The sequence below is a fragment of the Leucopleurus acutus genome (genome assembly GCF_964270905.1).
Source record: "Leucopleurus acutus genome assembly, chromosome: 9".
Classification (NCBI taxonomy): domain Eukaryota; kingdom Metazoa; phylum Chordata; class Mammalia; order Artiodactyla; family Delphinidae; genus Leucopleurus; species Leucopleurus acutus.
In genome coordinates this window covers 89,278,778-90,405,970 of record NC_139144.1, presented here as the reverse complement: position 1 = coordinate 90,405,970, position 1,127,193 = coordinate 89,278,778, and the positions used below count along the sequence as shown (strand labels likewise).

At 39.7% G+C, this 1,127,193-nt stretch overlaps 2 protein-coding genes and 1 pseudogene across 6 annotated transcripts; all 3 read right to left on the bottom strand.

Moving 5' to 3' along the window:
• Window positions 1-45,464: 45,464 nt before the first annotated feature.
• Window positions 45,465-163,869, bottom strand: LRGUK (leucine rich repeats and guanylate kinase domain containing; the record flags this gene model as incomplete). Its single annotated transcript, XM_082846855.1, has 22 exons — window positions 45,465-45,595; window positions 50,659-50,807; window positions 57,007-57,126; window positions 58,971-59,059; window positions 67,172-67,314; window positions 78,476-79,015; window positions 79,132-80,637; window positions 87,053-87,148; window positions 87,775-87,976; window positions 89,997-90,110; window positions 94,200-94,296; window positions 106,412-106,531; window positions 111,430-111,536; window positions 112,875-112,961; window positions 114,610-114,690; window positions 120,026-120,169; window positions 128,218-128,342; window positions 137,746-137,827; window positions 141,477-141,577; window positions 152,340-152,421; window positions 155,970-156,077; window positions 163,549-163,869. The coding sequence occupies 22 exons, from the start codon at window positions 163,867-163,869 to the stop codon at window positions 45,465-45,467; spliced, it is 4,545 nt and encodes a 1,514-aa protein (XP_082702981.1).
• Window positions 163,870-195,746: 31,877 nt separating this feature from the next.
• EXOC4 (exocyst complex component 4) lies at window positions 195,747-1,013,478 on the bottom strand (the record flags this gene model as incomplete). 4 transcript variants are annotated; one of them, XM_082846389.1, is made up of 18 exons in its annotated part: window positions 195,747-197,194; window positions 250,946-251,105; window positions 253,973-254,151; window positions 263,758-263,899; window positions 311,564-311,742; window positions 340,013-340,168; window positions 363,711-363,847; window positions 432,291-432,510; window positions 621,331-621,427; window positions 767,787-767,875; window positions 773,237-773,382; window positions 892,739-892,913; window positions 913,852-914,095; window positions 946,672-946,781; window positions 957,912-958,096; window positions 981,554-981,748; window positions 992,895-993,084; window positions 1,013,393-1,013,478. In XM_082846389.1, the coding sequence occupies 18 exons, from the start codon at window positions 1,013,476-1,013,478 to the stop codon at window positions 196,957-196,959; spliced, it is 2,928 nt and encodes a 975-aa protein (XP_082702515.1). In that variant the 3' UTR covers window positions 195,747-196,956. The 4 variants fall into 4 exon arrangements, with proteins under 4 accessions (XP_082702515.1, XP_082702516.1, XP_082702518.1 ...); XM_082846390.1 differs by lacking the exons at window positions 195,747-197,194; window positions 250,946-251,105; window positions 253,973-254,151; window positions 263,758-263,899 and adding an exon at window positions 299,389-299,456; XM_082846392.1 differs by lacking the exons at window positions 195,747-197,194; window positions 250,946-251,105; window positions 253,973-254,151; ... (3 more) ...; window positions 363,711-363,847; window positions 432,291-432,510 and adding exons at window positions 616,797-616,848; window positions 619,740-619,820.
• Window positions 905,425-905,924, bottom strand: LOC309966110 (large ribosomal subunit protein P1-like; annotated as a pseudogene). The gene has a single exon. The product of its transcript is annotated as a large ribosomal subunit protein P1-like (transcript).
• Window positions 1,013,479-1,127,193: the final 113,715 nt, after the last annotated feature.

Sequence of the window (1,127,193 nt, the reverse complement as noted above, 5' to 3'; positions counted from 1 at the left end):
AAGCGCATGTAAGAACAGAATGTCTGAAATGCCCTGGGAATTGGTTTTCTTCTCTAGTATTCGGTTATTAGGAAATACATCTAACAGACACTAGTTAATACTTCTTTAAACAATTTATTCCCCTTGGTTAACTTATTTTTCAATCCAAGTTGGAACTGATTTCAATCCCTGTTAAAAGAGCAAGTAAACCATTTTATAGAGGGTCAGAGTCATCCCTAATTGGAGGAGAAATGTCTATTAAATGCCTTTCATCTTTCTCTGGGTCAAGACCATGTAATTTTGTGCCCCAGAGATAGAGGGTTTAGTTTGCTTACTAGAGAGATTGGTGTTTAAGGCATCCAAGACTCTACCCTTAGAACAAAGATCAAATAGCAAATGACTAGCCAGAATATAGTGAGTGTGTGTGTGTGTGTGTGTGTGTGTACACCTGTGTACTCACTTCACAGCTTGACCAGAGTCGTGAGGTACCAGGAGAATATGGGGGACACTTGAATTATTTTATTTAATGTGTACAGAACCGTTACCACAGTTCTGTTGTCATATTATAAATGCTTTTTCATTTTTTATTAGGAATTTATTTTTGATCTTTTCTTTTTCATCCAACTAAAACCGTTAATGCATTTGACAAGTTTCTATCTAGTTCTAAAGTATTTAGACACAATCCAAATCGTTTTTTCCTTCTTCATGCCCAGTTATCCAAAATGAATACGGTACTTTGATTAGGTCATTGTGTCGAGTGAAGAAAAACCACGAAAGCTGAGCTGATCTGTGCCACCCCTACAAACCCCTTCCATTCTTCTGGGAAGGTCACCTGATCATTTTGAGGATTCTAATATCTCGCAGTCATTTCCTGAGCACGTTTCCTCCCTTCTGCATGTTTTTTTCACTTCTGATCCCCACTTCCAGTTTCTTCAGCAACCTCTGGTCACTCACGTAGTTTTCTACTAATCTTGTATCTGTTTATGCCTCTATTCTTTGGGGCCTCTGGGTGTTTCTCTGTGGATTTTTACAGGGTATACGTATCTGTGTAGCATGTATCTTGTTATGCATTGATACTAGGGGTGGTGTGTCCATAAGGATGCGAATATCTGGCAGAGTCTGTGAATGTATGTGTAGATGAATATGAATGGGATTTAATGTAATAATGTAATGTGAAAATATTTATATGTTCTGTTGTAGCTCAAAGTGGGGCTGAGAATCCTTACCACGTTCCTGTCTATATTTGGAAAGCAGTAGTATCTGTATTTTGCTCATTTTTACCCTGCCTCTAGCTGACTTCACTCTCAGTGCCAAATGCCTGTGGTGAGAGGAGGTGGAAAGCATTAGGTCAGGAGTAATTGTAAACCAGTGAATTAGCTCTGGGCTGTGGACATGCTCATTGGTGGACAGCTGGCACATGAGACTGTGTAACAAAGACCTGAGCATCTCCACAGATGCACACTGAGAGGCACCCCAACGTAGAGATCTGAAATCAAGATCCTACAATTTGTTGTAGTTTGTTTCTCTTTGCCTAGGAGTAAATAGAATTATGAGCATTTTGGTCTCAATAGCTTTATTCTGAAAAATGTGCATGGAATTTACCTGTGGCAGTTCAGTCTTGGGTTGAAAGAACTGTCAATATAGATAAAATCCATTTTTATTACAGATGCGTGACCTTTGAAAACGAGTATAAACAGTGTCAGTAAAATAACTAGTCATAAGCATTGGAATATGTTCAGTGTGTACCAGCCTGGGGTGGGAGACTCTGTAGTGTGCTCTCTCTTTCTAGCAGCTTCCTCACAGTCGACCTTGCAGAGAAGGGAGGGACCAGGCTCTGACTTTTGTCCCATGAATAAATAAACCCTTACCAAGATCTCTTATTCCCTCAAGTTTCGGAGAAACCTTCTAATGGTTCCTGATACCCATTCCCACTCTTCATCAGTTGATTAGCAAGAAAACGAATAAGACGAAACATTCCTAAGATTCTAAGCCAGAGAGGGAAGGAAGGATGCACACCAGGAGTTGTGGGTATTCGGCTTTTTGTCCTCCGGTTGCCTGGTGGGAGGAGGGCAGAGCATTACAAATTTAGCACCTTCCATCTATTTGACGCTCAGTGCCAGGAGCTGCCCTCAGGGCACCATTAAAGATGCTTAAAAGTTTTTGGAGTAGGCTGCCTGGGGTGACCCTGACATCTCCAAAGCTGGTATAGTTGGTTTGCATCAGCTGATGCCTAGAGCTCATTGTCTGTCTCCTCAGTATCATACTGAGACATTCCTCTGAGCTTTACCTACTTAAATCACTAAGATCCTGCAAAATGTCCTCAATTTCAATCAAGTAAGGCAAGCTGTGAGGGTACCAGAGGTAAGTGAGGGGAAAAGCTTCGTCTACATTTAGAAGAAATAAGACCCATATTTTTTAAGGGAAAAGTTGTAATAATTCTTTGGCACATTGGATTATTTATAGTTTTTAAGATGTAAAGAAGACTCCCGTGAACCAAGAGAAGCAGTAGTTATTCCCCAACGTGATAAAAATGTCTCTGTGTATCACTTGCAATCACAAATCATTTCTGTGTGAGCTGCTTTCATTCCAGAGAATGGCATCATCCTCCAAAGAAAAAGGGGATGATTTTTAAGTAGGATTTCTTAACAGATTATGTGTTGTGGGGCTGGGGAGGGATGATGGGGATTTGATTTATCCAGCCTCCGAGCTCTTCATTCATATTGTGATTTAAGAACAGAGATCGGGGGAGGAGGGGACTAGACAGCAGCAGAATATGTAGAACAGCTAAGACATTAGTGAGTATTCAGATTTTGAGCTGTGTAAATATCAGATGTCGGCTTCCAGCCTTACGAGTTATTTGAGCTGAGAGTTAAGGAGGAAAGGGACATTTTGTGAATAAAATGTTTTGCCAAACAAATTGAATGAGTCTTTTTACTATGATTTCTTATAAAGAGCTATTTTCTACCTTCAGAAACAACTCATCAGCCACCTGGTTTTTTATCTGGAATTGTACAGTCATTGCTTTTTAATAAAAGTGATAAATTTCTTGCAGGTGTTTCCAGTCACCATTACCTTTCAAGTGCTTGTGTGCAGTTTCAAAAGCTCTACAATTTTTGCCTTGTATAGTGGTGGGACATTTTACTACAAACGATGGTAAGCTACGAGTCTTCTAATGCCTGGCAGCTGGATCAATCACAAACCACTTCTCAGGGGACAGGTCAGTTTCTATTTAAGAAATTTAAAGAGGATCGGCTTACGTTGGGAGATTTTAGAGGTTCATGGCAGTAAGTTTCTGTAGCAAATCTCTCAAAACCTCTTTGCCTTAATAGAAACGTTATTTTTGTAATGTTGCAATGGCCAGCTCTCTTTATCTTCCATCTGTTGCCTTTAAATGAATCTTTTTTTTTTTAAAAAACATCTTTATTGGAGTACAGTTGCTTTACAATGGTGTGTTAGTTTCTAAATGAATCTTAATGCAAAAGCAACTTTCAAAGCAGTTTACCACACCCAATCTGTTTTTTTTTTTTGCAGTATACTCAATTTACAAAAATATATTAGTTTCGGGTGTACCACATAGTGACTCAAAAGTTTTATAGATTATACGCCGTTTATGGTTATTACAAAATACTGGCTGTATTCCCTGTGCTGCATATATAATATATCCTTGTAGCTTATTTATTTTATACATAGACGTCTGTATCTCTTAATCCCCTACCCCTATCTTGCCCCTCCCCCTTCCCTCTCTCCACTGATAACAGCTAGTTTATATATCTATATATCTGTGAGTCTGTTACTTTTTTATTATATTCACTAGTTGTCGTTTTTTTTTTTAGATTCCATATATAAGAGATAACAAACAGTATTTGTCTTTCTCTGTCTTATTTCACTAAGTGTAATACCCTCCAGGTCCATCCATGTTGTTGCAAATGGCAAACTTTCATTCTTTTGTTTGGCTGAGTACTGTCCCATTGTGTATATACACATCTTTATCCATTGATCAGTTGATGGACACTTAGGTTGCTTCCATGTCTTGGCTACTGTAGATAATGCTGCTGTGAACATTGGGGTGCATGTATATTAATGTTTTCATTTTCTTTGGATATATACCCAGGAGTGAAATTGCTGGATCATAAGGTAGTTCTGGAGCTTTTTTGAGGAACTCCATGCTGTTTTCCACAGTGGCTGCACTAATTTACATTCCCACCAACAGTGCACGAGGGTTCCCTTTTCTCCACATCCTCTCCAACATTTGTTTTGTATGGTCTTTTTGATGATGGCCATTCTGACAAATGTGAAGTAATATCTCATTGGGTTGGTTTTTTTTAATTGATTTATTTTATTTTTGGCTGCGTTGGGTCTTCATTGCTGCGTGCAGGCTTTCTCTAGTTGCGGCGAGCGGGGTCTACTCTTCATTGCAGTGTGCAGGCTTCTCATTGTGGTGGCTTCTCTTGTTGCGGAGCACGGGCTCTAGGCGCGTGGGCTTCAGTAATTGTGGCGCATGGACTCAGCAGTTGTGGCTCACAGGCTCTAGAGCGCAGGCTTAATAGTTGTGGCACACAGGCTTAGTTGCTCCGCAGCATGTGGGATCTTCCTGGACCAGGGCTCGAACCCATGCCACCGGGGAAGTCCTCTCATTGGGTTTTGATTTGCATTACTAATCTGATGATTAGTGATGTTGACCATCTTTTCATGTGCCTGTTGGCCATTGTATGTTTTCTTTGGAAAAATGTCCATCAGATCTTCTGCCTGCTTTTTAATTGGGTTGTTTTTTGATATTGAGTTGTATGAGCTGTTTATATATTTTGGATATTAACCCCTTATCAGTCTTATCATTTGCAAATATCTTCTCCCATTCAGTAGATTGTCTTTTTGTTTTGTTGATGGTTTCCTTTGCTGTGCAAAAGCTTTTAAGTTTAATTTTTGCTTTTGTTTCTTTTGCCTTAGGACACAGATACAAAAAAATATTGCTATGATTGATGCTGAAGAGTGTTCTACCTATGTTTTCTTTTTGGTTTCCAGTCTTACATTTAGGTCTTTAATCCATTTTAATTTATTTTTATATATGGTGTTAGAGAATGTTCTAATTTCATTCTTTTACACGTAGCTGTCAAGTTTTCACAGCACCACTTATTGAAAAGACTGTCTTTTCTCCACACTTATTGAAAAGACTGTCTTTTCTCCATTATGCATTCTTGCCTCCTTTGTCCTAGATTGTCCAGAAGTGTGTGGGTTTATTTCTGGGCTATTATGTTCCATCGATCTATGTGTCTGTTTTTGTGCCAGTACTATACTGTTTTGATTACTGTAGCTTTGTAGTATAGTCAGGGAGCATGATACCTTCATTTCCATACTTCTTTCTCAAGATTGTTCTGGCTATTTGGGGGTCTTTTGTGTTTCTGAACAAATTTTAAATTTATTCGTTCTAGTTCTGTAAAAAAAAATGCCACAGGTATTTTGAGAGGGAATGCATTGAATCTGTAGAGTGCCTCGGGTAGTATGGCTATTTTAACAATATCAATTCTTTCAATACATGAACATGGTACATTTTTCCATCTGTTTGTGTTGTCTTCACTTTCATCAGAGTCTTATAGTTTTCTGAGTACAAGTCTTTTACCTCCTTAGGTGGGTTTATTACGAGGTGTTTTATTCTTTTTGATGCAATTATAAATGAGATGGTTTTGTTAATTTTGCTTTCTAATGGTTTGTTTTTAGTGTATAGAAATGCAACAGATTTCTGTATATTAATTTACGTATCCTGCAACTTTACTGAAATCATTGATGAGCTCTAGTAGTTTTTTGGTGCTCTCTTTAGGATATCCTATGTATAGTATCATGTCATCTGCAAACAGTGATGGTTTTCCTTTTTCCTTTCCAGTTTGAATTCCTTTTCTTTCTTTTTCTTGTCTGATTGCCATAGCTAGGACTTCCAATACGTTGACTAAAAGCTGTGAGAGTGGGCATCCTTATCTCATTCCTGACCTTAGAGGAATAATTTCAGCTTTTCACCATAGAGTATGATGTTAGCTGTGGGCTTATCACATATGGCCTTTATTATTGTTGAGGTATGTTCCCTCTATACCCGCTTTCTGGAGAATTTTTATCATAAATGGATATTGAATTTTTTCAAAAGCTTTTTTTGCATCTGTTGAGATGATCATATGCTTTTTATTCTTCATATGGCTTTTATTCTTCAATTTTTGTTAATGTGGTATATCACATTGATTTTGATATTGAACCATTCTTGCATCCTTGGGTTAAATCCCACTTGATCATGGTGTATGATTCTTTTCATGTATTGTTGGATTTGGTTTGCTAGTATTTTGTTGAGGATTTTTGCACCTGTGTTCATCAGTGATATTGGCCTGTTTTTTTTTTTTTTTTTTTCTGATATCTTTGCCTAGTTTTGGTATCAGGGTGATGCTAGCCTAGTAGAATGAGTTTGGAAGAGTTCCTTCCTCTGCAGTTTTTTGGAATAGTTTCAGAAGGTTAGGTGTTAACTCTTTTCTAAATCCTTGGTAGAATTCACCTATGAAGCCATCTGGTCCTGGACTTTCGTTTTGGGGGAGTTTTTTTTTTTTTTTTTTTTGATTATTCATTCATTTAATTACTGATACTGTCCATATTTCTAGTTCTTTGTGGTTTAATCTTGGGAGATTGTATGTTGCCAGGTATTTGTATGTTTCTTATAGCTTGTCCATTTTATTGGCATATAGGTCACAGTAATCTCTTATCCTTTGTATTTTTGGTTATAACTTTTTTTCATTTCTGATTTTATTGAGTTGATGAGTATAGTTAGAGGTTTGTTACTTTTGTTTATCTTTTCAAAGAACCAGCTCATACTTTCATTGTTCTTTTCTATTGTTTTTTCAGTCTCTATTTCTGCTCTGATCTTTATGATTTCTTTCCTTCTACTAACTTTGTGTTTTGTTATTTTTCTAGTTCCTTTAGGTATAAAGTTAGGTTGTTTATTTGAGATTTTTCTTGTTTCCTGAAGTAAGCTTGTATTGATATAAACTTCCCTCTTAGGACTGCTTTTGATGTGTCTCATAGATTTTGGATCTTTGTGTTTTCATTTTCATTTGTCTCCAGGTATTTTTAAATTTCTTTGATTTCTTCAGTGATGGATTGATTGTTTAGTAGCATATTGTTTAGCCTCCATGTATTTGTGTTTTTTGCAGTGTTTTTTCTTGTATTTGATTTCTAGTATAGCATTGTGGTTGGAAAAGATGCCTGATTATGATTTTAGTTTTCTTAAATTTACTGAGGCTGGCTTTGTGGCCTAGCATGTGATTTTTCCTGGAGAATGTTCAATGTGCACTTGAAAAGAATGTGTATTCTGCTGCTTTTAGATGGAATGTTCTATATATAGCTGTTAAGTCCATGTGGTCTAATGTGTCATTTAAGGCCAGTATTTCCATATTGATTTTCTGTCTGGATGACCTGTCCTTTGATGTAAGAGGGGTGCGTTACTACCATTACTGTGTTACTGTAAATTTCTCCCTTTATGTCTGTTAATATTTGGTTTATGTATTTAGTTGTTCCAATGTTGGGTGCATATATAATTACAATTGTTATATATTCTTCTTGGATTGATACCTTGATCATTGTGTAACGTCCTTTTTGTCTCTTTTAACCATCTTTGTTTTAAAGTCTGTTTTGTTTCAGATTAAGTATTGCTACCCCAGTTTTCTTTTGATTTCCATTTGCATGTAATAACATTTTCCATCCCCTTATTTTCAGTCTAATGTGTGTCTTTATATCTAAAGTGAGTCTCTTTTAGGCAGCATATATACAGGTCTTCTTTTTGTGTCCATTCAGTGACTCTGTGTTGTGTGATTGGAGCATTTAGTCCATTTACATTTAAGGTAATTATTGATATGTATGCACTTTTGTAATTCTTTTCTGTTCCTTTCTTCTTTTGTTCTCTTCCCTTGTGATGATGACTGTCTTTAGTGTTATGTTTGGATTCCTTTCTGTTTGTGCACGTACTACAGATTTTTGGTTTGTAGTTACCATTTGCTGTATGAATGTAGAGATATATATATATATATTTGTGTATACGCATAATGTTATATACACATATATATGCATATACACATAAATAAATATGATTAAGTTGATTTCTTAATTTTAAACGCATTTTAATAACCCTGCCTTTTTACTCTCCTCCCCTCATAATTACTGCTTTGGGCATAATATTTTACATCTGTTTGTTTTGTGTATCCTTTAACTGCTTACTGTGGATATGTTTTCCTACTTTTGTCTTCTACCCTTCCTACTAGCCTTGTATGTGGATGATTTCCTACCTTTACTGTATATTTGCCTTTACCAATGAGCTTTTCCCTTTCATGATTTTCATGCTGCCTTTTCTTTTTTGCTTAGAGAAGTCCCTGTAACATTTCTTGTAAAGCTGGTTTGGTGGGGCTGAACTCTTTTAGTTTTTGCTTATCCATAAAACTTTTGATCTCTCCATCATATCTGAATGAGAGCCTTGCCAGGTAGAGTATTTCTGGCTGTAGGTTTTTCCCTTTCATCACTTTAAATATATTGTGCCACTCTCTTCTGGCCTACAGAGTTTCTGCTGAAAAGTCAGCTGATATCCTTATGGGAATTCCCTTGTACATAACTTGTTGATTTTCCCTTGCCACTCTTAATTGTCTCTCTATCTTTAATTTTTGCCATTTTAATTACAGTGTGTCTTGGTGAGGTCGTCTTTGAGTTGATCCTGTTTGGGACTCACTGTGCTTCCTGGACTTGGACGTCTGTTTCCTAAGTCAGGAATATTTTCAGCTATTATTGCTTAAAATATGTTCTCTGCCTATTCTTGCTCTCTCCTCCTTCTGAGACCTCTATAATGCAAATGTCAGTATGCTGATGTTTTCCCAGAGGTCTCTTATCCTCATTTCTTTTTATTCCATTCCTCTGTATCATTTAGTCTTCCGTTGATTCCTTCTAGTGTATTTTTTCATTTCAGTTATTGTATGCTTCATCTAGTTCTGTATATTTTCTAACTAACTCTTTGTTCAAAACTTATAACTTTTCACTCGGTACTCTCAAGTTCTTTGATTACCTTTATGATTCTTACCTTGAACTCTTTCTCAGGTACTCTACCTCACTTAGTTCTTCTGGGATTTTTATCTTATTCCTTTGTTTGGAACATGTTCCTCTGTCACCTCATTTTGCCCAACTTGCTGTTTTTATTTCAATGTACGGCAGGTTGGTTACATTTCCTGACCTTGGAGAAGTGGCCCTTTGTAGGAGACTTCCTATGAGTCCAAGCCGTGCATGCCTGTCTGGTCACCAGAGCTATGTGTTCTAGCGATGCCTCTATGAGGGCTGCGTGGGTCCTTCTGTTGTGGTGGGCTGGCTACTGTGAGAAGTCTGATAGGCATGGCTTGCCCCCGCTCTGGTTGGTTGCCAGGCCCTGCCTCGTGGAGGCTGCTGGCCACTGGTTGTTAGGGCCAGATCATGATGCAGCTTGCTGGGAAACCCCTGAGAGCCCGGGGGCTAATGCTGGCACACTGGTGGGTGGATTCAGGGTCCAGGAGATCTTGGGACTGATGCCCATCCACTGGTGGGTGAAGTCAGATCCGGGGGCTAGTTGCAGCCTGGGTCCCGGGGTCCCGGAGTCTGGCTGTAGAGTTTTCGGTTGTGTTGGCCTACTGGTAGGTGGGGCCAGGGCCTAGCAGGTCCCAGAGCTTTTGTCTGCCTTCTGCTGGTAGATGAGACTGGTCCTGAGGATAGAGCAGGCTTGCTAGTGGGTGAGGCCAGAGCTCAGGCAGTTCTAAGTCTAGGGCCTGTGCACTTGTGTGTGGAACTGGGTCCTCTGGTGGGCAGGGCTGTGTCCCTTTCCAGTTAGTTGCTTGGCCTGAGGTGTCCCAGTACTGGTGCCTACAGGTTGGTGGGTGGGGGTGAGGCTGGATCCTGAGGCTAATAAACTAGAGGGAGGATTCCAAAATGGTGCTTGCCAGGACCAGTGTCCACATGGTAGTACGAGCTCCCCAAAATGGCTGCCACCAGTGTCTTTGTCCTCAGGGTGTCTCCAGTTGCCTCCTCCCTCTCCAAGATCAGCAGCCATCTCCAAGATCAGCAGGTAGGTCTGCCCCAGGTCCTGGAGCATGTGAGATTTTTGTGTGTGCCCTTTAAAAATGGAGTCTATATTTCCCACAGCCCATTGGGTCTCCTGAAAGTAAGCACCACTGGCCTTCAAAGCCAAACGTTCTGGGGACTCATCTTCCCAGTGCAGGACCCCCCCAGGGTGTGGAGCCCTCTGTGGGGCTCACAATGTGCCTTGCTCCTTCAGGAGCACCTCTGCCATTGTAATTATTCTCCCATTTGTGGATTGCCTACCCAGGGGTGCAGATCTTAACTATACCGCGACTCCACCCCTCCTACCCATCTGGTTGTTCCTCCTTAATGTCTTTAGTTCTAGATCTTTTCAGGTTTCAGTCTCTTTCATTGATAGTTCTGTAAATTGTTTTAATTTTGGTGTACCCATGAGAGGTGAGCTCAGGGTCTTTCTACTCTGCCATCTTGAGCCTGTTCCCCAGTCTATATTTAATTATGTTAGTTAGTGGACCCTAGGTACAGAACACTAAAAGAATAAAACAAATAGATTTTGCACTAAATATAGCATAATTAAAATTCATCTCATTAAGAACCAGCACAGATGGGGGAGACAAGATGGCAGAGTAGAACTCCTCTCATGAGAACACCAAAACCACAACTAACTGCTGAACAACTATCAACAGAAAAACACTGGAACCTACCCAAAATTATACCGTACATCCAAAGACAAAGGAGAGGCCACATCGAGATAGTAGGAGGGATGTATTAGCGATAAAAGCAAATCTCATACCTGCCAGGTGGGCTACCCACAAACTGGAAAATAAATATATCGCAGAGGTTCGGCCACAGGAGTGAAGGTTCTGAGCCCCACGTCGAGCTCCCCAGCCTGAGGGTCTGGTATCAGGAGAAGGAGCCACCAGATCATCTGGCTTTGAAGGCCAGTGGGATTTGATCACACGAATTCCACAGGACTAGGGGAAACAGAAGCTCCACTCCTGGATGGTGCACACAGGGTCTCATGCACACCAGGACCCAGGGGAAAAAGCAGTGCCCTCAGAAGATCCTGGGCTCAACCTAACTGCTGGTATTCGAGGGTCTCCTGTGGAGGCAGGGGGTGGCTATGGCTCACTGCAGGGACCAGGACACTGGTGGCGGTAGTTTTGGGAAGTGTTCACTGGCGTGAGCCCTCCTAGAAACCACCATTTTGTCACCAATACTTGGCCCCAGCCAACAGCCTGTAGGCTCCAATGCCGGAACACCAAACCAACAGGGTGGGAACACAGCCCCACCCATCAGCAGATAGGCTGCCTAAAGTCATCCTGAGCCCACAGCTGCTCGCTAAACACCCCTTGACACAGCCCTGCCCACCAGAGGGACAAGACCCAGCTCCACCCACCAGAGGGCAGGAAGCCACCCACCAGGAAGCCTGCACAAGCCTGCACAAGCCTCTTAGACCAGCCTTATCCACCAGGGGGCAAACAGAAGAAGCAAAAAGAAGTACAACCCTGCAGCCTGCAGAATGGAAACTGCAATAATAGAAAGTTAGACAAAATGAGATGGCAGAGGAATATTTCCCAAAGGAACAGATAAAACCCCAGAACAACAAATAAGTGAAGTGGATATGACTGATAGGCAATCTACCCAAAAAAGAATTCAGAGTAATGATAGTAAAGATAATCCAAATCTCAGAAAAAGAATGGAGGCACACACTGAGAAGATACAAGAAATGCTTAACAAAGAGCTAGAAGATCTAAAGAACAAACAGAGGTGAACAATATATCTGAAACAAAAAATACACTAGAAGAAATCAGTAGCAGAATAATTGAGGCAGAAGAATGGATAGGTGAGCTGCAAGACAGAATGGTGGAAATCACTGCTGTGGAAGAGAGAGAGTAAAGAATGAAAAGAAATGACACTGTAAGAGACCTCTGGGACTACATTAAATGCACCAACACTTGTATTGTAGGGGGTCCCAGAAAGGGAAGAGGGAGAGAAAGGACCTGAGATAGTACTTGAAGAGATAATAGCTGAAAACTTCCCTAACATGGGAAAGGAAATGCTCACCCAAATCCAGGAAGCACAGAGAAACACAAGGAGGAACACGCCAAGACACCTAGTAATCAAATTGACAAAAATTAAAGACAAAGAAAAAAATATGAAAAGCAACAAGGGAAAAGCAACATATTACAAAGGAAATCCCATAAGGTTATCAGCTGATTTTTCAGTAGAAACTCTGCAGGCCAGAAGGGAGTGGCACAATATATTTAAAGTGATGAAAGGGAAGAACCTACAACCAAGATTACTCTACCTGGCAAGGCTCTCATTCAGATTTGACAGAGAAATCAAAACTTTACAGACAAGCAAAAGCTAAGAGAATTCAGCACCATCAGACCAGCTTTGCAACAAATGCTAAAGGAACTTCTCTAAGTAGAAAAGAAAAGGCCATAAACAGAAAAAAGAAAATTACGAATGGAAAACTTTACTGGTAAAGGCAAACATACAGTAAAGGTAGGAAATCATCTACACACAAATATGATATCAAAACCAGCATTTGTGCAAAGGGAGAGTATAAATGCAGGATATTGGAAATTCATTTGAAATTAAAAGACCAGCAAGTTAAAACAGCCTTGTATATACATAGACTGCTATATCAAAACCTCATGGTAACCACAAACAAAAATCTACGATACACACACACACACACAAAGGAATCTGGACACAACAATAAAGTTAGTTATCAAATCACAAGAGAACAAAAGATGAAGGGGAGAAAAAAGACCTACAAAAACAAATCCAGGGCTTCCCTGGTGGCACAGTGGTTGAGAGTCTGCCTGCCGATGCAGGGGACACGGCTTCGTGCCCCGGTCTGGGAAGATCCCACATGCCGTGGAGCAGCTGGGCCCGTGAGCCATGGCTGATGAGCCTGTGCGTCCGGAGCCTGTGCTCCGCAATGGGAGAGGCCACAACAGTGAGAGGCCCGCGTACTGCAAAACAAACAAACAAAAAATCCAAAACAATTAACAAAATGGCAATAAGAACATACATAGTGATAGTTACCTTAAACATAAATGGATTAATTGTTCCCACCAAAAGACATAGACTGGCTGAATGGATACAAAATCAAGATCTGTATATATGCTGTCTACAAGAGACCCACTTCAGATCTAGGGACACATACGGACTGAAAGTGAGGGGATGGAAAAAGATATTCCATGCAAATGGAAATCAAAAGAAAGCCAGAGTAGCAGTTCTCATATCACACAAAATAGACTTTAGAATAAAGACTATTACAAGAGACAAAGAAGGACACTACATAACGATCAAGAGATCACTCCAAGAAGATACAACAATTGTAAATATTTATGCACCCAACATAGGAGCCACAAAAGGGGAAACTGAAAGTAACACAATAATAGTGGTGGACTTTAACACCCCACTTACACCAATGAACAGATTATCCAGACAAAATAAATAAGGAAACACAGGCCTTAAATGACCAGATGCACTTAATCGATATTTATAAAGCATTCTATTGAAAAGCAGTAGAATATACGTTCTCTTCAAGTGCACATGGAACATTCTCCAGGATTGATCACATGCTGGGCCACAAAGCCAGCCTCAACAAATTTAAGAAAATTGAAATCATATCAAGCATCTTTCCCAGCCACAACTCTATGAGATTAGAAATCAACTGCAAGAAAAAAAGAAAAACCAAAAAACGTAAACACATGGAGGCTAAACAATATGCTACTAAACAACCAGTGGATCACTGAAGAAATCAAAAAATACCTAGATACAAATGAAAGCACGATGATCCAAAACCTATGGGATGCAGAAAAAGCAGTTCTAAGAGGGAAGTTTATAGCAATACAATCTTACCTCTGGAAACAACAACAAAAAAATCTCATTAAAAAACCCTCACCTTACACCTAAAGCAACTAGAGAAAAGAACAAACAAAACCCAAAGTTAGCAGAAGGAAAGAAATCATAAAGATCAGAACAGAAATAAATGAAATAGACAAAACAATAGAAAAGATCAATGAAACTAAAACCTAGTTCTTTGAAAAGATAAACAAAATTGATAAACGTTTAGCCAAGGCTCATCAAGAAAAAAGGGCTTAAATAAAATTAGAAATGAAAAAGGAGAAGTTACAGTGGACATCACAGAAGTACAAAGGATCATAAGAGACTACTACAAGCAACTCTATGCCAATAAAATGGGCAATCTAGAAGAAGTGGACAAATTTTTAGAAAGGTACAATCTCTTAAGACAACCAGGAAGAAACAGAAAATATGAATAGACTAGTCACAAGTACTGAAATTGAAACTGTGACTAGAAAACTCCTAACAAAAGTCCAGGGCCAGATTGCTTCACAGGTGAATTCTGTCAAACATTTAGAGAAAAGTTAACACCTATCCTTCTGAAACTATTCCAAAAAATTATAGAGGAAGGAATACTCCCAAACTCATTCTTTGAGGCCACCATCACCCTGATACCAAGACCAGACAAAGATACCACACAAAAAAATTACAGTCCCAAATCACTAATGAACATATAGATACAAACATCCTCAACAAAATACTAGCAATCCGAATCCAACAATACATTAAAAGAATCATACACCATCATCAAGTGGGATTTATCCCAGGGATGCAAGGATTTTTCAGTATCCACAAATCAGTCTGTGATACACCACATCAACAAATTGAAGAATAAAAACCATGTGATCATCTCAGTAGATGCAGAAAAAGCTTTTGACAAATTTCAACACCCATTTATGATAAACACTCTCCAGAAAGTGGACATAGAGGGAACATACCTCAACATAATAAAGGCTATATATGACAAACCTACAGCTAACATCATACTCAGTGGTGAAAAGCTGAAAGCATTTCCTCTAAGATCAGGAACAAGACAAGGATGTCCACTGTCACCACTTTTATTCAACATAGTTTTGGAAGTCGTAGCCATGGCAATCAGAGACGAAAAAGAAATAAAAGGAATCCAAATTGGAAAAAGTAAAACTGTCACTGTTTGCAGATGACATGATACTATACTTGGAAAATCCTAAAAATGCTACCAGAAAACTACTAGCGCTCATCAATGAATTTGGTAAAGTTGCAGGATACAAAATTAATACACAGAAATCTGTTCCATTTCTATACACTAACAATGAAAGATCAGAAAGAGAAATTAAAAAACAAACCCATTTACTAGCGCATCAAAACAAAATACCTAGGAATAAACCTACCTAAGGAGACAAAAACCTGTACTCTGAAAACTATAAGATGCTGATGAAAGAAATCGAAAACAGCACAAACAGATGGTAAGATATACCATGTTCCTGGATTGGAAGAATCAATATTGTCAAAATGACTGTTCTACCCAAGGCAATTAATTTGTGACAAAGGAGGCAAGAATATACAATGGAGAAAATGTGTTGGGAAAACTGGAAAGCTACATGTAAAAGAATGAAATTAGAACATTCATAAATTCAAAATGGATTAAAGACCTAAATTTAAGACTGGATACTATAAAACTCTTAGAGGAACACAAGCAGAACACTGCTTGACATAAATCACAGCAGTATATTTTTCATTCTGTCTCCTAAAATAATATAAATAAAAATAAACAAATAGGACCTAATTAAACTCAAAAGCTTTTTGCACAGCAAAGGAAACCATAAACAAACCAAAACAACAACACACAGAATGGAGGAAAATTTTTGCAAATGATGTGACCAAAAGGGATTAATCTGCAATATTTACAAGCACCTCATGCAGCTCAATATCAAAAAAAAACAACCCAATCAAAAAATGGGCAGAAGACCTAAATAGACATTTCTCCAAAGAAGACACACAGATGGCCAAGAGGCACATGAAAAGATGCTCAAAATCGCTAATTATTAGAAAAATGCAAATCAAAACTACAATGAGGTATCAGCCCACACCAGTCAGAATGGGCATCATCAAAAAGTCTAGAAACAATAAATGCTGGAGAAAGTATGGAGAAAAGGGAACACTCTTACACTGTTGCTGGGAATGTAAATTGGTACAGCCACTATGGACAACAGTATGGAGGTTCCTTAAAAAACTAAAACTAGAGCTACCATATGATCCAGCAATCCCACTCCTGGAGATATATCCAGAGAAAATCATGGTTCAAAAGGATACATGCCCCCAATGTTCACTGCAGCATTGTTTACAGTAGCCAAGCACTGGAAGCAACCTAAATGTCCATTGACAGATGAATGGATAAAGATGATGTGGTACACATATACAGTGGAATACTACTCAGCCATTAAAAAAGAATGAAATAATGCCATTTGCAGCAACATGGAAAGACCTGGAGATTATTATACTAAGTGAAGTAAGTCAGAGAAAGACAAATATCATGTGATATTGCTTATATGCAGAATCAAAAATAAATACAAATGAACTTATTTACAAAACAGAAACAGACTCAGAAAACAAATGTATGGTTACCAAAGGGGAAAGGGGGGAGGAGGGATAAATTAAGAATTTGGGACTAACAAATACACACTACTATATATAAAATAGATAATCAACAAGGACCTACTGTATAGGACAGGGAACTCAATATTCTGTCACAACCTAAATGGGAAAAGAATGTGAAAATGAACAGGTATATGTATATGTATAATGGAATCACTTTGCTGTACATGTGAAACTAACACAGCAGTGTAAATCAGCTATACTCCAATATAAAATTTTTTAAAAAGAAATCACACAATTAAAAAGAAAAAGAATGAGCACAACTTTATCAGATAGACAGGACTCAATGTTCTTAAACAATACTAAGCCTGTAACTGCATCTTTGGAATGGTCTCAGCTGCTTCTGAAGCCCCTTCACTCTGAAATATAGGCATAGAGGGTGGTAATTCTAAAAAGTTAAGAACCACAAGCCTAAAAAAAAGTAGCCCTTTGGGAGACTAAATCATGGTTTAACTCCCCAGCAAAATGTATGATCTCATCAGTGGAGCGGTCTTCTAGAGCAGGGGTCCCCAACCCCTGGGGAACTCTATTAGGTTGGGTTAGGGTTAGGAACCCTATTAGGAACCAGGCGCACAGCAGGAGCTGAGTGGTGGGGAGGCAAGCAAAGCTTCATCTGCAGCTCCCCATCGCTCACATTGCTGCCTGAACCATTGCTTGCATCACCACCTGAACCACCCCGTCCATGGAAAAACTGTCTTCCATGAAACTGGTCCCTGGTGCCAAAAAGGTTGGGGACCACTGTTCTATAGGGTACCCTGTGATTCCAGTGCCAGCAGCAAGACATAACTGCAGATGCTGCAGCAGTGTCTCAGCCTTAGATATCCCTCATTATTAAGGGCTCAAGCACACAGGTGGATGTCAGAAAAGATTTAGTTTCTTTGTCCTCGTCTTACATTCAGCATTCAACTATCAGAAATCAACACAGATGAATGAACAGAGTGTGTATCAAAACTTTTCTTTAAAAGAAAAAAAGCACATCTGGCTATGCAAGTATTTAACAGTCAAAGGTTTTCAGTGATGTTCTTTATCTGCAAATTAACTTAATAAAATCATCCCACCATCAAAATTAAGTTATGTTCATGTTTGATTGTTTTTTAATCAGCACTTCAAGAACTTAGCATCTGGCTTTATTATAGCATGTGACTACATGGTGCACAGATGCTTTCTGAAGCTGAGGGAGCATATGATGATAATTATTGGAGGTTTATTATTTCCTATAATAGCTTCAAGTGAAGTTTACTGCATGAACACACTCCTTTCATGAAGGCCACACATCTATATCAATTTCCCAGAATCTTTAACACTGTTACAATAATGGGTTTCATTCCAACAATTAAATGGCATGAAATAGTAGCAATAGCAAATGTATATTTACTATGTGTGAGGCACCTTGCTCCACTTACATTAACTGATGTAATCCTCATGACAAATCACTGAAGTTAGAAAATTACTCTAGTTTCTTCGGCACAGAGGAGCTAAGTTGCCTCACATACTCATATGTGGGATTGGAGTCTGAATTTGAACCCATGAAGACCAAGTCCAGAACCTACACTCTCGTCATTACTACACTATGCTACCTCTAGAATCTTAGTAAGAAACTGACCGAGCTTCCTTTGCCTTATGTCTCTCTGTTTGGTGTTGATCTCTATATGTCAAATGTCAACAATCAGTCTTGAATCTGTTTTCTCACCCTTATGTTAACCTGCGTCTTTGAATTCATCTTATTATCTACTTTTCCTCCCAAGAGTTTATGACCTGTTCTGTGATACAAGCAAGAACAAAGTATTGATAGTAGAGGGGGATCAGAATGGCAGAGTAGGAGGATGTAGAGCTCACCTCCCACCACAAACACATCAAAAATACATCTATATGTGGAAAAATGCTCACAGAAAACTGGAAACTGGCAGAAGGTCTCCCATACAACCAGCGTTGCATGAAAGATTCTCACATAATTGGGAAGGACAGGGAAGGAACATGAGGTGGGGACCTGTACTCCTGGGAGGAGACTAAGAGGAAAAGGGAGATTGCAGGGGTGGACACATGTCCTGGGGAGTAAGCAGGTCAAGCCACAGACTAGGCATCCCAACCCTGGGGTCCTGTGCAGGAGACAAGCCCCCTTGGCTGCTTGGAGAACCCCTCGGACAGGTGGAAAGGCTGAAGGAGCCTAGAGTCCACTTGTCAGGAGTGTGTGGGTGCTGGCTTGCCACCAGACAGGGCAGAGAGAGGTCTGCCCTAGCGGCTGCCACCTTGCCATGCTCCCAAATCCAAGGGAAGTGAACACCCCAGCCCATTCATTCCATGTCACAGCCTGGCACTGGATCTAGGGTGGCCAGGTCCTGGGAAAAGATCCAACCTATTGAGGTAAAGGTGGCCCAGGGGCCTGGGGTGTGGTCCAGATGGGGAGGGGGTGGGTATTGTTGGTGCTTACTCAAATATACAGAAATTAGTGCATTTCTACTAATTTAGAGAAATTTAAAAAACAATCCTGTTTAAAACTGCCTTAAAAAAATACCTAGGAATAAACTTAACCAAGTAGGTGAAAGACCTATATTCTGAAAACTATAAAACATTGATGAAGGAAATTGAAGATGATTCAAAGAAATGGAAAGATATCCTGTACTCTTGGATTGGAAATATTATTAAAATGGCCGTACTATCCAAAGCAATCTACAGATTTAAAAACTCCCTATCAAAATACCCAGAACATTTTTCACAGAACTAGAATAATCCTAAAATTTCTATGGGACCACAAGTTGCCAAAGCAATCCTGAGACAAAAAGAACAAAGCTGGAGGTATAACCCTTCCAGATTTCAGACTATACTACAATGCTACAGTAATCAAAACAGCATGGTACTGGCACAAACACAGTCAAATAGATCAATGGGCTAAAACAGCCCAGAAATTAATCCATGCACCTATGGTCAATATGCAACAAAGGAGAGAAGATTATACAATGGAGTAAAGACAGTTTCTTCATCAAGTGGTGCTGGGAAAGCTGGACAGCCACATGTGAAACAATGAGATTAGAACATTACCTCACACTATATACAAAAATAAACTAAAAATGGTTTAAAGACTTAAATCTAAGATCTGAAGCCATAAATCTCCTAGAAGAGAACATAGGCAGAACACTTTTGACATAAATCATAGCAGTATTTTCTTGGATCAGTCTCCAAAGGCAAAATAAAAGCAAAAATAAACAACTGGTACCTGATTAAACTTAAAAGTTTTTGCACAGCCAAGGAAACCATCGACAAAATGAAAAGACAACCTATGAAATGGGATAAAATATTTTCTAATGATGCAACCGACAAGGGGTTAGCGCCCAAAATATACAAACAGCTTATATAACTCAATATTAAAAAACAAAACAGTCCAATCAAAAAATGAGCAGAAGGCATGAATAGACATTTTTCCAAAGAAGCCCTACAGATGGCAAGTAGGCATATGAAAAGATGCTCAACATTGCTAATTATTAGAAAAATGCAAGTCAAAACTACAGTGAGGTACCACCTCACACTGGTCAGAATGGTTATCATCAAAAAGCATACAGATTACAAATGTTGGAGATGATGTGGAGAAAAGGGTACCTCGTAAACTGTTGGTGGGAATGTAAATTGGTGTAGCCACTATGGAAAACAGTATGGAGGTTCCTTAAAAAACTGCGAATAGAACCAGCGTATGATCCAGCAATTCCACTCCTGAGTATATATCTGAAAAAAATGAAAACAATAACTCGAAAAGATACATGCACCCAAATGTTCATAGCAGCCTATTTACAATAGCTAACAAGCGGAAGCAGCCCAAGTGTCCATCAACAGATGACTGGATTAAGAAGATGTGATACACACACACACACACACACACACACAGAGAGGAATATTACTCAGCCATAAAAAAGAATGAAATGCTGCCATTTGCAGCAATACGGATGGACCTAGAGAATATTATCCTATTGCAATAAGACAGAAAGACAAAAACTACATGATATCACTTACGTGGAATATAAAAAATAATACAAATGAATGTATATACAAAACAGAAACAGGTTCACAGGTAGAGAAAACAAACTTGTGGTTACCAAAGGGGAAAGTGAAGTGGGGAGGGACAAATTATGGGTATGGGATTAATAGATGCAAATAACTATTGTTATGTATATAAAACAAGCAACAAGGATATACTGTATAGCACAGGGAATTATACCCATTGTCTTGTAATAACTATAATGGAATATAATCTGCAAAAATAATCACTATCCTGTACACCTGAAACACAATATTGTATCAACTATACTTCAATTAAAAGAGAAAAAACCTCTGGGTTTTTTTTTGCCATAAAATGCTATTTTGTATACCCAGAGTTGATTTTTGAAATCTTAAAAAATAGAGAAGAAAATAAATACCAGTGAAACAGGACTCTGAAACAGTTCTGCTTCTTAAATGCTCACTTCAGAATGTTCCTGTTTTTCCTGGTATCTGAAGCACATGACTTTTGGGTTAATCAACATTATCAAATGTGCAGTATGGAAGCATAGGTAATTAAATCACAAAGCCTTTATCAATGATTTGCCTAAGTAGCTGTAATTTACAGAATGTTTAATGTATGTGTTAATCATTCTTTTAGTTTCTCCAAGTTCTGTCTCAGAAAGCATTTAAATTATGTTATCTCATCTACCTGGATAAATGCCATCCCTGAATTACACTTTGATAATAAACCTTCAACCATTATAAGAGTTTTATAAGATCATTACAAGAGTTTTCATTTTCAGTGATTCAGTATCTTTGGCACAAATGGAGTTTAATGCATTATCCACTGGATTGCCTAATATCCCCTTTTCAAACAAGAATAAATGTTATAGTATTGCTCAAATTTTAGTTCTGGAAAACATTTGTCTCTGCAGATGTGTTTGCATATGTAATTTTGTCAGAAAGTAAAAACTTAACTGTCATTCATTTTATACAAATTTTATCAGAATTAGGCTTAACTACATGTAATAGAAACCCAAACTACAGTAACTTAACCTAATGGCTTATTTTTCACAGGAAGTAGGCAGGTCGGGGCTGGTTCAGCCACTCAAGAAAGTCACCAAGGAAAGCAAGTGGAAGCTTCCATAAAATGGCACGTCTGCAAAAGCCCACGTCTGCCTACTGTCACAGCTTTACGGCTCCTGTTTCATTTCTGCCTTACACATCACACGGGTACATGTCATTAGAGGGATCTGTCCCAGAACACTGCTGGCAAAGATTCTGTGGACTGTAGATTCCAAGACCCCCAAACAGGGGAGCGATTAGGATTAGATGGGGAAACAGCTGAATTGCCAGCAGGCAGGCCAGCACAGTGTGTCCCATGGCTGGACTATTAAACAATAATACTTAACTTCCAGACCAACAATTTGAGTAAAACAGCATGCCTCTGCCCAACACGATGCGACATCCCTCACACAAATGAACACGTGCTCATTCTTTCCCCTTAAGTCCCCAGATCCATTTCTAGTTTGGTCGAAATTCCCCTTTGATATCCTGTAACCTAAAGCCGAAATTTAAAGTTAACCACCACATGTCTTATGTAAAATGAAACAGGTTGAGGGCTGGGGATTTGCTGCTGAAAATAAAACTAATTTGCTAATGTTAATACACTAACATATTCTTAACAATGCAAGGAACAACACAGGCAGGCTTACTGTTAGTCCTCATTTTAGCTACTGTTTGTGAGGCCATCATTGGTATTTATAACTTTTTATTCTACTCCTCATGCTATGCTCCCTTTGGTCAAGGGTCTTTACCTTGTGGAATGACCCAAACCTTCATTCCTGAAGGGTCTGAGCCAGTTGCTGCCTCCACTGGTGGTGTCTTCCATTAACTTGTACCTCTGGGCATGTAAACACTAAGAAAGTTTCCCAGAGGATGCCTTGAGTCAAAAACATTTTTTATCTCCATGATGTGGCAGGACCTCTGTTTCCCCTTCACAATCACGCTCAATCCCCACCAGCAACGATAACATTCCCCTACTTTGCCTATGGCTTCAGTGACATTAACAAGTCAAAAGTGACCAGGTGGCAGTCTCAACTTCCTCCTCAACTGAATCTGTTGCATTCCTTGGCAACGGCATTCCTCCCTTGGGGCCTAAAACTTGTGTAGACCGACAGCACTTAAAGTTGTGAGAACACAAAACACATTTTACAAGTGTTTGGTTAGGGGTCATGGTGTGAAACCACTTCACATCTGCCTCCTAATTCTTGGACCCATGTTTTCTCTCTGTGGGTGGAAAGGAAAGGTGTATTGGTTGCTAGTTTAAGCAGATACTTGCAGGACAGCAGGTTTTAATTGCTCTTGTAATCAGCCCACATTGAGACTGAACCAAAGGCAAACCAGAGCCTTTTTTTTCTAGCTGTCACACAAGCAGCCAGGGCTCAGGTGTTTGTTCTGGTTTAGAACAGCTTGAGTGACACGGAGTTGGCCTAGCTTAATCTGTCTCTGCATCTTCCTCAAATGCTACTTAAACACATGCAAATGAAAGACACACTATTTACAGTGTTTCTGGTGTAAAAAATCCTGAAAGGGACATTTTTTCTTTTTCTTTTGAAGGCTCCCCGGTCCCCCCAACCCCCTCTCTTTCTTTGGTGGGCCCATTTTAAATGTGTCAAATCTAGGAAAAGATGTCATCAAAAGGAAGAAAACAGGTGGGGAAGAATGAGATGAAAACACTCGTTGACAGTTCACTTCTGCTTTGCAGCTGTGAGTGCCGCAGATTTGAATTGTTACCTCCCTCACCAAGCTAATTAATTCTCTTTAAAAAAAAAAACAACAACCCACATCTCCTTCCTTCAATCAATGTCAACAGCCAATTACAATCTTTCATCACCCAAAGTGCAATAACACAAATGTTATCAAGGAAGGAAACAGTTGGACTGACAAGATTAGCAATTCACTCCTTCTTTCTTAATCTTGTAATCACATGGTAGGCAGCAGTTTACAGTAATATACACCCAAGTTTGCCAGTAAATTACTCTAGAAAGGCCTTGTGTAAATTCCCTGTCATGTCATGTCTACTTTTGGCACGGAAGCACGTGTCTTCCTACAGGAGGCACGGGATGAATTAAGATCAACTCCTTAGAGAGCTTTTTCCTTATCCATTAACCACTGCAGAAGGTTGTTAATTACGTAAAGAGGGGCACCCTTGGTGGAATATATAACCATGAATGGCATTTAGGGGCGTCAGAAAACCAAGACAGCTGACAGTGACAGAAGGTATTTCACCAATGCTAAGACTAGCACTTTGCTGTCATGTGCTGGACGACAGAAGGCTTCCTGCCTTATGGGGATCAAGTATTTGTTGATATGATTTGGGTTTTTTCCCTAACGTCTTTGGGAAGCCCAACTTCGTTATCGGTGCTCAAAAACCACACTCCCCACCATCCCACGGGGTGTGAGTGTAACGGGTATGAATTTTAGATCACAAGCGAGACTGTGAAAGCAGTGTCACATATAATTGATATAAATAAATTGACTTAAAGAACTGATTCCCAGCCCCCATCCTGCCAGGCTGGTGGGAGTCCCAAGTTCTGTCTTTGCCATGGCTCCCACATCTCCCTGGGGTTGAACAAAGACCCAGGAGGCTCATGTGATGTTTAGAAAATGAATGGGGGGGGTGTGTTCCTGAATTTCTGGTCATTCTTAATGGTGAGGTCCCTGAAGCCTGGTGACCTTGCATCTCCAGTACCTGCCCTGGAAACCCTGTCTTGGTGTCCCGTTGGCTGTGTTACTCTTAGCATTTCTGTGGGTCCAAATGCACGACTTACCTCAGGTGCAGGAGCACAGAGGCTCTGGAGGGGGAATTAGAGCCAGGCAAAGGCTTTTAATGGAGGAAAAGAATGGAGAGGCAGAGGCAGATCAGTGCTCAGAGAAACAATGTGTGCAATTGTAGAGCCTGTACCTCCTGCCTTGGGAAGAAGGACTGGGGGCTCAGTTTAGAGCCGTCTGTCTGCCTGGAATTCTTCTAGCTTCCAAGAGGACTTAACCACCCTGCCATTAACTCCCCCTCCCCCAGACTGGGGATGGTGCAGCTGGTGCCCAGTGGGGTCTGGGGGGCCCCTGGCATCTGCTGATGCATCCACGCCAATTCCTTGATTCTAGATCCTGAAGGAGGATTTCTCCTTCCTGAGTGGCTACAGGAATTTCGGCCAATCTTAGAGGAGCTTATCTGAGAGCGATCACACTGTTTCCGGAGCCGCTCTACTGTGGAAACTGGAACACACTTCTTACTTTCCTAAAGCCCTCTTCATCATTTCTGCCAGGGCTCCTCAACAGCCCTCATGCCCAGAGGACTGTGATCCTAGAACTGAATAGCCCAGGAAGACATGAAGATCAGGCCTAACACTAACCAATGCTGGAGTCACACAGTTTTGATACAGGATCAGATCTTGGCAGTCAACAGGTAAGTCAACGAAATCAGAATATTTCTTAATGAAAACATGTCCCAAATCTCTGAATCATCCATAAGTAGCCAAAATAGAACCACTGTAGATAATTTATGGAAGACACGAATTACCTGAGCTCAGCATGCTTAGTGCCTTGTGCTTGACAATCTCCCACCAAGAGTGAATGAAAATACATCTATTTCAAATCAAAGATGGACACACTCTGCTGTGGATACCACATGTTGAGTTCATTTCACATAGCTAAAGCATAGATTCCACAAACACGCTTCACTGAAACAGTTCACAGGCATTCAAAGGTGCTGGTGACAAATCTGCACCTCTGCCATTTCCAGTACCCAGACTGCCCTTGGTGGATGTGGCTGGCGGGGCATGCCAACGGCTTGTTTTGCAGGCAGGAATATATGACGATAAAGGAAGCTTAAAAATACACGATCAGGGCTTCCCTGGTGGCGCAGTGGTTAAGAATCCGCCTGCCAATGCAGGGGACATGGGTTCGAGCCCTGGTCCGGGAAGATCCCACATGCCGCGGAGCAAATAAGCCTGTGCGCCACAACTACTGAGCCTGCACTCCAGAGCCCGCGAGCCACAACTGCTGAGCCTGTGTGCCACAACTACTGAGGCTGCGTGCCACAACTACTGAAGCCCGTGCACCTAGAGCCCGTGCTCTGCAACGAGAAGCCACTGCAATGAGAAGCCCACGCACTGCAACCAAGAGTAGCCCTCACTCGCCACAACTAGAGAAAGCCTGCGCACAGCAACGAAGACCCAACGCAGCCAAAAGTTAATTAATTAAAAAATACATGATCAACAAGTTATTGATAATGGACTATGAAGGATTAAGAATCCTTACTAAAGTGTACTATTCTAATTGATTGTTGACTGTCAACAATTCACAAGTGCTGTGCCAAACTGTAAAAATACCAACCTGGAAAACCTTGGAACTAATTTCAAGGCACTTACAGTCTAATGCGGCAGTTACACTTATTGGTGGTCCCCATCACCCAGAGACAACTACTGAAAAATATTAGTATATTTCTTTCTAGTGTTTTCTATGCCTAGATACCATATACCAAAATTCAGATAATTAAATGTACAGTTTTATGTCCGTTTTATTTACTTCACACCATTTTGTATGCAGTTCTTATATTCTTTGAAAATGGGAGTTTTAATGACTTCATGTCATTCTATTACGCAGATGCTCCATAACTTTGAACAAATTCATTATTGTTGAATATTTAACAATAGTTAACAATAGTTTCCAAACTTACTTTATTATAAATAGTGATGGACACCCTTGTATATAAATCTGTCTGCCTTCATCTGATTCCTTTCTTAGAATACATACCTCGAAGTAGATTTATTGGTCCACAGGCTGTGAACATTTCTATTATAGACTCTTAAAGACATATGGCCAAGTTTTAGTGGCTCTGTAATTCACATCATTCATTAGGCAAGTATTTTTTGAGCAAGCTACTAATGTGCAAGGTATGGTACTCCACCACTAGGAGAATATTGGTGAGCAAAATCAACGGAATCCCTACCCTTACAGAACTTACAATCAACTGAGAGTCTAGACCTAACCTGAGAACAAGAATCTTTGTAAATTTAATGTTAAATTTCATGCAGAATTAAGAGCTTTGGAGAAGGTAAAAAAATAACATAATGAAAACTTTGGCTCTCAAAATACCATTTATGCAAATAATTCCAACAAATTAAAATTTGCTAAGTGCATAGCAGCTGTCAGATTACTCATAAATTATGTAATTACCCATAAATTATGTGTCAGTTGGTTTAGGTTATGGAAGAATATTAGAAATTGGTTCAACTCCAAAGGATACTCGGAGAAATGAAAAAAATTATTATTGTACTTTCACAATTTAAAAATGAAAATGACTAACTCATATGTCAGAGGAGTTGTCTATCTTTCCAAAAAGTTATCTAGGAAAAATTGCCCAAAATGCTAGTAATGGGAAAGTTTAAAAGGAAGGGTCTATTGGAAATTTCTGTATAATGTGATGGGTTGAGCTGACATGGATGGGTCCCCCTCCTGTTCCAAACCCATAGATATTCTGGGGGAAAGTGTAACAAGGAAGGGAGGGAGGGAGGAAAGAGGAAAGGAGAAATATTAAGCTACGAACTAGGAGAACATATTTGTTATATATGTATATCCTTTATATATATATAAAATAAAGACTATCCAGCATTTATAAAGAACTCCTGAAGTCAATAAGGAAAAGACAAACAGCAGAACAGAACAACAGGAAAAAAAGACGCCAACAGTATTTCACAGAATAAAAAACATCCATTGGCCTCTAAACATGAAAGGATGCTCAATCTCATTAATAATTAGGGAAATAACATCCTAAAACCAGAGTGATGTATCATGTCACAGTCATCAGCTAGGCCAACATGGAAAAGTCAGAAAATGGCGTGTGGACAAGAAGTATACCAACAGGAACTTTTTATATACTGATGTGGAGTGTAAATTGGTACAACTGACTTGGAAAAGAATTTGATGTTATCTTTGAAAGCTGAAAACATGTCTGTCCTGGGACCCAGAAATTCCACTCCTGGCTCTACCCAATGAGAAGCTCTTATACATGTGTACCAGCTGACAAATCCAAGACTGTTCATGATAGTGCTGCTTGCTTTGCAAAATAAAAATAAATAAATGGAAAAGAACAAAAATGTCACTGACAAGAGAATGAGAAAATGGAAAAGTAATGAATGAATGAACTATAGCTTTACCCATCAATAAAGATGAATCTCGAAGACATACTGTTGAATGAGAAAAGCAAATCTCAGAAGATGACAAAGTGAATGATAGTATTTTCATAGCAACATCAAACAATACGTACTATGAAGAAAACACAAGGTAATGGGAAACTGAAAATTGAGGACTGGTTAGCTCTGCCTCCTGGGGCTTACATTTAATAAGCGGAAATAGACAATAAACAAGATAAATAATGAAAATGAATGTTAGATGGTGAGAGTGCTGGGGAGACAAATGAAGCAGGGAAAGGGGGTGAGGGGATGGGGGCTTTAGACAGATTTTACATGGGTTGATCAGAAAGACCTAAGACAGTGATGTGTGAGCAAAGACCTGGAAAGGCGAGGGAGCGAGCAGTGTGGTTATCTGGGGGAAGAGTGTCCGAGATAGGGTTACAGGCAAGTTCTCATCCGTAGCTTACCTTCATATGTGCGTCAGAACCAACCAGCATCCTTCACCTTAAAGCTACCTTGCCTTTCTGTTTTTCCTTCTTTTGTCTAGCTTTCTGAATCTCATATTGACTGGGTTTTTAAGGACCTGCCTCCCCCAAACAAGCAAGTAGAGTTATTATTTAGGTAAAATTATTGGCCCAAGAAACAAATCTTCATTTGGCAGAATTCATAGTTAGATCAGGAATTCTACTACAATTTACAAGTACTGTAATTTCAGGAAGAATAGATGAGATCTCTGTACCTAAGCTCAATGATCCAGTAAATAAAGAATTTAAATATTCCACAGTGGCAGTTGAGAATACTTCTGATTTTACAATTGGTAGGAAGGTACTATAACTTACAGGAGTTAGAGAATTAGAGGTATATATTAGATAATAGAATTTTCAAGAGAACATTATAAACTAGGGTGAAAATTAGATTTGGGGCTTTAGTATCTGGGATTCTAATCTAACATGCTGTGAAATTCAGCTCATCAAATTGCTGAACTAATCTCTCATGCCAACAACTGCCCAGGTTAACAAAAAACCTGGAGCTTTTCACGTGTTAATAAATAGGAGAAAATGTAAAAGTGCAGACCTTTCTCCTTAAATGCAAGCAGGAAGTACGTGACCTTAGCTGAGTCACTCTGATTGCATGGAGGCCTTCTAATTAATGGATCAAATTGCTCTCACCTTTCATAGTTCTCGTTCAACACAACTTGCTGCATCTGCTTTTTAGAAGCAGTGATTCCACAGATTCTGTCTTGGTGCTCGGCTGATTATTACATGGAGGAGCTGTTATTTATGTGTTGATTTCATCGTCTTTCTAAACAACACCTTTTGCTATCAATACAGTTTGGGATTGGGATGTTTTCATTAATCAGGTACTTCAGGGAAGAGATTTTACACATGTGACCACTTCTCCAAAAAGTATGAACATGATAATATATGATGCTTATGCACTTGGAGCTGAGTGGCAAAAATGCAGCATCTCACCAACACTGCCATGAGAAGTCTTTGTGTAGGGGGTGTGATATGGTTTGGGAGAAGAGGGTCAGGTCAGTCTCTGGGTGCCCTCACACCTCCTGCCCCCCACAGGGACTCTGCTTGAGTCCCGTACTGAGAGAAAGCACCTGAGTACAGAATTCTAGGTGGTGTTGGTGTTCAGGGGCTTTCAGTCACAGCCCAGGTTTCATTTTTTTCCCCCCATTTCTCTTTTGGTTTTTGGCTTATTTGTTTTATTAAGGAGATAAATATTGTGTGTATATAAAACTATTCCATAAATATAAGCCTATATGTGTGTATTATATACAGAGATATGTATTATTTTAGTGAGTTTTTCTCTATTTGTATTGTTTTGTTTATATTCTTATCCTATTTTGCAGTTTATTTAATCTCTGTGTTCTATATTTTGTCTTTTAAAATGTATTATTACACATCCTAATGTAACACTTGTAAAATACTTATTTTGAGCTTTTAGTTTAAAATAGTTGTTTCACTTTCTCAAATGTTTTTCATTTAACAAGTCCATGGAGAAAAGTCCATATGGAGACTTTTTACTATGGATTTTTTTTTCTTATTTTAGTTTTTATTTATTCTTATTTTTTGATTTTTAAATTCTTGTTCTTAAGCTTTTATGTATCTAATTCAATTTTTAATCTTTCTATATTTAAATTATTTTATTTCTCACATTGTATGAATAGAAGTGGAAAGACTGACTCCATGTGGCCTACACACAGCGTGAGCATATCAATTATCATCTACATTAGGATGCTTTTGAGAACGAAAGGGAGCCCTGTTAAGAATTTTGCTGGCACAACAGGTATAAACTGGGACAGCCCCACGCAAACTGGGATGCATGATGACTCAACCCATAAGGGGATTTTTAGGTCCTCCCCCACCTCAGCATTCCTAGGCACCATGAAACACAGCAGCATTTCTGGTTTTCCCTAATAGATTCTTCATATCTTCCAAACACGTGTTGCCAAAAGTACTTATAAAAATAAAAACAGCTAAGATTTATTGAGCATTTATCATTTGACAAGCACTTTACATGAACAGTTCTGGGGGGAAGAGGGTGTGAACTTCCCCTGAAGGAAGATGTAGCTTCTTCCCAGACTGGGATGGTGTAGCTATTCACAGTATGCCCTTCCTGTGCTATGTGAGTTTCTGAATGCTCAGACACAGTGGTCTCTGATATCCTTCCCAGTGGATTTGGGGTCAGCCTTGCCAACAACATGCTACCACACAAGAGGGAAAAGTCAGAGGGATGGTCTACAGGCAATGATCGCTCAACAGTCTGGGCTGGCTTGGTGAAATAATACATAACCATAGGGAGGTGGCCCCAGAGGGGCCCCGTGCAGGCTGTCCACTTACTCTGTACCTTTTTCTAATTACGTATCCTTATGCTTCTTTGTAGTTTGACTATCCTCCCTGTTGACAAAAGGAATTTCCTGGTACATGCAGTTCTTTCCTCTCATTATAAGGCACCTGGGGAAGACGGCTAATGCCAAGGGTTAGCCCTAGTGGGGCTTCTTTTTAAAATGGGAGAACCAGGGACTTCCCTAGAGGCGCAATGGTTAAGAATCCGCCTCCCAATGCAGGGGACGCGGGTTTGATCCCTGCTCAGGGAACTAGATCCCACATGCATGCCACAACTAAGAGTTTGCAGGCCACAACTAAGGAGCACACATGCCACAACTAAGGAGCCTGTGAGCCACAACTAAGGAGCCCACCTACCACAACTAAGACCTGGCACAACCAAAAAAACAAAATTAAAAAAAAAAGGGAGAACCATATATCTGCTGACCACCTTCTCAGACAGAGCCCTAACTGGACAGCCATGGCCCTCTTAGATTGCCGGAAGTTTAGAGGAATCCATCCTACTCCCACAAACTGACCTTAGCTGCCCCTGAGGAAAAGCTGGTCTCTTGCAATAATTATCACTATCATATTTTATGGAATCTAAGATGTTACAAATTATACACCATCATTTTATATTCCACCAAGAAAGAAAGACAATGCTGCCAACTCGGTTATGGCATGCCATCAATTTAAAAAGGTGCCCTTAGTTTTAAAATATTAAAACATTGAATATTGAATTAGTCAGTTCTAATTTATCAGTTAGAATAGAGGAAACACTTTATTTTTCCTTCAGTTTTCTACCACTTGATTATTAATTTTCCACCAAGACCCAACACAGGGGGTTGGAGACTTGAGGCTGGAGACCTCACTCATTACAGCGGGGTTCATTACAGCCCCTACACCGCTACCCCACCCCCAGGTCTGTGAAATGACATCTCCATCAGTCCCTCCATGCCTGAGCCTGGCGGTGGAAGAGACGGAGACTTGAGTGAGTTGCCTAAGGTCAGACTCCAAGCTAATGGCTGAATCAGGGGTTGAACTCAGGAATTCTGACAGCAGCCTCACATAACTAATAACCATTATATCATAGCGCCTCTCCACATATGTAGACAGGGCCTCTCAAAAAATTGCTTTTTTGGGGGTGGGATGAGGTGGGTAGGGATTGTGATTTTATATTACACAGTCTACATTGCAGGACATTATAAGAGATAGCTGTGTCAAACTCAAGACTCTTCAAGGCCTGTAAGGTATGGAGAATGTGGTCCACATGTTCAGACAGCACCCACTTTGGGAAAACTAGGAAAGAAATGTCCCCCAAGTCTCATTACCAAGAAAGGCTGTGCTGCTTCTGGGCAACTACTTGTCTTTATCTTAAGGTCACCATGAATCTTGAACCTGTGGAACAGCTCGTGCTTCCTTCTTTACTGTGACTACTAGGAAGCTTAATTTTGTGACCCTCCTCCAACAATTAGGGCTTGCACTTGACATATTAAAGCATCATCTTTTTTCTGTTTGCCTCAATATCCTTACTTTTTCATGTGTTATCTGATTTAATTGAATGCACCACTGTACACGTCCTCAAACCTTTTTGGAATGCAGTGGTAGACCATATATATGTACATACATACATATGTTCACCTTTATGAACTTTTGAAAATTTTGTGCTTTCTGGAAATTGAAACGTACATGTCCAGGTTAATATGGCAACATATAACCAGCTACCTATCCTAACTTCCCATTCAATAAATAATGAAACACACTGCCTTTATAAAATCCAAACAAAATAACAGTAACAAAAGTAACTGGTACTAGGAATGAAATCTAAAGTTAAGTTCATATAGAAAGTCTTGGAATATTTATTGAATGCAGGATCCTGGGAGAGTAGAAAGAAAATATATATCCTAGGAAAAGCAGAATAAATATTTTAAAAATGTAAAAAGAGTTCTGTCAGCTCTCACCTCTTGTTTTTCCTACTAGAATACAGAAATAAGATTACTCCATTACTGTAGAACTATTTTCTGAAATGCTTCCCTTCCCTCACTCTCCCTTCAGGCTTTTAGATTAAGAATTTAACAATAAGAAAGTAATCATATAAAAGAATTGGTAGTAAATACTGACATTACTGAAAAGTCCAGAGAGAAATAAAAGAACATTAAGTATTGAGTATAAAGCCAAAACATCTCTTAAAGATTTATTTGGGGAAAATAGAAAGAGGGGTGAGGGTCTATAAACTGAGTCTACAATTCCTAATTAAATTTATAACTGTGGGAATGGAAAAGGCAGGGAGAACTACAAACATTTTAAATTCCAAGATATACATCAGGGTAGGGAAAAATATACCTTCCAAATTACTAGAAATGAAAAGAACAAAAAAATATATAGCAAAAGACATAAACCAATAAGTGAAATGGTCAAAAAAGAGTCTCAAACTGTCAAAATTTAAGATGAAACGATAGAAAAAGGACTGAGCTCATCAGTATTAAAAAGAAATAAAAATAGTTTTGCTCCACAACTGAAGTAAAAGGCAGAAACCCAGACTGAGTTAAAAAAGAACATCCAACTGCATGTTTCTGACAACAGTGAGACCAAAATCAAATCACATGGAAAGAATAAGAGTAAGCGGATAGCACAAAATGTGTCAGGCAAATAGAAATAAGCAGAGGTGACACTGATCTTACCAAAGGAAAGTTCAAAGCAAAAAGGATTCGATGAAACAAAAAGGACTCTTTTAGGACCCTTTTATATTGAAACAAGGTGAAATCCATAATTATGAAATAATAGTCCTGAGCATTTATGAGCTGGTTAACATAACATCAAAATCTAAATAGCAAGAAAACTAAAAAACTATAAAAAAGCAAACAAAATAAAGGAAAAACATTTTTATAGCGAAAAACTATTTGATATGTAAGAAGAGACAGAAAACATAAATACAGTGAGATACTATAATACCAAGATCGTTTATGACAGAGCAAATTGATAAAAATAAGAGGATATATTTACTCAGCCATAAAAAGGGACGAAATTGTGCCATTTGCAGAGATGTGGAGAGACCTAGAGACTGTCATACAGAGTAAGTCAGAAAGAGAAAAACAAATGTTGTATAATATCGCTTATATGTGGAATCTAGAAAAATGGTACAGATGAACTTATTTGCAAAGCAGAAATACAGACACAGATGTAGAGGACAAACGAATGGATACCAAGAAGGGAAGGAAGGAGTGGGATGTATTGGGAGACTGGGACTGACACTACTATGTATAAAATAGATAACTAATGAGAACCTACTGTATAGCACAGGGAACTCTACTCAGTGCTCTGTGGTGACCTAAATGGGAAGGAAATCCAAAAAAGAGGGTATATATGTATACATATAGCTGATTCACTGTGCTATACAGCAGAAACGAACACAACATTGTAAAGCAACTATACTCCAATAAAAATTAATTAAAAAAAAAAGATGAGTAGAAGTCCAAACTCGAAAAAAAAGAGGATATATGTAGATAGTTTTAATAATGTAATTAGAAAAACTGAATTAGTAGATGTAGCAAAATTTTATACCATAGACTTTCTTTTCAATCCCATTGATGATTTTTTAAAATTCAGCACATGCCAAGGCATAAGTTTAAAAAATATAAATTACAAAAGCCATATTTTCATTTCTTCATTATAATCCACCAAAACTAGAACTTATAAGAGAACTCTCAAAATAACTGTCAGCCAAAAAAAAAAAAAAAAAAATCCCAAGACTATGAAGATAAACCCTTTAAAATTATACTGTTCAATGTAGTAGCCACTAGTAACATGTAGTTATTCACATCTCAAAATAACTGTCAGCCAAAAAAAAAAAAAAAAAAATCCCAAGACTATGAAGATAAACCCTTTAAAATTATACTGTTCAATGTAGTAGCCACTAGTAACATGTAGTTATTCACATCTGAATTAATTAAAAGTATGTAAAATTAAAAATTCAGCTCCTCAGTCATACTGGACAATGTAGATATTTTTACACATTTCCATCATCACCGAAAGCTCTATTGGACAAGCACTGCTTTTAGAGACTAGATTTCATGATCATACATAAGCAAACGCTTTATAAGAAAACACAGAGTTAAAATCTTCTCTATTTAAAATAAATCTTCTCTATTTAAAATAAATACAGACCAAAGGATATTTAAAACAAATGGGGACCCCATAGTTAATATTTAATAGACAAAGCTCTCACAAAAATATAAAACACTGACATCCCAGGATAAAAATGTAATAAAGATACGAACCAACAGTTCACTAAGATGGAAATACTAATAAAAAATAACCATATGAGAAATATTAAACCTAATCAATAAAATAGCATTTTTCAACTATCAAATTAGTAATGATAAACAATTATGTGGGAGTGTAAACTGGTGCAGCCTCTATGCAGAACAGTATGGAAGTTTCTTAAAAAACTAAAATAGAGTTACCATGTTATCCAGCAATCCCACTCCTGGGCATATATCCGGAGAAAACTCTAATTCAAAAAGATGCATGTACCCCAATGTTCAAAGCAGCACTATTTACAATAGCCAAGACATGGAAGCAATCTAAATGTTCATCAACAGATGAATGGATAAAGATGTGGTATGTACATACAATGGAATGCTACTCAGCCATAAAAAAAAGAAATAATGCCATTTGCAGCAACGTGGATGGACCTATAGAGATTATTGCACTACGTGAAGTAAGTCAAAGACAAATATCATATGATATAATTTATATGTGGAATCTAAAAAAAAAATGATACAAATAAACTTATTTACAAAACAGAAATAGACTCAGACATAGAAAACAAATTTATGGTTACCAAAGGGGAAAGTTGGGGGGTGGGATAAATTTGGAATTTGGGATTAACAGATACATACTACTATATATAAAAGAAATGATGAGGACTTACTGTATAGCACAGGGAACTATATTCAATATCTTGTAATGACCTATAATAGAAAAGAATCTGAAAAAGAATACATATATTTTTATACATATGTACAACTGAATCACTTTGCTGCACACCTAAAACATTGTAAGTCAACTATACTTCAATAAAATAAAAATTAAAAAATATAAACATTAAAAAATTATAATATAGTTTATGCTAATAAGGGTGTGGTGAGATGGTCAGTCATCTGCTGAAGACAACAACAACAAAAAAATTGATAAAATCATTCTAGAAAAGCCCCCACTCTATCTTCTAGGAGCAGTGGCTCTTGATCCTGACTATCCAATTGAATCACTCTGGGAACTTTAAAAAAATACAATGCCTTAGCCCCCATCCCCACAGATCCTTATTTAATTGGCTTGGGATGGAGCCTGGACACTGGTGTTTTTTAAACTTACGGAAAGAGTGATTTGCCAATCCAGTTGAGAACCATTACTCCACAGATAACTTCAAGGTCTAGGATACAATAGAAATCCTACTTGAATGTGGGACCTGAAGAGCAGGGGTCCACTGTTTGGCTTCCCATACGGAGCTCTACCAGGCAGCCAGCTGACTGAGCTCCCAATATATCCATGTTCTGGGAACTCAGCAAAGAAAGAAGACTGCAAGGGTGTCAAGGCAGAGAGGGACTAAGACAGACCCCTTGACCCAGACTGGCACAGCAGAGCAGTTGGTTTCTTATGTGCTTTCACAAAGAGAATCAAAGTTACATTAAAAACAAAAAGTCAACATACCTGGAGTGGTCAAAATAATAGGGATGTGTCAGCAGCTATAGGCATGGTCCCTGGAGAGTAGGCAAGACCCAAGAATTTCTCATTAGTGCAGGAACCAGATGCCTCCCGCTGATGCCTTAAAACTCTGTAAACCCTTAGAAGTTGGATGAAATCCCAGGTTAAAAGCAAGAGAGAGGCAACAGAATTGATTGTGATTGTCCTGAATTGATAGGGAATAAGATTAGATTTCTTTCACTTTGGATTTGAGTTTAAAATTAAGAGTTTGTGGCCTGAGGTATTTGTACTCACTACATACACACATCATCCAGCTTAATCATCAAAAAAAATCCTAACAGGCAATCCTGTTATAATCCTAGGTTTATGGATGAGAGCACTTTAGATAGAAAGCAATTTACATTTCTAACATTTTTTTGCTTTATATACTTTGATGTTATATGACCCAATTCCTAAGCGTTCATGACTGTTATACCTTTGTAATGGGATGCACCTGTTTTAATGTAAAAGGGTGTTTTATGTATTATTTAATGATTTTCATCTTGACCTCTTATTTTGTCTGATTATAAAATCACTACCCTACTGCTTTTTTTTAAAATTTGTGTGATGTTTACTTTTGATGCTTCTGTAAGCATGCTTTTTTTTTTTTTTTTTTTTTTTTTTTTGCTGCGTTGGGTCTTCATTGTGGTGCACGGGCTTCTCATTGCGGTGGCTTCTCTTGTTGCAGAGCACGGGCTCTGGGGTGCACAGGCTTCAGCAGTTGTGGTGCATGGTCTCAGTAGTTGTGGCTCGTGGGCTCTAGAGGGCAGGCTCAGTAGTTTTGGTGCACGGGCTTAGTTGTTCCGAGGCATGTGGGATCTTCCCGGACCAGGGCTCGAACCCATATCCCCTGCATTGGCAGGTGGATTCTTAACCACTGCACCACCAGGGAAGGCCCAGTAAGCATGTTTTCTATGTACCACTAACTTTTCCACAGTCAGCAGGTAATCTGGGAAGGGAGGAAGGAGAAAGAAGAAAGGAAAGAAGGAAGGAGGAAAGGGAAGGGAAAGGAAGGGAAGGGGAGGAGAGGGGAGGGGAGGGAAGGGGAGGGAAACCCAATCATAGTGAGAGGGTGTTTTTTTTAACATTTCAGTATGAGTAAGTAGAAAAAAAAAAACAAACTAAGAAAATAACAGTTCGGGGACTTCCCTGGTGGCACAATGGTTAAAAATCCACCTGCCAACGCAGGGGACATGGGTTCGAGCCCTGGTCCGGGAAGATCCCACAGGCCGCAGAGAAACTAAGCCCATGCGCCACAACTACTGAGTCTGTGCTCTAGAGCCCGCGCGCCACAACTACTGAGCCTGCGTGCGACAACTACCGAAGCCCCCGCACCTAGAGCCCGTGCTCAGCAACAAGAGAAGCCACCACAATGAGCCTGCAGTCCTCAACGAAGAGTAGCCCCCACTCACCACAACTAAAGAAAGCCCACGTGCAGCAACAAAGACCCAGTGCAGCCAAAAATAAATTAATTTAAAAAAAAAAGAAAATAACAGTTCAAATAATACAATAATATGATTGAATTAATATATACCTCAAATTTTTGTACCCTACAAAGAAAACACCTTCCTTTCAATACTCTTTCATTGTAAAACTCATGGTAAGCCAGGAATTAAATGAAAAATTTTTTCCAAAGATTATCTGCCAAAAATCTACAGCAAATTTCACACTTAACAGTGAAACATTAGAAATATTCTTTTTAAAATCAAAAAGTGAGACAAGGATGTCCACTATCATTGTTTCTACTCAACATTGTATTGGAAGTTCTCTCCAGGTAAGTTTTTAAAAGAAAAAATAATGAAATGAAAATTTAAAAACAGAATAATAATAGGAATGTAAAGAAAGGGGGAAAAATAGTCATTTTTTATGATATTTGCATGGAATCCTGAAATAATCTGCAAATATATTGTCAGAATATATAATACACATGATAATTATAGAAATGAATTGCATTCCATACACCAGTCACAGAAAATATAATCTTAAAGAATATTCCACTTAAAATAACCAAAATAAAAGGTACCTAGGAATAAACCTCACTAAAGATAAATATATCCTTTATGGAGAAAAGTATACAAATTTATTAAAGGAATTAAAGAAAACGTACAAAAGGGAGCATGTTTAGAGAAGGGGAGATTCAATATCATAAAGAAAACAAGCTTCCTCAAATTTATGAATTAAATGTAATTCTAACTAACTTTAAGGCATTTGCAAGTTTGATAATGTCTAAAATTACTTGGAAAACAAAATGTGAATAATAGTCATGATAATTTTGAAGAAAATCAAAGGGCATAACTTGTCCTACCAGGTTGTAAGTCTTATTATAAATGTATAGTAAATAAAACAGTAACATAGAGCAGAGAACCCAGAAACAGACCCAAACATTTATAGAAATAATATGAGAGACAAGGTCTTACAGATTAGAGAGAAAAAGAGGTGGAACAAGTAGAAAAAAATTAAGTCCTACCTCAGAGCATACACAAAGCTCTACTGCAGGTAGAGTATAGACCTAAATTGGGAAGGCAAAACTTTTTTGTAAAAAGCATTTAGAATAACATCTAAGAGACTATAGTTATGACTATGGCATAGGGAAGGAACACGTAAGACATAAAAAAGCACAAGCTATCAAGAAAAAGTTTGAAAAATTTGGCCATATTAATAACTTTTACTCTTTAAAATATAACATTTTTAAAAGGTGAAAAGACACAGCCTTTGAAAAGATGTGCAATTCATATAACTAAAGAATTAATAACCAGAATATATAAATAAATCCTCCAAATTGGTAAGAAAAAGATAATAACCCAATTTAAAACTAGACAAAACATATAAATAGGCAACTCACAGAAGATGAGCCATAAATGGCCACTAATCTTATAAAAAATGTTCAACTTTGGAGAAATCCAAAGTACCACAATGAGTTTACATTAACACCTATTGGATTAGCAATAAAAAGATTGTCAATTCCACTCGTTGCTGAAGATGTAGAAAAATAAAAACTCTTACATATTTGTGAGGGCATAGTAGAGTAACCAATATCTGGTAAAGTTAAAGATTTGTATACCTATAACACAGCAATTCCACTCCGATAGAAGAATTTTTTCAGCTGCACCTTTTATAGTAGAAAAAAAACTGAAAACAAATTTAGCATTCATCAAGAGGAAAGTGGATAAATTGTGGTACATTGTTACAGTGGAATAGTACACAGCAGTGAGAAACCTTAAAACTAAACCAACACAATGTTCATGGATTAAACCCATAAACATAAAGTTGAGAAAAAGTTAACTGATGAATATATACAGTATAAAATAAAGTTTAAAGTCATGGTGAACAAAAGTGTATATTGTTTAGAGATAGAGACATGTACCAAAGTCTTTATCAAATAGAAGAAAGTCTCCTCTATTCCTAGATTTTTATCATGAATGGGTGTTAATCTTTGTTAAATGGTTTTTCTGCATTAATTGATCTGATCATGTAAATTTTTCTTGTTTGCCTGTTATTATGGTAGATTACATTGGTTGATTTCAATTAGTGAATCAGCATCCCTGGGTTAAACTCTACTTGGTCATGGTGTATAATTCGTTTTATGTAGTGCTGAATTTTATTTGCTGAAATTTTTAAAGGATTTTTTGCATCTATTCATGAGTGATACTGGTTTGCAGTTTTCTTTTTTTGTACCATCTGTCTGACTTTGGTATCAGAGTAATATTTGCCTCAGAAAATAAGTTGGGAACTGTTCCTTCCTTTTTCATTTTCTAAAAGAGATTATGTAGAATTGGTATGAATTCTTTTGTAAACATTTGGTAAAATTCTCCAGTGAAAGCATCTGGGCCTGGAGATTTCTTTTTCATAATTATGAATACTTTAATTCAATTTAATTATTCAATTCCTATAATACATCAATATTTATAGGGTTACTCAAATGATCTATCTCATACTGTGTGAGTTGTGGTAGTTTGTTTTTGAGGAATTGGTCCATTCCATCTAAGTTGTCAAATTTGTGTGTGTAGAATTGTTTGTAGTATTCCCTATTATCCTTATGATGCCTGCAGAATCTGAAGTTTCATCCCATTTCACTTATAATATTGGTAATTTGTGTCTTCTCTTTTTTCTGTCAGTTTAACCAGAGAGAGGTTGTCAATTTTATTGATCTTTTCTAAGAACTAGCTTTTTGTTTTACTGCTTTTTCTCTATTACTTTTATGTTTTCATTTTCAATGATTTTTGCTCTGTGTTGTTTCTTTCTGCTTATTTTGGGTTTATTTTTATTTCCCAGGTTCTTGAGGTAGGAGCTTATTGATTTAAGAATCCTCCTCTTCAGTTTCTTTTTTTTTTTAAAACATCTTTATTGGAGTATAATTGCTTTACAATGGTGTGTTAGTTTCTGCTTTATAACGAAGTGAATCAGCTATATGCATACATATATCCCCATATCCCCTCCCTCTTGAGCCTCCCTCCCACCCTCCCTACCCCACCCCTCTAGGTAGTCACAAAGCACCGAGCTGATCTCCCTGTGCTATGCAGCTAGCTAGCTATTTTACATTTGGTAGTGTATATGTCCATGACACTCTCTCACTTTGTCCCAGCTTACCCTTCCCCCTCCCTGTGTCCTCAAATCCATTTTCTAATAGGTCTGCATCTTTATTCCCATCCTGCCCCTAGGTTCTTAATGACCTTTTTTTTTTGTTTTTTAGATTCCATATATATGTGTTAGCATACGGTATTTGTTTTTCTCTTTCTGACTTACTTCACTCTGTATGACAGACTCTAGGTCCATCCACCTCACTACAAATAACTCAATTTTGTTTCTTTTTATAGCTGAGTAATAAATAGAACTACCATATAGTTTCGTGTATTTTTAAATTCCCTTGAGACCATAGATCTCTCTTTAATTCTCCTAGGCCCAAAGATTATTTAAGACTGTGTTGTTTCATTTCCAGATGTTTGGAGACTTTTCTATTATCTGTTATTAATTTCTAGTTTGATTCCATTGTGGTCAGAGAACATACTTTGTATGATTTGAATTCTTTTAAATTTGTTAGGTTTCTTTCATGGTCCAGGGTATGGTCTGTCTTGGCAAATGTTCCATGAGAACATTCATGAAACACTCTTGAAAAGAATGTTTATTGGGCTGTCACTGGGCTGGAACGTTCTATAAATGTCAATTAAATCCTACTGGTTGATGATGTTGTTGAATTATTATATACTCTTGGAGGTTTTGTCTAATTGTTCTATCAACTGTTGAGAAAGAGATGTTGAAATATACAACTGTTTCTCCTTTCGGTTCTGTCAGTTTTTGCTTCACGTTTTGTAGTTCTGTTCTTTAGCGCATACATAGTTAATCACGTTATGTTTTCTTGGTGGATTGACCCTTTTATCCTTATATAATGTATCTCTATATCTTGTAATTTTTTTTTCTCTGAAGCCTACTTTATCTGATACAAATATTACCACTCTTCCTTTCTTCTGATAATGGTTGCATGATATATGCAAACACTTTTCCATTCTTTTATTTTCAACCTATGTTGTTAAGTTTCAAGTGAATTTCTTGTAGACATGATATAACTTGGTCATGTTTTTTTAATCCCCTCTGCCAACCTCTGCCTTTTAATTGGTGTATCTAGACCATTTACTCTAATGTAACTGTTGGTATGGTAGAGCTTAAGGCTGCTTTTGGTATTTTGTTTAGTTTTTTGGTTCTCTGTTTTCTATTTCCTGACTTCCTACGTGTCACTTGAACATTTTTAAAATTCCATTTTTATTTACTATAGTGCTCTTGAGTGTATCTCACAAAGTAGCTTTTTTAGTGGTATCTTAGGTATTCTATTATTCATATATGACTTATCACTGTCTCCCGGTGTTGACATTTTAACCGTTGGAGTGAAATGTAGAAAGCTTACCTCCTTTTAAGTCCCTTTACTCCTGTTTATAATTGCCTTAAATTATATATACCTTCTACATATATCGAGAACCACATCAGACAACGTTATAATTTTTGCTCAACCATCAAACATAATTTAGAGAACTCAAGATGAGGAGGAACTTCTATTGTATTTATCCATATTTTCACTATTTCCACTGTTCTTTTTTCTTTATGTTTCAAATTACCTTCTTTTATCATTTTCATTCTGTTTCAAGAATTTTTTTTTTTTTTTTGGCCATTCTTTTAGGCTAGGTCTGCTGTCAATATATTCTCTTAGTTTTCCTTCACCTGAGAATGTCTTGATTTCCTCCTTCATTCCTGAAGGACATTTTTACTGAATAGAGAATTCCAGATCGACAGGTTTTTTTCTCTTAGGACTAGAAAATGTTGTTCCATTTCTGTGGTTTCTGGCAGTACTATAGTTTCTGATGAGAAATATGCTATCACTTGATTTGTTTTTTCCTTATAATTAAGACACTGTTTCTCTCTTGCTGCTTTGAGATATTTTTCTTTGTCTTTTTGACAAAGTTTGATTATGTGTCTTGTTGCAGATTTATTTGGGTTTTTCCTGTCTGGGATTCATCATCTTCTTGAATTTGTAGGGTTTTGGCTTTTGCAAAATTGGGGCAATTTTCAGTAATAATTTTTTAGCCCCATACTCTTTTTTGTTCTTCTGGATCTCTAATGACATAAGCATTAGATCTTTTCATATAGTCCTACATGTCCTTGGAGCTCATTTTAATTTTCAGTCTATTTTCTCTCTGTTGTTCAGATTAGGTAACTAAAATTGCTCTGTCTTCAAGTTCACTGATTTTTTTCTTCTGTCCTCTCCATTTTACTGTTGAGTCCATCCAGTAAGTTTTAAAAATTCAGTTATTGCAATTTCAGTTCTAAAAGTTCCATTTGTTTCTTCTTTATATCTTTGATTTCTTTTCAAGACTATTTCTTTGCTAAGATTGTGTCTCTTTTTCAGTTGTTTCAGTCATGTGCATAATTGCTTGTTGAAACATCTTCATCACAGCTGCTTTAAAATCCTTGTCAGATAATTCCAAGATCTGTTTCACCTCTGTGTTGGCATATGTTGATTGACTTTTCTCATTTAAGTTAAGGTTTTCCTTATTCTTGATAAGTATTTTTTTATTATTATACCTTAGACATTTTGGATAGTATGAGACTCTGGATCTTATTTAAACCTTCTGTTTAGTTGACCTTCTCTGACACCATGCCAGTTGGGGAGAGAGCACTGAGTCATTACTGCCAGGTGGAGGTAGAAGTCTAAGTTCTCCACTTGGCCTCTCTTGACACTTAGGATGGGAAAAGTGGGAATGATGCTGTATTAATGCTGAGTGGGTGTGGAAGTTTAGGTCCTCACATGGCCTCCATTGACACTGCAAGGAGACAGGTCAGTGGTGAAGGTGCTGGACCTCCACAAGACCTCTGACACCACCTGATGGGAAGGGGAAAAGGTGCGTCATTACTACCAGGTGAGGAATGACAGTCTAGGTCCCTAAGTAGCCTTCAATGATACTCTGAGAGGGGGTTCTTATTAACACTGGGTGGTGGTAAACATCCTGGCTCTCCACAAAAATTTCCCTGATACTATCACATCAGGGAAGAGAAGGGGAACATTGTTACAGCTAGAAAAGTGTGGAAGCCTTTGCTAACAAGGGTGAGAAAAAGGATGGGGCCAGAATTTTACTCACAGTATTTAGCTGGAGTAAAGCAGTCCTTGTCTAAAAGGTTTCTGTGTTGCTAGTCTGCTCCTTTCCTAGTCTTTTAGCTAGAAGGAGCAGGCTCTTTGTTGGAAATTTTGTTGTCTGTATCATTAGCGTTTTGGGGTTTTAGCTTCTCCAGCACCCAGTTTAGGATAACTAAGGCAAAAGGAGACCCAGGGAAATTACCATTATGTCATTACTCAGGTCCCAGGGTCCTCAGGTGGTCTGCCTTCTTCCTTCTAACTCTCAATCTTACCTTTGTTTTATATATAATTTCTATGCTTTTAGCTGTGCTTAGTAGGAGAAATTGTTTTTTAAAAGCATCTCTTCCATATTGTTTGAAATTGAAACTATTATTTTTATATCTTCCCTTGTGTCTAAAATATTTTATAATAACTTTGAAAAAGATTAGATGATGCTGGTGAATCCTTGGGGCACAGCGACCCACTCTCTGCACCCCTACTTTTCCAGAGAGCATTGCCTCCCTTCTCCGGCTCAGCCTTGTACTCTCCTCCACGTTCCCCCTCCCAGCCTCTCCTACCCACCCCAAGAAAAGAACTTCAACCAGCCCCTGTTGGGGGCTGGGTGGAAGATGGGAGCTAGGGCTAGGTGGAAGATAGGAGCCAACAGCAAATCGTGTTACATCCAAATTTGAGTTACGGGAAAGGGGATTATCAAAGGAAGTTTTGATATTTTTTAAAAAGGAAAGCATTGGAGGATTTTGATATTTAAAATATTTAACAATTAGTGCCGTACTATGGGAAGGCTCTTGTTCCCATGAATCACCATGCACAGAGGATTCAGAGGAAAGACCATTTACCCATCCAAACGGGTGCATTTCAGTGTTTTAACAACCAGCATAGTCTCGCTCACACAAATCAGCCGAATACCAGCCTCGCCTATAACTGCTCAATTTTTCTTCTGCAGATGGCAGGAAGTGAAACCAGAAAGACAATGAAAATTGCTTATAAACCTTTCATAATCAGAGTCAAAAAAGGGTGAAATAAAATAAATACCTGATTTATTTCTTCATATTGCTAAAGGAATTTGAGGTATCATGTTGGTCAGAAGTTAAATGGAACTCCATAATTTTTTCATAATGAGAAGAACAAAATACTGCAATCCTGTAAAGTATACACTAATTCTATAAATGGACGCATTGAAATTTTAAGAGCACAATCTTCATTGTCCTTATCCCACAATCACTATGCATGTAGCAAGGCAGAGATCTTGGGAGATTTTGCCATCTGATATTTCAGAGCAGGAAACAGCTAGAAAATTCATTCATAGCTGTGGGAAAAACTGAAATTCCATTTATAAAAGCTAAGAATAACTTACATTTTAAAAAAGATAGACACTATTCAGAGAATCACAAAAGAAACTGAGAGAATTAAGGCATATAGAACATTCTTTTGTAGGTAGTTGGTTGAGTGAGGAATAGCCAGGATCCATGGCCAGGGGAGACAAAGGGACTGGACATGATCAGAGCAAGTTTTCCATGTTAAGATCAAATGTCAGGTACGGGTCTACTTGCGGCCCTGAGGGATCGGAGGGAGGGTGGGTTTGGTGTTGGAACCTGGGCGACTGATGCTTGAGATCGTGTGTCTTCTGTGTTGGAGAGACCCTTTTCCACATGGAAATACCTGTTTATGTAGTGCTGTAAAACATTAAGGAAAAAAAGATACGGTATGTATAGTTAACCCCTTGGTACACTAAACAAAGAAAATAAACATTGCATGATGTAAGAACCAGAATAACTTTCAGAATTCATTCATAACAAACTATAAGAAATAAATGACACCCAAATAAGAAAAATAAGGGATGAGGTTGAGAATATATCATGTGCATGGATGGACAAACCTTGGGCTGGGTAGACTTGCCCAATGACCAGAAGGTTGCTACAGCAAGCAATTCCTATGCTACTCTTCTACCCTGCTCATTCATACCCTCTGTAATAATGCCCTGCACAATATTCCTTTTCAATCATATGTGAGTAGACTTAGCACAGACACAAACACACACTCTGAAGTCCTTCCTAGAGAAAACTCATCTAGTGCCCTTTAAGACTGGCTTGTTAACCAAGGAGGAAGACACCAAGGATGAACCACAGAGCTAGGTTCCTCTGGGGACTATGGAAGCAAGAGGAGTTTGGAAGATGAGACTGAAGGTGGAAGCATAGTGTCCACAGAGGAAGCCGAATTCTCAGTGGGGAGAAATCAGTGTAGGAGGGATTGAGAGAGTGAGGCAGAGGATTCTACAGGAAGTGAGCAAAATGGAGTGACCTATAAGATCGGGAAGACGCAGCTTATTAAACAAACCAATGCAATCCAAAATGTTAAAGGCAAAATGGACCTTTTTAAGGTATATTTAGAGCAAGAATGGCATACTCCTTGAGAAGATGAGATCCTGTTAACAGAGGACAAAAAAAGATAAAAGGGACTTCCCTGGTGGTCCAGTGGTTACGACTCCACGCTTCCAACTGCAGGGGGCGTGGGTTCGAACCCTGGTTGGGGAACTAAGATCCCCACATGCGGTGCAGCCAAAAAAAAGAAAAAAGAAAAGGTTCCTCCTTATTTTCTACTTTTTTTTCATCATGGAGATATTTTTTTAAGCTGGAAAGGGTAACAAAAATATCTTAAGCAAATAAAGGCCCCGAAGAAGAAAGAAGATAATAGAAGAACAGGGCTCCCTTCTACATCAGTTCCCTTGTCCACACCCAGGTAAGCTACCTCCCAGGGTGCTGAAATAACTGACAGAAGTAATTTTAGAGTGTCTGGTCTTTGAGAATTCACTGCAATGAGAAAAGTACTGGAGGCAAATAATATTGCCATTTAAAAAAATGGAAATAAAGATCTACAAACCGGCACACCTGACTTTAAACCTCAGCAAATTCCAGTTTATTAGAGAAATGGTTTGTGCATTCAGAAAGAACTGTAGTGAGTGATAAGTGTTGGAAGGGATTTGCAAAGAAAAATTATTTCAAATTAACTTAATTTCCCTATTACTTATGCAGGGGTCAACAACCTATAGCAACATAGGACAGCCTGGTCTGCAGCCCATTTTAGTAAATAAAGTTGAATGGAAACCAGCCCATGCCCATTCATTTACATATTGCCTATGGCTGTTCTCACACTGCAATGGTAGGGTTGAGTGGTTGCAAAAAAGTCTATGTTGTCCACAAAGCCAAAAGCATTTACTGTCTGGTTCTTTACAGAAAGCTTGCTGACCTCTGAGTTAGAAAATACGACTGATATAATGCAAGGCACGCATCGCAGTTTCTTGTGTGAATGCACTAGAGAGATGTGAGTAAGCGTCACAAAGCAGGTAGACTCTCCCTGGAAGTCAGTGTCCAAAGACTTGTCACAGGATGTTTCTCTTAGCCAAGTCCTGGGTCCCAATGTTGACAGCAACAATGACAAAGACATAGGTGGCATGTTTGCTGGCTGAATAGAAATTTATAAAGTAGTAAATATGGAAGATGAATCAAGACCCCAAATGATCTAATCAAGTTGGAATGTGGGGCTGAAACCAAAAGGATAAAAAGCTGAAGATAAAAGTTGCATTTATGTAAAAAAAAAAAAAAAATCAACAGCACATATACTGGATGATATAAACTTGGTTTGGCAGTTCGTATGAAAAAAAAAAAAAATGTGGGTTTAACTGACCGAAAGCTAGTAGTGTGATGTGATTTCTGAGAAAATCACCACAGAAAGATGTTGGCAAGATGGCAGGTTAGGAAGCTCCAGGCCCCTGTTCTCCCAGGGAAACATTAAAAGAAAAACTAGAGGGCATCCCTGGTGGTGCAGTGGTTGAGAGTCCGCCTGCCGATGCTGGGGACACGGGTTCGTACCCCGGTCTGGGAAGATCCCACATGCCGCAGGGCGGCTGGGCCCGTGAGTCATGGCCGCTGAGCCTGCGCGTCCGGAGCCTGTGCTCCGCAACGGGAGAGGCCACAACAGTGCGAGGCCCACGTACTGCAAAAAAACCCAAAAAACAAAAAACTAGAGACTAGCTACAGTAACTTAATAGGAGCTCTGGAAATCAGTCAACGATCTACAGCAACCAAGTGAACGCCCAACCATGAAAAAAACCACATTAGCAAGGGTAAGAAATCTCATGTTTTTACTCACCTTTGCCCCTCCCCCTCCCAAGGGGCTGAAGTACAGTTTGGGGGAAGAGGGGCCTGGCTCCCAGTTCCCTCCTGAGAGCCCATCTAGCGGCAGCCTGATTGGCCTCTGTGTCACCTAACTCATAGCCCAGATGGCTAGAAGTGGCACAGCTGGGATCTCAGGCTAGAGGAAGCTATAGGAAGCAGCGGGCCGGGCTCCTGAAAAACCCTGAGGAGGCACAGACCTAAAGACGCCTGGGACAAGAGATTCTTACTTGAGGAACACCACAGAACAGCTAAGGCTCCAAGAAAAAGCAGGAGAAAGATGCTTAGGGCAATTAATACATTCATTTAAAAGCATCTGTGTATACTGGGGAACTGGGGAAAAGCACACACAGAGGTCAGGGAAAGGGCACGCCCAGAAAGGGACTGAAAAGACCCTGAGCCTTCACACTGGACTGACCCTGGGCTCAGAACATGCCCCACCAGTCAGCGAAGGGCGTCCCCTGCACGGAGCCAGTCCACGTCCTGGGAGAGGTAGCTGCTTTTTCAAATGCCCAATTTTCAACACGGGATCACAATGCACATAAAGAAACAGGAAAACCTGGCCCATTCACATGAAATAAATCTCCAGAAACCATCCCAGCAGAAAACAACCACAATCTTTTATGTGTATAAAAATTTACAATCATAATACCTAGCAGATATCCAGCACTTTACTTCTTACTTACACCATACCCCACCTTGCTGGTCCTGTATTATTATATTATGTATTACATTATAATATATATATATTACAGTAATATAGGATATTACTATATTATTGTGGGATGGATATTATTATTCCTAAGGCTCAGACATTAATTGATTTGCCCAACACTGTACAGCCAGACAATAGTAGAAATGGAACCAAAACCCAGGTCTTCTGATTCCTAATGCAATGTTCTTTCCACAGCCCTGCCCCACGGGTAACAGCCCCCCTTTGCTCTGGCCAGACTACGTTTGGAATGTAGTTTTCAACTCTAAGTATCCCATTTATAAGGAAGGATACAGGAAGAGGAGAGAAAATGAGATGGGAAAGGCCTGGGAACATGACCTGTGGGAAGCCAGAACCATGATGAGCTTTAAGGACATGTCTGTTCCAGGGCTCCTGGGTTCCCTCAGGCTCTGAAGTGGCAGCTCACAGCCTTTAAAAGAGTGCCCAGAACACTTCACACATCCTGTGAGATGACATAGTATGTCTACTTGAGAATTTGGGAGTATATCCTGGAACTTGAGTCTTGGGACTTGTAAAAAATTAATAACAGAAACCTCCATGCAGTGGAGCTGGGAGACCAGAAGGGGGAGCCTCTCACGCCCTGCGACCATAGCAGAGCCCCAAAGGAAGACGTCTCCTCTTCTTTCCTGGCAAGGACTCAGTCAGTGAAAAGCCATGGACTCTTGGTTTACTAAAGCTCTCCCAATTCCCTTTCCCTCTATAAGAAGCTTTCTCCTTCCTTTGCCCTGTGCGGCCTTGCATGTGGCTCACTGTGGTTGTAGACCCCGAAGTGATCACTAATAAACCCATCTTGGCTGGAGAAATACCTGGCAGTCTGTTTACTTCAGGCCAACAGATTCTAATTTATTGCTTCTGTCCTCCCTTATGAGTAAAATGCTGGAAAATACCCTATCTCGGTCAGCTGTCCTGAATACAGCTACACCTGAAGAGGGCGTCCACCTCTGAAATGGTTAGAAGGTGCCTGATTCGGGACCTTCCTTCTGGAGATGCCACCTACTGTGTCCTATTGTCCCTGGCGACCTAACACGTCTGTACTCTTTCTGGCTCCCATGGTCACCTGAGGAAGCAGGGGATTCTCAAGTCTTCTTCTGGTCTCAGGCAGACCACCCCACCCCCCGCAGGCTACTAATATTGGCTTCTCTTAGCCTCCAGGTCCTAGAGAATTCCGCCCAATTTATTCATTCCTCTATCAGTTGCTCACAGAGCCCCATAATGGGTTACTCTCTCCCTTTTCCATTTTCACCTCTAGCCCTTCAGCCTCCCCACACTGTTTAAGGTCTTTACTCAATGTTCTTTATGAACATTGCCAGAGACAAAAATGCGATGGCCATGCTGTCTGTGCCAGGAGACATGCATTCACAAGTCTGTTGGGGAGCAAGGTGTAAAAAGGAGGTGAAGAGGAGGGGCTGGCCTGATCCTTCAAACCCCAAACCGCCAGGATTCTGCCAGACCCCCAGGGCAGGAGACTGGTCAGTGATATGAAAACTTCCCTGCGTTTCTTCACCTTCACTGAATGTAGCCCAAGTTGCTAAAACCTCCTTTCGAGAGCACGTACCCCTCATCCCAGAACACCCCTGCAGGCCGTGTGGCCAGATGGGCAGAGCAGCAGTCCACTCTAAGTAGCTAAGCAACCCTGGGCACATTTCTGATCTTTTTTAACTTTGTTTCTCATCTATTACAATGGGGGATAAATAACCCAGCCTGCCACAAAGGAGAGATTCTCAACTTTAAACACACATTTAATTAAAAAAAATCAGAAACAGAAAGACAGTGGGAAATAGATATAATTATAATATTAATATTTATATGAGAACAATATGTAAATGACTCATACCTTTTAGGGCCTGATCCTCAATATCACCTATTGTTGATTCTGGGTGTGAATAAATTCTGTCTTCCGGAGGCCGAAAAGGCAAGTCTTTTGACCATGGACAAGATTCAAATAATGCAGAGTATTTCATGGAATCACTGGAATCCATGCCACTGAAAAATGAAAAATGAATATATCTTTGAGATGAAATACCATTAATGGCCATATGATCATTGGGTTATCTTTGTCAAATCATTCAGTAGTTTGCAAACATATCTCTGTTGAGCTAAAGTTTTCAATGATACATAGGTACCAAGACCTATTAGCAGCTGATATGTTAAGTACTGTATATATTAGCATAGACTTCTCATCCATTATACAAAACATCACTGAATATCTTCTAAGAGCAAGGCATCCTGAGAGGTGCTGGCGTCTATAAAACAAGATGGGTCAGGCATGGATCCTAATTCCTAGGACTTCAGAATCAAGTGCAATTTATATAGGGCAGTCCTTGGACAGAGAAAAATGAAAGCGTGTTAGGGGGCCTGATCTGGACCACACATTGGGCATACCTAAGGCTAGTTTTTTGTCCCCCTTTTTAGGACAAGGTTGGGGTGTGACCTGGGTGCCTGAAGTCTCTGTGTCTGGGCCAGTGGGCTTCCTACCAGTTGGCTGCTCTCCTTTGGGCTCCACCTGCTTCCTGGCTTCCTCTGGGGGAAGCAACTCACATGCGGCAGAGCTCATCCTGCAGAGCGAGCACTGTGAACAGCTGAGCATGGTTCATGGCAAGATTAAACATTATTTCTTGTATTTATTAATTAGCTTTTGTGAACTATTTACCTCTTTTCTTCATTTCTCTTTTGAGGATCTAAATGTTTTCCATATCAATTTATGTGAATATATATGTTATATATTATATATTGAATTATATATTATAAATTAAATATATAACATAAAACATATATGAATATTATATTCAATATATTATATATGTTAGATGTTACATATACTATATATCATATATAGTATATTATATGTTATTAATATATATTTTATATAGCTTCCTGTTTTCCTTTTTAATTTGTTTTGGACCTAGAGCAACTTAAAATGTTTATATAATCAAAATATATTCATCTTTTCTTCTGCGATTTTACTCATTTCTTTAAAAACATTTCATTAACACTTTAATCAGCCTACTAAATACATATAGTTAGAATTAAGTCATATAGAAGGGCTTAAAATAGAAAGTAACGGTGACCCCAATTTCATTCTCCTGAGAGCCAACCATTCTTAAATGTTCTTCGATATTCTGACAATAAACATTTTATTTCTAAATGTCACTGATTTTTATTGACTTGCCAGTTTTAAACATATCTTTGATACAGATTTCTGCTATGATCAAAAAGGATTTAGCTAACTTAATAACCTCCCCCATTTTTCTCCCCACAAACAGTTCTATCACTGTTTTCAGTTCCTCCATCGGTCAGATCTACATCTTCATGTATCATATTTAACAATCCCCATTTCTTGTTCCATCAACAGCAGATGATATATACTCACTTGCCATCTCCACCTCCTAAACTCTGTCATTGGAAATTTTTACTGTCAAAATTGATTGTATTACGTTTTTTTAAAAAAAATAATTAATTATTTATTTATTTTTGGCTGTGTTGGGTCTTCGTTTCTGTGCGAGGGCTTTCTCTAGTTGCGGCAAGCGGGGGCCACTCTTCATCGCGGTGCGCGGGCCTTTCACTGTCGCGGCCTCTCTTGTTGCGGAGCACAGGCTCCAGACGCGCAGGATCAGTAGTTGTGGCTCACGGGCCTAGTTGCTCCACTGCATGTGCGATCTTCCCAGACCAGGGCTCAAACCCATGTCCCCTGCATTGACAGGCAGACTCTCAACCACTGCACCACCAGGGAAGCCCTGTATTAAGTTTTGTATTCATAGTTATGTCTTTTCATAATTTAGCTAAAGGTTGATTTAAAATGTTGAAAATCAATAGATAATTGTTTACTGCAAAGCCTAGTAGGTGGCTATGATTATGCTTTCTTCTCTGTATTTCCAACGTAATGATTCCCATCTCAGCAAAGAAGTACGAGTCTAGGATCAAGTTCAAGTTGACCTCCACTTGTTCACATTCCACATTTAACTTCAGTTCATACACAGCAGTAGCAAAGGCTGATCCAAATTGGGTCTATTCAAGATAAAGCCTGTCATTTAAGTGAGGGTGTCCACATCTTACCAGGATGATGTTATGACTACCAGAGATGTAAAGGGTAGAAGCAAGTCTCAATGAGGTGTTCCCAGGAGCTCTATCACTGGAAACACAGTACAATTAGCTCTCTGGGCCTGTCCTTGACCCAGGATGAAATACAGTGGGTGGTGTAGGCATACTAAGGGGACACGTCCAATGTGTCTGAATGGCAAGCAGAGGCTGCAGCTCTTGGGCGGTAGTTCACGGCTTGAATCCAGAACCAGTGCTCCTGGAAAGCTTCCATATTGCTGAGCATGGACATGGGCTGCTCGCTGGACCTAAGCCTCCTGTCCACTACAGCCAGGGCCAGATGGCATCAACATTCCCAGGCAGGGATACTCCGGGATGGGGCAATCTCCCTGTGCCTAGGGGTTCTGCTCAGAAGTTCTGACTACTGGTTGTCAACTAGAGAAGTCTAATGGCTTGCTTGAAGGCGGGGGTACCTCTTACTGGGTTGGACAGAGTTCTTGGGTCTGTCTTCCTGTTACTAGACAACAGCTTTTGGACCCCCTCACAGAATGCTAGCCCCCTTCAGGTAGAACACCCATGCTCCTCGAAGACTTTGTTTCCCAATTTCTTGCTTCCATGTAAGGTAAGTGAGCTTGTCCAAGAAGCGCTTCCTAGAGAAGTATATAAACTGAGACCAGTACTGCCAACATCTGGATTTTCCAGTCACTGAACAACTCTTTCCTCTACCCCTGCAGTGGAAAAGGGCCGTGATTAACCCATGCTTGGGGTCTTCTCTCTAGAAGTATGACCAGACTGAGTCTTTTCCCCCTGAACACAGACATAGATGCATTTAGGTTTTATGGGTTACATCTTTTATTCCAAACTATAGAAGCATAAAGATGTTCTTCTTTTTTTAGTTAAAAAAAACAATAATCCATAGATTTTATGGCCAAATCTCTAAAGTGATATAAATAGAGTATGTTGAAGGGAACTTAGAAAGAAAATGGCACCAAAAATTTCACTGGATTTTTTTCGGTACACGGGCCTCTCACTGTTGTGGCCTCTCCCGCTGCAGAGCACAGGTTCTGGACGCGCAGGCTCAGCGGCCATGGCTCACGGGCCCAGCCGCTCCGCGGCATGTGGGATCTTCCCGGACCGGGGCACGAACCCGCGTCCCCTGCATCGGCAGGCGGACTCTCAACCACTGCGCCACCAAGGAAGGCCTTCACTGGATTTTTAATATATATTTTATTTGCCTGCTAGGGTTGCCGTAACAGAGTACCGAGGATTGAATGGTTGAAAGTCACTGTCTCACAATTCTGGAGTCTAAAAGCCCAAGATCAATGTCAGCAGGGTTGGTTCCTTCTGAGGCTGTGCAGGAGAGTCTGTTCCAGGTCTCTTTACTAGCTTCTCATGTTTTGCTGGCAATCTTTGACCATCCTTGGCTTCTGCATCACCCAAGCTCCCTTGCTCTGTGTGTGTGTGTGTGTGTGTGTGTGTGTGTGTGTATGTCCAAATTTCTCCTTTGTATATGGACACCAATTATATTGGATTAAAGGTTCACCCTTCCCAAGTCTGACCTCATCTTAACTAAATGCATCTGTAATGACCCTACTTCCAAATAAGGTCACACACTGAGGTACTGGGATTAGGACTCCAATATGTACATTTGCGGGGAGTTGAATTATGTACACAATTCAACCCAAAACACATATGTTTTGGTCTCTTATTTTTGGAAAAGAATACCTCTTCATTTAAAACACACACCAAAAAAGGGATCACAAAGCAAGTTCTGCCTTTCAAACGATTACTTTTCTTTTGTATCAAAGGAAGTATTAAGAGTAAATGAAAATGCTTTGAAAGTCAGGAGTCAAAAAGTGGCTGGGAAAAAAAAAAAAAAAAGTGGCTGGGTTGAAAGGCACATGTGTTACCACGAGGAAAGGGTCAGACTTGAGTGAACGTCTGACCCACCCTTTTCACTGTGGGAACAGATGATAAATAAGCCCACTGCAGCCTAGTAGGCATTTTATTTTATTTTATTTTTTAAAATTCTGCTATGGACTGAATGTTTGTGTCCCTACCCCACCCTGCCCAAATTTATATATTGGAATCCTAACCCCCAATATGATGGTGTAAGGAGGTGAGACCTTTGAGAGGTAATTAGGTCAGGAGGTGAAGCCATCATGAATGAGATTAGTGCCCTTATAAGAAAAAGCGAAAGACAGCTTGCTCCCTCTCTCTGTTTTCCACCATGTGGGGACACAGCAAGAAGCCAGCTATCTGCAAACCAGGAAGAGGACCCTCGTCAGAACCCGGCCACGCTGGCCCCCTGATCTCAGACTTCTCAGCCTCCAGAAGTGTGAGAAAGAACTGTCTGCTGGTTAAGCCACTCAGCCTACAGTAATTTGTTATAACAGCCTAAACTAAGATATTCTTTCTCTCACTGTACTCCTATCAGGCTACCTAACCGTACTAAAAAATCCAGAGTGTGAATAAATCCTCAGAGATCTACAGTTTCAACACTGTCATTGTAATTCGTTAACTAACTATAATCTAGAGTCTCTAGTATCCTGTGAGATGTGCAGACTTGGGTGGCCATTTAGTGGGGCCTGTTGTTTTTCATCGTCAAATTTATGAAAGGAAACCCAAAGTATTACAATAATAAAACTCAGAAATAAAGGAAAGCATTACTCCTTTTTTAAATTGACACTCTCATTATGACACATCACCCTCATAAAACATCTCTTTGCTGTGGCAGACTTTTTAAATGACATATTAATATTTTAAAGTTATATTAATACTTCAAATATTATAAAATGCTCATTGCTGAAAATATCGGGAAGAACAAAGAAAATAAAAATTGGCCACAATCCCACCACTAGAAGATAATAACTGATACTATTTTGGTATATATCTTTTGAGTGTTTTTTTTCTATACATACACATGAATATTTTTAAACCTGTATTATGCTGGATATACATGTGCACCTGATATTTAACACACCATTTATATTATAAGCATTGATTTGTATTTAACTCTTTATAATTTATCTAAAATTTGTTTTAACATATAAAGTGATATAAGAAACTTAATTGTATCTTTAGGACCTATTTTTCCCATTTACTGAATATTTCATCAAATTCTCATGGATTTTTAATAATTTTTTTAGGATATAAAAATAAACCATATATATCCTGTACAGACGATTTAGAAGTTACAGGAAAAAAGATAAAGAAGAAAATGAAAATAACTGATAAATCTAGAGGAAGACCCACTGCTAATGTTTTAGTGTGCTTGCTTCCAGTCACTCTTGTCTACTTTGTTGCCATGCATTCAGAGAGACCAAACCCACGGACCCCTTCTAAAGAGTTCTTTACTTGATTCTCTGTCACTGCTCCGGCCACAGATGATTGGATAAAGGATGGTTGCTTGACCTAAGGGCAACAAATCTATAGACCAGCCTGTTACCTATGAGGGCTCTGGCTAGAGATTCTACTCAAGAGTGGCACCCGTAGTAGATAGTGATTGACTCAACCAGCCAGATCTTTGCTTGGGAAGTGTGGATTCAAGACCTATAGAGACATAGTCAATGGTAGTGGCAGAAACAGCGGAAGTAGAAAAGGAATGTAATAGAATACCCACAAAAGCCAAGCACTAAAATCAGTGGTGAAGGGTCTGATCTGGTCTATAAGGGGTTTAAATATCAAAAAGGGAGTTATTGAAAAGCTATTTGGTAGTTTATAGATTTAACGGAAAACCAGAGAACCCGGTTTTTAAACCTGGCAAGAGCAAAGGTAAGCTAGGTGCCAAGAACACAGCCAAGTTGCAATACAGGAAGAGACTGGTAGACACCATTGCTTGAGCTCCACAATGGATTCTTGATTCTTCCACCACTGGTGACTTGAATGATCTCTAACTGCCCCTGCATCAGTGTGGCACTCCCTCAAGTTTCAAAGTCCCAAAGAGAAGCTTCTTAGGTTCCAGTGAACCTAGGTTATAAGCCTGTGCCCTCCCTAGAGGGCCAAAATCTATTCTATTCAAATTCCATAGTGGGAGTTGGGGCCCTGCTTCCCAGCTTTAGGAATTCCCTGAAGTTTAAGGATGAGTGCCATCATTTGAACTAACCAGCAGAAACTAACTTATTCTATCCAATAAAACTCAACTCACCTCTTTTCAGAAGGTCCAAAGGGAGTTTTAAAGTAACCTCCATAAAGCTCGAAACTTTTCTTTAGTTCTAAAGCTGTAAAACAAGGTAGACTGTCGATGACGGGTGCTGGTACTAGACCCCTGAAATTGGAAATTGAAAAAATCCACAGAATTTTGTAATAATACCAAGCGTACACACATGTAATACCTAAATACTGACTTTTACACGTCCCAAGTAAATGCATACGCCAATAAAACCTATTTGGAATAATGTAATATATACACTCATAAGCATTCACGTCAGAGCTTGCCTTAGACACTGGCATTATTACATTCTAATTTGTAGATTAACCAAATTTGTATTTTTCTGAATATTCCTTATCAATTAAGACATTAATATAGGCAGATTTTCTTCCTACTGATTGGTACATATTCAATTGTAAACGCTCATTCATTTGTTATGTGAAGTCCAGCAATATATCAACTGCTATAAAAACTGAAATAGATATTTTCCAGTTTTGTTTATAATCTAATGTTTTGAAATAATACCAGAAAATATTTATAAAAATTCTAATATTGTACTTTCAACTGAACTCTAGCATAAAATATCTATTTTTCATCTATACTAGCCTGTTTCCCCAGAGTGACTTGAAAAGAATCATTAACTATTTTTAGTGAATAAATCCTACTGCTATTCACTCTAGACTTGCTAAATAGAGGTGCTATGTGCAAAGTAGCCCGACTGCATATAAATGCATGAAAATTCAAAGCATCCTTCTGCCCTAGTATAACCCATTTGGAGTTCAGATTTAAAACAGCTTAGTGTCCACTGTGTTTCAATAGGCATGGCCACTCTGCTGGTGAGAAGTCGCACAGGCCCCAGCTTTAGCTGCTCTGGGGGACAGTGCCCATCTCCTGGCCACCACCCTCCCATCCCCCCAGTAGAACTTTGTATATTCCACACAGCCTGCCTTTTGAATCAGACTACCCAAAGATAGCTTGCCAATGTGGAGAAAATTAACCACACTTTTTTTGCTATATAGCAGACAAAGACAAAACTTAATTTATATTGGTTAAAGATTTTTAACGGATCGCTTAATATTGCAGACAATAAAGAGAAGTGAAATTGAAAAACATTTTTAAATGGCTTTTGTATTCTGCTTCCCCGACTCACCGCACTTTAAAAAGCTCTTTAAAACACTATAATTAAGGTCTTGTCAGTGCTCTTAGTGACTTTCTGAAAACAGGGATCTCACTTAATTACTCAAATTTTCCAAAAGGTCACACAGAAAAGAGAATTCGGAATACTGAAGCCTATAACATTCATGAGAAAATAAAACACAAACATCTCATAAACATCGTGGTTATTCACTTTGAGTAAATCTTAAAGTCTAAATGTGCCTCTTCACATGTAATAATTAATAGTACAATAATTATTATAGCCACTAATATCTATGAAGCCTCTACTATGCATCAGGGACTAAGTGAAACACTGCATATTAAGGAATAAGAATTCATGGCTTAATAAAGATACAATGGTCCCCATCCTGATGGAATTTACAGTTTAATGTGGAAAGGAGACATTAAACAAATGATCCCACAAATCACTAACTACTAGTTCTTGAGATTCACGAAGGACACGCATAGGACATGCAACAGGATATAATTAACCTTCCATCATCAAAGCCTTGGCGAAGGCTGATACTCATATTCAAACACCACCAGAAACGTCATTCTTTGCAGTCTTCAAAGACTGCAAAAAATCATCAGTTTCTAGTAGCTGTGAGTATATTGTGCCTTTAAATATATATATAAATGAAAGGGAAATACAACTTCTAGTACTAGGTTTACTATTGAACCACTGGGTCCATTTTAGTACAAAGGTCCCTGTTCGTGTTGATGATTTAAGATTCATTTGGTATATCTGGATACTAAAAAATCAATTTAAAGATGCTCAGGTGTAAATAAATGTGATAAATCACTACCTTTGAAACAGGGATGTGTGATGAGGAGGTGTCTTTCCCATTAGGGCCTGCCGGGCTGTCTCATACTGTCTCGCCATAGACTCTCTTTCCTAGGCAAGAAATATGATTTAAAATTATATTGAAGTTAAAAATATGTCAGATGATTAAAATAGCTATAATCATTGTCTTCTTGCTAGAGACTGCCAAATGTGTGGAAAGAAAAAGGGAAAAAACATAGGCCTAAAAAACAATATTTGTTCAGTGGAAAGAAAGAAAACTTTATAAATAAAATAGAAATATTTTTATGAAGACTACAATTTAATATGTAAACTTTTATCTGACATCTAAATAATAATGAGGCAATTTTTTATTAAGATATCATGTTTATATATATATTTTTATCTTTTTAATGCGATTATCTCTCAAGGACACAGACTATTATTGTCTTTTTAGTTTTACCAGATCTTAGCACACCTAGTAACTAACTGATTGAACATATCCAACGATGTTAAGTATGATCCTGAAATAGGACAGATTGGGAGGTCTTCCTCCCATGTTTCACCAACACCCCATCACTATCACTAAATACTTGGTGAGCATCTGATTATGGGGATACAAAGATACAAAAAACATAGTCTTGGGACTTCCCTGGTGGTCCAGTGGTACAGAATCTGCCTTCCAATGCAGGGGACGCGGGTTCGATCCCTGGCCAGGTAACTAAGATCCCACATGCCGCAGGGCAACTAAGCCCGTGGGCCATGGCTAGAGAGAGAGCCCTCATACCACAACTACTGAGCCTGTGCGCCTCAACAAGAGAGCCCACGTGCCGCAACTACAGAGCCTACATGCTCTGGAGCCTACACGCCACAACTAGAGAGAAAACCCACATGCCACAACTAGAGGGAAGCCTGTGCACTGCAACGAAAAATCCTGCATGCTGCAACTAAGATCCGATGCAGCCAAAAAAAAAAAAGAAAAGAAAAGAAAAAAAAAAAAAAACATAGTCTCTGCATTCAAAAGGTTTATAATCTGGTGTCAAAAGGCAACTGAAAAGAGGAAAAAACCAAAGATAGCACATGCTGTTTTGTAACTATACACGCCGTTGAGAAATTCTAGGTCAAGCTTGTGAAATTGTTCCTTAGACACATGACACGAGAGCTAACATGCAGACTCATTGAACACGGTCTCTCAGGTGGATATTTGATTGCCAAGACCACTTTACTGTTCCCCTGACCATCATCTCTGTGGTTCTGCGTAAGCATAATGAGGAGAAAATGTCTGCTGGGTAGGAGGGAGGGGATTTATAATGGGATAAGAAAGGAAGAAACAAACTCTACTTACATTTTAACACTTAAAAACTATTTTAAATAGCTCCATAAATACATCTAAATTGTCTCATATTACTATAAAAGTACTACATATCAACTAAATCCACTGTCTTATTCTGTTGATTTGTTATTATTTTTACCCAATCACTCTATACTAGTATATACATTTTCTATTGTGATTTGACTTTATACCACCCTTATTTTTTTCCTATATTGATCCTTGATCTAAATTATATCATGACTGGGAAGATGACAGTGGTAGTGGAAGCATAGTTTTTGGACCTTCCAGAATTTCCATGTAAAAACAGATATAGCAACTAAATAGCAAAATGAAAACATATCAAACATTTACAAGAAAACTAGGTGACAAGCTCCCCTCAAAGCCCCCAATACAGGTGACAATAACCACAACACCTGCATGGTATCAGTGTCTATGTAAGAGGAAGCCAAAGAAAGAAACAGGGTGACTAAAAGACCTGAGAACAGGAGAGCCCCAAGATAGCTAAGAAGTATTCACTAGGAAGCACAGCAGGACAATTTGGAAACCACGGATGAAACATAGGAGGGGTTGTTTCCATTCTAATAGTAGGTAAGAATAAGGGGTCCACAGTAAGTTCTGCAGGAGCTGGATCAACTGTGAATTCTTGAAACTAATCCACTAGGGCTCCCTTCTAAGACAGGGTTTTACACTAAAAAAAAGCTGATGGGGGTGGAATAAAAATTAATTGGGAAAGAGCAAACAGAGACATAGGAAAGAGGAAATCTAGACCAAAGCGGGAGAGTGGAACAGAACCAGGAAATCTCAGGAAGGAAACTGCCATATACCTTGATACTATTTGAAAAAACCACCTTCCTTCTAAATGTTTGAGAAAATGAATTTCACATAAAAATGAGAAAACTTCCAGTCAAATCCAATGCAAAGTTATAAGAAATAAGAGGAAAAGGAGAATAACATCTCTGTACACAATGAAGGGGAAACAGATAAAATCTATAATCTATTTAAAAATAAACTAAAAGACATTAAGAAAATGACACAAAACATTAAGGAACAAATAAATTACAATTTCTGCAAACTCACAAATGAGGTGCTGGAAATCAGGAAAGAATTAGAATATACAGGAAAAAGTCGCTTAGGAAATGAAAACTAAACTAGAAGAAATACAGGAGTGAATAAACACAACAAATAATGACTTAAGAGAAATAGAAAATGAAAGAAAAACTTTAACCTCAAAAAGAAATGAAGAAAGAGGTAAAAAGATTCAAGAGAAAATGACAAATATTTAAGACAGATAAAAAAGATCCAACATATCAACAATAAGAGATCTTGATAAAATAAGCCAAAACAAAGAAACAGGGGCTTCCCTGGTGGCAAAGTGGTTGAGAGTCCACCTGCCGATGCAGGGGACACGGGTTTGTGCCCCGGTCCAGGAAGATCCCACATGCCGCAGAGCGGCTAGGCCCATAAGCCATGGCCGCTGAGCCTGCGTGTCCGGAGCCTGTGCTCCGCGATGGGAGAGGCCACAATAGCGAGAGGCCCGTGTACCGTAAAACAAAACAAAACAAAACAAAACAAAGAAACAGGATAGATACTAAAAACTACAATTCAAGTGTAAAGTGTAACAGACTGTTATCAACAGGCAAGAATGCAGGAAATATTTTTCCCACAGCCCTTTCTGTATCTAGTAGAGAATAAGCTTAGGCAATAAAACAACTAGAGAGACACTGACCTGAGGTCTAATGATGAGTATTAAGTATGAAGGTATTTGATAACTAAGACAAAATGAGAGTTAAAAGGGAGAGAGGATATGAGGGCACGCTCTGATAGTACAGCTATAACATAATCGCAAACAATGGCGGGAGGAACATTTGTAAAAACACTTTTTTATAAACTGCTTTCAGTTTTTATAATGGGTGCTGGTAGTATTTAGTATTGTTATTCTGAGACTCTTCTGTGTGTCATGTGGTTAAAACAAACGAGAAATTTAGTAAGATATTATAATTCTATCATCGCCTCTATCTCTGAGAAGCAGGACTCTCAGCGTGGAGAAAAGAAAAAATATGTAACAGAGAAGGAGTTAAGTAAAAATGCTGAAGTCTTGAATCCAAATTGGAAATATTAACTTGAACTCATGAAATATTTTATCTATCCACAGAATAGGCCTAGAAACAATGGCCACCCCAAGAGCAATGAGCATTCCTAGCAACCATGATGTGTTTTCTTGTACAACCATCTCCCACTTGAAGAAACCAAGACTTCTTGGACAAAAGACTGATTCCAGGTCTAGGACAGGTAATGAACAAAAGAGCATAGACTATCTCGTCATACCAACCAGTAAAATGGGTCACGTTAAAAGGACACAGGTGTCAACCTGCAGAAGCTCTAGCTGGCCAAAGATAGAATAATTTGAGTTTCGATAAGGATAAAAAATGCAGTGGGTGGATAGCCTTCAATATGCACAAATCAAAATCATAATGATTACAAATGGTATTTTAAAATTAGTTGGTCACCTTCAGAGAATAACAGGAAACCAATTCATTATCTTGAAAAAGGCACTTGGACTGCTGATCCTACATGAACTGTACCACTTGGTAACTAGGTGGCAGATAAGAGAAGTATCTCTTTATAGTGTTATTCCAGCTAATAGATATAGTGTTGAACACCATGCCCTGAAAAATGTACTGAAGAGAAGAAAGCATTTTTCTTTTGGAGTCGAAATAGACACTTCTAAGCTGTGTTATCTCTGACAAGCTCCCTGAGCTGACCTGCCTCACAGTAGTGAAAGAAAATATTGCTTAGTAGATGTAGGGCCCAATATTTTGTCATTACAGGTCCACTTTCTCACTGACCTTCGTATCTTTGGGTGCTTTTTGATTGCACTGGCCTTATCTGCCACACACATATATTCACTAAATTGGCTTTGAATGAATTGGTCATTCAGCAATTTTTTTTCTAGAAAATTGGCTTTCAGTAACTTGGGCTGCTTCAGGAGTAAGGCTGTCCCCTAAGGAGATCAGAGGAGCTGGTTGGAGAAACAGATACAATTGAAGTTCTGAAAATAAAGCTTCTCCTAGAAGGCAAAGATCTACTCACAATAATTCCACAGCAAAAAATCTTCACACAAACACACACATAAATATACACTTACCCAACCAGTTATGACGTGTGGCCATGTGACTACCCAGGAATAGGGCTGGTTTTCAGAAGACACACACAAAACCAGCTCTGTTATTTTGTAATCACACCTTGACACGCACGTGGTGACAAACCACACACAAGGAAAGAGTAGAATATTCGAATAGAGGGGGTAAACCGAAAGACCTCACATACGCAGTAAGTTTAGGGTAGGTTTCAGGAAGAATGCAGTGTTCAACATAAGTGGAAAGGGTGCTTTTGAAAGAAACAGGACCAAAAAAGCATTGACAATGGGAATTCCTATTTAGTCCATCAGTGTCAAATGGCTCTCTTGACAGTTTCTACAGGTAAATATGAACATATTAAATCTACAGTTAAGACCCCAAAAAAGCACAAACATTTCTATCTTTTTCTTTTTTTGGAAGATTTATGATATAGGTTTTTGACAGAGATAGTGGCAATTACTTTCCTCAATCCACCATAAAGTTCCAAAAATACATAGGGATTTATGTTGGGAAAGTAAATGATTAACAACATCTCCTAAGGCTTGCAATAAGGGGTTCATGAGATAATTTACACAAAAGCCCTTTCCAAACTATAAGTGACATATAAAGGCTATTTATGGCCTCCAATACAATCATAATATCTCATTAAAGCTTCTGTGGTGATGATCTTAAAAAGGTTTTGCTCATTTTGCAGCATTATAATGGCTAGGCAAGAGGTTAATAACTTACGAAATATCTCAAAATTTGATAAATACTTAAAATTTCAAAATAGCATTGAATTCATAATCTTTACAAGAAAACGAGGTACTAAAAATAATCTTAGGCAAGTTCACCCCATATATATGACAGTGGCAATTAAGTACTACCTTTGTTCTAATTTTTGAGGGGTGAATCTGTTGGTTCCTAGGGGATTTGATTTGCTTTTCTATGAAACTACTCTGTTCCATTATACCTCCACCAGTACTGGCAGGCAAAATTACCAGAACCTCAGGCTGCAAGGGGTTTGAGTGCTGTTGCCATCATGGATGAGAAACTGCCCACCCTCTAACACAGGACACAGTAGATTTCTACACTAGGCTCTAGATGCCCTGGATTATGGGGGCTGAACGGTTTCTCAGGGAGGTGACTACAGGTAGGGAGTGGTGCTGGACATGTCAAAATTACATAAGAATTTTTGACAACACGTGGTCCACATACCTGCTCCCCTCCCGCCACCAAGGTGGCCCCTCTACTCTCGCATTGCCTTTTTATCATACCCTCCACTCTCCAGTTCCCCCATCCTGTTCATTAGTTTTATATTGAGATGTCGGAGATGAATTACAGCTGAAAACCCACTGTGTGCGTGTTGTGTGTGTTTTTCATCTGTTCCTCTGTTCTTGCTCCTGGGTACCTGAGTGCCCTTGACCAGAGAAAAGCTATCTTTAGGGACTTCCCTGGCGGTCCAGTGGTTAAGACTTCACCTTCCAATGCAGGGGGTGTGGGTTCAATCCCTGGTTCAGGAGCTAAGATCCCACATGCCTCGCAGCCAAAAAAAAACCAAAACATAAAACAGAAGCAATATTGTAACAAATTCAATACTTAAAAAAACATGGTCCACATAAAAATAAAATCTTAAAAAAAAAGAAAAGCTACCTTTAATTAGGCCTGAAAATTTTCTAACAGGTAATATTCAGATTTGTCATATTTAAATAAATCATGGATACCCACTAACGGGCAGAGGGTGTGACTCAACGGTGTGTTTCTCATCGGTGTGAATGATGTTGTGCGGCAGGACAGTCTAACTGGGACGTGAGCTGGCTCTGGTTGTCAAGACACAGACTTGTGATTAAAGAATAAAGGTGGCTAAGGATGTGTGCTCTGGAGTTTTTACAGTCTGGATATGCCATGTCCTGGGAGATTAAAAGAAGACCTTATATTTGAAAGTCTAAGCTCCAAGAAGCATGAAGCTGTACAGGACAGCAGGTGCAGAGAGAAAGTGGTAGACTGACTTGAAAAGAGCTGGGTTTCCCAGGACTGCAAGGACAGAGGCTGACGGGCTCCTCATGTCGAGTGCGCTCCCAGGGTGTGGTGAGACCTTGGGGGTCGGCACTGGGTGAACATAAAAGCAGGAGAGGATCTGGAGAATACCAGAGCCCCTGGCTCAGAATGGAACTCCGGGTTTCAGACAAGGAACATCTCCATGGTAACCATGATAGTCTGGAGACCAGAGGCCCTTCCCTAAGTTTCTAGCATGACATAAACCTCAGGATTCTTGAACTTAATCCAAAGAATGGGAGTGATCCCCACTCCTAATGACTGATATTTGATTTCCCACAGATCCTGGTAGGTGGGAACAATTCCAGAGTTAACTTATTTTGGATAAATAAATAGGGCATTTCCTGTACTCCAGTATCAGGATACAAATTTATATTATTTTTAGATGTTTAGAGTGCACCCATCCCCTGCTGCTTCTAAGAGGCCAGAATGTGTATCAAGTGGCCCTGCCTTTTGCCCTGCCACTGGTGACAGGACAAGCAGTTTAATTTGATCTGTGTGGTATGGCTAAAAAGTCCAGCTGTGCCAATTAGATTGCTTTGCTTTCCACAGTATGAATTAAAGAGACGGAGAGAAGTGGCCAGGAATTGTGGGCATAGAGCCACCGGCAGAGAGCCATGGTGAGTCAGGGCTGGCACGTGTGCAAATGAGTTCAAATTATGTGGGAGGGAAGCTGAGTGAGTGGAGGAGGCCAGCCAGGAGGGAGAGGACGACAGAGCACGGGAAAAACAGAAGCAGAGATGAGAGGAACTTGATGCCTTTGGGACGCACTTTCCAACCCTATTTCTGGTTCCTGTGAGATCTGTACTTCATCCCTGCTCCCGATGCACTGTGAATCCACTCATCATATATTTTTTAATAATGGAACTACCTCTTACTTAAGCTGACTTTAACGGGTATCTGTTCCTTGTACTTCAAACATCCCATTCTTATGACTTAATCAGAGCAGAATGTATAGCTATGCCCATGTACACCACAGCCCTAGACTTTTCATCTGAAGTAACCAGTCTGATTCTTGTGACCACTGCCCATGGTTCTGACTTTAGAAGACAATGGGATTATTTGCTTAGAACAGGCAAGGCTTAGGGAAACACGACCAAGGAGCTGACAACCAAATCAGAAGTTCTGTCACTTCTGAGGCAATGGCAACGATCTAGGTCTCTGTGTTCCCAGACCATCACAGAAAAACCATCACAAACAGAAAAGAGCATGACCTAATATGAAGGTAGGGCCAACTTCCACATATCCTGACTTCTCTGAGTTCTCAAAGAACGGGATCTTTTAAGTCATAGGATGGGTCTAAGTACTGCAAGGTTATAAGACATGGACTCTTTGAGTGGACTCACTTTGAAGGCTCAGCACAAGAATATGCAACATTATATCCCAACAGTAAAGCAAGTTTTCCCTTGAAATACATATTCTACAGTATTAATTCTATGTAGTTCTTGTCTATGCTTGTTAAATAGGAGAACTGAGTGTCAGAACTTCCACTGGGAGCCTGGGGGAAAGGTACTCAAAAAAATCTACACTGTATATTCTGTTTTTAGAACCCATGCCTACTCTTAGAGGTGTAGAAAGAGGGGGAAAAAACTTGTCTTCAGCTGACACCAGTCAGAGGACAGTTTTGGTGAAACTTATTAGTCTTGAAATATCCAATGCCCTTTTTGTCTGACTTTTGTAATGCTCAGTTCCAGCTTCCCTCACCCCTCTATCCCTTCTTACCGCTGGTATGTTTTTGCCTGAAAGTTTGGCCCATAATTTCACAAAGTAGTTTCTGTCTGCAAAATCCAGGGACTCAAATTCACTCGAAGCTCTAAACTTCTTCGAAGTCTTTTCAGGTTTCAGCTGAGGTTTCTTAATATCTGCTAGGGAAAAAAGTAAAGTTTAAAATAAAAGGCATAAAATTGGATAAAGCAACTTTCTGAAGTAAGAGGATGTTTTATACGTGGATTTGCCCAAACACAATAAAGTGTATACTTAAAGTCTGTGCATTTCAACTTGAAAGTAAGATAACTAAAAATTTATGTCTCAGAACACAATAACAATAATAATTATTATTGAAAATTATAAAGTCAGCCTGCAGCACCTAGTAGACATGTCCTGGGAGTACCCTTAGTGTTCAAATAATACAGACTTATGAATGGAATTAAAGGAAGTAAAACTTAACAAAAACAATGGCTTTCAGATACTTAAGTGAAAAGTCCCCTTTATAATTACTTTCCATTTGACAAAATTGTCCTAAAAGGCTAAAATCATCATCATCATCATCATCATCATGCAACACTAAGAAAAACCTTTTTAAAAGAATGGAGTGGATGATGAGGTCAGTATTTAACAGAATTTACACATAAATACTGTCTAATGTTCCCTACAAAACATCAGAATGTCCAGAGGCCTAGAATATAAAGAATCTAAATTTCTATCACTGCTCACGTATAGCGGGCCCAGGTGTACATACATTTGGATTTATTAGGAACATCAACACTTACAGTATTGCTACAAAAATGCCAAAATAAATAATCTCCACACCTACACTAGCCAATATGGCTGACTGAGCAGATGTGGGAAGCTATCCCCACCCAAGACAAAATAAATAGTGGATAACATATAACAGAAATTTGTTTTTATCACATAGCAAAACTGAAACCAAGCAAGAAAAATTTCCAGGTGCTGGAAGTGAAGTGAAGATTCCAAGTCAGAGGAGTGGAAATTGATGTCAAGAGGTCAGAGAGTGCCTCAGGGGCTGAGGTTTCTGGACTGAGAGGCAAGGCCAGTCCCTGTGTGCTTAATGTACGAGACCTGGGCTCTCTATTAGGCGAGAAGTTGGAAAGGGAGTGTCTGGAAATCTCAGCCCACAGACCTCAGGACTTAGCCTGGGCACAGTCTCACCTGGACTGAGGGTGGAGACACCCGCGGGAAATCAGACCTCTACTCCTGGGCTGTGTGCTGGTATGGAATCTGAAATTGAACTCCTACCAAATTGTGTGGCAATCCCTAGCTGATAAAAAGAAGGTACAGGGCTTCCCTGGTGGAGCAGTGGTTGAGGGTCCGCCTGCTGATGCAGGGGACATGGGTTCGTGCCCCGGTCCGGGAAGATCCCACATGCCACGGAGCGGCTCCCGTGAGCCATGGCCACTGAGCCTGCACGTCCGGAGCCTGTGCTCCACAACAGGAGAGGCCGCAACAGTGAGAGGCCTGCGTACTGCAAAAAAAAAAAAAAAAAAAAAAGAAGGTACAAGCTGGACTTCCCTGGTGGTCCAGTGGGTAAGAATCCACCTGCCATTGCAGGGGACATGGGTTCAATCCCTGGCTCAGGAAGATCCCACATGCTGCGAAGCAACTAAGCCCATGAACCACAACTACTGAAGCCCGCATGCTCTAGAGCCTGCATGCCACAACTACTGAGCCTGCGCACCACGACTACTGAAGTCTACACACTCTAGAGCCTGCACACCACAATTACTGAACCCATACACCGCAATTACTGAAGCCCGCATGCTTTAGGGCCCATGTACCGCAACTACTGAGCCCGTGTGCTGCAACTACCAAAGCCCGCACACCTAGAGCCTGTGCTCCGCAACAAGAGAAGCCACCGCAGTGAGAAGCCCGTGCACCTCAACGAAGAGTAGCCCCCACTTGCCGTAACTAGAGAAAGCCTGTGTGCAGCAACGAAGACCCAGCACAGCATAAACAAATAAATTAGAAAAAATAAAGTAGGTAAAAGGTGTTGCAGACAAGTAAAAGTATTGAACCATGGTAGGGAAGCCTAAAGCTCCACAACCCAGCACCAGTCTTGAGAGAGGGGGAGAGACTCAGAAGATGCAACAAATGGGCAAATCCACAGCCAAGAAATTCCAGGTGATAGAGCATTCTGGAAAGGAACATTGAAGTAATTATGTTCATAACAATCACAGGTAATAGGACACGATTATTATGTGGAAACATACCTGCTAAATCTTCATAATGGAAAAGCCATTCAACCCGTATCGGTTGAGCACCTACTATGTGCCAGACAGCGCTCTGGGTGTTGGGATAGAGCAGTAAATAAAATGTCCTTGACCTGTGGGACTTACATTCTAATGTTGAAGACAGACAATAACACCAGATAATGTCAGGTAGTAGTGATAAGTGCGATGAAGGACCAGGCAGGCAGATAAGGAGACAGTGAGAGACAGCATGATGGCCAAAGGAAGTCCTCCCTAAGATGGTGACATCTGCACAGTGATCGAAGTCATAAAGAAGGAAGGTATTCAAATATCTGGGGCAAAAGCATATCAGGCAGAGAGAGTGGCTTTGTATAAAGACCCAGAAGCATGCTTAACACAACTGAATTACAGTAAAGAATTCAGCATGGCTGAAACAAGGCAAACTAACAACCAAAAACGAGACGGAAGGGCTGAATCTCATGCTCATTAAAAAACAAACAAACAAACAAAACCAAAACACTTGTCCTCTTGATGGGACTCTAAGAACAGAGCATTGTGAAAAAGACCAGATGAATCTGAAAAAAAAAGATGAAATTTAAAGAAATAGAAGCTATATTTATATAATTTCCATAGAAATGACCCTCTCTATGTATAAAAGCTTATTTAAAATATAGTATATATTTGTGTCAGGGTTCCTTCTTCCAGCTTTCTCAGACATAAGCCAATTGTACTATGATGTAAACAAACCAAGTTCTATCTGATGATACAACGCAGCTGTAATTCAACAGTTTAATGTCTTAATGGTTTCTCAGCAACAAAACAATTTGGGTAAAAATAATGTGTTTAGATTACTATTAAACTACATTGTAATGCTGCCACTCTAGGGACTCGGACTCCTATAATAAAAAGTTTCATACAGTTCTTAATATAGTTTCAAATGTCTTAATACATTAATGAACAAGAGATCTTACTTCTCAATTAAAAAAAACAACCCCGTTACCAGTGTTATAATACCCTGCAACCAAGTTTCTTAAAGTGATCTTATTCAAAGTATCTAAAAGTCAACCTTGAGGCAACATTAAATTATATATATAAGTTACTGTACAGTCCACAAAAATGACCAAGTTCTTCAGTATATAAGCTGGTTACATTTACTTAAACACCTACAATGAAGCCTAAGTGAATGTAATGATGCGTGACAGATCTTCAAGCTATTTTATGGATTGGTATCATTACCGAATGTAAGAAAATATAAATGAAATATCTGGAACAACCAGAACTACATCTCAAATTAATTCAAAATAACTTAGACCTTTTGTTTAGAATTATCTCTCTCTGCAGTCAAGTGAATTAAAATAATATTCGTATAAAACATTTTAAGAGAATAACCACAGAATCCAACCAAAATAACAAATGCAGTAGAAGCCATGCACCTAAGATAAAACATCTGTGTATATTTCATAACACATTATGACACAGACTATATAGGGCCCTTTACTGCAAAAAAGAAAGGAGAAAATAAAAGATGCTGATGATCTGATATTATAGGCACACAGCCATTTCAATAACTAGTAATAAAATTAGAATTTGGGGGTCAGATTGTGTATATTTTGAAAAACAAAAATCCCTATTTTGATAACCAATTTCTCTACAGCAGTAAGGTTACTTGTATAGCAAAACAACTAAGTCAATCTCCTGTCTAAAAACATGAGACCAAATTAATATTTAAATAAAACTTTGCCAAAAAAAAAAAAAATCAGCACCAGTGTTTGTCTCTCTTTGAAAACACTTGGAAATGTATGACTTGGAAGTAGGCTTTAATTTTCATACAAAAGTTCTCAGATAGCCAGAATCATTCAGTTTTTCCCACTCAAATGGGGCTTAAAAAACATGTTTATTCTGGTAGTAGTGAGGTTTTTTAAATTAGCAAGAGTAATTTACACTACCATGATTAAATACATATACATATGTAAAACGTAAATAGCTATAAAAATCCCTGTAAAAGTCTCAGTGCTGAAATATGTAACCATAAAAAGGACCAAAAGCAAATTAAAGCATAATAATCTGCTACACAATGTAAAATATTTATTTATTTTTGATAGGATAGTTGCATAATTCACGGTTAAGGGAAATGCTCAGTTCATTAGAAAGTATTATCACAAAACTGAAGGTGCCAAAAGAAGCCATTTTTTCCAGGACAGAATTAAATCTTATAAGTCTTGACTATCTGTGTTTCTGAGAAAGGAATAATAGCAACTAGAAAAATAATCATTTCACATAATATCCATAAAAATTTTCCATAGCAAAATAAGCTGTTATAGTAGAAAGCTATCATATAGTAATAATGTTCATGCTATACATGATAAAATGAATGCACATACTAAACTATTCTAACAGTAAAGTGCTATATTGTTGAGTGTCCAATCAAAGGAATAATCAGCTATTTAAACAGAGAACAGATTCTACATCAGGACAAAGGAAGCATGTGAATGGGCCTTCTCACACTGAAAGAATGAGGTACAAAAAGAATGCTTTTTTCCATTGAACTTCATACTTTGAAATGTCTTCAGTAGAGCTGAACTAATGGGTTAAATATTTGGACACTGTATAGAGGATGTCCTAAATAAAACATAAAAACAATAGTACCATGAATTTCAGGGTTTCTTTTAAATGAATGAGTTTATCATGAAGTAGTTAACTGACACTTTGAAGGAGAGAGGATGTAGGACAGATAAACTTCAAGAGTGGAAACTTGATGCATAAGATTTGGACGTGTACAGAATTTGGGATAAGGAGAGAAGGAAAGGGTAGCTATGGCTGACAGAAAATAGGACAGAAACATTCAGGGAGCTGGAACACAAACTAAAGGCTTCCTCTCCTTTGAGCGGTACGTTTGATAACTAAATTTCCGATGTGACTTCCACCCAACCCTACAGCCCCACCTCTGCTAAGTGTAGTTTTCGTTTGCAAGAGCTCATCCTTCAAGAACAACATTTTCAAAGATGTTGTTTCATTGGTCACTTCTCAAGCAAAGACATCTTTTGTCTTTCTTCCCTTTGCTATCTTTGTCCTTGGAAACCAAGGGTCTTTAGATCCGGTACCATGTAGAAGCCAGTCTCTGTTTCAACCTACCACAAAGAGAAAACAAAATGCCAGCTATCTGGTCGTTTATTCCTGAGTCAAGTAACTTGATGCCATTTACCATCTAACCAAGATGAAACACAGAATGTAAATGCCTTTGATATTATCAATGACATAATAACAATAAAAATAATAGATAACATTTACTGAGCATACTATGTTCTAGGCGCTATTACAAGTCTCTTCCATGTGTATCACATGTCAATTTCATAATAACCTCGGAACTGATGTCTCCTCACTCAGTTCTCCAAGCTGCAATGCTACCTGTGAATGTGCGTGAAAGAATCTCTTGATCTCAGTAACATTTTCCTGAACTGCAATTTCTTTCCAATATAATCCTAATTCTGTTTAAGGCCCTTTATTCAATTAAGGTTGTCAAAATTTTTAAAGGATTTTCAGAGAAGACTGCACCATTTGCCAAATATTTCCACCAGTCCTTTCCAATTAAGGATAAAATGCTACTGGGACTTCCCTGGCGGTCCAATGGTTAGGACTTCGCCTTCCAATGCAGGGGGGTGTGAGGGTTCGATTCCTGGTCAGGGAGCTGAGATCCCACATGCCTCGTGGCCAAGGAACCAAGACATAAAGCAGAAGCAATGTTGTAACAAATTCAATAAAGACTTTAAAGATGGTCTACATCAACAACAAACAAAAATCTTAAAAAAAAAAAAAGGATAAAATGCTATTTAAAAAAATTTTTTTTACTGCTTACATGGTAATGCTAACAAACACTCATATAAGTACTTACTATGTGCCAGACATTGTTCTGGGTGTTTTTCAATATATTAACTCATTTAATCCTCACAATAATCTTGAGGCAGGTACTACTATTATCTCCATTTTATATTACATGAGGCCTTTGTAAACTGCTCAAGGTCACACAGCTAGATTGTACTGGAACTGGAATTTCCAATGAAAATTTTGACTCAGTGTTATCTGAAATCATGAATTTCTAAGGTTACAAACTTTTTAAAAAATGTCTCCAGCTTTTGCTAATCAGGACTGCTCTCTCATCATCACCTTTGAGATGAAAGATTTGGTGTCTAACATTATTTATCATCAACAGAAAGAAACAGTCTCTTCTTATTTTCTTTTCTGAATGCCTGGTCAATAAAGAAATGTGATTTCTAGAATGATGTCTTTAAATTCATTTATGGACAGACTGTGATTTGGAGGAACCTTTATAGTAACGAGGTGATTTTCAGTGTTGTCGTGAAACAGAAGGAAAGGGAACCAGCTAAGGACTTAGTGGTTAAAACACTCGATCAAGACTGGTTTTTTTAGCTTTACATAAGAACTTTATACTATGCGTAAAAATTTTCAATATACCTTATCCAGAGTCCTAACACTGACAAAGAGCATAACTGCTAATACACTGAATCCTTCCGTTGTCACAGAAAATAATTCAGTATAAATCACGCCAATCCATCCCACCTCACTTGAAGGCAACCTGAGCAGGGTAGTACCTGGTCAGTAGGCCTCTAAGAACAGAACCATAGCAAAGCTCCAGAGCACTCAGTACAGGGTTTTTCAAAAACTGCAGGCTGCAGACTAAATTGTGAAATCAGTTTAATAGGTCATGACCAGTGTGTTAAAGAATTAAGATTGAATAGAATAGAAGGTATCAGAGTTTATCACCACAGTGAAGGTATTTCATTATACCTTTGTTTCCTATGCATGTAGGTCTGTGTGTAGGTCATGATATTATGAGCTGTACCCCTAGTTACGGGTTTTGGACTAGAAAGTTTGAAAGCCACTGATCTAATGAGTATTAACTCTGCAATTTTCTAGTACTAGGCTCTCTATTTAATAAAATAGGCTGCCGGGTTCTTCAGAGCCAGCCAGCAGAGCTAGTTGTAGTGAACAGATCACAGATTATAAAAGGAACCTTAAATTTCAGCCAGTCCGACTAATCACCCAACCTAAGGAGACTTTCTGTGAGATTCCCATCACAGAGCATCTAAGTTATGGGGAGAGCCTGTCTGCTCCTCTGTACATGACTCTGACTCCTAGAAAGTTCTCATTAAGCCAAATCGAAATAGAATACTAGGGTGCTGCTTTCACAGGACAGCTTTTCATATGTGGGAATTTACTTCTATATAACTTTTTCTGAATACACACAGGCTTGTTGTAGAAAATTTACAAAATACTAAAAAGCATAAAAGAGAAAATAAAAATTACCCATAATCTAACAACCCAGAGCTGACAACTGGAACCATACTAGCTGTACCTCCTTAACCTGCTTTCTTCTTAATAAGTAACAAATATGTTCCTCTTCCAAAATTCTACAACATGATTATAAGGGCAACATACAGCTGAACCAGAACTTTTGGCCCATAACTTATGTCTGAAATCCCATTAGCTGGCTTAATTATTTCCAGGTTTTATTACAAAGACATTAATATGAACACCCTTGTACATACCATATTTCCTTATAATTCTTGGATTGGAATTGCTAGGTTAAAGACATGCAGTATTTGGAGGCTTTGACAGGTACTGTAAAGCTGTCCCCAGAAAAGTTGTGCCCATTTAGCTTCCCAATGATGATAGAGAAAGTGCACTGACCCTGAGCCTCACCGAGAACAGGCATTTGTTTTCCATCTTTGCCACTCTGGTACCCAAAAAAGTCTATTCTGTTTTGACTTAAGTGAGAGTGAAACTTAAATACTTTTTGACATATTTTTTGGCCATTTTTACTTCCCCTTCTGTAAATTACTACCAAATTACCCTTTGTCCAATTATCTTTTGAGGTTTGAAAAGAATTGATTTAGCTCTTTAAATATTTGAAGAAGGCTCTTGCACCCAGTGGAATTATCATCTCTGTTGATTTGAATACTAAATGCCAGACTTCTTTTAAAAAGCTGAAGATTGTATTAGCTAATAGAATGACTAAAGTCCACAACGTTCTTTTTTTTCCCCATAAAGATCACTTTGCTGAGGAACATAGCATATGAAAGTGATATGAACTTTGTTTGTAAATGTAGATGGAAAATGACAATTTTTTAAATATTTATGTTCTACAGTTAAAAAGCAGAAGTTCCCCTTATACTGAGAAAAATCAATACTAGCTGTTAAAAACCTCTCACCAAGGGAGGAGTTGGTAATCTTTTCTATTCCTTTCCTTGAACAACAAACAAAATGTCCAGCTGCACTGAATCTGAGATGTTAATACGACCAAAACACAAACACAAACCTGACACCATCATGGACCCCGGGGAAGGGCGTTAGAACTTCTTCCAAGTCAAAAGATGGGAAATTTGGCGTCTCACTTTGCATGAGAACCCTAATGAAAATGCAGCCCCAAATGCCTTGAGCCTCAGAAACAGCTGCCCGAGGAGGAGACCAAGGAAATTTCTAAAGTTTTTCACCTCAGTGAGGTACTAGTGCCTCTAAAATGCCCCATACACAGGTCCTAAAGGTGGGTGGGTATCCTGATTTTCCTCCTCTCTTTCCCAGTCTGCACTCCCCCTACATCCAGTCCAATATCTTGAATCTGCCCATTCCTGCCACAATGCCTTATTTCAGGCCCTTACTACCTTCCTGTCAGGACTAATGCAATAGCTTCCCAGCATTCCTGCTGCCATCTAAATTGCCCTCTTTAAAGTGATCCTCTACGCTGACTCGAAACAGATGCCGCTAAGATAAAAAAAAATTTCACCATTCAATGGCTCCCCATTGTCAGAAGATCAAGTTTCCAATCTCACGAGCACAGCACAATGTGCCCTTTGGAGCTACGTACGCCTATAGCTCTCCTGACACTTCGGTCCAGAAGATGCTACGCCTGCTCTTCCCTCCACGCTTAGGCATATGCTGTTCCCTCGTCTGAGACCTTCCCTTCCCTTCCATCAGTCTGCTGACTGCTCTGCAACCTTGAGGACTTGGCTGAAAGGATGACTTCCTCTTGGAAGTGTTTTCTGATCCAGTTCTCACATCCCAGCCTGAATTCAGTGGCCTTTCTTAGTATTCTTATGGCGTTCTGGGAGTTTCCTTCTCTATTTGATGTTAACCCTATCCTAGCGTGCTGTGGGGCCTCCAGCTGCCCTGATCACATGTAATGAACCTTCCTATCCGTCTCCCTTGAGAAGAAAGAGCTCCTTGGAGTGTCCTCACCATCTTACTCTATGTAGAAACTATCACAGTGTCTGGCATATATGAAGTGCTCAGTCAATGCTTGTTGGGGGACTTGAACTAACTTAAGAAAAATAAGTTATGAGATGTTAAAAAATTCACCTTATTCATTTCATCTTGGACAAACCAGACAAATCAGAGTGTAATTATTAGTATAACATAGGCTCTTCATTATACAAGAAGAGTCCTGCATCCTGGATTATAAAAATATCAATTTTCTCTACTGCACTTGAAATAACACTTGACATACACACAATTTTTGTGGACACATGCTCTTTGTGTAAGATAAGACACGTTTACACAGGCATGTAGTCATCAGTTACATTTTTAAAATACAGGATGCCAAACCCAGCTTAACATGTATACATAGTAAGTACTCAATAAATATCTTGTAAATTCTTAAGAGTCAAATATTAAACTGGTTGCTCTGCTTACGTTATTCTCTTTTATGTGAACGCTAGGGTTCACAGGATTGAACCCAATGAGTATATCTAAATGTGCCCTGTCCCCAGCCAGAGTAAATTGGCTGTGGAATGAGCATCTGACCCACGCTGGGCCAATCAGAGTCTTTCCCTGAATATAATTTTTTAAATCTTAGGACCAAGGAGCATGTGAGTTAATCCCTTTCTGGTAGTGGGAGGTGCCAGATATAATACCAAATGTAAAATTTAAGAGCTACTGATGGTCATATTCCCTGCCATGTGCAGAAACTGATATATAGTCATTTATATCATAGAGAGGAAGCCAACACGGAGAAAAAAACAGAGATGAGAAACGATAAGAGTCCTGGAGATGACAAGATTCTAGGAGATGACAAGGGTCCAGCAGATGACGAAAATACTGGAGATGATGACAGTTCTGGTTATGTTCAGAGATGGTCCCCAATCTCTCTGAGGTTCTGCTGCCCCTCTGCCCTCCCCAGAGTTTGGCTGAGTGACATACTCCCCTCCCTTCTAAAAGATTCACATAAGCTGGCTCAGGTTGGATTCCTGTCACTTGCCAGCAAAAGAATCCTGATGTTATGAATAGATAAATAAAAAATGGATTCGCCTCAGTTTTCTCCCTACTAATTCTTTTAACCAGCTGGTTTGGCATTACGAAGGCATGAGCTAATTTACATGAGGTTCCCCTTCAAAGAGAGAAGGAAGGTGTCCATTTCAAACAAAATAAGTTTCAGGCAGTATAAGCCAATGCAAATCCGAAGCCCTCGATCACTTGTCATGGGCGTAAAAAACCTCTCCTCTTCCCACAAATTAACTGTGGGTTTGGAATGTTTGTGGGAGAGACCAAGACCCAGAAACTGCAAAGGATTCCTTTCTCAGAGTTCTTTTTGCTTCTGGATCCCTTGATAACGCAAGAAGCATTAGAGAATTTTCTAATCTACAAGTGAATTTTCCTAATGAATAAAAGAAAGCTTAATGGCAATTCAGCACTGCTTCTGCCAGAGCCTGAAGTCAGGTTGGAGTTCGTCCAAGTCTGGACACAACGCCTCCCGGCCGGCACCAACCTTTCAGACCAGCTCTCTCTGCTGGAGCAGGGGCACCGCTTGCTGGTGTACCCCACCACAGGGCTGCTCTTCCAGGCTGCGAGGGTGAGCCACAAAAGAGGCACACGTGTGCGAAGGTTAACTACCTTCTAATAATGCAACGGGGGGCCTCCCATCTATGCTGACTAGGGGCTGCAGAGGGAAGCCGGTGTGCAGACCACAGCGCCCTGGCCATAGCTTTCCACTCTGGATGGCACTGCTTTAGGGGGCGCAGACGTTCATGACCTGGTGGCCCAGGGACGGCTTACACCTTGGTGCTCTGCCTGCCCCGAGCTCACAGCCTACCCTTCCAGTTGCCCTGCTCCCCAGCAGACGCCTGATTCTGGGGTGCTCCCCTGTGTTTCCGGGTGCCTCTCTCTTTGGCTTGCTGCCTGGAAGCACCGTCCCTTTGGACAGAGCTCTCTCTGGTCTGACTGGTCCCCTGATGGGCTTGAGTCTCTTTGACAGGCTGCTGGGCGGGGACCACACCATGCCGCTCTGTGGGGTCCGAAGCAGCCTCTCCCTTCTGAGACCTTCCCCTTCTATGAAGCTCTTTTTTCTCGCCTTGGGTGCTCCCTGGCAGCAGAAGCATCGGGTGCTGACTCTGCAGAGGCCCCCTCACTCTGGAGAGGTCTCCTTTGTGGGGGATGACCCCTGGAGTTGGTTGATCACCGCTGAGGGTAGTTATATTTTCTTGAGATAATCCTCCAAAATTGTCTCTTTTCAAAGATGGTCCTTTCTTGGACATGGCTACTTTCTGAACCAGGTCATTTGCGAGGAGGTTGGCATGGGCCTTTCTTCTGGAATAATGTACTTTCCCCCTTCTCTCTTCCTGTATCTGGGCATCTTTAGGCAATGGTTCAGCGTGGGATGGTTCAGGAATGGCTGGTGATTGGACTGTCCCTCTCCAGTCCCCCTGAGGGCTCCGAGGAGGCTGGGGGCCTCTGGGGGAGCCGGCTTACTCTGGGATTCTGGCTGCAAGGATGCCTCGTGGCCTCCAGGTGGTGCCCTTTTCAGCTGTGAGGGCCCTTTAGCTGTCTCTGTGGATAGGGTTTTTTTTTTTTTTTTCCTAGTTCCTGTCTGCTGTACTGGCTCTTGGTTTGGGGGCAAGGCCTGTACATCTGGAATCTTCTTGCTGGAGGAGCAGCCTGCCTTGGGAGCGTGCCTCTCCTCTGCAGGCCTCAAATCATGAGGAGCGGCCCCCGTGTTCTGAGGCAGCTGTTCTGAGAAGGGAGCGGGAATTCGAGGGAGCGTGACTACCTGAACCTCCCCTTCCTCGGGCGGATGGGGGGCGGCCTGTGGTGCCAGCTCCTGCCCCGGGGGCCTGATAAGGGGGAGCTTCACTTCCCTGACTTCCTCTTCCTGGACTTGCTGGGGACTGTGGCCCGGATGGGGGCTCAGGTTGTGTAGCTCTTTGGAATGGGGGGTGCTGGTGGGAGGAAGTTTACTGGGGTCTCCTTCCTGAGCTAGCGGGGGCCTGGGAGAGGGAGTCATAGTTTGACCTGAGGCTGTTCCGAGAGCCTCCTGTCTGCTGGGTGGGGGGAGTTTGGGTGTGCGCCTCCGACTCTGGAGAGGAGCAAGGACCCGGGGCTGGGGCAGCCTGGTGGGAGCCAGCCGGCTTCTGGGAGGCAACGTCACCGGGTCTTCCCTGTCCTGGGTCTGTTTGGTATTGGTTGAGTCCTGGGGATGCGGCAATTCTGGGTAAGAAGTGTCAACCCGAACAACTTCTGCTTTGGGGATTCCCTCCTCCAGAGGTTGCTGAGAATCTCCCAGAGGTGGTCCAAGCTTCTTGGCCTCGTCGGGACCAGAAGGATCTCTTGGAGGATCACGATGGGAACTGCCGGGTGGAAGACTGGCTGACCCAGTTTCCTCATCCTGGGTTCTCTGGGGGCTAAGGGATGTTGGGTCAGATCCCTGGGGAAGTTCAGAGCGGAGAGGGCCAGTGGGGGTTACCTTGGCCTCCCCTGATTCTTCATCCTGGTCCAGCTGAGGGCTGTGGGCTGACGGTGGGTCAGGGTGCTGAGAAGGCCCTTGGGAAGGAGTGATGGCAGACTGCCCCCCTTCACCTGCTTTCACCTCAGGTGTCGGGGCCTCATTCCCAGGGAGATTTGTGGTTACTGTTTTTGAAGAAAGATCTGAGTGTTGAGCATCCCCTTCCTTCCAGTTTGGGGATAAGTCTTGGGCCTGCTGGGGAACACCAAGTGCTGATGAGCTGGGCTGTGGCGGAGGCACAGCGCTGACCTGGCTATTGGGAGAACGCTCTTTTTGATGGGTTGCTCCCTCCTGAGTCAGCTCCTGGTTCTGGGAGGGAGCTAGGCTCTGATTTTCAGGGACCTTTGCAGGAATCTGCATTCCAGAGAGATGCTCTGTTATCTGGCCATCTGCTTGCAGTTTCGCCAAGTGCCTTGGGGATGGAACCAGGTGTGCTGGCACCCCAGAGGCAGTCTTCTTGCTAGAGGCAGCTCCCGCTTTAATATAAAAAGAAGTTAGCTAAAAACATCTTAACAAATACGATGATGTAACCTTAGAAATGAATAACCAAAAAGATCTTTTCTTTTTTTTGATGCACCTGGGATCTTGAAAAGAATAAAATTACACATATCGAAGAATTTAACCATTCCTTCTCTGTGGGGATACTAGTGCCTATAATTCACTTATTTAGTGGAATTAGAGCAATATTTAGTCACCTGAAAACAGAAACTTTTATGAATAAACACAGAGAGGCTTCTTCACAGAACCAAAATTTATATCTAGGTCTGAACGTGGCCAGAAAAGTTTCTAGGTGAATGAGATTTAAAATTTCACCACCTCAGGGGTCAATGCTGCTTTTCATGGTAGAAACTAGGGGATGGACAGCTAAGCCAGATGAAGCCCCATTTGTTTCCTTGTTTACCGGCCTTTTTCCTTGTCCCATAAAGAAACTGTGAGCTCTGTGAGGAGTCATGCCAGTTTACCAGTACCTAGCAAGGTGCAGAAGCTCAGCAGGCACTCTGTAAATAAGTGGTGAAAGGAGGAAGGAAGGAAAGAATAGATCTGATGGAATCACAAGGCACCATGGCTCAGGGAAGCTGCTCCTGAGGACCCACCATCCAAGCTGCTTGCCACCCCACCCCCAGGGCAACCACTTCCCTCCAAGTACTACCCTGGCTTCAAAAGTGGGTCTCAGGGGCTTCCCTGGTGGTGCCGTGGTGAAGAATCCACCTGGCAATGCAGGGGACACAGCTTCGAGCCCTGGTCCGGGAAGATCCCACATACCGCGGAGCAACTAAGCCCGTGCGCCACAACTACTGAGCCTGCGCTCTAGAGCCCGCGAGCCACAGCTACTGAAGCCCGCATGCCACAACTACTAGAGGCCGCGTGCCACAACTACTGAAGCCCATGCGCCTAAAGCCCGTGCTCCACAATAAGAGAAGCCACCGCAATGAGAAGCCCGCGTGCCACAACAAAGAGTAGCCCCCGCTCGCCGCAACTAGAGAAAGCCCGCACACAGCAACGAAGACCCAATGCTGCCAAAAATAAATAAATAAATAAATTTATAGAAAAAAGAAATGGCTCTCAGAGGCCCCTAACCATGCAGTGTTGCAGAAGGGGGTTGCTTCCTTTAGTCACCACCACTGGAGCATGTTCTTAGAGTGATTCTGGTCTCCTGACACAATCGCCCCAGCAGGCACTTGTTTAGGGTAGAAGCCCTGGTATGTTCTGGTGACCCGTATATCATCGTAACCCAGTCCTTAGGACACAGCTCTGAAATGCTAGTGGTCACTTCGGAGGCGGCACACCGGTCTGGAACAGCCTTGAAGAAACTAGTCTCAGCTTACTCTGGGGGAGACCTGATACTCAGAGAGTCCAAACCGCATCAGACCTCGGCGGTGAGCCCAGGGTGGTCTATTCCCAGAAGCCAGCCAGGCTCCTGGCCACCAGCCCTTCTCTCCCCACAAAGCAGGAGGTGCTCGGACTACTCCGGGTTCTTCCTGAACCTCCTAGCCTGGGAGTGTACCCCGAGCACCCAGTCAAGCCAGGTGTCTCCAGGGACCGGGAGGAGACGGGGAGAAAGGAAATCCTTACCACTTGGTGGGGTTTCTGAGCGGCTGCCCTGTTTGTCATTCTGATCACCCTAGTTTACAACAGTTATAAATTAAAACACAAACTTAGTCAAGAAACAAGGTTAAAATAAAATGTGAGAACAGTAAAAATATCTAGACTAGGCAAGTTCATAGAGACAGAAAGAAGATTAGAGGTCACCGGGGGGCTGGCCGGGAGTGGGGGGGGGGTGGGTGTTGGTTATTTTGCTCAATGGGTATAGAGTTTCTGTTTGGAGTAGTAAAAAATATTTAAAATAGGCAGTGAATACAATTAATGCCTTTCAGGTGTACATCTAGAATGGCTAAAATGGAAAATTTTATGGTTTGTTGTTTTTTTTTACCACAATAAGAACGTATTTTTTAACAAAATAGAAAAATATAAGAATAGTGAAATCCAATGCTGAAGGTTCTTTCCATCTAAGCCCTCCTGGTTTCCTATGATCAGACACGAGTTTTTCCCCCCACTTTTGCAATTTAACAATTCACATAATTTGCCAAGTGATACCATGACCTTTATTAGGGACAAAGGCACCACTTTATGGACTAGTAAATTGCTCAATTTTCCCCTCTTTGACTCATCATCACCATCATCATTTTTATCTATCATTAGTCAGAATTCTAAATAATGATTTTCAAATAAAATTTTATTTTATGATCTCTATAGCGAGAACTCAGGGTGGTGGTTGGATCAGCTATTTAAAAGCTTTGCAGGAAGTACTATTCCAGAAATCAGTTGTAAAGAGACAAATGGAGAGTAAAGGCATGCCATATACTGAGTTCTGAATATAGTGAGTTCTTCCTTATTTTATAGACATAATATTGTTTACTCAGGAGTTTTTTAAATCTTCCTGCTTTAGAAATGAATATTACCTGCATTGTTATAGGGGAAAAAAAGACAATTCGGTACCTTAATTGATATACATTTTTAATTAACGGTAGATCTTGAGGGTTTATAATCACTCTGTACCCAAAGTTACTATTTTATACATGCATCTAATGGAAATTTAATTAGTGTCTCCTCTGGTGAAGGTTTGCACTTCTGGGTCCAGGCTGATGGGCCGCTGTACTGAAATCTGGATAAACATTGGGCTTTCTTCACTTTATTCCACTCTCATCATTAAGAGCAGAATTTAAAATTGCATTCTCAGTTACAAATTAGTAACATGGAATTACTAAAGATAAAGCTATGTATTATTACTTCAAATGTTTGGCAATCATTTTCACTTTGCACTGACACAGGATTACTGCTTCTATGAAAACAACGCCGTTGTCCATCAGATTTCTCTCTGTACTGAAGCTGAATATACAGATGGACGCTCTAGCCTAATTAGGGAAAACCTCAACTCTGGAAGATCAGATTCTAAAATGTTCCAGAATATTATATAGAGTTGTTTGGGTTTTGTTTCTTAGAAATGGGAGTTCAAGTGATTTCTCTAATCAAGTTAATGATTATTGATGAAAGTTGGAATGCAAAACTAAGGCTTCCCATTTCCAGTCCAGTTTTTTAATTGCTCAGACAAAAAAACTGGCTTTCCTAGAATCTTAAATATTTTTAATTTCTTACCTTTGACAGCTCAGTTATACATAAAAATTATTCCAGTATACTAAAATTACGGATTTTTGCTTCTAGGGATCCCATTTACATTTATGTAAGTTATGTACGTCTTTACGTAGATATAGCTAAACCACAGAACCTAAAATCGGAGTGATCCAGCTCAGAGGGGAGGCCAAGAGTTGAGAGCCAGCCAGGCCTGTGGCAGTGACCCTCTGGGGCTCTGGGCCCTCCTCAGGGAGTCACGAGATTCATTTTGAGGTGATTATGGTTGAGCTCTGCTCTCCTGCACTGCACCTGTTAACATCTGGCCCGCGTGTACCTCACAGCCCTGAGACTCAGAGGGGCCGCTGGCTCTACTCCTGGGCCACCAGAGACACTTACTTATAAGCTTATTAATAAGGACTATGTTAATTACAATTTTTAAATACTTGAATAATATATGGCTTCCACAAAAATCACGTTATGTGCAAATTTATCCTTAAACTATCAACTGAAAAAAAGTAACTTCCTCCACAGATGAACTGTATAAATAAAATAAAGGGTTTGGCTTCTTAAGAAAACACGTTAGTTTACAAATAGTAAACTTGTCAGAAAAACTGGCGTCTATTGAGGTCAATGATTTGGTATATTAAGTACCAACCTGCCCATCTACTTTTAAAAGCTGGGATTCAATTAGTCAGTAACTGGATGGACCAGTTTCAGGTATTAAATGTATCTGAGAGTGAGAACACTCTTACTTACAAATTCCATGATTCATACTTTTCATTAAATCAGACAGGTCTAACCTAATTAGTCCAAATAAATGAAGTTTCATAAAACCCTTCAAAACAGGAGTCTATTTTCCTATGCGCACATTATCTGGTCTGTTAATTTGCCAAGTGGCAGCTACAGCCAGTACTCAAGTGCTCCTGATGGCTGCAGAGCAGGGCAAGCTGGGGGCCGCACCCCGCCGCCATGGAGGCTGAGTCTTGCTCAAGAACCACAGTTGAGAGGCGCCCTCAGTGCTGCTGATGGAAAACCACGCTTGTCTCTGTTGCTCGGAACTGCTCAGGCTCAGGGGATCGACTTAGCTTTCTCCAGACCCCCGAGGGGCTGATTTAGAAGCCACAGCACCAACTTATGAATTCACAATGGGAGATGGGCCTGGCACAGGGATGGGGCAGGCTGCTCTCACCTAGGGGGCAGCCCCATGGGAACAGATCCATGCAGGGGACCAAATTAAACATCAGAGGTTGCTGGACTAGCAAAGATTTAAAGCAAAGGGAGCCAGATTTCCTCAAGAGAAACTTCCATGGAGCTTCCATGGAAGCCTCATTAGATACAACTGGACAGGCTCAGCTTTCTAAAGAACAGACCTGACGTGGAGGAGGAGGCCGTGTGGGATGAACACCACCCAATGCTCACTGGACGTCCCCCTCCGCGACACAGCACAGCCCTCCCTCCGCCAGAGGGGTCCACTTTCACAGCACGCACTTTCTTCTGGTACTTTCCGGCTACTTGTCTCCTAGGAGACTCAACTGGAAGGAAAACCTCGGTCATTATCTGTTGGTTGTTACCATTTTCACACCGACCTCATTCCAGAATTCCATGGGCACCTGATCTGGAGAAAGTGTGTAGAGTTGCAAAGCAGCACCGTTAGTTTGAACTCCGGCAAAACCGTGACCGGGCCTGCTTCTGCCTGGCCAGGATGCAACCCGGCCAGCAAGATCCTACGTGGGCAGAGTCACAAAGGCTAAACCACACGTACACACAAAGCTGTGGAGCATCTGCACAGCATCGGCACAGCAGCAAGAGTCTTACGTTATATTCTACATTATGTGATACGTGAATGCAGTTCAGTCCACTGGGGGGACATGCTTTTTATTATTATTATAGTGGTGGTAAAACATAAAATTGTAACATGTAACATAAAATTTGCCATCTTAACCATTTTTAAGTGTATGGTTCAATAGTGTTAAGCACACTCACATTGTTCTGCAACCAATTCTCAGAACTCTTTCCATCTTGCAAAACTGAAACCCTGCCACCATTAAACAATGCCCCTGTTCCTCTCTCCCCCAGCCCCTGGTAACCACCCTCCTTCCTTCCGTCTCCGAATTTGTCTACTCTGGGTACCTCATATAATTAGAATCATGCAGTATATGTGTTTTTGGTTATTTCATTTAGCAGAATGTTCTCAAGGTTTATCCATGTTGTAGCGGGTGTCAGAATTTCCTTCCTTTTTAAGGCTGAATACTATTCCCTTGTACATATAAACCATATTTTGTTTATCCATTCATCTGTCAATGACTGCTTGGGTTACTTCCACCTTTTGGCTACTGTATTGTGAATAATGCTGCTGTGAACGTGGGTGTACAAAGGCTGTGCAACACCTGCTTTCAGTTCTTTCGGTTCTTCCACCCAGCAGTGGAATCACTGGATCATACGGTAATTCTATTTTTAATTGTTTTGAGGAACCACCATACTGTTTTCCATGGCAGCCACACCATTTTACATTTCTAATTTCTCCACATCCTTGCCAGCACATTTTCTATTTTTTGTTTTGTTTTGCTTTTTCATAGTAGCCATCCTAAGGGGTATGAGATGGATTTGGGGGGAAGCTGTTAAATACATCTCAAAATACTCATGTACTAAAATTCTAATTTAGGGCTTTAGAATTCCTAGATTCCAAGGAGATGCACGCATATATCCCACGTCATTTGCTGTGCATGATTCACGAGGCAGGTGGGGAGCATTAATTCCATCTAACAAGACAGAAGCTCAGAACAGCTAAGCAGCCTGTCCCAGGGGGCAGCAGGGCCAGGACCAGGCTCACATCCCCCGACCAGTGCTCTTCCGTTATACTCTGTAGTGCAACATTTTGAGGACTATGGAAATGCAAAGAAAGGGGGAGAGACTCTCTTGGATTGGGACAATGCTGTCAAGCAGAACACCACCTCAGCCCCCTTAGGAGCCAAACTTCCAGGAGGTGGAGTTCTGAACTGTGGGGCTGACCCATACCTACCATGAGTAGGTACTCCAAGGTACTGCTTAAAGGAAAGTCTTGTGAGGTCCATTATGGTCACCTTGACAAGCAGAGGGACTGGCCCAGAGGGCTGACTCATGCAGCTTATTTGTGGGGACCAGAGGAAGTACAGGGATTAAAGAGTCAGAACCAGCCCCATGGGAACAGGTTGATGAGTCCCCAAATAACAACCCACAGATTTGTTTTCCTTTCCATGCCGAACAAAAGGGACAGAGCAGTACCTGTGGTTGGAGCCAAACTCTTGGCAGTTGCCTCCGACAATCCAAGGTATTCTCTAATGAGCTGACTCAGAGTTTGGTAGGCAACATCCAGATCATCTACAGTAAGGAAGAGAATGTATGTTAAAGCAACAGAATTATATCAAAATAGAGCCAATCTGTGGTGATGGTTTTTTAACTAGATCTACTTTTATGAATACTGTGGTAGGCAGAATTCTAAGACCCAATGACACTTCACCCTTGTATAATCACCCCCCCCCCCACACTTGAGTGTGGGCAGAACCTGTGAACATGATGAGCTACGACTCCTGTGATTACGTTAGGTTATATGGCAAAGGGATTTTCACGAATGTAAGTAAGGTTACTTATCAACTGAGTTTGGGCTAATCAAAAAGGAGATTATCTAGGTGGGCCTACTCTAATCACATGATCCCCATAAAAGGAGGTTTTCTGGTTGCAGAAGAGGAAGGCAGAGACTCGAAGCATGAGTAGGATTTGATGGGCTATTGCTGGCCTGAAGATGGAGGGGGCCATGTAGGTAGGACCTGAGAGCAGCCTCAAAAAACTGAGGGTCACCCTTGGCAGATAGCCAGCCAGCAACCAGGGACCTCATTCCTACAACCACAAGAAACTGCATTCGGTCAACAATAAGAAGGTACTTTAGAGCAGATTTTTCCCCAGTAAACTTACACTTCAAAAATAAAACTTTGCTGAAAGTTACTGACCTGCATTGATTACTGCATCAAAATATCCTGGATATTTCTGATGAATTTTAATATAAAGGTCTACTCTGGAGACAGCAAATTCAATCTCTATATGACTGAATAATCCTTTTCTCCTCAAGTAGCCCTCATATTTTTTCTTGTCCATGGGTACCACCAGGATGTATCGAGGCTCAAAATAGGAATGTTTTAAACTTCTTACACCCTATGCATTTAAAGAAAAGATAATCAGTTAGAAACAGAGACACAATTTAGAAATCATTTAGAAGATACGTGACAACATGGGTGTAATAAGTACTGAGGAATTTATTTTACCTGTATAACTAGCTATTATTTTCCTACAAGTATCCCAGGATTAGGTTACTTCTCTCTGCTCATCAAATATCACATTATCACTGGAAAAATAAGAATTTGTCCTACCTGGTTATCCTCTAACTAATCATTCTAATGCATATGACTCTTAAAAGAGAAAACTGCTAGAGACAAATAGGTATGCTCACTGCATCTTTATTACTGAAAAGTAATTTCAATTCTACATTTCAAAAGGCATCCTTGCAGCCCCAGGAGATAGAGATCTTACCATAGAGCAAGGCTCCTCTGTTACCCTTTTGTCATCAACTTGGGCCCTTCCTGTTCCTAAACCAGCAACCTGGTTGGCTGGTTCCTATCATATCTCACAGCCTGTACCCAGAGCATGGGAAGGCCAAGCTCATGATAACCTGCTAACCGGGAGCCCACACAACCAGGGAAGCAGTGGCAGGTAGTGCTCTCAGGATCTGGAGGGCTGGGTCAGGGCTGCAGCTCTCCAGCTTCTGTGACTCTGTGCAAATCCCTCAAGCTCCCTGAGTAATCAGGGTCCTCATCTGTGAAATGGAAGAGCTACTCCAAATGGACTCTAAAGTTTCTTCCACCTCAATCCTGCCATCAATAATTTAACTCAATGTTCAAAATCTTTGTTTTTAAAAATTCAGGGGGAAGAAATACAGGATCCTTTCAAAAACAATGTCTGCAAGAGTCAATGATGAGGACAGTTGGGAAAAATGGTTTAGCTCGGAAGAGTCAGGAATAAAGCCTGGTTTATGGACTCAACCTCTTAGAAATGAGTAGGAGAAAGCTCTCAGGAAGGAAAAAAGTAAAACAGGGGCCAGAACTCAGAACCATTAAACTGGAAAAAGTTAGACACAGGAGCTGGTGAGTCTGCACTCAAAGTTGCATTAATTTTTGTTTCTGCCATGTCCAAGGAAGACATTTTAGGGAAAAGGTCTTTCTTTTGGCTAATTAGCATAGAAACAAAGTAAACCTTCTTAAGGATGCACAACCAATCAACTGCAGAATGATAAGAATTGCAGGATTTTTAAGTTAGGAAAATTAACGAACTGGAAGAAATGTGACCAGTTTCACTGAAGTGAGGCAACACTTAGACCAATACAAAGGGCTGAAAAGGAATCCCAGTCTCCTGCTCTTGGAAGTCAGAGAGGAAAAAAGTTTTAAGGGAGATTCAAGTCGATAGTAAAGGAAAACCAAAAAACCAATCAACTGTCTTTGAAGATCTCAAATGGTTAATAAAGCCACATATTTTTAAAACAAATGAGTAGGAAATTCCTGGTTTTACTCTGGAGTTGATTTTAGAGAGACTTCTGTATATTCTAATTACAGAAGATCACTGGGGGAAGATACTGGGGAAGAGAGAAAGATCTCCTGAAATCTGCAAGTCTAAATTGCTCAAAGTATGAAAAGATAGTAAACCAGTGAGCAGCTGGAATCAAATGGCAGCATGGCCCATGCGCCTTCCCTGGAGAAGGAAGGGACAAGGTCAGTGGCAGGGCCCTGCCACTGTCCTGTGTGGACAGGGAACCAGTTCCACACCCTGTAGGAAACATTTTATCTGATATCACTTATACAGAGACCAGTGCTCTAAAAAGAAAAACGGATAATTTAGTGAGGAAATAACTTAGAAAATAAATCTTGAGTGGCAGTTTTACTCCATAGCGTTTGGGTGATGTCTAGTATTGTAATCCAACTCCTGTCGTTTGAATTATTTATATCTTTCTTCCCCTAAGCTAATTACAAACTTAAAATCTCACACATCTGTATGCATTCCTCTTGGGCCTAGCAGTGTTCGGCCTACACATTGTAGATCCACACACTGCAGCCCCCTCCCCAATCCCAAACATATATACACATTTACGCATTAAAAAGAAGTCGATTGCATGAAAAGTACTTACTTCTATTTCCATATGAACACAGCTTGCTAAACCATCTCTTGCGATATCTTCTATGGTGTCCCTACTTAATCCATACTTGTGATTACCATAATTAAAGGTTAGAATAAATTTCCCCTGCAATGTAAGAAGTACAAAGATTTTCCTATAACAGCTGCCATCACGGAATTTAATATAAATAAAATGATTTGATGTCTTACTTTTATACGATTACACAAAACGTATAAATATTAGCAATTGTATAAGGATGACAATGGGTTGATGAAACTTAATACCAAACTGTGATACAGAAATTCATTCAGAATTCCCAGCTGGCCAAAAAATATTAGGCTTTTGGAAATAACCAGCTGACCAAACGTTAGAGCGGAGTGAAGGCAGTGAAGCTTATGATAAACAGATCATTTTGCTTACTTACCCACTTCCTGTCAAACCTGCACTATAAACCTTCATTACTGAGAAAGCAAAACTAATAGTTCACCCTTTGCCTCGGCCATTTCGGCTATGCCAGTACACCAGGTCTCCTCCGAAAGCTTCCATTCTCAAGTGTCTTGCATTCCCAGATAAGCCTGAAGGCCATGAATTACAGCAACATCCATAAACCTTTGCATCCTGAGATAAGCGATGAAAAACAGACCCATCCTGCTTTTCCTTATAAACATAGCTTTTTATTGAAACTGCCCCAAATGTATTCAGCATCAGTATTGTGTGCCCTCTAGTCATCTGAGGTACAAATACTGCCTTCTCTCTATATTCTGGAAGCCCAGTTCTTCCTGAAACTGTAGTCTCATGCAAAAAAAAAAAAAAAAAAAAAAGCAAGTAGAACACATCTCTCAAAATTGTTTGAACTGGACTTCCCTGGTGGCGCAGTGGTTAAGAATCCGCCTGCCAGTGCAGGGGACACGGGTTTGAGCCCTGGTCTGGGAAGATCCCACGTGCCGCGGAGCAACTAAGCCCGTGCGCCTCAACTACTGAGCCTGTGCTCTAGAGCCCACGAGCCACAACTACTGAAGCCCACGCGCCTAGAGCCCGTGCTCCTCAACGAGAAGCCACCGCAATGAGAAGCCCACGCACAGCAACGAAGAGTAGACCCCGCTCGCCGCAACTAGAGAAAGCCCGTGCGCAGGAATGAAGACCCAACGCAGCCAAAAATAAATAAATAAATGTATTAAAAAAAATTGTCTGACTTTTCCTTTGATGATATTATATTTATTAGACAACAAGATTTAATCTAAACTGGGACGCTGATGACAACAGAAGGAATAAAAATGTGGACATCCTTAGCCACCGTGACTCCTCAGATAACATGATTTTGAAATAAATAATGAAGTGAAAACTCCCAAGGCCAAATCCCATTAATTGAAACCCAGCAAAAGGCAGCGCTGTCATTAAAAACAGTAGCAGTCAGGGGTCTTTGATGCTGCCCTGTGCCTCCTGGCCCAGATGTTCTGGAGATTTGCGTGTGTGTATGTTGTGGGGGGGGGGGGGCGCTGCCTGGCGGGGGGTTGTTAGAAGGCTAGGAGACATACGGTGTCCCTCAGGAGGGTGGGTCTCTGGGGGATGTGTCTGTTGCGGGTGATGAGGAAAACCCCCATCCACCATAATCAGAAGACATTTATGTCATATATTCTATAAGTTAAAGACCCAGCAATAAATATCCTTTGACTTTACTCCCTCAATGTCATACTGTGTTCTTTGGGACAAATACTGTGACTCCTTTCCTTTTACTATCTATCTATATTATATCTACATAGATAGACACCTGAGTCTCCCGTCAGGTACGCCATACTTTATCTTGTTTACTGTGACTCACTCTGTTTTCATAATGTATATTTGAATCACTTTTCAGATATATACTATGAGTTTGTTTACTTGTGTGTACAAGGGCCTCCCTCTGTGGATCCCAAAAACATTTTCTGGAAGGATGTAAGGTTGGGAGAAATCTTGCACTGTACTAGTGTATGTAAAACAGGCCTTGTTCCACTGATTTGTTAAGAATTGAGATGAGTGGTCCCCCAGCTTCTGGAGGGTGATACTCCTTTCACCGCTTCCTGCCTGTGGATTTCTTAATAAACAGCAATAATCATACCTCAGAGACCTCCAGATCTGTGATCTTACTTCCACCAGAGTACAAGAGTCTCTGCAGGTAAGTGACTGTGTATATGGGCTTAAGAAGGGTTCACGCGTCTGTGGGCACATGGGGGGATGATCTTTGTTTTTGGGGAGGGTGTGGAGTGTATATGGAAGCGTGTGCTAGTCTATGTGTACCTGTCAGAGTGGAGAGGTGTGACTGTCCACAGCAGGCATGCTGGGGTGGGGTGTGCCCGGGCTGTCTGTCAAGGGGTACTGTGACTTGGGAGGGGGCAGGCTGGCTAGGGGAACGTGCATGGAGAGGGGCTCTGTGTACAGAGGTTGAGTGTGTGGGCGTGGTTGGCTCACCTGACAATGTGTCACGAGTTTCTAATCTCTAGGTTTGTCTCTCTTCACGAAACAGCCTCAAGCTCACTTGAAAGAAAAGAAGATTTGAAGCAAAATTCAAGTTGAATATGATGATGCCCTTACAGTGAAGTAATATGTTAGCAGAAGCAGGAAAAATGAGTACTTCTCAAACACACAAGCACTCCCATAGAGGGAGTAAAACTAGAAGACTAAATATAGTACAAAAGTACAGTGATTTCTCAGACTAGGAACTGAACCAGACTTACTTGATGACAGATATGATAAGGTATGAAACATCAGAGGAGCACATGGGGCACTGAGAACAGTGGAACTAAATCAAGAAAAAATGCCCCAGACTCTAACAAGAAATTAACATCAATTTTGGGAACTAGCTGTCTTTCAACCCAAAGAGTCTTAAGAGAATGCTTCTTACTAATATCAAGATAACTCCTCAGGTTTCTCTTAACGGCTTTTAGAAATATAAAGTCTCAGAGTACCCTTGGTACATAAAACCGAACTTCTAAAACATAGCCCTAGGAGAGAAACTCATAAAGAATTTCCAAGATGTTCTTTTGACAAGATTAAAGGGAAAATGGCCTAGGGATTATAGGGTTTTTTCACTTGGGTTTCTCTGTGAATGCAAGAGAAAATACGCACCATGTGTAAAGCTGGTCATTCAAAATTAAACTCGTGGCAACTGCAGAGCCTATGCTTAAATGCTCCACAGTTATGAGCACTGAGGTATAAGCCAGGTCTATTATTTGGGGATGGGGCAGAAAAAGAATGGAGGATGGAGAAGGGGAGGGAGGGGAGGAGGGATGTAGCTGTAAGAGTATCACTGGTTAGATGGTAATCTTTCAAAAGCAGAAGCATAGACTAGTCCTTAATCCCGTCCTTCAGGAAGCTTCAGGGGAAAAAAAAAAGAATTGTGTAGGATTCATTTGGTGATAGAAAAAATGATAATACAAACAAAAGTAAGGCCCAAGGTGAAGAGAAAATAAAAGCCTTACAGATCCATCGGTAGTGATGAAGATATGAGATGTTCTTTCTGTTTAACTGAAGTCATGGGTGAATAAGGTCGCCCAGAGCTCCAATGAAATGGACAAGGGCAGGGTAGTTATCCTCACCTAGGAAAGACACAGACCTCAAAGAAATGAGGAAACTTCTCCTGTCTACTGTCGAGAGCTTCCACATGCATTAATGACCTCCAGGACTTAGGACTTCTCACACAGCGATGTTATGGTGGAAGGTCAAGTCTGTGTATGTGTCCAGGGAAGACCAACTGGCTGGGACACACCAGTGTGAAATGGTGTTTAGGGTCACAACAATTAGAAAGCACCAGTGATACCAAACAGAGGGAGTGGTCTCGGGACAGAACACGCCAACCCCCAACCCCCGGTAAGTGCTCCATTCCCAAGCTTGCTGCATCACATCAAGTCTTTGGGAATTGTTTATCTTGAGTCAAATCTGACCAATAGAGCAGCACCTGATAAACACAGATCTCAAGATCTTTTCACGGTGCTTTCTTCCATTTTCTTAAAACGTCTATTTATTCAGTGTCATTGGAAATTTACAATATTTTCTCCAAGATCATAAAATAAAGCAGCGTGTGAACAGTGATGTATCAAATGGTTTAAGAAAAAAACAACTCAATAAGAACACGTCTCTCAGGAAAAACACAAATATAGTTCTCTTTCTTAACACTATTTCCTAATATTTCTACCACAGAACATACATTTCTTGTGCATTAAATATAAAGAGCAGTCTTACCATGTTTAGCATTTCATCAAAAACTTCTTGAGAGATAAAATGATAATCAACCCGATCCCCTTCTCCAAAGTACGGCCGTCTTGTGGTGTGACAGGCCCTGAAAACAGAATGCAGAGAACCTCGTCTCTTTCTATTAGCTTGAAATTCAAAATGGAAAAGGTTCTGGTGTAAAGTATGTTTTCAAAAATTAAAATTGATCCACGAAACATCAAGTAACATTGTTCTGAAAACCCTGAGCTCTGGCAGTGCTAGACTACATCCACTTGCTATACTTCATAGGGATTATAAAAACTCTTAGATTATCGACACCAAACTTTCACTCATTGTTCTTTATCACCTTCTGAATCACCACCTCTGACATCACATCATAATACTTTAAGAAGTATAACAGTATTTATTACCCATACACTTTCCACCCAAGTGCTTTCATGCTCTCTCTGATCTATGGGCTTTTTCTGTAACGCTTCCCACCCCGCTCCTCTGCCAGGTTAGCCCACTTGTCTTCAGGACTCAATTTAAGGGTCACCCCCAAAAGGCCTTTCCTGACCACCTGTGGATGGGTTCTGCACCTCTTCCTTATCCACCCTGAGCCTCAGTGCCTGCCACCAGCTCCTCCCAGCCCCCTATTCAGGACCCCATCTCCTCTGCTGCTTGAGGGCAGAGACCAGCTCATTCCTTATTCCTGCCACACTTATCAGTACTATGTACGAACCTCCCACAGGAAGCCATGATTCCAAAGCTGAATGGCATTCTCAGCTCAACCAAAGAGGCCTTTTCTGCCCACTACCTGAAATAGCATCCCTACCCCAGCCCACCACGCCCCCAATTACTCTCCATCACCCAAACTGCCTTCTCTTATCTGTTTTTTCCTATCTTCTCCAGCAGGACATACAAATCATGAGGAGAGGACTTTATCTTGTTGATCTTATCTGCCACTGCATTCCCAATGCCTGGCCCACGGTAGGCATTTACTAAAGATTTGTAACATGAATGAATTAATCGAACATGTGAAGTGGATGGCAGCTGTGATGAGCTCCATTTTAAGATGACTATAAAAATGACTTGCCCGAGGCCACAGAGCAGGCCAGTATCGGTCCCAGAACTAGACTATGGGGCTCCCATCTAGACCAGGACTGTTGATTTCAGACCATGCTGACTTCCCAATGTTAAGTTCTGGGAACGCAAACTGATTTTTAGATTATCCTATGGTTTTAAAACAGGAGATGCAAGTAGCTAGACACTTGACATGCTATTTCATTGACTCCTCGCAAAAAGACATGAGGTAGGTGCTACTGTTGTTATTTTACAGATGATGAAACTGAGGCACAGCAGTAAAGTAACGTGACTAAGTAACAACCACAGGATGACACCAAAGTCAAGTCCTTTTAGTATCACACTAAGAGGGTAAACTCACAACCTCAAAATCTTCTCCACTTCAAAGTCAAAGACAGACAAACTTTTCTAATTCATACCGCTGTTCCCCTTCCTTAAAATCAAGAATTAGCTATACTATAAATTTAAAGGTCTTAACATTACATTTAAATTGTATACACAGGAAAGAGCACATTTTAAGAGAAGGCTGTCAAAACACCATGACGTTTGTTGTGCTGTTTGCATGCACTGGAATTTCTTTATTCCCCTTGGCAGGGACCTGAGACCTTCTGTCTACTGGTGTCCATGACAGTCAGGACAGATAACTCGCTGACTTGGCATCCTGTACCACACACCCTTAGCATAGCCTATACACACTGCACTGAATTTGCATTTTCCAACAAAGGAATTGAGTAGCAGGGATTTTTTCAGAATTTCTAAAAGGAAGACAAAGCAAAGAAGCAATCTGAAGCTTCTAGGCAGGTAAATAAAGAGATGGCTTCACTGACACGGAGAAAGCCAGGACAGAACCAGCATCCACTACGGAACTTTCTATCAAGAAGGACCTAAGATGACCTGCGGTTTTTTGAATCTGTCATCCCATTTTCACATATAGAAATGTTCGCTGTGTAGTATGCTGCCCAAATATGAATGTCTTGAAAAGGAAATGCTTCACAGTGAAAGCAATGTTTCATTAAACTCAGAAAAACATGGTGCCAGATTTCAGACAAAGCAATTTGCTTGGGCCACCACCTTCAACATCGTTCCTCTCTCCTGTCTAAATATAATTTCAATGGTAAGTTACATTTCCATGAGTTTATTATTTACTAGTTAAATCATGGAAAATTAATTAAATCATGGTTTGTAATGGGAGCCATACTCCCTGTTAGTTTCATTTAACAGACAAAGAGCTGTGTTCGCGATTAACCCCAGAATACAACACTGGCACTGAAAGTCTAAGGGTGAGTCAGACATTCTTAAAGGCCAATTCACTGGCCAGCTGTCACTGAGGATCCTAACACACCAAGTCCATGGAGAGGAGGAGATGATCGGGAGGGAAAGGAATCCGGAAGGCCAGGCCAAATAATGAAATATTACTAAATCCAGGAAAATGTAAGAGGAAGAAGAAACAATGCCTAAGAAGGGCTAGCAGGCAGCTGAGGAAGTAGAAATTTTTTTAGTGTGATTCAGAAGCATGAAGATTTAGAATCTCAACTCTGGACCAGATTGCCTCAAGAAATAACTTGTTACTGCACATATTTAGGCAGAGGCTTGGCTGTGAGCACATCCAAATTCAAGCACATTTACAGCATGCCATATTGTTAGTAAGGGAACTCTTTCACTGGGCGTCCACAAAAGCCCACGTATTCCTAGGGCATTTGGTAGGCAAATTAAATTGGTCCCAATGCCCAATGCAAATATATGTCAATAAACTGCTGGACACAATTTAAGAGATCACGAACAGAGAAGATTCCAGCACATACTGTGTCTGAGTATCAAATTCCAGGAAGCCACTACTCTGTCCACTTTCCTGTAACTGCATACCACTTTCTAATTCATGCCATTATCACCTGTCACTATATCCTAACCAGTCTCCTCATCTCCAGCCTTCCCTCCCCAAGCACCCTCCCAAACTGCCCACAGGGGACACTTTCTAAAATGCAGCTGTGACCATGACACTCCCCTGCTTAGAGACCCCTTATGATCAGACCCCTGTCTATTTTTCTGGTCTTCTGCCATCTTCCTCCATGCTTCAAGCTTAGCCACACTACAGTGTACTTTCAGTTAATCAAATGTGCCAGGCTTCCCTGGTGGCGCAGTGGTTAAGAATCCGCCTGCCAATGCAGGGGACACAGGTTTGAGCCCTGGTCCGGGAAGATCCTACATGCCGCGGAGCAACTAAACCTGTGTGTCACAACTACTGAGCCTATGTGCCACAACTACTGAAGCCGGCATGCCTAGAACCCATGCTCCACAACAAGAGAAGCCACCACAATGAGAAGCCCATGCACCGCAACAAAAGAGTAGCCCCTGCTTGCCGCAACGAGAGAAAGCCTGTGTGCAGCAACAAAAACCCAACGCAGCCAAAAAACTCAAATGTGCCTGTTGTTCTTTCTGCCTGGATCTCAGGCACCTGTTCCGCCGCCTCAAATCTCACATCCCACTTATTTTTTATTTCTCCTGTCACAGAGGCTCTTTACTTCCCTCATCATAGCACCCATCAAACTGTCTTGTTAGCATTTACTTATCTAATCGCACAGTAGAGTGTAAGCTGCCAGGAGGGCAAGACTCATGTCTGCTTGTTTTACAGTTTTATCACTGGTACAATGCACATGGATGGTGCTCAAGAAACACTGACTGAAGGAATAAATAAACCATTCTACTAGTCTGTCACACCTGTATAAAGAGACATTAGATTAGACGGCTCTTGGGGAGCTACAGCTCATACCATCTCATTTAGCTAAACAGCTGCAGGCTTTTATTTTACCATATTATAGGGCTAAAAATAAAATATAGTTAGTAGTCAACATCATGAAAAAGGTTACACAAATAGAGATTGCTATAAAATAGAGATCTAAGGAAGAAGTATACAGTTTTACTTTCATGACTGTTCAGATCACTTTGAAGGCCTTAAATCTGGAAGATGAACAGGCGTGCCGGTACTGCTTTCTGTTTCTCTCATTACCCAGCACTTTTCTAGGAAGCCACTGATTTGTATGGTACTGTTAAGACTGGAAATAAATGGAGAGACTCCGAAGGCAGTAAATGCCTATCTCTAGGCCACTTGTAACTAATACAAGTAAAGAAAGAACATCCAACCTATTTCTAAAACCAAGAACAAATGGTAAAATCAGATCCTTGGACAAGAGCACAATCCCTCAGCCACTCCAATATTTGTTACACCACTAAGCCATGTTTTTAATATTTATACATCGGGATATGCAACTTACCATGTGAAAATTTCATTGAGTGTCTTGGTCTTGGGTGAATGCAATTTGAAAAGGAAGACAAGGGCTTCCCTGGTGGCACAGCGGTTAAGAGTCCACCAGCCGATGCAGGGGAAGCAGGTTTGTGCCCCGGTCCGGGAAGATCCCACATGCAGCAGAGCGGCTGGGCCCGTGAGCCATGGCCGCTGAGCCTGCGCCTCCGGAGCCTGTGCTCCGCAACGGGAGAGGCCACAACAGTGAGAGGCCCACGTACCAAAAAAAAAAAAAAAGAAAGAAAAGAAAAAAGAAAGACAAAATGCTGGGAGAAAATGAGATAAATAGGAGGGAAAGAAAACATTCAAGCAAATGGCAGAGAAGTGAGACTGTATTCAGCCCTTTTTTTTCCATTTAATTAAAAATCAATAAAATATATGATGGATAAAGAATAAAATAAAAGAAAATTTAAACAACAGCAATCAACAGTCCCTCCCATAGGAAACTCGCACAATCTTCTTAGATAGCCTCATCCACCAGAGGGCATACAGCAGAAGCAAGAAGAACTACAATCCGGCAGCCTGTGGAACAAAAGCCACATTCATACAAAGATAGACAAGATGAAAAGGCAGAGGACTAGGTACCAGATGAAGGAAAAAGATAAAACCCCAGAAAAACAATTAAATGAAGTGGAGATAGGCAATCTTCCAGAAAAAGAATTCAGAATAAAGATAGTGAAGATAATCCAGGACCTCAGAAAAAGAATGGAGGCAAAGATCGAGAAGATGTAAGAAATGTTGAACAAAGACCTAGAAGAATTAAAGAACAAACAAACAGAGATGAACAATACAATAAGTGAAATGAAAAATACACTAGAAGGAATCAATAGCAGAATAAATGAGGCAGAACAACAGATAAGTGACCTGAAAGACAGAATGGTGGAATTCACTGCTGTGGAACAGAATAAAGAAAAAAGAAGGAAAAGAAATGAAGACAGCCTAAGAGACCTCTGGGACAACATTAAACGCAACAACATTCGCATTATAGGGGTCCCAGAAGGAGAAAAGAGAGAGAAAGGACCAGAGAAAATATTTGAAGAAATTATACTTGAAAACTTCCCTAACATGGGAAAGGAAATAGCCACACAAGTCCAGGAAGCACAGGGAGTCCCATACAGGATAAACCCAAGGAGAAATACGCTGAGACACATGGTCAAACTGGCAAAATTTAAAGACAAAGAAAAATGATTGAAAGCAGCAAGGGAAAAATGACAAATAACATACAAGGGAACTCCCATAAGGTTAACAGCTGATTTCTCAGCAGAAACTCTACAAGCCACAAGGGAGTGGCATGATATACTTAAAGTGATGAAAGGGAAGAACCTACAACCAAGATTACTCTACCCAGCAAGGATCTCATTCAGGTTCGATGGAGAAATCAAAAGCTTTACAGACAAGCAAAAGCTAAGTGAATTCAGCACCACCGAACCAGCTCTACAACAAATGCTAAGGGAACTTCTCTAAGTGGGAACACAAGAGAAGAAAAGGACCTACAAAAACAAACCCAAAACAATGAAGAAAATGGTGAAAGGAACATACATATCGATAATTACCTTAAAAGTGAATGGATTAAATGTTCCAACCAAAAGACACGGGCTTGCTGAATGGATGCAAAAACAAGACCCACATATATGCTGTCTACAAGAGACCCACTTCAGACCTAGGGACACATACAGACTGAAAGTGTGGGGATGGAAAAAGATATTCCATGCAAATGGAAAGCGAAAGAAAGCTGGAGTAGCAATACTCATATCAGATAAAATAGACTTTAAAATAAAGAATGTTACAAGAGACAAGGAAGGACACTACGTAATGATCAAGGGATAAATCCAAAAGAAGATATAACAATTATAAATATATATGCACCCAACATAGGAGCACCTCAACACATAAGGCAACTGCTAACAGCTATAAAAGAGGAAATCGACAGTGACACAGTAATAGTGGGGGACTTAAACACCTCATTTACACCAATGGACAGATCATCCAAACAGAAAATTAATAAGGAAACACAAGTTTTAATTGACACAGTAGACCAGATAGATCTGATTGATATTTATAGGACATTTCATCCAAAAACAGATTAACCCTTCTTCTCAAGTGTGCACGTAACGTTTTCCAGGATAGATCACATCCTGGGTCACAAATCAAGCCTCAATAAATTTAAGAAAATTGAAATCATATCAAACATCTTTTCTGACCACAATGCTAAGAGATTAGAAATGAATTACAGGGAAAAAACATAAAAAACACAACCACATGGAGGCTAAACCATACGTTACTCAATAACCAAGAGATCACTGAAGAAATCAAACAGGAAATCAAAAAATACCTAGAGACAAATGACAATGAAAACATGACAATCCAAAACCTATGGGATGCAGCAAAAGCAGTTCTAAGAGGGGAATTTACAACAATAAAATTCTACTTCAGGAAACAAGAAAATTCACGAATTAACAACTTAACCGTACACCTAAAGGAACTAGAGAAAGAAGAACAAACAAAACACAAAGTTAGCAGGAGGAAAGAAATCATAAAGATCAGAGCAGAAATAAATGCAATAGAAACAAAGAAAACAATAGCAAAGATCAATAAAACTAAAAGCTGGTTCTTTGACAAGATAAACAAAATTGATAAACCATCAGCCAGACTCATCAAGAAAAAGAGGGAGAGGACTCAAATCAATAAAATTAGAAATGAAAATAGAGAAGTTACAACAGACACCACAGAAATATACAGCATCCTAAGAGACTACTACAAGCAACTCTATGACAATAAAATGGACAACCTGGAAGAAATGGACAAATTCTTAGAAAGGTAGACCCTCCCAAGACTGAACCAGGAAGACAGAGAAAATATGAACAGACCAATCACAAGTAATGAAATTGAAACTGTGATTAACAATCTTCCAACAAACAAAAGTCCAAGACCCGATGGCTTCACAGGTGAATTCTATCAAACATTTACAGAAGAGTTAACACCCATCCTTCTCAAACTTTTGCAAAAAATTGCGGAGGAAGGAACACTCCCAAACTCATTCTATGAGGCCGCCATCACCGTGATACCAAAACCAGACAAAGATACTACAAAAAAAGAAAATTACAGACCAATATCACTGATGAATATAGATGCAAAAATCCTCAACAAAATACTAGCAAGCAGAATCCAACAACACATTAAAAGGATCATACACCATGATCAAGTGGGATTTATCCCAGGGATGCAAGGATTCTTCAATATATGCAAATCAATCAATGTGATACACCATATTAACAAATTGAAGAATAAAAACCATATGATCATCTTGATAGATGTAGAAAAAGCTTTTGACAAAATTCAACACCTATTTATGATAAAAACTCTCAAGAAAGTGGGCATAGAGGGAACTTACCTCAACATAATAAAGGCCATATATGACAAACCCACAGCAAACATCATTCTCAATGGTGAAAAACTGAAAGCATTTCCTCTAAGATCAGGAAAAAGAGAAGGATGTCCACTCTCACTACTATTATTCAACATAGTTTTGGAAGTCCTAGCAATGGCCATCAGAGAAGAAAAAGGAACACAAATTGGAAAAGAAGAAGTAAAACTGTCACTGTTTGCAGATGACATGATACTATACATAGAGAATCCTGAAGATGCCACCAGAAAACTACTTGAGCTAATCAATGAATTTGGTAAAGTTGCAGGATACAAAATTAATGCACAGAAATCTCTTGCATTCCTATACACCAATGATGAAAAACCTGAAAGAGAAATTAAGGAAACACTCCCATTTACCACTGCAACAAAAAGAATAAAATATCTAGGAATAAACCTACCTAGGGATACAAAAGATCTGTATACAGAAAACTGTAAGACACTGATGAAAGACGTTAAAGATGATACAAACAGATGGAGAGATACACCATGTTCTTGGATTGGAAGAATCAATATTGTGAAATGACTGTACTGCCCAAAGCAATCTACAGATTCAATGCAATCCTTATCAAATTACCAATGGCATTTTTTACAGAACTAGAATAAAAAATCTTAAAATTTGTATGGAGACACAAAAGACCCTGAATAGTCAAAGCAGTCTTCAGGGGAAAAAAACGGAGCTGGAGGAATCAGACTCCCTGACTTCAGACTCTACTACAAAGCTACAGTAATCAAGATAATATGGTTATGGCACAAAAACAGAAACACAGAGCAATGGAACAAGACAGAAAGCCCAGAAATAAACCCACGCACCCATGGTCAACTAATCTATGACAAAGGAGGCAAGGATATACAATGGAGAAAAGACAGTCTCTTCAATAAATGGTGCTGGGAAAACTGGACAGCTACATGTAAAAGAACGAAATTAGAACACTCCCTAACACCATACACAAAAATAAACTCAAAATGGATTAGAGACCTAAATGTAAGATGGACACTATAAAACTCTTAGAGGACAACATAGGAAGAACACTCTTTGACATAAATCACAGCAAGATCGTTTTTGATCCACCTCCTAAAGTAATGGACATAAAAAGAAAAATAAACAAATGGGACCTAATGAAACTTAAAAGCTTTTGCACAGCAAAGGAAACCATAAACAAGACGAAAAGGCAACCCTCAGAATGGGAGAAAATATTTGCAAATGAATCAATGGACAAAGGATTAATCTCCAAAGTATATAAACAGCTCATGCAGCTCAATATTAAAGAATCAAACAACCCATTCCAAAAACGGGCAGAAGACCTAAATAGACATTTCTCCAAAGAAGACATACAGATGGCCAAAAAGCGCATGAAAAGCTGCTCAACATCACTAATTGTTAGAGAAATGCAAATCAAAACTACAATGAGGTATCACCTCACACCACTTAGAATGGGCATCATCAGAAAATCTACAAAGAACAAATGCTGGAGAGGGTGTGGAGAAAAGGGAACTGTTGCACTGTTGGTGGGAATGTAATTTGACACAGCCACTATGGAGAACACTATGCAGGTTCCTTAAAGGACTAAAAATAGAATTACCATATGATCCAGCAATCCCACTACTGGGCATTTACCCCGAGAAAAACCATAATTCAAAAAAATTCATGTACCAAAATGTTCATTGCAGCACTATTTACAATAGCCAGGTCACGGAAGCAACCTAAATGCCCATCGACAGATGAATGGATAAAGAAGATGTGGTACATATATACAATGGAATATTAGCCATAAAAAGGAACGAAATTGGGTCATTTGTAGAGACGTGGATGGATCTAGAGACTGTCATACAGAGTGAAGTTAAGTCAGAAAGAGAAAAACAAATATCGTATATTAATGCATATATGTGGAACCTAGAAAAATGGTACAGATGAACCGGTTTGCAGGACAGAAATTGAGACACAGCTGTAGAGAACAAACGTACAGACACTAAGGGGGGAAAGCGGCAGGGGGATGGGGTGGTGGTGGTGTGATGCATGGGAGATTGGGATTTTCATGTATACACTGATGTGTATAAAATGGATGACTAATAAGAACCTGCTGTATAAAAAAAAATTAAATAAAATTAAATTCAAAAAATAAATAAATAAAATAAACAAGAGCAATGACTTGCCCCTGAAGATGTGCTTTGGTTTTATCATTTGTTTTAATTAGAAAGTTGCTGCATGTAATAGTAGTACTATCTGACTTTCTCAATGCTTGAAATTACTAGCTCCCTAATACCTTTTCTTATCCAGTGATATGCTCTCTGATCCTTGCTTTGGTGAATGATGTGCTATTGAACGAGCCCTGACCTCTGCCCCCATGAGGGTGCATGGTTAGGCAAGCCTTCTGAGCCTGTGAGGGAGGTGGATGCATGAGTGTGGGGTATTTATGGGTGTCTTTCCTCTTGCTACTAATCCCATCCAGAGGAGAAAAACAGCAGTGGCAACAGTAACAGTATAGGAGCAGGAAGCTAATTTTAGGTTTTGTCATCTTGTGCCTCCACACAAACTGCATATGATGCTAACTAAGGTCTGAGTCCCCTACCAGGTTATAAGTTTCATTAAGGCAAGGGCCTCACCGATCTTGTTCCCACTGTATCTTCAGGACCTATCACATGGGAAGAACTCAATAAATATTTATTGAAAGAATGGATGAACAAATGAATGAATCCCTTCATCTCTCCATGTATCCATCAGTGGAGGTTGGGAAAAACCACCTATGCTTCTTACCACAGTTATTTCCCACTAAATTTTGCATATAATACCATTAATTCATTCATCCATCCATTCACTCAATCACTTAGTCTTTCATTTAGCAAATATTTCTCATGCATTTATTAAGTTCCTGGCCTTCTGCTGAACAATGAGAACTCAGTGGTGAACAAAGCTGACATTGGTCCCCACCCTCATTGGGCTTACAGTCGAGCATGGGAAACAGGCATTAAATACATCATCCCAAGCTTGACGGATAGACATTCTAATAGGAGAAAAGCAGGATTTAATGAAAATGAACACTGAGGGGGCCTATCGAGGTGAGAATGTTGAGGCCGACTGGATCAGAATCCTGACGATGAGTTAATAAACACCTCTAAGAACACATCTGGCCCAGCGTGCCTCAGAGTGCATATCACAAACAAATATGAAGGATAGGCTATGAACCATTTGCAACAGAATTGGTGTCAGAGATGTGAAAGGACTTCTAACCAGGGAAAGCTTTGGTATATGTAAGTCTTTATGTAACCAAAGTCTTCAGCAAAGCTTTGGTTTGCTGAAAGGTTCCAGGTTTATACATTAGCACGATAGTCAGGATACACCTTTTTGCCCTAATTTGATCGTCCGTTCATTGTGCTCCACTTATCTTTTGAAACAGGTTCAGTACCGCTGTATAAGCATATGACACTCTGTACTTTTTAATTCTGATATTAAGTTTTAATTTATTTTGGTTGCTTCAGGGTGTTTAGAATATATTAATGAGTAAATTATTCTACAGTATTTGTATTCTGGATTTGTTCAAATGAGGAATGTAATTTTAGATCTCTAGATAACTAGACCTGTTTAAAATAGTATTTACACTGTCTGAACATGTGTAGCTTAAGGGAAGGAACCTGTGTGCAACAGCATTAGAAAATAATGTGCATTTCTTCTTCTTGCTGTCCTATATATCTTTGCAGTCACATTCTCAGCGCACTGACAAACATCACTAATCCAACAGTAATGTCTTTGCCATACATAAAACAATAAAAGAGGAAACCAGTTTAAAAGGTCACAGCAATAACTAAATCTGAGACCCAGACACCTTTAAAAAGTCTGTAAATCCAGCTGAAGATTTTCTAGGATGGTTCTAGGCTTTTGGATATATTCTGCTATTTTAACTGAGTCATTAGGGAACCACACAGCAAAATATCTGCTCCAGAAAACTGAAAGTGTATTGAATGCTAACCTGAGGGAAAGGGAAAGGAAAAGGAAATCTTTTGCTGCCATTTCTCTTTCCTTCCTTCTGAAATATCCCTCAAAAGAGAAAGACCCGCGTGGAAATAAAGCAGCTGACGTGCTGGCAGCGTGGGCTCCAACAGAGATGAGGAGAGGCTGTCACCGGTGCACAGACCCACCCACCATCCATCACAACATTGTGATTCATGTTGTCACACCACATGGCAACAGGAGGAGCCCGTGTTCCAACACCATGATGCTTTATTACAACCACGTGTATTTCCAAACCTTGGGGCGTGATTTCGGCTGTCACTGAATTAAGTAAAACATTTGGAGGATTAAAGTAAAAAAAAAAAAAAATACAGTGAATATCAGAGTGTAATAACTGGCAAAGAAGCTCATAAGCCTTCTATGTACATTTTAATAGCCAACATTAGCAATATCCGACATTTCACAGCCTTACCAGCCAATAAAGAAACTTACCCGTATCTGAAGTAAGTGCTGAAATGTCTGCAGAGGCGGTGAGCGAGTTCTTGTTTACCACATGCTTGAGGACCAGCTAATACCAACATGGGATAAGGGGCATCCAGACTAGGAAGGGTGCTGCAACAGGGCAGAGCAGACATGCATATTAATGCACCCAGTGTGTAAAGTGTCCATGTCACAGTCACAATTAATCCAGTAATCCAACATTTACTACATGTAGACACTCTATGGAAGGATGGTCCTACTTTCCAGAAGCAAGTCGACTGCAAAATAGCAAAAAAATTTACCTTAACAAGATTTTTTAAAGGAAAAATATGGTAAGAGATATTAATTCTTGGTTGATAAAGTATTCCCCCCAAGAACTTCAAAATGAAAGAAATAAGACTGCCCTCTGAGAGGTGAACTTTAACATCTGTATCTATCCAATTAGAACACAGATGTGAAACTAACACAACATTGTAAAGCAATTATACTCCAATAAAAAAAAAGAATACTCATGTGCAAAGAAAACAGTAATCACTGAAATTTACCTGAACAGTTACTATATGCCAGGTGCTATTCTAGGCGTCTTACATGCATTACCTCATTTAATTATCACAGGAAGCTGTAATAACACTTAACACATAAAGAAACCAAAGTACAGAGAGGTTAATTAACTTGTTCAAAGTAACAACTAATAAGTAAGAGCTGATATATGAATCTCGGCATGGCTTCTGGTCTAAAAGACCAAAGGACTAATTTATATAAAATCTCTTGCAACATGCAGAGCTGAAGTGTTTGGGTTCCACTCAAGACACAAATTCTAGAAGTATGGAATAAAATATAATATTTTGAAAAAAATCATGGTTGAGGTATAGATTCTGTGAAGAATGGGGGCAGTGCAGCATAATTTTTCAATCTCTCTGAACACTCACAGGAAAACAGAAAAACTGGAGAACAAAAGCCCATGGAAAATGTGGATAACAAACCAGATGAAAAGCCACAAACCCACAAGACTTTTATGGCACTGGAAGCTGGGCAAGAGGAAGAAGGAGGAAGCAACGGGCAGCGTCTGAGAACAAGGGAACCCCAAAACAATGGGTATCCAGCAGAAAGCAGGCAGGTTGAAACTGCAATGTCCAAAAGCCTACACGTGAATACTCATAAAAGCTGTATTTGTAGTAGCCAAAAACTGCAATCAGCCCAGATGTCCTTCGATGGTTGGTTAAACTAATTGTGGTGCATTCATACCAAGGAATACTACTCAGCAATACAAAGGAATGAGCCACTGATATATTCAACAGAGGCTAAGTTTAAAAAAAAAAGTCAACCCCAAAAGGTTATACATATACTCTACGATTCCATTTATATAGCCTTCTTGAAATGACAGCATTACAGAGAAGGGGAACAGATTATTGGTTGCCAAACGTTAGGGAAGATAAGCAGGAGGGAGGTGGCTGTAGCTATAAAAGGGAAGCAAAGGGATCCATGTGATAAAACTCCTGTATCTTGACTGGAGTCATGCTCATATGAATCTATACATGTGATAAAATCACATAGAACTAAATGTACACAGGAGTACATGCAAAACTGGTGAAACTTGATAAGGTTGGTGGCTTGTATCAATGTCAGCTTCCTGGTTTTGATATTCTACTTTAGCTAAGCAAGATACTACCACTGGAGGAAACTGGGTGAAAGATATCTAGAATTTCTCTGTATTATTTCTTACAACTGCATGTGAATCTAAAATTACCTCGAAATAATTTTTTTAAGTAATTAAAAGAAAGAATTTTGAGAGAAAGTGACAAATATTGAGGATAGGCAAAGGAGACCTTCTTCCTGAAGAAGAAAACCAAAGATAAGGAACAAATATTAAAGACTGTCATTCAAGAAAACCTTTCTGAAATTAAAAAAAATAAAATAACACTATACAACATACCTGAGAATATTAGCCTAGAACAACTGGGCTGTAAATGTTGTAACAATAATACCAAGACATAGTCTAGTAAAATTACTGGGCTTAAAAAAAGCTGGGGGGATTATTCAGCTAGAAAAAGAGAACACATGATTTATAAGGGGAAGAAAATTAGATTGTCACCAGTTTTTTGACAGCAATGTTTTGCACCAAAAGAAAATGGAGAAACCCTTCTAATAGTCTCAAGGGAAAAAGTGTGAGCCATGGACTTTACATATAGCAAAAATGACTTTCAAGTGTAAAGGGCAGAGAATATTATCAACATGCAAGATTTCAAGAGATACTGATTCCACAGCTCTTCCTAAGGAATCTGCTAGAGAACAAGCTTCATACAACCAAAATGACTCAAGAGGAGGCATCAGTTGTAAGGGCTGGCAGTGAGCAATAAATATGCCGTTACCCAGAAAAGTAAGACTAAATGACAGCAAAGGAGAAAGTATAGTGTGTGATGGATATATGTTCTGACAATATAAATACAGTACACTATTTTTAAAATGGAGTGATTGATGCTTATATAAAATATATAGAGTAGGCAAATTCAGAGAGACAGAAAGTACACTGGAAATTACCAGGGACTGGGAGTAGCAGGAAATGGGGAGTTATTGCCTAATGTTTACAGAGCTTCTGCTCAGGCTGATGAAAAAGTTTTGGAAACAGATGGTGGTGATGGTTGCACAACATTGTGGATATAATTAATGCCACTGAACTGTACGCTTTTTTTTTTTTTTTTTTTTTGCAGTATGCGGGCCTCTCCCGTTGCGGAGCACAGGCTCCGGACGTGCAGGGTCAGCGGTCAGGATCTTCCCGAACCGGGGCACGAACCTGTGTCCCCTGCATCGGCAGGCGGACTCTCAACCACTGCGCCACCAGGGAAGCCCTGAACTGTACACTTTAAAGTGGTTAAAATGGCAAATTTTATGTGTTATATATATATATATATATATATTTTTTTTTTTACCACAATAAAAAACAATGAGGGAATGGTTAATGGGAGGAACATAGGCAAAATATGTTTTTCATGTTTCCAGTAATTATTACTACTGGTATTCTGACACTGTTGTGGTGTAATATGAGACTTTAAAAAAGAGCAATTATGGGATATTCTAATTCCATCTTCCTCTGTGTCTTTGGTGAGGGAGAAAAGGAGATACAGATGTAACAGAGATGAGATTAAGTAAAAGCTCAACTACAGTCTTGAAATTGAATTGTACCAGTATGAATTCAGGAGGTGTTTTACCATCTATCTATAGATGGATCTATCTAAATACAGATTAGATAGATACAAAAGATTGAACAGATATAATAGGTAGGTACAAATAGGCAAGATAGGTGGATGGATAGATAGAAAGAAAGAATAGATGGATCAATGAATGTAGGGAAGGAAGGAAGGAAAGAAGGAGGGGAGGGGAGGGAGGGGAGGGAGGGGAGGGAAGGAAATATATCCCTAGCTCTGTCCACTAAAAGACGTGGAAACAATGATCAACCCAGTGCCATGTCTGTCTCTAGCACCCACATTATGATTGGGAAATACCATTTCTCACTGAAACAAACCAGGGCTTCTTGGAGAAATGGCCGATTCCAGAGTTTGGACAGGACTTGTACAAGATCAGCCTGGAGAACCTTGTCATAGGTGAGAGCAAGAAAGCTATCACTGACTACCAGGCCAGAGTCAAGGTTCTGCCATGTCATTTCAATATTGGATCCTCACCCCAATCCCGCCAGAAGAGGGGACAGTGATTCCCAAGTATCACAGCCTAAAAGTCCCAAGACCAAGAGTCAGGGTTCCTCTCCTAGAGCCTGACTCCTGGGGCTGCCAGGGAGCTGCGTCCTGACTCAGAGTGGGAAGGGCACGGCACCCCTGCTCCTGCCTCCATGAGCTTTTCAGAGTGAGCCCTGCTCCATCCCGGAGCATCTGGGGCTGCTTGGCCATTTGCTCTTCTCTGCCTGACAGTCAGAAATGATCCAGAAATACGTGTTTATCAGACATTGCTGTAAATTTCTTTGATACATATTTTTGTATAAATGTACCCTAAAGCATGAAACAACTAGCAATCTCATAAACTAGAAAAGAAATACAATGAGGACATAAATGCCCTTCTTTTAAATCAAATGTGCTTTTCCAGATGTATGCAAATAAATGATAAATCATTTCACCTAGAGAGCTACCATAAATATATAAAACTGTCAACGTCTACATTATTAAATTACATGTAAAAAATCATGTCCTGGACGCAAAATAAAACATCTTCTCTCTGTGGGAAACCAACTGTGTGAAGTACAGGAGCAGACCACATGAAGAAGAGAAGCCATTTATAACCAAGAGATTTTACAAGTAATTTTAAAATGCCTTTGGGCATTGATAGAATTTCTGTATTATACTTATAGCGTAAATGGCCATCTGCTCCAACAGACTGTTTAAAAAGATATGGCGAAAATCGTGGTAAATTTATCTTCGAACTCAGAGGTGAGAGATGCTGTTCCTGTGTTCAACCAAGCTGGGTGACTTCTCCCTGCTAGGTTGCCTGGGGCTCAGGGCAATCACTGTAAAGACTGTTTCGGGTTTCCCTCGGGTGAGGAGGGCCTCCTTCTAGGGACTCTCTAACGTATAACCTGCGGTCTTGGGTGCTCTTTGGCAGGGGTATCTAGCATTCACGCACAGCTAAGGAGAAATTGACAATGGATAGAGATCGTCACAATTCTCTGTTAATGAGGCTAAGGTCTGTGGTTCTATCCTACAGCAGAAAAGTTGGCAAACTTTTTTTCTTTTTCATTTCACCATCCTATGTCGCAGGCTAGCCACCATTCAAGGGTCCAGATGAAAGAGGGATGTTGAATCTACTCATCACCACACTTGGGAAAATGCCAACAAGTGAGCCCCACATTCAAACATGTGATGATAATATACTATATCTGAGACTATACAGCCTGTCAAATAAAGACCTGATCCCCTCCCTCAGAGAGGTGAGAAAGGAATGGGTCACAAAATAGAGGGCTAGGGAAATGATGAGGTTGTCCTATGCTGGCTACCCCGTGTTCTACCCAAAGGGTCCCTAAGACATACCTGTCAAAGATCCTCTGTGGCTGCATCAGGCTGTTGAAAACATGGGTCATGTGATCTTGGGCTGAGGCCACTTCTGGGGGAGGGTTGTATTTGTTCACTGCCGCGACCTTTTCCAGAATTAGAAATGCAAAGGGAAAAGAAAAAAAATTCATTTTAAAAGGAAGACAAGCCTTAGATTTTCTATAATGAGATGTCCTAGACACGTGACCAGGAATCTGTGTTCTGTCTTCATGTCTACTCTAACTTTCCTAAAACCTAAAGAATAATAATTATTTTAAAGTATTGAGCTGGAGCCCCTTGGTCACCTATTTCTTTATACTCCCTGGTTTGAAAGGAAAAAAGCAAAAGCAAAACCTCTAAAGTCTAAGATGACCTTTAATATAGTAAACATTTCCACTTTTAGTATGAAAAGAAATAAAATTCATAGCTCTAGATTCCAGGTAGTTGTCACTGCAGAATTTTTCCTCATGCCATCATGCCAAGAACTATTCCTATGATCTCAAATTCTACTAAACCTCCCCCTCTTTTAGTGTAACTTTCTCTTTTCAAAGATATGGGCCTTTTCCCCACGATGGACAGTTCTCCGTCCCCCGGCCTTGTCATCCCTCTAAATACACTATTCTTGTCTACCATACCTTTATCTAATGCGTGGTTTTAAATGTTATTCCCTTCGCACAGTGTTAAAGGGAAAGAGAAATCTAATAAGTGCCTTTGAGTGAGAGAATGATAACAGACTTGCATCTGTAACTATTTTTTAACCAAGATTTCAGAAAGGCATTTATGAACTGGAATATCTGCCTCTCGGCGTATTTATACCTGCTTTTTCATTCCCATCTCAAATTTGCATCCAGTGTAAGAAACCCCTCATTAGTGGAGATTTCAGCTGACACCAGTCATGACAGCATGACAAATTAGCTTCCACAGGTATGGAAGGGGCTGGCAGGTGCTAGCATTCAATGTCTGGTTGCTCTCAACTTGTGTCCAGAAGAATCATTATCTTAAAGAGTAGCATAAAGGATTTAAAAATCAGAGTATTGATTTATTTGAGTCCTTTTCGATGATGTGTTAGAATGACATTATAATTCACTTCATTATTAAGTGAACTTTTCGAGTAACACAGATAGGATCACACACCCTCCAAATATGATAGCTATCATCCAAACTAACAGTCGGCTATACTGCTGCCAGCCTATGTACACGGGGGCTGCTTCTGTTTCCCACAGCCAGTCTCCTCACTGTACCAAGAGCAGGGCTTTCACTGCATTTGTGTTGACACTCAGCTCTGCAGAGGGTGAAACAGATAGATCCTAGGACAAGGAAACGCCCCCTAAATGACTGTACATACTGTTATGTAATCATTTATGGATTGTATTGGTCTTGCAGCAGGCAGCATGAGCTTTTGAGCCTATCAACTCATAAACACAGGAAATGATACGATTACATACCTTTTCTTCCACTCTTATCTTCTTCTGATCTAATTCTGTTAATCGAAGTAGCATAAAAATCACGAAGGAATAATAGTCAGATTCTTCCTGTTTAAAATATCAAGAGGGTTATTCAGTTACCTTCCTTTTCCACTAGCAGTCTACTTTCATGAGCTTAGGGCTTTCACCTACTAACGCTGTCATTCACTCACACACACACACACACACACACACACACACACACACACACACACACACACACACACACACACACACACACACACACACACACACACACACACACACACACACACACACACACACACCCTGCATAGGTCTTTACATTTTCAGCTTACCAGTCCCCTTATATTAACAACTCAAACGCAGACTGTGCCTTGTAACTTATAAAGCTTTTCAAATGTGTGATCTTGTTAATCTCCCTGTGAGATAAGCAGGACAGCTCTGATTATGTTCATTTCTAAAGGAAAAACAACTGAGGCTCGGAGAAGTGAAGTATTTCATCTAAGGTTCTATGGCCAGTGACCCAAACCCTATCTTCTAATTCCAAAGAGTTTCATTAATTTCTAATTATTTATTACTTTGTATTGTTTTATATTAATTTGTATGATTAATTATGAATTTGTTTTACAATAATAAAATGATATTCACTTACAGAACAACCCCCATATTACTCCCTATCATCTTCTGTGTTAGGATTACCTGCTTTTTAGAAATATAGTTACAGTTATTTTGTATTAAGAAGCTACATCTCTTTGAAGGGAAAGATATTAAGTGGGTGATGCATTCTGAGGATGATATACATGAAATGAATATACAATGGTACCTTTTGTGTACTTCAAAGTGCAAATGTGGGGGAAGTTTATATATAAATGAGTTAACATGTGAAAGGGTTTGTGCTATTTATTTATGCAAACACCTAGATGCTCTTTTATGGATCTGGAACTGGGAGGGATGGCCACTTTAAACACTTTCTTTCCTAGGGATGCTTTAAATTGCCTGCCACTATTCTCATACCAAACATTGTTTTTATTTTTAGATCTTATTTTTCATTTTGATTTTTTGCCTGCCAGACACGTTTCTCAAGACACACACAAAAAGAAGGGTACTCAGAGATACATACAAATTCAAGAGTCTATGGAAAGGCGAGTGAAGGATATAGATAGAAAGGGGAATGAATGACATATGCACAAAGAAGGAGGGACAGATCTGAGGCGAAAGGATCTATCACTGGGGGAAAAAAAAAAAGAATCCTGAAAAAGTCTGAAAGTTTGATATCCATAGGTGAAGAATCAGTAGGAAATACATGATTTTTTTCTATAATCATTTTACAATGCCAATTTTACAACAATCCCAAGGCGAATTTCTTTAAGTGTCTAATCTTAGACTTTCCCCTGTTATTAAATAGGAACCACATTCCATCTACACCTCAGGCATCACGCATTCTTTCATGTAAAAGGACATTGCTCTACAATCTCAATAGCTCCCGCCTGATAATCTTTATTACCACCCGGATGAGTCACAAATGACCACACAGAGTAGGCAACCAGTATTCAATTTCAGGCTTTACATGCACCTATGGTGGTACATAGGTGCGACTTTGCTTACACCTTCTAATAGAGAATGAAGATAAACACACCTTATTCACATTCCTGATGTTCTATCAAAAGCACTTCATGAAGAATTTCAAGAAAGTCCTCATCCCTCTCCTCTGCCCCCAACATAAAGGATGTCTCACCCGAATTGGATTTCTTAGAAGATTGAGAACTCGAAGGAGACGTAGGTTTTCAATGTATTCTATTTCACCCAGCTCAGCAATCTGTTTAATCCAAAAACAAACACACACACACACACAATATAATCAACAGACTAAATGCACCAAGACAACAGAGAACGTAATATAAGAGGAGCTACTTTGGATCCCTTAAACTCAGCTTATTTTAAAAATTGCTCTTGTGACTATCCAGCTTTTTAATGAGACTCCACAAAGCTACACAGAACAAGGGAATTATTGCATGCTCCTTCAGTAAATGCAAACTCACAGCCACATTTTCTTTTTTCCTCTCTGGATAGACAACAGTGAGGTAGATGTTTCTCATCTCACCCACGTTTATCTTAAGGCAGAAATTAAATAGTACATAGAATCAGAGAAACTGCAAAAAATGCATGCAAGGGCTACATGCTTCTCCCCATCACTATTCTGCCTAGCCTCCAGCTCCCCAATCTCCCTCCCCAACGCTGCTTCTGCTGGTTACTGTGGTCATCTGTGGCTGGGGAAGCCTTCTTACTGCATGTACATGTGGAGCTCTATCAGTTTTTCAATGAGATAATTGTTTTAAGAAAAGGTAAACATGGGAGATTGTATGACATATTTCTTTTCTTTTTTTTTTTTTTTTTTTTTTTTTTTGCAGTATGGGGGCCTCTCACTGCTTTGGCCTCTCCCGTTGCGGAGCACAGGCTCCGGACGCGCAGGCTCAGTGGCCATGGCTCACGGGCCCAGCTGCTCCGCGGCATGTGGGATCTTCCCGGACCGGGGCACGAACCCGTGTCCCCTGCATCAGCAGGCGGACTCTCAACCACTGCGCCACCAGGGAAGCCCATGTATGACATATTTCTTGATGTGAATGTTACATGACTATTCACCTTAAAATTCTTTGCTAAACTGTACGTTTATGTGTTATACACTTTTTTTGTCAGGTAATGTTTCATGACTTTAAAAAGTAAGAGGGAAAAAGGTTGCTTGATAGTTCCTTAATTTGAGCAGGGATAGAGCTTGGGTGGCAGCAGGCCTGAATTCTCCACTAAACTAAAGACAAACAGTTTTCCTTGAATGTCCTGTAATTAGCATAATTATAATCTTATTTCAGATGTAGATGCTGAACTTTTACAAAAAATTAATAATCACTTTTTCATTTCTATTTCTCCCCAAGTCATTTCTGCATGCATGGTAAGATCACTCCAACAGCACAGTCACTAATAGTTCCTGAGTTATCCAATGACAAAATGCAGTTGAAATGTAAGCTATTCCCAAAGCTAAATCAGGGGAGGAACACATGTGCCATGTTCTAAGGATGCCATTTTCAAAGACATAATATGAGAGGCCAATTCCGAGTTACAATATACAACCTGCACACATTAATCTGGTTATAGCAATGTTATGCTTTTTCCATAAGATGACTAGACTCTCCATTAAACTGCCATTTAGATCATCTACAAGATAAAAGGATCAATTTTTAAATATTGTGCTATTTGGGAAGGTGGAAGAGTCACTTTGGTTCACACTGCTCAATCAATAGATTGATTCCCCTCTAGCCTACAGCTCTTGTGTTTGGACCTAACACAAATGTTAGGAGGAGATGTTTCCTCGCAGCCAACATGTCTCACCAACGCATCCTGGCCACGTGCACTTGCAGACATCGCTGGTGGGAGTGGATGTGCTACACATGCATGAGCTATAAACCAGCTGTCCCACCTTCAGGAGGTTTATACTGAAAAGATCATCAGACAGACGAAAATTAGATACATGAGCATTCGGTCTAACGTTTTGGTAAAAGTTTAAAATTTTCTCAATTCTGAAAAATTCCATCATTATATGATTAAATGAGCCATGGCACAGTCCCACAATAGGAACACTAGGCAACCATTTTAGAAGATGGTAACATTGATGGTGCTTAACATGGAAAGATCTTGTAAATGCTGTGAACACTATGAATAGAATAATCACAGACTATGTAAAATATTATCACTAAGATGTCAGTTGGGATGAACCAGTCTTTTGAGAGTCAAATGAGAGGGATCCAGCTCCCCTCCCAGTCCTTTCAAAGGTAGGATGAAGTGGGTAAGGGCAGAGGGGAACACATGTGGAGGCACCTGGCTACCAGTGCCCACCTCTGCTGAACTGGTGATGTGCACCAGACACGGGCCATCCTGCATGCGCCGCCCACCCCGTCCTGCAGACCTCACCCGGCAGCAGACCACCCTCACGTCTTCTCTCTTCAAATGCCAAGACCCAAGGCTGTGTGTGTCACAGGCGATCACAAAAGGTGTACAGACACAACTCCCCCAAACCACCTGAAGTGAAACACTGCCAGAAAGATTATATTCTGAAAGGAACTTCAGCCATCTGATGCCAAGAATGTCATACCAGCAGCGCTGATCCCCAGATTCCAGTCTACACTTCTTCCCTGATCTCCTCTGCCCCTGTTGGCTACTCCCCACCAAGCAGAAGCCTTTCAACTTCCACTATGTAGGGAGAAGTTGGCTCCTTTCTTTGACATTTCCCTTTAAGCCATGCTCTCCAAGCCTAACCATCCAGACCTAAAGAGGCCTGTTAAGTCTTTTTCGTAAAATACATGCTAGATAGAGAGAGAGATGAAATAATGACACCAAGTAAGACTCAGAGAAGTAAAAGAGCGGTCTCTAAGTAACTCCCAGACCAATATTTTGCTTCTAGAAGAAAAGGCTGAGGTTGTAATAGAGTTAACATTTGGGGTTAAGTTTTAAATGATAGAAATGACTTCAAAACTAACAAGGATTGTAGAGTGGAGAGTGACAAAGGCCCCCAAATCACCAGCTCATGATGAATTTGCAAAAAAACTTAAAAGAGATGTTCAAATGATCATGTAAAGCTACGGCAATGTTTCAACAGCTTATACCAAGTAAATGATACTGATAAAAGTGCTCCCAATAAGATAATATTCCTAACATCAAGTTAATCATATGAGAAGCAATAGCTATGTTACGTTGCTCTTAAATGATAAATCTTCCATCCTTGATACACAGTATTCTCAGTAGTGCTAGAGAAACCTCTGAGGAAATCTTTGGATGGCTCGGCTGACAGAATATTTCACATACTGTTGGTTGTTCCCCAACCTGCCCAGCGGGGAGTGAGGGGATTGTGCCATTGTTACGGACCCCATCGCTTGTTGCCAAAGGATCCCTCCTTTGGGACGTGTGGCCACTTTTTTCTTTTTTAATGGAGTTTCTTCAACATTTGAAAATTATAAACTCTGTTCTTCCCTAATGATCCCCCTTTTTTTCTTCAACTATTTCAAATGTAATTTGAAAAGTCTCCTGGAATGGAAGAGAACACCATACTATTCATGAGGTCTTTCTAGACCTGTGCTACCCAATATGGTAGTTACTAGCCCTATGTGGCTACTTACCACTGGGAATATGGCTAGGATAAATTCAAATGTACTGTGCAAAATACACAATAGATGTCCTAAACGTAGTATGAAACAACAGAATATAAAATATCTCATCAATAATTTTTATAAAGATTACATGTTGAAATGACAATATTTTGGATATATTGGGCTAAATAAAGCAAAAAATTAATTTCACCTGTTTGTTTTTACCTTTTTATTGGGGCTACTAGAAAATTTAAAATTACACATGAGGCTCACATTATATTTAAGCCAGAAAGCACTCTTCTAGATCATGACAACACCACACACTTTTCTGAAGGGAGGGCCATTAGCATTTCATTTAATGTATTAGCCTGCAGGGTTAAGAACACTGACTCTGGAGGCAAATCATTCTGTTTGAACCCTGGCTCTGCTAGTCACTGGATATGGTATAACTTTGGACAAGTTACTTAACGTCTCTTTGCTCTAGTTTCTTCATCTGTAGAATAGCGATAATAATAGGGTTATAATGAGGATTAAATGAGATGATATATGCAAAGTGCTTAAAACAGTGCCTTGTGCATAAATACGCAATGAAAATCTCTGCATTATTTTATGACTGTAATTGTCATTATTATTACCATTACTCCTTTTCCTAAATCCTGAGATGCACTGAGTTGAAATGTAATGAGTGCATTCTGCCATTTGAACACCACCTGTATGTATCTGCAAACCATTTTAATGACCATTTCATGAAAAAGACACTAAAACCATATGAGACAGCGATTGGGCTGACTTCCTAAGACAGGTGGGACAGTGAACAAAAGTCACCCACTAGAATTAACCTTAGAAGTTAACAAACAATTTAATATGTAAGTCAAGTGAAAATGAGGAGGAACAGTTTTTGCCTGTGATTAAAAATCCACTTCTTCCCAGACCTAAAGATCGCCTCCTTCTCTTGATTTTTAGAAATCTAACAGCTAATGGAAGCTCATTGGAGAAAGAGTCATCAGACCCAGCTGATAAGCACCAACACAGCCGAATAGAGAAATATCTCCACAGGAACGCATCTCACTCCAGCTAGGATCTATGTCTCTTTCAGGGTTAGCCAAAATTTTCATCTTCAAGAAGAAATAACCATTCGTCTTCCTTATGAAATCTTTCCCCAAAATATGAAAAAGTACTCGAGATGAATAAAATCACAATGTAGATCTGATTGCATAAGAGGTGAGTTATAGGTACCAACTTAATACACCATGATTAGGAGCACAAATGCTTTATTAAAAATAAAATGTAATTAAGAGTGAAAGCCGGGCTTCCCTGGTGGCGCAGTCGTTGAGAGTCCGCCTGCTGATGCAGGGGACAAGGGTTCGTGCCCCGGTCGGGGAAGATCCCACATGCCGCGGAGCGGCTAGGCCCGTGAGCCATGGCCGTTGAGCCTGTGTGTCCGGAGCCTATGCTCCAAAACGGGAGAGGCCACAACAGTGAGAGGCCCGCGTACCGCAAAAAAAAAAAAAAAAAAGAGTGAAAGCCAATTGGTGAAGTAATGTGTGCATTAAGCCAGATAGGGTAATTTGAGTAAGTCCAATCCCCAACTCATTCGGGTTGGGAACATACCCTATTGTTACAAGTAGGATATAAGAATTCACTTCCTGTGTCTCTTCTCATTAAATGGGACACAGGCAACACCAGCCTGAGACTATTCTCTTGTCTCTAGTTTCCCTCCTCTGACACGTCAGACATTCCTAATGCCATCTTTCTACCCCAAATTTCACACGAATATATCTACTTCACAAAGTCATGTGCACCTGGTTGCAGTTTAAACCTTCAAAACAATGTAATTAGGAATCTTCACATTTTCAAAAATTAAGAATTATTACTATTTAAAAAAAAAAGCAGTCCTTCAACTGTTGCTCCAGGAGGTTTTCTAGAATAACTTTCCTGAGCCGGCATTGAATGTGATAGCACTTGAGAAATAATTATAGACACTAAAACCAAGACATATAAAGTAAAATATGACATTACCTTATTATCCTCAAGGTTGATCACTTCCAAGAAGTCATGACTCTCTAAGCCTTGGAGGCTACTGATCTGATTGTGGCTCAGATCCAGGATCTGCAGGACCCTTAGGTCATCCAAACCTGTGATCTTCTCAATCTGGTTATTGCTCTAAAATTGATAAAATACACTTAATGTCCTAAAGGGAAAAGTGTAATGACAAGTTTTCATCCTGGATACTGCCCCAAACCTCTTAAAATCAGTAAGACATTCTTGTCCCCCCTCCCATTCCCATCTTTCACCTCCCTAAACACATATACATACATCCCAGAAAGAAATCCCAGTCTTTCAGCTGGAAGACTCAGAACATAATATTTTCGCTAGAGGTAAAGCAGATGAATGTTTGAATCAATAGGAAAGACAAAAGCTAGGTAGTACAAGCTTTTGACATTGCTAACCTCAAGCTTAATGGCAGCATGGCTCCAAGCTTATCTTTAGAAATGTAAATTTAATGCAATTCTTTCATCACCATCACAGAAAACCACTTGAATACTGTAACTCCCACATACACTCTGTTTTCAGAAATATTCTGAATAGAATCACCTCATATCATGAGGACTGTAGTAGTCTGGTACCTGCCTCCACTTATTCATGCTCTTGTACAGTTTCCACCTCTTGAATCCAGGATAGACCTGTGACCTGCCTTAACCAAAAGAATACAGCAGAAGTGTCCCGGTTCCAAATCTAAGACTTAGGAAGGCCTGGCAGCATCTCCTCTTGTGTCTTGGAGCCCTAAGCTGCCATGTAAGAACTCTAGCCACTCTGTGGGAGAGAATCTGCGGAGAGGTCACCTGGAGAGGAGCCCTGAGACTAAACAGAGAGGAGAAACCCAGCCATTGCAGCATCCTGGCTGAGCCCAGCCCCCAGCCAATCTGCTAGCTGGACGTGGCAAGACCAGCGGAACCGCCCAGCTGGGCCCAGCTCAGATTACAGAACTGCTAGCTAATAAAATGGTTAACTAATAAATTTCTCCATGCCACTCCACATGGGGTGGCATGTTCTACAACAATAGATACATAAACAAAGTTCTTAAATAATTCACACGTAAGCATCTTCTTAGACAATACCATGAAACAGAGAAAGATATAAGACTTAAACACTGTTCTTCTTCCCAACCCCCCTGTACCCATAACAACAAATTATAGTGATAACAATAATTTGTATTTTCTTGTACATTTCCCAACATTCTCAAAATTCCTTGGGTTCTTTAGCCTTTGAGGTATAAAACTATGCCACAGTAAAGTTAAACTTTGAGTTGAGAAGCACAGTAAAGTGTAATTTTGAGATTTCAATTAATGTCACATTATACCCACCCTTAAACTTTTTTTTTTTGGCCACACCATGCACGCAAGATCCCAGGTCCCTGACCAGGGATCGAACCTGTTTCCCTGCAGTGGAAGTGTGCAGTCCTAACCACTGGACCACCATGGAATTCCTCCCATCCTTAAACTTTTAAAACTTTTACTAAGCACTTTAGAACTAAAAACTTGAATTATAGTATTCTCTACCATCTATAATATTTTTCCTGGTACATGCTTCCCAAAGTATTTAATAGTAAGAGTTCATTTTCACTCAACTTTTCATAAGATTTCACTTCAATAATGAGCAAGGTTTATGGTTCATTAGTATAATTCTATGGCTGTTTAAAATATATTAATAGAATGCTGATAATCTATAAAACTGGATTATAGTACATGGGGGTTCATTAAACTATTCCTTTTATTTTTACATATGCTTGAAAAATTCCATAATAAGAAGGAAAAATACTCAAAACTCCATTTGCCTAAGTCAAATTTCCTACTGTTCAAAAAAGTTCTAGAAAGTGTAATAGAAAGGGGAAAGAAAAAAACTACAGTAAACTGAACATAATATCCTTATTAATTTAACTTATTGAAATAAGACCGCAATATCCTATTTAAAATATGCCCACATATCAAATTTATGTATATAATACACCTCTTCCCCAAAGACCTTTGAAGTGCTGTAGATGTGGAAGATGAACTGTAATTCTTCTTTAGAGTGTCTCTGATGGCTTTCAAAGTGGTAGATGCACAAGAACAGACTGAGGCATAGAAAAGTTTAATTACATAACCTGTGGTCATAAAAGAAAGCAGAACTGAGAAGTATTACGAATCAGAATTTCTGAGTCAAAGTTATCTATTAAAACCCTATGTCCAATGATGAAAAACTGATACATCTCTTCTCAAAGTGCACGTCTAGTGCCTGCATGAACAGCTCTTGCTTGTTTTATCATGATTAGCAGGGAAAAGGCGGTCTTTAGAGAGAAACTAAAATGAAATGAGAAATATTCTCGATCTCCCAAGTTGGAAGGGAAAAAAAATGGCTTTTACTAAGACAAAATGATTTTTGAAGTTTGGAATGTATTGTCCTTACTTGCTAAAGGAGGTGGTTGACAGAGCAGACCATAAGTGAACCACATTTCCCCCTAATATTTATGGTAAAAGTTGATGGAAGAGGGACTCTCCTGTTGGCGCAGTGGTTAAGAATCCACCTGCCAATGCAGGGGACATGGGTTCGAGCCCTGGACCGGGAAGATCCCACATGCTGCGGAGCAACTAAGCCCGTGTGCCACAACTACTGAGCCTGTGCTCTAGAGCCCGCAATCCACAACTACTGAAGCCTGCGTGCCTAGAGCCCTCTTGTTGCTCTGCAACAAGATAAGCCACCACAATGAGAAGCCCGTGCACAGCAACTACAGAAAGCATGCACGCAGCAACGAAGACCCAACACAGCCAAAAATAAATAAATAAATTTATTTTTTTAAAAAAAGTTGATGGAAGAGAATTAACAACTGGTTTGTATGGTGAATTGTTCTTTTTTCTCTGAAGTGTAAAGTGAATTACTTTCAGTAGTAAACCAATTGGATTACTGATACCACAAATCTTTTAAAAAGTATTAAAAACTATTGAAACAAATGAGTATCATTTTATTTTATGAATTTTATTAATATATGGAAAAGAAAACCTTCCTATTCTCAAAAAGTTTAAGGAAAATGAATGATGGCATATTCTGTATTTTCTAGTTCATTTTGGGTGATGAGGATGGGGGTTGGGAACAATCCACCTAATCTACTTATAGGCAAAATAAGTCTTTTATGCTTCTTCTAAAAGCTATTTGAGATGAAATTATCAACACAGATTATTTAGTTATTGAAACAAAGTCTTAGGATGAAAGTGCTATGTGATGTCATTCTTAATAATCAATTCAATTCTCATTCCCTTAAGCACACCCCCCAATCTCTTTCCACACATCATGCTCCACTTAAAGTTAATGGGAATGCCAATGCAAAAAGATATGTAAATAAAAGGATAAAGTTCTAACAAGCTGCAAATTAAATAGAATATACTGCCAATAATCCTTCAAATTATCATAATTTTAAAATGTGACTTTCTTTTATAATTTTTAAATTTGCAATTCAGCCTACCAAATTCATTTTCATTTATGCTTTGCTTACATGCCTTAGTGGACAGAAAACAGAAAAACTCAAGGAAATTATTAAACCTTTCCATGCTTCATTTCCAACCTCAGTACTGGGAACCAGTACTTTACCCTCACCTAACTCATTTTAAGAAGTGAAGGCTCTTGAAAAAACACTTCAGGCTTAACACATAGCCAACCTTCAGCTGTCTGTGGTTAAATTAGACAGGAATTGTACATTGTATATGTCAAAAATCTGCAGATAACCCAAGATGTCATTTCAAACAACAATGTTCGGGGCTTCCCTGGTGGCGCAGTGGTTGAGAGTCCACCTGCTGATGCAGGGGACACGGGTTCGTGCCTGGTCCGGGAGGATCCCACATGCCGCGGAGCGGCTGGGCCCGTGAGCCATGGCCGCTGAGCCTGCGCGTCCGGAGCCTGTGCTCCGCGACGGGAGAGGCCACAACAGTGAGAGGCCTGCGTACCGCAAACAAACAAACAAAAACAACAACAATGTTCAACACTCTCCTGTGGGATAGTTCACGTAAGAAATAAGCTACTAGCCTCATGGCTTAAAATCCCCCCATCCACCTAATGACAGATATAATAAAGAATCCCAAAGCCATCCAAGGGTAAGAAGTGAGAAGGAGAAGGAAAGGAAGAAGAAAGAATCCTAGATAATCTACAAACTATATAATCACCCCCAAACTAATGAGCTAGACTGTTATTTCAAAAATACTGTATATATCTTTGGAACAACTATGATCCTGCTGATTTTAAAGTAAATTGTATTTTCATTCAGTCAGAGTCACACTGTCATACAGCTTAAGAAGCACGCTCTCTATAGGAAAAACATTAAAAATTTTAACTTCTTGATGGGAATTGTTCATTTATTCTCAGCACTAATTCTGGTTTTCTAGAATGGGAAACTGGCACATAGTGATGTAAAAGGACTGCCAAATTCAGTGCCCAGTGCTTCAGTTGAGAGCAATGAAGTTTCAACTGCAATAAATATTATGTTTAAATATGTTTAAATGTTATTTCATCAATAAGACATTAAAATATATTCTATTTTTTAACATCTTCAGTGGAGTATAATTGCTTTACAATGGTGTGTTAGTTTCTGCTTTATAACAGTGAATCAGCTATACGTATACATATAGCCCCCCCATATCTCCTCCCTCTTGTGTTTCCCTCCCACCCTCCCAATTCCAGCCCTCTAGGTGGTCACAAAGCACCGAGCTGATCTCCCTGTGCTAAGCGGCTGCTTCCCACTAGCTATCTATTTTACATTTGGTAGTGTATATAAGTCCATGCCACTCCCTCAATTCATCCCAGCTTATCCTTCCCACTTCCCACGTCCTCAAGTCCATTCTCTATGTACGCGTCTTTATTGCTGTCCTGCCCCTAGGTTCTTCAGAACCATTTTTTTTTTTTTAATCCATATACATGTGTTAGCATACGGTATTTGTTTTTCTCTTTCTGACTTACTTCACTCTGTATGACAGACTCTAGGTCCATCTACCACATTACGAATAACTCAATTTTGTTTCTTTTTATGGCTGAGTAACATTGCATTGTATATATGTACCACATCTTCTTTAACCATTCATCTATCGATGGACACTTAGGTTGCTTCCATGTCCTGGCTATTGTAAATAGAGCTGCAATGAACATTGTGGTACATAACTCTTTTTGAATTATGGTTTTCTCAGGGCATACGCCCAATAGTGGGATTTCTGGGTCATATGGTAGTTCTAATTTTAGTTTTTTAAGGGACCTCCATACTGTTCTCCATAGTGGCTGTATCAATTTACATTCCCACCAACAGTGCAAGAGGGTTCCCTTTTCTCAACACGCTCTCCACCATTTATTGTTTGTAGATTTTTTGATGATGGCCATTGTGACCGGTGTGAGGTGATACCTCACTGTAGTTTTGATTTGCATTTCTCCTATGATTAGTGATGTTGAGCATCCTTTCATGTGTTTGTTGGCAACCTGTATATCTTCTTTGGAGAAATGTCTATTTAGGTCTTCTGCCCATTTTTGGATTGGGTTCTTCGGTTTTTTGACATTGAGCTGTATGAGCTGCTTGTAAATTTTGGCGATTAATCCTTTGCCAGTTGCTTCGCTTGCAAACATTTTCTCCCATTCTGAGGGCTGTCTTTTTGTCTTGTTTATGTTTTCCTTTGCTGTGCAAAAGCTTTTAAGGTTCATTAGGTCCCATTTGTTTATTTTTGTTTTTATTTCCATTTCTCTAGGAGGAGGGTCAAAAAGGATCTTGCTGTGATTTTTGTCATAGAGTGTTCTGCCTATGTTTCCCCCCAAGAGTTTTATAGTGCCTGGCCTTACATTAAGGTCTTTAATTCATTTTGAGTTTATTTTTGTGGATGGTGTTAGGGAGTGTTCTAATTTCATTCTTTCACATGTAGCTGTCCAGTTTTCCCAGCACCACTTACTGAAGAGGCTGTCTTTTCCCATTGTATATTCTTGCCTCCTTTATCAAAGATAAGGTGATTATACGTGGGTGGGTTTATCTCTGGGCTTTCTATCCTGTTCCACTGATCTATGTTTCTGTTTTTGTGCCAGTACCATACTGTCTTGATTACTGTAGCTTGGTAGTGTAGTTGAAAGTCAGGGAGCCTGATTCCTCCAGCTCTGTTTTTCTTTCTCAAGATTGCTTTGGCTATTTGGGGTCTTTTGTGTTTCCACACAAATTGTGAAATTTTTTGTTTTAGTTCTGTGAAAAATGCCATTGGTAGTTTGATAGGAATTGCACTGAATCTGTAGATTGCTTTGGGTAGTATAGTCATTTTCACAATGTTGATTCTTCCAATCCAAGAACATGGTATATCTCTCCATCTGTTTGTATCATCTTTAATTTCTTTCATCAGTGTCTTATAGGTTTCTGCATACAGGTCTTTTGTCTCCTTCGTAGGTTTATTCCTAGGTATTTTATTCTCTTTGTTGCAATGGTAAATGGGAGTGTTTCCTTAATTTCTCTTTCAGATTTTTCATCATTGGTGTATAGGAATGCAAGAGTTTTCTGTGCATTAATTTTGTATCCTGCTACTTTACCAAATTCATTGATTAGCTCTAGTAGTTTTCTGGTAGCGTCTTTAGGATTCTCTATGTATAGTATCATGTCATCTGCAAACAGTGACAGCTTTACTTCTTCTTTTCCGATTTGGATTCCTTTTATTTCTTTTTCTTCTCTGACTGCTGTGGCTAAAACTTCCAAAACTTATGTTGAATAACAGTGGTGAGAGTGGGCAACCTTGTCTTGTTCCTGATCTTAGTGGAAATCGTTTCAGTTTTTCACCATTGAGAACGATGTTGGCTGTGGGTTCGTCATACATGGCCTTTATTATGTTGAGGTTAAGTTCCCTCTATGCCTACTTTCTGCAGGGATTTTATCATAAATGTGCATTTCTTTCATTGATTGATTTGCGTATATTGAAGAATCCTTGCATTCCTGGGATAAACCCCACGTGATCATGGTGTATGATGCTTTTAATGTGCTGTTGGATTCTGTTTGCTAGTATTTTGTTGAGGATTTTTGCATCTATGTTCATCAGTGATATTGGCCTGTAATTTTCTTTCTTTGTGACATCTTTGTGTGGTTTTGGTATCAGGGTGATGGTGGCCTTGTAGAATGAGTTTGGGAGTGTTCCTCCCTCTGCTATATTTTGGAAGAGTTTGAGAAGGATAGGCGTTAGCTCTTCTCTAATGTTTGACAGAATTCGCCTGTGAAGCCATCTGGTCCTGGGCTTTTCTTTGTTGGAAAATTTTTAATCACAGTCTCAATTTCAGGGCTTGTGACTGGTCTGTTTATATTTTCTATTTCTTCTTGGTTCAGTCTCAGAAGTTTGTGCTTTTCTAAGAATGTGTCTGTTTCTTCCAGGTTGTCCATTTTATTGGCATATAGTTGCTTGTAATAATCTATCATGATCCTTTGTATTTCTGCAGGGTCAGTTGTTACTTCTCCTTTTTCATTTCTAATTCTGTTGATATGTCTTCTCCCTTTTTTTCTTGATGAGTCTGGCTAATGGTTTATCAATTTTGTTTATCTTCTCAAAGACCCAGCTTCTAGTTTTATTGATCTTTGCTATTGTTTCCTTCATTTCTTTTTCATTTATTTCTGATCTGATCTTTATGATTTCTTTCCTTCTGCTAACTTTGGGGTTTTTTTGTTCTTCTTTCTCTAATTGCTTTAGGTGTAAGGTTAGGTTGTTTGAGATGTTTCTTGTTTCTTGAGGTTGGATTGTATTGGTATAAAATTCCCTCTTGGAACTGCTTTTGCTGCATCTCATAGGTTTTGGGTCATCGTGTTTTCATTGTCATTTGTTTCTAGGTATTTTTTCATTTCCTCTCTGATTTCTTCAGTGATCTCTTGGTTATTATAAAAATATTCTTAATAGTTGCTAAAAGTATGCCTTCCTTTCTCAGTGTTAAAGTCAATCTTTTAAAAAATGGAATTTGTGTACCAAATTAGGAAATCATTTTACTTTAGCATGAATTATTCATCTCACACACACACACACACACACACACACACACACACACCCCAGATATGGAAAGGAGCAAACAGAACTAAAGACAATGACATTTCATGAAGGAATTAGCTCTTTATAAAACTGAAAAATCCTAACTATCATTCATATATTTACTAAGACATTAACTAGTACTTCTATAAAGAATAACACTTTTGTTCGACTCACCAGACAAAGTATTTTGATAGGTAACATTCCTAAGCCATTAATGGTTGTGATCTTGTTCTTGGCCAAACTAAGGTGGGTAAGACTGCTACACAGCTCTAGTCCGTTGATTTCAGCTATCTCATTGCCTATACACCATGACTATGTTTAAGGAAAATGGTATTAGAAACATTTGGAAGAAAAAATGAATTAGTGTCAAATCATCATTAGAAAAATCAGACAATAGCATAAATAAAAAAGTACTCTATGCTAATATAGGATGAAAGCTAAATCTTAAAATGATATTTTTTTCATATAGAAGTTAATAGTGCACCAGGTAAAATTAGTTTGTTTTTTTTAAAGGCATAGCTTTTGAGTGTGCTCAGTTGCCTTTGTGTTCATATGTGACTCATTTAATCAGTGAGGAAAAACACTTCAGAGTGGTTCAAAGCTGCCACCTTGGCAGTGTTTTTTCCTTGGTTCCTGAATGGTCTCCATGAGAAACCCTTGTACTTTTCCACAGGCAGAACTGAATCCAGGGTTGCCCTGGAGAGGCACATGCACTTTATCATCCCCATAACCAGGGAAACAGCCCGGGAGGTGTCATCTGCAGAAAATGGGTGATACTGAGAGGAACAGCCTTTTCTTCTATCTATATTGGCTTCTCTTCTCTTTATAATAAATGAGGCCTAAACTCAGCCTTGTTTTCCTCATCTGTTGATTTTCTAGTTATTTTAAAATTTAACTCTTAGCTTTTGTTTTCCATCCTTATAGTCACCTAAAAGTGCAAACTCAAAGTCACCAATTCTACTTACCTCTCTCTGTCCTCAATCTTTCTGGCAAATTTCTAGGATTTAATATCACTTCTCCACCCAAGCTCAGTTTTCCCTCCCAAGTAGCCTAAGACATCACCATTTTCTCAGCCACTTGTAATCTTCAGGGCGTCCAATCATCACCAAAACCTGGCAGATTTTGCTTTAGAACATCTCTTCAAATATGTCCTTCCTTGTCATTCACCCCTCTGCCAACTTAATTCAGCTTTAGCACCAATGGATACCTCTAACATCCATTTCTTCCTGCCCTCAAGTCACCTTACACACTGTAGTCAGGTTAATTTTTTTCAAAATATTGACTGGATATCACGCTTCAATTAAAAAATTCTCACAGGACGAATTCCAAATTCTTCACTCTGGCATTTAAGGCCCTTTACTTTAAGCAAAACCTATTTATCGAATTTCATCCCCCGTAATAATCCAGTGAGAATGCTCCAATTCTGCCAGGTCAACCTTCTCAATACTTCTGGAATATACCCCTTGACTTTCTTAATTTTTTTAAATACTGCTTTCCTACTTATTTCTAAACCCTACCCATTCTTCAGGACTTAATTTGAAATTCCACTTTTTAAAGTTTTTTCTCTTTTTTAACATTTGCATTAAACCAACATCTTAAGTATTTCTTTTTGACAACCTCATTTCCCTACTTCTATTAGTTTTTAATTACACAAGTAAATACAGGTGACAGACTGGGCGAATATATTCACAACATATAGAGTATACAAAGAATTACTATCTAGAAAACATAAAGAATGACAATAACCCAGTAGAAAATGGGGCAAGAATATATCCAGGAAATTCCCAGAAGAGCAAATCCAAGTGGCTAACATAATAAACGTATGAAAAGACACTCTGCTTCACCTGTAGTCGGGAGAAAGCAAATTAAGATGCTATCCTTTGCCTATCAGTTTGGCAAACATTTTAAAGCTTCTGAAGAACAGATTCTTTCATACTACTGGGTGAGAAGGTTCATTATGGTATAGCCTCTCTGGAGGCAATTTGGCAGTGACTATTATAGTTGTAAATATCAGAGCAATTCCAATTCTTGGTATCCACTGGAGACAAACTCTTTCTTCCTCAAAGCCTTTTCTGGTCAATTTCTAACACCCCACCTATGGAGATTAATCACACAAGCAACAAACTTTTTAAGAGAAAGGAAGGGACTGTAAGTATCACAGAAATGTACATTTTGCCTCATAATTATTTGTAGTTATCCTAACTCTACTACTTGCTAGTTACGTGATGTAATTTCTCTCTGCTCAGATTTTTCATCTGTAAAATGGATACAACATCAGGCTGCCGTGAAGGCCAAAAGTTAGCTCATGAGAAAACATTTAGAAAATGTATGTGAGTGAGTTGTACAAGTACCTCACAATTATAAGGCATTGTTATCGTTACTAAATTACAAGCACATGAGGCCAAGGAATCACATCCTCTGCCTCTTGGCCAGCAGCACAAAAAGGAGGATCAGGCCAGGACTGATTCTGAAACAACAAAGACAGAGACAGAGTTTAATTAAGAAACTGAAAGCAATGATGAGAAAATATTGCCAAATGGACCAGAAATTCCTCGATTTTCCTCACTGGTTCCAGATTCAATCCTTGGGCTGAAGCATAGTTCGGCTTGTTGTCAACATGCATTTCAAAACCACTTTCATAAAGCTTCCTGCCAGACTAGCTCTACAAATAGACACTTATGCTCACAAACACGATTCTTCTTTCTGCTTCCATTTTCTTTGGGCTATTTAAACAATCACTCTATAGATGAAATAAAATATCCTCAGTGTAGCAATCTTTGGTAAGAAAAATTAAGCACGGAAAACTTCAAATGGCCATGTCTTAATCTAGCAGAGGAAGCAACGGTCTTTAAGTCCTATTTCAGGAGCACTAGTGTCTTGGTAGCTCAGCTTCAACAGAAACGAAGATACTCTGAATTATGACAGAGAGTAAAACAAATGCTTGTGGGTGGCTGAGTCAGGAAGCACTCCCATGGGAAGCAGGCAAGGATTAGAAAACTAGAAAACAGGAATCTGGACACTGTTAAGAGATAATGGGAACTGAAAAGGAAAGCCTGTATACAGTAATTTTCCAAGACATTAGAGGCCGTTCCCTTGGTGCACCCAGCTTACACTCTAGCTTTGACTAGTAGGGCAAGTCATGTTTTATGAAATTAGTATTGCAAGGGCCAAAAGGAGGAGGAATACAGATGCCCCCTGCAATCATGGCCATGGCTTCTGCAGCTGCCACTGCCATCACTCACAGCACTGGGGCAAAGGGTGAGGAGCTGACTGAACATCTCTGCTGAGAAATAGGTTCATTTCACCGAAACCATCTCCTGTTTCCCAACTCTTCACTCCCCTTTAAATTTCGAGGAATTTTAGGCACTATAAATTACAGGTGACCCTTGACAAACAGGTCTGAAATGTATGGGTCCACTTATACATGGATTTTTTTTTTTTTTTTTTTTTTACTAAATACATACTACAGTGGTACACCATCTGTAGAGGTTGGTTGAATCCACTGGTGCACAACCGCGGATACAAAGGGCTTACTGTAAAGTTATGTGTGGCTATTCGATTGCTCTGGGATCGGTCCCCTAACCCCCACCATTATTCAAGGGTCAACCGCAATCAAGCTCTTAAGTAAAGAGTACTTTTCACAGTGGCGCAATGGCTTCCCCTGCTAATTACTCCCATGGTCACATCATATGTGACTGCCAGCAATGCCAACAGTCAATATGCAGGACTGGTCCATCCAGAGCTCTAAATTCAGGAATACCTTTATCTCTCCAATCTCCCCTTTTCTTAAGAACCTTCATGAAATGTTACTTGCCCTTCCTCCTAACATTATTCTTTCATGTTCTTTCATAAGTCTTGGGACATTCCGATAAGAAGAAATATAATCAGATAAGCCACTAAACTGTTACAATGAATTAGCTTATTGGGTTAATCCTCTTAGGTATAGTTTAATTTTAAAAGGCTACTATCAGGAGAAAGAGACTCAAAGAACACAAGATCATCATACTGCATTCCAGCTCTAAAATTTTATGATTCTGTGAATAAATCTTTTACAGTGGAATGTTAGATCCTCGTGGAAACTGAGTGAAGGAATCCAAAGGCACATAAGCATAACTTTACAGCTAGGGAAAAGCCCAACAATATATTTTTACATTTGGGCGATGCTGTCAGCAGTTCACAGTGCTTGACATGAATTATTCACTAGTCAGCATTTGCTCTTATTCATTTGTCTACAACCATAAAATATGGGCCGGGTGTACAGAAAACAGTTACTAAGAAATAAATAGGAAATCCATCACAATTCTCTCAGTGGAAAGAACCACAATGATGACTTTAATCAAAACCAATCCTGAAGGATCTATTATCACCTTACCAGTGAAAAATGTTCTTCACTATGGGAGTGAATCTCTTTAAGAAATGAAACATGCATACACTTTAAATGGCTATGTGATAAAAGTAGTAATTATTCAATGAATTGCAACATGAGAAGAACAATGGAATGCAGAAGACTAGTCTCAGCTCAACCACTTACCAAATAATATCGGATGTTTCCCTGAGTCTCAGGCTCCTCTCCCATAAAATAACAGCACTAGATGATCCCTAAAGTCCTGTCTGGATTTAAAAATTCTATAAATCACTTTTTAAAAACGCCATGATTCTATAATCATGGAATAAATTCCAATGATCAATTAATATTTATAGGTAAAGAATAAACTGCATCCTTTCTTAAGACTAAATAAATATACTAATCCTCGGCAAAGTTTATTATCTTTCGATTTGGGGTGATTATCAATTAATCATCAGTTGCCCACCTACAGAAGAAAAAAATAGCATAATAAGATTAACTAAAAAAGTTGATATTTTATAGTTAACAATTCATTCTGAGGTATTAACATAATCTACTACAATCACATTGTCAGCACTACTAGCTTGATTAACTGATTTGTTTTTAATTTTAAATAACTGCTTTTAATATTGATAATTATACTTCTCTTTTAATTTTATTTTAAACAAAAGTGCAATTTTTTTCCCTCAAATAGAAAACATAGATGCTCACTAAGGAAATCTTGAATAAATACAAAAAGTTTAAAAAGCCAAATTTCTAAAGCATTTAAAAAAGGACAAATGGAATGGCAGCAGATGAGAAAAGCATGACATTCAAGATATAACAGACAGGACTGATTAGCTTAGAGCTGTGGATCTCAAAGTGTGGTCCTCAGACCAGACAGGACTGATTAGCTTAGAGTTGTGGATCTCAAAGTGTGGTTCTCAGACCAGCAATGCCAGCATCATCCCGGAACTTGTTAGATATTCAAGTTCTCAGGTACCACCCCAGACCTACTTAACCAAAAGCTCTGGAGGGTGGGGACCAGAAATAGGAGGGTGGGGACCAGAATTCCAGGGAATTCTGATAGAGCTGGACTTTGACATTTGGTAACTAACTGTTTTCAAGGAAATTAATTTCTAAGTTTCAAATTTAAAAAAATTTTAATGAAGACAGGCACATCATTGGCCATACATGGCCTGCTTTTATTAACTTTTAAAAATTTGATGAGTATTCTTGAAACCACCACCATTCCCAGCCCAAGAAGTAGAACATTAGCAGTAAGTTACATCTACCTGAGCACACCTCTCCTGTCACGTCTTGACGGCTCCCTCTCAGAGATAACCCCTAGGCTGAATTGCCTATTTCTTCTTCCCTTTCCCCTTTGGTTTTATACCTAAATTATATTTGGTTTGGAATTCCCTGGTGGCGCAGCAGTGAAGAATCCGTCTGCCAGTGCAGGGGACACGGGTTCGAGCCCTGGTCTGGGAAGATCCCACATACCGCGGAGCAACTAAGCCTGTGCGCCACAACTACTGAGCCTGTGCTCTAGAGCCCGCGAGCCACAACTACTGAGCCCACGCACCGCAACTACTCAAGCCGGCACGCCTAGAGCCCGTGCTCCACAACAAAAGAAGCCACCGCAATGAGAAGCCTGTGCACCGCAAGGAAGAGTAGCCCCCGCTCACCGCAACTAGAGAAAGCCCGCGTGCAGCAACGAAGACCCAACGCAGGCAAAAATATTTTTTTTTAAATTTCTAAATTTTTTTTTAAATTTTAAAAAATTTAAAAAAATTATATTTTGTTTTATTAACAGTCAACTTTACTGGTGCATGGAGATATATACAGTTTATTCATTTTCACAACTATATGATAATGCTATTGTATCAGTATACCATAATTTATTTATGCTCTCTTATCAAGGAATATTTGGGCTATTCCAAGTTTTTGCTATTACAAGCCTCCAGGTACACGTATGCTAAACTTCCTATATATAGGAATGAAAGTGCTAGATCAGAGAAAACGTGGATGTTCAACTTTACAAATTGCACAAAACTGTTTTCCAAAGTGGTTGAACAAATTTCACACCCATAAGGAAGAAAAATAGAGATCCTCTTGACCTATGTGTTCTCCAACACATGGTATTTTTAGATTTCTTACATTCTGTCAACTGACTGGATATAGTCATGTTTGTTACCCTTTCTGATTCATTTTCTATAAAATTATATTTACACATCTTCTCCCATCTTCATATCCAGGAACATACTATATTTCCCTTTAGTCAGGTCTTTAATATCCTTCAATAAAGTTTTATTATGTTCCCCCGACAGGTCTTATTCATCTTTAATAAGATACATATTCTTGTAAATGGCATTTCAAGGTTGTGTTTTCTAGTTGCTTGTTTGTGGTGTAGAGTAATGCAATCGATTTCTGTTTACTGAAGTCATATCCAACTACCTTGTGGAACTCTCAAAACTCTATTATTTCTAGTAGTTTATTGCAAGTTCTTTTTTATATTCTGTAGACAATCATATCATTTGCAAAAAATGACTTCTTCTCCTTATCCATCTTTATACCTTGCTGTCATTTCTTTATCTTATGCTGCTGAGTAAGACCTCTTAAACAATGACGGTTAGAAGTGGCAAAGGCGGTTATCTTCTCTTGTATCCTTGATTTTAAAGAGTGCTTAGAACATGTCCCCACTTAGGATAAAGTTTGTTTCAAATATTTTTGTTGACATTCTTATCAAGTTGAGGAGACTCCCTATTACTAGTTTACTAAAAGTTTTTATTGTGAATGAAGAATGGATTCTATTAAATTTTCTGTATCTATTGAGCTTCTATATCTATTTATCATATGATTTATTTCCTTTAATCTGTTCATGTCGTTAATGACATTTTAAAATTTTCTAATGTTAAACTACCCTTACATTCATGAGATAAACCTAACTTGGTCATGGTATATTATCTTTTTCATATACTGTCAGAATCGGTTTGCTAATATTTTGTTTAGGATTTTTACATCTATATCACAAGTGAAATAAGCCTGTCATTTTCTTTTCTCTTACTGTTCCTTGTCTGGTTTGGGTAACAAAGTAACCTCATTAAAATGAATTGTGAATATGCCTTCTATTTTAAATCTTTGAAAGAATTTGTTCATTTTTGAAAGGTTTGTTCTTGAAAGTTGGGATTTTTTGTATGCAGATTTTTAATTTAACTGATTTTAATTTGTAATGAACTAGTTTTATAGGTATAGGACTACTCAGGGTTTCTATCTCCAAGTCAGTGCTTTGGTGTATAACATTTTTCTAGGGATTTATCTATTTCATCTAAGTTTTTAAATGTTCTGGCATTAAAAAGTTGTTTAGAAATTCTTTTTTATCTCAAAGCTTTTAAGTCTTTTCAAAACTCTAATTACATAATTATACACAATATGATATGCCTGAACAGAACAAAAGGAAGAGGCATAGTTAGTACTGTTTAAAAATTAGCCTACTCTCTTTTCAAAATTGTAAGCTGTCTAAGAGGTAGTTTATGAAGGGGAGCTAGTTCTGGGTGTCTGTCTTTGCATTTTTAACAACAAAGATGAGGAATTGTGCCATGGTATTTACATTCTAATTATGTGTCTACGTTCTGAATTCCAATCGGTTCTGATGTAATAAAGCTTTTTACACTTTGGAGATAAGACTCCATTGTTACATCTAAAGTCAAGTTTAAAAAACCCTGATTCTTTCCTCTGTTGACATTTACAAAGTCACAACAGTTTAGCTTTTTACATGGAAAGATAAATTTATGTAGAAATTAAGACTTTCATGATAGAAATGTTTTAAAATGCATCCTCCATTTTCAGTCCAAAATACTGTGAAGTTTTCTCTGGCAATTCCATGCTTGCACATAGAATATTTTCTGGGAGACAGAACTCCAGACTTTCGTGCCACCATTCTCACTCAGGGTACACTGAAGAATAGAAGGAGCTCTGGATGCTCAATCCCTTTTGTCTGGTTGGAGTTCAGGGGGGCAGCTGACGGCTAGACCAGGGCTCCTCAAGCTTTAATATGAACTCACATCACCTGGGGGTCTTGTTAAAAATGCAGATTCTGATTTCAGAGGTCTGGGGTAGCATCCAAGAGTCTGCATTTCTAAGAAGTTCCAGGCAATGCTCACACGGTTGGTGGTCCCTGAGGAGCATTCTTCTAGATGGCCTGAGATGAGTAGATCTCTGAGCCAGACAGCTTCTGGGCCGTCAGACTCTATCTCTTTCCAAATGAAATATATATACAGTCAAGCATAAAGTGCAGGTTCTATGGACGGGTGCCGCTAATGTGTACTACTTTTAGTTTGTCATCAAAACATTTCATTTTGATCATCTTCTCATTCGGCTACGTTCAGGAAAACTTGCTCGTTTCAAGAGCACCCTCTAAATGTCCACTAATTGCTCATTTTCACACACAAGTTCTAAAGAGAGTGATGTGATGTTTTAAGATTTCCATCATATACAAATAAAGCGTTTTTCCTACAAAATATGTCTTCAAGAAACCGTACCTTCTGTTCTCCCCACATCTCAGCCTCATTACTAGTGTGTACTAGCTGCTGCCACATCCCTGGAATGAGGTATCCAAGGGCAATCAATTCGTTCTCCACTCTGCCCTGAAAAATCCTCAGGGGGGTAGAAAGATACTGAGAAAGAGAAGGCGCTGCTCCCTTATCACCCAGAGAACACTGGTCTCTAGGGTAAGGAAGAGATTCAAGCTCATTAAACTCACAGATCCCCAGTCAACCCCTTAGGGTCCAGAAGCTGGAGTGTGTCTATGTTAAGGTAGGTGCTCTGTTTGCACAGGAGCCTGGCTCATGCAACAGATATGTTCTGGAAGTTGGCTGCGAATCAAAAATTGTTGGTTTTACTTTTTTAAAATTTTTATGAAAGCGTCATTTGAGATACACTAGAGAGGACTGCTAGTTCAAGGGAGCTTAGTGTGAATTCTTTTGTAAAATAAATAATCACTAATTTTGGCCGTATCTGGATTTTCAGACACTGAATTTACATAAAATAGGGCCCCAGTTTAAGTAAATTTGAAGAAGGGAGTCGGGTAAAACAGAACTTCTTATCTGGTTCTAGAATTAAAAATAAGCCTATGTTTATCAGAAGAATGACCATCTTCTTAGCTTTTCAGGTGTAAGATGTTCTTGGCAAGCTCTGATTTGCACTCTTACTCCTTGGTCAGTAAAATATCCTCATTCTGTGAATATCAATTCTTAACCGTTTAAATGAGTCACACAACTCTAGTCAATTGCCTATCCCGCACTATTTCAGGTCATCCAGTACACATGTATTAATGGGCCTCTTAATCAAACTTGCCCCTTTAATCATTCAAAGGATACTGTCCAAAATTAGTTTCGTGAGAGACTCATATGCCGACAAATCACACATTTCTGAAATCTGGTTGTAGGAAAAATCCACCTTCTGATAAGAGAAAGAGAGCAGGACGTTATACTTTCTCATTCATCTTAACCACACAATTACCTGCACAACAAGAATGCATTTTCTGATGAGGGGTTACAATTCATAGTTGAAAATACACTCAGGCTAACATACTTCCTTTGTGTTTAATCGTTTCCTAGCTGGGACCCTCGTCTGCCCACTTTGAGGGGTACTAAGGGGGAGACCCTTCCCCGTGGCTGGCGTGGGCAGCCGCGCAACAGAAACGCTTTCTGTTTCTTCAGTCACTCTCCCCATTTTCAGCACTTATTTTAAACTTTCTTGATCTTCCTTCAGAGCTTACCTCAGTTTCACCCTTACTAACCACCATGTCTTCGTTTTCGCTGACGCCCAATAGCCTGTGTTCATTTAGTTTATATGCACATCTTGCTTCTGGCTTCTTTGCCTTCTCTGTTTCTGGCTCAATTTACTCTCCTGTGTCACCCCCTAAAGGCCAGAAAAGTCTTTCTTATTCATCCCTCAGGCCATACCTCGTCCACTCAGCACCCTTTCTCAAACTTGACTATCTTAGGAAAGCATTTTCAACAATATTGGTTGTTCCTACTCAAAAATATGAGAAAGAAAAACAACATTAAATAACTTTAATTATTCACCTACTGGCAAAAGATAAAAAATATATATATATTTTTAAACACTGCTTTAATGTGCTAGGCACATGGTGATCATTTTCTGGAAAACTATCAAGCAATTATATAATAAGTACTATTGTTATCTTCTTGTGCCCTTTAAAACAGTAATTTTACCTTCCCCAACCCATGCACTAAGATTATTTTTATCAATGTATTAAATACTAAATACTAAAAACCTTAAATATTGGACACTAAAAAAAACTTCTTTGAAAACAGCTCAAGTGGCAAGTGTAGAAAATTGGTTAAGTTGATTACAATACAGCAACAAGACTGCACAGTAAGTAAAATACAAGTATGTGAATCATGTGAAGAAATAGAAATGTGCAAACAAATCCTGTTAAAAAAAAATCAGAAACAAAATTTTATGCATATACAAATTGCAACTATGTAAAATGCATTCCATGACTTAATTAAAAAATCAGTTTGGCATGAAAAAATGAAATTTCTCATTCGCGTTTTTCTTCTATATAATAATGATGGGCTAGAAATAAACTTATAATTATCTAGGTTTACTTATAGCTGACATTTTTCCATCAACACCTTTCATTCTTGTGCCACAGCTTCTGTGTGTGCTCATGATACCTAGCTAACTACACACCTGTTGGGACTATATGCCAATACTGTGCCCTCCATGCACTTATGATACTGGGCTTGTTGAGAGACCTTAAAAGGGTTATGATATTGCCCTGACTCCCACTGGGAGTTCCACTGGAACCCAGAGCTTGTAAGAAGTGCCCATCAATCAAACGAACCTTCTTCACCTACTAAGAGCAAAACCATTCTAGGAAATACAAAAAGGGTACAAATATAAGCTCCTGCTCTTTGGGACATGTATGCTTTCTTTGGCTTGGTGGCACAAGGCACATAGATAATAAATGAAACATAAGCAGAGCTTTCCGAGAGGGTGAGACATTAAACACAAGCGTGATTGACTGGAAAAATGGGCTTTGGGTCTCAGACATGGGGTTCAGTGCCAGCCCTGTGACCTCCCAGCAAAGGTTAAGTAAGTTATTTAACCTTTCTGTGCTTCTGCAAACTCATCTGTAAAATGGGACCATCCCAGCTGCCTCACAGTTCTATTGGGAGGATTTAGTAAGACCCTGCATTGAAAACATTGGAAGGCCTCAATCATTCCCCTCCCAGGTTCACAAAGGGTTCACTTAGGGTTCATTCACATAGGGTTGAAGTACCTTGTCAGGGGCACTCTGGCACTTTGCAAGCACTTTCCTAAAGTTACCACCAATACATCTGCTCTTAATCCTCTAGGAACTTAAACACTGAGGTATCTGCCATAACGATGGAAACACATCATCGTACATTTGTCCAAACCCACAGAACGTACAACACCAAGAGTGAATCCTAATGTAAACTGTGGGCTTCGGGTGATTATGATGTGTCAGTGTAGGTTCGAGTGTAACAAATGTCTCACTCTGGTGGGGGATGTTGATAACGGGGAGGCTGTGCCTTTGTGGGGGCAGGAGATATATGGGAAATCTCTGCACTTTCTCCTCAATTTTGCTATGAACCTAAAACTGCTCTAAAAAAAAAAGATGGGGTATCTGATTTGTTTTTGTTTACTTGTGCAGTCTTTTGGGGAGGGGGTGAGGCAAGGTTGTGAATGAAAGAAACTCCAGTCAAGTTTTTCCCAAGGAAGGGGGTCACGCTCTTGCCATGGCTGATTTCACTGGGGCTTAGGGCAAAGCAGAAGGGGACAGCAAAGGAGGGAGAATCAAGACAGCTCTGCAAGAACAATTCCTGATGACCTGGAGACCACAAGGCCCCATACTGAGGACCAATAGGCACCCTGTGTGGCTTTTCTGGATAAAGGAATGTCACCACAGCAATAACTGTAATTTCAAAGGGAAAAAACTCACTACTGATAAAAATGTAGCAATGTGAAATAAAAGAAGAAAAATTAAGAAAGACGTCTCACTGACAGTATGGAGGATGTCAGATTCTTAATTTCAAACAGACTTATATTTGTGCAAGCTCCAGCAGAATACGTTGGATCTACATTAATTTGGCTTGTAAACAAAAGAAAACTAATAGGTAATAAAAGGCAATCATTGATGTCCACTCCTTAAAACAACTTTTTAATGAAATATTTGAGTCCAATAGAAAAATACTCGTCCCAAGCTGCGGCAATGGTTCCCAAATTTCTCAGCACATTAGAGCCACCTGGGCGGGGTCTTTTAGAAATTCCCACACCCAGGCCTTACCTTGGACCACTTGAACCAGAATATCCGGCAGTGGGATCCAGGCATCAGCAGTCTTTAAAACTCTCCAGGTGATTCCAGTGTGCAGAAAATCGGAGTACCATTAATCTGTGACCTCTCTGCTTATGTGTGATCCATGGACCAGCAGCAATGGATCATCAGGAAGGCTGTTAGAAAGCAGGGCCTCAGGCCCACCTCAGACCTACTGGATCAGAACCTCATTTTCACAAGAACGCCACGTGACCTACACACACGTTAGAGTAGGAGCCACCGTGCTCCACAGCAGAGTAAACTGCTCCATCAACCACCACTCACAGAGCTTCCTTCTGCCTCAGAAATGCAAACCAAGTGCAGAGAAGCAAGAACGGAGATCTGAAATCTCTGCTTTCTAAACAAAAGTAAAGGTTGGATGAATAAAGAAGGCAAAATTTAAGCCCCCAGGAAACTTTTACAGAATTTTCAGGTATAAAATTGTTCTGCTATGATAAAAATACACAAACAATAACTAGTATTTAAATGAAGCAGAGAAAAGGGAAAGAAGTTAGTTCATTGGTTTGGACACTAGGTTTTAGCAAAGCTTCCGAAAAAGATAATCTCTTGAAAGACTATCTCCCTTTTCTAAAATAAATGATACACAAATCCTTCTCCCTTTTTATTTCATTTCTCCTCTGTCTTATTCTCTCTGAATTCTCTTTTAGTGCTGTTTTGCTCATTAATGTATTTCACAAACCAATTAACACATGTAATTAGTGTATTAATAAAATCTACCTTGAGATTTTTGGGTGGCTTGAAATTGAAGAATGTCGTCAGTTTATTCTGAGAAGCATTAAGTTCTAGAAGATAAGGCATACAGCTCACACAAGACAAATCTGGGGGATAAAATGAATAAAGAATAAGGTAAGTAAATAAAATAAAACTTAGACGAAGTCATTAAAAACAGCATACATTATATCAGAACATTTTAAAACTATACCAGTTGGAAGCACATCTTAATTATTCCACATGAGTGAAATGAATAAAAATAGGAATATGCAAAACACACACACACACAGCGTGGAAAAGGCACCATGAGCCCACAATTTAACCTTCTTCTCCAGGGCTGCCCACCTGTCCCATCCCCATCTTCCATCACAACCAGGAAAGAAATGACCAAGGCCTCCTTGCGGCCCAGCTCACTCTCCCCTGAGCTGCTAACAGTCAATGCTTCAAAAATGCCAGCCTTGGGGGAGACCAACATGGCGGAGGAGTTAGACGTGGAGATCACTTTCCTCCCGACAGATACAGCAGAAATACATCTACGTGTGGAACAACTCCTACAGAACACCTACTGAACGCTGGCAGAAGACCTCAGACCTCCCAAAAGGCAAGAAACTCCCCCACGTACCTGGGTAGGGCAAAAGAAAAAAGAATAAACAGAGACAAAAGAATAGGGACAGCACCTGCACCAGTGGGAGGGAGCTGTGAAGGAGGAAAAGTTTCCACACACTAGGAAGCCCCTTCGCGGGCGGAGACAGGGGGTGGCGGTGGGGGGGGGGAGGGAAGCTTCGGGGCCGCGGAGGAGAGCACAGCAACAGGGGTGCGGAGGGCAAAGCAGAGAGATTGCCGCACAGAGGATCGGTGCCGACCGGCACTCACCAGCCCAAGAGGCTTGTCTGCTCACCCGCCGGGGCGGGTGGGGCTGGGAGCTGAGGCTCGGGCTTCGGGCGGATTGCAGGGAGAGGACTGGGGTTGGCTGCGTGAACACAGCCTGAAGGGGCTAGTGCACCACGGCTAGCCGGGAGGGAGTCCGGGAAAAGGTCTGGAGCTGCTGAAGAGGCAAGAGACCATTGTTTCGGGTGTGTGAGGAGAGAGAATTCAGAGCACCACCTAAACGAGCTCCAGAGACGTGCATGAAATGCTACGGCTGCTGCTGCCGCCACCAAGGAGCCTGTGTGCCAGCACAGGTCACTCTCCACACCTCCCCTCCCGGGAGCCTGTGCAACCCGCCACTGCCAGGGTCCTGTGATCCAGGGACAACTTCCCTGGGAGAACACACGGCGTGCCCCACTCTGCCGCCGCAGGCTCGCCCTGCATCCATACTCCTCCCTCCCTCCGGCCTGAGTGAGCCACAGCCCCCGAATCGGCTGCTCCTTTAACACCGCCCTGTCTGAGCGGGAGCAGACGCCCTCACGTGACGTACACGCAGAGGCAGGTCCAAATCCAAAGCTGAACCTCGGGTGCTGTGGGAACAAAGAAGAGAAAGGGAAATCTCTCCCAGCAGCCTCAGGAGCAGCGGATTAAACCTCCACAATCAACTTGATGTACCCTGCATCTGTGGAATACCTGAATAAACAACGATTCATCCCAAATTGAGGTGGCGGACTTTGGAGGCAATGATATATATATATTTTTTCTATTTTCTCTTTTTGTCAGTGTGTATGTGTATGCTTCTTTGTGTGATTTTGTCTGTACAGCTTTGCTTTTAACATTTGTCCTAGGGTTCTGTCTGTCCAGTTTCTGTTTCTTTTCTTTTTTGAGATAGTTTTTAGCACTTGTTATAATTGGTGGATTTGTTTTTTGGTTTGGTTGCTCTCTTTTTAAAACTATTAATAATTATTTTTTATTTTAATAACTTTATTTTATTTTTTTCTTTCCTTTTTTCCTCCCTTTTCTTCTGAGTCGTGTGGCTGACAGGGTCTTGGTGCTCCAGCCGGGTGTCAGGCTTGTGCCACTGAGGTAGGAGAGCCGAGTTCAGGACATTGGTCCACCAGAGACCTTCCGGCTCCACGTAATACCAAATGGCAAAAGTTCTCCCAGAGATATCCATCTCAACATGAAGACCCAGCTCCACTCAACAACCAGCAAGCTACAGTAATGGACACCCTATGCCAAACAACTAGCGAGGCAATAACACAACCCCACCCATTAGCAGAGAGGATGCCCAAAATCATAATAAGGTCACAGACAACCCAAACACACCACCTGACGTGGTCCAACCCACCAGAAAGACAAGATACAGCCTCATCCTCCAGAACGCAGGCACCAGTCCCCTCCACCAGGAAGCCTACACAACCCACTGAACCAACCATAGCCACTGGGGGCAGACACCAAAAACAACGGGAACTACAATCATGTAGCCTGTGAACAGGAGACCCCAAACACAGTAAGTTAAGCAAAATGAGAAGATAGAGAAACACACAGCAGATGAAGGAGCAATGTAAAAACCCATCACCAAACAAATGAAGAGGAAATAGGCAGTCTACCTGAAAAAGAATTCAGAGTAAAGACAGTAAAGATGATCCAAAATCTTGGAAAGAGAATGGAGAAACTACAAGAAACGTTTAACAAGGACCTGGAAGAACTAAAGAGCAAACAAACAATGATAAACAACACAATGAATGAAATTTAAAATTCTCTAGAAGGAATCAATAGCAGAATAACTGAGGCAGAAGAATGGATAAGTGATCTGGAAGATAAAATAATGGAAATAACTACTGCAGAGCAGATTAAAGAGAAAAGAATGAAAAGAATTGAGGACCGTCCAGGAGACCTCTGGGACAACATTAAATGCACCAATATTCGACTTATAGGGGTCCCAGAGGAAGGAGAGAAAAAGAAAGGGACTGAGAAAATATTTGAAGAGATTACAGTTGCAAACTTCCCTAATATGGAAAAGGAAATAGTTAATCAAGTCCAGGAAGCACAGACAGTCCCATACAGGATAAATCCATGGAGAAGCACACCAAGACACATATTAATCAAACAATCAAAAAATAAATACAAAGAAAAAATATTAAAAGCAGCAAGGAAAAAGCAACAAATAACATATAAGGGAATCCTCATAAGGTTAACAGCTGATCTTTCAGCAGAAAGTCTACAAAACAGAAGGGAGTGGCAGGACATATTTAAAGTGATGAAAGGGGAGAAACTACAGCCAAGATTACTCTACCCAGCAAGGATCTCGTTCAGATTCGACGGAGAAATTAAAACCTTTACAGACAAGCAAGAGTTAAGAGAATTCAGCACCACCAAACCAGCTTTACAACAAATGCTAAAGGAACTTCCCTGGGCAGGAAACACAAAAGAAGAAAAAGACCTACAATAACAAACCCAAAACAATGAAGAAAATGGGAATAGGAACATACATATCAATAATTACCTTAAATGTAAATGGATTAAATGCTGCAACCAAAAGACACAGACTGGCTGAATGGATATAAAAACAAGACCCACATATATGCTGTCTACAAGAGACCCACTTCAGACCTACGGACACATACAGACTGAAAGTCAGGGGATGGAAAAAGATATTCCATGCAAATGTAAATCAAAAGAAAGCTGGAGTAGCAATTCTCATATCACACAAAATAGACTTTAAAATAAAGACTATTACAGACACAGAGAAGGACACTACATAATGATCAAGGCAACAATCCAAGAAGAAGATATAACAATTGTAAATATTTAGGAACCCAACAAAGGAGCACCTCAATACATAAGGCAAATGCTAACAGCCATAAAAGGGGAAATCAACAGTAACACAATCATAGTAGGGGACTTTAACACCCCACTTTCACCAATGGACAGATCATCCAAAATGAAAATAAATAAGGAAACACGAGCTTTAAATGACACATTAAACAAGATGGACTATATTGGTATTTATAGGACATTGCATCCAAAAACAACAGAATACACTTTCTTCTCAAGTGCTCATGGAACATTCTTCAGGATAGACCATATCTTGGGTCACAAATCAAGCCTTGGTAAATTTAAGAAAATGGAAATTGTATCAAGTATCTTTTTCGACCACAACACCATGAGACTAGATATTAATTATAGAAAAAAATCTGTAAAAACTACAAATACATGGAGGTTAAACAATACACTACTTAATAACCAAGAGATCACTGAATAAATCAAAGAGGAAATAAAAAAATACCTAGAAAGAAATGACAATGAAAACACGATGACCCAAAACCTATGGGATGCAGCTAAAGCAGTTCTAAGAGGGAACTTTACAGCAATACAGTCCTACCTCAAGAAACAAGAAACATCTTAAATAAACCACCTAACCGTACACCTAAAGCAATTAGAGAAAGAAGAACAAAAAAACCCCAAATTTAGCAGAAGGAAAGAAATCATAAAGATCAGATCAGAAATAAATGAAAAAGAAATGAAGGAAACAACAGCAAAGATCAATAAAACTAAAAGCTGGTTCTTTGCGAACATAAAATTGATAAACTATTAGCCAGACTCATCAAGAAAAAAAGGGAAAAGACTCAAATTAATAGAATTAGAAATGAAAAAGGAGAAGTAACAACTGACCCTGCAGAAATACAAAGGATCATGAGAGATTACTATAAGCAACTATATGCCAATTAAATGGACAACCTGGAAGAAATGGACACATTCTTAGAAAAGCACAACTTTCTGAGACTGAACCAGGAAGAAATAGAAAATATGAACAGACCAATCACAAACACTGAAATTGAGACTGTGATTAAAAATCTTCCAACAAACAGAAGCCCAGGACCAGATGGCATCACAGGTGAATTCTATCAAACATTTAGAGATATCAAACATTTAGAGAAGAGCTAACACCTATCTTTCTCAAACTCTTCCAAAATATAGCAGAGGGAGTAACACTCCCAAACTCATTCTATGAGGCCACCATCACCCTGGTACCAAAACCAGACAAAGATATCACAAAGAAAGAAAACTACAGGCCAATATCACTGATGAACATAGATGCAAAAATCCTCAACAAAATACTAACAAACAAAATCCAACAGCACACTAAAAGCATCTTACACCATGATCAAGTGGGGTTTATTCAAGGAATGCAAGGATTCTTCAATATATGCAAATCAATCAATGTGATACATCATATTAACAAACTGAAGGATAAAAACCATATGATCATCTCAAATAGATGCAGAAAAAGCTTTTGACAAAATTCAACACCCATTTACGATAAAAACCCTCCAGAAAGTAGGCATAGAGGGAACCTACCTCAAAATAATAAAGGCCATATATGACAAACCCACAGCCAACATCGTTCTCCATGGTGATAAACTGAAACCATTTCCACTAGATCAGGAACAAGACAGGTTGCCCACTCTCACCACTATTATTCAACATAGTTTTGGAAGTTTTAGCCACAGCAATCAGAGAAGAAAAAGAAATAAAAGGAATCCAAATCGGAAAAGAAGAAGTAAGACTGTCACTGTTTGCAGATGACATGATACTATACATAAAGAATCCTAAAGACGCTACCAGAAAACTACTAGAGCTAATCAATGAATTTGGTAAAGTAGCAGGATACAAAATTAATGCACAGAAATCTCTTGCATTCCTATACAGCAATGATGAAAAATCTGAAAGAGAAATTAAGGAAACACTGCCATTTACCATTGCAACAAAAAGAATAAAATACCTAGGAATAAACCTACCTAAGGCGACAAAAGACCTGTATGCAGAAAACTATAAGACACTGATGAAAGAAATTAAAGATGATACAAACAGATGGAGAGATACACCATGTTCTTGGATTGGAAGAATCAATATTGTGAAAATGACTATACTACCTAAAGCAATCTACAGATTCAGTGCAATCCCTATCAAACTACAAATGTCATTTGTCACAGAAGTAGAACAAAAAATTTCACAATTTGTATGGAAACACAAAAGACCCCGAATTGCCAAAGCAATCTTGAGAAAGAAAAATGGAGCTGGAGGAATCAGGCTCCCTGACTTCAGATTATACTACAAAGCTACAGTAATCAAGACAGTATGGTACTGGCACAAAAACAGAAAGACAGATCAATGGAACGGACAGAAAGCCCAGAGATAAACCCACACACATATGGTCACGTTATTTTTGATAAAGGAGGCAAGAATATACAAGGGAGAAAAGACACCCTCTTCATGGTGCTGGGAAACTGGACAGCTACATGTAAAAGAATGAAATTAGAACACTCCCTAACACCATACACAAAAATAAACTCAAAATGGATTAAAGACCTAAATGTAAGGCCAGACACTATAAAACTCTTAGAGGAAACATAGGCAGAACACTCTATGACATAAGTCACAGCAATATCCTACTTGACTCACCTCCTAGAGAAATGGAAAAAAAAAATAAACAAATGGGACCTATTGAAACTTCAAAGCTTTTGCACAGCAAAGGAAACCATAAACAAGACCAAAAGACAACCCTCAGAATGGGAGAAAATATTTGCAAATGAAGCACCTGACAAAGGACTAATCTCCAAAATTTACAAGCAGCTCATGCAGCTCAATATCAAAAAAACAAACAACCCAATCTAAAAATGGGCAGAAGACCTAAACAGACATTTCTCCAAAGAAGATATACAGACAGCCAACAAACACATGAAAGAATGCTCAACATCATTAATCGTTAGCGAAATGCAAATCAAAACTACAATGAGGTATCACCTCATACCAGTCAGAATGGCCATCATCAAAAAATCTACAAACAATAAATTCTGGAGAGGGTGTGGAGAAAAGGGAACCCTCTTGCACTGTTGGTGGGAATGTAATTTGATACATCTACTACGGAGAACAGTAGGGAGCTTCCTTAAACATCTAAAAATAGAACTACCATACGACCCAGCAATCCGACTACTGGGCATTTACCCTGAGAAAACCATAATTCAAAAAGTCGTGTACCACAATGTTCACTGAAGCTCTATTTATAATAGCCAGGACATGGAAGTAACCTAAGTGTCCATCGACAGATGAATGGATAAAGAAGATGTGGTACGTATACAGAATGGAATATTACTCCGCCCTAAAAAGAAACGAAATTGAGTTACTTGTAGTGAGGTGGATGGACCTAGAGTGTGTCATACAGAGTGAAGTAAGTGAGAAAGAGAAAAACAAATACTGTATGCTAACACACCTATATGGAATATTAAAAAAAAAAGGTTATTGAGAACCTAGGGGCAGGACAGGAATAATGATGCAGATGTAGAGAATGGACTTGAGGACACGGGGAGCGGGAAGGGGAAGCTGGGACAAAGTGAGAGAGTGGCATGGACTTACATATACTACCAAATGTAAAATAGATAGCTAGTGGGAAGCAGGCGCATAGCACAGGGAGATCAGCTCGGTGCTCTGTGACCACCTAGAGGGGTGGGATAGGTAGGGTGGGAGGAAGACGCAAGAGGGAGGAGATATGGGGATATATGTGTATGTATAACTGATTCACTTTGTTATAAAGCAGAAACTAACACAACATTGCAAAGCAATTATACTTCAATAAAGATATTAAAAAAAAAATGCCAGCCTTGGAGGAACTAAAGCCTGAGATATTCCTCTTGATAATTAGCCCCTAAATAACTGCATTAGGTGTTTTCAGGAAGACTAAAAATGCCACAATTCGTTCTTTGTTATAAATTAAATTTTGTTTTAGATGGACTGAATCTTAAATCTCATTAATTATTTGAAGTGATTTAAATTATTGCTATTATTTTACTGTGATTTTGCACTGCTTAAAAAGTATGTCTGAGTTTTGCATTTTATCCCAAGCCAATGTTCTGAACCTAGAATACTAAGTCAAGGACTATTGTGCTAATACTCGCCTCTAATGAAAATATATACAGGACATAAAAATAGTGAAGCATCTTTGTTATGGAGTGGAGGCTAGCACACCATTGTAAAGCAATTATACTCCAATAAAAAAATGAGAAATAAAAAAGAAGGAAGAAATCATGGATACATGTAAAAAAAGAAAATAAGATTACAGAATAAGATCAAACACACCAGTTTTGATAACCAATATTTAGCTATATAGATAAAAGTTTAACTTTTTAAATAAAATAGAAAAACAATGAGAAAATGATTTTAAAAACACAATCTGGGGACTCCCCTGGTTGCTAAGTGGTTAAGAATCCACCTGCCAATGCAGGGGACAAAAAAAAAAAAAAAAAAAGAAAGAAAGAAAAATAGTGAAGCATTATGTTGCTTTGTTCTGGGACTTTACAGCAGGTGGACTTTGGGACAGCAGGAGGATTAGGGAAAGGCTCAGAAAGAATCACATGACAAGGATTTACAGCCCCGTCTCTACCTGTAACTTGCTTCTCCACCCGTCTTTTAACTCTAGATCACACAACCAGCAATCAAAGCCCCGCAGAAGATGGCCTCTGGACGAGAACAGAGCCTCCACACCTGAAGCCCAGCAAAGTGCTTCTACCCTTCACCAGGTGACAAAGTCACTCCCAGGCCAGGAGAAGGAAGCATAGCTGAGTACTGGGGCCCTGCCCTGGAGTAGGTAGAGCCAGAAAGGTGAGGGGCCCCTGACCCCATCCCCCCAACAGCTTTCCTTCTCAGGGTCACGGAAGCCAGAAGATCTCCACCAATTTCTACTTTATTTCTCTGGTCTAAACCACAGCCTTCTTTAGCCTGTCTTTTTTATGAAATTGTTCTAGGAGGAACAGAACACTGAGACATCAACACTTTGGTGGGAATTCATGAGCAAATCCAGAAAGGCTGCCTGTGAGAGGAAAGCTAAGAAGAAACTGTAATTGCTTTACAAGTTTTGCCTATTTGTCCCATCTGAGCTCAGCTCCATATCTGTCAACGGTGATCGCGACCCTCTTAATTTCCACGGGCCCCCATACCCCCTTGGAGCTGATCTTTCTGTGGGCAGGTAAGTGCTGTACCATGGAGCTCTGTCTTGAAGCAAAAGCAGCAGCTACCACTTGGATGGTGAGTACATTTCACACTTTGTAGATGCTCAATGCTTTAGAATCACTTTGATAGGAAAAATCCACCTTCTGGGTTGCTGGGCTTCTAACTCTCCCTACTCGGTGTAGTGACCTCCTTGTCCACCAGATGGCAGGAGCTCCTCATGTCTACAACTGTGGTTCTCAAAGTGTGGTCCTGTACTGGCTTCCAGGGAAACTAATCAGAAATGCAAATTTTCAAGTCCCACCCCAGATCTGCGGAATCAGAAAGTCTGAGGGTGGGGCACAGGCATCTGTGTTTTAACAGGTCCCCTCCAGGTGATTCTGATGCAAGTTGAAATCTGGTCCATATCAGGTCATCAATAAAGCTGTTCTCTTGAAAAGAAAAATATATACTGTGCCTTACACACAATAAGTTCTCGAACACTTGATGAGTTAATAAAGGGGGGACATAAAAGACTGAAGGAGACTGATCTGAAGAGGAAAGCTTCATTTGCTACCAGGGACTGCTTGCTCAAGGGGCAAGGGTATGAAGCCACATCTCTTTCCCCTTTGCCACGCACAAAAGATTGCTGGAGTCTCCCCAACCCTGCAATCCCTTAACCAGTAAATGAAACCAATCTTGGAGGTATGGGCTGTGGGGAGAGCGCCTGCCACTAACACTAAAAATTCTTTCCGATGATAACTTATCTGGCATTTGCCTTAAATAACCCTGGGAAGGATGGATGTGGCAAGATGGGCCATGGGCTGACAATTGTTGAACCTGAATATTCATTACAAATCTCTCTACTTGTGCACGTTTGTAATTTTCCGTAAAGAAGTTTTATGAAACTAGAAAAAAATTAACAAAAAGCCTTTCAAACAGTAGCATTTTAAGAATTAAAATATGCTAGAATGCTTCTTAGCCATTGAAAAGAGTGAATTTTAATTATTGCAGTCAGATGGGAAGAAGAAATCAGAGAAGTCCATATCAGCAACACTTAATCGTCTTCTAAAAAGCTAAAGTGGGGCTTCCCTGGTGGTGCAGTGGTTGAGAGTCCGCCTGCCGATGCAGGGGACACGGGTTTGTGCCCCGGTCCGGGAAGATCCCACATGCCACGGAGCGGCTGGGCCCGTGAGCCATGGCCGCTGAGCCTGCGCGTCCGGAGCCTGTGCTCCGCAGCGGGAGAGGCTACAGCCATGAGAGGCCCGCGTACCGCAAAAAAAAAAAAAAAACAAAAAAAAACAAGGTAAAGTGAACAGAAAGGTGATCAATGAAGAAAGAAGCAGGTCAGAAATTTCAAATAGGGTCAGAAAATTAGAAACAAGGATCAAGGTTTGAAGAAAATGTGACTAATTTCATTCAATGTGATTAAGGTATCACAACAGATACCTTATATGGAACCACAAATGGCAGAGTTAGACTTGTAAGAACCCACTAACTATATGGAGACAGCAAAGAGGGGGAAAGAATAAATTTCTGAATCCCTGGTGTTCAAATAAGAACAGAAGTAGCTAGCCAGGATTAAGATGTAGATGCAAATGCAAAATAAAGAAAAGCATCCATTAAAGGGGGTAAAAAGAACTAATTCATCTACACTGAATAAACTAAAAGAGGGAAGGAAATGGGAATCATCAAATATTCAGGAGGCATTAAAGAAGTAATGATCCATCTCTTGAAAGGAAAAAGCAAAGCAAACATTCCATCTGACGCTCTTTAATATCACTGAGTGGGTCTCAACCATCGCATAATGTAGCATGTTTGCTGACCTCTGCCTTTTTCCTTTGTCATCAGTTATAGGTGCTTTTTTTCCATGGAAGACAGAGGATCAATGTGTAAAGTGATCCGCAATAGCACTTATATCAAGTTTGGTAGTATTAAAGTATATTACATTCTGCAAAGCTTAAATTTTTAAATAATTCAGCAATCCACTGACTTACTAGAATGACAATTACATACCTTCAATTTTATTTACTGAAAGATCCAACTTCTGCAGGTGAATGTATCCACAGAGGATGCTAATGTCAATTAAATCAAGACCCTGAGAAAATAAAAGGTAAAAGATTTAATGTTGCTTTAACAGATGAGTACTCAGGCTTCTCAAGACATCTGGAAATAGAGGTTGACAGAAAGAAATCCAGAATTTCCTTTGAAAGTACAGTAGAAGTGAGGGAATAAAATCTGAAGCCTACTACCAATAGGGTCTCAAAACAGACTACAAACCCCATCCAAAAATGCATTCTTCTGAAGGAAATAATAGCTTGGGAAAATTAGTGTTGTTAGCAAGAACATACACAACATGAAAAGGCAAATTAAAGCAGTGTTCATGAAGACCTTTAGAGCAGAGTTTTATATTTAAAAAAACCCACACATAAAAGCAATAAAGCCAAAGCCTTTATCTAGTAGAAGAAAAGAAAAAGCAAATGCCTAGAATTCAAATGAAATGTTAGAAGAGTTCACACCTAATCGAGTGATCATTAATAACAATACTTCTTAGGCTTCCTCAGGCTTCAAAGCTCTCTCCCAATAATCTCATCTGATCAAACAAACCTGTGAGATCCGTAGGGCAGATTATCCCCAGTGTAGGGATGAGGAATGTGAGGTACAAAGAGGTAGGTAAATAGCCTAAAATCACTTAGCAAGTTAGCAACACAAAAGCAGCTCCAAGTCTCCTGAATCTTTGTCCGAGATCCCTTCCATGAAATCTTGCATCTAGTGAACATCACGAGGGGTTGGAGGGGAATTTGGTCCCTTGGAACAAAGACTCATGTCACTCGTTTACGTTGTGATGTCAGAGTCAGAAAAAGCCAACCAAAGTGTCATGATAAGCAAGTTCTCAAATATAAGAATGATAATAAAGGCCTCTAGAACAATAATAAGTAAATTACTGATGACCTACTACATACAAGGCATTAAGCTTGGCATGATGAGAAACACGTACAGAGTTGGGCTAGAGCTATATTTTGCCTTTAAGAAACTTACGACTTTGGGTAGGAGAGAAACTGTGTACACAAGTAATTAGAGAAAGTTAGAAAATTATGTGCAACATAAGTTAAGACATAAGGCGGGAAAAATCACTAACCTGGCCAACCCTAAGAAAGTGTATTCAGTAAGACAGGCTATTAGGGCAAAGTAATTCAACATGTAATATCTCAAACGTAAGGAGGTCAGTGGCAAAGTAAGAAGCTTCAGTCCATCTAGCTGAAATAAGATTTAAAGGATTGTGCTTTCTTGTAGATCAATTTAAGGCGTAGCACTACGTACATACGTAGAGTATTGATTGAAAAGGACTTGTGTACAGATGTACCGCTACTGGAATTATCTTCCATTCCAAAGTCTGACATAGTGCAATGCACACAGGGTCCCTGTACATTACTGCCTGACTGGCTGAGTCATCCATAAAATGCTGTAAAGTGAAAACAGTAAAAGATTAGAGCCTTCGTATGCTGTTCTCAAAGGACATGCCATGAAACCAGCATGGGTAAAAAGGGCTTAACATTTGTTGGACAGTTTACTAGTTCAAATCCAAGATAAAACAGCCTTGCTATGAATTATATATGCTTGAGGCAAATGAGGGTGCTGTAGCAAAATTTCAGTGTGTTTTTTTCACCTACATATCTGCATTTACTCTGTGGACCTTCAAGGAGCAGTTAATGCTTTACAATACAAGAAAGCAAAAGAAAGAAATTAATTTTCTAGGACTATAAAGAAACAAAATGAGGAAAGAAGCTGAAATACTGAGTACTCTGCTCTTACAGCTTCTCATGATAAATTTAGAGTCAAGATTCTGTGCTGGACCTACTGGAGAATAGACTTGAGGATATGGGGAGGGGGAACGGTAAGCTGTGACAAAGTGAGAGAGTGGCATGGACATATATACACTACCAAACGTAAAACAGATAGCTAGTGGGAAGCAGCCGCATAGCACAGGGAGATCATCTCAGTGCTTTGTGACAACCTAGAGGGGTGGGATAGGGAGGGTGGGAGGGAGGGAGGGAGACGCAAGAGGGAAGAGATATGGGAACATATGTATATGTATAACTGATTCACTTTGTTACAAAGCAGAAACTAACACACCATTGTAAAGCAATTATACTCCAATAAAGATGTTAAAATAATAATAATAATTCAAAATTGATAATACACTTAAGTGTAGAAGATAAAACATTAAGGCCTCTAGAAGAAACTAAAGGGAAATATATTTATGATACTTCTATAGGCAAAGATTTTTAAAATTGGACACAGAAAGCACTAATCATGAAAGAAAAAATATTGATGTCGCTCAAATTTAAGAAATTCTGTTCATTAAGAGAGTCAAAAACCAAGCCACTGGGAGAAGATAATGTGTACATCTGACAAAGAATACATATCCAGAGTATATATCCACAAATTAATAAAGATGGACAATCCAATAAATATACGGGCAAGAGACTACAAGAGGCATTTAGCAAATCTAAATGGCCAATAACATACAAAAAGGTACTGCAATAAAATACCACTATACTCCCAAATATCCTTTTGCCACCGGTTTCATAAAAAAAGGATCCAAACAGGGACTTCCCTGGTGGCAGAGTGGTTAAGAATCCATCTGCCAATGTGGGGGACGCAAGATCGATCCCTGGTCCAGGAAGATCCCACATGCCGCAGAGCAACTAAGCCCATGCGCCACAACTACTGAGCCTGCGCTCTAGAGCCCGCGTGCCACAACTACTGAAGCCCGTGTGCCTAGAACCCATGCTCTGCAACAAGAGAAGCCACTGCAATGAGAAGCCCGCGCACCGTGATGAAGAGTAGCCCCTGTTCGCCGCAACTAGAAAGCCCGCGCGCAGCAACGAAGACCCAATGCAGCCATAAATAAATTTTAAAAAAAGGATCCAAAAAAAAAAAAGAAAGAAATCTACAGTAAAGAATATATCAGTATACCATATTTTAGTTAAAGAGAAACATTTCAGAATAATTTGGAAAACATAAGTGTTTTCAACTTCATGTCATATATAAATGTAAGCAAAATAGATAATACTGATTGATAAAGAAATACATACATACAAAAAAAAGATTCTGTGCTGGTATTGAAATCTTGAAAATTGATGAATAACAATACATTTTTCTCTTTCATAATAGCTACCTTTTAGAAAGTGAGCTACAGCTCACAGCTACTGATTTCTTGACATACTTAGGGGGAAAAAAGTCAATACAAAAATATTTTGTTCCCTTGGATTCAGATATAAATTGTAGTCCTGGCACTGATCAGAAAGAAAATTCTTAAAGAGTTTTTGATTGGTTTTACAGAATCAAATTCAACCTCCTGGAAGGAAAGCATTGATTACTATAAAACAGACTGCTTAAGATGAAAGAAACAGACTGTGAAGGAAATGAAAACAAAGGAACTTGGCGGGGGGCAAGGGGGCTGATTATTGGACTGGCCAGGGCTCTTTGATGTCAAACATAAATAACTCATCGCCATTCTCCATCACATGCGAGACTCTGAGATTTGGGGGCCACCAAAAACGGTATGAGTACCAGAGAAAATGGATGTGGTCCCACCAGTGTCAAGATGTAGCCAGCCAATGGTGAGCTTCTCATACTCACTGATAAAGTCAGACTGAGGTAGACCTGCTCAGTCCCAGAGCCTGAGCGCCCCAGTTTGTAGAGTTTCTCAGCCACGACCTCCTGTCTCAGGACCCCATCAAATTCTCCCTGCAAAGAAACCAGAGAGGCAGACAAAGAAAGGATTTCCATTAGAAAAGAAGTAATCCACCTCATCATATCCAGCACTTATTTACTATATTACATATCTGGGAGCTGAGCCTTCCAAAATTTACCAAAGAAAACTGTGTTGTTGGGACTTCCCTGGTGGCACAGTGGTTAAGAATCCACCTGCCAATGCAGGGGACAAGGGTTCGATCCCTGGTCCGGGAAGATCCCACATGCCGCAGAGCAACTAAGCCCATGCGCCACAACTACTGAGCCTGTGCTCTAAAGCCTGCGAGCCACAACTACTGAGCCCACGTGCCACAACTACTGAAGTCCATGCACCTAGAGCCCATGCTCCACAACAAGAGAAGCCATTGCAATGAGAAGCCCGTGCACTGCAACCAAGAGTAGCCCGCTCTCGCTGCAACTAGAGAAAGCCTGTGCACAGCAACGAAGACCCAACGCAGCCATAAATAAATAAAGGAAATGGTAATTTAAAAAAAAACTGTGTTGAAGACCCATACATATTACATATGATTAAGAAAATATCGGTCAAATCAATGTATTGCTGCTGAACTTTCAGGTGGTTGCTTGTATTAGGTATTCAAAGCAGAATTAACACAGTAGCAGTAGAAGCATCAATATTAGTGATGACAGCTACGTTGATTTAGTGCTTCTGTTCTGGGCACTGTGCTAAGAGCTCTCAGTGGGTCCACTCATTTAATCCTCCTGACAATCCTGAGGGAGGTACGCTTAGCTCCATTTTACAGATGAAGAAACTAAGGCTCACAGAAGTTAACTTGCCTGAAACCACATAGCTAGTATGTGACAGAGCCAGAATACAAATCCGAATCTGTCTGACTCCAGGGCAGTTCTAACCACTACACTTGACTGCTTGTCCACAACCCAAAGGATGGTTACATCAAATTAAGGCAATTACTTCTCTACATCTGGTATTCTTGCTGGAGAAAACAGGTCCTCAGTTCACTTTGTACTGGCTAATTTTGCTGGATTCATACAATTTACAAGATTAATTAAAAGGGTAATATCATTTGTAGAAGGAGCTTGGCCCTTAGTGTATAGATACCCTGGACCAGTGGTGGCCCAACACACCCCTCCCACAATTATGACAGATAGAACAGATAATAGATGGACTAGTGCTGTGTTTGTGCTGCCTTCAGCTCCATTATGACCAACACACTAACATCAGCACGAGGACACAAAATACAAGTAACCACGTCAGTCACGCCAATATTACTCACCAACTGGTATAGGGACTGTGATGGCAAAACACTCTCTCAGGTCTTCTATATTCATTCAAGGGCCAATGATGCTGCTCAGGCTTCTAGTACTAAGGACATAAGTATGCAGGCTTGTGCTACTGTAAAGAGCTTTCTTTCCTCCCCCATTTCCACTAACCCAGAGAAGCAAATATCACTCAAACGGAGATACTGCGCAGCTGGTTTGAACCCCAGATCTGCCATTTTGGATATATGACTTTGGGAGACAAAGTTTTCTCTGAGACTCATAATTTTTCATCTATGTATTTTTCATCTATATATTATTACTTTTTCTTAATGTTTTGGAGAGAATGAAAAATAACTGTGAACATAAAGCTCTTAGCGTGGTGCCTAGAACACAGCAAGTGTCTCCAGTAAATGGCAGCTGATAGCACAAACTGGTGAATTCAGAAATTCCACATCTTATTCATCCATACCAATCAACCTGTTCACAAAATGGGGGAAAGAGATCTACTTTTCTAAACAAAGTTGCAATTTTTTATAGTAGGCCTGGGAAGGAGTAGAGGTGAGAGAGTGTTACCTTCCCTCCCAAAACTTTCCATGTGGCCCACCCCCTCCATTTCCTGGGAACAAGAAACTACAGAATCCCTTATTTACAGTAGGTGGACATCTGTTTTTCAACACAGCCATTGATACAGAGACTGGACACACTGTCAGCACTGTCCCAAAGCCCCAGGGCAAGACTCCTCACGGCCACCCCCTCACACATCCTTTGAGGTTCCTGCCATTTGCCAGTGTCATGTCTCTCCCTTCTGGTCTTTGGTCATCTTCAGACCTTGACCAGCCCTATCTGTATCTTGGGTGGTTTCAGAATCCCTAAGGAGGGCCACTCAACACCCCGACCATTCCAAGTACATGCACACATACATGTTCCTTTATTTTCTCAACTCCAGACACCTTAAAATTGATCTCTAGCCAACTTCAGCCACTCACTCCCCTGGGCATGCCCTGGACTTAGTCATCATGCTAAACTGCTCCACCCTAGAAACCTCAGACCTCAAGTGTTCCATTGTTCTCGGCTCCCACAGCTGCCCATCCTTCAACTTTTCCAACACCTACTGAACTTGGTCTCTGACCACAACAAAATCTCCGGTCTGTTCAGCCTTCCCTTTACCTCAGAGTCTATCTGTCCCCTCCTAACTATACTTCCTTCTCTACTGGGTCTCCCATGGGCAATTTCAATGTCTCTCTACCCTCAAGTTTCTGACTCCTTGGCCCCTGACTGCAACTGCCCCATGCGTACCCAAACCTGAATCAACTTCACGCTCAACTACTGCCTTGGGGCAGGGATTATGTCATGTTCATCATCCATTTGGGATAAAAATCTTTCCAGCATACGAAGCACAGGTCATCCAAGTACACAAACTATTTCAGGAGTTTGATAAACTACAATAGAGGTAGGCAGGGTGCTTTCACTAGGAGCGGGGCACCCATTTTATGGCTGTTTTAGTGGGGAGTAGGGGGTTAGCAAAGACTTCCTCGGTGAGAGAACCACTGAAACCCAAAATTGTGAGTTATTCTGGCAAAGGGGAAGAAAGGGCAGAAGAGGGCCAAGAGAGTATTGCAGGTACAAGGGGCAACATGTATGTACAAGATCCCAAAGGCAACGGCGAGTACAGCCCGTTGGGGAAACTACAAAGAGTTCAAATAGCGAAAGTGTAAGGTGGGGAGGAGGGATACAGTACCTAATACATGTTTGGTGCTAAAACACCGGCTGAATGAATAACAAGACTACTTCTCCCCCCGAGGGGCTGAGTGGGCGGGAAAGGCCCACTCTGGTGCCACGTTCAAGTCAGCTTCTAGCTGGGCCTCGGCGCTATGGTGCTATTATGGTCCCCTTCTTCCTCAGCTGCCTTTCATGTCCCACCTTGCTGGTGAGATCTCCAGCCCCCTCCTCAAGCTGTCAGGTGCCTCCACTCCTTTGTCCTCACTCTCAGCAGGGGACCCTCTCAGTCCTTCTCTTCCACTTCCGAGGCAAGGTAGGAATGGTCAGACATCAGCCCCTCCACATCGTGCACCTGTCCTGATGCTTCCTGCTGGGGTCTCAGAGGAGGTCAGCTCCTCCTCCACACTCAGGGTCCAGCACCCTCTGTTTCCCCAGAGACCGTGTTCAGGGATCAGCAATGTTGCCCTCTTTTGCCTGTGGTTTCAACCGGTCACTCTCCACTGTCATTCTCCAAGCCGTCACTTCTCCAGCTCTACGAGCATGTGAGTCCCTTCTGTCCTACAAGGGCTCTCTTCAGTCCTGCATGTTCCTTTAGCTATAGCTATAGTTTCCCTTAATAGCCAAGCTAGTTTCCCCCTTGTTCACCTCCCATTCACGCCTCAACTTGCTTCACTTAGGCCGCTGCCTTCACGTCACAAAATCCACATGGGCCAAGGTCTACAGTGACTGTCAAATAGGCAAAGTTAATGAACCCTTTTTTTTTTAAGAAATATTTATTTGAGGCTTAATAATTTGTTGGGTTTATTTTATTTTTTAAAGATTTTTTTTTTTTTCTGATGTGGACCATTTTAAAAGTCTTTACTGAATTTGTTACAATATTGCTTCTGTTTTGGTTTTTTGGCCGCGAGGCATGTGGGTCTTAGCTCCCCGACCAGGGATGGAACCCGCACCCCCTGCATTGGAAGGCGAAGTCTTAACCACTGGACGGCCAGGGAGGTCCCTAATGAGCCCTTTTTGGGCCTCTTCCCACTTAACCTCTTGGAGGCATAACCCACGCCAATGTTCTCAACACCCTTTCTTGCCCTGGCTTCCCTCCTGTTCAGCTCTCTTCCTTCTCCTTTTTCTCTTATCAGTCTTTTCCAGTTTCTTCCCCTGAATCCTCTTCAACTGCCTGCCTCTGAAATACCTGTACCCCCAGGGCTTTTTTCTTGGCCCTCTCCTTCTCTTCTTTCTTCTCTTCCTGGATGATCTCACAGACTCCGATGCTGATGATTTCCAGGTCTCTGACCCTGAGCCCTCCTCTCCTGATTTCCAGAGGCCTATGATTCACATACCCAACTCTTGAATGCACAGCTCCACCTGTCCCTGTTTCCCATGGTGGTCAGTGGCCCTAATATTCCCCCCAGAACACGCCACAGACCTGGCAGTCACCCTAGACTTCCGATATTCAATTAGTAAGTGTTTCATCTTAAGTATTTTAAATACGTATTTCTCTCTAGCTTCCTTTCCATTCCCACTGCCTTAATCCAGACTCTCGTCTCTTCCCCAGAGATATTGCTCCTCTTTGCACTGATCTCCCTGCCTCCAGGCTCACCATCTTCTTATCTAACCTCCCTTGGCCACAAGAGCAGTTCCCTGCTGCTTAGAGTCAAGTCCACAGTCCCTACAACGGCACAGAGCTCTCCACAACCTGGCTCCCACCTCATCTGTCTTTCTGCTCTCACCTACAACCCACCACTTGGAAAAGCTGCCGTCTGCCTGCCCACACACCACCTCTGCACCCAAGTAAGGGTTGACTTCCTTTCCAGTCTTCCGCCATGCCTGCAACCCGGCTATCATCTGTACACATCTCTTCATAGGATGAATACTCACTCTTATCTCACCTTGAGAGCTGGGACCATGTATGTCCTCCGTCACACTCTCATCTCTTTCTACCATTACTGTAGCTATTATGTATTACATCTCTAATTTTCTGAGAGCCTGCACTGTATCAGACACTATGTTAAGAACTTTAACATAGACTTTCCCATTAAATTTGATGTTCATAACTATCCAATGAGCAGGCATTATCATCCACATAAAGTTACTGGAGTGGTTTTCGTGCAGCAGAGACATATCACAGGCCCAGACATTTCTTCTGCCCTGTAGAGTCAGAGTACTTCCAATATAGCAATCATTTGTGAATGCTTGTTCAATGAAGGCTAAATTAATGAAGTCACCTGATGGGCTGTAGTTAGTAGATAAGAACAGGTAAGTTATTACTTGGATTAGTAACAGTGTAAATAATATATTGTGGTAAGTAGTTTACACATAGGATCTCATTAAGTTTTCACAGCTCTCCATGAGGTAGATAGTATTATAATTCCTGTAGCGCAGATGCGACCCAGAGAGTATGAGTAACTTGCTCAAAATCTCACAACAAACAAAAGGCTTTATACAGATCTTTGAATTCCAAAAGCAATATTCTGAACAGCTGGTCTGCCCTAACTCCCTCAAGTTCATTGAGGCTAATTACATTATAGGCACTTAATAATCATTTTGACCATCAAAGCATTATAAATCTTAATCGGGCTAGGATATGGAAAATAAATCACTGACCATAAAAGCCCAAATGTTTCCTCTGAAAACTTTTTGGTTTATTCAGCATTATCAAAACATATGAGACACTATAAAAAGGGAAAGGAGAATGTGAGAACACAAAACAAATATTAATTTTAGAATATAAATAGAAGAAATAATAAACTTTTCCCACACAAAAGCCTACAAGCCAAAAAGGATTAACTAGTTCAAGTCAACCCCCTCCCTCTATGGTTTGTTAATGGCATATTGAAGACAGATTAACAACGGTACTAATGAACCCCACAGCTGAAGAACATGCATTAATTAGAATAACCTGGTGATTCATTTGTTAATTCCTCTGGGGTGGAAGCCATATAAACACCTGAAAGTTGTAAAAACATCGCTACAGTTTTCCAGTAGTCACTGTTAAGCATGGCAAAGTAAATCAACAAAAGATGAACAAAATAAGTAGTAATTTTCTGTGGTCCACTTTAAGCAAAACTGATGTGTAACTAGGCCATGTAGAAGGAGGTAGAAGACGACAAAATGGGGGATGAGGGTGGAAAAAACTGGGCCAAATGTGGAAAGTGAACAAAAGGACATTACAAAAGAAGGGAACCCAAGTGGAGACACAATGTAAGTAGTCAATGGCAGAATCAGAGTAACAGAAGACACTGCAAGTTACAGAGGGGAGAACAAGAAAAAATAAGACAAATGAGGAAAGGGGATGGTGCAAGAGAACAGGCATAACAAAGAGAAACCTGTTTGGCCTCAAGGGGGAAAGAAAGGTGACTAGGAAAAGGTGCAGTGATGCAGAGGGGATGCCAGAAGAGTATCACAGAACAGGATGTTGGAAACTTTCTATTTCTCTGCATTATATCTACTTCTGAAAAGAATTTGAAGCAATTTATACTGTGAAGAAGGAGGAAAGGGAAGAGAAAAACCTAATCTAAAGAAAAACTACTGAAATTAAGAAAAATACTGAATTAAGAAAAAAAGCTATGTTTCTTGGCAGGCAAGACAAAGAGGAAAACCTAACAGTTTATCAAAAGAAAGCAAATCCAAAGAGTGGATATATGTATATGTATAACTGATTCACTTTGCTGTACACCTGAAACTAACACAACATTGTAAATCAACTATACTCCAATAAAAATTTTTTAAGAAAAGAAAGCAAATAATGTATTAGAAAGCCAAGAGAAAGAAGTGACATGATGTGAAATGGAAAGGGATAAGAAGGCAGGCAACGGGCTAAGGAAGGAACAGGATGCTAATAAGTGTAAGTGGAATTGGGTCATGTTTAGAAGAGGTATTGTAGAAAAGAGGGAATCTGTATTAGTGTGAAAGGCCAAGCTGCCAACGAGGCATTACAGGTGGGAATGTTGGGAACATTCCCCACATCCTGAAATACCCTCACAGTGAGCAGTGTGTGTTGTTTGTATAATGCATCATATACCCCTGGCAGAAGTAATATATAAAAACTTTCAAGTCACTTGGTCTTTGAGGAAGCACTTAGATTATTTCAAAAGGGTAATTTTCTTTTTTTTCCTAGAGGAAGGAGGATGAAGGGACTCCTTCATCGGGGAGAGTGTTGGAGTATTTCAGTCATGAGGAAAAGGTGCAGGGGGTGCAGAAGTAGAAGTCTGTCTATTCACAACACTGTCAAGCCATAACTCCCATACAAATAGAACTTTTTCCTCAAAGATGCTGTGTAACTTGACTCTTAAGAAATCAAACGAAAAATAAAGGATATACTTGAAGCTATTTCAGGCAAAGGTGAGGAAACCGGGTAACAGAAATGGGAAGGAGAGAGGGGGAGTCTCAGAGCAGTAAGGAAGAGGCGTTCCTGGAGGCAAGGAGCCCTAGGAATGGGCTCAGCCGCAGGCTGGTGAGGGGTCCGACCGCTGGAGAAGGAAGTGAGGGGGTAAGGGGTGGGGGGAAGGCACACCTCAAACTTCAGCATTTCGGACTCTGAAGACTCCTCGAACTCCACTTTGCCCTCGCCCTCTCCCTCGCCCTCTTCCTGGTCATCGTAATCTCTGTCCACGTCCGACTCTTGATAGCAGTGAATGAGCTGCTGCAGTAGGTCGGAGGAGGTTTTGCGGAAAGTATTTTTAGGTCTCTGCCCCATGGGAAAAGGAGACCAGAGAAACTGACGTTCCTTTTCTGACTGCAGCAGTTTCGACTGGGCTCCAGTTCGTGAACTGCTCACGGCTCCCTGGAGACAGGAAGGCTTCGGCAACTGGGGATCTCTCCCGGAGGTCGCCATCTTATTTACCGGGATTGCCTAGGAGACTGACGCCAGGGGAGGAGGCGCCGCAGGGGATTTTGGGGGCTGTAGTCTCCGCCCCTCCCTGCGTCCTCGCTTTCAGCTTGCGCTGCCATTGGTACACGACTTTCCGCGTGTGTGTGTGTGTGTGTGTGTGTGTGTGTGTGTGTGTGTGAGATCGCCCCCTTTTTTGTGTTCAACTGTTTTCTCTCAACCTCGAGGCCCCTCTTAGATATTTTGCATCCCGCCCTGAGATCACCGGTGAGCACCCTATCCTACTTCATTCACGGAGGCTCTTTACGCAGAGTTAGCGTTAGATGTCTCTAAAGCTGTCTGTCTGAGAGCTAATAACACTGAAATTTTACTCTATGCAGAGTGCAGTGCGCATAAATGAAATAGAGGGCATGGTTCCTGTCCATATTGCGGATAATAAAGAGAAACTACCAGACAACGACTGAGAGTTGGTTGGCAATTAACTTACATTTTTACACCTAAATGATAAGCCATGTCCTTGGGTAGAAAAACTGGCAGTGGTCTAACAATCCAAACAGAGACAAACAAACGACTGTCCAACTGACACTGTATCCGAAAGCCTCTGTAAAGCTATTAGCATCGCATAAATAATTGTATTAGTCAATGACCTGCATTGGTAATTATTTTTATTTTGTTGCATAGGTTCTCTTTGCAGTTTTCTAAAATACTCTTTCAAGATTTCAAAGCATGATTTTATGCTACATGATTTCATGTAACCCAAATCCCATAGCCTTGAGCTCCACAAAGTAGACACTGTATAGAAAAGCAGAATGAAAATTATAGTAACTATTATTGCCATGGTGATAACAATAGAGATCCTTGTGGGGAAGTCACCCTCATCCTCCTGGCCTTACAGGGCCTTTTCTCCATGCTTCAATGACAGCAGTTGCAAATATAAAATGATCCTGTCACTGGCTGTCGGGGGAGAAGGAGAAAAAAATTCTTATGGACACCATTCATTGACTGTTATCTTTCTCAGTGCTTGAGAGCCCATTAAAACTGACAGAAAGCTTTCAGAATTACCTTCCTTCATTATCTTGCTAGTCATAAATGTAAAGGCCATAATGAAAGTATCTCTTTCTGCTAGGCTCATCTTACTGCTTGCCTGCTTCTTTTTTTCCAGTGTCTTAAAAACTCCTCCAAGGGATTTTTCTCTACCCTCACCCCCATAGGACATAGCTAGCTAACTGACATAAGGACAAAGGGGGCAGAAAGTATAAAAATGGAAACCCAGTGTGTTTTTTGTAGTTTTCAATAACTTTATCAGCATTTTCAGCAAAGCAAGCTTTGCCACTGTCATTCTATTGAGAAAAGTGTCTTAAGGCAGAGTTAGTTAGGACCTGTTAAAGAGTAAATTTCAAAAAGCTAAAAAGAGGGCTTCCCTGGTGGCACAGTGGTTGAGAGTCCGCCTGCCGATGCAGGGGACACGGGTTCGTGCCCCGGTCTGGGAAGATCCCACATGCCGTGGAGTGGCTGGGCCCGTGAGCCATGGCTGCTGAGCCTGTGCGTCCAGAGCCTGTGCTCCGCAACGGGAGAGGCCACAACAGTGAGAGGCCAGTGTACCGCAAAAAAAAAAAAAAAAAAGTTAAAAAGATGATTATCATACAAAAATAGATACACGTGTGAAAGATTTTATTCAACACATCAATTTATGAGGGAACCAGTAAGATGTTAACAGGGTATTCAGAGTCCACAAACAGAGACATTCTGAAATAAGTCCACTAGGTTAGAGATAAAACTGGTTTATGCCCTACAGGACATTAGACTCTAGCCTTTAGAGTTATATATTTCTAAATGTTTCTCTCTTTTCATCTGCACATCTACTCTCTGTCTATCCCCATTCAACAGATGAGGTAACTGAGGCCCACAGAATTTAAATAACTAGGCCCAACGACAAGCAGTGGTGCTGAAATCCAAACCTAGAATGACCAACTCCACTGTCTACCTTCAACTACCGCTTTTGCAGGTGGAAAATGTGAGGCAAGATAAAGGTACACAAGATGTCTCAGAAAAAAAATGTTATCAGCTAATGTTCTTAAACATAAATAAAAGAACGCAGAGAATAACCCTTTCATATAGAATCATAGCATGTCAGAACTAGAAAGAACTTAAAAGCCCACGTTATTCCAACTCTCCCTTTTATAGAAGAAGAAATTGATGGCCCTCCAAGGATAATGACTTACCCAAACTCACCTGACTTGTTAGCAGCCAGGCAGGAATTAAAGTCAACACCTCTCCTTGCTCAATCTTTGCTGTCGCTAGTTCACCAAAATCCCCCCCCTATGCTGGAACTGTATGAATAGAATCCCCTAATTTGGAATTCTGGGCATCAAAATAGAAGGCATTCTCTCTATAAAAGTTATTTTACCAGGTAGAGAAGACAGAATTAGGCAGAGGGAGGGAGGGGAGGGGAGGGAATATTTTGTCAAAAGTCTTCCTATTAGCATAAGACGTCAATAATTGCTTCTATTTATTCATTGCTTACTGTAAACCAGGCCTGTGCTAAGTGCTGTAGATATGTCTCAGTTAATTATTCCAACTGCTCTCCAAAATAGGAACTGATATCCCCATTTTACAAAGGAAAAGAATGATGCTCAAAAATGCTAAGCAAGTAGCTCAGTCACAAAATTTGTATCCAAACCAAAATTCCAACACAAGTCTTCCTGGATCCAAAGCCCCTGATCTTAACCATTAATACTCTGCTTTCTCCAGAAGTATGAATTAGTTTCTCAGGAAGTAATTGTGAGGCACAGAGAGTCTGGCCCTGGTGAGGTACTAAAGGTGTGTGTGTGTGTGTGTGTGTGTGTGTGTGTGTGCGTGTGCGTGTGCGTGTGCGTGTGCGTGTGTGCTGGGGGCCAGGCAGGACAACAACTTGAGATTAAAATGATTAAAATGTTAAAATGATGACCAGAAGGGACTATATACAGTCTTTTGGAAGAAGATATGAGGATGTTATGCTAGGACATTCAGAAGAAGATCAAAGAAGAGCAGAAGGAATTCGGGAAGCAATCATCGCAGAAGGGATAGAAAGGAAAGGGCGTTTGAGAGACATGAGGTTTAATAACCAAAGCCTCCCAATGGCACTAAATAAAAAAAACAGAAGGAAGGGCAAACAGAAGTCAGGTGAATGCATTGTGCCAGAAATCCCACCACAGCCACACACTTCAAAAAGCACAACATACTTCATCTAGTTAAGAGCAAGTTTGCAATGGTGGCGCTCTGTGGGAAAGCAAACCATGCAGGCCGTGATGTAAAACACAGGAAATACACAGATCATTATTATCAGCAATTAAATTACACAACCTATGTAAGAGGGGTCTGTTTCAGGTGCTGGCGATATAAAAGTTAAAGTCTGTATCTCTTTAATCAAGAGATTTGCATTATTGTTGGGGCAGCAGGATACAGAGATTTTCTAAATGAATTAAAAGTACACAGGAGAGGGCTTCCCTGGTGGCGCAGTGGATGAGAGTCCGCCTGCTGATGCTCTGCAACGGGACAGGCCACAACAGTGAGTGGCCCGCATACCGCAAAAAAAAAAAAAAAAAAGTACACAGGAGAAAGTAAGTCCCACCTGATTGATTTCTATTTAATGTTACAGGCCCTCAGGGAGGGACTGAGTTGGAGGCAACAGGACCACCACTTTCCCTTTACCACTCTTGGAAAATAGGACTCACTCCTTGAGGTAGATAAAGCAGAGCCCCAGCCTGGTCCATGGGAGTGGTCTGTTGAGATCAAAGCTGTGTCCCACGACAGGGATGCTCAGAAGCTTCATAGATGAGGTAAGAATTGAGTTAAGGTCTTCAAGAAAGGAGGAGAAACCCAGGAAGAGGTGCTGGACAGTCCCAAAATGGGAAGTGGCATAAATAGAGGCAAAGAGGCTGGCCTGGATGTTTCAGGAAGAATCTCCGAGAAGTCACTGATATTGAAAGAAAACCTGCTCACAGGAAATTGGAAAGATGGGGAAGGGTGCTGCCTTCCTGGGAGAAATGGAGCATGAGTGAAGAAGTGGATGAAACTGGCTCATGTGTCAAAATGTCTTAGCAGAGCCTAGGGGATAACACTTTGAAAGAGGGGGAGAAAAGATGGGCCTGGTGAGAGATTCTGACAGCCATGAGGGGAAGGCAGGAACCTTATAATTCTTGTAATGGACAGTTTCACATAGATGATGCTTTCCCATGAGATTAATAGGAGACTCTGTTGGTCTCTGATATACTGTGTATTTTGGGCACTTTACACGACATACATCTACACCTTATGGCCAAACTTCCTTAGTTACCTCTCTTCACTGAGGGTCCCTCCTTTCCTTGCAAAAAGTGCCTTGTCCATAGCAGATGCTTTATAAACATATATTGACTACACAAAAGCTTGGCGTTACAGTGAGAATACGGAATGTAGCTGCCACTTCACTCCTCCTGAGTGAAATCACATCTGTGTAGATGAGTGTTTGGAATTAAAACAGCAGGATGCCTGTCTCAGAACAGAGTATCTGGACTCTCAAGCTGCCAAAGAAATAAAAAGACACAAACCAGCATTCAAAGGGTCTGATAGGACTTCTTTAGAGTCAGACCTGGCTAATCAAAGCCAGTCCTCATGCCTGCCTCCCAAGGTTACAGAGAGAGTTAAATGAGATGAGTGTGAAATTGGCTGACTCACATTCAGCCAATGGTGTGAGGGGTAGATTGCAAATATGGCCACCAATTCTTCTTATCCCTGTACACACCCCCTGCAGTGTGACTTTAGCCCCTCCCATCAAGTGGTAGAGTCTACTTCTCCACTCCTAGAATCTGGGCTTGGCCATGTAACTCGCTTTGGCCAACAGAATAGTAGCAAATGTGGCACCAGCAGAGACTTGGAAGTGCTTGGGCTTTGGGACGCTGTGATCACCCTGTGAAGAAGCCAGGGCCAGCCTAGTGGATAATGAGAAGTAATGGCCTAGCTCTCTGGGGCCTTGGCCAGCTACTCCCATTGCCAGACATGCAAATGAAGCCAGCCTCGGTCATCCAGTACCAGCCACCGACCTGCCAACTGATCTAAGATTCCTGAGGGAACCCAGCAAAAACCAGACCAGAAGAACTGCTCTGTCAACTCAAAAAATCATGAACTAAATAAATGGTCATTTTAAGCCACTAATACCTGGGATGGTTTGAAAAGGCAGCAAAAGTTAATATACAGTGCATGAATTGCCTACAGTCTCACCCAACTGGTTAGTGACAGATTGAATTTAGAATCTTTATCTTTGACTCTCACTCAAGTGATTATTTTCATATTGGCCTTTGCTACTGTCAGTATTATCTTCCATCAAAAACAAATATTTGCTGCTATAAAGCCCAAAAGAGAAGCTGCAAATCTTTCCAACAACGCAGGTATATTAGTTAGGGCTCTCCAGAGAAACGAAACCAATAGGATATTTATATAATATTTATAATAAGGAATTGCCTCACATATTAGAGAGGCTAGAAGTCCCAAGAACTGAAGTTGGCAAGCTGGAGACTCAGCAGAGCTGATGATATAAATTCCAGTCCAAGAGCAGAAGACAGATGTCCCAGCTCAACAGTCAGACAAGCAGAGTTCCCTCTCATTCAGTCTCTTTGTTCTGTTCGGGTCATTAACTGATTGAACGAGGCTCACCCACATTAGGGGAGGCAATGGGCTTTACCCAGTCTACTGATTCAGACGTTAATCTCAACGAGAAACACTCTCACAAATGTATCCAGAATAATGTTTGACCAAATGTCTGGGCACCCCATGGCCCAGTCAAGTTGACATGTAAAATTAACCAGCATCAAAGGTGACACTTATGGGTGGTTTCTAAGTAAGGTATGGAAAGAAAGTCCTTTGGAGTCTGTGAAAAAGAACAAATCTCACATCTTTTACTGTCTTTGTACCAACCACCCTGTCCAGCCAAGTGGCCTTGGACATCAGCCTCCATTTCATGTCCCACTGTATGGGAAGCACTCTTGCTTTCCTTAAGATCTATGATGATGCAAACCACTAAGAGTATTAAAAAAGTCTAGGATGCACAGAGAAATGACAGCAACAACAACAACAATAATAAAGCCACACTTGCACGAAAACGTACAAGTAGATAAGAGGTAGCTTTGGAATACTTTTCCCTTCAAATGAAACATTATATATTCAAAAGTAGAAAGAAGATGGTAAAGAGAAATCATACCTTGAGTCATGCCAGGGCCTTTTAGTGAGTCATGGGACTCTTTACAGAGTCTTGCAGCTACAAACAGCTCTGGATACGCATAGTATTTTCATGATAAATAAATGGAGGCTTAGGGCATTTTTCAAAGTTCATTAATCAGTGAGTTCCCCTCAAGCAGCTCTCACTCTGTCATGTTTTGATTTTTGTTCCTGACCAAGTCACGTTACTAAAGAGTCCATCTTGACTGTGAATTCATTAAGAAAGTGATTTATGGCTTTTATAAAACTCTTTTGCATAAAAATCATCTTGGAGAAATCTGATTTTAACTATTTAAGTACTGAGTTGCTTTTTATACTATGCCTTTTAAAAACTTGTGGTAAAATACAGATAACATAAAATTCACCATCATAACCATTTTTTTTTTTTTTTTTTTGCGGTACGCGGGCCTCTCACTGTTGTGGCCTCTCCCATTGTGGAGCACAGGCTCCGGACGCGCAGGCTCAGCGGGCATAGCTCACGGGCCCAGCCGCTCCGCGGCATGTGGGATCCTCCCGGACCGGGGCACAAACCCGTGTCCCCTGCATCGGCAGGTGGACTCTCAACCACTGTGCCACCAGGGAAGCCCCATAACCATTTTTAAGTGTACAGTTCAGTACCATTAAGTATATTCACACGGTTGTGCAATCATCACCATCATCCATCCCCAGAATTCTTTTCATTGTGCAAAACTGAAATTCTATACCCATTAAATAATAACTTCCTATTTGTCCCTTACCTCAGCCCTTGGAAATCACCATTCTACCTTCTGTCTCTCTGAATCTGACTAGTCTAGGTACCTCATATTAAGTACAATCATACAGTATATGCCTTTTTGTGACTGGCTTATTTCATATAGCATAATGTCCTAAAGGTTTATCCATGTTGTAGCATGTGTCAAAATTTTCTTCCTCTTTAAGGCTGAATCCTATTTCACTGTATGTATAGGCCACATTTTGCTTATCCATTTATGTCAGGGGACACTTGGGTTGCTTCCACCTTTTGGCTATTGTGAATAATGCTGCTATGAACATGGGTGTGCAGAGACCCTGCATCCAATTCTTTTGGGTATATACCTAGAAGTGAAATTGCTGGATCATAAAATAATTCTATTTTACTTTGTAGTGAACGGCCATACTGTTTTCCATAGCAGCTGTACATTTTACATTCCCACCAAAAGAGCACAAGTTTTCCAATTTCTCCATATCCTCACCAACACTTGTTATTTTCTGTTTTTTGTGTGTGTTTGTGTTTGTTTTGTGTGATAGTAGCCACCCTAATTGGTGTGAAGTTGTATCTCTTTGGGCTTTGGTTTGCATTTCTCTAATGATTAGTGACACTGAGCATCTTTTCATGTGATTATTGGTCATTTGTATATCTTCTCTGGCGAAGTATCTGTTCAAGTCCTCTGCCCATTTAAAACTCACGTTGCTTGTTTTTCTGTTGTTGAGTTGTAGGAGTTCTTCATATAATTTGGATACTAATCTTTCATCAGATATATGATTTGCTAATATTTTCAATATTTTCTCTCATTCTAAGGGCTGCATTCTCACTCTATTGATTATATACTTTGATGCACCGTTTTTTATTTTGATTTAGTCCAATTTATTTAGTTTTACTTTTGTTATCTGTGCTTTTGGTGTCATATCTGAGAAACCACTGCCAAATCCAATGTCATGAAGCTTTTGTCCTATGTTTTCTTCTAATAATTTTATAGTTTTAGGTCTTATGGTTTGGGCTTTGATTCATTTTGAGTTAATTTTTATATATGGTGTAAGGCAAGGGTCCAGCTTCATCTGCATGTGGACATCCACTTTTCCCAACATCATTTGTTGAAAAGACACTACTACTTTTAAAAATATTTTCAATTCTTAAAAAAGAAAAAAACCCGGGGCTTCCCTGGAGGCGCAGTGGTTGAGAGTCCGCCTGCTGATGCAGGGGACATGGGTTCGTGCCCTGGTCCGGGAAGATCCCACATGCCGCGGAGCGGCTGCGCCTGTGAGCCATGGCCGCTGGGCCTGCGCGTCCAGAGCCTGTGCTCCGCAACGGGAGAGGCCACGGCAGTGAGAGGCCCGCGTACAGCAAAAAACAAACAAACAAACAAACAAAAACCCCAAGACTGTCTCTTCAGGCAGAGAGCATTAACACTATACAAGATGGGACTGACAATAGGGTAGGCACTACTGAGCACCTGATCAGTATTAATTTAATAATCTGTGAGACATAGACACTGGTTAGTTTCCCTTTCTCCCTGTCCCTTCTGTTTCCTTCCAATCTCTGTATCCCTGGAGGGGTTAACTCCTGCAGACAGTATCACCTGGATCCCTTGCCCTCTGTCTTTTAATTGATTTTGCCCAACGGAAGGCAGAGGATAGGGGACAGGCAAGAGAATAGTCAGAATTTCCCTCACACCTGTATTGCTCTGTGACCGTGGTCCCTGTCTGAAGGTCCCCTTTCATGGCTTCAACTAAGGCATTGTTTATATACCATTCAGCCATAGAGCTATGTTTACAGTTTGGGCATAGAAGTAAACCCAGGGGTGGATTATATTAAGCAATAATTTATATCAGAGGCTAACAAGAGATGGCAGAAATCTGGGACTATCCAAGTGTTCTATTCCTTTAAATCTTGCTCCTTTAAGTCATCTCTCAAAGGAATCATGTCTTTCCTTGTCTCATTTCTCTTCTATGCATTTGAATCTAACTGATGGGCAAACTCAATCCACACCAAAGCCTGCCTCAGTTATTGAACTAATCTGATTGGTCCGGAAAAGACCTCTACTATCTAGCTATCTACTTGAATTAAATCATTCTGTAAACTACCCCTAGAATTTTATACCTTAGGGGTGAATCTTAGGCACATGTAGTCAGTCTAGCATTTCCCACACGTATTGCTGATTCAATTCATAAGACAATGCTTCTGTACTTACAGATATCCCCAGCTACCTCCGGCCAGCAGCTATCAGGAAGAGAATAATCAGTGCACTACTTGTGGGATATTTTGTAAACCCAACCTATTCCAAGGATGACAGTCTTCACAACTTACCAGGTTACAAGGCTAATTCTTAGTCCTTTGCCATCTCAAAAATTACCCTTTATGTTAACATTTTAAAGAAATAAATGGATATGGATCATAGTTATAAATATAGGTGGAGAGATCCTCATGCCCAATCAGTTCATACTTATTCAAATAACGACTAGGAAGCTAGGAAACAGGGCTTCCAAACTTGATTCCTATCTCCCCATCCAACCATTTCTCAAAGAAGCTAACAAGTCTTCTTAGACAAACCCTAAACAATATTTTATATTTTCATTACGCTTGTTTTAAAAAATGAAAGTAAAAAGACAAAGTATTTTTCACCCTGGCAATAAACCTGCACAGGCAGAGAATTAGATGTCAGAATCTTTAGTAGCAGCTGCATTATTTAGCTGATGAATTAATAGGAATTTGTAGAAGAAGAGGTAGGATTTAAAGTTAAAGCTGAATAACAACTAGGTTTTAGTGTCATTAAAATTCTTCTTTCAGCTGCTACTAATTTTCTTTTTGACCACAAAAGACATTAGTTTTTCTGAGTAAAGAGGAAAAAAATCTATATTGTTTTACAACAGTACCCACTGAAGAGGCTGCCACTGTAGTAAGAGGCAGTCGTTTGAATTGTGTAGACAGGAATAGATGAACAGAAGAGAGGAAGATTGAGAAAGGAAAGAATGTGCTGGGATGCTTGCGACTTTAGAAAGCATGAGCAAACTTAGAATGGAAACAGTAAGACTGTTTCTAGTGGTAGGAAAACAGATGAAGGAGAGTAAGAAGAAATAGCACCTGGATCCCTACCTTGACATAGGGGGCATTATTGAGAAAAAGATCAGGTGCTTCGAAAGGGAAGATTGGGGGCGTCATGTGAGGCCAAAGACAAGTCCAATTAATGAGAAATTACAGTGTGGCTATTGGTTTCAAGCCTTAAGCAAATTTCCATCATTCAGATACTGGTTGGTATTTGGTACTTACTTGGGGAGAAGGACTTGGATTTATAGCATGGTTATGTTTTACCACCCTTCCTTCCCCTCCCCCCCAAAAATGCTGGTCTACTATTCATGTTGCCATGACTATCCACCCACCTAACTCCTGATTAGCAATATTAAATATGGAAATGAAATACATTTCATTGTTAAGCAGGTCCATTAATGTATTAATTGAGAGAAAAAGAGCATAAGCATTTTAATTATGTGACTGACTGCAGAATGTGGGCTGTAAGCTGTCAAAATTACAATTCTGAGCTCAACCATTCAAAAACCCAACCATCTAGAGAGAGGAAACACCATAGCATGAGTAATGTGTGGAAATCCCAAAATCGGGACTAGGGTTACTGCCAAACCTCAATCAAGACTGTTTAAAAAATTGGACATTCTTCTTGAAGGAAGTCTGGTAAACACACAGCTCCTGAAGAAAAGCAGCAAATTGAAGAGAGCTGACTCCATAGCTTTTGATCCACTCTACTAGAATAGAGGAACAAGAACTCCCTCTCAAGGAGCAGCAGTTAAAAAGAGAGCTGCCAAGAGAGGCTGAGATAAGAAAGGAATGACTCAGCAAGAAGATGGCAGCCGCTTCAAAATTAAATGTGGGTCAGAGCCTCATTCCTTCCTACCCTTCCTAACGGCTCCTCGGAGGGCAGTTCTGTTAGCTTTGCAGTCATCCCTTAAAGACAAAAGCAAACATTCCACGACTACATCAGAGCATTAAAAGGGGTCACAAGTTAGTTAGCAAATGGCAGTCTCTCTTCAGAATTTACATACTAAACAGAAGCTTCTATTCCTGGAATTTCTCTTAGGGAGACAAGATAAATAAGAAGAGGTGCCTATGCTAACCCTTGGTCTAGTAGGAGAAACTTAAGTATAGATGATTCATCAAGATGCGTGAGTTTTTTTTGTTTTGTTTTGTTCTTGTGATACGCGGGCCTCTCACTGTTGTGGCCTCTCCCGTTGCGGAGCACAGGCTCTGGACGCACAGGCTCCGGACACGCGGGCTCAGCGGCCATGGCTCACGCACGGGGCCAGCCGCTCCACGGCATGTGGGATCTTCCCGGACCGGGGCACGAACCCGTGTTCCCTGCATCGGCAGGCGGACTCTCAACCACTGCGTCACCAGGGAAGCCCAAGATGGGTGAGTTTTGTAATACAATGTGAGAGATGCTAATGATGGAGCCATGGACCAAGAGCTAAGGAAAGCAGAGGGGGCTGTGGCTACCTGAGTCCTTTTAGAACCCAGCCATTCTCACTATCGTAGGCTAGTGAACAAGCACCAGTGTCAAATCGAGTGAGGAGAGAAAGGGCATGCCCATGGTTTCCCCTTTGTTTGGGTCCCCTAATTCGCTAGACTGATTCTAGATGCCTTCCTTCCTCAGTATTTATGAAAAAATACCTCATTGCCCCTGTTTCTCAGGAGACTCTGTGGAACTGTAAATTATTTCACGTGTTTCCCCTGAAAACAAATCTAGAATGTCACCCCCCCAAGCAAATTAACAAGTAGCTGGCCCACCCAGTATTGCTACCATTTCTAACACAGCTAAAGGAATTTCACAATAAGGGCACCTGGTATGTGGCAGGCATTACGCTAGGTTCTTTACATACTCTGTTTCTTAATATTCACAACAATGGGAATTACTATTCCCATTTTACAAACCAGAAGACAGAGCTTAAGAGGTTAGGTGACTTGCTTAAGAGTGCATATGGCCAGTAGGTGGTAGAGCAAAAAACATAAACCTAGGTCTCTGACCCCAAAGCCCATGCTCTTTCTACCACATTCTGTGCATCCCATGGAAAACTGAAGTATAATTAAGTACCAATGAAATCTCTTAGAAGAAAAAAAGCTGATTAGTTTAACAAGTAGAATTAAAAACTGATACCCAGGTTGGAGCATACCCTATTTGCAGACCTAGCATCTATTACCCCCAACCTCTGCTGCACCCCTCCTTCCTAACAGCACTTCAACCTCCTCCAGGAACCCTGCCTTCCAGAAGCCAAGTGCTGCTTCCAGGAGGCTGGCCCCATGCAGTGGCAGCCCCTGCTGAGGGCCTTGATTCATTTCAGTCAATCAGAGTGTCCTGTTCCCTGCTGGTGACTGATTTAGGTTGATCACATGGCACTTGTCTGGCCAATGGTATGTCTCTACTGGAGGGGCTTCCGGGTCTCCTCTAAAAAAAAATGGTTCAGAGGCAGAGATGGTCTCTTCTTACGTGGATTGGTGACACTCCCACATAGGGCTCTTGCAACTGTGTTAGTATAACATCACCAACCTCTGTAGTGGTGGGATGGGGTCAGACGGAGCCTGGGTTTCCTAAAATGGCCATCTTCTGCCCAGGCCAAGGACCACCTTGTGTCTTTCATTATTTCCCTTGATGACGGAACTCACTCTTGAATGTTTCCAATGGTTAACCTATTACTTGAGCTATTTAGTGCTTTTTTTTTTTTTCCTTTTGGTAGAATCTGGGGCAGTTAATAACTTCCCATTCATTTCTGTTTTGTAATTTAGAGAGCTTTCTCTGTGAAATGCAGAGCAATTTCGCAGAAGCCATAGGAAACTTCTCCCCCCATGTTCTTTTATAAGATCAAACAGGTATCTGTCAACAAAGGGCAGTCAAGTTGGGCTCGAGCTCTTTAATGTGATAATGAGATAATGCCGGGTCTCTGATTTCTCTGGGGCTCTTCAAGGGTCTGCCGACTGCACCCCGCATGCACCTCTTCTCCCAGTTTGGTCTCCTCTCAGCATGCTCCTCCTACTTGTCTGTCAAATTCAAATGAATTTCTCAATATTGTCTGTGTTCTTTATACTCTTAAAACTTTTCACACTACAACTTTATGCTCACAGGGCACCCCAGATTTTTATCCTTGAATTCAATTCCACAAATGCTTATGGAGGACCTGCTATGTGCAAAGCACTATGATAAGCACAGTGCAAAATACAGCCTGAGGGAAGTCTCTGCCCTCAGGTAGTGTATACTCTAGTAAGCTCCATAAAATACCTCAAAACTTTAAAAATATTAATTATATGTTGAAATGGTAATATTTTGGATTGGGTTAAACAAGATATTTTCTTAACATTAATTTCACCTGTTTGTTTTCACCTTTAAATGTGGCTACTAGAAATTCATTACTTGTGGTTCACTGTTGCGTATTGGTTTGATATGATTTCAAATCCACTTGCTTATGACAAAGACCAAAAAAAAAAGTTGTTTTTAGAAGTGGTTTTGAAACTGTGCAACTCAGATTGAAACTTGAACCCACGGTCTTTTAATTGAGATCACACACCTGGTGTCAGGACTTAATGAAGCTCAGTTTCTTGTTGTCTCCTTACAGAAAGAATTCAGTGGGAGACAAAGTGATAGGTAACAAGTGGATTTACTTATAGAGGAACACACTCCACAGACAGAGTGGGGGCCATCTCAGAGGGCAAGGGGCCCTGAACTATGGGGTGGTTAGTTTTTATGGGCTGGGTAATTTCACAGGCTAATGAGGAGGAGGATTTTTCCAACTAATTTGGGGAAGGGGCGAAGATTTCCAGGAACTGGGCCACCCCTCACTTTCTGATCTTTGATGTTCGTCCTGGTAACTGTCATGGCGCTGGTGGGTGTGTCACTTAGCTTATGCTAATATATTACAATGAGCCTATAATGAGGCTCAAGGTCCCCTGGAAGTCAAATCTTCTGCCGTCTTAGACCTCGCTGGTTCTAACCAATATTTGTCATGTCCAATGGCTATGTCATTCTTTTAAAGGTTGTGCGCTGCCCCCTTCCCTCCAGTTTCAGTTTTGAAATAAGAACGAAGTAAGCTGTGTCCAGATGTCATCATCTCATCTGTTGTCATCGATAAGCACTCTGAGCTCAGCTGCCCAGCGGCCCCAATGGGGGCTTATCAATCAAAACATATGAAAAAGCAAACATGGTGAGGGGACATTTAGATGATAATACCCAGAGTTTGTGAGGACCATCCCAGAGTTTTGGTCCGAGCAAGGCGACTCTTTGCGGACCTAAATAGGTCTCCAAATACCCTTAGGGCCATGGCACAGGTGACTCTTCTAGTGGCAGTGGCAAAAGTCACGCAACCGCTCTTGGAGATCACCTTGCCCACCAGCACCATGGCACCATATTCCCTAGAAACATGCTTGAGCCGCAAGGGACTTTGGCCTTTGTGCCGGCAGCTGGACGTCAGTTCTTGGTTAGTCAAGTCATCTCTGCCGAGTACCAACTCATATAAAGGTACCTCCTGAACTAAATTTGGACTTTATTCCTTTTGTCTCCCCTTGCCTGGAACAATAGTGTGATTAATCTATCCTTGCATTGGAGTATGTTCTTTCTTTATTGGCTCATTACGAGACATTATCCTGTATGCTATTGGCTTGTGAAATTACTATAATTCCTGCAGTGAACCTGTGTTAAGTAAAATATTGGCAACGACGGGCTTCCCTGGTGGCGCAGTGGTTAAGAATCCACCTGCCAATGCAGCGGACACATATTCGAGCCCTGGTCTGGGAAGATCCCACATGCCGCAGAGCAACTAAGCCCATGAACCACAACTACTGAGCCTGTGCTCTAGAGCCCGCGAGCCTAGAGCCCGTTGTCCACAACAAGAGAAGCCACCGCAATGAGAAGTCCATGCACCGCAATGAAGAGTAGCCACCACTCACCGCAACTAGAGAAAGCCTGTGTGCAGCAACAAAGACCCAACACAGCCAAAAATAAGTAAATTAAAAAAATATATATTGGCAAAGACAATCTCAGCCTCTGAGCATAATCTGTCCCCAAAATGAAACACATTATATTTTTATAATGAGGCAATGAGGTAGTGAGTAGTTCGGGTGACACGCCACCACGGGAGCTCTTATCCACTTTTACTGGGCTTCATAAGTTTTGGTGACGAGATTGTATGAGCTCTGTTCACTTTTACCTGCTTAAGTGTTCCTGAATCTTAAGCAAAGGCGTTCAGTATGGTCAGGTATGAGTTAAGTAGATTCTTCTACTACCCTTTACTGTTGAACTTAACCAAGGCTTTTCTTACTCTGCTTTAAAGAAAGTACTTTTTCATTCTGGTGCTAAAAGCATCCAAGGGGTCTTCTTCCCAGATGCTGCTTCTTTCGTCTCTTTCTCCTGATGCATCGGTTAAGAATACGTTGATGACCAGAGCTTCCTCTGTCAGAAAGCTCAGTACTCACCAACTAATTAACTCTCCGAAGAAAGCCAAGCTGCTGTGTCTGTCTGTGCTTTCGTCCTCTCTTGGTGGCTCCACTTCTGCTTCCTCTTTCCTGCTGTGGCCCAAAGAGCAAAGCAGGGAGATCACCCTCAAGGGCTGCAGGGCCTCAGGCTTGAGTTCATGCTTTTGTTTTTCCAGTTGGTAGAGACCTCCTTGATAAACAGCTATTCATTTCATTACTTCAGCCTTCCACGGGGAGGGATGACTTTGCTAACAGCAAGGTTCAAGCAGTTTTTTCCACTAAATGTTTTCTTTGTTAATAGTACTTTAAAGAAAAACAACCCATATTTGAATATATTAGAACAACCTTCAAATGGATTAACACTGTTTTTTTTCACATTTCATTTCTTGTATAGTAGAAATGTTATTTTTCAGCTGGCTTCAAAATTTCAGTTCTCTTATCTACGTGAATGATGCCATATTTTCTTCCAAGCTCAACTGGCTCCTGGACTCCTCTGCTTGGGGCCCACACAGTCACCCCAGTGTCAGTGTGCACAAAGGAACTGAAACCGAACAGGACATGTGGGGCCTTTCTGTCCCCTGTTTCTTGACTCCAGCCTCCGCGATCTTTCCGGAGTCCCAAAGGACAGATTCCAACAGTTGCTAATCCAGGACAGGAAGGGATGCAAAGAAAAAGGAGGGGCAGACAGAAAACAATAGTGCAGCCTTGGGGCAGGGTCCTGGTTCCACCTCAAGGGATACACATGACAATGTCTTTAAGCCCTTCATAGAATTAAAACCCAGAAAATGGAAGATGTCAGCACTCTCCATACTAGAGAAGACCACCCGGGGCCACACTAAAGGAACCAGAGAAGTTCATCAAGACGATCACCTGAGACCAGATTAAACGAGTACAGCACCCCCCTCCCCCCCCCACACACCCTAATCTTATCAGCAGTCCTACCCTTGAACCCTTGCCATAAAACTCCAAACCAAACTCCCCTGGGTTGGGACACATACTTTCCGAGTGCAGGAGCCCACTGTGTCCCCCTTTGCCTGGCAAAGCAATAAAGCTATTCTTTTGTACTTCACCCAAAACTCTATCTCCGAGAGTCGATTCGGTACCGGTGTACAGAGGCTGAGCTTTCGGCATCAGAACCCCTCAACTCCCCCAACACTGGAAGGAGTTCCTCACTAAATGTGTAAATGGCACTACTGTCCTCCCAGTCACCAAGCTCAGAATGTTGACAACATTATGGTCAATTCCTCCCTCTCCCTTCCTCTCCACTCACGAACATTTGCCAGGTCAACATAGACTTTTACCTTTTTACCTCCTCCCCTCTTCTCTGTTCTGCTGCCACTTGCCTGTGTCAGTCCTTCTTTGCTTCTTTTTCAGATGACGGTGCAGCTTCTTACAGAGGTTGCTGCTTGCCTCTCATTTCCCTAAGGAGGTGGCCAAGTTCAAGGTGGCCAAGTTCATTTTCCCGTGGAGGCTCCGATCGAGTCACTTGGCAGCACACGACCTGGTTCCCCATGACCTACAGACTAAAGGCAGACGCCTCAAATCACTTCCTGCCCAAGTGGATGTAAAATAAATATAAACACAACATACATCGGCTGAGAAGTAAACTCCCCCAGATAAAAAGTTTCCTGGCATTCCAAACTCTCTATGCCTGACTCTAATATAGCTTCCCCCGGCTCCTCTCCAGACTCTTGGTTCCAGTAAAACTGAACTGTAGGGCTCCTGAGGTGCGAGCACATTCTCAACTGAATAAGCTTGTGCTCTTCTCTCCACCCAAGTTTCTCTTCTCCCATGTCTAAAAATATAGTCCTACAAATCTGTGTTGGTGTGCTAGGGCTGCCGTAACAAAGTGCCGCAACTGGGTGGCTTCTTAGAACAACAGAAATTTATTGGGTCACAGCTCTGGAGGCCAGTCCAAAATCAAGGTGTCAGCAGGGCCATGTTACCTCTGAAGGCACTAAGGAAGGGTTTGTTCCAGGCCTCTCTCTTAGCTTCTGGTTAAGTTCCTTGGCTTGTGTCAGCATAATTCCAATTTTCATATAGCATCTCTGTGTGTGTGCGTGCGTGTGCGTGTGCACTTTTCTAAATTTCCCCTTCTTTAAGGACACCACTCACATTGGATTAAGAGCTCACCTTACTCCAGTATTACCTTATCTTAGCTATTTACATCTACAATGACCCTTTTCCAAATAAAGTCACATTCTGCCGTACTGGGGGGTTAGGACTTCCTCATATGAATTTTGAGGTGATACGATTCAACCCAAAACATCATACTTATAGCCAAACTCAGATGTCACCTCCTTATGGAAACATCCTGGAGGTACTCTTCATCTCCCTATCCAAGCTTGACATAATCTCTATCCCTCTTTGATGGCCTTTGCCCTAAGTAACCCCTATAACTTTTCTGTGCTTTACGACATGAGCACTGGCTTTGCATCTGGTTCAGGTACTTGAATGGGCTCCAAGCTATATTTTGAAGGGAACGTTGACACTGCTTGCAGGGTCTCTAGTTCCCACGTCCATTTCTCATCTCCCTCGGAAGAGGCAAGAGAAGCATATGTACTTCAAAGAGGGCTCTCCTTGGCCCTGGGAACCTGCTGTGTGTGATGAGGGGGTGTTCCGGTGGCAATTCCCTGCCATGACAGTTGTCCCCAAAACCAGTGCTGGAGGTTTTTATTTTGGCTGTGTTGGGTCTTCGTTGCTGCGCGCGGTCTTTCTCTAGTTGCGGTGAGTGGGGGCTACTCTTTGTTGTGGCGTGTGGGCTTCTCATTGCGGTGGCTTCTCTCGTTGCAGAGAACGGGCTCTAGGCACGTGGGCTTCAGTAGTTGTGGCATGTGGGCTCAGTAGCTATGGCTCACAGGCTCTAGAGCGCAGGCTCAGTAGTTGTGGCGCACGGGCTTAGTTGCTCCGCGGCATGTGGGATCTTCCCGGGCCAGGGCTCGAACCCGTGTCCCCTGCATTGGCAGGCGGATTCTTAACCACTGTGCCACCAGGGAAGTCCCAGTGCTGGAGTTCTGAAGACAGTACAAGCTCAAGGCTGTACTTCCAGCTGCTCCCACGAAAAACTGAGCTTGCTCTGAACCATGCCCGCTTGCCAGCAGCTCTCCCAACCAGAGCAGTTAATTTGCTATTTAAGATGCACATCTTGATTTCTCTCCACAGCCTGCCCAGCCACATTTTGCAGTTTTGATTAGGAGATAGCGCCCTGTGTGCAAGAACTGGGGCGGGTCACACCATTTAATAAAGTTATCATGACTGACGTGAGCACTACAGAAAAAAGGGAACAGGAGTCACACAGCTGTACTTTGCGGCATGAGATCATGCAGCTTCCACTTGGGTAGAGACCTTTTTGATGTCACAGGGTGAGGGATTAAGTCATAATTATGTAGATCTAAATTACCTTCCAGCAAACCCACTGGCGCTTCTTCATTAGCATCGCAGCAGGCTTTAATTCCAGCATAAGACTGATCACCCTTCAGCTGCCCGACATCCAGCCTGCAGAATGTGTTTGGAATTAAGCAGGGACTTTGGTTGGAAAGAAAATCAGGTGCCATTTCTCTACTTTTGTCTCAGACTTGATTTCGATGAATAACTGTACAGCCTCCGTTCATGACAGTGCTGGGGATGCATGTTTGCCGGGCTCTACACATTTGACTTCACTGCCCAAGGCTCACAGCACTGGAATCTGAGAATGCAGTAGTTATTAGGACCTTGGATATCCCGGATCACCTGAATTTTCATTGGAAGGCAGTACAATTCCAAGTCAGATTTCTTCCAGAACCTTTTATGACTAAGGTGGCCAACTGATACGATCATGAACATTTTCTAGGCCCAGTCAGACTCAGAATCAGAGCTGTAACATCTTAGTGTCTTTTTCAGGGGCACTGAAATAACCAGGAGGAGAGACTTAGGGATTAGAGGGATCTGCTAGGAGCTTGGATGTTTCCATCCCATATCAGGTTGTGCCAGTTGATCCCTGGTCAAAGTACAGGATGCCTTGGGACTGGTGAGTTGACCCTTGTCTTGTGTCACCCAGGAGCTTGTTTTAGCAAGGATGGCCTATGAGCCAAAAGCACTTCCTGCACCTTCCATTGGGGGGAACCAAGGAGACTGCCTCCCAATGTTAGCAAGATTCAATAGCCTTGTTTTTTTTGCGGTACACGGGCCTCTCACTGTTGTGGCCTCTCCCGTTGCAGAGCACAGGCTCCGGACGCACAGGCTCAGCGGCCATGGCTCACGGGCCCAGCTGCTCCGTGGCATGTGGGATCTTCCTGGACCGGGGCACGAACCCGTGTCCCCTGCATCGGCAGGTAGACTCTCAACCACTGTGCCACCAGGGAAGCCCTCAATAGCCTTGTTTGAGGAGATTTCAAGGTGGTCCCTGGAAGATATGGACAGTGAGATCTGCTTTTCTCCATTCAGGAGGGAGCCAGGCTTTCTCATACTCACCTTAAGGGATCCATTACAAATCAGTTAATAGTGCAACACCTTAAGGTGTTACAGATACATTTTTTTCTATCTGTAACAGGGAATATTCTTCAGTTTACCTTAAATTGGGTAATGTTTAGCCCCTAAGAAAAGCATAGAGGAGATGACAGAGTTGGGAGGAACATTCCAGGCCAGTAGATCCTCCAACCAGAATTAGCTAGTAGGCTTAAAAAAGGAACAGACTGCCAGGTCCCACTCTACACCTACTGAGTCAACATCTCCAGGGTTGGGAGTTGGATTTCTTCTTCTTTAAGCTTCTATCAGGCTTAATCTTGATTGCAGTAATTTTCCTAATTCTTCTATGTGGTTTCTGGTCTCTGCTTTTTGTTTTTATCTTAGCTTGTTTATGTATTTGTGTCATAATTCCAGAGCGCTTCAAATTCTTTCTGGAAAACAGATGGCAGTGGTAGTGATGGGTGCCAAATTCTAAGTAAAATTGAAAACAGAGGTCATTCACAAAAATCATCTACCCACTGGAGAAGGAAACCACATTCATCACCTAGGATAAGTGGCCATCTATCTTTGGTTGAAAACTTTAAGTGACAAGCAGCTCACTACTTTAAAATGTGACCTGTTCCACTGTGGGCTGCTCTCACTGTAGAAAGTTCTTCCCTGTTTTAAAACAAAATTAGCCCCCTGGTAACATTTCTCTAATGACCTTAGTTCTTTTCTTTGATTATTTTAGAGGGTTTTTCCTCTCAGCATGTATTAGTTACTACTTGGGACATAACAAATCATCCCCAAACTTAGCTACTTAAAACAACAATTTGTGTGAGACACACAGCTTCTGAGCGTCAGGAATCCAAGAGCAAATTACCTGGATGGTTCTAGCTCAGGGTCTCTCATGAGCTTTTGGATGTCAGCTGGTGTATTTACAGCCAGCTCAAGGCTTGACTGGAGCTTCTGCTTTGCTTCCAAGGTGACCCACTCACACGGTTGTTGGCAGGAGGCCTCAGTTCCTTGCCATGTGGCTCTCCCCATGGGGGTGTTTGAGGGTCCTCATGACGTTGCAGCTGGCTTCCCCCAGAGCAAGTGATCCAAGAGAGCAAGGCAGAGCCTCAGTATTTATAGGACCTCACATGGTCACACACCATCACTTCTGCCATAGTCTACTCAGTAGAATTGAGTTGCTTACTGCAGCCCAACTCAAGGGGAGTGGAATTAAACGCTGCCTCTTTTAAAAAAACAATTTCTCTCTCTTTACTGATGTTCTCTACTTGGTGAGACATTATTCTTATTCTTCCCTTTAGTCCATTACACGTGGTTTTCTTTAGTTCTTTGAACATATAGCTGATTGAAAGTCTTTATATAGTTAAGTCCAACATCCAGGCTTCCTCAGGAATAATTTCTATTGACTGCTCCTTTTCCTGTGTGTGGGCCATACCTTCCTGTTTCTCCGTGTGTCTCATCATTTCTTTGTTGAAAAGTGGACACTTTTGTCTTAAAAATAGCTTGTTGTTGAGATATATACCATAATATTCACACTTTTAATGTGTACGACTTCAATGGATTTTAGTATACAGGCATTCATGGGTGATATTGTGGGTTCAGTTGCAGACCACCGCAACAAAGCGAATATAGCAATAAAGTGAGTCACACAAAATTTTTGGTTTTCCAGTGCATATAAAAATTATGTTTACACTATACTATGGTTATTAAGTATGCAATAGCATTACGTCTAAAAAATGTACATATCTTAATGAAAAAATACTGCTAAAAAATGCTAACCATCATCTGAGCCTTCAGCCAGTCGTAGTAGTAGCATCAAAGATAATTGATCACAGATCACTGTAATAAAATAATAATGAAAAAGTTTGAAATATTTGAGAATTACCAAAATGTGACATAGAGACATGAAGTGAGAAAATGCTGTTAAAAAAAATGGCTCCAATAGACTTGTTTGATGCAGGGGTGCCACAAACCTTCAATTTGTAAAAAATGCTGTATCTGTGAACAGCAATAAAGCGAAGCATCATCTTCCTCCTGGATTATATTAGTCTCCCTGTCGTCCACCTTCCAATTCATTATTCATCTTCTTCCCAGGGTAATATTTCTCAAGTCAAAACCTGATCCCACTCTATTGCTTAAAATCCCTTAGTGGTTACCCCGCATTCCTCAATGTAAACACTAAAAACACATTCATATCTCCTACGAGCCCCCAAGTCCTTCTCCAACCGCACGTCCCCCAAGTCCACGCTAACAGCCATAGCTACTTCTCGTTCCTTCAGTAAGCATGGTGCTGAACTTTTTAAAACCTTCTTAAGCTCCTCTCTTCTCATTCCACAAATAATGGGGTTTTATTTGGTTGGTGGTTCCTTTTTATTTGGATTTGAGATGCATTTTAGAGAACTTGGCTCCCTTTAAAAGAGCCATTCATTAAGAAAGGGTAGGTGTGGGGACAGGATGAAACTTTCTAATCAGTAAGGTAAGAGCTAATCATGCAAATGAGGGACCTTTGTAGCTTGACTAAGTCAGAGGCTGCAGCTATACATTATTAATAAGCTATGGGCTAGTGGCATGGCCCTAGATAGTAACAGGATAAGTTAGATGGGCTTTAATTTGGGCATGATAAGGGTATAAAGCTCTACACCCCTGGACAGGGAACCAGTTTGCACCAACAGTAGGGGTTAGGTTTGGGGGGCTCTCTCTACTAGTTCATGGTTCCTAATTGTAGGCGGCTACAGTGGAGCCCTTAGTGGCTCAGAAAAGCACCATATCACTGGGGTTGAGCCCAGCCTTGTTTTCTGTGGACCTAGTTAGTGTCTTTGTGCTCTGAGGCAGGTTGGGACTAAAGCCTGGGTCCTGCCTTGCAAATTCGAGTTTTAGGTCCCAAGGTCATATGGACCACTCAAAGCAAAGCCACGTCCACAACTAGGAAAATGACAATCAGTAGATGTCCTATTGTGGGGAATTAGAAACTGACACTAACGCAGCATCTGCAGGGCGGGATATTAATGAGAGGCAGGATAGCCCGAGCAGGTGGCTCCCTGAGGAATGCTGTTCCTCAAGGCCAGACCCCGGGGCATCCTTCCAGAACCTGTTCTCCAGAGATGGCTGTGGCAAACTCTTTAAGTCCTGCCATCTAAATCTGCCCAGTACCAGAAGGTTGGTTAATTACCAAGAGAGGGGCTAGAAGTGAGTGGTGAGATGTGTTCAAGACATGAGCTTGGCTGCTGAGACGTCATAGGCTTTACCGCCTTCTCATGAATGAATTTAAAAATAAGTAAACCCAGTACTTGACAGCTGTGGACTTTGGACCCAGTACTTTGGGTCCTCAATCCCCCTTAATTATGGAGAACTATGCCTCCAGATGTGACTAGAAGGTGATTCTGATCCTGCTGTCAAAATGTTGCGTTTGCCTTGAAGTGAACATTCCAATAACAGTGTTGGTCAGAGGGGAGGGACAGAGGGTGGGGACTTTGCTGAACTTACAGAGCACGTTGAAAGACAACTTTTGTCCTCGCTTGCTAAATGCTGTCTGTGGCCTGCTTACTTTGTAGCATACCACCTGCTAGCAAAGCCATGGGCAGGAGGTATGCTGCTCCTACTTACTTCTTATGGTTGAAGGCTACTAATGTGTACCAAAGGAAGCTGACAAATAGGAATATCAAACTGGTTTAGATCCATGCCATGGGCTGAATGTTTGTGCTCTCTCAAAATTTATATATTAAAATCCCAATCTCTAAGTGATGGTATTAGAAGGTGCTTAGGTCATGAGGGTGGAGCCCTCATAAATAGGATCAGTGCCCTTATAAAAGACACCTCACAGAGCTCCCTAGCCCCTTTCACCATGCGAGGACATGGTAAGAAGGTGCCATCCACGAACGAGAAAGTGGGCCCTCACTAAACATCAAATCTGCTGGTGCCTTGATCTTGGACGTTAGCAGCCTCCAGAACTGTGAAAACTAAATTTCTGTTGCTTATAACCTACCAAGACTCTGGTATTTTAGCAAGTCTCAGCCAGAAGAGACTAAGACAATCAGTCCTCAATCGACGGGTAGAACATGGGGCAAATTACTTAGATACCCTTTCTTGCCTTCTAAACTCTGAGTAGGGTTTGGGACAGTGTGTAACCATCACAGGGGTCTGCTGGGGCATGACCTGCACCACAACTAACTGTATCTAAGAAATAAGGAAAGGTAAATGGAAGAAAATTATAACAGTTAATAAAACTGCAAAACTTAAGGATTTCTATAACCTCTGTGAAAATACTTTAACATTTGCTATATTGTAGATGAGTGAATTGCAGCTCTTTAAGTGCCAAAAGGCCTAGTACCTTGTGCTTTATTAGTCTCTTAAAACTGGCTGAGTTAACAGCATCTCAGTGTTATGTTTTCTCTTTTCAAATTGTACTTCGTACCTCCTTCAAAGCCATTAACATTTACTTCCACTGGAACACCAGAGAAATATAAGGAACTCTGCGCTATTGGAGAAGAGGGTAGAAAAACAGAAAATAGATTTTTCTCCCAGTCTTTTTCATGTTTTGGTGAATGGACCTGTTGTTGTCAGAGGATAAAAACTCAATTCTGGGGACTGGCACTGAATGGCACTGCTATGGAAAGCTTCCAAAGAAAAAAGGGTCTGGTCCATTGAGATGATTAGACCTCAGTGAAAATGTAGAGGTTTTAAGCTTTAATAACTGTTAATTATAACAGATACTAATTTTTCCTCTTTATGTATTGAATATAGGAGCTTTCCTATGAATAGTTAGAAACACTGAACTAAGACGTATGTACATGGTGTACTAATATTACAGGAGTGAAAATAAAGGAAGGAGGCAGAAAGAGCAAAAGACATAAATAAACTGGGGGCTCCAGGGTCACTCCTTGGGCGAAAAACACATCCCTGTTGTTGCCTCCATCTCTAGGACAAACACGCTGACTGAGCACCTGACATTGGCAAAGCACCACCTCTTCCCCCCTGAGCCTCCAAACTTGGCTCCTGTGCCCATCACTCCACTCAAACAGTCCTCTTTGATGTAATAACTTCACTACATCTTTGATGTAATCCTTCATTAAAACTCCCTTGATCTTCCCGTTCTCCTCATCTTTGTTATGTGCATTATTCAGGATAGGCAAGGTTATGATGCAGTAACAAACACTCCCCAAATTTCAATGGCTTAAAACAAGAAAGATTCATTTCAGGCTTACATCACATGTTCACTGCAGGTCAAATGGAGCTCTTCATCTTCCTCCCTCTGGGACCCAAGCACACTGAGTGGTCACCATCTGGAATGTTCCTAGATGCTGTGGCAGAGGGGGCAGTGCTGTGGAGGCTTGCACACAGGTAATTAAGTGCTTGGGCTGGGAAGTGACACACCTCTACTCACAATTCATTGGCCACCTAATCTTATGGTTCCAGCCAAACACAAAGGAGCCAGGAAATGCAATCCTACCATATTCCTAGAAGGTGGAGAACAGGAAACATTGAGAATCTAATTAAAACTATCAGACTTTTATTTCATATAATGCAGTAACAAACCCTCCCTCCAAATGCCGCATCCATGTAATCCCAAGAGATTCAAAGATCCCACGTATCCACTGACTCCCAGCAAGGTCTGGAACAAATGAAAGAACATCCAATGTGCTGGGCCTCCTCCCTGACTCGTTTTCCCTCTTGACTAGTTTTCATAACTATACTCTGCTGATCCTTCTTATATTTCTGAGAGTTTTCTTTTTTGCTTAATTTTCTTTGCTTCCTTCCAAACTGTAGCATTTGTCAAAATGTACCCCTTCACCTCAAGTCCCCCCATCACTACCCTAACTCTACACTTTCTTCAAGACCGTAGTCCAGTTCCTACCCCTCCATGAAGTTGTATCCGGCTAACAGTAGTCTATAATGTTATTATTTTTTTCCGAATTCCTCAAGTACTTAGCCTAAACCACATAATGAACTTTCAGCACCACGCTGGCTTGCAATCAATATTCTGTAGTTGAGTCCTGTCTGTGGCCCTGTTCTTTCCATGTGACGGTCATGTGTTTGAAGGCAGGGCCTTGCCTTCTACTCCTTCGCGTGGCAGCCTAATAGGGTGGGGGCACATTTGGGCTCTAAACGCAGGCTCTCTGGAACTGGCAGTCAAAAGACCTGGGTGCTGGTCCTGCCTCAGTCACTAAGCGTCTCTACTCTCTTCCTTAGCACTCTTCCCCTGACCCCTCAGAAAACTGAGATGGTTGGGACGAAAGCGCTCCAAAGTTCTATCCAGGTCTTATGAATCGACTACTGGGCAAGTTACTGAGAAATCAGTTGACGTCATCTCCTCATCCCCAACTAGAATGAATACTCCCTCCCTCTGCTGCCCTATGGGAAGGTTATCTGGAGCCTGTTCCTGGAGCTCAAGCAGGGCAGAAAAGAAGAGGGAAGGCGGTGGAACTCCCTCAAGCAGGCTATTGTTTTGAAAGGTCTAAGCCTTGGGAAAGGACCTTGGATCTCCCAGTGGCAGAAAGGAGAAGAGATTTTGGCATTGGGAAGAGGTAGGGGAGAATTGTCCAACCTGGAATGTTGAATCCCCCAAAGCTGAGTAGATTGACAGGGGCCGTAGATTCCATGGTGGCTCCAACCTGCGCCCAGCTCGGTGCCTCCCAGTGGGCAGGACGTGGGTGGGGCTGACGGTGGGGGGGATCACGTGTGGAGGCTGGTCACTGCAGCCTCAGAACACTGGAGGGGACCTCCACATTCGGAGCTGCGGCACCTGAGGGCAGCTGGCATCCAGACCAGCAGTGACGAAGAGATCAGCACACAGTGATGACCATATTGTCTTCATGGAAGCCTCCCCTTCCCCGCCCCCAGGAAGAAACCACAAAAAATTACTGAAGTTGGACTTCTGCTAAGAATGGTAAGTGAGAGCTCAGAGCCGGATTTGACTTTTAAAAGTGACCCTTTTCTCACCTCGATTTCACAGACCAATTTGTGAACTTAGAGATCCAGGATCCGTCATTCCTCAGCATAGGTGGGCAGAGTGACACACAGCAAAGTCAAAGCCCAGGCAGGCCATTTCCTCTGTTAAGGTCCTGGTCCCTAAACGGTACTGGAGCCTTCAGAGTTTAATGAGATGTGCATAATACTTTGGTGGGCAATCAGATGCAAACTCACTAATAGCTGTTGATAAAAAGGAAGCAGGCTTGAGAACCAGACACCAAGGGCAGCTGTCCTGTGTGGGAGAGGGGGCTGAAACAGTGGAGTAACAAAATCAGGAATGACTGTTGGCGGGTGGGAGGGTGGCTCTTCAGGCTTCCAAATCCTGGGCTCCTCCTGGCAAAACCAAGGCCTTTCTAAAAACAGGGCCTGTCAGGGTGGCTGTACTCGTATGCCACATCAACAGGGCAGGTTTTCTAGATACTGAGTCAAGAGCACCTCAAAGAAACAGACAAGATCATATTATTATTAGAATATTATTTATCATGTATATGTAATACTTATTATGTGCCAGGTATTGAACACCCTCTTTTACTTTACAGAGCAACAGTGTTGGATAGGAGCTGTTATTATTATTATTATCCCATTTCACAGATGAGGAAACTGAGGCTTGGGGCATTTAATAACTTGTACAATAGCAAACCACTTGTAAAAGGCCGAGGTGACCTTCTGAGCCAAGGTAGAGCAGATTCTAAGATCTGAGCGTTTAGCTCTCACCCTCCTGGTCACTCCAACACTTGGCCGAGGTGTGGGTCCTCTCCCATCTCCAGCTGGCTGGGCTCAGCCCCTGCGCCAAATGTTTTTGTTTCCAAGAGTTATGCTGATGTACTGGCCACAGAGGTGGCCTCAGGCAGTGGGGGGCTGAGGAGAAGCAGGGGAGAGAGAGACAGGTAGCCCCCAATTCAGTCCAGGAATGTGGCTCCCTCTAGGGGCCACAGGAGAGGGCAGAGCAAATGGAGGTGTCAAACTACCAGAAAATGTCATTTGGAACGCAAATACAGCACGTGAAATACCCTCCCTTTGCTACAAGAGATGAGGGGTTTCGGCTCAGGATAGAGAATAGAGGGGTTCCAAACATGGACTCTGGCGTCAGCACCTGTCTGGGGTCAAGTCCTTAATCTAAGCCTGTGTTTCCTTACCTCTGCGAAGTAGGGATGATCATACTACCTACCTCATAGGATTATTGTGAGGATTAAATGGAAGTACGCGTTAAAGCATTCAGCACTGCACCTGACACGTATTCAGTCTTCAATAAGTGGTATCTAAAATAACATAATAGCAACCATAAAATAAAAGCGGTAACAAAAAACGGGTACTAAGCGTTTCCTGCTCCCTCACAGTAAATAAATCCTCGTGAAAGAAAACTCAGCTTGGTAGTAATTAAATAAGTTTGGGATGAGGAGATTGCCCATTTTTCTCCTCCTAGAGTATCTACTTGCAAAGTCAGCAGGAATCTGAGGCCACATTTCTAAATGAGATTGAGCATAATGGGAACTCCACTCACCCGACAGCACCTGACTTTCTTTCTTTTCACTTGTATGTCCATAAATAAACTGTATATACATGAATAAAATACATGTGCTGCTTTCACAGCTCATTGCGTTCTCTCTCGGGTTCCTAGGGACCCCTGCTCCAGGTGTGTGAATGTCCTGGTGATATTTTTAATTACAGACATAAGTCTGTGGCCCAGGTATGTGAAAGCAAGTCCTCAAATCAGGCACATTTCCCTTTGAAAGAAACTTCCAGCTCAATTCCAGGGGCTTCTGCATCTCTTGATAATTACCTCTCTCTCATTACACCCCGGCCCAGATGGAACAGGCCAAGCTGTTTTCAGATGTGACGCTGTGGTCGGTCTCCCTCTGCACCTCCGCAAAATTCCAGGCAGGTCTTGAGCCTCAGTCAAATTAGGACAACCGCCTCCAGCTGTGTACATCTCATTACAACTTCCATCTCAGGAAGAATCTTGGCTGTATTTCACATCTGGTCATCCGCTTATTAATTACGTACTTCTTAGAACAACTGTGCCTAATTAGGACAGAGTGGAGACCTTTGCTGAGACCAGTCATTCTTTGTTTTCTTGTTCTCGGTATCTCATTTCGCTCCCTCCAAATTATGCCCAGTTTGTTTTCCATCCCCGCCACATTAAGACAATTGCTCTCAGGTATGTGTATTCCAGCACACGCTCTGCTTTTCAAAGCTCCTTGTTTTCACATCCTGCCAGAAGGACGGCCACTTCGCTGGTTTTCTCATTGCGTTTGTCTCCAATGGAATGAGTCTAGCTTGCGCTTGTGGGACCCTGGTTACCCTCTGTTGTTTACTGTGAATTTTCTGTGCCCTGGTCCTGGGGAAGCAGCCACAGCTACGTCTCAGAGCAAGAATCCTGAACGCAATGGCATTGGTACATTCATGGAGGCTGTGAAGCGGGAATCCATTTGTTCCATCAACTTCCACGCTCTTTGCTGGTTAAGGAGGGAAGAGTGAATAGTGAGATACAGGCCAGGGCTTCCAGAAAGGCAAAGCTCAGAGAGAGCAGAAGAGGGTTGGGCTGAAGATTTCAGTCCTCAGTCCTACCAGATGTCTTCCTAAATGAAAGGGGAGCCTTGGGCTATATGGACTCTGACGAGGGCAAGATCAGAGTGGAAGTACCAGCGCCATGTCACGAGGGACTGTCTCTTTTGCTTGCCATTGCATGAATCCGTATCCGGATTTGTTATTGCTGTAACCGGCAATCATATCCTTTTGACAATGAATGCCTTAGCGCTAAGACATTCATGGATATGACTTACAGTAAGAATGATCAGGCTTTGGTTGCCAGTTCAACTTGGCTGCATTTGAGGTTTTCTTCTCAAGCTATTTGAAACACAAATTAATGACTGTCAGGCCGAGAAAACATTCAGGCAAGAACGATGTCCTGGAGAGAGGCTGGGGCTTCTGTGAGTGAGGTCACTCTGCCCAGGGCTGTAATTCCAGGTGGAGAGTCCCCGCCACATCCTGCATGACAGGCCGTCTCAAGGGTCTGGGCTGTGGGAGCTCAGGCCTGGTCCTACCACTGAAGTTGAGCTGATTTGCCTCCTCAGAAATGAACTTGTCTTTCAGAGCCTGGAAGCAGGGGTCCTCTTCGGCCAAGGGCTGCACGAGGAACGTATATCCTTGTTCCTCATCTAATCAGCAGAGATGTAATCACGTGTGAGAGGGAAAAAGTTCTACTTGGGCAATACGACTAAAAACACCTCATTGTGAAGTAGGAATAAAAACACTGTACAAGGATGAAAGTCCCTGAGAGAAACTGTAACCATAGCACAGGTGTAAATGAGGGCTCATGGGGTGAACGGCACAATATTATCCAGAGTATTGTTTACAGATTAAGAGGTGTACTGATAAGTGATAATAAGATAATCGAAAGTAAGAAAACACGGCAGAAGAAGAAACCACTGTCAGCAGGCAGTTCTGAGAACACGATTTACCAAAATCTACCAAGAGTTGGATCCTATCCTTTGAATGAGTACCTCTTCTTCAAGGAATTTATTCTAAAGGAGGCTGAGTTGGGAGAGACTCCTTTAATATTTTCCAATCCCTTGAAAGAAAGTAGTACTGGCGACATGGTTGTGGGACAGCATGCTAAGTCCCAGAGAGTAGATGACAGTGACGGTAAGAGAAGGAAGCTCTCTCTGGGGCTGCTCTTGCTTGTGGAGCTGGTTCTCTGATGACCGGGCTGGATCTCACCTCAGGGTCCTCCTTCCTCGTGCTCTTGTCTGTTCTCCACCTCCACACCCTTCCTCATGAGCCCTCTCCATGGTGCTGACAGTGGTATAGACAGTAACCCACGCACGTCCATCCCATTTGCCGCTTTGTAGAAGAGCGAGATAACGGTCTGCTTTGGCTTAGTGCCCTTTCTGGGGAGGCCTATTTTACTGGCCTTTTTAGCTGCAAAAGCACATTTATGGAGTGGTCTTCATGGCTGGAAACGAACTCTTGTGGCTACATATCAGTGTCAGTTGAGGTTGGACCCCGCCCTTGGCAGACCCTGGCTCTCTTTAGTGATGTCCGGTCATGGCTGTGAATGGCACAAAAGCAGTCTCACAAAACATCCCCAGAGTAGGACCACAACAAGTAGAAGTCTTCACTGTGTCCCAGAAGGGGGTAGGTCTTGAGGCAGCTGTGCCATCTCCATGTGCATCCACGTGACCACCCACCGAGTGTGTCACTGGCTATCCTTGACCTGTCGAAGAATAATGACTGATGCACCATCTTGCACAGAAATTCAGGACAGAGAACCCTAGATCGCTTTTTCTGTGCAGAATTGACCTTTTTCAATCTTATCATCGTTGTAAGCAAAGCAGGGATTTCACTTTTCTAAGCGCTCCCCCGAAGCAGCTCATGTGGTCATTTGTCTGCCGGTTCTCAGTGTGTTTGGCATTCTACTCTGTCCAAACCCATGTCCCTTCCCACATCCAATCAAATGATCCTAGGCACTCCCTCATCCCACCCTGGCTCTTCTGGCCTCCCTATCACCACTCCAAGGTTCTTTGTCTAGAGTGGACAGGAAGGGGAAGAAAAGGCACAGGAGCTCTGTGGGCAGGCCACGGCCACTAAGGGGAGGCTTGCAAACCACAGTGATCAGCTCTGATCTCCCCTCGTCTCCCTCTTCCCACCTGCACTTCTCGGGGAGACTACTTCCAGTGATGCTGTTTAGGGGCAGTACATTTTTCCATGGTCATCTCCCATATAGATTCAACTTCTCCCCAGTTGGGCATCTGAAGCTACACAGATTTACAACATTCCTTCCAGAATCTCCTGGAAGACCATCTTCCAGCTGCCTGTTGAGTTCCCTTCACAGATGCCCCACTGGCCTGATTTCTAACCCAGCCCCGAGTGCACATCTCTTAACGATTTTGGTTAGAGTCCGGTTCCCATCCCGTCTTAGAGGTAGGTAATAAGGGTGTCCTCATTACTGAGGATCTGCCCCCCTGCCCAGCAGCATTTGGTACATGTTAGGCTCTCAGGGAATGTTTGCTGAATAAATACAAGAAAAACAATACTCAACATTTAAGCTTCTCAAACCATTTTTTAATTTTCTGCTTTTCCCAACAAGACCTAAGTTGTACAAACAGGTGTAAAATTCTGAACCATCAGGGCATAAGGCATGACCTCATGTGGTCCAAGTTCTTTCCACTCTCCTTTCCACGTGTTTTCAAGTTGTGTCCCGGTCAGGACACTGCTTTCTTCTGTGATATGTGAGCCATAGGCAGGAAGAGAGCTTGGAGATATGGGGACAGTGGGGAAGGCGAGTGTGCCAGGAGCAGCGAGCTCCCACACCAGCCGAGGGCAGCCTCAGCTGGTGGGTGCACAGAGGAGGAATGTCACAGCTGTTCCGGCTTCCTTTCACTCAGCTGGCAGGCCTGGGCTACTTTCTAAGATGAGACACACCTAGGGGCTCCCAAGGAGAGTAAGCACTGAAGAATCATTCACACCCAGACAATGTTTCAAGTGAGATAAAAGAATTCTCTAACCATCATTTTCTCTTGGAGAACAGAGGAGAAAAATCAAGAAGAGGGTCGAATCGCCTTTTCCTTCTTTCATTTTCGTCATTGATTTGATGGTGCTTGGTTTTGATACAGCCGAGAAAAAAAAAAAAAAGGCATCAAACCAACCTATCACCTGGGTCCAGGCTACTGCATACAAAACTCTCCCAAGGATTGAGATAAAAGGATTTTTTCTCCCAATCCCTGAAGAGGTCCTGTTTCGGTCAGGGAAATTTGTTGAAAACTGCAGGCAGCTGAGAAGCCATTGGCAATAGAGACAGAAAGCAATGCACATACACTTAGCGAACTGCAAACTGACGAGGTCAAGACAGTAAAAATCCTACTGTTTATGTAATAGAACCCTATTAAGTGATTTTAGGGAGGGACTAGAACTTAGGAACAATCTACTTACCAAAGATTGCTGGGTATTAGTCATTCATGCATTCATTGTTTTGCAGAGTTCAATTCGACACAACCTTCCACCCCATCCCACCCTAGGCCCTTTGGAATTGACGGCATCAAAGTAAATGTTCAATCCAAACATTCTGTACTGCGAAGTCCCTTTACAGTTTATATGAAAAACCAAAACTAAAGAGAAAAGAACCCTTACAACTTCTCTCCGCTCAAGCATCAGCGTAGAGGAAACGAAGTCAGCTCAGAATATACAAAATAACATACCAAAGAAAGGAGTATGACCAAGGAAACAAAATGACCAGTCCCCCGCCCCCTCCCGTGGTGTACCCATTACACCGTAGTTATTTTCTTGTCCTTGGTGGCTTGCTTGATGGCCGCCTGCTCACAGATGATCTCCTTGAGCCGCTGCAGCCGCATGTTCTGGGTGGTCTGGTCTCCCACCCCCGTCTGGCTGCGGTGCAGCAGCGTCAGGGCGTGGATGTACTCCAGCTCTGTGTACTTCACGCCCTGGTCCACTACCAGGTTCAGGAGTTCATCGGCCGTGTTGTACAGCATCTCGTAGTACTGCCTGAGAAAGCAAGACACAACACTGCTCACTGGCTCCGTCGTCAGCAATCTATGTGGTTTCAGTGGTAATGAATGTGCTATTTATAAACTACTTAGTTTATCTATTCAATAAACATTTATTGATCACTAGACATTGTTCTGAGCCCCATGAATGTAACGGAGAACAAGACCGACATGATCTCCATCCTCTTGGAGCTCACTTCATGAGAAGTCTAAATGAAGACCCAGGGACACCTGTCATCAAGGTCTCAGTTCACTCAAGACTTTCTCCTAATTTTGCATTTGCCTCAGGAGATCAAAAGAAAGAGAAGTTGGCGTACAGAAGCAAGAGAGAGAAATAACCATCTGGCAGGCATTGCTAGTAGTTTTTGTCCCATTCAATCCCTCATTCATTGACTCATTCATTGGAAGCTCTGTGAAATACATGGTTTTCTCCATAAAGTGGGATAATAATAGTATCTCTGAAGTTACAGTACCTCTTAGGTTGTTGGGAGAAGTAGTTAATCCATATAAAGTACTTAGAATGGTGCCTGACACAATTCTACCTGCTCCATAAACATTAACTATTATTACTGGAAATATATTTATAATAATGTATTAATAGTAATGTAATAATAGTAATAGTAGCATATAATGATGAGCAAGACACAGCCCCTTTCCTCAGATAGCTCAGAGACAAGTAGGGAAAGGTAATGAAAAGCACAGAAAACTGCTAGCAAAGTTAATTTCCATGTACTGTGTCATGTAACCCTCACTACACCTAGGGAGCTATTACTCCCTTTTCTCAGATAAGAAAGCTGAAGCCCAGGGAAGTTATAGGACTTGCCCAGTGTCACAAAGACATTTGTGGCTGTGACAGAATGAACCCAGGCTTCTGACTCTTAAGTCCAACACTCTTCTTCACGGACAAAGACAAGAATGTTCCAAGTGCCCGGAGTGAGGTATCAATGGTATGAATTTCCAGCAGAGGAAGGAGGAATCACACCATGTTGAAGGGAGGTGAAGGATCAAGGAAGACTTCAAATGGGGTAGGATACCGTCAGGCAGGGCTTCCAGGAAGGAAATTCTAGATTAAAGGAAAAGAAAAGAGATGAGCAAAGACAGGGAAGAGTAATCTGGTTAGCCTGGGGAGTGCAGCTGAATAGCGGAGAGTCAGGGCAAAAGGCAGTGAAGGACAGAGGTAGAGAGTCTAACAACATCAGGACAGTTAAGTCAATAAAGCACGTTAGGTCTAGATAAGTCAAGAAAGCACCTCCCATCTGGGGCCCCAAGTTCTGCTGAGAACAGAGGCACCATTCCAAGTTGTGCTTCCGGAAGGTTAATGTGACAGCAGTATGCAGGATGGTCTGGGAGGGGACCAGGTATAATTCTAGCAAAAAGGAAGGGCCTTGAGAGCCATTTGGCTCAAAGCCATTGGCCCAGGTGATGGAGAGAAGAGTAGTGCCTTCTAATGTAAGGGAAGCAGGCATTAGAGTGAATGTGCAGTGCAGAGAAAACATGAAGCTGGGAGCAAAGGACAGAGAGGGCTGCCACTTGCCAATCTTAACACCAACATGATGCCACTACAGTCCTCACCGAGTCTACTGGGCTCTGAGGCTATGACTTGCCCAGGTACTACAAATGCCCCGGGAGGTAGAGTTCAGTGCAGGCTCTGAGCCAGTGATGCTATCATAGCCAAAGGACAGAGGAGCCTCCCCAGGGACAGTTTACTTCCTCTTCTCATCCCCACAGAAAAGGTGGCTCTTCCAGGATTGAGGGGACAGACAAGGCAGTTTGCCCAAGGCAACTTGGGGGGGCGGGTGAAGGGGCCTTTCAGGATCACTTGCTCCAAAATCTTGTACTATTGGACTTGGAGCCTTGGGATCTTGGATTTCTTCTTCATCAGGAACATCCTGAAAAAAAAGACTATCCTATGGGAGAACTAAGCCATCTTTATGGTAAGGAATACATTCTGGGAGCTTGGTAATTTCAAGAATACTTTATAAACTGCTGCTACAACTGGGAAAGTGGCAAGAGCGCTGGCATCTTTTCACGTTGCTAGTTCATTTTCCTGCTTTGCTAAGCCGCCTTTTCCAATTAACGCTCTTTTTTTTTTTTGCGGTACGCGGGCCTCTCACCGCTGTGGCCTCTCCCATTGCGGAGCAAAATACATGTTTGAATCTAGAATTGCCACATGGAATGAGAGAGAATTGGGGGCTCATGGTTCTTTCAAAGCTAGAAAGGACTTGATAGCTGCAGTTCCAGAATGGTGATTCTCGAACTATAGAGTTACTGGGAACTCATGAAAAGTACAGATTCCTGAGGCCCCATCCCCAGATACTGCGATTCGCAAAGGTTTGGAACCAGCCAGGACTCTGAGCCAGAGTTTGTTTGATGGGGGAATAGTTACAGACCCCTTCCCATCTGCTTGAGCCAAGGATCTAAAAGCATTAGGGAAGAAGACAGAAGCAGTAAGTGGGGTTGTGATGCTTTTTGCTGAGATTAAACCAAAAGAATTGGGTTTCTTTGTATTATGATGTTGATATTTTCATCATTCATTTTAAGAAGTAACACTGAACCCATTAGACCAAACGAAATTGGATTTCTTTTGAAAAATCTGATGAATTGTTTCCAGGGATACTGGCTGGTTTTCTACAGAGACCGCTGTTCCATGCTGGGAGCAGACACCAAAACAAAGATGCCTGGATTTCTAGACCTGGAGCCTGCAGCGTGATAAGTGATAAAGGGCACGCCACTTAAGTCCTTAATGTTTCAATATCCTCTGTGCAATGAAGACCTTTATAAATCCCAGGATGACACTCTGAAGTGGACTGAGAGACTAAAAGAGTCCTCAAGAGCCTCAGATGAACAGTGCCCCAGAATTGCAAAGCTGAGTTATTAAACAAAATTGACAGGTAACTGATGGCGTATTTTCTATAGTTAGGGGAAAAAAATCCCCATAACCATGATGATATATTAGATCATAAAGAAACATAGATATTTAAGACAGAATGCAATTCATTCATCTTTCAGAAGAGTACCTAGGAGCAAAGACTATACTAAATCAGCAAAGCAACAGTTGTACTTGGAGGTGGAGAAAGGGTGCTACAAGGTGCTCTAAGGAGGAAATGTTTAGGAAAATGCCTCAAACTACACAATTAGAATGAGCTTCCATGGTAAACACTGACACGCTGAAATGAACGTGTAACCCAACTGGAATAAATAATTTCTCAGGTCCCAGGGAAATGAAAGCTTGATCTTTATCATCACACATTAAAAGAGCAGCCATGGCTTCCAGGGCACCACATTTTATATGAGATAGCACTTGACTTAGCTGCCTGGATGGGACCAGTGAACACATATTTGATTTAAGCCTTTTTTGGCTCATGACTTGTAGAGCAAGTTTCTTCATAGCCTGTGATATTCAGGGTCCAGTTGCTAGACGTGGACCAAATATCCCATTCCAGAAACCAGAGATCCATGTCCCCCTTAGGGATGGAAATTTCTGTGAGGAGGTGGTTCTTCCCTGTGGTTTCTCTCTCCCTTTGCTGTGGGCCTTTGGGCAGAGTTCCCAAAGTGGAGAGGGAGGGGAGTGCAGAGATAGAAAAGTGATGTCACATAGACTGGTCTCACAGTCTATAACATGACAACGTTTAAATTTTGTTCGGGTCCAAACAGATAATTTTCTCATATCTTCCTCATGTTTCCTTTATCCACAGACTGTTCTTCCTTGTGTTTTTATCTTCTTATTTTACTTCAATGGTATTGCACTGCAACTTTTTCTCCCCAGTGATTCTATCTGAAAACATTCATACCAGTAAGGATACGAAGGACATTTTGATAAGCTGGGCAGATCTTCTTTTTAAAGCGTAAAAATAAAGTTTATTTTGTTTTTCTGTGATTGGAAAATTAATACACGTGTCATATAAGATATACAGACTATACAGAAAGATTAAGCGGAAAAAAAATTACTCATATCATTCCATCATAAAGACATACCACATTTTGGCATTTCCTTCTAGATTTTTTCCCCCACATGTAGTAGCCTACCAATTTCTTTCTTATAGTTGAAATATTTCAGCTGACACACTATTGGACACTTCGGTTGTTTCCAATTTAAAAAACTTGCTTTCCTGAGGACAGATTTCCAAAGCAGAATTAGTCAAAAGATAAGAATATTTTTTTAGGACTTCGGCAATGCCACCAAATTGCTTTCTAAAAAACTTGTATCAATTTATCTTCATACCAACAGCATATGACAGCACCTAGCCCCTCATATTCTTTTTTTTTTAATTAATTAAGTTTTGGCTGTATTGGGTCTTCGTTGCTGCGTGCGGGCTTTCTCTAGTTGCGGCGAGCGGGGGCTACTCTTTGTTGTGGTGCGCGGGCTTCTCATTGCAATGGCTTCTCTTGTTGCGGAGCACGGGCTCTAGGCATGTGGGCTTCAGTAGTTGTGGCACGCAGGCTCAGTAGTTGTGGCGCACGGGCTTAGTTGTTCCACGGCATGTGGGATCTTCCTAGACCAGGGATTGAACCCATGTCCCCTGCATTGGCAGGAAGATTCTTAACCACTGCACCACCAGGGAAGGCCCCCCTCACATTCTTTTAATTTATATGAGGTTGAACAATTTTTTATCTACATATCAGTTTTTAACGTACATGGGTATGCACACATGTATAAGCAAATTGTCGATATCTTTGTATCTTTTGCGTGTTAGTGTTTTTCTTACTTCTATTTCAGAGCGCTTCATAAATTTTTACAGGTACGAAGGAAGGAGTGCTCTAGTCTCTCATCCCTGGTTCTCCCTCCCACTTTGCCATACTCAAAGTTATCACTGTATCTCTAAAAGCTACTGGAAACAGATTCAGTTCTCTTCTTTGTCAAGTGAGGGAAGAAAGCCCTAATAAGACCAGTTATTCCCAAGCCAGGCACGCCTCATTCCTATACCTGTAGGAGGCGCATAAAGTCTGCGTGTGGGGATGAAAGGAAGGCACCGACTGGGGGACTGTTCACTGACTGGGGGACTGTTCACAGCTCCTCCATCTGCCCCCCTCTACTGGATGGTGTTCAGATTCCTAGATCCCCAAATGGAAACTACATTTTCCACAGATATATAGCTATGTCACAGGCTGGGTTTTAGAATTCGTCTTGATCGTAGTGATAGTTAACAGTAATGTTGAACTTTTAGATGCATTAACACATTCAACCCTTTGAAGTAGCTTCTGAGATCACCTACATTTTACAGATAAGCAAACTGAGTTTTAGAGAGTGTTGAGTGATTTGTTCAAGGCTTCAAAATGAAGGACTCTGAACCCTATACTTGCTCTAAAGTCACTGTAATACAGAAATATATGAACCTGTAAAAAGCGGAAGTACTAATTACAAAGGATACTTGTCTAGCTAATTCATTTTTAGTCAGGATTTAGGAAATATGAATTAAATAAAATTCACATTCAACTGTGCCTTCCATTGTAATGGAACAAACTAGTATTGTGGCAATTCAAAATTCATTTATACAATTCACAGTAATATTTGAATAACACTGGATTTGATCTGAGAATTCACTGCTCTAAACCAAATAATGAAGTCATGTTGTATATTCAGCATTCAAGAGTTACAGGAGGGCTTCTGTAACTGGTGGTGCAGTGGTTGAGGGTCCACCTGCCAATGCAGGGGACACGGGTTTGTGCCCCGTGTCGGGAGGATCCCACATGCCACAGAGCGGCTGGGCCCGTGAGCCATGGCCGCTGAGCCTGCGCGTCCGGAGCCTGTGCTCCGCAACGGGAGAGGCCACAACAGTGAGAGGCCCGCGTACCGCAAAAAAAAAAAAAAAAAAAAAGAGTTACAGGAAAGACTTTTGGCTTTTTCATTCTGTCACCTCTCTCTACTTCTCCCTTTTTGCCCCTCCAATCTGGTAATGGACAAGGTGCCCTTTCTTTCCAAAAGTTGGCTGCCTTTCTGATTCATTACTTCCTCGAGGAAGGGGGATAATTAAGTCATTTCATTGTGAAGACTGTCTCATCTAGTCCTTCCCGAGATAACGATAGTATTAATGTCAATAAGAGAATTAGGCTCTGAAGCTGACTTAAAATGTAAGTTTCAAAGGAAGAAAAATTTACGTGAATATAACTTAGCATCGACTATAGCCCCCCAAATTCTTTTTAGCCAATAGTTGCAACATTATGAGCAATTTAATAAAAACCCAGGAGTTGATGGGTCACTAAATTGTCAGGTAAAACATTCAACTCCTGTTTTCTCTACTCACTCAATGGTATACATGGTAATAAGCAGGGAGATGGAAAGAGAAAAGAAAGGAACTGAATAATCCATAAACCAGATAATCATCCCATGAATAACTGAGAGGTAGTTACAGCAGAAAGACTTAGAGGAGTAAATACTCAAGAGATCAACTAAGCTCAGATTCTGGTTAAGTCTTTCATTCCTCCCTAACTAGCTGTGTGACCTCGGACAATTGCTGTCAGCTTTTCGAATCTCTGCCTCCCCCCACGTGAAAAACAAAGAGGTTACAGCAGATGCTATCTTAGCGCTGGCATTAAAACCTTTACAGCATCCTCTGCTTAGTCCTTTAAAATCACGGGCTTCTAGCAGAATTAGTTGATGCTGACTTTCCCTAAGCTATGGGAAGCAAGATGCAGTAGTGATTGATTCAAAAACGTTCTGAACAAGTGTAAACTTAGCTCAGATGTACTTTCCAGACCAGTGATAAATGGATGGTAATTCTGTGTGTCAGAAGAATAAATTAGTTTATTAAAAAATATAAGATAATTGCTCTCATTTGTCTTTCCCTTAAAAGAGCTTAGAGTTTATTACAGACATGATTGAAAATTCTAATTTGAAAGAGTTGAAGTTATTTCCATTCCAGGAATGAGAAAACTAAGGTAGAGAAAAGCTAAATAATTTTCAGAGCATCAGTGGCAGAATTAGATTTGTATTCTATATGGGGATAGTTATTAACACTCCGCACAAGAAGTTGTGCAGGTCTTTTGTTCTCACCAGGACAATCTGAAGAGAGGTAAAGAAGGCCAAGGTAAAGAGGGGTGAAGAGAGGTAAAGAATGGTCTTTAGAAAAAAACAGTGCATAAATTCCCTCAGCTGGTGGCAGCAGAAACCCATTCAAGAGGTAAAGAGAGCCCGGGAGCCTGCTGCTGTAAGGCCTGCAGAGGTTTCTTTGATGGGTCGTCTACCTACATTTTCTCTGTATAATGAGGCACACACACCACTGCCTCCATCAATGGCACCCATGCTTAAACCACCGTGCTTCAGCAGGACTAGGGGCGGGGTGGCAGTGGCTCTCCAGGGGAGATGTTAAAATTTAAAGTCAGCTGCCTTCATTCTTCTCAGTAACGGACCCTGATTTTTTTTTTTTTTGCGGTACGCAGGCCTCTTACTGTTGTGGCCTCTCCCGTTGGGAGCACAGGCTCCGGACGCGCAGGCCCAGCGGCCATGGCTCACGGGCCCAGCCGCTCCGCGGCATGTGGGATCTTCCCGGACCGGGACACGAACCCATGTCCCCTGCATTGGCAGGTGGACTCTCAACCACTGCGCCACCAGGGAAGCCCTGGACCCTGATATTTTTGATAGCAGTGGCCAGAGCCTTGCTTTATTTCTCTTCAGAAAATAAAACCACTCAAAGGACTTCCTCTGAGAACCAGCCCTTTTGTGATGATGACCCTCTCCCCAGCTCAGTTACACTTGCTGATATGGGAAGAAAATGTCTTTTTGTTCCCTTCGCTGGAAATTCTGCTCCCCAACTTTGGAACACATTCTGAATTTATAAATATCTGCGGTTAGAATTTTCTCCTCAACAACTTAAGGATTCACATGTCACTCTCTGCTACATCAGATAATTTTTTAAATTAAGTTTTCTAAAACAGGGCTAGAGGAAGAGCTGCATTTTAAATTCAGTACAATTAAAACTGTGTCTCTTTGGTCTGGCACTGCCTTTGGTCAAACCCCATTTGTATGAATAATTATTCAGTCCATTAAGAAGTCTGCTCAACTCCTTCTCCCATTTTGAAGGTTTTCATAAATAGTGGTCAGGCACATTTTTGTTTGCACTTGCCAAAGCAATTCTGATGAAGTCATTTTCTGATGTTATCAAATAATGAAATATGAAAGAGTGAATAGAATTATCCTCCTGTTCTGTGATTTTTTTTATTTACGTCCTTCATTTTACTTTCATAATTGTGTTTGTCTCATACTCCTGTAAATGATCTTTTGATTATCAAAAGGTGAGTCCAGGTTAAGGAGAGCTATGCTGTGCTGAATATCACTTAAGAGAGTCTTTTCCATTAAAAAAATATAATTTATTGAATATTACTTTAGAGCCTTCTCAATTAAAATAATAATTTATCTAATATCATAGGTGGATAAAAGGACATAGTATTATGCACTTTGGTGGCCTCAACACTACAAACTGTTTACCAGTTAGCACAAGGCCCTTGTATTGGATATTATCTATATTTCTCAGATTAGCAATCCGGGAAATAACTGCTGAGATATGCTGAATAAAAATAATTCAAAGGCCCTATGGTTTTCTCAGTTTTAAGTAATGAAATGGAATGATCAACTTTTCAATAAATAATGCAAAGGATCTCTTCAAAGGAAAACCCAGTATTATTATTACTAATGCTTAGGAAGCTCTAATAACATTTTAAATGCTAATATAATATACAAAGGTATAGTCCTTGATTTTAAGGAGCTTTTTTTTTTTTTTTAATCTATACTTAAAAAAAAAAAAAAATCCAATCCAGGCCCAGATCAAAGGTCTCTAAGACACCAGGCAAATGTTTTAATTTAAAGTAAAATAAGTCCTGGGCTTGCTAGCCAGCCTGCCTGCTAATTGTGCTACTCTCTTTCGGTACATGAGAAAGAAGAGCTGAAGGGCCCTAGACAAGGTACAGAAACCAAGGTTTCTGCTTCAAGTGATGGAGAAGTGAAGCGGTAACAGGTGCTGGGTTACTGTATTTATAAGATGGAGATTCTTCTCTACCTGTAGTGCTTGGGGAGAAGGGTCAGTGAGGATAGGCATGGACTGTTTGGTCTGATGGGAGAACATGCCCATTAGACTATTAAGCCGATGAGGCCAGGATGATGGATTGATTCTGGTAAGTGCCAGTTAGTTGTATTCTTTAGCTACCGACTCTGACCCTAGCCAGCTACCTCACCAGTGTGTCAAAGACAAAAACTCAGTGAAGCTGAACGGACAGTTCACTGCAAGCCATTATCCCTGCTGGGGGCTTAAGATGCAAAGATTGCTATTCAGCCAGCAGTCCGCTGAGTTACTCAAACCCTGACGCCTTACCCTTTGGTCCTAGGCAGAGACCCTACTATGCTGCTCACTTCTGTTACAGGAAATTTCTCTACTTTGCCAAGACAAAAGACTGTATCTTTTAGGACTGAAGGGCCAGAAGGGAAAACGGTTTTGGCAGAGGGACCAAAAAATCAGGGGATTATTTGAAAATATGAGCATATGCCAATCAGTAGGTCTCAACGGCAAACACTCGAGGGGGTATTTACTAAACCCTTAGGTTATTTATGAAAGGGAGAAAAGCTAAACAAACCAAAGCTACAAAATGGGCCACCTGAGATTCACGGACATGTGACTCAGAACTGATGTCAATTAGAAAAATAATAGACTAAATCAGAAGGAGCTAATGGAAATATGTACCATAACCAGCAGGGTTTAATTAAAGACCCAAATACTCTGACAAACATGATGGATAGCTTTGGATAGCAATATGAATTTGGTGGATGTAAAGACCACTGTGGCTGATATATATTTGGATGTCAGTGAACCATTTTATACAGTGCCTCTAAAGAACTATAACTAGCAAAATGAATTTATTCTGAATGGCTACTCCTGATAGGACACAGACTGAAAAACAAACAAAGGATAACAATGAAGGCAAATCAAATTAAGAAGAGAAAGCATCTACTGAATGCTAAGGACACTGCTTTGTAACAGTGATCTCACCTAATACTTTAATTAATGTGCAAGAACTACAAAGAGTGTTGAAAAGGTCAAATGTTTCTAAGTGGGGAAAGGCTGGGAACAGCAACAAAGTAATAGAAATAATGTAAAGGACACCAGAGAATTTAGAATTATGGGCAGCTAATAACGAAAGGAGATTTATCTTAGAAAAACCCAAGTGAATATGTTTGGAAGAAATTATGATCTCCTATATTCAATAGTTGGGAGAAACTTTAGAACAGGACTGGTAAAAATGGTCCATGAGGGTGTGCGGGGGGGTAAGGGCCTTGAACCAGGGCATTTTTTTTACTTACTATTAAAAAAGTACCCGTTATAGGGCAAGAAGGTGATGATAATCCTTGCCTTTGTTGTACTTCATAGTTCTGTGTTGCTTTATACTATAATCCACTTGAAATAAATCAGAAAAGGGTATCAAATGGGATTAAAGGGACAGAAGACTGGAGGAAAATAGAAGATTAGAAGAGATTCAGTCCAATTTTTGCTCAAATGTCAGCTTATCAGTAAGTGAGGTTTTCCCTGACCACCTTAGGTAAAATGATACCTGGCCCATCCTCATCAAGTTTTGTCCTTTTGCTTAGCTTCTTTTCTTTTTAGCCTTCATCCCCAACAGAAGATAGATATATTTCCAAAATATATTTTTAACATATATGTGGTATATTTAAAAAAATATGTGCATATACACACACACACACAATTAGAGACACAGCATAATACAGTGGTTAAGATCATGGACTCAGGAGTCAGGGGCCTGGGTTTGAATCTCAGTTCCGCCTCTTACTATTTGTATGTTCTTGGGCAATTTATTAACCTCTCTGTGCCTTATTTTCTTCATCTGAGAAAGGAAAAAGTACATGAGGTTGTTACAAGGATCAAATAATGAAGAACAGTGGCTGGAACAGAGTAAATGTTATGTAAGTATTTATTACATAAATTAATGTCTGCCTCCCATCCTAGCATGCAGGCTCTCTGAGGGCAGGGTTGGATTCTGTACCATTCACTGTTAACCCCCTGGGCATCTAGTGAGTGGTGAATAAATGAAAAGGAAAGAATGAATGAGAGAGCCAACAGTCAGTAAATTTCATTAAGTGATAGACCCCAAGATAAAAAAGCAGTCAATGATCCTTTGACCTTGGGAAGGGAGGAACTATGAATAACACAGGTGCTCTGTGTAACAGGCTAAGGGGTATTATTCTGATGTAATTCTGAGGGGGCAATGTGGATGTTTGGGATAACTGGTTGCAGGTGAAAAAGGGGAGGGCACAGAGGGAAGACATCTGTTTTTGGCTAGTCATCTGCAATCCTCCCCAACTCTTCTTTCATTCGCTGGCAGAATTAGACATGAATCCCGTATCATTTACTTAACCTGTTTGACCTAAGAAATTTCTTAGCTTGTCTGAACTTCAATTTCTTCATTTATGCAATAGGGTAGATAATATAACATCACAGGGCAGGTTTGAGGATTAAATCAAACAACATGGTAGAATACCTGCTCTGTAAAAATGGTAAAAAAAAAAAAAAAAAAAAAAGCAAAAACAACAACAAAAAAACCACAGGCAACTTTTATTGTACCAGCCACATATATATTCTCTCTTTGGAGCCGACTTTACCATAATTGTGTGAGGCATCCTATCCTCCACATTGAAATGATTTTTTTATTAATCTTTTCCTGTCGACTCTTGGCTCAAAAGAGGGGTTTCTTTTCTAGCCTTTTTTTCCCTTTCTTTCTAAGATTGGCCTTATGCTTTTAATCCCAATCCCTCCCATTGCCTTTAGGATCTTGCTGGAGTTTTGTTTTCAACTCCTGTATCTACCCCTTTCACAGGTTCTTTCATACCTGCCTTCAAATATCCTTGTTTCTCATATCTGGACAAAAACAAAACCAAACAAGAAACTCTAAGCCCTTCACGCAATCCTGTGTCCACTCTATGTCTCATCTCGTCTCTATTCTCCCTTTCATTGTCAAATTTCTCAAAAAAATCATTTGTATTTGCTATCCTTCAAAAGTCTCCACTTTGTCTGAAACTATATTCAAAAAGGTCACTGATGACATCCTAGCAGACAAACACAGTGGTCTTTCCCCTTGACAGTTTCCATCCTGGACTCACCGTTCCTGGAGCCACGTGGTTCAGACTCCTCCCCCAGCTCCCTGAGTTCCTTCCTTCCCTTTAATGGCTCCTATTCTGTCTGCCCACTGCAGGCCTTCCTCCCAGTCAGGGGCTCGCCCTGCTCTTTGTTCTTCTCTCTCTGCTTCCAAAAGTTTCTATATGAGATGGTTTCTCTCTCATGATCTGGTCTCTGAATAGATCAAAGCTTCATTTTCACTGATTTGCAGACATTTCTATCAGATGCCCTTATCAGGCGGCCTCCCTAACTTGCAAGTTTTGCTTCACAGCACTATAGTTTGCAAAACCTCTGGCTGTCAGTGTCACTTTTGAGTCTTCGCTCTTTATTTCTTTGCCTGATGATCACTAGGTCTATCAGTGCAACATCTTATATATTCATTTCTTCTTACCAATCTCATTATCATAGATCTTAACTATTTAAACTCCTACCTGCGTCTCTCACAATCACTAAGTCCTCCTAGGTAAATCTTTTCCAGTTCTACCTGCATCAGATCACTATTCTGTGTTAAAACAACAACAACTTGTGTATTCACTAGTGCCAATAGGATAAAGTCCGAACTCCTAACACTGACATCCAAAGCCTTGGATTTGGTGCCAATCCCACCTTTTTTCCCCACTTTTCTCCTCTATCAACCTTCTATTGAAGCCAAACTGAGCTATCAATGCCCCTTGAACATATTTAGTTCTTTTTGGCTCTGGGTTTGTGTATTCAAAGCCTAACCTTCAAGATTGCTGAAACCCCTATCCTCTATGAAGGACGCTATCCTAAGCAATTTCTTCCTTCTCTGTTACTTACGGATGCGTCACCCATTTAACATGTATCATCCACAGTAGGATCTGTTTATTTAAAGGACAAAACAAAACAGAGCAACTAAGATTCTTCTGGAACTAGAAATGTAATTTTTAAAAAAGGTATCGGGGTATTGAGTTACTACCTGTGTGAACTTGCAAAAGTTACCTCTCTGGGCTTCAGTTTCCTCAACCATGAAATGAGGATACTGACAATATCCACCTCATAGGGTTGTCAGGAGGATTAACCTAGTTAATATCTGTAAAGTGCACATAATACATAAGCGTTTGTTAAATAAACAAAATAAAAGGGACAAAAAGCATACAGTGCAAAGTCTCTCTCCTCCTTCTGTCCCTTAGCCATCCACCCTGTTTCCTTTCCTGGAGACAATCGCTGTTACAAAGTTTCCAGGGTATCCTTTCAAATACATTTTATATTCAATACATATACAAGCATAGTTGTGTGTGAGTGCACACGCACGTGTACGTATGTGTGTGTGAGCACGCGTGTGTATGTACCCACACACAGCACACATATTTAAAGAGAAGTGGTGTTTACATGCTCTTCTACAACTTGCTTTTTCCACTTAATATATCTTAGATGTGGTTCCATTTCAGTACATATCAACCTGCCTCATTCTTCTTAATAGCTGCAGAGGATTCAATTATACGGATGTACCATAATATATATTTATTATCTTCTCCCAGAATGCAGCCTTCTTGATGACAGAGACTATGTCTTATGACTCCCTGTAGCGTCCTCAGTGCTTATACAGTACCTTTCAAAATTCTTTTTTTGTTTATTTGCTCAACAAATATTTAAGCATCAATTATGCACCAGGTAGTATATTGTAGGTACTGTGGATGCAGAAAAGAGTAAAACACAGTCCTTGCTCTCTGGAGATGCAGAGTCTGGTGTGACACTGGCCACGTATTTACAGTAATGTGACAGCAGCTCTAATAAAGGTACAAACGAGACGATCTAAGATCACCGAGAGGAAGGGCTGTGTACTTTTTAGATCAGTCGGGGAGGCTTTTTTGAGGAGGTGTTACGAGGAGGCAAACATGAGGGAAGGAAAGAACTCTTAGAAGTAAGGGAGGCAGAATGTGTGAAGTGGGTGGGAAGGTAGGAAGAATATGGTATTTGGGGGGAACTACAAATGGTTTATCCCTCCCCAGAGCGCAACGGGTGTGTGGAAGGGGAAGGAGGGATGAGAGGTTAGCAAAGTAAGCTAGACCAGATGATAGCGGACCTTGTGCGTCACAGTAAAGACTGGACTTCGTGGGTGGATCAAAGAAAGGGATGCAGGGTGTGACTATTTTAGAGCTGTTAGCCTTTTGTTTTGCTCAGGTTATTAAGACAAAACTATTATCATCTATTATTACCAGGATTCAATAAAAGAAGGTATTTTAATACTCCTCAAGCAGGAAAGAAATCATCTCAGAACAAAAGGGACATGTTTCCTTTATGAGAGACTCAGAAACTCACTAGACTGTCATTATTTTTCTCATTTTCCTAAGGAAGACAACAGCGGTCTAGCTTCAGTTTCCACGCTGACATTTGGGAACCAAAGCTGTAGTTGATGGGGAGGAATCTGAAGAGAGGAGTTTTGGAAGAAGTCAGACATGATGACAACTGGGTTTTAGAAAGACCTCTCCACGTCTTTCTGTAGGTGGAGGACGGACAGTTGGAGAAGCTAGAGAGCCTTCAGGCTGTCGGACTACCCAGCTTCTCCTTGGTTTGCTCAGATTCTCCTCTATCAGGCCATATCCATCTTCTAGGTTTCCTCACAACTCCTGTTCCCAAGCTTGTAGCTGAACAAAATCAACCTCAAAGAGAGAGAAGGGCGCCAATACCTTGACAGGACAATCCAGGCCCTCACCTCTAGTAGCTTTTGTTCAGGTCACGACTGGCATGAACTATTACAATACCCACTGCCGGGCTGAGATGAGGCAGAGAGGAAAGGGAAGACAGGCAGTAACAACAGGAGAAAGCAGGAGGGACACCTTGTACCAGAAGCTACCTTCTATCCCTACTCCTCCACTGGTCTGGTTGAGGGAGCTCAATGTGAGGGAGAGAGGATTTAAGACACTTACTGTGAGGTCGGATCTTAACAAACGGCACCGCGAAACAGAGGAAAGCTTCAAGTGAGCTTTATTAGGGAGCGCTCCCGGCGAGGTTCACTGGTCCGAGAGAAAGGGGGCCAGAGAAGTCGCAGCCGGGCGAGGGTTGGGCAAGATTTTATAGGGGAAGAAGGGAAAGGGGTGTGGTGAATCTGGGAGGGCGCAGGGTATTCCTTATTTGGTGGTCTTTTCGGGTATCCTGGGGGACCGATAGTCCCGCCCCTCGAAAGGCGGGAAGGCTGGGCCGGGGCGGGGTGGGGGGGGGGGAGTCCCCAGGTCAGTTCCTGGAACTGGGTGGTCCGGAAAGTCTCCAGGTCAGTTTCTGGAACTGGGTGGTCCGGAGAGTTTCAGTCTGATGCAACCTGTGAATCTGATTGCGTTCCCCTGCCTCGGGCCAGTTGGCCTTACACTTACAATTACATATAAAATCATAAATTAGGAGGAAGGTCACTATGTTGTTTAATCTCTTGACAACCACACACATTAGGCTTGATAACCTTAGTTGGCAGATAAATAGAGGGTCTGAGAAGAAGGTCAAGTTCTCCATGAGACTGACCCTAGATTCAGACCCTGGCCCTTTGGATTCTGTACTGCAATTATGGGGAGCTTCTGGGAACACTGGTACTGGGAGCCTCATATTACGTAGCAAGAATTGGCTGGCACTAGGTTCTTAGTTTATAATCGGGATTTGAGTTCCTAGAGGGTGTCTGGAGAAAAATGACACATAATGGGATAAAATTAACCATAGGAAAATTCATTCTTAGAGTCAGCAGAGAAAATCAGGCCTTGAGGGATGGAATAGCAATTTTTTTAAACTGACCCTTTCCATTAAAAAGACTAATAGTAAGACTGATCAACAATGCCTTTCTCCTAAGTCTGTATATATAAAGAAAAGGGCCTTTGATGGGGAAAATACATATAGCATTTGCATTCCTTTTTTAGGAAGAAAAAAGTATCACATTTGAAAAACCTCCCAGAAAGGGCAAGTTCTGAGAGAAAGGTCTTTCAGTATGCTTAATACTTCTATTTAAATGCTAATGCTAACCTATAGCTCTGGACCACACAGAAACTAGAGTTTTCAAAGAGCAGAAAGTGAATTTAAAATGAAAACTTAATTTCTGGAATAAAAGATTTTCTTAAAATTTCTGCAGAGAAGCTAACACACAGAGTCTCGTGACAGGAATACCCCTCTGATCAGAATGGAAACCAGCCGATGACACAGCAGGTGAGTTTAGTGGCTGAGTGAGGGCTGCCTCCATTGGAAACGGGAGTCTCCCCTCAAAAGGTTTGCCTTTGCAGGTCAACGTCTGTCACAAACTGTGCCTGCCCAGAGGTGGTGCTTTGTCCCCCTCCCTTGTAATGGCCCGTGCTAAAGGGAGTGCTGGTGTTTGGAAGGGAAGCTGGAGACCAAGACAGGAGAAGCACGAGGCCTGGGGTCAGGTGGCCCAGAATAGCCGGGAGGACACAGAGTGCACAGCAAGGGGCTCCTGAGAGGTTCACTATTGCTTTACTTCCCATGGGAACTAACAGTAGTGAATGCAGTGACTGAGGCCCTGAGTGCTGAGGAAACGTCTGTTCTGAAATCAGAGTTCGCAGAGGCTGGGACACCCACATGGCTGCATGGAGGCTGTGCAGGGAACCGAACTCAGAAAAATAAAATCAACCAAAATCAGGAAATACCTGTCCTGGGGGTAGTGACTAAGAAAGGGGTACAAGGAGGCTTCTGGGGTGATTCTAATATTCTCTGCTTTTATCTCGGTGATGGTTATCTGAGTGTATTCACTTTGTAAAAAGTAATCAAGAGCTCCCCTGGTGGCGCAGTGGTTGAGAGTCCGCCTGCTGATGCAGGGGACACGGGTTTGTGCCCCGGTCCGGGAGGATCCCACATGCCGCGGAGCGGCTGGGCCCGTGAGCCATGGCCGCTGGGCCTGCGCGTCCGGAGCCTGTGCTCCGCAATGGGAGAGGCTACAGCAGTGAGAGGCCCGCATACCACAAAAAAAAAAAAAAAAAGTAATCAAGCTGTATAGTTAAGATTTGTAAAGTTTACTGTCTGTATATTATACTTCAATAACAACATATTACCTTTCTTTTCTCGCTTCTCTCCCTACTCCAAACAAAAAAGAAAAGACAAAGAGAGCAGGCAATAGGCCAAGTGTTGGAGTGGGTACCTGGGTTTTTAATTCAGTCTCATATCCTAACATTAAGACAACTGCTAACTTTATGAACCTTGAAAACATCCTAACTAAAAGAAGCTCATCACAAAAGATCACATGCTGTATTTATATGGTACATCCAGATTAGGCAAATCCACAGGGGCAGGAAGTAGATTAGTGGTTGCCAGGGGTGGGGTGGGGGGATGGGAGTGACTGCTTGTGGGTACTGGGTTTCTTTTTGGGGTAATGAAAATGTTCTAAAATTAGCTAGGGATGATGGCTATACATCTATGACTATATAAAAAAAAGTGAATTTCACACTTTAAAAGGGTTAATGTTTATGGTATGTAAATTCTATCTCAATAAAGCTGTTATAAAAATGCTAATTTTATGAACTAGAATCTTGACTTTTTTAAAAAATATTAAAAAAAAATTAATATATCTATTTTTGGCTGCATTGTGTCTTTGTTGCTGCACGTGGGTTTTCTCTAGTTGTGGCGAGCTGGGGCTACTCTTCGTTGCGTTGCGTGGGCTTCTCACTGCAGTGGCTTCTCTTGTTGCAGAATACGGGCTCTAGGCACGTGGGCTTCAGTAGTTGTGGCTCGCGGGCTCTAGAGCACAGGCTCAGTAGTTGTGGCGCACTGGGCTTAGTTGCTCCGCGGCATGTGGGATCTTCGTGGACCAGGGCTTGAACCCGTGTCGCCTGCACTGGCAGGCGGATTTGTAACCACTGCGCCTCCAGGGAAGTCCTAGAACCCTGTCTTAACTCTACAGAAGACGTACATCCACAGCCAATACTGTTGTGAAGATTGATCCATTAATCAAGACATTTGCTGCAGTTCCATGGTCTTCTGTGACATTTGCAGAAAAGATTCTGTAAGCTGCCAGATACAGAAACGTTTTCGCCAGCTCACATTTTCATTACGTGTCCCGAAATGAACTAAAGCCATTTCTCAGGGTTCTACACTTTTGTAGGTTCTGTGACTCCCCAGCATCTTGGCACTAAATGCCTTTGAACTCTCTCCATCCCCATTCTCAAGAAAACTTTACGACAACTCATAATAAATAACCTCCAGTAGAAAAACAGGTTAGGATTGGGAGCAATTCTATGTGTATGTTTACAGAGTAATAGAAATATAATTGAGTCAAAGATACAGTAATGATTATACTAATGTTTTTATTAAGGGGAACAATGACTACTTATTTAACACTTGCTATAAGCCAAATGCTTTAAGGTTTACCTGATTTCATCCTCACAATCGAGCATCACAAGGGCTAAATACCTAAGGTCAGCAGGCTGGTTAACAACAGCCGGATCCCTATCCTACCTCCCTCCCCCAGATCATTCCAGAAAAACTCTTGAGTTGGGCCATGAGAAAACAATTTGCACCCAGAATCAAGCTTGGGGAGACAAAAATGTTTACTCATGATCAAGAGACTCATTATGATCATACTTGTGACAGCCCTATATAAACTGTAAAGGGCTAATGCAAATACACGTATCTGGCAAGAATATATGAATACTATTTTAGCCTGGGCATCAGATGGGGGAAAAAATTAGAAGCGGAGGTGCAGATGACTGCTCTGTGAAATAAAATTCGTATTTTATGGCAAGACAAGAAAAATTTAAACATAAAAATTCTCTGCCCTTTGGCCTCCCTGGCTCCACTGTGCACTGTGTATCTGCATTATGCATTGTCCAGACCTCCCCCATCAAGCAGGAATACCTGCTCAACCATAAAGAGCAACGTTCTCCCAGCATCAAAAAGACGACTCCTTCAAAGATACCACTCCGTCTTGGGCTTGTGAGGGGTCACATGTCGCACCATGATGACACTTAGATCTGGATTATGTAAACTGTCAATAATACATCATTTTATGTACAGCCCTCTGTCTCAGAAAACTTATATGACTGTGCCTTGACTTCTAATGGGTGTAACAGTTCACAGAGCTTTCTGAGATGCTCTTCTTGGGTTATAATCCTCAAATGTGGCTCAAATAAAATTTTCCATTTCTTTCTTAGATCGACTGATTAATTTTCTGTCGACAGCTCAAAGTGTGACTGTTGTGCTACCTTATGCTAAATTAAAGTGAAATTTGAGACTTCTTGCACTCATCTGCTTTTTCACATAGCTGACCTTCAGATCTTTATTCATGGTAACGAGTGACTCCTCAGGGTTGAGCTGAGGCTGTACTAGAAAGGAAGGTGTACGGTGGGATGGGGACAGATTTTACAGAAAAAGTATGTTGATCTATAATGAGAAAAGTTGAAAGTTATTTTAAAAAGCAGCAAGAATAGCCTGGACTCCTGAACCCAGTTTTCCACAAATACTGTAGAATAAAGTGGTAGGAAAGAGTGAGAGGGCTTATTCCATTTCCTCCCATCTGCTACCTTCAGAATTAGTGTCTCATAATTTCCAGGGCTTTCAAAAATCGAATGCACTTCCACAGTGCTTCACATACAGTCTAGTGGGGCTCTGTCAGCAAGCAGGATGGGGCCTATGATTATTTTCCCGTGGCCCCAGGGAAATGCTGCTTTCGAGACCTGGGATCAGTATAGGAAACGAAATGAGAGGAAGGTGGCAGAGGGGAGTGAAATCAAGTCCCCCTAAAACTGAGTTCCCCTAGTGAGTTTATGATGAACCTCTTTTTTTTTGTTTTTGGCTGCACCGTGTGGCACGCAGGATCCTAGTTCCTCGACCAGGGATCCAACCTGCGCCTCCTGCAGTGGAAGCAGGAGTCTTAACCACTGGACTGCCAGGGAGGTCCCTATGATGAACCTCTTCATCTAAAACTTGATTCCCTTTCTCGTTCCATCCCTGTTCCCCTCAGGATTGAGGAGTATCAAAGAAAAGGGGGGACTGAAACCAAGCAGGGCTCTATGGGGTCCTCCTGGGTACAAAAGCGCCTCCGTGTACTCTGTCTCCTGTTTGTAGAAAAAGGGTTTGGTTTCCTAGACCTTTCCTGAGGTCCAAAGAGCAGACTAAAGCAGTTATCAATTAGGGAAGTGAGGGAACACAGAAGCAGTCAAGCAAGAGTAATGATAGTTTAAACAATAGTTCAGCGATCAAATAGAGTCCTAGCTCCTCCTCAAGGGATATACATAACCATCTGACACATATCTTTGAGTTGTTCTGTAGAAACAAGGACCCCCACCCTGGTAGACAGAGGAAGGTGCTACATGCTGACCACTAGCACGTAGACTCCAGACTGGACAGAACCAGAGGTTGCTGATTAAGATTCACAAAACATCACCCTATTACCCCACCACCAACCAATCAGAAGAAAGTCTACGAACTGCAACTCTCACTCCAAATACTGCCTTTAAAAACCCTTTCCTGAAAGCCGTCGAGGAGTTTGGGTCTTCTGAGCACAAGCTGCCCATTCTCCTTGCTTGGGGCCCTATGATAAACGCTGTAATTTCCTTCATCACAACCCGGTGGCTGTAGACTGGCTTTGCTGCGTCGCAGGTGAGTGGACCAAAGTTTGGTTCGGTAACAGGATTATTTGAGGTAGTCCATAAGTCAGAAGTAGAGTTATGATTAAGCCCCCTCTGCCTGGACCCCCAAGTTACTGATCTAGTCACTAGTCCATGCTCCATCATTGATCAGGCCAGTGCTACTAACCAAGGTTAACCTAGATACCGTGCTTGAAGCCAGCACCACAGTGTTGAAGCTGCACACTCAGCAGGGTAGGGTGGCAAAAAATAAGGAAGAAACAAGTAAGCCGGCAGTCTGTGAGTCAGTGAGACTTTCTGGCCAGTTTTCTGCTTCTTCTCTCCTCACTTCCCCTTCAACATCTTGTCTAAATTCACAGGCACAGGAGGGAACTAACCTGCTTACCCACCCCCACCCCCACCAAAAAACCCTCACCTAACCTGTAGCACTTCTTCATGTATCTATTTTACTTCAAAACCAAAGAATGCCACAGTCTAAGGTTGTGCTGGGAGATGCTGCACGTTCCTTCTGGGCCTGGAAGGGACTGCTGTGCCTGGAGGTCCCTGAATGCCCCAAACCAGGTAGCTGGGAGTGTCCCTCCCACTCCAGGCTTACGCTTCTGTCGAGAATCCGCTTTACTGGCACCATTTCTAATGTTTTCAAAGGGAAACATTTCAAGTGTGTGTGTGTGTGGGGGGGGGGGTGAAACAAACATTGGTTTGTGACCCAAATGTTCCTGCAAATGTTTTCTCAGACTGGGAGGTGCAAATGTTTACAGACCATTTGGGCAGGGAAACTGCAGTGACATGTTTCAGAAATAGTTGCTTGGGGAAAAAAAACTGAGTGCTACCAAGTGCAGCCAGGATGTCCCTAAGAAAATGCCCATGTGGGGGACTTCCCTGGTGGTCCAGTGGTTAAGACTCCACGCTCCCAATACAGGGGGCCCAGGTTCGATCCCTGGTCAGGGAACTAGTTCCTGCATGCCGCAACTAAGAGCCCATATGCCGCAACTAAGACCCGGCACAGCCAAATAAATTTTAAAAAAAGAAAGAAAGAAAATGCCCATGTGTTCTTTTATAGTCCATGTGACAGTGCAGACCTGATCTCAGAGGCATCTATTCTAATCCTGGCCCTGCCACTAGCTCACCAGTGATCATGATTATACCACTTAATCCCACTGTACCTCAGTTTCTGTATCTGGAAAAGTAAATGGATTAAAACTAGAATAGATGACATTTAAAAACCATCCCAATCCATGAGGGAGACTGAAGTAGGCAGGAGGGGCAGCATTATTAATATTATTTCCATTTTCCAGGGAAAGAAATTTAGGCGTGGAAAGATTAGGTCTCAGGTCACACAGCTAATCAACAGCAGAGCTTTAAATCTGTTTCTCCTAAGCCCAAAGCCTGGAACTTTTCTATCACACCACACAGGCCCTCAACAGTTTTTCTGGCTCGCTGACTTCCTGGGTGTCTCTGTACTGAACAACAGTGTGCCCAGTCATAGATGGCCTACATTTGTTATTTGTCCTCTCACTTTCTTTTTTCCTTTTTTTTTTAAACCATGCATTGTGTCACTCAATCTGCACTGGAAAAAAAATGTGCTCTTTGACAAGAGCACTGAGCACCCTGGGAGTGCGGTAGATGTGGCTTTATTTCAGTGCATACTCAATGGAAAGTAATAGTGGCTTCATTGTAGTAAAAGGCTTTATTGTGCTTTGTAATGAAGACACAAAGCACTTAGTTGAAATCAGTCTTTTAAATAATCTGCTTTATATTCTATAGCGGAGTCGCAGATACAAGGGAATTCAAAGTGATTTCTACAAAACAATTTATTCAAAGACGCCATACTCGGGAACCTCAGTTTTGCCCCGGGACTTTCTCCTGGGTCAGGGTTTCTTATCTTCTCCCTTTTCCTACTGTGTTTATGGTGGGCATTCTCTGATCTTTCTCAGTGTTTATCCTACTTGTGAGAACTGGTAGATTTCCCCATACAAACCATTACATATTGTACAATCTCAATCAGGGTTTAAAAATCCTGTACCACCTACCTGTGTACACACACACACACACACACACACACACACACACACACACACACACACACACTCACATGTGCACACCAGAATACAAGACAGTTAGCTCAGTGGGAGGAGAAGATTTTAAAGTCTTTAAACAAAGATTATAACTGTTGTTGGACTGCACGAAGATACAGAGTAATTAAAAAGCTCTTCAAAGAATGGAATAAGTCCATTAAATCCAGTTAAATAATTTTTCAGAAACACTGCAAGAAACACTCCTTGCTGTTTCGTTCTCTCACAATGAACTGAAGGAAGAATATCTCATTTTCTAAATGGAACTTTATGGAGTTTTCAATAAGTCCCCTCAGCACTTATCTAAATCTTTAATTAGTTCTATAATATACTGATGATATCGAGCCTAATTAAATTTATATAGATAAGGCGCAATGAAATTCTAACCAAGTGAGCTGGAAAGCATATATTAAATAGTAAATTTAATGGTTCAAGCTGATAACTACAATTTTATATCAAAAAATTAAATTCAATTTACATGTTGTATTCAAATTGATTTTGAGTGTGCAAATTATTGGAAAAATCTCTTGAATATATCAGTAAAATTGCTAATCCAGCCTGTTTAAATATCAGTTATTAACGTCTGCATTTGCAAATAAGCCACACACATTTGCATTTTTACTGCATATAGTAAAAAAATTATCTAAACCTTATGCCATTTCATTAAGAATACTAAGTGGTTTTTCTTTTGGCTTCATGCATAAATTAAGGAGGCAAAGAAATGACTATTGGCTCTAAAGAAGAGAGAGTCAGCAATTTATAATACAGCAAGGCAAAGATGATATATATATTTTGCTGACTAGAGCAGTTTACGTTAACCTTTGGGAATAGCAATTACAATGGTAAAGTTCTTCCTTATATAGGATCAACTGGAATGGAACTGTACACACACGTCTGATGCCACAATCACAGGTAGAGGTGGATGTACACAAATTTAGTGGTGTTTTCCATCAGTTTGGGGAAGGGAAATGCTTTATGTTTATCAGAGGGCAAAGGTATATACCGGCTGATCTCATTTCACAGTTCAGCCACGGACTATGCTTCAGAAGCTGTATTAAATATTCACTTGACTGGTCAAAGAGAAGGCCCAGTTACCTATACCATATGCGTCGATTGATGAAAGTACCATTCCTGGTTACCATGGGTGACTGCCTACCCCTCAGAAGCATCAGCATTAAACATGCACAAGACATACAGGTATATTGAAGATATGACACATAATGTTACTTGAGCCTCAGTGACCTCAGAATTAGCTGTATATTTGTAAAAATGTGTGCAGTGATTACTCTGGACCAGCCATTATCTGCTTTTCCCCAAATATACCTTTTTATGATTATTAGCTTCCATTGGTTAGAAAGCTATCCTTGAAATAATCAAATATTTACTAAGTATCTATTATATGTCATGTGCTTGCATTATGCGAGATACAAATAATATGCCAATGACTGTAGAGAATAGAAAAATGAGTGTCAACTGGAGCAGTCAATCATTTCAAAAAAGGTGTGGGAGGGTGATGCATTTTGAAGAGGAGGAAGTTTAAGAATAAGTAACGACAGCCAGAACAAAGGCATGGAGACTGGACTATAAATCACATGTAAGGAGGACTGTGGGATCAGTGGGAACAGAAGATTCTGGAAGAAATAATGGGAGAAGAAGCTGGCCAGTTAAGAAAGGACAGTGATTAGCAGAATTTTTACTCACACCTGAAAAGTTTGTGCTGGATATAGTATTTACAAAAAACTCACTCTAAGGATTGAGCAAAAAATTAATTTCAGGGAGCAGTATCACAAAGGATGACTGAAGGGAAGAGACTAAAAGACATAAACATCAGCTGCAGGATTGTTGCTTCATTCCAGATGTGATATGGTAGTGATGGTGGGAACAGCAAAAACAGGAATCAAACTGAGCACCATTTAGAGGAAGAAAGAGTCAACAAGGACGTGAGAGCTTGACATGATAGACGGATGAGCCATAGTGAGGTGTCAGACATTTCTGTAATGTAAACTCTAAGGTTCAGGGATGGGGAACAGAATTAAGGTTCAGATTTGGCACACTGTGAGCCGGCTCTTAGAACCAAATCCAAAGTGAATGAACCAATTATTAATATCTGAAAACTTGGAGGAAGAATTGCTAGGACCAGCAAAGAGTGATGAAAGAGAATTAGGAGCCAATGACTAACCGGATCTCCCTCCTGAATGGAGAGTGCTGTCAGGTTTAGGAATGGGAGCTTGCTTTATGAAAGAAGATGAGCTCTTTTCGAACATAAACGCTTCAATTAAGTGAAAGCCTGTGTATTCTGAGACTCTATGCCCATGGTCATTCATTCCATTGGGACAGCTAAGCAAAGCAATATGAATATCTGGGGAGGGGTTGTCAGTTCTGAATGGAGGACCATGATGGTGGGCAGTGAAGAGAGAGACAACATTCTCAGGCCTGGGCAAGTTTATATCATTTCATCAGTAGCATGATTGTCTGTTCCGATCCCTAACTTTCTGTTCAGAATGTTCCAAGGATGACAGAGGGCCGAAGAGAAAGGATTTAGAATTTCATAGCGCCTTTCGAAAATTTGGTAAAACCATGGACTATCTTGCCAGAGAAAATTAACATCCACATAAACACAGATTTTGCACATAATTTAGGGGTGTTTATGGACCTCCTGAAGCTCCATCATGTACTTCAAGTTAGGATTATATCGTTTATACTCTGAATACCACACATACACACAAATATCTATATCTAGAGAGACACTCATCTTTTCTACACGAACACGCACCATACGCATGGGCATGCGTATCTATCTATGTATCTATTAATATGGCTGCATGTAGCTCTCTTTCACCCACTTCTACTTCTGATTAATCAGGGTCTCTATCCAGACCAGATGGAAGCAGAAGAGTTGGGCAATGGAAAGGTGGGTGGATCTTTCCATGTTGTAGCAAAGAAAATGAAGGAAGAAACCTCAGTATCACCAGAAGTAGCAACACAGGTTATGGGATTTATTTTATGGACACATATATGGATATCTTTCCGTGTGCACCTGGAGTGCTTTGAGGCTGCTGGGTAAGCAAATGTTCATTTATCTTGATTCTTAGGGTCCTGACCTAGAGCCAGTCAAGCTCTAGAGAGGTCCTGGTTCAAACATATAGCCCAGGGATCTTACAACAGCCCCTCATTGCTGCTGGTGACATAGACAGGTTGGTAGTGTCCTGTGTTGTGCCTGCTCTGCTTGGTACAGGCCTCTCGCTGCTTACTATCTGGGAAGATGAGGGCTTAGGGGCCCTGGAGAACAGCAAAGGAACATAAGGCAAGAAACAGTGAAAGAAGTAAAACAGAGATGAGAAGGCAGAGATAGGGAGAGGTGCAGAATCAGAATGTTTTGCAACTGATTTCTCAAAAAAGATTCATTTACCCACATAATTTAGCTCAGCACTCTAAGACAAGTTAAAAGATATGGAAGACAACAACTTGACTACATGCAGTGGTTCTCAAAGAGGAGAAATTCAAATTCAGATGCCTACAGTATCAAGAGAGCACTTGGAAAAAATATTTTTATGCCACAGAGCTGGAATTAATAAAGGCTTAAATCTTTTTATGTGTTCACTGGATATCCACTGGAGAAGTCTCAGGTTGCTACATCTTGGGCTGCACGTTAAAATCCTAAATCTGACGTGTGAAAGTTCAGCAATGCCAGTCTACCTGGTGCAGATGAATGAGTTCAGACAGTCCCCATCTGCCAGATATGCTAATTCTTACACAATCAATACTGCAACTCCTTAGCCTCATACTTCTCAGACAGGTCTCAGAAAATGTGATGTCTGTTCCACTGTGCAGCCCACAGTGGGGGAAGGAGGCTGATATTGCAGCAGATTTTGTTCTCATCTTGACCTTTTAAAAGTAGGTAGTGGAAAGACAAGTTAACATATTTTATTTCCTTGTTATTCATGGTGCTAGGAATTTTGAAAAGAACTCCCTAGGTTCAGAATCAGTTGGTCAGTAGTAAGATGCTGAGGATTACTCTTTTATAATTGGAATATTGGAAACAAAAACATGTGCTTTTTCAAGAACACCTGGGCTACAGGCAGGGAATAACAATGTGTAGAAAGTCACAGGAAGTCTTCAGTTTACTTCGTTGTGACATTTCATTCAACTAGAGCAACTGCTCTAAGGGCATCCAGAGATGAAACAAGAAAGATGATGCCTCCACTCAGGACCAACAAAGCCCCCGAGGAGGGATGGGGATAATCTACTTCCACATTGTGCCTAAAATGTTCATGGCAAAGTATATAAAGCCACGATGCTAAAACTACAGGAACACTGTTCTGCCTCATTGCCTTATTCTACAATGTGAAGAACAGAAAGTTAAACACCAGGTCCTCATCGCCCTTGACTGACGACTGACACATGTTGTAACTCATTGAGATGATACATTTGAACTTTTTTGAGTTTCTCCACCAGGGAAAAACACTCCAGAAATTCAATTATTATTGAATTGTAATCCTATAATGTATTTTAACCATCATCTCATGCTTTTTGATTATCTGAACCTGATTTCTTTTTATAATTCAAAGTGAAGAAATAAACTCACCCCAGTCTCCTTCTGTGAGGAAACCATTCCACTGAAATCCCCTTCAATGGCGCTGCCTAGGATCCAGCTCAGGTCAATGTGACAGCAGCTTGCTGTCTTTGATTGGGGAAACTTGGTCAAAACCACTGATATCTTCTTTCTTTGGTCTTTATCCTTGCTACCTTTCATCTCTCCCCTTGTTACTATATTCACATTTCAAATGAGAATTAAATTCCTCTACCTTGCCCCCTAATTTGATTCACTTTTCAGTAATGTCTACCAACTCTCAAACATAAAAACTGGGAAACCAGGCACTGGCTACCCTTTTGCATGTTGCACTAGGAAGAAAAAGAATGAACAGTTGCCCATATCCTCCTTATATTTATACTAGGTACTTCTATTTGCAGTTTCATTTAATCCTTAAAATCACCCTAAAATGTAAACAAATCGTTTCCATTTTAGAGATAACTAAAGTGTTCAAAGGTTAAGAAACTACTGGAGGTTATACAGCTACTAGGAAGTGGTAGAGTTGGGATTCAAACCTGGGTTTGCATTTTGTTTCCACTTTACCAAGGTACAAAACATGGAAGTTTTGAGGAGAGATACAGAATTCTTCTCTCTCTGTTGAATCTACATATTATGTAAAAGCTATGGATTATCTAAAGAGAGGAAGGATATTTTAGGATCTATGAATTATATAAAGCTGTTTAATCAAAGGAAAAAAAAACTCACTTAGCCGTTCCGAGGATTCAGATTTGATACATAAGCCAGAAAGAAGGAACCTATATATCTATATCTCAAGGGAGGATTGCCAAAGAAGGAAATTAGATTGTCTCTATAGTCTTTTATTCTGAACTATGTCTGTAATTGAACTGAGTACAGAGATAACACAGACAACTTTTCTTAGTCCGTTGGTATAAACACTTATCAATTAAGAGAAAGATGAGATTAACAGTTGTCATGCTCAGATCTTAGGTTCATGCTGAGATACAAATTGCCATTTTGAGGGAACTTCTGCCACGTCAAATCGGCTGACGAGTGGCTGCAGGAAGGCAGCTTTCCATTTTTGTTGCCAGTGAGTGGTTTAGGGGAGGGTATGTGATGCAGTTGGGGCCAGTAAGACATGAGAGGAAGTCTGCTGAGGGACCACTAGAAATGTTTCCTTGTTGACAAACCTAAAGCATAGGAAGGGAAACACTCTCTTCCACTGGATATTTCTATGGTGCTTGGAAATGCAGGAACCAGCATAGGACCGCTGAGGGGGCTGTGGAAGATGAAGCCAACACACCTTGAAGAAGGAAAAGCCAAGAAATGGAAGAACCTGGGTTCTTAATGACGTCAATGGGCCACTGAACTAGCCAACCCTCAAGAAACCCTACCTTGGGACTTCACATGATGGGAGATAAAACATTTTTTTTTAATAAATATTTTAAGTCATTTAAGTCAGGGTTTCCTGCTACATGCAGTCAAAAGTATCCTAATAAACCTCTTGATGTGAAAGATAAAGATATAGCTCACCTCTAATACTTCTCTCCTCTTCCTATATTTTATCATTTTAGTGTCAAAATGCGGTCCTATTTATTTATTTATTCATTCATTCATTCTTGGCTGCATCGGGTCTTCGTTGCGGCATGCGGGATCTTCCTTGCGGCATGCAGGATCTTTCGTTGCGGCGCAGGGGTTCTCTCTAGTGGTGGCCTGTGGGTTTTCTCTCTATAGTTGAGGCGCATGGGCTCAGTAGTTGTGGCGCATGGGCTTAGCTGCCCCGCAGCATGTGGGATCTTAGTTCGCCGACCAGGTATCTAACCTGCGTTCCCTGCATTGGAAGGCGGATTCTTTACCACTGGACCACCAGGGAAGTCCCTGAAAATGCTGTTGTTAGTAATTTAAATAAACTACCTAAACCATTATTTTTACTTCTGCTAGTTTCCTGCCTGTCCCCACTTTTTGAGATGAAGCTATTAATGACCCTTTTTAAAACTGTCCTCCCGCTATTATCCCCTTACCACCCTTCACTCTACCCCCGTCTTCCGTTTTCTCGCAGCTACATTTTTACTGTTGCCTGTGCTGTCCTGCAAACACAATCAAGTCTTTCATGCTTTGTCTACATTATTCATGAAAAACTATAAAAGCATTTACATTATCGTGTGTTCTAAGTACTCTTCTGTGCTCGGCTTGGTGCAGTCAGGGATACTTCCTGCTCCACCAGTCGGTCACAGCCCTTGGGCCTCTCAAAGAGGAGAGCTCTAGAAGTTTACTTTGTACTTGGACCATACATTTCTTGTATAGTTTTTTTTCCCCCGGAAAATTTCCAGTTGACTTTCCTTTTTCTTGCATTACTTGCATTTATCATACTTAGATTTTTTCCCCCTAGATTTTTTTCCCGCCTAACTTCTCAATCCTACTATCTATTTTCTTGAGTCTTCCCCCTCCCCAGAGACCATTCTGAGGAGCTGTATCTTATTACTGCAACTTGGACTGGTTCTCTGCACCTGCTTTATGGCTGCCCTTTCACTGTTTTTCTGAGTGGGAGCAAGTGTTTTTTAAATATTACATTTTTCTAATTTTTTGGCTTATTTACTCTCTTTGCTCAAACATACACTTAATTAGTTCCTCAGGAAGAAGAACATGAGAAGCAAACTTTCTGAATCCTTATAAATCTGAAAATGTCTTCATCTGGCCCTCAGAATTGGCTGATGCACTCTTTGGATATATACTTCTAGGTCGAGATGGTTCTTTTTCAGAACTGAGAAGATACCAGTTCATTATTTCGTAGCACTTAGTGTTGTTGGTCGCAAGTCTGACGCCAGCTGACTTTTTTCCCCTCTTTCTCTCCCTCTGTAGCTTTTAGTGACTTTACTTTTGGCCTTCTGATCATTCATGAGGCTGTGTTTAGGTGAGGCTGTTTTTTCATTCACTGCACTGGGCGCCCAATACGCTCTTTTACTATGAAGACTTGTGTCCTTCCTCCGTTTTAGAAAAGCATTTCTACTAATTCTGCAGTACTTTCCCTTCCCCTTCATTTTCTGATCTTTCCCTGGGACTCCAAGTAATTGGATACTACGCCTCTAAGTATAGGTTCCTAAAAAGCCTCTTCTCTGAGTGGGAGGGAGTTCTGCCTTCGAGTTACCATGTGAGTGGTGCAGACAGTAGTGTTAACAGGTAGGTTTCTCTTTAGGGTAAGCAGGTAGGGTGCCAGCTGTCAGTCTGGGAGCCTCCTTCTCCGATGCCACGATGAGGAGGGTCTATCCTGGGGTTCCAACATCCACGGCAGAGCCTTGACTTTCCTTAGCTATTTCCTAAGATGGCTCTTTCAGGAACAAATTCTGGATGCCACCATGTTGAAAGGGTGAATAAAACAGTGCTATATATTTTATCATTTATAAAATTGTTACTAATCCCCGTTTTCAGTTTTTCGTGGCACGTTCACTTTTTTTGGGGTGTGTGTGTGTGTGTGTGTGCGTGTGTGGCAGACTGTTGATTACGAGCCTGGAACTTCTCCAAAGCACTCACTGCACTTCCCAGACTGAGGTTTACCCCCACTGGTTTATCCAGTGTCCCATCTTCTTCCCATCTTCCAGAAATCTGTTGACATCACTTGTTCATTGGTAAATCCCTTCCTATTCTTTCTCAATTGTGGATTTATTCCTTTTTGCTTCTCTGTGAATGTGCAGGCGTTGGTCTGCCATCTTGAACCCTACGTATTATTTAAACTTCATGAGCTTTGTTAAAAATATTGGAGACGTCATTGGCAGTATAAGAGAGTACTTGTTTTGTCACACCCTAAAGATGATCAGATCTTTAACCTTTGCCAGTTTGGGACGTGAGCACGGCATCTCATTTTAAATTTTACTGTTTTTATTACTAATGAAATTGAATGCTTTTCCTAAATAGAAGAGTCATTTGTTTTTTCTCGTTTGTGATTGTTTGTTTATGTCCTTTCTGGTCAAATTGTCATTATGATAATTGGGACATTTATGACTTTTTTCCATTTTCCTAGAAGGATGTATTGGAATGCATACCTTTGAGCAGAGTGTCTTCGCACTAATACTTGACTGCGTGCCAAATTGGCCTGTATTTGAGGGGACATCAGATGTGGAAGTGTCAAAGAGAACACAGCCGGAGGTCATGATGTGACTTGTTGGTTGTGATAGTCAGCATCTGGGAAGTCAAGTCTACCCAGAGAGTACCCATCCTCCCTCACCCAGACCTTGTGGGCACCCCATCATCACCCTGAATCCTGCCCTGTCCAGGCAGATGTGTTATAACGCCTGTTGACAGAGGAATAATAAAAATACAACCTGTTGGCTAATAAATAAATAAATAAATAAATAAATAAATAAATAAATAAATCTATATATTGGAGATGATGCATATCATTTTAAAATAACTTTTAACGTATGGCATTGAAATTCAGTGTACGGTCAGGGAGCACAGTATTGCTTGGTTTTCAACTTGCTTTCATCTCCAGAAACAAATAAAGAAGAGAGATGCTGGGTTCTAACGTGCTGACTCTTAGAAGTGCAGGATTCTTTGAGTGCCCAGGGCCAGCCCAGGGCCAGCCTCACTGAGAGGCCCAGCTGCTTCCATAGGTAGCAAGGTGACTATCACACCCCGTTCACCAGTGAAGCGATGGTCTCAGCTGGCATCATTGCTGGGAGGGTGGTAATGAGCAGTAAGAGTAAAGGATGTCAGATGGCTCTGCGCCTGGGGTTGGTGAACAGCTTCTGCCCCTTGATGTGGCACAGAGAGGTGCCCATCAGTCCCATTAGCAGCAGGATGACAGTCGCAAGGGCAACAGCTTGTACGTGATGGTGATGACAGCAGCCACAGTGAGAACAGGCTGGCAGCTGCCACAGACACCCCAGTAGCAGCCACTGGACAGTGACAGCAGCTCCGACTGCAGGAGAAAGTGGTGACAGACATAGGGCAACACATACCTAACACTTGGATGTAATAGATTGAAAATCACTTTCAATATATAAAAAATTGCTTTCCAGGTAATGTGGTTATGAGAAAAGACTTCAGTATGCTTAAAGATGCCTCTGACAAAAGGTGCCTCTGTTAGAAAGATGCCTCTTTCTAACACCAACGTCAGAGGACCTTATAAAGGGCCTCTGTCACCATCTCTGTATCAAAGATTCTGATTTTCGGCTTACAAGGGGTTAATTTGTTTCTAAAGAGCTTGTGTTTCTAGATGGGCTGTACTCTTTGTTGTCATCAGGTGGCAATAAAGAGTCATAATTTATAATCCCAGATGGTTTGGGTTACTTGGGAGATCAGACGTTTGGTATTTTAAATCACGACTTTGTAACTAAACTCACTGTCTGCTTGTTAAAACAACCTGAACTGAGAGATGCAGTGAGAAACAAAAACTTAGAAAAGACAAAGCTTCATTGCAAATACAAAACAAAAGAATGCCCTTACATTTATTTAGCTTTCCTTAACTTAATGGATCTATAATGAAGTCTTAGCTTCATTTGCACAGAAGTTTCTTTCTCTTCATTAGATGCATCTATTTTAACTTCCGAGTTGTTATTACTTCTGTAGCTTCTTGTAGCCCAGCTCCTTTGCTATAATAAGAAAGTCTTCATCCAGCTGGGATGGCAGTAGGTATCAGATTTTGAACCAGTAATACCTGTCTCTTCCCTCCCAGTGTGATCTACTCTTTCTCTACCTGGAAGTTCTTTAGTCCTAATTAGCTCCATCTCCAGGACTAATAAAAGCACCCTCTTGCTACCAGAGGCAGGGTTACAAATTTTGTGTCTGTCTTTCCTTAACCAGAGACGAGAGAGAGAGAGAGAGAGAGAGAGAGAGGGGGGGGGGGGGAGAGGAGAGAGAGAGAGAGGTGGAAAAATAAAAGGGTAGGGGGAGGCTCCCTGTCATTCTATACCACTACTCTCAATTTTTGTTCTTATTGGGGTTTTTTGGAAAAAAGATTTATTGAGATACAATTCACATACCACATAATTCACCCATTTAAAGTGTACACTGGTCAGAGGTATACAGATCCTCCCTGTCTACCTGGCATTTTAAGGCTACTTCTCTACATTATTATAATGGACTCTGGGCTCAGGAGGAGAACCCATGGAGAAATCCTCATTGGAGATGGACGACTAGTACCAGAGTTAGCACTTAACAAGGTAGTACTGACATTCAAATTCTAAGCCTAGGCATCTGCACTGTGCCTACCGGTTCAGGAGTCCAGCCACCCTCCACACTGGGGTGACCTCAGAACCCCATGTTCTCCTGTTGAGGACTTGACTTTCCACTCCTTAGTAACAAGAGAAGTCTCCCCCTACAATATCTCCCTCTCATATAATCACAATTCTTATATTTTGTTTTGACTTAAGAGTTTAGTGGAATTTAGATGGTAACTAACTGTGTTATCATTTCTACTTTAATTTACTTGAGAAAAATGATTCAAACTGATGTGGGCAGAGCAGATATTTATAGCTTACAGAGAACATGGCAATATCAATACTAAAAGCTAAGAAAACTAATAATGTTTCTGTGCTTACTTACTAACAAGGTCACGAGTATGTGTAGATGATGAACAGAAGTCGTAATTATTATCACATAGTAACTTCTGTTTATAAAGAAGTGTCCAGCAGCAATGTTATTCTGGTTAATCTTAGAGAAGGCAAACATTAAGGGGAGTGGGGTTAGCATGACACCCTTAGAATTTTATCAGAAACTGGGAGGGAGGGAGGGTTCAAACCACAGGATGATGTCCCTTCTCCTCCAGTTGCCTGTCAACTGCCCTAGGGCATCACGGGTTCCGACGTGAATGTGAACTTGTGAGTGCTTTTGACAGTAGCCTGCAGGAAGCATCAAGGTCTCCAGGAGGGAGCCCTGAGTGAGAAGTCAGGAAATCTGGGCTCTAGTCCTATCAGGATCATTTACTGGCCAGTTACTGCATCTCTCTGAGCCAGTTTCCTACGTGTTCAAGGAAGTGGCCAGGTGATACCATTTTGAAGTCCTACCTAGCGAAGCCTTTGTAGAAAGGTTTCTGGGAAGACAATATGATCTAAGAAGTCTGAGAGCTCATCAGAACTCTTCTTACCAAATTCTATTTCCGTTATTTTATTGAAATATAGTTAATTTACAATGCTGTATTACTTTCAAGTGTACAGCTAAGTGATTCAGTTATACATCTCTCTATATATACACACACATATATATGTATTCTTTTTCAGATTCTTTTCCATTATAGGTTACTACAATATATTGAGTACAGTTCCCTGTGCTATATAGTAGGTCCCTGTTGTTTACCTATTTTATATATAGTAGTATGTATATGTTAATCCCAAACTCCTAATTTACCCCTCTCCGCTAACTTACCAAATTTTAAACTTCCCCCCTAACCCTCTACTGCTTTCTCTTTTCACCAATCTTATCGAAACTGTAGTCAGTTTAGACAGTTCAGGTTTTGCTACTGTCTCCTCATACTCTTGGTTATCTTTCACTGTCTTTGAGATCTAGACAGGGAGAGAGGGAGCTGGGCTCACTTTCTTTCCTTCCTTTGCACATGAGACAGGAGCTAAATTAATTCACATTCATGGAAACTTTCAACTTCACAGGAGGACTATAAATGCAGAAATACAGATTACTGTTATTTCTGGTAATTTCAGCATTTATTATTGATCCAAGTGACAGAGGACAACAAATGAATATATATTTTAAGAGATTTTCTTTTCTTTTGATAGCAATCACCTTGGAAGTTTTATTTTTGTATGAACCCCTTAAACACTTAAAACACCCACATGCCACATTCAGGGTTAAAAAAAAATCTTCCTTAGAACCAACTAAATCTGAAACTATATAGTACAACACACGATAGTAACCAAACTCTCAGTTTTCTTAAAGGTATAGTTTAAGGAGAGCAGTAGCACTCCAGAACTATACTTTGTAACCTTCTTTTTAGTAGCTTTTGGTTCTTGACAAAGTAACCCTTCAGCTGTCTATAATATCCTCCCATTCCTTCTATATCTCACCTCTTTCAAAGTACAGCTCAAAAACTGCTTCTTTTACATTTTTCTCTAATTATTCCAATCCACTCTGAATAATGTCCCAGCAGCACCTCTATCTAACTCCTTCCATAAAATAATTTTTAATTGTCTATCTTCTTTGGCATATGATAAACTCCATAACTTTATTGGCCATGCCACTCACTTATTAAATTTCATTCATTCAGCAAACTGCTATTGGATGTAGAAGTTATCTCTTTTTGTTTATCCAGCATCCGTCCCACTTCTTTTGGTAACAGAACCTTTCCTCTTCTCTGGAACCCATTCTATGAGGTCCAGGTTGGGCTGATCAATCCTTCACAATAGGTGTGGATGCGTGATTGGACTGCCCAATCAGAATGCTCCATTCTCCTGGGCCACAGCAATTGGCTCAGAGATGGATAGGGCCCATCAGAGTCCCTCCAGGAGATTTGCCATATGGATGTCAGAGGAGAGAGGGTATCCCTTTCCCTAAGATTTCCAGCTATGAGTATGATGTAACTTTGGGGCTACTATTTTGCCACATGGGGAGTGAGGCTATACAATGAAAGCCTAGCAGATGCAAACAGCAGCAAGAGTTTGACAGAAAAAAAAAAAAGATTGAGTCCTGCTGATATGGTTTGAATCCTTGGACAAAATCAAGTCTAAAACCAATCACCCCTTGAATATCCCAGTTTCATGATTCAAAACATTCTCTTTTTTGGCTTAAGCTAGTTTGGATTTGGTCTCTGCTCTTTGCCACTGAAAGAATCCTGACAAATACATGAGATATTTACTGTACCAAGCACGGAACATCTAACCTAGGGCCTGAAGTTTCGATACAGCGCTAGCTAAATTTCAAAGATAACTCCTAATGAACCGTGCCTTACCTTATCCATGTCTTTGTGTAGTCTCCTCCTATACTAAGTCTGGGCTAGGCCAGTGACTTGCTTTAACTAATAGAATGTGGTAGACGAGATACTGCACCAGTCCTGGGTCTAGGTCTTAAAAAGGCCTGGAAGCTTCTACTTTCATGCTTTTGGGAGTCTTCTTACTGTGTAAGAAGTATGACTACCCTGATGGAGAAACCACATGGAAAAGCTATATGAAAGGGAGGAATCTCTGAGACTACATGGGGTGGGGGGAGGGATCCAGCCACCTGAGCATCCCAGCCGAGCCCAGCCTTCCAGCTATCCCCACCGGACATATAAGGCAAACTATCTTGGATGTCCCAGCCCCACGTGCCACCAGATTACAGCCATGCAAAACACCCCAGGATGGGCCAGCAGAAGAACTGTACAGCTGAGCCCTAGTCAATCTTCTAAATCAGGACCAATATAATGGTCATGGTTCTTGGTATTAAGTCTTGGGATAATTTACTATATAGCAAAGGATAATGCAAACAAATGTATAGATCCAGTAATTAAGTTTTCTCAGCTACAGGGAGCCAAGCTATAGGGCATGCAATCCAGCCAATTTTGTTTTCTTTTTAAAAAAGTAAAATTCTTGATTAGAATTTAAGTATTCTCTATAATGGATCAAGATAAAGAGATATGATATAATTTTTTTATATCAAAACTTCAATAGTGATGAGTAATAATGTAAGACTCCAAGCTTTACTGAGGATTGACAGGATTAAAAGCTAAATTCTTTTACTATGTATGTATGGAACAATCAAGATTCTAAGTTACAGAGACGGAATTATCGAAAGGATTCTGGGTAAGTCATAGATGATTCAGGAAGACTGAAGAATCAGACTTGGAAAGTGAGCAGGGTAAACAATGCTAGGCACAGTTGGGTTCGAGGCCAAAATCACTCCAGGATCACTCTTCAAGGACAGTTTCTTGAAGATACCACCATTGCTGCTGCTAAGCATAGAACACCACGTCTTAACGCTGCTGCCAGCAGAACTGGATGCTGACCGCGCCATGGCCACTGCTGCTGCTGCTACCCCAGGTGACTGAAAGTTGCCACTGCTGCTGATACCATCTCACAAGACTCTATATCACCCCTGCACTCAGGGTCCTGAGCTCCCTGATTTAGAGTTTCGAGTAGGTGCATCTGATCGGCCCAGCCAAGGCTGGGTCCCCATCGAGTGATCAAGCCTGGACTCTGGGTTTTTATAATGGAGGATGGGCTCTGCCTCCCTCCAAGGCCACGTTGTGGGGAATTCCCTAAACACAGAAAGAGATGTAGAAGCTAGGTGGTCCAAAAGTGACAAATATCAATCATATATCACTATTTTACTTTCCTTTAAAAATGACTGGGTTTTCTATTGATAGAACAAAAGATATAACTTCTTTCTTCCCCCTCCTTTCTGAATACATTAAATTCATTTGAAAAAAACAATAGCTTCTTAAAAGCTATTTTAAGACAATTTCATCAGTCATTGTATTACCATCACATGTAGATGTTTTACTGATACGTTGGGAACTGAGGTTTGCACTTGGCAGTAACCCCTCTCTTCCTGTGCTGTCTGGTCTAGCCTTCCTTCCTGACCTGGACACCCTGTAATGCTGCTGCTGGGCCAGGTCTCTTGGAGGTCCCATCCCCCATCCTGGCCTTGTTGGACCCAACAATGACTATGATCATTCCTAGACAGGCCTTAGGTGCTGTGCTAAAATCCATTCTCATAATCTTTCTGGTTTTCTTTTGTTTATCCCTACAGGCCTACATAACAATCTCTCCTTTCATTTTCCCTCAGGGAAGATAAAAAATTGTTACCCTTCCTTCAAAAGCCCGTTCAACTAGGAATACCCCGTCATCATTGTTCTAATAGAGTCTACAAGATCATTGAGGCTGTGGTATATCTTCTTGAAATACTAATGCATTACATTGTCATGAGCTGTATAGCACGACAGCTAAAATGCAGACAGACCTGGCTTTGAATCATGGTTCTGTCATTTACTAGTTGTGTACACCTTGGGTTATTTAATCTTTCAGAGACTCAATTTTCCCATTTGTAAAACGAAAACTAAGAGCTAAGCACACTAAGTTATTATAAGGATTAAATAAGATAATGTGTATAAATCACATAAGCAGAGTGCCTTACACAAAGTAGGTACTCAATACAATAGTTGTTATTAGTAATAATAACAAGAATAAAATAATAAACAATATTTATTTTAAGCAATTTGTTGTTACTACCTAGTTTTACTTACGTGTGGAAAAATGAGATGCTGTGACCGAATTACAGAGCTATAAAAACTTTATGACGCGGCATGAAAAGAAAATGAGGCGTTACAGTTAATCAGATGTTCTGGCCTATACTGAGACATCATATTGAATCATCAATTTTTAAAAGGCAGAATACAGTAAAATATACGTAATGCTAAAACTATACTAAATGCAGTAGTCTTCTTTGATGAGGGACAGGATTTTCCATCCTCAGGGGTAAATATCATTATACTGAAAAAACACAGAGGTCCCAGGTGGTATGATTTTTCATACAGAAGAATTATCAATAACCGATTCTTAACTGCTCTTCTATCTGGTTCTTCTATATCTAAATATAAATAATATTTCAAAGAAAGAGATTAATATGGGAAAGGGAAAAACAAACTTATTGTTCTAAGAAAAGGACAGTCTGATATAGGAGACTAAACAAACCTTTGAAGTTAGGGTTTATAATGGCTCACTGATCAGGCAGGAATGGCCAAGACAGATTAGACAGAATAGAAAAACTTAATATTAATATTAATTATTTGAGTTAAAAAGAACTGTGAACATGTCTAATGTATAGTTCATATGTTTAGGGGTGAGCCAGCCTCAGCGCCAACAGCAGGATGCCTGTGTGTGATCGTTAAGTCACGCTGGCCAGTATCTGCCTGGGTGAGGATCCCTTTTAAGATAGTTGCCAAAAGGACATTTGTCTTTCATTCTACAGGTGAGCTAACACAGGGGTGGATGTTATCCAAACAGATCTGCACAGGTCCTGTGAGAAGAAAGGGATCTCATGAAAGGAGCTGCAGGTTTTACTGGAAAACTGCATTTTTTTCTAACTTAAAAAAAGGAAAAAGAGCTATTAGAGACTCTTTGGCTTCAGGGCCCAAATTTAAACATATGCCATTGGTGAGGAGACTCAAAATGCCTGAGAGGACATTCTTTTCCTCTGCACACAACAAAAAGTAAATATTTAAGGCTCATTAGAGGAACTGGCAAATAGCTGATAGCCAATAGCTACAAAATTTAATGAAGGCAATCAGCTCCCTGGCAGACATATGCTTCCCTTGTTCAAATGTAAGTTATGTGTCATTATCACTTCAATACTTTCATCCCTGGAGAACTAGGAAACCAAGAAAGGAAAAAAATGCAAAATTTCTGAAAACTGAAAAATAAAAATTCTTCGATGCTATATAATTAAAGTTAACAACAGAAACAGACCCACCGCCACATACATGCAGCGGAGAGAAGCTGAAACTTCAAACAACTGACTTATCACAGCAAGTAGTTACTTTATGTTTTTCACAAACATTTGAAACCTATTATTACTTTCACAGTGGCACACATCAACAGAAGACTGTCACCTAAGGGAGAAATAGTGAACTGGGCTGTAATTAATTTCTGGTCGAATATATCATGAAGCCTTTAATGTTGTCAATAAAATGCTCTAGCCACTAAAAATCCCCAACCTCTCCCTCCCTCCTCTGTCCCCTGTACCCCAAAATGTTTAATCAGCATCTTTGTGAAAGACTGCCAAAAGGAGTATGAGATGCGGTATTAATGCTCACTGCAAAGTTGAGGCCATCGATCCGCTCCTTCCCTTGACCCAGGTATCAAGAGAGAGACGTCAATCAAGAGCTGGCCTCTCATACCCCCCCTTGTTTTTTCATCTGACTCCCATCTCCAATTGAGAAAAACAGAAGGTGTGCAATTCTTTGGAGAAATTTAAACATGTGGATACCAGGCAATGGAAATCATTACAGCAGCAACTGAAGGCTATATCCTTAAAGGTTAGAACACAAAGATTAAGAGTGCCTCCAGGAAAAACTGAAATGGCTGATCTGAATAAAACCTTTCCATCAATTGGAAAACCACAGCACAGCAAAGGAGATGAAGAGCTACAGCAGATGTGACATTTATATTTTTGAGTACCTACATGTTTATTTTTTGAGTTACTGTTCAGAGTTTTATATGACCTTTATAGGTCATGCAAAAAACAGTAGCCAGCTTCTCTATCTGTCTAACTCGCCAGTACGTGTGGTGAGCAAATGCTACAACCATGATCTCGACTGTGAAAAGAAACAGGCCTACAATGCTTCTTTCTTCATTCATTCATTTATTCATTCACACACACATGCATTAGTTTGTCCATCCTGTCAACAAACATTAAAGCACCTGCTTTACACTGTATACCTGAGGAATCTTTACAATATCTTTATGGAATTAGATGGAAGTTAACTACCCTCCTTTTAAAAGCCTTTCCTCTGATGGTCTCTTTTGACAGGGGTTGAGGTGGAGCTCTAGACCCCTGAACCCCATCTCTGGCTACACATAGTGCAACTCGGGGCGAGTCTTATCTGCAAGATACCCTAGAGTTGATCTTCTAGTCAAACCCTTATTTTATAGATGAGGAAACTTCAGCCAAGAGAGCTCAAGTGACAAGTGCACAAGTTTATGCAAAAATCATGGGCTGAATCTGTTTACCAGCCACCCATTAGATAAAAAAATACTATTTTGTTCACCCCGAAACTTCCAAGAACACAACGTGACTCTGCCTCAAAATAATAATGGTGACTCCGTAGGGGTTTTAAATGATGATTTAACCTAATCCATAAACGTGCTTTCAGGTAATTTTTACTTTCACTGCCTGCAGCAGGAGAAGAAAAAAGAGTAATGGGGACTGAAGGGGAATAAGAGGCTGAAAGAAAAATGGCCTGGATATTGTAGAGTCTCAAAGAACATGAGGTTAGGCCAGCATTCCTCCAAGAGTGCCCCAAACTACCTGCATCAGGATCCCCTGGGCGCTTGTTAAACAAACTGCAGTTGCCGGGGCCCCACCTTCAACCTTCTAAGTTGGAATTTTTAGGAATGGAATCAAAGAATTCCACCTAAAGCAAGTTCCCTAGGAAATTCTTATACCCTCTAGCTTTTGAGAACCACCTGGTTAATCGCTTGGTGTTTTAAGAGTATAGGCATATGTACTTGGGATTTATGATAGAGTTTACCAGTGATATGAATCGTGTACTGGTTCTAATTTGCGGTATGTTTCCAAGAGCATGGTCTTGGGTGTCCAGTGCTATTGCTCCAGGACGGTTGTTTGGAAAGCGGGCAGAGGACCAACAAGCAGCACCAAGGACCTCATGGCTGAGCAAAACCAGGCCCAACACATTCCAGCATAAGAGGGAGCTGCAGAGCCCTCCAGTGACACTGCTAATTAAAGCATTGATTACAACTGCCAAGACCAGAGCTCAATGGAGACACACAACCAGAAAAAATAAAGGAAAAGAAAATGTCTGAAAGATGAGAGCCTAATTGAAAAATAAAATCGTATTTTAATTAAACGAAGCAAAACAGAAACCCAGTATTTACCAGATGACAGCCCTGATTTCACATGGTTAAGAACATTCAGAGACTTTGGGGTTGGACTGACCTAAGTTTGAACGCTGAATCTTATTATTCTGTAAACTGGGAATTTACTTAGCCTCTTCAGGCTTTAGTTTTTTTCAACTAGAAAATGGGGTAATAATAGCTACATATATAGTTTCAGGGAGGATTCAGTGAACCAATGTAGGTAGAGCATTTCCTATGGTTGTGTCATTTACTGAGTTCGATTATATAACAGTAACAATAATTGCCCTTTCATTAAAATGGTAACATATCATCATCGTCACTGGGAGAAACTAACTAAGTTAGGCCTCTAGGGGATTTACACTAAAGGTACTTGATTTCTAGAAGCTGCCTTTGCTTTAGTGAAAGTTAGTCCGGAGTCAAAGGTTTACAAGGCTAGGTACATGTTTATTTCTTGGTAACCTATCTGTAATTAGCTATGGACGCTCTCTGATACGTGCATGGAAATTCATATTCATCAAACATACTTGAAAACTCAAATTACATTTTGGAACACTTTAGATTGCTTACTATTACGAAGAAGTAAAGGAAAATGAAAACAAAATTCAGAAACCAAAAGCAAGCAAAATAAATCATGGCAACTAGTCACAGGAACTTTATAATGAAGTGGGGAGGAAGAACACATTAATAAAAATTAGAGCAATAAAATATTAAATGATGGGTACAAATGAAGAACCATATTGATATAGTGAGGTATTAATTACAGAGTACAGAAAATAGAGGTGGGGGAGGAGAGAGATTATAAAGCGAGAAATCGATATGGACCTGGCTGTTAGGGGGGCTGAGAGAGCAAAAGGGCCTGGCTGGGTGCTGATCACTGAGCTCACTGTGGCCACCTGGCCTCCTTTCAGCACTGTGGTCTTATTCTCTTAGACTGGCAAATGGTGTTAGGCAAAGCAGGGGGGTGGGAATGGAGAGAAAGGCTTTTTGTAAAAGATGGAACAAGAAAGGGAGTGCAGAAGGAAGTCTGGCCTTGATATGGTTTGTAAGGGGTTGTAGCTCTGCTTTTACCACTGTAGCAATTGTGCCTGTTTCCTACTTTTAAGCATCAAAATTAAACATTCTATCTTAATTTATAAAACAAGACAGGTCAGCTTTCAGCCTCAAGTTTTTCAGTAAGAATTCTAAGAGAGTCAATAAATGGTCATTCATGGGCTCTAGTCACAGAATAAGCTTAATGCCTTTCTAGAACAATGCAATCTTTTCCTGGCAGAAAATGGCCTCACTGGGTGAATTAATTTAATTTCCGCACTACGACGACTACAGACGTAGTGCAGGGGATATAAATAGCACAATGTGATGACAGATTCTGGACAAGTCACTTCTGATTTCTGTTCCTTGGGATCTTTATTGGAAATAATAACACCTGTCATCTATGCTAATCTCTGAATCATTCCAATGCACGACCACTGGCTGCCAATAATCTCGAGGAACCCTAAATTATATATTGACATTACGTATGTACAAGGTATGGTGACATTAATTGAGCGTAATCAAAAGAAATCTTACTTAATCAAGGCCTCATACATCAGACAGTTTATGAGAAATCAAACACCAGTACTGACAGGTATTATTTTCTGAGAGCCTTCTGAGTACTCATTGTTTTATGGTGCTCTTGGGGGATATGAAGACCACGAGGCATATTCACTTGCCTTCAGAGAGCCCTAATTAAGCAATTGATGTATGGAACCTACTATAAGTGCAATAAACATAGAAAAAGGAGATCAGTAGAAAGTGGTATGGTTAGAAATAGGTATGGTCAGAAACAAAGTCAAATAAAAGTTTAATTAGGGGGATGTAATGCTATTTAAATCTACTCATAAAGATATTTACGAAAATTCCTCAGAGATCATGCCATACAAATTTGTTTTGTTACTAAATTTTACTAACTGGCATACTTCCTTAAAGGTATTTAGCCCATTATATTTCCCAATTTACTTGGGTACTTGGGAAAGTCAGGGCTAGTTTTGCATCACCATTAAATTCAAGAGGTATAACAGAATTCTTAGTGGCATCATCATTAAAAGAATTTGGTAGCATACTAATCTCTCCTACAAAATCAATGACAAATCCACATGGTTAATGATCTTGAGTCAAAAATCTGGAGTATTGCAGGTAAAGGGTAGAAAAGGTATAGGTTACCCCCGAATCAGAAAGGCAGTTGAGACTAATGGCACAATAAAGTTGGGGGAAAATGTGCAAATGATGTGAAAGAAGAATTTTTTTTAGAAACAAAGTTGCTCTACAAGCAAGGCAAGCAAAGAAACTTTTACGAAATGCGGGGGTGTTTCATATTTTCAGCCGAGTCACCTCTGAAGCTTACCCACCTCCTGACTGTCACATCAGAGTGACAGGGAGTTAGGGGACCACAGGTCTGTCTAGATGTCTGTGGGTGCTTCCAGCAGATGGCAGCATGTCATCGCTATTCCCTATCCATCAAAAAATGCCCTGGTCACTGCAAATAGGAAAACCCATAACTTTTCCTGCCCAAAACCAAAATAATGTTCCTGGTACAACAGGTCTGTAGGAAGTAAGTGTACCTAAGCAGCTCCCTTGGAAGGAATTCAATATTCTCAGCTACGCCAGAGGTCCTTCCTGGCCTTAGAGAAAGTACAAGGTCAAGGATAAAGCAGGGGTCCAAAACTGATATATTTAAGCTGGCTTTGTCACTTGCTCTGTCACCTTGAGGAAAGCACCTGAACAGTTTACCTCAAAGAGGAGTTGGAGAAATTAAAATGAGAAGATGCTTTCATTTACTGAGAAGAAAGATGCTGTATCAATTTGTGGGTAAAGAACTACTGCAGTGCAGGCAGCACCTTCACATGCTGTCCTTTTCTGGCTCTTGTACTGTGGGACCATTCCTTCCCTATCCTCTTCTGGGGTTCCTCTTCCTTCTCATGCCCTTTACATGCTGGTGTTCCGCAGGAGATGGTTCACCATCTCCTCTAATAGTTGTTTTTTGTTGTTGTTGTTGTTGGCGGTACACGGGCCTCTCACTGTCGTGGCCTCTCCCGTTGCGGAGCACAGGCTCCAGATGCGCAGGCTCAGCGGCCATGGCTCACGGGCCCAGCCGCTCCGTGGCATGTGGGATCTTCCTGGACCGGGGCACGAACCCGTGTCCCCTGCATCGGCAGGCGGACTCTCAATCACTGCGCCACCAGGGAAGTCCTCCTCTAATAGTTTTAAACAACAACCCCATGCTGATGATTCCAGGCCCCTCCCGTCCTTCACTCTCCTCCAAGCTTCTAGCTTACACATCCTCTTGCACATGAGCCACCTCCACTCGGAAATCTCACAGGCATCTTACACTTGTCATGTCCACGATGATCTTCCTTCCACAAAGCCTATTCTCCCTCTTCCTGTAGGCGTATCTTATTTGATGGTACTGGGACCCAGCTAGAGAGCCATGTCAGAGAGTGGAGGGTCATCCCTGACTCATTTTTCTTTATCTTCACCATTCAATCGCTCTTTAAATCCTGCACATTTTAGCTCGTTCATACGTCTCAAATCTGTCTCCTCCATCCCCACCAGGACAGATCTGGTTCAGGCCCTACACACCTCTCTCTTTACAATCACCTTCCAATAGGTCAGCAAGGCCTCCAGCTTTATTGCCCTCAAGTCCATTTCCTATACAGCTACTGAAATAATTTTCTTAGAATACAAATCTGACCATCTCACTCTTCTGCTTAAAGCCCTTTAGGTCACCAACAGAATAAAGTTGTCACTCCACAAATACTTATTGAATGCCTACTACATGCCAGGTATTGTTCTTAGCCCCGGGGCTACAGAAGTGAACGAGAGTCCTTGCCTTCTGGAGCTCACAGACAGGCGAGGAACAAATAAACGAGTAGATATAAAATATGTTAGATGGTGATACGTGCTGAAACATAAATCAGGGTAAGGAACATAGGGAGTGCTGGTGGGAGAAGAAGGCATGATTTGAAACTGTAGAGAGAAAGCCTCTGATAGGGTGGCGCTTATCCTGAGCTAGTTCTGATTTCTCCTCAGGTCTCCTATTTTATCACGGCCTTCCTTGAGCATCTGCTCCAGTCACTCTAACTGCCCTTTCTGTTCCAAATGGCTCTCTCCCTACCCTGGATAATTTCATTTAAGATTAGTATTAAGTATCACCTCCTCCAAAAATTAATTCTGCCTCCATCTCCTCTCTCTCCAGATGGGTTAGGGGAACTCAAAAAAGCATTAGATATTTCCTTTATAAAGTTCCTCATTAATGTGAGTAAAAAACTTGGGCTACTTATTTCCTATGACTTAACATTTAGGATTTTCAAAGCTTTAAAGCTCAACCTTTAAAAAAATTGAGGTATAATTGACATATAACATTATATTAGTTTTTCTTTTCTAGAAAAAACCACCCAGCTTTATTGAAATGTAATTCACATACCATACAATTCACTCATTTAAAGTGTACAATTAAATGTCTTTTAGTATATTTACAAGGTTGTGCAACTGTCAGCACAATCTATCTTGGAACATTTTCATCACCCCAAAAGGAAACCTTGTACCCATGTCCCCATTTCCTTCCAACCCACCTACTCTAAGTAACCACTACTCACTCTCCTTTCTACCTCTATAACTTTGGCTATTTTGGGCATTTCATATGAATGGAGTTAAACAATATATGGTCTTTTGTAACTGGCTTCTTTCACTTAACATAAAGTTTTCAGGGTTCATCCATGTTGTATTATACATCAGTACTTTAGCTTTTAGTTGAATGATACCAATTGTATGTATGGATTTATCAAATTTTATTTATCAGTTGATGGTTACCTAGCTTGTTTCCACTCTTTGGCTTTTATGAATAATGCTGCCATGAAAATTTGTGTACAAGTTTTTGTGGAGATATAAGTTTTCATTTCTCTTGGGTATATGTCTAGGAGTAGAATTGCTGGGTCATGTGGTAACTCTATGTTTAATTTTTTGAGGAACTGATGAATTGTTTTCCAAAGCAGCTGCACCATTTTATATTCCTATCAGCAATGTATGAATGTTCCAGTTTCTCCACATCCTCTCTAACACTTGCTACTGTCTCTTTTTGATTATAGCAATCCTAGTGGGTGTAATGTGGTAACTTATTTTGATTTTGATTTGCATTTCCCTAGTAACAAATAATGTTGAGCATCTTTTCATGTGTATATTAGCCATCTATATATCTTCTTTGGAGAAATGTCTATTCAAATCCTTCGCCTATTCTTTTTTTAATAATTTTATTTTTCCCCAATAGTTTTAGATTTAGAGAAAAACTGAGTAGAACAGAGACTTCCCATATAACTTACCCCGAGATTCCCTATTACTAACATCTTACATTAGTATGATACATTTATCACAACTGATGAACCAATATTGATACATTATTATTAACTAAAGTCCATAGTTTATTCACATTTTCTTAGTTTTTACCTAACATCCTTTCTCTGTTTCAGAATCCTATCCCGGATACTACATTACATGTAGTTGTCATGTCTTCTTAGGTTCCTCTTGGCTACAATAGTTGGTTAGATTTTCCTTGTTTTTGATAACCTTGACAGTTTGGAGGAGTACTGGACAGGTATTTTGTAGGATGTGCATGTATTCGAATTTATTTGATATTTTTTCTATTATATGCATGATTTATGCATGTTGATGCTGACCTTGACTGCCTGACTGAAATACTGTGTGTCAGATTTCTCCACTATAAAGTTACTCTCCCCCATTCCATATGTACTCTCCGGAAGGAAGTCACTATGTGAAACCTACCTTAAGAAGTGGAATGTTTGGCTCCCCTACCTTTATTTTTTATAAGTTTATTTATTTATTTATTTATTTAGGCTGCATTGGGTCTTCGTTGCTGTGAGTGGGGTTTCTCTAGTTGCAGCGAGTGGGGGCTACTCTTTGTTGAGGCTCACAGGCTTCTCACTGCAGTGGCTTCTCTAGTTGCAGAGCACTGGCTCTAGGCGCACGGGCTTCAGTAGTTGTGGCACATGGGCTCAGTAGTTGTGGCACGTGGCTCAGTAGTTGTGGCTTGCAGGCTGTAGAGCGCAGGCTCAGTAGTTGTGGCACACGGGCTTAGTTGCTCCGCGGCATGTGGGATCTTCCCGGACCAGGGCTCGAACCCATGTCCCCTGCACTGGCAGGTGGATTCTTAACCACTGTGCCACCAGGGAAGTCCCTCCCCTACCTTTAGAGTACGGTAGCTACATAATCTATTTGGAATGCCTCTGCACAGATTTGTCTCTTCCTCGTTTACCAATGTATTCAATCATTTATATCAGTATGGACTTATGGATGTTTATTTTATACTTTGGGTTATAATTCAGTACTACTTTATTTATTTTCTTACTCAGATTATCCCAACTTTGCCATTGGGAGCTCTTTCTGTTGGTTCCTGTGCCTCTTTGACACAATGTGTTATGTGTGTGCATGTTTTTAGTACTTCCTTACTTTCTGGTACTACAAGATGCTCCAGGCTCATCTTGTATATTTCCTGCTCCAGTCCTACAATCAGCCATTTCCCCCAAGATCCCTGCTTTCTTTTTTTGAAGAATGGTACTTAGAAACCAGATTCGGGTTACTAGGTATGCTCATTGCTACTGAGATATCTTTATCTGGTCTTTAATTAGATTATTTGTTTTTGTATTATTGAGTTGTAAGAATTCTTTATATATTCTGGATATGAGTCCCTTATCAGATATATGATATCCAAATATTTCCTCCCACTCTATTGGCTGTCTTTCACTTTCTTGATTCAATCTCTTATTGAGTTAAACAAATATTGGTGTATTGTACTTCTCCATATAAACTTATGTTCAGAGGCGGCAGCTCAGGTAAGATTTTTTTTCTCTTTTGGTCCCCGGGTACCAAATGGTTCCTTCTCTACCAGTGAGATTTTTCTGGTATCTTCTGTGGAGATGCTCCTGCTTCACAGTATGGGCACTATACATGGGAGATATAGAGCTTCACTGGTTAAGTCAGCATATATAGAACAGCTTCAAAGCTAACCTGGAGCTGCGGGAAGAGGGACTGGGGCTAGAGAAGGGTGGGGCATCTAGAAGCAGAGAGTGCCCATCATTAAAAACAAAATCACTTGGTTAGTATCCCTCTAAGAGTGATCATAACTCTGCTACATCATGGGAAATAGATGATGAGTACCTATGCTGGGAAAAGCAGGGCTTTCTTAGTAACCATTCAATGAGAAAAGAGAGGCTGCCAATTTGGTCTTTTATACCTCACACTAGAATCACTCTAATTGCATTTTTGTTTGCTCTGAATGCTTCAGACCCTACCATGGAATTGAGGAATGAGCAGCTTTCCCCAAATTTGAAGCTTGTTCCTACACTAGGTAAGTTGTATAGGGCAGATAAAGGAATGCAGGTCTCCAAATATGCTTAGAGGTTTCAGTATGTCTATTCACTATCCAACAACAAGGATATAAGAGATTATAATTTTGATTTAATGTGAAAATGGGAAGTGGTAGATAGGGTGTAGTACTACAAATCAAGTACCATTTATTTAGGAAATGAAGAAAAATTTAATACACTTTGATATTCATTGACAGCTTACAAATTAATTTTCCAAATCCAATATCATCTGTTCCTGAGTTCCATTAAGGTAGGCAGTGCAATTTTCATCAGAGAACTTCAGTGATTTACCTAAAGTAACACAGCTCCAAGCTAGGACTCTAGCACCTTAAGAGTGGTTTGACTTCCACCACAGTCTTCTTGCTAACAGAATCTTAAAAGGTCGAATGGTTTAAGAAGGCAGCCAAGGAAGCCATCTCAATTTTAATGTGTTCTTGATATATGGATCTAAACACAATCTGAAAAGACTAACCTAATATATTTTTGACCCAGAGTTGACCCAAACCCAATCCTAACTTGCAAAAGGAGGAAAGCTGAAGTTGAAGGTTTGAGGCCATCAATCTTTTTGCACATCTTAGATGGAAAACGTCAGCAAACTAGCCAAGAAAAGGATTACTGAGCAAAAGTGAAGGAAAACAGGTAACAGGTAGGAGTATTCTAGATGTACATAAAAGAGTGTGAGTTTAAATATAATGAAGATCCTTTACATTGGAAAAATTCTCTGTATATGAACTGCCTATGTTTATACACACACACACACACACACACACACACACACACACACACACAGTAATATCTTTTTTTTTTTCCAACCAAGATATTCTGAAATTTACATGGAAAACCAGTGCAGGAAACATTGGAACATGGAAAACAATGGAATATTGAGGAATGGCCAACCTTCTCTCATGAGGATTCTAAAAATACAAAATGTGACTGCCTGTATTCTTCAGCATTCTCCAGAGAAACAGAACTAAATGGATGTGTGTACATAAAACTATATTATGTATATACACATATATCTATATCTATATATATAGAGAGAGTGATTTTTTATTGGGGTTATAATTGACATATAACATTATATTAGTTTCAGGTGTACAACACGAGTCAATGTTTGTATATATTGTGAAATGATCACCACAATAAATCTAATTAACATCCAGGAAAAAAAAAAAGGCCTTCTACTTTCTAGTTAGTCTGTAGTGATTTTCCAGGACAAAGCCTCTTTTTGAGTCTGAAAAATCAGCGGTTGGGTCAAAACCATAGCAGAGAAAATTACCATAGGGGACAGGGTCTCTCTGCAATTCTGGTCATGTTATAGGTTATCTTGATCCTTTGCTTACCCAAGATTTATCCCTATTAGAGATTAGCTGGAGCAAAGGTGTGTATGAAAAAAGAGACAACTCAACAATACCACTGAGTAGTGGTTTACCACTACTCAACAATACCGCTGAGTAAAAGAGTCAGCGTAAATGGAATCAGTGCAGATCTCTCATTTCTTTATTATGGAAGGAGTGTTCTATTTTCCACTGGCCGGGAAGGCTATGAAAGTAAAAAACTACAAGAGCCTTGCAACTTCTTGTTAAATAAGTTTTCTGACACATGGCAACTAGTGATTAATTACTGTGTTAGAAGATTACATTCCTATAGAGATTTGCTGGAAATACAGATGCTGTCTATGCTTGATTAGACATTGCTTAAGGAATGCTGAGACACACTGCTGCTACAGTCTATTATTTCTGGCTATTTTGGTATCGCTGTTATATTTACTTTACATAGCTTCACATTCAGTAGAATTGATAGAGCCCATTTCCTAAAACCTGTCCCTACCAAAAACAAGAACAGAAAAAAATAAGGCTATGAAGTGTGTTTATGTATATGTGTATGTATGAGAGCGAGAGAAAATGAAGGAGAAAGAGACTATGAATAGTAGGGGTGTAGTACTCCTTTTTGTAACACTTTCTCTCTACAAAGAAAGAATTGCAAGGGAGATGCTCTGTTTCTCATAAACCAATAAGAAAACTGACCCACGTCAACTGGTTAAAACGTTCAGGGCATTAAAGATAAACTAAACTTTGTCATTATACAAATTCTTTACCACAAAAAGAAGCCTTGATTTGATACCTAGTCATTCATCCAATACACAAAATGAGCACTTACTCTGGTCCATGCACTGAGGAAACAAAAAATCTGGGTTTCCTGGAGCTTACAAGTCTGGTAAAGATGTGTCTTTTGAGCTGAGATCAGGTCAGAATCATCCAATGCTATACACTTAAGCTAGCCTATCTCCTCTCATAATCCATTAAGAGTAGTAATAGCAGTACCTCTCCCAAGAGGTCACATTTCAGCTTACACCCACTTCCTTGGATACCACTCCCAAATCCAACTGTGAAAGGCATGGCTTTGCTGAAGAATTGCTTTGCCAGTATACGGCCCATCGATGCCAACCTCAACACCGCCCAGTCAACATTTCATTATTCAGATGCTAGTGTTTTTACTATGTGTTCGGGCCCCATACTGTCTGCCAAAAGCTGTGTTCATTTACTTATTTCAGCTAAATAAAAAAAAATCATTTAAAAAAAGGTTGATTGAATTTAGGAATTATATTCCTCAGAGAATTAGTAATGCTTCTCTGTATCCCTCAGGCCTCCATGTTCTCATCTTCCCCTTGTCAATGTTATTATGAATAGACTAATTCAATAATGAGATCATTCCCCATCAGAGAGACCAAATAAATGCAGCATTCAGTCACACCTGGTTTCCCTAATCCGAGCAAGGAACGCTTTCCAACAAATTTAGCCTAAAATAGGGAATTTAATGAACACACACACAAATAGAAAGAAAGACAGGGAAGGAGGACAGAAAAGCAGAACAACAGGGTAGCAGTGGAACAAATGGAGTGATAGATTGGAGAAGACAGGTTAAAAGTGAAGATACTTGGTTATACGATTTCAAAACAAAGATCGTAGCATAGATGTCTTAATAACTGTCAAAGTAATATCACATTTCATCATCCCCTTAAGTGTCTCAAGAATTATTTCAACTTTTCTTGAACTTCTACAAGAATCAAAAAATCAAGTGAAAAAACACAGAAATACTAAATATTAGGTAGGAGCATTCTGGACTATTAAAAACAAAAGACTTCCTCGCCATAAAGGAGTTCATGGAATAATTCATCTAGGTATAATCGTCAATAAAGCACCAACACCATAATCATTATCCATCCTGTTCAAAACTTGAGTTTTCATTAAAGCTCCAAAGGTCCACTGATTTAAAAAAGGTATGGCTAGTGTTGATACCATATGAAGGGAGAATAAAATTAACTCTTGTATCTGAAAAAGTGTACTATAAGGAAACACTAAAAACTGAGATCAGCAACCCTAGAAAAGAGAAAGTGAAAATGCTATTTAAAAAAGAACCTTCAATTACATAAAGTAACAGTGCGAGTAGTGATGAGTAACCATTTTCCCCCCAATGAGAAAAAGAAGGGGGGATGGGTTTCAACTGGGAAAGATAGAAGAGATGAGGAAAAAGATTCATGTAAAAATACGTTCAACACGTTATTTAGGATGAGAGAAAATGTAAAAGATTCAAATGTCTACAAGTCTGCGTATATGTAGATAACTAAATTATGGTTTACTTACTCCATGGAACATTTGTTCAGGTGTTAAAAATAATACTTTCAAGGGATATTAATGGATATGGGAAAAACCATGCTTTCACAGATTATTATTGATATAGGAAAATGCAATTAAATGAGTAAAAAACCCATTAACAATTTTGTAAAGAGAAATGATATGCATGCCCATGAGAACTCACCTAGACACACAGCACATGTACAAAAACCAGGAGAAAGTATATCACATATCATAGTCTCTAGATTAAAAGTTTATGACTAATGTTTATATATTCTTCTTTATATTTTATGTTACATATTTTATGCAATGAGTATATATTACTTTTACAATTAGAAAATAAAGTTACTAAAGTTCTGTAGTAAAAGAACTTAGGTTCGACAATAGGAAAAATTACCTGTTTAAGAGTTGTTAAACATCCAATAGAATTTTAGAGAATTACCTTCTCTATAACCAAAGTACATCTATTTGTTCCATTTTTTTCCTTTTTTTGAAATTGAGGTATAATTGACATATTAGTTTTAGACGTAAACATAATAATTCAATATATGCATATATTGTGAAATGATAATCACAATAAGTTTAATTAACATCCATCACTTCTGTTTCTCTTTTTTTTTTGTGGTATGCGGGCCTCTCACCACTGTGGCCTCTCCCGTTGCGGAGCACAGCCTCCAGACGTGCAGGCTCAGCGGCCATGGCTCACCGGCCCAGCCGCTCTGCGGCATGTGGGATCTTCCCGGACCGGGGCATGAACCCGTGTCCCCTGCATCGGCAGGCGGACTCTCAACCACTGCGCCACCAGGGAAGCCCTCATTTTTTTTTAAACTAAGTTTTTAAGTACTAAGAACCCATTTTAAAAAATGACTTGATAGACAATGAGGCCTTGGCTTTGGTACAGGAACTGAGCCCAATCTTTCCTCCTACCTTGCAAAGTCCAGGTCTGCCTCCCGAGACATGGTGATGTTTGTCAAATTCTGCTGAAGGACAAAAATGTTCCTACACATCTTCTTGATGCCAGACTCACTGATGCGCCTGAAGTACTGGGCGCCGTTAATAAGGATGCAGGAGATCAGGTGTCCTAGGCCTGAGGGATCAGCACAGGGCAGTGGGGAGGAAAGAGAAGACAGATTAGTGCCATCTTGCATAAACCGACATAGGATTTCTCTCTTCTACTGCTCAGAAAATTTAAATGACCAAGGAAAACTTATTTCTGATGGTTGGACCAGCTGATCTTACAATGATTTCAGAGTATTTAGACAGTGCCCAAGTAGTTACAAATGGGGAGACTTTCTGCTGGCAAAAAAACTGGTATATCTGCAGCTCCAGCACTGCCACATACAGTTAAAGCCACCATTCCAGGGCTTAGAGTACATGCCAGGTTGCTTTAAACTACTGAAGTGCAAAGAACTCTTGTTTTTCTGTACAGTTATTTTAAAGCAGAGAAGAACACATGTAAATATGATGATCTGTTTGGTCTCCTTTTCCTCCTACAAAACAGGTAGGGGTGTACTTTTGGCTCAAAAGTTGATTGGCAACGTACGTAAGTAAAAATAAGAAAATAGGCTATTGGCATTAATGTTGCTACACCTCAACACTGATAATGGAGTATACTTCTGAAGTAGTAACTGGAGAGAATGTGATCAGAAACAAAGTGCAAAGGAAAAGCAGATCATGCATTAACTGTGGAGTTCCTGCAAGACACCTGTGCACTTCTCTGGGGTATCATTAAGTGACTTGTTCTCAAGGTCTATGAAATTCAGCAAAGAGCTGGGTAGTACATCAACAAACTAAGAGGTCCCATTCAGGTTACCCTAGGTGATGAAGGTGAGGAATGCTGGTTCAGAACAACCCGAGGCACATGTGGGTTACCATTCTTAGAAGTTAGACTTTAATTCTAAATACTTGGAAGTAAGTAAACCTCTCTTCCTTCTTTTTCTCTTCTTCTTACAAAGTTGGACTCTGGCAAGATGTTCTCCCCAGAATTCTAAAGTTAGTCTGACTAGTCACAAGCGGCCTACTATTTTTATCTCAGGGCGTAATTTCAGGGTCAATGGCTCCTTCTGTCTTCAGAATGAGTTTTCCCTTGATTCGGATAAATATAGAAAAAGGACAGGAGAAGGCACTGTCTCTTGCTTCAGCTACACTCACCCAGTGTTGCTTCAAGACCACAAATTCGTGTGTATGGGCTACTATTTGAAAGCGAAGTAAAAAGCTTTTCACTCGAAGGGAAAGAAACACACACATGGATTTTACATTTAAAGCAAGACAGTTTATGTGAAAAATCTCTGTAGGTTATTTTGCTGTGATTCTCCTGAGCCCATAACTTCACGCAGAATTTTGTTCTGCAGTGCTTTAGTGTGGTCTGCCCTACTTGGAGGCTATGAGGCAATGCAATGCTTGTAGAGAATAATAAAGAAAGAAAGAAATGTATATACCAATTAAGTATAAGCAATTATAATAATAAACCAATTAAAAGTTGGTCTGCTTTGTATTATCACTATACATCAGGAATTCTAAACAATATCTGTGATTAAAATACTCCTTAAAAAAAAAATTAAATACTCCTTCTTGACACACCAAGAAGACTGAGACCACTGCCACCTCCCCAACTTGGGAAACTCAATGTTATGCCTTTTGAACTTGGAAAGTGATATCACAGAGGGATAGCTAGCTTTTTAAATAGGAATTCTCAAATTTATGATTTTTTTTTATAGCTAAAATATCTTCTATGTCAGAGGATTATACCTGTATCTCAAGAAGATGTTGCTGCCCAGCAGAATTAGATGTTAAGAAATGTCTGGTCAAAATGAGAGGAAACCTCTGGGATGTGAATGTTGATATGTGGGGCTTGGAAGAACCACTGTCAAGAGCCCGAAGGGAATTCTGCGTAGTCAGGAAAGTGATTTCTTAGATGCGCCCTGTACCGTCAAGCTACAGAGTATTGCTGCAGTCTCCAATTCACAGAGCCATGGGGCTGACTGATAGCTAACCTTTTTTCATACTTTCTGGCTAAAGTCTTTTAGGGATACTCCCCTTGAGAACAGATCTCCATCACTATAATTTAATGGGAAAACAGGATTTTTTTAGGGGGCAATTTAGGGGTCCACATTTGCTAGACAGAACCATTTCATAAAGCAAGACATGGTCATGTGTTGACACTCTCTTTCCATCTTTAGGCTGCCACAATCCTTTGCGCTAAGTACCTTCTTAATTGTTTTAAATGACACTGGCTCAATTCTGTGAGATGCCACAGATACTTTTGGCCCCCAAGTCCACATATAAACCAAGCAGAACAAGAATAAAAGGGGATATAATTTGAAATCCTAAAAGGGGTCCTTTGGAGGAATTCCTCATGAAAATGATTTGGCTGGCGGTGCATTTTTTTTAAATGTTGAAGGCGAATGCCTTTGGAAAGTACTGTCTTTCACACCCTTCCTTACTTGCTTGACCCTGAAGGCATTTATGGATGCAGCCTTCTTAAAATTGCTGCTAATCAGAGGTTTCTGTGTTTTTCAGACAACAATTCATTCTCTGAGAGAAACCTTCCTCTTCCAGTGATACTTTTAGCCAACGAGGGGATCTTTCAGGGTTGTCTCTGTATGGTGTGTGTGTGTTTCTTTTTCCATTATGAGCTTCTCTTGAGTTAATCTGTGGTCCACTCCACAAATTTACCCAGCTCTCATGAGCAGCATGTCAATGAGGCAGGCTGGCTGCCATCTGCCTTACCTCGGATTAAATCTCCTTATGAAGAAGGAGCAGATGGAAGCCATACTGTTGCCTACCTAGACACACACACAGAGGCTAGGCACTGCAGCTTTAAACCAAAAGGAAAAACAAACAAAAAATCAACAACCTTTTCCTACAAGTTTTGAACTTCAGTAATAGAGAAAATCAGGAAAACCTTCACCTTTCCTTCCTCCCAAACTCCCAGGGACAGAGGCAGGGTCTGACCTTCAAATATATACTGGAACTTGTGCTGCTGGAGGCTGGCACTCATGGCCTCCTCAATGGCACTGATATCTTTGTTGAGCTTGACCACCAGAGGGTCATAATCCATACTTTCCACATTAGCGACAATGGCGTAGTTCCCCTCCTTCGCTAGAGGGATGAGATAGTGGAAACAGTGAACCCTGAAAGGGAGAGACATGGGGAAAGCAGTTAGTAATAACTCTTTCTGATGAAAATAACCATCTTCTTGTGACAGAGCACCCAAAAAGTTAAGACAGCAGTGGCCCTGTACATTTTAATGTATCCCTCCCCCTTTTCACCAGGAAGCCTTCTAAGTTACTCTATAGAAAAACTGAGTGATCTCAAACAAGTCAGCTTCTGTGATCCTCGCTTGTTTAATCCATACATAGGGGGTGAAGAGTAGATGAGCTCTAAAACCCTTTCCATGACAAGACTGCTTGCATAGAGTGAAAAGCATTATCTCTTTCAAGCAGATACTTGTTGTAGTGAAAATGAGAGGCAGAGGTCACAGACCTTTGAAACTGGTTTCAATTGCCATTTACTAGCTATGTGGCTTCAGGCAAGTTACTTTCTCTCTCTAGGCCTCAGTTTCCTTATCTGTAAAATGGAGATGATAACAACACATACCTCGTAAGGTGCTCCGAGGAGCTACTACATAGAAAGAGTAGAGAGCATGGGGGCTGGCGATATTATATTTATCATTGTTAACCTATTACTTAACCAAAACACTTACTGAACATGTATGAGTGTGTTAGAAATTGTGCTAGGCCTTGGGAATGTAAGACACAGTTTGTGCCATTAAAGACTCCACAGCCTAATGGGGATGACCAAGAAAAAAATGACCCAAAGATGACAGTTTCTCACTCAGAAGCATGTGTACCCAGGGTGCCATGGAAGTTTGCAGAGGAAAGGTTCAGAACAGGAGGTGATACCGGTCACAGAGGACATATCTGAGTGAGCTTGAGGAAGGAGTACATTCCTATGTTGAAATGCCCCGAGTCAGTCTGATAATGTAAGGTTAGGTTCTTTTTGGTAGGTATCATTAACTGCCAAGGAACTCTGAGATGCGTAAGGATTGGCTACTCCATAACCTCTGTATTAAGCTGTAATGAAAGACGTTGCAGGCCAAATAATTCTACCACTCATACAGGTGTTTATTAAAAACAAACATACAAACCCCCTGCACCATCCATTGGCAGGCATAGTTGAAAACAGGTTGTTCTGTAAGCTTAGGGATTGTTTTAGGTTCTCTGTCTGATCTTGACATGGAAGGTTGACTGGGAGTAGACATAATGACAATTCAGAGTTAGGATTCTGTTATGCTTAGAGTTGGCATCAGGTAACAAGAAATATTCCTAAACAAATGACCACAGCCTTGGGCATCATCCCCAATGATGCAACTATAGGCTTAACCATAATTTTTCTTTTTTTTGAGTCAGGTTTATTGACAGATAATTTACAAACAGTAAATTCACCCGTTTTAGTGTACACTTTTATGAGTTTTGACAAATGCAGCCAGTTGTATAAGCATCAGCATAATCAAATTATAGAACAATACCATCACCTCCAGAATTCCCTTGGGCCACCCTTGAAGTCAACCCCTTCTTCTACCCCAAGGCTCCTGCAGCCACAGCTCTATTTTCAGTCCCCACAGTTTTGTCTCTTCCAGAATGCCATATAAATGCAATCATGCAGCATGTGGCCTTTGGGGTTTGGCTTCTTTCAATCTGAGATTTATCCATGTTGCTGTTCATTCCTCGTGATTGCTGAGTGGCCTCCTGCATATGGATGTGCTACAATTTAACCCTTCACCAGCTAACATCTGGGTTGTTTCTAGTTTGGGGTGATTATGAATAAAGCTGCTTCGTGTATAGGTTTTTGTGTAAATATAAAATTTCCTTTTTCTTGGGTAAATATCTACAAGTGGGATTGCTGCATCATATGGTACATAGACGTTTAATTTTATAAGAAACTGCTAAACTGTTTTCCAAAGCAGCTGTGGCTATTTTGCTTTCCTACTACCAATGTACAAGAGTTCCAGTTGCTCCACATCCTCAAAAGCACTTACTGCTGTCAGGTTTTTTTTTTAATTTAAGCTTTATGGAGGTATAATTGACATTAAATTATAAGATATTTAGTGTATGCCATGGTAATTTTTTTTTTTTTTTTTTTTTTTTTTTTTTGTGGTACGCGGGCCTCTCACTGTTGTGGCCTCTCCCGTTGCGGAGCACAGGCTCCGGACGCGCAGGCTCAGCGGCTACGGCTCACGGGCCCAGCCGCTCCGCGGCATGTGGGATCTTCCCGGACCGGGGCACGAACCCGTGTCCCCTGCATCGGCAGGCAGACTCTCAGCCACTGCACCACCAGCGAAGCCCTGCCCTGGTAATTTGATATCTGTACACCCTGTGAAAGGATTCCCTTCATCTAGTTAATTAACACACCCATCACCTCACATATTTAGCCTTTTTTTTTTAACATCTTTATTGGAGTATAATTGCTTTACAATGGTGTGTTAGTTTCTGTTTTATAACAATGAGAACATGAAGTACTACTCTCTCAGCAAATTTCAATTATACAATACAGTGTTATCAACTACAGTCATTCTGGTTTACATTAGATCCTCAGACCTTATTCATCTTAGAGCTGAAATTTGTACCCTTTTACCAGCCACTTCCTATTTCTCTCATCCTCCAGCCACCACTTTTCTACTCTGTTTCTGTGATTTGTTTTAAAAAAAGATTCCACATATAAGTGATACCATGCAGTAGTTGTCTTTCTTTGTCTAGCTTGTTTCTCTTAGGATAATGTCCTCAAGTGCTTATCAATTAAAAAAAAAATTTTTAAGTCATTCTAATAGATGTATAGTGGTGTCTCATTGTGGTTTTAATTTGCATTTTCCTAGTGACTAATGATGCTGGACATATTTTCATGTGTTTATTTGCCATCCATACATCTTTTTTTTTTTAAGTTTTTTTTTTGATTTGGACCATTTTAAAAGTCTTTACTGAACTTGTTACAATATTGCTTCTGTTTTATGCTTTGTTTTTTTGGCCAAGGGGCATGTGGGATCCCAGCTCCCTGACCAGGGATCGAACCCACACTCCCTGCATTGGAAGGCAAAGTCCCAACCCACCAGACTGCCAGGGAAGTCCCGCCATCTATATATGTTTGTGTTCACATCATTTGCCTAATTTTTTTATTGACTTGTTTTCTTATTATTAACTTTTGAGAGTTCTTTATATATGCTGGATACAAGCTGACACGCATTTTGTAAACATTTTCTCCCAATCTTTGGCTCGTCTTTTCATCTTAACAATGTCTTTCAAAGAATTGTTTTAAATTTTGATGAAGTTTAATTTACCAGTTTTTTCTTTTAGGGGTGGTACTCTGGGGGTCAGCTTTAAGAAATCTTTGCCCAAACAAAGTTACAAAGATTTCTTCCTATATTTGCTTCTAGGAGTTTTATAGTTTGAGGTTTTACATTTAGAGCTATGATCCATTTTAAGCTAAGTTGTACAAAGGATGTGCTATATTTTTATAACCTGCTCATGGAAGGGAATCCAAGTATCTTGACTACTAGTTCATTTTCATGATAGGTGATCACCTTAACAGTTGCTAATCAACTAATGATTAATTTTGCCAATAAAAGCTCATTCTGACATTCATGTGCTAATTATTAAAGTATATGGCTTGGATCAGGATACCAGTAACGGCATCAGTTGCAGTCCCTCCAGAATGTGACATTTTTGGTATAATGAAAGTTGATCAACCCTGGAGTGGGATTCACGCCTAGGGAAATTGATTGCTACTGCGGTTGAAGTTTAAACTAAGTAACTCTTAGTTGAAAATAAAATCAAGCCATTAATGCTGAAGTATTTTTACAGTAAATTATAGACATTACAACCTCAGACGATGGGAAGACCACATATCAATACAAAGGCATGAGGGTGTGAATGGAGGACAGTTTTAAGGAATGACCGGAAGTTCCTTTTAGTACATACAGATCACATGACAGAGGCGTGAGGTGAGCTTGGGGAGATGTGCAGGGGCCAGGTCATCATAAGCTTTGAGGACATCTAAGGACTCTGGGCTTTATGTGAGAAGTCACAGGGAGTCTTAAGAGGATTTTATGAGGTGAAATTATATAATCAGATATGAGCTTTGGCAAGATGACTCTGCACAGCATAAAGGGTGAATTAATGGTGGAGAATGGTAGAAATTAGAAGTAGAGACTACTTAGGTAGGAAATTACTATGAATTGGAGGTGAGTGCTTATGCGATCCTGAAGTGAGTGGCAGAGAGGAGAGATAAAAACTGTTTTAAGATATTATCTTCCTCTCCCAAAATGATTAGAGATGAAAAGAAATTAAAATAGTCATTGGCAAATGTCAAATCCAGAAAAAGGTTTTTTTTCTTTTTCTTTTGAATTCTGGCATGTTGTTGCTGACCTTAACACAACTTTGGCATTAAGGTTTTCTGCAAATATTGCTGATTACACAGCGGGATGGTTGATTTTCAGAAAGTGCACACTTAGGATACCAACAGCGACAGGCAGTTACTGTGCAACCCACTTAGAACCCTCCTGATGGTGAGAGAAATCAGCTGATAAAGGTGACATTCTTAGCATCTTAGACTCAAATGGCAACTTAATTTTCTTCTTCTAAAGTTCAAATAGAAAAAAAAAACAACGTCAACAATTTTTAATGGTCTCACCATGTCTTTCATCTCTTGGGGGTGTCACATGCCTTATGATTCAAACTGTAAAAAAGCACTGCTTAGTGGTTAAATGTGACCTACAGTGACACAGGTAAAATGTCACATGCTCTTTGGATGGGTTCTTCAACACAGAACCTACTGGATTTGAGAACCCTTTTCGTTTTTTTTTTTTTTTTTTTTTTTTTTAGTGAAACAAATAAAGTGTTTATTAGGAGGAAAAAGAGTATATGTGGATAGACACACAGGCGGGGAGAACCCTTTTTGGTTTTTAACTTTAACAATGTTAAAGAAAAAGATGGGCTACGGATATAAAATATTTGAGGGAATAAGACAAATTTTTGGCATTTGAAGTTGTTCTGGACTTGCTAGCTTTCCCCATTAACTTTTTCCCATTAAGTTTTTTTGTCTATTCTATCTGTGCTCTCTTATTATAGTGGCTTCTTGGGTAAAAGTGCCAGAGACAGTGCCTAACTAGCCACTTCTTCATTGTACCAGCTCCTGGACCACAGGGCCTAAGTTCTAATTCTCCTTTACAGCGGGATGGGAACAAAACAAACCTTAGCTGCTGATGGTGACAAGGATGATGCTGGCCACGCAGTCTTTGTACCTCTTAAATACATGTCATGGACTGCCAAGTGAAAATGATCTCCAAACCAGTTCATTTTCTTTAATGAGCAACAGGTTTTGTTTGGGGAACCCACACTTACTTTATCTGGGTTTGATTTCAAACCAGCTAATTCTCGAGAGTCACGGAACGCTTATTATGCAGCAGGACTGTTCCAGGTTCTGGAGCCAGAGCGGTGAAGGAGGCACACCTGATTCCTGCCTTCTATGTGCTAATGGTTTCTTCCACAGTCACCCACCATGGGTGCCCAGAGCACTTAGCCATCTCCTCTATTCTAGCTTTGGACAACTACGGTAATGATTTATTTGAGATTTTCCTTATTAATTTTCTATCATCAACTGTACAAACAAACAAAAGCTTGTTACTGTGACAAGGAATGAATAAAATTGTGTCAACATTCACTATCTGAGCAGTACATGGAGTGTTCTGTCTAGTTTTTTGTACCATACTTGAGAGGAACAAAGACAATTTGGAGCACATTCATAGGAAAGCAACCTGAATGTTGAAACCATGTTAAATGAAGACATAAGGAAATTTAATTTGGAAAAAATAAACATGTTTACTGTTTTCATTTAAAGTCAGGGAAAGATAATTCTGCATCCAGGACTCTAAAACTCAGTGTTTTTTTGTTATCTATTCTTAAAATGATCTTTTTCTGTTTTTAAACTAATGATGAAGGAGAGATAGCAATAGGTGTTACAGCATTGAATGGTTTCTCGTAAAGTTAATAAACAATGACTAAAATATGTTCGGCATTATTAAGAACAGTACTGCCAATATGTACAAAAATAAAAAGGGCAGGATAGAGGTCAAGGATTGAAAAGGTCTTACTCAAAGACCTTTGGGTAAGGCAAAGATGCCTTGAAAGTATCCCACTTGGAATTGACTACACATTACAGGCTGATACTTCCAAATGAAGAGCACACCGTGAACCCACACAACCAATGGCATAAATTCCAGGAGCCGTGATAGTAATTAATTTGATGTTTCCTTGTTTTTCTATGCAACCCAGGTAACAGAGGCATCAGAGTGTTACTGGGTGTTTTTTCCCCCCGTCGATTGCGTTTATCTTATTCACAGAAAATACCCGATTTATTTCACTGTCAGCTTGTAAATAAATAGAAAACAAATCTAACACTTATCATAAAACAAATCAGAAATCATAGAGGAAAAGTCTTTATTTCTCAACAACTGAATGTAAGAAATAAGATCAGAAATAATGCTGAGTAAAAGAGACTTGAAATCTACCATGCTACTTCAGTTGCCCTACTCGAAGGTCTCCACAAGCAATACAGAAGTAACTCACTGGACAAGATAATGAAGAATGAAAAAAGCAAGCAGCATACAAAAGAAGTGACATCAACAATACGTTATCAAGTAAGCTTTGCCTGAGCACACCTGCAAGATAGCCAAGTTCTAACAGGAGTCCAAACATACGAACCAAAATCCTATTTACATTTTTTTTTGTTTGTTTTGTTTTGTTTTTTGTTTTTTTTTCGGTACGCGGGCCTCTCACCGCTGTGGCCTCACCCGCCGCGGAGCACAGGCTCCAGACGCGCAGGCTCAGCGGCCATGGCTCACGGGCCCAGCCGCTCCGCGGCATGTGGGATCCTCCTGGACCGGCACGAGCCCGCGTCCCCCGCATCGGCAGGCGAACTCTCAACCACTGCGCCACCAGGGAAGCCTCCTATTTACATTTTTAAAACCTAAATCTACTAAAGACTTGAAACAAAAAGGCAATACTCTATCAACTTTAATAATGTCTCACAGTAATACAAAATAAAATGTATTACTATACACTTTCTGATCCTGAGGGTTTTTTGTTTGTTTGTTTTTGTTTTTGTTTTTTGCAGTACGCGGGCCTCTCACTGTTGTGGCCTCTCCCGTTGCAGAGCAACAGGCTCCGGACGCTCAGGCTCAGCGGCCATGGCTCATGGGCTCAGCCGCTCCGCGGCATGTGGGATCTTCCCGGACCGGGGCACGAATCCGTGTTCCCTGCATCGGCAGGCGGACTCTCAACCACTGCGCCACCAGGGAAGCCCCAGATCCTGAGGGTTTTGAGTCTGATGTTTCAAAACTATATATCCAACTGTCTCTTTGACATTGGTATCCAGATGTCTAATAAGCATCTCAAACCAAACATCACCAAAATGGAATTCTTGATTTCTACCCCTCCCCCAACCTTTCTCAGTCCCTCAGTCTCTAGCCCCTCACTCAATGGTCTTGGCATCCACATAGTTTTGCTCTGTGGTTTTCCTGGAGTCCTTTCTTTCTCTCACTGCCACCAGTCCTGCACCCAATCCAATCTATCAATATATCAGCTCTACCTTGAGAACATGTCCCAAATCCAACACTTTTCACGCCTTCACCTCTGTCATTCTGGTGCTCATATCTGGTCTTAACTGATCCCTCTGCTTCCATTCATATTTCTCCCTGCAATTTTTTTCCCATACAACAGCCAGAGTGATCTTTTAAAAATGTGAATGAGTGAATGAATGAATGAATATCTCCCCCTTGCTTAAAACCTTCTAATAGCTTCTTGATGCACTTAGAATAAAATATGAACTCATGCTGTACAGCAGAGAATGGCACAGCACTGTAAATCAAGTACACTTCAATAAAAAAAATAAAACAATCCGAACTCTTCACGTGGTCTGTAAGACCCTATAATGAGTCGGGCTCCATGACTCCACGTGCTCAGGCTCCAGCCTGCCTCTTTACCTTTCCTTCCGTTCCTCCCCACCTCCTTATTCACTGGGCTGCAATCATACTGGATTCCTCTCTGTTCCTCAAATCTGCCAGTTTGGTTTTGTCTCAGGACCTCGTGAGTGCCCCTCCCTGCCTGAAACTCTTTTCCACCAGGTCTTTGTACAGATGGCTCTTTCTTGGTACCTTGTCACAATTTCCCTGGCCATTTTATCTATGCAACAAAATACCAGATCTCCCTTTCTCATCAACCCTAGCCATTCTCTACACTGTCCAGTATAACAATAGCTACATGTGGCCACTGAACACTTGTAACGTGACTAATCCAAATTTTGACGGGCCGTAGCGTAAAAGATGAAGTAGATTTCAAAGGCTTAGGACAAAAAAATGCAAAATAGATCAATAATTTTTATGTTAATTCCACGTTGAAATGATAATATTTTGGATATATCGGGTTGGATAAAATATATTATGATTTACGTGTTTCTGTATTTTCAAATGGAACCATTAGAATATTTAAATTATTTATGTGGTTCACATGTGTAGCTCACTTTATATTTCTATTTGATAGCGTGGTTTAATTCCATTCTGCTATTTTATTTTTTTAGTTACACTAAGCTGAAATTTCTCCTTTTATGTACTCACTGGCTGTTTACCCCAATTAGAATGTAGCTCTATGAAAGAAGGGACCTTGAGTGTTTTTGTCATTGTTGTATCCCAATTCTTAGACCACTGTCTGGAACAAAGACAGCACTCAATAAATATTTATTGAATGAATAAATAAATGATTGGAGACTTTCTGGTCTTTTCTTCCTACTGTTTCTAGAGGTGTGATAATAGAGTCTACTAAAGCTAATCAGAACATTCTACACTTCAGGGGAAGAAGCAAGAGTCCAAGAATATCATATCTTGGAAACTTCTTGAATTATGATTGAACTTATTTAATGTCTTCAATTGGGTTTTAGGTTCTTTTTTTTTTTAATATTTATTTCTTTATTTGGTGGCACAGGGTCTTAGTTGCAGCAGGTGGGCTCCTTAGTTGCAGCTCCAGGGCTCCTTAGTTGCGGCTTGCCAGCTTCTTAGTTGTGACGTGTGAACTCTTAGTAGCAGCATGAATGTGGGATCTAGTTCCCTGACCAGGGATCAAACTTGGGCCCCCTGCATTGGGAGCGCGGAGTCTTATCTACTGCGCCAATGGAGGAGTCCTGGTTTTAGGTTCTTAAAGAAAGGGATCATGGTTCTTGCATCTGTATACTCCCTTCTTAGTATAGATTAGCATAGTACCTTACTAAAAATATCAATGGCAATAAAGTCATCATAGTCGAAAAGCTACCATATTTTGAGCACTTACTCTGTGGTAGGCATTGTACTTATAACTTATCATTTCATTTATAAAATCTCTAAGTTAGAAATTACTGTTCCTATTTTTAAGAGGAGGAAACTGAGTAAAGTTAATTAACTGACTTAAGATGGCCTAGCCAACTAGTATAGACATTCCAATCTAGATCATTCTGATGTCATAGGCCATGCAAACTCCAAACCACCATATTCACAATACAGCATGTGCTTAAAAACTTTAACACTAAAAATCACTTTCAGTGTAAAAAAAAGACATCTATAATATGAACCAAAAATGACAGTGATACCCTCCAGACATAAGCGAGTGATTTATGACCCTCAGTGCAATTAAATCACAGTCTTCTGCTTGGCTGTGTCATACCTGACTTCCAGGTGTAGGACCAGCAAGCAGCGGTCAGCCATGTCCTGGAAAGATTTTGCAAGTTCGCTCAGAGTCTGCATGATCTGCTCTGACACTGGTGGGAGATCCACATTCACGTGGGTATCTTGAGCAGGAGACAGATCTGAAAGAAGGGGTGAGGACAAAACACCAATCATTTCATTAGATGCCTACAGATAGCTTTTGAAATGACATATGATTTTGTTGTTCATCATGTTGTTTTTATCAATTTGGCTAATACTAGTGTTGGCAGCATCAGACATCTGAGACATGACAGACTATTTCGGTACTTGATTAAACATAAAAGCCCAGCTGATTGTCTTGCATCAATTCACAGAATGACAGAAACAGGAGCTCAGAGTTGGAAGTGAACTTAGTAATCTAGCCCAACCATGTGGTCTATGCTTGTGTTATTTGTACATCTTCAAGTGGCTGTTCAGCTTCTGCTTGCACACCCACACAAATGTTTGTGAAAGGAAACTCAATTCCTCTTGCGGCAGCCAATTCCATCTAAGAAAGATATGACCATCTTACACCAAGCCATGTCTGTTGTCATTGACTTCTAATCATTGGCCCTGGTTCTGCCAACTTAACAATCACTCTTAATTGTGTCAGTACTTCAAGTACTAAAGATATCTCTTTTGGCTTCCCTGAAGTCTTCTCCTTTTTGGGTTAAATGTCCCCAGACTTTTCAACTATTCTCCAAATAATCCAACTGAGTCATTTTATAATTCTCATAATTCACCAAAAAAAAATTCCAATTGTTCTATATTTCCCTTGAAATGTGGGACTTAGGACCAAACATAATAAATGCCACAGAGTGGTCTGACCTGTCTAGAAAGAGTGATCAATTCCCTTGTTCTAGAAGTCGTGCTCCTTGCGTGTAAGCCTAGAATCTCCCGGGGTGGTGTGGGGCGAGGGAACAGGATGTGCTGCATTCTCCTTAACTCAAACAGAGCTTACTTACAATCGGTTAAAAGCCCTAAAAAGGTCTTTTGGGAAAATTTGATAAACCTACCTTCTCTATCTCTTGCAAGTAATTGATAAAATATTTAATAGCATTTGGCCATTTTCTACAGGAAAATACTAAATAGCAAAAATGTGAACTACATTTCCTTATGTCTAGACTTCTGTTGTGTATCCAGTTCCCCATAATTTCTCAAAGATCATCAACAATAATTTGGCAATTTAATTCAAAAGTTCTTTGAGTTCTCTAGAGCCTCAAAGGCTGGCCTTGAGTCCCGTCTCCACTATTTACTTATTATTGTGACCAAGAGCTAATGGCAAATTCCTTCTGCCTCAGTTTCTTCTGTAAAATGGAGATAACATACCTTCAGAATGTTGTTGGGAACACTGAGTAAGTTACAGTTGTTGGGAGTATTGAATGGGTTAATGTAGATAAACTGCTTCGGACAATAGCACGTAAAACTCACTGAATATTAATATAAATAATAAACACAAGTAATAATTATTCTTTAGCAAGTGATTTGTCCAGGTTAAGAGTCCTAAGCTTAATTATAGGTACTTAAAAGATATAATTCCATCCACCTTGAGGTTCAATTTCCATTTATTAGCATCTTTTGCTTTTCCATGTGAAAATTCTTCTCCTTCTCAGAGGATGCAGTGTCATTTGAAAGAAGGGCTCCCTGGACTTAGGGGACATGGGATTTGGCGAGGCACTACTGGCTAACTTGGGAGGTGTCCACCTCACAGAGCAGGGAGTCAACATATGTCGTGGAAGGCATATCTGCAGTTGTGGGCTTTCAGAGCTGCATCTGTTCCTAGACTCAGCCAAGCACAGAGACAAGCCTGGAGAGACCGTCAAGAATTGTAAGGTTAAGTTCTCCTCAGTGGAAACAGACTTCAATAAATTAAAATATCATGGCAAACACACACAAAAAAGAATTTTGTTCAAGGCAACTGACGTGTAAGGAGGAAGGAAATATAGCGATGGAGATTTAAACTTATTACCAGCCTTGGCATCGTCCGAGATGTTCACTAACTCGGTCTGCAGGACTGATGTAGACACTGCTTTCCTTCTAATGCTATCATTATTCAAGTTGTTTGACTGCAAGGTGAGATTACTGCCTTCATAATGTTTTCTTTTGGCAGACTGGATGAAAGCAACTATAAGTAACACTAGTCTAATATTTCAAGGCATTTTAGTGCTTTTGATTCCTCTGTTGTGTGACACTACCTGTTCCATGAAGAGCAACGTATATATATCAATGAAAAAAGGGAAAGGGGCTTCACTGGTGGCGCAGTGGTTAAGAATCTGCCTGCCAATGCAGGGGACACGGGTTCAAGCCCTGGTCTGGGAAGATCCCACATGCCGTGGAGCAACTAAGCCTGTGCGCCACAACTACTGAGCCTGCGCTCTAGAGCCCGTGTGCCACAACTACTGAGCCTGCGCGTTAGAGCCCATGCTCTGCGACAAGAGAAGCCACCACAATGAGAGGCCCACGCACCGCAACGAAGGGTAGCCCCCGCTCTCCACAACGAGAGAAAGCCCACACACAGCAACGAAGACCCAGTGCAGCCAAAAATAACTAAATTTAAATAAATAAATAAAAAGGAAGAAATCAGACCCTAAGGAAACTGGGCTCATGGTCCAAGGTCTAAGGCTATACTAATCTCCCAACCTACCAAAGGCATTTTGGACAAATTTCACCAAGTTAAAAAGCATTCCCTTTCTTCTTATAGAAATAAGTCATTTCATCATGTGTAGCAGCTGACTGGCCAAACTCTGCAAATTAAAGAAAAAAAAAAGAATCCAAGTAGAGTAAGTTAATAGCCGGGAAAGCAGTCTACATAAAACTTGCAATAGTTTAGAATAGCAGCCTGCTGTACATTTAGCTAGACTGTAATCTACAGCAAAAATAACATTTTAGTAAAGCACATGAAAACTGATGCCCAGGGCTCCACTGAAAAGCTGGTCTGAGAATTCCTCAGGGCTCACTGAAATTTATGAAGTTTTCTTAACAAGAAGGAATATACTGAGAAAAGAAGTGCTGAGCATGGCAAAGCCAACACAAAACAACTACCTAGCTCTCAAATGTCAAACGGAAATCTACAAAAAAGCAATGCTGAGAGAATCTGCTTGGGAGATTATAGTCAAGATAGGAGGTTACTGGACACCCACACACATACACACTCAATCTTTCAGAGGTTCATGGCTGTATATTTATCTCAGGGATTGCTCTTCACATTGGCGGAGCCCACATATATTAGGCTTTAACAATATTAGTACTTGATTATTTTATTAAGATATGCACTTTGAGCTGTTTTTCTAATACTGGGGATGGGGCACATCAGATCATTCAAAGTATCCTTGTTCCTCTTACAACCACTGCATAAAAGCATGCATCTTTGAGACGCCAACGTGACTGTGGCTTTCTGTGCTAAATTGGTTGGTTTATATGAGGAGGCTGAACCTTGGTCTCTGGGGCAGACACTGCTTGTTAGGTGAACCAACAGATATTGCCAATTCTCTCTTGTTCACTCCACGGTAGACTATGAGAAGCTAAATGTCTGCATTCCCAGCCTTGCTTGTGGCTGGAGGTGGCCATATGCCACTGTCTGGCCAATGACTCTCTAGGTAGATTCTTCTGTGGCAACCTGATCTAATCCTGGGCTAATTCTGCGACTCATCCTTTGACAGGAAAACAGAACAAAGTACAGACTGTTGCCACTAACATTTTCTGGATTTTAATCCCCCGAAAGTCTTCACTACCACCTGTCAATCCTTCACTAGTACTTGGCTAGTTCCTTTCTCTTTCTCAGCAACTTTCCCAAATTCATGCTGTGCTCCCCAGGCACTTTGTCCTTCCCACTCTCTTAACTCCTCTCTTGAGCACTTCAGATTCTTTTTTTTTTTTTTTTTAAATATTGTATTTATTTATTTATTTTTGGCTGCATTGGGTCTTTGTTGCTGTGCACGGGCTTTCTCTAGTTGCAGCGAGCGGGGGCTACTCTTGGTTGCAGTGCACAGGCTTCTCATTGTGGTGGCTTCTCTTTAGCACGGGCTCTAGGCACACGGGCTTCAGTAGTTGTGGCTCGTGGGCTCAGTAGTTGTGGCTCACGGGCTCTAGAGCGTGCGCTTCAGTAGTTGTGGCACATGGGCTTAATTGCTCCATGGCATGTGGGATCCTCCCGGACCAGGGCTTGAATCCGTGTCCAGTGCATCGGCAGGCAGATTCTTAACCACTGCGCCACCAAGGAAGTCCCTCAGATTCTTACTAAGACTTCAAAAGGACTGTCAGCATTTGCTTTCTCCATAGTCTTGCCTTCCATTAGTTCTTCCATAATCTGATTTCTGCTTTCACCTGTTTATTAAATAATTATTCTGATAATAGTCACCAATGGTATCCTAACTGCCAAATGCATTGGGCACTTTTCAATCCTACCCTCAGAAAGGCTCTCTGCTACATTCCACAGGACTGCCCATTTCCTTCTTGAAATTCTGCTTTCTTTTGGCTTGTACGGCACCAAAGTTCTCTGGGTGTCCTTTCACCTCCCTGCCGTTGTTTTAATAATTTCCTTCACTGGATATTCTTCCTTTAGCGCACCCATAAATGCTGGGGTTCCCAGGGATTTTTTTTCTCTATTGGTCTCCCTTGCTTGTCATTCTATATGCTCTCTCTGAGTGAGCTCATCAATTTTCATGGTTTTTCCTATTATCTTGGAATTGTTGACTCCTAAACTACATTCGATCAACTGTCTGCAAGCTATCTTTACTGTACATCCTGCAGGCCTCTCAAATGCAATGTGTTCAAAACTAAAGTCTATCTTTAGCATCTGCTCTTTATCCTGAATTCTCTTTCTATTGGAAATCTCAGCTGCAAATACTGAGAGTAATCTCCTCTCTCACCCCCTCAGCAAGGAATAATTTCTGCCAACTTTATTTCCTAAATGTTTTCTTAATATATTTTGTCGTTTCTGTATCTGCTCACTTTCTTGGTGGAACCCTCATCTCTTCCATGGACTACCGCAATAGTCTCCTAACTGATGTCTTTGCCTCAATGCCTGGCCCCTACCTTACTTCAATCTTCCATATTTAGCTAATTAAATATAAGTTAAACAGTTATTTATCTAAGACACAAAATTTGACTATGTCAATTACTTGTAAAAACAGTATCAATGTTTCCCATTGCTTATATCATGAACCTCCTTAGCAAGGCTTTCCATGATTTGGGGTTTCTGCCCAACACAGTTTTTCTCCATCTTTCATCACTTTCTCCTTCCTCTCCAACTTCCCTCTTCCGCAACTCTGGGCCCTTTGACCTGCCACCCTTTTAAAGCAAATTCCCTAAACATATTATGGTGTTTTAGGATTCTATACCTTTGATGGCTCTTATTCCTCTTTCTGAACTATTCATGCTTTCTGCTCAGAAAGTCTTTCCCGATTCTCCAGGCCGGGTCACTTGTTCCTCTGGTTGTGTTTTTCACACAGTTCTATTAGTTATCATATTCCATTGATATTATCCGTTTATCAGTATGTATCCCTACCAGATCATTAACTCCTTCAAGTAAGGGATTTTATACACACACACACACACACACACACACACAAACACAAATACACAAATACACACACATATACATACACACACACACACACGCACCCACATTTTCAGGGCCAGCAGAATAACAGGAGGCATTACAGGAGCTTGATCAAGGCCTTTTTAAACAGAACAAATGATTTAATTGACAAATGTAACATGACAAATAATTCATATAATAACAGATTGATAAAGATCAGGCAGGAGAAGGAATAACTTGCCATTTACAACTATAACTTTCACTTTAGTTTCTTGAGTATATCCTAGGGACAGAGTAGGATAGGGAAGTAATTTATTACAGCTGGTTTCCTGGGCTGTCTAGGAATCTTGCAAAAGTACAATTTAAGACAATTCTGGCCAATCCCTACAGCCTAAGTACTGTTTCTATAAATTGTATTGCCTTTAGAAGTCACCTTGATTTCATGAGTCCACCTTCCTGAAGCCAAGACTTGGGGGTCTCTCTCTTCTATTGAAATAAAATCCCTGGCATATCGAATACTCAGCATCTCTCAAGGAAAGCCATATACTAACTGTCACGGAGAAGCAATCAGCCTAGGACATTAGGATGTCTCAAGTGGTTCCACATCCTAATATTAACCAGACTGAAATCTGTTTAGGTCTTAAAATTAGTCAAAATTGAACACATTCAGACCCAGAAGAGCATCTGTTTTCAAGGATGCAGCTGCTACACTTTCAATGGCAACTTACTGTGACTTCTTTAATTGATTCATAGGAGGATGTCCTTGTGCATCTGCAATATTATCTAAAATTGTTGCAATATTAGCTTACACTAGTATCAGCTGTCATGAAAGTGATAAATTGAAAAGGGGACGATGGTCATAGCAGGAAAAGTAAGGTTAACTCTGTGAATTCAAACTTTTTAGAAGATGGGGAAAGACAATGAAGAATGATCTCATTAGATTTTCTCACTGGAAAACAGTTTAGAAGATCAAATTTTGGTATAATCGTTATTTCTGACTCCTCTTCCTGTTTGTACAGATACCACATAAGATCTCTGCTTGAACCTGGGATAAAATTATTTAGTTTTCAATCTTTAGTTTTCCTATTTATAAAATGGTGGCAATAGGACCTTCCTAACTCCTAGAACAATGTATTATTAGATTTTGGAAATAATTTTGAGATCCTTTGATGCTGTAATCTGGCACACATTATAAAAAAATAAAATTAAGGATGCCAATTAGCCTGTGACACTCAGAACTCCTGGGGCTTACAGAGTCAATGGGGGCTGTGACAGGAGACCCCCATCTAACCTCTTTTTTCTCCTTAAATACCTATGGGATATGCTACTATCGAGCCCAACACTAGGATAGGATTTAAAAGTGTCCTACACTATAATACCACAGATCCAAGTTGGAACTCTAATGCCAGCTAGCTCTATCCTCAGCCTTCTTAACTTCTCTGCACCACTATCCCTACTTTTTTTTTTTTTTTGCGGTACGCGGGCCTCTCACTGCTGTGGCCTTTCCCGTTGCAGAGCACAGGCTCCGGACGTGCAGGCTCAGCGGCCCTGGCTCATGGGCCCAGCCGCTCCGCGGCACGTGGGATCTTCCCAGACTGGGGCACGAACCCGTGTCCCCTGCATCGGCAGGCCCACTCTCAACCACTGCGCCACCAGGGAAGCCCACTATCCCTACTTTTTATTCATTCCCTTAAATTATTTGCAGCATATGTATGCTAACCTTCCTCCACCCCAGTGCTTTGTACACATTAGGCACTTATAAGTATTCTTCTGCTTAAAAATATGGAACGCTTCATGAATTTGCGCATCATCTTTGCGCAGGGGCCATGCTAGTCTTCTCTGTATCGTTCCAATTTTAGTATATGTGCTGTCGAAGCGAGCACTATAAGTATTCTTTTTTTTTTTTTTTTACTATAAGTATTCTTAAATTATTTATCTATGAAACCTACTGGCTTCCAGTATGGATAGGTGATTTTCACATGCTAAAGTATCTACTGTCTTATTAGCATCTAATCTGAATTTTCTTATGATAGAGACGTTCTTCCTCCTTAACTAAGCCAATTACTCCAAGCTAAAATTTCATGGTGACTCTTCCGATCACTCTTTCTCTTTCCTGAAACACATTTTTAACACCTAGCTACTCTTTGCCAACAGCCCTAGCGTTAACCCCTATTATCAAGTCATATAGTCACTCTTTCCCACTCTCCTAACAATTTAGAACCTAGTTTTAAGTTCTTTTCTACATAAGTATGAGCCTTATCTAAGAAACATGTTTGGTAGGTTCTCTCCATTTTGCTTCCTATTTCAGAAGCAATGGTTCTTCTGTCCCCAAACAGTAACTACCTCTTTTCAGTCCCGATTACTTTAGAAATTTTGGGTTTAAACTAGCAAAGTCAATTGATTTTGAAAACCAAAATGCTGACTCAAATTGCTCCTTGACCTATAAAATTATGATCGTAAAGTATGGGGACATATTATGCATTATTCAGACTAGAACCTGTATGTACATGCGTACACATGTGTATATGCCTGTCCCATTCACTGCCCAGCCCAATGTCCCAGATGTTCAATAACATTTATTTGGGAATGTATTATTATAAGACGAAAACAAAAAGAAAACAAAACCTACACCAAAAGAACCCGAAGACCAGCTTTGACAAAGAAATTGCACTTTTGCCATTTGCAGCAACATGGATGGACCTAGAGATTATCATACTAAGTGAAGTAAGGCAGACAGAGAAAGACAAATATCATATGATATGACTTATATGTGGGATCTAAAAAAAGTATACAAATGAAGTTATTTACAAAACAGAAATAGACTCACAGACACTTAAAACAAACTTATGGTTACCAAAGGGGAAAGGGGGGAGGGATAAATTAGGAGTTTGGGATTAACAGATACACACTATTATACATAAAATAGGTAAACAACAAGGTCCTACTGTATAGCACAGGGAACTATAGTCAATATCTTGTAATAACCTATAATGGAAAAGAATCTGAAAAAGAATATATATATATATATATATATATATGAATCACTTTGCTGTACACCAGAAACTAACACAACACTGTAAATCAACTATACTTCAATTAAAAAAAATAACTTGCACTTAATTTTGTGGATGATGCTTAAGAGTAATTTTCATCTCTGTGAAACCATACTCTTTTCTATTGTTTCCCAAAGGAGTAAAATTTATTCTTCCACTTTTTAATCACCTCTAGAACACATTTCTTAACAACCCCATGCCTCATTTTCCTCATCTCTACAACTCGGAACCTTGTTGTGAGCACCAAAATGGGGAATGTGGTCCCTAACACAGCACCTGCCACAAAGCTAGGGACCGTCCCCTGAACTCTAGTAACTCTCTGCCCCCCTCTTCTGGCCTCACCACTTTCACCTTGCACTGTATTTTCCCTGGTAGATTGTGAGATCCAGGACAACAAAGGCAATAACTTATTCTTCCTGGTATGTCTCATAGTCTATAGCTCTTCTTTACTACACCCAGCAGTAATGCCTATTGAAGTAAATCTTCAAGTTAAGAACAAACCAAAGAATTTCATAATTTTTTTTCCCATTATATCTTCACAATGCTGTTAACCTATGTTTTCCAAATAGTTTAGTAGCCTGTGACATTATTCTATTTCAGGGTAAGAAACTGAAGCTCCAGAAAGCCTACGAGTGTTTGAAACTGCAGAATTATGCCAAATGCTGACCTATACAGGGAAAGCAAGGGAGATTTGTGTAAGGCCCATTGTGAAGAACAAATCAAAAGTAAGAACCAAGGTAAAAAAGGCTAGCTGTTTCCTTAGGCTACCAAGGAGAGAGGCCAATTCTGAGCCAACAGTTTACCCTACACACTGCAGAGTTCCATAGTGGGAAAATCACATCCAGTTCCTCACGAAACAGTGCTTGATGGTCACAAGCTTGAGGAGGCCCTGGACCTCCATTACATTTAGCATTAGACTCCTATCTCCATGCAGTGCAAACGGCACACACACATGGTTTTTATACCTTGGGAATGATAGAACAGACCTCAGTCTCTTTCAGTCCTGGGGGGAAACATTAAGATTGGTTTTTCTTTTATTCCAAATAATCCTCCCTGAGGCTTGGTAAAAACCTAATCGTCTACTGAAAAGGTGTGCGGTACGGCCAGTTCAGGTCCTGCCAGATATGAAAGAGAAATGGGGGGAAACGTTAATGAATAGCTCCTGTCCTTCTGTTGAAAGACACTATTGTAGAGCTATCTTAGATTTCCATGGACTTTGTAAGCCTTTTGTATTCCTGTAAAACCCTGCATCTCGGGGCTTCCCTGGTGGCGCAATGGTTGAGAGTTTGCCTGCCGATGTAGGGGACGCGGGTTCGTGCCCCGGTCCGGGAGGATCCCACGTGCCACGGAGCGGCTGGGCCCGTGAGCCATGGCCGCTGAGCCTGCGCATCCGGAGCCTGTGCTCCACAACGGGAGAGGCCACAACAGTGAGAGGCAAAAACAACCCTACATCTAAGAGCATCTTAAAATGTTAATAAATACTTAACCAGATATTTTGGTGAAAAAACGACACAGATTTAAGTTTTAACAGAATTTTAGAGGCAAAAATATTATACAGCAAAGCGAAAACATTTATGCGTGTGTTCAAACAGGATCCTTCCAGCTCTGCATTTGTAAAACTTCCAAAGAGCCTAAGGGGATGGCTTATTCACTGGGTAAATTAGAAACATTAGGTCCATTTACAAATGGCAAAACTGAACCAAACGGAAAGAAAGCATGTAACCCAATATGACAGCAAAAAAGTGCCACAAATAAAGATAGAACTAAAGGAGTTAAAATGAAAATCCTATATGTCATCCCTCTTCATTTTAATTTTTTCTTTGCCTTTTTTCACGAGTTTCCTGCTCAGGCAGCTGCATCATTCATAAGTCTGGGCCAAGTTGAGAAATAAATATCACCTTTTTGACTGACAGCAAGTACAACCTCACTTTTATCTTTGTAGCCCCAGCATAGAAAGCAGTTTCTGCAACCTGCAGTCAAGTATCAAGTTCAATGAACAAGATGGTACCCTTTGGAAACAGACCTGAGTTCAAATTCTGACTTTCTCATATACCATTTGGGTGAACTTCTCATCGCAGATTCTCCACTTGTAAAAGGAGAATCCTCATACCTACCTCATGGGATTCTGAATATTAAATGAGAAAAGGTATAAACAGTTAGAATAGCGTTCGGCACACAAGGGCTTAATATAAGGCAATTACTATTACTACTACTATTACATATTCAGTAACGATGTGTTGAATGAAAAAAATGACAAAAACCCAGTATTCTTCTCCTTTATCTATATAGCTTCAGGTAAAGGAACGATTATACTAGCTTTATGCATTTAATGGGAAAACCTGATGAGAAAAATAGGTAGAACTCTAGAAGCACTGGTCACTCTGATCCTATTGCTATGCGGACGACACACAGACAACTGACTTAACTGCAAGACAGAGTTGACCCGGCCACCAAGCACACAGACCATCACCGAGACTAGCTGTGTAGTTGGTGACAGCTCGCTTTGAAGCAGGCTGGAAGTAAGAAATATGGAGAGAATTAACTTGCTAACACACAGGGCAGGGTTTGCAGATGTAAATTTTGCTAAGAGAATTTCTACTCAGTGAGGACAAGCGTGGCCACTTCTCCAGGATGCAGTAAAGATAACAGTTAAGTAGCTCCCCTTTCATTTCTGCTGGGTCAGTATTCCCTGTGCGGGCTAAGCTGATGAATGGGTGCCACACACCTATTGACTAATGCCTTGTGAAGGTTCGTAATATACAGCCATATTTCTGTCTTTATACATTAGTAACACATGAATACTGTTCACACATCCATTCTGGTCTTGCCATATAATCCCTAGGATAATTAACAGTTCACAGAGATGCTTCCAGAACCAACTTTCTAAAAACCAAAATTAATAATCTGTTTTTTATGCCAGTTAAGGGTAAGCTACATAGAGAAGCAATCATTTATCTATCAGGTGATTATATAATTTCAGGATATTGCCTGAAAATCTAAATAATTTTATTTCCTGGAGTAAAAGAGTATGGTTCTCATATTAATTATGAACCTGATTTTTCTACCTACCACAACATTTCTTTGGGGTTAACTACCGATGTTTAGGCTCAGAAAGTAGTGGTTAAATTCTGACTCAACCACTTGACTTGACTCAACTGAATAACCTTGGGCCAATTGTGAAACCTTTGAATTGGAGCAGTTATTGTTTCAGCCTCCAAAGGTCTGTGTAAGGATTCAACGATATAGAACACATAAAGCTTTCAGAACAATGTAGAGTACATAGTAAGGGCTCAGTAAATCTACGCTATTATTGTTGGATCTCCTAGTGGGAACTCTGGAAGAGTGAAACTCCTAGACTCATCTCCTTACTCATCAAAACACCTTGCAAAAAACCAGACAGCTGTGGGCTTAGTTGTTCCTGTGGCTAACGCACAGAAAGGAAATCACATGTTGAGATATTAAGACATTCAAACTGTATAAACTCATGACATTTTGACCTTTAAATAAGGAACTGCAAAGGTCTGAGAACACTACAGAATTCTCTCAATGTTCAAATCAGTGGAGACATGCAGGAGGAAAAAAAGGCTTCAGGGTGGCAGGCTTAAATTTGCTCTTTTCATCCACAAAAAGGGGAGAATGATTTTCTTCAGGGCTGCAAATCCAGTAAAAGAGGGCATTTCAGGCAAGCATGAGGAGGTGGCCGTTTGGTGGGAAAGCAAGGAATGACACTCCAAAGCAGCTTGGGAGGAGATCACGTAGTCTTCCTCACCTTATTTTGAGGGAGGAATGACAAGGATCTCTCTTTTCCAGAAAAGGGTGTCCCCAGTACTTGATTCTTCAGCAAAGTGAACTGGGGTGTTATCTTAGGAGTTCAAAAGGATATTCAAAAAAGCTTTGAAATTGTGTTTTTGAGAGATCAGGTCTTCCTTACTCACATAGGGCTGGAAAGGTCATATTTATATTTATATTTTGAATTAGCATTTATTTCATGGTCACAGTTTATCTTCCCTCCTGCCAAAGGCACTATGAGGAGAGAGAAGAAATACACACGAGTATGTGTCCATGTGGTAGAGGTAAGGGAGTAATGATGATGAATCCATACAGACTCTGAAATTTTGACCTGAAATGATAGAAATTGCGATTTCACTTGAAGAGACTGAAATTGCGTTATAAATTATTTCAATATGCACATAAAGACACTGACAAGTCAGGTCTTCTATTAAGGCTAAAACAGCTGAATCAGGCTTATTTTGGAAAGATGGTTTCTATATTTACCACCATAGGAGACTTGTTATTTTATTTGCTTTCTTGGGACTATGTTCCTTTTGATATCACCCTAGATTAAATTTACTACAGAAAGTGAGATGGGCAAATAGTCTGTGCCCTTGTCTGCTGTCATCTTGGCATCATCCCCAGCCCCTTTCCTGGAAGCACATTTTCCAACTTCTTGCCAGTAGGGTTTGGAGTTTAGATTCTGCCAGTGAGAGGCACTCCCGAAAGATGTGGAAGGCGAAAAGAAGGGGAGGGCATCATTCTCCTCTTGCAGCGGGAGAAAGATGCTCAAGCAGATGGCAAATAAGAGGCTTGCGGCAGCTTCCAGGAGAGCTCCTGCAACAGCTGCTTCCTGACTGCAGGCAGGTGAAACCACTGGCGCAGTTCCTGTATTTCTTCATTTCCCTGCAAGCCAGCCGCTAGTTCTCCTTGCTCTTTGCTTCCTTCCAGCTATTTTCTAAGCCCTTTTAGCAATTTTTAAAACATCCAATTCCTTGTATTCAATTCCCTCTTGCTTGAAATCCCTAAAATGGCTTCTGTTTTCCTGACTGAGCCTTGATGAATAAATATAACCTTCTGCTCATGAGATATTTCTGAGCTAAGGCAACTCAGATCTCAGAGCACATCTGGAGCAGGAAGGAGTGGGATGAAGGGTCACCAAGAATCCCTGGGCCACCCTTCGATGGCATGTCGTAACCCCTGAGGCAAGGATTTTCAGGATGTGCTCCATAGCGTTCCTAATCTCCCAATCTCCATTCTCTGGGTTTTGCCCTCCTCCGCCATCAGAGAAGCTCCTCTTTCATTCGTTACCCATTAAGATTTGGCAGGACAAGTCTGCTGCTAAAAGAGCTGTTTGCAAACCACTGCCCTTGAAGAGGAAGGATCTGGTCACAAGCAAACAACGTCCCACTGTACTGCAACCTCCGAGTGCCAGCCAAACACTTAAATTATGGGACAACTCCTATAGAATGGGGATGAGTGGCAGGAAGAGCTATGCAAGTAATAAAAATAATATTTACCTGGAAACGAACGACTTGCTTTCTCTTTATCATTTTAGTTACACGAACTGTAGGATAATTTTTTTGGTACTTACTGAGTACTGAACAAATTATAAATTGCTCTCATTCTGACTAATGCACGCCAAGATTCCCTTGCAAAGTAGATTCAATCTTGCCTTCAGGAAATGTTTCACAGAACCATTCTGCTGTCTAATTTTTCAGAAAACCGTGCCGTGGGGTTTTCTGCAGTTTTCTAAAGAAATCACAGATTAAAGGTATAGGCTCAACAAAGTAGACTTCTTTATTTTCTTTTATTTATTTATTTTTGGCTGCGTTGGGTCTTCATTGCTGCACGCGGGCTTTCTCTAGTTGCAGAGAGCAGGGAGGCAACTCCTCGATGTGGTGCACAGGCTTCTCATTGCGATGGCTTCTCTTGTTGCAGAGCACGGGCCCTAAGCGCCCGGGCTTCAGTAGTTGTGGCACACAGGCTTAGCTGCTCCACGGCATGTGGGATCTTCCCAGACCAGGGATCGAACCCATGTCCCCTGCATTGGTAGGCAGATTCTTAATCACTGCGCCACCAGGGAAGTCCCTAGACTTTTTATCTTAGCGAAGTCACTCAGTTTGGAGCTGCTTTCAATGACTATATAAAAGCTTCGGCCTCATACCTCATACCTCATACCGAGGTATCTTCTAAAATACTCCATGTCCGTGAGAACACTAAGTATGTCGCAACTTCTGGGCTCCATGGTTTGGATCACCAGCCCTTTGGCAACCAGGTTAAAGGCCTGAAGTTTAGAAGGAACCATCTAGGTATTGACCCATAAAGGCTTAGATCTCTTTGTTCTTAGGCTATTCATCAGAACACTCCCTTTTAAAAAGTGAATAACATTCTTCAATTTTTACATCTTCCTCTGTTGGACTGACTAATAGAATTTCATTTTCAGAGAAACAACAAGTGATTTTGGTAAATCTTGGTTTGATAAAAGAGCTAAGTTGAAAAACATGTTCATATCTATTTGGAAATTAAACATACACATTTGAGATTGTGGCTAGACTTGTCTCTGCCCACTAACTAGACAGATATATGCACAGTGACCATTCTCTCCACTATAAATGCTGTCCAGTCTCTTTTGGTGGCTCTTGGGCAGCTATGATGCTTTCCTTTGCCTCCTGTCCGTCATCACATTGTTCTAGGTGCCAACAATCATATCAGTTCTAGGGATCACTGTCAAACTTTTGTCTATAGTTTCTAGAATTTCTTCACCTTTCACTGTTTTAAGAATAGGCATTTCCACTGCAGGGGGCATGGGTTCGATCCCCGGTCAGGGAACTAAGATTCCACGTGCCATGCAGCGTGGCCAAAAAATTAAAAGAAAAGAAAAGAAAAAAAGAATAGGCATATCTGCTGTAATCTGGTGTTCTGTCATATTTCACATGCTCCACATTTCCTCAAATTCAGCAAGTTTCCTTAAACACCCCAACATAATATATTTGAACTCCACTTTGGAAGACAGATGCCACCTGATGCTTTCCTCACAACTGTTTCTTACCAAGAGTTGTCCTACCCTTTCGTTGGAAGAACAGTCCCCTTTCTAAGTAAGACAGAAACAAAAGAGAAATAGAATCGTTGTGCTTTCTGTTAATGACCTTCACTACTTTACTAATTGGGGGCCTATACATTTCTTGTTTTCTGTGCCTAAACATCCTCAGCATCTCTAATGACCAGCAAGGCATTCTGGGTTTTGCCTCCCTGACTCTTTACCTAAAGGCTCACCGTACATGTCGTGTGCCTGCTCTGCACTCATCTATGATTCTTCTATGTGAGCTCATCAGAGAGCTCTCTGGATACTGTACAGCAGTGTGCTGGTTAAAAGTACAGACTGTGGAGGCATACTGAGGAAGTTCAAATTCTGGTCCACCACTTGATAACTTAATAGCTATGTGTCCTTGAGTAAGTAATTGCACCTCTGTGCCTCAGTTTCCCGGTATGTAAAAAATGGGAATAACTATAGTATCTACTTCATGGGTTATTGTGAGGATTAAGTGTGTGTGTATGAGTGTGTGTGTGTGTGTGTGTGTGTGTGTGTGTGTGTGTGTATTTTAAAAATACACCTTGGCACAGAGTGTGTTTGATATTATTTTTTGTTGAAATTACTTAGCATTATATGGTTCAAACTTTACATTGTATAATCTCTCACCCCTCAATCATGAACTATATTTATATTCCCTTTGATAGGTTCTAACCATTGGGTCACATCTATATTTTTTTCCCAAATCTCTGAAAATGTATTTCACTTTCTTCGCTGTGTGAACTCTGATTTGGTAAAATTCTCCAAAGACTATTATAATTTTTACTTCTTAAATTTTCTTCTTTTTGGTCAGAATTAAGTACAGAATATTAGGTCTCCATATTTTTCCCTCTTGGAAGGAAAATCATCTAAAAGACAAGTGGAGAACTTACATCTCAGCCTATTTGAATTAGACTTCTGAAAACATCAAGCTAATTGAAACCTCCCATCACGACTATCAGCATATCGATGTCATAATTATATCAAGAGAGCACCATCCACAGTCTGTATCTCACTGAGTGGTCTGTAGTACACTTTTATAACAATGTTACTTGCTGCTTCTTTTTATGTTTCTTTCACTCTTGAACTGAATGTTATTTCTAACCTCTCCTCAGAGGTTAGAAATAAAATATTTCTCTCATGTTACCCACTAGCAAGGATGGTTGCTAAACAATTGTGATTTCTTCCATGTGAGATACAGAACTCAAAATAGATGTAGATGAATTTCTACAGGGTTTTAATTTCCTTGGGTACCACAAATGGTCCATTTTGTATTGTGCCATTATTTTACATGAAAGCACTGCACATACAGCAAACATGTTTATAAGTAATCGCAAAATCAGTAGTAGGGTCAATTCCCAATGAAACTTATACAGGATCCCACATCTTAATTTTAGTTGGTAGCGTTAACCTCTTCCTTCATTAAGCCATTCACAAGAACTTTTGTTGTGATACCAACAATACTAAGTTGAGTTACTTTAGGGGTATTCAGAAGTTTATTGCCCAGTGTGGGAATTACCTCTGAACCCCTCTAGGTTATAAATATTTAAAAATAAATAAATAAAATAAAATCTTTCAATATCTTGACATCGTCTTCCAAATAAAATCCCAGCTGACCTTTGCCCCATCTCTAGTTTCACGGTTGTTGCTCTCCTACTGTGAACCTCATGTTCCAGCCCTATGGAATATTTGAATTACCCTGAACTCACCATATTTTTTTCACATCATAGCCTTTTCTCCTCCCCTCCCCCTCCCTTCTTGGTTTCTCCTCCATAAAATGCCCTTCTGTCTGGTGAATTACTATTTAATCATTTAAGATCCAGATGAGCTGCCACCTTCTCCAGAAAGCCTTCTCTGATATTTATATTCTCCTTTAAAATGTGCACTTTATATATTCCCATAGTATGTTGCCGAATCACAATATGGTGTAATAACTTTCATGCCTGTCTTTTCCATGACTTATAAATCCCCTGCAGGCAGAGGTTGGGTCTTGTGTATTCATGTCCCCAGGACCCAGCACATAGCTGGTACTGTGTTATTTGTTAAAACAAGTTGATCCATAAATATTTACCGAATGAATGAATATCTTCCCTGATGGCTCCATGAGATAGGACTTCACTAATCTGGTAAATTAAACTAGATAAACTTATCCAATAGAAATTAACTATTGGATAAATTCAATAGAACACATGATTTATGAATCCTTGTCTATAGCTGTAACCATTATGACTCTCGAGCTAATTGACCATGTGCCTTTTTGTCTCCTCAGTAGGGGACGCCTACCGGAGAAGATGGATGTAGGGTGCAGCAGCTGGCAAGACCAGGGAACACGACAGAACAGTCAGAGGTCAAAGGCAAAATCAGAGGAAAGCCAAATTCACTTGTGTAAGGAATACACTTCCAGCCCTTCCTTATTCTCTGCAATTCAAAAAACCCGTAACACACAGAATCACAAGAAGTTCCCTAATACAGAGAGTGAAAATCTGTAAAATTTTGCATTTGCAGTGTTCATCTAAGACTTGCTTTATTTAAACATAAAGACACATGAATAATACTCCCTCTGCACATCCTGCCACAGTATGCTTTCAAACATGCTTTGATGGGTAGAAGACCTAAATAGACATTTCTCCAAAGAGATATACAGGTTGCCAACAAACACATGAAAGGATGCTCAACATCACTAACATTAGAGAAATGCAAATCAAAACTACAACGAGGTATATCACCTCACACCAGACAGAATCGTCATCATCAAAAAATCTATAAACAATAAATGCTGGAGAGGGTGTGGAGAAAAGGGAACCCTCTTGCACTGTTGGTGGGAATGTAAATTGACACAACCACTATGGAAAACAGTATGCAGGTTCCCTCAAAAACTAAAAATAGAACTACCATACGACCCAGCAATCCCACTACTGGACATATACCCTGAGAAAACCATAATTCCAAGAGAGTCATGTACCACAATGTTCATTGCAGCACTATTTACAATGGCCAGGACATGGAAACAACCTAAGTGTCCATCGACAGATGAATGGATAAAGAAGATGTGGCACATATATACAATGGAATATTACTCAGCTATAAAAAGAAACGAAATTGAGTTATTTGTAGTGAGGTGGATGGACCTAGAGTCTGTCATACAGAGTGAAGTAAGTCAGAAAGAGAAAAACAAATACTGTATGCTAACACATATATATGGAATCTAAAAAAAAAAAAAAAATAAAGGTTCTGAAGAACCTAAGGGAAGGACAGGAATAAAGATGCAGACGTAGAGAATGGACCTGAGGACACGGGGAGGGGGGAAGGGTAAGCTGGGACGAAGTGAGAGAGTAACACTGACATATATACACTACCAAATGTAAAATAGATAGCTAGTGGGAAGCAGCCGCATAGCACAGGGAGATCAGCTCAGTGCTTTGTGACCACCTAGAGGAGTGGGATAGGGAGGGTTGGAGGGAGACACAAGAGGGAGGGGATGTGGGGATATATGTATACATACAGCTGATTCACTTTGTTATACAGTAGAAACTAATACAACTTTGTAAAGCAATTATACTCCAATAAAGATGCAAATAAATAAATAAATAAAAGAAAAAACATGCTTTGAACTTAAGCAATTCTGATACTTCAAGTTTGTTAAAATGTCATTATACTTCTTTTATTAGGTAAGGAAGCAACTTAAATGATAAGAAAGAGAAATAAAGGACTTTCTAATCCAGAAATTAGAACACATGTCCAAGACTCACCAAAACGGATTCTTTAGAAGGAAATAAAGCACTACAGATGAATGATTGGTAAAAAAATCTGTCATATGAGGACGTGGCAATCACAGATGGACAGACTCATCATGTACAATGAGGGGTGCTGAAGAATGAGAAGTACAGAATTTGAGAAGAAAAAAGTTAGAGAGGCAGAGTAAAATGTCTTTTTAGTTTAATGAAAAGTAATGAGGCTCCGAGATCAATACCCGAGCTCTGTCACTGGCTAAGCATAGTTCACACTGTTTTGCTTCAGGTTTTCCATCTGTAAAATGGGAATAAAGATGTTGCTTTCTAATTAGCTCAGAACATGGCTGCGGGGATTAACCAATGGATGACTGCAGTGTAAGTTACAAATGTGTAGAGCTAGAGAGGTTCTGCTGGGGACACAGAAGGAAGTCAAAGAGAAAGTTAGAAAAGTTTTAAATACACAGGGTAACTCAGAGCTTCTTTGGTACCCCTGGCCTGCTCACTTCAACGAAGACAGGAGAGATGCCCAACGAAGATCAGAGAGCGGCGTAAACTCACTGAGATGAGCTGTGATCAGCAGGCCTGACCACGCTCCCCCCAGCTCAGCAGACACTAACGCGGGAGAGGGCGCAGCTGCCACTGGTGAGGAGGACCCAGCTGAACACTTAACTAGTTTTTCATTTTGTGAATTAACAGCCTTCATGGTGTGTATACTCCAACCAGTAAGAAATTGTCTCCTTAGAACTGCCTGGGGTACTCCTCTCTGCCTCGGCAAGAAGGCATACGTTTCACATGGAAATTATAGCGCTTTTAAGGAGGCAATAACTCTTCCAAAAAAGGTTTGTTTTCAATTAGTTTGTGCAAATATCGTGCCTTAAGAAAACGTACTCCCTTCCTCCTTCTTTCCTTCTTCCCTTCCCTTCCTTTCTCTCTTTCTCCATCTTACAAAAATTAAAGAAAAAAGAGGCAAAACAATTCTCTGTAAGATTTTATAGATAGATATATCTGATTTATAGAAGAGCCCAGATGTGAGCCGGGAATATTTTTTAAAAACCAACAACTCTGAAGCCCTACTGGTCCTCTACAACAATAAAGAGAAATCAATCTTTTACTAGTCAAGCCTTGCACATTAACCCTGATGATCAGGTTTCTCCATCTGCCAAGGTCCTCGAAACCTTATCTCCCCTGCAGAATTCCAAAGCCAGGCCTGGGCCGCTGAGGCACATCATCGTATTTCATTTCTCTGGGGTTTGTAACCACTGTAGTTCACAAAGGACTACACAGTTAGGGCCTAGGTTCTCTTTTCAGCCTTGAACCAGCCTCTCCACAGGTGGTTCTTAAGAAAGATGGGTCTGGGGAAGGCCATTTAGAAACTAGAGTCTTCCTTCTGGTGGTGGTTGTTTGCTCTATGGCTGACAATCTTGAACCAGTGAAGTGTAGACTGATAAAACTAAGTTTAAAAGCCTGAGAGACAAATATGGCTGTTTCTTCAACTTAGCTGGCTTTCTATTTTAATATAAAAAGTTAGTATCGGGCTTCCCTGGTGGCGCAGTGGTTGAGAGTCCGCCTGCCAGTGCAGGGGACACGGGTTCGTGCCCCGGTCCGGGAAGATCCCACTTGCCACAGAGCGGCTGGGCCCGTGAGCCATGGCCGCTGAGCCTGCGCGTGTCCGCAGCCTGTGCTCCGCAACGGGAGAGGCCACAACAGTGAGAGGCCCGCATACCGCAAAAAAAAAAAAAAAAAAGTTAGTATCAGGGAGACTGTATTGTATTCTGTCGTAAAGAACTAGACGAGGAGCCAGAAGACCTGAGCTCAGTGACTGGTTCTTTTACCGATTTTTCTAAGGGAGTTTTGGATTTATTTTCTTCCCCAAAGATTTATATACTGCCGATTTTCCTAAGAACTTGTTCTTTCTTATAGATTCTCTCATATTAGAGTTGCAGATTTTAGTTGAAAAGATTTCACAGGGGCGTACATACATAATAAAAACAACCTCATAAAATATATAAGACAGGCTGCTATTTCTAAACTTACTCTTAACATTCATCTCTTCAAGTCGAGCTACCCCTTTCTTCTTTTCTCCATAATCTTCGATATTTCCTAGGTGACTGTGTTAAAAATAAAACAAAACCTCTGTGTAATTTAACCACGTATCTGCATTCATGTCTTATGTAGATAATGGCCCCACGAGGCTCTAAGGCCCCAAATGGCATGGATCCCGGATCTTCTGTTCACCATTGAATACCCTTCCCCAGGCCTGGGCACAGACTGAAGGGACAGACGGTTTGGTGTCAATTTCATCCTCCTCTTTCCCTTCATGGGAATTCTCATCTCTTTCTTTTTTGATACTTTAATATCATGGATTCCTCTCTAAAAATTTAAGTATAAAATCGGTCTTTTCCCCAAATCCTTGACACTAATTATCCCCATTTGGTGCCCACGGCCTCCACTATCTGTCACTTTCTTTCAACTCCTCGCCTTACTTGTAAGAAATGCTTCTGGGCGCTGGTACTTCTTTTGCCCCTCGACTGTCTGTAGTCTAAAGAGAAGTTCCTAAGAGTTCAAAATTCCTGTGTTCCACTATGGACCATATTTCGTAGTTTATTGTATCACAACACAATATAAGGGAGGCTGATGGTTTTCTTGTTGGTCAATTGGCATTTATTAAACATTTAGAGTATACTCTAAAATGTGCTCTAAACCTGAAAGGCATTCCCAGAGCTGGTCTTTTTTTTTTTTTTAAAGTCTGAGCCCTTTAAATACTGAAGGACCCACTCCCCCACAAAACGGGAGCCCCATGACAACCTTTTGGGGATATCTGATGTAGGGGAGTCAGATGAGGCACAGGGGCAGGGAGTGATTAGCTGGGGCCACCTGGCAAAGTGGAGGAACCAGGGGAAGTGGCCACAGGCTGTGGTGCTGGCTCCTCACGGAAGCATCTCTTTGTAGGATGCCTGCCACCCTAGCATCGCAAAGCCATTCCTATACGTACCGCATGTGAAAACATATTGAAAGCCTCTTTGGATCACAATACATCTGTTCTAAGAGGCTGAATGAGTGATGCCAGGGGAACATTAACTCAGAATTTCCTAACTCGAGTGCAATTAAAATCTCAGCCACAGCACGGAATTAATGTAGCCCTTTGCATTTTAAATACATATTTTAATTAAATGACACCCATCTGTAGAATATGAGACTGCATTTTTATTGAGGATTTCAAATGATATAATCTGTTCCTATGAAGCGTAAATGGCTTGGTTCATGTTTCCAGAAACCACCAAAGAATTATATAGATCTGGCATAAGCACATGTGGTGACACTCAATTTTGCTTAAATTTAAATCTGTTTAACTTGCGTTATGTGTTGTTTGTGTGATAAGATTTAGATTATGTACAAAAGTGACAGAAAATAAGAGCACAGCCCTTTCAACGTCTTGGACCATTTCTCTGGAGAGTCTGTCAAAGGAAACACAGGGTCAAGGGCGGCGCATCTCAGCCCCAGCTAGAGCTATGCAGTCAGGGTGATAATCTTTTAACTCATTTAACCTAATGAGAAGCTTCACCTAGGTAAAAGATACGTTAATGAGCCTAACTACTAAATTACAGACAGGACAGCTACCTGGGAGCTGCACAATTATTTGTGACAGAAATGATTTGGGGTAGGTGTAAAATTTTTCAGGAAATTGAACTGCACCAACAAGAAGTAGAGAGCAAATGTACCCTTTTCTCTCTAGAGTATGTTTGTTTCAGATTTTTTTTTTTTTCCTACCTGTATTTCCACATTAAGTACATTCTTCAAGAAGATGAAGCCCTAGAGGAGGCAGGAGGTAACCTGGGTTCTCCATCTGGCTGTGGCTCCACGTTGATTGGTGACCACGCAAGAGTCAGCCAGCTGGCACTCATTCCCTTGTCCATCAACTGCAAGCGGATGGCGAAGTGGTGTTGAGATGAAGAGTGGGGGTACTCGGGTCTGATGGTACAGATTTAAATCGTACCTCCATCACTCTCTGTTACCTCTCTCAGCCTCAACTTTGTCCTGTAAGAAGGGAGGATAACTACCCCCTCCCTCACAGGTTGCTGTAAGGACTAGATGAGATAGCACAGTGGAGACCTTAGGACAGGGACTGCCTCATTCTTGGTTGGTGTTCAATAAATGTCAGCTACAACTGCAAGCGAAATGTCAGGATTCACTCTTGGGAAACCTGGGAATCACACTGTCCTAGGTTCCAGTCCTGGCTTTGCCACTTACTACATGCTTGTAGTAAGCATGCTTGTAGAGAAGTTACTCAATCTTTTGAACCTTATTTTTATCATCTTCAAAATAGAGTCAACAATGCTTACTATATTAGTTTCCTATTGCTACTGTGACAAATTACTACAAATGTAGTAGTTTAAAACAACACAGATTTATTATCTTCCAATTCTAGAGATTAGAAATCTGACACGGGTCTCACTGGGCTAAAATTGAGGTGTCAGAGGCTCTAGGGGTGAATTTGGTTCCTTGCCTTAGCTAGCTTCTAGAGGCTGTCCACATTCCTTGGCTTGTGGCCCCCTTCCTCCATCTTTAAAGCCAGCAATGCAGGGTTGTCTTTCTCTCATTGCATCACTCTGGCCTACTCATCTGTTTCCCTCTTCCACTTTTAAGGACCCTTGTAATTACACTGGGCCCACCTGGATTATCCAGGATAATTTCCCTACGTTATTTAAGGTGAGCTGACAAGCAACCCTAAGCCCATCTGCAAACATAATTCCCCTTTGCTGAACATCTTCACAGGTTCTGGGGATTAAGACATTGACACCTTTAGGGGGGGTGATATTCTGCCTACCACACTTACCACCACAGCATTAAGAAAGTTAGAAATAATATTCTAAAACTCCCAGTACAGGTAAATGTTTTGCTAAGTTTTACGTTTTGATCATAAAGAAGTAGGCTTCAAGTTCTGATCATATACCTATAAACACTTGTCTGTTAATAGCCAGGATACTATTACAGCACAGTATCCGGCTCTCTGGGTTAATCCGTTGGTAGCAATTTGAGGTAAGTAAAACCTTCTTGCATGATTATTATACTACACAGGGATTTGCCTCAAAAACTCTGTCATATAGTTTGTGGAAATATCTTAACAAGAGTGAATTATTTATAATATTACTTATGAGGTATAATGTTATATCTCTAAATATTAAACATACTTGAATTACTTTACCAATTTTTTCTCTTGTGCATTTATTTATGCATGCATGCACGCACATATAAGGGCTTAAATTTTTTTCATTGTATCTAAAAAAAAAAACCTAAATCAAATTATCAGGGTTCTACTATTTCTCATGGAATTATTGCTGATAAACAGAATCTAGCTCGATCTAGTCTATGTCAGGCATCCTATTAATTTTAGCTATCTAATAGTCCTTATGAAACCAGAAAACATCTTGGTCAAGATAGTGTAACCACAAGCAAGGCAGAATGTAGAAGCAGCCTCCTGGGATCTTATTACATACTGGATAGTAGAGCATTTATTATCTCACCCAAACCCAAGCAAATACTTTTGGTAAGATTTGGGTTTGGTGGAGAGAACTAGGAACAAGGGCAGATTACATAGTTATCATAAACTTCACAGGAGAAATCGTGAAAGCCCAGATTCCAAATGACATTTGGAAGGTCTGTTTTTCTCTAGTTTTTGGATCTCAGGAAGACTGACTGAAACTTCATAGACAATAGGCTCTTCTTAGATTGGGTCTACCTAACATGTTCATATAGTAAATTATTCATTAGAATTGATTAAAACTTAAAAATGAGGGCCCAGGGACTTCCCTGGTGGTGCAGTGGTTAAGAATCCGCCTGCCAATGCAGGGGACATGGGTTCTATCCCTGGTCCGGGAAGATCCCGCATGCTGCGGAGCAGCTAAACCCACGCACCACAACTGCTGAGCCTGCGCTCTGGAGCCCATGTGCCCAAACTACTGAGCCCAAGTGCCACAACTATTGAGGCCCGCATGCCTGGAGCCCGTGCTCTGCAACAAGAGAGGTCACTGCAATGAGAGGCCCATGCACCGCAACGAAGAGTGGCCCCCGCTCGTCACAACTAGAGAAAGCCCACACGCAGCAATGAAGACCCAACGCAGCCAAAAAAAAAATACATAAATAAATACGTAAATAAATAAATTTAAAAATAATGAGGGCCCAGCGAGGACCTTTACTACTGTAATCAATTTTTAGCTCCCTTTTTATTTTAATCAAATCTAGATATGCACATAGATTAAAGAGCCAAGTAGTGTTTATACGCTTTTTCATTAGGTGACAACTTTCAATTCTTAGTCAATTTCCTTGGTGCTTATCCCTGTATGGTTAAAGAACTTGTCTACTTTGCTACTTTCTTAATTTTTCAGGTTTAGGTGTTTATTTGTTGCCCTCCCACTAAGAAAGATTAGGATTTAACTCCCTCCACTTTTGTGCTCTCTTCCCATTACTTTCTCACTCAGTTGTCTCATAACTGTGGTTAGATCAGTATTTCATGTTATTATGACTAGATAAATGCTACTGACATCTAGGGCCATGCAAGATGCCACATTTCCCCCTGCACAATAGGTTTGTTTTCTCTGGTGCTAATAACTGCCTTGTTATTTGTTTGCTTCGTTTTTTTGTACTTGACAGATCGTTCAACCTCAAACACTTCTCTCTCAATAAATCCAAACACATTGGGTTTTCTAGCAACATCACCTTCCTGAACAAACCTCTCCTGTGACCTTCTGAATCATTCCTCTGGGGGCTAGTTACTCCCTATGCCTGTTGCCATATTGGTACCTCCTGCCATGATCATTTTTTGGGGTTCCCTCTCTGTGTTGGAATCTCCATTTCTTGTATACTATGCCTTCCTAATTTTACGTAAACTCTTTCAGTTTGGTAGATTCTGAGAAAGATTGCATGGAAAGTAAGTTTTTTGAGACTTTGTGTGCCTGAAAAGGTTTTCTTTTTCCCTCACGCTGAACTGATAGTGTGGTTAGGTATATAATTCTAGGTTGGAAATACTTTTTCTTAAAAATCTAAAAGGTATTTTTCTATTGTCTTCTAGCTTCCAGTGTTACCTTTGAGGAGTTATTGCTTTTCTGCTTCTTGATTCTTTCTATAAAACCTTCCCCCTGCCCCCGCACGCCCCCGCACGCCCCCGCACCCTGACAGCTGTAGGATTTTCTTTTTATTCTGAGGGCTCTGCAGTTTTGCAGTGATTGACCTGGTGGGAATCTAGGTCTATTTTCACCCACTCTGCTGGGCACTCTGGGCCCTTTCAACTTGAAAATTCATGTTGATCCAGCAATCCCACTCCTGAACATCTATCCAGACAAAACTATAATTCAAAAAGATACACACACCCCTATGTTCATAGCAGCACTATTCACAATAGCCAAGACATGGAAACACCCTAAATGTCCATCGACAGATGAATGGATAAAGAAGATGTGGTACATATATACAACGGAATACTACTCAGCCATAAAAAAGAATGAAATAATGCCATTTATAGCAACAGGAATGGACATAGAGATTATCATACTAAGTGAAGTAAGTCAGGAAGAGAAAGACAAATACCATATGATATCACTTATATGTGGAATCTTAAATATGACACAAATGAACTTATCTACTAAACAGAAACAGACTCACAGACATAGAGAACAGAAAAGTGGTTGCCAAGGGGAAGAGGGGGTAGGGGAGGGATGGATTCGGAATTTGGGATTATCAGATGCAAACTACTATATATAGAATAGATAAATAACAAGGTCCTACTGTATAACACAGAGATCTATATTCAACATCCTGTGATAAACCATAATGAAAAAGAATATATACATATACGTATAACTGAATCATTTTGCTGTACAGCAGAAACTAACATAATACTGTAAATCAACTATACATCAATAAAAAAAGTGAACATCCAGATGATTCAGAATAAATTTCTATTATAAAGATTAAAAAAAAAAAGGAAGAAAGGTATGACCATAATTTAGCCCAGAAGTAGGCAAACTTTTTGTTGTAAAGGGTCAGCTAGTAAACATTTTAGGCTTTGCTGATCTATGACTGCTGCAACTGTTCAGTTCTGGTGTTGCAGTGCAAAAGCAGCCATAGATAGTATGGAACAAGTGGGTGTGACTGTGTTCCAGTAAAATTTCATTTACAAAAACAGCAAAGAAAATTCATGTTTTTTGTTTTGGGAAGTTTTCTTAATTTTTCTTTGATGACGCTCTTTATTTCTTCTTCTCTCTGTGACCCTATTATTCAGTTCTTGGACATACTGGTCTGCTCCAGAGGGTCCTTTTTATTTTTTTCCTATTTTCTATTTGTCTTTATGTTCTACTTTTTTTTTTTTTTTTTTCTTTTTGGCTATTTCTTCAACTCTGTCTTGTAACCTTTCTTCTGAGATTTTTATTTTCACAACTTATTTTTTATTACCAAGCATTCCTTTTTGTTTTCTGAATGCTCCTTTCATATAGTGTATTATTCTTATGTCACGGATGCAATATCTTCTCTTATTTCTTCTTCTAGGGAGAGTAACTATAGTTTTTTTTTTTTAAGTGGTTTTTCCTTTCTGGAGAATCCTCTAAGTTACTTTTTTGGTTTATTTCAATTATATGGTCTCCTTAAATGTCTACTATCCTTGGCTGTCTGCTCATATTTAAGTGGGGCTGACTGAAGTTTTGTGTCTGTGGAGGTGGAGCCTGTGGACTGAGGTCATCATTGTAGGTGATCTGGCTGGTCTGTTTCATTGGGGAACCACAGACGTCAGTGTCTTTGGTTTTTGGGCTGTTCAGCTTCCTCAGAGAAGACTTTCCAGTCTCTTATTTGAAGTTATATGCCTGGCTGCCAGCCAATCAGTGAGGGAAGGCAGGTCTCAATAGTCATTAATGTGAACTTTGAATTAATTGCCCTAATGTCAGGATGGTAGCCCCACACTCAACTATGTCTTATGTCTTGCAGTCCAAGGAATTTCTAACCATTTTTAGAGAATAAATCTCTAGCATTCTTTTGTGATTTTGATAGGAGCAATGCCACAGCTACATGAAGTAGGGGAGAAAATCTGATGGTAAATGTCTCATAAACAGACTTTCAACAAGTCTTCCTATTTTTAGCCCCATCTTCATTCCCTCTTTCAGAGGTAGTTAGCTATGCCAAATTTTTTTTTTTTAAATGTAGGTTGAATAACCTCTTGGTGTCCTCACTACTGGTACAGAAATTGGCTTTCTTGGCTTTCCTCTTCTGCTTTTTAGTTTCTGTGGACTTTTTGTTTTGTTTCAGTGGGGCAAGTGGTGGAAGCATTGATAAATGTATGTGTTCATCCATCATATTTTTTTTTACAATTACTTAAGGCTCATACTAAGTGACAAATTGCTTATCTTTATTAACTATATGGTTATATAACCACGTGGCTGGACCTGGGTTGTATTTTACTCAAAACGGTATTCTTCCACTTTCCCAATCTATAGGTTCGTCAATTTGATGAATATCCTTCCTAAATTCTATGCCAGTCTCCTCCCTGGCAAATTATAATTAGCTAATTATAGTTAGATAATTTCTTCAATGTCTTGGGAAGAAATATACCAGGAGCAACATAAAAGATGGAGTTGGCAGCCTTCAGTGGTTTTTCAAAGCCTCTGACTCTGTGGACATGAATGAGTCATAGCTAAGTCTATGAGTTGAGTTCAATACTAATCTCAGTTACTGGCCTAAAATTTAAGAAGCGGCTCTGGTTAAAGGAGAAGGTAGAAAGCCTCAAACTATGCCTGCTCAGGACCCCTCTAATCTGTGTGAAAAGCCACTGCTCTATGGAAAAAAAAATTGGGGGTCTAAGTCAGCAATTCATTAGTCTACCGGAATGAACCTAGTATTCTTTTCTGGGAAGGATTTTGACCCTGCCCATAGTGCCTCCTTTAGTCCAACTCCAGACAAGTTTTCTTAATTGGCTCTCAAAAATGTTTACTGGATCTCTGCCACAATATTGCCCTTGTGAGAGAGGTTGTTCTTGTTTATATTATAGCATTGGATTTGGTCCACATCACATTATTTAAGGTGTAGTCTCATAGTAAGTAAATGTTAGAAATCAAAACTAGGGGAGCTATTGGAACCTGTAGGGGCAGTGGTGGGGAGGAAAGTTCTCTCTGAGACTTCAGAACAGGGGACTGTGTTCTTGGAATTATTCAGATAGAAATATATATTTCCTCCCTGGAATAATATTATTAACAGAGGTTAAGGTCAATTAGTTTAGCCATTCATTTGCTGTTTGATACAATCACATTTTTGAGTTCCTTCTATGTACTAGTTGGTGGTGTTAAGAGGAAAGAGACAAAGTGCATACTTTCAAGGCACTTCCAGTTTGGTTGGAAAGACAGATAGAGTAGTAAATAAATGCATAATACAGTATGTAAAATGCTAGAGATAGTTCTTGGGTATTTCTAGAGCTCAGATAAACGTTATTTAATACAGCCTGAGAAGGCTCCCCAAAGTTTCTTGAAGTGCTGATGCTTAAGCTGAATTTTAAAAGAGGAACAGGACTTAACCAGGTTAAGGAGAAAGGGTACTCAGAGGGGACAGCTTGCATAAAGGCAAGAAGGTGAGAAATGGCATGGCACTGCAGGAGAACTAAGGGCAGATCAACGCCCATAAAACCATCTAGATTGTGAAGAACTTTCTGTGTCATGTTAAGGATCTCCCAGGGGATGATGAGAAGCCACTGCAGCAAGTTAGCTGGTCATATTTGCATTTAGATAGATCACTTTGGTATGGCAGTTGTATCATAGGAGGATAAGGAGAATGGAAACAGGCCAATCAGTAGCAGGCTACTGAGATAATTCAGGTGAGAAACAGTGAAGGTGTAAATGTATAAATTAGGTCGGTGACAGCAAGGATGAAGAAGAAATGACAAATGTATACATATATATTTAGAAATTAAAATTAGCAGATCTTCACAGCAGCTATCAAAAATAGGCATTATTAAAATATGCAAATAACAAATGCTGGAGATGGTGTGGAGAAAAGGGAACACTCCTACACTGTTGGTGAGAATGTAAATTGGTGTAGCCACTATGGAAAACAGCATGGAGGTTCCTCAAAAAACTAAAATTAGAGTTGCCATATGATCAAGCAATCCCACTCCTGGGCAAATACCTAGACAAAACTATAATTCAAAAGGATACATGCACTCCTATGTTCACAGCAGCACTATTCACAATAGCCAAGACATGGAAACAACCTAAATGTCCACTGACAGAGGAATGGATAAAGAAGATGTGGTACATATATACCATGGAATACTACTCAGCCACAAAAAGGAATGAAATGATGCTATTTGCAGCAACATGGATGGACCTAGAGATTATCATACTAAGTGAAATAAGTCAGAAAGAGAAAGACAAATACCATATGATATCACTTATATATGGAATCTAAAGTATGACGCAAATGAACTTATCAGCAAAACAGAAACAGACTCACAGACATAGAGAACAGACCTGTGGTTGCCAAGGAGGAGGTGGGGTCAGGGAGGGATGGATTAGGAGTTTGGGATTAGCAGATGCAAATTACTATATATAGAATGGATAAACAACAAGGTCCTACTGTACAGCACAGGAAACTATATTCAATGTCCTGTGATAAACCATAATGGAAAAGAATATGAAAAAGAATGTATATATGTATAACTGAACCACTTTGCTGTACAGCAGAAATTAACACAACATTGTAAATCGACTATACTTCAATAAAATAAATTTTACAAAATAGGCTTTATTATTATACCTAATTTGTAGATGAGAAAACTGAGACTCAGAGATTAAAAATCATGTCCTGTAGCCCATAACCAGAAATAACAGTGTTTCTATAGGAGAACCATACTCAGAGCTTCTAGCAGTCAATTTACAAAAGAACTTCTAGAATATAACACATTCATTAGTCAATGAGTGAGTATTGGTGCCCAAACAAGTACTGCAGGAAAGGTTATTAAGGAAAGGAAAGACAAGTCAGAGTGGAAGGTCAGAAAGAACATTTTCAGTAAATAACATCCACATTTGGCAAAAGAGAAAATTGACAGAGACTTAAATATACTGCTTTAAATAAGGAAGTTAATGGCCAAAAATATTGTGGAAATCCAAAGGTAATCATACTGTTTAATCCTAGGGGAAATTCTTAACAGAGATAAATGGGTGCCTTGGGAGGAACTTTCCTGTGCTATATAACTGTTGCTATCAGTGCTTGAATTGAGAGGGGAAAGAAAGGGAATGGAGAAAAAGAGCTGGCTCATTTGCAGACAAAGATTTACCAGCCAATTCAGCAAATGGAAGAAGGGTAGCAGATTTCAGGCCCTCACTGGAAGCATTTTGTTAATTTAATTCAATTTGATGAAACATTTACTGAGTACCTGCTATGTTCAAGGAGATAAGCCTTGAATTGGCTTTATTACTGATACTGATAATTAACACTGCCCTTGTCAACATCTGTATCAACATGAAGTACTACTCACTAGGCCCTGTTCAGCACGCCTGGGTTAGGTGTGATTTCTACCTGGTGCTTTGGTGTACAATCTAAGCCAATATGGAGTATTGACGAGGGAAAGAAGTCTCAGTACTAGCTGATCTGGCAGTGGTGGCAGGGTTGTTAACTAATTCACATGACTAATTCAGTGTGGAAAGTAGAAAATTAAGTGAACTGCAACATGGGTAAATGATCCCTATAGAATTTAAGCTAAATAGCTAGTTTCACTATTCTTGCCTCTCATCCTTTCTAAGTATATTATTGGGATGCACTTCTCAACTGTTTAGATGTTTCAAGTGATTCTGCTGAAGTAATAGAAGCTCTGTGATAATGAAGTCTTTTTGTTGTTTCACGATGAAAGTGAAACCTTAAGAAGTGATCCTTAGTAAAGGGTTGGTATACAAGGGAAATCATGGAATAATCCATTACCGCAACAGTGGACATAGAAATTACCATATTAGCACTTAAGAATCTTAACTTCTATGAGGTACATATATATAATGGAATACCACTCAGCCATACAAAAGAATAAAATAATGCCATTTGCAGCAACATGGATGGCCCTAGAGATTATCATACTAAGTGAAGTAAGTCAGAAAGAGAAAGACAAATAATACCATATGATACCACCTATACGTGGAATCTAAAATGTGACACAAAGGAGCCTATCTACAAAACAGAAACAGACTCACAGACATATAGAACAGACTTGTGGTTGCCAAGGGGGAGGGGGGTGGGAAAGGGATGGATTGGGAATCTGAAGTTAGCGGATGTGAACTATTATATATAGAATGGATAAACAACAAGGTCCTACTGTATAGCACAGGGAACTACATTCAATATCCTGTGATAAACCATAATGGAAAAGAATATAAAAAAGAATGTGTGTGTGTGCATATACATATATATATGTATTTATAACTGAATCACTTTGCTACACAGCAGAAATTAACACAACATTGTAAATCAACTATACTTCAATTAAAAAAGAAAATCTTAAATTCTTAATCTAAAGACCAGAATGGCCTGAACTCCTCAGATCCTTATAAGAAAAATCCTACTTTGGACTAAGTCATACTTTGCCATGAGAATTTTACTGAACATTACAGACTATAGCTAATAAAATCTTAGTATGTTAAAGTTATGGCAGATGTTTTAAATTAATGCATATTTACTTCTTATTTTAAAAATTCTACCATTTATGGCATTAATGAAGTGTCAGTATCCTGTTCACCTTCCTAGGGATATTCAGGGCTACTGAGACATTTAATAGTCTATAGTTATTCTGCTTTTTAAAAAATAAAACAATTTATAAGACATCTAACTGAAAAGAGTCCATAGGAACAATCTACTCAATGAGACATGTTACAAGTTAGTCCCTAATGAACAAAAGAATGCAGCTGAACACAGACAGAATCCTTTGATGCCTCTAAAAGGCCCAAGAGCTTCAGAGCTCCTACTGGCTCTGGAGTTGGATGGTCTGTCATTTTTCTTAATAGTTTTTACTAAAACCACAGTGCAGCAATTTCTTCATTTCCATATCTCCTGATACGGAAGTACAAGTTTACAGAGAAAGTCATTTCATGAGAGCTGAGGTTTAACCTTAAGTTTCACTCACTGTGGCCCCGAATAAACACACCCTGTGCCTGAGTTCAAAGGCCACATGGATCTTGGAAGGCTGTTAAACGTAAGTGCTCAAAGTTGAATTTCAAACGCAATGTACCAGTGATCCCTTGGCGGTGAAATTCAATGATCAAGCAGAATGGGCCAGTCATCAACAGGAAGGATAGGAGAAGGGGGGAAACTGGAGGCGGACTTGGGCATTTCACACTGAGCACCATCATGGGCAAATATGGAGAGTAAAATGAAAGAGTTGGAAATGAAATATTCTTAGGATGGCTAAGATTGAGGCAACGAGTTTAAAGAGAGAAGAAACAGAAGGAAAAAACTACCATTTACTGAGAGATCATTGTATAGTAGGCACTGGATCAGGGGTCATGCGTACAGTAGTTGGCTTGATCCTCAAAGCAATCCTGTGAGGGATTTAGGACACAGACAATATCATCGATGATATCAAAAGTGCCTTGTGCCAGGCCAAGGCCATGCTCCTCTGTTTTGTTGGTGCTGAGTAATAGAAATAAGGCAGGATTGTAACGTTAGATGTCGGTCTTGCCTCAATATTCCATGGGTAGGTCAGGGGAGAGAAAGTCTAGGCATGGTGTTGAAGAAAAGCATCTCTCCCCGCTTGTTTGTGGGAACAGGAGGTGGTGGGAAGAGCTTCTGGCCACTGGTGTCGCTTGTGGCAGCCATCTGTCTGTCAGTGACCCCTGTTGTGCTTCGCAGATCGAGGCAGATCCAGCAGCATATGCAAAACTCTTTTGCGGGGGCATTTCTCTAGCACACTTCCAAGATTTCTGTGAGAAGCCCAAAGGCTGTTGGCTTGAGCAAACGCGTTAATTGGGCTTGTGGTACCTTTAAACAAATAATACGATGGTGGATTTTTCATCACATTCCCTCTTTCAGAAGTAGACATGACAGAAGTTCTGAACATCTCTCTCTGGGTAAAGTTTGAGCAAATATTTTTCTTCATAAAGCTGATCCTACAGGATGGCGTTTATAATTAGTGTATGAAAAAAGACTCTGATGTTATTTCTGTTTTGATACTTACAATAATAATCCATGAATCTTAAAATGACTATTTCAGTGAGAATTTCTCTCTACACGGTCTTTCTCAGTATTCTGGCACCACTATTTAAAGGCTGTGGCATAAAAGGTCAAAAATCTTGTCATCATTTCTTGAGTGAAGTTCTCTATTTCCCTAAAAATTGTGCAACAGACTCTCTTGGAGAAAATGGACAGGTCCTCAGTAGGCCCAAGGAGAGAGTTTCCAATAAAGTCAGAGCGTATGTGGCCGCTTTATTCTGATCCTTTGTTCAGGCTGCCTCACCCAAATCTCCCAGAGATTCCTCATCTTAAAGAGAAGAGACTTGATCTTAATTTGAAAATAGAACTATTCCATGAAAGTGGCCAAGATAAAACCTGGGATAAAATGTAAACACCTAAAAGTATGTGTCATGGATCTTTTAAAAATCATTCACTTGGAACCACAGGTAGCTGCATTTTTTCAGACTTAAAATGTTAAGATTCTCAATAATGAGCTATATATAGAAAGAGATATTGTTTGAACTGGCAATCCCCCCCACCCCAGGTGTTAGGCTAATGACTTTATCATTTTCCTTTCAGTAAGTTTCTCACATAAAGACAATCTTTATATACAGAGACCCACTTACATAGCTTATCACCACCTTTCCTGAGGTTCAGGAATACAATAATTCAAATAATACGTTGTCTTCTAGCAACATCAGGCTTCATAATACCTCATCTTTGCTGTACACTGTGTCTTTTCGAAGAATGAGGTTCCAAAGAGATACAGAATACACCAATATTGGAAAATAAAAAGAAAGAAAAAGAAGAGAGGAAACCCCAATTGCAATTAAAATGCAATAGTCTTCCACTGCATATCCCAATGCTAGTTAATACAGACATTTCCAATAACTTTAAGTGGTGATTGTTGAAAAAAAAAGAAATCAAGTTTGCGTTTCTTAAAAGACAAGAGGGAAGAAAATGACTTGTCATATCTGGCTGGTTCAGAAATATAAAATCCAATTCTGAAGAAGTAGAGATAAGAAAAGTGCTGTGGAAGTGCCGTCAGCTCAGCAAACACCAAATAATGAACAATGCAGAGACTGTCCAGCATGATAAAATACTCTATTAGAGGGACTGTTTTTAAATGAGTGATAATTGTGGCACATCCACAGTGAAAGGTTACTGAATTTTTATCTGTAGCAAGAAGCTTTTGACAGACTTGCTGAAAAGTCACCTGCAAGTAGCACCTTCTTTAGATGAATTTGACCAAAGGGGTTTTCCAGAATGTAACACCTTTCTGACATTTACAGGATTGTTGCTTCCTTGAAGAATCTGATCAGATATTCTTGATTTCTAGAAAAACATTTAGGTTTTTCATTAGTCTTAGAGAAGAGTCCTCATTATTCTTCCTTTCATAAAAATTGGATTGGATTACGTTGTTAGTTAAGAACTCCAGCCAAATTCACCTAGGATTCAACGACCAGACCTCAAAGATGTTAGTACACAGAATTAACTGCTATTCATAAACAACACTGTGCCTTGGAGACCTACACCTGATCTATTCCTGTACCTCATATGAAGAAGAAGGGAGTTCTTTTACATTTTTATTGTATAGTTTATAAGAGTGGATATAAATTACGATATTGAATTTAGGATAATAAAGTAACTGAGAACCTTTCCCTAAATACACGACTATAAAATTTGGTTTCGAAATAGATCCTTGGCAGGGGGGTGGAGGTTTTCCAGCTTCGGTTTCTTACAGCAGGTGAAGGTCAAGACCACCCCCTTTAAAGTGCACCCAGTGTCATTCACAGACGCATTCTGGGATGCAGCGTGCCATTTATCTCGCTGCTGTGATTTTGGCAGACAGCTAGAGAATAACATTATCCCGGGGAGGGAAACAGAGGTGCGCTAGTTTGGTGTTCTGGGGCACACTAGCAACAGGCAATTATGTTGTTTTTCTAGACACTGTGGTCTGCACTCTGAGAACAGTAGGGTTCAATCTAGATTTTGTCACCGTCTCACTTTGACCTTGGGCCAATGGCCAAACTTCTGTTTCACGATCATGCTTTGTAAAACTGAGAGAATAAAGGCTATTAACTGCAGCTTGAGGCAGGGATAAAGGATTAAGAATGAATGATTATAAAGGTCCTTGAAAAAGTATGAAATGCAGTCTAAATGTTGAGTGCCATTGTCATCATCTTGGCATCCTCTGGGACTGTCACATGCACACACATTCATGTATACCGTCCCTTTGTTACACTTTCCCGGGGGCTGGCTGACTGCAAAGGGTCTTTGTGTATTACTGATTAATAAGTAAGCTGTCTGAGAAAGCAGATTCAGTTTATATCCAAAAATGTTTTGGAACATTTTTCTAAATCCAATCCCACAAAGCGATAGAGATTTCTTCCATTCAGTCCAGGCCAGCCCTCTATCCTCTTTCTGTTTCCCCCATCAGGATTCATCTTTCCTGGTCCCCTGCATTTGTAGTATACCCATGCTTAGTTTTGAGGGTGAAGAAATTAAAAGACACACTCTTTTTCTAGTGAGAAGTTCATGAAGTCATGGCTTCATGTTGGTAAGGGGGCTTATCTCACATTTTAAAGCACCCAACTATCTGAGGGCTTTTCCAGATAAGAGCTTACATTTAATAGCACAATCAGTGCCTTCAGGTACAGTCTTTCACTTACTTCTCATTCATTATAAGAGGTTTTTTTTTTTTTCTGTGTGGCGGCCAAGTCGGTCCCCTCCGATTTCTCGTTCAAAACCTGCTGCCCTAGTAGCCACTTCTCCTCACCTCCGCTCAGGGTGTCAACCCGGGTAATTCTGCATTTCCACCCTCTCCTCCGTCTGGCTCTGCTATTTCAGCATGCTATTTTAAAGCCCTCTCTTGCTTTCCACCTTCTTCTGCCTCCCCCTTTCCCCAGAGATTTTCATTCCTATTTCTTCTTCCTGTTTCCATTTTAGAGTTTTGTTTGAAGATACAATCATTCATCTGGAAGCTCCCAGTCACCACACTTAAGCCATCCATGATATTACCATATTTTCATAAAATATTTCCCTTCTGGATACAAATGTTGGCATTTTCAAAGAAACAGCCACATAATTCTTTATGAGTAGATATTTAAAACTCCAAAATTACATCAGAATGCCCACAGCACTAGCCCTCCATAGCTTCTCAACTGATAATCACCTCCTTGCTGAGGGAGGTAGGGTGCTGTTTTCTAATCAGTACTCGGCACAGGACAATGGACTCGACAGATGATCAGCTGATTGACAAGAAGGAACTGTATTTGCTTCTGGCATGTTTTTCAACAACATCGGAACCCTCTTTTCATAGTTTTGAAAAACAAAAAGGACAGATGTTAACAGGGTTTTAAAAGCAACCACAAGACTTGAGATAAAAGAGAACCCTGAAGGGGTGGGAGAAGGTGAAGACCCAGCATTCGGGGAGCAGAGCAATGAGTGAGAGCCCCAGTGATAGGATTCACAGTAGTAACCCCAGGAACCCCATATTAAGTTCCCACTCTGTGTCTCATGCTTAGAACTCCAAGTTCATCATCTCATGTAATGGTTACACCAACCCAGTGAGGATGCATCACTGTATCTATTTAACAAGTAAGAAGACCTATTTAGTCCAGAAAGGTGAAATAATTTTCCTCTGGTGATACAATAACTTGCCTCATTTGTCCCCAAGTGTACTTGACTTCAAAGTCAAATATGTACTACAAGCCTCCAAGACTAAAGGAGAAGCATGGGAAAGAGTCTATGAAATAAAAGAAAAACATAGAGGTTTAGAGGGAGGCAAAATGACCACGATCTAGGAGCCATGTGAGGGTATTCAATGAGAGGAAAGGGAAAAAAATAAGAAATGTTTAAAAAGGGGACTAACCCGTGTTATCAGTACTTAAGATGTACTGAGAAGAAAGGAACATGGGAACGGCATGGGTCAGCCTGAAGTTTGGATGATAATCAGCAGTAACAGTGCAGAGTACATCAATGTGGAGAAGGAGCCACAGGGGTCCTGATGTTTTTCCTTATAAAGTGAGAGAATAACCAGCATCTCCACTGTTTGTAACAACATGGGCCTCAGAAAGTTCCTAAGAACAACCAGGTGAACACCCTGAGCGCAGGGACTTTCTCCACACAAGTCTTTCTTCATGAAGGTAAATTTCAATCAGCTTATAAGTAACAATAGAGTACAATTAAGACTGAAAATGAACAAAACTGAATCATCATAAAATTGTCGTTTAGTGTTTTCATTCCTACAAAACATATGATTAATTCGGAAACTGGTACAACATAGAAGTGTATTTGGACACTTTTCAAAAAAGCGATAAAGGCTCACACAAAAGTAGAAGTTGTGTCAATTAGATAAGATCAAAACAAATTCCAGATTGGACACTAGGTGGGAAAGCCCTGAACAAGGTATTATTCCAGTGGTAGTGTAATTTTCTTAGTAAACAGTATGCTCATGAAACTAACCAATGACAATGAATTTGGAAGTTGTCAGCAATTGAGGAAGAGGAATGATAAGAGTGAAACCACAGAATGAGAGTCAGCTGAAGAAAATGACAACGAATAAGACCAAAAAATGATTATGGCAGAGAAAGCCCAACCTCGAAAAGAGGATTCGAGACACTAAGTATGTAGAGTTAGGCTAAGCAACTGCCGAGGAGGTGCTGTCTGATAACAGTCCACAAATATTTGAAACTTGTAAATACCGGAGCAGGAGAGAAATTACCAAACACAGAGTTTTAATTAAAAATAATCAGATGAAATCATGACAGAAAAATTCTGGCTTAATGGTCTGACAAAAGCAAAGCTGAAATGGGACAATGTCCCAGAAGATCTTGTCTAGGGACACTTTAATTCTCATTTGTGTCAAGGCAGAAAAACAAACAGCAAGGGGAGGGGCTGGGGGTCTGCATTTTATCTTCCACTTGCCATTAGGGCAGAAAAAGCCCATGATAGAGAGCTCTATTCATATTCAATTCCTATTCCACCTTCTAGAAAATGTTAAATCATAGTTGGCAATGTATAAAGGCCTCCTGGTTGGCGAAAAAACCATATACTCGAGGGATGGGGGGTGTACAGACACCTGGACCTTGTCCATCTTTCTTTTCAGTGATATAATTGACTTGTAAACACTTCTACATTCATTCAATTGGTTTGGCAATCACAGCCTTTTGCGTTAAGAGAGACACTGATTCCTGTGCCCTTCTCATTTCACTGATTTGAAAAAGGTAAGAGGAAGGTTTTTATTTTTAATCAGACCTGGGGGACAGTGTGGCTAACTAGGAACTGCTAAGCAGAAGTGGGCAGCTGTCCTGACTCTAGTAAAGACACGAATTACAACACTCTGAGCCTGGTGTTCTCGTCTGTAAAATGGGAAGTCATGTTAACCCAAAAGATATCTTGTTAACTCAAAAGATAAACTTTTGAGACTAAAACTGGCAAAATAACTATAAAGCATTTCCCAAATATAAGAGCTCTAGAAATTAAAGAAGAAATTCTGGAGGGCTCCAAAGTCAGTGGGTCTCCACCTCGGCTGTTTGTTGAAACTGCCTGAGGAGACTTTTGAAAGCATGGTACTCTGGGCATCTCCCGCAGAGAGTCTGACCGGAAGCTCAATAGGTCATCCTAATATAAGCCAAGGATGAGAACCAATCCTTTAGGACAGTGGTTCTCAACCTCTGATGTGAATGGTTTGGGGATGCCCAGGCCACATCTTGGAACGATTAAATGAAAATCTTTGGGAGTGGGGCCCAGCATCAGTATTTTTTAAAACTCCCCAACTGATTACAATTGACATGCAGCTAACTTTGAGAATCGCTACTCTGAAAGGACATTTGTCAGGAAATAAGTTTCACTTGTAAGTGGGTTTTCAGTCAACACTGCACATTAGAAGGACCTAATGTAAATGGGTTAAAATAAAACTTTATTTTTGGTGAAGAAAAGTTCAGATAGCTCTTTTAATCTCAGCACGGCTTTGTCTGAAATTAATAGGTTTGTATACATTTACTAAGGATTGTTTAGCGCGTGTGGCAACTAAGAAGTAGCTGCAGGCCCGAATCGAGTGGCTCAGGGCAGAAAAAAACATCTCCTTCCGTAGGCCTTTCAGACCCACAAGATTATAATCGTTATCAATTGTGACGACTATTTTTTTAAGCAGCTATTCAACTTGTCCAAACATTGGGCTTATAATAGATGCATTCATCATGTTAAAAAATGGTCACTAGAAAGAGAGACAAAAGCAGTTTGCGGTGGGAAAGTGGAAAGTCGATCTAGAGTTCAGAAGGAACTGTCTAGAGGGGACTATATGAATCGGAGGCATAAAAATCAATCCCAGAACATCACTAGTGATAAGTCACATTGATAGCAGTTATCCTTGATAGATGCGATGAGAATGTTTTTATCTTTGTGGTTTTCCTTCCCCAAACCCACCAGCCCTGTCTAATCATGAAAAGAGATTAGACAAACCCATATTGAAGGACATTCTGCCAAATATCTGACCAGTATTCCTTTAAACTGTTAAGGTCGAGGGCTTCCCTGGTGGCGCAGTGGTTGAGAATCTGCCTGCCTGCCGATGCAGGGGACACGGGTTCGTGCCCTGGTCCGGGAGGATCCCACATGCCGCGGAGCGGCTGGACCCATGAGCCATGGCCGCTGAGCCTGCGCGTCCGGAGCCTGCACGTCCGGAGCCTGTGCTCCGCAACGGGAGAGGCCACAACAGTGAGACGCCCGCGTACCGCAAAAAAACCAAAAAAACAAAAAAACCCCCCAAAACAAACAAACAAAAAAACTGTTAAGGTCATCATAAACAAGGAAAGTCTAGGAAACCTTCACAGTCTAAATGAGGCTAAAGAGACAATGACTAAATGTTTTATGATATCCTAGAGATGGGATCTTGGAACAGAAAAAGGACATCAGATAAAAACTAAGGAAATGTGAATACAGACCTTAGTTAATAATAATGTATCAATATTGGCTCATCTGTTGCGACAAATGTAAGATGTTAACAACTGGGAAAACTGGGTATGAGATACACAGGAATTCTGTACTCCCTTTGCAACTTTACTCAAAATCTGGAAGTATTCAAAATTAAAATTTTTCTTAAAAAATCAATCTCTGGACATATTAACATTCATCAGTGAACTGAGGTGTGGAATTACATTAGTAGCTGGAATCGTTGAGAATTGTGAGTGAAGTGTAATGATTGGGCAGCAGCCAGGTTTGAACCAAGCAAAAAAGAAACCATAGTCATTTCATATTGGTTGACTTGAACATTTCTAAAAATAATTCAATCAAGTAATAAAGTAACCAAATTGCAACAGAAGTCATCTGATGGTGTGAAAATCTGCCAATAATATGAAATTACATTCCTGCAGTAGTGAAGCATATGCCCTATCTTGTGCCTATGCTGTGAGAAATAAACGATTCTGAACAAATTATATAAATACAGCATAGGACAGTGTTTACCAGAAGTTGTTCCATAAAAGAAAAGTCCTGTAAGATGCTCTGGGGCGAGAGAATTCCATTGATAAAGAAGTTTGGGAAACACTGCATTGCTGTAATTACTCCGTTGACATAAAAAGACTTTAAAAGTTTTACTGTATGCAGGAACTACATTTAAGGTTCTTTAACCTAATGGGTCTCAAGTGTATTTGACCACTAAACTCTTTTCCCTTTAGCATCAGTAGAAAAAATTTTGGACAAAGCCAGGCCTAACACATACTTCTCTGTCAGGGGATTTGGAGACTGAACAAGTAAAGTATTTATCCATGTCTTGATATAACTAGGTGGACATTTCAAGTATGTTTCAAAAAGCTAACTGTATGAACTGGCATTATTTTAGAACTTTATCAGTAGCGAACTAAGTGTTGATCTATAGCACAATCCAACAGAACTTTCTGTGATGATGGAAATGTTCTACAACCTCGCTAATACAGTGGCCACTGAACATCTGAAATGTGGCTAGTGTGACTAAGCAAATGAATTTTATATTTCAGTTAGTTTTACTTAATTTAAATGTAAATAGCCACACAAGGTTAGTGGCTGCTGCCATAGGAGAGTGCAGTAGCTAGAAGATACTCTGTTAACATGATAGCAAGACAGGTAGAGTTTCTAACTTCGATAATATTTGTAGAACAAAAAAAGAGGGAGAAAAATTAATAAGACATTTTATTACAAGTAAGATAATATTCAAAAAGGGATATGTGCAATAGTTCCGTATATTTAAAGCACAGAAAGTCTGGTTACACACAAGACGATGATCAGAAATGATCAGTAGTTGACTGTAGGCATTAAAGTGCTTTCATCAAAAAAAAAAAAAAAATACGATGACCTTCCTGGATGGTTTAATAGGAATAGGGTATGAATGGAACTGTTATCACTGCCAGTACTTAACCTTGGTAATGGTCAAGACAATGATGTAGTATAGAGAAAATTAAAGTGGCAGTTTGAGGGCTTGTTTCCATACCAGTTCAGGCAGAGACATGCAGAGTGACCATTCTGAAGCCTTGATTCCTCCACGTGCAAAACATCTGAGTTAGACCAGATGATTTCTAAGATCCCTAATAATAGCTCTGCTTTAAGAAAGAAGTATAATTTGCACACTTATGTGTCACTGCAGCATTATTCACAATAGCCAAGAGGTGGGTGAACTCTGAATGTCCACTGACAGATGCCTGGATAAAGAAAATGTCGTATATCCATACAACAGAATGTTATTCAGCCTTAAAAAAGAAGGAAATCCGGTCATATGCTATAACACTTTGAGGACATTAGGCTACATGAAATAAGCCAGTCACAAAAAGACAAATACTGCACGATTCCACTTATAAGGGTGCATCTAAAAGTAGTCAAACTCATAGAAATGGAAAGTGGAAAGTGGTGACCAGGGATTGGGGGAGAGGGGGAAATACGGTATTTATTGTTCAGTGGGTACAGAGTTTCAGTTATGTGAGATGAAAAAGTTCCAGAGATCTGTTGCATAGTAATAAACACAGAGTTCACGTGACTCTACTGTACTGCACACTTAAAAACAGTTCAAATGGTGTGTTTGATGTTATGTATATCTTACCACAATACAAGAAAAAAGAAGTATATAAATAACTGCATAACTAATACTGCAATTCATGAACCAATTCCAGGAACCAAAATTATGAGATTTATTTGACCCTGTGGTTTTGCAAAAAAAAAAAAAAAGATTACAGTATGACTTTTTATTATCAATGCACGTGGGCACAGCAAGAACTGCGGTTAACAGGAGCTGAGGGAGCCAGAAGGGGATACAACTGGTGTTGAAGGAACTTGCAACACGGGCCACATTCACAAAGGCTAACAGTCAAACCACCATCTGAGAGAGTGTAAGCGAACTTGGGCCTGATCTGGGCTCCTACTTCTGCTAGATTTGGTTGCCCTGGACTCAGAGACTGGGTGGGACCCTCAAGCCAAAAGTTTTTAATATCCAGAGATGGGCAGGTAGAGACCAGGGAAATGTTTCCAGACACATTAAAGGATTTCATAGAAAAAATATTCAACATTTAATTTCTGAAGAATAGGACAGAAGAAAGAGGTTTAGACTGAAGCAAAGGGACTTTAATAAAAAACAGATGACCTCCTCGATGGTAAGGTTACTTAAAGAGCAGAATATATAATCAAGGAAGTTTTAGATTCTCTAACCCTGGAGATTTTTTTTTTTTTACAGAATCCGAGAAAGAGAGGAGGTGTCCCCTTGAGGAAGCAAATGCAGTCAAAACAAGCTCTGGAGCCCCCTTCAAGTTCTCTGTACCCTATTTTTAAAGGCAACACATCCTTAAAACAAAGGGATAAAACAGAAAAGAAAATCATTAGTGTTCCAATTGAATACACTCTTAATTTTTATCTAGGTCACAATTTTCTGAGAATTTTCTTAACCATAACAGTTAATCTCAGACTTCTTATTTAGGATTGTTACAAACAGCAGATATTACAGATACTATCCTGTGCCTTTACTACAAGGTTGAAATTGTGATCAATGAGAGAAAATATGTATAAACCTAGATCCTGAATGCCCAACGCTACATATGATTCTGCTCAACTTCCTTGCACTGAAAGCATATTTGTTAAAACAGACATTCTAGAAGTGGGAGTAGGAGACTGAGTCGTGGGTAAAGAGTCAGAAAACTAGGCATATACAGAGAGAACCTGAGAGACCCATGAGAGGAGGTCAAGTTAGGTCAATCCAAGTCTTCTCTAGGACTGTTTCAGGAGCTGTTGGCAAAAATGCTCTTTTTGTCTGGGATCAAATAATCTTGGGGCTGCTGGTAACCAAGGATGTTGCCATACGAAAAGGTCTTACCTGAGACGGAAAGCAATAAAGGGAATACACCAAAAATAGAGAAAGTGGGGGAGAGAGAGCAGGTGTGTAAACATGTCTGTTACATGGTGTTATCTTGTGAACCTCTGGATCCAGCCACACCTGAAGTCTTTTGATTTACCAGTTTTATAAATCGATGCATTCTTTTTCTTTTAATTGGGCTGTGACTTTCAACAGAAAGAATCTTAAGTAGAACAGGTTTAAGGAAGGCTGAGCAGGGGAATACCAGGAGAAATGGAGCAGGAACCATGGACTGTGAAAGTAAGAGCAGTGCCTTTGGAGTAGTCAGGATCTACAGGAGGTGAGGAGACTCTTTTAAATGTAAAGAACACAGAGTGATGCTTAGGCAAATACTAAAAGAGATGAAAAAACTGTCTTTGAAAAAACGGTCAACTCTTATCTCCTGGGCAAGTGGCCAGCCATGCTCTGCCACTAAAATGCAATACTCTCTTCACTGTGACATGAGATATTTCAGGTGGAGGAGAATACTGCTATTAATATCTAAAGAGATTTTCTACTATGAAAATAATTTTCTGCAAACTTCCTCCATTCCATTCTACTAGTAGCTTCTTAATTATAAGAAAGCATGGCATTTACCATACCAAATAGTTAAAGGATGTGGACAAGAAAAGAAACTTCTACGCTTCTTTTCTTGCCTTTTCCCCATCCTGAGTCTCTGTGAGTGCTAGACAACAGTCTGGCATTTTCTTCATGCTATCGAGTCTCCAGACTTGGCAACACTTTTGTTGAGGTAATCATTTGGTTCACTTTTCAAAAGAATAATAAAGAGCTGTCCTTTATTCCCTTTCTAAAGTCACACTGACATGGCCAATCAAAGTAACCCATTCCCTGCTTTGTTCAAATTATAAACATCAGTGGGCATCCCTCCTGGGAATTCAAAGAACAGCCCCGTGTGGGTGAGCAAGGCATACTGTTAGCAGAATAAACCAGGTTTGCTGGATGCTCTGTCTTTACAGAGACAACATAAGTAGTGATTACAGTTCACTTGGGCTTTGCACTGATCGTCAAAATGCTAACAGTCACTTAAATCACTCACTGGCTGGAATAATCACCCTGAAAGGAACTGAGAGGGTACAGCCTATAAAACGGAACTGAGCACATGAGAGGTATTAATGGGCATGGGACAAGAGGTCTTTGTCAGAATAACAGAGGTGCTGGAAGACGTGAATTAGACATCAGCTGTACTAGGGACTCTCGGTGACGTGAACAGAACAGGTAAATGGTGCAGTTACAAAGTTGACCGTAACTCACAGAGCATCTTTCTCTTTTTGAGAACAGCTGAAGCCAGGTTAGACTGTGTGAATCACTCAGTGGCTTGCTGTGGAGGCTGTGTCCTATTCTGCCTCGTGGAGCTCTTTTAGGATGGACAGAACAGAAACCTGGGAGGCTGTGCTGCCAAAATAAGAGACTGCATTATGAAATACTGGACTTCGATGGCCCACCGAACGAGAGGACTCCTTCCAATCATCACTAACAAACCAACCCAAGCAGCCCTACGTTTGCAAGAGTCAAAGGAAACTAGGAAAAGAGGCATCTGGTCCCTTTTCAGAGCTGTTTATTTTGCAACTAGCAAAAGGGAGTCAGCTCTTGCTGACTTTTTTTTTTTTTTTTTTTTTTTTGGTGGAGTCGGGTGAGTCTGGGAGATAAAATGGCTCATTCTGACTACTACTTGTGACAGGTTCCCTGATATGAGGTCGTTATAAAGTTGAAAACCTCTCAAGGATACCTACTTAGGCAGAGTCTGCTCAGACCCGATACTGAGTCCAAACTATCCTTAGTAGGTGAATACATTTCTAAGAATAAACATGTACAATTTTATCATCAGCTAAAAGTACTATTTTAAATACTAAAAAGTGCAAACATAAGAGTATAAATAAAAAGTAATATTTGAAGAAGATTTCTAAAGCAGAATACGTAATCTCAGAAGCCCCCTCCTTCCATCTGCTTTCCTCACCCCCTGTTGACTCCCAGGACAGCTACACAATCAGCATGAGATCATAAGTAAGTGAGCATTCAAAGGTCTCCTAGACTCTGCCCGTGGGGCCTGCGTTTCAGGGCATAATTTACTCTGGTTTATTTCATCCACATCTTCTCCCTCTCTGGGCTGGAAATCATGGCTAATCAAGCAATAATAACTTTTCAAGAGACAATGATAAAAAATAACTTTCTTTGAAGTCCACAGTCCAAATAATACAAGCTTTTTCCTTCTAACAATCTTCTAACAGTTCGTTCTAATACTAACTTCAGAGCTGATTCAGTTTCTTTCATGTTCTTGCTGTGATTTTGCTTTTTTCTATCCTGTTTTCTGTCCCTCCATTCATGCATTCAAATCTCCCATCTCCTTTATTCCCTCTTCATATCATTTTTCTTTGCCTTTAACTGTTTAACACTTCTGAACTAATGCTTTTAAAAAACATTTGTGCTATACTTATTGAATAAAGTTTATGTGTCCCAAAGTTTTCAAATTATTTTTGAAATAATTGCTCATTGGTCATTGATAGAAAAAGGTTTCCCATTTTTACTTCAGACCCTATTCCTTAATTTCCTTGAGATGTATAATGAGGTTATCTTTCAGCCATCTCTTTTCCAGAATAAATGTTTTTCTCGTTGTCTCTGTTTTCTAGCAACTTGATCACTTCTATTATTCTCTTTTTAGATACTTTTTCATTCGTTTTCTATCAGTTAAAGTGAAAACATCAACCGCGTGCTCAGCTTTGAGCTCTGAGACACAGTTTCTACCCTTGAGAAGTTGTAAGAAGGACAAAATGTATTGCTTTCTGTGCTAAGACACAGTGGTTCAATCTTACACAATCCGGTGTTTCTAAGGTTTAACATCAAGCTATGTTAACATGGACCTTTTTGGCTTCCCACGCCCCACATGGGGAAGCTGAGATTACTTCCTTTCACAGAATGACAAAGTACCAGAGGCTCAGCACAAGCAGAATTCTTGCACAGATCTTCCAACAACTCGGACATGTCCCCTTATGGCGATGTGTAGACACACTCGCATTTCAAATGAAAGTATTCAGTCTAGTTCCTCAGCTGTCCCCACAGGAACCACCCTGCTGGTACTTACTCTGGGATGTAGAAAGATTGGAGAAAGCCGACTTTGTTCGACCTGCTAACCATTCCAAGCTCTCATGCATGTTGGCCAAGGCTTTGAGGTCGCTGACATCACGGAGGATGTCCTGTGGAGGGATTAATTTATCACCCAGGTTCCCAATAAGAACTTCTGACTCCTTGCCAAAGGCTGCTCTGCAAAACAAATCAGAAACACACTTTAGTTATAGCATGGAAAAGATAGGGGTGGACAAGACATTCTAAGGCATGTCTAGCAAAATGGTTGTTGTTGTCACTATACTACAGCATGCTATTTTTCCTAGGTTTAATTTTGTGAGAACATTATCTTATACATAAACTGGCTTCAAATTACTCTTGTAGGAGAAAGAGTTCGTGGAAGAAGAATGAAGCGACTCTGATGCTTGTACCCTCAACCAGCATGGGCCTGACCTATACAGTGATGGTCCCAGGGGATGGCTTTGATGCCTGCTCTTTTGTAGGTTTTTCCCTTACCTCTTCTGCTATGGAAGTTGAAGAACAGCTTAGGGTGTTAAGTATATGCACGGTTTGAAGGTGATTATAATACATAAAACAAACACATTCACCTGGCAGCTTGAAAATCTTTTAACCTGTTCAAAAGCGGAGGGCACAGCCTCTTTGAGAAAGCATATTATAGTTGAGATGGACGACAGACCTCATTCATTCATTTATTCATTCATTCATTTACTTGTTCTAACACGGATCTGAGGCAAGGAAGCTACACAGCATCAAGGCATTCATTATTCGGACAGAGAAACGAGTACGAATCAATGAGGGATCCTTTTACTGGCTGAAAAAACATAATCAAGTAGATTTCACATACAGTCCAGTGTCTTCATAATGTTTTTGTTTTGGGGGGCTTGAAAAATCACGTTATGTGGGGTTAGAGAAGACTGACATTGGAAGGGATCCTAAAGACCATATGGCACAGCCAAGGCACAGATGGAGAAATGGAGGCTGATGTTCTGCCTACAGGACACACAAGAACTGACCCATAGTTCCCTTTCTTTCAAAAACAGGGCTGAAATGATACAAGATGACTGAAGATGTTAGGGAGAAAAAGCATGTCTTTTCAGGAAAGTTATACAGAGGTGGGTAAGCAGAGATGATGCTGCCGGAAGGTAGAACAGGTAGCTGAACAGTTTTCTGTTAAGTCCCCAAACTTTTAAAACTCACAACACCTTAAGTTAACAGAAGCAAGGGCGTTATTTCAATGGAACAAACCAAACCAAGTTTCAAGCAAGCAGTGATTATTAGCAGCTGACACACAGTCAGAATGGTGCTTAACTGACACAGGACTTTAGTGCTCAGCACTACAGCAGACACTCAAGGTTGAAAGAGGTTAACTGCTCCGAATTAAATGCCTATTCAATTATTATTAAATGCTACCAAGCAGTGACTCATGATAAGGCTTCTTGCTTCAACAGAGGGTAACATTTTTTATGGGAAACTCACGATTGAGTTGGTTAAGTTGTGGCTACGAAGGCAATAACAGTGCAGTGGACAGAACATGGGAACCCCGGGTGTGCAAACAAACCTTATTCGGGGGTCCTGTAATAGGGCTTGGGTGGGGCCTGAAAATCTACATTTCTGATGAAGTTTAGTCTCCTTATGGGGGAAGCATGCTTTCTTTGAATAATAAGGGTTAGAGCACAGGCTTCTAAGTCAGGCAGACCTGGGTCTGAATCCTAAATCTGCCACTCACTCACTGTGTGATGCTGCTTAACTGCCCTGAGCACTGTTAGCTAGGGGTAATAGTACCGACCTCATATGAAATAATGTAAGATGTAGATGAGGTGATTTAAAGATCTTTACTGGGAAAATTTCCGTTATCACAAAAGGAGAGAGAAGAGGATATAAATAATAACAAACTTCCACATACCCATTGCTCAGCTTCAATTATTAGCAACTCATGGTGAGTATTATTTCATTTATCCATATCTACTCCCCATCCCCCTTGGAGTATTTTGAAGCAAACCATTCAGGTGATGTGAAGTGCGTAACACAGTGCATGGAACTGGGTAAAAGCTAGTAAGTTGTAGTTATTATTATTCTTAGGTCTGCTGAGATGGCTGGTTTATTTAGCATCAACCCAGGGTATGCTGTGACAAATAAATTGAAATAGATGAGTGACGTGAAGTAAATAAATTAGATCGCAAGGGCTAGTTTTACAAATGGAACATCATAGCAAATGTCACTGTGTCTCAGAGTCCAGACTTCTCAGAATCTTTAAGAGGTAAGTCATTGCGACAGAAACCACCAGTTGCCTACCCGGCAGCCATGTTCCCATGCCTTCTCAGTCAAAGGACCTTGACATCGCTGTGGTAAGCAAGGTACCCAACGTAAAAACAAAATCAACCAAACCAAAAACCCTGCTCAGTTTCCCAGCCCCTCTTGCTGATGTGGTGGTCAATAAGATATAAACTGGAATCAGGAAATGGGCTTCCGAGAAAGTTCTTCCAAGCAGTCTTAGTTGGCAGGGACCTCTTTTGCCTTCCCCTTTCTGGAATTCAGCCAAGGTAAGTGAAGCTGTGGTAGCTCTTCTTCAAATACCAGGTGACCTTGAGTACGAATATCATGCTGAGAATAATGGCGCCAGGAGGGCATGGGGGCACCGATGACGTCATGGAACTGCCACATGGTCCCAGACGATACATTTCTGGGCTTCATGTTATAGAGAGAAAATGAAACCTTATTTGTTTAAGCCACTGCTATTCCAAGTCTCTGCTAGTAAGCAGTGAAATGTAATTTCAACTGACACAATTATCTAATTAGCGTAAGTGATGTCATCTTCAGAAAACTTTCTCTGAATTTAGATATCCCTAAAATTGAGTTACTGGGGAAAGCAAAACAGTATTTCTTCCATGATTTGAGCCCAGCAGACAGTTATAGTATCTTCCCCTTGGCTATCACTCAGTCAAGTTGTAAATATTTAGTTTTCTTAATCTGTCCTTATATATCAGCTCTCCCAGCCCCTTAATCATCTTTGATAGCTATAACACAAAAAATGCCTGTGAGCTGGGTGGTTAAAAAGCAACAAGGGAGGCAAACTGCCTTTGAAAAACAGGCTTGGAGCCATTTTTACGCATGTAGGTGTAACCCTGGGTGGAATGTGACAATCAAGACAAATGTATTTATGTAGCAGTCTAATCTACTTACGCGGGATCTCTGGGACCCGGGCATGTCTGCCGTGTGCTGCCAGCACTAGACGTCTATCCCACTCCCCTTTGGCTCACAGAGATTTGCTTAACTTCCTCCGATGGGAAAGCAATAGATGGAGAAAAATACAAACTGCCTCGTGTTGAATACATAGTAGACATCTCATTTGACAGGAATCCATAATCACCCCCTAAAAACCTGGAGAGAGCACCAGAACCATGACATGGAGAACAAATGATTGACAGCTATAACCATTTCACACGAAAAACCATTCCTTCGAGGATTTGTGTATGTCAAAGAGTTTGGTGGACGGGTTTTATGTGTTACAATAACCTTAAGGGGATGGCTCTAGCTGCTCAACTACAGATTTTTTCCTAAACCCTCTAATTTATTAAATAAATTATGGCATATCCACACTGTGGAGAACTATGCAGTCATTAGAAATTACATAGTAGAAAATATTTGATACCATAGAAAAAATGTTTGATATAGTTTATTTTTAGCCATAATATGAAGTTGAGTAAAAAAAAACTGTAGTCACTCTATATTTAAAAAGAACATAATTATATATCTATATGAACTGAAAAAAGATTGGATATCTATATGCCAAAATGTTTAATTGTGTGACTGGATCATGCTTTGTGCTTCTCTGTATTTTCTATACTTTCTCCAATGAACATGTTTACCAAACACCTGAAAGCCCTACCACAAATGAGAAAACCTTCCAGATGGACGCATCAAGCATTTTAACCTGGAAAATTGGAGGACACGGGTATTACAGTTACTTGAGCCCAACTGGAGGCAATGGTTGGTTGGTCTAAAAGCTGGTTAAGACCGTGGCTTCAGGCTTGCTCAAGATGCAGTCAGAAGGGAACCCTCCTGCACTGCTGGTGGGAATGTAAATTGGTGCAGCCACTATGGAGAACAGTTTGGAGGTTCCTTAAGAAACTAAAAATAGAGTTACCATATGATCCAGCAATCTCACTCCTGGGCATACATCCAGACAAAACTATAATTTGAAAAGGTACGTGTACCCCAATGCTCATAGCAGCACTATTTACAATAGCCAAGACATGGAAGCAACCTAAATGTCCACTGACAGATGAATGGATGAAGAAGATATGGTGTGTGTGTGTGTGCGTGTGTGTGTGTGTGTGTATACACACAATGGAATACTACCTAGACATAAAAAGGAATGAAATAATGCCATTAGCAGCAACATGGATGGACCTAGAGATTATCACACTAAGTGAAGTAAGGCAGACAGAGAAAGACAAATATCATATGATATTATTTATATGTGGAATCTAAAAAAATGATACAAACGAACTTATTTACAAAACAGAAATAGACTCACAGACATAGAAGACAAACATATGGTTACCAAAGGGGGAAGGGGGGTAGGGATAAACTAGGAATTTGGGATTAACAGACACATACTACTATACATAAAATAGATAAACAAGGACCTACTCTATAGCACATGGAACTATATTCAGTATCTTGTAATAACCTATAATGGAAAAGAATCTGAAAAAGAATAGATATATATGTATTTGTATTGTCGAACCACTTTGCTGTACACCTGAAACACTGTAAATCAACTATACTTCAATTTTTAAAAAACGTTCTCGGGGCTTCCCTGTTGGCGCAGTGGTTGAGAGTCCGCCTGCCGACGCAGGGGACACGGCTTCGTGCCCCAGTCCCGGAGGATCCCACATGCCACGGAGCAGCTGGGCCCGTGAGCCATGGCCACTGAGCCTGTGCGTCCGGAGCCTGTGCTCCGCAACGGGAGAGGCCACAACAGTGAGAGGCCCGCGAACCGCAAAAAAAAAAAAAAAAAAAAAATGTTCTCAAAAAAACCAAAAACACTGATGGCAGTCAGTGTCCACTGTGGAGGTCTCATGGCTAGAGTGACTACCCCCAGCATCTGAGTTAGTACTGTTTCTTCTTTCTAGATCTGAATTTTTACTTAGCCTTCATCTTCTGCTTATTATGAAAGCACATTATTTACTGAAGATATTCAATATGTTTATGTGAAATGGGCAGCAGAATAATCATTATCTGGAGAAGGTGAAATAAGAGGCATTCAGTCATGGCCTAAAGATTCTCTGATATACCCAGGAACAGACATCAGAACCCAAAACTCGTATGTTTCAGGCACTGAACCTATGTGAGAAGTCACCTTTGTTATCGGTAGGCCAACATGCTCACGTAGAAGCCTAAAACACTGAAGGAGTGTGTTAAACCTGTTCAGTTTAATTTTACCACACAATTATAATCTTTAAAGAGCTTGAATCTGACAAGAAATCATTTAAGAGAACTTTGCCAAGAGTGTAAAACCTGTTTAATTTAATTTTACCACACAATTATAATCTTTAAAGAGGTCGATCTGACAATTCATTTAAGAGAAGTTTGCCAAAGATGTGAAAATTGTCTCCATTTAGTCTTTAAATAATTCTGTTATTCCCTGAAATCTTAGGAAGGAAAAAAAAAAGTGCACTTTCAGCAGACTAAATGCACTTATGAAAGAAACATCACAAATAGTTCCAAAGTGACTGATTTGCAGATCTGGGCTACATTTGACCACATAACATACATGTTCAGACCCTGTCCCACTCCCCAAATCTTCTACTACTACTTCCCATTGCTGTCCCGCTGTAAGATAACTGCCCCAAGAGCCAGGAAACACTGTACAAAGGGCAGTCCCCTATGATCCAGAACAGAGCAGGGGAAAGACACTGGCTGGCTCAGGTGGAGAAGCAGACGACCAGACGCCTTGCGTCCTGGAGGGGGCAGTGCTGTACCCACTCTGAGTACGGAATTGCTTTCCTTGCCAGAAATGTTTCGAGGAGCACCACTCCCAGGAGATTTATTCAAGCTCTTATTCACAATCATGGTATGCTATTCAACAGTGTTGCTGGCCAAGAAACTTACCGGGAGAAATGGCTGATGCAGGATTCAGCTATGGTGCAGTTGGGAGACAACATGTACAAGGCTGGAGTGCTGGGGTACTCTGACTCAGGAGACCAATATATAGTGCTGTTATTTATTTATTTATTTTTCCAATAACAAGAAAGTATAGGTCTGGGAATCCAAGGATTAGAAGTAGGAATGGTCCCTCTTCTCATTATTAAAACTACTCACGGAGGTTTCTGCTCCTGTTCCCACAACTTTGGTCTAGAGGCACTCAGGAAGGAATGCTTCCACCAGAAAATACAACAATGACTAAATTATATGGGTAAGAGAGATTGTCAACCAGCTCTTTTGGGCTTCTCACATTACTGAACCAACAGGCAGTTTCAAAGGGGTCAATTTGATGCCTGGAAGAACTGACCTCAATTGCCAAGGGCAAAGTGAGTTGCTTCTATGAAGTAAAGGCAGAGAGGACTACATCAGATTCACTGGAACCCCTTTTAGTATTTCCAGGTCCATAGTAACAGTCACGGAAAAAAACCCATAGCAGCCGACTAAAGGCAGAACTGCCAAGAACTCAGCCTTTTTCAGGAACAAAGGCTCAGTTCAACACAAATAGGCTAAACACTCTAAGCGGCTGAGCGCTGGCACAGGGCAAGGGCAACATGGGATGGATGGTAGAAGAAGGAAGTAATAAATGTCACCAATTAGAGAAATGTGACCAGTTAGAGAAATGGAGGCTGCAGCAGCCTTGCATTTTTTTTTTTTTTTTTTTTTTTTTGCAGTACGCAGGCCTCTCACTGCTGTGGCCTCTGCCGGTGTGGAGCATAGACTCCAGACGCACAGGCCCAGCGGCCATGGCTCACGGGCCCAGCCGCTCCGCGGCACGTGGGATCTTCCCGGACCGGGGCACAAAGCCGTGTCCCCTGAATCGGCAGACGGACTCTCAACCACTGCGCCACCAGGGAAGCCCCATGCCCGGCATTTTTATGCATATATTAATCAAGGGTTTCTTTTTGTTTTCCACTTCCTTATTTTTTTTTTAAACGGAAGTATAGTTGATTACCAATATGTGTTAGTTTCAGGTGTACAGCAAAGTGACTCTGTTGTGTATATATATATATATTCTTTTTCAGATTATTTTCCATTATAAGTTATTACAAGATATTGAATACAGTTCCCCGTCCTTATTGTTTATTTTATATATAGTAGTGTGTATCTGTTAATCCCAAACTCCTAATTTTTGTAGCAAAATATACATAAAACTTACCATTTGAATCATTTCTAAGTGTACAGTTTAACGGCATTAAGTACATTCACAATGCTGTACAACCAACATCACTATTTCTAGAACTTTTCCATCTTCCAAATAGAAACCCTCTACTCATTAAAGAGTAACTTCCCATTCCCTCCTCCTTCCAGTCCCTGGGAGCCACTATTCTATAGTTTGCCTCTATGAATTTGCCTATTCCAGGTACCCCATATAAGTGGAATCATATATGCCCCTTTGTGTCTGGCTTTTTTCACTTATAATATTTTCAAAGTTCACCTGTGTTATAGTATGTATCAGAATTTCATTCCTCTTTAAGGCTGTGTATTTCATTGATTGTTTATCCTTTCTTCTGTGGATGGACATCTGAATTGTTTCCACCTTTTGGCTATTGTGAATAATGCTTCTATGAACATTGGTGCACAAGTATCAGTTTGAATCTCTGCTTTCAATTCTTTTGGGTATATACAGAGAAATGGAATTGCTGGCTTGTATGGTAATTCTATGTTTAACATTTTGAGGAGCCACCAAACTGTTTTCCAGAGCGGCTGCATCATTTTACATTTCCACCAACAATGCACAAGGGTTCCAATTCCTCCGCATCTCATCAAAATCTATTATTTTCCATTTTATTTTTAATTTTATTTTTAAAAATAATAGTCATCCTAATGGGTGTGAGGTGCTATTTCTTCTACTATTTTACATGAGGAGCTGGTAGTATTAACTTTCCATTCTAGTTCAGAGGTCACCGTACATGAGGAATCACATCTGCCTTGACATGGGACTGCAGAGATCCTAGACTTGAGATGAATTCAATGATGGATGAGGCTGACTCACCCTTGTTGGAGAGAGAGGGAGAATTCCTTTAAATGATGAGTAGTTACCTTGAATTGGGCAGAAGCACCAAGTTTTAACGGATACAGAATAAAAAGGGGGTGAACCCTGAAAGTCCAAGCTTGTTCGCCCTAAGATCCATTTCCTCACCTTTGCTGTGATCTGTATCAGAGAGAGGCAGGGGTTGACTCCTGCCAGCTGTTTTCCACGTTCTCAGCTGGGTTCTGACAATGGGAGGCCCTGGTGGGAAACTGAAGGCTAAAGGGGAAGGAGAAGTCAGGGCATTGCTGTTCCTCTCCCTCCGCCTCTGCCTTGGGTCCTGTCTCCAACCGCAGACACACCTCCTTTTTGGCTCTAGCTCCTACCATACCCCAAATTCCTTTGGGTACCTCTGTGCTCCAGTAAATGGCTCTTCCCTTTGGAAAGAGCTAAAGGGAGGCAGTGGCTCCTTGCTGTTGCTAATCTACAGGTTCTCCTAACGTCCTCTGCTTGACACTCAGATCCTCATTCACCTGTAATAACAAATTCCCTACATTTAATTCCCACTTGAAGGAATTTATGGGAATACTTGAAGTGGTTTCTGTTTTCTGGATCAGACCTTGACTTACACTAGACCTAATAAGATGTCTGACCATATTCACTGCAGCTGGAACTTGATTAAATTCTTTGGCATGGGATTAATTAGTTCTGTTGTATAGACAGAGAAACTGAGACATGTTAAGGTAACCTGTAAAGACCACTTAGCCATTATCTGTCAGAGCTTAAACTGATGAAGGTTATAAAAAGGTCAGGTCACCTACCTAGATTCCTAATAATACCGAGTGATTCTTACGAGATGTCACAATGACACTTCCATCTATCACTCCTGCTTTTTACAACTGCTCAATCTTCAACACTTCCAAAACCTTATTTGTCTGTGTCAAAAATAATGGAGGTGGTACCATTCTGATGGGTTCTTTAATCAGGTTTTTAAAAACTTTTCTAAAGTGATCTTGGCTAAACCCTCATAAATAGGAAGAAATAAAATAGTACAGTTACCTTGATTACAATATTATTTTTTTCTTCCTAGAAACTGCTAAACCTCATCACTAAGTCTATCCTTCAATAGTTTTCATCACACACAATCATGTGAGTAGCTATTTTTCATATTTAATAAGTAATTTCTCCTCTTCAGAAATTTGTCTCCTCCTTCAATAATCACAATCAAAGATTTTTCATTTGCTTTCTTTGCCTACTGTCTGTCCATGATTTAGAAACTTGCAATACTCTTAATATACTTGCTATATATATATACATATATATATACATATATATGTGTGTGTGTGTGTGTGTGTGTGTGTGTGCATATATATATATATATATATATATATATGTTGCAGGGGAACTGGGGTTTCTACTCACTCACAGATGTCAGCCAAAGAAATTAATCATGACTGTTATTAAGGTGTGTTGGGGGGTGACCACCAGCTTGTCCCCTTGTGCTTTTAAATCACCTTGTTCACTGGGACAGGCATAGAACACTAGACTTTTGGATTTACAGTGTTCTGGCACTGAGAAGGGTCTTGGTAGTTAGCCTAAACCAGTAGCTATAACCCTGGCTAGACATTGAAAACTGAACTAGAGAAGTTTAAACAAAATACCTGATGCCAAACTCGACCTGCCAAAATTCAACTTTAATTGGCATGGGTGGGGCTCGGTCACAGGCATTTTTTAAAATAATAGCTTTACTGAGATCGAATTCATATACCATAAAATTTACCGACTTAGTATGTGCAGTTCAATGGTTGGTTTTTAGTATAGTTGCAGAGTCACACAATCACACAATTAACTTAGAACATTTTTATCTCCTCCAAAAAGAAACCCTGCACCTGTTAGACTTCCCATTTATCCTCAACCCCAGCCCTAGGTCACCACTAATCTACTTTCTGTCTCTGCAGATTTCCCTATTCTGGACATTCATATATAATTCCTATTAATATAAATGGAATCACACAATATGTCATCTTTTGTGACTGGCTTCTTTACTTAACATGGTTTCAAGGTTCATCCGTGTTCATGCATACAATAGTACTTCTTGTATTACCAAATAGTATCGCATTGGATATACCATAGATCTATCCCATTTTGTTTATCTGTTCATCACTTGGTGGATAGTTGGGTTGTTTCCATTTGTTGGCTATTATAAATAACGCTGCTATGAACATTCACATCTAAATTTTTGTGTGGATGTATGTTTTCATTTCTCTTGGGTATATATACCAAGGAATGGAATTGCTGGGTCATATATGGTAACTCTAACCCTTTGAGAATATGTCAGACTGTTTTCTAAAGTGGGTGCATCATTTTACATTTCCACCAGTAGTACACGAGTGTTCCAATTTCTTCACATCCTTGCCAACACTTGTGATTACCCATCTTTTTTTTTTTTTTTTTTTTTTTTTGTGGTACGCGGGCCTCTCACTGTTGTGGCCTCTCCCGCTGCGGAGCACAGGCTCTGGACGCGCAGGCCCCGTGGCCATGGCTCACAGGCCCAGCCGCTCCGCGGCATGTGGGATCCTCCCGGACCGGGGCACGAACCCGCGTCCCCTACATCGGCAGGCGGACTCTCAACCACTGCGCCACCAGGGAAGCCCAATGATTACCCATCTTTTAAAATTATAGTCATCTTAGTGGATGTGAAGTAGTGTCTCGTGGTTTTGACCTTCATTTCCTTGATGGCTAGTGATACTGAGCATCTATTCATGTGCTTACTGACGATTTGTATACCTTCTTTAGAGCAGTGGCAATTCTGACCCTTTGATCTTTTTTAAAAAAAAATATTTATTTATTTATTTATTTGGCTGCGCCGGGTCTTAGTTGCGGCACACAGGCTCTTTGTTGTGGTGCACCGGCTCTAGCGCGCGTGAGCTCAGTAGTTGCGGCGCAGTCTTAGTTGCCCTGTGGCATGTGGGATCTTAGTTCCCCTGCCAGGGATCGAACCCGCGTCCCTTGCATTGGAAGGTGGATTCTTCACCATTGGACCACCAGGGAATTCCCTTTGATCATTTTTTAATTGGGTTATCTGCCTATTACTGAGCCATACATTCTTTAGCAGATATTTACTAGGAATCCACCATTACCCAGGCCCTGTCCTAGTTCCTCTGGGGGGGGTTCAAAGCCCACTAGAATGATTTTGTAATTTGCTAATATGCCATGATCCACAGTTTGAAAAATGCTGTGTTAAAGTCTGGCTCTGTGAATGTGTTCCTTGATTATGTCTCCCAAAGATGGCGAACTTCTATCAAGCATTTTATAGAGAAACCCCCCACCTTTCCAATGGGGCAATCTGGCAGTCACTACCTTAAACAAAAAGTCAAGCTTGGCATTGCCAGTAGCAGCACAGCCAGACTTTATATGAAGTGACATAGTGGGAGGCACAAAACACCACCTACATGGGTATTCTTGACAGATATGTTCAGTCTGGATATAATCACAAAGAAACTTTTAGCTAAATTCACATCTCTACTTGGTAACTGGCCTAGAGTCTTTATCAAAGGATTCCATGTCATGAAAAAGAGAGGGAGCTGATGAGACTGTTATAGATGACTGGAAACCAAAGAGACATATTGTAATATGTAAACCTTGATTGGATCCATGACACTTTTTTGGTAATTGGGGAAATTTGACTATAGACTGTATGTTGGATAAACTTTGAATGAAGGCTGGTTTTGTTAGGTGTGGTGTAGTAGTCAGAACAATGGCCCTTCAAAGATGTCTATACCCTCATCTTGGGAACCTATGATTATGTTACTTTATAAGGCAAAAATGATTTTGCAGATATGATTAAGGTTAAGGACATAGAGATGGGGGGATTATCCTGGATTATCTGGGTGGACCAAATCTAATCACAAAGTGAAGAAGCTTTCCTAGCTGTGGTCAGGGAGAGAGTTGTGGTGATGGAAGAAGGCTCAGAGACAGGCTAGGTTGCTGGCTTTGAAGATGGAGGAGGAGGCCACAGACCAGAGCGTGAGGTTGGCCTCCAGAAGCTGGAAAGGCAAGGAAATGGATTTTCCCCTAGAACCTCCAGGAAGGAACGAAGCCCTGCAGACACCTTGATCTTAGCCCAATGAGACCTGTATTGGACTTCTCGCCTACAGAACTGTAAGAAAATGAATCCGTATTGTCTTAAGCCACTGGTAATCTGTTACGGCAGCAACATAAAGCACATGGTAATAATGCGGGTGAGTAGGAGAATGCCCTTGTTCTTGGGAGAGTCATGCTAAGAATTTAAGAGTAAAAAGTCATGATATCTTTAGCTTACGTTTAGATGATTTGGCAAGAGGGAAGTGTGTATATATATTTGGAGAGGAAACTGAGAGGGGATGGCAAGATGTTAACCGTCAGTAAATCTAAGTCAGGGTATATATGCAGTCATTGGAATGTTATTTCAACTTTTCTATGGGTTTAAAACTTTCCAAATTAAAACAAGTTTAAGTTTAGGGGAAAAAATCAGAAATGAGAAATAGATGGAAAATTGATGCACGTTTCAAAATCAGTATCTCCCCTGCCCAGAACAGTTCCCAGAACAGCAATCTCCTAATTGCTTCCGAACTGGATCTCTTGACAGTACTCTTTAAGCTTCTGCCCAGTGTGCTGAGTTTCGGGAAACAAAGGTTTTGTATGAGGTACAACATGACTTGTATGGTGAGAATTTAATGCGCTAAATTAAAAACGTAAACAATATTACTGAAACAGTCAGAGCTCTTGCAAACTGTTCACGCTGTTCTCCTTTCAGATCTGGAGAGAGAAAATTCAGCATGACAGCCAGTTATGTTCCGACATGTTCAATCCACGTAGGCATAAACGCAGATTTTCTTCTGTCATTTCATCTTTCTGTCCTTGTATAGGAATTCTGGAGTAGTTTATGTGCTATGTTCTCATGGGTGAGCACAGAAAAACTATCATGCTCAAATAAGTCTCTTCTAGAAAAGAGAGGCTAGAGGTTTACCAAGGTGATGGCAGGGCAAAGGTCTAGAGACTGAAGCTCAGGCACCATTCTGCTCCAGGCAGTTTTACCTCTACCTGGGTTCCCTGCCTGAGAGACAGACACAAAAACATCACCCTTTTTATCAAAAGCCTGTATAGGCTGGGCTGGTGGCAAAACATCAGGGTTCAAACAGTGAGCCTCCAATTAAAGGCCAAGATTTTCATCACAGGTCAACAGAAGACGACTAGGTGATAAGTTCACATACTACATTACAGGAGATTCATTATGTAGAAAAAACAACCCTGTTCCTATTTGACTCAGAACTGCATAAGTCATTTGACAAGAAATGCTTTAAATTTTCTCTACAATCATAGTTTTAATTTAAGTTGCCATTTTTCTTCCTGAAGCATAACTTTTGTCCCTTTGCCTGTATTAGTAGCGACATATTCTATACATTAAAGTTAGCCTTTTTATTTGACTAATTTCCAATCATGAATGTAAAATTACAGCTCAGACTGTAACAGGTAAAGGTAAACAGTTAAGTATCTTCACCTTGCTATGAACTGAGATGCAGTCCCCCAAATTCATATGTTGAGGCTCCCAACCCCAAAATGATGGTATTCAGAGATGGGATCTTTCGGAGGTCATTAAGTCATGATGAAGGTGGAGCCCTCATGATGGGATCAGTGCCCTTATAAGAAGAAACCTGAGAGAAACCTCTTGTTCTCTCCTTGACCTGTGAGTTCACAGCAAGAAAATAGGCCTCTGCAAGCCCGGAAGAGAGCCTTTATCGGGAACTGAATTGGCCAGCACCTTGATCCTGGACTTCCCAGCCTCTAGGACAGTGAGAAATAAATTTCTGTTGTGTAAACCACCCAGTCCAGGGTATTTTGATAAGGCAGCCCGAGCAGACTAATATACACCTTATACTCTAAGACTCCTTCTATGCTATCCTTACTCTTATTTAACTCCCTTACTTGTATATCAAGTAGTACATGAGCACAGACATAACAGTCACCAAGCATTTATTGAGCAACTATTGTGTGTCTCACTCTAGGCCTGACATTCAACAACAAAATCCTAAAGCAATGATGCTAGAAGCATGCTTGTCATTAACCCTACTCCTCTGATGGTGCTGAATCCTGATCTGATCAAGGACCCTGGTTTCAAAAGCCTTTACAGGCACTTTCTGCTTTTATGACGATGTTTTTCTGGAAAACAATAATCATCAAGGAATTGACCAAGTTTTCTTTTTTTTTTTTTGCGGTGCGCGGGCCTCTCACTGTTGTGGCCTCTCCCGTTGCGGAGCACAGGCTCCGGACGCGCAGGCTCCGGACGCGCAGGCTCAGCGGCCATGGCTCACGGGCCTAGCCGCTCCACGGCATGTGGGATCTTCCCGGACTGGGGCACGAACCCGTGTCCCCTGAATCGGCAGGCGAATTCTCAACCACTGCGCCACCAGGGAAGCCCTGACCAAGTTTTCTTATCAAAACAGCTTTATAATTGAAAGTTGTGATTCTGAGATATCAAATAAATGATGAATGTTTACCAAAAATATGCCAAATATGTAAACATACTAAAACCAGAACCCTTAGTAGCTAAAAAAAAATAGAAAAATTATATTCAAAATTCTATAAAATGGACAGAATGTACTGATTACATAAAGGGCTCCAACCTATTCTAAAGTGTAAATACACAACATAAAAATACAACTTTGGGCTTCCCTGGTGGCGCAGTGGTTGAGAGTCCGCCTGCCGATGCAGGGGACATGGGTTCGTGCCCCGGTCTGGGAAGATCCCACATGCCGCGGAGCGGCTGGGCCTGTGAGCCATGGCCGCTGGGCCTGCGCGTCCGGAGCCTGTGCTCCACAACGGGAGAGGCCACAGCAGTGAGAGGCCAGCGTAACGCAAAAATAAATAAATAAATAATAAATAAATAAATGAAATAGATAAAATGTAAAAACAAAACAAAACAAAAAAACCCCACAACTTTACTGGACATAAAATATGACCTAACATGCTAGTTAAAGCGTGTGTGTGGGTGTGCGCGCACACCCACACACACTCACAAAACCAGCCTATAAGTTTGAGAATCAAAGGTTGTCATTTATACAAGGGCTTAATCTCCAAAACATAGAAACAGCTAATACAACTCAATAACAAAAAAACAAACAACCCAGCTGAAAAATGGACAGAAGACCTAAACAGATATTTCACCAAAGAAGACACCCAGATGGCCAACAGGCACATGAAAAGATTCTCAACATCACTGATTATTAGAGAAATGCAAATCAAAGCTACAATGAGGTACCACCTCACACCAGTCGGAATGGCCATCATTAAAAGGCTACAAATAACCAATGCTGGAGAGGGTGTGGAGAGAAGGGAAGCCTCTTACACTGTTGGTAGGAATGTAAGTTGGTACAGCCACTATGGAGAACAGTATGGAGGTTCCTCAGAAAACTAAAAATGAATTACCATATGATCCAGCAATCCCACTCCTGGGCATATACCCAGACAAAACTATAATTTAAAAAGATACATGTACCCCTATGTTCACAGCAGCACTATTCACAATAGCCAGGACATGGAAGCAACCTAAATGTCCATCGACAGATGAATGGATAAAGATGTGGTACATATATACAATGGAATACTACTCAGCCATAAAAAGGAATGAAATAATGCCATTTGCAGCAACATGGATGGACCTAGAGATTATCATTCTCAGTGAAGTAAGTCAGAAAGAGAAAGACACATGCCATATGATATCACTTACGTGTGGAATCTAAAATACCACACAAGTGAACTTATCTGTGAAACAGACTCACAGACACAGAGGACAGACTTGTGGTTGCCAAAGGGCGGAGTGGAGGAGGGGTGGATTGGGAGTTTGGGATTAGCAGATGCAAACTATTATATATAGAATGGATAAATAACAAGGTCCTACTGTATAGCACAGGGAACTATATTCAATAACCTGTGATAAACCATAATGGAAAAGAATATGAAAAAGAAAGTCCCACCTCTGCTGGGACTTTCAGAGCTGTGCAGTTTTTCTGCCAGGAGCCACTGTATATGTATGCATAACTGCATCACTTTGCTGTACAGCAAAAATTAACACAACCTTGTAAACTGACTATACTTGAATAAAATAAAATTTTTAAAAAAGGTTGTTGTTTACAGATGAGCGATGGAGATGCAGAAGAGTGAGGGAACCTGGCTAAAGACACATGGAGAATTAGGGGTAGGGGTGGGGTAGGAGCTCAGGGCTCAGTCTCAGGGTTTTCTCCACATTCTGTGCCTCCCTTTTTGGTACCAAGTAGATGAGTACACTGATATATATGTATGTAAGTACACTGAAAAGTTCCATGAAAATCGATACTAGGTAACAACAAGCAAAGAGCGAATTGGGAAGCAGCACATTATTTTCAGGCTGATGGCGCTGCTCAGAGTTCTGATTCAGATTCAACTTGGAATAAAGCTGCACTTGAAATGCTCGGTTAGCTTGGAACATGAATGCATCTTTCTTTAGCCAAGCCACTCAAGCCTGGCTACTTTGTAGGATGTTGACCAGCAACACAGGATATAAACAATAAGGTGCCAGGCTTTTTTTCTGTAGGTGCTGGGACTTTCAGAGGTGCGCAGTTTTTCTGCCAGGAGCCACTGTTAAGTTATGCATTCCTAGAAATAGCAATAGTTTTCTATAAAGAACATTTCTTAAGCTTCAAAACAGATTATGAACATATAGGATTAAAATAACCAATAATTACTTACTATAAGCTAAACATATATTTTGGTCTTTCAACTACCAAGAATTATTATAGATTTCAAAGTCAAAATTTATACAGCACTGAACTTCCTCACAGAGTATTCCAGTTTATCGAAGATTCTGGTTATTTCTCAAATTGCTATACAGTTTCCTTTTGAGAATTTTAAACCTATTCAGAGCAGACACTAAACAACTGATCTCAAGCAATGGCAATAATTCTGAAACTGAGCAACTGTCATGTCTTCAAAGTAGCTCTCTGGGGAAGGGATTGACCAGTTGGTGGGGGGTCTTAGGAGGAAGACAAAGAAAGATATGGGAATCTCTGGGGCAAAGTATACTACAGAGAGGAGCAAATGCTTCACATAAAATTGGCAGAAAAGTGAAGATGGCTTAAGATTAAGATATTTTTTCAGGGATAAAAAATGTTAGAATGATAGTGTATTTGTGAACAATTGGTGAACTGGCAGTGAATACTAACAGGGTTTGAGGACATGTGGAAAATTTTTTAAGCAAATAAAAATTTAAAAGCTAAGTACTAATTACTCATGGTTAAATAACTGATAATGATGAACAGTGACCCCCTGTCCCACCACCACCCCTCACCTCAGTCTTATGTCCCAGAAAGAAGCATCTACAGCTTTAAAAAAAAAACAATTTCTGTTTCTAATTCTTCCTGTGGTTATATCCACCACTGTATATAATCTGTGGAAACTGCTATGCATTGCTACATTCGTTTTAGAATTTTTATACTGATCTCCTGCCCCGTGGATGGGTGAGGAATTAGCTTACTTATGTCCCCTCTTCCCACCCCCCAATCATATCAATTTCCCCTTCTCAGTGTAGTTACATTATTATTTTTCATTTTTCTACCGGTCTCTTTTTAACATATTATCTTTACCTCTAGCAGTAGTATTCACCCTGCTCTAAGGTGCTTATTTGCTTAACTCTCCCAAAGACTGTGAGCTCCTAAGCCAGGAGGGAAGCAGGGTGAGATGCAGAAAGGGAGAGGGTTATGGGGAGGAGATGCTGGAGCAGTTGATACCTGAGCTGTATCCTGAGAGCCCAACTGGACAGGTACAGGAGGCAAGGGTGGGATGAGCAGAGGGGATCTCAAGAAGAGGAAGGGGCATGGGCAAACACATAGAGGGAGGAAAGAGTATGGTAGACTGGGAACAGGAGAAGGTTCAGTAAGATAGGGGCGAGAAGGCAAGGGGTCCTTCATCATCTGGCAGGGAAGTAAGCCTGCAGCAGAGAGCAGCTACCCGTAGAGATGGCCTGAGGGAGAGAATAGCAGGCATGGGACTTTTCAGTGGTGGGTGTGCACTGACTCGTGTCTGCCCCTGGCTTAGGAACACCTCTTCTTGCTCCTACCCCAGAGAGATGACAGGTATCCTTGCCACCATCACAATGGCACAGAACATCATTCTCAACCGCACTTTCTGAAGGGCTGAGTAGGACTAAATTAGAGGGATTATTTTTTTCTTTTATTAAGACTCCAAATGAGAGAAAGAGGAATGGTATTGAATGTACATCTAAGTTAAAGAAAAATAAATAATTCAATGATCTAAAATTAAACAAAAAATAAAATGTAGAAAATACTACATTAGTGACTTTTTACTGATACTAATAGATAACTACAATCCTCAAATAACCGTCTCAGTAGGCTAGCATTTATGCACTGTATAGAGGAAATTTACATTTTTTTCATTTACTGCCAATTGTACGCTAACAAGTGTCATATCATTTTCATATAATAACAAAGTGCCTAATTCAATCATCTTGAACACTAATTGATATGTCTGTAGCTGAGACTCCAGTTAATTACCTGTCTTTTTTGTTTAATTTTGAGATTTAAATCTACTTCTCATCCAGTCTTGCCTGTCAGTGTCCTATATACGTCTATGACCTTCATCTTGTGTAATTGAGGGAAAAAAAACATCTTAGCAAAGCATTTTCTACTCCTGTACTTATTTAATATATTCATATTTTCTGATTCATCTTTCCTTTTATAATTATATTGTTAAAGTCACATTAAGCCTGCAGAGGTAGTGGAATAAATGTCTCTATTCTAACAAACATTTGTTCGAGCGAGCTAAAGTCTTTTATTGTTTTTTTCCTGCATCAGATCTTTTACTTATTCCTTCAAATTTTTCTAAAGATTCTTCAATGGCTGTAGTTATCTAGAACCTTTTAACAGTCATTGCTTACATTGTTTTGAGATGCTTTAAATTTCCAAGTGGAATTTTTCTGAAAATTATCTGTGCTCTACTTTCTTTCTTTTCTTTCTTTCCTTCCTTCCTTCCTTCTCTCTCTCTCTCTCTCTCTCTCTCTCTCCCCCCCCTCCCTCTCTCCCTCTCTCCCTCTCTCTCTCTCCCTCCCTCCCTCCCTCCCTCTCTCTCTCTCTCTCTCTCCCCCTCCTCCTCCCCCTCCCTCCCTCCCTCTCTCTTTCTTTCTGGCCGTGCTGGGTCTTTGGGTCTTTGTTTCTGTGCAACGGCTTTCTCTAGTTGCAGCAAGCGGTGGCCACTCTTCACCGCGGTACGCAGGCCTCTCACTACCGCGGCCTCTCTTGTTGCAGAGCACAGGCTCCAGACATGCAGGCTCAGTAGTTGTGGCTCACGGGCCCAGTTTCTCCGCGGCATGTGGGATCTTCCCAAACCAGGGCTCGAACGAACCCGTGTCCCCTGCATTTGCAGGCGGATGCTCAACCACTGCGCCACCAGGGAAGCCCAATTTTTATTTTTTTAATGTTTATTGTTTTTTATTGAGGTGATTTTTAAAAATAAATAAATTAATTTATTTATTTTTGGCTGCGTTGGGTCTTCGTTGCTGTGCACAGGCTTTCTCTAGTTGCAGCGAGCGGGAGCTACTCTTCGTTGCGGTGCACGGGCTTCTCACTGTGGTGGCTTCTCTTGTTGAGGAGCACAGGCTCTAGGCGTGTGGGCTTCAGTAATTGTAGCACATGTGTTCAGTAGTTGTGGCTCGAGGGCTCTAGAGCGCAGGCTCAGTAGTTGTGGCACATGGGCTTAGTTGCTCCGTGGCATGTGGGATCTTCCTGGATCAGGGCTCGAACCTGTGTCCCCTGCATTGGCAGGTGGATTCTTAACCACTGCACCACCAGGGAACCCCCTGTGCTCTACTTTATTAGTACTATGTTTACATTTAAATACATTCCCAGGCTTACTAGATTTCTACTTCTCTTGTTTAATCTCAGCTGGATGAAGAAATTAAAGAAGTGTAAAGACCAACCAAAGGCAAAAACAAAACAAAACAAAATAGATTAATTAATGGCAGTGCTGAGGGCTAGAACTCAGGCCTGTGAGCTTTCAAAAGGAACATGCTACCATCCATGTAACTTTCAGGGAGGCCACTGAAAGTATTTTCTTCCAATTAAGGCATCTGGCTCACCATTCTTTATATTTTAGTTTTTTTCATTTGAAGAGTGAATGATCCTTCCTATTTTTAAATTCAGTTTCATTCAGTCAATATTTATTGAAGGTCTTCGATGTACTATTAGGGTCCACAGAAGGTTAAAGTACAAACCTGCTTTCTGCTTCTATTCTGACTCTTTTTATTAAACATCTAATATAGAACTCATGCCAAACAAAGTCTTAGGAATTGCCTTGCTCTTTGAAAGTTCTTTAAGCACTCTGAGTTCATAATTTTGTAAAGTGACAAAAATCAGTCTTAACATATCACTCATTTGATCCTCCAGATGAAATAAATAGTTATCTTCTAAATAACTAAAAATAGCTAAAAATGTTGTTTTGTTTTTCTTCCTTATTCAGGTCTGTGTCACACACTATCTAAAACCTACATAATTTGTTTTATATCATTTTTATATTTCTATCCCTTTTGTATCCTTCTTTCTTTTTTCAACAATAATTGTTTTTTCTTTTCTTTGACTAGGCAAACATAAAACTCAGAGGAAAGATAAGACAATCAGTTTTTTAAAATTTAATTTAATTATTTTTTATACAGCAAGTTCTTATTAGTTATCTATTTTATATGTATTAATGTATATATGTCAATCCCAATCTCCCAATTCATCCGAGACAATCAGTTTTAAACCACTGTACATTTCTGGTTTCAATACAGTCTTTCCCTCAAATATCTGGATATTCTGTTACCAACCTGTTACTGGAAGGGAAAGAATGGGCAACAATATAATACATGAAATATAATACAATTAATTATAATAATAACAAACTAAACCCAGGGTAAAAGCACCTGTACGGTAACTTTCTGCAACGTTAGCAAATTACGATTAAAATATCAGTCAAGAGGATGATGATCAATGAAAATGAAGGCATAAATCAAAGGTCCAAAAGTACAAATTCCTCACCCAATTTAAGACTGGATGGTCACTCTGTGCTAGCTCTAGGAGCCAGACTACTTGGGCTCAAATTCTAGCTCTGTCAACTTAGAGGCTCTGTGAATTTGGGGCAGTTATTTAAGTTCTCTGTACCTGTTTCCTTATCTGTTGAATGGGAATAATAGTGCCTGAAACCACACAATGTTGCCATCAAATACAGGCACTGTCAACTTTGATTGTAATAGATTACACAATCTTTCCAGAAAACTTCTTTATCATTCATCTTTCTTCATGCTGGAGCTCAAGACTAATTTGTAAGTTTTATATATTCTTTGGCTTTTATCACCTGAATACTCTTGTCCTGGTCCTGCCAATCACATCTATCCACTTCAGGATTTTCAAACCTGGCTCTAGGGAAATGACCCTTATTCTTCGAAATTCTGGGGCCCTGAGTGAAATGGGGGTAACAGATTTGGGGGAATAGTCTTTAATGCACAGGGCCTCCCCACCCCCTTTACTTCTTCCAACACCTTAACTCTCCTGTTAATTACATGACCAGGAAACAGGACTGCTTTTATCAGTGGATATTCATTGATCTCAAAGGATAACTACACACATATATATGACAGGTGCAAAGATAATGGGCTAGAAAGCCTGCTTTCAGCTTCTTTGGGAACAAAAGGATATTTGCTATTTTTCATTTTTCTATTAAAGTCCTGGCCTGACCTATTTTTTTCCTTTATTCGAAGTTAAGCCAGGAAATGATACATTTTATTTTTTAGTTAAAAAACAAGAATAGAAAACGGCCTCGTTTAGTAATGAAGGGAGCATAACCTTTATTCAATGCAAAGGACACTGGATTCTATATTCATCTGGGCGCCAAATAGCTCCCTAAGCTTTAAAAACTAATTACAGGAAGAGAGTGTGATTTTTTCAGTCTTTTTAGCTCATGCCACGCTCTGTGGTACTCTAATGTGTGAAAATCAAGGCTCTGTAACTCTACCACATTGGAATATCAATGAAGAGTCTTCCCCTCTACGTACCTTTGCTTTCAGGACAGAGAATATGACAGATTAAGAGAAAACAATCAATCACATACAAAACAAAATAGATCTAAAAAATTATTTTTCTTCTCTTAAAGTAAATAGAATTTGTTTTCAAACCATGTCTGTTTGCATGCAAAAACGTGGACAAATATCTCAGTCATAATGTTCAGTAAAATAAACCAGATACTATGGTGAAATTTATATAAAATTCAAGGACAGTCAAAACTAAACTATGGTGATAAAAGTCAGAATAGTGGTTACCTTGAGGTAACCTTCTGGGTTGCAAGAAAAGTTCTGTGTTTTGATCGGGGAGGTGGTTACATGAGTAAAATCACACGTAACATTTCTTTGAGTTATATACCTAAGATTGCATCTTCATGGATATAATAATTCACCAAAAATTTTAAAAAATATGTTTAATTTGCTTTGCCTTCAAATTTAAGATGGAAGGTGACAATGCAGTGAGAAAAAAGGAAATAAAGAAAGCCAAGAACTTAATTCTAGCTCTTCTAAATCAGAAGCATGAGGTGGTATACAGACGTTCATTTCTGCGTTAGCCTTCTCTTTCCTGAAATAGGGCTAGAAACGCTTCCCCTTAACTCTAAGCTATTGAAGATAACTAATAAAACGGATTGACAATCTCCTTGCAGGCATAAAAGACAATAAGCCTAGGAACAACAGGAAGAAGACTTACTTTCAGTTAAAGTAACCTGAAAAGTTGGGGAAAAATAATTATCCTCCAGAAGTTACTTCTAATACAACTACTCAGGTTATAGATGTATTAAATAAGTACACTTAAAGATCAATAGTGGGACTATGCTTACCCAGACCTCTTAGAAATCTAGCAGCAGGAAAACATGATGGTAACATGGCCTGACTCTCCCCTAAGGTCAGTCTGATTATTCCTAGTTGGCACTCTAATTAATCATGTCTCAATAATTCTTTACCTCTTTTTTTTTTTTTTTAAATTTCATTTATTTATTTATTTTTGGCTGTGCTGGGTCTCCGTTTCTGTGCGAGGGCTTTCTCTAGTTGCGGCGAGCGGGGGCCACTCTTCATCGCGGTGCGCGGGCCTCTCACTGCCGCGGCCTCTCTTGTTGCGGAGCACAAGCTCCAGACGCGCAGGCTCAGTAGTTGTGGCTCACGGGCCCAGCCGCTCCGCGGCATGTGGGATCTTCCCGGACCGGGGCACGAACCCGTGTCCCCTGCATCGGCAGGCGGACGCTCAACCGCTGCGCCACCAGGGAAGCCCCCTTTACCTCTTTTGATAGAAAAAATCATGAGGCTACTCTCTTCTATTATTGTTATGACAACATGATCTAAATTAAGAAGTGTAGAGAGCAGGGATAGGAAATATAATTTTAAGAGTGTATAACTTATTTCACATGCTAGGGAAAAACATATTCATCACAGTAAAAGTTTTAGAGAAAAACACCTCTGTGACTTTGGCATAAGAAAGGATTTCTAAATAGGAAACAAAATGTCCTATCTATTAAAGAAATAAATTTGACTTATTAAAATTTTAAAAGTCTGTTTATTAAAAGACACCATTAAGAGAGTGAAAAGGCAATTTGTAAAGTGGAGGAAGATGACATTATCTATCTATCTATCTATCTACCTACCTACCTACCTACTACCTATCCATCACAAAGGAGTTACATCCAGATATAAAGAATTCCTACAAATCAGTAGGGAAAAGACAGACAACCTAATTAAAAAATGGGCAGTAGATCTGAACAAATATGTTGTGAAAGCGGATATTCAAATGGCCAATAAATACCATAAAAGTACATTAAAATATGTTCAACTTTATTAGTCATGAGAGAAATGCATATTAAACCACACTGAGATACCTCTACAAATCTACTAGAAGGCCAAAATTAAAAAGATGGAAAATATCAAATATAGATGAGACACAGAGCAATTGGAACTTTCATACACTGCTATGAGAGTGCAAACTCTTACTACCAGTTTGGGAAACTATTTGGCAGTGTGCACTACAACTCAACATATGCATATGCTATGACCCGGCAATTTGACTCCTAAAATGTAAGCAATAGAAATATATACATATGATTACCAAGAGACATATAGTAGAATATACAAAGCAGCACTATTTGAAACAGTTTTAAATTAGAAAGTATCCAGGTACCCAACAGGAGAAAAATAAATGAATGCATATATACACACATAAACATTCAAATAATACAATCTTAAAAAAAATCTGGGGTGTACCCATATAATGGAATACAATATAGAGTACAGAGTAATAAGGACCTATACACAAGAATATAGATGAATCTTGTCAATATAATGTGGAACAAATGAAGCCAGTCATAAAAGAATATATAAGTGCATGATTCCATATAAAAAGGTCAGATGTGGGTAATTTTCAGAGTGGAAAACGGTGACCATAAGGAAGCACAAGAAGGCTCACTATTGCTTTGTTCTGTTTCTTATTGCTATTATTCTGTTTCTTGATCTGGATACTGTTACACATTGAAAAGTATGAAAATTTGCCAAGCTGTGCCTTTGACATGTGCACATGTAAACTATAGGTAACATAAGCAGAGAGATGGAAACTCTAAGAAAGAATCAAAAGGAAATGCTAGAAATCAAACATGCCATAACGGAAATGAAGAATGTCTTTGATGGACTTATTTAATAGACTGGGCATAACCAAGGAAAGAATGAGTAAGCTTGAAGAAACATCAATAAAAATTTCCAAAATCGAAATCCAAAGAGAAAAAAGAATGAAAAGAGAACAGAATATCCAAGAACTGAGGGACAAGTTCAAAAAGTTATAATGTATGTATAATGGGCATACCAGAAGGAGAAGAAAGAGAAAAAGAAACAGAAATATTTGAAGCAATAATGACTGAGAATTTTCCAAAACTAATGACAGACACCAAATCACAGATCCAGGGAGCTCAGCGATCACCAAGCATGAAACACACACACACACACACACACACACACACACACACATACCTATACCCAGGCATACAATACTCAAATGGCACAAAATCAAAAACAAAGGAACATTGCAAGAAACCATAGGAAAAAATTACCTTACCTACAGAAAAACAAGAATAAAAATTACATTGGACTTTTCTTCAAAAACCATGGAAGCAAGAATAGCAAAGTGAGATAATTAAAGTGTTAGAACAATCATCAACCTAGAATTTTGAACCCTATGAAATTACTCTTCAAAAGTAAGGGAAAAATGAACACTTTCTCCAACAAAAATTGAAGGAATTTGTCTTCAATAGACGTGCCTTACAAGAAATGTTAAAGAAGTTCTTTAGGGAGACTTGGACCTACATTAAAAAAGGAAGAGAATTAAAGAAAGAATAATTGAAGGTAAATAAAATCTTTTATTTCTCTTATTCTTAATTGATCTAACAGGTAACAGTTTGTTCAAAATAATAACAGCAACATTATGTACAGTGATTATAGCTTATGGATAAATGCAGTGAATGGCAGCAATGTTATAAGGGATGGGAGGAAATAATTGGGACTACTTTGTTATAAGGTACTTGCATTAGTTATAAACGTATGTTGCAAATTCTAGGGCAACTACTAAAAATAGAAGTTAAGAAAAAAAGAAATATAATATATATACTAAGAGAGGAGAAAAAGTGGAACTATACAAAACACTCAGTTAAAACCAGATGGCAGAAAAGCACAATCCATTGTTTTAAAAATCATTAAGATTGCCTCCATTAAAATTAAAAACTTCTGCTCTACGAAAGACTCTGTGAAGAGAATCAAAAGACAAGGCATACACTGGGAGAAAATTTTTGTAAAACACCTATCAGTTAAAGGACTGGTATCCAAAATATACAAAGGACTTTTAAAGCTAAACAATAAGAAAACACATGACCCAATTTAAAAATGGTAAAAGATCTGAACAGATATCTCACCAAAAATATATATATAGTTATTAAATAAGCATATGAAAAGATGCTTAACATCATATGTCATTAGGGAAATACAAATTAAAACAATGAGATCACTACACACCTATTAGAATGTACCAAATCCAATACACTGACAACACCACATGCTATCGAGGATGTGGAGCAGCAGGAACTCTCATTCATTGTTGGTGGGAATGCAAAATGGTACGACCACTTTGGAATACAGTTTGGCAATTTCTACAAAAACTAAACATACTCTTGACATACATCAATGTGATCTAGCAATCACATTCCTTGGTATTTACCCAAGTGAGCTGAAAACTTACATCCACAAAAAACCCTGAACACGAATGTTTATAGCAGCTTTATTTATAATTGCCAAAACTTGGACGCAACCAACAAATCCTACAGTAGGTGGACGAATAAACAAATTATGGTATGTCCATACAATGGAATATTATTCAGAGATTAAAAAAGAGCTACCAAGCCACCAAAAGACATGGAGGAACCTTAAGTGCGTACGGCAAGGCAAAAGAAGCGAATCCGAAAGGCTATGTATTGTATGATGCCAACTATATGACATAGGAAAAGGCAAAATTACGGAGACAGTTAAAAAAGAAAAAAAAAAAAAAGGTTGCCAGGGGTTGGAGGAGAGGAAGGCTGGGGTGAATAGGAGGAGCACAGAGGATTTTTAGGGCAGTGAAACTATTATTCTGCGCGATACTGAAATGGTTACCTTCACTGTAACCAATGAATGGGTACACTTATACATTTCTCAAAACTCATAGAATGTACAACACAAAGAGTGAACCCTAATGTAAACTACAAACTTAGTTAATAATAATGTATCCATATTAGCTTACCAATTTTAACTAACATACCACATTACCGTAAGATATTAAAAATAGATGAAATTGGGGGGGGTGAGGGTGAGTGATAGGATATATGGGAACTCTGTGTTTTTCACTCAATATTTTCTGTAAACCTAAAACTGCTACCTCATGCAAATAAAGTCTATTAACTAAAAAATAAATTATGCACATATAATATAGTTTTCTTATAACAATATAACTAGCTGACAAGTTTTTCTGAGATAATGTGAATGATGAGGGAGAAACCATAAACAGGAAGACTTTAGGTTAAATTACAGGTGAACTTTTGAGTCTCACGATTTTGAGAAAGTTTTAAATGGCACTACAGCAATTTTTCATAATAAAATGTTGGTAGAAATATGGCACCATAGTGTACGGATACGGTTAACTTTGTGAACGGTAAAGACCTATTTACCTATAGTTGCAACTCACATTCTGAGAGAGATGAGCTCACAGTTCTATGATGACTTAAGAGTAAAATATTGGTCACTACTTCTTTTATTCTTTTTCTGGTCTTTGCTTCCTTAAAGTGCTTTTGCTTTATTTCTTTTCTTTTTTTTTTTTTTTTTTTTTTTACTATTTATTCATTCACGTGGATAGCAAAAGACAATAAGAATAAACTTACTTTTAATGTGACAAAATACTACCTCCACTTTTTCCCCTACTTTACACAGCTCTAAAATGACAGAGGTGAAAATATTTCACTGTGGCAAGCGAGCCATGTGAAAATGAGTAGCTTCATCAAGTTAGGCTACATTTTCATGGCTAAGTAAGAAATTTAAATTGTGCAAAGGTAAAAGTTGAGTGATAAAGTTGAAAGCGAGACCTTACTTTTGTCAAAATAAGTAGAAAACAATTGGATACACTATACATGAACAAACGTGGGAAGCACATATATATTTCCGGAAAGTTCAACTAACAGTTCTGTGAACTAAAGAACATGCTAAGAACAATTGTAACACACTTATGGGCAGGAACTTTACATTATTAATTGTCATGTTTCCAAGGTATGGCACAAAACAAGGGCCATACAGCTTTGCTGAATAAATAAATGAATTAATGAATAAACTATGAGCTTCCCTAAGAAGGGAGAATGACCTACAAAGTAAAAAATATTTTAACTTGATTTAGCAATGCTCCAAATTTGATTCACATCAATCCCTTCCTTCTAAAGTTTTGAGCACAAGCCATACTTGCACAGGAAATGAGGTGTAGTACAACAGAAATGGACTTTACTAAGTTCAGTTCATTGCTGTTGGATATTTAGAAATGGTCAAAATTTCATGTAGGAAAGAATTAGCTAAATGGATATTTTTCTTCCCATGTTTCGTACAACTTAGAAAATAGACCATTTTACCTTATGAAATCTTCTTCCTCTTCTCTCTTTGGCCTCAGCTGTTTGGGTTGAGCCATGTTAATCCAGTTTGGTAGAGATTTCAAGAGCCTGCTGATATCATCATCTTTTGCCCAAGATGCACTGATGACAAGTTTTTCTTCTGACTGGACAATGCCCCTAAACACGACCAACAGAAAAGACACACTTCAGGACACTGCCTGGCTTCCAGTTAGCATTTTCCATCCACCTTTGCTGCAGAAAAAAAGATACTATGTCCACCTCTCCTATTAACATAATCCATTATCTAGTTGGAAGCATGACATCCGTGAATAGGTCACTTTTGTGGGAAACATCATTCCTAGATTCCATTTTTAGTTTCTTCATTGTTGAGTAATTATGAAACTAATAATATTAATTAGTTCCCCTTATCATAGTTAATCCCTTAGAATAAATGAAAGTGTATGGGAGGTTTGGGGGCTGGGGGTAGGTAGGGATTCTTTCGAGAAAGATGTTGAACAAATAAAAAGTGGGTTAACCATACAAAAGAGTGCAATTAAATAATTGCACAATAACATAAATGATACCTGAAAGGTGATGGAAGTGTTACAAAAAGTTGTTCTCTGACCTCTTGGTTTAAACTACCAATTAGCTCTACTTGAAGGTGTTTTTTGAACCATGGATACCCCTCTATTCAAAGTAAATCTACCATCACAGGGAAATCTTCTGCCCCTGATGTAAGGCAGAAAAGTCTTTGATTATTGCTCTCCCCAGTGGGCTTTGACAAATGACCTAGAGTGACAGGCTTCAACTCCTTTAACAGGGCCCATGGGTGAGCTATTAACACGGCTCTTTCCAAAATGTACTTGTAAATTCACTGTAAACGTTCAATTTCAACTTAACTAAGAAGCTTCCCTTTCTGTTCAACATTTCTGTCATTATAACTGATTTCAATGGTCTAAAAATCCCCCTCAGCAATTCTAGGTGACAGAATGACATTTATTTATGAAGGGATTGCTAATTAGCTGGCTAGTCCTCTGAAGTTGACCAAGACTATAGGAGGTTTTCCCCTCCATCACAGGCAGGAATTTATGTTGGTATACGGGTTATACTGAAGAACATCATGTGCTTCTAAATATACAATATATATACGGTGTATATGCTTGGATATACGGTAAAATCTCCTTTACCCAACAGACAATTAATGTCTGTAGACAGAAGTTGCTGATGCCTAAAAACCTTGACTCATGACAACCTAACTTGAGGTAACAAGATTTCATGATGTAGGGAGCAATATTGCCCTGGTAATCTGAAAATAAGCTAGAATAAATAAGAGAACCATAGTTGAATTCTTCTAACTCACCACAAGCAAAAGTTTTCTAATAGTAACTATGGTCCGCAATACAAAAATTAGACTACAGAACCTTCTTCCCTGGGATCTCTCAAATTACCCTGACTGATATCTTCCATTTCTGTTTTTTCTTTGTTATTTTCTTGCATCTTTTCTGCAATATTTATGGATTAATCCCACAATATAATTTTTACACTCTTATATGCGGGGTGCCAGATTCAGTCTTACAGAATGGCACCATCTCAGATTTATGCTATTCCACAGCAGGAGACTCCTTAATGTTCTTTGGCATTCTTTTCACCTGTCTCTGATCGACCTCCTCTCTCATTTGCTCTATGGCTATTTTTAAAAAATATATACATATTTTTTGAATTTTATTTTTTATACAGCAGGTTATTATCTATTTTATACATATTAGTGTATATATGTCAATCCCAATCTCCCAATTCATCACACACACACCCCACCAGCTTTTCCCCCTTGCTGTCTAGACAAGGGAACCCTCTTCACTGTTGGTGGGAATGTAAAGTGATACAGCCACTATGGAGAACAGTACGGAGGTTCCTTAGAAACTAAAAATAGAACTACCATACGACCTAGCAATCCCACTACTGGGCATATACCCAGAGAAAACCATAATTCAAAAAGACACTTGTAGGACTTCCCTGGTGGCGCAGTGGTTAAGAATCCGCCTGCCAACGCAGGGGACATAGGTTTGAGCCCTGCTCCGGGAAGATCCCACATGCCGCGGCGCAACTAAGCCCGTGCGCCACAACTACTGAAGCCCATGCACTCTAGAGCCTGAGTGCCGGAAGCCCATGCACTCTAGAGCCTGAGTGCCGCAACTACTGAAGCCCGCGCGCCTAGAGCCTGTGCTCCGCAACGAGAGGCCGCCGCAATGAGAAGCCCGCGCACGGCAATGAAGAGTAGCCCCGCTCGCCGCAACTAGAAAGAAAAGCCTGTGCGCAGCAACAAAGACACAACGCAGCCAAAAATAAGTAAATAAATAAATTTATTTTTTAAAAAAGACACTTGCACTGTTCACTGCAGCACTATTTACAACAGCCACGTCATAGAAGCAACCTAAATGTCTATGGTTATCTTTTAAACCTTTGCCCTTTCTTTATCTCATTGCTTATCCCCTCGCATTCTTCCCATCCATCAAAGAAAGGAGGAGACCTAATTATATACTTTCAAACACCCCACCTCCGATCCCCCACAGAAATACTTTCAAATCTGTTTCATTCTCCACTTCCAGTAATCCCTTTACCTAGGCTCTGGGGGACCCTTTCCCCACCCCGCAACGATCCCCCCGTTTTTTCTGCATATTTAGGGCCTCTCTCAATATATTCCTCAATCCCGGGTTAATTTTTTAAATGAATGAATGACTGAATCTCTTTTTTTTTTTTTTTGTCTCTAGTAAAGCTCCTCTCTCTCCTTCACACACACTGTCATCAAATGAGTGCAGCCTCCACTCACTGACGTTACTTTCTCACCTGTTGTTCACTTTTTCAACTCGTGAAGTCTCCCTCCAGGATCTACTCTATGATTTAACCCATCTATTCCTTCTTGCAAATTTTTCCATGATCATATGTTTTACTTCTAGACAAATGCACTGGCTTCCCCCTCCAAACTCTCCTGTGCTTGTATTATGAATTCTGTTCCTTCTTTTATCTCTTTGAATATTTTAAAAACAGTAATTGTAAAGTTCTTTTTATGTGTTTCTGTATTTTTTGGTAATTCTTTGGATATCAAATGTCCTATCAGTTGCATTTTCCTTCTTTTCTCATGATGGTGAGTTTTCTCATGTGGTCTGCTCTGCTGGTCTGCAAGCTCTACCTCAGTGGGACATGTCCTCTGTAGGAGTCCCACATTTGCCCTGCATTTTGGAGATGTCACTCTTAGGGGGGTTGCATTTGCCTCTCCTGGATCCTAAAGGTTTCACCAGTTCCAAAGAAGATTTTAAGATTCTTTTTTCCTTCCTTGTCTTGGCTTAAAATTTTCTCTCCCTACATGGGCGGTACAAATTGAGGTCCTTACTTGCACATGTCACATATGTAGGATTCTGATTTCTTTTAGGGGCCACTTTTTCTACTCCAAGTAGGGTGGCTCATTCTCAAGCACAGAATTTTCCTGGTTCCATGTGTAGGTGGAAAAACCCCATGCACAACTTCTGCACTGATAAAATTTCAGGCCACGCAGGTGTTAATATGCTAGGCCCCTATTGGGTCTTCAACTCTGCTATGGTCTGAATGTTTGTGTCCCCCCAGAATTCACATGTTGGAATTCTACCACCAATTTGACAGTATTTGGAGGTAGGGCCTCTAGGAAGTGATTAGGTCATGAGGGTGGAGCCCTCATGAATGGGATTAATGACTTATAAAAGAGATCTCACAGAGTTCCCTAGCCCCTTCCGCCAGGTGATAATGCAACAGGCAGTCTGCGACCTGACTCTTCCAGCACTATGATCTTGGACTCCAGCCTCCAGAACTGTGAGAAATAAAATTCTGTTGTTTATTAGCCACCCAATCTTTGGTATTTAGTAGCAGCCCACACAGACAAAGACAACCTCTATATGTGGTCCTGATACCTTTGTGGGCCTCTCAACTTCAACATTTGCTTGTTGCTACAGTTTTTGGTTCCTCCTTCATTTGAGGCATGTGGAAAATTTTCTTTCTTTTGAATTTGGTTACATATTTAAAATATATTCTTAAAGATACATATTTTTATCTGGACTTTCTATGTATTAGGACTTTCTATGTATTAGGAGTAGGAAAAGGGTTTCCTAAATCTATCCACTCCACACTTCTAACTGAAGTCAAAATTCAGTATTAAATCAATTGCATTTAGGGTTCTAGAACCACCGGTTCCCTGACACTGCTGTACCAATCCGTGGGTGTTTTTTTTTTACTTTATACTCTGATTATTCAGAAGCATCTGATACTTTTGACTATTCCCTTCTTAAAATATTACTCCTTTGGTAACCACATCATCATCTTCTCCTAAGCTCTTTCTTAGCCGAACTGAGGGTTCTTTTCCTCTATCCATACTTTACATGTTGGTATTCCACAGCATTCTGCATGTCTCACTTGGGCAATCTCATCTTCTTGCCAGACGTGACCCACCTGTATTCCAAAGACTCCCAAATTAATATCTTCAGGGCTGCCCTCTCTTCTAAGTCTCGGATCTGCATATACAAAGGTTAATGGGAGAACTGAACTTGGAAGTCCTACCAGCTATTTAAATTAGAGTCAAAGGAGCTCATTTATTATCCACCTTTCCGTCTCCCACTGAACATCTAGTATTCCCTATTTTGGCCAACAGTCCAACCATCCATCTTGTTACTTAAGTCAGGAACTCGGAGTCATCCTCATTACCCATAGACACCATAACCTCCCAATTCCATCTGCTTGGTAACTTATAAATCTGTTGTTTCCTGTCCAGGTTCACTGCCCTTAGCCTATATTTAGACCCTCATCATTTTTCACTTGGACTTGGCAGTAACCTTATAACCGGGTGTCTTGCCTGGAGCTTCAAGACCATCAGTCCAACTCACCAAATCAGTCAGAAGAATCATTTTTCTAAAATGGTACAAATGCAGTCATGTTTTTTCCTTCTTAGAATTCTTCACTGATGCCTAATTCTAAGACCAAGTCCAAACCTAGCAAGGCATGAACATCTACCTTTTCAACTTCATCTCCTGCTACTGCTTTCCTCTTTTGTCTCTGGTCACTACTCCCAGTCAAATCCCTGCCTGTGTTGGCTCAACACCCTACCTGCAGTGAGTATTCTAATGGTTTTTGAAGGGGATATACTGTTTCCTGCTTGTATGTGTTATCTCTGCCCAGAGAGCCTTTTTCCATCTTCCTTGTTTGCCTCTACTGATCCAACGTTACCTAGGCTCTTCCCTTGGGACAGCTGAGTCCTTTCTTTTGTACCATATCACCCTTTACCTGAGGTTTTCAATCTCGACTGCACCTGGAGAGCTTTAAAAAAAAACAAAAAAAGTACTGGATGCCCAGGCTACTTCTAAGACCTAGTAAATCAGAATCTCTGGGGATGGGACCCAGGCATCAGCATTTTTAAAAGTTTCCCAGGTGATTCCAATGTACACTCAAAGGTGAGAACCACTGCCTTACACACACCTCTGCTCTCAGTGGTCCTACCACACTTCTTTACAAGTTGGCATCCCCTACTAGATGATGAGTTCTCTGAGGACAGAGCTGATTTCTCATTAGCTTTTGGGCTCCTAGCGCCTAGCACAATACCTGGTATTTGGAAAGTGTATAAGAACAGAACTGGACGTAAAAATAAGCCCTCTTCAGTTTTAGGAGACTGGGTAACTGATTAAGCTAAAACCATTTTAGTGGTTTTCCTTTACTATTTCTCTGCACTGAACGACTTAGGTGAGCCATCAAGCCATCTGGCATTTTGACCAAATTACAGATCACTTTGCCATGGTCTCTCTATACCTGTCTGAATTCAGTACGAGTCAGAATAATGAATACAGGTGTGTCCCCTTCTGGGAAAAAAAAAAAAAAAAGTCCAACATAAAAAAGTCCTGACTCAAGACAAATGAACCAAGGAGTGATTATTGTCAAACCTTCCCCTTCACTTATTCATAGGTGGCCTATTACTGGACAGTCTCCTTAACACCTCACTTTCTCTGGGAGGACTCTGTTGATTATGTCAGCCTACAGTAATCTTCCCCCTTGGAAAGCAAATGAATAAAAGCCTTCCTTTTTTTTTTTTTTTTTTGGTGGTACGCGGGCCTCTCCCGTTGCGGAGCACAGACTCCGGACGCTCACGCTCAGCGGCCATGGCTCATGGGCCCAGCCACTCTGCGGCATGTGGGATCTTCCCGGACCGGGGCACGAACCCGTGTCCCCTGCATTGGCAGGCGGACTCTCAACCACTGCGCCACCAGGGAAGCCCAAGCCTTCCTTTTATACTTACTGTTTATAACCTCATAATTAGGACTCTGTCCAACACAATGTGTTGGACAAACTATGGTCTGTCTGTCAAATCTGCCCCATTAGCTTACTTTGTATGTGTTTTAAGCTATGAATACGGTTGACATTTTTTAATGTTTTTTCTTAATCTAAAGAAGAAGAATATTTTGTGACATGTAAAAATTATATAAAAGTTAAATTTCAGTGTCCATAAGTACAAAGAACTGTGGCTGACCGGTTCAATTCCTCTTATACCCACACTACAAGTCAAATTCTGCGCCACAGAGTTAGAAGTCCAAACCCAACTCAGTTTTCTTTGAGCCCATCCATCCTGGCCCCCATCTGCCCCAGGGTTCAGGAGACAGTTTGGGTCTGTACGTGTGAGATGGTACTGTACGTTTTCGGGATCTAGAATTTTTCATTTTAGCACTCGCTGGAATGAAAAAATTAGCTTAGTGGGATACTATGTTAAAGGTACTCACGTCATTTACTTATGTATTTTTTTAAGACTGGTTTAATTCAATAATATGGTATTATATTACTGCCTTCACTAATATTCATAGATCCTGTCTTATTAAAAAACAGTAATCCAAATTAACTAGCACGCTGCCTACCTATATATTGCCCTCAACAATAAATTATTAATTCATATTGTAATGAACATCAATCCCAAAAGCAATTCCAAATATTCTGATTTGAAATATTAGCACTGATTAGCAACATACGGTTACCCTAAAGGGAATTTTTCATTCAAATGGCAAAGTTCCCATCCTAACTAATTGTATTTATTAGTTTATAATTTTGAGATAAATGGGATTATGTGGGTTACAAAATTCCAGGATATATCTAAATAGCCTCAAAAAAGGAGAACTAAATCTACAATAATTATTCCACAAGAGGAGTAGGGTCAATCATCACTACCAGGACCATAATCTACTAATTAATTCACAGCTCAACGGGCCACAGACAGAGCCATCTGTGAAACTATTTGTACCTGTTCCCAGGAGGAAGAGGAAAATAGGTATACCTCTTGGAACAGGTGATAAGGCTGCTATGGGAAGAGTCCACCCTCTAGACACAGCTGAGTGAATTTCATTCAGAAAACATCTGCTGGTGTCTACTGGCTCTGATGTGCACTGCTTCCTCTCTGGAACAGTTGGGAAATCCAAGTGTGCCTGGTCCCTGGATACAGCTGGGGTGCTGAGTCTTTCATTAGGTAAACAACCAGGGGCAGGTGGGGCTAATTGGATTCAACTGTTTGGCGGCAGCCTGGGCATGATGTTTACTTTCCCAGACTGAATCTTTCAGACACTTCAGAAACTAGGAGCCAAGCTAGATAAATAAACCCCGGACAAGGCTGGTCCAAATTAAGCTACTGTAGTCAATTTTCAACTGTGAACGACTGGACCTGTAGCTGGCCAAACTGCAGTGCATCGTCCAGCAACACTGTGATCATGACAATGATGGATGCAGAAATCAAAGCTGGTACTATGCTGCTGATTAAAACAAAACAAACACAAAAACAAAACTAAAAAATCTCTTAAGATAAGATGGAGCAGAATAAATAGGAAGAGCAAAGAAACATCAGGTTGTCTTTCACATCACACTCATCATAAAGAGAGCTTTATGCTATGTATTTCTACCTTGGAATCACAACTTAAGAAACATCTGATAACTCTGGAGATGGTTGATGGGAAACAGAAACAATTCAAGAGGACCCAGGGAAAAGGACTTGGAATTTCAGAGCTTACAGCAGGTAACCTTTGGGGATAATTTAATAACAACCTTTAAATAGAGAAGCTCTCATATGAAGGGTCGTAATTGTTTGATATTTAAAAAACCAAGAAGAAAATAATCATAGAGTGGACCAAGCATGTAAAATTTCTGAGAAACTTATTTTGTTTGATACTTGATTATTTTCTATTAATGAGTGTAAAAATCCAATAAGGCAGGACGTTGCTTAGTTTATTCACTTCTAGACTCTTAGCTCTAGAGTAACGATGGACTCCAGAAATGCTTAATAAATAATTACTGAATAAAGTAACAGACTGAATGAATGAATGACTGATATTACTGAAGCACAAAGCATCAGGGATGTAACAGATGGTATAAAAATACTTTTTTGCCATCTTCTTAGGAAATATCAACAATATTATCAATGAATTAATTTAAAAGTAAATAATAACAAGAACACCACTTACAGCAACAATAAATAACATTGGCTGAGACTTATTTAGTATTTACCACGAACTAGGCATTCTTCTAAGCACTTTACATATACTAACTCTTTCAATCTTGATAACAACCCTGTGTGGTAGGCACTGTTATTATTCCCATTTGACAGATGATATACCAAGTTACAGAGATTAAGTAACTTTAGTGGCTGATGAGGGTACAGCCTGAACTGAGCCTACAGTGACTGTTCTGGAGTCTGTGCTCCAATTATAATGTCTCTCTGAACTATTTGAAACTTTGCTTGAGTTTCCCATTTCCTCTTTAATTCCACTGCCTCTTCTTTGGGCTTCAGAGACAGACTTAGCTCCTCAAGCACGTACAGCCATCTGCATACTCTGTGACCTGCATACTCTGTGTTCGTACATAAATGGTATGAACCTTTCTGAACCTCTGTTTTCTCATTTGTAAGGCTGGAAGAATCTAACCTTCAGAAGTGTTATGACTGACGAGATGAATCGATGACTATAAAGTCCCCTGAGCAGTGACCATGTACTTTCCAGAGTGTGTATTTCCATTCTAGTCCAGTTTGCTTTGCTTCAAACTGACTGCAACTGGCTCCTCGCTGATCACGGTAGACTGAGTTAGGTGCGGGGAAATTAAGACTGGCTGTTGCTAGGGGATTCGTGGGACGCCTGGTTGGGTGGGTAGCATCTGTATTTGGCAGGAAGGCAGTTGACGGGCACTACAAAAGTAAAGCTATTCACTTGATCAATAAACATGAGGGAAAGGCCTGAATGCAGATATCATGCTAAATGTTGGGACAATTATGTGGAAAAAGACATAGTAACTTCCTTCTAGAGCCCCAGAGTTGAGATCAGTAACACATACGTGAATCACTTTGGGGACATTTTTGAGCTACTCTTGCCCAGGCCCAGGGCTCTGTGGGCCTAGTGTGGGAAATCCAGGTTGTGTGTTTTAAGATCTCCCCAAATAACTCTGATGCGAGTCCACAGTTGAAAAACGGTATTTGAGAGAGGAAGACATGTAAACCAACAACTGATCAAATAACACATAATAAAGAAATTTTAAATTGCAATACACTGGGATAAATATCAAAATAGTTACGGGTAATAAGTTACAGCAGCACATAATAAAAGCTCTCATTTGCTGAGTGCTCTCTATGAACCAGATACTGCACATATTTTATAAACGTTCTTTTGTATCTCTTCACTATTTAATAAAAATGAATGTATCAGTGGTAGGTGAACCAAGAGCGTGGGTTGGTTCAGTTTGGTTCATACAGCACAGTTGGTTCATATAGCACAGTTTCAAGAGGCAAAGCGGAAGACAGACTGGCATGGAGCTTGCAGAGGGTTTCTCTGGCAAACGCCCTTGGCTCTTCTGAGGTTCAAAGTTATTTAGCTGGCAAAGACAGCAAGGCCAGCTCAACTAGACTCTCATTCATTCAGGATCCTGGTCTCTGTCTACACAGGAAACCCAAAGGGCTTCACAAGCCGTCACAGCCTACAGTGTCTAGTCTCTGCTCTTTGGCACAAGGGGGCCACTGAGACCTGTTAAAGATACCACTCTGATGACAGACGAGGTAGGTCATCTTCCTTCCCAAGACCTATGATGGTGCTCCTGTACTTAATATGGGAAGTTTAAAAAAAACAAAACAAAACTCTTTTCTGCTCATTCTTACCCGACTACATTGTTCACCCCAGTCATTTTCATTTCTCAACCCCTCCTCCATGCATCACGTCCCTACTGCTTGCTCATCCTCTTTGGTCTGTCAAGAATCTCCTCCTTCACTCAGTAAACATGCTGGGGGCCAACAAGGTGTCCAGCCCTATGCCAGACCTGGTTTCTGCCATGGCTGGTCACAAGTTTATCTCCACGTCGCTCTTCCTTCATGCCCTGGCATGAGTTCTCAGGCCTCTTTGGAGAAGTAGTAAAACGTGGACCCTGGGGATGGTTACACCTTCCCCTAATAAAAACCTGTTTGTGTCTTATATCAACTGAGCCTCTAAGATTAGAAGATGTTTTATTTGTATTTTCTACCAGGCCCAACACAATGCAGGAAGGCAAAAAAAAAAAAAAAAAAAAAAATTGACTGATGAACTGATGCTAAATTGGAACAGACAGAAACTTTAAAGAACTGTCGTTTTCCACTGTCAAATGACTATTCTGGGACACATAAGCTGCTGCTCGTACCTCAGGACAAAAGGGGGACAAAGGGAGAGAAGCACTCAGCTTGCAAGTAGCAGACCAACAGACCAACTGCCTGATCACTAATGCAGAGCTCCAGAGAATTCACAGCTGAGTTCTCCTTTAAGCCCCAAGGGGTGTGACTAATTAAGAAAAAGACTTCTAGTCCTCACCTCACTTTTAGGAAACCTCTCTTTATCCAAAGCACGTAACATGACATCATTATATAAAACAGGCTTTCTCTCCAGAGTGAGGGGCTCAGAGAAAGGTGAGATGTTTTTGACCTTTCCTCAGATCTTCAAACTCCCAGTGGACACTCAGGTTCTCATGGTAAACTTGGAAAACATGCCAGCTCTCAGCAGAGGGCATTGTGAGCTTATGGACTGGATCCTTTCAGTAAAAGATATCTGCTGAGAAAGAATCGGATGGAAATGTTTCCCTGCTGCCTTCCTCCTTCCCCAGTGTTACAGCATTTTGGATCATTTGAATTGTATATGGATTTCTATTTAAGTCAGTCATTTGCTGGCAGCGAAACTAGAACATTTCCTGTTTTTCCTGTCACTGTAATCAGGATTTGGCTGTCCAAATTAGGACTGCCCTAATTACTCTTCAGCAGGTGCCAATCTGGGGGAGGGCAACAAATGGGAAGAGAGGAAGTAAGGACACTTTGCATCTTCAGACTCAAACGATGAGGAAACACTTTCTTCCGAGCCTGGAAAACCTGATTAAGTAATAGGTAAAAGGCACCATGGGGTTATATGTTGTGTGTGTGCGCACGCTGTTGTGTAACAACTACGTAAATGATTTTCTATTTAATTCCCTTCAAAGCTTCACAGAATTACTTTTCCCAGCCCTGAGATAAATTCATCCAGGGCCTGTAATTCAGCAACTGTGAGAGACTACTACAGATAATACCCTGTATAAGGAATGATGTGATAGTGGGCACCAATAAGTGGACATCATTCCAGAGAATCTGGCCATGAGGGATACCAAAGCGGTATAGTCTCTTCGGGGAAGGATCATGATGCTTGATGACCACAATATACCAAGAACCAAAAGCAATGGGTATTTTCCAAGAACTGGGAGAACACCAGTAAGAAATTTAAGTCTCTTATAGAGTGGATGATGCAATATAGGGTGTGGTCATAGATGGTAGTAAAGGTAATCTCTGTTATCATCGTCACTGTCATTATCAAAATAGCAGCTAATCATTTGGGAGGTGGGGCTTAATATTTTGTTAAAACAGTTCTAAAAGGTTAACATTTTCAAAACAATCCTATGAGGGAAAAACTATTATTATCTTTTTTCACAGATGGGAAAACTAAGGCACAGAGAGGCTGAGTGACTGCTCAAGGTCATATAGCTAATAGGTGAAAAAGCTGGTATTCAAATTTAGGCCCCAGAGACTTCTCTTGAACTAGAGTCTGGATTTATTGTTAGAAAAACACATGAGATCTTGAGTTGAGCGTCCTGTGAGGAGCAGCTTCAGTGAACGCCCGAAGCTGAGCCACTTCACGAGGAACTCTGGTCTGAAGGGCTGGGGCAAGGCCTCTGCACGGGGCCTGCTACAAGCAAGTGCAACAGACTAAGGACAAAGAGAAAACAGGTGGATGGGCTAGGCCAGATTTATGTCCTTTCCAGATGAAATGTGGATCCTCTAGCAACAGGAGTAATGGAAGATTTCCCTAAATCTGCCTTCAAGCTTTTCCCTGATTGATCTGTGTGACGAGAGAGGACCTTCAAGATGGCGGAGGAGTAAGACATGGAGATCACCTTCTTCCCCACAAATACATCAGAAATACAGCTACATGTGGAACAAGTCCTACAGAGCAACTACTGAATGCTGACAGAAGACCTCAGACTTCCCAGAAGCTGTGTGGCTGACAGGGTCTTGGTGCTCTGGCTGGCTGTCAGGCCTGAGCCTCTGAGGTGGGAGAGCTGAGTTCAGGACACTGGACCACCAGAGACTTCCCAGGGCCATGTAATATCAGTCGGCAAGAGCTCTCCCAGAGAACTCCGCCTGAACGCTAAGACCCAGCTCCACTCAATGACCGGCAAGCTCCGGTGCTAGACACCCCATGCCAAACAACTAGCAAGACAGGAACACAACCCAACACATTAGCAGAGAGGCAGCCTAAAATCATAATAAGTTCACAGACACCCCAAAATACACCACCGGACGTGGTCCTGCCCACCAGAAAGACAAGATCCAGCCTCATCTATCAGAAAACAGGCACCAGTCCCTTCCACCAGGAAGCCTACATAACCCACTGAACGAACCTTAGCCACTGGGGGCAGACACCAAAAACAACGGGAACTATGAACCGGCAGCCTGCGAAAAGGAGACCCTAAACACAGTAAGTTAAGCAGCATGAGAAGACAGAGAAATATGCAGCAGATCAAGGAACAAGGTAAAAATCCACCAGACCAAAAAATGAAGTGTAAATAGGCACTCCACCTGAAAAAGAATTCAGAGAAATGACAGTAAAGATGATCCAAAATCTTGGAAATAGAATGGAGAAAATACAAGCAATGTTTCATAACGACATAGAAGAACTAAAGAGCAAACAATGATGAACAACACAATAAATGAAATGAAAAATTCTCTAGAAGGAATCAATAGCAGAGTAACTGAGGCAGAAGAATGGATAAGTGACCTGGAAGATAAAACAGTGGAAATAACTACCACAAAGCAGTATAAAGAAAAAAGAATGAAAAGAATTGAGGACAGTCTCAGAGACCTCTGGGACAACATTAAATGCACCAACATTTGAATTACGGGATCCCAGAAGAAGAAGAGAAAAAGAAAGGAACTGAGAAAATATTTGAAGAGATTATAGTTGAAAACTTCCCTAATATGGGAAAGGAAATAGGCAATCAAGTCCAGGAAGCGCAGAGAGTCCCATACAGGATAAATCCAAAGAGTAAACACCAAGACACATATTAATCAAACAATCAAAAATTAAGTACAAAGAAAAAATATTAAAAGCAGCAAGGGAAAAGCAACAAACAACATACAAGGGAATCCCCATAAGGGTAACAGCTGATCTTTCAGCAGAAACTCTGCAAGCCAGAAGGGTGTGGTAGGACATACTTAAAGTGATGAAAGGGAAAAACCTACAACCAAGATCTCTACCCAGCAAGGATCTCATTCAGATTCGACAGAGAAATTAAAACCTTTACAAACAAGCAAAAGCTAAGAGAATTCAGCTCCACCAAACTTCTCTAGGCAGGGAACACAAGAGAAGGAAAAGACCTACAATAACAAACCTAAAATGATTCAGAAAATGGTAATAGAAACATAGATATCGATAATTACCTTAAATGTAAATGGATTAAATGCTCCAACCAAAAGACACAGACTGGCTGAATGGATACAAAAATAAGACCCGTATATATGTGGTCTACAAGATACCCACTTCAGACCTAGGGACACATACAGACTGAAAGTGAGGGGATGGAAAAAGATATTCCATGCAAATGGAAATCAAAAGAAACCTGGAGGGCTTCCCTGGTGGCGCAGTGGTTGAGACTCCGCCTGCTGATGCAGGGGACACAGGTTCATGCCCCCGGTCCGGGAAGATCCCACATGCCGCGGAGCGGCTGGGCCTGTGAACCGTGGCCGCTGAGCCTGCATGTCTGGAGCCTGTGCTCCGCAACGGGAGAGGCCACAACAGTGAGAGGCCCGTGTACCGCAAAAAAAAAAGAAACCTGGAGTAGCAATTCTCATATATGACAAAATAGACTTTAAAATAAAGACTATTACAAGAGACCAAGAAGGACACTACATAATGATCAAGGGATCAATCCAAGAAGATATAACAATTGTAAATATTTATGCACCCAACATAGGAGCACCTCAATACATAAGGCAAATACTAACAGCCATAAAGGAGGAAATCAATAGTAAGACAATCATAGTAGGGGACTTTAACACCCCACTTTTACCAATGCACAGGTCATCCAAAATGAAAGTAAATAAGCAAACACAAGCTTTAAATGACACAGTAAACAAGGTGGATTTAATTGATATTTATAGGACATTCCATCTAAAAACAACAGAATAACTTTCTTCTCAGGTGCTCATGGAACATTTTCCAGGATAGATCATATCTTGGGTCACAAATCAAACCTTGGTAAATTTAAGAAAATTGATATCATATAAGTATCTTTTCCAACCACAATGCTATGAGACTAGATATCAATTACAGGAAAAAACTGTAAAAAATACAAATACATGGAAGCTAAACAATACACTACTAAATAACCAAGTTACCACTGAAAAAATCAAAGTGGAAATCAAAAAATTGCCTAGAAACAAATGACAGTGAAAACACAACAACCCAAAAACTATGGGATGCAGCAAAAGCAGGTCTAAGAGGGAAGTTTATAGCAATACAATCCTACCTCAAGAAACAAGTAAAATCTAAAATAAACAACCTAACCTTACATCTAAAGCAATTAGATAAAGAAGAACAAAAAACCCCGAAAGATAGCAGAAGGAAAGAAATTATAAAGATTAGATCAGAAATAAATGAAAAACAAATGAAGGAAACAATAGCAAAGATCAATAAAACTAAAACCTGGTTCTTTGAGAAGATAAACAAAATCGGTAAACCATTAGCCAGACTCATCAAGAAAAAAGGGAGAAGACTCAAATCAACAGAATTAGAAATGAAAAAGGAGAAGTAACAACTGACACTGCAGAAATACAAAGGATCATGAGAGATTACTACAAGCAAATATATGCCAATAAAATGGACAACCTGGAAGAAATGGACAAATTCTTAGAAAAGCACAAACTTCTGAGACTGAACCAGGAAGAAATAGAAAATATAAACAGACCAATCACAACCACTGAAATTGAAACTGTGATCTAAAATCTTCCAACAAACAAAAGCTGAGGACCAGAAGCCTTCACAGGTGAATTCTATCAAACATTAGAGAAGAGCTAACACCTACCCTTCTCAAACTCTTCCAAAATATAGCAGAGGGAGGAACACTCCCAAACTCATTCTACAAGGCCACCATCACCCTGATACCAAAACCAGACAAAGATGTCACAAAGAAAGAAAACTACAGGCCAATATCACTGATGAACACAGGTGCGAAAATCCTCAACAATACTAGCAAACAGAATCCAACAGCACATTAAAAGCATCATACACCATGATTATGTGGGGTTTATCCAAGGAATGCAAGGATTCTTCAGTATACGCAAATACATCAGTGTGATACACCGTATTAACAAACTGAAGGAGAGAAACCATATGATCATCTCAATAGATGCAGAAAAAGATTTGACAAAACTCAACACCCATTTATGATAAAAACTCTCCAGAAGCAGGCATAAAGGGAACTTACCTCAACATAATAAAGGCCATATATTACAAACCCACAGCCAACATAATTCTCAATGGTGAAAAACTGAAACCATTTCCACTACGATCAAGAACAAGACAAGGTTGCCCACTCTCACCACATATTATTCAACATAATTTTGGAAGTTTTAGCCACAGCAATCAGAGAAGAAAAAGAAATAAAAGGAATCCAAATCAGAAAAGATGAAATAAAACTGTCACTGTTTGCAGATGACATGACACTATACATAGAGAATCCTAAAGATGCTACCAGAAAACTGCTAGAGCTAATCAATGAATTTGGTAAAGTAGCAGGACACAAAATTAATGCACAGAAATCTCTGGCATTCCTATACACTAATGATGAAAAATCTGAAAGAGAAATTAAGGAAATACTCCCATTTACCACTGCAACAAAAAGAATAAAATACCTCGGAATAAACCTACCTAAGGAGACAAAAGACCTGTATGCAGAAAACTATAAGACACTGATGAGAGAAATTAAAGATGATACAAACAGATGGAGAGATATACCATGTTCTTGGATTGGAAGAATCAACATTGTGAAAATGACTATAATACCCAAAGCAATCTACACATTCAGTGCAATCCCTATCAAACTACCAATGGCATTTTTCACAGAAGTAGAACAAAAAATTTCACAATTTGTATGGAAACACAAAAGATCCCAGATAGCTAAAGCAATCTGGAGAAAGAAAAATGGAGTGGAGGAATCAGGCTCCTGGACTTCAGACTATAGTACAAAGCTACAGTAATCAAGACAGTATGGTACTGGCACAAAAACAGAAATATAGATCAATGGAACAGGAGAGAAAACCCAGAGATAAACCCACACACGTATGGTCACCTCATCTTCGATAAAGCTGGCAAGAATATACAATGGAGAAAAGACAGCCTCTTCAATAAGTGGTGCTGGGAAAACTGGACATCTACATGTAAGAGAATGAAATTAGAACACTCCCTAACAGCTTACACAAAAATAAACTCAAAATTGATTAAAGACCTAAGTGTAAGGCCAGACCCTATAAAACTCTTAGAGGAAAACATAGCAGAACACTCTATGATATAAATCACAGCAAGACCCTTTTTGATCCACCTCCTAGAGAAACGGAAATAAAAACATAAATAAATGAGACCTAATGAAACTTAAAAGCTTCTGCACAGCAAAGGAAACCATAAACAAGATGAAAAGACAACCCTCAGAATGGGAGAAAATATTTGCAAACGAAGCAACTGACAAAGCATTAATCTCCAAAATATACAAGCAGCTCATGCAGCTCAATATCAAAAAAACAAACAACCCAATTCAAAAATGGGCAGAAGACCTAAGTAGACACTTCTCCAAAGAAGATATACAGATTACCAACAAACACATGAAAGGATGCTCAGCATCACTAATCATTAGAGAAATGCAAGTCAAAACTACAATGAGGTATCACCTCACACCAGTCAGAATGGCCATCATCAAAACATCTACAAAGAATAAATGCTGGAGAGGGTGTGGAGAAAAGGAACTCTCCTACACTGTTGGTGGGAATGTAAATCGACACAGCCACTATGGAGAACAGTATGGAGGTTCCTTAAAAAACTAAAAATAGAACTACCATATGACCCACCAATCCCACTACTGGGCATATACCCTGAGAACATCATAACTCAAAAAGAGACATGTATCACAGTGTTCAGTGCAGTACTATTTACAATAGCCAGGACATGGAAGCAACCTAAGTGTCCATAGATAGATGAATGGATAAAGAAAATGTGGCACATATATATACAATGGAATATTACTCAGCCATAAAAAGGAATGAAATTGAGTCATTTGTTGAGATGTGGATGGACCTAGAGACTGTCATACAGAGTGAAGTAAGTCAGAAAAAGAAAAACAAATATCGTATATTAACGCATGTATGTGGAACCTTGAACAATGGTACAGATGAACCGGTTTGCAAGGCAGAAGTTGAGACACAGATGTAGAACAAACGTATGGATATCAAGGGAGGAAAACCGCGGTGGGGTGGGGATGTTGGTGTGCTGAATTGGGCGATTGGGATTGACATGTATACACTGATGTGTATAAAATTGATGACTAATAAGAACCTGCAGTATAAAAAAACAAACAAAAAACTAATACTAATCTTTCTTTGGGTTATTTGTATGTAAATATGTTAATATATATGTTTCAGACATTACATGAAATTTCTAAAAATCTTATATGTTCTGGTATAATGTTATAAGTCATAATTCTAGTTATTACTTTAAAACGTATATCTCAGAAATAACTAAATTTCCTTGTCTATTGCATTACTATGAACTTTCATCAAATCTTTAACTGTGGTCACTTTCAAGTCTTTTGTCATTTACAGACAGTTCTGGGTGTACTCTGATGGTTTTGCAAAAATGTTCCTATAAAAGGGTTTCATCTTCAAGGAATTCATGGAAAAGACTCTGACAAGTACAGGTTTCTGGTAACTGACTATACTGTTGAACTGAATGAATAAGCATTTTCAGAACTCTAATGGAAAACTGATGAATTCATAAAAGTGCTAACAAAAGATCAAGATAAAAAAAATTAATTACATGGGACTGAGTGAACTGATGAGGATGATTATAATTTTTGTGACTTTCTGTTTGAATCAAAAAAAAAAATCCCACAAGGACTCAGAGGCAAAAAATATACAAATCAATTTTCACTGCAAAGTAAAGGAGCTGTTACAGTGGAGGATTCCTGGACTGAATGTCAATATTATGACACAGTATGAGTGTGTTTCGTGTTTGGTAATTGCAATCAGTGTTGCTTTTGTTGTGGTCATCCATTTACAATGCTTGGTGTCAGTTTATCTCTTATAAAAATAAAATACAGTGTGTGTGTGTGTGTGTGTGTGTGTGTGTGTGTGTGTGTGTGTGGAAAAAAAAAAAGAGAGACATGTATCACAATACTCATTGCAGTACTATTTACAATAGCCAGGACATGGAAGCAACCTAAGTGTCCACAGACAGATGAAGGGATAAAGAAGACAAAGAAGATGATAAAGAAGATGTATATTCCAATATACAATGGAATATTACTCAGCCATAGAAAGAAACGAAATTGAGTTATTTGTAGTGAGGTGGATGGACCTAGAGTCTGTCATACAGAATGAAGTCAGAAAGAGAAAAACAAATACTGTATGGTAACATATATATATGGAATCTAAAAATAAAAATGTTTCTGAAGAACCTAGGGACAAGACAGGAATAAAGATGCAGATGTAGAGAGTGGACTTGAGGACACGGGGAGGGGGAAGGGTAAGCTGGGATGAAGTGAGAGCGTGGCATTGATATATATACACTACCAAATGTAAAACAGATAGTTAGTAGGAAGCAGCTGCATAGCACAGGGAGATCAGCTCGGTCATTTGTGACCACCTAGAGGGGTGGGATAGGGAGGGTGGTAGGGAGACGCAAGAGGGAGGAGATATGGTAATATATGTATACGTATAGCTAATTCACTTTGTTATAAGGCAGCAACTAACACAACAATGTAAAGCGATTATACTCCAGTAAAGATGTTAAAAAATATACTAAAAGTTATGGAGTGGAAAAAAAAAATAAAGAAAAACATATGAACCTCTGAAGTACTGAGTAATATATGGTCATCAATCTCAAAGGAAGTCTCAAGACGTATGCCCCCCAAAACTCTCAACTTAGCCCTGTCCTTTTGAACATTTTAAAAAATGACACACACAAAGAAACTAAAAGATTGCTAATAAAATGAAGAATGACATGGAATTTGGAGGAATAGCTATGATTTTTTGATGACAGAATGAGGATTCAAAAATATCTCAATAGACTGAAATGATGAGCTAAAAATAACATTAAATTTAACGGCTACATGTGAGATCTTGAATTTAAGTTAAAAAAAAATCCTTGCAAATATAGCTTAGAAAAGATAAGGTTAATTTCAGCTACTATTTCTTCTTATATTTCCTTATTCCCTACAGCCAACCAGTGGCCATGCCCTACAAATTTACCCCCTTAATTTACGTTTCTTGGTCTGCCCCTGCCCCTCCGCTTCCCCCGCCTCTCCTCTAATTCAGGCACTCTCTGCCTCTCTCCCCTCCACCTCCACACTCTTGCTTTTCCAATCCATTTTACACAAAGCTCAGAAAAATCTCCCTGAAGCACAGGTCTTCCCTGGAATTCCCTGTTTACTGACCTTCAGTGGTTCCCACTACCGAACTTTGAAAGGTCACGTTCCTTAAGCCTGGCATTCAAAAGCCTCCATTTTGGCTTAGCCATCTTTTCCAAAACCCAAACATTCATCACTTGCTCATCCTTTTCCTGCTCTTCCCCACCACCTTGACATTGTTCTGGTTCCTTCACTCCTTTAGCTCCTTCAGTTTTAATCCTGTCTAAATCCTCCTCATTCTTCACAAACTCTAGGTTTGTAACCTTCACCAAACCTCTCTTGTCCTCTTTAAGTAATTTCTTCCTCCTAGAGCATGTCATCATTACCTATCTTACCATATTTTCTGTCATAAATTGATGCTGTGGATACATGTCTGATTTCTTTGTCCCCTATTTTCCTTTCTATCCTCAACCAAGGACGTAAGCTCATTAAAGGTATAATCTGTAACTGATGGACTTCTTTATTCCTACACACTCACATGCAATGATGTGTGTCTGGCCCTGGGTCCTGCACAAAGAAGGCAGTGGTTTTGCTGAAGAACAAGAGTACACTTGGAACATTGGGCTCAGAGTGGAGTACTCCTTTTTTAAGATAGATACTACCAGACTAATGGTAACAGAGAAGGAAGAGTGGGATGGTTTGCAGACCCAGGACGTATCAGAAACCAAGGATGTTCTGTCTAGGGGAAAAGAAAAACAAAACAAAACTACTAAATGGACCATGATAGCCATCTTCACATATTTAAAGGGTTTTCATGTGTAAGGATGAAACTGATTTGGAATCACTACAGAAATAAGAACTATGTCCAATCTGAATATCATTCCAAAACAAGAAACTGTTCAACGGTGACCACTCTGCTTTGTGGGTTTAGTAAGCTTCCTATCACTTGACTTGTTGTGAGGCAGGATCATAAATGAGGAAAAGGTCACCTACAATCAATAAGGTGCCAAGCTATACAAACTTTTAAAAAGACTTCTTTCAAAATAACAAGAACAACAATAATATATAAATGACCATCAGTGGGACTTAGAGTCTATTGTCAATTTTGCTGTATCTTGGGCAGGTTAGGTAACATCTCCATTATAATTAATACTCCCTGGCATTATTATTTGTTAGAAATTATGGGTTGCCCTTAATGAAATATAAGAAAAAGAAGACATGCCTTGCTTTAAAAAAAAAAGCTTAAAATTCAATGCAGGTTAAAGTAAAAGTAAATTTTTAAAGTATGTTATTTGACTGTCGTTTGGTAGATGTGACATGCGTACAACCATTTTGGAGTTAACTCTGTGGCCCAGAAATTCCACTCTTAGACAACTAACACAAGGGCAGTGGCTTTTAAAATTTTCGTTTGGGTATCTCTTAAAGGAATTTTGAAAAACTATATTCTATTTCCCACATTTTAAAATTGAAATTTAGTTGTTTTTTTTTTAGCTTGAGTTTAATGGTTACAAAATATTAAATTTTGGCACATTATAAATATTGACTCTTTAAATCACTATTTTAAGAGTAATCAATAGAATCTCAATACCATAGGGATTTGAAATCTACCATGATACATTTAAAATACACAGAAATAAGCTCTTTTTTAATGGTTAGGTATTTTTCATTTTTCTCTTTCGGTTATTATTTCTATTTCATTTCCTCACCAAGTTTTACCCTATTGGAATATATCTTTATGCTTTAAAGTACTTTACCATTACTCTATTTGTAGTTTTCTGCAAAAAATAAATTATTTGTACAAATTAAAATCTAAAAAATTTAAATGAAAATTTTCTTTACCAAAAGCCTAAATGTTAACATATCTTTTGTTTGAAGTGTCATTAGAATTATCATTTGGTACACAACTGCGTATAGCACACTTGTTGATTATGCGTATGATTTTAACCTCAGTTGGTACACAACTGCGTATAGCACACTTGTTGATTATGCGTATGATTTTAACCTAAAAGTATTATCATTCCTGATGAATAATTATTGAACAAAAAAGTAAAATATTATTGGGAATGCATCTCTCTGAGTTTCTTTTCTTTATTTGGTTCTTGTAACTGTGGATAAACATTACTTATTGCAGGAGTGAAGGAGGTTAAGCATTAATCTATGTTATATTCCTTGGCCAGATTAATCTTCCCTGAGCACTGCTCCCTGGTTTACTTATAATGGCTCCTTATCATCTACTAGTCAACATCTAAATTTCCAAGTCTTATTATTTTTTTTTTTTGGCGGTACGTGGGCTTCTCACTGTTGTGGCCTCTCCAGTTGCGGGGCACAGGCTTCGGACGCGCAGGCTCAGGGGCCATGGCTCACGGGCCCAGCCGCTCCGCAGCATATGGGATCTTCCCGGACTGGGGCACGAACCCGTGTCCCCTGCATCGGCAGGCGGACTCTCAACCACTGCGCCACCAGGGAAGCCCCCCAAGTCTTATTTTTTAAGATCCTTTGTTATATGGTCTTACTTTTCCTATTCAACATTACTTCCTACTACCTTCTCCTAGGAACTCTGTTCCATTCAAACCTCCTCCTCCTTTAATCTCCCTCTGAATACCTGGCAACTACGTTTGTGCTTCCTCTTCATCCCTGCAATGCCCCTGTTTATTCTTGCTACCTCCCTAAATCTCACCCATCTTTCTAAGGTCCAGAACCTAACTCACGTTCCTGACTCCAATCAGCCTGTCACTCTTTTTCGTGTTTTATTCCTTCTGCTCTTACAGTCTGTATTGTACAAGTAGTACCTGATGATATACTATACTGTACCCATCTATCCTTAATTATACATCACATAAAATTTAGTATTTTATTATACATTCTTTTCTTCTCTAATTGTTTCACGTCTTGTCAACCAGACCATAATTTGTTCCTATTATTACCTTTTTACAAGAAGTGCTATGATCTTTTCCACAAGCTCAAAGAGATTTGTGAACTCAGAGAAAAGAAATCAGAGGGAAAACTAAAGGTTTTCAAGTTCATAACAATGATTTTTCATTTCCATTGATGCTAAACAGGGTAACCATCCTTTCATGACAGTAGGAAGGCTATAGGTCAAACATCAGGAGGAATACGTTTGGACAGACTAAAAAGAAATCATATTATAGATTATTAAGGGTTACTAAGAGTTCAAAATTGCTTTACTTTAAAGATCTTTTAGAATCACAAGAGGGGCTAATCAAGATCCAGAATTTCCTTGAGGAAGACACACCTTATGATTCTAGACTTTCATAAAAATCAAGGCTGACACTTCATCTAAGCCACCCAAAGGCAGTCCTAAGCGGCTCTGTCCCTTTGTACCTTCCGTTCCCTCTGCTGGTATGACTATACGTGTGTCTAGGAGACTATTTCTTTGGCATGTGTTCTCATCAGGCCTCTTGACAAACTCAAGGATGGTCCTTTTCTACAATGACGGAAAGTTAGGCTATAAAGGCAGTATCAGCCACCACCCCAAAGGTCAAGTTCTAAATTGATGTTGCTTAGCTTCCAACAGAAGCTCTACCTGTAGGCTGCAGTGCAGGTGTCCTTGTACTCCTGTAGCTTCACGCACACCATGTTGAGGAACTGATCCGAATAGGCACTCAAGTCATGCATCAGGTTCATGAGGTCTTGCACTGTCTTCTCTACAATGATTGTGCTCTGGAAAAGAACACAGAGAGGACAAAGATACTCATGAGTGTTTTGACTCGAGTAATGTTTACGACAAGGAAGGGCTACTGAAAGGATGTGATCACTTAAGACACTTGAGCTTTCCTAGAAGGATGTGACATTTAAAAATACTCCTGAAAAACAACAACAAAATAAGTATCTTACATAGTGCTAATCTTCCAAAGACCTGAGAAAGTGTTTTTGATGGAAGGACACAGGACAGGGAATTTCCTATTGATTTCATGGAATTCTTGGCATCTACAAGATATCTCTGCGGCTTTTAAGAAAGAAAATGCATATTCAGTTGGAGCCTGATTTATCACCCCCAGGGTTATACTTTGAGATGAGGGACTCATGACAGGCAGCATAAAGAAAAAGCCTTCTAGGATTTGTTTTTTAAAGTTTCAAAACCATCAATCTATTAAGAATAACAACTAACTTTTGTATTGTGCCTTACAGCTTGTAGAATGTTTTCACATATACAGCATATGTTACCTCACTTGAAACTCACAGAATAATCATGATAATCATGAACACTTATTAGATTCTTACAAGTGTGAAGCTGAGCTAGGCAGTCTACATGCTTTATGTCATTTAATCCTCTCAACGCACCTACCTATCGGCTGAATCCCTTAATCATCCCCAGTGTAAAGAGGAGGAAACAGGCTTAGAAAAAGAAAGAAACAAAGCAAGGGCTCCAGACTTTGCTCTTTTAGCTATACCTTTCTGCCTCAAACTTTTTCTCATGAGATCATAGTATTTCCTGTTGTTTTTGTCACTGTAGAAGCAGTGTCCAAAGAGACTCAGACATGTGTTTAAGCTGAATTAAAGGAATATCCAAGGGAAAAAATAAGCCCATCTTAGACACTGATAGTACTGTGCAGCAAATTGGTGTTATATCTGAAAAGAGGCATATTCAATAAATTCTAAATCTTTGGTTAAGAAAAGACAGAGTTGTTTAAACCATTAGTTCATGCCTCTTTTGAAAGAAGCACAATTACACTGGAGTAAATATTAATCACATGCTTAGAAGCTTGGAATCCTTTGGTCAATAACTGGTTTGATGAATATGTATTTATTTATATAGAATTCCATAAGCAATGTAGACTTAGCCATAAAAGTAAACATTAAAAATATTTTTTCCAGCCTGACACTAACCTTTGAAATAATCAAAGGCATTTTATTATGCTTAAATACAGACTATGGGGTACAGCATTTGGGTTAGTTTTTTTTTTTTCTTCTAAACATAAAAAGAATGGATAAACATGTACAGCTTTTCTCAACACAACGGAGGATCAGTTTGAGCTACGAGCTTACATATGCATGCTTATTCAGGACTATTTGGTTCTAGAGGTTTCTTCTTTCCTTCTCCTCTCCCCACACTCCAAGTAAAATAATCAGAAGGTGAAAAGGAAGGAGCAGTTATACCGTGTAAGGCAACTGCATAGGAAACCAAATTACAGTCTCTATAGAATCCCCACAAGTTCAACTTCCTTTTCTGTATTGATTTTAAGATTAAAGCACTGCAGCTTCACCCTGATCCATAATCCTGTTCCTCTGTGTTTGTGTGTGAGTGACAGGAATTGATTCTGCTTAGCTACATGTCCCCATGCTGCTAAGAAGAATCAAAAATCCTCATCCTGATTAAGAGCACAGGATATCCTACAACACGTGGACAGCAATTAATAAAGGAGAGTCGAGTGCAGCCATCCTAACAAAAGCCGTTTGAAATCTGACAAACACTGCAGGGAAGATGAGCACAAAGAAATTGCTCAGATTATTGAGAGAAAGGGCCTGGTTCTATTCCCAGTTACGCTACTGATAATCAACACTGGGGCAGTTTTGGGTAGCCCCTTCCTTTCTGATGGCTCCATCTAGCCTTCTGGTAACCAAGGATAATTTGATGGCTCCTCTACTCTACTGGCCCTCATCGCTCAATCGGTGTCTTGGTGCTTGCAGACTTGGGGAATATTGTGTAACTGTTCCAGGTCATCTTAGGTGTGTTTGTTCTTCCTGATTAGAGTATCAACTTCTCAAAAGTGAGACGGGTGTTCTTATTTTCTAAAACCTTCCCATCCTTCCCTTCCTTTGCTTGCTTTATAATTTCTTAGGATCTTCAGGACAATACTACTAATCAAAGAAACAGGACTAATAATGTCAACCCATATACATAATGTGAGGGATGTCATATATGTGAGGGATACTAGATACAGGCATCTTTGCATTTGGAAGTCTCTTTGGGTGGTTCAGTTTGGTCTGTATTTATGCCCGTGTTTTTGGGTGATGAGAACCGTGCTGATGACAGTCGGAGAGGAAGGGGAGATTGTAGGCACAGAGGAATATCCCCTGGAGATAAAGATTTTGGGGGTAAACAGGAAGTACCTGCAGGGAATGATTAGCTTATGTGATGCTATATGATTATATACAATTTTCTAGCTATTTGGTTGGTTTACCTTGTCGTGGTAGCACTCTGGATAATCAATCACTACATTCTCTTCAAGGAAAATGACACTGTAGTTTGCCAAATGATGCATATTTTTACAGGGGAAAAAAGATTCCATTTTCCAAGAATTTACAACAATTTCCAAATCAGTGGCTCTGACAGATAAATACTGAAAATATCCAATTTCTAACAAGGTCAATCCTGTTTTTATTTATTTGATCCCTTTGGTATCACAAATGATTTATTGTCTCATTATTAATTTGGGGAATTGCCAATGTTGACTATAATGACTTCATAGTAAGTAAAACCCTGATTTTATTCATTATAATTTCTATTAAACATATCACAAATGATTGATATTTGTTTAAAAATAACTCAATTCTCATTTCTTGCAACCTATTACCGGGTAATAAGTCTGAGCATGACATGAAAAATGAGAAAAGGAAAAAAAATCCCAGGATAGCTGAGACAATAAAAAAAAAAAAAACCACTGCTATGAAAAATAAACAACTAAAGTTTCTTACAGGGATATATCAGCAATCTAAAGTAAGAGGACAGTATATAAGGACCAGCTCTTTGGTTCTGAACTTAAAAATTTTAATGAATGAATGAATGACGATCATTGGACACTGAAGACCTCGTCCACTTGGCCCAAGCCCTACTGGGGTATGGCAGCTACTGGTTCACTTCTTTACTTACAGTCTCTTCTGTCACACTACAAAATCCTTTTGATCAGTGACTATACCTTCATATCTCTACTGCCTAGTAGCAAGGTATCTGGCACACTGAAGGTGCTAAAAGATGTTTATTAGATGGATTAATGCACATTCAGAACAGAGTGAAAAGACAGATTTAGAGTATAATTTTAAGGTAAAATAGTGGGTCAAAAGCCTGATTTGGTAAAGTGGAATCAGACCATGGCCTCTTTGTTACTACATTACTGTACCTTAATTCCCATGGCTCTAAAGACTGAACACTTATTACGACTAAAAGTCTTAGACTTTGCTACCAAAACATTCCTAATTTCACTTGACTGTATTATTTTCTATAATGGAAATCCATAAATATATATACACACACAATTCAGGAAGTACAAACTCATAAAACTTTAGTTTGGAAAATGCAGTCTCTGTATGTGTGCTGTTTTAGCCCTGGAATCAGGGATGGTTCAGAGACGCTGCAGAGAACCTGGGGTCCTGGAAAACTACTTTAGGAAGAATTTGAAAGAAAACATAGAGTAAATCCATTCGCCACTTGAGACACACCCCACTACACCATACATATACCCCAGCAACTGTGGAGGGAGAGGGCTTGACGAACGTCTGACGATGACAACAATGTTTCTGCTTACGGGGACACATCCAACTACAAGTCACCAAAACTTGTCATTCCATATTGTCCTTCCAATTACCATCAGCTCTAAGTTGTGGTTGGCCATAAACGATAACAACTACAACAATGACAGTAATGACAGAAATCAAAAGGAAATTTTGCTTTCTGTTTTTTTATCTATATTTTGATTTGCGTGATGTTTAAAATATTCTGAATGGGTTTGCTCCTTTAATAAGCTAACTGGTAAAAGACTATGCATCCAGGGGGTTGGTGACTGAGGAAACTGCCACGTCTATGCTCTTCCTAATCATCCTCCACCTCAAAAGCTGAGTGACCTTTTAAAAAGTTATGTCTGGGCTTCCCTGGCGACCCAGTGGTTAAGAATTCGCCTGCCAATGCAGGGGACACAGGTTCGAGCCCTGGTCCGGGAAGATCCCACATGCTGCAGAGCAACTAAGCCCGTGCGCCACAACTACTGAGCCTGCGCTTTAGAGCCCACGAGCCACAACTACTGAGCCCACGTGCCACAACTACTGAAGCCCGCGTGCCTGGAGCCCGTGCTCTGCAACAAGAGAAGCCACTGCAATGAGAAGCTCACGCACCACAACAAAGAGTAGCCCCCGCTCAACGCAACTAGAGAAAGACCACATGCAGCAACGAAGACCCAGTGCAGCCAAAAAAAAAAAAAAAAAAAAAACCTTAAGAAAAAATGAATCTTTAAAAGACAAAAAGAGTTATGTCTCCCACAGAAATGAGTGCTTATGTCCACCAAAAAGACATGAACACAAGTCCTCATAGCAGTTCTACTTATAATAGTTTAAAAAAATAATAAAAGTGGTCCTTATGTCCATCAATAGTTTATGGGCAAATGAACTGTGGTATACACATACAACGGAATACTGCAGAGCAAGGAAAAAGGATGAACTATTACTACACGTGACATGGACGTGCATGCCGAGTGAGAGTATTCAGACACAAAGCAGCACAACTGTATGGTTTCGTCATTACTGTAGTTCAAAAACAGGCAAAAGTAATCGCTGGTGATAGGAGTCATAACAGTGGCCACCCTTGGAGGCGGTGGGTCCTGAATGGGAAGGAGAGAACCTTCCAGGTGCTGGAAATACCTTGGGTGGGTAGCTAGTGCACGAGTAAAAACATGTGTAAAAAATTTTTGCACTTGAGATTGGTGCACTTCACTGTTTGTAAATTTAACATCAAAAGAAAAAAGCTAAAGTTCTATCTGATTATGTCTCTACCAACTTAAAGCTCTTTAACGCACTAGGCCCCATATTCTTCATGTAACCCATAGGGCCCTTCATGGCATGGCTTCTAGCTACCCCTCTAGCCTCACTATTTGCCATTTTCCTCTTGCTTGTCTAACATCTGGCTACGTGGCGTTGCCTCAGTTCTTCATTCTCATTTCAGGGCTTTGCGCTTGCCTGCAAAGTTCTGTCCCTTGTCTTCCTTTCCTAGAGTACTTTTTCTTATCGTTCAGGTCTCAGCTAAAAACTCCTTTGTGTGGGAAGACTCTCCCTAACCTTCATTAGGTCCTCCTGTTAGAAACACCTAGAACATATCTATCTATCTAGCCATCTCCCCCAGAGATGGTTCTGTTTCATTTGAGAACCCAGATTAATACCCACTGCAAGAGAGGAGGGGGGACTGGGAGGGACATCTGGTCGGTGGTTACGTGCACACATGTTAAATCTCAATTTTAAACAATTTATGTCCAACCATCACACAAATGAATAGGCACCCCTTCAAAAATTTGTCTGAGAATACCATCTGTGAGTGTGTGAGTCTTCCATTATAATGGTTTTCACTTAGGGTATATTTTTAAAATGTGAAGATGTAGCAGTACTGTTGGCAATATTACCATAGACCACTGCTATAGATGAGAACTGTTGAGAAGGCTTAGACGTTTTGTGGGGAAAGAGCTGGGATTTAACGAATGGATTAAATAGATACAGATTTATTAAGCAAATATGTCCTCTATGCCAAATACTAGGCTAACTTAGGAGATCAAAAGGCAGATGAGACAAGTTTCCTGCCCTCCTGCCATCTTAGATATTAGTAGCAGAAGACACACAAGTTCACAAACAAGGACAATAAAGGCTCATAGGTGCTGCTACCTTGGGCATCTGTATATTGGGCAATAGAAGCACGGAGGAGGAAAGAGTTAATTGAACTGGGGTCGAAGGGGTGCAGGGAGTCCTGAGAAAGAGCAAGTTACAACTGAACTGAGTCCAGAAAGATAAATAGCAACTTGTCGATTGACAAAGACTGGGGAGGGAAGCACTTCTGGCAGATGAAGCAGCATGAACATGAAGTGGTGTGGGATTCGGGGAATTGCACATGGTTCTTCACGGCTGGGGATGAAGGGTGTGCATGTGTGTGTGTAGAGAAGCAGTACGAAGCTAGATCCTCAGGGTCCTTTTACAACATATACATACATAACACCTAAATATTTCGAATATCTCCTCCCCACCAAGAAAATACAACAAATTAATCCAATCTGATGTCACTAATCACTAGATGATCCACTCCAAGTGTAGGAAGATAATTTCAAAAGGTTCCATTCTACCATTCAGAAAAAGACAAATACACTTATATAACCAACTGGGAAATACATTCGGAGCTCTGGCAGCCTCAAGCGCTAGGTAGAATTTATACGTAGGCTTAAACAAAGAAAATATGAGGTCAAATTTTGGGCAATCAGAAAAACTATATCCCTTTAGAATTCACAAAAGTGGTCATAAAATTTATTTGCAAGTGAAAACTTGGAAAACACATATGATGTAAATTACAAATAGTATTTATTTTTAACATTTTGAGTAGAGGATCATTTATGGTTGAATAAAATCTGTGCCTAATATATCTTATAAGTACAGCTGGCTTTTTATGAGGTTTATTTAGGAGGTTGTGACTTCACATTCACAGCAAAACAAAATAGCAGGGAAGGGGAAAGAAGTATACAACAGTTGTGCTTAATTAGACTATGAAATCCCAAGGGCATCTTTGTTTCCCAAGCTAACACTAAATAATAAAGGAATGTTTGTTGACTTATATACATCAAATCAATGTAACTCTATGGACAGGTTATCAATTCCCTTTGATATGTAATGGAACCCAGAGAGGAGAAATAAATCAACGAATAGGTGAGCATTAGCACTTGTAAGAAATATCTCCAACTCCACCCTTCCCTCGCCCCATACACACACATACCACACACATAATTCAAAAGCACTTTAAGGTTACTATCCTGCAAACTACATAGTGCTACATGTTAGGAGGGAGACAGAAGTATATTAGCAACAAAATTAGCAGCCATAGTACTTCTTTTCTTGCCAAGCAATGTTCTTGGTATAAAGCATGGTCTCTTTTCCCAGGGGATAATGATAATCTAGTTGGGATAACATCATTCAGAACAAGAAACAACTGGTTTTCCAAGAGATGAAAGTGCAAAAGACAATGGAGGAGAATAGGAGTTGGGGAGCCTGAACTGGGATCTGGAGGATGGGTCAGGTTTGGATTCATGGAAAGGAAGGAACAAGGTATTTCAGGCTAGAGAAAAGAGGTAGGCAAAGCCTGGGGATGAGGAGTGAGCTGGTCACAAATAGCAAAGAGAAGTCAAGGGTGGTTGGAGGATGAGAAAGGGTTGACTGGACAGTGGGGAACCAGCTTGTGGAAGGCCTGAGTGACAAGCTGAGGGCTTTTTCCTGCAGATGGAGAGAAGCAGCGCAGTGTATTAGGTAGTGGAGCTCAGAATCCTAATTCTAGAGCTGAAAGCAACTTGCTATCCACAGTCAAATTCTCTTAAGCACATAACAATTATGGTCCTAGATGGAACCCTAGTTTGGACAAACCAGTTGAGAAGAACATTTCTGCAACATTTGGGAAATTTCAAAATGGACTAGATATTACATGATATTAAGAACTAACTGCTAACATTGGTAACAGTGATAATGTTATTTTGATAAGAAAATGCTCTTGCTCTGCAGAGAAGTAATACTAAAGTATTTTGGTATAAAATAGCTTGAGGTCTTGGTTTACACAAGAGGAGATATATGAAGCAATAGTTTTCAGACACTGGAGAAGGAAAATAAATGAAGTGAGCCCTATGGATGCCCCAGCTGGTGTTTCCAGGCCATAATGCAGGAAGGTGATACTTAAACAGTGCCTGGAAGCCTTGCTGAGCTGAGATAGAACTTGGAGTTTTGGAACATTAAGGTAGCTAGAGTTTTATGAGGCAAAACAGTGGAGAGGAGGGAGCTGCACAAGGAAAGGGGAGAAGGAGGAAGGAGGGAGGAGAGAAGGAGGGAGAAGGAGAGAGATCCACGGAGGGAGAGAGATCTCTGTAGATCGTCAAGAGTGCCCTCAAATCTCTGGCTGAGTTCTGATCTGTGCCTGTGGAGCTGAAACATGCAAGGCTGGTGAAAGCACTACCTGGAAAGAGCAGGTGGAATTCCCAGAGTTCACACAGAGATGGGAGTGGTTCATGTTCCCACCGGCTGGAGTGGGACACCCAATAGATCTGCTGGAGTCCTCAGAAAGGTACTGGCACCATAGTGAGGCCAAGTTAACCTTGGACTAAAGATTGCCCTGGACACGTCGACATGTCTAACGAATCCTAGAAGGAAACCTTGAAATAAATGGCATAATTCTAAGTCATAAACTGTGTCTGAAACAAAGCTCAGCAATATTTAAAAGACTACAACAGAATCCGGCATCCAATGCTGCACCCAAATTACACGTCCAGCACCCGAATAAGAGAAACAGACCCAGAAAGAACACAGAGAACAGAACTAGTAAACAAGGAGGCTAAAATAACCGCTATAAATATGCTCCTATGTTCAAGAACACAGAGGAAAACATGAACACGACAAGAAGAGAAACGGAAGACATGGCAATGGAAACTATCCAACATAAAACACAGAGGAAAGAGAGATGGAAATGATGGAATAGAGGGTCAGTGAACTGTGGGACAACATCAAGCAACCTAGTATATGTGCAACTGATGCTCCCAGAGCAGGTGGGGAGGGGCAGAAAGAAATGAGGGCAGAAAAAGTCCCAAATTTGATGACAACTATAAGCCCACAGATCCAAGGAGCTCAACAGATCTCAAACAGAAGATGACAAAAACCACAGTGAGACACATTATAATCAAATTGCTGAAAACCAAGGATAAATAGAAAAATCTTAAAAACAGTTAAGAAAAAAAAAAAGAAATGAGATTTGAAAGGAAAAAAGAAGAATTCAGGTCTTCTGATTCCCATTTCAATGTTCTCTTTACTACCCCATACTGTGCCTTCTCCTGGCAAAAATGGTGTCAGGTGAAGATGGACCTGGCTGGCACATGGGGGTCGACAGAGGTACTAGAAACAAGTACTAGAAAAGCTAAGAGAGAAGAGCTTCAAGTAAGAGAGGTAGTGTAAGGGCTTCCAACTTTTAAGAAATAAACCAACCACTCACAAATCCTCCGATGGAGAAATAAGAACCTCCAATGGAAGACTTACTCCAGGTCATAGTCTCCCCAGGAATTTTATTTCCCAGTTGTATATTTTGAAACATTCTCTTTCTGTTCAAAGGACCCAATGTTATTCCACGCTCTACAGTCGATACACATTAAAAAAAAAAAAAAAAACCCAAACCTTCTTTTCCTTAACCCAACCAATACAAGTTGATTTTTTTTAAGGTAATTTACTCAAAGAAAAAATTAATAACAGGAAGCCACATAAAAGTAAAAAGGCATGAAAAAGAACAAATACAAACTTATAGAAAAACATACATTCAAAGATAATCAAATTCTAGCCCCTTCTTGACTTGATTAACAAAGGTAAAATACTCAAATACTGTACCCTGGTTTCCTGTCTTATTTTGGATATACCAGCAAATATAAATAGCATGTATATTATAATATAAATGTGAACATTAGAATGAGCTACCTACCCATCATCCATCTGTCAATCTAGCCAACATTTACTGAACACCTACTATGCACTACCTCATTTAACTCCCTAATACATTTTATTTATATAATATGTATTTACTATCTATAAGATGGCTACTATTATTCCTATTTGATATTCCTATTTGGGGAAACCCAAATACTAAGAAATCAAAGAGGTGTTCAAGGTCACACAACTAGAAAGCTGTAGTTCCGGCGGGGATTTGAACTCAGGCAGCCTGAATTTTTAGTTGCTTCCAGAAAAAACACAGAAGTGCTAAGTGATGAGTTAATTTTTCCAGGCATTCCACAATGCCCGGTGCGGCACAGTCGAGGTGAATGAGGACTGATTCTGGAAGGTTACTGTGACCTTCAGATGACAGTTTCAGCATTGCGACTGGTGAGACCAGAACCAGGTTTACAGGAAGCTGTGAAGGAGCTCAGCAAGTGGATGGGATGGAGTTGGGGCAGGAAGTAAAGACTGGACCCTCCTGGTCCTAGGCTCTCCGGGATGACCAGCCATCTGGAGGCACAGGTCACTCCAATGCCAGCAGCCAAGAGACTCTTCAGTGACAGTTTTAAGCCAGCAAGAGTTCTAATCTCTTCACACTTTCCTGATACCCTGCCCTCTTAAACCACCCAGAACTGATACCTAAGACAAAAGGTTTGGACATAAGGACATAAGACTGCCAGACAGGCTCAGGCTAATAATTCAAACTGTCTCAAACTTATCTTTCTGAAATTATATTTTCGCATAATTTTCCATGCCCTGCCAACATCATCACCATTGCATTTTCTAACACCCTTCTTCCTGAGAACTCAGAGTACTTCATAAATATCTCAATCAATATCCCAACAGATTGCGAGAAAGTAGAGCAGTCATTATCCCTATTTTTTAGCAAGTCTAACATTCAAAGCAGTTTCAAGCAACAAGTATAACAGTTCGAAAGAGGTTTTTAAAGAGCTCGAGAACACCAAGCTGCCAACAAAGGTGGTCTTAAATGCCTGTATTTGTTGATATTTCTCAAGTTCTCATTCAATTCGGACTACTTTCTGTCAAGTTGCAAAGCACCTGCATTCCCAGAACCCCCTTTCTTGACGCAGCGGTATTATTCAAGCCTATTATGTGACTATTTTGCCCTTTTAAAGATTACCTGTCCCCAGTCACTCTGCTTAGCACCAACAGACAAACCAACCTGGAAATTCACAGAGCAGAACCTTTACAATTCTTTCTCCTAGCAAAGGCAAGGTCTCCCCAGCAGGAGGTTCCAACGACCCACAATGGGGCACAATTCATTAGGGAAGAGCTACAAATATATAAATCAACGTGACAGAGGAGGAAGTCCGGCTGAACCCAGTGGGAGATACAGGCATTCGTTCCACTCTGTGCAGGCTCACCTGTCTTTGGTGGCTCACACCATATAATCATCAATTATGCTGACAAGTTTGCCTCCAAATCGTTTCAGCCTCAGTTACTCAGGCATCTCAGAAGTGAGAGCCGGAGCCCTCTGAGGAGGAGAATGAGGAGGAAACGAGAACATATGGAATTATTTGGGGGAGAGAGTATGTGAGGAAGCATGCAAGCGTGCAAGCGGAAATTCGTTCAAGGGTAGAGATCCAACTCGGTTATGACTTATACTGGGAGGGACTACTTGAGAAGAGCTCATGAATTTCAAAAAGATCTTGTTTTTAACAAAACTGGCTGTTGTAAAACCAGCATTCCAGCCCATTCGATAAAGTTAACCGTTCTACGTGACCTTTGCACGCTGAGCAGAGCAGTACGCACCACTGGGCAAAAATCACATCACCGTGCATCAGGAGACCTGGGCTGCAAACATAGTTGTAACGCTGCCTGCCTTTGGGGATACTGAACAAGTTACTCTCTTTTCTTCACTTGCAAGGGGTGTGTGATAGTCTTCATGACCCATGGTGGCATCGCCAGCCTGCCCACCGTAAAGTCAATTTGAGCTTTACCTCATTTTCCCAAGTTTAGGAGATGAGTCATTCACACTTATCCTAGATTTTAGTTATCAAAGCACATTATTTGTGCCTATACAAGATTAGAAATTACCAAAATGCATCTGTTGAACTCAACTCAATGGCATCCCGCCAAAGTTTGCATGAAAGGAACAGTAATAGAACCACCCACACTGCCCAGGGAAGCAGCTTTTCTCCTGAGTCCAAAAAACAGTTAGTGGTTAAAAATCAGAATATCGAAGCTTTGATGTATTTCCTTCTAAGAGAATTTCTTCACACAGGAAACGCCCACGCCACTGGGAAAGATACAGCCAACACTTACGTGTACAATAATTTCTAGACTTTAGGATTTCAGCAGCCAGGAAACATAAATGGATCAACACAGATCCAACTTTTTATGGTGCTAAGTTACGATGCTTAAAACAAAACCAAAACAGATCACCTACACTATCACTGTTTTTACAGAAGTATGATAAAAATATGACTATTTTAACACCAAAAAATGGGAGGAAAATAACATCAGAAAAAAAGGACGGTTCTTCCCCCAAAAGTAAACTTAAAAATCTTCTCTCTCTCTTTCTCTCTCGCTCACATACTCACCTACACCCCATCCCCCCATTACCACGCCCACTACACTGACCTGGCTTTACCCATTATCTGTGGATGCCACTTTGGACTGGCTGACCCAGGTTAGTGGATTGGGCTTTGGCGACCACAGCTCTAGGAGGGAGGTGTTGGGTATCATTAACAGAGTACATGTTTTACAGGTCACTATGTCTGATGAGCCATAGATGCTAAGGGACAATGTTCAACTGTTGTGATTGTTTTCGGCTTTGGGCTCGGGGGGTGGGCAGTCATCAATCCACCAAACCAGGGTTTTGTATTCATTCTGGAGTCTCTTATGAGACGAAGAAGGAGAACAGAGACAGACTCACGTGTTTTAAAAAGTAGGAGGAATTAAGCACACAAAGATTCAGCTGTCATGATTTTGTATTTGGGTTGTAGGTATAAAATTTCTTACAATATGAAATGAATACAAAATTCAAAAGTACTAAATGGAATAATAAAATCGTTCAACAGCCTCTTACTGTGGGTAACTTAGGAGGCACTTTAAGAACATACAGATATAATTTGGAAAGAAAACTCTGACGGTTCATAAAATTACCACTGTTCCCATGTAACTGAAAACAATAGAGCCTACCGCAAAATATAGACAGAGCATTCAAATCATTTTAATGGTTTCTCATTTTTTTCTTTTAAACTCTCTGCTCCTTTTATCACTAAGATTTTTTTTTTAATGAAAAGTGGAATGTCCCTGCTGCCCATTTTCTTCTTTTATTGTTTCCCTTTTGTTCTAAAAATGAGGGTAAAATTAAATGCTTAGATCACTAGAGATTTCTAGATGGTCAGACAAACGAGTACGGGGCTCCTAGGCTTGCGTTTTTCATAGATATGGACATATATCTCTCACTCGGTCTCCATGGCTCTTGTTCAATACAAATTTGATTTAGCCTAAGTACCTTCAGTATGTGACAACCAAATTTCTACCTAGAAAGAGGGGCAAAATTGGTTTCATTGCTTAAATTAAAATGGCAAATTTCTATGCATTATAAACTATCCCTTAATTTTCTTGGTTTGTATATCTAAAATAAAATAGAAAACGTTTATATTTATACACTTTAATCTTTGCAGATTATTGTGAAATGTAACTGTTTTTCTTCCTATTTATTTGTCTCCCTTCCTGATCGCCACCTTTTCTCCAGGTTATTTCATTAACACTTTTCCTAGTTCCCTGGAGCTACTAATCCTGTGTTATAACCCCAGGCCATTCTTCCTCTTCTTTTATTCTCCTGTGTTCCTTTTGCTATTCTCCTTTCTGTCTTAAACTTTCTACCACACAATAAGCCTGTGGGTAAGGGCTGGATAGCAACTGGAACTGTTTGTTCTCTTAAATAAATACGCATATACTTCTTATGGTATGCCACGCATTATTCTAGGTGCTTTTAAAATTATTAACACATTTAATCACCGTAGTAACTCTATGAGGCAGATAGTACTATGATCTCCACTTGACAGATGATGAAACTGAGGCATAAAGCCCAGGGTAACACAACTAGTGAATGGTGGAGCCAGACTCGAGGCCAGCCAGTCTGGCATCGGAGCCCTTGTTCTTAAGAAGAATAAGGAGAAGTAGAAGGGGAAGGGAGCTGGAAAACAGAGGGGGAACGAGAGAAATGAACAACTGATTCACTGGGAATGAGAAGGATGCAGGGAAGGGCAGCTTCAAAGTAGCTATGGAGACATTGTAAAAATCTGGGCTTGATGTTCACAGGAGCAGAGACACGTATGGCAGGCATGACCATGCTAGTGGAAGAGTGTTGCCGTCTTGAAGATAAATGGTAACTGACGTGGCTCAAGGTCATCAGTGACCGGAACGCTGGCAGCAGTAGACTAGAACAGCCTGACTGGTCATGTGCTGGTAAATGGTTAGCAACCTGCTCTTCAGGGAGCTGAGAGAGTCCCAATTTGTAATATTTGCTAGTTTCCATTTGTAAACACTCCCACCACGGCCGATTTCACAACTAGTGAATTGCCAGTGTGACGGACGTCACTGAACTCAGAGGTGGGAAGAGAGATGCACAGTAACACCCCTGGTAATACAGTGTTGCTGCCATCAGCTACGATAGGCGCAAAAAACTAGTAACAGAGATACTGGTAAAATGTAAAATCATCAAGAAGTGTTGAGTTTGAGTAGTTATTACCTGTGTTTTTAATATTACAGAATTTACTTTTTAATAATGGCTGTGTTTAATAACTGGTTTACAAGATTTCTGAAAATTTAACAGCCAACCCTCTGGAGCCTATGGGAGCTAGGTCCTGCACACCACTGAGCGTGACCACCCGAACACATCCATTCTCAAATAAGTGGGTGGATCGTCATCTGGAGACTTGACCTTCACAATGTCCCAAATTTGCCACACCAGGAAATAAATGCAGGAAGAGGGAAACAAACAAAATGAAAGAGCTTTTGAAAAACCACAGAGCCATTCTAATCTGATGCAAGGAGACAGAGGCCAGTGCGAACAAGGGAGTTTGAGAAGGTAAGTTCAGAGAAGGCCTGAGCCTACGTTCTCTAACATGTCATAGGTCATGAGTAGCAAACAAAAGACCATGGTGGAAACCTGCCACCCAGCCTCACACTCTCTAAGTGAGGTCCTGCATCTTCATTCTCTGTTCTACGTAGACGCCTTATTTGCGGGAAACAAGACGTAAAGGAGGAGTAGACTAGGACATTCATGAAATGATAGGCCTTAGGTAAGCAATAATGCGAAACTGCATAAAAAGAAGATTCAGGGACATCATGAATCCTACTTTAGTATTAGAATCTAGACACGGCACTGAGAAAAATGTAAAGCTCTGATACAGAGAGAAGAAAAAGTCAAATATCACAGGGAGCTAGCAATCTTTGGAGAAAGCCAGTCTGTTTCACTGACCAAGGTTTCCCCATAGTCAAGCACAGTGTAGTACAGTCGTATTCAGTAATTTTTTTTTTCTCTAAATGAATTTCCATCCTATCTGTTCCATGAGGTGACTGTCTTTGAAATTCTTGTCACTTGAATACAAAGCGATGCTTGTGTGTGTGTGAAAACCATCTGCTTATTTCTCTGTTACTCAAGATTCTAGTAATATTTGAAAATTCATGAGCTTACAAAAGAATGCACATTTAAAATGCCGACCTCCAGCTCTTCATATAACCTTACTAGGTGTAGTATGACATAGAATTTCATGTATAAAGTACTTATCAAATGCCTGTCAAATTGGAAGATTAGTGTAAGATCCATCTCATTACTCCAAACTGCCAAATAATGGGCTGCTTTGCTAACTGACACCTGAACATATAATTATAACTGGCAACCCTACATAGCAGAGCAGCTTAGGTCAAAAAATCAGCTAGCTTCCAGATCCCGAGTGGCAAACTGCGGATTGAACTGGAAGTTAGTTAACACAGTTCTCACTTTTATAATTGCTAAGAGGAAGCACAGCTGTAAGCCCCAGGTTGGCTTTGGTAAAGCCAATATTGAGATTAAGGCCCTTTCGGTTTTATTGATACTGTGTTTTTCCTCCCCCAGCGTCCCCTTACTCAAGCAGTAAGGATTTCCTGCTATAAAATTCTAGTTTAGAGAAGAGATCCTACCTTCCTGCTATAGTTGATGTGGTACAGCTTGGATACAGAAAAATAGAATAACTGTGTTTAATGAAGAAACTTTATCAACTTCTTTTTCCAAAACAATCATTTAGTGAATATTGTTGAGCATCTACCATAAGGAAGACACTATGCTAAGGAGATACGCACATAGAAAGGGAGCGGGGGAGACTAACCTTTAAAAAATACCTCCTGTATGCCAGGGATTATGCTAAGCAGGGCCACATGCTTCATCTCACTGAGTCTTCACAGACCTCATATCGCAGAAAAGACAGGGAGCTTCAGAAAGGTGAAGTTCCTTTGCCCAAGATAGCAAAGGGTGGGGCCCAGAGCTGCCCTCAGACTGGTCCTACTCCCGAGCCCAGGCCCTTTCCATTATACCACGTGGCAGCTTAATCATAAATTCTCAGGCAAGGCCCTGGCAGAAAACAGACTACAATTTAGTTTTCAGCTTCTTGAGGAGCATGTAAAAGATATATACACAGACTGAGCGACTCATAAGAGGGATACTTGAGTGCTGTTCATCACAGCCTGAGATGCTCTGCAAAGGTTTTACAGACAAGTTAGCATCTGAGCTGGGCCTCCAGGGAAGGCAGGTAGAAAAGGCAGATCTTAACAGTATGGGGAGGTAGGAAAGAAGGGGTCTGGGTGTTCCATCTTCCTCCAGTTGCCTGAGAGGAGAAGCAGGGCAGAGCCTTATGAGTAGAGGCATAGGAACAGGGATGAGAAAGATGTACTTAGGGGAGAATTCACTTCTGGGTAAAGAAAGCAGATTGAACATACACATCTATTCTCTCTCCCTCCCCAAATCTCAATGAAATGGCAGTAAGGAGATTATTTTTGTCCAAGACACAAGCCTACAAGGATAAAGAGAATAGGAGGGAAAGACAAAAGCAATGCAATATTAGAAGCTGGAAAGCAGATCAGAGTGGTAAATGCTTCTAACAGGCTCAGGAACGTGGAATCTTATGTCAGTAATAGGAAAAGGTGAGAAACAATCCACTCTCTACTGCAACTTCCCGACAGCCCCCCAGGTTCCTCTGGTCATGAGGACAAAACAGAAGGAGTGACTCATATAAGGGTTAGTTGAAAGTCTATTTAAGAAAGTAGTCAGATCCACAGATTTCCCCTCACCCCCCACTGGGTAATTGTCTATCCTCCACTCTGATAAAAATCTGAAGGTTTATTCCTTGAAAAGAGTAAAACAGAAGGTCTCTGGACTCAGAGACAGGATGACAATTAAAGATGGAAAAACCAGGGGAAGTAAGTGAATTTATGCATACGAGATGCCAAGACCCCCAGCCCTCTTCCACCCTCTTCCCATTTGGTTCTCTGGATGCTGGCAGTGAGGCCTTCAGACAACAGATCAGAGAATCTTTCTCTGTGGAGTCTGGTCCAAGAGAAATGACCTCAAGGTACTGTCATTGGAAGTGTCCCAAACAAATGGCCCAGTCAAATCTTCAGGGTTCTATGACCCCAGCCCAAGCCAGGAAGTGAGATTAGAAGAATAAATAAAAGCTAAAAAAGCTCTAACCCTTAATATTTGAGAAACAGAAAGGATCCCTTTGAACCAAACTCTTTTACTAAACAGAGTTTAAAGTACTTTAATTTACTTACAAAAGGAAATTCTTGTTTTTTACCTTCTGTGTTCTTGGCAATTATCTGATTACCTAATTGATGAAATAAGCTCCAATTCATGCTGCTTTGAATGAGAAGCCATTAGCACACACGCTTTCAAGATCCCTGGGAACTATACAGTCAGATAACACACTGAGTGCAGTGCACAAAGTTATAATCTTCCTTTAATTGAGTTAATCAATACACTTTTGCCCAGGTTCTACTGAAAGGACCTGGTTTCTTTTAATATGGACACCAATCTCTGAGGCTTCTAAAAATTAGTCTTTGTCAGGTTTAGGTAAGTGATTAGTTTTCCAGTGCTATCGTACAGGTCAGACCATGTATCACGCTTAAGTGCATGTGGCAATAATCTTCTGAGAGACTAATTTCTGTGCTGTCACAGGAAACTTGGGGCGGGGGGGCACTCTAAGAATATTTTTCTCCTTTTCTGCTCCCACTTGTAAAAGAATAACCGGATCTTTGGTTCCCAGGGAAAGGATTAACTGCTGCCTTTTGCTTCAAGGAATTCCCGAAAAGAAAATCTGCCATCTGGGTCTCTGGGAAACGGAGCTAGACTGCCTCAGTGGGAAAGGGAAGGAGGTTTTGCATGCTTTGGAAGGATTGGGATTGAGAACTTTCACTGAGTTCTGACCGGTGCCTTAGAAAGTGTTCGTAAATTAATACGTGAGAAATTTACATAGTAATTTACTTAATCCTCGCAACAACCCTGTGAAGAAGGTACTGTAACTGCCATTTTATGAAGGAGAAAACTGAGGCACAGAGAGGGTAGGAACTGTGCCCAAGGCCACACAGCTAGTAAGTGGCAGAACCAGGACTTGAACCCAAGCAGTCTGGCTCAGAGCCCACTGGCTGCGTCACTCACAGTGGAGCCCTGGAGTCCGGGAACGCCTGGACTGGGGGGGCGTAGCTTCCATAAGTGGCAGAAGCTGCTGCCATACAGTGCCCTGACAGGCAGCAGGACCACTGATGTCAGGAGCCCAAGATTGTGCTATAGACTTGAGAGTCCCAGGACAAGGTCCAATAGTTGAATATGCTTGGCACAGGTAGAGAGATTGCAGGGCACGGAAGAGCCAAACGTTTTCAAATCAGCTACAGGAACTTGCAAATGAGCCTCTCAGCAAAGACTAGGATGGAGAAAATCCATCTCTGTAGACGTAACACGCACATCTCTCTCTTCATTAGAGAAAGCTGCACAATCCCTGCAGAGCTTTAAAACTCAAAGTTTCAGAGCACACGTGGGCTCTCCGATCCAGAGATGAATCAAAATGAGTTCTACCCTGGAGGAAAGAAGATAAATAATTAAATTGGAAGGTGCTTGTCAGAGCTGAGACTTAGTGGAAGAAGGAAGTAGCAACGTCCCAGATGAACCGACCCCACTGCCCGCCCAATACCTCCTCACCACGAATGGTACAGCGGTCTCATCAGCATGGCCTTTCTAGCTGGCATTACCTCTTGCCTTCTTCCCCCATGATCCACGGCTGCACTGAACTATACACCCCCTGCCACTTCAGGGCCTTAGGGCCTCCTCTTCCCGATACCTGAAATGGCCACCCCTCCTTTCTCTGCTTGGTACTCCCCTACTCGATCTGCAAGTTCAAATGTCAGCCCTCTGGCAAAGCCTTTCCTGACTTTTTCTGAGTTGGTCCTTCATTCCTTTGTGCTCCCACAGTGCTTTGGACAAACCATGACTGCAGAATTGCTTGTTTGCCTATCTCCCAACCATTTCAACAAAACTAGACCTTGAGACACATGAGGCCCTGCATATACTCAGCGGCTAGTCAGCTTCTGGCCCCCACTAAGCCCAATGCCTGAGGGAGGCAGTGGAGGTCCTAGAGCCAGAGGCAAGAGTTAGAAAGACCAGGATTCAGCCCCGACTCTGCCAGTGACTTGCCCTGTGACCTCAAGAAGTCACTCGATTTCTCTCAAGCTCATCACTGTTGCAAAGATTAAATGAGATCACATCTACCAAAAGCATATTGCTCAAGAGTCCCCTCTTCATAAATGATAGTATAATGAATGTAATTTTGCTGAGAAAATACTGAGAAATAAATATATTCTTTATTAAGAAAATACATACAGCCAAATAGATGTCTCCAAGTTCACAATGAGGGGCCAATAATAGAGGTACTGTAATGCAGCAACTAACTAGGATACGAGTATTTCTATAGAGGAATGAATAAAAATAAACATGAAAATACAAAGCATGGGAAGGTAATCTGGTCCAATTATATGTTGGGAATATTAACATAAAAGAACTGTTCATATACTGAATTTATATACATTTCTAAGTAAACTACATCAGAGGACTCTCAAGGTTTTCATCATAAACAAACTACATTTATGTTTTCACCTGTTTCAATGCATTGCCAAAGAATTTCTTAATCTTCATTTCTACAAATATAAGGTTTCCATTTTTTAAGGGAATGAAAACAAGAAATTTACTGAAAACAGAAATCTTAGAAGTCATCTCAGATCTGTTTGGGCAAATGAAATTCGTCAAGATAATAACTTTGTCCTGTGAAACTTATCTAGGAAAAATGTTGAAGTACTATATAATGGTAAACATCTTTCAAATTACATCCATGATAATCCTTCACTATTCACGTTCATTTTTCAGGAAAAGTTTCTCAAAATCCTAATTCCTAACAGGTGGTTTACTCATTGCAAAATAATATTTAATAAAACAAAATTTCCATACAACCATATACTTTATATAATTTCTTACACTCCCATCTCTGATGCTTTTAAAAAAATATATTCATACATTTCTGTCCACTGGAGAAGACTCCACAGGTCTTAATGTAACTCCATAATGACTCATTACAAATGAATGACTCATTAAAAATTAATGTTTCATCACTATTAATATCGACCTTTCAGTTTAGCAATAAAGCCATGTCTTTACAGGCTATCAAGGCAGGCAAAGCAGTTTTCACCCCATTTAAATGTTTCCAAACCAGCATGTCACTTTATGATTTTATAAAGTTTTTCTTATGGAGACTAGCAGCTATTAAATTTCAAACTTTGAGTAAAAAATAGCAGTAGATTCTTACTGTTCTCAGTTTCTGCAACTGCTAATTTGCTGCTTCTTAAAATAATGTGAATCAGAAAATCAGACGGACAAATTTTTCTAGAATAAATAGGCTTTGACTAAGGGTGTATGGGTAAAGCACATGGGCTTTGGTACCTAGCTTTATTATGACTGCTGTTTATGTAACTCGGAAGCTTTCAATTTTGCTTATACTAACCAACTTTTGGTACTTAATCTTCTTAATCAGTCAAGTACTTAGAGGAAACAAAATGCAAGAGCATCACCATCCTTGTCAACAACAATAATTCAGGTGTGAAAAAATTACATGAGAACTTCGATAAATAAGATAGGATTTATGACAGATATATTTTTCATATACTTGTGTTAAAATTTAAGTTTCTTGAAAGCAAAGCCTGGTCCTATCCAATTTTCTTATTTTAAAGACTCTGTTTTTTGTAAAATTAATTAGTTAATTAAATTATTTATTTATTTTTGGCTGCATTGGGTCTTCGCTGCTGTGCACGGGCTTTCTCTAGTTGCGGCGAGCAGGGGCTACTCCTGGTTGCAGCGCACGGGCTTCTCACTGCGGTGGCCTCTCTTGTTGTGGAGCACGGGATCTAGGCTCATGGGCTTCAGTAGTTGTGGCACACGGGCTTAGTTGCTCCACGGCATGTGGGATCTTCCCAGACCAGGGTTCGAACCTGTGTCTCCTGCACTGGCAGGCGGATTCTTAACCACTGTGCCACCAGGGAAGTCTCCATCCATTTTTGTATATCACACAGTACCTAGTGCTGTGCCCTGTATGTATATAGTTAGCAATCAATTATTTACTTCTTGAAATAACCATAGGAGTAAAAGAGCCTTTGATATTTCATCAAGTACACCAACTGCCTCCAGTGAGGATGAGAGCAACGCATGTGGGCACACCTCCCTATCGGAGCACAGAATGGGGAAGTGGGTATAACGACAAGGTAACTGGATGGAGAAACCAGAGGAGGGACCCAGGGCTGGAGAAGATAAGTGCTCAGAGAGGACCTCTCCCTCCACTGTCCCCAGGCCATCAAGTATTATCACGGCATAGGAGGACTAGCTGTCCATTCCTTGGGTGTCTGCTCTCAGGGTTCCTGCTCTGAGGAATCTGATCATCGAGCCTCACTCCTGCATTTTTACTTCTTATCATGTAAAACTACTAGATCCAAATACACCATGGCAGGACAACGTTTAGGTTTCCACATCTGGTAACCTAACTTACTTACAAAATCCAAAATTCTAGTGACAGGAAATCTATCTATTGTTCTGGAATTACCTATACTAACCAAACCCCTCTGCCTTTCCTAATCTGAGTACAAACGTCTGAAAGGCCAGAAGAAAAGGATTTGACAATTTATTGCTTACCAATATGCTACGGATTGATATGCAAGTTACTAAATACTAATATTTGTAGGAAAAGTTTGGGAGCTGGTAGAATTACCTAATAATTACAACCTTTGTAAATTAACAAGACCTCCTAAAACCTTCCTAATCCAGAAGAGGCAGTGCAGTCAAGCGAGAAGAACACGGAATCAGGGTGAGAAGAGGAGATCTGGATATTAGATCCTGATCTACCACTTACTAGCTGTGCTACATTAATGAAGTCATACATTTCCTTGTCTATCAAATGGAAGAAATAACCTACCTCACAAGGTTGTCGTGCACATGACACCAAGGCTCTAGGTAAAATGCCATTCAAATATTCACCGATCTCATCAACTTCCATATATAAATCAATGGACCTAGTCAAATCAAGTTTCAGGAGCCCAGGAACAAATAAATAGCCACACAATGTTCTGTCGCATTTCATCACAGCTATTTATGTGAAGTTGCCATCAGAGGTTACAGTAGAGATGGTCAGCCATCATCAAAAAAAGAAATGATCATGGTGACAGGAGTAAGTCCGAGGTGTGAAGAGGAGAAATTCCAGAAACAACATAAGAAGATGTAATTACTATTGCTACTAATACCATCCTAAACATGTGCAAGTAGAAAACAACTCAATGGCCACCTAATGCCTTTTGTGAAATCTGTTTACTCATAAAGCTCTGTTTGGTCAGTAGATTCCAGAAGAATTGTTAATTGTCACAACTGTCAGTCACTAGTATGTCAGAGCTTCATAGTTGGGCATTTTTCCAAAAAAGAAAGCCATCCCAAACAAGACGGCATCCTGTAACACAGCCTTTATTTTCTTGGCAAAGTGTTTAAAGGAAATATAATACACAAACAGAAAAGTCCATTAGTAAAAAGCATAGAGCTTGATATATTTTTACAAAGTTAATCCATCCATACAACCACCACCTAATGAACAGGAGAGCATTGCCAGCATTCCAGAAGCCTCCATTACTCACTCTGCCAGCCACTGTCCTTGCCCAAAGATAACCACTGTCCTGACTTGCACCCCCCCCCTTTGATTCCTCTGACCTGTTTCTGAACTTTGAGGAAATAATATAGGATATAAACTTTTGTGTATAGTTATTTGGCTCAATACTGTGTCTGTGAGATTCATCCATGTTGTGGTATTTATCAAGAGTCTGTTCTTTTTCATTGCATTATATTATTCCATTAAATAGACATACCATAAATTATTTATCTATTCTATTGTTTACAGATATTGGGTTGTTTTGAGTTTGGCTATGAACATTCTAGTTCATGCCTTTTGATGAGCATATGTACACAGTTTTATTGGGTTTATACCCAGGAGTGGAACTGCTGGGCAACAGGATATTTATTTATATGATCATCTTCAACAGATAATGCCAAAGAGTTTCCAAAGTAGTTGTGTCAATTTGTACTCCTACTAGCAGTGTGTGAGAATTCTAGTTACTCCATCCTTACTGCACTCAGTATGACAGTGTTTTTAAAGCCATTTTGTTATATGGGCAGTGGTATCTCAATATGGTATTTTATATTTCCCTTAAGAATAATGATACTGAACATCTTTTCATATGTTTATTGGAAAATCTTATTTTCGTAAGTGCCTATTCAAGTCTTTTGCCCATTTTTTATTGGGTTATCCATCTTTTTCTTACTAGTTTGTAGAAGTTCTGTATATATTCTGGACATGTATCTTTTGCTGGAAGTGTGTAGTACAAATAGCTTCTCTCACTCTACGGCTTGATTTTTTTACTCCCTTAAAGGTGTCTTTTGATGAACAGAAGATCTTAATGAAGCTCAAAATTATCCATCTTTTCTTTCATCACTATGCTTTTTATGTCTTGTTTAAGAAATCTTTGTGTAAGTCGTGAAGATATTCACCTACAAAAGCCTTATTTTTATTTTTTTTAAATTTATTTATTTTTGGCTGTGTTGGGTCTTCGTTTCGTGCGAGGGCTTTCTCTAGTTGCGGCAAGTGGGGGCCGCTCTTTATCGTGGTGCGCGGGCCTTTCACTATCGCGGCCTCTCTTGTTGCGGGGCACAGGCTCCAGACGCGCAGGCTCAGTAGTTGTGGCTCACGGGCCTAGTTGCTCCGCGCGGCATGTGGGATCTTCCCAGACCAGGGCTCGAACCCGTGTCCCCTGAATTGGCAGGCAGATAACCACTGCGCCACCAGGGAAGCCCCAAACCTTATTTTTAAATTCCAGTTGGTTATCTAGTTGATCCAGCACCAACTACTGAGAGGATCACCCTTTCCCCATAGCCCTGCAATGGCATTTTTGTCATAAATCAGGTGTTGGTCTGTTTTTGACCCTCTATCCTGCTTCACTGGTTTCTCTTTAATGTAAAAAAATTGTGCTGATCTCCTCCTGGTGTTATTTGTAACTACTTTCAATAGTCATTGATAAAGAAAATATCTAATGAGCCAAAGATACTATGAATTCAGTAACGCTTATAGATCATATTATATTGTTATTATAGCTTTTATCTGTATTGACAAGTAGTCCATTTTTGTCTGAGATGTAATTATTCAGATTCATGAATAAAAACTCAGAAACCCTCAGCCTGATAAATGCTGCTTTAGAAGTTAATTTTTAAAAGCTTTTACTCACAAATCTTTGCCCTAATATAACTTCTCACCATTAACATAAATCTATCACCACCACCAAATGTAAAAAGAAACATGTATGTGTGTATACATCTATCTATCTGTAGTTTAAGAAGCAACCTGGACTTCTTGTGGAGATCCCTGAAAGTCTTAGGAGCAGCCATCAGTTTCTCAGCTGAAAGCAATGATTTAGCTTACCTAAAGGTAATCTTTTGTGCCGGAACTAGGATTTCGGTTACTTACTCCATCAATCAGTTGAGCAACCCAAGAAATAAAATAGGTCAGTTAATGAAGTCTCCAGGAATAAAGCTCTTTTTAACGAAGCAGGACAGAGGAAAAAAAAAAGGACAAAGAAAACTAAAGATATGAACCATGTGGGCCAGTGTTCGTGTGTGCCTTATGGCTGTATCGGAATGATTCTAAAGTTATGCAAACAACAGCTGACCAAGTACCCTGTTTCATGACCTTGCCTCGTCTACCCTTCATTATCTTCATATGTGAACCACCTCCCTCCAAACCAGTGTTTCTCAAAGTGTGGTCCAGAAACTTCATCAGCATCTCCCTGGAGTGCTTGTTAAAGTTGTGGATTCTTGAGCCCCACCCTGGATCTAGAGAATCAGAATCTGTGCGGCGGGGCCCAAGAATTTCCATTTTAAAACAAGGTCTGCAGGCGATTTTGTGCACCCAAATTTGAGAACCACTGTTTCTGGTCCTATTGTAGCTTCTTCTCAGTTCCTGAAAACCACTGAGGATCTCTTCTACAGCTTAGTGCCTACCCTGCCTGAGCGTAGGTCTGCTTTAAAGCAATCTTCCCTTCTCATACCTCCGTTCCTTTTCTGACTTGAGAATAGATGGAGAGAATGCCTTTCAGCTAAAGAGAATGAGGGGTTGCGTTGTGAAGGAGATGGCAGTTAAGCTAGTAATATTTGGATAGTTGGAGATGGATGGAAGGACCTTCCCAGTAGAGAGAACTGAAGGAATAAGAATGTAAAAGCAAGAAGGCTCTCAACCATGCATGGGTGACAGGGAGCAACTGAGTTGAATTATTTCTAGTTATACAGTATAGAGAAAGAAACATACATGTTGACATCATGTGTACTATGCATATAATACATTTAGGTAGATCATGAGAATATATGTATGTGGAGACTTTTTAAAAAGTTTCTAGTGTTTTGTATAGGGTATTATTATTGCATAGACCTAAAAAATTTAAATTCCAGCTCTGAAACCTGGAAATAAAGAGGAAGAAGAGAAACAACATCCATAAGCACCTAAGTATTGTGGCTCTATACCAGACACTTTACTATTTGATCTTCAATTCACCATTTCTCTGAAATATATTTTCCTTCGTATGAAACCAAAACTAGTAGACATTAAGGTATTTGTCCCAGCATAGCCGCTCTAAGGGCAGGAGTGGGGGAGGTATGGGGGAGGGGGGGAGACTTGCTTTTAATTTGTTTTGTATGGTTCCTTCTTCTCTCTCACAAATTGCCACAATTAAAGTTTTTCAGTGTAAGTGGCAGGTTTTTGGAATGAGGAATTGCTGGCTCTTCTACTTTCTTCCTCGGAACTTGTAGTCTGATGATCTCTCATGCTCCGTTAGCTTGACTGTATCATATGTTGAAAGGCTGAGGAAAATGAGGCTTAGAAAGGGACAGCGAGCTGTCCAACATGAGACCGTCTGTGTAACCAGATGTTCCCCTCGTGCAGCAGTCCTGAGGCATATTTCTGACTCACACAGCTAACAGCTTGGAGTTGGGCTCCTCTTAAGGACATATGGGCACTGGTCTACAAGCTTTGGATTTCTGTCAAAGGGAAAAACTTATCTATGATGCCGTTGGCTTTCAGAATTCTGTCTAAAAAGCCAGCATTGCATAGGGCGAACCATATGAAATTGCCAATATTTGACCTTGTGTGACCTACAAAAGAGGTGATTTCATAACCTGACAGAAGCATTCCAGATGTGTTCTAAGGAATGTGTTTTCTAGTCGGCTTCTGGCTCTGCTTTCTAGACGATAATACAACTATTTGTTACAAAATTTCTTGCATTTTAAAAAGCTTCAGCATACAAAACAATGGCAACACTGACTATTATATCTGTAAGTGTTCAGAGCAATTTTCATCTAGCATCTTATTTTATCTTCACAATCCTGTACACCAAAGGCACACAAAAAAAATCCCATTCTTTTTCAACTCTCAAAACTCCTTCATGAATCCTTAGGTTCAGCCATTTGTTCTATCTCTGGAAGGATTCTGTGGCTTCACCCTCTAAAAAGAAAAAAAAGCCAACCAAACTCTCCTAAGTGATGGAAGATGGCAGGAAGGCAGCTCACTAGTCCTTGTCTTCAGTATGACTTCCTTCCGGCACTGACGACTGGAAGTCACTACCCTGTGAATAAGCCCATTTAGGTCTCCAACGCCAGCTGCAAGTAGGAGATTAAAGTAAATAGAAAGCCAGGCGCTGCTGCAGTTCCAGTGTGGGTACCGGATCCAAGAGATACTCATTCATTGACCAAACAGCAGCACTTTCAAACCCAGTGGGAACCTGTGGCTCCCTGCTGAGAAACAGAAATTAAATTTGCAAGCAGATAATTCGTCTTTAGATGGTTGTCATATTCAGAAAAGCTCTTGGAGAGAGGTGGTGGGAGGAGTGGAAGGGAAGCTCCTGGCAACATAGCCACATCTAAAAAACGCTTATCAGGGAGCCAGGTGGCACTGAAGATTGATGTAGGAAGTCTTGTTACCTTTGGGATGCACGCTTGAAATGTAGCAGTGGCTGGGGTGCCATTTACCTCTGAGAGCAGCTGGGGTTGGGGAGAGGACAGCGCAAACAATGGGTATAGATTTAACTCAACTGGAAAGGATCAATGAGACAAGTGGAATAAGGTCTTTGAGAAACAAACTGGTCCCACTGGGTGGGGTCTTGCAAGGTTTCGGGGGAACAAGAGTCAAGGACCCACAGAATACCAAAGATGGCAGCAAAGCAAACTGCTGGAGTGGATGGCTGTTCCCAAATCAGCAAGTGGAATTTGAAACGCACCCTGGGATTGGACAGCAAAGCTGCAACAAGATGTCACTTGCTGTTCAGAACAGATGAAGCATAGAGACGCCTAAGATGGTGACACTCTTTCGACTAACTTGAAAATAATTTAATATTTACAGGGCTTGGAAAGTGCCATGGAGTAAAAATATAGGGAAACTCTCTGATGTTTGTGAACTGAGCAGAACACCATCCCGTCTCCGAATCCACGTTTCTTGAGCACCTGCACAATGCCAAGTCCCTACCCTCAGGGAGTTTCCAAGATGCATGATTCCATCTGGCAAATAAAATGAGGTCTGTTTAGTCTCAAGGTATTAGAGGACAATCATCCAGGTAGATCAAGTGGAGATATTATTTTTAAAAGGTTCTATTTCCTCACTGCATTTCTGGCTTTAGATAAGAACCGATCAAGCAAGGAACTTGAATCAAGAGGTGTTAAGAAGCCTAGAGATGCAGAAGGGAAGCCGCATTGGCCATTGCCCTACCAATTCAAATGTTTGGTTATTTTTGTAAATACGAGTGATACTTACAGGGTACAACAGCATAAAGGTATAGCCGATGATAAAAATCATGCATTTATTCATTCAACAGACTTTTTCCGAGCTACTACATGTTAGATACCCCACTAGGAGATGCACATGCAGTGAGAAGACAATCTCTATATTCAAGGAATTCACAGACTTGTGGGTGACAGAGAAGTAAATAAGCCATTACAAACAGGTGATGTCACACTGTTGGTAAATGGCAGTGCCAGGAATACGCCTGGGCAGCGTGCCCCAGGCGCTCAACCAATATGATGTTCTCACAACTCGAAGGCGCTACATCATCACATACGAATTTTCTCATTTACAATTGCACCATAACTTAAATCTGTATAGAGCTTACATACACAATGTACTTTTATATGCATTACTCATTTAATCCCCATGCTGATGCTATAAGGGTCAAGTTAGTATTATTTCCATTTTGTAGATCAGGAAACAAAGGCTTAAGGAAGTTAGGCTTCCTGTCAAAGGCCATACAGCTAGTGAGTGGCAGGTCTGGGATCTGACCCCATGTCTAATTCCAAAGATCATGTTTTTTAACTATGTGGGCCAGATTCTTAAAAATCAATATTCATGTACGGTTTCCCTCTACAAAGTGCTTTTGCATGTTCCAGATCATTTAATCTTCCAGACAACACTGTAAGGTAAATATCTCAGATTACAGGCAAGGAAATTGAAGCTCAGAGATGTTAAGGGATAGGATCCATTTACACAGCTAATAAGTGGTAAAGCTAAAGGCTTACAAGAAGGTGCCAGACTCTAAGTCGATGCTTCTCCCACTAGAGGCTACACATGTGATAACCGTTCACCAACACTGTTGAGTGTGAAGGGAAATGCTCTGACTGCCAGACAGAAAACAGGGAGCTGATTTAATGCCTACTTTCCCGTCACTAGTTGCTGCCACCCTCTCCCCAAAGCAAAAGGTATAAACTCTGCTTTTCAGAATCGTTCATCATTCTACATTAGGTTGAGTACTATTACATCACCACTTGGGCACTTGGTGCAGAGAAAATGAACTTGGAGATTTGAAGGTGACAGGCTAAAACATGGATCCCAGGGCCCTAGACACAAAGCTCCTATCTCCTTGTGCTGGTATCTTGAGAATCGAGACCAAGAGTCAGTCCTGCTTGTCCGATAAGTCAAAGACATGGGTGTGGGTGTTGTTTAATCTTCTTTTCATATCTTACTAGGCAGAAGAAATCTTTTAGCGTACCTGCTGTAGAGGAGCAGTTAAAATTCACAGGCGAAACCAAGTTGGTTTTCTGGCTTAGATTACTAGATTATTCCAGAAAGTCTTGAGAAGGGTTGAGAGAGGAGTATAAAGTGGCAGAATGGGGCTTCCCTGGTGGCGCAGTGGTTGAGAGTTCGCCTGCCGATGCAGGGGACACGGGTTCGTGCCCCGGTCCGGGAAGATCCCACATGCCGCAGAGTGACTGGGCCCGTGAGCCATGGCCGCTGGGCCTGTGCGTCCGGAGCCTGTGCTCTGCAACGGGAGAGGCCACAACAGTGAGAGGCCCGCGTACTGCAAAAAAAATAAATAAATAAATAAAAAAATAAAGTGGCAGAATGACTCTCCACTAAATGCCTGGGAAAAGTTGAACATGAGAAGCAACTGTCCACTTCTCTTTGCTGGTAGAAGGAGCTGATTTGCTAGTGCCTTGGTAATAGGAGTGGGGAGTTGGGGCATTTACAAGTCCATCATCAGCTAGAGGGCAGGGCCGTGTTATCTCCTTCCTTCAAAGGAGAAAGACGTGGGGACATTACGAGAGTCACAAGAAGTAGGGAAAACATACTGCACGAGTCTCTAGCTGATGGTCTAGATCATAAGGCTTCTTCCTTTTTTAATTAGTGCCATCAGGCAAGTTTGTTATTATTATTTAATTTGTTTCTAGGGAGTAAAGGAAAGGGATAGTGAGTGAGGAGGATACATCCAAAAAGAAATGGCTAAGAGGGACTATTGGAAGGTAGGGGTGAGGTGGGAGTTAAGAGGGCTCCAAAGTTTCATGTGCCTCAGGGTCCCACACAGTCTCTCCGTTTTGCTGATGGCTGTGCTTGTGTTTTAAAAATAAAATATCTGCTGAGTGGATTAAAGGAGTGGATTGAATTCCTGAGGCTCTGATTACCTTTCCCTCCACCAGTTGTTATCAGCAACGATCAGTAAGACTGTCAGATCTGATGTAAACTTTTTCCCTCTTGCACTCTTTTTAGCTTTAGAGCATGTGAAGTACAGGATTAACTTTTTTTTCTTTTGAACAGTTGAGCCCAGGAGGAGAACGTGCTGGAAAAATACCTCGTAACCAGAAAACCAATAAGAGGGGGCATGTGTGTGTGAGGGCCGCTGTCCTCAGAGTCTCCAAAGGCACTTCCCTCCGTGAGTCCCAGGTCCCCACGTGCCCTATGTCCACACTCAGCTCTACCCGCACTCACCCTGAGAAACAGGTAGCAGGACCACCAGCGTCTAAGAGAGGCAGGTGTGAACTGACATGGCTGGTCTGCCTTTAGGAGGCCTCTCCCCACAGTCAAACGGGATGGACCATTTCACACACAAGCTCTCCTAGGAACACTCCTGGTGAGGGCTATTTCTTCCGCGTGTACCACATCTTCTCGAGGTTCAACACTCCGCCTCCACTAGGCAAATGTACACAGTGTACCCACCAGGGACTGGGGACTGTCAGGACCTGCGAATGAGAACCTCTGTGCTCACAGACAAGTCAGGAAAAGACTGCAGCTGGAGGCTGAGCTCTCTCCGAGGAGGAGGAAAGCCTGGGGTTAGGAAGAGCGTGTAATTCACACATTCTGCTTGGCTAATATGAACCGACAGGTTCTTCTGAGGTTAAACCTGGTTAGAAGAGGTGGGGAATATTAGAAAAGGATCTCTGTGCCCTCCAGAGATGAATACAAACATAAGCACATGGTAAGAGTTCAATAAATGCTTGTTGAACTGGACCAAATGGAATCAGGATGTCCGGGGAGTAGCAACAGGTGTGAATGCTTTGCTGGGCCTCAGGTACGCCGAAGCCTGATGCTAAGCATCTTAGATGTTCGGGCAAAGAAAGATTTTCTTTCCCCACAAAAGAGAGGGGATGATTATCAAAACAATGAGACCTTGACAAAAACAATAGTAAGAAGAAAGAAGCAGACGGCAACAGAACCCAGCTAGCTATATGGAGCAGGTGTTCTGGCTGGTGACTAAGCACGCAGTTATAAAGGATGGCACTGTTCCCAATACCTTGATTGCCCAACACACGGCCACACTGCACTTTAACAGGCACTCATCTACCTTAGGCTAGAATCATTTACTGGGTTCTGAACACCAGGAGAAAAAGACAGGTAATTGACTAAATCTAGCTTACGGTAACTTAACCACCTCTCGGATACCCCAGGCCTTTCAGGAGGACTTAAGAGCAAAGATACCAGATTGTCTTTTAATTTATTTGTTTACTGTTACATTTTGTGTTCTTAACAAATCATTGGTTCCTAGGTCAATATGAGAGTACTCAATAAATATAAACTTATTTTGTGCGAAGTCATGTTGGGCATGGACTTTGGGCAACAACAGATGTTGCTATTCCTGTCTCTTAGAAAGAATGCTTTTCTCAAAGAAGACTCTAAGAGTTTTGCTTGTTCCCTAATCTCCATTCCAAAGACTGGAGTCAGAAAATGCTGAGGGTTTTTTTTTTTTAATGAGAGAGAATATACTTTAGAAAGAATTGGTTAAATTTCATCACTTCGCTGTACAGTAGAAACTAACACAACATTGTAAAACAACTATACCCCAGTAAAAAAATAAATAAATAAAAAATAAAATTAAAAAATTTCAGTCATCTTTTGGGTTACGAGCATTTAGAAAAGGAAATGTTATCTAAGAGATATCAGGCATTCACTAAAGTGTTATGTAAATTTTCTTTTCTTATAGGATTACTAGACTGAGTGATCTATATGTCTTCAGTTATCTTGAGGTCTATCCTTTTGGTAAAAATATGGGGCGGAAGACAGTTCGTGAAGTCAATTATTAGCAGGCAGTTGAAAAACTATACTGAGAAATGGTTGCTTAGTGGATTCTAAAAGGACATCCATAACAGATTATGGTCCTTGGAAATAACCTGTACAATAATTTTATCGATAACTTGGAGTAAAGGCACATAAGATTTACTTACTAAATTTAAGAAAAACAGAAAACTGAGACTACTGTTATTACTACTGATGACAAACACAGAATTCAACATCTTCCTGATAAGCAGGAAACCAAATCTATGAAATTTAAGAGCAACAAATATTTTTCATTTAGATTCCAAATCACTGGCTTTGTTATTAGCATAAGAAAAAAATAAAGACGTGAGGATTTTATCAAAAATCAATGGGAATTAGAAATTCGATCAGATTCTTAGAAAAATAACAGCAACAACCAAAAATTGTGGGCTGGATTAGCAGCAGTAAAATGTCCTATCAAAAAAGTATTTGTCGGGACTTCTCTGGTGGCGTAGTGGTTAAGAATCTGCCTGTCAATGCAGGGGACACGGGTTCGATACCTGGTCCGGGAAGATCCCACATGCCGCAGAGCAACTAGGCCTGTGTGCCACAACTACTGAGCCTGCACGCCACAACTACTGAGTCTGCGCACCTAGAGCCTGCGCTCCACAACAAGAGAAGTCACCACAATGAGAAGCCCTCACAACGCAACGAAGAGTAGCCCCCACTCGCCGCAACTAGAGAAAGCCCGCGCACAGCAACGAAGACCCAACACAGCCAAAAATAAATAAATAAATAAATTTATTATTTTTTTTAAAAAAAGAAGTATTTGTTGACTAAAAAGTTAAACATTTGTACTTGGCAGACCATAGCACTGTATTTATTTCTAGGTATCACATTTTGAGAGACATTGGACGTTATCCAGAGGAGAGTAATCAGGATGGTGAGAATCCTAGAAAATTCTTTATACGAGGAAGAGTTGAATAAACTAGAACTGTTCAATTTAAAGAAGAGGAGGCGGGCTTTCCTGGTGGTGCAGTGGTTGAGAATCTGCCTGCCGATGCAGGGGACACGGGTTCGTGCCCCGGTCTGGGAAGATCCCACATGCCGTGGAGCTGCTGGGCCCGTGAGCCATGGCCGCTGGGTCCGGAGACTGTGCTCCGCAACGGGAGAGGCCACAACAGTGAGAGGCCCGCGTACCGCAAAAAAAAAAAAAAAAAAAAAAAAGAAGAGGAGGCTAACAGGAGACATGATAGTTATATTGTAGAAAGGAAGCAAACTTGTTTTGCCAATATTTCAGATGGCAAAACTAGAAATAAAGGACAATTTAAAACATATTTTTGGTTCAATTATAAGGAGGAACTTTGTTTTAAAAACAAAGAAAGGAAAGGAGGCCAGAAATGGAGTGGTGAGTTTCCTGCTAAGGTTGGCATTCAGCAGAGGCTGCATGGCCACCTAGCAGGGGTGATGCAAAATGGATTCTGACATGGAGGTGGGAGTCGGGAGAGGCAGCCGAGGTATCTTTTAAGGGGTCTCATTTCTCAACATTACATGATTCTGTAAGTCTGTTCATTTGTGAGCGTGATATTTCCCAAAGAGTACTCCTTCGAACATCAGGTCCTTGTGGTAAAACTCTTGTGAAAAAAATCCATTGGGAAATAGTATATACTGTATCCCCCTCTGCAATGTGCTATTATAAAAATTTGATTTAATGTTAAACTAATTTTTTCCCAAGCCCATTTTACCGTGGAACCAGTTCTCACACAATACCTATTAATATCCCATAGAACTGGATCCTTTGGAACACATTTTGGGAAATGTTAGCCTACACTGTAAGAGTGTATTATTTTCACCTTAGAATACCTTAAAGTGCACGGATATTAGAATTTCTGTGTCTGGTCAATGCCAAGCTTTAGACTGAAAATATAGAAGTTATGCAGCATCAAGAGAAAACATTATGATTTTCTGTAAGTTTATAAAGAGAAGTAATGTACAAATCACAGGAACTGGTAGTGTTCTGTTGATTTAAAAGAACACAAACAGATCAAAGAAATTGACATTCTACTGAAAAATAGTTCCTGAACATATTTATATGATGAGTTATTTGTCTGAACACTATGCCCATGAATAACTCACATACCCTTAGTTACAAGATATTGAAAACATTAATATTTCATATGCTGAGGTGCCTAGAGTGAACATTCATAGTAAGTATATTGTCAAAGCTGGCCAAAACCAAGAAAATAAAACATGGTTTTTAGAAAAAGGAACCCTTATTTTTTGTTTCATGGTGTATTAATTTGGTGAGAATGCAAAAGATTGGAATAATTCATTCAGTCAACAAATACCTGAGAACCTACTATGTACTAGGCATTAGCAATGCAATGGTGAGCAAATCAAGACACTGTATGTGCTTTCAGGAACTCATTATTTAGGGAAGAAGGAAGACAAATAAACCATTATGATACATTGTGCTAAGAATAGTGATGGGCTGGAGCTGTCTCCTTTTGGCTCATAAGAGTGAATTGTTAAATTTTTACTACTTTGGCAAAGGAGATGTTAAACCCAGGCATTACTAAACACACATATTATTGCTATTATCCATGCTCTTGAGGTCATTTGTGTCCATTGTATCCGTACAGTAACAATTCTATACAATGGTGTTCATTTCTTTTCAGCACTGCATTCAGTACCATGTTGGTAGATTAAAATTGGCCAGGGTTAACTCCTGGGCATATGTCAAGACAAAACCATAATCTGAAAAGATACATGCACCCCAATGTTGGTGGGAATGTAAATTGATGCAGCCAATATGGAAAACAGTATGAAGGATCCTCAAAAACCTAAAATTAGAGTTGTCATATGATTCAGCAATCTCACTCTTGGGCAAATACCTGGATAAAATTATAATTCAAAACGATACATGTACCCCTATGTTCACAGCAGCACTATTCACAATAGCCAAGACATGGAAACAACCTAAATGTCCATCAACAGATGAATGAATAAAGAAGATGTGGTATATATATACAATGGAATACTACTCAGCCATAAAAAAGAATGAAATAATGCCATTTGCAGCAACGTGGATGGACACAGAGATTATCATACTAAGTGAAGTAAGCCAGAAAGAGGAAGACAAATACCATATGATATCACTTGTGTGTGGAATCTAAAATATGACACAAATGAACCTACCTATGAAACAGACACAGACTCGGACATAGGGAACAGACTTGTGGTTGCCAATGGGGAGCGGGTGTGGGGGAGGGATGGACTGGGAGTTTGGCATTAGCAGATGCAAACTACTATATATAGAATGGATAAACAACAAGGTCCTACTGTATAGCATGGGGAACTATATTCAATATCCTGTGGTAAACCATAATGGAAAAGAATATGAAAAAGAAGGGGTGTGTGTGTGTGTGTGTGTGTGTGTGTGTGTGTGTGTGTGTATATGTATGTATATATATATGTGTGTATATATATATATATAGCTGAATCACTTTGCTATACAGCAGAAATTAACATAACATTGTAAATCAACTATACTTCAGTTTTTAAAAAATGGCCAGGGTAGGGATAGCTACACCATGGAAATTAACAAAACTACAAATCAGGGCTTGATTTATGGATCTCCCTCCCACTCCCCACTTTTTCCCCCAGAGGGCTGCTTGTTAAATAGTTACCAGGACACCACTGTATAAAAACTACTTTCAAGTCCCCAAGGTTCAGGTTAAAATAGATGAGACCTCCATTAAAAGGAAAAAGCTACCAAACAAGGTTTTTGAATCCTGGTATTCTTAGCTTCTGAAAGGCTGTCCTATACCAAAAAAAACTGACTTTTCCCTGAACATATTTCCACTCACTGAACATGATTAAACATCACATGTAAGACATTAAGGGGTTAAGAAAATGCCACGTATACTCTTGAGGACAGTCACCAGTCTAATTAGAAACTTTATGTTATACAGAATATACCATTCTATCTAAGATACAATTATCTTCCACTGTTGTCCCTTATAAGACATGTTTACAAGCTAGCTGTATTAGTGTAAAAAATATGGAAACTGGGAAAGTTTCAACATAATGTTCCTTGAGTCTAGCAAATCCTACCTGGAAAGTTTAAATTTTTCACATGAGATTTATCTGGAGAAAACTCTAATTTGAAAAGGTACATGCACCCCAATGTTCACAGCAGCACTATTTACAAAAGCCAAGACATGGAAACAACCTAACTGTCCATTGACAGATGAATGGGGAAAGATGTGGCATATACACACGACGGAATATTACTCAGCCATAAAAAATGAAATAATGCCATTTGCAGCAACATGGATGGATCTAGAGATTACCATACTAAGTGAAGTAAGTCAGACAGATAAAGACAAATATATGATATCACTTATATGTGGAATCTAGAAAAATGATACAAATGAACTTATTTACAAAACAGAAACAGGCTCACAGATATAGAAAACAAATTCAAGGTTACCAAAGGCGAAAGGGGTGGGGAAGGATAAACTAGGCGTTTGGGATTAGCAGATACAAGCTACTATATAAAAACAGAAAAACAACAAGGACCTATTGTATAGCACATGGCACTACATTCAATATTTTGTAGTAATCTATCTGAAAAAGAATATATATATAAGTATAACTGAATCACTTTGCTGTACACCAGAAACTAACACAACATTGTAAATCAACTATACTTCAATAAAAAAGATATTTTTTTTTCACGTGAGAACACTTAGATGGGAGACCATCCTTAATACTGATCACCCCACTGACTGCCAGGGTTGATGTAAAAGACATCAGAGACCACGAGGGCATCATCTCCCCTCTCCTAGATGATCTTCCTGAAGCTGGGTACTCAGGCAAAAAGGGCCATTTCTGATTTCTTCCCTTTGCTACGGTGATACGTTGCTAGGGTTTCAAACTAGGACCATAAGCCTATGAACATCTCCAGGTGCAGTCTACGTCCCAGTGTGGGCTCTCGGACGACTTGCAGGGGTTTTGCTCCCAAACCCGTAAGTTCCAAGGTACTGTGATACAGTTGTGAGAAATAATAAGTGAATCCTAATCCTCTGCTCCTCCAGGAAAACTACCCTTGCTAATGTTAATAATAGTCATCAGGAAAAAAGGCTCTGTTTACCGTAATTCATAGTGAATAAATCTTATTCATCCATATTACCCCATTTACCTTTCAAAGGGAGGCATGACAAGTGCTAGTTCTACAAATTTTACAAATAAATATACAAGTGATGAGACCCACTTAAGACCACATCGTGATGATAAAGGTTTTAAGCCTCATGTGAAAACCCAGCTCAAAATCCAGCAATCTTGCCGCTCTGTCACGGGTCAGTGGTCTAAACTATGGTCTGAGCACACATTTAGCCTGCCACCTATTTTTTAAACAAAATTTTATTGGAACAGAGCCACATGTGTCCATTTATGTACTATCTGTCCATGGCTACTTTCCTACTACAAAGGCAGAAGAGCGCGGACACTTTCAGTACAACCTATAGTGGAGTGATCCAGAGGTATTGGGTACCGGACAGGGGCTCTCCAGGCCCAGGGTGCCAGCAGGGGATGCATGTCACCTACACATCAACCACAACTCAGCTAAGGGTGGTAGGAAGACTGGGCTTACAAGGTACTTGACTAACTTCAGGTTGGCCTTTGATTTCTATTATCAGCATTTTGAGGTTTACACGAAACTGAAGAAAAGAACTGAATAAAAAGATAGAACTGAAGGCTTAAAAGATTAAATGAAAGCCTAAGGTAATGAAGCGAGCAGGTGACAGGACTAGAAATGGATTTTATGAAATTCCAGTCTCAGCTTTCTTCTTGCGTTGTCTTTTTTCAAATTTCCTTTCACTTTATCCCCTATTTCTTCGCTTCATTGAAGACCAACTACATAGATATTGAATAAGTGTGTTGTCTTACTATTTTTTGCTATAAATTACATTTTTCCCTGTGTGTTTACATGTATTCTATGGGGGGGGAGTGAGGGGCAATTATCACAGAATTCATTGCAAAGTCTGTTGGTTTACTATGGTGAACAAATGCCTGCCTTTTATGTTCTTTTAAATCCTATAAGGCTGACAAGTTCAGTCAGTCAACCAGAGACACTCCATTCCTCCACCACCACCACCACTCCACCCCCCGAAAACCAGAAGAGTGCAGCACCAGCACTCTGACACCACTGCAGCAAAGACCAGATTACGGAGACCTGTGTTCATGACGTGATTATAAAAATGGACCTTTAATCTGTTAAAGGAAGCAAAGCTTCCTTTACACCTCACTGCATGGCAACACAAAGTGTGGAGTTTTGTTTCATCCAAGCTCCAAACTGGTACTAAGAAAGATTCCATCTGTTGGGTGACAGGGGGATGACGTGGGTAGGATGTGTGTTAAGTGTCTGTGTCACGGAGAAAGCCCACCAAGCCCTACCAAGGGTTTTGACTTTCCAAGGGAATCAGACACCAGACGGTCTGGGATGAGTCTAACCACAGATCTCTTGAGTCCGTACAATGGGAAGAGGCTATATCACTAACCCAGCTATCTGTCTCTGCTGGTTGCCCACATTGCGGCCTCAATACATTTTGACTGAATGGAATGGTCCCGGTGGGCCATCTGCCATACGATGACCCAGGCCACAGGATGTGCAAGGATGATGCAAACGCAGCACTCGCACCAGAAAAACAACATAAAGCACATGCCTACCTAGTCAGAGTAGGTATCATATCATCTCCATATCATCTTTCTAAATAGGTAACAGTTTATTCACTCTATTTCATATAGAGAAAACGCACAAGCAATAAAAAGCTAAGTTCCCGTGACGCACAGTCTACTTATACAAATTTCAATTTCAAGATATACGTTTGGATTTACAGTCTTGAGTTAATGAAAGGCCCCCTAAGTTAGAAAAAAAAGAAAGAAACCCATATGAGAAAGAACCCAATCTATCACAATCGAAGTAGAAAATCTAGTGTGGTTTTAAGGTAAACACAGATATTTTCAGGAGTTAGTTTCGAGAGGCCCGATAATGAACTTTTTTAGGAAAAAATGGGCTTCTGAAGGGGATTTTAAGTTTGGTTGTAAAAACTGAACGGAACCTGAGGAAAAGGATAAAGCAATGTTATTACACCTACAGAAGCATGGCAGAGAGGTACGGCCAAGGACACGGAGAAGACAAGTGAGCATTAAGGACTGTGTGTATTGTGTGTATATGTGTGTGTGCATATACACACACACACACACACACACACACACACACACACACACACATATATATATATATATATATATAGTTTGAGGTGATTGTTGGAATTAATGGAGGTATAGGCAACTGAAGATAGGCAACTGAGCAGTTTCTTGGTAGGATTGTTGCGATATCCTTACCTGAAGAAGTAGTTATGAATAACAACCTTTGTGTAGAGTAAGAATGGGCCTAAGAGGAGAGAAAGCTATAGCAGGAAAGGCCTCGCCAAACGTGGATAGTATATTCCCTATCTCAACAAAGGCCATCTTTCTAGTCAACAAATTAAAAAATGTGGGATCACTGTAGACCCTGACTTTCCATCCTCAACTGAATCAGTGGCCTGTGATTGTTGCTTAATCTCCTTCCTGGTCTTCCATTTCCTACAGCCTAATGTCAGGGATTGATCTTCTCTTTAAAAATCTCTTTTATTGTAAAAAATATATATATATTTCACAATAACATATATGTAAGAATTTTTATAATATGTATGTACACCTTAACCAATAATCATAATGCAAACACCCAATGGAATCACAAACCTGGTAAAGAAACAAAACCTTCCAGAACACCAAGCACTCCCCACCCCAATCAAAACCTTCTCCCTTCCCATCTGAGGTATCTTTTTTTTTTTTTTTTTGCTATTCTTTATGACTGTACTTCTTAAATATGCATCCCCAAACTGTATAGTACCATTTTGCCTGTTATGAATAAAATTATAATTTACAGTCTTTTGGATCTTAATTTTTTTGAACATTATTTTGTTAGATTCATCCAGGCTATGTATATCATGCAGTCCACTCATTTTCATTGCTGTGCAGAATTCCATTACAGGCATACACGACAATGTATCGATATCTATTTCCCTTACTGTGCTGTTCTATTTCATGCCTCCATATCTTTGCTAATGCTTTTTCCTCTATTTCAAAAGTTCTCCCACCTTTCTGTACTCAGCTTAAGCATCATATCCTTTATGAAATCTTTGTTGAATGACCACTCTTTCTACCGAACTCCCAATGTTCCAGGTACATCTGTAGATCATGGCAGATGTAACACTGATTTGGTAATACGTCTGCCGCTTCTATTAAACAGTAAACTTGAAGGCAGGTGTAGCTCTGTGTCTTACACCAAGCTGAATGCTGAGTAGCCCCATGTAGCATGTTGGCTAAATATGTGAAAGAACAAACAGTTAGATAACTTTCAAGTATAACACTTCATGTGCTCTACATCAACAAACAGATTAAAAAGGTGAATCAAATACACTGGCCTGAGGTTCGTAAGTTTGGATTTTCATCTTCCCATAAAGCACCAGTCACTATAAAATTGGGGTACTGGCACAAGTCCTCCATGGCTGATATCCTAAAACTCAACAGTACTCTTAAATGATTACCAGCTTTGCTCTTCATTCTTTGTTGATTTCCAACTCTAGCATCCGTTTCTCCACTATCAGCAGACAAACAGGCAAGTGCTAACCAACCTTGCCAAGGAAAATCCAGTGAAAATGAATTTATTAAGAGCATACATTTTTCACCAGAGCACAATTTTCAAAGCAATATGCTGCACTGTCATTATCTCATTACAGTAATTTCAACACTTGCTCCTATTAACTTATTAAAAAACATTTTAAATCATTTTCTTCATTGCAGGCACAACAAACTATCTCATTACCCAAATATGGATCACTGCCAAATGATATGGCAAGGGATGTGACAAAAGAAACACATACAGGAAAGAGTCATAGCTCTGAAAAAGGTACACATATAACAATATATAACTGCAAACCACTGCTTGCCAAATTAGAAGTGTTTTTTTAAAACTGTTACCATTATGCCACAACAGTGCTAAGACATTATGCCTCTCACATTATTCTAAGTCCTCTAGAGGGAAAAGATATCTTTATTTGGCTTAATTTTTTTTTTTTTGCATAATATCTGGGTAGAGCACAAATTAACTTCTAACCATTTTATATATGTTCCTAACACTGTAAAACAATCCTATTTAAACATGTGGATGAAAGCCTTCAAGTTTTAGAAATATATATACATCATTTCAAACACACCGTCTAAAGCAGGGGTTGGCAAACTACAGTCCGCAAGCCAAATCCAGTCGTTGCATTTTTTGGTAAGTAAGGTTTTGCTGGAATCCAGCCATACTCATTTATTTACATATTGTCTACGGTTGCTTTTATACTACAATGGTACAATTGTTCAAACAGAGGCCATATGGCTCACATACCCCCAAGGAAATATTTACTATCTGGCCCTTTACAGAAAAAAGCTTACTGATCCCTGGTTCATAGCCTTGCTGCTCAAAGCATGGTTAATGAAGCAGCAGCATCAACATTCCCTGAATGCTTATTCAAAATGCAGAATCTCAGGTCTCAACCAGACCACCTAAATCAGAATATGCATTTAAAAAAGATCCCTGGTGATTAACATGAATATTAAAATTTTAGAAGCACTGGTCTAAAGAACACAGTCCTAAAGACAAATAAAATTACTAAAAAGAGGCGGGCTTACTACTAGAGTCACAGCATTTTATTACTAGACAATAGAGGGGACGGCAGCTTGCAAAGATTTTTATAAAGATAAAGAGAAGGAAAAAAGGAGGTAGGTTGTAAATTAGGAAAGCATTAATATTGCATATGAAGGGGAGAGATTTCTAGCATCAGTTTCTACCCCTATAGAAGATGGGACGAGAGCAAACTACTTTACCCCAGATGGTTAGGTTTTTTTAATAAAAGAACCATTACTGCTGAAAGCAGGTCTAGGCGCCATGTTACTCTCCCCAGTGCAAAAGCAAGTAAATAAGAAACAGATTTGCCGATTTTGACCAAGTCCATTTTGTTGTCACATACATTTCCTTTTTAAATACTCCACTTTCCCTGTGTAACAGGAAAACTGTTTTTCCAATAGGGCAAATGGATTATGATTTGCTCCCTGAAAATAAATATGCTATAAAATCCACTCTAAATTTCTATTTTATCGTGTGTTATTTGTGTTCCATTTGTAACAGGCTATATGCTGTCATTTTGGGTTTACTTTATCCAGCACTGTGAGGATCTGACAAGAGATGAATACCATTTCCTCTTAAAAGTTACAAAGCCTGATTCATCGTTGCGTTTATTCCTATATTCTTGAATTGGCAAGTTTCACCGTATCCAAACTACGCACTTTCAAAGAGAAAGAACAATATATAAAGAAGCACGAGAACCATTTTGTGACCTTTCCTTCTAGCCAATGGACAGCAGAATTCAGCCTTGTGAAAAACACGTGTTAGAATCAGAATCCTCACTGGAAAAGCAGCTCCATGAGCTAGCAAAAAGATGTCAGGCAAAAAAAAAAAAAAAAAAAAAAAAGATGTCAGGCAGTAATTTGAGAGGGAAAGTTACTGCTCCTTTGATAACAACTTTCAGTTGCTTAGGAACTGTTACCTTCTGCCCCCAAACACACCCTGCTTTGGGCATACTGGACTTAGCAGGTAGAAAATATATTTTTTTTAAAAAAAGGAATCCTTTGTTTAAGAGCTTTGAGGCTGGACCATCTTTGATTTCAGAGGCGTCAAACTGACTTCTGTCACAGAAAATTTATACCTTTTACTACCTCCCAATCTTCCAATTAAATCTTACAAAGAAGGAACGTGGCTGCTACCTTATGGTCTTTTTTCAGAGCATCATGGGATGTTATAGCTAGAAGGACATTCTGAAGAGGCACAATATCCTTTATTTAGATGAGAAATTGAGGCCCAGGGAGGTCACTGCCCAAAGTCACAAGTCGGGTGGCACATCACCAGGATATCCACTCCCGCAGCACTTTTCATTTAAGTCTTTGTACTTCTTCATGCTTATACCAGTCCAGTGCCTGGTATACAGCAGGCATTCAGAAATTGTTTGTTCAGCTGAATAAAGATCCCTGAATTCCAGTCCAAAGTTTTTTCCACTGTACCATGCTTGTTCATCGTTTAACAATGGATTAATCTTTTATCTTCCAAAATAATCTGAAGTCACATTTCAAATTATGCTTTTACACAGATATAATGAAATCTTTAAAAGGTGGGGTGGCAAAGAAATCAGAGGCTAGAGCATGACTGACATTTTACAACCTTCAGATGCCAACAGCAGGGGGCCCACCAGAATCCACCCTCTTCCCCCACTGTATAATGGCAATTATATTCCAGGGTGAATAACAGAATTATCTAAATGAAACCAGGAAGGTTAAAAAAAAAAAAAAAAAAGCATACATCATAAAAGGATTAGCTGCTCAAGGACTTGGAGTTGGGGGAAGCAGGAAGATGGATCCAGCCTGACAATTTCATAAAGTGGCCATCACTTATTTAAATCACGGTGACTTTGCAGACAGCATTCTGGACAGCAAGAGAAAAAGAAACACTCTGAAATTCTGAAAACCATAAATTAGAAGAGAGATGCTTGTTATTTTGTTTTGGAGTGAAACGTGCTCTGCCTTTAGAGGAAGCAGCAAAAGCAAAAGTAAAGGCATCCTGAATCGGAGGTGGTTCAAGATGGTACTTTTCTGGAAGTTCAGCAGAACAAAGTATTTTTCTTACAGTACAAATGTCGGTGCTGTTAAAAATCCAGTGTAAATAAATTATTCAGTACATGAAAGGGTAGCAAGCTTTAAATAATACTGCAGGTAGAAAAGAAAGAGAAGTGGGTCAGCAGGAGAGATAACTGGGTTCTACTGCTAGAGTTGCCATTTATTAGATGTGTTTCCTAAGATAAGACACTAAACCTGTTGAGCTTGACTTCACTCGGAGTTGGATTAAAATTCTAGCTCTAAAATTCTACTGTAGTCTAGTCTTTACATGACAGAGAATACCAACATTAGCTGGGGAATATTCATACTGAAGGTTAACCATACACAATCAGTCATTTACCAAACAGAGTTACGACTTACAAAGAATATTTGTCCCCTGTACATGAGTTCGGTTACAACATTCCTTGTTTGCTTTGTTACATTTCTGTCATCTAAGTAAACCAGCCTATGCCTATTATGTCCAGGACCTGAAAGAAATAAAGAAGTAGAATTCAAATAAACCTAAAATTTTGGCCAGTACTTGAACTATTTGTATTTGCTAAGCTAGCTCTAAAGCAGTTGATTATTTCTAGCCAGGTACAAGGTCTGCAATAGGGTTAGTATTCATGAGGTCAACCTGGTCAGTAGTTTCATAAGCTTATTACCTTGGTTTTCCCTCGATATACCTAGTAGAGAAAGAGTAAAAATAGCTTTTAATCCAGTCACGTATGATTATTTCTATACAACTACTCCATAAGGAAGTAGACATTATAAATATATTACTAATCACATAAATAATGACTGCATTTTAGACAAATATAAGTACTACAGCAAGATTTTTAAAAATACAGTTACCCAGGCACTAATTAAAAACATTCACCAACTAAATTGTAACATTATAAATTATAACTTATCTCTGATTGTTGTTTTGTTTTTCACTTAAGGAGAAATCTTTAATTTTCTCTTATTTATGTTCTATGCGTCGAAAAGTTTCTGATCACTTGCAGCTCGCAAACTTCTTGTTATCCAGGGTGCTGGAGAAAGTTCTTTCTGTATTTACAATGTGGCCCCTCTACCTACACTCCTTCCTAGGAATTCCTCTAGAAATGAAGAGAACTTGCTCATCGAATCAAGCCTCTGAGCTTGTGTTATATTTTACTAAATGCAGGTTACTACACATTCAAGAAGGGTGTGCACAGACCAATTCTTGTGCGTTCCATCTCCCAGGCAGTAAACACTCTTTCTCCACCTTCTTCACCACTGACTGGTGAATAAGTCAGGTTCCAAATGGCTCAGCACAGCCAGCCAGCTAACACTCAAACGTGCACGAGCAGGAAACACGAGTCCTCCTCGTGGCCCCCTGGCATCTCTTCCTGGAAGCTGAACACAAAAGCTCTTCTTGAAAGACACAGGTTTAGCTCTTGACAAAGCAGGATTTCATTTGACATGTGGCTATTTCCTTTGGGTTTAGCTCTTTCTATAAGAAATCTCTGGGGGGAGGAACCGCAAATCCCAGAATAAATTTACTTGTCTTTAACTCTGAAGGACTTGGTGAAAGATTTATATCTGTTCCTTTGTCCTATTAATACCAGATTTCCAGACAATTAAAAATCCCTATGCCTTTTTTCTTTTTCTTCTCCTGGGTAAGATCTGTTTTTTCACCCTTAAGTGGATTTTCTCCCCTACTTTTAAGTTGTGAAGGAGTCTGCCACCAGTGAATTCCTATGACCCTCTTTTTTTTTTTAATAGTTTTTTGGGCTTCTTTTGTTTATTTATTTATTTATTTTTGGCTGCCTTGGGTCTTCGTTGCTGCGCGCAGGCTTTCTCTAGTTGCAGCGAGCAGGGGCTACTCTTTGTTGCGGTGTGCAGGCTTCTCACTGCAGTGGCTTCTCTTGTTGCGGAGCACGGGCTCTAGGCGTGCGGGCTTCAGTAGTTGTGGCTCACAGGTTCTACAGCGCAGGCTCAGTAGTTGCGGCACACAGGCTTAGTTGCTTCGCGGCACGTGGGATCTCCCCGGACCAGGGATCGAACCCGTGTCCCTTGCACTGGCAGGTGGATTCTTAACCACTGCACCCCCAGGGAAGCCCTATGACTCTCTTTTTTCAGACAGAATATTTTGGGCCACCTGACTCATGCTGTAGCAGAATGTCTTCAGCAAGTTGGTTTTATTATTTTTTTTGGTGGTGGGGGGAGAGATGGGTGGAGCCGGAGGGAGGGTGTTTTCCTGGAAAAGAACGCTAGGTTGTTGTTTTTTTTTAATGGAACTTGAGTAAGTTTTAAAATAGAACCTAAGAGTAAATTTAAGTATTTTTACTTTTGCCTTTTTCTTAGATTCAACAGTTTACTTATATTCATACGTTTATTAAAGCACTTACCACATCATGTACTTAATTTGTGAGTTAATTTGTGAGTTAATTTGTGAGTCTGTCCTCACCACCATCCGCACAACTCCTCTACACAGTTAAAAACAATATCCAACTGACTTGCAGACTTATCACCACACAGAAACCTGTTTGTGGATGTTTATAGCAGCTTTCCTTGTGGTGGAAGCCACCAAGATATCCTTCAATAGGTGAAGGGATAAACAAACTGAGGTATTTCTGTATCATATACCACATCCGTAATCCATACCATGGAGTATTACTCAGTGAGCAAAAGGAATGAGCTGTCAAGCCATGAAAAGCCATGAATGTTACTCAGTGCTAATTTAAAGAAGCCAGTCTGAAAAAGCTAAATACTGCATGATGCCAACTATATGATTTCTGGAAGCGGCAAAACTGTGGAGACAGTAAAACGATTAGTGATCGTCAGAGGCATCGGGAGAGGGGACAAATGCTGAGTAGATGAAATATAGGGAATTTGGGGGGTGGTAAAAATCATTTTGGTGATACTCTAATGGTAAATACATGACATTATGTGTTTGTCAAAACCCACGGAACTTTAAAGCACAAAGAATGAACCTTAATACATGCAAATTTGAAAAAATTCATTTAGGAGGTTAAGGGATCCCAGGATGAAGTGCGGAATGTGACAAAACCATGTAACTTTATCACAAATGTAAAAAATAACTCTCTTGAAAGGAAGGTGGGAGAAAAAAGTGCTGACCCAAGTAATTTTGGAAATTAGTAGAGTTTGTAAAACTACAGGCAAAAGGAACCGCACATAAGGACTGTGACTGGTCGATAAAATTGTTTCCCACAGGGCATGGATTATCGATTCTGATATTGCTATGCATGTAAGCTGGGATCGAACAGTTAGGGAAATGGATTATGGGTGGTAGGAGCCAGGTTCTTCCACTGTTGGAGAGGAAGGCTACAGATAAGCAAGAGGAAGAGGCTAGAATGATCCATATGGCAACGCATGTGAGTCAGAGACATCAGTATTACCTCAGTTTTAGCTTAATAAGTGGCCACATACAGAAATATATATATAGATATGGATATATACAAGGGTTAGTACACACACAGATTTCCTTTCTCTGTCAGCTGAGAGGGCCTAGAAGTAATGACGTCCAAGCAGCAACAAGCATATCAAATCCCCAGATCCTGGTTGCCAACACTGTTCTCTCTAATAACAGGAACTGGAGCTTCTTGGAAAAATGTCTGAGTCTAGAACTGGGGCAGGAAATATAAAGATGGAGGTTGGAGCATCTGGGAGTGTCAGAAAATAAGTGCTAAAAAAAACAAACAAACAACAAAATCACAAAGATGGTGACACAGGAGCTCCCGATGGCCAAAGCTGGAACAACTTGAGCAAGAAAATAAAGATAGTATTGGATTATAATCTACTGTATACAGTAAAAATCCATGAGTTCATACTGACATAAATAAATGAGTGAATAAATACAAAAACTGGGAGGAAAGAGAGAAATCCTTCAGGCGGAAGCATACCCCATCCTCAAGGAGGTGTAGCGTAACTCCCCACTTCTTTTTTTTCTCTCCCCACCCCTGAGTGTGTGTGCTGTGCATAATGAATTGCTTCCAAAGAGTAGACTATGGAAAGCAGAGGAAAAGAGTGACTTTCTAGTGGAGAAATCTGACAAAACACAGCCTCGGCCAGGCAATCAGGGTTAACGGTGACGGTGATAAGTCAAGCTGATAGCATACACACCTGATGTGACATGATGAGAAAGGCGCTTTACCTCTGTGGTCTTCCTCCCCCAAACACACACCCCTAGTCAAATTACGAGAAAAACGTCAGACTAATCCATATTGCAGGACATTCTACAACATATCTAACCTGCTGTCAATGTCATTTAAAAAAAAAGAAAGTCTGAGAAACTGTTACAGCCAAGAGGAGCCGGAAGAGACAATGAAACATAACGTGGTGTCCTGGATGGAGTCCGGGAACAGAAGACATTTAGGTGAAAAACAAGGCAATCTGAATAAAGCATGGACTCTAATTAATAGGAATGTGTCAATATGGGCTCATTGATTGTAACAAATTCACCATACTAATATAAGATACTAATAAGAAGGAAAACGGGGTATGGGCTGTATGGCAACTGTACCATCTTTGCCACTTTTCTGAAAATCGCAAACCTTTCTAAAATAAAATGTTTATTTAAAGAACCCTAAAATTCAAAGCTACTTTCCTTGGCAAACAACATAGGTTGACCTCTATATACCCTGCTCCTAACTGGAAGCCAGAGGCCATACTTTAACATAACTGCTGGCAATTTCCATGTAACTCATTCAAGCAATGAGTGCCTACCATGTGTCAGAGATTTCTTTTGGCTCTAAAGCAAAACTTGGAAAGGATGGGAGAAAAAGGGATACTTCTTGTTCAAGAGGTAAGAAATCTGCATACTGTCCAGCCCTCTCTCGCTCAGGCAAGCCGCTCATTCTGGACAAAGCCTTGGAAGCCAGGGGCAAACACAGCAAGCAAGGTCACCAGAGCACTTCTGCAAGCACCTGATAGGCAGCCTTGACCTTGGAACAACCAAGGGGAGAACAAATTAAAAAATGCTTTGTGGAATAAAAAGGAAGAAGCAATTAAGCTCCTGTGGTTGAAATGGGGCAAAGAGAAGTAGTGTGTGTTCGATGAGGAGAGCACAGAATGGCTCTCGTTGAAGTGCAGTTATCTGAATTTGACTTCGTAGCTATTTGCAAGTGAATACCCAGGGTATTCTGGACTCCAAAGATATTACCATCCATCATGGGAATAGCTGTAACTATGGAGGTAAAAGAGCAGATAAAAATGAGGAAGAAAAAGAAAGGGGCACTAGAAGCCTAGATGGATTTTTGTTTTTCCTCCTCAAAAGGCTGTATTTCCAATATGTACAATCCAAAAAAGACACAATGACATAGATAACCCGTAATGAGTTAGCTGTGTGTTGCCTTCTCCCCAAAGCAGGACTTTAATTGACAGAGCTCCTGTGTGTCTAAAAAGGTCATAAGTGAGAAAAGTACTGTCCAATCTTTAAACAAATAGGAACATGCTACAGCCAAATGGCTGCTCTTGCGGACAGAGGTGATGAAAGCCCCCATCCAGTGGCTGCCGGTGAGGGCTCAGAGACGAAAACCTGATGACAATTTATGAGCACGACACTTATCCCAGAAAGTAAGCCCATGTGGTGTGCTCGGCCAATCATGACAATCAATCAGAAGAATGACTTCAAATCGGAGCAAAAGGTTGAGGTCACCAGACCTCAGGCAGCCATGAGGTTACTACCTGAAGTTTCTGTCTGGAGAGAAATACTCACCGGAAACTGTCTTCCTTTCAGAGCTGGATTACTGAACCCCTGCCTTGGCTGGCCTCTCTGACCCCAGGCTCTCTGCCCTCTAATCTTGACTGTGAACTACCAAAGCCCACTCTCCCTGTGTTTTGGAACTTTAAAAAAAAAAAAAGAGCACTGATTAGAGTGTACCCTTTCGCGGCTCTGTTAGAAAGGAAACAGTTCCGCCAAAGTTTAAGACCTCCGTGGGAGTCCTGTGCCCTGTGAACCTTACTTCTCACTCTCCATTCCTTCACTTACCTAGACTAATCCCATCATCTCATGAACAATCCTTTGGTGTCTTCACTTACGTTGTGTTCCTTGTTTGGGTCACTTTCTACCCCACCTTCTCCATTTCTACATATCCTACAACGTCTCAGTTCAGGACCCACCTCTTGGCTAAAGTTTCTTGAATCCTCCAGCCCTCAGCTGAATCCTCAACTCTTAAACTGCAAATCTTCTGAACCGTCACAGTCAGTGTTCAGGTACCAAAGGTCCTCTACTGTTCTCACATTCATAGGGGTGAGGAATTCTGATTCCCCAACTAAACCAGAATCTCCAGAGAAGTGGCAGCCATGCTTTAAATTTCTTCTGCCTCTCCACATCTCCTTGTCCAGTGATAGCACAAAGCAGCTGTGTAATGAGCAAACACTTGTCATTTAGTTGCATTAGAATTTCAACAGTGGAAACTATTCAACTGTGTTGTGTCACTCTTGTTAGAGTTGATGTGTCAGATTTTCACCAGCCCATTTTAGAGTGTTTAAGCTAAGATAAAGTACACCCAACGTTGTGAGTAGGACAGGACCCTTGCAAAGCACGAAGAAAAACATCTGCTTTATTTGAACAGTTCATTTTAAAGGGCCATTTAACTTGCAAGCTTAGAGAGTCTTCTTTCTCCCTCTTCCTTTTCTCACTAGAACATCTCTAAGCAAGAGCTGCACTATCCAGACAGGGCAAAAACGACTTAGGATAAGAACCTCAAAAATTCCCCAAGAACAGCAGTTCTCTGTCTACGCTCATCCAGCTCCCACCACTAATCTTGCCAGATCAGCAATTCTGGGGCTCTCAAGAATGATAGCTATCATTTGCTTGGGCTGTCAAGCCAGACTTTTCTCCCTTCTTGGTATCTTTTTTTTTTTTTGCGGTACGCGGGCCTCTCACTGCTGTGGCCTCTCCCGTTGTGGAGCACAGGCTCCGGACGCGCAGGCTCAGCGGCCATGGCTCACGGGCCCAGCCGCTCCGCGGCATGTGGGATCTTCCCGGACCGGGGCACAAACCCGTGTCCCCTGCATCGGCAGGCGGACTCTCAACCACTGCGCCACCAGGGAAACCCTCTTGGTATCTTTTGATGGGATGTTGGGATGTTTTTCCTCTTCTCTTGTATTTAATGAAAAGAAATAAATCTGAGAATACCTTTGTTAGCAGTAAAGTCAAATCTATTTCAGGCAAAGGCAGCTCTCTAAAGATCTGAGCGACAGAGTAGTTCATGTAGTTCAGCCCCCGTCAGCAGATCTGTCGTAAGTCATTACCTTCTCTCCTGCTTATCCACCAAGGAGTGGACCGAGGCAAGATCAAAACAGACAGCAGCCCATCAAACGTCTCAAAATACTTACCCCAAATAAGCCCTATTACATAGAACAGTCTAGGTGACAACCAAGATGGCCATCGGTGCCTGCCTTTACTTAGAAAGTAAATTCAGAATCCTCCTTTAAAACCCAAGGCTTATCCCTATATTGATGTCATTCTGAAACAGCCTGGTGCTCAGACAAGTTTCTCAGTACCAAGCAAAGCTGGTAAACAAGTGTCACTAGCTGTAATTGCTCTCTCATTCAGCAGTCCCTCACAACTCCTCCATCCATGTGGATAAGCCCTTCCAGCCTGTTGGTTTTAAACTGACCTCATAATCCAGATATAATAAATGAATTCTTGAAAAGTTGCATCTAAATTAAAATCTGTCCCAAACACATTATGAGAATTGATGGATTGCTGAAGAAAACATCTGGAATTTTAATGGACTTCAAAAAATAAAGACTTCAGATAATTAATGATTCTTACACAATATATGGGGTTGGCTGCAGATGATTTTCTGCAGACAAAAGAAAAATAATTTCTTCGTTTCGAGCCCCTCTGGGCTTTCTCCAAAAGCCTAGCTGGCTATACTATATAGAAGTTAGTTGAGAGGAAGACGGCGCAAGAGTAAGACGCGGAGATCACCTTCCTTGTCACAGATGCATCAGAAATACATCTACACGTGGAACTGCTCCTATAGAACACCCACTTAACGCTGGCAGAAGACCTCAGACCTCCCAAAAGGCAAGAAACTTCCCACGTACCTGGGTAGGGCAAAAGAAAAAAGAATAAACAGAGACAAAAGGATAGGGACGGGACCTGCACCAGTGGGAGGGAGCCGTGAAGGAGGAACAGTTTCCACACACTAGAAGCCCCTTCACTGGCGGAGACTGCGGGTGGCGGAGGGGGAAAGCTTTGGAGCCACGGAGGGGAGCGCAGCAACAGGGGTGAGGAGGGCAAAGTGGAGGGATTCCCGCACAGAGGATCAGTGCCGACCAGCACTCACCAGCCCGAGAGGCTTGTCTGCTCACCCGCCGGGGCGGGCGGGGCTCGGAGCTGAGGCTTGGGCGTCGCTCGGATCACAGGGGCAGGACTGGGGTCGGCTGCATGAACACAGCCTGAAGGGGTTAGTGCACCACGTCTAGCCGGGAGGGAGTCTGGGGAAAAGTCTGGACCTGCCGAAGAGGCAAGAGACTTTTTCTTCCCTCTTTGTTTCCTGGTGCGCGAGGAGAGGGGATTAAAAGCGCTGCTTAAAGGAGCTCCAGAAACGGGCGCGAGCTGCGGCTAAAAGTGCGGACCCCAGAGACGGACATGAGACGCTAAGGCTGCTGCTGCCGCCACCAAGAAGCCTGTGTACGAGCACAGGTCACTATCCACACCTCCCTTCCGGGGAGCCTGTGCAGCCCGCCACTGCTAGGGTCCCGTGATCCAGGGGCAACTTCCCCGGGAGAACGCACGGCGCGCCTCAGGCTGGTGCAACATCACGCAGGCCTCTGACGCTGCAGGCTTGCCCCGCGCTCCTCCCTCCCCCCCGGCCTGAGTGAGCCAGAGCCCCCGAATCAGCGGCTCCTTTAACCCCGTCCTGTCTGAGCGAAGAACAGAAGCCCTCCAGCGACCTACACGCAGAGGCGGGGCCAGATGCAAAGCTGAACCCCGGGAGCTGTGAGAACAAAGAAGAGAAAGGGAAATCTCTCCCAGCAGCCTCAGGAGCAGCGGATTAAATCTCCACGCTCAACTTGATGTACCCTGCATCTGTGGAATACATGAATAGACAACGAATCGTCCCAAATTGAGGAGGTGGACTTTGGGAGCAAGATTTATTATTTTTTCCCCTTTTCCTCTTTTTTGTGAGTGTGTACGTGTATGCTTCTGTGTGAGATTTTGTCTGTATAGCTTTGCTTTCACCATTTGTCCTAGGGTTCTATCCGTCCGTTTTTTTTTTAAATAAAAAAATTTTTTTCTAAATAATTATTTTTTATTTTAATAACTTTATTTTATTTGATCTTACTTTATTTTATTTTATCCTTCCTTCCTTCCTTCCTTCCTCCCTCCCTCCCTTTCTTTCTTTCTTTCTTTCTTTCTATTTTTTCTCCCTTTTATTCTGAGCCGTGTGGATAAAAGGCTCTTGGTGCTGCAGCCAGGAGTTAGCTGTGCCTCTGAGGTGGGAGAGCCAACTTCAGGACACTGGTCCATAAGAGACCTCCCAGCTCCACATAATATCAAATGGCGAAAATCTCCCAGAGATCTCCACCTCAACACCAGCACCCAGCTTCACTCAAAGACCAGCAAGCCACAGTGCCGGACACCCTATGCCAAATAACTAGCAAGACAGGAACAGAACCCCACCCATTAGCAGAGAGGCTTCCTAAAAGCATAATAAGTCCACAGACACCCCAAAACACACCACCGGACGTGGACCTGCCCACCAGAAAGACAAGAGCCAGCCTCATCCACCAGAACACAGGCACTAGTCCCCTCCACCAGGAAGCCTACACAACCCACTGAACCAACCTTAGCCACTGGGGACAGACACCACGAACCTGCAGCCTGCAAAAAGGAGACCCCAAACACAGTAAGATAAGCAAAATGAGAAGACAGAAAAACATACAGCAGATGAAGGAGCAAGGTAAAAACCCACCAGACCTAACAAATGAAGAGGAAATAGGCAGTCTACCTGAAAAAGAATTCAGAATAATGATAGTAAAGATGATCCAAAATCTTGGAAATAGAATACAGAAAATGCAAGAAACATTTAACAAGGACCTAGAAGAACTAAAGAGGAAACAAGCAATGATGAACAACACAATAAATGAAATTAAAAATACTCTAGAAGGGATTAATAGCAGAATTGCTGAGGCAGAAGAACGGATAAGTGACCTGGAAGATAAAACAGTGGAAATAACTACTGCAGAGCAGAATAAAGAAAAAAGAATGAAAAGAACTGAGGACAGTCTCAGAGAACTCTGGGACAACATTAAACGCACCAACATTCAAATTATAGGGGTCCCAGAAGAAGAAGAGAAAAAGAAAGGGACTGAGAAAATATTTGAAGACATTATAGTTGAAAACTTCCCTAATATGGGAAAGGAAATAGTTAATCAACTCCAGGAAGCACAGAGAGTCCCATACAGGAGAAATCCAAGGAGAAACATGCCAGGACACATATTAATCAAACTATCAAAAATTAAATACAAAGAAACCATATTAAAAGCAGAAAGGGAAAAACAACAAATAACACACAAGGGAATCCCCATAAGGTTAACAGCTGATCTTTCAGCAGAAACTCTGCAAGCCAGAAGGGACTGGCAGGACATCTTTAAAGTGATGAAGGAGAAAAACCTGCAACCAAGATTACTCTACCCAGCAAGGATCTCATTCAGATTTGATGGAGAAATTAAAACCTTTACAGACAAGCAAAAGCTGAGAGAGTTCAGCACCACCAAACGCGCTTTACAACAAATGCTAAAGGAACTTCTCTAGGCAAGAAACACAAGAGAAGGAAAAGACCTACAATAACAAACCCAAAACAATTAAGGAAATGGAAAAAGGAACATACATATAGATAATTACCTTAAATATAAATGGATTAAATGCTCCCACCAAAAGACACAGACTGGCTGAATGGATACAAAAACAAGACCAATATATATGCTGTCTACAAGAGACCCAGTTCAGACCTAGGGACACATACAGACTGAAAATGAGGGGATGGAAAAAGATATTCCATGCAAATGGAAATCAAAGGAAAGCTGGAGTAGCAATTCTCATATCAGACAAAATAGACTTTAAAATAAAGACCACTACAAGAGACAAAGAAGGACACTACATAATGATCAAGGGATCGATCCAAGAAGAAGCTATAACAATTGTAAATATTTATGCACCCAACATAGGAGCACCTCAATACATAAGGCAAATATTAACAGCCATAAAAGGGGAAATCGACAGCAACACAATCATAGCAGGGGACTTTAACACCCCACTTTCACCAATAGACAAATCATCCAAAATGCAAGTAAATAAGGAAACACAAGCTTTAAATGATACATTAAACTGAATGGACTTAATTGATATTTCTAGGACATTCCATCCAAAAAGAACAGAATACACATTTTTCTCAAGTGATCATGGAACATTCTCCAGGATAAATCATATCTTGGGTCACAAATCAAGCCTTGGTAAATTTAAGAAAATTGAAATCGTATCAAGTATCTTTTCTGACCACAACGCTATGTGACTAGATATCAATTACAGGAAAAGATCTGTCAAAAATACAAACACATGGAAGCTAAACAACACACTACTAAATAACCAAGTTACCACTGAAGAAATCAAAGTAGAAATCAAAAAATTGCCTAGAAACAAATGACAATGACAACACAACAACCCAAAACCTAAGGGATGCAGCAAAAGCAGGTCTAAGAGGGAAGTTTATAGCAATACAATCCTACCTCAAGAAACAAGTAAAATCTAAAATAAACAACCTAACCTTACATCTAAAGCAATTAGATAAAGAAGAACAAAAAAACCCCAAAGTTAGCAGAAGGAAAGAAATCATAAAGATCAGAGCAGAAATAAATGAAAAACAAATGAAGGAAACAATAGCAAAGATCAATAAAACTAAAAGCTGCTTCTTTGAGAAGATAAACAAAATTGATAAACGATTAGCCAGACTCAAGACAAAAAGGGAGAAGACTCAAATCAACAGAATTAGAAATGAAAAAGGAGAAGTAACAATTGACACTGCAGAAATACAAAGGATCATGAGAGATTACTATAAGCAACTCTATGCCAATAAAATGGTCAACCTGGAAGAAAGGGACAAATTCTTAGAAATGCACAGCGTGCCGAGACTGAAATAGGAAGAAATAGAAAATATGAACAGACCAATCACAAGCACTGAAATTGAAACTGTGATTAAAAATCTTGCAACAAACAAAAGCCCAGGACCAGATGGCTTCACAGGCGAATTCTATCAAACATTTAGAGAAGAGCTATCACCTAACCTTCTCAAACTCTTCCAAAATATAGCAAGGGAGGAACACTCCCAAACTCATTCTACGAGGCCAATAACACCCTGATACCAAAACCAGACAAAGATGTCACAAAGAAAGAAAACTACAGGCCAATATCACTGATGAACATAGATGCAAAAATCCTCAACAAAATACTAGCAAACAGAATCCAACAGCACATTGAAAGCATCATACACCATGATTATGTGGGGTTTATTCCAGCAATGCAAGGATTCTTCAATATACGCAAATCAATCAACGTGATACACCATATTAACAAATTGAAGGAGAAAAACCATATGATCATCTCAACAGATGCAGACAAAGCTTTTGACAAAATTAAACACCAATTTATGATAAAAACCCTGCAGAAAGTAGGCATAGAGGGAACTTTCCTCAACATAATAAAGGCCATGTACGACAAAACCCACAGCAAACATCGTCCTCAATGGTGAAAAACTGAAACCATTTCTACTAGGATCAGGAACAAGACAAGGTTGCCCACTTTCACCACTATTATTCAAAATAGTTTTGGAAGTTTTAGCCACAGCAATCAGAGGAGAAAAGGAAATAAAAGGAATCCAAATCGGAAAAGAAGAAGTAAAGCTGTCACTGCTTGCAGATGACATGACACTATACATAGAGAATCCTAAAGATACTATCAGAAAAATACTAGAGCTAATCAATGAATTTGGTAAAGTAGCAGGACACAAAATTAATGCACAGAAATCTCTGGCATTCCTATACACTAATGATGAAAAATCTGAAAGTGAAATAAGAAAACACTCCTATTTACCATTGCAACAAAAAGAATAAAATATCTAGAAATAAACCTACCTAAGGAGACAAAAGACCTGTATTCAGAAAATTATAAGACACTGATGAAAGAAATTAAAGATGATACAAATAGATGGAGAAATATACCATGTTCTTGGATTGGAAGAATCAACATTGTGAAAATGACTCTACTACCCAAAGCAATCTAAAGATTCAATGCAATCCCTATCAAACTACCAGTGGCATTTTTCACAGAACTAGAACAAAAACTTTCACAATCTGTATGGAAACACAAAAGACCCCGAATAGCCAAAGCAATCTTGAGAATGAAAAATGGAGCCGGAGGAATCAGGCTCCCTGACTTCAGTCTATACTACTAAGCTACAGTAATCAAGACAGTATGGTACTGGCACAAAAACAGAAATATAGATCAATGGAACAGGATAGAAAGCCCAGAGATAAACCCCCGCACATAGGGTCACCTTATCTTTGATAAAGGAGGCAAGAATATACAGTGGAGAAAAGACAGCCTCTTCAGTAAGTGGTGCTGGAAAAAATGGACAGGTACATGTCAAAGTATGAAATTAGAACACTCCCTAACACCATACACAAAAATAAACTCAAAATGGATTAAAGACCTAAATGTAAGGCAGACACTATCAAACTCTTAGAGGAAAACATAGGCAGAACACTCTATGACATAAATCATAGCAAGATCCTTTTTGACCCACGTCCTAGAGAAATGGAAATAAAAACAAAAATAAACAAATGGGACCTAATGAAACTTCAAAGCTTCTGCACAGCAAAGGAAACCATAAACAAGATCAAAAGACAACCCTCAGAATGGGAGAAAATATTTGCAAATGAAGCAACTGACAAAGGATTAATCTCCAAGATTTACAAGCAGCTCATGCAGCTCAGTAACAAAAAAACAAACAACCCAATCCAAAAATGGGCAGAAGACCTAAATAGACATTTCTCCAAAGAAGATATACAGATTGCCAACAAACACATGAAAGAATGCTCAACATCATTAATCATTAGAGAAATGCAAATCAAAACTACAAGATATCATCTCACACCAGTCAGAATGGCCATCATCAAAAAATCTACAAACAATAAATGCTGGAGAGGGTGTGGAGAAAAGGGAACCCTCTTGTACTACTGGTGGGAATGTAAATTGATACAGCCACTATGGGGAACAGTATGGAGGGTCCTTAAAAAACAAAAGTAGAACTACCATACGACCCAGCAATCCCACTACTGGGCATATACCCTGAGAAAACCATAATGCAAAACGAGTCATGTACCAAAATGTTCATTGCAGCTCTATTTACAATAGCCAGGACATGGAAGCAACCTAAGTGTCCATCGACAGATGAATGGATAAAGATATGGCACATATGTACAATGGAATATTACTCAACCATAAAAAGAAACAAAATTGAGTTATTTGTATTGAGGTGGATGGACCTAGAGTCTGTCATACAGAGTGAAGTAAGTAAGAAAGAGAAAAACAAATACCATATGCTAACACATATATATGGAACCTAAGGGAAAAAAAAAAAGGTTATGAAGAACCTAGGGGGAAGACGGGAATAAAGACACAGACCTACTAGAGAATGGACTTGAGGATATGGGGAGGGGGAAGGGTAAACTGTGACAAAGTGAGAGAGTGGCATGGACATATATACACTACCAAACGTAAAACAGATAGCTAGTGGGAAGCAGCCGCATAGCACAGGGAGATCAGCTCGGTGGTTTGTGACCACCTAGAGGGGTGGGATAGGGAGGGTGGGAGGGAGGGAGACGCAAGAGGGAAGAGACATGGGAACATATGTATATGTATAACTGATTCACTTTGTTATAAAGCAGAAAGTAACACACCATTGTAAAGCAATTATACTCCAATAAAGATGTTAAAAAAAAAGAAGTTAGTTGAAATATATATATGTCTTCACACACACACACACACACACACACACACACACAGACACACACACACACTTTTTCTCCTCTCCTCTTCTTGATTTGCAAAAGGCTACTGATAGAAGTCTAGTTAACCAGGGACTTTCTAAGAAAACCAGCCAATGAGACAAGGTCCTATTTCTTCTCCATCTGGAGATAAGACTATAAAGATATTTGTAAAATTCAAGTTGATCATATTATGTGCTTATTCTGCCTGTAAATAAAAATCATCTCTCATTTGCCCACTTCACAGCCTTTTTCATCAACAGTTATGAGGGCAAGTTCCCTGGTAGCATCATGTCGGTAAAGGCAGTACTTATAGATTAATCACAAGCATGAGTTGGTCAATTGCCTGTTCCATGACACCGTTTAAAGGAAACGTCAGAATGGGTACTTTTAGAAATTGAACACTCTTAACAAAGCAACTACTTTCCCACTTAATTTATTTCCCTTTATGTTCAGATTTCCTAAGTAAGTTTTAAAAACCATGGTAAAGTGCTTAGGGAATGATTGGGAATTCATTTCTGGGATGGCTGAAAAAGAATTCAAATGACCAGGTTTGGTTATGCTATGAAACCAATTCAGTAAAGTGTTAACTGTAGAATCCTGATGGTGAGTGTGCGGGTATTTTTTTTTTTCAGTCTTTTTAGATGTTTCAAATATTCTCATGATAAACTGTGGGAAAAAAATTGCTGGATTCTTATGTTGGTTGTCTAATCATGTATGAAACAAACTATTGGTAAAAACTAGTGAAGCCTTTCATTTAATAGGAAATATTTTTCATTTCTGTAGGTGTAAGCATCATTCCCTTTGATGCTAATGGATTTTCTGAATGATCATGTGGGTGTGTGGACCGATAATGAGACAACAACTCAATATGTAGAGCAGTTCAGAAAGCCCTGCTGAATACATGATCTCATTGTACTCCTCACCTTAATCTTATGCGGTTGTTTGAGCTAGCATCATTCTCATTCTATATGAGGGACGTGAAGTTCAGGGAAGATAAGTGGCTTGGGCTTGTCTAAGGTCACTGGATTGACAAGACCAGATCCCCATTTTATATGCTTTTCCCACCATGCCATGATGAAGTTTACATTTCCTGAATGATATGAAGAATCACAAAAATTCTACAAAAAATAAAAAGTATTAAACTAGTAATAGAATTAGTAATAGTAATAGAATTAGTCTATTAACACAACTTGATAAGAATCTGAAGACACAGATGAATGTTATGAGATTCCCAAAGTCGCCATCAGTACTGAAAGACTTAATTTGCTCAGCTGTCTCAGAAATAGACAGGTGAGTGTTGAAAGCCACGGTGACAATCTGAACAACCAAAGACAAGAACAAAGGCATCTTCTACTGCATCTTCCTGGATAAAACCTGAAGCAACCACTAGTTGGTTGGCTACTTGAGGTCTTCATGTGTCATGAAGAATATTGAATATTGGTTGGTTACTTGAGGCCTTCATATGTCATGAAGAACCAACAATATTGCTGGTGAATATTTTATTTTACTTTTATTTTACCTTTATTAAGTAAAATTTAAAGAAAATCAAACCCCCACACTGAGTTAGTATTTCTTTCGGGTTAGGTAAACACTGAAGAATCAGATTAGACCCCAAGGCATCTTGGTTCTAAGACTTATTTTAGCACGGTGAGACCATTAGCACCAACTCTCAGAGCTTACAGGGGAGAAAAAAAAAAAAAATCAATTGATCAGCTCTTTTTTCCATTTAATGATTTTCATGATGACTTCCTACAGACCTTAAACGGGACTAATCTATTTAGGCTAATAAAAGCTAAATCTATTCTGCACCATGGAGTGCAGTGGCAACAACTGGCCGCAATGCAAATACCACTCAAATCCAACATTCTTCATATTAACATAATTTGATATGATGAAACCATATGCTATTGCTGCTGGCCACACTTCCCTGGGAAACCAACAAGAGGTTACCGGCAGTACCTTGGCTTAGCTGGGGAAATAACAGGCTTGGGCAGCAGTGTAATGGCAAATCATTACACTGTAAGCAGCTGTGTCTACCGACTTTCAGTAAGGCTTAACCAGAGCTCCAGCGATCACTCAACCTACCAAAAACTTTCATTTGGAACCTTCCTGACACCTAGAGTTTAGACCACCTTGGCCCTATTGCCTTAACAGCAATACTTCTACACTGTTTCCTGCCAGAGGGTTTTCAAGGAAAATATAGCAAGGTGAATATGTTGCATTCTATATAATTTGCTTCCAATTATTAGCTGTAGTGGGATGAATAGTGTCCTCCCAACATTCCACACACAATCTCAGAATGTGATCTTAACTTGGAAATAGGGTCTTTGTAGATAGAATTAAGGTTAGGGTTGAGGTGAGATCATGCTGGATTAAGGTGAGCCCTAAATCCAATGAGAGTGTCCTTATAAGAGCCAGAAATGGAAAAATGGAGAACATGGGAGAAGCCCATGTTAGGATGGAGGCAGAGATCGGAGTTATACTTCCAGAAGTCAAGAAGTACGAGGACCACCAGAAGATGGAAGAAGCAGGGAAGGGTCTTACTCTAGAGCCTTTGGAGGGAATGTGGCTCCTGGCCTCCAAAACTATGAGAACATCAATTTCTGCTTTTTAAGCCACCTAGTTTGTGGTAACTTGTTATGTTTGCCCTAGGAAACGAACATAGTAGCTTTTTTTTTTTTGGCGGTACGCGGGCCTCTCACTGCTGTGGCCTCTCCCATTGCGGAGCACAGGCTCCGGACGCGCAGGCTCAGCGGCCATGGCTCACGGGCCCAGCCGCTCCGCGGCATGTGGGATCTTCCCGGACCGGGGCACGAACCTGTGTCCCCTGCATCGGCAGGCGGACTCTCAACCACTGCGCCACCAGGGAAGCCTATAGTAGCTTTAACGGTCATAAATACTGCATGTTGCCTCTGCTGCTAACGAATGATCAGCGGGCAAGTCCAGGAAAAAGAGAAAGGAAGTGAAACAATACCATCTCCTGCTGTCACTCTAGGGTAGTGGAAACTGAAGTTATAGGTGGGTCTTAGAGCACAAAGAACAGGAGTGAGTAAGCAGCAAGTTAGTGATAAGAGGAGATGCAGGCTGAAATCTACAAAGAGATGGCAGGGGTGCAGAGGCACCATCAGTACAAATCAGAAGCGTATGAAGGTGAGAGTCAGGGAGCAGGCGGGTAGCCGGTAACAGCGGGCAATGCTGAAGTCCAGATGTCTGTGACACGGGCAACGAAGGTGATGTGTTCTACCACCATTACTCCGCCTACACCTTAGAAATGATGCCTGTGTTCCTAGGACACAGATTTTATTATTCTTGTTTTATAGAGGAGGAAATAGATACGGAGAGGTTAGCAATTTGGTCCTGACCACAAAATTATCCATTGAAATGTCTGGGATTTCAATCTATTTGTATCTGATTCTAAGACTTATGGATCAAGCTTGATTCAAAGTATCAAACAGAGCCCTCTGTTACAAACCTAAGTGAATTAAAGAATGCCTCAATTATAATTTTTTTGTACTTCCTCTCAGGGCAATAACTGATTCTATGGAGTAGAAAGATCCAGGCCAGCGGCGCTAATTCGGGCTGCATATGTCGGGATCATCTGGGCAGCTTATAACACCTGGATGCCCAGGCCCCACCCCTGACCAACTAAACCAAAGCTCTGGGATGGGATCTAGGTGTGTTCAGAGAGCTCCTGGGTGATTCTAATGGGTACTGTTGAGAACCACACCCCTCCAGGTAGCCGGCGAAAGCACAGGAGGATGAGGAAGAGATGAGAGTGTGGGGTTTGCAGGCCAGCTCTAACCATCTGACTTCTCAGATGTGCTCTGACACATACTGGGGCAATGAGGAAAATGAAAATATGCTTTAAATGTTTCAAGATTGCCTAAAATTTTTGACTTGCACAGCTTATGTTTTTTTTTTCCTCCAATGATGGAGGAACAGAAGCCAAAGCATTAGGAAAGCTGTCTCTGTCTCACATTGCCCTACATGAGCCAGAAAACGTAGTCTCATCCTGTGTCTAGAAAGAACTTTGCAAAATTCAGCAACGTGCTAGACTAGGAAGCAGCTTCCGCTGCTGCTGCTGCAAATATTGTTTTTACAATTTCTGTGCCTGTATGAAACAAAGCTGAATAGCTTTTTGAAGTTAACTACTGTTGTTTGTCTCAAGGTTAAGAGTCCAGAGTGTTAGAGCCCCATTTCCTAACCTCCAGCTGGAAACGCTGGCATTAAGACAATGCTTCTAAAAGTTCTGTCTCTATTAAAATCAACTAGAGGGCTAGTTAGACCAGAGATTCCCGCACCCCATCCCGGAGTGGAGGGAGGTTCAGGAATCTGCATTTCCCACAAGCTCAGGGGATGCGGATGCTGCCCGTCCACGGATCACACCTGGTGTTGCACAGGTACAAGGCCGTGCTTCTCAAAATCTCATGTACATACAAATCACCTGGGGATGCCGTACATATGCAGATTCTGACTCAGAGGTCTGATGTTCCTGTCCACAGACCACTAAGTAACAAGGATACTGGGTATTCCACTGGGAGGTAGGGGAGAAAACTTTACTTGTATTTTTTGTTCATACAGATGTCCATTCAGCTATGTGATAGGTAAGGGATTAAAAAACTTAAGCATTAGTCCCCCCTCCCCTTTTTTGGGTGGAGATACTAAAGAAGAATAAATTACATTCCCCAAACAGTGATAAACTAGGGAACTGAGGGAATTTTTCCTCATGTCTGATAAATGAACAGTTGGTAGATGCCTGTTACATATAAGGCATGAGGGAGTATCCACTTCAAACAATCAATTGTTTCCATAGCTCCATGTCCGGAATGCCAGAAGATCTGACTCAAGAGAAATGAGGAATTTCTCTTAATGGATTTCTTTAATTTGAATCAGTATACTTTGTCTTGCAATGGATGGAGCCATTTTGCAGAAAAAGTGATGGTAATAGAGGCCTCGCAGATGGTAAGAGCATGAAGTATAGTCCATCCTGCTTCTATCTGAGAGCATCAGAGGCATAAGAACTGTGACATTTTAATTTAAACATTGTCATGAATCTTAAACCCAAGACCGTGAATCTTACACCATGGGGGCAAAACACGCACACCCATGCCCTTGTACTAAGGAAGTCATCATTCATTCATTCATTTTCATTCACTCAGCCATTTATTCAACATTGCTTTCTCTATAGCAGGCAGGTTGCAGGAGCTGGGGATTTAGGAGGGAACCATCTGTAACAAATATCCGAGCTATTCCATCTGTTGGAAAGTGGTTTAGACGCTGAGGCAAGAAAGACGGTTGGTTTTACACTTCTACTCCTGTGAGGCAATATACGGATTTAGAGCAGTACATCTCTGGCTATGGTGAGAGTCTGGTTCCAAACTCTCCCCCCATCCCCCCAGTCTGTCACAGATGTATACTTTTATAAAACAAATAAAAATGAATTACTAGAAAAAAGAAATTTTAAAAACCCGGTGATAAAAACACAACTCCCAATTTTTTACTGTTAGGTTCAACAGACAATGTCAAATTGCTAAAAAAAAAAAAAAAAAAGTGTCTAAATGCTTACTCTCAAACTCTGCCCATCTCATAGCAGACTAGTAACAAATAGGTTAGCGCATGGGATCCAGGGTTGGGTCGCCTGGGTCTGAATTACAGTTCGAGCGTTGCTAGCTAGGTGACTACTATGGATGGGCAAGTTATTTAATTTCATTGTTTCTCAGTTTCCTCCTTATAATAAGAAAGCCACCTTCACAAAGCTGTTGTCAATGCATATAAAACATTTACAAGTCAATACATGCAAAGCACTCAGTAGTGTCTGGCTCACAGTAGATGTTTTAAAGTGTTAGTTGTCACCATTACTACTATTTACTATTATGAATGCTATCATTACCACCATTAGACTTCCACTGTTACTACTAGTACCATGCTGCTCTATCACTTTGGGCATCTGCACAGTTGTTTCACCTATAAAATGGTGCTTGTAATTTCTTCCTTCCTATTTCCTTCCTTCCTTCCCTCCTATGAATTCTGTGCCTAGAAAGTAAAACTACCAATGCAAAACTACATTATTGCCCAAGTAAATGCCCCCTTATAACCGACTGTCTATCCTGACCAATGTCATTTCAAAGAGGAAAGGACAAAATGTCCTGGGGTTTTCTGCGTCTGCACATCATCAGATAAGTAGACGGAAGCAGCACTGAGACAGCTGTCTGTCCACTCTCTGTGGAGAATCCAGTTGGGCTGATGCTTCATGACACTGGGTGCTGCCTCCGGGGAAAGGCACGATCCCTTCCACTCTGTGACCAAACAACAGTCTAGCAGAGGGAATGACTTTGAAGGACATGTAATTGAATACTTAACCCGCCTGCATTTTTCACACATACATATATTTCTTCAAGCTCCCTTCTTAACAATTGTTTTGTATTCTCAGCTAAAATGGTTGAGAATAATTTCTCCATTATTTTTCTTTAGTTACATATAATTAGCTGAGAATAAAAATATCAAGGTGACACAGAAACACATTTAAGCAACATTGAAATTTGAGCATGGGAAATTATGTTTGAAAACAATTTACAATCATTACAAAGCAAGAGACTTTCTCACGATGGGAAAGGAAAATAACCACCTCTTCGCTTGCTTTTGTAACCTCATAACTGACAATATTAAACAAATTTACTGATATGGTCTAACTAATTTGCATTCTCATAAAATTTTTATGAAGAAAGAGAGGACAACAAAATAACCAAATAAGAAAGCAGGTGTTTGGGCTCTGTAAACATACTTGGAGGTTGATAACTTGCATGGCCTTAGTTTTAAGACTTACTCACTTACATATAACTATCATATCTTGACAAGGTCAAAGAAAGAAGAGGTAAAGTTGGAGTTCTTACATAGCCTCAGAACGGAGTAACTGACTTAAAGAACAAGAGGTGTAGCAACATGTACAAATGGCTGGTGATGAGGTTATGAGTGACTTGACAAGCACATCGGCAGGCTGCCCAGAGATGCCATTTAGCCAGCAGTGTGTGGCCCTGACATGGCCCAGACTGTAGTCAACTAGTGGAGTTTTAATCTGTCTTAGTTACTCAAGCTGAAAATCATCATGTTTAATGAGCCAGCATCTTTAGTTCCCAGATTCACTCTGTAGCGCATTATTTCTCTTACATTTAGTACACTAAGCATATTAAAGTTGCTCTGTACAGCATACGGCATGACCCTTGAGGGATATACATACTGAGAGGTTTTCTGATGGAGAGGATGTTAATGATATTGTCAGACATAAGATAAATGTAATCAAGTTTTTGTCACTCTCTTTCTCATCTTCCCACTCTGACTCTGCAGTTAAGACTCTCAAAATTTATTCACTGTGTCCATCCACCCATCCATCCACCCATCCATCCATCTACCCACCCACCCACCGACACACATAAACATTCATTCAACAAACTATCGAGTGTCTTCCTACTGCCTGATACTGTACTATACTTTTGGAACTTAATTTCTAGTGGGAAAAGATAGGAAATCAACAAGCTAGAAAATAAATGATTATAGTTGTGCTAAGAAGGAAAAAAATTAAAATGTTAAAATAGTGACTAACTGGGGAGATCTATTCATGATCCTAACAAAAAACAGAATTCCATTCAGATGACTAACTGAAGAAATATTAATGAAAAGATGACTGACAGAGGTACAGGCAGCACTGAAAGAAGCAACAAGGGGTGCTGAGGCACCCAGAGACCAGTAACAGCAGAAAGCTATCATCAAGGGCCAAGGAGGAGAGATGGCGTTACCAGCGTCCAGTGAGAGCTGAAGTCATACAGGAAGTGTCGCCTGGCAGGACCTCTGGTGACAGAGGGAGGCACCCAAAGCCGAAACTATGATCCAAAGTGGAAAGGAAGGAGATAAGAACCCAACCTCTTTCTCCTTTCACCCTCCAATCTCCTGCTAGTGCTTCCTATTGGCAGAACCTGATCACAAGTCATTGGCAAGGGAGTTTTGGTGACACAGTTCATAGTTTGGCTTCAGTGTTGAGAACAGACAGATTCGGAGCAGGAGGTGGGGGCAGGGGGGGATGGAGAATAAACAAAGAAGGGGACCTACTTAGGCAGGATAGTTAGGAAAAGCTTCCCTGTGGAGGGGACGTTTGAACAGGCACGAAGAGAAGATGCCGGCCATGCAAAGAGCCAGTGGAAGAGTAATCCAGCAGAGGGATGGGATGAGTGAGCACATGCCTTTGCTATTCTCCCTTCTCTGCATCCCATACTCAGTACAGATCTTCACTAGGAACACATCTAACATAAACTCAGGCAATGCAAATGAACACTTTCCTGGGTGTGATGCTATTGTTCAAGTTCTGGTAGAAGTGAATGCCTCTATTCCATTTTGTCAATACCATAGAAGAATTTGCTTATAAAAAAAGAATGCTCACAACTAGGACATTTCCCTATGAAAGGGCCAGCATTTCTATTAATTCTAATGTACAAAGAAGGAAGAACCAAGGAAGACATATATAAAAGCAGGTAAAGGCAGGCAACTGAAGCAACTATATATATATATATATATATATATATATATATATATATATATATATATATATCACTTATAGAACTTCTCTTTGAAGATCTCAAGTCTTCTACATTTTGAGATATCCTCACACCATGCAACTTACATAAAACTATGCTATTGTACCCATCATTCTCTTAAATGAAGAAACACTATAAAGATTCAATTACAGTGTGATAATAATTAACGTATAGCCAGAATTGAAATTCATAGTAATTTTCTTTTAGTCTTATATTTACCTCTAAGTCACTGGCTTAAAGCATATAAAACAAACACCTCAAGTCTATTAATCCATACATCTGACAAATTATCTTATTTCTGTTGTCCAGAAACCATTTCTTTATACAATGAAAGTAAAATTTTCATATTAAGATGATCATCACTTAAATTAATAAATGATCTGACTTTTAAAAGCCAGTTTTTTGGGTGGGTTCAAATTCACTGTGAGCTAGCCAAGTTATATACGGTAAGTCAGCCCTCAAATGGTACAGAGGGTTTACTGTTGGTAATTGAGGTTAGGCAGAATAACTTCCTTCCTATAAGTCCTTCTACTCCAGGATGCATTCACCATTGGAAAGAGAGTTCTTTTCAAGGACAAATTCCAGGCCAATAATGAGGAGTTGCCTGCATGTTAATGAGACTCACCATCTCCCATATTCAAAGCTAACCACTTTTTTCTTAAAGGTCTTCAGGAATTTCCATTATCTCTACACTAGTCCTTAATTTCCCTGGTGCCTGTTTAATTTATTTCCTCTTGTTTTGTCCCTGATGAATATGGAAACAAATGGTAACTCTTCTCCTTCTTTTTTCAATTTGTGACTCTTGCCAAGTCAATGAAAACTGCAGATAAAAACAGTAAGTTCAAAGGATGTGATTACCTGTAGGAGAGGCCGCTGCACCCCCAGCACTTTCATGGTGTCTGCATTAGCTAGGATCTTCAGGGGGTCAGATGTTTTCGTGACTCCTTCAATCTCCTTGTTGATCTCAGCCAAGACCTGACTGAGGAAGATGTTTTTGATGTACACGGTGAGAAACTCTCGAAGAGGACACTGTTTGGCTGGGCCAAGTCCCAGGGCGTGCTCTATCTCCTGAATGAATCTGAAAGACAAACAGAGCACAACCACTGTTAAGTGTATCAGAAAGATAGCTACAGAAATATGACCAAACACACGTGGGTATCTCTGACTTTTGCTGCTTCCATGGAGAGATGTGGGGAAATTACCAGAATTCTCAACAAGAGCAGGTCACTCTGTTTTCCATCTACATATTAGTTTTTTCTAACACAAGTTATTTCACTTATTCAATAGAAATAGGATGAAACAGAAACAAAAACTCCACACTAGGGGGAAAAGAGGAGAGACAAAAATATTTTTTATTAATTCAAGAAGGAAATAAGAATATAAGAAGCAAAAGAAAGCATTACACAAAAAACCAAATTATGATGCAAAGTACATCCCAAATACTGCATATTTCTTACTAGGATCTTTATACGTGTAGATAGAACTTCTAAAAAGAGAGAGAAAGAAAGGATAGTATTTAAATTTATGATGCTGTTGGGAGGTTATGAAAGGAAACAGGATGGGAGGTGGGGGCAAAGGAGAACTTTAACCTTATTTGTAATGATCAATTTCCTTTATTAAAAACACTTAAAGCACACATAGCAGAATGTTAACTGTCAAAACTCAGAGATGAGTATGCAGATATTTGTTATGTTATTCTTTGTACTTTTCTACACTGGCAGTTCCTGCTTTCATGGTTCTGATATGCACAAATGGAAGTTACTAAAGTTTAGTGAATAACACCAGTACAACAAGATTTGAATTCCAGTTACCACAGTATGTTAACTGTGAGTAATGGCATGAAGTACAAACTCTAGGGCTTCAATCTAGAAATCTCTATGTAAATAATTAATGTTTATCATAATCAATGATCAAACATGTCACTTCTTTCAAAGTCAAGCAGTGATTGGTCACTGCACATCCATTACGCAGTTCATGGACAGACAGCAAAGTGTGTAGCTGTGTTGTCTCCTTGTCTCTCAGTGATAGACCCATGTGACAGTTGACAAAAATGGATAACTGAAGAAATGAATTGGCCCAAACACCTGAAAGTACAGGGGAAAAAAAACCCTGAAAGTAATACTGGGAGTGACATTTGAACTGAATGTAAATGGATTTACAGAAGAAATAACTGACCCTGGGAACATCGACACTGGCCCCATTTGAGAGGTATCTGCAGCCAGAGTAAAGGTGGACTTACTGACCTTAAAAGAGAAAATGATTGTGATAAAAGAGATGAAGACACCCCAGGGGAAGGGATGTAGGCAAAAAATGTTACCTTAAAGGAACCCTTGGAGATGTTTCATGACATTGAAAAGCAAAGAATAAAATGCTGGCAGCTGATCTAAACTGAGAAGGAAGTATGACATTTCACCAACGCACAGAAAAGATGCTCAATGTGTATCATAAAGTACCCAAAAAGAAGGTGGCAAGCACTGTTCAAATTACTCTTGGTAAGATTTACAAAGAAAACACTTTAATTCTCAGTGTTTCTAATGTTACAGTGTATGAATACATATTAGTTCTACTTTTCATTTCTGTATATATTTGTAACTGACAGTAGAGAATTTTTAATGTTTTCACAAAAAATTTTAAAGTCATGAAACAATTGTGATTTTTCCCATTGATTAATATTGCTTTGCATGGTGAGTTTTACAGTTCCACAATGCTTTGCAAAGTAAGAGTGGCCTCGTACTTTAAATTTTTCTCAAAAGTGTAGAAGCGAAATAAAATGAAACAGAATCACATGAAATAAAGACAAAAAAATGAATGACTAACTGGGAATATATATGTGCAACTTATGTCACAGATGACAGTTAGTAAAAAAAACAAAGAACATGGTAGAAAAATGATCAAAAGACATGAAACGACAATTTACAGTAAGTGACCATTAAACACACCAAAAGTTTTAACTTCATTCATAATGAGAAAAATGAACTATACTGAGATACCATTTTTTGGGTAATTAATTTATTTTTAACATCTTTATTGGAATATAATTGCTTTACAATGGTGTGTTAGTTTCTGCTTCATAACAAAGTGAATCAGTTATACATATACATATATCCCCATGTCTCTTCCCTCTTGTGTCTCCCTCCCTATCCCACCCCTCTAGGTGGTCACAAAGCACCCAGCTGATCTCCCTGTGCTATGCAGCTGCTTCCCACTAGTTATCTATTTTACATTTGATAGTGTATATATGTCCATGCCACTCTCTCACTTCGTCCCAGCTTACCCTTCCCCCTCCCCGTGTCCTCAAGTCCATTCTCTACGTCTGCGTCTTAATTCCTGTCCTGCCCCTAGTTTCTTCAGAACCATTTTTTCTTTTTTTAGATTCTATATATATGTGTTAGCATACGGTATTTGTTTTTCTCTTTCTGACTTACTTCACTCTGTATGACAGTCTCCAGGTCCACCCACCTCACTACAAATTACTCAATTTCGTTTCTTTCTATGGCTGAGTAATATTCCATTGTGAGATACCATTTTTTATACCCATGCATCAGCCAGACTCCAAAAGTTTGAAAACACACTGTCGGTTTAAGTGTGGACAAAGAGCCATTCTCATATATTGCTGATGGGAGTGAAAAACGTTACAACCCTCATGAAGGGCAAATTGGCACTATCATCCAAAACTGCAAATGCATTTCCTTTGACCCAGAAATCCCACTTCTGGGAAATTCTTCCGACAGCTGTTATCTAAATATGGATGAGATGATCTATGTACAGGTTACAGAGATCAGTGTGGCACTGTTTTTATGGCAAAAGACCAGAAACAATGCAAAAAATCCATCAATGAGAGATCAGTTAAATAAACTATGGTGAATCTACACATTTTGCAATACTGGGCAGCAGCCCCAACTCTCAAACGTGGAAGCTTTTGATGCACCAACATGAAAAGATCTCTAGGATATATATTGTTAAGTGAGAAAAGCAAGGTATTTAGCAGTGTTCATATTTACTATATTGACCTGCATATAAGAATTATATAACCTCATTTATTTAATTTACTATAAAGACATCCTGGAGGGATTCACAAAAAACTAGTAAAAGTGAGTACCTACAGGAAGAAGGGATGGTGGTGGGGCCTGGCAGAGGACTGGGAATATACTTTTCAATTTTAACTTTTTATAATCATTTGATTGTTTTAAAAACTGTGAATATATTAGCTACTCAAATAAAATTAAATTAGTGTAAAAATTATCGACATTTATCAAAGACTATATTTTATAAATTGCTTTCCAATTAGACCACATTTAAAGTTTGGTGTATAAATGTTCCTTAAGTTTAGCCGTTTAACCTAATTAAGAGTTTCCTTTACTTAATAAATAAATACATCGTGGTTGTTCTTCCATATCACCAGTGAAACATTCCATTAACCTCTGTGGCATGTGGAGGCGGGGGGGGGGGGGGGGGGGGGAAGGAAGGAGAACACAGGCGATTATCACAATCACGCAGGAAAGTGGAAATTGAGAAGCCATGACAAACAGCAATGAGGTTTCTTAATTGATGTAATCAACATGCGAAGGGAAATAAAAGCCTGACCCAAAACAAGATATAATAAATCTTTAAGAAGAGAATGAGTAGAAGAAGCCAGGAAAAAAATGAAGAAATAAAGAGTACATAGTTAACCATGGCTATAATTTTAAGATCTCCAAATACCACATCGTACTATGTTGTCTCCTTCTGATCTCATCTAACCCTCAGAGAAACCATCCACCCAGGGGCATCTTGGTCCCCTTGGTCTGACTCTGAAAGACAACCACTGTTATTAATTTAATAACAAGTAAATATACCAATCATCAGAAACGCTATTTATTCTTTTCAATGGGACTTAGAAGAAGAGTTTTCTGAGCAGAAGTACTTCTTGCATTTCCAAAATCTTTACCAGTTATTAGGAGGAGATTTTTAGTAGTTAACCTGCTCCTAAACAAAGTGACAGAGGCTCTAAATTATCCACTTTTTCTTTTTTTCTAGTCCCTTATTTGTCTTTGGTGCCCCTTAAAACATGAAACTGCTCTGAGCAGCACGGATGGAGGCGCTCCCATTACTTTCAGCTGAATGATCTCTTTCGAATACAAATCATTTATTCCCTAAAGCACACACATCAGTCTAAAATGACACATTCAGGTTGATGGTGTCATCTCTAACTTGAGGGGACCCATTCAACATGTTTCCAAATCTGCTCTGGGAGCTGTGAGGGTCCTCACTGTTCAGAAGGCATAAAACATGCAGAAGAGAATGAAACAGAAAAATTAGGGCTGTCTCACCAGCCTCTTCTTTTCTCTGGAAAAAATGAGAAGCGATCACATTAAATGGCAAAATGCCCTTTCTTGGGCAGGAAGGACACAGAATAAGAACTTTCCTAGGCATCCAGGAGGCGAATCACACTCACAGTCACTGCAAAGAGGAAGTGGAGTGGCCAAGGGCAAGACACGTAAAGTAGGTATTCCTGGGTCTGGATCTTGAGTGTATAGTCTTGGGCAGATTACTTAGCTTCTCTTCATCTTATTTGTGTATTCCGTAAAAATGGATATAACTTGCAGGATTTGTTTTGATGATTAAATAAGGAAATAAAAGTTAAGCGCTCAGCACAGAGGCTGACATAAAGTCAACTGCTAATTAAGTGACGGCTGCTGCTATCTGTATAATTACTATCAGTACATAAAATCCTGATGAGGTTGGAGACTAGAGCAAAGTGTGACGCATTCTGTGATTGTTTTCACTTGCTCCTTTACTTTCCCATGTAATTATCTGTAATTGGCAATATGGGCCATTAGATTATTACTCTATTTCAGCAACACACGGATGTAGGAATGACCAAAGCCCCACGTGGCCAGGGGACAAGTGTAAATTTCTCACTGATGTATCCTCAGTGCCTAATACTAGTCTACGGCTGCTACACAGTAGGTTCTCAGGAAATAACTGGTGAATGCAGTGTTGAATAAAATTAATAGCTCCTTTAATTTCAACCCATAGCTCCTAAAACTAGGGTGTGGCCTCTCCAATAAATAATGCCCTTCTCCCAAGGATTTGGACTGGAGGTCCAAATAAAAGATTCATAGAAAAAGAAAGAAAGAAAATTAACCCATATCTCCACCACAGATGCCTTGGACTGAAAGAGTATTCTCTAGTCCTTGCCCACCTTCTCACATTGTTTTTTGCTTTATGCAATATGGTTGTTCACAGTACTTCATATTTGCCCTTTCACAGAGGATAATACTCATAATTGTAAGATTCATTCCATCAATACATTATTAACCCAAACATCTATTAAGAAACATTAATGCTGCTTCCTGGTCTTATTACAGATAATCCTACAGTGAACATCTTCATTTTGCTTCTGTTGAATTATTTCTACATGTTAAAATACTGGGAGTAGGGCTTCCCTGGTGGCGCAGTGGTCGAGAGTCCGCCTGCCGATGCAGGGGACACGGGTTCGTGCCCCGGTCTGGGAAGATCCCACGTGCCGCGGAGCAGCTGGGCCCGTGCGCCATGGCCGCTGAGCCTGCGCGTCCGGAGTCTGTGCTCCGCAACGGCAGAGGCCGCAGCAGTGAGAGGCGTACCGCAAAAATAAAATAAAATAAAATAAAATACTGGGAGTAGCTCCTCATCATTTTCCACGGGTTACTCTATATTTTATTTCCCCCGGATTCCCAAAGTATGCTGCATGTATCCGTTCACCTATTAAGAACCGTAAAAGTAATCTGTTGAATGGGAGGTAGGAGAGTCAGTCACGGGTACAGAGGAGATTCATCAAAAAGCCCTGTTTTTCCAACAATGCTCCTAATCAGCTTTATGGAAGTAAGAAAACATTGAATTTTGAACAGTGGGAAGAATCTCATTAGGAAAGAAAACACTTCAAAGTTAAGATGGAACACAGATGGAAGCCTGTCAAAAGGGTATTATCTAATCTTATGAAGTGCTTTCACACTAGGGATTTCCTATCCTTGTAAATGATGAGAAGGCGGACACAAAGCGCAGGTACATCTGTGTATATGGAACAGAGAGAATGAGAATCAAAGAGGAGGATCTACATAATGCTATAGGAGGACTATCTAATCATAGGATTTTGAAGAACCTTATTCAGATCAGGCTCCCAAACCTCAACCTGTAGAGTAGGATAGACCAAAAAACACATGAAGAGTGTAGGCAACCCATTTTTACTGCCTTTGAAAGTCTACAGCATGGATCTTATTTCCTAAATTCTAATGTTGCCATTTGTAAATATTTCACCAAAGATTTTATTGTCAGATTATCATCAACCAGTGGGCCTCCAAAAATCTGTACAAATGCAGTACCTATATTTTAAATTTACTCTTTCTTATAGCAAGTATGTGTCCTTTGGAATGCATACATGAACACACAGTACCCACACCTGACCCAGTATTTTCAAAATTTTTATACTGATTTGATTTCTATCCAGGAAAATTATACTAATTAAAATTTCATTCAAGCTTCCCAAGCCCATTCCTTAACCCAGACTCCTCAACACAAATTCCATCTTATTGTAAAGCTCCATTTCTTCCACTTCATCTCAGCCAACAATTATGGCTGCCACCAGCTGGAAGTATTCTTGAACACAGAGGATCTGTACTGTATTTTAGAAGTTGCAATGACAGCAATATTCAGTTGAATGAAATACTTGCTCACAGTGTATACGTATTCCTTATATTCACAGCCTAGTAGTTTAAAAAATTCTGCGGCCAACATTATCAGTAATGGGACAAACTGACGTCATGTGCCATATGACATGATGCAGAGAAGAATACAGCAACGCTTCTTTGATATTCTTGCCAAAAATGCATCACCTGAATCCAGTCAGGGGGAAATAAAGTCTTTCCATAGAACCAAAATACAAAATTAAGGGTACAAATTTCAGAAAACTCAAATTCAGAATTCTGGCTTTTGGAGTACAAGAAATTCATTCATGGCTCTCCCACAAACAATGTCACTGTTTATTGGTAATTCTGTTTGTTTTCTTTTTCTTCAGTGATATCTATTATACTAAGGCTTTATTTATTTATTTATTTAAATAGATCTTTATTGGAGTATAATTGCTTCACTATACTGTGTTACTTTCTGTCGTACAACAAAGCGAATCAGCCATATGCATACACATGTCCCCATATCTCCTCCCTCTTGAGCCTCCCTCCCATCCTCCCTATGCCACCCCTCTAGGTCATCACAAAGTAGAGAGCCGATCTCCCTGTGCTATGCTGCTGCTTCCCACCAGCCAACTCTTTTACATTCGGTAGTGTATATATGTCGATGCTACTCTCACTTCGCCTCAGCTTTGCCCTCCCACCCCATGTCCTAAAGTCCATTCTCTATGTCTACATCTTTATTCCTGCCCTGTAACTAGGTTCATCAGTACCATTTATTTTGTTTTTAGATTCCATATATATGCGTTAGCATATGGTATTTGTTTTTTTCTTTCTGACTTACTTCACTCTGTATGACAGACTCTAGGTCCATCCACCTCACTATAAATAACTCAATTTCATTTCTTTTCATGGCTGAGTAATATTCCATTGTATATATGTGCCATATCTTCTTTATCCATTCATCTGTCGATGGACATTTAGGTTGGTTCCATGTCCTGGCTATTGTAAATAGTGCTGCAATGAACACTGTGCTACATGTCTCTTTCTGAATTATGGTTTTCTCAGGGTATATGCGCAGTAGTGGGATTGCTGGGTCATATGGTAGTTCTAGTTTTAGTTTTTTTAAGGAACCTCCATACTGTTTTCCATAGTGGTTGTATTAACTTACATTCCCACCAACAGTGCAGGAGGGTTCCCTTTTCACCACACCCTTTCCAGCATTTACTGTTTCTAGATTTTTTGATAATGGCCATTCTGACCAGCGTGAGGTGATACCTCATTGTAGTTTTCATTTGCATTTCTCTAATAATTAGTGATGTTGAGCATCTTTTCATGTGCCTCTTGGCCATCTGTATGTCTTCCTTGGTGAAATGTCTATTTAGGTCTTCAGCCTATTTTTTGACTGGATTGTTTGTTTTTTTGATATTGAGCTGCATGAGCTGTTTATATATTTTGGAGATTAATCCTTTGTCTGTTGTTTCATTTGCAAATATTTTCTCTCATTCTGAGGGTCCTCTTTTTGTCTTGTTTATGGTTTCCTTTGCTGGGCCAAAGCTTTTGAGTTTAACTAAGTCCCATTTGTTTATTTTTATTTTTATTTCCGTTACTCTAGGAGGTGGGTCAAAAAAGATCTTTCTGTGGATTATGCCAAAGAGTAGAGTGTTTTTCCTATGTTTTCCTCTAAGAGTTTTATAGTGTCTGGTCTTACATTTAAGTCTTTAATCCATTTTTTTAACATCTTTATTGGAGTATAATTGCTCTTTAATCCATTTTGAGTTTATTTTTGTGTATGGTGTTAGGTAGTATTTTAATTTCATTCTTTTACATGTAGCTGTCCAGTTTTCCCAGCACCACTTATTGAAGAGGCTGTCTTTTCTCCATTGTATGTTCTTGGCTCCTCTGTCGTAAATTAGGTGACCAAGTGTTCATGGGTTTATCTCTGGGCTTTCTATCCTGTTCCATTGATCTATATTTCTGTTTATGTGCCAGTACCACACTGTCTTGATTACTACAGCTTTGTGGTATAGTTTGAAGTTGGGGAGCCTGATTCCTCCAGCTCTGTTTTGCTTTCTCAAGATTGCTTTGGCTATTCGGGGGCTTTTGTGTTTCCATACGAATTGTAAAATTTTTTGTTCTAATTCTGTGAAGAGTGCCATTGGTAGTTTGATAGGTATTGCACTGAATCTGTAGATTGCTTTGGGTAGTACAGTCATTTTCACAATACTGATTCTTCCAATCCAAGAACATGGTATATTTCTCCATCTGTTTATGTCATCTTTGATTTCTTTCATCAGTGTTTTATAGTTTTCTGAGTACAAGTCTTTTGCCTCCTTAGGCAGGTTTATTCCTAGGTATCTTTTTCTTTTGGTTGCAGTGGTAAATGGGAGTGTTTCCTTAATTTCTCTTTCTGAATTCTGTTTTTGATGTATACTTTTGTATATAATGTATATCATTATCTAAAATATTTTAAACATAAGATATTTTAATTCTTTTCACTTTGACATTTCCTGATTTTGTCATATTACCACACACATGTTTTGGTAGTTTGGAGTGAATCATGTACACAAAATATTTACCTGATAGGCCTGGGATTTTTCTCCTGATCGCATGTATTAGAACTAGTAAATATGTGTGATTTATTCCTCTGAACTCCTACATTCTGCAGAATCTTACAATATATCATTTCCACTAAAGTAACTTCTAATCCAGTCTTGCCTCTCTGAAGAGATGTACCATGCTTACTTCCACAGAGAAGCTCTGAATCTCTTCTACTGTATAATGGCTTTAAAGACATTAAAAAAAAAATCTGAACCATCTCCTCCCTTTCATTTAGTTCAAGGTTTCTATGTGAAAAGCTACGAGACATTTACAGGCCTATGGGAGCTCTGCTTAAGTTGTCAAGCATATTCAAAAGTAAGTCCCCATGTCACCATTCTCATGGTCAAGTTTAATATATGTACATTTAATAATGTCCCAGGACACAGATATTTACAAATATCTACATGAAAAACTTAATTAGCAATACACAGTGATGCACTATTTATGACAGAGACACGAATAAATAATTTTGTGCTTTAAAAGCCAGAATTCTGACTTTGAATTTTCTGAAACTGATTTTGTGTTTTGGTTTTATGGGAAGATGGCAAACAACAGCACTAACCACCACCCTATAGCCTGAATGACACATTAGTTATGAGGAGACCAAAAAAATGCACATTTTCCCTCAAATCCAATAAACAAATAATCTTCAGATCCAGAAGGAGAATGAAACACTGACTGCCAAATGCAGAACTTTTCTGGAGAAATATGGCCCCATGTGAAAAGATGCCAAGCAGTACTCACAAGAGTCCTGTGTGCTCTTCCTTCACATCACGCTAAGGGAAATAGTGGGCTTTTATGAGAACACAGAACTCTCAAAATCCCTACCATCCTTAACTGGTTATGAAAAAAAATCAATCTATAGCCCAGAGTAAAATCCATTCTTGGACACAAGCCCATCCTTGCACAAAGAACTATGTCCAGTTAGCTGTACTCAGGTAAATGGGCCTTTGGAATCAAACTCAAGTGAGGCCAGGCAAAGGCTGGACACAACTCAGTGTAAAAAGCAGCTGCCCAGGGCTTCCCTCGTGGCGCAGTGGTTGAGAATCCGCCTGGGGATGCAGGGGACACGGGTCTGTGCCCCGGTCTGGGAGGATCCCACATGCCGCGGAGCGGCTGGGCCCGTGAGCCATGGCCGCTGAGCCTGCGCGTCTGGAGCTTGTGCTCCGCAACGGGAGAGGCCACAACAGTGAGAGGCCCGTGTACCGCAAAAAAAAAAAAAAAAAAAAGCAGCTGCCCAGCAAATACGGCTCCTTTACAACATATTTCTTACTTAGTCAATTACTCTCAGATACGACATTTAAGGCACAGAGCAAACTGAAAATAACTTGGGCCAAGAAGGAAAGAAGCCTCAGAGGAATTGATTGGAGATATATTCAACTGACTCAGATGATCTGACTCGAAAAAGATCATTTAGAAATGATTTACAAGGGACTCATTCAGAAACAGCAGCAACAGGCATACTTAAGACCATAAATCAGTGGAACATGAAAACCGAAGAAAAATCCATAAAGGTTAATGCACTTTGGAGCACATTTGCCTCTTAATTCATGGGAGTAAGTCACCGGCACATCAGGAAGAGTCTCCCCCAACAGTCTGTAATTGTTCATGCTGAGTGTAACTACTTTCCGTGGCTTTTGTATCTGAAGGTTTTCTGGGTGAAAGTGCAAAATACGCTCATCATCGCAGAGCCCAATCATGGCCTCAGTCCATACCCCTAGGAGACAATTTGCTGAACTAATGAAATAAAAAGGGATTTGGGTGCTCTATTTGTAACGAGTGAAATTCATGCTTAGGACTAGAGGAGAAAAGAGGGAAAAATCATTAAGTAGAGGGAGAAAAGAATATTATCTACAAAATTTGAGCTCTGCAGGCTTGTAAACAAATTTAACTTTAAAAAATCTTACCATGAGTATATTGCAAGTGATTTGTGACTACATTTAAGTGTTCCCTCCAGACTGAAAAGCACTTTAGGTAGAATGAAGTAAGCCGCTTTATAGTGACAGCTATTTATATTTTTTAAGCATATAATTGAGAAATTGAAAGAACCCAAATGCTAACTCTTAATATTAAGCAATCTTTTTTTAAACAAAAAAATCATGTAAATAAGGACTACTGATATAAAACTCAGATAAAATGATAATCCTGCTTCTTCCAATAGGCCTGGAATTCTGTTTTTATGCTTTTCATTTATCTTATTTACAGTAAAATAACCTTTTCTTTGTATTTTTTAATGGAAGATAAGGCTGTCAGGAAAATTTTCAAGAAAGAAAATCTCAACTTATTACAAAATGTCTATCATATCACCTGGAAACTTATGTGTAAAATATTAAATATACTTTATTTTAGGTGGTTCATATCAGTCTGGCAAATTTCCTCCCTGTTGCTATGTGAATAGAAGCAGTATTAATAACTGATTACATCTATTGAGTTCTCACCATGTTCTAACTGAAGAACTTTATATGTATTATTTTAGGTAGTTCTTGCAATAATTCCCTGAAGTCTGCCCTATTATAATAATATCTGTATCTTACATACGATCCATGCAGGACTTCACTCTATCCATCGTACTTTTCTAACATTATTGTCTCCCGGATGTTTGCCCCTGGGGTTTGAACTGTTGAGGAGGGCTGGTGAGCAGAACACAATCAATAGAGTCCGTGCGGAAAACCCTACTAGCGTGTGTGTTGATGTAGTGGAACCTTGTGTGGCTTGAGAGGACCATAATATTGCTAAATACAAATATTTGAATATACCAAATTACTTGTCTTGAAATATAATAAATCTGATCTCCAGTCCTAACTTCTTTCCCCAAGCTCCTAACCTGTGTTTGTAATCACCTGTTAGATACTTTCCCTGGGTATCCTCTTGTTAACTCAAACAATGTCCGAAATGGAACCTCAGAGCCGCCCTCCCATTATTTCAACCCTCTCTTTCTGTGTTCTCTATTTTTGCACCATCCCCATTCAGTTACCCAGTCTTCTTGCTACTCATGCAAGACGCTTCCAGGCTTAGAGACATTTTCTTTATATTATCTCTTGATTCACTTCTTTATTCCTTCACTTATTTAAGCAATATCTATGGAGTGTCGACCTTATGCCACGTACTGTTATAGGGGATAAAGCGTCCACGGTGAAAGCATACTGCCCAGGGGCTGTTGTGCCCACAGCACATGATGTGAATGGTACCACCTCAAAGAGTTCCATGCCAGAGCCTGAGAAAACATCCCTGTGTCTCCTTTTGTAACACCTGGCACCATACTTTAGCCTTTCATTAAATTAGATGATGTAGATGAATGGATGGAATTTGATATAAGGTAATTTATTTCCCAGGCCTTCCTAAAACAATCTCCTAACTGGTTTTTCCATCTTTCATCCCTTCTTCCTTCAATGTATCTAACATACAGCTACTATATTAATTTCACTAAAGCACAGATTATATAACTACTTGCAGTTTCACGAACATACCCTGCTTTCTTACCTCCAGGTCTCTGCCCATGGTGGTCCATTTGCCTAAACATTCTGCCCATACCTCTTTTTCCCAAATGTAATTTGCTCTACCGCCACTAGCTCAGATATTACTTTCTCCAGGAGGACCTGTCCCTCGAGTCTAGGTTGAATGCCTTTCACTTTGTCCCCCACAGCACCCTAGGTCCACAGAATATTCCTGTTGAGGTGTCTGTATTCCCTCCTAGTTTGTAAACATCCTGAGGAGAGGGGATGTGTCTTGTTCCTGTAGATAGTGTTTAGTACCTAGTAGGTAATCAAGAAATAAGTAACGTATTTCCACTTCCAGTCATTAGCAAACTTTGTTTTCTGTGTCTTTTCCACATTAAAAAAAATTCCACGTCTTTTTTCATGATGTCCATGTGCTCTACTTCTAGTTCATCCAGGCGTTTTCTATATTGTGACAAATAAGCTAGAGTGGATGTTTAAAAAACTGTCATTTTCACTATAACCTCCCTTCAAGGACCCATTCAAAGCTCACTCAACTCGAAGTTTTCCCTGATCTCTCCCTTTTTTTTTTTTAGTAAAAATTTATTTTTGGCTGCGTTGTGTCTTCGTTGCCGTGCACGGGCTTTCTCTAGTTGTGGCAAGCGGGGGCTACTCTTCGTTGAGGTGCGTGGGCTTCTCATTGTGGTGGCTTCTCTTGCTCTGGAGCACAGGGTCTAGGCTCGTGGGCTTCAGTAGTTGTGGCGCGCGGGCTCAGTAGTTGTGGCTCGCGGGCTCTAGAACGCAGGCTCAGTAGTTGTGGCGCACGGGCTTAGTTGCTCCACGGCATGTGGGATCTTCCCGGACCAGGGCTCAAATCCATGCCCCCTGCATTGGCAGGCAGATTCTTAACCACTGCGCCACCAGGGAAGCCCTTCCCTGATCTCTTTAGGCCACTTTATTAATTTGAACTCCTTTACTTCGTCACATAGCATTAGCCATTCTCCTCCCTATCAGAATTAAGCTCCTTCAGAGCAGCAACTGTGCTTTGTACATTTCTGAATCATACTCGAAGCACTTAACACTATGTCAAGTTCAGTGGACACAGTCAATAAATGCTTTAAGAAATGATAATATGATGTTTTTGTCACAACTTAGGCTCGTCTGAAAGGCCAGTGCTTTTTTGAAGGGTTACAATGCACAGGTTATTGTAAGGCTATGTTTTAGGGTATAAATATGGATGGCTAAACAAGGTGAAAAAAAGAATAGAGAAAGTGAAAGAAAAAAGACAAGACTGTGAAGTTAAATGATGCATACATTATGTGAAATCTATTAATATGAGGCCTTTTAAGGCAAACTACTAACAAATCAAATCCTGATCACATTCCTGGTAACGTGAAATCTACCGAATCTGGCCTAAACTGAATACTACTTCTGCATCAATGACAGAAGTCAAAGCTTGGATGTATATCATGTGTCAAAAACATGAACTGTGAGCCTGCTGGGGTAAAATTACAGTATATATTTGCTGGAAGAGACAGGCTGGCCACTTGGTTCTCTCCTTCACTGTTCCTTAACAAGGACGGATTTTATTATATTTAATAAAGGAGTGCTTTGGAAAACTCAGTTTGAATTACCTCTAATGAGCCTATTTGGCAACTAACCTTGTTCCTGAACTTAGTTTGTGATTTTTTAAAAAATTAATTAATTAATTAAGTTTTGGCTGCACTGGGTCTTCATTGTTGCGCGTGGGCTTTATGTAGTTACGGCAAGCGGGGGCTACTCTTCGTTGAGGAGCACTGGCTCTAGGCGCACGGGCTTCAGTAGCTGTGGCACGCGGGCTCAGTAGCTGTGGTTCGCGAGTTCAGTAGTTGCGGTGCATGGGCTTAGTTGCTCCATGGCATGTGCAATCTTCCTGGACCAGGGATGGAACCCGTGTCCCCTGCATTGGCAGGTGGATTCTTAACCACTGCGCCACCAAGGAAGTCCCAGCTTATGATTATTTCATATCCCACTCTTAGGTTTATCATCACTTGATTAACTGCCAAGCTGAATGCAAAGTGCTCTAAGAAAAAGTACCTGGAAAGTAGTGAGTGATCCCCCAGCCAACAATTATGATATATGTGAGTCACAGACATTGCCTGCCTAAACTTTTCTACTTTTATCTCCTTTATTCACATACTTGTTTCAATTAAGTCACGCTCTTCTTCTCATAACACTGTTGGTTCCATCCTCTGCTCCCACGTCCACACTTTTCCAGACCAATATCTATAATTATCTTGCAAATATTCACGAAGTTATTTTCTGTAATGGTTCAAAGTTCTCCTCAAATCTACCTCCTACAGAGCTCTTTCCTATTTGGAAGGAATTATGTGCCTTCTAGAGTCTCACTTTTGGCCATTTATAGTCATATCACACTGTTAGGGTTTCAACATGATAAAATGGGCTGTAGTAATATCAGCTTAATATTGAAAGTGAACTAAGCTAAACATTTTTAAGCCATCTCAGCTGGCGTTCTACTATTATTGTCCTACTTTCCTGCCAGAGGCCTCAGAGTCACTTCCTTCTTTATAGTTTCATAAATAGGTCCACTTACTGGAGGAAATAAAGACTTTATCATTCCTACTGTCCTATTTTATTCAAGTTTTCATATCCTCTGTAAGGCTAAATCAGAATTTAAAACTCTGCTCACAAATCTGAGATGCAGAAAAGCATAGATTATTACATTTATATGTAAAACAATACAGAAAAAATAGAGCCTCTTGTCTGCAGATTATTTGTAGGTTAATATCTATCAATCGTAGAGGCATTAAAATGATGGAATGCACAACATTTCTGAAGAAAAACTAGACCCTACAGAAGGATTCTGATTACAATATTATCAGTTCCTGCAGAACTGGTATTTCTCTGGATTATGCTGATGACAAATATCTAAACACATAGAAGATAAAAGACCTGTCCAATAGTCAGTGTCTGCCATCAGATTACTCTGTTCACTGAGTTATACTCTTGGGCTGATTATTGCTACTAATTGTCGCTGAATATACCAGAGACAGAAAAAGCCTATGGAGGTAGTTTGAACATTAAGGAAAAAAAAAAAGCCAACGTCTGCCCTGGTTTCATCTGAGAAATGCTTCCTGTTTTCAAAGCAATGGAAAAAATGTAATGAAAATATGATTTATCAACGTAAAAAATATGCAGTACGTCTTATGGAAAAATTAATTTCAGAAAACTACTTTGTTTCATATTAAACTTTTGAAAAAATATCTAGTCCATCAGATTGGCTGCAAATTCCCTCGGCTCTGTGTGTGTGTGTGTGTGTGTGTGTGTGTGTGTGTGTGTGTGTGTGTAATTTGCTGAAGGTCACACTGCTATCAAGTTTTAAGATTGTGTCTTGTACCTAGATCTGGCTCCTAATTAGTTCACCATTCTTTCTTCTATATCATATCCTAAAAACAGCAAAACCCATATGCATGGAAATTCAGAAGAAAGTAAAATAACTGGTCACAGATTCAATGATTTTAGAAAATTTCCCAATGTGTCCATTTCCAAAGATGGAAAGGCATATTTTTCACAAGTTAGTTTTAGATATTTTGGTAGTTTTAAAAACATTGGTGAAGTCAAATACATACAACTTGGGTGGAAAAATGAATGGGCAACATACATGTATTAAAAAGGAAGGACATGACAGGAACCTCTACCATTGGTGTGCTTCTATAGGCAGGGATTCCAGAACGTGTTGTGACGTGGCGCCAATGCCGCACACAGGCCCGAGGAGCTGCGAGAGATCTGGAATTTTATGAGACTCGATCACAATGTTAGGCATCTTTTGCCTCTTGGTTCAATGTTCTATTTTTCAATGACAAAAGTGAAAGAGTAATTAGACTATGTGGGTTTCTCTTTAACCTGGTTGGCCACTTCTCCTCACAGCACAATTACCCTGCTAATGAGATTAAATTTGGTTTAACTAGGGGGTTATTCCACAGCAGAGCCTCCCCACCCCCACACCCTTGCTGACTCCAGTTCCCAAAGGACCTATCGTTTTGAGGTTGCACCCATCTAACATTCATTGGCCTTAATAAAAGCCAGATGGAAGAATCGGGCAGGCACAGTTGCGAAAAAAACCACAAGGGCTTTTGTTTACATTGAAAAAGAGCCTCATTTAGTCAATCTGAATCTTCCTAATCCCAGTCAAATATTTATTAATGAGTATCAGCGTAGCAAGCCAGAAAGTCTTACTTGCATTAATTTAAACCATAAATAATTGAAGGTAGATTTCATTCCTTAAGTCATGGTTTCAGAAAAAAAAATCCTCAATAGCATGCTAAACAAAGACCATTAGTGAAGTAAAATTGATTAAAAGTTGAGGGTGGTACATGTTTTGCCTACCCTTGATCTACATGGATTGCTTCTCAATAATATATAAATCATAATCCTGTTATATGCACCTCAATAGAGGGGACCCAATGAGAAACAGGATTATAGGGAATATATCTGTGCTGTCAGGCTGGATCAAAAATCAGTTCTGAGCAGATGTGGGTATCCATTTCTTCACTCACCAAACATTTAGTGTGCTTACTGTACAACAGGCCCCAGATGACAAGAACGAAAAACGGACAAAACATAGAACCTGCTCTTAAGAGAGCTCAGGCTGAGGCAATGCTGAATCCTAACCATAATTAACACCGATGTGGGAACATGAAATAAAATTAAAGGATTGCAATCAACATTCAGAGAGACAGAGTAGAGGGGAGAGGAGGTGGACTGCATAGGATAGAAAATATCAGAATGTATTGCATATATTAACGGTAAACACTGATTTGTGTAATCTTTATTTTACATATATGTATATGTGTGTATTTATTTATTTATTTTTTTAACACCCACATGTAGGAATGTACCAGATCTTGATGTATAAAATATAATTTTTACTGTGAAAAGAAGTATGTAAGCCACTGATCCAGAGAGTAAAGAACTTAAGAATTATACTCTAGACAGGCTAACATCACTCACTGTACCAACCACTTCGTAATTTGTTTATACACCTCATCCCCCTACATGACTCTAGGTGCTCTGAGGTAGGATATTGGTCTCTATCACTGCATTCCCCTCTGTGCCTAGCATAGCATATTGGCAGAAGCTCAGTGTAAACTTTCCCAGCTCTGAAAATGGCCATGATACAAGCCAGCCAACTTAGGTCTGTGATTAACTGAGCATATGTGAAGAAAATGTATATTCATTTGCTATTGGCCAGTGTTTATGATCATTCTATGCTTGTATCTTCTCTACCCATGACAATTAGATCTAACATCATTTGTGCAAGCTCTAATTAATTCATAGTTCTTCCTTTAGGAAGCATTCAGAAATTACAAACAGGGCTTCCCTGGTGGCGCAGTGGTTGAGAGTCCGCCTGCCGATGCAGGGGACACGGGTTTGTGCCCCGGTCCGGGAAGATCCCACATGCCGTGGAGTGGCTGGGCTCGTGAGCCACGGCTGCTGAGCCTGCAGGTCCGGAGCCTGTGCTCCGCAACACGAGAGGCCACAACACTGAGAGGCCCGCGTACAGCAAAAAAAAAAAAAAAAGAAAAAAGAAATTACAAACAATATTGCTGCTAAGACAAATTGTGCCTGTTATTAGCTGGGTAGGCAGTGGTGTAGAGGGAGGGAAGTAGGCCTGTTGATTATTCATAAAGAGCAAATATGATATACTCAACCAACTAGAGAACATAAGCATGAGGGGATGGTAGTAAATAATGTCTATCTCATAGCCAACAAGAAGAAAAGCATTGCCAAATACAGTCCATGCCTCTCATCTCATTGCTACCCTTGGAAATATGCACAGGAATAAATAACATTGTTAAGAAAGCAATAACAAGTAGAAAGAGAGCCACCTTCATGCTCTCGAGTCACCCTGGCCCCACGTGCCATGCCTTCATCTTCTGCCCTCACTTCGTTAAAGGACCCCATGGGCGTGTGCCATGCAGGTCGTGGCTCTTGGCCAGTTGTCATGTAACAATTCTTTTTTGCATTTGAAAAAAAGATAAGCTTGATCAACTTTGACCGTAATTCTGAGCCATTCTATTCCCCAAGGTAATCTTTGCAAGTTATAACACTGGAAAGGAACAAAAGCATGAGTGATCTTTAAAATTTTATATCTTTCTCTCTGACTTGAGAAGTTGTGCATGATTGACACTTTGTAGTATTTTTACCAGAGGATAGAAGATACCTGCCTGTTAGGTCTCCACACTGGGAAAAAGAAGTTTTCATTAGATATCAACACTGTCAGTTACTTGGGTCACCTAAACCTTGAAAGCAATCACCAGGAGATGCCCATGAAATGTTGAACTTGAAATGAGTGAACTTTTTTTAACTACTGTTCCCCTAAGACTGTTTGAAATTCTGAAACAAAAGGAAGAAAATCGTATCATCAGAGGACTGAAAATTCAGTGCAGGAATATTACTTAATATGACTATTTTTTAATACTGTCTTATGAAGAAAATAAAAGAGATGTTATTAAAACAGCAAAACTTTTATTTTAAAGTTGTGCCTCTTTCATTCAGAGCATTATAAAGAGAACCAAAGTGATTATTTTAGGTCTTGAAGAAGAGAAAGAAGACTCCTTTCCACTTTGGTTAGCTAATTTTCTAGTAGAAGGTACTGTCATAAAAATGCAGAAGGAATCAGAATAATTAGAAACTGGATCACTGAAGGATGTATTTATTTTCAAATGTACAAAGTAATACATATATCTACCTGTCTAATCTAAATATGATTTTAAGAGAAGACAAAAGGGATGAAAACTAAATAATAACCATAATGTTTCAAATCTGTTTTCAGAATTTGAGTCACTTTCATATTCATTACCTAATTTTATGCCACCAACATAGTGTAACATTGGAACTGTTATCTGGGGAAGTAATGTGTTTGACTGTGAGTATAAGTGTAGAGAGGGAGGAAAGAATGTAAGATAGGTGGATGGATGGATGGATGAAGTACATTCCAGAAAGCTATAGCTAGCTGATTCAGTAATTTCTTTGTATTTAACCTACTCTTTGGAATGTACAACATTCCCTTTAATGAGATCAAGTAAGGAGAAAAGGCAACAAAATCATCTCCGAACAGGTCCCATCTCTATGACTGGTCTATAGTTCTGGTCTATACCCTCTTCTAGACTCTTACAACTGTGTATGAACCAGTCTTTCCCAGCCCCACTTCACTATCCACCCTACGCTCCACCACCAGATTACTCTACGTTAAAGATCCCTTTCACAGTGATATTCCATTTCTCAAAAAACCTTCAGTGGCTTTGACTTCCATCACACGAATCTCAAATTCTCTCTCTGGTTTTCAGGGTTGTCCTACCATCTGGCCCCATGACGTTCCCACATCTCTGCAGTATATTCATTTGCTCATTATTTCATAAGAACCCAAAATTATTCCTGCCCTGGACTTTTCACTTATGTTTTTCCACGCATTCAGAGCACACCTCATTTCAGTGAAGTTTCAGAATACCCATATTCAATCTATGTGAAATCAACAATACACGGGTTGAGAGAGAGGGCAATGTAAATACTGTGAGGCATTCAGCCTGCCATTCTACTTGATGAGAACAGGTCCCAGGGTAAGCAGGACAGGGAGACACGAATCCAGGTCTCTCAATCCGACTCAGCTCCCGGTTCTTTCGGTGTCGGCATCTAGCCACTCTGAGTGTGACTCTGTTATCTGGTATTTTCAAATCTGTATTTTTAATACACTGTGATGCCTATTATTCATAAGGTGAATACTTCTTTTGGAGCTTAACCAAAGAGGAGAAAAACCTCACTGCATTGTCTTTACCATGTTGAGAGACGGGACTTAATTTCTAACTTGCTAAGTGGTTTTCATAGGTAATCATGATGATATCCGATTTTCCCCTTAGGTGCAAGAGTAGATGCTAACACCCATATGTAACTGAAACTCCATGATATAGCCTACCTAAATTCCACCTGTCTTCTAAAAGCTTAGCTTCGGGCCTATTGTCTCCAGGCTGCATTAATCTCCCTTTCTTCCCTAGCTTTCACAGACTAAGGAACACAATTATGTGTTTCTACCTCATCTTTCACTGTCTGCTGTTATTTCTCATGAAATCATCTCTTCCCAACTACATTTTCATTTCTCTGAGTACAGAGACAGTGCTTTTATTTTTTTCTCTATTTCTCACACAATGTGCCACTCATGTTAAGAACTCCATGGTATGATCTTTTGGACAACATCATACACAGGGTTGGGGTCAGACACACCCAGGTTGGAAACTCAGCTCTCCAGGTATTTAACCAGAGGACTTCCCTGACCCCCACGCCCCAGACCCCTAATCTACAAAATGGGGAAACAATACCTCCTTATTTTAAAGTTTCCAGTGATGTATGTATTGAACTAATGCCTAATTTCACCTTATAATGCATACAAGCAAAGTACCTGAAATATAGTAACGCTCATTATATGGTAGGTAATGCTTCTAACAATTAATTCATTTGTTCACTTGTTTGCAAATGTGCCTATCAAATAAATGATAGAGTATTTGTATCATGAAAATTCGGCCATCACTGAGTCTCTTTAAGTAGGACTCCCTTTGAAACTTTTAAGAACTCAGTTTACAATAATGGAGCTTTCTAGAGTTCACTCGGAGCTTACTAACCATATCCATGCCTGTATACTGTTTAGAGTTGACAATACCCTTTCATACACATTATCAGTTTTTCCTAACTTGCAAACAAGAAACGCCGGAGACCTTTTTCACGCAAAGCAAACCGGCAGCACCTCGTGTCTATGGACAATAATCCTTCAAATGTACTCCGGGTCTCTGACAGCGCTGGGCCCCTCTGCCTGGGCTGCCCTTCCTCCCGTCACACAACTCTCTCCCTCACTTCAGCCAGGTCTCTGCACACATGTCCTCTTCTGAAGAGGTTCAAGGAAGGCCTGACATCTACAACAGTTTCCCAACCACTATCTCCTTCAATTGCCTCTTCTTTCTTTCTTTTTTTTTTTTTAGAACTTATCGTAATTGGATACCACATATATCTACTTCCTTATTTGCTTATTCTCCATTTGTCTCACTGCAACGTAAGCCCCAGGAGGGCACGAAGTTAGGTTGGTTTACAGGTAGATACATAGAACTATGTGGGTGGAAGAATGTTGCCTGCCGTATCAGTAAACAAAGGATTTGCGGCCATCGAGCCACTACATTACAGCAGCCTCGACGGTGAGCCCTGAGGAGACTCAGGATGGAAACAGGATGCCCCCCAACTAGCAGTCAGCCACTGCAGCCACCCCCAACGACTGTACCCTGAGGAGACTCAGGATGAGAAAGCATGGGACGCTGGCCCCAGAGAGCTGATTTCAATGAGCCCAGACTCTTGCATCTCCCTGTACGTAGAAGAGCGCTAAATTCCTTAACTTGAGATGTCTGGTTTTCTTTAATTAACAATAACCTTTTGATGTTTTGACTATCCTGACTCCTCTCTTACCTCTTCAGAACAGTCCCTCAGAGCTATCTGAGAGGCCATGTCCCGGGCCTAAGTCCTCAGCAAATCTTCTAAATAAAACGTAATTCTCAACTTTTCGGTCATGCATTATTTTTGACAACCAGAAAACTGCATAAGACACCGCAGGTGCTCGACACATACTTGTTGAATAAGTGGAAACTTGCTGGGTTCTTGTCTAGTTCTAGCTGTGGATTCCAAGGACTAGAAATTCTAGGAGGTGATGGTTCCCCCTGAACCGATCAGTGAATGAATGGAAGCACTATCTCGACCACTTCTCCCCGCCCCCATCAGAGCCATACCACCCAGTTGTTCCGAGAAGAATAAAGCTGCAGAGCTTATCTGCTGCCCTACTCTCACACTTAGCCCATCCTACGTGTCCTCTGACCTTCAGTGGTGCCAGGCAGTAAAACTGGAATCTGTGAAAGAAAAAAAGTGCTTATGCAACATGGTGCTCTAGACCTTGTCACCTTTCTTTCATGACTCTTTAAGACTACTGTTTGATTATCATACCCGAAACGTAAGGAAAGAGCATGGGTCTAATGACATTCCCTGGGCAGAATACCTTAAATTTTTTTTTTGAAAATTATCACCAGTAGCACATTCTTGCATGTTCCAATCCTGCAGCTCTCAATCTAGCCCCCTGTAAAAAGTAACATATGCTCATAATAAATCTTTAAAATGGCTCTATTAATAGAGTGGCTGCAGTGACAGTTTTATAAATGGGCCCCATCTTTATGTAAACTCTGTTTTATTAGATTGCATTATAATGATTTGTAATAAGAATACAGAGATGAATTCTGAGAGCAGGAACTCCAAATGCTCCTAAGCCAGTCAGGGGTTTCAAAGCCCATGAATTCTGTGTGGCGGACTATGCATTCCGGGAACAACAGACATCATCAGATTAGTTTTGCTACAGTTGTATGCTTCTCCGCCTGCTTTTTCCAATCAGATAATAACAGTCTCATAACTGGCTTTGTGTCTGTCAATCCAATTACTTCCTATTTGGGATGTGCTGACACTCCATTAAATCGGCAGACAGACAGCAGTGTCTTTCATTACCCTCCGACTGAATAATTAGCTTCCTCGGTACATAACTACGGAAGGAGCCCATCTATATAAAGTCAGGTGTCTTCCAAATAAAACCAAAGACACAGATCACTGAAAATAATCTTGTTAGCCTAACGTTATGTCAACGCCATGCCTAAAATAGGCAAAGCCATCTAGTTTGCCCTTCAGCCAACTTAGGAGCCTATCTGGGCAGCCTTGATCAGGAGAGGGGGCTTTGGTCATATTTCCACTAGAGCCTTTCCCCCCCAGAAATCCGACTGGTATCCACTCCAGGAAAAATACCACTTTAGTCTGGAATCCAAATGAGATCCCAGGGATCCCACCATTTCGCCACCTTTGGGAAAGCTAAACTGTTCTTTCATCTGACCTGATTTCATTAAGAAATTAAAGGAGTATGACACTCATTAAAATAAGCTGCCTATGGAGAAAGTTAAGTAGAATTTAACCTAAAACTTTTAAGGCTGAGGACTGGGTAGCTGCAGTAAATTAAAATACAATTACAAGAATTTTAATGAAGTTATCTTATAATTATAAATCTTCACAGGATGCTTACAGTACTATTAAGAAAAAGAAATTTTAAAGGAAGAACCATCGCGTATCTTCCATATTCTGCACTCTATCTACCATAATGATCAGCATTTAACAGGTGTCCCATAAACTCTCTGTGTATCAACTTAAGGATGTTATAAAGAAGTTGTTAATACTCATGATAATTTTCAAAAGGAAAAATCTGATGTAGTTGGTGAAATTAATGCCCCAAAATATCATGAGAGTTTACTAGTAAGAACCCACAGGGTTGACAAAAAGAAACCCTTTTCCAATCCTTTTCCCTCTTGGAGCAGCTATGACACAAAACTCTTACTATCACAGTCAAATTCTAACTAGATATTTGGCATTTCACACCTTCAGTGGGTTAGAACCCCGGGAATGAAAAAGGGAAATTAATATGGAGACAGCATGATGTCATGGAAAGAACATGGCCTGGGAATCCAAAGACCTGGATTCCAACCTGGATGCCCAATTTATGGGTGTGGAACCCTGGGCCTCAGTTTACCGATGAGATGAACTTCACAGATTCTTCGCATATGGCCCCCACCTTACAAGAGTCAATATGGAATGATGGAGTGATTTGGCCCTTTCCTCAGCTTTCCTAGAACCTAAGAGTAATTCCCTCAGGGCCCTAAAAGGGACCTGGAATATCACTGCTATCTCATTATGAATATTCATTTCCAAAGGCCACAAAGACTGATAAACTCCCAGCTGCAGGGAACAGTGGGTCAACATACTAAAAAAGCACTAGAAGCAAGGAGACATTAATGTGGTGAATCACTAAAGCAGACAACTTTATAGCCCTTTAATGAGGATTATATTTTTTCCTGGTTGTGGAAACAACCATGATTGTGGCTAAAGGGAAAGGCAGGCCCATTAACCATTGTTCTCCCCTTTCTAAGTGTCTTCATTCCTCATTTATTGAGGGTAATAGTTATATTCAACAATAGTTATATATGAACTTGCTTGTGTAATACTGATTTTTTTTTTAAGTTCTTTGAATACAGTCTCTTCGATTGAACACTTGAAACACTCACAATGAGTAGCTACTGTGGAAAAACAGAGGGATTAAGAGTGATTAGACTGGGAGATGCTCCGTCAACGGAGCCAAAGAGCTCTGATATTGAAGAAGCGAAGGTGATCAGTGGCAGTTGTTTGTGACACATTCAGGCTGTTATCAACAGCCTGGACAGTGCCCAAGGACACTAATACAATGATGGAAGGAGCACCTGGGCTGGAAGCATTGAAACCTGAATGAGTTAAATTCAAGGTAGTGCCACTCAGGTGCTAAGAGATGGAATAAGGTAGTGACTAAAGTTCAGTATCAAGAAAAAGGTGATTTAATTTTGAGACTTCACAAACACTAAAAATTAAGTAAGAATTCCAAAGCAGAAGAGAGAGGCTCTGCTGCCAGGCTCCCTAGGGAGGCCAGGGAATGTCAAGGTCTTTAGTAAGGGTGACGAGGGGCTAGGCTGCCAAGGGTTTTCTGAACTAATTCACCACTTAAAATGGGAGAGATACACTTAGTCTATGACTCATCTGGACAGCAAAGGTGAAAATACCACCCTAAGTACTGAAGTCACCTGAATGTATGAGATGGTATCTCTAAAGGGTACTGACATATTTTTACAGGTAAAGAAGAAAAAGGGTGGGGGTGGGATGGGAGAGAATGCCTCAAGAAAGCCATGTCCACTTTCACCTTTCTGGCACCAGTCCTGTGGCTGTTCCAAAGCTGAGAACCCTCTGGAAAGACAGCTCCCCACATCTGGAGCTCTCTACACTAAGGAGGCCCCCTCCAGACCTACTCAGAGAACCTGAAGTTGACTATTCCTTCTGATACCTCCTCCTGGAGAGCTATAAACACGTATTATTTTTATACACTTTTTTCAGACCAGCAAAATTAACTCAGTTTTTACAGCTCCATTTCCAGTTGGGGACAAAAATGCACATTCTGCAGTAGCTCCACTTATGGCTTCATCATAGCATAGGAACTTACAGTTTTGTTCCTGTGAACAATTTTCTTCTATAGCAGTGTTTTTTTTTCATTTTCCATATTTTCAAAAAAATGAAAATGCCTTAGCTATAAATAAAATAATCACACTTTCTATGGACAATGTGAAAGGTACCCTTTGGGGTATTTTAAATGATTAACCGTTATAGGCTGTTTCATTCTGATCTGAGTAGAAGCAAATGTGAAAGCCCCAAAGAGAACATCCAAAACTACAGGAGCGACAAAAGGAACGGCAGCAGATCCCCTCAACCAGAGTCCTTAACCTGGGGTTTGTGAATCGCCCGAGCTGTGTAAAACTGCACAGGTCTGGGCATACAGGTATTTCTCCAGGGTCCACAGTTGTCACCAGATTCTCTAAGGTGGCTGTAACCACCCCTTCCCAAATTCCCTAAACCACAAAATTCCCCTAAATAGAGTCTCATCTGCATGGAAAAAACAATGTTCAATTTAGTTTCCACGCATCATACATCAGAGTAAGGAAGTAACCAGAGGTAAGTTTTATTTAGAGCCACAGCTGTTTGCTTTCTGTATCTTGGACAACATTTTTATTTCATAAAGATGAAACATATAAAGAAACATGATCAGTTGTAGAAAATATAGTTGGTGGTGGGAACACTGTGTGGACCGCAGCTCTGGATTCTAACCCTGTTTCTGCAGCCACCCTGCTGCTCAGCTTGGAGCAAAGCCAAGGAGCTTTTCTGGGCCCTGGTTCAGAACTACTGGAGGCAGTTAACCCACCCAAAACTTAATTTACTAACTCACTCTCACCGAGATTGTTTTGAAATATTTTTAGTAACCAAGCTGCATGTATTAAACAATAATTTGTTTCTCCTTTTAAGAATTAATTCAAATTTATATAACTGCCAACAGAGCTTCTGATCAGTGCTCCGACCCCTTTGTCTAACCATGCAACCAGCGAATATTTATTAAGTTCCTAGCATGTGTGAAGCCCTATTTGGGAAGCTAAGTACACATAACTGAACTGGGGTAGACCCAGCCTCCCCTTCTATGGAGCCTACAGTAAGTGCTACATCTTGAGCTGACATAACACCAGCCAGAATATAAATAAACCTATTTGTAACTTTGCACCCATATCATGCGTGCATCCATACTCACGAATATACGAAAATAACTTGTGAAGCTTATCACCGACTTCACAGACTTCTAGGAGCTGAGAATCCAGGACAGTCAGCTGCAGAATGAGATCAGCTGCCAGCTTCCTGCTAGTTCTAAAACGTTAAGATCTTACCACACTAAGTGGAGAAGACAGGACCCACAGTTCAATACCAGTCCCTGACTAGCCAGCCCTAATAAAAATGATTCTTCAGGGCTTCCCTGGTGGCGCAGTGGTCGAGAGTCCGCCTGCCGATGCAGGGGACACGGGTTTGTGCCCCGGTCCGGGAAGATCCCACATGCCGCGGAGCGGCTGGGCCCGTGCGCCATGGCCGCTGAGCCTGTGCGTCCGGAGCCTGTGCTCCGCAACGGGAGAGGCCACAACAGTGAGAGGCCTGCGTACCGCAAAAAAAAAAAAAAAAAAAAAGATTCTTCAATAATTAAAACATTCCCACACATCTCCCCGATCTACATAAATGTCTTCTTTCACTAAAACCTAATTATGTCTATAACTAAAGTAGATATTTATAATGATAATTCAACTTATGTAATGTACATCTTCCTCCATGCTTCAGAGAGTTGAGTTTAAATGCCCTTTTTGATTACTAATTATTTTCTAAGTGAGTCAATGCTTGTGAAATCTATTGGGACCACGTGCTGGAGGATGAATGTTCTGTTTATCTGACAAGCAGGCTCCAGAGCCCCCCACAGCGTGCACCGTGAACCTCTACCCACAAATCTCCCGCTGGAAAGGCTCCTTCTGTGAAGCTGAAGAACGTTCCAGTCATGATCTCTTCCCTTCAGTTACTGGCTAGCTGTAAATCTTGTAAAAGGATAACCCAGCTCTGGTAATAGGGGATAAATTACACGAAGAATTTGCCTCATCAATTATTTCAAATGGTATGCATGGGGCCACTCAGAAAATAAAAATTATGTAAAACAAGGCTAACATGTGATAAACGCAAAGAGCTTCTACATATTTTCTACCAGTTGTGCAAGTTCTCTCACTTTGGTGCAATTTGAGGTGTTATGGCCATCACCTCCCCAGCCCCAGGAAATCGAAGCACGGTTTTTTGCATCGTTTGTTTCAGCCTACTCAGTGCTGAGCAACTTGTATGCGCCCCCAGTGGGAAGGGCAGAGGCTTTAGCAGCGTCAAGCTTTAGGACTACTAGGCAACCTTAGGTTTCCTAAGGGTAAAGACATCTCTCAGACTTTTCCAGTGAAAATCAATTCATCAAACTCCTTTCCTGTCTACACTTCACTGCATGCTCTACTGCTGCTAAAGAAGCTTGATCCTCCTCCACCTGGGGTAACTGCAGTTCGCTCAGCAGGCTCTGATTCATTGCCCATATGGCAGACCGTAAAGTAGGCTGACTCTTACTTCTGCTGGGAAGATCACATTGTGTGAGACGTGCTCGTCACTTAGCAGGCTGGAGGCAGCTCTGGCCTTCCTCAGGAGGCACCCCGCTCTAACGGCGTCAGGTGGGTTACATGAGAATATGTACTTCTCCTAATTATGTTGTCAGTGGGCTGAAGATCTTGCTGTCCAGAAAACGTAGCAAGTCCCTGGACCCTTTAAACTAGATGATCAATATGCTGGCTACATCTAAGATGAAGAGTTAGAAACGAAATACAGTAACACGGTTGTGATGGTTCAAATGCACACGCTTACACATAAAAGCTTTCACTACTTTCAACAACAGTGTATTCTTAGAAACTGAAGTATCAATAGAAAGAAAGTCTTTTCTCATTATTCTCCACAACTGACATCAAAATAACATTTTCCCTTTGAAATGGATAGACTTAGACTGATTAGTAGACCTGCAATTATTATAATGGTAACACAATCCTATAACCAAAGTAAATAACTGAGGTACGGAGTTTCTGTAATTTGACCATGGCTAGATCTAGGTCAACACTGGGCCTAGAACCCAGGACTTTCAAATCCTCTTCTGGTCTTCTTTCCAATACACTGCTTTGTTTTGCTTTATTATTAAATGGTAATCCCATATTGTTAGTGTGGATGACTATAAAATTATATTAGAAAGTTTGTTGGAAATTAATAATTGAACAAATGAAGAGATGCAAAAGAAAAATGTGCCATTTTGTGTCTGGGTGGGGTGAGGTAGGGAGACGTGGCATAGAACTGAATCAAGGTCAGCAAAATACAAAGTGGCACAAGGTAGAGAGTTTCTATATAGCCTTAAGTGTGACGAAAATGCGGTCTCAACCCAGCGTTCCAGAACTTTTTTTTTTTTTTTTTTTTGCGGTACGCGGGCCTCTCACTGTTGTGGCCTCTCCCATTGCGGAGCACAGGCTCCGGACGCGCAGGCTCAGCGGCCATGGCTCACGGGCCCAGCCGCTCCGCGGCATGTGGGATCCTCCCAGATCGGGGCACGAACCCGCGTTCCCTGCATTGGCAGGCGGACTCTCAACCACTGCGCCACCAGGGAAGCCCCAGAACTTTTCAAATAATTTCCTCCCTTGCTTCCTTCCTCCCTCCCTCCCTTCCTCCAAAGTACCTTTAATCAAGATATAATTCACATACCATACAATTCACCCATTTAAAGTTTATAATCCAATGGGTTTTAGCATATTCACAGAGCTGTGCAGCCATCACCATAATCAACTTTAGAACATTTTCATCACCTCCCAAAGAACCCCACACCCATTAGCAGTGATTCTCCATTTCCCCACAGCTCCACCCCACCTCCAGCCCTAGGCCACCACTAATCTACTTCCTGTTTCTATACATTTGTCAGTTCCAGGCTCTTCATATAAATGGAATCATATGTGACTGGCTTCTTTCACTTAGCGTAATGTTTTCAAAGTTCATCCATGTTATAGCATGGATCTGTACTTCATCCTTTTTTATTCAGAATAATATTCCATTATATGGATATACCTCGTTTTATTTAACCATTCATCAGCTGGTGGATGACCTTGCTTTTCAACGTGTTAAAAATCCCTCCTCTGGGCTCTTCATTAACTTACAGTCCACAGCTAACACTATTTTTATTTTTCATTCATAATCACTAACGGAATACTGACTGAGGAAACCAAGGCAATCCAAAAATGAACTGAAAGCCAGATTAAAGATAACTGAAAGGTCATGGATTGGTGTGAATAATAATCCAATCAACTGTAAACCAAAAGTGGAATACCAAAAGAAAGCAATGTGGATCTCAGGAACGAGGCCGTACGTACGTTATCTAGGAATGTGCTGGTGTGTAGATTCAGTGGCATCACCACAGAATAGTGACTGAAGAGAGACAGCGGGTTTCACAGCGCTTTCATTATGATTTCTCAGTAGGTCATTAGCACAAGGCAATGTCACTGCTGGAGCTACTCACTTGCCAGCTCCTGTGTCTTACACATCTTTGAACCTCCCCAAAAGCCTAGAATAGCATCTGGTCCAACTGGAGTTAACAAATATTTATTAAATGATCACATATTCCAGCCTCAGGGTTTCCTATGAAAATGCCAGAACCTGCCCCTGCGCCGGGATCTCACAGCAAACTTTCTAAGAGACATCTCTTTCAGGTCACTGCAGAGTATGAAGACATTTGATCTGTGGGATTGTATGTAAAATGACTGATTTGTTTTGTGTTAAATAAACATGTGAACCCAATGGCTAAATCAGTTCACAGGTATTTGCTGCGTATCTACTATGTGGCAGGCGTTGTTCTAGACGCTAAGGGCCCAACAGACAGAGATGCTAATGCAGCTTACATTCTGGTTAGGGGAGACAGACACGACAGAGACACGTATCAAGTAGTGACTGATGCTATGAAGTAAAATAAAGGAGACTCGGAAATGGGAAGTGATGAGCGTGAACATAAAATAATCAGGGAAAGCCTCTGGAGAAGGTGACATTTTAAACAGAGACAAGAAAGTCAAAAGTGATGCATTTTCTGGTGCTACAGCATTCCAGGATGGGAGAATAGCAAGTGTGAAGAGGAAGAACATATTTTTTGCATTTGAAAAACATTAACGGGGCCACTGTGGGTGAAGCAGGCAGAGGGAGAGAGTAACGAAAGATGACACCTGAGAAGCTGGGGTGGGGAGCAAGTTAAGAGAGCTTTAAAGGCCATTGGAGTATAATTGCTTTACAATGGTGTGCTAGTTTCTGCTTTATAACAAGGCCATTGGAGAAAAAAAATCCGATTGAGTGCCATGATCTACCTTGTGTTCTACCAGGATCACTAGAGTGGCTGCCATGTGGACCACGAAGTTTAGCAAGCAAGAAAAGTAGTAAAAGCTTCAGACAGTAAACTACTGAAACAACGCAGATGAGGGATTACGGTGGCCTGGATCAGAGGGCGAGCAGCAGAGGGGGTGTAAAGTAGCTGGATTCTCTATACAGTCTGAAGGCAGAGCACACAAGCTTTGCCAATGACCTGTTGTGTATGGGGCATAAAAGACAGAGAGAGGTGTCAAGCATGGCATGAAGAGTGGTGGTCTGAGCCCATGGAAGGATGGGGCTGGTGTTTACTGAGATGAGTAAGACAATGAGAGGAACAAGTTTGGGGAGAAATTAAGAGTTTTGTTTTGGACAAATTTAGTTGAAGATGCCAATTAGACATCTAAGTGGAGAGATCAAGTAGGGAGTTGGATATATGAGTCTAGAGTTGAGAGGAGAGACTGGCAGAGCAGATAAAAATTTAGGAAATATTAGTGCATAGTTGGTTTTTAATGGCATGAGATTAGGAAGTGCATCTGAGAAAAAAGAGGAGAGGTCCAAAGACTGAGCCCTGAGATACCCTAATTTAGAAATGGAAAAGACATGGAAGGGCCACAGCAGAGAGGGAGAGGAAGAACCCACCAAGAACCTAATAATTATACTGTTTTGAACATGTATGAACTTTATTCCCTTTCCACTAGGATATTCCCTAAAATGGTTAAGAATAAAAGCATTGAGAAGAAGTATCAAGGTCATGCCACTATTATCTCTGTGACCTTGAATCAGTTATTTAACCTCTATGAGCCTGTTGTTTCATCTACAAAACAATATCACATATATGTTGAGGGATTAAATGACAGAGCCCATAAAAAGTACTCAGTATAGGACCTGACAGAAAATGCTCAATAAATATTACTTCTCATTATTGTTATCCATGAATCCTTCCTCTGTTATGTCTAAAGCACTTCCCATCCATACTGATCATTTGCGATTTATTTACAACCTTGAAGTATAATGGTAACTACTTCTGTGTTTATGTCTTACATTGTCAACTAAAGTGTAAGCTATTTGAATTCAGAACTGGTTCAACTTCTTTATATTCTCCACAATTCAGAGCACAATACTCTGAGCATCGCAGAAGCTTGAATATATATATATATATATATATATACACTAGTAGACTAATTTCATTATTTTACATTTTGACAGGGCAAAAAAGAAAATAGGTCTTTGGGGTTTTCTTCTCCATTTGCCTGGATACTTGGAAGGGAAAATTTAATATGCAGCAACTAATATGTTCCTTAGAGATCCATAAACCATAGCCAGGATGATGACGTCACCACTGTTAAATCTTACCGGGCCTTTTGTCGGATGGGGGAAGAAGCGGCAAACAACTGAATAAAGATCAGCAAAATGTAACATGACACCAAATGTAGACCTTCTATGCAGCCTTAAGCCTGAGGAAAAATGCTTTTCCAGATCTTGTGTTCCAAACCTCTCGGGTACTAAAGATGCTCTGAGAGCTTTCATTACATTTCTGCAACGAGTGCTGATCTAAAAGACTCTGACACCTACCTTTTTTTTTTTTTTTTTTTCTGTACGCGGGCCTCTCACTGTTGTGGCCTCTCCTGCTGCGGAGCACAGGCTCCGGACGCGCAGGCTCAGCGGCCATGGCTCACGGGCCCAGCCGCTCCGCGGCATGTGGGATCTTCCCGGACCGGGGCACGAACCCGTGTCCCCTGCATCGGCAGGCGGACTCTCAACCACTGCGCCACCAGGGAAGCCCCGACACCTACTTTTTGATTAACTAAAATGAAGCCTCTGGAAACTTCAATAAGAACATGGATGCTTTGAGGATGGCCCACCCAGTCCCTTTCTCAGGGAAGAATCCATAATCCCCAGAAAGATAGACTCTTTGAAACTAGTTTTTCTGTTGCACGGCCCTGTCTTTACACAAACTGATTTGCATGGTGTCCAAAGATAGCTGGCAAAAGTGGGAGAGCGGGGTGAAGTAACACGCACACTGCAGAGGGAAGACACATAGACTCCTCTCGCTCAGGCCCCCAGAGCTGCCCTGGTTTCTGTCCTGCCAACAGAGACCTTGGATTCTATCAGATACTCTACTTTCCTTCCAAAAAGTTTTCTTTTTTTGTGTGTGTTGGTTTCTTTTACTTACAATTTTAAAAAAACCATCATTAATATACGTGTAGGTTGGAAAGAGTAGGAGATTTGAAGGAAGAAGACTTTTTAGGGTTTCTAAAGTAAAACCAAGAATATAGAACATTTGCTCGTTTCCTTCCTCTGTCTCTTCCTTTGACCTCTTCATTGGTGATGGAGGTAGTGGCTTTCTCTGGGGCTGAGGATGGAAGAGGCCAGGCAGTTTTGAGAAAGTAAGTATGTGCTTAGGGAAGAAGGAAGAAATATGGGGTGGTTTTTGTCCAAGTCATCCCAGTTCCTTCCTCTCTTACCACTCTCCCTATATTACTCAGTAAACAAAGGATAAAACGCCTAAATTATGACACAGTGTAATAAACCAGACATATGGGAAGGAAAAAATCCAGTGAGAAAAGTTTTCACTTCTATAGCGGTGCCACAGAAAACAGTGACTGAAAACCTAAGACTTAGTCAAGTACCTATATTATTTTTTTTATATTTAAAAGGGAACAGCACAACTGATAACTGAAAAGATTAATGTACAAGTATAAGCTGGTTTTAGTCACAACACTTCTGACACCCAACGTGTCAGATTTTTTCCAGCTCTCCAGACACCAACTGGATGTCAAATGATTCAATTCTGACACTAACTACCTAGAGTTAGCACAGACCCCACAAGTTAAAGGCTCAGTCCTGCAAGACTGCCCCCACTTCACACGCCCGTCACAAGCCCCAGGCCTTTAATGCTTTTCACTGACTAGCTAAATCAGGAGCTAGGCTGTGGGAACAAAGACCTCCTCTTTGGGTTTGGTAATTCGCTAGAACAGGTCACAGAATCGGGGAAAACAATTAACTGACTAGTTTATTACAAAGCATATTACAGAGGAACAAATGAAAAGGTACATAGAGTGAGGTCCAGAAGGGTCCCAAGCACAGGACCTTCTCTCCCAGTGGAGCTGGGGGACAACACCCTCCTCACACGTGGGTGTGTTCACTAACCTGGAGGCTCCATGAATCCTGTTTAGTAGTTTTTAAGGAGGTGGGCATGGTTGATAAAATCATTGGCTGTGGGTGATTAACTCAATCTCCAGCCTCCCTTCCCTTTGAGGAGGCCGGGGGAGGGGGTGGGGGGCTGAAAGTTCCACTAGTCATGCCTTGGTCTTTCTGGGCTCCAGCACCCATCCCGAAGCTACGCAGGGGAACCCGGCCACCAGTCACCTCATTAGCAAAGAAAAGACACTCTGGGGACTTCCCTGGTGGCGCAGTGGTTAAGAATCCGCCTGCCAATGCAGGGGACATGGGTTCGAGCCCTGGTCGGGGAAGATCCCACATGCCGCAGAGCAATTAAGTCCTTGCCACAACTACTGAGCGTGTGCTCTAGAGCCCACAAGCCACAACTACTGAGCCTGCATGCCACAACTATTGAGCCTGCATGCCACAACTGCTGAAGCCCACGCACTTAGAGCCTGTGCTCTGCAACAAGAGAAGCCACTGGAGTGAGAAGCCCATGCGCTGCAACGAAGAGTAGCCCCCGCTCACTGCAACTAGAGAAAGCCCACCTGCAGCAACAAAGACCCAATGCAGCAAAAAAATAAATAAATTTATTTTTAAAAAAAGAAAAGACACTCTGTCATTCCAGAGAGTCCAAGGGTTTTAAGAGCTTCGTGCCAGGAAGCTGGGACAAAGACCAAATAAATATTTCATATAGTAGCACAAGGAATAATACTAGAATTCTAAAAGTTAATTCTAAAAACTGCTTAGCCAAATAGGCATAGAAGACATAGTTTCATTCCAACAGTGGTGGCACTTTGGGGCTGATCAACAGAGGTTCTTTCTCCAGATCCCCTTTTGCTCTGACGCAGTAATATGGGGGATGGCTAGCTAGGGTTAGAGAGACAGTAACTGGTGATTTAATTTACTCCAGTTAGTTGGTCCTATGGGAACTAAACTCACAGCCCTGGTCTCACCAAACTGTGCTCCCGTTAACTACAATATACTATTCTGGGGTCATGGAACTGCTGATAACAGCTGAGAATTGCACAACTGTTCAGAATGAAAACCAGCAGCCACGTAGTTAACTGCATTGGGGAAAGAAAAAAGCATTTTTTAAAAAATGTCTTCTTTTTCTAAAAGTTAGCCCGAGCGCAGCTGTGATTCTTGAACAGCTTGTTCCGAACCACATGGCCTTCCAGCCTCCTATTCTTCCCACTACGTTCCACAGCTTTCCCGAAGCAACTCCTCAGCATACTAAACTTGGGATTCTTTAACAGCAAGTAACACTTTTCTCTCTTTAATGGGATAATTTAGCCTTCTGACTTCCACAGCAGATGCAGTTAAGACCTAGTGATGTCATTTAATTACAGACTCTGAAGAAATCTGAAAGCATCATTATAACTAGCCTGTGCTGGCAGCTCCCTGATGGAGCCCACCAGCAATGCCATGTACAAGAAGAACAGACTCCAGGGAGAAAAAAAGAAGAGAAAAAGGTACAGGTCAAGGCCTGTGCTCCATCACCTGAATACCGATGTCTAAAGGTCTCCATATATCCATCAAGTTAAATGGAGATAAAAATCAGAAAGGCAAAGACCGAGGGTCCAAATTACAAGGCAAATTAATGATCAGGTCAATATACCTACTGAATTATTATTAAGGTGTATTTTTCTCAATTAGAGTGATCAAATTAAGACATCAAAGGTACATTTTTCTGTCCTCTTAATGGTCTCTCGAAGTCTTAACCACTAGAGTTCAATAACTACTATGCACTTGCACTTGACCTTTTGCCTAGTTAAGAGAGAGGTGAAGTGGTGAGAAAGTGCTTTAAGAAAAAAATTAAATGGCATAATTAAAAACTTTATTGATTTGAATTAACATAATAACTTAATAATATTTTCATTGAAAATGGAAGGGTAGATAAAATGGATGTTTTAAACTAATGATTACTATTCTTTAAGAACATAAGGATGGGGATGTGAAGAATTTATCACATTCCTAAGTTGTCCAAAGAAAGCAAATCAAAACAAGTCAAAAATAAATACACGTTTCATCTACTGCATGAAACTTTCTCTTGGTACTCACCACCATAAACTAATGATCGGAACAATTAAATTGTATAGGCGTTTAGCAAAATTTGAAAACATCATAACCCCAAATCTGTATTACCTCCTGTTACTGAGAACATATATCACTGGTATATCATAAGCAAAGGAAGAAAAATTAAGCTTTGTTAGTTTGTGAAAATCCGAACCTTCCTCCCTTCCAAATAATTTACCATTTTTAAAACCACCTACAAGCAATGATCCTATACACTAACTCTCCACACAGTTCGCACTTTATGCACACTTTATTGCATTCACACTGAATGCACTTTATTATGCTACTTAAATGCAAGAGTGCAAGAGCCCAAACATGGATGAGTAACTTGGCAAGGTGAATGAGATGAACACTGGCCTTCCGCCACTAGGCGTCATATAAAATTCACTGTTCATAAAAGCAGTTATGTCCTAGGGGAACTGCAAGTAGGATAATGGCCAGGGCCATGGCTTGATATCATGATGTCACACACAGCAGTGCTTCATATGTAAGCAAAGCCTGCATGGGTATTAGATATGATCCTTTCTTCCATCAGTCAACCACAGATAATCCCTGGTCTCTGGATCTCTTCAATCAGAACTGGTCTTGGCGAAGAGTTTAGCAGCTCTGAGACTTAAGGATGCTGTGATGATGCGGAGGCTCTAACTACTCTATGACTGGGCAGGGGCTAAAAAAATAAAGTTCTCACGGGATACAGTGGCTCATATCCATGATAGAAGATGAGAGTTACAGAACGTTCTTTAAAAAAACATCATTTATTGAATACTATGAACTATAAAAATTGCCACATACATTCTATATTTTATTTATTTATTACTAACCTTCATAATATTCCCATGAGATAAACATCCTCATTTTAAAGCGGAAGCACAGTGAAGCAACTTGTCCAAAGTCACTAGGCAAATAAAAATGGCACAGTTGGGATTCAAACCCCAGTCTGTCTTAACACCTGGGTCTTTCCACTCTGTCACCCCCTACTCTCCAATGGCTTGAGCCAGGGACCAGAGCAGAATCCACTGGTGTGTGGCTTTGTAGCCAGAGGGCGGGTTGTGGAAAGTTATCTTGCCTGTCTGTATACTTCACACAAGACCATCAAGTGCTTGATACGACGTCCCTCTCCCCACATGCACAGTATAATTGTAGTTACATATGTACCTGGAGCCGGGGAACATTTAACCTAAACACAATAATCGCTGGCATTCATTTAAGCGGATTTCAGTGACAAAAGAAAGTGTTTCAGGGGACCCATTAAAGTGTGATTTGCCCCAGGCTCCACTTCTACTATGGACGATGCTTTGAAGAAGTCTCCCATGTTGGGATCATTTTTCTGCCCTGATTTGAAACTTATCCTTTGACAGCTTTCAGCCTGCCTGATGTGAGTCTCATCTGTTCAAGTAGATTACTGCAAATGAGACTCCTTGCCTAGCGAGATCAACATGCAGGGAGCATCAGATAATTTCTAACTGAATTTTGCAACACTTTTATTAATGTTAATGCCCTCAAGGCCCCAAGGATGGGTGTGTTTGTGTGATTTGAAATAATCCAACAATTTTGTATAAAACCAAGAAGGGATATTCGCTTATTGGTAAGCCTAGAGGTCCAGGTATCTAACTAGTTTAGATCCCAGAATGACTGCATCCCCTTAGAGGTTACATTTATTTTAGTAAACCTAGGTACATATAAATATAACATTTCCTCATGTAGCATTTTGACAAATAACTGCCCATGTCTGGATTGATAACTTCCTCTGAGCTAAGGAAGCTCACATGTTCTCAGCAAAAGCTTAAAAGATGTTACGAACACAGACAATATTGTAACCCTTGGCAGCCTCTTCATATTGACCCAACTTGGTTGTATTCTCCCCAAAGATAAATTACGTGGAAAAACTCATACAGGCTAGGATTACAAAGGAACAATAAAATATATATATATTAGAAGCTACAGGGGAATGAATAAAATTAGGTTGATTCTGACGCAACAAAAGCTTTTTTTGTGTTGTCATCCATTAAGTGGCATGTCTGGAAGGAGGTATTATTTGTGTTTTATAGCTGGTGAAACTAAAGATAAGTTAGACAAGTTGCCCAAAGGAGTAAGAGCTGTAAGTTAAGAATACAACTGGGAGTTGAAGTTCTACGTCCCTACCTCTCCACTGATCACAGTCAGGTAATGCTCAGCCCCATATGGGAGACTCATGTAGGTAAAGGAGGCCCACTATAAGACAAATTCTCTGGAGATGTATCAATTTTTACCACAAGCTTCAGCTATGGGGGTGGCTTGGCTTCCATCATATGGAAAAACACCAGATAGAATCAACAGATTTTAGAATTGAAAAGGGTCTCTGCATTCACTGGTATTTCAGTTCTTTTATTTTGCAGATAAAGAAAGCAACCCAGAAAGACTGAGCTATACGTTGGAGGAAACACAGCTAGTAAGTGGCAGAGCTAGAACCCAAACTCGGGTCTACCAACTCCTAGCCCATTTTCAGAGAACATCACCACAGAGTGAAAAACCCTCTTAGATTTCAAAACCTACAGAAAGCCGATTTATTTTTATAGTGAATCCAGGAACCCCGAGAATTCTGGTCTAATCTAGAGTTTAATGACCCCCCAGGCTACCAACAAATGAACCAAATAACCTAACACAGTCTTCAAAAGTTTTCAGCTTCCAACAGCCTTTTGCCCAGGCTGCTTTGAATTCTACCTTCAGAGAGGGTCTTTTTGCTTCTTGACACTTTATATTTCCCTTATATAAAAAGAAATACTAGGGCTTCCCTGGTGGCGCAGTGGTTGAGAGTCCACCTGCCGATGCAGGGGATGCAGGTTCGTGCCCTGGTCCAGGAAGATCCCATATGCCGCGGAGTGGCTGGGCTTGTGAGCCATGGCCGCTGAGCCTGCGCGTCCGGAGCCTGTGCTCCGTAATGGGAGAGGCCACAACAGTGAGAGGCCCGCGTACCGCAAAAAAAAAAAAAAAAAGAAAAGAAATACTAGCTAAGAGTCATCATTTTCTTTTAGAACCAAAGCATTAGGGGGAACATACACAGCATGTTCTACTCTTGTCAGTGTGGCTAAGGCACGGCCAGTGTCACACGCTTCCAAAAACTAATAGATGGTCATCTGCTCATTTTAGCGATGTCACACGTGGAGTCACCATGAAGCAAGGCATATTCGAGTCAGAGCAACCTTCAGAGGCTCAAGGCTTCAGTGCTTCACACTGCAGGGGGCAAAAGTTAATAATTCCTAGTTTTAAAAATACCAACATGCTCGCAGGGGCTGTGGCAGCCATGGAAGCGCTCCACTTAGCTCTCCCTCTAAGGGAATGTGCTGTGGGGAGCAGAGCTGACTGTCAGCCTTCAGACCCTCTGGGTGTTCACGGCGGCCATGTTCTCCAGAGCTGCTCCCGGCCAGTGAGTGAGCATGGCAGGCATGGCTGAACTGGGCCGTCGCGACCCAGTGTGGGATTCTTTACGAAACTACTCGGCTCCAAAAAGAAAAAAAAAAACATTGCTCTTGGGGATTATTAACAACAATTCTGGTAGACTCCCAGTAAACCTGGGGGAGTTGCTGAGTCCAATCAAGAAGTTGACTCTATTAACATAAAAGGGCAGTTTGAAAAAAAAAAAAAATATATAAAGGAAGAAACTTGTTTGGTGACAAGCTCCTCAACCAACTTATGGGCTCCCAAATCCAACATATCTCGGAGGCTGATGATACCATTAACGCTTCCCTTTTCCATAGTTACAAAAACAGAACAAATCAAAAAACCTCTCATTGACTTGGTAACACTGTCAAATAAAATGCTAAAAGTGTGGCTTTTTTAGTTCGTAAAAAGGAATCATAGGAAGAAGATATTATTTCACATATAAAGAAAATGAAGGATTTTGGGGGGAAAGCATTGTAACTATGAATGTTAAGGCATTTAGGGTACTGCTTGATGACTAGAAATAGGAACATAACGAGTTGTAAAAACAACTGTAGTGCCCCATTACTTTTATGATAATATCACTTGTCAAACAAAACCCATCCTTCCGGCATCCAACCCCTGCTCTTTCACCTACCAGAACACACTGCTCTGCTTCCCCAGTAAATCATCAGGATAAGTTCTCCAACCTAGCCACCAAGAAATCTAACTGAAATTTCCCAAATGATCCAAAGGCCTAGTGAGTTCTGAAAAGTTTCAAGGAAGAGAGTTTCTAAGATATTTGTACCTTCTCTTTTTTTCCCTTCACTTTGCTTTTGTTTCTTTTTTGTTTTTTTTTTGCGGTACGCGGGCCTCTCACTGTTGCAGCCTCTCCCATTGCAGAGCACAGGCTCTGGACGCGCAGGCTCAGCGGCCACGGCTCATGGGCCCAGCCGCTCTGCGGCACGTGGGATCTTCCCGGACCGGTGCACGAACCCGTGTCCCCTGCATCGGCAGGCGGACTCTCAACCACTGCGCCACCAGGGAAGCCTCACTTTGCTTTTTATTGTATCATAAATCCACACCTTCTCACCAAGCACCACAGCAAAAATAAGAGTTAACTGTATTGAGAAAGCCATTTAAGGAAAAAAAAAAACCCTCATTTTTATAGACAAGGCCATTAAATGCATAGTATTTAAACCTCTCACTTATACAATGAAGATGGCAAGTAGACATAAATTTTACAGTATCTAAAAGCAAAACCCTGGGGCCTACCAAAACAAAATTACGTTTCTAATGCAACTTTGCAATGGAAATTTAAACTCCAAAGGTAATTTTGCATCCAGGGTACTTATGGATGTATGAATTACACTCAAAGAAATGACTCAATACAATTTGTTTGATTGCTTTATCATTCCTCCATTATATCAGATCTTCTAAGGCAGCAGAAAAGATCATAAGGATGTTTGAGGATTGTTCATTTGAAGATACAGGGGAGGCCAAATCCTATCACACCTATTATGGAAAAGAGCCTGACCATGAAATCTTAATTAACACCGTAACAATTACTTAAAAGTCTCTGATGCAGCCCATGCGAGGCTAAGTCAGAAGGGAACTGCTGTTGGCATTTTAGAAGAATTAAAAGAAAAAAAATCGACACGGCAGAGGCCACATTATAGACTAAAGCAATTATTGCTTGGGTATTGTTTCTGCTATGTGATAGAATGAAGGGAAAATGGCTCTGAAACCTTGGTTTGACTACAACTTTCAGAATTAGTAATGGTGGGACGACAGTAAGTGAACCACAACTTTCTGACTCTATCCCCACCCGAGAAATAGTGGAAAAGTCTTAAATGAGATAATATCTCAAATTAAGTCCTGTTTAAAGTGAATAAGGGAATCATGAGGAACTTGGTTTACATTTTTTCTCATTAATTATCCCCTAAGATCTGAATCAAGGGGTAGGTAGGATTAATGGCAACTTGAGTTAAAACTCTTACTCTATATATTTTGGACCTTTCCTTTGTCTTAATCACAGCATGTCCTAGGAAGAGTGCCTGGGATTCCCATCAATCAAGTATACTTTTATGAGCCTTTCAGGGACACTTTCCTTTTTATAAATAAGTGATAAAATAAAGAATGAATGTTACTAAATATCTAGGCTGCAAATAGCAAAGAGATGCGGGGGAGATTTAGTTCCAGCGAGAACAGAGTATCACCCGGTTAAGGTATGGGACCAAGATAATCTTCATAATGACTCATAATAAAGGTGCTATATATGTCTAGCTATATGCCAGAGACAGTTTTCAGAACTTCATGTGTATTTAACAAGCTTAATCCTTACAAAAATCATTTAAGAAAAGTTCATCATTATCATCCCCATATACCAGATGAGGACTGAAGAAAAGAGAGGTTTAGTGACTTGCTCAAGGTCACACAGCTAATAAATGACTAGGCCAGGATTTGAATCCAGACAGGATATTTTTAAGTCTGCATTCTCAACCATATGCCACATCTCTCATCTATACTACTCATTGGCTTCCTATTGCAATTCCAAATCAGGCCATCCCTGATTCCACCAATAATCATGATACTGCCTTCTTCTTCAGAATGGCATTCACTAGGAATGTGAAAGCACTTTTCAGCTCTAGAGTAGCAACTTCTCACATGACCCTCTGCAGGAAGTATTTTTACTATACATTGTGGTCCAAAAGGAGACCTTCAGATTGTCTGAATCAAACCTGGATATACAACTCAGTAATAAGGCTTTCTGATAATTTCTTCCAAAGATATATCTATAAAAGCAAAGTCAACTGACAAAAAAACAAATCTCAGTAGAAATTCTGATCAGCACTATGTTCAAAGAACTCCTTGACAGGGAACAAGAATCAGTAAAAGATCCTAGTAAAATCATTTTAAGCCTATCATCTTAGCAGACTAAATATAAAAAAATCAAACATAAAAAAAATTATAAAAAAAAGTCTGAAAATATAAATTAAGTAATTTTCTTGGCCCTCAAGGGGTCCTTTATTTAGAACAAAATTAAAGCTTGTACTTTTTTGTTTTCACTTTAGTTCCCTTCCAGAAGGCTAAAGATGCCTTCCTGTTACAGGACAGTTTTATTTCATATTTTTAATGTGGTAATGAACTACACATAAGTATTCTTAGATACAAAGCAATTAGGAGGACATCAATAAAGCAGGGAACAAATTCATGGCCCATAACTTGGAATAAAGAAACAAAGAAAATCATACTATGTTAAGAACACCCCTTTGAAGACCCAAAGCAATAGGCTTCTGGACTTAATCCAAATTATTTGGCATATGAATAGGTTTATTCTGAACCAAATGTTAGCTCTTGAACATTTGATAACTCTTAAGAAATAATATGTTGATGACTTAAGAGGAAACAAATCAAATATGAATTGAGTTTTTCATAAATTACACGATTTTAAAAATTAGAGGGGAGAGTGAATGAATCTTGTCCATATTCACAAAGGAACCCAATCCATCATTCACATGCTGTAGTCCTTCATTCACAAAGAGGTCAATTAGCCTTCTTTGATGGTCCCTTTTTCCACATAAAGGAATTGAACTTGGGGCAACAGATGCCAAATGTCTGGAACAAGGGACAAGATGTTCAATTAACTCCTGAAAGACGACTGAATAGATTAATATAGAACTGAAACTAATGTACATTTCCTGTCAGTGCAGTTAGTATTGGAAAGGGAGAGGAAGAAGAGTAGTCTGCAAGGAGGATGCTGCACTGCCGCTTTACTGAGCAACAGCGTGAAGATACCAGCATTTTTATTCCTAGCCACCGAAGGGTGGAATTAGAAAACAGAATGTGACAATACATAAGGAGACAGTAAAAAAAAAAAGAAATCAAAGAACTCCATTTCTTCAGGCGGCTAACCTATGCCTTAAAATCATACATACTTGCAACTTGAAGTCCCCTCTGCCTCTAGCTTTCTAACCTAGCTAGAGTTATGTCTCTATTTTGCCCTATTTAAGAGCGCTTTTCATCCATAGAATATCCATCAATGTCCAAAGTACCTTAAGTCCACTAAGACCATAAGGAAAAAGAAGACAGATGTATTTCCTTCAAGAGAACTGATGATATAGTTCTCTTCTAGCACTGAGTCTAATTCTATACTCCCTAGAAATTCTTTTCTGAAGTTTCAAGAATGCCAAATTTCAGTTTTTCTTCTGTGGACACTACAGCATCCCAAATGGTTTATAGCCATGACTTACCTACATTGAGTGAGGGTTCCACACCAGTCCTACTATATCGCATGTATGTATGGACTTAGGACATTCAGCAGAAGACTGAATGAATAAGCTTGTGGGATTATGGATGCCTCACAAAAAACATGGACAAGGAAAAGATCTCGTATATTTTCTTGGATATTTTGATGCCTTAACGGTGTCACAGTCCTTTCTATTGGACTAAATCCACAGAAAGCTACAAGGGAGAATACATTGCAGATAACATTAGTGTAGCTATACATATATACTTCCAGACGCACCTGCTACATATTTGGCAGGTAAAATAAATTTGTCTTCTTGTCTAACTTCATTAAGGATGACAAACTAAAAGACAAGAGTACAAGGACAATGCTACATTGTGTACCCAGATTAAGGAAGTTCTGTGTTTGCAGATCACCCTGTGGGATTACCAAATTGACTATTTTACTGAATAGCTTGACAAATGGCTGGAAGTCATTTCTCCATGATGCAGGCTAAGAATGATGAATGTACACTCTTCTAATTTATATATACGCTTAACGCATGGAGGCTGTGCATTTCATCTATGTTGATTTCTAGTCCCTCTCCCCAATGGATAGGCATATTGCAGATTAAAGAGATTAAGAAACCTTGGCATGTGACATTACATAGTAAAGAGTTTAGGAGGGAAATGAAATTCCTCACTTCCTACAAGACAAACTAAGAAAAAAACCATGTCAATATTGTCTACCATTTTTTAAAACTGCCACAGTTATGACTCCATAAAGAGTTAAATCTTCTTAAAATCCATAGACCTGGGGTGCTGGGGTAAAGGCACCGCTCCACCTTATTGCCATATATCTGAGTCACTGCTGTAGGTAACAGACTTTAGTCAGGTTATCCACATTTTCATCATTATTTAATCAACTAATAACGGGGTAGGGGTAAGCTGAGTGGAGGATTAGAATCTTCAGGGGAAAAGAATCATAAACTTTGAAATGACATCATGAGTTACCCATAAACCTCAGTGATTCCTGAAATTGGCCCAGGGATGAGATTCAAACAGCCCATTTAACTCACCTAAAAACATCTAATTCACTAAAGCCCACTGGAAATATGAATTCAGAACTATTGTCCATAAGTTAAGGACCATATACTATAATATGCACAAATAGAGTAAGAAGTTAGGCTTGAACTAAGTGGATTTTTAAAATTGCTTCTTTCTAAAAAATCAAGTTAAATGTCCTCAAGTTTCTATGCTTAATATCCATGGTCAATATGCCATTGACTATCAGCAGTAGCTTGAGTTAAAACAGCACTGGCATAAGAATAATAGTAATAACTTCAACAGGAGCTAACATTTATTACATGCTTACTATGTACGGGGCTCTGTCTAAACTAACTTTATAGGTATATATTATATATTTTTTAATAAAAAATATATATAATATTTTATAAAAAAAAAAAATATATATATATATATAAAATCTCACTATCTTTGATTGCCTTCTTTTCCCAACATCTTTATTCAATGTCATTCTACTTCCTACTGGAACATCTTTAAACCTTTACAAACACTAAGAGTCCACAGCTGGTAAGGGGGCTGCATTCATTTAGAAAGCAAGTGAACCATTATAGCAACACATACGGAACTGGCTAAGCATACACTTTCTGCTCATGCCTAAGAATAATTCAAGATATTAGTCTGGATCTTCAGGGATGTTGATGGTCTGCACCCCTGCAGCCTTCCAGCTCTGCCCTGGCTGGTTGGCTCATGGGTAGAGAATCATACGATGAGGTCAAGACTGTGTGGCTCAATCTGCTTTCTGATACCACTCAATATCACACACCATTATCCTTAATCCCAAATACGTGTTTTGAAAATAATGTGTCTTTGATCATGAGGGGACCTGATGTAAGAGAGAATGGCTTAATATAAACTCAGGTCTATTATTGGGATTGTGGGTGTGGGGAGATTAAAACCACCACCGCCACAAAACAAAACAAATCTCCAACTGGTAATGGACGGCAGACCTATCTTCATCGACACCGCTACCTGCAGTATTGTCCATTTAGGTCGGCAGGGCTGTGGACAGGGTGGTGGTGGAGTTGTGAAGGGACAGCGCGGGTGGCAGCTTTTTTATGTGTGACTATAAGGGCAAGGAAAGGAGAGCCAGCACCTCCAAGAATTGTATTATCAGCTTACTGCTGACATTTTAACCTCCAAAATGTAAAAGTTAATTAGAACCCACAAGAAAGTATCCAGAGATTTTAGCAGCTGTGGAAGGTAGCACATTTGGGGATCTGATCTGCTTGGGTAAGCAGCATTTCCCCGGCAGCCATCCAGGGAGCTTGAAAAGCAAAAACAAATAAAACAAAACCTGGCAGATCTACAGATGATCAGGCTCTGCTCCAAACCTACTACATTAGATCTCTTCTCAAGGGGGACTGACAGGAGGGCAGAAGTAGCACAGGGAACAGGGATCTGTACTTTTAAGAAACTCTGTAGGGAGTCTTACTTTGTCGTGTTTGGAAAACACCCCTAGCCACATCAGGGATGATACCTCGGGTTGAAAAAGATTGAACTTCCGCACATGACTTGAGTGGCCATGTCTCTAAAATCAGTAACAGAAACTGAGTGCGTAGCTTGTAAAAGAGTGTTGTTTTCAACCAGAAAGGGGCTGAGAGCCTTCTTACGCTTCTTGGCAGGTGTTGATGAAGCCCGGGCATGCACTGGGGAAAGATGACGTGTGATAAAAGCGATCAGAGGGCAATACAAGATTCCTTGGAGTCCCATAAAGGACCATGGAGTAGCGTCCCCATTCAGGCTCAGTGTAACCCTGAGGTAGCTATCATCCCTATGCTCATTCTACGGATGAGGAAACTCAAGGCCAGAGAAGTCCACTGATTTTCACAGTCACCCAGATAATCAGGCAGGAGGCAGTGCTATACAGGGAAAGGAGCAAGGCTCTAGAAGTCAGGAGAATGAAGTTTCCACGCAGGCTTGCCATGAAATTGCTTTAGCGCTCTGGGCCTCAAGTGTCCTTACTTGTAAAGTAAAGGGGTTAGATTAGATCATTTCTAAGGTCCTTTAAAATTTTAACCATCTATGATTTTAAGCTGTCCCAAGCAGGGTTTCTGCCCCATGGCTTAGTTTCTTTTACATTATATTTGACTGCCACGCTTATAATGATATTCAGCAAAAGGGGGCATTGAAAATCTAGGTTAGGTTCTACTGCAGGAGTTATCCAAATTTAAGGTTTACATATGAGAATAAATCATTTTAATTAATGCACAGCAAGTTCTTTAGTAAAGATGGAAGACAGGGGGTGGGGGGGAGCTAGAGGTTTGAACTCAAAAGTGAGAAAAATTCTTTGTGTTCTAACACATAAGCTACAATGATAAGTGGTATGTTCCATGAGACCAGGTGTGTTAGAGGCTGCTATGTGAGATGTTCCTAAATATAACCAGGGCTGCAGTAACAACTCTGTCTGCAAAATGCATGCCCGGCACAGCCTGGGATGCAGAGCACATACTAAGTAGGAAACGTAAATGTGCAGAACGGCTGTATAATTGTTGAACTCGTGCCTCATATATTCATAGTTAATTTTGGCAACCGATTTCAGTTATGGGAAGGGGGAAGACGGGGAGGGGGGTGACTTCTCCTGTCCTTCAACTTCCCAGAAATGTATTAGAAATGACAGCCTATGATTGCTGCAGACAGTATCTAATTAACTGTCATTATAAAACACATGTCAGAGCCTGGGGCCTATGAGGGATCTGATGTCTAATTTCTCTCTAGAATAATAAGAGTCTCCTTTGAAACAAGCTGGTGAATGAATTTTGTTGTCTTATTAATCAACCGATTTCAATTTGACCCCCTATTTCCCTCCCATACCTTATTCTTTCCTGCTGCATCCCCCTCCCCTAACTACTTTGGAACTCATATTTTAGACAAGTGATGGATTTAAAACGACTTCTGTCACCTTCTGCCTAAGCAATCTCAATAAAGATCCACTGCAGAAATATGATATGGAAATGGAAGCTGTTTGTAAAAACTATTAACTCAATAATGAAACAATTATTCCTGAACAACCATGAAAATTACTTACAAGCCTTATTTTCTCTCATTTTGCCATACCGCAGATTGTGATTCTATTTTCATTCTTATTAATTAGAACAAAGAACTTAATCCTTTTCTCCTTCTATTATGCAAAAACAAGCATGGTTATTAGGGAGCTATCTAGTTACCGATTAATCTTATTTAGGAATGAGTTGCAGAGACGGAATCATTACTGATGTCCTCTAACTAGAGGGGTTAAGACGAAATGTGGCCTGAATCAACACAGAAAGTAAATAATTTCCCTCAGTTCAATATTCCATTCACAAGATTACTCATCTGCTTCCCCAAATAGATCCATGACATTCTGCAACTAAGCAAGGAACATTAACAGATGTGGTCGAATGAAACGAGAAAAAAGGCTGTCATCTGACAGAAGTTGTGTGAGATCCGGCATATAACACATCCACTGTAACTCCCACTCACCCCCTACAAAACTGGTACAATGCACATCCACAACCACGGAGAATGTGCTGGGAGTGGAGGCCACATTCTATACCTGCTTAATATGTGTTACTGATAATGATCAAAGCAGGGTTTTTCAAACTGTATCATAACCAGCATGGAATGGATTGATACCTGAGGGAATAGGGCAGAATAAAACAGAAAGTATCAGAGTGTATTATATGTGGTCATATTATCATTATATATATATGTATGTATGTAAGAATGTATGTATGTGTGACTGTATACTGTTATGGCCAAAATTTCTGAAAATCCTTGGACCAAGGCTAAGAAATTGGTCAACGAATATTCATTAAATACACAGATGACCTCAAAGTAAATTCAAGTGGCCTAATGCTTGTCAGCTACTTAATTTAACTTCAAACTCTACTTATTAGACATATCTGCTCCCATCTTTCTTCAGTGTGGGAATGATCCTAGTGTCAAAGGTCTAAGGATAAACCCATAACTTCTTAAAATCAGTTCCAACTTCTATTGAAGAATTAGCCGAGATCTAGGACACTGGTAAGTGTTGAAAAGCTCCATTATGTGAATTACTGAAATGTAAAATAAGCCATAATATTTTATCTAGGTGATCATAGCAGATAATTATGTTCTATTTTTAAAATGCTATACTCTTCACTACACAGTCAGAAGCAGTCACTTAATTGTGACAGAGAGCCAATAAAATCCACTGATCTACCTACACAGCAGATATTTACATCTGCCCATCAGAGTACCGATAAGTAATTATCGTACTGAAACTCAGAGTTGACTTTTCCTACATTAGCTCTGCTGCAATACCTTGTCCAGAGTCTTATGTGGCTCAGGCCTTAGAGGGGGAAACTGGCCCAGAGGTAAAATAAGGCTAATGGACTTTGTGAACTGGATTGCTGTATAGAGAGTCCCCTCAGGACAAAATACTTCATTTGTCCATACGTCTATCCATCTATCCAACTAGTATTTACTGAGTGATAACTATGGGTCAGGCATAATGCTAGGTACTGAGGATGTGTAGATAAAACTATGTTTTTGTTCTCCAACAACTTACTATCTAATAGGAGGATATCAACCTGTAAACAAATGAGTGCATGAAATATTAGAGATTCTGTGATGTAAATGTATACCGTGTGTGGTGGAGAGGAAAGGAAGGAGCAATTAGTTCTCAGGAAGGGCTAATCAGAAGAGAGCTGACTTTAGGTAGGATGGTTGGAGAAGGAGCGGACATAAAACATTTGGTTATGAGTGAGACACAGAAGTAAAGCAGAGCAAAGCAAAATGAGACCCTGCAGACCTAGGGTCAGATCTTGCAAGCTTCATTAAAGAGTTTGGACTCTAGCCAGAAAGTGGGGAAGGGTAGGTAATGTAACAAAGTAACTGGCTGGGTGTTTTAGAAATACTGTTCTGGGGAGAAAGAGCCACGACCTAGATGGGTGGGATGGGGGGAGGGAGGTCCAAGAGCGACGGGATATAGGTATGCATATAGCTGATTCACTTCACTATCACAGCAGAAACTAACACAGCATTGTAAAGCAATTATACTTCAATAATAATTTTTAGAAAGTCACTGACTATGAACCTCTCCATTCAGGGTTTATCTCCTCAAAATTATGCAATCTATCTCCCTCCTAATACTCTGAGGTTATTTCCTGTCTAGAATTTATCACCAAAGTACCTTAAATAAGACCACCTTTTAAAAAGGAAAAAAAGGTATTCCTCAAGATTTCCCCTCACTTTTATGTTGGGGTAAAAGAAATTTGATCTGAGAACATTTATTTCATACATTCATTATACTTCTATATAACCAAAGCACTGTATAGGATATCCAGAAATAAGACACCTACTTTCCAGGTAAAAGAAAATTTAGCTTTGGTGCATGGGTGATATTTCTCACCCTCAACACCCAGCCTAAATGTCTTCTCCACCAGGGAGTGCACCCTAATCTCTTGGTAAGCTTTTAGTGTTGTCTGGAAGATGAATTAAAATGTCTAGTATAGGGCTTCCCTGGTGGCGCAGTGGTTGAGAGTCCGCCTGCCGATGCAGGGGACACGGGTTCGTGCCCCGGTCCGGGAGGATCCCACATGCTGCGGAGCAGCTGGGCCCCTGAGCCATGGCCCCTGAGCCATGGCCGCTGAGCCTGCGCTCCGCAATGGGAGAGGCCGCAACAGTGAGAGGCCCGCGTACCGCCAAAAAAAAAAAATGGGACCATATCTTTATTTCTTAGAGTGCCTAGGAAGAAGCAATACATTAAATATATGCAACATATACTTGATGGCTGAGTGGATAAATGAATGAATGATAAACAAATGAAAACAATACATTAACAATAAATCTCCAGTAGCAGAGTTCAATTGCATTAATAGGCTCAAGGGAGAAAGACTTTCGGACATGGACATGTCCCTGGACCCCCTCATGTCAAATCATGGAGATGACAGTCTCATGTCTTTATGGAAGGACAGTTAGGGTTATGGCATGGGAAGAGTCAATCATGGGATGTAATTTTGTGGATTTCTTGGAAGTGATGAAACATGATGCTGATTAGATGGAGAGTCACTGTGAAATATCACGTACAACTGCCTACTGAAGGGGATTTATGAGTTTCAGTCATTACCCACCCTTTCCCCACCAACCACACTGCTGTGGTTCTAGAGGTTGCAAACAGCAGCTTCTCTACTTCTGGCTGAGTCTTGGTTCTTTAGAGTCAGTTTCCCACAGGGGCCAGGCATGAGGCTTTTATATGTAAAAGATGCTAATCTTTCAGGATTTTCATGAGCAGTTAATCAATGTAAGACGTCTTGTTTGCCCATTGCTGGAGAAGATGCATTCAGGCTACCTTCTTTAGCAATACAGACATACTACAAGGCAGAATTTTCTATTAGGAGAAAACAAAGAAATTTTTAAGGAGAACTGCTTCCATAGTACCTTCTATACATAACGATAAACTGTTCCATAAAAGGCAAATTCAAAGCTCCTGATGAAGGACAAGCAACACTATTTTTGAGATGTGAAGCTACTGAACCCCTTTGTTCTTTTCAGTTTGGGGATTTATTCTTCAAGATCCTCCTCCCACCATCACACTTCACGCCTCACCTAAAGATATGGACATTACAATTGATATACTATTTTATCACCAAGTGGTGAAAGTCATTTCGGTCACAGTTGCATACAATTCTTAAACATACATAAATCTATAACGAAACTGCTTAAAAATAAATTAAAAGGTAAGTTCTAATTGGTATTGCACTTACAGATTATTCTTGGTTTCAACCCTAGTCCTAGATTAGAATCCCCATGGGTAATGCATCTGGAATTCATTTCTTCACATCAAATCCATGTGAAGGCTTGTCAGTGGCACCAAAACTTATTTCATTGCAGCTTAAAATAAAAATCTACTCAGTTATTCTCAAATTACATTGGAAACACATTTAATGGCTATACTTTAATTCATGCTGTTGGAGCCAACGTCTAAGAGACTTAGCTGGTAGGATTCTCTCCTTTATTTACACAGGAAACGAGCAGTGAGCCATAGGTTATAGCTATGCTGAGAATAATTTAATTGCCTCTAACATGTTACTTCAATCAATTGTTGCCTTCCAAAGTATCTTGAAGGATGAGAGAACCCTCTGTCTTGTCCACACAAGTGTTTTAGAGCAGTCTGCACTAGTGGTGGGCACTTCCTCGGCCACCTTAACTTCGGCTGTCACAGAACATGCTGGCCTGAAAGTGCCAAGTGATCTCTTGACAGTGCGCACGCTCTCTGATGATGTCTCCACAGCAGCTGACAGTATCACCTGACGCCCCCGTCATGCAGGGAGGAGACACACTCCACTCTTCTATTCTTTGCTACTCCTCCCTTTTTCTTCTCCACTAAATGCTCCTCTTTAATCTCTTTAGCTTCATTTCTTCCATCTAACCTTAAATTTAGGTCACCTGCATTTTTGTCACTTTGTATGCCCACCCTCAATAATATCATTTACTGTAGTAGCTACAAGTCATCATTAACACCAACGACTAAATACAAAGTTTATGACCAGTACTTCAGACCCCAAATCTCAACGGCCTGCTGCATCTCCACAAGCATGCTAGAGAGGAAAGTCAGATTCAAAATGGACATGATCACTAGGTCCACTAGCCCCTCTCTCCCAATCCAAACCCTTGCTCTTCCTACTGTACTCCACATCCTGGGTGATGGCATTCCCGTTTACCCAGATGCTCAAATTAGAAAACCTGGGAGTCAGCTTTGAGGTGTTTTCTTCATTTCTCAAATCCATCTCCCCTCTCTGTCCTTTGCTTAATTACTGCCACTGCCTTGGTTCAAGTCTTCATCCTTCTGGACGCTGTTTACTACTAAAGCAACCAAGCTGCAACAAGAGGAAATTCTCCAACACAGAAATCCGGTAAGATGACTCCTCTGCTTAAGGCCTTCCCAGGCTCCCCCAGGGCTCCGACACAGCGGGAACCAGTGCACACTCCCTGTGGCATGCAAGGCCCTCCGTGATCTGGTGCCAAGTTGTCTCCCATATATACCCTTGTCAGGTTCTTTAAGGATTGTAATATCTTGGCCCTTGACTTCTGCTCTGCCAGGATTGCCTTCTACTTTTTGGTAAATTCTATTTTCAGTGCCTGAAGCCTCTCTTCCGTGAATCTAACTCAATCAAGTCAAGTGACCGCTCCGTTCTCGGGGCCTCCACATCTCCATTCACTGTATGGGTGCACGATCCCCTCCGCTAGATCCTTATGACCAGATGTATTTCAGAAATGGGAAGTTCAAACTTTAGAAAAGTTATGCAGGGCATTTACTATCAATTACGTAACAACTCCAAAAGGCCACGTAGAGCCTCGTATCAATTCAGGTCAGGTATTAGTGCTAAATGAGCCTCATGCAAAAAACCTTTCATTTTTCAGAGCTTTTTGGAATTGGGAATTGGGAACTCTTGTACATTCTGCCAAATAGATGTGACCTTCTCAAAGTCAAGAGATATCTTTTTTATTTTTCAAACTCCAATGCCTGGTATAATGTTTGGCTTATTATTAGCAAAAACATCCTTGCTAAATAAATATCTTATTAAGCCTGCATTGGCTTCAGCTTGCTTTTAGTGTTTACAAACAAAAATATTAATAAGCTAGTAAGCAGTATCATAAAAGATCAAATTATGCTTTACATTAAGGACTGTCACGTGTAAAGTCTATTTTAGAAGATCTTAGAAGGATTAAAAAGATGTAGTAGAGCCTAGTGTTTCAGAGCCTGGGCTCTGGAATCAAACAAGCCTGGGTGTGTATCCCGGCCCTGTCAGCTGCAGGATAACAGGCAAGTTGCTTGACTTCTTGAAGTCTTAGTTTCCTAGATAAACGATATCACACAAGCGTCTACGTGATAGGACCACTGTAAAGATGAATGAGCTAACACATGCTAGGTGCTTCGTATAAGTTATGTGATTAAAAATATAGTTAACTCAGGATTATAATAGCATTTATAGGATTTTTAATTGAAATAGCTACATGAGGGATCATGTATAGAAGGCTGTACATGTTGATTTTACCAAGCTTATTAAAACAGTGATCTACTCTTTCTAAACATATAATTTGGTTACTTTCTTGATGTCTCGTCATCTTGGCACAGGTGGACATATTTAAAATATAGATGATGAGGCCAGCAAAACAAAGGCACTTGCTATAACTATATAGAAAAGATTCTGTTCTGGAAAAAAGGGTGGCAGATACAATCGGAGTGTAAGGCTCCCTGTGGTGACTGCTAATAGTCCTTCAATCCTGGAAGCTAATTCTGAACAAAAATTGGTTCCTTTGGATATTAAACATTCATGATAAAGGGAATAAGGGAAAAGTTCAAAACTGTCTCAGATTTGCTTTGTTATCCTGGAAAGAGGATTGATAGATTGCATTTAGAGATTTCTTTCCTCATTAGAAAATAACCAGAAGTTTCTCTCAAGTAAGTCTTCTTTTTTCTTAAATGTTAACTATTTCCCTTAGTTGTTAATAAAAAGAAATTGGAATAAAAACCAGACACAGGGGCTTCCCTGGTGGCGCAGTGGTTGGGAATCCGCCTGCCGATGCAGGGGACACAGGTTCGTGTCCCGGTCCGGAAAGATCCCACATGCCGCGGTGCGGCTGGACCCGTGAGCCATGGCCGCTGGGCCCGCGCGTCCGGAGCCTGTGCTCCACAACGGCAGAGGCCACAACAGTGAGAGGCCCACGTACCGCAAAAAAAAAAAAAAAAGAAAAAAACAGACACAACCCCAGGACAGGAAGATCTGGTGGATCAAAAACGTGCCTGTTCAAAGTCTCTGAGAAAAACGGTACATTAATTGGGAATGAAACTTTCCATTTGACTAGCCTAACCACTGGGTAGGTGGTTGGCAAATTCAGCCGCTGTTAAATACCAAAATTTGGCTTTCTTGGCAATGAAAGCCAAATTCTCAGTGTTTACAATCAAACCAACTTATTTTTAAACAACTACGCACCAGGTCTCAGTTCGCCCCTTAATATGCATTCTCACACTTAATTCTCATGATGTTTTGTGGTAAACACTAAAAGTAGACGTGGAAAGTGATGTTCAGATAGGTTCATTAAGTAACTGGCCTGTTTGTGGATCACACAGCCTTGCCCGTGGCCGGCCGGTCTCTGGTGTATCAGACAGCAAAGCCCTCGTGTTCTCCACTCGAAGAGAAAGCAATATAGGGCCTCCTCCCCCATGTCTTCATCGGCCTAATTTCTCACTGATTCTGAAAGACTCAGTTTAAATGTCACAGCCTCTGATATGACATCCTCTCTTCTATGTTCCCAAACCTGCTCTCTATATTTCTTCTATAGTACTTAACACAATATTCCAAAATTATCCATTTACTGAGCTGACTTCTTCATGAGGCCTGGGCTCTCTGAGAAGAGAGGCCTTACCTTTTTCCTCTTGTACACAGTGAAGTGTTTGGTATATGGTAGTCAATCAAAAAGTATTTGTTGAATTGAACAGCTATCATAAATTCAGCATCACATTTTAGGGAATTCCTCAGAGTGTTACCATGTAGCTAATAGACACTACCTTCCTGTGAGCCAAATACAAATTTCACATGATAACTAAGACTCCCTCTCCAAAAAACACTGCAGTACTTCCACTTTTGCCAATTAAGGTTCATCATCTAGCCTTGGTGATGGTTTCAACTAGATGCTTTACATATGTCATATCATTTGCCTTTCTCTCTAGCCCTATAAGGCAGAGACGCCACTTACAGCCCTGTTTCATAAATAAGAAGCCTGAGGCTCAGAAAATTGGCAATTTACCTGAAGAGGCATGTTTTAAACCAATTTCTGTGTGGAGCCAAAGCTAAAGCCCTTGAAATAGAAAAGAAAGTTTTTGATGTGAATTAGAATAACATTAAGAGTATATTGCAAGACTTTCGAGTTGGTATTTTAGAGAGGAAAATTAGCTTTAAACAAAATGAAGGAAAGGAACAGATAAGAATCGAGCCCTCTGAATAGGTGGGAGTGTACATGCAAATGAAAGGGGACAATTACATAAATAAGAGTTCTCAGCTCATCATGAGATAAGTGGTGGAAATTTTTTTTTAAAACATCAAGTGTCTGACAAAGAGTGGGAGGAAGAGGAAACCTATAGAAGAATTGTGAAAATGAGAGGATGAAAAAAATGAAATGGAAAAAACTCCACTGGGAATCTTATTTTAACTCTAATGAAAGACTTGCAGGCTTGAGAAAGTCTATAAATATACTAAGTATCATGGGTGATCATAACCAAGCGATCTGGGCAATCGGTTATTAAACAAGTGCTTCAGAGAATTTGTGTATTAGAAGGAGAAGTGCACTTGTTGGGTCTTTGCGAATCACAGTCAAGTACTAATTCTCCCCCTCTTTCTTCTAGAGTAGGTGATAAGAAGGTTCTGAAGGGCAGGGAAGGTTTTCCTTAAAGGGTGAAAATGTATTCTTCAGTAGATGAACCATACGTAGCATCGGATGGTGGTTTGGGAATCTTGACCATTATACTCTAGAACTGTATGATTTCCAATTACAATTTGATATTAAAACAGCTCTGTTAAATTTTAGCCGGTCCAAATTCCACTGAGGTAGATACTTTCCAACCACCATTCTAATGAAACGTCACTACTATTATTTTAGAAAGCATATTAAGTTGAAATTTAATTTAAATAGAGAGCGAGCTGCTTTCCTTTAAAGAATTACACTGTTCCCTGTGTTAAGCAAATAATAATTGACACAAGTACATACAGTTATAATTAGCAGGGAATTTAATTAAACAAATATGGCAACATAACCAGATGCATGACAAAGTAATTGTAATAAGCCTTGCCAATGTATTCTTCCCCATTTCATAGTTCTTACACAGTAATTATAAAGCTCTCTCTTTTTTTATAAGCACAGAAATTATAAAATATGAGCCTCCTAGAAGCCATATTCAAGTAAAAGAATACAAAGAAAAGAAATCCTACTGAAGGGGGAGCACTGGAGAATGCAAATGATTATTTCACTCAGAACTCCTGATAAAAGTTCAATTGATCGGGCTTCCCTCGGGGCGCAGTGGTTGAGAGTCCGCCCGCGATGCGGGCGACACGGGTTCGTGTCCCGGTCCGGGAGGATCCCACGTGCCGCGGAGCGGCTTGGCCCGTGAGCCATGGCCGCTGAGCCTGCGCGTCCGCAGCCTGTGCTCCGCAACGGGAGAGGCCACAACAGTGAGAGGCCCGCGTACCGCAAAAAAAACCCAAAACCAAAACCAAACAAAAAGTTCAATTGATTTTAATTCTTTAGCTCTGTCCGAGCTTCACCAGACTTCATCCTTACTTCAGCCTTATGGGGTAGTATTCCAAACCCGGGCAGAGATAGAATTATTATCTATTTTTAAAAGCCTGATTTTACATAATCTCCTAGAGTAAGTTCTCTGTCCTTTGAAAAGAAAGCAAGTCACCCATTAATCACATGCCAGTGTGAGGCCCAAAACAGTCTCAAAAGAGAGAAGGGGAAATAAATTACAAAAGGGAACGACTCACAGGTAAAGTCTATAAAGCATACATGCTTACTTAACACTGAAGAAAGAAAAATGATAGGTTAATCTGACATTTTCCTTACAGAAAAGATTATAATACAGAGGAAGATGATTAATGCAGAAAAGAGAAAATGCTATACAAAGATCTTAAAATACATTCCCTTTCTTATCTTATACTTACAGAAACATGATGCTTTCAGTGATTAGGAAACAAATGATTTGCCCATGGTAAAAAAGCACATCTAGAGAGACACACGCAACTTCTAATTCCGTAGTCTATCCTTGTTAAGAGTATTCCATTAATCTTGGGTTTTCAAAATGAGAATAAGCCATTTTAAAATCCTATCTCCTGTGCATACAAAAAGAGTCACCTATTCAGCTTCTAAAATTTTACCTAGCACAGGTTACATGTAAACCAGTGATAAATTCAATCAAGAGGCAGGTGCCTCATGACTGTATCTGTTAGAGATCTCTTCCATCTAAATACTAAGTCCTGAAATCAAGGAGAAAAAATAGTGATCCTAATTAGATATAACATCTAGTTAAAGTGTTAACTCTCCCAAAACAACAGGATATGCTCATTTTACGAGGAATAAAACCCCAGACAAAAAACCCCCAAAACTTATGTTCACAGTGTAACATAAAGACAGCAGCCAATAGCCTAACAAGTCCCACCTACCTTGATGTAAGACTTCATAGGTTATAAAGTTTTCACACATTTTACCTTATCTGATGATTATAACAACTGCAATTACCTAGTGATTAGTATCTGCTTTTAATAATGCAGCATCTGAGACTGGAGAGGTTAAATGTTCTGCTCAAGATCACCTACCTAACAAACGGCATACCCAGGATTCAAAACCAGATCTTTGGGTTTTGAATTTATTGCATTTCCCACCACTTTGCAGACGTCACACAAAGAAGAAAGGCCTGTATACATGCATAATAAATCTCAACAATCTAGATTAGCAAAAGCTTGATCAATACCAAGCTACTCCCGGCTGCCTGGGAAGAGCAGTGAATTTCTCTTTATCTTTCAGGCAATCTGGGGTCTGCCCTAGCTCTGTCACCCCTACTAGCCATGGGACGTTCGCAGAGTTAACAGCCAATCTATCCATCAGTTCACTCTTCTGTAAAAAGGGAAGAGCTCTGAAGTCTGTTTCCAGTTCTACATTCTAGGAAGACACTGGCAATTGGCTAATACTAGAGTCAACCTCTTTTCCTGTTGACTCTGGCAATAGGACATTTTCTCAAGGGAGACTCATAGCAAATCTTTCAAAGCAGGCTCTTAAGCACCCTTAAACTCTCACATACGCTGGAAAATACAAAGCTTTTTATAAGTTTCATGAGTCTGTTTCAGATACTTCAGAAGAAAGAGCGTTATCCAAGCTAATTAAATCATTTCATCATGTGGATCTAAGCAATTGTTGGGATTTTTCCAAAAATGCTCCTTAGGGTATCTTCTGCTTACATTTTGTTCGAAATTTCAGAGGTAAATATCAACAGAAAATGCTAATCTGGGGCTTCCCTGGTGGCACAGTGGTTAAAAATCTGCCTGCCAATTCAGGGGACACAGGTTAGAGCCCTGGTCTGGGAAGATCCCACATGCCGCGGAGCAACTAAGCCCGTGCGCCACAACTACTGAGCCTGCGCTCTAGAGCCCGCGAGCCACAACTACTGAAGCCCGCGCACCTAGAGCCCATGCTCTGCAACAAGAGAAGCCACCACAATGAGAAGCCCGCGCACCGCAACGAAGAGTAGCCCCCGCTCAACGCAACTAGAGAAAGCCAGCATGCAGCAACAAAGACCCAATCCACCCAAAAATAAATAAGTAAATAAAAATAAATCTGTAAGAAAAAAAAAGTTTATCTTCCTTTAAGACTTCTTAATTAGGGAAGGTTGAAGCCCTAGTTGATTTATCGTTAATACTAAATTCTTAAATTATCAGTTTGTTTACTCTCTCCCTGACTGCAGATAGGCTGATGCATGCAAACTTTGGTGCAGGGTTGTGAATTTGCTGTCTTGTTTTTGCCATCAAGTTGTAAAGCTGGGTATTCCAGGTCAAATAATGATAATGGAAAATCCAAAAGATGGTACGGCACAGTTTATTCTGTTAGCATTTTGTTGTATCAAATATTTCTCAGAGTAAACAGACCATTTCCTAGGCCTTGGAAATATTTTTGTCACACACAACTTTCTGTCATCTAGGAAAAAAGACTTCCTTTAAATCAGCCTTATAAAACATTAGACACATCGTGTGACATTCAAACTTTTTAAGGAAAGACAGTTTTGTGTCAACTGGAGATGAGAGAGGAACGAAAGCCAGGAGATCCAGGTCCTGCCTCTGCTACCAATGTCTTTCCTAAATGAGGCCTAGAATAGTGCAAGGTCAAACCAGCTGGGCAGAACGGAAGTCCCTGGGACCGGAAAGAAGAACCGCAGGTGTGGGGTGATATCGGCAAGAGAGGTACCAGCAGCAGAGACTTGTCCTGGGAGACACTGGATTCTAAGATTCAAAGAGGACAGGTTGCCAGTGATTGTACAGCCCTCTCTCCCCTCTTCTCCCCCTACCCTAAGAACTGACATTCTATTAAAAGAAAATATTGAGATGGTATATATCCTTCCATATCCCACTAAACAATCACTAAAACAATATTTTGAAAGAGTTTCTGTGTTAGAGTACTACACATATTCAAATGTAGTTACTGTACAAAGATACTACAGAACTAGCAAGAACAGGGCCTTCTCAGTGCCTCCATTGTACAAATCTGCTTTGACTCAATCCCGTGTGCTGTGTCCACAGGCTCGCGGAAGAGCTTCACTGCACAGAACTGAGCATTACAATCGGATGTGCAGAAACAGAGGTTACTTCCCAGTGATCTTTCCTGTAAGGGATTTGACTTGTCCTGACATTTTCATCTTTGCTCAGACTGGTGCTGACTTGGACAGGTAACGATTCATGCTAACCTGTACCCTGCTTCTTCTCATTTTGATTTCTGTGTCATATTCCTCATGAAAAGAAAGAGGATACTTCGAGCCTGAACTGGAAAGCAGAAGGCGGCTACCACGACCTTCCCACTTTACCTTCCTTCTACTGTGCTCCTTCCTCCCTTCCCCTGCCCCCACCCCACCCCCAAAGTTCAAGGGCTGATGCCCTTTCTCTTCGCTCCTCTGTCTCACCTTCATCAGAATCCCAACTCAGCAAGGCCCTTCTTTTGCTGGCTGTCATGGTGAAAAGGGGTCAATGACTCAGTGATTCTAGGCTGTAACTATCTGATGACAGCTTTATGTGTAGGATTAAACAGTGCTGGTAAAGACAGAGGTAAGTGGCTCTGGAGTCATACTACCTGACTAGTTGTGTGTGTGACCATAAAATGTTATGTAATCCTGTTAAGTCTATATTTCTTCATCTGTAAAATGAGGAAGCTCATAGAATTGCTGTATGTAAATGAGATAATGCATGTAGAACCACTTTGGATCTGTATGTGGGACACAGTAAATACCCAGGGAAGCTTAGATACTATGTTATTACATCCTTAATGTCATCATCATCATCTCATCATCATTTATTAGCCTCTCCCAGAGAGCCATTAGAAGATTGCTTAGAGAAATAATATCTTAATCCAATATTCTATGAAAAAGAAGTTCTGTGGTCATATACATTTGGGAAGTGCCGGTGTAACAAAACTAAATGGATTTTTTTTCTTACTATGGGACTTTTTAGAATCTTTATTGTTCTAAAAAGTAATGAACTACCTAGAATGGGATTAATAACAGTATTTTCCAATCTTATTCTTATTGGCTTACGGAACTCTTTACTTGCCCAGAACATCTTTCAACATCTTGCAAAACAAGATAATTCTCCAGAACACAATTTAGGGAAAAGTGCCCTCACCTAGAAGATTTTAACGGCATAATTTCAGGCACGTTATTTCATCATATTTAAAACTGCCCACCCTATGAGGATGCTACTGGCTCTTTTCCTTATTTTTCCTCACCCTCCAGAAATACCTCCAAACGTTAACATTTATTCCTTAAGTACTTGAAACTGCCAACGCACTTTAAGTCATGATTTTCCCTAATGAACAACATGATCTTTCTGCTCTATAATCTGAAGGTTGAAAAGGCACAATGTATCCCAGAAAAAAAAATACTATATACAGTAGTTAGATTATCAAATTTCAAAGATTAATAAAGAATCCTTTGGGTATCTGGGAAGAAAAATTAATGCTACATTATACACACACAAACACACACCACACTTTTCAGTGTATAACTATATAACATTGTATACCATTAGAACTTTATACCATGTTCTGTTTTATTTATTAGAAATGTATATACATACATAACATGGGGCAAAAAGGAAAGAACATGTGTTCATCCCCAATGCTCCCACTGCCTTTGTAACATGTTTCACTACAGAAGCTCCCTCAGCCTAAGTGTGCCTGTTGGTTTACACGTCTGCCTCTCCTGCAGAGTGGGACACAGCCACAGGTACAGAATCCTGGTCTCTTCATCTTTGTAAACCTAGCACCCGACACGGGGCCTTCAATAAATATCCACTCCACTCAATGGATAAATTATGCATTGATTTAATCATTTTATACTAACGTCATGACGTTCTGCCTGGGTCACAGTCATAAGTGGTACCATTAAAGATATTTCCTAAATAGCTCAGTAATTCAGAATTCGCCTGACTGAACAGAAAATAAAAGCAACCTGAAAAGTAATTGTTCCTTAACCTCTCTGGGTAAGGGAGCAGGCTCTGGAGCCAGACAGCCCGACCTCTGATCCCTGCTTCATCACGTACCTTGCTGTGCCAGGCAAGTGATTTAAAATACTTAAGACTCAGTCTCCTCAAAATGAGAATAAAAATAGTACTGTAGTAACCGGACTTCTCCAGAGAGACAGAACCAATAGGATGTGCTATAGGTGGTACTGAGGACTTAGGAAGAGGCATTCAAAAGCAAATTGCTCTGAGGTCACTGAACAAATATTTAGCTAGAATCCAGATGCATGAGTACCTGGTCTTTACCAGATCTGCAGTATTCCAAGAATGTTCATATAAAAGACTTTCCCACACATCACAGAAGGCATCTCATTACAGGATTATTGTTCTTTTTGTTAATCACACAATGGAATTACATGGCAAAAAAAAAGCCTCCGTTAGAAGAATCCATCACGTAGTTTTGACTCCAAAATCTCTCAGGAAAAAAGCTGTCTGTTGACAGTCTTCTTTCCCATCTCAACCTGGGCCTTCCCAAATCTGAAGCATCCTCATGACACTCCTTTAAACATCTGAATCACAAAGTGAACAGAGTCTACATCTTTAAAAAGTGAGATGCTTCCTATTGTTTTCTAAAATTGCTTTCTTCCCCTATATTCTTTAGCTCAGCAGAAAAATCCCAAGCAATTTAACTAGAGCCACAAAATGCAACTTATGTTCAATGGCTTACCTTCAACATGACATCACTTCCCCACTATAATCACATTTTAAAGTGAGGATCCACTAGCTTCACACAGAAGGAGATGATGCTGGAGGAAGGAGTGGTCTCATCTGTGTTAAGGCTGATGTTAGTATCTGCTTATGCTCTCGCTCTATACAGAAAACAAAACCTTGAACAACCAACTTCACAGATAGATTTTCTAACACTGTACAGTGAAGCTAGGGGGTATATTTAGCCCATCAGCACACATTTTAAAAAAGCAGCCAGACAGTGGTGATCTTGCCCACTGTTCCCTCTCATTCTAGAAGTCTGAATTCAGTATTTCCAGGTGTAGCTCTAAGAGTCACCATTTTTTACTACAGTAACAGCGATTCTCCTAAATTAAATAATTAGATCACACCCAAATACTTTCAACTCATTTTGGTCAATGTTTTTATGTAACTTTACAATGTGTTTTATGCATGCTTTTCAGAATTTCTTTCCATTTTCTGCTTTCTGGGTTACGTGATACTAGAGAAAAATCAACCACATTATTTCTCCTACTTCTTGGATATGAAATACTTTCTGAATTCTATGTCATTTCCATATTTTTTTTCTTTCCTTTGCTTAGAGCAAAAGGTTCTTGGTTCCTCGATCGCGAAACATTTTGTGTTTGCGCATAGTGGCATTTTTTAATGGAGAGGATCCAAAGCTTTCACCATATTCTTAATGGAGTGTAAGACACAAAAAAATAAAGAATTGCCAGTGCTATAGAGGTTTATTACATTAAAAGAGTCATAGAGTCACAGACTGGTTATCATGTAAAAGGACTTAGAGATAATCTCAGAGACAATCAAGATCAATACCTTCATTCTACAGGTGGGATAATGGAAGTTCAGAGTGGTTAAGTAAATTTCAAAGAAGTTTTTTAAAAAAACTTACATTATCAAAAAAAAAAAAGAAAGCCTGCGCTCTACAGCCCACGAGCCACAACTACTGAGCCCACCGCACCTAGAGCCCATGCTCCGCAACAAGAGAAGCCACCGCAATGAGAAGCCCACGCACCGCAACGAAGAGTAGCCCCCGCTCGCCGCAACTACAGAAAGCCCGCGCGCAGCAACAAAGACCCAACGCAACCAAAAATAAATAATTAAAAAAAAAAAAAAAGAATTACAGTAGTTTGTAGTAGTAGTATCTTCATTTTAGTCTCCCTTTCCTCTGACCATTCCTTAAGTGGGATATTCCCTAAGGTGTCACCCAGTAATTTTCTTAATTAACAAACTCCCTAGTCCATTCAACTACAGTCATGGCTTTAATTACCTCACAAATACCACTAACTCCTTTACATTTAGGTTACTGCAAGGTAACTAACTAATGCATCCTTCCAGATATTTCTTCAGGACCAAATGCCACAAGTTCAAACCTAAACTTAACATCTTTCCCCAGAAACCTGCTCCGGCTCTCAAGGTCTCTGTTTCAGAGAAAGGCACCGTCATATCCCCAGCTGCCCAAGGCAGAACTGGCACCCTGGCCTCCCCCCTCTCTTTCACCTCCAACAGCCTGTTCAAAATCTGTCAATTCTGCTGCCAAGACTTCCTCACTCTAGTCTTACTGAAACAATCTTATTTTAAGACCCCATCATTTCTCTACCAACTATTATAATAAGCTGTCCTCACTGTCTTCAGCTTTGCCTGGTTCAAAATATCCTTGACGCCACTGACACATTACTGTGGGCACTGAAGATGTGAGGTCTAAATGAGTTAGTGCATGTGAAAAGTGTAGAGTCCAGCTGGTACACTGTAATAACTCATCTCCTCTTCACTTTCCTCCACCTTTTTAAGTTCAAATCTGATCCAATTATTCTTCTGATCTGAACTCCTTCAATACTCCCCAACTCACAAAGTCTAAAATTATTAGCCCTAAACACAAGAAACCGTCAGGTTCCAGCCTGGGCCCACCTCTTCAGCTGCGCGTTCACCGTGCCTCCGCATACGCCCAGCTCTCCAGGTTCAGTGAGTAACTTGTAGTTCAGCCAATGTGTGAGCATCTTTCCAACTTTACACAATCCACATGTTAAATTCTCAGGCTAGAATGTGCTTCTTTCCTTGTTCACCTGGAGAAATCTTTGTCATCCTTTAAGATTCAACATAAATAGTTGCTATGGTCTGAATGCTTGTGTTCCCCCAACATTCGTATGTTGAAATCCCAGTTCCAAAGGTGATGGTATTAGCAGGCAGGGACTTTGGGAGGTGATTAGGTCAAAAACAGTACTAGTGCTCTTATAAAAGAAATCCCACAGAGTTCCCAGTCCCTTCCATCATGTGAGGACACAACAAGAAGTCTGCAACCTGGAAGAAAAGGTCTCACCCAAACATGCTGGCACCCTGATCTCAGACTTCCAGCCTTGAGAGCTATAAGAAATAAATTTCTGTTGTTTATAAACTGCCCAGTGTGGTATTTTGTTACAGCAACCTAAATGAACCAAGACAGTGGAGTAATGGTCATAGAGCCTTTCTGGGCCTTCTTAGACAGAAGTCATTTAATCCTTCCATTGCATCTCTGCAGCATGAATGACATCTTGCTGTACCTACTACATATCTCATTTCTAGAGTTTTTGTTTGCTGTTTAGATGTAATCTAAGCTCACCCCTGAATGTTTGTTAATATAATCCTTTACTTAAAAACATCTTGTTAAGTATCTACCAAGTATCATATGCTTGGGTATGCCAGTGATACAGCAGTAAGTTCCAGGACTGCCTCAGTGAGATTGCCACTGCCATTGTAATCTGAAGACTACAGAACTGGTGGTTATTTCAGCTTCTTGGTGTTCATATTACCACTAGATGAAAGTTTCCTATATTCATACGTTTAAGCTGAAAAGATACAGAACACACAAAGCACATTCTAAAGAGATTAAGTTCTTTGATCTTTGAAAGAGATGGTCAACACGGTAGAGAAAAACATCAAGAGTATTCTGCAGGATAGGGATAAGAGGACTGGTGTCAGAGAAGCAGAAGGGACCAAATCCCAGGGCAAAGAAGCAGGCTTCACCTATTCGGGGCAGCATTAGCAAAACATGGGGCCAGATGCAGGTAGTTATGTGCAATAATGTCTGATAGAGCAAGTTGAGAGTTCAAAGGTTGAGACAAATTGGAAAACTGAGACTGGCGAAAGATATGCAAAATCTCCTAAGGCCAGCAAAGCATGGCCTGTTTATAGCTCATCTTCCATGGAAACATCCATTAAGTTAACATGTATTTGCTGAGCAAAGCTGTTCATGACTTCTCTCAGTCTCTCTCCCCCGTGAAAAACATTAAAAATACTTGGATGACTTCTGCTATAGACTGAATATTTGTGTCCTCCTAAAATTCATATGCTAAAACCTAATCCCCAATGTGATGGTATTTGGAGATGGGGCTTTTGGGAGGTGATTAGGTCATAAGGGTAGAACCCTCATGAGTGGGATTAGTGCCCTTACAGAAGACCCCCCAGAAAGCTCCCTTACTCCTTCTGCCATGTGAGGATAGATGGTCATCTATGAACTAGGAAGCAGGCTCTCACCAGACACTGAATCTGCCAGTGCCTTGATCTTGGAGCTCCCAGCCTCCAAAACTGTGAGAAATAAATTTCTGTTGTTTAAGCCACTCAGTCTATGGTATTTTGTGTAGCAGCCCAAATGAACTAAAATAGCTTCTCACTGTTTCTACCCTGTCATACTCCTATGGCATTCTGTACTCACTCTTTTTTTGTTGTTTTTAAACAGTGGCCATGCTTGTAACTACTTGTTTCCTATCCACTTTTCCCACTAGATTGTAGGCATCCTAAGAGCACAGACCGTGTCCATGTTGATATCCCTAGCATTTGCATGGTGCTCACCACAGAGTGACTGCTCAATACCTATTCTGAATGAATGAATGAAAGAATGCACAAACTAAAGAATGCACAAATGAAATAACAAACAACACCCTAGAAAGACAGGTGCCGTTGGTCCCATTCTATTATGAGAATATCATCGCTCTGAAAAGTTAGATGACCTGACCAAACTCAGAGATGGTGAGCAGCAAAGCCAGCTGTAGACCCAGAATGATTCAGTTTCTACCACCTATGCTCCTTCCTCTTGATCACACAACTTCCCTTAGGTAGCAGTGCAATAAGAGAAAGCAAATGAATTAGCTAAATTCCTAAGCATTGTAGAGACATAAATGAGTCCCCTGGAAAAGGAACACTAACTGGAAGAAAAGATTTTAGATACTGGTCTTAAAGAAAATAAATTAGAAAATTCAGGAGATATAACAGAGTAGCCATTCCAAGTGAAAGGAATAGTATATAAGAGAGCAGTGTCAGCTCTCTTGAAACAAGTTAAAATAGAAAATCAGATGTATTTTGCAGTTGTGTTTTAAGACAATACGTAAAATCCAGCACGACAAGAAGCCGTATATGAAACTGTGGTTTTGATGGAAACGAAGAACAACAAAGAACTAACAAACACTCAGACCAAGATTCTGTTACATATGGAGTTATTTGCTCACTTACATCATCCACCTAACTTTTGCTTTCCTGCTTTAATTCAGTCCCTGAAAACCAATTATACTTGAATGGAATGGAAACCAAGCAGTTTCTTCGAAGATCTAACGCCCTCTCACATGCTGACAAATCAAATCTGGTTGGAGGCAAAGCAGCAGGGAAATTTCAAACTATTTTGGGCTGTGTGTTTTCTCAGGTCTTTCCCTCGCTAGCCCTTCTCAGGCCGGATATCTGACTAATTGGAACTCTAGATTTCAAGCAGAAGTCTTGAGCTGTAATGTGGTACACCTGCTTAGAAATGTGACCAGAATCTCCAAGGATTCAATTGTAACATTTGGGAATGGTGAACACTAGCGCAATTACAAATAACTACCAGGGAAATGCTAATACATGTCGCTTTGTTGGGAAAGAAGAAAGACAGGATACAACTTCATGGAAGCAATTAAAAGTGCCTTTGTGACTGTGAAATACACTGGCCTTCCAAATATTTTTATGGTCTTCAATGAAACAAGAGATTCAAAGGATTTGGTAAATCAGTTGAGGGGAAAAAGCACTTTCTGTGAGAGGCTCCTTCTCGAGGTTAATAGACGTCTGCGTATGAAATACAAATGACTTCTCTCCAAGTGATCTGCCTCCTGCATTTTAGGAAATTTTACATTCTCCAATAATTGATTTTCTGAAGTCTTCTCATTGACAAAGTTCAAAACAAGTTTATAATCCCCTCACACATCCACTACCCACCTCTCAGGTCCTACACTGTCTTATTTAAAAACTGGACTCTCTACAAAATGAAGTACCAGAGGCACTTCTGCTTTACATATGAGATTCATTCCAGAAGAAACCAGTGGTCTACCAATGATGCTCTGGGTCTCCATCCTGGGAAGTGCATACAAAATCAAAGTAGCCAAAGACTTCCTGAGAAACTGGAGTTCAATGGACACATTAGAAAAAGTGTTTTAGGCCAATGATTCTTAAACATATTGGGGTCTAAATATCCTTGAAACATAAAACACATTTCCATCAACCACTAATAACAATGGCTCAAAATTAAGGACATAGAGAATCCACAATCTTGGGGGAAAGGAGACAATGGAGGCGGATGTAGGATGGAAATAAAAGCCCATGTAATTCGAATCTCCAGATAACTGTAATATAGAATCTACCTTCTTTGCTGATGACTAGAAAATCACAACATTAGGCCTTCACTTAAGGAAGTAGCTTTCCTTCACTGCAGATAAATTTCCAGCAATCTCATTTCAGTTCCAGAGGCGTGCCTGTTTAGTATTCATGGCACTAAAATCCACTGGCAAAGAAAAAGCCAACCAACCCCTATGAAGGCCAATGGGGGAAGGGAGAGAGTATATTAAACAAGTGGCTAGAATTCATCTTTTACTGAATCTCAAGGTACTATAAAAGGAGACTCAATTTAGTATGAAAACAAATTGGTCACTGATTTGATGTTAAAATATTAGTTCACACTGGATCCTGCTCAGTGCTAGAACTAGGGAATTTTAGACATAATATTAACCCTGTGAAGTCTGACCAGCTTAGAATTACGTATGACTGAACACTCAAAACAAGTCATAGTTTTAGAGTACTTCAGTCTGATTATACATAAAGCTTTTTAATATAGGCCATCATCATCAGGACCCAGAGACATGAGTAAAATTGTAAAGTAGGCCATCTGGGGAAATCTCTCCCCTTTCCATCACCTCTCTGGCCTGCACTGAAGTCTATAAGCTAGGGCAGGGAGTCCGGAAAAAGAACAAAAAACAAATTTAAATTTTGGAAGCGTTCTCACCTTTCCCTGATAAAGGTGGTTTACTGTGCTTAGACTGTTTGTGCAAACAATGTGGTTCATGCTGAACACCTGCTTTCTTTCTTGTAGTCTGGGATTTCGGGCGCTAGACAAAGCGTGCCTACATGACCAGGTGGCTAGTCCCTGACCTTGGGCACTGAATCTCTCATACATGTTGCTGCATTTCTGTTGCTGTGAGAAGAAGGTGCCCTGAGTGATCTCATGGGGGAGAGAGAGCATAAGGAAGCCAGTCCATGAATTCCTGAAGACCATTTGTGCCTTTTTCCCTTATCAGCCAACTGTGTATCCTGACTACATCACTGTAATAAATCTTAGCCATAGGTACGACTCTATGCCAACTTCCATGAGTCCTACTGAATCTTCAAACATAGGAGTGACCTTGGGGACTCCCAATGGAACGATGAAATGACTTCCCAATCCAGGATTTCATGTGATTCCTCTTGAGACAGGGATTCATTCATTGGTAGGTTTCACATTGCCTCTCGGGAAGCTTGTCATAGATTAGTAATAAAGTATACTAATGAAAAGAATCATTGTAAGTTTCTAGGATCTGAGGTCTTCCTTCAAAAGTATATCATTTTTAACAAGTACCCTTCTGAAGAAAACATCCTCAGGCTCATTATCTAATCCAAAGTATTGATTCTGGGGTAGAAATCTAAGGCCAGGTAGAAAGATGTTACTTTAATAACTGATCAGTGCAAGAAGCATTTGTGGGGGAATTGCCTGGCGGTCCGGTGGTTAGGACTCTGTGCTTTCACTTCCTAGGGCACAGGTTCAATCCCTGGTAGGGGAAATAAGATCCTGCAAGCTGCGTGGCGTGGCCAAAAAAAAAAAAAAACAAAGGAATTTGGGGGAAATACAGGTTTTGTAGTACTTCAGCTCATACTACACCAGCAGTTCCTAGATCTGTAAATAGGGCTGGCCTAGCACAAAGGGAAGGTTTAAAGGACATACCCATAGGAAGAGAAAATCTACTGGTCTCCTAGCCTCTTTGTTTAGATTCTTCTTTTTCAGTATGAGAACAGGAAGCAAAAAGTTAATGAGCCATTCTAAGTCTGAAAGACTAAATTTTCAATCAGGATGTAGCTGTTGCAATTATGTGGTGATGGCTGATAGGCAAGAAAATAATTAATATTCTCCCTCGTTGCCGGTTTTTCTTGCTGAATTATACAGATTTTAGACACTGCCTCAGAATAGGAACAATTATGTTGAGCTGGGGGGAAGGGGAGTAACGAAGAGGCTAAGTTAGGCTGCTTGCTCTGTCTGATCCTATGAAGGGTAGGACAGCTCAAATCATCTTTACTTTTGAACAGAGTAACTCAATACATAAGGGTCTAGAAAGATACATCATCATTTTGCCAACATACATTTCAATGTATGTGAATTTCAAAACCAATTCACAAATTATTTCATCTGACCCTCAGAGCATACCAATTTCCTGTGTGATTTTAAATAAATCATGTTACTACTAATCCTCTTAGAGTTATTATTACAAGTTAAACATGCCAAATTTATTTCATATAAGAAAAACGAAATAATAACAGCAATATAAATCACCACCACCAATGCCATTAAGAACAACATAGGGACTTCCCTGGTGGGTCAGTGGTTAAGAATCCGCGTGTCAATGCAGGGTACACGGGTTTGAGCCCTGGTCTGAGTAGATCTCACATGCTGCGGAGCAACTAAGCCTGTGCGCCAAAACTACTGAGCCTGAGCTCTAGAGGCCGCGAGCCACAACTACTGAGCCCGTGTGCCACAACTACTGAGCCTGCGTGCCACAACTACTGAAGTCCGCGCACCTAGAGCCAGTGCTCCGCAACAAGAGAAGCCACGGCAATGAGATGCCCGCGCACCGCAACGAAGAGTAGCGCCCATTCGCCACAACTAGAGAAAGCCCATGCACAGCAAAGAAGACCCAACACAGCCAAAAGTAAATAAATTAATTTAAGAAACAAGAGCAATATAGCACTTAGCATTTATTCTTTCTACTAAGTACACAGCTGTCTTGATATTCTGGCCTAAGTTACTTTCAGTAGTAACTGCTTCTAGGTGAGTTCACCGCAATGCATTCCAATATTATACAATAATTTTAAAAGAATAGGTCTTGGGCTTCCCTGGTGGCGCAGTGGTTGAGAGTCCGCCTGCCGATGCAGGGGACACGGGTTCATGCCCTGGTCTGGGAAGACCCCACATGCCACGGAGCGGCTAGGCCCGTGAGCCATGGCTGCTGAGCCTGCACGTCCGGAGTCTGTGCTCCGCATTAGGAGAGGCCACAACAGTGAGAGGCCCGCGTACCGCAAAAAGAAAAAAAAAAAAAGAATAGGTCTTAATGTACAGCAATACTAGTAGTTTAGAAAACGGAATCAGTAGCAATTTGGAGTCAATCTAACTTAAGGGCTCAGAGGAGAGACGTCTCAGATCTTCAGAGCAACAAAATGCTACTGGAGAATTCACTACACGCATTCAATTTATATTACTTTTACCACAGATTTGGAGATGCAGGTGCTATTCTAAGTGCTTCTTGAAACAACATATCTTTTGTCTTGATATATGAGTCCTAACCCTTCCCAGATGTAGTTGTACTGGGATAATGTCCGTCTTCTGAACCTCTGACTCTCTCTCCTCAACCTACTTTCTCGTCTCCTTCCCTTATTCTCCTTTGTTTTGTCTTTCTCCAAAATGCTTCAGTGAGACCCTCTTTAGAAAACAGAAAATTGTGTCCTGACTTATAAGAACCGTGGTAGAATTTATTGCCATCAGCCTGGCAGTTGAATGAGGAATTATGGGAAAGATGAGATGCATCTCTGTGACTGAAATTTTTAAGCAACAGATGAAAAGATTTCACCATTCTGTTTGAATTCTCTCTGTATGAACCTTTGTCTACTGTTACAATCCGATTTCCCTGAAGTTTCCTCTTCAAAAATGAACACGGAATTTTAGAGCAACCAGAGAACCTTCCGGACCTCAACACTGAATGCCAAGGCCAAGTTTTACTGGAAAGCAAAATATCTGGCGCAGAAAAAAGTACTTCCTCTCACTGGCACATGCGCATGTAATTGAGCCTCTGGCAGAGATGTGCTGTGGCTTAGTGGGTCAAAAAGATACTAGGTAGCAACTCTAGCATTGGGAAAATTTATGATGAGTAAACGAATGAAGGAATCTGTGACTTACTTAGTCAGGCTACCATTTTTTGCGTAAAAAACTGGAATAATATTTCTTCATCTAAAATAAGGTAATACTTAACTAACAAAATAACTGAAGCTTTCTATATAACTTGGAACTGGCAGTAATCCTAATTTAAAAAGAGCTGTAGTATGTTTAAAACAAAATCCTGCATTGGTGCTCACTGCCTCGGCCTTTTCTTATCTCCGCAAAAGGAGGCCAGCCAGGGTGAGCCTTTAATCCAGACTCCCAAATATGGTTGCAGACTCCTGGGCAGCTGGCGGGTTAGGGCAAGTGATCTCAGAATCCTAATGCACACCAGATATCATGGCTAAATAAAAAATAGGTCTTGCAAAGATTAAAAAAAAAAACAAACAGTGGAAAATTAACTACCTAGGATTTTTCTAGATTGATAAAAAACCTAAAAAAAAATTTAAAAAAATTCAAAAAGCTAAAATAGATCCAAAGGAGGGCCTCCGGAGTGTGGAGTTCCGGAGGTTGGGCCCGTGTGGCTGAGAAGGTCTCAGTGCTCTGACCGGGTATCAGGCCTGGGGCTCTGAGGTGGGAGAGGTGAGTTCAGGACATTGGTCCACCAGAGACCTCCTGGCTCCACGTAATATCAAACGGCGAAAGCTCTCCCAGAGATCTCCATCTCAACGCTAAGACCCAGCTCCACTCAATGAACAGCAAGCTGCAGTGCTGGACACCCTATGCCAAACAACTAGCAAGACAGGAACACAACCCCGCCCATCAACAGAGAGGCTGCCGAAAATCATAATAAGGTCACAGACAGCCTAAAACACACCACTGGACGCAGACCTGCCCACCAGAAAAACAAGATCCAGTCTCATCCTCCAGAACACAGGCACCAGTCCCCTCCACCAGGAAGCCTACACAACCCACTGAACCAACCCTAGCCACTGGGGGGAACCAAAAACAACAGGAACTACGAACCTACAGCCTGTGAAAAGAAGACCCCAAACACAGTAATTTAAGCAAAATGAGAAGACAGAGAAACACACAGCAGATGAAGGAGCAAGGTAAAAACTCACCAGATCAAACAAATGAAGAGGAAATAGGCAGTCTACCTGAAACAGAATTCAGAGTAATGATAGTAAAGATGATCCAAAATCTTGGAAACAGAATAGAGAAAATACAAGAAACGTTTAACAAGGACCTAGCAGAACTAAAGAGCAAACAAACAATGATGAATAACACAATAAATGAAACTAAAATTTCTCTAGAAGGAATCAATAGCAGAATAACTGAGGCAGAAGAATGCATAAGTGGCCTGGAAGATAAAATAGTGGAAATAACTACCGCAGAGCAGAATAAGGAAAAAAGAATGAAAAGAACTGAGGACAGTCTCAGAGACCTCTGGGACAACATTAAACACACCAACATTCAGATTATAGGGGTCCCAGAAGAAGAAGAGAAAAAGAAAGGGACTAAGAAAATATTTGAAGAGATTATAATTGAAAACTTCCCTAATATGGGAAAGGGAATAGTTAATGAAGTCGAGGAACTGCAGAGAGCCCCATACAGGATAAATCCAAGGAAAAACATGCCAGACACATATTAATCAAACTATCAAAAATTAAATACAAAGAAAAAATATTAAAAGCACCAAGGGAAAAACAACAAATAACATACAAGGGACTCCCCATAACGTTATTAGCTTATCTTTCAGCAGAAACTCTGCAAGCCAGAAGGGAGCGGCAGGACATATTTAAAGTGATGAAAGGAAAAAACCTACAACCAAGATTACTCTACCCAGCAAGGATCTCATTCAGATTTCACAGAGAAATTAAAACCTCTACAGACAAGCAAAAGCTAAGAGAATTCAGCACCACCAACCCAGCTTTACAACAAATGCTAAAGGAACTTCTCTAGGCAGGAAACACAAGGGAAGGAAAAGACCTACAATAACAAATCTAAAACAATTAAGAAAATGGTAATAGGAACATATATACCAATAATTACCTTAAATGTAAATGGACTAAATGCTCCAAACAAAAGACAAAGACTGGCTGAATGGATACAAAAACAAGACCCGTATATATGTTGTCTACAAGAGACCCAATTCAGACCTAGGGACACATACAGACTGAAAGTGAGGGGATGGAAAAAGATATTCCATGAAAATGGAAATCAAAACAAAGGTGGAGTAGCAATTCTCATATAAGAGAAAATAGACTTTAAAATAAAGACTATTACAAGAGACAAAGAAGGACATTACATAACGATAAAGGGAGCAATCCAAGAAGAAGATATAGCAATTGTAAATATTTATGCACCCAACATAGGAGCACCTCAATACATAAGGCAAATACTAACAGCCATAAAAGGGGAATTCGACAGTAACACTATCATAGTAGGGGACTTTAACACCACACTTTCACTAATGGACAGATCATCCAAAATGAAAATAAATAAGGAAACACAACCTTTAAATGACACATTAAACGAGATGGACTTAATTGATATCAATAGGACATTCCATCCAAAAACAACAGAATACACTTTCTTCTCAAGTGCTCATGGAACATTCTCCAGGATAGATCATATCTTGGGTCACAAATCAAGTCTTGGTAAATTTAAGAAAATTGAAATCATATCAAGTATCTTTTCCGAGCACAACGCTATGAGACTAGATATCAATTACAGGAAAAGATCTGTAAAAAATACAAACACATGGAGGCTAAACAATACACTACTTAATAACCAAGAGATCACTGAGGAAATCAAAAACTACCTAGAAATAAATGACAATGAAAACACGAAGACCCAAACCTATGGGATGCAGCAAAAGCAGTTCTAAGAGGAAACTTTACAGCAATATAGTACTACCTCAAGAAACAAGAAACATCTCAAATAAACAACCTAACCTTACACCTAAAGCAACTAAAGAAGAACAAAAACCCCTCAAAGTTAGCAGAAGGAGAGAAATCATAAAGATCAGATCAGAAATAAATGAAAAAGAAACGAAGGAAACAACAGCAAAGATCAACAAAACTAAAAGCTGGTTCTTTGAGAAGATAAACAAAATTGATAATCTATTAGCCAGACTCATAAAGAAAAAAAGAGAGAAGACTCAAATCAATAGAATTAGAAATGAAAAAGGAGAAGTAACAACTGACACTGCAGAAATACAAAGGATCGTGAGCGATTACTACAAACAACAATATGGCAATAAAATGGACAACCTGGAAGAAATGGACAAATTCTTAGAAAAGCACAACCTTCTGAGACTGAACCAGGAAGAAATAGAAAATATAAACAGACCAGTCACAAGCACTGAAATTGAGACTGTGATTAAAAATCTTCCAACAGGGCTTCCCTGGTGGCACAGGGGTTGGGAGGCCACCTGCCAATGGAGGGAACACGGGTTTGATCCCTGGTCCAGGAGGATCCCACATGCCACGGAGCAACTAGGCCCGGGAGCCACAAAAACTGAGCCTGCTCACCTAGAGCCCGCGCTCCGCAACGAAGAGTAGCCCCCACTCGCAGCAACTAGAGAAAGCCCACGAGCAACAATGAAGACCCAATGCAGCCAAAAATAAAATAAATAAATTTATTTAAAAAAAAAGAAATTCTTCATATTTACCTCCCTCGCTCCAACCTGTCCCAGTTCTTGGGGTTTTCCTTGTAAAAAAAAAAAAAATCTTCCAACAAACAAAAGCCCAGGATCAGATGGCTTCACAGGTGAATTCTACCAAACATTTAGAAAAGAGCTAAAACCTGTCCTTCTCAAACTCTTCCAAAATACAGCAGAGGAACACTCCCAAACTCATTCTATAAGGCCACCATCACACTGACACCAAAAACAGACAAAGATGTCACAAAGAAAGAAAACTACAGGCCAATATCACTGATGAACATAGATGCAAAAATCCTCAAGAAAATACTAGCAAACAGAATCCAACAGCACATTAAAAGGATCATACACCATGATCAAGTGGGGTTTATCCCAGGAATGCAAGGATTCTTCAATATATGCAAATCAATCAATGTCATAAACCATACTAACAAACTGAAGGAGAAAAACCATACGATCATCTCAATAGATGCAGAAAAAGCTTTCGACAAAATTCAACACACATTTATGATAAAAACTCTATAAAGTAGGCATAGAGGGAACTTACCTCAACATAATTAAGGCCATATATGACAAACCCACAGCCAACATCATTCTCAATGGTGAAAAACTGAAACCATTTCCACTACGATCAGGAAAAAGACAAGGCTGTCCACTCTCACCACTCTTATTCAACATAGTTTTGGAAGTTTTAGCCATAGCAACCAGAGAAGAAAAAGAAATAAAAGGAATCCAAATCAGGAAAGAAGAAGTAAAGTTGTCACTGTTTGCAGATGATATGATGACATGATACTATACACTGAGAATCCTAAAGATGCTACCAGAACACTACTAGAGCTAATCAATGAATTTGGTAAAGTAGCAGGACACAAAATTAATGCACAGAAATCTCTTGCATTCGTATACACTAATGATGAAAAATCTGAAAGAGAAATTAAGGAAACATTCCCATTTACCACTGCAATCAAAAGAATAAAATACCTAGGAATACCTACCTAAAGAGACAAAAGACCTGGATGCAGAAAACTATTAGACATGGATGACAGAAATTAAAGATGATACAAACAGTTGGAGACTTATACCATGTTCTTGGATTGGAAAAATCAATGTTGTGAAAATGACTATACTATCCAAAGCAATCTACAGATTCAATGCAATCCCTATCAAACTACCAATGGCATTTTTCACAGAACTAGAACAAAAAATTGCACAATTTCTATGGAAACACAGAAGACCCCAAATAGCCAAACCAATCTTGAGAAAGAAAAAAGGAGCAGGAGGAATCAGGCTCCCAGACTTCAGACTATATTACAAAGCTACAGTAATCAAGACAGTTTGGTACTGGCACAAAAAGAGAAATATAGGTCAATGCAACAGGAGAGAAAGCCCAGAGAGAAACCCATGCACATACTGTCAGCTTATTTTTAATAAAGGAGGCAAGAATATACAGTGGAGAAAAGACAGCCTCTTCAATAAGTGGTGCTGGGAAAACTGGACAGCTACGTGTAAAAGAATGAAATTAGAACACTCCTTAACACCATACACAAAAATAAACTCAAAATGGATTAAAGACCTAAATGTAAGGCCAGACACTATAAAACTCTTAGAGGAAACATAGGCAGAACACTCTATGACATAAATCACAGCAAGATCTTTTTTGACCCACCTCCTAGAGAAATGGAAATAAAAACAAAAATAAACAAATAGGACCTAATGAAACTTAAAAGCTTTTGCACCACAAAGAAAACCTTAAACAAGACGAAAAGACAACCCTCAGAATGGGAGAAAATATTTGCAAATGAAGCACCTGACAAAGGATTAATCTCCAAAATATACAAGCAGCTCATGCAGCTCAATATCAAGAAAACAAACAACCCAATCCAAAAATGGGCAGAAGACCTAAATAGACATTTCTCCAAAGAAGATATACAGATTGCCAACAAACATATGAAAGAATGTTCAACATCACTAATCATCAGAGAAATGCAAATCAAAACTACCATGAGGTATCACCTCACACCAGTCAGAATGGCCATCATCAAAAAATCTACAAACAATAAATGCTGGAGAGGGTATGCAGAAAAGGGAACCCTCTTGCACTGTTGGTGGGAATGTAAATTGATACAGCCACTGTGGAGAACAATATGGAGGTTCCTTAAAAAACTACAAATAGAAGTACTATACGATCCAGCAATCCCACTACTGGGCATATAACCTGAGAAAACCATAATTCCAAGAGAGTCGTGTACCACAATGTTCATTGCAGCTCTATTTACAACAGCCAGGACATGGAAGCCACCTAAGTGTCCAAAGACAGATGAATGGATAAAGAAGATGTGGCACATATATACAATGGAATATTACTCAGCCATAAAAGGAAACAAAATTGTGTTATTTGTAGTGAGGTGGATGGACCTAAAGTCTGTCATACAGAGTGAAGTAAGGCAGAAAGAGAAAAACAAATACTGTATGCTAACACATATATATGGAATCTAAAAAAAAAAAAAAAGAAAGAAAAAAAAGGTTCTGAACAATTTAGGGGCCGGACAGGAATAAAGATGCAGATGTAGAGAATGGACTTGAGGAGATGGGGAGGGGGAAGGGTAAACTGGGACGAAGTGAGAGAGTGGCATGGACTTACATATACTACCAAATGTAAAACAGATAGTTAGTGGGAAGCAGCTGCATAGCATAGGGAGATGAGCTGGGTGCTTTGTGACCACCTAGAGGGGTGGGATAGGGAGGCTGGGAGGGAGAGGCAAGAGGGAGGAGATATGGGGATATATGTATATGTATAGTTGATTCACTTTGTTATAAAGCAGAAACTAACACACCATTGTAAAGCAATTATACTTCAATACAGATGTTTAAAAAAAACTAAAATAAATAAAGGCTGTGAGTTGGAATGACATCAAAAAAAAAAAAGTAAACATGTAATGTGAGAAACATTTTCTTACTATTTGCTACCTTACCAGGAACTACAGAGCAATAATATGCCTTTAGGAGAGCTGACATAACGTTTTTAAAATAGAAATTTTTTCCTATTATAGCAGTTAGAAATTTTCTTCTATTTTATTTTTAATTGAATGATTCTTTAAATTCCACAGTGCTTTACAATTTTCAAAAGTGTCACACACATGATTTCATAGAATCCCATCATAACCCTTTTTCCCCCGACCCTATATTGCCCCTCCCCCTCTCCTCTCCCCCTCTGGTAGCCACTAGTTTGTTCTCTAGCAGATCTATAAGTCTGCTGCTTTTCTGTTTTATTCACTAGTTTGTTGCATTTTTAGACAGAAATTTTCTATTAACATTATTAGAAAACAGAAAAGAAAGAAGTAAACATATTCATTCAACAAATATGTGTTGAAGGGATATATTCTCTGCCAGATATGTGGCTCTGGACATGGGCTAGACAATGGTGGAAAAGACCAGCTTGAATCCTTTCTCATAAAACTTCCATTTGAGAGGGAGACAATCAAAACCAAGTAAAGAGATCAATAAAATAATTCTGTACTAAGTATCTCAAATTTACAAAAATAAATAGATAAAGATTAACAGGAGGCAACAGTTCTAAAACAAACCACAATTTTGGTCTATTTTATTCTGGCCTACTTAAAAATGTCCAAGTGTTTGTTAACAGTTGTAATCATATAGCACTTTATATCCTATTTCTTTCATCTAAAGTTCTCTCATGAACATTTTCTATATCATTAAACATGCCATATGGATATAAATGTAGTAATAGTTTCTATTATTAAATATGCTAACATTTACAGGGTACTGTATACAAGGTGCTTTCTATACGCTAGGTCATTTAATCTTCATAACAAGCCTATAAGATAGGTTCTTCTACTACCCTCATTTTATAGACACAAAATAAGACAGTAAGTTTAACTAACATTAAAGATTACATAGTTAATTTAAAGCACTATCTAAGATTCAAGCCAGGCAGTTGGACTCACATCTAAGCTCCTATCACAGAATTAAACTACACTGTCTCAATGGCTGCATAATATTCCATCACTCTTATTTGGTACTTGGTGCTCAAACTTTTTGTAGGGTAAAAATGAAAACAAGGTAAAAAAAATATGGAGTGACAATGGAAGCAACAAGTAGAGAAAAAAAGAAAGCAGAGAGGTAGAAAAAGGTTTTCGTTGGGATGTCTAAATAAAATGGGTCAGGAGGGAAGAGGAAAATAAGCTTTCGAAAATTATCCCCTAGGCAAATTTCTAAAAATATTTAATCCGGAAGTGGTTGTGTATTCAGAATCACTTTTTTTTAAAGTAAAGGAACAAGGACTTCCCTGGTGGTCCAGTGGGTAAGACTCCACGCTCCCAATACAGAAGACCTGGGTTTGATCCCTGGTCAGGGAACTAGATCCCGCATACCACAACTAGGAAGTCCGAGTGCTACAGCTAAAAGATCCCGCGTGCCGCAACTAAGACCTGGCACAGCCTAAATAAATAAATAAATATTTAAACTAAAGGAACAAGTGCTTATTATGTATTACTTTCACGGTGAAAGCATCAGCTAGAACCTTCCCAACATTTGAGGTGGTGGGCAATATGCCACAAAGAATTCAGCCATCAAATGTGTCCAGGTTTAGCTACATTTGCAATTCCTTGGCCTCAGCTAATCCAAAGGGCACACAGAGTCTTCTGAGGGCCTTCACACAATCTTATAAGAGTGACAGACCCAAATCAACCATCAGCACTGGTTTTACTTGCTGTAAGTCCTATTATACATGTAGCAGAGATTCACATATGCAAAGGCAACAGTGGTGGAATAATATACAGCCATTTGTAATATTAACAACTATTAATAATAATTCACACCAAAGCTCTAGTTCCACCTGTGACTCCTCATCTTACTCTTCAATGCTCTTGGGTGTACATGTTTTATTCAATACTCTTCCATCCCCACACCCCAGCATCACTATCATTAATTAGATTTGCATTTATTGAGTAAAGATCACACTTCACACATTTCATTTTCCCCTAGACAGTCTTTTTTTTTAAGCTTCAAGTAAAAGTGATCCTCTATTAATAGAGTTAAGCGCTTGTGCTTTGAAATCAGACTGTCCTGGAATCAGATCTTGGCTCCATCACTCACTTCTGATTTACAAACCTAGGTGGTGGGGTGGGGGTATGTGCAGAAAGTTTATTATATTATTTCCTGTACCCAGGGAGTCTTCTGTAATGCTCTGTACATAGCAGATGCTCAATAAATATATGCATATTATATTCCTCCGTATCTAAATTTCCTCTATATAGTTAACCAGATCTAATTCCCTTCTACATTTATTTTTTTTCTTTTTGCCTCTAGGAAATATATACCTGGCAGATGTTTAACAGCTACGTATCGGCAGTGAATGAAATGATGTTGGTACATAATTTGGTTCTAAAGTTTATAAAGTGCTTTGAGCTGACAGAAATAGTGCAAATGAAGACTGTAAATGGACATAAAACATGAAATATCTGTCTCACTAACCTATCTTCTCTCCTTAGATTTCTCTCTCTCAAACTAGGAATTCCTCTGTTTTTTTCCTTCCCCTAAAAGGCAGACATACCAACCTTATACGCAGCAGTCAGAAACAGGGTGGCTCTGATTCATTTAGGACTTCCAGCATCAAGGCCCAAAAATGTCAAAGTAGCTCAAAACCAAAGATTAGGCTCATTCACCTAATGTGGATAGCTTGTTCATTAAGGCCCGGTAAATGGACAGTGATACCTGTCAACAGTGGCCACAAGGAGCAATGGCCGGATTACGGCAGCCATACGGTTTTGAGCTGTTTCGTGGTTCTGTAAAGGATGGGATCTAATTTCCAAAACGATCCCATTTCTGAGAGAAGTTCATCCACTACCTTCCTCTGGAGCTTTGATGCATGACATGTCACAGTGCTTCTGAGTGGCCTTCTGCCAGTGGTGCAAAAACTGATGACATGAAACAGGTACCAACAATGGCACAGCTGCTAATGGGTGCATTTAAATCAACGTCTATTCTTCCCATGCCATCAGGCAAAGCCCCTTTTACTGCTCTAAAACAAATACAGCTTAATTTTATTTCCTGCCTGGCTTTGTATAATCTTGACATGTCCTCAGTCAAACACGACCCAGTCCCTCAATCAGGCCCTATTTTTCTGGAGATGGGAAAACTAGAGAAAGCTAAAGTAATTATTGAAAACTCATAAGCAGCAGCTTCAGCCTAATTACCTTGACTTTCTTTTTAAATTTTTTCTATCGATTGTCTCTTGTTAATATACAAGTATTGACCAAGCGGATAGAGCCTGGTGCTACTGTGATAAGAACAGATGCCGTTGGGAAGCAAAATGTAATTAGGAGACCCAATATTTCTGCTCTTCTTTTTCAGAAGCACACACGTACAGGACAGACTTTGGTTGGAGACCCTCTTAAGAATCACCAGCAGCATCTACACAGCCAGAATCTTTGTTTGATGCCTTTGCTGTCTGTTGTGCCTTTGCCACCAGGGGGCAGCTGGGAAAAAGAAAAACAACCCCTTTTTCTTTGTTCCTCTTCTAATGTTAAAATAATATATTTCCCTTATTTTCAGCACATAATCTACTAGAACTCCCAGGTCAACAATTCCAGGGGGACAAGCAACCCAGGAATGAAGGTGACATCCTTTGGAGATGCGTGTGTTGTCTTTTAAATGCTGTTGTATTGAAAGTTTTGACTTGAAAACACCTACGTAATATTGGGTGAGCTGCCCTGAATATTAATGTATCATTGACAAATGCTTTTATCAGTTCCTGATTCCTTTGTCAGGGAGGAATGTGAAGTTTTCTTGCTGTAGAATATGAAACTCACTTTAAAAATAATTACTTCTCAAGCACTTTACACTTTTCAATTTCTCATATATCTAAGTTTTCAAGAGCATTAATAATGTGTTGCAGGTTGAAAGTCTTAAATTGCTATTGAGGTCTACCTCAATATAAGCAAACACAATTTAGTAACATTGGGTGGAAATCAGTTTTCTTAGGAGACAAGAAAACCCTGATATATCAGGGTGTCATGTTGCATTCTGCTTTATTTCATCTTTTAAATCAACTCTATGAGAAAATCAATAAAGCAGGAGCAGTTAGCGATGCTAAAAGTAATCAGAAATATCTAAAAGGGGCAGTTCTCAAAAAATAAACCTTGCTCACAAATTCTATTACATATTCCAAAAGGAAAGAAGCATTCTTTTTTCTTTTTGCGGTACGCGGGCCTCTCACTGTTGTGGCCTCTCCCGTTGCAGAGTGCAGAGCACAGGCTCCGGACGTGCAGGCTCAGCAGCCATGGCTCACGGGCCCAGCCGCTCCGCAGCATGCGGGATCTTCCCGGACCGGGGCACGAACCCATGTCCCCTGCATCGGCAGGCGGACTCTCAACCACTGCGCCACCAGGGAAGCCCAGGAGAGAAGCATTCCTAAAGAAGGACTGGAAATAGCTGTAACAACGAAGTGAGCAGTGCAAAATCCAAGAAGCATGGGGGAAAGTGATAGGAGAAGGCAGCCAATGGATCCAAAGGAAAAAATGAATGAAAGAATCGTTAGACTAAGGAAGAGGGTTAAGGACTGGTACACAACTGAAATGGTGCACTCAACAGTAGAAGCAGTAGCAGCAGAAATAGTTTAGTCCCCATCAAGCATATTACAATAACAACGAAGGTACATCAACCATAAAGTAACAAGTTTACAGACTTTGGGGGACAGTTCGTGAAAGGGCAAATGGATTTCTAGTAAAATAACTTCATCAGCCTCTGAGGGCATCACTGTCATCAGCAAGTCACAGGCATAAATATATAATCAATCCAGATCAACAAGGGGCAAGCAATTCATTGGAAGGTGCTGGGAAACAAAGTCACACTACAGTCTGTACAACTGAGGTGCATAACAACATCAGATAATATCACAGACATTCATCCGTGACATAGGTTTCAAACATGCCTTTAGTGAAAGATCGGTTCAGGTACCTTACATAATATTTAAGATTCAGAAATGAAAGCTGAAAAATATCTTTAGGATTTTGAATTAATGAATTCCAATGAGTAATACTGTAATCTGCATATAGCGCGATCAGAACACTCAGACAATGTTTCAGCAGATCAGGATATATTTTCTGAGTGCCTACTATGTCCCAGACAGTGGAATTCAAAGGCAGATAGGACCTGGTCTTTCTTTCTACAAAGGTCATTGTCTAGTGGAGAGAAACACTCAAACAATTATGATACAGACTGACAGGAACGATAATTATCTTAGGAACAAGATGTTAACTAAGCCAGCCAAAGAAAATAAGGGGGAGGCTTCATTTTTTTTTTTTTTTTCGCGGTACGCGGGCCTCTCACTGTCGTGGCCTCTCCCGTTGCGGAGCAGAGGCTCCGGACGCGCAGGCTCAGTGGCCATGGCTCACGGGCCCAGCCGCTCTGCGGCATGTGGGATCTTCCCGGACCGGGGCACGAACCCATGTCCCCTGCATCGGCAGGCGGACTCTCAACCACTGCGCCACCAGGGAAGCCCCAAGGCTTCATTTTTTAAAAATGTTATATTTAAGGCATATCTTTAAATGTATTTGAAATGACCATCAGAAGAACAGCAGGACTGTAAAGAGAGCAGTGTGGAAAGAGAGGCCTTAGCATCCTTACATCAGCTCAGGCCTCAGGTGGAGAGGGACAAACCAGTGTTGACAAGGGAAAACCCGTATTTAGAAAGACAAGGGTTGGGAAGAGATACAGACACTGCTGGGAAGATACTATTGAAGACAAAGGGAAAGGCAGAGAAAACGAAAGAAAAAAGCAGAGTCATCTTCCAGAAACTGTCTTATTGACAACCTAGTCAAGGTACAATGGAAAGAGCTATGGATTTGTTGTCACATGACTTGGACAAAGTCCCAGCTCTACTATTTACTATGTATGTGACTGTTTCAACCAGGATTCTTTCAGCTACAAGTAAGAGAAAACTGGCTAAAAGTGGTAAACAGGGTTTTACTGTAAGAAACAGAAACCAGTATAGTTATTTCAAGCAGAAAGGGAGAAATTTGGTACTTGTGGTATCACAGGAAGGGATGGCGGAGCTGGATTGAAGTTGTTTCCAGGAATTATTTGAAAGTAACACTGAACAACTGACCCCACCAGGAACTACTAAACCTGTCCCTATTAGGAAAGTGAGGAATTAAGAGGCTGCCCAGGCTACAATCGCCTCTTGATAGCCATGAAATTAGTCAGTGATTTTTAACATTGTTGCAAAAATACCAACATCTCCATTCTTGCTCCCAGAAAACAGCCAAGCCACAAAAAATAACCTTCACCTCAGTTTCCCCTTCCAAATGTCACATGAATGCACCTAATAGGAAGAACCTAATTCATCCCCTGAATTCTGAGGCAGGGACATCAGAAATGCACTCCTGAGCGCACACCAAGGGAAGGTGGGAATGTTTTCTGAGTGCCAAACCACCAGGTTCACAAGTAGATTAAACAATAAAAATAACGACTGGAATTCAGGACAAGAATTCCAAAGGCAGGGCATTTTCAGAATTAATTCAGTGTTAATTCAGTGTCTTTACAATATCATTAAGGACTCAGGGTCTTTCCATTTTTCTATTCTTTAGCATCAGAGGCTTGTCCCTTTTCGATGGCAAAACGGCTGCCGCAGGTAACACAGGCACTTTGGACACTGTTGACGGAAACAAATGGGCTTATTTCTTTCTATTATCTTTCAATCAAACAGAACCTTTCCCCAGATGCCTCCACAGACTTTCTCTCAGACTTTCTGAACAGAACTGTATTATTTATCCCATGGCCCAGACCATCACTGGTGAAAGAAACAGCATTAACATGACTGGCCTATAGATAAATCATGATGTACCCTGAGAGGCAGGAAAAAAGACCCTTCCCTGAGCATGTGGCCTTGCAAGAGAAGAAAAATTAGCATTTGACAGCCAGTAAGAAGGCGGGTGGGCAATCCTGAGGTGCAGCAAGCTGTTTATCTCCAACTCTCATTGTCTTACTTTCCTCAATTCTAACACAAGGATGTTAATATCTGCCTCCTCATCTAACAGGGCCATCATTCCTATGGTACCTATGCCTATGATTTAACAGGGCCATCATTCCTATGGTAACCTATGCCTATGATTTAACAGGGTCATCATTCCTATGGTACCTATGCCTATGATTTAACAGGACCATCATTCCTATGGTAACCTATGCCTATGATTTAACAGGACCATCATTCCTATGTTACCTATGCCTATGATTTCACAGGACCATCATTCCTATGTTACCTATGCCTATGATTTCACAGGGCCATCATTCCTATGTTACCTATGCCTATGATTTAACAGGGCCATCATTTCTATGGTAACCTATGCCTATGATTTAACAGCACCATCATTTCTATGGTAACCTATGCCTATGATTTAACAGGACCATCATTCCTTATGTACCCTACACCTATGATCCAAGAGGGCCATCATTCCTGGAAGATCACATGAAGTGACATATGTAAAACCTCTACAGACAACGTGATAGGTTATCATCATTAGCACACGGGGGAGTGAAAAAGGAGACTTTTGTTCTCAGAAAGTACCACCCTGTCTGGATAGCGTTAATTGAAAGGGCAAATAATTGTCTTGAGGAAAAGCAGTTTGCTGAGATGAGTGTTTTCCAAGCATTTTATACTGTCATTATGGAAAAGAGGGCTGGATTCTATCTGAAGGAAGACAATCAATAAACCATGAAACTGCCCAACATTATTGGAGTGCTTCCAGAGACAGGACTTTTGTGTCGCTCAGTTGATGAAGCAACCATGTTTATGAAGCATGTTAAGCGTTATCCCAGCAGGCAATAATGGATCAAGAGCCTGAAGTTGAGAGGACAGGGCTTATTATTAACGCACATGCTAATATCCATGCAGGTTTGATACATAAAATTTGTGGATAATTGCAAATTTCAAAGTCCTAGAGTTTTCAAAGGGTCATACCTGTTGCTTAAAGGGTACAAGCTAATGCATATCAATTCCTCCTATCAAGTTCAAGCTCTTTTTTGTACACACAGTGGAATTTCATTTCCTATGGTCGGATGAGGGTAGCAAGGATTACTGCCTATTAATATGCTCATAGTATCTTTCTGTTTGCGAAAATTAATTCACTGAATCGAATTACACTATAATATGAAATATTATTATAGAATTGATCTCATAAATTGATGGAGCTTTTCAAAGGAATTTCCCTTAATATTCTCATTTATTTACTCTTAATTTTACTGCATTAGAGTCCTACACGCTCAAATACAATGAGCCATTATATAGGTTCCTCAGCCCCACAGTAACATTAAAGATGCAATTATATACACTGGCTATGCCTAGAATTTTGTCATACAGATGTTACGAGGTGAGAAGAAGTTTGACCTGTAGAATATTACCCTCCTGAAATGACAGACAAGTAGTACAGGAAGGCTAATTTGTTATATGGTAGCCGTGTGATGAGCCAACTTGGCTAGGCTAACCTGCATTTCTCTGAATTCCCTTCCCTATGTGTTTCTGGTTAAAACGGGCTACAAGAGACATCCTTGCTTGAGATTTGAGGGGTGGAAGTGAAGCAGTATTCACTGTGTCTTATAGATTCAAGAGGTTGGGCTCTTAATGCTGATGCTGGTTCAATCCCTTGGCCTGGGACACTGTTGGGCCCACAACTCCTCCACCTTCCCCTTGGACCCTCGTACAGTTTCTTTGACTCCTGTGCCAGGTGTGTCTTTAGCTCAGTGATGAAGGGGGCACCTTCTCCTGCAGAACACTCATATCATCAGAGTTGGAGACAGTGAGAACTCACACAAATTCCAGCCTATTCTCGTAAGTTCCAGCTTGTCCACATTATCCCTTACTTTATAACCCTCTCTCCTCCTTCCTATCTGCCCTGCAGACTTCAAATTACAGTAAGAGGTGTAAAGAAACTGTCTAACCAGAGCCCACAACTGCATAAGATCAAGTCCCTGTAACAAATTTTTTATTACATGTGTGTTTTTATATAATACACACACATACCTACACATGCTTCTGCTTTTCTGATTGAACACCAGTAATTTAATACCATAATTAATTTGTTGGAATATCATTTCATGGCATAGTATGCATAAAGATCTTTATTTTGAAGAGAAATGACTAAAGGTAAGCTTTTTATTCATAAGTTCCTACAATCCAGTAGTTGACAGATGTGTGGAACCATTAAGAAATGAAGACCTAAGGCTTAAAGAGGCAAGAAAGATTACTACACATTTAAGAGACATTTCCATTTGAAAAAGTTCAAAACTAAGTTTTAGCATTAAAAGCTAAACCTCATTATCTGCTAAATTTTGCTTTCAAAACTTCTTATTCTCCCATCATTCTAGAAAGCTTTGGCATTGCTATATTTAAAATGTTGATTTTTTCAAAACACACACATTAGAGAAAATGATAAAATGAAAATAGCATTAACAATATGTTAAATATATAGATCTCTATAAGCGGGGTTAAGAGCAGCATCTATTGTGCAAAGGGCTCAAGTAACAAAAGTCTTCTAAAGAAAAATTAGCCAACACTCATATACACGGTTCTACAATGAAATTTCACTAGAAGCACAAGCCTATTTTATGAGTTTTAGATGTAATATTTTACCTCAATAACGATTCTATAGGAAAACTCTATGATTACCTCCTTTGTACTGATGAGGAAACTACGACAAGAGCAATAACTTTCCTAGGATCCCCTAATAGGAAAGTAGCAGGACAAGGCTTTTTGCCAACTCCTGAACTCATACTCTCAGCCAAAATGCCATGCTACAATTTTTAAAATTTATCCAAAATGTTTAGAAATAGAAATACTGCTTATAATAATCAATTGCTCAACACGTAATGCCTCTTATCTCAATGCCTTACTCAGATTCCCTAACTGAACCATCTAGTTTAGTTTTCTCTGAGCAGAATGTAAGCTTCCTGAGGCCGAGTCCCTATCTTCAAGACACTTCAAGATATTTCAGAGTCACGTGCATATAGACATGCCTTTTATGAATCAACGGTTTGTGGTATTTAAGTGCCAACTGGTATAAGCCTCTTGATGACATATACTGTGTCTTCTACTTCCTTGCATCCTCTCAAGTACACACAGTGCCTTACTCTTCAAAGAGCCGATATTCAATGAAGTCCTGTTAATTTTAATAGTCAATTGCTTTTTAATCCAGCAATGTAAGGCTGAAAACAAAGACAAAAACATATTTTTTCACTGAAAAAAATCTATAAAAATGATATACAGACTCATTCACCAAATTGCTTAACTCTACAACAAAGGCGTCCTGTGTTGAAGCTTAAAGGTCCTTTCAGAACAAATCCAAGAAAGTATCATAAACAATAGCCAGAAGAGGTATAGAACTTGTTTTTGTTACTCAAGGAAGCAGTACAGATTCAAAATAATAAAGACTGCAAAAGGGTTTTGATAAATTAAAAGTACACATTCATCATGGAGAAAAAAAGACAAGGTAGGCTAATGTCTCAAAGTTCAATGTTGTCCTTTCACAAAATGCCTTTTGTTGCCCTGTTAGAAAAAGCATAGTCCTGTACTACAATGGATATTGTTACAAGACAGGAGAGGAGGAGTGTCAGATCTCAGAGGACCACATGCAGTTTGCATTTATATTATTCTGTATAGTCTAGACGGCACTTTTAGATCTCAGGTTTGGTTTCAGTCTTCATCTGGACCAGGTAGTTTTGTTCTCTTCCCCACCTACAAACTGTCAAAACAAGCCATATATTTCATAAATGTGTTCCACATATAAAAAGGAAAACTAGTCCAGAGCATTTTCATCTCAGTTACGGGGGAAGAATTCAGACGGAATGGAAGTAACAATGTCGAGATGGAAGGCAACTTCCAGGCAGGTTGGCTCAGATGGTGCCTAAGCTCCTTTCTGCAGTATCCCTGGAGACATAAGTAACATTCTCTTCAAATCAGAAGAAGCTAATAGTTAAGACAATTTCTAATAATTACTACTTTAGAAAAAGATTTTAAGTTATGTTCTACTACAATGATGTTCTCAAAACACCAAAAATGCATATCCAAAATTATCTATGCGAAACAGGTAATAGTGACTGGAACAGCACAGCTTTCGCAGAAATTCAGAGCCTGTAGTTAATCTCTGCCGAATGCCTCGTAGCAGGAAGGTCAAATAGCAAGAAGTTATCAGTTTGTCATTCCATTATCCACACCTTCAAGTATAAAGCTCATTCTGCTAAGAATTCTTCTTGTCTTTTAAAATGTTGCACTAAGCATTATACTGTTTCCCAGTAATGCTAACCACAAAGGTAATGATGCTGTACATTTAATTTTTCCAGCCTTCATGTGTCTGCCAGCGTTACAGATGAGTCATTAACAGTCTCAAATAGACTGACATTATTGTTTGCTACTGCTGAGAAATCTCATTTCTTTCAAGACAGCAGGAGGACAGTTTGGGTTTGATAATGGAGACGCACAGAAAGCACGCAGAGTTAAAAGAATCTAAAACTATACTAGTCCAACCTTCTAGGTTATTTATTTTGTCACTGAACTCAAAGTCTGAATGGCATATTTCATCAAAAGGTCCAGGCTGGGAAGATAGGCTCCAGCCTACAAAAAACATGGCAATTGTCCCTAACAACAACAACAGATTTGAAAAACCTCATCTTTCCCTGGCATGATTCAAAATACAGAACAATTTGCTAGACAAAGCCCCAGGATGTGCCATGCATCGCAACTGGCCAGAAAGGCATCTTCGAAGGTACAAACACACTCTGGTTAAATTATATCCAAGCAACCAGAAACCTTAAGCTACTTCGATCCATGTTGACTTTGGAAGTCAAATAACATGAGAAGAATCCACACAGACCAGAACTTTTATGGCAAAAATCCTCCTTCTAAAGAGCTTCAGAAAAACTTAGTAAGCTTCATAAGGTAGAACATTTATACAAGAAAAGGAATGTCAGAAAAAAAGCTTAGCGGTGAGGGAACAGCAAACAGCCCAGTTTAGCTGAAACATATAATCTTGTGGAAGAGAAATGGGGATAGACTGAAAATGCTGGCAGGGACCTATTATCAAATGCCTAGAATTTCTTGATAATTGTATTCAATTATAGTCAATAAAGATCCGTAGAAGGTTTAAAAGATAGTGAAAGGATTGGAACTGAGCCTGAAAATGAAAATAACAGCACTGAGTAGGACACAGGAAAGACCAGCTAATGGACTATTGCAATTGTCCATAGGCAGCCAGAACAAGATTAATGACTGTGGAAATATTAAAAGAATAGCAAACCAAAGAGCAGGTCCTAGAATAAAATCTGTAAGATTTAGATGATAACTGGTAGTGGCAAAAGGAAAGATAAATATTATGCTTGTGGCATACATGGCTGAAAAAACAGAAGCTAGAAAGAAAAAGAACAATTCCAGCAAGATGAAAAGCTCTTTTTTGGACATGAGTGACAATGGCATATGTAGCTAAAGATGTCTAGAAGGCAGTTTATAATGAGGATTCTGGATTTAGGGAGAGAAAGTAGAGTAATATTACATAAATATAATGGTAAAGCAGGGATATAAGATCTCTGGTCTAGATTATATAGACTAGAAGACCTATTTAGGTTAATACTTCAGGAATAGGAAAGAGAAAGCGGGCAAAAGAGGACAGAGAAGATGGGCAGTCACAAAGGTAGGAGATAAATACAGGGCACAGTTCCAACCATGAATATTCATGAGCTTAAAGAAAAGGGTTTCACCTATCTTGAACTCATAAGACAAGGAGAAAACACTGGGGAGAGAATCTGTTGGATTTAACAATTAGGGGGTTATTAGAGTGATCATTAAGACCAGTGGTTCTCAACCCCGGCAGAATCAGAATCTTCCAGGAAGATTTTTAAAAATATCAATAGGGAAGCATATCACTGACCAATTAAATCAGAAATAGGGTGGTTCCCAGACTTTTGTAGTTTTTAAAAGCCATCCAAGATGATTCAGATGCAGCCAGGTTTGAAAACCCCTGTTCTAGACAAAATGATGAAGTAAGAATACATGAAAAGAAAGAGGAGGAAGAGGAGGAGAAGGAGGAAGAGGAAAAGGACGGGGAAGGGAAAGAGGAAGAGGAGAGAGAAAGAGAAAAGAACAGAGTTGGTGGGTGGTAGAGAAAAGGAGCACAGTCTACTCTATGGATAAACCTGGTGTAGAAAGGAGGGCAGTGGGTTTTTTGGGGGTTTTTTTTTGCGGTACGCGGGCCTCTCACTGTCGTGGCCTCTCCCGTTGCGGAGCACAGGCTCCGGACGCGCAGGCTCAGCGGCCATGGCTCACGGGCCCAGCCGCTCCGCGGCATGTGGGATCTTCCCGGACCGGGGCACGAACCCGTGTGCCCTGCATCGGCAGGCGGACTCTCAACCACTGCGCCACCAGGGAAGCCCGAGGGCAGTGTTTTGAGAAGATCTCAAGTCGGGAGGTTTCCTGAGGATAAGGAGAGACTGAGCACGTTTGTAGGTAAAGGGAATGAGACCAGTAGATATAGAGAAAATAAACATCCTATGGGCATGGAGAGAGGGTTGGGCTGGGGTGCAAAGGGAACAATAAAGCAAGATTCTGGAAAATATGAGAGAGATGAAACAAAAGCACAAATGGAGAGCTAAACTCAGTGGTGAAAGAAGATTTATTTCTCATAGAAAGGAATGAAGGAAGAGAAGTAAGATGAAGATAAAGAGCAATTTTTGAGGTAGAATGGAGCAGGGCCATGCTAAGAGAATCCTCTTCAGATGGTCTCGACAGGAAGATTAACAGGGGAGGATTTGGGGTTTCAAGAAGTAGAGAAGGACCACAACATCCCCAAAGGTAAAGCACTTAAGATCCCATTGAACTGACACAGGTAAACAATCTTTGAATGTAAGTAATCAGATTTCTTATGAGAAAAGCCAGGAAGATGACTGGATTACATGGAGAGGACTCAGATAAACTTGTGAATCGTCAGCAGGGCTCGAATTAGAAGTCAGACACCAACTGCTTTGCAAAAAAAAGGAAAAAGACTGAATGAACCAAAGTTTCAACTGACATCTACATTAAGTCTCAGGAAAGTTAAAGATCTGATCAAAGTTTGGCGTGATGAGTGGCTTTAAAGCAGTTGACTAACACTAACCTATACTTTTACCTTCAAGAAATACTGACAATGAATTGAGAATCACAATTCGTTAAATCCCTTAAAATTTCAAAAAGTTGCATGAAATCAATACAGAAAAATTAGAATGTCAAGGAATCTCTGGATTTCTAGAAGGCATACAGAAACTAAAAGAAACTAGAAGACAGAACTCTAAATACAATTTTTCCAATAAATGGAGTCTAACAAAAACAGTAAGAGATTATCTGAAGTTTCAACCTGATACCTATGTTGAAAAAAAAAAAAAGAATTATCATGAGATAAGTGAACTTCAAAGATTCCACTTACATTCTGCCAGGTCCTGTTTAAATAAAACGGAAAACCAATTTATGACCCATCACCATCTCCCTGCTTAATGTGATAATGACTGCACAGGCTTAAAAGGTTTAATTTTACATTCTTTCTAGTACTAGGGATGTTCCCATCAATAATTTGAGTTTTTAAGTGTCACCAACTCTCACCCTGGGCTGCTAACGGAAGCTGTCCCCATGATACAATGAAGCTCTCCTGGGGATAACAAACAACCTACCTGTACAAATTTGATCTGCCATGGGCGCTATTGTCTAGTGCTTGGCAAATGGTTTGCATAAAAATCCATATATTGAGTTGAGCAGAAATGAAATAAAGTCTGAGAAGTGACAGAATGTCAATTATGGAGTTGGTAAAATAGCCCTTTTAAAAAGTTGTTAACTTCGGCACTTTTTTGACTCTACAAATTTTATTTAAATATCATATTGCTCTGTCACAAGGCACGTCTTGAAAAATAGCAAAAACTATTTGGTGAAGAGGAGAAAAATAATTCTCTTAGGCAATTATTTCTCGGGACTTCACTTAAAATGAGTTAAAATTTGCATTTTAAATTCTATCTACGTGACGTGTTTAAAATAGAGGGCAAATAAAGCAACAATACCCGCCCCCTCTTATCAAATAACAGGTTACTTGTCTCTGTCATTTGCACAGTATCTTGGGGAATTAGAAGAGTCCCAATAGATCACTACAATATATCTACAGATATATGGTGGTTTCCAAACACTGAAAAGGAAGTCACCATAGACTTATAAAAATTAAAGCTTAGGGGGAATTCCCCGGCAGTCCAGGGTTAGGGCTCCACGCTTCCACTGCAGGGGGCACGGGTCTAATCCCTGGTCGGGGAACTAAGACCCCGCAAAACTGCATGGCACAACCAAAAAATAAAATCATTTTTTTAAAAAATATTTAAAGCTTAGGGACAATAATAATTAAAAAATGACATTCACATTTGTCAAACATAATGACAAAACCTCAATGTAGGATACTTAGACTTGGCAAGGAAAGGCAATAAGAGGAAAACACTCAGGTACATGGAATAACAACATACAAATAAACATGCAAAATGTGAGCTCTGATTTGCAGAATACTTTGATGTAATTAACTCCTTGGTTCCTTACAAATACGCTAAGAGGTAGATAAAGCAAGCTTTTTATTTCTTTGAGTTTATTCCAATACTTTATTTTTTTTAACTTTTATATTGGAGTATAGTTGATTAACAATGTTGTGTTAGTTTCAGGTGTACAAAAAAGTGATTCAGTTATACATATACATGTATCTATTCATTTTCCAATTCTTTTCCCAATTAGGTTGTTACAGAATACTGAGCAGAGTTCCGGGATGCTATACAGTAGGTCCTTGTTGGTTATCCAATTTAAATATAGCAGTGTGTACATGTCAATCCCAAACTCCCTAACTTTCCCTCCCTCCGACCCTATCCCAATACTTTGTTATTATTTTTTTCACATCTTTATTGGAGTATAATTGCTTTACAATGGTGTGTTGGTTTCTGCTTTATAACAAAGTGAATCAGCTATACATATACATATATCTCCATATCTCCACAAGACTCTTTTTGAACTATGGTTTTCTCAGGGTATATGCCCAGTAGTGGCATTGCTAGGTCATATAGTAGTTCTATTTTTAGTTTTTTAAGGAACCTCCATACTGTTCTCCATAATGGCTGTATCAATTTACTTTCCCACCAACAGTGCAAGATGGTTCCCTTTTCTCCACACCCTCTCCAGCATTTATTCTTTGTAGATGTTTTGATGATGGCCATTCTGACTGGTGTGAGGTGATACCTCATTGTAGTTTTGATTTGCATTTCTCTGATGATTAATGGTGTTGAGTATTCTTTCATGTGTTTGTTGGCAATCTGAATATCTTCCCTGGAGAAATGTCTATTTAGGTCTTCTGCCCATTTTTGGATTCGGTTGTTTGTTTTCTTGATATTGAGCTGCATGAGCTGCTTGTAAATTTTGGAGATTAATCCTTTGTCAGGTGCTTCATTTGCAAATATTTTCTCCCATTCTGAGGGTTGTCTTTTCGTCTTGTTTAAGGTTTTCTTTGTGATGCAAAAGCTCTTAAGTTTCATTAGGTCCCATTTGTTTATTTTTGTTTTTATTTCCATTTCTCTAGGAGGTGGGTCAAAAAGGATCTTGCTGTGACTTATATCATAGAGTGTTCTGCTATGCTTTGCTCTTAAGAGTTTTATAGTGCTGGCCTTACATTTAGGTCTTTAATCCATTTTGAGTTTATTTTTGTGTACCATGTTAGGGAGTGTTCTAATTTCATTCTTTTATGTGTAGCTGTCCAGTTTTCCAAGCACCACTTATTGAAGAGGCTGTCTTTTCTCCATTGTATATTCTTGCCTCCCTTATGGTCATCATAAGATGACCATATGTGCATGGGTTTATCTCTGGGTTTTCTATCCTGTTCCATTGATCTGTATTTGTGTTTCTGGGCCAGTACCATACTGTCTTGATTACTGTAGCTTTGTAGTATAGTCTGAAGCCCGGGAGCCTGATTCCTCCTGCTACTTTTTTCTTTCTCAAGATTGCTTTGGCTATTAGGGGTCTTTTGTGTTTCCATACAAATTGTGAAATTTTTTGTTCTAGTTCTGTGAAAAATGCCAGTGGTAGTGTGATAGGGATTGCATTGAATCTGTAGATTGCTTTGGGTAGTAGAGTCATTTTCACAATGTTGATTTTGCCAATCCAAGAACATGGTATATCTCTCCAACTATCTGTATCATCTTTAATTTCTTTCAGCAGTGTCTTATACTTTTCTGCATACAGGTCTTTTGTCTCCTTAGGTAGGTTTATTCCTAGATATTTCATTCTTTTGTTGCAATGGTAAATGGGAATGTTTCCTTAATTTCTCTTTCAGATTTTTCATCATTAGTGTGAAGGAATGCAAGAGATTTCTGTGCATTAATTTTGGATCCTGCTACTTTACCAAATTCATTGATTAGCTCTAGTAGTTTTCCGGTAACATCTTTAGGATTCTCTATGTATAGTATGTCATCTGCAAACAGTGACAGCTTTACTTCTTCTTTTCCAATTTGGATTCCTTTTACTTCTTTTTCTTCTCTGACTGCTATAGCTAAAACTTCCAAAACCATGTTGAATAACAGCAGTGAGAGTGGACAACCTTGTCTTGTTCCTGATGTTAGAGGAAATGGTTTCAGTTTTTCAGCACTGAGAATGTTGTTGACTGTGGGTTTGTCATATATGGCCTTTATTATGTTGAGGTAAGTTCCCTCTATTCCTACTTTTGGAGAATTTTTATCATAAGTTGGTGTTGAATTTTATCAAAAGCTTTTCCTGCATCTCTTTAGATGATCATATGGTTTTTCTCCTTCAGTTTGTTAATATGGTTTATGACATTGATTGATTTGCGTATATTGAAGAATCCTTGCATTCCTGGGATAAAACCCACTCAGTCATGGTGTATGATCCTTTTAATGTGCTGTTGGATTCTGTTTGCCAGTATTTTGTTGAGGATTTTTGCATCTGTGTTCATCAGTGATATTGGCCTGTAGTTTTCTTTCTTTGTGACATCTTTGTCTGGTTTTGGTATCAGTGTGATGGTGGCCTTGCAGAATGAGCTTGGGAGTATTCCTCCCTCTGCTATATTTTGGAAGAGTTTGAGAAGGATAGGTTTTAGCTCTTTTCTAAATGTTTGATAGAATTCGCCTGTGAAGCCATCTGGTCCTGGGCTTTAGTTTGTTGGAAGATTTTTAATCACAGTCTCAATTTCAGTGCTTCTGATTGGTCTATTTTTATTTTCTATTTCTTCCTGGTTCAGTCTCGGAAGGTTGTGCTTTCCTAAGAATGCGGCCGTTTCTTCCAGGTTGTCCATTTTATTGGCATATACATGTTTGTAGTCATGTCTCATGATCCTTTGTATTTCTGCAGTGTCAGTTATTATTTCTCCTTTTCCATTTCTAATACTATTGATTTGAGTCTTCTCCCTTTTTTTCTTTGTGAGTCTGGCTAATGGTTTATCAATTTTGTTTATCTTCTCAAAGAACCAGCTTTTAGTTTTACTGATCTTTGCTTTGTATTCTTCATTTCCTTTTCATTTATTTCTGATTTGATCTTTATGATTTCTTTCCTTCTGCTAACTTTGGGGTTTTTTTGTTTTTCTTTCTGTAATTGCTTTAGGTGTAAGGTTAGGTTGTTTATTTGCGATGTTTCTTGTTTCTTGAGGTAGGACTGTATTGCTATAAGCTTCCTCTTAGAACTGCTTTTGCTGCATCCCATAGGTTTTGGGTTGTTGTGTTTTCACTGTCATTTGTTTCTAGGTATTTTTAATTTCCTCTTTGATATCTTCACTGATCTCTTGATTACTTAGTAGTGTATTGCTTAGTCTCCATGTGTTTGTATTTTTCACAGATTTTTTCCTCTAATTGATATCTAGTCTCATAGCATTGTGGTCGGAAAAGATACTTGATACAATTTCCGTTTTCTTAAATTTACCAAGGCTTGATTTGTGACCCAAGATATGATCTATCCTGTAGAATGTTCCATGAGCATTTGAGAAGTGTATTCTGTTGTTTTTGGATGAAATGTCCTATAAATATCAATTAAGTCCATCTTGTTTAATGTGTCATTTAAAGGTTGTGTTTCCTTATTTACTTTCATTTTGGATGATCTGTCCATTGGTGAAAGTGAAAGTGTGGTGTTAAAGTCCCCTACTATGATTGTGTTACTGTCGATTTCCCCTTTTATGGCTGTTAGCATTTGCATTACGTATTGAGGTGCTCCTATGCTGGGTGCATAAATATTTACAATTGTTATGGTTTCTTCTTGGATTGATCCCTTGATCATTATGTAGGGTCCTTCTTTGTCTCTTGTAATAGTCTTTGTTTTAAAGTCCATTTTGTCTGATATGAGAATTACTAGTCCAGTTTTCTTGTTTTTTTTTTTTTGCGGTACGCAGGCCCCTCACCGTTGTGGCCTCTCCCGTTGCGGAGCACAGGCTCTGGACGCGCAGGCTCAGAGGCCATGGCTCACGGGCCCAGCCGCTCCGCGGCATGTGGGATCTTCCCGGACCGGGGCACCAACCCGTGTCTCCTGCATCGGCAGGCGGACTCTCAACCACTGCGCCACCAGGGAAGCCCTCTAGTTTATTTATATATTTTTAAAAATAATATTTTAAATAAACTTATTTATTTTTAGCTTCATTGGGTCTTCATTGCTGCACGTGGGCTCTCCCCAGTTGCGTCGAGAGGGGGCTACTCTCATTGTGTTGCACGGGCTTCTCACCACGATGGCTTCTCTTGTTGCACAGCATGGGCTCCAGGCGCGTGGGCTTCAGTAATTGTGGCACACGGGCTCAGCAGTTGTGGCGCACATGCTCAGCTGCTCTGCAGCATGTGGGAACTTCCCGGACCTGGGCTCGAACCCGTGTCCCCTGCATTGGCAGGTGGATTCTCAACCACTGCGCCACCAGGCGAGCCCTCATTTATATATTGTCTATGCTGCTTTCATGCTCCAGTGATGCACTTGAGTAGTTGCAACAGAGACTGAACCACCTGCAAAACCTAAAGTATTTGCTAATTCCAAGTCTGGATTATTACAATGGCTTCTAAGGTCTTCTTCCTGCTTCTGTCCTTCTGCCTCCCCATATTCCATTCTCCACAAAGCAACCAGTGAAAATTTAAAATCCTGCTTTCCAATATGCTAGCCAGTAAGCACATGTTGCTACTCAAATTAAAATGTTATTAAACAAAAAATTCTGTTTCTTAGGTACATGAGCCCCAGTTCAAGTGCTCAATAGCCACAAGTGGTTACTGGCTACCTTACTGAACACTGCAGATTTTTTTTAAATTAATTAATTTATTTATTTTTGACTGCGTTGGGTCTTCGTTGCTGCACGCAGGCTTTCTCTAGTTGTGGCAAGCGCGGGCTACTCTTTGTTGCGGTGCGCGGGCTTCTCATTGCAGTGACGTCTCTTGTTGTGGAACACAGGCTCTAGGCGTGTGGGCTTCAGTAGCTGTGGCACACAGGCTCAATAGTTGTGGCTCGCAGGCTTAGTTGCTCCATGGCATGTGGTATCTTCCCGGACCAGGGCTCGAATCTGTGTACCCTGCATTGGCAGGCGGATTCTTAACCACTGCACCACCAGGAAAGCCCAACACTGCAGATTTTTGAACATTCCCATTATCACATAAAATTCTGTCGCTCAGCATTGCCTTAAAATCTAAGGTAATTTCCCTCTACTTCTCTAAACCCTCCATTAACTTCTTTTTTTTTTTTTTTTCCCTGTCCCGTTGTGGAGCACAGGCTCCGGACGCACAGGCTCAGCGGCCATGGCTCACGGGCCCCACCGCTCCTCGGCATGTGGGATCCTCTCGGACCGGGGCACGAACCCGTGTCCCCTGCATCGGCAGGCGGACTCTCAAGCACTGCGCCACCAGGGAAGCCCCTCTTTTTTTATTCAGTGTCAAAGTCTTGGCTGAGGCCTACTAAGATCATCTCCTACCCCCAGTGCCCCACCACTTCTCTGTCCCCATCTCCTCTCACTCTCTGCCTCACTGTGCTCTAATATGGGTCTTCACAGTGCTATCCAAATGCCAAGCATGCACTCGTCTCAGGCACTCTGCACCCAGTGTTCCCTCTGTCTAAACACTTGTCTCCAAATATCTGCAGGAATCATACCCTCACTTCCCTTGGCCTCTGCTCTGACAGCACTTTCACAGAGATCCCTTTCCTAACTTGCCCATTAGTCCACTTTATCTGTCCTTATGACATGTGTCACGGCTGGCCTATTATACCTATATTTTATGATTCACCAATAAAATGAGACATATTAATAATTACTATTAATATCTGTGTTTCCCCACTAGAGTATGAGCTCCAAAAAGCAGGAATGTTATCTGTTTTGATCTCTGACGTATCCCCAGAGACTAGAACAATGCCAGGTACACAGTAGGAACTCAATAAATATTTATTGAATGAATGAGTGAATGAATAAATGGGAACATCCTTCAGAAAAGGCTCCAGAAGAATTCAGATGTAAGATGTTCTGCTTTGAAATCTGCCTCACTGACCTATCTTCCAGATGTGGGTTTAAAATTTTGTCTTTAATATGATACCACTTATATGTGGGATCTGAAATATAATACAAGTGAACGTACAAAATAGAAACAAACTCACAGACATAGAAAACAAACCTATGATTACCTAAGGGGAAAGGGGGTGGGGGAGGGATAAATTAGGAGTTTAGGATTAGCAGATACAAACTACTATATATATAAACAACAAGTCCTACTGTATAGCAAAGAGAACTATATTCAATATCCTGTAATTAACCATAATGGAAAAGAATATGAAAAAATATATATACATATAACTGAATCACTTTGCTGTATACCAGAAACTAACACATTGTAAATCAATTATATTTCATTTTAAAATTTTTTTTTAATTTTGTCTTTTACTTCCAGCAAACCTTAGTTTTGCTGAGATCTCTTTTCAGCTGACTTTGGAATCACTGTTAAAGTGAAATTTTCTCAACAGGTCCAATTGAGTCCTCTCTGCCCCAAGCTGTTCAACAAGAAAGGCTGTAAGACTGGAAATATCAGCTTGGGAAAACCAGATCTGACTTAGCAGCCCAAGGCCTCAGAGTAAATTTACCAGCCCAAGGGCAAAATTTAGCATTGCTAAATCTGCCAGCCTGAGGTTCATTATTAATCATGATAATGGGGTTTTCAATTCTCACATAAGTTAGATTGGCACGACTAGTGATTACATGTAAGATTTTTTTGTTTTTGTAAGTCAGGGTTTTGTTAATTTTGAATAAGTCATTATGGAAAGAAAGTAAACTTCTTTAGTAGTTCAAGATATTATTATTATATTATTAGCCATCAAGTCATATGGCTGCCCAGAGGGAGATACTATTTCTCTCGTTTTAAACCGTGTTCTGTTTCTCCACCCTAAACAACTCCTCCTAGGATTTAATGAAGGCAACACATAAGGGGTGGAAAGGTGAATGCAACTGCTCAAGGTTTAGTAAAAGCTGCTACGGGGCCAGTTGGTACCAGCTGCAGCAGGGCTGACTTTGTTACGGACCACCTGGCCTCTTCTCCCTTCTTTTCTGTCCTATAAGACAGACTTCTTTTTTAATTTAAATCTTTATTTTATATTGGAGTATGGTTCATTTACGATGTTGTGTTAGTTTCAGGTGTACAGCAAAGTGATTCAGTTATATACATACATATATCCATTCTTTTTCAGATTCTTTTCCCAAAGAGGTTATTACAGAATATTAAGTAGAGTTTCCTGTGGTATACAGTAGGTCCTTGTTGATTTTCTATTTAATATATAGTCGTGTGTATATGTTAATCTCAAACTCCTGATTTATCCCCCCCACCTTTCCTAAAACAGACTTTTTATTTTTGCCAAATTCCCCAATTCAGCTACTTTAATGGGCAACAGATAAGTAGCACAAATATATTCGCTCATCTGACAGCTTTCATCTTGCTAATCTGCAACGAATGAATTCCAAAGCAGGTAAATAATTTAAGATTACTAATGTAAACAGAGAAGTAACATTTCACTCATAAATAATACTCATAAGGAAAGGAATCTTTATTCTCTGAGGCATACGCATAAAAGCAAATCTATGAGATGATCACTGACCTAGGAAAAGGTTAAGAACAGCTTAAATAATAAATGCAGAAGTAGAATTCAGACTGACATAAATTTATTTTTCCTGCTACTGCTTCCATATGGCAATAATCCAATCTGAGAAGCTGAATTTATGTGGTCAGGGCATAACTCAAAAGCCTGCTTGTTTAAAAATTCAACAATTTAGGGTAGTTGGGAGTAATGATATTATACACCACTCTGCATTTTGAATGGCAGGGAAATTTTACATTGATTTTCACAGGAGAAACTTAAATGAACACTCTAGTAAAAGTTAATGGATTATTTTCCCTTTCCCAGTGACCTTTAAAATGCTTAGAATTCAAGGTGATGTACCTACCAGTTATCACTTCTGCTTACTGCATCAGTTATATTATATCAAAGACCTAAAGTTTCAATAATGTTTCCAAATTGGCTACTGATAGAGACATATAATTGCTCAAAGCAGAATCTAACAATAGCCAGCTTCCTTTTCCTTGTGAAAAGGATACATTTATTTCTTTTTTAACACTCCTCATTCTGCAGAATCTTGATTTTTTCCTAAAGGAGAAAGAAATTAACTATTTTCCTTCATTGAAAGAGCCTCTGATTTCCCCCCTGAAACCTAGATAAAGGTAGAAGCAACAGGAATTTAATGAACTCAGGTAAAGCAGCTGATTATGTGCGGCCAAAGAAACTGTTTTTCTCTAGTTTTTTGGTCTTAACCTCCCAAAATTGAACTGCATTATCCGTAGATGTCTAACATTTCATGGCAATGCAACAATGATTTTAACGCAAGTCTCAAATGGGATAATAGGTAAAGCCTGTTTAGCAAGAAATCTTGAAGTTACATTTTCTATCTTGAGTTCTGCCCTCTCCTTTTGGGCCAGAGCTCACATGAAGTTGCCAATTTCACCAGATGCATAACTTCATCTATGTATCTTACTTCCAAATCAATATGTTCAAACTCCACTCTGTCAAGAACGAGAAGGATCTGAGTTTTTACCCTACTCACAAGCTAAGAAGTTAGCATGTCACAGTTTCAAGGATGCTGGCACAAGAAAAAAGCTCCGTGGGTCAGAGACAAAGTGCGTTTCATTACTTTCAGCAACAATAGGAGCCAGAGCATCATCACTTCTTTGTTCAGGTTCCTTGAGGCCCAACTGCCATGGAGCCATGTGACGAGGGTCAACTAAGTACATGACACACAGCGGGTTACAGGACAAGAGGGGAATCCTGAGGTTCTTTATAATGGGCTGCAAGCAAACCTGCCCAATCTTTGCGCCCTGGAGGGAGCCATTATTTTTGATACTGGACAGTAAACAACCTTGCCTTTTGCTCCAGAGGAGAGACACTACTTCTTCTTCCAAGGCTGTTCACCGTACAACTGTCCTTGAGAAGATAATCCCCCCAAAAAGGGCGCCATGCTATTCTGTCCACGAGATGTGAAGAAACAAAAGAAACCCATGGAAAACTGTCTCCCAACAAACATCTTACCATGTATACCTTCCCATTGGTTACAAGTAAAAGAGACACTCGACTCAGTAGGAGGTCAAAAAAAAGACCTGGCTGACTACAAAGGTTCAAAAATTTCTTCCATCTTACATTCAGCATCATATTATGCCTGCTTCTTTCTGTTTCTAAATCTTACAACGGCCTATATCCAATGTGATAAAAATTTGGTCTCTGACATAGTAACAAAATTAGGAATAGGAATGAGACCTCTTGATTTTCAAACGTATCAATGTTTGTGCTACACCACACTCCCTCTGTATTAAAAGAGATTCTCTATTTTATTAATGGTTCCAATTATCAGTTTTGATTCCTAGGTCTTTCCCTAAGGATATTATATGAGCCCCAAATAGGTAACACTCAGAAAGTATGCTTGATGGTGTTTCAAAGTATTTTGCTCTATAATAAGCTCCTAAGAGTATGGAAAATAGTAAACTGCAAGGTGATGCCACTGCTGATAAATGTGCAAAATATGGTTGTTTTTCTTAATCTTAATGAAAAAATGGAAATGAAGCTCCACATTTTCCCACGTCTACCCCAAACCAAGGCCAGTCCATTAATTTAGTGACAAGAAGAATGAGGTCTCTGAATTTCAAGTTCTCCATTCTCCCTTAATTGGATGTAGATGGTAAATGCAAGGGCATGTCTACCAGAAGCAAAAGGAACAGAACAAAACACCAGTCCTAACATCAACCACCACTCAGCTGCGTGTTTACTTAGGAAAACTGAAGGGTCCTATGTAATGCTAAGTTCTATTTTAGCCCCAAATTATTCCTTCTTAAAATTATCAGATAAATTTAAGCCCTGACCAACACTGCATGTTTTGCATGGCAGTCAAGTCAATCTCAAGTTACCCATCCCCCTGCTGGAAAGTTCATTTTTCACATCTCCAAGCGGTCTACGTTCTGTTTATCTACCATAGAAATATTGTTTGGTAAACACCACAGCTGGGCTGTCTTAAGGATGCAAGGTAAGAAAAATACTGTTCTGATTCTCTTAAAAGTTCTTTTTCTCTGATATTCTAACAGAAAACCACTGAGGCAGGAGTGCAAAATTTACTCCATTGTCAGGGACTACTAGTTTTACAACTCGAAATATCCCCAAGTAACTATTTCTCTTCATTTTACATGAATAAGAAAATAAAATACCTCCAAATTCAGACCTAAGGTGGGCTGGTTTGTGCATCACAGTTTCCTTGTGAAAGTGGTCACTTCCTTATTGACGGTTGTGCCTTGAAATCCCATTGTTGGGATGGCTCACGGGCAACACTCAGGAGTCAAGTCCCTGCATTAGTTGCATGTTTAGCAGACTTAATTATTAAAATTCTGAAGTATTTGTATTATATTTCAACCTATCATTTATTAGCAAAATAGGTGTTATACACATTTTTACAGCTAAGGAAACTAAGACTCAGAGATCTTAAGTAAGTGGCCCAAGGCCCAGAAATAATTCCTTACTGGTGACGTACTCTCAAAATCCCATAATTAATCCTATTTCAGGGGCAGATTCACTTATTCAAGAAATAATGAAAGACCATCCTAGGCATATGAGTTAGGAAATGGAGATACAGGGAGAACAAGAGAGGCACAGTCCTTGTGTCAAGAGGCCTACGGTCCACTGGTGGTGATGGGGGAAGACACATTAGGCAATCATGCTCCATCAGTCACAGTCCCATACAGTAAAGGCCAATAATTCTGAACTCCATTGCAACCCATCATTTTATTCATTCATTTATCCATCATTTCTTGTTCACTTTCTATCAAGCAGTACACTGGGCAGGGTTGGAAAACAGAATGCTAAACTGCAAACTTTTATAAAACTCTGGCTTATTACATTAAAAATAATTATTTCTTGAAAAGGGGAGCATCATTTCTCAGGTTGTCAATTTAATTTAGTGAGAAATCGCCAAAATCCACTTCAAAGAAATGCCTTTTTTTTTTTTTTGCGGTACGCCGGCCTCTCGCTGTTGTGGCCTCTCCCGTTGCGGAGCACAGGCTGCGGACGCGCAGGCTCAGCGGCCATGGCTCACGGGCCCAGCCGCTCCGCGGCATGTGGGATCTTCCCTGACCGGGGCACAAACCCGCGTCCCCTGCATCGGCAGGCGGACTCTCAACCACGGCGCCACCAGGGAAGCCCAAAGAAATGCTTTTTATATTTATTGTCTTATAGTGTTTTGTTTTATCTGTTACTATATCCTATTAAAAATAACTTAGATGACTTTTTAAACTCTTTGTTTTTAAAATGCTAAGCTTCAAACTCTGCACGCAAAGAACAGCAGCAGATGGACACAGGTTTGAAGGCATACTGCAACTAAGATTACAACTAACTGGAAGAAGGCTGATGGTAAACCAAATGGAAGTCAAAGTTCACGCAACTCAAATCTGCAGCTTCCTGGAAAATAAATTACTTCTAACCTATAAGGTCTTCCTGCTTTCGGTTTCTTTACCTTTTAAAATACCTGGAATGCCTACCGCCACATTATTTTTCTGAAAAATTCCTCGACATATCATGGTTTGACAAGAAAATCTCCAGTGGCTCCAAACTGACTGGAAGATGGTTCTCTAATTTGCATTAAGGGCCCTCCACAAATCCAGTCCTATTCTCCCCAAAATGAGCCCTTTCCCGGACAAAACTGGTCCGCCCACTGTCCCCAGAACATGCCTGCTCCCATACAAACATTCTCACTATTTCCTTCCTTGGAGGATAGTAATCCTTCCTTTTCAGCTAATGTTCACTGAACACTTACTAGGTATTAAATGTCTATTCTATTTGTCTCACTACAATACTATGAAGAATGAATTATTATTATCCTAATTTCACATTTCAGCATATTGAGGCTTAGAGAGGTTAAGAACCTACGGTCACATAGCCAGTAAGTGGGCAAGCAGGGATTTGAATTGAGGTGTTTACTTTTGGGGCCCAAACTATCAACCACTGTGGTGCAATAAGCAGGATTATCTGATGGAGGTCCCAGCGCTCACGCAGTGTCACCTGGAAGACAAACTAGCTGGGGCAAGTGAACACCTTTTTCCCAGCAGAAGGGACTGTACTTCAGATCAGTTATCCACAGCCCTGGTGGCTTCCTCCCTCAGAAGAGGAGACTGAAACTTGCCATGGGTTTGAAAGCATCTAGTCCAGCAGATGGACTTAGACAACTTCTGTAGACATCTGGGACATCAAACTGAACTGTCTGGAACCAAGCAGCCTAAGTTTTCCTCCACTGCCAAGGCTGCTTTCTCATTCTCGCCCTATGGTAAGGCAGAATGACAAGAGAACTCAAACCCACACTGCAGGCTTGCAAAGCCCAAACCCGGTAGACATCTCTGTGGTATGATGGGAGAACTGGGGGAACTGTGCCGTCCTTTTTTCTCATCTTGACTTAGCCGTGTAAGTTTTCCATTCCCCTAGTAAAACCTATTCCTTAACCCATGCTGGGTGAGGTTGCACAATCAGTCTTGAACCCTGTCTGGCACATAATTAATGAAGACCTAGATGGAAGCCACCAGACACAACCACCACCTATGGTGCCTTCTGGCATAAATCTTACCCACTCCTTCAAAGCTGAGCTGAAGTTCCGTTTACTCTGTGAAGAAGTGCCTGATTCTCCTTAATGAAGGGGGGCTCCTTGGGCCTCCAAGAATCCTGTGGCAGAGGTTATCCTTTGGTCTCTGTACAAAGCACACCTTTGATATATACGTTATTAGTTATGACATCTTTTTCACAAACTCAGGCAGATCTCAGAGATATTAGAGGTTCCGTTCCAGACCACTACAAAAAAGCAAGTGTCACTATAAAGTGGGTCTCAGGGAGTTTTTGGTTTCCCAGGGCATATAAAATTTATGTTTACACTATACTGTAATCTAGTAAGTGTGCAATAGCATTATGTCTTAAAAAACAATGTACATACCTTAATTGAAAAACACTTGATTGCCGAAAGAAAAAAATACTAAGCGTCATCTGAGCCTTCAGCTACTTGTAGTCTTTTTTGCTATAGCAGCATCAAAGATCACTGACCAGAGATCACCAAAATGAATCAATAATAAAGAAAAAGTTTGAAATATAGCAAGAACTACTGAAATAAGACACAGAGACGTGAAGTGAGTGAGCAAATGTTGTTGGAAAAATGGTGCCAATAGACTTGTTAGATGCAGGGTTGGCACAAACCTTCAATTTGTAAAAAACACAGTATCTGCAAAGCATAATAAAACAAGGTATGCTTGTGTGCATTTAGATTTCAATGAAACTGTAACCTTTTCCCAACGGTCGGGGAGGGGCCCTATATATTTAGTACCTTCAACGGGCCCAGTGGCAACCCTATATAAAACAGAGATTTAATGCCTATTTGCTGATTGTGTGTGTGTGTGTGTAGCTATGTTTTGTTCTTCAGAAGGCAACATTTCATTCACTCATTAGATAGATATGAGCACCTACTCTATGCCAAGCACTGTGTTGGGCACTGGATTTACAAAGATACTGTTCTGGCACAGGGAGCTCATAATCTAGCAGAAAGATGGCTATATGAACGATGTGTAATAATAAAATTACACAAAACCGTGCAAAAAAAATACAAAACCATGGGGTGGAGTGGGGAGCAGAACATGCAGAGCTTCACTGACAGGGTGAGGGAGAAGCACACGTGCAGAACCTTCACATTTTAGTAGGGTCTTGACGAGGAAACCAGACTAAAAAGCAGCACACTTCTACAACCGAATGAGCAACTCTTTAGTTATTAAATGAGTAATACTCACTTAAAAGGAGAGGATCCCTATCATTTGTAAAATTATAAAGCTCACCTAATGATCACAAGTTCTTTCACCAGTTATTAACCTTGAAATACACACAAAAAAGGGTCATTTAACTGATTTCATTCTTTGGTAGCAGTCACCGGAAAGGATAAGAAAGAGCAGCGAAACTTTCAGAAGTTCTAATAATTCATCGTTGTCTGGACTTTTTTCTTCTGTGTGTGTGTGTTTTTAAGAGTAAAGCTGAATCTGTGGAAAATATCAAGTAGAATTACTTGCTAACAAGATTTAAAAAAATGTTAAGTGAATGAAAAAATAATTCGTTTCTTTGTTTAGACCTGAGTCTAAGAAACACAGAGCTGGTGTAAATTATACGCAATTGAAGAAATATACTTTTAAAGAATTTCTAAAACTAATGTAAAACAAACTCTTTAATTATAAAAACACTCTAGAACAAAGCTCCAATTTGGGGGTACTTTCATTTTTATATCTCATGACAGGAGTCCAGATCTATATTAAAAATCGTTTTAAGTCTTCAAGTCAAATAGCCATGGCCAGATGTGAAAAGTGCATACAGTTGTCCCCAGAATTCGTCCCTTGGATACTTGGTTCTGATACAAAATCCGTGGATGCTCAAGTCCTTATATAAAATGGCATAGTATTTGCATACATCCTACCCACATCCTTCCATACACTTTAAATCATCTCTGGATTACTTATAATACTAATACAGTGTAAATGCTATGTAAATACAATGTAAATGCTATGCAAACACTTGCTGAGTATGGCAAATTCAAGTTTTGTTTTTTGGAACTTTCTGGAAATTTTATTTTTTTCAAAAATTTTCAATCCACGGTTAGTTGAATCCATGGATGTGGAGGGCTGACGGTACTTTTTCTGAGAACAGGGAGAATTTCTCACACAGATCCTTCTCAACCCGTGCTCTCCTCTCTCAAAATTTTCTAAATCGATGTTTGTAAACAGGTTGTGTTCACATGTAAGTCTCTGCTATACAGAAGTATTTCAAGCTCTATAAAAAGCCCTTGCAACTGTTCAATTTGTTTTTCCCACCATGTTGAAAGCCCTTTGATGGTAAGAGTCCCATGTCAACTTTTTCACGGCTATGTCCCCAGCACTCTGCAGTGCTCTGCACACAGTAAGTATTCAATAAATATTTGCTGAATGAATCACTAAATGAATAGAATACATCTAGAAAAAGAGTATTTAACAAGTATCGTGCTAGAACAAACTTCTCTGAGGGTAGTAGAGTAACAGTCTTTTGAGAACTTGTCTATAATATTTTCAAGCAGAAAAAATTTCTTGATTGGCATATGGTATGCTTTCTACTATACAAATGTGACTCAAGGCAATGCTAATTGCTTTAATGATTCTGCATCACCTGTAAATGGTTCTCCCCATCTGAACAGGAGTAGTACGCATATTGGACAGTAACTTTCCTATGAAGAAATACGCTTTCTAGAGAGAGAATAAGAGTTACCATGAGAAGTAAACTTCCTAGTTTCATGTGTCTACATTGAAAATACCATTTCCTCCCCAAGTTCAATAATTAAAGGCACTGGCACCCTAGCACCCTCCTTTTTCTTCCCCTCCCCATGCTCTCTCTCTCTCTCTCTGAATGCTCCTAATAGTGAAGAGAAAACAAGCAAGCAAGCAATGTCTCGTGAAACAACACGCAAAATGCAGAAGTAAGAGGGGGTCATCATCGAATTCAACAAAATTAATGAGGACTGAAAGTCCGTAAGAAGCAGCTTAAGAAGTAAGAGAAAAATATTGATTACAAAAGAAGACCAGGAACAGGTCAAACATCTTTTAAAGTCTCTACAATGCTCAGTCAAAATATAGGGGTCTTCATGTTTAAGACTCTAAATTACTCTAACTTTTAACTCAGAATTTTTAACCTTGGATATCTCCTGTTTGTTGAACTCCAATATTACTACCTCCCACCCCCCCACTCACCCCCCTAAAGTCATTAGAAAACACTAATGATTTCAATGACTACTCCAGGGCCGGAGGGAAATGGTTAGAGACCAGATCCATCCTTGCAGTCTCAGGTGAAGAAAGACCATTTCCATCTGGGAGTGTTCAGGGGTGGCAGCAAGAAACCAGAGGACAATGAGACCTCTGAAGTCCTCAAATAACTGTTTCGGCAGCTCAGAGCCTCGAAGACCCAGCACGATGTTACCCATAATTGTTATTCTCTGCCTTCTAGTCGTCTTCTAGCTCTAAAACCCAGCAAGAAACTGTTGCTCTTTTGTGAAGATCAAGATAATTTTCGGAAAAAAAGTCCAAAATGGAGAAAAAAATTAACGGAATCAGAAGGGTTATACCCGAAAATTTGGAGATGAACAGATACAACCTACCCCGCTCTATGGAAGAGAAAATGAGGCCCAGAGATGGGATGCCTTGCTCAAGATCATGTAGCGACACAGCAGAGGCTTAAGTCCGGAGTCATTTATTCCTTTCTAGTCCAGAATTATTTTTTTTATTATATTATGACAGTGATTATGATATGAATGGGAAAGAGAACTAGAGTTGGGTTCTGAAGATGAGGACTCTAATCCTGGCTAAGCCTCAGGTAAGTCACTTCCCCCCTAGATCATTTCCACTGTCAGATGCTAGCTAACTGACAAGAGTTATTTCCTACAGTAACACTATATATTTGAGTGTACAAGACAGACCATCCAAGGCGATCTAGCTAACAGTATGCCTTCAGCAGCAAGCGAACACAACAGTACAACAATCTATCTTCTCATACGGCAAGAAGTCCAAAGGCAGGAGTGCAGCAGGAATGGGAAAATCAAGGCTCCTGCCCCTGTTGTCTGTGATTCTCTTGGCTCTTCCCTCCTTCACTGTCAACTTGTCCTTAGGTTACCTTCCCTAAAAACTGCAAAAGAGAGAAAAAGCTCTCTCCCAACTGTAGAATAAAAGTCCTTCCTTTCGGTCGGATTGGGCCAGAAAATAATGTGAAATTTATCCTCTTCTGAGCTCTTAAGAGCACCTAAACAAGCAGTGTTAGAAGTATTCAAGAGCCATTATGATGGCCCTAATTATAAGCATGTACACCCCAGGCTGACAGTCTGAGTTCCTGAAAATGTAGAGGGTCTATCAGTATCTAGCTGAGTCTATTTTCCCTATAAACATCAATGAATTGCTTAATACCATGTACTTTTATGAGATACTCAAAAGTGATCGTGTGTATCTTATCAGTGGGTTTCAGTCTGTGCATCCTGCTACAAAAATCCATGAAAACCACAACTCTGAGTTTCACTAAATCCGTTTCTCTCTCATTTCAGCCTGAGCGTTGCAATCTAACTCTATAGGTAGCAAATTGACATGTTTAGTGGCCCAATGCAGACAGATTGAATCTGAAAAGAATACGGCAATAAGAAAGAAGCAAGGCATCAATATCATACAGTAAAGCTCTCGCCAACGACAGTGATGATGTAGGTGAATGACTGAGCATTTGTTAAACTTCTACCATCGTGAAAATAACCTATTATTTTCCTGGCTGTGCACTGAAATGCCTCCATCACCAACAGAACAAGTCAGTTAAAAATGATACAGTGTTTTTTCTATCACTGTTGTTCTATGCGGACAGTGTGGCATATTGTACCCCCACCCCCTGAACTCCACTTTACCAATAGTGTGCTTAATTTACCCCTCTCCTTCCTTCATTTTGTAACATGTTCGATATACTGGTGGTGATGGCTTTTCCTTTTTATTTTTCTTGGCTGTTAAAATTCAGCCTGATAGAGATTAATTTTAAGCCTAGCATGACATGGTTGTCTGACTGAGGATTGCTTATAAAAAAGAAAATAAAAAGAATAATGGGGCAGTCATGTCAAAGTAAAACAAAGGAAAAAGAAATCAGTAGCAGCTGCACTGCAATACACTTCCTTGTCGCTCTGACTGACTGCACAATAAAAAATAGTTGAGGTTACAGGATAGGTCTCACATAGTAGCATTTCGTATCTGCACCTACCAATTTATATCCCAACTAGTTTCCATGTCTAGATCATTGCACCCATACAAACAGGAGCCACGGCAGCTGCACTGACCCAGGACTGTAAGCAAGAGAGAAGCCACAGGAAGGTGCCTAAAAGATCAGACGATAAGCATATCCCCAAGGTCTGCCCCAACCTTCGAGGTGAGTCCCACTGCTACCTGTGTTGTTTCTGCTAAGCTTCTCCCCAAGTGCTGTGGACTAACGGCTTGTGTCCCCCCAAAGTTTGTATGTTGAAGTCCTGATAACCCCCAATGTGATGGTATTTGGAGCTGGGAAATTTAGGAGGTAATTAGGTCACAAAGGTGGAAACTTCATGAATGGGATTAGTGCCCTTATACGATGGGCGCTGTATCTTGTGAAGATATAGCAAGAAGGTGGCCCCCTGCAAATCATCAAACATGCCCTCGTCAGACACTGACCTGCTGATACCCTGATCTTGGATTTCCAGCTTCCAGACGGTGAGAAATAAATTTCTCTTGTTTAAGCCATCCAGTCAATTGTATTTTTGTTACACCAGCCAGGACTAAGACATCAAATATTCTGTCCTAAATGCCTGACTATAACCACATGCAATGTTTTATTTAATTCAAAAGTTCTTTTATGGCTAATATAAATTTCTCAACACTCACAAAGTACTAAGAATCTAAAAGTAAATGCTCTTGTTCATCTGCCATTTGATGGTAAGAGGATAATGATGACCAAATTGAATATGCCATGATAATAAGTCTGTAATAATAACAATAACATCAACAATCATAATAACAGTCCACTTAACGCACAGAGTGTTTCCCATGGTCCAGGTACTCGTCTAAGTGCTTTACTCACAAAATTCCTATGAAGTAGGTTCTATCGATATCCCCATTTAACTGATGAGGAAACTGAGTCAATGAGAGATTAAGTCATCCGTCCAAGGTTTTGTAGCTAGGAAGAGATCAGCACCAAGGCTATCTGTTTACAGAGCCGGAGGTTCTTCACTACTACACTAAAATCTCATACTTCCCTAAGAATGAAATAGAAAACAAATTATGATAGTGATGATTCCATCATAGAAAATCTCCAAAACAATACTAAACTCATATAGGCAATGATTAGCTATAATACCCGAGCTACCAGTCTGAGGCTTGGCCAAACACACATTAAATACGATTATGCCTCCTTCTATTAAGCCAGATGTAATCAAAACCTTAATCAGACAAGAAACAAGGTGTCTTTACAACTTGGAAAATAACAACTCTAACCTGCTGGGGCAGAGCCTGGTGACAGGTCACTGCTGCTAATCAGCAGAACTCTTCCCTGTGGCTTAATCAGTAACGTGTGAAACTGTCTTCCCCCCTTTTTATTTTTACTGTTTTTCCTCTTGATGTCGTCTCCTGAATACTATTCCTGCCCCCAATCCATATACCTCTAGAGCACCCCCACCAATGTCAGCCTTGGCAGACACTGCCTAATTATAACTGGCTGCCCCTTGCTATTACACCGACTCCACGATTCAAGAGGAAATTGCTTATCAGAATCACCACTCTGAAGATACTGCCCGTTAAGAATCTTCCTGTTGTTACGGAGGGGAAAGCAGCCACTTGTGCTACCAGATCAGACTAAACATAACAGATGTCATTTCTTTTGAAGAGGTAATCAAGCCTAATACTACAAAATGACTTCTCTGAAAAAAAGCAACTGAATGATGAGCAAACTTACAGGTTCTAACATTACTAAATGCTGACATTTGGTAACGTATTCTCATAAAGAGTGTGACCGCGGGTGATGGTATAGTAGTGGAGCTATGGGGTGAAGGGGTCAGACAGAGCAAGGTTTAACTACTGTTACCAACTCCTATTGCTTACTGGTTGTGTATCTTGAACAATTTACTGGGACTCAGTTTCTTCAACTTCAAATTGGAAATAATGGTAATAACATAGGTTGCTATGGGACTTTTGAGAGAATATATAAAGCACCTAGTACAGTGCCTGTAATAATATAAAACCTTCTGTCCCACCATAATTTAAGCTCCAGGATGGCAGAGATTCTTGTCTGTTTCTCTCCAGAACAAAATAAGTGCTCAATAAATATTTAATGACTGATAAAAGAATAAACATATTGACTGCTTCTTTCCTTTTAGCCATGTTGATTAATGTCAATTCCTTTTTTTCAGTGATGTACAAAGAAATGTTCTTACTAGGACTAGGTAAGTTACTGAATCCAATCAGTATGTCCCCATGAAGCCATCCAAAATGTTTGTTCTTTCCCAAATTTAGCATTGAAAACTAAAGAAGAGTTTGTGATAAAAAATGCCTTAAACTCTTCATTAATTTTAGTTTCCTATGTCACAAAGAATTCCTTTCTCCTGTATTGACCACCAGTCTACTTTTTTTGTCTTCTTCTTCTTATGATAATTCTTGTACATTGGGAGATTCACCTGCATTGTAACAGAAGAACTAACAGATCTCCAGTGAGAAGTAGGATTGTCTTAACTGACAGCTGTGCGGCCTTGCCCTAAAACTTCTGAGACTGAAGGTTTTCATTAGGTTCCATCTTAAGGATTTCAAAAAATCATTTTGTAAATAACATGAACTATAAAGCACCACACAAATTTCAGCTATTATTTCTATTATTCCATTACCTAAGAAACTGCCCATTGTCACTTAAGATAATGGTGACTAGTCCAAAAGATGGTGGAGGAGTAAGACATGGAGATCACCTTCCTCCCCATAAATACACCAGAAATACATCTACATGTGGAACAACTCCTCACATCTACTGAACGTGGCAGAAGACCTCAGACTTCTCAAAAGGCAAGAAACTCCCCTACCTGGGTAGGTCGAAAGAAAAAAGAAAAAAACAGAGACAAAAGAATAGGGACGGACCTGCACCTCTGGGAGGAAGCTGTGAAGGAGGAAAGGTTTCCACACACTAGGAAGCCCCTTCACTGGTGGAGACGGGGGGGGGGGGGGGCGGGGGGCGGGGGGGAAGCTTCAGAGCCGCGGAGGAGAGCGCAGCAACAGGGGTGCGGAGGGCAAAGCGGAGAGATTCACGCACGGAGGATCGGTGCCGACCGGCACTCACCAGCCCGAGAGGCTTCTCTGCTCACCCGCCGGGGCGGGCGGGGGCTGGGAGCTGAGGCTAGGGCTTTGGAGGTCGGATCCCAGCGAGAGGACTATGGTTGCCTGCGGGAACACAGCCTGAAGGAGCTAGTGTGCCACAGCTAGCCAGGAGGGAGTCCAGGAAAAAGTATGGAACTTTAAGAGGCAAGAGACCATTGTTTCAGGGTGCAGGGAGAGGAGATTCCTTCCCTGTCTGCCCAAAGAAGGCAGAGCACCACCTAAACGAGCTCCAGAGACGGGGGAGAGCCACGGCTATCAGTGTGGACACCACAGACAGGCATGAAACGCTAACACGGCTGTTGCAGTCACCTAGAAGCCTGTGTGCAAGCACAGGTCATTATTCACACCCCCGCCACTGGGAGCCTGTGCAGCCCACCACTGCCAGGGTCCAGTGATCCAGGGACAACTTCCTGGGGGGGAACACACAGCATGCCTCAGGCTTTTGCAATGTCACGCCGGCCTCTGCCGCCACAGGCTCACCCAGCATTCCAATTATAACTACCATACCCCTCCCTCCCCCCAGCACGAGTGAGACAGAGCCCCCTAATCAGTCGCTGCTTTAACCCCCTCTTGTCTGGGAGGGAACAGAAGCCTGAGGGCGACCTACACGCAGAGGCGGGGCCAAAACCAAAGCTGAACCCCAGAAGCTGTGCGAACAAAGAAGAGAAAGGGAAATCTCTCCCAGCAGCCTCAGGAGCAGCCGATTAAATCTCCACAATCAACTTGAGGTATGCTGAATCTGGGGAAAACCTGAATAGAAAACAAATCAACCCAAAATTGAGGCGGTGGAATTTGGGAGAAATGTAGACTTGGGGTTTGCTGTCTGCGACTGACTTGTTTCTGATGTTTATGTTTATCTCAGTATAGTTTTTAGTGCCTGTTATCACTGGTGATTTGTTTATTGGTTTGGTTGCTCTCTCTTTTTTTTTTTTACTACTTTAAAATTTTTTAATTTAAATTATTTTATTTACTTATTTATTTATTTATTGATGTTCTCCCTTTTCTTCTGAGCTGTGTGGCTGAGAGGCTATTGCTGCTCTGGCCTTGTGTCAGGCCTGAGCCTCTGGGGTGGGAGAGCTGAGTTCAGGACACTGGACCACTAAAGACCTCCTGGGCCCATGTAATATCAGTTGGAGAGAGCCCTCCCAGAGATCTGTTTCTACGATAAGCCCCAGCTCCACGCAAGAGCCAGCAAGCTCCAGTGTTGGACACCCCATGCCAAACAACTAGCAAGACAAGAACACAACCACACCCATTAGCAGAGAAGCTGCCTAAAAACATACTAAGTCCACAAACAGCCCAAAACACACCACCAGACGCAGCCCTGCCAACCAGAAAGACAAGATCCAGTCCCACCCACCAGAACACAGGCACCAGGCCCCGCCACAAGCCACTGAACCAACCTTACCCACTGGGGGCAGACACCCAAAACAACAGGAACTCTGAACCTGCAGCCTGCGAAAAGGAGACCCCAAACACAGTAAGTTAAGCAAAATGGGAAGACAGAAAAATATGCAGATGAAGGAGAAAGGTAAAAGCCCAGCGGACAAAGCAAATGAAGAGGAAATAGGAAGTCTACCTAAAAAGGAATCCAGGGTAATGACAGTAAAGATGATCCAAAATCTTGGAAATAGAATGGAGAAAATACAAAAAAAGTTTAACAAGGATCTAGAAGAACTAAAGAGCAAATAAAAAATGATGAACATCACAATAAATGAATTAGAAATTCTCTACAAGGAATCAATAGCAGAATAACTGAGGCAGAAGAACACATAACTGACCTGGAAGATAAAATAGTGCAAATAACTACTGCAGAGCAGAATAAAGAAAAAAGAATGAAAAGAATTGAGGACAGTCCCAGAGACCTCTGGGACAACATTAAACGCACCAACACTTGAATCACAGGGATCCCAGAAGAAGAGAAAAAGAAAGCTTCTGAGAAAATATTTGAAGACATTATAGTTGAAAACTTCCTTAACATGGGAAAGGAAACAGTCAATCAAGTCCAGGAAGCACAGAGTCCCATACAGGATAAATCCAAGGAGAAACACACCAAGACACATATTATTCAAACTATCAAAAATTAAATACCAAGAAAAAATATTAAAAGCAGCAAGGGAAAAACAACAAATAACATACAAGTAAATCCCCATAAGGTTAACAGCTGACCTTTCAGCAGAAACTTTGCAAGCCAGAAGGCAACGGCAGGACACATTTATAGTTACAAAAGGGAAAAACATATAACCAAGATTACTCTACCCAGCAAGGATCTCATTCAGATTTCATGGAGAAATTAAAACCTTTACAGACAAGAAAAAGTTAAGAGAATTCAGCACCACCAAACCAGCTCTACAAAAAATGCTCAAGGAACTTCTCTAAGTGGGAAACACAAGAGAAGAAAAGGACCTACAAAAACAAAGCCCCAAAAATTAAGAAAATGGTCACAGGAACATACATATCAATAATTACCTTAAGCATGAATGGATTAAACACTCCAACCAAAAGACACAGGCTCGCTGAAAAGATACAAAAACAAGACCCATATATATGTTGTCTACAAAGAGACCCACTTCACATATAGGGACACAATCAGACTGAAAGTGAGGGGATGGAAGAAGATATTCCATGCAAGTGGAAATCCAAAGAAAGCTGGAGTAGCAATACAAGGAAGGGCACTACGTAATGATCAAGGGATCTATCCAAGAAAAAGAGATAACAATTATAAATATATACACACCCAACATAGGAGCACCTCAATATATAAGGCAACTGCTAACAGCTATAAAAGAGGAAATTCACAGTAACACAATAATAGATGGGGACTTTAACACCAAACATACACCAATGGACAGATCATCCAAACAGAAAATTAATAAGGAAACACAAGCTTTAAATGACACAATAGACCAGATAGATTTAATTGATATTTATAGGATGTTCTATCCAAAAACAGCAGATTACACTTTCTTCTCAAGTGCGTACGGAACATTCTCCAGGATAGATCACATCTTGGGTCACAAATCAAGCCTCAGTAAATTTAAGAAAACTGAAATCATATCAAGCATCTTTTCTGAACACAATGCTATGAGACTGGAAATCAATTAGAGAAAAAAACATAAAAAAACAAAAACATGGAGGCTAAACAATACGTTACTCAATAACCAAGAGATCACTGAAGAAATCAAAAAATACCTAGAGACAAATGACAATGAAAACATGACAATCCAAAACCTATGGGATGCAGCAAAAGCAGTTCTAACAGCGAAGTTTATACCTATACAAGCCTACCTCAAGAAACAAGAAAAATTTCAAATAAACAATCTAAACTTACACTGAAAGGAACTAGAGAAAGAAGAACAAACAAAACCCAAAGTTAGCAGAAGGAAAGAAATCATAAAGATCAGAGCAGAAATAAATGGAATAAAAGCAAAGAAAACAATAGCAAAGATCAATAAAACTAAAAGCTGGTTCTTTGAGAAGATAAACAAAATGATAAAGCATTAGCTAGACTCATCAAGAAGAAGAGGGAGAGGACTCAAATCAATAAAATTAGAAATGAAAAGGGAGGAGTTACAACAGACCGCAGAAATACAAAGCATCCTAAGAGACTACTACAAGCAACTCTATGCCAATAAAATGGACAACCTGGAAGAAATGGACAAATTCTTAGAAAGGTATAACCTCCCAAGACTGAACCAGGAAGACAGAGAAAATATGAACAGACCAATCACAAGTAATGAAATTGAAACTGTGATTAAAAATCCTCCAACAAACAGAAGTGCAGGACCAGATGGCTTCAAAGGTGAATTCTATCAAACATTTAGAGAAGCGCTAACACCCATCCTTATCGAACTCTTCCAAAATACTGCAGAGGAAGGAAAACTCCCAAACTCATTCTATGAGGCCACCATCACCCTGATACCAAAACCAGACAAAAATACTACAAAAATAGAAAATTACAGACCATTATCACTGATGAATATAGATGCAAAAATCCTCAACATAATACCAGCAAACAGAATCCAGCAACACATTAAAAGGATCATACACCATGATCAACTGGGATTTATCCCAGGGATGCAAGGATTCTTCAATATACGCAAATCAATCAATGTGATACACCGTATTAACAAACTGAAGTATAAAAACGATATGATTATCTCAATAGATGCAGAGAAAGCTTCTGACAAAATTCAAAACCGATTTATGATAAAAACTCTCCAGAAAGTGGGCACAGAGGGAAACTACTTCAACATAATAAATGCCATATACAACAAACCCACAGCAAACATCATTCTCAATGGTGAAAAACTGAAAGCATTTTCTCTAAGATCAGGAAAAAGAGAAGGATGTCCACTCTTGCCACTAGTACTCAACATCGTTTTGGAAGTCCTAGCCACAGCAATCAGGGAAGAGAAAGAAACAAAAGGAATACAAATCAGAAAAGAAGAAGTAAAACTGTCACTGTTTGCAGATGATATGATACTATACATAGAGAATCCTAAAGATGCCACCAGAAAACTACTAGAGCTAAACAATTAATTTCGTAAAGTTGCAGGGTACAAAATTAATGCACAGAAATCTCTTGCATTCCTATACACTAATGATGAAAAATCTGAAAGAGAAATTAAGGAAACACTCCCACTTACCACTGCAACAAAAAGAATAAAATACCTAGGAATAAACCTACCTAAGGTGACAAAAGGCCTGTATGCAGAAAACTATAAGACACTCATGAAAGAAATTAAAGATGATACAAACAGATGGAGAGACATACCATGTTCTTGGATTGGAAGAATCAATACTATGAAAATGACTATACTACCCAAAGCAATCTACAGATTCAATGCAATCCCTATCAAATTACTTTACAGAACTAGAACAAATAAATCTTAAAATTTGTATGAAGACACAAAATACCCCGAATAGCCAAAGTAGTCTTGAGGGAAAAAAATGAAGCTGGAGGAATCAGACTCTCTGACTTCAGACTATACTACAAAGCAACAGTAATCAAGACAATATGGTACTGGCACAAAAACAGAAATATAGATCAGAAGAACAGGATAGAAAGCCCAGAGATAAACCCACGAACCTATGGTCAACGAATCTATGAGAAAGGGGGCAAGGATATACAATGGAGAAAGCACAGTCTCTTCAATAAGTGGTGCTGGGAAAACTGGGCAGCTCATGTAAAAGAATGGAATTAGAACACTTCCTAACACCATATACAAAAATAAACTCAAAATGGATTTGAGACCTAAATATAAGACCAGGCACTATAAAACTCTTAGAGGAAAACATGGGAATAACACCCTTTGTCATAAATCACAGCAAGATCTTTTTTGACCCACCTCCTAGAGAAACAGAAATAAAAACAAATATAAATGGGACCTAATGAAACTTAAATCCTTTTGCACAGTAAAGGAAACCATAAATAAGATGAAAAGACAGCCCTCAGAATGAGAGAAAATATTTGCAAACGAAACAACTGACAAAGGATTCATCTGCAAAATATACAAGGTGCTCATGCAGGTCAATATCACAAAAACAAACCACCCAATCCCAAAATGGGCAGAAGATCTAAATAGAAATTTCTCCAAAGAAGACATACAAATTGCCAACAAACGCATGAAAGGATACTCAACATCACTAATCATTAGAGAAATGCAAATCAAAACTACAATGAGGTATCACGTCACACCAGTCAGAATGGCCATCATCAAAACATCTACAAAGAATAAATGCTGGAGAGGGTGTGGAGAAAAGGGAACTCTCTTGCACTATTGGTGGGAATGTAAATTGATACAGCCACTATGGAGAACAGCATGGAGGTTCCTTAAAAACTAAAAGTAGAACTATCATATGACCCAGCAATGCCACTACTGGGCATATACCCTGAGAAAACCATAATTCAAAAAGAGTCATGTACCACAATGTTCACTGCAGCAGTATTTACAATAGCCAGGACATGGAAGCAACCTAAGTGTCCATCGACAGATGACTGGATAAAGAAGATGTGGCACATATATACAATGGAATATTACTCAGCCATAAAAAGAAATGAAATTGAGTTATTTGTAGTGAGGTGGATGGACCTAGAGTCTGTCATACAGAGTGAAGTAAGTCAGAAAGTGAAAAACAAATACCATATGCTAACACATATATATGGAATATATTTTTTTTAAAAAAAAGGTTCTCATGAACCTAGGGGCAGGACAGTAATAAATATGCAGATGTAGAAGATGGACTTGAGGACACTGGGAGGGGGAAGGGTAAGGTGGGACGAAGTGAGAGTAGAATTGACATATATACACTACCAAATGTAAAACAGATAGCTAGTGGGAAGCAGCTGCATCGCATGGGGAGATCAGCTCGGTGCTCTGTGACTACCTAGAGGGGTGGGACAGAGAGGGTGGGAGGGAGATGCAAGAGGGAGGGGATATGGGGATATATGTATACATATAGGTGATTCACCTTGTTATACAGCAGAAACTAACACACCATTGTAAAGCAATTATACTCCAATAAAGATGTTTAAAGAAAAAAAAGGAGAATCTGAATTTCAGGTTGTCAAATCTGTCAGAAACAAAAATGATAGCAAATATTTTTCAGAAATAAGAATTTGGGAGTTGAGAAAAAAATAAGAGGTTTCTATAATCTACTTTAAAAGAAAAAAGTATTAAATTAATTGGTATTTTGTTTTCAGCTTTATTTTTTTGTTTCTATTTACAATAGCTTTTCTTTTGTCATTTTCTTAATTACACTGGTGTGTGTAAGTTGAATTCCATAATTTTACCAGTAAAAGCTTCAATGCAAACCCTTCAAAGCACCTCACAATTAATTATGTGCTAAAATAAATCTCTTGGCTTCAATTTTACACTGGCTTTATTTATTTATTATTTTTGGCTGTGTTGGGTCTTCACTGCTGCGTACGGGCTTTTTCTAGTTGCGGCGACTGGGGCTTAGTGTTCGTTGCTGTGTAGAGGCTTCTCATTGCGGTGGCTTCTCTTGTTTCAGATCACGGGGTCTAGGCACACGGGCTTCAGTAGTTGTGGCTTGCGGACTCGGTAGTTGTGACTCACAGGCTCTGGAGCACAGTCTCAGTAGTTCTGGTGCACGAGCTTAGTTGCTTCACGGCATGTGGGATCTTCCCAGACCACGGGTCGAACCCGTGTCCCCTGCATTGGCAGGCGGATTCTTAACTACTGCACCACCGGGGAAGCCCTACACTGGTTTTTGAAAAAGAAAGAAGAGGCAAAGAATGGCCACTGAATGTGTACACACACACACACAAAATATTGTAAGAACTCTGGTTTACCAGGAATGGAGAGAGTGAAAGCCTGAGATATGAAAGCAATTCCCGTGTCATGGACTGAATGAATGTACCTCCCCAAATTCATATGTGAAGCCTTAACCCCCAATGTGATGGTATTTGGAAGTGGGGTCTTTGGGATTAGTGTCCTTATAAGAAAAGGAAGAGCCATCAGAGCTTCTCTCTACTGAGGACACAGTAGATAGAGACCGCAAAAAGAGGACACAGCAGAAAGAGAACCAAATGTATAAGCCAGGAAGAGGGAACTCACCAGAACCCAACCAAGCTGGCACCCTGATCTTGGACTTCAGCCTCCAGAAATAAATTTCTGTTGATTAAGCCACCCAGTTTATGGTATTTTATTATGGAGGTCCTCGCTAAGACAACCCCTTCATACTCTGTCTCTATATTCAGATTAATTGGGCCTGAGAGTCTGCAGGTGCAATCTCTTTGGAGAAACAAACAACTCTGCACCTGCCCTCACAGAAAGCCGGTCGGTTCCAGACCTCCACACAAGGAATGTTAATGAAGCTTCCCATCCCTGCAGGGAGGCTTTTCCTCCCCAATCTGAGAAGGAATCAGCAAGGTCTGGACATTTCTGCGATTCTTATCCCCAATCTGAACTTGAAAAATGTTGCTTCTGTCAGCAAAGAAAGAAAAACAATATAGGCATCTCTTTTCCCTGTATCCACAAATACTTAGGAAGCTGTCTTTTTTTCTACACTGCGTTTCTTTTGACCTTCAGTAGTAAAGAAGCAGGGATTACTGGAGAGGCTGTTAAACGATCTATGATTTCATCCTAACTTCATTATCCTCTCCATCCCCATCCTCCTCCCGGCTCACCCTGGTGTCCACAGTGACAAGCATCAAGCTCTGTGCCATCCTGCACAGGAGCCACAAGCCACACGTAGCTAGTAAGCGCTTCAAAGGTGGCGAGTCCAAACGGAGATGTGCTTTAAGTGTAAAGTACACAGTTCTAAGATTTAGTATGGAAAAAAGAATGTAAAATATATTAATAATTTTTCTGTGGCTTATGGGTTGAAATGATATTTTGGAGGTCTTGGGTGAAATAAAATATATTACTAAAGCTTATCTGTTTCTCTAGACTTTTTAAAAATATGACACATATTATATTTCTATTGAAAATAAGTTACATTTGTGGCTCATATTTCTTTTGGAGAGTGGTGATCTGTACATTCATTAGTCAACCAAAGCCATGTCTAAACTTGACATTCATTAGTCAACCAAAGCCATGTCTAAATTGTATATGTGTATAAATGTAACTAGAAATACAAATATACGTGTGTTAATCACCTTTGTAGTATGCTTTTGTAACTGATAAACCAAGTTTGTAAATTCCTATAAAGTAGAAGGAAGGTAACATGCTGGAAAATGTTGAACCGGATGTTTTCACCATCATAATTTTATCATATTAAAGCTAATGGAACTAATCAAATTAAAAGGTATACACACATATATATTTTTTTATACACACAGATCTGCATACATACATGCACATGGTGGTCATAAAAGTGGCATTAATTCTAAATAGTTGGTAGGAAAATCCATTCATACACCAATAGAAAGGACAAGTGACTACTACAATTTTATTTAAAATTAAGCTTGATCATTTCTAAAGTTATAAATGCACTGGAACTTCTAGCTAAATGCTGTCTAGTAGAAAATATAATTTAATACACAAATAAAAATCACACACAATCAGCACAGCAAAGCCTCAGTGGCAGCAAACTCTTTACCAGTGCCTAAAAAATGCTTTGATTATTAGCTTTTGATCTTGTTTAATGGTGTTAATATTCTCCTTCATTAAAACCTTTAAGGTGACATTATGCTTCAACTCAGCTCCAATTCAAATTATCCCATCTCAGACTGTGAATTATGCAATTCTATTACACTCTGCACAGAACTTTTTGAGGACGTGTAACAGCTATTCAGATAATGGAAAATTTCTAAAGTCTAGGACTACATTTTAATTTTAATTACTCAGGGAAAAATTCAACTTGGAAAATTAAGACTTTCCAGGTATTTTTAACCCTTTGGTGTAATACCACATGCAAATTCAAGATACTATTTATTTTCATTGACATATATCTCTGCATTCTGATTCTCCAATCTACTGCTTACCTGGCCCTTTCTGTTGATTTCACCAGGTAAGAATATGCTGTAAGATAATTGCTATTTTTAATTATCGTAGGAGAATTTAAACATCCAAGTAAGTGTTAGTCTTTCCAAAGTACTTGCCTACGGATGTTAGATATTTACTTCAGAGATGCTGCCAGTGTTAAAAATATTATAGAATTCTATTTTAGGAACTGCCTTAAATAAATTAAATGGTAACTTTTCTTTGTCTGGTATAGAATTTTTGACCATTTAAAATCATTCAAACCTCAGCCTAATGAGTGAAGCAGTAAACAAATTAGGGACTATCATTTGCTGTTTAAAAAATATATTTATTAAAAATATAGGGACTTCCCTGGTGGCACACTGGTTAAGAATCGGCCTGCCAATGCAGGGCACATGGGTTCGAGCCCTGGTCCGGGAAGATCCCACATGCCACGGAGCAACTAAGCCCATGCATCACAACTACTGAGCCTGCGCTCTAGAGCCTGCAAGCCACAACTACTGAACCTGTGTGCCACAACTACCGAAGTCCAGTGTCTAGAGCCCGTGCTCTGCAACAAGAGAAGCCACCGCAATGAGAAGCCCACGCACCGCAACGAAGAGTAGCTCCCGCTCACCACAACTAGAGAAAGCCTGCGTGCAGCAGCAAAGACCCAACACAGCCATAAATAAATAAATAAATAAATAGATAATTTTAAAAATATATATACACATAAAATATATATAAGTATATATAATATATATATATATATATATAAAGCAATTGTACTTAATTTTGGGGTCCTTAAATTTGCTCTAAGGTAATTCCAAAGGAAGATTGTTTTCTTTTAATGTTTGTAACAATGGCAGCATTTTTATATTAAAAAAAAAAACTCCTAAAGTAATTATTTTTATGGATAAAATTCAATTAGATTATCAAATCTGGAATATTTAAAAAATCAGTCTATTATCATGTTTCTAACATGTTGACTCAAAAATAAATTGCAATGACAAGTCTACCCTACTTCCTTTTACATTCGTAGCTCAGCATCATAGAATTAGTCATATTAGGTATAACCTTCATTTCCTCTTAAGTAAACAGAGAGATGGAGTTGACCAAGGTCACAAAGACAGAAGATGGTGGAGTCTGGTGTCCTGAGTCACACTCCTTCCACACTAATTCACATCTAGAGCTCTCCCTTCCCTTTCAATTCAGACAGACCCAACCAATATTCTCATTCTGAAATTCACAGTATTTCTTTTGTGTGGATGTTTTATTCCAGACCACATTTATCCAAATTAAGCTACTTTTTCCCTTGCGGAAACTATAAGAATACAATTGTCCCTCTACTATTATGAATTCCACATAGTGCTAGCATTAATACTCCCTTGCACTGATTACCCTAACGGGTTCTTTTTCTCTACAACCAGGGCTGTGTATTCTCTCCCCAAATCTACAATCTCTATTAGCTTTCTGAGGTTTCCTTCTCAAATTACAATATAACTACCTCTAACTGCCCTCTTGCAATTAAACTTTAATTCATATTGAGTCTAGGATTTGAATTCAAGTTAAATTTTCTAACAACAGATACTATTAAGTTAATATTTAACATTGGAGAAGGGTTTTTTTTCCTCTATCAACTAACGAATAAACTAAAACAGACAGTGGTCCCTGCAATGTTCCCTGGACCACAATGGATACCTAAGTCTCCATATAAAAACCACTTACCAAGCCAACCTCTTTCAGGCAATAAAACACAAATTCAGTAAAATAAACACATGTGGACTATTATTATTGTTATAATATGATTTGACACATGCATCTTGGCCAGGACTTACTAGGAAAATAATGACTATAGGCTCAAAATCACGAATCCAAAGGTTGAGTATTTGACCATGTGTCTCCCCAGAGATTCCCCTTTACCAATGAATAAATGGAAACAATTTCCTGCAATTTTGGAATATGTCAAAGCTCATGGAGTAAATCAGAGACAAATCCAGGAAAAGAGTCCACAACCAATATCTTTCAATTTCTTTTGTTCACATACGAAGTCAAGATGACTTTGACATAAAGAACTTGAATCAACATCATACAGAATTCATTTACTGCAGCTTCTCTAAATTGTATCTTTCAAAAAAAGTCTCTTAAAAGAAGAGTAATTTTAAAAAAGGGGGTTCTGTTAACATATGACTTTGGAAAATACTCCACGTTATAGCAATCTCTTTGGCAATATATCCTTCAGCACATTATAGTTCAGAAGAGTCCTGAAGTTTAAAAACAAACAAAAAACTCTTAAATTTTATTTAACCAAGAATTTTTTTTCCTCCTAAAATTCCATTTTCTCCCTTACCGGCCATGACTCCAGTTATATTTCCTAGGGCACTAGTGTCCTGGGGAGCACAGTTTGGCAAATGCCGGTGTTGAAAATTATATAGGATTGAAAGAGAAATGAACATAGTGCCAGATTAAATTTAAGGAACATTCTATATGACTTTAGCAGCTATTTAGCTATGCTGGACCTCAGTTTTCCTAAAAATAAGAGTCATAATGTATCTAACAACTATACAATGCAAAATTAATTGCTCTAGTATGTTTTCCATTGCAAAGGCAAATCATAAACTTTAGTCCTTAAACCAAAATCCAACATTTAGTGAATGTGTAATGTTTCAGACTCTGCTGGAGCTTCTAGAGACGGTCCTTAAATGAAAAAGCTCACATTTAGCTGAGAAGGCATACACTTAGGTAAATCATTACAGGGAGCTATAGAGGAACAAATACTGATTCAGCCTAAAAAGGGTCAGGCATAGAAAGCTCTACTGAGGAGAGGACCTGAGGGATGAATATCAATTTGTTCCAAGGGCTAAAGGTGAAGGGCATCCCAAACAGAGAGGAGTTTAAGAATATGAATCTTTAAACAGCCTAAACGTAAATATATTCCTCTATAAATACATTTCACGCTAGCCTCTTCCATGTATGTTCTAATTTCACCCTTGCAAATATTTATATCCTATCTATCACTGTTGCTACTAAACAATAACAGCACTTTTAAAAAGCAACCTTGGGTTAGTGCACAGTTTTATAGAAATAATACATGCATGGCATAAGAACTGATAAAGCACATGCCTACTTTATTAATTTATTAATAATGGCCCGATTTTTAATTTCCATATTACAAACACACACAAGTAAATTAACCATCAACCTCTAAACTTTAACATTCTTTACAAAATCTCAATACACGGCCTCAAAAACCATCAAGAGAGAAAAACAATGGCCAGTATGTGTGACATAAGACAAAACAAGACATTAGCTCCTGGTGCAGAGTAATTGTCCACTGAATATTGGTAGCTCTCTTCATAAGCTTAAGAGATAGTTTGCAGCGCTAAAAATAAAGTTGTACAATATCTCTATGCATCTTAAGTCTCAACTCAAACGTGAAGCTACTCCTTGAAACTAGACACAATGATTTTAAAAAATAGCCTAACACTTTGTTTTTCCCCATGGAGAGGCACTGATACACAGAGTAAGAGGAAAAAAATGAAAGCATAGGTTACAAATATAAACTTAATCTTTTTTTTCATAGAGCATTTGAGCTGTTTTATGATGCATTAAATTTATCTGCATTTTTCCTTTGTTCTTAGAACACATAGGCAGTTAGCACAACACTTTTTTTTTTTTTTTTTTTTTTTGGCCACACCGTGGGGCATGTGGGATCTTAGTTCCCAGACCAAGGATGGAACCTGAGCCCCCTGCAGTGGAAGCATGGAGTCTTAACCACTGGACCGCCAGGGAAGTCCCAGCACAATACATTTTTAAAAGAGCTAATTTCAGTTTTATGGTATAGCTTGTTACAGTGAGGGAAAAGCAGGCAGGCTCCTGAGTTGCTGAGCTCTGGTTTCTGAACCATACTTTACCATTAACTAGATGTGTGACCTTAAGTTTTCATAACCTTTAGTGATCTATGGGCGAAGAAAGGGAATAATAATATTTACTTCACAGAGTTATTTTAAGAGTTAAATGAAATATCTTTGTTAAAGTGCCTTCCCATTCCTTAAGCTTAAAAATAAACCATTTCACCTCCCCATTTGATTTCTTTTGTTTCCATGAATGAGAACAAAGATAAGAACAATAGAAACAAAGATAATGACAAAATATAAGGAAGCCTAACCAGTCTAGGGAAAGGACCATCTTTCCATCTCTCAAACTCTGAGGGTACATTAAAATTACCCCGGGAGCTTCCCAGGTCCCAGGCCTTAACTTATAGTATCAGGCTCGCCAGGAATGGAGCCCAGGAATGTGCACTGGTTTTAAAGTTCCTCGGTAATTCTGATACAGCCAACTCCAGACCTGTGCTTAGAAAAAATTTCCCAAAGCAGGTAACAGTCCTAGCACAAAGCTGGTACTCAATAAATGTTTATTAAATAAACACATTACATGTGATTGACTGATTGAACCATTTGTGACATCATTTAAAAAGAATTTCTGAACACTACACTAATAATGTCCCAGGCACAGGACGCTGACAAATAACAACTTTTGCCTTCAGAGTTTAATAAGGGAGGCTGACATGTAAACAAATGAAATAAAATTGTGATAAATGCAACAACAGAAACACAGCAAAAAGGAGACTGGGATTAATGTGCTGCTCTAAAGTAGCTACTTTCAAGAAACCAATAGATTATGTTAGTTCAATGTCAACAACAACAAAACCTAAAACATTATATAGGGCTTCCCTGGTGGCGCAGTGGTTGAGAGTCCGCCTGCCGATGCGGGGGACACGGGTTCGTGCCCCGGTCTGGGAAGATCCCACATGCCGCGGAGCGCCTGGGCCCGTGAGCCATGGCCGCTGAGCCTCCGCGTCCGGAGCCTGTGCTCCGCAACGGGAGAGGCCACAACAGTGAAAGGCCCGCGTACCGCAAAACAACAACAACAACAACAACAAAGATTATATAGAAAAGAGACCAGATTTAAGGGGGACTATCAATTGGTTTTGCATTTATAATGTATGCTTTTAAATGCTCCTTGATCAATAGTATGTTTTAGTCTTTACCTAAGAAACGGTACAAATGTGGAAAATACCCGACCCATATTTATGTTAATCTTCATATAACACAGTATTATTTCAAGCAATCCCTAACACAGCTGCATTTCAGTATAATAAATGAATCTGGGGGGCTTCCCTGGTGACGCAGTGGTTAAGAATCTGCCTGCAAGTGCAGGGGACACGGGTTCGAGCCCTGGTCCAGGAAGATCCCACATGCCGCGGAGCAGCTAAGCCTGCGCACCACAACTACTGAGCCTGTGCTCTAGAGCCCACAAGCCACAACTACTGAGCCCACGTGCCACAACTACTGAAGCCTGTGCACCTAGAGCCCGTGCCCCACAACGAGAAGCCACTGCAATGACAAGCCTGTGCACCGCAACGACAAGTAGCCCCCACTCACCGCAACTAGAGCAAGCCCGTGCACAGCAATGAAGACCCAGTGCAGACAAAAATAAATAAGTTTATAAAAAAATAAAAAATAAATGAATATGGACAGTGCTTTGGCTTTTTTTTTTTTTTTGGCTGTGCTGGGTCTTCATTGCTACGCGTGGGCTTTCTCTAGTTGTGGCGAGCGGGGGCTACTCTTCGTTGAAGTGCGCGGGCTTCTCATCGCAGTGCCTTCTCTTGTTGCAAAGCACGGGCTCTACGCACATGGGCTTCAGTAGTTGTGGCACGCAGGCTTCAGTACTTGGGGCTCATGGGCTCAGTAGTTGTGGCGCGCGGGCTCTAGAGCACAGGCTCAGTAGTTGTGGCGCACAGGCTTAGCTGCTCCACGGCATGTGGGATCTTCCTGGACCAGGGCTCGAACCCATGTTCCCTGCATTGGCAGGTGGATTCTTAACCACTGCGCCATCAGGGAAATCCAGTCCTCTGGCTTTTACCATAATAGGATTTGATGCATGCAACATAATTGTTCAGATAAGCATAATTCAGATACCTCTAGAATTGCATGTCAAACTTTTAAAATGCTGAGACAACTTAATGGACATCACTGATAATGAAGACTAGAAATGCTGCTGTCACTAACAGTGTAACAATTACCAACACAGGCTTATTTAAGCTGCTAATACTTGGTTTTTGTCCCACCCATTAAATAATGATTATGGCAGTAAGTCTTCTCAAAGTTGATAGGTTAGTTGGGAGGAGGCTCAACTCTTGAGGGTAACAGGGTCCCTGTCTTGAAGTAGCTTATAAATGTCATGGGGAGAGACAGATTAACAAACAAGTCAGGTAAAGTGTCCCTGGGGAGGAAACGCTGAAATTAAGAATTTAAAGTGCTGAGGTGGGGAAGGGCTTGGCATGTATGAGAAACTGAAAGGAGGCCAGTGTGGTTAGAGCAAAGCTATGGTAAACCATGTATATAACATGTGATACAAGGATTCACATGAGTGATATATATGGGCATGTCTGCACCGACCCCTGGAAAGCTCAGACACACATCATGGTCTGCCTGTGACCAGGGGACTAACGCCAAGACTGGTTCTACCTGAACTTTTGAGCCACAGTTTCCTTCGTTTTCCTATTTCTCATACATTATTAAGTTGAGCTTACGTACTTGTATCTCTATAAGCCACCTTAAATCCTTTGTGTAAAAGGACAGACTATAAACATATGAATCTGTTTGGTGAGATGAAGCATTTTATTCACCAGAATTCCTTCAAGACAAGGCCTACAGCTGAAAAGGCCAGGCGTCCAAGGAGGCAGAGTCTGCCTGGGCAGTGAGAGGAGGAAGGAGAAGGCAATGAGAAAACAGCACGGTGAGATGGGGCCTGCGGACACGCGTTTAGCAGCTCTTGAGACTCTTAACCTTGGGGTTTGGAAAAGCTACATACGTGAAGGAGGTCTTTTTTTTTTTGGTAACACAAGACCTTTTTATTTATTTTATTATTATTATTTTTTAACATCTTTATTGGAGTATAATTGCTTTACAATGGTGTGTTAGTTTCTGCTTTATAACAAAGTGTATCAGCTATACTTATACATATAGCCCCATATCTCTTCCCTCTTGCAGGAGGTCTTTACAAAGTTTTGCTGCAAGATGAATTTTCAACAGTGATTTCTCTCCTCTTCAAGAAAACTGGTGGTAAAGATCTTCATTAATGCACAGGTCTCATGGTTAAACTGGTATAGTAAGACTGGGCCATGAGACTGCTCAGGTTTCTGTATTTTATATGTGGTAGAATAGAGAGATGCAAGAGAAACTGGTTGAACACTAAAGAAGGAAGCTTAAACTGATCAGGGAAAGTATTTCAGCAGGGTCACAATCACACTACTATAAGAATTACTTACCAAGAGGTTGCTGACGTGTTGGCTAGTTTACTTAGAGACTGAAACATAGTTTCAAGACTGGATTTGTTTTCCAAACTATTTGACTTATGTCAATAAATCTGGAGATGAGAAGGACTGGGCTGCATATGAATAAACCATTTAGATAAATAGTAATAGAACAAAATATACATAAGGAAAGAGGGCATTTGAACAATTTCAACATATACACAGAAAACTGTGAATGCTTAACTGGTAGAGGAGATACCACTGACATCTTTTGGTTTCTCAAGTATTCAGAGTGTAATAAAAATGTCAAAACGTTCACACAGGAACCAATGAAGCATCGCCTGACAAAGAAAAATGGGCCTGGACTGGACCAGGGGGCTATGCCTTCTGCAATGTTTAAAATGACAGACAAGCTAAATTACATTTAAAGGTTTTATTTTTCTAAGGCAGACAAACTACATGTTTACGGATACTGAAAGATCATTAACTTGTTTAAAAAAATATATTCAGGGCTTCCCTGGTGGCGCAGTGGTTGAGAGTCCGCCTGCAGATGCAGGGGGCACGAGTTCGTGCCCCGCTCCGGGAAGATCCCACATGCCGCGGAGCGGCTGGGCCCGTGAGCCATGGCCGCTGAGCCTGCGCGTCCGGAGCCTGTGCTCCGCAACGGGAGAGGCCACAACAGTGAGGGGCCCGCGTACCGCAAAAAAAAAAAAAAAAAATTCAGGCCTTGCTTTTCTCGTTCCAGAGCTTCCCATACCATTTATAACAGAGAATACTAATCACTAATAAAATTGGGCACCATTTCTTTTCTTATCAGTCCCAAAGGAGCAATAATCACCACTGTACTGCCATTTCCAATGTAAAGGAAAATCACTAATCCACTGGGACTCAAAGTAAAAAGCTGCAAGATACTGTTTTATTGTTGCCACCTTTTTCAATATATATTTTCATTTTGTGGAAGACTTCTACTTAATTAAACATATACACTGATCAAAGGAAACATGCATGCAGATACGCACATAACATAACGCCCGTTCTATACATTATGTGCCTACACGCAGAATTCCATTTTTAGCTGGCTTCACAAAAAGGCCAGCTTTTTCAGAGTTAATCTCGCTGTAAAACATACTGCCTTCTTCCTGATTTTGGTGAAGATCCCTATAAAATTATGCAAAGGCCTCAGGACATTTCTATGTGCATTACAGGGTGCCTAAATCATGCTTCCAACTCTGAGTTCAATGGCACGTAAAGTGACGCTAAATAGTTCTACTCTGGACAAACTATTTTAAGAGTGCTTTAAGGCAAATATAGATATCCTTTAAGCCTACTCTTAAAAATTTTACATATGAGGCTTCCCTGGTGGCACAGTGGTTAAGAATCTGCCTGCCACTGCAGGGGACACAGGTTCGAGCCCTGGTCCAGGAAGATCCCACATGCCACGGAGCAACTAAGCCACTGTGCTACAACTACTGAGCCTGTGCTCTAGAGCCCCTGAGCCACAACTACTGAGCCCATGAGCCACAACTACTGAGCCCATGTGCCACAACTACTGAAGCCCGCACTCACAGAGCCTGTGCTCCACAACAAGAAAAGCCACTGCGATGAGAACCCCGCGCACCACAACAAAGAGTAGCCCCCGCTCGCTGCGACTAGAGAAAGCCTGTACGCAGCAACGAAGACCCAACACAGCCAAAAATAAATTTAAAAATAAATTTATTAAAAAAATTTACATATGCCTGTACACACAGTTTGCTGGATTCATACACTAGTATCTTAAGATGTAATTAAAATACTTATGTTAAATAAATACCCTTATCCAACAAGTTTTTTTTTAGTTGTATTTCATGGCAACTAATTAATAAATAGTTAAGATAAAATAATGCACAACTGCTTGAATGTATATTAAGGCCAGACTGAAAAATTTAACTAGTTTAGAGAAACATTAGTACTTGTAATAACAGTCAGATCCTGAGGTGTGGGGAACAAAGGTGCTAAGAGGCAACAGAGAGAGAGGGGCAAGTACCAGTATAGAAATTTAGAACTCAAAATATATGGAACAATAAGGACACCAGAGAAACTCAACTGTTAAACTTCATTGGATTTCAAAGCATAACTACTCTTTGCCTAGAGATTAATCAAAACTGTAGGAGCCCAGTCAAATCTCAGTTCGTGCTCGCTGATTAGATGGAAATCATATTCTGCTGACAGTACTTAGCTGCATGTATTAATTAGCTCAAGTCACTGCCACAGTCACTGAGGACATCTGCTCCACATATAGGACCTTTCGATGGAGTCAGCCTAGGTACCTTGTTCTACCGCGAGACTCCGTCCTATCAAGCTACAGCTAACTGCACCAAGGGTAAACATCTTATCCAATGGCAGCCAATCCAAAGGCTGGCTACAAGCCAAGCTCAAATTCCTACTCTCAGGAAGCTGAAATTGAAATGAGGAAGTTAGGGGGAGGGGAAAAAAGGGCAACTGAAGGATTACAATGTAGAGATATACTAGAAATGTCATGATGAGTAAGTTGAATTTTTAAAACTACAATGAGGGGAAAAAGCAAGCTTGAAAGTTAGTTGAGTAATTTACTGGAAGACAATATTTGTGAGCCAGCTAGCATTCAGATTCTGCTGTCTCTTTTTGCTCAGCTTTACAATGTTTACTGTCATTTTTATTTCCCCTGCAGTGTTTTATTTTTATTTTTTTTTTTTTGCGGTACGCGGGCCTCTCACTGTTGTGGCCTCTGCCGTTGCGGAACACAGGCTCCGGACGCGCAGGCTCAGCGGCCATGGCTCACGGGCCCAGCCGCTCCGCGGCATGTGGGGTCTTCCTGGACCGGGGCACGAAGCCGTGTCCCCTGCATCGGCAGGCGGATTCTCAACCACTGCGCCACCAGGGAAGGCCCCCCTGCATTTTTTAATAACTTCCAAGTACACCACATACATGCCATAACACCTGCAATAACCTGAACGAGTCTCCATTCTTTGCAAAGAAAAGATCCAACTAAAAGACTGAGCAAAAGTTTTGCCAATGGATTTTAAAACTGAGTTAAATCTCTAAGTAGGTTGCCCTTTCCCTCACTTGTTCTTATCCGTTTGACCAGATTACCCTTAGAGAGAAGAATGAAGATGGTAGTAACAGCCTCAAAACCAGCATTCTTAACAATTTTATAATCAGTAACTTCTTCACTTCCCACCTACCTCTCCACAGTCTCTTCTCCCCAGCCCCACACACTTCCCTCCTCTTTCCCATTCAGACTCACTTAGAACACTTCACTTACTGTTGACAAATCACAGTGATTGCCAGGTGTTTGAGAAATAAAATACAGTCATCTTCAACAAGATGTTGCAGACTATTTGTCACTACAGATATTCAGAAGATTTTAAGAATATAAAGATTTTTCAATGGTATCACTAATAATATAAAAGCTCAAATTGCACCATGCTCATTGTCAACCAACATATCCCATTTCTAACAATTCTGAGACTTCAGCCATAATGTTCCATATCTCCTACTTCACTTCCTCCACTCTTCCCCTCCATCCCCTCCCCTGCTTTTACCTTTTTCCCATGTGATAAACCATTCACTTAAACCAAAAGGTAAATAGGATTTGCTTAATCTCTATCCTCCAAATCCTTGCAGACTAAATATGTACTAAATATGTACTTCAAGGAGATGTCCCACAGCTTTCTATTACTACCATTCATTAAATCTTCATATTCTTGGTCAAATTTTTATTATATAATATTCGAATATAATACTTACAAAAAAGTGTAAAGAATAATGAATACCCATGTAGTTGCTACTCAGTTGAAATAATAAAACAGTACAGAGTTAAAGTGTTGAGTGTAATTACACTCCTTTTCCTTCTCCACTCCCACACCCAGAAGTAACCATTATATGGACTTTAATGTTTACCATTCAAAATGTCTTTATATTTTATATATGTATGTATTGCTAAAGAGCACAAAGACATATCCACTTGTACAGTTTCTTATGTTTTTCAACTTTATATAAATGCCATTGTACCATATTCTTCTTTACGTTTGGGAGATTGATTCACCTCTATATATAAAGTTCCCATTAATTCCTTCTTACCGCTGGATAAAATGGGTAGCTTTTTATTGTTGTAACATATCAATGTATTTATCAATCCTTCTGCCAATGAATGATTAGGATGTCTCCAGTTTTTTGCTATACCAACTAACGTAGGTTGTACTCCACTGGTAAGTAATCTATCTGCCTGCTTTTAATATCTTATCTTTGGCTTTGGTGTTCTACAGTTTTATTTTGCTGCATGAAGGCACGGGTTTCTTCTATCTTTCCTGCTTGAAATTCATTATATTTTGGGGATCCAAGGATGTACGTCATTTATCAAATCTGGAAATTTCTCAACTTCTATTTCCTTAGATATTGCCTCTTTCCCATTCTTTCTATTATCTTCATTTGAAATTTCTTTCAGATATATGTTAGAACTTCTTATCTTGTCCGTTCCATTCACCTATTGCTAAGTAAGAAACCACACCAAAACTTAGTAACCACCACCATTCTGTGGTTCAGCCATTCACAGGGCAGAGCAGAGATGCACCGTGTTTGTTCCAGGATGTCTGGCACCTTAGCTGGGAATACTCAGACAACTAGTAGTGACCCAAAGAGTTGGGACTGAACTCTCTATATGGTTTGGGATTCCTCAAAACATTGCAGCCACAGGGGATCTGGATTTGTTTCCTGTCAGGGTTCCAAGAACAATTATTTCAGCAAACAAGGTAAAAGCTATATAGCCTTTTAGGACTTAAGCCTCTGAAATTACATAACAGGATTTATGCCACACACTCAGTTCAATTAGTCACAATCCTGCCCTGTTTCAAGGGCATGGACTTCATCTCAAGATAAGAGTAGCCTAAAATATACAAATAGCTCATGGAGCTCAATATCAAAAAAACAAACAATCCAGTTAAAAAATGGGCTGAAGACCTAAATAGACATTTCACCGAGGAAGACATACAGATGGCCAAGAGGCACATGCTCAACATCACTAATTATTAGAGAAATGCAAATCAAAATTACAATGAGGTATCACCTCACACCAGTCAGAATGGCCATTATCAAAAAATCTAGAAACAATAAATGCTGGAAAGGGTGTGGTGAAAAGGGAACCCTCCCTGCACTGTTGGTGAGAATGTAAACTGATACAACCACTATGGAGAACAGTATGGAGGTTCCTTAAAAAACTAAAAATAGAACTACCATATGACCCAGCAATCCCATTACTGGGCATATACCCTGAGAAAACCATAATTCAAAAAGAGATATGTACCGCAATGTTCACTGCAGCACTATTTACAATAGCCAGGACATGGTACCAACCTAAATGTCCATCGACAGATGAATGGATAAAGAAGATGTGGCACACACATACAATGGAATATTACTCAGCCATAAAAAGAAACGAAATTGAGTTATTTGTAGTGAGGTGGATGGACCTTGAGTCTGTCATACAGAGTGAAATAAGTCAGAAAGAGAAAAACAAATATCGTATGCTAACACATATATATGGAATCTAAAAAAAAAAAAAACGTTTCTGAAAAACCTAGGGGCAGGACAAGAATAAAGACACAGGCGTAGAGAATGGACTTGAGGACACGGGGTGGGAGGGCGAAGCTGGGGCGAAGTGAGAGTAGCATCGACATATATACACTACCGAATGTAAAAGAGTTGGCTGGTGGGAAGCAGCAGCATAGCACAGGGAGATCGGCTCGGTGCTTTGCGATGACCTAGAGGGAGGATGGGAGGGAGGCTCAAGAGGGAGGGGATATGGGGACATGTGTATGCATGTGGCTGATTCGCTTTGTTGTACAACAGAAACTAACACAGTCTTGTGAAGCAATTATACTCCAATAAAGATCTATTTAAAAAAAAATGATAGTAGCATCGAAGAATCTGTGGTCCTTTGTAAAAGGGCCACAGCCTCCCACATATTTTAACTTTCTTTCCTATTTTCTAAATCTTTTGTCTTTATACATTGCATTTTACGTAATTTCTTCCGATGTTTTAAATAGTTTGCTAATTATCTCGAGTGTGTCTAATCTAATATTTAAACCATAAATTAAATTCTTAATGCAAAGATTAAAATTTCATCCTTAGAAATCTATTTGGTTCTCTGTTAAGACTGCCTAGTCATTTTTTGAGAGCATCTTACTCTGTTATCATGTTTTTGAGGCGAATTTTATTTTTTAAACGTTTGAAACATACCCTTTTTATATTCTACAATTAGTAATCCCACTTCTGAAGTTATTGGGAACTAATTCAACTGCTTATTATCTCTGCTTGACTCCACCTCATGGTTACCTATTATTTGGGGTTGTGAACTCATGCACTAGGAAATTTTATCCATGGGAAGAACCAAGGCCTAAATGAGGCATATCCCTGTAGAGAAGAATTGTTTGCTCTGCCAGGACAAACTGTTTTGTCATCTTCCTTTGCTGATGAGTGGATTTTTTTCTATTTTACCCTTTTACTGAAGGTGTAACCCATCAAAAATTCTAGGCTTTATATGGTGGTTTTAATTCTAAATCCCCTCTTGTATAGGGCCAAGGTCCTGTCTCCAGTAGTGATGCAGCTGTTAAAACTCAAGCCTCTTGGTTAGTGAGACTGACAAATGCCCCAAGGCAGCTGCCATACAGTATCAGCTTACTGTTCTGGTTTCTCAGTTTTCTCTTTATTTTCACCCCCAAGGGACCTCTTACTCTCTAACGAGGTCAGCAACACATTTAAAAGAAAGTTTATTACACTATATCCAGCTTTTCTAACTGCTTTGTACTGGCAAATTTTCCAGAGTTTTTAGCCTTCAGCCTTGCCAGAAATCAAAGTCCCTTTATTTTATTTTTATGTGGTCATTGCTAACATTTTTTCTCCCCCATTTCCTTTGACCTAGAACCCACACATTTGTCACATATTGTGTGAAATCTTTTTTACTTCATCAAACCCAATGATTACAGAGGTGATGTAATTTGGCATTTTTTAAATTACCAATCCTTAAATTAAAAATCAAATAAAAATATGGTAATTTTGTATTAAAATTATTTGTCTTTAAAAGCATATCATATAGAATGGATTAACAACAAGGCCCTACTATATAGCACAGGGAATGATATTCAATATCCTGTGATAAACCATAATGGAAAAGAATATTAAAAAAGTATATATAACTGCATCACTCTGCTGTACAGCAGAAATTAATACATTGTAAATCAACTGTACTTCAATTTAAAAAAGGCTATCAAGTTTACATTTATTGTAGTTAAACCATAATTTTGCATTATTTACAAAGTTACAAGAGTGCATTAAAACTCAAAGAATAAAGTTTTCTGGCATTTAAAATAAATTTTAACTTAATGAATGTAAATTTAATACATCATCACGAAAGATGAATATCTTTCATTTGTAAAACACTATTTCATAGTTTACATGTAGTCGTGCCAAAAGGCAGAAGGATGATATGATACTTAGAGACGTCTTTTCTGAGCTACAATTTCCTCGTATGTGTGCTAAGTAGTTCGCACTAGTTAAGGTTTGTTAAAGCAGCTAATTGGATAAATCATACATGTTAATACTGGCAGAATAATACATCTTTAAAATAGCAAGTGTGATTTGTTGACTTTTTAAGTGATCTGGTACAGCTTGCTATACGTGTATAAACAAACGACTGTGCAGTGTGATCATTTGCTTAATGTGCTATGTTTCAATAAAAAGGGGGAAATTTCTATATTCTAGGTATTTTATTTTACATCCTTGGATGTATGGGTAAAATATTCACCAGTTTTTCATATCTTGATGTGAATATTTATTACCTGATTTTTATTTCCACATGAAAAACTAGTGTCATACAAGTGACAACTATTTTAACAAAACTGGCAAAACTGCTTTCCTTGGTTCAAAAATGCCTAAAAATCTCATGTGAATTCCCCAAAGTTGGGTAAAAGAGACAGTATGTTGTGTAGACCACAAAACTATACTAGGAGTAGGGCTTTTAAATTAGGATTTTGCTGGAAGTTATTTTGACAAATTCTAACCTTAAACAATACTTAATGATCAGTGAAAGAATAATAATCACCATGTTTTCTTTGATTCAAAAGCTACAGATATTAGTTCTAATGGCTCAGATGACCAAATGATAAACCACTCATTCTTCTATTGCCAGTCTCTGAACAGTTTAATATATAGGTACATAAGATCATGAGCCCTATCATATGAACACATGCTGGATATGAAATCAGCACACTGTGAGCGAAATTAACAAGTCAGATGCAGAATAAGCTGCAAACTTGATACTGATCAATTATGCCCCAAGCAGAGCAATCAAGGAGCGCTATCTTTGAAAGTAAGCCTGTTGACCTGAAAGAATGAGAAACAACACTCCGGGTGATTTTACTCCTTCTAATCTGTCTGGTAACACTAACAAAATGTGTCAGCTGGAATGAGCCATGTAATATAAACACAGGGAATGAGAAGTGAGGCCCCACAAAGACAGACAGAAAAGGAGAGATGACAATCAAAAGAGTCACAGTGCTCAGAAAATCAAGGTGGGAAGGGCGGTCTTTCAAAGGGGCTCTCATACTTTCTCCCCCTTTCATATAATGACAAAGTCTCTGCAAGATCAGAACACCAACTCGTTTAAAGAAAAGCATTTCATGGTGTTCAATGCAGAGGGGAAATCCATACAGCCTTTTGCCATCTGGGGACCAACTCCTTTCCTTCAAAAGCACGTAATGGTGCTTGAGAAAATAACAGTGCGCTCCAGGACCCCGCAGGTGTAGCTTTTGAATCGTTTTGACTGAGAGCCTCAGGCCCTATGTGGTGGTAAAAGGGTTTGATCATAAACACTACTTTATATCTGGTACAGGACTAGTATGCAATGAAATGATAACATGTGCATGAGAAAGGTGGCTTATGAAATTGTTCAGTGTATACACCTCTTCCATAATGCCACCCGTGGCTACCAGGGTGTTTCTGTAGTAAACATTATGGTATGAACCTAGTAGCATACGAATTCTTAGTAGGGCAAAATGGCTGGTTTGTGTATTGTGAGACTTTGAGCTCTACCTCTGTGACTCAACTTCTTCATCTACAAAATGAGGATAGTTAACAGTGCCTGCCTCATGGGTCATAAGTTTTAGGTGTAAGGATTAAACAAATGAATATATGTAAAGGGATTAAAACAGTGCTAGATTTATACCATTCCGTAGTTGTCAGCTATTCCAATGGCATTATTATCTTTACCATGCTTAACAGACTTATTTCTATATCATTTATCCAACTTGTCAATTTTCATATTTTTTATGAGCTTCCATCTCAACCATTTGGATATAACCTCCCTCCCAAATAGGAAATGGAAAAGTATGTTACAATACATGTGCATATTTAAAAATAAACAGATTAATTTTTAATTATACAGATGACATAGATTTTCTCTATTATATACAACTGAATATAGTACCCAGCATATCACTTCTTTTGAATAAAGTTGTTATACACCTGTATGATAATTCTCATGTACTAGACTTTTCTTTAACATTTTATTTTGAAATAACTGTACACTTAGAGAAGAGTTACAAAGACAATATAGAGAGTTCCTGTATACCCTTATTTAACCATTGTGTAATTACCAAAACTAAAAAGTCCATCTTTGTATAATACAATACTATAATCTATAGACTTTATTTTCATTTCCCCAGTTTTTCCACGAATATCCTCTTTCTGTTCCAGGGTCTAGTCCTCGATGTTTCATTGAATTTAGTTGTCATGTCTTAGTCTCCTCCAATCTATGATAGTTCCTTGGTCTTTGTCTTTCATAATTTCAAAACTTTTGCAGTGTACGTGCTGGTTATTTTGTTTCTTTGATGTTTTCCCAGGATTAGACCGTGGTTATGGATTTTTGGAGAGGATACCACAGAGGGGAAGTGCCCTTTTCATCTTACCACATCAGGGGATACATGATATCAGTGTGCCTTATTACGAGTGCTGTAAACACTGTTCACCTGCAAGGCAGTGTCTATCAAGTTTCCTCACCATAAAATTATTTTTTACCTTTCCAGATACCCTGGTTGTTAGAAGTGAGTCACTATGTCCAGGGCATACTCTAGGGCAAGGGAACTGGCTTTGCCTCCTACTGGAGGGAAGAGTATCAAAGAATTTGTGTATCTATGTTAAAACTGTTGCAGGAGAATGGGGCACAAGAGGATGGTCATGTCCCAGGTCTCCGGTGAGTCCCTGGGACAGGCCACCAAGTGACGGTCCTTGCCTTTGTGCAGGAACGAATTCAAGAGTGTGCCGTAGAAAATGAAAGCAGGTTTATTTAGAGATACGCATTCCATAGGCAGAAATGGGGTTGTCTCAGAAAGTGAGAGCAGCCCCCAAATTAAGGGGTGGTTAGTTTTTATGGGCTGGGTAATTTCATAGGCTGACAAGTGGGAGAATTATTCCAAATACTTTGGGGAAGTGTCAGGGATTTCCAGGAATTGGGCCACCCTCCACTTTTTGACCTTTTCTGGTCAGCCTCCAAGGCTGTTCCAACTGTCATGGCACCTCTGGGCGTGTCATTTAGCATACGCTAATGTATCACAATAAATGTATAATGAGGCTCAATGTCTCCTGAAAGTTGAATCTTCTGCCATCTTGGGCCTAATGGTTTCTAACTAGTTTTCATCCTATCCTGTTTTTCTCAACAGCTATGTCATGCTTTAATGGTTGTGCCCTGCCTTGTTCCCTCCTGTCTCAAAGCCACCACAGTAATTAATAAATACTTCGGGAGAGATATTTCAAGGCTATACAAATAACCTGTGTCTGTAATTTAGGTGTTTTTCAAAAGCCATTTTTACATCTATCATTTTCTTTGACCTTCACAAGAATTCCTTACCTTATGAAGAGATAAGCTGAGCCTGAAAAAGATGGACTCGGTTCACTATAAGGAAAGGGTAAAATAAATTCCCAAGTTCTTGATAAGACTGTAAAACTACACGGCAGTGCTAATTCTGTTGCTCAGTATCAGCACTGGAAGATTTCACTGTCCAAACAGCAAATGGGGGCGAAAGCAGGCATGCGCACTCACTGGGATTAACTCCCTTTACTGCATACTAAATAAATTTGGATAATAGAAAGTAAAGCCGGGCAGAAATAGAGACACAAATGTAGAGAACAAACATATGGACACCAAGGGGAGGAAACTGGCTGGGGTGGTGGTGGTGGTGGCGGCATGAATTGGGAGATTGGGATTGACATGTCTACACTAATATGTATAAAGTGGATAACTAATAAGAACCTGCTGTATAAAAAAAGAAATAAAATTCAAATATTCAAAAAAAAAAAAAAAAAAAGAAAGTAAAGAAGAGGGCTGGGCTGGAGACAATTAAATGTTTGATACCAGAGCTCTGTGTACACCAGATCGCCATTCGCCTTCTAAATTGAAAGCAGTGCTTACTGACCTAAGGACGTCTACTGGATTCTCTCTGGCAATAAACGAGACTCTGAACAACCTAATCAGTTCTTCATAGATATCGGAATCCCAATGGGGGGTATAGTTTAGACTGAATCCTAAGGTAGAGTTTTAGACAAACCTGTTTTCTAACTATTGAATCAAACTTCATTCATTCTTTCATAACAATTTTAGAAAATATCTTTAGTTAATACCGTTCATACCTGAAAGTTTGTAACGCTGAAATTCTAAACGAAAAAGAAAGCCTAGATAGAATACAACTTTTAGGTAATATTTATAAAGCACTTTTACATATATTTCCTCATTGCATCCTTCCAACCATCTTGAGATCAACAGAAAAAAATGACCTTATTTCCATTTTCCAGATGATACTTCTAAGGTTTTAAGTCAGTTTCTGGTAGCACAAGGACTTGAAACTAGATAGAACTGTATTATGCTGTAATTCTACACTTGCTCTACACGGATGGGTATTCACTCTTTTTATTTATATCTGAACTTGCCTGAGCATACCTGGATGTATCAGATCATTTCTCTTAGAAAAAAATGCATTCTTGGATTCTATGTCAGAGCTAGTGAAAATCTTTTAAATCACATTTTTTTCAAATCATAGAACATACGTTCATCTGATTAAAACAGAAAATACAGACAAAATTAAAAAGAAGAAAGGAAAAAGAATGCCCAGGGATAACTATGCTTGTTATTTGTTATATTACCTCCTAGTAATATTTACACAGTTAAGATCATACCGTGTCTATAATCACAAATTCACTTGGAACGTATATACTTTTTCCTAATAAAGGCTCTTCCTGGACATTTCTTAGTGTTTACCACTAATAAGAACAGCAAAAAGCTATATGATGCTTATGTGCCAGTCACTGTTCTAAGTGCTTCCCATATATGAACGTATGTAGTCTTTATCTCAGCCCTGTGAGCTAGGTATTATTATCTCCATTTTAAAGACAAGAAAACTGACCTCATGGCTCTATAATAGAACACGATCTGGAAATACCATAATTTAGTTAGCTTTCCCACTATTCTCTGATGTTCAGGTTGTTCACAATTTACAAAACATGGTTAATGTTAAGTTCTGACTCTGCATGTACTACTAACATAAACGTATGCTGCTTTTGCTGAAACTGTGGATTAAGTAAACTAAGAAGTGAAACATACTCTTTTTATTAGATACTTCTGAGTGAGTGGTACCAAAATAAAAGGTAATAAAAAGCAAGGCAGCCTTTATATTTTCAAATATCTTGGCTTGCCTAAAACACTGATTGTAAGTCTCATGGCCAGAAACCCACTGAATCACATTTTTGCCTGAAAAACAGTCATTATTGGTGATATCACCTTCCCTCCATGATCAAAACATCTGGTGGTATGGTTTAGGTAAAGGAAATTGTGACATGGCAAAGCAAAATTACTCATGTATCATCAGTTAAAAAAAAAGCCAGCTGGATCAGAAAAATCACCTGTCTATCTTAAAACTAAATAAAACTTTCTAAAGTCCTTCAGAAATGTTTCTCTAAACTACAGTGGGAGGACCTAAGTCCATATACTAACAATACTGAATGTAAGCTAAGGTCCAGTGAATGGGCACGCTTGCCTTGCTACTGCCAGTCTGGAATTGTTTATAGGGATAAGGCAGTTGTCCTATTTTGTCATAAACACAGATACAGGGAGAACATTTCTTTTTAACTGAAAAGAAAAGTTTCCCTTCAAAGCAAGTTTCCGTCATTCAAAAAGATATCTGGTGCTGAAATGCCCTTTACCTGCTTTATTTACATGAGAAACATGGCAGAAAGTCTTGCTCTCCACCATCTAATTTCTCTAAGCTACAGCCATTGATTCTTTGTAAGTTTATTTATTCAAAACAACAGCACAAACAATTCTTTTTTCTTGGGTCAGCAGCTTACTGAATGAACATCAATCATCAAAGGAGACGGGGCTGAAAGGAAGATGGAAGCCCATTTTCTCAGAGATTGATTTTTTAAAGCCAAAACACACAGGCATAAGCAGGACGCTATTTACCATCAAAAAGGTTCAACTTGAAAGTCACAGCTAAAAACCAGGCACTTGCAGGACTGCCCAGTTTCCTTGAAATCTTAAAGAATTTTTTTAAGTCACATATTTCTTTTATGATGGCCTGTGAGAGTTAGATTACTTCACTATACAGAACCTACCTGAATAGCGTAAAACGAGGGGAGGGGAGGTTCCAAAGGAGAGAGAAGTGGATCAATGTTGGTGTTTATTATAATGATTTTCTAATGGTTTTCTCTACTCTCTTTACTTATGTTGATGTATTTAGAGTGGGGAAAGTTCATCAAAGACCTCTTTGATTAGAAGCTTAAATGTATTTAAATAACTATCTTTTGCATGTTTTAGAGGTGATTTGCTCCATAGGTCCTAGCAAAATTATTCTTTGAAAACCCTGATTTGCTTCTTGCTAGAAATTCTGCTCAATTATTTTTCCTTGCAAGGTGGAGGTAGAGAGTTCTTGCCTCAAAATGAAGTCAGAAGGGTCAGTATTCCTGAGACTAAGAACTGCAAAAAGTAATTGGTTTATATCCATTTTACACCCAGTCGTGTCAGAGGAATGTGTTTCCTTCCTATAGCTTTTCTGGAGGTTTATGTAAGGTAAGGAATGCATTAGACCAAGCATGTATAAACTATTGGCCTCCTATTTCAGTAGAATGTGCTATACTCTTTATTTTAGATATTTTTAAACATTTGCCATATTGTTAAATCAATTTTAGGAGAAAATGTGAGGTTCTCAGTCCAGGATACAAGCAAATAAAGATGAAAGAAAAATCTCATATGCCCGGGTTGGCTGGCTGAAAGGACCCTGTGTTATCACTATTTTCTCTCAAACTGAGAGAAAATTTATTTCAGTTAAGAATTTGATATCAAAGCTATCAATCACCCTCTTGTCTGAGAATGAAGTGGGAACATCCATTTGCTCTCCAGATGTAAAACAAAGATTTTTAGCCTCTAATTCACAGGGATTACACTTAGAAATAAAGGTCACTCCTTGGAAGGGAGAAAATTCATTCATTCATTCATTAAATCAATATGAAGGACTTTTACCTAATTTTTTAAAAACCCCACTACTTAACAATGAGATATGATTTGTTAACCATTCTAAACTTTCTTTTCACTCCCACACTTAGATCACAGACAAATTAGCAAAATAATGTTGTAAGGCATATATTATCATCTACAGCCATTTTGAGTAGTCTTTTAGCATCAACATTCTACAGGATGTTCTGCACTGAGAAAATGAAACCTGTAGGAGAAAATAAAGGCCTGCCACAAAGAACGACTGGCAATTTCAACTGCTTATAAAGCATTATAGTTAATATAATGTCTATATCCTGTGAGGATTAGTGCAACTCAGGTGAAGCTAAAAACACTCCTCAGGGCCAGCTCTGGGGCATGCATGATATAGCAGCCTCAGTAGGAGCGCTGGGAACATCAGGCCGAAGGCTCTGCTGTGAGTGGCTGTGTGGTGGCCATCTACAGTGAGAAAAAAGCTCAGAGGCCTTCAGAGATGGGGAGAGGGATATATTAGATCACAATCAGCTATGAGAAGCAGAACTTAAAGACAACACTGTTTGTGAAAATGCTTTGAGACTGTGTAAAAGCATGATTTGGAACAAAGGTGGCAAAAGGAACAAAAAGGCTTTGTAAAATTCTAAAAACAAAATGTTCTAAGTGGTGTATTCACATGCAGTATGATGGTCCATCTCCAAAAGAACAATTTATGGGAGAGAAGCAACAGACTTCCAGGGACAGTAGGTGAAAACATGTCCTGCTTGTCCAAGGTTAAGAGCATTGAAAAAAAAAAAATACTCCAAGGCAAGGGCCTATGTTATTAACATGTAATAGATAAGAGGTATTTTAAACAAAAGTCCTGAGATTAGTTTGAACATATAAAGAATAACCAGAACAATATAAAAATAGATATCCAAGTGAAAGAAGTAACTTCAGATCAACCAAGCAGGAAGAGTGGGTAGAAATTATCAAGAGCTGGCTTGGTGACACAATGTGAAAACTTTAAAGGGGAGAAAAACAAAAGGAGGATGAGATCAGGTGTGGGATGAAATTTATGACCTCCCCCCCACCAAAATTTTTTTTCAAAATAAACATAACCTTGAGAAATCAGTCACTTTAATAAAGGGGTCAGCATGAGGGAAACAGTTGGGAGTAAACTGCATTAAATTATTTCCCTGTGAGTGAACACACAGAGTAACAAGCTGTGAAGAGCGTAATTCTGTACTTACATTGTGTTTTGCAAGCAAAGTGGGAAATTGAGAATTACTGAACCTTGCTTAAGTTCTTATCCAAATGAGTGTTTCACTTAGTTAACTAAGATTCCATCTAGTTTTAGAACTGGAGTTAGTATGTGGAATAAAGCTGCCCATCTATGGTGCTACAAAATGGCCCAGCAAATAGGCCCAAAGAAGGCTATTTGTATTTATACAGCAATATTATTTAGGTAAGATCTGTTAGGTTCCTCCACGTATACATAACGGCTTCACTGAGATATAATTTCCACACCATTAAGTTCACCCTTATTTTAAGGTTATTCTTAACTTGAACAAAACAGGAGAAAACAGAGCCTTATTAAAACAGTCAATGAAAGTTTAAGAGTACAATTATAGTGATGCATTGTAAGCCCAGTATACTGTTGAACACATAATAGGACATTAAATAAACATTCTAATTCACTGAGTGATGAAGGTTCTCTAAAAAGTAACTACCAGTGAAAGAAACAAACAAAATACACAAAATCTTTAAGTTAAAACTAACAAGAAAAAAAAAGAACACCCCAAAGCATTCTATTTTGATGCTATTCAGCAGAAAGGGAAGGATTTAAGAGTGATTGTTTCCTTGGGTGGCTTTGGAGTGGGAAAAATGGAACAGAGCTTTCATTGATCTTTGTAACCATCAAGGTGCTTAGCACAGTTTTTTGCACACAGTGATGACTTAAATATTTGCTAAATTAAACTGAAGAATGAAGGAAGCTGAAATATAGAAAGAAAGCAAAAGCCAAAGTAAAAAGCCAGAAAAAAGCAAACTTTCACACACAAGCCTGTAATCCCAAATTGAAGCTTTGGAATTTCATTCTTATGGTTGATAACTTGGATGACAGTCTTTTTTTTTTTTTAATTGCATGCAATACATTTGACATCCGAAAATTTCTACTACATACCCCTTGTGGGGAGGTCAGGATGGAGCTGACAAAGACGACACGTGTCTACTGATGAAATCATGGAACAAATCTAGCCCAGTAAATCATCTGGATAGGGTAGTCTGATCCATGGATTTGGTAGCAGGCTTGTGCAATGACAAAGACATGGGGATTGGTCATCTGTTCCCATGAACAGCAACACATCTTAACCGTAACAAAGATGTCAATAAGAATCTTGCAATTCTTTTCTCTAGAACTTAAACATGAGGAATAAGGGAGACACTAAGAATTACCAAACTAATTAGTTTTGTGTTATGCATAGGAAATAAGGAGTTCAAATAAAACAGAATAATATTCCATAAGGATAAGACAAATATTATCAATATGAAGAAGAATTACCATCAAACAAAAGGAGGCAAGAACGCCAAACCTTGGAGATTGAGCACTTCGATCTCACTCCCTCTGTCTCTGTTTCTCTCTCTCTCTCACACACAGACACACACGTTTACTATATTTCTGTACCCCCAAATGACAACTGTATATGAATTTTCAAAAAACTTTCTATAATTATGCATAAGAACTTCTGACTGCAAATAAAAAGTCTTAATCATAGATAATCTTTTCGCTAGTGAAAATTATCAGGAAAACAGGAAAGTAAATAGTTCAAGGGCATACATGCTTGGGTAGCAGATAGATATTTAACACCCTGTAAATTACTATATTTACTTAATAAAATAAAAGTAAGGCAACCTTGGGGGAAAAAGGAGGTGATAAGTTAATAAATGCCTTATGGGAAATTAATGAACCACAGAAAGCACAGTACCCTCCCCTTCACTTTGTCTAGATCACATCCCATCATGAATGCTGTATTCAGTCCTGTTCCTACACATGAAGAGGGACAATACTTTACTGAAAAAGAACCAAAGAAGGGCAATCCAACTACGCAAAAGAAAGAAATGTTAAAATTAGGACTATTTAGCCTGGACATTATGCTAATGTGACATATATTTAATGGCTGCCACAAAAGGATTAGATCTATTCTATGGTGCTCTCCAAAATATGTATAACTAGATCTTCCACTTCTTTAAAAAATAAACTTCTGAGCACATTCTAAATGTAATGTACTATGCTGTGCTAGGTGAGGCAGAAGATACAAAGGTGATCAGACAAGAACCCTGCTCTTAAAGAACATACAGTCTAGGAAGTAAATTAAGATACGAAGTTAGAGTATGAGTATCATCTTGTATCTGAAACAGTGCCTGGTGTATAATGGGCACTCAATAAAATTTTTTTGAATGAATGAATTGCAACTCTCATCCCACTGATCTTGTGACCCTCTGCTTGACTTGAGTTGCATTAGCGGATCTGACTCATGTGCTTCAACAAAGCTGCAGGCTCATGGAGTAGGCAACCTTCCCAATGTCACTATTCTTTATTCATGAGACAAGTATAGATAATGCACAAGGCAGAAACTCTCAACTGCCAGAGAAGAGAACCAAATAGTGCCATGTGAATTTAGAGGTTGAAATTAGAAGTAAAAATTACAAGGAGGCAGATTTCATCTCCATCTAATAATTGAAACTGTCCAAAAAAGGAACAAGTATTGAACTCTGGGCTTCCCAAATCAAAATTGTACCTTCTGAAGGCTCTCATCAGAGGGTTATTTTACACTGTTCCCCACTCCTACCCTGTTATCTGAAAACACAGTCCAGGGCTATTTATCTTAGCAAGGCCATCAGGAATACAGTCTGCTCTAAATCAAATAGTCTACAAAGTAGGATGATTTATTCACACTGGAAGTAGACAACTAGTAAATTAGCCCTCAGAATCTTTCAGAATAAAGTCAACTCTCCCCTGATCGAGAACCACAGGCTTACACACAGCCTATAGTGTATTTCCATAATACACTGCCTGGTTATTATGGGTTACCTGGGGTTTTCTAAGGTGGTTTAACCTATCCTTAAGTAGAACTATGAAGACAAAAAGCCTTCATAGATTGATATGCTATTATATACATGTACAAATATACCATTCTAGTTGATGCTAAATAAATTTTTATCTAAAGAAGCAACACTGGATCATAGAGACAGATCAGTATGAACTCTCTTGAATATCACATGATAAACAATAAAATTATGACTTTAGCAAATGACTTGGGATGAAATGAGAAAATCCTTTAATATTTATTTTTGTAAAAAAGGTAAGCTTGCAGTTGATTCCTCCTTTTGGTGTTGACTCTGCTTATCATTTGCTAGTAGCAAAACACAATGACCAAATCACTTGTCTATGACTCTATTACCATAAAGATACACCTAAGCATATCCCTCTACCATCCATTTATTTCTTAATAAATACTCAATAAAATAAAATTTAATTATATTGATTTTTAAAGGTTGAAAAATAAAAATGCAATATAAACACCACTAAGTATTTCGTGTTTATTGAGTTGTATGTACTCTACTTTGCAATACCTCACTTTATTCAGCACTCTTCTTTTAAAGACGTTAAAAGTTTTAAGTAATTTACTTTCAAGAAAAAGCCCTAGCAATGTATCATGAGGTAAACTGGCATGACCACGGGGAATCAAAATGGAGGTACAGTCAAACCAGTAGTGAGTGACTGGAGCTAACAGTTCAACAGGAGCCTTGACTGTGTAAACATTTTTGGGAACTTATAGTTTAAAGCAGAATTATCAAGCTGGCAACCTATGAACCCAAACCAGAGTGCTGACCTATTTGGTATGAGACTACAGTATTTAACTTTAAAAAATTAGATGACAATTGAATATATGAGGATTTCACATGAAAATCATGTGAATGAATGAAAATCATGTGAATGAATGAAAATCAAACATTAGCTGGGCCTGAGTACAGGCTGGCCCCTTAAGATGGAACAAGGGTCCTCCAGTGTGCCTAAGTCATTCATTTATCAATCAAGCTCCCACCGGCGTGTAAATTTGCAACCCTTTACTTCAAGGAACAAATGTCTAAAGAAGGAAATAAAATACAAAAATAACCTGAATAATCTTGGAATATATGTATGAATGAATGTGTATTTGAATGTGTATTTAACACAGTTTTCAGTATTCATGAGTTAACTCTTTCTGGACTTCAACCATGAAATAGAATAGCTCTACTGACCAATGACCATGTTGAGGGTCTGCCTTGCAGATATTTCACTTATGAATAACTGACAGGGTCATCTTAAAAACCTCCAAATTAATCATAAATTGATAATGAAGGAATTGTGAAACAATGTCCCCCGTCCCCACCCTCCCCTCAAAGTCCAAGAGTTTTCCATGGATGAAGCTGGAGGAAAACACTAACCTAACATTTATTTAGCCCAAGAAATCAGGTGTTATACACTTTTAAGAACAGTTTCTTAATTGAATTGCTAATTTGGAGTTGATATCTTCTAAAATGTTGCTAATATGACTGAGTCTTTTCCCTCTCCCAGTCTCATTACACTCAGATGCCAGTACTGAGCATAATGTTAGGCACTGTAATTCCGCCTTTATTAGAGTCACGTGTATAAATGGCACGCCAGTGAGCATGGTGAATTTTGATCAGTATTTCTCCACTCAAGTTTTGTTCATCTTCCTGCTGAAAGAATGATCACTGAGTTTTACCACAAGCCCAAGGGACCCATTATTTATTATTTTCCTTTTTATGGTGTGGAGTAAATAAATAGCATTAAAGCACTAAATTCATTCACAGAGATGAACTGTGTTCATAAACTGGAGAAATTCTTTAAATCAAGCCTCGGCTGCTAATAGGCTCTTCATAAAAATGCAGAAAACATTCATTGTAATATGGCAGCAATAAACGGAGGCAGCTGGGTTAACAAACAAATATTAGAAGGCAAACATTTTAGGCGAGGCACATAAATGGCATATAACCGAATCATGAGGTTAAATACACAAACCTCACTTAATAATCTGTCATTTTCATGTAACTGGATTGTAAAAATTCATACCGTCATGTAATTAGCATAATAGAAGAATTCAAAATAAACTAAATGTATGAATGTGTGAAGATTCCCTGACCCCTCCTAAGATGTCCCTTAATTACCGTACATTTTGTCTTATTCGGCTTGTCTTCTATTAAAAGCCCATTCGGCAGGGAATGTGCGTGCATTTGTCTTTTGTAGTATATATAATCCACTCTCATTTCCATCTCTGATTTCTAGGGTCTCATGCAATTGCTGTAAAAGATTTTCTAGCCACCGATCCTTTGGGATTTTCCTTCCCCATCCCTCATGTGACTTAATCATTTAAGGCAAGCTACGACTCTGCATTTTTCCCTTGGCAGATTTAAACTCAGAGCTTGAGAGTGACACAAATTCCTTGCCCCCATTGGACTTCACTATAGAGGGTCGGTGTGGGTCTCAAGATTCTGGCCCCTTACTACCCTAGCATCTGTTCCTCCTTATACAATGCTGCACCAACACTACCCGCGTGGCTGTATTTTAACAATAGGAATGATAATGAATTTTCTGTGCCAATTATAACATTCAGTATTATAAGGTGGTAAAATATAGATATAAAGAAAAAAGAAAATGAGTATTAACAACAAAGTATCATAATAAGTATTTAAAATCATACTGAAGAGGATTACCATGGAAACTATAATCAACATATCAAAGGTGGCAAGGAGAAAGGCATGCCTGTTGTCTCTGTTTTTTTGAGATTTCTAAGCAAATCAGAGATGATGGGAAGCAGTATAACACACACAGAATGGAAGAGAAGGCAGAGCCAGGTGTACAGAATAGAGTCAGAGGTCAGAACACAGGGGAGAACTTCCAAATGGAGGCATATTAGGGTACAGCAAGACAAAGCAATGATGTGTGTGGCTAGCCAGACCAAGTAACAATCTGAGTCAGGGCACAGGAACAATGAATGGAACTTTTCAAAATAAAGGAATAAATAGAGAAAAGACCAAGGAAAAAACATACACAAGAGAAAAGGCAGGAGAGACAAAGTCAATTGTCAATAGTCAGAGTCTACAAGAACTAAAAGGGAAACTGAGAAAAGAAAAAAAAATTATATGGAAGTATCACAAGAGTCAATTTAATAAGCCGTATCAATGTTTCAGGGATTTGGGGTAAAATCATCTGCTTCTTTCCAGCCATACCCAGTAACTTCTTCATTTGACCCTAAAAGTTGGTACAAACCAAGTGTACACAAAGCTAGAGAGAAAGTCTAGGGCCAGATATTTGGTTCTTTCATGTCAACTGCTAAGATAAGAGGTGCTGACGCTGTCTCTATCCCAGCTTCTCCAAAATCATGTCCTGTTAAAACTAGGGAGAGTGAGATGCTGGAAAGTACTAGTGAGAAAGAAGTAATGAGCAGTTTGGGATTTCCAAAAGGTAACAGTTCTAAGATTTCAGTGCGCTGACATTAAATTTGGGAGCATATCTCCTGCAAATAAGTTTGTAAAAGCTGGCTGTGTGATCCATTCATCTGTTCAACCTTCTTCATTTTGGAATTATAAGGCAATAACAACATGCTAGGCTTGGAGATAAGGACTTGTCTCTCTAAAGACTGCTTAAGTGATTCACTATGATTGAGGGTGATGGACAGCTCAGCAGCATTTGACCCAGTGGCTCACTCTCCTCAAAACACTTCCTTCACTTGGTTTCCTGGAAACCACTTTCTCTTCGCCTTTTGCTTCCTTACCATCTGTTCCGTTTTGAACATCCTTTGTTGGTAGCTCTGTATCTACCTAACCTCTCTGTACTGTAGGTCTTGATCCTCCGACACCTTTTCTTCTTTACCTATGCTCCCTCCAAGAAGATCTTATCCAGTCTCATGGCCTTGCGCAGCACTGAAATGTTGATGACTCAGATTTCTATTTACTGTCTTGCATGCTGACCAATACAGTAGCCTGAACCACCTGTGGCAGTTCAAATTGTAATTTAAATTCATTAAAATTAAGTAAAATAATAAATCAGTTCCTCAGTTGCACTATAGCCACATTTTAAGTGCTCAGTAGGCACCCATGGCTAGTGGCTACCATACTGGAGAGTGAAGTTATAAAACATTTCTATCATAACAGAAAGTCCTATTGGACAAGGCTGGTCTAGTTCTCACTTTTAGACTTTCCAGTCATGTATTCAACTAATTACTCAACGCATTCACTTGGCTATCGGACATCTCAAATTTAGCATTTCCAAAACTGAACGCGATCTTACCCTCCAACTAGCTCTTCCAACAGTCTTCACTCTCTTTGGAAAGCACATCTTCTTCCTTCTTGTTGCTTAGGCCCAAAATCTTTGAGATATGCTCGACTCCTCTTTTCTTTCATACCCATATTCAACCCATTGGCAAATCTTCATAAGACATCCAGAATATAACCACCTCTCAACTCCACAGCTGTCAGCCTAGTTCATTCAGATCATCACCTCTCAGCTGAATGACTGCAATGGCTTTCTACTCTCTGCTACTGCTTTTGCCCCCTACAGATATTCTTCATAATGGCAGACAAAGCAGTACTTGTAGAAAAGTTAAAGGTTATGACATTCATCTACTCAAAACTCTACAACGGCTTTCCACCTCACTCAGGATAAAATCCGAAGTCCTGTCCGTCATCCACAAGGCCTGAAGTAATTTTGTCGCCAGCGTCTCTCTGCCCTCATCTCTGGTCTCAGGGTTTTTGCGGTTACACTCTTTCCTTTGCCTAGAATGCTTTTCTCCCAGATATCTCATGGTTTGTTGCTGAATTTCATTCTAGTCTTTGCTTGGACATGTTCTCTGAGCACCCAATGGAAAACAGCATGCTATTTTACTCTTTCTTACCCTACTTTGCTTCACAATACTTACCACATCTGGGGTATTTTATACTGGTTTATTGTCTGACTTCTCGCATTAGAATATAAGCTCCATGAGAGCAGGGACTTTCTTTTTTCCGTTGCTTGGCAAATAATAGGAGCTAAACAAATATTTGTAAAATAAAAACAAAAAGTTCTATCATTGTGATAAATGCCCTAACAGAGGAATGTAGAAAAAGAATGTTCTCCAGATCCATCAACTCAGTCTACCAGTTGGGATGACCTAAATCAGGCAAATACTATTCACAAATAGAAAGACTCAGGTACAAACATTCAAGAGAGTGTCCCACTAATAACAAGTTACATGTGAGGAAGAAGAGACACTTAGGGAATCAAGAAATGAAAGAAGAGGGCTCCCCTGGTGGCGCAGTGGTTGACAGTCCGCCTGCCGATGCAGGGGACGTGGGTTCATGCCCCGGTCCGGGAAGATCCCATATGCCGCGGAGCGGCTGGGCCCGTGAGCCATGGCCACTGAGCCTGCGCTCCGCTACGGGAGAGGCCACAACAGTGAGAGGCCCGCATACCGCAAAAAAAAAAAAAAAAAAAAAAAGAAATGAAAGAAGAAAATTCAGGGGCTCCTGTTCCTGACAGAGGCAAAGCGGTCTTGCAAGCTGGGTGGCTCAACAAATACCCTCCAGCCAGACTGTGCTGTGGTTTCCCTGTCTGCTTGTTAGCAACAGGCCAAGAGCACAGAGCCAGAAATGGAATCAAACTAAAACAATCCAAACATTTGCTGGGCAGCTAGTAAATGCCAGGACCTTTCTCATATATCATTTTAAGTTGACACTTAGAATAACAGTGCCAGCTCGTTGTTATTTGCTCCATTTTACAGGTGAGGAAACAAGCAGAGGTGATTAAAGAATTTGCCCGAAGTCACAAAGCTCGCCAGGTGAGAATTTTAACCTAAATGTGACTCCAAAGACTCTGAAAACTGTGGTAAAGTAATACATCTACTGAGGGCAGAGTTCCAAGTAACAAGCTAGGAACCCACCTTTGAACCAGACGCTAAACACAAACAAGCATCCACTCAAAGCAGTTCTTTGCAATTGTAATGCTCATCACCAAAACCGATCTGAACCGTACTACCACAAGCTGAGATAACTAATCTCCAGGAAGTTACCAAAATTCCATCAGAAACCTCAGTCTTAAAAATAAAATGAGCTTTCTAACTACTCCCCTCCCCCAATCTCATAGCTACAAAGTCAAATTAGGTAAAACCCAAAACCTATATAAAAATAAAATGTTTCCATAAACAAACATAATAAGAAAAAGGACATTCTTCAAAGTCCTTTTGGGTGTTCCTCAGAAATGAGAATCTTCTCTCTAGACCTTCAAAAAGCTTCAGTGCATCAAGGCACTCTCATGGCATTCTTCTCAGACTCCTCTGAAGAATTTTATCTTGTGTCAGTCCCGCTATCCTCCCTCTCTTTCCAACCATCCTCTTTTACCTCAAACATACACAATTACATTTTACTGGAAATTTCTCTCTTTTAAAAATAAAAATACTTAGAAGATTCAGGGTAAAGGAACATACTTGCTTGTGTGTTAAACACAGGCCAATCAGTGAACATGGTTCTTCATTTGGTGTGCTGTTTGAATGTTTCCTAAAATCCAGTTTTCCACATTAAATTGTCCAGGATTTGTGTCTATATAACAACTTCTTTTTTTATGATTTTTTAAAATTTATTTATTTATTACTTATTTTTGGCTGCATTGGGTTTTGTTTTTTTTGTTTTTTGGGGTTTTTTTTCTGCGGTACGCGGGCCTCTCACTGTTGTGGCCTCTCCCGTTGTGGAGCACAGGCTCCGGATGCGCAGGCTCAGCGGCCATGGCTCACGGGCCTAGCCGCTCCGCGGCATGTGGGATCTTCCCGGACCGGGGCACGAACCCGTGCCCCCTGCATTGGCAAGCGGACTCTCAACCACTGCGCCACCAGGGAAGCCCTGCATTGGGTCTTCATTGCTGCGCGGGAGCTTTCTCTAGCTGCGGCGAGCGGCGGGTACTCTTCGTTGTGGTGCGTGGGCTTCTCATTGCGGTGGCTTCTCTTGTTGCGAAGCACGGGCTCTAGGCGCACGGGCTTCAGTAGTTGTGGCGCACGGGCTCTAGAGCGCAGGCTCAGTAGTTGTGGCGCAGGGGCTCAGTTGCTCCGAAGCACGTGGGATCTTCCCGGACCAGGGCTTGAACCCGTGTCCCCTGCACTGGCAGGCAGGTTCTTAACCACTGCACCACCAGGGAAGCCCTGTATCACAAATTCTGATTCATCAGAACAGCACTGAGGGCTTCCCTTCAACCCTCCGCCCCCACGTGCACACAGGTGCCCAAGCTGTTTGTCTCTCTACACCCCACATTATCCTCTCTCCCCACCTCAACACCAGCCTCCCCCGGCACCGTGATGTGGGAATCCAGCCACGTATTCAGGAAGCTTTGTTACTGACACACCCCAGCTGGGGTGCCACAGAAGCACCTGTTCCACACCCACTGCTGGAAACGTCCTGTTGCACCTCCTTGCACCACTGCAGACTCTGTAACCCCAGAGGCAAGTCGAGTTTGACCCTCACCTCTTCCCTCCAGTCATGGCCTCCTTGAGTAAGGGGGGAATCTGTTTTGACCCATGGTAGTGCCAATGTGAAAGAGAAAGATAAATGCCTTCTTACCCAAAGAAAGGGGGTTCACCCAACATGCCTTAATAACTAAGAAGGGCAAGAAGAGACAGCAGGGTACAAAGAGAGAGGCAAAACGGAGAATGAACGATTCCTTTGTGCCTGTCAAGAAGGGCCCACGTATTCCCTCCCAAGCGATAAAGGCATTTCTGAAATGCATTTATGATAAAAAAACAAGGCCTTCTTACAACTTATTTTCCATTCATACATTTAATGGGTTTCACTGCCCTCCCTGTATTTACTGCACTTCCTCCGACATAAAAAACCACACACAGGGCTTCTGTAGTATATCAGATTCAATAGCGAGTCACTACAGTATGTATTTGTGGAGGAGGGAGGGGGCGCCTCACCAGTGCCTGAAACACAACATGGTTATTTAGGTAAAACACCCTAAACATGATGACGGAATAGGCAGCACATGAGATGACAAAACTATAAAGTAAAAGGGGAAAAGCTGACTGATTCAGGTATTTTGTGGGAAAACATTAAAAAAGGCCGTTGACTGTAAAGGCTATTTTTAGCATATTTAATGGCAAAGTCTAGTTAGGCAGGAGTTTGTACCAAATGCACTGGTTGTTGGAGTTCCAAGTGTTTGAAGTAGAAAACTTCTGATCAGGTATCATCGGAGGCACAGTGTGGCGTAATGGAAGAGCCAGGAGACTTGGGTTTTTTTTTCTTCCAGGTTCTGCTTTTCCCTAGTTCTATTATCCCAGGTCAGTCACAAAGCCTTTCTATACTAGCTTCAGTCTCCTCTCAAGTTGAATATAGGGGCTAGACTAGGTGACTGCTAATCTTTTAAGAGTCAATTTCCTGCATAAGAATACCTTCCACAGATCATGCATAAGTGTGAGCAGTGGGGAGGCAGTGTGCTCCTCTTTCATAGGCTGCTGTTCAATTTGGGGGAAAAAAACAGCTTTAAAGAGTAACCAGATTACAACCTCAACAGCTGTTCTGGGAAAGCGGGATTGCCTGCCCGTGCTCACTTCTATAGTGTTGTCTTGCAAGTGGATAGTGAAAAATGGCCATGTCATTCGTTCTTTAAGATGTGTCCTAGAGACTACTAAGTTCAAAGTAGATTTCTCAAGTAACGAGCTTATCGTTCCCATAAGCTTAGAAAATGTCGCATATGCTCTTTGCCTCTGGAAATTCACAGTGAACCCTGTATAGGTAAAGGCTCTGAAAAGTTCTGCAATAAAGAGTTCCTCGTTTTAAAATCAAGCGAACAAAAAGTACATTACAGTTGTATGGCAGTAAAAAGGATCAACTAGAATAGAGCTTCTTAGGAAAAAGAACTGTGTCTAACACCTTTCTAGCCACGGCCCTTAGCACGATAGCTGATATATGCCAATGTTCACATTTTTTGAAAAACTGGAAAAACCTGGAGCCTGGAAATATGGCTAATGTTTTTTATTAGGTCTTGTCTAGCTAAGTAAAAAGTAAAATGCATTAAGAAAATGCAAATGTTAAAGTAAAATATACAGCAACAATAGTTTTTCCTGAGGACAAAAAAATAAAACGGAGCCAATAGTTTCCATGGAATACTTTCCTCAAGCAATAAGGGGGAAAGCCAGAAACAAAATACACTGCACAAGGCTTATGAAAGTATTATGTTCCACAGGGGCTCAATAAACATTAGCTGATGTTTCCCAGCAGCGTCCGTAACTTATTTATCTAGCCACTTAGGTTCTCAATGCCTCGATTTCCCTGTCTATAAAATAAATAAATATTTACTGTAAAATAAAAACAGCAATCTATACTCACTGAGGACTTAGGAGGCTTAATTTATGCTTCAGAAGCATTTGGGAAAAGGCAGATGATGGATGGGAGTGTCAATCACCATCACCATCACAACTGCTATTGCGGTAAACAGGTTAGAAAGGCAGTGTGCCAGCTCGCCTGGCTCCTGTGCTTCCAGTTGTGGGAGATGTGTCCTTTTTATAAAACCACACACTGCTCAGGTTCTTAGGGCACAGAAAGAAAGATAAGAATTGCTAGATCAATAAAACCGGATATAGCTAAATTCCAATGTTTTACATTAATCAAGATTTCCTTTATTAATCTATGACAAATATTTTTACCCAAACACTACATAAATTAAATTATTTCCTAGAATAACCAAGATATAATAGCTTAAAAAAAATTCAAGGTATACGTTGAGGCTTTGAACACAGAGTTGAGACAGAAAAAAAAAAAAAATCACTGATTAGGATCTTGACTGTATACCACGGGTTCCTAATCCATCAGTTTGTAAATTACTTAAGAACAGAGATTGTGGCAATCACTCTTACAACCCTAGTGACCCGCAGAGTGTCTGGAATACATCAGGTACTGAGGAAAGGTTGAATGAAAGAATGGATGAATGCCCATGCCTCAATGTTTTATTAAGCAGTAATCAAAATCTCACCAGCTACGTAAAGGCTCTCAATAATGATTCAGTTGTTTGTAAAATGCTTTAAAGAAAAATTTTTAAATTTTATTATCCCCATTAGCATAAGCCTGAAAGGCAGGGGAAGAGAGGGGGAAAAAAGACAGCATCTATATATTCTACAAAATGTTCACCAGCTTAATATATGACATGGCTATCAATCTGTACACCAGTCACCCCAATCCATTCTGAAGAAAAACCATTGCTTCCACCATGATACACTAGAACAAATTTATAAATGTTAATAAAATTTTTAAAAAGTCAGGTCACTACTTCCTGTAACATATGTCAGGGGGAACCTAATACATCCCAGTATCAGGTCATTGGCAGGACAACTATGACATTAAAGAATGGAGAAAATGAAATTTTTTCCCTTTTAAAATTAGTTAACCAGCACATCCGTCTGTTCCCCGCCTTGGCTGCCTGGTATGGAGCAAGAATTGTAACAGGAAATTTATTGAAAGATACCATTAAATCAATATGGCAAAGCGCTCTACTTTATATGAGACTATAAAAGTCATAGGTATGGGAAAGCTGAAGGAAACAAACTGGCACTGAAAATAAGAACAGAAATGTTTTTCAAAAGTAAATGTGGATTCCTAGAATTTACAAACTTAGTAGATCAGGTAGCAAAACCAGCGTCTTGAAATTTGCCGTGTAATCTTTTCTTCTTAGGCTAAAATTAGAACTAGTCCTCTTATTCAAGAACCTAGCTTGAAAATGACAAACAAAAGTAAGGGTTCTGGCTGAACTATCAGAAGTTACTTTGGAAGGGGTAATAAAACTGGATTTATAGAAAAGAGTCATAGCAGGGTTTTATTTAGTAACAAATGGAGATGTTATATTTTGGTAGATCATCCATGAGATTCAGAAGTGAGGAATGAAATGTGTTATCAAATAATCCTGCAGTAGAGCAAAATGTGTTCTGAATATCTGAGAAGCAAATGCTGAAAATACAGTATGTGTACATCATACTGACATTCTGAATAGATTTTTTTTAAAAAGTCCTAGACCAGGCCTCACTATTCTCTCTCTCTCTATATATATATCCATGATATATATATAAATAAATTACATATATGTATATATGTAAAACCTATGGTTTCTAAGTGTTGCACATAAAATATTTATATTTATATATCCCAATTACCTAAACGTATAGAATATACTAGAAACATTGTTTTGGGAAGTCTTAGAATAGTGTAGTTCTACAATTAAAAGGAGTCTTGGAGATCAACTCGTCTAGTATCCACGTTGGCATTATTAACTTAGATGCTTACAGTAGTTTATAATGCATATCTATCCATATATGTATTTGATCCTCATAAGAATCATGTGCAACAGAAAAAGTCAACTAATTTACACCAGGTCACTCAGCTAACCATGGGGGAGGAGGAAGGACACATAAGTAAACAAGCTCCAATGGGGAGGAGAAGGACACATAAGTAAACAAGCTCCTCGCTTAAATTAGAAATGGGAAAGAAATGCACAGAAAATGAAATCAACCCACGTGGATCACTATGATAAAGGTATAAGTGTCTACGAATAAAAACAACAAGCAGCGAAAAAACTCAATTTAACAATTTGCATGATAATGCACATGCCTCAGAAAAGGAAACAAATGAATTATATCAGGTTGCTATTGGGAATAAAGGGCAGTACATTTCTATTGAATACAGCAGAGAGTCCCCCATCACTGTACAACGGCCTATGTACCTTTTATGGTCAAGATGCATGTGCTTACAAAAAGGAAAAACAGAGACACCATGAAAATCACTTTGAACTTGGCCTGCAGGTTGTTTCTCTGCATCTTTGGATGTGGTTTTGTTTTGTTTTTTTTCATTACCATTATCAAATAGAAGGAAAAATCCCCAACTTGCATCGCAGCTGAGCCTACAGAGACGCATTTTGTCACAGGCCATTAATGTTCATCATTACACAGCTTAATGCAGTTGTCTGTTCCCTTTAGTGAACTCTGCATAGATTTATCTTTGACTAATGCAGCAGAGGCTAAGGGAAACTACAAAGGTCTCTGGATTTGTTTGCCTTTATGGGATAGCATTTTGAAAACATTCTGGGCCAAAGGGACTCTACAGAACTGGAGGTGGTAATATGTCTTTCTCCCATCACACTGGCTCTAATAGGTAATGGCTGTTCACAGGGATAAAGATCTGGGTACTCAGAGGCACCTTTGTTCAGTGGCAGAAAATTGTCCTTTTGGGACTGGAGCTCAGAAATCAGGAGAAAAACTGTATTCACAGACACACATTGTCTTACATACTCTGATTCCACAACCCTATCTTAGGCTCTGAAACTTCATTCATTCATTCCAACAAACATTAACTGAGACCTAGTATGTGTCAGGCACCATTCTAGGTGACAGGGCAATAACAGTGAACAAAAGAGACAAAAATCCTTGCCCCTGCACAATTTACATTCTTAGTGGGAGGAGACAGGCAATAAACCAGATAAAAGATACAGTACATAGATAGTGATAAGGGAAATGAAGAGCAAAACGTGGAGCACAGTACAATTTTAAACAGGATAGCCAGGGAGGGCTTCCCTGGGATGGTAACATCTGAGAAGAGCTCCAAAGGTATGAAGGTGGTGACTCACATGAATGGCTGGTGGAGGAACAGTAGTGCAAATGTGCTACTGTTCAAAGGTTCAAGGAAAAGTTCAAGGAGACCAATGCGGCTAGAGGGAGTGATCTACAGAGAGGGCTGTAGAAAACGTGCTCAGCATCAACTGGTAGGGGCAGATTATGTAGGGTCTTGTCAGCCGCTGTAAAGAATCCTGGTTTTTATTCTGCATCAATTTCTATTGCAGAGTTTTGAGCCAAAAGTGACATATTTTAACAGGATCACTATGGCTAAAAGAGAGGAGAGCAAGAGATCAAGCACGAGCCCAGTTAGGAGCCTACTTCACTAATCTTGGCAAGAGATGATGGTGGCATAGACCAGGGCAACTCACGATGGTGGCGAGCACTGGTTAGATTCTGCGTAATTTTAAGGAAAACCAATAGGATATGCTGATGGATGGCTTCTGGGTGTGAGAGAAAGACACGACTCCCAGATTTTTGGTCTGAACAACTGAAAGAATGGTGTTGCCATTTATCTAAGTGGGGAAGACTAAGGGGCAGCAGTTGGTGAACAGATGGTGTGAAATGTTGGGATCTCAGTTTTGGACATGTTAAAGCTGCGATTCCCATATGACACAGAAACAGAAATGTCAAGTAAGCTAAAAACATAATAAGGCTGGAGTTCACTGGAGCAGCCCAGGCTGGAGATATAAATTTGGGAGTCAACAGCTTTATATGGTATTTTAAGCTCTCGGAGGAGATGAGATCCACAAGGGAAATGAGTGTAGATCAAAAAGAGAAGGTGGCCAAGGACTAAAGCCTGGGTACCATAGGCTAAGAGGTCAGGTGGGTGAGGAAGAAACTCACAAGGAGCCAGTGAGGTGAGAGGAACACCGGAAGGGTGCATTGTCCTGGTAGAGAAGCCAGGAAAGTATTCTGAGGAGGAAGCAGCAATAGCCGCATCAGATATATGGACAGGGTTAGTAATACGTCAAAGCAGCTGGCCACAACAGTGGAGGCACTTTGTCCTAACCAGCAGGAAAAGTGTAGATCAGGAGAGAATGCACAGAAATGGAAAACTGAGGGTTATATTTGTCCCATGCTATCCCTTTTTCGATTTCAATTTCTCTATTACAAAAAAAAAAGAGGAAATTTTTAGTCTTACACATGTCATATTTTATTTTTGAGAATTGAGTATGTCTGTGAAATGTTTTGAGGACTTAGTAAAAGGCATAGGAAATCTCACTCTAAATAGAGTCCACTAATACATTTAGCACATCACCTGTTGCCATCTTGTATCTACTCCTTAGTAAGTCTTCCTGAGCAAGATTTTAAAAAAAAAAGAAAGAAAGAAAGAAAAAAATGCTGGTATTATTCTGCTTTCTCAGTAAGGCAGACATCATGTTACTTTTCCCCCCTTTGTTTTATATATGTATTTATTAATTTATTTTGAAGGAGAGAAGAAATGGGACAAAGAAATGAAGGAAGTGTCAAAAAGGCTCTCATTTGCTAAAAAATGTTAGAAACTATTATCCTAGACTAAATATCTGAGAACAGTCACTGAGTAAACTAATCCAACCCTTCAAAAATGAATGGCATATTGAGATAGGATTAAATGCCCTACTCAGAACTGCTCGAGGCAGTTCCCAAAGACACATAATCTCTATATCTAGTAATTTCTCTTTCTTCTTTTTGATTTCTCTGCAGCTTTTTAAAATAATTCTCTTCTCCTCTAAACATTCTTGCATGGTTTCCGTAACTGGCTTTGTCCTTTGCTGTCTGATCACTTCTCTCCATCCTCTTAGAACGTTCTAAGATTAAACTGACCTCAGCTTTCAACTACCTTCAAGGCTTAAACATCACCTCTATGCAGAGTACCACAGGGATTAAAGAGCTTGGATTTAAACATCACCAAGATTTCTGTTTGAATCTCACTGTAAAAATTACTAGTTGTGTGACCTACAGCAAACTACAAAAATCTTTCTGTGCCAGTTTCCGCATCTGTAAAATGTGGGTATTAGTATGACCTGCTTCAGAAAGTTTTTGTGAAGTTCTTGTGGAGGTTAGATGAGCTAATCCATGAAAGGTTCATCACTGAGAATGGCACAAACTGAGCATGCAAAAATTGTTGGCTATCACTGTGACTCCCAAATACAAATTCCCAGCTCCAGCCTCTTTTGATTTCAAGTTTAATTTCTGTTGCCGACTGGAAGTAGTCATTTGACTCCCTCAAACTCTTGGTGAACCAAAGACAAAATAATTAAGGGACATCAGAGGTTAGAGAAGATCTACTGTTGCATCATTAGTGATTCAATTATAGCAAACCATTCAATAAACGTTGGCCTTGGAGAGTGATGACTAAAATGGTCTTTCAGTAATGGAAATGGAACCTGAAATAGTAAGAAGATCTACAAGGGGTTTCACAATCTCTTTAGCCTCTTCCTCATACAACTATATTACTCCATCTTCTTTGCCTCTGGTCAAGTTTCATTCTTACAGCTTTTATTAACGGTACATTTACTCAGTCATCTCCATCAATGTCAAGGATCACTGGTCTAGAAAATGTCATATGGAACTTCAGAACCCCATGTTTCCAAGACATTTTCCTTTTCTAAAAAACTTGTATATAGTAATATCTTTTAAGTAACAAATCATTTCCATTTCAAATATTTTACCTTATTATTCTAAGAATTGTTTGGGAGGTAATACTAACAGGACACTTAGTACCCATACCTGTCCCTTCTCATCTATAAGAACATTCTAAAGTATGTTGTCACACCAAATTCCTGCTGGACCCGTAGCTCACTGTGTATTTTTTAATGGATCCTCTGTATTTCTTGTCAAAACATAAACCACCCAATAATCTACTTTTAAATATAACTTCTCACTGCCATCCAAATTCTCTTTTATTTCACAAATATATAGCTCCTAACCATAAACAGCTAACAAAATATACCCACGGGACCGGTAAAATGTGTATTTTACAACTTCTGTATGAGCTTTCCACATTCTTTGTAGCTATAATCTTTCTACTTTTGCCCAGAATAAGGGGGCAGAATGCCACCACGGCCCAGGTTTTGGAAGTAGTTCCTAAACTGTATAGAATTCCTCCTGCATTGCTCAATGACCGAACGCAGGAAGATGGGTCTGTGGTTCACTGTGATTTTGTGCTTCTTTCCCACCAACAGCAGCTCTTAAAGTAGTAATTCTCAGCGCCTCCCTGTGTGAGGCCACAGCTGCTCTGCAAACATGGAGCAACAGAGACTTGAGAACACACGTGTGAATTGGGCTGACCTCCGTTCTCCCTCGCTGGGATGCTCCTGAAGCCCTCTCCCCTACAGCAATCTCAGGTGCCCCTCCTAACCAGCCCCCACCCCCGACCCGGCAAATAGCCTGGCTGGATGGAATGGTGCACTGGGAAGCAAAGGAAAATTCATGCCAGGCAAATGTGAGCTCAAATCTATAATTTACCACGTGGTACTGTGTTCCATGACCTTGAGCCAATCACTCTGCCTCTTTCTCAGATTCCCGATTTTTCAAATCAAATGACTGTTACGAGATTTAAGACAAGGCGTGAAAAGTAGTTGGTACACACCAGGAGCTTAAAAAAATGAATCATGGCAGTCCCCTCCCTGCAGGCCGTGTGGCGAGCTTCTGCAGGTGGCAGCACAGCCCTGCTCATCTACTCTTCCCATCAAATTCTGCATTCAACTTCAATGAGGTGCTTACTGTGTATCCCCACAGAATAAAACTGGAACTGCGACTCCACATAAGGTAATCAGAAGGAACAAAGTTAAGAGAAGAAGAAGAAAAAAGAAACAGGAAAACGCTAAATTGCCCCCAAAGGTTTAATATTCTTCTGATTGGATGCTTTTAGAATTTGCAGAGTTCCACGAGGCCCATTCAGTAGGGAATTTATCTTGTCCATGGCTTATAGAGACCAACACAAAACAAAAACAACAGGCATTAAAGTGCTACATGCCTGTTATCAAGAGGTCTTTCACATAATATGGCAGAAACATTATCTTAGAGGGATAGGCATCTTTACGATCATTCCTGCTCCCCTTCCGTTTATTCTTTTTAAAAAATTATTGTAGTAAACATAGGCACACAGCTGTCTGTGTCTGTCTCCCTGTTCCCCTTCACCCTAGCTCACAGGCAGTAGTTTTCCCATATTCAACTTTGCTTGGAAAATACTCTGTAAAGAAATGACTGGAAACAAATTAGTCATTCTGCAGTTTATTGATTAAGCCACACTAAATCAGGGTCACACCGGGTGTGCTTTGGGGAAGGGAAGCAATCAATTCAAGGCTGCGAAAAAAATTAATGAAAACATGTGCAGAAGTTTCAGCCCTTTTTTACCTCGTTTTGAACATTCACGCTGTGAGTGCTGAACATATTGCCCAAGGGCAATAACAAACCCTACAACTGGAGAAGGGAAAGCATGTTATTAACTACATGATACTGAAGGTGGGTAGCAGACAGGTGTTAGCTTCTTGAGTTGTTGAGAAATGGATGCTAGGAAAAGAAGACTTATCCAGAGAGGAAGACAGTTCAGTCATACTTTATTACTTATTTCTGGAAAAATCCATGTAAATGAAAGCTGCAAAACAGGTAAATGGCCATTTCCCCATTTAAAGTAAAGCAAAGAGGGTTTCTCAGGAACCAAAGTTGTAGAATGCTCATACAATAAAAAGAACAGGGGCTTCCCTGGTGGTACAGTGGTTGAGAGTCTGCCTGCCGATGCAGGGGACACGGGTTCGTGCCCCGGTCCGGGAAGATCCCACATGCTGCGGAGGCGCTGGGCCCGTGAGCCATGGCCACTGAGCCTGCGCGTCCGGAGCCTGTGCTCCGCAACGGGAGAGGCCACAACAGTGAGAGGCCCGCGTACCGCAAAAAAAAAAAAAAAAAAAAAAGAAAGAAACAGGAAAGTGACTGCTAGCTTTCCTTAATGTAGCACCAAATGGTTAAGTCAGTGAGACCACGTGATCCTATTAGGTTACAATCTTCAGGGTGTGTGTGGGAACCACCTAGAGAGCCTATTTAACACGCGGATCCCCCATGCCATGCCCAGAGTTCCGAGTTAGCAGGTCCAAAGTAAGGACCAAGAATCCACACTTTTAATAAGCTCATCTGCTGATCTGTATGCAGGTGATTCTCGGAAGTCACTTTGACAAACACTGCAAAAGTATGAAATACAACCAAAATAAGCAATAATTTTTTGCTTTGGAAAAAAAAGAGACAGAAATGCAAATAACGATACAAAAGCATCATTTCCTCTTGGAACAAGGCTAGATGACAAGGCTCTTCGAGCATCCTTAATATTTATTCACTTAGTGAATGAATGAGTAAATATCCTCATAGTTAGGTAATAGTTACCATTTATTAAGTACTTATGTAACCCTCAACTTTGTTAAATAGAAAGATAAAGAAACCAAGATTAAACAACCTGCCCGATGTCACACAATCAAAAACATTGTGGAGCGAAGTCTACCCTACACCACAGTCTCAGTTCCTATGCACTTTGAAGAGTCAATGGCTAATGGTTTGAGGGCAGGTTTCCTAAGAGGGGAGAGCATAGTTGCTTCTGTCCTGGAGAAACCAGCCCCGATAATGGCCTTTTGCCCCATGTATCTTAATCAGAAAAAAAGCTTCCCAGAATTCTAGACACAGGACAGATGAAGGTAATCTCTGACCCGCTGGGATTCTGTAAAGCCCTAGAAATATACTGGGAGGGGTCATATGGCCTGTGAACAACTGGTTGCACATTCAAGCCACAGTCATGGACGAGCAAGGGCCAATGACCAAACAAGTCCATACCAGCACAATCTGGTGACGGTAATATGGACTCCCTGAACTTGACAGTCAAGGCTGTAGACTCACAGAGTCTTCACAGACGTGTGTGGATCTCTCCCTCTCTCTCACTGCCTTCTGCACGTGCCCTACACTCTAATAGGAAAGTCCCCCCACCGCAACTCCTAAGTACAATTCATCCTCCAGGTCTTAGTTAGGACATTTCTTCTTTTAGGAGGACTTCCCTGACTCTCAAAGAGGGGCGGGAGTGTTAGGCACATCTGATTTCTTCATATTGGCTTGCACAGGCCCAAGCACATACATGTACTGGTCTCCCTGAAGCAGCTCAAAGTGCCTAAAGGCAAAGACCATGACTTGATTTCTTCCGAAAGCTCAGACCAGTGCAGACCATTAAAAGATGCATTAAAAACCCCACACATCTCTTGGTTTCAAGTTTTTCCATGGAGGCTCAGTACCATTCAGCTACCCCCAAACATTGATTCCACACTCAACCAAGGCAGGGTCCACAGTGATGTCTCAAATAATAGTGCCAACTCTTATTAGATGAGAGGAAACTAACGAAACACACTCCCCCACAATAATATGCTCAGGAAATTGAAGATCATTTCTGCTTATAACTGTAATTTATATTAAAAGTATAATGACCCTCTATAGTGAAAATATATTTTCAAATTTGGAACATCACTGAAATTCAATTGTGTTTGTCAAGCAGGTTGGGATAGATTAATATAGAACTTACAGTGATGTTCAAGATCCATGCTAAAAAAAATGCTCTTAGTAACAAAATTCTAAGAACTTCTTAATAGCTATGAACGGCAGTCTCTTCTTAGGGGTGAATGTTAATTATGAGCAGAAAGAAATTGACGTCAGTGACTCTTTTGCTGGACTTCATTCATTATCATTAAGTTAATAAGAAGACAGAAGTGATCAGCAGATATGCAGTTGTGATCTCTGCAGTTGGCATGACAAGTTTTTGTTTCTTTTAAGCATGTCTCAGTTCCTAGAAGAAATGTCATTTTTTTAATAGATCTTTATTGGAGTATAATTGCTTCACAATACTGTGTTAGTTTCTGTTGCACTAACTAAAGTGAATCAGCCATATGCATACACATGTCCCCATATCCCCTCCCTCTTGAGCCTCCCTCCCACCCTCCCTATCCCACCCCTCTAGGTCATCACAAAGCACCAAGCCGATCTCCCTGTGCTATGCTGCTGCTTCCCACCAGCCAACTCTTTTACATTCGGTAGTGTATATATGTCAATGCTACTCTCACTTCACCCCAGCTTCGCCCTCCCACCCTGTGTCCTCAAGTCCATTCTCTATGTCTGCATCTTTTTTCCTGCCCTGCAACTAGGTCCATCAGTACCTTTTTTTTTTTTTTAGATTCCATATATATGCATTAGCATACAGTATTTGTTTTTCTCTTTCCGACTTACTTCACTCTGTATGACAGACTCTAGGTCCATCCACCACCTCACTACAAATGACTCAAAGAAATGTCATTTTAATATCTGCCACTTCTGATGATCTCCTTGGCTGTCTTTGTATCTTCACGGCACATGTTAAGTTATATGAATGAGCTTCTTTTCCCCCTAAATGTCATTTGTTATTTGAAATACTCTTCTGAATTCTTTTCAAGTCCCCAAATCAGAAATTCTCCACCACCACCACCCTCGATTTAATTCCTAAACCTGGAAATCAAAAGTAAAACACAGGTAAATATTATATAAAACTTTGAAAGAAATCACTAAAAAAACTGTACTACATAATTTTACAATATTCTAGTTGGTGTTAATTAATTGGGACATCTTATAGAGAGAGTCATGCCTGATTCAATTAGTTCAAGTAACTGTCATTCTTGTTATTTTTGGAAATATTTTCTACTAAAGGTGGAAACATTTTTAAACAGGTAGCTATCTAGAGGCTGCCTATCTTTTTCTTCCATAAGGTTCACTATAGCCCTCACGATGAATTTGTTTAATGTAAATGTGTCTGTAGAGAGAGTAATTCCATCTATATTCTGCTATCGTTTCATTTGCACCATTATTTTAATTAATGGGTCATTCATCATTTTACTAGATCTTTTTTGTATTTCAGGGGGCTACTGTTACCTTCTTAGTGCATGTATTTGGGATTTAAAAATAATTCTCATTATTCCAGTTACATACTTTGGATACTTTTCTACTGTTTCCAATCCCTAATTTCACTATTGTCTCTGCATAGGGAGAAAAGAAAGTAGCATATTCTACGTGCTAATATGAAAACCCCCAGAATGTTATCTTTGTCACTAAAGCTTAAAATTCAGCCCTTAATAATTTAAGTGTGGGCAATCTTTCTCCAACTCCTTCCATATTTCAATATAGGAGCCATATATCCTATTACTTTACCATGAATAAGCCCCAAGCAACAGGAAAAAGAGTTTGCTGGTCCCAGTACAGAGATAAGAAAGGGGCAGATATTCCACACATTCCCCCCACCCCACCTCAGTCTGCTTTAGATAACCAACAGCCTCCAAATGTTAAGGCCTCTCGGACCATTAAAAATGGTAATCCATTTAAACTATCAATTTTCAGTTTCTATGACAACAGCCTCTACAAATATCATTTATCCAGACCTTACTGTGTTTCAAGTACAATTCTAAGTAATTAATTTAGGTACATTGGCTTGTTTTCTAACAATCCGACTAAGCTAATGGCATTATTCCTACTTTGCAAATGAAGAAACTGACACTTACTGATGCTCAGTTACTAAAATGGGAATGGAACTTAGATGGCTTGACTCCAACACCTGAATCTCAACAGTATTTCTGCCTTCAGGGCTAAACTCACTCACAGCTCTCAGAATTCTAGTGAACTTAAGGCCCTCCTGTAAATTCCTACTAAGGCATATTCTTTCATGCAGGCTTGATTTTTTATAAACCCTTATTCACGCATGCATAGAACCAGTGCTGGAATGACAGAGATGGCCCAGTGCACTACTAGATTTCTTATTAAGAAAAAACTCCATATACTAGAAACCCTATTTTACGAGTCCCAAAGGGGAAAAAAACACATGTTATCTACGAGGAAATTCATTTCTTCCCATGACTGCCTATATCTTTCCTGACTAGATTCTTAATTACCTCCTATTCACCCTGACTTAACAAAACTGAATTCCTCCAGCCCTGAATTCTCTTCTGCCCCGGGCACTATGATGCCTTTACTCTCACACCATGCCAGTATAAAGACAAGAGCTCAGAACTGAGAACACCCCAACTCTCACGCATTTCTAGTTTGTTCACTTCAAGTTCTGTGCAGTTCAGAAACAGGGCAGTTGTTTTGAGAGTGACAACAGAAAAATGCTCAAAAAGTTGGGTTTCCTTATTCTCATCTGTCAGAAGAGAGGAAAATGGAGCTACAGAGGGAAGAAAATTCAGCTACACAGGGAAAGGTATTTGCTGAGATTTGGAGAGTTTACAAGCAATGACGGGATGTTTGCAGAGCTGAAGACCTGGGGGGCGGGGGGGAAGATTAGAGAAGGTATTTGCCCTGTTAACCTGCCAGAGGGGAACGAAAGTTCTAAAAGGTAAATGAATGGCTACGTTTGTGTGCAAACGAAACCAAAATAGTACAGAGCAGCCTTGTATACACTTCAAAAAATGACTTTGAGACACAATTTTATAAATGAAAGGGCGTGCTGGTATTAGCGGGCATTTTCAACTGTGACAGGCAAATACACTGAGAAACATTTGATCCTGGTAAAGTGCAGAGTCTTGCCTTGGCCTTTAGAAAAAAAAACTTCTGAAAGCTGGGTTATGGTTTTGGATTCCAAACCAATTCCATGTAATAGAGAATCTGAAAGTATAGTATCTACCTACAAATATAAAACATTATTATTGTTAAGATTAATGTTTTCCTTCCTCTCTGAAGTTTCCATAGAAGACACCCTCGGGCCCATCCAAATCTACAGGAAACACTACGTATAACTGGTCCATGATAGATGCAAATATATCACTTCAGGTTTCACTACTCTTAAAGGACACAATCTCACTCATTTTGCTCTCTTCCTAAAATTTACTCTAATTAGAAAATTAGAAAATAGTAAGCATTGTTATTTATAGTTTTAAATTTGTCAAGTTTCTTTGCCCTGGAGACTTTTACTCCTTGGTTTTCTTCTTTTCAACCAGGAAAAGCAGAGTTACTGTTTAAGTCCAAAAAGGGTCCACTTTCATATAGTGCCTGGCCTGTGAGTTTTTAAGATAATGTCACAAAAGCTATTTTTATCTTTGTATCTGTAAGTGAAAATCAGGATTATGAATGAGAGTTTGGAGAACGGAGGGACAGTCAAAATTCTAATTAAAAAAAGTAAAAATAGGGCTTCCCTGGTGGTGCGGTGGTTGAGAGTCCTCCTGCCGATGCAGGGGACACGGGTTCGTGCCCTGGTCCAGGAAGATCCCACATGCCGCAGAACGGCTAGGCCCGTGAGCCATGGCCACTGAGCCTGCGTGTCCGGAGCCTGTGCTCCGCAACGGGAGAGGCCACGGCAGTGAGAGGCCCGCGTACCGCAATAAAAAACAAAAACAAAAACAAAAACAAAAAAAATTAAAAATAGGCAATTGCTCTGAGGCCAACAGACAATGAGGCACTGAAGGCCATTGGTCCTGGGGCTGCTTTTCCCTTGTCGGCCGCCACCCTGTCTCCACTTCTCTCTTGTTACGTCTCCTTCCTGAATCCTCTCTCACTCTTCCCCCACTGTTCCCCCTTCTCTCTGCATCCATGTCACTCTTTTCTTTCTCTTTAATTTCCCTTTGTTACTTTCCACTCCTCCCATTGCTCCATTCCCTCTAAGTGGCTTGAATGCAACTACAATGTTTTTGGGTTTTTTTAAAACAATTGTTGTGTTTATTAAAAAAGTGCTACAATCTCTATATTATGTTAAAGACAAATTTAATAGCTTATATTTCTCTACGAACAAAAAAAGAAAAACCTGCATTTTACCCATATGTAGCCTTCAATTTCTTTGGAAGTAATCAGAAGAAGAAACTCTCCACCAATGTCCCACTTATCTTCATTAAAGATACACTGTACCTTTAGGCTGTTTGTGAATGTACTCACAATTCACTCCCTCCCCATACATATACATTTCACAAAATACATCCTTATATTCTGAGTACTTATGCTGGTAGCTTTTCACCTACACTAAGACTATTAACTGTGGATGCCATAGGGAGAATGGCAGTTATAAACCATCAACGTTATAGCCAAATTACCCAGAAAAGGAAACCAACCAGTTTTTCTGTTTATCTCTAAGCTAATAAAGAGAACTGACTTACCAAATAACATCTGCCTACTAGAGTTTTGGAGTTACAACGTAAGGTCCTTGTGGGCAATTCTGGTATCAGACAGAAGTCCTCAGAGTAATATTTAAAATCATCCTATTCAGTGAACAAGCAATCTGTATCTTCATATTATGGTTTAATGCTATGAGGCTAAATCATACTATAAGTGATCCAAAGCCTATTTCTATTAGAGTCAACAATCCCTTTCTTATGATAATGCAATAATTTTTCAGACTAATGAATCATGATGTTTTTCTGAAAATGTTCAATTCAAAACAAACACAGAATCTGTAGTGCTAAGAGACTATAGGTGTTGATTTTTTAATCATTTTGTTTTAATTTTTCGAAGATATATCATCCTTTTCCTCAACATTTATTCAAGTTTGAATGAAAAGTTCCTGCTTCAGTTCAGAGTTTTGATCTTCTTGGCCGTGATGTGTTCCTTGGCCGAAAGAAACCCTAATGAGACTAAGTCTCCACGCACGCTGTCAATCATCGATATCAAATGCTGGGAGTGAGGAGAAAGTGACTTTTTATTACAGAACTCTGAGGCCCTCTTTGGGGAGAAAAAGGGGGAAATGTGGTGAATGACTTCCTTCACTTTTCCTTCTTTCTCACATGGGGAGTACTTAGAACATATTCAAAGAAATTTTTATGGTCATAATAATTAAATCAGCAAAGAAACACCCTCTCTTCTTTTTTTCTTGCTTTGGGGACACATAAGAAACGTCCACTCCAGAAATCAAATGGACCAATCTCAACACTAAGAAAGCTTTATTCATAAGCTAAAATGAGAAACTTCTTCCTACCGTAGGATAAAACAACACAGAAAATAAGAATATGACTCCTGGCTTTTCTCCCTCTTTGAATTTCTTGTACTACAGTTATTTTACATATTAGAGTCAATTCCCCCAAACAGTAAATATCCAGCAGGGTAGGTTATTCATTATATTTATGATAAGAAAACTATTCCCGACTTGGGGTCCAACACAGTATCAGAAGTCGGCCAGAATTATTAGTATAAAATCTTAATATAAGACTCACTTCCCCGTTCCAAGGCATAATTACTGTAGTAAGGGACCTTGAAATGGCCACTCCATTAGTTTTAAGTGGTATTAATTAGGATTTATAATTTAGATCCTGTGTAACAACACACAGACACAAACACTGACCGGGTAAAGTTTTGGCTCTTTCTCTAAGAAATTACCAATTTGAAGATTAAAAATATGACTAAGTAGTCTTAAAGGGCACACTTTTCATTCTAGAAAGGACATAAGCAACCTCAAGTTGCTGCCAGTGTGAGGAACAACTGAGCTTAAAGCTCCATTTCACAAATTAAATTCTGGCTGCATTTTAACTTCAAGACTTTTTTTTCCTTCACAGTGCCAGGAATACATTCCAGAGCCAATGTTCTCAAGTGAAAACATACAGTATTTAGACAAGCAGTAATTCGCTAGTAATGTTTCCACATAATTATTTCACACACGATTGCTAATCACGCCACGTGAGGGAAATCTCTAAGCCAGGGAATATATCTTGGCCATAAAATTAAATTATCAAACTGATAAATAAAGGAAAAACAGTCCAATAAAAGACTCATTCTAAGCTGGTTCAGAGTATTAAAAATGTCTGTTTTAGATACTTACAAAAGGGTAGCAATCTGGAACATTACCAAATCTTAGAAATATAAACACTTCCTTTCTCTTATCCCTGAAATGTTTAGCTGAAATTATTTTTCCCCAAAGTAGTGATACAATATTCAATAATTCCCCAGTCACTTACCATCAAACCTCTAAGGACTAAGGTCTTAAAAAATTATCTCATGAGGTCAGTTCCAATAGTTTCCCCACCAAACCACATTCTCGCTCTTAATACCCTCTCAGGCCACTAATGGGCAGCGAGGGAGGTAGGTTAGAGCAACACCAGAGCTTCTGAGGGCATCCTCTTGCTGAGAAGCAAGGCATTACACTCAAAGCACCTCCACTTCCCACCTCTTGCTCAAAAGGAAAGGAACAGAAGGTGGTGATTCACAGTTATTAGTGAGGTTCACACAGAGGAAAGCCAGAGAAACACTCAGCGCAGGCACACCTCTCCCTGCCTTCTTCAGAAACACAAATGAGCATGGAAGAAGTCAAGTGATAAATAATCTTTAGTGGGAAAAAAGTAATGCTTCACACATGGCAGGATGTGGCAGAGCATGTTACAGAGCCAGCCCGTGAAAGGCTTAGCTAGGAAATTAATTCCAGTTGGCTGGATATGAACCCTGTCACATATATTGAAAACTAGATGAAACATAACTAAACATAATGATAAAGAGCAATGAAAGTGGCGCTGGAAAAGTAATCATGAAGCTTCAGGCTTGTTTAATGATTTTGTCAATATCTGGAGAGGAGGAATTCCACGGAACCAGAAGAAACCTCAGGGGGAGTTTTGCAAACCTTAGGAAGAAATTATACAAAGGGTTTGAAAATATCAGTATTTTTTAAAAGGAGAGAGGGTACTATTTTAAAATAATAAGCTCAAGAAAATGCTAAGCTAAATTTTAAACCTTAAAATTATTTTCCTTTATGAGTGGTATACTGAGACTTACACCACGACAAAAAAAAGTCCACTCAATATTCACTGCAATCCACCACAGAGAAAAATCACTCATTTCTTTCTCTTCCTGATATTTAAGGCAGGCGATGGAAAGCACAGGTATATTAGGAGAAATGAATTAAGAAAAATTAAATACTTCTATTGCTTTCCTTTCATAAATTGTTTCTGGTATTGTTTCCCCACAACTTCAAGTTTTTAACTGCTCCTCAAGCAAAATACAGTTGACTTTTGAACAACCCGGGCTTGAACAGTGCGGGTCCACTTACACATGGATGCTTTTCAATAGTAAATACTACAGTACTAAATGGCCTGAGGATGGCTGGCTCCCAGAAGGCAGAGGAACCTGGATGCAGAGGGCTGACTGTAAGTTAGAGGCGGATTAAACTCCACGTTGTTGAAGGGTCAGCTGTGTTCAACCAGCTGTTCACATTCTTTTTAGAAAAGTATAAACACTAAATGAACAAGTGAATTTTAAAAATCTGAAGAAGAATGGATATATGTATAACTGACTCATTTTGCTGTATACCTGAAACTAACACAATATTGTAAATCAACCATACTCCAATATAAAATAAAAATTAAATTTTAAAAAAATTAATAAAGTTTCTGAATCAAACTGCTAATCATTTACTCAAACTTTTCCAAATAAACATACAGATGTGTCGACGCTTCCTCATATAAGAGTTAGGGTTAGCAAGATGATACAAACAAATGGTCTGGGTATGTTAGAATTGCTTTCCTCTCCTCTTCTGGCTCCTGCTCTATCATGCTGCTTTAAAATAAGGAACAAGGAATGTACCATATACATTAAGAGATATATGCGTTTAAAGTCAATTTGTAATAGCAATATGAAGACTAGAATATTTGAGAATATGATACTTGTCATATCTCATTGAAAAAAACAAGAGCTCACAATGGCAGGAGTCACTGGAGAAATAATGTAATGCCACGAAATACATGGAGATGCATGCTTTCCAGAAGATAATGCCAACAGAGAATGTTCATAAAGAAGCTATTCCTGTAAGTAGCACAAGGGTTCTTGAAAGTTTTCATTTCACTTCATATCAAGATTCAAAGCTAATAGGGAGATCACAATGTTCTATTCTAAAAACACCCAAGTGCTAATTCTTTCCTGCAATAGAGACATCCCTAATCTGTGTACAGAAATTTTCTTTCACATAAATTAAATTTTATTTTAAATACGCTTGAAAATTTACCTTGGGTAAATTTATATAATAAAAATTCTTAAGTTATGCAAATAATTACACCTAATTAACCAGTTAAATTCATAAAGTTTTCTTCTAAGTCAGCCCAACTATTTTCAGATGCTTATCTTTTAGAAGCAAAACTAAGAGAAGGGTATAGTGATGAGACTAGGCCACCATGACAAAGCACTCTGAGGTTCTGCTCTTGCTGGCCTGCAATGTCTCTGGGACCCAGAGCTAGTCATATTGTGTCTTTTACTCTTCATTTTTTTTTTAACAGAAAAATCCTTTTTACTAAGCCAGCAGGAGAATTATGGTTATGAACTACTTCCGTGGAAGAGCCCTAGAGCCTGGGAAACCTCCTATTTTAAGGGTTTTGAATAGAGGCACACCCTTGAAATACAGAGTAGGAGGTAAGGGCTCTGGGGTACTTTTGCCTGGGCTTTAATCCTGGCCCTTCTATTTGCAATAGGGTGATCTTGGTCAAAACACATCAACTCTCTAGGCCTCAGGTTCCTTACCTATAAAATAAGGATAATAATAATCCCTACCACATAGAGTTGCAGTGAAGAATGAATTAGATATATAGGTTAAAGCATTTAAAACATAGCTGGGGATATCACTAGGGCTCAATAATTTTAGTTATTTCTATTATCATTTACTTGAGACCTTTACGATAGACAAGCAGATTGCAAAAGTGATACCCAGAACGTATGCTTAGATGATCAATCTCATCCCACATTACCCTAACATTCCTAGAATTCAGAATGTTTCAAAACGATTATTTACTTTTTTATATATAACCTGAAATACAAGGATCCAAGATGTATACTCATTATTCTTTCTGGGTACAAGTAGGAAACAATATTAGTGTTCCAGAAATGCAATGTTTGCATGGCATCAAACTTTTGGTGGCAAACTGGATGTGAGCAATGCTACCAAAATCACTAGGACTGCATCAATAAACTGACTCCTTAGGACTTCAGTGAGTTTTCTTGGACTTTGCTGTGATAACGAGCATAGACAGCATTGATCCATTAAGGACCACGCCTGCTGCCTTAATGCCTTCCCTCAAGTAATTCAATCATGTTTGTTTGGGAGAGACTTTGAGTTATCTTAGGGACAGTCAAACACCACCTTTCTCAGGATATGCTAATATATTTAAATTACAGAGGGGCTTCCTGATTGCATTAGAAATGCATCTGTCTTCCCCTTCTTGTCTGCGCAGAGGGCATGCCACAGGCTTCATCACAACCAAATGCAAACTTCTTCTAGGCTGGGGTTGCTAATTATATTTAGAAGAACAACTGGTTTCTTTCTCAGTAGTTATTCACTATCCACCAAATAATATCTGAAACAAGTGTAGCACATATAAACATGTTTCATCCAACCCCCAGGTAAATCCCTATGTGGATGTTTAATACAAGAATGGGTTTGGTAGAGAGTCTAAAAGCCTGAGAAGAAACTAAAAGGAAAAGTAAATTGAAAATTTAGAAATATCAAGGCCTATTTTTCAGAGAAAGTAGAAAAAAGGAAATGAGATATAACTAATATTTGGAAGAAAAAATATCTAGCTCCCAGCAGTGCAGTTCACTTAAATTGCTAGAAAGGTTTCAAAATGGCAGCAGAGGCTCCCTTCCTCTCCCCAGTCCAAACCATGAATAAAACTTCCTGCAGACTCTCCAAAGCCTATAACAAAATGCTCCTAACATTTACATCTGTAATGGTTTTTCTCCTCGAGAAAAGAGAAAATATGGGGAAATAAAAATTTTGACAGCCTTTGTGATGTTCAGTAAGTTGGAAGGATGTTTGCAAACTTCAAACCGGAGAGACTTGTTGTCGCACCTTTTCTGACAGGCGACTTTAAACAAATGTCTCACATAGGAAGTACCTGTGGTGTGTGTGCTTGGGTTTGGGGAGGGGAGGAGAGAAAGCGCTTTATGTGCTGTCATGGGAAATTATCGGTCTACCTTAAGGAGTTTTACAGATGATCATTTTAAATCAAACACAGGCAGCCTCTCAGCTAACAAAAGCACTAAAGATAGCAAAAGAGGTGACTTTCTCTCTGCTTCATCCTCATCTCTACAATGACCTAAATAAGAATAAGTTCTCCTTAAATAACTTTACCACAAAACATATTTGGAAATTTTATAATTTATCTCTGGATATCAAATAGATATCCAAGCAAAGATCTTAAGTTTGGGCTTCCCTGGTGGCGCAGTGGTTGAGAGTCCGCCTGCCGATGCAGGAGACACGGGTTCGTGCCCCGGTCCGGGAGGATCCCACGTGTTGTGGAGCGGCTGGGCCCGTAAGCCATGGATGCTGAGCCTGTGCATCTGGAGCCTGTGCTCCGCAGCGGGAGAGGCCACAAGAGTGAGAGGCCCGCATACCGCAAAAAAAAAAAAAAAAAAATCTTAAGTTTGAATACAATGCAACTCCCTTTCTCATCCTTATTCTGCTCCTTCTTCCCAAACATCACTAGTAATTGTAGATGTTACCATTTTCCCACGATAAGGAAGTTATTTTTCTATTCTATCATTTTCACTGGGTGTGGGTATATTAATTTCAAAATAAGACTGTGTCCTGCCCTGAGCCATCCCAAGATGATGTGTTAAGTGCTATAACGAAAATATGTCTGAAGCAAGATAACTTAAAAAATTCAAAAGGAAATCTCAAAACATTCAAAAGGAAACTCAACTCACATCTTGCAAGGGCAGGTGAGTGTAAGACCAGTGAAAGTTCATAGAGAAGACCAGACATGGCTGAATCTGAAACAATAAAGTGTATGCCAGATAATGAAAATGAGTGGAAGGTAGGCATGGGTGGGTAGATTTTGGATAGAAATAAATAAATGTGGGTACTAGCATGACAGACCTAGGGAAAGGAAAGGTCTAGTGAGGGTCTAAAGTATAAAAGGTGAGTGTAAGAGCTGTACGGATAAGGTCAAGAAGGACTTATACTCTACAAAAAGTCATTCCGACTGCAGTAGCAGACAACAGGAAATCACAAAGAAGAGGGAAGCAGCACAATCATTCTGGTAGAGGCATGGAAGACAGATTAGAGAAGTTTAAATTTGGAGTAATGGGAACCAATTAGAAAGCTGAGAGAGTAAAGCAATGGCAACAGGTATGGGAAGGAGAGAATGGATATGAGACATAATTATGAAGCAGAAGTGACAAAAAATGAATGACAGCGCATGAGTCAGGTAAGGAGGATAAGAGCTTTCTAAGTGGATGCCAAGATTTTTTTGGTCTGGATCACCAAAGAGCTGGAGGCATCCATCTCTCAGGACAGGCAATAAAGGAAGATTAGAAGCAGAAGATTTGGCATAGGACGTAGGTATGCATAGGGGAGTAGAGGTTGGGGATGGAAAATTTAGACAGATAATTATTAGTAGTTCAGTTTTAGACCCGAACCTGCTTCCCGGACCTTTGGAGACAGTTCGGTTTGGAGATACCGTTTTGAAAGTTATAGCTGAAAATACTGAATGGGTGAGATAATGGCAGAGTAAGCAAAGAAGAGTGTAGGAAGGCTCCGTGGAGAACATGTGTTGCGTGAGCAGGTAGAGAGAAGGGAAACTTAACAAGCCTGAGAACGATGATCTGAAGAGGAACAAGAGGCCAGAGACGGTGGTGACAGAGAAGCAAAGAAGGAAAAGATTGAAATACAAAAGCAGGATCAGTTGTGTAAACCAGTAATGAAATCAGGTAAGACAAGGCTGAAAAATACCCTTGAGATTTGGCACTGAGACGGTGACGGGTCTGGGTCAAGAGTGTGCAAATGAATGGGCAGGGAGGGAAAGAAATGAAGAGCACAGCATATACCTGAACAGCTCAGTAGTAAGGAAACAGGAAACTTAAGTGATAGGCTGGGGATGGGGGCGGGGGCTGTGGGTGATATGCAGGATTAAGAAAAGAGATTTTATAAAATGGGAGAGGTTGAGCATATCTATGGGTCCCAGGGAAGAAGCCAGTAGGGAGGAAATGACTGAAGACAGAGAAGTGATAGGAGCTAACAAAAAGAACAAGATCCCAGAGGGCATGGAGGGAAATGGGACTAAGGCTAGAGGAGAAACTGCCTCTGAAAAAGGAAAGGCCACACAAAGAGATGTACCTCTACAACAAATAAATGCCTAAGAGTAAATAGGAAAAATTAAGGAAATTTAGCACTGGTGGGATAATGGACTTCTTTGTCACGGATCTTCTTCTATTCTCAAATTACTACAATGCTTTAATAAGGAACAAAGGCAAGGACCATGTCTGGCACACGTGAATCGCTCAATAAATATTTGTTGAAAAAAAGGAGTAAATGAATAAAAAGTAATGAACAGAAAAATATGATTCAATTGAAGAATTTTCCATGAAATTTCAGTTTTTTAAGTACATTCAACTCCTAGTGAATGTCGGGAGTTGCATCTTGGAAAATCAACACATCAATCAAAAATATGTAAAAGAGAAAATGTAATGAATTAAGGCTTATAAAGAATAGGGCTTCCAACTTTCAGAGAAGGATGTTGGGTCCTTTTTATTCTTCAGTGAAATCCTCATTTCAATTTTCTTGAAAGCTTCAAAATAAGAAGGAAGTGTAGCTTCACTCAGATGCATTTTCGAGCACCGATGCACCTCTATCAAACCCGCTCAGCATTTCTAATTTCACTTGAAAGAATCGATTTAGTAGCCTCTTTTCATACAATTTTCTTTGCTATCCTTATTTCCACTCTGACATTTAAAAAATAAATAAAATACCCAAACGAGATATTGATGGCTTTGCTGATGCCAGCACCCCAAGCACACTGGGCACAGCAAGAGAGCTGCCCGGGGGTGGCAGGCATCTCTGCTGACAGGGAGTTCTCGTGGCCACAGGAGAGGCTGCAGATGGATTAAAACTCAGAAAACAAAGTGGCTATGACAAACGTGACTGGACAGAATATACTATATTCTAATAACCGAGTAGCTAAAGTGAAGGCAATGAATAACGGTAATTAACAATAAGCTCAAGATAGTATAAAGAGGTTAAAAACACGTATCTTTTAATAAGCAAGAATTAAAATGCAAGACTCCAAGACCTACTAAAAGAATACTTAATATCGATCAAGTTTATTTTGTGCTTTTAAAACTTGCCTACCCGCTTGCCAATGACTCATTTGCTCAAAACATTTTTACTGACTGTCCGTTATGGACCAGAACCACATGATTTACCTCCTCTCTACAGTTATGGTAGAGCCTCTCAGCTGGGCCTCAGCCTGCTCATTGCTTGCTGTGATATTCCTACGTATTAATATTTGCCTAAGAATGCTGACTTAAGTTGCCAACTATCTTTCTGTGAGAAAGATAATTCTTAATTCTGGGTTATATGACTTTTTACTTTTCTTAGTGTTGAAATTCTTGTTCTTTATTAAAACTGGCAAATTATGTTGGTTCTAATTATTTTTTCACTGACTGATTCATAAATCCCAAAGTCTGGGAAATACAGAGTCAATTAATTTTATCTTCCCAGGCTTTTACTTCCAAGGACACAGTATATATTCATTATCTAAGTAGTCTGGCTTCTGGGCACCCTGGCTCACCACCTAGCCCACCTAGCTAGACCACGCCCCAGCTGTCCCCACAATCTCTTACTTGCGTGGGTGGCTCCTTGGTCCCACAAGATAGGAAAGCAAAAGATTTCTTGAAAAGTTGTTTTGAAGGAGTTTAAATTGTAAGCAGGTCTTCGGACCATAAAATCCTAAAAAGTTCTCATTTACTCCAAAACAGTAATTAAATATTGTGTTTTTATAACTGCAAATTTCAGTGGTATACTGGTACAGTGACTGACATAAAGAAACCAACTACTGCTACTACTTCCAAAAAGATGGTAACTGACACAGACATAATGTTACACCAAAGAAGCCAGACACCAAAGAGGACTTATTGTAGTATTCCATTCAGATGAAGTTCAAGCAAAACCCATCTATCTACAACCAAAGAAATAAGAACAATGACTACCTATGAGGGATGGCTATCAACCGTCAATAGGAGGAAATCTTCTGGGGCACCGCAAATGATCTATATCAGTGTTTCATATATTGACCTCGGTCATGGTTACATTTTGGGACACATATGTAAAAATGCATACAAATATATGAAAATATATATGTAAGGATTTCGACACATTAATGTATTAGGTTGGCCGAAAAGTTAGTTCTGGTTTTTCTGTAAGATGTTCAGAAAAACCTGAACGACCTTTTTGGCCAACCCAATATGTCATATCCCAATAAGAATGAAAAAGAAAAAAAAAAAGAAGATTAGCTTTCAAAATACTTACAGATTTTGAATTCATAGAGCCCAATTAAGTAAAATACTTCAATATGCTTTCACTAAGGAGCAATATTCTAGAAACTTTCTGGCATTACACCTTTTTCTTCTTCCTACGCGCCAAATACTTTCTTACCTATTTACAAGGCGGTAGCTTACAGGAATAGGCTTTAAAGAATACTCAATGAGTTTAATAATAATAATCACTAAGTAATTAAACTTCTCCCAGGAGTACTGAAAACTACTCACTCAAGGACATCAAAAACTCCAGTATCTATTTCAATTGCAAAAGAAAAAAAGGGCAAACCCAGCATTTCCAAGTTCAAAACCAATGCTCTTACCAAAACATTAAATTAAGGTAATTAAAAATTAAACCTTCTCTTATGGTACTTCCACCTTAATTCTTTAAATCTGGTTGTTCTTGCTTCTCTTGCTTGAATCAAAGAACACTCCTCTCTCACTTATTAAATAACAAAGTCTCAAAAAAATACTGTGCTTAGTTTGAGGCTTCTTTTTGTTTGTTTGTTTTGAATTACAAAAGGAAAATTAAAAGGGCTTCTTGACCATGAAATGGAAAATATTTCACTTGCTGTACGACGTGTTTAAAAAAAAATAGTAGGCGGTATTAATAATTAAATGTTCAAATGACAATTACTGAATGTAAGAAAGTTGATAATGACCAAGCAAGAACCCTATAACAAAGTATGCAAAGCAGAAATAAGAGAACAAAACGGATGCGGGGAGGAGGTGTTCTCTGAGAAGCAAAGGAAAGGGTAAAATAAAATACAGAGAAACAGTGTATAGCCAACACCCAGAAGGAATATAAGTTATTAAAGGGAGAGACCACGTTTTTCCTCTAGGTATTCCTATGTTATTTTTGACACCAAATTACATTATCAATTTAGGTTTCAAAATCAGATGTAAATGGGCCTCCAGCTGGACGGAAACCTATTTCATTGAACGCTGAATAAGCATATATTGGCTACTGCAGTCCAAGACAAATACATGTTCAGAATACATAAAAAGCAACACACCGATGATGTAAACATTTTGCTCTGAGAGGAATCTCCTCTACAGTCTTTCATATGTACGCTTCCAATAATTTTAATTGATCATTAGAAAATTTAATTCATAATGAGAAGAAAATCTGCAACTAGAATATCAGCTTAAATCTAGGTCAAAATCATGGCAGCAGTCATGATGATTTTAGGTTTACTTGAAAATATAGTTTTAGTCCCATATTAGCTTTACAGCAGAAGCAAGCATGCCTTCTTTTTGCCTTAAGAGTCACTGTAAGGGTTAACTTATAATCACATGTACCAGTTACTGGCACAAGGGGAAAAAAAAAGGAAAATACAAAAACAGGAGCAGAGAAGAAAAAAAGACAGACAGTAGAAGGAACTCCATTGTAGAGACTCTAATAATTGCTCTATGTACAGTCATGGTCTGAGTGTCTCTCTTACTCTGTGTCAGAAAGAAGAAAGTCAAAGCTGTAATGACACAGCCTTGGTCAACTAGGCCTTGACCTGGTCAGTGATAATCATGAGCACTAAACTGAAACATAAAAAAGGAATCCAAATGAGCAGGATTGGAAGAAACACTTCCATCCAGAGTTCTGAAGCTGCAGAGTATATTATAAAGAATTCCAATCATATATTTAAAGAATGTTGACCTCACAATTCAGCATCTTGTTAACTGCATCTTTTGATTAAGCATCTCTAGGAACGATACTGTCTTCCAAGGAAAACTTCCCTATTTTTGAATTGCCTGACTCATTAGAAAATTCTCATTATGTAGAGTCAAATCTCTCTACCATCCAACCAACTAACTAGCTCTAATCCAGATTTAGAAAACAACAAAAAACAAAACCACTTTATTTCTTTTAAGTGGCACATATATTTGATATTAGATATCAAATCCTCTGTTTTTCACTAAGATTTTCAGTTCTTCCTCCTGTTTCTCATAAGGACCGGCCTACCCTTTTCTGCTAAGTAGACTGGCTTCTCTTACCTCTCTTCACATTGTTGCTGAAATGTGCATTGACATGTTGGCTGGAACCGTGACTGACCCTCCAATTTACTCCATTAATATAAAATTGCCAGTTAGTTGCAATCAGTGTTCGGGCATATATCACACAACATATTTTGAAAATACAAAAGTAAGAGAAAGCTTAGAAAAAAAATTTATAATCTCCAAACGTTACTTAGTTTGAAGACTAAAAGCATTTAACATTTATTATATAAATTCCAAAGCAGTGACCCAAATGTGGGGTTTGAAATCTAAATATACTGCCACTCAAGTGCTTCACAGGCCTTCACAGGTCAAACAGTTTGAAAAGATAGCAATATTTTTCATAATTCTGAGGACAAGGAAAAAACCATTGTGTTTCATAAAAATGCGATAAGACAGCAAAATTTCCTCCCATGCGTGAATAATGTATGACCTACAATGTTATTTGCTAGACTGTCTAATCACCAGCATCTTTCAAAATGTCTATATAAGCTTTAGCTCATTAAGAACAAACATGTATCGGTATAAAAATATCACATACCTGTGAACACTCAGACTAATATTCTGCCAAATGCCAATGCACACATCAAACTGACATGGGTGGGCCAACTTTTGTGCATTTCTCAAGGATAAAAAATATTCGGAAAAGAAATACAGAATTACTTCACTCTATGACATTCATGCTAACTCCAATAATCAAAAACACACACGCACGCTATCTACCTATCAATCTATCTACCTAGGTAGATAAATATTACTATTAATCTATCTACCTACGTGATTAATTATAAATTAATTATAAATTAATTAATATTATATTGTATGTCTGTGTCCCCAAAGTACCCTTTTTTGTTGTACTCAAAAACACATAACATGTAATTTGGGCTTCCCTGGTGGTGCAGTGATTAAGAATCCGCCTGCCAATGCAGGGGACATGGGTTCGAGCCCTGGTCGAGGAAGATCCCACATGCTGTGGAGCAACTGAGCCTGTGCACCACAACTACTGAGCCTGCGCTCTAGAGCCCACGAGCCACAACTACTGAGCTCATGAGCCTAGAGTCCGTGCTCCACAACAAGAGAAGCCACCACAATGAGAAGCCCGCGCACCGCAACTAAGAGCAGCCCCCGCTCGCCGCAACTAGAGAAAGCCCGTGTGCAGCAACAAAGACCCAACGCAGCCATAATGAATAAATTTAAAAACACACACACATGTAATTTACCATTTCTTAACCTTTTTCAGGCGTACAGTACAGAAGTGTGAACTATATGCACATTATTGTGTAACATCTGTAGGACTTTCTCATCTTATAAAACTGACACTTGAGATCCACTGAATAACCACACCCCTTCCCTGCGCCCCCCGCAAAAGTATCTTTTTAAAGGTATTCAGGGCATAGAAGGTTTTTAAATGGAAGTATCACAGATTCTTATTTTCTTAAATCACAGTATCACAACAAACTGAGCATTTTAATAGATTTCATTCTCATCACTAACAAGTTTTATCCTTCAATATATAAAACCACATATTTGATTGATATTAATGCCTTTCAGTTTTTGTAAATCATATTTGTTCAGAGACCTGCCAGTTCTCAAAGGATATCTGAGTCATGAGTTTAAAACAGACAGATCATGGTGCTGCTCTTTTTTCCTGTAAAGGGCCAGTAAGTAAATATTTTAGGCTGTGTGAGGCATAGGGATTCTGCTGCAAATATTCAACTCTGCAACTAGAGCCCCCAAACTGTTATGGGCAATACATAAATGGATGAGCCTAACTCTGGAAATAAAAATTTATTTAGAAAAACAAGGGACAGGCTAAATTTCTCCTGTGGGCCATAGTTTGCCAACCCCTGAAATAGTTAAGGGATAGTGACAAGGAACAGGACAGGGACAGGGAGTAGCTAAGAAAGAAAATCAAATAAATGTATCTATGAATAGTTACTCCTGAAACCAAGTAGCTACTTAGTAGGGTTGACATTAATTTTCTATTGACGAACTTTGATTGTGAGGTCCTATAAAATGGAAAAAGTTCTTTTTATGACTTGTTTCAATGCTGACTGACCTACTGGCATTCAGTACATTAGCATAAATAATGAAAATATTGATCTTCAGTAAGTACATAGGATTTGACTTACCTTAATAATGGATGGAATATGACAGTAATATTTCTGGCTCCAGGTTTGCAGACAAATTTTGTTCCTCCACCTTCAATTAAGTTGTCATCAGGACCCCCTTTCAGAAAAAAAATAAGAGAGATTAGCTTATCAGAACTTTTGCAAAGAAATAAGCCTATCAGATGTATGTTACACTATCACAAGGAAGATCATCTTTGAAAACAGCTGCCTTTAATATTTACAAAATTATTTTATTTTGAATGACTTGATTCAGTCTTCCTCATTAAATAAGCAATGGATTCGCATTTTCACTCTGGCGTGAGAACATGGAAGCACAGTAAGAATAACTATATTTAAAGAAACAATGCAAGGGTACAACCCAGTTAAGGCTAAAATTTTGATCTCTAATCACCACTGTCAACCTTGTACAGCACGGCACATGAAAACTTCAGGGGAGGGCTTCCCTGGTGGCGCAGTGGTTGAGAGTCCGCCTGCCCATGCAGGGGACGCGGGTTTGTGCCCCGGTCCGGGAAGATCCCACGTGCCGCGGAGCGGCTGGGCCCGTGAGCCATGGCCGCTGAGCCTGCGCGTCCGGAGCCCGTGCTCTGCAACGGGAGAGGCCACAGCAGTGAGAGGCCCGCGTAACACAAAAAAAAAAACAAAAAAACCTTCAGGGTAAGGAAGAAGTGCCGTTCAGGCTTGTCTAGGGCTCGAAAGGTTGCAGCAGAGGCCCACATGCACCTAACCAAGCATACTTCATCAAATCTAAGACCTCACTATTTGTAAGATACACTATCGTTGTAAGTAACAATAAGAAAAAAAAATCCTGCTAACTAAAGTATACAATGCTTCCTTATTATTTGGAATCTTTTTTTTTCTCTTATTGAAAAGTTCTTTACAGCTTAAATATACAGAACTAGGTTAAATAATTCATAAATAAGTAAATTTAAGGATTTAGTAAGGTTTTTAAGATAAAGAGGTATTTAGCCAAAATCTCTCATACACATATAATAAGGAAACCTAAGAAAAGTGAGTTGGTTAAGGTGTTCTTAAAACTAGTTAATATTCAGAGTGCAGCTCTTCTGAATGGCTCAGACTTGTCACCATCTTTGTTTTCTAAACAATTTCACTAAGTGGATTTCTTGAAGGAGTACATCCAGCATTTTACTCCAAGCTGCTGATACCAATTCTGCAAGGTTTAATGTTGACATGTTCTTGATACTATTAGAAGGTTTAAAGAGAAGGTGTTCTTACAACAACCAAGATTAATACTCTTTCGTCAAATGGTCCTTAAGAGGTTCACTAATTGAAATACTGAAGGGTCATGATGTGAAGAATAACCACTCAGCTCACAAGTACTGAGGCAAAAACAACTCATTATGACTATCTTCCGGTCGATAGCCATTAAGATGTCACTGATTTAAGATATATCCTAATTTCAGAGTTTAGAACGTGACAAATGTACATCCTGGGGTGTTGGGAGAAATGCTCCCCCGCCCCCTGCCTTCAATGTTTCTATGCATTAGGACGAAGCTCAATTAAAGTAATCCCTGGCCTCTGTCCATCTTTTACCCACTCAAGGGAAGTGAACTAACTCCTTTGGTAAAATTGAGAAGAAAAAGTGGGGCATGCGGAGCTCAGCAACCCCCTTATTCCACTTTAGAAACCAGAGTGCCTGTACAAAGTCAGCATTGTCTCACCAAGTTTAGCAATGAAGGTCCTACCTTGTCAGAGAAGGATAAAGTGGTCCAGTACCTTCTGTAAGTAAGTACATTTGTCTAATTTTGATTTTCAGTCAGCAAACTCATCTGGCTCTCTTAACTAGGCTACATCCTTCAGTCTAGCTTGTATCAACATAAAAGTGGTATTTCATCTTCCATTTACTTACATTATTTCATAATAGTGTCAGAACTCTGACAGGAAAGGTAGATGCTATTTAATAGACTTTCTCAAAACGCTAACAACCTACACTTACAATACTGCGTTTATTTTTGCTAAATTAAAGTTCCTTTTTAATTATAGTTCTCTGCATGATACCAAACATAAATCTCACCTGATATATTATCTGCCTTAATGGTCTCTGAGGTATCTTGGAAATTGACTGATAAAAACATGCGAAGCTTTAGAAATCCATAGCCTGGATCATATCATCAAGACTTCCCAGAGGCATCAGAGTCTAGACAAATCCCACTTGGCTCAGTCGTTTCCACCAACTAATCAAAGGATGGCTTTTCTTAAGAAAAACAGAAACTGTAATGGCATGTACAGCTCTAGATTCAAAATCATGAGCTGTTTGTTCTCATTTGTATTATTATATTTGCATTGGAGACATCAGCGTTCTGCTAAGTCAGTGAGTTTTGCTCAGTTAAAAGGAAAGCGAAAGGAGAGCATCAACACTACAACAGGCGCTACTCCTTTAATAAAAATCTTCCTCAAAAGGTCACATGGTATGGTTACAAACAAAAAATAAAGAATAAAAATAACTTCTTTACTAACACTTCTCTTCCTAAGATCGTAAAATCGAGTCAGAATTGAATCACCAAGGAAACGTGCACATGTGTCCAAGAAATCAGGTTATATTCTGCACTCCAGGAACAACATAAATGACTTCCTACAAAATACATAAATCTACACACAAGAAATAATGCACTTTATCTACTCAATATGAGCACATCCTTAAAGGACAGATATGAGCTGAACTGCATGGTCTCCAATGGCTTCTAAAAATTCTGAAGTTTTCTGATTTTAGATACTCAATAATTAAATACAGGCCTGACTACCCCAGCTCCAAACTCGCATTTTCATGCACACTGAACACACTGTATGCATGACCACCTCAATGCCTTGGTCCACACCGGACTCTATCTGGGGAGACCTCTCCGCTCCTACCATTCCTTTAGGGCCCAGGTCTACACCTAAACTGTCGAGTGCCCCTCTCCCAATGTCCAAAACTCCATTGACAGTGACTTTATGAAATAAACCATATAACCTTAACATAGGTCTTTTCTGTTACTGTCACTTGTTTTCTAGTTCTTATGTAACCTTCTCCCCACTTGGAATGTAACATCCCAGAAAGTACTTATAAAAATACATATATTTGGCGAATGAATGAAGGAAGAAACGATGACCTAACTCAGTAGAATGTTATTAGAATTAGATGAGAAACTATATGTGCGAGTCCTTGGTGAACTGCCAAGAAGCTAACATGTCAGCAATGCTCTCTGTATCCCTAAAGGCTTACAGCTAGTAGATGTGCTTCGTCAACTTTTGTTGATGACAATCACATGGGGAACACAGATAACAAAAAACAAAGATGCAAAATACCAAAAAGAAGGCACAACAGCCACTAGAAATGTCAGTGGGAGGAAGATTTGGCTGTGAAAATAAAGGCATGATGACAACGCATCAAGCTAGAAACTAATAGTTTCATTCGTTCTAAATCTGTGTTGGCTACATACAGGCTATTACCGAGTCACACAGTACGGTTAAACTAATTAAAAAGTAAAGATTGGGGCTTCCCTGGTGGCGCAGTGGTTGGGAGTCCGCCTGCCGATGCAGGGGACGCGGGTTCGTGCCCCGGTCCGGGAGGATCCCGCATGCCGCTGAGCGGCTGGGCCCGTGAGCCATGGCCGCTGAGCCTGCGCGTCCGGAGCCTGTGCTCCGCAACGGGAGAGGCCACGACAGTGAGAGGCCTGTGTACCGCAAAAAAAAGTAAAGATTGGGCAGACTTATTTAAAAAAAAAAAAAAAGAAAAGAAAAATTCCCCTTCCTACTTCAACCTACAACCAAAATTCCATCTACAGGAACCTTGTATGCTTTTCCAAGCCCATTACCAAGCGCCACCAACACTGCATTTGATGCGATTTCCTCTTCACAGACTAAGTCCAAATCTAGCTATAACTAAATTACTAATAAACAGCACCAACCCAGTGAAAACAGTGCTTGAAAATAAAGGTGTCAGGACCACAAGTAAAGGTCATGGCCAAAGACTGTACGGTCTGCGAGTCTCCATCCTCTGAGGTTTATTCTAGCTTTTCAATATTCTGCATGAGAAACAAAACTCGTCCCTCCTCACAGGCCTTCCGTTAATCAAGTAATCTGGGAGCTGCCGTCATGAATGTTCTTAGGGAACATGTTGCTCAATCCTGAGAAGATCAGGGGATGGGCCGGTGCAGCTCCCTCCGCTTCATTCATTATGCTCACAGTAATCCCTGCTGTCCCAGGCCAGGTGACAGGCACCAGAGAAAATGCTGAAGGATGATGGATGGCTGGAAAGAAAGGGGAACTGACAGCCATATTACAAGTAGAATAGATATTGTTCAGAAAGGAGGGGACAAAATGCTCCAGTCATATTTCCTGGTCCTAACAAGGAGCACAATGGCTGACGGGCTCCCTCAGGTGACTGGCAAAAGGCACCAGGGCCACACAGTGACTGCGGGGATGACAGCATCTTAGTGCGCGCAGCCTGACCCTTCTTTTAGAATTTATTTACTTATAAGTCATTAGCTCCTAAACTTATATATTCCTTGATTCTTCCCAGCTAGAATTTGATGTAGTTTATAATTAACATAGTCATGTTCATATAACACACAAAAAACCCCAAAGTCTCAGAAAGAAATGGAAAGGATTGTTCTCCCTGAGAGGACTACATACCGTACAGCGGGAAGAATGAAAAAGATTTGTGTCAGACCCCGGATCTCTACTTATTAGTAGTATGAGTATGATAAAAATATTTAAATTCTCTGAGTCTCAACTTTCCCATTTATAAAACACAGATTGCAATAAACTCTTTCAGAGACTTGTGGTGATGTTTAGGTAAGATAACGTACTCCAGGGCATTCAGTGCAGAATTTGACACATGGTACATCTCAAATAAATGACTGTCTACTTTTTCCCTTTAGAATTACCAAGCAGTTAAGGATCTAAATGATCTCTCTCTCTCTCTCTCTCTCTCTCTCTCTCTCTCTCTCACACACACACACACACACACACACACACACATATAGCATTGGAACATAAACTGAAAAAACAAAAGGTTCAAATTCAAAAAATGTTATACTTGCTACTTTAGGCAACATCATACTAGTCAATATCATTAGTGAGACCAATTAAAACACTTTTGTCTTATTTTAGGGTCAATAGAATTGCAGTGAAATTTTTAAAAATTGCTGAGAATACTTAGAGCCTGACAACAGGAAATTAGTCTTTCTCTTAATTTTTCAGGTAAAAATAATCAATATTAAATGTATAAATGTTAAAATTACGCATGCTCTGTGCCAAGAGCTTAGATGAAAATAGTATGGAATTTGATGGCCACTTTTGTTGAACCACAGAAAGCAGTATGCCTCATCTGACATTTTTAATGTGTTCTGGATGTAAAGTTGGCCTTTCCACATAAAAAAGAACCACAGTGAAGGTGAACTTTTTTTTTTAACATCTTTATTGGAGTATAATTGCTTCACAATGGTGTGTTAGTTTCTGCTGTACAACAAATTAAATCAGCTACACATATACATATATCCCCACATCTCCTCCCTCTTGTGTCTCCCTCTCACCCTCCCTATTCCACCCCTCCAGGTGGTCACAAAGCACGGAGCTGATCTCCCTGTGCTATGTGGCTGCTTCCCACTAGCTATCTGTTTTACATTTGGTAGTGTATATATGTTCATGCCACTCTCTCACTTCGTCCCAGCTTACCTATCCCCCTCCCTGTGTCCTCAAGTCCATTCTCTACATCTGTGTGTTTATTCCTGTCCTGCCCCTAGGTTCCTTAGAACCATTTTTTTTTTTTTAGATTCCATGTATATTTGTTAGCATACGGTATTTGTTTTTCTCTTACTTCACTCTGTATGACAGTCTCTAGGTCCATCCACCTCACTACAAATAACTCAATTTCATTTCTTTTTTTTTTTTTAATCAATTTTATTTATTTTTGGTTGCGTTGGGTCTTTGTTGCTGTGCGCGGGCTTTCTCTAGTTGCGGAGAGCGGGGGCTACTCTTCATTGCGGGTGCGCGGGCTTCTCGTTGCAGTGGCTTCTCTTGTTGTGGAGCATGGGCTCTAGGTGCACAGGCTTCAGCAGTTGTGGCTCGCGGGCTCTAGAGCACAGGCTCAGTAATTGTGGCACATGGGCTTAGTTGTTCCACGGCATGTGGGGTCTTCCAGGACCAGGGCTTGAACCCGTGTCCCCTGAATTGGCAGGCAGATTCTTAACCACTGTGCCACCAGGGAAGTCCAATTTCATTTCTTTTTATGGCCGAGTAATACTCCACTGAATATACGTGCCACATCTTCTTTATCCATTCACCTGTCGATGGACACTTAGGTGGCTTCCATGTCCTGGCTATTGTAAATAGTGCTGCAATGAACACTGCGGTACGTGACTCTTTGAATTATGGTTTTCCACATAAAAAAGAACCACAGTGAAGGTGAACTTTTTTTTTGATTAAAGTATAAATAATTTACAATGTTGTGTTAGTTTGAAGTGTACAAAGTGATTCAGTTATGCATATATATTCTTTTTCAGATTCTTTTCTATTATAGGTTATTACAAGCTGAGTATAGTCCCTTGTGCTATACAGTACGTCCTTGCTGTTTACCTATTTTATACATAGTAATGTGTATCTGTTAATCCCAAACTCCTAATTTATCCCCTTGCCCCTCACCCCCACTATCCCCTTTGGTAACCATAAGTTTGTTTTCTCTGTTGGTGAGTCTATTTCTGATTTGTAAATAAGTTCATTTGCATAATTTTTTTAGATTCTACATATAAGTGATATCATATGATATTTGTCTTTGACTTACTTCACTTAGTATAGTAATCTCTAGGTCCATCCATGTTGCTGCAAATGGCATTATTTCATTCGTTTTTATGGCTGGAAGGTGAACTTTTCTACAAATATTCTGCTTCACAAATACTTTCTAAGGATTATGAAAATACATACAGGACTTCCTTGGTGGCACAGTGGTTAACAATCTGCCTGCCAATGCAGGGGATGCGGGTTCAAGCCCTGGTCAGGGAGGATCCCACATGCCACTGAGCAACTAGGCCCGTGCGCCACAACTACTGAGCCTGAGCTCTAAAGCCCGCGAGCCACAACTACTGAAGCCCTCGCACCTAGAGCCTGTGCTCCGCAACAAGAGAAGCCACCGCAATGAGAAGCCTGCACACTGCAATGAAGAGTAGCCCCCGCTCACCACAACTAGAGGAAGCCCGCACACAACAACAAAGACCCAACGCAGCCATAAATAAATAAATTTAGAAAAAGAAAATGCATACAGTACCATAAATATGCAATTCCTGATTGCATCAATAAAGAGGGTCGTTAATTGGCTCTAGGAGCCAGCTGAATGGCCTGAGTTCCCTAAATTCACAGCTGTCACCATGACAGAGGTGTTCATTTAGATTAAGTTCTTTAGCAAATGCCTGTTCTTAAAGCACAAATTATCATTATGACTTAGTGCTGTTGCTGCTGCTACCAGCAGCACCAAACTTGTAACAAGGGTCTGTACATGAGCTTGGTGCTTGGTGCTTGGTGCTAGATTAAGAAGAAAACAGGACTTCCCTGGTGGCTCAGTGGTTAAGAATCTGCCTGCCAATGCAGGGGACACTGGTTTGATCCCTGGTTCAGGAAGATCCCGCATAACATGGAGCAACTAAGCCCATGCACCACAACTACTGAGCCTGCGCTCTAGAGCCCGTGAGCCACAACTACTGAGCCCGCGTGCCACAACTACTGAAGCCCACGCACCTAGAGCCTGTGCTCCGTAACAAGAGAAGCCACCACATGAACAGCCCACGCACCGCAACGAAGAGTAGTCCCTGCTCGCTGCAACTAGAGAAAGCCCGTGCGCAGCAACAAAGACCCAATGCAACTAAAAGTAAATAAATAAAAATAAATAAATTTTTTAAAAAAAAGAAGAAGACAAAATACTTATTCTTACCCTCAAATGACTTACTATTACAGACAAGTCAAGCAAATCAGGATTGGTGATGATATTCTACGGCTATTGGATCTGGGAAGAAAATCCAGGCAACAAGCCCCTTTGAGGAAAGGATCATCTTTTGGACTCAACTCTTACCTAGTGTATAATTATTATCAACAATACTTTTCACATACTGTTATTCATAGATGTAACTCTTGTGCCTAGAATAATTTCTGGCACATCATAAGCACTTGGCAAATGTTTATTAAATAAATATATGAATAAGCATGGATAGCACAGGGAACTATATTCAATATATTATAATAACCTATAATGGAAAATAATCTGAATACAGATGTATGTAACTGAATCACTTTGCTATATGCCTGCAACTAACACAATATTGTAAATCAACTATACTTCTTAAAAAAATACATGAAGCTGGGACAAAGTGAGAGAGTGGCATGGACTTATATATACTACCAAATGTAAAATAGATAGCTAGTGGGAAGCAGCCGCATAGCACAGGGAGATCAGCTCGGTGCTTTGTGACCACCTAGAGGGGTGGGATAGGGAGGGTGGTAGGGAGACGCAAGAGGGAGGAGATACGGGGATATATGTATATGTACAGCTGATTCACTTTGTTATAAAGCAGAAACTAACACACCATTGTAAAGCAATTGTACTCCAATAAAGATGTTTAAAAACTAATTTAAAAATACATGAATAAGCAAATGAACAAACAGCAAATGATAAAGAATATCTCTTTTAGACCAATTGAATTCTAAGTACAAACCACACAGGACCAAGCAGTTGTATTTTGCATAGAGTTTGCTCCCTGAGGAATCCATGTTTCAATAAAGTGCTGAAAAAGTATATTGATTAAGATGTTATTTGTAGCAGACAATCTTCCAAATAGAAGCAAATTAGTTATTCCCACTATAAGTAAATGGCTTGCCTATATTTCAATGCTCAAGTATATTTTATTCCTGGATAGCCTAATGTTGTATAATTAAGACAGGTGTAATGTATTACACAGGGAGTAAAAAGAAGGTTAAGAGGGGGGAAGGGGACTGATATTTATTAAACATTGACTAGGAAACTGGTGTTTGTATTCACTTAATCCTAATAATACCCCTGTAATATTATTACCTAACACAGATGAGGAAATGGAGACTCGTGAGGGGCTTAGGGGGATGTGTTTTGCTCAAGGTCCCACACATGGTAGGTTCAGTATTCAAACAATTTGTTCCCAACTGTACATACTACAATGTGCTTACTATCATTTTATGGTCCCAAGAATTTCATAGGTTGAATCAAATGATGTAGATGATGGGTGACAGAGGAAATTTCTAAAATAGGGAGCAGTTATGCCCTGATTTTACAGTGGTTTGACATGTAATATGCACTTTCCATGTAATCAACACTAAATACCACGGTTGGTTATCCACGTCAAGGCACACAAAGCCTCTTTGACCAAAAATGTAGGTGAAGCTTAAGAAAAACAACATACTACGGATAAAACGCTCATGTAGACAATGATTCTGGAGGAAACACATTTAATGGTCCAACTGAGGCCAAAAATAACACTTTCTAATACAGTCCCAGCAGCAAGAAGCAGAACTCTACTTTTCCCCTTCTCCAGACTTGCCAGTAGAGGATATAAGGGGCCCTCTAAACCCACTCTACTGGTGAGGACTCCTTGGAGGTCCAGGAACATGAAGGTAGAAGAACAAGGGTTGGGACCTTCAGGGAGGGAACTCGGATAATCTGCCTGTATTAATACCTAAACACTGATATAAGCTGATTTTTTTCCTGTTTCCCCTTTTAAGTAAAAAATTTGAACAGCCCTTCTTTGCTTCTGCTTCTACTGTTACTACAGGTCGGTTCTACATGTCTATTCTTTTGAGACCCATACAGTGTTTTATGCTTTTTTACTTTAGTAACAAAGGAAAAAGGAAAGATGAGGAAAAATGATTGGAAGTTTGGCATTGACATGTACACACTGCTATATTTAAAATAGATAACCAACAAGGAGAGCACAGGAAACTCTGCTCAGCAGTCTGTAATAACCTAAATGGGAATGGAATTTGAAAAAGAATAGATACATGTATATGTATAACTGAATCACTTTCCTGTACACTGGAAACTAACACAACATTGTCAACCAACTATACTCTACTATAAAATAAAAATTTTAAAAATAGACAAAATACAGTGATGCTATCATCACAAAAAAATGTTTTGAAAAGTCTCAAAGGTCTCACAATAAAATAAGCAGTTCTAGTGTGTAAATCTAGTTAATTTTTTTCTTTTAACATAAAACCTTGTTTGTATTTTTCTTTTCAGATTTATTGAGGTATAATTAACAAAACTGTAAGATATTTTAAGTTTACATTGTGATAGTTTGATACATATACCCACTGTAAAAGGATTCCTCCCCATCCAAAGTAACACAGCCATAGCTTCATATTTTTTGTAAGAACATTTAAGTTTCATTCTCTTAGCAAATTGCAATTATACCATACTCTCGTCTCTAATAATGTTGTCCTCTGTAATTCTTGAAAATACTGAAGCATGAATTTTGGGCTAATAACTTAATATGAACCCATAACTTAATATGAACATGACAAACCCTGTGAGAAAAGCAAATGATGGCGGTGGGTTCTTTTGGTGCTCAGAAATTATAATAAAATAGGGATGACATGCATCACTCAAGATACCATTATTCCCTGTCATAAGCATTGTCAGTCACTGCCAACTGAATCAGAATCCATGGGTGTTCTAAGCAGCCACAACAGTTGTTAGGAGTTGAAACTTACCAACCCTTTGAACAAGAAAAACCACATCTCTTGCTCAACATTCTACACTCATCAAATCCAAAACTAAACCAAAACAATCAAATGAACAAAACGCTCTCCTGGGCATTGTCACAGTACTTTTATTATACAAAATGAGTCTCTTGGGGGGGGCATGAAAAAGCAAAGAATTAGGAGTTCCTGATGAGTAAATTCATGCTCAATTTCTTTAGTGGGGTGGAGACTTAAGGTGAGTGGGGCTGAAATAAGCTAATCTTTGAAAGGAAGGGGAGAAAAAAAACATTGATGAAGGAGTCCTTGATAATCCTATACTGCTGAGGGCCCAGGTGAGATGAAATAACTGGAATTTACAGCAACAGCATATAATATGGAACATTCTAGAGCAGAAATAAGTGTGGAGAAGAGAGACTTGGAGAGCCAGAGTTAAGGATTTACCAGCTGGATGTGTGAGAAGGCAACAGGGAAGAAAAGAGTTGAAGGTTCTGGTAAGAAAAACAATTCATGTGATTAACCACAGATGGGTCAAGGCTTGCTAAGAGAAGAAGGGAAGTTTGAAAGAAACTTGAATAAAGTATATGGTAGAAGCTGACACTTGAGGGTCTCTATAAGGTCAAAAAACATTCGAGGCTGGAGTGAGAGGGAGAGATTTGAAAGGAACAGGAGGCCATAGAGAGGGACATACTGAGAACTGTTTCTGTCCTCACTTCCCCTGCGGTCACAAACACAGGAAGCCCTCCCCTGAATTAGAAATGGGGTGGTGAATGTGGGGGGCAGTTAAGTTTGATGTTTGGTAGTTAAAGAATTAGGCAGCAGCAAAGTTTGGGATAAGTGGGGGTAAGACTGAGTAATGAAAGAAAGAAAGGAAATCCCACGGATCTGAGCCCAGAGGGAAAAGGGAAGTTCCTTTTCGTTCTCCCTAGAGTCACTCATAGGTATAAGGCATAACGTAGGGGAAGACCATCTAAATTAGGGACTGCCCAGCGATGGATCACTGTGAGAAGGACAAACCACATGTGTCTTGAAGCATAAAGAACAGTAGAGTATGTGCATGTGCGGGATCTTATTTTTTGGAAATTTCAATGTGAGCAGGCTGCTAGGAAGCAAATAACTCATCTGAGTTTTGTTTCAAGTAAGACAATCTCTCCTATATTTTCGGTTAAAGACCATGAATAATTCTTACAAAGAAATAAAAATCGTATCTTGTAGTTCAAGAACTGAATACATTCTAGCTCCTAAGTAACAAGTGAAATTTATAACAATCTATTATTTTGGGGGTGATCTCTTGATTTAAAAAAGAGAAGGAAAAAAAAAAAAACAGTTCAGTTATCTTCCTAAAAAAAGAGAAGAGGTTTTGGAGGATGGGATGACAAGAAACAAAGAGAAATGAAGCAACAATTTTTAAGGTTAATAATAGCTCATCCTGAGCCATCTGTAAAATGTTTACCTGGAGCTCTTCATGAGCATAAGTCAAAAAAAGTTCCATTAGTAACAGTACTGACAGTTTCTGTAATGGAGTCTGAGATGGCATGTTCTGTGAAGAGCATAGCGTGAAGTATGACCAATTACCAAAGGACCCAAAGTCACTGCATGCAGATTTTTAAATCGTTGGTCAATAAAGGACAAGGGAACTTTGACCACTGTTGGGGGGCATTCCTACCTTAGTGACATTATCCTCCAACTCACTTTATTTTAAGGCTACATCAGGAGACTGCATTGATCCTTTTTTCTCTTTCCACTCTTTAACAGATGCCCTAGTTTTAATTATCTTCAATCAATTAAATTTATTTTAGTGGCTAGTTGGGTATATCTAGCTCAGAGATTCTCATATATGTAAGCTGGAGTCTGCAACCTTACTTATCGTGTGCCTGGTTTCCTAGCATAATGTTTTCAAGGTTCATCCACGTTGTAGCATTTATCAGTATAGTACTTTATTTCTTTTTATGGCTGAATAAAATTCCAATGTATGTATACACCACACTTATCTATTTACCAGATGATAAAATATTTGGGTAGTTCCACTTTTTGGCTATTATGAACAGTGCTACTATGAACACCCATGTATAAGTTTTGTGTGGACATATGTTTCCTCTTCCGTATATACCTAGAATTTGCACTGCTGGGTCATATGCTACATCTATGTTTAACATTTTTAGGAACTAGCAGACTGTTTTCCAAAAAGTCTATGCCCTAATGCTCATTACTGTTTTATTTTTAAATAACTAATTATTTAAAATAAAATCTGAACGTGGGGGGGATGAGGTGCTGCAATGGTCAGCACACAGAGGAAGTTAAAGTATCTTGTTCTCCAGAAGAACACTTTCCCACCAGCCCTAGACCCCATCCCCTGACTCCTGTAGGGGTGGCCCTGTCTGTTTCCATCATTAAGGAAGCATTACCAGGTGTCAGAGGTGGTGGCTAGGGCAGAAGCATTTGGGCATTGGTACAGCTGGGTAACTATCTGTACTATCTGTACTGTTTCAACTAAGTGTCTGTGCTGGTTCATCACCCACGATTAAAACAGACAATAAGGTTTCTCTCCTCGCTCAAGTTTCAGGTTGCAGAAGGTTCTACTGTTTGCTCAGTCGTTCTTGTTAAAATAAAGCAAGTGATATGAAGGACGACAGAATGCAGTGAAGTTCTCTAATCAGATGAGCCCAACTCAGTGCTGACCTAACACGTATGTTTGACCAGTCAGGAGCCTTCTGACGCTGTCTTGTCAGCTGAGTGGTAGATTTATGGCGCGAATAAGCATCAAGCTGAAAACACACTGAGACCATCAATCTTATTTTGCCCGTGAAATGGCCTACGGTGGAGCCCAGGCCACTGGGAATGCTTAGCGCAGAAACAGTTCATTTGGAAGAAATGCTATCGTTAAATGCTGTCATTGTCTTCACACTCAGAGATATGCTTAAATCTAAGTACTCCCGAAGTTTGAAAGGAATTATTTTGAAGGGCTTGATGTGACAGGTACAAAGAATAATAACCCCAAATGACTTTGAGAAGTCCGAGACATAAAGGTCTCTTCAAATACAAATTAAGAATCAAAATACAAGTGGCAAAACATGGTAGCATTTAGCTCACTGACAAGGATAACCAGTGCTGGCATCCAAACAGAAACAACATTATTTCATGGCTCACTGGAAGCATCTGGATTACTGAAGCACAGGTGGCTTCAAATAACTTTACCAATCACTGTTTCGGTTTAATCAGCAATAGCCAACCTTCCAGGCACTCTAGGCAACAATTCTTGCAATATTCTCACTGAATCAAAACTGGTCTTCCAAGTCAGCTAACCGTGAGCAGTGACATGATCAACACTCAGAATTAGAGCTGGCACCGTCATTTTTTTTGGTCTGTTGCTGTATAAATAGAGTACAATATAGGACTGTGCACACCCAATGTTCAGCCAATAACTGATAAACAATAATCAGTGTTTTACAACCTATTTAGACTCTCCATTCCTTGCGGTCTCAATGTCCAATATACTTTTCTACCATAATGGAATACGAGATTGATTAAAAAATGAAATACAGTCCTCTCGTTCATCTACAACTGAAATAATGACAATTATTTTAAAAAATGAGCCTGTTATGTTTGAAATCTTGACCTCTATCCTTCATTAAATGCATTAAGTTCAATGTCAGCCACCCACCAAAAAGTTGTGAATTTGTAGTGAACTTTTACAATCATATTTGCTCCACGTTTTTCTGGCAAACATATCTTGGACTTATTCTCAAATTTTAAATTTCCCATTTGATCAGCTGTGATTGTTGAAAAGCACCTACCCTAAGTGTTAATATTTTACACACTACTTGATCCCAAAATTTCTAGGAAGTTCCTCCTAGGCGCAACAGAAAATAATATCATGGGTAAACTTAAGATTTGACAAACAAGGATGTTTATCACAGAACACTATATTAAACTTTTAAAAAAAATCACTTAAAATGCAAAACAATAATTGATTACACAGATACACACAAATATGCATATATATAATTGATACAAACATTTACAGATATAGATCTCTATTACTGGAATATGTATGATGCAGCTATTAAAAATATACAGATACTGCAATAAGGCAAGAAAAAGATCTAAAAAGCAGGAGCCCATTATGGCAAAAAGTTATTAATTAAAATAATATTGTGAGATAAGCCTGTATTATGTGTCTCATAATTGCAATACTGGAAGTCTTTGCTGATCTGATTCTTTTTGGCTCTCATCTCTGCTGAATCTTGTTCCTGGATCTTTTTTTCCTGTATATGTTGTGTATTGTGTGTCTGTATGTTTCATAAGATCATTCCCTTAGAAATTTACCCTGAGCAATTCTTTGAGGCCTGGTTAGAAGGCATGTTCCACTAGAAAACATTAGTGATAGCTTCTACTCGTTTACCTAAGGGAACTACCAACCTGGAACCCATTTTATTTTAGTTTATTTAACATCTTTATTGGAGTATAAGTGCCTTACAATGGTGTGTGGAACCCATTTTAAACTAACCTCTCGATTTGAAATTTTCTCATGTTACCCAGAGGATGTATATTTTAGCAACAAAACTGGTTTCTCTAGCAATTTTTCCTCCCTTCAGCCTATGCCAATGTAACCAGCTTTCTTTCGGTCCTTTATAGGAGGTGGAGAAATTATGGAAAAGAGATGGTATTTCTAGATGATCCATATACTCTAGGTGGAGTTTGGGGGTATGTTCTACTAGATTCCCTGAGTTGGCTAGGTTCTGGGTTTTGCTTCTCTTCTGTGCCTTGCAAGTTCACTTGTGTTTGGCAAATACCCTCAGAGTGAAAACTAACCTTGATAGTACTTTCTCTATTATCTCTCTGCAGTCCTTTTATTTTTTTTGCTTCAATTATCCTAACTATCTTGCCAGCTCATCAGAGCAACTTAACACCTTCTAAGTGTTTTACCCAACATTTAAAATTTTTTCATGAGAAGTTCAGGGAAGGTACCAGTCATTCTGCTAGAAAGAGAAGTCTCCACACAATCTACTCTTTAAAGAACAATCTACAAATAACTTCCCCTCTGAATTCAGTTACTCCAGGGAAAGTACCTTTGGAGTCTATTCAGCTATCCCTAGCTCCTGACTGTTTGTTTTTAATCAACTTTCATAGTTATCCTAAGATAAAAATTACAAGTAATACAAGAAAAACAAAAATAGAATAAAAACAATAAATATAGCTCCGGCCTTAAATGTTATCAATTAACTTTATATAGTGAAATATAACAACATATAATAAAATGCAATTTGATATAGTAAATTATAAGACCAGATAAGGAGAATGCAGTTCTTTCCAACTTGAATGCCAAGTAATTATATGGCAGTAAGTAAGCTGCTTAACCTCTCTGAGCCTTCTATTTCTCATCAGTAAAATAAGGAGAATGAACCACAGTTTCTTCTTGAAAAAACCCTTCCATCTATGAATTTTTATTTTCTAGATTATAAAATTTCCTTTACAACATATTCTATGCATTGGTTTTATTTACATTTGATGATACTGTATAACATACATACCTTTATCAAGTAGAAATTTATGCCAATTATTATAATCACTGAGGTATCATATGCAATAATTCTAAATGAAAATGAACTGTATTTTTGCTTTGGGGTGTTAGTTACGCTTCAGGAAAAAATAATTAGTATCATTTTGGGCTGACATTTTTAAACCATCTAACTATGACTATCTTGCGCTCTTTTTCTTTTATAGGAAGCATCTTAGACTCTGCCTTGATTACCACAAGAATGCCCCAATGCGAAATGCCCCAATGCGAAATAAAATGGGCAAAATTCATGGCATGTCTGTGCAATTTTAACCTAAAACCTTTCTCAATTTTTCACCCCAAAGCGGGTACCAGAACTTTAATCACTATAATCAATGGTTTTCAAAAAAGCAATTCTGAGGGAAATATATTAATAGGAAAACACTTTTAATTGAATTCAAGCTATAACAGGAATTACAGCATTTTTGTGCCTAGGAGTGAGCTCATGGTGATATAAACCTAACTAAAAGACGTAGTTCATGACACCAAGAAGCTCATGTTATGACTGGGCTATAAAAAAGAATACACCAAAAGTTAGAGACAAAGATATTATAAAATACACCAAAAGAATGAAAAACTAGCATTCCAAAAAGAAACAACTATTGCTGTTGAGTTTGTAAACCAGTTTACAGAAACATAATAAAACCCAGGGAAGATATGTGAAGTTGCAGTTGTTTGGCACAGAAAATATGACATTGTTCCTCTGCAAAGTAGCATGATATTAATAATACGAGAAAACAGATTGGCGAAGATAACACGTGATACAGAACTCCTAATATTGGTATTCAATAAATACTCCATTTGGCTGATCAAAAATAGTGACTCAATCACATAACAAAGGACCTACTTACCAACATTCTCTAAATACATCATATAAAATTATTGCTACAGCTTCTTCTTGGAAAAGTACTTTGCTTTTGTATTTCTTTAAAGACAGGTGAATCTGCTTTTTAAATGTTTTTCAGAAGTCTACAATATAGACAAGGCTTTTATTAAAATAAAATGCACAAAAGAATGACTTGTCCCTCAGGAGGGAGCAGAGAGGCAGAGGTTACTAACAAAAAAGCTCTGAAGATATGAGACAAAGCGACTTAGGTCTAGAAATGGATGGTCCACGGACACAGCTTCAGTGTAAACATTTTTTAATCTCAACAGTCAAGCACCAGTCCAGCAATAGAGAAATAAAGAGAGACTAGAACAAAACAAATGGGAGGTGGATTAAATTCAAATCCATTCAACAAGTATTTATTAAGTACCAACCATGTACAGGTACCAGATGAGGTCCTGGCAATAGTAAGAGTATCATCAACCTTTGGCTGCTCATGTCGAAAGCCCTGAAGTCATCCTCTCTCTTCTATTTTGTTCATGCCTCTCATCCAATCCATCAGCCAATCCTGGCCATTCGTCCTTCAAAACAGTGAGTCCCAGCACTTCTCACCTCCCTCACTGCTACTACTTTAGACTAAGCCACCACCATCTCTCTCCTGATTACTGGTCTCCTTGCCTCCATCCTTGCCCCCTTTCAGGAGATTCTCAACATTCAAGCCAGGATGATCCTGTTAAAATACAAGGTCAATCCTTCTCTCTTTAGAATGGTCTCTCTTTAGAAGGTCAAAACTTCTCTCTTTAGAATGCTTCCTATCTCATTTGAAGTAAAAGCCCAATTCCTTACAATGACGCAGAAGACTCTCTACTATCTGCCCCTGCACTCTTCTGGGTTCGTCTGCTACTATTCCTTCCATGTCCCAGTCTGCTCCAGTCACACGGCCCGTCTTACTGTTTGTGAACACACCACGAATGCATCTTCCTCAGGGCCTCTGTCCATCCTGTTCCTTCCACCGGGCAACACTCTTCCCAGATCTATATAGCTCACTCTCTTAGCTCCGTCAGGCCTTTACTCAACTACTTCCTTCTGAGGAAGCCCTTCCCCAGTATGCAAAACGAAAGTAAAATAAAATATGAATTAATTTAAGTAATAAATTTAGTCAGTAGAAGGCACATATTTCTATATACCAGCAACTACAAGCCTATAAAAAACTAAGTTGCTGAAATCTGGCCATGGTGATATTAATCTGAGGACGACACTACACAAGGAATGCCTACTAAAACGACACACTCACACAAGCACACAACTGAAGCATACATATAAAAAAATTGAAACCACGTATATATAAATGTCTGAGCCAGCTTTCTCCTAACTTTCTAGCCTCAGTATTTTCCCATGTCATTAAATATTCTTCAAGAACATGATTATTAAAGACTGCATAACACTGTAGGGATGTACCAAACATTCACCCTTCAACAATTAGTAGAAAGCCTGCTGCATGCCAGGCACTGTGGTAGGTGCTGCGAAAAAAGAGTGATCAAAAAATATATAGCCCATGCCCTTATGGATTTAACCATGGGGTAATCAGATCGACATTAAGCTACCACACAAAAAAATATGTAATTACCACTGTCTTCTATGTTACAAGATCGGAACAGAGTGGCAGGAGAGACCATGATACCTGTATAATATGTCAATAATCTCTATAATATCTATTAGGGGCTAATTTACTTCAAGGTCAGATGGAGTGACATTTACATAAAGCCTGAAAGATGAGTAGGAGCTGATCTGTAAATTATGAGCAGAGGAAGGAGTGTTCTAATCAGAGGGAAGAGCATGTGCGAAGGCCCTGAGGCAAGAGCTCAGCACATATAACGCACTGAGAGCACTGAGCCCAGGGTCAGAAGGCTAGTGAGGAAGAAGAGTAACACGGAGGGAGAAGGAGGCAGAGTCAGATCACACAGGGCCTGGTAGGTCACGCTAAGGAAAAGAGAGTTTTTTTAAATTCTAAGCATAATGTGAAGCTGTTAAAGATTTGCAGCAGGAGAGTGATGTGATTTAATGCAAATATAAGAAGATCATGGTTTTTAAAACCCAGATTAATCTCTAACACAACCCTCTCCTTAATTTTTTTTTTTTTTTTTTTGCGGTACGCGGGCCTCTCACTGTTGCGGCCCCTCCCATTGCGGAGCACAGGCTCCAGACGCGCAGGCTCAGCGGCCATGGCTCACGGGCGCAGCCGCTCCGCGGCATGTGGGATCTTCCCGGACCAGGGAACGAACCCGTGTCCCCTGCATCGGCAGGCAGACTCTCAACCACTGTGCCACCAGGGAAGCCTCCTCTCCTTAATTTTTATCCTGACATAGTCTTGCTTCAAATTGCCTCATATCTTCTCCAAAGCAAATTGAAGTCTCCTTCAATTCTCTCTGCCAAGCAGCATACAGAGTCTGCAGCTCCTGGGACCACCATCAACCAAGCTAAGGGCAACAAAACCTCTGGCCACTCGCCCACAGCCTACTGCACCTCTCATTCCTACCACATTCACCAATCTCCTCGGACAGTAACTATCTATTACCCGCCTACTCTCCTCCTAATATTCTGAATTCCCTTGCTCCTGATTCAGATCCTACTTTTCTCCAATCTCCAAAACTCCTCACTATTCCCCCTGGTCTTCTCCCAAGAACACCATTTCTTCACGGGTCTCTGAAGTGTTGGTTATTTCCTCTCTCACAGGCAGGAGAATTGGTGCTCTAGACTGTGTGGTCCCCCAAATCAGCTTCCAGACCACTGCACCTCCAGCACTTGAATAATAACTTCTTAAAACTTCTGACACTTCTGGGACTTCCCTGGTGGCACTGTGGTTGGAAATCCGCCTGCCAATGCAGGGGACATGGGTTCGATCCCTCATCCAGGAAGAACCCACATGCCGCGGAGCAGCTAAGCTCATGAGCCACAGCTGCTGAGCCTGTGCTCTAGAGCCCGCGAGCCACAACTAGGGAGCCCATGAGCCACCACTACTGAAGCCTGTGCTCCAGAGCCCGTGCTCCGCAACAAGAGAAGCCACCGCAATGAGAAGCCCGCGCACCGCAACGAAGAGTGGCCCCCGCTCGCCGCAACCAGAGGAAGCCCGCGTGCAGCAAGGAAGACCCAACACGGCCAAAAAAAAAAAAAAAAATTAAGAAAAAAATTCTGACACTTCGGGGCCCATCCCACTGTGCTGGGTCACCCTACCCTATCTTCTTTTGCTACCATTTAAGAATTTTCGCTCATGATTCATGATCTACTTCTTTTTTTTTTTTCTTTTTTTTTTCTGTACGCGGGCTTCTCACTGCTGTGGCCTCTCCCGTTGCGGAGCACAGGCTCCAGACGCGCAGGCTCAGGTGGCCATGGCTCACGGGCCCAGCCGCTCCGCGGCATGTGGGATCTTCCCGGACCGGGGCACGAACCCGTGTCCCCTGCATCGGCAGGCGGACTCTCAACCGCTGCGCCACCAGGGAAGCGCGATGATCTACTTCTTACCTGAAGTTCTTCCAATATACAGGATGATGAGCTCAACATTCACCTTCACAGCCCATCAAAAACAGGGGCCACTGAGAACTGTGACATTCTCATCTCCAATGACCTCCTTCATTCTACCTCAGCCACTGTGGTAGACACAGACGTGCACTATCGAGCAGACAGGCTCCAGCTGTCAGCTACCTCAGGTCTGCCATTTCGGAGCCTCTCCTCTGGAGGCCCACATCCAGTGACCGACCTAAGCAAGAATATAAAATCCCAGCTATTTCAGCTCAAGGCAAGACAATTCTCAGGGGCAAAATTCACCCTGTCGATCCCTGCTGTGTTGGCTGAGGCTCTGAGGAGCCTCCAGGTTCACTCTTCTCTCCGCTAAATCCTAATTCCGCCCCAGGCGCTTTCACAGGCGATGACTCCCATAAGATATCTTGCACCTTTGACTCTGTCTCAACATCTGCTTCTGGAGAAGCCCACCTGCAACAGCTGCCCACTCCCTCAGTCCCCACCCAGCCTCATCACCATCTATTACAGCTCTAACTATAAATTTCTCACTCTGCTCACACATTCTTTAACTCTATCACGACTTCCAATCTAGAGGCCCTTTATCTTTCTCCCATTTCATCACCTTTTTTAATCTTTCACTTTCCTCCTTACTCAACCAAGATCTCATGATGCATAATACAAGGACCACTCTTGCTAAGGATGCCATCACTCAATCTTCTGTCTTTTCATAAAACCAGCCTGAAGAAAGCCAACCATGGAGAAGCCTGATTACCTGCCATCTCTGGGTTTTCACCAACCACTGCCATGGAGAGACACCACATGAGGTATACTGGCTGACAGAAATGGGCCCTTCAACACTGCTTAGCAAGTCAACTGCATTTCTTTTCTGCATAATTCATCTCCCCCTGTCCACAACAGTCATACCAACCCTTGCCCACTCTCAAACCCTTCAAACCACTACTTTCTCCCTCACGCTTACCAGACAACCTTGCTTTTCATTTTATCGAGAAAGCAGATAAACAACTTGGCCGTCCTTCATCTTCTCTTTTCCAGAAAAGCAAATGTTCCTACATCTATAAACCACTCTACTTCTAAGCATTTGAGAGTTCTCCCAACCTAAAGCTAACACCTAAGAGTCCTAGAACACTTTTAAGTTTATTACATAAGTGAAAATGCAGGCCTACTCAAAATAACCAAAGTGAATTGATAGCACACATTAAATTCTAACAGAAATTCAATATTATTTAACCAGGGGTGACAATAAAGTAATAAGACAACTTCCATAAATCAGATTTTTTTTTCAAAATTTATTTTCTTGTTGTTTATAAAACAATAAATTATTTCAATTTTAAAATGTGAAAAGAATGGAAAGCATAATAAGAGAATACAGAATATGTGTGTGTGTATGCACGTGTGTGTGTGTGAGAGAGAGAGAGAGAGAGAGGGAGAGGGGTTGGGGGGAGATCCGGTGTGATCTAAAGACTGTAAAATGTTTATTATATACATATTTAAATAATACAGCCAGTTGATTCCGCCTAGGGGAAGGCATCTTTGCCCTATAACATGAATCTCAACGAAAGCTGTATCTCTACAAGATGGAAAGTATTAACGCCAAATCTTTTATTTCTTGAAGATTGTACCTCTAAATAATTTGCTGATGAATCACCTTTCAGAGAAGCAGGGACACAGTGATGACTCTTTACCTTGGTGAGGTCACAAAAGCCTTTCAGAATCTGGACTGAACTATGGATCTTCTCAGAAAAAAATGCACATACATGGAGACAAAATTTTACAAATAATTCCGGGGGGTACACAGACAGCCTCAAGACCAGAGACCCCAGGTGTAACAGAATTAGAAGAGTTTCTAGCATGAGAAAGATCTGGATTCAAATTCCAATTTCACTACTTCCTCTCTCTGTGTCTGTCCTTGGTCAAGGCATTTCAACTTTTCCAACTTCTATTTACTTATCTATAAACAGCATAATAATACATTCCTTGCCCTCAAGGACTTATGATAAAGAATAAAATTACGTGTGTGAAGCTCTTTGTAAAATTTTTGTAAAGCACAGTGTAAATGATAGTTACTGTAGCATGGAATCAGTTACGTGTTTTGCTAACCCCCACGACGAAGAAGCTCCAAGAGTCAAATACTCAGAGGAAAGCAGGTTCAAGTCATAGTTTTATTCTCAGGTATTTAAAAAAAAAGGCGGGGTGTAGAAGAAACGGGAAATGTTTAGGTTAGAGGAATGCAAGCGTGGGGAGGAACATGCCTGTTGTCTTCAGATATGTGAAGTGCTACATGATGAAAAAGGATGTACAATTGTATTCAGTGGTCCTAGAGACAGTATTAGGACAAATAGAAACATGACGTCTTGCATCATCCTGATGGAAAATTATGCGTTTTCTGTTGACTAATTCTGGATACTTTTCGTCGAGTGCTGCTTTCAGTTGGTCTAATTGGGAGCAGTACTTGTTGGAATTAATCCTTTGGTTTTCCAGAAGGGGCTTATTATAAAGGACTCCCTTCCAATCCCACCATATACACAACATCACCTTCTTTGGATGAAGACCGACTGGCCGTTGGTGTGGTTGGTGGTGGTTCATTTCTCTTACCCCACCATCTCTTCCGTTCCACATTGCTGTACAGTATCCACTTTTCATCACCCATCACCATTTGTTCTAAAAACGAAACGTTGGGCTTCACTGGTGGCGCAGTGGTTGAGTCCGCCTGCCGATGCAGAGGACACGGGTTCGTGCCCCGGTCCGGGAAGATCCCACATGCCGCGGAGCGGCTGGGCCCGTAAGCCATGGCCACTGAGCCTGCGCGTCCGGAGCCTGTGCTCCGCAACGGGAGAGGCCACAACAGTGAGAGGCCCGCGTACCACAAAAAACAAAACAAAACAAAACAAAAAAAACAAAACGAAACGTTTTCATTACGTTTCAGTAGAAAAGAGCATGCGGAAACATGGTCAAGGTTTTTTTCGCTTAACTTACGTGGAACCCAAACATCAAAGTGATTCACATAACCAAGCTGGTGCAAATGATTTTCAACGCTTGATTTGGATATTTTGAGTCTGTCGGCTATCTCCCGAGTGGTATAACATTGATTGTTCTCAATTATTGTTTTGATTTGATCGCTATCAACTTTAACTGGTCTACCCAATCCTGGAGCTTCGTCCAGTGAGAAATCTCCAGCACAAAACCTCACAAACCACTTTTGACACGTTCGATCAGTCAAAGCACCTTCTCCATACACTGCACAAATCTTTTTGTGCATTCCAGTTGCGTTTTTAAGCTTTCTTGAAATAATAATGCATAATATGCCGAAAATGTTGCTTTTTTTCTTTCACCTTCAATATTAAAAAGGTTACACAAAAATTCAACAATTTTGATAAGTCTTTTTTTAAAATGCAATCTGATATGACAGCTGTCACATACAATCTAACAAAATTGTTTCAAATGAAGTTAAAGACAACTAAGTGCTACTAGAGCCATCTTACGGGAAAAAAAAGAACGAACCTTTTGGTCCACCCAATCTCTCTCCTCCGCTGACTTCTACACACTCCCTATGCTTATCACACAACAGAGAGAGAGAGTAGAGCAATTGCTACAGCAATTGCTATCAGAAAATTATTAAGAGTTTCCAACTCACAGCAGGCACAATATACACATATAAGTGGAGTATGCTAAATTCACAAAAGTGAAAAACCCATTTGGTATAAATTTCTGAACCAAAATCTTGAACAACTATAAGTTCAACTTAAGTATGGAAATATTTCGTACCTAAAATAATATGAAGGAGTTCTGTATTTTTATATTGGATTTCATAGAATAAAAATGATTTCTTTCCTACCACATCCTTTTAATTGGTAAGCCCTAAATGAGGCAAAATGTATAATTTTGAGCTAGAGTCCCCAGAATTTCCATGGAGCTCAGGACAATGTTAAACACTTGTCAGAACTGTAGATATTTAAGCAAGGAAGTACACTTCGTGTTTAAAGATGCATATTCAGGCACGCAGGAGTAAAATGACATGATGTCTGGGAATTGCTTGTAAATACTTCAGCAAAGAATTAAAAAGAAAAATATAACAGGAGTTGAAGAAAATAAAGTAAACCGTGGTAACTGTTGAATGTGGATGATGAATATACATGGAAGTCATATATACACACATATAAGTATGTATAATGTGTATACATACACACACAGTACATACACACACACACACACACACACACACACACACATCCCCAACTTTTGAGTTTGTTTGAAATTCTCCTCCCCCCGCAAAAAAATAAATAAAGCTGCCAGAAGTACACTACAGAGGGTCCCTGACGTAAAATGGTTTGACTTACGTGGTTTTTTGACTATGATGGTGCGAAAGCAACAGGCGTTCGATAGCAGCCGTACTTCAACTTTAATTTTGACCTTTTCCCCGGCTAGCTACATGCAGTACGACGCTCCCTTGTGATGCCCAGCAGAGACAGTAAGCCGCAGCTCCCAGTCGGCCACACCATCACAAGGTAAGCAGCCAACACACAACCATCCTGTACCCAGACAACCGTTCTGTTTCGCACTTTCGGCTCAGTATTCGATAAACTACATGAGATATTCAACACTTTATTATAATACAGCCTTTCTGTTAGATGATTTTGTCTAACTGTCAGCTCAGGTTAAGTGCTCTGAGCATGCTTAAGGCAGGCTAGCCCAAGCCGTGATGTTCTGTAGGTTAGGTGTATTAAATTCATTTTCCACGTACAGTATTTTCAACTTAAGATGGATTTATAGAGATGTAACCCCATCATAAGTCAGGAAGATTTATAGGTATATTTAACACAAAAAATGTTTGTTAATTTTCCCTGGATCCACTAGAGTTAGTAAACTCCCTCCTAAATCCAGTTTCAGCATGTCTGAATACTACATACATATTTATTAACAACTGAAGGATAATAACACAATTTAACTACTCAAGCCAAAACTGTGGACAGTACCCTCCAATTCAAAAGTACTCACTTAAAGCCACAAGACCTTCCCAGGGTTCTTTTTTAACCCTGCACAGATATCTTCACTGTGTTCACAATATTAATTGTTCTATTACAGGAGACTCCCTTGAGGTAAGCACCTGCCTTCAGTCATTTTAGATCTCTTTTGTTGAGTGCCGGCCTGGCAAATAGTACACACTCAGGAAGCCATGGTTTAGGCAAAGTAGAGGCTTGATAGCATGACACAATGTGTAACATCAGAAGCATTAAGTTTAACAAGAGTTGCTTCAGGGGTGGCATTCAATGGTCTCAAAAATACCTAACTAAAGAAACAACCTGACTTAACATATGCTTCCAGTACCCCTCCAAATCATAAGGCAGGCTGAAAGCAAAATATTCACAACTGGGTACAAATTTCTTGCAAGTTTAGCATAACTGGAGAAAAGTTTTACAATTCTGGGCCCAGAACAAATGATGGTTCTGCCAAGCTAATCTTATGTATCCCATATTTTATGACTTTATTTCATCTTTATTCTCATTGTGTTTTCAGACAGTTAACTATATTGCTCTCTCTCTCTCCCCAGGAACTGTGACCACCTTGAAGGCAACGTCGTTTTATCTCCTAGTTAAGTGTTCAGTAATGGATGAACACAATAAATGGAACACCATTCTGAGAATGCAGAAAGCAATGACCACAAACTCAAACGGCGTTATCAGACATACTGTTAACCTAGACATCTTTGAGGAACATAAGAGAATTCCTGTCTTTTGGCTCCATTTACCCAACCAAAAACCAATCCCAGTCTCAGATTAAACTGTTCTACATTAAAGATCTAGAATCTAGCTTAAAACAAACTCCCAGGAAAATTCTGCTATGAAACTTTGAACATCTTCAAGTTGGAGCATATTCTACTAAAAACATCTTACCAAAATAAATCAAAGGAAAATTTCCTGACTCCACTCAACTTAAAAAGTCAGTAAAAGATGACTTAAAATTTCTTAAAATCATTCATTTGTGCTTGCTTCCCCTGCCCCACACCCCTACCTGGCAAATAATAAATTCAAACTTCAGAGCCATGACTGTTTGCTTCTCTAAAATCTATCTCTATACTTAAGTTGTATGTAGTTTTAGGAAATGGCCCATTTTCTATCACTCTGTGAACAAAAGAGATGGCCATACAGCTACATTCCAAGCATAAAGCGAGTTCACAAACACTGATGCAAATCTGTCCATTATGAACATTTGCATTTCTACTGTTAATGCTTTTTATGAGAAGCCTATAAAGTGATTATAGTTTCTGATCTTCTTTTTTTTCTTTCTTTGCGGTACGTGGGCCTCTCACCGCCGCGGCCTCTCCCGTTGCAGAGCACAGGCTCCGGACGCGCAGGCCCAGCGCCCACGGCCCACGGGCGCAGCCGCTCCGCGGCACGTGGGATCCTCCCCGGACCCGGGCACGAACCCGCGTCCCCCGCATTGGCAGGCGGACTCTCAACCACTGCGCCACCAGGGAAGCCCAGTTTCTGATCTTCTTAAAGCACAATAGAGAAGGAAATATTAGAATGATCAGAGAGAATGCTTGTGGTAATACAATTTCACTCTGATCTCTTTCATGTACAACTCCCCGGAGATCTTGAAGGCTCCTCTTGGCGCACTATAATTATTTATTTACTAAATTTCTGAGCTTGGTGCCATGAAATGGATTTAAATATTGTTATGCAGATGATGCTTAGGTACAACGTCCTTTTGATGCTGCTTAATCTATTTTTACTCCCAGTACTATCTCGTCTAAGATTCAACACCATGTGCTTTGAAACAAGTTGCTCTTCAATGTTTCAAAACCTGATTTATTAGTTGTTCGCATTCCATCTGCCTCCAAAGACTGCAATGTGCCTTCACTTCCGCTGGCTGCGCAAAAGGTTGAGGCTCAGTTTTCCTCCACTCTATCATCTGATCAGCGTATCTGACACGTGTGTTAAGCTCTCCTTTCAACTATACAAATCACTTAAAATTCACACTTTTTTTTTTCTCAAGATCACGCCAGCACAGCAGGAGCTTGACTAATGCATTTGTCATCTTCCATATTTACTAATGTTTCAAAACACTGCTCTCAAGAAACTGTCCTTGCTATTGTAAAAAACCGAAGCCAGGCTGAAACACCGATGCCTGCCCAAACTGGGAAAACAAATTATTATCAGCAAATATGGATTGCATGATCCACAGCTAGGAAAGCAAAGGGACCAATGCTAGAGGGTCTGTAAATAACTACAACAAGAAACAATAACAGATGGAATAATCTGAGGGTGCGGGAATTTTTAAGGAGAAGAGAAAGAAAATGGTCTGGAAGAGGCAAGGAAGACACCTATCATATCTATGTGACAGAAAAGAGTTACCATTTAAAACAGCAAGTAGGGGAAGTGGGCTTTCAAGGATGAGAAGGGTTTTAGTTCTAATTGCTCTAGGAAGAAGGTTAAAAGAACATTCAATAAAGACATCTGAGATATGAAGGATTTGCAATGATGAGACGGGTGAATTCATTGGACGGAGGAGGGAAACAGAGATGTATAGAGTGGTATTGGGGATAAGGGGCCTGAGAATGTCAGACAAGTGGGGACCCTGGGCTCGCTGTGGTAACTGACATGAATGGCGGTAAGAGCTGTGGGGGATTAAGGGCCATGGGAACGAACAGGAATTTACAGTTGTGAGGCTCTCACTTACACTCTTTCGATGGTGGTATGGAAGCTACCCTTGTGAAACGGTCTCAGTCAATGAACAATTCTCAACCCTCATCTTTCTTATTGGATCTAGCAGCAGCAATTGGCTCAACTAACCATTCCTTTCTTGAAAGAATTTCTTCACTTAGCTTTCAGGACCTTGATTCTCCTTCTTACCTTGTAGCCAGTCCTCCGTTTTCTTGCTGATTCCTCTTCATCTTCCTGACCTTATTATCACTTGACTACCCCAGGGCTCAACCCTTGAACCCTTTCTCTGCTCTAGATACATGCCATAGAAGATTTCATTTAACCTGGTGGCTTTAAATAACATCTATATGCCAGTGACGCCTCAATTCCTATCTCCAGTCCAGACCTCTCTCCTGAACTCCAGACTGGTATGTCCAAGTGACTCCTCGGTACCTCCACTGGAATGCTAATGGGAATGACTCAAATTTAATACATCCAAAACCAAACTCGGACCAACCTCCCATTCCCCACTTGCTCCTCCAACAGTCTTATCTCAGTAAAAAAGAATAAAGTACTGACTCAGGCTAAAACATGGATGAACCGGAAAAACGTGATGCTAAGTGACAGAAACAAACACAAAAGTCCACATATTGTATAGTTTCATTGATACTGAATGTCGAGACTAGGCAAATCCACAGAGACAGAAAACAGATTAGTGGTTAGCAAGGGGCTGAGGGAAGGAGGGATGGAGAGTGACTGCTGATAGACAGGGATTTCTTTTTTCGGGTGATAACAATGTTCTGGAACTAGACGGTGCTGATGGTTGCACAACTCTGTGAACACAGTAAAAATCACTGAATTGTACACTGTAAAACTGAATATTATCTCAATAAACACATTTAAAATAAAATAAAAATAATAAAAGATGACAGGAACTTTGCTTTGTTTGCTCTTATCTTATCTCAAGCACCTATAAGAACATCGGACAAAAGTGGGTATTGAGAAAATATCTGTTGAGCAACTGATGAATTAGTCTCTGAAGTTCATGCACATATATATACACCGACTACTATTTTGCTGTTCTCTCTTCTTCATATCTAATGATGTGTGAAAGAGGAGCAGATGTAAGACCAAAAGTCCATTGATCTATCTTGAAATCAGCCCTAGAAGTTAATGGAAATATGAAAAAAGAGCTAAATAAGAAGTACCAAGTGTGCCAATTCTTTAAGTTCAGAACTCTCTCAAGTTAAGGCAACTTTGATTATTCGGGTATTTGTACAACACTGCATTAAAGGTTTAAAATAATTTTCTGTAGAGCACAAAGGGTAAATTCTAAATCAATCCACAGGTAGCTATTACAAAGCAGTTTTGTGTACAAGACAGTGAGAGAAAACAACAAGTCTAAGACACGGTATCATCAAGGAATGTATAACCTACATGGGTAGGAAATAAATATCCAAGTCCTAAAAATTCCAAAGACAAAAGAACGGCAAATAAAAGAATAAAATTTGGTAGCAACCGAAAAAGAATCTCATATCCAATATTCTTAATTTTTTAAATCTGGCATTTTTTTCCAATGTGGAAAACACCTTATCATCAACTGAGATAGCAATAGATAGTCAATAATTATTTTTGTTTAGATGACTATAACTCCGCAGTACGTCTTAAAACCTAGGAAAACACATTTCTTGACAGTCACACACACTTATTATATATTTTTTCTGCACACATAAGAAAGGAGCTCATTTTCCACTTCCCATTAGCAGGCAAAGAGATCATTCCTAATAGCATGGGGTTCCCAAGTGTGCCACTGCCTGCGGCGCTCATGCCAAGGCACAGAACACTCCTCTCAAGAAGAAAGGCCCAGTTGAAGCTGAAGTATCTGATTGTCTAGATTTCACCCTGCCATATCCTATTCCTCAGCCTGTTCACCCATAATCTCTTTTAGATGGGTTTCTCTCCCTTCTCATCACGGCAGCATTGTTTCATCTGAAATTCAATCACAGATGAATTAGACTTTAGGAAACATTCCCATTCTAGCTCTACAGTCACACCAGAAACCCTAGACCCTATGTTTATTTTGTTACAGCTTTTAGTTCTCGCATTTCAATGCAAAATCACTTTCCCCTGGACAATGCTACTGATATTGGCAAGAGAGCACAAGGGGCTGCCACACAACTCAATCGCCAATAGCAACCAGGGAAACTCAACCCTCAGCAGACATTAGTAATCATGGGAAAAGAGCCAGAACTTTAATCACAATTCTTTCAGAAACAGCCAGGGATTTCAAAATGCTGTTATTCTAGGATATGACCCTAATACAGTGCTTAATCAAAGCCACTGTCAGGACAAGAATAACCTGCAGACTTTAATGAAAACCAATTTCATAAAAGTCAGTGTGTCGGCATCATGCTGGACCCAATTCAGCGAAATTCTAAAAGGTTTACATCTATACACATTCTATAGATAAGATTTGTTTATGATACCATAGTGCACTTCTATACTTGAAACTGTGTATTTATACAAATGCACACACACGCACATCCACATATACATTGCCATTTAGGCACATAGTCACAATTAAGGTTACATAGTCAACAAGAGCAATGCAAAATGTGAACCTGGGTAATTGGTGACCAGCTGGGTGGGCAGGTGCAGGATCTGGATTGAATTGCCCTCGTGTCCCAGAGATGATCTAGAGGCTTTCTTCAAACCGGAAATTTGGGACAGAGCATTTTTGGTGCCAAGGCTCTGTTGGCAAGATACACAAGTCCCAGATGTTCACAAGGCTACGAAGCTTGACTTAACTCTGCCACCAGCTCTATTTTTAGGCTACGTCCTGGTGAAATGGCAAAGGCCATGATCGTACCTTAAGATACAGCAGCTGCCACGATTGCTCCTGTAGAGAGCACAGCAGAGCTGTTCTTTGTCATCAGAGAAGAAAAGAGAAGCGGTGCACTGCTAGCCCATCCTGTCTGCTATACTCTAGGGCTTTTCTCTTCTCCCCAACTAGGAGAAACCTGGGAAAAGTAGCAGGGAGTAAGGGGGCATGGAGAGGAAGAGAGAGGTTGCACTGAAATGTTTTGTATATTTATAGAGGAGCTCCACCAGGGAATGATTATACATACATACACACACACACACACGCACACACACACACACACACAAAATGGTGGGATATACGTACAACAATTCAGAGTGGTTTATAATCTATTAGAATCGAAGGGAATGTGTTCACTCTTAATTCTTAAAAAACATCGGCCCATATGTGTGTATGTACATACACACATACATATATGCATATATATATGCACACATATACACATACAGACAGCTCCAACACTTCCACAGACTGCCTTCTATCTCGAGATATTTCCACCAGATCTTTCTACTAATAAAAGGGGAGAGATTCCTCTGAATAGAAATAATGTAACTATGAGTGAATACTGCAGGCCAGTGACACCAACAGACATCAAAATTAAGCATTTCGATGAACTAAAAAACCAATCTGAGATTTTTTACCCCTGAAAAAACACCCCAATCACAAAGAGGTCTATGATAAAAAAGAAAAGAACATGCCAAATAAATTATTTCTTAATTCAAAAACAAAAGCAGCATCTCAACAAGGGAGAGGCTGGACAAGGGAGTCTACATCTGTCACATTTCTATTCACTGTTACCAGGACAATCTTTAGGGGATTAGTCCCAGGATCCGTGATTCACAGCAAACCTGCTTTCAAATGTATATTGACAATATTTAATTATGTACTTTCTTGGCATAATCTGTATGTAGCTGATGCTTCTATAGAAGCTAAGAAAAAGGCTATTTCGCAAATGTCTATTCCTATCTGACCAGACGAAGGTTCGAAATATTAATAAGTCAACCCGACGGTTAAGCTAAGACCCTTCACTGGTTGGAGACACAGATGCACTTCTGGCCCACAACGGGCTGTGGAGGAACAAAGGGATAAGATGGCAAAGTTGTAAAGATGCTTATTTTCTTCTGAATCAGACTGAATTTTTCTTTGTTTTTTTGCTTTTGTCTCCTGAATTATGAATTCTTGGAACATTGGAGGGACCCACATGTAAATACTGAAATATTTTCTAAATGATTTTCTAATTATCTGCCTTTTTTGGAAAATTTACAACATTGATTCTCTCCATTAGTGCAGCTAATAGAGGGTACACAGCACCTAGATGACTGGACAAGTGGGAAACTACAGCACCTTCGTTTCACTGAAGAAAACAAGTCTATACAAATAACAGTACTTTAAAATAACACAGTTGCTAAATGTCCAAATTGCTTTTGCAATCACACTCTCATCTGAGCCTCATAGTAGTGTGTTACTAAAGCAATTGATGAGAAAATCAAGATACCAAAGGGTGTAGCACCTTGCCCAAGATCCCTACAGATGGTTAGTGGTTTAAAACAAACAAAAATGCTAGGCAATGCAAGGAACGTTCTCAAAAGTCAAGGGAGCTGTCTAGTTTCCAATATCTGTCCTATAATTAACTAGTAATGTGATATTTAGGGGAAATAATGTCAAGTTGGAAATGGATAACTAACAAGAACCTGATATATTAAAAATAAATAAATAAAATAAAATTTTAAAAAAATGTCTATTTGGACATGAATTTGTGCTTTGTAGAGTAAGAATCATACCGCGTTTTCTCCAAATATCTCATAATAGATACCAAAACAAATGAAATAATAAATAAGAGGTAGGCTTTTGGACACAAGAGAGTCCACATCATTTCAGCATTTAACATCAAGCTGGTTCCCCTTTAAGGTCTCTGGAAACTCTCAGATTCTAAAATTCCTCTCTCAGTTCAGGCTGTGATAGTTTTGCCTCAGTGACACCCAGGATGGTCCAATATGACTGTCTTTGGTTTGAGCATAGTCTCTTAATCACTGTCCCCCAACTCTACTTGTTGGAAAAATATTACTTATTTTTTATCTCATGTACAGCTAGGTATCACAGGAATTCTTTTGATAAATGCATTTTAAGAAATTACTAAATTCTACTACATCTTTATGTAACCACATAAAATGTGGATTCTGATAGGAAATTAAAATGCACTTATTCTTGTTTTAATATGTGATCAGAATAAAACAAAACCGCTTTCTGTTTGCTTACTAATCTATTTTGTATATTGTTTTTAAGATGTGTATATTTTACTATGTTTGCTCTAATATGCTTGCTCATCTATTATAGAAACACACTGTTACAAGAATTTTGGAAAAGTGAGGTATAGGAGTTGTGACAAGTGGATGTAGAAAGAAAAGAATTGTCTTTTAAAGCCAATCCTTCGATGTGTGGGAAACGCAGAACTGAAGAATCTAAAACCAGGAGGTCTGCCTATAATTCAAGAGCTTCCATACGTAAAGATCTTCTCTGATTATATAGATCTGACCACTGAAGTTCATCAGCTATTCTTCTCGATCCTGACTCCCAAAGATGAGCTGATTCCCATTATATAATTACATACACATTAGTAATTCAAGGAGCAAGATGGCCTATGGCTGAAAGATTTCTAGCTGGATTATCTCAGGCTCTGAAGGTTATGCCTGCTGGGTAAGGATTACCAGAGTTAATTTCAGATAGTGAACTGGAGGTACCCAGGCTAAGGAAGAAATGCCAGCATCTACAACCAGAACAATAAAGCAGCATCTCCAAGCTGGCCTTGACAAATCTCTCCTTGCCTAGATGTTATTCATTCTCCTGCTTCACTTGTACAATACTTACCTATAGCACAGAAGTGGTGATTGTTTAGAAAAAGTGGTACTTTTTCTCTCCTGTGTTTCACAACAAACGAAGGCTGAGAAGAATTACTGGGACCAAAATGAGAGGCTTTCCTAATTTTTTGAAGATGTAATCCCTTTGATTAATATCTGTGATTTTTGAAGGACTCTCTAGGAAATCCCAAGTGTGTACATTCCTGCATGCAATATAGTGGCCGAAAGGGAATGCTTTCCAAAGGCTTCTTAGGCTGCAGAGAACTCAAGTCCAGATCTTGATATACTTTTGTTTGGCCAAAGAATAATCCCAGCAGGTGAATTTTAGAGTTTGGAATGGGAAAAATGCAAAAACTGGTTAGCACACTCAACAGACCCAAGAGACTCATATTATATTCTCGGGATATAACGTCACTGCCACACATCTTTGTATCTGAATCCACCTTGTTGCCACAGCACAGGGCAAATGAAAGCAAATGAGCCAATTCTCAAACCTATATTCATTAAATCCTCCAAAACCAAGTGTCATCTTTCATAATCCAGTCAGCTGCCAGTTCTGTCCAGCAGTGTACAGATCTAAAAGAACTCATGTCTGCAAACAGTTAAATAAGCCCCTTAACAAATTCATATCAGCAACTTAGTTCTAGAAGGCATATTTTTCAAACAAATCTATACAGTGTTAAAAATGAAGGAAAAGAGGCAATGTTGCTAGGAAATAATGACTACATATTTTTTAAATGAGTAATCAAAATGGAATTACATCAAAGTAGCTGAAATGGGAGCAGAAAACTGCTAGGCCTTCATTTCCTTTTTGTTTGGACCTCTTATTTTATATAAAACAAATAGAATGGCAAAAAAAGGCAATCTTTGTTACTGTTTTACTTAATGGCTAATAAATGATTATTCTCCCACACAGAAAACCATAAATAAGCAAGCCAGAAATACTGAGACAAATGGCATTTTGTTTGTGTTTTAGGATGCAATTTAATATTTTAAAAGGATGGAGTGGGAAGGGTCAGGTAAGGAAACAGAGAGGAAAGAAAATCATTCATTTTGTGTATGTGGTATTTAATTTCTTTTCTGGATTGAACTGAGGATCTGGGTCTCATGAATCTAAATGCTGCCACATGGCCCAGTTCCTAATGACTGGTCTATTACACTATAGTTGGATTTATTTGAACAATTAAATGGCTTGTCCAAAACACAAGGCGTACCTGCCTTCCAGTAGATAAAATACACTAATTCCCTTAGGGGATGAATATAGGGCAAAAACACAAAGAAGTGTGCCTAACAATGGTAAAAATGTCAGGAAACAGAAAATGTCAAATCCCCAAGGGAAAAACAAGCTCAAACTCTGGTTCGAGTTCAGGTACCACTTTTCTGTGCGATGAAATTATACTCTACAGTCCCCCCAAGGGGAAAACAAGGGCTGGAACTAATCAAAGTGTAGTGCTTGGTGAATTCTCTTTTTTCAAAGTTCAAAACAAAAGCAAAAGCAACAACATAGCTTTCATGTCATTGTTGGCAGGAAATTTAACTCTTCTCAGTATAACTTTTCTTTGGAAAAAACTGAACCAGAAATGAGAGTTGCACATTTCTGAGTCCCTCTTTCTGATTCCAATTTCCTGCCTGGTAGGCTGGAAGCTAAAGAAATATGGAGGAAAATTTAACTGTTAATTACATATTCAAGCCATCATCTGAGTTTGCTGATGGGTTCAAACAACGATGCTAAAACTTGGACATTTTACTTGATGATTTTTGTTCAGTCTGACATGTAAACACCTTGTAAAAGACGAATGATTTGAATAAAATTGTCTGCAGACTCCCCACCTTTCCAAGGCCAGTCTAGTTCAGTTTCAGTGTGAGCACCGGAGTTTCACTTAGTTCTCAGTGCAGGCAATTTCCCCTAAGAGGTCCAGTTTTCATTATGAAACTCAGAGGCACTGCCATCCTCATTCAAATTCTCCAAAGCACCATAAATAACGCCTGATGGAGGTAACTAGTCTTTATGCTTCTGGTTGATTTCGCAATCTAAGTGTCTGGCCTAATAAAAGTTAGATGAAACAAGTATTAAATATTTAACTTTCGTGGAATCCCATCAACCTCCTCTTGGAAATGAAGGCCTTGCCTTTTGCACCACTTCCAGTTATATTTTGATATTGCATCAATTCCTTGTCAGGATGATATATTTTCACTGCAATAAACGTGGAGTAAGGAAAAAAGAGAGCTAATACAAATGTATTCCTCAGTGCAAGGAGGCTGGTAATGGAGCTGAGGTCAAAGCTGGGGTCTAAACACACACTTCTAGGCAAACAACAATGTGTCATAGACTAAGTACTAGGATTTTGTCAAGTGTTTCAGGATTTCTAAAGAGAAAACTTCTCAGAGAGGCCTTCCCCAGCTACCCTATCTAAAATTTGCACCTTCCCCGTTGACATTTCATGTCTCCCTTTTCTTTATTTTTCCTCCTTCACATTTATCATTATTAAAACATTATACATTTCTTATGTTGTTTATCATCCATCTCCTCTTCTAGAACATATGTTCCACCACGGAAGGGATTTTTGTCCGTTTTGTTCACTGCAGCATCCTCGCTGCCCAGAGAAGTGCCAAAGAAACTATTTGTTGAATGAATAAATAAATGAATGAAAGGAAATGACCCAGAGGGGCAAAGATAAGAAGTATTAACTACTGTGCTTCACATTTCACTTTATTCATTAAACCCACACAACAGCCTATTGTACAAATCAGGAATCTGAAATTCAGAAAAATAAGTTGTTCAAGGTTACTCAGATAGTAGGGAGCTGCACAAGGATTTACACACAGTTCTTTATGCAGCACCACACTGCCTCCTCTCCAAAGAAGAAATGAGACTTGAGTTGCTGAGTTGGGCCTTCGTGTGAGTGAGGAGTGAAGGCGGTAATGGAACCAGCATAAGAAAAGGCAGGAATGAAAATTCAGGAGCATCAAATATTGCAGAAAGGCAAAAACCTAGAATTTATGCTGAGATTTATATTCAAAAAGAAAAATTAGACATGGACTCTGCAGGGCCTTAAATGTCAGGACCTGTCTTTTTACAAATGAACACTTTCAAACTTTATTTTTCTTAAACAGCAGAGCTTTTCTTTGTCATTTGAAAGCTTATATAGAAATCTGATATATTAAAAGTAGATAAAAGTCTGAGAGAAAATTCTAGAGACAAGAAGGTAGGTTAAGAGAAAACTGCAATAGACTACCAACAAAGGCCTGAAAAACAATGATGCAAGTGGAAAAAATAACAAATGCCAGATTTGAAAAGTATTGTAAAAGGAAAAGAAAAGAACTTGGTGACAGATTAGGCAAAGATAATTGACAGGACTAGCAATTTTGGATTCCAACTACACTGAGAATGCTGTTATCTTGAGAGAAAAAGGAAATTTAGGAAGAAGGGGGTTTTGAGGACTATGGCTTTAGGTGAGTGTGGTCTCCATATATCCCTACATGTCGAGGCCCCCAAGGTTCTGTTCCCCAATTCTCTGTTGTTCTCCTCTCCCTGAACGATCAAATACACAATCACAGTGTCAACTACCACCTGAATACGAATAACACCCAAACACACGTATGGTCCTGACCTCTCTCCCAAGCTCCAGATTTCACCTGAGTACCTCATACATTTCAAATTCAACAATCTGAACTCATCTCTACATCTGGCCTTCTTCTGTCAAAGCTAAACCTTCTACTACCCAATTTCCCATGCCAATGGTCATCTCACACTTCTCCCTGTCCTTTATACCTTCTCCTTCCCCCACCCAATCAGTCAAAAGGGAGTGAAGAAGTATTTTCAATTTTACTGTACACTTTTCTGCATTATTTGAGTCTATACAGTAAGTATATGTAACTCACATAGCTTAAAATCCATACATTTAACAGAAAATAACGTGTTGATGAAGATGTAGAGAAATTGGAACCTGTGTGTGCTACTGATGAGAATGTAAAATGAAAAGCAATTTAGTGATTCCTCAACAAATGAAAAATAGAATAACCATATGACCCAGTAATTCCTCTTCTGGTATATATCCAAAAGAATTGAAAGCAAGGTCTCAAAGAGATATATGTACAACGATGTTTACAGCAGCGTTATTCACAATATCCATATATTATTACTTACATAGCTAAAAGCAGGAAGCAACGCAAACATCCACCAGATGAATGAACGGGTAAGCAAAATGTGGCATATACATACAATGGAACATAATGCAGGTTTAAAAAGGGAGAAAATTCTGACACATGCTACATGAATGAAACTTGAGGACACTATCCTAAGTGAAATAAGCCAGTCGCAAAAAGACAAGTATTATATTATCCCACTTACAGAGACTAGTCAAATTCACAGAGACAGAAGGTAGAATGGTGGTTGCCAGTGGCAGGGAGAGGGGGTAATAGGGTGTTACTGTTTAATAGGTACAGAGTTTCAGTTGGGGAAGATGAAAAATCTCAAGAGATGGATGGTGGTGAGTGTACTTAATAACATTGTACTACACACTGGTTAAGATGATAAATCTTATGTGTATTTTACCACAATTAAAAAATTTTAAATTAAGTCAATGAAGCAACTCAAGAGACCCCAACTATCTCGTAATGATAAATAGTAGTGCTTAAAAAAAAAAAAAGAGTTCTTAAGCACCAAAAGATATTCATACTATGTCTATGCCTTACTCTATACTCAAGAATGATCTTTTCTTATGCAAAGAAATGATGCATTACAAGAATAAACAAATTATTTACTGTCAGGTACTACATTTCCATTTCAGAAACAAAAAGCCAACTTATTATATACTCTATGCTAAAGCATCCCTTTACTGTTAATCAAGTTTAAATAAAACTCTTTATGGATGGCTGGAGACCTAAAAGTGAAGTATCAGTATACCATTAATATTTTAATTGAACCATGAATATTCATAGCCATTTATTTCTTTAAAGAACAAGATAACTAAATTATTCTAATATGCAAATTTCAGTCCTGACAAGATATCTTACCTTCATCTACATTACAAAAACCAGCGCATTTTGAGTCCATTCATTATTTATGTAATCCTAGGGTTTTCCGGGTTATTATGAGCTATTGAACATACGCAGCATTTTCTCAGATGAGGGCAGAGTACTTGTGGTGTTCCAAAGTCATTTTGCCCTAAGCTGCCTGGAAGAGCTGTATTTGCTTTTTTCATGACTCCAAACTAATTTCAGCACCACCCCCAACACCTGTTCTTCACTACAAGCCCAAGGGAACAAGGAGAAGGCAATGTTATTAAAGATTTGTTTCTCTGGTTTCTTTCAATGACCTGGGAAACTCCAGCTCTAACATTGCAAAGAATGCTTAGAACTTTGACAGCTACGCCAACAGGCTTATAAACTGACAGTTCATCACTTCACTTTTCAATTATAAAAAAAATGTATGCAAGCTGACTGATAATCCCCCAAAGTGAAGCAGCTCATTTTAATGCAAAGGTACACATAACCTATCAATCCAAGGAGCTACCCAAAGTATCTCACCATATCAGGATTATATGTATTTTAAATCATGTTTGTATTTCAAGTGAGCCAAGATGATAAGAAATATAATGGCTATGAGAAATTCTAGTTCTAATTTTGAGATATAAAAATATATCCCAAGTTAAAAAACCATGTGACTGGAGAATAAGAAGTCAGATGTTTAGTCGCCAGTAAATAATTAGCAATGTGGGAACAGGATTCAAGGACCTGGAGCATCAAGTAATATAAAAAGAGTCCTTTGTATGGCTAAGAATGGCCAGGTAAATCATGAAAATCCCACTAAGTGCTTGATGAGAGGTGAAGCTGAGTTCAAAGAGAGAAATGTGGCCAAAAGGGATGATACAGAACCACAGCCTTCCTTTTCTTTGAATCCCATGTTACAATCCCATTACAAAAGATAAATACTACAATTTCAACAAATTAAGACAATATAAGAATAACAGTATCAAATATATATACAGTGTTGGGAAAATCTGTACCTATTAGGGGGATTATGAAAGGAACATCTGTACTATTCTGAACATCTATAATCTCTACCATGCTGATTTGTCTCCAATTATGAACACATACTTTTATGATTTGATTGTGCTAGTATTTCACTATGCAATAATGTCCTTCCAAATAAACCCGATGGATCCATCTTAGTTTTTTCTTCCTATAGTCTGTTGGGTTTTTTTTTCCTTTTTTTTTGGCCACGTGGCTTGTGGGATCTTAGTTTCCCGACTAGGGATTGAACCTGGGCCCCCAGCAGTGGAAGCACGGAGTCCTAACCATTGGACCACCAGGGAATTCCTTTGGATTCCGCACACACATTTTCTGGGGGGAAGTCAGAAACTTCTTGACGTTTACAGGCAACTCATCCAGACTGCAAGTGCGGTAGGAAGCGGCATGATTAGAAGCAAGAGTACTGAGTGAAAACAAGGAGATCTGGGTTCTTCTACAGATTCCATGACTTAAGTTGTTGTGCAATCTTAAACCAGTCACTTAACTTTGGGGTGGACGGGGGGGGGGGGGGGGTGTGTGTGTGTGTCTCAGTTATGTCCTCTATAATGTAGACTAGACTTTGTCCAAGAGACCTTCCAACTTTATAATAATCACTGGAATAATTTGTAGGAACAGTTGGCTTAGGAACAGTTACAAGGTGATCCAGGAAATTACAAAGTGGCATTTTTGTAGTTCAAAAATTTTCATAAAGAAAAATATTATTAAAGGGGAAAAAAAGACAAATACAAGTTTCTTACTTCAACTGTTTCCTAGCTTCCTAAACTCTGATGAATGCATTAAGTAGACTGAATATTTAAGGGTGAGTGGAAGTAACATATTTTACTTTTCTAATCTAAAACATTATCCAAACTTTAACAAAGATGTGCTCCAGCTCTATCATCTGTATAATTTATTCTTTTTGATTATATTTATCTTTAAATTACATTGTGAAAGAGACTGCCAAGTCCAAGCTTCTGTGCCTACAAGTATGTGAGCATCTTCCATTTATTAACAAATGAAAATATATATCCAACCTGGAGCATATTCTCTTTTTCTCTCTCATTCATTCGCTCACATGCACACAAATAGTGAATAACAGAACTAGAAAGCAAAAAAAACAAATGAAGGTAATTTACCTTAGCATCTTTTTAGAAGCAGAAATAAATGTCTATTATCAGCATCACAAGAATTAGGTGTGTTACAAGAAGATTGTTGTACAATGCCAATAATTACACAAAGGCTGAATTAATAATTAACATGACTATGGATATTTTAAAGGTCATCCTCTTATTTGTCATCGCTGAAGTTAAACACATGGATTAATTTGCCCTAAACCTCAAGGACCTCAATAAACACTTGCTGTGTGATGAAAGGGCTCTATGGGTGCTAAGGCCTCAGTTACCTCTCCAACAGGACACTGCAGTCCAACATTCTGTCTCCATGTTGGTAACCAGTCTTCACTGAGACGGTTTCACAGTCTCATTTCTCACTTGTGAATGTTTATTTTTCTACTGAGACTGCGTAAGATCACCTCTAATGTTATCAGGGTGGTGACTGTTCCTTCCCCTTAAGAAACCATCTTTATAGAGCTGGGGTTATTGGGATCCGTTCCTTTGCTCATTTTGATTTTGCTGGCTGTAACTAAACTGGCCAAAGTAAGAGAATGTTTTCAATAATTCAAGCTCAACGAACAGATGCCCCCTATAAATGGGTTAAACGAGTTTTTTAAAAAGGCACAGGAATATACTACATAATGGTTAATTTGACTGTGACGGAGACAACGGATTAAAATTAAAGAGACAAGCCAACCAATCACTTTTCTTAAGGTGTGATCTGCCAATTATCTCAACCAACACAGATCCTAATATTATCATTCTAGGCCATATGTGTAATTCTCAGGCAAAAAATAAATCTTTTAACAAGTCTGTAAGAACTGTTGGCACCCATTCATGCCAGCCTGTACTAACATCTTGAGAATTTTCTCTATTCCAAAAAAATATATAATGAGGGGGGAGTAGAAGAGGTGGGAGAGAACCTCGCCATAAATGTGATTTAGTGTTAGGTTGAAAAAAGAGGTAAAGATCCAAGTGATTCTTTTTAAATTTGCTAATAGATAGTAAGAAAAATGCTGGCAGTGCTCACCACTCACAAGCTGAAGGAGTGTACGGAGGTCCAGAACACTTTCAATATTCACTGTGCCCATCTGTCAGCAACACAGTCACCGAACAGAACGGGCAATTACCAAAGCCCTTTTCAGTTATAATCTGTCAACCACATCTAGTCTTCCTGCCAAAAGAAATCAGAACTGAGGAATGCAGAAACAGACTGGCTTTATGGGACTGAGGAGAAGTTCATTTAAGATGAACCTGGAGGTGAAGAAAGGGAGGGGGAAAAATTAGAGGACTGTTATAACCACTCCCCAGAATATGTTTGAACTGTGCACCACTGGGCATCAAAGCAGTGTGGAAGGAGGGAGGCACCGCTATGATGTAAACCCACTTTGCTCTACTGTGCTTATTACAACTTCAAATTCAAGAAATTGTCTACTCATTCCCAGAACTTATTCTTTCTGACACTGAACATACAAGATTGACCTCTGTCTACAGCTGTCCCATTCCTATACCCTACCGCCAAAGCAGTAAAATTTTAAAATCAAGGAAACTATTAATTCACATAAACATGTATTAAATGTTTTCAACATCTAAAGCAGTATTGTATGTGCTATGGCTCCGTAACTATCTTTGAAGGTGAAGGGGACCTCTTTTTAAAGTTAATGCTCTACTACCAGTCAACACCTGCCTCTCCTGTCCACTTTGTGATCAAGCTTTCCAGTCGAGATGTAAGTAACGTGCCCTGAAAACACAGTACACAGAATGGATCAGAATTAGAGAGAACAGTAGGTGTACAGTAATGTGGGTGTGAGGTGATGAAGACTTGGACAAGGTGGGCAAAGTGAGATTGGGAAGCCACAAGAGATAAATCTAAAGCAAAGAGGAAATGACAAGATTTGGTGACAGGTTAGATCTAGGAGATAAAAGCAATGTAGTACCTCTGAAAGTACATATAATGAATACATACTAACTTCCTTTTGGGGGAAAAAAATCACTTTAAAACTTCTTAGGCTGAGAATTTTGCACATCTCTTTCTTTTCAACAAATGTGTATGATCATAAATACAAGTATTTGATTTTTGGTGAGCACTTCACTGACCTACAATACATTTGAATATAATATTCTTATAATATTCCTTCTAAAAACTTGCTTCTAACAGATCTGTTATCACCACTGAAGACAAAAGATAATATTTCAATTTCAAGAGGCTCCAAACCTTCAACAAATAGCGTCTCCGCAGATGACATCTTTTCAGATGCATTTGGGTGCAAAGGCCAGAGGCAACGTTCTAATAAGAAGAAAAGAAGAGCAGCCAGCATGAGACAAAAGTACAATATTAACAAGAGTTAGGACCCGGACATTTCAGAGAAGCCATGGTTACGCTGATCACCAGCTTCATCTTTCATGCACGTGAAGAGCAAACATCTCAGGAGAAAGGCAGTGAGCAGCAGTGGCAGGTCAGCAACCCTTTTAGACAAACTGACAACGGAAAGAAAGGGCCCTGACCTTAATTATCCTTCAGAAACAACCGCCGCCTTACTTAGTACTAAAACCAGGACAATCAGCAAATATTTTTATTCGGTGTCTGTAAGTGAGAGTAACGACAAGGTTATTTTAAAATGCCTGCTTTCAAGGAGCTTACAATCTAGTTCAAACGATTATAATCTAAATTGAGTGTAATTCTCTCCCTAAATATATCTTTAAAAGCATATGTGTGTGCACGCATTGGTATATGTGTATATAAATATTTAAATACTATATTTGTGTACAGTTTTCATCTATGTAAAAATTGTTTATATAATCATATATATGACTATATAATTATATACATATGTATACACACACATGCAGACACACACACACTGTGGTGCGTTCAGGAGCCAGAGCTATCTCTTCACAGGCTACACACTTTCTACTTATTCACATCAGACACTGATTATAAATAATAATGTATAATTACCCACACTATTAATGAGAACAGTAGCTTATGAGAAGTCTTACCTAATAGCCAATGATATTAAGAAGTACTTTGAAAGCACAAAATGTCTTACATGTGCTACATAATAACTCCTATAATTATAACATGTAACCAAAGGTATTTTAAAATTTTCCAAGGCTGAAGAATAGCTTCTCACAGCAGAAGTCAAGTCCCCAGCATCTTTAATTCATAATTAACACAGGAAAATACAACCCTGAAGGCTACAAATCAAAACCCAGGTTGGCAGTTAAAGGCTCAGCTCTAAGTCCATGAAGTGCTACAGGACTGTGTGCTCTGGGGTGCATTACCACACTTTCCTGGGTCCCTAATTCCCCACTTATTAGAGTTGCCTCTGATGATTCCTCAACTGGATGGGCCCAAGTAGAGGACCAGAGGTGAAGACTTGCCAGAGGATAAGGCAAGCACCACCCTATCTCCAGTCTCTGTCACTGAAACTGGTCCTCCACTTTTCTAAGTAGCGCCATGGCTTACATGGACTGGTGCCAAAAAAAACAAAAAAACCTGGATTCCTATTTTTCTCTGTCCATAACTAGTCAATTCCCCTCTCCAGATCTCAGTTTAGAGACACTCTACAAATGAGGTTCCTTCCAGCTCTAACATTCTCTGTATACTTTTGAGTATTATATGCATCAAAGACTAGTACTGGCTTTCTTTTATTAATCAGAAGCTCTAAAATCAACATATTAACTATATTCAAGATCTAATGTTCATGTATTATGACAGCCATATATGACCACACTCTTGTTTTCACAATTAGTAGAGTTTCAAATTACCCTACATATAGTAAGTGCTTTATCATATGGTCATATCCTTAAATATTATCTTACAATCTGGCTAGGGCTTCATGGTAAATGGAAGATATCTAACTGAAAGACTCAAAAATAATAGACTGTTTCCCCAAAACATTTCCCAGCTTCATAGTGAAGAAGTGAGTTTATTAAATTGGAAATTTTCTTGTAGTTATGAATAGGAGGTGGGGTCGCAAGCCATTTTCCGTCACTGAAGATCATATTCTGATATCACTATTCCTGGATTATTCATCAGCAATCAAAAGCACGCTGTTTCAGCGGGACGGCATTTAGAGATGTTCCCAGAGTTTCCCCAGACTCCCAACGGCTCTTCAAATCAGTAATATATCTTCCCTAAAGCTGACTATTCTATACTAAAAGTGCTTTTTGTATGCCAGAAGGAATTCCTTTTATTTTTTGCTTTGTACTTCATTCTGTCATAACTTTTCAATGGCTAGAAATCTCTCATATACATACACAGAAACTATCAATTCTTCTTGTTTATGTTGTTCAAAGTAAAACGATTATCTAAGCAACCTGGCTGTTTATTATTCTTGATTTACTGCTATTTTTATATTGAGTAAGCTTGTACAAGCTTTTTTCCCTACGCTTATTGATTTTTCAGTTCCAGTTGTCTTTTCCAGGCAGGTTCATGTTTGAGCCCATTCGACTATTCACTGCTATGATTCAGATTTACTGTTTGCATCGCTGCAAATTTGGAACAGAAATTTAGACAGCATTCTAGACAAGAATTTAGGCTTTAATGACGGGGAAACAAAAGAAAATAGACTGGAATGTTGTGTTAAAATACCTTTAAGCACAAACAAGTATGACCATTCGAATAACTGCCTGGTTGCTTTAATATCTCCTGGAAAAGTCTTCATTCGTAAATACTACTGCCTTTTCCATTAGATTCTCTCCATCATCTTCTAGTTCATTTTCAACCAATGGCTCGTTAATGCAGAAAATCTCCACATCTACTTTTTTCGGTGAATCCTAGTTTTTCACTGAATTTCCTTCTAAAGTTATTAACTTTTATGAGTAATGTCTACACTCACTGGCTCCCTTCTGTCTGTTGACACTGGTCTGTATGGAACATCAAAGGGCTTATCTGGTCACTATTCTGAGTCATGCTTGTCTCTTGTGAACCGTTACATGACGCAGAGCCACAAAAGTAATCACTTAATAATCCCTTTAATATTGTACCTTAATTGTTGATATATTTAAGTTGGATCTTCCATAAGTTACTTAAAGGCAGGGTTCTGAAACGATTCTAAATTCTACTCTCTACGCGGGAAAGGCCACCTGGGATACTCAATAGGATAACGACTGGAAAGTGCAAAGAAAACAGTTTTTAAATTAGCACCTCTAAATAGTTTCAAATTAAATCATTTTTAAACATTAGTTATCATAATCTTATTTCTTTTAAATCCCTATTTAAAGGTGGCTTATACTGGGCAATTTTACTTCGGTGATTAACAAGCCTATGTCCCATGAAGCAGAGAATCAAGCCGATTTTAGCTGCTTCCTAAATCTTGTTCCCAACCACTAGGTGGAATCAGCCACTTCACTTTCCACAACATGAAAACTATACATCAGAAAGATGCTGAGGAGTAAGTAAAAGTCCTGGTTTCATCACTTCCTAGAAGGGATAAATAAACATGGCTGTGTAACATCTATGAGCTCCAGATTCAAGCAGGACGCAGACCACCCATCTCATGGGGTGGCAGGAGCACCATCTTCATCCGAGTGGATACTTATTTAAAATGTAGATTCTTCGGCCCAGATACCAGACCTGCCGAAGCAGAATCTGAGGGTGGAGATAAAGAACCTGTAATTTTTTTTTTTTAACCAAGTATCACTTGGGGTGCACTGAAAATCAAGAACCACTATGGCAAAGGAGCAACACGTGCTGAAAAACACCAATAAAGCAACTCAGAGAACTTGACTGTTAATCACATCTCTGCCACCAAATGGGCTGATACACTCAGAAAAAAACCTGCTTTAGGTTTTACTCTCATAAACTCTAAAATGTGGCTGAAGTGGATGAGCATTAACTGCTGAGGCTGGAAGACCTCAGACTCCCAATCCCCAGTCTAAAGAGACCTGGCAACCTAGTATGAAAAGTCCGCAGAGGTTCTAAATACATGAGGTCTTCAGTACTTACACAGTGCCATCTACTATACATTTCATACTGGGACTAGTAACTTGACTTCTATAGAGCAAATGTGAACTGTCAAATATTTCCACTGAATCCACAGAGGCCTTTCCTGCCAGCTCACAATTCAGATTCAGCAGCACTGCCATCTTGGTACAGAGGAGTGATACAACTATTTGATATTTTATTGGATTTTGTCATTATCTCATAAAAATGAGTGGTGAAAAGAAAACAGTGTGTACACTGGTGATCAGCATAGGTCTCATGAACAAATTCGAGTTGAGATAGAGATGTAAAACATTAGTTGTGCAAATCTCTAACAGCTGCCACACGTATGCAGGGAGAAGCCTGGAAACTTGAGGATTCATTTACAAAGGAAAAAAACAGTATTAATCTTCATACGTGAAATGTAGAAGACTGTCAAAAAACTGAAGACTTATTGGATATTTTATACTTCTTTTGGCTCTCTGGGAACAAAACTTAATGCCCACCATAATTTCTGCGTGTGTGTGGCACACATATACACACACATATATATCTGAAATATAATCCACATATATTTTGGGGTTTTCCCCCCAATATTGAATCTTTCTCATTCTTTATTCTCTTATTAACACTGAGTTAATGCATGTTTAACTACAAAGTTATCTCTACTCTACTTTGAAAACAATTTGGTATCTTCTCCAGTTGAAAATAGCTACCTACTGGTGCCTGATATCAAATTTCATTCACTTTTCTGAAGCTTATGTCATTTCTTCCTACTTTCAAAACTTAAGCTGTTCTCTTATCTCTTATGCCCTTTAGACATCTCATACTTTTGTTGTTCCCTTCATTCAAGTCCTGTAGAGAGACTGAAAACCCGCTACTTGCTTTCATCAATTGTACCAAGTGTTAAATATTTCCTCACATGATTAAGCTTCTTTTTCTTTATCACCTCACAGGTCATTCTATCACCTTTCTACTTATCCAAGGCTCTATCTTATTATACTTTGGACTTTTAAAAACTCTTTATTAATTACTCCTGGTTCTCAAAGGGAGTTCCAAAATCATAAAGTTGGTATGTTATTGTTCTTACATTGCCATCCTCTCCATCTTGAAAACTGGCTCTCTCAAGTTAGTTTCCCTAGTCCTCTTGATTAATTTTTTGTTCCTACACAAAAAAATCACTGGGGATGCCAGACTTATTATAAATATGAATCATATCATCAATCTATTCATGCCATACACTGAACACTCTTATAACTCAGACTGTACCTGTTCTTCTAAATCAAATTTTCAATAAGCATCTTATAAATATAAATTGTTTTAAGACACTAATCACTTAAAAATTAGTATGGCCTACACATTTCCTTATGAATCCTGTCCTTTCTTATACACACTTAATCACTCTTCTTTTTTGCATTCCCAAACATCTCTACCATTATATTATATCTGTCATGCTTTTTCATGTGTAATTTGTTTTGGCAATCCTATCTACCCTACTAAGCGATAAGATGCCCTATAAGAGGGTATCTAGCAAAGTTCCTTGCACATAAATGGAACTCAAAATAAATTAGTTGAATTAGTGAGGTCACAAAGTCAAAGAAGTCAAGATGTTCTCATAATTTATATTTAATTTCCAAATGCATTAAAAATTTTAATGTAAAAATTATAAAATTAATGAAAGAAATCATGAGAAAATTCCTTATAACCATATAGTGCATATATATAATTTATAATATAAATTCCTCATATTGTAACCTTATAAGCCAGTAGAAGTCTTTTATAGATGTGTCACAAAGAACCCATAAGAGAAAAGCTTAATGTATTAAACAAAATAAAAATCAAATATTTCTGATGACAAAAACTATGGTAAGGAAAGTCAAAAGATAAATGGAAAAAAAAATTGGAAACTCATATCTCAAAGTCCTAAATTACCTGATAAAGAATTCCTACAAATCAATAAAAAGGGGAAAATGATACAATTAAAAATTATTCAATGAACAGTTCACAAAAAAATAAATACAGAAAGTTCTTAAATGTATGAAAAAAGTGTTGAACTTCACAAGAAAAAGTCAAATTCAGGGCTTCCCTGGTGGCGTAGTGGTTAAGAATCCACCTGCCAATGCAGGGGACACAGGCTCGAGCCCTGGTTCGGGAAGATCCCACGTGCCGCGGAGCAACTACACCCATTCACTACAACTACTTAGCCTGTGCTCTAGAGCCCGCAAGCCACCAACTACTGAAGCCCGTGCACCACAAAGACCCAATGCAGCAATAAATAAATAAGAAAGGAAGGAAGGGAGAAAGGAAGGAAGGAAATAAGGAAGGAAAGAAAGAAAGAAGGAAAGAAAGGAGGAGTCAATTTCAAACTAAAACAAAACGCTTTTTTACATATCAGAATGGGAATGAGTCAATAGTTTGGGAATATAATGTGCTGATAAGAATGTGAAGAAATAGCATCAAACAGAGCTTAGCTAAAGTTTAAATTGGCCGCTGCCACCATAGATGGGCATACTGCCACTACAGTGGTCATTATGGCAGTGTCCGTCAAAATCACAAATGTATATACCAACTGACCCACAAACTCCACTTCCAGGAATTTATCTTTCAGATATATTCACACATGTGCGAAAGGACATTCATATTGCAGCTCTGCTTGTGATAGCAAAGGATCAGAAACAAGTTGAATGCCCATTAATAGGGGATTAGTTACATAAATTATGATACATCAATACAGTGAAATACTCTCTCACCATAAAAAGGAATAAGAAAGAAAGCTCCATGATATACTAAATTAAAAAAAAAAGAACAATGTTCAGAACAGTATTTACAATGTGCTACCATTTACGTAAAGTAAGAGAGAAAAGAATATAAATATATTTGCTTATTTATGCAAAAAGTATTTTTGAAACGAAACAGAAGAAGCTTATGATACCAGTTGCCCGTCAGAAAGCTAACAGGATGGCTGGTGTTAAAGGTTGCAGGGAGATGTTTACCATATACATTTTTAAACTTTGGAATTCTGAGGCATGTGAATTTATTACCTATTTACATTGACTTTTTAAAAATAGAAAAAAAATTTTTAAGGTAGCAGAGTATATTCAAGAGGTTCAAAAGAAAGAGGAAAAAACGTCAAGTAACTTTATTCTCACATCAGCACTTTAAAAAAAATGCACAAATATGTAAACACTTTTCCATTTTTCCTTGACATTCTGTATATAAGCCCAGGTTTGTTGTTTAAAATATTTTAAACCTTTAACATAAACCCATAAAAACATAATCTTCCAATATAACAAGATTACCTACAGCTAGCCATAAAATCTTTAAAACATAGTTGGTTGAAAATGTTTGCCAATGGCAGTCATTCTTCATTCTTTCCACAAGTATTTATTGAGTACCTACTATATGGAAGACACTGTTCTAGATAGTAAGGATAAAACAGAAGAAAATTAGCATGGTTCCTGCACTTGTGGAGCTAATCTGGTGGGTAATAAACCAAGTAACTAAGGTTAAATATGCATCTTTAATCAATGCATATTGATTATGCATCATGACCCAATGATGCCTCTTGGTCAAGAAAACTAAACAAAACTTGATTCTGAGGATTTATTAGCAATAGCTTAAGAATTTATCCACCAAATTGAAGATCCGAGTCTTGTTAATCCTAACCCCATTTTAGCCGACCTTTAAGTGTTGACTACATGCTAAGCCATGCTGTATGTGTACTCTCATACATCATGCTCACAAGCACCCTGTGAGATAGTATTTCCACTATACAGATGAGAAACTGAATCTTGGAAGGGTTAAATAACTGTAACTCTAAAGCTCATGAAATAACTACTCTCACGTACTGCCTCTTGTGTGATTAATTTCTGGTCTCTGACTTAAAGAGAAAATATAACGTACAGATGAGTTTAAAGTTTGGCCCTTGGCCCTCTCACTCCAAATCCAAAATATAATTCCTGGCATTAAAAGGCTATAAATCTGAAATTCATGAAGATATGGCTAAATTTAAATCATGCTAAAAAAATGGAATCTATTATCTTCATTTAGGCCAATGCATTTACATACCTTCATAAATGATGACTTCATATTCCTTATTTAAAAAAATTACACAGTATATCTATAGCCCCCACTGAATTGTCACTATTTAGATACTAACATTACTGCATTCTATCTTTGATATCTATCCTTTGCGCTCGCAGGGAACTTTATCTATATCTTGTGCTACAGTTATTTAAAAGCAATTGTCAGCACAGTCCTCGGTTTCACCCAAGGCAGTACTGAGAGGTTCTCAAAGTGTGGTCCTTAACCAGCAGCAGCTGTATCACCTGGGAGGGAACTCATTTAACATGCAAATTCCCAGGCCCAAAGAGACTAGAGTTGCCAGATTTAGCAATATCAAAACAAATGAGATGCCCAGTTCAATTCAAATTTCAGATAAACAACGTATTTCTTTTCCAGCGTAAGCACGTTCCAAATACCACATGTGACATACTTTAAATATTAGGTGCTGTGTATCTGAAATTCAAATTGAACTGGGTATGCTACATTTTATCCGGCAACTCTACACCAGATTTAAAACCTATTCAAAAACTTTGAAGGTGGACCCCAGCAATCAGTTTTGAAATGCCCTCAAGGTTAATTCTCATGCATGCTTAAAGTTTGAGAACCACTGGCTCAGACTTAACTCCCTCCATGAGCCATTTCTAACCAAGTCTGTGTCTAAGTTAACTCCTTTGAGTGGGCAGCATCTATGAACAGCCAACATATTCATTGAACAATATGGCCCAGGCACCATTTTAAGTACTTTCTTAAGGCTCATAAACAACCCCATGAGGTAACTACTATTATTAACTATTATCATTTCACAGATGAGAAAAGTAAGAATAAAAGAGGTTAAGCCCAGGATCCAGCAGGCTTGGGAGAGCCCACCCTGTTTATGGTCTTCCCTATCGACTCTACCACGCATGCCCAATCCTTGAGATTAGCTTCTCCCTTGGCTCCTAATTAGCTCCACTTTGCTATGGTTCTGAATGGGAAAAGTCTTTCCCAGGGTCACTAACTGGGATTCTAATTCAAACTAAAAATGGTACAACTGGGCACCCCAATACTACTACTCAGATTAGAGATTTCTATTGCAAGTCCCCACTCACCAGGTCAGAACCCTGGGTTATCTGTAGTTGGCTGGGTGAAACTTGAGTTCATGGAACTCCTTGAATACTGCAATTCAGACAGCTAGAACTGACCTTAGCAACCTCAGCTCGCAGGCCTCAGCTCGCAGTCCCATAACAACCTGTGGCTCAGCCCTAGGTTAGGATGTAATTCTACTCTCGGTGACTTGCTATGATATCTCTTTCCTCTTTGTCCTCACATTACATGTCAAAAGCCTAACACAGTACAAACCTTGAAACATTATTAAATGAATAGTGAAAGTCATCCTGTCTGCTACTAGTCACTCACCAAAACTCGGCATTTTGACTGGTCCTGACCTTCAAAATGGGCCATGAAAAGTTGGTTTAGTAAGGTACAGTTCAAAGTATAACATAAAGTGACTAAAACATCTTTATTACATCTGATTTAGTTTCTTATTTAAAATAAATGGAGAAAGAGGGCAAAAAGTGGGCAAATGATCTTTCAATAAAACTCAATTTGAATCATACCCAAGTCAACAGAAATAAAACGAATTTTCAGAACCTTTTTTTTTCTCACAGTCTCTTTCAATTTCATACGCCGTTAAAAATGACCACTAATGCCAGAGTGTGACGACCCGCCAGGACGGATCAAGCAGCTGAAATACAGCACGTAGCCTCCTGAACGCCAACCGCAGACTGTCCTCCTTGGCCTGCAACGGCCAATTTAAATTTTCTTTTTTCAAGTGACACTGAATGACCAAAATGATTTCATCCTCTTTCCATGACTTCATGAGTCGCCAGTCTATCCCGGCAGACCAGCACATTCCTAAGGAGTCTTTCTATTATTAAAGTTAATTAGTCAAGTATTCAGTTTGGCCACAGGGGGGCTAGCGATACAAAAATGTGATGACTCGGACTAAAAATTAAAAGCTTTTATTAAGAGGCACGAGGATTATTAAGGACACATTAAGAGCCTTTTATGTTAGATTTCATAAGTAACAAGGTCCCAGTATGATACATGAACCTATAATGCATTAGTTGTATCATCAGAAACTACAATGACCCAATGCCCTCAAACCTTCTTTCAATTTATTGCCTTAGCACAAAACAAGACTATTTCAGCTGTGCTTATCTGAAACTAATTGCAATTTTCCAGCTCTTCACACACTTATGAAAACAGCTATGGCTAAAATAAAGCTAATATCTTTCGTAGGTTAAGAAAGAACTCTCTGTTTGTCAGGGGTCTGTCATAACTGCTGACGCAATGAGACCTAATAACAAGGGCAAGTCTGGAAGCGCCAGATGAATGGGATTTAGAGGACCACGTGAACCAGCAGTTCACAAAGCAGCAGCTTCAGGAGGCAAAGGAACCTAATAACGTAGAACTCAGGCAACAGAGAAGCACCATGAGTGTCTAGTCTAGAGGTCAGTGTGGCCTTCTCATCATCAGAGCAGAAACCCAGCCCTGGGCCTGGGCAGTCCAGAACAGGACGGCAAAGTTGACGGAAAGAGCAAAGGCACCCTTCACACAAGTTCCACTATTTCTTCACGGTAAAAAGGAAATGGACAAACGCAAATAGAGTCACCACTCCAACTACTGAGGAATGGCCGAGGCAATCCAATATTAAAGAGTCAAAGAATAAATTTAAAACTGATGGAAATGAAACGTAAATAATTTCTAGGGTTTCCGAGACTGTCCTGCCTTGTACGGGAGACAGGCAAGTAGGAAAAATGGCTTCTTAGAAAACCTTGACTTTCCTGTGTCAACTGGATACCCCCCTCCCCAAGGTGGTGCTGCAGGCCTGGGCAGTATGCCTCCTTGTAATGGAAAATGTCCTGTGGTGATAGGCCCAGTGGAGCAATCACCCTTCCAGGGAAGGGGGAATGAATCACACCTTGAGTCTACCCCTGGGCTCAGGGTACCCCAGACCCCTCTCAACAACCCTCCCTCCCAGCGTTTAAACTTTGTGCCTTTGACCATCTCCTAAGCCTGAAGATATTTTATGCAAAGAGTTCTTGGACCCCTGAAGTCAAGGATGGGGGTGCTGACACCTTGGCTTCTGGGACCCCGTCCTCTCCTTGCTCAGCAACCCCTCCAGTTTAGGTCCGCGAACAGAGGCAGGAGTGGCAGCTGTCCCCTCTGCCCGGGGATATGCAACCCTTAGCGATTGCCTCAGAGCCCCCTCCCAGCCAGCGGGGAGATGGACCCCTCCCTTGCTCAGTGCCTCCTGGGCGGGGCCCTCACCCCAGGGGGTCTATATATACATTTGGTAAGCCCACCCCTCCCATGTTGCATGCAGGCTATACTCTAGAGGCAAAGTATAGCCCTTCCCCCTGTAGCCTCTGCCCTGCCTCCCCTGCTGGAGTGGTGGGGGAATGACTGAAGCGTCATCCTAGGTGAATTTTGTGGAGGTGGGAACAGGGGCATTGAGACTCTAAAGCAGTAGACAATCCCTAGATACCATCGGTAGATTTGGAACTGCATTTGTTTATTATTTTATATGCGTATCTTTTAGGGCTGTAGATTTACTTTCCTAATTTGTTTTCCATAGCTTATTCCTGAGCACAAAATGATAATAATTGATTTACATGTCACCTTTTTGACTTTTCAAAGCCCTTTTACAACTATTGGCATTTTCCTCACCCCGGCCTTTGCTGGTAGCGTTATCTTTTCTGAGAGACCAGGCGCCGAGAGAATTCGAGTGTGAGCTAGGACTAGAGAAACTTGGACCTCGCACCGCGAGGCTGGGAGGCAGAAGTTTGGCAGAAGAGTGTTAGTTTCACAAGGGGAGGGTGGGGGCCGGGGTTGGCGACACTTAAAACCTGCAGTTACTGAATCCCTTCTCCAGGCCGGGTCCTGCCTCAACCACAGGGGAGCTGGCCCTGCTCTGTCATTAGGCTTTGTGGATAAGGGAGCATGGACTATCTAAACCCTCACCTCCCTCTTTTTTCTTTTCTTTTTGTTTGGATGTTTTCACGGGTCTCACTGATACCAAAGGGAAAGAATCTTCATTAAAGTCCATATTTCTTCTAAAAAAAAAAAAAAAAAAAAAAAAAAAGAAAACCTTGAGGGAAGAAAATGAATTAATTAAGGGGTATAGGGAAATACCGGTTAAAGAAGATACAGAGGAACAATCATCTATGGTACAAAACTGGGTTTATACAACTTAAAATATTTTCAAGGGTGATTTTTCACCTTATTTGCAAAGACAGATGGTGTTGAATGGCTACCCAAGGCCAATCCAACCCCACTTCCCAAAATAGAGACTAAAGTGCCAAATGCTTCCTTTTGTCAACCTTATCTACATAGAGGAATGGTCATGCCACCAGACATAAGCGGAGGTGACCTGAAAAACCTTTTATGTTTCTGACAAGAGGACAAAATCACACACCCCATCCCTTACCCTCCTGCCTCAAGCATGAATATAATGACTGTCACTGCAGCAGCCATCTTGTTACCACCAGACAAAAGGCAAAAGAATTGTACAGAATCAGCTCTGATTTCATTGAACCAACTGCCAATCTTCAGACTTTTTATGTAAATAATAATAAACTCCTGTAAACAGGGTTCCTGTTACTTACAAGTAACTGACATTTGCTGTATCCTAAAATTTTAACCCCTGTGGAAGATGCAGTCCCATCATGTCCCTCAATGTAAATAGTTATCCTTGACTGACAGGATTGTAGGAAATCTTTATTTACTTCCTTCACTCACATGTGTTGTCTAAATTATTATTATTCTATTAAGCATTATTTGGTTAAGCACAAATTAGGAATGAATATTCAGTTGACACTAATACAGCCATGTAACATAGTTTAACATAAAATAAAGATTGAAAAAAAAATAAAAAGATTTCAGTCTCACAATAAGAAGCCAATTCTCAGCTTATAAATCTATAAATTCAATATATTCCCATCAGAAGACGATGGGCTATGTAATGGAACTTGACATGCTGATTCTAAATTTCATCTGGAAGAATAAATACCAGCCAGTAGTATTTTTTAAAGAAAAAAATATATGTACGAGAAGTACTTGTCCTACAGTTTTCTAAGGACTATAGCACACAGCATTGAATCGGAACAGGCATGGGTAAACAGCTAAATTATCATTTCTACAGAGCCCAGAACCAGACCCATATACCTAAGAGTAGGCATCTAAGGAAGCATTAACCTTTTACTAGTCACTGCACCTTTCTCCATATGGTTCTGGTGGGACTGGCTGTGTTTTTATATGACTTCATTTCCAAGACACAATGAAGGGCAGCTGACCCAAACTGAGATTTTTGGACTAGAGACCAAAAGAGTCAATCTATTTCCAGGCAGCTGAGAAGCTCAGGAACCAGTTGTAAAAAGACAGTCTACAGAGAGAAAGAAGAATAAAGCTGATACGTAGAGACAAGAAGAGATGAGAAATGAACAGAAAGAGAATGAAAACCTGATGGTATTTGAGACACTGGTCACAGTTGTTCCCAAGGCTCAGCCACATTTCCTGTTCTGGGGTTCTGAGAGAAAGCCCACTCTCCTAAATAACTACCCCTTTTCTCTTCAGCTCACTAAGCTGGCTCCTTTTCATCTGCAATCAAGAAACCCTAATTATGCATGTGGGGACTAGTATACATTTCAAATCACTGGAGAAAGGCCAGGATTGACCAATAAAAGGTGGGTTGGGTCACTGATTTCACATCTGAAAAAATTAAGTTCTATGTCACATTTACACAAAAATAAATTTCATATGTATTAATGATGCAGATATAATAGGAGAAATTTAACTATGGAGTATAGAAAAAGAAAAGTGTTTGTTATTTTTTAATATTGAGGTAGGGAAGGTTTATTTAAACAAAATTAAAAATTAAGAAGCTGTAAAGAAAAAAGATAGTAACTGGCAAAAAATTTAAACTTTTGCATAATGACAGATACTATAAAGGATTAAAAAGTGAGCAGCACACTGGAAGAAAATGATTTTGCCACACTTAATAAAGTGTATATGTAATACATACAAATTAACAAGAAATACGGAAAAATGGTCAAGGGATAAGAACAGGCAATTTGGAAAGAAAAAAGAGAAATAGAAACACACAGCAAATGCAAACCAAAGTTTGGGGTAACTGGTTTAACTGCTTAAAATCATAGATCTGATAAGCATTTTACATAATTACTGTATATTATATTTCTCCTCCTAAGCCCTTTAGTCTTAAAACAGTACAGAGGACCAATGAAGCTGGTCATATGATACCCTTGGAGGTACCATAGCTGAGTGCAGACTTTCCTTCTTCTGTCCCTCACGATTCTCTTGGAGACAGTCATCAGCAGCATTCCCCTTCTAAGCAACTGAAAGTTTATGAGATGATTTGAAGAAGTATCAACAGTGTTAACCGTCAAATATCTTAAACAATCAGGATTCCATTAAACAAAATTTATATCTCGTATCTCTTCAATGAGCATAACCACAGCCTAAGGGGACTATCAGAAAAACATAATATATATTTATTAATTCCTTTAAAATTGAAAACAGAAAAAAAGGAATAGAAATTTAAAGAATATGTATAACATTTGTAATTGCCAAGATTATTGTTCTACCATTAAAGGGAAGAGGGGTTAGCTTAAACACATTTTTCCCATTAAATTAGCCAATGTTTTACTCCCCGAAAATGCCTCAGGTATTTCATGAACTTAAAAGAGAGCATTATTCATACATTTAATTGAAGAAATTGATTATTATGAAGTTGTACATAGAAAATGAATGCAAATTAAAATATGCAGTAACTCCTTTAATTTCAAGTTATATCTGAACTCTAAGGAGCCAAAATTCTAATGCTGTTATTAGATTTTCCTTTTATACATTTCCTGGGAATTACATTTATAACAGATTCCAGGGCAAAAATGTTTTTACTAAAAAAAGAAAAAAGAGAACCTAAATGCCAGCTAACATTTCCTTCCAGGAAGCATTTCACTGTGGGTGTTTTAACAGATATATTTTGGCTTTGATCAAGGAATAAAAAGCAGATGAATTAACAAACATATGACAGAGGTCAGAAACAATGCGTGAGGGGAAAACACTTATTCTAATTCCCCACGCATGTGCTCTTTTAAGTACAATGAAGAATGAACTGTTGGATTCAGACAGCTAGTATCAGGAGAATTTTCTTTACTATTCAGAGCTCCGTAAAAATCATGCAAGTTTTATGCACCACACACCTGTATCTCAACATCCTGACAGGTTCTAAGAGTATGAATCTAATAACTCTTTTTATTCAAAATAAAATTCAATTTTTTTAAAAGTTCACGAAAAGCTTTGATTTTAAAATCAAATCATTAGCACTGGGCTCATGAAATCCCTAGGCCATTTACAAAATGCATATGGCATGTATCAGATAACGGGCAAAGAACCAATATGCAACCTAAGATTTCTGTGTTTGTTTTACTTGGGAAGGAAGAGAGAGGCTAGGTGGTATTTAAAGGAGTGTGATGACTACAGCATTCTAAGAAACTCAGGCTGAATAAAAGCCATATTATTTATGTTGAACATGGGTATCTGTCTCTACGGTCAAACACCCCTGTTAACTGTTTTAGGTTAGCTACTCTCTTCTGAAGAGATAGATGACCAACACTGAGGTAGAGGCACTTAGAAACTCCAAAGGAGGCCCACCCTCTATCAATCTAACAACATACTCCCTTTCTCTGACTTAACTTCATTCACATTCATTCACTCCCTTGCTGCTGAAACAGAAGGAAGCTGGACGTGTCTAAGAAAGCCCTGGGCAGGGAAGCTGATCCAGCCCTTGGGTATCAGGAAGGTTTCCTTGCTGGCTTGGCCCCTTTCCTTCTCACTTCCGCATCACTGCAGATTCCCCCAAGACCAAGACCAAGACCTCAGTCCTCTGCTCTTGAATCCCCCCACTCTTTCAGCATTTCACTCATCATTTCCACCAATACTCACAACAAATTAGTGCCTTGTCCCCTTCGTGTACAGCCCCATAACTGTTCCCAAAGTGGTTAATTCCTATCATAATACTCCCTGTGTAGGTCTCCACCATCCAAGCAGAAACGCTTCTCTTACAAACTCATCCCTACCGTGGTACTTTACTTTATTTCTTTAAAACGCTGACACCATATGTCTCATTAAATGTAAAGTTGGGGCTTGACTTTTTCTTCCTCAGCAGCATGGGAGTCATGAATTTGGCAGCGGCATGGGATTGAAGATGGAGGTGAGCTGTGGGGAGCTAGTGATCTTAAAATGGGGAGAAAAAGGGACGAAAAAAGTAGGGCAAGAAATCTCCTTTCAAAACTAAGAAGAATTAACTCTAGATACGTAGGGAAATTCCATTTAGGATAAGAATCAGCGACAGGCAACAGCCAGAAGGGACTATTTGTACTGAAATACAAGCCATTAACTTGAGCCAAGCTAACAGCAAATGACTGCAGTGGCAACTGCTGGCTGCAGATAATTAGTTTAGAACCTATTTGAACATGAATATTTTATCATGCGGCACAGAACTCGTTATGGAGAAGAATTAGAGAGCCAGGACGTCTGAAGGCTCTGGAGAGGTGATCTGTCAGGTCCCAGTAAAGAGCCCTCCAAGAGAAAGCAGGTTTAGTGATTCAGCAAGACTGGGTTTCATTAAAGTTACAACAATCCATTAAGAACATACCTGGCGACAAGTTGAAGAGCACAGGTACCAAGCTACACTGCAACACCTTAACTATGGGCAAGACCTAACAGGAAAAATGAAGTCCATGAAAAATCATGGGATTTTCTTAGTGATGCACACACCCCACTTCTATCAGAAACAACCTAATCTGGCCAATTCCGTCATAAGAGCATAACTACCTTATATAGTTACATATAAAAGGTGAATATTCAAACTTCTGAAAGTTCAAAAACACAATTTTCATACTATACAGGAGTACGCCAAACTGGAATTTTTACTTCAAAAAGTTGCATGTGGATTGTATGTTAGAATAGCTAACCATCATTGTTAAGAGTCTTATTTGCATTATATCATTTAATCCTCAGAATTATCTATGACGTAGGTACCACTATTGTCTGTATTTTGTAGATGATAAAATAGCAAAGAGATGCTGAAGTAAACTTGTTTAAAATCATGTAGCTGAAGGAGCACAGCCAAAGTTTAGACCCAGGCAGTCTGATTCCACAGTCTGTGCTCCTTCTCTCTGTATGCACCTCAAGTGACCCCAAGGCTTCTAAATATAAGCCTAAATTCTTAGAGGGGCAAGGTTAATGACTTTGAATTTTACTAAAAAAAAAAAAAAAAAATTTAAAAACAGGGGCACATAGGTATTATTCAAAAATATAACTATTATAAAGAAATGTAGCTTAAAAAGAATAAAGTTAGAGGTTATCTTTGAAGATGAGACTTGAAATGTCTTGCTTCGGAAAACAGTTAACACATGGCTAATGTACTACACTCAGTGATCAGCAATGAAAAATGGCATTTTAACGATTGCTAGTTTTACAATCTATTTATATGCCTCAGTCTATACACAGAAGAGCCACATCTAACACAGTCCCTTAGGCTGATGGGGATTCAATAAATACTTGTTCATTGTTATTTAGATAAATAACTTGCCCAGACCATTCTGTGTTATAGGAATTAATCCATACCTAAGACGCATTACAGGCTAGATACAATTTTTCCAATAATTTTACTTCTTAAAAAAATTTATTTATTTTTGGCTGCATTGGGTCTTCACTGCTGCACACGGGCTTTCTCTTACTTGCAGCGAGTGGGGGCTAAGCTTCATTGCTGTAGGCAGGCTTCTCATTGCGGTGGCTTCTCTTGTTGCGGAACATGGGCTCTAGGCATGAGGGCTTCAATAGCTGTGGCATGTGGGCTGAGCAGCTGTGGCTCGCGGAATTAGTTGCTCCGCGGCACGTGCGATCTTCCCGGACCAGGGCTCAAACCCATGTCCCCTGCACTGGCAGGCGGATTCTTAACCACTGTGCCACCAGGGAAATCCCTATCCAGTCCGCTGCTTTCCCAAATATTTTTTCATCCATAGCAGTCTTGGAGGTTTCTATATATTTCATGACATACTGCTGTGCCTAAGGGGAATCAGAAGATGAGGAATCTTATGATTCTTAATCCATCTTTTGATTCTACACACACTTCCTGCATGTAAGTTGCAAGGCAAAGGGTTTTAAAAAATTAGTTAAGACATGGGCAAGACAAAGCAGAGGGGGAAGATGGCGGAAGAGTAAGACGCGGAGATCAACTTCCTCCCCACAGATACATCAGAAATACATCTACATGTGGAACAACTGCTACAGAACAGCTACTGAACACTGGCAGAAGACCTCAGACCTCCCAAAAGGCAAGAAGCTCCCCATGTACCTGGGTAGGGCAAAACAAAAAAAGAATAAACAGAGACAAAAAATAGTGATGGGACCTGCACCAGTGGGAGGGAGCTGTGAAGGAGGAAAGGTTTCCACACACTAAAAGCCCCTTCACGGGCGGAGACTGCGAGTGTAGGAGGCGGGGAGCTTCAGGGCCGAGGAGGAGAGCGCAGCAACAGGGGTGCGGAGGGCAAAGCGGTGAGATTCCCGCATAGAGGATCGGTGCCAACCTGCACTCACCAGCCCGAGAGGCTTGTCTGCTCACCCGCCAGGGTGGGCGGGTCTGGGAGCTGAGGCTCGGGCTTCGGTTGGAGCACAGGCAGAGGACGAGGATTGGTGGCGTGAACACAGCCTGAAAGGGTTAGTGCACCACGGCTAGCCTGGAGGGAGTCGGGGAAAAGTCTGGACCTGCCGAAGAGGCAAGAGTCCTTTTCTTCCTTCTCTGTTTCCTGGTGAGCGAGGAGAGGGGATTAAGAGCGCTGCTTAAAGAAGCCCCAGAGACAGGCACGAGCTGCTGCTAACAACTCGGACCCCAGAGACGGGCATGAGACGCTAAGGCTGCTGCTGCCGCCACCAAGAAGCCTGTGTGCGAGCACAGGTCACTCTCCACACCGCCCCGCCTGGGAGCCTGTGCAGCCCGCCACTGCCAGGGTCCCGGGATCCGGGGACAACTTCCCAGGGAGAATGCACGGCGCACCTCAGGCTGGTGCAACATGAGGCTGGCCTCAGCCACTGCAGACTCGCCCCGCACTCCGTGCCCCTCCCCCCCCAGCCTGCGTGAGCCAGAGCCCCCGAATCAGCGGCTCCTTTAACCCGGTCCTGTCTGAGCGAAGAACAGACGCCCTCCAGCGACCTACACGCAGAGGCGGGGTCAAATGCAAAGGTGAGCGCCAGGAGCTGTGTGAACAAAGAAGAGAAAGAGAAATCTCTCCCAGCAGCCTCAGGAGCAGCAGATTTAATCTCCACAATCAACTTGATGTACCTGCATCTGTGGAATACCTGAATAGACAACGAATCATCCCAAATTGAGAAGGTGGACTTTGAGACCAAGATTTATTCTTTTTTCCCCTTTTCCTCTTTTTGTGAGTGTGTATGTGTATGCTTCTGTGTGAGATTTGGTCTGTATAGTTTTGCTTTCACCATTTGTCCTAGGGTTCTATCCATCCTTTTTTTTTTTTTTTTTTTTACTTTTTAAAAAATTTTTTTTCTTAATAATTATTTCTTTTAATAACTTTATTTTATTTTACCTTAATTTTATTTTATTTTATCCTCTTCCTTCCTTCCTTTCTCCCTTCATTCCTCCCTTCCTCCCTTTCTTCCTTTCTTTATTTCTTTCCTTCTTTCTTTCTACTTTTTCTCCCTTTTATTCTGAGCCATGTGGATGAAAGGCTCTTGCTGCTGCAGCCAGGAGTCAGTGCTGTGCCTCTGACGTGGGAGAGACAACTTCAGGACACTGGTCCACAAGAGACCTCCCAGCTCCACATAATATCAAACGGTGAAAATCTCCCAGAGATCTCCATCTCAACACCACCACCCACCTTCACTCAATGACCAGCAAGCTACAGTGCTGGACACCCTATGCCAAACAACTAGCAAGACAGGAACACAACGCCAACCATTAGCAGAGAGGCTGCCTAAAATCATAATAAGGCCACAGACACCCCAAAACACACCACCAGACGTGGACCTGCCCACAAAAAGGACAAGATCCAACCTCATCCACCAGAACACAGGCACTAGTCCCCTCCACCAGGAAGTCTACACAACCCACTGAACCAACCTTAGCCACTGGGGACAGACACCAAACACAATGGGAACTACGAAACTGCAGACTGCAAAAAGGAGAACCCAAACACAGTAAAATAAGCAAAATGAGAAGACAGAAAAACACACAGCAGATGAAGGACCAAGGTAAAAACCCACCAGACCTAACAAATGAAGAAGAAATAGGCAGTCTACCTGAAAAAGAATTCAGAATAATGATAGTAAAGGTGATCCAAAATCTTGGAAACAGAATAGAAAAAATGCAAGAAACATTTAACAAGGACCTAGAAGAACTAAAGAGGAAACAAGCAACGATGAACAACACAATAAATGAAATTAAAAATAATCTAGAAGGGATCAATAGTTGAATAACTGGGGCAGAGGAATGGATAAGTGACCTGGAAGATAAAATAGTGGAAATAACTACTGCAGAGCAGAATAAAGAAAAAAGAATGAAAAGAACTGAGGACAGTCTCAGAGACCTCTGGGACATTAAACGCAGAAACATTCAAATTACAGAGGTTCCAGAAGAAGAAGAAAAAAAGAAATGGAGTGAGAATATATTTGAAGAGATTATAGTTGAACACTTCCCTAATATGGGAAAGGAAATAGTTAATCAAGTCCAGGAAGCACAGAGAGTCCCATACAGGATAAATCCAAGGAGAAACACGTCAAAACACATATTAATCAAACTGTCAAAAATTAAATACAAAGAAAACATACTAAAAGCAGCAAGGGAAAAACAACAAATAACACACAAGGGAATCCCCATAAGCTTAACAACTGATCTTTCAGCAGAAACTCTGCAAGCCAGAAGGGACTGGCAGGACATATTTAAAGTGATGAAGGAGAAAAACCTACAACCACGATTACTCAATCCAGCACGAATCTCATTCAGATTTGATGGAGAAATTAAAACCTTTACAGACAAGCAAAAGGTGAGAGTTCAGCACCACCAAACGAGCTTTACAACAAATGCTAAAGGATCTTCTCTAGGCAAGAAACACAAGAGAAGGAAAAGACCTACAATAACAAACCCAAAACAATTAAGAAAATGGGAAAAGGAACATACATATCGATAATTACCTTAAATGTAAAAGGATTAAATGCTCCCACCAAAAGACACAGACTGGCTGAAAGGATACAAAAACCAAACCCATATATATACTGGGTCTATATATATACTAGGTCTATATATAGTGGGTCTACAAGAGACTCACTTCAGACCTAGAGACACATACAGACTAAAAGTGAGGGGATGGAAAAAGATATTCCATGAAAATGGAAACCAAAAGAAAGCTGGAGTAGCAATTCTCATATCAGACAAGATAGACTTTAAAACAAAGACTATTAGAAGAGACAAGGAAGGACACTACATAATGATCAAGGGATTGATCCAAGAAGAAGATATAACAATTGTAAATATTTAGGCACCTGACATAGGAGCACCTCAAAACATAAGGCAAATACTAACAGCCGTAGAAGGGGAAATCGACAGTAACACATTCATAGTAGGAGACTTTAACACCCCACTTTCACCAATGGACAGATCATCCAAAATGAAAATAACTAAGGAAACACAAGCTTTAAATGATACATTAAACAAGATGGACTTAATTGATATTTCTAGGACATTCCATCCAAAATCAACAGAATACACATTTTTCTCAAGTACTCATGGAACATTCTCCAGGATAGATCATATCTTGCGTCACAAATCAAGCCTTGGCAAATTTAAGAAAATTGAAATTGTATCAAGTATCTTTTCCGAACACAATGCTATGAGACTAGATATCAATTACAGGAAAAGATTTGTAAAAAATACAAACACATGGAAGCTAAACAATACACTACTTAATAACGAAGTGATCACTGAAGAAATCAAAGAGCAAATCAAAAACTATCTAGAAACAAATGACAATGGAGACACGACAACCCAAAACCTATGGGATGCAGCAAAAGCAGTTCTAAGAGGGAAGTTTATAGTAATACAATCCTACCTTAAGAAACAGGAAACATCTTGAATAAATAACCTAACCTTGCTCCTAAATCAATTAGAGAAAGAAGAACAAAAAAAATCCCAAAGTTAGCAGAAGGAAAGAAATCATAAAGATCAGATCAGAAATAAATGAAAAAGAAATGAAGGAAATGATAGCAAAGATCAACAAAACTAAAAGCTGGTTCTTTGAGAAGATAAACAAAATTGATAAACCATTAGCGAGACTCATCAAGAAAAAGAGGGAGAGGACTCAAATCAATAGAATTAGAAATGAAAAAGGAGAAGTAACAACTGACACTGCAGAAATACAAAAGATCATGAGAGATTACTACAAGCAACTCTATACCAATAAAATGGACAACCTGGAAGAAATGGACAAATTCTTAGAAATGTACAAGCTGCCAAGACTGAATCAGGAAGAAACAGGAAATACGAACAGACCAATTGCAAGCACCGAAATTGAAACTGTGATTAAAAATCTTCCAGCAAACAAAAGCCCAGGACCAGATGGCTTCACAGGTGAATTTTATCAAACATTTAGAGAAGAGCTAACACCTATCCTTCTCAAACTCTTCCCAAATACAGCAGAGGGAGGAACACTCCCAAACTCATTCTAGGAGGTCACCAACACCCTGATACCAAACCCAGACAAGGATGTCACAAAGAAAGAAAACTACATGCCAATATCACTGATGAACATAGATGCAAAAATCCTCAACAAAATACTAGCAAACAGAATCCAACAGCACATTAAGAGGATCATACACCATGATCAAGTGGGGTTTATTCCAGGAATGCAAGGATTCTTCAGTATACGCAAATCACTCAATGTGATACACCATATTAATAAACTGAAGGAGAAAAACCATATGGCCATCTCAAGAGATACAGAGAAAGCTTTCAACAAAATTCAACACCCATTTATGATAAAAACCCTGCAGAAAGTAGGCATAGAGGGAACTTTCCTCAACATAATAAAGGCCATATATGACAAACCCATAGCCAACATTGTCCTCAATGGTGAAAAACTGAAAGCATTTCCACTAAGATCAGGAACAAGACAATGTTGCCCACTCTCACCACTCTTATCAACATAGTTTTGGAAGTTTTATCCACAGCAATCAGAGAAGAAAAGGAAATAAAAGGAATCCAAATCGGAAAAGAAGAAGTAGAACTGTCACTCTTTGCAAATGACATGATACTATACATAGAGAATCCTAAAGATGCTACCAGAAAACTACTAGAGCTAATCAATGAATTCGGTAAAGTAGCAGGATACAAAATTAATGCATAGAAATCTCTGGCATTCCTATACACTAATGATGAAAAATCTGAAAGTGAAATCAAGAAAACACTCCCATTTACCACTGCAACATAAAGAATAAAATATCTAGGAATAAACCTACCTAAGGAGACAAAAGACCTGTATGCAGAAAATTATAAGACACTGATGAAAGAAATTAAAGATGATACAAATAGATGGAGAGATATACCATGTTCTTGGATTGGAAAAATCAACATTTTGAAAGTGACTCTACTCCCCAAAGCAATCTACAGATTCAATGCAATCCCTATCAAACTACAACTGGCATTTTTCACAGAAGTAGAACAAAAACTTTCACAATTTGTATGGAAACACAAAAGACCCCGAAAAGCCAAAGCAATCTTGAGAATGAAAAACGGAGCTGGAGGAATCAGACTCCATGACTTCAGACTATACTACAAAGCTACAGTAATCAAGACAGTAAGGTACTGGCACAAAAACAGAAAGGTAGATCAATGGAACAGGATAGAAAGCCCAGCGATAAACCCACACACATATGGTCACCTTATCTTTGATAAAGGAGGCAGGAATGTACAGTGGAGAAAGGACAGCCTCTTCAATAAGTGGTGCTGGGAAAACTGGACAGGTACATGTAAAAGTATGAGATTAGATCACTCCCTAACACCATACACAAAAATAAGCTCAAAAAGGATTAAAAACCTAAATGTAAGGCCAGAAACTATCAAACTCTTAGAGGAACATATAGGCAGAACACTCTATGACATAAATCACAGCAAGATCCTTTCTGACCCACCTCCTAGAGAAATGGAAATAAAAACAAAAATAAACAAACGCGACCTAATGAAACTGTAAAGCTTTTGCACAGCAAAGGAAACCATAAACAAGGCCAAAAGACAACCCTCAGAATGGGAGAAAATATTTGCAAATGAAGACAACTGACAAAGGATTTATCTCCAAAATTCACAAGCAGCACATGCAGCTCAATAACAAAAAAACAAACAACCCAATCCAAAAATGGGCAGAAAACCTAAACAGACATTTCTCCAAAGAAGATATACAGACTGCCAACAAACACATGAAAGAATGTTCAACATCATTAATCATTAGAGAAATGCAGATCTAAACTACAGTGAGGTATCATCTCACACCAGTCAGAATGGCCATCATCAAAAAATGTAGAAACAATAAATGTTGGAGAGGGTGTGGAGAAAAGGGAACACTCTTGCACTGCTGGTGGGAATGTGAATTGGTACAGCCACTATGGAGAACAGTATGGAGGTTCCTTAAAAAACTACAAATAGAACTACCATATGACCCAGCAATCCCACTACTGGGCATATACCCTGAGAAAACCATAATTCAAAAAGAGTCATGTACCAAAATGTTCATTGCAGCTCAATTTACAATAGCCAGGAGATGGAAACAACCTAAGTGTCCATCATCAGATGAATGGATAAAGAAGATGTGGCACATATATACAATGGAATATTACTCAGCCATAAAAGGAAACGAAATTGAGCTATTTGTAATGAGGTGGATGGACCTAGAGTCTGTCATACAGAGTGAAGTAAGTCAGAAAGAGAAAGACAAATACCGTATGCTAATACATATATACGTAATTTAAGAAAAAAAAATGTCATGAAGAACCTAGGAGTAAGACAGGAATAAAGACACAGACTTATTAGAGAATGGACATGGTGAAGGGGAAGGGTAAGCTGTGACAAAGTGAGAGAGTGGCTTGGACATATATGCACTGCCAAACGTAAAATAGGTAGCTAGTGGGAAGCAGCCGCATAGCACAGGGAGATCAGCTTGGTGCTTTGTGACCAGCTAGAGGGGTGGGATAGGGAGGGTGGCAGGGAGGGAGACACTAGAGGGAAGAGATATGGGAACATATGTATATGTATAACTGATTCACTTCGTTATAAAGCAGAAAGTAACACACCATTGTAAAGCAATTATACTCCAATAAAGATGTAAGAAAAAAAAAAAAAACTTAGTAAGACATGATTCCTGCCCATTAGGGTCTCTCACAGTTGACTTGTGGAAAGAAATAGATAAATAAAAAATTGTAGTATAATGTGATGACTGCTAATGTATAAGGAGCTAATGGAATAGGGAAGAGAAGACATTAAACTATGTCTGAGAGATCAGGTGGAACTCTATTGATAAAAAGTAACATGCAGGATGCTCACCTGTAGCATGACAGGCAGGCCTAGGAAAAGAGCACATTCAGGTACAGTAATGAAGAGGAAATGACAATGGACACAAAACCCAAAACCTGAAATGAGCCCTGTGATTGGAATTCTGGTTCATGGTAATTTTGTTAGAGGAAAAACAGTCAATTTGGTTGCATGGTTTGAAGCATAGATCACGCAGGTCAGTGTAGATACTGGCCTAGCACTGGACGAGGGCTGGAGGACAGAAGCAATGAAATTCTCTACTGGAGATCAATTTATTTTGAAATTGACACAGATGATAACAATTTTTGGTGTAAAGTGCTTAGGAACCTAGCATTTAAACATATTTTTCATGAATCTTATTACTCAAACCTTATTAACAATAAAGACTTCTAGAGAACAGTACTAAATGATTGAGAACTAAAACTTAAAATTTGATCAAGCTGCAATAATACAGTCTCTGAGCATTTTACAGCTTTCAGCAAAAAGCCTGGGCTGCATTCCTATAGACATTACCACTTAGCATGGGATAAAGTATTACTTAAGAAAGGCTAGAGATTATCATACTAAGTGAAGTCAGACAAAGAAAGACAAATACCATATGATATCACTTATATGTATAATGTAAAACGATGATACAAATGAACTTATTTACAAAACAGAAACAAACTCACAGACATAGAAAACAAACTTCTGGTTACCAAGGGGAAAAGGTGGGGGGAGGGATAAATTAGGAGTTTTGGATTAAAATATACATACTACTATATATAAAATAGATAATTAACAAGGACCTACTGTATAGCACAGGGAATTCCACTCAATATTCTCTAATAACCTATATGGGAAAAAATATCTGAAAAAGAATTCATGTATAACTGAATTACTTTGCTGTACACCTGAAATTAACACAGCGTTGTAAATCAACTATACTCCAATGTAAAATAAAAATTAAATTTAAAAACAGATAACCTGTGAAATTTTTCAATATACAAAATGAATTTTTACTTTCAGACAGCTCACCTCTGTATTCTTCTAAACAGCAGGTTTCCTAAAGAACTTACATAAGATTTATTTAAAATTTGTATTAGATATATAATATAAAATAGGAATATTTATAGATCTAAATTCAATCCACTTATTAGGTAAAGGAAAATTTAAGCACCATAGAAGAGACATGGGTAGGGGCAGGAGGCACTGGGGGGTGACATGCTACACGACAGATAAAAACCTACCAGAACTTCTAATATTCCAACAGCAAGATAAAACCTGAGATCACCTCTCACTGTGTTGGAAACAACAGAAAATCAGACTGGGCCATACTGCCTCCCATCCCTTATTCCTGGTTCCCATTATCTATGTCATTTCTAGAAAAGAAAATTTGGGTCTGGTAAAATGGGGGAAATAATTAAAGGTAGAAAATCATATTAGAGATGGACCTTGAAAGACAGACCAGATTTTACTGAGTACATACAAATTGGGTTTGGAAGGGAGAAAAGGATTCTAGGTAGAAGTAATAGCACATTCAAAGGCACACAGGTGGCAAGTAGGGAATATGAAGCACAGCAAGTAGTTCGGGGAATGGAATGGGAGGAAAAAGGATACGAAGAAAACAACAGCTGGCAGAGTAGACAGGTAGCACAGTAAAGAAGTCTCGAAAAGGAAAGTAACATATTTGGAATAATATTTCAGGACAACTCAACACATTCTATAAAAGCCAGAGACAGCAAATTTATTTAGAGGATAATTAAACCTAATCCCAATGTGAGGTAGGAAAAGGCGTGAATTAATTGAGGCACTGGGAATGAAAAAAATAAATGACAGGCACATGGTAATATAACAGTATCTTTTACATGCATGTCACACTTCATAAAATACTTGATATCCAGTATCTTATTTGATTCTTATAATAATCCTGTAAAGTAAGTAGGATATAAAATGCTGCCCCTACTTTATCAGTCAAGAATCAGTGCCTGAGATACTGTAACTTGCCCAATGTTACCTACCGGCTGGTCAATCGCAACCGTAGTATTAGAGCTCAGTGCCTGTTAATCCAATATCCTTCAACTACGCAAAACGCTAATAGATCAGACATGAGGAAGGGTAAATTCTGCTCCTTCCTCTCATAGTTCAAACACATTTTGTTCAAATATTCAATAAAAATTTTTAAAGAGATGAATAAACATAGCACATTAATGTAAGATGTGCCTTGATCTCAGAAACATTTAAATATGAAAAACATGATTTTTTCTTATAAAAAAAAGGTGGCGTTTAGTACTTTGCACCAGACACTGTGATACATTCACACAGGCTGACTGGGCTGGCTGTGTTGATTGGTTGCTTAGAATCACAAGTTAGGGGAACTCTCCCTCCTCCCCACCGCCAATCCAAGCCACCACTGAGATTCAGCAAAAGGAACCTAAAGTAACTGTCCAATCTGCCACATGTTCCCAGGAGGTGGCTATGGTGGAAAGGAGGCAATGCCTAATGTATCTGGCTTCTGAAATAATTTCAATTATCAATAATTATGCCTTGGGGGACTTCCCTGGTGGTGCAGTGGTTAACAATCCGCCTGCCAACGCAGGGGACATGGGTTGATCCCTGGTCTGGGAAGATCCCACAGGCTGTGGAGCAACTAAGCCCATGCGCCACATCTACTGAGCCTACGCTGTAGAGCCCGTGAGCCACAACTACTGAGCCCAGTGACACAACCACAAAAACCCACACGCCTAGAGCCCATGGTCCATTGCTACAGCAATGAGAAGCCCAAGCACCATGATGCAGAGTAGCCCCACTCGCCGCAACTAGAGAAAGCCCGCGCACAACGAAGACCCAACGCAGCCAAAAATAAATAAATAAATATATTTAACAAAATAAAAAATAAAATAATTATGCCTCAGGGCTCCCCTGGTGGCACAGTGGATAAGAATCCACCTGCCAATGCAGGGGACACTGGTTCAATCCATGGTTCAGGAAGATTCCCACATGCTGTGAAGCAACTAAGCCCGTGTGCCACAACTACTGAGCCTGCACTATAGAGCCTGCAAGCCACTGCTACTGAGCCCACATGCCGCAACTACTGAAGCCCACGTGCCTAGAGCCCTGCTCCGCACCAAGAGAAGCCACCACAATGAGAAGCCCGTGCACCACAATCAAGAGTAGCCCCCACTCGCCGCAACCAGAGAAAGCCTGCACGCAGCAACAAAGACCCAAAGCAGCCAAAAGAATTAAAAAAAAAAAAATTATGCCTCAACTTCCTTAACATGTGGGTATCAATAAAATACGTCCGGTTAAAAGTTTCCAATGTTCACTACCCTGTAAACAAGAAGTACCTTTTTGTTTTTACATGACAACAGTAGCACAAAGACACCTTCAACGATTTCTGCCCTAATGAAACAGCTGCTTTGAAGAGAAGCTAAAACATTTAAAATGCAATGTAAAACAATGCTAGCTGACACTTAAACCAGTAACTCTGACTGGAGCTTAGAGAAGCATTTTTGAGGTCTGAAAACCATGGTTCAATGGACCCATGTTTTGTTGTTTGTTTGTTTTTAACATTTCTGAAATCAAAGGTTCTTAATGATATAAAACAACTGCAATACCATGCAGTCAGAATGCAACCAGATTTATTACTTTTTATATGCAATCAAAATGCCAAATGCCATTCACAATACCATTATTCCTGAACCATGAAAATATATTTAAATTCATTATTACTTTTAAAGATGCCCCAAATGATCAAATTCTATCTTCAAATGAAGACTCAATAAAATAATAAAATTAATTTCCCTCTCCACTCCACAAGGCAGACATGGATACACTGCTCCCCGCTGTTAATGAGGTGACAGAAAGACTACTACTATAGTACTAATGCACTCATTTAATGATTTTTTCCCCCTTGGTAATTACTATAATAACAGTAACTCATCCCAAACTTCAGCATTTTAACACTGGCATATTATTTCCATTTCCATATTTAGTTTGCTTACCTCTTGGACACATTTAAATGAATGAAAAGTAGCTAGATTACAGGTGGTAAAAAGCCCAAAAGAAACACCATATGGAGATTCCATATGCTTTGGCACTATATCAGCATGTGACAGAATCCTGGAATGTAACTTAAGAATAACTGACATTCCCTTGTATCAACTCTCTGTACTGGTGCTCTAGTACCTTCACATTTAAACCTTGTGCTAACATATTCTATGTCAAACTACTGAATACAGTAAATCAAAATGCACAGCAGTTACTTTTCTCCTTCCAAAAAAAGCAAACAGAGCAATTTCAAAACAACTAAAATTACAAAAACATTATCTCCCTATACTCTAGAGCAGAAAATTACAAGATGAAACTTCCCTTCTGAAGAAAAACCTGGAAAAAAAAATCAAACGGCAAAGTAGTGAGTAGCTACAGCAGTACAGTTGACGGCAGCTGCACAACTGAAAAGTCTTCAAAGTAGAGGCATTTCTCACATAGCAGGAGTCTTTTATAACCTATAACTCAGGAACAGACTGATGAATTTGGAACCATGGTTTGCACCACACTATTCATTATAAAATTATCAGAAAATATTTCTGTGATAGGGTAATGTATCAGTCATGGTTTAACCAGAGAAACAGAACTAGTAGGAGATACAGATTAAGAGATTACAAGGAATTGGAAACCAGCTAGGGAAGTCCGAGATCCAAAGGGCAGGCACTAACCCTCAGGCAGGGGCTAAAGTTGTTGCAACAGATAGACTTTCTCCTTCAAGGAAGCTGCAACTCTGCCTTTAAAACCTTTTGCTGGTAGAATCCGGCCCATCCAGATATCTAGGATAATCTCCCACCCAAAGTCACCTGATTACAGGCTTTACTCATATCTATAAAAGACCACAACAGATAGATTACTGTATTATTGAATTAACTAAGGACTGTAGCCTACCTAAACTGACACATCAAAAAGAGCATCCCAGGTAATTATATGGAATCTGGCACCATGCCCACATTTGTGGGATTAGACAACAGCTATATCTGTTGTCTATATCCTATAGACAGCTGCAGCTATATCCTGCAGCTGCATCTCAGCTAAGTTTGGGTGCCAATGTTTCCTTTTGTCCATATATATAATTCATAAAAATGTGTGATAAAGTACAAAAACTCTTAAACTAATAATGCTGCTGGTGGTAATAAAAAATAGGAAGGTCGACCAGAGGACAGACATCAGAAGCAAGAAGAACTACAATCCTGCAGCCTGTGGAACAAAAACCACATTCACAGAAAGATAGACAAGATGAAAAGGCAGAGGGCTATGTACCAGATGAAGGAACAAGATAAAACCCCAGAAAAACAACTAAATGCAGTGGAGATAGGCAACCTTCCAGAAAAAGAATTCAGAATAATGATAGTGAAGATGATCCAGGACCTCAGAAAAAGAATGGAGGCAAGGATGGAGAAGATACAAGAAACGTTTAACAAACTCCTAGAAGAATTACAGAACAAACCAACAAAGACGAACAATACAATAACTGAAATGAAAGCTACACTAGAAGGAATCAATAGCAGAATAACTGAGGCAAAAGAACGGATAAGTGACCTGGAAGACAGAATGGCAGAATTCAGTGCTGCACAACAGAATAAAGAAAAAAGAATGAGAAGAAATGAAGACAGCCTAAGAGACCTCTGGGACAACATTGAACTCAACAACATTCACATTATAAGGGTCCCAGAAGGAGAAGAGAGAGAGAAAGGACCAGAGAAAATATCTGAAGAGATTATATTCAAAAACTTCCCTAACATGGGAAAGGAAACAGCCACCCAAGTCCAGGAAGTGCAGTGAGTCCCATACAGGATAAACCCAAGGAGAAACACGCTGAGACACACAGTAATCAAATTGGCAAAAATCAAAGACCAAGAAAACTTATTGAAAGCAATAAGGTTAACAGTTGATTTCTTAGCAGAAACTCTACAAGCCAGAAGGGAGTGGCATAATATACTCAAAGTGATGAAAGGGAAGAACCTACAACCAAGACTACTCTACCCGGCAAGGACTCATTCAGATTCAATGCAGAAATCAAAAGCTTTACAGACAAGCAAAAACTAAGAGAATTCAGCACCACCAAACCAGCTCTAAAACAAATGCTAAAGGAACTTCACTAAGTGGGAAACACAAGAGAAGAAAAGGACCTACAAAAACAAACCCAAAACAATTAAGAAAATGGTCATAGGAACATACTTATCGATAATTACCTTAAACGTGAATGGATTAACTGCTCCAACCAAAAGACACAGGCTTGCTGAATGGATACAAAAACAAGACCCATATATATGCTGTCTACAAGAGACACACTTCAGACCTAGGGACACATACAGACCGAAAGTGAGGGGATGGAAAAAGATATTCCATGCAAATGAAAATCAAAAGAAAGCTGGAGTAGCAATACTCATATCAGATAAAATAGACTTTAAAATAAACAATGTTACAAGAGACAAGGAAGGACACTACATAATGATCAAGGGATCAATCCAAGAAGAAGATATAACAATTCTAAATATATATGTACCCAACATAGGAGCACCTCAATACATAAGGCAATTGCTAACAGCTCTAAAAGAGGAAATCGACAGTAATGCAATAATAGTGGGGGACTTTCACACCTCACTTACACCAATGGACAGATCACCCAAAATGAAAATAAATAAGGAAACAGAAGCTTTCAATGACACAACAGACCAGATAGATTTAATTGATATTTATATGACATGCCATCGAAAACCAGCAGATTACACTTTCTTCTCAAGTGCACACGGAACTTCTCCAATAGATCACATCCTGGGTCACAAATCAAGCCTCAGGGAATTTAAGAAAATTGAAATCATATCAAGCAACTTTTCTGACCACAACACTATGAGATTAGAAATGAATTACAGGGGAAAAAACATAAAATACACAAACACATGGAGGCTAAACGATACGTTACTAAATAACCAAGAGATCACTGAAGAAATCAAAGAGGAAATCAAAAAACACCTAGAAGGGCTTCCCTGGTGGCACAGTGGTTGAGAGTCCGCCTGCCAATGCAGGGGACACGGGTTCGTGCCCTGGTCCGGGAAGATCCCACATGCCGCAGAGCGGCTAGGCCCGTGAGCCATGGCCACTGAGCCTGCGAGTCCGGAGCCTGTGCTCTGCAATGGGAGAGGCCACAACAGTGAGAGGCCTGTGTACTACCAAAAAAAAAAAAAAAAAAAAACCTAGAGACAAATGACAATGAAAACACAACAATCCAACACCTATGGGATGCAGCAAAAGCAGTTCTAAGAGGGAAATTTATAGTTATACAAGCTGACCTCAAGAAACAAGAAAAATCTCAAATAAACAATCTAACTTTACACCTAAAGGAACTAGAGAAAGAAGAACAAACAAAACCCAAAGTTAGCAGAAGGAAAGAAATCATAAAGATCAGAGCAGAAATAAATGAAACAGAAACAAAGTAAACAATAGCAAAGATCAATAAAACTAAAAGCTGGTTCTTTGAGAAGATAAACAAAATTGGTAAGACATTAGGCAGACTCATCAAGAAAAAGAGGGACAGGACTCAAATCAATAAAATTAGAAATGAAAAAGGAGAAGTTACAACAAACACCATAGAAATACAAAGCCCTTAGTGACTACTACAAGAAACTCTATGCCAATAAAATGGACAACTTGGAAGAAATGGCCAAATTCTTAGAAAGGTATAATATTCCAAGACTGAACAGGGAAGAAGTAGAAAATATGAACAGACCAATCACAAGTAATGAAATTCAAACTGTAATTAAAAATCTTCTAAAAAAAAAAAAAAAGTGCAGGACCAGATGGCTTCACAGGTGAAGTCTATCAAACATTTAGAGAAGAGCTAACACCCATCCTTCTCAAACTCTTCCAAAAAATTGCAGAGGAAGGAACACTCTCAAACTCATTCTACCAGGCCACCACCATCCTGATACCAAAACCAGACAAAGATACTACAAAAAAAAGAAAATTACAGAGCAATAACACTGATGAATACAGATGCAAAAATCTCAACAAAATACTAGCAAACAGAATCCAACAACACATTACAAGGATCATGCACCATGATCAAGTGGGATTTATCCCAGGGATGCAAGGATTCTTCAATATATGCAAATCAATCAATGTGATACACCATATTAACAAACTGAAGAAGAAAAACCATATGATCATCTCAATAGACGTAGAGAAAGATTCTGACAAAATTCAACACCCATTTATGATAAAAACTCTCCAGAAAGTGGGCACAGAGGGAACCTACCTCAACAAAATAAAGTCCATATGTGACAAACCCACAGTAAACATCATCTCAGTGGTGAAAAACTGAAAGCATTTCCTCCAAGATCAGGAACAAGACAAGGATGTCCACTCTCACCACTATTATTCATCATACTTTTGGAAGTCCCAGCCTCGGCAATCAGAGAAGAAAAAGAAAGAAAAGGAATACAAATTGGAAAAGAAGAAGTAAAACTGTCACTCTTTGCAAATGACATGATACTATACATAGAGAATCATAAAGATGCTACCAGAAAACTACTAGAGCTAATCAATGAATTTGGTAAAGTTGCAGGATAGAAAATTAATGCACAGAAATCTCTTGCATTCCTATACACTAATGATGAAATATCTGAAAGAGAAATTAAGGAAACACTCCCATTTAACATTGCAACTAAAAGAATAAAATACCTAGGAATAAACCTGCCTAGGGAGACAAAAGACCTGTATGTAGAAAACTATAAGACACTGATGAAAGAAACTAAAAATGATACCAACAGATGGAGAGATATACCATGTTCTTGGATTGGAAGCATCAATATTGACTATACTATAGTATAGTATACTATATAGTGAAAATGTATAGTGAAAATGTATAGTGTATAGTATAGTATACTATATATAGTATAGTATAGTATATGTATAGTATAGTGAAAATGACTATACTACCCAAAGCAATCTACAGATTCAATGCAATCCCTATCAAAGTATCAGTGGCATTTTTTACAGAACCAGAACAAAAAATCTTAAAATTTGTATGGAGACACAGAAGACTCCGAATAGCCAAAGCAGTCTTGAGGGAAAAAAAACGGAGCTGGAGGAATCCCTGGACTCCCTGACTTCAGACTATACTACAAAGGTACAGTAATCAAGACAATATGGTACTGGCACAAAAACAGAAACACAGATCAATGGAACAATATAGAAAGCCAAGAGGTAAACCCACACACCTATGGTCAACTAATCTATGACAAAGGAGGCAAGGATATATAACAGGAAAAAGACAGTCTCTTCAATAAGTGGTGCCGGGAAACCTGGACAGCTACATGTAAAAGAATGAACTTAGAACACTCCCTAACACCATACACAAAAGTAAACTCAAAATGGATTAGAGACCTAAATGTAAGACCAGACACTATAAAACTCATAGAGGAAAACATAGGAAGAACACTCTTTGACATAAATCACAGCAAGATCTTTTTTGATCCACCTCCTAGAGTAATGGAAATAAAAACATTAATAAACAAATGGGACCTAATGAAACTTCAAAGCTTTTGCACAGCAAAGGAAACCATAAACAAGACGAAAAGACAACCCTCAGAATGGGAGAAAATATCTGCAAACGAATCAACAGACCACGGATTAATCTCCAAAATATATAAACATCTCACGAAACTCAATATTAAAGAAACAATGAACCCAATCCAAAAATGGGCAGAAAACCTTAATAGACGTTTCTCCAAAGAAGACATACAGGTGGCCAAGAAGCACATGAAAAGCTGCTCAACTCACTAATTATTAGATAAATGCAAATCAAAACTACAATGAGGTATCACCTCACACTGGTTAGAATGGGCTTCATCAGAAAATCTACAAACAAGAAATGCTGGAGAGGCCACAACAGTGAGAGGCCTGTGTACTACCAAAAAAAAAAAAAAAAAAAAAACCTAGAGACAAATGACAATGAAAACACAACAATCCAACACCTATGGGATGCAGCAAAAGCAGTTCTAAGAGGGAAATTTATAGTTATACAAGCTGACCTCAAGAAACAAGAAAAATCTCAAATAAACAATCTAACTTTACACCTAAAGGAACTAGAGAAAGAAGAACAAACAAAACCCAAAGTTAGCAGAAGGAAAGAAATCATAAAGATCAGAGCAGAAATAAATGAAACAGAAACAAAGTAAACAATAGCAAAGATCAATAAAACTAAAAGCTGGTTCTTTGAGAAGATAAACAAAATTGGTAAGACATTAGGCAGACTCATCAAGAAAAAGAGGGACAGGACTCAAATCAATAAAATTAGAAATGAAAAAGGAGAAGTTACAACAAACACCATAGAAATACAAAGCCCTTAGTGACTACTACAAGAAACTCTATGCCAATAAAATGGACAACTTGGAAGAAATGGCCAAATTCTTAGAAAGGTATAATATTCCAAGACTGAACAGGGAAGAAGTAGAAAATATGAACAGACCAATCACAAGTAATGAAATTCAAACTGTAATTAAAAATCTTCTAAAAAAAAAAAAAAGTGCAGGACCAGATGGCTTCACAGGTGAAGTCTATCAAACATTTAGAGAAGAGCTAACACCCATCCTTCTCAAACTCTTCCAAAAAATTGCAGAGGAAGGAACACTCCCAAACTCATTCTACCAGGCCACCACCATCCTGATACCAAAACCAGACAAAGATACTACAAAAAAAAGAAAATTACAGAGCAATAACACTGATGAATACAGATGCAAAAATCTCAACAAAATACTAGCAAACAGAATCCAACAACACATTACAAGGATCATGCACCATGATCAAGTGGGATTTATCCCAGGGATGCAAGGATTCTTCAATATATGCAAATCAATCAATGTGATACACCATATTAACAAACTGAAGAAGAAAAACCATATGATCATCTCAATAGACGTAGAGAAAGATTCTGACAAAATTCAACACCCATTTATGATAAAAACTCTCCAGAAAGTGGGCACAGAGGGAACCTACCTCAACAAAATAAAGTCCATATGTGACAAACCCACAGTAAACATCATCTCAGTGGTGAAAAACTGAAAGCATTTCCTCCAAGATCAGGAACAAGACAAGGATGTCCACTCTCACCACTATTATTCATCATACTTTTGGAAGTCCCAGCCTCGGCAATCAGAGAAGAAAAAGAAAGAAAAGGAATACAAATTGGAAAAGAAGAAGTAAAACTGTCACTCTTTGCAAATGACATGATACTATACATAGAGAATCATAAAGATGCTACCAGAAAACTACTAGAGCTAATCAATGAATTTGGTAAAGTTGCAGGATAGAAAATTAATGCACAGAAATCTCTTGCATTCCTATACACTAATGATGAAATATCTGAAAGAGAAATTAAGGAAACACTCCCATTTAACATTGCAACTAAAAGAATAAAATACCTAGGAATAAACCTGCCTAGGGAGACAAAAGACCTGTATGTAGAAAACTATAAGACACTGATGAAAGAAACTAAAAATGATACCAACAGATGGAGAGATATACCATGTTCTTGGATTGGAAGCATCAATATTGACTATACTATAGTATAGTATACTATATAGTGAAAATGTATAGTGAAAATGTATAGTGTATAGTATAGTATACTATATATAGTATAGTATAGTATATGTATAGTATAGTGAAAATGACTATACTACCCAAAGCAATCTACAGATTCAATGCAATCCCTATCAAAGTATCAGTGGCATTTTTTACAGAACCAGAACAAAAAATCTTAAAATTTGTATGGAGACACAGAAGACTCCGAATAGCCAAAGCAGTCTTGAGGGAAAAAAAACGGAGCTGGAGGAATCCCTGGACTCCCTGACTTCAGACTATACTACAAAGGTACAGTAATCAAGACAATATGGTACTGGCACAAAAACAGAAACACAGATCAATGGAACAATATAGAAAGCCAAGAGGTAAACCCACACACCTATGGTCAACTAATCTATGACAAAGGAGGCAAGGATATATAACAGGAAAAAGACAGTCTCTTCAATAAGTGGTGCCGGGAAACCTGGACAGCTACATGTAAAAGAATGAACTTAGAACACTCCCTAACACCATACACAAAAGTAAACTCAAAATGGATTAGAGACCTAAATGTAAGACCAGACACTATAAAACTCATAGAGGAAAACATAGGAAGAACACTCTTTGACATAAATCACAGCAAGATCTTTTTTGATCCACCTCCTAGAGTAATGGAAATAAAAACATTAATAAACAAATGGGACCTAATGAAACTTCAAAGCTTTTGCACAGCAAAGGAAACCATAAACAAGACGAAAAGACAACCCTCAGAATGGGAGAAAATATCTGCAAACGAATCAACAGACCACGGATTAATCTCCAAAATATATAAACATCTCACGAAACTCAATATTAAAGAAACAATGAACCCAATCCAAAAATGGGCAGAAAACCTTAATAGACGTTTCTCCAAAGAAGACATACAGGTGGCCAAGAAGCACATGAAAAGCTGCTCAACTCACTAATTATTAGATAAATGCAAATCAAAACTACAATGAGGTATCACCTCACACTGGTTAGAATGGGCTTCATCAGAAAATCTACAAACAAGAAATGCTGGAGAGGGTGTGGAGAAAAGAGAACCCTCTTGCACTGGTGGTGGGAATGTAAACTGATACAGCCACTATGGAGAACAGTATAGAGGTTCCTTAAAAAACTAAAAATAGAATTACCGTATGATTCAGCAATCCCACTACTGGGCATATACCCAGAGAAAACCACAATTCAAAAAGACACACGCACCCTAATGTTCATTGCAGCACTATTTACAATAGCCAGGTCACAGAAGCAACCTAAATGCCCACCGACGTGACGAATGGATAAAGAAGATATGGTACATATATACAATGGAATATTACTGAGCCATAAAAACGAATGAAATTAGGTCATTTGTTGAGACGTGGATCGATCCAGAGACTGTCATACAGAGTGAAGTAAGTCAGAAAAACAAACAAATATCGTATATTAACGCATATATGTGGAACCTAGAAAAATGGTACAGATGAACCGTTTTTCCAGGCAGAAATTGAGACACAGATGTAGAGAACAAACATGTGGACACCAAGGGGGGAAAGCCGCTAGGGGGTGGTGGTGTGATGAACTGGGTGATTGGTATTGACATGTATACACTGATGTGTATGAAATTGATGACTAATAAGAAAAAAAAAAAAAAAGGAAGGTCATTATTGTTGCCCAAAAACTAGATGTCATTAAACACAAGATTTGCTCAGTGATATTAGTTTAATAATCTCAAACTTAGAACTCTATTTTTTAAAATTAATTAATTAACTTATTTCTTGGCTGCACTGGATCTTCGTTGCTGCACGCGGGCTTCCTCTAGTTGCAGTGAGCAGGGGCTACTCTTCGTTGTGGTGTGCGGGCTTCTCATTACGGTGGCTTCTCTTTGTTGCAGAGCATGGGCTCTAGGCACGTGGGGTTCAGTAGTTGTGGCACATGGGCTTAGTTGCTCTTTGGCACATGGAATCTTCTCGGACCAGGGACTGAACCCGTGTCCCCTGCACTGGCAGGTGGATTCTTAACCACTGTGCCACCAGGGAAGTCCTAGAACTCTATTTTTTAAAAAACCTTTATCATTTAAATTCATGCAGGAAAAATTACTATTATCATACATGATGACCATAAATATATAATAAAACAAGCCTAAAAAGGGCCTGGTACTTAATGCAACTGAACACTGTACATTCTGCTATGAAAGGGGTTGGGTCTGAAGTTAAAGATTCTTGTTTAGGGAGCACCTACTATGGGTCTGGCATTCTGCATGATGCTGGGGTCACAGAGGTACACCAGGGAGACATGGTGCCTGCCCTCAGAAAGCTTGTTTGGTAAATATGAATAGTTTACTACTTAACCTCTCTTCCTTACCAGGGTAGGGCTGTTTAATACCTAACAAAAGTGACAAGAATTTCCTAAGAAAAAAACATGGCTTCAATTCAAATATGAAAATGTCCTACAACATACTTCATAAAAGTTTTGATTCACAAGAAAAGCTCAGTTGAGATACAAAATTCATTGGTTTCTTACCACGTATGGCTAATGGAAAATACAATACACAAATAATTCAAAATTAAAACCGTCAAGGGACAGATATGACAGAAGAAACATGAATTCTAACAAACAGTACACCAGATGCCAAAGTCATGTTCGTGGGCAGAAAAGGTTACTAGACTACTATGTAACGAAATCCAGGATGAAAACTGTGCTCCAGACTTCAGCAAAACACCTGCCAAGATTTCCTGTTCAGGCCTTGGTTAAAATATACATATAAATATAAGCAGAACGGTAATGTACTTAGGTAGTTTAATTAAAGTACAACACCAAAAGAGACATAAGTGAATAAATGTCAACCTAAGGTTCTTTAGTGTCAAACAAGTATTCTGCCTTTGCTCTTGTTTTTGGTCAACTTTTTTTTTTCCCCAATAATATGCAAGAAAAATACAGCCAAAATGCATATCCTATTCACGCAGGTCATGAGCTTGGGAGGACAGAATTAGGATTCCCAAAGATCATCACAGTCTAGAGCTATGCACCCAAGCTAAGATGAAGAAAATTTAAAGAATAAAGACCAAGTTGTAAAAGAGAGCAGAAAAATCAGCCATGTGAATATCGAGTGGTATTGAGAAAAGGCAAACTTATAAGGACAGAAAGGCTTCCAGAAGCTGAGAGTAAAGAAGGAGACTGACTATTAAGGGGCACTAGGGAACTTCCGGGCATGACGGAAATGTTCTACATATGGATTGTGGTGATGATTACATGATTGTATGCATTTGCCACAACTTATCAAATTGTCCACCTAAAAAGAGTGACTTTTACTGTATATATTTCAATAAATTTGATCTTAAAAATCATAAAGCAGACAAATATAGCTTTAAAATAGCACCAGTGAAGAACCTGTTACAGCAAAAATAGAAATGAGACTTTTCTGATAAACAAGGAAAATAAGGAAACAATGAACAGGCTGGGGAAACATCAACAGGCCTGAAAGAGTTAAGCAATCTTAGTTACTCTTTAGCTGTTATTACTAACAAACACTTGCAGCTAGACTTGTCCTTCACAAAGCTGACTTCTCTCTGACTCCATATGAATTACCCTTTGAACCTGGCATTTCTTCTCCCCCTACACTCCCTTGTAGCACTCTTTATTTCAGAAAGAAGGTCACAGCTGATAACTTCAGGGACACCAGACCCGGTTGCTGAGCCACCTGATGCCAGTTTTGGCTAAGAATTTGCAGAAGAAAAGAAATGCAAGACCTGCATCACTTTTGATCCTTATCATATACCCCAGACTGCGAGCCCCACATATAAAATGTTCTCCGATTCCCCAAAGAGGGGGAAACGGTTCTTGTGGCATTAGCCTACTGTGCCTTCCCTTTGCCTGGCAAAGAAAATTAAAAGCCTCTCCCTAGGGCTTCCCTGGTGGCGCAGTGGTTGAGAGTCCGCCTGCCGATGCAGGGGACAAGGGTTCGTGCCCCGGTCCGGGAAGATCCCACATGCCGCGGAGCGGCTGCGCCCGTGAGCCATGGCCGCTGCGCCTGCGCGTCCGGAGCCTGTGCTCCGCAACGGGAGAGGCCACAACAGTGAGAGGCCCGCGTACCACAAAAAAAAAAAAAAAAAAAAAAAGCCTCTCTCTATTTCTCATCTTCCAGTTCTCTGTCTCCATATTCTTATTCAGCATCGGTGCACAGGGAGCCAGATCTGGCAACAAACCCTTAACAGTTAATATGAATCAACAGAGTGATTAGCTCTAAAATATATCTAGAGTAATGTTAGATTACATTAGCAGATATACAGTATCAAGAACAAAAAAAGTAAATCGTCCAACTCTCTTCTGGACAGGGGCAAATCTTACCTGGCAAAGAGTTTGTTTGTTTGTTTGTTTTTTTTAAAGAGCTACTTGAACCAACAGAAATAGTCAAGAATATCAAACAGAACGTCAAGGGCACTGGAAACCGAGAAATATAAACTGGAAGCTGAGGCTCATTGGGACCATGCTGGTAACCCTCATGTATCACAACGGCTGCCATGAGAGACTGGGATCAGACATTCTCTGAGGCTGGATGGGGTCAAAGCAGGACCAGTAAACTTAAGCAATAGAGACTGGGAAACTCCTTGAAGAAGTAATGCAGAGAGAATTCAAGTATCAGAAGAGTGGTCAAACAAGATGGCTTTTAAGACCCTTCAATATTTATTGAAAATAGTTCAAGTGAGTGATGAAAAAAATCTGAACTGGGGAACCTGTAGCAAATATGGAAAGGAAGATAAAAAAAACTGCTTGAATGTAAAATCTAAATGATTCTATGACTATGAGAATGTGAAAAAACAACAGAAAGGGAAGGTAAATCAAGTTATGATATTTAATAGGAAAAACGAAAGAACCTAATAGGTATTAAACGGCTATTTTGTACCAAGTGCTGTCCTAGGTATTTAATCCTCAGGATAAGCCACCGAAGTAGGTATTAGTACAAGTCCATCTTTAGAAAAGAGGAATTGAGGCTCAGAGAAGTTCAACAACTTGCTCGACGTCTAGAAACTGGACGAGCTACGATTCTTACTTGCGCTTGACTCAAACGCCTACACCATGTCCACTGAACACCAATGTAAGTCCCAGAGGTAGAACTTAGTTATCTGGAAAATTAACTTTTGCGAGATACTTTGTTTCTTAATGATGCTAACAAATGAGGCATTATGATACTTTTTTCTCCATAAAGCAGGAGTCCTGACCTAAAGTGTAGAAGAGGGGAAATATCTCTCTCATTTCTGTGTATCTGGCAGAGACATAACTGTCACACAAAAAACAATTTAAGTAGCCTTTTTTGCAGCAACTTTTCAAATATCAAGCATATGTACAGATCCCTTGACTTTTAAAAGCCCAAATTGGCATAGAATTAAAAACAATAATAATAATCAGAACAAAAGGTAAAGAGGTATCCTCCTAGTCATTCAAACCTTATCTCCCTCTTAATTTGATGTATGAGATACAAAGCTCTGAAGCATGCTGACCAGGAAAAAGAAGGAAGGAAATCTACAAATGGAAGATAACAAGGTCCCCACACACACACACACCTCTGGCAGCCAATCAACCCAGCACATCAATATCCTGTTGCTTTAGAAACAACATAAAAGGTCACTGCTTTAATTCCCTTGATTTGGTTAAACCTCACATTTGACAAAATACCATCTAACAAACTTATTAGCATGGTCCTGGAGATCAAGAATAGAGGAAAGGGAGAAAAATGACAGTGTAGAGGTTCTAAAATTTCAGTTAAAATGTAGAAGAAAAAGGAATTAGACACTGTGGGGTGACCTAATTTAATTTGCTATAGGACCTGATAAAAATGGGTTCTAAAGTCTTTGATCCTGACTGACAAAGAAAAGACAATTTCAAATCAAAGATACCTGAATCACATAAGGTAAATCAGTGTCCTACTGGGAAAACAAATGAATGGCGGAAGTTACTGTAAAAGTCACTTTTCCAACAGGGATTGTACTAGATTTCAATTTAACTTGATCTTTAAATGATTAGGGGACTAGAAGGAAGACAGATAAAACAATGAAAACATTAGTCCTAGACACGCTGTGAATATGAACCTTAAGCATGTATTTTTCAGTCTATGTGGGTATAATTTTTAAGTTTGGTTGCAGGCATAGATGATGAAGACTCCTTTGTTCTCTTCAGGAAATATGTACTGAGTTCTGAACACTTTCATTTTCCCAGAGCACAATTATTTGGATGCTAAAAGCCAGGCAAAAAATATATGTATATAATAATAATCAAAATGTAGCCCCTAGCCTTTACTACTTAACTTTGTTCAGAAAGGTATAATTCAAAATTTTCTAAGTAATGTTATTTCTTGGAGAAATAAGATAAACCTAATTTCATTTACAGGCTAACTAAAGACTGAGGGTCCATTTATCATTTTTAAAATGTTGCTGCCTAGCAGGTAAGATTAGTTTCTGTCACTCACAGCACTGTCAAGATGACTCAATATGATTGCAAAGTCAATTTTTATGGCCATATTTGAACAAATAATAAATGTTCCCATAGAGGCTTCAGTTGGAGGATCTCAAAGAATTTGACTGATATAGAGGATAAACGACAAGCACACTTCTAGCAGGAGGTTCATTTTATAATCTCATCCTACTCTTTTCTAAAGAAGATCTAGAAGCCACTAAAATTATTAAAGCCTGGATAAAAGCAGTACGGAAATAAAGCTTAAAGGAAGTGAGATTATTGTAGCTGAAGAAAAAACAGCATAAGGATAATCTAATAATAGTTATTAAATATAGGAAAGCTTATTGTATAAAGGATAGGTGAAGCTGCCCAGGCGAGCAACTCACGCAACAATGGGAATGAAGGAATCAAGTAAAGAAAGGAACTTGCCCACAGTATGATCATTAGCTACTGAAAGTTACAACAATAATCCTCTGAAAATTAACGCTAGGGAACAGCAAGTAAATAACACCTTGGGTGGAATCAACAGAATTAACTAAATTATATCTGGATAGTCAAGATAATCTACTGAGATTCCAAAAACAAAAAAATACTGAATTAAATAGAAACAATAAATTAAATAGAAACATAAAAAGCTGCTTTAGGGAAAAATCTTAAACCATTGAGATTATGTCAGGATATGCAATTTATGTACAAAGTGAATTTTGGACGAGTTACAAAAAATCTGATTGCCTGCTTAAGTCATTACCAAAGAGAACTAAATATCTAAATAACAGACTGCAAAGCCAACCAAGAGTTCAAGGACAAATCTAAAAAGCCCAAGTTTCCCAAAACACTCAAGCTGTTATGTCTGTGGTCTAACTAAAAAGAAGGAAAAATTTATTTTAATAAGTTTGGTCATTTTATGGCTCTCGACTGGCATATTTCTATTTTAAACACACATAATATTACTAATATTTTTAATCTCTAAATTTTATTTCTGAATCCATCAACAAGTTTGAGGAAAAACAATTCAAATTTTTCTGAATACATATAAAAAAAATAAAACTGGTACTGATAATCAGACAGAATTTAATGTCATTCATTAAATCACTTTCAAACCATTTCAAAACATTTTGTGGACACTTTTAAATAGGCATTCTCTGGCTATCCTCAAAAAAAAAACAAGAGATAACAAGTGTTGTCGAGGATACGAAGAAATGCGAACACTTGTGCACTGTTGGTAGGAATGTCAATTGCTGCAGCCACTGTATAGAAAACCATATGGAGACTCCTCAAAAAATTAAAAATAGAAATACTATATGATCCAGCAATTCCTCTTCTGGGTATATATAAAAAGAAAATAAAAACAGGAGAGCAAAGAGATAAACGTACTCCCAAGTTCATTGCAGCATTATTCACAATGTCCAAGACAGGGAAACAACCTAAGCATCCCTCAACAGATTAATGGATGAAAAAAGATGAATGGATAAAGAAGATGTGAGGGGTGTGGATGTATATACATGTGTGTGTATATGTATATACATAAACACACACATACACAATGGAATATAATTCAGTCAAGAGAAAGAAGGAAATCCTGCCATTTGCAACAACATGAATAGACCTATGTTAAGTGAGACAAGTCAAACAGAATGTGGAATCTAACAAGGCCAAACTTGTAAAAACCTTGAGTAGAATGGTGATTACCAGAGGCTGGGAGTGGAGAATTTGGGGAGATGCTGTGTAAGGATCTAGTAGGTAAGTTAAGTCCTAGATCTAACGCACACCATAGTGATTTAGTCAACAAAACTGTGGTGGTAATCATATTGCAATACATTAACACATCAAACCAACAGGTTGTACACCTTAAACTTACAGAATGTTGTATGCCAATTATATCTCAATAATAAAAAGGAAAAAATAAATAAATGGGTATTCTCTAAGCAACATATTATCTCAAAGTAATTTTAAAAATAAGTTTATCACTGAGGCCTCCAGCTAGCAGCCATACGCTCCAGCCCCAGTCAAGTCTTAGATGACAACAGTTCTGACCAGCATCTTAATTATAATGTCATGAGGAATCAGGAGCCAGAACCGTCTAGCTAAGCCGCTCCTGAATTCCTGACTCACAGCGAGGTAATAAATGTTTGCTGTTTTAAGCTCCCCCCTCAAAAAAAAATTATAAAATGCACTTCCACTGTGTATTAAGAGACAAACTTATATGAGAGTTCAGGACCTTGGATTCTCCTAGGAATCAGTAGTGCCATGAGCACCACAAGAGAGCCCTGAGCCTCTGCTTTCCTCACTGGTAGCCCTTCACTCACGTGATGCAAATATAATGCCTGGACAAAATTTCTTTCCCCCACATTACTCCCAATGCTACCTAGAATTTTTTCTCTATCATACTGCTGAAACACCCACCAAGTAAAGGCCCAAGAACAAAGATAATTATTCTTTCAAATACAAATATACCTGTGTGGATGATTCATACCTAAAAAAACCTAGTTATGGGGCACGATGCATCATTATTCCTAAGTGTTTATGGCCAATAGCTTTCAAATTTATTAGAGAGCTGCTAGCCAGTAGTGCCAAAAATTGGAGTAGATAACAGTGATGGACATTCAGACATGGAAAATTAATGCAAGTGTCGTTTGGGCACAGATTCTTAGAGATGGCATACCTAACTTAGGTTTCCTGTGTAGTACACAAATTCTCAATTGTTTGAAAAAGTGGGGAGAATCATTTCCAAAAAGCAAATAAGGACTATAATCAGCTTAATCAAGCCAAATTATTTCATGTAGACATAAACATTCAAAAGATGAGCCATGAGTTTCCTTATTGTTATCTATTTTAATGTGAAAACTTTCATGTTCCTAGAATTAAAAATATAAATGTTAGTAAGGTCAGAGAAAGGGAAACAGCTAGAGAGATGTGCTTTGATTCATTATGTAAAAACAGCCCATATATCAAGGGATTCCAAATTTCAAAACAATATTTTTTTTAAGTTTTTTGCTGAGAAGTAAATGGAAAATAAACTGATTCCTGCAACGAAGTCTTTCTCTACTTTATCACGGGAAGCTATCAGCTTTACAAGCGAAACTGCCCAAGTCCATCAGGTCAATATATTGTCCCATGACATGCAAATTGATAACTGCTGGCAGGAACCTTGCAGAATAGGAGACCCAAAGGTTCTGAATAAGGAAGAAACAGTAATTTACCAGAAAAACACACACATACACATATACAATGAGCTATGCATTAGTAAATGAAAGCATAGGTTTGGAAATTATGTTTGTAAATTTGAAAGTAAATAAAAGGCAACTTAGCAACTTAGCAATTGGTTATAAAAATGAAGCCAGGCATGGAAAACTTATTAATGTTCTGTTAATAGGTTTCTGAGGTAACAAGAACTATGATGGGGTAATCAGATGGAGTTACCCTGATTTTTAATATGTTTTCTTCTCCTGGGCACCCAGTACCATATGCTCCTAAAATATTTCCATTAGTGGCTCACTGACAAATGGGATAGAAACAGTATTCTAAGGCTGGAGTTTGAAGGAAAAAAGAAATCCAATGGCAACATTTAGATGATGTGTGGTTTACCACAGATTACATAATGACAAAAAGTGGGCATCAGGATAAAATTGCAGCTCCCGTAAGCAATTGCATTAGTGAGGCAGGTGCTACATAAATGATAACAAGTAATGGTAATAGTAATAACAAAAAATGCCTTAGGTTTATCTAATGCCTTCCTTCTAAAATACTGAAAACTACTGACAGGAAATGGCTAACCACTCCTCCCAGGGTTTGGAGGTTGCTGATAGTGATTATTTTTAAATAGCTGAATTACAGAAAGGTTTATCGAAGAATCATAAAGCAAGAAGGGATTCTGAGAGATTATCTACAGCAAATCCATAGCCTCTAAAGCAGATGTGCCCCTCGGCATGCCTCCTTAGAACTTTCTGGGAAAGAGTCTATAAATTCTCAGGTCTGGGGATTCATAAACTTCATTGAGTGATGAACTTCTTCCAGACAGACAACTGAAAATTCCCATATCCATGATGGGATCTAGGGAAAGTTTTTCTGCTTATAAAACCGTATTATAATTTCCTTTCCTATACAGAAAGCTATGTCACACACAAAAAAGGAAAAACTCCCAATTATTAAATTGTCACAACTTACACAGATATTATGGTTAGCTTTTAGAGAGAACCTATGCCTGAGACAAATGGCGTTTTCTATTATTGATTAAGGGGTACTATGAGAGCCTGTCTTCCCTTAAGTCAGCAAAGAATAGAATGCAACTGAGATCCGGAACTCTGTTAAGAATGAGTTAAGTTCATTTTAAAGTTCAGACACTGGCAGCTATGCAAAATGGAAAAATACAGCCCAGGAGGTAAGGTTAAGGACAAAATGAGATACAGGAGAGATAGCTATTTGTATCAGATACCAGCTGACAACAATAGAAGAAAAAAGTCTCTTACCTAATCAAAGCATCACAAGTGCTTGAAGTAGGTCAGAATGAAGAATGGGGTGACCCCCATTTCCATGCAGAGTAGGACACTCTGCCAATGCCTTCTTTCCCACTCTTCGTAATTATAAGATGATGAAGTGAGTGTGTGTGTATAAATATAAGATTGTTCTTTCCAGAAGTAATGGAGTAAAGCAAACCATGAGTACAAGGGACATGGATAAAAGATAAACACAATTAAGTAAACACTTCCGGAATACAGGATAACACAGCAGTATCGGTTTATACTAAAAATGTACTGGATAAAGAACACTAAAAGAAGAGAAAAACATACACATGCAGCAATTTCACTGAGACAAGTGTGGCAATGTGACCCTTTCCTGATACATATATTATATACCCCTAAAGAAAATTTAAGTTCCTTGAGAGCATGGAAACAATTTTTTAACATATATTATAAATTCAATCATAGAAAAAAAAAAAGGAACAAAGGACCAAGTGTAAAAGATTTTAAGGAGAGGGAAGGAGATCTTTACTAAGCTATGGATGAGGAGAAAACCGTTTAACAGGAAATAGGGGGAAACAACTCTATTCCAGCTAAACATTTTGGTAGGGTTCTTCTATGAAGGCTGATCCATCCATTATCATCCTTTATGGAAGAAGAAGAAGAACAACAAAAAAAAAACAACAGGGAATTCTGAGAATTCACAATCTGTGCTAAGTGAAAGATTGCACTTATTTCCCAGCTCTTGTACCACAGTGCAAAAGGATTTGGATTCGGACTCAGAAGATCTAGGTCTGAATTTTAGGTCTGCTGCTTACTAGTTATATGACGTTGGACAAGTTAGCCAACCTCTGAACCCAGTAGCCTCATCTATTAAAAGTACTCTTACGGCCTGTCCGTCACAACAAATCATGTGAAAAAAGCAGGGAAAGTTCTTGTCGTTGTTGGTACTAAAGAAAGGAAATATTTATTTATAAAAGAAAACAAAATGAACCAAAAGAGTGGCCGTTGTGATCAATATGTAAAACTTATTATAATTATACCTTCAAAACAGTTCATAATTATACTTGAGTACTGATATATCTTAAGTATGGACTCTATTTCCACAGATTTTTTAAAATTTTTTATTCTATATTGGAGTATAGCCTAGTAACAATGTTGTGATAGTTTCAGGTGCACAGCAAAGCGACTCAGCCATACATATACATGTAACCATTCTCCCCCAAGCTTCCCTCCCATCCAGGCTGCCACAAAACATAGAGCAGAGTTCCCTGTGCTATAGAGTAGGTCCTTGTTGGTTATCCATTTTAAATATAGCAGTGTGTACATGTCAATCCCAAACTCCCAAACTATCCCTTCTCCCTATCCTTCCCCACTGGTAACCATGAGTTTGTTCTCTAAGTCTCCACAGATGTTTTGAGAAAAGTAAACTGAAGAGTTGTACAGCACCATTATTCTGCTTGAAGACAGTATTAATATCCACATGTTGAATTACTTTCGGAGGAACATGGAGGAAAAAATCCAACATGACATTCTACTAGATCTGCCTGCTAAGCATGCAAAGATCATGGTAGCTGATTCATTAGGGAACAAAGAATCTGACTAGTAGGGACACTTTTCTCTTGGTAAGAAAATGAACAAAATAGAGCACAGGTGGCATTCTATTTCCACAGTTAATGTAGACTTAAAAAGATCAAGTACAGTACACGAAGAGGGACACGTCCTAGTTTGCCCCTGCCTAATTCCTGACTACTAATACGTAGATGTGATGGCAAGAGTTCAGGTACTCATCTTGGACAGAGAGGAGACATTAGGAACGGAGTACACGTGATGAAACTTTAATAAGAAAGAGCCTGGGCCCCTGAGGACATCATGGATCAAGGCCACCATGCCAGGACTTCACTGCCAGACTTTTATGTGAAACAGAAATAAAATTCTATCTTGTTTACACCACTGTTATGTTGAGTCTCTGTTATCTATAGCCAAACCTCCTCCTACAGCCAAGAGAAAGATGTTTGGCAGGAAGTCTGTCAACTTGATAAGAAGAGTTTTAAAATGGACTGACAGTAAAATAAAGAAGCAAGCTCAGATAAAATAGTTAAGTAACATGGGAGACAACAGGTGACTGGGAAAAGTAGTATGATGAAGTAACAGTTCGCTGAAATAAAAAAGCTCGTTAGAAACAATACTGACGACTCTACTTGTCTAAGCTAATGACCAGACAGCATAGTCAAAGCAATCTCCCAAGTGGATAAGTGTGATCTCCTAAGAATCACTAACACTTTGGGGTTGTAAACAGAGAAAGACAAAGAGAGGGGGTTGAAGAGAGAAGGTAATAGAGGGAGACGGGGAGGAAGGGAGGGAAATATCTAGTAAAAAGTATGGGAAACAGTATTGCATATAAAAGAAAATTATAACTTATTGAACACTCACTCTGAGTAAGGGACCGGTAGCCATTTCTCTTCAGTTGCCCTATATAATCCTCACAACACCCCAGCTAATCCCTATTGTTATAGATCAGGATAGTGTGGCTGGAAAAAGTCAGTAACTCAAAAAGCTAGTAAGTGGAGAAGCAAGAATCCTAATTCAGAGGTCTTCGTCTCAAAAGCCCACAAGTTTCCACTGCATGATGCTGCTGCCTCAAAGTTCTATTTCCGAACAAAACTAAGTAGCCTCAAAATAGAAGTAAAACACCCCATTTGGCATAACAGACAAGAGAAATAAATGTGATAGCACCCTATTAATCTGAGGCATTGGGAAAGAAAGAGACAGTGTGATAGTAACAGAAATTTTGGAAAAACTGAGTATGTTCAGTTTATAACAGCAACAAAATATATGCTGGAAATACTTAAACATGCAGTCACTAATCCTAGAAAAAGATAACAGCATGTTTAGAAGATAGATATATATGTTTCCAGGGCTAGAGTCTATAAAAGAAAATAAAAACCTACTAAAAAGTAAAAATAATGTTTTAATCAGATGAAAGAATTGATATTACGTTACAAGTGTGCGTTACACTGGCTTCCATAAAATAGTACCAGAGTCCTGATCCCAGTGCTGTCCTTAGTTTGAATGCAAACCCTACAATCCTCTGAGAGAATGCTGGTGTAAACGCTGGTGTCATCCTTGCTTTCTACCATGTTTCCAATGTTAGTGCTCATCCTACGTGAAGTGAGGATTCACAATGGCTGTGGTCACTCAGATAGGACTGTAAGCATCAAGGTATGATGACTTTTTCTTAAATGCCATCCTCAGAACACTATTTGGGATAAACATGAAAAGCTATCCCAACTACCTCATAGTTTTCCAGTTTCCATCACCAAGGATAGTATATTTGCAGTCAAGCAGTTCTTCAGCTGGATATGAATGACTCAATGAGACCAAAGGTAAATATGCCGTTTCTGTTGGCTGACTTGAAATTGCAAGGGAAGCCATCCTCAAGGTCTGTTTATTTCCTTCCTTTGTTTGATTCAGCCTGATTGACTTTGAACGCTAATGTTAACACGACTTCTGTGTGTGTGTGTGTATGCTAGTGTATATACATGTTAAAGTAATTCAATACTACAAGGTTAAACTGCAGAGAAAACATTTCTCAGCCCTTGATTAAGGCCTGCATTAAACCATCAGACCCCGTCACAAGCCTTGCTGATGAGTAGCTATTTGGACACACACAGAGCTGTGATTTCCATCCACTTTACTAATCAGCAAGTTCAGATTTGCTGTTAATGTGACACTGATGAACAGGAATGATGCTAATGTGACAGTGATGAACAGAAATGACAGCTCAGGGATGATTAAAATTAGCTAAGGCTCTTCGACCCAGGACAAAATGAAGGGGCTTTGGAAACAACTGCAGCCAAAGGTGCATCTCTGAAACAGAAAGGAAACACCAAAAACGTATGATTACTGATTGCACAAAAATTTGAGCAAATAAACACTGCAACGTGACATCGTTTAAAATGTAGGCAGTCGTTATTCAAGTCCTACACTAAATCAAAAATGACAATAAAAACATGAACATACAGAACAAAAGTGCTGAGCAAAACAAAAATGTCAAAAGGTAGAGGGTATGGTTTGATTATGAAAATACAGGGCATACTAGAAACACAAACCAAGTGCTTACTGGAGCTGAAATAAAATTCTCTGATCTATGCTAATTTGGAAAAAGCATGCTCAAATGTAATGTGGACTTCATGCACTTATCATTCTCAAAGGCTTGGAGTTAGGTATCTCATCCACAGCCTTCAGGACAATGACCTCACCTTCCTTACCTCCCCTTTTCTCACCATGTACTCCCCTACCACTAGGCCAAATCAGTATATATGGGAAAACTGAACTGGATTTTTAAGAGTCAAAATGTACTCCTGGCAAAACTGAAGGAACTAGTAAGGTATGTCTATTTTCCAATAGTCTTCTTAATCCATCCACCAATGTTTCTAGCAGCACAGTATAGCTTCAGAAAAGGCAAAACTAAACCAGATCTACACAGAGATGGAGAGTCAGCTGTGGCACAAGAAGCTGACCATAAGTAATCCACTCTGTACAGGCTACCCCCAGAGCTAGAGTCGAACAGGATACAGATGTCTTTTTTTTTTTTTTAAGTAAAAGTCCATTAATACATTCTGCCACTGTAAAATTCTAAATAAAGTAACCAGATTCTCATGTTGACAGAATCGAATTTAATTCCTAAAGACAGATTTACTCAAAACATAACCTGCACCAATGAGACATTCTAAAAGGGTTGGCATTCACAAGCTACAATGCCCTGGCATAGGCCCTCATTCTAGCCCTCAGGATCAAGAAGTATTTCAACACAAACATTCATATATATGAGGTTCTACAAAGAAAAAATAAGTATATTATCTGCCAAAAACATGAGTCTTAGAATTCTAGTAACATTTAGCTCAGGTTTTGTACAATGTTAATATTGCTATCAGTTGAAATAGTGTACTGATAAACACTAAACAGAAATGGTTAAGTGACCTTCTAAGAGTCCAAAAATCTATAGATAAACCAGACACATCTTACAAGCATTCCTGAAAAGAGGTAACAAAGGAGATCAAAGAATAAGATACACTGCTTAGAGCTTCTGTAATCAGATACTGAAAGTCAATCAACACAGGCAAATCTTCAATTACTGTATTCCCAGTGGCAATCATTGACAGGGCTGTTTCTGGGTCATACTTCATCCATGTAATTTCACCCTGAAATCTCTGAGAAGAGACTATTTTCAGAGAGAATCTCTCATTTTAAACTCTAACTATAATAACATTACTCCTTTTTTAGTAAACGGTCTTTTCTCATGCATAATATAATTGTCCAAATTATCCTTTATTAGAATTCCTCCTCAAAAACAAATTTTCTGAAATTATCTGAATTACTTCATTGCTTCTAAATAAGTCAATTACATATGCCTGCAAACAAATTTATATTGGAGTAAATAATTCAATTTTTTCCCTTCTGCTAAGGTTCAAAATCAAGCACGGTTTCCAAACCTAAGAACAGACGATGCCAATTTATATCTTAGCCACACCAAAGTCCCATTTACTTCTAAAAGAAAAGGATATCAAATACAGCCTTTCTCCTAGGTCAATGTTTTCTTGTAGTTTTGGGCTTTGTTTTCTGGCATTAACTTATGACCATAGCATCATGTATGAAAAGCACTCAGCACTCAGGAAAACTAATTACCTACTAAACTAAGCTCCACCTCCTGGTCAGTGTGCTTGGTTTCTCCGGCTCTTCTCCGTTTACAGTGGGAGAAAGTAACTGATACTCACTTCCTAAGAAGGCTTTCCCTGAAGCAATTTATCCTAAATCTTGTCATTTTGAACCCATTCCTCCTTTTATTTTTCTAAAATAGTGAATTATGATGGGGCATATGCTAATGAATATAGTTAAAGAGTCAAGTTTAGGCTCAGAGAGAGGAAAAGTTCAGATAACTTAGGGCTCCCCAAAATGAGAAATAATAAACACCGGGTACTTGTAGGCCTGCCTGCCAGGCCTCTATCGCTCAAAACTAATTTCTAAAAACTGAGTCTAAGGGGTTTTCTTTGTTGCTGTTGTTTTGGATAAAAAAACTATCACATTATTAAAAGTCAGGTTCACTGAAAAGAAGCAGTACAACTGAATTCTCAACTGCAACTCCAAGAAGGAGCCATATCCTGAGGACTAGTACATTTTTCACATGAAAAAAATTTTTTCATGTCTTTTTTCTTATTGAGGTTGATAGACCTGCTCTCAAGCCTTGCCTTGGTCTCAAAAGAAGTGGTAGCGCCACATGCCCTGACAATAGTCTTTCTTGGTTTTATTACAATGTTCCTTTGTCTCCCCTCCAACTTTCACCTACTTTTCAAATTTAACAAAAGACTACAAATTTAGTTAGTGAATCTGTAGTTAGAAGCCAAGTAGACTGTACTATAAATCAAAAATGCTAAACATGAAATTGTTTATCACATTAAAACTGATTAAAGATAAAACAAAAAATTTTTTTTAAAAACCTGACTAAAGAAGCATGGATACTCTCCAACATGGATGGTTAAGATTCCATAAAACTAGGTCCCATTTGTTTACTTTTGTTTTTATTTTCATTACTCTTGGAGGTGGATCAAAAAAGGTCCTGCTATGATTTATGTCAGGGAGTGTTCTGCCTATGTTTTCCTCCAAGAGTTTTACATTTAGGTTTTTAATCCATTTGAGTTTATTTTTGTGTATGTTGTTAGAGAATGTTCTAAATGTAAAAGCTTTTGCACAACCAAGGAAACCATCAACAAGACGAAAAGGAAACCCACAGAATGGGAGAAAATATTTGCAAACAAAGCGACCAACAGGGATTAATCTCCAAAATAAACAAACAGCTCATGCAGCTCAATATCAAAAAAACAAACAACCCAATCAAAAAATGAGCCGAAGATCTAGACATTTCTCCAAAGAAGACATATGGATGGCCAAGAGGCACATGAAAAAATGTTCAACATCACCAGTTATTAGAGAAATGCAAATCAAAACTACAATGAGGTATCACCTCAAACCGGTGAGAATGGCCATCATCAAAAAATCTACAAACAATAGGGACTTCCCTTGTGGCAAAGAGGTTAAGAATCTGCCTGCCAAAGCAGGGGACACGGGTTCGAGCCCTAGTCCACGAAGATCCCACATGCTGCAGAGCAACTACACCCGTGAGCCACAACTACTGAGCCCGTGTGCCACAACTACTGAAGCCCACGCATCTAGAGCCTGTGTTCCGCAACAAGAGAAGCCACTGCAATGAGAAGCCCGCCCCCGACAATGAAGAGTAGCCCACGCTTGCCGCAACTAGAGAAAGCCCGTGCACAGCAAGAAAGACCCAAAACAGCCAAATAAATAAATAAATAGATTTATTTTTTAAAAATCTGCAAACAATAAATGCTGGAGAGGGTATGAGGAAAAGGGAACCCTCCTACACTGTTGATGGAAATGTAAATTGGTACAGCCATTATGGAGAACAGTATGGAGATTCCTTAAAAAACTAAAATTAGAGCTACCATATGACCCAGCAATCCCACTCCTGGGCATATATCCGGAGAAAACCATAATTCGAAAGGATACATGCACCCCCATGTTCACTGCAGCACTATTTACAATAGCCAGGACACAGAAGCAACCTAAATGTCCATCAACGGAGAAATGGATAAAGATGATGTGGTACATATATACCATGGAATATTACCAAGCCATAAAAGAAAGAAAGAAAGAATGCAAATTGCAGCAACATGGATGGACCTAGATATCGTCATACTGAGTGAAGTCAGACAGAGAAAGACAAAAAATCATATGATATCACTTATATGTGGAATCTAAAAAATTGGTATAAATGAACCTATTTACAAAACAGAAATTGAGTCACAGATGCAGAAAACAAACTCATGGTTACCAAGGGGGAAAGGGGGAAGGGATAAACTGGTAGATTGGGATTGATGCATACACACTACTATATATAAAAGATAACTAATAAGAACCTACTGTATAGCCCAGGGAACTCTATTTAGTGCTCTGTAATGACCTATACGGGAATGGAGTCTAGAAGAGAGTGGATATATGTATATGCATGGCTGATTCACTGTGCTGTACATCAGAAACTAACACAACAGTGTAAATCGACTATCCTCAATTAAAAAAAAATTTTTTTTTAATATTCCATAAAACACCAATGGCAGAATCTGTGGTTCAGGAATGAACTTGGGAAAGACTATATAAGTGCATTTACAGTCAATAAAATAAAATAAAGATATCTTCTCATATAAAGATGACATCAGCTATATATTTAAAGGACATGAATAACAATGGATACCATACTACTAATTTTAATTAAAATCTTTTCCTAACTAGAAATTTCCCTTTTCCTACAGTTTTGCTTTGCTACAGAAAATATGTATATTAAGAGGTATTTGCATGTATATGGATACTAAGAACTGTCTATTACTCCACCCAAATGTTCCGTGATTACAGTCTCTACTAGATCCTGCCTCCTTGAGTCTTGCCATGATGGATGTCAGAAAAGTCACATATCTTACTGTGCTTTAGGAAAAAAGGTCAGGGTAAGCCCCTCCACTACACTCCAGGTTATGCAGTTAATATGCCAAAGCACTTGCTATCATTCCTGGCTTACTCACAGATGCTGGGCCACGAGAAAGTGAATCGGATTCACATCCTTCCTCTCCTTTTACCTTTGACAATGCTGTGTATGTGTCAAACCTGTAGCCTTTCTCTGTCACTGCTTTTAACTCTTTTGTTTTCTAAACCCCCAGTTCCCTCCATTTATACCCAACTACTGGGACTTAGAAATCATACAACTAACTTCCTTGGATTAATCAAAAGTATACAAAGTAAACATACATGTACTTTAATTTCTCTTTATGAGATTAGTATTCAAGGAGGAACAAACATACCTCCATTTTCTTAATATTTCTATTTCGTCGATGGCAAAAGAAAATATTCAGGCATTCAAATAATTTACCTCTTTTTCTAGGCTATGACATCACCCCACTCTCATGTTTGAAACTGCCACTTCTTGGCAAAGTAGCATAAACTGACATAGTGCGTTCTTGAATCTGATGGCAGCTCTCCCCAGACTGTATACTTGCACGTTATGCTGGCCACACTGTTTAAGTGCTTTGGCCCTCATTTTCCACATCTATTCCTATACTTCTAGAGGATTAAGTGAAATAATGCATGTACAAGGCTGGCACATTGTAAACTCCAATACAGGTTAGCAGAGGAGTTGAAATGTTTCTCTCCAATCACAAAGGAAGCTCCAGATTATTCCTGATCATCCCTGCCAATTTCATTGGCAAAGACCGAAAAATCCTCCAAATAGAAAAATGATGATCTACATATGAATCTGAATCTCCAGATAAAAGTGGTATTTTTAACGTACTTTCTCTAGTTGTCTTTATTTTTGTTCTGAATAATGTCTCATAAGTAAACAACGATGCCACATGGAAAATGAACATGGGCATTTGAATTTATGTATAACTCACCAGAAGTTTGCAGAAGTAGTAGAGAGAAAAATTACAGAGTCAGAAAGTCACAGGTTTGAATCCTTGCTCCACAATTTACTGAGTTATTTCATTTTTGATGTTTAGTGCTCCATCTACAAAATGGGATGATAATACTTAAAACTCATGGATTTATTACCACAGTCAAGTGAAGTGATATGGCAGAAGCACCTGGCACAAAATAAGCTTACAAAATGTAAGCTCCCTCTCCTGATAAGCACGATGAATTTAAATTGCAACCCCTTCCCCAGCAAAGTTGCCTTTCATCCCCAAGGGAGCAAGGATGTTTGAGTGGTAGGGATTTACTTGTGGAAATCTGTTCTTAATATTCTTCTAGTTACATAAACAATTATGTACTAATTACACTGGGGCTTTATTTTTGGGAAAAAAAGGTACAACATACACCATAAACACAATAAAAATCCAAAGAAGAGGAAGAAGAGATAATAAGGGAACAGCTGGTATAAACTGTGCACATCATTCAAAGAGGTAATGGGGCCCATAGAGTTTTTCAATAAAAGCAAAGAGAACACTAGGTGGTAAGGAAATGGATACTTTAGATGTGGGGAAGCAAAACGTATTCACTACTCTTCAGGATGCCAGGGGAGGCTTGGATAACATCTCCTGTCTTAATAAGCTATACTCCATTCCCAGCTGTTCATAACAATGACAGAGTTCACTGCGGCAGAGAATCCATATACAAAGACTCCATAGTTCTTAGAGCCAGAGGTGCAGGGCAAATGCTAAATCATACATCTGTTGGTGCTTGGATGTATAAATGAAGAGGGATTTAAAAAAAAAAAAAAAAAAAACACCTTGCACATCCAGGATCTTTCTTCTCCAATAACTGTCAAACTTATGTATATTTTCTAACCTATTTTTTTTGTTGTTGGCTCTGAGCACTTTTTAAAACATTAATCAACTTTATTTTTTAGGGCAGTTTTAGGCTTACAGAAAACTAAATAGTATGAAGAGTACCCATATATCTTCTCAAGCTGAGCAATTTTAAGGGTCCTGGCTCATTTAAAATAGTCATCCAGAATTTGAATGAACCAGTAAATAAAATGACCAAAGTAGAGAATTTGAGACCCTATTTAGATCTGCATAAACCAAGTGATGGTGACAAACAACCTAAAACCAATATAATGATCAGTCACCAGAAAAAAAAAAAAAAGTACACCTGCAGATTTAACCAAACCTAAACAGGGCATCACTAAAGCCAAACTCACAATCGCAGTAATGAATAAAACATTTAAAGTGTATTTGTGGACTTCCCTGGTGGCGCAGTGGTTTAGAATCCACCTGCCAATGCGGGGGACATGGGTTTGAGCCCTGGTCCATGAAGATCCCACTTACCGTGGAGCAACTAAGCCCATGCGCCACAACTACTGAGCCCGTACTCTAGAGCCTGCAAGCTACAACTACTGAGCCCACACACTGCAACTACTGAGCCCGCATGCTGCAACTCCTGAAGCCTGCACGCCTAGAGCCTATGCTCCACAACAAGAGAAGCCACTGCAATGAGAAGCCCACACACCACAGTGAAGAGTAGTCCCCACTCACTGCAACTAGAGAAAGCCCGCACACAGCAACGAAGACCCAGTGCAGCCAAGAAAAAAATGTATTTGTAACAACCAGAATTTTCACAGCCAGTTAACAACATTAACATCTCCTTAACCTCCATATTTGCTGAGACTGTAAGTTAACGTTTCATAATGGACCTTTCTCCAGTCTAAAGGACTCTGGATGTTTCTGAGATCAAGGCTCGGAGCGTCTTGTATGTTTATTAGAGCTTCTTTTAACTATGGAACTGATTCCTCTTGTTTTTAACAAGATGAGGTGCTCTATTGGGTCACGCAGATAGATTAAGCAAAAGATTATTTGGAAAGTCATCACTACCGCTAGGAAACAATTACAAGGATAATAAAGTGCAGAGGTTCTCCAAGTGTGGTACCTAACTTGTTAAAAATGCAAATTTTGGGGTCCCACTCCTGACTGGATAATGAATCAGAAACCTTGGGGGGTGGGAGGTACATACCCAGTAGCCTGTGTTTTTAACAAGCCCTCCAGGTGATTTTGATGCAAATAAAGTTTAAGAATGATATATTCAAGGATGCTTGACCATGGGGGAAAAAAAAAAGGAAATGAGAAATGAACAGTAAATATGTGTCCCCACCACTTTTTCCCCCTTTTTTTTCTTTCTGAAAACAGGAAAGAATTTTGATTATTTTTAGAACAATGTCTTGTTTCATTTAGGAATTTGATGACTGACTTGTAGGGCTTGCTACAGTGGCCTACACAATAGAACACTTTCAACTACTGCACTTTTTCTCAATTGGATGCAATTCACATTTTTCAGGCATTCCAAAATGAAATGAAACCCTTTGCTTTACCTACATACAGTTTTTCCTTTGTATACAGTCTGAAATTTATACTAACTAGAGTTTTTAACTTATCTTTTTTCTTTAGGTTTCCAGAGGCTTTCCAACCTTTCCAAAATACCTTCCACTATACTGCGTAAATCTTCTCATTCCTTTACCTATAGCTCTGGATATAATACAGCAGACATTTCTAAGGAAGATCTGAGATAATGGTCTCTATTTCTATGCTTGGAGCCCTTAGTTAACAACATAAAAGGCCCCGACGATCACATGACTTAAATACGTGCTATTTACTTCAAATCGACTAGTTCTATACAAGAAAAATCCAGTCGATAGGGATGGTTATTATGGCTAGTGTCCCTGTAATAACTTTGCTCCCTTGTTTATTGTCTTCTCAATCTATTTCCCATTAAGTCTCTCCAGTAAAATTAGTTATATTCTTACTGCTGACTCTACCTAATGTGTCCAGAGAAGTGAAAGGCCTTTGTGAACTGATGTGCTCAAGTAGGTAGTCACTATACATTTGTTTGCTGCACCAAGCTATATCCCAGTAAACTCCTCTCTTGAGAAATAGATTGTAGGACCAATGAGAAAAGTTTTATAGAATCTTAGATCATGTGTTTAAAAAAATTCTCTGCAAATCAGTTTGGTCTTTCCTCTTAGTCCAGTGAATCATTGGTTTATTTCAGGTGACTGAACTTCTACCACAAACGAATTCCTAACCTGGCATCAACTTAAATACAGGAGAAGTGTTCAACATTTATAAATGAGATTAACTTATGTGAGCAAATTGGAAAGAGAAAAGAGTAGGGACTCTGTCAGACTGATTTGTGCTTTGGTCTACACCATCCCCCAAAAATAAGAAATTTCTCAACAGTTTGGGTAATAAAATGGTATTGGTCTCTCAAGCGAAGAAAGAGCCAATTATCGGGGAAAGGAAAACAATGCACCAAACATACGTCTCTTCTGGCGGAAGAAGCTAAAGAGACTGAAGTCTCAGCAGCATTATGGGCCTCATCTGCTAATGTGTAAGAAGTCAGCCCTTCAGGAATAAGAGGCAGATAACAGTCTCTCTGGAATACTGGCTCAGGAAGAGTACTGATCAGACACGCAGGAATCCCTCTAGAAAAGGAGAGGCCTTCATCTGAGGTCCACGGATAGAATTCAAGGAGTATAATGACCTTGGATGGGGAAAACACATCTGTAACTTACTAACTGCTAATTGAAATTCAGCATTTTCTTCAAGTATGATTTTAGGCAATAACTACAATAATATGAACATATATGTAACACTGTCAACAATAGAAATCAATAATATTTCCATATCATATTACAGTTGTTGCAAGTAGTTAAAAATTACACTAATGCTCGTAACGGCTTTGAAATTACAGTGTTATTAGACTTTGCCATTACATATTGTTATTTATTACAACTATTTCAATAGAGTTGGTTCCTTTTGTGCTTCTATGCAACTTTAAGGCATTTATCTCATTCTAAGAAGGGGTTCATGATTCAAAAAAGACAAAGAATTCTACTTTAAAAAGAAGGAGGTAGGATGGAGAAGAGAGAATACTCCCAAGTAGTCCCAGAAATTCCAGCATAAACCCCATCAGGAGGAAGAACTTTCCAAGAAAAAACAGATGCATGTTGTTCTCTTCTGAAATCCACAAACCCGTTAGGAAACAATACCAGCTTATTATTCTCACTTGGAAACTACAATAAAACCTTTAAAAGGTTGAGATGTTTTATTTACTCTAAAGAGAAGTAAGTTTCACCAATCAGTTTGACCTTTATTAACCTAGCAACAATGGTTGCTCTGGGAAAGGAAAAGGCAGCTCAGGGAGAACTCAGCTAACTCGTCATCAGGAACCACATTTTCCTCTGGCCAAAATACTATCTACGGTACCACTGAAGTGACATTATCAGGCACTCCAAATACGGCCCTTATGGTATGCAAGTAGAAACTAGCATATAACCTGTGGAGGACAATTAAACTGGCTAAATGTCACACTTAAAAGACGGAACAGGTCAAAGCTCTCTGTTTGTATAAAAAGGATTTCAAATGCCTGACAACAGAATAATTTTCTGAAATCCTCAACAGGAGATTAAAACAATCACAAACCAACATCTTTATAATTATCAAATATGTTTTGATAGTTCAATCACCGTGCATAAGGGATATTCCTGAAATAGTGGTTTATAAGTCAGATACTTTCAATATACTAAGAAAGAGGTCGTTATCGAAAGGAATCTTACAGTAAGATTTGAGTGGTCTGGGACCATGCTTAGGAAAAACATGACACTAAACTATCTCAACATTGCATGGATCTACCCAAACTAACTTATAGAGAGCTGTTCACCATTAATATATTTATATCCTTTCTGAATTCAAGATGTAGCATCTGCTTTAACAGACGTATGCAAGAGCTTAACTATCGCCTCCCACTTATGTTACGAGATTCTAAACTTTCAACTTTTCTTTCTGGCATGATGTTTTCCTCTAAACTATCCCCAAAGTGGGTAGTCTCAGGCAATCAGTGCGTAAGAAGTTGTGGCACATCATAGTTACTAGCTGGAATTTTAACTGAGGGTAAATAACAATGATCACTACGATGAAGCTTTAGAAGTATTCCTGTGTGGCATCAGGCAAAAGCAAAACACAAAGTGGAGAGTGAAACCCCAGGAGGCGACCTGACTTGGCTCAGAAACGAAATGCTGCAGACTCCAGTTTATGAATGGTACAGTTTATGAAAAGAGTTGAGAACAAAACATCTGACCATGGCTTTCATATGGGCCTGGCATAGATCTTGGGCAGACAGGCTCCTGTTTGACTCTAGTCACTCATAAAATGTGCAAGGCCCTTACAAAGGGATATATCCGAGACAGATTCTGTGCGTCTAAAATGCTCAGCAGCTGAAAAGAAACACCGTTTCCCTCTTTGAACAGTGAACTTTCTATCTCCTACAGTACTGTGCCACCTAATTTTTCTTTTTTCATCTGCACACGCAATTACGATTCAGCTGAAAACAAAGACAGTGCCACTATAATTGTGCCCAATGAGCCCAAAATATTAAACTTTTATTTTCAAGTATAGCTTTCATTACTCCCTCCTCCAATACGGTATATATGATAATGTATTATTTGTTATTCAGAGGGTAAGAGTTCCATATAAAATGAATGACTTCAATTGCCTTATAAATAAAACACTGATAGATGTCTTGGTAAAATAAATTGAAGGAGCATTTCTATTTGATCACTCCATCATCTTACTGTCTTTATCTACAAGCAGAAGTTGTTGTTATGTATTTCCTGAAATTCATTATATGTAGAGTCCATAATGGCTGAAACTCAAACAAATCACACATATTAGGCACCTCAGAGAGACTCAAAACACATTAAAGGCATGAAACTCAGAAAAGATAATGGTGGCCCACACCTGTAGATTAGGGGATTGTTTGTATGTTTGTTTTGGGAAAGCTTTTGCTAGCTTGACTATTTTAAAAATTAAGCTGTAACATATCAGTAAAGGTTGATACTAAACTCCATTTTCACTTCTTAAAATTTACTAAAATAGCTGAAGAGAATGAATATTAGTCCTGATGAAATGTCTTTGCTGATTTTGATATAATAAATAGGATCATTATATAAACTATCTAAATCCATTTTTAAGGAAAGCTGAATCCACACCATTATTATTGCATTGTTAAAGTTACAAATACTACATGAAACAGAACTAGAATGAATAGCAAATAATAAACACAGTATATTTTGCTCTGGGGTGTAATTCTAGGTTATCCTTCATTTTTCCCATTACTGTTGAAATACCTTGGGGGCAGTACAAATTTCTAAAACTATAGAAATAGATAAGGAACGCTGATTGTTTAAGAGAAAGTATTTTTACACAGAAATGACAAAAACTATTTTCATTGAGAAAATCATGAAAGAAAAAGCTTTTTTCTCATGTGCAGAGTGATTTACAAATAAAATCTTAATTACAGTCATCATGAAAGATGAGGTAAAATAAAAATCATTTAATTTCTAAGGATTTCAAATTTTCATCTAGTGTTTCCCATAGCATAAACAGCTCCGGAAGCATGATTAAAATAACAACAGTATGTGTATTCAATGCAATAAAAGTTAAAGCCTGATTCATAAAAATGTCACTGTGCAGACTTATAAACATTGTTATTTCCAGTAGCCAATATTATTAAGGTGGCTCAGTTTACCATCCAAATCATGTAATGAGCACATACTAGCCCTGAAGGGTCAACATTCCACATAAAATCCTTTATTTTATACACCATCACCAACAGTAATCATCCTGCATCTGAAGCTTATTTCCCATCATACTAGGGCTATCTTTAACACATACTTGGTTAATTTTTATGGCTAACTGGAGAAAGGCACAAATGAAACTCAAAAACTTCCCTCTCTGGCTGAGCTTGTGGTGGGGAGGGAAAGAGAGTGAGAAAGGGGGGAAGACAAGAAGCAGGAACAGACAGAGAAAAAGATAAAGGAAAAAAAGGAGAGAGGTGAAGTAAGACAGGAGGAATGAAGGTAGGACTTTCGGAACTAAAAGGGAGAAGAATTAGCAAGAGCAACAGAAACATCACCCATAATTCCTATAAACTAATAACTTGTGCTATTTGCACTTAAAATGTAACTTCAATAACCATTCTTCTTCATTGGACTATATATTTTATCTTTTTTAAACATTCTGCACCAAATATTGTATTTGGTGTGAATAAAATTAGTATTTTTTTTTTTTTTTTGCGGTACGTGGGCCTCTCACTGTTGTGTCCTCTCCCTTTGCAGAGGACAGGCTCTGGACGCGCAGGCCCAGCGGCCATGGCTCACGGGCCCAGCCGCTCCGCAGCATGTGGGATCTTCCCGGACCGGGGCACGAACCCGCGTCCCCTGCATCGGCAGGCGAACTCTCAACCACTGCACCACCAGGGAAGCCCCGTACAGTATTTTAACTGAGCACTGTTTTCCCCTTTTCTCAAAGCAGCTTCATCAATTGACAGTTTCATCTGTCAACATTTCACATCTCAGTAAAACAAGGGCCCTGAAATCCAATTCCTTCACACTCAGATGCTACTGAATTCCTTCTATGGGCTAGATTCTGTGCTTGTCCCTGAAAACATCAAAATGAGTAAGTTACCCACACTGAATGAGACAGACACAAAAAACGTTAATAGAAAAGAATTTGGTAAGTATATTAAGAGACAACCACAGGTCTTCTGGTGCATCCTAAACAAGCTTGTATCTGGTTAAGAATGAAATTTTGCCATTTGTGACAACACGGATGGACCTGGAGGGTACTATGCTCAGTGAAGTAAGTCAGCGAGAAAGAAAACTACTGTATGTTTTCACTTGTATGTGGAATCTGAAAAATAAAACAAATGAACGTATGTAATAAAACAGAGACAGACTCACAGATACAAAGAACAAACTAGTGGTTACCAGAGGGTGAGGGGAGGGGCAAAATAGGTGAAGGGGATTAAGAGGTACAAACTTCTAGGTATAAATAAGTTACAAGGATGTAATGTGCAGCATAGGGTAGTCAATTAGTTATAATAACTTTGTATGGAATATAATCTATTAAAATATGAAATTACTATGTTATATACCTGAAACTAATATAATAGCGTAAGTCAACTTTACTTCAATAAACATAAACAAGTAAAATAGATATATACTCAGTTTCTCAAATATTCTGAACTAACTTTACCATTCTGCTGGTTTCCAATTAATTAAATAAATCTTTCACGTATGTTCATTTAAAATTAAAATAAAAATAAATACAGTGTTAAGCTTTTGGGAAAAAACGCTTTAGCCTTTCTGACATAGTTTTAATTTATTTTATTTATTATGGTGATGGTTGTACAACTGTGCTTATCCTGAAAACCACTGAATTGTACATTTCAAATGGGTGTTTTGTATGGTCATGTGAATTATACCTCAATAAAGCTGTGTTTTAAAAAGTAACAGAAAAAAAGATGCAAAATATCAAAACAAAAAAAGCTCCCTAAAACCTTCTAGTGTTCATATAGTTGCTGAGACTGTCATATGACCCATGTTAGAGACAGTAATTGCAGTAGTGATGCAACCAAAATCCAAAAAGTATTTTATTTTTTTAAACTTCCAGTATTTTTAAAACACTGCCATTGAGCAATGATTCAATTCAAAGATGTATTGATGAGATGTCACTTAACATCAAAGACATTTTCTATACAGACTGATGAAACCACAGTTACTGACAATAAGGCTCTTCAATGGCATATTTTCATTATTTTGATCATGATTTTAAACTGTAAGAAGACATGCTGTTGGCAAATTCTTTAGCAACTGGCTGTAGTAGAGCACCTATTTTTGCTACTATAAAAATCTGCCTCCGGCTTCCCTGGTGGTACTGTGGTTGAGAGTCCGCCTGCCGATGCAGGGGATACGGGTTCATGCCCCGCTGCGGGAGGATCCCACATGCCACGGAGTGGCTGGGCCCGAGAGCCACGGCTGCTGGGCCTGCGCGTCTGGAACCTGTGCTCCGCAATGGGAGAAGCTGCAACAGTGAGAGGCCCGTGTACCGCAAAAAAAAAAAAAAAATCTGCCTTGAAGAAAAACAAGCCCCACTGGAAAATTCAGTGTCCTGTGCTACTGATGGAGCAACCTCCACGGTCGGAAGATGTAAAGATCTTATTGCCTGCCTAAAGAAAGTACATTCTGAAGGTCTTGCAACACACTGTATTGTGCATCGATATTAACCAACTGCAAAAAGATATTCATCCAGTTCTTTATCCTTCTCACAGTATAATAATTAAAACCACCAGTAATATAAAGTCATACCACAAAAAAATGAGCAGCTAGTAATCACAGTAAACTATCTTTAGAGATGTATACAAAAGAAACAACACGCTCTAAAAAATTTATTCTTTTGACAGTGTAATAAGAACTAGAATTTAATACTTGGTTTATCAATCTGAACTTCTCAATAATAAGGAATAAAGTAGGGCTTCCCTGGTGGTGCAGTGGTTGAGAGTCCGCCTGCCGATGCAGGGGACACGGGTTCGTGCCCCAGTCCGGGAAGATCCCACATGCCGCAGTGGCTGGGCCCGTGAGCCATGGCCACTGAGCCTGTGCATCCGGAGCCTGTGCCCCACAATGGGAGAGGCCACAACAGTGAGAGGCCCACGTACCGCAAAAAAAATAAAAAATAAAAAAAATAAAGTAGTGATGGCAACAAATAAGTTTGGAATATTCTTAGTCTACAACATCAGAGAAAATTTTCTTATACACAGACAATATATTGAGTAATTTACCATAGTATAATTAACATAAAATACTGAGTCAAAAATAATCCGCAACCTCCTAGGGCACCCAAATTTTTCTCATTATAGTGCCAGGTTCTTAGCTCCCTGAAGCCTAAGTCCTCACTTTCACTGCTATCTAATCAACTAAAAAATGTTAACCTATACCTTGTTACATAGTTCTGTATTTTTCATTACCCTTCTTTTAAGAACTCTGATGCATCTTGTTGCCTCCATGCACAGTTTATAAATCTAGACTAGGTAGCCTCTCATTAATAATTTAGATACTGGAGGAGTTATCTGGTGCTGCACAGAAGTACCTCGCTGTCAAATTTTCTAGAACATTCATTGTAAAAGTGAATTTATATGAAGGAAAAAATAACTACTTGTTTTAAATATAGGGATGCTCCTCGGCATTGAATGTTAGAACTAAATCAATCAAATTGAATTCCACATTAGTAAGAAATTATTATCAATATCATTAATACACGTAAATCACCTAGAGCAATGTCTGGATATAAAGGCTATGTATCACACTACACACATAAATTAACAAGCACGATGTGGGACCCTGGGTGAGCCACAAATGTGCCAGAAGAACACCATTCAATGCAACACCAACTGTGTCCCCTGCCCAATTACTGTCCAGCAATTTGGAGAACAAAAAGAGCTCACATATACCCAGCAATTTCATGAATCCAGATACTAATCAAGAATTGGAAGTAAACCAAAAAGGCTGCTCAAGGGACAAGGTAGATGTTACAAATTTCATTAAGCCTTACTCCTCACCTCAGGTCTATTTATTTCTACTTTACAGAGAGCAACACAGTCTTCTATCCAATTTCTATGTCTAAAGAAAAGAATGAGAACAAAGATGACTAGAAGGAAGTAAGCTAGGAGCAAAAGAAAATATTGACAATAAGAAGAGAAAAGGAAAGGGAAGGGGAAGGGGAGGGGAAAAGGAAGGGGTGAAAATTAAATTAAACTAAATTAAATTAAATTAAATACCAAGAACACAAAGAGCCAGGATGCTGGATGATTTGGATCAAGGACAAACAGACCTAAACCTTTGTATAGTATTCTGTTTGAACTTCATAAAGATGATTCGAATTTATCAATAAAAGTTATCTTATATTTAAAATATTCTCTTCAAAAAGACAAGAAAGACATGAAATATTGTAAAAAGCTTTTTTTTTTTTGGGAAAAGTAAAAATTTTAAATATAGAAACAATACCAAACACAGGGCTAAAAGCTGCCAATACTTTCTCTTCAATTCTGACTGCCTCCCTAATTAAAATACGTATTTGCACACTGCAATTTAGACCTATAAGATGGTTCTGACCTGCCAATCCATGTGAACAACCAAACATCACAACTACTGCATCACCAGGAGTATCATAATACAGTCACTACAGGTTCTGCTGTGATTAGTACCACTCTGTCCATAACGCACTTAACAAACTTTGATGACAACACTAATTAGTCATTTGCAGCCCTGTAGGTTGCATTATCACCACCCACAGTGCATTACTGAAAATCACTATAACTGTGTGATTCATTTTAACATATGCTTTTAAAACAATGCTATTGCTTGTATGCCTCCAGTGTTTAGATTTCTCAATAAATAATCTCTTATAGTACTTCATTTAATCCTCATAGCAATTGCACAAGACTATATCATCACATTTTAGAGATGAGGAAATCACATCTCTTAGAGATGAGCAGCTAGGAGACTTACCTGAGGTCACCAAGCTATTAAGTGGAGGAGCTAAGGTTCAAAGCCAGGTGAACCAAAGCCTTGCAGATCAATGTTCAGAGCAGCAGTATTCAAAATAGCCAAATAGTGGAAACAATCCAAATGTCCATCATTGATGAACAAAATGCAGTATAACCATGTAACAGAATGCTATTCATCAATACAAAGCAATGAACTATTGATGTGTGATATGACACAGGTGAACCTCAAAAACTTAGGCTAACTAAAAGAGGCCAGATACAAAAGACCACATAATTGTAGGATTCTATTTATATGACAGGTCCCAAAAGGCAAACCTATAGAGGCAGAAAGTAGATCAGTGATTGAGGTTGGGTAAGTATTTACTGTGAACAGACACAAGGGATCTTATTGGGGTGATAAATAATGTTCTAAAATTGAACTGTGATAATGTTTGTACAACTCAGTAAATTCATCAAAAATACTGAATTGTACACTTAAAATGGGTGAATTTTATGTTATTTTAATTATGCCTCAATAAAGCTGTTACAAATAAAACAGGTGTATCTGACTCTGAAAGCATGCTATTTCACCAGGAGGAAAGAAGAGGTGTAAGATGACAGGGATCTAGTCATTCATGTGGGATAATTTATAATGAATTTACAGGGTCAACACTGAAAATACCTCATAGGTTTTAAAGATAAGCGCTTCTTTAAAAAGAGAGGAAATGCCACCTCCGACATTAACTGCAAGGTTTACTTGCAAATAACAAAAAATCCAAGTAAATTGCTTAAGCAAAACAGAGGGTTATTTTTCTCTCCAATCTAAAGGTACACAGTCCAGGGCTGGAACGCTGACTCAGGGTCATCAGGGACGGAGGCTCCTTCCTGCTCAACCAACATTAGTGCTTGGCTCCCAATATCAAGGTGGCCTCAATCCTGGATGGCTGTTGAAACTTCAGCTACCATACCCAAACTTCAAGCAGAGAGAAAGAAGAAGGGTTTAAAATGGGAAACTCCCAAGTGAGTCAGCTCCTCTTAAGGAGTCAGTTGTCACAAAAGCCCTATCCAACTACCTCTGCTTATATTTCATGGGTCACACCCACTTGCAAAGGACAGCTGGAGATATGTTTTTTAAGCTACGAACATTACCATCTAGAATACAACCAGAAAGGGGATTTTTTTTTTTTATAAAAAGGAGGAGAGGGCTTCCCTGGTGGCACAGTGGTTGCGAGTCCACCTGCCGATGTGGGGGATAGGGGTTCGTGCCCCGGTCCAGGAGGATCCCACATGCCACGGAGTGGCTGGGCCGGTGAGCCATGGCCGATGGGCCTGTGCGTCCGGAGCCTGTGCTCCACAGCGGGAGAGGCCACAACAGTGAGAAGCCCGCGTACTGCAAAAAAAAAAAAAGAAAGAAAAAGAAAAAGAAAAAGGAGGAGAAGCAGGCAGGTAAATGTATTCTGACTAAGTAACCAGCAGGTTGTTAGATTCCCTTTAAAATTGCTCAAGACCAAAAATAATCAAAAGAAAAGTATGGAATAAAAACTCAACACTAATACACAACTAAACACCTAGCACAAAGACAGTATCTTTGTATAGTATTTTATTCTTCTCAAGAATGCGGTGTTCCTATTATAAGCATCTAAACTGACTATTCATTTTTAATACAAAATTAGAGTCTGCAATCTCTATCAGAATAACAGTTTGAAAGCTAGTCCTTCATCCTTTCCCAAAACATTCTCCCATCTCCAGCTCTGGAATTCATGCATAAACCCAAATGAACGAGACTTGCACAAACACCCAATTATAGAGCCTGGTAATTGTTAATTTGTTACTATAGCTACAGGTTTTATGTCATTTGATGGGAATGTCTCTTTTCAAATTGCTCTAGGCCCAGGGGAAAAAGTATAAGGTTGATGATCTCTTAATGCACGTGCATAATTCTATTAGGTTTGATCTTCTCCAGGGAAAATAAGAGAATTCCTAAGTGCTACGGTATTAAAGAGGCAACAAAAGTAGCTGGTCATAGACAATAGCGCTATCCTGATTAGCACCGTCTTTTCTTGGTTTATTACCAGGTTTGGAGGACAGGTTCTCAAAATGAGTTCCCTGGACCATCACCATCACACAAGAACATATTAGAAATGCAAACTCTCAGACTTCACCCCACACCTACTGAATCAGAAACTCAGGAAATGCAGGACAGCAGTCTCTGTTTCAATAAATCCTCCAGGCTTTCGGATGCACCCTAACGTTGGAAAAGGCTGTCTCAGGATACACCCCATACGGCACTTCTTTCACTGAAAATACTTAAGTTTTCAAGGACAAATAAGAAATGTCATTACATATTCAATTAGGTACCTCTGTGGCCATAGATAAAATAACTGTATTTGTTGATTTTGGATTTTAAGAGGAGAGGAATTATAATGGCCTACTTTATTCCTTAGTTTATACCTTACTACTAGCTGCTGGTGATGGAGAAAAAGCCACCTAGTCATGCTAGAATTCTTCCAGCCATGCTCAGCTATGGAGATAAGCCACCATGGTGGTAACCATTCATAGAGGTCTTGAGGAATAGAACACAGGAGTGATTCTGGTGCCTTTTACAGGAAAGACCACAGGTTAGCATACATATTGCTAGACAAAATAGCTATGCCCTATGGGCATGCCAAACATATCTTTTCTTGAGAGCACATCTAAACAGAGTGAGATTCTGATTTCTGGTTCTGCTGTGGTACAACCCACAGCAAGTTATTGGACATCTGTTCTTCCCTTCTAAAAAGTGCAGATGCCCACGCACAATCTATCCAGAAGGGATACTGTGATGATCACAGTCTACAAAGCAAACTAATTTTAGGAAGAAAAACTGGAGCCAAGTTTCTACGTAGTAATGAAAAACTTGAAACATGAATTAGAAGACAATAGAATCTTGATACTTCATGTGAAAATTTTTTTAGACTGCTAAGTAAGCTGAATACTCAAACTAATTGAGGATGTTCATTATTCCTTATTTAACGTTCTTGTAAGCTGAGAAACAAAGTTTATAAGGACTTGAGACGTTAGAATAGATTACCCAGTGAAAACTGTAATAGCTACTTACTTAAGAATCTTTTAAAAATATCTATCCACCCATCTGAAAGAAGTCATAGCATCAAAAATATTGCTAGTTTAGTGAGTTTAAAATTACTTTTAGAAAAATAATCCTTCCCCCCCCAAATTAAACCTTACCTAAGTGTCAGACTATGGAAGAAAAAAACTATTTATAATCTAGAACATACAAAAAGTATCTAAAAATCATTAAAGAGAAGTAAAAACAGACAACCCAATAAAAAGTAGGAAAGCGATTAAGATCAAAGAGTTTTCAACTCTATAATAATAAAAGTAATTCAGTGAAAAAACTACATTGTCAAATAAACGTACAAAAAGATATTAAACCTGGCTAGAAAGCAGGTATACACTCCAGTCAAGTTTTGTAAAAACTGATAATATCAAGTGATGTCAAAGATGTAAAGAAATGGACTTCTGAAGGGAGTATGAACTGGTAAACTTTTTGGAAAGTAGTTTATTTTTTTAATTAATTTTTTTGTAGTATAGTTGCTTTACAATGTTGTTAGTTTCTATTGTAGAGCAAAGTGAATCAGTCGTACGTACACACACACACACACACACACACACACACACACACACACACACACCCTCTTTTCGGGATTTCCTACCAATTTAGGTCACCACAGAGAAGTGAATAGAGTTCCCTGAGCTATACAATAGGTTCTCATTATTTATTTATTTTATTTATTTTATAGTGTATATGTGTCAATCCCAATCTCCCAATTCATCCCACCCCCACCAAATGTAGTTTAGTAGTCTACACAAATTCATATTTTCATATTCAAATTCTGAAGAGACTTATCCTCTTACCCAAGAGTTCCCCTTCTAAATACCTATTTTAAAGTATTCAAAAGTGTTCATAGGAGTGTTCACTACAACATTTTTGAAATAGCAATTTGGAAAATGTGTATATGTGAGATCACCTGATACATATTATAAACACATAGAACAGGAAGCAGAAGGATGCACACTAAATTCCTTACAGTGTATCGTCTGGGCAGGTGAAGATGAGAGGTTAAACGGTTTTACTAATGTTTACAACAATTTCATGCATAAAATTCAGTCAACATGAACAACAATTTCATGTACAGAATTCAAAACACACAGAATTTTACAGAGGAACACTTGAAAGAAAAAAAAATCTTACACTGAATCCAAACATATAAAATACAAAAGCAAAGACCTTAAGCCTCCCTGATTGGAGGTTTCAAGGGAGGACTGGGAATCCTAACTGGTCAATTTCCCAAACCTTTCCGGGCATTTAAGTGTTCTAGAACAAACACAGTTTTAAAACCACTAAACTCTATTAACTCAGAAGATACTTCCTATTCCCACAGCAGAATATAATGTTTTGAGGGATTTAATATCACTAAAACCATCCAAATTTCATTTACACACATGACTATATTTAGATTACTCAATCACTACCATGGAGTTTTACCTTCAACTTAAATCAATCATACATAAATATCAAGAAATGTGTCTTCCTAATCCATTTAGATATTCTAAGATGTAACCTGTCATCCAATTGCCAAATATAATGCAACTATCAAGTAAGTCAACTTCTATGGAATAAGTATTTTTTAAAATATTTCTTCAGCATTATCTCCCATTTCAAAGAAACTCTATTTGAGGAAGACCATCTGCAAGTATGTAGACATTCATTGAACACACAAAGAAGGGACTTGTTCATTCATCCCGTACTAAATGCCACTGATGGGCAACGACTGCATGGTGAGTAAGCAGGAGACTTCAGCAGTGGTTAATGGCAATTAAGTTGAACACAACCATAAAAACATAGCAAGACCCCGAGAGAGGGACGTGGGAAGTCATCCAAGCTACTAATCATTTATAACAGTTTTTACATTATTTAAGGGAATCCAGCTACAGAACCTCAAGCTTTTGTTATCATACCATCAAGCAATTAGACAGAAATCTGAAAACATTCATGTGATTTGCAATAGCAGTAAATTCTTAAAAGAATCAGAGTGAGTCTGGAGTCCTCTCAAGAACGTGGGAGATTTTGCAATTACCTGGGCCTTAAAGAAGTTTCATAAAAGAGATGGAGAGAAATTCTTGGTGTTACCTGTTAGAACAATTTTCATGGCTCTGGTTCATTTCATGTCATCAGAACAAAACATTTAAAGACGTGATGGCATTATTTATCCAAAGATTGTATTTCACTGACCATTATCACAGTGGTTGCAAAAGTCATACAATTCTAACTTAGAAACTTGCATTCAAGAGCAGACTATTAAATCATTAAAATAAACCCACAGCTTTGGATATATCGGGCTCACAGACAAAGGTACAATTATCGAAACTGACAAAAAGGTTTTGTCAGAAAACCTTTTTGTAGAAGCAAAAGCAAACATTTGATTATGGTTATTGGGAATCATTAAGACCTCATCTATGTGAGTTTTTTAAAAAGCTGATGGAGGAAGATTTTTATACTTATAAACCTTAGTTATCTGTTTGCCCACCCTCTCCCTAACTTATTCAAGACACTCCTCATGTCTCATGAGCGGTGCTTCTTCAACCAAGACTTAGTCCTGAGCTCTCCTTTGCATTCATCCCTACTTTTCTAAAAAGCTCAGCAATGCTGGATTTTCCGTCTACCACACAAATGACTCAGATACTTCAATTCCTGATCTAATCTCTCCCAATCCACTGCTTTGAACCCTGAGGGTTCAGCCTTTCATTTCACTGGCCAACACCAACCCTCATGCTCATAAAAATCTAATTTCATAAATCAGATTGATCAGGATCCTACAAAAATGGATTTCTTTTCCCTACTATTTCTGCTAGAATAGGATATCCTTATCAAATCAAGTATTTCAATGGGAAATGGGATTAAAGAAGATCAGAAACTCAGTAACAATGTAATTTTCCCAGTACAAATTTCAATAATTAGGTATTTACACGTTTAAGTTAAATATTACGTGTACATGTATAATCATATAAACATACATGAGTCAATCACTATTAAAGACTGTATCATACTTAAAGTGAAAGCCTTCTTTTCTAATCATCGCCAGCAAAGATTTTTAAGTATTCTTCCAAGCCCATCGTTCACCACTATATACACCGAACACATAGCAAGCCAAACAAAGGAGAAATGTTGCCAGTAGAACAGCTGACACCTCACCCCACCCCTGGAAATTCCAGAATGTAATAAGGTTATTACCAATTGTAAGCCTCTTAAAGCAAATCGAGTTCCTTAAATAACTGATAGAGCTGTATCAGACTACAGTTTTTAAAAACCTAACATTAGAGGAAAAACCCTAGAATCCTCTTGGTTTTTCCACTCCACTAAACAATAATCCTTGCTTTCTTTAAAATGATTCATATTAAATTACTATGCTTTTCTTGATTCATTTTCCCAATTTTTATAAATTCATTTATTTCTGCCTACCTTTGATATTTAAACAATATAGGTATGTATGTATTTAATTCACACTTGTTACAAAAGGATATCATTTTATGTGCTTTTATTGAAGTGATTTGGTTGTTTTCTTCTATAGATAATAAGGCTTAGCTGGGAACTGTATTTTTATATGCACTTGTGAATGTGCGTACACACATACACGTGATAGTAGTATTTTACAAACCTAATGAAAACTAGGCAACTTCTCCCCACCTTTCCCACAAATCTGCACACACTGATGGGGTCACTGATTCCCTGTAAGCCACCCATGCACCCTTCCCCCAAACCCATGCATCTGCTAATTCATCTGCTTGAATCCCTATGTTATGGATTTGGAAATGTAGAAACATTTTCCAACAACAACAAAAGGTCTATAAACATTATTACACCATAAATTCTTCAGCAAATATTTATTAGACACCAAAAAAGCATGTAATCATCAACATCCAAGCACGTGAAGATCAGCACTGAGGCTGACGGCTACAAATCTGAAAAGACCAACTCTTCAGCCTCTGACTGGCAGTTTTTCCTCCACCTCTTCCCCAAGATTAAACTGCAGCCAATTGTCATCCAGCCAGTGACGGATGCTCTTCACCAAAAAAGGAAGGAGGATTAAGCAAAACTACAAATAAAGCTGAGGGTCCACAGTGGGATTGCAAGAGTGATAGACTAGATCAACAAATCATGTTCCCAAATCAGAGATGCGTTAGAGAGAAAAATGTAATGACAGAAATCACTGATTATACAGATGTCACATGGTCTCCTCCATTCATGGTCAGCATAGTCCAGAAACTGCTTATGAAGCTGTTTTTAAAAACAACCCTCAGGAGTCTAACAGAAGCTCCTACCCTTTATGGAAATAGAAAAATCAAATCTGGGAGAACATGAGATAAACCAGATTGACACAGATTGTCCACAAATCTTAACCCCCAACCTCCATCCCTGGCCTAGGAAGGGACCCCTTCACCCGTGTTCATCCTAGCACTGGAAGGCAATGGTTGCCCTGATGTCAATAAGCAGGCAGTCCATAAACAGTACACATCAACAGCTTCAGATACACAGAGTACCATCATAAGCACAAAAAAACAGTGAAGAGGGCTTCCCTGGTGGCGCAGTGGTTGAGAGTCCGCCTGCCGATGCAGGGGACACGGGTTCGTGCCCCGGTCAGGGAAGATCCCACATGCCGCGGAGCGGCTGGGCCCGTGAGCCATGGCCGCTGAGCCTGCGCGTCCGGAGCCTGTGCTCCTCAATGGGAGAGGCCACAATAGTGAGAGGCCTGCGTACCGCAAAAAAAAAAAAAAAAAAAAAAAAAAAAAACCAGTGAAGAGAAGGACTGGTGATTTTAAAATACTGACAAGGTCTCTTTACTTAGGAGTCTTAGAAACTAATAAATGAAGAAGGGAAAGACAGAAAGCTACCCTGGCAGAGTGAGCTAACACAAAAGACGCATTGCTCCTCTATTTCTCAACTGAAATTAGATGTCTAAATTAAGAGAAGAGAAGGTGAAAAATATTTTCCAGAATGAATGAATTTTCATTATGTTCTATCTCCTTAGGGAGCACCAATTATGCTGATGACAGCATCCACTTTGTTTTACAGAGGTCTAGGGTTGCCTTACTTCTTACCGCAGACACCTAAGCTTGACAAAGGTCACTTACCATTAAATGGTAATCTATGTCTTGAGATAACTCACTACCTCGACTATGTCTCAAGTGATTTAAAATAATTAAAAACACCAATGAAAATAAATAGACTCCAAAAACAGCAAACCACCATTTAGAAAAGAAACTTCCTTTTCTAATGAAAGAAATTTTGGTTTGTCTCCTAAGCATACAAACACTTTAAATATTTGTTCAGCCACTGAATATCTAAAAGAAAATTATTGGAGAAAGATTGAATAATAAGTAATAATAGAGGAACAAAATATATTGCTGTGTTTCTAAAACATTCCAAGCAAACATTTATAATAGATACTCTGCATAGTAAATAGGCCACTAAAGAATCAGGCATTTCAGGTTCTTGCATTTTCAGATTTTTTGTTCTTCCACGTCTCTGAATTTTCCATTGCCTTAATAGCAATCTCAGAATTAAAATCAAAAGACAATTTTTTTTACATATAATTTCACACTTTCCCACCCCTGCTTTGCTGTCAAGTATCTGACCCTGGTTTGATAATCTCATTTCCTGAGAATCAAAAAGCTGGAAATTTAAGCTTCCTAGAGTGTTAATTGCAGCCCTGCTCCATTGCTAATCAAAAAATTGGATGTTTTGCATGAAAATGCTTCTCTAATTAATTCTCAGTCATAAATAGCCCTGGTTTTAATAACCCCTCCTTGATTGGATAGCCTTTGAAGAGACAGTGCAGCTAATCCGCTAAACTAGAAAAACCGCACGCAGAAGAATTGATAAGTGGCCTTACAAGGTATGAACTAGATGATTGCATTAATACTGTCAAACCAAAAAAGTGAGTCTCCTTTCCAGGCCTTTCATGCCTCATCCTGCACCCGAAGTACGATAAACCATGAAACTAGGAATCATGAACAAAGGCAACTGCAAAGAGGTCAGACACCAAAAGTCAAATCTTTTCACCTTCGTTCCATAAAACAGCTATTCCTATCATTTTTGTAAAACAGGTTTCCCTTGACATTTTTTTTCCTAGAAACTGCAGATCCAGCAATGTCCACTTGTCACGTTGCCTATTTTAATAAGCCAGCGTTTTTGCTCCCACCTTTCCCTCTGCTTCTGACTGAAAATATATTATCATACATCTCAAAGAGGTGCTGAACTGAATTTTCATTATCCCAAATGTCAAGATTCGTTTTTGTCATCAGAGAACACAGCTGGTCTATACCAGCAGCCCTTTGAGTAATTCAAATGGAACAAGTCACCTATACATAACTTCATTTTCCCTAGACTAGGTCTTGCATTCTGCAAGTTCTAATTTACAGCTTGTCAGTTTAAGATACCATTTGCTGCCACGGTGGCACGCAAAGAAAAACAGAAAGTCTTAATTAGCAGCACTTTGCATTAGACCTACAATTACTAATAAGGCAACAACTGGGAATTTTTAGCTTCAGACCATGACTTATTTAGAACTCACTCACTACTGTTTAATAATATTACACAAACGTTCAGAAGATGCTGGAACTATATAGATACATAATAATCAGTACTTTTAGTAAGCACTGTTTTTAACATATGAATGAATATAAATATACATGGCTCTAAGTTGACTTGTAAAATAGTTATGTCTATTTTCTCTATACTTAAAAATGCCATAGAGGTAAATATTTTTAAAGTTATTTCAAAAGAAATTGGGCTTCCCTGGTGGCGCAGCAGTTGAGAATCTGCCTGCTAATGCAGGGGACACGGGTTCAAGCCCTGGTCTGGAAGGATCCCACATGCCGCGGAGCAACTAGGCCCATGAGCCACAACTACTGAGCCTGCGCGTCTGGAGCCTGTGCTCCGCAACAGGAGAGGCCACGATAGTGAGAGGCCCGCGCACCGCGATGAAGAGCGGCCCCCGCTTGCCACAACTAGAGAAAGCCCACGCACAGAAACGAAGACGCAACATAGCAAAAAAATTAATTAATTAATTAATAAACTCCTACCCCCAACATCTTAAAAAAAAAAAAAGAAATAACAGAACAACAGGTCTGGACTAGTTATTAACAACAAGCGAAAAAAGATTTGAGATGGATTCTAATTTGAATTTAGAATGTTCAAATCCACAGCTACAGAACATATCAATAAGCTATTACATTAAAAATCTACAAGCCAAAAAAAAAAAAAAAACTACAAGCCACCACAATAAAACACCATTATACACTCATTTGAAAGTCTGAAATTAAAAAGACTGACAAATCCAAGGTTGGCATACACTGCCGGTAGGAATATAAAATGCCATACTCGCTTTAGAAAACTGGCATTTTCTTAAAAAGTTAAACACACACCTACCATATGATCTAGCAATCCCACGCTCAAGTATTCCCAAGAGAATTGAAAATATACATCTCACACAAAGACTTATCCATGAAAGTTTAGAGCAGCATTTTTTACAACAACCCAAAACTGGAAACAACTGAAACATACATCAACAGCTGGAAGGATAAACAATGTGATATACCCATACCTACTGTGTATATCCGTACCATAGAGTACTACTCAGCAATAAAAAGGCACAAACTACTGATATATGCAACAATATGAATGACAAAGTTATTATACTGAATGAAAGAAGCCAGGCACAAAATGGTATACTGTATGATTCCATTCATATGAAATACAGAAATTGCAAGCTAATCTCTTGACATAAATCATTTCAGTAGCTGCCTGAGGCTGGGAATTGAGGGAGAAACAGACTACAAAAGGGCACAAAGAAACTTTTGAGTGATGAAAATGTCCCGTATCCGTGTACACACCCATCAAAACTCATCAAGTTGTTCCTTTTGAATGAATGTAGCTTACTGTATGTAAATTATCTCAATAAAGTAGAGAAAGGCACAAGCCGTTTCAAATGCAAGTTATTTTGCAAACCTTATCTAATGAAACTCTATTAACTGTTCATCTCTATCATTTATTGGTTTTGCGACTTTGTTCAGGTTACTTAACTTCTATAAGCTGTGGTTTCTTAGCCATAAAAAATTAGAAAACAAGGCCTACTTGACAAAATGATTATGAGAATCAAGTGATAATTATGTATATACTCAAAAATGCCATCTCAATAACTTCACTCTCTTCTCTCAAATAATATTAGTTTCCCTTATCTCCCTTCTTAATATAATCTATGATAGATTTGCTCATCTCTCAAGTATTATTAACACACTGGACAAAGCTCTAAACTTGGAGAGAAAAGCCCTAAGCTTCTGTCTAGTTCACCATTTGGTTAATGTGTAACATTGAACTTCTTTTCATTTTTAAAAAGCCTGAATAATTATTGGGAACTTACTGTATGCCGGACACTGGACTAGGAACTTGGTATGTAAGGTAAACACAACTGACAAGGTTCCTGCCTGTGTGGAACTTTAAAATGAATAAGTACGCATTTCAAACAAACAACAACGAGTAATTAGCTGAATAATTATAAGCGTGCCATGTCCTACAAATAAGGAACCTAACCTTGTCCGGGAAAATTTAAACAAACAAAACAAAAAAAGCTTCCTGAAGGACGTAATAGTTAAGAAGATGAAAGAAGATACTCCATACAATATTTTTTAGAATACTGATTTACACATGGTAAATACTTAATAAGTATTATATAAAAATATTTTTATAAAGCAAAGAAGTACCTTAAAGATGACAACTATTTATCAAGGAGAAGGAGAAGATAAGGGCAAACCAATTCCAAGTAGGGAGGCCTCAAGGCCTGAATGAGCTTGGTAAGTTCTGAGAAGTCCAGTAGAAGGTCATGAGAAGTCCAAAGAGAAGGCCATGGTGAGGAAAAGGGGACGAGAAGAGGCTGTGTGTAACTGGTGGTCAAATCATACATATTAAGGACATGGGGTTTAGCACAAGGGACATAAGGAATCACTGAATACTTTTAAATCACTCTGGTTCCAGTATAGCCAGTGGTTTGGAAGAATTTAAGGCAGAGGCAGTAACAACCAAGAGGTGATAGCAGTTAGAACCTGGGTAAGGCAAGAGCCATTTATAAAAACAGTAGATGGGTTTAGGAGGCAGTATCAGTAGGGTCTGGTAACAAACTGTGTAGTACAAAGGTGGAAGACAGGAATGACTTCTGAGTTTAGCAACTGGTAAGTCAACAACGCCATTTAATGAAATCAGGTACATTGAAAGAAGAGCAGGCTTGGGGGTGATGGGGAGAAGGGGAGATCATGAGTTTGATTTGGACATGTTCAGTGTCTGGTGCACATGAGACAGCCCAGAGAGGTAACAGGTTCTGTACAGCTTGCCTTAGAGAGTTATCATGATGATGTTTTTTATTGTACATGTAAAGTATTATAAAAATTTTTTAACCTCATTTCATACTGTAAAGTCTACAGAAACATATTAGACCTCCATCCTTTCTCAAAGTCCCTCTCAGCTTCTAAGTTAAAGTCACAGAGACCTGGAGGGGCAGGGAATAATTGCAAGACTGACAGCTCAAGTAAATTTGGAGTCAGAAGAAAAAAGGTGGTTCTTTTCCTAGCTTACAGTAAGGGAACTAGTTTAGCAACTTCCATCCATTTGTCTAAGGGAATGTTTGGAAGTCTAAAAGGAAGAATCCTGAAGTATCAAGACTGGGTAGTATATTAATTTTCTATTGATGTGTAACAACTTACCACAAATTTAGCAGTTTAAAACAACCATTGATTAGCTCACAATTTCTGTGACTTAGGAGTCCAGGCATGGGGTTAGCTGGGTCCTGTGCTCAGGGTCTCACTAGGCTGAATACTAGGTGCTAGGCAGGGTTGCAAACTTATCTGAGGCTTGGGGTCTTCTTCCGAGCTCATTCAGGTTGTTGGCAGAATCCAGTTCTTTGTGGTTGTAGGACTGAGGTCCTCGTTTTCCTGCTGTCTGTTGGACAGGAGTCACTCTCAGCTCCTAGAAACCACCTCAGGTCCTTCACATAGCCCACTCTTCTCACAAGAATTATTTCTTCAAGGCTAGTGTCTGTACTGCTTCTTGTCTCTTTTAAAGACTCACTTGATTAAGTCAGGCCCACCAAGGGTAATCTCCCTTTTGATTAACTCAAAGATAAATCATTAGGAACTTTAATCCTATCTGCAAAATCCCATTACAGGTGCAGTATGATGTAACCTAATCATGGGAATGAGACTCTATCATATTCACAGATCTGGCCCACACACAAGAGGAGGAATTCTAAAGGTCACAGGTCATTGGGGTCAACTTAGAGTTCTGCCTACCACCAGTGAGAATATCAATAAGATACATGTAATAAAGATGTAATTCAAAATAGAAAGCCACTGACCAAAAAGAAAAAGGCAAAGAGAGAAGAGAGGAGATATCTTTATATTCCATCAAGTGATGACAGGTTAATAGGTGATTTCTAACAAGAAAGGCCACCCAAGAATTCTGAGTAAGACCGTATATACACAATCAGGACTTCCTATGAAGAACACAGGGTCACATTACTATGAAAAGCTGTAGTACTATAAATCAGTGAATTGGGAAATAGCCTGTAAACTGAATACTCATATCCAGAAGTAGGGAGACCTGAGAGGTTTTTTTTGGTTTTTTTAATAAAGTAGACTACACATCCACCAGAAAAGAGAAAACTTAACAGGCTGATAAAATCACGTCAGTGAGAATGTAGAATAATGAAATTCTCATAGAATTTCTCATTAATTTCTGTAACTGTAAAACGCCTGTTAGTATCTTCTAAAGGTAAACACGTGCTTAGCTCATGACCCGGCAATTCCACTCCTATATTAATTCCCAAGAGAAGTGAGTGCATATGTACAAACTTCTTCATAGCATAGTTATGTATCATAGCCCCACAGTGGAGGCGACAAACGCCTATTAACAGGGGGAATGAATAATTTGCCCTACAATCATACAATAGAATATATAGCAATAAAAACAAACTATACCTTCAATAACATGTATGAATCTCCAAACATTACGTTGAGCAAAAGAAGCCAGATACATAAGACATAGTATGATTCTATTTGTACAGAGTTAAACAGGCAAGACTAAGTGACAGCATTCGTATGAGAATTATCGTTACCTTGAGGGGGGTGAGGCGGACTGGGAAATGACATGAGAAAATCTTTTCGGTGCTGGTTACATAATTTATATAAATATGCAAAATTTTAGATGTATATTCAAGATAAGCACACTTCACACTTCATTGTAGGTATATCCTACCTCAATAAAAAGTAAAATAAAATGGCAATAATAAAGAAAATAAGGTAGAAAAAAAGGAAGCACAGAAAGGATTCAGTTCCTAGGCTCATATGTTAGAGAAAATTTCTATTTATATAATTTATATCATTACTTCTAAAAACATTTAAGGCAGTGACAAATTTCAAAGTGTAAAATAAAACAATTATGGCTAAAGATGAAGCAAACAGCATCTAAAATTGAGCTAATTATTCCCCTTGGGGCACTGTATTTGCCTAAAATTGTCCTAGAAGTGAAGGTTAAAAAAAAAAGAACCATACTGACTGATTTGGGGATAACAAAGGATTTCAATTCCTTAGGAAATAAGACCAAATTCTGTATCTATTCTGAGGAAACTACAACGACTAAGTTAATTGGAGTAAATAGTTTTGAAATGATCGGAGTCAAGAGCTCAAATTAGATGCTAAAAGAATTTCTGTAGCAAAAGATCGTCTCTTGAAAATTTTTTTTAAATGACTCACGAAATATTTAAGAGGAGTCAGAATTATTGACTCTAACAGATTCCAGAAAGAGTCACAGAATCTACAAAGGGTAGATAATCATAAACGAGTGAATGGTTTGACCCGTCCACAGCCTCGCTTTGGCCAGTCCTCTTTCTGTAGCCACTCTGTGGAGAATAACGTCCACACACAGCTCACTGCTCACTTCCAGGCTAAGTCAAAAGTTCCCCTTTCAGACTAGTTGTAATTGTTTTTGTTTTCTTACTTCATTTCAGTCATACATCGTTTGTTGTTTTTAAGAATTTATGTTGTTTTCAATAGATCATTTCAATTTATTTCTCTTTATGGTACTAATTTGAGCTCTCTGCTACCTCTAGGATTTTTTAGGTTAAAAGTTAGAGTATAACTTATGTTTCATTTTCACAAGTAGCAAGGAAATGATTTAAAACTGGAGGAAAGAGGAAGGCAAAACAAGGTATATAAAACACTGCCAAATGCTGAGCTGTAGTTAATTCATAAACAGAAGTCATGTCCATTCCACTTTAGCCTCCTGCTTTTTTTTTTTGCCATATACTAATCATTCTAAATTATTTGTGTAGTAAAGTTCAGAGTTAGTGTGACAAGATCAAAATAACTTTGAAGAGAAATGGCTACTTTCATTATTGCCATGAATATTTATCTCTGGGGAGGATATAAATGGGAAGAGCAGATCACTACAGAGTCACTAAGTGCTGCCCTGTGGTTGGAGATATATGTAAATTCCACCCAGACAACTGCAGTGGATGCCACTTAACACTGTAAGATTCGGAGGATCACTGAAGTAAACATGGTTTCTCAACCCTCTAACTAGAAGGACTTTTGTCAAAGAAAACAGAAAAGAAGCAAAAGAGTTTCTAAGGACCATTATAGGAGATTCTACTTAAATGTATTTGTCCATTACCATGCTTATTCATCAATTTTAAAAGAATTTACTGAGTGTCTCCTATGTGTGAAGAATGATGCTAAGTGCTGGGGCGGGGGGATGGGGGGCAGTCACAAATAAATTAGCATTTATTCAGTACTTAGTATGTTCTAAACACATATTAACTCATTTCATCCTCACTATGGCCCTAAGAGACAGGTATATTATATTCACAGTTTATAGAAAATGAAACTGACACACAAAGGGGTTAATTTGCCCAGTCACCCAGATAGGAAACCTGGCTGCAGAGACCACACTCTGAACTACTAAGTAGTCCTCAGACCCAGAACAGAGAGTGACTGATTGGCTGAGATTCAAGAATCTAGAGCTTTGGGCAGAATGAGAGTCAGAGAGAACACTGAGCTTCTCTTTACAATTGAGAAAACTGGTAAAGTGACTTGTACAAAATCAAAAAGCAAGTTATTACGAAAGATGGATGGTATCTTGATTTTAATAATAATAAAAATACAGGAGATACCTAGAAATAAAAATTAAAGAATTCATATTCTTCAGAGACTTATTAGGGCACTAAAGTTAACAGATCAGTCAAATCCTAGAAAGGAGAAAGCAGTATTTGCAATTTAAAAATAGAAAGAGGAGGAGGGAGGGGAAAAAACTCTAACTCCAATACTCTGCACTTAGGAAGGGGAATGGTAATGCGTAATCGAACATTGCGGAATGCCTTAATCATGAGGGAGTTGATAATAGATTAATTCAATTAGTTAGTTTACCTAATGTTAGATTATATAGATCTAAACAAAACTAGAAGAGAAACATGAAAATATATACTTTAAAAAGCTATCTTCACCGCTAACACTCCATAAAAACTACTTCTCTTCTTGTATTTCCTATCTTAAAACAAATAACATCATGATCTACCCAAGTCACCAGATTGGAAAACTGAGAACCAAGCCTATCTCTTGCTCAATCTCCACACAGAATGAGTCAACGTGTCCAACTGACTCTACCTCGAAATTAGCTTTTGGATCTATTCCCACCTCTCCATCTTCACTGCTATTACCCTCCTAGAAAGCTGGCATATGGGCTTCCCCAGTGGTGCAGTGGTTGAGAGTCCACCTGCCAATGCAGGGGACATGGGTTCGTGCCCCGGTCGGAGAGGATCCCACATGCAGCAGAGCGGCTGGGCCCGTGAGCCATGGCCGCTGAGCCTGTGTGTCCGGAGCCTGTGCTCCACAACGGGAGAGGCCACAACAGTGAGAGGCCCGCGTACCACAAAAAAAAAAAAAAAAAAAGAAGCTGGCATACTCTTCTATAAGCTTTCACCTGAAACAACAATACAATTTGCCTTCTTGTCTCCAACCTCACTGCATTGACTCTCCTCCGCAAGGCACCAGAATACTATTACTAAAATACAGATTTGATTATGTGACTCTCCTGCTTTAAATCCTTAGAGGATTCCTTAACATTCACAGGACAGAAACCATGCCTTCTTGCTGTTATACCAGGTCCTTTGAGATCTGCCCACCCATCTCCCTTGACTGGGTCCAATATTCCCACAAGGCAATACCTACAGTTAGTTCCCTGAAGCTTTCACACAGCTGTGTGTTTTACATCCTCTCCCTACTTGCAGTGAGTGCCCTTCCCCTGGTCAGTATGGTTAACTCATCTCTCCAATTTCAATATAATGATTCCTCCTTTGTAACAGCTTCTATGACTCCCTCGGGAATGTTGTGTTTTCTCCTCCATGCTCCCCAAGGTACTTCTAACATTTATTAAAACTGCCTCTGTTTGCATGTCTTGCCTTCCATGGGACCTAGAACTCTCCCATATGTAAATGTTCCAGGAGCAGTGCCTAGAATATGGTTGGCCTAGAAATGTTGATTGTATGTTGTCAACTCCAATACATCAATTACAAGAACCTTAAGAAAGAGGCAGGGTAAGTATCGCTACTTTCACTACACCAGCTGAGTAACCTGGGGCTCAGAAAGGTAAAGTGACTTGCCTAGTAAAAGCAAGATGAGTAATAGGTACTCCTCCCACTAAACCACAAAGCTGCCCTAGCTACTCAAAGCACGAACAGCTGCACCAATATTCCACATATGAACCTCACTAACCAACTAAACAGGGATATGTAAACGAGTTAACCGGTGCTGAAATCAGGCATTAATGTGCAAACAAACAGGGACTTATTTGAGCTCAGTGGGCATGAATATGCAAATGAACTGGCTGCAGTTCAGTAGATGTCATCACAATTCTAGGAATGAACATCCTATATTATGACTATTACAGTATTCATGCAGCATTCATACAGACTATCATAAATTACTGTAATACGGGATTTTCAAGTTTAAAACTGTGGTGAAGCCAAAAGTAACTTGATGCATATTTTCATCCACACCACAATTACAAGCTGGAAATCCAGTGTGAGCACACAGAACTCTGCCATCTCCATACAGAAGCAAGCTGCCATTTGCAGCCTAAGCTGAACAAGGGACTTTGGAATGAGGGTGGGCTGGTCCAGACGCTGCCAATATCTCAAGTTGTAGCTATCATGCATGGCCTGATTTTGATACTGCTACCATAGTTGCATTTAAAACAGTTCTTTTTCCTATAGGATTTTTACTAATAAAGTGGCAAGGCTATACTGCTTGAACACCACTCAGAAAATCCAGTGTATGATTATATGTAGCTTTTGCTCTAGTATAATCATCTTTTATATTCCTATCATTGTCAATACACCACTGGTTCCTATCAGTTCTTCATCTCTTAACTGTTATGATGCACAATGACCAAAGCCATTCACAACAGCCTTGGTGTCCTTTCTGTCATCTCTGGTTCCCAAAAGTAACAAATTATAATCAGTAGAGGTCAGTATACATGAACTGATTTCCTTAATTAACAGAAAAAGTTACATCCAATTCATGTTATGAAACAAGAAAAGCCTATACTCTCTCACTTGCATGCATTTATCCCTCCATGCCCACTGCCTGAAATGCCCATCCCTCCTTTCTTTATCTGGAAAGCTTCCTTTCATCCCTTATAAGCAGCTCAAACCTTAAATATTTATGAAAGCCTCCCTGCCTTTCCCAGAACTTGTACACACATCTCAGTTACATACATATACAACTCCATCGTAGCACATATCACAGGGCTGTGATCACTTACTTGTATGCTGAATTAATTAGAACATAAGTAGGGCTGCAAGTAATAAGAGAATCAAACTACAAGTGACTTGAACAAGACAGTTTCTTCCTCTCTCACAGAGAAGTCTGGGATGGGATGGTGGCTCTGGTCATCACAGTGTGACACTCCACGGTCCCAGAAACCCAAGCTCCCTGTATCCCATTGCTCTACCATCCCTACAGTTCGGCCTCACCTGCGCGGTCTAAGATAACTCCCCACCATGCTTCGTTCACACTGTGTGTATGAACATCTTCACACAGCACACACGTACTGGGCTGGGAGAGAAGGAAAGCCTTCTCTTTAAATGTAAGACCTGAAGTTATGCATATCACTTTCACTCACATTCTACTGGTTAGAATTATGTGTCCATGGCTGACTGCAAGGAAAGCTTACATATGTTTATATTTTGGGGTGGCCATGTGTCCAGCTAAAAATCAGGGGCTCTGTTAATATAGAACAAATGCTGGGAGACAAGTGCCAGGCTCTCTGTGACACATTCATGGTCCCTTTCTATTCTTTTGACTTTCAAAGGCAAAAATCAAAACTTGGTTCTGTTCATCACTGTATCCTAAAGGCCAAGTGAAGTGCCCAGTATGAACACATGTGATAAATCTGTACCGATTCAATAAACAACCAGAATTCCTAGAAAATACAGGAAAGAAAAGTAGAATAGCTGTTGACCTCGCTTCATGCTAGGTTCTGACACCCAGACGGAGGATGAGGGAGGGGAGGGTGTGGGTCAGTGGGGAGGGAGCCCTCCTGACCCTGAGGTTATCTTCTCATGAACTCCTTAAGGTACAGGACTAGTTCAGCAATCATTCACAGCTTCGGCAGGGACACGGAGCATCAGTGGAACGCTGCAGGCCCAAGAACCAATCCAGCGGTCACAAAAAGCTCCAAATTTGGTTTAGACTTCTAAACAGGGGCATTACCCTACATATATGGTTTTGTCTCTGGACACTTAGAGGCCCTTTTAAAAATGATTATATTTCTACTTTTTATGAAATGTATTATGTATATGAGTATCTATGACATTTGTATGGTTTTAAAAATAATACAACAAGCAATACCATTTCCATCACTTAGCTGAAGAAACACAACACCACCATTATCCCCTTCAAGCCCCATGTGCTCCTCTCTTGGATCATATCCTCCTCCATCCTCTCCGGAGCAGACCCCTTTCCTGAGTTTTGTATTTATGCCCCCATCTTACCTTTCTCACATTTTCATCATATGAGGAAATACGCCTCCGGAAGACACTATTCAGTCCTGACTGCTTCTGATCTTCATGTAGATGGAACTAGACTGTACATATTCCTATGTGATTGCTTCGGAGACTCAAGCAAGGTAATGTATAGCAGAGTTCGTTCACTTTCGCTGTTATAAAGTATTCCGCCATGTGGAATTATGGCTATACTGATTTATAATTCCTTTTTCCTGTCTATGGCCTTTGAGTTGTTTCCAGTTTTCTGTTATTGAAACAATGCTGCTATGAGCATACTTGTCCAGAGGTTTTGCCTTTCACATCTGAGTTCTAACCCATCAAAAATTTATTTTCCTAAATGATATGAGGTTCAAATCTAATGTCTTTTTTTCTTTACGGATAATCAATTGTCTTAACACCCATTATTGATTAGTCTGTCCTATCCCCACAAATCTGTAATGTCATCTCTCTCCCGATATCAAGTTTTCCGCTGCGTAGGAGTCTGCTTCTGGGAGTCTGTAGTTTTGTAATGGTGCCTTGGTGCCACACAGAGGAAGGGGAAAGGAGCAAATGGAAGGGGGGGTGGGCATCTAAGCAGGTGGGGCTCTGAGCCCTCAACCCCACTTAGTCAAACCATTTGAACTATGAAATAAGACTTAAACAGAAGACAGGTTCTATGACTGAAAAATGAGTTTTAAAGCACTAGATGATGAGTTCTAAAGCACATTCTACCATTAAAATCTATTTCTTCATTTTCTAGACATCATACTATGTGCTTGTTTACATCAATTTCTTCTGAATTTTGGTAATAGATCACTTTAGATAAGGTAATCTCTAACTATTAGCCTTCCTGAAGGACTCAACCTTCATTTTGAAAATGTAAAATTACCTTATGAATTGTGTCTTACTGGGACAATGATAAATTTGTTATGTAGCATTCTCACTAGTTTCTAATAATTACTTTCCTCACTACATACTACAAATGTTTGTGGTCTTCTCTACCTTCTAAAAGAGCTCAGGTCAGAATTATTAGTTGCATCATATAAACTACTAGGGTTGCCAAAATATAACTTCTTATGGTCCTAGAGAAAGTCTAAGAAAATAAAGAATAATAGCAAAGCTATCATCTTCACATTGTTAAAAAATTAATGTGAACCAAATGATGAAAAATATAAGAGAAGCTAACATTCAAAAGTCTCTGTTACATCATGTTAGAAGTTTCTGGTGTTTTTTCATACTTTGGTTTAAAGAAAACCTTTTAACTGAAGTATAATATAGATAGACATGCATACGTACCACTTTTAAAACTCAAATATATATCTCATTTAGCAGCATGGCCTCTTCTCCCCTATCTCTGTATGGATGAATGAATAAATGGATAGAACAAAAGTTTTTTAAAAATAAGATGATATATCATCAACTAGTTCTGCACAATGACCAAGGGTCATTCCGCAAGAGTGAGGCTCTTAGACTTTACTAAATAAGGCTTTGTGATGGCCACTTTGCACTCCAATGATCCATTTTCTCATGACCTTCCACATGGTTCAGCTACCAGTGGTTTGTCCACTGGGTAGAAAGGATGTTTTATGAACTAGACTTATTCAGAAAATAAATCCATTTTATATAAACTAAATCCACAAAAGAACATTTTAAAATAAAATAAACATCTATCTGGCATAGATCAAGACTAAGGGCTGGTACGCTCAATAACAATTGTGGCATAGGAACACTTTTATTTCCTACATGATTTGAAATAACGCATTTGTCTGCTCATGACCTGAGGAAAGTATATTTATTACTTACTACTTCTTAGGAAAAGATAAAGAAATTAGCACTTATAAAAATTTTATTATAATTTCATATTAAGACATATCTTACATATAAGTTATGATCTGTCTTTTAAAAAGCAAGAATATAAATATACAAAAGGAGGGGGAATCAATTTTCATATACTATTTTACAACCTAAAACAGAAGAGATAACTGTAAGAGATTAAGGTTATTTTGAAATAATTATGTGCAATTTTAACCAAAAAAAAAAGTACTTTTTTCCCCATGTCGCTTGCATATTGTTACTCAGTTATTAACAAAGTCATTAAGCAAGATTTTAAAGACTACAAAGAATTTTCTAATCAAATTTCACGAATATAAAGCTTTACAAGTGCTCCTTATATATAATGCTGTGGAACAAAAGAGTGGTATGTGTGTAAAACTGCTGTACCTCACTTCAGCCAAAACGCCCCTGAAAATGTGTGCATGAGTGAAATCTTGCTTTAAATGCTCCATTATAGAACAGCTTGCTACCTAGGAGACTCCTATACTAAATCCTCCTGTAATAAATCCTTCTGTAAAAAGGATAATCAACTCATGCTTAATCTATTTCAAATATTGCCTTACCTTAAGGCAAGACACCTCCAAGCAGATTAATTACATACGATACTATTAAATATTCACAACCCCAGTCACCAACAACCCATTAGAAAGAAAAACTCAGAAAATTCAGGTCAGGTCAGTGTAAGAGCCCAGTTTTCCCTGATGTCAGTACTTCCATATTTACTATGTAAAGCAAATCCTCTTAGAGAAGTCAATTCTCAAGTGGTTGTAGCTTTACAGACTATTTCAAGTGGTTGGAGCTTTACAGACTATTTCAATGTCAGGGCCATGGAAATGCAACTGATTTAACTGATGGTAATAAAAATGACACTCTTAAAGGTAATATGATTGAGTACAAACAGAAGTACTAAGTAGCCCCAAGACAGAGAAGAAACTGTAATCAAAACTGAGTATACATTTCTACTTGGATTGGTGACAATTAATGTACTCTACCTATTAGAGAGTTTGATCACCTTTAAAAATGAGCAAAGGGCTTCCCTGGTGGTGCAGTGGTTGGGAGTCTGCCTGCCGATGCAGGGGACACGGGTTCGTGCCCCGGTCCGGAAAGATCCCACATGCCGCAGAGCGGCTGGGCCCGTGAGCCATCGCCGCTAAGCCTGCGCGTCCGGAGCCTGTGCTCCGCAACGGGAGAGACCACAACAGTGAGAGGCCTGCGTACCACAAAAAAAATAAATAAATAAAATTTAAAAACCGAGCAAAGACAAAGTACTGAACTCCTAGTCTGTTTATTAAAGCTCCCACTAGCGTTTCTCAAATAAGTAGGCTTGTGCATGCAAACAAGGAGATATGGAGGAAAGAGGCCTCCTTCATCATATATTTTCGAAGTGCCTAATTCAAGCCAAGTATCGTCCTAGGCACTGGAACGCATTAGTAAGCCTTGCATTCTGTGTAGAATATTAACAAGTTGACAAGATGTACATATCTTTTTAAGTATTACGAGGAAAATCAAAAACATGCTGAGGTTATGAATGACAAGATGTGGGGAGGGGAGATAGGATGCTGGAAGAGATCAGGAAACAATAATGAGATGTGGGCAGGAGACCTAGATCTGCAAGTCATCTGCACCTGGCCCCAAGCAAAGCTTGGTTTTGGCTGAGATCATCAGGGGAGAGTGTACAGAGGGAACACAGGAAAGTTTTCAGGACCAAACCATGAGACACTCCAAGGAGCCCTTGAGAAGACTCAGAAAGAACATGAGAAAGAGAAAAGGAAAACAGTTGCTGAACGAGCAAGTGAGATGAACACAGAAAAGCAAACACTGAATCTGCCAAGATGGAGGTCACCGGTGACCTTGAGGTGAGCCGACCCAGAGAAACAGTAAGAGTGAATGGGAAGAGAAAGTGAGAGATAAAGAGAGGGATGCAGCTCTCCTCATTCCACAATGATAAACTTTTTTTAAAGCACCATTTTAATTTCAATCAATTACAGCTATTCTAATTTTTCCAGAGTTTTGATATCTAATTTTACAGTCACAATATCCCCTCCTAAAAGAGTCAGAACTGAAAACAGCTCTATTTTTCAAATGAGAAAACCGAGGCAAAGGGGATTAACCAGAGACCCTGTTTTGGTCATGGGCAGCAGTAACTATTTTGACTTTTTTTTTCAACCTTCATGAGACAATGTGTTCATCAGTTACCTTATTCTCCTGAAGACCCACACATTAAAACTCATACACTAGACTGCCACTACCTCTTGCGAGAGCACCAGAACCACAACTAACTGCTGAACAATCACTGACAGGAAGACAATGGAACTAATGACCAAAAAAGATACCCCACACCCAAAGACAAAGGAGAAGCCACAATGAGACGGTAGGAGGGGCACAATCACAATAAAATCAAATCCCATAACTGCTGGGTGGGTGACTCACAAACAGGGGAACACATACCACAGAAGTCCACCCACTGGAGTGAAGGCTCTGAGCCCCATGTCAGGCTTCCCAACCTGGGGGTCCGGCAACAGGAGGAGGAATTTCTAGAGAATCAGATTCTGAGGCTAGCGGGATATGACTGCAGGACTTTGACAGGACTGGGGGAAACAGAGACTCCACTCTTGGAGGGCACACACAACGTACTGTGCACATCAGGACCTAGGGGAAGGAGCAGTGACACCACAGGCAACTGAACCAGACCTACCTGCCAGTGTTGGAGGGTCTCCTGCAGAGGCAGGGGGTGTGGCTCTGTCTCACCATGAGGACAAGGTCACTGGCAGCAGAAGTTCTGGGAAGTACTCCTTGCCATGAGCCCTCCCAGAGTCCGCCATTAGCCCCACCAAAGAGCCCGGGTGGGCTCAAGTGCTGGGCCGCCTCAGGCCAAACAACCAACACGGAGGGAACCAAGCCACATCCATCAGCAGACAAGCAGATTAAAGTTTTACTGAGCTCTACCCAAAAGAGCAACAGTCAGCTCTACCTACCACCAGTCCCTCCCATCAGGACACTTACACAAGCCTCTTAGATAACCTCATCCACCAGAGGGCAGACAGCAGAAGCAAGAAGAACTACAATCCTGCAGCCTGTGGAATGAAAACCACATTTGCAGAAAGATACATAACATGAAAAGGCAGAGGACTATGTACCAGATGAAGGAACAAGATAAAACCCCAGAAAAACAATTAAATGAAGTGGAGATAGGCAACCTTCCAGAAAAAGAACTCAGAATACTGTTGATGAATATGATCCAGGACCTCGGAAAAATAATGGAGGCAAAGATCGAGAAGATGCAAGAAATGTTGAACAAAGACCTAGAAGAATTAAAGAACAAACACACAGAGATGAACATATAATAACTGAAATGAAAACTATACTAGAAGGAATCAATAGCAGAATAACTGAGACAGAAACGCATAAGTGACCTGGAAGACAAAAGGAATTCATTGCCGTGGAACAGAATAAAGAAAAAAGAATAAAAAGAAATGAAGACGGCCTAAGAGACCTCTGGGAAAACATTAAACGCACCAACATTCGCATTATAAGGGTCCCAGAAGGAGAAGAGAGAGAGAAAGGACCCAAGAAAACATCTGAAGAGATTATAGTCAAAAACTTCCCTAACATGGGAAAGGAAATAGCCACACAAGTACAGGAGGCACAGAGAGTCCCCGGCAGGATAAACCCAAGGAGAAACACACCGAGACACATAGTAACCAATTTGACAAAAATTAAAGACAAAGAAAAATTATTAAAAGCAACAAGGTAAAATGACAAATAGCATACAGGGGAACTCCCATAAGGTTAAGAGCTGATTTCTCAGCAGAAACTCTACAAGCCAGAAGGGAGTGGCATGACATACTTAAAGTGATGAAAGGGAAGAACCTACAACCAAGATTACTCTACCCAGCAAGGATCTCATTCAGATTTGATGGAGAAATCAAAAGCTTTACAGACAAGCAAAAGCTAAGAGAATTCAGCACCACCAAACCAGCTCTACAACAAATGCTAAAGCAACTTCTCTAAGTGGGAAACACAAGAGAAGAAAAGAACCTACAAAGACAAACCCAAAACAATTAACAATATGGTAATAGGAACATACATAACGATCATTACCTTAAACATGAATGGATTAAATGCTCCAACCAAAAGACACAGGCTTGCTGAATGCATACAAAAACAAGACCCATATATATGCTGTCTACAAGAGACACACTTCAGACCTAGGGACACATACAGACTGAAAGTGAGGGGATGGAAAAAGATATTCCATGCAAATGGAAATCAAAAGAAAGCTGGAGTAGCAATACTCATATCACATAAAATAGACTTTAAAATAAAGAATGTTACAAGAGACAAGGAAGGACACTACGTAATGATCAAGGGATAAATCCAAAAGAAGATATAACAATTATAAATATATATGCACCCAACATAGGAGCACCTCAATACATAAGGAAACTGCTAACAGCCTAAAAGAGGAAATCGACAGTAACACAGTAATAGTGGGGGACTTTAACACCTCACTTACACCAATGGACAGATCATCCAAACAGAAAATTAATAAGGAAACAGAAGCTTTAAATGACACAATACACCAGACAGATTTAACTGATATTGATAGGACATTCCATCCAAAAACAGCAGGAAGATCACATCTTGGGTCACATCAAGCCTCACTAAATTTAAGAAAACTGAAATAATATCAAGCATTTTTTCTGACCACAACACTATAAGATTAGAAATCAATTACAGGGAAAACAATGTAAAAAACACAAAAACTTGGAGGCTAAACAATACATTAAATAACCAAGAGATAACTGAAGAAATCATAGAGGAAATCAAAAATACCTAGAGTCAAATGACAATGAAAGCACGCTGATCCAAAAACTATGGGATGCAGCAAAAGCAGTTCTAACAGCGAAGTTTACAGCTATACAAGCCTACCTCAAGAATCAAGAAAAATCTCAAATAAACAATCTAACCTTACACCTAAAGGAACTAGAGAAAGAAGAACAAACAAAACCCAAAGTTAGAAGGAAAGAAATCATAAAGATCAGAGCAGAAATAAATGAAATAGAAACAAAGTAAATAATAGCAAAGATCAATAAAACTAAAAGTTGGTTCTTTGAGAAGATAAATAAAATTGATAAACCATTAGCCAGACTCATCAAGACAAAGGTGAGAGGACTCAAATCAATAAAATTAGAAATGAAAAAGGAGAAGTTACAACAGACAACACAGAAATACAAAGCATCCTAAGAGACTACTACAAGCAACTCTATGCCAATAAAATGGACAACCTGGAAGAAATGGACAAATTCTTAGAAAGGTAGAACCATCCAAGACTGAACCAAGAAGAAATAGAAAATATGAACACACCAATCACAAGTTATGAAATTGACACTGTGATTAAAAATCTTCCAACAAACAAAAGTCCAGGACCAGATGGCTTCACAGGTGAAAACTATCAAACATTTAGAGAAGAGCTAACACCCATCCTTATTGAACTCTTCCAAAAAATTTCAAAGGAAGGTACACTCCCAAACTGATTCCATGAGGGCACCATCACCTTGTTACCAAAACCAGACAAAGATACTACAAAAAAATTACAGACCAATGTCACTGATGAATATAGAGGCAAAAATCCTCAACAAAACACTAGCAAACAGAATCCAACAGCACATTAACAGGATCATACACAATGACCAAGTGGGATTTATCCCAGGGATGAAAGGATTCTTCAACATACACAAATCAATCAATGTGATACACCATTTTAACAAATTGAAGAAGAAAACCCATATGATCATCTCAACAGATGCAGAAAAAGCTTTTGACAGAATTCAACACCCATTAATGATAAAAACTCTCCAGAAAGTCAGCACAGAGGAAACCTACCTCAACATAATGTACACCGTATATGACAAATCCACAGCAAACATCATTCTCAGTGGTGAAAAACTGAAAGCATTTCCTCTAAGATCAGGAAAAAGACAAGGATGTCCACTCTTGCCACTATTATTCAACATAGTTTTGGAAGTCCTAGCCACGGCAATCAGAGAAGAAAAAGAAATAAAAGGAATACAAATAGGAAAAGAAAAAGTAAAACTGTCACTGTTTACAGATGACATGATACTATACATAGAGAATCCTAAAGATGCCACCAGAAAACTAGTAGAGCTAATCAATGAATTTGGTAAAGTTGCAGGATACAAAATTAATGCACAGAAATATCTTGCATTCCCATACACTAATGATGAAAAATCTGAAAGAGAAATTAAGGAAACACTCCCATTTACCACTGCAACAAAAAGAATAAAATACCTAGGAATAAACCTACCTAGGGAGACAAAAGCCCTGTATGCAGAAAACTAAGACACTGACGAAAGAAATTAAAGATGACACAAACAGATGGAGAGATATACCATGTTCTTGGATTGGAAGAATCAATATTGTGAAAATGACTATACTACCCAAAGCAATCTACAGATTCAATGCAATCCCTATCAAAGTATCAGTGGCATTTTTTACAGAACTAGAACCAAAAATCTTAAAATTTGTACAGAGACAAAAAAGACCCCGAATAGCCATAGCAGTCTTGAGGGAAAGAAACAGAGCTGGAGGAATCAGACTCCCTGACTTCAGACTATACTACAAAGCTACAGTAATCAAGACAATATGGTACTGGAACAAAAACAGAAATATAGATCAATGGAACAGGATAGAAAGCCCAGAGATAAACCCACGCACCTATGGTCAACTAATCTATGACAAAGGAGGCAAGGATATATGATGGAGAAAAGACAGTCTCTTCAATAAGTGGTGCTGGGAAAACTGGAGACAGCTACATGTAAAAGAATGAACTTAGAACACTCCCTAACACTATACACAAAAATAAACTCAAAATGGATTAGAGACCTAAATGTAAGACCAGACACTATAAAACCCTTCGAGGATAACATAGGAAGAACACTCTTTGACATAAATCACAGCAAGATCTTTGTTGATCCACTTCCTCTCCTAGAGTAATGGAAATAAAAACAAAAATAAACAAATGGGACCTAATGAAACTTCAAAGCTTTTGCAAAGCAAAGGAAACCACAAACAAGACGAAAAGACAACCCTCAGAATGGGAGAAAATATTTGCAAATGAATCAACGGACAAAGGATTAATCTCCAAAATATATAAACAGCTCATGCAGCTCAATATTAAAAAGACAAACAACCCAATCCAAAAATGGGCAGAAGACCTAAACAGACATTTCTCCATAGAAGACATACAGAGGGCCAAGAAGCACATTAAAAGCTACTCAACATCACTAATTATTAGAGAAACGCAAATCAAAACTACAATGAGGTCTCATCTCACACCAGTTAGAATGGGCATCAACAGAAAATCTACAAACAACAAATGCTGGGGAGGGTGTGGAGAAAAGGGAACCCTCTTGCACTGTTGGTGGGAATGTAAATTGATACAGCCACTATGGAGAACAGTATGGAGGTTCCTTAGCAAACTAAAAACAGAATTACCATATAACCCAGCAATCCCACTGCTGGGCATATACCCAGAAAGAACCACAATTCAAAAAGACACATGCACCCCAATGTTCACTGAAGCACTCTTTACAATAGCCAGGACATGAAAGCAACCTAAATGCCCATCGACAGACAAATGGATAAAGAAGATGTTGGCACATATATACCATGGAAATTACCCAGCCATAAAAAGGAACAAATTGGGTCATTTGTAGAGACGTGGATGGATCTAGAGACTGTCATACAGAGTGAAGTGAGTCAGAAAGAGAAAAACAAATATCGTATATTAATGCATATATGTGGAACCTAGAAAAATGGTACAGATGAACCAGTTTGCAGGGCAGAAACTGAGACACAGATGTAGAGAAGAAATGTATGGACACCAAGGGGGGAAAGCGGGGGTGGGATGAACTGGGAGATTGGGATTGACATATATACACTAATACGTATAAAACAGATAACTAATAAGAACCTGCTGTATAAAAAAATAAAATTAAAAAAAAATCAGACAGTATATTGAAGCTAAATGTTCTTTAAAATGAGTACCTTTCTAAGCTACCACATGACTGTGTGAGCAGTACAATGAAGCAGTCAATGGAGGGGCTCAGAATAACAGGACATCCATGATTAACGCAGACACATGAACAAGTCTGACTTCCAGCTGTTGCGCTGCACTCTTGGGAACAGCACCCCAATGTCCTCAGCCCAGCTGCCTACAGCACACAATGTAATGAACCACCTGTACCCTGACAGTTAGAGCCAACTGAGATGGGTTGATGATACCAAAGAAATCTCATTTTTTCATTCTTTTTTCCCCCTTGTGTGTTGTTAGGTAGAACATTTTTTAATTGCATGATGAATTAGAAATGTTGACAGGAGCTTAACTTTTGTCAGATGTGAGCCTTCTAATGTTACTTTGATGGTCTATCTTTACCGCTCTCCTGCCACAGAAGGAAGAGCTGACCTCACGAACCGAACCACTGGGAAGCGAAGCCTGTAGCTTCATGGCTCTAAGAGAAGAGACAAAAATCTCCTGCTAGTCTCTTATGATGTGACTGAACTATTTAACTATGCCTTTTCAGGATAAGGTGAAATGCAGATCTCACTGTGGTCCTCAGACCAGTCGGATTAATAGAATAACTGAAAAATAATGACCGTTTTTTATGGAAAAAAGATGTGATTCCCCCCCCCAGCTCCTTTTTTCCTGCTGCAATATTAAAAGTATTCATCAGAGAAACTTTGGTTCCTGAATGAAACTCCATCAAACTTGCACAAAAACTGGTCAGCTGATACAGCCTCTCACCAAGCACATGATGTGTCGGCTCAGCTCAATTATTTTTAATGATTATTATGAACATGGTATGTTTGCTAGCTACTTTCTCCCCTCTAACCAGAGATAAATGCTCCTATTTTGCTCAACACTGGTAAGTACAATAGGCTGTTGCTTGAAAGTTCCATATTTCAACTAGCTTTTTGAAGGATGGTAAAGTTCCTAGATTATGATGATTCTTCGATTAACCATTCTCACAGAATGAAAGTCCTCTGTAACTTAGTTGGATTTTTCAATGTTTTTCAATTATATACAGCAATGTTGTCCCAGGCCAGACAGCTCAAGGGCAACATTTCTATTTAATAAAGCCATGTATAACTGCAAAGAACAAAAAAGTATCTACGTATAGGCTCTACTTCGGCTTAAACTTAAAAGCTAATGCAAACCTATGAAGCTGATAATGGCTGTCAGTGGCCCCATCTCCTTTGGGACCCCCTTCCTAACCTCTCACTAATAAGCTGTCCATCCTACTTTAGACCTCTGCCATCCTCATTCCTTCTGTCAGTGAGTCAATCAGTATTTACTGAACATTTACTACACCAGGCACTGTACTAAGCACAGGGAATAAAACAGTATGTCCCTCATGGAGCTTAGAGCTCTGTGCAAATCCACAATCCGCAAATACACAATATAAGAAAGGGAACAGTAAAGATGTGAGCACACAGCAGGGGCCACAAGCCCAGAGAGAGAGAGAAGGAAAGAGAGACAGAGAGTGTGTGCTTTGTGCTTTTTGTTTTAGAGGGGGTATGTTAGGGAGAGGAGACACCAGCAGGGAGGGCTCATCACAGTGACAAACTGAAGTTGGAAAGCTGAGCAGGGTTTAGCCCAACGAGGAGACAAACTGAATGTATACGAAAACTCTGAAGTGACAAAACTAGAGATAACAACATTTGGAGAGAAGGAGGAAGGCATAACATTAACTACGTGTCAGGTACTTTTCTCAGCACTTTTCATAGCTTACTCACCTGACGTTCACAACAACCTCATGGGGTAGGCACTGTTTAGAGATACGCCCACTTAGAGATAAGGAGGCACAGAGCTTCTGAAGCTAGGCAATGGGGAGCTAGATTTTAAACGTAGGCAGTACGGGCCCAGAACCCTCTACTGTTCACTGACTGGCTGTACTGTCTGTCTCTCAAGAGGTCATGGACCACGGGTGGGGTTGGGGATGGGGCACAGCTAGAGCAAAGCGCAAAGTGCTCACTCACCGTGCTCACTGTCTACTAAAAAAGAAGAGTCTGGTATCTGTCATTTATTCTCGTTCAGTAACGATGCTTGAATACGAGTGAATGACAAGTTGCACTGCTGTCCCATTAGTTACGTGGTCTACCTTTTCATCTCTAAGTGTCAAGTGAAAAGCTTTACTGCGGTGCAGGCTGTCTGCTGCAAGTCGGGGAGGCTGTGTATACGTATGTAGGGACGGGGCTGTTCTCTGTACTTTCCACTCAGTTCTTCTGTGAACCTAAAACTGCTCTAAAAAATTAAATTTTTTAATTAATAAAAAAGGAAGTGATCAGGATTCAAGCTAAAAAAGAAGAAGAAAGGCTCTGTGCGTCCTCACGAAAGGAATTTCATATACTAGAAGCCAGGTGGAGAGAAATGTTGGAGGTAAACTTAAACTACTCCTTAGGTCAATCCTGAATTTATAAGTAGGACACTGTGCAGTCTATTTATCGCTTGTAAAAATAAAATACAGTGTGTGTGTGTGTGTGTGTGTGTGTGTGTGTGTGTGTGTGAAAAACAAAACAAAAAAAAACCTGTGGGGTTTTGGGAAACCAAAAAATAAATAAATAAAAAAAATAAGTAGGACACTGTGATGGAAGGTGGAGATATGGAAGAGCTCTCCAAACCTAGGTCATTTTCTACGCCCCCTAAGTGTCAGTTCAAATATGATCAGTCCTACAAGAATGTGTGTTCCAAAACTATCATTTCCTTCCAAGCCTTGCAGTCCACCCTATACTGCCGGGAGGTAGTTACCTGCAGAAGCCCAGGTCACCCTCCTCCTTCCCTCCTTGTCTGACTGACCATACAGTGGCTCACTCCTTCATTTGTTCCAAACCTAACTACTCTCTGTACTTCTCCACTTCAAGATTCCAAGACACACACTTCATGTTTTCTAGAACATACAGCAATACTTCACTATTAAATAAAATGCTTGTAATCTAATTTCCTTTTCCTTATATCCTCAAATGTATTTCTAGGCTTTTAATTCTGATAACTTTATGTCTGAGTTGTGGAATTATTACTGTGATATAACTTTGAGACAGCATAGCAGAGTCTTTGGAAGAATTTACAGGTATTTACTGATAGATTAATAATGAAGGTGAAGGTAGGAATGACTAGGCAATAGTCTTTTAACTCTAGAAAGGCTGGCTAGTTGCTTCCTGATATTCTGTTTTAGAATTATGGTAAGTCTTAAAAACTAAATATTTAATTGTGTAGGCTAGTCACTACAAAATATTCCAAGTGCCTGCAATGCATCAAAGACAGTGAAAGTGTTCTTCTCCATCCCTCATGGAGAAAGCCCATAGTTCTAAAATAATTTAAAGAATCTCTCCCCTCTCAACTCCTCTAACAATTTTATCCATACCATCCACTTAGTTGTTACCACTGACTGCCTTATATTGTTATTGATATTCATTCTTTACTTTCACAACTGGATCTTAAGGTTTTTATCTTTTATTTCCATGTACTCAACAACTTCCATCCCTTCCAGTGCTTGGATGTCTTGCACTTAGCAGATCTTCACCAACCTTTCTTAACTGATCACATTTACCATGATCAGCATCCTTTTGGTCACAGGAAAAAATGTTATTAGTGTGATTTTTTAATTTAAATAAATTTACTTATATTTTCTTAATTATTTTCTTCTTCAGATTCCAACATTTTAGTAACCACACATGAACATCAAATATCCTGTGTATCAAAGTTATGTTGATCAGAACGTACTGTTTAAAGGCATCCTTCTTCCCTTTAAATAACGACGGAGGCTGCATCTGTACTTTTCCAAATCTCAAGTACCCCTGCCATATTCCAGAAGGTACTGAAAACAATAATTAAAATAACAGTGGCAGCCACAGAAGACTGGCCTTCCCCTAGACTGTGACTGGAATCATGTCTGCCATCTTTAAGCAAAAAGGAACTGCCCTCGTTTCTTTTTACACTGAGTTCCCACCTGAATTAACAGGTCTAGAAATCCTGTGGCCACAGTAATAGTTTTAGCTGCTTGGCGGCTCATGCTGGGAAATGATAGAAGAAACGGATTTCCAGGTCTTTCAATCTTTGCTACCTTGAAAGAATCCTGTGAATGCAGACCTCAAATTCACATGCTATAAACACTTCAGATCATCCTCCAGAAAACTAATTTTTCTGGAGAAGGTCGATTACCCACCTTGAAGCTCTCCACTCCGACTGTACAGCTCCCTTCTCTGTTCTCGCAAATAGGCACTCATACTGATGGCATGGGAGGATGATTCGAACCTGCAACGAAATGCAGCGTAAACAAACGATTAGGTAGTAACCAAACAGGCGGTGTCCAGCTCTGCACATTCCATGGAACTGTTGAACTGTTGACAGTATTCTACTCCAGCCCGTGTGATGCCCCCTAGTGTTCCACGACCAAGACCTTCTGGCTGTTCCAGGCCAGGGCAGGCTGCCATAGACCTTGATTTGTGAATGATATTCCTGCCTAAACGCTCCTCCATGACAGTATTTGGATCTTCTGCTCCTTCTCTATTTCAACTGATACACTCGATCTTGCAACTTTCTTTTGCCTCCAGATCCCTTGCCAGGATCCCTACATACACAGCAACAGCCGTATCCTCTAATGGCATTCTGATTTTGCTCCTAGGCAGCTCAAAAGACATCAGTGTCTGCCAGCTGCCACCACAGAAATACGGGCTCCTCAGAGCTGACCCCTGGCCTTTCTAACACCCCCACTGAGAGGACTAGCCCAATGGGCTGTGAGAAATGATGTTAAATAACTACACCAGAGAAACAAGGCATCTATGGTCTCTCCTTAAAAGTCCTCAGAAACAATATACTTTCTAAACGGCTGCCAGGATTCTTACCGGCCACCTGTAATTCTTAGAAGGATTTCTCCTGTCAGCCTGTTATCCTGACAGAAAATCTCAGGTTTGAAATGTAATTTCTTACCACATCAAAGGATTTACGGTTTGATACAGTCATAATTTTACCTGGTTTTTTTTGGGTGTTGTTGTATTTTACCACACAAAATACTTTCAAAAATACCAAGCTACAAACTGTTGTTCACACCTCCCCAGGGACTGCTTCAGAGGTTAGAAACATGGGGGGTGGGTTCGTGATACAGAACATGGCTTTAAAAGCTAAAACAATGACAACAACAAATCACAGTCTTAAAAGTAACTTGCAGGCAAGGAAGAACAACAACAACAAAAAAAAACAGGTAAAATCATGACTGTATCATCAAACTGTAAATCCTTTGATGTGCTAAGAAATTCCATTTCAAACCTGAGATTTTCAAAGTCGGGATAACAGGCTGACAGGAGAAATCCTTCTAAGAATTACAGCCACTAAGGGGTAAACAGCAACACAGTGAAAGAGCAACAGTGATAACGGGATAGGTTCCTGGCCACAAGGAAGGAGCACCAACATTTTCTTAATTGTGCCTTCTTTATCGCTTCTTTGACGAGGAAGATGAATACCAAGATGAATGTCAGTCTGAGGGAAACAGCTGAGTTACTTGATCCTTTCTCTGCACCCTGCCAAGAACTAAGAGGACACAAACAGCCAGAAGAAAGGCAAAGTGTGCAGTACTTCAAAGGTGTCACCTGCCAGTCGAGTGCTGACGAGAAGCCACTGACCTCCAAAAAGCACACTGACAGCTATTGATCAGAAACAGCAAGACAAAAACTAAACTCGAGCAAAGAACAGAGAGGCACACCACATACAATAAGAACGAACTTAAACACACTTAATTAACCTTGGCTAGGGACAATTAAAGAGAGTAATAAGGTTCTTCACAGATGTGACAGAAACAGATGACAGCTTGCCAAAATCTGAATCCTTTATGACCTGAGGCATTTGCACTACTCAGGAATCCTTTTTGCGTTTGCAACAAGTCACAGATGGATATAATTTTACAGCAAAAGAGGCATGAGGGATTAGCCAGTCTCACCTCCCCACTTTACAGCCAAAGGCACCGAGGCCACTGAGACAAGAGAACTGCCCTGACTCACGTGGCTCATTAATGGAGGAACCAAGACTAGAAATGGGCACATTTCTAAGAGTGGCCTAATTCTGTGCAGGTGATGAGTTTTTATTACTATGTAATAGTAACAAATGTGTAACGATTACTTAAGTTCACTTATTCATTTCCAGTAGCTTATGTTTTCCAACACCGCAATTGCAGGACTGGCTAAATGTCTGAAAATGTTTATGTGGTCTGAGGTTGCAAGTTAGGGGTGAGGGCTGACAGCATGAAATCTAAACACCCCGAAACCTGCTTTCTGCAATAGGCGTAGACTGAGAACGGTCAGTTGAGCTTGAAGAGGGGTGGGTAGGACTGGAAGGGGCGGAGGGAGGAAGGGAGGGGAGAGGGGAAAGGAAAGGCCTAACCGTAGGCCTTAGGCAGCATCTGAGGCAGTCTTAGTTGCCGCCATCAAACACCTTTCCTCCCACTGTCTGTCTTGTTCGCGGGCACAGGCCCGATTCTATCTGGGCCCTTGCTCCCTCGCACTACGCAGGGTGCTCAGGAGGGGGGGCTCCCTCTCCAGCTGCAGACCTATCACTGGAGATGAACTCTGACTGGTTTAAGACTATCACCATGGTCTACTTCCCCTTGCCAGTGACTGGTTTAGGAATGGGCCTCAGACCCAGGTCCTATTAGTTTTCTTGAGAAAAACTTGCAGAGCGGCTTTGTGACTGGCAAAAAATATTAATAGATGGATGATTAATCATTAATAAAAATGGATTTGTAACGATATAGCCATTTTGGAACACAGTGTGGCAGTGTCTTACACAGTTAAACATAGTCCTACCATATGATCTAGTAATCATGCTCCTGGGTATTCACCCAAATGAGTCGAATACTGACACTGACACAAAAACCTGCACGTGAATGCTTATCGCTGCTTTATTCATAACTGCCAGAAGCTGGAGGCAATCAAGATGTCTTTCAATAGCTGAATGGAAAAACAAGTGTGGTATATCCACAAACTAGTATTACTTAGCGATACAAAGGATGTCACAAAAAGCCACAGAAAGACATGGATGAACCTTAAGTGCATACTGCTAAGTGAAAGAAGCCGGTCTGAAAAAGCTACGTACTGTATGACTCTAACTTTAAGACATTCCAGAAATGGCAAACTATAGAGATAGTAAAAAAGATCAGTCACTTAAAGGGGGTAAGGAAAAGGAGGAGGAATGAGTAAGTGGAAAACCGGATGTTTAGGGCAGTGAAACTATTCTGTAAGATACTATAATGGTGGATATATGACATTGTGCACTTCTCCAAACCCACAGAACTATACAAAGAGTGAACCCTAACGTAAACAATGGACTTTAATAATGGTGTATCAACATTGGTTCATCAATTGTAACTAATATGCCACACTAATAATAAGAGGAGAAACTATGGTGTTAATAAGAGGAGAAACTATGGTGTAAAGGGACATAAGGGAAATCTCTGTACTGTCAGCTTAATTTTTCTGTAAACCTAAAATGGATAAAAATAAAGCCTATTAATTTAAAAAAAAGGGATTTTCAGGATGAATCACACACTGTTTCCTGGGCACCACCATTTTTATTGGAGTGGGACTGAATGCAGAGAAATGGAAAGGGCTGAGTCCTTGATGATACTGTACCGGTGAATTAAAGAATCCTCCATATTTATTCTTATGTGTGAGATAATAACTTTCTATAGGTTAACCTATTCATTTGGGGTTCCATGCTACTTGCAGACTAAAGCCTTTTAACTGATACTGCATCCAACCTCTGAAAAAAACTGTTTAAAAAAAAAAAAAGAGAGAACGAATTCAATAAACAGAATGGATTTCATTCCATTGTGGGCACAGTAAATCTCCTCTCCTCTAGACCACAAGATAAATGAACTGTTGAAACTTTCCTTAATGATTAAGAACTCTATGAATCCTTGACAGAAAACAAATCTCAAAAGTGCATCAATAGAAGATACAGGACTTTCAACTATTTAAAAAGAAGGAATTCAGAATACTGGGATGATACTTCTGTAGTCACTTTACATGCTTAGATGTACAGATACAAGTTCTTAAATATCTATTAATTCCTTAGAAGAACATAGGTCTGCCAAGATTTAAATCCTATTTCTACCACTTGCTAGCCGTGTGAATTTGCATAATTTCCTTAACCTCTTGTGCCTTGATTTTTAAAAAGAATTTTTAAAAACAAATTTTATTTTGGAATCATTAATAGAAAAGATGCAAAATAGTACAGGGAGTTCCTGTGTACCTTTCACCCCAATCTCTCCCTAACGTTAATGTCTTACATAATCGTGGTACATTTTGTCGCATCCAAGTAATTAACATTGGTATGACACAAAACTACAGACTTTATTTGGATTTCACAAAATTTTCCACTAACATCCTTTTTCTGTTCCAGGATACCACACTGCATTTAGATCACGTGTAATTCTGATAAATAGATTGGGGTTTCCAATGAGCTTTTTCTGTGCCATGTATGTGATCCAATAATCCCCTCTGACGAGTGCTGAGGAGAGAAAGTCATTGACCACGAGAATAAACAATACCCAATACCGCACAGGTAGTGTTTGGTAGCCTTTGATTCCCAAGGCACTGTTAACTCAGTAGAAGAGTTGGCTTTGCTCAGAGGAGGGTAGTGTGAAGTTTCCTGAGAAGCTTAAGAGCTGATCCTGATTGAAAGTCCCTTCCTAACCTCCACTAATACCATGTGCTCATCTCATACATTTTACTACGTGGAACTATCACCAATTATTTACTTGTCTGTCTTCTTTTCTGAATTATATGTTTCTGCGCATGCGCCTCAACTTTTTTTTAATGTGTAATAGAGGATGAAAAACAGAACCCACGCCCATCAGGTTGTTAGAATGAATAAATACATGAGACAATCCATGAAAATGGCTTTATGCCTTGGCTAGCACTTAGTAAGGACTCAGTAGGCATTACCCACTACCCTGCTGCCCAAATTTGGTATAATCTGAATCAAATTATGTTTGATTGAGATTCTTCTGAGAAACTCATTTACCACAGTGCCTGGTACATAGTAAGCACTCAAGCAATGGTAGCTGTTATCATTATTATTATTAATGTTAATAATAATATTAACTGTTAGCTGTTACCAAGTGACACATACTTAGGATATGTGGCCAGGTGAGTGTAGCTAACCGTAATTTGAAAAAAAGAATTTCCACATTGTTCTTTTACTAAATCAAGTAAAACCCAATACTACTTAGCTAGAGAGATTTGCATGACTTTATTAACAAAGGTTGTTTCTTGGCACTTGGGGCTTTCCAAAGGCTGAAATATTTCATTTCCTTTCATTTCATATAAAATTCCCCAGAAACAAGGGGAGAATTTCATTTCTCTTCATTTTATATGACTCCCCAGAAACAAATTCCAGAATTTTTTTATTAAAAGTTCTAGATAGTCCAGTAACCATATTCCAAAATAGTCACCTCCCTTACAGAAAATGGAAGTACACAAAGTTGAATATGTAGTCACTTCCTATCAATTATTTCAAATCAACTTTAAATGGGTGAAGTAATGGCTGTCAATAAAGTAGAAAACTGTTCTTCTGGGATCTAACACATCTTGACACCTACCTTACCAGCGAGGAGATACTTACTTGAAAAGAGAATTTTTGGGCCTTTGAGGTTTCTTCTTGGCAAAAAAGGCTGCACACTCGCGCCCAGTGCTGGCATAACTTAGTTGAGCTGAGGGTTCAGAGGCTGCACGAGTATTTTTCATATCCAAGTACTCAGTCAACAGCATCTGTACAAGCAGACAAACAGCTTAACACACACATTTATGATGTGCTATTAAGAAAAAGCAATTTTAAAACCATGAAGACCTAATTCTAAAACCTCCCTGACATTCAGGATATTAACCTAGCTATTCATATTCCTAGGTGTAGACCTAAGGGAAGATTCATTATAGCCAGAAAGTCAGCAATTTGCTACCTACTCCTAAAACTGGAAACGGTGTATAGTGAGCATTTGTACATGGGGGTAGAGGGAACATTTTTATTCGGGGTCTACTATGTGTCAGGCACTGGGCTGGGTGAGTTAATCAATATACTCCTTTAGTCATAATTTAATCCTCATTATTCCAAATTGCGACAGCAGCAGCAGCGATGCCGTAACAGTTACTGAGGGCTTACTGTATTGCAGGCAAGGGGCTAATCCATTTAGATATTTTACCTCATTGAACGCACAAAACTTTATCGGGAAAATCAGTTCTCAGGTTACAGACAAGGAACTGCACCAGCACACTAACAAACCGGCCAGCCAGGTTAGCGTAGCCCACAGCAGACTAAGTGGTCCTGACCTGCAAAGAATTTCTAGGGCCCGCTACTCATCTTCAGAGTTTCAAAGCAACAAAAGCAACAGCTTTTTTGATCACTACTGCCAGCAGGTCCTGCTTATAAAAATCAATCCACTTTAGAGCCTCAGCGGTGTGGGGGCCTGGGCTAGAATCAGTTGTACTATTTCTAAGACAAGTGTAAAAAGTTCCCACTGTTGTGAAAGAAAATAGCAGATCTGGAACAGAAATCACCATGGCTCCTAAGATTATCTAACCCGGGACTAAAGTCTATCAACTCAACTCATTTCTATAATCACTTGCCACATTTAAAATTTTAAGATAACCAAGTGGTATACAGTACATGTAGACAAACAATTCTACCCATGACTGAAGTGAAAGCTTTTCAGAATCAGGGTCCCATATAACTATTATTCTTGCATATATGTATATAATCATTCGTTCATTCAATAGAGATGTGAGGGCCATATCAAGCATTATCATCAAAACATTTATGAAGCACACCTGCAAATACATTGCTCCAAGTTTTAAAGCCAATTATGTCTATATTATAAGCACATACACATTACTGAGTACTTATCAAATATCAGACATTTTAAAAACATGACCTTACTCAATCCTCAAATCTATGAAGTAAGTATTACTAATTGTAAGTTAGACATGAAGAAACTGAGAATTAGTGGTATTAAGAAACTAGCCTATATGCATGTGTGGAGGCAGGAGCTAATGGGAAATCCCTGTACTCTCCCCCTCAATTTTGCTTTGAACCTTAAAATGCTCTTTGAAAAAACTCCAAAGACAAAGGGAGGGGGGGGTGGAGGGGGAAGGGGAGGAGGGAGGGAGGGACTAGCCTAAGGCCTTATAATTACACAATAACAGGCCAGGATTTCAACTCAGGTTTAGTTGACTCCACAGTCTGTTCTCTTCCCCATGACACTCCATTCTCACTAAGAGCATAAAAACTATCAATGAGAATGACTATGGGTGGCAGTAAATGGACTTTATTTCATTTTCTGTACAATAAAGAGTTCGTGGGGAAAGCATAAAACATGTTAAGAGATTGGTCAATGTTTTTTAATTTATTTACAAGGCCACTGGAGTATTACTCAGCAAGCTGATGAAGTAATATAATGACAAGTACTACCTCTGTTACTATATCACCGAAACTGCACAGTAGTCAGGGAGAATACTGAATTGGGTCTCTACTTTAGTAACAATTCCAGTGATGGACTCAATTATTTTGTAGATTTGGCACTGATGCTAATAAAGTTTGCAGGAATCCGTGATCAAAAGAAGGTTAGTACATCAGAAAAGAATTTCAAATTGTCGATATCTTTCAAATTTCAACACAGAAAGATGTCTACAAATGCCCTGGTTTCACTCAGACGGTGGTTATTACACCAATATGACAGAATTATGTTTCTACCAAAGCTTGAAGACACACTACACCAAGTAATTCTGTCGAGGTAATTATTGTCCTAAAATTCAATGACTGTCCTTTTACTATAAAATATTGACCGACCAGGACCTAACTAAGCAGCATCCTTAAATCCAGGTATTTTACGGTCACTGTTCCTTTTTCTCCACATCAATGAAGTCCCCTTAATTATTAGCTCTCAGGAGTCTTAGTCTACTTCTATTCACCAGCTTCTCCCTTTCTATCTACACAAATGTACTATTTCTACCCTCTCCACAAAAATCTTGCTTTGGTCCTCACGATCTATAATCTTATTTCCTTTTTATCTTTAGGTTCTAAACTTTAAAAAGCAGCCTCCACATATATTATTTCTCTTACCATGATGTGGTATTTATCCCTCATTTCTCTCCCAAGCTCCAGTCCCACATCTGACCTATTCACCTATTTCACTGATAAAATCAACCCTAAATTCTGAAACCTAAATCATCTTCCCCTAAAATCAGTAATTCCTTCTGCCAACTTTGTTTTTTAGTATTTTCGTATTCTCACTGATCTCCAGGCTTAAAACTTCAGAACTGTCTTTAATACATTTCCTTATTCTTTGTATCCACAAAGGAGTCAGTGTCCAAGTTCATTAATCACTCTACCTCAACTCTATGAGTTTGCCCATTCTGGTCCACTCTGACAGCCACCACCTTAGTTCACCTTACGCAGTTTTCCTCATTTAGTTTTCTGCCTCCCATCTCTTACTCTTCTGATCCTCCTACATCCTCAACAGAATGATCTTCCTAAAACAAAGCTGCTCCAAAAAAAGGGTGCAAATGAATTTATCTACAAAATAGTTACAGATGTAGAAAACAAACTTATGGTTACTAGAGGGTAAGCGGGGGAGGATAAATTGGGAGATTGGGATTGGCATATACACACTGCTATATATAAAATAGATAGCTAATAAGGATAGATATAATAGATAACTAATAAGGACCTACTGTATAAGGGAACTCTACTCTATACTGTGTAATGGCCTATATGGGAAAAGAATCTAAAAAACAGTGGATATCTTGATATGTAAATGTATAATAGCTTCACTTCACTGTACACCTAAAAGTAACACAACATTGTAAATCAACTACACTCCAATAAAGATTAAAAACAAGAAACAAACAAAATAAAAAACACAGTTGCTGCTACCGCCAAAAGGCTCCTCATCACCTACAACTATCTGACCGCAATACTCCAATCATATCTTCTCCCTAACATGCACCCAACACTCCAATCAAGATCACCCAGTTAACTCTCCCCTGAGTATGCCAGGGCCCCCTCATTGCTGGAAGGCCTACCCTAGATTACCCTCTCTCCTAACTCCTAACGGCCCCTTCCAGAAAACAGTTCCAGTGTTCCCTCTTCAACCACTCCTTTCCCAGGCCACTCTAAGTCAGCTGTCCCCTAAGTCAGCTGAGCTCCTCAAGTATCCACTTTACACATCATTAAAAACAATTATTCATCCCAAACTGCCTAAGACTATTAGCTATTATTTAATGAAAAGCCACCTCACCATTGATAAACATGAGGATTTTTTATATTCCTTAAAGCATTGTATTTCTTCATTTCCACCACAGAGCCATGCAACATATCAGTGAATCAAAAAATATAGGGAACCACTGAATTTTAAAAAGCACGTGATAAGAAGCCTTGATGGATATATCATTATATGCAAGTTAAGAGACAGTCTCCAAAGTAGAAAGAGTCCAGAGTACAAAAATCTACCCTGTGAGTAAAGTAAAAAAGGGATAGCTGCAATTTTAACCACAGGCTTTGCGACGTTTGTTTCCTTCATTGCGTTTGCCTCTTTTTGCTAATAACATTCACCACCAGTTGAAAAATACTGCTTTAAGACAGGTAAAGTTTTATGTTGACACTCAAATTGGTAAAAGTGCATTTTTTAATATCTCAGAGAATAAGCCCCTACTTCTAAGATGCCTGAAATGTGTTTGAATTACGCTAAATCTTCTACTACAAAGTCTTGACACAAACGCCAGATGCCTGGTATTAAAATATAACCATTATCATTTCTTGGTGATTCTACCTCATTGTGGATAACGTACTGCATCTTCCAAATGGTACATAAATATCCTAAGCACTCACGGATGAGTTCAAATTTCCATTTTTATGAAAAGAAATAAGCTATACAGCTTGTCTTTTGCCTGGGGGAAATCACCCCAGATTGGAATTCTGGGGCAAAGGGCATTACATATAATACCAAATACATTCTGCCCACAGAAAATCTGTAGAAGATAATCCCATGTGTGTTCTTGCTGCCTCTAAATTCCTACATATCTCATTCATTCCTTTCTCTTTTTAAGTACCAGGAATTGCTATTTCTTGTTGATCAAGAGTTCAAAAAATTAAAAGTCATAGTTTGTGTTTTAAGTTTAACTTAAAAGGTATGTGTAAAACTGAAGACAACAAACATGAAAACACAGTTGAAAAGCACCTGAAAACTCTACATACACCAGTGATATCGTGATTCACTGTATTTTTTGAGTAACTGGTATGCTGGATGGTTCTGTGGTAGAAGCAAAGAAATATGATGCTTTAATAGAGCGTACAAATTTGAGTGGTTAGGCATCTCTTCTGCTAGAAGTCTGATTAGCAGTTGCTAAGATGCTAGTCAGTAATCCCATGATATCTAAAGCAGGGCCAAGATTTTGAGATTTATAACATGCTCTAACATTGGTGATATCACTCTGAATGGACCCCTCCTTTACCATTTAATCCTCTTTATTTAACACATTGCCTATGGCTGCTTGTGGTCATACACATAGAATTTTCTAAAAATAAATGTGGGATTTACAGACTTAGAATTAACACATCTCCTGTCTTCAGCCTCTGCATTTATCCAAGTAGCTACTCACTGAAACACCCCGATCCTTCTAGACACTTAATGTGGTAGATCCTTTTAGTATCTTCCCAGCTTACAAAATCTTCGCCTCATCTAAGGGCGGTTCCCCAACCACACAATGGACTTGGGTAGCCAGGCCTGGGATCCCACCCTCTAGGTCAGAGGCTACTTCACCAGGGAAACAGCCAACCCTCAATTAGCCAATCAGACTCTCTTTCCCAGGAATGTGTTAGTGGGATATGGTCTGTGCTCATCAATGTAAGTGAGGAGATGTAAATACTTTGGGGCAACCACCTTTTACTATGTGGATGAAAAATCAAAGACAGCCAATCTGCAGAGAGAGAATAAAGAATGAACCAGATGATCAGAGAGAAAGAGGAGACCCACAGGAGAGAGATTCAAAGGTTGCAACCTTAAGTTACCCATAGTGCAAAGGTCTCAAATCCAGTCGCTGATAAGGTCTTAGATTTTCTACCCTTGGGTTCTACAATATATCCTTATAGCCTTTAGTATGTTTTCCTTATTTCTTCCTTATGATAACTTGATGAGTTTTTGTTTCTTCACTAAGCTATCTATGGATAAACAATTATATATTAATATGCATCCAGTGACATTTATATCACAAATACTATTTTTGTAAAACACTGGTATCTTGTAAAAACGGGAGTAGTGGTTTGCACAGATTTCAATCTCTGCAACTAGGAAACCAATTCTCCTGACTATTACCTTCAAATGTTTGATGATTTACAGCAAAACCATGCTGTGTTATGTGTCCCCCTACCCGCACCCACCCCCCACCGTGCATCTGAGAACTAGATTGCTTCATGACGGGAGCAATTCTAAGGTGAAAAAAAATACCCTTGAGCTCCCAATATGAAGTAAGGCTCAACTTTCTTGTGCAATATCTTGACTGTGCCTACAATAAATACTGTAATTTTTAATAATTTGCTCTTTTAAAATACAGATGCCCAGGAGTTTTTCTCCCAGGAACAGCAAAGTAGCTTCCTTGGACTATCCCTCATTCTGATGATAATTAGAACAGGTGAAAAAACATATTAAAAAAATAAAAATTTGAAGGCCCTGGAGAGGAGCCAAATTCGGCAGAAACTGGTGGCTATGACCCCTGAGAGAAGAAAGGAAGCACACAGCTCCTCTGGATTCTTCCCAGAGAACCCCTCCCAGCGCCCGTGGAGCAAGAGTAGAACCAAGCAGAAGCTAGTCTCACTGGACGCAGGAGGCAAGGCCTAGCAAAGGGAGACCAGGAGGCCCAGAATTTGAAGAGAGACATCCGGAGGTGGAGGAGGGGCAAAATCAGGGTAATATCCCCCTCAAACTATCACCCTGATTCCAGAAAATATTAAAGAGTAACACTGAAACAAAGCAACAATATTTTCTAAAACTAGGACCACCATTTAAAATTACTACAAACTATCAGATTTTCCCCCGTAAGGCTGCTAACGGATGAAATACTAGTGACAAAGAAAAAACAAAAGACGTTATCTTTTGAAAATAGCAGTCTCATTTCCCCATTGTATGAAGACTAAAGTATTCTGCAGTAAGAAAAACAAAAGAAAAATAAACAGTCATCCTGCAAATGGAATGGCTGCCTGCTTCATTACACTCATTATCAATGGCAATTGTATCATTAAAACTACTATGTTTGGTCTTGTGAATAGTTCCTTAGTGTTCAAAGTAAAACAGATGAAACACAAGTAATTCCTGGTCCCCCGTCAAAGCCCTGACAAGCAGAGTCTCAAAGAGCTCACATTTACCTCCCCCCACCCCCCCAACAGAAGAGCTTTTAACAAAGAAACCCCAGTTTTAGATAGCTTTCAAAAGAAAGTTTTCATTTACTTTAAATTAAACGTATTTACTTAATACGTAAAATATGCAAGGTATTATCCTGGATATAAAAACAAGACTAAAAAAAAAAAATCCTTCCCTAATATTAAAACAAGTGAATTTTACTATATATAAATTAAAAATTTAAGTGAATTAAAAGCCAAATCAATCAATCCATCAATCCTTCCCTCAATGTGGTTATAGAGACAAACATGAATGACTACAATACATGGGAGAAAGTTGGAAGCATCAGGTCAAAGATACTGTTGTGAGCATTTATAGAAGGACAAGATTGATCCCAAGTAGGACAATAAAAAAGAGTTTCAAGATCATAGGACAGGGCTTCCCTGGTGGAGCACTGGTTGAGAGTCCGCCTGCCGATGCAGGGGACGCGGGTTCGTGCCCCGGTCCAGGAAGATCCCACATGCCGCGGAGCAGCTGGGCCCATGAGCCATGGCCGCTGAGCCTGTGCGTCTGGAGCCTGTGCTCCGCAACGGGAGAGGCCACAGCAGTGAGAGGCCCACGTACAGCAAAAAAAAAAAAAAAAAAAAAAGATCATAGGACATAAATAAAATCTTATAATGTGTAAAAGGCCAAAAAATGGCAGAAAGAACAGAACAAATAAACAGTGCTAGGGAAATTCCGGGTGTCTTCAGTGAACTGCAAATAGTTCAGGTAACATAAAAATGAAGTCTGAGAGGTAAGCCTGGAAAGGTGGTAAATGCACCAACTTCTCAGGGCCTCTAACACCAGGCTCAGGTACTGAAGTCAAGTACAGAATGAGGAGGGCAGTAAAAAGCTTTCAATAGGTAAATAAAATGTTGATAAACACACTCTAAGTAAATTAATCTGCTGGCATATACAATAATAGATTAGAAGGCAATGGGATTTGGGGAAAAATGAATGATTAAGGTAGTAAGATAAAGGGAGGGGGACAAGAAAAAAAACTACCATGATAATTGAAATTTTAAAAAAAAGGATTTTAAACTAAAGTAGTGGTGATGAGATTTTACAATTAGGGATACATTTGTGAGTTGATGCAGAGGAAAAAAATGAAAAAATTTAAGCAGGTATTCTACGAAGAAAAGAAGAGAAATTTTAAAATGCTAAAAGATTGCACATGTGAGGGACTAAAACACTGTGGTTCAAGAACAATGATCAGGAATGCAGGAAAAATGAGTTTGATAGGGACAATAAATTTAGTTTGGAATATAATCCCTTGTGAAGCATATGAATATTCATGCACACCCTCAAATACATAATTGTGAAAGGGGAAATAATGTTGATGAGATTTCCATGATTTATACACTAATTAACTTCCATTAGGACTGTTAACTGTTTTTCTACAAGTTCTCTGAAGGATACGGTGAAGGACATATATCTTCGAATATTTGTAATCTGATTTTATCCCGTAATATTTTTAAAACAGCTTTGTTGAGGTACAATTTATATACCATAAAATTCACCTAATGTCGTGTACCGATGAACAGCTTTTAAGTAAATGTATACAGCTGTGCAACCATCACTACAATCATTATAAAACACCTCTAACACTTCAGAAAGTTCCCTTATGATGTTACCTGCAGGTTTTTCACAGAGACTTTTATCAGACGGAGAAAGTTCCTTTCTAGTTCTAGTTTGCTGAAGGTTTTTGCTTTTGTTTTGTTTTTTTAGTCATCAATGGGGTCAAGTGGTTTCCTGTGTCTATTGAGATAATTATGAAGGTTTTTCCTTCATTCTATGAATGTGGTATATTACATTCATTGATTTTTTTTTAATAAATCCCACTTAATTGTGGTATGTAACACATACCACATACATTCATACGTGTGATATGAATCCACATGTTGATGGATTCAATTTACTAGTATTTCGTTTGAGATTTTTGCATCTATGTTCACGAAGGACATTGCTCTATAGTTTCCTCTGTTATCTCGAATTTTTATCGGGGTAATAATGGACTCATAGATGTGTTGAAAAGTGTTTCTCATCTCTGTTTTCTGAAAGAGTTTGCAAAGGATTGATATTATTACTTCTTCAAATGTTTGATAAAACATTGGTGTACTTATGTATGTGTAGGAAATTATTTAATTTATAGGCATAATTTGAAGATATTGTGGGTTCGGTCCCAGACCATTCTAATAAAGTGAGTATCGTAATAAAGCGAGTCACATGAATTTTTTTGGTTTCACAGTGGATGTAAAATCTATGTTTACACTAGACATGTGCAAGAGCATTATGTCTGGGAAAATGTACATACCCTAATTTAAAAATAATGCTGTTGAACATACAGCACTGATAGACTTAACTCAACACAGGGTTGCCACAAACCTCCAATTTTTAAAAAATGCAGTATCTGCAAAGCTCAACCAAGCAAACTGCAATAAAATGAGGTATGCCTGTATTTGTTACAGGACAATTTAGATTTTCTATTTCTTCTGGAACCAGTTTTGGTATTTTGTTTCTTTCTAGGAATTTGTCCGCTTCATCTAAGTGGTCTAACTGGCATAACTGTGCTCTCATTGGCATAAAGTTAGTCATTATGATCTTTTTAACACCTATATGGTCTACAGTGATGTCTCCTCTTTCATTCCTGATTTCGGCATTTTTTGAGATTTCTCTCCTTTTTAATTTATAAGTCTAGCTAAAGATTTATCAATTTTTGATCTTTTCAAAGAACCAACTTTTAGTTTCCTTACTTTTTTGTATTGTTCCTCTGATTTATATTTGATGTTTCACTCTAATCTTTATCATTTTTCCTTCTGCTTGCTTTGGGTTTGATTTTTTTTTCCCCTCCTTTTTCTAGCTCTTAGGGTGGAAACTTTGATTGTTGATCTTAGGTCTTACTTCTTACACCCATGGTGTATTCAGAAGTTTGTTGTTCTACTTCTAAATATTTGAGAAGTGCCAACATTTCTTCCTGTTGTTTATTTAATTCTGTTATGTATGGAGAACATACTTTGTGTGATTTCAATCCTTTTAAATGTACTGAGACTTAACTTCATAGTCTAGTGTATGATCTATCATGGAGTATGTTTGACAGACATGAAAGAATCTGTATTCTGATGGTGTTAAGTAGGGTGTACCATCTATGTCACTTTAAGTCATGGTGCTTGATAGTGTAGCTCATGTTTTGTATGTTTTCTGTCCAGCTGTTCCATTAATTATTTTAAAGGAGTATTGAAATCTCCAACTATAAGTGTTGAATTTCCCACTTATTTCAATTCTCTGTGTTCCCTCCATGCATTTTGGACCCCACAGTATTTTCATGATTTTTTATTTATAGCTTACTCATAGAAAATAGAAGACAACAAGACCACGCCAAGGGAAGACACAGAAGTGGTCTCAAAGCCCAAAGGCACCTTCCTAACTGCAGCTTCATTCTCTGCCCATTTCACTAAAACGTATTTTAAAGTTCATTCTACATATTTACGCCTCTTTCTCCCCTTTTGTCATTAAAGTTGACACAACTTCCATGGTTTTCTTACACCATTACAAAAATGTTAGCTGCTGTTACAGTTTTACTCTGTACTACGACTCACAGGTTTCATCAGAATATATTAATGACTCCTTTTTACCATTACACAGTCTTTCTCAGTCTCCTCAATCCCAATGACCTCTATTACTCTTTGACATTCTTTCTCCGTTGGAAATACTCCCTCTCCAACGTCTCTAATTCTGAATTCTCCTCTCTGATCACAGTGTTTTATCTCCTCCCCAAAATACATACACCTCTTCCTTCTTAGTTTGTGCTAAAATTCTAGAAAGACCAGTCTATACATAGGAATCACTTGAAGAACTATTTTAAAATAAAGATTCATGCACCCCACCTTAGAACTTCAAATTGAGAGGACAATTCAGACACAAAAAGTCTGTGCTTAAAACCAGTTCTACTACTTACTAGCAATGTGACCTTGGCAAGTTACTTAATCTTGCTAAACTGTATCTCCCTCAACTGTGAAATATGGGTAATAGAATCTACTTCACAGAATTAATATGAAAACTAAAATAAACAACATACATAAAATGCTTGGCTCGTAACAGGCTATTATTATCTCTGAGGATAAGGCTCAGAAATTTGTTGTTTTTTTAAAATGCATCCCAGGAACCAGGTAACTAAGATATTACCTCTCTGTGCCTGAGAACCTTAGTTCCTCATCTTTAAAACAGGAATAATATTACCTACTCCCACAGACCTATCATCAGGATTAAATGAGTTAATGCTGTAAATCACTTTGAACATAACCTGGGGCATAGCAAACACTTTATAAATGTTATTAAATAAATAAATAAAATTATCTCTATATCCTCATCATCTACTCACTGACATTCTTCTCATTCTTCTTTCCTCCTCCCCTTCTCTCTACAGTAAAGATCTCAATCACCAAATTCAGGCTCCTGTTAATATTCATCTCTAAACTTTTGAAATATTTTCTTTCACTTTCCTGAGATTGACTACCACATTTTTCTTCTCAACTATCTGAAGTTCGATATTCTTACTCTTTACTCTTGTTCTCTTCCATTTTAGTTATATCTTCATTTCAGATGATTCCCAAATCTCCCTTTACCATCATACTTTCTCCCAAGCGCCAGAGATGCACTGTCATTGCCTGCAAGAGTGTCTCATCACAGTAAGAAAGTGAAAACAGCACAACAGATATTGAGAGTATCGGGGCATGGGGTCAACAAACATCCTGACCAAGCAAACTCTTTATTATCACCTCTCTTCAAAAGGAGGAAGAGGGGGAAAGAAGGAAGAAAGAAAGGTCCTCTGAGTTTCCCTCTTTGTTAACACCACTGTCGTTTCTCTGACCTCCCAGGATCACAATCTGTAGTCAGCTGACTCTTCTCAGGCTTGTTCTCCAAATCAACTGCCAAGTCCTATATTATACCACACATCTTACGTCCGTTTCCTCTTTTAAATGTTTTGATTCCTACCCTCATGTCTTTAAATCTGATCCTCATCCTTCACACAGCTTAGTACAACAGTCTCCCAACTGCTCAGCCCGCCTTACACCTCTCATGACAACCTATCCCACAACCCACTACGCTCACTAACACACAGCTCAATGTCATCATTCTGCCCAAATCCTTCAGTGGTGTCCTTGCAAGCAAAATAAACCTGTATATCCTCCTGTCATTCAGCACCTTCCACAACCCAACTGACTTCTGCAGCCTTATTTCCTCTTAGTTGTTTTTACATAATTACCATTTAGTTAACCTAGATAATTTCCTGTTCCATAAATAAGTCCCAAGGGTTTTTGTCATGTCTGAGTTTATCCTTTTTTCCCCCTGCTTGTAACTACCTCTATCATTAATCAAGCATGGGAGAATGAGTTCAAAAAAGTGAATTTAAGTATTAACTTGATTGATTTTTAACAAATTACACATTCACCATCCAGATGTTACTAATCACAACCCACATCCCCAGTGGAGAGGCCAACCCCATGCACGAGGAAGCAGTGGTGTTACCCTTGGAAGTTTTATCTTCTTTTGGTGTTATCTCTACCTTCTTTTCTCCCACAGTGGTCTTTTATGCTACTTACCCTTAGTCTTACGATAACAACTAGCTGCCTCTACTTTCACAACAGATATAAATGTGTAACATGTGCTGGCAGGTAGAACAGACTTTTCTTAACCTCTTTACTACCTGAAGGTCAATATTCCATCAGTAGGCTGACAGACAAATTGGGACTATCAGACAATCAGGGAGCATATCTCCAAAAGATGCTGTTTTTTTTTCTGGTTTTCACATCTTTACCATACTCATTTTAGATTAACACCAGGCATTAATAATTCGTATCTCACAGGGGGGAAAAAAGGCACATGTGTGAAAATTGTGGGGGAAAAACAAAAAAAAGCTTCTGATTGATCCAGCTCATTACCATTATATGTGTGTATGTATATATATTTAACTTTTCCTCTGTTTATCCCCTACACTCTCAACAGAGAGAATAAATAATGAATAAGCACATTGTGTGAACAAGCCACCGTCCCTACCTTCTGGGAGGTTACCATCTATCTTAACTGTTAGCTATGGTATCTCTCTCTCTCATTAAAACCCACACTGTAGTTTGTATCTCTCAAGGATTTTATCTTGTGGTTATTTGCCTTCTCTCCTGCCTCTCAGTGCAAGCCATGCCTTTTCTTTGTATCTGTTAACATCTAGCACAGTGCCTTGAACAAAGTCGCTGCTCCCTAGTAGGTTACCTAAATTGAAAGTAAGGTGTTTGAAAGGGCATCTACTTATTGATGTTTTACATTCACAGACAAGCTCCTTGGAGTAGAACTATAACACCCATGGTGAAACCTCAGGCTTTTTGAGGTACATTAATTTACTCACATCACAGGAATACCATTTATTAAATTTCTGCTCCAATGAGATAAGTGCTACCCTAATGACCTGAAAGAGTTAATGCATCTTGGAAAAGACCCAAATTGCTCTCTGGAGACAGTTTATTCAATTAAGTGGCTACAACCCAGAATTTTCAATTAGCAGTTCAGTTACTAGAGACTCCTTCATACTGGTTATCTCTTATCTGTGAACAATGACACACCTACAAAAAACAATGTTTGCTTATAGATCATTCAAAATGGATTATTTAGGAATAACAAGTGCAGATTCAGACTTGATTAACATTTATTTTGTACCTACTGAGTGTCAGGAACTATGTTAAGTACATTTCCCTTAGGATTTGCGGGGAATATTGTTAAGACTGGGAGATAATGAGATTTAGAGGCACTGAGAATACAAAGCACAAGGACAAAGCAGTTCCTTTCTTTAAGGAGTCCACAAAGAAGATTTCAACTGAATTCATCTAAGGCTCTTCAGAATCTGGCTTCTGTCTATCTGATCACATTTTACACCCCTCTGTACAAATTGTGTATATGGTTAATTCAGTAAGGTACTCACTGTTGGCATACATGCCTGTTATACCTACCTAGAATGATCTGCCCACTCACCTGAAGTCTAGCCTTCCTTAAAGAGCCAGCTCCTACCAAATACACAAAACCTTCCCTGACAAATCTATCTTAACTCATCTCTCTAAACTCCTACAGGACTCACAGTTGATTACCCAGATTTGGCAATTAATCATATACTGCTGGATATTTAACTTTACCTCTACTTATCTCAAACTCCCAACATGACTTAATGAGAAGGCACTTTGTCTAATACTTCCCTGTATTACCACAGATTCATGCCACGCTGGAATACCTTAACTAAAATCCTTTAAAACTGAAGGAGCAACTTAATATCACTCATTTCTATACTTAACTCTTGTATCTACAATAAAGATTCCATCTATAAAATAAGAAAAATTCTTCTATCTGAAAATGATGAAATTTTATTTATATATATATATATATATATATATATATATTTCCCTTAAGTAAGATACTAAACTGATTTAAAAAAAAAAAAAAACTGTTGACAGCTTGGTTAAACTAAAGTAATCCTGTTCTATCAGTTTTGTGGCCAGAAAACAAATTTCCAAATCCATAAGAGGCCTGTGATTATTATATGCTATTTCTACTGAAATATTTTATGTTAATTCAAAACATGGGACTAAGCCATTTCATTTACCTACTACATTTGAGGTTAGCCTATAATTTAAAAGAGTAACCAATTAACTGAGCTGCTGGTTAAAGTAAGTTTATAGTAAACATAGAAACTCTAGGGTCCAAAAATGGAGAACTACTTCATCGATATTTCTGGCATTGAATTATTTCAGATCAATTTTTCTATTCAAATTTATTTTTCCCACATACTACTTTGTTTTATTTTTCTCTTTTATTTAAAAGCAATATATGCTCATAAAAATTTTACCTGGTATGGAAACATGTAAAGATTCAAGTATTCTTTAATAATACTGTTATATACAATATATTTTAAAGATTTGCCTTTGTTGATACTTTCATTATTTTCTCCTGTCATTCCTCTAAATGCTAATAAGCAGTGTTCTGCACAAAGTACCTATGAAATGCATTATATGCGTCTATCAGAGAGCCCAATTCTACAGGCAAGTGAATAAAACCTGCCGGATTGGCAGAATATGGTCCAATAGGATCCTTTGGGGGTTTAACTATTTACTTCCCATTTTCCATACATCATAGCACATCTCAATTTGGTGATTATGCTACACTGACCTGCTCCAACACATTCACTCTTCCCTTCTGTCCTCACAACCCAAGGGCAATATCTCAATAGCTGAAACGCCTGAAAGTTTAGAAAGAAGTTGCATACCTGAAAAATTTCTCTCTCCAAAGTGTACATCTTTTAATTTTAACTCTCAAAAAGACTACCACCCCCCATAGAAGAATGCAATTTAAAAAAATGCATATACTCTATGCTTTCACTTACATGTGGAATCTAAAATATAAAACAAATGAGTAAATATAAGAAACAGAATCACAGATACAGAGAACAGACTGGTGGTTGCCAGAAGGGAGGGGATGAGGGGCAGGAGCAAAATGGGTAAGCGGGATTAAGAGGTACAAACTACTAGGTATAAAATAGGTAAGTTACAAGGATGTAATGTACAGCATAGGGTATATAGCCAGTATTTTATAATAACTTTACAGAGAGTATAATCCATAAAAATATCAAATTACTAGGTTGTACACCTGAAACTAACATAATATTGTAAGACAACTATATACTCCAAAACAAAAATGCAATGTGGTAGGATGATTAACCTGATTCCTTACAACCTGAGAATGAATGTTTGTAAACATGACTTCAGAACATCAGAGGGAGGGAGGAGCCTAGCTCTCCTAGTTATGCAAATTGCTACAGCTCCACCTAATTTATCCTTAGCCCTATTCTACCACTGGGTAACTAGCTCATACCATTTAGCAAGTCATAGGAAAGAAAAAGACAGCGTGCTATTTAAATACCAACCACGTTAACTCAGAAGCAATACAATACAATTCATGTACCTCATGTTCTCTGCTAATTGCTTAAGACATCCAACTATGGAGAAGACAGCAACAGTAGCCAGGCCCTAGTCTTCTGTAAATGCCAGCTCTTAATAACAAACTCCAAAAAGGTCTTAATCACATTTACCAAGAGCTCATGAACTTTAAAAGTTGTTAATCAGATTTCCATGTAAATGGAATGACGACTAAAGGTTAAGTACAGATTTCTGAAATTTCAGAAGTTAGAATATATTGTCCTTCACAGGGGAAATAAAAAAAAAAAAACGATCAGTCTTGACAGCAACTAAACATCTTAATTAAACGTGCAGAAGTACCATGCTTATTTTTACATGAAGTTCTATTTTCAAATGTCAAAGTTAATCATGCACTTGACTAAAAACGTGCAATATTCACTCTGCCAGAGAAGAACTGCCTTAGTATTCTTTTCTGAGACAACATCTGCAGGTCTCCAAAAATTCCTCTGGTGTCCCCTCAGACCTTATCCCTGCCTGTGCTGTGTGAAAACCTGAGAATCCCAGTGAAATGCCTTCTACAGAGAGATCTTAATTGCTCTCCATATAAGGAGTAATCGAAAGCCACACATTTTCAATCAAGACGGCTTCATATTTATGTGGCCCAGGAGAAACACGAGGTGCTTCCTCCATAAATTTGCTGCACCTGTGTCCCTGGAGTGACAGGTTGACAAATGAACATGACATCTCCTCACAATCCAATAAGAATTTATGATTCTTTGAAAGAATATATTTGATCAATTATAGTGTCATCACAGTTGAAAGCAAAACCACGTCTTTGGAGTGCACTTCACTGAATTTGTGAGTGTTTGTATTCTGCGATAGGATAAATGGCAGATCCCAAACCCCAGATCAGGTCCTCATTCCGGCTTTAATACTCAATCTCACATTCTCCAGCTTAAGAGGAGCTGGGTACAACCACCGCTGAGGACGATAATGACTAAGATAAACAGCTACATAGTGCTCTAGACAAAATATCTGCAGAACTCAAAACTGTAAATCATTTGCAGTGTACTACCTAGCCAGTAAAAATAATTCTTCTTTAATCTAGGTACACATCTAGGCAAGGAAAAATATACCTTCTGCAATCCAACTCTTTTTCTGCTTTTGTCTCTGATTACACTTCTAACTTTCCCTTCTTTTATTCCTTCTAAACGTCTGAGAATAGTTCAGTGTTTGCTCAATACAAAGTACCTACAACACACTTAAAAAGCATGGGTTCTCAGTGTTACTACCAGAGCTACAGCTACCAGTGCTGTTAGAAGTATTTCTAATAATCGTAGTATCAGGATTACTTTTCTCTAAAGAACAAACCAAAACTCATGCATTTTTTAAAAAATCCGTAAGTGAAAATGTAACACAATATACTGGGTAGCCAATTTAAGGTGAAAAAAAGAGGAAGCAGAGAAGAATTTTTAAATGGCTATTTTGGAAAATACTTCTGCTAAATTATGACGTCCTTTTAGCAGCATCTGTAGTTGCCTCTCGAGGGCTGGAACAACAATGGGATACACCAACTTTGAACTAGAAGAGGCTCCCTCTTCCAGGGGATACTTTCAGAATTTTACATTTGACTCAATCCACCTAGCATAAGACTTTCAATAAGCAATCTGATTGAAAAAATGACACCACTCAATACGGGGAGCTCTAAGCTGCAGGAAGGTAGGTGTGCTGAGCTATCACACTTGCTTCTTGCTAGTGCCCCTTTGTCACAAACAGACCACAGTAAGGCACCTGATTAAGAGTTACGACATTAGTCTGTGAGAATTTCAGTAGAAGTCTCATTTCCCCCAAGGAAGCATACACTGAGTTTTACTGGGTATGTGCATATGTGAGTGCGTGTGCGTGTGTACATGCGCACACGATGAATAGCAACTGAATTAATGTTTTTTATGAAGATGAAAACCGTGAGCCTGGCCTCATTAGTACCCTGTTCTCCTAAAGTAGTTTTACCCAACAAGATAATCAGCACAGGGCATCAATAAAGACAGAATTCCTAGGAACTGATCTTTAAAACAACCCCATACAACCATTACCACCACAATATCCACCACAGGCCACTCATCAGAATGACGTCTCCCGTGTCTCACAAAATCAGTTAAGCTCATTCCAATAGCTATGCCTTTATTCATAGAATTCTACTAATTTGAAAACCCATCTCATTTCCCTCTGCTACATCAAATTCAACCACCTCTCAAGGCCCAGCACAAACATCAACTTTTCACTGATATTTCTATTCATTCAACAAACATTTCTGAGTGCAAGGCACTGTACATACACAGATGCACAAGACAGTTTATGCCCCAAAGGAGTTCGTAGCATTGCTCAATGGTCTTCCATTCCTTTGAACTACAGCATTTAGTTTCTCTGTTGGCTTACACAAATAACTCTGTAAATAAAATTAACCTTTAAAATATTATAAACATGACACCAAAGTATATATTCAAAAAACGTACCACTAAGGCAGAAGAGCTTCCAGCTGCTGACTCAACTCATCTTTGTTCTCCATATTCTCTGGCTTGTTGCTATAATTTGCTTTATTAGATATTATTGATGAGTGCCTTCTATGTGCTAGGCACTAATGTAAGTACCTTCATTTGTCATCTCACTGGCTATGTGGAGTGATCCATTTCTCCACATCACCTAGCAACCTATCATGTTCTTCAACCATGGGCTCTGATACCTGATTCTATACTGGTAGCAGCTGCAGCCCAATAGTAAGCTCTGAGAACTGGAGAAGGCACATCTATCTACCTTCAAGTACAAGATTATCTGCACCATCCAGAGCAGCTCCTGGAGCTCAACTGATGATATCTCCTAAGTTTTCTCGTATCAGAGACACTGATTAGACAGAAAAGAAACTAGTGTGTTATTATTACCCAATTTACCAGAGCAACTCCACCGGAAGTTCCTCTCCCTCCTGAGGGTGTTCAATTACATGCTCACATGAATGTAAATGATGATGGTGTGCTCCATAAAGGCAACAGAACTTATCATTCCTGAGAGTGATGTACTTCCAGGTGGGGAAGATATAATAATTAGTGACTATTTGGTTGCCCTTGGTACAGCTATTCCTTCTTCTGGACCCTTGAAGCCATTATCTAAACATTTTCTAGCCGCATGTTGACCCCTCTGGAATCTGGTGACCCATATGAATACGGTGATTCTAGGATTCAGTTACAATAACTTGTTAATAACCACCTATAGGCTGAAATACAGTAGCTTTCATTTCCTTTGCATTTACCTTCAACTGAAAAACATATATTTCCCATTAAATAATAGCTTCCATGGAAAAAGGCAGAATACACCTAGACTAAATACAGCATGTAGCACAGCAACCAAAGACATTCTGATTTAGCCCAACATGGAAGGACACAGACTGCTCACAAAATTAATTTCTTATAATTTACATTCTCAGAGAATGAAGCTATTATAATCAATAATTCTCAGATTAATAAATAATATAGGTTATGATTTGGGACAAGACATGCAGGGCAAGAACTGCACCGCATATGTTTCCTGAAATTCTGTTACTTTTGCTGCTTGAAACGTCGCAAGGACCATAAATAAATCATTCAACTTTTTTTTTCTGCAGTCTGCGGGCTTCTCACTGTTGTGGCCTCTCCCGTTGCAGAGCACAGGCTCCGGACGCGCAGGCTCAGCGGCCATGGCTCACGGGCCCAGCCGCTCCGCGGCATGTGGGATCTTCCCGGACCGGGGCACAAACCCATGTCCCCTGCATCGGCAGGCGGACTCTCAACCACTGCACCACCAGGGAAGCCCGACCATTCAACTTTTAAGTCAAAATAGCAGTAAGGTAAAACTCATAAATCTATGGAGTGTCAATTATGCATATTATATATACATGCAGTATTTTTTTAACATCTTTATTGGAGTATAATTGCTTTACAATGGTGTGTTACTTTCTGCTTTATAACAAAGTGAATCAGTTATACATATACATATGTCCCCATATCTCTTCCCTCTTGCATCTCCCTACCTCCAACCCTTCCTATCCCATCCCTCTAGGTGGGCACAAAGCACCAAGCTGATCTCCTTGTGCTCTACGGCTGCTTCCCACTACCTATCTATTTTCCGCTTGGTAGTGTATATATGTCCATGCCACGCTCTCCCTTTGTCCCAGCTTACCCTTCCAACACCCCATAACCTCAAGTCCATTCTCTAGTAAGTCTGCAACTTTATTCCCATCTTTCCCCTAGGTTCTTCATGAGCTTTTTTTTTTTTTTTTAGGATTCCATATATATGTGTTAGCACACGCTATTTGTTTTTCTCTTTCTGACTTACTTCACTCTGTATGACAGTCTGCAGGTCCATCCACCTCACTACAAAAAACTCAGTTTCGTTCCTTTTTATGGCTGAGTAATATTCCATTGTATATATATGCCACATCTTCTTTATCCATTCATCTGTTGATGGACACTTTGGTTGCTGCCATGTCCTGACTACTGTAAATAGAGCTGCAATGAACATTTTGGTACATGACTCTTTCTGAACTATGGTATTCTCAGGGTATATGCCCAGCAGTGGGATTGCTGGGTCATATGGTAGTTCTATTTTTAGCGTAAGGAACCTCCATACTGTTCTCCATAGTGGCTGTATCAATTTACATTCCCACCAACAGTACAAGAGGGTTCCCTTTTCTCCACACCCTCTCCAGCATTTATTGTTTGTAGATTTTTTTGATGATGACCATTCTGACCGGTGTGAGATGATATCACACTGTAGGTTTGATTTGCATTTCTCTAATGATTAATGATGTTGAGCATTCTTTCATGTGTCTCTTGGCAATCTGTATATCTTCTTTGGAGAAATGTCTATTTAGGTCTTCTGCCCATTTTTGGATTGGGTTGTTTGTGTTTTTAATGCTGTGCTGCATGAGCTGCCTGTAAATTTTGGAGATAAATCCTTTGTCAGTTGCTTCATTTGCAAACATTGTCTCCCATTCTGAGGGCTGTCTTTTCGTCTTGTTTATGGTTTCCTTTGCTGTGCAAAAGCTTTTAAGTTTCATCAGGTCCCATTTGTTTATTTTTGTTTTTATTTCCATTTCTCTAGGAGGTGGGTCAAAAGGGGCCTTGCTGTGATTTATGTTATAGAGGGTTCTACCTATGTTTTCCCCTAAGAGTTTGATGGTGTCTAGCCTTAAATTTAGGTCTTTAATCCATTTTGAGTTTATTTCTGTGTATGGTGTTAGGGAGTGTTCTAATTTCATTCTTTTATATGTAGCTGTCCAGTTTTCCCAGCACCACTTACTGAAGAAACTGTCTTTCCTCCACTGTATATTCTTGTCTCCTTTATCAAAGATAAGGTGACCATATGTGTGTGGGTTTCTCTATGGGCTTTCTATCCAGTTCCATTGATCTATATTTCTGTTTCTGTGCCAGTACCATACTATCTTGACTACTGTAGCTTTTTAGTATAGTCTGAAGTCAGGGAGCCTGATTCCTCCAGATCCGTTTTTCTTTCTCAAGATTTCTTTGGCTATTCGGGGCCTTTTGTGTTTCCATACACATTGTGAAATTTTTTGTTCTAGTTCTGTGAAAAATGCCAGTGGTAGTTTGACAGGGATTGCACTGAATCTGTAGATTGCTTTGGGGAGTAGAGTCACTTTCAAAATGTTGATTCTTCCAATCCAAGAACATGGTATCCCTCTCCATCTATTTGTATCATCTTTAATTTCTTTCATCAGTGTCTTATACTTTTCTGCATACAGGTCTCTTGTCTCCTTAGGTAGGTTTATTCCTACATATTTTATTCTTTTTGTTGCAATGGTAAATGGGAGTGTTTTCTTGATTTCACTTTCAGATTTTTCATCATTAGTATATAGGAATGCCAGAGATTTCTGTGCATTAATTTTGTGTCCTGCTACTTTACCAAATTCATTGATTAGCTCTAGTAGTTTTCTGGTAGCATCTTTAGGATTCTCTATGTATAGTATCGTGTCACATGCAAACAGTGACAGCTTTACTTCTTCTTTTCCAATTTGGATTCCTTTTATTTCTTTTTCTTCTCTGATTGCTGTGGCTAAAACTTCCAAAACTATGTTGAATAACAGTGGTGAGAGTGGGCAACCTTGTCTTGTTCCTGATCTTAGGGGAAATGGTTTCAGTTTTTCACCACTGAGGATGATGCTGGCTGTGGGTTTGTCATATATGGCCTTTATTATGTTGAGGAAAGTTCCCTCTATGTCTACTTTCTGGAGGGTTTTTCTCATAAATGGGCATTGAATTTTGTCGAAAGCTTTCTCTGCATCTCTTGAGATGATCACATGGTCTTTCTCCTTCAGTTTGTTAATATGGTGCATCACGTTGATTGATTTGCGTATATTGAATAATCCTTGCATCCCTGGGATAAACCCCACTTGATCATGGTGTATGATCCTCTTAATGTGCTGTTGGATTCTGTTTGCTAGTATTTTGCTGAGGATTTTTGCATCTATGTTCATCAGTGATATTGGCCTGTAGTTTTCTTTCTTCGTGACATCTTTGTCTGGTTTTGGTATCAGGGTGATGGTGGCCTCGTAGAATGAGTTTGGGTGTGTTCCTACCTCTGCTATATTTTAGAAGACTTTGAGAAGGATAGCTGTTAGCATTTCTCTAAATGGTTGGTAGAATTTGCCTGTGAAGCCATCTGGTCCTGGGCTTTTGTTTGTTGGAAGATTTTTAATCACAGTTTCAATTTCAGTCCTAGTGATTGGTCTGTTCATATGTTCTATTTCTTGGTGGTTCAGTCTCAGAAGGTTGTGCATTTCTAAGAATTTGCATTTCTTCCAGGTTGTCCATTTTATTGCCATACAGTTGCTTGTAGTAATCTCTCATGATCTTTTGTATTTCTGCAGTGTCAGTTGTTATTTCTCCTTTTTCATTTCTAATTCTATTGATTTGAGTCGTCTCACTTTTTTTCTTAATAAGTCTTGCTAATGGTTTATCAATTTTGTTTACCTTCTCAAGGAATCAGCTTTTAGTTTTATTGATCTTTGCTATCATTTCCTTCATTTCTTTTTCATTTATTTCTGATCTTTATGATTTCTTTCCTTCTGTTAACTTTGGGATTTTTTTGTTCTTCTTTCTCTAATTGCTTTAGGTGTAAGGTTAGGTTGCTTATTTGAGATGTTTCTTGTTTCTTAAGGTAGGATTGTATTGCTATAAACTTCCCTCTTAGAACTGCTTTTGCTGCATCCCATAGGTTTTGGATCATTGTGTTTTCATTGTCATTTGTTTCTACATATTTTTTGATTTCCTCTTTGATTTCTTCAGTGATCTCTTGGTTATTAAGTAGTGTGTTGTTTAGCCTCCATGTGTTTGTATTTCTGACAGAATTTTTCCTGTAATTGATATCTAGTCTTATAGCATTGTGGTCAGAATGGATACTTGATACGATGTAAATTTTCTTAAATTTACCAAGGCTTGATTTGTGACCCAAGATATGATCTATCCTGGAGGATGTTCCATGAGCACTTGAGAAAAATGTGCATTCTGTTGTTTTTGTATGGAATGTCCTATAAATATCAATTAAGTCCATCTTGTTAATGTAACTTTTAAAGCTTGTGTTTCCTTATTTATTTTCATTTTGGATGATCTGTCCATTGATGAAAGTGGGGTGTTAAGGTCCCCTACTATGATTGTGCTACTGTCGATTTCCCCTTTTATGGCTGTTAGTTTCTGCCTTATGTATTGAGGTGCTCCTATGTTGGGTGCATAAATATTTACAATTGTTATAGCTTCTTCTTGGATTGATCCCTTGATCATTATGTAGGGTCCTTCTTTGTCTCTTGTAATAGTCTTTGTTTTAAAGTCCATTTTGTCTGATATGAGAATTACTACTCCAGTTTTCTTTTGATTTCCATTTGCATGGAATATCTTTTTCCATCCCCTCACTTTCAGTCTGTATGTGTCCCTAGGTCTGAAGTGGGTCTCTTGTAGACAGCATATATACGGGTCTTGTTTTTGTACCCATTCAGCCAATCAATGTCTTTTGGTTGGAGCATTTAATCCATTTACATTTAAAGTAATTATCGATATGTACATTCCTATTACCATTTTCTTAATTGTTTTGTGTTTGTTTTTGTAGGTCTTTTCCTTCTCTTGTGTTTCCTGTGTAGGAAATTTCCTTTAGCATTTGTTGTACAGCTGGTTTGATGGTGCTGAATTCTCTTAGCTTTTGCTTGTCTCTAAAGGTTTTCATTTCTCTGTCAAATCTGAATGAGATCCTTGCTGGGTAGAGTAATCTTTGTTGCAGGTTTTTCTCCTTCATCACTTTAAATATGTCCTACCATTCCCTTCTGGCTTGCAGTTTCTGCTGAAAGATCAGCTGTTAACCTTATGGGGGTTTCCTTGTATGTTATTTGTTGTTTTTCCCTTGGTGCTTTTAATATGTTTTCTTTGTATTTAATTTTTGATAGTTTGATTAATATGTGTCTTGGCGTGTTTCTCCTTGGATTTATCCTGTATGGGACTCTCTGTGCTTCCTGGACTTGATTAACTATTTCCTTTCCCATATTAGGGAAGTTTTCAACTATAATCTCTTCATATATTTTCTCAGTCCCTTTCTTTTCTTCTTCTTCTTCTGGGACCCCTATAATTCGAATGTTGTTGTGTTTAATGTTGTCCCAGAGGTCTCTGAGACTGTCCTCAATTCTTTTCATTCTTTTTTCTTTATTCTGCTCTGTAGAAGAATAAAGTTATTTCCACTATTTTATCTTCCAAGTCACTTATCTGTTCTTCTGCCTCAGTTATTCTGCTATTGATTCCTTCCAGAGAATTTTTAATTGCATTTATTGTGTTGTTCATCATTGTTTGTTTGCTCTTTAGTTCTTCTAGGTCCTTGTTAAACGTTTTTTGTATTTTCTCCATTATATTTCCAAGATTTACGCATCCATCTCTGGAGCTCCTTTAAGCAGCACTCTGAATCCCCTCTCCTCGCGCACCAGGAAACAAAGAGGCAAGAAAAAGTCTCTTGCCTCTTCAGGAGCTCCAGACCTTTTCCCAGACTCCCTCCCGCCTTGCCGTGGTGCACTAACCCTTTCAGGCTGTGTTCACGCTGCCAGTCCTCTCCCTGCGATCTGACCGAAGCCTGAGCCTCAGCTCCTGGCCCCACTCTCCCCGGCAGTGAGCAGACAAGCCTCTCGGGCTGGTGAGTGCTGGTCGGCACCGATCCTCTGTGCGGTAATCTCTCTCCTTTGCCTTCCGCACCCCTGTTGCTGTGCTCTCCTCCGTGGCTCCAATGCTTCCCACCCACCCACCCCCAGTCTCCACCAGTGAAGGGCCTTCCTCGTGTGTGGAAACCTTTCCTCCTTCACAGCTCCCTCCCACTGGTGCAGGTCCTGTCCTTATTCTTTTGTATCTGTTTTTTTTTTTTCTTTTGCCCTACCCAGGTACGTTGGGAATTTCTTGCCTTTTGGGAAGTCTGAGGTCTTCTGCCAGCGTTCAGTAGGTGTTCTGTAGGAGTTGTTCCACATGTAGATGTATTTCTGATGTATTTTTGGGGAGGAAGGTGATCTCCACATCTTACTCTTCCACCATCTTGAAGCTATCCCCGCCATACATGCAGTTTTAAAGGTGCAGTCAGCACTTTCCTGTCCAGACAGGCACCAGCTCAGCCTTATCTATCAGTACTGGTTCACAGATATATCTACCACTTGAATTTTCAGAATCATCAACTGTGAAAGAGCTTTCAAAAAAACCTAAAACTCTCCATAATAAAAAGGTTCTACAGGTAACAACTTTAGGAAATAAAGTTTATTATTTTGTCTCATGTGTCAACAATACTTGAACTAAAAATCAATGATATGAATCTAGATGGTGGTATTCCTAAGCTTTGTCATAGATGAGCTGAAAGTTGCCAAGATAAAAATTCTATTAAATAATAATCACATATTGCCACCTTAGAAATATGCTCTGTTCTTAGCAGGGAAGGAGTTTGGTGTTTCATAACCTTCAGCCTAAACGAACCAAAGCAAACCTTCTTAAGGAATAAAGGTAGTTTTGGAGAAATAATTAAAAACATAATACAAAACATAAAAACAAGGGGTTGTTTTAGTACAGAAGAAATTTCCTTTTAGAAATGAATTAAGGAAAACACCTCCTTATCTATTGGAAACTGAATATTTAGAATGTTTTCAGTCCAGTTATGTGTGAATAGGGCTAAAAAAGTAATAGTACCCTGTCTCTAGTTTTCTTTAAGATTGACATTTAAAAGCAGCCTGAACCACACAATTTAGAACTTAATCATATATTGTCTTGAAATGTCAGTGCTGTTAAAAGTAACATTAGGGGCTTCCCTGGTGGCGCAGTGGTTGAGAATCTGCCTGCCAATGCAGGGGACACAGGTTAGAGCCCTGGTCTGGGAAGATTCCACATGCTGCGGAGCAACTAGGCCCGTGAGCCACAATTGCTGAGCCTGCGTGTCTGGAGTCTGTGCTCCGCAACAAGAGAGGCCGCGACAGTGAGAGGCCCGCGCACTGCGATGAAGAGTGGCCCCCACTTGCCGCAACTAGAGAAAGCCCTCGCACAGAAACGAAGACCCAACACAGCCATAAATAAATAAATAAATAAATAAATAAATAGGAGAACAAACCACTCAAGTCATAAGGAGAGTGTTTCCTTTAAAAAAATAATAATAACATTAGTTTGATCTCAACTAGGATGCAATCTAAGAACAAACATTGTGTTATACTTTTTCTTTATCTCCTGTATTATCTATAGAGGTTGCTCAATTCAAATGACACGAATAAAGCACTTTTTACGTAGAAAGGAAATCATCCTGCTTTCAAAATAAAGTTGTGCATTTAACATACAACTCTTAACTGTAAAGAAAACTTCTTAAAGCAAAATATACCCTCTTGCTAAAACAGCTAATTACCAAGAGATGATGCTTTTAGTATATAGAATATTCTCTTTAAAGCATGTTTTAAAAATTACTTATATGTTTATGATAAATTTTCCTTAGAAAATTTTGTTAAAATAAATAGGAAAAAAATTAAGGAGGTTCTCTGGATGCTTCATTAATAAGTAACCCAAAAGTTAATCACTAATTTCAGATAAATAACTTTTTAATTAAGTGAAAATATCGAGCTTGAAATTTTCAATACAGATTTTTAAAGGATTACAAATCTATACGTTATTTTCTAAGAGCAAATGTAAAGAGAAAAGGGAAAGATTTCTTTTGACAATACCTTGAAAACAACATAAAGTAAATGCAATTCCAATAGCATAAGTAGCATCAGTGTTCCATGCTATCAATTATCACCCAGAATTTTTACTGTGGAACTTTCTACTATATTCCACAACGAATCTGGTCAACCAATGTTATTAAAAATCATTGAGTACTATTGTAAGAAGAAATATATCTGCTTTCATATAAAATGATTTCTATAACCCTGCTGTCTTATTTATAATTCGCAGTGATTTTCATACTCTCACAGCCTACCACAGATTTTTCTTAGTGATTTATGTTAGGCTCTTTTAAAGCCTCGTTCATATTTATGGTTTATTCTCCTCCCAGAAAAGATCCATTCCATGTATATGTGTCATGATCAACTTACAGGCTGACAGAGGGTAGACACACATGGAGCTTACATAATGGAAAGGAAATTGATAAACAATCAGTGAAGCCATTATAAGGTACTTTTCACATAGAAAGAAACAGAAAATGGACTAGAGAATTGAACTAAGCTCACGTGACAGAATTTTAAACTGACATATATTTCAAAGTGTCCATATATCGCTCATTTGCTCAGAATAAACACAAAGGTTAGTACCTCACATATGTAACGTTTTGTTGGCTATTCTGTCATTATTGCTAAGAACATGTTTCCACAGTCTGCATTTGTTAGACTGTCAGCTGCTGTCAACAGCCCTTAATGGTGGAGAATCAAAGCAACCCACTTGAAAATAAGTTTTATAGGGGAAAAACCCCTCTTATCTAGAATCAATGAGCATTAGCTCCTCTGGACATATGTGATGGGCAGAGAGCTGAAGGTTGGGTGGAGTATGAAGAAGGCGGTGGTTGAGGTTGGCAAGATGACTCTTGGCCCCTCTCTACGCCTGGGCTGTGCCACTGTTCTGCCTCTTTGGTCACCAGCTTTCCGTTCAGACACAACATGTACTGCTTCTCATCACCATACGTAACACTTCCCTGTATTTCTTAGATTCTATAATACAGATTTTCTCACATTTTAACATATCTAAAATAATTATGTCTTTAAAAATAGTTATCAACAAGTTGTTTTACAATAGATGTACACATTTAAGGTACTTTTCCTTTTTTCCCTAATCTTAAACTTCTTACTGTTTTAGATAAAGGAAATGAAATATTCACTAATACTGCTGCTATAGGGACTATTTTTTTTTTATTTTAAATTTATTTATTTATTTTTGACGCGTTGGGTCTTTGTCGCTGCGCGTGGGCTTTCTCTAGTTGCTGCGAGTGGGGGCTACTCTTCTTTGCGGTGTGTGGGCCTCTCATTGCGGTGGTTTCTCTCATTGTGGAGCACGGGCTCTAGGAGCACAGGCTTCAGTAGTTGTGGCTCTCAGACTCAGTAGTTGCAGCTCTCGGGCTCTAGAGCACAGGCTCTGTAGTTGTGGCGCACAGGCTTAGTTGCTCCGCAGCATGTGGGATCTTCCTGGACCAGGGCTCAAACCCATGTCCCCTGCCTTGGCAGGCGGACTCCCAACCACTGTGCCACCAGGGAAGCCCATATAGGGACTATTTCTAATCTAAGCTTTATCCCTCTTCCCTCCTCACTGTTTTTCTTCTTTATTTCATTTTATTCTGTCTTCAGCTGTTTCTTTCATGTGAAAAGCTGGGCTGTTCAACAAATCACAGTGCACTGGACTGAATATTAGAGCTTCACGTCTTCTCAAGTAGTAGGAGAAAAACGTTTAAAAGCAACACAATAATGTGAATATACTTAACACTACTGAGTTGTACACTTAAAAATGGTTAAGGTGGTAAATTTTATGTTATGTGTTTTTATCACATTTGAAAAAAATTCTTAAAAAGTTAAAGTAAGACAACAGGTCATTCTGGAATCATCCCAGTATACAGCTGTCTTCTTGACGCAAAATCATTGACCTCTTTTCACCGTATCAGTCAGGTATGGGCTGAGCAGGTCTAACTGATCAACACACTGTAAGCTAGCAGTACGCTGGAGACCTTACTCAAAAAAGGTCGGAATTGGTGCTCCATTTCACATTCTCTCCTTAGCATGGCAGTTCACCGATGGGCAGCCACCATCTCAAATCCATAAATAAACCCCTTTAACTCTTCGTCTGACTCAAAGTTTTTAAATAATATATGCTTGGAGATATACAAATAGGAAAATCTACAAATAGGGGGAAAAAAGTGAAATTTTTTAATACTATTAGTCTATCAAATGAATGAAAGAAAAATTCATTTGGTCAAGAATGCAAGAAAAATATCTTAATAAATAAAATATTAGTAAATTACCTAAATTAATAGTTATATTAATCTGTGTTTAAAATAGACATTTAAAATCCCATTTAAAGCTGAAGAAAGTAAGATTAAAAGATGATCTTGCCCTAAGTTACAATTCAACAGGAAATCTATAAGTAGAAATGACAAACCAACATCAGACTTTCAAGTTAAAATGTAAAGACGGTATTTGGCCAGTAGTACCCCACACAATCTCTCCCACATACTCATTAAAATACCTATGAGTGCAAAAGAAGACAAAAAACAACTCACGATGCCAAAACTCTGAACCCACACACAACTACTACCAGAATCTTTAAAGAATTGCCACTAAATACAGGTTGATGGAATAGGGATTAAAACCTACACCTTTTTGGTTTAAACTTAATAGTAACTGCTGCACCGATGGAAGGAAATTGAATCTGCTCACGTGGAAATAGGTACAGAAAACCTTTCCCACTCTCCCACTGTCTGTACTCTCCAAACCAAACAAAACTGGGCAACCATTCACTGTTACACAGATGCTGGCTTGAGAGGCAGCTAGCCCTCCTGCTTACCACCTGACACCTTCTTATCCGATATCCACTGGAAACAGCACTTCAAATTCATCAATATGCTACAAAGTAGAACAAGACTGGCAATGGAGCTCTGACAAATAGAATCTTATGTAAAAGGCTGTAGATAAAGACAAAAATAATCATGGAAGATGCATTTATGTTTATTATGATGTGTCGTCTATTTTCTATGTACCAGGGAGTCAGGTAGTAATGGAGGATGAAGATTCCATCTCAAGGAAATAGATTTGCATTATATGAAAACTAGGAACTGAGTTGGCAGACATAAACATGAAACTGACTTCTAGCAATAAAACTCAGAAAATGATTTCATTAGTACCCACACGTTTTAGTAATAGGTTAAGAAGCAGAGTCTTCATATTGGAACAGTCAGCAAAAATTGGGTCTAGAGGAACTTCCTCTCATTTGATTACGAGTAAACAGGAAAAAGAAAAAGTGAGGAAGAGATACAGTTCAAGAAACTAGACACAAGAAAGTTTCAATAACTTCTGGCATCTTCAAGTAGCATGTAAGAAGAACACATGGCCTCTTGCAATAGTAAAAGAAATCATTAAAGAGAAAAAAGGCTGAAAAGACACCAAGATAAAATAAAAACAAAGGAAAGATGAGAAAAACTACAAAGAAAATAAAACATCATAGCAGAAGAGAGAGCTATAATAAAAGGACAAAGGTAATCAGTGATATTCCATCAAGTACAATCAGAGGTATAAAAAACAAACTTGAGAAGTACTTCCAAATGTAGAGGGGAAAACAACAACAAAGGCGGAAAAGGTTGAGAACAGATGATATGGAGATTTGAGAACACGGTTTTAATCCATGAAGTTAGAAACATTTTTTTAAAAAGATATATGTGTACACGCACACTCACACACACACACCCTGAAGTATATTTTCTTGTTTTGGGGGGAAAAAAATACCATGAGTAAAACAAGAGTTTACCACATTTGGGGGAGGGTGAGCAATGAAATGACCTTTTTCTAGATAGACCTAATTTGTGAGGCAAATAAAAAATAGGTAGAACTAAGAACTTACAAAAAGAACAAAAATCAGGACAGCTTTATACCTTCTGCAACACTACATGACAGAGAAGACTATGGAGCAATGTCGACAGATCTTTAAGGGAAAAGTGCATGCCAAAAATAATTTTTTCTCACGTTTAAGAAAGCCCAGAAGACATAACCTGTGAGAGTTCAGAAAACAAGGCACCACTGTTCTCGGGAGTGTATTAGTTTCTTAGGGTAGCAGTAACAAATAACCCAAATACGATGGCTTAAAACAACAGTAATTATTCTCTCACAGTTCTGGAGGCCAGAAGTTTGAAATCAAGGTGTTGGTGGGCCATGTTCTTTCTGAAAGTTCTGGAGGAGGATCCTTCCTTGCCACTTCCTAGTTGCTGGTGGTTGCTTGCAGATGAATCACCTCAATCCATGGCATGTGCAATCTTCCTGGACCAGGGCTTGAACTCATGTCCCCTGCATTGGCAGGTGGATTCTTAACCACTGCACCACCAGGGAAGCCAATTTGGTGATTTTTAATGAAGCAAACTTTTGGAGAAGAAGGTCCACTAAAATGTAAGAACAGTTATTTCTAGGTGCTGGGAACATGGAAAAGTTAACTTTCCTTCTTCTATTTTTATGAATTTCCCAAATTTTCTATAATGGTCATGCCTTATTCTTACAAAAGGAAATAATAGTATAAGAGAAAGGAGGGGAGTCCTGGTGGACTCTGCGGAAATCACAGAGAGCGAACCAACCTTCCTTTCTCATCTGTAAGATCTATATATCCTAGTAGGGAGAAAAGCAAGCAAAAGTCCTTGATTGCCTAAAACAATGTGTAGTGAAAAAGGATCAACACTGATGTTTTCATGCCCCAATATGCTTTAGAAAGTGATATATCTTCTAGAACATAATAGTGCAGAGTCAAAATACATCTGAACCCAAGAAATGATGAAATGCTGGGTGGACCTGGCCAGACTCACTTAAAAATGGAAACATAAGCTACCAAAGCAAAATGAAAATGATTTTTCCCCTTTAGTACTTGACTCGTGGTTAAAAATCCAACATTAAACCTACCAGAATGTCTCTGTGTTTTCAAAGGGATAAATAAACATATGGAAATGTAACTGCAGCCTAAGGAGGGCAGATGGCACATAAAGTGTCAGAAACAGGTTTAGAAATTTATAAGTTGAGGCTGAGTTGTAGGCTGATTCCCACTGCCAAAACTTGAAGTTTACCACTTGACGGTTTGTCACTCTACATCCTCAAAAATAGTCCCAAATCAAGTATATTATCACTATTCATGTGAAAAAAGTAGGGGTGGTCCTTAGTTGTCTCAGCTCCTGCTGGGTTCAGGGGTCCAGTCCGTGGCTTCTGACATTATCTGTGAGGATGGATCAGTTTTGATACTTTCTCGAAACACAGAAAGAGTAAAATTTTAGAAAGACAAATATGAACAAAACCTAAGCTCCAATTTTATTTTTATTATTCAACAGACATAAAATTACTTTGCCCAATCACTAAGAATTTCTAAATGTTTAATCTCAATCTCTGTATTTATGACGGCGAGTATAGGGCCCAGTGAGTATACTGACTGGTGCGACCAGGTTAATACCAGGTTAGTAGCACTAATCTGGTCAAGCAAGAAACTGGCATCTAGTCACTAGTTAATAGTGAGCACATGAGAGAGGAAGCCATCTTCATTTCACAGACAAACCTGCTTTAAAAGCTGGGAGTAACCATTCAAAACACAAACAAATCGCCAGAGAGAATTTTACAACACGAAGAATGGAGCAAAAATTACAAAAGCCTATCTCTCAATCCAAAAATCTGGACAAAGTCCCCTTTTACCTGAGAAGACAGTTGTACTGACAGTCTTGGATTGTGATTATACTGGGCTGAGAGAAGAAAAGAGTTGGTCCAGCGTCACTGGTCTCACGTACCTGCAGAGAGAATGCCGATGCCAAAGAAACAGAATGTGTGATGCCTTCAAACTCACAGAGACTGAAAACAGTTAGAGTAAGAGTAAGGGCTCTATCTGAGACTTTAATGGAAAGAAAAGAGAGGCCTTCCTTACCAATATCGCTACAAAGTGTCCCGGTTGACTCAGTAATCTCTTAGAGTTAAAGAGACAATACATCTGATGTCAACACAGCTCCTGGGAAGGCAGTTGGTACAGGCCAGCGGCTCCCAACGACAGCCTCATAGTAGAACCACCTGGGTATTGTTAAAAAACAATCACTGTCCAGGCCTCCAGTACAGAGCCTGGGCATAGTGGGTTTGGTTTTGTTTTAACTCCTTAAGATGATTCTAATGTGCAGGCAAGGCTGAGAACCACTGAGGTAGCAGAAAGAGCCCAGGCACAGACATCAAAGCCGTGGATGCTATGGCTGCCCTTTAAATTTTTCAGTTGTGTTGCCCTGTACAAGTCACCTTGTATTCCAAAGCCTTACTCTACACAACTGTAAGGAGTTTCCGAACGCCGGATGTGTGTTAGCTGTAAAGCACTTTCCACGTGTTTCAGCAATCCTTTTACAAATGTAATATTTACTACGAGAGTGATTTCAGGGACTCTTAATAAATCTGAAGACCAGAAACCTATGACTGCATATGCACAGTTGAGTAGATTCTGTAATGAGTTTAGAAAAATTTTAATTTGTCAGAAGTTGAAAACTTTGAGAAATGCTGTCTCCTAGAATCAAGTGCATGGTAGAAGGAACTTAGCAATCACTGTACATATAATCCAGAAATATGGAAAAAAATATGCACATACAAAATCATATTCGTGCTCCCAAAGTTCTGCCTAATTTTTTTTAAAAAGTGTCCTATTTAAAATAAGAATTCTATATGCACATAGTTTATCTCTAGGCAAATATACATGATTAAAAAGAGCCCCACAAAAGTGTGAATAGATCTCACCCAGTCCTATAACTTTAAAATACAATCTCTCAGCCCAGATCTCTTCCCTGAACACCCAGAAGCATGTGCCCACCTGCTAGCTCTGTATCTCATGGCTCACAGGCACCACAAACAATATGGCCCAATAAAGCCCTAACTCTCCTCTCCCTTTCCCCAGTCTCAATGTGGCTGGCTCCTTCTCATCATTCAGGACTGAACTCAGATGTCATCTCTTCAAAGAGAGCTTGCTGACCACCCTAGCTTGAAGAAGACACCTCCAGAACAAATCACACCCTACAGCACTGGTCCCTTCCTTAATGCTTCTTTTTCATAGGAACACATCAGGAAGGAAATCATCGTTCATATGTACCTATGTATATACGAGTTTACTGCCTCCAACCCCCCCCTAGGATGTAAGCTCCATGGAAGAAGGAACGCTTCTCTGTCCCAACAGCTATGTTGTTCACTGCCATGGTCCCAACACTAAAACATTATCTGAATAAAGTCAGTCCTCAATAAATATGACTCTCCAACTAACTATGCCTAAATAGAGGCAAATAGAAGGAGAAAGATTCAAGAAGGTTAGTAAAAAGGAATGAACTACTCACAGATGGTCAGGCTCTTTTAAAGAGTTCTTTTTTTCCACACCTGAGACCCCCATGTACCCCTATATAAAGATACTCACTTGGGTGCAAAAAACTTATTCAGACTAATTGCTACTCTCTACTCTGATCCTTCCTTTTCTGGTCTCCTGGAGCCTATTACACTGGCTCTCATCCAGAATCATCCTTGCACCTTCGGAGTAAAAAGTCCCTTGGTCAGCCAGCTTGACTGTAATTTAGCTCTCCCTGAAGACAGTGTTCAGCTTGAACCCTTGGCCAACCACAGTTAGTGAGTGAACTACACCCCACTCTGATGTGGACCTGGTTCTCAGCATACCTTTTTGGCCAGGATATCAGTACACCCAAGTCTCCTGGGATCAAGAGAACAGAACATGATCAAAATTCCCTGAACCACACGGCTCCTGTGGTCTATCATTTGTCACCAGTCCTGGCACAATGGCCAACATAAGGGAAACACTCCACCCCAAGCTTTTGTTGTCTGGGCACCATCCTTACTGCAGGGGTTTCTTGTTTGCTTTCTGTGCACGGAAGACAACATCTCACTTAACCACCTTCCACTCTGAGGGGGCATTTTCCAGCTGACCTTTCTGGGAATACAATTTTGAGAGACAGGGATGAAGCCCCAGGGCCCTTAGGTACTATGCTTGGTTCTGGCCCGTCATCACAGCCAACAAGACAGGGAAACTTTTCTTAAAGGTCACTGTTACCACCCACGGACATCCCCCAACAGAGGGCAAGCCCACAGGCAGGCAGCTGCATCTGAAGAGCAGCAAAGAGAAGCACTCATCCGAGTATCTGCTGAATTCTGCACGCTGGTGCTTGACCATGGGAAGGGACACAGACAAGTTTTTAGTACTTGAGTTTCCATCCCTGGAATGAAGTGACAACAGACTCTAGGGCAACTGCACTTCACAGACCAAGTCCTTACCTATAGGTCTCATTTCTTTTTTTTTTTTAATAAATTTATTTATTTAACTTATTTATTTTTGGCTGCATTGGGTCTTCATTGCTGCGCGCAGACTTTCTCTAGCTGCAGAGAGCAGGGGCTACTCTTTGTTGCGGTGCACAGGCTTCTCATTGCGGTGGTTTCTCTTGTTGCAGAGCACGGGCTCCAGGCGCGGGGGCTTCAGTAGTTGTGGCTCACGGGCTCAGCAGTTGTGGCACTCGGGCTCTAGAGCACAGGCTCAGTAGTTGTGGTGCACGGGCTTATTAGCTGCTCTTGCGGTGTGTGGGATCTTCCCAGACCAGGGCTTGAACCCGTGTCCACTGCATTGGCAACTCCTGCACTGGCAGGTGGATTCTTAACCACTGCGCCACCAGGGAATCCCTACAGGTCTGAGTTCTGATTCTATCCAAGGCTACCCCGCTGCTCTCTGGTAAAGAAACCAGCGATGAGCTCGCATTCTACACTACACAGGAGAGAGTCTGCCAAGAGGTCGGTGCATCTGCTGTTCATCTTTCCCCTTGCACTGGGCCTGTCCCGCTAGGACTTCCTGGAAAGCCATCCTTCTGCTTCTAGCACTACTTACATTTCCCGCACCAGGTCTAGCCTCCACAATCATTCCATGCCTGGGATCCTGGACAATGCATCACCTCTGGAAGAACTTAAAACTCACTCCATGCCTTTCACAGCAACCTGCCCTCTCACAAGCCCCCCATTCCCACAGACATGCACTTGATATGACAGATTACACTACCATTATCCACCTCCTCTGATCAATGGTGCTCACCCTTATCTTTCACTGCCTTATCAAGCTTCACTACAAGCTTCCTATTGGACTGTCAGCACCTCAGACTCAAATGGGCTTAGAACAAATCCATCTTCTCTTTATTACAAACAGTACCACCATTCTTTCAGTTACACAAAACTGATTCCTTGGTCAACTTTAATTTACTCCTTTCCTCCCTGTATGGTCAATCTTCGAGTCCCCCAGATGCCTTCTCCTTGTAGTCAAAATCCATTTACCCCGACCTCCTCCATATTTCACTCGATTTAGTTTGCTCTTCTGTCTCCTCGATCATAAACCAACCCCTCCTTCTCTACTAGCTTCTCTCCTTCAGCTTATAAATAAGCTCAAATATCACTCCTTTTAAGCTCCCCTTGAGTCTCTTCCCCATCCCCACTAGACTGAGCAATCCCCCTGTTTCCACAGCACTTCAGCACCGTTCTATCATTAAGCGCATCATGTTATCACAATTTACATGTCTGACTGCCCACTAGTGAGGGCTGTTGGAAGCAGAGATTCCAGCTTTTTCCACTTTAAAACTCTGAAGTATAATAAATTTCAATACACGTTTACTAAGTGGATAAACTCTCCCTGTATTCCATTCTTTCTATTCTCACTGTCCTTATTCTGTCCCTCCTCGTCTCATACTAGACTTTCAAAAGGGTCTTTTCAATTGGCCTTGAGCTATCCCCTCCAACTCATCAGAAAACTACATCCAGCACACATCCTTTCTAACACAATAATTTCATAATATCAATTCCAACATTTAAAACACACACACACAAAACACACACACAAAAAGAAAACCAAAAAAAAAGATCTCCAATGCTTCCCACTGCTTATGGCAAGCCTTGTCAGCAGGGTGATCATTAGAAATTAAGAGATCTGGAAGACCAGGTAGTTGGGATTTCACTTCACAGCTTTCCAAGATTACTAACAAAAGGAGAACTCTGCCAGCAGTGCTGTACTCTCCTCCAGGCTGTTCAGGGCCTCCCATCTCAAGAATATCTATTAGTATGTATATTGTGTTTGCATACGTGCACATACCTACACAGACACACATACCACACACACAAAGCCTTAACGATTTTAGTCAGAATGAGCCCCACTGTGCCATTCACCAGCCCTATCCCTTAGAGAATGACTGGGGTCTTACAGGGAGTGATAAGTGCCTCATTAAGATGTTAAAAACTCTTGCACCATAAAATGTAAAACTGAACATTTTTAGCTGGGATTTCTAGACCCTCCATGATTCAGCCCCAACCTACCTGGACAGGATTTCCTCACATGCATGTCTCACACATGCACAGCCTCTGTGCTAGTCCATTCAGTACGGTCCCTCCCCCACACACTCCCCACACTTTCCTGCCTCTACCTTTCTCTGGTACCGCTTCCCAGATCTTACTTGCTTACTCATCCATAATACCACTCCTAGCTTGAAGCATCTTCCAATGACTCAGTGGTCTCTCCTTCCCTTTAACTCCCCTGGTACCTGGAGCCCATCTCATTTATTTGGCAGTTACCACTAGCTGCTAAAGTTACAAATTTTGAAATGGAAGATTTTAACCAGAATCTCCCAGTAGTACTAAAATATCTCCACAGTCAAGTGATGCATACTGATGACCAAATGTAGCATGAGGAGTTAATGCTAAGGCTAAATGTGCTTGAAAGGAAGAGGGAATTGAATGGGCAGCCAGGGGTAGAGTTAAAGGTGAGAATAACAACAGAGTGAGAGTCTTCATAAGAGTACAGAGTTGATTCTAGTACTTTCCTCTGTATCCGTTAGTATGCCATCCAGGAACAGTAAGACTCAGTGAAAACATGAAGAGAAATAAGATGGCCCTTGCAGTTTCCAGGAACTACGATAATTTTTTGAAAAGTCGAAAAGGTAGTTGATGTGACCTATACAAGACCCTAGCCTGGAAACAGTTAAAGTTTGTGGGGCTGGGACAGGGTGGCCAGTAAGTGATTATTCTATTGGATCACTATACGTGCTTTTAAAAATGCTTTTAAATGAACACATTTAATTAAAAGGAAAAAATAAAGAGGGTGTAACTCGCTAGAAGCGTTGTGTTAACCTGAGTTTGGCTTCTCTGTGCTGTCTGAACTGAGCGATAGATGGAAGACTTGACCACAGAGTTACAGTCACCCTGATTACTTTATAGTTAGAACTTTCTAAACACACTCCACAACTCAATAGGGAGGCAAATCCAGGGGAAACACAAGAGAAGTCAACTGGGCTGAGAGACTGATAGACTCCCACTGCATCTTTGCTTCTTTTGTGTTACAGACTTTGTCTTTTAATAAGTCCTGACACATCCATGAGTGTCAGGCCAGTGATACTTTTTTTTTGGTCCCAGTTAATCATGTGTCAGGAGTTAGAAGGTAGTTTCATGTAGTATCACTGTCCTCATAAATACAAACACACACACAAACGCATAGGCAGTATCTCATTGGTTGCATGATGCATATTATTTCACAGTTTAACACTGCTCAAATTGAGAGGGTTCTTATACATGATGACATATTAGAACTGATGAAACAGGGTACATTTCCTCTAAACTTGACTATAAGAACTTAAACGCACAGGGGCACAACAGATTGAAACACTGACTGAAATGAACATTAGTGAGCTAAGCCAACCCACCTCTTTTCATAAGACACACACACACAGTCAGAAGGAAAAATAAACCTAGAATCCAAATCTCCTGATTCCCAGTTATTGCTCTTATGTTCTATAAGCCCCTTGGCAAAAAATATTGATGAACTGACTCAATGTTGCATGTAAACAAGAGGAAATCAAGAAAGTTTTTGAGATGAGGAAGACAGGAAGAAAACAATTCAATATACTATAAGCATTGCAAGAGCAAGGACAAAGTCCATTTTGCTTATTATGATATTCTGAGTGCCCAGCACAGTGCCTTGCAGATAGTAGGTATTTTATAAGTTAATTTCTGGATGAATGTTCTGAGATGAAAAATCTGGCTGTTGAACTTAAGGTAATTAGCAGGCGGTAGCTGTAGTACACAGCAGTGTAGTCAGAGGACCATGCCATCAGAACCTCCTGGATGCCTGTTAAAAATGAAGATATCTAGGCTCTTCACAGGCTAGATGAATTAGAATTTCTGGGTTGGGGCCCCAGGAATCTGGACTTTTAAGGAGCAATCCATGGTGATCCTCAGGTCCATTAAAGTTTGAGAAACAGAGTGTAAGAGAAAATAATGACCTGCACTGGAGGCAATGGAAAGAAAGGAGAAAACATCACAGAAAATAAAAATTTAAATCTAAAGAACATCGGTCTTTAGAGAAAGAAGAGACAGAACTTGGGCGATGGGAGGAAAAACAAGGGAAAGATAGTTATAAGCTAATGTAAGAACCATTTAAATATAAATGTACAAACATTAAAGAATCAGGAACTCTGAGTAGCCCTGGGATGAAGGATTAATTCCATCAGTGCGCAAGAGGCCAGGAGTACCGTATGAGGCATCATTCGGATAATTAAATAATTAACACACATAGGATTAAAATTCCTCTTGGGGAAACCAATAATGAACACGAAACACCTTATGTAGTTTCACAAATGACTCTTCAAATATCTACAGACAAAGACAGATCTGAACTAACTATGGGGAAAAGTGAAAAGTATCTTGCTACAGTCAGCTAAAACTTATGGAAGAGAGTTGGAGGTAGCAAATTCATTCATGCTACTCAAATAAGCCAGACATGAGAAGACGAACTTTTAAAATTATCAAGGTGGGGAAAGAGGAGGAAAAGAAAAATGCTGCTAAAAACGGAGTGGGGTATGGAATTATTGAAGACTAAACTAGCTCGGAAACTGAACTGATTCTTTTTAATTTGTCTTTGACAAGAAAAGTGAAGAAGACATATTTGTATAATTAAAGAGAATGAAGACTTTGCAGAAATAGCGACTGACAAAAAGCAGATGGGGAACACTTGACAAAACTGAACTCATAACAATCAGCAGGCCCGGATGATGGCAAACTAAGCCTCTTAAGGGAATTCACTTACACACTTGAGAAGTCATTTACAATCATTATGGAAATATCACAGAAAAATAGTGAAACAGAAGATGTGAAGGGGGGAAAAATTAGATAATGAAATATCCATCAATCTTAAAATGGTTACAAAGAGACATGATGGAAAATGTTAGTGGGAAATGAGTCACAGGTATGAAATGTAAAGTTGTGGGGAATACAGTCAGTCACCGTGTAAACTCTTGTATGGTGACATACTGGAACTAGACTTGTCCTGGTGAGCATTTTGAAATGTACAGGAGTATCAAATCAGTATGTTGTGTAACAGGAACTAACATAGTTTTGGAGGACAATTATACTTCAAAAACAAACTCATAGAAAAAGGGATCAGATTTGTGGTTACCAGAGGCAGGGGGTTGGGGGGAGGGGGAATTGCATGAAGGTGGTCAAAAGGCACAAACTGCCCGATATAAGATAAAGAAGTACTAGGGATGTAATGTACAACATGATAAATACAATTGACACTGCTCTATGTTATACGTGAAAGTCGTTAGGAGAGTATAAATCGTAAGAGTTATCAACACAAGGAAAAAAATTTTTTCTATTTCTTTAATTTTGTATCTATATGAGATGATGGATGTTCACTCAATTTACTGTGAGAATTTCATAATGTATGTAAGTGAAACCATTAACCTGCACACTTTAAACTCACACAGTGCTGTCTTTCAATTATACGTCAATAAAACTGAAAATAGGGGGCTTCCCTGGTGGCACAGTGGTTGAGAGTCTGCCTGCTAATGCAGGGGACATGGGTTCGAACCCTGGTCTGGGAGGATCCCACATGCCGCGGAACAACTAAGCCTATGAGCCACAACTACTGAGCCTGCGCATCTGGAGCCTGTGCTCCACAACAAGAGAGGCCGCGATAGTGAGAGGCCTGTGCACTGCGATGAAGAGTGGTCCCCGTGTGCCACAACTAGAGAAAGCCCTCGCACAGAAATGAAGACCCAACACAGTCCAAAATAAATAAGTAAATAAATTAATTAATTTAAAAAAATCAGAGAGAACATTTCCCAGCTGTGGTCAGAGGAAGTCCTGACTACTGAATAAAAAACAACAAAACTGAAAATAAATAGAGAGAAAGAGAAAGAGAAAGAGAGAGAGAGAGAGAGGGAGGGAGGGAGGGAGGGAGGGAGGGAGGGAGGGAGGAAGGAAGGAAGGAAGGAAGGAAGGAAGGAAACAAGGAAGAAGGAAGGAAGGAAGGAAGGAAAGGAAGGAAAGGAAGAAAAGGAAAAGAGAGACAAAGAGAGAGAGAGAAAGAAACAGTGAGTGGTAAAATCAGTGACCTTAGGGCCTGAACCAAGATGGCAGAGTAGAAGGACGTGCTCTCACTCCCTCTTGTGAGAACACCAGAATCACAGCTAGTTTCTGGACAATCATCGAAAGGAAGACCCTGGAACTCACCAAAAATGATACCCCACATCCAAAGACAAAGGAGAAGCCACAATGAGACTGCAGGAGGGGCACAATCACACTAAAATCAAATCCCATAACTGCTGGGTGGGTAACTCACAGACTGGAGGACACTTATACCACAGAAGTCCGCCCACTGGAGTGAAGCTTCTGAGCCCCACATCAGGCTTCCCAACCTGGGGGTCCGGCAACAGGAGGAGGAATTCCAAGATAATCAGACTTTGAAGGCTAGTGGGATTTGATTGCAGGACTTAGACAGGACTAGGGAAAACAAAGACTCCACTCTTGGAGGGCACACACAAAGTAGTGTGTGCATCGAGGTCCAGGGGAAGGAGCAGTGACCCCAGGGAAAACTGAACCAGACCTGCCTGCTAGGGTTGCAGGGTCTCCTGCAGAGGCGGGGGGTGGCTGTGGCTCACCATGGGGACAAGGACACAGGCAGCAGAAGTTCTGGGAAGTACACCTTGGCGAGAGCAATCCCAGAGTCTGTCACTAGCCCCACCAAAGAGCCAAGGTAGACTCCAGTGTTGGGTTGCCTCAGGCCAAACAACCAACAGGGAGGGAACCCAGCCCCACCCATCAGCAGTCAAGCAGATTAAAGTTTTACTGAGCTCTGCCCACCAGAGAAACAGTCAGCTCTACCCACCACCAGTCCCTCCAATCAGGAAACGTGCACAAGCCTCTGAGATAGCCTCATCCACCAGAGGGCAGACAGCAGAAGCAAGAAGAGCTACAATCCTGCAGCCTGTGGAACAAAAACCACATTCACAAAAGATAAACAAGATGAAAAGGCAGAGGGCTATGTACCAGATGAAAGAACAAGATAAAACCCCAGAAAAACAACTAAATGGAGATACGAAATCTTCCAGAAAAAGAATTCAGAATAATGATAGCGAAGATGATCCAGGACCTTGGAAAAAGTATGGAGGCAAAGATAGAGAAGATGCAAGAAATCTTTAACAAAGACCTAAAACAATTACAGGAACAAACAAACAGAGATGAACAATACAATAACTGAAATGAAAAGTACACTAGAATGAATCAATAGCAGAATAACTGAGGCAAAAGAACGGATAAGTGACCTGGAACAGAATGGTGGAATTCACTACTGGAGAAAAGAAAAAAGAATGAAAAGAAATGAAGACAGGCTAAGAGACCACTGGGACAACATTAAATGCAACAACATTTGCGTTATAGGGGTCCCAGAAGGAGAGGAGAGAGAGAAAAGACCCAAGAAAATATGTGAAGAAATTATAGTTGAAAACTTCCCTAATATGGGAAAGGAAATAGCCACCCAAGTCCAGGAAGTGCAGTGAGTCCGATACAGGATAAACCCAAGGAGAAACACACCGAGACACACAGTAATCAATTTGGCAAAAATTAAAGACAAAGAAAAATTATTGAAAGCAACAAGGGAAAAGTGAAAAATAACATACAAGGGAGCTCCCATAAGATTAACAGCTGATTTCTCAGCAGAAACACTACAAGCCAGAAGGGAGTGGCACGATATACTTAAAGTGATGAAAGGGAAGAATCGACAACCAAGATTACTCTACCTGGCCAGGATCTCATTCAGATTCGATGGAGAAATCAACAGCTTTACAGACAAGCAAAAGCTGAGAGAATTCACCACCACCAAATCAGCTCTACAACAACTGCTAAAGGAACTTCTCTAAGTGGGAAACACAAGAGAAGAAAAGGGCCTACAAAAACAAACCCAAAACAATTAACAAAATGGTCATAGGAACATACATATCGATAATTACCTTAAACGTGAACGGATTAAACGCGCCAACCAAAAGACACAGGCTTGCTGAATGGATACAAAAACAAGACCCATATATATGTTGTCTACAAGAGACCCACTTCAGACCTAGATACAGACTGAAAGTGAGGGGATGGAAAAAGATATTCCATGCAAATGGAAATCAAAACGAAGCTGGAATAGCAATACTCATATCAGATAAAATAGACTTTAAAATAAAGAATGTTACAAGAGACAAGGAAGGACACTATATAATGAGCAAGGGATCAATCCAAGAAGAAGATATAACAATTATATATGCACTCAACATAGGCGCACTTCAATACATAATGAAACTGCTAACAGCTTTAAAAGAGGAAATCGACAGTAAGACAATAATAGTGGGGGACTTTAACACCTCACTTACACCAATGGACAGAACATCCAAAATAAAAATAAATAAGGAAACAGAAGCTTTCAATGACACAATAGACCAGATAGATTTAAATGATATTTATAAGACATTCCATCCAAAAACAGCAGATTACACTTTCTTCTCAAGTGTGCACAGAACATTCTCCAGGATAGATCACATCTTGGGTCACAAATCAAGCCTCAGTAAATTTAAGAAAATTGAAATCATATCAAGTATCTTTTCAGACCACAATGCTATGAGATTAAAAATGAATTACAGGGGAAAAAACGTAAAATACACAAACACATGGAGGCTAAACAATACGTTACTAAATAACCAAGAGATCACTGAAGAAATCAAAGAGGAAACCAAAAAATACCTAGAGACAAATGACGATGAAAACACAATGATCCAAAACCTATGGGATGCAGGAAAAGCAGTTCTAAGAGGGAAGTTTACAGCTATACAAGCCTACCTCAAGAAACAAGAAAAATCTCAAATAAACAATCTAACCTTACACCTAAAGGAACTAGAGAAAGAAGAACAAACAAAACCCAAAGTTAGAAGGAAAGAAATCATAAAGATCAGAACAGAAATAAATGAAATAGAAACAAAGAAAACAATAGCAAAGATCAATAAAACTAAAAGCTGGTTATTTGAGCAGATAAATAAAATTGATAAACCATTAGCCAGACTCATCAAGAAAAAGAGGGAGAGGACTCAAATCAATAAAATTAGAAATGAAAAAGGAGAAGTTATAACAGACACTGCAGAAATACAAAGCAACTGTATGCCAATAAAATGGACAACCTAGAAGAAATGGACAAATTCTTAGAAAGGTAGAACCTTCCAAGACTGAACAGGGAAGAAATAGAAAATATGAACACACCAATCACAAGTAATAAAATTCAAGCTGTGATTAAAAACCTTCCAACAAGCAAAAGTCCAGGACCAGATGGCTTCACAGGTGAATTCTATCAAACATTTAGAGAAGAGCTAACACCCATCCTTCTCAAACTCTTCCAAAAAACTGCAGAGGAAGGAACACTCCCAACTCATTCTATGAGGCCACGACCACCTTGATACCAAAACTAGACAAGGACACTACAAAAAAAGAAAATTACAGACCAATATCACTGATGAATATAGATGCAAAAATCTTCAACAAAATACTAGCAAACAGAATCCAACGTCACATTAAAAGGATCAAACACCATGATCAAGTGGGATTTATCCCAGGGATGCAAGGATTGTTCAATATACTCAAATCAATCAATGTGATACACTGTATTAACAAACTGAAGAATAAAAACCATATGATCATCTCAATAGATACAGAAAAAGCTTTCGACAAAATTCAACACCCATTTATGACAAAAACTCTCCAGAACATGGACAGAGAGGGAACCTACCTCAACGTAATAAAGGCCATATATGACAAACCCACAGCAAACATCATTCTCAGTGTTGAAAAACTGAAAGCATTTCCTCTAAGATCAGGAACAAGACAAGGATGTCCACTCTTGCCACTATTATTCAACATAGTTTTGGAAGTCCTAACCATGGCAATCAGAGAAGAAAAAGACATAAAAGCAATACAAATTGGAAAAGAAGAAGTAAAACTGTCACTCTTTGCAGATGACATGATACTATACATAGAGAATCCTAAAGATACCACCAGAAAACTACTAGAGCTAATCAATGAATTTAGTAAAGTTGCAGGATACAAAATTAATGCACAGAGATCTCTTGCATTCCTATACATTAATGATGAAAAATCCAAAACAGAAATTAAGGAAACACTCCCATTTATCACTGCAACAAAAAGAATAAAATACCTAGGAATAAACCTACCTAGGGAGACAAAAGACCTGTATGCAGAAAACTATAAGACACGGATGAAAGAAATTAAAGATGATACCAACAGATGGAGAGATATACCATGTTCTTGGATTGGAAGAATCAATATTGTGAAAATGACTATACTACCCAAAGCAATCTACAGATTCAATACAATCCCTATCAAATTACCAACGGCATTTTTTACGGAACTAGAACAAAAAATCTTAAAATCTGTATGGAGACACAAAAACCCCGAATAGCCAAAGCAGTCTTGAGGGAAAAAAACGGAGCTGGAGGAATCAGACTCCCTGACTTCAGACTATGCTACAAAGCTGCAGTAATCAAGACAATATGGTACTGGCAGAAAAAGAGAAACACAGATCAATGGAACAAGGTAGAAAGCCCAGAGATAAACCCACACACCTATGGTCAACTAATCTATGACAAAGTAGGCAAGGATATACAATGGAGAAAAGACAGTCTCTTCAATAAGTGGTGCTGGGAAAACTGGACAGCAACAGGTAAAACAATGAAATTAGAACACTCCCTAACACCATACACACACAAAAAAACTCAAAATGGATTAGAGACCTAAATGTAAGACCGGACACTATAAAACTCTTTGAGGAATACATAGGAAGAACACTCTTTAACATAAATCACAGCAAGATTTTTTGATCAAAGCTTTTGCAAAGCAAAGGAAACCATAAATAAGACAAAAAGACAGCCCTCAGAATGGGAGAAAATATTTGCAAATGAATCAACGGACAAAGGATTAATCTCAAAATATATACACAGCTCATGCAGCTAAATATTAAAGAAACAAACAACCCAATCCAAAACGGGCAGAAGACCTAAATAGACATTTCTCCAAAGAAAACATACAGATGGCCAAGAGGCACATGAAAAGCTGCTCAACATCACTAATTATTAGAGAAATGCAAATCAAAACTACAATGAGGTATCACCTTACAACAGTTAGAATGGGCATCATCAGAAAATCTGCAAACAACAAATGCTGGAGCGGGTGTGGAGAAAAGGGAACCCTCTTGCACTGTTGGTGGGAATGTAAATTGATACAGTCACTATGGAGAACAGTATGGAGGTTCCTTAAAAAACTAAAAATAGAATTACCATACGATCCAGCAATCCCACTACTGGGCCTATACCTAGAGAAAACCATAATTCAGAAAGACACATGCACCCCAATGTTCACTGCAGCACTATTTACAATAGCCAGGTCATGGAAGCAACCTAAATGCCCATCGACAGACGAATGGATAAAGAAGATGTGGTACATATATACAATGGAATATTACTCAGCCATAAAGAGGAACGAAATTGGGTCATTTGTTGAGATGTGGATGGATCTAGAGACTGTCATACAGAGTGAAGGAAGTCAGAAAGAGAAAAACAAATATCGTATATTAACGCATATATGTGGAACCTAGAAAAATGGTACAGATGCACCAGTTTGCAAGGCAGAAATAGAGACAAAGATGTAGAGAACAAACGTATGGACACCAAGGGGGGAAAGTCGCTGGGGTGTAGGGGTGTTGGTGTGATGAACTGGGTGATTGGGATTGACACGTATACACTGATGTGTATAAAATTGATGACTAATAAGAACCTGCTGCATTAAAAAAAAAAAAATCAGTGACCTTTTCTCGCATACAGATTGTGAACTCCTTGAGGCCAGAGACACTCTTCATCACTATCCAACATTAGCACCAAGTTTGCAGCCAACAGCAAGTGACCACCAGATAGTTGAACATGTGTACATTCAAAGAGCTAGAAAGTGAATGCTACCAAACTTTTCCATTTCTTCTGAGCAGAAAATTGTACCACAGAGAAAGGTTATAGCTCATTTTTCTCTCACGCATGAAATAATATAAAAGCAAAAAGTAAAACACTTGAACATCTGGTGGGTAATTAAATCATCAACCATAATCAGAATAAAAACGTAAAAACTCTAGTAACATAAATATAGTAGATTTGAGAAACACAAAATGAAAGCCAGAAAAGGACAACGGATACCATAAATTTGAGCGAACATTCTCAGTACTTTCTTTAAAAAGAAATCCTCTAATGTATTTGGAGGACATGCTAAGTTTAAAGAGAAATCAAATATAAACAGAAATCCTAAAAACTACCTTTATTATGATCATTATATAATTTAATGATTCATGGGAGCTCCTCACACACACATTCCAACACAACCCCCAGCCACTTATTAATTTATCTTCAATTTACAGACAGGGCAGACAGGCAAATTTACATAGAGGCATATGCTTTCAGTAGATTGACACTAAATTAAAAAGAAGAGATCTCAATTATAAACATAAGCCAAAAGAACTATCTGCTGCATTTCCTACAAGCTAAATTAAAAGGGGAGACTTCATTGTGGGGTCGCTTTTTCTGTACAGCATAGTGCATTCCATGTCGTACATGTTAATAACTACACACATTAAACAGAACTGAAAGCCACTGAACTCACATACAAAGGCTGTTTACTTCACAGGTCAGTCCTAGTCTTCTTATCAGGTTGCTAAAACTGACCTCTACAGCCTTAGTAAAGAAGGATTAGGCCAGTAGACTATCTCGTAAGGTTGCAATGATATCAGGCTTTTTATTTTTTTAATTGGCCACACTGCCTTCTCTCAGGAAAAAAAAAGACAAAGAAGAGATAAAGGAAAAGGGTACTGGTCTTGATTATGGGGAAAGTGTGTTTCATCATTTATGAGTCTTAATGCCACATGAGGAGTAAAGGAGAATGACTCAAAGGTAATAATATCATTTATATGCGTAAGAGTAGCGCTGGCCTAAAGAGGACAGTTAGAGTCAAATTCGGGATCTTCTCATCAGAAGGCCAAACTCAGGATGGATAGATGGGCAAGTACAGACATGCCAGTTGAGAGAGTTAAAAGGACAAGGAAGGCCCAGACCACCACTCTAGGTTTGACCAGTTCATATCCAGTTTGTCTGGATGCAAAAAAAAAAAAAAAATTTCAAAAACAATCAAGCTGATATGAGAGCACCATCCTCTTAAAACAAGTGTCAAGAATAAACTGTCTCCTTTTAACAACACATGAAAACACGCTGCTTAAGATAATTCAAACACTTATGCTACCCTTAGGAATAAAAGATCAACAAGAACAAATTAAGACATAGTTTCCGTACCTTGGCTATTGTGAATAACGTGGCAACCTAACTGTCCATCAGTGGATGAATGGATAAGGAAGATGTGGTATGTATGTGTATATATCACCTGTTTTAAGTATCATTTTTTTAACAGATCTTTATTGGAGTACAATTGCTTCACAATACTGTGTTAGTTTCTGTTGTACAACAAAGTGAATCAGCCATATGCATACACATGTTCCCATATCCCCTCCCTCTTGAGCCTCCCTATCCCATGCCTCTAGGTCATTGCAAAGCACCGAGCTGATCTCCCTGTGCTATGCTGCTGCTTCCCACTAGCTAACTGTTTTACATTTGGTAGTGTATATATGTCGATGCTGCTCTCACTTCGCCCCAGCTTCCCCTCCCCCCACCCCAGATCCTCAAGTGCATTCTCTACGTCTATGTCTTTGTTCCTGCCCTGCCACTAGGTTCATCAGTACCATTTTTTTTTTTAGATTCCATATATATGCGTCAGCATACGGTATTTATTTTTCTCTTTCTGACTTACTTCACTCTGTATGACAGACTCTAGGTCCATCTACCTCACTACAAATAATTCAATTTTGTTTCTTTTTATGGCTGAGTAATATTCCATTGTATATATGTGCCACATCTTCTTTATCCATTCGTCTGTCGATGGACATTTAGGTTGCTTCCATGTCGGCTACTGTAAATAGTGCTGCAATGAACATAGGGGTACACGTCTCTTTTTGAATTATGGTTTTCTCAGGGCGTATGCCCAGTAGTGGGATTGCTGGGTCATATGGTAGTTCTATTTTTTAGTTTTTTAAGGAACCTCCATACTGTTCTCCATAGTCGTTGTATCAATTTACATTCCCACCAACAGTGCAGGAGGGTTCCTTTTTCACCACATCCTTTCCAGCATTTATTGTTTGCAGATTTTTTGATGATGGCCATTCTGACCAGTGTGAAGTGACGCCATTGTTAGCCTAATAATACCTAATTTATCTGGCAACCTAGACCACTGAGAACTTAATAGGAAAGAAAAAGGGACGTATCCACAGCCAAAATGTACCTATGTTACAAAAATCAAAGTTACGAACTCAACCACCTGGTGCCACAGAGTGCTGTTTACTTATTCTACACACAATTCTAACCACCTTGCTTCCTGCCTTTGCAGTTTATACCACAGTAGTTGCGCAACTCAGAAGGCAAGAGAAGCCTGTCTGAGACACGATACACAGCTAGATATGATAACCTACAACCACACAGCAAGGGAAAAAAGGACACATGGCATGAAAAGCAGACAAGGAGATAGAAAGACATGGAAGTCGGGGTCTGATTCAAAGTGGGGGCAACACCGCACCTGACTCCAAAGGCGATAAGGTGACCACTGACACACCACGACAGAGTCAACAAGGGGCAGGTCTGCAGAGTTCAAACGAGGCATCACTTAACCAGGTTCAAAATCATGGCCTTCAATCATCAAGAAAAGTCCCAATGTGTTCAGGATTTTGTGACAAAAGGGACTGAAGGAGTTCAGAGCACGTCACAGCAAAATATGCCACTCTGGCATATTAACTTCTTTTGAGTCAAAGGCATTTAAAAAACAGCAAATATAAGAAAAACACTTGGATCTTCCTTCTTTTTCTTAAAAGAGATGAAATTCCTATATGAAAGATGTCCTCTCTATACCAGAAGCAAAGTAGCATTCTTATCATGAAGGACGAGAAGTTGAGACGCAAGGGATTCTATACAAACAGACCGTGTTAAAATAATTCTTATAGGAAATTCCCTGGCTGTCCAGTGGTTAGGACTCAGCACTTTCACTGCTGGGGCCTGGGTTTGATCCCTGGTCAGGGCTATAAGATCCCATAAGCCGTGCAGCGCGGCCAGGGGAAAAAAAAATTCTTATCTTCCTTTGGCCTCCTCACATAGTTGAGTCATTTTTCCATAATGGCCTCTCTTTGTTCAACCTAATATTAGAAAGCAAATAGGTTTTGCCATGTCTATGAGTCTTCATTTCCTTATGAGGGTTCCCTTATTGCATAAAACCAATTTTAAACAAATTTGGATGTTTTTCTCCTATTAATCTGTCTCTGTCAGTTTAATGTTCAGACCCAGCCAGGGACCCTAAAGGAAAGGAAAACTTTTTCCTCCCCTACAGACCCAATCTGAGAAATGTATTATACCAAATTTTCTGTTTAAAAATGTTGGGCTTCCCTGGTGGCGCAGTGGTTGAGAGTCCGCCTGCCGATGCAGGGGACGCGGGTTTGTGCCCCGGTCCGGGAAGATACCACATGCCGCGGAGCGGCTGGGCCCGTGAGCCATAGCCGCTGAGTCTGCGCGTCCGGAGCCTGTGCTCCGCAATGGGAGAGGCCACAACAGTGAGAGGCCTGTGTACCGCAGGGAAAAAAAAAAAAAAAAAAAAAGTTAAAATACAACCTTTGGTGCTTTAAGGGGATGAGATTTTGTTTTCTGAAAAATTAAGCTACACTGAAAATCAGATTCCTAAACAGTGCTAAATAAATTGGGCATTACCAATGTTCTTTTTAAAGAAAATATGATTCAGTAGTTAGGAGTTTACTTACAATATAAAGGAATCAGTCTTCATCAGAACAAAGATAGCCATTTAAGCAGAAAAAGAATAAGGATAAAGCTTTAATTGCAGAAACAAAGAGCCATATGGATCTGTCTATTATGACAGCAGAATCCTGAGGTCTGTGAAAAGGCACCTCATTTCAGTCCTGGCACACAAGCCTTAAAAAATGGTTAAACAAGCTCAAAGCATCTTTGAAGCAACATCAATGGTGCATTGGGTTTCCGGTTTTTTCTTCACTGAATTAAAAGTTAATAAATGTTCCAGGCAGTTCCTCTGCCTTCCTTAATCCACAACCCCAGCCAAACTCTAGGAAATAAAAGCAGCCGGAACCATCACTTACAGTCTAGAGGGTTTGCAAAATGACATGGTGGGGGAGCTTTGAAGTTTGTAATAATAGAAAGAGAAATATACCATGAATGCCAGAGGGGGGAGCTCAGAGCAAAGGGAAAGATCATGTTTCTAATAGGCAAGAAAGGGAAATTCTGAAAACCTTCTGAGCTTTTTACACAATATCCTTTTTTCTCTTTTTTTCAGTGTTCTCTTTTGAAGGATGAGTTCCAATACCCTTTGAAATAAACAATCTTTTTTTTCCCCCCATTTTTTTTCTAGGTAGAGGGAAAATAAATAAAAGTACTGCTGAAGGTAATGGGTTTAAACAATGGGCAGGTGTCTGAAACTCTGCTTTAGGGAAGTCTTCTGCACATAGCCTGCCCTCTCTAATCAGTTTTGTTTGCAAATGAACCTACACAGTAGGATTGACATCTAATGGTCCTGGAGGCACAGTGAAAGAATTAGCCCAATACCATTATTTTAAAGAGGTGTTAGGCCTCCTCCAGGTTCCTTTATATGTTTACTTCTAAAGACAAAATGGAATTTTAATAGGCTCTTTCCATAATTAAAGAGACTATCTTTGTGTATTCACTGCCCTTTTAACCACTAAGGAAATACCAACAAGAAAGGAGCCACTGGCCATTATCTTTTCCTAGAAACAGCTTCCAAGTATAGACAGGTTCGCATAGACAACCAGGGTCAACCAGCGCCCTTCTTCTAGATCTGAATTTTCAGCATTCCTTTCAACTGAGGTTTTAATCCTGAACAGAGACAAAAATGGCATTAAAATAGGTACAATCAAACAATAAAGCGTTCTGATTCTACAGGGAAAGTTAAGGCTCCCAAATCAGTGCTCAAAGAAAATCTTTAAAAGAAATTCAGCATCTCTTTGTATCTGTTAGCTACTGCCACAATAATACTGAGTAACAAACCACCTCAAAACTTAGTAAGCTTGCTCACATATATGCTGGTTATCTGGGATTCAGCAAAAGACCTAGTCCAAATGCACAAGCACAGTTCAAGCCTTTGCTAATGGTATATCTGTGAACGTTGCACTGCCCATGGTAAGCCACATGTCTAACCCCAATATCAACGATAGCAGGAAGCATATTGCTCTCATAGAGGCAGGGCTGCTTGGTGGTGGAGCGGGCTGGGAATGAATACTTGCTGAACAATAATCCAATCTACCATATCCTCAGATTCAGGTCGCTAGACATTTTTTTTGTTTACCCACACCTGGTATCCTGCTGGTATCCTGCTGTTAATGGAATACAAAGGTGTTGTCACTTACACCATCTAGGTAAATGAGACCTTATTTTATAAGCTTAGCATTTAGAGGACTATTAGAAAGTAAAAACTAAACATGAAAAAAACACTTTAAAATTGGGATTATATTGTATTTCTGAGTATAAATGGACATGATTAAAAGCTTTATTAGCACCTCAGTAATCTGTTGACTAATAAATTGTCCACCTTACATCAGCATCAACTATCTTTTATGCAGTATTAACTTTGCATAGAAATAGCCTGCTAGGCAGCAAAATCACAAAGCAAAGAGAAGGCAGAAAAGATTTCCAACTTTGATAACTTAAGTAGCAGTGGTGGTATTGACAGAAACTGGCAGAGAATGGAAAGCACTTGATGGATTTACAGCAGCTATGAACAAGTCTTTACAGGAAACAACATGAGAAGATAATTTTTAAAGGCTCCGATTATCCACATACATTTAAGAGTTAACTTGTCAACCACCTAACCACTTAAATCCTACTGGAAACAAGATGTGGGGTGGAGACAGCTGGGGTAGGAGGGTGTGCATGCATGTGCTGTATGTATATATGTACACCTACGTATGCATATAGCAGAACTTTATTAAAGTGATCCAAGGAACCGCAGGTTCAGATTCCACTGACAACTACTGAATGCCTACTATGTGTTCCACGGAGTATCTCAACAAATACAAATCCACGTTGTAAGGAATTATTATTATCCACATTTTACAAATGAGAAAAGTTAGCCTTGGTGAAGTTCTGTGATTTAAAGATTGCACAACGAGTTAGCCAAAGAACCAAAATTTGAATATAAATCTTCTAAATAAAAGCCTGGGTCTTTTTGCCTACCACCCCATGCTAATACAAAAAAAAAAAAAAATCCTTTATTTCTTACCTAGCAAGAAGGAAAATTCTTTTATATTTTCTTACCCTTAACTCCGAATAGTACAGGGATGTACTATGTAGTAGATCAGAAATACAATTAGGCCCTTAATAGCCTTACGGCCCTCCCTATGATATGCCCCACAGATTTGGACAAATATGACCAAAATTCATAATAACCTACTAAACCTGACACCAGGTATCAATCAGCTGTGAAAAGTTTCAAAAAGGGGTTAATCTCAATACCTTCAAATAATGTCTTGATATTCTGTTTCCTGGAATGAGTTGTAACTAAAGTAATTGAACCAACTGTTTCCCATAAGGCCTTATAAAATAAGGCTTTGTCAAAGGAGGTGTAATATATATTTTTTGCTTTCAAAGTCCCTAGATTTCTACCTACAGCCTACAGCCCTTGCACAGTGTTTCTCGACTTCATTATGGGTCCAGTCTATAAACATATCCATCAGGGCACACAATCCCACTTAACATGCAAATGTGGCTCCAAGAGCATTGCCTCCAGTACAGGCTAATCTACGCTTATGTACGCTAAGCTACACTTAATTTATACGTATATTACTCTGGAAGAGCAGAGTATGGAGGAAAGACTGATAAAATGGATTCTTCCATCCACAAGGGTGATTAAGAAAGAAAGGAATACTAGTAAATAGATTGCAAATCTGCAGTAACTTGTCTCACTTCCAGATAATTAGTGGTGAAGTTTTAAGGCAAGTGACCCACAAGGGAGGGGACAAATTTATTGTCTTACACAATCTAATAATCCTGGCAGCTAAGAAAGTTATCTATTTATTGATGGGCAACTGTAATTTATCTTCCCTAGGTAAAATGCAGTTATTTAAATGTTTCTCTCCTTTTATGAATGCTGGCCTCAGCAGCAAACATGTAAATGACTTCACAAGAACAAAAAACACTCACTAAACGTCAATAAACCCCCAAAGCAAAGCTGTAAAACTGTCAGAAAATGCTGTACCAGGTCAGCAGTGGACCAGCAAACTCAGGAAGAATTGTGAATTCAAGACAATTGTGATGGTAAGATACCGGCGAAGAAAGTATTCTAGCCATTGCTCTGCCGTTAAGACTGTGACCTTTCGGAAGTCACCTGACTTCTCTGAGCACCATTTTTCTCATTAAAACACAGAGGTATTTGAAAAGATTCATTCATTCAGAAACATATACTGAGCACCTAGTATTTTATAGCACTGACCTCAGAGGAGTGGATACAGCAGTGAGCAAAATGCCTGACCTCAGCGACCTTCTATTTCAGTGGGAAGATGAATCCATTAGAATCCCTCGAGCCCTAAAATTCTATTACCTTTCAAAACTTCAGGTAATAACTCATTCCAGTAAACATGATGTCCAGAAGGGCAGGAAACAAAGCAAAGCTTTTTTTTTTTTTTTAATAGATTTATTTATTTATTTTTGGCTGCGTTGGGTCTTCGTTGCTGCGTGCAAGCTTTCTCTAGTTGCAGCGAGCGGGGGCTACTCTTCGTTGTGGTGCGTGGGCTTCTCATTGCAGTGGCTTCTCCTGTTGCGGTGCATGGGCTCTAGGCGTGAGGGCTCAGTAGTTGTGGCTCACAGGCTCTAGAGAGCAGGCTCAGTAGCTGTGGCACACAGGCTTAGTTACTCCACGGCATGTGGGATCTCCCCGGACCAGGGCTCAAACCCGTGTCCTCTGCATTGGCAGGTGTATTCTTAACCACTGTGCCACCAGGGAAGTCCCGACAGACTTATTTTTAACAGTATGTCAATTAGTTTCAAATAACATAACCAATATAGTGGGAATATAAAATTGTGCAGCCAACTGGAAAACAGTTCGGCAGTTCCTCAAAAAGTTAAAAATAGACTTGCCATATGACCCAAAACTTCCAGTCCTAGGTATACTGAAATTGTAAATATATCTTCATGCAAAACCATGTACATGAATGTCCATAGCAGCATTATTCATAAAAGCTAAAAAGTGGAAACAACCTAGATGTCCATCAACCAATGAACGGAAAAATCAAACGACCACACAACGGGATGCTATTAGGCAATCAAAAGGTATGAAGTGTTGATACATGATATAACAGGCATAAACCTTGTAAACACGACACTAAGTGAAAGAAGTCAGCCACAAAAGATCACGTATTATACCACTCCATTTATAGGAAAGGTCCAAAATTGATGAATCCATAGAGGCGGAAAGTAGACAAAAGCTGAGGAGAAGGAAGAATGGGAATGACTACTAATGGTGGGTTACTGCCAATGACCAAGTTCCCTTTGGGGATGATGAACAATGTTCTGAAATTAGGTATCGATAACAGATACACAACCTTATGAGTATACTAAAAATTACTGAATTTACACTTCAAAATGATGAATTGTACAGGGTGTGAAATATATCTCAATTTTGTAATCTGGAAATTTTTTTAATTATGGAAAACATATTGGGCTCAATATCTAATAAAATCATTTACCTTAGCAAAACTTGGAAAATGGCTTATTGAAATAGAAAGTAGAAGATCTGCTTTAAAAATACTTAGTGAAATATTTTAAGTATTCAGATTATGATTTCAAAGTAAATTTTACACTTGGTCATTATTTTAGGTCCAAGGCCAAAACACTGTTAAAGTAGATTAAAAGACATGAAAAGTCATGTTTCTATCAATTCTTTCTCTAATATTCTAAGACTCCATTGTTCCAGTACCCTTGCACCAACTAAATCAATATACTCTTTCTTTCTCCTTCATCACTGTTTTTCTTAATCCACATTATTAATTACTGCAATCCCCATTCCCAAGTCGTCTCTGTCTTGGTTCATACTTTCCCTGCCTCTTCAGACTTTCCAAGGCATCAATAGTTCTACCATCCCCCTTAATCAGCTTTTGACTCATATCAAGTCAGGGTTCTCAGATATACACATCTGTGTAACATTCATAAGGTAACTTTTGGTTAGTGAAGAGGAGGAAAACACAAAAATTAAGAAGATATTCACTGTAAGCAATTTTGTCAAAATTAACTTTAAATCCTGGTATAACCCAATTCAGAACTAAATATACACAACAAGCACCAATAAAATGGTTGTGGAGTAACAAGAAAACACACTTATGTAGAATGTAGCTGAAGGAAACTGGAAGTTATGTTAAACAAGTCTTAAAGCCACAACTATTAAATCAGTTTCCTGATTTATAATTTCCACAGCAGCAAATTTCTGAACATTAAGTTTATGCATACTTAGGCAAACCTACAGAAGCTTCAGGGATTTTTAGAAGAACCGTATGAGTGCCTACATAATAAATATAAAATATTAGCACAGAGTAAGCACCATTTGTTCTGAGTTCCTTCTTCCCAAGGTATGTACTCCAGTTCGTGGCACAGGCTATGGCTGCTTGGAATAACAAATGGCATTTAGATGTCAATGAAGAACAAAGTCAAGGGTGAAGGACATGCTAGTAATTCTCTGAGAAGTCCCAGAGGGAGAAACTCCCTAAAGCTCAGTTTGGTTGGCCCTGACCAGAAACTCACCTGTGGCTGAGAAATTTACATTCTACTACACAAGACTACAGAAGGGATAGCTGCTCCTCACATCAGACCAAGGAATTAAAATTGGAAATTTTTAAATTAGGACATTCTCTATGCTGAGGTTTAATAATCCGTAGACATACAAATCACTGTCAAGTATGATCCAGCAATTCTGAGTACTGCATTTTAAACTTCCATTAGGCTGGAGCACTTTCACCAAGATCCTATCAGTCATAAGTTGAGAAGTTAAATACCCTATTTCTCAAACTCTTGAAAGCATCACAGACTGAAAGCAAATAATTTGCAAACACAAGGTGGTTAAGTCTCTCATCCTGTTCTGTAATAAGGAAATCGATTCTCTCCTCAAAATCTACCAACTGATTTTTCTCTTTCTTTTAATCCGGATTATTAAAGGTAGTATAATTTCTCTACCCGAGAATCTCAATCTGAAAGGAAGAAAAGCCGAACAGTGGATCCCCACGGTGTGTATGTGTGTACTGCCCTCACCCCTCAGCCACCAGAAACACAGTAAGAAAATATTTGGCCACCAGCCTTTTGAACCCTAAGCTCTATCATGGCAATCGATGGAGAGGACTGGCCAAGAGAGTCCCCTAAGGCAAGATTCTAATTTCCAGAGCTCAGTGGTTCAACCTTCCTACACCACCCCCATGTTCTCCTGCACCCTAACCCACATGTAACCACTAGATGGCAAAATGAGGTTGAAGAGTAACTGACACAAACTAATCCCAGATACAAAATGCTGTTTTCACTTTTGATTAGATGTTAAAATTCCTTCTCCTGCAAAAATTAAAGCAAAAGTCCATTGCCACTCTACTTCCTGTTTTGTGAACAGCAGGTGATTAACTACAATGTTTTGCATGCTGTAAGATAATAGTTTCCAATTATGTCAAAATGTCAGGGTTGTTGATGAAAATGCATAGAGGTGAGCAAAATGCCTGGGACTTAGCATACAGAGAGTAAACAAAATAGTAACATAGTAGGGGGGAGACTCATCCTATTGAGGGAGGCATTCCACGGATAAGCCTAGCCTGGAAAGTTGGCTAGAAAAACAATTACTCCTTTTCCCAACCAAAATGTTCCTTGGTATGAGGTATCCAATACACAATCCAAGTTCATGACCCACAAGAACTGATTATCTGGAAAGAATGAAAGAACTCCCCTCATCACCTCTGACGTACCTCAAGGAACAGACAGGAGCACGGGGAGGCACAGGGGGATGCAGGGAGTTCTCTGGAGTGTGTGGAACACTAGGCAGAGTCTAGAGCCATCTCTTCAAAACAAACCCAACCACTCGTTAGCAGAAACGACAGAGACCCACACCATGGACCACACTGTCAATATGAACTGCTCAGTTCCCTGTGTTGCTTTAAGAGAGGAAACTTCTGAAGTTTACCAAGAAGCTGACATCAAAAATGTTCATGAAAGTCAATCTGGACTGAATGACATGAGTGCAATAATTCAATTCAATAATGAGAACCTCTATACTACATAAGGAAGCTGGTGATGGCAGCCACTTGTTTAAGGCAGGAAAGAAACAGAAATAATTAACAGTTCTTTCTTCACCATGTGTACACAGATACTGTCTTTAGAATTGCCTTTGGCAAGGCAATAATAGCAAGTCAAAGTAACGGTTTCCACAATTTCTGTAAAGTATTTCTGAAAGAAAGGCAAAGGGAACCAAGTATTTTTCGTTTTCCACAGGAAAAGTAGCAGAAAATTGAGCCATGTAAATAAATTTACCATAAACATCCAAACAGATACTATTATTATCCCACACTTCATAAGCAACAGTTATTTGCATGTAATTAATTTGCTTACTTCTGGTGCCTCAGACAATGTAATATGCTTATCAGCTTCGTTTCTAAACAATAAGAGTTTAACTCTTCCTTTTATATTTATAAGGAAATATTTAACTTGCTCTTTCCTTGACAGATTCAGAGCCGTCTGCAGGCGTAACGCACAGAACTGCTTCTGTGGCGGTTACAGACATAACCCCCAACTGGGGCATGATGTCACCAACTTTAAAGTATACGTGGATTTAACCAAGGTTGAATTCAGTTAACAACTCTACTATCCGGGCAGGCATGTTGACCAGTGATATATTCTGTGTGAAAAGCGTTACGAGAAACAGAAAAAACATGTAAGGGAAAGGGGCAGGGGAGGGGCACAATCAACACTGAATCCAACTACTAAATCCTGTCCTCCAGGGAAAGGGCAACTCCCTACCAATGTCCCCCAATCCTCTGCAGCGTTCATGGCTGCTCAGCTCACTATCTTCAAAGGCTTTCTCCCTAGAGACCCATAACTAGAATCTATGGAGCACGTTCCCCTCCCACAAAGGGTACCATGACAGTGTGTTGCCCCACTCCTGAGCTCTGGCCTTGGAAAAACAGCATTGCTTCCTACACCGGAACTGCTGCCACCACTGACTTAGTTTGCAGCTGTGAGAACTCCCCTAACCTTGTCTGTGCATTGGCCAACCTAGTTACTAGAAGCTTCGTTCCCCAAGAATTTTGGTAGTCATTTGCCACGTCATGGAGTCAAGATGATAAATGTCCCACCTATTGATCCCTCCCTTATTCTTCTCTTTTCTTGTTTTAAGGTTAGCTTCTCTCTGACAGAAGATAAGAAATGAGTCAAGTTGATCACATTTTTTATGGAGTATTGACTGACTATATTCATAGTGCTAAACCTTACATCAAATATACAATAACCTAAGAGCCAAAAAATCAAAAAATGATGTTACTTATAATATTTCTGGCATATCTCTGTATGAGTAATACTTGTAAAGTGCAGGGTTATGCAAATAAATAATAAATATCCATTCATTCAATAATGACTAAGCGCCTACTATGTCCAAGGACAGTGCTAGGTACAAGGTACATAGTGAAAATAAGGTAACCACATGGTTCTCATTTTCAATGAACTTACTATAGAGCAGAGAAGAAACTGACAAATGTATACAAATGTGTACACATGTACACACATGTATGAGTGCACACATGCACGTGTGCACATACACACACAATTTCAAAATGAGCAAAATGATGTAAAGGTAGGATAAAGAGTGCTATAATATAAGAAAACTACGGATGGCTTATCTAAGACAAGAAAAAAAGATAAGATAGAATATCTAAGCCAGTATTAGTTTTTACCTGTGGTTCCACTCCTCTGTAACAACTTTAGAATTAATCTCTAGAAGAATTCTCACTTTAAAGAAAATTATTTAGCTCCTCCTTGGGTTATTCCATTTGTTCTATTACTTTCCCTAATGATATTTTCAAAATAAGACTAATTAGTTTCTTTTCTTTGAAAAATGTAAGCATTTCCCACAATTTCTTTAGTAAGATAAAGCTTCACATATTTCTCTAAAATTGTTTCTAACTACAGATTTTTTTTTCTATCATCATAAGGAATAAGATTCCTAGTTTTTTTTCATTGCTCCTAAGTCCCCAAGGGACTTTCCACCAATGAACACTTTAATCATCTTTCTCTAAGTTGAATGTCATTCTGAACTGGGTCATTTTGAAGAACTGCATAAGCCAGTAAAACATACAACCTATATAACCTCCATGTTAAGAAAATGCGGTTCTAAGATCAGCCCAATGCTGTTTAACTATAATTTCATTGGCTTCCATCTAATTTAAGCACCATTTTATTATGCAATACTAGCTATAGGCAACACAGAACTCTTATATTGGGTAACCTTTATATTATGCAATGCAAGCTGTATAAGTACCCTTTTTATTACATAATGTAAGCTATAGGGAACACAGAGTTCTTATATTAAGTATCTTTTTTTAGTATATAACACAAACTATATAAGCACCCTTTTATACACAATGCAAAATATAGAGAACACAGAACCTCTAAGACCAACCTGAAATATGGAAATATTCAAATCACCCCAGGTAAGGGTGACTTAGTTATCTCAGGAGAGCAAATAACTTCACCAAGTTGTTTTTGACCTCAGAGCTGAGCTTCTGTTTTGACTTGCTTTCAGTTTTGCATACATCATTGTAATTCCTGCCACCTACTTTATTTAATAAAGAAAGGCATACGTGGCCCGACTCCCTGGCCTGCTTACAGGGCTCAGAGGCACAGGCAAAAACGATAAGTCCAGAAGCATGAGTCAGGACCTTAGCTTCAGTCAGCTACTTCCAAAAAAATGAAATTTTTAAATGGTCTTAAGTAAGGCTATCAAGCAAAAGATAAACATCACCTCATGTAAGTTACACATAGTACTTATTTCTTACTTCTGCCTAATATTATAGGTGGTCATTTACATGTCCATCTCCATCAGTAAATTAAAAACTGACTGAAGGCAACGATCATATTTCTTCATCTCACAGCTCTAAGGTATCCTGAAAAAAATATTCAATGACTATTCAATAAATTAAGGAATATAATTGGCCTTTGAAAATGAACTATATAGACATGAGGGGAGAAAAAGAAAGGAGTAGTTAAGGAATTTTTAAAAAAATGTTTAAGTACCATACTTACTGGGCTCTCATTTCAGCTCTCTAGCTGAAAGTAACAGAAAACAACTCAAAATATCTTAAATAAGAGAGGAATTTATCATATAAATTTAGAGGTGTCTCCTGCACTTCTAAGGGGAAGGGGAGGGGGGGGGGGGAGGGGAGGGGAGAGGAGGGGAGGGGAGGGGAGGGGAGGGGAGGGGAGGGGAGGGGAGGGGAGGGGAGGGGAGGGGAGGGGAGGGGAGGGGAGGGGAGGGGAGGGGAGGGGAGAGGAGGGGAGGAGAGGGGAGGGGAGGGGAGAGAAGGGGAGGGGAGGGAGAGGGGGAGGGAGGGGGAGCCCTGGCCAACCCCTTGACTGCAGCCTGGTAAGACACTCTGACAGAGGAGCCAGCTAAGCTGCCAGGACTGCTGACCCACAGACACCGGCAGATGATAAATGTGTGCGCTGCTTCACATCACTAAGTTTGTGGTAATTTGTAAGGCAGCCATAGAAAACCAATACAGTAGGTCTGGGTTGGGGCCTGAGACCTGAGATTCCCCACTCTGAATAGCAGTAGTACTCATCTGACACCAACACATGCTGTCCTCCATTTGGGTTGACCTTTCAAGTTGCTCTTGCCCCCATCAGACTACAAGATTCTTAAAACACCAACCATGTTCACCAAGGCTCCCAGGACAGGACTCAATAAACACCTGAGTATTGGCTGTGTCCGATCATGCCACTGTTTCCTTCTTGGTATCAGTCATTCAGACTTCAGTTTCCTTTTTAAATCTGCTTCACATCAAAACACCTTAGACAATGTGGTAAATTTCTTTACTGTTGCTTCTTAGAACTTACTTTAAAAAAAAAAAATTAACTGATATATAACTGATATTAGTTTGAGGTGTACAATACGACTGACTCTCTCTCTCTCTCTATATATATATATGTATATATAAAAGATCACCACAGTACGTGTAGTTAACATCCACCACCACACAGTTACAATTTTTCTGTCTGTGATGAGAACTTTCAAGATCTACTCTCTTAACAACTTTAAAATATACAATACAGTATTATTAGCTATATACCCCCATGCTGTACGTTATATCCCAAGACTTATTTACTTTATAATCGGAAGATTGTACTTTTTGACCATCTCACCTATAAAACCTAATTCTTTCAATGATGAATACCAACTTGAAGAACTGGAGAATTTCAAACTTGCCTCTGTAAGTAAGCCTTTTTATCTGTTCTATGCTATGAGCCTCCTTTCCTGTTGTTTCTTGGCATTTTCCCAGTCCTACTGACCATACATCAGCTCATCTGTCCCTGTACTGTTATTCCATAATCACCAAAATTTTCACTAGATGATTCCTCTGATGTCCCTCAAATTAACACCTCATTGTAATTTTCTCGAAGTCACTACTCTACCTTCTTTAATTCTGCCTAGACATCCTGCTACTTGAAATGAGTTATTCAGGAGTCTCTTCTGTCTCTTCTTCTGCCCAACACTCCTTGAATTCACTCATACCAGGAAGATTATATTGAAACACTTTCCATATTGAATATCACTTCTAAACATAGTCAAGGATGACCTTTTCTCAACACTGAAAATATCTATCATCCTTACAGTACTTCCCCATAAGTGTTCATTTTTGTTTCATTTTTAATTAAAATTCTAAAAGCTTCTCACGTATGAGGGCTTTATCTAATCCCATATCCTACTTAAGAGTTTGCTATAAAATAGCTAGGCAATCAATTACAATGGTCTCCCAGCCCCAGAGTATATTCACCTTATATCTAACCATAATCATAGTAAACCTAACAGTAGTTTTAGGTAGTGAGTACATATCGTGATTCAAAGTAGGATAAAAGAAAATGTAGAATCCCAGGAGCAATGGCTATAACAGAATTTCAGGAAGTGGATCACACATATTTAGCAAAGTTTTAACCAAAGATTCTGTTGTGGCTCCTTGAAGATTGTAGCCTCCATCCTTACCCCAAAAGAATCAATGTATGGACCCATTTTTTTCTCACCAGGGCTTCACCAACTTGTGTACATTTTTAGATATTCTTCTCAGTAATTTCTAACACGTTTTTCAAGAATACTGACTTTAATTCAATAGTATCTTTGCAGTACGACATGAAAGTAAGAGACAGATTATTCAGTGTTCTCTAGAAACCAACACACAAACAAAGCAAGCAAAAAGAGCTAACTGGCCAACCTTATGCTCCAAGATACTTTTCCATTCCTTTCACATTCAGATCAAGCAGGAGAAACTACAGTAATCAATACTAACATTCTAGACACTAATGTACCACATCAAAAAACAGTGTTGAGTTTGGGATCCTACAACATTACAGCCTACAGCTTATATAATGTTAAACACTGAGCCAAGAAAGAAACCAATACATGAATTCTGTGTGAATTAGTTGTCCCTTGTCCTGGGCTTCATGGTACGTTTCATGACATTCTCTCCATGAGATGAGTAAAACTGATAAAACTACTAAGAGGAGATGAAAGGGGGGTGAGAAAAGTTAGGAAACAAGAATTCGTAATAAAAATGGGAAAAATTTAGTTAGTAATAGTATAGGCTTCACTCAAAATCAAACATTCACCTCTAGATTGATGCCAGTGAAAAGAAAATCAGGCAAAAACTGGAAATGTATTTAAAACATTCATGTATCACATGTGCAATCCACAAATAAATTTAAAACTCCTTGGTTTTTATTTCAAAGAAGTTAATTCACTCTAAAATGAAATTTTAAGTGACAGTAAAAACACATGGAGCCCAAAGGTACTGGTACTAGTAAGACAGGCTGGTTGAGCATGACTGCAAGTAATGGGAGATACAATTGTTGAAACCATGATGTTAATGTTAAAAATAGAGAGGCAGAAAACATGTTGCAACTATAGCATGGATGTTTCCCAACTGTCTTAGATCTTTGGCTCTTTTCTGGCTGCAACAGACATCCAGTCTAGCTTGGCCTCCTGGTCACTACATGTTTTTCTGCTCTTAACTACAAACCAGATCTTCTTACCCCACCAACCTTTTGATCATAAAATCTTTTCGACACCTTCAGTGTTAAAAAGGTTTTTAGCGGACATGCAGTCAGACCTTCCATCTTCACATCCTGCCCCCTCTCTCTCTCTGAATCCTTCCCCTGACAGGAAACTCCCTCTCTCCCAAAATAGTGTATTACAATATTGGATGGCTTATTATTGGTAAGCACTTTTACTGGGCAGGAATCTTACATCAACTCTTTAGCCTGAGTTTAGTCCTCTAATAAAATAGAATTAAAAGAATTACTTATCTATATGGGAACTGTTCAAACGTTGAAAAGGAAATGACTCTGTCTCCACCAAATCTTTCATTTGCAGCCCTGTGAATCCCCTCCCTTATATTACACACTGCGTATGCTTTTCTTCAGTCTCAGCTTCCAAAGCATAAAAATCACACATTCGCAAAGACCTCATCATTCATACTGTCTGCATTCAAGTGAGCTCTCAGTGTGACCAGACGATGCATTTAGTCACCTGCCTTTTATTTCCTCACTCATACAAAGATGTTCCCAAGCCTCTGCCTCTCTAATAGCCCACAGCACCGCCTCCATCAGTGCAGGACCCTGCTCACCACACGGAGGGCACTGACCGTGCACTATCATCATTCCTCCTCCCCTCCAACACTGGCTTCTGCTCCCTCTCTCCATCCCTCCCTCTTTAAAAACTGAACGCTGCCAACCTTTCAGAATCTTCCAGATTGATTTTCCTCAATTCTTTCCTCTCAAATATCTGGGAGAGGAGGGGCCGTGAGGAAATACTAACATTCATGGGCCATGAGTTAGGTGCTTTGCATGCACTGTGTACACACTTTCCTCAACCGTTCCATCTTTTTGAAGGTTTTCCCATAAGGTGACTCCATGCTGAATAAAGTTGTTCCTTTTAAAATTAAGGTATATTATTCATGCATCTACCATATGCAAAATACTGTGGTTGGCAGTGGTACAAAGATGAATAACCCATTATTCCCTCACCCAAAGGATCTTAAGAGCTAGAAAGAGAAAGAGCCATATATGCAAATAATATAATGTTTTTAACAAAGGAGAAAGGAGAGAAGATATGAATAAAGTAGCAGTGCAGTCACTCTCGAGTTTCTAAATCAGAACAGTGTTGCTGCAGTGGCACTTCGAAATTCCAAGCTGTTCACATGAATCATGGTCAAGTACTGTATCAAGTTTGATGCACAGGCTAAATAAAGTTCTTTGATCCATCTTTCCTTTTAAGCTATTGCCTTACTGCTCTCCTTCAATTCACTGGCAACCTTCTTAATGGGTTTTACTCTATCTCACATACCACATATTGGCTTCCCTCCTACAATTTAAATTTGAACCTCACTTCTAAAGTCAAAACTCCATCCTCTGAGAATATTAGTGAGCTGATTACCAAATAAAACGTTTTGTTGTTTTTATACAACAAGACCACATTCCCTCCCTTTCGGCAACATCTGACATTGTTAACAACCCTTACTTAGTATCTATACTAATATATGACTCTTCAACTTATACCTTTTCGATGAATCTTTATTTCCTGTTTCTCCTAACTCACCAAAAGGGAAGCATGAACCAAAACATTCCTGGGATTTCCATTTTCTTATTCTTCCTCAGAAGAATATTCTGCTCTCACCACATCAACTATCTTTTTGCTATAGTTGCCTGTATATATAAACATATAGAGATACAGGTTTTATACATATATATATATACACATACACAAAAATAAAGATAATGTAACAGACAACTATGTATCTACCATGCTTTAACAAATGCTAATATTTGCCTTACTTGTATCATGTCTTTCTTTTTTTTCATTATTTAAGAGGTAAAATGATAAAAATACAGCTAAAGCCCACTCTACCATCTCTTCCCATTTTTTATACTTTGATTCTACATATATTTATTGAGAAACAATACATACTAACGTTCTGTATGCTTTAAAAACTTGTACACAATGTTCATAGCAGCATTCAAAATAGCCAGAAAGTGGAAATAATCCAAACGCCCATCAAGAGATGAATGGATAAAATGTGACATATCCATACAATGGAATAGTATTTGGCAATTAAAAGAAATGAAGGACTGCTACATACACCACGAATGAACCTTGGAAACATGTTCTATCTGAAGGAAGCCAGTCACAAAGGGCCACACACCATACAACTCCATTTATATGAAATGTCCAGAACAGACAAATCTATAAAGACAAAAGTAGATTAATGTTGCCTAGGACTGGAGAAGATGGGAGATTTGGGGGGGGGGGGGGTGGCAGCTAAGGATTTCTTTTAAGGGTAATGAAAATGTTCTAAAATTGACTGTAGTGACAGATGCACAACTCTGAATATACTAAAAGCCACTGAACTGTACACTTTAAATAGGTGAATTGGATGATATGTGCATTAGTATCTTAATATGGCTGGTTTATCATTATATATATAAACATAGCATACATATATTAGGTTACAATTATATTACATACATTACATCCACTTATAATAGTTATATTATATTACACATATATATTATAGTCTCTTAAAACTTATTCGCTTAGTACTATATTTATTTAGTACAACTAGTTTATCTTAACTGCTCCAGTGCATGGGGAGATAAATTACACTACATTTATCACCTCCTGTACTTTTTTTTACTACTTGAAGTATTGCTACAATGAATATCCTTGTACATGTCTCCTTGTTTTACACATGTGACAACTTTCTGAACCCTAAAAGTAGAATGGCTGAGTTGCGAAATACGCACATCTTCAGCTGTACCAGGTATTTCCAGATTGATCACTAAAAATAAAACAGCAATTTGTTCCCAGCAGTCATATACAAGAGTTCCTGTTTCTACCCATCCTTGCCAGCACTTGGTGTTAACAAGCTTATTAGGTTTTCCCAATCAATAGGTGTAAAATGGAATCTCACCAGGGTTTTACTTTTCATTTCCCTGATTATTAGTAAGGTTGAGCATCTTTCCTAATTGGCCATTCAGTCTTCTTTCTCTGCGAATTGCCTAGTCACATCCTTTGCCCATTTTCTGTCGAGCAGTTCGTCTTTTTCTTGATTTCTATGACTGCTGCTGAACTCTGGATACGTATCTTTCATCACATAGAAGAGTTGCAAATATATACTCCCATTCTATGGTCTGTCCTTTCATCTTCTTTTTAATGCCTTTTGTTAGTGAAGATTTTTATGTTAACGTATTCCAAAACGGCAGTCTTTTCTTTCCGGGCTTGTGATTTTTACGTCTTGTTTAAGGAATTCTTCCCTATCGCAGTATCATGGAAATATGCACTGTATGTTTCCCCTATGAAAATGTTAGAGTTTTGCTTTTCACATTTAGACTTATATCTCATTTGGCCTTTATTTTTCTGTACAGCATGAGGTGGGTGTTTAATTTTAGTTTTTTCATATAGATAGCCAACTTGATCATCTATCAAATCCATCCTTACCCCTGCTAACCAGTAACTGATACATTACTTTCAAATCTACATTACCTAGCTATTTTATAGACACTATTTTATAGTTCATGTAATAACTGATTCAGGCAAAAATCAACAATGTTTCGGTAACAGACTGTTAAGAAGATAAGCAAATAGTCTCTAAGTACCACTTTATAGAGTGCTTATTAATTATAAAGGAGATCTGCCCAAAAATACAGAGTTGGAAGAAATACTTTAATCAAGTGATTAAATGCAGCATCACCAACAACAGAATAAAGAAATATATACTTCCTGCAGTGACAAAATGGAAAGTACACAACACCTCCTATGGAGTAGTCCTGCCAAAATTTGCCAAACTGAATCCCATCAGGGGAATTAACTGGACAAATCCAGACATAGGGCATTCTAACAAAACAACTGGACTGGACTCTTTAAAATATCAGTAAAAACAAAAAAGGTAAAAGGACTACTCTAGATTAGCATGACAAACAAAATTTAATACAAAACCCTTGGGTGGGTCCCAAATTATTCTTATTTTTTTTTTAGAATTTTTTTTATACAGTAGGTTCTTATTAGTTATCAATTTTATACATATCAGTGTATATATGTCAGTCCCAATCACCCAATTCTTCACACCACCACCCCACCCCACCGCCGCTTTCCCCCCTTGGTGTCCATACGTTTGTTCTCTACAACTGTGTCTCAATTTCTGCCCTGCAAACTGGTGCATCTGTACCATTTTTCTAAGTTCCATATATATGTGTTAATATACAATATTTGTTTTGCTCTTTCTGACTTACTTCACTCTGTATGACAGTCTCTAGATCCATCCACGCCTCAACAAATGACCCAATTTTGTTCCTTACTATGGCTGAGTAATATTCCATTGTATACATGTACCACATCTTTAGCCATTCGTCTGTCGATGGGCATTTAGACTGCTTCCATGACCTGGCTATTGTAAATAGTCCTGCAATGAACATTGGGGTGCATGTGTCTTTTTGAATTATGGTTTTCTCGGGTATATACCCAGTAGTGGAATTGCTGGATCATACGGTAATTCTATTTTTAGTTTTTTAAGGAACCTCCATACTGTTCTCCATAGTGGCTGTATCAATTAACATTCTCAGCACCAGTGCAAGAGGGTTCCCCTTTCTCCACACCCTCTCCAGCATTTGTTTGTAGATTTTCTGATGATGCGTGTTCTAACTGGTGTGAAGTGATCCCTCATTGTGGTTTTGATTTGCATTTCTCTAATAATTAGTGATGACAAGCTTTTCATGTGCTTCTTGGCCATCTGTATGTCTTCTTTGGAGAAAGGTCTATTTAGGTCTTCTGCCCATTCTTGGATTGGGTTGTTTGTTTCTTTAACATTGAGCTGCATGAGCTGTTTATATATTTTGGACATTAATCCTTTGTCTGTTGATTCGTTTGCAAATATTTCCTCCCATTCTGAAGGTTGTCTTTTAGTCTTGTTTATGGTTTCCTTTGTTGTGCAAAAGCTTTGAAGTTTCATTAGGTCCCATTCGTTTATTTTTATTTCCATTACTCTAGGAGGTGGATCAAAAAAATACCTTGCTGTGATTTATGTCAAACACTGTTCGTCCTATGTTTTCCTCTAAGAGTTTTGCACTGTCTGGTCTTACATTTAGGTCTCTTATCCATTTTGAGTTTATTTTTCTGTATGGCGTTAAGGAGTGTTCTAATTTCACTCTTTTACATGTAGCAGTCCAGTTTTCCCAGCACCACTTATTGAAGAGACTGTCTTTTCTCCATTGTATATCCTTGCCTCCTTTGTCATAGATTAGCTGACTGTAGGTGCGTGGTTTTATCTCTGGGCTTTCTATCCTGTTCCACTGATCTATATTTGTTTTTGTGCCAGTACCATATTGTCTTAATTACTGTAGCTCTGTAGTATAGTCTGAAGTCAGGGAGTCTGATTCCTCCAGCTCTTTTTTCGCTCAAGACTGCTTTGGCTATCCGGGGTCTTTTGTGTCTCCATACAAATTTTAAGATTTTTTTGTTCTACTTCCATAAAAAATGCCATTGGTAATTTGATAGGGATTGCATTGAATCTGTAGATTGCTTTGGGGAGTATAGTCATTTTCACAATTTTGATCCTTCCAATCCAAGAACATGATGTATCTTTCCATCTACTTGTATCATCTTTAATTTCTTTCATCAGTGTCACAGTTTTCTGCATACAGGTCTTTTGGCTCCCTAGGTAGGTTTATTCCTAGATGTTTTATTCTTTTTGTGGCAATGGTAAATGGGAGTGTTTCCTTAGTTTCTCTTTCAGATTTTTCATCATCAGTATACAGGATGCAAGACATTTCTGTACATTAATTTTGTATCCTGCAACTTCACCAAATTCACTGATTAGCTCTAGTAGTTTTCCGGTGGCATCTTTAGGATTCTCTATGTATAGTATCATGTCATTTAAAAACAGTTACAGTTTTATTTCTTCTATTCCAATTTGTATTCCTTTTATTTCTTTTTCTTCTCTGATTGCCGTGGCTAGGACTTCCAAAACTATGTTGAATAATAGTGGTGAGAGTGGACATCCTTGTCTTCTTCCTGACCTTAGAGGAAATGCTTTCAGTTTTTCACCATTGACAATGATGTTTCCTGTTGGTTTGTCACATATGGCCTTTATTACGTTGAGGTAGGTTCCCTCTCTGTCCACGTTCTGGAGACTTTTTATCATAAATGGGTGTTGAATTTTGTGGAAAGCTTTTTTTGCATCTATTGACATGATCATATGGTTGTTCTTCTTCAGTTTGTTAATATGGCGTATAACATTGATTGATTTGCGTATATTGAAGAGTCCTTGCATCCCTGGGATAAATCCCACTTGATCATGGTGTATGATCCTTTTAATGTGTCGTTGGATTCTGTTTGCTAGTATTTTGTTGAGGATTTTTGCACCTATATTCATCAGTGATATTGGTCTGTAATTTTTTTTTGTAGTATCTTTTTCTGGTTTTGGTATCAGGGTGATGGTGGCCTCACAGAATGAGTTTGGGAGTGTCCCTTCCTCTGCAATTTTTTGGAAGAGTTTGAGAAGGATGGGTGTAGCTCTTCTCTAAATGTTTGATAGAATTCACCTGTGAAGCCATCTAGTCCTGGCCTTTTGTTTGTTGGAAGATTTTTAATCACAGTTTCAATTTCATTACTTGTGATTGGTCTGTTCATATTTTCTATTTCTTCGTGGTTCAGTCTTGGAAGGTTACACCTTTCTAAGAACTTGTCCATTTCTTTCAGGTTGTCCATTTTATTGGCATACAGTTGCTTGTAGTAGTCTATTACGATGCTTTGTATTTCTGCGGAGTCTGCTGTAACTTCTCCTTTTTCATTTCTAATTTTATTGCTTTGAGTCCTCTCCCTCTTTTTCTTGATGAGTCTGGCTAATGGTTTATCAATTTTGTTTACCTTCTCAAAGAATCAGCTTTTAGTTTTATTGATCTTTGCTATTGGTTTGTTTCTTTTTCATTTATTTCTGCTCTGATCTTTATGATTTCTTTCCTTCTGCTAACCATGGGTTTTGTTTGTTCTTCTTTCTCTAGTTCCTTTAGGTGTAAGGTTAGATTGTGTATTTGAGATATTTCTTTTTTCTTGAGGTAGGCTTGTAGAGCTATACACTTCCCTCTTAGAACTGCTTTTGCTGCTCCCATAGGTGTTGGATTGTTGTGTTTTCATTGTCATTTGTCTCTAGGTATTTTTTGATTTCTTCAGCGATCTCTTGGTTATTGAGTAACGTATGGTTTAGCCTCCATGTGTTTGTGTTCTTTACGTTTTTTCCCTGTAATTCATTTCTAATCTCATAGCACTGTGGTCAGAAAAGATGCTTGATATGATTTCAATTTTCTTAAATTTACTAAGGCTTGATTTTCAACCCAAGATGTAATCTGTCCTGGAGAATGTTCCATGTGCACTTGAGAAGAAAGTGTAATCTGCTGTTTCTGGATGGAATGCCCTATAAATATCAATTAAATCTATCTGGTCTATTGTGTCATTGAAAGCTTCTGTTTCCTTATTTATTTTCATTTTGGATGATCTGTCCATTGGTGTAGGTGAGGTGTTAAAGTCCTCCACTATTATTGTGTTACTGTCAATTTCCTCTTTTAGAGCTGTTAGCAATTGCCTTATGTATTGAGGTGCTCCTATGTTGGGTGCATATATACTTATAATTGTTATATCTTCTTCTTGGATTGATCCCTTGATCATTATGTAGTGTCCTTCCTTGTCTCTTTATTTAACATGTAACATTCTTTATTTTAAAGTCTATTTTGTCTGATATGAGTATTGCTACTCCAGCTTTCTTTTCATTTCCATTTGCATGGAATATCTTTTTCCATCCCCTCACTTTCAGTCTGTATGTGTCCCTAGGTCTGAAGTGGGTCTCTTGTAGACAGCATATATATGGGTCCTGTTTTTGTATCCATTCAGCAAGCCTGTGTCTTTTGGTTGGAGCATTTAATCCATTCACGTTTAAGGTAATTATCGATATGCATGTTCCTATTACCATATTGTTAATTGTTTTGGGTTTGTTTTTGTAGGTCCTTTTCTTCTCTTGTGTTTCCCACTTAGAGAAGTTCCTTTAGCAGTTGTTGTAGAGCTGGTTTGGTGGTGCTGAATTCTCTTAGCTTTTGCTTGTCTGTAAAGCTTTTGATGTCTCCATCAAATCTGAATGAGATCCTTGCTGGGTAGAGTAATGTTGGTTGTCGGTTCTTCCCTTTCATCACTTTAAGTATATCGTGCCACTCCCTTCTGGCTTGTAGAGTTTCTGCTGAGAAATCAGCTGTTAACCTTATGGGAGTTCCCTTGTATGTTATTTGTCATTTTTCCCTTGCTGCTTTCAATAATCTTTCTTTAATTTTTGCCAATTTGATTGCTATGTGTCTTGGCGTGTTTCTCCTTGGGTTTATCCTGTATGGGACTCGCTGCACTTCCTGGACTTGGGTGGCTATTTTTTTCCCATGTTAGGGAAGTTTTCGACTATAATCTCTTCAAATATTTTTTCAGGTCCTTTCTCTCTCTCTTCTCCTTCTGGGACCCTTATAATGCAAATGTTGTTGTGTTTAATGTTGTCCCAGAAGTCTCTTAGGTTGTCTTCATTTCTTTTCATTCTTTTTTCTTTATTCTGTTCAGCAGCAGTGAATTCCACCATTCTGTCTTCCAGGTCACTTAACTGTTCTTCTGCCTTAGTTATTCTGCTATTGATTCCTTCTAGTATAGTTTTCATTTCAGTTATTGTATTGTTCGTCTCTGTTTGTTCTTTAATTCTTCCAGGTCTTTGCTGAACATTTCTTGCATCTTCTTGAGCATTGCCTCCATTCTTTTTCCAAGGTCCTGGATCATCTTCACTATCATTATTCTGAATTCTTTTTCTGGAAGGTTGCCTATCTCCACTTCATTTAGTTGTTTTTCTGGAGTTTTATCTTGTTCCTTCATCTGGTACATAGCCCCCTGCCTTTTCATCTTGTCTATCTTTCTGTGAATGTGGTGTTTGTTCCACAGGCTGCAAGATTGTAGTTCTTCTTGCTTCTCCCTAATTATTCTTTAAAGCACAAAGCAAATGCTATTTTTGGATAATTGGAGAAATTTGAATATGGACTGTATATTAAATATGATTGTATCAATATTAACTTGTGTATGATAATGGTACTAAAGCTATGTAAAAGAATGCTCTTATTGTACGAAGACATAGGCTAATATATTTATGAGTAAAGTGTAATGTGTGCTATGTCATGTGTGTTATAAATACACACAAATATTTCTATAATTTTGTACAGATGTGTGTATACATATGATATATAATATGTACACTTTCACACAGAGAGAGAGTAAATACTGGGAAATGTTAAGAAGTGGCAAATATAGGTGAAGTGTATATTAGTTTGTTTCTTTTTTTCGTATATTAGTTTTTATTTTACTATTCTTTCAGTAGTTTCCAATATTTGAAATTTTTCCCCAGAAAAAGCTGGGGGTAAAAGTTATATTGCCTCTCCTGACTTACGTCTTGAACTACTGCTACCTTTTGGACATTTCATCTTAGATGCTGATTGTTATTTTAATAATAACCTAAGATAAATACATTTTCCATATAGCCTCTCTTTCTGACTTTCCTACTTCTAGTGAGTTCTTTTAGCATCTACTTTCTCTATTATTTAGACTCAAAATACTGTAGTCAACTTGCAGGATACTATTAGGTTGATAATTAATAAATACTACAATAATTACTTACTGAAACCAATTTTACTCATTTTTACAATTACAGTAGAAAAATTATGCCTCCCAAATAAACCAGTGAGAAAGAATGTATAAGTTTGTCAGGGAATAAACTTATAAATCTGTGAAGGATAAGGTGAGTCACAGGAGAACTTTTAAAGAAAGCTAATCCAAGTCATTCCTCATCAGAGAGTGAACTGACTTGTTCCAATTTCCAACCTCTTAGAACAAGAAAACCATCACTGGCAAGACATCTTGGAGCCACAGGGTATAGGTGATAAGGTATCAGGGATTCTACTGACCCAACGCCCTTGGCTGCAAGTCATCGACCTGCAAAGCAGATCTCTAAACCTGCCAAGAAAGTGGTGATGTAACACAGAGCATCTGCGCATGCACCCCGGCACTGTGCAGTATCCCCAGATTCTGGGAACCTCTCAGGGCTACAACCAAGCTGCCTTGACTTCAGGAGAATCTGACAACAGTTGGCACAACACAGAATCTTTCCTCAACTTGCTTTCAATGAACATTTACTGAGTGCCCGTGATGTGCCATACACACCATTATGCATGATGGGAGGTAAAACATAAATACAACATGGGCCCTGGGTCCAAGAAGGTCACAATGAAAATAAAAAATTACCACAGAGTATAAGTCAGAGAAACAGAAATGCATACAATATACAGACCAGGAAGTCGATCATTGTTTTTAAGTAATAGGTTATCCACACAGGGACTCTGAAGGTTTCCCAGGTGGACCAGAACACCACCAGGGCACATCAGCAAGAGTAAAAAGCACGTACCCAGGCAAAGAAGAATGAAAAACATGAAATATTCTGGCCTGTTGCATGCACTGTAGGAGAATAAAGGGTAGAAGGTGAGAGGGAAGCACCACGACAGAGGAGAAGCTCGTGACCACCACACAAAGAAGATCATGAAAGGCAAAGCTGAAAGGTTTCTAGCCAAGAGTCAACTATGTGTGCAGAAGAAGGGGTGTGTGAGTATGTCTGTGTACATGACAGTAGTGAAGTGACTGTGATTAGTACATCTATTCAAAGGAAGTAGCACTTACTAAGCACCAAAATATGTGTCTGTCTTTAACTCATTTAATCCTATCAATAGTTTCACGATATCTATACTAACTCCCTCACTTTACAAAGCAGAAATCTAAGGCTTAAAGAGACTACGTAATTTCTCAAGGCCACACAGCTGGTAAGCAGCAAAGCTCCATTTCTCTCCCCCAATTTCATTAGTACCTGTTAACCATTGCTTCATTCAATCTCTCAGAATTATTACTCCAGACTCTCCCCTGTGTGACCCATGTGGAAGCCAGATCAAACATCCTAATACGCTGCTTTCAACTTATTACTTTTGTGCTCAAATCATCTGAATGATCCCTTACTAACTACAGGAAAACATCCGAATTCTAAAATTTAATCTCTATCCTCCAAATTCCCAAACTGGGATCCCCAGAAAACAGATCCTCTGGGACACAGTTTAGAGTATTGAACATTCATTAAGGAGTACTCTTGGGATCAACACCCACAGCTTCCTTTCAGATAAGTAATGGAAGCCAGATGGAGCAGAGGGAGATGTCAAGCCACAATAAAGGCCAAGTGACAGCATCAGCTGACACTGGGGGGGAGCTATGGAGGTAGGATGGCCCTTCAGTGTCATCCAGAATTGGGCTGAGATGGCCTGGCCTTTCTACTCTCTCACTGCTCACTCGATGTAAGCCAACCCAAGATGAGGCATCTTGGGTGATGTGGCCCAGACTTCTGAAGGGGCTGATAGCTACAGACCTGGGCACCAACATATCTGATCTACAATACAATTATGAACAGTCTCCTATTTAAAACTTTTCAAAGGCTCCACTGCCCTTCCAACAAAGTCCAAGCTCATTAAGCATGGGCCACAAGTCCCAATGGGGAAACCAGGGTTTATAAAAATTAAGTCACTTGTACAAAATTCCAGAGCCAGCCAAAGTGGTTAAACAAAGTCAAGCTTCAATCTGACATCAAAGTCACTTCTAAAGTATCCATAAAATGCCAATGTGAGGGTATGGAAGGAGATTCAAGCTCGGGATGTCTAAAGAAAGACTATCTACGGCAACATTTTCCTAAGGGCAGTTTTACCACCTATCTAGGTCCCAACAAAACATAACTATTAAATAGAGTGAATTAAGAATGCTCCCTGATAACTCCTTTGGATGTAAGCACTAAGCAAAACGACAAGGAATTTGGTTTTGAAAAGGCCAAATTACCAGCTTCGGCATAACCTCCATTGAAGCTTATAAGTCCAAAGAAAATTCAATGAGCTGCGCAAAAGGAAAATAGCTGAACTCAATAGAAGGAATAATTCTGAAATGGGCCTTCAGTAGATGGAGCTCTCCCCTCTGAACTGATGCTGAACCACAGAGCAATCTGAAATCTGAAGAGCTGGAAATACAGTCATTCAGACAAAGGTTCTGAACATTTGCACTGATTAAAATGCCAATCACCCTTCTCCTAAGAGCACTGGCATTAACCCTGGTGTGCCAGCCACATTTCAACCCTGAATAATGTTGTTATTAAACATGAACTGAGCACCAATAATGCCTTCAGCACCTCTAAGAAAGAGACAGAGTCCCTGCCTAGTACCTCCCCGTCAAACAAGTGTTTTGAGAAAGACAGCAGAACGACTGTAAACCACTTCTGGATTTTATTCTCATGGGGTAAAAAAAGAAACCCTCAAAATTTATCTCTCCCCTTAAATTTTAATTTTAACACAATTTGGGAGTCTGTTTATAGAAAACTGCCCTTTATAATTGCTTCTTTTTTCTTATGGTTGCTCTTGTCATATAAATTAGGCTTATGACCAGGCTCTGCTTTAATTAAGAGGGTATTTGATTCTACATGTTGATTTGGGATTAACATATAATTGTGAGGTTGCAGAATTGGGCTATCCTTAGATGCTAAAAAGCCTTGTACCTGAATATGGAAAAAGAATTAGACACTACCCCCAAAAAAGATGGAAATATTAAAATATCCAGAAACATTCCCAAAAGTATATGTCTAATCCTCCAAACGTCCCACTGCAGCACACCACGTTTTTATCGGCTAACAAATGCCGGCCCACCGACTGCTGGCCAAAATAAAGCTGAATTCTGAAGTACTCAGCAAGTACAAATCACAAATACTGCACAGCCCAGAAACTCTTACAAGGCTTATGATTAGACTGCCTGCTGCAGAGCAGGACTAACTTTGACCAGCAGCCAAGTAACAACCTCAAAAACAATACACCCTACAAACAAGCTCAGTAAAAGACAGGTGATTATTATTTAATGATTCACTTTAAGATCTGGGGTCTTACCTGTTCCTTTCAAAGGCCATACTTAGAAGTAAACTGTATTATTAGAGAGGAACAAAAAACTTGCAACTCAACATGAAGGAAAAAAACTGTTTTGTTATTATGATTTACTTTGACTTTTAGAACGCTGAAGACAGCAGGTAAAAACACACAATCAAGTATTTCAGTATAAACAACACTGCATGAGTTCCAAATAAATGATCATGGTCCACTTCACATTGGGACACAGCTTTTCCTAAGCCAGCACGCTTTTATGACCTTGAAGATAAGTCTCTCATAATCTGATCATAATTTTCACCTACAGGTGCCTTCACTGGAGTATTTGATGTTGGGATTTTTGTTCAAACGACTTTGAGAATGTCAATTCATGTTTAAATGAAATGTAAAGACCAAGAAATTGTTCCACTTTTGCTGATGTTGAGTCCTGAAAACACTAAATCAACAGATACACAATCTGTGATACCATCTACTTAGAATTCTGCAAGTGTAAGGATGTGCTAAATGTACTGGCAGAGGTCAGGAAAAGCACAGGAAAAGGGAATTGTCTCTAAAATGCATAAATAAGAATATTTCTGTGTAACAATAAAAATTCTCAAGTTTATTTCTTTTTTTAATAACACCTTTATTGGAGTATAATTGCTATACAATGTTGTGTTAGTTTCTGCTGTATAACAATGTGAATCAGCTATACGTATACATATATCCCCATAACCCCTCTCTCGAGTCTCCCTCCTACCCTCCCTATTCCACCCCTCTATGTGGTCACAAAGCACTGAGCTGATCTCCCTGTGCTATGCAGCTGCTTCCCACTAGCTATTTTACATTTAGTAGTGTATATATGTCAGTGCCACTCTCTCATGTCGGCCCAGCTTACCCTTCCCCCTCCCTGTGTCCTCAAGTCCATTATCTACATCTGCGTCTTTATTCGTGTCTTGCCACTAGGTTCATCAGAACCATTTTTTTTTATATTCCATATATGTGTGTTAACATAGGGTATTTGTTGTTCTCTGACTTATTTCACTCTGTATGACAGGCTCTAGGTCCATCCACCTCACTACAAATAACTCAATTTCGTTTCTTTTTATGGCTGAGTAATATTCCATTGTATATATGTGCCACATCTTCTTTATCCATTCATCTGTCAATGGACACTTAGGTTGCCACCATGTCCTGGCTATTGTAAATAGTGCTGCAGTGAACATTGTGGTACATGTCTCTTTTTGAATTATGGTTTTCTTAGGGTATATGCCCAGTAGTGGGATTGCTGGGTCATATGGTAGTCCTATTTTTAGTTTTTTAAGGAACCTCCATAATGTTCTCCATAGTGGCTGTATCAGTTTACATTCCCACCAACAGTGCAAGAGGGTTTCCGTTTCTCCACACCCTCTCCAGCATTGATTCTTTGTAGATTTTCTGAGGATGGCCATTCTGACTGGTGTGAGGTGATACCTCATTACAGTTTTGGTTTGCATTTCTCTAATGATTAGTGATGTTGAGCATCCTTTCATGTGTTTGTTGGCAATCGGTATATCTTCTTTAGAGAAACGTCTATTTAGGTCTTCTGTCCATTTTTGGATTGGGTTGTTTGTTTTTTTGATATTAAGCTGCATGAGCTGCTTGTAAATTTTGGAGATTAACCCTTTGTCAGCTGCTTCATTTGCAAATATTTTCTCCCACTCTGAGGGTTGTCTTTTCGTCTTGTTTATGGTTTCCTTTGCTGTGCAAAAGCTTTTAAGTTTCATTAGGTCCCATTTGTTTATTTTTGTTTTTATTTCCATTTCTCTAGGAGGTGGGTCAAAAAGGATCTTGCTGTGATTTATGCCCTAGACTGTTCTGCCTATATTTTCCTCTAAGAGTTTTATAGTGTCTGGTCTTACATTTAGGTCTTTAATCCATTTTGAGTTTATTTTTGTGTATGGTGTTAGGGAGTGTTCTAATCTCATACTTCTACATGTACCTGTCCAGTTTCCCAGCACCACTTATTGAAGAGGCTGTCTTTTCTCCACTATATATTCTTGCCTCCTTTATCAAAGGTAAGGTGTCCGTATGTGCGTGGGTTTATCTCTGGGTTTTCTATCCTGTTCCATTGATCTATCTTTCTGTTTTTGTGCCAGTACCATACTGTCTTGCTTACTGTAGCTTTGTAGTATAGTCTGATGTCAGGGAGCCTGATTCCTCCAGCTCCATTTTTCGTTCTCAAGATTGCTTTGGCTATTCGGGGTCTTTTGTGTTTCCATACACATTGTGAAATTTTTTGTTCTAGTTCTGTGAAAAATGCATTGGTAGTTTGATAGCGACTGCATTGAATCTGTAGATTGCTTTGGGTAGTAGAGTCATTTTCACAATGTTGATTCTTCCAATCCAAGAACATGGTATACCTCTCCATCTGTTTGTATCATCTTTAAGGAATTCTCAAGTTTATTTCTAATGACATCACAAACTATTAAAGACAGTGCTTTAATAGGTAAAGTGATTCAATGAGGATCTACAATCTGTAGATGGCTGAAAGATGCTTTGACTTCCTTATGTTCGGTTAATACTTAATAAACTATTTAAGGCCCTTTTCTTTGTGTCCAGAAATCACTTTATAGATGTAAGACATGAAGTTTAACTGTTTTTTATAAAAGAGGATACAAGTTTACACTAATATAAATACATTCATTTGCCAAGTTCCTTTTGATATAAAAGATGGATATCTTTAAGATGGCTGACCATAACTTATTCACACAGATAAGTAATTTATGATCTATAGCCAAAATAGAAAACAAAGTTAACTGACCCAAAGATAGCTAGTATTTGTAACTTCAGCCTCTTAAGATCATAGCCCCATTCAATGTAATACCAGTCCCAAACTTTAGTAAAACAGGATGAGAGATGTTGACCCAGCACAATTTAAATGATCTAGAGCTACAGACGCTAATGTAGGTTTCAAACAATAAATTTTAGTACCATCTTTAGGGAACTTTTTTTTTTATTGGAGTATAATTGCTTTACAATGTTGTGTTAGTTTCTGCTGTACAATGGAGTGAATCAGCTATATGTATACACATATCCCCTCCCTCTTGGACCTCCCCCCGCCCAACCCACCCATCTAAGTCATCACAGAGCACCGAGCTGAGCTCCCTGTGCTATACAGCAGGTTCCCACTAGCTGTTTTACACATGGTAGTGTATTTATGTCAAACCTAACCTCCCTTTTGGGGACTTTTGATGTACCTATCCAAACAAAATACAAAATAAGACAGTTGACAGATCCCCACATATGCACAATGTGAAACACGTATAGAGCCACATGCAGAGAAGAAATTCACACAAGTACAGACATACATTCATCACTCTTAAGGCGTTTTTGACAACCCTAAGCAAAATTCTAATTTCCCTAATATAATGCTTTTTTCTCTAATACAATGCTTTCTTCTCTGCCTCCTCTGATATCCGATAAGATATAAGTCCTGATAAGCAGAGCATGAGCTACCTTGAAACACATGCCCAACACATTATGATGATTCCTGCAGGCTAGCTGTATGGTGCTCGTGGATAGAAAGCCATTTAAAAAGTACACTCACTGTGTACTGGCTCGGCAGGACGGGCTGTCTGGAGGTAAGGAAGAAATGAGAAGGTGATAAGCAGGCAGGCCCAGGTAAAATATCATTTCATTTCTTAGCCCCGAAAAGAGCCTCCCTGCAAATCTATATGCTTAGTCTCTATGTCTGTATTCGTAAAACAAGGCAAATAACTCTGAATGTTCTCTTAAGAAAATCATACAGATAGATTAATTAACAATGATACAGAACCAGGAAAAGGCAAAATTCTTTTAAAATGTTAACTGACATCACGTTTAGCGGCAAGTGAGGTCCAATAATTTCTAGTTCTTTCCTTCAATTCCCCACTCTAGCCCTGTAAGGCTAACTAAGCCAGAGCTATGAAGAGCCAAGTCATATTTCCAACACTTATCAAGCTGGCCAAAGGTAACATTCTTCAGAATACCAGATCCCTGGGGTAATTAAAACATAGAGAAAAGAAAGGAGGAATTAAATGAATGACCACAGCCTGCTAAATGAATGAGGCTGAAAAAGGCTAGTTGGTGATAGATATGTTCCATGGTAAGAAAAGTTGCCCAGGGGTCAGGATGAGGATAGAAGAAAGCACACCCACTACTCTGAGCTAGTGATCTCGAAAGGTAATAGTGGAAATGCTCAGAAAAGCCAAAGCAAATCAACTCCTCTGGCCATTTCTGGAAACATTTTGAACATAAACAAAGAAATGTAGCCTCCAGCACCTTCTGCCTCTCAGAGCTGGTGACACTCCACATGACTGCTTTGAGAAGACGGGGTAAGCACTGTGCTGAGATGCAGCACGGAGCACAGACGTTACATGCATCTCTCCCCTCGTGTGTGCAGCAGGCAGGTTCTGCACAGGGAATGAATTAAGTGAGAGTAAACCACATACTCCTAAAATTCTGGTATTTTTAGGCCATCAAAATGGTAGCTCTGTAGCAGGAAAACAAAACCTCAATAAAGTGGCAATAAAGCTTGATCGTCCTGTTATTGTATTTTAGCTAAACACTTATAAATTTGCTAGCTGATTGTACAATCCCTGATGAGCAATGCAGAGGCACAGCCTGTGAGTAAGAAGGACAATGATTTATCGATATACTAACCTACCGGGAGGTTTATCTGATTTTGATTACACTTCTCTTTCTGTGCAGTCACTCAAAATAGCTCCAGCAACAGCACACTGTCTACATAAGACGGTCCCAACACAGGCTACATATGGTGCTTCAGAAAGGGCTTTTGGTCTTATAAATAAAGTGTTAAATATTAAAATATGCAAAGGTAAATAAGAAGAATCATTGATACCTGTTTGACCACCTCCTCCTAGCCCCATAGTCCCAGAACCCATGGCTAGTGTCACCGTTCTATGAAAACATATAGAATTCACAAATGGTAGACCGAAAAGAATATAGGAAGCAATCTAACATTCCAGCAGACGATTTAGACTTTGGTGTCAGACTGATTTAGGTTCAAACCCAATTCTTGCCACTTGTCAGCCAGGCAGTAAAACTTGGACAGAACATTGAAATGTAGGTAAAATGAGATCATCACAGAGCTTAGAACAAACGAAACCTTAAGTAAGGAATGCCACCACTACACCACCACCACCTACATCATCACCATCAACACCTCTACCATTACCACACCAACTCCATCATCACTACCAATACCTACATCATAACTGCATAATTACTGAGAAGACGAAAACAAATTAAATGAAACCAAATATACATTTAGAAATCAATTACTAAAAGTAATCAAACATCCTACTCAACTCACTTAGCAGGATTATTGCTAAAACTGGACTCAGTAAAGAGAAACACAGAAGCCCGAGGTCAAAGCCTAGTCAAGAAGAGGGGTAGAGGAACCGAACTAAAGTTTGGTCTAGGAGAAAGTCTTTGTCAAATCCAAGGGTAAACAATCCCAGAGTGAGGGCAAGAGTAGTTGTCCTAATAAAGAACTTGAGGCTTACTGCACACACTATGGGACACGCATATTGGCAGCAATGGACGGTTCCCTCTCTCTCTGTGTCCAAGTTCAAAATTATAATACCACGTTACATTCCTATGGCATATGACATTTAATGAACCATGGATACATTCATTTTTATCAATTGATAACTGTCAATTGATAAATGGCTGTTGCCTAAATGAAGACTTTCTTTACAAGCAGATACAAAACTAATTTAAAGTGAACTATGAAAACTGTATTTTATTTATATGCTAGAATTCTAATAATACGTTTCCTTCTCTGAAGCTCCTTCTAGCTATAAGAACTTCACCCTTTGTACTTTATCAATATAGCAAAGAAACTACAGGAGGCGAAAAGAATCAAAAGAAATTTCAAGAAATACATACCCTCTTTTTACCACTAAATTAAAAATACAATCCTAGAAAACATTAAGGGTAAAACCATGTTTTTAATGTTTTAAAGTAAGAGAGACCTGGGACTTCCCTGGCGGTTCAATGGTTAAGACTCCATGCTTCCACTGCAGGGGGCCCAGGTTCAATCCCTGGTCGGGATCCTACATACTGCACAATGCGGCCAAAAAAAAGAGAGAGAGACCCAACAGGTAATATAATGGACACAAATTTAGTTATATTATCCACAATGCTCAAAAATTACTAACCATTGGAACATGTGCCATAAATACAAAAAAAAGTATTTTTCAAACCATGATCTTGTTAGGGTTCTGTGGAGGTACTTGCCCTGTAGCTCATGGAGCCATTACAGATCATGCAAGAAAACAGCATGGGATTTGGAATCAGAATCTCTCCTGGGGTCAAGTTTACTTTTTCCCCTGGGTAGCCATGGGACTTTGTGTACATTACTCTCAGCTTCAGTTTCTTCATCTGTGATGTAGGAATAAAAGGAGATAACGCACATCAAAGAGCTTTGCAAGCAGTAAATCACTATTCAGGTATTACCTATACTGAGAACACCAAAGCAGACTCACTTTCGAGATGTTTTTCTAAGTCTTGACATGTTTTGTCTTTAAGATAATATGTATCTCGCTTACGACCTCAGCATCTTTCTCTTTAATATGTATCTTGCCTACAACCTCAGCATCTAACACAGAGTCTTGCCCACAGCAGGCACACAAACATTTGCTAAGGGTGGGTGGGTGGGTGGGTGGGTGGGTGGATGGATGCAGTTTCTCTTTTGCTTGCTCAAAATTTATAATCCTATTACCATCTTAGGGTGGTGCATTTGTCCCAAAAGGCAAACAAAAATCACAGTTAGAAAACAGGAGATTGTAATATTAACATTTATTAGTAATACTTATATTATTTTACCATGATCTGAATAAAGAAACCACAAAAAGGAGGAAGAATTTTATTTTTTGCATTTTCCACAACCTCTCTATACCTTCTCAAATATGTGTTATTGGTCTTATGATTATTATTCCAGATCTTTTCCCTCTTCCTTCATGTTTAATACAGGTCACGGGCTATATACTAACATAAAATTATAAATTTTCTTGACATTTGTTCTACATACCTCATTAGAACTTTACTACCAAATCAGCATTGTATGATGTTTATAAACAAAGTTTCCATAGACTCAAAAACATCGTAAATTCTGCCTTAGACAAAATAAAGATACAATACCTAACTTCTGACTTCTTCACTCAGTCTCTTATTCAATAAATATTTCTATGCTCCAGGCACTAAGAATATAGCTGTGAATCTTTTCAACTAATGACGCTGGGAATACTGGATATCCACAAGCAAAAGAATGAAGTTAAACCCTTACCTAACACCATATACAAAAATTAATGCAAACTAGATTAAAGACCTAAATGTATAAACCTAAAACTATAAACCTTTTTGAAGAAAACACAGGGCAAAAGTTTTACCACATTGGATTTAGCAATTTAGCATTCTTGCACATGACACCAAAAGCACAGGCAGCAATAGGCAAACTGGACTTCATGAAAATTTCAAAAGTATGCGTGTCAAAAAACAATTATCAATGGAGTAAATAGGCAACCAAGGAAAGGGAGAAAATATCTGCAAATCATCTATCTGATGAGGGATTAATATTCAGAATATATGGAGAACTCCTAAAGCTCAACAACAAAACAACAAACCACCTGATTCAAAAATGGGCAAAGGACTTGAATAGTTATTTCTCCAAAAAAGATACACAAATAGTCAATAATATTGCACATGAAAAGATGCTCAACATCACTGATCATTAGGGAAATGGAAATGATATACCACTTCACACTTGTTAGGATGGCTACTATTAACACACACACACACACACTCACACACAAACACACACAGAGGACAAAACAAGTGTTGGCAAGGATGTGGAGACACTGAAACTCTTACACACTGTCCAGGGGAATGTAAAATGGTACAGCCACTGTGCCAAAAAATTAAAAATAGAAATTACTGTATGAGCCAGCAATTCCACTTCTAGGTATATACTCAAAAGAATTAAAAGAAGGGTCTCAAAGAGGTATTTATACACTCATGTTCAGAGCAGCATTATTCACAACAGTGAAAACATGGAAGCAATCCAAGTGTCCACTGACAGACGAATGGATAAGCAAAATGCAGTACATGCATACAATGGAATAATATTAAGCCATAAAAAGGAAGGGAATTCTGATATATGTTACATCATGGATGAACCTTGAATACATTATGCTACGTGAAATAAACCAATCACAAATACTATATGATTTCACTTATATGAGGTACTTAGAGCTTTCAGAATTAGAGAAAGAAAGCAGAATGATGGTTTTCAAGGGCTGTGGGGAGGGGGGAATACGGAGTTATTGTTTAATGAGTACAGAGTTTCAGTTTTACAAGGGTTATTGAGATAGATGGTGGTAATGGTTTCACAATATTTTGAATGTATTTAATACCACTGAATTGTACACTTAAAAATGATTAAGATGATATATTTTATGTTATATGTATTTTGCCACAATTTAAAAAAATTGAAACAAAAATATATAGCTGAACAGGAAAGTACACAGGGCTTTTGAGAAGTCCACAACAGAGGTTCGTAATCCTTCTTTGGAGGTCCCAGAAAGGTTGACATCAAAATTGAGAAATGAAAGATAAATGATAGTTACCCAGGGAAGGAAAGCTGAGGAAAAGTATCTTAGGCAGAGGGTAAGTTAAGGGCGAAAGTTTCGGGGCAGGAAAGAATAGGACCCCATCAAAGAACTCAAGTGAGATGTAAAAGCTGTCAAGGCCAAACTCAAGGAAGGCCTTATAAGCCACGCCAAGGAGTCTGGACTTAATCTTCAGAGTTGGGACATTAAGGAACATAAAATGAGAGTAAATCAGACTAGAAGATCAGTTTACAGAATGGTACAGTGACCTGGGGCTAGTAAATGCCGCCCTGACCTAAAGCTGTAGACTTGCAGTGAGAGAGAAATTAGAGGGTTTCAGAGATGTGAATCGGGTGGAATTATTAAACTTTAGTGATCAATGTAGGATGTTTTTAAAAGATGTGGAGCATCTGGAATGGTAATATTCAGAAGTCACTAAGGTGGAGAACATAGCACCTAGCACCTAGCTAGGCTTAGCACCTAGCACTGAGTTAAGCAAAGACACAGGACTCAATAAATAATGTTGGCATCACCATAATGGCCAGTCACTACCATAGGCCAAATTCATTTCTACTAATGTGGACAACCCACAGAGAAGTTCAGAGCTTGAGTTCTCGGTCAAATGTGATGTCCAGCCAGCAGTCCTTCCATAAATGCAGTGGGATCACAGGAATTAGGGGAAAAGGATACTGAAGAGGCAGCAGTAGTGACCACAGTTCTTTATAGACTTTAAACAGCTCCCAATCTCTCAATATGAAATGCTAAAGGATGACATGCATGTGGTTCCCATGAATAAAAAGATTTCTCCCTTTCTTTCAAGAAATATTAGTATCTTGCCACTCAAAAAGTGTGGTCGACACAGCACTGCCATCACCCGAGAGCATGTTAGAAATGTAAATTATCTAGCCCCACCACAGAACTACTGAATAAAAGTCTACATTTAAAGAAGATCAACAGGTGATTTATATGCATGAAAGCTTGAGAAGCACTGAATTAGGGATCTGTCCACAACTCACCTCCCTAAAGCTAAAATAAACATATCAGCCTTGCTGCCCCCATAACTGAAGGAGTAACTCAACAACAGCCTTCACATTTTGCAGCTTACAAAGCAGTACACACTGGTATTTAATGACAATTAGCACGAGTCAGAAAGTAACTACAGGGTATATGCAGGATTGCTGGGTTGTATGGTAGTTCTATTTTTAGTTTTATAAGGAACCTCCATACTGTTCTCCATAGTGGCTGTATCAATTTACATTCCCACCAACAGTGCAAGAGAGTTCCCTTTTCTCCATACCCTCTCCAGCATTTATTCCTTGTAGACTTTTTGATGCTGGCCATTCTGACCGGTATGACGTGATACCTCATTGTAGTTTTGGTTTGCATTTCTCTAATGATTAGTGATGTTGAGCATCCTTTCATGTGTTAGTTGGCAATCTGTATATCTTCTTTGGAGAAATGTCTATTTAGGTCTTCTACCCATATAGCTGATTCACTCTGTTATACAGCAGAAACTAACACACCACTGTAAAGCAATTATACTCCAATAAAGATGTTAAAAAAGGACTTCCCTGGTGGCACAATGGTTAAGAATCTGCCTGCCAATGCAAGACACACAGGTTCGAGCCCTGGTCCGGGAAGATCCCACATGCCACGGAGCAACTAAGCCCATGTGTCACAACTACTGAGCTTATGCTCTAGAGCCCACGAGCCACAACTACTGAGGCCCACGCACCTAGAACCTGTGCTCTGCAACAAGAGAACCCACCGCAATGAGAAGCCCACGCACCGCAATTAAGAGTAGCCCCCGCTCGCCGCAACTAGAGAAAGCCCGTGCACAGCAACAAAGACCCGATGCAGCCAAAATATAAATAAATAAATAAAATAAATTTATTTTAAAAAAAGATGTTAAAAAAAAGTAACTACAGGATTTCCTGCATTCAGTAGGCCAGAATACTTAGGCAAAACTAATATAATTATGATTTCTTCTTGTTTTAAATACTTTCCAGAGAAAAAATTCATTTCCACTACACATGTATTAGGAAGAACAATAGATAATTTACATTCGTATAACTCAACCCCAGTTTCCTAGTTTCCCAAAGGGCTATGCAAAGTCCTTAATTATATGCTAGTCTGGAACAACTATTTCATTAGCTAATTTTCTGCCCACCCCCTCTTGTCAGGTGAAACTGTTACCACAGCTCTCAGTGGAGGCACAGTTACTGTGTTTTGGATAGTGATTTGCCTTAAAAGGGGTAATTAATATTCCTGTTCCAAAATAAACACCACATCTATTAACAATAATGTATTCAGGAATAGATTAAAAGGTTGAAGAAGCTAAACTTACATCAAAATTTAGACCAAAAAAAAAAATTCATGCAAAAATCACTGTATACACTATTTAATACCTTGTTATTTAAAAAAAAATCTTCAATTAAAAAGATTCGCACCGATGATTTATCCTCTAATTACTAAAGAACACAAAACACTGTCCATCTATGACAGACCAAATTTTACGGTAGCTAAAATCACTGAGAGGTTAAAAAACTGACTGAATGGACAGAGAAGAAAACAGATACTTCCCTATATTTGGATCAATATTAATACAAAAGCCACTACGAAGAGGCTCCATCCCTTCAGACGTGCACTTGGCATCAAGGAACAATACCGTAAACAAACAGCAGCGTTAACTGGGATTCTTAGGCACGTCCTAGAGTGGTGTGAAAAGTCATGGCAACAATTCCAGTTGGTTAAAAGAACTTGAAAGACATTTTTATAACTTGTACTGCTCCCTGCACAACCTGGTGAAGAGTTTCAGAACCTGACTTCAGCCGTGAACCTCTGGCTACAAACAGCTCAAGTCACCAGGCCGAGGTCTCACACTTTTCATTTTCTCTGTCCTGTTTTCATGTACGTTTTAATTCCTGCATCTGTTCTTCCTTCCTTCTTTCTTATTCCCCTAGCACACAATTCATGTTCCAGAATACCCACTAATCTACCAATCTGTATACCCCAACTATCTCTATGCTCATCCTCTCATTATCTAGTTTTATTAACCCATCATGTTAACACAAAACAGGAACAAGACGGGTGATGGAAAGAAAGGAGGGCCCGAGACAAACCTTAGATAGTTGTTATGGCCAACAAGCACTAAAACTAGGAGAAAGAGGTCAAGAGAACTTCCTCAGAGAGATCTGGCTTTGGTTGCTAAAATGATGAAGTGAAAAACCATGAACTAGACTCAGTGCTCTGACATTGACATGCTGCCGTAAACAAGGAAAGCAAAAATTCCTAAGAAAAAAATGGAGAGAACATTGTTAAACCTCAATCTCCAGTCAGTACTGTGACTCCTCAACAATAGGTTACATACAAATATTAGAAATTTATTAAAGGGCTGCCCCAGTTTAACTAATGCCAAGTGAGCAGAGGGGCAGAGTGAGCAACCCATCAAACCTAGTAAAGAGATGTAGCTATAGTAGGTGATTGGTAAGTATCTAAGAAAATCTAAGGTCTCTATTCTTTAGGGCCAAGATCTTCAAGTAGCTGGATTTACAAATTGCAGGACTAAGCCTACTCCAAGGTCTCATTATGTCATGTCTGATCAACCCTAACAGCCGTCTAACTGCTTCTCCTGCCTCCAGTCTCCCCATTTTTCTCCAGGCTGCTCGCATGTCTTTAGTGCCACTAACCGCTGCCCCTGCAGCCCCAACTGTCTTGAATGTACGCTCAAAATGCATATAAAAGCACTATTATGCCTAACACATAAATGATATTCAGTAAGTGTCCGTTACTACGAATCCTTAGCTGACATTCAAGATCCTCAAAAATCTGGCCCCTACTCACCTCTTTGAACGATGACTACGCCCTTATAGGAATCATCTACTGCAAACAAAGGGGGATACTGACTCACTGTAACCAGCAATGCCACACGCAAGATATCTCTATTTTCCCTGCTTGGAATATATGCCACTCTACCGTCCTGCTTTTTCCCTCTCTTCACTCACTCCTACTCTACTGTACAAGCTCTCTATCCTCAGGAGCAGTCCGGCTCTAATCCCACCTCTAAAAGGGCCCAACTTCACTCCTGGGATGTCCAAGAGCTTATTTTCTCTACACCACACGTGTGCTGTGCATCTTTCTGTGAATATTAAGCGCTACTTTAAACTGGTGAGATAAAATCTCTGGAACGTATAAAGATGAGTTTCATAACTGAAGCAACATCTCAGCATGAAAACTCATTGTGCCCAAAATTCCAACTATCCTGATCTTTATGTCTCTAGGTTGTAAGACAGAATCTTGCCCTCAAATGGACAAGTAATGAGAGAGCTTCAGAGTCCCTGACAGTGTCTTATTTCTTGACCTCAGTGTTGATTACATGGGTATGCCTAGTTTGTAAAAACATGTGAAAAATATACACTTAGGACATGTATATTCTTGTATTTATAAAAAATACAAAATAAGCAGGTGGAGAAGGTGAAAGAAGATTAAAAGAGAAAAACCTAAGATATATAATCTGTACAAAGGAAATAAATTCATTCTCAAATATTGGTCTGGCAGCCATGTCAGTAGTCCCAGGCACCTAGTTATCTCCAAGGGTATTTAAGAATGCTTACCTTTAGTGGTTTAAAAGCTATTAATCACTTTTACCCTTTTAACAAGGTGTAGCTCAGCTGAAATAAAAACTATAAACTAAAAATGTCAACATTTCAAAGGATAATACCCTCATAATTTATACAAATACCAGGAGGACCAGCTAATTACATGAATAAAGCACTTTGGAAATGTAAATGGTCTACAAATTCTAAATGATGATGATAATGACGGTGGAGTTATCTGTATTTTTACCCTTACAAATGTAATTTAAAAATAATAAGCACTTACATACCGCTTTACATTCTCTAATCAGCTTAGAGATACTAATCAAGCCACAGGTCATCCTCTGAAATACATGCAAACAATTCCATACAGAGAAAATGTAAGCGAAGTCACTAAGTTAGGCTCACACTGAAAGGCACTAAAGGGAATCCAGTTCTCTTTGGTCCCTAGGACTTCAGTTGAGAAGGTGAAACATGAGGAAGTAAACAGAAGAGGACAACAAAAACTCAGCTTTGTTTTGCTTTTAGCTCCCTTTTTAATACTGGCTTCAAGAAAGAAAGCATTATTGCGGAATATGTGGAAAGGAAATGTTATTAAATGACAATCTGGCCCCACTATGTTTTAGTCCACATAGCGACTAAAGCACACATGTAAATAAAGCAAATGCGGAGTGAGTGTAAAATAAAGAAAAGGGTTCACATGCAAGTGTACAAGGTCACTGAGATGCGGGATCAAAAGCAACTGTCTGTAACCATACTAGGGAAATGCTGATATAACCCTATTTCCTAATAGGACCATGTACACACACGTATCCCTTCACTTATACTGGAGTCGACTGAAAATGGCACCCAAGCTTAACTATGAACTAAAGCAAGGAGATAGCTTGACCTATGTGAAATAAAACTTAACCTGGGAGGTTATAGCCCGTATGTACTTATGATATTCTGGTCCATCCATCTTGTAGAAGATTCCCAAGACTTTATGTGTGGGAGTTCTGGCCTGGAAGGTCTGCCCAATTGCCTCTACAAATATTTTTTTCAGATTATGACAAGCATGTTAAGCCTAATACGTGGTAAGATACCATAATAAAGGGAAGGAGACAAAGCCATAAAGGTTTATATAATTTTTGAAAACAATGGAGACAATATATCATGGTGGCTAAGTGTTTAACTGGGATTAGACAAAGCTGAGTTTAAATCTCTGCATCACCACTTAATGGCTGGGCAAGTCACTTAGCCTCTTTAAATCTCACTTTTGCCACCTGGAGAGAAAGAATAATAATGGCATTATCAATGTGGGGATTAAATGGGATAATGTGTGTAAACTACAAACATGTGGCAAATGCTCAATAAATGTCAACTGTAATTTATACCCTTTTTCATTATTAATGGAGAAAATAGTTTAGAGGGAAGAGAATGGTGTATCTACACTAGAGGAATGGCAAGTACAAATGCTCAGAGGTAAAAGAGGATGAATTATGAATACTGAAAGATAAGTGAAGATGGCAGTGTGGGAAGATGCCAAGTTAGCATCTCCCCACAACCAGGGCACCTGTCGGCCACTGGTGGGGAACCCTAATGCCCAAGGTGACGGGAGGAACCCCCAAGGGAACTGGTAGGACGTGGGGGGACAGAGGGGGGAGGAGAAGTGGACGCCAGACAGGATTGGTGCCTCGGAGGCCGGGGAGATCAGGAGAGGCAAGCGGGAGAGACCCTCAGGGAAGAGGGGAAGAGGGGAAGAGGAGCGGGGGGCGACTGCCTGGCCCACTTGGGCCAGGGAGTCTGTGGTTGGGGGGAGCCTGCTGAGCTAGGAGGACAGTCCCCTGCCCTCCAAGGACCCCCTCTCCCCAACCACATTGGACCTGGGGGCATAGGAGGGAGGCCGGGGAGATCAGAAGAGGCAGGCAGGAGGGGGCCTCCAGGACCCGAAGACCAGGAGAGGAGAGGAAGGGGTTTCGCAGGCCCACTCGAGCCCTGAAGCCTGCTGGGCTCCCACCTGAGGTCCCCTGCCCACTGACACCAGGGGTAGGGGACACGCCTGGGTCCCTTCTGTTCCTTGAGCCTAAGCCCCACCCCTCGCAGCCCCCAGGGCCTTTTCCATCCCTGTGGATCCTAAACATAGGCCGCGCACACCACCCAAACCTCACCCTTGCTTAGGCCCGACCCTCCACAGCCAAGATCTTCCCCACAACTTTTCCTTTCTTTCCTTCCTTCTTTTTTTTTCTTTTCCCTCCTCCTGTTTTTTACTACTGTGGTACTGATGTACCTTCCAGTTGTTGATTCATCTATAGTTTTATTTTTCTATTCTTTGTAACATATCTGTTTGTTTCCCACTCTAACTTTGTTTTTTACTTTGTTATTGTTCTCTTTTTTTCCTCTTTTTCTTTGTTTTCTTTGCCACCCCACACAGCTTTCAGGATCTTGGTTCATGAGCCGGGGGTTGGGCTGAAGCTCCGGCAGTGGGAACATTGAGTCCAAACCACTGGACTAACAAGAGAACCTCAGACCCCAGGGAATATTCATCAAAGTGAGGTCTCAGGGAGGTCCTCATCTCAGCACCAAGACCCAGCTATATCCAACAACTTAGAAACTCCAATGTTCGAAACCTCAGGCCAAACAACCAGTAAGACAGGAACACAATCCCACTAATTAAAAAAAAAAAAAAGACAGCACAAAATGTCACAGATGTAGGAGCAAGGTAAAAACCTAACAGACCAAATAAATGAAGAGGAAATAGGTAACCTACCTGAAAAAGAATTCAGAGTAATGACAGTAAAGATGCTCCAGAATCTCAGAAATAGAGGAACTGATTGAGAAAACACAAGAAATGTTTAACAAGAGCTAGAAGAACTAAGGAACAAACAAACAGAGATGAACAACACAATAACTGAAATGAAAAATACACTACAAGGAATCAATAACATAATAAATGAGGCAGAAAAACGAATAAGTGAGCTGGAAGACAGAATGGTGGAAATAACTGCCGAGAAGCAGAAAAAACACAAAAGAATGAAAAGAATCGAAGACAATCTCAGAGACCTCTGGTACAACACTAAATGCACCAACATTAGAATTACAGGGGTCCCAGAAGAAGAGAAAAAGAGGACACACAGGAAGATGGCGGAAGAGTAAGAGGCGGAGATTACCTTCCTCCCCAGATACATCAGAAATACATCTACACGTGGAACTGCTCCTATAGAACACCTACTGAACACTGGCAGAAGACCTCAGACCTCCCAAAAGGCAAGAAACTCCCCACGTACCTGGGTAGGGCAAAAGAAAAAAGAATAAACAGAGACAAAAGAATAGGGACAGGATCTGCACCAGTGGGAGGGAACTGTGAAGGAGGAAAGGTTGCCACACACTAGGAAGCCCCTTCGCGGGCAGAGACCGTGAGTGGTGGAGGGGGGAAGCTTCGGAGCCGCGGAGAAGAGCACAACTACAGGGGTGCGGAGGGCAAAGCGGACAGATTCCGGAACGGAGAATCAGAGCCGACCGGCACTCACCAGCCCGAGCCTGTCTGCTCACCCGCCGGGGCGGGCGGGGCTGGGAGCTGAGGCTCAGGCTTCAATGGGATTGCAGGGAGAGGACTGAGGTTGGCAGCGTGAACACAGCCTGAAGGGGGCTACTGCACCGCAGTTAGCAGGGAGGGAGTACGGGAAAAGGTCTGGAGCTGCGGAAGAGGCAAGAAACTTATTCTTCCCTCTTTGTTTCCTGCTGCGTGAGGAGAGGGGATAAAGAGCGCTGCTTAAAGGAGCTTCAGAGACCGGCGCGAGCTGCAGTTATCAGCACAGACCCCAGAGACGGGCATGAGACGCTAAGGCTACTGCTGCAGCCACCAAGAAGCCTGTGAGCAAACACAGGTAACTATCCACACCTCCCTTCCGGGGAGCCTGTGCAGCCCGCCACTGCCAGGGTCTCGTGATCCAGGGACAACTTCCCCGGGAGAATTCACAGCGCGCATCAGGCTGCTGCAACGTCACGCCGGCCTCTGCCGCCACAGGCTCACCCCACATCCGTACCCCTCCCTCCCCCCGACCTGAGTGAGCCAGAGCCCCCGAATCAGCGGCTCCTTTAACCCCATCCTGTCTGAGCGAAAAACAGACACGCTCAGGCGACCTACACGCAGAGGCAGGGCCAAATCCAAACCTGAACCCGGGAGCTAGGCGAACAAAGAAAGGGAAATCTCTCCCAGCAGCCTCAGAAGCAGCGGAGTAAAGCTCCACAATCAACTTGATGTACCCTGCATCTGTGGAATACCTGAATAGACAACGAATCATCCCAAATTGAGGAGGTGGACTTTGGGAGTAAGATATATTATTTTTTCCCCTTTTCATCTTTTTCTGAGTCTGGGTGGGTATACGTCTGTGTGAGATTTTGTCTGTATAGTTTGCTTTCACCATTTGTCCTAGGATTCTGTCCGTCCATTCTTTTTATCTTTTTTTTTTACCTTTTAAAATTTTATTCATAATATTTTTTATTTTAATAACTTTATTTTATTTTATTCTCTTTCTTTCTTTCTCTGTATTTTTTCTTCCTTTTATTCTGAGCCGTGTGGATGAAAGTCTCTTGGTGCTCCAGCCCCGAGTCAGTGCTGTGCCTCTCAGGTGAGAGAGCCAACTTCAGGACACTGGTCCACAAGAGACCTCCGAGCTCCACGTAATAACAAACAGCGAAAATCTCCCAGAGATCTCCATCTCAACACCAACACCCAGCTTCATTCAACGACCAGCAAGCTACAGAGCTGGACACCCTATGCCAAACAACTAGCAAGACAGGAACACAGCCCCATCCATTAGCAGAGAGGCTGCCTAAAATCATAATAAGTCCACAGACACCCCAAAACACACCACTAGACGTGGACCTGCCCACCAGAAAGAAAGATCCAGCCTCATCCACCAGAACACAGGCACCAGTCCCCTCCACAAAGAAGCCTACACAACCCACTGAACCAACCTTAGCCACTGGGGACAGACACCAAAAACAATGGGAACTACGAACCTGCAGCCTGCAAAAAGGAGACCCCAAACACAGTAAGATAAGCAAAATGAGAAGACAGAAAAACACACAGCAGATGAAGGACCAAGGTAAAAAGCCACCACACCTAACAAATGAAGAGGAAATAGGCAGTCTAACTGAAAAAGAATTCAGAATAATGACAGTAAAGATGATCCAAAATCATGGAAATAAAATAGAGAAAATGCAAGAAACATTAAACAAGGACCTAGAAGAACTAAAGAGGAAACAAGCAATGATGAACAACACAATAAATGAAATTAAAAATACTCTAGATGGAATCAATAGCAGAATAATTGAGGCAGAAGAACAGATAAGTGACCTGGAAGATAAAACAGTAGAGATAACTACTGCAGAGCAGAATAAAGAAAAAAGAATGAAAAGAACTGAGGACAGTCTCAGAGACCTCTGGGACATTAAACACACCAACATTCAAATTATAGGGGTCCCAGAAGAAGAGAAGAAGAAAGGGAGAAAATATTTGAAGAGATTATAGTTGAAAACTTCCCTAATATGGGAAAGGAAATAGCTAATCAACTCCAGGAAGCACAGAGAGTCCCATACAGGATAAATCTAAAGAGAAACATGCCAAAACATATTAATCAAACTATCAAAAATTAAATACAAACAAAACATATTAAAAGCAGCAAGGGAAAAACAACAACACACAAGGGAAGCCCCATAAGCTTAACAGATATACAGACTGCCAAAAAACACATGAAAGAATGCTCAACATCATTAATTATTACAGAAATGCAAATCAAAACTACAATGAGATATCATCTAACACCGGTCTGAATGGCCATCTCAATAAATCTATAAACAGTAAATGCTGGAGAGGGTGTGGAGAAAAGGGAACCCTCATACACTGTTGGTGGGAATGCAAATTGATACAGCCACGATGGAGAACAGTATGGAGGTTCATTAAAAAACTAAAAATAGAATTACCATATGACCCAGCAATCCCACACTGGGCATATACCCTGAGAAAACCATAATTCAGAAAGAGTCAGGTACCAAAATGTTCATTGCAGCTCTATTTACAATAGCCAGGACATGGAAGCAACCTAATTGTCCATCAACAGATGAATGGATAAAGAAGATGTGGCATATATATAGAAACTAGCTATAAAAAGAAACGAAATTGAGTTATTTGTAGTGAGGTGGATGGACCCAGAGTCTGTCATACAGAGTGAAGTAAGTCAGAAAGAGAAAAACAAATACCGTATGCTAACACATATATATGGAATCTAAGAAAAAAAAAAGGTCACGAAGAACCTAGGCATAAGACGGGAATAAAGACACAGACCTACCAGAGAATGGACTTGAGGATATGGGGAGGGGAAAGGGTAAGCTGTGACAAAGTGAGAGAGTGGCATGGACATATATACACTACCAAACGTAAAATAGCTAGTGGGAAGCAGCCACATAGCACAGGGAGATCAGCTCAGTGGTTTGTGACCACCTAGAGGGGTGGGATAGGGAGGGTGGGAGGGAGGGAGACGCAAGAGGGAAGAGTTATGGAAACATATGTATATGTATAACTGATTCATTCTGTTATAAAGCAGAAACTAACACACCATTGTAAAGCAATTATACTCCAATATGTTAATAAAAATGAATAGAGAAAGGTTGGAAAAAAAAAAAAAAGAAGAAGAGAAAAAGAGAGGGTCTGAGAAAATATTTGAAAAGACTGTAGTCAAAAACTTCCCTAACATGTGAAAGGAAACAGTCACTCAAGTCCAGGAAACATAGCGAGTACCATACAGGATAAACCCCTGGAAAAACACACCAAGACACATATTAATCAAACTATCAAAAATTAAATACAAACAAAAAATATTAAAAGCAGCAAGGGAAAAACAAAAAATAACATATAAAGGAATCCCCATAAGGTTATCATCTGATTTTTCAGCAGAAACTACGCAGGCCAGAAGGGAGTGGCAGGATAGATATACTTAAAGTGATGAACGAGAAAAACCTACAACCAAGATTACTCTAACCAGAAAGGATCTCTTTCAGATTCAATGGAGAAATCAAAAGCTTTTCAAACAAGCAATAACTAAGAGAATTCCGCACCACCAAACCAGCTTTACAACAAATGCTAAAGAAACTTCTCCAGGCAGGAAACACAAGAGAAGAAAAAGACCCACAAAAACAAACCCAAAACAATTAAGAAAATGGTAATAGTAACATACATATCAATAATAACCTTGAACATAAATGGATTAAATGCCCCAACCAAAAGACAAAGACTGGATGAATGGATCAAAAACAAGACCCATGTATATGCTGTCTGCAAGAGACCCACTTCAGACCTAGGGAAACATACAGACTGAAAGGGGATGGAAATCAAAAGAAAGCTGGAGTAGCAATACTCATATCAGATAAAATAGACGTTTAAAATAAAGACTGTTACAAGAGATAAGGAGGGACACTACATAATGATCAAAGGATCAATCCAAAAAGAAGATATAACAATTATACATGTCTATGCACCCAACATAGGAGGACCTCAATACATAAGGCAAATGCTAACAACCATGAAAAGAGAAATCGACAGTAACACAATAACAGTAGGGGACTTTAACACCTCACTTACACCAATGGACAGATCATCCAAATAGAAAATAAATAAGGAAACACAAGCTTTAAAGGACACAATAGACCAGATAGATTTAATTGATATTTATAGAACATTCCACCCAGAAGTGGCAGAATACACCTTCTTCTCAAGTGCACATGGAACATTCTCCAGAACAGATCATATCTTGGGTCACAAATCAAGTCTCGGAAAATTTAAGAATATTGAAATCGTATAAAGCATCTTTTCTGACCACACACTATGAGATTGGAAATCAACTACAGGAAAAAAACTGTAAAAAACACAAATATATGGAAGCTAAACAGTGCACTACTAAATAACCAAGAGATCACTGAAGAAATCAAAGAAGAAATTTTAAAAAACATAGAAACAAATGACAATGAAAACACGACAACGCAAAACCTATGGGACGCAGCAAAAGCAGTTCTAAGAGGGAAGTTTAAAGCAATTCAATCTCACCTCAAGAAACAAGAAAAATCTCAAATAAACAATCTAACCCTACACTTAAAACAACTAGAGAAAGAAGAACAAAGAAAACCCGAAGTCAGTAGAAGGAAAGAAATCATAAAGATCAGAGCAGAAATAAATGAAATAGAAAAGAAGAAAACAATAGCAAAGATCAATAAAACTAAAAGCTGGTTCTTTGAGAAGATAAACAAAATTGATAAACCTTTAGCCAGACTCATCAAGAAAAAAAGGAAGGATGCAAATCAATAAAATTAGGAATGAAAAAGAAGAAATCACAACTGACACCACAGAAATACAAAGGATTATAAGAGACTACTACAAACAACTATATGCCAATAAAATGGACAACCATGAAGAAATGGACAAATTCTTGGCAAGGTACAATTTTCCAAGACTGAACCAGAAAGAATTAGAAAATATAAACAGACCTAACACAAGTAATGAAATTGAAACTGTAATTAAAAATCTTCCAACAAACAAAAGTCCAGGACCAGATGGCTTCACAGGCGAATTCTATCAAACGTTTAGAGAAGCGCTAACACAAATCCTTCTCAAACTGTTCCAAAAACTTGCAGAGGGAGAAACTCCCAAATTCATTCTATGAAGTCACCATCACCCTGGTACCAAAACCAGAAAAAGATACCACAAAAAAAAGAGAATTACAGACCAATATCACTGATGAATATAGATGCAAAAATCCTGAAGAAAACACTAGCAAACAGAATCCAACAACACATTAAAAGGATTATACACCATGATCAAGTGGGATTTATCCCAGGGATGCAAGGATTCTTCAATATACGCAAATCAATCAATGTGATACACCACATTAATAAATTAAGGAATAAAAACCATATGATCATCGCAACAGATGCAGAATAAGCTTTTGACAAAATTCAACACCCATTTATGACAAAAAACTCTCCAGAAAGTGGGCATAAAGGGAATCTACCTCAACAAAATAAAGGCCATATATGACAAACCCACAGCAAGCATCATACTCAATGGTGAAACACTGAAAGCATTTCCTCTAAGATCAGGAATAAGACAAGGAAGTCCACTCTCACCACTCTTATTCAACATAGTTTTAGAAGTCCTAGCCATGGCAATCAGAGAAGAAAAAGAAATAAAAGGAATACAAACTGGAAAGGAAGAAGTATAACTGTCACTGTTTGCAGTTGACATGATACTATACATAGAGAATCCTAAAGATGCCACCAGAAAACCACCAGAACTAATCAATGAATTTGGTAAGGTTGCAGGATACAAAATTAATGCACAGAAATATCTGGCATTCCTATACACCAACAATGAAAAATCAGAAAGAGAAATTAAGGAAACACTCCCATTTACCATTGCAACAAAAAGAATAAAATACCTAGGAATAAACCTGCCTAAGGAGGCAAAAGACTTGTACTCAGAAAACTATAAAACACTGATGAAAGAAATCAAAGATGACATAAACAGTCGGAGAGGTATACCATGTTCTTCAATTGGAAGAATCAATATTGTGAAAATGACTATACTACCCGAAGCAATCCACAGACTCAATACAATCCCTATCGAACAACCAATGGCATTTTTCAGGTTTTTATTTTAAAGAAAAGGGCATGGCTCTTCATGGCATATGCTTTCCCATCTGTCTAGTCTTCTGATTAATGATCCCAGGAGATGAACAACACCTCTTCACATATACTGGAAGGGTGTTTATATGCAGGTAGAAGAAAATTATAAGAGTATTTTATATTAAAAATGCAAGCTTTCTTTCAAGTGAGCATTTTAAATATCCCTATTTCACTTTAGGAATTTCACCTTTACCCTTCCACAAGTAAATGGATTTTTCATCATCTCCAACTGCTACCAGGTTTTAAAAAAAAAAAAAAAAAAAACGGTGAAAGTACTGCTCTTTGACCAGCAACAATAATATAAAGACTTGGTGACCATGGCAAAATTATACTAATTACTACAGTCTAGCTGGGCATCTTCAAATTGAGTCTCTCAGAAGTACTTTACTACCATAAACTTACTCAATTATGGCAATTTTAATTTCATATTCTTGTAGTTCCTTTTTTCCATTTTTTTCCTCTTGTAACTTTGCTGGTCTTTAAAAAGGGCACTGTCACCTTTGGTCAGATCTTTTTTAATGCTATATTTGTAACATTCTCTTGAAGCTTGAAATTAAAATTTCTTTTCCTACCAATTTAGTCCCTTCCCACTTGGCAAACATCTTTTTTGATTCTTGCATCTCTAATGGAGCTGAAAATTAATATGACTTTTTTGCTTAATTCTTTGATTATGCAAAAGAATCATCAATGAAGTTAGCATGGTTCTTTCTGTATAGGAGCCCAGAGTTATCATAAAAGCCTTACCTTACATTTCTATAGCACCTCATCTCCCAGAGGACCACAGAACACTTCACAAACTACACTCAGAGGACACACCTCCACACTGCTCATTGGCAGCTGTCCGTAGGCGAAATGCATACTCTGATTAACTAGCATTTACTCGAAAGAATACCATAATAGCAGCTTTAATGATTCTAAAGAAAGACTTAACACTCAGAGAGGGTAATTACACACAAAAGATATTACTGAAAGAAGTGGAGTTAATTTACAGCAAATGTGGTTCACTTATAGCAAGATATGAAAGAAAACCTTCTTAATAAGGATAAGAAAACCAAAATGAAAAATCAAACTGTAAAATCTTTTCTTCCAAAGAACTAAGGGTAGCTTTTGGATAGTTTTGGCTTAACCTACTATCAAATTTGTCACCGTTCTTCCAAAAGTACTGTCACACCCACAATAAAAATGATGCCCATGAGCGAGCATCGTTATCTAGTAACAAAACCATGATAGTCTCCATTATTACCGGTTTCTCTTGCCAACATTATTTCATGCCCCTTACTTGGAACCCCAAGCTCATCTGTCTAACCAACAGAAACCCTGGGGATGACCTAACTGCCATCCGGTGTAAGAGAGGATGAACTGGTCTCCTGGGAATGCAGCAGTCTTTCAAATCGTCACCGTAACAAAGTTTTATGAGCCCTTTGCTACGTAGCTTTTAAATCTACACAGTTCATCACATTTAAAAAGCATTTAAAATGGAATCCTAAATCAACGGATATGTGGCTGGGCATATCTACTACTCCTTCATTCGAGAAATACTAATTAGCTGCATACTGCACATAAGCAGCAGTGCCAGATTCTGAGGTGGGGCTGGGGTGGGGCCACAATTAATAAACAATAGTCCCATCCCTTCTCTCAAAAGGCTTAGAGACTAGTTGAGAAAAAGGAATTAAAAACTGAAGGTGGGAAAGCACTGTGAGAAACTGAATGACGTGTAGGAAATGGTCTTCCAGAGGACTTTTATCTGATTGAGAAGGAAAGATGCAGATTCAGAAGAGAAAAGATATATTGGGTTGGCCAAAAAGTTCATTCAGGTGTTTTGTGAGGCTGTACAGGAAAACACAAATGAACTTTTTGGCCAACCCAATGTAACTATGAGACACGTGGAATGAGTAGTAAAACAAGAAGAGCAGTGAATTTTTGAAAAGAAATGCTCAGTGAATGCTTCCAGAGGAGATAAGATAGAGCAGACTGGAGTATATTAGAGAAGGTATTCAGGGATGGCAGCAAAGACAGTGGGAAAGATGTGCAGTATCAACAAGTACTGGTGTGAGAAAGGACAGTGTCATATTTGGAGGACAAAGAGAAAAACTAATTTAATTAGGATACAGCATTTCTAAAGGAAGAGAGTAAACTAAACGGAAAAATAGGCTTTGTCCAAATTGTGGAAGCATTTGAATGACAACGAAAAAAAAAAAGCCTCATCCAACAACCTAATTAATACAGGGAAACACAGACCATTTGTAATAAACCTAAATTTCAATTTGCATTTCCAATTTACTTCTTTGATTATATAATGATGCTACTACGAAGACTGGCACATACATCACCACCCTACCTTAAGGAGTCAAGCTTTTCTTCAGGAGCCCTTAGTCATCCAAAATCTTGGAATTATCACATTTTTACAGGACAAAGGAAGAGTCCACAGTCACCTAGCCTGCTGAATATGCTTTTTCCTTATATGAAAATCCTAGGAGGAACAGGAAGTATAGGACTGGTATTCACTCCTGCGGCTCTTCTACTCCCAGAGCACCCCAGGGAGGCCACCTTGCAACCCTACCGGGTTATTAGGTGTCTTTGAAGACCACCACCATAATAATCCACACACACAGCAGCCCACTCTATCAAAAGTATCCGCCTTCGGTAAGGGACCCTACTGACCCTACTGGTGCTCTATCCCAAACAGAGGGGAGTAATTCTGTAAGATGAGGCTGGGTTGTTGCTGGGTCAACCACAGGGCAATGAATCTCCAGTTTAGCTTATGTCAATCAGCAGAGCATCTAAAATGTGCCTGGGTGGAGAAAAACAAGAGGTGGTTATTTCTTTCTGATCACAGCAGGTGAACAGATCATCAACCAGGGCCCAGAATCAGAGAAGAAAGAAAGAAAAAAGCCTGTGGGGATATTCACTCTATTTCCCGACTGATACACATTCAATTCTGTCAGGATCAAATGGCCAATGAAATTCAACCCCACTTTCCTAAGGGACTATTCTGTGACCCAACGGTTTTCACTGTAGAAATATTCCCTGACATTTCAGTTTACATTCTGTATTTCTTGATTTCTTTCTGCTGTGCTCATCTTACTATTGTGGAAAGTAAACCATCCCTTTATTTCATATTGAATTTTTTAAAATTACTGTAAAGTCTCACCCCTCACTGTTCCCAAGTTTATCATCTGCATTTGAATTTTCACTTAAAAGCACCTGACCTACATTATCCATTTTGATTTTTGTATTCCTTTTCCCACTAGAGCAGACACTGCCATACTCGTTGATCACCTGGTAAAAACACGGTTGACAATAAACAAGTAGTTAATTTTACTTTGCAGCCCTTTTTGATGATCTGCTCTCTGTGAAAATGCTTGAGTAACCCCCCAAAAGTGCTCTGTATTAAACCAATGACAACTATTGAGGAGTCATAACTCTGAGTGACTAATTTACAATGACGCTATTTCTTCAGTGTCATCCTATCTCTGGAAAGGTTAACATCTCTTTGCTTCCGTGCTTGTTCCTCAACAGGCCAGTTCTCCAAAATGCACTGAGACTTGCCTCATCTTGAGTCCTTCATCACTGCAGATGCTCGACTTCGGATTCCCACCCATTTGTCTTTCTTTCTGGAGTACACGTGCCTGACACTCAAGGCAGCAACCCAGATGCTGCCTCCCCAGAACAGGGGAGACAGGGATGATCAGCCCCAGCTCCATGAGGAGATGCTGTTTCGTGCAGCACAGCCAAAAATAGCGCTGGCCTTTTTCATTGCCATATCACGCTGCTAACACACAGCTAATGTGCTGTCATTTATCACCCCCGTGAGACTGGCGACTGTGTGCTGAGCATCCGTCATCTGCTGTAGTTCACTGGGCGGCAGCCCTCGTTTTCCTTAGATGGAATCATATCGAAGCAGTGAATTTTGTTGTCATGGCTCACTTTGTATTTTTTAAATCCTTCAAAGCTTTTAGGTAGCTAATCAAAAAAGGTTCATGCCACTCACTACTGTGTCCCTTTGGCAACACCAACAAATACTTCTGGGAAGACCAGAACTACTAAAAAGAATAAATAAATCTGCACCTTTGAATGCTAGAAAATTTGCTATATGATCGTAAGGAGAAAAAAATTAAAATAACTTTGAAGAAAATTCCCCTGCGAAGGGCCCAGGTTTTATCAACACCTGATTGTATTATAGGTATAGATCTGGCAGCAAAACTGTAATCTAAAAATGTACGTAAAACATAGGTGGTGAATGAGATGCTGTTAAACAGTTTGAGAGAGATCTCTGAGTAACAGTTTCTTAAGATCCTTTAAGTTAGGAAAGACTTTTTTATGGCTATATATAATTTCTGTGGCTTCCCATTAACCACCTTCCCTGGAGTTCTAGTGGCGATGAGAGAAGAAACAGGAGAGCGTACCAGGAAACCCTTGGTGTCACCATCACGGACAAGTTCTCCGTCATGATTTGGCCATGGGGTAAGCTAATACAGGGATTGTGAGGGAAATAAACCTCAAATCACCTCAACTCCAAGGTCTTTTGCTAATGGCTGGCCCAGTGTATTCTTGCCCTGCTTGCTCTGCTTCTTCCTTTCCTTTGAGGCTCACTTCCATATCTGTTAAAACAGGCTTTTATTCCCTCTCCAAGGTGTCTGTCCACATCCCCTAAGGAATGGTCAACTCCAGAAAGCCACCATCCCTAACCTGAACAGCACTTGGGTCCTGCTCACAAATGTGCTGCCACATCACCCACATATAATGGAAAGATGGAGAAGCAAAGAAAGGCAAAGCATGGCATCACTGTAAGAAGCTCCAGTCTCTAGAGACTATAAAATATGTTGCTTGTGGCAACAATGGAGAGCTGGTTAAACTGATGAACTACCGAAGGAAAGTAGCCCTCGCTTCACTTGTACACTCATGAGTTTCTGAGCTGGTCCATTTGTATAGCTTCAGCTATTACGCTCAGGCAGATAGATGATCCCTAAATTTCTATCTCCTGCCCTAACCTCTCCCCTAGCCTCCAGTGCTCCATCTCTAGTTGCCTGTAACACAATTCTATGGGGATATTCTGCCAATACCTCAAATTTAACAGGCACAAAGCACCATCTTCCTGATCCTAATAACTACGCAGGCTCAAAACTTCACCCTGACTTACGGCTCTCCATTTATTAGAGTAAATGGTAAAAGGTTCTGAAAATTCATTCTTCTTTCAAATTCTCTCTAATCTCAGTCCTCTTTCTTTTCACTGCCCCTGCCCTAGTCTAGCCCTTCCTTCCTGTATTGACTGAACTTGACTTCTAATCGGTATCTCTCCATCCACTTCCTTCTCCACCAATTCATTCTGCACGCTGTTGCCAGATTAAACATCCTAAATATATTACTTTCATCATTTCACTCTTCTACTGAAAAAGCATAACAGCTACTATCATCTATGAAGTAATCATGCCCTCCCCAAAACAATTTAAATCTGATTAAGCCTCTTGACCTAAGTTGGGGACATCGATAAATAGCAAATGACACAATGGGGAAGCAATCAACAAAAGCCAGAATGTGGGAAATTACTATAGGACAAATGATCTGGCTTCTTCAGTAAATAAATTTCAAGAGGTAAAAATGAGATGCAGGGGAACTTACACATTAAAATAGTTTTAAGAAACTTACCAAACACACTGAGGTATTTAAACCTTATTTGAATCCTGATTCAGACAAACTGTAAAAAATACACAATTATGACATTTGAGACAACTGGAAATGTGAACCCTGACTGGATATTTCACAGTAAGAAAACTATGCTTTTAGGTATGATCATGGTTTTTAAAAGGAGACCTTATCTTTCAGAGATTCACATTGGAATATAGGTGAAACAATATGCTCTCTAGGATTTTTTTTTTAAATAAGGGAAAGGGAAATGGGCAGGGGTAGAAACGAGACAATAGTACTATAAATTGGTAACATTAGAAAGTGAATTTGGACAATGGGTGCATAGGGGTTCATTATACATTTCTATGTATTTCTGAACACGTTTGAAATTTTCTGTAATAAAATAAAAACAAAAAAAACGTTACGGCAGCCCACAGCCAAAAGAGGCAAGCCCAATCTCTTATTCAAAGATCTCCCTGGCACCCAAAACTATTCAATCTTATTTTGGTAACACTTCCCCCCCAGAAAAAAGCTAACCAAAAAAACCTCCATTCTTCCCAGCTCTCTATAATACTATGTGTATTACATATTCAACCCTAACCATGTTAGGGTGTGCCAAGTCTCTCCTTGTCCATGAACTCAAATGCTTTAACGCATTCTGACCTTGTTCTTCTATGATCTCCTCTGAAATTTATTCCTGGGACCATAAACAGCCCTGTATTATTGTTGGTTATGTTTTTGTCTTAACTCCCTGCAAGGTTAAAATAATTTCATAAATGCCTTTTACATATACATCTTAAAAAAGAAATACCTTTTCTCCTTAGTTAAAAACAACAACAAATTTCCATTAATATAAATCTGAAAAACTCATACAGGTAATAAATAGGGGTGGGGAGAGAAGAAACAAAGAAAACAACTCTTTTCTTAATAAAAAGACAATCATTAAGATTCTGATATAACTGTTTCCAGTCCAAAAACTTCTTGAATGAAAAAATATATTTTTCAATGTTCTCAACTACTCAAGTCAGAAACAGGAATTACCTATGTTTGCTGTCTTTGGGCTGCTAACTCTAAATAAAGTTGAATCAAAATCTCTAAATGGAGACTAATTACAGCACAGTCATTTGGATTTTCTTTTCCCTTTAACGTATGTATATATTAAAGCATTTCCCATCTTTATGGCACTTTAACATGCTATCATCGTTTGCCATATGTCATAGAACACACACTCCCTCCTAAACATGCCACAGTGATGCATCTTTCTAAATAAAACTAAACTCACTTTTTGTAAATTTCTCCCACCCCTTAAGACTGTCTTCTAATAGTCTTGGTTTTAATATGACCAAGCCTGTAATACTTGCTCATCGTAGCTCTTAACCAGATTGTGCATTAGAATCAGCTGGAATCCTACTGAAAGAGGCTTTTCAGATGTGGGATCCACAGGTAATTCTGACTGGGAGGAAGGGAGGAAGAAAGGAAGGCTCAGTGACAACTAATAGCTGTGACTACCAAAATATTCAGAACATTCAGATGATCTAATCTGAAGCCACTGCGAAAACATAAATAATTTTCTTGTTCCTATGGGGTAAAGCAAAGGCTTAAACCAATTTTAGTGCATTTAACAAAATATCTGGCATCTTAGAACTGGAAAACCCAACTCTCTTTTCAGTGACTGCTATTCTTTGAAACATGAAATCCTCAATTTTCACAATTTGAAAATATGTATACATATATAGGTGTAAATACACTACTTTATATACATACACTTAGTAAAATGCCTAGTGAGACATATTCCTCAACGCAGAGTCCTTATTTTAAAATTATGAGAACTAAGGTCATTTCAACTAAATGAATCACCTACAAGTATCACAGATTCTCAAGTGAAATGTCAAGACGTCAAAGTCCAAGCCAAAGTAGGTGTGTAAATCACTGACTTAAACATTTAAAAAGAAAGCTAGGGGGACTTCCCTAGTGGCACAGTGGCCAAGAATCTGCCTGCCAATGCAGGGGACACGGGTTCGAGCCCTGGTCCAGGAAGATTCCCACATGCCGCGAAGCAACTAAGCCCGTGCGCCACAACTACTGAGTCTGTGCTCTAGAGGCCACAAGCCACAACTACTGAGCCTGCGTGCCACAATTACTGAAGCCCGCGTGCCTAGAGCCCATGCTCCGCAACAAGAGAAGCCACCGCAGTAAGAAGCCTGCGCACTGCAAGGAAGAGTAGCCCCTGCTTGCCGCAACTAGAGAAAGCCCGCATGCAGCAACAAAGACTCAGTGCAGCCAAAAATAAAAAAATAATAATAATGATAATAAAATAAAATACATTTATAAATTTAAAAAAAGAAAGCAAGCTAGGGCAAGCTGAGTTCTACATTTGACTCTTTGGTGCTATAACCATGATTTAAAACTCTTATCTCAGTTTCTCCAGCTCTAAAATGGGAACAATATGACGAACGGTAAAAACAGAAAGGACAAAGGGATTCATAAGATGCAAGAAATCATTTTAGTGCTTGAGTCTAAAGTGACAGATAAGTGAAATTACTTAAGAATTTCATAAATTCACTTGAACCAAGTAACTCCATGAAAAAGCTGTATTTTCCTAAATGTATTGTAAATGGTCTTTGTTTTAATATGATTGAAATGGTAAGATTTGCTGAGCCTGATAATCATTTAAATATTCTCTAACCAATTAAGATCAATAGGCAAGGGGCTTCCCTGGTGGCGCAGTGGCTGAGAATTCGCCTGCCAATGCAGGGGACACGGGTTCGAGCCCTGGTCCAGGAAGATCCCACATGCTGCAGAGCAACTACGCCTGTGCGCCACAACTACTGAGCCTGCACTCTAGAGCCCGTGAGTCACAGCGACTGAGCCCGTGTGCCACAACTACTGAAGCCCACATACCTAGAGCCCGTGCTTCACAACAAGAGAAGCCACCGCAATGAGAAGCCCGCACACTGCAACAAAGAGTAGCCCCTGCTAGCCACAACTAGAAAAAGCCCACGCGCAGCAACGAAGACCCAATGCAGCCAAAAAAATTTTTTAAATAAATAAATTAAAATAAGAAAAAAAAAGATCAGTAGGCAAGAATAAAATCTTGATTTTTATCTTGTGACAAAGACCCAGCAACAATAATCTAATGCCAGTGTCTGATGAATTATTCTAAAAGCAAACTTACAAACCTTACAATGTTGTGGTGGAGTAAAGATTGCCAAGAATTCCTTGCTACTCTTCCCACTGAATGGACTCTATTTTCCCTCCACTTTGACCAATAGAATGTGGCAGATGTGACACCATGTAATATACAAGGCAGGGCCTTAAGGGATCATCAGCCTCCACCTTGACCTTTTTGACTGCTCCGGACTGGAAGCCAGCATTGATGTAAGAAGTCCAACTACCCTGAGACTGTCATGCTATGAGGTCCTACGGAGAGAGAGAGAAAGCTTCTAACGCAGCCCAGCCTTTAGCTGAAGTAGCCAAGTGAATGTTCTCAGTTGACGCCATGTAAAGTAGAAGCACCACCCTGCTGAGCCCTGAGTGAATTTCTGACTCATAAAGCTGAGAGCAAATAGAAACCATGAAGTTGGAGTAATGTGGTGTGCAGCAACAGACCATCAGACCAAAAGAACTATAGCTATACTCAAGAACTTAGGCAACCTCGCAAATTACTTCCACAATCAGAATAGGTTTAAAAGAGAAAGAACGTTTTTTTTAAAAGTATTATCAATTCAGGAAGATATCATCATTTTTGCTCTAAAATCTTCTCAGGTAGGCAAGAGCAGTATCAGTGAAGCAATGCCAGTTGCTTTAATTTCACTCAAATCATATAATGATACTCTACCTCACACTATCCCACCTATTATCATTAATCATCACCACTTAATTATGGCCTTTTGGTTACTAGTAACCCCCTTGCTTGGGCCCAGGTGCACCAAACCTTGATAAGCACACAGCCTCCTTAAGGACTAAGGCCGTTTAAATCACCAGGGGCAGTACAAATCTGCCTTGGCTTTCAGTGGTCCACCCTCCAGTATCTCAGACAAAACCAGACAAAGAGAGGGACTTCCCTGGTGGTACAGTGGTTAAAAATCCTCCTGCCAATGCAAGGGACACGGGTTCGAGCCCTGGTCCAGGAAGATCCCACATGCCGCGGAGCAACTAAGCCCGTGCGCCACAACTACTGAGCCTGTGCTCTAGAGCCCGTGAGCCATAACTACTGAGCCCGTGCTCCGCAACGAGAGAAGACACTGCAATGAGAAGCCCGCGCGCCGCAACAAAGAGTAGCCCCCGCTCGCCACAACTAGAGAAAGCCCGCACACAGCAACGAAGACCCAACGCAACCAAAAATAAATAAAATAAAATAATTTTAAAAAAAAACAACAGACAAAGAGAAAAGCTTTGGAGGTGGTGGACTGTAAGGAAGCCCTGTCATTTCTACCCTTGGGTCCTCTAGATCAAGACCCAATCAGACCCAAGCAGATACTTCCTGGGCAATTAGAAATTTAAGGAGAGCAGACTTTCCACCAAATCCACCTAATTCTGGGGCATCAGCCACCGAGCTACTATTTTTTAAAGTTTGGCCCAGTGTATTAAGATATCCATGACATTCACCACAACTTTCACTGGGCCTCAGACACCCTAGCACTCTGGCTTGCGCAACTGCCACACGTGCACGGGGAGCCAGAGGAATCTCCTTGGCTGCCCATCATTTCCTGCTTTAAGTAGTGAACATAAAACAACCTACAGAGAGTCCTGATGCTATAGAAGCTGACTTCAATTTAGAGGAAGATTTCTACTTTAACTTTCACATGTTCACTTAATTCTATGCATTGGGCAGCATACTATCCATTGACCAGACAGAACAAAAAACTGAGGAGCAAGCACCTTCCTAGAGACTCAGTGGCCTGGCCGACAACATGACTTTAATATGCCACCCCAAACAGAGGCTATCAAAAGTGTTAAAGGTTGAGAAATGAAGAAAAACTATTTCTGCAAGAATAATCGCACAAGTTATCTGGCCTAGAATACAGCAAAAAAAAGCTAGTTTTACTTTGAGGAATGGAATCCTCAGCTAACCAAAATATCACATGAAACAAAAGCTAAGAATAACCTAGTTTCAGACCTGAATTCAAAATAGAAATTGCATCTGTCTCCTTGAAAAACTCCTCTAGGTCATGGATCAGTACCAATAAGATTTGTGGATTTTCTTACCTGACAGCAAACTTCAAGTTCTCTCTGCATGAGGTTAATTTTATCACTATTTAGACATTTAAGTGGCAGTTAACACAAGTAAAATGATTTTCCATTCTGTCTCTGTTAAGCTCCAGAAAGAGAGATCAGGGCACTAAAAAGTGAAGTGACTTGTGGTGTCACTGTCAGTGGTTCAACAGTGTAATTACAACCCACAGCCTCCATCTGTAGAATACTACTTAGCACACTCGGGGTTACACACTTAAGCCGACAATGGCTAAACAGGCAGTTTGGCTTTGAAAAGAGATGTGAATAAAAAAATGAGATTTTTTTTCAGAATCGTAACACCTGAAAGATAGGTTTGTTCAAAGTGATCCTCTTATTTCCTCTGTTATGTTGAATCCCACAAGAAATGGAGCATTTTGTGTTTCTAGTGTACCTCGGTCTTAACACACTTGAAAATGTGCAGCCAACGGTATGACAGGCATGTCACCAAGTAGGTGACATTTCGGAAGGTGCTGTTTGTTACTCAGAAGGGCAAAAACATGCATTTCTATTATCACAGTTCTAAAGAGTGTGTAAAACTGAAAAGGGAGTTCAATGGTGTGTGGTCACAGGGATGACACCAGGAGAAAACTCTGACACCCTGTTACTATGATAGCGACAGCCGTGTCTCCACACACGGCTGTCTCCAGACACAAACACGCCGAGACAAATGAGCCTTCCAGCTACAGGATGGATTCTGCCTGCCAGGGACAGCCCAGGTTCCAGTGGAGAAAAGCTGCCGAAGTCTCTACGTGATCAAAAGTTATTTTCTTTTCCAAGATTTAGTAAACAAAAGAGCATTTCCATTTTTCAGCAAGAAACATTTTCGATTCAAAGAAACACTGAAATTCGAAGTCTAAACACCTGTAACTCCATTCAGCATATGATCCCATCACCTTCATACATGCTGGTACAGGCTAACTGCAGGCGTCTATTGTTCTCAACTATGTCTGTCCTCCAGAAAAGATTTTAACCTAAAGAGCATTCCACCAACAAGTATCAGAAAACTAAATTGGCCCTAAGCATAAACCTCAGCATGCAAACTTAAACCAAAAGTCTTCTTTTCTAAGCCCTCCACATTGGCAAATATTCTCCTGTGCTACTTCCCATGCCAGCTGGCTAACACTGAGGTAAAAACACACACTCTTGCCCACTCCCCTCACTTCACCAGAGTGAGCTCTCTATCTCGTGTTCAGCTTTATTCCCCAATACTTAGCACAGAGTTGGCCCCAATAACTTAACACTAAAATATCAGTCATACTGGAAACCAGCATGACACGTTGACTACGTGGTTTTATAGATTTTCCAAAAGACTCCCTAAAGGTTTACAAATCCTTCCCTCTTCTTTGTATTCCTCTAACATGCTCCATGAAAGCCTGTGATTTGTTCTACTATTAGACAATATCTCAAGTAATATAACCCACAGACTCTCCACTAGCCTACACACTAGTTTCCTTGCCTTAGTCTCCAGCCTCTACACCCAATCCTTTTCAGTGCTACCATATTAATCCTACTTCATCTCACCACATGCCAATCCAAATCCAAAATGGCCCAGCATCACCTAAAAAAAGGGTCCTCAAACTTGAGCGTGCATACGAATCACGTGAAGGGCTTATTAAAATACAGATTGTATGGCCTCACTCCTTGAGTTTTTGAATCAGTAACTATGAAGTAGGAACACAAATTTCTTTTTTAACATGCTCCTTGGTAACACTAATGCTGCTGGTCCAGGAAACATACTTTGAGAACCACTGACCCAAAGCAACAGTTCCCAATTACAGGATCCCAAACAAATTATCAGAATCATCTTAGGAGCTAAAAAAACAAAAAACAACAACAGCAACAAAAAACCCCACAAAATCCAGTCCTTATCCACAGTGATCCTTAATCAGAAGGTCAAGGATGGGACTAGGAATCAATCCAGAGGTAAATCTAATGCATACTCAGCTTCAGGAACCATTAGCCTAAAGACAAATCACAATCCCCTTAGATGACACTTAAGGGCTTCCACAACCTGAACCCAAACCTACCTATCTGACCTTATCTTCTAGTGCACAAAATAAACCCTCAGTTACGGCTAACCCATTCTTTTCTTACTTATCCGTGAATATCCTTGTCCATTCATTCCTTCTGTGCCACTTACCAGTATCTCACTTGCCATTCCAGCTGTCTAGAATGCCATTTGCATCTTCTCTAACTCTGCAAAACCTCCAAGGATCAGCTCTTCAACAATCCTGAACACCTTTTTTGGTCCATTTAACATGTTTCAGGATGATTATATGACACACTGTGCCAACTACCATTCTTACATTTAGCAACATTAGACCATTTGTGTGTCTGTGTCACTGCATATCCAGTTTATTAATGGGTATATAACCTAATATTACACTGTAAGAAATCTGTAAGTAATCCGTAACCTGAAAGAATTTTTTAAGGAACTAGAAAATACAGAAAACTAAAACCGATTTAAAAATTGTATAACAATTTCTTTTTTAATGTTGAGCCTTCTTTTAATTTATTTATTTTTATTTTTGGCTGTGTTGGGTCTTTGTTTCTGTGCAAGGGCTTTCTCTAGTTGTGGCAAGCGGGGGCTACTCTTCATCGTGTTGTGCGGGCCTCTCACTATCGCGGCCTCTCTTGTTGTGGAGCACAGGCTCCAGACTCGCAGACTCAGTAGTTGTGGCTCACGGGCCTAGTTGCTCCGTGGCATGTGGGATCTTCCCAGACCAGGGCTCGAACCCGTGTCCCCTGCATTAGCACACAGATTCTCAACCACTGTACCACCAGGGAAGCCCAATTTTTATTACATAATAGTAATCATTTAAAATATGTAGATGACCTCTTACTTTAAAATGCTTTATTCTTGAATCTGTGGATTAATAAAGATGAGTATAATAGAGAGCTAAGAAACAATCAACCAGAGATTAATTCAAGTCATGACTAATATCACTCTTCCACTACATGTCTAAGAAAACACAAACTGGGGGCAGAAAAGCAGAAAAGTAAGAGGAGGAGAAAAATGGAGGAAAAGAAAGAAAGGAAAAAAGCAAAGAACACTGTCATACCTTGACCTCAAAACAAGTAAACATAATACATGAAATGAAATGTTATTTCTACGTTAGACCCATCACCTTGTACTATTAGATCAGTTTTAGTTTTATGTTCTTTATCTGTCAAATAGCTTATGCCAACAGTATATGTACACATTAACATGAAATGGCAACAGTATTGCCAAGTGTATGATTTGGGGACTACAAGTTACTCAGAGATTTAACACACAGTTGATGCCTCTTTAGTGTCTTAAATACATCTTAAGGGTGAAGGGAGTGGGGAATGGGAAGTGATTTCTAATGGATACAAACAGGGACTTCCCCAGTGGCATGGTGGATAAGACTCCATGCTCCTAATGCAGGGGGACCGGGTTCGATCCCTGGTCAGGGAACTAGATCCCACATGCATGCCACAACTAAGAGCATGCCATAACTAGGGGGCCCACATGCCGCAACTAAGGAGCCAGAGGGCCACAACTAGGACCCAGCACAACCAAATAAATAAATATTTAATGGATACAAACAAGGTTTCCTTTTAGGGTGATGAAAATTTTATAAAATCATATCATGGTGATGGTTGCACAACTCCATAAATATACTAAAAAGCATTGAAATCTATACTTTAAACAGGTAAACCTTGTGGCAGGTACATTAAATCTCAATAAAGCTCTTTAAATAAACAAATGAATAACTCATTCCATAATATGGAAGATAGGCTCCCCAATCATCTTTTGAAATGACATGTGTGAAAGGTATATCTCATTTAATAAGCCAGAAACATACTTTCATTTTTTCATTTCAAGTTAATGTCTGATGGAACTTAAAGTTCCTTAGTTTATTATAAACATTTTTAATGAGATAATGGGTTTTGTTTTCAGAAGTGTAGGAATTATATACATTTGACAAATCCAAAGTAAGTAGGGCTAAGTAAGGCATATCTTACTTTGTTCATAACCATAATTAATTCTTCATAAATCCTATAAATAGGATCCTAGTAGATTCAGAAGTTGTTTTAAACTTAGAACATTAGTCTTATTCAAATATCAGATATCAAAAACTTATTCATAAAGCATTTTATAACCTTGTGACAACAGGATTACATAGTCTATAACATACTTCCTAGGGCTTAACGTATTCAGGTTTTAAATGCCATAAGTACTGATACAAATAATTCCATTTGATAATATTATATTCTAATACTCTCCAATACATTTGCATAACACAAATATTTTTATTAGTATTTCATGGTACATCTCTTTCCATTCATATACTTTTAATCTGTCTATATCTTTATGTTTAAAATCTCTTAAGCCCAAAATGAGGAACTTGAATTAAAAGATGGGGATATATTCTTCAAAATGCCACTGTTATAATAAAAGGTAAAGAAAAGCTATGGAAATGTTCAAGCTTAAAGGGAACTAAAGAAGCATGAAAAGCAGATACATTATCTAATGCTAGACTGGATTTTCTACTGGAGGAGCAAAAAAAAAAAAAAAACTGCCCTAAAGAACATTACTGGGTCAATCAACAAAACTAGGAAATAGAAAATAGATAACAGAGAAAACACACACAAGTACATATATAGAGAGAGAAAACAATTGATAAAGTGACAAAATGCTAACAGCAGTTGAATTTGAATTAAGAGTTATATGGGCACCCTTTGTACTATTCTTACCTTTCTAAAAGTTTGAAGTTATTTTAAAATTTCAGAAAAACAACATAAAACATATCTCTTGTAAACAGTATGGTTGGGTTTTTCTTTTTTTAAACCAATCTGACAAACTCTGCCTTTAAATTGAAGTATCTAGTCCATTTACATTTAATGTAATTACTTACATGGGTGGTATAAGTCTAACATGTTGCTATTTGTTTTCTATTCATCCTATCTTTGTTTTGTACTTTATCTTTTCTTTCTTCACGGTTCTTTTTTCTTCCTTTCCTGCTTTTTTCTTTTGGATTAATCAAATATTTGTTCACTATTCAGTTTTATGCCCTTTACTGGCTTTTCAGCTATACATCTATTTTACAATTTAATGTTTGCTCTAGGGATTATAATATGCATCCTTAACTTACCACAGTTTACCTTAAACATTGTATCTCTTCATGTATAATGTAAGAAACTTACAGCAGTAGAGTTTCATTTACCCTATTCCCATCTTTTGAGCAATTATTGTCATACATTTTACTTCAAAATATATTATAAAACCCACATACATTACTATTGGTTTTGCCTTAAACAAAAATTAAGAAATGAGAAAAATATATTTTATTTTTACCCACATATCTACCACTTCTGGACTTCTTTATATTCTCCTGTAGATGAGTTACCATCTGGTATTGTTTTCCTTTAGCCTGAAAAACTTTCTTTAACATTTCTTTAAGTGCAGGGCCAGTGAAAACAAATTCTTTCAGCTTTAGTTAATGTGAAAACGTCACTATTTCACCTTCATTTCAAATGATTTTTTCAGTGAATATAAAATTCTAGATTGACAATTTTTGTATTTTATAGCACTTTCAAGATGACATACATCAATTTCTGGCTTGTATTGTTTCTGATGAGACCTTAGTGAACATCTTTATCACTGGTTCCCTGTAGGCAATGCACTCTTTTTCCTCTGGCTATATTTAAGATTTTTTTCTTTGCTTTTCAGCTACCTTATGATAATGTGTCTAGATATAGTTTTCTTTGTGTTAAACTTCCTTGGATTTGTTGAACTTCTTGATCTGTGGGTTTATGTTTTTCAACAAATTTAGAAATTTGGGGTCATTGTTTCTTCCAATAATTAACTGCCCCAATCTCTCTCCCTGCTCTCCCTCTGTAGTTCCAACCACACAAATGTTAGACAGCATGATACTGTCCCACAGGACATTATGGCTGTGCTCATTTTTCTTTTCAGTCTATTTTCTCCCTGTACTTTAGTTTAGATTGGTTTTGATTGATTTTTCTTCAAGTTTTCTGATCCTTTCTTATACAGCATGCAATCTGTTGCTAAATCCATCTGGTAAATTTTTCACTTCAGATATTTTCATCAAATTTTTAAAATTCTGGTTATTAGTCACATTTTTCTGCTTTTTTGCAAGTATAATAATCATATGCTGCACAACGTGGATGCTTCATTATTGAGATACTAGATTATATTACTTTATTTACAGGTGGATCAGACTAATACTGTAGAGACTTGGTTTGGGGCTTTGTTACATGAAATTACAGTATCACGTACACTATGGCTAGAACAGCCCAATTCCTAAAACATCTGAGGTCCCATATGAAAGCACAGGATGTTCACTAAGTTCTCCCCACACTGGCTGGTCTGAATTCCAACGTTTCTGAGCATTTGGCAACTTCTGCAATTTCCATTCAGCTCACAGTCCCACAGTAGCTATATTCTGCCTTGGAGTGGGTGAAACTTCACATCTGACCAAAGGCTCAACACTACTCTTTTCTTATTTCTGGGGTTCCTTCTCTCTGCAATTCCCTCTCCTTCAGTATCCTAACCCACAAACTGCAGCTGCCTCTGCACCCCTGAACCCTGAACTCTGCTTCATCTACTACTTAGAGCCTGCTGATGTTTGTTCACTTTCCTATGTCATAGTTTGAAAGTGTCCCCAGAGAAGGAGCTGGGATGTATGTGAAAGTGACCTCATGTATTCTCTTCTCTCAATTGATGATGCTGATCGCCTGAGTCCACCCAGTTTTCAAGTTACTTATGGTAGGAGATAACCACATCATGGACAGAACCAGAAGTCCTTAATTCTAACTATTTTTGAAATAGCTTTAAAATCTATTATCTTATTTCATCATTAAAATAAACATGTAACCTGAAAAGCATATATTTCCATGACAGATTAGCAAACCAAGATATAAAATCTTAAATAACCAGTTTCCAAGCAATAAAGATATTTTATTCAACACACAAATATTCATCAAGCACCTACTATGGGCACGTGGTAATTGACATAGCGGCAAAACAAACTCATGGAATATAGTTGCAACCTATATTCTTTCTACTGAACCATCAATAAAGCACACAGACTGTATCCCAAAAACTGTCTAATGAATGAATAATCAGGAATCAATCAATCCACCAAGAGCATGCCTATAAGCTCAAAAATAACTACAATCTACATACATGATTTATTTTTTTCCTGCAAAGAATCCTATTTGCCATGCAAATAATTTCATTTCTACACAGTTATATTTTTCAATTCCCTATATATACTTAATTTTTTTCCTATTAGTAGATACTGTCTAACCAAGTCACTTCTATATAGCTATGTCAAATTTGCTTCAGCTAACTCTTAATCATATTTCTCATTTTCATCTGGCCATATCAAATATATTTTCCTGGCGCATGGAGAGAAAACATAATAAAATTTCTAAATACCCCCTCTGCAGCATCATACCAAACAGTAATATCATTCCTCCGATCTTCAACAGATCAATCAAAGTGGTACATTTATACCTTACAGGTTTATCTTCATCTCTTAAAATAAGCTCTTGACCTGTCTTTTACCCCAACATACGCAAGAGCTGACTGTAAGAAAATGGTCATAAACTTAAGCTACATATGTTTAGATCCTTGATTGCTACGTATTGAGAATCTCCTAATTTTAAAGCCTGGCCAAAAGAAGTTTGTTTAAAAGGTCTTTTGAAAATGATAGAAGTTCATAACATCAACAAGCATCACCTTTAAATAGGAACACTACATTCTCACTGCTTATGATTAAGAGAATATTTTAGGTGGCTGATTTTTTTATGTTCCTACCTGTTATTCCGAATCAAGATGGGCACCCTCTGTAAAAGGATCTTACCTGCAGAACATCTTGGATCTTCACCCACACGTCTGCCATGTCATACAATTTGACATCTTCCTGCTGAGTCAGTGGAGTCACAACAGTGTCTTGCAGGTACCCCAGGACCACAGAGTGTGCAGCAGCTACAGCATTAAACTTGTCAAACAGCAACTCCAGCAGTTCTAGAAGTAACCTAGTGAAAAAAATAAACATTTACATACGAACAAACACAAAATGATTGACACTGGCCTGCAAGAAAAACATCAAACTAAAGTGAAGTAGCACACTACCATGTAAACAGCTCATTAAATTTCAACAGATTTCATTTCAAACAGTTGTCTGATCTAAGTAACTTCTGAAAATTTATCTAAGTGTCTGTTTCCTCTGCTATAAAATGGACATGGTGAAGTCAGACAGACAAAGTATTATATGATCACTTATATGTGTGATCTAAAAAATAATACAAATGAATCTATATACAAAACAGAAACAGACTCACAGATGTAGAAGACAAACTTATAGTTACCAAAGGCGGAAGGGAAGGGGGAAGGATAAATTCGGAGTACGGGACTAACAAATGCAAACTACTATACATAAAATAGGTAAGCAATAGAATTTACTATATAGTGCAGGGAACTATATTCCATATCTTATAATAACCTATAATGGAAAATAATCTGAAAAATATATATGTATAACTGAGTCACTTTGCTGCACACCTGAAACTAACATAATATTGTAAATCAACTATACTTCAATTTAAAAAAATGGACATGGTGTACAAATTTTAAAGACAATCTTAAAGTCCCTAAACCAGCAGTAGCAGCTCAGTAAACATTTGTTTCCTTTTTAACATAATTCGGTGATCACTATACTCTTTTATATAGGTAGTTTTTCTAAGGAATTCAGGCAATTTTTCAGACAACAGTTCGAATGTTACAGAGAATGTGCTATTCTCTAGCAATAAATTGGGCACTTTGGTGAGGACACTAATCCTTTTAGTCATGGAAAGCTGCGCTTACTCCCATTCAAATGTATGGCCTAACTTGCCAGAAAAAACTACACACCTGCTGAGAAATCTGACTTTCACCACAGGGAGCAGCTTGGACCTCCGCATTATCTCATTTTGCATCTTGAGAGATGGACACATATTATTACATGAATTTTATATACTCAAGGACACAAAATGAGGTTGCAAGGCAGCTGACCCCAGAACAAAAGTTGATTTTCATGTCAGAGCACTGAGCCACCTACCTCTCTCTATAGTTTTACAGTGGAGATGTATATTCAGAGATGGCTCAGAGCTTCATGTCATGGATGCAAAGTAATTCCCCCATCACTGAGCCTTACAGCATCACTGATCACTCACACTTGGAATCATCCTTTCCTCCTCTGAAGTTGTATTTTATTCCACTTTTAAGGAACTTATCACACATATGGCTCACATACGTGACTCAATCAACGTGGGTCACATTTATTTATATATAGACATTTTACCTCCCTTCCCCATTATGAGTCCTTTAGAGCAGGCACTGCTTTATACATCTCTGTATACGCAGGAGCACTCAGAACAGTGAGCAGCAAATATTGGCTGAATGAATTTAATGTGTATACCATGAATGAGTACAGACAATTTTGGAATGTGACCTTTATTGTATAATCTGTGGCTCTCAGTTCATGGTTCCTAAGTAGACTTATAAACCAACCTGGAAAGTAGAAAAAGAAAGCAAAACATCTTGTCAGCAATGTCGATTAACAAGATTTTATTACCATAAATAAGAGGCTGTAACTACAATCTCATCAAAACGTATAGCATAATATCTATTCCTATGGCTTCTTTATTGACCAATTACTGTAATTAACGTGCCAATGTGACAGCCAATAATTATCTTATGATAAAACCCTAATAACTCTGACATTTTTATTTAGACAAGACAGAATCAATAAAAATGTACATATTCCTCCCAGTCTAGAATATATTTATATAATCCAGAAATTACACATCGTATTTGTAAATAGGAGCCATTCTACCTTTGAATGATGATTTTTTAACATCTTTTAAAGGTAAATTCATATTTATACTCAGATTCACCTAAAACAATTCTTCACTTTCATCTGTGTTATACAAGAACTACTCAAAATCAGCAGAAAGAGGTACAAAGTACAGGAAGTTGTATCTAACGTAACTAAAATAGTTAATTCAGTGTTGGTAAATAATCTGTGTAAGACTGGTATCTGGCATCATACAGAGAAAATACCTGATTAAGTAAGGTTCTACTTTTCAAATAAAGATTTATGCTGAGTATGTAAAAGCCTGTGGTTCCCAAATGTCAGTCCACAGACCACAATGTATTTTTCAGTGGTAGACAGAAAAATAAGACCATATATTCATGTTTCACAAAGGTAAATTTGTTTGATATTTTTGGTATTCTCTTGGTAAGAAAAATCTGTTATTTTCTCCCATGACTGCAGTTATATTGCCAAATGTCCTTACTTGACAAAATTAAAACGTAGTAACCTTATGCTATACCCAAACATTTCTGGAATGATTTTTTTTTAATTTTTATTTTATATTGGTGTATAGTTGATTTACAACGTTGTGTTAGTTTCAAGTGTACAGTAAGGTGATTTAGTTATACATATATCTATTCTTTTTCATATTCTTTTCCCAGATAGGTTATTACAGAGTACTGAGGAGAGTTCTCTGTGCTATACTGTAGGTCCCTGTTGATTACCTATTTTATGTATAGCAGTATGTACATGTTAATCCAACCTCCTAATTTATCCCTCCCCCTCACCTTTCCCCTTTGGTAACCACTAGTTTGTTTTCTTTGTGCGTCTGTTTCTGTTGAAATGATGTCGATGCATGACATTCAGAAGCGTAAGGCATGCTGGTATCCAACTTCCCAATGGCGTGAAGTTCTAGGTACAGGCCTACAAACCAGCAATAAAGCAGGAAACACTGGAAGAGGAGTGGCTCCTCTGAATGGAGAGGCTGCTGTCTGGTTATCTCCAGGGCCACTAGACTCCATGACTACACACACCTTGGCTGCCACTCAAGGACAAGAGCAACTCAGCAACCAGGGGCAGTGCTCTGTTTAGAAAAGAGACCTAAGAGGGAACTGAGGTGTAAAATGAGGTCCATGGTATCTTAACAGTATGGAAATAGCAATCCCTGGATAAAATGCAACACACGACCACCTTCGGCCACACCTGGAGGATCAAGACCAAGACAGGTGTGTTGTAGTATGACTATCAGAGCCATAAGACAGGCTACAGAGGGAAGAAAACAAGAAGAGCCAGGCCGGAAATCAAGACACTCTATTTGCCGCTCTGCCTACCTTGAAACATCCACCAATTTCAAAGAGAGGGAAGCTCTCCTCTGCCTCACCACAGCACAGTCTCGACAATACTAATAAAACCCGCAGCTCTGACATTAAAACTTAAAACTTTTGTGCTGCAAATGATGCCATCAAGAAAGTGAAAAGGCAACCCAAGAAATGGGAGAAAACATTTGCAAATAATTTACCTGATTTGTATCTAGAATACCTCAAGATTTCTTACAACTAGTAACAAGACAACCAAATTTTAAAATGGACAAAGGATTTGAATATGCATTTCCCCAAAGAAGATATATGAATGACCAGTAGGCAAACAGAAGATGCTCAACATCTTAGCCATCAGAGAAATACACATCAAAACCAGGAGATACCAGTTTTTGGATGGTTATAATCAAAAAGACAGACAATACAAAGTACTGGTAAGGATGTAGAGAAATTTGAACTCTCATACAGCACTGGTGAGAATGTAAAAATAGTACAACTGCTTTGGAAAACACTTTGGCAGTTCCTCAAAACATTAAACATAGAGTTACCATACGTACCCAGCAATTCCACTCCTAGGTATATACCCAAGAAAAACAAAAACACACATGTGCACAAAAATGTGTACACAAGTGCTCACAGCAGCATTATTCATAATAGTAAAATATTAAAATAGTAGTAAAATAGTAATAGTAAAATCATAAAGTGGAAATAATCCAAATGTCCATCAACTAACAAATGGACCCAAAAAACCCAAGGTATATTCATACAATAGAATATTATTTGGCTATAAAAGGAGATGAAGTACTGATCCATATTACAACATGAACCTTGAAAATATTATGCAAAGTGAAAAAAGTCACAGAAGACTACGTTGTGACTTTGTGTGATTCTATTTATATGAAATATCCAGAATAGGCAAATTGCACAGAAGGAAAATATGTTAGTGGTTCTTAGGTAGGTGGGAATTACCCACTAAAGCATATGGGGTTTGTTTTGTAGGGGGGACAAAAATGTTCTGGAACTACAGAGCAGTGATGGTTGCACACCCTGTGAATACACCAAAAACCAGTGTTTCAAGGGGTGATTTGTGTAGTATGTGAATTATATCTCAATTTAGCTGTTTTTTGTTTTTGTTTTTGTTTTTTAAATCATCAGCTGTGGCTCTGAGTCAGGCCAGTGAGGGCCCAACACCTCCCCTGTGGTGAAGTGAAAACATATAGAACAGTGAAAAAAGGAAACTGATGTCTCAAAAAGTGAAGTAGTATGAACATTGACTCCTTCAGAATCTTACTACCAGGACATTAGTTTTTCTCTATTGGTTCACTTGTTTTTTGTTTGTTTTTCCTTCTTACATAAGTAACCGGTAAAGAAACAAAAGATGCACATTCTTTCCCAACATTGATAATTCCTAACCCTGTAATTATGAGAAAATCTCTCAACTTCTTCAAGTGTTCCTATCTGTAAAACCAAAGTATTAATTAATACCTGTTCAGGAGCCTCACACAACTGATGGATGGATCACATTAGAAAATGGACAGAATTAGTTGAGGTAATTGTACTGTATTAAAGAGAGAGGAGGTTTCAGGATCCTTTTGTCTGGATTTCTGGCTTGAGCAACTCTGAAGACAATGGTTACCCTTCCTGAGAGAAAGAGAAAGAGAAAGGGAGAGTGGGGAGAGGGAGAGAGAATGAGAATGAAGTGAAGACAGAAACTGTTGAGAAGGAGAGCTGTTGGGTTTAGATCTGAAGATGTTAAGTTTAAGGTGTTACATACCGGTCCTCGGATATGCAAGTCTGGAGCCCAGGAGAGACACTGATTTTTTGGAAATTTACAAAGTGATAAATATTTGAGAGGATGAGATTACTCAGGGATAATATGCAGAGTAAGACAAGCAAGCCAACATTCCCCGAAATAGCAGCAGTGAAGAGATGTTCAGGAAGTAGCGAGGCAGGAAAACGACAGGAAGGAAAATTGTAGAAGACAGTGGAGAAGAGAATAGCAACAGAGCCAAGGCTACACGGCAGCCAGCTGATGTAAAGACAGAAATGTACAACTCACAGGTCCCAGTGACCTTGGCAAGAAGGGTTTCGGGGGAGCACTGGATGCTGAACTCAGCAGCGGGATAAGGAGTGAATGGCTAAGAAGGGAAAGAATCCAAGTCAATCACACACTTTGCAAAGGCTGACCATTCCTCACCAACACATGCTCTCCTAAAAAAAGAAAATGAAAAAGCAAGTGACTCTCTCCCAATGCAGCAAGAATAAGAGAGACCAGGAATCACTCACATGAACAAGACATAAAATGCAGTAGTCTGGCCCAATTTAAAGGTACCAGAAATAAACTGAAATATGCTGTTAATATTCACATGCACTCGCTGGCTGCCCACCCGACACTAGATTGAGAAAACAAGTGTTTGCCTTTCCCTGCAGACACACTCAGGATGACCTGCACACACAGAGCCCCACAAAAGTCACCCCCTGAAATTGAAGACACGGGGAGGGGGAAGGGTAAGCTGGGACGAAGTGAGAGAGTGGCATGAACTTATATACACTACCAAATGTCAAATAGAAAGCTAGTGGGAAGCAGCCGCATAGCACAGGGAGATCAGCTCGGTGCTTTGTGACCACCTAGAGGGGTGGGATAGGGAGGGTGGGAGGGAGAAGCAAGAGGGAGGAGATATGGGGATGTATGTATATGCATAGGTGATTCACTTTGTTATACAGCAGAAACTAACACACCACTGTAAAGCAATTATACTCCAATAAAGATGTTAAAAAAAGAAAAAAGTCATTCCCGACCCTACTCCACCAACAAAATTTCAACTAAATAAAAGATGATATAAAACATGACACTGCAACTAGCTCAGTTGCTTAAATCCTGTTAGGATCAAGGTTTTCACCACTGATCCAAAAGAAAAAAGAGCAGGCAGAATCATTAAATTACTAGAGATTCCTTAAATTGAACTGAATAAAAAAAGGCCTCAGACAGGAATAAGCCTAAGAACCATAGAGATTAGAATTTCAGTTAATTGCAATTTCTACCAGTCAGAAGAAAATCGTGCGTGCAAATGCACGCGCGCACACACACACACACACACACACACAGAGGTTATTTCCAGAGTCACAAAACAGTGTGCAATAATATGCAATACAACACCACAGTCAGTGAAAGAAAACTTCAATCCTGGGATGGCAATGTGGTATAAATGCCGGTATAAAGGACTGGCATTAGAAAGCTGGACTTGGGACCAGCTCTCTACTGAATAGCCATGGCATTTTCAGTACATCATGGGACTGTTCCAAGTCTCAGGCTCCTCAAACACAAATTTCCTCAATTACAATTTCCTAATCACAAACTGTGAGAATTAAACGCAATAATATAAGTGAAAGTATACTAAAAAGCAAGCTCAAAACAACAGTAAATTGCTTCCTTTAATGGTTACCATCTAGAGGGGGAAAAGGTGGGGGGGGACAAGAGATACTCCAGATGTCCCCATGGCCCAGCTGCATCTCTGTCCTTCCCCCAGCTTAGTGAAGTCCTGCTTGTATTCCATAAGATACACTAGTATCATCCCAATAGAACCCCTCTTTAATTCTGTTAGTTGGAGGGGGGTTCTGTCACTGCTAACTAAAAGAGGTCTAATTCACAGAATAACAGCCAATTCCTTCATTCCCCTTTCATTCTATAATCCCTCAAAAAAAAGCAGATGATCACAATGGACTGAGAGAAGTGACAAAAGAGCAACATGCATGGCCTCCTGGGCCAGAGAATAAGAACACAGTCCCTGTTTATGTGTGGTTATGTACCCACACCTCTCCCCCAACACATGGCCCAATGCCTGGAGTGGAGAAAACAGTTAAGCTGTGGGTGCCTGAGTACATATGAGTAAAAGAATGAGCAGTTTAGGGTGGCAGTATTCGGAGAAGTCCAGGACTAGAGCCACCAGCCTGGGGTCCTCTGCATGGGGCCAGCAGCTAAAGCCGCCACGATGGACGAGAGCCCTTAAACGGTGAGGCTGGAGTGACATAATGATGATGACGACGACGAGGACCACAACAAAGACAGCTACGTCTTCACAGCCGCACTGATGACAACAGGCCAGGCGCTGTGTGAAGTGCACACTTTATCCTCGGGAGAACCCAATGAGGAAGGTACTACTTTTATCCCCACATTATAGACAAGAGAACGAAAGCTCAGAGATAAAGAGAGACCAAAGGACTCGATTTTGGAGAATGTTTCTTTTAAAGGATGTTAGGAAAAAAAGTAATTTAAGAGAAGAGGCCAGAGTTATCAGTACTATCAAATGCTGCAGAAACCATGGCTGGAAAGAGCATCAACAGAAGTCTATCCTGCCTCTATTTTCTCACTGCCAACCAGTTTACCCCTGGTACTCTACTAAAACAATTCCTGCAAAAGTCTGAAATCATCATTTTGCTCAATCTAAGATATACACACTACTCTATATAAAATAGATAACCAACAAGGACCTACTCTACAGCACAGGGAACGATACTTAATATTTTATAATAACCTATAAGGGAGAAGAATCTGAAAAAGAATAGATACATACACATGTATAACTGAATCACTCTGCTGTACACCTGAAACTAACACAACATTATAAATCAACTATACCTCTAAATAAATAAATAAATAAGACCTCTTCAGTCCTTATTCAAGGAGGTGCAGTGCTTGTTTCTACTGACCACTCACTCCTCCTTGAAACACTGCCTTCCACGGGCTCCAACCCTATACTCTCCCACTCTCCTTCCACCTCCCTGGTCGCGCCTTCTCAAGAATCTCTTCCTCAGCCTGTTCCTTAAATGCTGTCAACTCTTCTCGATCCTCATACTCTCTCTGGGTGAGCTCATCCACCACTTACGTCTTCAATCATCCACCCGCTAATGACTCCCAAACGTATCTTCTGTCCAGACGGCTCTCCTGAGCTATAGACATCAAACCTAACACGTCTTAAATAAAACTCATCATTCTCCTACCCAAACCTACTTATCCATTTACCTAAGTCAGTGAACGGTATCACTTACCCCAGAAAATCATCCTCCCCTCCCCTCTTCCTCAAATCCAATCAATTACCAACCTCTTTTATTTCTACCTCTTTACTACCTCTACCATGGGCCTACTTTAGCCCATTGCCACTGTTACTCTGCTAATGCAGGCCTTATCATCTCTTCCCTGGATTTTTAAAACAACCCTTAGAGGAGACTCCTTTCCTCCAGTCCTTGCCTCTCCTTCTCTAGACTGTAAATTCAATGAGAGTAAGAACTATGCCTGATTTATCACAGTATTCTAGTATTTGTCATAATAGTAAGCATATGACAGGCAATAAATGAGTATTTGTTCAAAGAAAGAATGAAACAATGAGCTCCAGCAGATGGGGGAGATAGAGACCGGATTACAGATAACAAGTGGCAAGGAAATATGTATTACTGACTGTGATCTCCTGGAGGGAAATTAGAAGACCACAACAAAAATATTTCACACAAAATTCTCCTCTCAGAAAGATAACCTCATCAACATAAACATGAGAACGAAAAGAAATATAGTTACAAGCTGAAAGATATATATGCATTCAGAGCTAACTTTAATAATACTGTGTTAAAATCTATTTTGTATTAAAAAACATGAAAGAGTCAAGAAGAAGCAAATATTTGTTCTTTAAACATACTTCCGATTACCTGGCAGGTTTTAAAAACAGGCTTCTTATAAATACAAGCAAAATGTTACCTATTCTTCCAGACAGCCTACTAACTTCCTACCCACAACTACTCCTATGTATCTCATCTTGGAGTGCCACCATGAAAAAAGGCAGAGAATTACGGAGAAGAAAATGTTCAGGAATAGTCACAGTTGCACACGTCAGGAAATGTCTGTGGTATAAAGCTGTATCATCAAGCTGTGAAAAATGTTCAATATTTAAGGTGAGATTCAACTATCTGGATCTAAATTTAACACCCAGGGAACCTTGAGTTAGTCATTTGGCTGGAAAATCCACGTTAGCAGCCAAGAAGCTGCCTTGCTTGGTCACGAAGTAAAGATACACACACAAGGTAGAAAATCAGTCCTGCTCTACTACTTATCTGCTGAGACCTTAATGTCAGGTTTCTGCGTTTTCCCACTGAAAGACAAAGGCATTAACCACAGAATATTTATTTCCCTACTTCTATGTTCTAAAAGATAAGAAAATACTGAACTCTGAGCTTAGGTCTTATAAGGTTTTATATGAAAAATTAAAAGAATCTGATCATCAATTATTTCATATCAAAATGGTCTTTGTTTTACACTCCTGTATCTCACATACACATTTTTATAATAAGCTTGGCTGAGCTAGTATTTTTCATTTCAAACAGGACATAGATGCCATTTAATCTTCAAGGTTATCTAATACCTACTTCTAAGGGATAGAGATTAGTTTCACCACTTTTATTAATAACAATCTTTATGTAAAGAGCAGTTACTATTTGAGGAGTGCTGACTAATTCTCCATCTGCACTATGAAAAGAATAGGAAAAAACTATTAGCAATATAGAATGAAACACAGTAAAAATAAAAAGAACCAGTCCTGGCTCTAGTAATTGCCTTCCTGTGTCACTTCCCCACTTGTCAAGTCAGCCTCTCACGCTCAGTTTCTGAATTCTTGGTAGATGACCTCGAATGAACTTCTAGTTCTAACATGTGGCAAATTAGGGAGTGAAATTAGAAAATAAACCCAGGCCCTTTTTCTTTGAATTAAAGTATTAGTATCATTCTTTCAAAAGCCTTTCCCAGGACAGTCTCCTCAACAAAAGATGATCAAAAAACTGAATGGTCATATGCAAAAGAATGAAACTGGAACACTCTCTTACACCATACACAAAAATCAACTCAAAATGAATTAAAGACTTAAACTTAGAACTGAAACCATATAACTCTTACATGAAAACACAGGAATAAGAGGCTTGACATTAGTCTTGGCAATGACTCTTTGGATTTGACACCAAAAGCAAAGATAAACAAGTAGAAAACCACATCAAATTAAAAGCTTCTGCACAGCAAAGGACACCATCAACAGAATGAAAAGCAACCTATGAATGGGAGAAAATATTTGCAAACCATATATATGATAAAAAGTTAATATCCCAAATGTATAAAGAATTCAAACAACTCAAAAACAACAACACAAAACACAATCCGATTAATGGGCAGAGAAACTGAATAGACATTTTTCCAAAGAAGACAAACAAATGACCAGAAGGTACACAAAATGGTGCTCAACATCACTAATCATCAGGGAAATGCAAATCAGACCATAAGGAGCTATCACCACACACCTGACAGAAGGGCTATCATCAAAAAGACAAGAGATAACAAGTGTCGGGAGGATATGGAGAAAAGGGAACCCTTGTACACTGTTGGGTGGGAATGTAAATTGATGCAGCCACTATGAAAAACAGTATGGAGGTTCCTCAAAAAATTAAAAGAACTACCATATGATCCTGCAATCCCACTTCTGGGCATATATCCAATAGAAATGAAAACAGACTCTCAAAAAATATCTGCACTCCCATGTTTATTGCAGCATTATTCACAAGAGCGAAGACATGGAAACAACCTAAGTGTCCATCAATGAATGAACAGATAACATACGCACACACATGCACAACCCCACGTTTCCACTGCAGGGAACAGGGGTTCGATCCCTGGTCGCAGAACTAGGATCCCGCATGCTGCGCGGCATGGCCACAAAACACACACACACACACACACATACACACACACACACACACACACACACACACACACACACACACACACACACACTGTGGACTATTATTCAGCCATGAGAAAGAAGGACATCCTGACATTTGCGACAACATGAATGGACCTTGAGAGCATTAGGTTAAGTGAAATAAGTCAGACAGAGAAAGACAAATACTATATGTTCTCACTCATATGTGGAACCTAAAAGAGCCAAAGTCAAAGGAACAGAGACTAGAGTGGTGGCTGCCCGGGGCTATGGAAAACAGGAGATGGTGGTCAAGGAGTACAACCTTCAAGTTATAAGATGAATAAGATCTGAGGAACTAAGGTAAAGCATAGTGATTATAGTTAATACTGTATTATATAATACTTGAAAGTTACTAAGACAGTACATCTTAAAAGTTATCACCACAAAAAAGAAATGGTAATTATGTGATGCAGGTGTTAGCCAACGCTAGGGTAGTCATCATTCTGCAATATTTAAGTATATCAAATCAACACATTGTACACCTTAAACCTACACAATGTTATGTCAGTTATTATCTCAATAAAGCTAGGGGGAAGAAAAGCCTTTCCCCCATTTGAAAAATCATATTTCATCATAATGGAACATTGGAAAATGTATCCGCAAATCCACTTCCCAAAGAAGAAAAGTTATGATTTTAGGTGTATATTCTTAGTACTTAGTTGTATACTGGTCTTAGTACAAGAACGTACAAGGTTTCTAGGGGAACTGTTTATGTGTCTCTAAGTCATCAGTCTGATTCTCAAGTGAGTCAATTAAGACTCATTTACTCTGTGGCGGCTGATCACACTTCTTAACATGTCCAGCTATCGCTGAGAGGCCTGCCATTGATCACAGCGGGGTGTGGGGTGGAGACTGTACGGGTGCGGGAATGGATGTGTCAGCGTAAATACCGCCCTTCTCCTGAGGAAGAACAAAATCAGGCCCAGGAAATGAGTTAGGACTGTGATCTTTCCATAAGCCAGAAAGCAAACTTCCATGGAGGATACAGACAACTTATCCTCTTAATTCCACCACCAACCAGCTTTGTGAAACTGTCAAATTATTGCAGCTTTCCCACTTCCCTGGGTAAATCTGGGATTAATAATAACGCCCCTACCTGTGATGAGGCCAACAGTAAGGCTCACTCAGGTGAGATGCCAGATGGCAGACTGCTTTGCAAAGCATAAATGCTACAAAACTACAGAACTCCGTGATGTCTGTGATGTTACAAAGAGTGTTCTCAAATTTTAGCATGTGTAGAACCATCTAGAGACTCCTGTGGGCCCTGCACTCAGGGATTCCAATTTAATCACCCCTCCCCACAGGGATAATTTGCATTTCTAACTTTCAAGTGACATTGGTATTGCTGGTCCTTAGACCCCACTCTGTGTAGTGCTGAGATTTTTTTAAAAATAAAAATCATTTCCTCTTATTTTAAAATTGTCTTCTTTGCATTTTTCTTAGTTATTCATTCATTAAACCTCCTGGGCACTTAGTACGTGCCCAGCCCTAAATCAGGCTGCAAACACAAAGTTAACCCCCCTCTTAAAAACTTACAGCCCAATCTGATTAGAAAACATAATGATGATATGGGCCAGGAACTAGAGGAGCCCAGAAAAATAAAGTATAGCCTAAGATACACACAAAGGTGCTCTAATCATATCTGACCTCACTCCTAAACATCACCAAGGGAAGAATTTCATTTGACACACTTTTTTTTTTTTTTTTTTTTAGCAGCAAACAGCTCAGCTTTTTATTGAATGTGTTACTAAAGAGGTTTAGTCAAAAAGAGCAAAGCCCAGGTCATCGTCAGACTCTTCAGATTCTTCTTTCTTCGCTTCCACCTTCTTCTCCTCAGCTGGTGCAGCAGTGGGGGAGGGGGCAGGTCACCTGCCTCGCACCGCGGATGAGGCTCCGGATGCTGACACTGGCCAAAGCCTTTGCAAACAAGCCTGGCCAAAAAGACTCAACATTTACACCGGCTGCTTTAATGAGGGCATTGATCTTTTCCTCCGTGACCATCACCTCATCATCATGCAGGATGAGGGCCAAGTGGATGCGGGCGAGCTCCAAGGCGGAGGCCATGGTGCGGGCGAGCGCTAGGGAGGGGCTGCCGGGCGCGGTGCTAGTCGCCTGATGAAGTGAGGGCCTCACCCCAATGCGGCCTTAGCTTCCTCGGAAGGACGGAGCGGCTCAGCGGTAGCTGAGGAAAGCTGACACAAGTCTTTGTTTGTGTGTTTTTGCTATGAGAAAGATTCAGTGCCGGTGTGAGTGTGGAGTATCTTTGGATTATGACACCAACAAGCACACAGAAAATGAAAAGATCTAAGGCAGCTCCTACTATCTGCCAAATAAAGAAGTGGCCTTGATGCAACACGAAGGCAGACGCCTAAATAACGTTATCAATAACCTAAAATGTAGATTTTATCCGTCATTTCCTTAACTGGCCCCATCTCTAATATGAACCTCCTACAGCGTGCAAAACAAGAGAAGTAAAAAGCGTTTTTTTTTACCCTGACAAATATAAAATAAATATTTAAGAAATGTAACACTGAGTAAGACCTCTAGCACATTCTGCCAAGCTCCCTTTCTCCAGGGACTATAACCAAAGGACAACATAAGGATCAGAAAGACAGCTGTCCAACTGCACGTTTACCAAAGAGCTACGAACATTACCCACATTATTAATTCACCTGATATGCTAAGAGGCCATCATCTATTGCTTACCTGGGAAATCTTAAAAAAAAAAAAAAAAAAGATACAAATGAACTTATTTACAGAACAGAAACAGAGTCCCAGACTTAGAGAAGGAACTTATGATTACCAGGGGGAAGGTGGGGGGGGGGGGCAGTTAGGGAGTGTGGGATTGACGTGTACACACTGCTATATTTAAAATGGATAACCAACAGGGACCTACTGTATAGCACAGGGAACTCTGCTCAGTATTCTGTAACAACTAATTAGGAAAAGAATTTGAAAAAGAATAGATAGGTGTACATGTATAATTGAATCACCTTGTTGTACACCTGAAACTAACACAACATTGTTAATCAACTATACTCCAATATAAAATAAAATGTTAAAAAAAAAAAGAAGCTATCATCAATTAATTTAAGTCTTACAAGAAAGTATGTAGATTTGGGACCAGTACTACCTTCCATGGTAATGAACTCTTTATTTTAGTTAACAAATGGTGTAATAAGCCCCATTTGTAAAGAAGTAATTCCTTTCATTTGTTCTAAAAATATTTTAGTAAAGCTGCAGGGGATTATATTCTAGTTGAGGAATAGTGGAATTTCTTCCATATGTCCCTGGTTCATCCTATTCATACTCTTCAGTATTTAATAGTTGGGTGTATTTAGAGCATGTTCTCACTGATACATGTAATCAAAAGTAGAGATTTAATCAAATGGAATCATAATCACTGAAGTTAAATTTACTTGCTTCCCGCTTGCTTTGATTCAAATTAACGACTCATCTAAATTACATCGAGGCCCTTCCTGATTCCAAGCATGTCCAGGTGCTACACGCAGTGCTTGGGAATGGCTACAAGAAGCCACAAGGACAAATGCTTGACCTTGCTTCAAAGCTGCTCTTAAATGATTTTTCTGTAAAATAAAATGACCAATTCCACCAAATCCTACATTTCAGATACTTAGGTGAAGAGTAACTAATAGAGAAAGAAGAGATGAAAGGAAATGCTACTTATTTGAAAAAGAAATACATGCCTGACTCTAGCCACAGATATAAAGAAATCACGAGAAATATTTATTTCTCTTTCCATAAACACTGTATTTGTACCACAAAGCTAAACTTGGGGCTTGAGCCTTTTGACTGTCTCATAGATAAAACCACTTTGTATGACTGGCCTATTACAACAGTATGCCCTCATTTCAAGTTCTGGACTCTGAATTTTTAAAGTACATTTCTCTAACTTTTAGAGCAGTAATTCAATGTATCTCTACAAATCTAAAGCCTGCAGAGACTGAGAAATCGGGGGCTGGGGGAGTGGGGAGTTTTAGGAAATGAGGCAAATACCAACTATGAAGAAAAACATGACTATAAAGTGGATGATTCAATGTTAGAATTATGCAGCAAGTATTCATCTAACACTGACAATCAATTACATGACAGACACTTAGGAGGCAGAAACGAAAAGGGTATACAGTCCATTACAATACAACGTAATAAGTGTTACGACTATTTAAAAGTAGCATGGCCACTCCTTCAGATTCCAGATCAAAAATATAAAGACTAGAAGAAAGTTTGGGAAATTTTATTTATAATCTAAGAGTGAAGAAGACCTAAGTTCTGACACAAAACCCAGACACTTTAAAAGAAAACATTGATAAATACAACCTCATAAAAATTAAAACAATGTATACATGATCAGACATCATAAAGTCAAAAGAGAAAGAAGCTGGAGGGAAATTAGAATATAAATCCCAAAGAACTAATTTGATATATAAAAAGTTCCTGTAAATCAATAGAAAGACAAACATACTGGAAAAATAGGTGTTCACTACTTTTCAGTAAGGAAATAAAACATTATTTGACCACTGCACTATTGAAAATTTCAACTTTTAAACAAGTCGGCTTTTAGGATAGGATAATGAACCATCCTGTACCTATCACCCTGATTCAATAAGTATCATTTATCACTCATCTTGTTTTAGCTATATCTACACTCACCCTCAACCCAGATTATTCTGAATATATCCATACATAACATAGATATCACAACAATTAATTACTTTTTACACAAATAAGAAGTTTAACCTCACTCAAATTTTCTCTAAAAAATACAAACCAAAACCACCTTGGAAATACCATTTTTCACTGATCAGACTGACAAAGATAAAAACATTTTGATAATACAATCTGTTTACTAGAGACTACAGGAACTCTCAAACATTATTGATGACATGAAAACTTGGTATTATCTCTAAGAAAAACACACTTGGCAATAATTATCAAAATCGAATAAACCACAAAAATCTAATCAACCAGCAAAGAACTCTGAAAATGGCACAACAAGAATCGGATGCTCTCCTTCTCACATCTTATATGTCATCGTCAAGGTAACTGCACAACTAGAAGAATAACTAGCAGGTGCTATCAAATGAATGGAGCTTGATAACTACAACTTGTATAAAACAACAGTAAAAGCTGCCTTACTTTATTAGTTAAAATACACACACACACCATCCCCCCCCAGACACAAGACACACCCTAATGCCCACCTACCCAGACCAGATTAGGTCCCCATGGTTATATGATCTCATGGCACATTTTGCTTTTCCTCTGCAGCACTTATCACAGTTTGTAATAATACACTTATCTAAAGGTTCTCTTATTAATGCCTTTCTTCCCCTCTAGACTTTAAACTCCATAAGGACAGGGATCACGTCGTATTTGTGTGGCATTTGAGCCCAGTTCCTGGTCCATGACTGATATTCAATATAAGTGGAATTCATTCTTTCATTCAAAATATATTTATTATGGGTCTGGTGGGCTCTGTGCCTACATTCTGGATATATGGTGCTGAACAAGGCAAACTAGTTCTCTCTTCTCTTGAAGCTTCCATTCTAGGAGTAGTCAGAAAATAACCAAACATGTACACACACACACACACACACATTCACACACACATACACACCATAAAAAGTAACTTAATGAACATGATCCAGTTGATCTGCAAACACGTACTATGTTTTTCCAAACTAATACCCCCAATCAGCATTTCCATTTGTAATGATTTCTTTTGATTAAAATAACTTGAGTAATACTTTAAATTAATTCTTAAATAATGAATTTATTTTTCACTATAACTTAATAACAGTTGCAAAATAAAGGGGGGGGGAGCCTATAACCTTACTGTCCAAACACAACTACTTTTAGCATTAAAGCATATTTCTCTCCCGTTTCTTCCATGAATTTTTCCTCAGTATAACAGTGAGCACAGAATATGCAGTGTTCTCTGCTTTTTATATCAGACGCTTAATCTTCCCTCATTCATAATAGAGATCAAGGAACATCACAAAATGGTCTCCTTCCAAAAAGGGAAAAGGTCTCCCTGGCAGCCATTGTCCATTCATTCAATCCTTTCTGCCCTCTTCCAGACCAACAGTCTCACCAAAGTGGAGCAGGCCTCCAGCACCTCCCCAGTCTGCTTTCGCTTTTAACCAGGACCACTTTCAAGTAAGTCAAGTAGCTGTTACACGCCAATCCTTCTCTTTTCCCACATTCTACTCTCTCACATATTCTTAACAAGGTATCACACCTTTGAGAAGATTTTGTTCCATGTATTTTTCACGCTTTTCTTATTTGCTAAATAGTAAAGGACTTCCTACAGCTTTTCTGAACAAAAATGAAAATGCTCATGAGCTAGATTTTGGGAAAGAACCAATAGCTAGGCAGCAGGAGTTGAAGAAACTGGTTATGAGCTGCACAGGCTGCAGACCACACAAGCCATCTGATATTGAAGACATTGCCTGCCTTTCTGAGGAAATTATGGGTAGCAGGTGGTTCTGGGAGATTTAAAAAGCCCTTGTAACCCTAATGTTTATCAACTTGGCAACAATAGTAGTTGAATATTTTCCTTTCATAGTAAACAGAAGTTTATAGACACTAGATAATGAATGAACAGGAAGACAAAATATTTCTCCTATAAATAGACAATAGATAGGTTGGGGGATCAAGAATAAAATAAAATAACAAGTGGGTGACCAAAGTGATTTTTGAAAACTGTCTGTGAAAGTATTCTGGCTCTGCAGGAAGTGAAAGCAAAACAGAGTTCACTAGTCTGGTTCCTACTACTTTTCTAGCAAAATAGCACACAACATTAATTCTCTTTACATAAAGACAAATGAAAACAGGCCTGCAACGCATCACAACCAGAATATATTTAAGAAGATGATGCTGAACAATGAGACTTTTAGGGAAATTTACAATTCTGGTGCCTAGCCTCAGAGTAGCATTTATATGCTAACGATTTGGAATAGGTTATTTCATTGCGGGGGGTAGTGAGGGAGAGAATCATTTTGTGGAAGAAGGATTCATGGCTGTTTTTGCCTATGCTCCAACTTCCTTTAAGGAAAACAGTCTCTTACACCTTTAACGTAAGATTTCTTGAATGGTAAAAGATAATATTAATAATAATGTAAAGTATTCTGACTTTACTTCTCTCTAAAATTATGTCACTCCCACCTCCCAGTACAGTTTAACACAAGGTATCATTCAAGCTTCAAGGATAATCTGACAATATCCTTTCTAAACTTCTAAACCTCTAGAAGCGACAATGCAATCACTTTTGAATGAAGTTTCCCAGGTAATTAATTCTTGAGGAGTTTTAAAGCATTTGTTGGCACACAGCTACCATAGACTAGCTCCAAATTATCAGCCATTTGGAACACCAACCCAAGAATTTAATCTTTGATTTTCGAAAAGAGTGGTTCCAAATATTTGCTTACTCTGTACTATTTTATCTCATAATAAGGAGTTTTGGCCCAAATTTTCATATTTGTACATTTTATAAAATGGGATCATGTTATAGGCATGAAATCAAGACAAATAGCTTGTTCACTTGCTGGTGTCCAATATATCCTACCTACAAAGGCCTTTAAAATACTGAAAAAAACGAAACTTAAAGAGGGAAAAATACCCGCCTGCTGACTCATTCTTCACAGAGAAACATTTCTTATTTCCTGGGGCAGTATGCCGAATTTCCACTTCTGTTGCTGTAATTTCCACTTGTGAATTTTGGAAGGCGCCGAAGGAACGGAAGAGGAAGAGGTCAAAATCCTAGGAAAGACACACTGCTGCTAAGGGGACTGTAATGAGAACTACAGAACAGTTACTGACCCGTGCCCTTTTTGTTTTATTTCCAATATATACTATAGTCATGCTATTTCCCTATGAAAGTTCACTGTACTCATCTTGGGACTTGCAGCAACTGGGCAAACAGCAAATCAGAATTCTGGAGTGTTCATTAGTAAGGAGGCAAAAGGTCTACACAAAAATCCAGGCACCAGGCAAAGAAAGAAGAAAAGCACAGTTCCATTCAGAACCATTCCCAGCTTCTCTGGATCACAGTGTGAGTGATCAACGAACATGAAAGTTGAGAAAGGAACCAAGAATAAATAAACTTATGTATTCACACACACGCACAAATGCATGCAATGGTACCTATTGGCACTGCTCTACCAAGCTCTAACCATATAACCTCATCTAACACGAGCAACCCTGTAAGACAGGTTCTGTTTTCCTCAGTTACAGAGCTGAAATTCAAAGTCAGGTCTGCTCAGCTCCAAAACCCATGCTCCTCAAAACATGTGCTTTGAAATACTCTGTGGCATAAGAGGGGTGGAGAATGTTTTCTTCACCAATCGTACTTCTAAATGAAGTGTACAAGGAATTAATTTTTGAAGATTTCTAAAGTATAATTAAGATCACTATTATTTAGAAAAACAAAAGAATATAGAAAACATAAACAGAATACATTATTTTCTTCAAAATTTTAAAGTGGGGAACTCCATACTAAGCTATTATTATTTCTCCTTAAATTTGTTTATCTTCTTTAAAAAAAAAAAATTTAAGTCCTAAGTACAAACAGAATTTCCTTCACGATGTGTCAACAAGATTATGAACTCTGTCGAACACACACTATCTCACACCTCCCAGGAACACACATTATTTGAGCAACTCAGAAGAAATGCCCTACTTTGCCCTCTGTTCTCAGATAAAATTGTAGTTTCCATTGGCCTTTTCCCTTCAAACGACAAATTCCTGCCTTGCCCATATCTGGTGTACGTGGAGGGCTGGGGAATAGAACAGAGAAAGGGAAGGAGGGGACGAAGATCCATGTAGAGTGAATCTTGGATTCTCTAGGAAAGCCTCAATTTGAAATATCTTCTCCCACCATCAGATGACATTACACTAGTGTGCCCTAAGCCCTGGTTTGGCAGACATGAGCTCCCAGTGTATCACAGTCAAGACCGAGTTAGGATCAGAGGACAACTTCAGTTTTCCCCTTATGAAAGAAGAATTATGAAATCCAAACCTTATTAGTTGTTTTAAGTACATAAAGGAATCCCTGAGACTTTGCCTATTGGCAAATATCACTACACATTAAAGAAGAAAGCATGGGACAGAGGAAATACCATGGACTTGCATTCAGCTGGAAGGCCAGCCACTTGTTCGGTGACCTTGAGCTAATTACTTCATCTCTGAACCCCAGTTTCCTTAACTATAAAATGTGGATACTAAGTAATCAGCTCAAAAAGTTATAGTGAGAATTAAATAATATACATAAGTTGCCTTGAATATAGTTAAGTGCTTAAGAAATATTCAATAATTGCTACATTCTTTCATTTGAGTATGGACAACATGCTTTAAAACTTCTCAACTACCTCAAAAACCAGCTGAACTATGCCTCTTCAAGCTGTTTTCACCAATCTGAGTTTGTATGGGCCACAGTATACAGAGTTCAAGAAACAACATAAACCTAAGATATTTACTAGAAAAGGTACAGGTAAGATATTACCCTAGAAAAGGTACAGTAAATACAATGATCAAAACCACAAACCATGGGACTTCCCTAGTGGCACAGTGGTTAAGAATCCGCCTGCCAATGCAGGGGACATAGGTTGCAACCCTGGTCCAGGAAGATCCCACATGCTGTGGAGCAGCTAAACCCGTGCGCCACAACTACTGAGCCTGCACACCACAACTACTGAAGCCCATGTGCCCTAGAGCCCAGCATGGCTCAACTACTGAGCCCACGTGCCACACCTACTGAGCCCACATGCCACAACTACTGAAGCCTGTGCACTCCAGGGCCCATGGGATGCAACTACTGAACCCACGTGCCTAGACCTCACACTCCGCAACAACAGAAGCCACTGCAATGAGAAGCCCGTGCACTGCAACAAAGAGTAGCGTCTGCTCGCCTAAACTAGAGAACGCCTGCACACAGCAGTGAAGACCCAATGCAACCAAAAAAAAAAAAAAAACCCACACAAACCACACCCCCACCTACCTTGGTTGGTTCTCAGCCGTGAGGTTCTCTCCCCTCTGGTAACCACTGTCAGCCACCTGGGTTGTAGACCTCTTCACAATTTGCTTCAGCTCCCGCTCCAAGCGTTCTTTGATCGCCTTAACTGTCTCTGGGATCTTCTTCAGTTTGGCCAGCCCCTTGATGAGGATACCCATAAAAAGGGTGCTGTTCTCCTCTGGATCCAACTCCAAATCCTCCTTGATGTCCTGAAGGTTTATCTCCTTCACTGTAAAAAAATTAATAAATAGCCACAGATTCTATCAGCAAATCAAAAAACAGAACGGGTCTAAAACATGCAATTATTCCCTTACAGGAATCAGAGAGGTTTTTCAATTAAATTTGAAATTAAATTATACTTACACAGTAACTATCTAAGAATCACACACACACACAAACAGTTACGTTCCTCATATTAATACCCATCAATTAATAAGAGAGAGAAGAAATTAAAAGTAAGCAAATCTCCACAGAAATTTTTCCACAGACTACCATTTCTACAGTGAGTCATTTATTAACATTGGTGACATTTATTAACCTTCACTGTTTATAAAATGCCATACTTGGTGCTGCAGGAGAATTCCAAAGAGCCAGACCATAGTCTAAAATTCCTACTTACTAGTTAGAGATAAGTAGCTTGATAAAAAGACATCATACATACATGTGGAAAAGAAAAGGTAAATGAGTTAAAATTATAACCAATAAGAGAGATGAAGAAAAAGAAAGGAAAAATAATAGGTACAAGTGAGACAAGACTGAGGAAAAGAGTAATGAAGAGTATCTCATAAATACAAAAGAACAACATTCTATTTAAAAACATGTCCACCAAAGCATCATTATCTATTGAAGACAGGTCTTGCTAAACCATGGAAGTTTTCTGAGTAGTAGTATATGTCGAAAGTCTCTGCAGATGTTTAGACTACAGCTTTCATCCAAACCATCTGGTTTCTAACAGTGGTTCTTAACCCCTGCAGGAGCTGGGGAGAGGGCAGGGCTGGGATCTGAGACTTCTGTCACCTACTGAAAACCACAGGCCTTTCCCTCGAACTAACATGTATATACACAAAACTTCTCATATGACTTCAGGGGTTTCCACAACTACCAAAAGAACTACAGGTTGAAAACCTCTGGCCCAAAAATAATTCTCTCATTTTACAAATGGCTGGATTAAGATAGCCAAAAGCAAAAGTGAATACCAGCCTAAAGATGGACCCTAACAAAGTTGTCCCCATCCTCCCCTCTCCTCCACTCCTCTAAACAACTGCAAGGTTTTTAAAATGTGATATCCTGAAAGAACATATACATTCTTTACTAGATTCAAGCTCAACTATACGACACAAACCACTCCATGTTGTTCAACACCACTGGAGTGTTTTGAAGTCTACTTATTTAAGGAAGAATGAACATATCCCAGTATATGGAATAAGTCCTTCTAACCACTGTATAACATCTCTGAAACCTCTACTTCAGATGACATGTAGGCTATTCTCAATCTCTTTTTTTGCTCGCAACTCATAAAATGCACTTAAGTATGAACATTTAGTGTTCATTTAATGACACCCATGATATAATTACTTACACAAATTTGTTCTTAAGTGAATAAGTCCTCTACAGATTTATGCATAATTCTGCTGCCTTACTTCACCTCACTAGACCCCTGAAACCCACAAGAGAGAAGCACACAGAGAATGACCAAATCCATATGGTTTCCTTCACAGTGTAGAGGGCATTTGATGATACCATATTTAATTTTAAATATCTTAATAGTAGCAAACTGGGTGTAGAACCAAGAAGGCTTAAAGCCTCTAAACTGACATGACAATTCTGAAGGCAAGTCGAAAAAAGTCATCGATATTTCCAGACGTGACATTCCAATAACAGACATTTTAGTTACTGGTTTTGTTTCACACATGAAGAGCTAGACACCTCAGGCCACAGAATCACTCCATGCTGCAAAACCAACCTCAACAGCAGCAAAGTACTTAGCAACCAGGGAGCCATCGAAATTCAGCGTGGCAGAGGGGGAAAATGAAACAAAACTATAAGCAGAGCTTCAGGCAGGCAAGAAGGTAACAGAAATTCAGCTGGGACAAAACTGATCTTCACAAGAGCACGTATGAATCACAGACAGGACACATGCAAAGGGCCACCTAAACATCTCAGGCACCTGCTGCAAGAGTGCTTGGGTAATGAGGTACACGTAGTTGAAATCAATAAGCCCCTAGATTAAGTGGCATACAGCTACTTATATGCAAACTAATATGATAGCCTATTAAAAAATAACAAATAAGCAAGGTATGAATAATAAAATCTCACAGCCCCAAATGGCACATTTGTCTACAACCTTATCTTTCTGTTTGTCTCCCAAAATCTCCTAGAGCATAAACACTGAACAGAGCCAGTATTAATTAATTTATATTACCTATTTCACTTACACCAGCTAAAAATTAAAAGGGAATTTAAAAAATAATATAGAGCTGAGGCTCGGGCTTCGGAGTTCAGATCCCAGGGAGAAGACTGGGGTCGGCTGCGTGCACACAGCCTGATGGGGGCTAGTGCACCACAGCTAACCGGGAGGGAGCCTGGGAAAAAGTCTGGAAGTGCCTACAAGTCAAGACACCATTGTTGCAGGATGGGCAAGGAGAGGGGATTCAGAGCACCACCTAAACGAACTTCAGAGACAGGCTCAAGCCACAGATATCAGAGTGCACACCAGAGACGGGCATGAAAGGCTAAGGCTGCGCAGCCACCAAAAAGCCCGCGTGCAAACACAGGTCACTATCCACACCTCCCCTCCCGGCAGCCTGTGCAGCCCGCCACTGCCAGGGTCCCGGGATCCAGGGACAACCTACCCGGGAGAACACACGGCGCACCTCAGGCCTCTGCAATGTCACACTGGCCTCTGCCGCCACAGGCTCACCCCGCATTCCGTACCGCTCCTTTCCCCCAGACTGAGTGAGCCAGAGCCCCCCAATCAGCCGCTCCTTTAACCTCGTCCTAACTGGGTGGGGAACAGAAACCCTCAGGTGACCTACACACATAGGCGGGGCCAAATCCAAAGCTGAGCCCCAGGAGCTGTGCAAACAAAGAAGAGAAAGGAAACTTTCTCCCAGCAGCCTCAGAAGCAGCGGATTAAATCTCCACAATCAACTTGATGTGCCCTGCATCTGTGGAATACCTGAATAGACAAGGAATCATCCCAAAACTGAGGCGGCGGACTTCAGGAGCAACTGTAGACTTGGGGTTTGCTGTATGCGACTGACTAGTTTCTGATTTTTATGTTTATCTTAGTATAGTATTTAGGACTCGTTATCATTGGTGGATTTGTTTATTGGTTTCGTTGCTCTATTTTTATTACTTTTTTAATTTTTTTATTTTAATAGTATTTTTTTACTTTTATTTTAATAACTTATTTTATTTTTTTCCTATCTTTCCTTTTCTTTCTCCCTTTTCCTCTGAGCTCTGTGGCTGACAGGGTCTTGTGCTCCAGCGGGGTGTCAGTCCTTAGCCTCTGAGGTGGGAGAGCCGAGTTCAGGACATTGGACCACCAGAGACCTCCTAGCCCCATGTAATATCAATAGGGGAGAGCTCTCCCAGAGATCTCCATCTCAATGATAAGATCCATCTCCACTCAACGACCAGCAAGCTACAGTGCTGGACACCCCATGCCAAACAACCGCCAAGACAGAAACACAAACCCACCCATTAGCAGACAGGCTGCCTAAAATCATAATAACAGACACCCCAAAACACACCACCTGACGCAGTCCTGCCCACCAGAAAGACAAGATCCAGCCTCATCCACCAGAACACAGGCACCAGTCCCCTCCACCAAGAAGCCTACAAAGCCCACTGAACCAACCTTACCCACGGGGGCAGACACCAAAAACTGGGAAATACAAACATGCAGCCTGTGAAAAGGAGACCCCAAACACAGTAAGTTAAGCAAAGCGAGAAGACAGAGAAACACAGCAGATGACAGAGTAAAGTAAAAGCCAACCAGACCAAACAAATAAAGAGGAAATAGAAAGTCTACCTTAATAAGAATTCAGAGTAATGACAGTAAAAATGATCCAAAATCTTGCAACTAGAATGGAGAAAATACAAGAACCGTTTAACAAGGAACTAGAAGATCTAAAGAGCGAACAATGATGAACAACAGAATAACTTAAATTTAAAATTCTCTAGAAGGAATCAAGCAGAATAACTGAGGTAGAAGTACGGGTAAGTGACCTGGAAGATAAAACAGTGGAAATGACTAACGCAGAGCAGAATAAAGAAAAAAGAATGAAAAGAATTGAGGACAGTCTCAGAGGCCTCTGGGATTTTAAACACACCAACATTTGAATTACAGGGGTCCCAGAAGAAGAAAAGAAAAAGAAAAGGACTGAGAAAATATTTGAAGGGATTATAGTTGAAAACTCCCCTAATATGTGAAAGGAAATAGTCAATCAAGTCCAGGAAGCACAGAGCCCCATACAGCATAAATCCAAGGAGAAACACACCAAGACACATATTAATCAAACTATCAAAAATCAAATACAAAGAAAAAATATTAAAAGCAGCAAGAGAAAACAACAAATAACATACAAGGAATCCCCATAAGGCTAACAGCTGCTCTTTCAGCAGAAACTCTGCAAGCCAGAAGGGAGTGGCAAGATATATTTAAAGTGATGAAAGAGAAAAACCTACAACCAAGATTACTCTACCCAGCAAGGATCTCATTCAGATTTGACGGAGAAATTAAAACCCTTACAGACAAGCAAAAGCTAAGAGAATTCAGCACCACCAAACCAGCTTTACAACAAATGCTAAAGGAACTGTTCTAGGCAGGAAAAACAAGAGAAGGAAAAGACCTACAAAACAAGCACAAAACAATTAAGAAAATGGTAACAGGAACATACATATCTATAATTACCTTAAGTGTAAGTAGATTCAATGCTCCAACCAAAACACAGACTGGCTGAATGGATACAAAAACAAGGCCCGTATATATGCTGTCGATAAGCAACCCACTTCAGACCTAGGGACACAGAGAGACTGAAAGTGAGGGGATAGAAAAAGATATTCCACACAAATGGAAATCAAAAGAAAGCTGGAGTAGCAATTTTCACATCAAACAAAATAGACTTTAAAATAAAAACTACTACAAGAAACAAAGAAGGACACTACATAATGATCAAGGCATCAATCCAAGAAGAAGATACAACAACTGCAAGATATTTATGCACCCAACATAGGAGCACCTCAATACACGAGGCAAATGCTAACAGCCATAAAAGGGGAAATCGACAGTAACACAATAATATCAGGGGACTTTAACACCCCAGTTTCACCAATGCACAGATCATCCAAAACGTAAATAAATAAGGAAACACAAGCTTTAAATGACACATTAAACAAGATGGACTTAATTGATATTTATAAGACATTCCATCCAAAAACAACAGAACACACTTTCTTCTTTAGTACTCATGGAACATTCTCCAGGATAGATCATATCTTGGGTCACAAATCAAGCCTCGGTAAACTTAAGAAAATTGAAATCGTATCAACTATCTTCTCCGACCACAACACTCTGAGACTACATATCAATTACAGGACCACCTCACACCAGTTAGAATGGGCATCATCAGAAAATCTACAAACAACAAATGCTGGAGAGGGTGTGGAGAAAAGGGAGCCCTCTGGCACTGTTGGTGGGCATGTAAATTGATACAGCCACTCTGGAGAACAGCATGGAGGTTCCTTAAAAAAATAAAAACATAATTACCATATGATCCAGCAATCCCACTACTGGGCATATACCCAGAGAAAACCATAACTCAAAAGACACATGCACCCCAATGTTCTTTGCAGCACTATTTACAACAGCCAGGTCATGGAAGCAACCTAAATGCCCATCGACAGACAAATGGATAAAGAAGTTGTGGTACATATATACAATGGAATATTACTCAGCCATAAAAAGGAATGAAATTGAGTCATTTGTTGAGACGTGGATGGATCTAGAGACTGTCATACAGAGTGAAGTAAGTCAGAAAGAGAAAAAACAAATATCGTATATTAACGCATGTATGTGGAACATAGAAAAATGGTACAGATGAACCGGTCTGCAGGGCAGAAGTTGAGACACAGATGTAGAGAACAAATGTATGGACACCAAGGAGGGAGAGCCACGGGGGGGTGGGGATGGTGGTGTGCTGAATTGGGCGACTGGGATTGACATGTACACACTGATGTGTGTACATAAAACTGATGACTAATAAGAACATGCTGTATAAGAAAATAAATAAAATAAAATGTAAAAATTAAAAAACAACTAATACTAAATTTCTTTGGGTTATTTGTATGGAAATATGTTAATATAAATGTTTCAGACATTACATGAAATTCCTAAAAATCTTATATGTTCTGGTATAATGTTATAAGTCATAATTCTAGTTATTACTTTTAAATGTATATCTCAGAAATAACTAAATTTCCTTGTCAATTGCATTATTATGAACTTTCATCAAATCTTTAACCGTGGTCATTTTTAAGTCTTTTGTCATTTACAGACAGTCCTGGGTGTACTCTGATGCTTTTGCAAAAATGTTCCTATAAAAGGGTTTCATCTTCAAGGAGTTCATGGAAAAGACTCTGACAAGTACAGGTTTCTGATAAATGACTATACGGCTGAACTGAATGAATAAGCATTTTCAGAACTCTAATGGAAAATTGATGAATTCATAAAAGTGCTAACAAAAGATCAAGATGAAAAAAAGATTAATTACATGGGACTGAGGGAACTGATGAGGATGATTATAATTTTTGTGACTTTCTGTTTGAATTTTTTAAAAATGTGATAAAAAACAAATGTAACTTTAAAGATCTGCATAGTATCTCATAGTATATTTAACAATTTCCTCATTGTTGAACATTTAGTTTAATATTTGTTAGAGCAAACATTACTTTATACACATATTTGTCTGCATTTCTCTCTGTTTATTCCTTATGATTGATTTCTAAAACAGTGCAATTATACTGAATTGTATTTACTTCCTACTGGAACACTGCATTTATTTATATTGTGAAAGTCATATTTTTCTGTCTATTCAAGTATGTATAATACCTAGTTTTGTTCATTGCAAAATAGACATAAATTCTTTCAATTCAAAAAAAGACTGTAAAAAATACAAACAGACTTGCACAAGCCTCTTAAGACAGCCTCATCCACCAAAGGGCAGACAGCAGAAGCAAGAAGAACTACAGTCCTGCAACCTGTGGAACAAAAACCACATTCACAGAAAGATAGACAAGATGAAAAGGCAGGGGGATATGAGTCAGATGAAGGAACAAGATAAAACCCCAGAAAAACAACTGAATGAAGTGGAGATAGGCAACCTTCCAGAAAAAGAATTCAGAATAATGATAGTGAAGATGATCCAGGACCTCAGAAAAAGAATGGAGGCAAAGGTCGAGAAGATGCAAGAAATGTTTAACAAAGACCTAGAAGAATTAAAGAACAAACAGACAGACATGAACAATACAATAACTGAAATGAAAACTACACTAGAAGGAATCAATAGCAGAATAACTGAGGCAGAAGAACGGATAAGTGACTTGGAAGACAGAATGTTGGAATTCACTACTGCGGAACAGAATAAAGAAAAAAGAATGAAAAGAAACGAAGACAGCCTAAGAGACCTCTGGAACAACATTAAACGCAACAACATTCACATTATAGGGGTCCCAGAAGGAGAAGAGAGAGAGAAAGGACCCGAGAAAATACTTGAAAACATTATGGTCAAAAACTACCATAATATGGGAAAGGAAATAGCCACCCAAGTCCAGGAAGCGCAGCAAGTCCCGTATAGGATAAACCCAAGGAGAAACACGCTGAGACACATAGTAATCAAACTGGCAAAAATTAAAGACAAAGAAAAATTATTGAAAGCAGCAAGGGAAAAATGACAAATAACATACAAGGGAACTCCCATAAGGTTAACAGCTGATTTCTCAGCAGAAACGCTACAAGCCAGAAGGGAGTGTCATAATATACTTAAAGTGATGAAAGGGAAGAAACTACAACCAAGATTACTCTACCCAGCAAGGATTTCATTCAGATTTGATGGAGAAATCAAAAGCTTTACAGACAAGCAAAAGCTAAGAGAATTCAGCACCACCAAACCAGCTCTACAACAAATGCTAAAGGAACTTCTCTAAGTGGGAAACACAAGAGAAGAAAAGGACCTACAAAAACATACCCAAAACAATTAAGGAAATGGTCATAGGAATAGGAACATACATGTTGATAATCACCTTAAACGTGAATGGATTAAATGCTCCAACCAAAAGACACAGGCTTGCTGAATGCATACAAAAACAAGACCCATATATATGCTGTCTACAAGAGACCCACGTCAGACCTAGGGATACATACAGACTGAAAGTGAGGAGATGGAAAAAGCTATTCCATGCAAATGGAAATCAAAAGAAAGCTGGAGTAGCAATACTTGTATTAGATAAAATAGACTTTAAAATAAAGAGTGTTACAAGAGACAAGGAAGGACACTACATAATGATCAAGGGATCAATCCAAGAAGAAGATATAACAATTATAAATATATATGTACCCAACATAGGAGCACCTCAATACATAAGGCAACTGCTAACAGCTATAAAAGAGGAAATCAACAGTAACGCAATAATAGTGGGGGACTTTAACACCTCACTTACACCAATGGACAGATCATCCAAAATGAAAATAAATAAGGAAACAAACAAAAAAAAAATACAAACACATGGATGATAAGCAATACACTGCTAAATAACCAAGAGATCACTGAAGAAATCAAAGAGGAAATCAAAAATAACTAGAAACAAATGACAATGAAAACATGATGACCCAATACCTATGGGATGCAGCAAAGGAATGCTAAGAGGGAAGTCTACAGCAATACAGTTCTACCTCAAGAAACAAGAAACACCTCAAATAAACAACATAACTTTACACCTAAAGCAATCAGAGAAAAAAGAACAAAAAACCCAAAGTTAGCAGAAGGAAAAAAAATCATAAAGATCAGATCAGAAATAAATGAAAAAGAAATGAAGGAAATGACAGCAAAGATCAGTAAAACTGAAATCTGGGTTCTTTAAGAAGATAAACAAAATTGATAAACCACTAGCCAGAGTCATCAAGAAAATAAGGGTGAAGACTGAAATCAACAGAATTTGAAATAAAAAAGGAGAAGTAACAACTAACACTGCAGAAATACAAAGGATCATGAGAGATTACTGCAAGAAAATTTATGCCAGTAAAATGGACAACCTGGAGGAAATGAACAAATTCTTAGAAAAGCACAACCTTCTGAGACTGAGCCAGGAAGAATTAGAAAATATAAACAGACAAGTCACAAGCACTGAAATTGAAACTGTGATTAAACATCTCCCAACAAACAAAAGCCCAGGACCACATGGCTTCACAGGCAAATTCTATCAAACATTAAGAGAAGAGCTAACACCTATCCTTCTCAAACTCTTCCAAAACATAGCAGAGGGAGGAACACTCCCAAACTCATTCTACGAGGCCACCATCACCCTGATACCAAAAACAGACGAAGATATCACAAAAAAAGAAAACTACAGGCCAATATCACTGATGAACACAGATGCAAAAATCCTCCACAAAACACGAGCAAACAGAATCCAAGAGCAGATTAAAAGGATCACACACCATAATAAAGTGGTGTTTATCCCAGGAATGCAAGGATTCTTCAATATATGCAAATCAATTAATGTGACACAAAATATTAACAAACTGAAGGATAAAAACCATATGATAATCTCAATAGATGCAGAAAAACCTTTCGACAAAATTCAACACCCATTTATGATAAAAACCCTCCAGAAGCAGGCATGAAGAGAACTTACCTCAACATAATAAAGGCCATATATGACAAACTCACAGCCAACATCGTTTTCAATGGTGAAAAACTGAAACCATTTCCACTAAGATCAGGAACAAGACAAGGTTGCCCACTCTCAACACTGTTATTCAACATAGTTTTGGAACTTTTAGCCACAGCAATCAGAGAAGAAAAAGAAAAGGAATCAAAATCAGAAAAGTAAAACTGTCACTGCTTACAGATGACATAATACTATACATAGAGAATCCTAAAGATACTACCAGAAAACTACTAGAGCTAATCAATGGATGTGGTAAAACAGCAGGACACAAAATTAATGCACAGAAATCTCTTGCATTCCTATACACTAATGATGAAAAATCTGAAAGAGAAATTAGGGAAAACGCCCATTTACCACTGCAACAAAAAGAATAAAATATCTAGGACTAAACCTACCTAAGGAGACAACAGACCTGTATGCAGAAAACTATAAGACGCTGATGAAAGAAATTAAAGATGATACAAACAGAAAGAGAGACATACCATGTTCCTGGATTGGAAGAATCAACATTATGAAAAAGACTATACTACCCAAAGCAATCTACAGATTCAATGCAATCCCTATCAAACTACCAATGGCATTTTTCACAAAACTAGAACAGAAAATTTCACAATTTGTATGGAAACACAAAAGACACCGAATAGCTAAAGCAATCTTGAGGAAGAAAAACGGACCTGAAGAAATGAGGCTCCCTGACTTCAGACTATACTACAAAGCTACAGTAATCAAGACAGTGGGGTACTGGCACAAAAAAAAGAAATACAGATGAATAGAACAGGATAGAAAACCCAGAGATAAACACACGCACATATGGTCACCTTATCTTTGATAAAGGAGGCAAGAATATACAATGGAGAAAAGACAGCCCCTTTAATAAGTGGTGCTGGGAAGACTGGACAGCTACATGTAAAAGAATGAAATTAGAACACTACCTAACACCACACACAAAAATAAACTCAAAATGGATTAAAGACCTAAATGTAAGGCCAGAAACTACCAAACTCTTAGAGGAAAATATAGGCAGAACACTCTATGACATAAATCACAGCAAGATCCTTTTTGACCCACCTCCTAGAGAAATGGAAACAAAAACAAAAATAAACAAATGGCACCTAATGAAACTTAAAAGCTTCTGCACAGCAAATGAAACTATAAACAAGATGAAAAGACAACCCTCAGAATAGGAGAAAATATCTGCAAATGAAGCAACTGACAAAGGATTAATCTCCAAAATTTACAAGCAGCTCATGCAACTCAATATCAAAAAAAACAAACAACCCAATCCAAAAATGGGCAGAAGACCTAAATAGATATTTCTCCAAAGAAGATATACAGATTACCAACACACACAAAAGGATGCTCAACATCACTAATCACTGGAGAAATGCAAATCAAAACTACAGTGAGGTATCACCTCACACCAGACTGAATGGCCATCATCAAAAAATCTACAAACTATAAATGCTGGACAGGGTGTGGAGAAAAGGGAACCCTCATACAATGTGGGTGGGAATGTGAATTGGTACAGCCATTATGGAGAACAGTATGGAGGTTCCTTAAAAACTAAAAATAGAACTACCATACGACCCAGCAATCCTACTACTGGGCATATACCCTGAGAAAACCATAATTCAAAAAGTGTCATGTACCACAATGTTCATTGCAGCACTATTTACAATAGCCAGGACATGGAAGCCACCTAAGTGTCCATCAACAAATGAATGGATAAGGAAGATGTGTCACATATATACAATGGAACTCAGCCATAAAAAGAAATGAAATTGAGTTATTTGTAGTGAGGTGGATGGCCCTAGAGTCTGTCATACAAAGTGAAGTAAGTTAAAAAGGGAGAAACAAATACCGTATGCTAACACATACATGGAATCTTAAAAAAAAAAAAAATGCTTCTGAAGAACCTAGGGGCAGGAAAGGAATAAAGACACAGACGTAGAGAATGGACTTGAGGACATGCGGAAGGGGAAAGGTAAGCTGGGACGACCTGAGAGAGTGGCACTGACGTATATACACTACCAAATGTAAAAGCAGTAGCTAGTGGAAAGCAGCCACATAGCACAGGGCGATCAGCTCGGTGCTCTACCACCACCTAGAGGGGTGGGATAGGGAGGGTGGGAGGGAGACCCAAGAGGGAGGGGATATTGGGATATATGTATATGTATAGGTGATTCACTGTTATACAGCAGAAACTAACACAACACTGTAAAGCAATTATACTCCAATAAAGATGTTAAAAAAAAAAGAGGGCTTCCCTGGTGGCACAGTGGTTGAGAGTCCACCTGCTGATGCAGGGGACACGGGTTCGTGCCCTGGTCCAGGAAGATCCCACATGCCGCGGAGCGGCTGGGCCCGTGAGCCATGGCCACTGAGCCTGCGCGTCTGGAGCCTGTGCTCCGCAACGGGAGGGCCACAACAGTGAGAGGCCCGTATACCGCAAAAAAAAAAAAAAAAAAAAAAAAAAAAAGAATATAATCAACCATGAAGACTAGTCTGATAACCACAAAAAGCCTGTGAGGTCAGATAGAATTATTGGTGCTTTAAGGAAAAAACCTTGTATAAAAATAATTTAGCTGAAATTCAGTAAGGCCTCACACAACCATTAGCACAAAATATACATCTTTCCAAACTAATAAACCCTAAATCATTCTCTTGTATGTATCTCTATCCTTATACTATGTACTCAACGTGTTGGATTTAGAACACTTTAAAATTGTAAATACTTTACTTCCTTTCCCAATTCTCTTATTTTTTTAAATAAGTTTATTTATTTTTGCTGCATTGGGTTTTCTTTGCTGTGCCCAGGCTTTCTCTAGTTGCAGCGAGCGGGGACTACTCTTCACTGCAGTGCATGGTCTTCTCATTGTGGTGGCTTCTCTTGTTGCAGAGCACAGGCTCTAGGCGCGCAGGCTTCAGTAGCTGTGGCACGCAGGCTTTAGAGCGCAGGCTCACTAGTTGTGGCACACGGGCTTAGTTGCTCTATGGCATGTAGGATCTTCTCAGACCAGGGCTCTAACCTGTGTCCCCTGCATTGGCAGGCGGATTCTTAACCACTGCGCAACCAGGGAAGTCCCTCCCAATTCTCTTTTTTATTTTTGCTGAGGACCTTATCAAGTGACGATTTCTTCAACTTGGTTTTGAAGATTTTCACTGACAGGACAGTGCTAAATGTAAACATTTAGCACTGTTACGACTCTGATGTTCTTTAACCAATTATTTCTACTAAAAATTGGTCCCAATTGTTTCTTTTATACACACACACATAGTCCTAGACAGATAAACAGACATATCAGACAGATAAGGCAGACAATCAGTATATATCTGTACAGACATATATGCCTAAGTGGATATAAATCATGTCCATGTGGTATCATGGAAGGAGGGTTTAACTAGGACACTTTGGTAGTCATGCAAGGATTAAGTAGACGCTATCTAAGGTCTTTTCAAACTCTGTAATTCCCTGTTTCCATTAACTAGGGTTTAACTCTGGATATCTCTAGTTCCAAGGCTTATAGTTAATTATGTATACCAATATTATAAAAGCCCATTTAATAACAGATAAGCAAGGTGAATAATCCATTTATGCAGCTAAGTATCTTATGAAAGAAAACTACTTTTTTGTTTCCCAGTGAATATGGAAAGCAATCTAGACTAGTCCCTGGCTGCTTTCTTTTCTCAGTATGTTTGGTAAGATGATCAGTAACCCATGCCATGCCTATACACATATTTCATCCAACTGCAGAAGATAAGGGCCCTGGTAATACACTTAAAGTTTTATTAAATATGCTGTTTTATTTCATTTATCATTTATATTTATACATGTCAATTAAAGTACAAGAGATAATAGTACTGTTTACTATAAACTCCTATAGACGTCACTCCTTACACTATGCACAGGACATAAATTATGTAAAGTTCATATAAATGATTTCAATCTACAGAACTTAATTTACATGTTGTGTTCAAAAACGTTACCCCTATTTAAGAGGAGAACTATGTGCCACTATGGAACAGAATTCAATATAAGAAAGAACCTTCAAAAAATTACCAAGCTCAATTAGACCACAAAATATCCAGAGAATTACACATTCACAATGCTGCCCCCAAAGATGGGAGCCTGGCCTCAGAACACTGTCAGTATTCTCAAGTAGAAAATAAGAAAGTTGCCACTTAAAAATAATTCTTATGCTTCTGATCAAAATGGCACTGTAAATTCATACTTGAGATATCCAATCTGCTCTAAACACAATTATACACAAAATATAAATTAAGAAATTAAAAAGAAATAGTGGGCTCAAAATTGAGAATAACATGTCTGTGGACAAGAAATGCAAACAAGTCGAGCCAGAGTGTGTGTGCAATGAGCTCTGGGTGGAGAGGCAGGCAGTCAACCAGGATTTGGCCCACGTAGGGTTATAGAGACTTAACATGCTCCACTGGCCAGGAGAGCTGACAAAATCCTCCACCAACGGCTGCAAGCACAGGGCCAAACAAGCTCTAGACCTACCGCGGTAGGCCACAGGCCTCATCAAACCCTTATCCTCCATTTACATCCCAGTGGAGGGACTTGGCCAACTACTTATCTTAAATACCATTCAGTTCACCAACGAAAAATTACCTCTAACATCTTTTATTCTAATTAACACACCCACTGGTGCAGACTGAGAGAGCAGTACTGGATGCACTGGTTGCCTCTGGAGTATAGAATCTTGATTAGGGGCTTTCAAATGTTAACTAACTACCCCTAGAGTATGCATTCCTGATTAAGGTACTTCAAATGTCAACTAAGCACCCCTAAGGTGCAGATTAAATTACACCCCACTCCTGAAAGGAGATTCCCCAAAGCTGTTGCCAGCTGCTACGTGGGGCGATCATTCACACTGAGCTAGGAGACTTTACAGCCTCGGCACAGGGATAGTTTCAGTTCAGCGGGACGGAACCTCACACTGCAGTGAGTTTTGAAAACACAATGAATGTACACTGATCCTTCCATAGTGAAACCGGGCTAAGGGGGAAATGACGGCATGTTTGATTGGGGAGAATGTAGAGTGGAATACTCTATTAGGATAAAAACAAACAAAACTAACATCTATTGAATCAATTTTCCTTGGGACAGTACTTAATGTGCATTGTATCACCTAGAGCAAGGAGCATGCACCTTTGTAGGTCAAGGAGTAGCAACCAATGGAGAAGAGGCTACTAGAAATATAACAGGGACACAGGATAACAGACAAGGAACAGATGAATAAATTGACAGTTTATATTAATATTCCCTAAAATGTATTAGACTGTGGTAGTTAATGTATGAGTTTGTAAGTTCAACTGCCCAGGGAGATAGTATGTAGAAAGAACAAGAACTTGGCATCACTTTAGATTTAATGATCATGTCTACCACTTTCTAGTTGTGTGATGTCTCTCAAGTTATTAAATCTTGCTGGACCTCAATTTCTTCATCTGTAAAGTGTAGATAACATTATCAATAGAATTGTGCCTATTAATGAGATAATATGACATCAAGAGAAATTCCCAAAAGTAAAAAAATGTATTTTTAAAAATTCTAGCTTTAGGAACTCCAGGGTTGCTGAAGACAAGGGTGGTGGCTTAGGTCCCCATTTCTCAACATTTCCTCCAAAACCAACATAGAACAACAAGAAGAATAAACAAAACTCATAAAAACTATGCCTTCATGATAACCTAAAGACAAAAATTGCCCCTAATTCAAAATAACTGTAAATAAAAATAAGAAAAAAGAACCCACCTAATCCCAGGAAGTAATATCTCATGCTCCTGCCCCACCCCTGCTTTGCCACAAGGCTTTGTTATAAGCAAAGGTAGACTATGAAAAACTATGACGAAGAGATTAATTAAAAGGGAGTTAGTGATGAGCCTAAGATTGATCTAAAACCACCAAAGTTTTAGAAAGACAAATTCCACCCTAAGTTTCAAAATACTAAAAAAGTATCCAAGCAGATCACAGCATGGACTATAGGGACTTAAAAGCAGACACAATTTGAAAGAGCAGTGTTTGAAAATACACAGCCCCTGAGAGAGAAATAAGACAGAAAGGAAGAGATAAATGCCCTTTGGCTATTGGATGATGAAGGGAGAAAGAAGCAGAAAGAGAAACAGGAGAGTCAAAATTCAGAGAACAAACAAGCTTCCCCCTCTGCCAAAACAAAGTCAGCTAAAGTATCTGGAATTTGCTATAATGACAGAGGAGGGAGCCAATGAGCTAGGAATCCTACAAAACACCCCAATATCATAAAAATAAACAGAAAAAACAATGAACACATTCTCATGAGAGTACTACCAAAAAAAAAAAAAACCCAACACACATCAACAGAGGAGAATTTCATCCAACAGAACAAACATGAAGGACAAGAAAACTAGAAGATGACACTCCAGGTGGAATTAATATACTCAAACAAGAATCTGGGGATATGAAAAGCCACCTTGAGTCAAAAATTATGACAGACATGGACAATCAAAAGCAAATTGTGAAAAGAAAACTTACCAAACTCAGGAAAGAGATGGAAGAAAAAGACAAAATTATCTCAGATATGAAGAAAAAATACAAAATACCTATGGCAGAATAAACTGAAATGAATAATTTATAAAGGATACTGATGAAATGCAGGGAACCAAAGTAGAGAATAAAACAGAGATCAAAAAAGAAAAGAAATGAAAAGATGAAGAAGAAGGTAGTAGAAATGGAAGACAGGTAAAAAAAATAACAGTGATAAACAGGGAAAGCAAACAACAGAACACTTAAAATTGTAAACAAAGAAAACTTAGGAAAAATAAGGAATGTACAAAATGAAACAATAGTTCATTGGGTATCTTGGAAAAGTAACAGCAAAAAAAATATAAAAACTCCAAGACATATCCTACTAAAACTATTAAGTTCCTAAGATTAAAAAATCCTTAAGGCCTACAGAATAAGGAACTTACAGGGGAAAAAAAAATTAGGCATCAGAATTTTCCTAAAGTGCTCAAAGGAAAAAAACAATAAAATAGCATTTTTTAAAAAACAATTCAATAATTGAAAGTGTAAACCAAAGAATTCATATCCCCAAGTTGTCCTTTAAGTAACAAGGCTACAGGGAAAGGGGAAAAGAAAAAAGTTTTCAAATAAAGGAACTCTGCACCCACGACCACTACTTGAGGAATTTTTTAGGTAATAAACTTCATCCAATCAAGAGATGACTAGGGAGTGAGAGGGGGAAGATGGCAGAAGAGTAAGACGGGTAGATCACCTTCCTCCCCACAGATACACCAGAAATACATCTACACGTGGAAAAACTCCTACAGAACACCTACTGAAGGCTGGCAGAAGACCTCAGACCTCCCAAAAGGCAAGAAACTCCCCCACGTACCTGGGTAGGGCAAAAGAAAAAAGAATAAACAGAGACAAAAGAATAGTGACGGGACCTGCACCAGTGGGAGGGAGCTGTGAAGGAGGAAAGGTTTCCACAAACTAGGAAGCCCCTTTGCGGGCAGAGACTGCGGTTGGCGGAGGGGGGAAGCTTCAGGGCCGTGGAGGAGAGCACAGAAAAGAGGGGTGCACAGGTCAAAGCGGAGAGATTCCTGCACAGAGGATCAGTGCCGACCGGCACTCACCAGCCCGAAAGGCTTGTCTGCTCACCCACCGGGGCGGGCGGGGCTGCGAGCTGAGGCTCGGGCTTCAGTACAGCAAGAGGAATGGCAGCGTGAACACAGCCTGAAGGGGTTACTGCACCACGGATAGCCGGGAGGGAGTCTGGGAAAAATTCTGGACCTGCCGAAAAGGCAAGAGGCTTTTTCTTCCCTGCTGCACGAGAGGAGAGGGGATTAAGAGCTCTGCTTAAAGGAGCGTCAGAGAAAGGCGCAAGCCACGGCTATGAGCACGAACCCCAGAGACGGGCACGAGACGCAAAGGCTACTGCTGCCGCCTCCAAGAAGCCTCTGTGCAAGCACAGGTCACTATCCACACCTCCCTTCTGGGGAGCCTGTGCAACCCGCCACTGCCAGGGTCCCGTGATCCAGGGACAACTTCCCCGGGAGAACGCACGGCGCGCCTCAGGCTGGTGCAACGTCATGCCAGCCTCTGACACCGCAGGATCGCCCCACATCCCCACCCCTCCCTCCCCACGGCCTGAGTGAACCAGAGTCCCCGAATCAGCAGCTCCTTTAACCCCATCCTATCTGAGCGAAGAACAGACACACTCCTGCAACCTACACACAGAGGCGGGGCAAATCCAAAGCTGAGACCCAGGAGCTGTTAGAACAAAGAAGAAGGGAAGTCCCTCCCAGCAGACTCAGAAGCAGCGGAGTAAAGCTCCACAATCAACTTGATGTACTCTGCATCTGTGGAATACATGAATAGACAACAAATCACCTCAAATTGAGGAGGTGGACTTTGACAGCAAGATTTATTATTTTTCCCCTTTTCCTCTTTTTGTGAGTGTGTATGTGTATGCTTCTGTGTGAGATTTTGCCTGTACAACTCTGCTTTCACCATTTGTCCTAGGGTTCTATCCGTTCATTTCTCTTTTTTTTAATTTAAAAAAAATTTTTCTTAATAATTATTTTTTATTTTAATAACTTTATTTTACCTCCCTTTACTTTATTTTATCCTCTTTCTTTCTTTCTTCCTTTCTTTCTACTTTTTCTCCCTTTTCTTCTGAGCCATGTGGATGAAAGGCTCTCAATGCTACAGCCAGGAGTCAGTGCTGTGCCTCTGACGGAGAGACAACTTCAGGACACTGGTCCACAAGAGACCTCCCAGCTCCACATAATATCAAATGGCGAAAATCTCCCAAGGATCTCCATCTCAACACCAGTACCCAGCTTCACTCAAGGATCAGCAAGCTACAGTGCTGGACACCCTAAACCAAACAACTAGCAAGACAGGAACACAACCCCACCCATTAGCAGAGAGGCTGCCTAAAATCATAATTAGTCAACAGACACCCCAAAACACACCATCAGACGTGGACCTGCCCACCAGAAAGACAAGATCCAGCCTCATCCACCAGAACACAGGCACTAGTCCCCTCCACCAGAAGGCCTACACAACCCACTGAACCAACCTTAGCCACTGGGGGCAGACACCAAAAACAATGGGAACTACGAACCTGCAGCCGGCAAAAAGGAGATCCCAAACACAGTAAGATAAGCAAAATGAGAAGATAGAAAAGCACATAGCAGATGAAGAAGCAAGATAAAAACCCACCAGACTTAACAACTGAAGAGGAAACAGGCAGTCTACCTGAAAAGGAATTCAGAATAATGATAGTAAAGATGATGCAAAATCGTGGAAATAGAATGCAGACAATACAAGAAACATTTAACAAGGACCCAGAAGAACTAAAGATGAAACAAGCAACAATGAACAACACAATAAATGAAACTAAAAATACTGTAGATGGGATCAATAGCAGAATAACTGAGGCAGAAGAACGGATAAGTGACCTGGAAGATAAAAAAGAGGAAATAACTACTGCAGAGCAGAATAAAGAAAAAAGAATGAAAAGAGCTGAGGACAGTCTCAGAGACCTCTGGGACAACATGAAACGCACCAACATTCGAATTATACGGGTTCCAGAAGAAGAAGAGAAAAAGAAAGGGACTGAGAAAATATTTGAAGAGATTATAGTTGAAAACTTCCCTAATATGGGAAAGGAAATAGTTAATCAAGTCCAGGAAGCACAGAGAGTTCCATACAGGATAAATCCAAGGAGAAATATGCCAAGACACATATTAATCAAACTGTCAAAAATTAAATACAAAGAAAGCATATTGAAAGCAGCAAGGGAAAAACAACAAATAACACACAAGGGAATCCCCATAAGGTTAACAGCTGATCTTTCACCAGAAACTCTGCAAGCCAGAAGGGACTGGCAGGACATACTTAAAGTGATGAAGGAGAAAAACCTGCAACCAAGATTACTCTACCCAGCAAGGATCTCATTCAGATTTGATGGAGAAATTAAAACCTTTACAGACAAGCAAAAGCTGAGAGAGTTCAGCACCACAAAACCAGCTTTACAACAAATGCTAAAGGAACTTCTCTAGACAAGACACACAAGAGAAGGAAAAGACCTAGAGTAATGAACCCAAAACAATTAAGAAAATGGGAATAGGAACATACATATCGATAATTACCTTAAATGTAAATGGACTAAATGCTCCCACCAAAAGACAAAGATTGGCTGAATGGATACAAAAACAAGACGCATATATTTGCTGTCTACAAGAGACCCACTTCAGACCTAGAGACACATACAGACTGAAAGTAAGGGGATGGAAAAAGATATTCCATGCAAATGGAAACCAAAAGAAAGCTGGAGTACCAATTCTCAAATCAGACAAAATAGACTTTAAAATAAAGACTACTACAGGAAACAAAGAAGGACACTACATAATGATCAAGGCATCAATCCAAGAAGAAGATATAACAACTGCAAAATATTTATGCACCCAACATAGGAGCACCTCAATATATAAGGCAAATACTAACAGCCATAAAAGGGGAAATCGACAGTAACACATTCATAGTAGGGGACTTTAACACCCCACTTTCAACCATGGACAGATTATCCAAAATGAAAATAAATAAGGAAACACAAGCTTTAAATGATACATTAAACAATATGGACTTAATTGATATTTATAGGACATTCCATCCAAAAACAACAGAATACACATTTTTCTCAAGGGCTCATGGAACATTCTCCAGGATAGATCATATCTTGGGTCACAAATCAAGCCTTGGTAAATTTAAGAAAACTGAAATTGTATCAAGTATCTTTTCTGACCACAACGTCATGAGACTAGATATCAATTACAGGAAAAGATCTGTAAAAAATACAAACACATGGAGGCTAAACAATACACTACTTAATAACGAAGTGATCACTGAAGAAATCAAAGAAGAAATCAAAAAATACCTAGAAACAAATGACAATGGAGGCACGACGAGCCAAAACCTGTGGGATACAGCAAAAGCAGTTCTAAGAGGGAAGTTTATAGCAATACAATCCTATCTTAAGAAACAGGAAACATCTCGAATAAACAACCTAACCTTGCATCTCAAGCAGTTAGAGAAAGAAGAACAAAAAGACCCCAAAGTTAGCAGAAGGAAAGAAATCATAAAAATCAGATCAGAAATAAATGAAAAAGGAATGAAGGAAACGATAGCAAAGATCAATAAAACTAAAAGCTGGTTCTTTGAGAAGATAAACAAAAGTGATAAACCATTAGCCAGACTCATCAAGAAAAAAAGGGAGACGACTCAAATCAATAGAATCAGAAATGAAAAAGGAGAAGTAACAACTGACACTGCAGAAATACAAAAGATCATGAGAGATTACTACAAGCAACTCTATGCCAATAAAATGGACAACCTGGAAGAAATGGACAAATTCTTAGAAATGCACAGCCTGCCGAGACTGAACAGGAAGAAATAGAAAATATGAACAGACCAATCACAAGCACTGAAATTGAAACTTTGATTAAAAATCTTCCAACAAACAAAAGCCCAGGACCAGATGGCTTCACAGGCGAATTCTAACAAACATTTAGAGAAGAGCTATCACCTATCCTTCTCAAACTCTTCCAAAACATAGTAGAGGAAGGAACACTCCCAAACCCATTCTGCGAGGCCACCATCACCCTGATACCAGAACCAGACAAGGATGTCACAAAGAAAGCAAACTACAGGCCAATATCACTGAGGAACACAGATGCAAAAATCCTCAACAAAATACTAGCAAACAGAATCCAACAGCACATTAATAGGATCATACACCATGATCAAGTGGGGTTTATTCCAGGAATGCAAGGATTCTTCAATATATGAAAATCAATCAATGTGATACACCATATTAACGAATTGAAGGGGAAAAACCATATGATCATCTCAATAGATGCAGAGAAAGCTTTTGACAAAATTCAACACCCATCTATGATAAAAACCCTGCAGAAAGTAGGCATAGAGGGAACTTTCCTCAACATAATAAAGGCCATATATGACCAACCCACAGCCAACATCGTCCTCAATGGTGAAAAACTGAAAGCATTTTCACTAAGATCAGGAACAAGACAAGGTTGCCCACTCCTACCACTCTTATTCAACATAGTTTTGGAAGTTTTAGCCACAGCAATCACAGAAGAAAAGGAAATTAAAGGAATCCAAATTGGAAAAGAAGAAGTAAAGCTGTCACTGTTTGCATGACATGATACTATACATAGAGAATCCTAAAGATGCTACCAGAAAACTTCTAGAGCTAACCAATGAATTTGGTAAAGTAGCAGGATACAAAACTAATGCACAGAAATCTCTGGTATTCCTATACACTAATGTTCAAAAATCTGAAAGTGAAATCAAAAAAACCTCCCATTTACATTGCAACAAAAAGAATAAAATATCTAGGAATAAACCTACCTAAGGAGACAAAAGACCTGTATGCAGAAAATTATAAGACACTGATGAAAGAAATTAAAGATGATACAAATAGATGGAGAGATATACCATGTTCTTGGATTGGAAGAATCAACATTGAGAAAATGACTCTACTACCCAAAGCAATCTACAGATTCAATGCAATCCCTATCAAACTACCACTGGCATTTTTCACAGAACTACAACAAAAAATTTCACAATTTGTATGGAAACACAAAAGACACCGAAGAGTCAATGCAATCTTGAGAACAAAAAACGGAGCTGGAGGAATCAGTCTCCCTGACTTCAGACTACACTACAAAGCTACAGTAATCAAGACAGTATGGTACTGGCCCCAAAACAGAAAGATAGATCAATGGAACAGGATAGAAAGCCCAGAGATAAACCCATGCACATATGGTCACCTTATCTTTGATAAAGGAGGCAGGAATGTACAGTGGAGAAAGGACAGCCTCTTCAGTAAGTGGTGCTGGGAAAAGTGGAGAGGTACATGTAAAAGTATGAGATTAGATCAGTCCCTAACACCATACACAAAAATAAGCTCAAAATGGATTAAAGACCTAAATGTAAGGCCAGACACTATCAAACTCTTAGAGGAACATATAGGCAGGACACTCTATGACATAAATCACAGCAAGATCCTTTTTGACCCACCTGCTAGAGAAATGGAAATAAAAACAAAAATAAACAAATGCGACCTAATGAAACTTAAAAGCTTTTGCACAGCAAAGGAAACCATAAACAAGACGAAAAGACAACCCTCAGAATGGGAGAAAATATTTGCCAATGAAGCAACTGACAAAGGATTAATCTCCAAAATTTACAAAAAGCTCATGCAGCTCAATTACAAAAAAACAAACTACGGAATCCAAAAATGGGCAGAAGACCTAAACAGACATTTCTCCGAAGAAGATATACAGACTGACAACAAACACATGAAAGAATGCTCAACATCATTAATCATTAGAGAAATGCAAATCAAAACGACAATGAGATATCACCTCACATCAGTCAGAATGGCCATCATCAAAAAATCTAGAAACAATAAATGCTGGAGAGGTTGTGGAGAAAGGGAACACTCTTGCACTGCTGGTGGGAATGTGAATTGGTACAGCCACTATGAAGAACAGTACGGAGGTTCCTTAAAAAACTACAAATAGAACTACCATATGACCCAGCAATCCCACTACTGGGCATATACCCTGTGAAAACCATAATTCAAAAGGAGTCATGTACCAAAATGTTCATTGCAGCTCTATTTACAATAGCCAGGAGATGGAAACAACCTAAGTGTCCATCATCGGATGAATGGATAAAGAAGATGTGGCACATATATACAATGGAATATTACTTAGCCATAAAAAGAAACGAAATTGAGCTATTTGTAATGAGGTGTATGGACCTAGAGTCTGTCATACAGAGTGAAGTAAGTCAGAAAGAGAAAGACAAATACCATATGTTAACACATATATATGGAATCAAAGAAAAAAAAATGTCATGAAGGACCTAGGGGTAAGACAGGAATAAAGACACAGACCTACTAGAGAATGGACTTGAGGATACAGGGCGGGGGAAGGGTAAGCTGTGACAAAGTGAGTGAGGGCCATGGACATATATACACTACCAAACGTAAAATAGATAGCTAGTGGGAAGCAGCCTCATAGCACAGGGAGATCAGCTCGGTGGTTTGTGACCACCTAGAGGGGAGGAATAGGGAGGGTGGGAGGGAGGGAGACGCAAGAGGGAAGAGATATGAGAACATATGTATAGTATAACTGATTCACTTTGTTATAAAGCAGAAACTAACACACCATTGTAAAGCAATTATACTCCGATAAAGATGTTAAAAAAAAAACCTGTCACATTTACAGAAATCAATTTGTAAAAATTAAAGTCTAACAATGCCAATTTAACAGTAAAAGGTAGAGAAACATGCACTGCTTGGAGAATTCTACATTGGTATAACTACTTTAAAAATCAATTGCAAGTAAACTTTAAAAGGCACAACATTCCTATCCATACACACACATGCACCCTAAGAGCAAGGCTTCCCTACCTCCTGGGCATCATGGCACATACAGAAAATAATAGTACTTTTATAGCACAGCTAGGGTATATGAAGGTGGCTGCATGTGGCTAGAAAAGACTTGCCGAGAGATTCTGACTGCCCCAACCGGCTATTCCAAAGGCTGAAATGTTTATCTTAGATATACTATAAACCATTCCAGGGGTTGGGAAACTGTCCTAGAGAAATATATACAAGAATCTTCATTGCTGTAAGGTTCCCAATAATGAAAAACAAGAAACAACTTATACCTTGTCTATGTATAACAGAATGAATAATGTATGATCTAGTTATATAATAAAATACTATGACAGTAGTAAAATTAATAAACTAAAGTTATAGCACATGAGAAAATCCAAAAATACAATGTTGAATGAAACACTCCAGTAGTAGAATAATACATATTGTATTATATAATTATAAGTTAATTAAGCAATTATATAATTAAAATTAATAAGTAAATTAATTTACTTAAGCCTTAAAATATTCAAAGGACAATACAGTTTGGATGTATAAACATAAAATTTATATATAAATATAAATATATATAAACTACATGCATTGTTTCTATTTGACAAATGCCCAAAATATGTACACATATACATACATACACATAGTAAAAGTATGAAAACATACAGGAAAGAGATACAGAACAATTTCAAAATAGCAGCTAACCTCTGGGGTAGAAGGGAGAGGAAAGAATTGGGAAAGAAGTCATAAATTCATGGGAGCTTCAATTACACGTGTAATGTTTTATTTTTTTAAAAAAGAATCTGGAGCAAATATAGAAAAATAGTAAGATTTATTAATCTAGTGGGAAGTACATAGGTGATGGTTATATTGATCTCTGATGCATGAATAATGTAATATTCATATTTTATAATACATATTGATTATAAATATTTTAATAAATACAGAATACAGGCACACCTTGTTTTATTTTGCTTTGCAGATATTGCATTTTTTACAAATTGAAGGTTTGCAGCAAGCTTGAGTCAAGCAAGTCTATCAGCATCATTTTTCCAACAGCATTTGCTCACTCTGTCACATTTTGGTAATTCTCACGATTTGTCTAAACTTTTTCATTATTATTATTATATTTGTTATGGTGATCAGTGATCTCTGATGTAACTACTGTAACTGTTTTGGAATGCCACAAACCACAGCCAAGTAAGATGGAAAACTTAATGGATAAATATTGTGTGTGTTCTGACTGCTCCACTGACTGGCTGTTCCCCTCTCTTCAGGCCTCCCTATATCCAGGGACACAACAATACTGAAATTAGGCCAATTAATAACCCTACAATGGCCTCTAAGTGTTCAGGTGAAAGGAAGAGTCAGTCAACAGGGCAAACTTCATTGCTGTCTTATTTTAAGAAATTGTCACAGCCTTCCCAGCCTTCAGCAACTACCACCTGATGATCAGTCAGCAGCCATCAACTCCAAGGCAAGACCCTCCACCTTTTTACTTCAGTAAAAAGATTACAACTCACTGAAGGCTAAGATGATGGTTAGCGTCTTTTAGCAATAAAATGTTTTTAAATTAAGCTATGTATATACATTGTTTTTTTAGACATAGTGCTATTGCAGACTTAATAGACTACAGTATAGTGTAAACATAACTTTTACATGCACAGGGGAACCAAAAACTTCCTGTGACTCACTTCACTGTGGTGGTCTGGAACCAAACCCACACTACCTCTGAGGTATACCTGTATTTATATTCTGTATCTTTTTCCTGTTTGTTTTCATACTTTTACTGTGTATATGTATGTATATGTGTATATAGGCTGTACATGTGTAAATGCAGACTATATATATTGTTTCTATATATTGATCCATATGTCTGTTTTTGTCCCAATACCACACTGTTTTGATTACTGTAGCTTTGTAGTATTGTCTGAAGTCTGGGAGGGTTAAGCCTCCTGTTTTGTTCTTTTTCCTCAGGTTTACTTTGGCAATTCTGGGTCTATATATTTATATATGTGTATATGTTATACAGTATTTATTCATATTTATAAACTATATTATTAAATACATTTGTATACATTAAAAATTAATATTTTTCTTAAAATAAACTCTGGTCTTGCTTCATTTTTACATTTAGAAACATATGAACTATTAGTTCCATTTTGTCTCCCTTGTATATACTCCTCAACTCTACTTTTTTTTTTTTTTTTTTTTTTTTTGGCTGTATGCGGGCCTCTCACTGTTGTGGCCTCCCCAGTTGCGGAGCACTGGCTCCGGACGCGCAGGCTCAGCAGCCATGGCTCACGGGCCCAGCCGCTCCGCGGCACGTGGGATCTTCCCGGACCGGGGCACGAACCCGCGTCCCCTGCATCGGCAGGCGGACTCTCAACCACTGCGCCACCAGGGAAGCCCCAACTCTACTTTTGACCAATCATAGAAGTCAAAGATATTTAATAAGAGCAAATGCAAGGATACTTCAGAAACAGTTGATTTAAAATAGTAAGGGAGGGGACTTCCCTGGTGGTGCAGTGGTTAAGAATCTGCCTGCCAATGCAGGGGACACGGGTTTGAGCCCTGGTCCAGGAAGATCCCACATGCCGCGGAGCAACTAAACCCATACGCCACATCTACTGAGCCTGAGCTCTAGAGCCCATGAGCCATAACTACTGAGCCCGCCTGCCACAACTACTGAAGCCCGCATGCCTAGAGCCCATGCTCCACAACAAGAGAAGCCACCGCAGTGAGAAGCCCGCGCACCGCAACAAAGAGTAGCCCCCGCTCACCGCAACTACAGAAAGCCCACACGCAGTAACAAAGACCCAATGCAGCCAAAAATAAATAAATTAATTAATTAAAGAAAAAAAATACCAAGGGAGGTCCTGTCCTGAGGACAGAAGTAACTCAAAAGGTGTCAAGATTCTGGAGAATCAGATCTTCACTATTCTAGACATTTGAGTTCCAAAAAGAGAAGCTTCATCTCCTTTTATGTTAGGATTCATAGCTCCCAACGCATGTAAAGAGAATTTTTAAAATATCAGACCCAAAATTCTTAAGATAAATATCAAGTCTCAAAACAAGGTTTGATGAAATAAAACACACATCAAGAAAACAGCAGCAAAATAAAAAAAAAAATCATCTCATTTGTGATCTCTTTAAGTTTTATTGCTTAACCTATGCTGGTTCCAAAAAGGAAGGGAGTAGGAAGTCCAATTTCATTATAGTTATATTCACAGCAATCCCAGCAGGAGTGTGAATAAAATGAATAAAGAAGCCACAATGAAATGCCTGTGTATCTTGGGAGTAATTGCTCAGTCAAAACGTTCCAAAGGCCATTTGCCAAATAAAAAGACATAATGGGAATCCAAAAGCTTAAACCAACATTTTACTATAATTATTGGCTTTTCTCCACACTTCGCCCATCCTTCTACCTAAGTTATAGTTGAATTACTGTTTCTAAATTAGACTTTAGTTTCCCTGTATATTACAAAATACTGTGACTGATGAGAATAATAGAAAAAAAGGCTTGCAAAATACATCTTTTACATATTCAGAGTGAGGACAGCATGAGGCCAGCCTCCAACAATTACCATCTTGGTTGAACCTGGACCAATCACTCAACCTCCCTGGATTCAGTTTCCACATTTGTAAAAAAGAGTTTTAAAAATAAGCCTTGATTAACAGGAGTATAAGCAGTTTTTCATATATTTACTAGCACAGGTGTCCTCTTATGCAAACTGCCTGTTCATATTTTTGCCTATTTTTCTACTTGCTTGCTTCATTGATTTATAGGGATTCTTTATATATTCTGAATACTTAACGTCTGTCAGATAAATGCCAATCTTTCCATGTATATAGACTCTTCTGTGAATTGCACATTATTTGCCCAGTTCTTTATTATGCCATTGCTTTTTTTCATTATTATGTAAGAAAATTAAGTGGATGCTAATCATTTTCCTCTTAATGTGTTGCTTGCTTCTGCCAATCTGTGCCTTGATTTTGCATTTTGTAAGTAAATGTTTTATTTTTTAATTAGATGATGCATAGACATATATATAATTCCATACTTTTAGGATAACTTAAACACCTGATAATACACTTAAATATGTCATATAAATATAATAATCTTAACAGTGACAACATCAGTGTTGTCACTGATAATGACAACAGTATCCGCCCCAACTACCTTGTAGGACTGCTGCATCAGTTGAATGATGTAATGTATCTTGCAAACTATAACATGTAAACTATGATAAGATCACCTCTCAGGGACTTCCCTGGTGGCCCAGTGGTTAAGAATCCGCCTGCCAATGCAGGGGACATGGGTTCGAGCCCTGGTCCGGGAAGATCCCACATGCCGCGGAGCAACTAAGCCCATGTGCCACAACTACTGAGCCTGCGCTCTAGGGCCCACGAGCCACAACTACTGAAGCCCGCGTGCCACAACTACTGAAGCCCGCATGCCTAGAGCCCGTGCTCCGCAACAAGAGAAGCCACCGCAATGAGAAGCCCATGCACCGCAATGAAGAGTAGCCCCCGCTCGCCGCAACTAGAGAAAGTCCGCACGCAGCATTCAAGACCCAACGCAGCCAAAAATAAAATAAAAAATAAAATTAATTAAAAAAAAAGAATTACCTCTCATAGAAAAGTCACTCACAACTCTACCTCTAAATAAGACATCTGAAAAACGGCTCATTCACAAGCCATCAAAGTTCTCATTTAATTAATAATAATCTGAAAGTTTTCAGGAATCACCTCTAACTTTAATTTATGGCACCCCGATGGGAGATCTATTCTACCCAGGGATTCCCTGTTGCAACTTCCTCTATAAAAATGTCAGTTCTAATGGATTACACCCTCAATCCTACTATTTCACAAGGTGAGAGAGGAGCTTTAAGAGCCTATGTTAAATTCCCTGCTGAAAATGACTATTACTCTCTAGGCTGACTTGCAGAGCACTTCACAAATAGACTCCCGGGACTTACTGTTCACTATTAAGAATAAGACAAAATTTCTGTCCTTTGTTATAGTATATTTCTTCAACCCCACACTTTTATATTTACTTAGTAACAGTTTATGCAGTTCTCCAGATAATTTACATCTTCCTCATTTATACAATCCCCTTTAATAATGTGACCCGGATTAATATAGTCCTAAAAACTAGAACTGCAAAGACTTCACACATAATTTCAAGAAAGTCAAATTTTTATACACTGGCTCCTAAAAATAACTTAAGTCAAGAAGATAGGTAGTACAGAGTGTGATAAGCAGAATAATGGTCCCTGAAAGATATCCATGTCCTAATACCCAGAATCTGTGAATATGCTGCTTTACATGGCAAAGGAGACGTTGCACATGAAATTAAGGTTAAGGACCTTGAGATGGGGAAAGGATCTTGGATTATCCAGGTGGGAATCAATTTAATCACATGGGCCCGTAAGAGAGGAAGAAGGAAGCAGAAGAGTGGGTCAGAGAGATGTGAGGTGGGAAGGATGTGACCTGAGAAAGATGTGACCCACCATCCCTGGTTTTGAAGATGGAGGAAGGGAGCCACAAGTCAAGGAAAGCAAGAGCCTCTAGGAGCAGGAAAAGGCAAGGAAATGGATTCTCCTGCAGAACCTCTGGTAGGAACATAGCCCTGCCCACAGCCTTCATTTTAGCCCAATGAGACCCATGTCGGACTTCTTACGGACTTCAACCATAAGATGATCAATGTATGGTGTCATTTGTTGCGGCAGCAATAGAAAACTAATACCTAGTTTTTGGCTGTTGTTTTTTTCTTTAAGATTTTTTTTGATGTGGACCATTTTTAAAGTCTTCATTGAATTTGTTACAATATTGCTTCTGTTTTATGTTTTGATTTTTGGCCACGAAGCATGTGGGATCTTAGCTCCCCGACCAGGGATCGAACCCACTCTCCCTGCACTAGAAGGTAGAGTATTAACCACTGGAACACCAGGGAAGTCCCATAATACCTTATTTTCACAAAAACAAACTGAGCATACTCTGGAACCCAGCTACTATTTGTCAGCTGTGTCAACTTAAACCCATTATTAACCACCCTCAGTCTTGGTTTTCTTATCTGTAAAATGGGGCTAATAGTGCCTCTCTCATTAAGATCGCTGAAAGGACTGAATGAGTTAATTCATGTAAAGCACTTATTTCTACTGTTAGAAGGTACTAAACACATCTTAACTACTGCTACTATTGACTTTAATCAGTAATAATTTAATTACCTTCTTTTTCAGTCACCCCCCAGAAAAATCAAGAGATCGACAGTCTTCCAAACAAGTCAAGGAAATGAGCTTTTCTAAAACGAAAGGTTTGTGCACATATCTACAAGCCGTCTCCATAATGGTCAAGCTCCACTCATCTATCACACAGTTCTTCCAGAGTCATCCCCACAGACTGCTGAAGTCAAAGTGTCACTATGAACTCCACTCAGTGATAAAGGCTAGCTACAGGGCCTGACAGGAAAAGCGCACAAAGAGGAAGAGCTGTCTTATTAAAAATAACAGATGTTGCAAAATCAGTTTCTACTGAAATTTGCCATCACTGGCATTTTCTTCAGCTTTTTTGGTATTTATATTTTTCATTTTCAAAATGCCTGACCCATCATCTCTTCATGAACAATTAAAATTTTTATTTCACTTGGCCATTGACTCTGCAACATTTATGTAAATTGATATAACCAGGCTAAGCAATAATTCACATTATAAAAACACAAAGATCTAACAACTGGTAATTTCCACAAAAGGTAGAGGTAAACTACAGATCAAAAGTATTAATGCATTTTCTATTTCATAATTCCACACTCTCTAACAGCTCAAAGCAGTGTCAAAATTCAAAGAACAGCAATATTACAACAGAAAGGGGGAGAAAACAAAACCTGTTAATTCCAGGAAGAAGCTTGAGCACAAACCTCTGTAAAGTGTCATAATAAAAATAAGTGCTTGGGTTTTAGGAAAAAAAATCAGTAACTAAGACTAACAGAAAAATTTATTATAAAGCAATTCCTATACTTTTCCTACAGTAAAAGCAATACTCTTCAAGATTCCAGGCCTAAATAACCCTAAATTTTAATTAAATTATATTATATAAAGTAATTAAATATGCCCCAGCAACAATATATTGTTAGGCTCTCAAAAGAATCACTTTCAGTTAGTTGCACAAAACACATTGACTGAATCCAAATTATTTTTCTACCTCTTCATCATTTCAAGGTCTATAGGACTACAGAACAAGTAGGAACTAAGTTTTATCTGAAAAGCCAATGATAATCAATATTACTATTTTCTTTAAAAGGCATTGAGAACTTTAGCCGTCACACAAAGGCAACTGTGGGACAGCCCACAAAAAAACATCCAGTCACCTTCTCCCTAGCCCAAAGCTGCGACAAACAGGGCAGGTGTTTGCAGACCCCAGAAGGTCTGAATCCAGCTGAGCTGAAGCTTCTGATGGGGCAGGTCTGAGCCACTCCAGAAGAATTCCCTTAAATCTTTGCATCCATATTCAAAGTACACCTTCCCTCCCCCAACTTTAAATATAGGCAAAAATGGCTCTCCTCTGTCTTATTCAACACAATATTAGGTTGCGCAGGAATAAACAATAATCGTTTGTGGATATGTCCCCAAAGCGCACAGTGTGTTTCCGCGCATGCACACACACGCATGCAGGCACATGTAGACGTGGAGAGGCCACTGGAAGATATAAGAAATCAAGATATAGGGCAGGGGTCACACACTCAAAAGCTCTCAGACCAGGAAGGTACTACGTGCAGCAGCTGGGTAAAAGCTAACAGGATCAACAGAAGTTACAGCAAAACATCAAAACAAAAAGCATATGCTCCATCCAAAAGCATTCAGGGGGCTTCCCTGGTGGCGCAGTGGTTGAAGGTCCGCCTGCCGATGCAGGGGACGTGGGTTCGTGCCCCGGTCCGGGAGGATCCCACATGCCGCGGAGCGGCTGGGCCCGTGAGCCATGGCCGCTGAGCCTGCGCATCCGGAGCCTGTGCTCCGCAACGGGAGAGACCACAACAGTGAGAGGCCCGCGTACCGCAAAAAAAAAAAAAAAAAAAAAAAAGCATTCAACTTCAGAAAAACAAGCAGTGCTGGTCAAACAAAACACAGCTGGAGTCAGCAGACAGGCCAGCTTCACCTGACAGTTTTTAAAACTGATAATGCAATAGGCCCAACCAATCATCTTCTATCTTCTTCCCTCTGAGGGCAGCAAAGGGCTGATCACAGGCTCCAAGGCGGTAACCTCAGGCCCTCCCAACCCTGGCCGCGAAGGCTTCCCCAGGCCTGGGCCCAGGAACCGCAGCCCAGCAAAAAGAAGTTGAGTGGCTGCAGAATTAAATACTTACCACTTGAGCTTCCAGGAGTAGAATACTGAGAGGTATCGAGGAATTTTCGAGGAGTAGGAACGTTTGTAACATCAAGCAGAGGAACAGGAGAAGCATCTTTCACGAGGGAGCTGAACGGGGAAAGCAGCAGTAGTTACTTAGCGCGTTCTCCAAAATCAACTTAAGTCCAAAAACATGCCCATCCTTTATTGCTTTCCTTTGGTCATGAACCCTCTTTATACTCTGACTTCAAATATCTCAAGTCTACTTCAAGTAAAGTGTTGGTCACAGACAGGGGAATAAAAATGTGTTTGAAGGATTCCAAATATCAATTTACATTTTTATCTTTTTATTACAATACTAGGTTAAAAAAATAGTTTAAGTATATTCTGATCATCTGATGACCACCTTATAACCAAATTCTGCCACACGCTTCATTACCCCCTTTGTTTCCATATTAAAATTATTTTATCAGCAAAGAAAGATCAAATAACACCTTACCATGATAACTGAATGAAAGTTAAGCCTAGATTAACTTGTGTCTTTCAAGCTGGACCTTTCTTTTTTTTTTTGACATATACTGGGAGTTCACTGCACTTAGTTTCCTTTAAAAAAAAGATTCATAGGGCTTCCCTGGTGGCGCAGTGGTTGAGAGTCCGCCTGCCGATGCAGGGGACGCAGGTTCGTGCCCCGGTCCGGGAGGATCCCACATGCCGCGGAGCGGCTGGGCCCGTGAGCCGTGGCCGCTGGGCCTGCGCCTCCGGAGCCTGTGCTCCGCAATGGGAGGGGCCGCGACAGTGAGAGGCCCGCGTACCGCAAAAAAAGAAAAAAAAAAAAGATTCATAAATTTCATCAAGTTGAGAATCAGGTTTATAAAAGATGATTTAAGGAATCACAAACAGTTTAATTCAGTATTTGATTACCCATTTCACCTTTTCCAAAAAGGCCTAGCAACTCATCTTAATAATTAACTTTGGAGTCTCCAAAATAAACACATTAGCTTTAAATGACACAAAGACTATAAAAAACAAATTTTCAAGATAATTCCCATTTACAGGCATCTGTTAAGTCCAAGAATGTAGGCAGTGCCAAGGCAAATAACACCTGTGCCCTACCCTGAAGAAACTGAATCATCTAATCACACTGCATCTCTAACAGAAAGGCTTCTCGGACTCATGTTCCAAGGATAGACAGGTCAAAGCCATAGTTCTCACCTCCTTCCAGTCCCAATAACATCACCAGTAAGAATGGCTACCACGGAAGTGATTCTCAAAGTGGGCTGTAAAGGGAGGGCAGACAGAGGGGAGCAGGAACAAGACTACACCTTCAAGAAACCTTCCCCCAAATGGGAGAAAAAAATGTGTGGAAGTTTGAACATTGAGCCCCTACAGTGATATATCCCCATCTCCCTCCCACCACTCCTTTGAAACTTCCACATGCAAGGTACATGTATATTTCTAAGCTAATAAAAAAAAAAAAAAAAACATGTTTCAGAAAACTTTGAAAAACAAACTTTAGGTTAAAAGGCAAAATTATCTTTCAAGGTGTTATTTTTATCTAGTGTTAACAATGTTTACAGCCACTGTCCTAGGCCCGGAGGTTAACTATGGCAGTCATTAGCTTCTCCCTTTTCACTTATTACAGGGAAGGGGGAAGCATTACTCAAACAAGTCTCAGCCTCTGTTATGTGCTTGGCACTTCGCTCAGCGCTGAGCATCCAAGTATGAGTAAGATATGAGCTATACCCAACTTCATGCATTTCCAAGTGATGGAATCATTTGCAGACTAACGCGAAACCTCAAGTGAGGAATGAGACATAAAAGTAACAGCAATAGCATTTCCCAGGATCTGAGCTGACATAGTTCCAGTGACTCTCTTCCTCCAATATAAAGCTGTAAGTTCCTATTTGCCTACACTATCTTAAGAAAACCCAAAAGAGCCTTCAAATCTACTGACTGGCTACAATAGTCTAATCATAAAATCAATTTGATCAGATTTACCCATTCATCTTTTCTATACTGACTACTGTTGTATTCTCATTTTTCTCCTCAGCCACCTCTCCTTCTACCTGCATTTTACTCACAGGTGGAAAACTAGCTCTACACATCTCCCCAGCCTCTGGATACACATGCCCAAAGAGACAAAGGATAACCACCGATGTTTACAGTGCTGTTACTGAATAATTAGGAAGAAGTTAATTTCAATTTTACATGATAGAAAAAAGATTTGATAAATTTAATAAATATATCCATAACAGAAGTGGAGGAGTTATTTTTAAAGCATTAATAAATGAAGGTATCCATTAGCAGGAAATTCAGGTACATAGCTGGAATACTGCCCGCCAAGGCTGTAAATGAGGCAGCAGTTAGTACAGATGTGTGTGCACAGTGCTATGTATATCTGTAAGTATAATACACACTTCTATAAATACAGATGTGCACATGATTCACTTTAGATTAAAACCTACAATCATTTTCTCAGTTTCAACCTAAACATGTATTTCAGTTAAAGATAGGGTGATAAATGGCTTGCCATTTTAACTCTGAAAAAACATAACCTGCTGACTTTATTATCAGAGCCAGAAGGGCCCTCAAACTCCATCAATAAACTCTTAGAAAGTCAATTTACTGTAAAACTATTTGCATAGACACTTTTCTCTTTCTAAAACTTTCCCTTGGGCTTCAATTCTCTCCTTTGTGAACACTAACCCAAAGGCAAGTAACTCTGGAAATGACTTCTGGTTTTTCTCTTGTTCTTTTATGGAAGGACTTAGTCTTAAGAGTTCAAGAGACAGGGGGCACACCCACTCATGTAGTTACCTCAGACATGAAACTCAACAGAAAGCTACCTGCTACTATAGAATATCACATACCTTAGTTTCCATTTCAGAAGAGAGAAAAGTTGAAATAAAGAAATACATACATCAGAAATAAAGTTGAGAAGTATTAATACCTTCAAAGGGTTTTGAATCTCTCAGAGGAAGTATTTTTGAGAAAAATAAAATAAAATCAAAACTAGATTGTTCTTAAAAGGAAAGAAATAACAAATTTGGAGAAAATGTGGAAAAAAGGGAACCCTCATACACTGTTAGTGGGAATGTAAATTGGTGCACCACTACAGAAAGAAGTATGGAGATTCCTGGAAAAATTAAAACTAGAATTACCATATGACCCAGCTACTCCACTTCTGAGTATTTATCCGAAGAATGCAAAAACACTAATTCGAAAAGATACATGCATCCTATGTTCATAGCAGCACTATTGACAGTGGTCAAGATACGGAAACAACTTCAGTGCCCATCAACAGATAAATGGATAAAGAAGATGTGACACACACACACACACACACACACACACACACACACACACACACACTGGAATACTACTCAGCCATAAAAAATACGAAGTCTTCCTCATTTGCAACAGTATGGATGGACATTGAGGGCATTAGGATAAGTGAAATAAATAAAACAAAAAAAGACAACTCTAGGATTTCACTCATGTATGGAATATAAAAACCAAACACAAACAAAATAAATGAGCAAACCAGAACAAAACAAATAACACTAATACAGAGAACAGAGTAGTGGTTACCAGGAGGAAGAGGAATGGGAGGAGGGCGGAAGAGGTAAAGTGGGTCAACTGAAGGGTGATGGATAATAATTTTTTAGTGGTGAGCACGCTGTAGGCTGTAGTGTATACAGAAGTCAAAAGATAATGTTGCACACGTGAAACTTATATTGAATACAATGTATAAACCAATGTTACCACAAAAAAATTAGATTGTTCTTTGAGTTTCTAATTAGTACGAATCCTCTGAACAGCTTTATTTCAAAGAAATACTGATAGAAATTATTTTTCTTCTTAAAGATCTATGATTACAAATTTTTATTTTAAATCCTTTCAGAATCATTCACAGCCGGGTTGAAAAAGACAGGTGATGCACATAAAATCCTTCCCAGTATAAGACAGGCCCCCAAAATCAGTAATTGTATCTTGTAATTGAGTGGTTTGCTATTTAATAACCACATGGTGGCAGACAGGAAAACTATAAAGCAAATTTAACCATACCAAAAACAACCCCCTACCACCGTAACTCCTAGGACTTTCTGACCATTCAACACTCATCCAACTAGTAAGGATCTACTTCAAAATGTGTCTGATTTCAGTATTTCAGGCCATGAAGTTTTTTTTTTAAGAAGGGTTAGAAGTGCTAACAGCTTATTAAATATTTGCATTTTAATTATAACTTATTTCTATTCCTTCACTTCATAATAAATATGTCCAACTCTGCCCAAAATTCACAGCAGCAGGTCATTTGGTTGACTTTAGTCAAACTGAAACTTAACAGGTGAGTTGAACTTTAAGTTGTAAATCTAATAACTAATATATTCACCCTATAACCCCAACAGCTGGCACAGGACCTGTCAAAGAGCAAGTGCTCATAGTTTGTCAAATCAAACTCAGCTGAGAAGTGTCTGTCAAAGATAATATGCCCTTCGTAAGAAAATGTAACAGAATAATGAATCAGGAATGTCTGGCACAGTAATTCTCTATAGTTCTAAGATCTGCCTGAATGTACAGAAAGAATAATGATTCAGAGGGTAGAAAAGTCAAAAAAAGTCATGGTCTCAAATGATAAACCAAGAGTGAAGACATGCAATACAAGATAAGGTGAAGCTAAAACCTAAGCAAAGCAGGAGGGCGAGGGGAAGCACTGAAAGATAACAAAAAGAAAACAGACATACATAACAAGAAAAAATTAGTTAGGGAGCAAGAAATACAGTGGGGTGATCAAGTATTAAACCAGGATGCATGCAACAAGTAAAAGGATTAACCGTTTTTAAAATAATTTTTTATTGATTTTATCTGCTTATAAAGGTATTAAATGTTCTTTTTTGAAAATATAAAGAAAATGAAAATAATCTAATATAATTATAGTATAATGTCTTTCAAAACATTTAACAGAAAGGAGTCTGTCCATCCCTACACACACACACACACATGCACACACACACACACCCCTACTCATGCATACACACAAAAATGTACACATGCTTTTCAACATTCTTTGGATCACCCTGTATAGAATATTAAACCCTAGGTTTTCCTTTTAACAGTAAACATGTTGCCATTTCACTAAAAGTTATCTTCAAAAGTATTATCAGGGCTTCCCTGGTGGCGCAGTGGTTGGGAGTCTGCCTGCTAATGCAGGGGACGCAGGTTCGGGCCCTGGTCTGGGAGGATCCCACATGCTGTGGAGCAACTAGGCCCATGAGCCACAATTACTGAGCCTGCACGTCTGGAGCCTGTGCTCCGCAACAAGAGAGGCCACGACAGTGAGGCCCGCACACCACGATGAGGAGTGGCCCCTGCTTGCCACAACTAGAGAAAGCCCTCGCACAGAAACGAAGACGCAACACCGCCAAAAATAAATAATAATTGTTTTAAAATGTATTATCAATAGTATTATTATTAAAGTAATAATACATGCTCCTGGTGAATACATTCCCAGTGCAGCAGGTATGAAATAAGTCCTTCTTTTCTATTCCCTGCCACCCCATTTCCATTTCCCATAGGTAATTACTTTTATCATTGTTTTTCAGCATTATCCTTCTAAGAAATCATTTACACACACACAAATTTTTACATCTATATATAAAGGATATATATTTAAGTATATATTCTTTCAATTCTTACACAAATAGATTCATAACATACATGCTGTTTTTCACCTGGCTTTTTTGAACCCAAGAATATACCTTGGAAATCTTTTCCTATCAGCACTAAGAAATCTTTCTCATTCGTTTTAATGTCTAGTATTACACAGCATGGATACACCATAATTCATTTAACCATAGTCCTCTTGAATATTGGGCTTGTGTATTTTTGTTGTTCTGCCCAAAATGTTCCAGTCAACATCCTGTTACATGTATTTTTATGAAATGGTACTATTTTTGTAGGATGTGGACCTAGAAAGCCTCCCACATACATATTCTCCTGTTTTTTCCAAATGCTAATAAAGTTGCATCATGTGATTTTTTTAAACCAAGTTAGAATTTTTTGTACATAATAACAAGTAGGCAGCTAAATTTCTTTTCTTCACACAGCTGATTGTATCAACACAAATTACTAAATAGCCTTCATTCACTTCACTGAACTGAACTACTGTTTTAAAATATTGAAGTTTCATATATCCTGGGGTCTGTTTCTAAATTCTATTTCCTTCCAACAATCTGATTTTGTGTTTGCATGTCTGTACTGTTTTGATTAAAGTAGCTTTATAATATACTTTAATATTAGATAAGGAAATGCCTTATAATCTCCCTTCTCAATTTTTTTTTAAACAATCCTTACACATTTATTCTTCCATGTGAACTACAGATTTGACAGTTCCAAAAATCTCAACTGAGATTTAACTGGGACTTAACATCTTTATGAGCTAAGAACATGGAAAGTCTCCCCATTTATTCAGGTTTTGTTTCATAGCCTCCAAAAACCATTTTTATTTTTTCCATACAGGCATGTATCCTTCTTTTATCAATTCTACTAGTTTCCCGCTTCTACTTCAAAAATATCTGTTCTACTTTATATGTATAAGTGCCTTCACGTGACTTCTTTTGTTTTCTCCTTCAGTAGAAATCTGTGTTTTTGTGTTTGTTTTTGGATACCAACAATTGGAACAGTCTTTGTATTTGGAGACACTCTCCATGGTCTGGGTCAAAGCAAAAAGGGAAGAGGGCCTGGCCCTTCTTCCTACTATACAAGTTGACATGTCTCAAGCTCAAAGAATTGGATGCTTCCAGCCAAGACTTTGAATCTTGAAGAAATAAAGGCAAGATGCAGCAACATTTAGAGATCATTCACTTGAGTTAAAAATCCAGCAATTGTAGGCATAATGCAGCAACCCAACCAGACCCTTCCTATGGCTTGTCTATGATGTACGCTCAGCTGCTGCAACTCCCTTGGCCCCTCCAGGGTTTTAGAGCCTGATTATACAGACTTCCTTTCCTTAGATTCTGTGACCTACTTGATAACTTTCCACTAAATTTCTCTCCTTGTTTTATTACCAGGACTGATTTCTGCTATTTGCTATCAAGAATGTTGGCTAAAACATCATCCTTTGTAATAAAAAATGTTTTATTTGATTCTGTCTTCTCTAGTGACTTTTCAATATAAAAATCTTTAAATATATATATCTAGGTTAATAAACACAAAATTAAATGAATTAAACATTTTCTCTAATTATTAATATCCAAAACTTCTGACATCTTAAGAATTCAGCACTCCTTTGCATCTCCTGCTTATCCAAATTTCCCAGTCTCTACTAACTTAATATGGTGATATAAATCCTGTTTACTATTTTTTTAACATCTTTATTGGAGTATAATTGCTTTACAATGGTGTGTTAGTTTCTGCTTTATAACAAAGTGAATCAGCTATTCATATACATATATCCCACTATCTCCTCCCTCTTGCGTCTCCCTCCCACCCTCCCTATCCCACCCCTCTAGGTGGTCACAAAGCACTGAGCTGATCTCCCTGTGCTATGCAGTTGCTTCCCACTAGGTATCTAATCCTGTTTACTATTATAGAGTATTCTCAACCACATAGACCTTCTTTTTCAAAAATAGTTTTCAGCTTATATTTTTGATCTTAAAAAAATATTTTTCAGTTATTTATACACAAATTTACATATTTAATGCTGTGCAGTCAGTCCTGGCAGCAGTTTCAAACCACCTACAACTTTACTGTTCTCAAGTTGCTGATTTTGGTTTACATCTTATAGTTCATTTTTGAGTATTTTTCTCAGAAAAAGAACACTAGCTTTTCATTTTGTGTTAATTTATATCTGTTTTGTCTCTGTGTTGCCTATGTCCACTTGGCTGGGTATAGAAATCTTTGGTCCCAATTCTTTCCCATTCAACACTTTGTAGACTTTGCTCTGCTGTCTTCTTGCATTTCATGTTCAGCAAATCCCAGTGAACCTGATTTTTACTCCTTTCTGTTTATCAGGACTAAGTTTAACTATATAAAACAGAAGACCCAAATAGCCGTGGCCTGAGTAAAACAAAAGGACTTCCTTTTTCCCGTATAAAAGATACAAACCCATTCAGAGCCATAATGGAGGCCCCATGTCATTAAAAAGTTTACGATTTGGCTTTCATCCTCAAGGTCACTAGTGTCCAAGACGATGGCATCAATCCATGACCTCGACAGAAAGTAAAGGAAGGCAAGTGAAGAGTAAAAAAGTGACCATACCAGTTTAGATGGCACCTGTAAATAATTTTCCTGTGAGTCCTGATTCAACAGCTTGCAAGCAGAAGTCTCACGAATCACCTTTAGCTACACAGGAGGATGGAAAATGTAGCCTTTTAGCTGGACATATGGCCACCATGAACAAAACAAGAGTTGTCATTAAAAATGAAGGAGAGAGACTTCCCTGGTGGTCCAGTGGTAAAGAATCCGCCTTCCAATGCAGGGGACACAGGTTCCATTCCTGGTTGGGGAACTAAGATCCCACAGGCCACGGGGCAACTAAGCCCGCGCGCCACAACTACTGAGCTCACGCACCTCAACAAGAGAGCCCATGTGCCACAAACTAGAGACAGAAAACCCACATGCCACAACTAGAGAGAAAGCCTGCGTGCCGCAAGAAAGAACCCACACTGCAAGGAAAGATCCCACTTGCCTCAACAAAGATCACGCTTGCCACAACTAAGACCCGACACAGAAAAAAAAAAGAGAAAGAAAGGAATTAAATAAATCTAAAAAAAAAAAAAGGAGAGAATGGATATCGGTGGGCAAATAACTATATCTGTCAGGGCAGGTAACATAATTTTTCTCCTTGGTGCTTACAGTATTTGTTTCTGAAATTCATAAAAAACTTCATGATCATATATCTAAGAGTAAGTTTTTCACTAAGTTTACCTTGAATCCTTTTGATTTGTAGACCAAGGTCTTTTTTTCTGTTTAAGTTTCTTTCTTTACACTATAATTATTGCTACTATTTCTGTCTGTATTAGTTTGCTAGGGCTGCCATGACAAAGTACCACAGACTGGGTAGCTTAAACAACAGAAATTTGTTTTCTCACAGTTCTGGAGGCTCAAGCTGTTGGCAGAGTTGGTTTCTCCTGAGGCCTCTCTCCTACGTTTGTAGACGGCTGTCTTAACACTGTGTCTTCACATGGTCTTCCCTCTTCGGAAGTGTGTGTCCAAATTTCCTCTTCTTATATGGACACCAGTCATATTGAATTAGGGCCCATGCTAATGACCTCATTTTAACTTATTTACCTATTGAAAGACCCTATCTCCAAATTTAGTCACAGTTAGGTACTGGGAGTTAGGACCTCAATACATGAATTTTAAGGGGACACAATTCAACCTATAACACTATCATTTTAGTGTCATTCTGTAGAATGCCTAAAATCATTTGACTGATCACTATTCTCCACATTTCACATTATCTTTCTTTTATCATCTTGCGTTCTTCTTCACGATAAGAAAAGTTTTCCCTCATATCACCGATTTAATTCTTCTAATGTTTTAAGAAAGATTTAATTTCCCTATTATCATTTGGGTTTTTCCTTACATTTTGTTCCTGTTGTAGTCAGTTCTTTTTGCATTTCTCCCAATCCCATTCATATAGCTCCCCATTATCATTTCATAGAAACTATATGCTTGCTACATACAACCACAGAATCTCAGTCATGTTCAACAATAAGCACATATTTTTGTGACTGGCTGATTCAGGCTAGGCAGCTCAGCTGAACATGGCTCGATTTCACATGTCTCTCCTCCTCCTCCTGGGACCAGCGCCATCATGGCAATGGCAGAGGCATGACGGGGCATGCTCCCTGGCACAAGCAAATTTCAAGCCCCTCATGTTACCTGCTAACAATCAGCAAAAGCAAGAGCCCAAAAATCAAAGAGAAGGAAACACACTCCTCCCACTCAACTGGAGGGGAAAGGGTGATAATTTTTAGGAAAATTCTAAACCTACTACATCATCTTGCATCTTTTGAGAAACTTGAGCTTAAGTCTCCTAAACTTCCGCTATTTTGCTTTATAAATCTTTTTCTTCAAATAAATGCTCTTCTTTGAGACCTCAACTTAATGCTTTTTCCCTAATGCTTATTCTACAGCATAAGGGAAAGTAAGTATTTTTCCCTTGGGCTTATAAGGGAGTGGGGTTATCCTGTTTGTTTTTAATCCTTGCACGGGTAGAAATCTATTTAGATCTACTATTTACCACCAGACACTCTGGAAGCTATTTCCTTAGCACAGCTCCCATCTACCACTTTACTCTCCAACATGATTGTATTCAGATGCAGTGCTGAAGTTAAGTCTAAGGTACGTAACCCTTAGCTCAATTTGTGTGCCTAAGTTTTTCTAGTGCCCATCTGCAGAGAAGAGATGCAAACTTCTTTCTCTGTCAGGGTCTCTGACTAGACTGAAGCATCACACACAAAGTTGGAAATTCTGGTTTGAACAGAATAGGATTTTATAGACTTCACTCCCAGCATGCACTGCTTCCAGTGCTCCTCTCACCTATAGCCTGATGAAAAAGTATCAACAGTATATAGTGCTCAACTGCCCTCTGAAGAATCTTATGGCTATTTTAAAGGAATGTTGGAAGGACATATGATGTGCACAGCTATCTGATACATGTTAATAACGCCAACGTTCTACTGTCTTACCATCTGGTCTTATTCCCTACCAGGTCTCTCCTAACCTAATAAATGTCCTGAGTCCACCCAGGCCCTTCAACATAGGACTGTGCTACAATGAGCCCAGGCATAAAAAAAAAAAAAAAGCTCTCTCTAAACCTTCCCTAAACTACTCCAGAAAGAGGACTGTCCAAAGCTGAACACAGCCCTAAGTAACAAAGAGTCTTCTAACTTCATATTCATACACCTATATTTCTCAATTAGGCGGACTTCACTATCCAATTTAAGGATTTATTTTCTCTTCCTTCTGAGATATGCCAGAGGTCTCTCTGATCCACTTACAGACCCATAGTAAATGTTTCTTATGTATCTTTACATAAAAGGACCACAAGAAATGTGCAGTGAGGGAATGAACAAACTTTGAATGTCAGCCTCCAGAACGTGGAGTATTTGGTATCATAAAACTATCTTACATTTTCAGAGACAGTATGTTAAAAAGAGAAGTAAAATAAACTATAACAATATTCTGGGAAACAAATAATATTCCTTAAAATTCTACAAGACACTGTGGCAAAGAGCCTCTTTAACCAACCTCATCCTGCCTTTTTCCTTGTTCTGCTGCACAACTCGGCTAGTGGATTTGATGTACAGGTGCCGATGCAGCTCGTCTATGAGAACTAAGTGGAGGTTCATCTTCTTGCTGTGAAGCTCCAGCCTAAGGTCACTCAGTCCTTCCACCTGGAGCAGGGGACCCTCCAAAGACTCGACTGCAGACACCTGAAAACGGCAAAAAAAAAAAAAAAAAAAAAAAAGATTAAGACAATGAAATAATCTAGTAATATTATAAATAAGAAAGGCTATCTTTTAAAAGATACTGTCGGGACTTGCCCAGTGGTCCAGTGGTTAAGAATCCGCCTGCCAATGCAGGGGACATGGGTTTGATCCCTGGTCCTGGAAGATTCCACATGCCGCGGAGCAACTAAGCCCATGCGCCACAACTACCGAGCCTGGGCTCTGGAGCCCGCAAGCCACAACTACTGAGCTCACGCACCACAGCTACTGAACCCCATGCGCCCTAGAGCCCGTGCTCTGCAACAAGAGAAGACACCGCAATGAGAAGCCCACGCACCGTAACGAAGAGTAGCTCCAGCTCGCCGCAACTAGAGAAAGCCCGCACACAGCAGCGAAGACCCAACGCAGCCAAAAATAAATAAATAAATAAATTTTTAAAAAATAAAAATAAAAGATACTGTCAAAAGAGTTTGAGAACTTTATCAGCATACTTCAGACTTTCAGTGTAATGTGGATAGGCCTAGTTCTGCTCTTGAAGGGTTTAACACTGGAGACAGATAATGCTGAAGAAAACAATCATGGTAAACATGAAGGCATCTAAAGCACCTCAGCAAAGCTGTACATACTATTTATTCCCACACACATTGCCTATCCATGGACACAAGTAAAATGACCTCCTACTGAAATAATTATAATGTTTATATCCTCACAAGATGTCCACATACTAATGATTTAGATCAACTTTTAGTCAAACTTAGTCTCTTATGACTAAGACTCAATAAAAGCACACTTTATAATTTTTTTAATAATTCTCATGGCCATCATGAATCAGAGCTTGGTAAGCCTAAGTCTACAAGTGTATTTACAGTCATCTCTAGCTCTTTCTCATATTCACATACACACAGAGGAAAATGCATTTTTACATGAATGTTACAAGCAGACAACAGCAGTCATCACCTCTCCTTGGACTGACTCAGTCTGATAGCAGAAACGGGATTTGAAAGGTGAACAGAAGATAAACTACGAGAAGGGAGAGTCTCTTGGCATAAAGTGCAATTTGGGAGATTTTAAGACAAAAAGGATTGAATGAATAAAAATGGTGTAGGAATACCTACAACCAATGGACAAGACGAGGGATTCAGGGAATTTGGAATAATTCATTTTGAAACCAAAGTGAGAATTGCAAAGGGGAAAAAAAGACAGTATGTATTATATAATCCCATTTATCCATGTACATAAAATTTTATTTATGTCTTTCTATGTATAAAGACCTTACATATTTTGCTTAAAGAAAAAAAAAGTGAAGAGGTACTATTCCTTGGGAGAAAAAAAGAAGAGAGAAACACAAAGACTAATAATAATAATGATAGTAGCAGCAGTAGTAGTAATAATAACAACAGTAATGGAGAAGAGTTGACTACAAGCTGAACTCAGGGAAAAGAGCCCTACCAAGCTCCCTGAAAGAATTAACGTGCAACGACTATTCCCTGCTTCGGTTATACATCTAAATGTTCCTCATTTGTACAGATAAAGGCAATAACTAATAACACTACTTTAAAAATCAAGCATTTATACAAAAACAATCAACAGATGATAGAACTCATGAAAGATCAGTGATCAAAAATGTTGATCACAGACCTATCCCAGTATATGCAGTCACTTAGGAGAGTGTGGACAGTGAACACAGAAAGCTTTGTAGCTGCCAAACACAAAGCGGCCTGACATGGGGAGGAAAATGCAATGGCTTAGCCACAAACACATCACTTGTTTTGCGAAGTGCTATAATGAAATGTCAGCAACAAATAAGTTTCCTTAAGTTAACCAAGACAGAATCGAGGAATGAAAGAGTGACAAGCCCTGGGCCAGCTCTGCCCTCTGAAGCCTGCCAGTTCATTTTCACGCTGAATCGCGACCGCCCCTGCTATGAGAGCCTCCCTGCCTGGTGCAAGCTGCGGGCAATTCCAAATGGAAAGGTTGCCTCACGAAATGACCAAAGTGTCCCCAAGGAGGAAAAACAACAACAAATTCATTTACACGTGTGCTCTAAAATGGATTTTAACTCAGGTCTCTAGCAGAGAAAAGAGGATGCATTAACCTTTAGTGACATCAAGATTCAGAAAATGAAAAATAATTTGGTAAACCACTGGCCCATCATGTAGCCTTATCCCTCAAGGTAATTAAATCCAGCTGAGATATTTAAGCTTAAAAACCACCCACTGCACGTCCACACTCAATTTGTTTGTAAGAATTTGCATGAAGATTTTTAACCCAAACAGCTCATGTTCCAATAACAAAACTATATGACGATGTCAACTTTCAAAGCCACTTAATTTTTCTTAAATGTAGGTAAAGCTCTTAGCAACACAGTGCCTGGCACATACTGAGGGCTCCTCACATTATTTTTAACAGAACCTATTTACCATGTGGATAAAGAAACTTCGGAGGGTGTTTCCAACATGTTTTAAGGCAGCATTTTCAGTAAAGTGCTGTTTCCATCATGGAACTATTATTAATCACGTAGAAAACAAACTTTCTGAATATGTTTTCTTGACCGAAAATACAAGTACAGTTACCATATATACAATCAAGAGTAGTCTCAGAACTTCAAAGATTTAAAAACCTTACCACAAATAGGAAAATAGCCTCTACTTCTGTAGGAAGATACAGTGCCTTATTTTCTGGCCTTCACAAATTAAAAGTCTATTTATAAAGCTGTAATTATGAAAGCTAAGCAAGGCCACTGTCTTCCCTGACTCTAACCTTGCTTAGTGGTACTCGAAACAATTTGCAGAAAATAGTTGTCAATGCATATATTTCATCCCTAGAACATCAGTTTAAAAACCTGAACTTTATCTTCTGTGGTTTTAAGTAGCTTGTACCATAAAGCTTACACATAAGGAAAACTCAGTGGGGCAGCAGTCAATCCCACCATGACTGATGATTAATTCTGTTGTACTGGGGGGGGTCTGGTTTCTAGGCATTTCCTAACATTTAGCCTTTAATAGAGGACAAATCCTTAAATATCCATCTACAGTTAGAAATGTGCGTAATTACTGATAAAAATACCACCATTTTTTTCTTTAATGTATGGGAAGTGGTCATTTTGTAAATTATTTCACTGTTTTCTAAATTTAATGACTGCAGAGCACTTTTTAAATAACACACCGATGAAACATCAACAGCAATTCAAGAGATGCAGCTGGATTAAAGTGGATGGCAACAGATTAATTCTTTGAGAAATAATCAAAATCGGTTTCAGAAATGTGACATACAACAATGAATACTATCACAAATAAATATTAAAATTACAGGACAAGACACGGCAGATGAGGCAGATGAAAGATCAGACAACATACAGTGGAACTGTTCATTGGAAAATGCCGTCTATACATCGACTCACAGATCGCAATATGATGAATTCATGTGTCAAATGATCTCTACTGTGACCTTCTAGAATTCTCAGGTATGCCACACCATTTCTTTTTTTTTTTTGAATTTTTGAATTTTATTTTTTTATACAGCAGATTCTAACTAGTTATCTATTTTATACATATTAGTGTATACATGTCACTCCCAAACTCCCAATTCATCCCACCACCACCACACCCCCTGCCACCTTCCCCCCTTGGTGTCCATACGTTTGTTCTCTACATCTGTGTCTCTATTTCTGCCCTGCAAACTGGTTCATCTGTACCATTTTTCTAGGTTCCACATATATACGTTAAAATATGATATTTGTTTTTCTCGTTCTGACTTACTTCACCCTGTATGACAGCCTCTAAATCTAACCACGTCTCTACAAATAACCCAATTTTGTTCCTTTTTATGGCTGAGTAATATTCCATTGTGTTAGCACTGCACTGAACACTGGATGCATGTGTCTTTTTGAACTATGGTTTTCTCTGGGTATATGCCCAGGAGTGGGATTGCTAGGTCAGATGGTAATTCTATTTTTAGTTTTTTAAGGAACCTCCATACTATTTTCTCCATAGTGGCTGTATCAATTTACATTCCCACCAACAGTGCAATATGGCTCCCTTTTCTCCATACCCTCTCCAGCATTTGTTGTTTGTACATTTTCTGATGATGCCCATTCTAACTGGTGTGAGGTGACACCTCATTGTTGCTTTGATTTGCATTTCTCTAATAATTAGTCATGTTGAGCAGCTTTTCATGTGCTTCTTGGCCAACTATCTGTCTTCCTTGGAGAAACATCTATTTAGGTCTTCTGCCCATTTTCTGATTGGGATTTTTTTTAATATTGAGCTGTATGAGCTGTTTATATATTTTGGAGATTAATCCTTTCTCTGTTGATTCATTTGCAAATATTTTCTCCCATTTTGAGGGTCTGCTTTTCGTCTTGTTTGTAGTTTCCTTTGTTTTGCAAAAGCTTTTAAGTTTCATTAGGTCCCATTTGTTTATTTTTGGTTTTATTCCCATTACTCTAGGAGGTGGACCAAACAAGATCTTGCTGTGATTTATGCCAAAGAGTGTTCTTCCTGTTTTCCTCTAAGAATTTTATAGTGTCCAGTCTTACATTTAGGTCTCTGATCCATTTTGAGTTTACGTTTCTGTATGGTGTTAGGAAGTGTTCTAATTTCATTCTTTTACATGTAGCTGTCAAGTTTTCCCAGCACCACTTATTGAAGAGACTGTGCTTTCACCATCGTATACCCTTGCCTCCTTTGTCATAGACTAGCTGACCATAAGTGCATGGGTTTATCTCTGGGCTTTCTATCCTGTTCCATTGATCTATATTTCTGTTTTTGTGCCAGTACCATACTGTCTTGATTACTGTAGCTTTGCAGTATAGTCTGAAGTCAGGGAGTCTGATTCCTCCAGCTCTGTTTTTTTCCCCCTCAAGACTTCTTTGGCTATTCGGGGTCGTTTGTGCCTCCACAGAAATTTTATAATTTTTTGTTCTAGTTCTGTGAAAAATGCCACTGGTAATTTGATAGGGATTGCACTGAATCTGTAGATTGCTTTGAGTGGTACAGTCATTTCACAATATTGATTCTTCCAATCCAAGAACATGCTACATCTCTCCATCTGTTTGTGTCATCTTTGATTTCTTTCATCAGTGTCTTACAGTTTTCTGAGTACAGGTCTTTTACCTCCTTATGTAGGTTTATTCCTAGATATTTTATTCTTTTTGTTGCAATGGTGAATGGGATTTTTTCCTTAATTTCTCTTCTTATCTTTCATTGTTAGTGTATAGGAATGCAAGAGATTTCTGTGCATTAATTTTGTATCCTGCAACTTTACCAAATTCATTGATTACCTTTAATACTTTTCTGGTGCCATCTTCAGGATTCTCTATGTATAGTATCATGTCATCTGCAAACAGTGACAGTTTTACTTCTTCTTTTCCTATTTCTTTTCCTTTTGTTTCTTTTTCTTCTGACTGCTGTGGCCAGGACTTCCAAAACTATGTTGAATAAGAGTGGTGAGAGCGGACATCCTTATTTTGTTCCTGATCTTGGAAGAAATGCTTTGAGTTTTTCACCATTGAGAATATTTGCTGTGGGTTTGTCGTATCTGGCCTTTACTATGTTGAAGTAGGTTCCCTCTATGCCCACTTTCTGGAGAGTTTTTATCATAAATGGGTATTGAATTTTGTCAAAAGCTTTTTCTGCATCTATCAAGATGATCATATGGTTTTTATTCTTCCATTTGTTAATATGGTGTATCACATTGATTGATTTGCATATGTTGAAGAATCAGTGCATCGCTGGGATAAATCCCCCTTGATAATGGTGTATGATCCTTTTAATGTGTTGTTGGATTCTGTTTGCCCGTATTTTGTTGAGGATTTTTACATCTATATTCATCAGTGATATTGGTCTGTAATTTTCTTTCTTTGTAGTATCTTTGTCTGGTTTTGGTATCAGGGTGATGGTGGCCTCATAGAATGAGTTTGGGAGTGTTCCTTCCTCTGCAATTTTTGAAGAGTTTGAGAAGAATGGGTGTTAGCTCTTCTGTAAATTTTTGAAAGAATTCACCGGTGAAGCCATCTAGTCCTGGACTTTCGTTTGTTGGAAGATTTTTAATCACAGTTTCAATTTCATTACTTGTGATTGGTCTGTTCAAATTTTCTATTTCTTACGGGTTCAGTCTTGGATGGTTCTACCTTTCTAAGAATTTGTCCATTTCTTCCAGGTTGTCCATTTTATTGGCAAAGAGTTGCTTATAGTAGTCTCTTAGGATGCTTTGTATTTCTTCAGTGTCTGTTGTAACTTCTCCTTTTTCATTTCTGATTTTATTGATTTGAGTCCTAACCCTATTTTTCTTGGCGAGTCTGGCTAATGGTTTATCAATTTTGTTTATATTCTCAAAGAACCAGCTTTTAGTTTTATTGATCTTTGCTATTGTTTTCTTTGTTTTCATTTCATTTATTTCTGCTCTTACCTTTAGGATTTCTTTCCTTCTACTAACTTTGGGTTTTGTTTGTTCTTTCTCTAGCTCCTTTAGGTGTAAGGTTAGTTTTTTTTGAGATTTTTCTTGTTTCTTGAGGTAGGCTTATATTGCTATAAACTTCCCTCTTATAACTGCTTTAGCTGCATCCCATAGGTTTTGGATCGTCGTGTTTTCATGGTCCTTTGTCTCTAGTTATTTTTTGATTTCCTCTTTGATTTCTTCAGTCATCTCTTGGTTATTTAGTAATGTATTATTTAGGCTCCATGTGTTTGTGTGTTTTACGTTTTGTTTTCCCTGTAACTGATTTCTAATCTCATAGCACTGTGGTCAGAAAAGATGCTTGATGTGATTTCAATTTTCTTAAATTTACCAAAGCTTAATTTGTGACCCAAGATATGATCTATCCTGGAAAACGTTTCATGCACACTTGAGAAGAAAGTGTAATCTGCTGTTTTGGGATGGAATGTCCTATAAATATCAATTAAATCTATCTGGTCTATTGTGTCATTTAAAGCTTGTGTGTCCTTATTAATCTGTCTGGATGATCTGTCCATTGGTGTAAGTGAGGTGTTAAGCTCCCCCACTAGTATTGTGTTACTGTCAATTTTCTCTTTTATAGCTGTTAGCAGTTGCCTTATGTATTGAAGAGCTCCTATGTTGGGTGCATATATATTTATAATTGTTATATCTTCGTCTTGGATTGATCCCTTACTCATTATGTAGTGTCCTTCCTCGTCTCTAGTAACATTCTCTATTTTATCTGATACAAGTATTGCTACTTCAGTTTTCTTTTGATTTCCATTTGCATGGAATATGTTTTTCCATCCCCTCACTTTCAGTCTGTACGTATCCCTAGGTCTGAAGTGGGTCTCTTGTAGACAGCATATATACATGGGTCTTGTTTGTATCCATTCAGCAAGCCTGTGTCTTTTGGTTGGAGCATTTAATCCATTCATGTTCAAGGTAATTATCAATATGTATGTTCCTATTACCATTTTCTCAATTGTTATGGGTTTGTTTTTGTAGGTCCTTTTCTTCTCTTGTGTTTCCCACTTAGAGAATTTCCTTTAGCATTTGTTGTAGAGCTGGTTTGGTGGTGCTGAATTCTCTTACTTTTTGCTTGTCCTTAAAGCCTTTTTTTTTTTTTTTTTTTGCAGTACGTGGCCTCTCACTTTTGTGGCCTCTCCCGTTGCAGAGCACAGGCTCCGGACGCGCAGGCTCAGCGGCCATGGCCCACGGGCCTAGCTGCTCCACGGCACGTGGGATCCTCCCGGACCGGGGCACGAACCCGTGTCCTCTGCATCGGCAGGCGGACTCTCAACCACTGCGCCACCAGGGAAGCCCTCCTTAAAGCTCTTGATTTCTCCATCGAATCTGAATGAGATCCTTGCCGGGTAATCTTGGTTGTAGGTTCTTCCCTTTCATCACTTTAAGTATATTGTGCCACTCCCTTCTGGCTTGTAGAGTTTCTGCTGAGAAATCAGCTGTTAACCTTATGGGAGTTCCCTTGTATGTTATTTGTCATTTTTCCCTTGTTGCTTTCAACAATTTTTGTCTTTAATTTTTGTCAATTTGATTACTATGTGTCTTGGCATGTTTCTCCTTGGGTTTATCCTGTATTGGACTCACTGTGCTTCCTGTACTTGGGTGGCTATTTCCTTTCCCGTGTTAGGGAAGTTTTCGACTATAATCTCTTCAAATATTTTCTCAGGTCCTTTCTCTCTCTCTCCTCCTTCTGGGACCCCTATAAAGTGAACGTTGTTGTATTCAATGTTGTCCCAGAGGCCTCTTAGGCCGTCTTTATTTCTTTTCATTCTTTATTCTGTTCTGTGGCAGTAAATTCCACCATTCTGTCTTCCAGGTCACTTACCCATTCTTCTGCCTCAGTTATTCTGCTATTGATTCCTTCTAGTGTATTTTCATTTTAGTTATTGTATTGTTCATCTCTGTTTGTTCTTTAATTCTTCTAGGTGTTTGTTCTTTAATTCTAGATCTTTGTTAAACATTTCTTGCATCTTCTCAATCTTTGCCTCCATTCTTTTTCCGAGATCCTGGATCATCTTCACTATCATTATGCTGAATTCTTTTTCTGGAAGGCTGCCTATCTCCACTTCATTTAGTTGTTTTTCTGGGGTTTTTATCTTGTTCCTTCATCTGGTACATAACCCTCTGCCTTTTCATTTTGTCTATCTTTCTGTGAATGTGGTTTTCCTTCCATAGGCTGCAGGACTGTAGTTCTTCCTTCTGCTGTCTGCCCTCTGGTGGATGAGGCTATCTAAGAGGCTTGTGCAAGCTTCCTGATGGGAGGGACTGGTGGTGGGTAGAGCTGGGTGTTGCTCTGGTGGGCAAAGCTCAGTAAAACTTTAATCTGCTTGTCTGCTGATGGGGAGGGCTGAGTTCCCTCCCTGTTGGTTGTTTGGCCTGAGGCAATCCAGCACTGGAGGCTACAGGCTCTTTGGTGGGGCTAATGACGGACTCTGGCAGGGCTCACACCGAGATGTACTTCCCAGAACTTCTGCTGCCAGTGTCCTTGTCCCCACAGTGAGCCACAGCCACCCCCTGCCTCTGAAGGAGACCCTCCAACATTAGCAGTTAGGTCTGGTTCAGTCTCCTATGGGGTCACTGCTCCTTCCCCTGGGTCCCGATGCACACACTACTTTGTGTGTGCCCTCCAAGAGTGGAGTCCCCACACCATTTCTTAAAGGTAGAGTACTACATAATGAGCCAACCAGATGTATTTGGAAGTTTTCTTACACATATTTTCAAAAATAAATCCACGTGGGGAGAGGGGGAGGGAGGGGAGATAGATACTACCAACAAGGATTTTTTCACAGAACACCTACCATTATCTGACAGAACGTTAATGTTCTAACTCACCAGAGTTAGAAACTGCTCATACAGACAACAGAAATCTGTTTGAGTTGAAAACAAATATTTCTTTTAGGATTACGAAGATAAGCAAACATCTACAAAATGTTTTAACACATGATATTGAACAGGACAGTATGCTTCACTATTAAAAACCTATCCATTTAGGAAACAAGTTCTGAGAAATATTTCCTTAACTCAATAAAATAGGTCAGAGGTACAGTTAAAATGTACATAATCAAGAATCGTCTGGTGCTTTCAAAAAAGAAATTTGCCTTGAGTTGAGAGATCAACCCACAACAAAGAAAATCTTTGTAATTAGAAACAAGTGACCTTAAATTTTCTTTCCCAAATGTCTATTTCTCATTTTCATTTTAGTTTAAATTAGGAATAATGATTTCATAGTTAAGTGTTTGTCTTCTACCAGTCTTACTTAAGCTGATTAGGTAAAAAGATCTAGTTTTGTGCTTTAACACGAACCAATGGAAATGTCTTTAAGTAACATCAAAGTCAGCCATTCTCAACAGCTGCTTCATTGAAAAAAACGCTAGAAAAGAAACCACTGATCTTTATTTTATTTTTTTGGTTGGGGGAGGTGAGATACACAAAGGTGAATGACAACTGTAACTGTTTCTAAATAGAACTAAGGTTCAAGCCAAAAAACAAACAAAAAAATCTTTCAAATTTAAGCAAAAAAACCCAATCTGATAACTAAACCATCTGCTGGGTAATATTTTGGCAACAGTGTTCCCTACAAAAAGCAAATGTGTAGCCACTGTTGAGTCCAAAACAAATATTTCCTTCAGGACTCTGATAATTACATGGTTCCAAAATGTTCTATCACTTTTCAATAGGTCAGTACATCTCCCTTAAGGAAGCATTTTTCTAGTAAGACAACATAACCATCCTGAAAATGTTGCCTTGGTCCAACTTACAGATATAATAGAAAGATATGAAATTAGGCTATTCTAGAGAATCGATACCATCCCTTCCCATAAGTATATGAAAAGACACAAGTCTGAACACCCTCAACGAAATAAGAACACCAAAAATCTTTGGCTATGAACAACAAAAGTAACATGCCTTGGAACCTGAGATTTACTTAGCACCCAGGTCACCAGCCTGCTGCCATGGGCCCCTGAACTGTGGGAAGGCAAACTCTAGTGTCTTCAGGCCCTAGTCCTCAAGACAGTACTCTATCTAGAATTCTCCACATTCAAGCTCAGGGGGTCCCAGATGGGCCCAAGAAGCCTCGCTCTGAATCAAGTCTGATTCATACCCATCTCAACACAAGCAGGGAGGATGTTTCTCACTAGAATCCCAAATCATTCACTTACCAAACATTCCCGTTTAGCTATACCGTATTTCCCAAAGCAGAGAGTTTATTCTTTACCAGACAGAAACTGGTAAAAGAAACCAAATGCAAGTTTAAAAAAACAAAAAAAAAACGTGATTTCATGTATTAGTTTGAAATACGAAAATTACTGTTTTCATGAGTCAAAAATGATCAAATATCGGCTGTTTCAATCTAACAGTTTAAGGAGCCAGTCTGAAGGCTTTGATGCATCTAGGAAATCACTGTACTTTGTAGAATGTTGTGGCCCGCATAGAGTCCTAAGTATTTAACTGCATAGAGAAACTAGCAACAATTTTACTTGCAGAATATAGTATCATATTATATGGGCTATAAAACACAAGCATGTGACCCCAAAGGATTTTGTGCACCAAACTCCTACCTGTTAGATATAAACTTGATAATAGCACTTAAAAACTTTCTTAAGGATAAATTTCATCCACTCACTTGTTTATAGCATGACACGAGCCACCACATGTGGCCTAAGTAGAGGACGGCTTAGACGGCTCTGCACGCACAAGTGGTTGGTGGAGGGACGAAGAGAGTATGGGACTTACAAGGGAGAATAAAGGGCTCAGGCTACTGTGGAGGTTTCAGGGAGTCCTAGGGGTCTAGAGGAAAAACAGAATCCCTGATCCCAGCTTCACTGGATAAGATAGAGGGTTTTGGCTCCCTAGGGTTCAGCTTGGCCTCTGACTGAAGGCCTCAGGGCTATTGACAGTTTGGTACTTAAGACAGACTTCCCAAGAAAGCTGCAGAGGGCAAGGCCGAGTGCCTGGAGCAAGAACACTTTTTTTTCCCCTAACTCCTCAGCTTGTAGCCCATCAACAACGATCAAATCAGGCCATTAAAAAAGCCCATTCTTAGAATAAGTCAGTTTGCTAACATAACATTGATCAGCCGCATTCAGGTACCCCTTCTTCTCCCTCAGGAAGCCCAATACCTATTATGCGGACTCAGCAGGCTCTCACCACTACGAACAGGATGCTAGCCACCTCCATTCTCCCTTCATTACTGCCAGGGTTATTGCATGTTTTTATTCAATAAACCTTCATCAGCTCAAATGGAGGGTTGTTAGTAGTTGAGGTAACAGCCAAATGATAATGCTCCAGAGAGATATCAGTGCCTGCTGGTGCATTAACAAAGAGAGGACAAGGGCTGAGGTCAAGCACGCCTCGATGTAAATGAGGCGATAGTAGGTACTAAAGGCTTAATGCAATAGACTGCCTGGGAGATAATGGAATTTACAGGATAAAGCAAATGAGATGAAGTTATTGATAAGTGAAGGAAGGGAGGGGTGCCTGTAAAATCAAGTGCTGTCAAAGAAAAGGCCTTTTACTTGTGAATTTCTCCTGTACAGGATCTTCAAATCTATCTTAGAAAACAAAACTCAAAAGAGATCAAATGTGCCTTCCAACTTCATCAAAGATCTCATCCTATGACTGCCATGAACCACTGACTTGTTCTAAAAGCATACCAGTCTACTAAACTATTCTTAAGCTTTTTTGAGGGTTCTCCCTTATTTTTGGTTTTCTTAAACATCAGGGCATTCTACCACATCTAATTCCCATATTTTATTAAAGCAAGTCTTTTTTTTTCTCTTGTAAAGTATGGGCAACCAGGTCTTCTAAAATAGCCATCCCATTAGCACGAGCCTCACAGAATGACAGTATCCGAGAAATGAAAGGTAAGAATTTTCTATTTTCAGGGGTCTTTAAAAGTTGTTAAGACTGAGGCCCCATGCCAATTTTACATATTAAAAAAAAAAAAAACTGTGGCCCCGAAATGTTTTTCTTAACCTTTTTCTTTCAAATTAGGAAAGTAAAAGATGTTCAAGAAAACTTGAAAAACAAATCACAAGGAAAAAAGATCCATATTTTTACTGATCAGATAAAATACATTTTAAACTGACTCCTTCCGATCATCTTCCACACAGAGTTTTTACAAAAATACTGTTACTTTTCAATATGCTTTTTTCATATGGAAATATTTTGGGACCATCTGCCCATCACTAGACATGATTTTTAGTATTTTCTTGCTAGTCCATAATATGAATATTCCATAAATGACTTAAACCAACTCACTATACTTAGGTAACTGCTAATTTTTTTACTTCCATAAATCTTACTGTGATAATTATCCTTGTATACATATTTTTGAACACTTCACAATTAAAATTCTTAATTCTTTCCTTAACATAATATTCAAGAAGTAGAATTCCAAGTCCAACGTTATTTAGGGTTTCTGATGCATAATGCCAACTTAAGAGCATTATTTTGTTCTAAATGGACTTAACAACTCTGTTCACAATCACTTTCCTGATGAAATTAGACTATACCTAATACCTTATAAGAAATGTAATTGCTTATGGAAAAGCTCATGAAAAAATCCTTCTTTGTTCCTAATTTTATGATGCCTCCAATTCTCAGTTCCCAAAAGCTCTAGGTCTCTCTGTACACTGGTGCCAAATCAAATCTCAGAATCTCAGAGACAGAGTTTGGGGTGAAGTAGAAAAGAATAGCTTTATGACTTCGGCAGGCAAAGGGGGCCACAATGGGCTCCTGCCTTCAATGTGTCCCAGCTCAGGAGGATTTGCTGAGGGTTTTATAGCAGTGGTTGGGGCGGGGGCGGGCTCAGCACTTCTACAGCTCTTTACTAACATGAACTATTAAAATCCCACAAAAGAATGTGAGAGGAATACGGCTTTTTTTCATTTTAAGAGCTGGGCAACCACAAGTAATTAGTATTGGGATGAATCTCAAAGAAAATAGACTTCCTTAGCAAGCTCCCCCTATCTTGTCAAAGCCAAGCAAAAACTACTGATCGGCATTCTCAGACCACCACCAGGTGGAGAGAGGGCTCCCAGCAACAACAGGCGTTGCCATCTGCTGCCATTCTTACACATACATTAGGGTCCCCACCTGGCCACAGACTGACCAGTCAAAATCCTGTTCGAGCAAATCCATACGTGAGGCTGAAACCAGACATAAGAAGGACGATGTGAGCAAAGGACTTGTGTGTTATTCTTGACCGAGATCATTCCTCCTACAGACTTGAAGTGTGTAAATGTAAGCACGTGCACCTATGGTTAACCTGATTACAACATGTAAGCATTAGTGATGGTAGAGCCAGGAGAGAAATGCTGCTCAACATCAGAAGCCCCAGACTACCACTTTCTTTTCACCTGGCCCCGTGTGACAGTGATGACTATCATGCTACCTACACCACTGTAAACTTCTATACTGCCTTCTGTTTCCCAAAGCACTTTACCTGTATAAAGTTTCATTTTTATTCTCACAACCATTCTATAATGTACACGGAGTAAGTATCTGTATATCCACTCTACAGAAGAGGATACTGGAAAACAGAGAGAAAGTGATGCATCTGTCTAACCTCACAGAACTAGTGGGTTGTTGGGTCAGGACTAGAATTAAGAACGTCTGGCTTTTCAACCCATTTTGTTTTTACTATACTATGCTGTACCTAGACACCACTTGTCAATAAATAAATTTATTGCCCCAATTTCAATCCATTCAATCCCAGCAGTAAGTCAGATAAGAACACACAGTAAAGATACAGAAATCAGAGCACCAAGATGACAGCTCTAAAGAGTTCCACGTCAGCTCAAACCTGGAGAGCATCTAATTTAGCCATTCAACAAAACTCATACTGACCAAATAATCAGGCTATAAAATCAGACTAAGAGCCAAATACTCATCAGCTCTATCCAAAAACTGCACTAGAGGACAGCAACAAAGTAACTTTAGTCAACCTACAACATTTCTACATAAAGGTCAATATTGCCATGTGATGTCTGTCTTACACAAATATTTGGTTTCAAATGTAAGTGTTAAATGAAGTCAAGGACAATTAGTTTGGGTCTATTGCATAGCATAGGCTATACCCTACACATCACTGGTTCCAAATCTGTCTGAACGTTGGAATCCCTTGGAGAATGCCAACAATTACTGAAGCTAGCGTCCACCCCCAGAGATTTCAACGTCATCCGTCTAGGGTGCAACCTGGGCTTTAGGATTCTTGAAGGATTCCCTAATGTGCAGAGTTTGGGAACCACTGCCCTACAGCCAAGTGAGCCAGCTGAAAACTGCTGAACCTTATGAGGTTTAGTGAAATAAAACAATTTCTATTTGCTTTAAAATAAGAGGCAAATGAAGAGCAGACAGAAAGAGCAAAATAAAACTAAAGGAGAAGGAAAGCTATTACAATAAGCCAGTGCCTATCAAACAGTGTGGCTTTTAAAAACCCCAGCCTTCAAAAACAAACATAAATTAAAAGGGCAATGAGCGGCAAGAAAAATAGTTACTACAAAGCCCTGTACTTTTACTCTCCAGGAGAAACATAACGCTGCCACACGAAAGCTACTTACTTAATTTGGGATCCAAAAACCGAGGTTACTCATTTACTAACTTTATCTTCAGCTTTTCCTTCATCTTTTTGCCAAGAAAATCAGATGTAGGTGTTTGAGAGAATTCAGCGTTCCCAAATGCAGTTGAAAGCAGCTACGGCTGACCAGAAAATAGCACACCATGGGCTTCCCTGGTGGCGCATTGGTTGAGAGTCCACCTGCTGATGCAGGGCACGCGGGTTCGTGCCCCGGTCCAGGAAGATCCCACATGCCGCGGAGCGGCTGGGCCCGTGAGCCATGGCCGCTGAGCCTGTGCATCCGGAGCCTGTGCTCCACAACGGGAGAGGCCACAGCAGTGAGAGGCCCACGTACCGCAAAAAATAAATAAATAAATAAAATAAAATAAAATAGCACACCAGACTACCCCACTCCCAGCCCCCGTATTCCTGGAACTCCTGTTGCACTGATCATGATATGAGATGCTATTTATTTCTTCATCATCTGTCCCTTCCTCCTAGCACGTAAGGTCCTTCAAGTTTAAGGCCACCTTCACAGATCCACATAGAAACAACACAAGTAATCAACAATGGCACTGTCACATTCATTCGTCCATCTATCAAAATATGTGCCAAATTCTTTGCTGACAAATTATTAGTATAGAATACTGGCATCAGTCTTTCAGATCAGTATTCTACACTAGGAACAGATGGGCTTTAACGGTGGCTGTTTCATTATTGATCACGGATACATTTTTTTTTATCATGTAGGGAAATCTATATGGAATATTGAAACATTTTGCAGTCACTGAACCACTATCAGGTTCGGTCCAATAAGTTCGCTAGAGTTTCGGCTCTGATATTCCCAGTGCTTTCACCTCAATACCATTCATTCCCAGAGTCAGGGTAGGAAAAATCAGCCCTGTGAGATCTCAGAATCTTTCAAGCCAGATGAAAGGAATATGCACTTTGGTCCCTTTTTTCTTGTACATGAATCAGTGGATGCATGGTCATCCCTTGCCTGCCCATAATTTGAGAAAAGAGGCATTAGTTTATTTGCTGATGACACAGTTTTACTGGCACCAACAGGAGCAACCTCATTGGTCCACTGGTCCTGCCATCTAAGCAATGACAGAAAGAATAACTGAACATCAACTACTCTGATACTAAAATCAACATTTGTTGATAAGCACTCTCTTATAGTGAACTGGCTTGTATCTGATTACAATACCCAAGAGTCACCTAAGACTAGATTTTGCAACAAACTGGTCTTGGACAGTTTACCAACAAATTACATCGCTCATAATTGGACAGTGGGCACCCAGCGAACATACACTTGATTTAAGCTGAAGAGGTGACTGATGACACAGAAACTGAAATCTGTTCATGCCAAATCCCGAATATATGGCCTAGGGCTCTGGGGTCTTGATCATCCATCTGTGCCTGTGTAAGAGCAGACTAGACTTGTTTTCCGAGAAAAATCCTATCTCTGCCTGCAGGAATTCCTTGACCATATAAAATGTGGAGTGGTCTTTCATTCAGGGCAAGAAGAAAAGGAATCAAAAATGCCTAACTTAGCCAGCCCTACTTCAACTCTTACCAGCTCAAAACAAGTCCACCTCAGACGGGTTTTTGAGGGTATAACATGATAACAATCACTACATCCTTTCTTACAGTATCAGTAAACATAATCAATTATAAATAACATTTCTAAGGTCTTACTATGTATACTGTGCGTACTTTACATACATAGCTTAATATTTCATTTAATCCCTTCAGCAACTCTGGAGGCATACAATTATTCTCAACTCCAACTTTCAGCAAAGTCAAATTAAATACGTAGCCCCAAGTCATCCAGCTAGTAAAGGTCAAAGCTGGGATTCAAGCACAGGTCCACCTGACCCACACTAAGACCCACGCTGACAGTCACAGCCTTGAATGTTGTACAACAATTGCAAAGGCTCTTGTAAACTAAGAGTATTACACATATACCTATTTTTATTATAGGATCTTAAAAAACTATGCAATTAAATAGCTGTTTTATTACTCTCTTCACCCCAGAGGTGGCCACATCTTCATAGGGTAAGTGAAATAATTCCACCATATCATTCTTTCAGCAAAGCACTCTGGGATCCTCTGGGAAGAAGACAGGCAACATATATATATTGTTATTATAATTATCATAATAATCCTTATCTGACTATACAACTATGGATTCTTTTTAAAAAGGCATATAAATTTTTTAAAAAAGACAAAATGATCAAGAGACATTCAAAATCTCTACAATCTCAGGAAGCCTTAGAAATGAAAAATTTATTTTAGTCACAAGCCTTGTGACTGTCAGCTAAAGTGCTTCAAAACTACTCACACTGGCTTGGTTTCCACTGATTGAATGCAATTATGAATTGACTTCTATGGGTTGATAAATCAGAACTTGTGTAAGTGGTTTTCAAAGCTCATCTGTGCAATTTCAGTTCGATGCAGACTTCCACACAAAATTCTCCTTAAAAAAATAGTTCATAAAAATATTAACTATCATGAAATACCTTCCTGGTTAGCTCATGCCACTGGGAAGAAGCTGTTCTTACATTAATAATTCTTCCCAGAATTAATCAGTCATTGTACATTAGAACCAGCAGCTGGAGTGTTTTGAGTGATAATGAAACCTGTAACAAGGCATCTTCAGCCGTCTTTTCAAGACAATAAGGGAATTAAAATTTCAATTTAAATGCAGAGGTTTGAAACACGCTTCACTGGCAAAATTACTTCAATTAATGTGAGTGGAATACAAAGGACAAACTGCAGAAATGTGATGCAGCAACCAGAAATTATGTCATTAATGCGCTTGCATCAACCCAGCACAATGACTGCAGAGGTCTAATTTAAACCGTACATATCACAAAGCTACAGGCTACAGTATTAATCAAGTCTCTGATTTCAATATGACGGATACAGGCTTCTTGTTGGATCACTTTTAGCTTTTCATAGGCTAACAGCAGCTGTTTACCTTGAAGGAGGAAACAAAAGGCCATGCCTATTTGCAGACATCCCCTGTCATGACAATTTATTTTATGCAATACTCAAGTTATCAAAAGACATAAATATCCCATCTAGAAGCCAAGTCTATGGCTATCAGCCCAGGCTGATGGTGAAATAGGAACTGCAGGAGCTGACAAGAGCCATGGGTCACCACTGATTTATTTACTCTGAATTTATTAACCTGAGTAGGGATTAAATTACTGGGCATCTGCACCTGCCTTAAAAATGGAAAGACAGGGCTTCCCTGGTGGCACAGTGGTTGAGAGTCTGCCTGCCGATGCAGGGGACATGGGTTCGTGCCCCGGTCCGGGAGGATCCCACGTACCACGGAGCAGCTGGGCCAGTGGGCCATGGCCGCTGAGCCTGCGCGTCCGGAGCCTGTGCTCCGCAGCGGGAGAGGCCACAGCAGTGAGAGGCCTGCGTACCGCAAAAAAAAAAAGGAAAGACAAAATCTCTTGATAAAAAGATCTAAGCAAATCAGAGGGGTTTGAAAGACTAGATTGTTCTGTCTTCACTTTCCTCTGATGTCTTTTAAAGGAAATTACTTTTTTTTTTAATTTATCTTTATTTATTTATTTTTGGCTGCCTTGGGTCTTCGTTGCTGGGCATGGGCTTTCTCTACTTGCGGGTGAGCAGGGGCTACCCTTCGTTGAGGTGTGTGGGCTTCTCATGCGGTGGCTTCCCCTGTTGCGGAGCACAGGCTCCAGGCACGTGGGCTTCAACAGTTGTGGCTCACTGACTCCACAGCACAGGCTCAGTAGTTGTGGCACATGGGCTTAGTTACTCCGCAGCATGTGGGATCTTCCTGGACAAGGGATCGAACCTGTGTCTCCTGTATTGGCAGGCGGATTCTTAACCACTGCGCCACCAGGTAAGTCCTCCTCTGATGTCTTTGAGCAAAGATTTCCATTTGGACCCTTGAGATGCCTTAAGTAGATTTTACTTCTAATAGCACATAACCATGGGGAAAGGAAATGTGATTATTTTCTCATATGAAGTGCAATCAAAGAGCAATTATAGACCTTACTATTTACTCATATACAAAAGACCAAATTGAAGAATATTTCCAACGTTTTGAGCACATCTTAAATCCTACCTCCATGAAATCTTCACTGTATATTAGAATATGCTAAACCCCCTGGTCATCCAAACCAACTACCTCCTCTGGAAAATGGGAAGGACATCAGAAACCTCTCTCTCATAGGGTTGTTGTGAGAATTCAAAGTGTTAACAAAGGTAATATACTTAAAATGGTACCAGCACACAGTGAGGGCTCAACACATATTAGCTATTATTATAATTATTGTTTTTATTGTCCATTTAAATATTGCAGAAAGGAACGGTTAGAAAATAGAGAACCTTGCCATTAAAAAAACAAAAACAAAACCTAACAAAAACCCCAAACCAGAGGAGAAAAAAATCAGACCAGCGCTCCTAGAGAGGAATTTTCCTTTTCTCTATTTAGTGGTATCAAAGTCTTCCACAGAGTTACCCGTTCTGCTAATCAGCTGTGAACTCTGACCATGTGAAGTACATTATGCTAAGTACAGGGTAGACAAAAATAGGTAAGATATAGTCCCTGCCCTCAATGACCTACCATACAAACAAAAGCAATTATATTTATGGAGACAAAGAAAAGCATCTACTCATGTCAAGTATTCTTGCCACAATAAAAATATATAATAATTCTTTTTTTAAAAAAAGAGAAGCATCTAATTACCAGGGACATTCAGAAACTTGATGAAATTTGAGCCAAGTCTTAAAGAATAAATCATCATTTTCCAAGCAAGCAGGATAAGGATTAGGTTCAAGGAAATTTACGATTCATAAACAAGAAATCTATCACATCCCTATACATCAGCAACAAATAGCTAGAAATTATAATTAATAAAGAGCCACTATTTTAAAAAGCAACCAGGAGCTGAGAGCCAGAAGTAAAACTAACAAAATACATGTATTGTCTCTAAGGAATACATTACTAAGCATTATTATAAAGCACATAAATTAAGACGTCAATAAATGAGAGATACCCTTTTCTGAAAGACCTGATATTACAAAGATGAAATTCTCCTAAATTTAATCAAAATACCATCACGCTTTGCATGGAACTTGACAAGTTGATACCAAAATTCATATGGAAGAGAAAAGGGCCAAGAATAGCACAGACAGTTCTGAATAGCAAAGTGAGGGAATGTCTTCACCTGCTATCAAGATATATTATAAAATTATATTAATTAAAACAACATGGTTTTGGTGCAGATACAGACAAGACCAACTGAACAACATGAAGAGCTCAGAAACAGACCCATGCACATGTGAAAACTTGGTATGTGATCAAGATGGAATTATAAATCGGTAGGAAATGAATTCAATAAATGGTCTGAGCCATTAGATCCCTAGTTCATACCATACATGATAATACATTTTAAATGGATTAAAGACAATGATATAAGAGATTCTCTTTATGACAGTAGGATAAAAAAAATTCTCAAAATAAGTCACATAACAAAGGAAATAAAGAATGAAAAACATTATTGAATTAAATTTTAAAACTTTTTAATAAAAGACACCCTAAACAAAAAGATATACTACCAACTGGGAAAAGATATTTACAATCCATCTAAAAGACAAAGGATAAGTATCCAGAGTACATAAAGAACTACAACAGAAAAAGAGGAACTTCTGGGAACTCTCTCTCTCATACTTACTCTTTTCTAGAGGTGACTACCCTTCCTTCCCACACAACTCCCCAGGACCCCCCTTCCCCCAACAAAATAGTTTTAGTTGGAACTGACAATCACAGTACCCAAGCTGCCTAAACTAGATCTGACCCCCATTTTTGAATTATAAGATTATTTTCCTCTGCAAAGCTGGAAAAATGTAAAATACAGCTCACAACCCTTCTTTTCCCCACACATCCAAACCCCGCCCACATGTGGAAGAAAGTCTATAGTAAAACAATGAAAAAAACTACAGATGGCATTGCACATATACTCCTGTTCTTTTAGCAGATTGGTTACACGAGTAAAGCAATTCTTTTACCTAAGCTAGCTAGAGCTAAATTTCTGTAACTTACAGCCAAGAATTTAAAGAAGTATTTAATGAGGTCCTTAAGTCAAAACAAAGACAAGACAATGTTCATTATTAATTAGCTCTTAAATAAATTAGCCCTTAAGGAATAAAGGCTAATCCTAAAATCTGAAATCCTAAAATGAGCATAATTAACACCAAAATAAGTTCTAACAACCTATTTTTTTTTTTTTTGCAGTACGTGGGCCTCTCACAGCTGTGGCCTATCCCGTTGAGGCAGAGCACAGGCTCCGGACGCGCAGGCTCAGCAGCCATGGCTCACGGGCGCAGCCGCTCCGTGGCATGTGGGATCTTCCCAGACCGGGGCACGAACCCGTGTCCCCTGCATCGGCAGGTAGACTCTCAACCACTGCGCCACCAGGGAAGCCCTAACAACCTATTTTTAATATATGACACTTACTTAAAAGCAGGCCCACTACAAAAAATCATGATTCAAATAGATGTGTAAATGCTACACAAATATATATAAGCTTATCTATTCTGCTGCTGAATCTTGAATATTTAGCACATATATGCCTTCCTAACACAAACCAACAGCAAAGCTAAAGAGGTGACTAATTTTTTTGTTGGACACCGTATAGTCATCATTAAGGAAGATGACATTATAAAGATACTGAAAATACCCAATTAATTTACCACTCCAAAGAAAAGACCATTATTCATCTCCCTCCACTGTGGAAACTGACTATTCACTATCCCACTACCTGGTTTTAATATATGAGAGAATATCACGGCACATCTCATCTCTTGGTTACCAAATTTCCTTTAAAGCTTCTTATGACAGACTTAGAGCAAAATTCCTCTTGAAAGTCTGAATGAATTAGAACCACTTAGAGGATTTAACCTGTTTTTCTCCCACTAATTCCTCTCAGTGTTTTTTTCCCCCCAGTGCTACAGCCAATCTAATTTGTTGAAACAAAGATAAGGGACTTTCACCTACTGCGAAAAGAAAATCCAAACACAGTCCATCTACTCCTGAGAGTTTCCGTAGTCGCCAGACAACTGTGAGAAGGAAGTAGGGAACTTTGTGTGGAAAGAGGAGGTGGAATGAGCAGCCCTTGCTAATAGCCACAGGCCCTAGGAAAGTTAGCGCTTTTAGGGAACAAGATGTGTATTTTTTTTTTTTTTTTTTTTTTGCGGTACGCAGGCCTTTCACTGTTGTGGCCTCTCCCGTTGTGGAGCACAGGCTCCGGACGCACGGGCTCAGCAGCCATGGCTCACGGGCCCAGCTGCTCCACGGCATGTGGGATCCTCCCGGACCGGGGCACGAACCCGCGTCCCCTGCATCGGCGGACGGACTCGCAACCACTGCGCCACCAGGGAAGCCCTATTTTTTTACTCATTATCTTGACGCTCAGCCACATGTACCACCAGCTGCAACCTTCTCTGAATTTTCATTCCTAATTCAAAAAGTAGCAAAATGGGCTTCCCTGATGGCACAGGGGTTAAGAATCCACCTGCCAACTCAGGGGACACGGGTTCAAACTCTGGTCCAGGAAGATCCCACATGCCGCAGAGCAACTAAGCCCGTGCACCACAACTACTAAGCCTGTGCTCTAGAGCCCCCAAGCCACAACTACTGAGCTCACGTGCTATAACTATTGAAGCCTGCATGCCTAGAGCCCATGCTCCACAACAAGAGAAATCACCGCAATGAGAAGCCCACACACCACAACAGAGAGTATCTAGAGAAAGCCTGCATACAGCAACGAAGACCCAATTCAGCCAAAAATAAATTAATTAAATAAATTAATTTTTTTTTTTACAAAGTAGCAGAATGGATGAAGATACAGGCTAAAGGCTAGGCTGTGGAATACTCCTGCCGGACAAAGTTATTCCAGAATTATTCCCCCCAAAATTATTTTCTTTCTTATCAACTTAAAGGGAAAAAACAAAGCCCTAATATAAATAGTCCTTCACAGAATTTTTGGAACATAGTTTATAAATTTCCTAAACTTCTCTCTCATGCAGATTTCATTCTTCAAAATGGGATTCATTAACTATCTTCCTCTGAAACTAAAACAAACACCTCTCATTACCATTCCAACATGACTTAAGTACTGGTTTCTTACCATTATACTTCTTGCCGCTGTTCCAAAGGCAGACAATGCAAACACTGACATTAGGAAGAGAATCGCCTACTATTGCAAACACTGACATTAGGAAGAGAACCGGCAGGCTTCACCTGCAAGGGCTCGTGACTCCCAAGAGGGCAGTTTGTCATGTGCTTCATGAAGGACAGAATTCAGAGAGAACAGAAGGAAGCGCTCCATATTAGCAGAAATGCCCAGGAGCGCAGGCTGTGCTCTTACCAGCATGTCGGTGGCACTGAGATAGTGCTTGCTGGCCATGCACTGTTCCAGCTTTTGAGGCACTTGCTTGATATTCTCGATTTCATCCAGCAGGTTCAGGACATGCTTGTGTTCAATTCCTTCAATCCACAATTTCCGAAGCTCATCTCGTTTGCAGTGCAACAGCATCTTGCATGAAAGCAGATTCTCTTTTACCTACAATAGAACAGTTTCAATCTTGGGTCAGTCCAAAGTCTTTCCAGCCTAAACCCACAATTTGGTTAGTATTCTTCACCAGTACTGCTATAAGTAACAGTTCCTAGTTATCACTGCCACTCATTCTGCTGTGGTTAATCTGCTTGTGAAATTCTAATCCTGGTTATTACACAGATTCACTTGCTCAGGTCTCCACTTCTCTGTATTTTCTCTGAGAAATGAGAAAATTACTCAGGATATAGAGCATATACTCTGAAAATATGAAGTTCCACACCAAAGTTAATATATCTAGAAGGGAATGACTGATTTGCGAGTCCGTGTTATTATTCCTTCCCCATTCTTCCTGGCATATCTCCTATTCAGATGATAGGTCACTTGGTTCATCCTTCTAGGTCTAGAACTTTAGCTGAAGTTGATAACAAAGGACATGGATGGACGTTCATCTCAACTGACTAAAATGAAGGTAAGTCCAGTTTCCAGAAAAGAGTAGACGCTTCCAGAGACAGTCGTGAAATAAAGGGAATTAAAACATACCAAGAACTGTTTCCATGTACTCTGATTTTAGGTATTAAATATGACAGTTGCAGGCATTCTCATAGATCTGCACAGTTTGCTGACCAGCCTAGGCACAGCTTGATAACACAGGAGGAGGAGAAGAGGATCAGGGAAGGGTAGTCGCCATGTACATGATAAGTGTATTTTCATGTTCTACCCTAATTAAAATTTTGATTTTTTTTTTTTTTTTTTTTTTTTTGCGCGGTACGCAGGCCTCTCACTGTTGTGGCCTCTCCCGTTGTGGAGCACAGGCTCCAGATGCGCAGGCTCAGTGGCCATGGCTCACAGGCCCAGCCGCTCCGCGGCATGTGGGATCTTCCCGGACCGGGGCACAAACCCATGTCCCCTGCAGGCAGACTCTCAACGACTGCGCCACCAGGGAAGCCCAAAAATTTGATTTTTATAGCATGAAAAAATAAAAGGAATCATGACCTTTCACAATTCATAGAACTACTTTCATATACTTTTGACATTCCTTTACATGTATTTTTATTTAAATTAGAATTTCATGTTTGTTTACAGTTTGGGTTTTGTTTTCTGTCTGAGGTAAAATTTATGCATGAAAGTGCATCACTTGATGAGTTTTAGCAAATGCATACACACCTGCAATAATCCAAACCTTCGTCAATATACAGGACATTCCCATCACCCTAGAAAGTCTACCATGTTTTTAACAATTAAAAATCTGTCTTCTTTTACAACATTTGGTGTGGTGGTACACAGACTCATGATGCTACTTTTTGGTGACTGTAAAACTAAATTTTGACATTTTTCCAGCAAACATGGAAAATATGAATTGAACGCTAAAATTAGAAGGTATGTTGAGACAGCATCTAATCCAATCCTACAACTTTAGGACAATATCTAAATCATACTTTTATCAAACTGTCCAATGTAAAAAGAGCCCTGAATAAACAGGTTTTGTAATCTGTCTTGATTAGCACAGAAGAATGACTGTTAGCTTTTTGGGGAGTTATAGACCCCTTTGACAATCTGTTGAAGAAGGTTCTAATCACCTCTACTCCTTCCATCAATCCCAAAGAGACAGCAAGATAATTCTATTTATTTTTTAGCATAAAATACCAAGAAAAGAGAGAATAGAGAGGAGGGAACAGCAAGGATGGCTAGAAACCCTTGGAAGCTGGTAAGAAGATGGCTGGCATCAAGTGGGGTTTGCTAACACTGAAAAGGAGGCACCCAGAATATTGAAGGCAAGAGTACAGGATTGAAACTAAGTATTTTGAGCCCTCATCCAACATCCTCATCAAACCACACAGACATGTAATTCCCTCTGCCACAGCACTGGCCAAATAGGAGGTTTACAATCTGAAGAAACTGAACTAGAAAGAATCTGGACCAGGAAATGCCAGACAGCTGAGAGGAGGGTGTGAGGCACTGGACAGAAAACAGGAGAATGAAGTCAAAGTGGACCCACCGACAAGTAAGGTCCTCAGCCCTCCCTGGACCCACAGCCTCCTTCCTGGGTTGGCTCCAATAACACTCAGCTTGACTTTGATCCCCAACACAGGAAACTTATGGCTTTCCCCTGGGAAAAACAACCAAGGAAACTGCTGGGTCCCTACCCAATCATCACTAGACAAGCCCCACCACATGCTGTGAGCTCCATCTCAGCTTTGTAGTATACCTCCCTCCTCCATCCAAACAGTTAGCCAAGGATCACCACACAGTCAAGTAAAGCCTATAATATGGAAAGACAGGCATGAAAACAAAGAAAAAAGTGCTGAGGGGAGTAGGGGAACAGAAACTAGGCAGGAAAAAGAAATTTTAAAAAGCTATAATTAATATCCCTTGGGGGAAAAGATATTACATCAATGAAACAAGAATAGGATGCTATTAAAAATTCAGAGAATGAAAAACAGCTCTTGGAAATTAAAAATATGATAGGAAAAAAAATCCAACACAAAGGTTAGAAAAGACTCTTGAAATCTCCAAAGAGTAAGACACAAAAAACAAAGAAAGGAAAATAGGAGATAAAAGAAAATGGGGTGGTTGATCCAAGAGGTCCAAATAAGAATTGCAGGGGAGGAAACGTGAGACAAAGTGGAGAAAAAATAATAATAAAATGGAAGAAAATGTTCCAGAGTAAAAGACATGAACTTTCAGATTGAAAAGGCACACAGAGTGTTTGAGACAATGAAGTGAAAAAAGACCCAGGGCACATTATCCTGACTCGTAAGAACATAAGGATATAGAGACAATCCTAAAAGCTTTCAAAGGAGGAAAAAAAGCCATACAAAGGACTGTGAATCAGAATTCGTCTCAACAGCAACACTGAAAGCTACAAGACAAAGGAATAATGTATCTTCAAAATCCTAAGAGAGAATTATTTCCCAGAAAAACTATCAATCGAGTGTGAGGAAAAAATGAAGACATTTTCAGGCATGCAAGCTCTTAAAAAATAAACCTCATATGCACCATTATCTCAGCAAGCTACTGAAGAATGTACTCCATCAATATAAGAGAAAAACAAGAAGAGAAACAGAGGATCCAGGAAAGGGGGAAACCGATGCAGAACAAAGGCAATGGATTTTACAATCATTAACTACAAGGAAAACGAGGACAAAATTGCGCAAGCAAAAATGGTATGCTGCTGGGCTGCCCTGGTGGCGCAGTGCTTGAGAGTCTGCCTGCTAATGCAGGGGACACGGGTTCGAGCCCTGGTCTGGGAGGATCCCACATGCCGCGGAGCAACTAGGCCCATGAGCCACAACTACTGAGCCTGCACGTCTGGAGCCTGTGCTCCGCAACAAGAGAGGCCGCGATAGTGAGAGGCCCGCGCACCGCGATGAAAAGTGGCCCCCGCTTGCCACAACTAGAGAAAGCCCTCGCACAGAAACGAAGACCCAACACAGCCAAAAATAAACAAACAAACAAATGTGGGGTTTAAAAAAAAAAAAAAGTATGCTGGATGGTTTAGATGTAAATATTTACGTCGTTATGATAAAATACGCACCAGCTATTTAACCGAAAACTAGGACACAACTATACAGAGAGGATGAGAGAAGAAGATGAGGTGGGGTGGGGGAAAGAGTGAAGGAGGAACCATAACTGGAAGCTCATATACAATGTCTAAAATAGAAAAATCCAGAAAAGTAGTATAAGCATATTACTTAGAAATACAGAAATACAAATATGTGGGAAAAAAAAAAAAACTAAAAGAGTAGAAGTCCATACCTCCGAAGTGTTGGAATTAGTACTGTGGTGGGATGAGGTAGGGGAATGCTGGTTTTTATCAGCATTTGTGGTTTTATTTGATTTTTTAAACACAGTTCTCAAGGCCATTCCTAGATCCTCTAGGAGTTCTTGGTGCCTGGGTTAAGAACTCTAGCTATTAAATCCATTCTATGTTAAATCTTAGTTAAAAATCTCTCAGAATCTAATTTCTGATATTCTACTTATATCACCTTGGTTCTATACTTCTCAGCTTTTCCCTCTGTGTGTAATGGTTACTATGGAAACTGTTAAAAATAAATTTTATGTCATACAACACCCAACTAGGCTCTTGATGCTGATAGTAGGAGATAGACTTACAGGGTGTCAGCAAAGCTTGGCAAACTCCCTTCTGATTGGAATAAAAGACCATTATGGCATTTCACACTAGGATATATACAGTATAATCAGCTCACTCCTCATTTTTACATACTACATGGAGGAAAAATGAAAAGGAAGGTAGAATGTGTGTGTGTTTGGGGGTGGGGGAAATGGCATCAGGCTGTGTGGAAAATGAACATTACCAAAACCATTTCCTAAACGGTTTAGCCAGAGCTGCAGACATAAGAAGCTAAAAGAACTTTTAATACTAAATTGCCCTGAGGCTTCAGCTTTTTGATCAGAAAGTCAGTTACGAAGAAATGTTCTTTTAAAACTTGGGGTGGCAGGGGGAATACCAGTCAGCAATAAAAAGGAAGAAATGTGAAGAACCTCAAGATTATGCTGAGCAAAAGAAGCCAGACGCAGGAGTATACACGCTATGAGGTTCTGTAACAGGTAAAAATAATATATGGTGATAGATTTCAAATCAGTATTTGTTTGGGGCAAGATGGGATGGGGGGTACGGCCTATACAGAAGCAGGAGAGAAGTCTCTGGGGCAATGGAAACATTCAAGGATATATACGTCTGACAAAACTCACTGAACTAAAAATAATACATTTTATTGTACATAAACGCTAGCTCAATAAATATGATTTTTGAAACAGGGAGGGAAGAAACAGGGCTATGTCCATCAATGAATAAATGCAGGTAAATGTAAGAAAGGTACCCTATTCCACCTAAATGTTTATTTCTCAAAGGCCTGTTCTTTTAGAAACGTGGTGACAGCATTTTAATTCCATTCTAATTTAATCAGGATAGTTAAGATTCAAAAATTCTGTTACTCTGTTTCTTCCTTAAATAAATCCATGAAGAGTCAAGCTTTTCAAATCATGACATCAAAACCCAAGTAAAGAAATCCTTCCTCAAACACAAGTTTCCTTTGCTTCCTTAGAACTCTAGTAACTTCATTTGCTCCAAATTACCTAAAACAAGAATTTCAGTTTCAATAAACAAGAACTAAATCACTTTAATTAGAGACTATTAGAAAAAGAGAAAATAAGGAACACAGGGCCCAAGAGGTCATTGTGAATGGATATGTGAGATGACACAGAAAGCAGAGATAGAGATTTTTGCAACCCTGCCTTGAGAAAGATCAAGAGAGGAGGAAATGAACTGGGGCCTCTGAACAACACGTTGGGACATGTGACAGAGGAGGATGCTGAGGGAGGCAGAGGGGAGGTGGTGGAGGCCCTAACTTTTAAGGCATAAAATCAGAAAGGCATTGAACTTGGATGAAGTATTAGGGGAGGAGGGGAATGCCTTTGAGCGTGCATGTTATCTGTAATAAAATACAACAAATGTGCAAGCACCTCATTGATACTGTAGACTAGAAACATCCTGTAAAGTTCCTCAGAAGCAAGGGATGGGAAATGAAAATTAATGAAACAATCAACGTTATTCTTACTTCTAAAAGTACAGAGTATCAAATTTTCTCTTATTTGTAGTAAAAACAAATCCACATGTAAGCATTTTCATGGGTATCCTCCTAACACATGTCCAAGCCACTTTTTCCCACAGTCTTAATGGAAAGTGCTTAGAACAAATGAACCTTAGAAACACTACTCAGTGCTCTGTTTAAAAGCCCTTTAGAGCTAAAGATCATTTTTTAATTACCCTCAAACTTCTATTTCTCATGCTTTTTGCTCCTTAGTTTTTCAGCTTCCATTTTAAGGTCTTAAATTCTGAGAGGCTTCACTCAACCTTTTCCAAAGGCAATACTATCCTTTTGAGTTGCAGAGTCTGGATACAGAACACAAATACAGACACAGTTAAACTGAATGAAAAGACTGCCTTGTAGTTCTTGTGACCGCATTAATGATCCGGACCACTGCCTAGATTTTAAATGATGATATCTCATTCTTGCCCACAGTTTAGCATGTACATTTCTAGGCTTTTTTCCCTTTCTCATACAAGCAGCTGGGATTTTATGTCTGGGCTTAAATAACTTCCTACCAAAACCATGTTGTCCTACTGCGACTTACTTTTTTATATCCATTAAGGTTATTCTTCATTCTAATTCTACCTCACAACATATACTTTCATATAAAAAGGTCACAAAATTATTTCAGTTAAATGTTAAGTAATGAATGTTACATTACTCAATGATCAAGCCCTAACAACTTCACTTTAACAACCACATATGGTTATTTCCAATTACAGGCAAGAAAAATGAGTTAAGAGCTCGATCAAGCACCAACAGAACAGCCGAAACTGGGGCGAAATGTAAAGTGTGTGTGCGCACATCACAACAGAGACAAGTGTCTGTGTTTTCCCTTCAGTTTACCTGCTTCTATGATAAGCATTAGATGGATACTTAGTATCTTTAAAGAAATCTGGCATCATCTCATCTACTTAATACAGGATGGAAGAAACACTCAAATTCAAATACTACCAACAAGCATACGGCCCAAGTTCCCAACTCATATCCATTCATATTCATCTATTCTGGTGCTGCTATAACAGTCATTATGACAGACACTGGTAGAACCTATAAATTCTGAGGTTTTCTAATGCAGTAACATCTCATTTGTACTCAATAGTAATAAGACAGCCCAACTATTTTACTTATCCACCTAAGTGACCTGATCAATCATACATGGTATTTTATTTGCACATTTAATCTCGAAAAAATTCTAAGTGGACTTGACTGATATAAAGAAGTTTGGAGCATCAAAGAAGAGTCAGATCTATCCGTCAGCTCATATTATCCTCAAGGACAGAGATTCTACCAACAAGAATCCATAAATGAAAGAAATGCCAAGATGGGAAATGTAAACAGTTCCGTGTTCTCAAGCTTTAAAAGGTAACAAAGCATGAATGTGAACATCTTCATCTGCCTTGGCCCCCACTAAAATCTCTTCTCAGTATAGCAGCTAGAGAGGCCCTTTTAACATGTTAGACACATCGTGCCATTCTTGTGCTCAACACTTACAATGATTTCCACACACCCAGAGTTAAAATCAAAGTCCTTACAGCGATCAAGACCCCACGTGACCTGACCCACTCTGCCACACCTCACCCACCAGCACTCTCGTCTCCCTCTGCCACTCTCCCCACTTCTCACTGTGCTCCAGCTCCAACCTTGCTGCTCTCCCAAATTCCAATCATGTTCTTGCTTGAGGATCTTTCTGCACCTGCTATTCCTTCTTCCTGGGGTGCTTTTCCGGACTCTCCCTCACCTTCTTCTAGTGTTGGCTTGAATATAACCTCAGTGAAGCCTTCCCTGACCACTCTGTTCAAAACAGCAACTCCCTATTCTCCTTCCTTGCTTTTTTTTTAAATTTTATTTTAAGCACAGCATTTCTTACCATCTGTTATACCCTCTTACTAATTGATAGCCTGCCTTTCTTGACTAGAATGTAAACTCCACGAGGACAGGAATTTTTGTCTGTTTTACTCACTTCTATACCCCAGGACCTAGACCACTGCTCAGCACAAAACAAACACTTAATATAGAGACTAAATCAATGTTGCTAAATATCATCTATTTGTTTTCCTGTGTCTTCCCACTAGCATGTAAGCCCCATGAGGACAGGGACTGGTATTTTCCACTACATGGAAATCTAAAACATATTTCAGTACCGAAACCACCACCAGCACATAGCTGGCACTCAACAAATATTTATTGAGTGAATCCTCGTTCCATTCTTTTGGCAGAGAGCAGAAAGAAAATGTCAACTCAGATTCACACATTCTCAACATCTTGCTTGGCTCTGAAATAATGTAAACCAATGATTACTGAATCATCCCCATTTTTACTTTAAAAATATACATACCTTTATTCTGTATACAATCTAAAGTGCAATTAAAAACCAAAACTGACAGGCAAAGATTAGTGAGGAAATATCAGTGTTTCCTTGGTGATGAGAAACAGACTTTCACAGTACAAAACTGTCAAATTATACAATAAAAACAAATTCCCTTTCATTTTTCCCCAAAACTGTCTTCTCCCATGTATCAACAATCAAAGGCTTTCTTGAAAAGACATTTAGCCCTTTATTTTTCTCTTGCCAATATTGAGGCTAGTTCATAATACTGAGTTATGTGACATTTACTTTCTTGACAACCGTCTTAGTAAAAATAAATTTTCTGTTGTTTCCTTTTGCTCAGAACTCCAGCATACTTGAAAATGAGGACAGTGAAAAGACTGGCTACTAAAACAAATGTGAAATAATCAAGATGAGACTCTCCTTTTCAGTACCAGCAAACACTCTTTGTTTGGGCAAAGATACTATTGACTCAGAGTGATAGGGAGTCAAGGCAGAGACCACAGCAGTGCCTCCCTTGAGATTAGGACAAAGTCCTTCCAGTCAAGCACACTCATCAGAAAACACCAACACCAAGAGGTCCTTCACTCTTACTGTGATTACCCGAGGCAAAGCCAGAAGGTCAGCAGCTTTACAGATTCACTTTCTGACCCCTCTTGAGCTTAGTATATTGGGTCAAAATGGACTACAGTTCACTTTAAATCTAGAGCTACTGATCTATAGCTTTACCTAGTTTCACCGATAAATCCACAGGATGAACTCACCACTTGTAAAGGCTAAGAATTATAGAATTCCTTTTGAAAATGCCCAGTTAATTTTAAAATGTAAAGCGGTCACCACATTGCTTCAAAAAAGGTTAAGAACCTACTGATAGTGGAACTGTACTCTTCAAGGCTGAAACTCACATATAACAGCATTCTTAGAAGAACCATTTAGGTACCTATTACCAAATCATAAGGTCTAGAAGGCAGGGAAGAAAGCATGTGAGGAGACCGTAGGCACAGCCACCACTGGGCAGGTACATCCAGAGAATTCCCGAACCAATCAAATAGCACAGGGCAGCGTACTTCAAATGGTCTATGCAGCTCTCTGGCCACAGAGGTGCTTGAAGGTCAGCTGCTGAGCGCTAAGGAGGGGAGCCAGCATGAGGCTCTGCATCTCTCAGCCCAATAGCAAACAAGAGGCAACTGGTATGTTGGGGTTCTGCAAAATATCTCATGTACAAAGAAAGAGGGGCTACTGCTTAAAAGATGTCTGAAAACCAGCATCAAGGACCTCAGAGCAGGGAGACCAGAGTTCAAATCCTAAATTTGTTGAGTGGGGAACAGACACAATTCTGCCTGGCAAGGAATCAGTGCTCAGTAAGTGGGACCAATGGTTATTTATCAGAGAGCAGTAATACAAGGTATTAAAGGAGTGACCCTCAAAATAAATAGCCAAGAACCACATAACTATGATGTGACGGTATATAACCTTTATGTGATCCGTTCATCCCTTGGCCAAATATAAAAAATACCCCTTATGAACCCACTTTATCCTTTAAGAACTAAAGATGTGGCACCCAGGAACCAGAAGTTTTTCAAAGACCAACCACAGAAGGAAGTGGGGAGGGAGGGAGGGAAGGAAGGAAAGAAGAAAGGAACCAATTTCTGCCTTGCAAACCAGAAATAGAGACACAGATGTAGAGAACAAATGTATGGACACCAAGGTGGGAAAGCGGGGTGGGTGGGTAGTGGTGGGATGAATTGGGACATTGGGATTGACATATATACACCCATATGTATAAAATAGATAATAAGAACCTGCTGTATAGCACAAGGAACTCTACTTCACTTTGCTGTACAGTAGAAACTAAAACATTGTAAAACAACTATACCCCAATAAAAAAAAAAAAGAAGAAGAAAGGAACCAAGAAGAGGGAAGAAGAAGAGGAAGAGAGAAAGAAAAAGAGTGAAAGAAAAACAGCTCCAAAATGCATGCTTGTCACTACTAAAGTGACACTACTAAAGTGATCACTACTCCAAAATGCATGCTTGTCACTACTAAAGAATAATATTCAAGACCTTCAGTATTCATAAGTATTTACATTTAAATAATTTGTGAGTTAGATTTTCTTCTCAAAAACCACCAAGAATGTACAATGACTGCAGAGAAATCACAACCAACTTCAAATGGGGTGACATACTCAAAACCAAAAATTTTTTTTTTATTTTCAACTGCTACAGCAATACACACACACAATGTGTGACATGAGCACAATAAATACATTTAATACATTATAACGAGAGCCGCTAACAATAAAAGGCCCTAGAGTCTTAAAACAGCTCCCCTTTTAGGCTTCCTCAAGTTGAGGCCATCTCCTCTGTGTCATTTCACACTGCAATGAAAAGTAATGGCAGAGGGACTTCCCTGGTAGAGCAGCGGTTAAGAATCCACCTGCCGGGCTTCCCTGGTGGCGCAATGGTTGCGAGTCCGCCTGCTGATGCAGGGGACACGGGTTTGTGCCCCGGTCCGGGAAGATCCCACATGCCGCGGAGCGGCTGGGCCCGTGAGCCATGGCCGCTGAGCCTGCGCGTCCGGAGCCTGTGCTCCACAACGGGAGAGGCCACAACAGTGAGAGGCCCGCATACCGCAAAAAAAAAAAAAAAAAAAAGAATCCACCTGCCAACGCAGGGGACGTGGGTTCTACCCCTGGTCCAGGAAGATCCCACATGCCACAGAGCAACTAAGCCTCTGTGCCAAAACTACTGAACCGGCACTCTAGACCCCACGAGCCACAACTACTGAGCCCGTGTGCCACAACTACTGAGCCCACACACCTAGTCCGTGCTCTGCAACAAGAAAAGCCACCGCAATGAGAAGCCCGCGCACCACCACAAAGAGTAGGCCCCACTGACTGCAACTAGAGAAAGCCTGCACACAGCAAGGAAGACCCAACGCAGCCAAAATAAATAAATAAATAAATTTATTTTAAAAAAAGAAAAGTAATGGCAGAAGCCAAGGATCAGACTTAAGGGAGAAACGAAGCAAGTCCAGATGCCCTCTGTGATCCTCTGCATTCTGGCTTTCCAGAAACCTGCAAAACTCCTGCAAAGCATCAGTATGAATCACTCGTTAAGGCTGTTACCACTACCAGGGCACCTCCAAGCTATAACACCTAGACTAATGGTAGATGCAACAATCACCAGATATTAGAAGGATGGAGGCTTACCTGCTTTATTTTGTTTCGGGAGTTGGTGATGCGCTCTGTGATGCTCTGGTACGTGCGAATGGCTGTCGTCAATTCTGTGTAGTGCTGCACGATCAATTCATCCAGGTCACGATCACACTTCTCATAGGCTTCTTCAAGACGCCCCTTCTCATTTTCTCTGTCTTCAACATCATCACTGGTAGACAGGGTCCTGGTAAAGACAGAATATATCAAGCTGAGGCAAACTTAAAACCCAAAAGTAGACGAAGGATGAGTTAGTCAATGAGAGCACATTCGCCTCACTAACTAGGAAATGAAACAAGTTACTAAGAGAAAATATGAAACCGCCTGCACAGTAAAATCCAGCAGCCTATCTAAATGGATTTATTGGTTGCCAATCCAACGAGTCTTTCTCTTCACTTTTCCCCTTGGCATAATCAGGTAACAGGCAGCATGAGCTCTGCAAGAACCTGGGTAGGTCTTGATTTGTTGGAGTGAATTCAAGTACTTGCATTCCCCTTACCAGTGACAAGTCTGGCCAATGAGACCTAAGGACTTCTAGGAGTAGTTTTCTTTTTCTTTTTATAAAATGATATTTTTTTATTTATTTATTTAATTTATTTTTGGCTACTTTGGGTCTTTGTTGCAGCAAACAAGCTTTCTCTAGTTGCGGCAAGTGGGGGCTACTCTTCGTTGCAGAGCATGGGCTCTAGGCGTGCAGGCTCAGTAGTTGTGGCTCACGGGCTCAGTAGTTGTGGCTCGCGGGCTCAGTAGTTGTGGCTCGCAGGCTCAGTAGTTGTGGCTCATGGGCTCTATCTAGAGCGCAGGCTCAGTAGTTGTGGCACACAGGCCCAGGTGCTCCACGGCATGTGGGATCTTCCCGGAGCAGGGCTCGAACGTGTGTTCCCTGCATTGGCAGGCGATTCTTAACCACTGTGCCACCAGGGAAGCCCCTAGGAGTAGTTTTCTTGCAAGAAGGTTAACAGGAAGCAGGTCCCTTTTCCCAACACCGGGTACTGTTATACAAAACTAAGATAATCATACATTAGCCATACTATAATCCTGGAAGGGGAAGCCAAGAGAAATGCCAAGCTACTGCCATTACATCATTGGGCCACTAGAGCAGCCAACCCACAGCTGCCTTACCGAGGAACTCCCTGTTAACGGGAGATTATAATAAATATCCATTGTTTAAGTCACTTTCGCTTGGTCTTCTTTTATACATAGCCCAAAGCACTATAAAATTGCTTCTACACTGAGGAACCGCCTTCCAAATAGTTCATTCAAGTGACATGAATTTAGTACAGAGCCCCCCAGCGGCCTGGAAATAAGGTCACAGTCATTCTAAAACCCACTACAACAGACGGCAATATCAGCTATACTACAAGGCAGTTCCTGCATTTACTATTCCTCCAACGGCACTAACAAGATTGATACGAATCAACAATAAGCAGGGAATGAGATAGATACACTTATTAAAAATCTTTCAAAAAAAAAAAATCTTTCAATAACTTAGTTTGATACATGAACCACAGATCTTGTTTCCTCTTTTATCCTTCTTGGATAATTTTTTTTTTAATTTAGTGTTATAATCAGTAACAAAGAAACCTTTTTCTCTTATCTGTTGGCTGCAGTAATTTAGTTTCATTAAATTCCCTCAGATTTGTCAGCTATACATTCAGCATACTTTATTTCATTTATCTTTTTTAATTTAGGGAGGGGGTAGTTTAGGCTCTCAATGATGGATGCAATCAATTATAAGTCCATCATTAGAACTGCTTTCAGAGATGGTCTGTCAGCGAATCAGTCACATAACCCCTTCCAGATTTTTGCAAGCAAAACACTGTACAACAGTCTTCTCCAAAATGTCATTTAGAGTGAAAGATCTTAATTCATGAGTCACATAATATATAAAACTTATCTTCCAATTTAGAGGGCGATTCAGCAGGCCAGTCTCTGACTTCAATCTAACCTCAAAAAAGAAGTTTGCAAGTGTGTTAGAGATGCCAAGAGATGGGGCCCAGCATGAAATGGGGAGCAGGAGGGATAGACATGGAAGGAAGGAAAAGGTGAAGCCTGTGAGGGCTACAGGATACACTCCAGGCAACACACTGGGAACCCCAAGACTTGAAGGAAGGCCTTTACCATGCCAGATCCTGTGTCCTCCTCTGTCAACTGCTAAGCCTACACCAGACTACCTCCAAGCTTACTTTCGGGTAGAAAATACCACACAAGCATTTGACTAATAAAGTAAGTCAGAGTAGAGAACTTAGGGGGAATTTGGTTTCAAAGAGAGAGCTACCAATACTACTTGCAGTATTTGGCTACAGGGTGGCTAAGCATATCACCCTGTTGTTTCTGTGATATATAACTTTGCTCTTTAAATCTGAAACCTTCCAGGCTGTTAATCTAAAGTAAAGCACAGTCAGAAAATGCCTTCAATTTATCAAGTGTCCCAAAGGGAAGAGTTCCCAGATATTGAACTATTATTTCCCCTCTTTCACAGCCAATGGCCACAGACTTTTCAAAGCTACACTGGATCAGTTTGCCATCTTTATGATGCTTTGCATGATTTCCTCCCCACCACCGTTTGTGGGAGGAAACATGCCAAGCATTTCACATTGTTTACATTAACTAGTAAAATTACCATCAAGGAAGATGTCAGGCTGAGAGAGAGGACACCTTCTCGGGCATCAGTGGTCCCTGTAACGCATTACCATGGCATTAGAAATGACTTAGAAAACACACAGGGTTACTAAAATGAAGATGAGAAAGATGGGCCTATACGGGGTTTTAGCTCCTATTTTCATTTGCAGAGAAAATATTTATGTAAGGAAATAGCCTGTGCCATGTTTGGCCCACATTTGAAATTCATCCTCTTGATGTAAACTGGGCTGAATGACATTTTGCCTTTAGTCAAATATACTTACATAGGAGAACTCTGAGAGGACAAAACCATTAAAGTTTTTTTTTTTTTAATTAGAGAAAAGGAAGGCAGCGATAATAGCCACTAATATCTAGAGGCTACACATTTTATAGAAAGTATGTTTAATCCTCAGAACAGCCCACTGGAGTGGGTCCTGTGGTTATCCTGCCTCTCCCTTTTTTTTTTTTTTTATAAATTTATTTATGTTTGGCCGTGTTGGGTTTTCGTTGCTGCACGCGGCTTTCTCTAGTTGTGGCCAGAGGGGGCTACTCTTTGTTGCAGTGTGCAGCTTCTCATTGCTGTGGCTCCTCTTGCTGCAGAGCATAGGCTCTAGGCGCTCGGGCTTCAGTAGTTGTGGCATGCGGGCTCAGCAGTTGTGGCTCGAGGGCTCTAGAGCTCAGGCTCAGTAGTTGTGGCACACGGGCTTAGTTGCTCCACGGCATGTGGGATCTTCCCAGATCAGGGCTCGAACCCGTGTCCCCTGCATTGGCAGGCAGATTCTTAACCACTGCACCACCAGAGAAGTCCCCTCCCTCTCCCTTTTTATAGGAGAGGCATGAGATTTGACCTCCCACTTCACTCCTCCATACTGTCAAGAAATGCTAAGTCTGAGACTTTATCCCACTTAGAAGCTAACAAGTTAGCCTGCCACAGTTTCACGGATGCTGGGGGAAGTCACAAAACTCCCGGGTGGGTCAGAAGCTCAGGACTTTATTAGTCATAGCACAGCAAGTAACACGAGCATCAGCATATTTGTAGCAGGCCCCCTGCCCCCAAGTCCCATGGGCGTTGGAAGGATGGGCCCAAATGGATGCCTGCACATGCTGAGTTGCTGGAGAGGAACCCTGAGCTTAAACATGCCTGCTTAAAGGCAGTAAACATGCCTGCCTTTTGCTCTGGAAAGGTTATCTCTATTTTCCAAACATGTCAAACAAACATCCTTGACAGTCTAAAACAAAGGGCACCCGTACTTTGCTCACAAGAACTTCAGAAACACAAACTTCCCAAGGAGAATCGTCTCCCAACAAAAATGAAACCTAATTCATTGGGTTCCTCCGGGGACTGCATGGTGTCAAGCAATAGTAGACCATAAACGAAGATTCATTTCCAACCTGTTTTCTTTTCTGCAAAGTGAGACCAGAAATACAATGCCTCCCACAATAAATATCTGCACAATGAATGAATGATAGACCATAAAAGCAGACTGACTCTAGGGAGAAAGTTCCCACACATGCTACCAAAACGCAGCAAAATTCAGTGTAGGATTATCCTACTTTAAGCAAGTCACTTGACCTGAACTGAGAGCAGGGTAGAAGAGAACGTTTGTCATCTAGCTCACCCCGCCAGCCAGGTCAGGAACTTCTCCTCGGCCTTCTAAGCCTCTGTGCAAGGGAAACCTCACTGGCCCACAAAGCCATTCACTACAATTTTGAACTGCTCTACTTGTTACAAGGTCTTTCATTAACATAAAGCAAAACCAGCCTCTTTGTAATTTCTACCCATTGATCCTAGTTCCACCCTTTTCAGCAACATAAAATAAGTCTATTCCCTCTTTCATAAAGTCTCTCTTTAAATGGTAAAGGACTCTCAATAGTTTTTTTCTCACCTTCAGCACCTCCAATTTCTTCATCTGTTTCTTCCACAACATGGCAGCCCACCAGCCTTGTTACTTTCTTCTGAAGTTCCCTTGAAAATGGGTAACACTCACATAGGACTTACTACATTAATCTAAGTGGTTTATATATAATAATTTATTCCAGACAACACCTGTGGAGTAGGTGCCATTATCCCCCCTCTTCTTACAAATGAAGACTGAGTTGTGCGTTTGAAGCACAGAACTTTTAAGTAACAGAGCCAGGCCTCAGACCTGGAGAGTCTGGTTCTTAAAAGGTTCCCTATCCTGCCTCAAGATGTGGTACTCAGAACTGACACAACATACTTCTAATATGGTGTGACCATCCAAACAGGAAGAGGTTTTATATCCCATAATATAGGCACTCTATTTCTAATCATGTAACCTAAAACAACACAGTATTCTTTTGTAAATGTTGAGTCCAAAAATGATCCAAGATCCCTTTGACAGACAATCTAGCTCTCACTCACTCTCTACTTAGGAGATTTTAAAACTAAATGCACAAATTTACATGCATTCCTGTGTCCCACATTTTGGGAAAAGAAGGTCAAAAGTGAGGCACAGGATATAAATTACTGAATGTCTATTACACACCAAACAATGCATGAGTTATATTGTACACATAATTTAAGGTGACTCTCAAAATGGTCTGGTGAGATAGTATCACCTTTTTACAGATCAAGATTCAAAGGAACAGTGAGGTAAAGTTGCACACAGCTAACATCAAAAATGAAATTAAAGCTAGGTATACTTGACGCCAAAACCCATGCCCTTTCCACTATACATGCTGTGAAACCTCCTTTCCCGCCTTCAGCTCCTGAGCTGCAGGACTGCAGCCTAATCAAGCTACAGCCCACATGTCAAGAGAGGAGTGAACAGCTAGAGATGTCAACAGAGCACCTGGCAGCTTCTTCAGTAGTAACAGTCTTGAATCTGGACAAGAAGGTTTAAAAAGCACGAGCTAAAAGAAGACATGGAGCAGAGGAGAAACTATTTGAAGCTGCCATCCCAAGATGCCTTCAAGTTACTGAACCATTCTTTAGAGCTTTCCATTCCTATCTCAAAATCATTATGCTTTACAAACTATTGCCAAGTTCATGGATGCACATAAAAGCGCAGATTCCAGTTAAGCTGGACACAGACGTCTCTGGATCACTAAGAATTTTTCACTAACACAGCTCTGGCATTTGCATGATGAATTACATCACTAACCATGACTAATTAATCCCAGGAAGGAATTTATTTACCCAGTGGACTAAAAGGACCACGGTACCCATGCTACGCTATTGTTAACAACACCTCGTAGGAACACCTACGTTAAATGGTTCTAGTGAATTTACAACCACCAGCTCCAAGAAAGCCCTATAAACAAGCATAAAAACCCAGGGGAAATACCTGCAGGTCTAAACTGAAATTTGTCAGTTTCCTTTTTGACACCAGCTTCTGTATTTCAGTGTAGCCGGTCAAGTGTTTTGAAAGGAAAATAACTAGTCACTGATAACTGGCTCCTTCTATGGAACAATTTTGCTTTCACTTTGGACTTAATAGAGTAATGGAGTCCAGACAGGAGAAAGTACACAAAAGTCGATATTACTCTTTAAAAAAGACAAAAGCAAGATCAAATAAAAGAAAAAGCACACCTATGAAAACAGGGTTAGTCACCCAAAGGTAACCTATCACTCAGGAGAAACAATAACCTCCAGTCAAAGGCAGAATACGATGAAAAAAACAAATCTAGAATACTACCATTAGGAATACAGCAGAAGTGTCTTGCTTCTGACCAAATAATGTCAAACATGAGGCATCTGCAACTTTCAAGCTCTTTGACCTTGGGCAAGTCACTTAACATGTCTGGGCCTGTTTCTTTCCTTGTCAAACAGACAAGGTAAGAGAACCTGCCTCACCAGGTTATCGTGAGGATTGGAGAAGTGTGTGAATGTGCTCTGTAAGATATAAGATGCCCTCAATGCGTGGGCTGACACGTTATTAGGAACAAAATCAATCATTTGTGAATCACAACATTGTTAGCCCAAGTCCCCTAAAGCCTCCCCCAGTGGAAAATTCCTGAGGATGTTTATGAACTGAGATCAGACCTTTTCTCTATATTCTTATGGTGCCTGGTACATTAAGAGCTTAGATAAAGCTAAATAATGAGCAGCAGCAAGATGCAGGACCTGAAGAGGTCATGGAGGGCAATCACCTGCCTTAAGGAACAACTGCAACTAGACTATCTCACACAAATAAATGTCAGTTCAAAAATCTATAGGAAAGGACAAGCAATAGCTACATTGACCCTCTTTCGTCCATTTAGTCATTGAACAAATAGTTATGACACACCTACAACTTAGCAGGCATAGCTGTAAGTGGCTAGAGACACAGCTGTGAATATAAACCAATCCCTCCCTCATGAAGCTCACACCCTGGTCTAGTGGGGGAAGCAGGCATACAACACATGGAGGCCGGGAGAGTGAGGGAGCAGCTATGGAAAAACGAAGGCAGGGTAGGGGGAAGGGAGACTCTTCTACACAAGAAGGCCAGGAATGGTTTCTCAGATCAAGATGCCATTTGAACAGAGCTTTCTAGAAAGCCGGAGACAGCAGGAGGGGTGCGGCTGGCACTACCCGGGTAAACTGATCCCAGAGACAAGAGAAGACACACAGGCCCTGAAGTAGGACATGTCTGGCCTGTTCAAGGAAAAAGGAATGGTCAAGAAGTCAATGTGGCTTTAGAGAAGGGAGGACGGATCACAATGATAGGAGACGAGGTCAGAGAGGAAGCCGGGAGCCACATCAGGACAGCTTTGCGGGCTTCTACTCTAAAAGTGTTCTCTGAAGTCACCTGGGAGTTAGCACCAAAGAAAAGAATAACAGCTTTCAACCAACAGTTAATGGCGAATAATGAGTAACAATATTTACTTTCAAGTTTCATTTCAATTCTATCCCAGTTCTTTCCAAAAAAGATCTGAGATGGTTTGTATATACAAGAATGTGGACAATACAAATGAGAAAGAGGAACTAGTTGAAGACAAGCAGGACAACAATGCCATATAAATGTAAAACACAGGTACACAGGTCATACAGCACAGGTCACATACCTGTGTAAAACACAGGTACACAGGTCATATAGCATGTATGAAATGAGCCCCCAATTTCACTTTGGGGTTCCTAGTAGCCGATGCAAAAAGAGAACCCTAGCCAATTATATATAATTCCCATTCTCAAAAAGACAGATTCCAGTTGCTCTAAGCAAGCAAACTTTAAACTAATACTAAATTCTAAAAACAAAAAAAAAACTTTCACTTAAAACAAGAAGACATGGACTTCCCTGGTGGCACAGCAGTTAAGAATCCACCTGCCAATGCAGGGGACACAGGTTCAAGCCCTGGTCCGGGAAGATCCCACATGCCACGGAGCAACTAAGCCCGTGCACCACAACTACTGAGCCTACGCTCTAGAGCCTGAGAGCCACAACTACTGAAGCCCTCGTGCCACAACTACTGAGGCCTGTGTGCCTAGAGCCTGCACTCCACAATAAGAAGCCACCACAGTGAGAAGCCCACACACCACAACGAAGAGTAGCCCCCACATGCAGCAACTAGAGAAAGCCTGCGTGCAGCAACGAAGACCCAACACAGCCCAAAATAAAAAAAAAAATTTTTAAATAAAAGTGAAACAAGACATTACACAATATAGTGACCAATGTCCTCAACAACCTTCTAAAAACAAAGTAATGAATTTTACACGGCCATTTCTTATAAGTCCCTTCAAGAACGTAACATTAAAACACAACTCGGACCTAAGAGATTTTCAAAGACTCTGAATATAGCCCAAAGTATTAAGCTTTCCAATGATTTTAATCTAAGAATAGAATTTAGGGAATTTAAAGGACTAAACGGAACAAATCATGTTTCATTAACTTCCTCCTCTGAGCAAGCCTTTTGATAGTTCAAGCTGACCAGACAGAAATTCTCTGAAGAGCGTCCACAGTACAAGTATTCGGTATTGGAGGGCTAATAGGGGACTGTTAAACATTGTAAGACAGAAAAGCATGTAGTAAGACTGACAACAAGTGTGAAAAATTAGCCTGACCAGGGCTCTTGCCTGAGCCTCAAGATTGCCAGGCTGTCACTCTGGAAGCATTTTAGGGTATTTCAACAAGTAAGAGTGCCCAGAGTACCATATGTTATGGACTGAATTGTGAGACACACACCACCTACCACCACAAAATTCATATGTTGAATCCCTAATCCCCAACGTGACTGTATTTGGAGGCAGGGCCTAGAAGAGAGGTAATAAAGATTAAGTGAGGGGCTTCCCTGGTGGCGCAGTGGTTGAGAGTCCGCCTGCCGATGCAGGGGACACGGATTCGTGCCCTGGTCCGGGAAGATCCCACGAGCTGCGGAGCGGCTGGGCCCGTGAGCCATGGCCGCTGAGCCTGCGCATCCGGAGCCTGTGCTCCGCAACGGGAGAGGCCACAACAGTGAGAGGCCCGTGTACCGCAAAAAAAAAAAAAATTAAGTGAGGTCATACAGGCAGGGCGTTAATGCGATGGAACTGGTGTCCTTCTAAAAAGAGGAAGAGACACGAGAGCCCTCTCCCTCCCCACACACTCAGAGGAAGGGCCATCTGAGGACACACGAGAAGATGGCCATCTACCAGCCAAGAAGAGAGGCCTCACCAGACACCAACCCTGATGGTACAAGACCGTGATCTTAGACTTCTAGCCTCCAGAACTGTGAGAAAATTTGTTGTTTAAGTCACCCAGTCTATGGTATTGTGTTATGGCAGCCTGAGCAGACTAATACACCACCCTATAAAACACAGGAGGTGTTCTTCTGGTTGGGTAAAATCTCAAGGCAGCTGTTACCAGTAATCCCCCCTTAACCTCAGCAACACAGATTCTTCCCCAAGAAGAGTTACCTGCCTCATAGAGTCTCAGATAGCTAATTAACCTGCTATAAGAAATATTTAACATAATACACCTGAATTTTGGTGACACCTGCAGAATAATCAGCATTAAGTCAGGCTTTCTGAAAACAGTTAATATGCTTAATTGTCTTCTAAGGGCATTCCTTGTTAGCATCCAGTGACCTCTCCTCCAGGAATGATAAAGATTAAACAATTAATGGAAATCACTTCAAGCAACTCAGAGAAACTAATTACAAGTAAGGCTCCACATATCCAGAAATCACTTACCAGGAAGCTACAGCTCTATAGATCAAAATCTACAGTAAGAATCAAATCTCCTCAGTGATCCCCAATCTGGGAAGTACTCAAAGTGGGCCCCTTAGCAGATAAACTAGATGTCACTGAGCCCCTGCACTTTTTACTCATCAAGCACCTGAATCCCTCAATCAGTACCACCTTCTCTCTTTTTCGGACAATTCTTGTGAATTTTTTAAATTGCATAATGGAAAAAGCAGAAGGAGTCATCTTTACAACATATTCTAACATATTATCATAAGGCCCAAACTGAGTATTTTTAAACTCTCAACAAATATTCAAGGGTTAACTAGTTTCTGAACCTCACTCCAAGTAGGACGAAAATGAACAATTAACTTACTGATCTTTCTAGAACATAGTATTTTTTTGTTATTGATCCCAACACAAGAAAAAAAGAGTCTAGAGCTGACATGATTCTTGAAAACGTGAATTCTATTTTCTTTTCCAAACTGCTTTTAACTAGAAGATATTAGATTACACTATTAGATCCGCTTAGCCGTTATTTCAGTGTGAGTCAGATTTTCTTTTCTTCGAAAATATGTAACAGCCATCCTAAGAAGTACCTGACAGTAACAATATACCTATTATGTCAGGAGGGACACTAAATACAGTTCTGAGTAGTGTGAAATTACAAACTGAAAAGGAGGAAAAGAGTTTACTACGACTATGAACCCTAACCAAACAAGTTGAGAGTGGTCTTCAAAGCCTATTAAATGAAGCAGACCCCTTTGTAGAAGAAGAATAGTCTACAAAGGCTTCCAATGAACTATAAAAACTCATAATTCTGAGTTTTGTAAAAAAAAAAAAATTACACATTAAATATATGAGATGTGTATCACTATATAATCACATAAGATATGGCTTCACTCAAAGCATAACCAAATCTACATTACACTTTTAAATCAGATTTTATTATATTCAATTAGACATTGCAATTGCTTGTTTCTGAATTATGTCTTATTAGATCCCACAAAATACAAGATAATCCCATCCCAATTGATAGCGAATCCCATCCCAATTGATAGTGATTCATAATGACAAGTCCCTCTGAAAAAGTTTTCTGATGCATAAAAACAACATCCCCTAATTCACTACAAAGAGATTCACTTAATATCAAGTGACAGTAAACAATTTCTGCTTTAAAGTCGATTGAAAATTTCACTGGCATCTTCCTTCAGACAGTGCTTAGGGCCAATTACTACACCTGACACATGCAGTTTTTCTATATTTCAATTAACTCGGTTATATAAAACACTTGTGGGGACCAAAAGTATAAATCTTGTAGCCAACAGAGAAGGCCATTACCAAAATTAAGTAAAATCACCTCTACCAAAAGCATACAACAGTCTAGGGTTGACAAAGTCAACTTAAAATCTCCCCCACCCTTACCGAACCAAACCCTACCTCTCTTTCACTCCCATTTTAAGCCCCATGTCCTTAAAGCACCGTTTTCAGTCATCTCATTTTTCACCTCCTGGGGAATGTTTGTTACTACAACGCATTACAGCATTCGACCATTTTAAACATGTATGCTATTCCCTAATGAGAAGTTTCTAGTGAGTTCCTCAGAAACAGTGTTTTATAAGATATTAATAGACATTATGTGGTAATAGGCTATTTTGGAAATTCTGGGTTACACAAATTGAAGGTTTCCTAACAACAGTCATTTTCAGGAGACTTTAATATGTTAATGTACAAGGTACCTCTGGGCGGGAGGTTGTCTGGGTAGGAGCGGGGTGGATAGAAGAGGAATATATTATGCAGCATTTCTGCAATTTATTAACCTACAGAACCTTGTCATTCCCACCACCTTCCCTCTCCCCAGCATATACATATATTATAAACATACATACACATGTGAAATTTTTATGGAAATTTTCAAACACAAAAATTAAGAGACTCATTGAATAAACCCACCTTCAACAATTATCAACACATTCCCATCTTGTTTCATCTATACTCTCACTGACTCCAATCTTCTTATTTTGCAGCAAATCCCAGAAGTGATATCATGTTTACTGGTATGTATTTCAGTATTTATCTGTTAAGAAGAGTACTTTTTTTTTTTTTTTTTTTAATGCGGTACGCGGGCCTCTCACAGTTGTGGCCTCTCCCATTGCAGAGCACAGGCTCTGGACGCGCAGGCTCAGCGGCCATGGCTCACGGGCCCAGCCACTCGGCGGCATGTAGAATCTTCCCGGACCAGGGCACAAACCCGTGTCCGCTGCATCGGCAGGCGGACTCAACCACCGCGCCACCAGGGAAGCCCAAGAAGAGTACTTTTTAAAAAGAAAAATGGCCATACCATTATCTCAGCTAAAAACAAGCTAACAATGCTACTTGGTTTCTTGTATTTTCCCAAATTATGTCCTAAGGGCTATTCAAACTAACATTTATTAGACTCACCTGAGGCTCTTGTTAAACAGCAGATTCAGGTTAGGTGGTTCAGGTGGCGCCTAAGAGTCCGCATTTCTAACAAGCTCTCAACTGACATTTTGAGTACAAAATAATGTCTCCCGTAATATTCAGCACAAAAAGGCACCAAGTTGCCAACAGAAAAACACCTGAATTACATGCCACGGTATTTTTTGCAAAGGCTCTATACAAAAGTCTATGTTTAAAAGAATAAATGAAAGTCAGAAAAGTTTCTAAGGATCTTGAAATACTTATTTTTCTTACAATATCAAATGATACACGAGAATTTTCCCTTATAACTTCCTGTTAAATGGTGAGTGTCAGTGTTTTTCAAGGTGAAAACCACAAAGGACTGGCTACCATAAAGACCAAGGTCATAACTCATTTCATAGCTTGAAAGCAGTTAACAAAAACGTATGGAGCAGCAGAGTATAAGACAATAGGGTAGGGCTTCCCTGGTGGCGCAGTGGTTAAGAATCCGCCTGCCCAAAAAAAAAAAAAAAAAAGAAGCCGCCTGCCAATGCAGGAGACGGGTTTGAGCCCTGGTCCAGGAAGATCCCACATGCCGCAGAGCAACTAAGCCCGTGCACCACAACTACTGAGCCTGTGCCCTAGAGCCTTGGAGCCACAGCTACTGAAGCCCGCGCGCCTACAGCCCGTGCTCCGCAACAACAGAAGCCACCGCAATGAGAAGCCCGTGCACAGCAATGAAGACCCAACACAGCCATAAATAAATAAATAAAGACAATAGGTGGCTTCCCTGGTGGCGCAGTGGTTGAGAGTCAGCCTGCCGATGCAGGGGACACGGGTTCGTGCCCGGTCCGGGAGGATCCCACATGCCGCGGAGCGGCTGGGCCCGTGAGCCATGGCCGCTGAGCCTGCACGTCCGGAGCCTGTGCTCCGCAACGGGAGAGGCCACGGCAGTAAGAGGCCCGCGTACCACAAAAAACAAACAAACAAAGACAATAGGGAAGCAGAGCTCACCACTGCAAACTGCAAAAGGCCAGCACAGGTTGCAAGCGTCCCAATGCAAACAAAAACAAAACCACCACCAACAGAAAGAGTCTAAGTACTATGTCACCCAAAGAAAACCCATTTACCAGCCACACTAGACCTCAATAAACAATACCATCACAGGTATTAAATAAAAAGAACTACATTTTTTAAAATAAGTACATAAACAGATGCAAACTAGTTCCTAGGCATTTCTAAGAGTTCTGGAGGAAAAGTTCCTGAAAAAGTACTATACGAAATGAACTGTTTCATTAAATACTCTGTAAAATACTGCAAAATCAGAAAGACCATCAGCGCTGAGATACCTAGCTCACCTTCGCGCCACAACTTCATTTAGCACATCTGGTTACCTTATTCTTCCTCTCTGAGCATAGGCAACCCAAAATTTGACCCATGACGATTAATATCCTGAGATATTTTTTAAAATATGAAGCACTGATAGACTTCTACTGCTGGAACGGATTAAATAACAGGAAATAGATTTACCCTCCCATCTGAAACAACAAACAGAACGGGTTTCAAAACCTTGGACATGAAAGCTGTTCGAATTTGCAGAGCAGAGTCCCGGAGAGGAGAGAGCTACCCAAAGCACCCTGGCAATCTGTGGAGGAGCTCCCTGGAGTCTTCCCCTGAGCATGCGTGGTAGAAAACTACTCAAGGCCACAAAAAGAACCACCTGAAAGCACTGCGAGAACAATTATCTGAAATCACACACAGCCCGAGTGAAAAATCTCATCACTCACAGAGCACTGGGTGGAGTACTCAGAAGGATTTTGCCATAGTACTGAGACAAAATGGCCCTAAACTAATGTTGCTCTGCTCCCAATTAGCAAAATTTAAAACAGGACCTTAAAGGGCCACACTGTTTCCAAGTAACAGCCACATCCCAGAACAATGCTCAAGAATATTTATAGGAAAACAAAGATATCCAATATCAGTACCCAACAAGGTAAAATTCACAAAATCTAGCATCCAAAAAGTGGCAAGGCACACGGGGGCGGGGGGCGGGGGGTGGGGGAGGGGGAATTAATCAACCAAAACTAACCCCAAAATGACAACAGATGATAAAATTAGCAAAGAACATTTAAACAGTTATAACACCTGTATTCCATGTTCAAGAAGCTATAGGAAAGACTGAAGATATTTTTTTAAATACCCAAATCAAACTTGTTAGAGAGCAAAACCACAATCTAATAAAAATTACATTACATGGAATTAACAGCAGATTAGGAATTGCAGAAAAGATTAGTGAACTTTAACACACAGCAACAGAAACTATACCAAAAAATAAAAACTCACCAAAAAAAAAAACCAAAAAAATCAAAGGGGGCGGGGGGAGAACATCAGCGTTCAGTGAGCTGTGGGACAACTTGAAGTGTCTTAAACTACTTAAAGGTAAATCTGACAAACAATACGTGGACTTACACATTGAAATCTACAAAAAAATTGCTAAGAGGAGTTAAGTGGAGAGAGATACCCTGTTCATGGATCAGAAAACTCATATTGTTAAGACGTCAATTATCCCATATTAATCAGGACATTCAATGCAATCCCAACCAACATCCCAGCGGGTTTTATTCTAGAAATTGATTAGCTAATTCTAAAACTGATATGGAAATGCAAAGGACCTAGAATGGCCAAAAAAAACTTTGAAAAAGTAGAACAGAGTTGGAAAGCTTACACTATCTGTCTCCAAGACTTATAAAAGCAGTAATCAAGACTGTGTAGAACTGTCATTAAGATAAACAGACGAATGGAACACACTAGAGAGTCAAGAAATATTGATAGCTCCACACTGGCCACCTGATTTTGACAGAGGTGCCAAAGAAATTCAGTGAAAAAAGAAGTCTTTTAAACAAATGGTGTTGGAACCACAGGATATCCTTACAAAAAAACTGAACTGGAAAAAAATTGACAGGGATGCTGGAAGTGTTCTCTATCTTGACACGAGTACTGGTTACACAGGCAAAAATTCATTAAGCCATATACTTAATATGTGTGCACTTTACTATATGTATGTATACCTTAAAAACGGAGACATTAAGTTATCGTGTTAAGTTTAGCACACAGAGTAAGATCCCATATTTATCTTTTAAAATATTTCTATCTATCCATCCAACACCTCATACAGAGAGAGAGACACACACAGAGAGAGATCTAAAATTAGGCTCACCTAATATCAATGATGGTAACTTATGGAGGATAAAGTTTGGAAAAATATTTTTTACTTTCATCTTCACATTTTTCTGCATTTCCATTGTTTGAATACTTTATAATGAGTATGTACTATTTTTATAATAATGCAATGATTTTTAAAAGCTGAAAGCAAAGTTATTAACGACGGTTAATTCTGGGTGAATATGAGTAACTTATATTTCCTTCTCTGTAACTTTCTACCACTTTAAAAATATTCATACAAAGATATTTATATTCTTTTGTTACGCTAAAAATAGTGTTAACTTTGTTATAATTACAACCGTTACGCCCTGTAGGTACCTGGACAGGATCCACACAAAAACCTTAAAAACAAAAACAGTATTTTGGGAAACAGGATTTTTGGACAATGTTTCTCTCCGATGACATTTTTTTAACAAGTCTATGTGATACGATTTTTATAAAGGAAAATGGGAAAAGTTACAATGACAAGTGTGCATAGAAAAAGAACAAAAAGCATAGAATGTTGGTGAAGATCTCACATATATCCAACAATGGAGAAAAGATAATCTTTTCAACAAATGGTGTGAGAACAACTGGACAGTCACCAAAATAAAAATCAATCTAGACAGAGATCCTACAGCCTTCACAAAAATTAATTCAAAATGAGTATGAGACCTAAATATCAAACACCTAGAAGTTAGCATAGGAGAAAATTGAGATGACCTCGGGTACAGCAATGACTTTTTAGCTACACACCATCCGTGAAAGAAACAAGTGATAAGCTGGATTTTACTAAGATTAAAAACTTCTGCTCTGGACAAGACGAATTCTCTGCCTAGAGAATAAGAAGAAAAGCCACAGACCAGGAAAAAATATTTTCAAATCACATATATCCACATACATGCAACAACACTGTCTAAATGACAGTGGGGTAAACACTTCCCTCTTAATCATGCAGTAGAGGAGAGTTAACAGAGACAATCATCAAAAATACTCGGTTTCTGGCAAGAGCACGGGAAAACAGGTACTCTAATACACCACTTGTGGGGATGTCAATTACCGTCTTTCTGGAGGACATTTTGGCTCTGTCAAAACACAAAATGCACATATACTCTAAATCAGCTATTCTCTTGCCACTGCCATGGACTTACACCATGGATATACTGCCCAGTGTACAAGAATGCTCATTGCAACATATTTTTAACAGAACAAAAAATAAAACCAAAAGTATGTGTTAAAAAGTGGGGGGGTATGGGCCACCAATTAAATAGACTATGGTGTATCCATGTGACAGAATACTACCTAGACACTAAAAACAATGAATAAGATCAATGTGTGCTGCTAGAAAAGATCTCCAAGATAAAGAAAAACAAATGAACAAAGGTTCAAAAGTGCACATAGTATGATCCCATTTGTTTAAAGCACATAGAATATATCATTTTTATGAATATTCCTTAAGTGCATATAAACTCATAAACAATATTAGATATTAATACATTAAAGAATATATATTATTTTGTTTAAAGATTATACATTCACACATACTTAAATACAGTCTTATATTTCCCTCAGGACACTTAAAAGGGGTATGTTTCAGGAGGGAGACGAACAGGGGGGAAAGTCTACTTTTTATTTTGTACCTCTTGAAATATCTGAATTTTCTAAATATGTAACTAATTTTTAAAAATTATGCATATAATTTTAGAAAATCACATATATAATTTTTTAATGGCAACGAGGGTTATCTAGGCAAAGAGACCATGGTCCCTTCGGTTTGTTTGTTTATAGTCTTTTTATCTTTAATAAATGTTTTACATTTTATGTCTGTTCATATTTTACATGTTTCTTATACACACATAAGCATAGATATATTTAAATCTAGCTTCTTTAGCTGAGTCTCAAATTATCAAAGAATTACCATCTTAAGTCAGCTATACAAGGTTTCTTAGTTACAAAGAGAACATTCTGTCAACTGGCATCAAACATTCTAGTCAACATAGCAAGGATATTTCTGACGGAAAATTATATCCTGGTTGCTATCTGGCAAACTTACTCAAATCAACTTTCTAACCAGAGAAGCTGGGGCTCCTGGAAAGGAGGAAATGAACATTTGGGTGCCTTCTCTGTGCCAAACTGTGAGGCACTTTTACATACTCTTATTTAATTTTTTGAAAACCCAGAGCACATTGTATGATTATCCCGTTTTACAAATGACAAACTAAGACACAGGGGTTTTTAAGTAATGAGTCCAAGGTCACTTTACATGGATAATACGGTAAGGCTCTACTACCTATACCGAACCTCCCACTGAAGACTCTGACATTTATCTGTAAGAAATGGCTTGGAAAAAACCTGATCGTTATCACCCCAAATTAAAACTATATACCTCAAAGCCTTTAAGAAATTTCAATGCTAAAAATTACACGAGGTTAGAAACTTAGACATGGGTTCCCAAGGTATCAATTCTGTGCGTTTAGCCAGAAAAATGGGAATTCTTTTGCCCCTTACATCCATATATGCTTCCAGATGCCCCAGGGCTTCCAGAAAGTTTATACGTGTTTAGTTTCCAGATATACCAACAGTAATTTTCAAACAGTACTGCATCACTAGAGTCAAGACTCCCCAGGGTACAAAGAGAGCTGGAAATCCTAAAAACCATCATGAGACAGGCTCAGATGGAGAGGAGTTAGTGCTCCTCTCCATCAACACTAACCCCCTAACAACTCCGAGGACTCTGCTCTGAACAGTGACCACACTCCCTTCCTGCCACAGTCTGTGGCATGGACCTCAAAGCTGTTTGTTCAAAGTTCTGATCAAAACGTGGACTCCTTCATCAAAGTTTACTTTGAATTAAATACAGGGCTGACCAAAATACTCTGAGGAGGAAGGGGATTTAACAGGTGTCTACCATAAAGGATTTACCAAGTTTTTGAAACTCCAACTTCTGTGAAGACATAAAAGTTGATGACAATGTGAGCCTTTAACTGCCTTCAAACCTCCTTGACATCTGTGAGCAGAGTCTGTCCACAAAAGCTCCGCTCCGAGGTTTCAATGAGGTCTCCTCAAGTCACAGCCCAAGTTTGTCTTCCAAATTAAACCAGCTATTAAAGGCCAACTCATAAAGAGAAGAGAGTCACATGTAATTGGGAAGTAAATCACCTAACAGTAAGTGGTAGACACATTTCCCAATTAAAAACCTGACAAGACCTCACAAAAATAAAATAACATCTCCAAAATGCCATCTTGCTTGTTTCCTATTTAGAAGGGTTGCCTGCCCCAACTTCACACCAAACAAAAGGTTGGGGTGGGGGTGAATCAACAGAAAAGTAGGAAAATGCTGTGTGGGTACCTTGTGTGTCCAAATAATACATCAGCAGGTAATTAGGACTCTGTTCACCCAATTAGTTCCATTTTAAAGGGCCGGGGCAAAACTTAAAACCAAAAGCTGTGGTTAGCAGCAGCCTCCAAAAGACGCAGTCCCAAACACCATGCATCCCCTCATCAAAGCACGGAATCACAACAGAACCTCTTCTGCAAAACCCCATAGTCCACCCTTTGAAACAGCTGACCCTCCTGAAATATTTTTATTCAGCATTTTATAAATGGTTAAGAATTTCATTTATGAGTCTCAAGGCACTTAAATAACCCATCCACCAAATGTAACACTTCCATTACAATTACACTATACTTCTTTAAATCATTTTGACTTTTAAATGCTTTAAAGTGGACTATCCCTCTAACAAATTAATCACTTAACTATTTGGTACCATGGCTGCAAATAGTGATGAGATTTGGTTATTCCCCATATATACTCCTACCCTGTCCTCTGGTCAAACCCTTATCCACCTATTGTCTTTTTTCCATTTAAAAGATGCTTGTAACAATAAATGCTGTTTATTGCTAATAGGATGAATATGAAAATATAGTGTTATGCTAATACATAATGTAGTACAGAAATGACACCTGTTACGTATCAGAACGGAATTGAAGGAGAATTTTTAACATTCACTATTCAAAAAGGAAAAACAACTGCTCGTTGATAGAAAAAGATAAAGCCAAACTATTCAAACTTTTCAAAGGACAGTGGACTCTATCACTAGCAAGTAATTTATTTTGTGACAAAATGACAGGTCCAAGGAAACACGGAAGAGAACTGGCACGTACCAGATACATCTTCAGGGATGCTCAGATTTTATAAACATGAGCCTAAAATGGTTTTCCTTTTTGAGGCTTGTTGCCAAAGCAACCAGGAAAGCTACAGTCTTTGAGAGAGAATTTGAAGTAGAGGTTAAGGATAAGAGGAGGTAATCATGAATACAATGTTGCAAGACGGGTAACACAAAGAATACAAATTGAACAGACAGACAAAGCAGCAACTTCAGAGTCAGAACAATTTACTAACAAGAGATATGCATCCTCCGTTCTTTTTATTTTCATTTTATTGAAATGGGTTTGAAAGGGTTCTCCACCCTTATAATTTATTTCACTTAAAGAAAAAAGAGCCTCTAAAAGGTCGACCACTCCTACTCCCACCATATATAGTCTGGGGAAATGATATGCATAGAGGATAACGTGAAATTTGTTTTGTTTTTTAAAGACTAGATCGGGATAGGAAGGCAGAACAAAAATCAAACACGGATGTGTGCTTTCAAACCCACAGCCCTGCTACCAGCTCACTACAGGCTCTCGTATTTGAGGCTGTGGCCATTCACAGGTGGTTGGAGGTGTCCAACGTGTGAGAACACAGTCTGCAACTCGTGACAGGAGTCTCCGGACTTCAGGGCCTGACACCCAGAAGCCCAGGGAACAAGATGCCTTCCACAATGAGCAGTGCTGAAAGCAATCAATCAGTAAATGTATGAATAAGTGAACACACCTGGCTTTCTCTACCAAGTCCCAAACAGTGTGCTTGTAGGGCCCCGGGACCCTAATGCGAAGCTCTGGCCCTAAATTAGGAAAACACTGCGAGGCCGGGCTCCTCCCTCTAGCCCAACCCCAGAGAAAAAGGCAGAACTGTGGGGGCCCTTGGGAGGGGCTGAGGGGAGGCAAGGAGGGAAGGGAGGGGTCAGCAGGGTAGAACCCAGCTAACCCTTCTCCCTTCCAAAGCGGAGGTCGAACCGCTGCCCCCGTCCCCTGACCCTGCCTCCCTCACCTGATCACAGAGATGAGCAGCCCCGAGGGGTCTTTGCTTTTGCTGACTGTGCTTCTGTATTTCCCACCAGCTCCTTCTGCCGCCATCTTGGTACAAGGTGGAGAGCGGCTGAGCCAGAAGGAACAGAGGGTAAACTCTGTAATTGACCTCTGGAGAGTGCACCAATGGAAGAAGAGAAGTCCAGAGTCACGGAACTGGATAACCCAATCGGTAAAGGAAGGAGGCGGGACTGAAGCAGCAAGTTTCGAGGGCCGACGCGCGCTCTAAGCATTCTGGGTACTGTAGTTTTCTTCCGCGTTTCCTGGGCGCGCAGAAAAACTGATCTAGTTGCGACTTGATGAAATCTCTTAATGTCTTCATTTATATTTATTCTGATCGTGGGTTTTTTCCCAGTTTCCTTGTTTTTAGAATTTTATTACTTTTTAAATCAAATTTATCTGACACTGCCAAAGTGCGTATGTGGGGTGTGTATTTAAGTAGGGTCGGTGCTTGATGTCTATATACAAAGTTTTTACTTTAAACACAGGTGGTTAAGAAAAATCCAATAAAATGCGAAAATGAATAGACACAGAAATGCTTTTCTTTAGTATTCTCTAAAACTAAATGTTTATACATTCGTTTAATGCGTGAGTTCGATTATTTTGACATTTCCAGGTAATCCTAAAAAACATGCAAGCAGGAACACACAAATGGATATTGATAAAGAAAAGACAGAAAAACCGAAAAGCAACACTGACCAGATTGCAGATTCCTTTTCTTCCCAAGCTAAATAAAATATAGTTGGTAATGATGCACAGTTGTGCTTTATTAATATTCTTACTGTTAAGTTTTCATATGTCCTGCATTCAACTCTACTGGCTTAGTCACTAATTCAGCAGATGAACTAAAAAAACGATCAGAGTAAGAATAGAAAGTGCATAAATCGAGGAACAAGAAGAAAAATAAATATTGAAAAGGAGGGAAGGCAGTGAGTGATCTCCTTAGTAGAGGTAGAGATTAAAGAACTTCAGAGACGGATAGAAAGCAAACTCAGAGGTCCTGGAGTTACGAAATAGCAAGCACAGAGAATGTCCACTGCTTTGATTAGGCAGATATAAGCTGGTAGAGGTTCACAGTGATTTTTTTTTAAACAAGTTGGAAATATATTTTTTTTTCTTTTAGTGTTCCTTGCCTTTGGCCCAATAATTCCAGTTCTAGGGACTTTGATCCTAAAGAAACAGAGATACAGAAAAAATACTGAAAATTTTAAAACGGAAGTATTAAATAAATTATGGAATGTCCACAAGAGGATAGATATATTATAACATATAGCCATTGGAAATCACAATTTTAGTGAGTTTAATGAAGAGAAGATGTTCATGATGTAAGTGCAAAAAGCAGGCTATAAAATTAAAGAACTTATATATATAGAGAGAGAGAGAAAGAGCGAGAGAGAGAGAGAGCGAGAGAGGTAATTGGGCCTAGTGGCTAAGGATGCAGGCAGTAGGGAAAAAAACACATGATCACCTCAGTTGATATAGAAAAAGCTTTTGACAGAATCCAACAACCTTTTCATGATGAAACACTCAGAAAACTAGAAATAGAAGGGAATTTATTCAATGTGATAAAGGATGTTTACTAAAAACCCACAGCTAATACTCAATGGTGAAAAACTGAAAGCTTTCCAGCTATGATCAGGTACAAGACAATGATGTCCATTTTGCCACTTGTACTCTACAAAGATCTGGAAATTCTAGCCAGAACAATTAGGCAAAAAAAAAAAAAAAAAGAATGAAAGTCATTCAAATTAGAAAGGAAGAAGTAAAACCATCTCTATTTGTAGACAACATGGTTGTACATATGGAAATCCTAAAGAAATTTTTAAAAACTATTAGAGCTAATAAATGAATTCAGCAAGGTTGCAGGACACAATAGCAAGGCAAAAATATCAATAGTGCTTTTAGACACTAGCAATAAACAATCCAAACAGGAAATTAACAAAACAATTCCATTTACAATAGCATCAAAAAGGATAAAATATTTAGGAATAAGTTTAACCAAGGAGGTGAAAGACTTATACACTGAAAACTACAAAACTTTGCTGAAAGAAATTAAAGAAGGCCTAAATAAATGGAAAGACATCCTGTGTTCATGGACTGGAAGACTTAATATCATTAAGATGTCAATACTCCCTAAAGCTATCTACAGATGCAATGCAATCCTTATGAAAATTTCAACGGTCTTTTTGCAGAATTAGAAAAACTGGTCCTAAAATTTATATGGTATTGCAAGGAATCCCACATAGCCAAAACAATCTTGAAAAAAATAGCAAGTTTGGAGGATACAGACTTCTTGACTTCAGAACTTACCAAAAAGCTACAGTAATCAAAAGTGTGGTACTTGCAAAAACATAAGCACATAGATAAACGGAATACAATTGTAAGTCCAGAAATAAACCCATACATCTATAATCAACTGACTTTCTACAAGGGTGCCAATATTATTCAATGGGAGAAGAATAGTCCCTCCAACAAATGATGCTAGAAAAGCTGGATATCCACTTGCAAAAGAATGAAGTTGGACACTGTCTTAGTCCATCCACAGATTGGGTAGCTTATAAACAACAGAAATTTATTTCTCACAGTTCTGAATCTTAGGAAGTGCAAGATCAAGGTGTCATCATGGTTGTTTCATGGGGAATGCCCTCTTCCTAGTTCTTAGCCAGCACCTTCTCGTTGGGCCCTCACATGGTGGAAGAGGCTAGGGATCTCTGTGAGGTGTCGTTTATGAGAACACTAATCCCTAATCACCTCCAAAAGCCCCCACCTTCTAATACCATCACCTCTGAGGGTTAGGAGTCAACATATGAATTTTGGGAGTGGGGAGGATACCACCTATTCAGACCTTGAACCACACATAAAATTTAACTCAAAATGCATCAAAGACCTAAATGTAAGAGATAAAACTCTTAGAAGAAAACATAGGGGGTAAATCCTTATGACCTTAGATTTGGCGGTGGATTCTTATGTATGACACCAAAAGCAACAGCAACAGAGGGAATTCATCAAAATTTAAAACTTTTGTGCATCAAAGAACACTATGAAGAAATTTTGAAAAGACAACCCACAGAATGTGAGAAAATATGTGCAAATCATATATGTGATAAGGGTCTTATATCCAACATACGGAAAGCATTCTTACAACTCAAAAGCAAAAGACAAAAGCTCCAATTAAAAACTGGGCAACAGATGTGAACAGACATTTCTCCAAAGAAGATATATCAATACAAATGGCCAACAAACACATGAAAAGATGCTTAACAACAGGGAAATGCAAATCAAAATCACAGTGAGATACCACTTTACACCTACTAGTTTGGCTTTAATTTTTTAAAATGGGGGAAAAAATGTTGATTAAAAAAACCTTCAAACTTTGTTGGTGGGAATGTAAAATGATACATCAGCTGTGGAAAACAGTTTGGTGGTTCCTCAAAAAGTTAAACATAAAATTACCATATGACCCAGCAATTCCACTCATAGGTATATATCAAAAAGAATTGAAAACAGGTGCTCAAAAAAATACTTGTACAAAAACATTCATAGCAACATTGTTCATAATAGCAAAAAGGCAGAAACAACTCAAATGTCCATCAATAGATGAATGTGGTATAATATGTGGTATGTGACTAAGGTATAAACAAAATGTGACATATTCATCCAATGGAATATTATTCATCTATAAATGGGAATGAAATACTGATGCATGCTACATCATTAGGGAAACTTGAAAACATTATACTAAATGAAAGAAGCCAGACACAAAGGGCCACGCAGCATATGATTCTGTTTACACGAAATATCTGGACTAGGTGAATTCATACAGACAGAAAGTAGATGAGTGAGTCCCAGGGTTTGGTGTGAGGTGGGGATGGAGAATGGCTGCTTTATAGACACAGGGTTCCTTTGGAGATGATGAAAATGTTCTGGAACTGAATCATGGTGATGGCTGTACAATTTTGGGAATATTAAAGGCCACTGAATGATACGCTTAAAAATGGTTAAAATGATCATTCCTATGTTATGTGTATTTTACCACAATAAGAAAATAAAGAATGTAGGTTAATGCGGTAGACTGGCCAGATTCAATCCCAGCTCTCCACTTGCTTGCTAGGTTACCTTAGGCAAGTTTCGTAATCTTCCCGCGCCTCAGCTTCCTTATCTGTAAAGCAGATGAGGATACTACTTCCCTTAGAGTGTTATAGTGAGGCTGTGTGAGGTATACATGACCAGCACTTTGTAAATATCCGCTGTCGTTACTAAAGCATGGTACTAATTTTGTTTAAAATACATCTCTGGGTATCATGAAGTTGTTTTGAGGAGCAAGCAAAAGATAATTTTTCGTTGTTTTTTCTTTTAAACACTTCACTGTGTTTTCCAAATTTTCTCTGAATAGGTGTTACTTTTATAAACAGAAATTTGTAAAAAGAACTTTGTTTTTAAAAAGCAAGAATTGGATAAGCATCAGAAATGATGGGCTACTTTAATTACACACTGGAAATGCAATTACATGATAATTAAATCAACACACCCCAATTAAACCTTCATTCAATAAATTGTTTTCTCTTCTCTGTTCCACTTCCTTCACATCCCACCTCAGGAAATCTTTGTACCATTGTACCTTTCATCTTCAGGTGACAACCATAGCCTTTCACATTGTTTCTATTCTAGATGACCTTCTAAACTAATTCCAAACTTGCACTAAACTGTGAACAATGGGGAAAATACAATTAGGAGAAGGCATAGTGGGTCTGCTTGTTTGTAACCTTCAGCCTTCAACGCAGACTCCCAAGCTCACCGGGCTACTTGGAACCAGCTAAGGTTTATGAACATCTAAGGCATTGATGATAGACTGCTCTGCGTGGAGGGGCTGACATGCTATACAGGGAAAGAAAAGAAAAGGAAATGACCATAAACCACGGCATCAATGCCCAAAGAATAAGAGCATAAATGCTTCAGATTTTTCAATGGGAAATAAGCAAGGAAGGCTAGAATGCTATAGCAGTCAGTCTTCATGGAATAGATGGGTTATAAGTCAGCTGGACCAAAAACAAAAAAAGTACAGACTTAAAAAGCGTCTGAGGAGGAGAAGGGCCTTCTATAACAGGTTAAGGAGCAAAGGAAAAACATGCATCCTATGATAAGAGAATAATTTCACTAAAGTAAAGAACTCATGGAGAAAAAGTGGAATTATGGGTAAAGAGACACACGGAGATCTGCTCAGAAAGGACCCTGAACCCCATGGCCAGGCATCGGATATGTTTGTGCAGTGAGGGTGAGAAGCAGTGTATGTTCAGGTCTTATTTTATGCTGTCTATTATATTGTAAACCAGGGCAGACTGTTTCTTATTATCACATTTGTAAATATACCCAGAGGCTCTTAAAGCCACAGGAACAGCCAATTAAATTAAAATGCTTTGACCTCTGGATGAGAGGCTCTATATAAATCCAAGGTATTGATATTCTTATTATTGTGGATAAATGAAACGTGTGAGTGAGGCTAGCTCAGCAGCAGAATGGCTTCCCTGAGATTCATAAAAATAATAATGCCAGGCTTGGGTGTCTGCAGGACACCCAGCACAGATCCAGGGGATTTTAAAAAGAGTGTCTCATAATATAAGCCATGTGGGCAGAATTCTAAAAAGGAGGTATTTCATGCCCCCATCAACATTGCCTGATCACCCAAGATATAAAAATCTGCTTTAGGCATGGCCGAGTAAATCAAGGCACAGCACACAGATTATAAACTGAAGGCAAAATTCAATGATGCTGGACTTCCCTGGTGGCACAGTGGTTAAGAATCCACCTGCCAATGCAGGGGACACGGGTTCGAGCCCTGGTCCGTGAAGATCCCACATGCTGCGGAGCAACTAAGCCCGTGCGCCACAACTACTGAGCCTGCGCTCTAGAGCCCAAAAGTCACAACTACTGAGCCCATGTGCCACAACTACTAAAGCCCGTGCACCTAGAGCCTGTGTTGAGCATCACGAGAAGCACACACACCACAACAAAGAGTAGCCCCTGCTCACCACAACTAGAGAAAAGCCTGTGGGCAGCAACGAAGACCCAATGCAGCCAAAAATTAATTAATTTTTTAAAAAGTCAATGATGCATCATGGAAAAAGGAACTGTTTTATTTATACAGGATTTGAATTTTACATCAGCTTCTTCAATTACTTTGGTTCAAATAAATCTTACATAAATATAAGCTTAGATTAAGATATACACACATTGTATTCTATTTGAAGGGAAATATTATAAGTAGATTACGATAGGCTGTATCTCTCACTGGTTGATTTTGTTTTCTGTATTCTCGGTAACATGGTTCAGCCTATGCTGTCTGATCCGGGAATTGTGGCCAAATCTTCAAGTTCATTTGAGTTTCTGACTGTTTTAGGAGGTTGGCCAAAAATAGTGTTTTCAACAATAAAGGACAACTTTGTTGAAAGGGGAGTGTCCTTTGTTTCTGTGGAATACAGCCTGATGGCCTGTAGCTAAAGCAGCAATTGTCCCCAGCTTCTCTCCCAGATTCCATCAATCAACAAACACCAAGTGCATAGGATGTTCCAGGCACCATGTGTAGCCAAATACCTTTGGCTGGGTGTCCCAACCAACACCTCCAACTGAACCCACTTCTCCTACCCCTTTCTATCCTCATTGGCTTCTTCCTCTGTGTTTCCTGTTTCAATAAATGGCTCAAAAATCTCTTGACTGAAAAGACAACCTCCAGAATGGGAAAAAAATATTTGCAAATCCCATATATCTGATAAAAATTTAGTATCCAGAAAATATAAAAAACTTTTACAACTCAGCAACAAAAAGACAATCCAGTGTTTTTAACAAGCAAAGTTTCTGAATACACATTTCTCCAGAGGAGATGTACAAATGGCCAACACACATGTGAAAAGATGCTCAACACCATTAGTCATTAAGGAAATGCAAATCGAAGCCACCATGAGATACCACTTCACACCCACTAGGATGGCCATGATTTAAAATTTTTTGAAAAAAGAAAATAAGTGTTGGCAAGTCTGTGGAGAAATGGAACCCTAGTACATTACCTATGAGAATATAAAATAGTGCAGCTGCTTGGAAAACAGTTTTGTGGTTCTTCCAAAATGTAAACATAAAATTCAACATGACCCAGCAATTCTACTCGTAGGTACCTATGCCAAAGAATTGAAAGCAAGTGTTCAAATAAAAACTTGTACACAAATATTCACAGCAGTACTATTCACAATATCCAAAAAGTGGAAACAACCTTAATGTTCATCAGTGGACAGATGGATAAACCAAAGGTGGTATATCCACATACAATGGAATATTATTCATCCATAACAAGAAATGAAGTACTGATAGATTCTACAACCTGGATGAATCTCAAAAACATTATGCTAAGTGAAAGAAGCCAGACAAAAGGTCACATATGTCTGATTTCTTTTATATGAAGTATCCAGAAGAGGTAAATCCAAAGAGAGAGAAGACAGATTAGTGGATGTTGGGAGCCAGGAGGAAGGGAACGTGAGGCGTGACTGCTACAGGTATACGATTTCCTTTTGAGGTGATGAAAGTTCTGGACCTAGAGAGTGTTGCATACCATGTGCATGTATTAAATGGCACCAAACTGTACACGTTTAAATGGTTAATTTAATATTACAAATTTTACCCCAAAAATATATCTACCTATACACGTGTATGTATATGGCGTTTGTGGCCTTTGCTGATGTGAAGCCGTTCTGTGAGGTTTGCTTATCAACTAATGACTTAGTGATCAAACTTTGCACTATGGATTAAAGAAAATTTTATTATGCATTATATCAAATCTACCATTGTATGAGTAGAAATTAAGACTTTATGTAGTTTATATATGCTGTAGTATTTCTTCTAATAAATCTCTCCTATAAACAAACAAAAAAGGCAGGAATCTGATCCTTTTACTCCTGCCTTAAAAATCTCCAAGGACTGCCATTGCCCAAAACATGGTTTTCACATTGTTTACTAGAGAGCCAGCTCTAAGCTATCTTTCCAGCTTCCTTTATCGATCACTCCCCATTATACCCTACTCTCTAGACATGTCCCAAATATTCCAGGTATTCTTTTTTTGGCTGCATTGGGTCTTCGCTGCTGCGTGAGGGCTTTCTCTAGTTGCAACCATTAGGGGCTACTATTGTTACGGAGCACGGGCTCTAGGTGCGCGGGCTTCAGCAGTTGTGGCTCGCGGGCTTAGTTGCTCCGTGGCATGTGGGATCTTCCCACACCAGGGATCAAACCCGTGTGCCCTGCACTGGCGGGTGGATTCTTAACCCCTGCATCACCAGGGAAGTCCTACACCAGGTATTCTAATATTTCCCTTTTTCCTACCTACTTTTGCTCAACCTAAAATGTCTCTGAGCCTAGATACCACACCTGTTAAAATGTGGTTACCTAGCTTCAGGTTTGTTGAGATACTCAAAGATAATATATGTTTGTAGGACACTCAGCATATGGTTGTTTTTAAGAAAAAATGTTTTTCAATTCACCTGGTTAAAATTCTGCTTTCCTTTTAAGGCCAAAGTTTGTTGTCGAAATTCAGCCTCGGTACGCTGGTGCTGGTTTAAATCTCCGAGACAGAGTTTTGGGTGAAGTAAAAGAAATAGCTGGGGCTTCCCTGGTGGCGCAGTGGTTGGGAGTCCGCCTGCCAGTGCAGGGTACGCGGGTTCGTGCCCCGGTCCGGGAGGATCCCAGATGCTGCGGAGCGGCTGGGCCCGTGAGCCATGGCCGCTGGGCCTGCCGTCCGGGGCCTGTGCTCCGCGGCGGGAGAGGCCACAGCAGTGAGAGGCCCGCGTACCGCAAAAAAAATAGCTGTATTGCTTTGCCAGGCAAGTGGGGCGGGGTGGGGGGTGGGGCACAGCGGGCTAAGGCCCTCAAGACTGCACCTCCCACCCTGGAGGGGGTAGTGAGGAGTCTTACAGTGTTCAAGGAGCAGGGCGTGATCGGCTCAGGGGCATTCTTCTGATTGGTCAGTGGTGAGGTAATTGGAAGTCAACATCATCAACCTTCTGGTTCCAACCAGTCTGGAGGTCTGTGCGCGCGTGGGCAGCATACAGTTAATTTCTCCCACCTGGTGAGGGTTTCAGTATCTGCAAAACAGATCAAAGGACATGGCTCAGAATATTATCTATAGTCCTTGAGGAAGAACTAAAGGTCCGTGACTTTGTTTAATGGCTAAAGTATTATTATTTTGTCTTGCTTGACTGTTTTCCTTTTTTTCTATATTTTCTCATTTCTCTGATTAAATTTATTCTTTGACTAAAGTTTTTCTACAGACAAAAGGCAGGCAGAGGACGGGGGTGGGTGTCTATTCTGGGAGGACCTCGTAGGGTCCTTCTCGGTTACAAGGTCAGTAGCTCACCTGAGCACTTATGCCTGGCACACGTGCACAACACAGATCCCTTAATTCTTGGTTAGTAGCAATTATGACAAGAGACTATGATAGTTATGCAGAATGTATTTGTTTCCTTCAGTCTTGTTTGCAAAAGAGAGTGCAAAAACACTGTTAAACTCATTTTTACACACTCAGTTTTTCCACAGAGCAGTGGCTCAGTATTTGTTGAAACATCCTCTCTACCATAATATATAAGGAGGCTGAGACTGAATCTTCCAAAAATACTTGATTTTTAAGGGAAATTACACCAGAGAGGCTGGTAAAAGTCACCACAGTCATCAAACTAATAACAAGTGATTTAAACACAGTATTTCCTTTGGCGATTTTAAAAAGACTTCACCATTTAGTTGAATTAATTCAAACTGAAGTTACCTTTTGGGAACAATAACAAAAATAGAAATATTTTTGATAGATTTATAGATTATAATCTCATCTTAATATATAAAATCAGAAGGAACATTAAAGCAATCAACAATATAATTTCATATCTGAAATTTTTCATACTGTCTGGAGTAAAAACCTCTAATGTGTTGTTTATATTTTTCACATATATAAGTAAAACTGTAGATAATACAAAACTCCATGTGCTTGTTCTGTAAAACTGCTTAGAGATGTTGATTGTGGAATGAAACAAATATCCAAAATAACAAAGCATTTGAATTTTTATTTAGTTATTTGATGCTTATTTTTGTCCTTAATTGGCTCATCAGTGATTTAGAAAACAAAACAAAACAAACTTGTACCAATCAGTTATACAGTGGCATTGTCCATTCCACGATTTCAAGTACAGGTTTCCCCCACTATCCAAAATTAGAGCGTTCCTACAAAACCTTTTGTATGCTAAAATGGCCTCAAGGGAAGAAGCAATTACCTTCAGACTGATCTTGGTAAGGGATGCACAAAATAAATCTAGATAAAGCACAGATGCACACAGACAGAGTTCAAAGCTAAGGCAGCTTCATGCTGAGATGTTGAGTGTAATTCCCGGGGAAGGAACTTGGCAGGACCATTCTCCCTGCGCTGGGTGTGTGCTGCCTCTGTAACGGGCTTGCTGCAGAAGGAACGCAGAACGCTATTTTTGCTTTTCACTTCTTCTTTGTCAAAGTGAAAATCATCTTCGAATTTCTCAGATGCCGAAAACAGGTACCAATGTAGGTCTTTAATAAAAGCAAAGGGGTATAAAGCAAACTTTCGAAGAACAGGGGACACCTGTATTAATGTCTCAAGAAATTCAATCATCCTGAAATCACACTTCCCTTTGCAATGGCTTCTGGCTGCTACAACAGCATGACCATCTTCAGCTCTTCTAAGAGGATCTTCAACCATCCACAGAGATCATTTTATTTGTTATGACAATGCCCTTTAATACCCAGAGATTGGAAGGCATTACATGGGAAGCTGATTCACAGACGGGATTATTATTCTGTATGGATTAAACATCTATTGAACAGAGATGATCGAGCCGAATTGGTTCAGCTGATAAGTGAGAAACAGCAACCTACATGGTATAATTTGATTAGCGCTCCCAAACTAACTTGCCTCTATTAGTCCTGTTTCATAAAAAACCCTTGCGAATAAAACCATTGTGTGTATGGAGAGAAGGGTAACACATTAAGACTTATTTATTTTTATGCATATATTTTTCCCAACAGATATATGAGTACATATGCACCAAGAGATGTGTAAAAGATATTCACAACAGCATTATTCATAATATCCCCAAAGTGAGCATTACAGAAAAACACCCAACCACAGTGGAATGCATAAACAAGGCCACAGCCATATGAGAGAACACTCTAGAGCAACAAAAAAGAAGCCAGCTTCAGCTACACACAACAATGTGAATGGATCTCAAAAACACGATGTGGAATAAGAAAAGACAGACACCAAGAATGCACACGGTTTAATATCATCTATATAAAGTTCAAAAACAGGCAAAACATACTCTACTGTTATAAGTCAAAATAGTGATTACCTTCTTGGTAAGAGGGGAGGGGAGGGGTACTGGTAATGTTCTCTTTCTGGATTAGGTGTAGTTACGTAGATAGTAACTTTGTTTTATATTCTATCTATATTGTATTTTTGTGAGCTATTCTACTAACCTTTCTGAAGGTGACAACAATGTACTGTCAAATATATTGTTCTCTTTTCTGAATGTGAGTAGATATATTGAATTTATATATATTCTGAATAGATTATGCTTACATATGGATTACATACCCTTATAGGAATACAAGAAGCTGATAATGTGATAATCTTGGTTGCCTCTTGATGAAGGAACTGGGTGGCTAAAGGGTAAGGTGTATTTTTAAATTTTTGAACCATATAAATGTATTATCTGTTCAAAAAATAGTAATTAAAAAAAATCCTTACAAGGAACTTTACCTGACATAACATACATTGTTCGAACAGACAAACAATTTGATTTTCTGGCTTTTACTTACTTTTTACTTCTGTCACTAATGTCCTGCTTGCACAGTACTCACGTTGTTCTGCTATGCCGCTGACAGCTTGTTGACTATTAGCCTCTATTCGAGAAATTCCAGGGTATTTTGTTTCCAATCATCTTCTTTCTTCAGCATTTTCTATCCATGTTCCATTTCAGACTCCAAAGATCTCTCCTAATATTTCACTGGCAATTCTGATACATTTATTTCAGAGTTCCTACACATAGTTCCTTCACTTTTACACACTCTAAAACTTAAAAATTTTTAATTAAATGATTGCTCAAAATCTCATCAAATCCTTTGGTGATGTAATAAGTGCTCAGAAGCACCCCTTTTATAAACATTTGTATGCACTAAGTCAAGGCAAAATAGGTGACATTTGTTTAACTTTACAGGCTTGTGAAATTTCCACACTTAATTTCAAAAATATTAGGTAAATAAATGCTCAGATATGCACACAATCCTTTAAAAACCATCATTACCACCTGCTACCTACTCAGTGCCAACATGTGGAAATTAACAAATATGGTTTTCACCTGAGCACTGAATGCTGGGCTCTTTGGCTACAGTGATCATGTAGAAAATGTGCTCTTCTTTGAGGAAATGTAAATAGTATTGTTATATATGAGGGATGAGTATGAGTGCAAAGAAGGGCAAAACGCAGAGAATTATGGGAATGAATAAGAGGATGACGTAAACACCTTAAATAGTAAAAACTGTTTAATCCTAAACCTACTGAGTGACTTGATGAAATATCAGAAGTTCTAAAATCATTTTTTTAGCCATGATCTCATTTAACAGATGGGAAAAATGGAAATAGACACAGTCATCTGGAATATGTCTGTTCAAGGTTTTCATTCTTTTAATCCAGGGGTGATATTTAAAACGTTAAGAATGATATGACATAGGTACTGACCCATTAGAATGGACGACTCAGCCTTGGTCCTGGAGGTCATCTGTGGTGCCAGGAATTAAGTCTTCAGGTCCTGTAGTGATGGCTGTGAGAGGTATGAGAAAGAGAGCACATGGGGTGGGAGTGGGGAGCTCAGGCAACAGCTATTTACCCTCAGTACATAACATTTCAGTATCAACACCCATGTAATTATGCTGTTGCCTATCAACCCTACTCTAATCCTAAGGTTATCTCTAGTCCCTCTTTGATCTTTCTAGGTAGAAATAATTATTCCAGATTCCACCACAAAGAATGATGGAACAGAAACAGTAAATGAATGACTTTGAACTTCCACATCCATTCAAACTGACTTTTAGGATAGAAGAACAAAATGCAATCTATGAACCTCAGTGGGATCCTAGATTTTCAAAAAGCAATAGCAATAACTGTAAAAGACATTTTTGAGACAGTTCTAGGATTTTAAATATGGACTGTATATTATTCTCTTTTCTTAGGTGTCATGATAGTACTGGGATTATATAGGAAAATATCCTTATTTTTAGGAAATGTGTGTTGTAATATTTATGGGTGAAAAATCATGATTTCTGCAGCTTACTTTCAAATGGTTTAGAAAATAAGATATATATAAACAGATAAAGCAAATGTGGCCAAATATAGGCAACTCGTAAGTCTAGGTATACAGGTTCTCGTTCTTTTCTCCCAACTTCTCTGTAGGTTTGAACATTTTAAAAATAATACATTGAGAGGAAAAATATGAAAGGTGTATGTGTAAAAAGCATATTTATTGGGTATTTAATACATACACAGCAATGAGCCAGACATGGAGAAAAACAAAACAAATATGAAAGTAGCCCCTCCTTGTAGAAACACACCAGCAAGTTGGGAAATAATGCAGGTGCAGTGCATGATTGCAATTTGATGTCACTACATGATTTTAGAAACGGAGTGTTCAAACAATAACACCGTCAGTCAATGGTACAGGGAGGAAGAGAATGTTTAATGGTGTTACCCAGAAAGGGCCATGGTGTGGCTCAAAGCAGTTTCCTCTGTTTTGTTTTGTTTTGTTTTGTTGTTTTTCGGTACGCAGGCCTCTCACTGCTGTGGCCTCTCCCGCTACGGAGCACAGGCTCCGGACGCGCAGGCTCAGCGGCCATGGCCCACAGGCCCATCCGCTCCGCGGCATGTGGGATCTTCCCGGACCGGGGCACGAACCCGTGTCCCCTGCATTAGCAGGCGGACACTCAACCACTGTGCCACCAGGGAAGCCCAAAGCAGGTTCTTTTAACAGAGCTGCCAAGTAGAAATGATACTTCTCAACAAAGGGGGATGAAACAGCTCTGCGATCACCACCATCCAGGGAAAATAAATTGTACCAAAGCAAAAACAGAGGCCAAGAGACCAAGGGTGCAGTGCACTCTGAGCAGGATGAGAGATGCAGCAGCAGTCTGCACCCATTCTTGTTAACAAGTCGAGCAGGCAACTAGCAAGTAATTTGCAGAATACATGGCCGGCAAATCTTCCCTAGAAAATAGGTGAAAAAAGATTCAGTCCTTAGCGGTGATGCTTTGACAGGCAAATAAATCTGCATTTGCAGCAAGAACAACATGGAATGCATAAAAGACGGCGCAAACTAGACCTGAACCATCTTCTTTCAACGTACTGGTTAAGGTTTTTTACCAGGGTGTTAGAAGATATGCTTTAGTATATGTTTAATAAAAGTGCCTAGAGAAAAATAAGCTATTTTCCTTACAGAGAGTGCATTCGGTTTTTCTCAATAAATCTTTGCTGCCATTTCCATAAAATTCTAAGATAAGAAATTTTTTCAAGGTATTATTACGTTTAGGTACATGGACCCAAAGAACCGCCTATCACGAGGTCTTTATTCCCCTAACCTGGTCAGGCAAACAAAAGCTAAGCGACCCCCTTTGCAGAATCCGATTCCAACAGTCTTATTTCTGTCCAGGATGCTATGTTACATTAACATGAGGAACACCAAGAGTTTTAAAGAAGCTGAGAAAGGGACTGGGAGAAACAAAATTGAGAGTGAGAGAGAGGAAAAAATCTTTAGTAAGAAACCCAGAAAGATAAATAAGGTGGAGTTGCATAGAAAGTAAGGATTTGCTGATTGTAAGGGTGAGTCACACAGGAATGAGTGACTGGGGGAAGTACACACACACGGCTTTCACAAATATCCGTAGGCCATGAAAATTCTATTCTCCCCACAAAATCAGAATTGTTCTTTCTGCAATAGGAAGCGCGCCCTGGATGACCTCTCCTTCACAGTCATCAACCCCTCCTTCTACATCCTTCCGTATCACTAAAATGAGAAAGCCCAAGCATCAGACCGCAGCACATCCTAGAAGGCCTTTGGCACATCCCATTGGTTTTGCAACACATTTATTGCTGAATCTCACTAGCGTCTCCTGATCTGGTTTATTGCTGATTTTAATCTTGTTTGTTTTGTGCTTCGAGCCTACCACAAAATACCTAATATATTCTTTGTAGCTAGAGACTGTATAAGTAAAATGTATCATAGTCCCCTTATAAGCACGCTCTATCATCCACATTACCCAGCACCTAGATAGTTTACATTTTTAATTATTTCCCCCAAAAAACTCTAAATTAATACAATGAATTTAGAAGTTCCTCCACCTCTCATCGGAGCAAGTAATTGAATACTCCATTATGATAATAGACCATTTTTCCTCCTAAGTGCTCATTCCCAGAGGGCTTTGTTCTGTGCAGGAAGTCCACAGGTGGTAGTTCTGAAAGGGCAACGTGTGCTGAGTACTCAGATAATAATGCTTTGTTATCTTGCCTTGGATCTTAAACTACTTTTACTCTAACAAACCCTCCCAGGGTTCTGCAGCCAATCGTATCAAGGGTGCACCATTCTTTGGGTAAAAAAGCAATTCCCAGTCTCTGGTGATGAGGAGGTATCTTTACTTCCTGATACAGGGAAGGCATCTTTCTTATAGGAAATTTCATGACCTGTTTTTAGGTGGAAAGGGTCAGAGAGCCCCTCCTGCACTTGCTGTTTCTCAAGTGCCTTCAGCTCAGAATAATCGATGCGCAAAACAGCATATTTGAGGGTGGTACATCCTGAACTCCTTCGGAGCCTGGACAGGCAGCCAACACCACGGTGAGGTTGGAGGGCTGATAAAGGGCCTCGCTGAACAGATTCATCTCCCCCTACAAGCCACAGGGGTGACAAATCACTCCTCTGTCCTACATGTCACATCAGAAACCCCCTCTGAAAACAGAAATAAAAATCATGACCAAGGGGAGGAGGAAGATGAGCATCTGAACAGCTCTCCCTTCAAAACCCTGTGATTCCTGATCGCCCAACAACAGATTCCTCCCCTGGCTTTCAAAACCCTCTACTGGGGCTTCCCTGGTGGTGCAGTGGTTGAGAGTCCGCCTGCCGATGCAGGGGACACGGGTTCGTGCCCCGGTCTGGGAGGATCCCACATGCCGCGGAGCGGCTGGGCCCGTGAGCCATGGCTGCTGAGCCTGCGCGTCCGGAGCCTGCGCTCCGCGGCGGGAGAGGCCACAACAGTGAGAGGCCCACGTACCGCAAAAAAAAAAAAAAAAGCCCCCTACTGTATGGCCCCAGACTGATTTTCCCACCTGGACTCTTAACTACTTTCCCCATTTATCTTAGCTCTGGGTTTTCAGTTCATCTTCCGGCTGCTACTAAGATCAATTTCAGCCAGAAGTAATTCTTCTCAAAGCATCTTTCCTACGGGGTGCTACTTACCCGATCTGGGCATGGGAACCCTTGACAGAAAATGCCATTAAGGTCCCGAGTCCCTCGTCTATCTCTGGCAATACCTAATGAGTGTTGGTAACAGAAGGATTCATTGTCCACACAACAGTGAGAAATTTGTATGCGGTAACTAGCAGTTGATCTTCATAAACTCAGCTATAATTGATAGACAATGTCATTCTCTTGTATTTCTAATCCCTTCACACTAAAGGGCAATGTGTGCTGTGCACTCAGCTCTAAGGGAACAATCTGTTCCCTTGGGGATGGGGTCTGAGGGCTTGCCAGGGATACTAGAAGCCCCAAGATAAACGTGGAGCTTCTTTCTGAATCTTGTCCTTTGCACCATGCAGGCCTTGTTATTAAAGTACACAAGTGACTAGCAAATAATTGGTAGAACATTTGCCGGCTAAGCACATCTTCCACAGCAAATCAGACAGATTCAGGACTTAAAGGTAATTCTTTCACAGGAAAATGCACAGGGGCAGGAGGGAGCTTCTGCAATGCTTGTCATGTTCTATTTCTTGATCTGGGTGGTAGCTATACGGGGGTGTTCATTTTCTGAAAATTCATGCAGCGACATACTTATGAGTTGTGTACTCTTCTCTATGTGAGTTATACTTCAATTAAAAAACTCACTAAAGGCAGAAGGGGAGAGGCAGCACGTGGAAGGGAGGGCCTCTGGAGTGTGGAGTTCTGGATTTTGGAGAGTAAAACAAATGTGCCTCAGGCAAAACAGTCTGTCAACAGAGACTCAAGGCTGGAGAGTCCAGGATCAATGTGCCAACCGATCTGGTTCCTGATAGACCTACATGGGAACCAGACGACTATGTAAAAAATTCATGCCCTCTCCTGTGCCTATTAAAGTATGTGGGGCAGATGAGGATTTCCATATAAGTGCTCAGTTCACAGTTACCACCAAAGCTTCTAAATCTTCTGTCTACTTTCAATAAAAACTTGTAATAAATCACAACCAGAAGAAGCAAACGTGAATGTAAACTGAAGCCAGAAATGAATAAGAGCAAGTTCATTTTATTTTAGTGGCATTTCTTAGAGGTGATAAGCACAGTTTTCTAAATACCTGTTCAGGGTCTGAAATCCTACTGTATGTGGTTCCAAAATGAAATCAGTATACAAAGGGCAATCACGTAAAATGTATTCGTGTATTTCAGGTTAAAATTCATGATGTGCCATAATGTGAGGTGTCTCATGGGTTTATATGTCTCTTAGTTTATAACCCTGGTGATACATTATTGGAAGACATTTGGAAGTGATAAAGTAAAGGCAGATTTTGTCATTTCCTGATAGAAACAATAACCTGAAAGTCAGGCTGACTTTTATTGAGATTCTATGCTAGGTAACATTACAATAAGTATTTCTGTATCTAATTCTGTCATCTTAGGGGGAAAATCTAGAAAATATGTCAAATAATCTAACGGATAATTCATTTGATTGTTTTCATTTGTGTAGAAAACGCAAGAGTACGAAAAGTAACTTGTAAGTTTTTTTTCCTCCAGATTGTTCTCCCATCTGGACTCTAGGTATTGTTATATCACACAATTCTGGTTAACTTTCCTTGCTGTTTTAATTTTCCTTTAATTAATTTTGATACCTGATTTGCATCAAAATCTTATTTGTACTATAACATTGCCAATTAACTGTGTATTGAAGAAGTGAAGAAAATTAAATAAGGTTAATAGATTTGAAAAGAAAGCTCATTAAAGTATTAAAGAAAATTGAATATGTTAAGTATATGTACTATTTGAAATTTTAAAAGAATGCTGATTAACTAGGTAAATGGACTAAATATTAATCAGTTATTGTTCAAAATTTGCTAATTCTATGAAATAGAATAATACAATTTATAAACTGAACTTAAAAACTTAAGGAAATTATTATTCAGCCATAAAACGAATGAACTATTGACACATGTTACAGTGTGGATGAACCTCAAAAACATTATGCTGAGTAAAAGAAGCCAGAAACAAAAAGTCACAGATTGTATGACTCCATGTATATGAAATGTCCAGAATAGATACATTCATAGAGACAGAGAAAATTGGTGGTTTCCAGGGTCTGGGAGGAGGGGGAAATAGGGACAAACGGCTTAAACGGTAAGAAGTTTTACCCTGGAGTTACGGGAATCTTTTGGAACTAGATAGAAGTTGTGTTTGCACAACATTGTGAGTGTATTGTACTAAATGCCACTGAATTATTCACTTTATTTATTTTTAACATCTTTATTGAAGTATAATTGCTTTACAATGTTGTGTTAGTTTCTGCTGTATAAAAAAGTGAATCAGCTATACGTATACATGTATCCCCATATCCTCTCCCTCTTGCCTCTCCTTCCCACCCTCCCTATCTCACCCCTCTAGGTGGTCACATAGCACCGAGCTGATCTCCCTGTGCTATGTGGCTGCTTCCCACTAGCTATCTATTTTACATTTGGTAGTTTATATATGTCCATGCCACTCTCTCACTTTGTCCCAGCTTACCCTTCCCCTTCCCCGGGTCCTCAAGTCCATTCTCTATGTCTGCGTCTTTATTCCTGTCCTGCCCCTAGGTTCTTCAGAATTTTTTTTTTGTTTTTTGTACATTCCATATATGTGTGTTAGCATACTGTATTGATTTTTCTCTTTTTGACTTACTTCACTCTGTATGACAGACTCTAGGTCCATACACCTCACTACAAATAACTCAATTTCATTCCTTTTTATGGCTGAGTAATATTCCATTGTATATATGTGCCACATTTTATCCATCCATCTGTTGATGGACACTTAGGTTGCTTCCATGATCTGGCTGTTGTAAACAGTGCTGCAGTGAACATTTTGGTACATGACTCTTTTTGAATTATGGTTTTCTCAGGGTATATGCCCAGTAGATGGATTGCTGGGTCGTATGGTAGTTCTATTTTTAGTTTTTTAAGGAACCTCCATACTGTTCCCCATAGTATCAATTTACATTCCCACCAACAGTGCAAGAGTGTTCCTTTTTCTCCACACCCTCTCCAGCATTTATTGTTTGTAGATTTTTTGATGATGGCCATTCTGACTGGTGTGAGGTGATACCTCACTGTAGTTTTGATTTGCATTTCTCTAATGATTAGTGCTGTTGAGCATCATTTCATGTGTTTGTTGGCCATCTGTATCTCTTCTTTGGAGAAATGTCTATTGAGGTCTTCTGCCCATTTTTGGATTGGGTTCTTTGTTTTTTTAATATTGAGCTGCATGAGCTGCTTGTAAATTTTGGAGATTAATCCTTTGTCAGTTGCTTCATTTGCAAATATTTTCCCCACTCTGAGGGTTGTTTTTTCATCTTGTTTCTGGTTTCCTTTGCTGTGCAAAAGATTTGAAGTTTCAGTAGGACCCATTTGTTTATTTTTGTTTTCATTTCCATTTCTCTAGGAGGTGGGTCAAAAAGAATCTTGCTATGATTTATGTCATAGAGTGTTCTGCCTATGTTTTCCTCTAAGAGTTTGATAGTGTCTGGCCTTACATTTAGGTCTTTAATCCATTTTGAGTTTATTTTTGTGTATGGTGTTAGGGAGTGTTCTAATTTGATTCTTTTATATGTAGCTGTCCAGTTTTCACAGCACCACTTATTGAAGAGGCTGTCTTTTCTCCATTGTATATTCTTTCCTCCTTTATCAAAAATAAGGTGACCATATGTGTGTGGGTTTATCTCTGGGCTTTCTATCCTGTTCCATTGACCTAAATTTCTGTTTTAGTGCCAGTACCATACTTTCTTGATTACTGTAGCTTTGTACTATACTCTAAAGTCTGGGAGCCTGATTCCTCCAGCTCCGTTTTTCTTTCTCAAGATTGCTTTGGCTATTCGGGGTCTTTTGTGTTTCCATACAAATTGTGCAATTTTTTGCTCTAGTTCTGATAAAAATGCCCTTGGTAGTTTGATAGGGATTGCATAGAAGCTGTAGATTGCTTTAGGTAGTATAGAAATTTTCACAATGTTGAGTCTTCCAATCCAAGAACATGGTATATATCGCCATCTGTTTGTATTAACTTAAATTTCTTTCATCAGTGTCTTATAGTTTTCTGCATACAGGTCTTTTGTCTCCTTAGGTAGGTTTATTCCTAGGTATTTTATTTTTTTGTTGCAATGGTAAATGGGAGTGTTTCCTTAATTTCTCTTTCAGATTTTCATCATTAGGGTAAAGAAATGCAAGAGATTTCTGTGCATTAATTTTGTATCCTGCTACTTTACCAAATTCATTGATTAGCTCTAATAGTTTTGTGGTAGCATTTTTAGGATTCTCTATGTATAGTATCATGTCATCTACAAACAGTGACAGCTTTACTTCTTCTTTTCCAATTTAGATTCCTTTTATTTCTTTTTCTTCTCTGATGGCTGTGGCTAAAACTTCCAAAACTATGTTGAATAATAGTGGTGAGAGTAGACAACCTTGTCTTGTTCCTGATCTTAGAGGAAATGGTTTCAGTTTTTCACAATTGAGAATGATGTTGGCTGTGGGTTTGTCACATACGGCCTTTATTATGTTGAGGTAAGTTCCCTCTATGCCTGCTTTCTGGAGGGTTTTTATCATGAATCCATGCTGAATTTTGGCTAAAGGTTTTCTGCATCTCTTTAGATGATCATATGGTTTTTCTCCTTCAATTTGTTAATACGGTGTATCACATTGATTGATTTGTATATATTGAAGAATCCTTGCATTCCTGGAATAAACTCCACTTGATCATGGTGTATGATCCTTTTAATGGGCTGTTGGATTCTGTTTGCTAGTGTTTTGCTGAGGAGTTTTGCATCTGTGTTCATCAGTGATACTGGCCTATAGTTTTCTATCTTTGTGACATCTTTGTCTGGTTTTGGTATCAGGGTGATGGTGGCCTCCTAGAATGAGTTTGGGAGTGTTCCTCCCTCTGCTATATTTTGGAAGAGTGTGAGAAGGATAGGTGTAAGCTCTTCTCTAAATGTTTGATAGAATTCGCCTGTGAAGCCATCTGGCCCTGGGCTTTTGTTTGTTGGAAGATTTTAAATCACAGTCTCAATTTCAGTGCTCGTGAATGGTCTGTTTATATTTTCTATTTCTTCCTGGTTAAGTCGCAGAAGGTTGTGCTTTACTAAGAATTTGTTGGGCTTCCCTGGTGGCGCAGTGGTTGAGAGTCCGCCTGCCAATGCAGGGGACATGGGTTCATGCCCCGGTCTGGGAAGATCCCACATGCTGTGGAGCAGCTGGATCCCTGAGCCATGGCCACTGAGCCTGGGCATCCAGAGCCTGTGCTCCACAACGGGAGAGGCCAAAACAGTGAGAGGCCTGCATACGCAAAAAAAAAAAAAAAAAAGAATTTGTCCATTTCTCCCAGGTTGTCCATTGTATTGGCATAAATTTGCTTGCAGTAATCTCTCATGATCCTTTGTATTTCTGTAGTGACAGTTGTTACTTCTTTTTTTTTTTAATTTTATTTTATTTACCTTTTTATACAGCAGGTCCTTATTACTTATCCATTTTATACATATTTGTGTATATATGTCAATACCAATGTCACAATTCATCACACCACCACCCGTTCCCGGCCACTTTGCCCCCTTGGTGTCCATACGTTTGTTCTCTACATCTGTGTCTCTATTTCTGCCTTGCAAACTGGTTCATCTGTACCATTTATCTAGGTTCCACAAATGTGTTAATATATGATATTTCTTCTTCTCTTTCTGACTTACTTCACTCTGTATGACAGTCTCTAGAACATCCACGTCTGTACAAATGACCCAATTTCATTCCTTTTTATGGCTAATATTCAATTGTATATATGTACCACAACTTCTTTATCCCTTCGTCTGTAGATGGGCATTTAGATTGCTTCTGTGGAGGAGAGGGGGAAGATGGCAGAAGAGTAAGATGCGGAGATCACCTTCCTCCCCACAGATACATCAGAAATACATCTACACGTGGAACAACTCCTACAGAACACCCGCTGAACGCTGGCAGAAGACCTCAGACCTCCCAAAAGGCAAGAAACTCCCCACGTACCTGGGTCGGGCAAAAGAAAAAAGAATAAACAGAGACAAAAGACTAGGGATGGAACCCGCACCAGTGGGAGGGAGCTGTGAAGGAGAAAAGGTTTCCACACAATAGGAGCCCCTTCGCCAGCGGAGACTACGGGTGCCGGAGGGAGAAGCTTCGGAGCTGCAGAGGAGAGCGCAGCAACAGGGGTGCGGAGGGCAAAGCAGAGAGATTCCCGCACAGAGGATCAGGGCCGACCGTCACTCACCAGCCCGAGAGGCTTGTCTGCTCACCCACCGGGGCGGGCGGGGCTGGGAGCTGAGGCTCGGGCTTCGGAGGTCGGATCGCAGGGAGAGGACTGGAGTTGGCTGCGTGAACACAGCCTGAACGGGGCTAGTGCTCCACGGCTAGGTGGGAGGGAGTCCGGGAAAAAGTCTGGACCTGCCGAAGAGGCAAGAGATTTTTTCTTCCATCTTTGTTTCCTGGTGCTCGAGAAGAGGGGATTAAGAGCGATGCTTAAAGGAGCTCCAGAGACGGCCGCGAGCCGCGGCTAAAAGCGCGGACCCCAGAGACGGGCATGAGACACTAAGGCTGATGCTGAAGCCACCAAGGAGCCTGTGTGCGAGCACAGGTCACTATCCACACACACCCTCCCAGGAGCCTGTGCAGCCCGCCACTGCCAGGGTCCCGTGATCCAGGGACAACTTCCCCCGGAGAACGCACAGCGCGCCTCAGGCTGATGCAACGTCATGCTGGCCTCTGCTGTCGCAGGCTCGCCCCGCACTCCATACCCCTTCCCTCCCCCCCGCATGAGTGAGTCAGAGCCCCCGAATCAGCTGCTCCTTTAACCCCGTCCTGTCTGAGCGAAGAACAGACGCCTTCCGGCGACCTACATGCAGAGGCGGGGCCAAATCCAAAGCTGAGCCCCGGGAGCCCCGCGAACAAAGAGAAAGGGAAATCTCTCCCAGAAGACTCAGGAGCAGCGGATTAAAGCTCCACAATCAACTTGATGTACCCTGCATCTGTGGAATACCTGAATAGACAATGAATCATCCTAAATTGAAGAGGTGGACTTTGAGAGCAAGATATATTATTTTTTCCCCTTTTCCCCTATTTGTGAGTGTGTATGTGTATGCTTCTGTGTGAGATTTTGTCTGTATAGCTTTGCTTTCACCATTTGTCCTAGGGTTTTGTCTGTCTGTTTTTAGTTTGCTTCCTTTTCTTTTTTTTACTTAAAAAAATTTTGTTTTCTTAATAATTATTTTTTATTTTAATAACTTTATTTTATTTTATCTTTTCTTTCTTTCTTTCTTTCTTTCTTTCTTTCTTTCTTTCTTTCTTTCTTTCTTTCTTTCTTTCTTTCTTTCTTTCTTCCTTCTTTTTCTCCCTTTTATTCTGAGCTGTGTGGATGAAAGGCTCTTGGTGCTCCAGCCAGGAGTCAGGGCTCTGCCTCTGAGGTAGAAGAGCCAACTTCAGGACACTGGTCCACAAGAGACCTCCCAGCTCCACATAATATCAAACGGTGAAAATCTCCCAGAGATCTCCATCTCAATACCAGCACCCAGCTTCACTCAACGACCAGCAAGCTACAGTGCTGACAACCTATGCCAAACAACTAGCAAAACAGGAACACAACCCCACCCATTAGCAGAGAGGCTGCCTAAAATCATAATAAGGCCACAGACACCCCAAAACACACCACCAGACATGAACCTGCCCACTAGAGAGACAAGATCCAGCCTCATCCACCACAACACAGGCACTAGTCCCCTCGACCAGGCAGCCTACACAACCCACTGAACCAACCTTAGCCACTGGGGACAGACATCAAAAACAGCGGGAACTACAAACGTGCAGCCTGCAAAAAGGAGACCCCAAACACAGTAAGATAAGCAAAATGAGAAGACAGAAAAACACACAGTAGATAAAGGAGCAAGATAAAAATGCACCAGACCTAACAAATGAAGAGGAAATAGGCAGTCTACCTGAAAAAGAATTCAGAATAATGATAGTAAGGATGATCCGAAATCTTGGAAATAGAATGGACAAAATGCAAGAAACAGTTAACAAGGACCTAGAAGAAATAAAGATGAAACAAGCAACGATGAACAACACAATAAATGAAATTAAAAGTACTCTAGATGGGATCAATAGCAGAATAACTGAGGCAGAAGAACGGATAAGTGACCTGGAAGATAAAAAAGAGGAAATAACTACTGCAGAGCAGAATAAAGAAAAAAGAATGAAAAGAACTGAGGACAGTCTCAGAGACCTCTGGGACAACATGAAACGCACCAACATTCGAATTATAGGGGTTCCAGAAGAAGAAGAGAAAAAGAAAGGGACTGAGAAAATATTTGAAGAGATTATAGTTGAAAACTTCCTTAATATGGGAAAGGAAATAGTTAATCAAGTCCAGGAAGCACAGAGAGTTCCATACAGGAAAAATCCAAGGAGAAATATGCCAAGACACATATTAATCAAACTGTCAAAAATTAAATACAAAGAAAACATATTAAAAGCAGCAAGGGAAAAACAACAAATAACATACAAGGGAATCTCCATAAGGTTAACAGCTGATCTCTCAGCAGAAACCCTACAAGCCAGAAGGGAGTGGTAGGACATACTGAAAATGATGAAGGAGAAAAACCTGCAACCAAGACTACTCTACCCAGCAAGGATCTCATTCAGATTTGATGGAGAAATTAAAACCTTTACAGACAAGCAAAAGCTGAGAGAGTTCAGCACCACGAAACCAGCTTTACAACAAATGCTAAAGGAACTTCTCTAGACAAGACACACAAGAGAAGAAAAAGACGTATAATAATGAACCCAAAACAATTAAGAAAATGGGAATAGGAACATACATATCGATAATTACCTTAAATGTAAATGGACTAAATGCTCCCACCAAAAGACACAGATTGGCTGAATGGATACAAAAACAAGATGCATATATTTGCTGTCTACAAGAGACCCACTTCAGACCTAGAGACACATACAGACTGAAAGTAAGGGGATGGAAAAAGATATTCCATGCAAATGGAAACCAAAAGCTGGAGTACCAATTCTCATATCAGACAAAATAGACTTTAAAATAAGGACTATAAAAGAGAAAAAGAAGGACACTACGTAATGATCAAGGGATCGATCCAAGAAGAAGATATAACAATTGTAAATATTTATGCACCCAACATAGGAGCACCTCAATATATAAGGCAAATACTAACAGCCATAAAAGGGGAAATCGACAGTAACACATTCATAGTAGGGGACTTTAACACCCCTCTTTCAACCATGGACAGATTATCCAAAATGAAAATAAATAAGGAAACACAAGCTTTAAATGATACATTAAACAATTTGGACTTAATTGATATTTATAGGACACTCCATCCAAAAACAACAGAATACACATTTTTCTCAAGTGCTCATGGAACATTCTCCAGGATAGATCATATCTTGGGTCACAAATCAAGCCTTGGTAAATTTAAGAAAATTGAAATTGTATCAAGTATCTTTTCTGACCACAAGGCCATGAGACTAGATATCAATTACAGGAAAAGATCTGTAAAAAATTCAAACACATGGAGGCTAAACAATACACTACTTAATAACGAAGTGATCACTGAAGAAATCAAAGAGGAAATCAAAAAATACCTAGAAACAAATGACAATGGAGACACAACAACCCAAAGCCTATGGGATGCAGCAAAAGCAGTTCTAAGGGGGAAGTTTATAGCAATACAAGCCCACCTTAAGAAGCAGGAAACATCTCGAATAAACAACCTAACCTTGCACCTCAAGCAGTTAGATAAAGAAGAACAAAAAGACCCCAAAGCTAGCAGAAGGAAAGAAATTATAAAAATCAGATCAGAAATAAATGAAAAAGAAATGAAGGAAACAATAGCAAAGATCAATAAAACTAAAAGCTGGTTCTTTGAGAAGATAAACAAAATAGATAAACCACTAGCCAGACTCATCAAGAAAAAAAGGGAGAAGACTCAAATCAATAGAATTAGAAATGAAAAAGGAGAAGTAACAACTGACACTGCAGAAATACAAAAGATCATGAGAGATTACTACAAGCAACTCTATGCCAATAAAATGGACAATCTGGAAGAAATGGACAAATTCTTAGAAATGCACAACCTGCTGAGACTGAATCAGGAAGAAATAGAACATATGAACAGACCAATCACAAGCACTGAAATTGAAACTGTGATTAAAAATCTTCCAACAAACAAAAGCCCAGGACCAGATGGCTTCACAGGCGAATTCTATCAAACATTTAGAGAAGAGCTAACACCTATCCTTCTCAAACTCTTCCAAAATATAGCAGAGGGTGGAACACTCCCAAATTCCTTCTATGAGGCCACCATCACCTTGATACCAAAACCAGACAAGGATGTCACAAAGAAAGAAAACTACAGGCCAATATCACTGATGAACATAGATGCAAAAATCCTCAACAAAATACTAGCAAACAGAATCCAACAGCACAGTAAAAGGATCAGACACCATGATCAAGTGGGGTTTATTCCAAGAATGCAAGGATTCTTCAATATACGCAAATCTATCAATGTGATACATCATATTAACACATTGAAGGAGAAAAACCATATGCTCATCTAAAGAGATGCAGAGAATGCTTTTGACAAAATTCAACACCCATTTATGATAGAAACCCTGCAGAAAGTAGGCATAGAGGGAACTTTCCTCAACATAATAAAGGCCATATATGACAAGCCCACAGCAAACATCATCCTCAATGGTGAAAAACTGAAAGCATTTCCACTAAGATCAGGAACAAGACAAGGTTGCCCACTCTCACCACTCTTATTCAACATAGTTTTGGAAGTTTTAGCCACAGCAATCAGAGAAGAAAATGAAATAAAAGGAATCCAAATTGGAAAAGAAGAACTAAAGCTGTCACTGTTTGCAGATGACATGATACTATACATAGAGAATCCTAAAGATGCTACCAGAAAACTTCTAGAGCTAATCAATGAATTTGGTAAAGTAGCAGGATACAAAATTAATGCACAGAAATCTCTGGCATTCCTATATACTAATGATGAAAAATCTGAAAGTGAAATCAAGAAAACACTCCCATTTACCATTGCAACAAAAAGAATAAAATATCTAGGAATAAACCTACCTAAGGAGACAAAAGACCTGTATGCAGAAAATTGTAAGACACTGATGAAAGAAATTAAAGATTATACAAATAGATGGAGAGATATACCATGTTCTTGGATTGGAAGAATCAACATTGTGAAAATGACTCTACTACCCAAAGCAATCTGTAGATTCAATGCAATACCTATCAAACTACCACTGGCATTTTTCACAGAACTGGAACGAAAAATTTCGCAATTTGTATGGAAACACAAATGACCCCGAATAGCCAAAGCAATCTTGAGAACGAAAAAAGGAGCTGGAGGAATCAGGCTCCCTGACTTCAGACTATACTACAAAGCTACAGTAATCAAGAAAGTATGGTACTGGCACAAAAACAGAAAGATAGATCAATGGAACAGGATAGAAAGCCCAGAGATAAACCCACACACATATGGATACCTTATCTTTGATAAAGGTGGCAGGAATGTACAGTGGAGAAAGGACAGCCTCTTCAATAAGTAGTGCTGTGAAAACTGGACAGCTACATGTAAAAGTATGAGATTAGATCAGTCCCTAACACCATACACAAAAATAAGCTCAAAATGGATTAAAGACCTAAATGTAAGGGCAGAAACTATCAAGCTCTTAGAGGAAAACATAGGCAGAACACTCTATGACATAAATCACAGCAAGATCCTTTCTGACCCACCTCCTAGAGTAATGGAAATAAAAACAAAAATAAACAAATGGGACCTAATGAAACTTAAAAGCTTTTGCACAGCAAAGGAAACCATAAACAAGAGCAAAAGACAACCCTCAGAATGGGAGAAAATATTTGGAAATGAAGCAACTGACAAAGGATTAATCTCCAAAATTTACAAGAAGCTCATGCAGCTCAATAACAAAAAAACAAACAACCCAATCCAAAAATGGGCAGAAGACCTAAATAGACATTTCTCCAAAGAAAATATACAGACTGCCAACAAACACATGAAAGAATGCTCAACATCATTAATCATTAGAGAAATGCAAATCAAAGCTTCAATGAGATATCATCTCACACCAGTCAGAATGGGCATCATCAAAAAATCTACAAACAATAAATGCTGGAGAGGGTGTGGAGAAAAGGGAACACTCTTGCACTGCTGGTGGGAATGTGAATTGGTTCAGCCACTATGGAGAACAGTATGGAGGTTCCTTAAAAAACTACAAATAGAACTACCATATGACCCAGCAATCCCACTACTGGGCATATACCCTGAGAAAACCAAAATTCAAAAAGAGTCATGTACTAAAATGTTCATTGCAGCTCTATTTACAATAGCCCAGAGATAGAAACAACCTAAGTGCCCATCATCGGATGAATGGATAAAGAAGATGTGGCACATATATACAATGGAATATTACTCAGCCATAAAAAGAAACGAAATTGAACTATTTGTAATGAGGTAGATAGACCTAGAGTCTGTCATACAGAGTGAAGTAAGTCAGAAAAAAAAAGACAAATACCGTATGCTAACACATATATATGGAATTTAAGAAAAAAAATGTCATGAAGAACCTAGGGGTAAGACAGGAATAAAGACACAGACCTACTGGAGAACGGACTTGAGGATATGGGGAGGGGGAAGGGTGAGCTGTGATAGGGCGAGAGAGAGTCATGGACATATACACATTAAAAAATGTAAGGTAGATAGCTAGTGGGAAACAGCCGCATGGCACAGGGATATTGGCTCGGTGCTTTGTGACAGCCTGGAGGGGTGGGATAGGGAGGGTGGGAGGGAGGGAGACGCAAGAGGGAAGACATTGGGAACATATGTATATGTATAACTGATTCACTTTGTTATAAAGCAGAAACTAACACACCATTGTAAAGCAATTATACCCTAATAAAGATGTTAAAAAAAATAAAAAATAATGCATATATGTGGAATCCAGAAAAATGGTACAGATGTTCTTATTTGCAAAGCAGAAATAGAGACACAGATGTAGAGAACAAATGTATGGATATCAATGCAGAAAGGGGTGGGACTGGAGGAATTGGGAGACTGGGATTGACACATATACATTATTGATACTATGTATAAAATAAGCAACTGATGGGAGCATACTGTATAGCACAGGGAACTCTACCTAAGGCACTGTGGTAACCTAAATGGGAGGGAAGTCCAAAAGGGAGGGGATATCTGTATGTGTATGGCTGATTCATTTTGTTGTGCAGTGAAGGCTAACACAACATTGTAAAGCAACCATACTCCAGTAAAAATTAATTTAAAAAAGATATACCAAAGAGAATCATTTGACACTGATGATTAAGCCTTCGTAGGGATATTCTACATGGTCCATAGGGAGGTGGACATGAAGTTCACTTTCTGATTTAACTGGAGATGTTTGCTGGTTTAACAAAGGAAACTATCTTGGTGGTAGTGGAAGGAATTGAGCATCTCTGGAATTTGGGAAGAGAGAGAACAAATTCCAAGATCTGTCTACTTGAAAAACTTTCCCCAGCATTGGCAGAGTAAGAATGGCATGTAAAGTGTGAGCTTTGAGAAACTATAGACAGAAACTAAGAATTATTTGCAACTAATATGCATGTCCTAATACAAGAAAATAACTGTTCCAACACAGGCCAGCAGGGGACAGTGACAATGTCCTCTGCTCCGACTACATTCAGTGGTAGAAAGTGGATCTGAAGTTTAATTAGGTTAAGATTGCCAGATTTAACAAATAAAAATACAGGACATCCAATTAAATCTGAATGGCAGATAAACAGCACATTTTTTAAGTGTAAGTATATTCCATGTGTAGCTTGGAATATATTTAGACTAAAAAAATGATTCATTGTTTCATCTGAAAACCAAATTTAACTGGGTAGCCTGTATTCTACCTGAATTAAGGAGTGTGTGAGTGTGTGTGTGTGTGTGTGTGTGTGTGTGTGTGTGTGTGAAACAGTCTCAAAGAAGAAGTGTAGCTCATCCAGTTTCCACAGTCTTACATGGTAAAACAGGGTCTCCGTTCATTTTACCCTAAGATGGTTTGAAACGGTAAAATAGTGGTCTGAAAGATTTGGAGTTTTCTTTCCTGATCTCCCTTACTGCCTCATGTCTTTTGTGCTTTATTGCCATATTTCTAATTAACCTCTTCTCTTTCTTATATTGGCAATCAACCTCATGGTTTATGTCTCCGATAAAACTGTCTTCTCCCTGTTTTCTTACCCTGCCCTGAGGTGTAATTTTGTTTGAGTCTTCTCAAAACAAGTAGAAAGTAAATGAGGACTGTCAACTTACCTCAACCTGGACCAAGTGGGGGTAGAGAAGTAGTGAAAATATGAAGCAAAAGAGAAGAAAAAATCATCTGTTTTACTTTCCTCTTTCTGCCACGTACCATAGTATACGGGACCTGCCGTGTCTGTGTACATTTACCTTAGAAACAAGCTTTGTGTAAATTAAGTAAGCCACTTGACCTCAGGTTTTTCAACTGTAAATAAAAATAATCTCAACTTACAACTGCAAGGAGGCTCCACTGAGAAAAGGATATGAAAGTACTTTAGAAAATGTTAAGGGCTATGATTATAGGGGTTTTTTTATTATATATTTTTTCCTCTTGGAATACCACATCAAATATCTGCTTTGATTTCTACAAAAGAAACATTGTTATTATATTCTCTTCACCTTCACCCTGATCCCAACAACTAGTTAAAGGTGTTATAAACAGTGATAAAGAAACTTAACTGAGTCAAGTGCCACCTCTGGCATAATACACTAGCACCTTCCAATTTCTTGAGTTAAGCCCCTCCATTGGGAGCAGGTGATGGTTGGAGGAGAAACAGTCTCTTTTTAAAGCTTCAGATGTATGAAAGGAAACGCTCTGGAGCTAAACACCAGGAAACATCTATCAAAACACAAAGGAAGTGACAAATTACTTTATAATATGCATTTGAATGATCATCTTTAAAGACTTTTTTTGGGAAAATAACACATTTATAGATGTTATGCAGGAGGATGGGTGACTGCTTTATTCTATTAAATTTTCCCAGAAAAGGAAACTTTAGGGACTCTAAAGATGATTGGAAATCACACTTATAGCTTCTCTCCTTATCTTCCCCGCTTCTTTTGGACTTTCGCTCTCAATAAGCATCACCTGTGTTGGGTCTCTGATGTTATATCCATCACCTGTGTTGGGTCTCTACTGTGATTTTTTTTGTTTTGTTTTGTTTTGTTATGTTTTTAAAACATCCTTCTTGGGTTTCCCTGGTGGCACAGTGGTTAAGAAACCGCCTGCCAATGCAGGGGACACAGGTTCGATCCCTAGTCTGGGAAGATCCCACATGCCGCGGAGCAACTAAGCCCGTGCGCCACAGCTACCGAGCCTGCACTCTAGAGACCATGAGCCACAACTACTGAAGCCTACGCGCCACAACTACTGAAGCCCGTGCGCCTAGAGCCTGTGCTCCACAAGCAGAGAAGCCACCGCAATGAGAAACCCGCACACCTCAACAGAGAGTAGCCCCCGCTCGCTGCAACTAGAGAAAGCCCGGTACAGCAGCAAAGACCCAACGCAGCCAAAAATAAAATTAATTAATTAAAAACAAAACAAAACATCCTTCTTGTGGTCTCTTCTTTTCTGCCCCACAGAGATAGCTAAGTGTTTTCTAGCTGTTTGTGTTCTTATATCCCTTGGATACAATCCAGTTTTGTAAATCCAAGTTACAGCAATTCCCTACCTCTTACAAAAGGGGATATGCCTCTCAGGAACCCTTGTGGGTGTTCCTACAAAGCCATTTAACACTATTCGTCAGTGTTAGTTGCCAGCAAAGGATTAGACCACAGGTCTCTAAAAGGGGGTGGAGAGAGGACATAGAATACTTATTATATGGATTGACACTGCCACCCTCAGTCGGTCCATTCAGCCATTTGTCACCAGTCATATGCCAAGGGTCTTGGGACGAGTGGGGATTCCACAGTCGAGATTGACAATGACCCCCATTCTTATTCACTCTGTTTCATAGAATTGTGAAATATCACAATTTGCATGTATACAGTAATATAGTATTACAGATTATGTGGTTTAGCTTTAATCCACCAAATGAAGAAGTAGCTTTAAAATATTCCTGCAGAGAGACCATGAATTGAATTGAATTTTGACAATGCAAGCACAAAGGAAGAACACGAATTGACAGAGCTGACGTTTTTCCTTCCCCTGGCTTGAGCTCTATCTCAGCCACATTACAGGTGAAAACGGTGATAATCTAATAGAGCTGACACATTTGCTTAAAAATTTTGTTTCTCTGAAAAAGTTTTATAACATAAATAAATGAAATAAAATCTATTTTTAAGTACTGTGTATTTTTCCCTTGATAATTTAATAGCCATATTAGTAGAGCAGTATATATATATATATATATATATATATATATAATGTAAAACTATTGATATTTTGCAATTGTAAACTCAAAGAATTTTTACTGACAGCTATATGCAACAACAAAAGAAATGTTAGCAACCACTGGGTGAAAGTCAGTATGTTGGAGTTGGCTCATATAGGCTCATGAGAGCTGACTGTTAAATTTGGAGGAGTTTTTTTTCATGCTATCTGTTAAATACAACTATTATTAAAATTTTAATTATATAAATTTATAATGATATAAATTATGTTAAAAACAAAAGTAGGAAATATCAAACTTACCACTTCCTAATTATTTTAGTACTATTATTTTACCATTATCTATGCTCTTGAAGTTGTCTACATCTATTTTATCTGTATGGCAGTGTATTAGTTATCTATTGCTGAATAACAAATTACCCCAAAATTTAGCAGCGTAAAATAACAAACATTAGCTTGCCAGGGTTCTAAATTAGGAAGCTGAGAGCAGCTTAGCTGGGTAGTTCTGGCTCAGGGTTTTTCATGAGGCTACAGCCAAGATAACCTTTGGGGCTGTAGCCATCTCAAGGCCTGACTGGGGCTGGAGGATTTGCTTCCAAGAATGTTAACTCACATGCCTATTGGCTGGAGGCCTCAGTTCCTGCTACATGAGCTTCTTAATCAGGCAACTTACAGTATGGCAGCTAGCCTCAAAGTGACTGATGAGCTAGAGATAGAGACAGAGAGGGAGAGGGAGAAAGGGGGAGGGAGGAGGGGGGAAGGGGGGAAAGAGGGAGAGAGGGAGGGAGGGAGAGAGCGAGAGAGGGAGAGAGAGAGGGAGGGAGGGAGGGAGGGAGGGAGAGAGGGAGAGAGGGAGAGACAGAGGGAGGGAGGGAGAAAAGCTGCAGTGTCTTTTTTTTTTTTTCCGGTACGCGGGCCTCTCACTGCTGTGGCCTCTCGCGTTGCGGAGCACAGGCTCTGGACGCGCAGGCTCAGCGGCCATGGCTCATGGGCCCAGCCGCTCCGCGGCATGTGGGATCTTCCCGGACCGGGGCACGAACCCGTGTCCTGCATCGGCAGGCGGACTCTCAACCACTGCGCCACCAGGGAAGCCCTGCAGTGTCTTTTATAGCCTAATCTTGGGAGTAATATACCATCACCTCTCCCACATTTTGCTGGTCACACAAACCATCTCTAAAACAATGCGGGAGGAGAATAAACATTAGAAGTGAATACCAGGGGGACTATCTTGGAGGCTGCCTAGCACAGGTGGAAATACAATATGTTACTCTGTATTTCTTCCCCACTCACATTCAGTGACATCACACTGATTGTTTGAAATTGGCCATGGTAGAAGTATTATACCACAGAAATCAGCAAATGGTACAAAATCAAATGGCTGTTGTTCTTTCTTTGCATGTTACTTTGTTTGTTTGTTTTGCCTGGAGAACCACGTTAAACACTTCCCAACACTTCCCAGATTAGAGTACATCACCACACTGCACTGTCCATGCATGCTGTGTTTACAAGGTAATGGGGGTGGGTACCCATCAGTATGAGCATGTGATAGGGAGGATTAGCTGTAAATTAGTTGGGATGAGATGGGGGTTAAAAAACCAAGGCAGAAGCGGAAAAACCAAGATGGAGGAGGGAGGAGGTGGGATCAAGTGAGGGGCTGGTCCCTCAGCAGATACTTACCAAGTACGACATGGTGAGGACCCAAGGCTCCTACTCCGTAGGGGGTTGACAAACTATCTGAATTTTGACCTTGAGCTCATTTCAGTGCCCTAAACTGAGACTGACAGGAGTGACTTAAGATTGGGCGAGCAAGAATTTGAACCAATGATTAAGGAAATAAGGAGAGAAGCATAGCAGAGGAACGAGAAACAACGGGAATGGTCTTCTGGATACTGAAAGGCTCTTGCACAGAAGAGTGTCAGGATAATGACAATAATGATCAGAAATGGCTCTACCCTATGAGCTAAGATCTGTTTCAATCTTGATTCGCTACTAGATAATGAATATAGGCTTGTTTCATCATCAATTTAATCATTCAAAATTCAACTTAATAAATGATTATTTAGGGTCTGCTGTGTGCCACAGACTGGCCTGGGCTCCTGGGAATGGAGGCTGGGGTGGGAGGTAAGAGAACTATATTAAACAGTCTCTATATTACTGACTTCTGGGTCTAGTTTACAACATTTTAAAGAATCTCCAATTTTTTTCTGATAACAAATAAGGATATTGGAACTTAAAAGTTGTGCGTTTTTTTTTCCTTTGGTAAAATATACACCACACAAAATTTACCACTTTACCCATTTTCACGTCACTATCCATTTTCAGAAATTTTTCAACATCTGAAACAGAAATCTGTACTTGTTAGACAATAACTTTAGTCTGACAGATATTCAAACTTTTCATATTTTGGATTGCTTTTATTTTTCTTTTCCTTAATTCTTCCAAAGTCTGGACATTAGGCTTTAAATATGGAATCATCAAATCACTAGCCAGTGTTAACTGAGCCTGACATGGATTAAAATGTTTTAAACCCAAATAAAACAAGGCATTAACCTACATTGTATAACTGCTGATAAATTAGAACTGAAAATTTAAAGACCAATGAAAGAATGGGTTAATCAATTTAACTGCAAAATCGGAGGACAACTGGATGCAACCAGCCCAGCAATAAAGGCCAGTTAGTTCAAATGTCCACTGAGCACAGAAATCAGCTGGGCTGAAATAAGAGTCAGAGCTGTAGCTTCCAGAACTTGGCCACCCAACGGTATATGGAACCCAGATGTCCTACTCTGACTTGCAATCTGTCACCAGGTTGAGATAAATATATATATATATATATATACACAGAAATAAATATATACAGAAATATATATATAAACAGAATATACATAAACAGAAATATACATATAAACAAATACATATATATATATATATATATATATAAACAGAAATGTTCTAGAGAGCCCAGCAGTCTGCCTACACCACCCCCACTCGTCCAATGTCTACACTTGATGGCTAGACCTATTTTATTTTCAATCTTAGGAATCATACCAAAGTATCAATACTATGGGAGGAGGGTTGGGAGGGCAGATGGGCAGGAGAATGAGATATAATGCAACCTCAGTTCGGTATTTGTCCTTAGTACTTCCTTAATTTTGAATTTTGTCAGAAGCAGTCCCTTAGACAACTATTCAAGTGCAGTTTAGTTTATTCTGGAGAAGCAGGAAACTCCCTAAGGGAGTGGGGAGGTGAGACAGGAACGGGAAGGCAGCCCATAAAGGACGCATTATCAAGCTAACTTCCACTTGGGTGACTGAAGTGTAATCCGTAAGAAGCTCTGGTAAATGGTATAGAGCACACATCTGAATCGTCCAAGCCCAGGGCTGAAGGACCTGGGGTATTGTAGGGGAGAAAAAATATTTTTCCCTCTACCGTTCTGAGTTCTTAGCTGAGACCTCTGTAATAAAACACAGATAAGGAAGAGAAAACAAACAAGTTCATTAACTTATTTAATGAACAAGTTAACCTCCTACGTATATGAGAGACACCCAGGGGAAAATGATTAACTCTCTGAGGTGGCTTAGAACTGGGCTTAAATACCATCTTAGGGGCTTCCCTGGTGGCGCAGTGGTTAAGAATCTGCCTGCCGATGCAGGGGACATGGATTCGAGCCCTGGTCCGGGAGGATCCCACATGCCGTGGAGCAACTAAGCCCGTGTGCACCACAACTGCTGAGCCTGCGCTCTAGAGCCCGTGAGCCACAACTACTAAAGCCTGCATGCCTGGAGCCCGTGCTCCCCAACAAGAGAGGCCACCTCCACGAGGAGCCCATGCACCGCAGTGAAGAGCGGCCCCCGCTTGTTGCAACTAGAGAAAGCCCACGCACAGCAGCGAGGACCCATCGCAGCCAAAAAATAAAATAAATAAAATAATAAAATAAAATACTATCTTAACAGGCAAAGGGGGACTTCCCTGGTGGTCCAGTGGTTAAGATTCTGTGTTTCCAGTGCAAGGGATGAAGGTTTGATCCCTGGCCGGGGAGCTAAGATCCCACATGCTGGCGCAGCCAAAACAAACAAACAAACAAAATAGGGCAAGGGGAGGGTAAATGATTTTTAGAAAGATGAATGGATCCTTAGAAGGCTATGTGGTGTGATAGTTTGTGACAAAATGTGTATGCATGTGCTGTTGACTTCTAGTTTCCTCTCCCGTGATGAGTCAATCTTCCCTGGTTGATGAAAATCCTAGGGATTTATGACAATTGAGTTCCTTTTGGAGGATCTGTATTTAGGCAGAGAAGGGAAGTTCAGAGAAACTTCTCCCTGCATTTGCACTTTTCAAGTACCTACAGCTCAAAATAATCAATATACCAAAGCAGCATATTTTGCAGCGACCTGTCCTGAACTCACACAGTCATATTTTGGAGTGGATATTCTGCTCTTCTCCAGTATTTATGTACCAGCTCCCACAGTCCCTGTTTGAGGGCGGTTCTCAGGGGTCGATTCAAAAATAGCATGAAATGTGAGTCTGCATGTGAATTCATATAAGTTGAGGAGGCAGATTGAAGGCTGTAAAACATGATGAGCAGTGAGAATTTCATCCAAGAATTTCCTCTTGAATCACTGGAAAGTATTTTCAACATGGGAATGTTACGTAGCTTATGCTTTTAGTTAAGATTATTCCGGCTGCTGTGTGAATAATAAATCATAGGAGAAAAAGAGTTAAAACAGAGAAACCAATTAGCAGCTATTTTAAATTAGTAACTGGGCAGTAGATGGTGGGGGCCCAGGTTAGGGGGATGGCAGCAGATGAGAGAAGCGGTGTGATTCAAGATATTTCGAATCAAACAGTATTGTAAGGAAAGAGAAAAGTCAATGGTGGCTCAGCTTTTTGACTTGAACAGCTAGGAGACTGACAGTGCTCATTCTGGAAAGGCAGGAGAGGCACAAGTTTGGGGGTAAAAATCAGAAATTTTGTTTCTAACATGTTATGCTTGAGATGTCAGTTAGACATACAAGCGAAGCTGCTAAGCAGGCAGCTGGAGCTAGATTTTAAAGAAATCTGGCTTGAGATATAAATTTAGGCCTAATAACATCAATTTAGGTGTCAAAAAACAAGATAACATTTAAAGCCAAGAGATCAAACTTGCAGTTTTAAAATAGTTGCAGAAGACATGCCTACCCCTGTGCCAGATAGCTTCTGTTTGCCCCTCCAGCCCCTCTCCTCTTTCTACCCTGCTTTCTGCCTCAAAGGGATTGATGGGTCTCTATGGAGCCATCAGTGGGTTCCCTGGACCTCCAGCTCCTGGTTGAGTTCCACCCACGTGGGGGGACCCTTCCTCCACCCCCAGGAGATGAGAGGGAGGAAAGATGATGAGGTCCTTTGGTTGCCTCCTTATGGGGTCACCTCAACCAAAGGTCACTGCTACTCTTTCAAGATGGCTTCCTTTGTAATTGAGCAGGGTCCTCTGGGGCCTTCCGGGGTCAGGCCATTTCCCCATATCCTCTGGTTTAGCTCTCTGAAGTACCTAGATAACAGTAACTAATGCACATTTCCTGAGTTGTTTTACAGATGTGAAAACCCCCCACCAAATGGAAGATATTAACTACTTGATGACCCTGAGCACATAGCCCCCAGACCTCCTGGAGCCTAAGGATTGATAATGTTAACCCTGTGAACTCACCCTGTTACCTCACCATCAACCAATCAGAGAATTGTGCAGGAACTGGTCACATACCCTGCGACCCACTTCCCTCACCTGACCTTTAAAGATGCTTTGCTGAAACCCTTCAGGGAGTTTGGGGTTCGTGAGGGTACAAACACCCCGTCTCCTTGCTTTGCCCCATAATAAACCTTTCTCTGCTCCAGACTCCAACATTTAGGTTTGTTTGGCCTCACTGTGCATGTGCCACATGAACTTGCCTTTGCTAGCAAGTTTAACTCTCTCTTCTGCATCCCGGCAACCTCTATTTTCCCTCTCAGGCTGGGAGCCAGGGTGGCAACAGCTTTGCTATAGCCTCTGGCATTCCTGTACCCCCTGGGTTCCCACATCTAGTTCATACCTTTGTAAACAGTCCATATATTGAACATTCCCCAAATTATACTGCTTAGTATGCCGAGTGTTTCCTCTCGGGACCTTGAATAATATACCTCTTTTCTCCTCTTCAAAATCACCCTCAAAACAAGAATGAGAGAAGTGAACAGAAGCATGAACTCCCTCTTGCCATGTATAACCCCATGTCACACCCTAGGAAGATGGAAAATTGGATGAGGAATGAGAAATGATTTGGCAAAACTTAGGAAACTCAAGAACTGGGAGGACCAGGTTCTTCGGAAACAGGGGTAAGGCAAAGGGATAAACAAAAGAAGATCGTGGAGAAGGCTGTTTAGCAACACGTGTGTCCTCACCTCTACTTCAAATCCAGGATAGGTACTCTCACCCACTCCTGCAGGAGATAAGAGGTTTATTTTCTGGAGAAATTAAACCAGAGAGGGTCCCAACTGGTACCAAGAGGAATATTTCCAGGAAATAAAAACTGGAATGGATCCATTTCCTGACAAGTTTGACTATGAAGAAAATTTTTTGCAGTGACATTTTCCATTTCTCTGTGATTTTGTACAGGAAAGCTTAACTCTACCTTCAAAGAATATTAAGCAGAAGAAAAATGAGTATATTTTTAACTCCAGGTAAAACAAAAATTTGCACAAGAAAATAAACGTAATTTTGGCACGTCCATTGGCTCAGCAGTGAACAATATTTATATACTCATTATACTGAAAACAGATTTTACATGTAACTATGTTGGGAAGAAAAGGAGGTTTCTAATAACTTTAAATGAACATACCTTATGACCCAGAAATTGGGCTTAAAATAACTTGTACTGTTTATTTGCACATATTCAAGGATATTTTTGATAATGTTGTTTGAAACAGCAAATGGTTGATGACACCCTAAAGGACAACAGAGTTAATAGTATTCCAAACAATGAAATACTATTCAACCATCAGAAAGAAAGAGGCAGCGCTATACATACTGATACTGAAAGCATTTCCAAGATGTATTGGTAAGTGAAAAAAGCAAGATTCAGAGTACTATGAAAACTTTATGTAAAAGTGTGTTTGTGATTGTATATGTAGAGAATACTTCTAGAAGGAGATGCAAGACACAGGTAACATCGGTTGCCTCCGTGGAAGGGAACCAGGTGGCCATGGGATGGTGTGGAAGGGAGATGGATTGGGATGGGCTAAGAGAGTGGTATATTTTGTCATAAATGTCTCTGGCACTGTTTGACATTTTTTAAAGTATGTGTACGTATTGTTGATTCCCCCAAATCCAAACTCAAGGCTCTTCCATAGTCACTCATGAATATGCAGAGCAGAGGAGGAGTTGAGTCACCCAATGCACACGTTCCCAGGTGACGTCTAACAAGGCTACCCTCTGTCTTCAGTTCTCAAACTATAAACAAGTATCCTTTTCACCGTCTATCTAGTGCCATGCTTTTCTCATTCTTGTACTTTGTGTTGGTGATTTTACTGCATAAAATGGCCCCCAAATGTAAGGCACATGTGTAACTACTTCTATAGGTTGGGTTTCACCTAGAGTTGGAATTTCCGGATCAAAGGAAATGAGAATTAAACTTTTTGAAAGCTACCTCCAAATTTTGTTTCCAAATTTTTCTCTCAGTCTCATCGTATGGAAACACTGATTACCCTTACCCTTATCAATGTTGGAGATTATCAATCTTTTAAATTTTTACTAATTTGATGGGCAAATAATACTACCTCATTTTAAAATTTCTAAATTTAGTATAGTATTCATATGGAAAACTACACAGAAGTGTACCATTCAGTGAATTTTTTTTTTTTTCGGTATGCGGGCCTCTCAGTGCTGTGGCCTCTCCCGTTGCGGAGCACAGGCTCCGGACGCGCAGGCTCAGCGGCCATGGCTCACGGGCCCAGCCGCTCCGCGGCATGTGGGATCTTCCTGGACCGGGGCACGAACCCGTGTCCTCTGCATTGGCAGGCGGACTCTCAACCACTGCGCCACCAGGGAAGCCCTATTCAGTGAATTTTTGAAAACTGAATGCAAACCTGTGACTCAGCGCCCAGATCAAGCACCTTGCTCCAGTCACTATCCTCATTTTAAGGTTTCACTTTGAAGAGCATAGATTCATTTTGTCTGTTTTTCTACTTTATATAAATGGAATTATCTAACATACACTCTTGTGTGTCTAGCTTATTTAACTCAACATAATGCTTGTACGATTCCTTCACATGATTGCAGGGAGCTATGGGCCATTCGTGCTCACTGCTCTGTCTCACTGTGTATTTTGTTGATCTGAGGTAGAATGGTATTTAGTTTATAGACAGATAATAGGTATCTTTATAATATTAAATCTCCCCATTTAGAAACATACCATGTCTCTCAACTTATTTTATTATTTCATTATAGATAGTGCACATTTCTTATTAGATTACCTTCTAAGTACTTTATAATTTTCATTGTTATTATGAGAGGAATTTTAAAGTTTCTATTACACATTATTACTGAATTTTAAGAGCAAATAGGAAATGGTTTTTATGTGCTGATTTCAAATCTTGTCAAATTTCTGAAATTTCTTATCAACACTAATAGTTTTAATTAATTATCTTGAAATTTCTAGTTAAACAGCAATTTATAAAGGTACAAATAAGGACAGTTTGGTTACTTTCCCTCAGTATTTGTGACTTATTTCTTTGTCTTCTGGCTCAAAGTTCCAGTACAATGTTGAATTCTGAGTGAATGTAGACACCTTTCTCTCATCCTGAATTCAGTGGGAATAGCCCCCACAAAGTTCCATTGCTTGCTCTGAATTTATGGCAGATATCAGTTATCAAGTTAAGGGTGTTTTCTTCCTTTCCTATTTTAGCATGAAGTTTTTAATGTTAATCAGAAATAGGAACTGAATTTGAGCAGATTTTTAAAGCATGTATTAATGTTAATTTCCCCATTTGTTAATTTGGAAATTATATGAAAAGATTTTCCAACATTACAATTTCCTTATATTCATGGGATTAAATGATAGTTGGCTATGGTGACGGTTAAATGTATATACATTATTACATTATTTAGGATATTTACTTATATTTATAGCCATATATATATATTTTTTGGTTCTATGCTTTCCATCTTTTTCTAGTCCTGGATTCCTGGATTAATTTATATAAAAATTATATGTTTCCTTATGGCCAACAGGCATATGAAAAGATGCTCAACATCACTAACTCTTAGAGAAATGCAAATCAAAACTACAATAAGGTACCACCCCACACTGATCAGAGTGGCCGTCATTAAAAAATCTACAATTAACAAATGCTGGAGAGGATGTGGAGAAAAGGGACCCCTCCTACATTGCTGGTGAGAATGTAAATTGGTGCAGTCACTATGGAAAACAGTATGGAGTTTCCTCAAAACACTAAAAATAGAGTTGCCACATGATCCAGCAATGCCACTCCTGGGCATATATCTGGACAAAACTATAATTCAAAAAGATACATGCACCCCTATGTTCACAGCAGCACTGTTCACAACAGCCAAGACATAGAAACAGCCTAAATGTCCATCAACAGATGAATGGATAAAGAAGATATGGTACATATATACAATGGAATACTACTCAGCCATAAAAAAGAATGAAATAATGGCATTTGTAGCAACATGGATGGAGCAAGAGATTATCATACTAAATAAAGTAAGTCAGAAAGAGAAAGACAAATACCATATGATATCACTTATATGTGGAATCTAAAATATGACACAAATGAACTTATCTATGAAACAGAAACAGACTCACAGACATATAGAATAGACTTGTGGTTGCCAAGGGGGATGGGGGTGGGGGAAGGATTGATTGGGAGTTTGGGATTAGCAGATCCATTATTCAGAATGGATAAACAACTAGGCTTTACCGTATAACATAGGGAACGATATTCAATATCCTGTGATAAACCATAATGGAAAAGAATATGAAAAAAATGTATATGTAATTGAATCACTTTACTGTACAGCAGAAATTAATGCAATCTTGTAAATCAACTATACTTCAATAAAATAAATTTTAAAATAAGAATTATTGGGCTTCCCTGGTGGCGCAGTGGTTGAGCCGATGCAAGGGACAGGGGTTCGTGCCCCGGTCCGGGAAGATCCCACATGCCGCGGAGCGGCTGGGCCCATGAGCCATGGCTGCTGAGCCTGCACATCTGGAGCCTGTGCTCTACAACAGGAGAGGCCACAACACTGAGAGGCCCGTGTACCGCAAAAAAAAAAAAAAAAAAAGAAAGCGTTATCTGTTCTTCAAAAATTTGGTAGAACTTGTCTATAAATTGTCTGGTACTGAGCCTTTTAAAGGCTAGGTCTTTGATTACCTATTCACTTACTTTTATAGTTACTGAATTGTTCAGTTTTCTACCTCTTATTTCTCCTTAAGTTAATATATAAATTTATTTATTTTTCTGGGAAATTATCCATTTCGTCTATATTTTCAAACATAATGGCATAAAATTTACATAATCTCTTATAACTTAAAAAAAATGCTGGACCTTTAGTTTATTTGCTTCCTTTTTTCTAAGGTTTATTATTTTCATTTTTTCTCAATTTGTCTTCATAAGAATTGCCAAAAAATTGTTTATTTACTTTTTTAAAAAATAGTTCATTTTTTATATTGATAAAGTCTACTATATTTATATTCTGCTTCATCAATTTCTGCTTTCATTTTTATAATACTTCCCCTTTACTTTTGTGTTTCTTTCAAATGTCCTAGCGATGAATGACTAGTTCATTTATTTATTTTTTTTACATCTTTATTGGAGTATAATTGCTTTACAATGGTGTGTTTAGTTCATTTTTAATCTTTTATTTTCTAACACATATACTTAAAGCTATAAATTTTTTTGGCCACACCCCACAGATTTTAATATGTAGGGCTGTTGTGGCCATTCATTTCTCAATAATTTGTCATTTTGGCATTGATTTCCTTTTTAAGCCAAGAATTATTAGAAGTGTCTTCTGTATATCCAAGTTGTATTTTGGGGTAATTGAATTTCCTTTTTAACACAAGAAAATGCACAACAATGTGAATATACTTAACACTACTGAACTAGACACTTAAAAATAGTTCAGATGGAACAGTTTATGTTGTATATATTTTACCATAATTTAAAATTTTTTAATGCAAAAAAAAAAAGATAAATAGATTCCTGGGTGGGCTCAATGTAATCACAAGGGGCTTTAAAAATGGAAGAGGGAGTTAAAAGAACAAGAGAAATGGCATTGTCAGAAGGACTTGACCCATCCTCGCTGACTTTGAAGATGGAGCAAGGGGCTGTGAGCAGAGAAATACAGCAGCCTTTAGAAGCTAGAATAGACCAGGAAATAGATTCTCCCCTAGAGCCTCCAGAAAAAATTGCAGCCTTGCTGACACTTGATTTTTTAGCCCAGCCCCATTTTGGACTTCTGACCTCCAGAACTGAATTACAAGAAATTTGTATTGTTTTCGGCTCTCCCCACAAACTGTCTAAAAGTGTATTTTTAAAAAATCTAATTGAACAGATTTTAAGAGAGGCTATAATTATGCTAATTCTAATGAACTTTTATTACCAACAGTTAAATAAGCCCTAAAGTTAATATGAGATACTGCATTAGTATTAGCCTCTTTCTATATTTGATATAAAAGTAATTCTAGGGCTTCCCTGGTGGCACAGTGGTTGAGAGTCTGCCTGCCGATGCAGGGGACATGGGTTCGTGCTGGGCCCGTGAGCCATGGCCACTGAGCCTGCGTGTACAGAGCCTGTGCTCCTCAACGGGAGAGGCCACAACACTGAGAGGCCCGCGTACCGAAAAAAAAAAAAAAGTAATTCTAATCTTCTTTATTGATATAAAAGTAATCTAAGTATAGTGATATAAATGGCCGGGCATAGAAGCCATAGGGAAATTCTTCCTGTAATATACTCAATAATCTGTTCTCCCCTTGCCATCCTTTTGCACAACCTTGGATAGTGCAGATAGCACAATCCAAGGTTTTCAGTGAGACAACAGAAGCAGAAGGAAGGTAAGCTCCAACCCTCAGGATCTCAGTGGTGGACAAGGGGGTAGGACCTCCTAGGTCAGGGTTACTTCCACCATCCTAACTGAGCTCTCTCCAGAAGCCACTCCACACAGCTAGGATCAGAACACTAAGCGCTCTGGCACCCAGGCCCAAAGAGTAGAGCCTGGGAAACATTAACCTGAAACATTATTAAAACTATCATCTGCAGTGTTTAGAACAATAATGAAAGAATAGTCCAGCAGTGAGAGAGAAAGGCCACAGTTCACCAGGCTCTTTGCCCTCTCCAGGGCTTAAGGGAATTTCATTCCTGGAAATGTGTACAGAGCCTTTGCCATTGTGTCCCAGATGTGTTCCACCTGCTTATCCTCTGAACTTTAGATTACATTAGAAGACTAACATTTGCTTGTCTAGAAGGAGGCTGAGCCTCTTCTCCACCCTTCTCCCTGGCCATTTGAGAAAGGTCTGAGAGGGAGAATGATTCTTTTAATAAATGGAGACAGAAACCCATTTTGCCAACAATATTTTCATCAATCTTTCATTTCACTATTTTTAAAAATAGAATTCAAAGTGATTTTCAAATTTGGTACAATTCCTCTGACCTATGATTCTCAAGTTTGTAAATTAGTACAGGACCTTCTGGCTTATAAGGTGGGAAAACTGAGGCAGGGAGTTGCGGGGGGAGATGGAGTCCAAGTTACTCAAGATTACAAAAAGGGGAATTTGAGGGAGGGAGGGATAAATTGGGAATTTGGGATACATACTACTATATATAAAATAGATAACCAACAAGGACCTACTGTATAGCACAGGGACCTACACTCAATACCTTGTAATAACCTATAAGGGAAAAGAATTTGAAAAAGAACTTATATATATATATATATATATATATATATATATATATATATATATATATATATAACTGAATCACTTTGCTGTACACCCGAAACATTGTAAATCAACTATACTCCAATTTAAGAAAAAAGAAACTAAAAAAGGGAATTTGAGAACCTGTGACAGCATAATGAGTTGATGAGAAACTCATCCAGAGGCTTTGCAATTTTCTCTACTCTCTTCCCCTCAATGCCTCCTCGGCATCTTAGAATAATTACCTCCTAGACTTAGTCTATAGCTGTCTTTCTATAAGGAAGAATATGAAGGTGAAGATGGACTCCACATGTTTAGAGCTGAAGTAATATTTTCTTTCCTACCCTGCCCCTCACCAAATCATGCAAATAATTTTGGGAGTCCTTGAGTCATGAAAAAACTTAAAATCTCCTTTTAGCAGTTAACATTTTTGGTGTTAACATGCTATTCCACATGTAAATCCTGAAGACAAAAATATTTGCGGACAATAATTTTTATTAGGACTTTCACGACATACAATCTTTATAAACTACTTTCTTATGTAACCTTCCTCAGAAAGCAGTTTACTTAAGAAGGCAGTTTCTGAAAGTTGTAAGTTGCTGAGAAGTTACTAAGGAAAATCATTTATGTGCAAAATAAAATATTGATCAAATGGTTGTAACCTGGAGTGAGCTCTCACATAAAAGAAAAATAAAACGCAAAGTGTAATGGCACTCAAGTGAAGAGAGATCTAGAAATAGAATTGATTACTAAGAGTTTTCTCCTGGAGGGCTGAAATGCCTTACCTGGTCATAATCTCCTCCTTTTCCTGCTCCATGGAAATAATCGATGAAGAGACCTGAAACTTATAAGGAACTGCTTCAACAGAAGCTGTGAGAAAGGGGAGTCATTGAAACGATTCTTTAATGAATAGCCAGTAGCTGATAGAAGCTATAAAAATAACTTTTCACCCTAAGGCAGAAAAGCCATGGACATGATCCCTCTGACATATTATATGACTTTAAAATAAGGTTTAAGAGAAGTCACAAAGATATTAAAAAATCAACTCTTGGGAAAACAAACTATGCTATGAATGATCATGTTTAGAATTCATAAGAAATGAACTGAGTTTTGCCACACACCTAAGTTTTTGCCAACTATTGCCCAGAGATTAGTGCATCTGAAGCAAAGGGCACCAGAGATGGAATGCCAGTGCTAATATCCATGTCTTTTCTATTCTACCTAAATATACTATGAGACCACATTCCCATTCCCAATTTACAGTTAGAGTGACCTCTTGACTGAATTCAGCCCTGGACTTTTTTTTTTTTTTTTTTTTGCGGTACGCGGGCCTCTTACTCTTGTGACCCCTCCCGTTGCGGAGCACAGGCTCCGGACGCGCAGGCTCAGCGGCCATGGCTCACGGGCCCAGCCGCTCCGCGGCACGTGGGATCCTCCCAGACTGGGGCACGAACCCGTGTCCCCTGCATCGGCAGGCAGACTCTCAACAACTGCGCCACCAGGGAAGCCCCTCAGCCCTGGACTTATGATGGACACTGCTATGATAGCCTGTAAAAACTCTCAAAACTCTCATATACTGTATAAACCACATTCTAAATCTTCCTTCATTTCTTGGCTGGAGACAAGGTTTTCCACAGAGGATTCCACATCTCTAGAAGATGACAGAACCACTAAGTGTAAGAAGTCTGGATTCCTGAAACTCTGCAATGGAAAGCTGCTGATCCATGTGGATTGGGATATGAGCAAGAAATGGACCTGTTATCGTGTTAACCATCTGAAGTTTGGAGGTGATTTGTTATGGCAGATAGGCTACCTTGATTAATACAATGCTTATTACAATTACAGATTCCTTGTTCCACTCCAAGATATATTGAACCAGAAACTCTTGGAATAGGATTCAGGAATCGGGAATTCCTAACAAGTTCTCCAAGTGATTCTCTGCACACTAAAGTTTGAGAAGCACTGATTTAGACTTTGATTTCTTTGAAAGTCTTCCGTATATAACAAGTTGAAACCTTGCTTAAAGGTGTTAAGGGGGACTGTTCAAAAGAGTGTTAAATCTGTTAGTAGAGACCAATGCATTTGAAACTACGTTAATCTTGTTTACAACACCACACTCATAGTTTAAATCATGTAGGTCAGGGTATGCAACATTTATTCAACAAATATTTATTAAGCACCCACCTTGTGCCAGGTACTATACTAGGTGCTGGAGATACATGACCAACAAATAGTCACATCTGTTCCCACAGGGCCTCTTATGTATATGGATAACTATAGCATGTTGTGATAAATGGAAATACGTGGTGCTCTGGGAGCAAATAGGAAAAAATTGATCCCCGGTGTGCTGGATTCATGGCTAACATCACAGCTTAAGTATGAAGGATGGAGGATGGCTAGGAATTAGCCTGATAGAAGGGAAGAGGAAAGAGGGAGGGTAAAACATCGGTCCAAGTGGGCAAACAGCATGCACTAAGATCAAAAGCTGAGAGAGAGCATGCAACATAATGTTAGGGGTGGGCATGAGGAGAGCTGGGGCAGGAGAACTAAGTATGGCCAGGTCAAAGAGGGAGGTGAATCAATTTAAGGAACTTGGTAATTATCTCGAGGGGAATGAGGGGCCACTGAAGAGGTTTACAAGGAAATGCACTTTATCACATTTGCTTATAAGAATTACTCCAGCTACATTGTGGAGGATGGATTGACTGGGCCAAGACTAGAGGAAACCCATTAAAAGACTGGTTTGTTGTATTGCAAAATTCCAGGTGATAAGTTAACTAATCAATTTGTTCACTTGATTTACTTGCATTGAGTCCCATGCAGGGGGCTTAGGATACAATGGTGACAAGACAGACATGATTTCTGTCCTCATGAACTTTAAAGCTTAGAGAGAGAGAGCCACACACAGAGAGAGATTGAGATTGAATATTTAATGAAAAGATGATAGTGGCTGAGACTAGCCACAGTACGAGTGGAAAGAAGTACTGGTAATTGATGAAATGCAGGAGTGGAAGAAGGAGAAGCCCAAGAGGATGCTCTGGTTTCTGGCATGAATGAATGGCACCACCGTTCATTGAGATAAATAATAAAAGAATAAGACTAGGTTAAAAGAGAGAATGTGTTCAATTTTGGACTAACATTACCTGATTTCAAGACTTATTATAAAATACAGCAATCAAGACAGTGAGGTATTTGCATAAAGATAGATCAATGGAACAAATTAGAGAATCCAGAAATAGATGCACACATATGTGGCCAACTGATCTTCAGCAAAGGCACAAAAGCAATTCAATGGAGTTAAGATAGTCTTTCCAACAAATGATTCTGTAATAACTGGACAACTATATGCAAAAACAAAGTTAGGGGGCTCCCCTGGTGGCGCAGTGGTTGAGAGTCCGCCTGCCGACGCAGGGGACACAGGTTCATGCCCTGGTCCAGGAGGATCCCACATGCCGCAGAGCAGCTGGGCCTGTGAGCCATGGCCGCTGAGCCTGCGCGTCCGGAGCCTGTGCTCTGCAACGGGAGAGGCCACAACAGTGAGAGGCCCTCGTACCACAAAAAACAAAACAAAGCAAAAACAAAAACAAAACTACAACGAGATGCATACCCCTGTAGAATGGCTAAAATTAAAGACTGATCAGACCAAGTGTAGAAGAGGATGTGGAGTAAGTGGTACTACACACACTACATACACTGCTGGTGGGAAGGCAGAATGGTACAAACACTCTAGAAAATAGTTTGACAGTTTCTTAAAAATTAAGCATACACCTTCCACATGACCCAGACATTGACTTCTAGGTACTTACTGAAGAAAAATGAAAACATGTCTATACAAAGACTTGTACACAAATGTATATAGCAGAATTATTTGTCATAACCCCAAACTGGAAACCCAAATGCTCAACAGGTGAGTGATGGAACAAATTGTACTATGCCTATACAATGGAATACTACTCAGCAGCAAAAAGGAATTCACTATTGATACATGCAATAACAGAGATGGATCTCAAAATTATTATGATGATTGAGAAAAAGCCAAGAAAAAAGGATATATGCTATATGGTTTTATTTCTTCAAAATTCTACAAAATCCAAATGAATCTATATAGAGAGAAGGCAGATCAGTAGTTGCCTGGCAATTGACAAGGAGTGGAAGGAGGAGCTGGAGGGAGGGATTACAAAGGAATACAAGGAAACTCTTAGCAGGTGACGGATTTGTTTATAATCTTTTTTTTTTTTTTTTGCGGTACGTGGGCCTCTCACTGTTGTGGCCTCTCCCGTTGCAGAGCACAGGCTCCAGACGCGCAGGCTCAGTGGCCATGGCTCACGGGCCCAGCCGCTCCACGGCATGTGGGATCTTCCCGGACCGGGGCACGAACCTGCATCCCCTGCATAGGTAGGCGGACTCTCAACCACTGTGCCACCAGGGAAGCTCTTGTTTATTATCTTGATTGTGGTGACAGTTTCATGTAAAACTCTTCAAACTGTACACTTTAAATATGTGTAGTTTCTTGTATATCAATTATAACTCAATGAAACTGTCGAAACACTTTAAAAAATAAAATTATATGGGTGGGCCTCATCCAATTCATTGAAGTCCTGAATAGAATAAAAGCCTTAGTAAGAAAGAATTCTCTCTCTGCTTGACTATCTTCAAGCTGGGATATCCAGTCTTGGACTCAGACTGGAACTTGCACCATTGGCTCTCCTGATCTCTGGCTTGGGACTATAGATCTTGGACTTCTCAGTTTCCATAATTGCAAGAGGCCAATTCCTTAAGTAAATCTCAATCTCTCTCTGTCTATCTCTCTCTGTCTCTGTCTCTCTGTCTGTCTGTCTCTCTCTATATAATATGAGATACATAATTCTATATAATATAAATGCTCTCTCTATATATAATTGTATATAATTCTTTATACATAGAATAGAAAATATATAGAAAATAAATAGAAAATATATTATAGAGAGAATTTTATATATATATATATATATATATATATAATTCTATATAGGGAGAATATAGAACATAGAATACAGACCTAATTCTCTGGAGGACTCAGACTAATACAGAAACAGAGAAAGTAGACAGTTGGATCAGTCAAGGAGTGCTGGCTGGCCAGGTGGTTGAATTGGAAAACAAAGAGACAAGAGAGTTGAGGAAAGATAAAGCAATGGAGGCAGGGGAACAAAGGTGCTGGGTGTGAGGGAAAATAGAAGGGTCAGTGAAGTAGAGTGGTCAAAGTGTAAACTAACAGATAAAGAGGGAATAATGGGTGAATAAAGTAGTTGCCAGGAGGAGAACTTTAAAATGAAAGCTTTCAGACAAATACTGTATCATATCACTTATATGTGCAATCTAAAAAATACAACAAACTAGTGAATCTAACAAAAAAGCAGCAGACTCACAGATATAGAGAATTAAACTAGTGGTTACCAGTGGGGCGGGGGGAGAAGGGGCAACATAGGGGTTGGGGAGTGGAAGGTACACACTATTGGGTGTAAGATAGACTCAAGGATGTATTGTACAACATGGGGAATATAGCCAATATTTTGTAATAACTTTGATAACTGTAAATGGAGAGTAACCTTTAAAAATTATATAGAATCTCTTAAAAATTAAAATAAAATAAAACGAAAGCTTTCAGAAACAGAGACATGCTAGGTGATGACAAGATCTAGGGATGTGACCTTGGAAGCAGATGGCTAAGAAAAAGTGGAGGTGATTTTTATTGGTATTGTGTGAATCAAGGAAATGATTGACCAGGGTGTTGAGTCATCCCCCGTGTTCTTGGTGAGAGGAAGACTCACAAGAGTCCAGACATGTGTTGCCAACTGATATCAGCATCTCCTATGTTCAGATTCTGCTACTGTAAGTGATGCAGAACCTCTGGAGAAATTACACTCCTAAACACATAAAATGATGATGGAAAATATCATGCCTGAAATATTCTGATCAGAAAAACTGTGTATTTACTGTTCTAGATGATGCAGCCCCTTTTTTTTTGGTCCTTTTATGGTGTTTTTAGCCTTGCAAGCTATAGGACCATCAGAAGTCTTGTTAGAGAAGTTCCTTTCCTGCGATTGATTTCTCCTAATCCCTCACCTGGCAGCTCTGCTTTAGCACAGCAACTTGAGGAGTTACAATTGGATGGATTCTATGAAATTAGGGCATTAGATCAGATCAGCGAGAGGTTCTGAACCTCTTTTCGATTGTGGACCTCTTTGGAAATTTGATGAAAATATGACTCCTTTTTGCAGGAAAACGAACGTTTGTACACTTCCACACAATTCTGCATTGGATTTAAAGGCCATTCACAGACTGTCGCTTAACACAACCTAAAACTGATTAATGTGGGTATCTTTTCAGTTCTACAATATTATGACTACAATTACGCTACAAAATCATTTGGCTCATTAGCAAAAAAAAAAAAAAAAAAAAAAAAAAAGTGTTAATCTTATTGCAATCCTTTTTCCAAAACTTGTCTCAGATCCCTTTCTGTAATTGGTGAGGTCCAGAGCTACCATACAAATTCCTCTGACTGTAGCCTGGTATTTCTTTGCTAGTGTGACCCTTCCCTGTCAGAGCACCTGAGAGTCACGTTATTCACCCCAACGTCTTTTATTTAAAAAGGATCAATCTCTTCGGCTGAAACAGCTGAGCCTGAAATCCGTTTGTGGACTGGCAACAGCCCAACCCCACAGCTGAAGTGGTGGAAGGGACACCAGAGACACTTACCACCCAACCAATTCATTCTGAACTGGGAATTACAAGCCTGAGAGTAGGGGGCTTGGCACAGAAGACAGGGCAGGGAACTGATGGGCTGATGACAGGGTCTCTGCTGAACACATTTGTGCCTGTGGTCTCAAGAGTATTTAGACATGACAAGCCTAAGAATAGTCCAAGGAGCGAAAGGAGGAAAGAGAAAAGAAAAAATCCCCCTAAACAAGCAAGGAAGCTACAAACATAGACCATTATAAAAAATCATGTCTAGAGATAGCCTTAATTTTTTTAGTTATTCTTAAATTAAAATCAGTCACCAAGCTGGTATCTTTCTCTTTCTGTTAAAAGGTCACTGACCGTTTGCCCAAAGCAGCAGTAGGAGATCTGCTGGGTATCCAGAGTAGGTCCAAATTCTAATGCATTTTAGAAAATAAGTGTGCTCTGTAGATCAGATTATTTCGTCCTGCGCTTCCTCTTGGGCAGAAAATTACCTTTATTCTGTTTCTCTCTATCTATGCCTTCTCTTTTTCTATGGCAGCTCATTCTCTCTCTACCTCTAACTATACTCTATCAAATTCCTGGAGTGGTGATATAAAAATTATACAGGTTATCTATGTATTACTTTGATTTTATCTATTGCCCAAAGGATTTGAAGTGATTTATAATAAAGACTAAAATACTAGAAAACCACTAAACAATAGCAAAAGAGTAAGAGCCAAGCAATATGTGGATCACAGCTGTGTCATAAAAACTTAGGCTAAACAAAACTACTGCAGTAGATCCCAAAACATAGTTCTGAGCTCCCTGGAAGCTGAGGTAAGAAATATAATGACATGGGCTTCCCTGGTGGCGCAGTGGTTGAGAGTCTGCCTGCCTTTGCAGGGGACACGGGTTCGTGCTCCAGTCCGGGAAGATCCCACATGCCGCGGAGCGGCTGGGCCCGTGAGCTATGGCCGCTGAGCCTGCGCCTCCGGAGCTTGTGCTCCGCAACGGGAGAGGCCACAACAGTGAGAGGCCCGCGTACCGCAAAAAAAAAAAAAAAATATATATATATATATATATAATGACAGGAAGTCTTCACTACCTATTAAATTAAATATACCAACTTAAAAGGATTTTCCTACAATCAAATTCTAAAATGAATTTATCTGCCATGGAGGTATTCAACTGATATGATGAATTTAAATATCTTCAATTTTATTTGAGATATAGCAACATTTTTATACAGAAAGTTCTCAGTATATCCTTGATAAGTACCAAGGGGAGGATGTTAAGTCATGGATTTGTCAAGGTTTTTCTCAAAAGTAGCTTAAAGAAGCTTATCATAGGAGCGTTCTTTGTTAGTTTTTGACTTGGCATGAGGATAAAACTTAGGCTAGAGGAGAATTTAAGCTAGAGGAATACCACTTAAGGTATGCTTCTTAGAAAATTCTTTTTAATTATCAGTTGTCTGCGGTGGGTAATTAACAGACAATGAATGGCAGGTAACTTGAGACCTAAAGCATATATTGTCCACATTGTTGATAGAAGATTCATGTGCTGTATGTGTCTGATGTGCTGATGGCAAAGCTGAAGTTTTATTATGAAAACTAAGATTTATTTAAACTAAGACACTTGATTTATATTCTTGCCTAGATAGCAGGTCTTTCCATTTGTAGCCTGGGTAGGATTCAGGTGTACATGCAAAGAGTGCCAAAAATTCTCTCAGGAAACAGCTTTGGATAACTAAAATATCTCCTGGTAACTAAATTAAATAACAAAGTTGTTTAGTCTGGAAACTGGAGTACCTATAACCATGCTGACTATTTTGAAATTGGCACAATTAATTTTAGGCTTTTCTTTTTGATAGTGGTTAGTCAATGGGATTATTTGCTTTAGGATGATTGCTAAAGAGAGTAAGATTATGCCATTGCCAAAGAAAAGGATGCTTTTATTCCTGTTTGCTATGGGAGGAGAGAATGCATCCAGCTCATCTTGTATAATATATAGGTATAAGTTCCAGGGAATGGGAAGGAGTTATATAGTTGCTACTAAGAAGAAACTGGATCACCCATTTCTGCTCTTCAAGAGTCACTTAAGGGTGCTATTGAAGTGAGACAGAGGAGGATCAGATTTACATTATTCATTTCAGTCCACAAGTCATCAGAATCAAAAGATTCAACATGTCAGCATGGTTGTTAGAACAAGAAGAAATCTGCATTATAGTTTTCCATATTGTAACACACACATAAAAAATTTTCCTTTAGAGTCAAAGTTCACTCAAGTACCTTATTCTACGACTTAGCATTTGAGAATAAAGAGTTCCTTTGTTCTATACAAAGTTATTTGCTCTCTTTGAATATGATTATCCTATAGTCAATGACTATCTTATAGTCAATGCCTATCCTATAGGCAAAACGGAGGTTCTAAGAAGAAGAACATAGTAATGAAAGACACTTTTTTGAGTTCCAGGATTTGAAAAACAAATCTAACCCATGTTGACAGCGTGCAATGAACAAAGGAGTATAATCAATATAACCATCTGGACCTCAGGTTCAAATAAACAAACAAGCAAAACAACAAACAAACAAAACCCCCCAGCAACACAAAATGTCTAGGTCTTAAAATAGACTGTAAGTCAAGATTGGTTATAAGAGACACAGAAGGTCATTATATAATGATAAAGGGGTCAATTCATCAAGAGGATATAACAATTGTAAATATATTTTACATTGCAGCAACCCAACATTGCAGCACCAAAACATATTAAGCAAATACTAACAGATCTGAAGGGAGAAATAGACAACAATACAATAATAGAAGGGGACTTTAATACCCCATTTTCAACAATGGATAGATCATCCAGATAGAAAATCAGTAAGGAACCATTGGACTGGAACTATACCTTAGACCAAATGGACCTAACAATCATATACAGAACATTACATTCAAGCACAGCAGAATAAACATTTTTCTCAAGAACTCAAGAAACATTCTACAGGATAGATCATACATTAAGTCACAAAATAAGCCTTAGCAAATGTAAGACGATTGAAATCATATCAAGTATCTCTTCCAATCACAATGGCTTAAAACTAGAAATCAATAACAAGAGGAAAAACGGAAAATTTACAAATGTGTGGAAATTAAACAACACACTCCTGAACAACGAATGGGTCAAAGAAGAAACCAAAATGGAAATCAAATGATATCTTAAAAAAAAATTAAAACACAACATAAAAAATTTATGGGCTGCATCAAAAGCAATTCCAAGAGGGAAGTTTATAAAGATAATTACCTACATTAAAAAAAAAGAAAGCTCTCTTGGGCTTCCCTGGTGGCGCAGTGGTTAAGGATCTACCTGCCAATGCAGGGGACACAGGTTCGAGCCCTGGTTCAGGGAGATCCCACATGCTGCAGAGTAACAAAGCCCGTGCATCACAACTACTGAGCCTGCTCTCTAAAGCCCGCGAGCCACAACTACTGAGTCCGCATGCCACAACTACTGAAGCCTGCGCACCTAGAGCCCATGTGCTGCAACAAGAGAAGCCACCTCAATGAGAAGCCTGTGCACTGCAAGAAAGAGTAGCCCCCACGTGCCACAACTAGAGAAAGCCCACGTGCAGTAATGATGACCCAACACAGCCAAAAATAAATAAAAATAAAATAAATTAATTTAAAAAAAAGATCTCAAATAAACAACCTAACTTTATACCTCAGAAACTAGAAAACCAAGAGCAAAAACTAAGCCCAAATAAAAGATCAATGAAACTAAGATTTGGTGTTTTGAAAAGATAAACAAAATAGACAAACTTTTACCTAGACTTACCAAGAAAAAAAGGATGGTTCAACATCCACAAATTAATAAATGTGGTATACTACATTCAGAAATTAAAGGATAAAAGTCATATGATTGGGGCTTCTCTGGTGGCGCAGTGGTTAAGAATTTGCCTGCCAATTCAGGAGACATGGGTTCGAGCCCTGGTCCGGGAAGATCACACATGATGCGGAGCAACTAAGCCCATGCACCACAACTACTGAGCCCGTGCACCACAACTACTGAGCCTGCGAGCCACAACTGCTGAGCCTGTGCACCACAACTATTGAAGCCCATGTGCCTCGAGCCTGTGCTCCACAGCAAGAGAAGCCACCGCAATGAGAAGCCCATGCACTGCAACAAAGAGTAGCCCCCTGCTTGCCGCAACTAGAGAAAAGCCCGCGTGCAGCAACGAAGACCCAACAAAGCCAAAAATAAAATAAATCTATTTAAAAAATCATATGATCATCTCAATTATGTAGGGAATAGATGTAGGGAAAGAAATTGACAAAATTCTGTATACTTCTATGATAAAAACTCTCAAGAAATTGGGTATAGAAAGAATGTACCTCAGCATAATAAAGACCATATATGACAAACCACAGCTAGTATCACACTCAGTGGTGAAAGGTTGAAAACTTTCCTTCTAAGATTGGGAACAAGACAAGAGTGCCCACTCTCACCACTCCTATTCAACATAGTACTAGAAGTCCTAGCCAGAGCAATTAGTCAAGAAAAAGATGTAAAGTCATCCAAATCAGAAAGGAGGAAGTAAAATTGTCTCTGTAGATGATATGATCTTATATACAGAAAGCCCTAAAGACCCACCAAAAAGCTGTTAGAACTAATAAACAAATTCAGTAAAGTTGCAGGATACAAATTCAGCATACGAAAATCAGTTGTATTTCTATATACTAACAACGAACTATCTGAAAGAGAAATAAAACAATCCCATTTACAACAGCATCAAAAATAATAAAATTCGTAGCAATACATTTAACCAAGGAGGTAAAAGATCTGTACACTGAAAACTATGAGACATTCATGAAAGAAATTGAAGACGTAAATAAGTGAAAAGATATCCCGTGCTCATGGATCAGAATTCCTGCTGTTAAAATGCCCATACTTCCCAAAGCCATCTATAGATTCAATGCAATCCCTATCCAAATTCCAATGTCATTGTTCACAGAAAAAGAAAAAAAAAAAAAACAGTCCTAAAATTTGTATGGAACTACAAAAGACCTCCAGTAGCCAAAGCAATCCTGAGAAAGAAGAATAAAGCTGGAGGCATCACAACTCCTGATTTCAAACTTTTCTACAAAACTACAGTAAAGAAAAACTTATGATACTGGCATAAAAATAGATACACAGACCAATGGAACAGAATTCAGATCCCAGAAATAAACCCACGCAGGTACAATCAAATAATATTCGACAACGGGTCCAAGAAGGCTCAATGGGGGAAAGGATAGTCTCTTCAGTAACTTGTGCAGGGAAACCTGGATAACCACATGCAGAAGAATGAAATTGGACCCCTATCTTACATCACTCACAAAAATTAACCCAAAATGGATTATGGACTTAAATCTAAGACTTGAAACTGTAAAACTTCTAGAAGAAACATCGGGAAAAAGCTCTTTGACACTGGTCTTGGCAACAATTTTTTGGATACGACACCTAACGCGCAAGCAGCAAAAACAAAAATAAACAAATGGGACCCTGTCAAACTAAAAAGCTTCTGCACAGCAAAAGAAATAATCAGCAAAATAAAAAGGTAACCTATGGAATGGGAGCAAATATTTGCAAACCATTTACCTGACAAGGGGTCAGTGTCCAAATATATAAGAAACTCATACAAAAGAAGAAAAGGATATGATTAAAAAAACAGGCAAAGGACTTGAATAGACATTTTCCCAAAGAAGACAAACAAATGGCCAGCAGGTACATTAAAAGATGCTCAACAGAACTAATCATCAGAGAAATGAAAATCAAAACCACAAGGAGATATCACCTCACACCTGTTAGAATGGCTACTGTCAAAAAGACAAGAGACAATAAGTGTTGGCAAGGCTGTGGAGAAAAGGGAACCCTGTGTACTATTGGTGGGAATGTAAATTGGTGAAACTGCTATGGAAAACAGTATGGATGTTCCTCAGAAAATTAAAAATAGAGATGCCATATGATTCAGCAATTTCACTTCTGGGTATACATGGGCAGGAAATGAAATCACTATCTCAAAGATAGCGTTCATTGCAATATTATTCACAATAGCCAAGCCATGGAAACAACTCAGGTGTTCATCAATGGGTGAATGGATAAAGAAAATGTGGTACATATATAGAATAGAATATAAATAGAATAGAATATATAGAATAGAATATATATAGAATAGAAGGAAATCCTGCCTTTTGTGAAAACATGGATGGACCTTGAAGGCATTATGCTAAATGAAATGTCAGAGAAAGACAAATACTATAAGTTCTCATTTATATGTGGAATCTTTAAAAAGCTGAATTAAAAGAAACAGAGACTAGAGTGGTGGTTGCTAGGGGCTAGGGGGTGGGAGAAATGGGAAGATGTTGGTCAAAGGGTACAACCTTCCAGCTATAAGATGATTAAGTTCTGGGGATCTAATATACAGCATGGTGACTATAATTAACAAAAATCTATTATATCCTTTTTTCAGATTAAAACTTAAAAAAAATTATTGGTATCTACAGGCCCTATTACTTCTGCATCCATGGAGGAAACTAATCTGCTTATGGAGATCCAGACATTGTATAAAGATATCATCCCAAAGGTGCCTGGAGTCAAATCTGTTGTAAAAATTGCAGATTTTCCTGGTTTAATATGGATAAGAAAAGTTTTATGTGTGACAATTTCCTGTAATTAATCATCTTTCAGATTATTATTATTTGCCTATTTGCTTATGGAGACTGCTTAATAAAGGAAAAGCAAGACAGGAATGGGAACTATTTGTCACCAACTGTATTCCAGCTTCTATGTTGAATCCTCTGCATTTGTTGTCCATTCACTATTCACAACAATCCTACCATGCGGGCCTTATTAGCCTCTTTTTCAAATTTGCAAGTTGTAGCTCAGCAACATAAGTAAACACTCCTTGTAAGTGAGAGGGTCAGAATTTGAATCCAGGTCTCTTAGACTCCAAAACTTACGTTTTTCTACTCTTTCCTGGTATGTAGGATATAGGATACCGGGAGAGGTGTTAGAAGACAGCGTGGCCACTTACTAAATATGTGATCTTATCCAAGTGCTGCCCATTAGGAATAGGAGGCTGGTCACATATGCAATTTAAAATTTTCTAGTAGTCACGTTTTAAAAGTTCGAAAAAAATCAGGTAAAATTCATTTAAATAATGATATTCTATTGACTTACCTCAGTATAGCCAAGATATTATCATCTCAACATATAATCAGTGTTTTAAAATTATCCATGAGATATTTTACATTCTTCTTTCCATACTAAGTCATCAAGATCCAGTGTGAATTTTACCCTATTAGCATGTTTCACTTTGAACTGGCCGCATTTCAAGGGCTCAATAGCCATGTGAAAAACAGTAGCTACCAGATTGGACAGTTCAGCCTCAGCCTGTATAATTTCCTCTTTTGTAAAATAGAAATAATAACCTGCCTCTCAAGGATGTCTTAAGCATTACATGAGATAATTTATCTAAAAATGTTCTTGAAAAAAGCAGAACGAGTGTGGTAGCCTGAATAATGGGCACCCCAAAAGATTGTCTTAATTCCTGGAAGCTGTGACTATGTAACCTTATATAGCAAAAGGGCCTTTGAAGATGTGATTAAGTCAAGGATCTCGAGAATGGGAGATTGTCTTGTATTACATGTGTGGGCCTGATACAGTCTCAAGTGTCCTCTGTAAGAGCTCTGGAGGCAGGAGATCAGAGCGAGCAGTGGGAGATGTGCTGACAGAAGCAAGAGGGTGGAGTGATTTGAGGAAGGCGTCTTGAGCTAAGCTGTGTAGGCAGCCTCTAGAAGCTGAAAAAGGAAAGCATCCTCCCCTCAGAGCCTCCTGGGCAACCAGCCCTGCCAACACCTTGACCTTAGCTCAGAGAGACTGATTTTGGACTTCTGACCTCCAGAACTGTAAGATAATAGGTTGGTGTTGTTTTAAGCCACGGAGTCTGGGGTCATTTGTTACAGCAGCAATATGAAAAAAATACAACGGGCAGCGTAAGTGAAGTGTATCGTTACCATCATGTGTTAATGTGTCATCATGTAAAATACCATTTTAGGCTTGGCCAGAATTGGAGCTTGACTGTGGGTGGTGCAGGGGGGGTGGATTAGGTGCGGGTGTTGAGCCATTGCCAGATGGAGGTGTGATTCCCCACCCTCATCCTCCTCTATTTGCATTCAGAAACAAGAGGCGGTAGAGCTACTTGGGGAAAATATATTAGACCCTATCCCCTTCCTTCTGAGTATGAAAGACATAAAGCCATGTGTGGTAGATAGTCCTCCAGCCTAGGGCTAGGCTGCAGAACATTTAGGTCCCTGAGAGAGGATACCACAAAAGAAGAGGAAATCTGGGCTGGTGGCTGGACATAGCATGAGTGGATTGGCTGTCCGAGGATAGTGCTGGTTTGGAGCAGAGCCCGTGGACTTCTCGTCTAGCCTTCCCAGCACCTGAGACCTCCATGGTGAAATGGCTTCAGACACAAAGAGCTGTGCCCCTCTGAGACCCAGGCAGTCACGTGCCTGGCTGCCTCTCCTGGCAGTCCATTGGGCCTGAGGGCAGGGAACAGAGATGGAGACTCCAGGCCAGCAGGAGACTCAACAGGTCCCATTGCTGTTGGCTGGTTGGCTGGCCTCCAGGGCAAATGACTTCTCTGTCTCCTGGCTGCCATCCACAGGCGAGCACTGAGGGGGCCTCCCAGGAGAAACTGCGGGGTTCCTGAGGTCCGCCAAGTGGGACTCGGTGGTGTGGCAATCCGGGGTTTTAACAAAAAAGGAAGCATCTTGTCTTTTGTCATAAGATTGTGATTCTTGGGTTAGTTTGGGGAGGTTTTCAGTTCTACATTTGCATCAGGAGCTAAGAAATGACCATGTGTAAGTGATCTGATGGGATTAGTGTACTTAAAAAATAGAGATTATACAGTATTCATCGACAGTGGTACTTAAAATGACAACCTTTCCAGGGGAGACTGTTCTTGCTTATCAAGGAAGATTCACTTGAGCAGACCACCTGTATATTTAAGAGGGGACCCCCTGTGACATGAGGAAGGTGACGAGGCTGCTCATGGGCAATCCTTCTTAGTATAGGGGCTGTCTTGGAGAAGGGGCAGAGAAGTTGACAGAGAAGCAAGTTAGCTCTAGAAGGGAAACACAGGGGAAAGGCGGGAGGGAAGACCTCAAGGATTGTAGCGTGTGCTGGTAAGCTGGCCCCTTACTGGGGGCTGTCACCACCATCTCCAACATCCTCTCTCCAGGGATTAAGCCTTTAGTGTCTATCGATAATTCAAAATATCAGGGTGAACTTCAAGAGTGAAACCCTGGACTTTCTGCCAATAAGCCTAAGGGAAAGTTTTGCTGTAGGGCAAATAATAATGGAGAAAGCAAAAGAACCGTGAACATCTTTGCACTGTCACCATGAGTTTGTGGAGCAGTTATACAATTGATACAAATAATGCTCTACTTCCCGAAGCATTCAACCCTCAGTGAGACAGTCAGTGTCACCATTTCACTCCTGGCTCAGGCACTGCACTGTCTTGTTGTCTGAAACCTCAAACAGGGTCATCTTAGGAGAAAAGGCTGGGAAATGCTCACATAACACTTTTACTGCCATCTTTTGCAAACAGGACTCCACACAAGCATCACTGTGTTCGTCAGACATTTGCCAAATTTCTACATAAATAACCCTTACCTGAATCTCTAGCAGCTGGGAAAGAAATCAGATTTCATAGGTTCAGACTGATAAGGTGGTCAATCCAGGCAGACTTTGTTTTGAAACTAGATCCCCTTATAGGAGCTGTGAGAGTGTAAATGTGTGCTAAACGTGGCACCAAAAGCCTGTTAGACACAGCTCTGGGCTTCACAGAGGTGTGAGCGGAAAGAAATTTTCTCAGTGCACCACCATAGAGCATTTTAACACCCTCTGTCTCTGTGGATGAAATACCGTCATCCTGTTTGGTCTAAAGCCTCTCTGTGTTCTTCCTTAATATTCAGTTTTATTCAGAGAAAATGATGTATGGTAATTTTAAGAGGGCGCTATCACTGGAAGAGGTCAGGTTGGAAAAATTAACTGCTCCAGGCTGCTGGCGCTCTTTATTAAGGAGACAAAGTGTATGCGGATGAAGACAAAGACAAGCTTCAAGTCTGAGGGAATGCTTAGAGCAGGTTGGTAAAGAGACTCAAAACATCTTTTCTGATATGAGAATGACCATTATGGAGCTGCCACAGTGCCAACCTGCAGGCGGGGTGGGGTTATAGATCTCTCTTTGCAGCAGCCCCGACTTCAGTCCAGGACTCCTGGTGCAATTAAAGAAGCTCTGAATACACCCATTTGCATGAAATGAAGTGAAAGAAGATTAAGTAACTGGAGGAAGAAGGAGAGGGAAGGAGAAGGGAATTGGTGACAAACAAGGCCTACCGGAGAGGGGCTTTCCATTTACTTCCTCTGCGACTGTCTTCCAACTCTTCGCTGATATTCAGCGTTAATGATTCAAAGCAGCCCCAGAGTGTAAAAATCAAGTGAGGGTGGGGCTGAGCTCTGCCACCTGGTCCCAGTCACCTACCTCGGTGGGTGCTTTCCACCTGCAGGCGAGGGTCCTGGCTTGCAGCAGAATAACTGGGCTGGTGCTATAGCCTGCTGGTGGACACAGAGGCTGGGACACTGAGCCTACCCCATCAGGGCCATTTGTAATTCAGGTGGTCAAGTCACAAGTTGCAGGGACAAGGCTGAAGATGTCAGCAATGGAACAGTCAGGAAAGACATGAGGCACGAAGAGTATGCCGTGTAGAGAATACGGCCAAGTCTGTCCTGGTGCTGGTGACAAGTGTGGGACATGGAAATAGTCCTTTGTTCAAGCGTGACATGATGCAACCCACCCCAGACCCTCTGAATTTTAACTTCCTTAAAACTCTAGATCCTATTTCTCAGTAAGAGCTAGGTGCTATATTGGGTTGGTTGATGAGCTCAGACCCATCAATTTCAATATCCCCAGATTACGGCAAAATCATTGAGAGGCTCCTTTGACTGACAGGCTATTCTTTTTCTCTTCCATCATCACAGCATGTTGACTTGCCGTAATTAACTAACTTAATGTTAATAGCAAACTTCAGTGATGTATATCAGCCTTCAAACTCACTGAGATCTTAGGAGGAAAAAAGACGACTAATTTTTTTTTTGCTTGCTTAACACAATCCCCTGGGGAAATCAGAAGCTAAGGAAAATTCCAGCAATGAAATTAAAAACTATTCCCTCAGTGGATTAAGTCAAATAATAGGGAACAAAAATGGCTGTAATTTAACTGCAAGGGACATTTTAGTGTCATTTCAGAGTTGACAATGCTGGGACACAATTGGCCTTCAATAAACATTGAAAGATAAAGGGAGAAAGAGAGAGAGAGAAAAATTGAGAAATGAGGGATGGATGTGGGACATGGAAAAAAGGAATGATGACTCAAGTGTAGCTCTGAATTTTTAGGAAGGTAATGAAGAGAGAGACACACACACATATATATATATATATAGGGATGTTGGAAAACTATCTAATTGCTCACAAAAACTTTTGACATGTCAGTAGTTACACTGACATAGACCTAAAAATCAAGGGGATCCTATAAATATTTTATTACTGTGGGAGGAGTCTCCCAATATTGCTTGCAGTTATGATACTTAGCGCCACCTGGAATGGGAGTAAGTAAGGCTTATCTTAGGTAAAGATAAAACCTACTAAGAAAAGTGTTCTCCTGACTCTTGGATCAAAATGAGAAAACAACAGTACCCCATATTCTCAACCTTTAAAAAAACATACATATATATATATATATATATATGGGTTTTTTTTTGTGTGTGTGTGGTACACGGGCCTCTCACTGTTGTGGCCTCTCCCGTTGCGGAGCACAGGCTCCGGACGCGCAGGCTCAGCAGCCATGGCTCACGGGCCCAGCCGCTCCGCGGCATGCGGGATCCTCCCAGACCAGGGCTCGAACCCATGTCCCCCGCATCAGCAGGCGGACTCTCAACCACTGCGCCCCCAGGGAAGCCCTATATATAGTTTTAAATTAAAAGATTCAACTGTGGAAATCAGGGCTCACTTAAGACCTCTCTTGGTGATTAAATTAAAGCTGTCTATAACACTTGAGAAACCTATCTTTCTAATTTATATATGTATATGTTAAGTAATGTTGACAGGAATTGGTCCTAGTCCATAGTATTTTAGTTTAGGGGTTAGAATTATATGCACTTTCATCACTCTGCCAGAAATTCTAAGTGAAGGGTGTGACCTCATTCCATAAATATTAATCAAAACCCAATTACATATAAAATAATGAATGATGACAATCTCAAGTTCCTCTTTTGAACTCGCCTGAGGAAGAGAAGAGTGAAAAAACTGTAAAAATAGAATATAAAGACATTGGACCAAAGGAAGGGGAAGGTGGGAAGAAGGAAATAATGGGAAAGGCCTTGAGAAGCGATGAAGATTAAAAGAAATTCTAAGAAAAGTCATTGATTAAATGGCCGGAGCACCAACTCAGAAGATGGCTGGCATGACACCATCAGAAACATATATTGCCATACCCCAGAGAGGCAAAGCTCTTGCATCTGAAGCACGAAGTCTTATGTCCAAAGCCTTTACTCCCTCCAGTGCTCTTTCTTAGCCACATCTTCTACATAATACAGACTCTGCCCTCCAGAGTGTAGGGATCTGAACATTCAAACTGGGCAGTGAGTGAATACCAGGGCTCATTCAACCCAACCTGCTTCCACAAACCCATGAGGTTCAGACAGGGGCTTCTGGTTTTCTTTCCCAGCAACACCTTTCTCTTGCCAGTTCTGGCGTATATATCCTTAGACACAATCTCTCCCTCCTTTTAGTCTACACTAACCAAGACTCCAAGCTCTTAGTCTACACCAAGCAAGACTCTCTTGCTTCCTCTCTCTTAATTTTTAAGGGTTTATATTCTATCACATCTTAGATGATTAGCTGTGGATTATAATTTGAGTATAAAGAAAGAAACCAAGGTATTTTGATAGTTGTTGCAAGTGACAGACATCTAACTCAAACTGACTTTAGCACAAAAGGATCTTACTGGTTCTCATGTTGGAAAAGTGCAGACCTTCAGGTATGGCTGGGTCCAGGGGCTCGAACCACATCAAATCATTAGAACTCAGTTTTCTCCCTCTTTCTCATCTGTATTAACATCATTTTCAAGAAGATGTTCTCCATATGGGAGCTCCCAGCAGCTTCAAGCGTCTATCTTCTTTATATTAATAGCTAGAAATATCTGCAAAAGCTTATCTTTCCCAATAATTCCATTGAAAATCCCAGGATCAAATTGCATACCGGTTGCTGAACTAACTAATCAGTGTCATCAGCAAATGGAAAATGACTGGCCATGCTTGGGTCACATGCAAATTTCTGGACCTGCTGGGGGTGGTCAATCCCACAGAACTATAGAGACTGGGAGTGGTGTTGTGACCAGAAGAAGGGGAAGGAGTTTGGGGTATGCACAAGCAATCAACGTCCACTATCTATCCTTTCTCTTCTTTTTCTTTTTCTGTTCATTCCTGGAAACGTAACAAGGTCCTCTCCTGCCCTTTTCAGGAACCACTTCTCCTACCACCCATTCCAATCGGAAGATGAATTTCTCAGCTACTTATCAACCTAAGTGGTATACTCCTCGTCCGCTTCCCCTCTTTTCCTTCTCCCAGAGCTTTCAAACCAAGTGAAAATATCTGCCCCCACCCCGCCCAGCATTTGCTGTCTGCTTTCAAGTTTCTCTAGATAACTTGCCTCTGCTCAGGTAATTTTTTCTTTTCTGAATACATCTGCTTTCCTCCATATCATCTCACATCATTCTGCTGCCTGGTCCCATGCCTCATAATGCTGCCCTTTGCCCCGTTCTATCAGCGTCTTTGAACTTCTACACCTAGAGGGCTTTTAACCTGCCAAACTGTGCTGAGCTTAACACATAGCAACACAACTATTTGTTGAACTATTGACCAAAAAGAAAGTGTTTTTAAAATCCACAGGAAATTGGGGGATGGTGGGTAATTGACTATAATAAGTGATGGTAAAAATTGCAGAATAATTGCACATGGATAAATGTATGAACTTATTTTGCTTGGAGTTCCAGAGTTTAGTAATTTGGTTGTGTGATAAGTAGCCTGGGAGGTTATAGGGAAAATGCTGAATTTATAGGCTGGGCTTTCCCTCACAAAATATGTAATGCTAAGGTTGCAAATTCAAAAGTCTACAGAAGCCTGACAGGTTGACATAAATGAGAACAGAACTGGATCTCAGACAGTAGAGAGTGATGGGGATGATTGGGTGAAGTGAAACGTGCACGACCCTTCTAACAGTGGTGTGTAGTGGTTTAAAGCACAGATTCTGGAACCAGACAGTCTGAGTTCAAATCCTGGTTCCACCATTTTTCACCTATGTGATCATGGTCTGAATATCTGACCTCTCTGTGCCTCAGTTTCCTTATCTGTAAAATGGACTTTTTGGTTGTTTCCACTATTTAAGCACTATAAATAAGGCTGCAAAGAACATTGATGCATAACTATCTGTCTTGAGCCCCTGTTTTCACTTCTTTTGGGTATAGACCTAGGAGTAGAATTGCCAGATCATATGGTAATTCTATGATTAACTTTCGGAAGAACCGCCAAACTATTTTCCACAGCTGCTGCACCATTTTACATTCCCGTCAGCAATGGAAGCTCGGTCCAATTTTTCCAAGGATATATTCTTTAACTGAATTTCTGCCATTAATGGGCACACTCCATATCTGTACACCCTTACTTCACATCTCACGTTTCTGGGAGAGAAGATGTAATGGGCCCAGCTTAGGATGGGTCAGGGGCACCCCTGTATCAGCAGACAATGGGGGGAGGGGGAGGGATCATATGATATATATGTGGTCATATGGGGGAGACATTTTGTGAACAGTCAACCCAGGAGGTTTGTACAATACTCAGTTTTCTTTTTTCTGAAAAGGGGATAATACTACTTAATATGCTATACCTGTGAGGATTAAATAAGATAATGCATATCAAATTTTTTGTAACTGCCTACCACTCAGTGGCTGAAGGATAGCAGCAGTGTCAAAGTATGCTTTGTGGGTGTGCACAGCTGTTCTCTGTCAAGTGTCAAGTACACCCAGCTTTCCTATCACAAAGGAAACTCTCTGTTGTAGATTTATAAGTGAATTTATCCAAAGCAGTTTTCAAACCTGTTTCTATTTTCAGCCTATATCACCGTCAGGGGCAACATGCTTCATCTCTTTACTACGTGCTTTGTAGAGTAGTAATTTGTTGTATTTGTCCGAAAACCTCCCCTTTTGAGCTCCTGAGACAGCTTCTTGGTTCTACCTCAGTGGCCCCTGAGACCTTCTCTACAAGGACTTGTTCACATTTCTGTATCCAAGTGAATGGGAACGTTTGCACAGGCCTTGGACTTTCTTCCGAGTTGCATTCCAAATCACCTGTTCTCTTTACGTATCTTCACAGATAAGCCGATAGCCTTTTTCGCTTTATTGAAGTGTCAGAGTAAAATTATTTTTTACAGCATTTGAGTAAGTTGCTGCCTATGAGAAGGACAGAGATGCTGAATGGCTGCTTGGTGGGTCGGTGCAACCACCAGGTGTAGGCCTTCTTCCTGTTACTCGTCACCCAGCACAGGTGATCCAAACTCATGTCTCAGTGAAATGACGAATCACCTTACCTGCCTGTGGGGTTACTCTGATCGCAAACCACAACTCATGAAGGCAAGAGTCTACCGATTCAGAATTTAGTGGATGCGTGCACTTTTTACCCTCTTTGTTCCTTTTAAGATTAGGGGTACAATTAGGGACATCTGAAAAGAGATTTTTCTCTATATAAAACTACAGAGATCTGACTCATGCTCTCCCTTGGGCCCCACCAACTGAGTTAATCACGCTAACCCAAACTCTGAGAACTACTACTGTGACGTGACCCATGTGTGACAACCGTGTATTTTCCCCACATACAGCCACCTCCCAGTTATCTGCACAAATGCAGGGGTACGGTGGTGCAGATAATTCAAAACAGCAAACAGTCCAAAAGCCATTTCTGCTTGGCTTGAGAATATATTATGCAAATGTTGACAGCAAATTTACTTTCCTTATTACATTTTGCTTGGATTCATATTAAAAAATTGTTTGCATTCTCTATGAGCGTGTGTGTGTGGTGTGTATACGGAGGTGGTAGGAATGGCATCCCTGGAATTCAAGAGAATCATAAAACCTTGGCACTCAAAGGAGCCTTACAAATCATAAAGCAACTTCTTCCTTCTCTGATTTAGAGGCAACCAAGACCCAGAGAGGTTATGTGACTTATGTGAGAACCGAAAGTAAGCTGGTGGCAGACCGGGAACCGGACTTACCTCTCTCACTCGCTCATTCCAAGGGGAGAAACACACACTGTTGAATCGAAGCCCGACTGAGCTTTCTGGCCTTGTCAGGACGAGCCCAAACACAGAAGCAATCTTGTTAGCGCTTCCAAAGGGCGAATCCATCTGCATTCCCACTTCCGGAGGCATAAAACTTCCTAAAAAGCCTGGATCAGGAGGCTCCACCTCCATGTGGACTAGATAACACCTGTTTTCCCAAGGCAGTTAATAGCCCCAGTGAGCTCTGGGCCTCCTTAGTACATGCTGTCGAGATTTGAATTTCTTGGCAAGAGCTCTCAAGGAGGATCACCTGTCTTCTGTGTGAGCTGGGCATAGGGAATTGCTGCGAGGCCACAAACATTGGAATAAGCAGATCTATACCTTGGGCAGTGTGGCGAGGGATAGCAAAGCAAGCACTGTGCTTTGACTCAGGACTCCAGCAGCCTATGCCAGCCTGATGGGTAACCTGGGGCTTGGCTGCCAGTGAGTTAAGTTGCCCTTGAAATAACAGCTAAAGAGCAAACATGAAGCAGATAGGCAGGGCTCCACCTCTGGCTAAGGTCCCCAAGAAGTACAGCTGTGAGGCTGGAGAAAAGACATTCATAAGATCAGCCAGCCAGCAAACATTAGCTCAGGTGCCTCTGGGGAGGTGGGTGGCTGCAGGGGACTGTGATAAGCTGTGCCACGCAGCAGCGCATTGATGTCCAAAGCGACTGGTGTCTGTTCCAAGCGTCATTGTCAGCTAATGGCTCTTTGTAGCTTGGAGCAGACTGGCAGTAGTTCCTTGAGGTTCTCCTGTGTGGGCAGGTGTTCTTAGTGCCTTGGGTCCTCCTGGAGCAATTCAGCAGAGGGCACTGGACCGCCTGGAGGTGCTCAGAGGCTGGCATGACATTGGAGGCTGGCTTCCAATGGGAATGGAACCCAAAGACTGAGGAAAGGCTCTGGGCAGGGATACAGGCAGTGTTTGCTTGGGCTTCCAGGCTGACATGTCGAATCTATCAATACCACTTGCCTGTCCTGTGCGCTTTTATTTTCTGCCAAGAATGAAGACAAACGTTTACCTTTGAATGAAGAATAATGTCTGAAACTACTTACTGCGTGAAAGTTCTTTCTTTTAATCAGAGATGCATTTTATTAATGTTTTATTTGATGTTTATTAATTCTTTCTGGGCAAAGCCTTTTTCTCTGCTCATAGTAACATCTGCCTCAAACTGTTGGGTTATCAATAATAGCAATGTTATAATACAATAAGTTACTAACAATAATACACAATAACAGTATAACTTTAGTCTATGAAATGTTAACACTGATGAAGTCGTTTGCATAGAATTTCCCATTTAATTCTCACAATAGCCGTGTAAGGTAGGTAAGAGCATTTCATTACTCCAGGGCTTCAGCAAGGTAAACTGGCTTATCCAAGGACACAGTGGACTGGAGAGTGGAACTCAGATCTTATTCTTTTCCAGGTTCTATGGCTCTCCCTTTCACCCAGTAAGTAGCTTGTGCATTTAAAGGTAATACCAAATACCTGGAGAGAGAATTAAATGGCTTGTGATAAGACAAAGTGAAAGCTACAACCTCAACCCCAGTGCTGGGCAGAATGCTCAGTGCATGGTGGGCAGAGCAATGCTGCATTACACATGCTGCCCTGCCATTTGGATTGAGAATCTTCTATTACCAGCTCAGAGAGGACAAAGAATACGTACTAGCCTGCAAACAGTAATTTCAGGATCATTAGAAAGAATTGAAAATGCAAATTTTTAGGTCCTATTCTATCCTACAGAATGAGAAACTCTGGGGTGGACAAGCAATCTATTTTAATAGGTCCTTCAGGTAATTCTGATGCACACTCAAGTTCAAGAGCCAGGGGTTAGCAAATTTTTTCCTTAAAGGACCAGATAATAAATATTTTAGGCTTTGGAATACACACAATCTCTATCTAGATTATTCAAGTCTGCCATTGTAAAGCAGCCATAGAGAATATATAAATGAATGGATGAGGCTATATTCTAATAAAGCTTTATTTAGACTAATAAGGGCTCACTTGGTTAATGGTGTTAATGCACACTAGTGTGAGTATACCTAGAGAATAAATTCCTATAGGTAAAATTGATTTTTTAAAGTGTAAAGTGCTATTTTAAAAAATTTAAGAAGTCATTTATTTCAGTTCTCTACTGACTCATTTTTAGTCTAAGATACCTAGCATTTCAGTATTACAAGGACACCTAAATGTGTTGTTTTCCCTTTTTTAAACAAAATTATATATATATATATTTTTGAATTTTTAAAAAAAAATTTTATTTATTTTTTTATACAGCAGTTCTTATTACTTATCAATTTTATACATATTAGTGTATATATGTTAATCCCAATTGCCCAATTCATCCCACCACCACTCCCACCCCCACCCCACTTTCCCCCACTTGGTGTCCATATGTTGGTTCTCTACATCTGTGTCTCTATTTCTGCCTTGCAAACAGGTTCATCTGTACCATTTTTCTAGATTCCACATATATGAGTTAGTATATGATATTTATTTTTCTCTTTCTGACTTACTTCACTCTGTATGACACTCTCCAGGTCCATCCATGTCTCTACAAATGACCCAATTTCATTCCTTTTTATTGCTGAGTAATATTCCATTGTATATATATATACCACATCTTCTTATCCATTCATCTGTAGATGGACACTTAGGTTGCTTCCATGATCTGGCTATTGTAAATAGAGCTGCGATGAACATTGTGGTACATGACTCTTTTAGACTTATGGTTTTCTCAGGGTATATGCCCAGTAGTGGGATTGCTGGGTCATATGGTAGCTCTATTTTTAGTTTTTTAAGGAAGCTCCATACTGTTCCCCATAGTGGCTGTATCGATTTACATTCCCACCAACAGTGCAAGAGGGTCCCCTTTTCTCCACACCTCTCCAGCATTTGTTGTTTGTAGATTTTCTGACGATGGCCATTTTAACCGGTGTGAGGTGATGCCTCATTGTATTTTTGGTTTGCATTTCTCTAAAAATTAGTGATGTTGAGCTGCTATTCACGTGCCTCTTGGCCATCTGTATGTCTTCTTTGGAGAAATGGCTATTTAGGTCTTCTGCCCAGTTTTTGATTGGGTTGTTTGTTTGTTTTTTAATATTGAGCTACATGAGCTATTTATATATTTTGGAGATTAATCCTTTGTCCATTGATTCGTTTGCAAATATTTTCTCCCATTCTGAGGGTTGTCTTTTCGTCGAGCTTATAGTTTCCTTTGCTGTGCAAAAGCTTTTAAGTTTCATTAGGTTCCATTTGTTTTTGTTTTTATTTCCATTACTCTAGGAGGTGGGTCAAAAAAGATCTTGCTGTGGAAAATTATAAGTATTTTTAATATTGTATCAGTTAGGTTTGCTGCCTAACAAACTACCCCAAAGCTTAGCGACTTAAAACAACAACCATTTGTTATAGTTCCTCATTCTGTAGTTCAGCTGGATGATTCAGCTCATCTGGGCCAGGTGAGGCTGATCTCGACTGGGATTGCTTATGTGTCTGGTCAGCCAATAGATTATCTGGAGGTTCACTTGTCTAGGATGGCTTCACTCACGTGTTAGGAGGTTAGCAAGCTATTGCCTGGGGTGATGATGTTGACTGGGCCGGAACAAGCCCAGGCTTGCTTACATGGTAAGTGGGTAAGAGAACTAGTGAAAGGCCACAAGGCCTCTTGAGGCCCATGCTCAGAACTGGCACAAGTCACCTCTGCTATATTCTATTGGTAATGCAATTCACAAGGTCAGCCCATACTCAAGGGGTGGAGAAGTAGACAAGTCCTCTTGATGGAAGGATCTGAAAAGGCACATTACAAAGTAATGTGGACTCAGGGAGAGGAATAACTGTGGCCATTTTTGCAAACAATCTACCATAGAGATGTTTTTAATTTTTAATATTCTGCTTTTAGAAAGTTCTGAGAAAAACTGCGTTGATCATGAAACTAACATATGCGTGACACTTTGGCTTTCTCTATCCCCACTGGTACATCTGAGAGAGAATTATGGTGAACTTCACACCTTATGGGACCTTAATGACCTACCCAGTGCAGTGAGGAGAGACCCAAGGGTGTGGGATTATTTTTAGTCTCATTTGACAGTATGTGAAGCTAAAACTATTTTGGAACCATTGTCCATATCCTTTATTTTCTCTCTCTCTCTATCTCACATTGAGATACAATGTATATGTAATAAATTTCACCCTTGTTAGTATGCACCTCTATGAGTTTTGACAAGTGCATACAGTTGTTCAAGCCCCAGCACAATTAAGATATAGACTTATTCCATCACCTCAACAAAATTTCCCTGAAGATCAGCTTGGTGCTTTGTGTCCACCTAGAGGGGTGGGATAGGGAGGGTGGGAGGGAGATGCAAGAGGGAGGAGATATGGGGATATATGTATATGTATAGCTGATTCACTTTGTTATACAGCAGAAACTAACACACCATTGTAAAGCAATTATACTCCAATAAAGATGTTTAAAAAAAAAAATCTCCCTGAGCACCTTTAGTCAACTGCACACTCTACCTCCAGCTCCTGGGAACCCCTGATCTCTTTCCTGTCCCCACAGTTTTACCTTTTCCAGAACATCGCATAAAATAGAATCATACATGATCTAATCTTGTGGTTCTGGCTTCTTTTCCTTAGTGTAATTCCATTAAGATTTATCCATGTTGTAGCACATATCCGAAGTTTGTTCTCTTTTATTACTGAATAGTAGTCTTCAGGAAATTAACTCAGGCCAAGTTCAGAGGTAGGTTCTAAACATACAAACTTGTTCTTTACTACTCTAAAGCCAATGGAATTAGCATAAGAGCAGAAACAAAAAGCCCATGCAGAAAAAAGTCTTTGCCTTGCCCTTTAACATGCCATTTTCATAGTTTTCTCCACCAAGTGGTTTCTTTACTTTGAAGTTTTTATTAAGTGCCTTTTAAAACAAGGTATAATTTTAAAGATCACCTAGTACAACCTAGTTATTATTTTAAAATAATTATTTACTTTTTATTAAATTATCACAGGTGGATAATTTTTTAAAATCAATTAGTGTTAAACGACATAACTAAAAACCACAATCCCCTGCCCCACCATTTCCTGACGCCCTGTATGTCAACTCCTCCACTTTCAATCCTTTTATTTATTTCTTCTGGTTTTAACCTTCGTATTTCTAAATCATTTGCTTATACTAATAATGTTTAAATTATCCTTTCTGACATTTTCTATTGATTTCATATTATGTTAGGAGAAGATTTAGGTATCTTACATACTTTCTTTCCCCTCCATCCAGACTTGTAATGTAGTTATCATCACAATTAAAGGTTCAATTGACTTTTGTATTTACATTCCATTATTATGACTATACCACCTACTGTACTATGATTCATTCCTTTCTTGGACATTTTTTTCCCTGATGTTAATGCTTCATATTTTTCATTTCCTGTTTTCTTTGTAAATATCTAATTTTTCATCCAACAACCTCTCAATACAATTTTCCATGCTGACATACTCATCAGATGATCTATCAGTTACTTCTTTTTCCTGGAACTTTCTCTTCTTTTGCTCCAGTCTTGACTGGTTGGTTGCTCCCTGGACTTGCTGCTTTAATTCTAAGAATTCTCTTTATCTCTCTCTTGTGCTGGATCCCCAAACACCTGCTTCCCATATTTTCTTATGCTTGTTGTAATCCTTTTTGTGGAGTACATTTTTTAGTAGTTTCCTGAGAATGATTAATGAGAGGGAAAAAAATTTAGGTCATTTTACACCTGAAAATGTCTTTATTTTATCCTCACAGTTGATAGTTTGGCTGGATACAGGTGGAAAATAATTTTCCTTCAAATTTTTAAGACATTTCCCCATTATCTTCTAATTTCCAACAATGCTATTAAGAAATCCAATGCCATTCTGGTTCCTGGTCTTTTGTATGTGACTTAGAAACAAATCTCTAAAAGTCTTAGTCTCTTTATTCCTGATGTATTGAAATTTTACAATGATATCCTTTGGTGTGGGTCTTTTTTTATTTTTTGTAGTGATATTTTGGGGCTCTTTCAATCTGGAGACTCATGTCCTGCAATTTTCTTGTATTATTTCTTTGATAATTCCCTCCCCATGACTTTCTTTGTTCTGTCTTTCTGTTACACCCAGATGTTGGATCTCTTAGTTTGAGCCTCTAATTTCTAATTGTTTCTCCTATATTTATCATCTTCTCTTTTTGTTACTCTCTGAGAGATTTCCTAAACTCTTTCTTCTACCCTCTTATTTAAAAAATTAAAAAAAATTTTGTTGTAATATTTTCAATTTTAAGAGCTCCTTTTCTCTGATTATTTCTTTCATTGTTCCTGTTCTTTTCCCATGGATGTATTATTTCCAGTGTTTCTAATATTATCAGTTATATTTATTTTTTGAAAATAATTTTTTGCTACCTAACTTGTCTCTATGTCTTCTTGGTTTCCTTTTTTTTTTTTTTTTTTTTTTTTGCAGTACACGGGCCTCTCACTGTTGTGGCCTCTCCCACTGTGGAGCACAGGCTCTGGACGTGCAGGCTCAGCATCCATGGCTCATGGGCCCAGCCGCTTCGTGGCATGTGGAATCTTCCCAGACCAGGGCACAAACCCGTGTCCCCTGCATTGGCGGGTGGAGTCTCAACCATTGCACCACCAGGGAAGCCCTTGGTTTCCTTTTTTACCCGTGTGTGTGTGTGTGTGTGTGTTTTATTTAGTGGCTTTCATATTGGAGGATTTCTTCAAATGTCAAGAGATCCTTTGTTGTCAGTTTATATTTAAAAAGGAGCTATTAAAGAGCTGTTTGGAAATTCCATCTGTAGAGCTGAGCTTGCCAGCCTCGTTGTAGGTTGGTGGAGTAGTAAGCTGCTAGATTTTCATTGGTGGAATTCACCACTATCTGTATCTCTAGGTATTATTTTCTGGGACATTCAGTTATTCCAGAGAAGAATTCTACAGTTTACGTTGTTTGGGTAGAAGGTGGTGGAGAAAGGAGGAGACCATGGCAATAAGGCTGGTTCCCAGTGTCCCTGCAGCTGAGTGTGGGGTAGGAGGTGAGGGTTTCACTGTGTGTTTAACTTCTTTTTTAGACTAGTGCCTATTCCAGACCTTCAACTGGGCTGGTGTCCCTGAGTTTGAAAGTACTCTGTTTCAATTTCTTCTTGGTCCAGGGTATGTGAGAGATAGTCAGCTGGCTGTTCAGGATGAGATGAGGCTTTGAGGGGTTCCCTCTGCTCCTTACATAGACTTTTAATAAATTGCCCCATTTTAGACCCTCCCCTCATTCCTACTTTCTGTGGTATTGTGTCTTTTAAAAATTATTTATTTATTTATTTTGGCTGTGCCGGGTCTTAGTTGTGGCATGCAGGATGTTTAGTTGCGGCATATGTGTGGGATCTAGTTCTCTGACCAGGGATCGAACTGAGGTCCCCTGCATTGAGAGCGCAGAGCCCTACCCACTGGACCACCAGGGAAGTCTCCACATTAAGTGTCTTAAAAATCCTATCATTAACCAACTATCTAGGCTTCCTCCACTCTGTTACATCATTTAAACTCCTTCATTCATTTTCATATATTATAGTTTGAAATTATAAATACTTCCTGATTTCATGGACTGTGGAGTTTGTGTTTTGTTTCTCATCATCCTTGCTGGTTGTGGGTGATAGCTGAGGAAAAAGGGGGGGCAGAAAAAACTTTGTTCTGCCATCTTAAAATTGGAAATCTCTGATAGCACATTTTCGTTTTGATAGATATTCTCAAATTGCCCTCCATACAGTTTGTACCAATTTATATATAAACTATATAAAAGTGTCCCTTCCCCATATCTTCACCATCTTAATATATTAGCTTTTTAATCTTAGTCAATCTTAGTGAAAAAATGGAGGTGGCACAATTTTAACAATATATTTTGTAAAGGGCACTGAGACCTCATTCATTCTAAATATAGTCATTCAGTAAATACATGTCCTTGCATACAGATGTTTGTAGATAAATTACTATAAACCCCTCTTCAGAAAATATCTCAAAGCTCACTTTTCTGACAGTAGAAAGCCAGTAGGGTGTCTACTGTCAGTGCCAGGAGAGTTATATTTATATATGAGAATTTGCACACGAGTGGGCTTATTCATATATAATAAAGGGCCCAGGGATGTGGAATCTTAACTCTGGATCCTGTGCCATTATTCCCTCGTTTGCCTTCTTGGAGTTTCCTCCAGGGAGGCAAGTAGAGGTGATGGAGAGGTGGGAGATTTTTCCTGCATTATGCTTTCTTTTCAGGCTTCTGCCTTCTTAGCTCTTAGTTTTACACAGTATGTGTCCTCTAAGCTGTTCAAGGTGGCATAGAATCTCTTTGACAAGGAACATTTCATAAATGGCGCAATAGCCCAGCTGTTAGACACTAGGCTAAAGGGAAAAATTTGGCACAGAAGCTAATCCAAATCTCTGGACTGCCATCACCTAGGGTGGTGGAAGGTGCTGCTTAGAAGAGAAAGATCTGACTAGGAAGTTATCTATCTTCATGTCTGAGAAATGAGAGGGGATGGGATTTTCTATTTAATGGCCAGTGAGGGTCCTTGTCTACCTAGAAATGTAGAGATAAAATCATAAAGACACTAATGTAAGGTATATCAGAAAGATTTGCCACATTGTAGCAAAATGAGTACAACAAATTGTGAAAGCACTTTGCCAGTATGTGGAAGACCTGCTTCTTTCCCCTTTATTGACATTTTATGGCAACTTTTTTTTTATTGGGGTATATTTGCTTTACAATGTTGTGTTAGTTTCCGCTGTACAACGAAGTGAATCAGCTATACGTATACATATATCCCCATATCCCCTCCCTCTTGGACCTCCCCCACCCCCCACCCCCAATCCTACCCATCTAGGTCACCACAGAGCACTGTGCTGAGTTCCCTGTGCTATACCTAATTCTCAATCCCTAGCTCGTATCTACAGCTATGGTGGGGAAGTAATCTCAGTCCAGGGGAGGGGTTAAGGGAGTAGATAAAGAGGGTTCCTGTTGAGTGCAGCAGGCTACCAACACAAACATCATGACATCATCTCTTACTTTTTAAATTTTTTGTTTTGTTTTGTATGAGCCTTACTGACTTGTCTTCTAAGGTTTACTCTCCTCAAAGATTTAAATGGGTCTTTAATGTTCTGAAAAAAATTTTAAAAACAAGCAAACGATAAGGCTGGTTTCATTTAAAGGTGAGTTATTGTTCTGAATCCACTTCACTGCATTTCATCACCCTCATAAAAAGGCAAAATGGGAATAAACCTCTGTCTTCTTCAGAATTAGATGAGAAGACACAACCAGACATTCTGCCAGGCTTTTCTAGGTGGGATATAGACAGGGATGTCTGCCTTACATTTCAGTGAAGTTTCTAAGCATGATTTTTAGTTTCCCTAGTGAATGCCTAACACCTGTGGGTCTCCAGTGCCATACTGTATTTCTACCTTATTTAAGAGACACCCAGCAATTTCATCAATAAGGGTTTCTTTTGTTGTCACTTGACAAGGGAACAATACGTTGACAGACTAAGGCCACAATAGCTTCTATCAAGCACTTTGGGAAATCAGAAATGACAATGAAACCCACTGCATTAAATAACCTATGGTGCTGGGAATTAATCAGAAATCTGGTGTTGTTGAAAATAAATGAGTTTTTAACAAATTAGATTTGAGAATTACTTACAAACTGTGGATTAGGGGTCTGTGCAGAGGCGGCTTCTGCTTCATTGGGAAATCCACAGGGGGTAACTGCTGCAAAAGGGAACAGGAAAATCTGCTCCTTCCCCTGGGGAGAAGGGAGAGGAGGTTACTCAAGTAGGTGCCAACTGTCTTGCCTATTCCCACTCTGGCCAGGTCAGGTCTTTGCTTGAGGCTCTTACCTTCTCTGAGTTGACTTTGATATCCAGCAAAAAAACATTTGTCCTACTTAATCTCTCACTCTCTCCATCTGCTTTTCATCTTAGACTTAAATTACCTGAAGGACTTCCCTGGTGGCACAGTGGTTGAGAATCCGCCTGACAATGCAGGGGACATGGGTTCAATTCCTGGTCCAGGAAGGTCCCACGTGCTGTGGAGCAATTAAGCCCATGTGCCACAACTACTGAGCCTGTGCTCTAGAGCCTGCCTGCCATAACTACTGAACCTGTGTGGCACAATTACTGAGCCCGCAGGCCTGCAGCCCATGTCCACAACAAGACAAACCACCACAATAAGAAGCCCACACAGCACAGTGAAGAGTAGCCCCCGCTCGCCACAACTAGAGAAAGCCTGAACGTAGCAACAAAGACCCAACACAGCCCAAAATAAATAAATTTATAAATATATAAATTTATAAATATATAAATTTATAAATATATAAATTTATAAATATATAAATTTATATATATTATATATATATAATTATATATATATAAATATATAAATTTATAAATAAATTTATAAAAATAAATAAATAAATAATAAATAATCTGAAGTTATAGAGTAAATTATTTAAAATATGGTGACACTCAATTTCATAATTAAATTCATCCATTTATTTTGTTTGGGAGACATTCAATTAACGATCTACAACAGGCAGCAAGACCTGGTCTGCTAAACCCTAACAATCAATTAGATTTCATTCAAAACAATATACCAATTAGCAATGGAGTGCCTACTATGTGTGAGATGCTAAGCTATTTATTAGGAATACAAAATTGCCAAAGCTCTCCCAAGGATCTTAGAATCTTGTGGACAAGCTGGATCTGAATACAAAGCAAGATGTCCTAAGGGCTCGGATGAAGTTTCAAATTGCTATCAAATGGCAGAAGAGGGACAGGAAATTCTAGCTTGAGGTGTTTGGGAAGACTTCACAGATAAGGGAGCATTTGGAGTGGGTGTTGGAGGACTGATCTAGTCACAATAGGTGAAGGAAGGGTTAATAGCATTCTGAGCAGATGGAACAGTATGAACAAACACTATGATGGAGTTTTGAAAGTAGAGGACACATATAGTTAACAACACAGTACTATGTACTTGAAATTTGCTAAGAGGGTAGATCTCAAGTGTTTTTACCACCTGCAAAAAAAAAAGAAAAGGAAAGGAAAGGGAAGAAAGCAAAATGGTGAGGTGATGGATATGTTAATTAGTTTAATTGTAGCTATTATTTCACGAAGTATGGGCATATCAAAACATCAAGTTGTGGGCTTTCCTGGTGGCGTAGTGGTTGAGAGTCCGCCTGCCGATGCAGGGGATACGGGCTCTTGCCCCGGTCCGGGAAGATCCCACGTGCCACAGAGCGGCTGGGCCCGTGAGCCATGGCCGCTGAGCCTGCGCGACCGGAGCCTGTGCTCCGCAGCGGGAGAGGCCACAACAGTGAGAGGTCCGCGTAACGCAAAAAAATAAATAAAAATAAAAACATCAAGTTATATATCTTAAATAGATACAATTTTTATTTGTCAATTATACATCAATAAAGAAGGGGGGAAGAAAGTGCAGGACACTTTTGAAAATTGTAATTCATTCATTCATCCAACAAGCATTGAATGCCTACTCTAGCTTAGCTACTGTATAATGTAGTTGAAGTGTGAGGTTGAGGCAGGAATATAGTAGGTGATGAGGCAAAGGAAAAGTTTGGGACTACAGTTTGAAGGGCCAAGAGTTCATATGAAATGTTTAGCTTTATTTTGTTTAATATTGTTTTCATAAGTAGGGTTATACTGAGCCTATTTTTCTGTCACTTGATTTTTTTTCACTTGATATGTCTTGGAGATACTTCCATGTCCATATCTGTAAGACTGTCTTATTTTTTTCTATTTCTGTATCATATGTAGAAATGGACTATGATTTATTCAACCATTTTTCTTATTGATGAATATTTAGTTTGGGGAAAAGTATCTTAAGTATTTTCTTTCATAAAAAGAAATCAGCCCAAATGCCATTACTATGTTACAGAAATTTTTAAAGGAAGATATATCAGAACCAAGACTGGATAATATCAATCAACCAATCAATATTTGCAGAGGACTCTTATCAGAGTAGTGTCAGGAAGTAGTGCGTTCAAACTAGGTAATTGGGAAGAGTTTAACAAAGTCTGATAAAGTTAATGATTCTTAATAAAGGCACTATTTACAAAAGTATAGGCATGATTTAGGGAAGCTAACAAAGAATGGTGTTATACCCCACAGGCTAACATCAAGAAACTGTCACCACCTCTAGGCCGGACTGGCAAGAAGGGGGAGTGGTTATCAGAACCTAAGGCAAGTAACTGCACAGAGAGAGGCAGCCAACTTCTCATGGCCAGACAAAGAGAGATCCATGACATAAAGACACCTTGGTCTTACTTTCCTCCTGACATTGTTTCTCTGGGTCTTCCACTGGCCCAACCATTAAGCAGCCAGAGGGCAAGGTGATGCAGTCCACAGAAATGAGCAGGATGGAGAGAATCTGAATGTACATTCAGAAAATCTCTACTATAAAGACCAATTAAGACTTATCAAAATTTTTGTATTAAAAAATTAGAATATAATATTGTTGGGCTGCACCCTGCAGGCCTGCAAGCCCTGTACTTGCCAAGCTTCTTCTTTTTTTTTTTTATGGCTGTGTTGGGTCTTAGTTGCAGCATGCAGGATCTTTCACTGCGGCGCTCGGGCTTCTCTCTAGTCGAGGCCTGCAAGCTCGGTAGTTGTGGCGTGGGCTTAGTTGCCCCGCAGCATGTGGAATCTTAGTTCCCTGACCAGGGATTGAACCCACATCCCCTGCATTGGAAGGCAGATTCTTTACCATTGGAACACCAGGGAAGTCCCTTGCCCAGCTTTAAGACCAAAGAAGAAGCCCAGAGTCAGCAACAGAGACTCAAATGATTTAGTGGATGGTGGGGGTGGGGTTATTTGTCTGAAGCAAGGTCCTGGAGCAACACTCCACCATGTGCTGCTGTAGCACACAGGACATCACAGCAGGCCACGCTCTCCAGGGTTGGGGGATGGAGAAATTGCCAGTTATAGGGGTAATTGACCTCAGGTTGGCTCATTAGTTACCAGAGAAATCAGCAAAGTGCCACGCCCCTCACCACCCTTTTGATAAAAACAATCACCAGCTGGGGCCTGGGGCCCGTATATAGGAAGGTCAGTCATGCGAATAGGGTGTAGGTGCAGCAGGTATTGATCCGGCTGGGGATGTACAGAGAGCAAGAGAACAGCCATCTTGAGTGGCCTGACCATACAAAGATGGAGAGTGTACACTGGGAGTTGTAGGATAAGTACTGGTTGGGGAAGAAATTAAATAGTTTTGAGGGTCAAAAACAGGACTTCTAAGACATTCTACAGCCTACTTGACTAGTAGCCCACAAAACAGGTCTTCTGAATCTTTATCTTTATTCTTGACTTTTCTCCTGAGTTCCAGACTCAGATTTGGGTTGATTGCTGGCTATGATTTCTGTGTCAAACTTAGTATGTCTCATTCATGCCTCTCCAAACCTGTCCCTAACCGCAATCCTGTTCGACTATTCTCTCTGTCCCCTGACCTTGAACTCCTCTATTTCTCTCACCTTATTATATGAGCTATCACTTTAAGTTTCTTCCTCAACTAGACCATTAGATCATTGAACTCAGGACAAGGATGTGGCTCCTTTTTACCCTCCATAATGTCCTGTGTTGAGCTTGTCTACCTCCATCTTGGGGAGAACTAGTAACTTTCTCTCCTAAAGCAGGCCTATTCCGTGGGACTCACCCTAGTTTGTATGACCTTAGTTATTCCCAAACCATTCCGTTTTTTAGCCATTTCCTCACGATATTATTTGAGGGCAGAGCCCATGTTTATTTGTGTTGATATGTCTCCTGGTGTCCCATTTTCCAAGAAAAGAACTTAACACTCAGTAGGAGACCAGTGGCTGCTGTTGCTGTTTTTGCTCTCACTGTTAATTGTGTCTGGAGTCAACCATGTCTCAGCTTGGGCACCATCTAAGCTTACTAGACAAATTTCAATGGAAGAACTAAGTTTGGAAGTATTATATTAAAGATGGACGCCTGTTGTGTCAGGGCTCCCAACTGCGAAAATTGCTTTCAGTTCAGCCAGTACTTAACTGCTTTGTCAGCTGACCTGAATATGCAAAGGAAAAAAAGACCACTGACAAATCACAGGGTGGTTTGGTGATTAGGCATTACCAATCAAAGTCCGGACATAACGAGTCTTCAAGTGCTGCAGGTATTAAGAAAAGCTCTTAAATTGTTCTGAGCTCGTTGAAATGGCTGTTAGACAAGACTGAAAAATATATGATTGTAACTATCCCTTTGTGGGTCTTTTCTGTACTCATTTGAAAGAGGAATGGCAGCTCATAAAGAGCTGCAACTTCCTCGCAAGCCAGAAGGTTTAATGCAGAATTAAGGATATTGCAATCTTGTAGCTGAAATAATAGAAAGAAAATTGAATTATTCTTCCCATATTAAATGCATATATTCCCGAGTATTTCTGCCAAGATGACTTTGGTAACCCATGGAGTGAAATACACTTTGTTTCACAGGGGGGCATTCAACGAAGCTGTGGGCTCGACTGCAACAGCTTAGAAGGGAACCAAAAAACATCAGAATGAAAAAGCACTCTCAATGTATGGTTATATCAGCCCTAAATTGTATCACAGCTGCTTCTGGCACCATTAGACAGAACATTGGGTAATTTATAGAAGTCATTTTTAACAATTTGATTGTTGGTATATATCTGCTGAATTGATTGGTTGCGGAGACAGATCTTTATTTTTATAATAGCAATAACATCCTTTGCAGATTACTGCTCAATTTATTCCTGATGCTAACATTACCAAGCAGCGCCTATCAATTTATGTTGGAAAAACATGTTCTTACTTCTTAATTATCTGTTTAATTGTAGAGAGACTAGAGTCCTGTGATACCCTGATTTGCCAGCACTGGGGAGCCTGCCAGAGTCTCTGAGAGTCTTGCTGTTTGGCTTCTAGAGGGCTTTTTGCAAACTCGTGACATTAGCAACCTTTACCCATCTGTGTATAAGGAGGCGCTTGTGCCCTGAATCACAGCCGGCAGCACAGCCTGCTCTTCTGCTCCTCAGATGAAGTCTCCAGAAGCTGGCACGTGGCTCCTTCATTGACTTACTTTCCCGTTGATCTACTCTTGTCAGCTCTAGACATCAGGAATCCTGGTGATGACACCTTCCATCAGGCCCCCCTTCGGCACCATGGGCCTTTCAGGAGAGAAGGTGACGGGAGGGCAGGAGTGCCCAAATTTTGTGACAGCTACCTGGAAAAAAATTATAGGCCTCATTTCTGACCAATGGATTCAGAATGGCAAAAATGGAAATTATACACATTTAACCAGTCTCCTCTTCACCCCAGCTGTCACCACCACTAAATAGAAGCATGAATCTGTATAATAGATGTGCATTAGAAGGCAACTACTGTAATTCACAGCATTGACATTTGCACACTATTTGTGGCATTTATTTTTTAATTAAATTATTTTTACTATGGTAAAGTATATGTAACATAAAATTTACCATTTTAATCATTTGTAAGTGTTCAGTGACATGAAGTCCACTCACATTGTTGTACAGCCATCACCACCATCCATCTCCAGAACTTTTCTTCACAAACTGAAACTCTGCACCCATTCGACAGTAATTCTGCATTTCCCCCTTCCCCAGCCCCTGACAACCACCAGCCTATTTCTCTCTATGAATCTGACCACTCTAGGTACCCTGTGTAAGTGGAATCATACAGTATCTACCCTTTTGTGTCTGGTTTCTTTTTATTTAGCACACTATCTTCAAGTTCTGCCCATGCTGTAGCATATATCAAATTTTCATTCCTTTTAAAGGCTGTATAATATTCCACTGTGAAACAGCATGTAAGACATTGACCAGCTTCAACTGGTTTTGCCTCCTTAAATAGGTTGTTGATTCATCAACTTGAACAGCACCAGCTTCAACTGGTTTTGTCTCCTTAAATAGGTTGTTGATTAATCAAACCTTGAGTTATTTTATAGAGACAGCACTGTGCAAGTGCAAGATGGGAACCCACGTCTCCAGAGTGACCCTGGAACCAAGAATCTTCAGTCTACGGAATTTAAGGAATAGAAATGTTGCCACCAGAGCTCTTTACGCAGCGAGAAGTCGTTCAATGTGGAAAAGCTGACTTCCAGCAACACAAGTAGCTTATGTGGACTCATTCAAGACTAACCAATCAGCTTCCAAGTTTGAAATTCCCCTAATCCCTTAAATTTCACCCCGAACCCTGGATCGAGGAGACAGATTTGAGTCCTGTGTCCTTGGTACTTGACCTTGCAATAACGCTCTTTCTTTTCTCAAAAGTCGGTGCTGTAGTATTGGCTTCTATGCATGTTGGGCAGCAAGCCCTTGATCGGTAACAATTGTTTGAATAGGCCATATTTTGTTTACCCGTTCATTTGTCAATGGACATGTGAGTTGTTTCCCGCCTCCTGGCTATTGTAATTGTGTATAGTGGTATGCTTTGATTCCTTTCTCTTTACCTTTTCTGTATCTACTAGAGGTTTTTTCTTTGTTACCATGAAGTTTACATAATACATCTTATAGGTATAACATTCTATTTTAAGTTGGCTATTGTGAATAATGCTACTGTGAACGTGGGTGTACAAATACCCGTTTGAGTCCCTGCTTTCATTTCCTTTGGTCTTTGCCTACTCTTTAGATGCACTGCTCATCTCATTCACCATGTGACTCAGCCCCAACTTTCATCTCCCTGTGATTCAGTTCCTGCCAATGCCTTTCACTGCGACTACCTGGATTGCACCCCTTCTCTTTATCTGCCCTCCCTGCGTCCCCTTCTTCAGCTCACAGATTCCAGTTTCTCTCCCAAGACTCCCTTTCACCATCAGCCTTCAATGGAAGAGGCATTAGCCCAGGGCTGGACTGGTGGAGGAGGGATACTCCCATTTTTCTCACTGATGCCCAATAGCCTAGGCGGGTCCCAGTCCCAAGCCTTCCACAGCTAAAAGGTATAATCCCTGATTTCTACCCAGCAGCCATCATGAATACGTGAAGATCATCCCTGATTTTGAGACTGGCTGAAGATAAAGGCTGAGCACAAGCCCAGTCATCAAAAGCCGGAACCACGATAATGACCTCAGCAGCTTTGGACCCCAACAGCACCGCGGCAGGAGGAAACAATCTTTGTCCCAAGTGGGATCCAAGCTCAGGTAAAGAAAGCCGTCTCTCTGGTAAGGGGGATAGTTTGCTTAGGACCAGCAACTTTTTCATGGATTGTAATCACACCTTTTCTAAATCACTTTGGTTTTTTATTCTTTTCATCACAATCATCATCATAATTTTAGATCACTACCATTTGTTGTACGCGTACTATATACAAGGCACATAATAAGAAATTTACTTGAATTTTTTCTCTTTCTATATTTTTAACAATCTCCCTGTTAATAGGAGGCAAAATACTCTTTGGAGCCAGACTGCCAAGTTCAAATCCCACTTACTAATGGCTTGAACCTCTCTCTCCTTCAGTTTCCTCATGCAAGAGGGGATAATAGTATGTACCTTAAAGAGTTGTGAGAATTGAATGAGATAATTCTTGGGAAGCACTTAGAATCATATCTAGCACAAAGTACTTGATTAAGGTTAGTTATTATTTCTCCATCTTAAGGATCAAGAAACCAGGGCAGAGCAGGTTAAGAAACTTGCCCAAGGCCACACTTCCTAGGTCTGTTGATTCTTACGTGTATGCTCATAATCTTTCTCAGGTTTATAGATGCTTACCCCATTGCTCATGGGAGAGGAAACAGAAATAAGCTGTATTTCAGCCTTTTATATATAAAGATATTGTGTTAATCAGCCTACCTCTACTTCAAGTTGCAAAGAGTAGATAACAGAGTTAAATAAAATTTCTGCATCTAATTTTTACTGACCTCAGGCAAGTAGATATCTAAAAGGCTGATATTTTGATAATACCTTCCTTGTACAAACACACATAAAGCATGGAGATTCCTTATCTCACCCTATGCTAAATATCTATTCTCAACATTCCGAGACTTTAGAAAGCAGCCTATTAATCCTTTCCCCTATCTCACCACCCTCATCACTCTCCACAAATTGGTACATAAGGGATAGTGAATGTAGATGGCAGTTCAGAGCCGGAAATGATCTCTTCAGGTATTCCTTATGCAGAAAGCTGCCCTTTCTCCAAGAGGAAGGACCAGATGAGTCCTGGCCAGGTGCATTTCCAAGTCATCAGAGTAAAACCCTTTTAAAATCTGGACCATTTCAAAATCACTTTTAATAGACTTATTTAATTTGGGGGGGCTTTACTCAAGTCAGAGCAGTTTTACTTCTTTTCCCGCTTTCATTAGACCTCATGCTGCGGTTGATATCAATTTGTTATTTACAAACGGGCATGGCCTGTCTGATCCTATGAAGGTAATATGGTAAATTTCTGAATGTAGCTAGTTTTAAATTGAAGCATCATTCTGCTTCAGTGATGGGTTTCTGGACATAGATATCAATTCATCTTTGAAAGATAATGCCAAGTAATTTGGAAATTATGGAATGGAGGTGAACTTCTCTTCTTTGGAGATACATGTCTAGATTTTATGGAAACTTTTCTTGCAGAAAACAAGGTGTTAGACTAGAACGTGTCATGTAAAGTTTCTTTCAGTGGCCACATTTTCTGATTCTATAGGAGAGAGGCTGAGTGTGTATATTGGGGGAAAAGATTATGTCTGGGTCAGGGATTGGTAAACATTTTCTGTAAAGGGATAGGTAGTAAATATTTTAGATTTGCAGACCATATGGTCTCTATCACAAATACTCAAGTCTGCCATCATAGCAGGAAAGCAGCCACAGGCAAAAATGAATGGGCATGGCTGTGTTCCAATAAAACACTGTTTACAAAAATAGGTTGTAGGTCAATTTGGTCTATGAGCCATAGTTGGTGGGCCATAGTTGGTTAGCCCTGTACTAGATTCTATGCTGAGCACTTCATATGCAGTATCTCAATCACTCAGACTACTGAACTTCAAGATAGAGTCTAGTTAAATGCTAACTAACCAAACCTAGTTAAATTATATGAACACAGATAGAGATTTTTCTCATGCATCCAGTAAGGAACAGTAAAAAAAAAAAAAAAAAAAAAGGCTGGCCCCTGACTTTTCTACAAGAGGTTTCAATGCCAGAAGAAAAGTAAAGGAGGGACATCATCAGAGTTCTAATAGAAAGTGACCTGTGAACATTTCATTATCCAAGAAGCATCAATAAAAAGCTACACATGAAATAATTCAAAGAATACAGACCCATGAGCACTCCTGAAAACACTGCAGATAACAATTTCACATTGAGGTAAATCAAAATAAAGAACTCGGGAACAGACATTCCGTGATAAAAGTGTAGTGAGTATTAAATACATTTGAATATAGGGTCAAATCTAGAACCAGAAGTGGATTCCAAACAACTATGGGAATTATGCACAGAAATTAGAGTGAAAGCTACAAGTGTGGATAATATAGGAACACAACTAACACAAACCAAAAAGTGGGTGAAGAGCGTTGGAAGAAACTGTGAGTGCTGATGTCTAAAATAGAAAAATGTAATGACTTTAACCTCCTAATATTTTTCATATTCTCTTTTTAGCTTTGGAGGGAACTTTTAGGCAATTGCTTCTATTGTACTGAAGGAAATATTTATTTGAAGTTCAACAATTCTGTTTTACATCTACTAAAATAAAGTAAAATTAGGTTTAATTCTTTTTAAAGTAGCATCTATATAGTATGAGCTCATTTTTTTAAATTCTATTTTTCTAGTTCATATTTGCATTTTTAAAAGGTGCTGTGGGTCACAAAGTGTTTGGTTGAATAGAATTTCAAAGTGAAGGGATTTGAGTTCTCTGTAAATTTCTAATCCTTTTAAAATATCCATATTAATTTCATTTATATCATGTACAAGTAAGTTTTTACAAAATGGAATGATTTTCATAAAGAAAAATAATAGAAAAGAGAAACATGTTAGTAGTAGTTAATTTTTGGTGATGATACAAAAGATTGATTTCTCTTTGTTCATTTCTATTAAAACAATTTTAAAGAAACCAATATGGATTTGTAAAAACATAGAATATATTGCTATAGAAGCCATAGAAAGAACTTTTTTAAAGAGGAGAGAATGGTCAACAGTGCCAATTCTAAAAAGAAAATGAAAAATATTAAGAGACAAACATTAGCAACAGGAAAGTCATAGTTGACCTTAATGAAAACAATTTCAAGGGAGTAGTAGAAGCAGAAGCCGGAAATTACTGTGTTTAGAGTGAATGAGAAGTGAAAAAGTGAAGATTCCGTGTTTAGGTGACTCTTTCCAAAACAAGTCATTGTTCCTCGAAATCACCTCTTGGGATAGACGCTATTTCCTCTATGGAGAAATTGAAGTTTGTTTCTTAACCAAGGTCATATTGCTGGTCACTAGAGAGCCAGTATTTGAACCCAAGTCTGTCTGACTCCCAAACCTATTCTCTCTCAGTATACCATGATTGGTTTGAAGTTTTAGTTAGAAGAGGAGATGGAGGATATGATTAGAAAACAGAAGGGACAGGATGCCTTTTGAGGTGCATGTCCAGCCCACAGTTCCCACTCCTGAGAACTTCCTATAGTCCGAGGAATGGGTGATGATAGCTATGAATGTACTACATGGTCCTGCCATCCAGGTCATACCGAACGGATTAGGTGGACAATCAATGAACAATACTGACTGGACTGGAGTAGAGCAAACAAGAGCCTAAATCTTCTGGGAATTATTATCGGAGCTACAAAATGCTAGTACTTTTTTCAGACAGCCACTTGAACTGAGGAGAGTTAAAAATGGGCCAAGGTAGCCGTATTTGTCCATGTGCACATGGCGAGGCAAAGAAAGCTGAGTAAAAGAGACAGACCAAGAAGACAGAGATGGGGAGAGAGATGGAGGCGAGGGTGGTAAAGAGAGAGAGAAATTATGTGAGGAAAGTGAAGGTGAGAGGCCAGCTGGCTCCAGAGAGAGAAAGGGACTGAGTGAGGTGGAAGAGGAACTGCTTTGAGTCAGATGGGTTTTTAGTTCTCGTTCTGGAAAGTTCTAGCTGCACTTTTTCTAATTGAGCTAGTTTGAGTGGGTTTCTTTTACTGCCAACCAAATAGTCTTGAAGAAGGCAGGAAGGTAAGAATTTAGTCACGTCAAGGGAAGACTGATGGAGGTATGAAAGCTAAAGGATTACCTGACATGGCCATGCCCCTGGGCCAGCTACTTATCAGCAACTCACTGGATAGACTGCTTATCCACTGGGGGGTTCCAATGCTACTTAATAAAAATGTCTACTGAGAAATATAGCTCTGACCCCTCTTCACAGGTGCTTTCCTTCCTCTCTGACTGGGCCAAGAAAACCTCAGAGCACGGAATTTTTAAAAAGGATATAGTAGGAAGCATCTGTAATCTAAAGGCAGCTATGCATTGAAGAGAATGAGGTGATGCGATTTGCAGCAACATTGATGGACCTGGAGATTGCTGTGCTGGGTGAGGTGACTCAGACAGAGAGGGACAGGTATTGTGTGGTGTCCATTATGTGCAGAATCTAGAAAGAAGATAATACAAATGAACTTATTTACGGGACAAAAACGGACTCACGGACTTAGGGAGTGAACTTATGGCTGCCAGAGAGGGCGGGGTGGGGGAAGTGAAGCGGGGAGGGATGGATTGGGAGTTTGGGATTGACACGTGCGCGCTGCTGTATATAAAATGGATAACCAACAGAGACCTACTGTAGAGCACAGGGAACTCTGCTCAATACTCTGTAATAACCTAAATGGGAAAAGAACTTGAAAAAGAATAGATACACATGTATATACATGTATATGTATAACTGAATCACTTTGCTGTACACCTGAAACTGGCACAACATTGTTAATCAATTCTACTGCAATAGAAAATGAATTTTTATTTATTTATTTTTTTGTGGTACGTGGGCCTCTCACTGTTGTGGTCTCTCCCGTTGTGGAGCACAGACTCCCGACGCACAGGCTCAGCAGCCATGGCTCACGGGCCCAGCTGCTCCGCGGCATGTGGGATCCTCCCAGACCGGGGCACAAACCCGCGTCCCCTGCATCGGCAGGCGGACTCTCAACCACTGCGCCACCAGGGAAGCCCCGAAAATGAAAAATTTTTTTAAAGTATAACTACTCTCATTCCTCCCAATCCTGGCCCTTTCTCTGCTTTATTATTTTCTCTTTAGCACCTATTATTTTCAATCATACTATGCATTTCACTCATTTACTTAGTTCACTGTTTGTCTTCCTCACTCTAATATAAAATTTCTGACTATTTTGTTCACCGTTCACTATCCACAACACCTGGCACACAGTAAAAGCTCAACGAATATTTGTTGAATGAAAAAAGAAAAGACAGCTTCTTGAAGCCCTCCTGAAATGGCAGTGATGACTCCTTTCTTACAAGGAACCTGTGAGGATTCCCATCCTGCTGTGAAACTGACAGTGTGATCCATACTCCAGTGCTTCCCAGTCTTTGAGGTCTGTGTGTTCCCTCCCAAGCTCCCATACTGCTTCTTGAGTTGAGTTTGGAGAACATAGGGTTTCCATGACTACCCAGTCTCAGTCTTTCAGGCAGCAACTGGAGGAAGAAGAGACGATAGAATTCTGGTGTCAAATCTTTATAATGAAGCATTGGCTTTAGGGACCCAGGTCGTTCATTCGTTAATCATCCGTCATCATAGTTTTCCTGAAAAGTCACATGTAATTAATCGATTGGTTAGAAGAGTAATGATAACAAGATCTTAAGTTTAAACTTCAACTAAGGCACTTAACATTATTCTGGTTCAAGGTAACAGCTGTTAATCTAGTCATATGCTTTCTAAATTGCCTGCTATTAATATATATATCAGCATCCATTGCATCCAATTATTCATCAGCATAAATATTTGAAAATCTCCTCACAGGGCATGACCCATCCCCCAGTAGATTGTAGGCACCATCCTCTTACCAAAAGCTTGGAGTATTTTTTTTTGTCTGATCCTCTCTAATAAGGACCCAGCGGTGTGGAGTTTCCAGTGGAGAACTGATAATTCAGTGTAGTGGATGAACTTCGGCTCTCAGATGGAGTGAGACACAGATGCTCTCCCTTGATACATTTTATACCCTCAGCCAGCACTTTGCGCACATTAGATTGCATCCTTTGAATAACGAGCATCTAGTGTCCAAGCCAATGTGTGCAACTTGACGGATGTAGATTTAAATGCTACAATGCATTACAAAGTGCTACATGTCACCCCAGGTTGTGTTTGCCTCCATCATGGCTTAGGCTGATGGGTTGCAACATAACAGGACGTGGCAAGCTGGGTGATGTATAGTGCAATGTTACGTGTCCCGCCTGCAAAATAGTGTGTTCTCAGTGGGAGCAGCACATCACAACAGAAAGCCCTGCTCTCCACTAATCCTCCATCTGTCAGTGGGCTGGGAGGGAGCTGGCTCGCTGGGGGTAATGGACTCTCTCAACACCGTAGAAACCAGTTTGAAGTTGCATTTTACCCAGTTCGATCAGCAAATGCTTTCAGAAAGCAAAGCCCATCAGCCTCAACCTAAAGCCACCTCAGGGAAGGGATGAGCCTGGGATTGCACATCTGTGGTTAGAAACTAGGCGCGCTGGAGATCTTGGCCTTTGCCTCAACATGTGAGGGCAACTTCCCAGATAGCCTCTGAGGTGTTGGCCAGGTCAACATTTCACTCTGAATATGATCAAGTCACTGAAATCAAAGTGTGCACACCAGGCTACTGTTAGCCTAGAGATCTCCATTTTGTAAATTAGAAAAAGGTACCGCTTTTTCTGCCAGGTGCCTAAATAATGGGCCGCACGTTCTAACAATAGCCGCTTGCTATCAGAGCAAGCCTCAGTTCTTGGTCACTGGAGAGGATCTCTAGCCAGTCTCACCCCGGAAGACTTCCTCAGTCAGGCTACCCTTGTGTCTTGCCCGTTGGCATTGCCTCTTGAACATGCCTAGTTCCAGACAGGGCCCGCTTCAGAGAAAACTTACATGGCAAGTGAAGGAGATGTTTAAAATCACAAGCTGTTCAGAACGCTCGCCTCCTGAGGGCAGGACCAAAGCATGACAGTATAGTTCACCCCGGTGAAGAGAAGTTTGCGGGCTCTCGCTGAATGCAAGTCCTGATTAATTAATGAGGTGTTGGTGTTTAGAAATAATTGGCTTTCTTAATTATGAAAGTAATGTCCATTAAAGAAAAATAGAAAAGTATAAAAAGTATAAAGTAGAAAATGAAAATCATCCATAATCCTACCGCTCAGAGCTAACAACTATTAATGTTTTGGTATATTTTCTCCCAATTTTTATTATAGACACACAGGTGCATTAAAAAAAATTCTTCAGCTGATATATATATATACATATTGTTATATATAATTATATAATGATTATGTTACGTATTATAATTATATAATGTATAACAGATATATATTATTGTATATAAATATATATATAATTTGCGCCCTTCTTTTTTCCACTTAATTTAATGTTATTAACGTTTCCCCATGATTTACTTTGCATAAATTACTAGCACAGGAATTACTAGATAAGAGGGACATTTGTAAATCATGCAATACATGGGGTCAAATTACAAGAATATTGTCTGGCTTTGAAATCTTAACAACCTTGCTGACCTCGCTGGCCAGTGAAGAACAATCCAACCCCCTTCCTCTGAGAAGGGCCCAGGTTCATTACTGGAAGCAGCCCACAGTGGCTATAGGCTGAGAGGGCTGCTTCCACCTCATCCACTGAGTCACTGGAACAATAAATATGTCCACACCCCAAGGCTCCGTTTCTACTTTGATGACATGAGCTTAAAAATGACTAACCCCAGAACTCCTAAGATCTCGTTGAGTGGATTGCCAGACACCCAGGATGGGCTCCCAGACTTCCTCACACTTACTTTCCACCATTCTTGGCTTTCCCCAGAAGCAGGTCTTTTCATACATTCAGTCTGTTGTACAGATTGGGGAGGGAGGTTGGTGAGTGGAGGGTCAAGAGGAGGAGTGAGGGCTGAGCAACAGGGGGCAAATGTTCCACAGGCCTTGCGCTCTGGTCCATTTCCTAAAGTCTTCCTCAGCTCCCAAAGACTTTTCACAGGAGAAGTTGGGAATAAAACATAAACTTTTCCATCAAACCTGTTCAATGCAGGAGCCGCTAGCCACATGTGGCTATTTAAATTTAAATCAATTAAACAAATTAAGATGGAATACAAGAAAATATCAGTTCCTCAGTCTCTCTAGCCACATTTCAAGTGCTTGATAGCACACTTGTCTGTAAAGAACATTTCTATGATCCTAGAAAGTTTTATGGACAGTGCTGCTATAAACAATTCTTAGAGGAGGGTAACTGCATATCCCTGGGATTCTGGAGCCTCTGCCAGCACTTTATCAGGGAGAAGTTTCTTTAAAGACTCTCATTTTCTTTTAAAAGCTCAGGTGAAGTTTTCATTCTATAATATAAAACACACACATTTGCTTTAATGTGAAAAAATGATTTCCAACCCACTGAATACAATTGACAAACCAGAAAGGCATTTGATTTATCCTGTGGTTTTGCATATTGTAGCTGGAGGAGCTCAGCTCTTTTTTTTCTGATGGTGATATTTTTATTTTATTAAAAATTAAAAAAAATTTTTATACAAATTTTAAAGCTTACTTCCCATTTATAGTTATTACAAAATATTGGCCTGTGTTGTACAATACCTCCTTGAGCATATCCTACACCCAATAGTTCGTACCTCTGACTCCCCACTCCTTATATTGCCTCTCCCTGCCCCTCCACTGGTAACCACTAGTTAGTTCTCTATACCTGTGAGTCTGCTTCTTTTTTGTTGTATTCACTAGTTTGTTGTATTTTTTAGATTCCACTTATAAGTGATATCATACAGTATTTGTCTTTCTCTGTCTGACTTATTTCACTTAGCATAATGCCTGGAGGAACACAGCTTTGGGGGCACTAAGGGTGTGGCTCCCCTTTGCTTGTCACCAGTGGTGAGCCTTCCTGCCTTCCAGAAGAGGAGGGGCTGCACAGCAAAGTGATTCGTAATTAGGCTCTGAGAGTGACGCCTGTGCCCATCTCTCACAGAACTTCTCCACACCTCCCGACCCAGTGAGATACTGTGCCTCACGGGGAACAAGTAGGGTTATTTCAGAAGGTCTTACTCATTTTTTAACTATGCTGTGACAACCTGGCCAGCTGAGTAGACGCAGATTGAACTGGTTGACCAGACAACGGACTCCCTGTCTGATCACTAGCATTCTGTACTGGGATGCTGTTCTCAGAGAGATCACCTCAAGGCCAGTTGCTGAGATTCATTAGTCCTAGGCCAGGGGTTTTCAAAATCACTTGGAGAGGTTGTTAAACATGTAAATTTCCTGATAAAAAGAGCCTTGAGTAATTATATTGCATGTGGTCCCTTAACAGTATTTACTGAGCACCTACTATATTTTGGGCATAGTAGCAGGCAATGAAAACACAAGGCAAATGATCATTAATTTTTAGAATCCTAAGATTAGAAGCTACCTCTAAAGGATATATAATGCACACCTAAGGCTTAAGTGGCTTCAGTTTTAAGCTACAGACTGACCCCTCTTTCCATGCATGAGATCAGGTCTTTTGTTAATACTTTGGTCTATATTTTTTCCAAGGTAGTGCTTTCATCTAACAAAGGCTGCTTAATGATTTCCAACAAAGAAGATGTTCAGAATAATATGAAGAAAAGTGAAAATTTGTGCAGAGCATGGAGGGGGTCTTACTGGGATTTGTGGCCTCTCTGCAGTTCTAAAGACTTTGAAGGAATTAGATCAAGTATCTGTGTAGCTTCCTGTTTTAGAATCTAAAACATAAAAAAATTTGTGTGTAGCTCAAATTCCCCATTCTGTGGTTGAGGCTTATTTCTTCTTTGTGCTCAGAAGAAATGGAAATGCTGAATTTCCATCCTTGCAAAAAATTAAAAACTTCTCAGAGTTTTAAAAGTCTTTATTCATATATTATGCAGATTTACCACCCAGGCTAAATCATCTCTTTTTTTTTTTTTTCACCTTCCCCCCAGGTGGTATTTTCTCACTCGAATCACTCCTATTTGTTTCTGGAACTCCTCTAATTTACCCAGGCCCACTCTGGGGTAAATATGCTGAACAAAATAAGGTCCCAATCCTAGCTACAGAGCTGGATTCCAGCAAAACTACCTCAAGGCCATCCAATTTCAACTGGCCCATTGGTTTTTCTCTAACCTGGATCCTAACACCTGTTTTTCTCTTATTGTCACCTCTGATCAAACCCCTCTATTAAGATTCTCTTAGCAGTCAACTGTTGCAAATATATCATATATAGGAATTATTATTACAAATATTTGTTTCAATTAATTAGCGATGGCCTTATGATGAGGCCTGACTGCATTTTTCTATCGTAACCATGTGGTAGCTCTAGCCCCAGGGTGATACACAGCCTAGCAACACTCCTTAATGATCCTCTTAATTACACAATTGGGGTAACCATTCTGTCTAAAAAATCTGCTTCGTAATTACAAAATCACCAGCCCAGCCAGCCGTGTTGACCCATCCATCGCTCGCATTCCACTGTGTCCTTATATTGTGCTCTGTCTTCTCTCCAAATGACAGGGAAGCTTTGGAAGCTGGTGCGTGTGGGGTGCAGCTGCTCCTGTAATAAATGTCTCTGCCTCTCTCTGCCCAGGGCTGCTCCACCGCTGGGCTTCTTCCTTTACCTCCTGCCATCTTTTCCTCAGCAGTAGCCTCAAAAACACAAAGGAATTCATCCCCTTTTTCAAATCCATCTACAGAAAGCTAGTTGCAGTAATTTAGCATAAGCCTGAAAAAGTAACGATGGCCCCTTAGGTGGCCCGGCTTGGTTCCTTGGACGCGGAAGCTGTTGTTGAAATTGCCCCTTCATTTGTTCCTGTTTACTAACCAGGCTTGTGCCATCAGGTCCAAAATCCATGTGTGTCCCTCTGTTATTCTGTGTGTTGCACTGAGTTGTGATGATCTGTGGACATGTTAGTCTCCTCCATTGTACTAGGAGTTCTGGGATGTAGCACATAGCACAGTTCCTGGCCTGTAGCATAGGCTCCATGCATCACTGTGGTGAAGTGTTGGCAAATGGAAAACCTGGCAAGTTCTTAATTTTTCTCTGTCACATCTTTTCACTTCGAAGACTCCTACTGGTAAGCTTGTCCTGACGGCAGTGTACATGAGGAAATCTTTGGACCCAAGGTAACACACGTGCATCTTGAGGGTCTGGTGAGTGGAGCTCCTTTTGGATCTCATAGAACTACTCTTTGGCTGTAGAGTGGGAATTCCTAGCATCTTCAGTATCCTCAACATGTTCTTTTATTTCATATCCAGGGAATCATCACTTCCTCATACTGCAAAAATATTGCTTGTCTAGGTGCCCTTTGGGAACTGGTGGCCCCAAGAGCCATGGCATGGTGGATTCTGAGGATTTGTGCCTCAGTCAACACCTCTTCTTACTGAAACCCTGCCTTCTAGAGCAGTGGAGACTGGCTAGGAGTTTTTCTTCACGTTGTGTGTGACATGGTTTGAACTAAAAGGGAAGGCTTAGAGCAACAGGGACCCTCATTCATTGCTGGTGGGAATGCAAAGTGATACAGTCACTTTGGAAGACGGCAGTTTCTTGCAAAGCTAAACATAGTCTTTCCATACAATCTAGGAATCGTGCTCGTGGGTATTTACCCACTTGATTTGAAAAGGTGCGTTCACAAAAAACCTGCACATGAATGTTTAGAGCCGCTTTATTCATAATTGTCAAAAACTGGAAGGAGCTAAGATGTCCTTCCATAGGTGAATGGATAAACTGTGGTACATGCATATTTTGGAGTAGGATTCAGTGAGGAAAAGAAATAATCTATCAAGCTGCTAAAATGCCAAAAGATCTTAAAGCTCCTAGGTGAAAGAAGCCAGCCTAGAAGGCCACACCTCGTATGAATTCGTTTTTATACAGTTCTGGAAAAGGCTAAACAATACAGCCAGTAAAAGGATCAGTGGTTTCCAGGAGCTCAGGTGAAAGAGGGGTGGGAGGGATCAACAGATGAAGCACAGGGGATTTTTAAGGCAGTGAAATTATTCTCTAAGCTCCTGTAATAGATACATGACATTATGCATTTGTCAAAACCCATAGAACTTTGTATAGCACAAAGAGTGAAGCTTCATGTATGTAAATTAAAAAACCAAAACTATTTAGGGGGTTGAAGGGTCGCAGGAAGAAATGCAGTTTATGGCAAGGGAACCTAAATGTATGAAACAATCTCACTGAAGGGGGCAGGAGAAACGGTGCTGACCTGAGTAACTTTGGGGATTGGTGGAGTCTGTAAAACTAAAGAAGAAAGGCACTGCAAATAGGCACTGTTTTCTCCAACATAATAAGAAATACAGTCTTTGGTCTCCACATTTGGTCTCCATCCCAATTCCTGGCACAGAACTCCTAAAACTCTCGGAATTTCCTAAAAGATAAAGTGAGAGGACCTCTTTTCTTTTCTTTTCTTTTTTTTTGCGGTACGCGGGCCTCTCACTGTTGTGGCCTCTCCCGTTGTGGAGCACAGGCTCCGGACGCGCAGGCTCAGTGGCCATGGCTCACGGGCCCAGCCGCTCCGCGGCATGTGGGATCCTCCCGGACCAGGGCACGAACCCGCGTCCCCTGCATCGGCAGGTGGACTCTCAACCACTGCACCACCAGGGAAGCCCTTTTTTTCTTTTTTTAAAAGATTGATTGATTGATTGATTGATTTAGCTGCTTCGAGTCCTAGTTGCGGCACACAGGCTCTTCGTTGTGGCGCATGGGCTTCTCTCTAGGTGTGGCACTCAGGCTCCAGAGCACAAAGGCTCAGTAGTTCGTTGCCCCACAGCATGTGGGATCTTAGTTCCCCGACCAGGGATCGAACCTGCGTCCCCTGCATTGGAAGGTGGATTCTGTACAACTGGACCACCAGGGAAGTGAGGGACCTCTTTTCTTATTTATAATATGCCCCGTTCGACCGTGCCTGAGTTTATGCTCACAAGGTCATTCTTGGAGGATGGGGGGCAGGTTGCCAGAGGAACCAACTATGTGATTAGCGAGTTGGAACTTTCAGCCCTACCTGCCCTCTGCCCTCCTTCCAGAGAAGGAGGAGGGGCTAAAGATGGAGTTAATCACCAGTGGCCAATGATTTAATCAATAGTGCCTATATAATGGAACCTTCATAAAACCCCTAAACCACGGAGTTTGGAGGGCTTCCAGGTTGGTGAACACATCGAGGTGCTGGGAGGCTGGTACCCAGAGAGGGCCTCGAAGCTCCACAGTTCTTCCTCCTACCTTGCCCTGTGCATCTCTCCCCTTTGGATGTTCCTGAGTTGTAACCTTTACAATAAACTAGTAAAGTAAGTACAGTGTTTCTGTGAGTTCTAAAGCCATTAAGGTAAATTATGGAACCGAGAAGAGAGTTGTGGGAACCTCCTATTTGTAGTCAAGTCAGACAGGAGTACCAACGACCTGGAGACCCACTGCTTACGCCTGGCATCTGAAGTGGGGGGTGGTCTTGTGGGACTGAGCCATTAACCCCGTGGGGTGTTTGCTAACTCCAGGTAGTGAGTGTCTGAATTGCTTAACATAATGGAAAACCCTAAGCATTTGGCATCAGAAATTTTCTGTGGGTAGAGGAAATAGTTTTTCTTTTAGCAGGAAATACACAAGATAAGCCTGGAGCATCTTATAGTGCCAGAAAGTAAGAAAATGCACACACACACACAAAGTAAAACAGAGCACATTCATGGAACTGTGTCAAAGGGGAACAAAACTCAACTGAAAAGCTCCCAATGGCCAAAGCTAGGACAGTTTGAGCAAAGAGATAGATAAAGCTGTATTGGATTATAACCCAAAGGAGAAAATAAGTATCCATGATTCATACTGATATAATACATGATTGTATAAAATAAATGGGTGGGAAAGGGGAAATCTCCCATGCAAAAGAATTCCAAATAATTTATATAGATACTTCACCTTCTAGGAAAGGGAGCATACTTCCCCTATTTTTAGGTGTCAAACATGGTAACTTCCTTCCAAAGAGAACAGTACGGAAAGGGGGAAAAATAACTTTACAGTGTAGAAAACTAACAAAAACACTACCTCAGCCAGGTGATCAAGCTCATCATAATTGTCATAAATCATGTTGATAGTATGTACTCTTGATATGATGTGATAAAAATGGTACTTACTTCTGTGGTTTTGCTCCCCATAACCTATAACTCCAGTCTCATCCTGAGAAAAACATCCAATTCCAGTAGAGTGACATCCTACAAAATACCTGACCAGAAGCCCTCAGAAATGTCAAGCTCATCAAAAACAAAGTCTGAGAACCTGCCATGGCTATAATGAGCCTAAGGAAACATGATGACTGAATGTAATGTGATACCCTGAATGGGACTCCGGGTCAGAAAAAGGCATTAGAGAAAAACTAAGGAAATCTGAAAATACTATGGACCTTAGTTAATAGTATTTATGTATCAGTACGGGTCCATTAATCATAACAGACGAATCACAGTAATTTAAGGTGTTCATCACGGGGAAACTGGGTGCAGGATATACAGAAACGCTGTATTATCTTTTCCATTGTTCTCTAACTCCAAAAAGGTGCTAAAAAACAGTCTATTATTAAGGAGGAACAGGCTCTGTGGTCATCAGGGCTACCATCCTGGTCCTTTTTTCTTTCGCTTCCACTCTCTGGGAAGCTTACAGCCCCTCTGCTTTGCCCTCCTTTACCTTTGGATAGGTGGCAGGGCGAGGGTGGGTTTACTCTTTGCCCCTCCATATCCACTCATCACCCTCTCTCTATGTCTCCAGAAGTTGCCCACTATGAATTGCACCAACTGGGCTCCCCTGCCCTCTGACTTCTGTTGGGTTCTGCAAATGGAAGTCATGGGCAGGAGATCAGAAAGTGGAAGGAGTGAGGTGCTGGGGCATTTATTCCCCCGGTGGCCTGGCTGTGGGCTGGCGGTGACTGTGCTGTGCTATCTAAGGCCAGATCTCTGTTGCGTGTGCCTCTCAACAGCTCTCTCGATGTTTCCCTAACCATTTCCTCTCTTGCTCCTTCAGGGCTAGGCTGGTAACTGACTCTATTGATATCCAGATATTTCACCATCACTTACTGGTTTCTTTTAACCCTGCCCATATCTTTGTAAGTAGCCCCTTCATTAAATTCGTCCCAATTTCCCCACTTGAATGGGCCACCTGTGTCCTGCCCTCATCCTACTGATGGGCCTCAGGGTCCTGATTACCAGCAATGCTCCCTTATGTGCTTGATCCACTCCCTGACACCCTGCAGCCCCACCAGCGTGTAACCCACATGAGAACATGAGAAACTTTATCCTCTAGCACTCTGAAGCCCTCCCTAACTGCTCGGGCTGGTGAGCGCCAATTCTATTTGAATTTAAGAAAAAAATAAAATGTCATGAAGAACCTAGGGATAAGACAGGAATAAAGACACAAACCTACTAGAGAATGGACTTGAGGATATGGGGAGGGGGAAGGGTAAGCTGTGACAAAGCGAGAGAGTGGCATGGACATATATACACTACCAAACGTAAGGTAGATAGCTAGTGGGAAGCAGCCGAATAGCACAGGGAGATCAGCTCGGTGCTTTGTGACCACCTAGAGGGGTGGGATAGGGAGGGTGGGAGGGAGGGAGACGCAAGAGGGAAGAGTTATGGGAACATATGTATATGTATAACTGATTCACTTTGTTTTAAAGCAGAAACTAACACACCATTGTAAAGCAATTATACTCCAATAAAGATGTAAAAAAAAAAGTAATATAACTTCTATAGTGTTAATTTTTTACAGTAAGCATGTCTTCATGCATTACTATGGTAATTACAAGACTATAAAAAAATAAAAGTAATATATACTTATTTTCAAAAATTTGAAAACTATTTTTTAAATTTAAAGAAGAAAATAAAAATGACCCACAATGCTGGCATGTTGAAAGCACATGAGAATCCTCAGTTCAAATACTGGCTCCATCATTTTGTCTGTAACTTTGCATGAATCACTAAGCTCCTCTGAGCCTCATTTGTCACAGCTATAAAAGAGGAACGCTAATACCTCCCTAGCAGGATTATATCAAGAATTAGGTGTAATATACGCATGGCCTGTGGCATAGTGCCTCACGCAGAGTATTTATGAGTAAGGACAGACCTGGGTTGGAATACCTGGCCTTGTCAGTTACCAGCTATTTGACCTTGGGAAAGTTAGCTACCATCTAAGTCTGTGAAACAGGGAGATACAAATGATAACTATTTACTAGGGTTAAACAGGGTAATTCATGAAAAAAGGATTCATTGCCATGACGAGCCCATGGCCAGCGCAGTGCATTACAGCTGCTGTCTTCATCTTCATCATCATCATCATCATCTGTATAACTTTATCATCAACAACAGCAATCATCATTTTAGGAAAGGAAATCAACACTGAAGAGACAACCCACCCCCCCCAGGTCTGTTTTTCACTACATTTTAAAAATGGGGTTTTTACATATTAAGTGAGACCTGGGAGTAGGGGGGAAGGGGCCAAATTGGGCCCATTCGCTATCCCCAAATTTACACTTTCAGAGATGTATTTCTTTAGTCCAAGGATAATGCAACAAGGGTAATATAGGTGCTCATGGATTACTGAGCTTTTAAAAGGACTGCTTCCTAAGGGTATGGGGCCTGGGACACTTCCCATCCCTACATTCTCAGACCTGTGAAACCTGGTAAGAACAAACAGTAGCAATAATCTTACATTGAAGGGAAAAAAGGGAATTTGGTGTGAGTAAGAGAGAGGAGGGAAATGGGGGTGAAAGTTGAAAAAGAGAGGTGATGGGGGATGTTAGGAGAGGCTGTCTTTTCTAGTTTCTCTCAGCGATGGGGGAAGGTTTGCCAGCTTTGTCTTCATTTTATTTATGTTTGTTTGCTGAAGAATCCCACATATTGTTTCCTATGAGCCAGGCACTGTTCTAAGCCCTTTACAGCTATTAAATTTGTTACAAACATACCAATTTACAAATATAATCACTTGGTTATACAAATATAATCACTTGGTTATATAATCACTTGGTATATCCCATACTCCTAATCTATTCTTCATGCATAGTAATGCATGAAGGCTTAGGAGTCTCTGACCCTTTTTAAAGCAGCAGGCATACCTGTTCTCTCTCAGCCCCCTCTTTTTCTCTTGGGGTCAGTGAGACAGCATTTGTGCAGCCAACTACACACCACATGTTCATTAATTCTTTCAAGAAAGATTTACTGAACACCTGTTCAGTCAGGGACATAGCTCACACTGACCTCTTAGAGCTTATATTCCAGTAGAAAGAGACAGACTACAAATAATTAGTTATAAATAATTATTCTAGGGAGCTCAGTATTTCAGTATGAACAAGTTCATCACGTGGTCTTTCTGAGAGCAGCTTTTGATAGATGAGAGGGTGGCAGAGGGCCTGGATTTGGGGAAGAGGGTTATATGTGGACATGTCAATTCCAGGAAGATTCAGGTGGGGTGATCAGAGGTCTGGGCTGTTGTTCACAACACGTCTTTGCCTGGGGTCAGCCCAGGGTCCCCGGCTGAAGACTGCAGGGGCTTTGGCACCTTTAGGAAAACAGGCTCTTCCCGACCTCACCACGTTTCTCCGGGAACTCTCGGATGTGGGCGCGTGGACGCACAAGCTCCAAGAATCAGGGCAGTGCTGAGTCCAAAGGCTGGGTGGTTTGGGGACTTCTTATCTCATTATCTCCTGTGGGGATGGTTTCCACAAGCCAGGGGGGAACTGAGGATGATAAATTTTCTTAGGATAATCATGTTAAAGTTCAGTTTGTTAAATCAGCCTCCTGATATTATCGATGGTGGGCACTTGTTGTAGGTGCAGAACCAGGAGGTGATAAATCCTTTAGGCTGAGCCTACAGGTGGTTATCCTGACTGAGGATAAAATCCATGAGGGAAGTCGTTTATGGAATGGGCTTATATGATAGCAGGCTGGTAATGCTGCTTGATCAGATTGGAATCATGATTTCCCCCTGGTCTGTGTGTCATTTCAATATCAAAGCTTTTGACACGGTTAAAATTTTCCACGTCTCCTGGCGAGAGCAGCAGAAACACCTGTTACCTATGTCCCTTCCTGCTTTCAACACTCAAATTCACCAGCTTACTGGGCCAAAGTGTTTCTGGGAAATTTGGGGGGATCAAGACTGGGGAAGGAGGTTTCATGATGCTGGAAATTAATACAAGCCCATATGATGTAAGTGCTTCTCAGACAGCCTTTGGTGCTAAGGAAAGCATCCTAACAGCCTGAGGGGCATTAAGTTAGGGGAACATCTTGCCTTTTGGGAGACTTCATGGCAGATGGGACATGAGGTTAAGCCAGTGAATGTTTTTTAGGAAGCAGTGTAAGGACTGGTATCTGCCCCATTGATTTATTTACCCAGTAGGTAAGTGCTGAGCACATTCTATGTCTCAGGAACTGTGTAAAATACAGAGGAGAGGCTGCTTGGACAATCATTTCCTCTCTCAAGGAGCCTAGGAGCTTAGGATCTAGGGCAGTGTCAGCCAAGTCTGCCCCTGCTTGTTTTTGTCCAGCCCAAGGACTAAGAATGGTCTTCACGTTTAAAAAAATTGAACTATAGCAGATTTACAATATTGGATTCGTTTCAGCAAAGTGATTCAGTTATATATATTTTTTCAGATTCTTTTCTCTTATAGGTTATTATGAGACATTGAATATAGTTCCCTGTGCTATATAATAAATCCTTGTTGTTTATCTATTTTATATATAGTAGTGTGTATCTGTTAATCCCATACTCCTAATCTATTCTTATACCTCCTTCCCCTTTGGTAACCATAAATTTGTTTTCTCTGTTTGTGAGTATATTTCTGTTTTATAAATAAGTTCATTTGTGTCATTTTTTTAGATCCCACATACAAGCGTATCATGTGATATTTATCATGTGATATTTATATCATGTGATATTTATCTTTGTCTTACTTCCCTTGGTATGATAATCTCTAGGTCCATCCATGTTGCTGCAAATGGCATTATTTCATTCTTTTTATGGCTGAGTAATATTCCATTGTATAGATATGTCGCATCTTCTTTATCCACTCATCTGTTGATGGACATTTAGGTTGTTTCCATGTCTTGGCTATTGTAAATAGTGCTGCTATGAACATTGGGGTGCATGTATCTTTTCGAACTAGAGTTTTCATCTTTTCCGGCTATTGATATATGCCCAGGAGTGGGCTTGCTGGGTCATATGGTAACTCGGTCTTTACATTTTTTTAACGGTTGGAAAAAAAAGACTGTTTCATGACGTGTGAAGTGACATGAAATGCAAATTTCAGTGTCCACACGTGAAGTTTTGTTGGCTCTAGCCCTGCTCATACATTTATATATTGTCTGTGGCTACGTTCTCACTACTGTAGGAGTCGAGTATTTGGGACAGAGACCTCATGGCTTGCAAAGTCCGAAATACTTATTATCTGACCCTTTAAAGAAAACGTTTGCCAACCACGACTAGGGGACACAGATAAGTAAGAGGAAGCCACCTCACAATGTGATAAGTGCTAGAGGGTGTAGTGCCCTTACGACTCCAGCACAGCAAAGATATTGAATTGGTCGTTAGTAGGGGTTATTGCTGTTACAAAGAGCTGACTTAGCAATGAGACATTGTTTAAAATAAAGAGAAGTTGGGGCTGGCTGATGGGGATTAATAATATGATAAGTGAGAGGACATCAAGCTAGTGAGAGATGCTGGTGAGTGGATTAAGGAAGGGGACTGACTTGGTTGGGGGGCTTTTTGAGAGCAGAGCCTGAGATAAGAACTTGAGTCTAAGGACTTTATTTGGGAGATTATATCAAGAAACAGGAGGGAGAAGATGGAGGGAGTGAAATAGAGAAGAAGAGGAAAAGGTATGTTTGGTTACTGCTGGGGGCAGCTGGGGCTCAGTGCTTCTGGGAACACTCTGAGGAACCGTGCAGAACAAGCCTCAGAAGTGCCCCGCCCACCATGGGATGGGGGTGCGGGGTGATTACGCTCTGATCCTTTACTGGTTAAGCTGGCATCATCGCCTCTGCGCTAACAGGCTGCACCTACTCATGGCTGCTGAGTGTCTGAATCTTGCGGAAAGCCCTGGGTCAGCAAGGTATAGACCGCGTGCTTGGAGTGGGGTGCTGCAACACGCATGGCTCTGTCTACCAAGGCTGTGCTGAAGTCAAGTGACCGAGGAGGTGTGGGCAGCACGTACCATGAACATCTCCTGCAGAGATGTCCATGCAGCTGAGGAGGAGTAGAATTAAGCTTTGGCCCTCGGCTATGATGCGTTCAGCTGGACTCACATCTCTTGCTGCTGGTTACTCAGATCCCCTGGCTGGCCTCACAGCTCCTGGAGGAGCCTGTGCCACATGTGCCGGAAAGCTATACAGCTCTGGGTGTCGGAAGGCCTTGGTTCCATCTGGGCCTACCTGTCTTGGTCCCTCTATTAGTCACGGTTCTCCATAGAAATAGAATCAGAGATACACACACACAGAGGAACAGATTTATTATAAGGAATTGGCTCATCCAATTGTGGAGGCTGAGAAGCGCCACGATCTGCTGTCTGCGAGCTGGAGGCCCAAAGAGGCCAATGGTGTAATTCAGTCTTACTCTGAGGCCCGAGAACCAGGGAGCATCTGGTGTAGATTTCAGCCTGGCCCTGAAGGCCTGAGAACCTGGAGAGCCGGGAGGCAGAAGACCGATGTCCCAGCTCAAGCAATCAGGCAGCGAGGGTCAAATTCTTCCTTCCTCTTCTTTTTTCTTCTTCAGACCCTCAGTGGGTTGAATAATGCCCACCTGAGTTTGGGAGGGCAAACTGCTTTATTGAGTCCATTGATTCAAATGCTAGTTTTATCCAGAAATACCCTCACAGACACACCCAGAAATGATGTTTAGCCAAGTTTCTCAGCACCCTGTGATCCAGTCAGGTTGACACATACAATTAACCATCAGTTTCTGACTGACCTGGTGAGCTATTTATCTTCCAGCAGGGGGAAGTCTGCCTCTGTGGAGAAGATGGGTTCTCTTGGCCCCACGAGGTGTCTTATTACCCACTGGATACACTCACATTTTCTTACCTCTTTGTTGATCAAAGCTTCCAGCTTCCAAGCACTAAGGAATTGTAAGCAACCATGAAAAACTGTAGGAAGGTTCCTGTCTCTGACAAACAGACCAACCTTTGACCAGGACTTTTCTTTGAAATAAAAAAGAAAGAAAGAAAGAAGCTGTGGGACCTTCCTGAGCCCCAGCTCACTTTGTTTCTTGGAAAAAAAAAAAGACTATGTTTAGGTGGCAGATGGTAAACCTCTTCACGTTATAGGGGTCTCGCTTTCCTGGGACCATTGGAAAGACACTTTTCATATTTCCAAGCACTTGATCTTTGATTGTGTTTGCTACTTGTGCAATATCTGGGGAGAAAAAAATATCCTGTTACTCTTAAATATATGCAAAGTATCTCACCTTGGTAGAAGGCAGTTTTCATCAAAGGGAGAAATAAGCAGGGAGGGGAGGAGAGGGAGAGACGGAGAGAGCAGTGAGGCATCTCAGGATGCCATCCATACCCTGGGCTGTCAAAGAAGAGGCAGGCGCAGAGAGAAATGATAGCAGAAGGGGATCGTCAACATCTGGAATTCACCCCTCATCACATCTTGGTTCAGTCTAGGTGAAGCTGTTATGAAAAGACCTATTCCGCTTAAATCCATTTATTTTCACAACAGCTGAGCGAGGCACCAAGTGTAACCAATCCCATTTTGCAGATACAGGAAGTGAGTACCTCGTGTTCTATGACAGAGGGACTGGAGAGGGAATCCAGAAACATCCATTCCCTGGGCCAGCTCTGGCTCGAAACAGCCTGGTCCCCTGGGGTCCCTTGCTGCCCTTCCTCTGCCAGTTCATCCCTTTACCTCTAATGGCATTTCCTTCTCCAAGGTAATTATGAACAGTAGTTCTGAGGTTCTGCTGTTTGGGGAAAGAATTCTTTTTTTTAAGGTTGAAACTCTCAAACTCCGGAGTCAATCTCTTAAACTTCCCTCTTGTTTTAAACACTGAAGGGCAGAAAAGCTCACTGTTCTTAAAGACAAGATAAATCAAAGGCAAGAGTTAAGCCCACAGTTACCCATCTGTCATAGAAAAGATTTTCCCACCATTGCTGTATTTGGAATTTGCAGTAAGCAACATGTGTCATGTCAATTGCTTCGCATTTCTTTCATACTCCCTATGTTTGAGAATTTGACAACCTAACAAATATGTTTCTCCCCAATCACAAAAGTCAGTTTGATATCCTTTTTTCTCCTTAATAGATAAAGGCCCTAAGACAGAGAAATGGTAAATGACTTTTCTTGTGGTCTTATGAAAGTCAGTGAAGAGGTCAACATTTGGAATTATAACTGGAACTCCTTCTAGACAGGCTGACTAACTAACATGCACAGTCCAAACCTGGGCTGCCCAGACTGTAATAAACCAGAAAAGAATAGTAAACTAGGAAAACGCATTCACTGGGGGATCTGGGTAGTATATCGCAGCATCCGTCATAGGGCTCTTCAGACAAACACTGATGATTCCCAGAGAAGAATAGAAATTACGTGAGGAAGGAGAAGCCAGCAGTCTCAGAATCCCTACTTCCTCTAGCCCCTCTAGACAGTGCTTTGGCGGGAAGCTTGTTACACTCATTCAACAGGCTCTGGAAGATGCAAAATGTAAGCTGAGCGATGGAAGCTCAAATCTTATTGCTGGTGGCTACACAGCCCCTAAGCCTGAAACAAAGAGATGCCCACAAGCCATCGGGATTCCAGACACAGCTTCAACTGTTGATTCTACATGGGAAGGACTTGATTCAGAGTAAGATGTCCTTGCTGTCTCTCAAGAAGGTGTGCTTGCAGAATTCAGATTGGTAGAACTCAAAGCTACCCTGGAGTGTAGTAAGCAGCAAAGGGCAACTTCAACAAGATTTCAGTTATGAGTTGAGCAGTGCTGGGGCACCACCCCCCTCGTGGCTATCACAGTCAGGGCCACTTGAGGTTCTTGAGCTAGCTGCTCTGAGAGCCGTCTGCTCAGTGACTGGAGCCCAGATTCCAGTAGCAATGTAGCAGATGCTCGTGAAATGGGATGACCAGAGGCACAAAGAGACAGTCTTATCACCCCTATGTTGTGGCTATCTTTTCCCAGTTCTTCAATCCAGCATTTGAAGCCTGGTCTATATGAGGAGACCTGGGGATGGGAATGAAGCTCTGGTCTCACAGAGCTCCAGGTAGGATGGTTATCGTTGAAGAAGGTCCAAATTAAATCAAGTCTGGAGGCTGACTTACTGTTTTCCATGATGACCTTTCAAATCGTGAGTAAATAGAGAGTCAAGCACATTGTTGCAACTGAGCCCAGCCATAGGCCTGATCTGCTTGGACTATCTTGGGTTCAGTAGGTAAGTTCCTATATAATATCCCTGTAGAGAACCTTCCCACTCATTTTTTCAACAGACATCTTTGTGGACCCACTCTAGACTAGGCATTGCATTTGAAACTGCAGATACAAAAGGGCTAATTAATAAATGGACCTTTCCCTTGAAGACATTATGGTGGGGTTTACAGTAGTATTTCCTGGAATCATTATGTCAACCATAGTATTGGATGGGGCAGGGTTAGGGTAGAGTAGAAAGGCTAATCAGGGACCAGGGTCAAGCCCAAATGACCTTGACTATTCGCTGTGATCTCTAGTGTTTTCGCTGCGGCAAGAGCCATGCTCTGAACCTTAGGCTTTTTGACTGGGGCCTTGATATCCTATCTGGTACCTGTGACACTCTCCTACCTAGTGTTGAGCTTTGATGAGTATGGACTCTTCTGAATCTCGGTAATGCCATTTTTATACTTCAAGCAACTCAGCATCATAGAAACTTCTGCTGACATGCCTCACCCAGTGGGCTAGACCCCCCACTTATTTATGCCATCCCAGACTAAGTCTGAACTTGCTCTAGCCCTTTGGGCTTGGGAATTGCCTCATTCCCTTCCCTCCTTCCATTCTTCCTTCCTTCCTCCCTTCCTTCCTTCCTTCCTTCCATTCTTCCTCCCTCCCTTCCTTCCTTCCTTCCTTCCTTCCTTCCTTCCTTCCTTCCTTCCTTCCTCACTGGGGCTAAGACCACTGGCTACCCTCCCTTGAGGACCACTCAGACAGCAAAGTTAACACCTCAATCCCAGCCCTACTTATTTGTGGCTTCTTCCCTCTCATCTTGTCCTGCAGCTGAGAACCCAGCATGCCTTTAGGACGAAGTCCAATTGTGATGACATTCTCCAGATTAAACCTTTACCAATGAAGGCCTCATCCTTGGTGTCTTCTGTACCATGCCTCCTCCCCTATTCTCCCATCGCAGATTCCTCGTGTGTACTGGGGAGGACAGTAGCCTGTCTTTATTTTTTATTATCTTGTGTTTACATGCCTCTGGTTAGTAACCTGAACCCATTTCCATGGTGAATGTGGCAGGACTATGTGATTATGGGTCTGAAACTTTCTCTTCCTTTTGAAAAAGCTATGTGATTACCAGAACTATAACTTTATCTCCCTTTGTAAATTGTTTCTATTATTTTGTAGCTCACCTGTCACCGCGAACAGCCTCCTGACTGTTTTGTGAAAAGTTCTTATAAATGTTTAAAGAGAACTAGGACAGGAAATTCCTAAAGGTCAGAATCTAGAAAAGAGAGGTAACATTTCTATGGGACTATATGACTTCGTTGAATTCTTACAACCCCATTTTACAGATGAGAAAAACTAAGTCTCAGAGTGGTAAGTAACTACATAAGATAGGGCAACTCTTTCAAAGGTGAATTTGATTTAAATCCAGATATATCTGACTCCAGGGCCCATGCTTCTTTCACATGTAGTGCTTCAGAAGAAGTTGGGTCGGAGGATAACACACCAATGAAAGTATCATAGATCAAGGAAGTAGGTGAGAAAAATGATATCCTACACGGATGGATTGTTTGGTGATGAGGGAAGGCAAAAAAGTGATAACATTTCTGCAATATCTGCACTTGATTTTATCCACGAGAGGGGCAAGGATCACATCTCTCTCATTTACCACTGTCACTCTGCTGCCTAGCACAATGTCTGCTTCCTAATTTGTGCTGAATGTGTCAGATAAATTTCTAACCTATGACATGAGGCTCTTTTGGCAATTAGATCTCAGCAAGAGTAATCAAATGCACCTTTATTGGTTTTAGCTACTATGCCTGCAGATTGTTTTATGAATATGTAATCAGTGGTGCCTCATAACTTACCCTCAATCTTTCCTAGGTGGCAATTGAGAAAAATGATTTCTGAGCTGTTTGGTTTGGATAATCAGGGACCATCCAACGTGATAGTCACTAGCTGCGTGTGACTAATTTTAAATAACTTCAAATTAAATAAAATTACAAATTCAGTTCCTGAATTGTACTAACTACATGTCAAGTCTCAATGTCACGTGTGGCTAGTGGCTATCACATTGGATAGGGCAATTAGAGAACATTTTCATGATTATAGAAAGTTCTACTGGATAGCAATGGTTTAGAGCACAGCCTTTGGTGTCAGGCAGACTAGGGCTCAATCCTAGTACACTGTTCGGTGGTTGTGTAACCGTGGACAACTAATCAACTGACATCTGTAAAATGGAAATAACAGTAGTATCGGCCTCAGCCTGGGTTCCCAGAAAACAAAGCCTAAGACAGAGGCCTATGTGCAACTACTTTACTGGGGAATGTCATTGCAGAGAACAAGAGTAAAGGATGGGGCAAATGGGTAAGTGAAGACGGAAAGGCGGGACAGCCCATTGCGGATGTACGTTTGAGCGGGCCTCGGCGATAAGCAGCTAGCTACTTGATTCTGCGAGACTTCCTGAAAAGAAATGTATGATGTGCAACTCGGATTCACTTGTCTGGGGAGTAGTGAGGGATGGGAAACGTTTATCTATTGGTTCCTACCCCCTTTGCTTCCTTTGTTGGGGGGTGATTCAGATATTCATCTCTGAACAGTCTAAGCTTTGGTTGTCTTGTCCTTGCCAGGCAGTGATCACTGCAATCCTCACTCATCATCACTAAGATGCCCTCATTGAATCCCTGGGGTTGCAGACTTGGTCTTCCCTACTTGAGCTGTATAGCAGTAGCTCCTTGTGGCAATCAGGGTCCATCACCCTTGCCAGTATAATAGTCCCTTTCTTAGTCTCCTTGTCCTTCAGCATGAGGATCTCAAAGCGATCAGGTGCAAGTTCAATGACTGAAACCCCTGGCACAAGCACCCCCCCTCACCATGTAGTCTAGATATTGGGGGAGACAGTTCCGTGTATCTTCTTTTGGCTCAATGCGTATGCTATAGCCTGGAGCAAAATGTCACAAACCAACAGGGTGTTAGCCCTGAGATGGAGCCTAATTGGGGATGACACTCCTCAATACAGTACTCTTTTAGACTGGTTGCTTCTGAATAATGAGATACATAGACAGACACCAGAGGATCCTGTGGTCCTGTATCCATTGTTGCACCTGTCTTCCATAACAAAGCACCTTTCCTACTAAGGCAATGTTGTACCGTATATTATGTTAATAGATTCAACATTCTGTAGATCGATAACAGTGGCTCTAGTGGAGGCACTGTGGGCTGGAAAGGCAAACACCTATATGGAGCAAGGGTCAGTTCTGCTAAGAGCAAGTTTCTGCTCCCTCTAGGGCAGAAGGATCTGATAGAATCAACCTGCCACCATATGTCTGGGTGCAGTCCTTGAGGAATGGTGCCGTATCAAGGGCTCAGGGTCATTGTTTGCAGATTGGACATTTAATGTTCAGCCTTGTTGGAGGGACCCACACACGATCTCCATCCCTGCCACCATGGTTACTGCTTCTAGAGTCACTGTCCACCCCTGGAATGGCTTAGGAGGAGACTGGCTGACATCCACGGGGTGAGTCATCCTGTCTACCCACCTGACTGTTGAAAGCCTTCTCTGCAAGGGATGCTCTCTGTTGGGCATCAGTGTGAGACACAAAGACCTACACACTTTCTATTTACCCCTAGAGCTCCATCCACATGTCTTTTCCCCAGACTTCTCTGTCTTATATCTTCCAGTCTCATTCCTTTCAAGTCCCTGACCAACCATCCAAAGCTTTCACCACTCCCCAGGAATCTGTGTTTGGCCATACCTCAGGCTACTTCTCTTTCCAGAGAAAGAGAAAATTTCCCTTTACCACTGTACTTAAAAAATCCACTTTGGGATAAAATCCAGCACTGACATATAGTGCCAACCCATCTGTGATGCAAATTCTTTCTTCCTCTATTATTTGGATGTAGGGACACCCTCCTCCCACTCCATGAAGTCAGCAGTGTGAGCCGAGGCACAAATGCTGGTGAAACATGGGGACAATGGAGCCAGGCCACCTAATCACGAAATTTGCTTGTGCATTCCGAACCTGCTGATAGGATCCCAAATGTACTGTTCGTTATGCAAACTGACTTTATGACTTGATGGTTCTGGTAGTGGTGAGCTTAGAACGGTTAGTTTG